Source organism: Mesoplodon mirus (assembly GCF_964341445.2).
Source record: "Mesoplodon mirus genome assembly, chromosome: 2".
NCBI classification, from domain to species: Eukaryota; Metazoa; Chordata; class Mammalia; order Artiodactyla; family Ziphiidae; genus Mesoplodon; species Mesoplodon mirus.
The window spans coordinates 225,654,729-226,659,791 of NC_138977.1; the positions used below are offsets into that span (position 1 = coordinate 225,654,729).

The window sequence follows — 1,005,063 nt, forward strand, 5'->3', positions numbered from 1 at the left end:
TGAGTGATGGAGCAGGGACAAACCCAGACATCCTGGGCTCGGTCCTGTGTGCCTAACTCCAAGGCCATGGGGGAAGAGAGGAAGGGGGAGGGGCAAGACAAGAAGACTCAGCCTTCAGAACGAGGACGGGGCCCAGGGCAGAGAGGAGCCCCGGCCTCCTGGGCATTCTTCCGTTCCACTCTGTGCGTTGTCTGCCCCTGCTGCCACCTCCCCTGGCTCACGGAGCGAGGGGAGTAGATACCCCGCTTTGATCCTCCCCCTCCAGAAAACATCCCTCGGGCCGGTGTTGCTTGAACCTCCCTCCTGTACCAACCAGGTCAAGTCTCAGCCTCCCCTCTGCCAACTGCCGTCTGCCTCAACCAGCCCAGCCAACGTTCAGCTTCCTGTAGGACCCGGGCCTAGGGATGTCTTTTCCCCTAAAAAGCTACTCTCCTCCAAGCTCCTCTCCAGGCTCACCAGCCCTTGTACCTGCTGGCGGATCTGTCCCCCTTACATTCCTGTCAAGGGAGTTCATTCTCCCACTGGGCCTCTGGGGCACTGCAGTGAAGGGACCCTGCTTCTACGATCAGGAATTTCCCAGCACCCACCTGATTTCCCGCTGCCCTGGGCACGATCTGGTTACGTAAAAGCAGCCAAACTACTCAGCCTTAGAAGCATCCACTGCTCTTGAGAGCCTCAAAACAGGGCATTATGAATAGCTGTTCCCGGGCCTTCATATCTGGATGACCTCGAAGTGTTAATAGAGCTTCCTAAGGGCACAGAGAACTTCTGTCTTTCCTGACTTCCTGTGCTTTCCCAGAGAGAGATGTTCTCTGCTAAGGGTAGACACGTTATAAAATACGAGGGTATTGTGAATCTGCACAGATTTCAAATAACGAAGGCAGCAATAAAATAATTATTTAATTAGGAAAAACAAAAGGTAAGAACCTTTATCTAACACTTCAACACACAAGTCAGAAATGCATCTCCAATATTAGGCAACGCAGATACCCCACCCTTGTTTCAGAGGCTTCAGCCACCCTGATTGCTGCTCCTGAAACAAAGCACGCCTCTGTATCCTTCCTCATGCTGTTCTCTCCTCCAGCCCTCCATCTCCACTGCCCCATATCCAGCTAGGGAAGTTCTACTCAATCATCAAGACCCAACTCAAGTGGCCCCTCCTCTAGGAAGTCTACCTGGGTTTCCCCTGGTTGAAAGCGTGGCTTCCTCCCCTGAGCTCCCTCAGAAGGGTGAAGACATCCCATTATGGTGCTTATGGAACCGTCTCGTTGACATTTACCTCTCTGGCTTCCCGTGAGAGTAAACCCTTTTGAAATAGAGACCAGCTAGCTCATCTGCACTTCCTCCGGGCCAAGGCACAGTCTGGCATGCAGAAAGGGCCCCCCACCAAGATCACTGGAGTCAAAAAGCCAGGGTTTCTGAAGAAGAGGGCACAGACCTTCTAGCTCCTAAGGAGGCAGCGAGGGAGCCAAACACTGAAGATAAATGTGTGATTCTATTTCAAAGTTTGGCTTGAATACCCCATGCAGAATGGCCAGACTTGATGGATGAAGGAAAACTCATGGAGCCATGTGGGTCCAACTAAATAGGATGTAAAGCAGGTATCCTGCCTTCAGGGAGTTTGCATTTAGTGGGGAGCAGGTAGTCAGGCAGTAAAATAAATATATAAGAACTTCTGAGAGAGAGAAAATCACTGACTGTGTGTCAAGTGCTGTACTGAGAACTGGAGATAGAAGAGTGATAACATCCTTCCCATGACAGAAATTATCATCTAAACCAATTTTACAAAGAATTACATAATCCCCAGATCCCACATTTTCCAGCCACAAGCTCAGGCATATGCAAAGGTAATTTTATTTTTTCTTACTTGAATTTAATTTCTATCTTAAATTTCATCCACCCGTGGCAGGAACGTAACTTTAGATCGTTCAGGTGAAGCCCAGTCAATTCAGGCTCCTCTTCCCCGCCTTTTTACTGGATTGGCCTCTAAATTCAGGGAGGGGGGTTTATATTGTGTCAAGCAGAGAAGGGAAAGGGGGAGGCGGGTCTTGGTGTCATCTGTCCAAGTGACAGCTGCTAGGGAGCCCTCATTCCCTCTGGTCACCGGTCGTCGGCGTCAGTGTCTGCTAACATCTATGAGACAGCCTCAGCACCAGCTGGTCTACCAGCAAAGTCAACAAGGTCAATATGAAGCCTTCTCACCCCAGCCTCCAGGACCCCTCAGTTTAACAGCCATCTCTGCCTCCTTCTGAGCTTCCCCTGCCACTTTGCGAGGTTTAGCAAATAAAAATACAGGCAACAGTTTCTTTGAGACACAGGATATTCCCGATGGCCTTGCCCAATGCTCTGGGGCTGCATAAGCCCCTGAGTCTCTAAGATCCGCTCTGACTAGGCCCCCTGCCCCACCACATCTACCCCCCGACAAGCTGCTGTACTACACGTGGTGTGGGATGAGCATTTGCTGCTTCCCTGAGCCCAACCAGGCAGTGAGGCTCAGCCCTCCTTTGCTTTAGAGGTTTTATTATCTCTCTTCCTTGGGGATATTTACCAAACTCCATGAGGTAGGGAGGGGGGCACGGAACAAGTCCCTTTTTCAGAATCTCATGCTGGCATCTAACTCCTGGGCTCTCCCTCTGACCCTCCCCAGCAAGAACCCAAGAAAGTTTTTCTTCTCTAGAGCAAGAAAATCAGTTCCTTAAGTCTTCTTCTAAGTCTTATTTTCTTATACCTACACCTCAACTTCTGAAATAAAAGCTGAAAATTGCCTCTCTTCATTTTTTTTTTAAATTTGACTCAACTAACCTTATCAACTCTGCTCTAGAGGCAATGTGTTTAGGGGGAATAGAAAAATTCCAGGGGAAAACATAGATTAACAGTTCAAAATATGATTGAGACATTCACTTGCAAATGGGCTGGGGTCACTGATGGCTGACCAGTGCTCCCACCTGAGATGGCAGCAACAGCTTACAAAATACAGAAATAGCCTGTGTTAATCCAGGTCCTCCAAGAAGAAGACATCAAGATGAGATTGACTGTGTAGTGACTTTCTTAGGGGAAAAAAACAAATGCCTTGTGAGAAAAAACTGAGAGGGAGCTGGGAAAAGTCATCAGACCATGATGCAAGTCTGATGGCAAGTGAAGGAGAAAAGGAGGGAAGGAGATGGTCCAGGCTGCGATGCAGTCTGAGGAGGTTGGGAAAAGCCCCCAGGAGGCCCTCAAGCCAAAGTCATCTGGTAGAGGAGTCCTGTGTCTCCCAGGAGTGGGTCTGCCTTAGTATCCATGGCACCTTCAATCACCAGCTGAGAGCAACTCAGGAAAAGTGGGGGCTCAGTACAAAGGCGGGGATGGATTTCAGAGCACAGCAGCTGGGGTTCTTGGTTACTTGTGCTTCCCATAACTGGAGATTTGTGAGGATCTACTGTTCAGAAGCAGTAGAAAGCTGCTGAAGCAATGAGAATTGAGGGACTAAGATTCCAGAGAAGGAAGAATATTAGAAAGGAAAGCTGGCTGTCACTGGCTGCTATTAGTCTCAGGACATTTTCCAATTCTAAGTGTGGAAAAAGACTGAAAATGTCGTAAAGCTCAGTGAAAAACTAGGCGGAAGGCCACTGCAGGGGGACAAAAAAAACCCAGCAGAATTCTGATACACTTTTGGGAGTCCTCAAGAATGATGACCTGTTTCCTCTCAATATTAGCTGAATTCTGAGGCTACACACAATGTAAGCTAAAAATTTAGGTGTAAACCTCTGAAAAGCACAGTCTCGAGAGACAAAGGTTTGCATTCAGGACCTTTCAAGAAGAGAAGTCTTGTAGACTTAACTTGGATCACAGCAGAAAAACCCTCTGGGGTCAGAGATGATCAGAGTAACCTGAGCCTTCCTAAGGCTGCAGATAATCAGCAGCTCAAACCCTGATTGCATTGGGGTAATCAGCCATTGCTCCCTGATCCCAGCAGAGAAAAGGGTTTAGTCCTATCTAGAGGAAAACAAAACCATTTGGGGCCTCTAAATTAACAAATTACTAGGTACACCAAGAGAGACAAAATCACATGACCAAATAACAAGAGGGGGGAAAACCTAAACAACACAAACATACCCACAAGGACCCAAATATTGAAATTAGCTGACAAACTATAAAATAACCATAATTAACATGTTTCTGATCATTTGTAAAATAGATAATAGATATAAGGTAGATCATTTTAACATAGAACTATTATCTATAAAAAATTAAATAGACAGTCTCCAGCTGAAGTAGATAATGCTTGAAATTAGGAACTCATTAATTGGATTTAACATAGTAAAATACAAGATTGTTGACCTCTACTGGAAGACAGATTAATAGAAAATATCCAGGGCTTCCCTGGTGGCGCAGTGGTTGAGAGTCTGCCTGCCGATGCAGGGGACATGGGTTCGTGCCCCGGTCCGGGAGGATCCCACGTGCCGCGGAGCGGCTGGGCCCGTGAGCCATGGCCGCTGAGCCTGCACGTCCGGAGCCTGTGCTCCGCAACGGGAGAGGCCACAACAGTGAGAGGCCCGCATAATGCAAAAAAAAAAAAGAAAATATCCAACAGAATCATGGAAAGGAAAAAAGGATGGAATAAAAGCAGGAAGGAACAATTAACGTTTATGTGGGTCACAGTCAAAATATCTAAGATGTGTATAATTGGTGGTCTGGAAGGACAAGAGAAAAAGAATGGGCCAGGGCTTCCCTGGTGGCGCAGTGGTTGAGAGTCCGCCTGCCGATGCAGGGGACACGGGTTCGTGCCCCGGTCCGGGAGGATCCTGCATGCCGCGGAGCGGCTGGGTCCGAGAGCCGTGGCCGCTGAGCCTGTGCGTCCGGAGCCTGTGCTCCGCAACAGGGAGAGGCCGCAACGGGGAGAGGCCACAACATTGAGAGGCCCATGTACCGAAAAAAAAACAAAAAGAATGGGCCAGAAGCAACATTTGAACTCATGATGGCAGATTATTTTCTAAAGCTGGTGAAAGATCAACTCACATATTCAAGATGTTCTACATAAGTATAAAGGAAGCCATAATAAGGTCTATCATGTTAACACTAAAAAGAAATAAAAATGTAGAGAAAATCATTCAAGCAGTTGAGAGGAAAGAAATTGCCTTCAAAAGACTAACAGAAAAGCTAACAGCTGAGTTGTCAACAGAAACTATGGATTCTAGTGCCAAGGGGGGAAAAAAACCTTTGATGTTCTTCAAGAAAATACTGCCAACCTGGAATTTAAACCTCAGCCAAAAAAAAAAAAATCCTTCAAAGATAAAGGTGACATAAAGACATTTTAGACAAATAAAAACCAAGAAAATTTGTTGCCAAACTTCGTTTAAAGCAACATTAAAGAGATTTCTTGGAAGTCCTAGCCACAGCAGTCAGACAAGAAAAGGAAATAAAAGGAATCCAAATTGGAAAAGAAGTAAAATTGTCACTGGTTCCAGATGACAAACTACATATAGAACATACTAAAGATGCCACCAAGAAACTATTAGACATAAATGAATTCAGTAAAGTTGCAGGATACAAAATTAATACACAGAAATCTGTTGCATTTCTACACACTAAAAATGAACTTTCAGAGAAGTTAAGAAAACAATCCCATTTACAATTGCATCAAAAAGAGTAAAATACCTAGGAATAAATCTAACCATGGAAGTAAAAGAACTGTACTTGGAAAACCATAAGATGCTGATAAAAGAAATTGAAGTTGACACAAACAAATGGAAAGATATACCATGCTCATGGATTGGAATAATTAATATTGTTAAAATGACCATACTAACACAGATGTATAGAATAAACATATGGATACCAAGGGGGGAAGTGGCGGAGGGGGTGTGGTGTGATGAATTGGGAGATTGGGATTGACATATGTATAAAATGGTTAACTAATAAGAACCTGCTGTATAAAAAAATAAATAAAATAAAATTCAAAAAAATGACCATACTACCCAAGGCAATGTACAGATTCAAAGCAATCCCTATTAAAGTCTTTCACAGAACTAGAACAAAAAAAATTTTAATTTGTATGGAAACACAACAGACCCTGAATAGCCAAAACAATCTAGAGAAAAAAGAACAAAGCTGAAGATATCACACTCCTTGATTTCAAACTATACTGCAAAGCTATAGTAATCAAAACAGTATGGTACTGGCACAAAACAGACACATAGATCAATGGAACACAATAGAGTACCCAGAAATAAACTCACACTTATACAGTCATGACAGAGGAGGCAAGAATAATACAATGAAGAGAGACTCCTCTTCAATAAATGGTGTTGGAAACACTAGATAACTACATGCAAAAGAATTAAGCTGGACTACTTTCTCACACCATATACAAAAATAAACTTAAAATGGATTAAAGACTTAAATGTAAAACCTGAAACCACAAAACTCCTGGACAAAAACATAGGCAGTACAGTCTTAACATTAGTTTTAGCAGTACTTTTTTATATCTGTCTCCTCAGGCAAGAGAGAAAAAAGCAAAAATTAACAAATGGGACTGCATCAAACTAAAAAGCTTTTGCACAATGAAGGAAACTATCAACAAAACTAAAAGGCAGCCTACTGAATGGAAGAAGATATTAGCAAATGATATATCTGATTAGGGGATAATTTTCAAAATATACAAAGAATTCATACAACTCAACATCAAAAAAAACAAACAACTCAATTAAAAAATGGGCAGAGGACCTGAAGAGACATTTTTCCAAAGAAGACATACAGATTGCCAATAGACACATGAAAAGGTGCTCAACATCACTAAAAATCAGGAAAATGCAAAACAGAACCATAATGAAATACCACCTCACACCTGTCAGAATGATTTTCAACAAAAGGACAACAAATAACAAGTGTTGGTGAGGATGTGGAGAAAAAGGAACCCTTGTGCATTGTTGGTGGAATTGTACATTGGTGCAGCCACTATGGAAAAGAGTATGGAGGTTCTTTAAAAACTTAAAAATAGAACTATATATGATCCAACAATTCCACTTCTGGATATTTATCCAAAGAAAACCAAAACACGAATTCAAAAAGATACATGCACTCCAGCATTCATTGCAAACTAGAAATATGAGGATACCTTCCTAGTCTTATATTTCCTACCAAAAAACCCCCACAACAACAAACATCAAATTGAATTGTCGAACTGAATTATTAAAACTTTGGAAGTGAGAAGACCTACTATCGCTACTTCCGTTTACCTTGAACCAGTTTTTAGCCAGTAAAATAAGGCAAGAAAAAAGTAAACTGCTTGAGGATTGGAAATGAAGAAATATGCATATGGAGAATGTATAAATGAACCTACAGAAAAACTATTATAATTAATTAATAGATTTAGCAAGTTTTTAAGATATGAGGTAAATATACACACACCAATTATATTTCCATATATGAGAAACAAAGTAATAGAAAATGAAAACTTTTTAATTACCATTTGTAATATCACAAAACTTCAAATGCTATGAATAAATATAAGAGAAATGTAGAAAATCTGTACACTGAAAATTTTTTACACATACTTCAATACATGAAATGAGAACTAAATACATGGAGGGATATGTCAATTTCATAATTTGAAAGACTCAATATTATAAAGATATCAGTTCTCTCAAATTTATTTACGTGCTTAATGCAGTTTCAATCAAAATCCCAGCAAGCTTTTTGAGAACACTGACATGCTGAATCTAAAATGGAAATGAAAATGCAAAGGGTCAAGAATAACCAAAGCGAATCTGGAAGGCAAACAACGGTGGGAGAATTTACATTGTCAGATACCAACTCATATTAAAGTTATAGTAATTAAGACAGTGTCCTATAGTCACAAAGAGAGATAAATAGGCCAGTGGGAAAGAAAAGGGCCTAGAAACAGGTTCACAAAGGGGGGTATCTAATTTATTAATTTATTGGGCAGTAGGAAAAAAGTCTTTTCAATAAATGGTGCAGGGTCAATTGGATATGTATATTAAAAAAATTGTAACCCTTGCCTCACGCCATAAACAAAAAACATTTCCAGATGGATTGTACATTTTGATATAACCCAATTTACCAACTTCCTCCTTGATTTTTAGTGTTTTTTGTATCCTTTTGAACATATTTTCCTACTCTAAGGTCATAAAAATATTACCCTGGTCCGGGGTTGCACTGCTGAGGGTCCAGGTTCAATCCGTGGTCAGGGAACTAAAATCCCACAGGCCACATGGTGCAGCCAAAAAAAATAATAATAATAATCTGAGGGGAAATGTATTCTGAAGGTAAAGCTGATGGGTTGTGCTAAAGGATCAGGTGAGTATTCTGAAGTGAAAAGAGAACCAAGAATGAATCCAAATGGCTGACAGGTACATGAAAAGGTGCTCAACATCACTAATCATCAGAGAAATGCAAATCCAAAGCACACTAAGATATCACCTCCCCCCAGGTGAGAATGATTATCATCAAGAAGACAAGAAATAACAAACGTTGGAGAGGATTTGGAAAAAAGGGAACCTTTAGGCACTGTTAGTGGGAATGTAAATTGGTTCTGCCACTGTGGAAAACAGTATGGAGGGTCTTTTTTTTTTTTTGCGGTACGCAGGCCTCTCACTGTTGTGGCCTCTCCCGTTGCGGAGCACAGGCTCCGGACGTGCAGGCTCAGTGGCCATGGCTCACGGGCCCAGCCGCTCCGCGGCATGTGGGATCTTCCTGGACCGGGGCATGAACCCATGTCCCCTGCATTGGCAGGCGGACTCTCAACCACTGTGCCACCAGGGAAGCCCTGGAGGATCTTTTAAAAATTAAAAATAGAACTACCATATAATCCATCAATCCCACTTCTGGGTATATATCCAAAAGAAATGAAAATATCAAAGAGCTATCTGTACCCCAATATTTATTGCAGTACAACCTGAGTGTTCATCAATGGATGAATGGATAAAGAAGATGTGATATATATCTATCATATATAATGATATATGTATCTATATAATGGAATATTATTCAGCCGTGAGAAATAAGGAAATCCTGCCATTTGTGACAACATGGTTGGATCTTGAGGACATTGTGCTGAGATAAGCCAGACAGAAAGGCAAATATTGTATGAGATCATTTATATGGGGAATCTTAAAGAGCCAAACTCAGACAAACAGAGAGTAGAATGGTGGTTACCAGGGGTCTGGTAGTAAGGACATGGGGGAGTGTTATTTAAGGGCACAGACTTACAACCAGCAGATCAATAAGTTCTGAGGATCTAAAGCACAGCTTGGTGATTACAGACAATACTGTATTATAAACCTCAAAGGTGCTAAGAGACTGGATCTGAAATATTCTCACCACAAAAAAGAAATGATAATTATGTGAGGTGATAGAGGCGTTAGCTAACCCTACCGTGGGAATCATATTGCAACATATAAGTGTATCAAATCAATACATTGTACACCTTAAACTTACACAATGTTGTATGTCCATTATATCTGAATTAAAAAAAAAGAATGCCTTAGTTACGTATTTGACTTAAGCAAATGGAAGAAGAACCACAGCATTTTCTGATATTTAAAGAAAATAATGCACAAAAGGCCCTTTGGCTGCTGTATGAGCACTTAATGTGATATTATTGTTGTTCATAATAATTATGATTTTTTTTTTATTACAGCCAAGCTGGGAACTTACTATAGGTTGTTGGGCTGGCAGAGCTGCTGGAAATCTCCAGTCCCTTCCCAGTGCCCACCATTCTCAGCCCCGGTCCATCCATGCCACTGACCCCACTCCCAGCGGCTTGGCAAACCCATTTGCCCATTGAGGCAAGGTTGCTTTCTCACTTGGGTCCCTAGGGAGCAGGAAGACGGGCTCTTTGGCCACCCCTGGAGGGCATCGCCCACTGGTACCTGCAACCTTTGCCAGTCCCTCTTCATATTTAGGCAGACTTCTTTGCCTTGTAATTCAAAGCTCAGGCCTCTTCCCCTTGCCCCCAGGCTTCCAGCCCTCTGCAGGGTCCGCTGGAGACCCTCCCTGTTCCTGGTCCCCAGTGTAGGTGGTCCTGCCTCTGCTTCCACCTCAGAATGTCCCAGCAACCCAGGTGTGCCTGCGTGAGGTCTCACCTACAGCCTCTCGCTCAGAGTTCTCCCTCCCAGCTCTACGTTAGAATTGCCTAGAGAACTTCTAGAACACGCTGATGCCTTGGTCATTTCTGGGATGAACTTAAATCTCAGCCACTGGGGAATGGGACCCGGCCATCCATGGTATAGTTTAAATGCTTTTCCTGGGTGGTTCTAATGAACAGTTAGAGCTGAGACTCACTTGGACATTATTGTAACTCGGCCTTTGAGTTGCCGAGTTCTAAACACACCCTGAAAAGCAGGCAGAATCACTCCAGTCAAACAGAATGTTTCAGGAGGAAATTGAAATAAAGATGCTCATTCAACTCAGAGATTGGCAGTTTGAGTGACAAGATAAAAGTCAAACAGTCAAATTTTTATGTAAATATTTCAGTAGATTCAGCTAAACTATAAAGATGTTAAACAGAGCATAAAAGTTGAAAGACATCAGATTTTATTATCATCAATGCTGTGCAGACTGGAATCCTTAGCACGTGATGGGCACTGAGTAAGTATTAGTGACTATGGCCACATACCCTCGTAGACACACAAAAACTTCTGTGAGAAGTTTCAGAAGGTTCACAGACCTTGAAGCCCAGATCACCAGACCTATGGGTCCCAGCTTACAAACCCTTGAAAAAGTCTGTGCTTTTTAGAAAGAGGAGCTATGTCCTTCACATCCTGTATCACCAGCACCAAGCACATGCCAGGCTCATTGACTGAAGGAAAGGATTCCACACCCACCATGCATTTGACCTTTTGCCAAGTGATTACGATTTCCACGGTGATCCTGCCACCTCAGCTGGGGTCCTGTTATTTTTCCGAGGGACCTATATCAAGAAGTAACCTGGAGAATATGGTGCAGTGAACTCATGGTGAGCTTTTAAAGGCTTCACGGCTTCTGTACCCGCAGAGCCAGCGAACACCTGGGAAACATTTTCACACTCATTTCTCACCTGTGAAGTGGAGGACCTCCTCTCACTGGGGATGCAGTCGAAGCCCTCTCCAGAGTGAAAGAAAGGGGTAAGGAAAGTCAATTTCTTGGCACAATAACTTACTCTATAAAGAGTCTTTTATATGCTTCTCACAGCAATCAGGGCAGAGAGGGTGATGTCATCGGCCACACTTTAGCCCTTAGTCTCAGCGGCAGGAAGGTGTCATGTGGCAACAGAGCTGAGAGAAAGGTGAGGCCCCAGGTGCTTGAGCCAGAAATCAGGGCTCCCTCAGCACCACATAGACTTTAACTGCTTTACAGGATGCTTCTCATTAGAGCAATGTCATCTGCCCTCTCCGGGCCTGTGTCCTTTCCTTCCCACTTTTCTCTATAGCCCTTATTTCTATTTTCTCTACTTTTCCAAAGATGAAATATTTGGCCTCAATATCCTCTGAGTTATCTAATTTTGTTTTCTCTTTTTCTTTATAGCTACTGTACTGGGTTGAATAGTGTTCTCTCCAAAATTCATGTTTTTCCTGGAACCTCAGAATGTGACCTTATTTGGAAATAGGGTCATTGCGGATGTAATTAGTTAGGATGAGGTCACAATGGAGGAGGGTGGGCCCTTGATCCAATGTGATTGGCATCCTTATAAGAAGAGAAGAGTCACAGAGACAAACACACAGGTAAGAAGGCCTGTGAAGAGGGAGGCAGAAATTGGAGGGATGAGTCTACAAGACAAGGAACCCCAAGGGTTGCCAGCAACCACCAGAAGCTGGAAGAGGCAAGGAAGGATTCTTATATAGAGCTTTCTGAGAGCCCCTGATTTTGCACTTTTGACTTCTGGAACTGTGAGAGAATAAATTTCTGTTGTTTTAAGCCCCCCAGATTGTGGCAATGGGTTAGGCAGCCCCAACAAACAAACACAGTTCCTTTGGTAGATTTTGGGCTGGGATTTGTATTCACGGGGGAGCAGGGAGCGTGTATTTCATACACGTATTTGTTGTTGCAGGCTGGTGTCTGGTCTATGGATGCGGACTTGAGAGGAGAGAGGACCTCGGGCCTTGGGATGGGGCAGCAACACTGGGTCAGATGGTGATGGAAAAGGGCTCCCTGCTTGAGCTATAATTGCACAGCCACCCCAGAGATAAAAACGAGTAATGGAAATTCTCTTCAACTCACTGCACAGACATCGGGGTGCCAGCCCCAGTGGGTTTCGTCTCTTTATTCTGAGAATGTCACTACCTTTCTTTGGGGACCCACCACTCCCCTTCTGTGTCACTCCCACTCCCCTTCCTATCAGAGCATCACTCCCAGGCTGGCCAGTCACCTAAGCTTATGCCATGGCCACAGGGCTGGGCCTAGGGATGGACACACGGGTCAGTCCATTCCTTCCCTGGGATTTTATACACAGAGGCTGTGACAGAGGAGCTGTCCTTTCCCCCTGTCCCCTGGGGTCTCTAACCAGGGAAGCCATAGGTCTCTGGTCATTCCCGTGTCCCCACACCCTGACGGCGCCATGATCCCATCGAGGAAGCTCATGGGTGGCATGAACCACGAAACAGCACAGGGAGAAGCCACGGGGAAAGACCAAGAGAGACCAGCCAATGTCACTGAGGTCCCGGTCCCCAGGCCAGTTTCACACGACCCAATAAACTCCTTGTTCTTGCTTAAGTTACTTTTTTTTTTTTTTTGCGGTACACGGGCCCCTCACTGTTGTGGCCTCTCCTGTTGCGGAGCACAGGCTCCGAACGTGCAGGCTCAGCAGCCATGGCTCATGGGCCCAGCCGCTCCGCGGCATGTGGGATCTTCCCGGACCGGGGCACAAATCTGTGTCCCCTGCATCGGCAGGCGGACTTTCAGCCACTGCGCCACCAGGGAAGCCCTGCTTAAGTTACTTTGAGATGGATTTCTGTCCATCGCTACTCAAGGAGCACTGTCTCTTGCTACCACCCATGTCAAGCACAGAAGAAGACAGAGAAAGAAACAAAATTTGGATTTTTTCCAGGTTGTTTATAATTCATGGGGTCTTTAAGCAAATCATATTTTCATTAAAATGCATTTGAAAATACTGGTTTGCCCACGGTGCTGTGTGAGGCCATCAGAAGAGATCCACACAGACACAAGTTCTGCTTCATTCATTCGTTCATTCATTCATTCATTTAGTCACAATCCTTACTTCCAAGAAGCTTACTGCCCTGAGGATAAAACAAGCATTTAGGAAATAATTACATGCTAGAAAGTCCAGTTAATTTCAGCTGTAATGAGCACTAGAAAAAAAAAGTACAAGATGCCACAGAGCTGTGAACAGAGGACACCTCGGATATTTGCCGACATTCATGTTAAATAACAGGCATCAAGTGGCCCTCAGGCTGCTTTGGGGATCTCCAACCCCACCGATGTACTTCCTTTAAAGCCATTTCTGAATCATGGGTGAGTAGCAAAAAGTACGGATTCTAAATTCTTTGTATCTTATGCTGCAACATATCTATCAAAAAAACAAGAATTCCCGCAATGTTGTTACTACCATTAAAACCGCTGCCACTACATCTACTATTGTAGAAACACTAATGATGCAGTGATCCCCTAGGTGTGATCACTGGTAACAATTACTGTGTATCTTTCTACCAAGCACTTACAAACATATATCTCTACGCAAAGAAATGCACAGGATTCTTCTCTACATAAATACTATATTATTTGTCTGCAACTTGCCTTTTTTTTTCCTCTTGACAACATGACTAGGAGACCTTCCCATGTCAGTTTTTCTACACTATGCTCTAAGTGCAACCGCATGGTCAAAAGCTGTGCACGTCTTAATTCTAAAAGACAATGTCAACGTGACCTCCAAAAATCCCAAAGCACCGAAGGAACAAAGTAGCACCCAGCTCTGATAAGCCAAACGTCCTATGCCTCAGTTTCCTGACTTGTAAAAAGGCAATTAGTAATCTGTCCCCTGCCTACCTCCCAGGACGCTCGTGAGGACCACATCAGACCCAGTGTGTGTCCACACCATGAAATGTGCAAATGTTATTGACAAAACAACAAGTGCTTCAAAGGCAGCTGGTGGCCTCCTGCTGAACCAGGCAGGCAGGAGCTGCAGCCCGCTGGTCCACTGCTGTCTCTTGGAAATCACCACGCTGTTTGTCACTGGCATTGTTTAATGAGCGCCAAACCTCCTCAGTTGCAGAGAGAACAAGCACGGCTCTGCCAGGCATACAAATTGCATGGCTTCCTTAATATATTCAGAGCACGTACACTCGGCATTAATTTTAAATCATCCATTGCTCTTCTTATCAGGGTAGAAGACACTGGTGCATTTTAGTGTTATCTTGAAGTTAATTTGAGGCTTTAAATATTTAAGTGTTTGATAACTTGTAGTCTGGAGGGATGAAACACTGAGAGAGCTGTAGACTGTATTTATTTATCTTCAGGTGAGATACGGGACACCTTCTCCTCTTGCAATAAGATTGATTTTTAAAGAATTCTCTTTAGGACTTCTCCGGTGGCACAGTGGTTAAGAATCCACCTACCAATGCAGGGGACATCGGTTCGAGCCCTGGTCTGGGAAGATCCCACATGCCGCGGAGCAACTAAGCCTGTGTGCCACAACAACTGAAGCCCGCACGCATAGAGCCCGTGCTCCGCAGCAAGAGAAGCCACCCAACGCAACCACGACGAAGAGTAGCACCCACTCACTGCAACTAGAGAAAGCCCGCGTGCAGCAACGGAGACCCAACGCAGCCAAAAATAAATAAATAAATATTTAAAAAAAAGAAATCTCTTTAAAAATTCATTTTTCAGCTATTGATTCTTTCAGTGAAGATGCTCTATCTGAGAGGTAAAGAAATAACTTCTGAATAGCTTCTTATTCCACAGAATAGTTGGGTTAGAGTGAACGCTGGGTGATCTAGGCAAGAGGGCAAGGATGCACATTTGTAAGGTGAGATGTTAGCATCTTAGAACCCAGCCTTGTGACCTTGCCGTCCCATTGCAGCACTCCCTTCACCCCACTACAGCATTTCCATCATGCCAACACAATGTGCCAGGGAGCTGGCTGCTCCTTCAATTAGAAGACACATCATTTCTTGTTTCCTAGGAAGAATGATGATGTTCATGAAACACTCAGGTACCCTTTGTACAATTCATTTATCCAGGCAACCATGCATCTATCCATCCATCCATCCATCCATTCATCCATTCAGCAGGGCTATTAGCTGACAGTTGATAGTAGGGCATGGAGGGTGAAGAGCTCTCCACCCAGCTTCAACCACAGCACTGCGGCTCACCAAATATTTGACCTTGGACAAGGCTCTCCTCCACTTACAGCAAAATAGGGATTTTTTTAAAGCACCTTCTTCTGATGCTGTTTAAAGATTAATCACTAACACAATATTGTCAATCAACTATACTTCAATTTAAAAAAAAGAAGAGGAAGTCAGATATTCAAAGTACAAGAAAAAAAAAGATGAATTACATAAGGCACAGAAGCACTGAACACACCGCCAGGCACAAAGAAGTGTCAGTGAATGCCGTGCACTGCTATGAATGCTCTGAGCTGTGTGCAGGGTCTGGGCAAAGCCCAGTGGAGGTGCCAAGATGAAGGAGGACAAACCTGCACCCACACCCTGGAGCCCAGACACATGTAAAATGTGATAAAACCACGAGAGTCTGCAGGGAAGGAGTTTCAGAATGTAGGCTGGCGTTTGGAAATCTCAGCATCCAGGGACGCACAATGTGGAGAGAAGAAACACCAAGAACTGAGATCCTAGAAGACCCACTGGAGGCTTCCGGGGAACAGAAAGAACTTCTGGTGTGGGATAGGGATTCGTGGAAGGGAATTCATGGTTTTGACACATGACCAGGCACTGTTTTGGCCACGTCCACAGATGCTGCCCCTTTCCATGGAAAGATAGATTGAGACCAGGGAGGGTAGCACCGTGAACGCCCACCAAGACCTGAGGACTTGATTTGGTTGGAAACGGGGCTGCTGATCACATTTCAGCAGAGGAGGGCAGTGATGTAACCAGCGCTGGGCTCCAGGAAGGGTAATCTGGCAGCAGTATGAAGGATAGGGGAGAAAGGAAAAGTCTGGAAGAAGGGAGACCAGGTGTGGCCTCACAGGGGTGCTCAATGATTCATGATTAGAGGGGGCTGGTTAAATAAATCCTGATCTGTTGCTCCTCTGTCTACCAAATCATTCCCAGCAGCTTTCAAACATACTAGAATTTCCAACCTTGGCAGGCGGCAGTAGGGGGAGGCCCAGTGGGCTCAAAATAAGACACTTTAAAAGATCAATTAGGCAACAAACGAATTTTTAAAAAACATGAAGATGTACCTTTCTACTGGGAAACCTAACATCAATGATTCAGTTTCAAGAAAACAGTGTCAATTGTCCTAATGCTGTTGTGATTTGAATGTTATTGCTGTTTGTAATTTTGTTTTTATTTAATGAATCACTTGGTTTGGTTTTAGAGCTGTAGAAGAGCATAGAACGTTATACCTCTTTCTACGTTGGTATATATGTGGTGCGAAGATGATAATACAGCCGTGTAAGTCATCCAGCTCCGCCTTGATCCTACAACCTCTGCAGCTGTCCCTCCGCTCCATCCCACTGTTGTACTTTACAGGAAACTCACGGCCAGAGATATCTGAACAGCACGGTCCAGCTCTCCACCTCCCATTTTCTGTGCTGTTCATTCCAATGGAGCTTTCACTGCCAGGCTCTCCTCAAGGTCACCAGTGGCCTCCAGGTCCCTCGGACTGTCTCAGTCCTTATCCTGTTTGACCATCAGCAGCTTTTTACTTGATTGATTATTCCTCCTGCAGGCGTGCTTTCCCCGCCTACCTGCTGCATCCTCTCTCTCCTCCTCCTTTCTCACTGCTGCTCCTTCCCAGGAGCACTGGTGGCCCTTCTGCATCCTCTTGATCTCTAAACCCTGGAGCACTCCGTCCTCGGGCACCTCTTCTCCATAGGTATTCACTCCCTGGATGAGAGCATCCATCATAGGCTATTAGCTCCCACATTGATAACTCTAGTCCAGACTTCCGCCTGGGACTCCAGATTTGCATTTCCAACGGGCTGTTCATCCTCTCCACGTGCTTGTGTCATGTGCCTCTTGAACTCAAAATAGCCAAAACGGAACTCCTGATTTCCTCCCCTAAACCTTGTCTTCCTGAAATGTTCCCAACCCTAGGAAATGGCAACACTGTGCCTCCTGCTACTGGAACCAAAGCTTTGGAGTCATTCCTGTCTCTTCTCTTTCTCTACCAACCCCTGTCCAATGAGTCAGCAGATCCCATCAGATCTTCCTTCAAAAGTCACCCATGATCCAATCACTACTCAGTCGCATCTGGGTCCAAGTCACCAGCATCGTCCTCCTGGATTATTGTAATAGCTTCCTCCTCCCCCCTTGCTTCTGTCCTTGACCTTCCTATAATCTCTTAGCAACCCTTCAAAACTGTAAGTCAGATCAAGTCACGCTTCCAGTCAAAACCTTCCAAAGTCTTTCTATTTACACGGGGAAAAACCAGAGTCCTTACATTGGCCCTATGTGACCTGCCCCAGCCCGCCTCTTTATCTACTTCTCTCCCCCTTGCTTAGCCCACTCCAACCACATGGTCCTTCTAGCTGCCCTGGGACCACACCAGGGACACCTTCTGCCTCTGTGGTGGGCTGGGGCCAGCTCATGCCCCCTGGATCTGGCTCCCAGGGGTCAATTATGAGTGTCGCTTGCTGACTCCACATTCAGTGGCATCATGTTGGTGGCTTAAAATCAGCTATGGAGGGTATGTTTATACAGTGGAAATCAGCCACTGTTGCAAGTAAAATCTCGTTTCAGAGAGCTGATTGTTAGTTACTTACAGCACAGCGCTGCTGTGCCTAGAACAACCTGTCCTGATTTGTCTCCTCACCCCTTTGCTTCCTTCAGGTCTGTGCTCAAATGCGTCCCTTCCCGGGGGTCCTCCCCGGTCACACTATAGGAGATAGTAACCCCAGACACTCACTCCTCTCCCCCACACCCTATGTTAGGTTCTCCATCTGACATGCTACGTATTTAACAATTTGTTTATTCTTCTAGAATATCAGCTCTATAATGACAAGGACTTTGTTTTGTTCGTCCTTTATCTCCAGCACCAAGAACAGTGCCTGGCATGTGGAAGGCACTCAAAAAATATTTATTGAATGAATGAATAAACTCATTTTATGAATTATTCCATGCACTTATGAACTTCTCAGCAATTATTCAATACATTGAAATATTACACAGTAAAAGAAAGAATAAAATAGATGCACCTATTATACTGACATAAAAAGACATCTAAGATTTAAATTTAAAGAGCAAGCTGTTAAACATGTTATAAAATAATGTATGTATGGGTATGAACATATGTATATACATATATATTTACAAAAATATCTCAAAGAATATAGAAGTCTTCCACACTTTAATTTATATACTTTGAGAATGTGATTTTCTAAACAATTAGCATTTGTAAATCAACTATACTTCAATAACGTTTTAAATATAAAAATAAAACAGTGAGCATGCATCCCTTTTGATACATTTCAAATCTAGAAAAGCAAAAAATGAAAATTCTCTGGGTTGTGAGCTTCATGAGGAGAGATTGGAGGCATATTCATTGGACATCTTTAGTGTCTAGAAACTTCCTAGCAAACAGTGGGTGCTCAAAACGCTAAGGAATCGTTGAGTTCAAGAGAGAGTTAACACAAGCCTGAACTCAGAAGCATGGGGTGGGGGGCAGTGTGATGTCTAAACCGGCAGCATCAGGAGTACGTGAACGAACACATAGAGCTCTGGGAGCCAGGGAACAGGGAGAGGCAGAGATGTGGTCACTTATTCGCACATACTGCCTGAGTGCCAACTTCGTGCCAGGCACCATGCTGTATCTGGGGACAAAGTGATAAACAATGCATGGTCTACCAGACCCTAAGTGTTTCAGCATCACGAGCTGATGCATAGAAACTGGGAGGAGAACTGGGCTTGGGAAGGAAAGCAAGGAGCCCCCTGAAGAAGTGTTGCACCTGCAAAGAAGTCCCAAGCCACAAACCCGGGAAGGCAGCCAGAACTCAGAGGTGGACTCTATGTGTTTGGCCTCAGGTGACCTCCCCACTCTTGGGCCCTTACTCACCAGGACTTACTACTTAGACTTAACATTGACAAACCAACCACCATACTGAATCCCACTTTAGGGTACAAGACCATTAACTTGGAAATGCTTCTCTCACCAGCCTAGTAAAGTGTCATGAGAAACGGACAGGATCAGACCTAGAAGATGATGCCTTTCTTCTTCGGAAATCAAACTTGACCTGTATCTGTGATGATACCCTATTATACACACCATTATCTACACGTTCAATCTAAGAGACATTTCTCTTCTATTTTAAGGAATTGTGATAACTCATTATGGAAAGAAAGAAAAGATCAGGCACACTTCATTAGATGTTTTCACTCAATTAGGCAGAGATCTCAGTGGATTAGTATTCAAAAAGATATAGGTCTTTCCTCTGACCTGGATTTTCACTGGGGTTTCTCAATATCAGGCAGTGAATATCAAGGTAAAGTCAACGATATATGGTAAACAAACACATGCATAACTGCATTTTAAAGTTTTCCCAAGCCAACCGTTTCAGCCATAGTTATTTGATAAAAATAAATAACTTCCCTCTACTGTTTTTTTGTTTTTTGGGGGGTTTTTTTGGTTTTTTGCTGTACACGGGCCTCTCACTGTTGTGGCCTCTCCTGTTGCGGAGCACAGGCTCTGGACGCGCAGGCTTAGCGGCCATGGCTCACGGGCCCAGCCGCTCTGCGGCATGTGGGATCCTCCCGGACCGGGGCACGAACCCGTGTCCCCTGCATCGGCAGGCGGACTCTCAACCACTACCCCACCAGGGAAGCCCCCCTCTACTGTTTTTAATGATTTTCTTTCTAGAAATGTGATGGGCACGATAGAAAAATTCCTAAGATTGGTATAACAAGCTTGTTTTTGCAACTCAGCAGGTCATTTGACCTCTATTGCTTATTTCCTCATCTGTAAAAATGGTGAGAATGACAATCACTTCACAATGCTGTCATGAAGGTTAATAATGTATTTTACAAAATCATTATGACATATTCCAGCAAGAGCAATGATTACTTGTATTCATTTGTTAAGTAAAAGAGTTTTAGTTGTTTCGACATATTATTTAAAATAATTGTGTCTTAAGCTTGTGTAACTACTAATTATGTACATTTTCCTGCAACTCCTGCTACATAACCAGCTTTTTAAAAAAAATCCAACATGCAAATCATAGTTACTTTCCCAAATGGCCTTAGTCCTCATGATCACTTCTGCTCCCCCAATTTTATAAGTCCCTCCTTCCATTATGGGAGCACCCCTTACACGACCCTCATATTTCCCACAAGTATGGTCAATTTTCAGATATTTGGTGTTCTTTAGGGAAAAGACTGCATAAATAAAAGAGAAAGGCCACAACTTATCAAGCAAAAGCACAGACGTCTCCTCATGAACCACGTCTCCACAGGTTATTTGGTGAGTCACTGAAGCTGGTTTAAGAACTTGGATTCCACAGAAACAGGTTTTTTTCTCACCCTGTGCCAAAGAGTTCCACTCAGCCAGTTTTGTCTTAAAGCAGAGGAACCCAACACTAATAAAGCAGGCAGTAAAGTAGAGTGAAGAGGCTTTGGGCCATATCATGTCATCAGTACTGGGGGCGTGGGGGTGATGGCGGAAGGATGGTGAGGCTTTGGTCCTCCTGGTAACTGAATTCCCATTCAATTTTTTGGAAGAATGAGCGTTGAGCTCCACACAAACACTGCCTTCTTTTTTGTCCTTATTAATTTCTCCCACACTTTCCCTCCTTCCATTTCCTGCTCTCCTCCCTCCAGAATGTTTATCCTCCAACATCCCAGTGGTTCAGAGCAGAAGTGGAGGCTGGTATGGAGGAAGCCATGGGGAGGAGGGGAAGATGCTGATGAATCTTGAGTTGTTCCCATCATTCTGACATCTCCATTTCATTGTTGTGGTTATTTTCAGATTTTATCCATCTTCCCATTGAGATCTCAGTTTGCACCTGAGTTTCTCTTCTGAAGAGGTTGCACAGCATTTGTGTTTTAAGGTGTTTAAATGACCTACACTTTGGCAAAACATTTGTCTTTAAAAGTGACCCTCTTGGGCTTCCCTGGTGGCGCAGTGGTTGAGAGTCTGCCTGCTGACGCAGGGGACACGGGTTCGTGCCCCGGTCCGGGAAGATCCCACATGCCACGGAGCAGCTGGGCCCGTGAGCCATGGCCACTGAGCCTGCGCGTCCGGAGCCTGTGCTCCGCAACGGGAGAGGCCACAACAGTGAGAGGCCCGTGTACTGCAAAAAAAAAAAAAAGTGACCCTATGTCCCTGGCCTTCATACTAAATGAAGGTCAGGATTAAAATTCAAGTCTTTCTGTCAGCGCTTTCTTCAATGAGAAAAACAAAATTGGGTCTGAAGTAGATTAAAAAACTCATTTGATGTCACTCCAGGTGAAGCTGAAACATGAGGCATCACTAGAAGCAAATATGCGTGTTTCACCATTTAATGTCTTAAGCGTTCAAATCACTTAGCATTTGGTGACACATTGCCTCTGTGACCCTGTCCCGCAGACTGGAAGCTGAATGTCTCAGACTTGCTGTTACTTCTTCCATCATTCCCAGAATATACAGAATCCCAGGATGTGGGCCCTTTGGAAATATCCACAAATTCCCAAACTTTCACAGCTCGAGAATCACCTGGGTTATCTGCTACACATTCATCTTCCCAGGCTGCTTTCTCAGAAAGCCTCCTTCCTTAGACCTTCATTAGGTCTGGGGACAGGAGGCAGGCGTCTGAATTTAAATATTTAACAGGTTCCGCATGTGATGCTGATACAAGTAGCCCATGGAAAACACTTTAAAAATACTGAATAATAGGGTGACATTTTCCACTTAGGGGGCTCTTCACCCACCCTGCAGGCTTTGACGTGATCAGTGCCTTAGAAACGCTCCACACTTGTGATAGATTTGTAAAGAAAACAAACCCACCAGAAAGGGAACTCAGTAGTATCGGCCCCTTCCAGGTCTTACACATGACTATGATCTTCCTTGCCTCATATTTCATTACATAGGACTTGACATATTAGATTAATATCACACACTTCTATTTATTTCATCCACACACAATTTCCCTGCCAGCACTTCAGAACAGAAGTGAACTAATTTTAGTACATTTTTCGTGGTGAATTTAGGGGACTTGGGCTGTTTCAGAAAGTCTGGGGAAGGGTGATAATCAGCAGCTCCACAACACAGTCTAGGTGAAGCTGAATTTTGGGAACAACCACACCTACAATCCTATGGGTTCATGGCTCAAAAATGGGGAAACTTCTTGCTTAGGGGCTGGAAAGTTTCCCAAGTGGATATGATCGCCACTAACTCAAACATTAAACCAGTGACACAATTGATAATTGCAGAAAAGGTCACTTGAAATATATTGAATTTAACAAAACTTTGGCTGTGCTTCATCTTTGTTAGTGTTTCTTGAGCATGATATTAATGGAATACATTCCTGTTAGGGACCCAGAGGGACTTGCACTCAAATCTTTGCTTTGTCCCTGACTCACTGTTGGGATGCCCGAGGCTGTGGATTCCAATCAGGAGTCTTTACATTTGTTTCCCAAAGTGGCTCCTGATCTTGACACTTCCTAAAAGGAAGTGAGTGTCCACATGGGATGGTTGGTTGCAATACAGGAAGGGTGTGCAGTTTTGAAAAGCCCATCAAAGTTGCCTCTCGTCTGAAACTTCCCTGGTATTCTTGACAAAGGATCTAAAAGGGGGAGAAATTAACATCTTGGCTCTTAACCAGCTATATCTCGAAATGAAGATACACAGACACTAAATTGGCTTCTGCTACAGCTGCTCCTTTATGCACACACTCTTTCTCTTTTAACAAGAAGGAATCCCTACTGCTCTTTTTGAATGCCAGGACCACCTTGATCTGGGGTTCCATGAGTTCTTGTTCCTCTTATGAGGATGACAATCATTCTTTAAACAACATGCCAAGAGATCAAAGATCTGTGAAGTACTTCACTAAAATCAGAGTGTCGACTCCTGGGGGCATGAAATACACTTTTCATAATTCCTACTGACAACACTCTGACTAAATGATTTTATCCTGCGATCCTGGTAGATCTGCTAGATGAGAAGCTCCTGGAAGCATAACAGAGGGGCCGTATGCCATCTGCTCAACAGAAACAACCCCCATGAAAGGCATAGGGCTTGAATGCATTTGCCTGCAAGCTGAACCTCTCCAAGTGGGATTCCACTACACCACTGTTAATCCCACTTACATAATCTATTGCTTGAGGCTTTCTAGAGACAGTGTGATTTAGCAAGAAACTGCTCTGGGTATTGAATGTGACCCCAGTACCATTGATGTCAACCTCAGCTTTGGCACCCAAGAGCCTCCTGCTGCAGCTAATGGATCTTCCACACACCTGTGCTCAGCCAAGTTGACAGGTGCGCAGCATACACAGGTGATTCGCTTGCTTTCGGGGCACACACTCCAAGGTTATAAGGAAAAGGGGTAAGGAAATGCAGAAAGCTGGCCTGTTTGGGATGGTAACAAACTTCAAAGGGCAGCTCGTCCAGAAGGATCTGCAGCTAGAGAGCCGCATCCAATGCTACCGGCACAGTAGCAGCCCTGAGCTGCCAGATTTTCTGGTTTTTCAAAAGAAGCCTCTTCAATAAGTGGTGCTGGGAAAACTGGACAGGGACATGTAAAAGTATGAGATTAGATCACTCCCTAACACCATACACAAAAATAAACTCAAAATGGATTAAAGACCTAAATGTAAGGCCAGACACTATCAAACTCTTAGAGGAAAACATAGGCAGAACACTCTATGACATAAATCACAGCAAGATCCTTTTTGACCCACCTCCTAGAGAAATGGAAATAAAGACAAAAATAAACACATGGGACCTAATGAAACTTAAAAGCTTTTGCACAGCAAAGGAAACCATAAACAAGACCAAAAGACAACCCTCAGAATGGGAGAAAATATTTGCAAATGAAGCAACTGACAAAGGATTAATCTCCAAAATTTATAAGCAGCTCATGCAGCTCAATAACAAAAAAACAAACAACCCAATCCAAAAATGGGCAGAAGACCTAAATAGACATTTCTCCACAGAAGATATACAGACTGCCAACAAACACATGAAAGGATGCTCAACATCTTTACTCATTAGAGAAATGCAAATCAAAACTACACTGAGATATCATCTCACACCAGTCAGAATGGCCATCATCAAAAAATCTAGAAACAATAAATGCTGGAGAGGGTGTGGAGAAAAGGGAACACTCTTGCACTGTTGGTGGGAATGTATATTGATACAGCCACTATGGAGAACAGTATGGAGGTTCCTTAAAAATCTACAAATAGAACTACCATATGACCCAGCAATCCCACTACTGGGCATATACCCTGAGAAAACCATAATTCAAAAAGAGACATGTACCAAAATGTTCATAGCAGCCCTATTTACTATAGCCCAGAGATGGAAACAACCTAAGTGTCCATCATCGGATGAATGGATAAAGAAGATGTGGCACATATATACAATGGAATATTACTCAGCCATAAAAAGAAATGAAATTGAGCTATTTGTAATGAGGTGGATGGACCTAGAGTCTGTCATACAGAGTGAAGTAAGTCAGAAAGAGAAAGACAAATACTGTATGCTAACACATATATATGGAATTTAAGAAAAAAAAATGTCATGAAGAACATAGGGGTAAGACAGGAATAAAGACACAGACCTACTAGAGAATGGACTTGAGGATATGGGGAGGGGGAAGGGTAAGCTGTGACAAAGTGAAAGAGCGGCATGGACATATATACACTACCAAACGTAAGGTAGATAGCTAGTGGGAAGCAGCCGCATAGCACAGGGAGATCAGCTCGGTGCTTTGTGACCGCCTGGAGGGGTGGGATAGGGAGGGTGGGAGGGAGACGCAAAAGGGAGGGGATATGGAAACATATGTATATGTATAACTGATTAAATTTGTTATAAAGCAAAAAAAAAAAAAAAAAAGAAGCCAGATATTTGTTTTTTTAGGTGAAAGGCACTGAATATTTTTCTTAATTAACTTAATGAACACATATAATTTAAGAATCAAAGGCTTAGAAACTATGGAGATGGTAAAAAGACTCTTTGCCAGGGGTTCGAGGGAGGGGGAGGGGATGAATAAGCAGGGCTCAGAGGATTTTCAGGGAGTGGAAATACTCTGGATGATATTATCATGGTGGACATATGTCATTATGATACATGTGTCCAAAGGTACAGCACCAAGAGTGAACCCTAATGTAAATTATGGACTCTGGGTGATAGCAATGTGTCAGTGTAGGCTCATCCGTTGTAACAAATGTACCATCTGGTGGGGGCGTTAATAGTGAGGGAGGCTGTGCACCTGTGGGGCAGGAGCTATATGGGAAATCTCTGCACCTTCCCCTTGTTCACAATTTTGCTGTGAATCTAAAGGTTCTAAAGATCCAAGCTAAAGAGCAAAAAAAAACTGGGGGGAAAAGTCAAAGGCTTATAGTAACAGTGGCCCCTGCCCCCATCTCTCTCCAACCACCATCCTCAGTCACCACTTTCAAATGCTCTTTTTATTTCTTCACTATTACTAAAGTGTATGGTTATTCTTCTCTTCATTAGCTTATTCTAAGCATTGCCTATTTATTTCCTGCATTCACTGAGGCTGATATTTTTTAGCTCTCACTGCACCGACGCTCCCAACACAGTCACAGCCCCTGTTCAGTGACCTCGGTCTCACCAGCTCCCTAGTCCTGCTCTCACCCTGGGGCATCCCTGTGCCCCTCTCTTGAGTTGGGACCCCTGTTTTCTGGATTCCATGGTTTTCTCAGTTGTCATTTTGTTGAGATATATTTCTGGTAGTTTCCTAAAAAGGCTACTTGGGAAGTAAATTTTTGGAGACTTCACACATTTGAAAGGTCTTTATTCTACTCACATCTGATTGGAATTTGGCTGGTATAGATTTCTGCCTGGAAAACTGTTTTCCTTCAGATTTTGAAGGCATCTCTTCATGCCTTCCCATTTCCAGAGTTGCGTTGGATAAATCTGACACTCTGATTCATGTTCCTTCGGCTGTGTCCTGCTTCTCTCTCTGAGATGTTAGGCTCTCCTTTTCATGCATGGCGTTCGGACATTTCATGGCAACAAATGGAGGTGTCAGGTAGACCTTCTGGGCCTCAAACCCTGCAATGACGCTCATGAAATGGGTGATCTTGGACATGTGACTTGACCTCACTGTGCCTCTGTAAAACCGGTATGAGTGCCCTTCATGTAGAGTGCATGTGCAGAGTTATGAGATAATACATCAAAACCCTTCAAACAGGGACTTCCCTGGTGGTGCAGTGGTTAAGAATTGGCCTGCCAATGCAGGGGACATGGGTTTGATCCCTGGTCTGGGAAGACTCCACATGCCGTGGAGCGACTAAGCCCACGAGCCACAACTACTGAGCCCATGCACCACAACTACTGAAGTCCACGCACTCTAGGGCCCGCGTGCCACAACTACGGAGCCTGCGTGCTGCAACTACTGAAGCCCATGCGCCTAGAGCCCATGCTCCACAGCAAGAGAAGCCACCACAATGAGAAGCCCGTGCACCACAACGAAGATTAGCCCCTGCTCACCATAGCTAGAGAAAGTCCACGTGCAGCAACGAAGACCCAACAGAGCCACAAATAAATAAAATTTTTTTAAAAAGGGCTTCCCTGGTGGCGCAGCGGTTGAGAGTCCACCTGCCGTTGCAGGGGACACGGGTTCGTGCCCCAGTCCGGGAAGATCCCACATGCCGCGGAGCGGCTAGGCCCATGAGCCATGGCCGCTGAGCCTGCGCGTCCGGAGCCTGTGCTCCGCAACGGGAGAGGCCACAGCAGTGAGAGGCCTGCGTACCGCAATAAATAAATAGATAAATAAATAAATAACCCACAGTGCTTGGCATGTAGTGAGCAACCACTGAATATTGGGGGTTTTGACTGCTGATACTACATTTCTCTGTTCTAGTTTGGCTTTTTCTTGCAGTGGTTTGTGTCCTTCCGTCCTGTTACTTGAACTGCATCTTGGTAATTTCCTCCCTCCATCTTCTCTCTTCTTCTGTCTTGGAAATCCCATCAGTCAGACACTGGATTCCTAGACTCATCCTCTCCTGCTCCCATGCTTTCCTACTTCCCATTTCTCTTTCTTTTTAATTATTATTCTATTTTCTGAGATATTTCCTGGACCTTTGTTGCCCAATTCTGCTGAGTTTGCTGATGGCTACCATATGTCAGTTTCCAAGAGCTCATTCTATGTCCCTAATGGTTCCTTCCCCATTGGCATTCTGATCTTGGTTTCTGGATGCAGTGTGTCTTCTTATCTCTCTGGGAATAATAAGTAAACTTTGAAATTGTTTTCTGAGTCCCACGATGGCATTTCCTCAGCATTTTTTCCCCTTGCACGTGTTTGCTTTGTTCTCTTGCTTTCAGGTGCAGGATTTCCTCCTCAAAGTTCTGGCCTTCCTTGGCTGTTCATTCACACTCCGGAGGGAGACCTAAAAAGGCTGTGCCTATGGGTCGTGCGTGTTGACTGGTGGCTTCACCCCATGGGATCCAGGGTCTGTTCTCCATAGCTCTGCCCGCGTCTCTAGAGTGGAATCCTCCAGTCCTACCTGGGGACAGAGTCTGGCTGCAACATTCCAGACAGGGTGGGGGCAAGAGCCGGGTGTCCAGGCTCAGGAAATCCTGCTCACCACAGCTAGAGAAAGTCCATGTGCAGCCCATTTTTTCCATGAAATCCTCTATATTTAGCCCTGCACTTCACCCCCGCCTTCTGCAGCCCAGATGCTCCCCATCTCAGTGTCTTTAGAGAATGAATTTCCTAGATGTATATGAGGCCAGCTGCTCTGGTACAGACTTTCTATCAGTCCCACTATCCACCCTGCCGTCCTCACAGCCTGGGGTCTCCTGGCCCTGCCAGGCACTTTGGCTGCTTCTCCCCAGCATCGAGAAGGAGTCAGTTTCCACTCCTTCTGACTCCAGGGAAAAAAATTCTGATTTTTAAAGGTAACTAATTCCAATTTTATTCTATTCATTAGCATAGGTTAGGAGGCAAAAGATGCATGCAGGAGTTATAAGCAGCCCTTTGGCCAGTCGTTAATCTAGGATACCCCTACTTCAGCCCACGTATAATAAGAATGACCTGGGCTTCCCTGGTGGTGCAGTGGTTGAGAATCTGCCTGCCAATGCAGGGGACATGGGTTTGAGCCCTGGTCTGGGAGGATCCCACATGCCTCGGAGCAACTAGGCCCGTGAGCCACAACTACTGAGCCTGCGCGTCTGGAGCCTGTGCTCCACGACAAGAGAGGCTGCGATAGTGAGAGGCCTGCAATCCACAATGAAGAGTGTCCCCCGCTTGCCACAACTAGAGAAAGCCCTCGCACAGAAACGAAGACCCAACATAGCAAAAATAAAATAAATTAATTAATAAACTCCTACCCCCAACAACAACAAAAAGAATGACCTGCGATGTTGTTAAAAACCCAGATTCCTATCCAACCTCAGACCCACCAAACCAGAAGCCCTGTGGGTGGGGCCCAGGAATCTGCATGCTTAACAAGCTGCTCCTGCGAGGTTTGGATGCACATGGCCTGGTGTTTGTCACACACGATGGACACCACTTGGAGAAAAACCAACTGGGAGCCAGGTCTGCTTCCCTGGATGCACAGCTCGGCCTCCTGGTGAGTCACTGCTAGTCTCTGGCCACTCAGTAAGTATGTACTGCATGTCAATTTGACACTGGCCTCACTGGGTGTTTCTCATGCATTGCAATCTGTAAGGCAGAGCCCAGAGATGCATTGATCTCACTGGGGCAGGCAGTGGGGTCTGGTCGATGTTCTGCTTGACCCTGCCCAGGAGCACTTTTTGGTAGGAGCAAAGGTAAACTCCATTTGCAATGGCTCCCTTTGTGCAGGTGAACGCATGGACCAGTGCATATTTGAAGGGGGCCCTGTTGAACACCACACAGCTAGAGGAATGGGTGGGCTGTGCCACTCGACAGGGCACTCTCTCAGGAACATGACATTGAGTTGTCATTTCCAAGAGAAGAGGGCTGCAGTGAAAAGTGCAAGATGGGAGATGCGCTCTCTGATGTAAGGCAAATGCTTCAGGCCACAGAAGAAGCTCAGAGTTGGCTTAGGACCTCCAAGAGGCTGGGACCTGGGGAGGGGGATTAAAAGGAGGAGCAGCAGAGGACTGCCAAAGGGAAGACCCCGCATCACGGGGCAGGGGACTCTGGCTGCTGCCCCATCTCCTTGGGTTGGCGGGTTCCCGAAACACCCCTTTGGACATGCAGACCTGAGGACCAGAGAGGCTTCTAAGGTTGTCCCGAGAAGTCCTGCTCTATCGTCAGCTAACATTCCTATAGGACCCCAGCATGGCCTGAAGGAATAAGCACAAACCAGTAGGTTTGGCTCTAGACAGAAGAACCAATGCCTTCCCTCCTCTGTGATTCAGTCTCCTCGTCTATTAAACAGTGTCTCACCATCTACTGAAGTGTCTGTGCGCCTTTACAGGTCTACACTCAGCTATCCTTCCAAGGGCAACTGTCTTTTCTCCCTACAGTGTGTTTGTCAGCTCTGAGGACACAGACTGTCTTCATCATCTCTTTTTTTTTTTTTTTTTTTTTTTTTGCGGTACGCGGGCCTCTCATTGCTGTGGCCTCTCCCGTTGGGGAGCACAGGCTCCGGACGCGCAGGCTCAGTGGCCATGGCTCACGGGCCCAGCCGCTCCACGGCATGTGGGATCTTCCCGGACCGGGGCACGAACCCGTGTCCCCTGCATCGCAGGCGGATTCTCAACCACTGCGCCACCAGGGAAGCCCTTCATCATCTCTTGCATCCAGCACTTGCCACTGTGTGGCCCTCCATAAGTGTTCTGTAAATGGCTTTATTGACACATTAATTAATTACTCTTCACCAGATATGATTGAAACTGACTGCTCTCCATTCAGCTTTTCCCCTTGACTTGATGCCATCCGAGGTGCCATCTTGGGAGGCCATTTCAGATCATAGGAAATATGCCATCAACAGGTCTTGCAATCACAAAAATGCAGAAATGTGAGGTTAATTAGGTCTTTTATTAGGTGTGAGACGATATTTGAGGCTGACTGTTTATGGGAAGAAGAAGAAAAACATAGGTTGCTTTTGAAAGAAGTGGAATGTATGTTCTGTAGAAATTCACAAGAGCAAAGTGTGATTTGCAAAGTGTCGATGTTGACTTGAAATAATAGAACAAGAGTGTGTGTATCTGTTGTGTGTGTGTGTATGTGTGTGTACAAGAGAAAGAGATTGCTTCAAGGAAGAAAGACAGAAAACATATCCTTCTCTAGATGAATTGACTCCTTTAATATCAGTGGGGTGAACGAGCCTCTCCACGTTTGCTGTCACTCCTTGTCTAGAATTTGAGCACGATAAACATGGGAAGGGGGATCTTAGAAGCTGCTTTGGTTACGATCGAATCTTTTTCAATCGAGAGGGTGGATGATGAGTCTCCGGATGTGTCACGTTTTTATCATGAAGTGGGGAGCGCACTTCAGTGTCCATCACCATGGTTGCCCAAATGCTCTAACTCTAGGACCACACAGGCTGGAAGGCTACTGGCTGCCTCTGTTGTGAGTAGGACCAGCCCTCCCTCGCCGGGAACTCCACAACCCCAGACCGACTCTTTCATAGCCATCCTTCTCAGCATAAAAATTGTTCCTCTTCAAAATCCCTCTACTGAAAATAAACTGGGGCTATTGAGGCAATGCCTACTAAGTTAAAAGTTAAAATGCACAGCGACTCCATGCAGTCAAGGATATTTGTGAGAAGGTGTTCATTACAGTCTTGTTTGTAACAGCAAAAAATTGCAGACCTCCTAAAAGTCCCCCAGTAAAAATTGGCCAATAAACTATGATACCCCCAAGCTATGGAACTCTGCACAGCAGTTAAAATGAATGAGGTACCTGTCTCTACTTACTTGGAAGGGCACCCATGCTGGATTATTAGGGGAAGACCACTACAGGCAAAATATATACGCAACTTTGTTAAAAAATTAAGATGTCTACCAATATATAATACATGGGTATATGTTTCTATGCACACAGAATAAGTTCTGGAAGGATACACACTAAAGTAAGAACAATAGTTACACCGGAGAATGTAACTGGTAGCGAGGGGGTGATAAAGAAGGTGATTCTCTTTTATTTTATTTTTTTTTAAATTTAGAATGGGCTGATTTTGTAATTTTTTTAAAATCCTCAGTCCCTTATTAAAATAGAGATCTCTACTGGAAGGGTTATTCCGTGCTGAGGTCCAGTAGCTTGGTTGGAACCTGGGTGGGTTATGGGAGGGAGCATTTATTTTACAGTCTGCTGAGAACTAGCCCAAGGATTTTCACAGGAAAGGGGCTGTCAGAGCCCAGACAGAATACACATGGTGGAGATGCCCTGTCCATGGCAATGCCCCATCTACAGACCAAAGATATGTGTCAAAAGAGGGATTTGTGGAGCCCTGCCCTTTCCTGGATGGATAAGGATGCCCCACTGGCAGCTCCAGTCCTCCTGCAAACTGTCTCTACCACAGGATTTCCTTTTGCAAAGATGCTGCCCGTGCACATGAAGACCAATGGACTAAATTATAAATGGACTGGCTTGTTATCCATCTCATGTTCTCCCTTCCCTAATGTTCCAGATCACTTTATATCTTTAAATAGCAACATCTCTACTTGGTCAGAAGAATTTAAAACCGGTCCCATTTGGAATAGACACATGTACATGTATAACTGGATCCCTTTGCCATACACCCGAAACGAACACAACATTGTTAATCAACTATCCTCCAATATAAAACAAAAAGTTTAAAAAAATAACTCAATTAGAAATAAATAAATAAACCAGTCACATTTGGGCAGTTTGATACAGAGATAAAGTAGTTCCCATTACATAAAGAAATCTTTGGCATTCCCATCCTGAGCTATAGCTACCCTTCTAGATGATTTAGGAGCTGACTGACAGCAAAACACTGCCTTTTACTGAAATCAACAAGGGCTGGGGGGCCTAGGATTTTGCTTGAGATCCCAAGCAATCTGCTGACCTTTCTCCAACACCACTTATTATATTTTAGTGTCAGAATCAATTGAATGATGCGCTCTAAAGAGTGCAACTGAATCCATTTGTGCTTTGGGAAAAAGCAGCCTCAGCCATCCTCATCCATCAAGGTTAGATGGAAGGGGAAATGCCTTAAAGTGGGTCGTTTTTTTTTCAACGGCAATATGCCAGCGAAGCACATAAGGATTCTGTAACGTGCCGCAACCACTGTGATTTATCCGCATAAGGCAGTGAAGGCAATGCCTGAGCCAAAAGAGAAAGTAAATCTCAGAGAAATCACGTTTCTCTGCTAGGAAAGTGGACGGGCCATTTGTCCTGGAGGTACCAACCACATAAGAGTTGCAGTGCCCTCTGGTGGTGGTTGTTTTTTCCTGCATTGCGCCATTGCACGTTTCTGATTTGCCCCACGGAAGACCAAGGCGACGCCATCAGCGGATGGCGTGGGGGCATGCGAGGCGCAGAGGAAGAGAGTATCTGAAATTGAAAGGAAAGCAATCGACACTTAGAACTATGAGAAGAATGACTGCTGGGTGCAGGTCTGGCTCCCCGGTGTCATGCTGAGAGTTGGCACCTGACAGAAGAGGCAATAGGTGCTTTGAAGCTCTGGTGGGTCCTCTCCAGATCTGCTGAAAAATAGGGTGAAATGCCCAGCGGCGGAGAAAAGCAGCACTGCCCAGTGGACGAACACAGACCTGGTTGTCAAAGAAACTGCGGGGCCAGTTCAGCCACTTGCTGGTTAAGGGACACAGGGCAAGTCATTTGTGTTCCATAGTTTGTTCATCTGTGAAATGGGAGGAAGAAGCCCTACCCCCTGAGTCACTGTCCAAACAAACCAGACAGTATGCATGACGGCTTAGCAGAGGGCAGGCAGTCCCTCGGTGGCAACTGTCACAAAAGTGCTGCCAGCCCACACCTTGTTTTAGGTTCTTTACGTAACTTAATGAAACTAGGGGAGATAATGGACATTTTTATTTTATTTTATTGACATATAGTTGATGTGTAATATTATGTAAATTCTTGGTGTACAAAATAGTGATTCACAAGTTTTAAAGGTTATACTCCATTTATAGTTATTATAAAATACTGGCTCTATTCCCTGTGTTGTACAATGTATCTTTGCAGCTTATTTTATACCTAATAGTTTGTACCTCTTCATCCTCTACCCCTATCTTGCCCCTCCCCACTTCCCTCCCCCACTGGTAACCACTAGTTTGTTCTCTATATCTGTGAGTCTGTTTCTTTTTTGTTATATTCACTAGTTTGTTATATTTTTCAGATTCCACATGTAAGTGATATCATACAGTATTTGTCTTTCTCTGTCTGACCTGTTTCACTTAGCATAATACCCTCCAGGTCATCCATGTTGTTACAAGTGACAAAATTTCATTGTTTTATGGCTGAGTAGTATTCCAGTATATAGATATGTGCCACATCTTCTTTATCCATTCATCTGTTGATGGACACTTAGGTTGCTTCCATATCTTGGCTATTGTAAATGGTGCTGCCATGGACATTGGGATGCATGTATCTTTTCCAATTAGTGTTTTCATTTTTTTTCAGATGTATACCCAGGAGTAGAATTGCTGGGTCATATGGTAGTTCTATATTTAGTTTTTTGAGGAACATCCATACTGCTTTCCACACTGGCTGCACCAATTTACACTCCCACCAACAGTGCACAAGCGTTCCCTTTTCTCCACCTCCTCTCCAACATGACAATAGACATTTTAAAATCACACATGTGTGTAATAAAGTCACGCCCCCTTTCCTCTAAAGATGAGGTCTGAAAATATGAAGAATCTGATACAAACAATCTTGCGTGTTCTTTACTTTTCCCTTCTCAATTCCTCCACTGCTTGTTGGATCTCATTCTAAAATTAACAGGCCTCAATAGCTCTTTTTAAAAACCTCTCACAAATTACTCTCAAGTCAAAGAATTCCTATGTTAGACAACCCATCTTGCTCAAGTTGATCGAAAGTATTTCAAGGAATCAGGATCATCAACAATGTGCCCACTAATTTTAAGCTGCAAACAGGCAACTGTTCTGAGTCGTCCCCTGACCACTGAGCTTATGTGTATAAAATGTATTGCTAATATCACAGGAAACATGCCAATGGTCTGTATCTTGATTGGGTGGTAGTTACATGAATCTACACATAATAAATTGCATAGAACTACACACACACACAAATGAGTGAAGTCTGAATAATTCTGTGGGTTGCACTAATATCAATTTCCTGGTTGTGATATTTTCTAGTTGTACGAGATGTTACCATTGGGGGAGACTGGGCGAAGAGTATGTGAGGCTTCCTTGTACCTTTTTGCAATTAACTTTGAACCTGTAATTATTTAAGGATAAAAAGTCAAAATAATAACATACCAATGAGTTTGCTCTAACCCACAATTACTGGTAGGCATAGCAAGCATTATACTTCGAGGCAATAAGACACTAAGCGTAAGCCAAGAAAAAAAATTATCATTTACACTACTTTTTCATATTCAAGTATAATATTTAGTTTTCCTCCAGCATCTACCAAATTTCCTCAATTTTAAGTTTCTGTGTTTTTATATTTTAACCTCTTTGAAATCAGGATGAGTCTTTTTTTTTTTTTTTTTTTTTGCGGTACGCAGGCCTCTCGCTGTTGTGGCCTCTCCCGTTGCGGAGCACAGGCTCTGGATGTGCAGGCTCAGTGGCCATGGCTCACAGGCCCAGCCACTCCGCGGCACGTGGGATCCTCCCGGATTGGGGCACGAACCTGTGTCCCTTGCATCGGCAGGCGGACTCTCAACAACTGCGCCACCAGGGAAGCCCCAGGATGAGTCTTATAATGGATAGCATGTCATAGCTTAATTAGCAGCATTTTTTTCTTTCTTACTGGTAGATAAAATAATGGTGCACTTTCAACCATTGGCACCCGAAAGTCGATGAAATGTAATGAATAAGACAGTCATTTGTGCTATTTACCGAATATTACCTGCCCTCCTCCAGGACACATGATAGGATTGCGCTTATCTGCCCTCTGAAAAGTCGGTGCGGCTGTGGGATTGACTTTGGCCAATAAAATGTGAGCAGAAATGATGCCCCTTCCAGAAGAAAGTCTTTAAGTGCCTGTGAGCCATATGTCCTTTTGCTGCCACTATGACCGTGAATGTTCTAGTTGCTGGGGTCTTTGTCAGCCTGTGTCCCGGAAGGAAGGAAGTATGCAGAAGAGCCCAGGTACCGACAATAAACATGAAGCATGAGGTAAAAACTAAATCTTTATCATCCTAAGCCCAAAGATGTAGGAGATGTTGTTACTACAGCATAACTTAGCTGATCCTAGCTAACGGTGTGATGGTCAATGTGGGCCACGCTGTCTTATACAGTCAGTTTTCATTGTTTGCAGCAGTTATGTTCTATAAAGTTGTTGTGAACACTGAACTAGGGAATACTGAGTCATTGCCCCTAAAGGAAATACAAGGTTGGGTTCCTATGAGCCTCTGGTCACATTTTCATCTACTGATCAATATAGAACCTTGGTTTATGTGTGTCTCTGTTTAAAGACACCTTATGTAATATGTACTGTTAACTCTTTAACATTGAACTCAGGGCCAACAACACCATAACTCATGCTAAAATAAAACTTATCTAACACGTGTATTTTCTCCATGAGGCACATCCCAGCCTTCTTGTGCTCAGAAACACTGGATAGCACTTCTGTATGATATGCGGGGGTCATTTTAAACAGTAAAATCACCAAACAAAAGCACAGAATTAAAGCTAAAAGTGTGGCACTAAATAAGCTGCATCAAGGACCCTGGTTTATGGTCTGAGAGCCGGACAAGGAGGGCAGAGGGTCCCCTTGTTTGACCTCAGCTGGGGACGTGCACACTGAGCCACAAAATTTAAGCCATTCTGTGCACATGCTTGTCCACAAATGGCCACAAGTGTGCAGTGAGTATTGACTGGAGGTGACAAAAAGATCTTAGTGAGTAGGTGAATTCACAAATACTGAATCCGTGAATAATGAGGATCAACTATACCAGCAGTTCACCAACTAGGGCCTGTGGACCCCTGAATTTGCTAGCACCCTTTTGGAGAGTCTGTGACAGTAAAACAGTTTACACAATACCACCAAGATGACATGTGCCCTTTTCTCTGTATGGACATTTGCACAGATGGTGCAAACAGGTGCCTTAATAACCAGTGAAGGCTTTTGCCACTAAATTGCACCAGTCACCATCATGTTCTTTACTGCCCTGTGCTCATTGGAAGAAAAAAAAAAAGCTAGTTTCACTCAAGAATGTTCTTGATGAAGCAGTAAAAATTATTCATTTTCTTTTGTCTTCACCTATGAGAACATGTCTCTAAATATCCCTGTGACAAAGTTGGGAAATACACATAAGATACTTCCGCTGCACTCCACAGGACGATAGTTGTCTTGAATAAAAGTTCTTGTGCAGTTATCTGAGTTGTGCACTGAACTAGATATTTTTTCACGGAATTCTGTTTCTCCTTGAATGAACCTCTGACAAACTATGGTTATTCAGACCTGGGTAACTAACAGACGTTTTCTCAGGAGTGAATGAAGTAAGCCTGTCACTTCAAGGAAAACAACTGATATTTGTTGCTAGTGATAAAATTTCAAGCTTTCAGGTGAAAATTAGATGTTGGAAAACTTACATATGCCCCCACGAGCTGGAAAGCCTTCCAATATGTAAACCCTTTTCTGATGTGATTGATATTAACCAAAGTAATTTTTGATAGTGTCTAATGAAATGTATCAACATTTGGAAGAGCTGCCTCACTTAGTGAACCAGTATTTTCCAAGTGGCCAGTGCATGATGTTACAAAACCATGCATGGGTAGAAGATCCATCCAAAGTGATAGAAAAATGGATTTTAATATAACAGAGAATGAAAAGTTCATTGATGTCATTCCATATTCCACATTGCAACTAACTTTGGGGACACTACTACATTCAAGTTTTGATATGGTATAAAAGCAGAATAGCCACCATTATCTGAAAAGACTATTAGAATCACCCTCCTTTCTCCAACTACATACCTCTGAGAGGCCAGGTGTTTCTTATATACCTCAACCAAACACATCACATTCCATAAAGAAGTAGATAAGAAAATGTAGCTGTCTTCTAGTAAGCCAGACATTAAAGAGGTATGTAAAACAATACCACTCTTCTCACTGTCTTTTCCTTGGAAAATATAGTTTTTTTAAATTAATGTGTTATTTAAGCCAAGACATGGAATAACCTGTCCATCAACAGATGAATGGATAAAGAAGATGTGGTACATATATACAATGGAATACTACTCAGCCATAAAAAAGAGTGAAATAATGCCATTTGCAGCAACATGGATGGACCTAGAGATTATCATACTAAGTGAAGTAAGTCAGACAGAAAGACAAATACTGCATGATATCACTTATATGTGAAATCTAAAATATGACACAGGGAATTCCCTGGTGGTCCAGTGGTTAGGACTTGGTGCTTTTACTGCCAGAGCCTGGGTTTGATCCCTGGTTGGGGAACTAAGATCCCTCAAGCCACTCGGCATGGCCAGAAAAATAAATAAATAAACAAATAAATAAATAAAATAAAATATGACACAAATGAACTTATCAACGAAACAGAAACATACTCATAGACATAGAGAACAGACTTGTGGTCGCCAAGGGGGAGGAGGAATGGGGTAGGGATGGAGTGGGAGTTTGGGATTGGTAGATGCAAATTAGTGTATACAGGATGGATAAACAACAAGGTCCTACTGTAGAGCACAGGGAATTGTATTCAATATCCTGTGATAAACCACAATGGAAAAGAATACAGAAAAGAATGTATATATATGTATGTGTGTGTGTGTGTGTGTGTGTGTATTATGAATAACTTTGCTGTACAGCAGAAATTAACACAACATTGTATATCAACTATACTTCAATTTAAAAATTAATAAGTTATTTATGTTAACATGTAATAGGACTGTTATTGTTCTTTTTAAATTAATTAATAAATAATTTTTAATGCCTCAGTTAAGTTCCAATGTGGGAAGTCTCATTAGATAAAAACCCACGTGAACAAGAGTTCTCCGGGGTTCTCAATCATTTCAAGAGTGTATGAGAAGGGGGCTTCCCTGGTAGTGCAGTGGTTGAGAGTCCGCCTGCCGATGCAGGGGACACGGGTTCGTGCCCCAGTCCGGGAAGATCCCACATGCCGCGGAGTGGCTGGGCCTGTGAGCCATGGCCGCTGAGCCTGCACGTCTGGAGCCTGTGCTCCGCAACGGGAGAGGCCACAACAGTGAGAGGCCCGTGTACCGCAAAAAAAAAAAAAAAAAAAGTGTATGAGAAGAGTTGCCCATGCCACATGCTACCTAATCAACACTGGCAACACCATATCTGCACACACGCTGACTCTTACATAGGTTACAAGACCACGGTTCTAGATGTCACTCCCCAACAGCAAAGGAGAGCCGGAAGAAGTTGGGTGCCTGGAGAACGGGAGTCCCTGCAGACAAATTCCCAGCCCTGCAGATCTCATGACAAGTGGGCTTCGCTTTTCTGAGTCAGTGCAGGACAGTCGTTACATATGGAAGGACTTTGATCACTCCATGGAGAGAGCGATGATCTCTGTGAAGATGAAAGATCTCAAGAGCAGCCCTCTTGGACAGCAGTCCTCACAGGTCAATGGATGGAGGATTTGCTGGCCAGAGGATTCCTGTGCTATGTCCCCGCTCTGAGCAATCTCATCAACTCACAGACTTCCAACTACCATCTGCAGCCAGATTTCTCAACCTGTCCCTGAGAGGCTGTGAAATCTCCTCCTGCTTCCCCAGTAAAAATGCAATAGAAAAACAAGACCAACACCCACAACTTGAAAAGCCGTTTAGATTGTGAGTGCCAAAGAGGGAATGACATTGCCTGGTACTCCATGAGATGGTGCAAATTGTGTCAAAGTCCCACTCCGGGCAGCCGCCTTCTCCAAAAATCTCCTCGTCAAGTTCTTCCTGAGCATCCTTCCTCCCACTTCCCCCCTCCTAAAAAAACCCTCCATCCTATCTTGGCTTTCAGGATCCATCTTTTCTCTACAACTACTTCTCCCATTTTCTCATATGATTATCTAGCTTTCTTCCCTTCTCTTCTCCATGCTCTACACAGATCAACACAACCCCCCCAAAAAAAACCCTGATCCCCCTGGAAGAGGAATAAGACAGGTTGAAAATACTTATGTGCAAATACTTTTGTACAAATTGCTTTCTTTTCTAACAGACAAATGGCATGCAGTGCCAAGGTCTTCTATTCTTATGGGACTAAGCGTTACTCATGAAATGTGTTTCTAAATTTGGAGTTCTTAAACTTATATCAGCCCCATATAAGAATTTACTGAGAATTCTGCCAAACAGTACTACTTCTCTCCTACTTCCTGTGCAAATAAGCATTTGGAATTTTCAGGGATAATCCTTGGTCATTAATGCGTCGTCAACGTTGCCTTGAGTTGTTGTGGTTTGGGCTTGCAACTCTTATACCAGTTCAATTAGAAATCTTTATTAGTTTGACTTCATCATTATCACTTTAATTTCTTGTGAGCTATTTGGTCAGCTATATAATGAGATGCTTATTAGCATCCATTGCATTTTTGGCCCATAATTTTCCAGTGCCCAGATTTAGGACAATGTGTAATGGTACAAATATGAACCCTTCAGACTCCTATTGCTAAGATTTGTGAGGTGTTATTTTAGATAATTATATAATGATAAATATATTATATATATTAGTTTGTTGTTATAGAAATCATTCCCTCAGAATGTCTTTGGACAGTGAAATTTTGTGATTATTGAAAGTGTTTCTTCAACTGGGAAGGCGAACAGGGCGGTTTGGGGCCAGAGTGTCTGCGTCTCAAATAATTAATGTTGAAAATATTTAAGAGGCAATGATTTGTAGCATATGCTGATAATTCCCAAATCAGAATCTCTAGTCTATGATTTTTCCTCATCTCTGGTTCCATATATGCAACCAGGTTTCACAAATAAACTCATTATTTCCGAAATGGAAAGCATCTCTCCTCTCCCACACCAGATTTACAGCTTATAGCTGTTCCTATCTCAGGAAATGAAATCGCTGTTCACATGTTCACTCCATCTACAAACGAGGTTCCTCTCTCTTTCCCAGTCCAGTTCCTAAGTTCTGTTACCTCTGCCTCCTAGATACTTCTTGAATCTCTCCTTTTCTCCCCATTCCTTCTGCTTTCACCCCAAGGCATTGCCATCTCTCACCTGGATATTCCACTGCTTTATTCCCAGCCTCTAGAATCATTTGTAGCACACAGTAGGTGCTTGCGCAGAATCATTCCTAGCACATGGTAGGTTCTTGTGCAGAATCATTCCTAGCACATAGTAGGTGCTTGTGTGATATCTTTTGTTTGCCTATTTGGATCCACTCTCCTCCCTTCTCCCCCTGTTCTGGGCCCAGGAAGCTGACCTGATGGACCATCTCAGCAGGATGTCTTGCCCTCTGTCTTTTTCAGCAGTGCTGTTCAACAAAAATAAAATACAAGCCCCTGGCATGAGCCACGGGTATCATTCAAAAAGTTCCAGTAGCCACATTTTAAAAAGTAAAAAGAAATAGGTGAAGTTTGTTTTAATAATGTATTTTATTTGACTCAGTGTATCTGAAACATTACCATGTCAACGCGTGATCAATATGAAAAATAATACTTATTTGTGAAATATTGTACAATCTTTTTTCTCACCAAGCCTTCGCAATCCAGTGTGTATGTTATACTTATGGCACATCCCAATTCAGATTAGCCACATTTCAAGGGCACCATTGCTGCGTCTGATGAGTGCCCACCACCCTGGAGAGCTCAGACCGGGAGATCAGAGGGCGGGAAGGGAGTAAGAGCAGAGTATTTATGTCCCTAACTCCCCCCACCACGGGGTCCTCACAGGCTGGAGGGTCCAACCTCCTGTCAAGCATCCACTCTGTCTTGACACCCAAAGTATTAGTGTCCCGAGGCTGCTGCAACACAGTACCGCAAACTGGGTGTCTTAAAACAACAGACGCTTTTCTCTCGCAAGAGACTAAATGTGAGATCGAAGAGTTGGCAGAGCTGTGTTCCCTCTGTAGCTTCTAGGGGAGAACCTGTCCCATACTTTGCTCTTAACTTCTGGTGTTGCCACTATTTCAGGCTGTCTTTGGCTTGTAGGCACAACACTCCAGTCTCTCTGGCTCCATTGTCACTCGTCTTCCCCTGTGTCGCTGTGTCTCTTCTTATAAGGACATCAGTCGTGTTGGATTAAGGGCCCACCATTCACTGGCATGGCCCCATTGGAACCAATGGCATCTGCAATGATCCTATTTCCAAGTCACATCACATTCTGAGGTTCTGAGAAGGACATCAGTTTGGGGGGGAACAGTCTCCAGCCCAGGACACCCTGTAACTGTCACCTCCTTTGAGCAAAGGATGAGCGTGCCCTTGCTGTTTCCTCACTGGTCTGAAACCCGTCTTTATGAAGTACTAAATTTCCACCTGCAGTTGGGTCTATTTCCAGATTTTCCCACTTCTGTTCCATTGGTCTGTCTGTGCAAGCACCAATTCCATAGTACTGTAGTTACAGAGCCTTTCTGGCATGTTTTAAGATTCTAATTCTAGACGTTCTATAGTATGTTTAACCTGTGCTCCCCACGCCTGTGCCTCAGCTTCCTCTAGGTTTTCCTTGTGAATCTTCCTTATTTGTTCTTCAAAGTAAACTTTAATTTACAAATCGACCTGTGAAGAATTGATATATTTGTGAAAATGAGTTTTCCCATCCAAAACATAGCACGTTTTTCCACTTCTTCGTGGCCCTTCTGGTGTCTTCCAGGGTGTTTAAGTGTTCCATAAGGTTTTGGACATTTCTATGTCAGTTTATGCCTAAATATTTCATTTTCTTCCTTGCTGTTATAAGTGTAGTCTTCTCTTCCACTAAGTTTTCTGACTGGTTTTTATTTATATATATGACAACTATTGATTTGTGTGTTGATTTTATAACTTAATCTACTAAATTTTCTTACTATTTTATAGTAGTTTCCCATTGATTCTTTGGGTTGCTACATAATCATATTACCTGTAAATAGAAATACATTTATATTCCTTTCTAACATATACTCTGTAAATGTTTTATTTTGTCTGATTACATTGGCTAATAACACAATGTTTAGCAGTAGTAGAGACAGCAGGCATTAGTTCTTGTTCCAGACCTTCGTAGCAAAGCCTCAAGTGCTTTCCTATTAAGTCAAAAGCTAACTTTGGTCTGAAGCGTATGTATCTATCATGTTACGAAAGTATCCATCAATTCATATATGACTAAGTGTTTATAAAATGAATGGGTACTGTTATGGGCTGAATTGTGTCCCCCCCGCCAAAAGAAGAATTCATATGTAGAAGCCCTAACTCCAGCACCTCAGAATGTGACTGTATTTGGAGGAAAGGCTGTTAAAGGGGTGATTAAGCTCAAATGAAGCCGTTAGGGTGGACCTTAATCCATTCTGACTGGTGTCCTTGTAAGAGGGAATTTGGACACACCAGGAGGCACCGGGAGCACATGCACACATAGGAAAGACCAGGTGAGGCAGTGAGAAGGAGACCATGTGCAACCCAAGGAGAGAAGCCTCAGAAGAAACCACCCGTGCCTATACCTTGACCTTGGACTTCCAGCCTCCAGAGCTATGAGAAGATACATTTCTGTTGCTCATGCCACCCAGTCTGTGGTACTTTGTTATAACACCTTTAGCAGTCTAATATAGATAGAATTATGTCAAGTACCTCTTCTGTATCTATGGAGATGATCATATGATTCATCCCCTTAGCTCTATTAATACTATGGCATATCAATATATTTCCTAATATTGAACCATCCTTGCATTCTGGAATTAATCTCACTGTTTCTTGTTTGTTTGTTTGTTTTGTTTTGTTTTTGGCTGCACTGCACAGCTTGTGGGATCTTAGCTCCTGGCCTGAGATTGAACCCAGGACACAGCTAAGAAGGCACCCAGTCTTAACCACTGGACCACCAAGGAATTCCTCAATCTCACTTGCTCTTAATGTATCTTTCTTTTCATGTGCTATTGCATTCTTTTGGATAACTTTTTATTTAAAAATTTAACATAGGGACTTCCCTGGTGGCGCAGTGACCAAGAATCCGCCTGCCAGTGCAGAGGACACAGGTTCGATCCCTGGCCTGTGAAGATCTCACATGCCGAGGAGTAGCTATGCCTGCGTGCCACAACTACTGAGCCCGTGCGCTGCAACTATTGGAGCCTGTGCGCCTAGAGTCCGTGCTCCGCAACAAGAGAAGCCCCTGCTCACCACAACTAGGGAAAGCCCTCGTGCAGCAACAAAGACTCAATGCAGTCAAGAAAAATAATAATTACCACAAATATTTATCAGTAAGATCAATCAGAAGTTTTATTTTCCAATGAAATCTTTTCAAATTTGAAGATTAATAATATACTCACTTTATAGCAAAGTTTTCCTTGATTTTTTTACACTCTAGAATAGTTTGGGAGGTATTGAGATTACAAGAACTTGAAAGATGCATTTTAGGTCTGGTGCTTCTTGGGGAGGATAGTTCTTTAATAGTTTCTTACTTCTTCTGTGGTAATAAGTCTGTTTAGACTTAATGTCTTTACTAGGTTCCATTTTGGTAAGTTGTATTTTTCTAGAAAACTATCCATTTCATCTAGGTTTTCATATTTATTTGCCTAAAGTTGTGAAAAGTACTCTCTTGATTTTTTAAGTTTCTTTTATTTTTTGTTTCACCCTTTGTCACTTCTAATGCTGTGAATTTCTGCTTTCTCCATTTTTAATTTGATTAGCTATTGGTTTTTCTATTTTGTTGTTTTTTCACTTAAAGAAATCCACCTTTGCATTTTTTTAAGATCTCTACTGTTTTTCTCCTGCCTAATATATTAACTTCTTTACGTTTATTAACTCTTTCCTTCTTTTTCATTATTGTTGCTATAGGTATTTAGTGCTACAAGTTTTCTGCTAATAACTCTTTTACCTGTACCCCTCAGATTCCGATAGATCGTATTTTTAACCTATACTTACTTTTCAGAACTTCCACAATTTCATTCTGCATTTTCCCTTTAACCAGGAGCTGTTTAATAGAGGGTGTTTTGTTGTTGTTTTGCTGGTGGTAGTAGGTTTTGGTTTTAGTTCTTTATATATTTTGTTTATTAATCCCTTATCCAATATATGGTTTGCAAATATTTTCTCTCATTCTGTAGGTTGCCTTTTCAACGTATTGTTTTCAAATTTATTGATTATTTTTCAATTTGCGCTGCAGAAGTTCTTTAGTTTGATGCGTTCCCACCTGTTGATTTTAGCTTTTGTTGCCTGTGTTTGCTGTCATTGTTTTATATTTAAGAGTGGAAGGATGTTTTTGTTTTCTAATGTTGTCAATTTCTGGTTCATTGTGGTTAGAGAATCCTGCTTGTATTATTTCTATTCCTTTAAATTCATTGAGATCTTCTTTGTGAGGTAAGATTTGGTCAACTGTCTTCATGTTTCATTTGTACTTTAAGAGAAGGTGTCTTCTCATATGTTTAGATTTCTATACATATCTATAAACTTTACTCACTGAGTACGCTATTATGTCTTCTATATTCTTACTAATTTTCTGTCCACGTGGTATTGCTTCAGTTGAGAGGAGTGGGTTAAGTCTAATGTTATGTGCTTGACTAATTCTCCTTGAATCTTTTATAGATTCTGCACTGCAATTTGTTGCCACGTCACTGGGTGCCTACATGCCAGCAACTGCGGTGTCTTCTGTGATCGTAGCCTTGACATTATAAACTGCCTTCCCGGTCTTTTATAATGCTTTCTGATCTGACATCTACCTTGCCAGATATCAAGTTTTCTTTCTTGCATTTTTATCCTTCTTTTTATTTTACTTATTCATTATCTCACATAGCATATATTTGTCCATTCTTTAACTGTTAATCTTTCTAGACCTCTTTATTTTAGAAATGTTTCTTATATAGGGCATAGTGTTGGATTTTTCTTAAGTAACCAAAAATGTAAATCCTTCCTTTAACAGTCTAAGCCGATTTACATTTATCACAATCAATATATTTTGTCTCAGTTTCATCATATTATATATTTTATGTACATATACGTATGTATATACATACATATATATGTATATGAAAATACATATAATGGTCTTTCAGTATGTAGTCATTTCAGTTTTTTATCTTTCTGTCTTAATGAGGTTTGTATTTTTGTGCAAGTAATTACCTCTACACAAATACCTCTTTATAATACTTTACTTCCTCCTCACTTAACTTTTAATCTATTGACCCTCCGCTATAAAAAATATCAAAATTAACTAGTTGCCTCTTCTTTGCATCCCCATGTTCCTCCTCAGTATCTAATTTGAAATAATATTATTTTACTCCCAGTTCACACAAATAAGGTAATCAGTAAACTTATCCTTGGAATTATCTATTCTAAGGTCATCAAAGTTAATAATTCCAATTTCTGTAGTTTAAACATTTTAAACAAGCACAATACACTCCAGGAATGTCTGACACTCTATAACCCTAATGACCACACTGCCCTCAGTGCTATGTCTTTGGGCATTTTCAAATAGTTAGTGGATATTTACTGAGTGACAAATGTATACCCAGTACTGTTCTAGGTACATATAAAATGTTAATTCAGGTGAGTGAAGCCCAGGGGACAATGTCTAGCACAGAGTAAGTCATCATCAGCACCATCATTATCAATATCACCATCACCATCATCAACATCATCATCATCACTCTGAAAAGACATCAAAGCTGACCCCTGGACATTGAATATCCTGAGTAAGCATATCCTGGCATTCAAGGCCTTTTGGGATCTGACCCCAAACCCTCTGCCTGTTATGAACATTCAGGCTTTTTTTCCATGACCTCCTGGCATCTATTCCACTTTCCTTTCTAACCACATCCTTATTTCCCTCTGAGAAACCACCTCTACCAAACTCTCACCCCTGGTTCTTGGAGGAAACCTGGCCTCATCCAGAGGACACGCTCCAAAAGTGAAGCACACCAACAAGATCTAAGCCAATCAGTGATAAATCACATTTCCTTTGACACACTGGTGGGTTCAATGTTATGCACATGACGAATCAGAGGCAATGAGATGCAATAAGACTTTTTCCAGGTATCCTGGGAAATACGTATTATTTTCTGCTAAGAAATATGAGGATTGGAGCTATGGCATCTCTTTTGTGGTCATGAAAAGAAAGCCTCTCTGGGATGAAGCCCATCACTAAAGCCAGGTGACAAGATGGGGAGAAACAGGGTAGGGACATTTTTGAGTCATTCCTAAGGCTACCCCTGACTTTTCTCTTAAGTGAAACAATAGATTCCTTTTCTCTTTAGCTGACTGGTATTGGATTTTGTCATTTCCAACCCAGAGACTTAAGTGACACATGATGTGATCTTGCTTTTCCTGATTTTACTGTCATCCATGTGTACTCCATAATTTTCCACCTACTTGGCTTTGTTTAAACTATTCTTTCTATCTGGGATGCCCTTTGCCTATCCCCATAGATCCAAATTCTTCTAATTTTTTAGGATTTAGGTAAAATGCTACCTTCTTTATAGAGAATTCCCTGAAGTGTTCAGGGAAGATGAAGCATCAACTCAGCAACTTATTCTCAAATGGTCCAGAAAACCATTCTTTATATTCCAATTGCAACTTTCCTATAACTTTTTGATTCTTTTACAATTAAAAAAATTAAACATAAAAATGTCTAACCTCTTTGATGGGTTTGTCATCAGTAGAGGCAACTTCACAACAATATTATTATTATTATTATTATTTATTTTTTTTTTTGCGGTACGTGGGCCTCTCACTGTTGTGGCCTCTCCCATTGCAGAGCACAGGCTCTGGACACGCAGGCCCAGCAGCCATGGCTCACGGGCCCAGCCGCTCCGCGGCATGTGGGATCTTCCTGGACCAGGGCACAAACCCGTGTCCCCTGCATCAGCAGGCAGACTCTCAACCACTGCGCCACCAGGGAAGCCCACAACAGTATTATTAATATTCTTCCTGTCGGGGTTGATTTGCAATAGCTGTAATGTGTCACATCCCTTGAACAAGGTAGATGTGTCCCTTGTCAAATGGGCAAAAGTCTCCAGGATTTATCCCAGTTCCTGGCACATAGTAGGTACTCTATAGAAGTTTTGAGTGAGTGAATGAACAGGAGTGGATCCTACACGCAGGCATCAAAGCAGAAAATCCATGGAACTTTTCCTTTGATATTTTATGTGATGTAAGGAAAGATTATTAATGTTCTAGGGTCTGATTCCTGTTTAAATAGGAGAATAAAAAGGAGATTTTCCAACTGAAATAACTTTGCTTTCTGTAGACCGTGTAATGAGATAAGTGAAGATTCATGCAAGACTGATGGATTCTTTGTGGAAAGGATGGATGCATGAAGGGAACCTGACATCACTGCACGATGACAACAGCTGCAGTTATTTATCAGAAATTTAAATGGATTTACTAGGCTCGTGGCACCAACCCTATTATAATGCCAAGCACACATTTGGTGAGACTTACCTCCTTCCTCCTGACCTCCCTCCCGACCTTCCTCTGCTTTGTTTCCCCCTCACTTGCTGGCACTTCTTGCATCAGACTGTCAATTTGCATGGCGCTACAAATGAGTGCAATCCTGCATATAGTCAGGAAGCCTGCCCAGCACCATCATGAGCACAATGGCTCAGAAAACAAAAATCCCACTCCTTGGAGTAATTAGTAAGAGACCATACTCAGCCTGGTTGCTGCAGGCCTGACCCCAAAATCTCACTTCACATAGAAGGCATGGATGCTAACTCCTCTCTCCAAAAGGACCACCAGAAAGATATCGTGTCCAGTTGGGAAACCTAACCCCATGTCTCCCGTTATGGAAAGAGAATTCCATCCGTTTAAAAGAGCTCACTCCTGGCCCCGACACTGTCCCTGTATGACTTTGATAAATCACCCTTCGTCCCAGGGTCTCAGGCTACTGGTCAGACAAGTAGATATAGTAAAAATTGCCCTAACTTCTTCACCCAGTCGTAGTGAGGATCGAATGTACAGGAAAGCACTATGAAAATAAAGCAATTCCCAATACACACAAATTATGATCAATATTTAGATGCTAAGGCCGTAGTTACAGAGACATGAGGCATCCAAGCAAAAAGAAGGTAGAGTGGACTAACTAAGGGAGTTTGGTCCAATCTCCAAATGGAATGCAGTGCCTGACTTCCCTTTCGGTGATGCTGGCCTTCCACCGTGCCCTGGGCTGATGGCATCACCAGGAAGGTCTGATTGTTGAAAGCACTATACAATGTAAAGTCTTATGACTTCAGCGTACATTAATGTAACTCACGTCTTGAAGAGATCACGTCTGTGCTATTTGGTGGTATTTGATGTGACAAAGAGAAGAGTGTCTCCCCAAATAGTCCCGTGGCTTCCCCATTTCTCTCCCCATCTAGAAAGAAGCGGGCCTCCTCTCCATCATCTTTGCTCACCTGCTCTTCCCCTCTGCCCCTTTATGACTCTCCCGCTCTCCCTTTTTTTCTTTTCTACTAGCTCCAAGCAAACACATGTAGACCTTCCCAAACAGGAAATACTTCCTACTACTATGCTCCCTTCCGGGATAAAGGATTCTCTTCTCTCCCTCTTCTCCCACAGGCCTCCTAAGTGAGGATCCATCTCTTGGCCCAATTCTCTCCCACTCTCTTCACATCCTCTTTCCTGGACCTTCTCAACCCACCTGGGCTGCAGCCAATGACCCACTGAGGACCCTTGAGTCAAACTCTCCCTGGGCTCCTGGCCCCCACTGCCACCTGTCTATGGGATATCCTTTCCTGAATGTCCCAGCAGACCCTCATCTCATGCTCAACTAAATTTTCATCTCCTTTCTCAGACTGCCTTCTACGTTAAACTCTTTTATTTCACCCAGTTGGGCCAACGTGATTCAAACCATCCAACCTAAGAAAACAAACTCAAAGTCATCTTTGAATGCTCCCTCTTTTTCCCTACTTGCCCTGTCAATTCTCTCCATTCTTTTTGCTGCCACCCTTTGCTCAAGTCACTGCATTTCTCCTGGACACTAGCCTTCCAACTGCCTGGTCCCAAGTATCTCTTCTTTCTATACAACTGCCCAGAAGATCTTCCTAAGTTACAGCACACAGTTCCAGAATCTAAAAGCCCTCAGCCCCCATGTCCACCTCTCACACTGCTTTCTGTATAATTCAATCCCCTCAGCTTGGCATTCAAGTTTCTTTTGGGTCTCGCCCCAGCCAACCCCTCCTTCACATGCACTGCTTACTTCCTCGTAACCAGAGTATGGACACTACACAAGTGCGTGCCCAGGGCCTTTGTTCACATGGGTTCCTCTTCCTGGAGCACCCTTCCTTACCTCCCATCCCTACTTAGCAGAATCATCTGAGGCCCAGCTCTGGTCCACCTGCCAGGAAAACATCCTGGATTCCTGTTTTTCTGCTGCCTTTATTAGAACTATGAGCATACATGCCCGTTCTCTTCACTAGGTTATAAATGCCATGAGAAAGCAGTCTGGGTCTTGTTCATTGATGGATGCCACACAGCAATATCTCATTGTAGCATGCCATGCTTATTTGCTGTAAGAAATCCATTTGTTAAAATAAATTCCCCTGGGGTGGATTCAATACCTCCTTTGAAATGAACCTTGTTGCCTTCTGATGTTTGCATCCTCTTGAAATTTTCAGAAATTTTCCTTAAACTTGAGGTTTCCATTTTGAATCACCTAGATAGATGCGCTTAGCTGGCAACTACAACACTAATCTTGAAATTTCATGAAAGAATAATAATCCAATTCCTATGGAATAATAGAACAATGCTAAATAAAGGTTTATGTTTGTAAACTACAAAATGCCCAAGAAGAAAGAAATGCTGCTTGAATATTTAACCAACAGTGATCTAAAGAAACTGAAGAAAGTACAAGTAAAGCCACGCCTTCTGATTTCTCAATTCCCTGAAAGCTTGGGAGTGTACTCTTTCCGTGGCCAGGAGAGGAGACAATTGCATTTCCGAAGTCAAAATAGAAGATGACTGATAGTAAAGTGGATTCGGCAGTGAGGGGAATGCTTGCTCTATTGGAAAAAGTCGCATATTTGCTAGGAAAGATGATACAAGTTATTTTCTCTTTTGTTAAGGCAGCCTCTGAAGGCATCTTTAGAAACTTTTTCCTATTTAGAAAAAGGTTGAGTAGAATCTCCCATGAAAATCTTCAACTAAAGATTTCCAGGTGGAATCACCAAACCAATTAAAAATGACAATATGCCAATGGCTCTGGCATATATGTTCATAAATATGTTTACAAATTCTCGAGATGGCATGTCTTGACTGCAAATTACACGCTGCTAGACCCACCTGAACTAGGTCTCTAACTCTTTTTGAAAATGATATCACATGACCATAAATAGTTTATATTCACAATTTGCAAATTTTCTTAAATGGAATACCTTGGTAAGGGATCATATTTCTATCACCTCTGAGAAAGCTCTCCTCTGTTAATTAGAAGAACTAAGAAATTAGAAGAACTAAGAACTCTATTTTGTTGGCAAATTCCTACACTGGAGGACTAGAGGGTTTACCTACAATATTTGTCTTGTGACTCATTTTGGCTTTGACAGTTTGACTACCATAATTATCACTTTCTCAGGAAATATTTAATGAAGATAATGAGATAATCCTGTGCATGACTGCACTTTCTCAGGGAATCTTTTTCATTCATTATTTTAATGATAGAAAAAATGTGAATTTGCTATTAAGCTAACACAAGGCTGAATTTTCAGATATGTTGCAAAAATGTACATTATGATACATAATTTTAAAGGGCATATACACTATCTTTGTGGAGTAAGGTTTAAAAATATCATCTTAATGGAAAGACCAACATTCTTTTAGGGAGGGTGCAGGCATTATGTTGGAAAATACCTCAGTCATCCGTTCACGGGGTTTAAAGTGGCTCCCCAACTTGAGTGGCTACCCCAGTCAAGTTGGCTTGAAGCAAGTCAATAAAAAATGGGCTTCAGATGCTCTGCATGTAGAGGTCAAGGAGAGAAGAGAGGAGGGGGGAGAGGAAGGGAGGGCTGAAGCGGAGGGTCCTCAGGGGCTTCGAAGGACAGAATAGCTTATTAAGTGTGAGTTACAAAGCAGCTCCATCATCGCCAACATTCCTCCAAGTCCACCGCCCGTACAACTGCCTTGTGTGTGGAATCAAGCGGACAGACAGAGTTATGCACTCAGGGTGGCATGGACCAGAGAGACTGTGGGTCCCGCAGAAACAAAAACTGAATGCGCCCAGGGATGTACCTGAATCTGGGGGGCCTGGATGAGGGAACATGGGTGGACCTCTGCATGGCACTTGGGGATGCTCTGCCTTCAAGTCTCTTTTTTTGATATTACTGCTAATTTTTGAAAAGAAAACGTTTGCCCCTGGAAATCTTTTTCCATATTTTTTTTTCTGACTCAAGAGATCTGTGACTTGCAACAGAGCTTTCCCCTCCCCACACCAGGAAAAGATATGCTTTCAGCAAAGCACATAAAGGATTAGGGATGAAGTAGTCCCTGACTCTTCAGTTGGGTGTTTCCTCCTCTGACTTTCTCAGTATGGACTCAGAGAAACTGATGGAAAAACTCTGCAAGAAACTGGGGTGTTAGCAACTTCTGGCATCTTTGCTCGGGGTTGAAAATCCTCAAGGCTCTGTGTCTCCTTCTCCCTTCATCCTCAACCACAAGTTGGAGTCTTAAAATGTACCAAGTCAGGACTTCCCTGGTGGTGCAATGTTTAAGAATCCGCCTGCCAATGCAGGGGACACGGGTTCGAGCCCTGGTCTGGGAAGATCCCACATGCTGCGGAGCAACTAAGCCCACGCGCCACAACTACTGAATCCCATGCGCCTAGAGCCCATGCTCCACAACAAGAGAAGCCACCACAATGAGAAGGCATGAACTGCAATGAAGAGTAGCCCCCGCTCACCACAACTAGAGAAAGCCCACGTGCAACAAAAGACCCAACACAGCCTAAATTAAATAAATTAAATATATGTATATACCTCAGAAAGAGAAAAACAAATACCGTATGCTAACACATATATATGGAGTCTAAGAAAAAAAAAGGTCATGAAGAACCTAGGGGTAAGATGGGAATAAAGACACAGACCTACTAGAGGATGGACTTGAGGATATGGGGAGGGGGAAGGGTAAGCTGTGACAAAGTGAGAGAGTGGCATGGACATATATACACTACCAAACGTAAGGTAGATAGATAGTGGGAAGCAGCCGCATAGCACAGGGAGATCAGCTCGGTGCTTTGTGACCACCTAGAGGGTGGGATAGGGAGGGTGGGAGAGAGGGAGATGCAAGAGGGAAGAGATATGGGAACATATGTATATGTATAACTGATTCACTTTGTTATAAAGCAGAAACTAACACACCATTGTAAAGCAATTATACTCCAATAAAGATGTTTAAAAAAAAGCTGACTGATAATATGTAATAGGCAGTAAGTATCATTATTCCAGTTTATAGGACATTAGAAATGTTTCTTAATTACCACATGTATCCTTATTACTAATGGCTCTTCTTGCCATACCTGTTTCTAAAATATTTGCTCTTAACTTGGGGTCAGGAAACATACTTATATTATACGTAGAACTTTGCATATTTGTCTACTTTTGAGGGAAGTATATTTGTTTTGTTTTATAATGAAATTCCAAAGAAGCAGGTAACCCAAAATATATAACAACTAAATTTTCTAGCAAATGAAAATTTTAGAGAAAAAAAACTGTATTAAGAGTTGATAGATTGGAAGCCTAGGGTTCTACACCAACACTGCAGCTAGTTAGCTGTCATTTTTGCAGATCTTTTATAAAATGATAGTATTTCTCTTGCTGACAATTTAAATCTCCCAATCTGTGTCCCATTCTCTCAAGCATCACTAACACATTTGCTGTGATGATTGTACACTCCTTGATAGTGAAGACATTACTGTTGTCAAATTTGTACACCCTAAAGTTGCCCACTCACAGAATGGCTCAGACTAGGCACTCTGAACTGAAACTGTACAGAATCCATGGCATGGTAGAAGAACTAAAACTTCTACTCTAAGGCAAAAATAAGCTTATCAATATTGGCCTTCCTCAACATAACTCAAAGGAATCAGTATTGTAGAAGTTTCAGGCTCTAGGACGGGTTACTCTAGTAATGTGGGTTTTGTAGTCAGACACCTTCAGCTCCCAGGTCTGCCTCAACAATGGTGGGGACATGTACAATGCTTTCAATGTATCTGTTTCAATGTACCCTTCTATAAAACTGACATAATAATATTACTATTTAGCTTAGTTTTTGCAAGTTTTAAAGAAGGTAATACATGTGTTTCTGTTTGTTTGTTTTATTAGACCTGTGATCTGGCTTGTACTAATTAATTCATTAATTAATCCATTCAGTTTTATTTATATATAATTGACAAATAAAAATGTATGTATTTAAATTAGAAAAAAATATATATATATATGTACCAAGTCCTCTTCCTCCTTTTCATTCTCAACTGTCATCCATTTAAAATATTTTTTCCTTTTTTTTTAACATCTTTATTGGAGTATAATAGCTTTACAATGGTGTGTTAGTTTCTGCTGTATAACAAAGTGAATCAGCTATATGTATACATATATCCCCATATCCCCTCCCTCTTTCATCTCCCTCCCACCCTCCCTATCCCACCCTCTAGGTGGTCGCAAAGCACCGAGCTGATCTCCCTGTGCTACGCGGCTGCTTCCCACTAGCTATCTATTTTACACTTGGTAGTGTATATATGTCCATGCCACTCTCTCACTTCATCCAAACTTCCCCTTCCCCCTCCCTGTGCCCTCAAGTCCATTCTCTACGCCTGCGTCTTTATTCCTGTCCTTCCCCTATGTTCATCAGAACCATTTTTTTTAGAATCCATATATATGTGTTAGCATACGGTATTTGTTTTTCTCTTTCTGACTTACTTTAAAAAAAAAGATACAAATGTGACACAATTAAACAATGGGAATACCTCAGTTTCACTTAAGTTTCAGTTTTATACTTTATATGGAGAAAAACATACACAAAAATTTAATTAGATATTCTTTTATGTTGTTTACAGTAATTAAAATCAAGTTTACCACAGCAAGGAGAAAAATTAGACTATTTCATCAATAAAAATAATAATAAATAAAAAATAAAATAAAATATATTTTCTGAGCTCCAACTCTGCGTAACATACAACATATAGGCAGCCTTGCTAGAAAGGAATATTTTTATACTGAGCAAGAAATTAGAAATGGTTGAAAGAAGAAAATATTAGGAAAATTCACCCACTAGAGTAGAGATACTGTGTAACTAACCACCAGTAATACACAGTTGTAACTGGCAACTCAAGCTAAGATTCCCTGCTCTGTAAACTCATGATTTACCCCTCGACTTGTAGATTCTAAAGCTGTTTCCTCTAAGTTTCTGGATGATTCCTCACTCTAGGGTTTAGGAGATGGTGACCAAGTCCATTTCGCACAGGAAGTGTAAAATGTGCTAGCCCAAGGTGAGATGGGTCACGGGTTTTTTTTTGAATCCAGATGAAGAGAAACTGGGAAAATTCAGGTATATTTGTGAGCAGTTTTTTCCTGAGCAGGAGATGCTTGGATTTGCATTTTGACGTTGTCTGCTCCTCAGTTCTGGGGAAACCAGCCAAAGTCCTTCAGTATCTGCAAAGCAAAGGGACTTTACTGGAAAGGAAGGCCTTGAGAAAACATGGTACCGGGCACCATGCTCCTTTTTGTCATCCTCCGAGATGCTGCTATTTTTGTGGACAGAGCTGCCTACTCTGCAGGGTACTGGTGATGGAAAAGTGCTTCTTTCCTAAGTGAGGACTGAGCCTGCCCTTAGCCTATTTTCTTGTGCTTCCTTACAGAGCTGTGGGTGTGTTCTCAGCAGTTTTGGGTGGTGTGGATGGGGTGTTGATAGCTACAGGAAAGACATGCAGGCCCATCTAGCCCCTTAGGCCAAGAGGAGAGACTCAAAAGGACACCAGCTCCCCTTGGCCCAGCCCAGCCTAGACTGCAGGTGGGATTTAAGATCAGGTAATCCAGCTTGGAGAAATGTACTCATGTTCTGTGGCTAGTAGTGGGGCAAACCAATGATTCTAAAGAGATCAAAGCTGGATGGACTTCTTACTAGAGTTAAGGGGAAAATGTCCTCTGAGCCTTGGGGTCTGGGGCCAATCCTGGGAGTGCATCAGTGGGGAGATAGAAGTGGGCTGTGAACCGAGGTAAGGAGGGGGCTGGGAGAAGATCCCTGCAGTGGTTGTATGTGACTCTGCTCGTCTCCTATGATCATGGATCCATCTTTAATATTTTTCTGGAAGTTGGAACCTGCTCTTTGCTGTGGTGCAGGACCCAGAGGAGCCAAGGGGAAGGCCAAGCTCAGCCTTTGTGTTAGTTTCCTGTTGCTGCTGTACTAAATTACTGCAAACTCAGTGGCTTAAAATAACACAGTCATTCCTACAGTTCTGGAGGTCAGAAGTCTACAATGGGTCTTAAGGAACTAAAATCAAGGCTGGTGTTTCTTCTGGAGGCTTTGGGGGAGCATCAGTCCCTTATCTTTTCTATCATCTAGAGAGCTCCTGGATTCCTCAGCTCATGGCTGCATTACTTCAACCTTCACTTCCATCCTTGCACCTGCTTCTTTGACCCTGACCATCTTGCCTCCCTCTTAAAAGGACCCTTGTGAAGATATCAGGCCCACTTGGTGAATCAGGGGATCTCCCCATGGCAACATTTGCAATTTAGTCACATCCTGCAAAATCCCTTTTACCATGTAAAGTAACATGCTCACAGGCTCCAGAGATTGGGACCTGGACACCTTGAGAAGCCATTATTAGCCTTCCACAGCCTTCCAGCCCCAGCCCAAGTGAGCACTGGCAGCTGCACCCAGCAAAGGAGCCCACCCAAGAGGCACTGGTGGCAGAGGCCACAGAGGGGAGCCCCAAGGTGCATGAGGCCAAGGTGGGAAACCAGGGCAGGGGAGGGGGCGGGTCCTCAACACTCTTTGTTTCATATTAACAACAAATCAGTTTTAGTGTAAACAAAACCCAAATATTACACAGGACATACTTGTACTAAAAATGATTCAGTGTTTATCTGACATTCGCATTTAACTGAGTGTCCTGTTTTTTCATTTCCTAAGTCCAGAAACCCTGGAGAAACTCACAGAAATAGTTCCGAGGCATCTGGAAGGAAACTACTTAAAGGGAGCTGGTGTCCTACAATGAGGCCATTAGAGAGGTTTGCTGGTGTTATTACATCACACATTTTACTCATCGATTTTATAAATTACAGTCATGGTTCCCTTAACACTTTCTTATTCCCACATTAATATCTCTCTGATCTTAATTTTATTGTCTTTTCTAATGTTAGGTTTTCTGCATTTTTAAAACTTGGCCATTTTATCCAGGTACTAAATATACATTTCAAAAATGTCATTCCAACCAATGTATCGAACTGAGCATTTTATTTTCATAAAGCAAAGACATCATCTGTTGCCTACAATAAACAGAGTGTGGCTCAAACAGTCAAAGTCATAACTGGGCCACTGACTGTCAAAGTTCTTCTTGGACTTCAAGACAATTAAGTTAAAGTTGACAACCAGTTATATTTCTTGTGCATCAGAAAATTCTCAGAGGTCTCATGTGAAATGGTATGACACTTCAAAAAGCATCATAGCCTCGGTATTGAAAAGGGTCTCAAGTAAATTTCTATGTCATGGAAGATTTCCTAAGCAGTGGGCAATCAGAAGTGTGAAAAAGCCGCAGGATGATTTGACATCATTTTTAAAGAGTGTATATTCTTGGAGGGCAGACAGAAGAAGCAAGAAGAACTACAATCCTGCAGCCTGTGGAACAAAAACCACATTCACAGAAAGATAGACAAGATGAAAAGGCAGAGGGCTATGTACCAGATGAAGGAACAAGATAAAACCCCAGAAAAACAACTAAATGAAGTGGATATAGGCAATCTTGCAGAAAAAGAATTCAGAATAATGATAGTGAAGATGATCCAGGACCTCGGAAAAACAATGGAGGCAAAGATCGAGAAGATGCAAGAAATGTTTAACAAAGATGTAGAAGAATTAAAGAACAAACAAACAGAGATGAACAATACAATAACTGAAATGAAAACTACACTAGAAGGAATCAATAGCAGAATAACTGAGGCAGAAGAACAGATAAGTGACATGGAAGACAGAATGGTGGAAATAACTACTGCAGAGCAGAATAAAGAAAAAGGAATGAAAAGAAATGAAGACAGCCTAAGAGACCTCTGGGACAACATTAAATGCAACAACATTCGCGTTATAGGGGTCCCAGAAGGAGAACAGAGAGAGAGAGGAGCCGAGAAAATATTTGAAGAGATTATAGTCGAAAACTTCCCTAACACGGGAAAGGAAATAGCCACCCAAGTCCAGGAAGCGCAGAGTCCCATACAGGAGAAACATGCCGAGACACATAGTAATCAAATTGGCAAAAATTAAAGACAAAGAAAAATTATTGAAAGCAGAAAGGGAAAAATGACAAATAACATACAAGGGAACTCCCATAAGATTAAGAGCTGATTTCTCAGCAGAAACTACAAACCGGAAGGGAGTGGCATGATATACTTAAAGTGATGAAAGGGAAGAAACTACAACCAAGATTACTCTACCCAGCAAGGATCTCATTCAGATTCAATGGAGAAATCAAAAGCTTCACAGACAAGCAAAAGCTTCACAGACAAGCAAAAGCTAAAAGAATTCAGCACCACCAAACCAGCTCTACAACAAATGCTAAAGGAACTTCTCTAAGTGGGAAACACAAGAAAAGAAAAGTACCTACAAATACAAACCCAAAACAATTAAGAAAATGGTCATAGGAACATACGTAACAATAATTACCTTAAACATGAATGGATTAAATGCTCCAACCAAAAGACATAGACTTGCTGAATGGATACAAAAATAAGACCCATATATATGCTGTCTACAAGAGACCCACTTCAGACCTAGGGACACATACAGACTGAAAGTAAGGGGATGGAAAAAGATATTCCATGCCAATGGAAATCAAAAGAAAGCTGGAGTAGCAATTCTCATAGCACATAAAATAGACTTTAAAATAAAGAATGTTACAAGAGACAAGGAAGGACACTACATGATGATCAGGGGATCAATCCAAGAAGAAGGTACAACAATTATAAATATATATGCACCCAACATAGGAGCACCTCGATATATAAGGCAAATGCTAACAGCTATAAAAAAGGAAATCGACAGTAACACAATAATAGTGGGGGACTTTAGACCTCACTTACACCAATGGACAGATCATCCAAACAGAAAATAAATAAGGAAACACAAGTTTTAAATGACACAGTAGACCAGATAGATTTAATTGATATTTATAGGATATTCCATCCAAAAACAGCAGACTACACTTTCTTCTCAAGTGTGCACAGAAAATTCTCCAGGATAGATCACATCTTGGGTCACAAATCAAGCCTCAGTAAATTTAAGAAAATTGAAATCATATCAAGCATCTTTTCTGACCACAACGCTATGAGATCAGAAATGAATTACAGGGAAAAAAACATAAAAAACACAAACACATGGAGGCTAAACAACACATTACTAAATAACCAAGAGATCACTGAAGAAATCAAAGAGGAAATCAAATAATACCTAGAGATAAATGACAATGAAAACACGACGATCCAAAACCTATGGGATGCAGCAAAAGCAGTTCTAAGAGGGAAGTTTATAGCTATACAAGCCTACCTCAAGAAACAAGAAAAATCTCAAATAAACAATCTAACCTTACGCCTAAAGGAACTAGAGAAAGAAGAACAAAAAAACCCAAAGTTAGCAGAAGGAAAAAATCATAAAGATCAGAATAGAAATAAATGAAATAGAAACAAAGAAAACAATAGCAAAGACCAATAAAACAAAAAGCTGGTTCTTTGAGAAGATAAACAAAATTGATAAACCATTAGCCAGACTCATCAAGAAAAAGAATGAGCGGACTAAAATCAGTAAAATTAGAAATGAAAAAGGAGAAGTTACAACAGACACTGCAGAAATACAAAGCATCCTAAGAGACTACTACAAGCAACTCTATGCCAATAAAATGGACAACGTGGAAGAAATGGACAAATTCTTAGAAAGGTATAACCTTCCAAAATTGAACCAGGAAGAAACAGAAAATATAAACAGACCAATCACAAGTAATGAAATTGAAACTGTGATTAAAACTCTTCCAACAAACAAAAGTCCAGGACCAGATGAGTTCACAAGTGAATTCTATCAAACATTTACAGAAGAGCTAACACCCATCTTTCTCAAACTCTTCCAAATAACTGCAGAGGAAGGAACACTCCCAAACTCATTCTATGAGGCCACCATCACCCTGATACCAAAACCAGACAAAGATACTACAAAAAAAGAAAATTACAGACCAATATCACTGATGAATATAGATGCAAAAATCCTCAACAAAATACCAGCAAACAGAATCCAACAACACATTAAAAGGATCATACACCATGATAAAGTGGGATTTATGCCAGGGACACAAGGATTCTTCAATATACGCAAATCAATCAATGTGATACACCATATTAACAAATTGAAGAATAAAAACTATATGATCATCTCAAGAGATGCAGAAAAAGCTTTTGACAAAATTCAACACCCATTTATGATAAAAACTCTCCAGAAAGTGGGCATAGAGGGAACCTATCTCAATATAATAAAGGCCATATACGACAAACCCAAAGCAAACATCATTCTCAATGGTAAAAGACTGAAAACATTTCCTCTAAGATCAGGAAAAAGACAAGGATGTCCACTCTCACCACTACTATTCAATACAGTTTTGGAAGTCCTAGCCACAGCAGTCAGAGAAAAAGAAGAAATAAAAGGAATACAAATTGGAAAAGAAGAAGTAAAACTGTCACTGTTTGCAGATGACATGATATTATACACAGAGAATCCTAAAAAATGCCACCAGAAAACTAATAGAGCTAATCAATGAATTTGGTAAAGTTGCAGGATACAAAATTAATGCACAGAAATCTCTTGCATTCCTATACACTAATGATGAAAAATCTGAAAGAGAAATTAAGGAAACACTCCCATTTACCACTGCAACAAAAAGAATAAAGTACCTAGGAATAAACCTACCTAGGGAGACAAAAGACCTGTATGCAGAAAACTATAAGACACTGATGAAAGAAATTAAAGATGATACCAACAGATGGAGAGATATACCATGTTACTGGATTGGAAGAATCAATACTGTGAAAATGACTACACTACCCAAAGCAATCTACAGATTCAATGCAATCCCTATCAAATTACCAATGGCATTTTTTACGGAACTAGAACAAAAAATCTTAAAATTTGTATGGAAACACAAAAGACCCCGAATAGCCAAAGCAGTCTTGAGGGAAAAAAACGGAGCAGGCGGAATCAGACTCCCTGACTTCAGACTATGCTACAAAGCTTCAGTAATCAAGAGAGTATAGCATTGGCACAAAAACAGAAATATAGATCAATGGAACAGGATAGAAAGCCCAGAGATAAACCCATGCACATATGGTCACCTTATCTTTGATAAAGGAGGCAAGAATATACAATGGAGAAAGGACAGCCTCTTTAATAAGTGGTGCTGGGAAAACTGGACAGCTGCATTAAAAGCATGATATTAGAACACTTCCTAACACCATACACAAAAATAAACTCAAAATGGATTAAAGACCTAAATGTAAGGCCAGAAACAATCAAACTCTTAGAGGAAAACATAGGCAGAAGACTCTATGACATAAATCACAGCAAGATCCTTTTTGACCCACCTCCTAGAAAAATGGAAATAAAAACAAAAATAAACAAATGGGACCTATTGAAACTTCAAAGCTTTTGCACAGCAAAGGAAACCATAAACAAGACAAAAAGACAACCCTCAGAATGGGAGAAAAAATTTTCAAATGAAGCAACTGACAAAGGATTAATCTCCAAAATTTATAAGCAGCTCATGCCACTCAATATCAAAAAAACAAACAACCCAATCTACAATGGGCAGAAGACTGAATAGACATTTCTCCAAAGAAGATATACAGATTGCCAACAAACACATGAAAGGATTCTCAACATCACTGATCATTAGAGAAATGCAAATCAAAACTACAGTGAGGGGGCTTCCCTGGTGGCACAGTGGTTGAGAGTCCACCTGTCAATGCAGGGGACACGGGTCGTGCCCCAGTCCAGGAAGATCCCACATGCCACGGAGCGGCTGGGCCCATGAGCCATGGCCGCTGAGCCTGTGCATCCAGAGCCTGTGCTCCGCAACGGGAGAGGCCACAACAGTGAGAGGCCCGTGTACCGCAAAAAAAAAACTACAATGAGGTATCACCTCACACTGGTCAGAATGGCCATCACCAAAAAAATCTACAAACAGTAAATGTTGGAGAGGGTGTGGAGAAAAGGGAACCCTCTTGTACTCTTGTTGGGAATGTAAATTGATACAGCCACTATGGAGAACAGTATGGAGGTTCCTTAAAAAACTAAACATAGAACCACTGTATGACCTAGCAATCCCACTACTGGACATATACCCTGAGAAAACCATAATTCAAAAAGAGACATGTACCAAAATGTTCATAGCAGCCCTATTTACAATAGCCCGGAGATGGAAACAACCTAAGTGTCCATCATCAGATGAATGGGTAAAGAAGATGTGGCACATATATACAATGGAATATTACTCAGACATAAAAAGAAACAAAACTGAGCTATTTGTAGTGAGGTGGATGGACCTAGAGTCTGTCATACAGAGTGAAGTAAGTCAGAAAGAGAAAAATAACATATGCTAACAAATATATATGGAATCTAAAAAAAAAAAATTGTTCTGATGAACCTAGGGGCAGGACAGGAATAAAGACACAGATGTAGAGAATAGACTTGAGGACACGCGAAGGGGGAAGGGTAAGCTGGGACGAAGTGAGAGAGTGGCATGGACATATACACACTACCAAATGTAAAATAGATAGCTAGTGAGAAGCAGCCGTATAGCACAGGAAGATCAGCTCAGTGCTTTGTGACCACCTAGAGGGGTGGGATAGGGAGGGTGGGAGGGAGACACAAGAGGGAGGGTATATGGGGATATATGTATACATATAGCTGATTCACTTTGTTATACAGCAGCAACTAACACAACATTGTAAAGCAATTATACTCCAATAAAGATGTTTAAAAAATGTCAATAGATGTACAACTGTAATTAATATAACATTGTAAATCAATTATACTTTAAGAAGAAAATAGGTCAATCGAAGCTTTACGAACTAAAATGCAAAGAATGAAAAACAAAATCCCCAGAACATTCTAGAGTGATGGGAAAAGGGAGTTTCCTGGTTAGGATTCTGGGCTTTCACTGCCATTGCCTGGGTTCAATCCCTGGTCGGGGAACTGAGATCCCACAAAACATGCTGTGTGGCCAAAAAGAAAAAAAAATTAGTGATGGGACAATTTCAAAAGGTATATAATAAATGCATAATTGGAATACCTGAAGGAAGAAAGAGAATGGAACAGAAGAAATAGTTAAATAATAATGGCAAAGAACTTTCCAAAATTAATAATAATTGCTCCAAATCCCAGATCCAGAATAACAGAGAACATTAAGCAGACTAAATGCCAAAAAAAATCTACATGCAGGCATAACATATTCAAACTGCAGAAAACCAATGACAAAGACAAATTACTGAAAGAAGGCATTGGGAGGGAAAAAAGACACTTTATCAGATGAAACAGAATTTTAGCAGCCATTCCACCATAAACCACGCAAGAGAGAATGGAGTCAAAGATTTTCTGTTGAAATACAAAAATGCCAATCTAGAATTCTATGTTCAGAGAAATTACTCTTCAAAAGTGAAAGAAAAAGAAAGATCTACCCATATAAACATAAACTGAGGAAATCCATCACCTGTTCTGCAAGAAACATTAAAAGATTTTCTCATGCAGAAGGAAAATGATGTAGGTCCAAGACTTGTATCTACATTAAAAAAAAAAAAAAAAGGAAAAGCTTCAGAGAAGGAATAAATGAAGGTAAAGAAAATACGCTTTTTTCTTAATTGATCTAAGAGATAACTATTTGTTTGAATTGGTAATAATAACAATGTATTAGGTGATTACAGCAAACAGGTAAATGAAATGAATGGCAGCAAGGTCATAAGGATGGAAGGGAGACATTGGGAATTCTCTTTTATAAGATAACCTCACTACATATAAAGTAGAATAATGTTATTTGTAGGTAGACTTAAATTAGTTTAAAAGTGAGTTTTGTAAACTCTTAGAGCAACAATTTTTAAAGAAGCATACTTGCTGTGCTAAGAGAGCAGATAAAATTTAATCATATGAAATGCTCAAATAAAATCAGAGAAGACAGAAAAGAAGTCTCTGACAATAAATAGAAAATGGTTACAACCATGGTTGATATATTAATCCACATGTATCAGTAATCACATGAAATATGATTAAAATAGACTGTCAGAGAAGAAAAGACCACATTATATGTTATCCACATGAAAGTGACTATAAACATAATGTTTAATGTAAAAGAATGGAAAAGATAGACCATGCTAATACTATTCTAAAGAAAGCTGGAGTAGCTATATTAATTTCAATGCAGATTTTAAAACAAGGAAAATTATCAGGGGCACTACATGATGATAAAGGGGCTATTTCTCAAAGAAGACATATAAGAGTTCTAAAGATGTATGCACTTACGAAGAAGGCATTGAAATACATGAAGTAAAATCTGATACAACTGAATGAAGAAATAGTCAAATCCACTGTTAAAGTTGGAATTCAATACCTTCTTGTCAGTAATTGATAGCCTAAGCAGACAGAAAATAAATAAGGATACAATAGACCTGAATAAAACTATTAATCTCCTTGATCTAATTACCATTTATAGAATACTCTATCCAACAACAGTAGAATATACCTTCTTCAAAGCTCTCATGGAATATTCAGCAAAATGGACCATGTTCTGGGCCAGGAAATACATCTTAATAACTTAAAGGGAATAGAAGTCACACAAAGCATGTTCTTGGGCCACAAAGGGATTAAGCTAGTAATCGGTAACAGAAAAATAGCTGGAAGTCCCCAAATATTTGGCAATTAAGCAACACATTTCTAAATAATACATGGCTCCAAGAGGAAGTATCAAGAGAAATGTAAAAATATTATGAACTAAATTAAAATGAGATCACAACCTATCAAATTTTGTGGGATATAGTAAAATCAGTGCTTAGAGAAAAATACACAGCATTAAAATGTACTTATTGGGGGCTTCCCTGGTGGCGCAGTGGTGGGCGGTGGTTGAGAGTCTGCCTGCTGATGCAGGGGACACGGGTTCATGCCCTGGTCCGGGAGGATCCCACATGCCGCGGAGTGGCTAGGCCCGTGAGCCGTGGCCGCTGAGCCTGCGTGTCCAGAGCCTGTGCTCCGCAACAGGAAAGGCCACGGCGGTGGGAGGCCCGCGTACCGCCAAAAAAAAAAAAAAGTACTTATTGGAAAAGAAGAAAACTAGAATATCAATAATCTAAACTTTCATCTTAGAAAACTAGAGAAGGAAAATCAAGAGAATCCTAAAGCAAGAAAGGAAAAGAAAAAATGAAAATTAGAGCAAAAATCAATAAAATTGAAAACAGGAAAATAAGTGAGAAAAATCTATAAAACCCAAAGCCGGTTCTTTGGCAAGATTAATAATATTGATAAAACTCTAGCCAAGCTAACCAAGACAAAAAGAGAAGAGGCACAAATTATCAATATCATAAATCTGGAAGGTTCATCACTACAGATACAGTGGACATTAAATAGATAACAAAGAAAGTCTACAAAAATCTCTATGCCCACAAATTTAATATTTTAGATGAAATGGACCAATTCCTTGAAAGAGGCAAACTAATAAAACTCACACAAGGAGATGCAGATAACCTGAATAGCCTTATGACTTTTAAAGAAATTGAATTAATCATTAATATCCTTCCAAAAAAGAAGCACCAGATCCAGATAATTTCATGGGTGAATTTTACCAAACATTTAAGTAAGACATAATGCCAATTCTCCACAATGTCTCCCAGAGAATAAAAGCAGAGGGAACATTTCCTAACTCATTCTATGAAGCCAGCATTACCCTAAAACGAAATTAAAAGAAAGGAAAATTACAGACCAATAGCTCACATGAACACATACTCAAAAATCCTCAAAAAATGTTAGAAAATCTGATCCAACAATGTATAATGTATTCTATTCCACAACCAAGTGGGATTATTATCCCAGGAATGCAAGGCTTGTTGAACATTTGAAAATCAACCAATGTAATCCACCATATCAACAGACTAAAGAAGAAAAATCATATTGTCATATCAATTGGCACGGAAAAAGCATTTGACAAAATCTACACATAATCATGATTTTTTTTAAATTCCCTGCAAACTAAGAATGAAGGGTAACTTTCTCAATCTGATAAAGAACATCTATAAAAACCTATTTAAGATATATATATGTATATATATGTGTGTGTGTGTGTGTGTGTATGTATAACTGAATCACTGTACTATACACCTCAAACTAACACAACATTGCAAATCAACCACACTTGAAAAAAATACAAATAAAATAAAAATTTAAAAATCTATTTAGTTTTTATAGGTAACTATTAAGTGTGATAGCTAATATTATAATTAATGGTGAGAAACTGAACACTGTCTCCCTAAAACCAGGAATAAGACAAGGATGTTCTCTCTCACCGCTCCTATTCAACATCACACAGGAAGTGCAAGTTGGTAAAATGAGGTAAGAAAAGAAAGTAAATGGTATACAGAGTGGAAAGGAAGAAATAAAACTTCTTTGTTTTAAGATGACATGGTTATGTATAAAAATTCCAATCAACCACAAAAGAAACTACAACCAAAAAAAAAAAAAAAAAACAAAGAAAAAAAGCCTCCTGGAACTAATAAAAGAGGATAGCAAGATTATAAGATACACAGTTAATATACAAAAGTCAATTGCTCTCTTTTGCCAGCAATGAACAATTGCCATTTGAAATAAAAAAGAAAATAATTTACAGTAGCATCCAAAAAATAAAATGCTTAGGTACAAATCTAACCAAAAATGTGTAGGATCTATATTCAGAAAACTGTAAAACACTGATGAAAATCAAGAGAATCTATATAGAGAGATATTCCATGTTTATGGAATGGAAGAGTCAATATTGTTAGGATGTAACTTCTTCCCAATGCGATCTAAAGATTCAACTTAATCCCAGTCAAAATATGAGCATGCTATTTTGTAGATATTTACAAAATAATTTTAAAGTTCATGGGAAAAAGGCAAAAGGCCTAGAATAGCATACACAATGCTGAAGGAGTACTAAATTGGAAGACTCACACCTCCTAATTTCAAGAGTTACTGTAAGGCTACAGTAATCAAGACAGCACAATATTGGTAAAAGAACAGGCACATAGATCAATGGGACAAAATTAAAAGTCCAAAAATACACCCACAAAAATCTAGTTAACTGACCTTTGGCAAAGAAGCAAAGACAATTAAATGGAAAAAGGTAGTTTTTTCAAAAAGAGTACTGTATTTTAAAAATGGTTTTAAAAAAAACAGTACTGTATGCAAAAATAATAACCTAGACACAGACCTTACACCTTACACAAAAACTAACTCCAGATGGATCATAGACCTAAATGTAAAATGCCAAACTATAAACCTTCTTGAAGAAAATCTATATGACCTTGCGTTTGGGGATGAGTTTTTAAATACCACATCAATGGAATGATTCATGAAAGAAAAAAATTGGTAAGTTGGACTTTATTATAGTTAAAACATGCTCTGCACAAGACACTGATAAGAGAATGAAAAGATAAGCCACAGACTGAGAGGAAATATTTTCAAAATACATATCTGATAAAGGATTTGTTTCCAAAATAGGCAAAGAACTCTTAAAACTCAACAATAAGGAAACAGACAACCCAATTTAAAGATGGGCAAAAGATCTGAAATGACATCTCTACCAAGAAGATAAACATATGGCAAATAAGTATATGAAAAGGTGCTCAACATTTGTCCTTAGGGAATTGCAAGCTAAAGCAACAATGAGACACCACTGCACACCTATTTGAATGGTTAGAATCCAAAAGACTGACAGTACCAACTGCTGGAAATAATGCAGAAAAACAGGAATTCTCATTCATTGCTGTAGGAAATGCAAACGGTATAGCTCCTTTGGAAAACAGTTTGGTAGTTTCTTACACAACTAAACACAGTTTTACCATAAGATCTAGCAATTACCCTCATAGGTATTTACCCAAATGATTTGAAAACTCATGTTCACACAAAAAACTGCACATACACGTTTATAGCAGTTTCATTCATATTTGCCAAAAACGGGAAGCAACCAAAAAGTCCATCAGTAGGTGAATGGATAAACAAACTATGGTACACCCATGCAATTATATGATGTTGGGGAAAAAGCCAACAATAGAGACAATAAACAGATCTATGGTTGCCAGGAGATCCAAGTCAGGGTATGGTGGTTGAGTAGGTGAAGCACACAGGATTTTTAGGACAACAAACCTATTCTGTATGATACTATAATGATGAATACAAAACAAGAAGCATTTGCCAAAACCCGTAGAACTTGACAGCACACAGAGGAAACCTTAAAGTACGCAAATAAGGCAAATTTATAAAAAATTACTTAGGATGTTAGGAGTCCCAGGATGGAAGTCAGAATGTGACAGAAGACTCTAAATGTAGTAAAAATATATGCAACAATCTGACTAGGATGGGGAATAAGGTGCTGACCTAAGAAACTTTGGAAATGAGTAGAGACTATACACATAACCTATACATAAGCACCTTAGCTGATAAGCTTGTTCCTGTGGGGATATGCATTAACAATTCTGAAACCGTTATACATATATAATGAAAGTAAGCAGTTAATAAATGCCAGGAGTCAGGTTTCTCACTGTTAGAATGGGAATGGATTAGAGTTAGAGGTAGGAGTATGCTAAACTCATGTTCAGCTTGCTATAGATACAGATGGGTACACACAGGAATATTGATAGATATGTACATACACATGGACTAGTACATGCATATATGACTGCTCTGTCAGCTGAGAGGGCCTAAAAGAAATTACACCCTAGGACTTCCCTGGTGGTGCAGTGGTTAAGAATCTGCCTGCCAATGCAGGGGACACGGGCTCAAGCTCTGGTTGGGGAAGATCCCACATGCCACGGAGCAATTAAGCCCACGCGCCACGACTACTGAGCCTGCACTCTAGAGCCCGTGAGCCACAACTACTGAGCTCATGTGCTGCAACTACTGAAGCCCGTGCGCCTAGAGCCCGTGCTCCGCAACAAGAGAAGCCACCACAATGAGAGGCTCAAGCACCGCAACAAAGAGTAGCCCCTGCTCGCCGCAACTAGAGAAAGCCCGCGTGCAGCAACGAAAACCCAATGCAGCCAAAAATAAATAAATAAATAAATTTAAATTTAAAAAAGAAATGACACCCTAGTAGCAACAAGCACTAGATCTCTAGTTTCTAATAACATTCTCCAGTGAAAGAAATCCAGGCTAGTTAGACAAATGGTGGGATTATAGACTGGGACAAGAAATACACAAGATGAGCCTGGAGCATCCTGTAATGCAAGGAAGTGTAAAAAGAATAAGAAAGCTGAGGGTATTTTAAAGGAGTACAGGAGCAACTGAAAGAGCTCCCCATGGCCCAACTGGAAAATTTTGAGCAGTGGAATAAAATAAATAAAGTAGTATTGGATTATAACCCAAAGTATATTATGAATATGTAGGGTCTGTGCTGATGTAAATAAATGATTAAATAAGTAAATAAATAAGAAAGATTAGGCAAATCTTCTATGCAGAAGAATTCCACATGATTTATGTATACACTCTACCTTGAAGGAAGGGGGCTATACTCCTTGCTCCTTAAGTGTGGGCTTTCTTTGGTGACTTTCTTCCAAAGAGTACCCGTAGGGAAAGGGAGAAATAGAAGTACCACTTTATTTATTTTTTTTTTATTATTTTTTTTTTTTTGCTGTACGCGGGCCTCTCACTGCTGTGGCCTCTCCCGTTGCGGAGCACAGGCTCCGGACACACAGGCTCCGCGGCCATGGCTCGCGGGCCCAGCCGCTGCGCGGCACGTGGGATCTTCCGGGATAGGGGCACGAACCCGTATCCCCTGCATCGGCAGGCGGACTCCCAACCACTGCGCCACCAGGGAAGCCCAGAAGTACCACTTTATAGTAGAGGTATCTGACAAACACAACCTCAGCCAGGTGATCAAGGTCAACATCAGAAGTGATGGATCATATTAACAGGAGGTACACTTGGTGTGATGTGATGAGAATAGCACTTGACCTCTGTGGTCCTCCTCCCCAGGACCCCATGAATCCACTTTACTCATGAGAAAAACATCAGACAAATCCTAATTGAAGGACATCCTAGAAAATATCTGACTGGTAATCTTCAAAACTGTTGAAGTCATCAAAAACAGGGAAAGTCTGAGAAACTGCCACAGCCAAGGCGGCTTTTAGGAGACAAAATGACCAAGTGTAATGTGGGATCCTGGGTGGAATTAAGGAACCAAAAAAGGGCATTAGGTAAAAAGTAAGGAAATCTAAATAAACTATGATCTTGGGAATTCCCTGATGGTCCAGTGGTTAGGACTTCACGCTTTCACTGCTGAGGGCGTGGGTTCAATCCCTGGTAGGAGAACTAAGATCCCACAAGCAGCAAGGCATGGCCAAAAAAAAAAGAATAAAAAAAAAAGAACTATGGTCTTTAATCAGTAATAATGTATCAACTTAGATGCAGGAATTGTGACAAATATATCATATTAACATAAGATGTCAATAACAGAGGAACTGATGTGGGGTACATAAAAACTCCCTGTACTATTTTGGCAATAATTCTGTAAATTTAAAACTGTTTTTTAAAAGTTCATTTTTTGTAAATCAAAGGGATAGAAAGCAGAGGTCAAAATTGAAAAAACTCACAGAACTCTGAAATTCAGGCAACACATCTGCAAAAATAAAAATTAAAAAGCTTGTTTTAATCTACCAACATGTCCATCATAATAACATAATTGGTTAATCTAAACTGATTCTGAAATAAACTGATTTCATTATATCCAATTATAGGCAAGATGCAGACACATACCAAACTATTCAATAATCAGATGGGCTGGAGACAATATCTTAATAGAATGAGTGGTTTGTTTTTTAAAATGCTAAATCAGAACATGAAGATCCAAGCATGCATGCTGGCTAAACCCACACAGAGGTGGGCAAATAGAATCTCAAACATTGTGCTGCTAATTTATGGCATCCTTATAACTCAATTGGGCAGTTTGAGGAACATCGCAGAAGAAAGACAGATAATAAAAATGGACCTAAGGAGATTATAAACAGAGCTAGAAAATAAGAAAATGAGATTCCTGCTGGATAAATGCCAGTTAATGCTATAGGAAAAATAATCCCAAACAGATAAAGTCACAGGGAATGAGATGCTTAAAAATGCCAAGGAAATCAAGCAATGAAAGCAGATTAGATGTTAGCTTGTACACAATAAGGCGTGGGCAGTGAACCAAGGTGGGAACAGGACGTGGGCTTCAGAGATGGTACAAATAAGCCAGTGAACCTCTCCTGGGTAAGGACCTCTGGTCCTCCGGGAAGCTGGGGGAGGGCTGAGTGTGGAGCTGGCTTGTCCCAGAGAACAGAGAGCTAAGAGATTCCATGCTCTTCAAATTCATGCCAAATGAGAAGGTTGTTCTTCATTTCTGCTAAGTGTCCATAACTGAACAGAGTCAAAGCAAGCCACAGAATATGAGAATTGGAAAGGACTTTTGAAATCCAATGTCTAAAAATCACGATAATGGGAGCCTTGAGCATCACTGAGAGGTGACACAGCTTAACACCATTATTTTCAAAAAATAAAAACAGTCAATAGTGTTTGCTGAGCGCTTACCTCGTGCCAGCCCTGGGCTAAGCATCTTATGTGCATTGTCTCACCTAATCCTCACAATAGCCTCTAAAGGAGGAAATGGAACTACAGGTTTCCCCCACTGTCCAAAAGCAGAGCATTCCTATGAAAGCTTCTGTAACTGAAACAGCATAAAGGGAAGAATCAATTACCTTAGGGCACATCTTGCTAACAGGTGTACAAAATAAATTGAGATAAAGCACAGGTGCTCACAGACACAGTTCAAAGCTCTGGTGACTTGAAGCTGAGATGCTGAGTGTAGTCCTGGGGAAGGAGCTTGGCAGGGCCACTCCCACTGCTGGGGGTGGGGGTGGGGTCCACTGCCCCTAAAGTGACTGCTGCAAAACAAACTCTGAACACAACTTTCACAATTTTTGCTTTTCACCTTTTTTTGTAAAAGTAAAAATCTTCTTCCGGTTTCTTTCAGTTGGCAAAACCAAATACTAGTAAAGCTCTTTCGTAAAAGCAAAGCATTAAGTGAACTTTCCAAAAGTGGGGGATTCCTGCATCCCCATTTTACAGATGAGGAAGGTGAGGCCCAGAAAAGTTGAGGCACTTTCCTGAGGCCTCCAGGCAGTTGATGGAATGGCCAGGATGATCACCAGAGCTGCACAGTGCCCAAGTGTATGCACCTAGTCCCTCAAAGAGGTGGCACCCTGCTGGGCAAGCAGCCAAAGTCAGCCCCGCTGACCAGGTAGTCCTGCTGGAGTGGCTGAAAGATCTGAGTCCCCAGCCACTGCAGACAGAGGAAGCACTGGGCCACCTCCTGTCTTGTGTGCTTTGCTTTCTGAGAAAGTGAGTTTCACAGGGCAGCTATAGCCCTGGGGTGGGGCGAGGGCCAGAGTATGTCCATACTGTGGATGTGGGGAGCCCCGTGTGGCCACACACCTGGGTCTGTCCTCTTACTGACTCTTCATCCGGAAATGGGATGTGTTCATCGCTGTTTGCTTGATTCCTCCCATGAAGGGTCTCTCTCCCTTCCTCTCTCTCTCCCTGTCTCTGTCTCTCCCTGTCCTCTCTGTCTTTCCCTCTCTCTTCTGAACTCAGGCAGGTAACGGGATTGGCACCTATTAGCCCATCAACTCAACACTGACAAGTGAATAATGCAGTCCCCTCCCTGTGAACTCTTTCTGCTCCATAGAGATGGGCAGTGCCAAGGCCTCAGGGCCCCACCAGTCGGGAGGACACTCCCAACACACCACAGGGCTCTGCCCCAAACACGTGGCCCACACTTTCCTTGAGCCTTACACTCCCCCCGCCAAGCCCCCGCCTACCAGCCAGAGGCCAGTTCAAATCATCTCTCTTGGGCATCAGTCCAAGCTCAAAGGGGTCTTGGGAACAGCCCCCTTGCTTAAGGAGTGTCCACTTTAGGTGGGAACTTCTCATTTCACACCAGAAATGTTGATTTAAGCATCTGTTATGTGTGCCAGACACCTGTCTGACACTGGTGCAATCAAGAAAAATTATACACTGTGCCTACTTTAAGAAAACCAGTCTGGTGGAGGCCACCATCATGTCCACAAGTCAAGAAGAAAGAGTTGGGGTTCTGCACAGCAGAAGACTTGACGTCTCCCAGGGAGTGGGCAGTGACCTCACCAAGCCAAGAGGATTTTATGTCCACATACACATGGTGATAGAATACACAGCTAAAGAACAATAGGGAATAAGAGAAAATAAGATGCAATGGAAGGAGGTGAAAATGATTGGGTCCAGGCAATAAGTAAAGAGAAAAAAGGAAGAAATAAGAGTCAGTAGAAGATCAATGAGAAGGTTTCAAGAAGCAGCAAGACTTGACTTGGGTTTTGAAGGGCACCTGGGCTCCAGGTAGGCATGACTCAATGCACAAATGGGGTTTCATGTGGGGAATGAACGTGGGGAGCAGAAATCAGAGGAGGCCCAGGTCTCAGCCCAGGGCATGAGCGGGCATAGAGGGCACTGCCCAAGCCCAAGGAACAACAGGCAAGTTGGGAAAGGCCAGGGCCAGGACGGCCACGAACACCCATCTGCCCCCCACTGACAGAGGACCTCGGCCCCTGGGCAGCCTTTGAGGAGTGCGTGGGCAGCCAGGATGGGCCAGAACTGTCTGGTCACTCCAAGGAAAGCTAGGAAGTTCCCGGCCCAACCTCTGAGGCCAACTGTGCAAAATGTTCTATCCAAAGATCAGAGCAAAATAATTCCCGGTGGGCTCCCCACTTTAGATGTGATTCTTCAGAGCCATAGAATCCACCTGGAGGGGCTCATAAAACACATCTGATCCAGAGAGCCACTCTTACAGGAAGTGGGAGTGATCATGACAGAGTCATCCAACGTGACAGACGGAAAGAGAAAGAAGTGCCGGGTCTGAACTCTGCGCTTAGACACGTCACCTACCCAGTGCCAGGTATTTTAGGGGGTGCTGGGGATAGAAAAGTGACTAAAACAGACAAAAATCCCTGCCCTCACAGAGTCTGCATTTTGGGGGCATCTATAAGCTGCAGATCATACTAGCGCTTCCCTACGGAATTATCCCAAAGTGAAAATAAAGTTCTGTCTTCGAAGCAATGACTGTTCAATGGTGAAAGAAACAAATTCCAAGGCCAGCACAGAATCCATGGAGCTGGGACTCGACAAATAGGGAAGCTGGAGGTTGGACCCTCCCTGCCATATCCCAGGATGTCCCCACTGCCCAGACCAGACGCCCATGAGGCTGGAAGCAGGAAGATCCCCGGCTTTGCCTCCTTGCTGGAGCGCCTAAAGCCAGTAGCTCCACAGTGCGGGAGGCCCCACCACCACCAAGGCGTCCCAGGAGCGCCACACTCACATCCCCAGCCAGCTTGCACTCAAAAGGAGCCCCGGAAATCTTTCTTTGTCGACCAAAAGAATGGAAATTGGTTTTTTGCCCAAAACCTGTGATTTTTTTAGGAGTCTTCCTCTACAGATGCTTCCATTTACACCCTGTAGGTTTTAAGCAAAGATAATTAAATGGATCTTGCAAGGCAAAGACCAACCGGTGTGATAGAAAATTATAGTTCAGCACATGCTTCTAACTGAAACATGCAACTTAGCAAACAGACGAGCACCTTCTGCCTTGTTTGTGCGAAACGTTGATCTCCACCCTCAGGTGCGGTAACAAGAGAGATGAAGGACCCTGAGCAGGCCCACAATGTGATCTCACCCACCACACCTTTCTGGCTTTCTTCTGGGCCCTCACTTTCAAGTGTCGGTGCCTCAAAGCCATCCAGCTTCAAAGCCCAAAGCTTCTTGCCTGGACTAGCAGCCAACCCAAAGGCCCCGCGAGGCGTCTGTCTGGTAAGGTCCTTCTTCCTGCTGGGACTGACTGTCCTGGAGGGAAGCGCTCCTGAAAGTCAGGGGCCCGGCCAACGACGCCACGTGTGCGTGCAAGGGTGACACCACGTGTGCATGCAAGGACGGCTGCCTGGCCACTGCACCCACCGCCGCCCTGCCCCCGGCCTGGGGCCTGGCTTGCTGGCCTCCGGGCCTGGCTCATGAGCGACCTTCCCCTCGGCCGACTGCCCTCTGCTGCCTGCTCCTGTGATGTTCTCTTGGTGATGTTGAACTTTCCCAAGCCCCCTGCTCTGGAAAACAGCGATGGTGAAACCCTGTCCCTGCCTTTTTTGTTCCAGAGAACAGCCACAGGGCTTAGGTCAGAATCACAGATGCCCCCGCCCCGCCCTTGTTTACCCATAAGAAAGCCGGACACAGACCCCCAATTCCCATTTTTTGTCTCATAAATGATTGGCTGAACTGGCTGTCCCCACTGACCAATCTGGACAAAATGCCTGCTAACTTGGCCAAAGTCTCATCGGGCTCGGAGCCCCTTCCCCAGAGCCCCTGAACTTGTCCTCGGGCACTGGAACAACGAGCAAGACTTTCCTAACAGAATCAGCTGACCTCAGAGACAAACACGCCCCGGTCCACTGTCTGATCATCCTCTCCTCCCGCTGGCCCATCTCTGGTGCTTTCTAGCCCATTGACTCCATCCTATAAAGGAAAATCCCTTGCAACATGGATGGACCTAGAAATTATCATACTAAGTGGAGTAAGACAGAGAAAGACAAATCTCCTATGATATCACTTATATGTGGAATCTAAAAATGTGATACAAATGAACTTATTTACAAGATAGAAACAGACTCACAGACCTAGAAAACAAATTTATGGTCACCAAAGGGGAAAGATGAGGAGGGGTAAATCAGGAATTTGGGATTAACAGGTACACACTACTATATATAAAATAAACAAGGACCTACTGTAGAGCACAGGGAACTATATTCAATATCCTGTAAAACCTATAATGGAAAAGAATATATATATATATATATATATATATATATACATGTATATGTATATATACATATATAGCTGAATCACTTTACTGTATACGTAAAACAGTATAAATCAGCTATACTTCAATTAAAAAAAAAAGAAAAGAAAAGAAAGAAAATGCCTTTTCTGCCTGACCTTGGAGAGCTTGCAGTTTCATGGTCAAGCGTCCTCCTTATTAAAATAATAGTCCCCTGCCCCCACTGCAATAATCCTTTTAAACGAAGTTTCTCTGTACTTCAGTCCAGATTCATTTTATCTGACACAAGCACCTCCAGTCCTCCATAAGCCCTCTCAGTCTCCGCCCCTTTCTCCTTGATTACCTGGAAGCCCAGGTACCTTTTGTGACTTGCCTCCTCCACAAAGTCTCCCCTGACGGTAGGCTCAGCCCACTGGAAAGCAGATGGTGTCTGACCAGCTTGGCTCCAGATCGCTGCATTGTTATGATGGGCACGTGACCTCAACAAGTTCCTTCATCTCTTAGAGACAAGTCTGCTCCTCCACACAATGCCGTCAAAGACGCTTTCCTCGCAGGAGGAATAAATCGGGGTGTGGGAGATAGGGGGTGGGGGGCACCCGTAAAGCACTCAAGTCTCCAGAAGCCACAGCAGCAAACACAGAGCACGCGTGGCAAGACCACTCCAGCCCCCAAGACAAACATCACCAGCCGGGCACAGTCCTCTTGCCCTGCCAAGAAGAGGACAGATGCAGAACCACCTGGGAGAGCCCAGGAACCAATACAGAAAGGAAACTGGCCAGGGCAGCTCCGGGAAGCTGAGTTTCTAACATCGGAACACAGCGCAGACCCCTTCAGGTATCTCAATGCTTCCTTCCCATCTAGTGGTTCCCACACAACTGGAGTTCAAAAAAGGTAATAATGGGGCTTTATTGTCTCTGTTTCCTATGCGCTTATCTGAGTTGAAGCTACAGAAGCTCATTAAAATATCCATTTTCAGAATTGCTCTTGGGGCTCCCCTGGTGGCGCAGTGGTTGAGAGTCCGCCTGCAGATGCAGGGCACACGGGTTCGTGCCCCGGTCCGGGAAGATCCCACATGCCGCGGAGCGGCTAGGCCCGTTAGCCATGGCCGCTGAGCCTGCGCGTCCGGAGCCTATGCTCCGCAATGGGAGAGGCCACAGCAGTGAGAGGCCCGCGTAGTGCAAAAAAAAAAAAAAAAAAAATTGCTCTTGGTTGGCATCATGACAGTTCATTGTGGTAGCACAGGCTATGAATGGCTATATAAGAAACGCCTTTGAAATGATGCAACTGACAAGGGCTTAATTTCCAAAATATACAAACAGCTCCTACAACTCAATAACAAAAAAACAAACAACCCAATCAAAAAATGGGCAGAAGCCCTAAATAGACATTTCTCCAAGATGGCCAAGAGGTATCTGAAAACATGCTCAATGTCGCTAATTATTAGAGAAATGCAAATCAAAACTACAATGAGGTACCACCTCACAGCGGTCAGAATAACCATCGTTAAAAAGTCTACAAATAATCAGTGCTGGAGAGGGTGTGGAGAAAAGGGAACCCTCCTACACTGTTGGTGGGAATGTAAATTGGTATAGCCACTATGGAAAAACAGTATGGAGGTCCCTCAGAAAACTAAAAGTAGAGCTGATATATGATCCAGCAATCCCACTCCTGGGCATATATCCAGAGAAAACCATAATTCAAAAAGATCAATGCACCCTAATGTTCATTGCAGCACTATTTACAATAGCCAAGATGTGGAAACAACCTAAATATCAACAGCTGAATGGAAAAAGAAGATGTGTTATATATATATTGGGTGGGCCAAAAAGTGCCTCCTGTTTTTTTAAGTCAAAATAAAAAACACATTTTTCATTTTCACCAAGAACTTTATTGAACTACATCTTCACCCTTTTGTTCCACTACCTTCTGCCATTTTTCAGGGAACTTCATAATTCCATCTTCCCAAAACTTTTTATCTTTTTGAGCAAAGAACTCTTCCAGGTGCCTTTTACAGTCTTCCAGGGAATTGAAATTTTTTCCATTAAGAGAATTTTGTAAAGACCGAAATAAATGAAAATCTGAAGGTGCAATACCTGGCAAATATGGCAGATGAATCAGAACTTCCCAGCCAAGCTGTAACAGTTTTTGCCTGGTCATCAGAGAAACATGTGGTCTTGCGTTATACTGGTAGAAGATTATGCGTTTTCTGTTGACTAATTCTGCATGCTTTTCGTCGAGTGCCACTTTCAGTTGGTCTAATTGAGAGCAGTACTTGTTGGAATTAATCATTTGGTTTTCCAGAAGGAGCTCATAATAGAGGACTCCCTTCTAAACCCACCATATCCACAACATCACCTTCTTTGGATGAAGACCAGTCTTTGGAGTGGTTGATGGTGGTTCATTTCCCTTGCCCCACAATCTCTTCCGTTCCACATTATTGTACAGTATCCACTTTTCATTGCCCGTCACAATTTGTTTTAAAAGTGGAACGTTTTCATTACATTTCAGTAGAGAATCGCGTGTGGAAATATGGTCAAGAAGGTTTTTCTTACTTAACTTATGTGGAACCCAAACATCAAAGCGATTCACGTAAACAAAGCTGGTGCAAATGATTTTCAGCACTTGATTTGGATATTTTGAGTATGTTAGCTATCTCCCGCGTTGTGTAATATTGATTGTTCTCAGTTACCATTTCGATTTGATCGCTATCAACTTCAACTGGTCTACCCAACCGTGGAGCATGGTCCAGCGAGAAATCTCCAGCACGAAACTTCACAAACCACTTTTGACACGTTCAGTCAGTCACAGCACTTTCTCCACACACTGCACAAATCTATTTTGCTTTTCAGTTGTGTTTTTACCTTTCTTGAAATAATAAAGCATAGTATGCCGAAAATGATGCTTTTTTACCTTCCATCTTCAATATTAAATGGCTACACAAAAATTCACCAATTTTGATGTCTTTTTTAAATGCACACTGATATAACAGCTGTCACATGCAATCTAACAAAATTGATTAGAATGAAGTTAAAGAAAACTAAGAGCTACTAAAGCCATCTTGTGGAAAAAACTGAACGAACTTTTTGGCCCACCCAATATATAAAAATATATATATATATAATGAAATATAGATATATATTTATATAATATATAAATGAAATATTACTCAGAGTATATATATATATATATATATATATATATATATATATATATAAGCTGAGGGGCTTCCCTGATGTCGCAGTGAGAGTCTGCCTGCCGATGCAGGGGACGCGGGTTCGTGCCCCGGTCTGGGAGAGGCCACAGTGGTGAGAGGCTTGCGTACCGCAAAAAAAAAAAAGCTGAGTAGTATGTGTGTATATACATATATATATACACAATGGAATATTACTGAGCCATAAAAAGGAATGAAATAATGCCATTTGCAACAACATGGATGGACCTAGTGATTATCATACTAAGTGAAGTTAAGTCAGACAGAGGAGGGCAAATACCATATGATATTGCTTATATGTGGAATCTAAAATATGATACAAATGAACTTATTTACAAAACAGAAACAGACTCATGGATGTAGAAAACAAAATTATGGTTACCAATGGGGGAAGGGGTGGGAGAGGAATAAATTAGAAGTTTGGGATTAGCAGATGCTAACTGTTATATATAGAATAGATAAAGAACAAGGTCCTACTGTATAGCACAGGGAACTATATTCAATATCCTGTAATAAACCATAATCGAAAAGAATATGAAAAAGAACACACACACACACACACATATATATATATATATATATAAAATTGGATCACTTTGCTGTACACCAGAAATTAAAACATTGTAAATCAACTATACTTCAATACAAATTTTTTTTAAAAATAAGAAATACACTTTGTATGCAAGGTCTTTCCCAAAGTGAGCTCCATAGAGAGGAAAAGTTCTGTAAAATATCCCATGACATAAAAGGTGGCCCCCTCATCCTACAGCTAAAGCCCTGAGAAGCTGGGAGTGCCAAGTTTAGGTTACAATAGGCAGGTTTGCTTCTAAAGTAAGTTTTACTTGGCCAGCATACGAATCTTGGTTTTCTTTTGTTTGTTTTCTTATACGTTTGAATATTTTCAATTCCACAGCACTGACCATTCAAATGTGCGCTTTCCATTTTCCCACAGTCACCCTCATCACTCAGTGGCCCATTCCCACCAGATCCCACAGTTGTCACCTCTGCTGGGATCCTATGGACATTTGGTTCTGTGACTTCAGTCAGGTCTCCTGCCTCCTTGACCAGTGACTTTTCTATACTGTCCTGTGGCCAGCTGTGAACTTCAGCCACTTCTCAAGGAGTCTTAACCCCAAGTCAGCCTCAAAGGCCAAGAGAGTCATTTAGGTTCTCAAGGGACACATACAAAAGTCTAAGACTCAAAAATCTCATTGATTTAACTTAGAAAGCACAATTTTTCTTTCTGACCTAGCTTTTCTACTTCTAGAAACATATCCCCAGGAAGTAGGATCCAAAAAATATATGTGTAATGATATTTATCAGAGCACTGATTGAATACTAAAAAACTGGCAATCATTTAAATGACTAGCAATGTAGCACTAATCCACAATTTATACCCACTGAGCGATTATACAGCCATTTAAGATATACATGCTATAATCAGATATTTGTTTAATAACATATTAATGGCAGAGAGTTAAGTGGGAAAATTATGCCTTCTCTTGTCGTGAACCCAGTTTGCTTGTTCCCCTCATCCCGCCACCCCGAGAGCTTTGGCTGTTTGCTCAGTGAGAATCCCACTGCTGCCACCAAGACCTATTTAGTTTCCTGACCCTGCCTGGTGTCTCAGTCTCCCCAGACAAGGGCTGGGCTCAGGTTCAAGCCCATGGCTCCAACAGGCAGGTCTAAATCAAAAACCCCATGTATGGCAGCTCCCACCACTTCCAGATCCAAATGAAGCACTTGAGCTGCTGAGTAGGACCTGCTTTCTCCAATGGCTGCCTGGAGAGGCTGGCAGCAAAGCACAGAAATGCGAGGTATTTGATGTCCATGGGGCAAAATTTGACCAATGAGAGGGAAGAAATTAGAAGGAGCCCTCAGGTAAGAGCCTCTCCCTTCCAGCCCCTAAGAGTGTTCTGAGACATGGAGGTCCCACACAGGCTGTTGGAAGACAGCCCACTGTGTCTTCTTGTGAGGCTCTCGATAGCCCAATAACGTACCACATTATATTTTGCTTTTTTTACCTCTTCTGCCTCCTTCCCCTTTTCCCTCACTGTTGCTGCCGTGGGATTGCACCTCCCAGGAAAGCCTTAGCAAATAAGCTAGGTACCTGGGCTAAAACAAAAAAAATATCTAAAAGATACTCTGTGTGTGTGCGTGTGTGTGTGTGTGTTCACACACATGCATATGAGCCTGTGTATGAGAGAGAGAGAATTGTGGTTTCAGGTGATTTTCACTTTTAAATTGTAAATTTTTGTATCATTTTAATTATGATTATTATTACATTTATAATCTTTAAAGTTTATTTTTTTGAGAGTGCCAACCACTGAATATTTTAACCGTCCCTGTAAAGGTTAGAAAACTGCAAAGTTAGAGGAAGCACAGTCCACAAGATCACCCTCACTGCTGACACTAATTGCTAGTCTGGGGGATTCCCGAAACCCCCTGTAGGTTTGATAACTGGCTAGAAGGATTCACAGAACTCACTGAAAACTGTTATGCTTGTGGTTACGGTTTATTACAGGGAAAGGATAAAATTAAAATCAGCCAAGCGTGGGCGGAGGGATAAATTAGGAGTTGGGGGATTAACACACACACAATACTATATATAAAATAGATAACCAACAAAGACTTGCTGTATAGCACAGGGAACTATACTCAATATCTTGTAATAACCTATAAGAGAAAAGAATCTGAAAAAGAATATAGATAAATAGATAGATAGATAGATAGATACAGAGATGGAGATGAGATATATCTGTATGTATGTACGTATAACTGAATCATTTTGCTGTTATACCTGAAACTAACACAACATTGTAAATCAACAATACTTCAATTAAAATCAGCCAAGGGGAGGGGCTCATGGACAGAGTCCAGGAAAAGTCCCTAGTGCAGAGCTTCCATTTTTGTCTCCCTGTGGAGTCAGGAACAGCACTTCTTTCCCAACATCAACGTGTGACAATACGCACAGAGTATTGCCAACCAGGGATGCTCACCCAAGTCTTGGTGTCCAGATTTGTACTGGGGCTCCATCACATAGGCATCACTGATCGCCCGTGGAGATGGTCTGTCTCCAGCCCCTCTGGACCCCCGACCCAAAGTCCCCACCCTACATCACATTGTTGCTATCCTGCTTGGCCCAAGGCCCCAAGAAAATAAAGATGCTCCTATCAGGCAGAACATTCCAAGGGCTTAGAGATCACCTCCCAGAAGCTGAGGGCAAAGGCCAGATCTCATTCTGGGCAGGGATAAATTCTCTGGTGCTCATCCCCTGTAAAATTTTAGCTCAGTGGTCCTCCAGCGCCTCCATGGTAAAGTCAGATCCTCGCAGACCCTTTAAGATCCATCCACTGCCTATCTCTCCGCGCATGTGCAGCCCTTCTCAACCACACATGCTCTCCTGCCGTCCTGGTCTGTTGCAAGCACTGCTCTCTCTCGCCTCCAGGCCCTTGCGTGGTCTATTTCCTCTGCCCTGAACATCTGGCTAATGCCACCTCACGCTCGGACACACTGAGGTTCTGCTTCCGAAGCCTCAGATTCTTATACCCACAAAGCCTTCTTCTTCCTTGGAGGCCATGTCTCAGGCCGCAGCTCTCATGAAGGAATTCTCTTTGAAACATTGTTTCTTTGGGGAAAATAATGCCAGAAAGAAAATCCGTGCTAGTGATGAAAGTAAAGCATCTAAGAAATGATGGTTCTTAACCAGAAAATGGAAGTGTAGGAGAGATTACAGAGTAAAATATCAAACGTGGCAGCCTTTCGTATCTATGCCTGTTACGTATTAGTCTCTTTCTGGAAAAGCAGTTCAGGAATTAACTCGACAAGCAGTCCTATTGCTGCAAAAATTACACATTGAGTTAAAGATAAAACTTCAGTGATATTTAGAAAGACAGTTAACTATGGTGTATCAATATGCAGAGAAAACATGTAACTATCAATTGATTTAAATAATTTACTTACTTAATCTCTTCTTAGAACCCACTGTGTGTCATATATTGTTCCAAACCCTTTACAAATAACTTTAAAAATAACTTATTTAATCCTTTTAACAGTCCTATGAGGTTAGTACTAATATTAACTTCCATTTACATAGGAGGAAACTGACACACAGAGAGGTTAGGTAAGTTGCCCAGGGTCACACAGCTCATAAGTGGTAGAACCAGGATGGGCATCTGCATTCTGATTCTATGGTAATAATGTGATTCACTAGAGTATAAACTCCCAGACACCAAGAACTGAGATTAATTTGCTCACTTCTATATTCCCTGTTATTAGCACAGTTCCTGATACCAAATAGATACTCAACAAAGGTTTATTGTTAATTGATTAATTAATTAATAAGACTAAATATTTTTAATGTCCGTTAATTAATCCCACCAAGGGTTTAATACATGAAACATTTAATGGACATTTTAAGACATTAAATTATCTGCCCTCAAACGCACTCTATAATCTAGGGAATGTTTTGTGGCTGCAAGGGAAACAAATGAGTTAGGGATTCAGGGAAGGATTCATGGAAAGAAAAAGGTTGAGAGCCCTCTCCTAGAAAATGAGTTGGCAGATGACTTTCTGGGGTGAATATAGCTAAGATACAATTAAATAAATTTCTTGTTGAAGTCTTGAGTATGCTGTCAGGTTCATTACTCAATGCCCATAAGGCTTAGATTGAGAAAATCACAGAATTTCATTTCAAAGGTGGAAGTGACCTTAGAGGTCATCAAATTTAACTTTCTCATTTTGCTGTGTTTTCATAAAAAGAAACCAAGACCCAGAGTGTTCCGATGGCTGGCTTATGATTATCTCTCCCTCTATGTCGAAAGCCCCTCATTCCCCTCTTCAGAACGTCCTGGTGCAATGCATCCTACAAGGCTCTTCTCAACCCACCCACCCCCATGTGGTCTTTCTTGCACCCTCAAAGCCACTGGAAGCCATTTATCTCCTTATAACTCCCGTAACATCCCGTTTTTAGCACTCTTTAATGCTTAGCTTTCTTCAGCAACTGAGTGTGTGTTTAATTTCCCCAGATGGGCAGAGAGGTCAGCAAGCATTTGCTGCATGAATAAATCCAAGCTCCATGTTGGCTGGCACAGCAGGACACATCTGGCTTCACGTTCCATGATGCAATGTGCCAGCTCACTGGGGGCTGGGGCCCAGAGAACACTGTGCGTGAACTTCTACCTGTCCTCTAGGAAGGCAGTGATCATAGTGGTTAGGACCATAAGCCTCAGAGACAAGTTCACATCCTTTCTCCATCACTCACTGGCTGAGTTATTTAGGCATTTACTTATCTGCCCTCCTTGTCTGTCAAATGAGGATGAAAATAAACTACATCTGCCCAAACGCCCTCTATGAGGATAAACTGGATGATGTCATGTAAAGCACTTAGAACAGTGTTTAGCACATAGCGAGTGTTCAATAGATGTGACCAAAACTAGAATTATTAGCTTCTTATTATTGTGCCTTGAATAAAGCCTGACGTACAGTAAGTGTCTAATAAATGGTAACTGCTATTAGTTCCTTTGGCTTCTAGAATCTTTGTCACCGTCTGCAACTACACGTCAGAACAGAACACTTCAAATGATCAGAAGAACAAAGAATGCAGAATAGACTAAGGAAACTGCACCCCTCGAGGGGAAGTGGTAGGAAAGCCTATCTGCGCAGGAAGAAATGTACAGAACATAACTACTACAGACTCTTAAAAATTCCATAAAGTTGCATGAGCAATTAAAACACATTAGGGACTGATTCCAGATGTGCTCCCAGGACCAAATAGTGTAATTATCTCACTGAACTAATATCATCATTTCCATTTAGCCGAAAGAGTTCTCGGGTCATAAGCACAGTGGTTTGTGTTCTACCATAGCCGACTTCTATGAGTGTAATGGAAACCTAATGACCCAGCCAGTTTAATCAAAGCAAGGAATCTTCTTTCCAGAAGCTTCTGTCACTTACACTGTATGATCTAAACTTAAAATTACGGCACAGCTCAAACACAAGGCAGTATTCATTCACCTTTATGAAGCTCTTAGCTCTGAAGATTTAAAATATAGGGAACCAAGTACTTTGAATTCAGGGAAAAAATGTTTCCTCAAGTTAAGTAATGGGAGTGTCAAGAGCTATGAGGCATTATTAACCTTTCCTGCCCTAGAACCACATTTCAGAGATGATGAAAGAGGATTTTGCGTTCCACCCTCCACACAAGCTTTCTTTCCTCTGATTTTAAGTATTAGTCACAGGTTCTTTTTTTTTTTAATAGTAGAGCTGCTGTCTTTTTTAAAATTAATTAATTAATTTTATTTATTTTATTTTCGGCTGTGCTGGTCTTCATTGCTGTGCACGGGATTTCTCTATGCGGTGAAAGGGAGCTACTCTTCGTTGCGGTGCACAGTCTTCTCATTACGGTGGCTTCTCTTATTGCGGAGCACCGGCTCTAGGTGTGCGGGCTTCAGTAGTTGTGGCTCTCGGGCTCAGTAGTAGTGGCGCATGGACTTAGTTACTCCGCGGCATGTGGGATCTTCCCGGACCAGGGCTCGAACCTGTGTCGCCTGCATTGGCAGATGTATTCTTAACCACTGCGCCACCAGGGAAGTCCTAGTCTCAGATTCCTGTGGCCTGTGGGATAATGACAAGGTGCCCACATTTTATCACATTTTCTCATCTTTATTGTATTTCCTACATTTGGGCAAATAGTCTAACTACCCAGGCTCATCAACAGCAACAGGGGTCTCAGCAGCTCAGGGGGACCTCATAGACCACCACCATCCTGCCCTTTCCTGCTCTTTGCATCAGCTTTGACAGAACAGGTAAATCCATGGCTGTAAGAAGGTCTTTGCGTCCAGGTTTATAGGTCTGCTTGACACGTGAGCAGCACTTAACAGTCAGAAGACAGAAACAGAAGTCCTTCTCAGACATAGCTTCTTTAGCAGGGCATTTTGTGAAAAGAAATGAGACCATTTGGGCCTTCCCTAGTGGTGCAGTGGTTAAGAATCCGCCTGCCAATGCAGGGGACACGGGTTCGAGCCCTGGTCCGGGAAGATCCCACGTGCCGCGGAGCAACTAAGCCCGTGCGCCACAACTACTGAGCCTGCGCTCTAGAGCCCGCGAGCCACAACTACTGAGCCCACGAGCCACAACTGCTGAGCCCATGTGCCTAGAGCCCATGCTCCCCAACAAGAGAAGCCACTGCAATAAGAAGCCCACGCACCACAACCAAGACCCAATACAGCCAAAAATAAAAACAAATAAATAAATAAATTTATTTAGGAAAAAAGGAAAGAAATGAGACCGTTTGACTCCATTGTTAAACACCACTATAAGTGCCTATAAGAATACCTGCCGGGCCTCCCTGGTGGCGCAGTGGTTGAGAGTCCGCCTGCCGATGCAGGGGACACGGGTTCGTGCCCCAGTCCGGGAAGATTCCACATGCCATGGAGCGGCTGGGCCCGTGAGCCATGGCCGCTGAGCCTGTGCCTCCGGAGCCTGTGCTCCGCAACGGGAGAGGCCACAACAGTGAGAGGCCCGCGTACCGCAAAAAAAAAAAAAAAAAAAAAAAAAAAAGAATCCCTGCCTTCCTGTTCTTGAAGAGGGAAGTTTCATTGTGAGAGACCTTCTTGATGTATTTCTGTCTAAATTTTATTTGAAGATAATTCTTTTGCACTTGTAGAAAGTTTCTTTTATCTTCGTTGAAGGGAAATCAGCCCTGTTGTATTATGCTATTTTTTTTTAAATAGGAAGGATGTTACCTATTGCTTGGACTTTCATAGGAACCTGATATTCCTGTGAATAAGATAATTAGAAGGATATAACTGAATAGCAAGTGAATTGAAACATCCTAAGTGTGCATCAGCGTGAGCTGGTTAAGTGAATCATGGCACTCACACAATGGAGTATTATAAAGCAATTTCAAAGAATGAGGCAGTTCTTGTATGAATATGGGATATTCTCCAATACAACATATTATGAAAAAAGCAAGGCCACAAACAGTGGAAAGAGTAGGCTACAATTAGTGGGGGTATTTTCAAAGGAGAGATAGATCCTTATATTTACCTATACACTCAACTTCACTGCAAAAATCCACTAGAAATTTATAACAGTTTCTATCTCTGGGGAGGTAAACAGAGAACTAGGGCACTGTGGAGAAAGAGAGATATACTTTTTTACTGTATATTTCATTTATTTTTACTGAGCTCTAGCATTCAATTGAGAGAAAGAGAGAGAGAGAGAGAGATACATTTTTTGGTATCATTTTTTTTAGATTCCACATATAAGCGATATTATATGACATTTGTCTTTCTCTGTCTGGCTTATTTCACTTAGTGTGATAATCTCTAGGTCCATCTGCTGCAAATGGCAAGAAAGAGATACAATTTTAAAAAAGGTTATTTCTACAAATGATGTTAGAACAGTTGTCAGCCATACACAAAAAATAAAACTTGACTTATATAAAGACTAATTCAAAGTGAATCAGAGATCTAAATATAAAATACAAATGATAAAACTTTTTAGAGGAGGGGACTTCCCCGGTGGTCTAGTGGTTAAGACTCCACGCTTCCAATGCAGGGGGTGTGGGTTTAACCCCTGGTCAGGGAATAAGATCCCACATGCCATGTGGCATAGCCAAAAGATTTTTTAAAAAAATAAATTTTTTAGAGGGAAACCATCAAAACCTGGGTAAGATGAAGAGTTCACAGAAATGACACCAAAATCATTATGTTAAAAATAGGTAGAACTTCAGCAGGTATTGGAAGAGGAGGTATTTGGCTCTTATTCCCACTCAGCAATAATAGTTTGACAGACATCCACAGACAAAACATTTAAAAAATTGATAAATTGAATTTTATTAAGATCTAAGATTTGTCCTTATTCAAATCTACTGTCAAGAGAATAAAGAGACAAGCTATACACTGGAAAAAAATATGTACAAATCACATGCTCAACAAAGTACTTATATCCAGAATATAAAAGGACTCTCAAAACTCAACAATTAGAAAGCAAACGACCCAATTTTTAAAATGGGAAAAGGACTTGAACAGACACTTTACCAGAGACTATTTGCAGATGGTAAATAAGCACATAAAAGATGTTTACCATCATTAGCCATTAGAGAAATGCAAATTAAAACCATAGTGAAATACCTATACACCTACTAGAAGGACTAAAATGTTTAAAAATGATGACAATAAGAAATGCTGGCAAGGATGTGGAGCAATGACAACTCTTATACATCGATGATAGGAATACAGAATGGTACAGACACTCTGGAAAATAGCTTGGCAGACAAATGAAGTTAAATATTCAAATGAAGTTAAAATTTTATCATTTGACCCAACAATCCCATTCCTGAGTATTTGCCCTAGAAAAAAATGAAAACTTATGCTCACACAAAAACCTGTATTCACAGTTGCTTTATTCGTGAAAGCCAGAAGCTAGAAATATTCCAAATATTGTTCACTAGGTGAATTGATAAAGTGTGGCACATCTGTACAATGGACTATCACTCAGCAGTAAAAAAGAAAAAGGAGACCAACTATTGATACATGGGACAACTTGGATGAATTGCAAAGACATACTGCATGAGGGAAGCAGTCTCAAAGGTCTACATATTTTACAAGCCCATTTATTTGACATTCTCAAAAAGACAAAACTATAGTTATGGAAAACATAACAGATCAGTGGTTGCCAGAAATGACAGGTAAGGGGAAGGTATCACTATAGAAGGAAAACATGAGGACATTTTGGGAGGGTAATGGAACTGTTCTATATCCTGATTATGGTAGTGGTTACATGAAGATATACATGTGTCAAAACTCATAGAACTGTACCAAAAGAAAACAATTTTTAATTTAGTGTATATTTAAAAATTATTTTTTAATAATTTTTTTTAAAGAAAGGTGAGTTCCAGCTTCTAGTACTAGTGGAGTAGTTTGGTAAAACTAAGACACTGTTACAATGTTCCTATATTATATATAAAGTAATGAATTGTTAAATCTAAGTTGATTGTGATAAATTAATGTAATCCCTACAGGAACTACTAAAAAAAAATTAAAACAGCAAAAATGCCTAAAGAAGAAACAAAAGAAATATTGTATTAATTCACAAGATGTCAAGAAAGGAAAACAGAGAAACAAAAAACAAATGAGACAAATAGAGAACAAATCGCAAAATAACTCACCTAAATCCAACTGTATCAATAAGTATATTAAATGTAAATGAACTAAAAACTCTAATCATAAAATAGAGATTCTCCAGCTGGATAAAAACTAAGACCCAAGTATATGCTGTCTACAAAGGAGTTATTTAATAGTTTTTTAAAAGACAAAAATAAGTTGAAAGTAAAAACATGAAGAAAGCATATACCATGCAAACACTAATCCTAACAAAACTAGAGTGGCTACATTAGTATCCAACAAAACAGATTTCATGACAAGAAGCATTACCAGAGATAAAGCAGAGCATTTTTTAATGATAAAAAATGTCAACATAGCAGGGAGGCACAACTGTATCCCTAATAATGGAGCTTCAAAATACATGAAGCAAAAGCTGATAATAAAAAAAGGAGATGTCCGTCGACAGATGAATGGATAAAGAAGATATGGGAGATATATATATATATATATATATATATATATATATATATATATATATATATATATATATGTTGGAATATTACTCAGCCATAAAAATAATGAAATTCTGCCGTTTGCAGCAACATGGATAGACCTAAGGGATATTATGCTTAGTGAAATAACTAAGTCAGACAGAGAAAGACAAATAATGCATGATATCACTTACATGTGGAATCTAAAGAAATAATATAAACAAATGTATATAGCAAAAGAGAAACAGATTCACAGGTGTAGAAAACAAACTAGTGGTTACCAAAGGGGAGAGGGAAGGGGGAAAGGGCAAGTTAGGGGTATGGGATTAAGAGATACAAACTGTGTATAAATTACATAAGCAACAAGGATATACTGTATAGCACAGGGAATTATAGCCATAATCTTATAATACCTTTTAATGGAGTATAATCTGTAAAAGTACTGAATCACCATGCTGTGTACCTGAAACTAATATAATATTGTAAGTCAACTATACTTTAATAAAAAAAATAAGTTAACATAAATTTTTTTTAAAAAGGAGAAATAGGCAAAGCCATAATCAGAGATGGAGATTTTAATACCTCTAAGTAATTGATAGAACAATTAGAAAAATCAGCAATGATACAGAAGATCTGAATGGCACTCTAAAACCTCTGACCTAATAGACATTTACAGAACATATTTAAGAAGTGTGTGCTGCAAAGTTTGAACATTTTACCAAAAAAAAAAAAAAAAGTCAGTGTGGAGGAGAATGGGTATAATTACTAATGAACAAATTTATGGATGACTGTTCATAATTGTTGAAACTAGGTGATGGGTACATTTGTGTATATGTATGTATGGTGTGTATGTCTGATTGGTACATTGGTACATATGTATGATTCTGTTTACTCTGTATATGATTGAAATTTTGTGTTGTAAAAGCTAAAAATTAAGTTTAGGTCAGAATACATGGCCTTTAGCAGATGATTTTTTTCTTTTCCATTATGGTTTATCATAGGATATCGAATATAGCTCCCTGTGCTATACCCTAGAGCCTTGTTTTTATCCATTCTGTATATAATAGTTTGCATCTTAGCAGAAGACCTTTAAACTTTGTACACACACAAAGGCACGCTGACTCTGATGGTAGAACCTCAGGAACCAAATGTTGCGTGAACAGTGGTGCAAGCCTGCTCCCTTGCCTGTTCCCTTTATCTCCTTAGGTCTCCCCACCCTCCAGGCACCCCATGCCCTCAGCATCCATAAGATTATTCATACCATTCCCCCAAACTCCTCCTCCTCCTCTCCACAGGGCTAAAGTCCTCCTCGTCACACTCAACCCCACTTCCCCTGAGGACTTCTCTACCCACTCATCCTACTTCACCATGTGAAGATGTTGCCCAGAACTTTCCATGACACTCACCTGGCATTCAACACTTATCGTCCAGTATGGCTAACTTTCCTTCATTAAACCTCATAGTTCCAAGAATGGACACAAACTATAAAGATTGTCAGAATCTCCACATTCTGGGTAGAAAGCAGCCATTTTGTTTTGTCAAACACATTGGCGAACTCTTCCCTTAGACAAAGATGGCTCCCTAAACCTAGGCCGGAGAGAGTAGGTCACGATATAGGAAGTTAAGTAGGAACAGAAATCTCCTGTCTACCCCTAGGTTAGCCTTAACACTGTAGTAAAAGACTCCCACCCCAGCTAGAGAGTGGAGGAGCCAGGTCTGTGTCCACCCTCAGGGCACAGGTCTGCGGGAGAGAAGAGCAGGGAAAGGGACCCACAGGGCAAGAGGCAAGCAAGACACACCTCTGAACGCTGCTCCTTCTTGCCTTCCCATCTCCGAGTTTCTCCCTTTTTCTTCTCTGTAGCAGCTAAGCTTTGGTGAAAGCAGTTTAAAGTCTCCACTTCTATTTTGATAATATGAAATCTTCCACATTGGACCATAAAATATTGATCACGCTCACTTCTGAAACAGACTCCCACATCAACCCTTTCCAAACAAGCTTGGAGAACACCCTGACCTCACGGGTCATCTTCAGCCTATGCTTAGCTTTAGGAAACAACAAAAATCATACCAGGAGAAAGAAAGAAACATTTGTAAAAAAAAAAAAAAAAAAAAAAAAAAAAAGAAACATTTGTATCATGCACCCCTTCAAACCTCAAAAAATATGTATAAAAACATTTATGAAAATATGAAGGAAAAATATGAAAGACATGACCATTTCATTTTTTTTTTTTTTTTTTTTTTTTTTTTGCGGTACACGGGCCTCTCACTGTTGTGGCCTCTCCCGTTGCGGAGCACAGGCTCCGGATGCGCAGGCCCAGCGGCCATGGCTCACGGGCCCAGCCGCTCCGCGGCATATGGGATCCTCCCAGACCGGGGCACGAACCCGTATCCCCTGCATCGGCAGGCGGACTCTCAACCACTGCGCCACCAGGGAGGCCCCCATTTCATTTTTTAAAACTTCCTGGAACAGTATGAGTGTAGATGGTCCTCACCTTGCATGGTGGTGCACATTGGGACCATGCAAAATCAAGGACTGCCTGTACCCTTACTTAGTAATTTATGATCCCTTAAAATTGGTAGCAAAGGGAACTTTTTGATGAAAGGCAGGTGAGTAAACCTACTTCTCGCACCCCTTTCAAGGTCACCCCAAACAACTTGAAAATGAAGGGAAAAAGCCTCATCTTAAAATGGACAGGGAAAGAGCCACAACTCCAAAGCACAAAAGGATGCATGCCTACAGGGTGCTGTAAAACAAGGTCAAAAAGGGGGAAGACGCCAAGAGATAAGGCACATCTTCAGAGTTTAAACTACTCACCAATGCCCATAAAAGTTTGTCATGGTCCTGAAAGGCTACTCTCTTCATCAGCCTTTGATTAGATCTGTGAATAGGGTAGATCATGCTAGAAGCAAACCAGTTAACTGATGGTCAGAAGAGGTCAATGTAAAGGAGAAACCATGAAGAGACACCACTTTCATTTATGAAGGACATGGCATCTGACCTGAGGGAGAGACTGCCTGAGAAAAAGAGGAAGGGGAGGCAGTCTGACCAGATTAGGAAACAGTGAGGCTATGGCTAAGGACTTTATAAAAGTCCACTGACTTTATGGTTGCTGAAAACTGAGAGCATTTCTCTTTCATCTGAAAGATCACAGGTGGATTGGACTGAATGTTTATGTCCCCCCCAAATTCATGCGCTGAAATCTCATCCCCAAGGTGATGGTATTAGGTGATGGAGTCTTTGGGAACTGCTTAGGTCATGAGGGTGAAGCCCTCATGAACGGGATTAGCATCCTTATGAAAGATCCCACTCCTCTTCCACCCTGTGAGGACACAAGGAGAAGCACCATCTCTGAGCCGGAAGGTGGGCTTTAGCCGGACGTTGCATCTGCAGGCACTGTGACCTTGGATTCCCAGCCTCCAGAATTGTGAGAGATAAATGTTTGTTGTTTATAAGCCACCCTGTTTATGGTATTTTTATTACAGCAGCCAAAGTGGACTAAGACAAAGGCAACCTGATTCTCTGATAAGAGATCAAAGAAGAGAGAAAGATTCAAACATATATTATAGGGCACCAGAAGAAGATAAGCAGGTTGGAAGATCTAAGAAAAATAAAAACATTTACAAATTCAAATCAGTACATCAACTATAGTTCAATTTTTAAAAATCTTAAAAATAAGTAGTTGGGGGGGAGGGATAAATTAGGAGTTTGGGATTAACATATACACACGACTATATATAAAATAGACAATCAACAAGGACCTACTGTATAGCATAGGGAACTCTACTCAATCCTCTGTAATAACCTATATGGGAAAAGAATCTGAAAAAGAATGGCTGTACGTATACGTCTAACTGATTCACTTTGCTGTACACCTGAAACTAACACAGCATCGTAAATCAATTCTACCCCAATATAAAATAAAAACTAAATTAAAAAAGAAGGCACTACTGCTTTCACACTTTATAAAATGCTCACAAAACCTCATAACATAAATAAAACAGCTAAAAAGTTTCCAATGTAAAAAAGTTTTTAATTAAAAAAAGGTTTTTAAGTAGTTTGGGAGCCCAGTGTTATAGGGCCAGAAGTTATTCAGCCCCCCACATGGGGAAAAAGAAGAATTTAAATCATATTGGAAACAACCATAATTAGTGTTCAGAAATATAGCTGGGGCAAAACAAAACGCGAAAAATAAAGCTATAAACTTATCAGAGTTCTGCCTTCTGGTCATACAGACTAAGCCTCATGTTGGTTATAATAATTATAAACTCTGGACAAAAATCTTTAAAATATAATTTTTGGAGGCACTGGAGAGCAACCAAAATTAGGCAGAAACTGGAGGTAGTTCAACCCTTGAAAGAAAGGAGTCACAGGGGGTGTGATCCACGTTTAATTGCTTTTCCTTCCAGAACACTCTGCCCTGCATGGTGGGGGTCCCTTAGCTCTCAAGGAAAGTCACAACCTGTTGGCGAGAGGAAAAGGGAGAAATTCGGGGCTGCCAGGACGTAAGAAATTAAGGAGGAAATCCAATAAAGGAGGGAGGCACAGAAAGGGGAGCTCCATGACTGAATAATCTCACCTCCAAATCATTGGCTGGTCCTGAACTGTATATGTGACCAATGGGACTCCAAGTAGAGGGGGGACAGCAGGAAAGCTGAGTGCTGAGCAGGGATTTCTGTTCCCACCAGGAAACAATTTGGAATTTCAGTGACCAAGTTAAAGGCACTGGGTAATCACCCAAGTTTCTAGTGAAGCCCCAGAAAGGCCAACCCAGAGTCAAGTCCACATCCCAACCAGTGGCACTGGGAAGCTGGACCAGAGGGGCTCATGGTCCAGGTCATCGTATTCCAACTGCCAGGGTCAAAGGACAAAGCCGAGACCAGGCCAGAAGATGGACATACAGCCAGGGTCCCTGTGAGTGTCCACCTGCTGAGGCTTGTGTCACAGGAGGGTCCAGGTGTACTGGGGAGCCCCCTCTCATTCCAGAACCTTCTTTCCCCTGATGTTTCTCCTGGGCTTTGCTTCTCTCTGATGCTGTCTTGCTCTCCATTCTCTGAAACTCAGCCACTTGGCTTATCCTCTTTCCAGGATTTACTGAGTAGCCCCTGTGCCGGGCCCTGTGTTGGCTGCTGGGTTTCTTCCAGCTGGTTCTTTTCAGCTCCAAGCTTTCATTTGGATCTTCCCTTCTGACAAGACACCATCCCCCTTTGGCGCCTCAGTGCCAAATCCTTAGATGCAGCCTGAATCCTTGGCAAGGGCAGAGCCAGAGATGACTTTACATGCGTTTAAGGTGCAAGGGACATCGTTTCCTGGTGACAAGTGTGAACCCCAGTCATGACAAATGCGTTGCATAATGGATGGGTCCACTCTTCCGCTGGAGGTTTGCCAAGACTGTTTTTTCCTTCCACACACACATCCTTCCCATTACATACCAATCAACTAGGGATCTTTCCATGAATTGTAACACTCTATCTTAAAGACCTTTTTCTGTGATGAGTACAAACTGGAGAAAGGCGTTTTAGAGCTTTCTGAAATCCAGCATCTCTGATGATTTTTAAATGTGTCTACATGGCTTCACTCTTAAGAATCAGAAAAATACATACTTCTGGGACAAACTTCACTCATTCATTAATTCAAATGTCTGTGCTCTGTTCACAGGAGATTGATTCAAAATGCTACAAGACAAATGCTAATTATGAACTTAGCTCTGTGACCCTGGACAAGCGATATACTTACCTGCTGTAAGTTTTCTATTTCTTCTATAAAATGGGAATAATAATGTCACATACTTGACAGAGGTGTTTGACAAATAAAGAATGTATGGGAGTATTTAGCCCATGGCTGGCTCAAAGGAATCAGTAAAAGCTAGCTGTCGTTTCAGGTTTATCTCTATTCACAGGGTTAGTGCAGGAGAGAGCAGGGATTTGAACCTACGACCAGTGCTCAGAAACTTGTTACACTTTCTGTAGACGTAAAGCCCTCTGCCCTACACCTAGCACTCGGGAAACACAATAAATCATAGTAACTGTGGTTCTGAACCAGGTTCTACAGTAGCAGAGGTTTACAACTGTACCTAAACAAATATACAGATGCACAAAGACTGCAAAATGAAAACAAAAAGTTTTAGAATAATGAATTATGGCTCTTTCCTTCTCTTTTCCCTTAATTTTATGCTACTAAATAAATGAACACTTTGGAGGAAAAAAAACCATTTGTAGTTACAGGTTATAAACAGTGTAAGTGGAATGAGATACAGGGATTCTGGGAGGGGGCAGGAGCATCCCCAGAGACATATCGGGACAAAATTAAAATTCCAAATGATACCTGTACCCCTATGTTCATAGCAGCCTACATGTCCATTGATAGAGGAGTGGATAAAGAAGATGGGGTACATATACACCAAGGAATGAAATACTGCCATTTGCAGCAACATGGATGGACCTAGAGATTATCATATTAAGTGAAGCAAGTCAGAAAGAGAAAGACAAATACCATAGGATATCACTTATATGTGGCATCTAAAATATGACACAAATGAATTTATCGACGAAACAGAAACAGACTCACAGACATAGAGAACAGACTTTTGGTTGCCTGGGGTGGGGGGAGGGAGGGACGGATTGGAGTTTGGGATTAGCAGGTGCAAACTCTTATATAGAGAATGGATAAACAAAAAGGTCCTACTATATAGCACAGGGAACTATATTCAATATCCTGTGATAAACCATAATGGAAAAGAATATGAAAAAGAATATATATATATATGTATAACGGAGTCACTTTGCTGTACAGCAGAAATTAACACAACATTGTAAATCAACTATACTTCAATAAAATTTAAAAAAAAAAAGCAAACACTGTGATGCCCAAAAGAAAGTGAAGGGGAAATACAGGTATTTGGTTCAAGTCCACAATCATCACGATTCTAATAGGTGACCCCTCTCTGGATAAGTTAACATTAAAACAACAACAACCTCTGCCCAATTTTTTTTTGAAAGTTTGAGAAATGTGCCAGTTTAGAGACAGGCAACAATAATAAAGAATTAAACATCGTTTCCCATTTTTTCCCTGAGTTGCTATGGCCAGCTCTCATCAACAGTAAACAAGAATGAAACCTTGTAAGAAAAAAAAATGGATTAATAATTAAAAAAAAAAGTTTAGCTCTCTTAAGGGTCAGAACCAAAAGATCCTAAGACCTAGGAACCCAATGGCACAGACCATATCTTTTTGTGTCCCCCAAACCCTGAAATGCTTCCCATTTCTTGACAAGCGTGTGGCCCCACACATCCCCTACTCACGAAGCATCTCCTCTGTGCTGGGCAGGCACTGCACTAAGTTCTTCTCTGACAAGTTTCTTATCACACAGTGTCAGTGATAACTAATGTTGGGGCCAGGATTCAGACTCACGCTGGTCTGATTCCAACATGGGTGTCCTTACCCGCACCCCAGAGCTACACCTGCCCCTTAGTCTCACTTCTGTTATTACAACAGATCAGCCCCCAGCAGCATCTGTGCCTTCCTCCCTCTTTTGTTTTGCTTCTGTTGTTCTCTCTGCAAAAATGCCCCCCCCAGTGGGATGATGGATGTTTACTCAACTTACTGTAATGATCATTTCATGATGTATATAAATCAAATCATTATGCCTATACAGTGCTGTATGTCAGCTGTAGCTCAATAAACTGGAAGAAAATCAACGCTACCCCACCAAGTCTGTTGAAAGCCATTCTTCCTTCAAACTAACCCTCACAGGCTACTTATCCCCTCCAGACAGAGATTTCTGCACTCCCATCCCACCTCCCCACACCCGTTCTCCCTGACTGTGCCCACATCTGTTTTTCTACACCTGATACACCTGCCACCTCTCTTAAGGAAACCAGAAGGGTATATGGGGTTTCATGGGGTCCTGGAAAATGCTTGGGCTTTCCCACCAGAGCTGGAAGCCAGTTCTGCTTCTCGTTCACTATGTGATGCTGAGTAAACGCCTCAGAATCCCATCTGTAAAATAGATGCAGCCACTCCCACTCAGAAGGGTTCCCATGAGGGTTTAGTGGGATGAACCAAGCAGCCTAGAGGCTCCGTGAGCCCTGCTTCCTTCTGCCTCCCCAGGGACCGCCCTCCTACATCTGACTCGTCTGGTGGTGAGTCGGTATTTCTCTTGCTACCTGGTTAAGTTGTATGACACACATGGACAGACCATAGGTTACTCATCATGCCTTTCCTGCTCAGCCCAATACATATTAGGGCCTCTATAACTACTTGTCAAACTGGATGAAATGCACATCTCCCCCAGAACATGGAAAAACAGTTGCAGCACCCTCGTTTATTCAGTCTGGATCTCATAACATATATTTTTAATACAATAAGAATTATTCAGAGTTGTCAACATTCAGAGACAGTCTTTGCAACGAACTTCTAAATTTTTAGTAAGAGCTATGTTTACATAAATATTTATTGAGTTTAAGGCTTTCAGTGTATATTGTAAACAACACTGCCAGGCACAGTTCTTATTATCGCTCAGGATAGACCGAATTTAATCATTCATATTCTGTTCTTAGTTATTAAGGATATATCACCCTGACCGGGTATCTCTGGAGCCACCAGAAAATAGAAGCAAGTAAAGAAAGAAGAAGAGCATGATTCCAGGATCCTTGGTCAACATTCTCACTCACCAGCCATGGACGGGTCCATCAATCCATCTAAGTACTTATTTCCCATCTGTAAAATGGGGATGATTTGGGCACTGCCCGCAAGCAATGTTGTAAGAATCCAATTAAAAACCATATGCAAACGTGTTTGCTAACAGGTAAGAAATGCAATGTTACTAAGAATGACTGACAATGCGCTACTGGGGCTGTTCACCAAACATAGCTCTGAGCTTCCTGGCTATCGAGTCTCAAGGGATGACCATAGTTTACCTGGTTTTTCGGTGTTTAGTAAGAGGAAGCTTAACAGTTCTTTCAAAAAGAAACTCTAAGGCTCTGCTGAGGGGAATTTGGCATCTTGACACACACAGGAGACCAGCAATTTCCTAATGAATGATGTGTTTGGGGCTGTTTTGGAAGGAAACAGAGACCTTCTTCCTGGGAATATTTATCCTAGGAAGGTCTGATGACAGCTGAGGACATCAGGCTGGATGGTCACACAGGGGAGGGGTTCCCAGGCAGCCAGATTTACTGCTCCTTGCAAAGCCTTTTTTGGGGGCTTGAGAATGTCTCAAAATGATAAAATAGCTTCATTATCTATAGACCCTCCACAAGGCAGGAAAAAGAGAGAGAGAGAGGGAAAAAGCAAGAGAGGAAGAGAGAAAGAGAAAGGACATTTAAGATATCAGCTTCACCTACTCAAAGATCAAAGAATCCCGGAACCTTGATTTCCCAAAACTGTCTCATCTTACAAGCTAGAAAGAGATGAAAATCTTTACTAGAGTACAGCGGCTCACCAAGAGAAAAATGCTGAACTAAAAATATCGGGTTGGCCAAAAAGTTCGTTCGGGCTTTTGTAAGATGTCATGGAAAAACCCGAACGAACTTTCTGGCTAACCCAGTACTTCCTTGTTCCAAAGTTAATTATTAAGCCACATTTTTTTTATCAGTTAGCACAACCCTCAATTATCTGATGCTCAATATTCAGCAAATATTTATTGGGCATCTATTATAGGCCTAAGGATATTATTATTGATAAAAGCATATAATAAAAATAATAGCAGGCATTTACTAAGTGCTTTCTATGAGCCAAGGGAAAATTCTGGATATTCATGGTCAAAACAATACAGTCTTGGCCACCGCCCTGGAGAAGCAAAGCCTTTCCTCTTCCCCCTACCAGAATTTAGGGAGCAGGGGTTCTGGTGTCCCCCCTGGGGAGAGAGCCAGGAGAGCACTGAAGGCTAGGAAGATATGAAAGTACATCTCTTATCAAAGGGTAGTATGGCCCCGTCTGCAAGATCAAAAACCACCACAGGAGAGGGGAAGACATTCGAGAACGAAAGGTGAGGATGACTTGTCCTGGGAAAGTGGAGCTTCCAGTACCGACCCCACGTGCTTGCAAAGAGCACATCCACAGCTGAGTGTTTCTCGTTCAAGTCAACTGTTGCAAACATGCACCTGCACGTCTGGAATCTTCTATCTGACCTGCCCCTACTGGGTCGAAATCGTCATCTGCTTCCTAAATGCCCCTCCCCTTGTGCTCTGCAAGCAGCCAGAGAGCGTCCTGGATTGCAGGTCTGACTCGTCACTGCCCCCACTTGAAATAAACTCGTGGTGTGTCCCCACTGCCCTCAGGATAGAGGTGGACTCTTCACAAGTCTGTTCCCACCAACCTCCCCAGGTTCTGCTTCCTTCATCACCCTCAGACCCACTCAGTCCTCAGAGGTTCCCTCTAGACCCTCACCTCCTGGCCCAGCATGAGCCTCATCCAGTCCCCTCCTCCCGTTTCACCCATCTCACCTCTCATCCCTTTAGCCTCTGGGTCACATTCACGGAGCAGCTCCATCCCTAGGGGGTTCCCCCACCAGGAAGTGGCCACACTAACTATCGTTGCTCAATTGCTGTCTCACGCCCTGCCCGGCTGATGTCGACAATAGCAGCCCCATGGTGGGCTCCTAAAGGATGCTCGGGAATGTTGGCAGAATGAATATATTGAAGACGAAAGGTAGGGCTTCCCTGGTGGCGCAGTGGTTGAGAGTCTGCCTGCCGATGTGGGGGACACGGGTTCGTGCCCCGGTGCGGGAAGGTCCCACATGCCGCGGAGCGGGTGGGCCCGTGAGCCATGGCCACTGAGCCTGAGCGTCCGGAGCCTGTGCTCCGCGACGGGAGAGGCCACAGCAGTGAGAGGCCCGCGTACCGCAAAAAAAAAAAAAAAAAAAAAAAAAAAAGACGAAAGGTAGAGAGCCACCTAAGAAGCCGCTCCTGACCCAGTCTAGACCAACACCAGAGCAGGTGGAGAGCCATCCCAGGTCCACCAGCTCGTCACCTCTGTCGGGGGGCCAACTACAGACACGGCTTCAGTGAAAGTGCAAGATGGGAACGCCCTGGCCAGTTCTCTTGGGGCCACTCACCGTGAAGTTCCTCTCTGATCGAGTCAACATGAAACGAACATCAGTCTCCTCTGTGGTACCATTGCTTTCTTCGAGATGAGTACTGTCACCGTATTTTAATTGTCGGTGGACTATTTCACAGTATCTTCCCTCGTGAGCTCTGAGATAACCATCCGCAGAATAACAGAATATAAATTCTAGGTCCACAGGGTTTGAGGGGGGTTTTGTGGCCACATTTCTGAAATCAAGTGATTTTTCCTTAGTGACATGTAGCTCAGTACAATCTTTCACTTACGCTGCAAAATACTCCAAATTTTGACGATGTGGGTTCACAAGTGAAAATCATAGAACTGAAAGGCCTTAGCTTGACATGCAATCACTGGAATCCACCTCCCCCTCACACACGCCCACCACACACTCCAGAGATCTGAAGCCTCCAGGGCAAGACTTGATGCCTAATTTGGTGAACCTGGCAAGTTTCACTGGGGATCTCAAGGAAAATGGATAGACTCACTCTCTGAATGCGATCAAAACATCTAAGCAGAAAATACCAACACTGCTTTGTTTCCACCAAACTTAGCCCCTGGGGAAATTACACTTGGATGATTTACGGAATGTGGGTCTTTAGCTGCCGTACACTTTGCAGTGCCAACAAAGACAACTATAATATATAATTGATCCCACTTGGATCTCAGTGAGTCAATAAAGAACTTTGTTTATACATAATTTTGTTGGGCAAATCTCCCAGATGGTACTGAAATGTTGCATTTTTAAGATGTTGAGTTTGGTCCAGGAGGATCATAAATTATAAAGATAATGTGTCTTTTGTATCGTTACAGTCATCTAATTGTAATCACAATTATAGTCACTGTGAAATCTAACTACCTTCTATTTTAGTATTACGCCCGACATTTTTTTAAAGCTTCATTTATTTAAGAGCCAAAAGTCAAAATAAGGGCTCCAGAATCCCAGAGCTCCACCTGCTAACCCAAGGGCAATTTTACAGATTAAAACCTATCATGAAAATAAAAATTTAATATTTTCATAATAGGAATTAACAGCAGTACAAACATAAACTCTCCAATAGGTTTTAGGTTAACTTTCTCACTCTCTAGAAAGAGGCTTTAGCTAGGTTCCTAGGAAACTAACTCTTCATCTCTGCAATAATTTTCTACTCTCTGAAACATGTAATTTATGCTTTTATTAAAGATAAAATTATGGTTCTCTCTCTTATTGCTGCATCTCCCAAAAATGCTTGAACAGATTAACACAACACTGGAAGGGTAGGTTTGGGATGTTGTGATTTAAAATATAAGGTTTCAGCTTAGGAAATGCCTGGGGGGGGGGGCGGCCCTGGTGGGTGCATTTCACAGAGCCTGGCAGGCATCCCAGAACAGCTGAGACTGGCACCCCTGCCCACCCCACATGACTCCCTTCCAAGAGAGCGACAGTGCCTGCATACTAAGACACTGTGGACAGAGGAAGCAAGCAGTAGGTTCAAAAACAAGCCCCCAAATAGAAAATTACCCAGGCCGAGGCTAACAATTGCCAGCATTGGCTTATAATTGAGCTGCTTCTCCCAAGGGCAACGCTGCATCACCTGCTCCAGGTGAGAGGCCTCCGGGATTTAGGTATCACAGGATGGTTAATGATTCTCTCAAGTCCTGGCAGAAAGCCCAGCTGGCTTCAGAACAGATGGGAGGACATTCAGGGCAGAGGAGGGGGACCTGGAATAAGGGACTAGAGAGGCAGTTCTCAGACCTGAGTAAGTGTCCCAATCACTGCAGGACACATTAATCACAGAGGGCTAGGCTAGACCCCGAAATTCTTATCTGAGGGCTTGGGATGGGGTCTGAGTAACTGCGGTCTCCAGCTTTTATTACTTACTGGTCCAGAAACCGCATGGGGAAAACCACAGCACGAGAGCCTCATGCTCCAGGGCGGTCCTTACCTAGACCCAGAGCAGCACCTGGCACCTGTTAGAAACACAGAATCTCAGACCCGCCCCGGACCTATTGATTCAGAACCCACAGCTTAACGAGATTCTCCACGTGGTTCGTGCACACGTTAAAATTTGAAAAACACCATAGTACGTTCTATTTAAGGCCCTTTCGGCCCCTGGGATTCAACTAGTTCTGTGTCCACATGGTTCCAATATGGATGCGTGTTGGGGGCATAGGGGTGCACGAGCACGCGCGAGTCTGGGGTGGGAAAAGAGGGTGTGGCTCGCTTTTAACCCTTGACTAACTTACCCTCTCCCGCTCCCTCTCCCCTCAAAAACATACTGAGTAAAGTAAGGTTTTGCATCTACCCTCCTGGATAACCAGTCCGTACGAGCACAAAGCACATAAATTAGCCCTGAACTGGCTATGCCCATCATAACACTATAATGACAGCTGCGCATCCTTGAGGGTCACCCTGAGAGCAAGGTGACACTGTCCTGAGAGCCCCCATTCTCGCCACAGCATGGTCTGGGCCAATAGATGTTTGCGGGCTGACCGAGGGCTGCCGGGTGAGGACATGTGGGGAGACACACAGCACCTGATTGTGCTGTAACACCCCTGAGGCCATCCCCAGCCTCCTCCCCACCTCGACATCCCCAAAGCCCCAGGGTCCGTGCTGTTCACAGCACCGCTCACCCGCATTCTCCACGCTCACAGCTCCTCTCAGGAAATGCCTGGGTTCTGAGCATCAGCCCCCAGAACCTGGATGCTGGGTCTCAGCCTAGAGCAGGAACGGGCAAGCTTTTCCTGCAAAGGGCCGGATGGTTAACACCTTAGACTCTGTGAGCCACACAAGCTCAGGTGGGCAGCCACTCAGCTCAGCTGATGCTGCTTGAAATCAGCCAGAGATAATACCTAAGCCATAGGCTACGTTCAGACTAAACTTTACGGACACTGACATCTGAATTTCATGTAATTTTTATATATTACAAAATCTGATTCCTCTTTTGCTTTTTTATTTTAAACCACTTAAAAATGTAAAATTTCTTATCTCAAGAACCACACAAAAAACAGGAAATGGGCAGCGGCTGGATTTGGCCCATGGGCCATAGTCGGACCTCATCTAGAGGTCAAGTGCAAGGTTAAAGTCAAGTCCTGGCAGTGTGTCTGACTAGATGTGTGGCCTTAACCAACCGAGGGCTGCTGTCCCAGTGACATGAGATGACACACAGTCTGTGGCCTGCAGGGAGTGAGCAGTAAGTAGTGGCCGTTGTTACCATTGTCATGGTTGAGCTCTAGAAAAAGCCAGTGGAGGCAGGTGGGAAAGGCCAAGACGCTTCGGTCAGGGCTAGGTCTTGTTTGATAAACATCCGTGGAAATATGGACCCTTTAGAGGAAAGGGGGCGTCTCTCCATGGAGCCCCAACCTGAAGGGGCTCTGTGGACACTGAGCTGCCTACCCAGTGGTCACCAGGAAGATGCAATTAAGCATTTGACAGTTATGTGAGCAAAGGCAGCACCGGGACAGGCAGGGGTAAGGTAGCTGCAGAGAGAGGACCTATGGTGGCCGGAACAAGCCCCAGCCAACGTGACCCAGAGGTGAGGGGGAGCCAAGGGTTCCCTAAGAACGTTGGAGTCAGGGTCTGGCTCCCCCGTTTGTGGGCCCCCAGGGCAAGCTGCTAATTCAACCTGTTTGAGCCTTGGTTTCATCATCTATAACATACTTGTCAATTTGTTTGGCAGATATTTACTGAATACCTACTGTGTGCCAGGCACTGTGCTAAGTGCTGCAGATGCATGGGTAATAGAGTCAAAAAAGACAAATGATGGACTTCCCTGGTGGCGCAGTGGTTGGGAATCCGCCTACCAATGCAGGGGACACGGGTTTGAGCCCTGGTCCGGGAAGATCCCACATGCCGCGGAGCAACTAAGCCGGTGCGCCACAACTACCGGGCCTGCACTCTAGAGCCCGCGAGCCACAACTACTGAGCCCGTGCACCACAACTACTGAGCCTGCGCTCTAGAGCCTGTGCTCCACAACAAGAGAAGCCACCACAATGAGAAGCCCGCGCACTGCAAAGAAGAGTAGTCCCCGCTCGCCGCAACTAGAGATAGCCTGCGCACAGCAACAAAGACCCAATGTAGCCAAAAATAAATAAATAAGACAAATGATGGATCAATAGATAAATGATAGATGGGTAGATAGATGATAGATGGGTGAATGGATAAATAGACAGACAAATGTTAACAGCTGCCATCAGCACCTGCCTTGGCTTAGGAGCATAATTTGATCAGCCTTTTGCGTTGTGCACAGCGAGACCAAAGGCCACAGGTCAGCCCTCAGGGGGATCCCCAGCTGCCTGCTGTCAGGTGGCAGGAGTGGCAGGACAACACGGACCCCCTTCAAGGGACAGACTGACATGGGAAGGGGTGCTGGTTTTGCCAGATTGTCCACATTTTCCAAAGAAACTCAAACTTCGGCAGTGCACCCAATGTTAAATATTGGTCTCTAGTTCAAAAACTCCCAAAGGCTATGGAACAAACAAAACACACCCATGAGCTGAAAGTATTGGTCCGTAGGCCACCGGTTTGTGATCTCTGACTTAGAAAAAGAGGCAGCAAAACAAAGAAATCGCTAACTCACCCTGTAGGAGAGGAGCAGAAAGCAGAACAGACCGTGGGGGACATGGGGGTGGGAAGCTAATGGGGCGTGTCTGGGGCACTGTGCCCAGTGGGTTCTGAAGGACAAAGATGTCTCATGTCAACATTGCATTGTTGTGACACCAACTCCCTCATCCCCGGCCAGACTCGGGTCTATCTGCCTTGAGTGAGTGGTGCAGGAGAGATGAGGGGACACACGAGGGGCTGAATACCACCTCTGGAGCAGGGTGGCAGTGGGAGGGTAGCGGCCAGCAAGGGCAGGACCCCAGGAGCTGCAGGACCTACCACAAGAAGTAAAGCCACCTCAGGATCACAAAAACAGCCTGGGAGTGAAAGAGGAGGCTGGGGTCCATTGAAGTCTGAAAGGCCAGGGTCCCCCAGCCTATGGCAGGTTAAACAGAGGAGGGCAAAGCCTGGCCCTTCAAGGGGTCTGCTGGGGAAACGGACAACCTCACAGCACTGGGAGCGGGGGACAGATTACTCTCATTTACCCACAAAGAAAGCAAGGAGCAGACAATGGGATAATATGTCCAAAATCACACAGAAAAGAGTACGTCCAAATCCTACCCAGGTCTGTCTGATGACCCCACAAAGTGTGATTTTGTTGTGTTGATGTGTTGCCACAGCCCAACCCTGTCTGGAGAAGAGAGGCACTGTGCCTTGTCCCCCAAGCGTACCTAAAAGTGGAAAAAGACAACGCAACTGCTGCTGTGTGAAAGGGCACGTCCCACACATCCTCCGTCTTTCCTCATCACGCTGTTTGCTGAAGGGATGCTGGGGACACAGTGGATGGTGGACCTGGAGTCTGACCATGAGGCTGAAGCCCAGTTTCGCACCTTCATCTTCTGTGTCTTCTGTCTTTTAACCTCTCAGTTTCCTCATCTGTGAAATGGGAATAATGATAACAGTTCCTGTCTTGAAAGTATCCTCATGAAAAGCTGTGTGATTGACAGTAGGGAAGGCCTCCATCAAAGACGTTCCGTGCATCTGTTGGGCTGGGTTTTGCTGTCATCATTGGGGCGGTAACCCGTGCAGTTTCCCACCTGCATTGTCACCGGCGAAGGAAGTCCTGACTCCCGGCCACAGTCGTAACCAGTTCATGGGGCCGGACTCTGAGTCTACGGTGTGACCCGACATCACACCGGGGGATGTCCCCTCCCCCTGGGGACTCATCATCAGACCCACCTGAGTTGCCTGGGCTTTGGTGATCCCACTGTGGGGCGGGGCCCTTGGGGTCGAGAGAGCTGGAGCCCATCAGGGGTCCCGGCACCGACCACCCGGGCCACTCAGGGTTTCTGCTTCTGTGGAACTCTGCGTCTTGGTCCAGCTCTCCTCCAGGCCGGCCTCCACCCTCTCCGGGCCAAATGACCCGTACCCTCCCCATCACATCCTTCCTGTCTGTGTGCCAATGCTTCACGGACTGTTGGAGCCCAAGTATGATTATGTGAAGCCCTGCGTTTATTGCGACAGCCTCCCGGGGGCACGCTCATGATTTGGGGGGCGAGGGGGCCTCGGAGTCTTAATTCAAACAGTAGCTATCAGTGGAATTTTAGACCGAGGCATGAGGGTCACCAGGCTTGTTCTTTGCTGGGGGGCTGCTTACAGATGGAGTTCTGCCCATGACCATGGTTTCTCATTCTGGCTTTGAGCAGGAGTCCCACCTGCATACGTAGACACCATTACAATGTCACATATACTGATGGTGAACCTACCTATTTTTTTGACTTCTCACTTTGTGTTCACTTAAGTAGGCTCACTGGTCTACACTGCATGGCACACCGCAGTCCCATCCATACCATGCCATGTCCTGGACAGCAGAGAGGTGGTCGGTGCCAAGCCCAGTGACCCTCATTTTGGAAATGTCCCTCAAGTCCAAGCCAGTGGATGCAAGAGGCAAATGAGCCTTGTTTCGTGGCCCTCATCCTCACCCGCTCCCGGTCTGCCACACCAGGGCCAGCCAGCTGCGTGCACACACAGGCTGCAGCCACAGACATGAACATAAAAGGCCTTTGCCTTCATGGTACTGAAAGCATCATGCTTTTAGTCCATGCAGTACAGGGGCCATGCTTTGGGGATCACTGGCCTATACCGAAGAGTGTATAAATAAATTCATCAAGTATACTTCCTTCTTCCACTAATTTTGTAATTTAATAAAAAAAAAAAAAACTTTGCTTGATATGGTCCATCTGTTATATATCGAAGGCGTGGGCATTACTGCTTTAGGTTAAATATAATTTTGAAACGTGCCACCTGGATACCATCATCCCCTGAGCCCTTTAAACTATGTTCTCTTGGAAAGAATGTGACATGGAAGGTGAACATGGGGTCTTTTCTCCCCATTGTAAATGAGCGTTTTCTGTCCTCTAAAAATCAGAAGGATATTTTTACTGTTATGATTTTATTATGCTTCTTTATAGTGTCGTTTGCTTTCGTGAAGTTAAAGGAAGCAGTGAAGTGGAAACCAGTAACAAATAGGGCATGTTGAAATCGAGCTCCAGAGTTTAAAGTTTCCGTTCATTTAACTGGGGAGAAGAGCGTGTGTTTGTTTGGATACCTAACTATTGGGATAGGAGAGGTTCATCTGTCTAAGTTAATATCCCCTAACGGAGCTGGAAATTAGCATACATCTCTTTAATTACACCTGCTGCTACAGCCTCATGGACCAGCCACACACACAGGATGGGAGGGGGTGTCCTGCCCACCTGCCCCCCGACACTGCCTGTTGCTGGAAGGACGTCGGGCCCCCCAGGAAGCTCCAGGCGCCTCTTCCCCATCACTGGCTTGAAACCCACATGGCCCTAAGTGACCAGCCTCCATCAGCGTGCTCAGCCAGCGTATCCTCAGAGCCGTACCATGCTTGGCGCACGGATGTGCACAATAATTGTTGAATGAATGAATGAATGAATGAATGAATGACAATTTAACAAGTGCTCGTGATCCCTCCTCTGTGACATCACATGGCACATGGACTAACATTGATCTCCAAAGCCAAGCATTAATAGGCCCCATGGAAACCACTGTGGCTCCCGTAACTGCTCCCCCTGGAGGCTGGGAAGGGAAGGGCCCCTCCTGCTGTGGGGTTATACGTTCATTTCTAAGCCCATCATCTGGAGGTTCCGTTTATTCACTTGCTTATCATTGCCGAAAACAAATGATCTGGAGCTTAAATGTCTGACAGTCAAGAAATGGTTGAGGAAATAATAGAATTGCAATGCACTAAGTTGCTATTTAAAATGATGTTTATCCAGCAATAATAACGTTAGAAATGCTTATGATCTAATATTAATGGGAAACAAAATCGTCTATGCCATATAAAGGCATATGAAGACTATTGTGGTAAAGGCGTTTTTAAAAAATCAAAGAATTCAAATACAAGACCAGAAGAAAACAGCAAGAATGTTAACTGTCTTTGGGTGATGGGTTTATGTTACTTGATTCTCCTTTCTGCTTCTCGGTGCTTGCCAGATTTTCTATAGCTAGCATCTACTACTGGTTCTATATTAAAAAATCATAAAGCTTTTTTTTTTCCTAAGAGGAGGTGATCTGTAGTCACCTCTCTGCCCACAGCCAGCTGAGATTGCTGTTTCTGGTTTTCCTGAAGAGGGGATTCTGGCGATACCTGCGTGTCCAGGAGGTTTTCCCCCACCCGGAGGGCTTTGGGGTGTGTGCTGCAGAGGGGTGCGGGCCTCAAGCCCCATGGCAGCTGCCCCTTTCTAGTGATCGAGGACTGAGTTAGTGTCCAGATACCAAGGGCCAGTGGAAGAATGGGACCAGAGCCCCTCTCTCTGCTCTTCCTGTTAATGATTCAGGCCCGTACACTGCAATGCCTCCCCCGTTACATTTCCAAGGCGTTTTACAATCAATAACTAATTGATTTACGATCCTCTAAGAAATAGTTAGGTGTTATTTTCCATCTCATTAAAATGCAGCTTGAGCTTCACCCATGACTGACATGGGGATTCAGCTCTGGTTGGGGCTCCTGGGATGAGAAGGTCAGGGCGGGAGGGTGAGGAGGATTTATAGATGCTCCTGGTGCAGAGGGGAAAGGAAGACAGTGGGACGGGAACTCCTAAATGCTGCCCCCAGAGCAAAGCTACTGTGGTTGGAAGGGAGGGACCATTCTGTGTTCCCCCAAGGAAATTTCTCAGTGTACATGGTGTGAATTCACTCTAGGGATTCTAGTAACTGGTGTGTGTAGGAAGGATTTTCCAAGGGTCCTTGGAAGTCCTGTGAGAGCCAGAAAGCCCCAATGGTTGTGGTTGTTACTGCTAATGTGCCCCCCACATGGACATACCTTCTGGATGGCATGCCCAAGGAAGCCGACCTATATTCATATATTTCCTATAATGTTTCATTTCTAAAGAAAAATCTTGAAGGTTTTATTTAACAATGTCTAAAACATTGCTGTCATGGGGACCAAAGTCACTTTTTAAATCACTTATTGAAGTGTCAGTCATTTGAGTTCACAAAGATAGGGTAAAAAATTTTATCACAGTACCATTTAGTTATAAAAGCACTGGAATCCATCTCTGCCAGAACTTCCAGTGCACGTTTCCTTTGATTTGTTAGCATTTCTGAAATCCAGCAATTAAACTTGCTTAGAAAGGTAGTCAGGCAAATGGTGCTCTTAGCCTGGGTCCCCATTTAGGGTCTCCTTCATTCCCACCAATCCTGCCCACGAGACTCCAAGGGCGCCCCAGATGGCGCCAGGTGCCCTGCTCTCTGAATGTCTCGGTCTCTCTCTTCCCCAACTCTCTGGCTCTCCCCAGGCTTCCAGGCAAACCCACCACATCATCACCCCTCTTCCGGCGCTATGGGGTGGGGGAAAGGGGGCATCCCCACGCCAGTTTCAGGGAAGAGGAGAGGAAGGGAAGGACAACGGAAATAGACTGTGAGACCCTCAGGTCGGGGCATGAAAGGCAGGAGGGAGAGAATGTGAGATCGTTCCAGAAACGTAGAAGGGGGTCACTTTGGAACACCCTTGGGTGCAATGCCAGCACAGTTGTCATTCCTCCTGCAGGGAAAAGGGAGCCATTGATGGTTTCCAAGCACAGGAGTGAGGTGATCAGAGATGTGGTCTTGGAAGGTCCTGCAAGAAAATTATAGCTGGAGAGAAGCAACCCACCCTCCAGCTGGAAGTCAAACCACCCCGCTGGAGACCCCTCCTCTTTCCTTCCATTCATGAAGACTTCTTTCTCCCCTTTGATGTGGCTTCTCTGTCCTCACGCGTCTCACTTTCCCGCTGGTCTGGCAGCATCTTGCAGGCAGGTTTGTGTCTGAGGTACCTCCCCGACCAGCGTGTATGGCAGTAATCCGTGCCCCCCATGCTGCCTGTCTTGCTGCCTGATTTCAAAGCTGCCTTATCTCGAAAGAGATTTAGGGCAAATTGTGGGTGATTAAGAAATCAGATGGATGTGTGGATGAATGAAGGAACAGGTGAGTGCTTGAGGGAATGCCAGCTTTCATAGTCCCAGGGGCCCCTGCCTCTCCTGCAGCCCACTCTGCCCAGAGCTGGCAGTGCCTCTGGAAACCTCTGGGCATGAAAGCCTGAACGAGGGGGAGACTCCCAGACTCCTGTTCACTTGTCACCTGGCACCAAGCGGCCCTGCCTCTCATATCCAGGTTCCGGGTACCCCCGCTGACCCCTAGACGCCCTCTTCATGCTTCTCACCACATTCCTAAAGGATAGAGGCTTTCTTCATTGCTAGCTTTGCGAAGATCATTAGAGCAGAAGGGTTACGCCCTGGTCATGCCAAACCACACATCCTCGGCCTCTCCTTTAGAAAACTAGAAACCCTCCTTGTTTTAAGGTGATTAAACTGTGGTCTGCCCAGATGCACGGTTCTTTTCCAGCCAAACCTCCATATCATGACCTACCCCAGATCCAGTACCTGGGGAGTTTTGTTCTACCTACTATACCTTTTCCAAGTGTACTGGACCCCTGGGCAAGAGAGCATTTTTAAAGATTCCACCTCTGTACTAATATAATTGAAGAAACTGGGCTGAGAAGAAATACAATGTGTTTTAGAAAGATAAGTAAATACTGGGCCTCCCGGTTATGTATATATTTTACAATAGCCTGTACCCCAGGATCTTTATTTATGATATTGAAAAGAAACTGCTTGGAAAGCTGTAATAACTTTAACTACAGCATAAAGGAAGGTAAGATTTAGCATGATTAGCTTGTCATTATGTTATTTGTGCTGTATAGATACAAAAGTTCAGAATCAGATATTTTATGGGAAATCATTACAATTCTGAAAACGTGACTGAACTTTTCCTAAATATATCAAAAAAGAACAGCTTGTGAGCATATATAATTGAAAACAAAGTTTATGAGGCGGTAGATGTCTACAAACATCAACAGAAATTTAACAGAACTACGTAAAATTTTGTGTTTTGTCTGTCACACTCAGACGCTCCCCTGCGTGTATCCACTGTTCCTGTAGTGAGTGGTGCTCAGCCCATTTGCAGATGGGTATAGTGATTTGATGAGAAGGTTTATGGGGTTTGAGACTGATGGGATGGCCATGTACAGCCATGCAGGTTGTGCACTGAACAACTGCAGGGCACCCTTTTGCCATAGAGAATGATGTGAAAGGCCCTTGCTGGAGTTCACAGTACAAGACCCGCACAGCAGTAAGCAGTTCTTCTTGAGCCATCACCTTGATGGGGAAGCAGAATCCACTTGTAATCCCCCAAATCATACAGCTGAGAAGGAAAACCTAAAGCCTTGTGCACTGTTGATGGGAATGCAGATTGGTGCAGCCAGCCAGATGCTTTTCCTCCCATATTCCTGCTCCTGGGTGCATCTTTCTTTGACCCCAGTGTATGTGGGTTGGAACCCGTGCTGCCTTCTGACTAACAACTGGGATGGTTGCTTTTGCCATTTTTGGATTTGCATCTGAGAAAAGGCTCAGCCACATCCTCCTCTGTCTTACATGATGGGTTCCTAATGCTTTCTGGCAGAACATTAACTGGTTTCTCAAAAGCTGCTCATGCTAACGACCTACAACTACTCCCTGAAACGTGCTCTCATTTTAGGTCCAGCAAAAACAATTCCATGCCAACAAATGATTTAGAACTGACAAAAAATATCTCACAAATAAAATAGACACAAAAAAGCAGTGAGTTGACATCTGTTATGACTTTTGAAAATGTCCAGATCGGTATAGATAGATTGCGGGGCTACCAACCTTTGTCGTATTTAAAACATCCTCAAGGGATCCCCACTCTGGAGCTGGAATTGTCTCTGCTGATTCTTCCCTGCTTAACTAGTATTTAACACCATCACACACATCAACACACATTGAATAATTACAAGAACTTGAGTCTCTTCTAGAGAAAGGAAAATAAGATAATTTAGGAGGTAGAAAACAAGACCTAAGAGAGGAAAAAAATATTGTTGGAATTAGGACTGTTTAACCCAGAGGGAAAAACGACTGTCTGATGGGTCACTAATTCCAGCAAGTTGACTGAATACTTTTACATAGGAGACTGACCATCTGGTTTCCCCTTCCTGAGCACAGAAAGGGAAATGATTTTCAATTGCATCAGGAAGGATTTAGGTTGGAAAATAAGGAAGAGTTTCCAGATGCTTAAGTTTATTAAATACTGACCTCCGAGAGGCCACAGCATCACTTTTTGGAAATGATTCAGGGTACGACAAATTCTGTCCATCCAGGCTGCTTTGGGAGCAGTCTGAGTGGAGGACGTAGGATGAGTGAAAGGACCTCTTTGAAAAGCCTTGCTACCCTATTTGTTGTACTAAAAGCACCTCTTAGAGAAGCACACATAATTCCCAGGCTTTCAAACTACTCTTACTGGCTCGCGTACATAGACCCTTCCTAGAGGCAGAAAAGGTGAGGTACCTGGTTCTGGCCTCGTCTCTCCTGTGGGTGAGTCATGAGATCTGCAACGTGTTGGGATACCCAGCCCTAGTTTCCTCGTCTGGAACCACTCTCGTGGAGGTAAACATGTCGATGAACAGCTTGCTATGTGCACCTGCTGTTGTTTTTATCCTGCTGGCTTCCCGTCCCCTGGATCTGGATCTGGAATCGACTTCCCTAATTGCAGGGGAGGGAACTCAACCAAGGTGGCAATCTCCTGTCCTCTGTCCACTGTGATTGGTCCAGGGGTACGTGTGTGTAACCCAAGGTGGGCCAATCCGTGTTTTACCTGTAGGTTTTACCTTCAGTGTTTTACCTTCAGTGTTTCTGTGTTTTACCTGAAGGTACTGGGGAGAGGTCTTGCTTTCCTTGCTGGAAGCAAGCTGGCCAAATGGAAGTCCATGACTGCCTGAAGCCATGTCTCCACCACCTGGAGAAAGCTGTTTGTATAAAAATCCCCCAAACGGTGAGAGGCTGAAAGGACAGCGAGAAAACACTTCAGGCCCTCAAGTCAGCCCAGAAGATGGCCCTCACCCCGCTATCTCCCCTTGGGTTTTGTGAGTTGATGGAATACTTTTCCCCCACCTTAAGCTAATTTGAGTTCAGTTTCTGTCATTTGCAACCCAAACGTTCTGGTGAATATGGAATAGAAATGAGGTCCCAAGGATGGGGGAGCTCATCTAGGAGGAGCCAAGGGCACAGAAGACAGGGCCCAAGCTGTTCTGCATTCGGAATATCTTTAGCAATATCTATTCACACCTCAGGGGAGAGAAGAGAGAAAGGGGAAGAGAGAGCGGGCAGAAGACTGGAGCCAGGAACGTGGCAGAAGGCAGGGCACAGCCTGGCTGAATCTGCGGAGGCGCTAACGTGCCCTTAAGAACAGCAGTACATAATGTGGGGTTTTTGAACGCTTGCTGCCCAAAGGGCCTACTCCTAGGACTGTAAATTTCAGGAAAAGTTCTTCCACGTGGAAGCAGCCTATATTTGTGGCAGCTGGAAGGGAGGTGTAGGGTCAGAGCTGGGCTCACCATAATGTAGCCATAAGGACTAATCACAAGCGGCAGAGTACAGAAGGAGAATCTCTCAAGCAGGAAATCAAGAATTCTGGTCTGATCCTCTCATGGGAAGCTAAGCCACGGGCTGTTTGCAGTCACTGACGGATAGTCTTTTTGATTTCCAGAGGCCCAGAATGGGGAGTTGAGTCACTGTGATCCTAGATGGTATGGGACCTGGAGATCCCAGAAGACACCTGGTCACAAAGGAACAGGCCTTGTTATCAGAGGAGACATTAAAATGTAGCCCAGGTAACCTCTTTAAGTGCTATGGTTTATTCTGCTCTAAGGAAGTGTGTGTGTACGCAAGTCACTAAAATGTTCTCCTCTGATGGAATCACGTTGCACGGGTGATCCAGGACCCACACGTGAGCATCCATTCACAACAGTTAAGCCAGGCCCTTTCCCATTTTGCATGGGGCATTTTGTAAACAAAGGACACTCAGCAACAGAGGAAGGTTTCCCCACGTCTTCAGGGGAGCCGAGCAAGATCCAGAATCAGACAGAAATTGTGGACAGGACAGCATCCGTAAGCCAGCACAATTATTGCACCTAAATTGCAGAATGGTTAAAAGCAGCTTTCAGAATGAAATTGATCTGGGCAAAAATTGCCGAGAACACTGTCTTAAGGAACAAGCTACCTTTTTTTTTTTTATACCATCTAAGCTTATTCTGAAATGACTTAACCATTAGATTTTAACAAGAAGATTTAATGGGCGAGAAGCTAAACTTCCATTAAGTCGTTTCAGACACCCCCGATTCATATTTACTAATAATGATGATTTGCAAACGCTCATTCCTGCAACCCAGAATGGGCAGCCCAGCAGGCAGATGCCATGCATGGAGTAATCTCCATGAATAATTGCCTGTCCGCATGGCATACTAAAGGGAAACATCAAGGTTACAAGATAATGCTTTGGTCTGCTGTCTAACTTGAAGACACAAAGTGGAAAACCAGACTTGAGGAAAAAGCTTTTAGACTTTTCAAGTTTACATGAAATTTGGGAATCTTAACCCTTAGGGTGGGGCTTGGAAGGATCAACAGATGCCCCGAAAATGTGCACCAGATTTTTTTGCATGTCTGTATTATGTGCCTTTTTTCTAGGAAGAGGATCCATAGAGAGGACACGACCCCCCAAACTTTTAAGAATCACTGAATACATGTACTTTTACCAGTGCGCCCCAATAGAACTTTCTGGAATGATGGAACTATTTTATATCTGCATTATCCAGAATGTTAGCCATTAGCCACTCATGGCTCCCTGAGTGCATGAAATGTGGCTAGTGCAACTGACAAACTGAATTTTTAACTTTATTTAATTTTAATTAATTTAAATTTAAATTTGAAAAAGCAAAATTGTAGGGATTAAAAAACAGATCAGTGGTTACCAGGGGCTAGGGGTTGGGAGCAGTTTGACCACAAAAGAGGAGACTGATGGAATAATTTGGAGTGATGCAACTCTTCTGCATTTTGATTGGGGTGGCAGTACTTGACTCTATGCATTTGTCAGAGCTCATGGAACCCTACATCAAAAATAATGATTTATTGGGAATCCCCTGGCGGTTAGGACTTCATGCTTCCACTGCAAGGGGCATGGGTTTGATCCCTGTTTGGGGAACTAAGATCCCACAAGCCGTGTGGTGCAGCATATACATATATAGTGATTTATTATATGCAGATTGAAAATAAAATTTTAAAAGATGTAATTGCCTACATGTGGCTCGTGGCTACCATATTGGTTGTGCAGCTCTAAACCATCACTTTAAAAGACCTACATGTGTAGGCATCACCAATGATGTAACTGAACTTTCCTGACTAACAGAACAGCCATGGTGACCTGAATGTACAGCATTAGCCTTGGTAAGTTCCAATGACAGTAGACACCTTATTCAGAAGCAATCTCAAACTCACGTGCTCATGGAAACCCTTTTAAACACAACTCCAATTTTTTCCCTTGTGACCGTTTATCAGTTTCCTAAGGCTGCCCTAACAAAGCACAGCAAACTGGTAGCTTAGAACAGTAGAAATTGATTCTCTCCAGCAGACCAGAAGTCTGAAATCCAGGTGTTGGCAAGACTGGTGTCTTCTTGACTGCTCAGAGGGAAAACCTAGTCTATGTCTCCCTTCTAGCTTCTGGGGGCTTCTGGACATCCTCGCATGCCTTGGCTTGTGGGAGCATCACTCCCATCTCCATCTCCACCTTCCACCTTCACAGAGCATTCTCCCACCTATGTCTCTCTGGGTCTCTGTGCACAAATTTCCCTCTTCTCATTCGGACACTAGAAATTGGATTTGGCCCACCCTAACTCAGTATGACCTCATCTTAATGTAATCACATCTGCACAGATCCTATTTCCCAAAAAGGTCATATTCACAGGTACCAGGACTTGAATGTATCTTTTCAGGGGACACAGTTCAACCCATAAAAGACTACAGTCATTGTTGAGACAGAATCCCTTTCCCAGTATAGAGCATTCCAGACCAAGTATGGCTTCACCTTGGACTTATCTTTAATTTCATTTGTGTGTATGCATCTGTGTGTGTGTGTTTTCCATTTCAGCATTTTTACCATGACATGAGTGTCCTGTCCGTGGCAAAGGGAGTGGTGCCTGGCCAGTGCCCTGCTCTACTGGGCCCTTGCCATTCAGGAAAAACTTCCCTTCATTAACTGAAGGACAGGCCCTGAGGCAGAGATGTGGCCTCTCCCAGATCAGTGGCCCTTGAGCTGGTTGGCAGAACTCTGGGTACAGGGGCAGGGAGGCCATAGGACAAGAGGAACTGGATTTGATGCTAAAGCCTCTCATTACAGGTGACACAGAAGGACTTACTTTACTTTTTTTTTTTTTTTTTTTTTGGCGGCACAACGTGGCGTGCGGGATCTTAATCCCCTGACCAGGGATCGAATCCACAACCTCAGCAGTGAAGGCACGAAGTCTTAACCACTGTTGGTTAAGGGCTAATTTCAAAAAGGCTTTCTTGTCCCACTAACATGTCGCACAAACAAAAGTTTCAAATATCAACAAAAGGCTTTTATTCCCTTAGGCCAAAGTTTTCACCTCTAGAAAAAGAAGGTAAAAAAATGTCTTTTAAAAGTAAACCTAGGGGCCTTCCCTGGTGGCGCAGTGGTTAAGAATCCGCCTGCCAATGCAGGGGACACGGGTTCAAGCCCCAGTCCGGGAAGATCCCACATGCCGCGGAGCAACTAAGCCCGTGCACCACAACTACTGAGCCTGCGCTCTAGAGCCCGTGAGACACAGTCACTGAGCCCACGTGCCACAGCTACTGAACCTGCATACTCTGGAGCCCATGTGCCACAACTAGAGAGAAGCCCATGTGCCGCAACAAAGATCCCTCATGCCACAACTAAGACCTGATGCAGCCAAATGAATAAATAAATAAATGTATAAATATTTTTTAAAAAATGAACCTAGGTATATACTCAAAACAACTGAAAGCAAGGACTCAGATATACGTACAGCAATGTTCATAGCCGCATCATTCATGAGCGCCAAAGTGTGGGAATATTTGACATGTCCACTGATGGATGAATGGACAAACAAAAGGTGGTCTATCCATACACTATCATTCAGCCTTAAAAAGGAATGAACTTCTGACACGTGTTGCAACATAGATGAACCTTAAAAACATTAACATTGGGCTTCCCTGGTGGCACAGTGATAGAGAGTCCACCTGCCGATGCAGGCAACACGGGTTCGTGCCCTGGTCCGGGAAGATCCCACATGCCGCGGAGCGGCTGGGCCCGTGAGCCATGGCCGCTGAGCCTGCGCATCCGGAGCCTGTGCTCCGCAACGGGAGAGGCCACAACAGTGAGAGGCCCGCATACCACACACACAAAAAAAACAAAAAAACACACATTAACATTAAAAACATTACCTTAAAATAAGCCAGACACAGAAGAACAAATATTGTATGATCCCCCTTATATGAGGTGCCTAATATAGGCAAATTTATAGAGACAGAAAATAGAATAGAGGTTCTCAGGGCCTGGGGGAAAGATGGAATGGAGAGTTAGCGTTTAATGGATACAGTTTTAATTTGGGATGATGAAAAAATTCTGGATGTGTATAGCGGTGATGGTGGCACAACAACGTAAATGTGCTTAAAGCAGCACTGAGTGGTACACTTAAAGTAGTTAAAGGAAAAAAAGTTAAAGGAGGATTATATGTTGTGGATATTTTACCACCATCAAAAAAATAAAATTATTACTCCTCCCCCGGGACTGTCCCGGGGAACCCCAGGTGCAGAGTCTAGGAAAGGCCTAGAATAACAGTCAACATTAAAATGGAATGTAAAAAAAAGAAAGAGAACAAAATCACTGGGACTAAAAATAACTTTTTAGAAACAAAAACGAAATATGATCGGACTGAGGCTGTCCATGCTACCTACCGGCTACTCATTTGCTGATTTATTCATTCATTTAACAACTGTTTACTAAGGACCTACCACTTGTCAGGAGAGTGTGATACGATGGGCAGAGCACATGCACAAGACCTGTTTCCTCTCATCCCTGGGCTTCGAGTCCAGAGGCTGGACGTGGGGTTGTGCCACCGGGGGCCCCTTCAGAACGGAGCCGCTCTTTCTCCCAACTGCTGGGAGCACTGGCAGAGGATGCTGCTCAGCTGAGTCTCCCTCCAAGCCTCACAAAGGCAGTCGCCAAGCCTAAGGTCATGCATCCCACCTGGGGGCAGCCCACAATGACCAGTCCATGATGGGCCATAAAGGCCTGGCCAAGGAGCTCATCCCCAGGAAGGCACTCCAAATCCAGGGCCCCCAGGGGATGAGCCGAGGCCTGAGTTAAACTGCATCACATCCACCTTCTCCCTTCACCCGATCTTGCTTTCCCACCCCACATCCCCTGCTCCCCCATGGGGCTGATCTGAAGGGTTCTTCCCAGTACCTTCCTGCACACAAATCTCCTTCTCAGCATCTGATTCTTGGGTAACTCGACCTAAGACAAAGGGACAACAACACAAGTTCATAAACAGTGATAAGACAACCCTGAGTGAGCCCCACCAGGAGGAGGGATAAACTGTCTTCCTAGGTGGCCTTGTTTTCTGGGGGCAGATTTTATTTGAAACATGAAGAACAGAAAAGACTTCTAGTGGCCACAGGTGGGAGGGCATTGTACAAGAAGGGTCAGGCCTGACACAGACGAGAAGCCAGGGGCGGGGCCTGGGGTGTCCCAAAGACAGCGGGGAGGCTGCTAAAGACATTATCCTGTGAGTAAATCAAGTAGGATGTTAGGACCTGGGGAAAACCAGGAACTCTGGAGAAAAGAGCTGGGAAAGATTATGTGTATTCAGCGTGGGGGTCTGAGAGGTGGAGAAAATTACCTGATGATAAATTGTTAAACTGTTAAAGACACAGCAACATCTTACCCTAAATGCTTTCTTTTATAAGTTCCATATGGGTACATGCAGGGACCTGCAGGAAAAAATGGGAAGGCATATATCTAACATCCCTTTTCACAGATGATGATTCGGACAAAGACATGGAGTGAGGTTAAGCAATTTGTCTAAGGTCAACCATTTGTAGATTTATATTCCTTCAGGGCAAGAGGGGCACATAGCAGCATACTTAACAGTAACATTGATAGAATTCATAAGTACGTAAGAGGATTATTTCACGAATTTTTAAAAGTTATCCAAGTCCTTCATGTAACAAGCAAAAGTCTGAGATTCAGAAGGGTTAAGTAGCTCACCCAAGATCACAGAGCTTTAGCATTAGACGGGGTTCCAATTCTCAGGACCAAGCAGCTATGGAAAGTTCTATCAGCAACATAGTGGGATTTGGTACTGAATCCTCCTCTGGGTTTAGACCAGTTTTATAAGCAGCCCAACAGACCATGCCCTGGCTCGGTCGCCCATGACTGGTGAGTGGGAAATGTAGAAATTGTTTTCTTTAGTGGGCTCCATTGAGATCCAGAAAATGTTTAATGTGGTCCACTCTTGAGTGATAGATTGCATCAAATTACAACCTTCACATCATGCTGTCTTGTGACTTGGAGCCCTCTCTATAGCATGTAAGCCGGTCACGATCCCAGATCACTCAGCTGTCCAGGCTCATCTCCCCCTGTTCTGTACCACCTGTGTGGGCCCCAGCAACATAGAACCCCGAGCCATCCCCAGGCCACCAGTCTGTCATGATCCAATGCCTTTGCAATGTGTGTGTTTCCTGGCCCCTGCTTTCCTCTGCTCTGTCAGGGAAATCCTATGTGTTCAAGACTCAACTTAAAAAAAAAAAATCTACACCTATATTTATAGCAGCAGTATTCACAATAGCCAAGAGGTGGAAACAACCCAAATGAATGGATAAACAGCATTTGGTATATACACACAATGGAATATTATTCAGCCTTGCAAAGAAAGGACATTCTGATGCAGGCTGCACCATGGATGAACCTTGAAGACATTATGCAAAGTGAAATAAGCCAGACCCCAAAAACAGATACTGCATGATTCCACTTATATGAGGTCCCTAGAGCAGCCAGATTCACAGAGACGGAAGGGAGAATGGTGGCTGCCAGGGGGTGGCGGGAGGAGAGAAGCTAGGGGGAGTTATTGTGTAATGGCTACAAAGTTTCAGTTCGGGAAGATGAAAATGTTCTGAAAACTGATTGCACAACAGGGTGAATACACTTAGCACTGCTGAACTGTCCACTTAGAAATGGTTAAAATAGTAAATTTTGTTATGTGCATTTTACCACAATTTGGAAAAAAACATTTTTAAAAAGTCCATCCTCTGCAAAGGCTTTCTTGCGTCCCCACGTGGGGTGATCCACTCCCCACCCCCAGGTCTGCTTCAAGTCTTCTGGACACACTTGTATTGACACACTGACCACGGCCACCATGGAACTACTAACCGAGGTGCTTCCTTCAACAAATGAGGGGCCTCTCAAGTGGAGAATGGCATGATTCCTGTTGGTCTCCGTGCTGGACAATAATTGTTGCTCAGTTAGGACCCTAAGTAGGATGCTATCATGAGGCGTCAAGCCCTCCCTAGCTCTTTGGCAGAATCATAGGTCCATGATGCCTCTACAACTGACAAGCCATTTGTAAGGAACAGGCTTGACAGATCGAACACTTTCCCTTTGAAAAATGGAGATGAATAAGAAAATATTGAGCATCCTGAACGCATGGGAAGATTTACAGAGACACTAACGAGAGCCCAGCCCTGCCCAGCTCAACTCTGCATTGTTGGCATCTCGTTCACCTCCACAGCCTGCCTCCCCTTATGGGGGTCTGCAATCTACAAGCCTATAAATATCACAGTAACATATGACTGGGAGTGTCAGGGATGTCAGCCAAAGTGGTACAGGTGTCTGTTGAAGAAGCTTGAGGGTGCATCCCAGTGAAGGATGGACTGGAGACGGGAAATGCAAGTGTTAATTACAAGGCTGGGGTTTGGGATCCAGGCGCAAAGGCAGCCTTGGAGAGTGGAGGGAAGACAGGGCAGAAGAGCTCCGGCGGCCAGGAGCCGCTCCTGGGCCTCTCTTCCTCCTGAGCTGTTTCCTGCTCTCAGTGCTTGTGCTTTGGGCCCAGTGACGAGATGTTAATCGGGTCCTAACACAAGTCCCCGCATGCTTTCAAAGTCCCCCTTCCCATTCTCCTATGGTCAGCCTCCGACCTGGGCTTCGGATGTGAAGAAAAAACAGCTATAGATGGGGCAAGTGCCCCAAAGAGGGTGAGGAGTCAACCCAGAGGTGTGAGAGGAGGGGGTTCATCGGTGGGAGCTGGGTGAAGGGGTCGCAGTTGACGTAAATGATCATCTCAGAGCCAAGGTCACCCGGGGGGCTAGCACGACGCATACGAGACCTTCAGGGCAAACGATCCGGGGGCAAACGATCCGGAATCAAACAGCAATGCATGGACCCAGCTACATGGCTTGGCTAATAACAACCACAACGGTAACTTACACTGGTTGGACACTTGCTCAATGCCACACACTGTGCCCAGCATTTTTATATTTTTTTGCGGTACGTGGGCCTCTCACCGCTGTGGCCTCTCCCGTTGCGGAGCACAGGCTCCGGACGCACAGGCTCAGGGGCCATGGCTCACGGGCCCAGCCACTCTGCAGCATGTGGGATCTTCCCGACCCGGGGCACGAACCCGCGTCCCCTGCATCGGCAGGCGGACCCCCAACCACTGCTCCCCCAGGGAAGCCCCGTGCCCAGCATTTTTAAGTGGACTATCTCATTTCATCCTTTAAGAACTCTATAGGGGATGTGCCATTATCCCCACTTTTCTATAAAGAAAATTGAGGCCCTGAGAAGTCAAGTGAGCTGCTCAAGGATCTGTGTGATATCAGAACAAATGTGGAGAAGCAGGAAGCGAACCATCATAAGTCAAAATAAAGAGCTGCAACCTCGGGGCAGCTGAGGAAACACACGCTGGAGATGTGATAGCAGCTGTCGTCATCACCAACAGGCAGAGGGTCAGGAGCTGGGAATAAAATACCACCTGGGTATTCAGCATTCACGTTAATCAGAGGGTGGGCTGGTACCTCAATAAAGGGGGCAGTAGGGGAAGTGGGGGTGAGATGTACGGCCTGCTCCTACCCGGGGAGGGTGAGCTATGGGCAGGGAGCCCATGCGGGCTGCACACTGGAAGCCGAGTGACACAGAGCAGCTGCTGCTCTCAAGGCAAGGCAGGCTGCCACCCCAGTGTCTCCCCCTACATACTCCAGCAAGACCTCGGCCACAGGCAGGGTGCATCTGGGTCTGGCTGTTCACAGACAGCCATGTCCTCAGGGGAAAGGAGAGGGCAGTCCCTGGGCAAAAATCTTCTGGGGACTCTGCACTACATTTCAAGAATCTTCAAGCCTAAAATTACAGGCTTAATTTTTAAGGATCACTCAGTAGAACATGCAATGAAAATGACCAAGTGCATTCCCCAGCAGATACTGGGGGAAATACACTGACTCAGATTATCTTAGCCCTGGAGCTGTGCTGCATGAGAGAAGCTCACACCACATCTCACACTCAGCACACATTTAGTGGGGCCCTCCGTGTGCCATGGGCTGTGCTGGGTCCTGGGCCTATAAGGTCAAAGAAGACCTGGGTTCAGCCCTCAAGATGCTCACATATGGGGGTGATGGGTCAGGAATGACGTGGACTCTGCAGGAACACACTGGCAGGTCACTGTCTGGGTTTGGGGACACCCAGACCTTGAGGCGGGAATTGGAACGCAGAGAGCTACTCAGCAGGTGCCAACGATGCTAGTAGGGGGCAGAGAATAAGACCAGGGAGGAAAGCAGCCAATAAGGATGCGTTATCAAGCCAGCATCCCTGTGGGGTGAAGGAGCTTCATCCTGCTGGGGAAGCTGGGAGCCAGTGTAGGACACCTGCCTCTGAGCTACCCCACCGGAGGACGAGGAAGCTGGGGCATTTATGCACCAACTCCCACCAGTCATGGGCTAAGCCTACTCCAAAAGCCTCTAATTCTGACCTGCCACTCAGGTGACAGCCGGCTCCATGGGCAAGCAGAATCCCTCGGGGGGCGGGTGGGAGGCTATGCTGGTGTTGGGACTCTGGCCTATCTGCACCAGAATGGCAAAGGTGAGGGGACGTGGCCAAGACGCTCCTAATGTCCCCCCAGGGGTCACACACCTCCAAGTGGTTATTTTTAAGGGGTTTGTCTTGCCTCACACGCTGGAATATTAACCCGTCCAAGGACAAAGGCCCCTCCTACACCTCCCGGCATCCGGTCACATGTATTGCCACATATTTGACCAATACCCTGTGCCCAGTGTCAGACTGGGAGGGTTCCATGCACCATGCTCCCCAAGGACTCTGCTATGAAATCTTCAAGCGTGTTTCATAGAGAAGGAAACAGACTCAGAGGGTCAGGGCTGGGGCGTGTGGGCCGTGGGTGTCGCTCATAGCACACCCATGCGGTCGTGCAGACTTCTACATGAATGGAGCCTCCTAGTTTTGTTCAGTGTGAAGCCTGGGCAACTGTGTCCCGGGGACCTAGGTGAGAAAGGGTGATACCTTGCCAAGCATCCCTCTGCTAAGAAGTGGCAGTGTGGGCACCTGTCGGCTCCAAAGCCCCGACTCCTAGACCCTGCTTCTTTCCCTCCACAGCCCTGGAAGGCACTTCACAAACAAAACCCATCTTAACTCTTTCAGTCCCTCGGGCTGCTGCTGACTCATGCACCTTCATGGCTTAAAGGATTTGCGCAAGTCATCAGCCCAGGCCAGGGGGTGGCATGAGTCATGATAGGCAACAGGCAAGAAACAGAAACAAGAATCAGAGAGGGGGAAGTGAGCAGAAAAAGCAGAGGTCTTTGGAAGACGACAATGAAGCAGGTTTAAGAGGCAAATGGGCAGCAGGAGAAATGAGGGAGACTTAGACTAAGGAACCGCACGGTATTTCCAAAGAACCCAGAACTTTTAAAATAAATTTATTTATTTATTTATTTATTTATTTATTTATTTATTTATTTATGGCTGCGTTGGGTCTTTGTTGCTGTGCACGGGCTTTCTCTAGTTGCAGTGAGTGGAGGCTACTCTTCGTTGCGGTGTGAGGGCTTCTCACTGTGGTGGCTTCTCTTGTCGCAGAGCACGGGCTCTAGGCGCGTGTGTCAAGGTCATGCATGTGCTCCACTTGGCCAGTCAAGTGATCCCTCCTCTGTCCTTATCCCAGCGTCTCAGCGACCTTCACAGTGGGCCTCTCCTGCCTGCTGGACCCCACACTTTCTGGGCTTCCCTCCTGGTCTCTGAAGCTCCTTCCCAGCCTCTCCTCTGCTTCTGACCCTCACTGAGGGTGTATCCAGGGTCTGCTCTGGGTCTCCTCCTCCTTCTCTCTGCACATTCTTCCCGGGTATCTCATCCTGTCTCCAGGCTCTAAACACCTTGTATTTGACCCCTGAATCCATATCTCCTGCTCTCATCTCCTCCTGGAATTCCAGATTTCTAGATCCAACTGCTTATTGACATGGTTCCTCACATGTCTAAGAATGATTTCAGACTCAAGAGGCCAAACAGAATTCTTTATTTCCCTCCCTTGCCCTCAGCCTGCATCCTTCCTGCATCCTCTCCATCTCTGTCATCACCACCCCATCACTCACCCAGATTTCCAAGCCAAAAATCTTGGAGTCTTTCTGGCACCCCCTCTTTTCCTCCCTCCCCACTCACAGCCCCTTCCTGGGTCCTGTTATAGCCCCCACGTGAGGGTGGACCTCTACACCTTGATCTCCAGAGATCTTCGGCGCCTCGTAATGGGTATCCTGCCCCAACTCTTAGAGGCAGAACTTTAAAAACATTAGATGTGTTCCTTCTCTCAACCTAAAATCCAAAGGTCACCACCACATCTAGAATAAAACCCAGCCCTTATCATGGCCTGCCAGGCTTCTAGGCTGTCTACTTCTTAACCCTGACCTGTGCCTCTCTCACATGGTTCATGCTTTGCCAGCCACGTGGCTGTGTCTGTTGCTTAAACATGCCAAGCTCATCCTTCACGTCGGGCCTTGGCCACCCCTAGTTCCTCTCCTCAAAATGTACACCCCTCACCTGGGCATCACGGAGTCCCATCTTAAAGGTCCTCTCCCCGTCTCCATCCTCTGTGACCCCCTCCCACTTTTATTCTCTGCAGAGCCCACCTCCTTCCTTCTCCTGTTTAGAGATTTGTTTGTTCACTGTCTGTCTCCCCAGACTCACTCACCGTGGTCACACCAGCGCTTGGAGGAGTGGCTGACCACTGTGGCCACTGAGAAGCACTTGAATGAACTCAGAATGGACAAATGTTTAAGTTGACCCAAACCAAGAGCAATGAATCTGTGAAGTCTCTTTCAAAAACGGGCATCCCCAAGAGTCTTCTGAGAACTAAGCCGCCTACAGGAACAGTGACATTACCATTCTTCTGTCCCCAAAGACCAATGATAAAAGGAAAAGCACGCCCAGAAGTCCCGTCAAGGACATTGCCTTCTGATTCCTCTTCTAAGTCAATCTCATCCTTGTAATTAGCTCCTTTCGCATTACAGAGTCAACCTGAGCTCGATGGTAAATCAATGACACCAGGAATGAGGGAGAATAAGTGGGCCCATCTTACAATCCTCAGGTTCAAACTTCAAAGAAATGTATGTGTGTTTCCTCTCTAACTCTTAACTCTTGTGCTGGCCACTCAGTGACGTACAATGGGTGATAACTTCACAATTGTGCCATTGATCAACTGCCTAGGTTTTCTTTCATTGAGATTTGGATTTTGCTCTATCATTTTTCTGTAATTCTACGTCAGGATGATATTTCAGTAAGAAAACCTATCTGAAATCAGAAGTATAGGTCTTAACTTTAGACATTAAAAAAAAATGCACCGAACAAGCAAGGTTTTGTGGAACTCTATCATATAATAATCCAGAGGTCAGGGCTTCCCTGGTGGCGCAGTGGTTGAGAGTCCGCCTGCCGATGCACGGGACACGGGTTCGTGCCCCGGTCCGGGAAGATCCCACATGCCGCGGAGCGGCTGGGCCCGTGAGCCGTGGCCACTGAGCTTGTGCGTCCGGAGCCTGTGCTCCGCAACGGGAGAGGCCACAACAGTGAGAGGCCCGTGTACCGCAAAAAAAAAAATCCAGAGGTCAGAGTGGCCCACAGCTGTGCAAAGTCAAAACTTAGTGTTGTTATTGTTCAAAGAGGGAAACTCTTTGGATGTGTAAAGAGCACAGAATAATAAGCCAGATGGGCTGCACTTGTTAAATGAAAAATAAGCAGGACTTCTCCCTAGAGGTAGGATTTCCTCCTTGAAAACAGTTGGAACTCTCAGACCCCATTTGACCTAGAGCCGGAGACTTTCTCCTTCAAATTCATATTTTAAAACCTTAATTCAGTTTATAATATGTGTTGTCTTAAAGTCTGATGAAGATAGCGTTATTCGTGTTGTACTAAATACTAATAATCAACTTCCCAATATCATCGTATTCCAGATGTGGATTCTGTGACTTAAGGATGTGGGTTGAATGGAACCACCATCCCATTACTGCCGTGTGACATCTTACTTGAGGACATGCCACTCCTGAATGACTGAGGATGAGGTCATTCATTGTGTCAACCACCAGAGTCCTATTGAGAAGATCTTAGTTCTTTGTGGTCTCTTATCTCATCTCCCATCTTTTCTATCAACTCCTTTCCTAACTCCCTACCTGGGGCCAGGCCCACCTCACTTCTCCCTGGCAACACTGTTTCACCACCCAGACGCTTCACCCTCTTGACAGACATCTGGAGCCCAGCCTTAGCCACGCAGCCCCTGTGTCTGGTCTGCAGGACAAATGCAGTCACCAGGTTGAGACTCAGTCGACATGGTGGGATGCCTACATGAACCCGAGCAGCCGTGACCTTCCCCCTTCCCACCTTTCCAGCAGCCCTTCATCGCTCCTCACCCTTCTGTCTGGACTCTACTAGACCACAGGTGACTTCACGTCTTCTCAGCTTTACTCACACCCCTGTTGGGTCTTCTTTTTTTTTTTTTTTGCGGTACGCGGGCCTCTCACTGCTGTGGCCTCTCCCATTGCGGAGCACAGGCTCCGGACGCACAGGCTCAGCGGCCATGGCTCACGGGCCCAGCCGCTCCGCGGCATGTGGGATCCTCCCAGACTGGGGCACGAACCCGTGTCCCCTGCGTCGGCAGGCGGACTCTCAACCACTGCGCCACCAGGGAAGCCCTGTTGGGTCTTCTTGAAGGGTTTTTCTCCCCTGCCCGCCTCCCTGCCCAGCTCACATCTACTCATCTCCTGAAGCACAGTATCACCTCCGCTGGCGAGTCTTCCAGGCCCTCAGACCTGGCTCCAGGCCGCTCTCCTGAGTGCCCATCAGACCCAGTGCACACAGTGTGTTCCCAATAAACTCTTCTGGTCCACTTACCCCACTGGACGGTGACCTCCTTGAGGGCAGGGTCAGGGTGCTTTCTGGCACAGAGCAGACACTCCACAAAGGTTAACCAAATGAAGGTTGAATGGATGGGCCTGTTACTACAGTGACGCTAAAAGCTTTTGTAAAAAAATGCTAGCTCCTGTCATCTGGACCAACAGGACCCAGACAAGCAGCCAGTGTCCACACTGGGGCAGAGCCTTCGAGGAAAGGTAAGCTCACTTGTCGGGCCACCATGGAGGTGGCACAGGAATCGAAGGAAGAAGCTGTCTCTGTGGTTCCAAACATGGGGGCTCTAACTAGCCTTTCAGTGAAGAAGACAACTGTCCTGACCTATGTACGTTTGCTCGGAGGGGCCATGAACAGAAACAAAAGAAGAAAGAGATTGGGAAAGGAATCTGAAAGCGAAGATGTAAAGAAAGATGGTATTTAAAAATAATAACTGAATTAAAGGAGAGGCCATGAGGTATATGAACAACCCACTCATTCAACACAGGACTGATGGGAGGACACCCACAGGCAACCACCTGAGAGCTGGGAGATGGGGTTTCCCTCTGGAGGAGCCATGGCAGGAATCTCCACCCATCGAGTTTGCTTCAGTGCCTGTCCTGGGATCAACAAACAACTGACATCTCGGAGGTCCTGCTACAATAGAAAAAGCAGGCAATGACTATCCCCTAGGAGGCCACTCAGTGTGCCCGCTGGGCCTCACAGGGGGGATCAGCTAGATGTGTCCTAGTTGATGTCCCCATGTGCCAGGTGCAGGACATCAACATTGCAGCTGCCGAAACTGAATCTAGGGTTGACCAGACATAGGAACAAATTCAGGTTAACAAAATTTCCAAGAGGTGAATGTATAAAATGATACAGGCCACATGTTCACTGATATTCAAAAATAAAATGCTGAGTTGCCTGCAAGACTCATGTCTGTGGATCTCTCATGATCTCTTGGAGGGAGACCTCAAGGGAAGTCACACCATCAATTGAAGGTCAGTGGAAGCACAGAGTCCAGCAAAGGCTGCTGCTTGGAGGACCTGAAGGCTAAGGCCAAGGGACTCTGCCAGCCAATGCCCCATCTTTATTGTAAGGTGGGCTCTAAGCTACCATCAGAAACTTGGATTTGAACTGACAAATTCTTGCTTTCTGTCTGCACCTTTTCTAGCCCTTCTCCCTTCCTCAGACTGGATATAGGGGACTAGGTTGAAGACTTTTTGGAAATAATACCCAAATTAGTGTCATAGTTTGGTTGCTCCCAAAAGGAGATACTGTGACAAAGATTTGCATGAAGACAGCTTTTTGGAAGGTGATCCCAGGAAACACAAGGAAAGAAGTGAGGAAAGTGAACCAGGAAGGGAGAAAAGTCGATGAGGTCCACGGATGATCAGGATGCTCCTTGGTCGCCACTGGAGTGTCATCTGAGATACCAGGTGGAAAACGCCCAGTAGAGCATTTACCCACTGAGCCCTCTCCCACTGGCTGAAGTTTATCCCTGGAGGCAATCACTCTCCACTCACTTCCAAGCTGCACCTGTGTGCGTCTAGGCATGTCTCAAGTGCCAAAGAAAGCCCTTCAAGCAGATGGGAAGAGAGAGAAACCAGAGTTCAAGGTGGGGCATTGTCAGGGTTCTGGGAGTTGTCTGCAGGTGCAGGAAAATTCACATGGGCCCATAGATGATGCTACAGCTTTTTATTCTCAGGTCCCATGGGTCATACACTTACAGCCAGCTAAACTGTTCCATAAATGGATAATTGGCTGATACTCAATTCTTTTTTCTTCCCCTTGAAGTGTAATCTTCCAAAAGGCTCTGTTCAAGCCACCACCCTGGTTTCATGGTCCCACCCCACTCAGCCAAGGCATTCAACCCCAAGAATAAAAGTCATAGTCCATGAAAAGATTATTCTTCTCTTTGTAATATTTTTATTCACTATAGACTATAAATGATTCATAACTTGATTTTCCCCACTTGTCACAAAATACAAATTTTCATTTCATTTTCAAGATTAAATTTTAAACTTAAACTAACCCCTTAAAAAGTAGAGTGATATCTAAAATAACCTTGCAGTTCATTTCTATTTTAATACAGAGATTAACAGACCTACCCAATATTTAAGATATCTTTTTATTCAATTAATATCTTAGAATTAAGTGTTTATTATCAATATTAATGAAAACTTCAAAAATTATTAATTGGGCCTAAATTACAATCAAGTCAAAATTTTCCAAATTAAGATGTGAGACTAAAACAAACACTTATCACCCCTTTCAGCTATGATATAATTAGGAAGTCAGTCAACCTACTATTTATTTAAAGTATCCATTCAACCACATTATAAACCATTAATTTTTAGGAAAAGTTCAGTTGCCAAGCTCAAGCTTCTAGAGTCTATTCTTTGTTCTTCCTCCCACTATAATAGCAAATGACAGTGACAAAATTTCTCACATCTGCTACCTCTAGCTGGAGTGCAATTATAGAAAGAGGGGACCATAATTAAAAGCCATCCGGAAGCAAAGATATAGGTGGATTCTGAGAACAGCAGTTGAAACCAGGAAGGGTTTTGCCCCTTCCAATAGCAAGTGACTGCCACGGACCCATGGGAAGGAGGACAAAGGGACTGGGGCAGCTCAGGGCCTGCCAGGGATTTCTTCTAGACCAGGGCACACACAGAGGAGAAACTTCAGGGAATGGAATAAATTTGATCAGGACAGGGACAATAGAGATGAAGGTAAGATCCAGGTCACAGTGGTTAAGGGGAATGGATCCCAGAAACCTTGCTCGGAAAGCAAGTTGCCATATCTTTTAACAAGACACAAAAGCAACAGAGGAGGAGTTAGAAGGACTCTGGGGAGTTAGACAAACCTTCCTGAACACTGCCTTAATTGGAAAGTGAAGGAGAACTAATTCCACTTAAAAATGAGCAATGGACAAGGAATGAAGTTAAATTCCATACAAAGTGACTATAAGAACAAGAACAGAAAGGGCAGAATAAACATCCCAATAGATGATCACAGCGTGCCAGAGAGATGAGACAACAGACAGATCAAAAGTAACCTATTATTTCAAGATAAGCTAAAATATATGAGTAAACAACATTTAGGAAAATTCAGGAATGAGATAACAGAACTTACAAAAGAAGTCAAAAAAAAGTTTGTATAGAAATTGAAGACTTGGGACTTCCCTGGCGGTCCAGTGATTAAGACTCCATGCTTCCAATTCAAGGGCGGGGGTTCGATCCCTGGTCAGGGAACTAAGGTCCCACATGCCATGTGGCACAGCCAAAAAAAAAAAAAAAAAAAGGAAGACTAATTTAGAAGGAACACAGTGGTGAATAGACAGAAATAATGCTTAAAGAGTAATAGCAGAATTTTTAAAAAATATTTTAAATCAAAAAGAAATTTAAAAAAAGATTTGAGAAAAAGTAGCCAATACTGAAGTAGGCAAAGAAGATTAAACATGCAGATAATAGGAGTCCCTTAAGAATGTAATCAAGGCAAGGGAAGAAAACAAATATTAAAAGCATAAGTCAAGAAAGATTCCCTGAAATAAAAAAAGGATATGAAACTACATATTGAAAGAGCATAGTACACACCTGAGACTACTGACCCAGAAAACCAACACCGAGACATGGTCTAGTAAAATTACTAAGTTTAAAAAATAAAAAAAGCCCCCAAAACTTTGGGCATCTAGAAAAAAAGAACATGGGAATTGTAAGGGAAAGATAATTAGACCACCTTTAGACTTTTTAACTGAAATACTTCCTGCCAGAAGAAAGTGGAGCACCTATTTAAGAAACTCAAGGAAAGGGATGGTAAGCCAAGGATTTTATATCCAGCAAAACTGACTTTCCAACATAAACACAAATTACTATGAACTTTCAAGAAAGCAAGGAACAGTGTTCCAATCAGCTATTCCTGAGGAATTTAATAGAGAATGACTTTCAGATCCCCAAATGATCAGACAGTCATGGGCATAAGGACAGATGGTGAACACTAAATATATCATTATTTGTAGAACCAGAAGTAAGTGAGGGTTGAAATGTAGAGGTCATAGTAAGTCATGAGGACGTGCTCTGACAATGTAGGTAGAGACACTGTGTTTTTTTTAATGGGGGATTAGAGAGTGTGGAGAACATATGCTCAAAAAATATTTAAATATGTCTGTGGTAGTATTAGCACTATTAAACTGTGGCTGCTGTGTGCTTGATAGGGGATAAGAGACATGCAAAATTTGGGGCCGTATCAATTCTATCAGCCCTTGTGTCCCTAAAAACTAGGAGTTATGGGCTTCCCTGGTGACGCAGTGGTTAAGAATCTGCTTGCCAGTGCAGGGTACACAGGTTTGAGCCCTGGTCCAGGAAGATCTCACACGCCACAGAGCATCTAAGCCCATGTGCCATAACTACTGAGCCTGCGCCCTAGAGCCTGCAAGCCACAACTACTGAAGCCCGCACGCCTGGAACCCGTGCTCCGCAACAAGAGAAGCCACCGCAGTGAGAAGCCCGCGCACCACAACGAAGAGTAACCCCCGCTCGCTGCAACTAGAGAAAGCCCGCGTGCAGCAATGGAACCAATGCTGCCAAAAATAAATAAATAAATAAATAAATTTATTAAATAAAAACAAACAAAAAAACTAGGAGTTACAGATATAGTAGGAGAAAACTGGAGAAGAGTTTATGTCAAAGCTCTAGAATCTTAAGGTTGAATTGGAAGATCAATATGAACTCAGGAAAAATTTTTTCATATACATATGATTTTTATATATATATTTTTTCATATGTGTATATAAAGTTGCTGAAAAGGCTGAGGAACAATAACTAATCCAGTAACAATGAGCATTCCTAGAGCATTCTTTCTCACTGAAAGAAACCAGCACTTTTTGGAGAAATGACTGATTATAGTCCTGGGGCAGAAAATATATAAATGGCCTGATATATCTTTTAATACCATATAGCACAAAAGCTATCAACAACTCCTAGGGTCATGTCAAAAGGACCCAGGAGCCAATGTGAAATGCCACCTTCAGACCAAAGGTGGGACTATACTTTCAATAATGATAATAACTGCAATGGATTGAAACCCACCCAATATGTTTAAATCCATAACTTCATAAAGTTAAGGCCAAAAAAAAAAAGGGGACTGCATTTGGAAGATTACAGAAAAAGAGTTCATCATCCTGAAAACCGGTAACTAAAGAAGAATTAAACATTATCTTACGAGCGCCTTGTGGAACCAAGAAGTAGATGAGGAGGAGTGTCTCTTTAAAAATGTATTTCAATTAGTAAATGAAAAGAGAAATGGTGGAATTAGAATACCACCACTTAGCAACCTCTAATAACTTAACAGATAAAGGCATTGAGCACCAAAGCCCACTAACATTACAAAGGGAGGGACAGCTAGTTATTAAGTGCATCCTATAGTCTGGCCAAAGGGACCTGACCTGAATCGAATCCGGTTTCTGGATCCAGCTGTAAATTTTCAGGAAATACAGGGATAGAGGAACATGTTAAACTGTACCATAGGGACTTCCCTGGTAGCACAGTGGTGAAGACTCCAATCTCCCAATGCAAGGGTCTGGGGTTCGATCCCTGGTCAGGGAACTAGATCCCACATGCATGCTGCAACTAAGACCCGGCACAACCAAATAAATAAATAAATAATTAAAAAAAAAAAAAAACCTACACCATAAATGTGCAATCCGCAAAGCCCAGACTGTGAGAAATTTTACAGATCAATGGTCCTCCAACAGATACTGTATGGAAACAAAAGGGAGGAAAGAGAAACCTAGAGGTTAAAAGAGACTTGAAAGATAAACCAAAAATGTTTTTAATGTAAGACTATAGTTTTCATATAATAAAAAATATATATTCAGTCTCTACCCACACCCCTACCCCACCAATTCCTGGCACAGAGCTTCTCAGAGCCTAGAAATCTCTTAAGTGCTCTGAGTGTCTTTGGCATGCTAATGAAATGATTCTTTTTTTTAAATTTTTATTGAAATATAGTTGATTTATAATGTGTTATTTTCAGGTGTACAGCAAAGTGTTTCAGTTATACATACGTATATATGTATATATATATATATATATATATTCTTTTTAAGATTCTTTTCCATTGTAGGTTATTACAACATATTGAGTATAGTTCCTTGTGCTATACAGTAGGTCCTTGTTGGTTATCTATTTTATATATAGTAGTGTGTTTATTTTAACCCCAAACTCCTAATTTATGCCTCCCCTGCCTTTCCCCTTTGATAACCATAAGTTTGTTTTCTATGTCTGTGAGTCTATTTCTGTTTTTAAATAAGTTCGTTTGTATCATATTTTTTTTAGATTCCACATACAACTGATATCATATGATATTTGTCTTTGTCTGACTTACTTCACTTAGTATGATCATCTCTAGGACCATCCATGTTGCTGCAAATGGCATTGTTTCATTCTTTTTTATGGCTGAGTAATACTCCATTGTGTATATATACCACATCTTCTTTATCCAGTCCTCTGTCAATGGACACTTAGGTGGCTTCCATGTCCTGGCTACTGTGAATAGTGTTGCTATGAACATTGGTGTGCGTGTATCTTTTTGAATCATGATTTTCTCTGGATATATGCCCAGGAGTGGGATTGCAGGATCATATGGTAACTCCACTTTTCGTTTTTAAAGGAACCTCCATACTGTTCTCCACAGTGCTAATGAGATGACTCTTAGCTGAGGGGTCTCTAGGTAGGGTGTAAGTTGTCAGGATCTGGGCTGGTCCCTCTGGCATCGAGGGCTGGGCAATTTGGGCTGGTTCCAGGCCAGAGGAACCTGCCCTGTGATTAGAGGGTTGGAACTTTCAGCACCACCCCAAAACCTTGGTGATTACCAGTGGCCAAAGATTTAATCAATTGTGCCTACATAATGGACCGTCCATAAAAACCCCAAATGAAGGAGTTTGGAGAGAGTCCCGGTTGGTGAACACATCCATGTGCCGGGGGGATAGTGCACCCCAAACTCCATGGAGACAGAAGCTCCTGTGCTTGGGATGCCTCTGGACCTCAGCTTCTGTATCTCATCATCTGGCTGTTCATTTGTATCCTTTATAATAAACAAGTAATAGAAAATAAAGTGTGTCCCTGAGTTCTGTGAGTCAATATAGCAAATTATTAAACGTGAGAAGGGGGTTGTAAGAACCCCTGAATTGTAGCCAAGTCGTACAGAAGTGTGGGTAACCTGGGCACCCACTACTTGCAATTGGCATCTGAAGTTAGGAGGCAGTCTTGGGGGACTGAGCCCCTAACCTGTGAGGTCTGGCATTAACTATTGTGGTTAGTGTCAGAATTGAATTAAACTTTAGGACGCCCAGGTGGTGTGGGAGAATTGGAGAACTGCTTGTTGTGGAAAATCCATACAGTTGCTTCCAGAAGTGTTATGAGTGGCCAAAAAAAAAAAAAAAAAAAATCAGTTTCGAAAAGCACAAGAGGGCTTCCCTGGTGGCGCAGTGGTTGAGAGTCCACCTGCCGATGCAGGGGACACGGGTTCGTGCCCTGGTCTGGGAAGATCCCACATGCCGCGGAGCGGCTGGGCCCGTGAGCCATGGCCGCTGAGCCTGCGTGTCCGGAGCCTGTGCTCCACAATGGGAGAGGCCACAACAGTGAGAGGCCCGCGTACTGCAAAAAAAAAAAAAAAAAAAAAAAAAAAAGCACAAGAAATTAAAAGTCAGGATAACGTTGCATCTGGGGCAAAAGAAGGGGTTGTGATTGGGACAGGCATCGGAAGGAGCTATCAGGGTGGCTGGCAAAGTTCTATTTCGCAACCTGACAGTGTTTGCCTGGAAAGAATTCACTGGGGATTCCCTGGCGGTCCAGTGGTTAGGGTTCCACACTTCTACTGCAGGGGGCTTGGGTTCGATCCCTGGTCTGGGAACTAAGGTCCCACATGCCACAGGGCACAGCCACCCCCCCCCCCAAAAAAAGGGGGAAAAAAAGAATTCGCTAAGCCATATATTTGATTTGGGAAGTTTTCTGAATTTCTGATTTATTTTGTAATAAAAAGTTTTTTTAAGTGAAAACAAAGGTCTGTCCCATGAAGACAATTTTCCTTTTGAAAGCTAGAACCTCATTTGTCTCCAGTTCTTTTCTATATATTATGAAATAACTACATCTATAAGCAAAGACGCGTTTAAAACCTCTCTAGAAATCAGGATGCATACAAAAGTTGTCCTCTTGCTTTGTTTCACGAGGCTCCGTATGGCTTTTCTGGTCTGCAGAAAAAGGGAGAAATTCACCCACACAACTCCTGCTTTCAGGACAGGATTAAGTCATGTTTCTTCAATAGAACAAAAATGTACTTCTCTATTATCTGCTTGAGACGAACAGAGAGACAATCTGAGATTTCGTGATTTCCTTAGAAAAGTAGAGCCCAGTGTGGTCACTTAAGGTCACCACGCTTGTTTGGATGTGAGCTAGCCAAGGGCTCTCCGCCTCAGACTAATGAATGGATCCAAGTATAATAGATGGGAGCAGCCCACACCGCAGACTTGCCTTGGTTCGGCCTTACCTTCATCCCATGCCCCATAGCTGCATCCTTGCACTGGCACCTCGCTTCTGAGCTCTTAAAACCAGTGATTTAGCAAACCCAGCCACCGGGGCCCTACAGAGATGTTGGGGATATTCCCACCGGGGAGCTAGGATCCTGCATGCCTCGTGGCATGGCCAAAAAAACAGTGGAACTATACCATTATGAGGAACCTCAAAAAAAAGGCTGAGCTTCCAGGTCCTAGGAGCTCCCTGACAGTGGGAGGAACCCAGGCTTCCTGCAGTCTCAGAGCTCCCGGCCTGCAGCACAAGCCCGGCATAGCAGAGGTCTTGTGAACGAAAATACATAATAATAAGTACATATACTATATTATATATGTATTAGAAGTGTTCACTAATATACCCATATAAATAAATGGTCATACCTAATGCCGAGTAATTCCAAGGCATGGCTTTTCCTCCGCCATTTACCCCTGCACCTCCTCCCCTCTCCCTGCCATCTCAGACTCCGAGGTCTCCTTTCTGACCCCAGCATCCAGCAGGTGCATTCCTGCCTCAGGACCATTGCACTTGCTGCTCCCTCAATTCTAAACACTCTGCCCCCAGATTTTTGCAAACCTCCTCCTTCCCTTCCTTCAGGTCAGCTCAGATGTGATCCTCTCCCATTATCTACCTGATTTACTTGTTTGCCTGTTTATTTCCTGACCCTTGCTGGACTATAAGCCCCGTCAGAGAAGGAATCCTTGTCATTTCCATATCCTGACCCTCTAGGACACCCCCAGACTCCACGCGTGTCTGGGGGACTGGAAGTTGAGGGCTGGCCCCTGGCCTTCACTGTCACCAAGAGGATCCCTGCTCACCAGGTGTTGAGTTCAACACATCTCACCTGGGCCTGGGCTGTGTGCTGAAGCAGGCAGCCTAGGCACTGGGAGTCCCGAGTCCCTAGGTCCCCTTCTCAATCTGGGGGACCCCCCTTCTCTCCATGACTCTACAAACGTCCTCCTTTCTCCCTCCTATCCAGGACACCAGCCTCTTTCTTTTTTAAAAAAATAAATTTATTTATTTATTTTTGGCTGCATTGGGTCTTTGCTGCTGTGCACGGGCTTTCTCTAGTTGTGGCGAGTGGGGGCTACTCTTTGTTGTGGTGTGTGGGCTTCTCATTGCGGTAGCTCCTCTTGCTGCGGAGCTCGGGCTCTAGGTACATGGGCTTCAGTAGTTGTGGCACGTGGGCTCAGTAGTTGTGGCTCACGGGCTTGAGTGCAGGCTCAGTAGTTGTGGCGTGTGGGCTTAGTTGCTCCACGGCATGTGGCATCTTCTCGGACCAGGGCTCGAACCCGTGTCCCTTAGATTGGCAGGCGGACGCTTAACCACTGTGCCACCAGGGAAGTCCCAGCCTCTTTCTTTAACAAACCTTTTTAGGGCAGTTTCTCTAGAATTAGACCCAAGATGGGAAGTCTTGTTCCATGATGCTCTGCTAAGGCAGTGCTCTCAGGGAAAGGAAAGAGAGGGAGCAGAACAGGGAGGAAGTCAGCCGAAGACTAGCTTCAGCCTGGCCCTGAGGCAGGAGGTGAGGGGCAGGGAAGGACTTGTCCCACTTGGAGGAATGAAGTCCTGTTTTGTGCCTCTGGCCAATCAGTCACTGGCCTCAGTCTGGGTGACTGTGGGGCTCCTGAGCTCTCATCCAGCCCAGTGGGGCGATGCTCCCAAGGGGACAGGCAACACTCACCAGGACCGCAGGTCAAGTTACCTGGGCGGGGCTCTTGACTTCAGGCAGCCTCAGCTTCCTGCCTGCAAGAGCCCTGCCGGCAGGAGGGAGAGACCACAGCCTGCAGGGCCTCTGCCCCAAAAGGAGAGGAAGAGGAACAGGCAGGGAGGAACCCAAATCCATCTCTCAAGTGTCCTGCCATCCACGCAAGCGCTCAGTAATGTTAGCTCTCAGCTACAGGTGTGCCGGGGGCAGCGGGGAATAAAGGAGGCCTGGCCACCCTCCTGCCCTCCCGAGGAGCCCTGCAGCCCCCGGGGTGGCCAGCCACACAGACTCCAAAGGTTTGTCCACTGGCAGCAGGGAATGCGGGATGGCGGGGGTCCCCTTTCCCTGCAGCTCCCCTGACCCAAGTCCTCTCCGTCACTCATTTCCTTTATAAGCAGCGGGAGAGCCTCAAGCTATAGATTTTATAGCCTTAGGAAATCCCATGGAAGTGATGCTGTTCTTGCAGAATTCCTCTACTACTATTTTTACTGGCAGAAAGAAAAGAAGAAAATCAAGGATGCCTAGAATACAGCAAGAGAACCTGTTTCTTTCTTTCTTTCTTTCTTTAAATTTAATTTTATTTATTTTTTATGCAGCAGGTTCTTATTAGTTATCTATTTTATACATATTAGCGTATACATGTCAATCCCAATCTCCCAATTCATCACACCACCACCACCACCCCCCGCCACTTTCCCCCCTTGGTGTCCATACATTTGGAGAACCTGTTTCTTAAAATTGTTTTAGTCCACTGATTAAAAAAAAAAATTGTGGGAGTTCCCGGGAGGTCCAGTGGTTAGGACTCAGCGCTTTCACTGCTGTGGCCTGGGTTCAATCCCTAGTTGGGGAACTAAGATCCTGCAAGCCACGCAGTGTGGCCAAAAAAAAAAAAAAAAAAAAAAAAAATTGAACTTCAGAGAACAAAGATCTCCTTGAAATCTGCATTCATCTAAAATAGTGATTCAATGCATATTGCAATTATGACACACTCAAAATTTTTGCAGTTTTATTTGTTTTATAACATGATAAAAAACATGCAGGTCAACCCTGCAAGTCATTCATGTGTCTACCTGGGATTGGATGGGGGTGGGGTCTTTTGTGTCTCAGAGTTAAAGTGGAGTGTGGTAGATACAGAAAGAATTCTTCCCAAATGCCTCCCGAGCATGCCTTTACCTGGTCTCTCACCAGCAGTCGGGTCAGAGGGGAAGAGGGGGGCCAGGAGGGCCCAGACACCCTATTTCTTCAGGGTTTTATTCTATCCAGAGTTCTGAAATCACACTGAAGGGCTGGACCCAGACAACCCAGCAGCTGGCAGCCCCACAGCCTCTGCTTCTCCAGCTACAGGGTCCTGTCCCCTCCAACCCAGCAGAATGGGTTTCTAACCCATGTCTTATCATCTAGGCTGCTCCCTGCAGAAAACTCTCCATGCTGGTAAGACAGAATCCCCATGTCTGATTGTTTATGTCCCCCCAGAATTCATATGTTAAATCCTAACCCCGAATGTGATGGGATTAGGGGGTATGACCTTGAAGAGGTGATTAGGTCATGAGGGTGGAGGCCTCATAAATGGGATTAGTGCCCTTACAAACGGGACCCCGCAGAGCTCCTGAGCCCCTCCTGCCCTGTGAGGACACAGTGCAAGATGGTGCTGTGAACCAGGAAGTGGGGCCTCACCCGACAGGTCTGCTGGGGCCTGGATCTTGGGCTTTCAGCCTCCAGAACTGGGAGAAACAGACGTCTGTTGTTTGTGAGCCCCCTAGTCTATCATATTCTGTTACAGCCACCTGGAGAGACCGAGACAGTTTCCCCTCTAGGGACGCACACACACACACCCCCGGCCCCAAGCGGCTCTGCGCTGCGCCCTTGCTGGTGGAGCCCTTCTTCCTCACCCACTCTTGCCCTCATTTACTCCCCTCCACCTCCCCGCAGCCCCGTGACTGCTGCAGGGCCCCTCCTGCAGAACCACCCTCTCCTGGAAACCCTGCCCAGGCCCCCCCGCCCCTCAGCCCTACCTCCCCTCGGGGGTGAGGGGCCCTGCAGAGAGCAGAGCGTCCCCGGGGTGGGCCAGGAGAGGGCCTGAAGTAGGCAGGTGAATGACCACTTCCTTCTTCAGGCAGTCAGGCCTGTACTTTTAGTTCTTTTCTGTTTGCGGCACGTCATGCTGGTTCTCCTTTTTAAAATCAACTTTACTTCTTTTGATTCTGAAGAAAAATATGAAGCAAACCGTAGCATAGCCGGTGCTGGGCAAGCAGAAGTCCTCAGGGTGGAAAGAGAGGGACGGGTGTTTAGAACCTGCGGCCCTTGCTGTTTCTGTCCTCACCTGCACTGGCAACCTCCTCAGCTGTTCCTTAGTTTGCGGTCCTCCAGACGGGGAGCTCCTGCGGGGTGGTCATCACTGTGTCTCCAGGACCCCCATGGTGCCCTCGTACAGTGGGTGTGCTGTGCACACTTCCTGCCCTGAGCTGAGCCCCACAGGCTTGAGCTCCTCCGCGGGGCCTGGGTGTGTGTCTGGCTCAGGCCAGGAGCCACTTCCTCATTGTCTGTGGTCCTGCTCCTTGGGTGACAGCCAAGCAGGCACGGGGGTGGGGTGTCTGCCTGCATCTGGCTGTGGCCCTGCCTCGGGGCCCAGGAGTGGAGAGGGCTTGTTGGTGAACGTGTTGGCGAGGCCAGGCTTGTCCTCTTCTGGGGAAAAGGCCTGGGAGTGGGCCTTCCATGACGCTGAGCCACAGGAGTTTTGTGCAGGTTCAGGAAAAGGTTAATTGGGTGAGCTCTGTCCCCACTGTCACGCACCTGCACCCTTGCACAGGTGGATCAGTTGGTCCGCAGGCCAAGGACGTGAGCTTGTACCACTGATAGCCCATGCTGTGTGTGGTCCCTGCAGCACCCAGAAGGGAGGCCGAGTCACCCCAGGTACTCACCCCTTCACTCAACAAACATCTGCTGAGCTCCTACCCTACTGACAGCAGTAGCTGACATGTATTACACACTCGCTGTGCTCCAGGCAGTGTATGAAATGCTCCCACGTGGTTGTCTGCAAATGATAGGCTGTAATTAAATGAGATAATACATGAGCTCAATAAAGCTTGCCTCTTTGTATTATTACTGCCTTCATCTTGCTATTATTAGCCCCAAGTGCCAGGCTCTGCAGATAAGATGCATAAAGCCTCCCTCCCAGCCTGTGGAGCAGTCACAGATAATTACAGAACCGGATAAGTCAGTCCAGGTAGATGACCTCTGAGGGGGAAGGGCTTCTGTGAGTGCTACAGAGGGAGGGACTAACTGTCTGCAGGGTGAAAAAACCTCACCTGGCTGACCCAGGCTGGGATAGCATTAGCCTTGGCCAGAGGGAGAGAGGAGGGGCAGGTACTGTACTGGTCTAGGAAGGCTTTGGTTTAGGTGCCCTCTAGGGCCTGAGCAAGTGGTGTATGTCCAGGGCCTGGCAGGAATTTGTGTGGATGGAGGCTGGCGGGGAGGGGTGCAGGCCCCTGGGGCACCTGGCTAGTAGGGCTTAAGCACAACAGTTTAAGCTGGCGGGCTGGGTGTGTGCCTGTGGAGCTCGAGGGGAGCTGGCTGGGAGGAGTAGCCTTGGTGTGGAGGCGGCTCCGGGCAGGGCTGCCCTGGGCTCAGGCCACACCTAGAGAGGAGCCACCTGGCTGCCCTGCTGGGCCTGGATCTCCATCCAGTCATGGTCCTGGGACACTAGTGGTTAAGGTGACCGTTGTGTGGTCTGGATGATGATAATTATTCAGCTTTGACACGTGCCTTTGGACTGCCAAGTCCCAGAGACAGGGAGCTCCAAGGAGCATTGGTCGCTGAAGATGAGAAGTCTGGAGGCCTGGGCTTCAGCCCCAGCAACCCTGTCAGCCTCCTCATGTGCAAAGTGGGCATAAGAACAGCCCCCATCCTATCCACCCCATAGATTTGCCGTCAAGACCAAATTCATGGAGGTGGTTCAGAGTCTGGGGTCGGACATTACAGTGATTGGCTTCAACCTGGATTCTACTGCTTTTTAGCTGTGAACTCTGAGCAAGTTACAGAGAACCTTTAGGAGCCTCAGTTTCCTCATCTGTAAGATGGGGCTAACCATAGCTCCTAACTCCCAGGTTATTGTGAGGAGAACATGCTCCTAGTGCATTGGTGGGTGTGTTCTCTCAGTAAATTAGCTGGTGTTGTGCATCTGTTTAATTTGTGAATGTCAAAACTCTAAACAAAGGACTTCCCGAATTCATCCCCCCTTTCCCCTTAACTCACTTTCTAGATCCAGTTTCTCTTTTCTCAGTCCTTCTTCCCTTCTGCCACCAGGGTGAGCTTCCTAAAGCACAGCTTTGCCTTGTGCTGTCCCTTGGGCTTGGTGGTCACAGCCCTTCTCCTCTGGCCGCATACCCACCCCACCCACCACGACTCTTCATCCCACGCCCGCGCTCCACCTCAGGCACCGAGCGCTTTCCAGACCTCGGCCATTCCTCACGCTTCTCCTTCTTCCTGGAATGGCACCTCGTGTCTCACCTTCTCCCCATTATGGCCACCACATTGTCTGCTTTCCCTGATTCCTCCAGGTGGTATGAACTTCTCTTTCCTCCAAACACCCCTAAGCCTCCAGAGGCAGGGGTGTGGGTTTGCATGTGTATCTGGGCCCCGTGACTGACAGACCCGGGGCCTGCCCACCGTTGGCCTTTCGTAAGTTCACGCTCACCTGGACTCCTCTGTGGTGGCTGAGAAGGAGCCTCTGGCCAAGGGTCAGGCTGCGAGGCTCAGGAGAGGAAGCGCTGCCTCTGCCATCTGAACCATCAGAAGGCAACGGCCAGGCCCTGGAGCCGTGCCAGCCTCCCGCGCTGCGGCCCACATCCTGTCCCTGGCTTTCGTGGTGGCCTGAGTGAGGATGCATGGCAGCGGGAAACCTGGGCAGCTCCTGTGCAGGAGACTGCAAGAAGCCAGGGAGGAGAAATGTATTTCTTATAGATCTGGAGGTTGCAGTCTGAGATCAAGGTCTCAGCAGGTTGGTTTCTCCTTGAAGCCTCTCTCCGTGGTCACTTTCAGGCAGTGTCCTCACATGGCCTTTCTTCTCTGTGCATGCACCCCTGATGTCTCTTTATGTGTCCACATTTCTTCCTTTTATAAGGACACCAGTCAGATTGGATCAGGACCCACCCTAATGGCCTCGTTTTAACTTAATCACCTCTTTAAAGGCCCTATTTCCAAACACAGTCACATTCTGAGGTACTGGGATTAGGACTTCAACATATGACAAAATTCAGTGCATAACAGTGGGTCCCCAAAGGACAGCCAGAATGGCATTGTCCAAAGATGGAGGAGTAGGGGGGACAGAGACTCACCATAATTCCTGACTCCCTCTTCGCTCAGGCCCCATGCCGAAAGCAGTGAGCCCTTTCAGAACCAGAGACAGGAAGGGTCTCATCTAGATAAGTTTAAAAGGAAGAGGCTGGGAGAATCCCAGAATTTTCCAGATAGAATGAGGTACCCCAGGGACTTCCCTGGCAGTCCAGTGGTTAAGACTCTGAGCTTCCACTGCAGGGGACATGGGTTCGATCCCTGGTCAGGGAACTAAGATCCTGCATGCCATGTGGTGCAGCCAAAAAAAGAAAAAAAAAACCAAGAATCAGGTACCTTATTCTTATTCTTAGAGGTATCTACCACCAATCCCACCATGACAATAACAGCTCCCATTTATGAGCACTGACTCTGACTCTGTGGTTGCCATTGCTTTCACACCATTTTTATGTTTTCCTCTACATTTTTTGGGACTTGTAGCATGTTGGTAACTCTGTTTTAAGGTCTTTGTCTGCTAATTACATCATCCCTGTCATTTCTTTGTTTGTTTCTACTGATGTGTTTTTTTCCCTGGTTACGGGTCATGTTTTCCTGCATCTTTGCATGTCTGGTCATTTTTGGTTGGATTCCAGACATTGTGCACTTGGTCTTGTTGGGTGCTGGATTTTACTGTATTCTTTTAAATAGCACTCGATTTTGTTCTGGCATGCTGTTATGTTACTTGGGCTCAGTTTCCTTCTTTTGATCTTGCTTCTAGGCTTTATGATTTACTAGAGCAGCCTTTAGTTTAGGGCTAAGGTCGTCGCACTATGAAGGTGTGATCCTTTGGAGGACTCCACTCCACTCTATATCATGAGGTCTTTCTACCCGGGTTGGAGGGAATACTAACTCCTCTGTGAGCTCTGGAAATTATTCAGGGCCTACTACTTCCTGGTGTTCTTTCCACAGCCGGCTTCCTAGCATTTCAATCCACCCATGCAGAGTACTCAGAGACTCAGTGCAGTGCTTCTGCAGATCTCTGGAATTCTCTCTCCGGGTGGACAGTTCCCTCCTCTTGGGTCCTCTGACCTGTGACTCCTAGCAGCCTAGGGTCTCCTGAACTCAGGTCTGTCTTCTGTGACTGAGCCCCCGGGCTGGCTTTAGTTCCCCTTCCTGTGCTGTGGCCCAGAAACTGCCTCCAGGAAGCCACCTGGGCAGCCACAGAACTCACCTCATTCATTTCCCTTCTTCAGGGCTCACAGCCCTGCGTCGCCTGGAGTCTGATACCTGAAAACCACTGTTTCAACTGGAGGCCCTACGAGTGAAAGCTCTGCTACCATCATCTCATTAAGTCTTCAAGACACTCTAGAAGTCAGACTATTTTGAAAACAAGGGGGGGACTTCCCTGGTGGCACAGTGGTTAAGAATCTGCCTGCCAATGCAGGGGACACAGGTTCAAGCCCTGGTCCGGGAAGATCCCACATGCCGCGGAGCAACTAAGCCCCTGTGCCGCAACTACTGAGCCTGTGCTCTAGTGCCTGTGAGCCACAGCTACTGAGCCCAAGCGCTGCAACTATTGAAGCCTGCATGCCTAGAGCCCATGCTCTGCAACAAGAGAAGTCACCGCAATGAGAATCCCGTGCACTGCAATGAAGAGTAGCCCCTGCTCGCTGCAACTAGAGAAAGCCCACACACAGCAACGAAGACCCAACACAGCCAAAAATAAATACATAAAATAAATAAATTTACTTAAAATAAATAAATAAATAATAAAAACGAGGAAACTTAGAGCACCCAGGTAACTTCCCCTGAGTCAGGCAGCTGCCAAGGTGTTGGTCACGTGTCTGCCTGACTCTGAGAATGCTGCCATGCACTGTGTGGACCCTGAGGGAATCCAGCTTCCAGAGGCAAGGCCTTGACCGCCTCAGGCCTTGCCACCTGGATCCAGGCTCCTCCTATTTCAGGACACGCCCCCTCCTGCAGGTATCCTGGCCCCCAGCCCCAGAGCTCATTTCTGTGTGTACTCAGTGTGGGAAGGACTGCTTGGTCTGCATTTATATTCACAGTCACATCTGCCCACAAGGCACATTGGGTCAGCAGGCAGCATCCTCTACTGAACAACATATTTGGTCTATGGAGCTGGTTGAAGTTTAACATCAAGGGTCTGCCTTAATGATCTTCACGGAGAATGCAGAGCGGTGCACCTGGGAAATGAAACAGAGCCCGAGTGATTGCAGTGAGGCCAGCCCAGGCTACTGTTTCACAAGCGGTTTTCAAGTCTCAAGCACTTCCCTTCCCTCACTTTATTTATTAAAAAATTTCAGGGACTTCTCTGGTGGTCCAGTGGTTAAGACGCCACGCTTCCACTGCAGGGTGCATGGGTTCGATCCCTGGTTGGGGAACTAAGATCCCACATGCTGTGTGGCAATGGCCAAAAAGAAAAAAAAAATTCAAACATATAAAAAGAGTAGAGGGATGAACCACTCATAAACCTATCACCTAGACTGAAGAATTTTGTTTCACCTTTCTTTGTTTTTGTTGCAGTATTTTAAAGTGAATGACAAACTTCTAAACACTGCAGCATGTATCTCTAAAATATAGGACTTTTTTGATATAACCACAATAATTCTATTATTACACTTAGCAAAATAAATAATTTAAAAATATTCTCTACTATTGGTTCATAGTTAAAATCCTCTCTTGTCCTTAACGACTTTTAGAGTTGGTTTGTTAAAAGCAGTACCCAGTCAAGGACTGAATTTCTTATATTTCTTTCTTTTTTAAAATTTATTTATTGTTTATTTATTTATTTTTGGCTGCATTGGGTCTTCGTTGCTGTGTGCGGGCTTTCTCTAGTTGTGGCGAGCAGGGGCTACTCTTCGTTGTGGTGTGAGGGCTTCTCACTGCAGGAGCTTCTCTCATTGTGGAGCACGGGCTCTAGGCATGCAGACTTCAGTAGTTGCGGCACGCAGGCTCAGTAGTTGTGGCTCGTGGGCTCTAGAGCACCGGCACGGTAGTTGTGGTGCACGGGCTTAGTTGTTCCACGGCATGTGGAATCTTCCTGGAACAGGGCTCAAACCTGTGTCCCCTGTGTTGGCAGGCAGATTCTTAACCACTGCGCCACCGGGGAAGTCCTCTTATATTTATTGTCTTTAAAAATCTAGAACAGTTCTTTCCCATCCACCCATTTTTTCCCAATAATACTGACTTGTTGATGACACCAGACCAGTGTCCTACAGAAGAGACTACATTCTATCTTCATCTGACTGTACAGATATTCCTCAACTTACAGTGGGGTTAGGTCCCAATAAATCCATTGTAAGTTGAAAATATAGTAAGTTGAAGATGTATTTAACACACCTAACTTAACAAAACTCATCGCTTAGCTGAGCCTACCTTAAACGTGCTTAGAACACTTAAGTTAGCCTACAGTGGGGCAAAATCATCTAACACAAAGCCTGTTTTATAAGAAAGTATTGAATATTTCATGTCATTGATTGGATACTGTACTGAAAGTGAAAAGCAGAATGGCTGGTTGTCTGGATACCAATGATTGTATGTGTATTGGTCATTTCTCCTCCTGATTGCAGGGCTGACTGGGAGCTGTAGCTCCCAGCTGCTGTCCTGCATCACGAGATAGAATTGGACTGTGTATCATTAGCCCAGGAAAAGATCAAAATTCAGAATTCGAGGTAAGTTTTATACTGAATGCACATCACTTTTGTACCATCCTAAAGTTGAAAAATCTTAAGTCGAACCATCCTAAGTCGAGGACTGTCGGGGGTTCTTGTGATGTCATTTAACCTTTTGCTCAATCTCCTCTATTTTCTGTAAACTGGAATTTAGGTCTAAAGTCTTGAATATACTTTTTTTTTTTTTTTGGATTATACTTTTCAGTTCTGTGCGACATTATGTACTCTGACCACATGCCTGGTCATGTAATATGATGCTAACATCTGCTGCTGGGTCAAAGGGGCAGCAACTAGATGCCTCACTGCAGACCCCGTACCTCCTCTTTCAGGTGGCCAACAGTCTGTGGTTAAGCCCCTGATGAAGTGTGTAAAATCCCTGCATCCCTGTCCTACTCTCATCTGCTCACCACCCTTCCTCACCAGATAAACATGTCCACCTCCCCCATTCACTGTGCCTTCTGGTACCTCCACCGGGCAAGATTTTGCTGAATTTATCTCGAGTTTGCATTATGAATATGGAAAATTTTTTCAAATAAAAAAATTAATTTAAATTAAAAAATATTTATTATTTATTTGGCTGCACCAGGTCTTAGTTGCATGGGATATTTATCTATTTATCTATCTATTTATTTATGGCTGCGTTGGGTCTTTGTAGCTGAACGCGGGCTTTCTCTAGTTGCAGCGAGCAGGGGCTACTCTTCATTCTGGTGTGCGGGCTTCTCACTGCGGTGGCTTCTAGTGTTTCTCACTGCAGTGGCTTCTCTTGCTGCGGAGCACGGGCTCTAGGCGGGCGGGCTTCAGTAGTTGTGGCTCGCGGGCCCTAGAGCGCAGGCTCAGTAGTTGTGGCGCACGGGCTTAGTTGCTCCACCGCATGTGGGATCTTCCCGGACCAGGGATTGAACCCGTGTCCCCTGTATTGGCAGGCAGATTCTCAACCATTGCACCACCAGGGAAGTCCCTGCACGGGATCTTTAGTTGAAGCATGTGAACTCTTAGTTGAGGCATGTGGGATCTAGTTCCCTGACCAGGGATCGAACCCGGGCCCCCTGCATTGGGAGAGCAGAGTCTTAGCCACTGGATCACCTGGGAAGTCCCAATTTTAACTTTCAAAAATTAAAACTGTAATATCAGTTATGTTTTTTCATGGCTCCATCGCAAGATTCTGCCTTATCTTGGGAGGGGGTCACTAGTCTGAACGCCCACTGATGCTTAGGACTGGGCTACTCAGAGCCACAGTGCTCTTGGGCGGGTCACACCTGCAAGCATGGCAGAGATCCAAGTCCTGCGTGATGCCTGGGAGGTATGGCTGAGCTCTGTGGCCCAGCCACGTCAACTCAGGAGTTAAAAATGCCAACTCACTATAACCACCCAGGGCTCGTGGAATTGGAGATGATGCCAGTCTGGAGCTCAAGCAACCACAGGGAAAGGAGCCAGGGCCCAGACTCGATTTAGAGCCGCAAGATGATACCACTGTCAGAGTCAGCCAGGGAACGCCGACAAACCTCTCAGTGCTTCAGGGACAGTGGCCAAACATCGCAATAATGGGACCAAAACTTCATTGTCTCCAACACATGGTCTGTGGTCCATCTGGAGTTTTAAAATTCTTATTTAGAAATTTATTTTTATGAGTGTCTTACAAAAGTATACAAATCCCACTCCACATTTATTTATCTATTCAGTGGGTCACCTTTATCAGGGTGAAAGTGGAAACTGCTCTAGAAATTGTTAACCATCATGTTATGAAGCAAAAAACCTGGGGGCAGCATCAGATGAGGAAACCAAGCAGAGCTAGAGGATGTCTTACCTGTTCAGCAATATCTTCACCTTTGATCCTCAGAAGAGCTGTGTGAGGTTGGTACCATTACCCCGAGTTTATATGTAGGGCTCTCAGAACCCTAAGGCTTACAAGCAGAAAAGGCTAGAAATGGAAGAACGGTCACACAGCTGGTAATGGCAAGGCCAGGACTCTGAGATGTGCGTGGCTCTCAAGCCCCTGGTCTTTCACTACAATACGCCATCTTCCCCAACATGTAGCCACACAAGCAAAGCTAAAATTGGGCACAAGACAGATCAGTATCACTAAAATGTTTTCCAGGTTTTCCTTGCAGAATTCCAAGTTCCTAGCAAGGCCTAGAAGGCCCTCCTACTGCAGGCCCACTTCTTGGCCCTTTTACCCTGGTTCCCTGTGCTTCAGCCACAGTGGCCTGTAAGTTCCTTGAAGGATTTGTGCTCCTTCCCACCCCAGGGCCTTTGCACGTGCTGTTCCCTCTGCTAGTCTCTGCTTTTCCTTAAAGTCTTGGCTTTCTCTGTTTTCTCAGGGAAGCCCATCCTGATTTGGAGTAGGTCAGGCCGACATGTCATTTGTCTCAGAGTGCCCTACTTCTACTGTACAGCACTTTCACCGTGCTTCTCCTTCAAGGGTCCGAGTCACCAGGCCACGGGGTCAGGGCCTGAGCTCCTGAGGTTTCTTTCTACAGGAGGGTTTAAGTGTGTACATGAGGTTGTGTGTGATTGGAGCTCAGTCTCCTTCCTTCTGTGGGACTTAAGTTCCTTATCAGTAAAGCAGGGCCTGCAATTTTCTATAAATCAGTGGTTGATGTCGGTGAACTCTCAAGTCATATATTATCCTCTGTACGTAGGAGGTTGCCTCTCAGCCATCCAAACTGACAAGCCCTTAGGGCATTCTCAAGTGTTTAATTAATGTATGTTCTGGGTGGAATGTTGAGATTTCCCTTTCTCAAAGTGGTCCCAAGGAGAGGTGATGGGCATTCCCTACAGCAGAATGGTGGCCTTCCTGGCCTTTCCTAGGCCCTACCAGCCCCTTCCCCAGCTCTGCCGTCCAGCGCTGTCCCTACCCCACGGGGCTTTCCAATCTTTTTTTACCTTCCTTCGTCCAATCCTTGAAGGCTTTCAGGCCTACTGCCTTGTCACTGGCTCTTGGGGTCATGAGGAGGCGGCCAGCCAGTTAATATTCCATGACACCCAATTTACTCCATTTTACGGGCTGTCTTCATTCTGAAGCTGTCTCATTCCTCCTTTTCTTGGTTTTGACCTTTTCTATTCTTTTCTGAAATTTTGGTAAAAATAACTGTGTGTGTGTGTGTTGTTATAAGTTTTTCCTTGGAGAAATCTGAAGCCTCATCTTCTACTGCTGTGGAAAACACGACAGTCTGAGAACTCTGACAGGGTGAAGACCACGTTCCTAAGAGGCCAGTGTGTCTGCTCCAGACCAGGCCCGGGGTTTCCTCTCCAGGACAGCATCTCTTCCCCTCTTTCCCCACTTCACAGACCTTGAGTCCTACTCAGCTGGCAGAAGTTTCTGGGGGCCCAAGGAGGCTAAGGTCTCTGGGCCCCAGCGGGGCCTTGCCTGCCTTTCCTTCTTGGCCTCTCCGGGTAAATGCACTCATTCCACACTCCAGCGAGAGGTCACCTCCCCGGTAAGCGCTCCCTGACCAGCACTGCACCATCTCCTCCCGCCAGCCCTGGGTGTCCCCGCTCAAGCACGAGGAGCCGACCCACCTCTTGTAATTCTGTTCATCACCTCCCCACCCCTAGCTTGGCTAGTGTGGTGCTCCTAGCGCACCCGGGCACTGGGTAGGTGCTCAGTTAATGTTTGTCAAATGAATGAATGAACCACGTGCTCCGGGAAGGCTCCTCCCAGGGAACCTGCGGGTTTGCTCAGCTCCAGGCCTCCCCGCCACCAAGGCGGAAACTGAGTTGGGGACGTCCCATCACCGCGCGCCAGTCTAACCCGGGGCTGTGCAAGCCACAAGCTTCACAAATTGCCAAGAATCCCCCTGCCCACCGAGGGCGCACCCCTCTCAGTGTATGAGATCCAGCCCCCGGGAGGGCTCCGTGGATAAGGGGGAGACGACGCCCCTGCGGGGCTGCTCCTCGGGGGGTGGGGTCGTGGGCCACGGCCCCCCGCCCGCCGCCGTCCCGCCTCCCGCCTCCCGCCGGCGCTCCCGGCCTTTCCCATCCGGCCCGCGACGCTCCGCCCGCCCCGCCCCACATGACACCGCCTCCGCCGCAAACTTTTTCCACCCCATCCTGTCGCGGCTCGAAAGGAATGGAAAATGGCGGCCTAGGCGCGGAGTTTCCTGGCGGAGCGGCGGCGGCGGCCTGGGCGCCGGGACGCGGGCGGCGGCATGACGCGCTGGGTGCCCACCAAGCGGGAGGAGAAATACGGCGTGGGTGAGCACCTCCCGCGCGCCGCGCTCCGGGCCGGCGGGGCGGGGCGGGGGCGCCCGGGAGCCTGTTGCCGGCGGCCCGGGCGGCGCGGGCGGGACGCGGCGGGGCCGCGGAGGCCGGGAACCCGCGTCCCCGCCCTGCCCGCCTGAGGGTCCGTCGGCGGGCACTGCCCACTCGGACCCCGGGCGCACGCTGTCCCCGCGCCCGCTCCGGAGCCCGCGCGAGCCGGGCCGGGGACACGCGGGGGTGGGGGGAGGCTTGTGTCACTTCCCGAGGGTGTCCCCTCCGACGTCCAGCTCTCGGGCGGGCACCCCGGCGGCGGAGCCTTCCAGCCCCCGGGGCTGCCCCCGACGCCTCGACCCCAGCTGGGCCGGGCCGGGCCGGGAGGCCCCGGCGGCATTGTTCGGCCGCGCCTTTTTTGCTTTTCGGATGAAGTTGTGCTCAGTGTCTGCGGCTCCGGGCGGACAGTTTCAAGTTGCAGCGACCAGAGCGAAGAACTGTGCTCTCCCCCGGTGGGAGGTGGCGTGTGCGACCGGGGCTGGCCGATCGCGCCGCCTGCCGCTCGGTGGTCCTGGCCTGGACGGCGCGGGACCTTCGGAGACCAGCGGCCGAGCGCTCCGGGGTCCCCGGGGCCGGGAGCGGGTTGCGAAGGGCGGGGACCTGTTTTGGCTCCGCTGTTTTCTGTCGCTTCCTGGGGGGAGTAGGGAGGGTCGGCTGCAAGTTTACGTTTCGGACCAAGTACGCATTCCAGAGTCGGAGGCTCTCCTTCATGGCAAAGCAAGCAGCCCCCCAGACCCCGTGCGCCTGCCGCCCTCCTGGCGGGGGTTGGTAGCCTGGCCTGCGGCGGCCTGTGGGTGCTTTGCCTTCTCTTAACTTGCGCACCGGAGGCTCTCTCTGGGCCCGCGGCTGGTCTCCCCCTCCGCACGGCTTCCCAGTTGGCTTCAGTCCCTCTTTGCTCCTGCTCCACGATCCAGAGGCGTCCTTGAGTACCTCTTCAGCCAGGCTGCACTCTGCCTGACTTGCAAGGCCTTTTGTAGCCTTGGCCTCCCCTCCGAAGCCAGGTGGTGCCCTCCTGGGGTTCCAGACCCTGCGGCCCGCCCCGCCCTGCCCTCCCGACCCTGAGCCTTTGCGGGGAGCAGCCCACTCCCGCTGCTGGTGTGGTTCGGCCCTCCCACTTTTGGGAAGCCTGGGTGGTTCTGGCCCCCAGGGTTCTCTCTTTTCTTTCTGTGATGCTTCTGCTAGATGCCAGGGACGTAGAGCGGAGCTGGCCTAGACATTGGGACGGTTCTGGGTCCCCTCTGGGCCTGCAGGGGCTTGTTGCACAGGTGGCACTGCTCCAGGACCACTGGGGCTGAATTCCCTTCCCACCCCTGTTTTAGAGATGGGGCCTCTGAGGCTCAGGCACATCTACAAAGGCCAGCAGCAGAGCTGGGCTTCCGAGTGCAGCTGAGTTTGTAAGCAGCATCCTGTGCCCATTCAGCTGGTTTCAGCCCCGATAGAAAGGTCCTCATCGATCCACATTGGATGAGGGAGGTTTGGGTGTGGAGATTCCTGCTGGACCAACTTCGGGTGTGGGGCGGCATGGGGGGGTGTCTGGGCTGCAGTGAGCCTGCTGGGATGCTGTGTGAGAGGGGAGGGCTGAGGGCAGACCCTCATGGAACGCAGTGCTTAGAGATGGAAGAGAAGCTGGAGCCCTGGGGAGAGGCGGGGGCCAGGCAGGGGGCAGCAGAGCCCACCGCTCCTGCTCAGGACTTGCCCTCTCAGTCCTGTGTGGTGGAGACTACTGTCCCTCCCACTTCTCAGAGGCAAAGGACAGTCTAGCGCCACTAGTAAGTGCTCCATCCTGAAACTGAACCCTGGTGGTGGCTCTAGAGTTCATGGTCACCCCACTGTGCTCACCAGGAGATGGGCGAGGGACCTCTCTTTAAGGTCACTTTGATACCCTTGGCTCCCAGGGTGACCTGGATGGTGTCAGAACCCTGGAGGTGTCCATACCTGTGGAGTGACTTGTGTCTCATGACCAAAGGGAACATTCACAAGTAGAGACCCACAAGCAGGGTCTCCCCACTGGGGAGGCAGCTGTGGGCACAAACGTGGTTGTGTCCTTCCCACGGTAAGTCACATGCCTTCCAGAAGCTTTGCTAGCACTCACGGCAGAGCCTTCTAACATCACACCTTTGGCTAATACTTTGGTTTTAGGAAAACTCCAAGTTGAAAAGTTTCCAGAGAAGAAGAGTATCCTGGAGGGTTTGGAGCCAGTTCTGGGAAGGATGTGAGTGGCTGTCAGGCAGGGGAGATGGGAGGAGGTTGTCCTGCCTAGTTTCACCAGGTGGAGAGGACCAGACAGCACAACTCTTTCAGCAGCAGGAGGAACTTTAAATAACTGGACCCCCTGTCGGGGAGGGCGTGCAGGACTGGAGCTCCTAGAGTTCCCGATTTGGGGCAGGGGAAGCCGAGGACGCTTGAGTCAGGCTGCCCTCTTGTCTGGGAGTTTGCCTGGGGAGGATTCCGCTGGTTCTCAGGGAGTGGGCTGGCTAGGAAGCTGTAAGTGTTGGATGTAGGGATTCATTTCCACGAGTTTAATTCCTCTTTCTGCCTAAGGGAAAATTACTGGAGATCCCCTTTACCAACGACAGCGTTTTTTGGGGGAGCCTCACAACAGGACTGTGTTTCCCTAGATGGGCCCTGGTGGGTCTGTGGGCGGCCAGGCTTCCACCCGGCCAGTGACTTGGCCAGTAAATGAAACACGAGGGGAGAGAAAATGGTAAAACTCCATCTCATTTGGAAACATGAATCACAGCTCATTGTTTGCAAGTACTTAGAATCTGTTAGAAGCATTGTTTGTAAATGAGACACTTCAGTTATTTATTTACTTTGTGGAATCAGGAAAGGAGTAAACAGCTGATCTGTTGCTTGCTCAGCAAAGGCAGGAAACGCTGGTCCCCCCCCCCCCCCCCGCATTCATGGTGGTGGTGGTGGTGGTGGGGGGGGGGGGTCACCTGTGAAATTGACCAGCCTGTTAATTTCTCCCCTTGGGCTTGAGTTTGGTGGGTGTTTACAGACCTGGTTTATTAACAAGGACATGAACTTTGACCTCACTATCACACTGAGGGGTTGGACCAGATGAACTATCCTGTCATCCCCCAACTAGGCAGAGTCATAACGTCCCAACACCAGTGAAATTGTTTGTGTTCATGTGGATCCTGTTCTTCAGATGAGGTGAAAAGATGCAGCCGTCACATCTGAGGCTGGCATGCTCACATCTCAGTGATGGCATAGAAGGCAGAATAACGGCCCTCCAAGTGTCCAGGACGCGTGAATGTGGTGTGTGACACGGCAAAAGGGACTTGGCAGATGAGATTACGGCTGTAAACCCTGAGGTGCGGAGGTGGTCCTGGGTTACCCACGTGGGCCCCCACAGCAGAGAACTTTCTCTGTCTGCTCGCACAAGAGCGATTCAGCAGAAGCGGAGTCAGAGCGGTTCCGAGCCTGGGAGGGTTCCATGCCTGGATGCTGGCCCGGAGATGTCGAGGTCCACTTGCTACCAGGCAGGGGCCTCAGGGAGCTGAGGTTGGCCCCAGCTGACAGCCAGCAGGGAAATGGGGACCTCAGTCCTGCAATTACAGCTGGATTCTGCCAGCACCCCTGAATAAGCCTGGAAACATTCATCCTAGAGCCTCCCGTGGAACCCAGCCAACCAGCACCTCGACTTTGAGACCCAGAGCCACTGGGTATCTGACCTGGAGCACAGTGAGATAATGAATGCGGGTGGTTTTCCACTGCCAAGGGTGTGGTGATGCGCTACGGCAGCAGTAGAACAGGAGTGGACGTGGTGTGGAGAGCAGCCTGGGCGAGACTGCGGTTCTCCTTCCAGCCTTTAGCTTTGCTACAGGCAGATTGAACGAGCACTAGTGACCTCAGCGTGCCCTTCACGCTCCGCTCCAGGCAAACCTCAAACAGGGGATGTGGGCACTGGCACCGAGACATCTTTAACTTCTGCCTCTTAGTTGTCCTGTGGCCCTTGAGCAAGTTATTCCTGCTTTCTTAGCCTCAGTTTCCTCATCTGGAAAGTGGACCCAAGCCTGCCTCCTGCAAAGACCGGTGGGGATTCACTGAGATCATGTCCTCAGAGCACAAAGCCCTGAGATCAGCGTTTGCGATAAGCCAGGTATGCCATGGAGCGGTGCTTTCAGTAATTTTTTTTTTTTTTTTTTGGTGATACGCGGGCCTCTCACCGTTGTGGCCTCTCCCGTTGCGGAGCACAGGCTCCGGACGCGCAGACCCAGCGGCCATGGCTCACGGGCCCAGCCGCTCCACGGCATGTGGGATCCTCCCGGGCCGGGGCACGAACCCGTGTCCCCTGCAACGGCAGGCGGACTCTCCACCACTGCGCCACCAGGGAAGCCCAGTAACTTTTTATTTAATAAAACGCAGTTTAGAAATGTAGTGACAAGTGATTTCCTGTTTGGATTTGACAGTCACGGTGGCTGGAGGAATGCTTCTCTTACAAACTTGTTGTCTTAATGGTGTGTTTTGCCCCCATATTAGGGGGATGTGACATTTTACTTGGTGTTAGGGATTGTGACGTATGTATTCAGATTAGCCCTGCGCGATGATAATTGCTAGGAATAGTGTAATATCCCAGTAAGTTTGGGAGTGTGAGAGTTGCTGAGAGATCCTGTTTGTTGCTTAGAGTAGCAAGCAAGCTGCTACTTTGGGGGAAGAAAAATTTGATTTGATTGTAAGTAAATAGAAATGCAGACATTTTCATTCACTGGAGTTGCAGAAAAATGAAATTAAGGCATATTCTATTTCTACAAACCTGATTTTACTTTGGAAACACTATAAAAATTTTAAATTTATTGTAGTGCCAGTGTTGGCCCAGAATATCAGACGTCTCATCAGGATTGTCTTAATGTGTGTGAATAGTTCTTTCTCTTGTTCTCTTGTGACCTCTGAGGATGCAGGTAGTGCAGACACGGAGAAAGAAACAGGCAGTTGTGAGCCCCGTGCTGGGTACAGCCGAGAAGCCACAGTGCCCAAGGGCACCTGCCGTCTCTCTGTCTCTCCTTTTTCTCTTCCTTCCCTCCTTCCTTCTTCCCTTCCCCCTTTTTCTTTTCTTCCTTCCCTCCTTCCTCTCCCTTTTTTGTCTTCATTAACTTTGGATTTTCAGATAATTACAGACCCAACAGTTGTAAGAAATAGTACAGAGAGATCCTTTGTACCCACTACAGTTTTTCCCCCGAGGTTATATCTTGCAAAACTGCAACACGGTATCAGAACCCGGATACTGACATTGAAGAAGATACGAGCATCTCCATCATCCCAAGGACCCGTCCTGTCCTTTTGTTGCCAAACCCACCTCCCTTTGCCCTTCCCGCAGACTCCCTGGCAACCATTAATCTGTTCTCCATTTCTATAACGTTGTAATTTCAAGAATGTTACATGAGTGGGATCTTGCAGTATGTAACCTTTTTGGATGGCCTTTTCTTGCTGAGCATAAGTCTCAGGAGAGTCAGCAGGTTGCTGTGTGTATCCGTGGTTTGAAGGATGTCTGGGTTTTGGCTGTTACGAGTAAAGCTGCTGTGAACATTCACGCACAGGTTTTTGTGTGAATGGAAGTCTTCATCTTCTGGGATAAATGCCTAGGAATGCAGTTGTTGAATGGAAAGGTAGTTTGGCTTTTTAAGAAACTACCAAACTTTTCCCGAGCGGCTGTGCCATTTTGTGTTCCCACCAGCTGCTTGTGTGTGTGTGTGTGTGTGTGTGTGTATGTGTGTGTGTGTGTGAGAGAGAGGGAGAGGGAGAGGGAGAGAGAGAGGGAAACAGAGAGATCCAGTTTCTCCGCATCCTCACCAACATTTGCTCTTGTCCCCTGCATTGGCGGGCGAACTCCCAACCTCTGCGCCACCAGGGAAGCCCTCATCAAAAACTTCATTCAGCCTTTATCCTGGCCTATTTGCTGTTTACAGTTGCTGCTGCCTTTCCTCAAGAATGTGATACACAATTTATATGCCATCTTGCTGATTTTGTTTAACTTATATGGATACGTTAGGTATACTTTTAGGTATAAATGTAACTATTGTGATTTCCGTTCTGAATTAGGGTTGCCTAGCTGCTGTAAACAAACAGCCCCACCGTTTTGCTGGCTTCATACAATGAATGTTCGTTTTTCCTTCACGTCCCAGTCCACGTGGGTGGTGGGGAGCGGGCACGGGAGCTCTGTTCCATCAGGTCATTCAGGGACCAGGGTATCGTCTGTGGCTCTGCCCTCTGCCAGGATCTTGGGCTCCTTGCCTCTTAATTTGGGGGTGGGGAAAGAAAGAGCTGAAGGATAGTTCACAGGAGATTTTCTTCCCTGCCAGGGCTGGAGGTGGCGCCATCCTTCTGGTCACATTCTTTTGTTCAGAGCTCCATCCCTGGCCAGCGCGTGGGACTGAGAAATGTAGTCTTGCTGTGTGCCCTGCAGGAGGAGGATGATGTGGATCTCCTCCGTGTGTTTTCCATTGATCAGCAAGAGCTGTGATGGACCGGTTAGCGACATGGGCATTGAGCAAAAGGGGTTGTAGGATCTCATACCTTTTAGTCCCTGAGAATCCTTTGGCGGAACAGATGGCCAGACCCCTACAAAGATGTGAAGAGATGTGAATGGGGACAGATGCTGCCTTTTTCTTTGAGGTATATTCCACTACTTATGTCCTGTAGATTTCAGGATGTTCTTTGCTGTGTACTTAATCCGGAAGGCTGCTGGGGTCAGGGGAGTGGACCCTTGAGCATAAGGAAAGGTCTCTAAATTGGTCATCTTCATATTTGTCGGCAGTTCCTATTCTCACCACCGTAAAATGTATGCAGCACCCCAGACCCCATTCCTGGGTTGTTGAATTCTTTTTTTTTTTTTTTTTTTTGTGGTACGCGGGCCTCTCACTGTTGTGGCGTCTCCCGCTGCGGAGCACAGGCTCTGGACGCGCAGGCTCAGTGGCCATGGCTCACGGGCCCAGCCGCTCCGCGGCATGTGGGATCCTCCCGGACGGGGGCACGAACCCGTGTCCCCTGCATCGGCAGGCGGACTCTCAACCACTGCGCCACCAGGGAAGCCCTGTTGAATTCTTTTGACCTCAGAAGATGGTTACTAAAGCCTGCTAGTGAGAACTGTGTCTGCTTCTAAGTGTTAGCCTTTGTTTCTCTGTTAGAATGGAGTCTTCATTTTCTTTTTTTTTTGTAATTGAAGTACAGTTGATTTACAATGTTGTATTTCAGGTGTACAGCAAAGTGATTCAGTTAATATATACATAATATATCTATAGAAACAAAGATATATTCTTTTTCAGATTCTCTTCCTTTATAGTTTATTACAAGATGTTGAATATAGTTCCCTGTGCTATACAGTAGGTACTTGCTACTTATCTGTTATATATATAATAGTTTGTATCTGCTAATCCCATACTCCTAGTTTATCCACCCCCTGCCCCCTTTTCCCCTTTGGCAACCATAAGCTTGTTTTCTATGTCTGTGAGTCTGTTTCTGTTTTGTAAATAAGTTCATTTGTATCATTTTTTAGATTCCATATATAAGTGATAACATGATATTTGTCTTTCTCTGACTTATTTCACTTAGTATGATAATCTCTAGGTCTATCCATGTTGCTGCAAATGGCATTATTTAATTCTTTTTTATGGCTGTATTTTAAAAATTTTTTTATGTTTTTTATGGCTGTATTATTTTTATTTTTTTTTTATCTTTTTTATGGCTGTAGTATTCCATTGTATATATGTAACACCTTTTCTTTATCCATTCATCTGTCGATGGACCTTTAGGTTGCTTCCATGTCTTGGCTATTCTGAATAGTGCTGCAATGAACGAACCTTCATTTTCTGAAATAGCACTTGTCTTTATGACCAAGCAGGCACTGAAAAAGGCTGTAAGGGTAAATCAGTCAGAACTGCAGTAACTTAAAGTGATGTGAGGGGACTTGATGGTGTGGGATTTTAAAGAGCTCTGGACCAGGAGTCAATGCCTGGAATCCAGGCCTGGGTGCAACACTTAGTGCCACCTTATTTTTTATTTTTATTTTTTTTGCGGTACGCGGGCCTCTCACTGTTGTGGCCTCTCCTGTTGCGGAGCACAGGCTCCTGACGCGCAGGCTCAGCGGCCATGGCTCACGGGCCCAGCCGCTCTGTGGCACGTGGGATCTTCCCGGACCGGGGCACGAACCCGCGTGCATCGGCAGGCGGACTCTCAACCACTGCGCCACCAGGGAAGCCCAGTGCCACCTTATTGACCTCCCCAACCTCAGGCCCTGCACGGGGCCCTGGGAGAATCCCAGAGCCTGTGCTCACCTGTCAGCTGCCCGGGAGGAGCTACAGAGATCACGTGTGCGGGAGAGCTTGCAGCAAGAAAAAGTACCGCTCGGATTCGCTTACTGTGTGGGTGTTAACTTACTGTAGAGAAAATACGCAATTTCTGGTGATGGTTTTCATTACTTTTAATTGGAAGAGGGCAGTGTGGCCCCGTGAGCTTTCCTTTTCCTGAAGTTTGCTAATTTTTATTTTATTTGTTACAGACAAGTTGTCTGGTGATGGACTAGCATCGTGGGCAGGTGAGCATTCTGAACGAGCTGCTCACCTGGGCAGTTGAAGCTGCGTGTAGGTAGAGAGGAGGAGTGATGCAGTGGTGGAGTAAGTGTGTCCCAGCTTCAGGGATGAGCACAGTGGTCCTCAACCACAGGGAATTGGCCATAGAAGAAAAGGGTGCCTTCAAACAACCCCTTCCTTCCTCCCTCCCTCCGTCCCCCCCACCACCTTCCTGTTTACTTGACAGCTTTGTTCCTAGACCTCGAGGATCCAGAGACACCCCATGTCTCATCTCCGCTGGATTTTTGCCATTAAGTGAATTACTCAAAACTCTGCGGCGTTTGGAACTTTGGGGTCTGCAGGCACGTGGATCTGTTTGATTCTTTTTTCGTGCCTAAACTAACACGTTCAGTTGTCTTCCGAGAGTGTGTCCTCCACCCCAGCTCTCGAGGTCCCTGATCAGACTCCCGAGACCGTGGCGGCTGCCGCCTCCTTGGAAAGGGCATCCTTTAAAACGCGCTTCCCGGCCTTCTTGGCCTCCTTTGCTGCCGCACTCCTGTCCCACCGGCCGCCTGGCTGGTCCCAGGTCACGGTCTGCACTTTCCTGCCTCAGCTCGATAGGGTCTGTGCCAGATTCGGCTCATTCCCCCCTCCCGGCATTGCTGGCCTGCCGAGCCCTTCCGGAATTGACTGTCCCCTGTGTGCCCTTCCGGAATTGACTGTCCCCTGTGTTCCCAACCTCGGGCTGCGGGACAGGGTTGTGTGAGGGCCGAGGCCCCAGGGAGAATGGTCTTCAGTCCCCAGGGCCTGGGAGTCTTGAGGGACAAGGGAGGGGAGTGGCGGAGAGAGCATGGGGAGGGGGCAAGCGGGCCCTGGGGTCAGGGAGTCAGGATTGAGGAGACCAGAGGCCAGCCTCCCCCAGAGCTCACAGCGCTCTGGTTTCCCTTCTTAATTTCATCAGCCAGAGTCCCGTACAGACTTGGCTGGTAGAGCAGTGGTGCCCAGCGAGGGGTCCGGAGCAGCCGGCCTGAATATGGGGGAGGGAACCCGTCTAAGGCTCAGTGCCTTGTCCCTCCAATATTCAGTGACATCCCTGCAAAGGAGGTACTTTGAGTGGAGGCTGCCCGGTCCTGGGTCGGGATGCCCCTGGGGCTCTGAAGCCCGTCTGCCCTAGTTTACTCACTTGTCAACCATGGATGACAATAGTTTCTGCCTCAGAGTTGCTCAAGGGTTAAATGGGCGAATTCATGTAAAGCAGGTTTTCTCGACCCGTGTACTAGTGGCATTCTGGGTTGGATGTATTTTGGTCATGGGGGGCAGCCCTGTGTACTGCGGGGTACTTGGCAGCATCCCTGACCTCTATCCACTAGATCCCACTAGCAATCCCCTCCCTTCAGTGGTGACAACCCAAAATAGGTCCAGACGTTGCCACCTGTCCCCCTGGGGGCCAGATGGCTCCCACTGTGTCAATAAAGTGCTGGGAGTCACCCCCAACTCCTAGTCAGCGCTCTGTAGTTGTTTACTGTAGTATTATGACTGTGTTGTTAGAAGCAAAGTCTTTGCCGCATATTTGGGAGGAAAAGTTAGAAACCTGCAGGACTTGTTTCCCGAAGGGTGTGCTTTGGGCAAGAGGGCTAGGAGGAGGAAGCCTAAGGGAGTTGGGGGAGGGGTTAGCTGGGCACCGGGGCTGTCTAAGGATGTTCAGGAGACAGCTGTGTTTCTTCTTTCCGAGAGACAAACAGCAGTTTTGAGGTCAGGTCCTGGGAAAAATGCACAGATTATCAGGGGAATTATGGTCCATCCCCAACATTCTAAGAAATATCATTCAGGCTGCCCACAGACCTTCATAAATGAAGGAGGTCAGGCATTCGCTCTTGGAGTTTTATTTGCTGGAATAAAGGCACTTATCAAGACTCCATTTTTCCCCCCAAAATAATAACTATTTTCTTGAACATAATTGCCTTTACCGGGGGCAAATAATGATTTAGCAGGAGGGAAATGTGATTATTTTTCTTCCAACTTGCCGTGCTTCTATTAACTTCACAAGATTAATTTTCACGTCCTTCTAACATCGTGTGTGTTCTACTGCCCATTTTTCAAAGGCAGGAATGCGTTTTGGTCTTCCAGGCGCTGTGACCAGGCTGCCAAGTTTCTTCAGATGGTTCTTGGGGGGTATTGCTTTGAGGATCAGCCTGGAGAGGCCAGGGGGAGGGAGAGATGGGGACGGGAACCCGTACTGGGGACTCCCACGTATAACAGGGAAGAGAGCTTAGTTTGGCTGACCTCATTGATGTCTGGTGGTATTTCCATACTGAAGTTCTGGCACATTCTACCCTGTGTGTTCTGGTAGCGCCACAGTGCCTTTGTACATGCTCTTCTGGCTGCCTGGGAATGCCCGTTGTTTATCTTCCATCTGTCAAGCTTTTCCAGGCTCAGCTCAGCTTGTAAACCTTTCTTTTTTTTTAAATGTATTTTATTGAAGTGTAGTTGTTTTGTTTTGGTTTGGTTTGGCCACACCACGAGGCATGTGGGATTTTAGTTCCCTGACCAGGGATCGAACCCGTGCCCCCTGCAGTGGACTGCCAGGCAAGTCCCAAAGTGTAGTCGATTTACAGTGTTGTGTTAATTTCTGCTGTACATCAAAGTGATTCAGTTATACATATATACATTCTTCTTCCTATTCTTTTCCATTATACTTTATCATAGGATACTGAATATAGTTCAGTATACCATATACTGCTATACAGTAGGACCTTGTTGTTTATCCATTCTATATAAGATAGTTTGCATCTGCTAATCCCAAACACCCAGTCCATCCCTTCCCCACCTCCCCTCCCCCTTGGCAACCACAAACCTGTCCTCTATGCCTGTGAGTCTGTTTCTGTTTTGTCAATAAGTTCATTTGCGTCATATTTTGGATTCCACATGTAGGTGATATCATATGATATTGTCTTTCTCTATCTGACTTACTTCCCTTAATATGATAATCTCCATCCGTGTTGCTGCAAATGGCTCTATTTCATTCCTTTTTACGGCTGAGTAGTATTCCATCATATATATAGACTACATCTTCTTTATTCATTCATCTGTCAGTGGACATTTAGGTTGTTTCCATATCTTGGCTATTGTAAATCATGCTGCTATGAACATTGGGGTGCACGTATCTTTTCGAATTAGAATTTTCTTCGGATACGTGCCCAGAAGTGGGATTGCTGGATTATATGGCAACTCTATTTTCAGTTTTTTGAGGAATCGCCATACTGTTTTCCAGTTACATCCCCACCAGCAGTGTAGGAAGTCAACTGGCCAGTCTTCCTTGATTCACCCGGGCTGCACGAGGGGCCCTTCTGCAGGCTGCTCTCTGCAGTTCCATAACATGCTTCTGTCTGTGGGTGCCGTTGGTGGACTCCTCATTCATGTCCCCTGCTGGACAGAGGGCCCCTGGGGACAAGGGCTGAGTTGTGTTCCTTCCTCTGTTCCCTGCACCTGTGTGGTCCCTGGCACATCTTGTTGGGTGAAGGTAAAGGGACAGCGAGAGTTCATCTCGGCAAAGTATCAGGAGCTAATTTGAAGCTGTGAGTGTGTGTATCTAGGTTATGACAAAATACTGAGTATAGTTCCCTGTGCCATGCAGTAGGCCCTCGTTGGTTCTCTGTTTTATTTTTATTTAATTAATTAATTCATTTATTAATTTATTTTGGCCGCCCTGCTCGGCATGCGGGATCTTAGTTCCCCAACCCGGGATCGAACCTGCGCCCCCCTGCAGTGGGAGCGTGGAGTCTTAACCACTGGGCCGCCAGGGAAGTCCTGATTATATCTATGTTATATATAGTAATTGCTAGACTCTTAAAGCCAAAAGGGCAACATTGTCTTGGTTTTCTAATTGAAGGACCAAGGCTGTGAGGGTAGAGCTGGGCTGGGACCCTCTCTGGCAGGCCCCCTTAGAGCTTCAATGAACACAAGGGGCCTCGGAAGTGCTGGGAGTGGGGGAGGGGCAGGGAACCTTGGGGGAAAGGTTAAAACCAGTGATGCAACAGAAATCCAATTCTGTAGGACTCCTGCCTCTTCAAGCGTGTGTTGCCCCCAGTTGAACAGAAAATAAAACCTCCATTTTACAGTTTTCACCTGACCAGTAGTTACCAGTGGGGACCACGTGTGGTCAAGGGCTCGAAAACATTTGTACAGTTTCCCTCTTCGACTGCTGTGATTTACAGGCAGGCACTTAAAGGTGGGATTAACGTGGAATGAGCCTTCAGAGCGAAGAATCTAAGTGCCTGGGAATAAGTAGTGGATAAAAGTGTTTCTTAAGGACAAAGTTTTAATAATCATGGCATAAATAGTGTAGCAGTAGTTACTTCCATTTTTGAAGTCGGTATTTTATTCACCTAACAAAGTCTGCCGCTTACCTGCAAATACATGCAGCGGCTTTGTGAACGTGCTTTAAATGTGTCAGCCTACAACAAGTTTTGGACCAGCTTATAAAATTTTCATTGGGCTTCCTGCTTTTGTCTCTGACTTAATAATGATTCCTCTCGCGGCTGGCATTGCATCACAGCTGGAAGAAATGGAATGGTGGTGTCGAATCTTGTTTTCATTTTCTTATGAACACTTCTTGTTTCATACAGCCCACCTTGCTGGGCAGTGGGCCATTTGCCCTCTGCTTATGCTCTAATTTTTTTTAATTACACACACACCCACACACACACCCCCACACCCACCCACCCACCCACCCACCCCCCCCCCCCCACACACACACACCCGGCTGAAATCCTGGCATTACCTGGTCCGGCTTCTCCACTTTACTCTTCTTCTTACCTTTTCCTACCACTCAGGGGATTCATGGGTACATTTCTAAACATACACACGTGGCAGAGTATATGTGTCATAGCTGTACCCATATGGACAACCAAAAACCTCGAAGGGCAGGTGAGACCAAACGAAGTGATGTTATTAGAAAACCTTTAATGGGACCCTTCTGGAGCGGGGATGCTTCCAATTTCTTCCTTGTCTGAGATGACAAGTGGAGGGAAACCCAAAAGTTCAAGTAGAGATGACTTTTTATTAAAATTGAAGTATAGTTGATTTACAATGTTGTGCTAGTTTCAGGTGTACAGCACAATGATTTAGTTTATATATATATAATATATAAAGTATTTATATAAATATATGTATAGAATATATATGGGACTTCCCTGGTGGCGCAGTGGTTAAGAATCCTCCTGCCAATGCAGGGGACACGGGTTCGAGCCCTGGTCCGGGAAGATCCCACATGCCGCAGAGCAACTAAGCCCGTGCACCACAACTACTGAGCCTGTGCTCTAGAGCCCGCGAGTCACAACTACTGAGCCTGCGCACCTGGAGCCCGTGCTCTGCAACAAGAGAAGCCACCGCGATGAGAAGCCCGTGCGCCACAACGAAGAGTAGCCCCTGCTTGCTGCAACTAGAGAGAACCCACATGCAGCAACAAAGACCCAAGGCAACGAAAAATAAGTAAATAACATTGATTCTTTTTTTTTTTTTGAATCACTTGGCTTTTCTTTTTTAAATTTTATGTATTTTATTTTTGGCTGTGTTGCGTCTTCGTTGCTGCACACGGGCTTTTCTCTGGATGCAGCGAGCAGGGGCTACTCTACATTGTGGTGCACAGGCTTCTCATTGTGGTGGCTTCTCGTTGCAGAGCACAGGCTCTAGCCACACGGGCTTCAGTAGTTGTGGCACACAGGCTCAGTAGTTGTGGCTTGCGGGCTCTAGAGCGCAGGCTCAGTAGTTGTTGCGCATGGGCTTAGTTGCTTCATGACATGTGGGATCATCCCAGACCAGGGCTTGAACCCATGTCTCCTGCATTGGCGGGTGGATTCTTAACCACTGCGCCACCAGGGAAGCCCAATAAAATTGATTCTTAAAAAAAAAAGAATATATAAAAGAATATATTTATTCTTTTTCAGATTCTTTTCCATTATAGGTTATTACAAGATATTGAGTATAGTTCCCTGTGCTATACACAGTAGGTCCTTACCGTTTATTTTATATGTAGTGTCGTGTATCTGTTAATTCCAAATTCCTAATTTATCCCCTGCCCCCCCCCCACCACTACCCCTTAGTACAGATCACTCTTAACAATGGAATGAGATTTTCTTAAACTGCCACTCCTGGTGAGTGAAATGAGCGCCATCTTTATCACAGAAGTCGCGGAGAGCCCAGGAGCAGGGAGAGGATGGCTGACCTTGCTCTGGAGTACCGGCCTTATCAGAGGAGCTGTCCCGTGACCTCAGCGGGGAGCTCTGTGACTGGAATCAAATACTGTGGCAGTTCAATTAATTATTTAAGTAATCAGTCTATTTATTCATTTATTTATTTTTCAAGCTTTATTAAGATATAGGTGACATGCCGTGCTGTATAAGTTTCAGGTGTACAGCATAATGATCCGACTTACAGACATCATGAAATGATTATCACAGTAAGTTTAGTGAACACCCGACATGTCGTATAGATACAACATTAAAGCAAATAGAAAAAAAAATTTCCTGGTGATGAGAACTCTTAGGATTTACTCTCAGCCACTTTCATGTATCACATACAACAGTGCTAATTATATTCATCGCGTTGTACGTTCCATCCCTGGTACTTATTTATCTTATAGGTGGAAGTCTGTACCTTTTGACCGCCTTCCTACAGTCCCCCTCCTGCACCCCTCCACCTCTGTGGCAATTTTAAGTCAAAGGTTAAAAAGTCATCGGTGACCAGTGGCAGCCCTGGGAGCGTGAAGGCCTGCTGAGGATTGGGGGCCTGGCCAGTGCTGATGTGACTGCCCTGTGGCCGACCAGGCTGGGCGCCCTCTGGGGGAGCCGTCAGGGAGGCCGTGTGCCTGTAGCTGTTAGAATCCTACCAGGCAGGACTAGGAAAATGGAATACCTCCCAGAGGGGCTCTCTCTCGGATGTGGGGTGTGTGTGTGTGTGTGTGTGCGCGCGTGTGCGCGCTGGGCGGTTGAACTAGGTAACAACGAGATTCTTCCATCCCCGAAATCCCTAAGTCGAGCCCATGGGGGAGGCACTTGGCATGTATTCAGACCCCCAGATTCCTGTTTCAGTTTGGGCCGGTTACTTAACCTCTCTGAGCCTCAGTTTGCACATCTGTAGAGTGGGAATAATAATAGTACCCACTTCCGATGATTGTGGAGAGGAGTGACAGGCTAAGTGTCAAATGCTTAGCAGCCGCTAATCACTTAGTACTTGGGAACACCATCCTCAGCACCACATAAGCCTGAAAATGGACCCCTGGGGACAAAGCCACCTCTGTTTAGTGTATTTTAGTCTTCTGTTTAAAAAAAAAAAAAGAAAAGATTAAAGATTACAGAGCTATTAAGTAGAAGCATTGGATTTCCATGTATATTACTTGATGTTTGTTCTCGGTTCTAAACTACTTGCAAGCTTCAGTCTGAATTTAGATATCCAGGAAAAGCAGACAAAAGAAAAAAAATTAAACTTTGAAAAACAACATTTTCACAAAAGTATTTGCATATATTTACATATTAACTTGAGGAAAACGCAGTTCCTGATGCTTGCAATATGGTGCCTGGCTTGTTTAATCCACATTCTAGGATGGAAGGTGGAGGATGTTGTGGGTTCAATTGTGTCCCCCCCCCCAACCCCTATTGCCTCAGACCGTGATCCTATTTGGAAATAGGGTTGTTGGAGATACAATTATCTTATTAGGTAAGATGAGGTCATCCTGGATTAGAGTTGGCCTTTTATTCAAGATGACTGGTTCTTATAAGAAGAGGGAGACCCGGGAGAGACGACGTGAGGACAGAGGCAGAAATTGGAGTTAAGCTGCCAGTAGCCAAGGGACACCACGGAACGCCTGGGGCCACCAAGAGCTAGAGGCTGCAAGGGAGCACCCTCCCATCAAGGCTTCGGAGGGGAGCACAGCCCTCCCCATTCCTTGATTTTGGACTCTTGCACTCTAAAACAGTGAAAGAATAAATTTCTATTGTCATAAGCCACCAGGTTTGCAGTACTTTGTTATGGTGGCCCTAATACAGAGGATTAGGGCAGAGATGCATTTGAGAAACAGGTGAAAGGGAGTTTCTGGTCTCTATTCAGTGAGGAAGCTGATGGTCAGAAACCTTGTGTCCCGCTATATTTTGCATCATCTTTTTAGAAGATTGTCTGGAGACTAAGGTGGTGACTAATGTGCAAATGAATGTGTGATACTGTTTGTAGGTTTTTACTCTCTCTTTCATTTGCTTTTTTCTTTCAATTTGGATGTGACATGGAGTTTCTTGGCCAGAACTTGAGGCGAATAGAAAATGCTTAATAAACTGCCATCCCTCCCAAGGATGAAGGCGCTGAAATGTGCATGGAAGATTCTTCTGGTTTGCAGCTGGCTCTTTAGTTGGCATCTGAGAGGTGATCTCTTTCTTTCCCTCCAGAGAGACCATCTGAGTTCCTTCATTCATTGCTTCATCATTATAAGTAGACATTGAGTCAGAGCTTCCATGGCAGACACCCTTCTAGGTGCTGGGGACTCACTGAAGTACAAGGCAAACATAGTGTGTGCCCTCGGCTTGCCCACCGTCTAGTGGGAAAGGCGGACTTGGGCCTGGGTGGTTATGATGCTCGGAGTGAGCGCTCTCTAAGGGTGAGGGCGCCTACTCTGCAGGTGGGGGACCCCTACCCAGGGGCCGGACAACCTGGGAACGCTGGCAGGAGTGAGTATCATTTATAGAGACCCAGGGCCTCCAGCAGGTACCCAGGGGAAGAGACGGGACACGTGGTCTCAGCAGAGGGAACTACACGTCTGAGCTTTGGAGTTGGGATGAGTGGCTTGTTGGAGAGGCTGAAAGAATAAAACATGAACAGAGTGAGGACGTTCCCTGGATTCAGAATATAAAACAGAGTGAGGTGATGGTCTCCAAGCCCCAGGTGGAAGGAAGGAGCCTAAGGAAGGGGGGGGGGAGCATTGGACCCCTTTCCCTGGCTTTCAGCCGTGATTCATTGCCAGAGCTGTGTCCTGGGCGGATGGCCGGGCTCTGCCCCCAGGGGCCTCCGCGGAACCTGCTGCCTGACTTGTAAATTTGTCTGGCGTTATTAAGCCTGCAACCCCCAATTGACTAGAAACTCAGGAGAAATGGGCTTCCTTTCTTCCATTTATAAGCATTATTTTGCACAGTTGCCGCAGAGCCACGATTGCCCTGAGCCAGAAGGGTTTGATCTATTGAGTCTAGACTGGTATTATGGTTAAGTATTTAATCAGGTCACCTTCAGAAGCTTGGCTGTAAGCATTTAATCTCTGGAAGCATCTTCATATGTCTTGTTTGAGGGTGGCGTCTCTGTCCGGAAGGACCGCAGGGAAGAAAATGTGCTAAACGTGAAAGCCGACGTTGTCTGGGGAAGGCAGAAGGAACCAGGGTTTGCAGCCACGTATAGGTCTGTCAGGCACAGATGAAAATCCATGCAAGTTTATTTGCGTCAGAATTGATTCTGCTGCTCGTTGTCAGGTCCTATTATGGGCTGGATGGTGGTTGGGCTGAATCCCAGAGGGGTAAGGGACCCTTTGCAGTTGGACTGAGCTGGGGGTGAATTCTGGCTGTCCGCCTTGCTGATTGGGTAATTTTTAGAATTTACTTTACCTTCCGTGCCGTGGAGGGTGAATTTGCTCCCCTGTAAACTGGGGGTAATAGCAGTTGCTACCCTAGTGTTGGCCTGGATTACAGGTCGACACCCAGGTCAGGCTGTTATTTATTGGAGTTGCTTTCAAGAGTCTAGGGTGACAGTTACAGCGATGGGGATGCAAAGTGTTTGCCCTTGGCCTTGAAGGGGTCTGGTGCTTGGTTGTGGGCGGTAGGCTCTCTGCAAAGCTTCACCAAGGACTCCTGGTGGGCCTCGAGGATGCCGAGGTTGGGGAGGGAAGCAGAGAGGGAGCACCCGATGGCGGGGAGCCCGTGGGAGGTTCTGCCTGGGCTGCAGCATGGGCTGCGGGGGAGAGAGGACAGGGGCCGGGCCAAGGGCTTGCAAGCCAGGTTAGGGGGTGGGAACTTGGTCCTGAAAGCTGCGGGGGGCCGGCGGAGGGGGGAGGCAGGCGGGGCAGCACGTATGGCACAGTTGTCAGTTTATGAATCTGTGGCAGGATTTACAAGAAAAGTGATGTATTGGGGTGAGACCCACATAAGGGGCCGTTAGGCGTGATACGGTGAACAGTTCAGTGGCATTGCTGCACTGAAAGCCTTGGGCAGCGTCCTGCGTCTAGTTTCAAAACATGTACATCTTGCCAGAGTAAAAGCCCTCACCCATTAAGCTGTTTCTCCTCCTTCCCTCCTCCTCTGAGGCCCTGGCAGCCACTAAATCTGTGTTCTGTCTCTATGGATTTACCTCTTCCGGATCATACAATACGTGACCTCGTCTGTCTGGCTTTTTTGGCTTGACATAATGCTTTGGAGGTTCATCCACATTGCAGCGTGTGTCAATGCTTCATTGCGTTCTATGGCTGAAGAGTATCTCATTATACGTATCTATACCGTGATTTGTTTCTCCACTCATCTGTTGAGGGACATCTGGGTCATTTCCACCTTTTGAGTATTGTGAATAACGATGCCAGGAACGCTCAGGGATGAGTATTTGTTGGAACGCCTGTTTTCAGTTCTTTTCGGTACCGACCTAGGAGTGGAATTGCCAGACCATATGGTAATTCTGTGTTTCAATTAGTTGCAAGATTCTCGGACATAACGGCAAACGCTGGCTGAGCAGTAAAGATGGCCAGCAGCACAGAGTCCTGGACAGGGTCAGGGCTCAGCTTTGGAGTGAGAGGTTCTCTTGGGCTTGTTAACCACACACACCCCACACACCCCCGCTGAGCGAGGTGCCTGTGTTTTGCTGGAGCCCTAATGTGTAGGGTCGTCCGGGACCCCCTGCTCTGTCTGGTACTTCAGGAGCCAGCAACTCTGACATCCAGGGCAGGGTGGGGTTGGAGGTGGCTCCCAGCATTTCATGGGGGAAGATCACTTGGAAGAAGGGTGAGGGCAGTACAGGATCTCAGCCTGCAGACCCACGCTTAGACCGGTTGGGTGTGTCCCCGACGTGTGTGCACTTCTGATAAGGAGCAGGTGTCTCTCAGGTACAGCAGGGCCGGGTGTTAGGAGGAGAACTGGAAGAGGGACAGGGGATAGCGCCCGTGCAGGGAAGTTGGACTGGGGTCCTCGCCCATCTTTACTGTGTTCCAGCTGAGTAACCGTGGGTGAGTTACATGCCTCAGTTTCTTCATCTCTCCACACGGTGTGGTTAGGAAGCTGCATCCTAGGGCCATGGTGAGGATGTTGTGAGCTAAGTAGTGTGAAGTACACGGACACTGCCTGCCAGGCGGTGAGCACGATCCATGGATGACAGCTATCGTGTTGGTTGCCGAGGGCTGCCATCATAAGCTGCTGTAACAGGCTGGGTAGCTTAAAATAACTGAATGTATTTTCTCACAGTTCTGGAGACCGGAAGTCTCAAATCAAGGTGTCGGCAGGGTGGGTTCCTTCTGGAGGCTCAGAGGGAGAATCTGCTTTTTGCTTCTCTGCTGACGTCTGGCAGTCCTTGGTGTCCTTGGCTTGTAGCAGCATCACTTCAGTCTCTGCCTCTGTCTTCACACGGTGCGCTGTCTGTCTGTGTTTCTCTGAGTCTCTGTGTCCACAATTCCCTTTTCTTGTAAGAACAGTAGAAAACCCTAATTCAGTATGACCTCATCTCAATTTAATTACATCTGCAAAGATCCTATTTCCAAAGAAGGTCATTTTCCCAGGGACTGGGGATTAGATATTTGAATATAACTTTTAGGGGGACAAAATTTAACCTACCACAGCTACGAATTATGAATGTTTCAAAATAAACCGATCAAACATCTAATAACCTTGATTAGATCTGTTTCCAGCTTAGCAGAAACCCCATTTCCAGAAGGGTATTAGGGAGGTAATATACAGAAGACCACAAGCCTGGGTGAGTGCTGACGCCCTGGGAGGACACGCCCATGCCGTGCTCTCTTAATGCTGTCTCGGGACGGGCCTGGGCGACCGAGCGTGGACAGAGTTCCTTCATCTGCATACCTGCTGGAAGCTTCCATCTGCTAAAGCTGAGCCTCTCTTAACTCTTGACTTGCTGGGCTGACAGTTACAGCTCCTAGAAGTTCGGGGAACCCGTGGAGAGGAACACTGTTTGGATCTCACTTAGGTGAGACTGGGGAGCTTCAAACAGCCCGGGGAGGTGGGCAGATCATTGCCCTCTACCTCAGAGATCAGACCCCCTCGAAAAGCCAGCCAGGGCTTCTAGGAAAGGGATTTCTACAGCTTCCAAGGGGAGCCAGGCATGAACTGATAAAGTCTCTGAAATGTCCAGTCCCTTTCTGAGGATTGGAGCTCCTCAGGACTACGGTCTGGACAGTCTATTCCCAGATGACCCTGGACGGAAAGGACAGCAGTGTGTTTTCACGGGAAGCCTCTCATGGGCTCCGACTTGGAGAGACATGGATGGAGCTGGAAGGACAAGCCCCTGGCCTGGGGGTGCGGGGGTCTTCCATCTCCGGAGGACCTCGTGTGTTGGATGGGGCGGTCAGCGTTCCGGGTTTTCTCTGGTTCTTTATGGAAGCCAGCCTGGAGGGGGCGGGGCTACAGCGCAGAGCGCCTGCATCCAGGCTGGCGTAGGACACAGCTCGCATCTGCAGGGGCTGCAGTGTTTTCATCTAGAAATGTTTCATCAGTTGGTGCACCTGGACCCTGCCTTTTTCCTGGTGTGGGATTCAGGGAAAGAAGGATGGGAAGCGCTTTAAGTGGTGTCTGGTGTGGACTGCAGGCCCCTTTCTGGAAAGGTATCAGAAAGGCAGCAAGATATAGTCAGATGTTAAAAAGACATTATAAGTCTTTTCTTTTTTTAAAACGGTATTTATTTTTAAAACCAAGTTATTTATTTTATTTATTTTTGGCTGTGTTGGGTCTTTGTTGCTGCGCGCAGGCTTTTTCTAGTTGCGGCGAGCGGGGGATACTCTTCGTTGTGGTGTGTGGCCTTCTCATTGTGGTGGCTTCTCTTGTGTGGAGCACGGGGTCTAGGTGTGCGGGCTTCAGTAGTTGTGGTCATGGGCTCAGTAGTTGTGGCTCATGGGCTCTAGAGCACAAGCTCAGTAGTTGAGGCGCATGGGCTTAGTTGCTCCGCGGCACGTGGGATCTTCCCGGACCAGGGTTCAAACCCGTGTCCCCTGCATTGGCAGGCGGATTCTTAACCGCTGCGCCACCAGAGAAGTCCCAGCATTAAATCTTTTGTTAACAGGATGGAGTGGAGGTGTGGGCATATTCTTAGGGCTAGAATGATCATTTTAGAGTAGTGATGGGTAGAAGGTAATCCTCTGGAGCTCCTGCCCGTTGGATTCTAGAAGGTTGCAGATAGTCAGAGCTGAACGACAGAATCCATATTCAGAGAGGTCTTGATTGTTTCGGATCCCAGGCCTAAGGACATCAAGTGAACCTCTGCCAGGCTAACTGTGGAGTCTTATGGTCAGGGACACAAATTGACGGACAAGCTGCAAGATAACAGAGTGAGGCCTTGAAAACTGGCCTCCTGCGGAGACCTAGAGATTATTGTTCAAGCATCTCAACCAGCAGCCTGTCAGGATTGCTAGAAAAGCAAAATGCACAGCGTTCCAGGCTGTCCTGGACAAGCACAGCTGGAGGTTTGTAGGAGGGAAGATGTGGGGATGTGTGGTGGATGCAAGCCCGTGCTGGAGCAGTGGGTGGGACCTGGTCTGGTGGCACCGGGGAAATGCAAGGCCCGGCGATGCAGGTTGAAGGGTCCAGAGCGGGGATAAGGGGCAGAATGTCCCCTGGAGGACCACGAACCACCCATGGGAGTGTGCACACCTTGGTGACTCAGGAAGGCCCGGCGGGATTGAACTAGAAGAGCTCTTGAGTCCCTTCTGAGATTCGCTTCAGTTACTGCTGGTCCTGGGGGAGCGTTTTTAACAGCAGGTGCCCCAGAGCGAGGTCACACAAAAGTTGACTCACAGTGTCATTGCTGATTCATGGAGGACGCCCCCTTTCTCCCCTGGTGTATCTAACATCTGTCCTTCGGACCATTTCCCATGGGTTGACTTGGGTAGGTATCGAGGGAGCCTGCAGGCATGGGGTGGCTGGTGGAGGACAGTGAGGACATTGGCTTTGGACTGCTGGAGGAGTGGCCTGCCCAGGTGCCAGGGGCACTGATGGATGGGCCGACCTCCACGGGGCTGCCCGTGTGCGAGGCACTGGTCTGCTGGTGTCCAGTTCCCACAGTTGGGACAGATTCTGGGTCGGGGAGGGGGCAGGTGTTGGGATCTGTGGCACTTGCAGGTATGTTGAGATGGAAATGTGACTTTATTTGGAGGGAAACATATGTAGGTGATACAGGTGGTCCGTGTGGTGCTGTGACGTGAGAGACGCCGGCACTGCAGCGTCTCGCGGCTGGTGTGGTGATGCTGGGTGAAGCCGTTCCCGTAAGGAGTGCCCAGCCTCAGGGGCGATGGTGTCCTCCTTTAAACATTTATCTTTTGCCTTGTCGGACGGGCAAGGAAGACGGGGGGCCCAGGCCACCACCCGCCTGGGATCTCGGGGCCCTGTGGAGCAGTGTTGCTTCCTGCCTCTTTTAAGTTAAATATTTCAGTGATTGAAGGATATGTGATGATTCTGTGAAGATCTTTGAACTACTGAGATTGCACATTGCATTAGCTGAGGGCTTCACATCCTGGCGCCGGCCTAGGGCTGGGGATCAAAGGGATGGGAGAGGCAGCCCTCACTAATGGGATGCTTTGCATCCTGGGAGACCAGGACAGGCGTGCAGGAAAATGTGGAGATTTTAATCCAGCTATAAATGATGACGTGCTTATCATCGTGTTTCCCTTGGAGGTCTTCAGTGTTCTGTCAAAGAGGGCGGACGTTTTCTGTGAAGCAACTTGAACTCCCACCCAGGATGTGGGTTCTCCGGCAGTCTTCAGATGCGTGAATCTGAAGTCATTTTATTTACTCTTAACACCGTGGCATTAATTACATATAAGCCCAGATTGTATATACAGCATGATCCATGATCTTTTAGTCAAAATAAAATGTAGTGTTTTTTTATTGGCCGCACCGCATGGCTTGTGGGATCTCAGTTCTCTGACCAGGGATTGAACCTGGGCCGTAGTAGTGAAAGCCCGGAATCCTAACCACTTGGCCACCAGGAAACTCCCAAAATTTAGTTTTTCATTGCCCCCAAACTCAAAACCAAACAGTGTGGTACTTGCCTTACGTTTGCCCTTCCATCGTCCAGGTTGGAAGTCAGAGGGATGCCTTTGTGTGACAATGCAGATCTTGGTCGTGACCTTGAGTGTGACACGCACACTGTCATGGTGGCTCTGTGGCAGACCCCACCTTCTGTGAGACGCTGTGCATCCGTGATTTGGTTTTTCCTAATCGTAGCACTTGGTGTTTAGGATCCAAGCCTGGTAAATTCTGCAAATACCGGAAGATGAGTTTTTGTTTTTGTTTTTGTTTTTTAATTTATTTATGTATTTATTTTTGGCTGTGTTTGGTCTTCGTTGTGTTGCGCGGGCTTCTCATTGTGGTGGCTTCTCTTGTTGCGGAGCACAGGGTCTAGGCACGTGGCTTCAGTAGTTGCAGCACGTGGACTCAGTGGCTGTGGCTCGCGGGCTCCAGAGCACAGGCTCAGTAGTTGTGGCGCACGGGCCCAGCTGCTCCGCGGCATGTGGGATCCTCCTGGACCAGGGCTCGAAACCGTGTCCCCTGCATTGGCAGGCGGATTCCTAACCACCGCGCCACCAGGGAAGCCCTGAGTTTTAACTTTATCTGAAAAAAAATCACAGTTACCTGACGTGGAGCAGTACATCGTAGCAAGACTGGGCAGGTGCTTTAAATCCACATCGAAGCTCTTTAGGGTTTTATTCCTGCTTAACAGATGGGTGTCGACTTTATCTGTTTTCCCACCTGCTATGTGTTGACTTTGGATGTGGCTCAATGTCATGGCTAGCCAGAGCCTATTTGGAATTTATGGGGTCTTAGTTTTTATTTTTGTCCTGTCTACTTGGTGGAGCCCTCACAGCCATGGGATGATGATTAGGATCAGGAAAGGTATGGAACTTTTCTTTTGAAATGTGGACTCTTACATCGTGGTTATGTGAAAACCCTTCATTGGGACGTTACCGATTTTCATCTAGAATTTTCTGTTGAGAAGGTCATGATGTTTGAAGAGTAGTCGTGATATTAACACAGTTCATTGGTTTCTGATGATTGAGTGTGTGCTTTTTTTCTTGGCTGCGCCTTGCAGCGTGCAGGATCTTAGTTCCCCAACCAGGGATTGAACCCGTGCCCCCTGCATTGGAAGCGGGGAGTCTTAACCACTGGACCACCAGGAAAGTCCTGAGCTTGTGGTTTTTATCTAGAAAATCCTCGTATGTGGTGGGTTTGTGCAGCCCGTTAGGGCTCTATCACAGACTTGACTGGTGGCCCCCAGAGGGATCCTGGCTGCCTCGCAGATGAGAGGCTCTGCCCAGGACATGCGGACGGGAGGCTGGTTCTTTAAAGGGCCAGCAGGGCTCGTCCGGGCCTGGCCTGGCCTCTGCTGCTGCACCGGCTCATCTCACCACTGCTCTCAAGGGACAGCCAGGCTGAGCCATGTCCTTACGGCTGTTGGTCCGTGAAGGTGTCCTTTCTCTTACCTGAGTGCACGTTCCTTGCCCTGCCCTCCTACTCCCCCTGCCCTCTCCCCTCTGCTCTTTGCCTTGCTTCTCTCTGATCTCCTTCCAGGTTTGGAAGCCCCCCTTGGACACTTGCCTTCCGCCTGGTTAAGGTGCCCCTACTACATGCTGCCTACAATGTCCAGCATAGTAGAGGCCAAGGTCACGGGCTGTGTTGTGACCGCCTGGTTACTGGCCGTCTTGGTCCTCAAACTGGAAGCTCCGTGAGGGCAGGGGTGGCGTCTGCCCGGCCTGTCTTCGTACCCCTGGTGTCTGGTGCTGACCTTGGCCCAGCTGGTGTTTCATCAATCTTTGAACAAATGAGGCTGAAATCTTAAAGTTCCGGAAATCTTTTGATGATCTGTGGGAGGGGCATTGCAGAACATTTGAAACTGGGGCCGTCCTAGAAAAGAGTTGGTAAACTTTTTCTGCTGAAAGCCAGAAAGTAAATATTTTAAGCTTTATGCACTATAACGCCTCTGTTGGCGTCTACTCGTTTTTGCTGTTGTAGCCCCAAAGCACCCACAGATGAGGCGTCAAGGCACAAGTGTGCTGTGTTCCGATACAACTTTATTTATGGACACTGGAACTTGAATTCTGGATAATTTTCGCATGTCATGACATATTCTTTTTTAAAACAATTTTTAACTGAAATATAGTTGATTTACAATGTTGTGTTAGTTCTGGTGTACAGCAAAGTGATTCAGTTATATATGTATATATTCTTTTCCAGATTCTTTTCCATTATGGTTTGTTACAAGATATTGAATATAGTTCCCTGGGCTATACAGTCGGCCCTTGTTGTTTACCTGTTTTATATATAGCAGTGTGTATATGTTCATCCCAACCCCCTAATTTATCCCTCCCCCCACCACCTTTCCCCTTTGGTAACCACTAGTCTGTTCTCTATGTCTGTGAGTCTGTTTCTGTTTTGTCAATAAGTTCATTTGTATCATTTTTAAAGATTCCACATATAAGTGATATCATATGATACTTGTCTTTCTCTGTCTGACTTCACTTAGTATGATCATCTCTAGGTCCATCCATGTTGCTGCAAATGGCATTATTTCATTCTTTTTTATGGCTGAGTGGTACTCCATTGTATATATGTACCACATCTTCTTTGTCCATTCATCTGTCATGGACATTTAGGTTGTTTCCATGCCTTGGCTATTGTGAATAGTGCTGCTGTGAACATAGGGGTGCAGGTATCGTTTTGAATTAGAGTTTTGTCTGGGTATAAGCCCAGGAGTGGGATTGCTGGATCATATGGTAACTCTATTTTTAGTTTTTTGAGGAACCTCCGTACTGTTTTCCATAGTGGCTGCACCCATTTACACTCCCAGCAACAGTGTAAGAGGGGGTTCCCTTTTCTCCACACCTTCTCCAGCATTTTTAAAAAAAAATTATTTATTTTATTTATTTATTTTTGGCTGCATTGTGTCTTTGTTGCTGGGCGTGGGCTTTCTCTAGTTGTGGCGAGCCGGGGCTACTCTTCGTTGTGGCGCACGGGCTTCTCATCACGGTGGCTTCCCTTGTTGCGGAGCACGGACTCTAGGTGTGCGGCCTTCAGTCGTTGCGGCATTTTGGGCTCCCTAGTTGTGGCTCTCAGGCTCTAGAGCACAGGCTCTCAGGCTCTAGAGCACAGGCTCAGTAGTTGTGGCGCACGGGCTTCATTGCTCCGCGGCATGTGGGATCTTCCCGGACCAGGGCTCGAACCCGTGTCCCCTGCATTGGCAGGCAGATTCTCAACCACTGCGCCACCAGGGGAGCCCTTGACATATTCTTATTTTGATCTTTTTCCCCAACTATTTAAATATGTGAAAACCATTCTTGAGCTCACGGCCATACAAAAACTGGTGGCCGACCAGATTTGGGTGGTGGCTACAGTTTGCAGACATCTGGTCTAAGTAGTTACTGTTGATTAAGATTGTGTTCAAAATCTTGACCAAAAAGGGCAGAATTCTCACTTAAAAAGAATAAAAAACATTAGTGTAAAATCAAAGACAAATGATCGAACCTGTCAGGAGAAGTAGATTCCCAAAATTTCCCCTGGTGTACTACCTGTTTACCTTTTTTTGTTTACATGTTATGTGCATTTTATTTTACCCCAATAAATGGATTTTTGCTCCATTTTGAGTTGATTTTTGTATGCGGTGTTAGGTAAAGGTCCAGCTTCATTCCTTGGTGTGTGGATATCAGTGTTCCCGCAGCATTGTTGAAAAGACTGTCCTTTCTCTGTTGACTGGTTTTGACTCCCTTGCTAAAAATCACTTGTTCATATATGTGAGAGTTCATTGCTGGGCTTTCTGTTCTATCCCATTGGCCTATATGTGCCTCTTTATGCTGGTACCACACTGTTTTGGTGACTGTAGCTTTGTAGTAGTAAGTTTTGAAATCAGAAAGTGTGAGTCTTGCAGCTTTTGTTCGTTTTCAAGCTTGTTTTGGGATTCCTTATATGTACCTGTTTACTTTCAGTGTACTTCTTGGCTGATAGTTTAAAGGATGTCAAAGTTTTTATTTATTTTAATTTAAATGTATTTGTCTTTTAATTTTCCCCTGACTGGCAATGGCTTGATTCAGTAATAATCTACCCTTAACCTACCAGATGAGTGTTCTCTGATAGACGAGTTCAGAGATCTGGATTTGGTGTAGCTGCTTTCATGCTTCCTGGATGCTTTGGTTTGGTATTTGATAATCCTACAAGTCATAATATTAGGTCCTTCTGTACTTGGGTCCCTCTCTTGGTGGCTGTAAGTGTAGCACATGCTCCTGAGTGAAGAAGGCTGCCTTATTTGGGCCCTTTGTCCTCTGGGGGTCATGCCCAGAGGCTGGCCCTCACAGCAACCTGGGTGAGCTGGAGGCTGGCCCTCGTCTTTGGTCAGGGCTTGTGTGGCAGTAGGTCTAGGAGAAGACAGATGTGAGGAGAGGCAAGAAGGAGAAGAAAGTGGGCACAGTTTTTGCTTCCTCCAAATGCCTTTCAAACCTTTGAAAGTCGTACGTGTGTGACATTGTTGCCTCTGATTGGGACATTTCCTTGTTGTTTCCTTAACTGACAAGAAATTGACCCAGGGCTTCCCCGGTGGCGCAGTGGTCGAGAGTCCGCCTGCCGATGCAGGGGACACGGGTTCGTGCCCCGGTCCGGGAAGATCCCACATGCCGCGGAGCGGCTGGGCCCGTGAGCCATGGCCACTGAGCCCGCGCATACGGAGCCTGTGCTCCGCAACGGGAGAGGCCACAACAGTGAGAGGCCTGCATACCGCAAAAAAAAAAAAAAAAAAAGAAATTGACCCAGTGAATTAGTATGGTCCATAGGAATGGTGGCTGACCATGGGGCATTTGAGGACTCAGGGACTTGCTTTGCTTCATAATGTAGATTAATTTGTTGGGAGTTATTGAGAATGATGTGGAATAAACTAGCCCTAGGAAGGGGGAGATCCGTGCCACCATTCTGCTTATTCTTTCAAAGCAGGGTGATTTTCCAAGTTAGATAACACAGGGAATCTGGGGCATTTTACACTCAATGTAATTTTTCAAAGTACCTGTACAAGCTTCACTGCAAGTAACTCAGGGTTTGGACTTTTGTAGTTGGTCAGGGTTTATGTAATTAGTTTATCAAGTAAAATTTGAATCGTATTGACAAGAACTGGAGTTATGATAACAAACAGTAATTGCTGACTCTTTATCTTATCAGGGAAATCAAAAGTGTCTATTGAATTATAGTGACTCTATTATGTTGCTCTGTGAACTCACCAAGATAATTCTTTTGGGGGTGACTAAATGTAATCATGAAACCATATATATGAGAAAGCAAACAGGTGGATAAACAACCAAAATAATGATCAGCTGTACATTGACATTTTTCCATCACAATATTTCAAGGACCTGCTGGTCCAGAGTAATCTCTTAGGTCTTTGTCTGGAAGGATATTCTTCATAATGTGGTTTGATGGTTTATCTGCCCTGAGATCTGACCAGAGGGTGTTTCAGCAGCTTAACCGCCTAGAAACTGTTTGGAACTTCATGTTTTTATTGGTACCAGAGAGGAAGAGAAAGTTTGATGGTGTGTGTTCTGTGGTTATGAAAGGATGCTGCATGCACTGTATAAAGAAGCCCTGGGGCCTCCCTGGTGGCGCAGTGGTTGAGTGTCCGCCTGCCGATGCAGGGGATACGGGTTCGTGCCCCGGTCTGGGAGGATCCCATATGCCGCGGAGCGGCTAGGCCCGTGAGCCATGGCCGCTGAGCCTGCGCATCCGGAGCCTGTGCTCCGCAACGGGAGAGGCCACAACAGTGAGAGGCCCGCGTACGGGGAAAAAAAAAAAAAAAAAAAAAGAAGCCCTGAACAGGATACGAAAGAGATTACCTTTTGTGGCTGGATTGCACATACCTAAATCCTGATGACATATTTCACTTTATGGTGCTGGTTTGGACTCTAGTTATCCTTTACAACACAAACAGAAAACAAAATCAGTCAAACCAACAACAACAAAATCTGGCAAAATCAGAGTCAAACAGAATGTGTGGATTTTACCTGAGTATAATTGCCTTTCCTGGAAAACTCTCTCCTTTCTCAGTGCCTTTGCAGGTGGGGTGCTAAGAGTTCAAAATCTCACGTGAAGATGCTTCTGGTGGTTCTCTGCATGTCTTTTAAGCTGCTTTGTTTGAGTGTTTAGATGTGAGTGCTAAGCTCACGCATCGTCCGGGACCTCCTGAGTCCCAGGAATGGGCACAAGGATTGGTGGGCCCAGTCTCTCTCCGTAGTTTGTGTCCAGTGGAGTGAAGCTCACTTTTCATTTCTGGTTGAAGTGGTACGCAGGTTGCTTGCTGTTACAGTGGAAATAAATCTTGGAAGACCTACAAGCATTGGAATCTGAGAGCAATGGATGAATCTGCTCCTTATTTCTGATTTGCAGGAAGTTGCCTTAATGGAATGAGCTGGCCTCCAGGGATCAGCCATCTCTGGGAACCTGGGACCTATGATGAAGCAGAGACATAACATCCTGCTTATTTTTCCTGTAAATACACTCAGCATTACAAAAATTCATTAAAAGATAACCACGATCTGTCCTTTGGGGAAGCTTGTAATAGAAAGCAAGGGATAGCTGATGATTCCTCTGGCTGGGTATGTATGTATGTATGTATGTATTTATTTATTTATGGCTGTGTTGGGTCTTTGTTATTGCACGCGGGCTTTCTCTAGTTGCGGCGAGCGGGGGTTACTCTTCGTTGTGGTGCACAGGCTGCTCATTGCGGTGGCTTCTCTTCTTGTGGAGCATAGGCTCTAGGTGCGCGGGCTCAGTAGTTGTGGCTCGCAGGCTTAGTTGCTTCACAGCATATGGGATTTTCCCGGACCAGGGACTGAACCTGTGTCCCGTGCATTGGCAGGTGGATTCTTTTTTTTTTTTTTTTTTTTTTTTTTTTGCGGTACGCGGGCCTCTCACTGTTGTGGCCTCTCCCGTTGCAGAGCACAGGCTCCGGATGCGCAGGCTCAGCGGCCCTGGCTCACGGGCCCAGCCACTCCGCGGCACGTGGGATCTTCCCGGACCGGGGCACGAACCTGTGTCCCCTGCACTGGCAGGTGGACTCTCAACCACTGCGCCACCAGGGAAGCCCGGCAGGTGGATTCTTAACCACTGCGCCACCAGGGAAGTCCTGGGTGTTTATTTACAAGGTGTTTCTTTCCAGAAAATACTTAAATAGATTATGTGTTTTACAGCCTCAATATGGATTTTTTCAATTTTCATGAGCACTTGTGATTTTAATTACTATCCTAAAAAATACGCACTTCCTTTCCTTTTTTAACTAGAAATGATCATTAAAAATGAACAAACAAAAGGGTTTAAGACCTTCTTTGAACCTGACCTTCTTACTTTTTTCTTTAAAGGGCTAGTTTTTCTGTGGTTGGATCACAGACTCTGGAGCCAGACTCCCCTGAGGTCAAACCCCAGCTCTGCCACTGCTAGCTGGGTGACCTGAGGCCAGTCAACCTCTGCATGCCTCAGTTTTTTTCTCTGCAGATGAGTTAGCTAAATTCATATATTCAGTAAATAATTACCAAGTGCTTACAAAATGTCAGTCACTGGGCTGGGCCCTGGGATACAGTGTGGACCAAGATAGATACGGGGGATGGCAAGTAAGTCGGCAACCACAAGACAGAGTGGTGAACGGTGGGAGAGAGAAGGGGCTATCAAGGAAGGCTTCCTGAAAGAGGTGACATCTTCGTGGGTGATTTGAAGAATAGGTATGAATTAATGAGATGAAGAAAGGCAGGCACGAGTAGCGTAAATATATCTGAAGGCCCAGCGGCACGAGAGTGCATGGGACGCTGACGTTCAGTCTGAAACCTTTGGAGGGTGGGTGGAGGATGGATTGATGTCCAGGTTGAGGTTGGATAACTAAGCTGGGCCTTTGCAAGCCTCACTGAGGAATCTGACTTTATCCCCAGATCAGTGAGTAGTTATTAAGGGGTTTAAAGCCAGAGGGTAATGTCATCAGATTTTGTTCTAGAAAGATCCCGTAAGCAGTGGTTTGAAGAGCAGGAAAGAGGGAGGAGAGGAGGTGGGGGATGAGGAGCCTGTGGCAGCCATCCGGGTGAGAGATGACGGTGGCCTGGGCAAGGGCGATGATGCAGCGGAAGTTGGGAGAAGCGGATGCATTGGAGGAATGTGAGGAGGATAAGTAATGCGAGCTTGTGCCTGATTGGTTGGGGGCGGGGGCAGGATGGGTGGCTCTGCTGGTGACTGGGTGGGTGGTCCTGGGGAAGGACGGACTCGCTGACGGACATTCAGGAGGTCTCTGCTGACTCCTGATGGTGAGCATCAGCTCAGTTTGGAAGGGCTGAGCGCCGAGTGTCTCTGGGACACCCAAACTCTGCTGGAGTCACCGGGCATTGTTGATGGAGTTGGGAGGCATCACATGGACAGTGAGATGGTGACGGAAGCTGGAGGTGACTTAGGCACAGGAAGAGGAGAAGCAGTGGCTCAGGCCACAGGACCCCAGGAGCATCGGGTGTAAGGACTGAAGAGGGGGAGACCTGGAGAGTACAGGCCCAGGAGGAGGTGGCCGGGAAGACACAGGTGGAGAGTGTCAGTGGCTGGGATGTCTGTGACCCTGACGGGCAAGGTCCAGGGTCACGGTGGCTGGAGCCTGAGTGGGCGGGAGAGCCAGGGACGTGGCTGGAGAGAGGTATGCGTGTCTGGAGAGCTTCGGGGCTGGGGGCTGTTGGAAAGCAGAGGACCGAGCCAGCTCTGCCAGTACTCCTGTGTGCTAGGTATCAACCACTGCATAACAAACTATACCAAAACTAGGTGGCTTTAGATACTGTTTGTTATCTCAGTTTCTGTGGGTCAGGAATGTGGCTTTGCAGGGTCCTCCAGCTCAGGCTGTCTCATGGGGCTGCAGGTCAGGTCCAGGGCCTCTGAGGGTTCAGCCAGGTTGCGGGGGGACCTGCTTCCAAGCGCCCACAGTCGTTGGGGGCGGGATCTCTCAAGCGGCTGTTAGCTGGAGGCCCTTGTCACGTGGGCTTCTCCATAGGGCAGCTCAGACATGGTAGTTGGTTTTATCAGAATGAGTGAGCAGTGAGAGAGACAGACAGACAGACAGACATACACCCAGCTAGCGAGACGGAAGCCCGAGTCCTTTTGTAACCTAATCACAGAAGTGACGTCCATCACCTGCTGTGTTCTATTGGCTGGAAGTCAGTCACTGGGTCCAGCTGACACTGACGGAGGGGACCACGTAGCTGGGCCCCGCAGGAGGTGGGATTGTGGTGGCCATCTCGGAAGTCTGTTCATCCCAGTCTCTGAGGTTTGTGTCCTCCCCTTTGTGGGTCCTGGCGACCTGCCCCCCTCAGGCTGTCGTGGTGCCCAGCACATGCCCTGCACACGCCGTGAGGGCTGTGCAGGAAGCGTTAGCTCTCTGTTGGGGTCCTTGTAGGGAGGACCTGAAGGTTGAAGGGAGGTGCCCCCTTGGAAACAGAAAACACTACATCGTAGAAAAAAATTGTTTTATAAGATCTCATACGCTGAGTGCGGTTATATTGGGGGCAGGGGAGGGGTACTCCTCGTCTTCGTGATGCACAGGGGAAGGCCGTCCTTGCTGTTGGGTGTGTCTTATCGGAGCAGGTCCGCTGTCCTGTCCTGTGGGAAGGAACCTGCAGAGTGCGCTGGGAGGGAGGAGGTGCTTCCTGAGTCCTTGTCACCTGAGGATGAGGGGGTGAGATGTGCCCTGGGCCCGGAGTCCTTGAGCATATTCTCCAGACCCTGGTTTGGGTGCTTTGGGGGCAACTCTACTCAACTCTATCATTATACTGCCAATAAGTGAAACTTGATTTGCAAAAACAGGCACCAGGCCAGACTGGCCTGTGGGTTAGGGTTGCTGACTCCTGATCTATGGAATGAGGAAATAAAATGCCTCAAGTGCTTTTCACTGATGGTTGTCAATACTCATTTCAAGTTTTATGTTGTGTGTTATTATCCTTGTTAAAATTTGCACTCGGGATTGGTGGAGATCACAGGGACACTTTTGAGAGGCTCTGGGGAACGGTGCTTAGGGCTTTGCTTTCCTGACACTGCCGTTTCTCAGCTGTGGGACTGCAGACAAGTTACTTAACCTCTCTGGGTTTGTTTTAAAAATTGAGCTCCGTTCTCTCTCTCTCCTCTCCTCTCTCCTTCTCTCTCACTTCCTCTTGGCCCATGCTTGGACTTTCTCTTGCCTTGGGGATCTGTAGAAGTTAGAATTTCCTTGGTGAAAAAGGAAATTTCCTTGGTGACTCTTTGTCAGGAGTACTCCCGTTTCTAAGCTGGTGCCTTAGAAGCAGAACCTGAGGACAGGATTCCGGTCAAGTGGTGAGTGAGGGTGCTCTCAGGAGAGGCCTGAAGGTCAACAGGGAAGCAGACAGGACAGGTGAAGAAACTCCCAGTGTGAACAGTACCGGGATCTGATCCTCCTGAGGCACGGGGCCTGGCCTTCTGTGTTCTGGTGTCAGCCTGTCACTGGTTGGGCTCAGCCTGGGTGGAACGTCCTAGGTGTTTTCTGGCAAGGTGCCCCGCAGAGCAGCAGGCAGCCTTTGGGAGGGGCGCCCTGCATCCTGAGCACTGACAGTCCCCACCTGAGCTGCCGGGGATGTGGTACCTGAGGGACCTGGGTCTCTGTAACCTTCCCCTCCCCTCTCCTCCCCTCCCCTCCCCCCTCCCCTCCCTCCCCTCCTCCCCCCCTCCCCTCCCCTCCCCTGTGCCTCTGCCCAGTGTACATCCCGCCAGGCTCCAGGGGGTGGGCACCGCCTGGCCACGGGACGGCCCTGTACTCTTGCCCATCGTGCAGGGGCGAGCCCACTGTGCTTCACGAGAAGGGGAGGCAGGAGCCCAGGTCCCTACACACGTGTGTATTTGCTCAGGTTATTTTATTTACAAATTTTAAAAAGCATACATTTTTTGCATGGGTTAGATTTAGAAGAGTGACAAATGCACACAAGGTGACAGTGGACGTTAGACAAGATTCATTTACAAGCCCATCCCACGCTGCTGCCTAAAGGTGGTGCCATCGGGACTTCCCTGGCGGTCCAGTGGTAAAGAATCCTATTCCCTGCAATGCAGGGGGCGCGGGTTTGATCCCTGGTTGGGGAACTAAGATCCCACATGCCACGGGGCAACTAAGCCTGCGTGGCCACAACTACTGAGCCCTAGCGCCTCAACTAGAGAGCCTGCGTGCCGCAACTACAGAACCCACGCGCTCTGGAGCTCCCGCACCACAACTAGAGAGAAACCCACGAGCCACGACCAAAGATCCCGCCCGCCGCGACAAAGACCCGACGCAGCCAAAAAAAAAAAAAAAAAAAAGATAAATAAATAAATAAGAGCACTTCAAATAAAAAGGGGGTGCCGCCTATCGAAAAGTATAATTATCCAAAGAACGATTGCAAGCGTTGACTCTAAGATTCTTATAATACTGGAAGGGAGGAAGAAGTGAAAGCATCCAGCGTAACTCAGGATTTGAGTGGAAAATAGTTTCCCACAGATAAGCTCCCTTCCTTGGAATAATTAAAACTCTTAAAAAAAGAGGAGGCTTGTAAGTCTATTTATCTAGGGTAGCACTGCTGCTTATTAAAGATGAAACGATCTCCAACCTTTCCTTAGCTTAAAAACTAAAAAAAAAAAAATATAAATTTTATATTTAGTATAGATTTATTATATCTTGTATTAAAGACTAAAAAGTGTGTATAAACTATATATACATGTTAAACCTTTCCTACCTGCCGCAGGATCAAGGTTGATGCCCTGGAGACTGGGAGAGGGCCCTCCAGTACCAGAGATGGAGCAAGAAGGTTCCAGTGCCTGGGTCTGAGGGCCAGCACACTGGACAAGAGGCCCCGTTTCCCCGGAGTCTTAGCCTCTTAAGCAACCCGTGATCCTTGCGTCCAGCTATTCAGCTACGATTAACCCCAAACTTGCTGCCCCTGCAAGTGTATCAGCTCTTCTGGTCCTTTGATATTCCATCCTCTCCCTCACAAGGGACCCTTGCCCCTGTCCGCCGTCCTGAGGTGGAGGCTGTGTGCCTGTGTGGCTTGTGTCTCCGCACCTGGTCGTCAGAGCGAGCGGCTGAGGCATTGCTGGCGCCGGCGGGAAGCACACCCAGCCGGTGTGCTCGCCAGAACCCCTGACCCTCACCCAGGCCTCCCTCCCACATATGCCCTTCGGCCCTGACCCTTGTGCAGTCAACAACCTAGCAACTGCACAAGGCGGTCCTGAATAGGTAGTTGGGTGAGGAATGTTCCTATGATGGGATCCATGCTCGCAAACCCCTCCTCTCCCCAGACCATCGGTGCTCCCCTGTTTTACTTCAGAGGAGCAGGGCAGACCTGGGACACGGATGAATCTCTTTGTGTGATGAGAGCGTGGGGGTATTGAATGTCTTTTTTGTGCAATAACCATAAATTCACGTTAGGAAAATGTAGCAGTTGGACGGGTGCGGGAAGGATCTGGAGGGAAAAGTATCACTAGAGAATATTTCACCTAAAAAGGACTTGGTGACAAGGTTTGCTTGTGACAGTCTTTGTGTGATATTAGATGATATTTTGTGTGACTTTTGTTTTGACATCTTTCCGCCTGGTTTTATGAGAGCTATTCAGGGAGCACCAGAGGGAGAGTAGCCAGGGAGGAAGAGCCGTGTCCAGTTGCCCGCGCGGGTGGTGCTCCTTTAGAATGTCACCTGGATGTTTTGTAGCAACACACACGCCAGCGTCTGACTCCTGGCTCCAAAACGCAATGTTCCCCTCCTTCTAGCTCTGTGACTTTGAGCAGGCAGCTTAACACCTCTGTGCCTCTGTTTCTTTACCTGTGAAATGGGAATGGTGGTAGTAATACCTCCCTTGCCAAGTCTTGAGGTAATTGTATCAGGTCATCCTTGAGAGACTGTTCCATGGTCATGGTTCAGTAGCTCTCATTACAGTTTTTGCTGGTTGTGTCATTTGGGGACCTGGTTTCCCGTCACAGGTCTATGGCAGGGTGTGTATCAGTCATGGCTCCATTTTTGGCTGGAGGGAGATTGTTTGAGATGGGGAGCTCTTCAGGGTGGAGGAATCTTGTCTTGTTTGCCTTGTGAGTCTCCACCTGCCCCATGGTGCTCACCTGGCACCTTGGGTGGTAAACATTCCTCGTTTGCTGGATGGGCTGATAGTCTTGGGGGTTCTGGTGAGTGCTTGCTTGCAGGGGAAGCTTAGCCAGGTGTGACATGGGGAGGAAGCTTCTCCTCTAGACTGGGGTTCTGTTCATGGGATTAATGAAATTGTTATTTCATGATGTCTCAGCAGCATTCTGGAGTAAGGGATGTGGGGCCTTTGATGCTGTGCCCGATTGTCCCTGTCCCTTTGAAGCGCAGTGCGGCTGGCTATAGAGCAGGCGCTCCACAGCCCTTGTTTGTGAAGCCGCAGCATAGTTGCTCTTTGTTTGAACAGCCAGGGAGGGCGTTCTCCCAGCCAGAGGTCACGTGATGCCCATGGTGGTCAGTTACACAGCACACCCTCCTTCCCTGTTCTTTGCTCAGAGCTTTATATGAAGAAATGGGGATGCAGTTAGTACCCACATCTTAGTGTGGGGTGAAGTGAGGAAGTACATGGCCTCTTTTTACAATTAATTAATTAATTTTTGGCTGTGTTGGGTCTTCGTTGCTGCGCACGGGCTTTTCTCTAGTTGCGGCGAGCGGGGGCTACTCTTCCTTGTGGTGCGCAGGCTTCTCATTGCGGTGGCTTCTCTTGTTGCGGAGCAGGGGCTCTAGGTGCACAGGCTTCAGTAGTTGTGGCACGTGGGCTCAGTGGTTGTGGCTCGCAGGCTCTAGAGTGCAGGCTCAGTAGTTGTGGCTCGCGGGCTCTAGAGCGCAGGCTCAGTAGTTGTGGCGCACGGGCTTCGTTGCTCCGCGGCATGTGGGATCTTCCCGGACCAGGGCTCGAACCCGTGTCCCTTGCATCGGCAGGCGGATTCTTAACCACTGAGCCACCAGGGAGGTCCAGTACGTGGAGCCTTAAATGGAGTGTCTGGTGTTAGGAAGCGCAGAGTGAAACTGAGCTGTGATGGTTACCATGATGGTGGTGGAGGTGGTGTGTGGGTGTCGGTATTCTTAGTGATGATGATCGTGGTGCTGGTGAGCCCCCCATCTGTCTCACTGGAAGCCTTTGCGGCAGAGCCCTCACGGGAACAGCGTGCTAGGATATACCTCATTTGCAGTTGGGATTTTTCCTGGGAAACTGCTTTGGTGGAGGAAATATTTTGGGGTTGGTGGGTGTTGTCATTTCTCAGGGGTCAGGCGTGGTATTATCTAGAGCCTGCTGTGGTGAGTGACAGGGAACAACGGAATTGCAGGGAAATGTGTGTTTTCTGATGTCAGATGTGATGGAGCTGTAAAAGTTAAAAATGAAACAAGTAGAAATGGTGGGGAGATGTTCAGTGCATTATACAAAAATACTGAGTGGATCCTGTCTGTTGAGTGTAGTGGCGGGCACACTGTTGCGTGCGTATCCTGGGATGGATTCTCTCCTGCCTTCCCTTTATCTTCTGCTTTTGTCCAGCAACTCTGTAAGCAAGCAAATAGGTTTTTATAGCCTCTTGCTAAGTATTGCTCATCTCTTGCTAAGTATTTCTACCATGGTGCAAAAGCAATTTTATTATGTGAGGCTGTATTTCTGTAGTCAATTGAAATGACTATTAAAATATAACATCGCAGTCAGACTCGCAGGAGCTCTGCTGGAGAGGCACTGCCTTTGCGAAATGGGGCAGCTTCGTCCTGGAAAAAGAATCCTCCTTGGGAGCCAGAGCCAGATTCATAGGCCTGAAACCTGTGCAGTGACACAAGACCTTGCTCTTACTTCTTTTTCTTTCTTTTTTAAAAAAAATTGTGGTAAAAAGGTACATACCGTAAAATTGATGAATTTAGCCATTTTTAGGTGTCTAGTTTAGTGGCATTAAGTACATCCACACTGCTGTGCAACCATCATCCCCATCTATCTCCAGGACTTTTCCATCTTCCCAAATTGAAACTCTGTACCCATTAAGCACTGTACCCTGCTCCCCAGCCCCTGGAAACCACCATTCTACTGTCTCTGTGAGTTTGACTACTCCGGGAACACGCATATAAGTGAGATAGATCATGCAATGTTTGTCCTTTTGTGACTGGTTTATTTCACTTAGCATAATGTCCTCAAGGGTCATCCATGTTGTCTCACGTGTCAGAATCCCCTTCCTTTTTGAGGCTGAATCATATTCCATTGTGTGCGTGGACCACAGTTTGCTTATCTGCTCGTCCATTGATGGACACTTGGGCTTCTTGCACCTCTTGGCTATTGTGAATACTGCTGCTATGAACATGGCTATACAAATACCTGTTCAAGTCCCTGCTTTCAGTTCTTCTGGATATATTCCCAGAAGTGGAATTGCTGGGTCAGGTGTTAATCATATATTTAATTTTTCAAGGGACCACAAAACTTTTCCATGGCAGCTGCACCATTTTATATTCCCACCAGCAGTGCCCAGTCTCTCCTTACCAACACTTGCCTTTTTTTTTTTTTAAAGGTAATAGCCATCCTAATTGTCTTACAATTTTTAATCACTTTTGAATAAGGGACTTCACACTTTTCTTTGCATTGGGCTCTGAAAATTATGTAGCCAGTTCTGCTGGGACAGCACCCTGCCTCGGCCTTGCTGGGTGTTCTGTGGGCTTACAGCCACGTTCAAGAGCATGACGGTCTGGCCAGGTGTGGGCTTAGCAACCTGATGGGGAGGACAGAGGCCTAAAGCAGCTCCTGGCAGGCGGGTCTGGGGCAGAGGAGAGCTCTGAGCAGTGAATGGGCGGGCAGGGGAGACCCTCCCCGTGTGCACTGGTTTGTTTACTGCCTCGTCTTTATCTGCAGGCCTGCCTGTGGGCCCACGTCACATAAGGTCTGTGAGCACATGCTGGGGTCTGCTTTGTGAAAGGCAGCCCACCTGTACACACCCCCTCAGTGAACATGCTGCCTTCGCCCCATCTGTGCACTGTCCACGGAGGGCAAATTGGTCAAGTGATTAAGGGAAGATTGGTCTTGTGTCCTCAGGGGGCTTGAACCTCACACTTGATGGCTTCGGCTGGAGCAAGGCCTTTGGATCAGATTCATCTACACACCTGAGAAGACAGACACGAGAGGCAGGTAGCCCGGGTCCGGCCAAGTCAGGCCCCTCAGCTCCCTCCTTCAAGGCAGTGCCGGGACACTGTCCACTCAGGCCTCTGCTTCTCGACGAGGGTCAACCCAAGGGTGACCAGTGAGGGGCTGGGTTGCCGGGCAGCATCTTTTCCACACCCAGAGCCAAGAGAGACCTGCTCCGTCTTGCTGCTCCTCACAGCCCATCCGTCCAGGGCGTGTGGTTTGCTAATGGGCCTGAGTGTGCAGGTGCCCTGGGCAGGATCATTGGCACCATTTGCCCAAGTGAAACTATGCTTATTCTGAGCGTGTGGTCAGACCTCCAGGACACGCCTCCCCGGTGAGGCTGTTAGAACGGAGGTGTCAGAAGCTGTCTCTGCCGGCTAAGACCCCAGTCTTGTCCTTAGTTTCTAATGTGAAATAAATGCAAACAAAACTGCAGTGTTTTCCAACGGGTTTGGGATTCAAGGAGTAGTTTTGCCGCTTGAAAACCTGTGTTGATTGGTTAAATGATTCACTCAATGAACATTGGTGTCCCTCTGGGCGCCAGGCAGTGTGAAGCAAGGATGCAAAGATGGAACTGATGCAGGGCAGGTGTGGCAGGAGTCGGAGAGCAGAGAGGTAAAGGGCTAAACCGTCCTGTGGTGCTTTAGAAGAACTCCTCATGGAGTGGGAAGCCACAGGAGGGAGCCTGTCTTCAGGCTCCCTGTGACAAGCATTTATTGGATACCTGTTAAGGGATACGTGCTTTTCCTGCAGTGAGTTGCAAATGGGCGGTTTTCTGATGGCGCTTCGTCAGGGTGGGCAGAGGGCACTGTTGAGCTCCTGTGAGGATGCTTCTCCCCCAGTAACTCCCTCACTGGGTGAGAAGTGATGGGGAAGCTTTCCTTACGTGTGATGGATGAAGTGGAGGGCCAAGCCAGGTGAGTGGAGAGGGGGAAGAAAGGGCCTTCCAGACAGGAGGAGAGGCTTTGGGACAGAGTCCAGGGGTGGGGTGAGGGCTGTGGTGACCCTGCGGTACGGTGACCTGGGAACCCCTCTGCTTACATTTGCACGATGGCAAAGGCTTCCCCCAGGTTGACTGCTAGCTTTATTTGTGATATTATTATTTTTGGCCACGAAGAAGAACACATTAGCCTTCTGGAAGGTTCCATTTGTCTTTCCCCTTTATTCGTCACTGCTAATATTAGATTTGAAAAAACGAAGAGGAGAAGGCATGGCCTCATTCCGCAAAACCAATCAAAGCTTCAGCCCAGTAAGAGGAATGGGGGCTTGTGTCAAAGAGACCTTATCGTTGAGAATCACAGGTAAACAGGACTAAGCTCAGTTCTGTCACTCCTCTCCTTGTTTATGGTGTGTCCCCGGTGGAGGGGACCTGGCTCATTTCTGTTTCCCCAGGCTCCCAGGCCTGTGTGTGTTTTCACTGTGCCCTTTAGGTAGAACCAGTTTGACCAGTGGGAGGAAGTTGCAAGTCCTGGCCAGGTCTGTAGCGGAGAAATAAGACGTGTGTCAAACCAGACAAACATCGGAGGGGGCCAGGCTCCTGTCTTCCCCATCGGGAATCTCGCTAGACCAGCCCCTGGTTGTCCAGTGCCCTGGGCTCACAGCCCACGTGGCTGGTGGGTCTGCAGTGCCGTCTGCAGGGAGCTTCATGGTGTTTTCCGAGCCCTGTGGGGTGAGGTCACTGTAAGGTCTCCACGGCTGGGGTGGGAGTGGGTGGTGGAGGGGACATGGGGTGGGTAAGAGCCGAGTTGTTTCACTGGCATATATTTTCCCAAATTGCAGTAACCTTTCTGCCTGAAGAAGGATGATTAAAGAGTTTAGATCTCTCCCCCGTCTCTCCTCTGCATCTCTTTGTCGCTGAGCAAAATGAAATGCAAAAAGAGATAATATTCAGGTCAGCTAAATCTTTTCTGATTTGTGGGTGGATTTGCAAAGACCATCAATAATGAAGTCAATGGTCTTCTCCCCTGGCACTGACTTTATGAAAGACAAAAGTGTTGAAAGGTGGACTCATTTTTCGTGTCACGGAAAAGCAATAAAGCCCAAACTCATCCACAACCAGTATATTTCCTAAGAAACCTGCATATTTGGAGCACTGCGACCCTTTGGGCCAGATAGAAATGAGATCGTTTTTGCCTCGTTGTGGATAAGGCTACAATGATACTTTATTCTAAAGAAAGATATTAAAATGTCTTTGAATTGTGTCTGTCAGTTCAGTGAGAATTTGGCAGAAGACTCTTTTATGTATTTCTTTTCACTATCTTATCTTTGCCATCCCTCACACCTGTTTCCATACAAAAGGCAAAAAGAAATAATGAATAACCAAAGACGGTTCTCTCATCTTGCTATGCCCCTGCACCATTTCTTTAATTATTTGCATGAGTTCAGTGATTCTAATATCCAACATTGCATGAAATCTTGCTGCAGGGAATTTTATTGGCAGAGAAAACAATCTCTCCATTCCTAGGAAAGAAAGAGATGAACCCCAGATAAGTAACTTTGTGACTTTGAAAGTGGTACCCTTTTCAGAAATGTGGGTATTCTGTCAGACCCACACTCGTGCATGCAGCTGGAGGTATTTTTTGACCTTGAGCCCATCACCTCTAGTTTTCCTATCATTTCTCCTTCTGGTTTGAACCTGATGTTTTGAACCAGGTAAGGGAAGCTGCTACACCCACTGGGAGTTTGTATGTTTCACAGCTCACAGAGATGGGGGATGCTGGGTCCACTGGGAATTTTCCTCATTTACTTTAGCAATCTTTCTTTTTATTCATTGCTTCTTTTTTTATTGTTATGGTAAAATAGACATAGCATAAATTTACCATTTTTACCATTTTTAGGTGTACCGTTCTGTGGCATTAAGCGCACTCACGTTGTTGTGCAACCATCACCCCCTCCATCTTCAGAGCTTTGTCATCTTCCCCAACTGAGACTCTCCACCCATTACACACTAACTCCCCAGTCCCCTCCTCCTCAGCCCTTGGCAACCACCATCCTACTTTCTGTCTCTAAGAATTTTAAGAATTCTAGGCACATCATATAAGAAGAATTATAGAATATCTGGTCTTTTGTGTGTGGCTTACTTCACTTAGCATAGTGTCTTCAAGGTATCCTTGGACACTTCAAGGTATCCAAGGTATCAGCATTTCCCTCCTTTTTAAGACTGAAGAATATTCCATTGTATGTATAGACCACATTTGATCTGTTGGCGGACTCTTGGGTTGCTTCCACATTTTGGCTATTGTGAATAGTGCTGCTATGAACATGGCCGTACACATATCTGTTCAGGTCCCTGCTTTCAGTTCTTGTGGCTGTATACCCAGAAGTGTAACTGCTGGATCATATGGTAATTCTAAGTTTAATGTTTTGAGGAAACATTAAACTGTTTTCCACAGCGGCTGTACCATTTTACATTCCCACCAGCAATATTATAAAGTTTCCAATTTTTCCACATCTTGGCCAATACTTTTTCTTTTCTATTAAAAAAGAATGCCATCCTAGTGAATGTGCAGTGATACCTAGTAGTTTTTAAAAATTTATTTATTTAATTAATTTATTTTTGGCTGCGTTGACTCTTCGTTGCTATCTCTCTTTTTTTTTTTTTTTTTTTTTTTGCAGTACGCGGGCCTCTCACTGTTGTGGCCTCTTCCGTAGCGGAGCACAGGCTCCCGACGCGCAGGCTCAGTGGCCATGGCTCACGGGCCCAGCCGCTCCGCGGCATGTGGGATCTTTCCGGACCGGGGCACGAACCCACGTCCCCTGCATCGGCAGGCGGACTCTCAACCACTGCGCCACCAGGGCAGCCCTATCTCGTAGTTTTTGATTTGACTAGTGATGTTGAGCATTTTTTCATATGCTTATTGGCCATTTGTGTATCTTCTTTGGAGAAATGTCTTTTCAAGACCTTGGTCCATTTTTGAATTGCGTTGTTTTTTATTATCGAATTGTAGGAATTCCTCGTATGTTTTGGTTATCGATTCTTCGTCAGTTACAGGATTTGTAAAGATTTTCCCCCGTTCTGTGGGTTGCGTTTTCATTCTTTTGATAGTTTCCTTTGGACGCACGACAGGTGTTAATTTTGCTGGAGTCCACATCTGCTTTTGTCATTGTGGTTGCTCCCAGTGCTTTTCGTGTCATAGCCAAGAAATTTCTGCCTAATCCAGTGCCATGAAGTTTTTCCTGTGTGTTTTCTTCTAAAGCTTTGCAGTTTTATTAGCTTTTATGTATACGTCTTCTATCCATTTTGAGTTACTTTTGTGAACGATTCTTCATTCTTTTGCATACAGATGCCAGTTTTTCCAACACCCCATTTGTTGAAAAGATTGTCTTTTCTCCAGGTCTTGGCGCCCCTGTCAAAATAATTGAACCGTATATGTGAGAGTTTATTTCTGGGCTCTTTATTCTATCCCATTAGTCTGTATGTCTGTTTATACCACACAGTTTTGATTACCAGAGCTTTGTAGTAAGTGTTGAAATCAGGAAGTGTGAGGCCTCCAACTTTGTTCTTTTTCAATATTGTTTTGACTATTTGGGCTCCTGTGGGATGGATTTTTCTATTTCTGCAAAAATGTCATTGGGATTTTTTTTTTTTTAAATGGGTGAGTGCCCGCTCTAGAGAAGGGTTTCTTTTATTTATTTACTTTGTGGCCACACCACGTGGCATGTGGGATCTTAGCTCCCTGACCAGGGATCGAACCCATGCTCCCTTTAGTGGAAGCTTGGAGTCTTAACCACTGGACCACCAGGGAAGTCCCTGTCATTGGGATTTTAATAGGAATTGCATTGAATCTGTAGATCTCTTTGGGTAGCACTGACATCTTAACAATATTAAGTCTTCCAGTCCATGAACATGAGATGACTTTCCATGTATTTGCATCTTTTAATTTCCTTCAGCACACTGATCTGTCGTTTTCAGCGTGCAAGTCTTTTGCCTCCTTAGTTAAGTTTGTTCCTAAGTATTTTACTTTTTATTTGTTTTATCTTTAAAAACTATTAGGGACAACACTTGTAGGGGCATCCTTAGGACCAGGCTCTAAGGATCTTCCTTCCCTTCCCTATCCTGTTCCTTTTCCTTCCTTCCATCCAGGTTAGAGCTCCTGCTGTGTGCCAGGTACTGTTAGGTGCTGGGCAAAAGTAAGGCTGATGGTGAAAGCAGTGCTGAGAGTCACCATGGCTCAGGCCTCTGGGAGGCTCTAACCCTGCCAGAGTTGCCTGCCCCCAACTCAGAGAGGTGGAAGGACTGGGCTGTGGACCATAGAAACTGGTAATTGAGTGGGTGCCAGTCTCTTTTTTACAATAAAATTTAGGAAGCCCAGCCCCTAGCTCTGATGTAGGGTGGGAGCTGCTCCTTGCCCAGAGTCAAGGTCAAAGGTTGTACGTAGGTGTTTTCTGATTCTTTCGACACTGTTTTTCCTGAATGGGTCCAGTATGTGAAAAGGTTGTTCCTTAGAGACCAGGCTGCGGGGTGACTTTACTCCCTGGGGCTGCACTGTGCTCAGCTCATCTCTGCAACATCAGCACCAGCCCACTGCTGGACCAGAGCAGACGCCAGATAGAGGCTTGGGAAACACTGTGTGTCTCTGGTTGGCAGGGACTAGATAAACATGTGCTGGGCTCGTGAAACTCAAGGAGAGCAAGACAGCCCCTGAGAAGGAGGCCCTGTGGGGGGCACAGCCAGGGTCCACGCCCCGTCCCCTTAAGGACACGGTCTGCATTTTCCCCAGCCCTGCGAAGATGCCTGCTGTTGAACATTTTTTCCCCACTGATGGCGAGACACAGGGAATGAGATCACAGAGCCACTAATTTTCACAAATTGACTTTCTAAAAGAATTAGTTAACTTTTTTGTTTTGCGGTACGCGGGCCTCTCACTGCTGTGGCCTCTCCCGTTGCGGAGCACAGGCTCCGGACGCGCAGGCTCAGCGGCCATGGCTCACGGGCCCAGCCGCTCCGCGGCATGTGGGATCTTCCCGGACCGGGGCACGAACCCGTGTCCCCTGCATCGGCAGGCGGACTCTCAACCACTGCGACACCAGGGAAGCCCAAGAATTAGTTAACTTTTAAATTGCTACTTGAAATCCTGAAGTCATGTTTCAGGGGGACAGTGTGTGGAATAGGGAGAGAAGCTGGGAGCCGAGCAGATTTTGAGAAGTGATGTGTGGTCAAGCCCATGCCTTTGGTGCATTAAGGAGGCTTTGAACCTGCGCTGATGGTGGATTATCTCATTAGGTGGAAGAAACCCAAAGCAGAGCTGGGAAAGCTGTGTCTCTCTTTCTTATTGATTGAATAAGTCTCGGGCTCCTGGAACTGTCTGTAGAGGTCAAGATCATTTTGAAAAGGAACACATACAGTGTTTGCTTTCACTCTGTTGCAAACCTCACAAGAAGGAGAATACTTTGTGGTCTGGTTAAATGCAGTGAATTTTTGTTGAGTGCCTGCAAGGCATGGTGTTAGCTACTGTGGAAAATCCAGTGATTAACAAATGTTTACTTTCCCCAAGGAGTTGGGTCTGGAGGAAGAGACAGATATAGATAAGTAACCCTTCAAGGCTGTGGGGTGTCACAGAGTTCATAGGAAAGTTGGGAAGCAAGCAATTAATTCAGGTGTGCATGTACCTTTTTTTGGTCTGGGGGAAAATGTCAGAATTCAGTAAGGATCTGGAAAAGGATGTGAAGTTAAAGGCAGCCCTTGTAGACAAGTGGGGTCTTCAGAGGGAGTGGAGGGAGGGGCATTCCTAGTGGCAGGAGCAGCTCGTGATAGGCCTGGGGTGGGGGAGGGGGAGTGGGGGGGAGACGAGGTCGGAAAGGTGGACCGAAGTCAGATCCCACAGGGCTTTGAATGCTGGGCTGTCTGAGAATTAGCCATTATTCAGAAAGCCAAGAGAAACCACATAGTGTTTTGGAGTTAAGATTTAAGGAAGGTAACTTTGGTGATGGAGAGAAGATTTTATATAGGAAACCAGCTGCAGTATTATTTTTCATCTCAGTGAGAGATGGTGAAGGCTTGGGTCAGGAAGAGTGGTGTGGTGGAGACAGTCTGGAAGGGACACCCCAGGGTCCCAGGGCTCCTGTCATTTGCTGTGCCTCCTTGAGCAAGTCATGACTCCTCTGGAGGTCTCTGTGTTTTCATCTGTTAAATGGGCTGATGGACTGTAGTGTTCCCCCTCCGCCCCCCCCCCCCAATGTCAGTAGTCAAGTAGGTTTTTTTGTTTTTCCCTGAATAGGAGTTAGATTTCATTGAATTCTTTTTCTGCACCGACTGGGATGATCGTACGCTTCTTCATCATTGACTCTGTTAAAGTGGTGAATGACATGAATCGGTTTTCTGGATGTTAAACCAACCTTGCGTTTCTGGAATTACCTCAATTTGGGTTCTTCTGTGTAAGGAATGAGAAATCCATTACCATGATGTTGTAGACACTGGTGGACTTCAGGAATGCACAGGCATATTTGCCTGTCAGGGATCCAGGCTGGATGTTGTGATTTGTGGGAAGCCATCAGGAGGGCAATGTGAGGCCCAGAGAGGGCGAAGTTTGAGGAAGAGACCCTGCAGGGCTTTGGCATTCTGGCCTCTCATCCAGGCTGGCCTCTGGCCCTGTATAGCCCCTCCACTGGCTGCTCATGTATGGGCTGACTCTGAGCTGCTATAAACCCTGATGAGGGAAGTGGGAAAAATTTTATCTTCACCTCCGAGGACTGTCATGAGGGTTGAATTAGCTGAACATGTGAAGCTCTTAGCCCACTGGCTCGCCCAGGAAATATACGCAGTAAATGTCAGCCACTGTCACTACCAGCATCATCACCCCCATCGTCATCACTATCACCATCACCCTCGCCACCACCATCATCATCTTCATCTGTATTATCGTCACCGTCAGTGTTATTAATAATCTTGGTGTAAATGGAAGCTCTCCTGTATGATTTATGAGCTCCAGTGATTTATTTATTTTTTTCGGTACGCGGGCCTCTCACTGTTGTGGCCTCTCCCGTTGCGGAGCACAGGCTCCGGACGCGCAGGCTCAGCGGCCATGGCTCACGGGCCCAGCCACTCCGCGGCATGTGGGATCTTCCCGGACCGGGGCACGAACCCGTGTCCCCTGCATCGGCAGGCGGACTCTCAACCACTGCGCCACCAGGGAAGCCCCCCCCCAGTTCTTGCCTTACGTTCCTCGGCAGCCGTTTTTAGGGTGATCAGGAGACTGAGTAGAGGAGATGACTTTGGCTTTTCAACATCTCTGGTGCATCTAAGCTGTGTGAAGCACAGACCAGAGTGTTTATTTTTTATTTTGGGAAAAAACGATCCATGTGCTTCCTTACTCTGTGCTGCTGCTGGCCCTGCCAGAAAAAAGCTACCCTCCACGCCCCATCCTGGGAAAGAAGCTTTGAGTTGAGTTCATCTCCACATCCTTTCCCATTTCACTTTTCACATGAATAACACGTCAAGCTTGTGTGCTGGACTCTGCGGTCCAGGACTGAGAAATTCATGTGAAGGTGCATTTATACCCAGTGACGCCGTCTCAAGTCAGGCTATTAAGAAAGGTAAATGACAGGCTTCCCTGGTGGTGCAGTGGTTGAGAGTCCGCCTGCCGATGCAGGGGACACGGGTTCGTGCCCCGGTCCGGGAAGATCCCACATGCCGCGGAGCGGCTGGGCCCGTGAGCCATGGCCGCTGAGCCTGTGCATCCGGAACCTGTGCTCCACAACGGGAGAGGCCACAGCAGTGAGAGGCCTGTGTACCGCCAAAAAAAAAAAAAAAAAAAAAAAAAAGAAAGGTAAATGGCTTTGAGGAGGAGGAATCGATTAAGGGAACACCCACCAGCCAGAGGGAGGTGAAGGCTGCTCTCTCCAAAGATGTGAATGGAGGCGCGATGCCCATGTTCTCTTGCAGAGGTGTTCCCACATCTTAACAGACCAGAGAGATAAAGAAGACAAACTGCAGAAAGGCCGCCATCTCTGTGCTTCTGTCAAGTAAAGACATGTTTAAAGCCAGATGCCATCTGTCATCATCATCCTTCGTAAAGAAGAAGATGCCTCTGGTCTTTCTCGTCTCTGCTTTCACCCCCCACCTCCAAAAAGGGGCAACTTCGAAAGGTCACGTAATCAGAATAAGGCATAGCCTTTTACATTGAATACTCTCGGGCTTACTTAAGAAAAATCACTGCATTGTTCTCATTTTTCTATCACCCAAGAATCGGGGAACCTCAGCCTCAGACTTGTTCAGATGCTTGCAACCCTGCTCAGCAGTGAATAAGTCAACCACAAAATACCACTTTTAAATTGTTTTCCACATTCCTCCCTGCATATGTTTCCTATTGCTGCCATAACAAATTACAAACTTAGGGGTTTAAAACAGCACAGATTTATAATCTTACAGTTCTGGACGTCAGAAGTCCTAAAGTCAACGTTTTGGCAGGGCTCTATTCCTTCTGGAGGCTCTGGGGGAGAGTCCTTTCCTTGCCTTTTCCAGTTTCTAGAGGCTGCCAATACTCCTTGGCTTGTGGCCCCTTCCTTGCTTCCATGGTCACATCTCTGGCTGACTCTGACACTCCTGTTGTCGCTTGTGCAACCTTGTGATTACATGGTACCCACCTGGATAACCCAGGATTAGCACCCCCATGTCAAGATCTTTAACCTAATTACATCTGCACTGGCCCCCTTTGCTGTGTAAGGGAGCATCCTCACAGGTTCTGGGATTTGGATGTGAACGTCTCTGTGGGCCATTTTTTTATCTACCACACTTCCTCCTCCCTCCCACTTCCTTGTCCAATAATGTGTATAGTTGAGTCTTTTAACTTGCATTTAAATGTGGGATTCTTAAGGCTGGGGGCTGGGCAGCCATTGTTGTGGTCCAAGCTCTGCTGTGTCATTTGGGGCCACATGCATACACCCTCGGAGGCTCCCTTTCTCTTCATCTGTGAAATCATGGGTCTTTAAAGCCTCATTTCATAGTTAAATTTGAAATGTCTCTATTCTTGTATGAGATTTTCACAACTGCTTTTCTCTGCCTGCTTCAGAGATGGAGGGGCCACTACTTAAAGGTTTTTGCGTGTATGCCTTACAAAGTTCACACGGACCTGAATGTATTTACAGTGGACTTGTCCATTTTATTTTATTTGTATTGTTTTTGATGTGTTTATTTTTTCTGCATCTGTAATAGAATAGGTATCCTGGCAGGATGCCGTTAAGAATGATGATAAATGCATTTATGGTTCCTAAAGGCTTTGAAAGTGGTTGTGCTGGGCTGGGAGAGGCTGGCATATGTTTTGAGCTTTCTTTATCTAATGCTGTTATTTCTTGTTAAAGATTCACCATAAAATGCTAAATAAACTTAATAACTACTAATAACCATTTATGTCAGTTGAGGACATTTAAATTTTATGAGTTTGGGTGAAAATATTGGAAAATACCTGTGCAAATAGAATTTTCTATGTATATATGGTTATTGATGTTTTATTATTTTTTTAACATCTTTATTGGAGTATAGTTGCTTTACAATGGTGTGTTAGTTTCTGCTGTATAACAAAGTGAATCAACTATACATATACATATATCTCCATATGTCCTCCCTCTTGTGTCTCCGTCCCACCCTCCCTATCCCACCCCTCTAGGTGGACACAAAGCACCTCTGTGAACATGTGATAGTCTGCTAAGACTTTGTGGCAGTTAAAAACAAAATACCCTCAAACACAAGAGCTTTTACAATTTACTAAGTGTTCACTGCAGGCAACACATTGCATCAAATTAACAGATCCATTTCTTTTTTTTTTTTTAATTTGGCTGCGCCGGGTCTTGGTTGCGGCATGCGGGATCTTAGTTGCGGCACACGGGATCTAGTTCCCTGACCGGGGATCGAACCTCGGCCCCCTGCAGTGGGAGCGTGGAGTCTTACCCACTGGACCGCCAGGGAAGTCCCAGCATTGTTTTCTTTAAGACACAAAGTACACACCCCATCCTATGAGGTAGATATCAGTCTCCTTATTATACAGATGGGGAAGCTGAAGATGCGGAGGATAGGGCATTTGCTGGAGGTCACCCAGGTCTACCTGGGGAGAGGTGGTACCCTGCCCATTCTGTCTGCTTCCAGAGACCACAAATGTAGCTTGGTTATGGAGCTGGCGACAGGAAGTGTGCTGTGTTGCTGGGTTTTTTTGTAGAAGGGGTTTGAAAGAGCCAACACACGCTTGGACTTGGCTCTCTGGAAGAGGTGACACTGGTGGGAAGACCCCTTTGGCAGGGTAGGAATAAGGAGTGGCACACAGGTGTGACTTCTTTCTTTCAAGGAGAAGCAGTGACAGGGACCAGGAGTGTGTGGTTGGGAGGAGGGCCAGGCGATCAGTCAGATGATGGAGGCCCCCCATGCTTGTTGGAGAAGTTTGTACCTGATGTGAACAGGGAGAACTCCAGAAATGGACACAGTAATGGTGCCTGTAAAGGACAGCCTAGTCCAACAGGGTGTTCAGGATGGGTGGATGAGAGTTTGATCCTGATTGATGAAAGGTTTACGAAGAATTTTGCCTCAAGTCTGACATCTTTTTAGGGAGAATCCACTAGGAAGGAAAAACATTACTGTATTTATTTATTCTTATTGAAAGTAGGCTAATTGAATATTTGGGAGTCAAAAGCAGTGTGATAGTTGCCTTTATCTCCATGCTTGAGCAAAAGTTTGGCCTGCATTTAATGGAATGACTTTTACGTGCTTAGCTAGGAGGAACAGAACTGCTTTTTTTTTTTAAAAAAAATTATTTATTAATTTATTATTTATTTATTTTTGGCTGTGCCGGGTCTTAGTTGCAGCATGCGGAATCTTTGTTGTGGCATGCAGACTTCTTAGTTGTGGCATGCCAACTCTTAGTTGCAGCATGTGGGATCTAGTTCCTTGACCAGGGATCGAACCTCGGCCCCCTGCAGTTGAAGCGCGGAGTCTTACCCACTGGACCACCAGCGAAGCCCCAGGGATTTCAGACATTTGTTGCATATTGTCAGTTTGAAGGATTGCTTCCTAATATTAGACATATTTTTTGTCTATTTGATTGCTTAATAGCAGCATTGGCTATGTGGTAATTTAAAGAATCAGTTCGGTTTTCAAAAAATATTCAGTCCATGTGTCATTGATTTACAGATAGGAAAAAGTCATCTAATGAGAAAAGTCTGTTAATAGAAATATAAGATAGTATATGAAGTGATAATTGAAATGTTGTTGACAAGAGCTTTAGTTCTCTTTCTATTTTAAACATTATTCCACCATAAAAAGAAATGATTCTGATACATGGTATGATGTGCATACACCTTGAAAACATTATGCTAAGTGGAAGAAGCAGACACAAAAGGATAATACTGTTTGATTAATGGGGTGGCTGGAGTAGTCAAATTCATAGAGACAGAAAGTGAGTTACAGGTTATCAGGGGCTGGCGGAGGGAGTGATAGGGAGTGATTGCTTAATGGTTATGGGGTTTCTGTTTGGAGTGATGAAAACGTTCTGGAAATTGATGGTGGTGATGGGAGAGCAACACTGTGAATGTAACTAACATCACTGAATTGTACACTTAAAAATAGTTAAAAGGCAAATTTCACATCATATGTATTTTTCTTTCTTTTTTTTTTTTTTTTTTTGCGGTACGCGGGCCTCTCACTGTTGTGGCCTCTCCCGTTGCGGAGCACAGGCTCCAGACGCACAGGCTCAGCGGCCATGGCTCACGGGCCCAGCCGCCCCGCGGCATATGGGATCTTCCTGGACCGGGGCACGAACCCGTGTCCCCTGCAACGGCAGGCGGACTCTCAACCACTGCGCCACCAGGGAAGCCCACATCATACGTATTTTACCACAATAAACCACTTGTGGTTTTCTGGCATTATGAGTAGTTATGAATTTCTTCTTCTTAAACTGAGGACCCTTGGAAAAAAAGCCTCCTTTTTTGGGTATCAGAGAGGATGATCCAGGCAAAGACTGAATATTTCAATCTTAAAAATGGTAGAAACAATCCAGCATAGTTACCTTTACTAATATCTTCTTACCTCTTTTTCCTCTGAACAGCTTTTTATAACTATGATGCCAGGGGAGCGGATGAACTTTCTTTACAAATAGGAGACACCGTGCACATCCTGGAAACGTATGAAGGTGCGTGTTTATTTTGGTATCTTTCTGTTTGTAATTTTATGCAGTTAGTACATTTTTCAGTGCATAATGGGCAAAGCATTACCCTGTTAGGAAAGCGTGTATGATTGGTTTTCTTGCACGATAGATGCTGTGTCGGGAAAGGGCAGTGCTGAGGTTATCTGTTATTTAAATCATTTTTTTTTTTAAATTTAAGGTGAACTTAAAACTAAATTCCTAAACTTTTAACCTCTCAAGTTTTCTGTTGAGATAGTTGTTTTATTGTTAAGAAAGAAAACACCATTGTTTCCTTTTTTGCAAATGTATGTCCATCTTTTTTTTATTATTATTATTTTATTTCCACAATATGCGGGCCTCTCACTGCTGTGGCCTCTCCCGTCGCGGAGCACAGGCTCCGGACGCGCAGGCTCAGCGGCCATGGCTCACGGGCCCAGCCGCTCCGCGGCATGTGGGATCTTCCCGGACCGGGGCACGAACCCACGTCCCCTGCATCGGCAGGCGGACTCTGAACCACTGTGCCACCAGGGAAGCCCATGTATGTCTATCTTGACTGTTCATAACTGACCACTTGAAAAAAGTTTTTAAATACATTTAAGATACTTTAGTGTTAGGCTCATCGCTTTGAGGTGTTTCATGTGAATGGTGAGACTTTATGTTCTCACGTAGACTGGTTAACAACTTCCTGAGGGGAACTAAAACTGTCATTTCTTATTTTTCCTTTTTAAAAAATCTATGACCCTGTTTTCTGAGTGGTGAACAGAGATTGTCACAGCTTTGTGGGATGTGGTCCCGTAAAGCAACTGTTGTAATTATCCAATAAATACACTGTCGTTGCCAGTGGTTTCCTGATGTCCTTGGTTTCTCAGACAGTTGGTTTTCATGTTTAGGGTTCTGCAAATCATTAAAACGGGACACCTTTCGTTTTATGCTGTGGTTTCTCGTTGCACAGAAAAGGAGCAGTGACGGGCTTGAGTTTTAGACTCCTCCCATGTGTGAGAGGAGCGTTGGTGGCTTTGTTTCTTGTTCAGAGGGGTGACTTCCATGTAACATAGGGAAAAAGAGAACTGATTAAAATTGATACTTCCAGCAGCAAAATTGCTTTCAGATTGGGTTTAGCCAGACCCTTCCAAGGAGGAGGTTGGACGACGGGGAGAGGAAATTGCAGACATCCCGTAATAATCACACATTGATCTTCAGACCCGGTCTTTGGAATCCCCTCTGCACGCGAGTGACGCAGCGTCCAGCTTCTGGGCACCAGGCAAGCTGCAGCTTGCTCCCGTGTTCCCGGAGAAACGCAAACCCATTAAAGTACCCATGTCCACGTCCATGTCCCTCACTTCCCCATCCGACTCATGCTGGCTTGGAATTCCATTCCATTTGCACCTTTTACCCTAAGAAATGTCCTATTGGGGGAAAAAAAATCAGCTTTCGTGGCACATGCCTGGAAGCAGATGTAGTACTGCAAAAACAGAACCCGTCTTTATGTGAATGAGTAGGTGCAATGGGTACCTTCTGCCTGGTTTCAGTTTTTACAGCTGTGACAGTTGGATTGCCTTATCTGCTCCCAGTATATATATGGCCAGTGGCTGAGAGGAAACAGAGAAATTAACTAGAGGTTAAGGATCAAACCTCTCATCTCAGACACTTTTCTGATCTGAAGGAAGAGTGCTCTTTCATCGTTTTTTATTTCTGCCCCCGGTCAGCTGCATTTGAAATCCTGGTTAGTAAACACTGGGCAATGATGTCATTCCTGAATAGATAACAATTTCCTGTGCAGCCCGGGGTAGCAGGGGCTGCGACTTCTTGTTTTTTGCTTTGTAAGAAGAATGCACTCTTTAAACAGGGGAATCCTTAGGTGAGTCGATGATCCCCGTACATTTAACTAAAAAAAAAAAAAAATTGGTGGCAGGCATTTGACTTTTTGGCCAGTATGGTGATAAAGGATTCTTCAGTGAGCACTTAGTTTCCGGGCTCATCAATCTTCTCAGTCCTGATAAAAATATTCCAGTCTTTGTAAAGACCCTGTAACATAAAACGACTTCCCCTTCTTTAACTTGCTGTCTTTTTTTGGTTTTAGTCAGAATCCGATCAGAGAAATGCATTTGGGGAAGTAGTTTTGATTTTGGGAAACATGGTGACTTTATTATCATCAAATAACAATGGAATAATTGTTTTCCTGCTCTTTCCTCTTGTTCTGTTTAAAGTTTATGGATTATATTAGCGTTTGGCATTCCCTTCTTCTTTTCTCCTCACCCCTTCCACTTTTCCCCTAAGAAGATTTATTTATGGTTGTCAGATTTAACTTTCCCTTTCTTTGTGATCCTGTTCAGGGTAGGGTATTACTGGGATTGCTCCGGAGAATATGATTTCTAGATGATCATTCCTTATAGTAAGGTTCAAAGAACACATTTACCTGCAAGTTATGGTTAATTTTTCTGTCTCAGGCTCATGGAGGCTTGGAGCACAGAACAAAGAAAAGAACTTTTCCGGTCACCAGGGAGGTGGACTGAGCTTTGAGGGGTCATTCGGAGTATGCCTCTGCCTTTAAGCAGTGTCCAGGGTCAACCAGACAGGAGAGGTGAGCCCAGGTCACCGATGTTGATTAAGTGACTCTGCAGCCAAGGAGCTGCCAATCCTGTCACCTGCTCATTTCCAGAAGGATCTCCACGGGCTGGATGCTATGCCTGTGTGAGAGGACAGCATGGCACCCAGATTAGGAAGGCATTCTTTTGATGAAACCACAACACTGGAACTTAATTTATTCAAAATTTTCAAAGTGATAATGATCTATTTTCTTCCAAAATGCACCTTAATTCCTTTTCCTGCCACCAGCATCTGTCAACTGAAGGTCTTGAGAGGACTGCCTCTGGGTTTCCTGGGGCGACTGTAACAAAGTACCACACAGTGGGGAGTTTAAACAACAGAAGTGTGTTCCCTCACAGTTCTGGGGGCTGTAAATCCAAGATCAAGGTGTCGGCAGGGTTGGTTGCTTCTCAGGGCTGAGAGGGGCAAGCTGTTCCACGGGTCTCCCAAGCTTCTGGTGGTTTGCTGACATCGCTGGCGTTCCTTGCCTTGTGGGTGCAACACCCTAGTTTCTGCCTTTACGATCTCATGGCGTCCTCCCTGTGCTTGGCTTTGACTGTCTATTCCTCCTTTTTATAAGGACACCGTATTGGATTAGGTCCACTGTAATGACCTCATCTTAACTTGATTATCTGCCAAGACCCTGTTTCTAGATAAGGGCACACCCACAGGTAGAGGGAGTTAGGACTTCAACATCTGTTTGGGGTGGAAAAAGTAGTCATGTTAATAAGGCTCTCATTTCACAGAAGACCACCAGGCCCTCCAGTGCAGCCTCCACCCAGCAGGCATCCTTTGCACCTTGTCCCAGGTGACTGGCCACCTGGCCCCAGCCCAGTGGAAGAGCACCGCAGCTGTGCTTCTCATCCTGTGTTGCTTCCAGAACCTCCATCCTCTGGGCTGGGTCTGCGCCCCGCCCCCGCCCCGGTTGCCTGCAAAATATTGTACCCAGGACAGCTCCAGAATGCCCAGTGTGCACGCAGACACTGTGCATTAGGACATGGTTTGGTCAGATCCGGCCTTTGGCTGTCTTGTTTTTCAGTACTCAGAGCAGGACACAATACACCTGACACAGGTGACTGTGCTGTCCATCTTCAGGCAGGTACTTGTGAGTTGGGCAGGACCCAGGACCTTAGTGATCTGGTTTCCTCCTGTCCCACCTGAGCCCCAGCCTTTTATTTTTCAATATTTACAAATTATTTACTTATTTGGTTGCGCCGGCTCCTTAGTCGCGGCATGCGTGTGGGATCTACTTCCCTGACCAGGGATCGAACCTGGTCCCCCTGCACTGGGAGCGCGGAGTCTTATCCACTGCGCCACCAGGGAAGTCCCCCCAGCCGCCTTCTCATGCGTGTCCTAGCTTTGCTGCTGGCGGCTTCTCAGATGCTTGGTGAGCGCCCCTCGGCACCTGTGCTCTGCCGGGCCTCCCTCCTCCTTCCTGCATCTGACTAGCCCTCCTTGAAGACTCCGCCTAAGCACACCTCCCTGGGCAGAAGCTCCTTTCTGACTCCCTTGCGCCTGCTTTGTTCTGCCTGGTTCTGTCCTCAGTTGGTTCCAGCCCTGGACTTGAGCGGGTGTGCTCCTGTCCTGTTGGGAATGCTCCAGTGTACCCACTGGCTTGGCTGCCATTTTCCTGGGCTGGACGGGGCCCTCCCTGAGTTTCAGGACTACGTCTGACCTATACTTGCCATTGGGGGGTGGGTGTCTCTTGTTTGGAGCAGGTTGGTTCAGCCCTGCCTGGGAGGAGTGAATCAGCCTGTTAATTCAGTGAGCCATGCACCCTCCTGCTCCTATAGCTGCATTCCCTCTGGCCTGCCCGTCCAAAGCAGCAGTCACTCATCATCCTTCTGTGTTCCCCCACTTCCCTGCATGAAGCCTCTGCAGGGATGTCCTCTCTCCTTCATGCTCACATCTCTGCCCTTGGTGGTGGTTTGAGCCCTGCTTGTCGTAGGGGAATCTTCTGGTGTGTGGGCCCTTGGAGGGCAGAAATTGGCTCTAATCTATTGATATTTCTACATTTGCTCTGTCTGGTGTGGCCTCTGGCACATAGTCTGGGTTCTCAGATGGTGGAGGGAATAACAGACACAGAAATTCTTGGGAAGGGAAACCCTGGGTGTTGCTTTTGCGTATTAGGAAGGCCATTAAAAAAGAAACCACCGTCTATTATCATAAAGTAAAATAAAAGGACTCCTTATCTTTCTTATCCCGGTAGCTCAACTCTTTCTCCTCTCCCTTCTCCTGGAAAACCCTTCTGCTGTGTTTGAAGTGAATTTTTCTCTTGGCCTGTACTGGTTGGTATGCATATATATATATAAATATTTTTAATAGATCTTTATTGGAGTATAATTGCTTCACAATACCGTGTTAGTTTCTGTTGCACGACAAAGCAAATCAGCCATATGCTTACACACGTCCCCATATCCCCTCCCTCTTGAGCCTCCCTCCCACCCTCCCTATCCCACCCCTCTAGGTCGTGTATATAAATGTGGTTGTAGCTCTCATTCTATTTCCTTTTTTAAAAAAATTTATTTATTTATTTCTGGCTGTGTTGGGTCTTCGTTGCTGCGTGCGGGCTTTCTCTAGTTGTGGCGAGCGGGGGCTACTCTTTGTTGCGGTGTGCGGGCTTCTCATTGCGGTGGCTTCTCTTGTTGTGGAGCACAGGCTGTAGGTGCACGGGCTTCAGTAGTTGTGGCACGTGGGCTCTAGAGCGCAGGCTCAGTAGTTGCGGCACATGGGCTCAGTATTTGCGGCTTGCGGGCTGTAGAGCGCAGGCTCAGTAGTCGTGGCGCACGGGCTTAGTTGCTCTGCGGCATGTGAGATCCTCCCGGACCAGGGCTCGAACCCGTGTCCCCTGCACTGGCAGGCGGATTCTTAACCGCTGCGCCACCAGGGAAGACCCTCATTACCTTTTTACTCAGCATTGTGCTCTAAGACGCAGTCCTGTTGTGTGTATATGTTTAGTCCGCGGCCCTCATTGCTCTGTGTGCACCTGCACGTGTTACTAACCACCCTCCAGGTCTGGGCACTCATTTTGCCCCCCTAGGTCACGCTGCCATGGGCCTCCTGTGTCTGCCCCGCTGCGTGTGGATGGGTATGTGGGATGTCTTTGGGGAGCATGGCTGCTTGCGGGGTGTGGGGTTATATACTCTGGGTAAGTAGGGTCGCGCTCGCACCGGTTGTGTGGTCTCCACTCCCATCCTCAGTGCCAGGGGCTGCCGGAATCCTGCAGCGTTGAGATTTCTCTCCCTGTAATAACCGTGCAGTAACATTATGTTTTAAAGTTTCATTTATCTGATAATTAGTGTGAGCATCTCTTCATTCACGTGTTAAGTCTTTTAGGTTCCTTCTTCTATACGTTGTTTATAAACATTGCTTATTTTTGACTTGGTTTCTGTCTCCTTCTTGCCGCTTTGAAGTATTTCCTTAGATGTTCTAGGACATTCATCCCATGTCAGTTTCAGAAAAGAAAGGGCAAAGTAATACTGAAAATACGGGAAGGATAAAATAACAGGATAGCGGACAGTCCTTTACATTGAATACAGCCTTTTGAACAACTTACTCCATTGACCTTCCATCTTTTTCCATTTCACTGCCTGTGAGCACTGTCCTAGGTGGACGCCGATTCTGGCCTTGGCAGGTAGAAACCACTGAAGGAGACAGTGCATGGCTCTCAGGAGGTAATCCTCCAAAGGTGCAGCAAAATCTAGACATTTTGTGTCTGCGGTGCCCCCTAATCAGTCTGTGTAGTTCCCTTGTCAGGAAATGAAATGGGTTCATTGGTTGTATCTAGGTCTTAGCAAATCGTTTGCGAGGCTCCTAGCAATTTCCAGCTTCTTTTCTGAATGCTCAGAAAGCATCTGTTCATAGTCCCTGGAGGATCTTAACCCCATCACTTTTGGGTTCCTCTCCACCCCTGGTTGTTAAATTATTGCTCTGTTAGAGGAGTGTGGTCACTGGTGCAGTACAGGCCCGTTTTCAGTTTCTGGGCACCTTCATTCATGTATCCCAGGTTTCCAAGGTTTGACTATTTCATACTGTATAAGAACCCAATACTTGGGGCTTCCCTGGTGGCGCAGTGGTTGAGAGTCCGCCTGCCGAGGCAGGGGACACGGGTTCGCGCCCCGGTCCGGAAGGATCCCACGTGCCGCGGAGTGGCTGGGCCCGTGAGCCATGGCCACTGAGCCTGCGTGTCCGGAGCCTGTGCTCCGCAACGGGAGAGGCCACAACAGTGAGAGGCCCGCGTACCGCAAAAAAAAAAAAGAAAAAAAACCCCCAATACTTGGTGGTTCTCTGGGAGTTGACTCGACTGGCACTTGCTAAGTATCTCCATCCTTTTGCTCCTGGGGGGGGGCTGAGTTGGAATTTGTCTGAGCTTCTGATTTCCTTTTCTGGAGTGAGGTGACCTAAAGCAGCTTCAGAGTGTTTGGGATAAGGAAACATCCACCGACGTCCTGCCGTGGCGTAGTTGTTGGGAGGTGGGTGGCCGGCCGTGGACCCCTGGGCGCTGGCAGGGACGATTTCTGCCCTCCGTTGACGCGGAGGGGACAAGGGAGTGGTCAGGCGCAGCCCGGCACTGAATGTCTCTTCCATGTGGCATTTAATTCCTGCCAGCAGTGCTCGCACGTCTGTCTTCTGTCTGTTTGCTTGTCCTCCCCACGTGAGGGAATGGGAGCTTGAATCTAGGCCAGACCCCAAGGGGGTAGGCGGACCCGTATTCCTGGGCCCTGTGCTTCCTGTTGGGGGTCCAGTCTCTGCCACAGAGGCACTTTGTGTGATCGTGGCTGCTCCAGGGCAAAGCCCCCCTCCATCCCTTAGAGGGAGGAAGTCGGCTCTCAATAGGAGTTCTGTTTTGCGGCAGCTCTTGATGATCTGAGGATGCTGGTATGCGCACTTGGCAGTGACCCCGCTCCATCCGGCGGAGGAACAGATACGAAAATGCACACTCCAGGAGCCTGCCTAGGGCCAAATGGTCATAAGGACCACTGCTCCTCCTGGAACTGTGCTTCTTCAGTTCTCATTGGCACCTTCAAGGCCGCGTGCGGCAGGTGCAGGTGAAGGAGCTGGAGGTCTCTGTGTGAAGAGGCCCCTGCCCGGGCTTCAAGCATGGCTTTGAGATGCTGTTTAGGAAACCCCAGAGCATCTCTCCAAAGCCTTAGGATTACTGAGTTCTGTTACGGGCCGACTTCCTTGGTTCTGCAAACAATGAGTTCTCGACAGTGGGAAGGTGCTGTTAGGACGCTGTGACGTCTCCTTGTACTAACTGTTTCACTTCTGTGTTTGTTTAGGGTGGTACAGAGGTTACACCTTAAGGAAAAAGTCTAAGAAGGTAAGTCCTTGTTACTAAACACAGTGCACGTCCCTTCATAAATCACAATAGGCGAGGCAATAAATTCTGTCTCATGGTGCCTAAGAGTTGTCCTTATATATCTCTTTCTCTGAATTAAAAAAATACATGGGTTGAAATATGGGCTACCCTGAATTGTTTTCTTTAAAAATTTTTTTTAATTAAAAAATTTTTATTTTGTTAATTGAAGTATAATTGATTATCAATGTTGTGTTAGTTTCAGGTGTACAGCAAAGTGGTTCAGTTATACATATACATATATCCATTCTTTTTCAGATTCTTCTCCCATACAGGTTGTTACAAAATATTGAGTAGAGTTCCCTGTGCTATACAGTAGGTCCTTGTTAGTCTATTTTATATATAGGAGTGTGTCTGTGTTAACCCCAAACTTCTAATTTATCACTTCCGTTCCCGAATTGTTTTCTTCTGAACAACATATGTACGTAGAAATTGAAATTTCATTTCTGTGAGTGAATGGCTGGGCTGTGGGTGATATTGACCTGTTGTCACGAGAGGTGGACTCTTCTTTTCCTGGTAGAATTCTGCATCCTGTTTAAGCACAGGATGTGTAAGGGAATGATCTGGGTATAATGACTTAAGAAAAAAAGTACTGCTCATGATTTTCAGTCTTGCATTATCCTTGATGATAAATTAGCAGATTTGCAGCGCTCACGCTTGCTTTTTCCCCTCTTGCTTATAGCTATTTTTATACTGCTTACGTCGCTGGCAAAAGAAAGAGGTTCTGCCTTCCAGGGCAGTTTGCATGCGTGGTTGTTTGAATTTCTGAAGCTAAGATGTGCAGTTACATTGTGGTGGACAGTCCCGTACACAGTTCTGTTGTGGCTTTTCCATTCTCAGCTTCACAAAATCTAATGATGGCTCTTCCATTTCATTCTATGATTCTGAAGTACTGTCCATTCTAAGCTGTGGTTTGGCTGTCCACGTTACCTTATAAAGTCTAATTATACTTGACAGATGGTTCATTTTATTTCTGTTTCTTAGCTTGGCCTCTCATCATCTACTTATTGGGCTGGGCTCCTCTTGTGGTCCTGAGCCTGTAGCTAAGGCTGCTGAAGTCCAGCTGTTCAAGCACAGGACCTTTTTGATCTGCTTTCCCCAGATGCCCTGCTACCAGGCTGTGCCAGACAGATGGGGGCTGTTCATCCTCTGGTCTCAGTCACCTTGGAGGCATCCAGGCTGAGCTTCATGGCAGCCTTTCTCTGGCATAGTCTGTCCTAATGTGAGAGATGCTGTTAGGGATACCTGGCGAGCCAGATCTGCAAATGGGAGCCAGGACCTCCCACCTCTGCCCTGCTGAGCTCAGACTGGGCTATGAGTCTCTACACATCCAATGACCTGGAGCCTTGAGCTTTGAACAAGGTAGATTCCAACCAGGCGGCTGGTGGAATAGATTTCTCCAGGGAAAGTTCTATTTTCACATTGATTATCTCTTCCATAATTTGAGATTAGCAGATGCAAACTATTACATATAAGATGGATAAACTACAAGGTCCTATTGTATAACACAGGGAACTATATTCAATATCCTGCGATAAACCATCATGGAAAAGAATATGAAAAAGAATGTATGTGTGCGTGTGTGTGTGTGTGTGTGTGTGTATATATATATATATATATATAATTTAACTGAGTCACTTTGCTGTACAGCAGAAATTAACACAACATTGTAAATCAACTATACTTCAATTAAAAAAAAAAGAATGTATTCCTGCAGATGAAAACCTGAGGCTCATGTGAGAAAGCCACAGTGGAGGACTTTATTAATATGAGATTAGGGTCATGGCCCATCCCCCTCCCCAGTGACAAAGCTGCAACTTCATGTGCTAGGTGCATCCCAGGGAAGCTGTTCACTCTTCTTTGATATTTGGTATTTGGTGTCTGGTACCACCTTCCCAGTCGGGGATCTCTCCCAACTCCCCATGCCTCCATGAACCCTAACCCTTCCTACCCTGCACCACAGGGCCCTGACTTTACAGCTCATAGAGCTGGGTAGGGGCATATTTATTTTTCCAAATAAAATCTTCATTAGCAGATGAGGAAATTGAAGCCTTAAAAAGCTCGGTCGTGATTTTGCATCAGCACCCCTGCCCCAGGCAGTAGCATAGAAGGGACTTGGCTGCTAGTAACCTGACTCTGTGTTCTGGAAGCATCCTTTTATCGGTATTCACAGATGAGCAATAGATCTGGGCTGGTCCCGACCGCCCCAGCTGGAGAAGTTGCTCATTTCAGGCTTCCCTGGTGGCACAGTGGTTAAGAATCCACCTGCCAATGCAGGGAATACGGGTTCGATCCCTGGTCTGGGAAGATCCCACATGCTGCGGAGCAACTAAGCCCGTGCACCACAACTACTGAGCCTGCGCTCTAGAGCCCGTGAGTCACAGCTACTGAGCCCGTGTGCCATAACTACTGAAGTCCACATGCCTAGAGCCCGTGCTCCGCAAGAAGAGAAGCCACTGCAATGAGAAGCCCGTGCACCGCTACGAAGAGTAGCCCCCACTCGCCGCAACTAGAGAAAGCCCACGCGCAGCAATGAAGACCCAATGCAGCCAAAACCAAAATGAATTAAAAAAAAAAAAAGTCGCTTATTTCAAGCCTCCCGATGTGTCCATCCTCATTTCTTTCACTGTCCCTTCTGTGGCTCCATGATTCTTGAGAGCAGGTTTACGGAGACCGAGGGACATCTCTGTCCATGGACGTGGGCAGGGAGCGAGACTGGCTTATTTGTATGTGTGTCTGTCCCGTTGTCCCTCCCCGCCCCATGCTCACCTGTTGACATCAAATGTGCACCTGGAGACCGTCCTGGGATCTGGAGGTGTCCTAGCATCGGGCCCCCACAGTCCTCTTTGGTGCTCAGCCTCTGTCTTTCTGTCTGACTCCTTCCCTCTCTGTGATAATTCTTCTTTACCTGAAGTGCGGCCATTTCCCTGGCAGGCAGGAGGAACCTGAACCAGTGGTGCCCATGCCCCCTTCCCAAGCAGGGTTAGTAGGGTGGTTTCTGGATTTCCTGTGGAAATCCTTTGGGGCCAGATGCCAGGGAAACCTGTCGGAAGCTCCTGTTCCCACAGCAGGTGCCCGAAGCCACGAGGGCCACTGATTGGCTTTTTGCTGCGTGCATGACATCTCACGTGGGAAGCCGCAACCTGTTTGCGTTGCATTGTTACAAGATCCCAGGGCCCGGTGCCCCATTGCTTGCCCTCCAGGAAGGGAGGTAGTGTCCTTGCTCAGGAAGCAGGACCAAAACTCTTGGTAAAGCTCCTGGCACTTCACGCTCGGCGCCTGACACTGACCGTCCTCTTGAGGAACTGTCTCCCTCGGAACTGTCTGTTGGGCCCCTGTGTGCCGTACACCTGGGGGTGCCGACCTCTGTCTTCATGTAACCTGGTGTGCTCCCCCTAGGAGTCTGGCAGGTTGGGCGAAATGCACCCCGTTTCTCTATGTTATCTGACGGCCCCTCTGGAGATTGTTGAGAAAGTCTCCTTGGGTCAGGTAAGCAGTCAGTGCATATGTGATGATCAACGGTGTAAACTAACTTTTGATGACAATTTTAGTATTTCGAAAGGAAGAACTGTCAGAAGCCATTGTCAGAAATGGTTTTCAGGCATCATTTGGCTTGTGGATCTTCCTGTGTTGAGGTCAGCAGTAAAAACGAGGTGTGACCCATGAAGAAGACACAGCGAAGCCCCTGTGGGAGTTTTTCTTTGCAAACAGATTGTGTCTGTTTTCTTCTAAGACATCTGCAGCCTCTTTGAAACACAAGCGGATTGAGTTGCCATCTTTTACACTTCTTTTGTTGTCTGTGTTATGTTGTGTATGAGACTTAGCATTAGGCTTGCAGATTTAATAGTGATCCAGCCATCCCCACCTCCGTTTTGGGGGGAGCAGTCGTTTGATTTGTAATCAGTACTCCTATTAATAATAAAACCTACTGTCTTTTTTCCTCCCAAAGGGTATATTTCCTGCTTCATATATTCATCTTAAAGAAGCCATAGTTGAAGGAAAAGGGTGAGTCTCGTCTTGATATTTATTTATTTATTTATTTATTTATTTATTTTGCGGTACGCGGGCCTCTCCCTGTTGTGGCCTCTCCCGTTGTGGAGCACAGGCTCCGGACGCACAGGCTCAGTGACCATGGCTCACGGGCTCAGCCGCTCCGCGGCATGTGGGATCTTCCCGGACCAGGGCACGAACCCGTGTCCCCTGCATCGGCAGGCGGACTCTCAACCACTGCGCCACCAGGGAAGCCCTCGTCTTGATATTTAAATGAAGTCACGCAGTGATTGTGTTTGGCCTGAGGCTCTTTGCAGGGCGATGTTGGGGGTTGGACAATGGGTGCCATTGACAGGAGTTTGGGGAGAGAAGGGAAACTTCTGATCTAGGGCTGTCCATAACATGGCTTGGAGCCTTTACACAGTCTTAAGTCAGCGTGGGAACTGCAGTCCACCTCCTTGAACCTGATGTGGATTTGGAAAGCTTCCTACAGTTCTTCCTCTGTGAGCCACCCTATTAGGCAAAGGCTTCACGGCCCCCCAGCTCTGAATCCATTTTTCCGGAAGACTTCGCAGGCTGTGACACAAATGGGGTTGAGGGTGAAGCAACAGTTGTTAAATTGGGGCGTGTGTGAATTTACATGTTGCCTAACGCTGATGTATGTTTCCTAGAGGTCATAAAACTGATGTATAAGATCTTTAAAAGGACATTTGTAGAACAGAAACCCATGAGGCAGGAATGGCAAATGAACAGCCAGGTGTGAACTTGGAGGAAGGAGCATTAAAATGTGTTCCTTTTTTGTCTCCGCTACATCTTCACACTCAGCGAAATATGTAAATGATAAAATGACTAATCATATGATTACTGCATCATGACATCTCTGCGGCTGATTACAAAAAAATGGCCTTTCCAAGCAGTGTACTGTTAACATACAAAAAGGTCTAGGTCGGGCTCTGTAGTTCCATGATGCATAATTAAAACGAAGAAAATAATTTAGAGGCATAAATGTGATGACCTGTAATAGGGTCCTTTTTTCTACAGATCAAATGTTGTGTAGGTACAGTTTCAAAGGGAAGTAAAAAGAGGAACGTTTTGAGACTTTCATCCTCCTGTGGAAATCGTTGAATAAAGTGTGCTTTTCATGTATTATACATCAGTCCGTCTCAGGATCAGTCTGGACATCAGACTGTATAGGAATTATTTTTTTGAAAAGCACTTTGATGTATACAAATGAGTATATGTCAAATGTAATTATGAAGCATAACGGTGAAGAGCACAAGGGACTGTGTGGATTCTCGGTAAGTAGAGTCACCCCCTGACGGCCAGATGGACAGGCAGACAGACACTTTTGGTCCTGTCACTGGGTTAGTGTCGCATGCCCCAGTGTGAGCCAACGAATGGGGCACCGGAGAAACCAGCAGTCTAGAAAGTTCTCTGCCGATGCCCCAGGGCTCCTGTGATTGCTCTTGCTGATACCTGCCCTGACCCTCCCTCGGCTGCTCCCACCCACACCTGGCTGCTTCCCGCCTCCCTCCTGGCAAAGAACCTCGTGCCTTCAGACTTGACCGGTGGTCTCACTCCGTACCTTCCTCCGGGTACCGTGGGCCTCACCTTCCCTTTCTTCTCCTGGTCCTTCCTTCTTCCCAGCGCTGGCCACTCTTCATCCTGCCCCTGCCTGTCTCCTTGCTGTCCAGGTTCCTTATCCTGTCTCTCCTGCAGGCTGTCTCTCCTCTCTGTACACCGGCCTTCCTTCACGCTCTGACACCCCAGGTCGTGGCTGTGTTGCGGCTGCCACCGATCCTGTACCTTTAGCCCCGTGACCAAGGGAATTCCCGTTGGTCCCCTCCCCTGACACCGATATGGTTACCACACCTCCTCATCGCCAGTGTCTCCTTAGCCCTCCTCTCTGGAGCTTGTCTGTCGCAGCTGACCCTGGCAGGCGTCCGCTGCACTCGGCTCCTGTGGCTTCTGATGCTTCCGTACCCTGCTTCACCCCCGCCGGCCCCTCTCAGGGCGCCTCCTCACCTTCTCCTGGTTCTTTGTTGCCCCTCCCCCCTCGAGATGGCCTCTGTTCTGGCATCTCAGCTGTTCCCTCTCTGTGGGGAACACTTGGATGGGGACCTCCGGCCCTGACTTGTCCCATGACATCTGCTTGAGTCATGCAGAGCCCAGGAGCTCACATGAATCGCCACCTGTGACAGGCACTGTTGGGTTTGTTTACTGCTGGCCCCCAGCAGGTAACAGGGTGGTTACAGAGGTTAACAGTACAGCCGCATCAGATACCTTAGAGCCAGCTGGCACTTAGTCCAAGGGACAGATCAGGCCAGTTCAGGAAAGAAGGTGAGAAGGGTCCAGAGTCGAGACCAGGGTCCACCGTGTGCCGTGAGGCCCTCTCCCCATGGGGAAAGCGGGGTCTCATTGAGTTCCAGGTGTCTCCTAGCCAGTGGGAAGAGCCCAGTGGACCCAGCATGAAACTCAGGCTCTGTGACATGAATGCAGCCCAGTTACTGACGAGTGTTCTCGCACTGTGAGTAGAGAAGCTCTCCCTGGAGGCTTTGCAAGGATGCCATCACAGAGTCACAGGATGTCACCCGCATTTTCATCAACATCCCTACTGGGAAACTCGGTGACAGAGTTGGTAGGGCTGTTGTAACCATCACGTCCTGTAATGGACACTGATGATGTCCCATCAAAGGGTAATTCCTAACAGCACTTTTGTGTGGGGTGGTCCCGCGGGCAGCCCTCCCCGGACGTCTAGTCCCTGCTACTCCCGCTGGTGCATGTGGCCAGACCTCTCTGGAGGGGCTGGCCCTCTCTCAGGGGCTCCAGTGTTTCCTCCTTGGGGAGCACCCCGCCATCAAGGAGTCATTGCAACCCTGAACCCCGATTGTGAGCTGCTGTCAGGGTCCTGCCCACAGGTCTGGGCTCCAGGCAGTTGAAGATATGTAGGTGGGACCTATTTCAGTGCCCGCTGGACACTTCATGTTGATGGGAGTCTTGTCTGTTCAGGACCTGTAGGCCCAGGTGGTCCAGCTTCACGAGCCACCAAATTCAGTCTCTGACCCAAATATCAATATTATGAGTCCTACTTAGCGCAATGCCCGATGCAGAGCATGTGACCAGAAGACAATGGTTGATTTAATAAAAACCAGTGCGCAAATCATGAGTCAGGAGTAAGTCAAGGGTTAACCTTCTGGGGTGGAGAGAAAAGGGAAAGGGGATCATCAGAATTTGGGGGTCAGGGCACCTGTGGAAACTTGAAAGGTGTAACCTCGCTCATATTTCACAAGGATAACTGCTTCATGTATATTATCATATAACGAGTTCTAGGCCTGATGGAAATGTAAAAAATCACCTTATCCCAAACCTGCATTTGAACGCCACACAGACTGGTGGTAATTTATGACATCTATAAAATAGATGGGTCCACCTATTATGAATATACTTTCTGCTTCTCAGACCTTGATGTTCTGATGGGATATTACTTGCCGCCTCCATCTTACCTTGACGTGTGAGGTCAACGGCTCACACGGAGGGTGACGTACGCACATCCTCAGACTCTGTACAGAACTTACTTGTCATTCTTAGAGATGTGTGTATTCCTTTGTGGGCACAGTCTTATTTGTATACTGTCTCTCCATTTGCTTCAATATTGCACGCTATGGCCTAGATTTGGAATTTACAAGGTACCCCTGGTTTAACGAAGCCATGACTGTCTCTGTCTTTTCCTTCATCCCTCCCAGGCAACATGAAACGGTCATCCCAGGCGACCTCCCGCTCATACAGGAAGTCACCACGACACTGAGAGAATGGTCCACCATCTGGAGGCAGCTCTACGTGGTGAGAAAATGGGATTCTGAATCGGAGCTTAGCCGTAGAGACTGGTCTTTTTGGACCCTGCTGAACCCACAGGATAGTTTTCCTGTTTCCAGGAACCTCAAAAGCAGAGCTTGTGGGAGCGGGTCATACTTAGCAGCCTGGCCCAGTATTCTGGCCACGCTCAGGGACCATGTGCCCTTCCACCTGTTTTGTGTTGGGGTGTAGCCGTGCTGACTGCAGTGAAGTGACTGTCAAGGAAGGGGCCATGGGCTTCACCTTGCCTTGTGTTGGAAAGGGAAACGGGCTGCTTTCAGGCTTTGGAAGACAGGCTGAGGCAACCTGCGCTGGGGTTCCCTCAAAGTTTGTATGTGAGTGTGAAAGCGAAAATCTGCTTTTAACCTGTCGTAGGTGCTTCTTTATGGATACAGTAGAGAGGGTTGACTACCTTTGCCGTTGTTTGCATGTAGATAATGCCTCTTATCATTTGAGAAAAATGACATAGTCTTCTAGACCTAAGTGTGTCTGTTGCAGAGGAACGGAAATAGTTTACTTTCTGGCTTTGTGTGCGATGTCCAGTTCTCCTCATTTCGGAAGAAGCCTTATTAATGCAGCGAGTTTGGAGCCCTGACATCTTCCATTTCGTATTCCCCGGGGCATTTCTTTGCACATAAATTCATATTTACAGAAGAATACCTTTTGTTACACCTGTATTTCTCTTCAGAGTCTTGATTTCTCATCTGCTAATGCTGTCAGCACAAACCTAGGGCTCTGGAGGGAAGGCCGTGCTTCAGTTTCTCGGGAACATAGAAAACTTCCCAGCGTCCCACAGCTGCTTTCCAGGCAGCCTTGTTGCTTTTGATTATACAGTGGTTTCCTATAAATGCACAGTAATAAGCAGTTGCAGTAATTGTTCATCAAATATTCTCAAAAATCTAAAAGCATAAAGTTAGCGGTGAATGTTTTGTGTAAATCTGAGCAATTTTGGAGTCGGTGTTTCATGTTAACAATTTTTAAACAAAAATACAGCAGCAAAACAAACAGGAGTTGACGCTGACAAATATGTTAGTGGACACGGTTTTAGCCATACGATCCCAGAACAGGCATTCCTAACTATCACCTTGGTTTCCTTTTAAAAAATTTACATTTGCCTCTTAGGGATTTACGTTGCTAGATTTGTGCAAAGCTAAACAACAGTGCTTATTATATATATATATATATATATATATATATATATATATATATATATATATATTGCTCATAAATATTTTTTCCCCTCTGTGGCTGTAGACACGTTAGGAAAATATTAAGGATTTTAGATATTTGGTAATGCTTTATAAAACTGGACAAGGAGAATTAATATGATGGAAACAAACTTAATTTTAGAATAAACCATTGGTTTTGATTAGTTTTCATTTAAGAAATTCAGATTATGGGAATTCCTTGGTGGTCCAGTGGCTGGTTAGGACTCAGTGCTTTCACTGCCGTGGGCCTGGGTTCGATCCCTGGTTGGGGAACTAAGATTCTGCAAGCCTTGTGGCGTGATCAAAAAAAAAAAATAGAAATTAAGATTAGGATGATACTAAGGAAAAAAGCTCATGGGATGGAAGATAATCTGTTAGGGCGTGATAGGATGAGGATGGGTAAGTGGTGGGGGTCTTAGAAATTCCTAGAAAGGATGTCAAATATAGAAATAGTGGGGGTGAAAGATTCAGCTGTGTAGAGGAGAAGTTATTCTAAAATGTGGCAATTACGACATTTTCATTTTTTATAGGCACCATGCCATGTAGAATTTTATCAAGTTAGGTTTCACCTAGATTTTTTTTCATGGAAAGAACCACAGGATTCTTTTTCGTTTGGGTAATTCCTCATTTTCTTGATGAATTGTACTCTTGGCAGTGCGCGGGCTTCTCATTGCGGTGGCTTCTCTTGTTGCAGAGCACGGGCTCCAGGCGCACGGGCTTCAGTAGTTGTGGCTCGCCGGCTCTAGAGCACAGGCTCGTTAGTTGTGGTGCACGGGCTTAGTTGCCCTGCGGCATGTGGGATCTTCCTGGAATAGGGCTCGAACCCGTGTCCCCTGCCTTGGCAGGCGGATTCTTAACCAATGCGCCACCAGTGAAGTCCCTCTTGATGAATTGTACTCTTGCTGTTGCAAAACTGTTGCTTTTCTTTGTACCATCAAACCCCTTGGAATATGTAGAAAGTGATAAGAGGTATGAATTTTATATCTTGTTTGTGCTTCCCTTTTGGCGTAAACGCACTGAGAGCTTGTAGACTCAGATTTTGCCTTTTGCAGAAGCCTCTCTGCACATGCCAAATACACCACCATCACCAGAAGAGCCCAGAGGCACATTCTCTTGTAGCTCAGCTGACAGGCCTCAGGGTTGAGTTTCTCTGTGTGCTGAGAATTACTGGGGGAGAAGGTATTCTGAAGTCTCATTAGGCAAGATCTGTAGGCTGGGCACTTCCTCAGGGAGCTACAAGGGTTGCCCATTCATAGGCCAGATTCTAGAAGCTCCAGTGCTGGCTTTGAGGCTCCAAGTCCAGATCCTGCCCTGGTCTACTCTGGTTGGCTGGAATATGTAAGATCGTGCATTGTCTTTTATTCTTTTAATCTTTTCGTGTGTGATGGGAACCCAATTCTATCTAATGTGTTCAGTTCCATGCTAAAAACATCTTTAATTTGCCATTAATTGAACACCATCATATAAAGCACAGACATGTCGATTTGAGAAAAAAAGAAACCCACAATGCTCTTTTAAATCAAGAACTTAACAACTGGCTTTTCCCCCCTCGTCTAGCAAGATAACAGGGAGATGTTTCGAAACGTTCGGCACATGATCTACGACCTTATTGAGTGGCGATCGCAGATTCTTTCTGGAACTCTGCCGCAGGATGAGCTCAAAGAACTGAAGAAGAAAGTCACTGCCAAAATTGATTACGGAAACAGGTTTGTTCACTTGAAAGATGATTTCATGCTTAAATTATCCAATATAATAGCATCCCCATAAACCTTGAGGAGAATATAATCCTATCTTACGATAAAACAAAATTTCTAACATCAAGATAACGGCATGGGTTTCATTTTTAAAAGGATGAGCTGTTTTCTCTTGGATCCTGAAGATCAGGAGTTTTCTGAGTCATTGTTGAAAAGTATTCTTTTCAAGAAGATGGGCCTGGGATAACCTGTCACGGTCACTCTTTCAGAGGGGACCGCACAGTGATTCCCCTGACGGGGAACTTTTCCTTTCTGCTGACAGTGTTTGGCCTTGAGTCCAGACATGGGGGTACTTTGTGTAGTAACAGAAGCACCAGGTTTCTTTCTGTGCAGTCCTGCGTTCTGAAAGTTGGAAGGGACATCGAAGGGCACCTTAAAACTTGTCACTAGTGTAGGGATGCCAGATTTGGCGAACAAAAATACAGCCAGCTGGTCTCTTCTCTTCTCTGTCATCCTATGTGTGGTTGAATTTGCTCCTTGCCATGCTTTCTCACAAGACTTTCAGGATCAAGCGATTCCTGGCCAAGGAACAAAAGGAGAGTTGTCCTATTCCCCAATGGATTTGAATGAAAACTGGTAATAAAATCAGGTACAATTCCAAGAGAAGACACTGGAGAAGAGCCAAGCTGGGTCTATAAGGAGTCTCGCATGAGGTGGCACACATTTATGCTGGGTCAAGATCACTTGCATCTTGCCATATCTCTCTGAGACCATCACTAGTATCTGAACAGCCAGATGTGTTTTATTTTTGTGTCAGTTTTTCTGCACCAGTGCAGAAACTATTATTGTTGGCTTAATAATAAATATGAGACCTTTTGTTGGAAAAAAAATACAGCCAGCTAAATTTGCATTTTTTTTTTTTTTTTTTGCGGTATGCAGGCCTCTCACTGTTGTGGCCTCCCCCGTTGCGGAGCACAGGCTCCGGATGCGCAGGCCCAGCGGCCATGGCTCACGGGCCCAGCCGCTCCGCGGCATATGGGATCCTCCCAGACCGGGGCACGAACCCGTATCCCCTGCATCGGCAGGCGGACTCTCAACCACTGCGCCACCAGGGAGGCCCTAAATTTGCATTTTTGATATAAACAACACATAATTGTTTTACAGGAGTATGTCTCATGCAAAAGTTCCCGTTCCCATTTACAGCAGGGTGCTGCCCAGCTCTGCTTGAATGCCTTTAACAGTGGTGCACTCACTCTCCCACAGAGATGTGTGTTCCAGTGTGGGCATGCATTTCTGATGCACAGTCATCCCAGTTCTCCCAGGTTCTGTAACCAGAATGAGGCCACGCCCTTTTCTACCGGATAACTATTTGACTGTTCATATAATGTCAGAGCTGCAAGAAGCCTTAAAAAGTATCTGGTCACAGGACCCCCAAATGCTGGTCTGTATCAGAATCGCTTGGAAAGCTTTCAAAATATGGAATCCTGGGAACCACTCCTCAAGATCCTGATTGCTGATGTCTGGAATGCTGGCTAGAAATCCCAGTCTTTAAAAATAGACTTGGACTATGATGGACAGCAGATTGGGAAACTACTGCTTTAGTCCAGCCTCCTCATTTTACACATTAGGATGCAAAGCTCAGAAAATAGCTCCATTCAGCTGAAGGGAGCCCTGGAAAAACTAAAAAAGTGTTTTGTAAAATCAGAATTATAACAGTTCTGTTTTCTGGTAATTCAGACTTTCAAGTGTGAAAAGGTTTTAAAAGCTGCATTATTAGTAAAATGTCATGTTTGGATTAGAAAAGCCTACAGGAGAAGGCTTTTTAATTTTTTTTCCCCCAGGAGCCAGAGATTTCTGGGTATAGGATATTAGATATTGTTGCAGTGAAACCCACTTCAAGACCACCTGCCTAAAAAACCAAACTTTTGGAGCTTCGCTTTTATTTTCTCTTGGAGTATCATATTTTGAACTTATGTCCAGAAAGCACCTGCTTAATTTGGCCGTGGGAAGCCAAAATACATTATGTCGTGGAACAATCTAGTTAAGAAAGGAAGTATTTCCAAACGTAATTTACTACTTTGATAGGAAATACAGTCCTTAACAAGATAGGTTTTTGCCCAAGGAACTCAGATCTACTCCATAACTTCTCTAAAGCCCAGTACTCTGTGCATATCTTTCTAGTTCCTTCTTCAGAAAACAAAATAGTAAAAAATAAAATCACTGTGTTGAAAGTTGGATTTTAAAATGGTTTCTGGGAGACATTTGAGAATGTGATTAAGGTCATGGACCATCTCTCTAGGAAAATGCACATACATAACACATACACATACACACACAATTTTGCACGTAATTTCGGGGTCCCCCCCCCAGAGGTGCTTTGGGCTTCCACGGATTTAGTTTCTAATGGTGTTAGAGTCCCTTGCTCTGCTGCAGTGTGCCTTCACAGTGGAGGCTCGGTCTGGATTCAGAACCACCCGAGCACCAGCTGCTGAGAACAGCGCATGGAATGGTTGGTGTGGAGACCCCTGAGAGACCACTTCCTGTGGCGGTTTCCACATGGCATGTCGGAAAGAGCATGGGCTCTGCCATGAGAGGGTTCTGGCTCAGAATCCAGGCCCTGGGGTCTTTTAGATGTTTCTCTGAACTTAGGTGTCCTCCTCTGTGAAATGGGTCTGACCATCTGTACTGGCAGGCCTGAGGTACATGGCAGGGTGTATGCAGCAGGCTGGAGCGTGGCCAGAGCCTCTGCTTCTCAGGGAGTCCGATTCTGTGTGGCCTGCAGGACCTCCTGCTGAGTCCTCCTAAAGCCAGATGCTTTGTAGTTCTGGCCACCGCAGCCCTGGCCCTGCCCACATCAGAACGGATCCCACTTCATTAGCATGGACTCTGCCCACATCAGAATGGATCCCACTTCATTAGCATTGACTCCACCCACACCAGCACTGGCTCCTCCCAGGGGACGAGCAGTCATATTTCAGAGGGAGGGGCTTTCCCAAATTGGTGACTCTTGTTACAAAGACAGCTAATAAGAGCATAAAAGGTTTATTTTCTGTACCTCTTGAAATCCCTCACAATCCTTACCACCACTAAGGTTCTTTTCATGCAAAGGGAAAAGCCTCTATTTGTTTAAAAGCCCGTTTACCCTCGTGCTGCCTGCCGACAGGCCCAGTTGGACTTGTTTCACCATCCGTGGATTTGCTCAGTAGATACATTAACAGGACAAAATGAGGTTTTTGTGATTGCCTCCCACTAACAGTGCAGTGGTCCAGCACAACTGACAAAACGACCTGCTTGACACGTTATAGACTCATTCACGTGTAGCTTTAAGGTGTGTGACCTTCGGAGAAGTCAGACATTAGTTCATCTAAATGGAAGTTTTACTGCCAAGTCAGCTTTCCTCTTCAACTTGTAACTGTTAAAGATATTCTCTAATTGAAATTCATCTTCATTTCAAACGATGTTTTCCTTTGTTGTATGGTTAAAAAAAATAAAAATGTCCTGCTTCTATAGACTTGTTAATAGCAGGAAGAAAAATCCCAAAGGCAAAGTGTAAGGCATCTGTGGTTAAGATCCTCATGTCTTATTAAAAGAAAACCAGAACACACCACCGTAGCACAGCTTTTGGTTTCTTTCTTTATATAATTGCCTTTGTTTATTCTTTAAATAAAAATTGTGGTAAAAATCACCTAACTATTTCATTGGATTTGGGGAAATGGAGAGAATGTTGCCAAAAAACATTTCCAGATATAGATGGACAGGTTTATTAGTCAGATGCTGCCTGTGTTTTAAGTTGGCTACTACATTTAGCCATCTGGCCAGAAAGTTGCTTAGTATTGCTGTGTATGACTTCCAGATGTTCTATGTTGAAACACTAGAACGTCTTTATCAAAAATCTTCTGTTGGGCTAATTAAGGGATTAGAACTGATTCTAGGTAGAAGGAACGTAGTGCGGTGGAAGCTGCCAGAGACAGTGGTGAGGACATGGAGCGGTGAGTGTGCCCCTGCTCCAGCTTTTCCTTTCTCTCACCTCTCCCCAACCACCAGCTGTATATATTTGGGCATATCGGTGGGCATGTGACTGTATATATGTACACATACACACACACATTTATATACACACATATGCCACAGCATGTGCATGGCATGTGTGTGCTTTAAACTGTCCATACAGTTCACATGGTAATTAGCAAAGTACATTTCATTTGGACTTTGTAGATCTGTAAGACAAAGCCACTACAGCAATGGAAGTAAAAACTGAATAAGTTTTTTTTTTAATTCCAAGGGTATATATACATTTTAAGTTAAAGGCAGTGACCTTGCAGAATTGTGTTTCCTAATATTGTGTGGATGACCCCGACTTTCTGTGATGTTTTCTGCTCAGTTGCTGGGACTGAAGTTTGTTAGAGAATTCAAAGCCCTGGGGTTGTGAAGTTCTGAATTCTTGTTGTTCTAGGATCCTTGATTTGGACTTGGTGGTGAGAGATGAAGACGGGAACATTCTGGATCCAGAACTAACTAGCACGATTAGTCTTTTCAGAGCTCATGAAGTAGCTTCTAAACAAGTGGAGGAAAGATTACAAGAAGAAAAGGTAAGTTCACCTCTCTGTAGTAGGCCATTTACATATGGAACACATTTTCTCAGCAGCAGTTTACTACATTAGTAAAACATCACCAGTGATGCCCATTATGTGCACTGAAAAGGACCTGAAAAGGCACAGCTACACAGTATATTTCATACAATGAGGGGTGGAATGGAGCCCGGCATCAAAACATGCTGTTGATGACCTGAAAGCATTTCAACTCTTGAGGGGGGTGTGCTTCAGTTCAGGGGGCAGGATTTTAATGACATTGCCTTTGTGGTCTTAGCTCACGGGAAACAATACTCAATTCTGTGTTTCCTCTGATAGGAGTAGGAGAGTGACATACCTAAGCTCAATGATCTTATTTGCAAAGCAGAAATAGAGACACAGACGTAGAGAACAAATGTATGGATACCGAGGGGGAACGGCAGGTGGGAAGAACTGGGAGATTGGGATTGACACATATACGCTATTGATGCTACGTATAAAATAGACAACTAATGAGAACCTACTGTAGAGCACAGGGAACTCTGCTTAATGCATTGTGGTGACCTAAATGGGAAGGAAATCCAAAAAAGTGGGGATAGATGTATATGTAAGGCTGATTCAGAAACTAACACAACACCGTGAAGCAACTAGACTCCAATAAGAATTAATTAAAAAAAATAAGCACAGTGAGGGCAGGAAACACATATCTTGTTGATCTTTTTCATCTTCCATGGCCTTTAATGGTATCTTGTATGTAGTTGATACTGAGAACTCGATTGCCTGATCAAGCCATCCATTCAGTCAGCAACTGTTGAGCACCTACTCTGTGCCGGGTCCTGAGGCCATAATGATGAATAACAGAGATGTCCTTGGAGGGTTTGATCTAATGGGAGAACCAAACAGTAAACAAGCAACTCCACATGTAGTCTCCCTTCTGATTCATTGACTGGGCCCCTAAATGTTTTGTATCTGAAGAAAATACTCAGTATGAGCTGTTATGGGACTGGGCACTGTTATTTTCAGTTGGGTGCGTGCCTGTGATGAGAGTGTCAGGTGAGGACAAGGAAGACACTGCATGAAGGGCTGTGCTGTGTTGTTGCAGCTAGTTTCACATGGTTTTCTGTTCTGTAGGGAATGAACACAGCAGGGGGTAGCCAAGAGTGTCGCTCTTGTCGACTTTCTGTTGTATTGTTTTATTTCCACCGACAGTCCCAAAAGCAGAACATAGACATTAACAGACAGGCCAAGTTCGCTGCCACCCCTTCTCTGGCCTTGTTCGTCAACCTCAAAAACGTGGTGTGTAAAATCGGAGAAGATGCCGAAGTGCTCATGTCCCTGTATGACCCTGTGGAGTCCAAGTTCATCAGGTCAGTGACGTCCCCTGGCTGCTGTCTTTCCTCTTTGGTTACTGTTGGGAAGATGGCCTCAGGACCCCCGACAAAGTCTTGCTCTTGCAGGCAGCCCTAGGGCTGATCAGCTGGCCAGACATCCCCCAGGTAGCTGAACTCCGCGTCCGGGTCAGCTTTCCTGCGTGTACGTGGATATTTGATGGTAAAGCTGTAGTCTTGTAATGTTATAAGGACCTGGCAGCTACAGGTTGAAGTCATGCTTCCTGTGTTGTCTTGAGAGGATGTTTTGTTTGTTGACCCCCCCCAGCCCCACCCAATACGTTGCTCTTGTCTTAATCTTGCTTTTTCGAGCTTTGGTTCTCTGTGAGTGTCATTTCTGGACCTTTGACCTACTGTTATTTCTCCGAGTTGGTTGGCTGGAATACAGTGTCTAGAACGGTGCCTGCTATGTAAAGGCTCTCAAAGAATGTTTGTTCAATAAAATATTGTAAATCCCATCTCTGCCACGTCTGTCCTTTCTCATGTGCTCTCTTTCTCACTTCTTGTTTTTGTTCCTCAGTATAACTTTCTCTTTGTCCAGAGGGAAAAAGTATGGTTTAAACTGTGTGTGTGTGCGTGCGTGTGTGTGTGTGTGTGTTTTAAAAGTCTAGAATCTTCACTCGTATTTTTGAAAATTTAAAAACTTAGTATACGACAGAAAACAGAACAAATTTCATTGCCACTTCTGAGAAGGACTTTATTTCTTCTTGTTGTAGGATTCAATATGTATTTTTAGGTCATATTTGGTTTGTGTCAGGCTCTGAAATAATCAGGCAGTTTTACTTTATACTATAAATGAATGAATGGTGAATGTGAGACTACAATTGTTCCAAATGAACAAATATGCTTTTCATAATAAACTTTTAACATATACACACAACTGTGTAAAATAAACAACAACGACCTACTGTATAGCACAGGGAACTATATTCAGTGTCTTGTAATAACCTATAATGGAAGAGGATCTGAAGAAGAATACATACGTATATAACTGAATCACTGTGCTGTGTACCTGAAACTAACACAACATTGTAAATTAACTAATTTAAAAAAGTGGTTAAAAAAGTAATAAAAACTTTGAAATGCCGTTTGCATATAGTTCCTTTGGAATTATAACCCTGGGCATCCAAAATTAAAACCTCAAGGCGTTTGTATAGGCCATCCCTGCATACTATCCTGTATGGAAATTGCTTATATGTTAATGGCAGAGCAGCTGTATCTGATGTGGTTGATATTTCTAAACCCATTTAGTTGTCTGCATAGTGGACCTCTGTGGTATTAATGAAAAGTCAGTGTGGATGTACATTTGGTACCCTGTTCTATTTGGGAACTTAATTTGCTTTTATTTCTTTTTTTCAAGTGAAAACTACCTGGTTCGCTGGTCAAGTTCAGGATTGCCCAAGGATATAGACAGATTACATAATCTGCGAGCTGTTTTCACTGTGAGTGCATCCAAAGATGTTCATTTGAATTGCTCACCGTTCTAATGACTATTTGTAATGACCGCCGTCTGACTTCTCACCACCCTAGAGCATGGGTCCTTGGGTTGCCTTTAACACTTGTTAATTTACTATAATAACATAACTGCCCAGGAATCTTCTGGGTCTCTAGCTACCCTTAGAGTCCCCGCGACAAAGATGTGTACTCCATTACCTTGAGTATGTCTCTGAAACTTGGATCCTAAGTTCATTTAATGCTAATTGACTTTTGCGATTCAGCTCCTTTTTGTCTTGTGAATGACTTATTAAAATGCTAAAAACTGGTTGGAGAAAAGAGTTGCAATCCATCTTTCTACTGTCTGTTTCAATTGAACCTGCATTGAGTAATGGTTCTCCAAAATAACTTATGGAAATTAATATTTCTAGGATCTCGGAAGCAAAGACCTGAAAAGGGAGAAAATCAGTTTTGTGTGTCAGATTGTTCGAGTGGGTCGCATGGAACTGAGAGACAATAACACAAGGAAGCTGACCTCCGGCTTGCGGCGGCCTTTCGGGGTGGCCGGTAATCCACTTCTTTCCTTTTTCTTAAGAGTTTCAAGATCATCACCTTTGCTGTGAATACGAGCTGCCGTTGCATATTGGACAGTGGGCTGCTTGATTTATAAGCTTTTCTGTTGGAGAGAAAAAAAAATGTATTCGTTCTTCTCTGCATGGGTTCAGGTCCACATGCAGCTCAGGGTCTTTGCTCCACAAGCTTCAGGTGCAAATTATATATTTGGTTTGAAAGTGGATCCTATGTCCTGGAGGAGACCCTGACCCACATGCTCATCCTGGAGGGAAACCAGTCACTGGAGGGTTGTAGGGTTTCTGGACTTGGCGATTGATTGATTTAGGAATGAATTTACACAGAATGGTCAAAGGGATGAAACGGTAGAAGGAGCAGGAAGCCCGGAGAGGACAGCCTTCTCTTCAGATAGGGGCCTTTTATCCTGTGGACGGGCACTCTGTTTTTGTTTTGTTTTTGCTGACAGCACAAGTAACGGGAGTGATGAATTATCTCTGTGGAGGGGAGAGGAAAGGGTCCCCAGGACGTCCTAATTAGTTGACCTCTTTCAGTGTCACTCTCATTTTTCACAATTTAGGAAGTGATTTTCTCTCACGATTTGATGGCTGCAGTGGAGTTTCATTACGCAGCCCTCTATTTCTTCCTGTCCTTTTTGTGATTCTTGGGATTTATATCAATAGGTATGTGAGAAATGCTTCCTTTCTGATACATCACTGGATTTCTTGTATGAGTGGAGATGGAAGGACTCTTTACCTGGGCTACCAGGAAACTCAGGGCTTCGTTTCGTTTCGTTTTGTTTTGGCGCCTTTTAAATAGATTTTTGTTTTGTTTTGTTTTTTGTTTGTTTGTCTGTTTTTGTTTTTGTTTTTGCGGTATGTGGGCCTCTCACTGTTGTGGCCTCTCCCGTTGCGGAGCACAGGCTCCGGACGTGCACGCTCAGCGGCCATGGCTCACGGGCCCAGCCACTCCGCGGCATGTGAGCTCTTCCCGGACCGGGGCACGAACCCGTGTCCCCTGCATCGTCAGGTGGGCTCTCAACCGCTGCGCCACCAGGGAAGCCCTAGATTTTATTTTTAGAGCAGTTTTAGGTTCAGAGCAAAAGGGAGCAGTGGGGTGAGGTAGGGAGGGGGCAAGTGATATCTTACTGTCCACGTTCATCCCAGAGGGCTGGCTTTCCTGAGCTGTTGAGCTGGTGTGTTTCTATAGATGCTACACAGGGACCTGAGCCTCTGCTTATGTGTTTCCCAACTTCCTACTCCTGTCTGCTCTGAGACGGAGGGAGGATATTTCATCGTGCGATGTGGCCGTGCACACTTTGGGCACAAAAGGTAAATCTTTTAAGGCAACGATTCTCAGCCCGAAGTGTATTTCTCATTTGCACTTATACAATCATATACACAGTCTGGGGAGCTATTAAAACATCTTCTTGCCCAGGTATGCGGTGCACATCCCTGAACTTGGCTCTTTGTGTCTCTTCTGACTGCTGGGAGAGGACGGACCCCTAGAAGCGGATGCTGTGCATCTTGGCCACCTGGGTGCGTGGTGCCCGGTGGCTGTGAGCAGGCTGCGGGGAGGCGTCACTCGAGCCTGCTTCTCACCCCTGCCTTCTTGGCTTTCTACCTGTGCTGTCCCTCCTCCATCACCAGCATCCTGACGCCACCTTCCGTCTACCCCCTGCATCGTGTGATGTCATGTTTCTGGGCCATTTAGGTCCTCCTCTGTCACACACCCTTGGTGACTACATACAGCTGGACTCTTGGCTTTCTTTTTCTTTTTTAATAGATTTTCATTGGAGTATAATTGCTTCACAACACTGTGTTAGTTTCTGTTGTACAACAAAGTGAATCAGCTATACATATGCATACATCCCCATATCCCCTCCCTCTTGCATCTCCCTCCCACCCTCCCTATCCCACCCCTCTAGGTGGTCACAAAGCACCGAGCTGATCTCCCTGTGCTATGCGGCTGCTTCCCGCTAGCTATCTATTTTACATTTGGTAGTGTATATATGTCCATGCTACTCTCACTTTGCTGCAGCTCCCCCTACCCCGCCCCCGTGTCCTCAAGTCCATTCTCTACGTCTGTGTCGTTATTCCTGACCTGCCCCTAGGTTCTTCGGAACCTGTTTTTTTTTTAGATTCCATATATATGTGTTAGCATACGGTATTTGTTTTTGTCTTTCTGACTGACTTCACTCTGTATGACAGACTCTAGGTCCATCCAGCTCACTGCAAATAACTCAGTTTCGTTTCTTTTTATGGCTGAGTAATATTCCATTGTATATATGTGCCACATCTTCTTTAGCCATTCCTCTGTCGATGGACACTGTGGTTGCTTCCATGTCCTGGCTATTGTGAACAGTGCTGCAGTGAACATTAGGGTACATGTCCCTTTTTTTTTTTTTTTTTTTTTTTTTTGCGGTACGCGGGCCTCTCACTGCTGTGGCCTCTCCTGTTGCGGAGCACAGGCTCCGGACGCGCAGGCTCAGCGGCCATGGCTCACGGGCCCAGCCGCTCCGCGGCATGTGGGATCTTCCCGGACCGGGGCACGAACCCGTGTCCCCTGCATCGGCAGGCGGACTCTCAACCGCTGTGCCACCAGGGAAGCCCCATGTCCCTTTTTTGAATTATGGTTTTCTCAGGGTATCTGCGCAGTAGTGGACTCTTGGCTTTCTTAAGACGGACCGTCATACCTGAACATAGAAACGCTTGGGCTCTTAGTTTGGGGGTGACACCCCCAAGTCCTTCATTTCTTCCCTGGGCAACGGGGACCTTTGAAGCCCTAAGTCCCAATCACAGCGAGAACTTTCTTCACCAGGGCCTGTGCGCTGAAGACCAGCGAGGGAAAGACATGGTGATGGGCGATTTCAGCGCCTTTTCCCTCTGAGACTGGGCTGAGGGCCCAAAGGGGCTGTCGCTCCCAGGAAGTAGCAGAGCTAAGGCTGCTTTCAACTTACTGGTGCTCAGACCTAGGTTGTGTTCCTTGCTCACATGCTGCCTTCCTGCCAGTAGTTGCTGGGCTCGTGGATGTGTCCAGGGCTAGAGACGGGGCTTTGACAAGGGAGCTGGATTATCAGAGACTCATAGTCAGCTGGTGGGATGAGTCCCAGAGGAGAGAGGTCTGCGGACACAGGAGAGCTGCTCACTGTGGCCTGGGCTGCAGGAGGTAGTCTCCTGGGTTCAGACTCACTTGTTCTGATCCATATGGAACCAGTTGTCTGAGCTGCTGCTGCAGATACCGAAGGCTGATTGGACTTGGGCTGAAAAATGAGCCCTATTTGTTGGTTCAGAGCTGGTGGTAACGATGTAGTCTTGGCCATATGAGCATCTTAGCAACAGGTGGGATGCTTCTGTTCTGGTCCTGCAAATCCCTTCCCCCTTTTTAGGGTGGAGGGAGGTGGTAGACATGGAAATTGTCCCCATTTTTAATATATGATCGTATGTTGTTAAAGAGGGGACTGTGCAGAAGGACATCAATGAGGCACGTTGCTCACTTACCTGCAGTCAGTTGTGGTAGCTGAGCAGAGACAGAGTACATGTCCAGTGCCCCCAGGACTGTTCTTGGGGCTTCTCGCTGTGTTGGTCTGAGCTGGGCATTGGTGATGTTCCAGCTGCCAGATTTGGGGCAAATTCATTCAAGCCTTTGAGCCTAGCTTCCTCAATCATACAGTAGGTGAGTGTGGGGATTAGCTGTCCAGTGTTTCTTGAAATGGTGTCCCCAGATGCCAGCACGGGGTGGGTAAACCATAGCCACTTTATGTACTGTTTCCTTCTTGGGGCCGTGCAGTGGCTGATGTGAGGCTTCAGAACAGTGCCGTCCAGTATGGTCACCCTGCCACATGTGGCTATTTTGTCATAAAAATGAAATCAGAGTAAAAATTCAGTTCCTCCGTTCCACTGGCCACATTAGATGCTCCTTGGGATAGAACATTTCATCAACACACAAGGTTCTATTGGAAAATGCAACTCAGTCAGTGCCAGTTGGATAATAGAGGAATTTATTAAGTGGAACGCTGCTATTTAAGCCCCAACCCCACTGGGGCTGGTGTTTTCAGATAACTTGATTGGTCTTTCAAACGTGGAAATACTTTAAACTTGAATATAAAAAAATTCCACCAGTTTATGCTTGTTGTTGGTCAGAGGACATTCTGATGTTCTTTTGTTTGTTTGTCTTCTGTGATGATAGCATTTAAGCAAAACCACCTCTGTTCTTTTCTTGTCCCCAGTGATGGATGTAACAGATATAATAAATGGAAAAGTAGATGATGAAGACAAACAGCATTTCATTCCCTTTCAGCCGTAAGTATGGGGCAAAGTACTTAACCAGATAGAATATGGAAAATGTTTATTTGTAATAATTATCTTTGTAATTCAGTTTATACATTCAGCACAAACAGGAATTGATTATTTAATAATAATGAAACATCTGTTTAGTCGCTGCTCTAGTGAAGGGCCTTTTTGTAGTCGCAAGAAACCTGGGTTAAAGTTTATGGTCTTGCGAGTAGAAGATTTTACGTGGGATCCCTGACGTGCTTATCATGTAGGACGCTCAGAATTCCAATTCCAACCTGAACCTGCATGTTTCTTTACATAATTGATTTATTCTAGTAGCTATTCACATTTTCAAAATACAGTAGTTTCAGATTCCTCATGGGAAGTTGCTGTCTTCAAAATAAAAAAAACACACACAATAAGAACGAATTCTTTTGTAAAGTGAGAAATAATACTTGTGATTTTTCTGTCTCTGGGGCTGCCTCGAGTGGACGTCGTCTGCGCTTGCCATTTTTAGGGTTTGTCTAGTTCTGACCTGAAGTCTATAGAGAGGCGTGCTGGGAAAGCACTTGGAGGAGATTCATTAAATTGATTCTCTGATTTGAAGGTGGTTCCCATGGAAAAGGTTGAAAGAATTGGTGTTATTTCCCTGGAGATTAAAGCCAGAGGGCACCTGGATAATGGTCTGTAGTCCCTTCACGGGCACTTCTCCACCTTAGACAGAGAGAAAGGAGGAGGAATTAGAGGGGTTTAGGTTAACTACAAGAGGGGCCTTCCTCCTGGCAGTGTGAAATCTTAGAAGACAGAGCGTAAAGGATAAATTGAGTTAGAATGACCTGTCACAGTGCCCTGCATTCTGTCTTTTCTCCTCATTTCTGTTTCTACTTAAGTGATTCCAGGCTTGAAAGAAATTTTATTTTAGCCAGTTCTGGTTGTTTTCAGGTGTTGGCTGAGGGGGTTTGGAGGTTGGCAGGTGCTGGGGGCAGTCCTGTCCTGGGGGGATGGGGGAGCAGGAGGGGGGAGGTGGTCTCCCCTTGCACCCCTGTCTTTGCACGACAGACTGCGCCTTCAGCCCCGGGCTTGAGAACCACTTGTTCAAGGTGGAACAGAGTGGTTTCCTCTGCAGGCAGGTGATCTGGTCAGACAGCATCTTGAAGCATGGCTCAGCAGGCATTTAGAATAACAGAAAAGATTGCATTAACGTGCTTGAAATTGAGGTTCACTTTTACGTATCTCACCACACAACTGGAGGCAAAGGTTTTTTTTGTGGCTTCATTGCTTTAGATTTATTCTTCTGTCCAGCACTGTAACCACTAGCCACATGTGGCCATTTCAATTCATGAAAATTAACTAAACTTAAATATTTAGTGCGTCCATCACACTAGTTCCATTTGAAGTCTTCAGTACCACAGGTGGCTAGTGGCTACCAGATTGGTCAGTGCAGGTAGAGAACATTCCCGTCATCATAGAACGTTCTGTTGGAACGTGCTACTTCGGAATCATACCTGGCGAAGAGAGTTACAAAGGGAACTCCATTCTGTAGAACCTGGAAGTTTCTTTAGTAAACAAGGAGAACATAATCTTGGAACATGGGCAGATATTGAGGTAATAACTAAAACACACCATTATAAAACGATACTATTAAGTTGCCCATGAGAAAAACAATGCAGCCCAGTGATGCTTTGAATGCCGTTTTATTCATTAGACCTCAGAGTTTCTTGATGCCCAAATGCACCACTGCATTGAAATTACCTGTTGCCTACCAATGTCTGCTGGGAAAAGTCAAGGGGAAAAAAAAAACTTGGGTTATGGTTTGAAAAGTGAGGGGGGTTCGTTTTATACTCACTCATCTCGATTTCACCGGGACTTGTTATGACTTACTTGAGGTGGCGTCTTGCCGCCATCTTTTTCTCTCTTGTAGTGAAATGTCCACTTTAAAAAATATTATTACATGTGCAATTCTTACTGTAATTTGTGACTTCTTGCTCCATTAAAGGAAGACTGATATACAGATTCATATGTTTAGTGCTGGAAACAAAAGAGAAGCATGATTTTAATAGGAAAATAAGCAATGGAAGTAGTTCTTTGGGAAATGCCATGCTAATGAAACCCATTTTTTGCTCCATTAAAACTGATTTATTATACCACAGGATACATTTCAGGGAAGGAAGCATAGAGTACCTTTCTCTCTCTGTGTCTTTTTTAACTTGGTGAAGTAAATGAAAACGGCCCTCAGCTTTCTCGAGTAATGTGGGCTCAAGTGATAAATAGCACTCGTCCTAGTTTCTAGAAATAATTTTAAACATTATACACATGACGTATATTTTCTTGCCTATTGCATAGTGTGCTTTGCTGTGCTACATGGTATTTCCCTTTGCCCAGGTCGCCTGTTTGTTTTTATTTTCTCAGTCCTAGTTCAGCTTCTATTAAAAGCTCCTGATCCATGAGTCCCCAAAACATTGATGATTTACATTCATAATTGTGTCACAGTTTTACTCTTCAGGCATAGGGTAGTTGTGTTCTCTGAAGATTATGCCCCTCTTTTCACATTTAATTATTCTAGGCTACGTTGAGTACACAGTCTGGTGGAGCAGCGTGGTTGCTACCCGAGCTTCCCAAGCAGTTAGGTCCGAGGGATCTTTTCATTTTTTTGGTCTTGATTTTGCTTTTCCCTTCAAAGCACCCACCCCTTGACCTATGCTATATGGTCAAGAATTGATGAAAAAGAAGAAATGGTCATAAACATTCCTTGGGATTAAATGCCGTTCGGCCGTGTTATTTTCAGATAAGTTCCCTTTTTGTAAGTTGTCTCATAGACATGGGGTGGTGCTCTGGTTCACCGCTATTTCCTGGGGATAGGGCCGACGTCATTCGCTTTACTTCTCTCGTGTGGTGCAGCATTTTCCTGATCCATGCTCTTCCCTGTCTCTCTTGTCACCTATCCTGTCCTTTGTCGTGCATTGACTTGTGATGACTCTCTCTCGCACTCGGTGATGATGATCTCTTGTGTTCCCTTGTTACCGTGACCTCTGGGTCCCTGTGCCCCTTTGTCTCCTGTGGTCTTGGTTGTCCCGTGCCCTCCAGGCTCGCGTTGGACGACGCCATTCGACACAAGCCGCTGAACATGTCATCCCGTTTTTCACCCAGGGTGGCGGGGGAGAATGACTTCCTTCAGACTGTTATAAACAAAGTCATTGCTGCCAAAGAAGTCAACCACAAGGGCCAGGGTATGTATTCTACGGTTTCGTTTCTATAAGAGTCCATTTGCATGAACTTGGGAACGTGCTGTGGTTTGAATTTTAGTTTGATGATGATGATGATGATATTGATGATGATGATGAAAATGACAACAGTGATGATGATGGTGATGATGATGATGGTGATGATGACGTGATGATAATGGTGATGATGATATTGATGATGAAAATGACAACAGTGATGATAACGGTGATGATGACGGTGATGATGATGATGGTGATGATGATGGTGTTGATGATGATATGATGGTGATGAAAATGACAACAGTGATGATGATGGTGATGATGATGGTGATGATGATGATGGTGATGATGATGGTGATGATGATGGTGATGATGATGATGAAAATGACAACAGTGATGATGATGGTGATGATGATGATGGTGATGATGATGGTGATGATGATGATGGTGATGATGATGGTGATGATATTGATGATGGTGATACTGATATGAAAATGACAACAGTGATGATGATGGTGATGACGATGATGGTGATGATGACAACAGTGATGATGATGGTGATGATGATGGTGTTGATGATGATGGTGATGATGATGGTGATGATGGTGATGATGATGATGAAAATGACAACAGTGATGATGATGGTGATGATGATGGTGATGATGATGATGGTGATGATGATGGTGATGATGATGATGATGATGATGAAAATGACAACAGTGATGATGATGGTGATGATGATGATGATGATGATGATGAAAATGACAACAGTGATGATGATGGTGATGATGATGATGAAAATGACAACAGTGATGATGATGGTGATGATGATGATGAAAATGACAACAGTGATGATGATGGTGATGATGATGATGGTGATGATGATGGTGATGATGATGGTGATGATGATGATGAAAATGACAACAGTGATGATGATGGTGATGATGATGGTGGTGATGATGATGGTGATGATGATGGTGATGATGATGGTGATGATGATGATGAAAATGACAACAGTGATGATGATGGTGATGATGATGGTGATGATGATGAAAATGACAACAGTGATGATGATGGTGATGATGATGATGATGATGATGGTGATGATGATGATGGTGATGATGATGGTGATGATGATGATGAAAATGACAACAGTGATGATGATGGTGATGATGATGATGAAAATGACAACAGTGATGATGATGGTGATGATGATGGTGATGATGACGGTGATGATGATGGTGGTGATGATGATGGTGTTGATGATGATGAAAATGACAACAGTGATGATGATGGTGATGATGATGGTGATGATGATGATGAAAATGACAACAGTGATGATGACGGTGATGATGATGATGGTGATGATGATGGTGTTGATGATGATGAAAATGACAACAGTGATGATGATGGTGATGATGATGGTGATGATGATGATGAAAATGACAACAGTGATGATGATGGTGATGATGATGATGGTGATGATGACGGTGATGATGATGGTGGTGATGATGATGGTGTTGATGATGATGAAAATGACAACAGTGATGATGATGGTGATGATGATGGTGATGATGATGATGAAAATGACAACAGTGATGATGACGGTGATGATGATGATGGTGATGATGATGGTGTTGATGATGATGAAAATGACAACAGTGATGATGATGGTGATGATGATGGTGATGATGATGATGAAAATGACAACAGTGATGATGATGGTGATGATGATGATGGTGATGATGATGGTGATAATGACATGGTGATGATGATGGTGATGATGATATTGATGATGGTGATACTGATATGATAATGACAACAGTGATGATGATGATGACGACGATGATGATGGTGGTAACAGTGATGCTGATGCTGCTGCTGATGATGGTGGCAGCGCTGGGTAATGGTGTACTCACTGTCCCTGATGTATACAGCCTGTGAGGGTTTTCTTGCCGATCATCTTTGTAAGCATTGCTGAGAGCCAAGCTCCTGGATGAGACGAGAAAACTGACTAGGATACAATGAAATGTTTGGAAAGAGCCCAGAGTTGATAGGACTGGAAGCAACTCCTCTGTTGCCTTTCCTCAGACTTCTCCAGCCACCTCCTCTGTTCAGAACACTTGAATGACTTCACAAGAGAATAAAATAACTGTCCACTGCCTGTGATTTCACCTTGCTGTTTAGAGACACAGAGAGACATTCAACATCACCCACCTCCCCACGTGCTCTTCTTCTCACTGGTTTTTTCTCACTCGTGTCGTGAGCTAATCACTGCCACCTTGTTTTCCGGGCCTCCCGCACCCCGTACCCCTGAGAAAGGGGCTCCATTTTGCAGACTGGTGCCCCTTTAGTTTTGTAATCGAGGGTGTTTCTCCTCCCCTGCTCCCCAGCCTGCAGTCATCATTTTTAATCCCACGCTGACAAGTTTCCCAGCGGCTGACCCTCTGTTGGCAGAGGCAATGAATCAATCACCACGGGCTGGTGACAGCTGGCACTCGGCTGGCCAGGAGGGCTGCCGGAAAACAAGTGTTTACTGAGGCCCCGCTTCCAGCTGGAAGGGAAGTTGGAGGAGTCACCTTCTGAGTTGCTCCAACCTGAGGCTGCTTTTAGCACCAGTGGGAATATCCATTCCTCAGTCCTTGATTAGATGCATACTTAACCATAAACTCAGTAGAGCTGAGGTGACTAGACCTGCTTCATTGTCTAGTTACCTTATGTCACCAGACTTTGAAGAAACAATTATCTTGATTCATTTCCCATTTTTCTAAGGGAGAGCGTGAATCAAACCCAAAGAATGTTCTGGAGGAATTAACAGCCCCTCTCCCTCTGCAGGGACTTTTGGCTTTCTTTTGGTATGAACCACACCCCTTCCCTGGAACACAACAAAACAAAAACCCCAACCCAAAACGTTAATGAATCGTGGCCTCTCTAGACAGAGCAATTTTCAGCTGACCCAGGACCCGTCTTCTCATAAATTACCAGCCCTCTCAATTTGCACTTTAACTGAAAACCACAGGGAGATCCAATTAAAGCTGTTTGATTAGAGCGCTCTGAGGCAGTGGCCCTGGGCCCCAGGGCCCCGGCTCCTCTTGCAAAGTCATCAGAGTTTTGATACACTTTTATTACAGAGTCACACAGGAACAGTGGAGACTGGTGGCCGGCCAGCAGGGACTTGCTCACAAAGAGGACCCATGGCCCGCCTCTGTCAGTCTCACTGGTATTGTGGCCAAAATCTGTGTCACAGAGATGGACTGTTGCCAGGGGACCCCGATTCCTTGAACTCTGGGGGGAGGAGGGGTGCTTTCAGGTCACAGTGAGAGCTCAGTGACAAGAACATTGATTGTTTTCAGAGGGACCCTTGGTGCCTTCCTGAACCAAAATGCCCTTGGGCCACATCACTGGCTCAGGTTGACCTTGAACTGGAAGTGATGGAGTGACCTTTCGCCAGGGCTCACTCTCAGGCCGATTTCAGTGCATTCCAGGGAGAGCTGAGAGGCCCGGGGCCCAGTGAATGCAGCACGGAGCGAGCTGCTAGGTTTGCGGGGTTTTGCCCAGTGGAGCCCCATGTTTCCATCCATGGTGACCCATCAAGTCACACAGTCAAGTGCACAGAGCTGTGGAAGGGACTTGGAGGGACATGGCCTGTCCCTTCTGAACTGGTCTCCAGGCTTTGGCCTAGTTTAGGTTAACATGTACGTGTTTACTTGTTGCAATGGACATCTTTTATATTTAGCCCACATTATTCTGAACCCTGAACCCAGAGGCACTGGGTATTTTATGTGGACGGTGAGTCCTCATACACCCGCAGACATCTGCTCCTGTTGTTTGAAATATAACATATGCTAATAATCCCTTTTGTGTCTAGTTACTCTGGTTTAGCAAAAGTCAGCCTAAAATACACTTTTCCCTTGAAAATTGGCCTCATTTCCTCCTCGGGGGAAAGTGTTTGAAACCCAACGTAACTGGGCAAATTTAATCTCTGTGTTTAAATTGTGTTATAACAAGTTGTGTCACCCAGTTACTGGTTCATCAGCTAGTTGAGCAAGCTGGTACTTGTGAGAAAGAAAAGGTGTTGGAAAGCCATCTTTACTTTTACCCTCTTAAATAATTATCTCAGCACATCCTGCAAGTCCTTGAAAAGTGTCTTAGAGTTAGATTTATTCTGGAGATATTCCTTCCTTTGGGAGGTTTCGGGACTCAGACTCCTAAGATTTAGCTGCGTCCTGGTGTCGCCAGCAGGGAACAGGTTCATGTCAAGTGTCATGTGCAGTGATAATTACACTTCTGTGAGCGTCCCTTTTCCTTGGTCTGCTCAGAGAGCCGAGGGTCAGGTGCCCGGCACTCCAAGGGTCCGTCTGTTCACTCCTCCTACAGGTCTGGAGCGGTGCCAGCCTGTGGTGCTTTTTTTTAAAAAAAATGTAAATTTATTTATTTATTTATTTATGGCTGCGTTGGGTTTTTGTTGCTGCACGCAGGCTTTCTCTAGTTGTGGCGAGCGGGGGCTACTCTTCGTTGTGGGCTTCTCATTGCTGTGGCTTCTCCTGTTGCGGAGCACGGGCTCTAGGTGCACGGGCTTCGGTAGTTGTGACTCTCAGGCTTTGGAGTGCAGGCTCGGTAGTTGTGGTGCACGGGCTGAGTTGCTCCATGGCATGTGGGATCTTCCCGGATCAGAGATCGAACCCATGTCCCCTGCATTGGCAGGCAGATTGTTAACCACTGCTCCACCAGGGAAGTCCCGCTTGTGGTGCTTTTGTGTGAATTAGAAAGAGATGGTCTGTCCTCTGGGTGAGTGGGGAGATGCATCACTGCCAGGATACACAGCTTGGTGAGCAGAGTGCAGGCTGGATTTCGCTCCCACTTGCCTTTCTTTGCTAGTTGCCTTGTGCAGTGCACATCCTGAGCAATGATACATGTGTCCCTGCTGGGGTGCTCCCCCCTGATGACTCTTTAGAGACCTGTTTTTATTGGTTATGCTTCTCTCCTACTTCTTCGGCTCTCCCTCTCATGATCGGGAATTTTATATCTGAAAAAGAAAGAAAGGGGAACAATATAGAAGGAAAGAAAAGAAAAGGAAACAAACAAAAAATTCTCCCTCTGTCTCTGTATTGACTAGCTCTTGACTCCACTGTTGATTTCTCAGTGGACTCTTTCGCCTGCTGTCCGCCCCTCATCTCCTGTAACTTCTCTGTCCTTCTCCCAGCAGCGTTCGCCCCTCTCCTCCCCCAGGAGGGCTCCTACCGAGGCCCACCCTGGTTGCCCCGTGCTGCAGACACTCCCCTTTCCTTGGGCTGCATTTTGTGCCATCGGCCACATTGATGCCACCCGCTCCTGGTTTTCCTTTTTCTCTGCCCTCTGCTTTCCCCTGTCTCTCGCCGACTTCTCTTTCCCTGTGTGGACTCTCAATGTCAGCAGCTCTCCCGGGCACAGGACGGGCGTCTTCTTGCTCTCCTTCCTCTGTGCTCTGACCCTTCAGGACGTCTCCACTGGGATGCAGGGTGTGCCAGCACCTGCTATGGGTCATGCCCAGGACTGGCGCCATCTCTGAGAGCCACTCCCCCTCCATCCCATCTTCCTCCACTTCTGATATGACCCCCATGCTGCTCACAACACCCCTGCCCCTGGTGCTGAAGTCCTGCCACTGTCCGCCTGGGCTCCTGCAGTGGTCTCTTCACTGGGGTCCTCACCTCGCTCTAAATTCCCAGCTACCCAGTGCCATGCAGCCACCTGAGCCCTGTCAGGTCAGACTCTGGTCGGACTCCTCCTCTGGGCCCTTTGGTGGGGACCATAGCTCCTTCCATGGCCGACAGGCCCTGGGGTCAGGTCTGTGCTGCTTTCCCAGCCGCATCGCATGCCTCTCCCCCCTGCATCTTGGGGCTGCAGCCTGGAGCCTCCTTATTTAGCGTCTCCTCACCCCTCAGATCTCAGCACAATGTTCCTTCCTCAGGGGAGCCTCTGTGACGCCCCGGAGCGCAGTCTCCACATGTGCTTTAGAAAGCGCTTTGTAGGCACGTATTTCACAGAGAGACACCCTTGGTGTTTGGCTCATGGGATAGAAGGGAGCCCCTGGCAGTGGTGTAGTGAGTCTTCGCCCTGTGTCTGCAGTGCCCTGTGTGTGTCTGGCGCACAGTGGGTGCACATGAGGTACTTTTGAATAAATCAGAGGGACGGTCTAGTTGGCAAGAGGAGGGGGCTTTCACCAGCTGGTAAAGAGTAAAATGTCATCAGTGACCGTGGACTTTCTCAACGACAAGTTGTGTAAATCTTCGCAGAGGACAGGCCAGCTGCTGGGAGACCAGGGGGCTGGAGGGGGGAGGGGGAGGGAGTGAGGAGTGAGGTTTAATTCAGCAGAGCCGCTCGCAGCAGAAGCAGCCTCAGTTGTGTTCCTTGTGTGTCCCCCATCAGCTGTCTTCCAGGTCCAGTTAGAATGAAAGTTGTCTGTGAACAAGGTCTGTGGTTTTCCCATTTTCTTCTACTGAGTGCAGGGTGCTGAGCTAAACAGTGGTGAGTGGTCCCCGGAAGCATGCATCTAGAGGAGGGACAGCTGGACAGACAGACACATACACACGTGGGCACACACACAGTAGTCATGTAAGTGAGGACAGGTACTGTTATGTTCTGATGGGCAGGTGGGGTCCCGCAGAGCTGAGTCAGAGGAGAGCAAGCAGGCCAGGCCCCCGAAGTCTCAAGGATGGAGACCCCGACCTGCCCCGAAGTCTCAAGGATAGAGAGACCCCGACCTGCCAACTGATAGTGACACCCCTCCCTCCCTAGGAAAGCAGGTCCTTGAAAACACTGACAGAGCCAAGCGACTGCTTTGTGTCCTGCCTTGGACTTTGTTAAGTGTCGGCTTTCTTCCCTCTTATCGTTTGATTGCTGCTCCTGGAGCATTTTATACAAAATGCGTCAGCTTTTGTGGGCAGGGCACACAGGCCTCCCAGGTACACCGTGCTCTCTCTCGGGCCTCCTGGCATCTCTTTTAGAGGGTTTGAAAGCCTTCATTTTCCCCCTTGGAGAAAGGAGCTGAGTGGTGGCCAGAGCATTAGTTGCTACTTTGCTGTGACATTGTGAAGCAGAGGGATGGGGCTGCCCTGACTGCCGCTGTCCCCCAGTCGTGTGGGTGGCCCGCTGGTGGTCCCCAGTCCTGTGCTCTGCGGTTCCCCTTCCCGGGAGCACGGGTGCCACTGAGCAACTGGATACTTTGGTGGGTTTGTGAAGCTGCGAATTTACCTCCTGATTCCTCTCCCGCTGTCATCCTTCTTGGGAGAATGGAAGATGATAGCCTTCTCAATCCCCTTCCAGAAAAATGCTACCTTCTGATTTATCTTCAATGTATATCAACTCAAAAGAGTCATCAGTCCCAGGCAGAGGTAGCACGTAACTGCTGTTACGTTCTTAGGTTCTTCCAGTGTGGGATTTGCATCCCAGCTAATCAGATGCAGGCATCTGTGCCAGGCACCTTTTCCCTGGTCCTGCTTCTGTCTTTCTCATCCACCCACACTTCCTCTTAAGGCACTGCATTGTGAATTAAAAGCTGCTCATTCATTGATACTGATTTCATGAAAACTTCTAAAAATGTACAAGATATAAAGATGTACATGATAAAATGTGACTCATGCATCCATTGCTTTTCTAGGTTTGTGGGTAACATTGAAATTACTTCCTGGAGATATCCATCAGATTAGAAAAGAATTTCCTCATTTGGTGGACAGGACCACAGCAGTGGCTCGGAAAACGGGGTTTCCGGAGATAATCATGCCTGGTAAGAATGGATGAATCCTTTAGCCCCTCTGAGCGTGGGGTGGATGCGGCCGGCATTGGGAGGGTTTATGTAGCTGGCCGCAAAGAGCGACATTTAGGTAGGAGCTCAGGGAAGCAAAGGGTCGAGGGTGTAAAGCCCCGCGTGGCGATGGGTCATTCCTGCAGGCAGGGGCTGCGGCCAGCGTGACAGCCGAGCACCCGGGGTCAGGCCGAGGGGAGGAGGTTTCTCTTGGTTATGATGACCCTGGAGGGCTGGTGTGGAGCGACTCCTGGTGATACAGTAACAGGGATAAGCAAATGAAACAGCATTGGCCAGAGACCCAGTCCTGAGACCTTGTGATGGTTTCTGTCGCCAGCTGGGGAAAACGCCACCACGATCGTAATCAAACGCACTGCTGTTCCGTGTTCTGCTGTTGCCCTTAATCAGGATGCCTGCGATTTGTCTTCTGCCCACAGTGTCTGGAACGGAAGCGTGGGCGTTTGACATCTCACTCACCCTGGCTGAAGGACTGAGTGCGTTTGGTCGGGTGATACTTAATAATGCGATAGAGGGTGATCAGACAGGGGACCGTTTGGAGAGCTGTGCAGAATTCACTTTTAGGCTCTGAGGAATGGATTGATTATGATGGTTGCGTAGGACTAAGGCGACTCCTTTACGGTAATAATGTACGTCCACGATGATGGTCCTGGGCCCGTCTTATGATCCTATAACAGCAATTGAATGATCCAGAATGTATTCAAAATGAAGGGAGCACAATTTGGGTAAATATACCCTCTTATGTTCCAAGCTTTGAAAATAACCCTTTTTGGTAGGTTATGGGTTAAATGTCTCTTCACCACAGTGGTCCACAGCCTTGAACCCCATCCATTGGCCCCAGAAGTGAGAGTGCAGGCATCCCATCCTCTGGTATGAATTTCATTTCTACCCGTCCCTGGCCCTGGGCAAGTTACCCGATCTCTCTTAGCTGTGGTTTCCTCCTCTGAAGAACAAGAATAATAATAATTCCTACCTATAGATCTGGTTGGAGTTAGGATGCTTTAGGGTGTAAGTAACAGAAAACACAAGGCCAGCTCAAATGGCCGTACCCTGAGGATATTTGTCGGTCATGTGAATGAGGAAAAGGGACCGAGCCTGTTGCCAGCTCAGCCTGGACCACTGGCTCCAGCTCTCTGCAGCCGCCTCCGCTGAGCTGTCTCCTTTGCGTATTGACTTTATCCTCGGGGGACAGGCCCTGCTGGCGCCCATCTTCTCAAATCCCAGTATCCTAAAGAAGACGACATCCACCCAGTGTTTCCAAACAAGCAGGCCGAGCGTCATCTGGCCTGGACTGCTCAGGTCCCCTGGGGGCCCTGGACAGCGATGGTGGTGACATATGCACATCGGCCCCAGGGACCTGTGGAAGGGGTCAGCTCCTCCCAGCTGCGAGGGTTGTATGAGGGAGACAGGGACACACTACACATGTCTGGATAGACATCTGATCAAAAGAAGGAAGGGCGAGCAGAAAGTGACAGCCCAGCACAAAGGCTGCTGCAGGGCGAATGCACAGGTTCTGTGGATGAAGCCTGTGAATGTTTACACCCGGTACCCGCTCAGTGTGTCTTAGTTATCACACTAGTATCGCCCCAGCCCAACCATGGGTTTTACGCTCATTAAACTGATAATGAGAGCCCACGTTAAGGTTAACCTCTGATATTTATATATGCCTTCAGTTTCCAGATGACATTCATATTAACCATCTGATTGGATTCTCACGAGATCTTGGGAAGCATGATTCTTTATCCTTGATGTCCGTGGGATACTTTTTGGTTTGCAAATACTGCTCCCATTAATAATCTAGCTTGATTCCATATAAGGATCTTGGAAGCCTACAAATGGGGTGTTGAACTAATTCCCATCAAGATTAAGCCACAGCCTGAAGTCACCCGGGTAACGAGCAGTGGAAACGGGGCCAAAGCACCCCATGGTCGGTGCTTCTCTGCAGCCTCCTGGTACAGGGCTTTGCTGTAGGTTCACAGGGAGAGCTGCTCACTCAGTGTGCCTCAAAGTTATTGCTTTGTTTATTTGAGGGCATTTTCGGGACATGTCCTTTCTCCTCCCTCTGCCTTTGAGGGCTGTTGTGGGTCATTGTCTACTCTGTCTGTTAAAACGATAGGAAAGACATCTAACATCAGCTAGATTGAGTGTTGGCCAGTCTCACCTGTAGAGGAGGTAAGCGTGACACCCAGCAAGTTAAGAAACGATGGAGCACCTATTGCTCGTAGGAGTCAAGGCTGTTCTACATGCAGCTAATTAACTTGGACTTCCGAGTGGACACATACTGTTTGCGTTTGGATTCGAGGTGCAAATTTATAGATGAGTTTAACGTCATTGACATCAGGCATTTATCTTGGGTGACCTTAGGAGGCCCTCGTGTGCAAAGGGAAACCTGGGAAACTCCTGGTTCACACTGCTTGTGCCTCCCTTACAATTGATAGACTTAAAAAGTAAGTCTAAACCTCTAAGATCATCTCATGATTAATGCATGGGAAAACTGTGCAGCTGACCATTGTTCTGGCTTGTTCTATGTCCTCAGTCTGGGGTTGGGCTCCCCATAGTGAGCAAGCGGGGCTTGAGTGAGTCCCCCACGTCCTCTGGGGCTGAGTGACCACTGAGAGGCTGTGAGCACCGCATCTTACCCTTTTGGGGGGGCTCTCTCAGACCCCCGCCCGCAGCCTTGCAGAACCCGTGCCTTCTTGTATGCGCATGTTTATGGAGACTTGCATCTCCTTCGCACAGTGGGGGAGCCGGCCGTGTCGCTGTTGTTGCTGGTTCTCCTACCTTCTCATGGCCCACTGGGAATCCCTAGGTCCTTCTGAAGGGTCCTGGTGGGGAAGCAGAGTTGTCGCCTGAGCTGGGAAGGCGGCTGGAGGCTTGGATGGGCCACCTGTGTCTGCTTCCAGCCTCCTTCCTCCCCAGAATGAGCACCTTGTAGCCCGGGAGGCATTTGCTGAGACCCTCTTGTGAGTGAGTGCCTGTCGGGGGTATTGACCTCCTATAACTGGGGTCTTACTTCTGGGCTGGAGTCGGGATCCCTAGGCCCATAGGAGAAGGGGACCCTGAGGTTCAGCCACCTCCCTGCCCAGCGCGTGCTGCTTCTCTGGCTGATGAGGCCCGTATGAAGCTGCTGTGGCCCTTTTTGATTATGGCGTTGGTGCTTTGATAGGATTTTCAGGCGGAGCGCTTGTACAGACTACCCTGCCTTATCGATAAGGCCGTTTAGGGGTGAGTGGCCTGGGAGGTTAAGTGACTGGTCTAAGCTCACACAGCTAATTAGCGGCAGGTCCTGGACCGGCAGCCTTGCCTCCTGCCCCCAGCGCTGTGCGCCATCCTGCTTGCCTTCTCCGTGGTCGCTATCGGCGATCACAGCCCTACTTCTTTTCCAGAAGCTACTATGGCAGTGGTAGCAACCCGCTGGGATTATTACAATAATGACTTTTAAATGAAAGCTTAATCTAATAGTTGGATACATTAAAAGCCAGAATAGAGCAGTCTAGAAAGCAAAAGAAAAACAAGAAACCAAGGGGATATTTTTCTCTTCAGGGATCCTTGTTCTTTGCCCAGGGCAGGTCATTTGCTGCTCCTGGCCACACTGTTGAGGCAGCCAGACAGACAGCAGAGCAGCCGTCAGAGCGCAGCGATGCTTCCTCTAAATCACGTTGCTAACGAAGCTTGCAAAGTTTTCCCAGTCGGACCATTACCAGGGGCTTTGTGTATTCTCAGGAGGAGGAAGCGTCTTGAGCTCATTTGTTGCGTGTGTGTGTGGTTGTATTTTTTTTGGGCACAGGTTAAGGTCCATCTCACTTTAAAAATGTATGAGTCTTTGCTCCCTGTGTCCCTGTTCAGGATCTTGACAGCTGCCTGCCAGGACGAGAGAGGATTCTTTGCACAAAGTTTCTCTCTTGACCCTTCCCTAGTCCCTGATCCTAAGTGTCAACTCAGGACGTTGGCTTGTGGTTCAAATGCTGTTTTTGTTCAACTCCTTAGTGGAGTGAAAAGGAGGCCAGTGTTGCTGGTTATCCTCGGTGTGCCAGGGGGTGTTGGGATAGTCCTTGGCTACTGAGACTCAGATGACCGCAGCCATGTCCTAACAAGGGGTGGCGATGTGGGTTGCAATGGGCCATGGATGCTGGGGGTTGGGGGGGTCTAGCGTCTGCGCAAACCCACTGACAGCATTCGAGCTGCCCCGGGCGTGGGCTGCCCATGGAGTGTAAGAGCTCCTCTGCCCACGTGAAGCACCAAGCAGATAATTAGGGGCCCTGACATTTCCTCTTTCTTGCAAGTCTTATAGTGATGAAAATTGCCTTTGTCATGCTGTTAAATGCGGGCACTATTTTGTAGAAAATATTTCATAATCATCTAATATAGTATTTATGATACTCTGCTAGGAATGGCAGAATTCACAGTTACACTGTGAATAATGGATTGGTTTTTTTCTTATTTTTTTTTTTGCGGTATGCGGGCCTCTCACTGCTGTGGCCTCTCCCGTTGCAGAGCACAGGCTCCGGACGCACAGGCTCAGCGGCCATGGCTCACGGGCCCAGCCGCTCCGCAGCATGTGGGATCTTCCCGGACCGGGGCACGAACCCGTGTCCCCTGCATCGGCAGGCGGACTCTCAACCACTGCGCCACCAGGGAAGCCCTATGGATTGGTTTTAAAGGTGTAATTTTTTCCCCCCAGGTGATGTCCGAAACGATATCTACGTGACATTAGTTCAAGGAGATTTTGATAAAGGAAGCAAAACGACCGCAAAGAATGTTGAGGTTACAGTGTCTGTTTACGATGAAGATGGAAAACGACTGGAGGTATTATTGACTGTTGCAAAGTTGAACCTGTAGTGTTTAAGTTTTACTTCCCAAGTGTGTGCCTTGGCTCTGCCGCAGGATGCCAGAAGCCACAGTTTCATTTCTGGGGAAGAGCGTTTGCTTTTTCTTCCTTTTCTTCCCTTTGTCCAAGAGGGCTGGTTTCTACCGGGTCCCAGCAGCCGGCCTGCCTCAGGACGACCCTGGGGTCCTGACCACCTTCTTTTTATTTATTTGTTTATTTTTGGCTGCGTAGGGTGTTCCTTGCTGCGTGCAGGCTTTCTCTAGTTGCGGCAAGCGGGGGCTACTCTTCACTGCGGTGCGCAGGCTTCTCATTGCGGTGGCTTCTCTTGTAGCGGAGCACAGGCTCTAGGTGCGTGGGCTTCAGTAGCTGTGGCTTGTGGGCTCTAGAGCACAGGCTCAGTAGTTGTGGTATGTGGGCTCAGTAGTTGTGGCTCGTGGGCTCTAGAGCGCAGGCTCAGTAGTTGTGGCATACGGGCTTAGTTGCTCCGCAGCATGTGGGATCTTCCCGGACCAGGGCTTGAACCTGTGTCCCTTGCATTGGCAGGTGGATTCTTAACCATTGCACCACCAGGGAAGTCCCACTGACCACCTTCTTTTCCAAACTCTATCCTGGGGTCCCACTTGCTGGTGTAAACCCGGGGCTCAGAGGGCGAATGATCACATTAGAAGTTCAGATAATGTTATTAGCATCTTTTGAGACAGATGGAAACTGAGCCCCAGAGAAATCAGTCACCTTGCTCAAGGTCAGAGAGCTAACGAGAGGTGGAACTGGGTTGTGAATCTGGGCCTCTGAGCCTTGTGCTTTTCTCGGTGGTGGCTACCAAGACCTCCTCCTGCGTGGTCACAGCAGCCTGCGGGCGTCCTGAGAAGTGCTCAGAGGCTGTGGCCTTCTCTGAGGACTGGAGGCTGAGCCCAAGCTGGGGTTCCCTGCCAGCTGCTTCTCTGGCCCGTGGCTGCAGCCTGGGCTCTCCTGGGCCCACGTGGCCGAGAGCAGTGCCCTGTGGGTGCTCCTGAGGCCCAGCTGTGCCAGGAGGTGGGTGGCCTCCTTTCTCTCTGGGTGGCCTGTGTCCAGTATCCCTGCTCTTCCCCTGGGCTTTACCGGTATCGCTGTTCCTAGAGGCGAGTGGTCAGTGTCTGTGGCTAGGGAAGGGACAAAGCGCTGCCACCTCCTTTTTGGTCCGTAGCCCTTTACTCCAGCTGCCGAGTCAGTCAGGAACTTCTTCCTGCAGGTCCAGGGTGAAAGTTATTAGGGGTAAGGGTACGAAGCATGGAGGACAGTAGCATCCCCATGCCGCATAGCCATCAAGATCTTAGATGCCTGTGAGCAAGGTTTTCTGCTGGCCGCTGGCCCCAGCCGGATCTGTTCTTCCATCGCTGGGAGGTGTTCCATGGGCAATGGGGTTATTGGTGTTCCCCGAGGGCCCTCGGTCCTTTTGGGTCATCAAACCGGGCGGGGGGTTGGGGGACATGGATGCAGCCTCAAGCTCTATGAGGGCTGATACGATCTCTTTATGCCTTCTTTTAAAGCATGTGATTTTCCCGGGTGCTGGTGATGAAGCTATTTCAGAATACAAGTCCGTGATTTATTACCAAGTGAAACAGCCGCGCTGGTTTGAGACGGTTAAGGTATCATTTGCATGGTCCTTTTTCCCATGGGGTTGATTATGAGATGCTCATTTGTACCCTGAGGAAGTCCCCGCCTCCTGCCCGGCCCAGGGCTGCCCACCAGTGGGCACCCTCCCCCAGCCCCAAGGCACTTTCAACAAAGTCCTTTAGGGTTGCTAAGGAACCACGCTGGTGTTTCTTGGAATTTACATTTACTCTCATCTCCTTTTGGACCTAAATTCAGGACTTTATCTGGAGACAAATACAGAATCCTTTAAAGATAGCAATTGTCTTTCTCTTCTCGGGTCTGTTTTGTGTGTGGCATGCTGTCTTTACACCAAATGGAGAAAAGTAGAGATGATAATGCATGGAGGGCATCGCTGGAGAGATGGATCCTGTTCCCTTGGCCTTGGTGCTCTGAGGCTCCTAATGCAGCCTGCTGATACCCCCTCGCAGCCCACACACCACGGGCTTGGGTACTGGGACACCAGGCCAGCGGTTGGCTTTGGAATACAGATGTTAGCTCTGAGATTAGGGACAGTCTTGGCTTAAAGGCAGCAGGTATTAAGTCTTTTTCCTTTTACTGTAAGTCACAAAAGGACCGCCTTCTCGCTGCAGCCGAGGGCAGGTCCCTGCAACTGTAAAGGGAATATAGACACCTCCGAATCGGGGCTAAAAACGAAAATGGCAACTTTTAAAAATAGACTCTTCCCGGTGAGGATCAGCACATTTAAAAAAAAATTCAACTGCCTTGTCCAGTCTGCTTGGCATCCTGGACAATATTATCTGGTATAAATTTCCAAAAGGCATTTGCTTCTGGGACAATCCTACAGGGGGTGAGGTGTACGGCATCGTCTCCCTGCAGTGCAGAAGAGTGTAGAGTGGTCCAGGATGTCTCCAGGGGAATACAGCTGATCGAGGGAGAAGTTGTTCCTCAAGGTGCTCAGCTTCCCTCTTTATTCTGCAGGTGGCCATCCCCATTGAGGACGTGAACCGCAGTCACCTACGCTTTACCTTCCGACATAGATCGTCCCAGGACTGTGAGTAACCGCACGCTTCGTTATCCCGTGTTTATCACGCACGTACTCTGGATCGTTCTAGAACGTGGCTACTGTAACACAGTGAGGTCTTGACACTTGAGCTCGGTGCCCACGTGAACCTGCTCCTGCTCTGATTGAGTTGATCCTAGGAGATCTTCAGTTTCTTCTCGAATCTGTCTGATGAGGTGCCGCTCCTTCCTACTCACCCCTCGGGTTTCCTCTTTGCCCTTTGGCTTGTAATACTGCCCCGTCCATCAGAAAAGCCACTGAGATATAATACCTAGATTTCAAAAATTGCTCTTAATGCTCTTGCATCGGCGTTGGAAACCTCTGGCTTCGCTGGCAGCTGCTGGTGCCTGGAGCTCTGGCATACCTTTTCTCGTCCACGTTGGTGTAGCCTTGACCGTGATGCCAGGACTTTGGGAGGAAAGAAGTTTGAATCACTCACCTTCCAGGAGGATTTGTGATCGATGTTTGAAGTTTGTCTCATGACCTGTGTTGAATTCATTGTCTGCTAAGGACGTCACCCTGTGCTAGACACTGAGGAAGGTATCACAAGGGGACGATCCGCCCCCTGCCCTTCATGGTCTCTATCCATCTGGCCGTGGGCTGAGGTTTGAGAAAATAAGTGATGCTGGGTCACGTGTGCAGCGGCATCGAGGGTACGGTGGTCTGGGCGGGTGCGTTGGTCACCCACCAGCCTGTGGGGGCCAGAGCCCTGCGGTTGGGGGACCTCAGCCCTGGCTCTGTGTGTCTTCACAGGTGTTTCAGCCTGAGGAGGGGAATGCATGGGGGATGCCGGTCCCTCAACAGGGTGCCGGCCGTGGGATAGGGCTCCACAGGCCCACCGCTGCCGTGATGGTGTGTCCACCCTCCTTACTGTCTCTGGGGGCCTGCCTGACCTGTGCCCTCCCCAGGGCGTGGAGCCCGCAGAGGCAAGGGTGCAGGAGAACAGCCGGGAGGGTGAACACGTGAGCAGAGGTGTGAAGTTGGGGGTGTGTAGACCCCCGTGTGGGACCAGTGAGAAGCTCTGTGAGGTTGAAGAGGCGCGAGGACTACAGGGCTGGCATGTGGAAAGTGTGACTGTCAGCCCGAAGATGTGCTTGCGTGGGGTGAGGCTGGGAGGTGGCTGAACCAAGGGGTCTAGAGCAGCACGGGGTCCCTCCTGGTGAGTGGGCGTGTGGAGGATGCCGGGGGAGGGGTGGGAGCGCTATGGAACATCATTCCACCCCTCCTCTTGTCCCAGTGCTTAAGGGGCCAGCGGAGAAGGGGTCGGGGCCCAAGCAGCGTGGGAGGCGCAGAGTGTGAAGTCTGGGCAGCCTGGAAAGCAGGGCCCGCCCCATTGGGGCCAAATCCAGGCCACCAGGCAGTGGGCTCGGGTCTGCTAACTGTGGGCACTCCTGGACGGCTGAAACGTGGATGGATAAGATGTTCGGATGGATGCGAACACCTCTTCGTACGTGTTCATCGTGCTCTTACTCTCTCCTGGCACAAGGATTTTTTTTTTTTTTTTTTTTTTTTTTTTGCAGTACGCGGGCCTCTCACTGTCGCGGCCTCTCCCGTTGCGGAGCATAGGCCCTGGATGCACAGGCTCAATGGCCATGGCTCACGGGCCCAGCCGCTCCGCGGCATGTGGGATCTTCCCGGACCGGGGCACGAACCCGTGTCTCCTGCATCGGCAGGTGGACTCTCAACCACTGCGCCACCAGGGAAGCCCCTGGCGCAAGTATTTTTACCACGTCATTTAGATGAGTCCTCACCACGATGCCCTGTGGTGGATCATTGGCGCTTCCTACATTACAGATGAGGAAACAGCCTCAGAGACCCCACCTCAGTGGCCCAAAGTCACCTCATGGTCAGCGGAAGAGCTCTGGTTCCCACCCCAGTCCTTGTGTCCCCCCTGCCTTTGGAGAGTACCGAGGCCACTGCCGTCATTTGGTCTGTGTTGAGCACCTGCTGTATATGCAGCTCACACAGAGAATTCTCCTCTTGCCAAACTTAGGTTGGGTTGAGGCGTGAGATCGGCTCGCAAGAGCCATGGGCCGAGCAGCGGCCTGGGAGCATCGCGTGCGTTAGGCAGAGGTGCGGGGTGAGCAGGGTCAGGTGGGTGATTGGGGGAATTGGGGACAGGTATGTCCTCAGCCAAGTCCCAGAAGGTGTGGTGGGCCCAGCGCCCTGCACACCGGAAGTCGCCGGGGGTGGGAATGGGCTGCAGGGGAGGGGAGGGTGGGGAGCCCTGTTGCGGGGCAAGGACAAAGTTCTAGAACGCACAGGGGACTTACCTCAGAAGCACGCTCCCTTTTTAGAACAAGCTCATTCTCTCTAATTAATAGATTACACCAGGGCAGAGGGATCTCTTTGGTAGCATTTTAATTTTCAAAATCCTTGTTTTTCTTGTCAGTTTTAAGTACTCATTATAGACAAGATGCTATCACCCGGCCTCCCACGATACATTTGCATAATTAATAAAGTCTCCCAAGCCACAGCTGGTGGGGTTTGGGGAACGTGTCGAGCATTGCAAGTGTGATGCTGACGAAGTCCCGAGCTGTGCGCTGCTGGAGGGGTGGGTGCCACCGGGGCCCCTGCCACCGGGGCCCCTGCTACGGCCTCGTCTGCAGGTGCTCTGGGTCAGAAATGGGAGGAGGGCCACACTGCATGCCCTCCCCGCCGCCCCAGACGAAATGCGCGCTCTTTACCCCTAGTGGAAGAAAGTGAGGGGATTTCTCGTACTGGGAGCTGTCCTTGGGGTTGGGAAGTTTGGCGCTGGTGTGAACGTCTAACACTCTTCTGCAACTTGTTAGCCGTTCCAAACGCATCAGTTGATGTCTTAACGTGGATGCGGGCAGATATGTGGCTTCTGGGGCCGGACTGCCAGGAGCTGAGTTTCCCTTGTTTGTAGGGGGCCGGTTGGGTCCGCCAGCGCTGCCCGCCCTCTGGGGCATGTGGCCTTCTTCTGTGGGCCCTGACGTTGTGTAAATTTGTTGTCTGCCTCATAATGGCTGCTAATGAGGATGTAACAAATGCAGTCCATCCCCTGTGTGAAGATGCGGAGTATTGATAAAAGGTGCACTTCTAACTTGTGTGCTACGTAAGAGTAGGGTCAGGGGAAGCCTTCTGCTGGCAGGTAGGGTCACGTGTCCTGAACTGCAGCTGCTTTCAGACAGATGTGTTTTAATTTTTTTCATGTCAGCCCGTACTTAAAAGGATCTCTTCCTTCTCACTGGAACACTGAGTTTTATGTTTTTAAGAACCCTTTCACAAAGTTCTTTCAATTTCGAGAAGTACATATTTTTTGCTTTTATCCCTCCCTTTAGCTTTGGTTGGTCAGTCATTCACCCAGCTAATTAGCTAGCATTTATTGAGCACCTAATGTGTGCCAGACCCGATGGACACCAGGAACGCAAAGACTAATGAGATGTGGTATCTCAGGCAGTGATGTCCTATAGCAAATATTTTGAGCCCCTGACTCAAGGTGGGCAGATGTATGCTCTTCAACCTCTGTCCTTTCATCTCCAAAAAGAGAATCTGGGATCTATAATTTTAAAGGTCTTTTCTAGCCCTGAGACTCAGTGTTTCCGTGCTGTGTTCAGCTTGCATCTTGAAAAATTCATCACAAATCCATTTCTTCAGTGCAGACTCCTCACCTATCTCTACCTGATCTGGCACCTGCCCACCTTGGAGCTCTCACTGCATACCACTCACCAGCCACACTGGCTTCCAGTCCCCAAGCAAGGCAGGCCGGTCCCACTTTAGGGCTTCCGTATTTGGACATCTCTTTTCCTGGAGGGTTTACATCTTGGCTCATACGTCATCCACCTTCTCAGAGAGACCTTTTCCAACCATCCAGCTGGGTGGTCCCTGTTCCCATCATTACGCTTTAACAAGCCACCAATTTTTGTTTTATTTGTTATCTGAAAGGACTTAAAAAATTTTTTTTTAAATTTGTTTATTTATTTTGGCTGCACCAGGTCTTAGTTGCAGCTCACCAGCTCCTTAGATGTGGCATGCAAACTCTTAGTTGCGGTATGCATGCGGGATCTAGTTCCCCGACCAGGGATTGAACCTGGGCCCCCCATTAGGAGCACGGAGTCTTACCCACTGGACCACCACGGAAGTCCCTGAAAGGACTTGTTTGTTGGCGTCTCCCCAGGCACTATTTCATGCACTGGGGAAATAGCAGTGAAAAAATACACAAAGTCTTTTTCATGGGAAAGCCCAGTGGATGAAACTAACAATAAACACCGCTTTGTCTCCCCCCTCCCCTGGCCCTTTCTCATGCACAGACACCCTACAGGCTTGGTAATCTCTTGGTAGTCTGGTAGTAATCTCTTGGTAATCTGTTGTCTTAATCTGCTTGGGCAGCCATAAGAAAATACCATAGACTTCGTGCCTTAAACAACAGAGATTTACTTTCTCACAGTTCTGGAGGCTGCAAGTCCGAGATCAGGGTACCAGCATGGTCAGGTTCTGGTGAGGACCCTCTCCCAGGTTGCAGACGGCCGCCTTCTCGCTGTGAGCTCACACGGAGAGGGACCACTCTGGTGTCTGTTCCCCTTCTTATAAGGGCACCCGTTCTATAGGGTCAGAGCCTCACCCTTATGACCTTTTACCCTTAAGAACCTCCTTATAGGCCTTTTCTCCAGTACAGCCACATGGGGGGGTTAGGCTTCAGCATAAGAATTTTGTTGAACAAAACAAAACATAACAGTTCAGCCCATAGCAACTATGAAGAACAATCAGTCGAGTGGGAGGAGTGTGACCAGGGTAGGCGTTTGCTCTTCTAGGCAGGCTGGTCACTTCAGAGCAGGTGATACTTTGGCAGAAACTTGAATGAAGTGAGAGAATGAGTCTCACATGCTAATTCTGGGGGAAGGACTTTCTTGCCAAAGAGAACAACATTTCACAGTAGGGTGTTCAGTCTGCCTGGGGCTTATATTTGTGGAGGGTGTGAGGTGAGCGTCCATCTGTTTTGTTTGTCCCTGCTGACACTCTGAAGGGTCTGCCCCTTCCAGTGGTCACTTGCAGTGGCCTGTGTTTTCATGCCTTGTTCCCACTGGTCTGTGAATCCCTGTGTTAAAAACCCACCGTCTTCATTGTTACCCCTTTCCAGTTCCTGTTGGGTTTTAGTATTACAGGCTTTCCGCCACGTTCCTTTTCAAGACCATCCTCCTGCTGTGGGTCCTTTACTGTAGAATCAGTTTTCAAGTTCCACAAGGAAGCTGTCCCATGAGATTTTGATTGTAATTGCTCTGAATTTACAGATTAGTTAGAGCACAGCTGATCCCTTTATGATAAGTGAACGTTGTCTAGATCTCCGTTTATGTTTACTTTAACATCTGTCAGAACAGTTCTGTAATTTTTTTCAGAAAGGCAGCCCTTGTAGCATTTTATGATGTTCTTTTTGTCGCGATGGCAGTAGAAAATGATTATTAATTTCTATTGCAGCTAAGGATAAATCCGAGAAAATATTCGCACTCGCTTTTGTAAAGCTGATGCGCTATGATGGGACCACCCTAAGAGACGGGGAACATGATCTTATTGTCTATAAGGTACGCTCTTCTGTTGGTGCAGTGTAGCTAATTTTGACTGTTTCAAGTCTTTTTGGGCTTCCTGGCCTGAGCTGACATTTCCCATCTTTGTGAGAACACTGCTATCTAGCAACATTTAATTATGTAAATGAACATTTCAGATGACCAGCTGTCCCTAAGGAGAGAAGCTGATACACAATAACACACTAAGTGCTGTTTAAAAAAGTCCTCTGTGTGAATGTGAATTCATCTACAGGAATAAGGGAAATCATTAAAATAAGCAGTTTAGCACAGGGAACTCTGCTCAATATTATGTAACAACCTAGTTGGGAAAAGAATTTGAAAAAGAATAGACACATGTGTATGTATAACTGAGTCACTCTGCTGTACACCTGAAACTAAGACAGCATTGTTAATCAACGATACTCCAATATAAAATAAAAGGTTAAAAAAATAAAAGAAGCGGTTTAGCAAATGATAAAGAGCAAATATCATGATGGTTAAAAGGATTAAGGATCCTAAGGGGTAGAAAATATTGCACGGGATTGCCCGTTGCATTTGACCTGTTGCATCATTAAACCCACAGGCTGAAGCGAAGAAGCTGGAAGACGCCGGCACGTACTTGAGCCTGCCGTCCACCAAAGCCGAGTTAGAAGAGAAGGGCCACTCGGCGACGGGCAAGAGCATGCAGAGTCTTGGGAGCTGCACCATCAGCAAAGATTCCTTCCAGATCTCAACTCTCGTGTGCTCCACCAAGCTGACCCAGAATGGTGAGTTTGGGCCCAGAAACGGGTTCACCCCTGGAGTTTTTCCCCTTCAACCCCATGTTTCTCGTGCTCCCTGCTGAATGGAGGAGGCTTCCTTAGGCCCCTGAACCCTGCCGGCGAGTCATTCACACCTTCCCTCCGTAATGGCCCGTGTGGATGCTGTTGGACAGGGAGAGAGGGAGAGGCTGACATTGTTCTGCTTTGAAACTCACATTCTGATTTTATGCTAAGGATGAACCTCAAAGAGAGATAAAGCAATGGATTTACTTTAAAAAAAAAAAAAAGCTTTCTGGCCAAGGGAAGGGAGAAATCCACACAATTTGGAGTCAGACCGAAGCCCTGAACTTGAGCCTTGGCCCTGTGCTAATAACCCTGGGAATGACCTCGAACTAGGGTCTCGGAGCTCATTTTCCTCATATATACCCTGGCTATAATGCCTGCCTCACAGGGCTGTCTGAGGGCTACGGGAGCCCTAGGGGGTGAGGCCCCTGCCCTCTTTGGGTCTTGCCCTCTCTCATCTGCTCATTGAGATAATTACCAGTTACCTTTAGTTTTACAAGTTGGTGTTGACGACATTTCTAGTCCCCCTGACAGCGAGATAAGGCATCCCTTGCTGATGCACTCACACCAAAGTGCGACCTTAACGCAGCATCAGATGGTGCCCAGTGTCCCCACGCTGCGGGCCCGGGATGCTCGGCATTGTTCCCACGGGCTTGCAGCCTCCCCAAGGCATGGCCGCACCCCAAGGCATGGCCGTGCGGCCCGGGCACTCCTGATTCAGAGCACACTGTCTGGTCGAGGAAGAGGGTCCTCTGCACAGATCTTACATTGAAAAATCGAGTTCCCCAAATGTGATGGGCTCACAGCCGTGCAGAGTTAGCTTTACGTTCTCTTGAAAGTCAGCTTGAAAATCCAATTCTTTTTCCTCTCAACCACTGATACGGATTTTGATTATTAATGTCCGTTGCTGTCGTGAATCGTGTTCCCGGGGGTTGTCGGTAAAGCTTGGCAGTAGTCTCGGATGGGCTCAAGGGACAGTCGTCGTTTAGGCTTTAACAGGCTGATCACAGGACAGAAGTACCCCGTCATCTGGAAGGCCCTGCGTGGTAGTGGGGAGTGCGGGTCCTGATCAGACTTTCACCGCCTGCTGTAGCAATCTCCATGAGCAGGTGGAAACCCTTCCCTGGGGCACTGGGATCCGGGCACGCATGGGGAGGGGTAGGTGATGCGCAGGGAGTTTGCAGGTTCAGTGCCCAGGGAACATGCTGTCGGCACGGCGGGTGCTGGTTTGAGACTGGGTTATAGAAACGGTGACCCCGTGGGTCAGATGTTACCCTCTGGATATGGCCCTGATAGTCCGCTAGCCTGGCGGCTGGCTGCTCCTTCTAGGGCTTCATTTAACTCAGGGCAGCCTGTCGAAGGGGCACTTAAGCTTCTGCTTTGTCTTGCCATCTTCACTGTGTGGGAAGCCACCTTCTTAGAAATGGGTCATATTCTAAAAGCACATTTGGAAGTTGTTATTTGGAACTTGAATATGTTTTCCCCATTAAAACAGTGTGTTGAATAGCGGTTAGGTTGTGAGGCCTACGCACAGAATCCTTCTTAATCCACATATCCCTGGGGAAGACGACTGTGAACCAGGACATTCTCAAGGTATTAAGTCACAGTAATTTCCCGGGGAGACATGTCCCACCTCCTCTCACCTTTAAGCTCTTCGAGTCTCACCAGACACAGGGTAATAATCCCCTCTTTGGGACTGAGGGGCACAGCACCCTGGTCTCGCCAGTGGCTGTTGCCAGGCCACCAGGAAATTCCGATGTGATGCAGCTCACTAAACTGAGGGGGACACACCTTTTGTTGTTCATTTCACACCGGCCAACAATGCCTCTCTTCTGGACGGTGGCATGTCAGGTGTGTGCAAGATGGGGCTGCCCCGATTGGCATCTGGCATTGAGTCCCAGATTCTCATTTGAGGGAGTCATTTTTCTGAAACCGTGATTTGTTACTGCGAAGTTCCATTACTTAGGGAAAAGTGGTGGCTGAATTATTCATTGACGTTTGTATTAAACATCTCTGTTCTCAGCATTATGCTGGATGCTTTGGGGGATATAAAAAGAAGTAGGAGACATGGTTCCTCTCCTTCATCAGCTTACTATGTAATTAGAGAGAGAGAAGTCACGAGGCAGAGAATTATTACGAGCCAAACTGCGGCGGCTCCCTGGGAATGAGAGGGGACAGAGAGGGTGGGGTTGCTGAGCAAGCTCCCCGTCCTCAAAGGTGTTTGTCCACTGCTAATTTGCCCAGCTGTATCTTTTCTCAAAAGTACCACACAGAGGTAAACCTCAGCCTCCCTCTAATCCAAAGTGCCACTAACTTTGCATGAATGGGATCCAGAGTATTAGCTCACCTCCATTAAAAAAACGCTGGTGGACTTCCCTTGTGGCGCAGTGGTTAAGAATCCATCTGCCAATGCAGGGGACACGGGTTCAGTCCCTGGTCCGGGAAGATCCCACATGCCGCAGAGCAACTAAGCCCGTGTGCCACAACTACTGAGCCTGCTCTCTAGAGCCCGAGAGCCACAACTACTGAGCCCGCATGCCACAACTACTGAAGCTGCGTGCCTAGAGCCCGTGCTCCACAACAAGAGCAGCCACCACAATGAGAGGCCTGCGCACTGCAACGATGAGTAGCCCCTGCTTGCTGCAACTAGAGAAAACCCTTGGCAGCAATGAAGACCCAATGCAGCCAAAAATAAACAAACAAACAAACAAAAACCCAGAGATAAGCAGTACCTTCTAGCATTTGCAAAAGCTGTTTAAAAATAAAACAAAAAAAAACCCACAAAAAAAACTACTGGTAACTCTTATGAGGTGGAAATCTCCATTAACCCTGGGACTGAGAGCGAGTCTGGGCAGGATGTAGCCCTTCTCATGACTTCACTTTCAATTAGAAATTAAAACATGTTAACCTTCATGAAGAATGGCTAAAATGTTCATCTCTTTGATGGGTGGCAGCTGTTGGTCTTCCTGCCTGGCATCACACTAAGTGCTTTCTCCACGTCTTGCCATTTAAGTCTTGCACCAACCCTGTGACCCGGGCAACACTGTACCCATTGTTCAGATAGGAAAACTGAGGTGAAGGTACTGGTCCAAGGTCACATCTTGGTGGCGTGGCCCGGCTGGTGTTTGAGTCTACTCTCTACACATTCTAAAGACACTAGGATGCTGTCCCGTTCACACTTTCCTGTTTGTAACTCTCCCCTTCATCAGCTGTACTTGGGGGTGAGGTGATATAAATGAGAATGTGCGCTTGGTGCTCATCACCTGTATGCCTTCTGTGTGGTTTGATCCTTGAATTATAGCTGGTGTCTTGTGTTCACTGAAATTCTACCTACTGCCAAAATTATATTTTTCTTTTCAGTATTAACTAGGGTTTTTTTTTATGGAGACAGTTTCTGTAGCAGAAGTTCATTCCCGATGAGCATAAATAGTAAATTAGATGTGCTTTGCTAACTGTGTTTTTTCACGTAATGGGATATTAATATGACTTCGTCCTTTCCCAGAGATGTTTTGGATTCTGTTTTCATGCCTTAAACAAAATCATTTCTCAACATTGTCTTCCACATTTAGTCTGCAAAAACCAATACGTTCAACTTGTGATTTTTTTCTATTAGAAAAGAAACATACAAAAACTTTTGGAAGGGCCAGGACTTGGTAAAGGTGGCAAGCTCAGTGCAGCAGTGGTCTCCAGGGCCAGGGTTCCTGTCTCCTTTGGGGACTGTCCCCTTGCATTCTCAGTACTTGAATTTGTGTTGGTTATTTATTTTATATTATTTTATCTTAAAAAACTAAGAATCTTATGCTTGAACAGGAGAAAACCCCTTGGCAGGAGCTGCCAGGACAGCACTGAATGGCCAGCAGCCTCGCAGGCCTGCTGCTCCTCTCATCTGCGTTCTTGTGGGTTGGAAAGGCCGGTCCCTCTTCCATGCTCTGATCTGCCTTCTTGTGGGTTCGAAAGGCCGGTCCCTCTTTCATGCTCTGATCTGCCTTCTTGTGGGTTCGAAAGGCCGGTCCCTCTTCTGTAGGATCCCCAGATGCCTTTTGAAAGCTTCCACATGGAAATCATTTCATGGTAAACGTAGTTGGAAATAATGAATCCGGTCACACCGGGTGTCAAGGATGTTGCTAGAAAGTAATGAAGTATTTACATGGCGAACGTTTCCAAATAGGCTTAGTTCATCTGTTCAAAAAATTATGTAGAGGACCTCACATGATGGGTGAACGAGGGAGAAAGAGTCCTTGCTGTGAGGAACTGATGTTCGTTTACTGTTTCCAGTGGACCTGCTGGGGCTGCTGAAGTGGCGATCCAACACCAACCTGCTGCAGCAGAACCTGAGGCAGCTGATGAAGGTGGATGGTGGCGAAGTGGTGAAGGTAACGTGGCTCCCACGCTGGTTCTGGTTGTTTTGTTGTCCTTACGGATATGAAGAGGTGTAGGCTCCGCCTCCCAAGATGGTACAGGCACGCCTCCGAGACACTGCGGGTTCGGTTCCAGACCACCACAGGAAAGCAAGTCACACGCATTATTTGGTTCCCCAGTGAGTATCAAAGTTACATTTACACTCTACTGTCGTCTGCTGAGTGTGCAGTAGCATCATGTGAAAAAAAATAGGTACAACATTAAATAGATAGTCAACAAGGACCTACTGCATAGCACAGGGGACCATACTCAATATCTTGCCATAACCTTTAATGGAAAAGGATCTGGCTTTCCGAGCTAGACCCCAGACAGGGGTCCCTACGGCGTTGTCCTGGGTTCCCATCGTAACTTAAAGGGAAACGTTCACAATGTCCAGAGCCCTTCATGTCCTGCAAATGACAGAGGAGGGTGTCCTCAAATTCCTTGCAAGAGTTTTAGTTGTAAACAAAAGTGACTAAATAAAATATTATTCACAATTTAAAAAAAAAGAAAAGAATCCGAAAAAGAATAGATATATATATATGTACAACTGAATCACTTTGCCATACACCTGAAACTAACACAACATTGTAAATCAGCTATACTTCAATTACAAACAAACAAACAAGGGAATTCCCTGGCGGCCCGTGATTAGGCCTGTGCACTTCCATTGCAGGGGGCACGGGTTCTGGTTGGGGAACCAAGGTCCCTACATGCCTCGCAGTGAGTGGAAAAAAACAAAAAAAGAAAAAAGTTTAAACAAGAGAAACAAAAAACCCTCAAAATTAAAAAACCATGTCCATTAAAAAACCAATTAAAAAATACTTTATTGCAAAAAAATGCTAAACCATCACCTGAGCCTTCAGTGAGGGATAATCAACAGTCACATCAAAGATCTCTGATTGCAGCTCACCATCACAAACATAATAATAATGAAGTTGGAAATATTGCAAGAATTATCAAAATGTGACACAAAGACACAAAGTAAGCAAATGCTGTTGGAAAAATGGCTCCAAGAGACGTGCTGGACCCAGGGTTGCCACAAATCTTTGATTGGTAAAAACCACAACATCTGCCAAGTGCAATAAAACGAGGTCTGCCTGGTCATAAGCCTTTTAACAACTAGTGTCTTCGGGAGGTTGACCTACGCCTCTAAGACGACAGAATCCTTCTTGGACTCTGGTCCGGGGAGCGCGGCCTGGCTTCGCTGTGATGGAAACAGGCTTTGGAATCAACCAAGTCTAGGGTTCTGCTTCCTGTTCCAGCGGGTCCTCACTGTGGGGCTGACACAGGTTAGATAACATCTTTAAACCTTGCTTTCCCCTGCTGTAAAATGGACATAACCAGAGTGCCTTGTTCAGAGGGTCCCTGTGGAGGTTAAATGAGGCACTGGCCCCGGGGAGGTGGCCTGGTAGTATCCGGATTTATCATCACCACTGTCATGACCATCCCCGTGATCGTTAACCCTGGCTCTCGACTCACCTGTCATTGATGTGCAGAGCTTCGTGGTGTGTCAGAAAGATCACGGCACTCAGTCTTGTCTTGGCTATTTTCCTCCCATGTGGTCTTGGATTGATTTCTTAGCTTCACAGAGAGCAGGCCCTGGAGCAGTGCTAGGTGTCCTCTTGAATCTTCATCTACGATAGGACAGTCAGACTAGAGTGATCACAGGTCCCTTTGAGCGCTCAGATTTGGTGATCGTTCGTGGTTCCAATATTTTCTTCAGTAAAAGGCTCTCTTTGCCACTCCTGTGCCCAGTGACTTCTCCTTGTATGTAAGGAAATGCATTTCCGTGGCCACTGGGCTCCACCTTGGCTGGCGTGCAACAAGCCGGGCCACCACTCGTGGCTGCCCGAGAGCAAGGTCCCCACGGCCAGGTCCGTGTCGCTGCCTCAGTCCTTTATCCTCCGTGAGAGGTGCTTGCGGAGGGAGACGACCTTATCTCTGTGAAAATTAATTACTTAAAATGGCCTTAATTAAACAGCAATGTGGTTAACTTCAGTAGAAATTAATTTGGTGGCACCGCTCTCCTAAATTCATTGTATAACCGTTCAAACATACCCTCACTAATCTTCGAATTTTAATCACCTTTTCCTGGCCCTTGTCTTCTTCTACTGGCTTGGACATTGTTAACTGCATTTTAAACTTCCCTGGGTTCTATGAATTCCCTAATTCAGATGAAAACTGGGTGAATAAGTTAACAGCACTTTAAAAGACCCACAGTTAATGAAATTGTGTCCTCTTTCATTTTTCGGTCGCTGTATCACATCAGGAAGTGTATTTATGTTGAACTATTGACACACTGACCAGGGAAGTTCTAGAACCATCTGATTTTATTGCCCCCCCTCAGTTCCTCTTATCTAATCTATTATCACATCCTGTTGTTCGTCCCTGGAGATGGCTTTCACCTCTCTCCTTCTCCTTCCTGTGTTCACTGATACCGCCCAGGGTTGGATGACCTGTCCTGGCCCTTACTTGTTTTGCCTGTTTATTCCTTCCCATTGACAGCGTATCCTAATACCCTGTAGGCCTGGAGCAGGGAATAGACTCATCTAAGGCCACCGGGCTGTTAACAGAGCCAGGAACAGAGGGAATCCTGTTGAAGGACACTGATAGATTGTGGAGTTTATTCCATTTATTCAAGACCTCCCTTCTGTGTCTTTATAACTTTTAGTGGAAAGATGACATTGCTTGATAGACTGAGCAGAGTATTTGCTTGTTTAGTAAAAGTGACATTGCTTGAGAAAAGTATTTGCTCATTTAGTAAAAAGTATAGTCTCCCATTTTAGTGGGAAATGAAAATGGTGATTGTGCTCTTCCAGTGGATGGTCTTGGAGAGAGGGTGGGTGTCCAAAGAAGTCTTTCATGGCCTTGTGTGAGGGACCGCCTTCAGGACACTCGTGTCCCTGCACTGCTGCGGCTCTATGGCCAGATACACAAGGCCCCCGCTGTCTGCTGTCCTGTTTCTGTGTCATTTGTCTGGGTGGGGCTGGTAGACCTCTTTCCATGAACTGTGACAAGCCGGGGCTTGGCACTGGACACTGGTGTGTCTGTTGGCAGTAACACTGGGCTGTTAGCAGATGGCGGCGTCGAGTTTTGACCTTTGCAAAGCGTTTACAATCTGAAATGATGGGAAACGATACAAAAGTACCAAGAGGTGGTGCAGGCTTGAACAATTACGGAGTGGACGGATGTCCAGACCAGAATGCCTCCTGGTCCGGCTGGTTTCATTCCCGTGCCATTTATATGTGACAGTTCTTGGCACAGACTAGGTGGTAGGTGGCACCGTGGAATAGAATGAGGATTTTATGCCTGACGCGTCTCAGATCACTTCCTAGGTCTGGGAACACGTCCCTCAGGAAGAAGGGCTGTGGGGTGCTGGATTTGCAAGGTTGCACGGCTCACGGGGGGTGGGGAGCAGGTCTCTGTGTTTAGTTTCTCTGTCTGCAGGTCGAACCGTTTGAGGTCCTCTGCTGGGGACATGAAGGCCCCTGAGGTTCTGTGCATGGGCTGAGCCGCCCAGGAAGATCTGATCTAGGGATCTCACTCAGTTACACCTTTGTCCCGGCTGTGGGCCTGTCTCACTCACTCCTTTTGTTTTTAATAACCACTTGATTGAGATGTGATTCACTTGATTGAGATGTGATTCACATACCTGAAAGCACCTTTTCGTTTGTACAATTCAGTCGTTTTCAGTATATTCACAGAATTGTGCAGGTGTCCACACTGTCTCATTTCAGAACAGTTCCATCACCGGAAAAAGAAACCCCACACCTGCTGGCCATCACTTCCACTCTCCCTGCAACCGGCTTTCGCTATGGATTTGACTATCCCGGAAATTTTATGTAAACTGAGTCAGACCATATATGACCTTTTTTGATTGGCTTTCTTTTGCTTAGTGTAATGCTTTCAAGGCATGTGGTGGCATGTATCAGAACTTCATTCCTTTCTATGGCTGAATAATAAATATTCCATTGTATGGATATGCCACAGTTTGTTTATCCATTCATCAGCTGATGGACACATTTTGACAATGATGAATAAAGCTGCTATGCATATTTGTGTACAGGTTTTTGTGTGGATGTATGTTTTCCATTCTATTGGTTTCATACCCAGGAATGAAATGTTTGCGTTACATGGTAAATCTACGTTTAACCCACTGAGGGATTGTCCGTCTGTTTTCCAAAGCCATTGAGTCATTTTACATTTCTGCCAGCACTGTATGAGGGCTCTAATTTCTCTCCGTCCTTACCCACACTTAACTATTGTACATCGTTTTGATGGCAGTCCCCTCAGTCTGGGTGAAGTGATACCTCACTGTGATTTCGATGTACTAATCCCAGTGACTAATGAAGATATAGCCAAACTTCATTCCCTTTTATGGTCAGTAGTCCATTGTGTGTCATTCTGCCTAGTCTTGAACTACCCCATAAACAGGGAACTCCTTACTTCCAATGTAGGCTTTTTTAGTTCATCTTATACTTCTTTCAGGGGAGAATGGGGTCAGGGTTCAAAGCCAGGTTCTAGTGTGACATAACTTTGAAGTCTCCTAATTTTTTCTAAATTAAATTCATAATGTTTTGTCATTCTATGCTGTAATATTTATTTGGTGAATTATAGTAGGCATAAAAGGAATTTCTAAATTACCATTGAATACATTAAGCTCATGGCTCTCTGCTCTGTACCCCAGTTTCAGAATCACACACCTCTTCCGTCCTTGGGCATCTGTGTCTGTAGAAGATCCTTTATTATACTAGAAATTTGTCGCTGTATGGCTTCTGCCCAGTTGCTAGCTCAGGTCCCACACTCAAGAGTATATGGAACGAGTCGGATTTGGACTTCCCAGGGTTGCTGTTGAGCTTTTTGTCCTGATGAAAATCAGGAGGAGGGTTGGAACGGGCTCATGGGTGGGTGGGCGGTGGGCTATAGGGCATCTCCCTGCTGCCCATCCTCTGCTTGACTCAGGGTGGCATGTCTTTGTTCTGAATTCACTCATCTCAGATTTTTGTCTTGTGAATCTAATGACTGACAAAACCCCCCAAAGTCTGTAGCTTGGTAGGTGCCATTTGGGAAAGGTGGGTGTTTGCAGTATTGCCAAGGATGATAGTTGTTCTAGGCTGGGGAGAGTGGGGTGAATTTACCTCGTCTGCTGACCTTTTGTGTCTCTCTAGTTCCTCCAGGACACCTTGGATGCCCTCTTCAACATCATGATGGAGAACTCGGAGAGCGAGACCTTTGATACATTAGTGTTTGATGCTCTGGTAAGAGGCCTCGACTTTGCATCTGCTCAGATATTACGGGACGCTTTCAGGTTGCAGCCTTTGAAGCTGGGGCGGGATCCGTCGCAGTAACCCTGAAAGCACTTTCAGTTGTAAACCCAATCAAAGCAGACGAATTGAGAGGTAGAAAGTTTCTTCCACTGTAACACTGTAGTTAGGCAAATGTAAACTGTAGGGCAAGAAGTAAGTAGCTGACCAACCTGTGTCCGAAAGTGTTACAGCTCGTTGACTCACACAGAAGTGCAAGTGATTCAGCTGAAGATTCCAGAATGGTGTGCATTTCTTTTGCTAATGAAAATATTGATTTAACAGGTATTTATCATTGGACTAATTGCTGATAGAAAATTTCAGCATTTTAATCCTGTTTTGGAAACCTACATTAAGAAACACTTTAGTGCAACATTAGCCTACACGTAAGTTCTTTTTTGTTGTTTTAAAACCAGTGCTTCTTTTTGTATATTTTTGTAAGAGTCTTTTCCATATACTTCTGCCTGTGATTCTACGTTTCCCTTCCCCAACTGTGAATTTACTGGGATCATTTTTATTATTGTTTCTCTCTTAACAGACCTAAAAATCTTGTTGAAAGAGATAGGTGATATATCATAAGATTCCGGAATAAGTTCTTGTTCTTCTCCACACCCTTTGTTTGTCTTTGAAATGTTCAGTTTGTGTTTGATGAAACGGATACATGAATGCAGAGTGCCTGCCGCACTGCAGCTTCCTGATGACCGTTTGATGAATGAATAAATGGCTGTGGTCCTGTATTGAGGTTATTGGTTATTTAGTGTGAATAAAATTCAGTTTTGTACTTTTCAATCTATCTTTTTACTCTTTATTTATTTATTATCATTTTTAAGGTTGCAGGTGATTTGTTTATTTTTGTTCTGCTGGTCAAAGCTGGATAAAATTGTTTTTTTTGGGAATTCACTGGCAGTCCAGTGGTTAGGACTCGGTGTTTTCACTGCCATGGCCCGAGTTCGATCCCTGGTTGGGGAACTAAGATCCTGCAAGCTGCACAGCACGGCCAAAAAAAAAAAGTTCTAAAAAAAATTATTTTTTCTTTTAAATTGGTTGGTTAGTGATGTTCAGAGAGCCAGAATGTTAATGTTGTCCAGATAAAACATCTGCAGGTTTGACAATTGTTTTTAGACTTCATATGGATGTTGGCTTTTAATACTCTTGCATTTCTTTCTTTTTTTATTTTTTCTTTAAATTTAATTTTTTTATTGAAGTATAGTTGATTTACAACGTTGTGTTAGTTTCAGGTGTACAGCAAAGTGATTCACTTATACATATATAAATATGTGTGTGTGTAATATATATATACACATATATATTGTTTTCAGATTCTTTTTGCCTTTTAAAGAGTGCCTTTCCTTTTGTTCCAGAAGCTTCGGCTCTAACTAACTAGGATTCTTACTACCCACCCAGCTGCTCTCCACCTGCCCTACATCCCCACATGGGCCCCTGTTGGGTCTACTAGACACCAAGGGGAAAGTGTGAAGCCTGGTGTTGATGCCATAGCCCTGGGACCTGGCCACCTGGGCTTATGTTACCACTCTGTTGCTTTCAAGCTTAAGTTGCTTAAACTCTGTGAGCTTCAGCCTTCTCATCTGTGCAACAGCACGGTTGTAGGTTTTCTTGAGAATTTTAATGAGTTCTTACATGTCAAGTATTTGGAATAATCCCTGGCACTCAAAAAGCACCAAGCAGTAGCTGAGTTTTGTTATTATTAGAATTATTAGGGCGAGTTCCTCATTCTCTCACAATGGGATTTATTGGCATTTATCCAGACTTTTTATTGTGTGAGTTGCAGTGAAAAAGAAAGGTTTAATTTCTTTAAGAACATTCAACTTAGAATCATTAGAATCATTAGAAATGATTCTCTTTTAGGGCCAGGAAGTTGAGGCAAAGCTCCCATCTGTGTCTTGATCATACTTAGGTCAGAACCTGTTGTCCTTGGCTGTGGGAACTCAAGGTCAACAGTCCTGTCCCTGATTCTTGGATTCTTCCGTGTCTGCTTGAGTGCATGTTTATTGCAGGGCAGTGGGTGGAGCCCCTAGTGGGCGGGGAGCAGCGATGTCCTCACCACACAGGGCAAGCTGTGACGAGCTTTGTGCTTGCTGACTAAGAAGCGTTTGTTTAAAACATTCTGTTCTCTCAGTGGAGGAGCCCAGTTTGTCACACTTTGGACAGTTCCCTGCAGACCGTGGGAGGGCTGATCATGTGACACCATCTCGCTATAGCAACCAGAGGGAGCCCAGGGTTTATGGGCGTGGCCTGCATGCTGCTCTGGGTGCCATGTGACCTCCATATGTGTCACTTTCACCATTCTCCTTCATCGAAAGGGGGCCAAAAACCTTTGCTCAGATTAGATTTTGCACTTTCATTTCAGAAAATCGGAACAGTGGTAAGGTCACCGTGCTGCATTCCAGGTCCTCTAGCTGGCGTCCCCCTGCCTGTGACTTTGGGGAGAACGGTGCCCTTATTCTCAAAGGTGGAAAACGAACATTGGGGAGCTTTGGGCAAGTTCCTCAGTGGGAGACACAAAAAGTACCATTTTATTGTTAAGTTACGATGGGACGGAGGTGAGAATCGGTATCTTCTCATTCAGTCTGTCCTCTGCAAAAAAGGAAATTTTAATTTCGGAAAATAAATATTCTTGTCATGTTTTGGTAAACCAGCAACCCCAAGTGGTTCTTCAGCCATTAGAATCTGAGTATTTTTGCCTCGAAATACCAGAGGAGATAATTGTGGTTCATGCAGTTCTAACCCAATCATGGAAGGTTGTGTCTGCACTAATGAAGTACTTTCAGCCTTCTCTGGCCCAGGGGACATTCGGGTCCTAAGTGTCATCACATCACAGCCAGTCTCTCCTCCGCCTCTTCTAGGAGCCTTGGTTAGGTTAGAGTCTGGTCCAGGTAGTTTCTTTATGTCTTTCCTTTGATACATGTTGAGATCTGTAGCCTTTCTTTGCAGAGAACTCCGAGAGAAGAAATTAAAGATAACTGGAGGCGATGGGCATTACTTCTTAGCCCTCTGACTCTCGCAAAGCAGGAGCTCCCCTGCGTGGGCAGTTCGTGGATCAGAGTGACCGGCTCTGGTCCAAGCGAGGAGGGAGGGAGGTGTCAGCTTCAGGGACGGTTCTTCCAGAAGACCAGCAGGACAGGCTCCTTCTGTCCACAGAGCTGCCTTGCCCAAAGCTGGGTCAGACCTTCCTCCCACTGAATTGATGTGCCGTTTGGTCTGCCCCTCTGAGCTGGTGCTGAGGAATTTGGTCTTTCTGCAGTTACAAGTGGCGTGGCTGGCGTGGATTTGGGTCTTTTGACTTCCAGATTCATTTTCTGGTTCTGGGGGTCATTCTCTTTGCAATTCCTTCTTTTTATTCTTTTCTTTGATTAATCTGTTGGAAGGATTTCCAAAATGTATTTCTATGGAATGTATATTTCTTGGGATATTAGTAAGGTCTGAGAGTGAAAGGTGTGTGTGGTCCAGTCAGTTTGGGAATATAAGTGAAACCGAGTGAAACAGGTTTTATGCCAGGACTTGAGATGTTCTGACATGCCTCAGGAACCATCAGGAGACATGTATGGGGCAATACCTTTCCCGATGTTGGGGCCAGGGGAGCCTGTGGGAAGGGGATGTCTCTGGCTTCGCTTCTTCAGGACATGCTGGCAGGAAGGCTTCTGTGGTAGTCTCTCATTTCTTGAGTTCTGCAGCCTGATCAGTGTTAGAAATAACTTTGTATCCACTCAGTCACCCAAAAGCCTCTTTATTGTGATTTATCAGTAGAGTTGTTACTCTTAGAACTGTTCCGAGGTCATCCAGAGTCCAAGTTACAGTTGCTCTTATGAGTGTCTTGTAATAATCTCGAATAACAAGCTAGTGCATGCTGGCTCACAGCTTAACGGGAAATGCCGTGAGTGCCCTGACAGGTTGTTTTTATGACTGTGATGAATATTTAAACGCCACAGGGAAGTTCTGTTGATTACATAGAAAGTTGGGGAGTGGAGAAGTTTGGTTTAGGGAGTAGTCTTGTTGGTTGTTGTCATACAGGCTTTACATATGCTGCTAGTTTTTGGAGAGTTACAGTGTAGCCCAGTACACTGAAAGCTGATAGTATATTGCAGTTAATTTAATTCTTCTTTTATGATTTAGAAAGCATAGCTTGAGGGTCATCCTTGTGAACAGTGATTATTAGTTTATGGGCCAGTAGTGGTAGAAAATATAGACGTTTGGACAGAATCAAAAACTGAATATTACCATTACTGCCTCTATCATTTGAAAATACCATACGCTCAATAAAAACAAATGAGCATTATGAAAATAGATATGTCTGTAAAAATCCCTTTGATTTTTGTTATTTAGCATTGGGAAAGCTAGTTTACCTACCAAATCCTGGGCTTCTCCATCTGTAAATTAGGGATAAAACTCATCACTTGCCTTTTAGTGTTGCTGTGAAGAATAAATTATATAATACATTTAAATGCTCACAGAAACATCTAAAACTTAGAAAGTTCTTGTTAAATGCTCAGATCTCGCTCCTCTGAGAGTTATTATATGGGTCGCTTTTAATCTGCTTGAAATACATTTCACAAATATACATATGCTGATAAGTGTGTACCCAAATAAAAAGAACCCACTTGTGTATTTTTGTCCCAGTTAAGAACTGAGATATTGTAATCTTCTGAACTTGTTAACTTGTGTTTCTATTATGAACAGGAAGCTGACGAAAGTTTTAAGGAACTATGTGGACAATGCCGAGAAGCCAGGAATCAGCGACCAGCTGTATAAAGCCATGAAAGCTTTAGAGTACATCTTCAAGTTCATCGTGCGTTCCCGGATCCTGTTCAATCAGTGCGTATCACCGTGCTGGCTCTCCAGTGGACTTACAGAAAATCCTTTCCTTCCTTCCTTTTCCGTCTCCATTCCCCTTCCTCTTGCTTCTTCTTCTTCCTCCTGTCTTTCTCCTTCCTTTCCCTGCTGCCTAGCATGACACAGCAGTAACAGATAACAGTCCTGGGCTGGGTTTGCCCACACTTACTGTAACTGCTCCCGCATGTAGCGAAAGACAAGCATGCGTTTGAGTCTTGAGCCCTGAGTCTGAAATGTGTGCCTGTGAGTCAAACATCGTCTCCTGAAAGCATGGATAATTCTTCAGAGGTAGTGCAGACTGAACACCAAGGGTTCTGAAGTTCTTTTCAGTATATCTTATAGAGAAAAAAGCCCTTGAAAAACAAAATTAAAACAAACAAGCAACAATAGCAAAAAGCCAAAACCAAGTTAAACTACCTCACTTGGGAAGACTGGGGGGCTTACTCCCTCTTTCCTTCAACTAGAATCATGTTTTGTTCCTGGAGAGAGATTCCCACATACAAGATTGCCGTGCAAATGGACACTCAGCGTTTTAACCTAGTGATGTGTTTCATACACTGTCTAGGTGAATTTATGAGTTGTGTTGAACTTTAAAGTGGATTGGGATATTCCCAATCCACTTTAAAATAATGACTTCGTTATTTTATAGAGAATATTAGTATTTTTTCCTATATATCTTTAGATGAAAGCGATGTGCTAAAATAAATGAGCTTTCAGTTGGTCCACAATATTTGACTCTCTGAATGAAGAGATGTGAAATGGGTAGACTGGGTGTTGGGGTGTTGACACTGACTCACTCTGCCACTGCTTTTGGAGCTAGCTGCTTTGGGTGACCTACAGTGGATGATGTTGGTTGCTGTTGGTTATTGGAGATTGATGTTCTTGTGGTGAGTTCTAAACACAGAGATGGAGTTTAAGAATCAGTGTCCCTCTGAGTTAGAGAACACATGTGACTTTTAAAAGCACAGCCCTCTCAAAACGTATCAGTGAATACTTCGGGATTGAGCGCGTGTGGACCCAGATTGGTACCTCCTTATTGACTCTTTATCTTTGTTGGCCTGAAGTCAGCATCTCCAGAAGGGCTGGGGAGAAAGGGAAGGTATTCAGAATCCAGCCTTTGCACACCATGGTGCATGTAAGCCAAAGGAGCCAGTTACTGACTGTGTGCACAACTGTAAGAGTCGCAGATGGGAGGGATTTCCCTGGTGGTCCAGTGGTTAAGACTTTGCCTTCCAATGCAGGGGGTGCGGGTTCGATCCCTGGTTGGGGAGCTAAGATCCCACATGCCTCGAGGCCAAAAAACCAAAAAACATAAAAGAGAAGCAATAGTGTAACAAATTCAATAAATCCTTTAAAAATGGTCCACATCAAAAAAAATCTTTAAAAAAAGAAAAAAGAGTCACAGACGGGGTAGTACCCACCATTGATCAGTGGTCACAGCCCCTGTGTTACTGGTCAAGGATTATTTGTGCTTTGTTCATTCTGACGTTCCGTGATCTAAGACCCACGGTTTCAGGCCATTGTGCTCTTACCCTTGACTGAGATATCAAAGGCACACTCTTCTGTTTTGCTTATTGTGGATAAGTGTGACTCTTGATGTGGGTCAAAGCTTTTTCTTTTCTTCAAGGTCAAAGCTGTTGATGATTTTCTCACTGTCACGGTATGAAAGATGACCAAGTAAATGAGGTTTTGTTTTCCTGTGTTTTATCTTTTTTTTTTTTTTTTTTTTTTTTGTGGTACGTGGGCCTCTCACTGTTGTGGCCTCTCCCGTTGCGGAGCACAGGCTCCGGACGCGCAGGCTCAGTGGCCATGGCTCACGGACCCAGCTGCTCCATGGCATGTGAGATCTTCCCGGACCAGGGCACGAACCCGTGTCCCCTGCATCGGCAGGCGGACTCTCAACCACTGCGCCCCCAGGGAAGCCCCTATCTTATTTTTTAATCAAATTACTTTTGTAAAAATGAACTTCTTGGCACCCTCTATCTTGCTTTTATATGTTTCCCCACTAATTTTAAATTTTTGGGTACTCTAAAACAAAATTGATGCTAAGGTGCAAGGATGAACTTGAAAGAACGGAACAGTCAGGTGGCACGGATTATGTCATGTTTTATTTGAAAAAAATGTTTCATCTTGTACAATTTGTGATCAGTATGACACTGGGTTAGGGGTTCATTGATGCCCATCTCCTTTCCAAACACACTGCTGAGTTTCCTTCTCATCCAGAGATGCGTAATGCAAAGACGTGTGCGTTGGTGGTCGGTGTGTTCCCGCTATTGTTGTAAATGTTCTAATCTTTTACAAAATACTGCTACTTAGAAAAGATTGGGGCACCCAAGTGAACCAGTAACAAAATTATTTCTCTCTGTCTCTCCTTAATCTCTTTCAACCTCAAAATACAATTGGCATGAGATTTTAGAACCATGGTCCATAAATATTACTGAGTTTGATTGATCTTAACAGAGGTTAGGAATATGATTGGCTACATGTTATAGAAAAACCCAGCTTAACGTGGTTCAACCAGATGAGGTTCACTTTTTCTTCCCCACATGACATGGAGCCCAGAGTCCGGAGCTCATGCACTTGGTCTCTGGTTATTTATTCTGGGTCCTTGGCTGCTTATTTCTCTGCCCCACCATCCTTAGGGGTCTGTGTCTATCTCATGGCCCCAAAGTGGCTCCTGCCCCTCCTGGCATCAGGATCACATTCCAGGCAGCAGAGAAGGGAAGGTGAGGGGTAAACAGCTCTTCCAGTTACTCTCCTTTTAAAGCGCATTGTCCCCAGTGCCTACAAAGGGTCAGGTGCTTCCATCTCATTGGCCAGAACTGTGTCACATGACCACCCTAGATGCAAGGGAGGTGGGAAAGGATTTATTGATGCATTCAACAAAATGAAATTTCTTTTAGTGGCAAAGGAGAAGTATTTATTGGATGGGCAATGAACATTCTCTTTCTCACACCTTTGACCAAGAATTTCTGTTCCCTGACAGTTTTTAGAGCATCCCTAACTTGTTCTGGATTAGTAAATCCTATGTAATGAGGCGCCCAAGAGCCTTTCTTCCCCATTAGCTTGGGGGTCAGTCTCTGACACTAGTGTCTCTCGTATCTCTTTGACTTGAAGTCATTGAGCCCTAAGTGATCCAAGACGTGATTCAGTCCTACTGTGTTACATAGAAATGGAGTGAAATACGCAGCAGACCCTTCCCTGTGACCCAGGAAGTGTTCTGAGTTTAGACATCCTTAGGAATGCCTTTGCTTTGGCCCTTGGCCGCAGGGTGTTGGCACAGGTCGGGGTCCCGGTGTCAGCCTTTGTCCTGGAGTGCGAGGAGCCAGGGCTGACCCCCAGCTGAGGTGCTTTGCCAGGTTAACATGTTTGTCAGGAGCTGAGACTGTCCAGGACCAAAAGTGCAGAGAGGTCAGAGGTGAGTGGCAGCAATTGCCAAAAGGCAGTGAGGCTTCCTGAACCTTCCAAGACCCTTGTCTGGACATTCCTGACCTCATCTCACCAGATACTGTAGCAACCAGGATCCTTCCTTCCCAAGCGCTTAATGAGTTTTGGAGAACTGACTGTCCCAGACTCTTTATATAGTATACTTTTATAATATACTTTATAGTATACTGACCTTAGTTTTTTTCTCTAAATGTTCTCTAAATGTATCTTGGCTGCCTTTACGATTCTCGAGGGCAGAGAAGGACATACCTTCCTCTCGAAACCTAGAACACAGTTGTAGCCACACTGTACAGATACAGTACTTTTTTTTTTTTTTTTTTTTTTGTGGTACGCGGGCCTCTCACTGTCGTGGCCTCTCCCGTTGCGGAGCACAGGCTCCGGACGTGCAGGCTCAGCAGCCATGGCTCCCGGGCCTAGCCGCTCCACAGCATGTGGGATCTTCCTGGACTGGGGCACGAACCCAGGTCCCCTGCATCGCAGGCGGACTCTCAACCACTGCGCCACCAGGGAAGCCCTCTCTCTTTTTTTGTGTTATTATTGTCATGCATTTCAAGTCTACATATATTTTAAGGCATTACTATTATTTTGTATAGTTGGTATTCATTCAGTATGTTTTATATTTATTGTTTTTCCATCTTTCTTTTAATTTTATGTTTCCCTATAGGATAATTTTCCTTCGGTGCAAAGAACCTCATGTAGAATTTCTTTGGGTATAAGTCTGCTGCAGGTTTTGTTTGTATGAGAATCGTTGACTTCATCTTTGTTTTTGAAGGATGTTTTCTTTTAATATAGAATTCTAGATTGGCAGTTATTTTCTTCTTCCAGATGTTATTCTTTTCTCTTTTGATTTCCATCATTTCTGGTGAGAAGTCAGCTTTCAGACTTATTGTTACATCTTTGAAGGTAAAGGTGTCTTTAAAATTTTTTCTCTACCTATGTTTAAAATTTTTCTCTTTTTCTGTGGTTATTAGCAGTTTTACTATGGATTACATAGGAATGGTTAGCCTTTTATTTATCCTACATTGGATTTTGAGAGCTTCTTGAATTTTTAAAAATTAATTAATTATTTTTGGCTGCTTTGGGTCTTTGTTGTTGCGCATGGGCTTTCTCTAGTTGTGACGAGCGGGGGCTGCTCTTCGTTGTGGTGCACGGGCTTCTCATTGTGGTGGCTTCTCTTGTTGCGGAGCATGGGCTCCAGGTGTGCGGGCTTCAGTAATTGTGGCATGTGGGCTCAGTAGTTGTGGCTCTCGGGCTCTAGAGCGCAGGCTCAGTAGTTGTGGCGCACAGGCTTAGTTGCTCCGCGGCATGTGGGATCTTCCCAGACCAGGGACTGAACCCGTGTCCCCTGCATTGGCAGGCAGATTCTTAACCACTGTGCCACCAGGGAAGCCTGCTTCTTGAATTTTGGATTGATTATTTATTAATTTTTGCAAATTCATGGCCATTATCTATTCTAATGTTGCATTTGTCACATTGTAGCTTTCATTTTCTTCTGTAACTTCAATTACATGTATGTTAGATCTCTTCATTGTGTCCTACATATCTCTAGCACACTTTTCTATATTTTCTGTCTCTTCTGTTTATTTTCCTGTTGATTGTCTTCCATTTCATTGATTCTGTCTTTAACTCTGTCTAATCTCAAGTTAACCCATATAGTGAATTCTTAATTTTATTTTATCATTTAAAAAAATTTTTTTTTTTGGCTGCGTTGGGTCTTCATTGCTGTGTGTGGGCTTTTCTCTAATTGCAGCGAGTGGGAGCTACTCTTCGCTGCAGTGTGCAGGGTTCTCACTGTGGTGGCTTCTCTTGTTGCAGAGCATGGGCTCTAGGTGTGTGGGCTTTATTAGTTGTGGCACATGGGCTTAGTTGCTCCGCGGCATGTGGGATCTTCCTGGACCAGGGATCAAACCTGTGTCCCCTGCATTGGCAGGTGGATTCTTAACCACTGTGCCACCAGGGAAGTTCCTGAATTCTTAATTTTAGATATTATATTTTTGTTTTAGAATTTTCATCTTTTTTTATACATTCATTTCTCTACTAGAATTTTTTATCTTACCTTCTGTTTTCTTCATCTCTCTATTTTCATATTTCCAGTTTTCTATTTTTTCCATCTTTTTCTTTTTGTTTTACAATATCATACATTTATTTTGGCAGTCTTGATACAGGATGTAACTGCTTGCTAAATACAATATCTTGATCACTTGTGGATCTGTTTCTGTTGTCTCTTTTTTGATTCGGCCATGTGGTCTGGTATTTTGCTGTGTTTAGTAACTTTGTTTGAATACAGGACTGTGAATATATAAAACTGTCAAAGCTCCGGATGATGTGATCTTCTTCAAGAGATGACTCATCCTTTTCTTTTCTAGTCAGCGAAAGTGAGACTGAACCTTTACGTTACAGAGACTGTATGTAGCCTTTGTGAGCCTCAGGCTTATATGGTTTTCCTCTGGTTCCCCAGGGTTTTCAACTGAGAGTCTGCTGTGTTATCTGGAGCCCCTCTCCCTGGCATTTTCCAAACTGTATTCTTTATCTCTGGATAGATAAATACTCCACTCTGCTTTATAGATGTTTTCATTTTGGTTTTCTGTCCCCTGTGCCATGGAGCCTTAGGAATTGGCAGATATACTGGGAGCGGGGTGGGGGGGAATGGGGGACAATGGATGAGTACATGCTAGAAGCCTCCCCAAGTATTTGCACCAGTCTGGCAAACCTTGCTCCTTTTCACCTGCAAGCAGAAGTTCATGACTTCATAATTGTGTTTGTTTGGTACACTGTTTATACAAACCCCTATTTGAAAACCTTTTACACAACAGATACACTAGGTTGCAATTTCCCATTTTAGACAGAATTTGTTGCTTTACAATGGAACTCATTTAAGATTACTTCTAGGGTAATTAATTATCACTTAGTTTACAAAATTTTCCATTGTACACAAGTTATCAGGTATGGTATACTTTTAATTAGGCAGAAAACTAGTCTGTATTAATAAAACATCTGCGCTGCAGCATTTTAAAATGCAAATGTATTGCTTGTTAGTAACACAGCAGCTTGAAGTAACTGCTAATAAATAATTTATAGATGAAACTTATTTACAATTAGCAGCATGTATTTGCATACATGTAACCAATGTACCACTTCCTTATTATCCATTTACCGAATATGATCCACTTTTTGAATGTTTTCCTGGAACCACCAATTCTATGATGGAAGAATTTGTATAGTGTCATTACTCTGAAATCAGGTAATTTTGAGTTTATTATTATAGTGTCATTTTCAAAGGTTCTAAGATCATGTTAAACTTAGTTGTCTTTGTGGTTGTCAATTATGTGACATTATGGGTTTAAGAAACACTGGCAGGATATACACTGAAATATTAATGATGTGATCTCTGTGGGGTAGAATTAAAGCTGGATTTCTCCATCCTTCCTCTCTCCCTTCCTTACCCTCTCCCTCCTTCCCTCCCTTTTTATACATTTCTGCGTTTTTCAGATTTGTAGAATGTGTTATGTTACAAGCCAAAAGGCAATAAATAGAATGATTAAAAATCAGCTTCTTCAGCATGAAGGCATATCTCCCTAGCCGAGTGGTCCAGATTATAATCCAAGTCAGCTCCCATGTTCCATGGATATTGAGGATGTTCCCTCACAGCAACTTTAATGTCTGTAGATGCAGGAGCAGAAAGTGGTGACGTGCCATGTGCCGGGCCCACAGATCTGTGTGTTCCTTTGCAGGCTGTATGAAAACAAAGGAGAGGCTGATTTCGTGGAGTCCCTGGTCCAGCTGTTCCGATCCATCAGCGACATGATGAGCGGCGTGTCAGACCAGACCGTCCGGGTGAAGGTAGGTCCTCGGGGCAGCGTCGACCACACTCAGGGCCCCGCTCTTAGATGCAGGACTCCCTGCAGGCCGAGAAAAGCAGGGTCGGCATGTCCTTCGAAGCCTGGGCTTGAGCGGAAGGTTCAGGAGTGGCTTTGCAATGACTGTGATCGTGGTCCCTGTAATGGGATTCTATCTGCTTCCTCTGTAGGTGCTCTTAAATGCTGCTCTTGCTCTTTGCTTCTCTGCAAGGAGAAGTTCTCAGTTTCCTTTATGGAAGGATGGGGAAGTGGATGAGAATGATGTTTTCACGTCACTTGTCAGGGCATCTCAGTATCTGAGCAGGTGTGGGAGGCTGAGGCTGTAGGTGCCCCAGGCATCCGTCAGACCTCAGGCTGAGCTGTGCTGATAGTGATACATCTTGGTCCCTCCAGCGAGTCTGGAAGAGCGAGCGAGGGATCCAACCTTCCCGTGGTCCTGCTGTTCTCACCACCTTATTATCTGTTCTTGCCCTGTGGTCCTTTGGGAGAAAAGATGCCTGCGTCTCAGGTGGGGTCTGTGTGGCCTTCAGGACACGCCAGCGTGGAGGTGCCAGGAGGTGGGGCGTGGGGAGGGCCCAGGGAGCAGCCCAGGACCCCCACGCTTGCCAGCACCCCTGTCTGGCAGTTTCAGTGTGGCTGACCTACTGCAGAAGAAGCCGTGCGATTTGTGTGTGCTGCCCGTGCTAATTCCTTCAAAGGTCAAGAATCTTCCAGATGATTAACTTGCAGGTGTCACTCCGCTGCTCCTTGTAGCAGCCTCTGTTCTTACTTTCCTCTTTGAATGTTCTTTTACTCTATCAGTTCCCAGGAAATATCTTTATGGCTATTAAAAATATTGTGGGAAAGTGATTTCCCAGCTTTTAAGTCTGGGACAGAGATGTACGTGTGCTCAGATGTGTGTCACGGTTCTTGTGACCAGGGGAGCAGTGTCACTAAACATGAACAGTCACGATGACCCTTTCATCTCGGAGGTGAAGCTGCTGTCTGGCAGAGCCGTGCCATCCTCAGTATCATTTCTCAGTCTTCATGTAGAGCTGGTGATCCACAGAGAAAGCTATGTGGCGTGTATTTTCAAGTTTTGGCTTAATTATTTTGGCAACTTATTGCCTAAAGCTGCCTTATTGTTTTGAGGTTAAAATTAACAATGTGTTGGGTACATTTACTACAAAATCCTCTGGCATTTCTGAAAAACAGACACAGGGAGTCTAAGAATAGATACAAATGACAGGAAGTTTTGAGCCCAGAAGTCCTTTTCGGTTTCTAAATATACTGTTAGATTATTAAATTTGATTGGGCTTGACTTGTGTCTGCCCACCTCCCTGGATGTCGAGGCATTTAGTAGCTGCAGACTTGAAAGTCCTTCCTTCGGTGGGTGTTTTATTATAAGACATGGGTGAATTCAGTGACGTTTGCGCATTGATGCAAACCTGACATCTGCAAGCCAGATGACTGAGTTTTATTTGAAATGTTGCCTCCTTGCTGCTAATTTTGTATGTTGTTCTTGCACAATATGTACTTCCGTGACTTCTGAAATAGAAGAATTCCCATCATGGGATCCTGGTTTTGTGTTGTTTTAACTTTTTATGTTTTGCCCTGTGGAAATGGAAATACAATTGTGAGTCATCTTACGTAGAGCAAATATGAAAAAGACTGGCATTTCTTAGGGGTTAAACGTTGTTTCCCAAGGGTGGCCCCTGTTGGCTGTTTTGATCTTGGAGATGATCTCATTTGTGAGTAGGGGGTCAGCACGCTCCATGCCTTCTTGGTGTTGTTCAGCGTGACCTGATGGACTTGTGGGGTCAAGTGGCCGTTCTGAGCACCCTGCCATCACCCTTCTCAGACTTGTAAGAACCACTTACACCCACCTTGCGGATTCAAGTCAGCATTTTATGCCTCAATGAAGGGAGAGGCGAGAGGAGTTTCTGATAATAATTAACTGCAGGATCAACACGGCATCCAAGTAGAATTTTCAACAGCGCTGCCTTCCATCGGACTTGGAGTTTTTAGCAGGGTCATTTAACTTCAGCAGGAGCATACTTGGGTATGTTTTTGTTACATGGGAGAGGGAACCACGGTGAATATGTGGGCAATGCTCTGCCAGGTGGCCTCAGGTCTCCTCCACTTCTAGATCCTGCTCTGGGGCCCCCATGTGGTTCTAGAGACACACTCACCATTGTGCTGCTTTACGGTCCCTCAGTTAATGACCCCCAACCTCAGAGCTGCTGACAAATCCTTACAAAAATTCTTTGTATGGTAAATAACATTTAAAATTACCACTTTAACCACTTTTTTTTTTTTTTTTTTTTTTTTTTGCGGTACGCGGGCCTCTCACTGCTGTGGCCTCTCCCGTTGTGGAGCACAGGCTCCAGACGCGCAGGCTCAGTGGCCATGGCTCACGGGCCCAGCCGCTCCGCGGCATGTGGGATCCTCCCGGACCGGGGCACAAACCCGTGTCCCCTGCATCGGCAGGTGGACTCTCAACCGCTGCGCCACCAGGGAGGCCTGTGACTGGCTTCTTTTACTTAGCATAATGTCCTCACGGCTCACCCATGTTGCAGCAGGTGTCAGAATTTCCTTCCTTGCTGAGACAGAATTGTATTCCATTGCATGTATCTAACAGATTTTGTTATTCATGCACCTTTTGATGGACACTTGGGTTCTTTACACCTTTTGGCCTTTGTGAATGATGCTGCTGTGAAAGTAAGTTTACAAGTAACTAGCTGTTCAAGCCCTGCTTTCACTTCTTTTGGGTCTATACCAGATGTGGAATTGCTGGGTTGTATGTTTAATTTTTTGAGGAATTACCTTGTCATTTTCCACAGCACCCATACCATTTTATTTTTTATAAAAATTAAAAAAAAAAAGATTTCTTGTTCCATTTATCTTAACAGTATTTCTGGCAGCTTCTCCAGCTTGAGACTCATTACCCGCCCCCCTCCACCTTTAGCAAATGATGCTGGTCTGTCTGCTGTACTGAAAAGATCCTCTAATACGTGTCCAACATCGCCTTTCCTTTCTCACTTCCTTCCGAAGAAGACGAGTCCATTTCACCCCCTGAAACTAACCCTCCACCTGTGTTGAGTTCTCCCCTACCTGCCCCTTCCTTTGGGGTCCTGATGGATCCCTCACCCTTTCCCCTCAGTCTGGAATCTTCTGTCTGCACAGCAGATTGCCCCTTTCACGTGCCTGCAGCCACCCCAGACATCCTCAGCATTCAGCAGGTGCTTCGGGGAACCTTCTTGGCCATCACACTTCTCCGTCTCCTCCCCTGCCATGAGCAGGTCCTTGTACCTGTGGCCAGCGCCGTCTGGTCCTGTTCTCTGCTCTACCCTGTGTGGTCACCGTCTGCCTCTCCCCCACGCGTGACCCAAAGGCACTTCACCTGCAGCATCTCCAAGCCAGACGCGATCATCCTCTTCCATTGCCTCCTCTTCCTTTGCTCACCTTGGCCGTGCCTGTCACGAGCCACTGTGTGTCTGGTGCTCAGTTACTCTTGATGAAATGATGGCAGAACCTCTCTTTACTCGCTACACCCTCAGTGCTGTACCTGCCCTCCTTGTTCCCTGACTGTATTTCAGCATTTCCTTAAAACTCACACCTGGCAGTAGACTTGTTTTTCTCTGGAAGCTGTGATGTTCTCCAGCTGCCTTGGAGAAATGGGTCAGATTCCAGGTTCTGCCGTTCAGAATCTTCACAGTCAATCCAGCCAACTCTCCTAGCCTTGGATTCTTAGAGACGCGAGTAGAGCGCCCCTCTGGATGCTTGGAAGCCACCCGGAGGATTAATTCCAAAGGTTGATAGGAAGAAGCATGAGCTCCAGGGGCTGATATTCATCGATCACTTGCTGTTCTGGGCGTTCTATATTTATCATCTTCTGTGACCCTTACAGTACTCCCGTTCCATAGGTACGATCATTGATTTTAGGTGAAGACACCTAGAGCTGTTAATGAACTTGCCCAAGGCCATGGGACCAGGCAGAGGGATAATTTAAGCCCACGTTGCCCGGATCCAGAGCCACATCCTTCCATTCAGTTCTCCCAGAGAGGGTCACTGGGCACCAGCGATCCGATGGCTCAGAAACAGGGCCTAAAATGCTTGTCCACATCGACGGACAACAGCTCTGAATCAGATGCTTTGGGGCTGTAAAGACATCAGCTTCGTTCCCTGTGGAGCTTTTCATCGCAGTGGATATGTCCTGTGTTTTTTGGCATAAAGCAATTAAAAAACTTTGATGCTACGCCAGCAGAACTTGGCTGTGTCTAGAGGGAGGTAAAGGCGGTTCCATGGGGCTGGTCCTGAGGCTTCTTGGAGGGTGGGTCTCGGTGATGGGCCCCCTGCATTGGCCACAGAGGCTTCTGTTTCTTCACCACTCGTGGATTGCAGTGCTAGATTTGGGGCACTTGGGGTTTTGCCGTCAGAATTAACACAGGCATTGACATTTTCACTCTGTTCCACAAATCTTACAACTCTGTGGGATGATTCTGGAAAAGACTACCCTGTGAACTAGGCATAGCCTCCCTAGAGGTTTCTAGAACTTTCTGTTGAGGGAAACATTGACCCTGATCCACAATAAAAAATGCATTGTTGGGCGTGTCTGTGTGTGCGTGCGTGCGTGTGTGTGTGTGTGTGAGAAGCTGAAAAGTCTTTCATGAAAAAGTTCTAACCCTTTATTCCATGGGATGTACTCTGGCATTTTCTATTCTATTCTGGTATCTTTTGTCTATTCTGAACTCATGTATTTCACTAAAAAAAAAATTGCTGGTTGACAGGCACTAAATTTATTTCCTGAACAGCGAACGTATCTCAACCCACATTTGAAAAACACTGCTCTTTACCGTTCTTTCTATTTCTTCCACCCTCTTGTTCGGTTTAGTATGAAATATTATTAGTGTTGTGTGTCTTCCATTGTAAAGACACAGGTCCCTGGTGCTCAGTGAATTCCCCTACCAGCATGTGGATTGGACTGGGGTGAAGATTAATTGAATTTGAGGCTCCTGAGCTGAGATGGGCACACAGATGCGTGAGGCTTTGCCTTCCTTCCAGGGGGCTGCCCCTTGGGTGCCAGCTTCCCTGTTGCTTGCCTTTCTGACCCGTGGTGGTGCCACTTCTGTCTGGCCTTCCCCAGGAAGAACTGTGTTGGAAATAAGCTATATGGTAATCACAGTAAATGTAGTTGTTGGGTGAGTTTTGCCCTCCAAGAAGCATGGTTTTCATTTCCTTAAATGTAAAATAGATAGCTAGTGGGAAGCAGCCACATAGCACAGGGAGATCAGCTCAGTGATTTGTGACCACCTAGAGGGGTAGGATAGGGAGGGTGGGAGGGAGATGCAAGAGGGAGGAGATATGGGGATGTAGGTATACGTATAGCTGATTCACTTTGTTATAAAGCAGAAACTAATACACCATTGTAAAGCAATTATACTCCAATAAAGATGTTAAAAAACAACAACAACAAATAATACCTGGACGTGAACTGTACTTACTTCTCTTCTGTTTTATCTAAAATTCTTCGTTATCAGAAGCTTTGGCTGCTTTTCTTCCATTTCTCAGCTAGCATCCAGGGTCCTCACTGCTTCTCACAAATTTGTAAGTTTTGCATATTTTTGTCCTTTGAAAAACTCTCTGAACGTTTTAGGGATGATGACAAAACAAGGATCGGAAATACTGTGATTTCCTTGCAGATGAGAAAATCAGGTTGCACAGGTCACTGCTGACCTGCCCAGGGCCTTGGCTCTAGTCATAGCAGCTCCCACTTGACCCCTTCGTCCTGGGCCCCAGTGTTCTCCACTTCATGTGCTGCGTTCAAGATTCTCATGAGGATGTGAAGTCTTATCAGCTCCCTTAAACAAAGCAGGGATTGATTGTGTCCTTGCCCTCAGTTTAAATGTAATATGTGATCTTTTTAGAAAAGTGGAAAATGCCCAAAAGTCACTTCAGAAAGATAAGTCTCACTTGTCATCTCACCCCCCATAAATTACAGTGTTAGCATTTTTGTCTTTATAACCGTAGGCTTTTCCTCCTTAGTCTGTGATGATGCATGAGATTATATATATGATATATACGTACAGATATTTACATACGTATGTGTGTTTATATATACCTACTTATACAACTTTCCTTTTTTCCACATACATTTCCCTACATCCTTCAGTACTCTTGAAGAAAATCTTTTTTTTTTTTTTTTTTTTGCGGTACGCGGGCCTCTCACTGTTGTGGCCTCTCCCGTTGCGGAGCACAGACTCCGGACGCACAGGCCCAGCGGCCATGGCTCACGGGCCCAGCCGCTCCGCGGCATGTGGGATCCTCCCAGACCGGGTCACGAACCCGTGTCCCCTGCATCGGCAGGCGGACTCTCAACCACTGCGCCACCAGGGAAGCCCAAGAACATCTTTTTTAAGGTTATATTACTTCATGGTTGTGTCGTAGTTTATTTAACCAGTTTTCTATGTTTGGGCACCAAGATTGTTTCTAGTTTTCCTTTCCGTAAACAGTGCTTCAGTAACCTCCCTGGCCAACACTTTCTCTATGGCAAAGACCTGGTTCTGTCTGGTTAGCTGGGTGCATCCAGATTTCCAAATGCTCTGAAGGTCTGTGGGAGTTGTGAGCACAGCTATCAGGACGTGCTCCCTGCCTGATGAATCTGTGCTCCTCCCATTTGGGCTGTTGTGTTCCACGTGATGGCCTGGCCTTGGTTTTCACTAGAACCCTGGTCCTGTCTGTGATTCCACTTCATCCTATACTTTGTGGGACTGAGTGACTTGACCATAGCGTTGGACGCCTAGGGAGCTGTTTGATCCTCAGAAGTCACCTGCTTACGTAACCTTGGCGTCTCTTGGTACAGGATCAGTGGGTGAATCAGGTAAGGAGACAAGAGCTCTGCTGAGTCCAGTTCCTTCAGCTCAGATGATTCTGGGCCCTGAGGAAGCAGGCCAGCGAGATGTGGGAACCATCATAGACTTGTATGTAGTTTAAAGACACGGGTAGCATCAGAGCCAGGAAGGTGCACTCAGAACAAACAATAAAATAATTTCCTCACTTTTTTTTGAGGGTGGGGGCTGGTGGTGGTTGATTGTGTTGATTGATCCAGGATGCCGCAGATGCAAGTCAGGGCTTTGCTTGCAAGTCTGTCATCATTTGTCTGAGATGGCTTCGATGGTGACTTTCCAGGTCACGTGTCCATTTGGGGGGAAGACTTTTTGAACCAGGATACTCAGCAGCTGAAGGCTGGCAGCTCAGGAGAAGACAGCCATGAAGGGAACGGCCACATTTGATTGAGAATCAGCAACGGGCCAGGCCTTCTGGAGAGTTCTCCTACTAACAGGGGGGAGAGAATGGTCCCAGACTCCAGGGGCCGAGGGGACCAAGCCATGCTTGGAAGTGACACCAGTGTCCTCGGACTGCTGCAACTACATACCATAAACACGGCAGCTTCCTTCTGGGTGCTTGTCTTAGTCTGGGTTACTGTCACAGAATATCATAGACGGGGTGGCTTATAAACAACAGAAATTTATTCCTCACGTTTCTGGAGCCTGGAGGTCCAAGATCAGGGTGCGTCAGGGCAGTGTTCTGGTGAGAGCCTTCCTCTGCATTGCCCACAGCTGACTTTGTTCATCCTCACGTGGTGGATAGCAGAGACATGAAGCAAGCTCTCTTATGGCCCTTATAAGGGCACTAATCATGTTATGAGCACCCGACCCTTCTGACCTCACCTAATCCGAATCACCTCCCAAGACCCCACCTCCTAATCCATCACATAGTGGGGCTGGGTTTCAGGCTATGAACTGAGGGCTCAGGGCACCAACATTCAGACATTCTGTAAGAACCTGTTGCGTGCCCTTCTCCCAGTGTCTGCTGGGTGCCGTGGTCCTTGGCAGCCCTGGCTTGTTGATGGGTCACGCCCATCTCTGTCTGCACCTTCGCGCGGTGTTCCCCCCGTGTGCCTGTGTCTTTGTCTCCTCTTCACATAGGGGCACCAGTCACATTGAATTTCGGGCCCACCCTGCTCCAGTGTGACCTTACGTTAACTCGATGGCATCTGCTAAAATCCTAGTTCCAAGTAAGGTCACATTCACAGGTACCAGGGGTTAGGATCTGAATATAGCTTTTTCTGGGATAAAATAGAACCTACAATAGAGGTCAGTGTAGAATCAACATGGATGCCAACGGCACCTCGGCCAGTGGTTGATGAACAGCTGGAGAGGAAGCTGACCCTGGCCCAGGTTCCCATAGCTGTCTGGAGCCCAGAGGAGCTGGAGACCCGTGCTTCTCAGCCCTCAGTGTGTGCACACACATCACCTGGGGGTCTTGTGAAAATGCAGATTCCCCCTCGGTAATTCCAGGGAGGGGGCCAAGGGTTTTCATTTCCAATCATCACCCAGTGAGTGCAGCTGATGTTGGTCCCTGGGCCCACTTTGAGGTGGGTGTGGTTGGATATCACCTACGCAGTGAGTGTCCTGGCTGCCCTGGAGGGTGAGGGACGTAGGAGTCCAGGCAGGTGCAGGTGTTCCCCTCGGGGCTGGCTTCACCTGCGGCACCAGCCCTCCTCTGCCTGATGTTCTGGACTATTCTGATTTCACAAGTTTTCCTTAGGCGTAGATGATAAGACACTTGCAAGTGAAGTCATGACTCGCATCAAAAAAGAAGCAGCCAAAAAAAAAAAAGTTGAAGAAAACATTCTAGGTCATTTGCTTGGTAAACCTTTGGCTCAAAATGCTTCCAATTTGAACTCACCCAACACTGGGCTTCCAGCTTCCCCCAGTGTATAATGTGGAGAGCATTCGCCCAGTGTTGGATTTCTGGAATCTCTCTTCTGGCCAGAGTTCCTTGCAGGGGAGTTGCACAGTCTTCTCGGCTGTAGCCCCAGGACACTTGAGATACCACCCATGTGGGCAGACTTTGTCTGGAGCTGTCTGGATGGAGACACTTATTTCCTGACCACCTCCCTGCCCGCATTTGTAGTGGACAGGACTTTGCAACAGCAGAAATGCAGCCTTAGCAGAAAGCAAAATCATTTCTGTTCTCCACTCTCCTTCAGCAAACCAACCGTCTGTGTTGGTTTTCTACCCACGTTATGGTGCACGTGCGTGAGAATTTTTATAGTTACAACCTAGATAAGGTTCGCTTTACTCCCTTTTTATCATTATGTCATGAGTGCCTTTCCACATGAATGAGTAGTTGTAGTTGTAACGGCTCTGTGCCAGTTAAGAGCACGTGCCTGCATCGATGTGCGTCCGTTTGCTTAATCAAATGATTTTTCATCACTAATTTTTCCATTGTTGAGTACTAGGATTTTTGCTTTTAGCATTTTAAGCCTGCAGTGAATGAGGAGTAGCTGGTGGCATTGATCTTTCCTTTAATTTTGTGGTGGGTTTCCTCCATGTTCTTTACCCTCATGTGCCTGCTTGTGTTGGAGGACAAGGCTTTAATTTGGGACTGCAGGGTTTCAGGCCTTTCCTAGCCACCTTGCCTGCCCTGCCCCCTGCAGTGATGCTCTCTAGTGGAAAAGCACTCCTTTCAATTCGTGGCTTCAGAGCTCAGGCACCTGGAGGGATTGCCTTCTCCTGGCCCCTGACCTTGGCCTTCAGGGGTCTCTCCCCCAGCTCCTCTTCCTTATCCAAGCCTTCTGCCCACCTCTTCCACTAGGCAAGGTGCCCCCCAGCCCTTTTCTCCTTCCTCCATCACAATCAGGATTTATTCAGCGCTCTGTGAAACTGAGCAGGTCTCATGGATGGCTTTATGCTTAGCCCCTCATTGTTCATTTATTGGCTCATTTGTTTTAAAAATTCATTTACTAATATGTTCATTCTGTGTGCCAGGCACTGGGCACACACATATAATACAGATGTGGGCTCTGTTCTCGTGGTGATTACATTTAAGTCAGTGAGACAGATATTAATCAAATCACCATACCCACACATACATAGTTGTACGATTTTAAGCAAACCGTAGACATAAATCTCTAATTTTCAATTGTAAAAGGTCCTTTTGAGGAAAGTAAGGGAGGGGGTGACCAGGGATATCAGGGGATGGGGAAGAGGTGGGGGGTTCAAGGAAAGTTTCAAGGAGGAGTTGGGTGAAGGAAGCATGAGGTGGGGGAATTCCAGGTAGAGGCCAGTAGACAGGAGGGTATTTGCTGCTTTCAAGGACTGGCCATAAGATCAGTGGTTGTGGCTGGACGGGGTGGGCAGTGAGCCAGCGAGGGCTGGGGGAGAGGATGGAGAGGCGGGGGAGGCGCTTGGGGCAGAGCCCGGTGGTTCTGCTCAGGATCCGTGGGTGCCACTGGAACGGGCGTGGTCAGGTCAGACTTGGCTTCTCAAGGGGTCATCTGGCTGCCGTCTGCAGAATGGGCTGGATCAGTTAAGAGAGGAGGGTGAGAGGCTGTCATGAAGTCCAGGTAAGAGACCATGGGGCTGGGGCTAGAGCAGGCTTCTTTCCTTTAGCACTACTGACATTTGGGGCCCATCCTTCTTGGTTGTGGGTCTGTCTTGTGCACTACAGATGTTGAGCAGAATCCCTGGCCTCTACACACTAGATGCATTCCCTAGCGTGACAACCAATAATGTGTCCAGATATTGCTCAGTGTCTCCTGGGGTTGAGGTGGGGGCAGAATTGCCCCTGGTTGAGACATTGGGCTCCAGTATTGGTGATGAGTTTTGAGAAGGAGGAAGAGACTTGCTGGTATCATTTACGGACTGCGGTGGTGGCTCCAATGTGGGAGATGAGGAAGAGGCAGGGTGGTGTCATCACCTCCCAGATTGTTGGCTTAAGCCACTGCGCGATGGAGAGACACCTTAAGAGGCGGGTGAAGGGACTTCCCTGGTGGCGCAGTGATTAAGAATCCGCCTGCCAATGCAGAGGACATGGGTTCAATCCCTGGTCCGGGAAGATCCCACATGCGGCAGAGCAACTAAGCCCGTGCGCCACAACTAGTGAGCCTGCGCTCTAGAGCCTGCGAGCTACAACTACTGAGCCCGTGTGCCACAACTACTGAGCCTGCACGCCTAGAGCCCGTGCTCGGCAACAAGAGAAGCCACCGCAATGAGAAGCCTGTGCACCGCAACAAAGAGTAGCCCCCGCTCGCCGTAACTAGAGAAAGCCTGTACGCAGCAATGAAGACCCAATGCAGCCAAAAAAAAAAAAAAAAAATTAAATTATTTAAAAAAATAAAGAAGTGGGTGAAGATTCTAGAGTATTCGGACATTGAGGGTGGGCTTCTCCTGAGACCCTGCTTAAAAGTTATCTCTTTCTGAGAACTGCTGTGCTCGTAACTCTGCTTCACTCCATCACGGGAAACATGTTCCTGTGCAGCCGTAGTGTGCTGAAAACGCCCTTATTTACACGCATTTTGGGCATCTACCTGGCATTTCTAACTACATGACCATCGTTTAGGACTGGGCTCTCACTTTCTGGTTCCCTTTAGACAGCGGCCAGTTTCCATGCCTTGTCTGGTGTCTACTCGGTGGTGCTGCTGGCGGGGTGGCTGGAGGTGTCTACACAGATACAGTGCTTGTTGCTATTGGATGCTTGGTTACGTTACATAATACAGTGGAGGAAAGTACCAAACCCAGACTCCTATATGGTTTGGAGAGATCTTATCCGCTGCTTTTGTCCAGGTGGATTAGGGAGCCTGAGATAATCCTAATGCCTTCTATTTGTGCAGCTCTCTTACTCGTCAGAACCTTTCAGTGCACCTTCCTGTGATCCTCCCAGCGCTGCCATGGCACCCGTTCAAAGTGATAACGAAAAAGCATGCAGGAGGGATGGGCAGGAAACACGATCATGTTAAGTCGGTGAGTTTAATAGCAGAGTCATCGATGGAGACATTTAGAACCCACATCCACTGGCTCTTCTCTGCAATCTTCAAATTGCAGCTGCCCCGTGGAGCGCCTTCCAAGATACTGTTCTAGGAAAGATGAGGGAGTTTAAAACAGTGTCTAAAGCAGTCTGACCCATCTAAAGCAGGGTCTCCCAGGTGAACCGAAGGCACAGGGTCTGCAAAGGTCACGTGCACCTTGCTTGTGGAATGCTCCTTATAAGTGCATGTGCTTGTAGGTTCTTTTTGTATTGTGAGTTTCTGTGGATTGAGGCTTCTTTTGATTGCAAATGGCGTAAACCTCGAACAAGAGCTAAATAAACGGCAAGATATTCCAGTGTATGGGGAAGAAGACTCACTATTGCTAAGGTGTCAGATCTTCCCAACTTGATCTATAGGTGCAATGCCGTCCCCAGTCAAAGTCCCAGCAAGTTACTGTGTCACTATTGACAAAAGTGACATGAAGAGGGCAGAAGACCCAGAACATTCCACTCTGTACTGAAGGAGAACAACATCAGAGGACCAACACCCCTTGACTTCTGGTCTCTCTGGAAAGCTACAGTAATCTAAATGCATAAACCCAACTCACATTCACTTCAGAAAGAAGGAAAATAACTGGTTCACGTCACTGGGGAGGCCAAGGTGTTAGTCATGACTGTGTCCAGGGGTTGAAAGAGATCCTTGCTCTCGGCTCAGTACTTTCTTCTCTCTGCTTGAGGGAAGAATGGCCACCACTAGTCAGAGGCTTGTAGTTTTCTTACTATTTGTAATCCTAGAGGACCCAGAATGACTGTCTAGCTTTTCAAGGCCAAAACCATCCACAGAAAGAGCCCTCATGAACCTTCCTCCTGTAAAGGAAGGGACCATCCCTGAAAGGAAAAGACAAGGAAGTTGAAAAGAGCAATGGGGGCTTCCTGCTGCAGAGGATAGAGAGAGAGGGGTAAAGGCAGCCATTGGGGGGCTGACATGACATTTGTGAGTGTAGCTGAAGCCAATGCAAATAAGTGACCTCGTGAAATGGCTTCTGTAGCTATTTTCCGGACTGTCTGCTGGGCTGATGGAAAGGGTAGTTAAAGCCTTCATTTAGGCTTGGTGTTCCAGCCGGCATGCCAAGTAGCCCAAGCTGAGGCCCGAGAGGAGAATATACCCTTAAATATGCCCAGGAAGAATTTTATTGAGAAACGAGTCGGCTAGTGCTAGAGCATTAGCACGTGTGAAAAAAAAATTTCCTACTTGAGCTTAAAAAATCATCAGCTCCATTATACTTATATCAAATAATTACAAAATTTCATGAAAGCTCTTTTTCAGAACTTTATGATGGAATGAATTATTTTTGTGTATGTATGGACGAAATCTTGGACTTTATGTTGAATTTCAAAAGTGCTCACCTAGGGCTTCCCTGGTGGTGCAGTGGTTGCGAATCTGCCTGCCGGTGCAGGGGACATGGGTTCGAGCCCTGGTCTGGGAAGATCCCACATGCCGCGGAGCAGCTAGCCCCGCTCACAATTAGTGAGCCTGCGCCTCTGGAGCCTGTGCTCCGCAACAAGAGAGGCCGCGATAGAGGCCCGCACACCGCGATGAGGAGTGGCCCCCACTTGCCGCAACTAGAGAAAGCCCTCGCACAGAAACGAAGATCCAACACAGCCATAAATAAATAAATAAAAATTAAAAAAAAAAAAGTGCTCACCTAGTTAACATTGGGAAATCAGGGAACTGGGGAGTGAAAAAGTCATACCTGAGTTTTTCCAGGACTTTATGAGGGGACAGAATGGTTCTGTGAGGGAGGGTCAGCCCTTGCTTTCCCCGTGATATCCCGAATCAGACCTTAAGCTTATACCTTACACTGTAACCTGAGAATCCTGTGCCAGGCAGAAGAATTTTGATGAGAATCTGAGCAGTATTATCCTCCATGAACTGTGAATGTGACACTTTTATAATTCAGGTGGAATTATTTTTCCCTTGGGAAATCCTGTGCATTCAATATGGTACCTTGAATTAGGGAAAAGGTAAAGAAGAGGCTATCAAAGGCATATCTTGTTAAAATAAAGCAGGTTTTATTCTTATCTGTGTAATCTTTAGATACAGTGATTAATTCTTAGAGTTACTAATATTTTTTTTGAAACGTAAATTGTCTTCTCTCTAGTTTAATGATTAGAGAATAACAACAGCCCTCATTGTCTGATTAAATAAAACATAACTAAAGTGTAACTAATTTTTGAAAACAAGATGTTCATAGAAAATCTCAGGAAATACACGTTGTGACATTACACATTTTATATGGTCGCCACTCAAGGTTAAGTACAAAGGTGATATGACTGAGAAATTAGGTGACCGCCAAGTCTGTCCTTTGTTTTTCTTTTAAACGATTCATTTTAAGATGGAAAAAAAAAATACTATTCCTGCTGCCATTTGTCAGACTGATCGTCTTGTTAGTTCCTGGTAGGTCGTGACTCTGCTGATGGGTTCCCATCAATGCATCCTTAAGGGGAGCAGCTTCGTGGATCCATTACCCTTGGCAATCACCTTGCTGATTTGCATCGTCTACCAGTTGGCCCCTTCTCCTTTCTCCTGCCTTATTTTTTCTGGACCTGAAGATAAACCACTGGTTCAGCAGTACATCGGAGGACTCCAGGTTATATGATTTATTTACTGAAATTTGCCCTTTGGGTGTGTTTCGGATGTGTGTCAGGCACTTACCCCTTCTAGTTTCCCAGCTTCCTACAGTTTCCTCTGCAGCCAGAGGTACCCCTGGGGCAGGGGGCAGCTCTGTGTAGCAGCGAGCTGGGGTGGGAGCTGAGTGTTCTTCGTGCTTCATTATTAAAACTTTGCCTAGCACAGAATCTTGAGCTAACAGAAGCTATAGGACTATTTTTAAATGAAAATTTCATTTATTTTGATTGCTTCTCAAAGACAGGTAACAAAGAAGAGTAAAGTACCATAAAATAACACACATAAATAGACCACTGAGAGACTACTCACTGTTAGCCCTTTGGTCATGATTGTGTCTGAATTCTTTCTGTTTCTATATGGATTATACATGTGATTTCCAATAAGCTGGTGATAAATACTTGGCCAGCGCCGTCCCCTGCTTTGTATCCCCGCAAAGCATGTATGAACGTCTTTCTACAGAATGGATACCTTCCTTTTGACACAGAGACTTGCTGCTTGGACCAAATCAGGATCCAATGAAATGCTGATAAATTCAGAACTACTTGACAGTACACGACACAAAAAAGCTCAGTCAAAATGATCAGCAGTCAGAGGGCTTCCCTGGTGGCGCAGTGGTTGAGAGTCCGCCTGCCGATGCAGGGCACGCGGGTTCGTGCCCCGGTCCGGGAAGATCCCACATGCCGCGGAGCGGCTAGGCCCGTGAGCCATGGCCGCTGAGCCTGCGCGTCCGGAGCCTGTGCTCCACAATGGGAGAGGCCACAACAGTGAGAGGCCCGCGTACCGCAAAAAAAAAAAAAAAAAAAAAAAAAAAAATGATGACCAGTCATAATTAAGGAAAAGCAAAGAACCGGAAAGTGGGGGTCTCAGTGTAAACCTCAGTGGGAACCTTGGAGTTCAAGGCCTAAGGCAGTGCTGATGGTCTGTGGCTCTGGGGCAGCCCTGGTTCGCCGTAATGCGCATGAGGCCTCTGACGTCCGTTCCGTACCTCCTGGTTCTCTCCTTGCTGCGAGGGATGGGCCTGCCTCTTGTGCCTGTTCCCCCTGCGCCGGCCTATCCAGGTGCGCCTCAGCCCTGCCCACAGCCACGCAGCGCCGCCCACCGCCCCCGAGCAGCCTTCCTCCTCGTCCTCCAGGGCCCGCCCCTTCCTTCGTTCTCCCGGGGCCGTGTCCGCGTTGGGGTTGCGCCTGCTTGTTTCTCTGTGGGCGCCGGACTTCTTCAGTGACTCCGACAGCTTCCTCCCCGCCTTCTTGCCTGGAGTTTTTGCCGCGTTTTGCAGGCTTCCACGGATGGAGGAGGGTGGGTGCCAGTAGCCTGCGTGTCCACAGTGAGGAGGGACCTGGTGCCTCTGTGGGAGTGGCCAGGTGGATTATTCTTGGGGGAAAAAATGTTGCCGTAACTTGAACATCTGTGTGGTGTTTGCCTGATGTTTATTAAATTCTTACCGAGAAAACAACCTTAAGCGCGTCTCCAGGTCTGCTTTGGATGTTGTGATCTTCATGATGTTACTGTCAGATTTAGTAGTTTAATATATATGCACTTTTTTTTTTTTTTTTTTGCGGTACGTGGGCCTCTCACTGTTGCGGCCTCTCCCGTTGCGGAGCACAGGCTCCGGACGTGCAGGCCCAGCGGCCATGGCTCACAGGCCCAGCCGCTCCACGGCATGTGGGATCTTCCCGGACCGGGGCACGAACCCGTGTCCCCTGCATCGGCAGGCGGACTCTCAACCACTGCGCCACCAGGGCAGCCCTATATATGCACTTTTAACACGTATGTAGAGGTGGTGTGGATTGGATTACTTGGCTTTATAGCTTGTTAAATGCTCATTTGGTGCCAGCTGTGGACTCGTCCTGGCCCAAGGGCGTGAGGAATACACAGAGGAAGGTGTAGCCTTGTGTCTGCAGGAGAGGAAAGCAGGTATTTGGTCCGCAAAATAGGTAACAGATGAGGTGGTGCATTATTGCATCATTGGGCATCCGGATGGGAGACTGCAGACCACACAAGGACCCAGGGAAAGTGGAGGTGGCCTGAGATCACCAGATAAGCATGGTGGGAGCAGATAGGGCTGGCTCTGAGCTTTAAGGGTTGGTGGGAGTAGAGATAAGCAAACATTCCAGGGAGGGAGCGGAAGGTTGGGGATGGGACGGAGAAGGAAAAGAAGGAGAGAGTGCAGGTGGCGGGAACGGGTTGGTTTTGTGAGAAGACTGCATCTCAGGGGCTGGAGTGGCCGGATGCACCAGGAGCCGGGGGGCGGGCAGCCTTGGTCCGACCCCAGGGCCTCAGAACTGAGAAGAGGAATGCAGTCCTGTTCTGTTAATCAGGTAGTAGTAATCTCTGAGATTCTGAACGGACCCCCTGAAAATTGGCATATAGGTTTGGTTTTTGATCTAAAATTACATTTTTTGGAAAGGACAGGATCTTCCAAGGAAGTAAAAAATGGACTTTCCCCCCAGGGGTCTCTCAGTATGAAAATGACACGAGTTCCTAGAAATTTTATCTTAGAGAATTCTTTGTTAGTTCTTTTATTTGTGTCACGGGATACCTTTTTTTCATTTGTATTTTTAAGTAGAACATGTTTTTAGTGGAAAAAAAGTTTTCCTGGAATCTTGCAAGTCCCCTCTCAGAGTTTTGTGGCTGTCATCGGGAGCTCTCCCAGGGATGGTGACCGTCCATCCAGGGAAGCCGCTGGGGGAATGGAGGAGTGGCCCCTGTCCCTTGCTCCTCGAGCTTTGCACAGCTGGAGTGGTGATGTCTTGTGTATGTGGAATGTATTTGTAGAAAATCATGACCATTTTCCAAGTGTGTCAGTCATATTTGCTAGAGGCTGTGACGTGTCCTGAGTCGTCATCTGACGTGAAGGTGGCTCCGGGCCCCGCCTTCTATGCTTCATGGCTCTCCTTCACGTCTGGAACCCTTGCAGCTTTTCAGGCTGCCCTGTGGGCTTTTCGGTCACGTAGTGTGCCAGCAACTTCCACGCCAGCAAGCCTTTTCCTCTGTGGGGCTGAAAGAACACTGCATTAGGGGCTGGGAGGCACTATCTCACCCAGAAAACGGGCAGAAGCTGTGTTATTGGGGCAGGAAGATTTAGATTCTTTCTCATGTATTACAACTGCATCCACTTTCTGTGTGTGAGCGTTTACATAAAATAACTCCTTTACCCTTTTATTTTCAACCTTTCTTTGTTCTTATATTTAAGGACAGCTACTGGTATTGTTTTTCCTCAGTCTGAAACCTTTGTCTTTTATTTGAAGTATTTAATCTACTGATTTTTTTGTTTGTTTGTTTACAATACCTATATCAAAAAACTGAATTTTAAATTGAGGTATAATTCATATACATTGAAATGCACAAATGTGATGTGTTCAGCTTACTCTCTTTTGAGAAACGATTGCATCATGTAACTCACACCTCCATCAAAATAAAGAACATTCCCATCACCAGTTTTGTACATTGCGTGTATTGACTGGTGGTATTGGGTGCATTTCTTCTATTTTCCTCTCTGGAATCTGAGCCTCTCAATCCCAGTTGCCTCAGCAGCTCTGGTTCCTTCAAAATGAACCTTTTAATCCACTGAGTTTTCTTGTTCCCATCAGTAAAATAAAGGAAATGGTTTAGACTGTGTTCTGAGGTTGCCCCTGCATTTACACACTGTGATCCTCTCTCTAGAAGCGGTCACCTCTTTAAAATAAACACCTCTTTAAAATAAACAGTGAACATCAAAGAAAACTTTGCACAGGCTGAAAAGGTCAAAATGCCATCATTGGCTAGCATTGGGAAATAATTTCTTTGAGATGGAATGTTTAAAAGAAGCCGGTTGAGTGTGTAATGCAGTAGTCAGTCCTTCAGAAGTGCTTCATCTTTACATTTTAAACAAATCGTAACTCCCCAAATTAGTATGCCAGTTGTGTGATATTTAAAATCTTTCTCCAACTCACTTTTTTTTTTTTGACCCTATGTTAAATTCAGTGGAGCACAGTCTCATTCACACCCCACTTATGCATAATTTGGGATAAGTGATGTAGTGGCTGGGCTGCCATTCACGTCTTCCAGCTAGGAAAGTGAAGCTTTGCCGGATGAATCCATCCTGTGAACAGGACGGAGCCATTGATGGCGTGCTTATACCTCCTCAGAGAGTAGAACCTTTTGAGGTGCCGCATTCTGCATCTGTCCTCCTCAGCCCTTCTATCCACTAGATTTCTACCAAGGAGCTTAGAAGTGATGAATTCCAGGTCCCCCTCCAGCTCTGAAATTCTGAGTTCTGGCCAATATCACGCTGACCTGGTTTGTTAATTTCCTTTGGAAACTTGAAAGTAACAGCATTTCGTTTTTTGAAAAGTTATCCTTCTTACCTCAGACTTTTTACTCATCTCTGTGCCCCCTGCTTCCCACCCTTACCCCCACTACCCTCCAGTCCAGGGTTTGATTGATATTACTTTTGTATTATAAGTGCTAGTTAACGTCTAACCATCCTGAGGTTTTCTTCCCTGCAGGTCCATTCCACTGGATGTGGAAAATCGCATTATCTGGCGTGCTGGGGGTTGGGTGGTCACGGTCCTCTGGGTTTTCTAGGCCCGCTGGCTCATGCATCTTACAGAGTTGAACATGCGTATCCTTGCTGGAAGGAGCCCTGAGTAGATTCTGTATCGCAGTTCACACTGAGTCTGTGTCTACCAACCTGTCTTCAATGCTAGGCTATTACAAATTGGTTTTATTTATTCTGTGTTTGAATTTGGACTTTCCTACCCAATAATTTAATATTTTAAAAATGACATCTTTGGTCTCTTGTTTGTCATGAGTGAGGATAGAGTTAGCCAGCCTGCAATTTGCCGCTCTCCTCTCTCGCCCTCCCAGCGTCTACTCATTAGCTCATAATTGTTTTCATAACCTTCTCGGAGTCTGGTGTGATCTCACTCTCAGCCCTTTGTGACCCCACCCCCCACCCCAAGGTAGTTAAGTGGGATTTTGCTCTCTCTATGAATTATACATGTCATCTCTATTTGAAACATTCCTGAACCCATGATGCTATATTTTGGCAAAATAAATTCTACTTGCAGAGAATTTAAAACCCATCCATTTATATTTCCATTTATTAGGAGATATAATGATCTTATGAAGCATGTAACTATCAACTGATGTTCACCTTCTTGGAAGAAGTGGCTGCTGGCATTTCTGCAGTCTGTATATGTGACAGTTCCTGCTCACTGATTTGCGCTTGTGCATACCCTCAGCGTGGGCATTGTTGTTCATTTGAGACTTCCTGCCTTGGTGGGCAGTTCATGACCTTTCACACTGCTTCTGTGGCCCCAGGTCTGAGAAGGGATGTGTCCCCTGGACGCTCTCCCTACAACAGACCAAACCCAAGGGTCAGCATGGTTCTTGTCTTTCCTGTCTCCACTCTTCTTTCGTCTGCTTCCGTCTCTTTTCCGGTGCTCTCTGGGCTGTTCCACGGTCGCTGCCTCTCCAGGGAGAGCAACTCCAATAGCCATGTGGCCTGAGTCTAAGGCTGGAAGGAAATCCCTGTGTCCTGGCTCAGGATTTCAGGCCATCTCTGCGGTTCTCCTGCCTTGCCCTGGACAAGCAGAATCGTGGCCCCTTGCGAGTTCTTTTTATTTTATTTTATGTAAAAGTTTCCTTATAAGTTTATTTATTTATTTATGGCTGCACTGGGTCTTCGTAGCCGCGTGCGGGCTTTCTCTAGTTGCAGTGACTGGGAGCTACTCTTTGATGCGGTGCGCGGGCTTCTCATTGTGGTGTCTTCTCTTTGTTGCGAGACACAGGCTCTAGGTGCGCGGGCTTCAGTAGTTGTGGCTTGTGGGCTCTAGAGCACAGGCTTAGAAGTTGTGGCGCACAGGCTTAGTTGCTCCACGGCATGTGGGATCTTCCCGGACCAGGGCTCTAACCCATGTCCCCTGCATTGGCAGGCGGATTCTTAACCACTGCACCACCAGGGAAGTCCTGAGAGTTCTTTTTAAAATCACTTTTATTGAGGTATAACTTACATCTTACAAATGTAATCCTTTTGAGTGTATGGCTCGAAGAGTTCTGAAAATGTACCCACCATCTCGTCCTGTTACAATCATGAGATAGAATATTTCATCACCTCTGTGAGCTTCTTTTGCCAGCCCCTCGACGCTTATATGTATGCTGGTTCTTCACAGGAGAGCAGTTGCACCCAAAGACTGAGAAGAAGAGTCCTAATCTCTTTTCCTTTGGCTTCTACTGTGATTTTTCTCTAAGCTACAGTTTTTTTATATATTTTAATTCCTCTTTTCCCTTTGTCACTGTGAGAGGCTGCTGACACCTCAGGCCAGCGAAGGATAATTGTAGTAGTGAGGAGAAGTTTCCCCACCAGGTGTCGTTTCCTCACCCTGGACACAAGAGTCTTCTTTCTCCCAGTCACTTTTTGCTTCTTCAGTATGTGGAAATGTTAAGTCATGCCCAGTCCCTCTAGGCCCAGGGAGTTGGTGTCTGAGCAGGTCTGGTGTGCAGTGGATGGGGCAGATAGAATCTTAAGTGGGAGAAGAAAAGGTGACAGCGGCTGTGTGGAAGGAGCCGGAACGTGCCCCGGGCATCTGTCCCCCCCAGCCCCTGCAGTCCGCTCCTGATGGGCTCCAAGCCCTTGTCAGCCTTACTCCTCCCTGCTCCCTCTCGTCTAGTGGCCCCAAACAGGACTGCTCACTTCCTGGCCATGCTTGTGCTTTTGCCTGTCTCTGAGTCTTTGCATGCGGAGATCTCTCTCCCTGGAATACAGGCTCCCCTCATCTCTCCCCCGGGACCTGCCAGTCAGCTTCCGAAACCCAGTGCTGAAGCTGCTGGTACCAGTTTGTCCTGGCCTCCTGTGCTTCGAGCAGGTGCCTCCCAGCATCCTCTGCAGGACTCCACATTTTTATTAAATGACGGCAAGCAGATGTGTTGGCGATTTTCGCTTGCACATTCTGCTTCTCCCACGGATCAAGACTCTCGTCTGTTGAGCACCTGGCCTGGCACCTTACAAACACATGAACTGGAGATTAGAAAATTACTCTGAAAACACACCTTCTGCTGGCATCCAAGGAGCTGAAAAACACCTGGTGCCGTTGCTTTCCAGGACACCTCCAGGCGGGCTGAGCATCCCTGTTTCTGCGGTGGTACCTCCTTGTCACGTGGCTGGGGAGTGTGCCCTGTGCCTGCGTCTCACCTCTTGCTGTCTCCTTTGGTGTCGATTCCTGAACTGACTGCTTTGATATGGGAAACCCTTTGGCTGTTACCGCAGGAGCTGATCATACGATTAACACGCTAACTGAACTTCATAGTGAGGAAGTATGCTTCCTGTTGATAGGTAATAAAACAAGAGTAGAGTAATTTGAATTCTTTATAACGGATGTGATGATAAATGATTTCCCTGTTTAGTCATATAAAAGGCTAAATGGAAGATGATTAGTGAGTCCTCTTTTCTGTTTTTCCTAAGGTGATTTCTTCATCTTCCAAACAAATTCCTCTGATACACAGAAGAAAAAGAATAAGCCCATTAATAGTTGCTTAAAATCTTTAAGAAGCTGTTTGAATCTTGAGAACTGAGTTATTTATCTGTCCCTTTATTATGTTGTGACACAGGAGAGAATAAATTATAGACGTCCATTCCGCTGTGCTTTGTTAACCTGGGGACAAAGTTCCTAGATGTTTTACTGGTCACAGTATCAGGTTTCTGACGCTTGTCATAAGCAGAATCATGAGTTTTTAGACATAAAAAATATTTTCCCTCTTTTGCTGTATTGCCACCAAAATATTAGTATTCTTAATGAATCTAAATCTTTCCAAATCCCTTTATAGTCCATCCCTCCATAGCTGCAGGAGATTGGTTCCAGGATCCCCCCTTGGATATCAAAATCCATGGATGCTGAAGTTCCTTATGTAAATTGGGGTAGTATTTACATATTACCTAGGCACATCCTCCTGTATACTTTAAATCATCTTTAGATTACTTATAATACCTAATACAATGTGAATGCTATGTAAATAGTAATAAGTACAGAGTAAATGCCATGTACATAGTTGTAAATACAGTGTAAATGCTGTGTAAATATTTGCCAGAGTGCTGCAAATTCAAGTTTTGCTTTTTGGAACTGTTGGGATTTTCTTTTTTCGGGGGGGGTGCGTATTTTCAATCTGAGGTTGGTAGAATCTGTGGATGAGGAGCCTGCGCATATAGAGGGCTGACTGTACTCAATACTGTCCTGTTGTTTGATGACTAAATAATGCAATTGTTTTAACCTCCTTTTATCCTCTTTATCCTAAATTCTTCACCTAGTAATCTCCCATATTGTGGGTGTTTCATCACTTATAACGAATTAACTCTTCATTGGTGAGTGATTGTTATACAGTGCAGTCGGGAAGATCATGTATAAAGCCATTTTGAGCTAACTTTTTATGTTCTCTGCTACAGCACTTGGGTTTGGGAGGCATCTGGTGACCTCCTTATAATCACTGATCTCCTCGTTTATTTTGGTTAAGCAGACTTCTGGTTCAAAGCCCCTCTCTCACCAGCATGTCGAAATGTTAAATCTAATCATAGTGTCAAAGACCCTCTCCCTAGAGGGGCCAGCGAGCATAACGGGGTCGGGGCTTTCCTCGGTGAGCATCGGGGTTGGAGCATTGGGGTCGGGGCTTTCCTCAGAGTGTGCAGCAGCTTCTCTCTGGGAACCTAAATGGAAACATACAGATGCTGCTCCTGAGCCTGTGGTTGCAGTATTCTGTTCAACACAGCAGGACAGTCTTCCTGGGATGGGGATGCAGAGAGACCACTTGTTGTTTCCTGTGTCATATGTCAGTGAGCACAAAACACAAATTACTATCTCAACAGAATATTAGTTTGCCCTGTCTTTCAGTGAGTTTCCATGAGCATTTCCTTGTTCAAGGGATAGAACTCAAACATTACAGTAGATTCTCTGCAAAGTACATCCACCCCCAGGCTGCTCCCTGGTGCCCCCTGCCGTACCCACCAGGGGGACGCAGAATTTTGCAAAAGTGAGGAGGAGGGTAGGGGGTGGCTTCTGCAAAAGATGGTTGACCGGAGGAGGCCTTTGACCTCATGAAGACATGGTGAGGTGGGGAGCCTGGGACAGCTACCAGGGCATTGAGACTGTCTTACCCCAAGTGGGATGGAAACTAGGAGTTCTCTGCCTTTTGATTCCTGGCTTGTTCATCATCCTCTGATCCCGTCTCTGCATTTTAGCCCATTGTCTACCCCAAGCCTGATTCTTGACCCATCCCATCAACCTCTGGCCTCTGTGGCGTGGAGCAGCTTTGGGCCTGGAATTTGGGGAAGACTTGGTAGAAGAGAGGGAGGTTAAGAATCCTTCTTACCCTTGACCTTCTTTATGGTGTGGGCTTCCTGGGTGGTTTTGCACAGTTGGCGGGATTTTGATGGGCTGCTAACAAGAAATTGCCACCGACGAAAAAGTCATATTCGCCAGCTATTTTTGAGCCCCTGTATATTTGCCGGGCAATATTCTAGGCATGGAGATCTGTCAGTGGTCTAGGACTTGGGGAGGGGGGTGTATACAAAGCCGGCATTACATTCTAACCAGGGGAAAGAGATGGCAGAGAACGGAGTCATCTGTCGCTTGGTGATAAACAACAATAAAAATCAACTGCTGTTTATTATCACTGTCATTTTATTGAAGACAGGCCCTCCTAACCTTCCTAAAGAGGAAGGGCCCCAATCTCATAACAGGAAACAGGTCTAAATTTTAAAAGATTTCGGCCGTAATAAAACTATTTCTTTGTGTCCCTTTTTCTTATTTTATCACAGTCCAGTAGGGGGACGGTGGTGGGTCACCCTAGGTTGCCCACAGCTACTTAAGACTTCTGACTTCAGAACTCTTTGAACCAAAGGCCTTCTTTCGGTTCTGCAGATTTCACCTCTGGATCCCGTGTCCCTCCTTTTTCTTTTTTTAAAGCATTTTGGTGATGGTATTCATACGTGTATTCACGTAACAAACGTTTGCCAGCACTAACTCAAGGCCAGATACTATGGAAGGTGCTGGAGATGCAGAAAGATAAGAGAGTCTCAGCTCTTGGGGACGTCCTGAGTGAGTGTTGGGGTGCGAGAGGACCCCAGTGAGCGGGACCAGGGCCCCCTCCTCCGTCCTGGGGCGTGTGGGAGTTGTAGGAAATCGCTGTGAAGTCCTACAAATCAGATCTGGAGAAGTGCCCACGTGCAGGAGGAGGAACCCGGCTTGCCCTTCTCAGCGTCATGGCCTGGGTCTGTGCACCCCACAATTGCCTCCTAGCTCTCGAAGTAACATTCTCTCTGGTCTTAGAACATCTTTCTCATTATTTTGTTAAAAAAATACTAAAACACATTAGCCTGAAATCTTGATGCTAGTTTGCCATGATTTTGCAGGTTAGCTGGTAGAATGGATAAAAGGGGAGCAAAGAAAGTTAACACACTTTGCGATTTCCTGCTGGCATGAACTCAAGTGTTGTCATTTTAATAAGCCTTTTAAAGGTCATTTATAAAATAGAATAATCGGTTACATTGTGGAGATCATGAAAGATCGTGAATATGTACTTAGATATCAAAGGTGCAAGTAAAAAGTTAATATAGAATAGTTTTGTGAAATCTGAGAGTGGACAAAAATATTTCTAAATTAATACCCATATATTAAGATGTTACATAGTTAAATTCATGAAGTATAAATATTACAACTAGACACTTGGCTTTTCCCTATATCCATAAAAGTATATATATTTAAAGTGGCCAAAATCTCTCATTGGAAAAATGAGGGACTGTCTTACATCCAGGGTCAGCTGATTCATAGGAAGTTCCATACAGCTGGGTTGGTGGGAGTGGCTATAGCAAGAGATGTTCACGGTGGGCTCCAGAAGGCTCCAGAATGTGAAGGAACATGGTCAGATTTGGATGGAAGGCAGTCCACTCTGCAGCTGTCCTTAGAGCACTAGCCATTAAACAGAGCCTTTGTTCATGTAATGTGTGTATTAGATTCACATGATGCTTGCCAGAGTGGTAAGAGTTTTCAGAGGCTGGGCTTGTCATTTTCCAGGCAGCACACAAGACACCTCGAGTGGATGCTGAGAACCTCTGCGATGTTTAGAGCATCAAATAAGATGGATCACTGCTTTATAACATTCATCCTGGCGTTGACCAAGTCCCAGAAGTTCACGCTGGGATTCAGTTCGTGATGCTCATGGGGGTGGGGGAAGGGAGAGGGCCACTCTTTGGACCCATCTTGGGGAGAATATTGAGTGGGGTTGGTCCCAGGAGCTGTTAAGGATGGATCACGGTTCAGGGGGTGGGGTCCCTGAGAAATCATGAGTGCTCACTCTTCCAGAAGCCAATTAAGGGTTAACCGGGGTGGGCTTGGGAGGCTTACTGAATGTGAGGGCAGTGAAGGAACATTAGTTTGCAGACTTCATTCCCAAGAAACATTGCCCCTCCCCTCCTCTTCCTCAAGGGTTCTGTGGGGGCTGGGATTGCAGCCAAGCCTTTGTGAGATTACTCCGAGGAAATGTAAGTGGCACTGGGGAGCTAAAAGTTTGCATCGTTTAGGGCCATCTATGTTACGTAGAACCAGAATAATTTTGGTAGTCATTGGTCATTAACAGAGATAAATGACTTTTGTTTATAAATACAAATCTTAGACATAACGGGACGTCTCATCCTGAACTTCCTTCTTCACAGCTTTATTTTTATATACTCTTGTGTTTGTCAAATTCTAGACCTTCCAAGATCGAGAGCTGAATTATTTCATTTTCTCTGATAATCATGTCATTTCATTTTCCAATAAATGTAATTGTTTTCCTGCAGTTGCTTTTGTATTTAATTTCAAAGTTTTCTGTAGTTCACTCTAAATCATCATTTACAAATGCCAAGTGAAAGCTAGCAGGTTTTCTGTTTTGATGGTGGCAATTATGAGTGTAATTGTAAAATTCATAACAAATTTTGTTTAACTTCATAACCAGTTGGCTGCCATCAAGTGCCTCAGATTTTTTTTTTTTTTAATTATATGTTCAGACACACTGTGGAGTCTTCAAATAACAAACCTTTTATAAATTGGAAGTTGGGGCTTTTGTCCTTTTTACTTACTATTGCCCTGTTTACTGTCATTTTCTCTGACATTTTTTCTATCCTTCAGTCAGTTTTGGAAGCTGGCGCTGTCTTCTAATGGAGCAAAATACCATTTTTTTCCAGATTGCAAACAGGGACGTTCCTCCCATGTCTGTGTTAAAAATACCCTTCAGGGCTTCCCTGGTGGCGCACTGGTTGAAAGTCCGCCTGCCCATGCAGGGGACACTGGTTCATGCCCCGGTCTGGGAAGATCCCACATGCCGCGGAGCGGCTGGGCCCGTGAGCCATGGCCGCTGGGCCTGCGCGTCCGGAGCCTGTGCTCCGCAACGGGAGAGGCCACAAGAGTGAGAGGCCCGCGTACTGCAAAAAAAAAAAAAAGGCATAATTTGCAACAATACTGACTCAAAAAAAAACTTTCTAGGGCTTCTCTGGTGGCCCAGTGGTTGAGAGTCCGCCTGCCGATGCAGGGGACACGGGTTCGTGCCCCGGTCCAGGAGGATCCCACATGCCGTGGAGCGGCTGGGCCCGTGAGCCGTGGCCACTGAGCCTGCGCGTCCGGAGCCTGTGCTCCGCAACGGGAGAGGCCACAACAGTGAGAGGCCCGCGTACCGCCAAAAAATAAAAATAAAAAATAACCTTCAGAAATCATTAAAAGCTCTTAAAGTTGACTACTGTTTATTTTTTTTTATTTTATTTTTTTTTTTTGTTTTTGTTTTTGTTTTTGCGGTACGCGGGCCTCTCACTGTTGTGGCCTCCCCCGTTGCGGAGCACAGGCTCCGGATGCGCAGGCCCAGCGGCCATGGCTCACGGGCCCAGCCGCTCCGCGGCATATGGGATCCTCCCAGACCGGGGCACGAACCCGTATCCCCTGCATCGGCAGGCGGACTCTCAACCACTGCGCCACCAGGGAGGCCCGACTACTGTTTATTTTTGCAGTAGAAGCCTCGACATTGTTTTTTGATTTTGCCCTGGTTTTATGTCTTTCTGTGAACTCTTGTTTTGGTTCACATTCATCTATCATTCCAGTTATTGCATCTGGAAGTAACAATGATTATGGTGCTTGCAATTTATTTGAACTGTATCGAGAAAAGAAAACGCGAGAGGTCCATCTTATTTCTCTTAGCATTACCTGGAAAAATGGATTTGAAGCCAGGTTCTGGGGAAATCACTTTAAATGAATTTATGTTGCCTTTTCCATGACTCTCATGTTTAATTGCATCCACTTCGGAGGCCTGCACGCCTGAAAGGGACCGAGGATCACATGTCTGCTGAACGGTCAAAGACGGCACCTTCCTCAGGGGTCAAAGCTATTAAAAAAGGAAAACTCTGTACTTGGAAGGTTTCCTACTAGAGGTTCAACAGCTTTGCTGAGCATCCTCTTTGGAATTTTAATACATCTTTGCTAATCAGTGCATTTTGGTTTAACGAGTGATGAGTAAATGGCTACATCATGTGGAGCAGGGTTTCTTGCCTTTGTAGATTGGCTGAGCATTTGTGGTTTTTTCCCTTTTATTAATTTAGTGTGTGATTACTGAGTACCATTCTCCCCTGCTCCACAGTTCTTTCTTGAGTGTCTTGTCAGGGCGGGGCAGAGGTTGGGAGATCCAGCAGAACTAGGCAAGGCCCTTCCCCTCCAGGGGTGCTTGATCCAGCGGGTCTAGGCGAGCTCACGCAGGGCTCTGATGGAGATGTGCGTGGGAGGTGTGTCAGTCTGGCATCCACTAGAAAACAGAATTAGTAGGGTACATGTTTATTAATTGCAAGGAATTGGCTTCCATGATCGTGGGGTTGCCTAGGCAAGTCTGAATGAAGTCTATAGGGCGGGCTGGAAACTCTGGGAAACCCCAGTTCTGTTCTTAACATCTTTCAATTGATTGGATCAGGCTCACCCAGCTTGTCCAGGATGGTCTCCTTTACGTAAAGTCACCTGATTGGAGTTAGTAATCACATCTGCAGATTTCCTTCATGGAACAGCTGGGCTAATGTTTGATTGAACAGCTGGCTGCTATAGCCTGGCCGGGTTGATACAAAATGGTGGCATTCACAGCAGGTTATGGTCAAGTTCGCCCTGGTCTTAGTCTTGGGTTGTGTCTGTATGTGTATCTGAGGAAGGGATGAACGGATGGCCAGTGCCGGGGCATCTCGGCTACCTGGTCAAGGGCTCAGTGAATGGGTTAGAGAGCGGAGGGTGGCAGAGGCCAAGGGGAGGATGCAGGACCACCTGGCTTTCTCAGGAATCTGGAAAGAAGTAAAGGTGGCTGGAGCCTAGCTTTGGGGGACGGAAAAGTCAGTGGGGAGTGGCCAGGCTATGGCTGTCTTGTGTGTTAGGGAAAGAAGCTGGGACTTGGGCTTCTTGGGGCTCCAGATCCCTGGAGGTGCTCAGCAAGGAAGATGCTGAGCCAGCCCGGCACACTGGATGTCTCTGCGGTGGTTGAAGCCGTATCCACAGGGAGCACTGCAGGCTCTGCGGGGCTCTGGAGGAAGTGGAGCACCAGCTCCCTGCTCTCCCGCGAAAAACACCCACCTCGGCATCCTTGAGGAGCGGTGCGGGGCCGTGGTGACCCGTCCCAGTGGAGGAAGCACTGAGCAAAGTGGGTGAAGATGGCAGAGTGGGGAGGACCCTCCAGCTGGAAAGCAGGTGGAGATGGCAGAGGAGGAAGGACCTTCTAGCTGGAAAGCACGTGGAGATGGCGGGGGGGGAGGACCTTCTAGCTGGAAAGCAGGTGGAGATGGAGGACAGTGGAGGACCCTCCAGCTGGAAAGCGGGTGGAGATGGAGGACGGGGGAGGACCCTCCAGCTGGAAAGCGGGTGGAGATGGCAGAGGGGGGAGGACCCTCCAGCTGGAAAGCGGGTGGAGATGGCAGAGGGGGGAGGACCCTCCAGCTGGAAAGCGGGTGGAGATGGCAGAGGGGGGAGGACCCTCCAGCTGGAAAGTGGGTGGAGATGGCGGAGGGGGGAGGACCTTCCAGCTGGAAATCGTGCCCACGTGTTGGGAGGCGGCCTGGGCACAAAAGGACGTGGGCTTTGGACACAGCCAGTCCCAGCTCGTGGGGACTCATGAGCGGTCACGGAGGGCAGAGGAGGGCCGGTGAGCAGACCCAGTGGGCTGAGCGGCGCGTGGGAGAGGCCCTGTGTGCACAGAGGCTGTCTTTCCTGGTGACCCTTTCGTTCTGCACAGAGCACCCCTGGGTGCTTGCTGTGTGTGCTGTTACAGAACCAGAGCCATTTCTTTAACTCCTCGCATCCAGCTGACTTGACCTGCTGCTCATGCGTGGGGATGGCGTTGCTCCCTTGAGCCTTAGCTTGCCGGCAGCATGTTCTGGGCTTCGTTCTCTCTCTTCTCCAGCAGCCACTGGGAGCTAGACAAGACACCCCCCATAATCATCTCTTACAGTTGTTTCCAAAAATGTGCCTTGCCCTTTCCTGTGTGCCAGGTGCTGGTCTCTGGCCTCAGGACGCTGACCGTCTGGCGTTTCCTAACCCGTGGGCTCTAATCCCTGGCACTAGTGCCCCAGGGACCTGCAGAGGAGCAGCTGTCTGTGGTCCTGATGGGAGCTCGTGCCTGCATGGCTGGAGGCGGGGGGTTTGCAGAAGGGTACTTTTGAGAGAACATATTTGTTGGCCGACTTTGAACTTTCCCCGCTTGGGGTTGTCTTTCCTTCAAAAGAGCCTTTGTCGGTGCTCTGTGTTGAAGAACGTAAAACAATGAGAATGCCATGAGGTAGAAGAAAAAAGTCTTTTTTATTAATAAACAAATACATTTGCACAAAGGAGGGAGAAGAGGGAACAATATGTTATGGGCTGCGTTGTGTCCCCAGCACATTTAGCTCTATTCTGAGTACCTCCGAGTGTGACTGTACTTTGGAGACAAAGCTTTTAGGAGGTAATTAAGGGACAGCGAGGCCCCTTAGGGTGGGCCCTGTTCCAGTCTGTCCTTATGAGAAGAGAAAGTTACGACACGGACACAGAGGAAAGAGGAGAGACACAGGGAGGACCCGGGGTGGACCCGGGGAGAAGGACGTCCTCTGCAAGCCAAGCAGGAGCCCAGCCCGGTGACATCTCGATCTGGGGCTTCTAGGAGTCACCTTATCCGTGGGTGTTAGGACACCCCTTGTTAGGATACTCACACAGCCCGTAACAGCAAATCCCAGTGAGTTGCCTCAACTTGGGTTTGACTTCCTAGCCCCTCCTCGTCATCACCCTGCCGCCCAGGGCAGGGGATCTTGCCAAGGCAGGTAGAGGGGGATCCAGGCCCATGCGCTCGGCCTCCCCGGGGACTCAGCCCTGCTGGGGTTTCCTTTGTCCTAGGCACGCCTATTTTGGTCTCCCTGTGACCTTCTCCTCCCCTGTCTGTTCCCTCTGTGCCCATGGAGCCCTGACCTGGGGCCCCTTGCCTTCTTAGTGTCTGCATTCCTGGAGCAGGCCCACCTGCTCCATTCAGAGAGAAGGACAGACGGACAGACGGTGACCGCAGCCCTCCCCCCCCTTGCTGGCGGGTCACAGCCTGCCCTCCTCGTTTTCTGCTTTCACACCCTCTGTGCACCCACTTTCTTTCCTTCCACTCCTTTGTTCTCATCTCAGTCCCCCTGTGACATCCTGCTTCCTCCTCTGGGGGACCTCAGGGTAACTGAGGATTCAGGTCCCCGCATCTAAGATTCTAGGAGAGAAAACCCCAGCCAGGGGAGCAGACTTCCCGAGTCCTGGCACCAGGCCAGGGCTGCCGAGGGGACGAGGGGCACGCGGGGCAGCAGAGGGCCTGACACTCGGGTCTCCAGGAGAGACGTTGCCCCGAGCTGGTGTCTGGTGCGGTGATAACTAGTCTTCCCAACCAGCTTTTCCTATGGAGGAGCAGAGATTGACCTGCGGAAATATTTTTAATTACCTAACCCCAAGCTTTTCTTTATTTTGGCAACATTTATAAAAATTCCCCGTTCTATGTCTCTGAGTGCCTTTTTACAAAGTTATCAATTTGGATATTCATGGTTTGAATCCTCTGACCTACATGGTAAATGTTTGCTGAGACACAGCTATAGAAAAGTGGGAAAGGGGGTGTTTTAGGGGTGGCATTTCAGGACAGTGATCAGTGTTGGGGGCATTCGGGTGGCTCTCCTTTCTGGTTTCCTTGGATTTCCACTTTGGTGGATTGCCTTACATTTTGCTTAATTAAAGCGTTAATTGTGGCTTGCTTCAGGCAAGACGTAGCTTTCCCAGTGAACCAGGCAGTGACATTGGAATCATTATTATGATGACTAATTTCATGTCTCATTTTAGAGGGAGTTGGAGGCACCATGCTGTTTCCAAGGTGCTGGTCTGTCTCTGCTGGAAACCATCCTGAGGGTCAGTCCTGTGTGTCCGAGTGACTCTGAATGACTAAATAAAGAGCAGCCTTGTGGGTGTCATTTAAGTTGGGGGGACACAGCACATTCCTTTTTTTAAATTAATTTTTTGGTGGTGAAATGTACGTACGTAAAATTTACCATGTTAGCCATTTTAAAGCAACCACTTAGTACAATCCCAATGTTGTGAAACCATCACCACTACCTAGTTCGAAAACATTTTCACCACCCCAGAAGGAAACCCTGTTCCCATGGTGACTCCCTGTTACTCCCTCCCTCAGCCCCTGGCAACCACTAATCTGTTTTCTGTCTCTATGAATGTGCCTATTTTGGATATATCATGTAAATAACAGAATGAAATATGTGGCCTCTTGTGTCTGGCTTCTTTTACTTAGCATATTTTCAAGGTTCATCCATGTTGTAGCCTGTGTCAGTACTTCTCTCCGTTTTATGGCAGAATCAAATTCCATTGTATGGATAGACCACATTTTGTGTATCCATTCATCAGTTGATGGACATTTGAGTTGTTTTCACTTTTTTGACTATTGTGTATCATGCTACTGTGAACATTCTTGTACAGGGTTTTCTTTAAAGACCTGTTTTTGTTCTTTGGGAATAGACCTAATAGACCTGGAACTTCTGGGTCGTATGGCGATTCTCTTTAACGTATTGTATCGTATGAACTCCTGGATTACACATGAAAGTCGATATGGAAAAGTCCCCCCTTCTTTATTTTATTAAACCTTTCTCTGTAGGGCAAATGCAGGGCTGTATTTTATGTTTTCAGATATCTAGGATCTTCACTGAGATTCAAGACCCAAAGAATTCAAGTTCATGCAGTGTTTTTCCCTGAGCAGGAGGCGGGGCATCCAGAAAGAAGAGAGGGAGGAGACGTAAGGTCAGAGTCATGGGACAGCAAATCAATCTCGAGAATTTAGAAATCACAGCGGATATATTTTTCCAGGAGTACATCCTGTCAAAACCCACCATTCCTAATCAAAGACAGCAACATCAGTATTATTTACGACCTCCTAAATCTTAGAACCTATGACATGGAAGAGCCTCAGGGCCGAGAAGACTTGAATCCTGTCCTCAAGGAAATGACTGAGCACTGACCGTGCATCAGACGTCTTCCCTGCAGGTTCCCATTTAATTCTCACAAGATTCGTCCTCTGGGAGAAACCAAGAGAAATCAATACCAACCTACCCCAGGGTTCAGGGACCAACTTTGGGATAAAAGGAGCAGACTGAGGAATGCTGCGGTGGGGTGTCTCCTGGATCTGCGTTGCCCTATTTAAATTTAAATCCTTTCAAATTAAATAAAGCTGGGATTTCTCCTCCTCAGTCACCCTAGGCATATTTCAAGTGCTCCATAGACACATGTACCTAGTGGCTATTACATTGGACAGAGCAACTGTAGGATATCTTCCATCACTGCGGGAAGTTCTCCTGGACAGGGCTGGCGCGACAACCCTGGAGTGACCACAGCAGTAATGTTGATGTGCTGGAGAGGAGGGTGTGGAAGAAGGTGTCGGGATTTGAACCTGGAAAGGTGGAACTCTAACCCCGGTTCCGTCATCCCTGACCAAGGCATATCCCCACCCCCAGGGGACTTGGACATGCTGCTCTTAGTGTCACTGAAAGTGGGTGGTCTCAGACCCTTGCCTGTGCACGGGTGTTTATTACTTCTCCCTACTGAGATCAGCACAAGCATTGACAGTAAACGCTTAGGAACTTATACAGTAATTTGACACAGCTATGTGACCCAAGTGGCATTTCCAGTTACTAGAAAATCATTTTAATTTTATTTTACAAAGCTATTGGTTGGAAACGGACTGAAAATAAAAGTAAACTTTCATCTTTCACTACAGGTAGTCGGAGAAGCCTTTCCTTTTGGTCTTGGGTTGGGAAGTGCGTTAGTTTCCCGGGGCTGCTTTGAGAAAGGAACACAATCTGGATGGCTTAAAGCAACAGAAGTTTGTTCTCTCGTGGTTCTGGAGGTGTCTGCAGGGCCATGTTCTCTCTGAAGGTGCTGGGGGAGCATCTTTCTCTCTTTCTTTGTCTCCTCCAGCTTGTGGTGGCTGCTGGCAATCCTTGGCTTTCCTTGGCTTGCGTGTTCATTTTCCACCCAGCCTCTGCCTTTTCCCCTGCCTGTGCCCCTGTGCACAGCCCCCTCTCTTGGATGCAACCTAAACGCCCATTGATAGATGAGTGGATAAAGAAGATGTTGTGTGTATACACACACACACACACACACACACGCACAGGAATGTTAGCCATAAAACATGAAATCTTGCTATTTGTGACAATATGGATAGCCTAGAGGGTATTAAGTGAAATGAGTCTGACAGAGAAAGACAAATACAGTGTGATTTCACTTACATGTGGAATCTAAAAAACAAAACAAATAAACAGATATAACAAAACAGAAACAAACTCATAGATACAGAGAACACACTGGTGATCACCAGAGTGGAGGGACCTGTAGGGAGATGGGAATAGGTGAAGGTGATGAAGAGGTACAAACTTCCAGTTACAAATTAAGTCAGTCACAGGGATGTAATGTACAGCCTAGAGAATATAATCCATAATATTGCAATAACTTTGTATAGTGACAGACGGTAACCAGACTTACCAGGGTGATCATTTCATAATATATAAAATTATCGAATCACCATATGATACACCTGAAACTAATGGTATTGTTAGTCAACTATACTTCAATGAAAATAAATAAATATAAGGAAATAACAATAAATGAGTAAATAAACAAAGCAGAGGCACAGGCATTGGATTTAAGGCCCACCCTTTCTAGTGTGCCCACATCTTAATATGATTTCATCTGCAAAGTCCCTATGTCCAAATCAGTTTACTTTCATGGGTCCCAGGGGTTAGAAGTGGAACATAGTTTGCGGGGGTGGGGGGCACAGTTCCACCCACAATGGGCTGTTTTTTGCATTGGGTGCAGGGCAGCCAGTGTGCACAGGGCTTGGGGTTGGGGTAGGAGTGGGAGGGAGAGCCTGGGTCCAAGTGTTGGGCCCTGTTTGTTTTCACTGTTTACTCTCTTGCAGGGCCTTTTCTTCACCCGGTTTGGCTACAGCTGCCTGTTGAGTGTCTCCACACCCTTGAGCGTCATCTCTAATGGTTTTCCTGAGGGGGGGTTCGGGCGGGCTGGGGCGAGCGGGCAGCGGCAGGTGCTGGGAGGGTGGAGGGGACCAGCCTCCCTCCTGCATCTTCCGTCCTCCCTTGTCTGCTGGAGCCCCTTCGTCCACCCATTTCTGTTCCTCAAAGGCTGCGGTTTGGGAGATTATTCAGCCCATGAGTAAAACACAAGTGTGCCGTGTTGTTTCCTTCCGTCGTTGTTTTCAAAACTGCTTCACTGAATTGCAACCCCTTAACGTGCTTTGAATGGGCCATTTTCTTATCTGTCGACTTCGGGATTTCAAGTGTGTTTTAGAAAATCGCCATCATTTGGAAGGCACGCTTTGCCTCCTGGAAGCTGTCTAGACAGGTAACTAATTTTCGCCAATATGGAGGCTGTGGAGGCCTGTTCTAAAGGATCGTCCCCTTCTCACTGGGCCTCCTGGCTACACGGCTGTGCCAATAAAAAGTAAAAAAAAAAAGTTCATAATTTAATTCAAATTTGTTCCTGCCGACATTACGGTAATACTCCTATTTTGCGTGACTTAGTTCTTAGCAAATGGATTTTAGAAGGCTAGGGAGAGCACAGTGGCTCCAGAGAAGAACGTTTTGTTCTTGAATGTGCTAATTCGTCCCCTTCTCTGTCTCTTGCCTTGTACTTTTTTTTTTTTTTTTTTTTTGCTGTACGCGGGCCTCTCACTGCCGTGGCCTCTCCCGTTGCGGAGCACAGGCTCCGGACACGCAGGCTCAGTAGTTGTGGCTCACGGGCCCAGCCGCTCCGTGGCATGTGGGATCTTCCCGGACCAGGTCACGAACCCGCATCCCCTGCATCGGCAGGCGGACTCTCAACCACTGCGCCACCACGGAAGCCCGCCTTGTGCGTTTTGCGCTGTGGTCCTGCTACGTAGAGCCGACTCTGCAGGGCCCCTGTGCTCTGCGGAGCATCTCAGCCTGGCCTCATTTCCTGAGTCATGGTGGCTCCCCTGGCCCCTTGTCCTATAGTTCATTCCGTCCTTGAGCGAACTCCCTTCTGGTGTCCCATGTGCCCAGCATCGGGGGACCAGGATGAAACAGGTGCAGGAGCTTGTTCCAAGAGTGAGTCTTAACCACTGAGAGGAACTAAACGAGGGAGAGCAGAGTCACACCTGAGCCCACGCGTCCCCACTGTTCCCATACACGGGCACATCCTTGTACAGCACAGCTACTCGTGGCCAGAGGGGACTCGCCCATCGATCCAGAGGCCTGGGTCTGGCCAGGCTGACCCAAGGGCTGGGGGCTTCTGCCCGCTGGGGACCCATTCGTGACACAGAAGGGGGAAGCTCTGGTCTAACCTGGTGGTTCTTAGCCAGGGGCTGTTTGGGAATGTCAGGGACATCATTTGATTTTGACAGTGACTCTGTGTGTGTGTGTTATGTGCAGGGGGTTACGTGCATTTAATGGGCAGGAGTCAGAGAGGTGGGAAAAGCTGTCCTGGCCAATGAAAATGACAGCCCTCCCGTGAGAAACAGCGAGACCTTTCCCCCATTGTTGATATTCTCCAAGGGAGGCATAACAAATGTTTATCTACTTTTCTTTTAGCATCTTTATTGGAGTATAATTGCTTTACAATGGTGTGTTAGTTTCTGCTTTATACCAAAGTGAATCAGTTATACGTATACATATATCCCCATATCCTCTCCCTCCCACCCTCCCTATCCCACCCTTCTAGGTGGTCACAGAGCACCTAGTTGATCTCCCTGTGCTATGTGGCTACTTCCCACTAGCTATCTGTTTTACATTTGGTAGTGTATATATGTCCATGCCACTCTCTCACTTTGTCCCAGCTTACCCTTCTCCCTCCACGTGTCCTCAAGTCCATTCTCTACATCTGCATCTTTATTCCTGTCCTGCCCCTAGGTTTATCAGAACGATTTTTTTTCTAGATTCCATATGTATGTGTTAGCATATGGTGTTTGTTTTTCTCTTTCTGACTTACTTCACTCTGTTTGACAGACTCTAGGTCCATCCACCTCACTACAAATAACTCAATTTCATTTCTCTTTATGGCTGAGTAATATTCCATTGTGTATATGTGCCACATCTTCTTTATCCATTCATCTGTCTGTGGACACTTAGGTTGCTTCCATGTCCTGGCTATTGGAAATAGAGCTGCAATGAACATTGTGGTACATGACTCTTTTTGAATTATGGTTTTCTCAGGGTATATGCCTGGTAGTGGGATTGCTGGGTCATATGGTAGTTCTATTTTTTATTTCTTTTCTATAAGTTTATTTATTTTATGTATTTATTTTTGGCTGCATTGGGTCTTCTTTGCTGTGCGTGGGCTTTCTCTAGTTGCGGCGAGTGGGGTCTACTCTTTTGTTGCAGTGCGTGGGCTTCTCATTGCCGTGGCTTCTCTTGCTGCAGAGCACGGGCTCTAGGCATGTGGGCTCAGTAGTTGTGGCTCACAGGCTCTAGAGAACAGGCTCAGTAGTTGTGGCACACGGGCTTAGTTGCTCCACGGCATGTGGGATCTTCCCAAACGAGGGCTTGAACCCGTGTCCCGTGCATTGGCAGGCGGATTCCCACCCCCTGCACCACCAGGGAAGTCCCCCTATTTTTAGTGTTTTAAGGAACCTCCATACTGTTCTCCATAGTGGCTGTATCAATTTACATTCCCACCAACAGTGCAAAAGGGTTCCTTCCCTTTTCTCCACACCCTCTCCAGCATTTATTGTTTGTAGATTTTTTTGATGATGGCCATTCTGACCGGTGTGAGATGATATCTCATTGTAGTTTTGATTTGCATTTCTCTAATGATTAATGATGTTGAGCATTCCTTCATGTGTTTGTTGGCAATCTGTATATCTTCTTTGGAGAAATGTCTATTTAGGTCTTCTGCCCATTTTTGGATTGGGTTGTTTGTTTTTTTGATATTGAGCTGCATGAGTTGCTTGTATGTTTTGGAGATTAATCCTTTGTCAGTTGCTTCATTTGCAAATATTTTCTCCAATTGTGAGGGTGGTCTTTTCATCTTGTTTACGGTTTCCTTTGCTGTGCAAAAGCTTTTAAGTTTCATTAGGTCCCATTTGTTTATTTTTGTTTTTATTTCCATTATTCTAGGAGGTGGGTCAAAAAGGATCTTGCTGTGATTTATGTCATAGAGTGTTCTGCCTATGTTTTCCTCTAAGAGTTTGATAGTGTCTGGTCTTAGATTTAGGTCTTTAATCCATTTCGAGTTTATTTTTGTGTATGGTGTTAGGGAGTGTTCTAATTTCATTCTTTTACATGTAGCTGTCCAGTTTTCCCAGTACCACTTATTGAAGAGGCTGTCTTTTCTCCACTGTATATTCTTGCCTCCTTTATCAAAGATAAGGTGACTATATGTGCGTGGGTTTATCTCTGAGCTTTCTATCCTGTTCCATTGATCTATATTTCTGTTTTTGTGCCAGTACCATACTGTCTTGATTACTGTAGCTTTGTAGTATAGTCTGAAGTCAGGGAGCTTGCTTCCTCCAGCTCCATTTTTCTTTCTCAAGATTGCTTTGGCTATTCAGGGTCTTTCGTGTTTCCATACAAATTGTGAAAGTTTTTGTTCTAGTTCTGTGAAAAATGGCATTGGTAGTTTGATAGGGATTGCATTGAATCTGTAGATTGCTTTGGGTAGTAGAGTCATTTTTACAATGTTGATTCTTCCAATCCAAGAACATGGTATATGTCTCCATCTATTTGTATCATCTTAATTTCTTTCATCAGTGTCATATAATTTTCTGCATACAGGTCTTTGGTCTCCTTACGTAGGTTTATTCGTAGATATTTTATTCTTTTTGTTGCAGTGGTAAATGGGAGTGTTTTCTTAATTTCACTTTCAGATTTTTCATCATTAGTGTGTAGGAATGCAAGAGATTTCTGTGTATTAATTCTGTATCCTCCTGCTTTACCAAATTCCTTGATTAGCTCTAGTAGTTTTCTGGTAGCATCTTTAGGATTCTCTATATATAGTATCATGGCATCTGCAAACAGTGACAGATTTACTTCTTCTTTTCCAATTTGTATTCCTTTTATTTCTTTTTCTTCTCTGATTGCTGTGGCTAAAACTTCCAAAACTATGTTGAATAATAGTGGTGAGAGTGGGCAACCTTGCCTTGTTCCTGATCTTAGTGGAAATGGTTTCAGTTTTTCACCATTGAAGATGATGTTGGCTGTGGGTTTGTCATACAACACCTTTATTATGTTGAGGAAATTTCCCTCTATGCCTACTTTCTGGAGGGTTTTTATCATAAATGGGTGTTGAATTTTGTCGAAAGCTTTCTCTGCATCGATTGAGGTGATCATATGGTTTTTCTCCTTCAATTTGTTAACATGGTGTATCACGTTGATTGACTTGCATATATTGAAGAATCCTTGCACTCCTGGGATAAACCCCACTTGATCATAGTGTATGATGCTTTTAATGTGCTGTTGGATTCTGTTTGCTAGCATTTTGTTGAGGATTTTTGCATCTATGTTCATCAATGATATTGGCCTGTAGTTTTCTATTTTTGTGACATCTTTGTCTGGTTTTGGTATCAGAGTGAGGGTGGCCTCGCAGAATGAGTTTGGGAGTGTTCCTCCCTCTGCTATATTTTGGAGGAGTTTGAGAAGGATAGGTGTTAGCTCTTCACTAAATGTTTGATAGAATTCACCTGTGAAGCCATCTGGTCCTGGGCTTTTGTTTGTTGGAAGATTTTAAATCACAGTTTCAATTTCAGTGCTTGTGATTGGTCTGTTCATATGTTCTATTTATTCCTGTTTCAGTCTCCGAAGGTTGTGCATTTCTAAGAATTTGTCCATTTCTTCCAGTTTGTCCATTTTATTGGCATATAGTTGCTTGTTTTATCAATTTTCTTTATCTTCTCAAAGAACCAGCTTTTAGTTTTATTGATCTTTGCTATCGTTTCCTTCATTTCTTTTTCATTTATTTCTGATCTGATCTTTATGATTTCTTTCCTTCTGCTAACTGGGGCTTTTTTGTTCTTCTTTCTCTAATTGCTTTAGGTGTCTGTTTAGGTTGTTTATTTGAGATGTTTCTTGTTTCTTAAGGTGGGCTTGTATAGCTATAAACTTCCCTCTTAGAACTGCTTTTGCTGCATCCCATAGGTTTTGGGTTGTTCTGTTTTCATTGTCATTTGTTTCTAGGTATTTTTTGTTTTCCTCTTTGATTTCTTCAGTCATCTCTTGGTTATTAAATAGTGTGTTGTTTAGCCTCCATGTGTTTGTATTTCGTACAGATTTTTTTCCGTAATGGATATCTAGTCTCATAGCATTGTGGTCGGAAAAGATACTTGATAGGATTTCAATTTTCTTAAATTTACCAAGGTTTGATTTGTGACCCAAGATATGATCTGGAGAATGTTCCATGAGCACTGGAGAAGAATGTGTATTCTGTTGTTCTGGATGGAATGTCCTATAAATATCAACTAAGTCCATCTTGTTCAATGTATCATTTAAAGCTTGTTTTTCCTTATTTATTTTCATTTTGGATGATCTGTCCATTGGTGAAAGTGGGGTGTTAAAGTCCTCTACTATGATTCTGTTACTGTTGATTTCCCATTTTATGGCTGTTAGTATTTGCCTTATGTATTGAGGTGCTCCTATGTTGGGTGCATAAATATTTACAATTGTTAAATCTTCTTCTTGTATTGATCCCTTGATCGTTATGTAGTGTCCTTCTTTGTCTCTTGTAATAGTCTTTGTTTTAAAGTCTATTTTGTCTGATATGAGAATTGCTACTCCAGCTTTCTTTTGATTTCCATTTGCATGGAATATCTTTTTCCATTCCCTCACTTTCAGTCTGTATGTGTTCCTAGGCCTGAAGTTAGTCTCTTATAGACAGCATATATACGGGTCTTGGTGTTTTATCCATTCAGCCAGTCTGTGTCTTTTGTTTGGAGCATTTAATTCAGTTACATTTAAGGTAATTATCGATATGTATGTTCCTATTACCATTTTCTTAATTGTTTTGGGTTTATTATTGTAGGTCTTTTCCTTCTCTTGTGTTTCCTGCCTAGAGAAGTTCCTTTAGCCTTTGTTGTAAAGCTGGTTTGGTGGTGCTGAATTCTCTTAGCTTTTCCTTGTCTGTAAAGGTTTTAATTTCTCCATCAAATCTGAATGAGATCCTTGCTGAGTAGTGTAATCTTGGTTGTAGGTTTTTCTCCTTCATCACTTTAATTATGTCCTTCCATTCCCTTCTGGCTTGCAGAGTTTCTGCTGAAAGATCAGCTGTTAACCTTTTGGGGATTCCCTTAGGTGTTATTTGTTGTTTTTCCCTTGCTGATTTTAATATTTGTTCTTTGTATTTAATTTTTGATAGTTTGATTAATATGTGTCTTGGCCTGTTTTGCTTGGATTTATCCTCTATGGGACTCTCTGTTCTTCCTGGACTTGATTAACTATTTCCTTTCCCATATTAGGGAAGTTTTCAACTATAATCTCTTCAAATATTTTCTCAGTCCCTTTCTTTTTCTCTTCTTCTCCTTGGACCCCTATAGTTCGAATGTTGGTGCGTTTAATGTTGTCCCAGATGTCTCTGAGACTGTCCTCAATTGTTTTCATTCTTTTTTCTTATTGTGCTCTTCACTAGTTATTACCACTATTTTATCTTGCAGGTCACTTAACTGTTCTTCTGCCTAGGTTATTCTGCTATTGATCCCTTCTAGAGAATTTTAAATTTCATTTATTATGTTGTTCATCACTGTTTGTTTGCTCTTTAGTTCTTCTAGGTCCTTGTTAAACGTTTCTTGTATTTTCTCCATTCTATTTCCAAGATTTTGGATCATGTTTACTATGATTATTCTGAATTCTTTTTCAGGTAGACTGCCTATTTCCTTTTCATTTGTTAGGTCTCATGGGTTTTTGGCTTGCTCCTTCATCTGCTGTGTGTTTCTCTGTCTTCTTATTTTGCTTAACTTACTGTGTTTGGGGTCTCCTTTTTGCAGGCTGCATGTTCGTAGTTTCCGTTGTTTTTGGTGTCTGTCCCCAGTGGCTAAGGTTGGTTCAGTGTGTTGTGTAGGCTTCCTGGTGGAGGGGACTGGTGCCTGTGTTCTGGTGGATGAGGCTGGATCTTGTCTTTCTGGTGGGCAGGTCCACGTCTGGTGGTGTGTTTTGGGGTGTCTGTGGCCTCATTATGATTTTAGGCAGCCTCTGTGCTAATGGATGGGGTTTTATTCCTGTGTTGCTAGTTGTTTGGCATGGGGTATCCTGCACTGTAGCTTGCTGGTCATTGAGTGGAGCTGGATTTTGGCATTGAGATGGAGATCTCTGGGAGATTTTCACCATTTGATATTACATGGAGCTGGGAGGTCTCTTGTGGACCAGTGTCCTGAACTTGGCTCTCCCACCTCAGTGGCACAGCCCGGGCACCTGGCTGTAGCAAGTAGAGCCTGTTCTCTACACAGCTCAGAATAAAAGCGTGAGAAAAAAGAAAGAAAGAAAGAAAGAAAAAGAAAGAGAGAGAGAGGGAGGGAGTGAGGAAGGAAGAAAGGAAGAAAGAAAGAAGATAAAATAGAATAAAATACAGTAAAATAAAATAACATTATTAAAATAAAAAATAATTATTAACAAAAAATAATTTTTTTAAATAAAAATAAACGGAGAGACACAAGACTAGGACAACTGGTAAAAGCAAAGCTATACAGACAAAATCATACACAGAAGCATACACATACACACTCACAAAAAGAGAAAAAGGTAAAAAAAATATATGTCCTTGCTCCGAAAGTCCACCTCCTCAATTTGGGATGATTCGTGGTCTATTCAGCTGTTCCACAGATGCAGGGTACATCAGGATGATTGTGGAGATTTAATCCGCTGCTCCTGAGGCTGCTGGGAGAGGTTTCCCTTTCTCTTCTTTGTTCTCACAGCTCCTGGGTCTCAGCTTTGGATTTGGCCCCGCCTCTGCGTGTAGGTCGCCTGAGGGCGTCTGTTCCCGCTCAAACAGGACGGGGTTAAAGGAGCAGCCGCTTCGGGGGCTCTGACTCACTCAGGCCGGGGGGAGGGAGGGGTACGGAGGCGGGGCAGAGCCTGTGGCAGCAGAGGCCGGCGTGATGTTGTACCAGCCCGAGGTGCGCCTTGCGTTCTCCCAGGGAAGCCGTCCCTGGATCCCGGGACCCTGGCAGTGGCGGGCTGCATAGGCTCCCGGAAGAGGGGTGTGGAGAGTGACCTGCGCTCGCACACAGGCTTCTTGGCGGCGGCAGCAGCAGCCTTAGTGTCTCATGCCCGTCTCTGGGGTCCGCACTGATAGCCGCGGCTCGCGCCCATCTCTGGAGCTCCTTTAAGCAGCGCTGTTAATCCCCTCTCCTCGCGCACCAGGAAACAGGCAAGAAAAAGTCTCTCATCTCTTCAGCAGGTCCAGACTTTTTCCCGGACTCCCTCCCGGCCAGCCGTGGCGCACTAACCCCTTCAGGCTGTGTTCACGCTGCCAACCCCCGTCCTCTCCCTGGGATCCGACCGAAGCCCGAGCCTCAGCTCCCAGCCCCCGCCCGTCCTGGCGGGTGAGCAGACAAGCCTCTCGGGCTGGTGAGTGCCGGTCGGCACCGATCCTCTGTGCGGGAATCTCTCCGCTTTGCCCTCCGCACCCCTGTGGCTGTGCTCTCCTCTGCGGCCCCGAAGCTCACCCCTCCGCCACCTGCAGTCTCCGCCCACGAAGGGGCTTCTAGTGTGTGGAAGCCTTTCCTCTTTCACGGCTCCCTCCCACTGGTGCAGGTCCAGTGCCTATTCTTTTGTGTGTGTTTTTTCTTTTGCCCTACCCAGGTACGTGGTGAGTTTCTTACCTTTTGGGAGGTCTGAGATCTTCTGCCAGCATTCAGTGGGTGTTCTGTAGGAGTTGTTCCACCTGTAGATGTATTTTTGATGTACTTGGGGGGACGAAAGTGATCTCCGCGTCTTACTCCTCCGCCATCTTGAAGCTCCTGTCGACCACATTTTCTTTATTCATTCATCTGTTGATGGACATTTGCATTGCTTCCACCTCTTGGCAGTTGCTTATAATGCTGCAGTGAATAGGAGTGTGTAAATGTATCTTCTATATCCTGCTTCCATTTCTTTTGAATAAATACCCAGAAGTGGGATTGCTGGGTCATATGGTAGTTCTATGTTTAATTTTTTGAGGAGCCTCTATACTGTTTTCCTCAGTGGCTGTACCATCAACATTCCCATCAACAGTGCACAGAGGTTTCAGTGTCTTTGCCCACACCCGCTATTTTCTGTTGTTCTGTGTTTTTTTTAAATAAATTTATGTATTTATTAATTTATTAATTTTCTGGCTGCGTTGCATCTTTGCTCCTGTGTGCGGGCTTTCTCTAGTTGCGGCAAGCAGGAGCTACTCTTCGTTGCGGTGTGTGGGCTCCTCATTGCGGTGGCTTCTCTTGTTGTGGAGCACGGGCTCAAGGCTCGCGGGCTTCAGTAGTTGCACTACGTGGGCTCAGTAGTTGTGGCTCGCGGGTTCTAGAGCACAGGCTCAGAAGTTGTGGCACATGGGCTTAGTTGCTCCATGGCATTTGGGATTTTCCCAGACTGGGGCTCGAACCCATGTCTCCCACGTTGGCAGGCAGCTTCTTTTTTTTTTTTTGCGGTACGTGGGCCTCTCACTGCCATGGCCTCTCCAGTTGTGGAGCACAGGCTCCGGACGCGCAGGCTCAGCGGCCATTGCTCACGGGCCCAACTGCTCCGCGGCATGTGGGATCTTCCGGGACCGGGGCACGAACCCATGTCCCCTGCGTCGGCAGGCGGACTCTCAACCACTGCGCCACCAGGGAAGCCCACAAATCGATTTTTAAGGGTAGGAGCTTGCAGTGGATTCACTGAAGAATCTTATTTATTTATTTATTTATTTATTTATGGCTGCGCTGGATCTTCACTGCTGCGTGCAGGCTTTCTCTAGTTGTGGCGAGCGGGGGCTACTGTTTGTTGCAGTGCGCGGGCTTCTCATTGCAGTGGCTTCACTTGTGGAGCACAGGCTCTAGGCGCGCAGGCTTCAGTAGTTGTTGCTCGTGGGCTCTAGAGCACAGGCTCAGTAGTTGTGGTGCACGGCCTTAGTTGTTCTGTGGCATGTGGGATCTTCCCAGACCAGGGCTCGAACCCGTGTCCCCTGCATTGGCAGGCGGATTCTTAACCACTGCGCCACCAGAGAAGTCCTCACTGAAGAATCTTAATCTTAGTAAGTTTGTACTTTTCTCACTACCTTTTTCATTTGGATTTTGTGATATTTATACATAAAACTACTCAGAGGAGTGATTTCCTTCAGCTGCTCACTTGTCGCTCGGGATTGAATGAACCAGAACGTTGGTGGTAGAGATGCGGAATGTTATGTTAAAGACCAGATCTGCTTCAAGGGAGCTTGGTACAAAGCGAAGAGGTAATTTTAGATTTAAGATACAGAAGACGTAGGTAGTCTTGATTGAATAGGGTGTAAGGAGCAGAAGCAGGCACTGTCATTATCTTTCTTTTGTTCTGGATCCTTCTGTGTCAGAGAACAGTGTGGCTCATCCTTGAATCTCTCCAAAGTGCCGTGTGTTTCCGTTTTAACTGCATGAAACCTTCATTTCCATCCATCTGCTCCATTTCTTTCGTGCCCCATGAAAGACACAAGCTCTGGTCCGGGGGCACCTATTGGCTGAACTGTTCTTCTTACATGTTCCTGTATCAGGATGCTCTGGTTCTCCTGAGCCAAGTGTGAAAGGAGAATTTGTGGACCATATATATTTTAGCTCAAAACCTCCAAATGGAATCATTTTAATATGTGTTTTCTGGAGAAATATGTAAATTAATAATTGCTTCATACATTATTCAAGAAACACTTATTTTGTATCACAGATAGCTCTTGTAATCTTATATAAAGATATGCTAATGGATTTAATTAAACTAATTATGCTGAAAAATGTAGCCTGAACTTTACCCTAAAATAGTGTCTATTAATCATCATCAGTAGTAATATTTTTATCCAGAGAGATACTTACAACATTAAACCGAGACTAGATGGAAAGTGCATGTTTTGTTTTGTTTTACAGTTTGGGTTAAGTTGGCATTCTCATGAGATGCATAACAATTAAATTTGCTTAGAGAAGAGTATACAATTTATTTAATTTCTTTAACCTGAACTATTTCAGCAATTAGAAAACTTTTGGAATTATCTGCCATTTCATAATTCTTTTATGCGTTTCATTTCTTTCTCTCTGGAACTTTGGTTTGTGTGTTTTTTGTCCGTTTGATTCAGTTCTGACCACACTTTCCTTCCTCAGAGTTGTGATACCAGGAGTTCTTTTTGTTTTAACCTTTAAATCATCCTTTATTATTGCCCTCTTCAGAGATGTTTCTCTCTTTTTTTTAAAATGAAGTATAATTAATTTACAATGTTGTGTTAGATTCAAGTGTACAGCAAAGTGATTCAGTTATACACATACACACACACATATATATATTTTTCAGATTCTTTTCCATTATAGGTTATTACAAGATATTGAGTATAGTTCTCTGTGCTATACAGCAGGTCCTTATTGTTTTTTAAAATTAATTAATTTATTGTTTATTTTTGGCTGCATTGGGTCTTTGTTTTTGCACGCGGCTTTCTCTAGTTGCGGTGGCGGGGGTTACTCTTTGTCGTGGTGCGGGGGCTTCTCATTGCGGTGGCTTCTCTTGTTGCGGAGCTCAGGCTCTAGGTGCACGGGCTTCAGTAGTTGTGGCTCATGGGCTGTAGAGCGCAGGCTCAGTAGTTGTGGCGCACGGGCTTAGTTGGTCTGCGACATGTGAGATCTTCCTGGACCAGGGCTCGAACCCGTGTCCCCTCCATTGGCAGGTGGATTCTTAACCACTGCACCACCAGAGAAGCCCGGTCTTTATTGTTTACCTATTTTATATATAGTAGTGTGTACCTGTTAAGCAAAGACTCGTAACTTATTCCCCCCCACTCCATCCCCTTTGGCAACTATAAGTTTGTTTTCTATGTGAGTCTATTTCTGTTTTGTGAATAAGTTCTTTTGTATCATTTTTTTAAGATTCCGCATGTAAGTGATATCATATGATATTTGCCTTTGTCTGACTTTACTTAGTATGATAATCTCAGGTCCATCCATGTTGCTGCAAATGGCATTATTTCATTCTTTCTTATGGCTGAGTAATATCTCATTGTGTATATATATCACGCATCTTCCTTACGCATTCATCTGACGATGGACATTTAGGTTGCTTCCATGTCTTGGCTATTGTAAATAGTGCTGCTATGAACATTGGGTGCATGTATCTTTTCAAGTTATATTTTTCTCTGGATATATGCGCAGGAGCGGGATTACAGGATCATATGGTAACTCTATGGATACCATGAGTTCCTGATTGCCTGGATGTTAAGTGATGAACCCAGTATTAAGAGGACCACTCAGCAACTTGCCTGTTTTTTAATATTAGTAGAAATAGCTTTACCACTGGCCTCTGATTTTGTTTCTTGTATCTCTCTGTGGATTGCTGCCTTTCAATCAGTGCTCAATGGCAGGGAGCCCTACTGTTTTTGATGGTAGTTTCAGTTGTACCTGAATCCTTCACGTGCCTGAGTGTGTGGGGGACTGAAGTGCGTGTTCTCAGCATGTCAGTGGGTCATTGCACACATATTTGAGGCCCAAAGGCCTTTAGAGTTGGACCCGTCCATCTTCATGTGGACAGATGAAAGCTTTTCCACGTTCAAAGAGAAGTGCCAGCCTGGACTTAAGTTGCCGTTTTGTTAATTTAGGTAAATTTAAAGTCAACTGTGAAAGAATAACTTTCTTAAAAAGCAAACACTGATTTGATAAGTTCAATTATGACTTAAAACACAGGAGACAGATAAACAAAGCTCAAACATTGAATTCATTTACATTCGTCTGTTGTGCTGGTCTCTGTTCCTGGCTAGGCCCTGTCCGGTGGGTGTGTTCACACAGGTTATGTGGCCCCAGCTCACAGCCCCGGGACGGGTGGCAAGGAGCTCCCACTGCAAGCTGAGCCCTGTCTCTGGGGCACATCCCACAGGCCTCACCTCCTCCCCACCTCACTCGCCCAGTGAACCGATGTGTGCCCCCCCCACAGCCTACCGGGAATCTAGCTAAGGCCTGGGAGGCACCCTGGTGGCTGCTGACATGCCATGCGGGCATCCTGGCCTCTCCCCTACCATTCAAAAGAGGCTGGCATGTTCTGAGCAAGGTTTTGTGTAAGTAAATAACTGGTTTACAAAAAGTAATAGAAAACAACAGAAAAAGAGGCGTCTCCAATGCCCTCTATTCCTGTTACCCGACTATCTCTGAGATTTGGCAAATGATTCTACTCACTACTTACCACTTTAATCAGGACTTTATAAATGGAAGTTTTCACTGAATGGAGAGTTTTGCACGTTGAAGGTGTGTGTGTTCACATCTGCACACATCCACACTCCTGCCGCCACAACGAGGGGTGAGCACCGTCCGTGAGCACCAGTGATGAGTTTGGGGTGTCACATCACCTCCACAGCGCCCTTCCATTCTCCCGACTGCCACTGGAGGCTGCCCCGTTCACCGCTACTAACGTCCATCCTTTCCCACTGAGAGGCACCCAGAGGAAAGGCTCCCTTCCTGAGTTCACATAGTAGGTGGGGGAGGCGGCAGCCTGGCCCGGAGCCCGGGTCCTTGTCTGGGGGGCGCACCCGCTCCTGGACGTCATGCCGTCTACCCTCCCTCGTCTGCGTTCAGGCCTTCTGTTTCTGGAGGCGTCTTCTGCAGATGAGATTCGACCCAGTGCTGTCCATCATCGAGCAGGAGCCCCGCCTTGTCTGGCCCGCGCTGCACATCTTGAGAAGCTCTCGAAGCAGTAACCCCTGCCCTTGAAAGAGACCTGAATTCAATGAAGCCTCCTGACTCCACGGAGGAAACGGGGGCCTTTTCCTGCAAGCGCGAGCGGAAACCAAAACGCTCAAGTCTCTCATCCAATAGCCAATGTTAGAAATGGGCAAAGCTGACTGCGCCCTTAACGAGAGTGGGGGATGGCACGTGCTTTTTCAGGAGGCCTAGGCTGCACCGGGGGGACCTCAGGGTGCCCTCAGCCTCTTCTGGCTGTTCGTCATCCTGGAAGGGATACAGTTGGGTCTCTCAGCTGACGAGGCCGATTTCTGTGGGTGCAAAGCAAAGAAGTGCAGAGTCTCGAGGTTAAAGAGGTGCTTTTGGGCAAAGCTCTGTGGGTCAGGGAGTCACGGAGGCTCTACTGTGTCTAAGGTCCTTGGCCGGGCCACAGCCGTGAGACCCTGGTCGGGGGGCTACAGACACACGGCCCAGCGCGGTAGTATTTCTAGATGGCTGACCTGGAATCCGTGTGTCTTGAGGAAAACGATGGCTAAGCTAAGGGCTGAGGAGTCACGAGGTTACCTCTGTGTGTTTAGAAACAGGGGCAGGAGTTGGGGGAACCGTGACCCAGGAGGAGGGAACAGCATGGGCACAGCCTCGGAGCTGGCAGAGGGGTCCGGGGCACGGGGGAGACTGGAAGAGGCTCCACATTGTGGGAAGGGGTCCTGCAGGTGGAGGTGGAGGCCCCTGACTGGGACACGGGGGAGATGGGGCCCGGGCCTCTGAGGATGCTGGGTGGTCAGGCCTGTATCCCAGGAGCAGGGCCTTGCACCCAAGTATCTCAGTTAGATTTGCATCTTAGGAAAGCTACTCTGGCTGCGCGTGGGACATGACCTTGAGGAGGTCAGAGCAGAGGCGAGGCGGGAGGCCCCTTAGGAGGCGGTGCCTTCCTGCCAGAGGGAGACACGAGGCGTGGGCCAGGTGGTGGACACTATAGAAATGGAGAAGGCGGTAGAGGCAGGGGGTGTGCAATAGTGAGGATCCACCGGGCTCTGTGATTGGTCAGAAGTAGGCTGTGCCGAAGACGGAGCATCCTGAGCATGTGACCTGGGGGCTCCCGGGTGCAGCGCCCTGAGCCTGGAGCACCGGGGCAAAGGGTAGGGCCTCCTCTAAGGCAGGGGGAGTTTGCAGCATCTGTGGGGCAACCACGAGCCCAGTGGCCGCCGGGTGTGTGAGTGTGAAGCTCAGGAGAGAGGTGACCTGGGAGACAGGCGTTAGGCGTCCAAAGCTGGCCGAAGGGGGCTTCCTGAGGGGTATGGAGAGGGAGGAGAAAAGTCTAGAACGGGACTGCAAGGACACCCACCTTTAAGGGAGGGGCAGGGGACAGAGGAAGGTGGTCGCCCTGGCAGTGAGGGCTGTGGATGCCCCAGGAGATGAGGGGTCACAGCAGCGTCATGGGAAGGTCACCTAAGCAAAGGCCTGGAGTCGCTGTGGCCTTGGCAGGAATGGAGACTTGATAGCGGCTGAGTCAGGCTGCAGAGGGCGGGGAGGGAGGTCGGGGGAGTGCGCTGGTCAGTGGACACCGGGGTGAGTGCACACAGCTTGGGAGCTGTCTGTGCTGGGGTGGGCGCCGGGGAGCCTGGGGCTCTGGGTGCTTTCAAGGGGAGAGGCTGGCGTGGGCTGGAGTGTGGAGGAAAATGCAGGAGGTGCTCGATCAGATGGTGGGGCAGAGGCCGTGCCCAGGGGCCAGGATCCCCCCACCCCACCTGGTGGAGGCAGGTGCTCCCTCCCTCTGCCTGGAGGGACAGGCAGAGGCCGGGCATCCTGGAGGCTTGAGTGGTGGGCAGAACTGCCCAGCCTGTTCTGATGGTTTTGGTTTTTCCCTGAAGCAGGAGGTGAGCTGAGTGAAAAGGGGGTGGGATCCTGGGCTGGAGGAGAGCAAAGAGAGGCTGAGACGGTCACTGGGGGAAGGCGGAGGGTGGAAAGGAGCCCACGACCGCCGGAGAATGGAGAGCACAGAGCTGGAAGTGGGGTGCGGGGGCACGCCCTCGCCTTCACTTCGTTCCGTCTGTCTGTCCTTTTTATGCTATCCAGGACTGACCTGGGCTCGTGGTTGCTGTCTGTTCTCTGTGACCCTCATGAACTGTAAAACGTTACGTCCCCAGGATCTGGGTCAGTGAGGCATTTGGGGATGTCCGCGGGTACAGCCCTCCCTCTGCGGGTGTCGCCTGACCTCGGGTCGGGGAGCCCTCAGGAGCCTGGTTAACACAGCGCCGGGCGGCCCCCGGGCAGCGAGCAGAGGGTGGGCCACGAAGGCCTGTCTTGTTTGCCGCTGTTTGTCCTTGTAAGATGGTATTTATCATGCTGCTCCAGGCAGATGGTGCTTCGTGGGGTACAGGATAAAACGCGTTACGCTGATGCATCCTCGCCCGCGGGGCCCTCACAAACTAGACAAGACACTTTCTGGCCCGAGCAGTCAGCTGTGCAAACGCTTATTATTAAACGTCACAGTAAATATTTTTTATTTTTTCAAAGCAACTCTAAGGTATTTGAAGCAGAACTTTGGAAGCCAGAATGAAACTGTTTCTATTTAAGGTTCTTTTCAAAAGTTGCATCTCGGGCTTCTCTGGTGGCGCAGTGGTTGAGAGTCCGCCTGCCGATGCAGGGGACACGGGTTCGTGCCCCGGTCTGGGAAGATCCCACATGCCACGGAGCGGCTGGGCCCGTGAGCCATGGCCGCTGAGCCTGCGCGTCCGGAGCCTGTGCTCCGCAACGGGAGAGGCCACGGCAGTGAGAGGCCCGCGTACAGCAAAAAAAAAAAAAAAGTTGCATCTCAAAGCAGAGAGTTGGAATTCCTTGATCTGGCCGGCATTGAGGGACAGGTTTAACACCTGGGGAAGAACACCACTAATTCTGTAGTGCAGATTTAGAGGTAAACTTGGCTTACCTGTCCTTGATCATCTTGACTGTGGCGCGTTAAGGCTTGAGGGTCTTGGAGGTGGACTGGCTCCAAATCCTGGCAAACAGCTTCACTTCACTTGTGCCTTTACTTGATTTGCAATTATTTTCTCCCCGTGTGTGGCTCGTCTTTTGTTGTCTTAGCAGAAGTTCTTTTGAAGAGCAGAAATTCTTTATTTCGATGATGTACAATTGATCAAATTGTTTTCTTTTACAGATTTTGCTTTTGGTATCATATGAAAGAAATCTTTGCTTAGCCCAAAGTCACAAGTATCTTCTTCTAGACGTTTTATAGTTTTAAGAATATAAGATCTATGATCCATTTAAAGTGAATTTTTATATAGGGTGTGAGGTATGGAAGGAATTTTATTTGGTGCTGGACGAGGGCGCACCTTTGTCCCTTGTTGCAAATCAGTTGACCATATATATTCAGGGTAATCCATTTAAGGTGGGTTTCTGCCTACTTGCTTTTGGAAAACAATGCTAACAGCGGTTTAGGTAATAGGTGTGGCATTTTCCAGTGTTCAAAGTGTTATCCAGTTCTCTTTTCAATTAGATTTTGAGGTTTATTGCAGCCCCTGGAGGTATTTGACATGAGTATTATTTCCTCCATTTCATGCAGGAAGGGGGAGCCCCCCCTGGTAGAAGGAGTCACTTAGAGTCAGAGGCAGAGGGGGGCGTCCCAGCCAGGGTCAGAACATTTAAAATCCGGGACCTTTTCCCAGTCGCGTATAGATGAGGGTGGGCTGAGGCTCTGGCTTCCCACCAAACTGAATTTTAATTCTAGCTCAGTTCAGTCCTAGCTGTGTGATCAGGGGCAAAGTAATTAACATCTCCAGTGTCAGTTTCCTTGCCTTCCTGCACAGCTAACTCCCTGTAGGAGGTCTGTTGGAATTAAAGATAAAATATACACGGGTCTAGCACAGCGGCAGAGCATGTATTAGGATCTATCATTATTACCATCACTCTAATTTTCTGAAAGTGTGGGTTTTCTAGAAGATACAGAATGTGAATATAGGAGATAAAGTTACTAAAGAAGAAAGTGATTCCAAGTTCAGGGACCTAGATATACAGGCAGTCATTTCTGGAATGGAACAAAGGCAGTCATTCTAATTGTTGAATGTGGTAACGCTGCAGTGAATTTGTTGGTGGAGGATTCTTCTGGGGGCACAGCTCTTCATTTGCTAGGATTTCCTTAGGGTAGAGGGGAAAATCACATAGAAGCTTAGCACAGTGTTTGGCTTCTGCTAATACCCCTTTTATTATGTGTCAGGATATCCATGTTAACACATCTCCACTGTTTGTGGATCAGAGGCTCTATTTTCTCCCCTCTGTGTTTAACCATCAGCTTCTCATTCAGAAAGTGATCTTTGTCTTCTTGGTATGTGTGTGGTTTTTCAAAGTAATTACAACTTCGTATGAACATTTGCCAACTGCCTTAGGCTCAGCATTCTTCTTTGTTCTTGGTTTGCAGGGTGCAGCGCTGAAATACTTGCCAACCATTGTCAACGATGTGAAACTGGTATTTGATCCCAAAGAGCTCAGGTAAGGAAGCACCCAAGGCGAAGGCTTCCGTGTGCCACGCTTGGCCTCCTTTTGAGGGCGTTAGTTCGCGGGATGCTTGGGTTGTCTCATGTCCACATAGTTCAGTGCCCTGGATCTTTCTGGAACATGTTCTAGTGATGGTGTCTGTGACACTTTGCTCATTATGTCTTTATGTGGAAAAGGTGTCATTTATCAACAGTCACAATATTTTCTTTAGAAGATTATTTATAGCCTCATGCATACATAATACAAATTGGGCATTTTGCATCCTTTAGAGTTTAAAATTCCATAAGTGGTTCTTCGGTTTGGGTTTCAGCACCTAAACGTTTTGACTCGGGAGCTTTAATATTGGTGTCTCACCTCCTCCACCTCATTACCATACAGCTTCTCTCTGGGGGCTCCTGCCCAAGGGCTGTGAGCCTCAGACAGGAACCGCAAGTTGTCAGCTCAGGTGATAGTAAAACGAAAACCAAACCAAACCAAACTTTGGGCAAGCTGGACACTGGCTTTCAGATGGAGGAGTCAGGCTGGGGACCGAATCCTTCCTTTCACCTTCCGATTTTGCCACCGTCACCATCCAAGCTCAGCCTCAGTTGTCTACTGTGCAGATGTCACTGCATTTGGAAAAGAGGTGTCTTGAGCAAGTGGGTGCACGGCCTCTGTGACCCCAGACATCCACAGCACAGCCCTTGTCTGCTCCTTGTTTGGGTTTTAACGAGACACTTTCAGTGAATGCCGCCGTTTGAGAGCCTCAGGTCTGGAGAAACAGAGGACGAGGGGGGAGCTGCTGTTGGGTGGGCCTGTCCTCCTGGGGCCTGGGGACCAGGCCTTTGCTCACTAGAGGGGTGACGTCCATGTTCACAAAGGGTGCTTGTGCCTTGTGCTTGGAGATCCAAGGAAGACTCCCTTCCCCAGGACCAGTCCCATCTGCTCTTGGGCCCTTGACTCTTTCTGCGGGCGTGGGTTCCTCTTCAACACCTTACCTACTGATTTTTAAAAAAATGACATTGAAAATCATGGATGTATTTTCCCCTGTTTAGAAAACTGAGTCATGTTTTGATGAAACAGAAGAGATCACAGAGGAGAATAACTCAAAGTTAATTCCACGAGGATCTGGATCTTTCTAGTTATCTTTTGTGTGCAAGCGTGTGCACACACACACTAACACACACGTACATACACCCCTAAAAGAATTCAGCATTACATTTTTTATGTTACAGTCGACTCCCGTGCTGAAGACATCTTGTTTTCCCACATCAGCAAGGAGACTTCTACCGCATCACCATCATCTACTGTTAGAACAGTTTTGTCACCCCAATAAGATTCCTCGTGCCCAGTAAGAGTCATTGCCCACTCCCACCCCAGCTCTAGGCAACTACTCACCTCCTTACTGTGTGCATAGATTTACCTTTTCTGGGCATCTCCTATAAATGGAATCATATAATATACGTGACCTTTTGTGAGTAGCTTCTTTTCACTTAGCATAATGTTTTCAAGGTCTATCAGTGTCAGGATTTCATTCCCTTTTATGGGTGAATTGTGTGGACTACTACATTATGTTTATCCATTCATCAGTTGATGGGCATCTGGGTTTTTCCACTTTTCAAGTGTTATGAATAACATTGCTATGATTCACATACAGGGTCTTGTGTGGATAAATATTTTCATTTCCTTTGGGTATGTACCTAGAAGTTGAAATGCTGGGTCGTATGGTAACTGTGTTTAACGTTTTCAGGAACTGCCAAGCAGTATTCCAAAGTGGCTGCCCCATCATGCATTCCCACCAGCATGGTACGAGGGTACCAGTTTCTTCACATCCTAGTCAACACTTGTTACTGGCTCTCTTTTGGATGATAGCCATTTTAGTGGGTGTGAAGTGAAAAATAACATTTTAAAGCATCATTCTTTTGGACGAGATTTTGGCCCAAATTGTATAATGGGCCTATTCCAACATTCTGGTGGCATCTAATGACCATTCACTGAACGTTCGTCTCGGTACTGTCTTGTATCCCACTGGGTCATTTTGCAGTATTTCCAGCATCTCTTTTCACTTGTGTCTTTCCTTTTATAGCAAAATGTTTACGGATTTCATCCTAAATGTTCCCGTGGGTTTGCTGACCATTCAGAAGCTATATTGCTTGATTGAAATAATTCACAGTGACCTCTTCACACAGCATGGTGAGTGAAACCCTGAGAATCGTTAAAGTGTCACATTCGTCATTGTCTGTAGACCTCACCCCGTCTGAATTCTCTCTTCTTTGTCGAAAGGAGTGGGAAGGGGCTTCCCTGGTGGCGCAGTGGTTGAGAGTCCTCCTGCCGATGCAGGGGACACGGGTTCGTGCCCCGGTCCGGGAGGATCCCACATGCCGCGGAGCGGCTGGGCCCGTGAGCCATGGCCACTGAGCCTGTACGTCCGGAGCCTGTGCTCCGCAAAGGGAGAGGCCGCGGCAGTGGGAGGCCCGTGTACCACAAAAAAAAAAAAACAAAAACAAAAAAAAGGAGTGGGGAGGTTGTAGCCAATTTAAACAGCTCCATTACAAGACAGGAAGATTTAGCCCTTACCAGAGAATGGTAATTGGCATATACTGTAGGTAATCGATCATTGAAAAATGAAGGCACAAACCTTGTAGTCTGGAATTTAGATGTACACCAGAGCCCTAGGATAATCAGCATACATTGTAACCTTTAAGATGTGTGATTATCTATCCTGGGGAGGCAATCACTGGCCTCCATTGAGATGATTGCAACAAAAAATTTCAAATCTTCTTTAAATGTAGAAGTCATGGTTATGTCTTAGCCTGAACTTTGCATTCTGTGACAGGGTTTCTTCAAACCCTGCTCAAAGGAAAAAGAATTTTAATGATTCCTCAACTCATTTATCCTAAGGAACACCTCACATTTCCACACATTATCTCCCTACCCTTTTAATTAATCACTTTCTTTCTGTTTGGACACATTGAATTAATATTTTACACTTGTCAAGAAGTTTTATTGAAAGCTTAAGACCTTTGCATAATTCCACAACCTTCCTCATTTACTGGAGACAAATGTGAAGACTGTTGAATGACATTCTGATGGAGAGGCGTACATTTATTCTATTCCATTTGTGTCTAGACGTTTGGCTGTTCCGTTCATTTTCTTTTGTCCTCACGTGTGGTGTTGTTTCAGGGATGGAGCAGCTCAGGCCTGAGATGTCCCTGTTGAGAACTCAGTGTGTGTCTGGATTAGTCCTTTGTACCATCTAGACTACTGGACCCTATGTTTTCCATCTTATTTCTTGATTTAACTTTATACAATTCACTGGAGTCTGCACTTACAGCTAAGGCTTATGTCAAGAGGAAAGGTTAAGACTTCATTTGGGTGGGAGTGTTCTTCTGGAGAAAACACATCAAACCAAGAAGTGAGTAGCTTTTTGTAGCCCTTCCAAACAGACATCTCTTTCTCACTTGCATAAAAGAAAGTCAACTGTGTTGCTGTTATTTGGGACTCAAGCCCATGAATCTCCTTAAGCCAGTAATCCCAACCGTCAGTATTTCAGGCTGTTCTTGGAAGGCTGGATATTGAATTGCTTATTCTTTAGGTGTCTTCTAAAGCTTGGGACTTTGTGAGACTTCAGGGAGGCATGGAGGCGATACGTGGAGATGCTGCTTCATTGTTTCTTTCCATATTGACTAAACTTTATACCACAGCAGGTGAAATCCCCTGAAAGTTTTATATCTGGGTCTTATTAGGTAGCTTACTGATACCACTCCTTCCAACCATCCAACCCCAAGACACGCAAAACCACACACCACCACGGTCACCACCGTCACCGTCACCATCGCTGCCACCACCAGTGCCTTCACTGAGCTAACAGTTATCAAAAAAATAACAGTTACCATGGATTGACTGCGCTTGGCTTTGATTGAGTGTTGATACAGGCATGACCTTCTTGAGGACATATTACATACGTTTCAAAATTTCTATTGCAAAACTTGGTTCCACGTCCTTTGAATAAGGACCTAAGGCATAAATGGTTCAACTAAAAATCTTTAAAATAGATCTTCTTTTAAGAGTATATTTCAAGGAAATGTTTTCTTCTTTGGACACTTTATTTCTTTAGCTAGTAGGTAGCTTGAAGGCAAACTTAGTATTTATTTTTGCAAATTATATCAGCCGTTGTATTTGGCAGTTGTGGTTCTCTTTACTGTGCTCCATTTCTATTTGCACTCCTGTAAGTCTTTTATCATAGACTGCCTTAAGTCTTGTTTTGGAAATAATGCAGCATGCAAATAAATATTTAGCTTTGTTTGACAGGGAGTTGTCAGGATGTGTAACATTTTGGAATTATTAACTTAGTATCCTTCTAGATATTGCAAAGGTAGGAATTTAATCTTAATAGTCAGTTGCACCCAATGTAATAAATGAGATTGTAGGAAATATATGAATCCAGAATTATCACGGGCAAAATGAGCCAGAATTAGCCTGAAGCTTCATGTCTTACAAGCAGTTCTAGAATTGTCCAATCAGTCGACATTGTCTAAGCCATAATCTTCAGTGCAAATGTACTTCCAGACGCTCACTGGCTGCCTGGAAGCATTTCAGAATGCATTGTCCAATGTGAAAACGGCCCCGCTTACAGGCTTGAGTTTTAAGAATCTTTCTGGGTAAAGACAGCAAGGACAGCCCTGATTTTTCTCATCTTTAGGCTCCCTGCTTCTTCAGAGTTACCAAGAGCTGTCTTACCTCCTTGTCAGGAAAGGTTTATCACTGGAAATCATCCGGTTGGTCTGTTCTTACGAAGATGTCATTACTTGTGCAAAATAGTCTGTGCCACATTTGGTATAAATATTTAAAGCCAAACCGTTTTCTGGCTGTGATTTTCTGGCCTTGTTCCATTTCTTGTTAATTTGTAAAACAGTGCAGTTGTCCGTGTCCTCTTTCCCGATCCAAGTGGAATCAGTCAGACTAACTCCCTTCGTGTCTAGGTTTTTGGAATGTGTTATAAGTAGGTTTAGCTGCACAAGCTCCTGGATGTGCTAGGCCTTCGTCAGTGCTCTCTGGGGGATGTGGTCAGAGCGCATCCCTGTCTGGCTCCTCCGGTTCCTCTCTTGGGCTCCAGGGCACGTCTTTGCTCATCAGCATGTGTGTTGCTTCACTCATGGAAGAGACTCACTTTGCTGCTTTGCTCTAAAGCGTTTCTTTTCATCTCCCTCCAATATCAAAGATACTGCATCGTGTTGAGAGTCTTACTTCGGTGGAAGTGGGAGGCTGATCTGGGTGCAGCGAGGCTGGCAGTGAATTCTGAAGCTGGCGTTGCTCCTCTGCAGGAAAGCCTTCCCTTGCCAGGTTTGGGTCCCAGCAGGCCAAGGCTTCCAGGGCCCCGGCTGGCTCAGCCTGGCTCCTCTTCTGTCCTCTTTAAGGACCAGAAGACTGCGATTGCATCCTGCGGGGTTTGTTAGGCTACAACAGGAGATGTGCCTTTTGGCAAATGGGGTTGTGTTTGGCCCCAGCTCGTGTGGACAGCACAGCTGCCGTCCCGGCCGTCCCAGCTGTAAGGCTCCTTCTGAATCAGGACCTTGCAACTCCCACTGCCTCTGCAACCTCCGCCCTGGTCCGAAGGAAATGAGAGTTCTTTACAGAGCTGTCCTTCCCGCTGCTCACTTCCAGTTGCCATCCTAAGAAGTCGTGCCTCCTTGGCAGAACCTGGAACATAGTTGTAGTTGCAAGGGTGGCTGTGGATTTGAGTTCTGGCTTCTTCTGTACCGGGGAAAGAGAGCTCATAATGTAGAAATCTCCCCCGCATTTAAGAAGCCTGTTCGGAAGATGTGTGCGGACCTGGCCGTCCTGCATGTCCGCCACAGTAGATGACTGACCACGCCAGTGCCAGCCCCTCTGCAGGTTTCCAGCGACTCAGAGTGCACGGTTGGTTGCCAGTCACATTAGCCTTTTCTCTGAGGACATGTCTGTCTCCCTTTGCTTTGCTTAAAACATAAAATGAATGACTGGTTTGCATCATTTCTCCTGTAAATGATTTTACTTCCTCATTAATAAAGAACTATGCGTGTCTGAAGCCCTTGCTGGGATGAGGGCAGGCAGCTCACGAGAGGATGGCGAGTGTGTGTGGGCTTTGTAATCACATTGCCTGGGTTCAAATCCTGCCTCTGTTACCTGCTGACTCAGTGACCTCGGGTAAGTTACCCTCCAGGCTTCAATTTCTCCAGCTGCCCTTTGCTTCTTGCCTCCGTTATGTATCTTGAAGCTTAATGCATGTGTGGTACTGAGATTTACACTCAGCGTTTCATGAACATTCAAGAAAAGTTAGCCATGTCTTTTCATTTTTGTTGAGGATTCATTAGAAGAATGGCCGGTGAGACCCTGCCCTCATGGGGGGGTGCGGGGCTATCATGTCAAATATGGGGCAAAAGAAAACAGACCTGGACCAAATACTGGAAGGGAGTACATAGCAAGCTTCCTCTGAGAGGTGCTCTGATCACCCTGCATAAGTAAAATGTCCCCAGACGCACTGCCCCTGGGCTCCCTCTGCGATTCCCCACAGCGTGCAGTCATTGCCTGGTTTTACCTCTTGGTTTGCTTATTTTCTCTGGTCCTTCCTTAAAATGAGATGTCTTGGAGCGCGGCTTCTTGTTCATCGTGTTGTTCCTCTATCTCTGGTGCCTAGAACAGTGCCTGGTTCACAGTGCATATTTATCGCATGTTCAAATCCAGCACTTCTCTCCCCAGGGAGCAGTGCAGAGAAGGAAGCATGACATGCATATGTGGTTCACTGGATCTGAGGGAGGAGAGGTCTTGTGTTCACTCGGGGAAGCTGGCTGCGTCTCCCCATCTGGGCTCTGGATGGATTGATCATGGAGCAGGAAGGAGGTGTCTTTGAGGAGGAGTAGCAGAAAGAGAAAAGTGAGAGAGTAGAGATACGGAGGGTCATCGGGAGAGGTTGTATAAAATTAAGATCGTCGTCTTCCCTTTTTTTTTATGTGATTGCATCTACCCAGGAAACCATCTCTGGCCTCCCAGGCAACTGCTTTGGGGTCTCTGGTGTCCCATCCACTGTGCTGAGGTCTGGATGCCAATGATAATTATGACAGTTAAATAGTGTCGAGCTCTTACTGTGTGCCAGGGGCCGTGGTAAGCCCTGATCTATCTATCTATCTATATATCTATTTTTTAATTTATCTATCTATCTATCTAGATATAGATATATTAATATATATATTAATGTGTGTGTGTGTGTTTAATTTTTATTGGGGTATAGTTGCTTTACAATGTCATGGGGCTTTTTTTCTTTTTAAGATTGTCTTCTTCTTGCCTCTGATTTTATTATTCCCCTGTTTTGTGGAAAGATGAAGTGGCAGAGGGGACAGCTCAGCTCTACCTCTGGACTCGAGACAGCTCTTTGTTAAAATTACGGAAAATTTGAAACATATAGGAAGATGAGGAGAAGAGTGTAATGAACGCCTGTGTATCCCTCGCTGGGCTTCAAAACCTGTCAAGTCGTGGTCTTGTTTTTATCTCGGTGCTCCTCCCCCAGATATTTTTCTTTAAATTTATTTTATTGAAGTATAGTTGATTTACACGGTTGTGTTAGTTTATGCTGTACAGCAAAGTGACTCACTTACACATACATATATATGTGTGTGTGTGTGTGTGTGTGTGTGTGTGTGTGTGTGTGTGTGTGTGTGTGTGTATATATATATATATATATATATATTCTTTTTCATATTCTTTTCCATTATGGTTTATCACAGGATATTGAGTATAGTTCCCTGTCCTACACATTGGGACCTTGTTGTTTATCCATCCTGTATATCATAGTTTGCATCTGCTAATCCCACACCCAGTCCATCCCTCCCCCTGCCCCAGATATTTTTTTAAAATTTATTTTATTGAAGTATAGTTGATTTACACGGTTGTGTTAGTTTCTGCTGTACAGCAAAGTGATTCACTTAAACATATATATATATATATATATTCTTTTTTTTTTAAAGAAGATGTTGGGGGTAGGAGTTTATTAATTAATTTATTTATTTTGGCTGTGTTGGGTCTTCGTTTCTGTGGGAGGGCTTTCTCTAGTTGCGGCAAGCGGGGGCCACTCTTCATCGCAGTGCGCGGGCCTCTCACTATCTCGGCCTCTCTTGTTGCGGAGCACAGGCTCCAGACGTGCAGGCTCAATAGTTGTAGCTCACGGGCCTAGTTGATCCGCGGCCTGTGGGATCTTCCCAGACCAGGGCTCGAACCCGTGTCCCCTGCATTAGCAGGCAGATTCTCAACCACTGTGCCACCAGGGAAGCCCCTACATTCTTTTTCATATTCTTTTTCATATTCTTTTCTATTATGGTTTATCACAGGATTTTGAGTATAGTTCCTTGTCCTACACAGTGGGACCTTGTTGGTTATCCATCCTATATGTCATAGTTTGCATCTGCTAATCCCACACTCCCAGTCCATCCCTCCCCCTGCCCCAGATATTTAGAGGCAAATCCCAGTCTTCACAGCATTTCATGAGGGTGTCTTTTCAAATTTAAGTCTGTAGTCAGAGTAAATGGCATTGTTTCAGAAAACGGAGGATGTGCAGAGGGGTGGATCCCCACGTTGGTGCCGGGAGCCCACCTTGGCTGTTCTGGCTCCTGCTCTCCAGCTGAGGTGAAGGACTTCTACTCATTACCATGCTGTGTGCGGACAGCCAATGAATGGGCAGTAATGGCTCCAAGCACTGTTTCGAGATGTGACTTGACTATTTGAAAGCTGCTTAAATAGATTATGTGCTTCACAAAAAGATGACTCTTGCATGTAATCTGCGGCATGGAGTGAGCAGATTTTCAAAGCAAGTTACGAAGAGACGGAAAGGTCAGAGCTTCATAATTTGTACATTTGTAGCTTTGTTCCCATGTGATTATATTGTTGCCCACATATCTAGCAAAAGCTGTGAAAATGAAAGCTTAAATCCTATTATAGAAATGAAAAGTTTCAATATAATTAAATTAAAATAGACACTAGGACACCAAGGTTTGGGATTGATGCCCACAGAAATATTTTACATGAATGTTATAGGAATTGGAATAAAAGAAATCAACCTTAGATACCATTAACTTTTAAATTAGTCAAGAGCATTGGACATCCTTGCAAGAAGCCTTTCAGTTGAGATGGGAGTTGTGCTCTTACCCACATGGGCTGCTGTCTGCTGCAGTCCTTAACCTCAGAACTTGGGAAAGCTCATTCCAGTTAACGCTGAATTTCCTTGCCTTTCAAGATCTAGTCTTTCCATATTCTCATATTCAAAGTGACCATAGCAATTGACAGATTTCCTTTAGAGCTTACTGTCTACTTACCTTGTGTCATAAGTTTGTTTTTGCAGAATAGTGTAAGATTTGGAGAATAAAGATGTGAAGATTTAGTGGTAAGACAATCCCTTTATAGTCTTGATAGTAGTTTAGTTTAATACTCTTGGTGGATTACTTTGGTTTAAGCTTACTGTTCATTGGGGCCACTTGGTTTGTTTTTTATTTTTTCTCTGATGTTTGGAATCTAGCAGTGAGTAGGAATGGAAAATGTGCCATTCCTTCATTCTCAGGCCATTCCTGTATCTCTTTCCTTCAATATAACAAATAGTCTCCTTTTAGACAGTGTTCATCAACCTCATAAAACTTCATTTGTGTTCCATTTTTTTTCTTTTTTCCTTTAACATCTTTACTGGAATATAACTGCTCTACAATGTTGGGTTAGTTTCTGTGTATAACAAAGTGAATCAGCTATTTGCATATGTATATCCCCATATCCCCTCCCTCTTGCGTCTCCCTCCCACCCTCCTTATCCCATCCCTCTAGGTGGTCCCAAAGCACGGAGCTGATCTCCCTGTGCTATGCAGCTACTTCCCATTAGCTATCTACCTTATGTTTGGTAGTGTATATATGTCCATGCCACTCTCTCACTTTGTCCCAGCTTCCCCTTCCCCCTCCCTGTGTCCTCAAGTCCATTCTCTACATCTGTGTCTTTATTCCTGTCCTGCCCCTAGGTTCATGAGAACCATTTGTGTTCCATTTTTGAACAATACAGAGCTCCTTAAAAATGTAGGCCTGGAGAGCTCAAATAATTTTCCTCATTCTTATTTTCAAGGTGAATGATTCTTCCAGTTGTCAAGCAGAGTAAAATTCTCCTTTTTAATGGTGGAAACATCAGTTACAGCAGCTCTTTAAAATCTGAGGGCAAAGGCCTAGATGCCTGTTGGCGCTAGCTAGTAGGAATTAGCAAAGTCAGATTTCTAGACCGTTTTCACTGTGATTTAATCCAAGATTTTACATCTCTAAAAAAATTACCCTGTTAATCAATTTGTTGTGCTTTAAATCGTAGAAAGAAAAGCTGTGTGTTTAATACAGACCTATAGTAAAATATACCTTCTTAATGCTTTGGATCCATGAATAAATCAAAATAAAATCTCCTGAGCTTCTCCACTGTGGAGAATGGAGAGATATTTCTCTTATTGAAAGGGTTCTTAAACCCAGAACTATTCTGTAGTAGTTTTTGTTAACCTGATGGATGTTTTTCACAGAAAGAAAAATTGGGGTGGGACCATGATATGCCATAATTACTTAATGTACCACTGGTATAGCATTCTGGAATACTTTAATTAGATAGTTGTGCTGAAGACGTCTAATGAACGTTACCAGCTGTGAACCCCAAAGACTAATTCTTTAAGTAATGGTGGAATATGAGTACAATTTTCTCCTCTTTTATTTTTTTTCATACCCTGAGAAAATTTTAATCTTTATCTGTAAAGTGCTGTACCTTTTTTCATCCCTCATTCTATATATCACTCTATAGCTTTCATTATATGTGTTTTTGAAAAGATCATTTGTTAAAACAGTACAGCCTTTTTAGAAATGGCTTAATGAATCTAGGAGGGTGAACTCAATTTCAGTTTCTTAATTATATCCATTCCAATTCCATTGTAATTTGTTGAGTACCTACCATGTGCTCAGGACTGTTGGTTAGCAAGTTTGATTCCTCTGAGAATGGCTTCAGAGCCAGAGTAATTTTCTTAATTTACAGATAATGACCCAGGAGTTAAGTAGCAAGTCCTAGTCTGCAAGCAAATCCTAGGCAGGGAGCTGTCCATCACCGTGGTGCTGATTAGGGAGTTGTCTTGTTACAAATCCATCCCCTACTCTTTTCATAAGCTATTTCACATCCACCATAAGAATTATGCATTCTGAAAACTGAATTCACTTCAAGTGCCATATGGAACAAGATAAATTACAAGTATGTGAATAAATATACACATAAATAGATTAAACATAAATAAACCATGTAGTGTTGTGTTCATGTGCTTTTGGAGTTTTCATAGCCTTTTCTCTTCTCTTTCTTTGTGATCAAATTGGCAGTGCTACATTCCTCAGGGTGTATTGGTCTAACCTTTATCATAGTCTGTTGGCTCTCTGTTCTGCACCCACCTCTGAGTGGACTCCTGTCCCTGTTGCTTGATATTTGGGACATAAGAGCAGTCTTAGAACAGGCTGCCTTGGTTGTCCCATCCAGTCATGCTCACATTGGCACTGGGACGGCAGGTCTCTGAGTCTCCCCAGTTCATGGTTCCTTCCCGGCCCCAAGCTTAGCTCTGTACGTGCACCGTGTTGCCTACAGAAACTTGCCTGGGACAGTTGGAGGAGCCCCAGGTCAGCCTGCGGTCTCCTATGTTCTCCTTCTAGACCCTACTTTTTTCTGTTGCGTAAACCCCTCCCTGAGGGCACAGTCCTTCCCTCGAGGTGGAGTGGACAGACCATTTGGTTTTGACGTTGTTTTTTTCACTGTAGAGCTCAATATGGGGGCAAGCAGTAGAGGAGTGTGTGCTGGGCCACACTGGCCAAAACCTGTGTTCTTGGTGAGCTTCACGCTCTTGGGTAAAAGCGTGCACACGGCTCCCCAGCTCTGTATTTGTCTCTTTGTTTTCTCATCCTCCACGTGGTAAGATTCTGCCCAAGGATAGGCAGACCTATCGAATTCCTCTCAAATGTACCAAGCTACCTCCTTAAATGCATTTCCATCCAGAGGATAGATTCCTGGTCTGACCAGTACTTTCCACACTATCTTCCCTGGCATTTTGTTTGAGTCTTTCTAATATTTTCATCTGCTTTTAAATGGGACTCACTTTAGATTTTTCTCCATTGGTTCTTCTTCCATTTCTTTCTTCTGACACAGTATTTATTATTATGATACTAGTGGCTGGTTAACCGCTATGATTATACTTCTCTAAACTATAGGATACAAAATAGCTTCTGCCCCACTCCCTTCTTTCAAAAGATGACACACTTTTTACGAGGCCTGGTGGCTTCATCCAGAAGATGTGTCTTTGACCAGCTTCTTTTTCCTATTGTTCTGCAATCTGTATCTTGCCATGTTCACTTCCAATTTTCAAGATACTTTTAATTGCTGTGTCACTCTCTCAATTAAAATTTTGTGACATTGGGTACCTCAAAGATGACAGGCAGATTATCTTATTTCTGATCATTTCAGCGCTTAGCCAAGTGGTGCTGAGAATCTTCTTACCAGAATACTTACAGAGGTACTACCCGTAGATAGGAATTGAAACACAGTGCAGGGCAGTTGTATTTACTCCATTTTACAGACAAAGAAACGGAAGTTCCGAAAGGAAAATGGACATACTCAGGGTTACTTGATGTGAATTTATCCTGCTGGTACTGCTAATGATCACAGCTTACTTAAAGTGAATTAAAGTAATTCTTGGAAAAATCTAATCTGCATTAGACATGTAAAGATACCTGAATCATACATGTTGACACACACGTGCACATGCATGGGTCATAACGAGCTCTGGCTTCAGGATCAGGCATCTAATTCTGGCTCAGCTGCTGCCTGGTCCCTACATTCTGGCTCCTGGTTTCCACATCTGTAAAATTTGGACATGAGTAGATTGCTCCTGTGACCCCTTCCATTGCTGGCTCTGTTTTCTTTATTTCTGGTGTTTAAAGATTTGTATGGAAGGAGAGAATTATTTGAACAAATCGAATCATGTGGGTACAATGTTCTTAGACTGTTGAAAAATAAGATGACTGTATAAGATGAATAGCAAGCATCCCCCATTTATATGGCTCTTACTGTTTAGTTCTCATTAAAAGTGTTCATCTGGATCTTAGTTCTATGTAACAGGCTCAAGGTTATTAAATGCACTTTATGGGTCATTTGTTTAATGTGACCAAACTAAAAATTAAGAAGCACATTATTTAGTGTTCATAAAATGAAAGTTTTAAATGGACAGATTCATTCTTGTATTTGCACCTTGCTTTGATGTAGAGCTGTAATGGAGTTATAGACGGATATTCTGCTTGGACATTTATAAGCTGATGATGCCTGTTGAATACCTTTTATAAAGATTAATATTTTTTACTCTGTGCCCATTACCAGAGCATTAATCATCATGGCTTCAGCCTGCACAGCTGAGGATGAACAGATGTGAAGTCATTGCTGTCTGTAATCATAGTGGATCACACTGGGAAAGGGGGTGTGGAAGGCTGGCTGGTGTGTTGCAGGACCTCTGATCCCCACGGCTGATTTGCATGGTGTCCGAGCCCACGGGCTGCCTGCTCCTTCCTGGCTGTCTGGGCTGGGCTGTCAGCGTTCCCTTCTGTGCACGGCAGCGAAAACCAGGACAACTGTGCTGGCTGGTTTTCGCTTCCTTGTGGGGTCAGGCCTATGCCTTGACTCAGACTACCAGGTGCTGATGAGGCCTGCAGTCCTGTATGTGTGAAGAGGATATGACAGGAGGAAGCTGTGGCCTTGATTCTCCTTCCAAAGCTGAACACTGGTTTATTAAAATGAGAAATCGCACAAGAGGTCTTTAACATCTGCTTCCTAACATACTCCCAGACTGCGCTGTCCAACCGAGTTAGAATGCCAGCTACGTATGTAATTTATAATTTTATGCAGTCCACAGTAAAAAAAAAAAAAAAAAAGTACAAAACAGTTGGTGAAATTAATTTTAATAATATATTTTATCTGAAATATCATGTCAACATGACTTTGATCTAAATGTGACAAATGGCATGTTTTACATTCTTTTTTCATCCGAAGTCTCTAAAATCCAGTGTGGTTTTTACATTTATAGCACATCTCAATTTGGATGCTAAATTTTCATCACAGATGCTTGATCTGGATTCTTAACATTTAATATAATTTACCATTGGTAGTAGACTTACATACCCACGTTCTTCCCGTTGTTCCAGTTGTTAACAATAACTGAATCAGATGTCTTTTTTTTCCATTTAAGTAAAAATATTGCATAAAATTAACTGAAATGGAAAATTCTACTCCTCAGCTACTAGCTACATTTCAGGGGTTCACTGGCTACCCTACTGGATAGCAAACTCTAAGGCATTAGTTTTCTGTGTGTACTTTGTTGAAAAGGCTGACTTTGCATAATAATATTATTTCTGTTACTGTTATTGACAACTACTATTTATTGAATGCTTACTCCTTGCCAGATACACACATTATATCATCTAATTGTCACAGTAAACCCGAGGGGTTAACAATATCAGGCCTATTTTGCAAAGAAGGACAATTAAGGATTAGAGAATTTAAGTAACTTGTGTAAGATTCAAGGCAAAGAGTGAGCAAGGTGGATTTTATTATTTCCTGTGTGCATGGGTAAACTGAACTTTCGTGAGGCCAAAAGGCTTTTCCAAAATCAAATAGACTGTTAGTCCCAAACTCCTAATTTGTCCCTCCCCTCTCCCTCCCCTTTGGCAACCATAAGTTTGTTTTCTATGTCTGTGAGTCTTGGGATTAACAAAAGCACACTACTATATATAAAATAGGTAAGCAACAAGGACCTTGTGATAAGCAGTATCTTGTAATAACCTATAATGGAAAGTAATCTGAAAAAGGTTAGATAAATGTATAACTGAATCACTGTGCTGTACACCTGAAACTAACACATCACTGTAAATCAACTCGACTCCAGTTAAAAAGCCAACAAACAAAATCGAATAGACTGACCCAGGTTCCTGGACTTCCAGGCAGGTATTTGTTGCAGCTGTTTTCCATGTGGTTATCTATGGGTAGTTTATTTGAAATGTGTTTTCTTTTTAAAATATAAAGGTTTGTTTGGTTGATTGTTTTTCTTTTTTCTTTTTTTTCTCAAGTGGAGGGATTGTCAGCTTCCTGGACCATCTGTTTTGAACGAAATGGGACAATCGGCCCAAATCATGCTAGAGAAATGGCATTCTGTTCATGAGAAGGGTGTTCAGGACACTGAGTTGGGAAACTCAGCATATGACAGGAGATTCCTCTTCCTTGGTTGCTTTAAAACAGCTCATTGCAGGCGTGAGTGTGTGTGTGTGTGTGGTGTGAGTGTGTGGAAATTACGACCAGCTCTGTGACCTGTTTCTACTTCCTGGGACGCAGTCTCCCTGAGAGCAGAGGTCTTGTTCTCATCCACAGGAGTGTGTGTGGTGTGAGTGTGTGTGTGGTGTGTGAGTGTGTGTGGTGTGAGAGTGTGTGTGAGTGTGTGTGGGTGTAGTGGCTTCCTCTGTGCTCTTAATTTTTTGTCTTGACTTAACAGTAAAACTTCAGGATCTTTAGTGTTTTTCCAAACTTGTGTCCCACCACTTCTTGAAAAAAAACCTGGAAGGAGCTGAAATGCAGAGTAGAGGACGTCCTTTGTACAGTGAGGTTTGTTTTACTTTGCTTGGGGGTTGCTGGGTGGCTGGGCCGGCACCAGGAGGTGGACCTGCTTCTCACCTCAGACTCTCCTGTGATAACCCTGCACCTGTAATCACAGTGACCCCAGACACCGCTCATGTGCAGGTGCGAGCACACAGACACTCACACACACGTGTGCCCACGCGCCTGAACACTGCTGTCCGGATCGGCTTGGACACTATCCAGTGAAACTGAGTCACCAGAAAGGCAGGAGCGATCTTGCTATGATGCCTTTGTCCCTCTGGTGTGTTCCTAGGATGGGACAGGGTGGCCCTTGGCTGCAGGTCCTTCCTTGACTGATAGGAGCACAGTGCTAGGTTTACGCATGAAAAAGGACAAACAGTCCTATGGACAAAAGTCCTATGCAGCAGCTGTCCTGCTGGGAAGAGCGCACTTCTCCACATGAGCACATGCATGCGTGCACACACACGCTTGCACATGTGCTTGAAGTCACTGCACACACGTGTGCACGCATGGACACACGCACTTCCACTGTCAGGTCTTAGTGTATGTGTGAGGGCTACTCCTGTGGATGAGAACAAGACCTCTGCTCTCAGGGAGACTGCGTCCCAGGAAGTAGAAACAGGTCACAGAGCTAGTCGTAATTTCCAGCAGTCCCAGAGCTGGCACCTGAGGCCGGCCTGTCCCCAGGTCCGTCAGGGGGCTGAGCTGGGGCCTGCTGATCACGACTCACCGAGAAGGTGGGTGTGTCAGCTTGGGCTGCTTCCAGCTTTGGTCCCTGCGGCCGCTGCAGGACTCTGGGGCGTTGCCATTCTTCCTGTGGGGACCTGGGACATGTTTCTGAAGGTTCTGCTGCCCTGTGACCCTCTGTCTTTGGAGGCCTGCCTGAGATGCCTGGGGTGGTCATTGTGCCCGTAAGAAAAGCCCAGGCAAGAGGCTGCTCCTGCCTGGTGATCTGGTCCTGTGACGGGCATGTGGTCAAGGGCTGGGGCCCTGTCCTGGGGCCAGAGGGGTGGTCCTCCACACAGGAATGTTGGAGCCTCACAAAGTCCTGCTCGTGTTGTCTTGTTTCATCCTCTCGATGAAGTAGGCTTATTCCCATGACCCGCCTTTATCTTGACCAGCCAGAGATGGGGTGGGTTATGGAGTTAGAGCTACAGTTGTCCTATGGATGTTGAAAGCATCCCACGTGTAAATACTATGGTTTCATCTGAAGGATTATAACAAATGGGTTTTTTATGTTCCCAGGGGCTAGGAGAATGAAATGTCTCTAAACATGAAAAAATGGTAGCGAAGTGTCCAAAAGTTTGGTGTCTAAAGCCTCAAAAGAGGCTGGATAACAAATGCACAGAGCAATCACAGACCCCTGGGCTGGGTGGAGGGTGGTGGGCGTTCCCACCAGGTAGCCAAGGATGGCTGATAGCATCTCTCCCCGGGGAAGATGGACAGGGTGGCCATCACTTCCCTCACCCTGGAGTAATTCTGACCGATGACACCAACACACTCGATTACTTCTGAGAACGGTGAAGTCCACACCTGCCTGTCCGGCGTGACAGATAAATGACGCCGTGTGAGATGGACTTCGGCCAGAGCATCTGGGTTGCCAGAGCCTAAAGAGCCATTTCTGCCATCTCCGAGTCCAGAGCTGTGTTCCCTGACCTTCTAGGGCTGTTCATGGACACACGCCTGCTCCCGCGCTGGCCCAGCAAGCCCACTCGGCCTTCTACCGCTGTGGGGTCCCTCCCAGGCTTGTTTCAGACATGGCTCTGCTAAGCCTCCGTTGTCATGTTTTCCTTGGTCATGTGGTCAGGGTCTGTTTTGACCTGCTCAGCTCTTCGTGGCTCTTACTTCTCCCACTGACATGTCTTGGAAACTAGACTTATCCCCAGAACGGTGGTGGCAGTGATGGGGATGACCACGCGGACAGGGGTGGCCGAGGGCCCACCCCCTGTTGAGGTCACACTGGGTGATGTGTTTCAGGTGGGAGGGGAAGAGGACTCATCCTGGAGATGTTCTGCCTGGGACCTTGAGGCTGAACGCAGGCGGGGCTGCACTCAGACAGCTTTGCCAAGGGACCCCTCCTGCCCCTTGGGTGCTGGGAGCCGGGAGTGCAGCCCCTACTGTGGATGTTGTGCTGTGGTGTGGAAGGTCAACAGAGCTACTGGGGTGGATGTAACTTGTGAACGTCAGGACTGTGTAGGAAAGACATTGGATTTGGGATGCCTGTGGAGTTCACGTATGCAGTGGGTCAGCATTTTGGGCAACTGCATTTTCAGGCTGGATTCACTGCATGTGGTCATTTTCCTGTGGCACGTCCCTTGGACTGGCTTTGTCCTTGGGTGGCTCTCTGATGCCTGGGCTCCCCTTTCCCCTCCACGCTGGCAGCCCGTCTCGGCTTGGGAGCACTTCCATCACAAGTTCAAGGGGCTGTGGCATTCAGAGAGATGCTCTCCATGGGGTCCTGTGTTCACCCTTGGCGTCACAGGAAGGGTTGGGTGGGAAGATAAGGGAATCGTGTGATGGCCCCTGACATCCAGGAGCACCAGTGTGGAGAGACTGCCTGGTCCCCGTGGGGCACCGCCGCCTCCTTGTGCTGTGCTCGCACTCCCTCACCTTCGGCGACCCCTGACGTCATAGTCATCCAAGCCCGGCTGGCCTCTGCTCGGAAGATACGCAGTATGCAGCACTTCAGCATCTCTGCGTTACCCCTGCCTATGTATTGGTTACTGTAATGGTGACGTCAACAAGTAAATGCATATACTCATATATTCATTGGACAAAACTCAATCTGGAAAAATGGAGTTGCTATCAGTTCCTTTTCTAGGGATTAAATCAAAATGGAGCTTGAAAAAGCCTTAGCGTGAGCTTCCTACATGCGGTCCCCTGGAAGGCAGAAGAGCGGAAGGGCGTGTGTGGTTTCTGCACCTCCCCCTGAGCTGCCTTGTGCCTCCGTCCCCATGCCTTCTTTACCGTGTACTTCTCAGGAAAGTCTTCTAAGCAAGTCTCTGCATACTTTCAGGAACCATTCCAATGTTGCATGCTTATTTTTTCCTTATATTCAGAAAACCCAGGAAACATTAATGCAAAACTTGCTTTTAGGTATCATTAACATTGGAAGTCCTAAAATGCAAAATTCTAGAAACAAGCACAGGATATTTAATGTTCCCGAGCTCTGCTGTCTTTTCTCTCGTGCACTGCATTTTAAAGGGACCTACAGTGGCTGGGCTGGTTTCACCATACAGAACTGGTGTGGTCAGCAGACAGTTCACATTGGGGGATGGATGGTGCTGGTGTTAAAACAGGATTTCCCAACAGGAAGAGACAATTAATAATTGCATTTCATCTCGAATCTTATTTGTGTCTGGTTCATTATTTTTCTTTGATTTTTCTGAACGTTCTTTCTGTCGTCCTATCTAAAAAACGAATGAAAACCCAAGTGATCTTTGATCCTTAGACCCCAGTGTGCCTTTATTTCACAGCCGTGCTTTCCGGAGCCGTGTCTGTGCCCCTATTTTTGTCTTCTCATCCCACTCCAGGGAGCTGCCTTGAGAAGGACTCCATCTGCTTTTATTTATTTCTTCTTTTATTTTATTTTTTTCGATCTTTGGGCCGCACCGCGCGGCAAGTGGAATAGTTAGTTCCCTGACCAGAGAACTAATTGAATCCGCGCCCTTGCATTGGCAGCGCGGAGGCTTAACCACTGGACCGCCAGGGAATTCCCCTCCGTGTGGTTTTCATTGTCACATCCCAGGGCTGTGCTTTTCTCCCCGTTCTTGCCACCATATTTGGCCACGCTGGCCACCTGCCCTCCCTTGGATTGGGTGATGTCATTCACCTCTGCGTCAGCCCACGTCTTTCCTTGCGCCGTCTTCTGTTCTAATACCAACATCCCGACTGCTGTTCACAGGTCTCCCTTCTCATTCTACACATTCCTCTTTGATGGTCTTATCCACGTACTTGGCCTTTATTACGGCCTAGGGCTGTTGCTTCTTCAGTCTGTAAGGCTGGAAATCTCTAAGGTCTAGAACCCTCTCTCCATGTGCCTGCTAGATGAGGCCACTTGGATGTCCAGCAGCAACTCTAATTCAACTTGTCCAGAACCGGGTCCTTTTCTCTGCCCTTAAACACCCTTCTGTCCCCAGTTGCCTCTCCATGGATGGCATCACATGGTGCCTTGGATGCACTGGTCACGAAGATGCTGGGTGCTGTGTTTGACTCTCCTTGAGCCCCCACCCTCCTCTCCACTTCATCACCAGCCACTGTGTTCAGCCTGCCTCCAGTTTGCTTCTGTTCAAGGCCTCTTCTTTCAAACTTGCCACTGTAGCAGGAGGTCAGTCCTTTACTGTTTCTTGCCTGGACTGTTGCCGTAGCTAACCATCCAGTAATGAGCCTCCCATCTCCACTGCCCTACCTGGCGCCATCACGGCGGCTGTCTCTGGCCTTTTGATCTGATCATATCCCTTCCCTGTCAGCATCTTCCAGTTCTCTACCTCTTCCTGTCTCATCCATCATGTTCAGGATCAAATCCAACTGCCCGTCTGGTGTTTTATTCTGCTTCTCCTCTCCCCACCCTCCTGAACTGTGCATCTGGCTCTGTGAATATGTCATCTGCCCCTGTCTACTTGACTTTGTGAATAGGGTTCCTTTTCCTGGATGGCCCACCCTTTGTGGGAAATTCTGATTCCGCTTCCCAGCAGGTGAATGTATTACCTCCCTAACTTTCACCTCCAAGGTCAATACCTGCTCCCCGCCGCCCCCTCCCTCATTAGCCCAGGGGTCTGGGAGACCAGAGAGGGGCTGGGGCTCTTCACCAGTATCTGTATCACATCATAAGAGCAAGTACCCTGTCCTGAGCATCTCACCTGTACCAGGCCCAGGCCTTCATGCCTTACCTTGCAGGAGTACATTGTGCCTCAAACCTGTGAGTAGCTAGTGCCACTGTGCCCATGTTAGAGATGAGGAAACCGAGGCTCAGAGCGGTAACTAGCTCTGCCCGAGATAACCTTGCAAGGAAGCCAACAGAATTTAAACCCAGACAACCTCACTCCGGAGCCTGAGCTCTCAGCCCCCTGCAGACTGTCCCTCTGCAGATATGAGCCCAGCAGAAAGTTGTCCCTGAGTGGGTAAACATTAAGCAGGGAATTTAGTAAGCTATGAACCGGCCAAGCTCAGGAAACTTTGGGAGGTATATGGGAGCAGGAAGGAACCATGCTCTGGTCTTCCTAGGAAATAAGAAGAAGAGCTGCAAGTCAGATCATTTTTGTTGTAACAATTGTTTCTTCTAAAGTTGCAAATCAGTAAATTTACGGTTCAGCACAGAAAATTAGTTAAAACCCCAGCATGCTTGTTTGCATTTGTATCTATGTACATACTGTTGGATATATGTGAATATGTATTTATATGTTTGTTTGTGAATTATCGTTGTATATTTACATGGTGACATGCACACACATGCGTGCACACGTGAGTGAATTATTTTATAAGAAAACAAGTGATTTCCTCCCAGTCAAGTAGTCTGACCCCCTCCAGATGTCAGTTTCACATGGCAGAGTATGTAAATGTAACATACAGTGTCACAAGCTAGGAAAACAAGCTTCTAGCAAACAGAGTTGCATCTTGGTGGGTCTCCTGCTGACTGGCAACCCGGTGTCCCCTGCAGACTGCAGAGAGATCCTGCTTCCCATGATGACGGATCAGCTCAAGTACCATCTGGAGAGACAGGAAGATCTGGAGGCTTGCTGCCAGCTGCTCAGCAACATCCTGGAGGTTCTGTACAGGAAGGACGTGGTGAGTAACGGCGGGGCCGCCTCTGCGGACCCTGCGACCCCCAGGGGCCCGGCCTCCCAGGACCCAGTCACGTTTGGTTCAGTTAAAAAAGTATGGCCTGAATTTTAAGGGTTACCCTTTCGTTTGCTCTCTCTCGAGTTGCATCCTCAAATTATTTTTTATTTATGTGTAAAGCCTGATGATTATATTACCACGTGTGCTTTTCAGCACTGAAGATACTGTTTTAGGTTTGTTTCCTGTGACTTCTCAGCTAAGTGACTCCCAAGACTTAGATTTGATATTTAAGGTCAAAGGCTTTGATGTTAAAAATTGGAAGTAAACAACAGGAGGCTAATTGCCTACTTTCTTTCAATTATTATTTTATATTTAATAAATAGATAATATTTAATATTATTATTTTATACATGCACATAGTTGTTGTTGGTTGTTTTAAGTGCATCCGAGAGTTTTGAGAAGAGCAGTTCTCTGCCCCTTTTCCTGGGTTCCTCCCCAACAGGCAGTTTTTTTTTGTGCTCTCTTGGCTGTTTGTTTTTTTTTTAATGGTATTTCCTTTTGCATTTCTCAATTGTATGCTTATTCCACTGACCTTCTGTCTTAAACAAAAGCTGGCGCGAGCACATATGGAAACATCTGACCCTATGCCTCCCCGACCCCATTGTACCCACCACATTCATTTGGGCACATGTGTGCACACACATGTAAAGTCATTGGTTCTCCAGGTGTGTTTGGAAGGGTGTACAGGGCCATGTCTGTCTCTGCCTCTAGCAGTGGCCAGATGGGCCAGGATTTTAAGTCGGCAGGACTTGCTCTTAGCTCTCCCCCACGTGACCTCCTGCCACCTCCCCAGTCCACACACACACACACACACACACGTGCGTGCACGCGCGCGCGCCTGTCCTGCGCACTTCCTTGCTGCACCTGCTCCTTCTCTCAGAGCCTGGGTGTTGCCCTTGAAGAAAGAGACAAGGTAAAGTAATTCATTGGGATGGTGGCTGCATCCGCTCTTCCTGGGCTTTGCCTTTGAAAGGTGTTGGAAGCCTTAACCCAAAGGCCAGCCTCCAGGGGTCCCATGCCAGGCCTTTTCCTTTTCTTATCAGATGAAAGGTTGGGAGTAAAGAGGTTGTGTGGCCAAGCCTCACAGAGGAGGTAGTGCCTGCCTGGCCTGTGCGGAAGCATCTAGAAAGCCCGTTTAAACACGTCCAAAGTTCATGAAGAAGAATCGGCAGTCCCATCACACAGAAAATAAAGGAACAGATTCTTACTGATAGAAGGTTCTCTGGCACTCTGAATTTTAAGTAGTGTGCTAAAATGATATTTAAACATTCGATTCCATGTGATTGTTCCCATATTATTGGGATCTGACATGCAGAGCCATCTATGGTTGTTATCTGTCAGCCTTCCATGTACAAATGGCCAAGTGTCTTTAGAAAACTCATTGGTGAGCTAATCAGGGATCATAAACATGATATTGTTTAAACAGAGTTGCTTTTATTTCTAAGGTTCGCTTCAATTAAATTACTATGATTATATAACACATTATCATTAATGGACTGTAATTAATAAAATGCCTTGAGTTTTCTTTGTGAAGGCTTTTGCCTCTGACAAGGGCCATCTTTCATCTCGTTAAGCGTTGTAATTGATTTACTCTTTACAGGATAAATGGATGCAGTGACAGCCGCGGGACGGGCATGTTAATCACTGTCTTAGGTGGTGGTATATTTATACTGGTGTGTCCTCCTGCAGGGACCAACTCAGAGGCACGTCCAGATTATCATGGAGAAGCTTCTCCGGACAGTGAACCGAACCGTCATTTCCATGGGGCGGGATTCCGAACTCATCGTAAGTGCTTGGTGACACACGCTTGTGGGTTTCATTGTGGCTGAGAGCGTCTTTCCCGGGAAAGTCATTCGCTCTCAAGCCGGAAAATCCATGTGGTTCTTTTCCACCTGCCTTTTGAAACTAACCATGTTGTACAACGATACAGCAAGCAGTTGGGATGCATTTATTTATAGTCTAGTAGGTTAAAGGTACTCGTTTCCACGATTCTATAAGTAAGTGTCAAAGTTGAAGAGAAACAAACCAACATTTGGTTCTAGTTTCCTCATTGCTTACTTCTAGCAAAGGATGTAGATGTTCTTCTAAGTCCTCATTCTTCTGGCAGTTTCTTTCTACGTATTTACATTTAAGATGCCATTAATAAAATTTTATGAAGGGCTTTAAAAAGGTATTGAGGCACTCCGACTTTGCTATTTTATGCCTACTCTGAAGTATTGTAGATGTCTGTCCTGTTCAGATTGTCGAGACAAGGAATGGTATCTGTTCTTTTTCTCAGAGTTTTAACAATAATTTAGCAAGCTTATTGCTAAAGCAAGACCGGAGCATTTTCATATTATGGTGATTTTTTCCAGAGTTTGCCACTCTCCTCCTCACCATCATTATTCTTAAATATGGTTTCGTGGGCAAAAGATGCATTTGTAGGTCCCATTTAATTTCTTTCATTTCTAGTACATGTTACCGTATAACTAAGTTTGGTGGATTGCATTTCAAAAAAATAGCTTTCCTAATCACAGAACAGAAAATCCAGTTGGAGTCTTCGCTGGCCATCAGACTAGGCACATTGGTCTTCCTTGGGTGATTTTAGTTCCGTCTGCATAGCCTGGGAATGGATCAAGTACAGTGACCCGTCTGTCTCCATCAGGCAGCAAAGCAAGACCGGAGCACTGGGCTTGTGTTGGTTTCTGTGGCTGCATCACAGTAAAGGATGCGGTCTGTGGTTTTGGGTGAATCACAGGAGAATAATTGCTGCCTTTGTATGTTTCCATCCAGTAAAATTGTCTAGTTTGTGTCTCAGTTTTAGCACATGTTATGTGCAGATTTTCCTTTTTAAGGTGTATCTCTTTTAGGTTTGGATTATAACATGTATAAACTAGGGAATAAAGTATTTCCTTGTAAGTTGGCGTTACTTGCGGTGGACTTTTCCATTATTCTGTAAACCTCATTTGCCTCTTCACGCTCTTCATCATAACGGTTCTTTTCTGTGATCTGGAAGTGCTTTTGTATACGTGGGCGGAGACTGAGCCCTGTGGAGGAAGAATTGGGGTGACTCCAGGGGCACCCCCAGGGTCCGGTGTTCCTGTCTCCTTGGGGTTGTGCCCTGGGTGCCCCTGGAACACTCTCTCGTTGTGAAACTCAAGAGGGCTTTAAGTAGAAAGAATGAATGTGGCTTCAAGTTGAACCAAGTTTGGTGTCATTCTGCTAAGGCCCCTGTTGGAACAGGCTGGAGCAGGGGGGCTGAGGTGACGTTCTGGCCGTCACGGAGTCACAGTGAATGTGCTGGGCACTCACGATGGGCAGATGGAGGACATGTGGCCGATGCGGAGGCCAGTGAACTCATGAGATGTTTCTGTCTCTGGTTAGGGGTGTGTTCACTTGGGTTATAAGCCCACACTGGCCAGCAGTTGAGCTGGGAGAGGAGGGCAGGGAGGAAGCCCGTAACAGTTTGGATGGGACCTTAGCCTGGGGCAAGATTGTAAGATGCGCTCGCAGCTCCATCAGAGGATCTAGAACGGAGCGTGGTGACTTCTCTCAGACCATGTGGTCCCGGATGCCTTCGGGAAATTTCTCATATCTCAGACATAGTGATAATAGCGGCGAAAGTAATAGCCGTTCCTCAGCGAACACTTGTGGACGTGCTGGGCACTGTGTAATGAATGGAGGGTCCTCACTTAACCCTCCCGTTCATTGTGCAGAGGCCCCTGCAGAAGTGCCTCGCAGAGAGACGGGAAACGGTCCCAGACCCACAGCTAGCGTGGCGGCGCTTGTGGGGAGCCCGGGTTTGGCGCCCGAGCTGGCTTTCCTTGGTGTCTTCTGTGAGACTGAGATGCATGGTGCTGATCTCAGTGGTGGTCCAGGAGGCCCAGAGGAGGGCTCAGAATTCCTCCTGGTTCGGCATCGTAGTTAGTGCGGCAGCCGCCCAGGGAAATAAGCACCTTTTGCCCTTTGCCACGTTCAGTCGTTTTCGTGGACCAAATGTCAGGATGTCCTTGAGGAAGACGGGCCAGACCACGGATCAGTTGCCCCTTTCCTGAAGGGCTTGGAGGAAGCCATGTGTCCTAAGGAACCCTTAGGGGTGCCTGGGAAGAGCCCTTTTGCACCTTTACCAAGGGGGCATGAAGTGAGGACCCAGGCTCAGTCTTACCCAGCTGTGGCCCTGCTCCTACTGCATAGGTGGCGGGGTCCGGGGCACCATCAGGGGCCACGGGGCACTAGAGCAAGCTGCCCACATCCAGGCGCATCTCCCCACTGCCCTGTCCTTCTCCAGCAGAAGTCTCTAGAAGCAGGAACAGGACTGAAGTCCTAAGCTAACCCCTCCCAATGCCAGCATCTCTCATGTGTGTACAAGGAGGCCAGAAATTCCTTCCTAAAACGAACTAGGCCGTCAGGGAAGGAATCTCAAAAACAACAACAAAAAAAAACAACTGAATGTAACTATAATTATTTATGAGTGATGACAGCTTTAAGATGTTTTCAGGAAGGACATTCTCCATTTCAGATTGGACGTGTCCAGAGACTCTTTCAGTCGTCAAGGAACCACGGGTCCCCTTTGTGGCGTCCCCAGAGCAGTGAGACTGCAATGCTGCCCTGCTTGGTGAGCTCAGCCTTGCTCTCCACATGGGCTCCCGTGCAGATTTATGCATTAGCTTCTTAACGTCACTGTTGTAGCTCCGTGAATTTAGATGAGAGGAAGATCTGGGGAAAAAATATCCCTGACAAGGTGGCCAAAAAACTTAATCAGTGGCCCTTTTAGGGTGGAAAAAGAGCAGAAAATGGTTTCTCGGCCTGTTCGGGCTTAGCTATAACATGCCGTTATACCACAGAGATTCCAGACCTTATGTGTTTGCTCCTCTTTTTTGCATCAGTGGAATGGAAATGGTATAACTATGAGTCAGCTCACACATTCTAAATAATCGCTGAAAATGGACTTTAACAATTTAAGTGATTAAAAAGGTTTTGAATAGCTGTGCTTCACTTAATGATTTATTTCATGATATTGACAACAGTAATAGAAGCGTAACCTCTCTTTCCATCAAAACAAGTTATTCGTTGGTCATCAGTTGTGGCCTGACAGTTTCCCCGTCTGTTTATATATGGAATTGAGAAGTGGGGAGCTTCACACGCCATTGGCTAAGCTGTGATGTACTTACTGTATAAGCGTCTTCTTTTAACTGTATCTATGGTACCTTATAAACACCATGCAGTTGGTTATATATCATTTGTTTTAGTTCATTTTATACCTTTCAACTTTATATTTGAAATGGGCTGTTGGAATGCATCTCAGGCAGAGGATAAAAATATGCCGTGATCCTAAGTATTATAGTTTTTTTAACAAATAAAACTCCGTTTGGCAAGTGTCAGATTGTAGATTGTGTGGATGCCTACAGCAGACCCTAACACAGAAGCCTTGCAGTAACCTTGCTACAGAATTAAGATGCCATTTTACCTTTATTCCAGGATCGTCTAATGCTATAGAATAATTGAGTGAGGTGCTGAGCTTTACATTGTCTGATTTCAGATTTTATTTTTCTCTTCCTCTTTGAAAAGGTTTCTAGGCCATCAGCATTGGGCACCTTCTTGGTCATTGTGTATGGTTCTGAGCAGGGGGCCATGGTGGCTTAGGTGCCCTTGTCTGGTGGGCAGGTGACACGGTTACCCCCTCGTTGACTCCCCCACCCCCCCAGCACACACATGCCTGTGTCTTTGCTGGAGTAGGTGCTGTAAACAAAGCTGGGTTGAGAGCAGACAGGATGAGTAGGACACGTGACCCTCCTTCTCTTGTGATATTAGCCTCTGCCGCCTCTTTCAAATAATTAGATTTACATTCTGTTAGTGGGTCCTTTAAAAATGTAACTGAGTGAGAAGGACTTCTAAAGGTTTTTCTATGGCCTGGATACACACCAGAAGACTGAAGGTTACTAATTCACGAAAAGGAAAACGTGGCCTTCTTCAAAAGAAAGGTTCCCTTGGAAAATCCACAGAAGTAGGCTTAGGAAAGGGAAACATTCTTCCTGCATTCTCCGCTTGCTCTTGTGACCACCAGACCTCTTGATTCCCTAGACTCAAGTGATGGAAATTCTTTTGTTTGTACTCCGAACACCAGCTGTAGGGGACGTAGATGGGTGCGGTGTGTTTCATCGTGACAGGGGCACCATTGGTGGGGAAGAGATGCCGCCCGTGCAAGTCCATTGATTTCTTTGAGCCTGCATGATTTATAATGACCTGACATACTTCTTCATTTGAAAGATGCTGTAAAAGACCCCCTTTTACCAAGACTCATCACCAAATATTTACACAAAGATGTTATTTCCCCATGCACGAACATTTGTTTTGCGATGTTTATTCTAATGGACGTTATGTATGAATGTACTTTTAACAAAATGCTATCCTTAATCTTGCCTTGCAAGAGAAAGCAATGCATTATAAAAGTTTCAAGTGGACAGTGTCTGGTTTTTCTCTATGAGTGTTGCAAAAAGTGTCTCTAACTTGTATGTTTGTTAATAAACCTACTTAGGAAACATCTGACTTCCAGAAAATCATCCTATCACAGGTACACGTGTGAGTTGTGATGACTTTATAAATTCATTTCCATATGGTATCAGTATAGCAATTTTTCCTGCCTTTCACATGTTTCTGTGGCCTTTTTTCAAGGTTGGTCACTGACTGTGGATTTACTGCAGAGGACATGAAAGCCATATCATTACCTGGGTAGAATATGCTGTGCAGTTCTTGCATATTCATCCCAAACCGTATCTTAAATTAATTATTGAGCTCCTTAAAAGGCATTACGCTGCTTGCATATGACCTTCTCATCTGCCAAAACATATGCTGCGCGTTATAGCACGATGAGTTATCCCTAGTTCACAGAACAGAACGTTATTTCTGAATCATATAGTTCTTCTCTTGCGGTAAATAAGTTGGTTGCACACTTATCCCCTGCCAAATGTGCCAGTGGTAGAGCTTTTCTAGATAAAAGGAGACATATCAATGTCGAGTCAGCTGCTATTATCTTTAGGTGACACTGCACCAGTGACTCTGTCTTCCTTACTAGTCACGTCACATTTTATTCGCTGATAAAAATGCCCCCAAAGACTCATTCCAGCTGTGGTGGGCCTTGTAAATGTGGTGTGCCCTCACAGACAGGGTGGAATGGAGGAGTTCGTGGCCCGTTTCTTGTATGTTGTCCTTGCTCTCTTCAGTAAGAAGCACAAAGCAAGCACTTGAATTTAATGGTGTGTCTTCTGAGTTGGAATTGAGGATTGTGTATCTGCCCTGCCTATGACGGTACCCCAAGGAGAACGGCTTTGCAAGGCGTGCTCGTTGTTGCTGTTGGAGAGTGGAGTCGGCCTGGTGTGGGTCCATGAATGACGATGGCATTTCTGCCACACCTCAGGTCTCCATGGCAGCGGACACCTTGGCAACCTCATAGGATGCGGGAAACTTCTGCCAACTTCATATGCCCTTTCCAAGATAGCAAGGTTTCCCCACACCTTGATTTTCTCCCCCATTTAATTCTGCTTTGGGGGAGAGTCTGAGATCGAAGGACCAGATACAGAGGCCTGGGACCTCTCCTTGGAGGCTAGTCGCACACTTTCAGAATGACTGGTGGGCACCTATGTGGCAGAATGCCCTTTGTTGGATCTAGTTATCAATAAGAGAGGACCCCTGAGGCCACACCAGTATTCGGCTCACAGATAACTGTAGACTGTGACTTGGAGTTTTTTCCCCCAGTGCTCCGGGCATTGGGTCTTCCTCTCTATCCTATACTTGAGCTGCACTCACCCACTTCTTTCCCTAGAGGAACTTGTGAGGCAGGGGGAGCCTTCCATCTCAGCCCCATCCTTGCTCCCGCACCTTGCAAGTGGACTCTGCTATTGCAGAGCCCAGGAAAGGGGTTGGTGACCTCTCCTCTCCTAAGTTTCCAGGGGGCCCTCTCCCTTGGGAGAGGAGGTTGGTTTGGGCTGGTCTCCGTGGGAGAGGCAGGGTGCTCAGTCCCACTGGGGCGCTGGTCTCCCACCCCGGGGAGGGAAGAAGAAAGAAAGGAGGTGGCCGACCCCCTGGGGCTGCGGACCTGCTTGATGGATGATCTAGAGAGAATCTGTCTCGAGGTGGGCATGGCAGGATTTGCCCTGGAAACACCAATGAGTTCAGTTGTCCCCTGGAGGTTCTTTAAAAATTAGACCTCAGCCAGATCCTGCTGTGTATGGTGCCCTTTGCCCTTAAAAGCCATCCTGTTCTCCTGGCAGCTGAAGCCCATGCCAGGGTGCATGGTCTGGTCAACTGAGTCTGAGCTGGATTTCAGCCCTGCCCCCTCCCCAGCCAGACCAGGCCAGTAGGCAGTGCCCACGCCCCTTCCCCTCTCCCAAAGACCCGATGGAGTTCTCTTCAGCCCGAACATCTTTCCTTTATTATTATCTCCTCAGATTACTTCTTTTTTACCAAATTATTGAAACCACGAAATAAGATTAATAGCCACACAAAACATGACCTTTGATTTTTTTTTATTTAAAAATTAATAAAGAACTTAGTGACAAGTATAATAATTTAATCTCTATATGTAATGCCATGTGTACATCTACATATGAGGGAACACGGTACTTTTTACCTTGGTTTTGTATCAAAGATTTTACTTAAATCTTTCTAAGAGAAGAGTCATCATCTGTTAGGACACATTGCAGTTAAACTATGAAATGAGTTTGAAAATATTTCTTTTTCTATTCTGAAGACAGTTTCATTTTTAAATAGGAATTTGTTTATCTTCAGTTTCCTTTTTGATTCTGAAAATATTAACTTTTTTTTTTTTGTCTAGACTGCTTTCAAACAGTGATGTTACTTTGTTTACTAGATGTCCTCTTGTTTAGATGGAATTATGGTACTAATCAGAGAGCTGCAAACACCCTTATTTCAATTCACTGAGTTAGCCGGGATTTTGAAAACACAAGGAGAGATAGCTTGTTGCAAACATTTTTTATAACTTTAGTTAAAAAGAGTAGAAAATACATGAAACACATTTTTTTAAATTTTATCGCTACATGAAACAATTGCACTTCCTTCATGGTATAGGATCACCGTAGCCTTCCTCTTGCACAAAAATATTTCTCAGTTCTGTTAACTGATATTCAAGGATTTGTATCCTCATGTATCGTGTCCACAAAAGATGCGTGTTTTTCTTTTAATTAAAGCACACATCTGTGATATAGCTTGAGTAACCCCCAAAGAACGCTTACATGAGATACTCCTGTCACTTTTTCTTCAAGTCCACTAAGGTCTTTCTAGAATCAAAACACTTAGAACGAAAATAGATTCGCTATTGAGTCAGGAGGAAAATGCGTGGCAAGAAATAGCTCCAGTCTGAGAAACGCAGGTAGATCCTTTCACTAAGGCCGACCACCGTATTGGCATCTGGTCAGTGAGGTGTGCGTGTGAGCACGAGATTAGATAAGAAACGGTTGGACAGAGACCAGAAGACTCGGTTTCCTTGTACATTCACAAACGACTCAAAATTAAAGTTGAACCAAAAAAAGTCAAAAGAAGATCCCTACTTCCTACTGTGAAAAGCCAAAACTTGATAGACAAAAGTCCTTAATAGACTAGGGGCTTTTGATTTCTATAAAAAGATACTTGCAAAGGTGCAAAGGAATGAGTGAAAAAATAAAGGAACTAAGATTTATATTGCAATGTGTAATCAAAAGAGAACTCGAAGTGTCACGGTTTATTTAAAAAAGACCTAAAAACATTTGATTCACAGCTTTCCCCTAGGTATGTCATTTAGTACAGCTCACTAATAGGTTAAATGTAGGTGACGTTTGTTGGTTTGTTGGTAGCAGCTAAACTAAGCACGCGGTTTCTCTTTGAGATGGTCAGATCTTCTACAGTTGTTACAAAGCATAACGAATTGTATAAAACGTCTGGCTGAGCTTTCGTGATGAACAGTGTCTCAGAGATTGATCCACAGAAACACTTTCTGGTGGCAGAGAACGCCTGTGATTTATTGGTGACTGTATTATCCATTGTGTATCTCTACGTGTGTTTTCAAATTCTTGCCAGGATTTATCATTTGGCCTTTGGGTACCAAAAGATTAAAAATGAGATCTATGAAAGCTTAGTGTCCGATAGCTCTGACCCTGTCAACTTGCAGTGATTAAAGGCATGTCCTGACTTTGGGGGACTCCTGGCTGCTGGGCATTTGGAGGATGAGCAGTAAGCATGTCGCCGGTCTGGAGTTGAAGCAAACACTGAATTTGAGGTGTCAGTGTGACGCTGAGATGTCACTTGGCTTAGCGCTACAGCACATGAGGCAAATATACATATAGTCACATTTTAGAGATTATTCATGGTCTCCGACCACTTGAAAAAAATTGTGCTTTCTCCGGAATTTGATGTGCTGAAAATTGCACTCGCCCCCCGCTTATTTGCAAAATCAAACGTAAAAATGAAGTCCTTTGCAAATGCAAGGGCTACTTTTTCTTCTCAGTATTAAAAAAAAAATAAAGGCTTGAAAATAATTATGAGTTTTAGCTGTGTTACAGAGTGACAGCCTGACGTTCTGCAGGTCGATAACGTAATCCTTGCTGATCTGGGGTGCGGGCATAGAAATTTTACTTATCAGCTTTGACTATGTTAAGTTTCGTTTCCGGTTTTACATCCCACATCCACGAACTGCAAAGAACAGCTGGCAAAGTGTGACATGTACTACTTCGCTTCTGTGAGTTGATCTGTTACAAAGGCCTTTTTGGTAAGCAGGGTGAGAACTGGTGGCGTCCGAGTCACCCACAGTTCACTCCGTCCTATTCGTTTTGGAAAAGGATTTACTTTGAACTCCAGTGGGTTTTAAAGACGGCCTTTAGACTCCAAACACCATGAGTTTTAAAGGAACCAGAGTTTCCATCGTCCGTGCTTTTTAGATTCAGTTTTGGGTTTTTGCTTGGGAGTTGAGTAAGTCTCCTGAGAGTAAGGCGAGTGTGCGACCTGAGTTTCCTCGAAAGGATGGAGTTTCCTCAGAACTGGCTGGAGTTTATCTTCTTGCTGCTTAAAATCTAGCTCCACACTAGAAAGAAAAGAGAGGGAAGAAGTTAGTGCTTGGTCTTTCCTATATAAAGAGCTCCCTTAGAGACAGCAGAATTTGGTGCCATCCCAGCAGGGTAATGATCATTCGGATGATGTTTATAATGCCATTTGACGGTTCAGTATTAAGCAATTGGCTATAATATGTTTTAGTGCTCCGTCACTGTGAACTATCTCAAAAAGTTTCATTTTCTTTGAAAAATAACTTATTTGCCTTCATTGCCAACTTTTGAAGTTTTATTAATGTACACAGTTGGGGTGAAAGCATAGACTGTGTTTATTGAAATGAGAAATGTGACATGTGAGTAACCCTTTTGCTTGTCCATAGACTGCACACATGTGCTTCATGAGACAGGTAACCGAAGATATGAGTGTTCAGGGGTTATCTTAGTGCATGTACACCAGGTATTTGGAAGCTCTGTGCAACTTTTCACAAGGTCAGAGAAAACCATTTATCTCACCTGAAACAGTTGTAAAGTGAAGTGACCTTGGCTTCTGGTCTCCTTTGCAAAATCTCATCTGCCTAAAAAACTGGTAAGAGCCCAAATATCCAACATTGGGGAAAAGAGTACGTTTTATCAAGTCAACACCATTGAATATCACTCAGTTGTTCGCAGAGATAGTTTTCCAGGCAAAAAGATAGATAGTGTTCAGTGAAAATAACAAAACTGTAATTACACGGCCGAAGCCATAGTGTGCAAACATGTAGCCATGAGGAAGGACATTTGCCAGTAGTGATAGGGTTTGTGTTAGAACGACAGGGTTAAAGCTGGTTTTCTTAAGTATATCTTGTGTCTTATGAAATTTCTCCTGAGAATGCTGCAGTTGGCCTAGAGTCCTCCCATCCGTTCATGGCTTTGGAAAGGACCATTGCTGACCCCCTAACTTTGGGTAGGACCCCCCTGCTCCAGTGCCACTCTTCTGTGATCAGCCCGGGGCAATGGGCCTCGCCTCCTTTTTGGTTGCCTTGCCTGTACCCCTAGAATTTGAACCTGGGTGCTGCATCACGCCAGGCCTCCGGACATGCCCACTCTGTGCTTCTTCCATTTCTGCTCTGGATGCCAGTCGAAATGTCAGTAGATTTCACTGAAGGCTCAGCAGTGATGATAATACATGAGCTCAACAATTTATATCCAGTGGAGCCGTAAACCATTTACAAACATGATATCCTATTGATTTAGAGAACCATTAATCCCAGCTACATTTTGACATTTTGAAAAGACAAAAACAGCAAAGCTGTATTATCTGGAGTTTTAAAAACAAGTTCAAGACCCATCTAATGGACCGTTGTATGCTTTAAATCCACTGTTCCATTTTTCTTATCATCAAAGACTGTATTAGTGAAAAAATTAAAAATATTGTCAGAGAAGTTTATGGCTAGTTCTCCCCCTGTTGCCAAAACAAAAATTATTTTTCTCCCCTCATTTCAAAGGGCCTCTTTGAGTTACGCTGCAGTTTATAGGAAATAGAATAAAACCCCATGAACTCATGACTTGCTAATCTAGAACAGGGGATAATATAGTCATGGTTCCTCTTGGGGACAGTTGTGAAAAGTGCAAATCTCAGAACATGCTGCCTTTGTGAAACACGAGCCTCAGTTATTGCTTCAGTAGGAAGAACAGGGATTTGCATCCTGGCTTTCTCATCTTATGCTGTGGAGCGGGGGGGTGGTGGTGAGTGGGAGCTCAGATAAATCCCTTAACCTCTTTAAGGTTCGGTTTCCTTCACTTGAAGGGGTATAATAATTACTGTCCTGGTATCTTACTGAAAAATGGTAAGGATCCTCCCCACTCTCTCCCTCCTGAAAGAAAGAGTTTCCTAAACTATAAGATGCAATTCAGATATTATTTTCTCCTTATCATTTGTTGGTCTCTAATTGTATAATGGGGACAAGAGCTAACAATGATTAAGAAATACCTATTCAAGAATTCTTCAGCTTGGACATTTAACAAGGAAAACAAGAACCTTGCCATTGAGTCTGTAAGATAGTATAGCATCCAATATGGTATTTTAGGTACAAAAGAGTAATTTTGTCAAGGTGCTTGGTCAGTATTGAAAGCATGTTCTCCAGATCATACCCATCTCAATAGGCCCAGATAGGTTTTGTGTTACCAGATCAGAGGGTGGGTGCTAGCATTTCCTGGGCTCACAGTACAGTCCTGGGTACCTGTAATTATTGAATTCCCATTAAGCTCCTACATTGGGAACCCCGTTATTAACCAATTTATCATACCACAGAACCACCACTGTAATCACAGCGTAACCTAATGTGAGTTCTTGTTAACAAAATGACTCGACTTCACCTGTCAGTTGATTCCTATCTGCCGTCCCCCACGACTGAGAAGCTGCCGCCGGAAGCTGGCTTCTTCGTGGAGGGAGTGTGAGTGGCCGTGAGCGCCCGCTGGGAGATGCCTGCAGTGAGGTGACCTTGAGCCCTGCACCTCCCTCCCGGTCTGTAACCCCAAGTTGCAGTGCACCTGCTTGTCAGGTGATGTCCTGTGCCCTGCTGTCAGGTAGGAATAACATGGCTCTGTCCAGTGCTTTCCACTGGGGGGCTTTTCTCCTTTAGGGAGGAGCACACCAAGTCACCGGGGTCGATCGGAAGCAGACAGCCGGCTGGAGAGGGCAGTGTCCGAAGGTTAATCGTCTGGCCGACTCTAGCTGACACAGAGCAAAGGGCCCTTCAGTCTTAGCAGCCAAATGGCCAGAATAAAGCAGCACCTGCTGCCCTGGTCCGCACAGAGGACTTGGACAGAAGCCAGCGGTGGGCAGTCGAGGGCACTTGGACTCTGTGCCCAGAGCCCCTCCCTGTTTAACACAGCGAGCTGTCCAGATAGGGCCTGGGAGCGGGGGATGGGGGGTGCTGCCCCGTGGAGAAGCGATGGACCTCGGTTTGGGCTTCCACCCCGATCGGAGGGACACGGGGGGGGCGTGTTGGCGGGGGTTGGCTGCAGCTGCCAGGCAGACGGTGCATGTGGGCACCGTCACCGTCTTCAGGGCTGTCGCTTTCTCCCCTGTCTGGAGGACGTGTCCTGGCCACTCCGTGCCCCTCTGTCCCCAGGCCCACGTGACCTCCTTACTCTCTAGCGCCTTCTGAACGCCCCCATTCCGCTCCTTTCTTCCTTCTTGGCACTCACGACAGATGATTGCATTTATCTCCATATCATTTTGCCTCCGTCCCCCAAATGCAGCTGCTGTGACGGGGTGAGTATTGTCCCGTCTCTGCTCCCAGTACCTACAGCACGGCCTGAGTCGCGGCAGTTGCCTACGTAATACTTACAGAATTAACGCCTGGGCTGTAAAAGACAAGTCCCGTCTCGGCTTTCGTCCCCGTTGCGCTGAGCCGCTCTGTCTTGGTCGGTGATGTTGGCTGTGCCCCCTTGCTCTTCCTCCCACATCGAGCCCCCTCCTCACTGCCGGTAAACAGGGCTTCTCCCCCAGGCAGCGCTGTTGGACCCACTCCTGGTGGAATCTGTGGCCCGGCTCCCTTCTCTCAGAACTTAATCGAAGAAGATGCTGAAACTTTCGTCGTAAAACACACACCAGGATCTGTTTGGAGCCTGCCTCCCCCGCTTCTACTCCTGGCTTCCCCTCTTCTGGAAGAGTCTGCGGTAAAATCTTAAGATGGGTGGGGTCAGCAGGGTGTGGCCAATTGTGCACTTCGAACCCGGGAGTCTTTTGATTCCCTGCCCACTTTTCCTGTGGGCTGGCGCCCCTGCTGTGGTTTTCTGCATGATGCTGCTTCTAAGCTCCGTCAGGGCAGCGTACCTGCCCTGTGCGGTTTGGACCTGCCTTCCCAGAGCAGCTCCAGCTTAGAGACTTGCCCTCACTGCACAGGCAGACAGGAGTGTGTGTGTTCCAAGTCTGGCCTCTAGACCTTGTCCTCACCTCTTAGGACTCGGCTGGGGCTTGGCACAGCTTCCTGCAAGGTCCAGGGTCTCAGAATCCAGCCGCACACGAGGCTGGAGGCTGCTGCTGGTACCACCTGCCTCCTGCAGGCCAGATCTGGCGTTTGTAGCGCACTGTCGAGGGGACACACGCATCGCGTGGAACACTTGCACGTCCAAGGATAAGCAGCCTGGAAAATGTCCTGACTCTAGAGACTCTGAGCCTGAGTGTGAAGGGACTGGAGCCGGGCCAGCCTCCGCTACGCTGGCTGTTCTCTCCTTTAGTGCCTGAGGTACAACGCAGACTGCAGACTGTGCTGGGTGATCCAGAACGGCCCCAGGACTGCTGGGGCTGTTGACAAGATATAAATCCCCTGGAGCTATCATTATTTACGTTTTATCTCTCTCCTTCCCCTGCCTGCGTCCATCCAACAAAATGCTTGTGTTGAGAGCTCCGTGGTAACTGAAGCCATGCTGCCAGGCGTGCCACCGAAAGCCACTGGCCACATCTACGTGGCTCACGGTGATGAAGGATTAAAGCCACGGGCTGCAGGATGCATTTTTTGGTTACTCTTTTTCTCTTGAAAACAGAAGTTTTATGTGTCGGGACTTTGCTTACAGAACTATTACTCTACAGTTCCAAAGGAATAAAAATCTGCTCTGAACCTCAGGCTGCTCTGTCAGCTGGCACCAGCTTTATTTGCTTCCCGGCGTCTCTGCTGGGCTTTGTAGTAACACTTCTCCCCACGACTTCATGCGATTTTGCAGAGGAGCGTGGTCCCAGCATCTCCAGCGGATGCTCTGCTTGTCTGCTGCTCCTATAAATACCCGGGCCCTGCCACAGTTTCCTTAGCAAGCTGTCGCCAGCTCCTTGAGTTAATTGAAGGGGAAATGGGTTTAGAACGTTCCTTTCTCCAGTCCCCTGGGTGTAGCAGTGAAGAGTTAAAAGCAGGTGAGTTCGGCTCCCAGGCACTTGTGTGTTTTCTGGACTGGAAGAAAACCCGAAATCTCTGATTTCTCCAACCTTGACAGTGTTGGCGGGGCTCAGTGGACTGCAGAGCGGAGGCCTCCGTTTTTAATTTTCTTTGAATCAGATCGCAGAGTCCCCGGTGCTCGCTGTGGCTCTGACTGACCCACGCTCTGCCACTGGGGATACATCATCCCACCTTCAGGGACCTGAGCTTCCCGGGCTGTGAAATGACAGTGGAGATGCACGCCCACCGCCAGGGGGCTCCATGGAGCCACCACGCCTGCACGGAAACTCAGGCAAACTCAGGGCAGCCAACTCGCTGGGGCGTGCGATGGCTCTCACAGTGTCCTCAAAATGCAGTGCTTTATGTCCGGCTGGCTTCACGTCAGCGCCTTGGATGACACTGTTGTTCAGAAGAAGCTGAAAGTCAGGCTCCAAGTTACAGGCTGGGTTGTCTCCCTTGCAAGCCTGGTGAACCAGGCACATCTCTTTTTATTTACTTCTCAGCCTCAGTTTACATATGTGGGCCCGGCTGTGCCTTTAGGCAGTGGGAGAACCAGGACCCAAAATAGCCATCAGACTTCCCTGGACACATCTCCGTGTGACTACTGAGGGGCCCCATCCATCCGGCATGTCCAGAATCAGATCGTTTCCCCAGCCTGCTGCTCTGTCTTCCCAAACTCAGCTGCCAAGCCGGGCACCTTGGCATCTAGCTGGACTCACCCTTCCCGCCTGCTTCCATCAGCTGGGTACCATGCAGCCGCCCTCAGCAATCTCCAGCGCCTTCCTCTGCCCCCAAAGAACTTAGGCAGTTTTCACTTTGGCCACTGAAACAGCCGTCCAGTGCTTCGTCTCTCCATCTCTCTCCTGCCCTAACGCGTTTTCCAAGTACCAGAGTTACCTTAGGAAAACCTGAAACTCCTTGACAAAACTTCCACTCATCCTTTAAACCGAGGGCACTTGTTGCCTCTTCCTTCTGTGGATTTTCTAGACTAACCACATGTGCCCGCCCCTCCGTCCTGTCCAAACTCCTCTGGTCCACACTGCTTAGGGTCTCTGCACATTTTTATCAGAGCACTTCTGGCTCATGTTGGATCATAGCTACTTTTTCTCAGTTCTGTGAAATGCATCGAGGGATAGACCATGTTGAATTCAGCGGCATCTGTGATGCCTTTAATACAGTGAGAGACTCAGCACGTGACCTCTTTGTTTACTGAACTGAAATAAACTGATGAACCCGAATCCCCTCACGTCCAGTCTCAGCAGAATGCTGCCTCTGTTGTCTAGTTATAACTTATTCATCAAAACGAACATATGTACACAAAATATGTCCATATGTTATATACCTGTTGTGTATATATATGGAGCTTGTTCCAGTAGTTTGCAGTATTAATAATTTGAACATAGAAATGATTCATCATAACTCTGAATGCTTCTTCCGCCACTCTTTCACACAGTAGGTGCCTAATCAAAGTTTACAGAGTCACTGTAAGATTTAAAATACCAAAAAGAGATGGGTATTCAATAATACTAATACCTGAACTATAAGATCTATCCCCTTTTCGTGATGGCCTATGGCAAGGAAATTATGGTTATGGTTATAAAAAGCAAAACATTAGCCAGTTATCCTAGCTAGAAAGTATATTCCAAAGTATCCAAAGTTATAGACAGTGACCTTTCTGAATACATCGTGGTACGTAGCCTGACCATGCGGGAGGACAGTCCTTCCTTTTATGCTTGACTGAAGCTCCATCCTCGGTATCTTTATTATCTGTGACTCCTCTGGAATACAAAGAGTGGTCTGGCACCCGGGCTTCCTCTAAGTGCCCAAATTTGAGGGCTGGCCAGATGCACAGGGATCAGGGAACTGCGTTTGAGCCTCCTGTAATTTTGCGCCACAGAGCGGTTGAGGCAGAAAGACTCAAGCGCTGTTTATAACCTCCAACCATAATCATTTCTCGAGTAAGAAAGGGACCAGATCGCTAACAGTGTCACATGTGTATTAAGCATATCTGATGTCATACTTCTAGCAAGCCATCAAGATCAGACATTATATTTAGAAGGGATGGATAATTATTAAATGTGGACTGCCAGTTCACTGCTGTCCCTGGCCTCAACAAAGAGCACACAATTATTTTTTTTAATCTTTGAGCAGGATGTGCATTGTAACTGCAGTTAAAAGGAGAAAACACAGTACTCTCCAAAATTGTTTGTCGTGGGTCCTTCAGGTGCCAGGGCTGGAACACCCAGCCAGGTGACCTGAGTCCGGTCGGCTGAGATCTTGGCCGTGACCTTGTCTTCTCGTCTCATCTTGAGGGTGGACAACCTGTTGCCCAGAGAGGAATGACTTGGGGTCACAGTGCTTGAGCTAAAGTGCAGAGCAACCCGGCCCCTCTGAACCACCAGCCCAGAACGCTGAGTTGCTGACGCTCTCAGGAGCTTCCCCTATTCTGACGTGAGCAGAGAGAGAGAGGTTATGGAGCAGCGACAATTCTCAGTGCATAGGCCAGAAAGCCATGAGCTTCTTGTGCGTGTCTTATGGTGTCACTGGTGACCTGTCTAAACCCCCGGGTTCCCTACCACACCTCCAGGGATGTGTTGTCTGTGGGATCAGTTCCTTCAAGGCGGCTGATGGGGCAGGAGAGTCAGCTGAGTGACTGCAGCAAACCCTAGGTGGTTTCTTTTGTCATTGAGTCCCCAAGGAATTTTACATGCTGAGGGCACCCAGGTAAGGACTGGATGCTGTATCCAGCTCGTAGAAAAATCTACATGGTTGTCTAAAAGTGAATGACACTGATTGGCTCATGACACTGACCATGTAACTCCTTCACACTGTTTTGGACATAGGTGGCTACAAAATCTACATGGTTGTCTAAACGTGAATGACACTGACTTGCTCATGACACTGACAATGTAACTCCTTCACCCTGTTTTGGACATAGGTGACTACCTCGTTAATTTTGACTTCTGAGGGTCTTAAGAGGAGGGCTCTCAGTGTAATTAACCTTTCTCTGCTGAATAATTTTTAACTAATTGCTTTACAAAGAATATGTTGAGGTGAGTAATCAGTTTTCACTTGTACAGCTGTCATCAGTTACACATAGACTTTCTGATACTAAAGGTTAGTAAAAGGTCACTAAAGATGACTAAAACCTGATCCTTTCATATTGGGGAAAAAGAAAGAATATATTTTTATAATTCTAATGGAATAGACAAAACTTGGATTATTGGTTTGGGGAATTTTCAAGGAGAATTTTCAGGTCTGTTAAGTCATTCTTTTTTTTTTCCTAACATTTAATTTACTTTATTAAAACATATTTCCTTACATCAGAACAACATCGCCTAACGTATTATCCTAGGAAATCCTTTCTGGCATCTTCCTCCCGCCCCATCAGTCACTGTAAATACTAGGAACGGAGCACTAAGTATTAGACAAAAGCTAATTTCCTCCACATCAGCTCACGTTGGTAAAGAATTTAATATGCACAAGCGGTGGTGATCGGAAACAGGCCTGCAAAGGCCACTTCCACTAAGAGAGAATCACTGAATGACAAAGGCAGGAAAGATTCCACTCCAAGTGGGCTCCGGACAGGCTAGACCTGGCCTGGCCACTTCCACTAAGAGAGAATCACTAAATGACAAAGGCAGCAAAGATTCCGCTCCAAGTGGGCTCTGGACAGGCTAGACCTGGCCTGGCCACTTCCACTAAGAGAGAATCACTAAATGACAAAGGCAGCAAAGATTCCACTCCAAGTGGGCTCTGGACAGGCTAGACCTGGCCCGGGTTCTGCATACAAATGCAATTACCTCTCTTAACAATAAGACTTCATTAGTTTCGAGGCGTCCAGTTCTGGTGGCTGTCCTGATTGCAGCTCCTTTTTTGCAATACTCTGGAATCAGTGACATTTCCATGCACATTTTTGTCTGGAATCTTTGCGGCCTTCTATTTTGTGTTCATATTGGTGATGCAGTGAATTTCTATTGATGATTTGAGAAAATGCAAACCATTAATTCTGTGAATTCCTTGTTCCATCTCATACTATTAGGGTGTTTTTCTCATCTTTCCTGAAACCCTCCAACCATTTTGGAAAGGACCTTGCAGAATTTGGGAGCTTCCTTGATAAACAGTTAAAGATTTCGATGCACTGGAAAGTTCCCCAGCCGCTGTAAAGCTACATGCTTATGTGCCAGCAGCAAGGCATCCCCTTTCATCCTTGGAAATCCTCTGACTGTTTCTCCCCCTAATCCTTCCGGTTGTTTCCAACCCTCTAGCCTGGGGGGTTGGGGAGGTGTTCTACAGAACACATCTAAACCCTCCCCAAGATGCTACCCCTCCAAGATGGTCCTCTCTCCTCTGCGTCAGCTGTCCCCAGGTGGAACACCCTGGTTGCCTTCATCTCCCCGTCCTCTGCCTTTCTTCACTGTGTCTGTGGCCCACACCTTCGGTACAGAAGGTTCCCTGTTGTTATCACTCTGTTGTTAAAAGGTCTTACGGCAGGGGTTCTACCGGGTTGTCTTCAGCCAGATCACCGATTCCTCCCACCTCCCGGTGTGTGGGGCCATGCCCCTCATCTCCTAGGAGTTTCATGAAAAATGCTTGCTGAGGAAATGCACAGAAGCACCAAATGGAAGGGACTCGGGTACTTTATCAAAACAGTTGTTTGAAATTTTGTCTATCCTTGACCATCCATGGATCATATCAAAAGATGAAAATACAACATAGACAACAGGGCATCCTGCAAACTCCCTCCCTTTGGGGTGTTGAAAACAAAGTGATAGGCAGACGGGCAGTGTTCCCTTCCCTTGGGGGCCAAGTCCACTCACGGATTCACTGCATAATTATTAGTGTCACTTGAGGCTGGCTGTGGGTGGCCCTGATGATACAGAAAGGATGCAGCTGCGGGCAGTGTCCTCCTGAAGGGGACAGGTGTTTTAGGACTTGGAACTAATGGTAGGAATTCTAATACTTTACAGGAAGATTTAAATTCTGGTAAAGATTCTACTTAATTAGTCTGAATCATCATTATCATTATCTTTCAAAGCTCGCTTTCATTCCCCAAAGCCTTTGAACTGAGGTTAGCACAGGCTATCCTCATAAAAATGCACAAATTTGAATTCAAGCCATTTTGTTGTGGTATTATTTTACGAATTAACCACTTCAGTAAAGCAGGGAAATGGTATGTTGCATTGTTCCTTTTTGAAACAAAATCTGAACAAAGGATGAATCATCAGTTAGCGTGACTCATCAGATTAGTCTGACAAGAGACCTACTGAGATAGGGTGGATACAAAGGATTTCAACTGCTTATATTATATTAGTACTTTATCCTTCAAACATTTTCTGAAATAATTACAGCCTATTTTGACAGGAACTATGGATGATAAGCCAGAAAAGTTTTACTACAGAAAACTAAAACTTGTATCTCTTGTTATCTTGTTTCATGCTGAGATGGTCTTAAATTAGAATTTCACAATTGGTCCAGGTTAGGAAACAAAAACTGTAGTCATGTCAACCACCTCCAAATTCCCACTGATGGAAGATATCACTTTTGATGCTTGGGTTTCAGTGTCTAGGAAGCAGGGCAATCCATTGCCCAAGGATGGTTGTTTTGGCTCTTTTTAAATCGATTTGCCAATACGGGAATGGATGTTATTTGGTTGAGAAATGCCCCGTGGATGCCCAAACTTTTATCTCCACGTAGACTTTCTTCTGAAGTTCTCAGATCCATTCCTTTAATAATTGTAGATCACTGACTCATGGGATTTCAGAGCTAGAAAGGATCTACCTGGTCCCTTCCTTCAATCATGCAGGACTTGGAGATCTAATGGACACCCCTCCAAAGACAGAGGATGGCAGCTCAGCCCTAACCTCTGGGGCACCCCCTATCTGAACATCAGTCCCAGGCAGGCTGATTTTCACAACCTTTTGTTTGTGGTCCTGGGGCCCCTTTTTCCATGAAATTGCTTCAAGATCTTTTGTCCCTTTGATTTTTTTTTTCTATGACAGACTTATTTTTTTTACAGAGAAGTATGTACTGCCACCCATGGCAAGGGCACACATTTATTCAAGGGCTTGCATTGCTAGAACGACAGGGAGCCGTGTCTTGGACACGGCCCCCTTTGCATGTCCCTAGGCCAAGTGTTACTGGCAACGTGGTGGATTCTTACACCGCTCAGAGAGGGTCCTTGGGTTTTGGGTGAAAAGCAGTGTGTAAATGCAAGGTGGGCGGGATCAAATTCATTGACCTCCAGGGCTCTCTGCCTGCCAGCAAACAGGTATGACAAATGACAACATGTGGAAACTGGCAGCTCTGACGGCCCCTCGTGTTCGCCCAGGCTCTGGGACAACCACAGGCCTTTGGCATTTTAAAATGTCTTTATTTTGAAACTCCTTCAACCTATTCAGTTCTGAGGTGCTGTGGGCATCCTCTGGGAAAGACCCAGAAGAGTGGCCGAGATGGTGGTACAGGGACTCTTAGAACATTCCTGAAGTCTAGGGTGCAGGCCCTGGTACCTGAGAGCCTGGGTGCCGAGCCAGGCATAGAACCAACTGCAGGGACTCCGAGCGTCAACTCATCCCCTTCTGATGGGATCGTCTCTGCAGAGGTGTTCGCAGGAATTGATGGAGGATTTGTTGTGACGTCCTCCGTGAAAAGAGATGCACTTAAATCATAAAGCCTTTTGGGCTTCCCTGGTGGCGCAGTGGTTGAGAGTCCGCCTGCCGATGCAGGGGACACGGGTTCGTGCCCCGGTCCGGGAAGATCCCACATGCCGCGGAGCGCCTAGGCCCGTGAGCCATGGCCGCTGAGCCTGTGCATCCGGAACCTGTGCTCCGCAACGGGAGAGGCCACAACAGTGAGAGGCCCGCGTACCGCAAAAAAAAAAAAAAAAAGCCTTTGCAATTTGGACACTCCCTCTGGCTCACCTCTGAGATGTTCTGGCTGCCCATTTGCACTGCTACGGGGTCACCTGGACAGGTGATTTCTTCTACCCAAGGCCTGTTGTGTGCTGGATGCTTTTCTATCAAAGAAACCTCTATCCTTCATGAAGCATTTGACATTTGAGGATTGAATCACAGGGCTGACTGTGCACTGAGAAATCATCTGGGTGGATGATATCTGCTCTACACTCCCCATTCTTTTTTGGCAGAAGGGAACCCCAAGGGAAATTACCTATCTGGAGGTATCAACAACTGCCAGCCACCACTCTCTTGTACCAGTCTTTGGTTTTCTGATGGGATTATAAAAGCCCCCTTCACCGAGGTGCTGGAGTAGCCACCACCGTCGTGCCCCCCATGATGGAACTGCCGCCCACGCGGGGCTGGGTGCTCCTGGCACACGGGCTCCTCTGTTGTGGATCCCTGACCCTCTGTCCTCACTTCTCCAGCTGTGTGCTCACCAGGGGGATGCTGGGTTTGGATCTGTTTATGCCGTTTGTACTCAGCATTGAAACGATGTGATTTATTTGAGTGTTACATAAACCAATGAGATACACTGGAGGCAAGAGAGAATTATTTCTGTGGGTTAGATGTTTTGGACAGAGGAGCTCGCTACGAAGTACTGAGTGTGGCAAAGGGAGGGGCAAATCGGCGTCCAGAAGGACCCTGAAATCAGGTTCTGTCACAAGATAACCTCAGGAGAATGGGTGTGGTTCGTGGCAGATACCTTGGAAGTCCAGTGGGCGTGACCACAGGCACAGAAGACATCTGGGCCTCACCTCAAAAGACTGGCATAACTTAAAACCATGTACATTGTAAGACAGTTATATGATTCAGAGTCAAATAACATGTTTACGTTTATGATTTCTCTTTTGACTCGTGTTTCAATTAGTGAACCAGAAGTGAGCTCTCTTTCCTCTCATCTGTAGTGCACAGAACACTCTTGCTAATGTCAATAACCAACGTCAAGAGTAACTGGTGAATTTTAACAGTTCTAATTTTAAATTATATCCTATATAAAGTGATAGGAAAACTGGGAAACAGAATTTGACGAATATATAGGTTCAACTTGGTAGTAATATAGAGACCTCTGTTTGAATTCACAGCAGGAAGACTACTTTTGGGGGCGGTGGGAGTCCAGCTGAAATGTTACCATTAAGCCTTCCGAGTAACTTCTCTTTGCAGCTGAAGTTGGGGTGTTGGGAAGTTTTTGTTGCTGTTACCACTCTGACGGGGGGATTTTAAAACACTTTCCCGAAAGAGCGATCTAAAACTCCACTTCTTCTCTAGTGCCGCCTCTCCCGGGATGCCCTGTTCACTTAGAGAGGGGGCTTACTTACTGTAGGGTGGCATGGCTGTAGAGGTCCCCACTGTACACAGTTCCTGAAGAGGCACAGTCCCTGCCGTCACATCTTTGATGACAAGGTCTCTATGAAGAGACACGCATCGTTTCCCCAGTTTGCAGGAGATGAGCAGAGTGGTCGCAGTGACTCAGTCCCTCTACTGGTGAGTGAGTCTTACTAAATTTTGTCAAATTCTTGTGGTGCTGGAACTCCCAGTTCTTATGATAAATGAGCCAGTGGCTGTGTACTGGGATTCACACAGATCACTGGGTGAGCCACGTCTAAACAGTAACACTCAAGGCTAATTCCTGTCCTTCACAGACTGTTCAATCACTTTTAACTCTTTAAACTTCAATCACTCTTTAACTCTTTAACACTTTTAACTTTTTAAAAAGTGATTTAAGTTCAATCACTTTTTTTTTTAAACGTAAGTTACTTCTGGATTTAGAGCTACATTTATGTAAATTACTTCACTTTACATTGGAGAGTGTGCTAATAAGTTCTTCTTTCAGTCACCCACAAAGTGTTAAGTGGATTTACATCATCAGGCTCACTCTTCCGCAACTTCTTTGGAAATCTGGGTTCCCTTCGACTCTATAGCATTGGAGACTGGAGGAGTTTTAGCTCCCAGAGTAGCAAAAGCTAAAGGGTGAGGATATTTATGCCAGGAGCTCTCAGTTCTTCATTTCTTTTCCTAATTGACTGGTTTAGTGAAAGCAATTTTTTTTCTTTGAAAGCGTTTTATTTTATGTCACTTACATCCCTTCACTGTTGATTCAAAATTGTTTCCCATAATATGGGTGTAGTAAAAAGATTCCCACCGACCAAACTTCTCTGATAAGTTTGTATTTGGAGTGCTTGACGTTTCTTGCCTGGGTGCTTGATTTTCACCTCCTTGTTAATATTGAGCAATCAGGCATCTTGGCCTGCTGGGCCAGGGCTGCTGTAGGGGACCCGGGTCCCTCTGGGTAGCCAGGAGGCCTTAGCAGTTTGTGTGACTTTTACTAGATCGTAACCAGGCCATGGTTCCTGCAAGGCAGGCTTTCTCAGTCTTGGCACAGTTGACAGTTTGTATGGGCTGACTCTTCGTCGTGGAGGGCTGTCCTAGGCATCATAGGATGTTAGCAGCATCCCTGGCCTCTACCTGGTAGATGGAGTAGCACCTCTCCAGTTGTGACAGCTGAGAGCATCTCCCTCCATTCTTGCCAAATGTGCCCCGGGAGGCAAAATCTCCCTGGGTTGAGAACCTCTGCAGGACGGACTTCGCTACGGTGGTACCGGAGCTCGTGTCTGCCCTGTGGTTTCTTCTGCTGCAACCACACCAGTCACCAGGTGACCCAACTCTACTTGTAAAGAACCTGGGGCCCAGTCTGGGATGCTCCGTCTGGATTGGAGATGTGATGGACTCAAGACTGTGTGGACTCAAGCTTTTTGCCATCGTTAAGACATTTATACCCTCTCCCTGTCTCTGCCTTCTTGATAGGAGGGTGGTAACTTTGAAGATCTCTTTAGAAGGTGTTTTTTGCTTGAGATTGGCATTCCTTTATACAGTTTTAGATATAAAACTGTGCAGCTTTTTTTTGTTGTTGATAATTTGGCAAATCAAGTAAAATTGTTCTTCAGGCTTAATTTTAAAAAATGAACTAAATCATAACATCTCTTACTGCTCTCATCTTTTGCTTATGAAAATTATATTTCCAAAAAGAAAAAAAAAAGACAGTAACCTCTCTGAAGGTCATGACCATGTCTTAAAATCCTAAATTATTGCCAAAAGCCTTACATGCTTTTTGCTTGTTGAAAGTTTCTGCTGTATTCTTGTCAACGTGAGTAATCTAAACGCACTTCAAATTGAAAAACAGGAAGACCAGCCATAGGGCTCTAGACAGGGGCTTATGCCCCAAGGGACATAAGTGCCACAACCCTGGTGATTCCCCAGGAAATAAACTGCACATTGGGTTTTTCTGTGGTATTCCTAGCACATACGGTGTGGTTTGCAGCCTTTGATCTATACCATCTGAAGGGCTTATATTTCACAGCCGTTACGGAACACACAGTACAGTGTCCATGGCTGTCGATTCTGAGGGAGCAAGCCATCAAACTTACACCGATTTTGGAAACACTGCTAAGATACATTTGCCAGATACGTGGGTTCAAGCTCTCCCTCATCCCATGATTCTGTGTGTGAGGCTGAGTATTTAGAAGCAGCCTAGAATTATGGTCAGGAAAGGTTCTTTACTTTTTGTCTGATATAATCACCCCAGCATGATCCCAGATGATTCTTGCATTCGTGGGTAAACATCATTTGTCACTCATAATAACAAAGTGGGAAGAGGAGAACATTGACATACCTATAGATAATACATGCACTGTTCCTGCATGTGTCACAATTAGCTGTGTCTTGCCCAGTCCGATATGAAAGCCTACAAGATAAGAACAGGAGAGCATTACACGTGGTGGCTGCTGGCCGCTGGCTTTTCTGGAGCACACGGCTCCCATCAGATTCTTTCCCAATGCCATTGCTCGTTAGGGTAATAGAAATCGATCCGTGTGTTTCCCATTTTGCTCCTGTCTCTGCATTTATTGTATACAACCAATGCAACCTCTATAGCTGATATGTAAATTAAATCTGGGATGCGAACATAAACTACGGGATGAAGTAAATAATCTGATTTTGTTATAAGCAAAGGGAATTTGGGATGTTTCAGTGCAGCTTGATATTTATGGTGTTTAAAAGAAACTTTGATGGGAAACCAACCCCAGACCTTCTGACTTGTTTCTGCCCCACCACCCCTTGGCCTGCGAGAGGAGGGGTCTGCACACTGGGGCCCTCAGGCGAATCCCACTCTGAGCCAGCAAGCTAAGATTGAATTTTACATTCATAAATGGTTGAAAGAGATTGAAAGAATAAGAATATTTGGAACACGTGAAAACTAATGAAATTAAGTTTTCAGTGTCCGTAAATAGTTTTAAGTTTTGATAATAAAGAATAGTGAACATTTTTACGTTAGTAGCTACACTACTCTTGGTCTGCAAATCCCAGGATACTCACTCTCTAGCTCTTTAGAGAAAAAAATTTGCTGACCTGTGTGGTAGGGTATCGTGCTGCATTCATTGTCAATGCCTTCTGACACCGTCCCTGGCTACATTCTCTGGTGAGTTCTGTCAGCCCTGTGAGACTAGACGTTTTTAGGAGGAGAGGTAGGGGTGCTGATTCTCTTCCCATTAACAGAAATAACCTTAGAGTATTTTTTGGAGTATATTCTGGAAGGTTGTATAGACTTAAAGGTTTGATGAGAGGATTTTCTTGAATCTTCCTCAGCCCAGTCACCCCAAGAAGCTAGTTTTGGGGAGCTTTCATTATGTTTCTCCTACCACTCTGGCTGGCCTTCCCTCTCTGATATTTTTAACGTGCAGGCGTATTTTATTCTGAATATTACTTTGTGCTAAGGGACAAACATGATAACCAGAATCTGTTAAATTAGTGGCAGAAAAAAAGCTTCCATCTGAATTGGCTTATACATACTTTGGGGGCACATTTACATTTGGAGAGTGACTCAACAGAATAATAGTGCTCAGAAGGTTTTCTGTCAACATGGATAGTCGATATTTTATCACTTTCCCTATGTAAACTTCTCTTGCACGTGTCATGGATTTTGAATTGAAATTAACTTTTGTTTTCCTCATTATATTTGGTGTTGCATAAACATTTGACAAAAGGATTTTCCTCTCCGTGCCATGTTGTCGCAGTGAGCTTTGGTGAACTCGGACTTGACCTTTGAGTTCTGTGCATTTCATTTGTTAATCAAGTGACAATATTCTGTCCTAAAGTGTCGCCAGTCAGTGCCTGCGGCCCATGATATTCGAGCCAGAATTGGAATCACCCTGTGGCTGCGTTTGTGTTGACCTCTGTCCCCCATATTGGACGCCTTTGGATGCCCACTTGGGGACTTTTCCTCTCCCCTGAGCTTTGTCAGGAGGAGAGCAGGGAAGAGCTTGTGCATCACACCTTCCTCTTTCCTTAGCCCTTTCCTCCTGATGACAAGCCCCAAGGGTACATTCCTCCTGAACCTTCCTCCCTGGCTCCAGATTTGTTCAACCCATACCAAGAGTCCTCTGTGTTAGACACTGACCTCCATTCTCCCATGCCTTATTATATGTAAAAGGCCTTTCTCCATCCCACTGATTTTACTGGAGCTCTGTCCTAAGCTCATGTCTGACCGCGGTCATTTTGTATGGTAAAATAGGCATGGTACTTGAGCACAAGTGCTGGCAATGACGTGTTTGCTGCAGGACGTGCTGTCCCGCTGTTAGGCTGGGCTGCAGACGAGGGACAGCTCCTCTGTGTGTTGCATTGGTGTGTATTAAGCACCAGCCAGCGAAGAGGATATGTATTAGTTTTCTGTATGCGCTGGTCACATTCTAAAGTTTAGGCTTTTAAAAGAAAACAGACGAAATCAAGGGCATTTCCTAACCTTTATTTGAGGGGCATGCTTACTGGGCTCTAAGGAAAATCCGACTTCCATGCTTGCAGAACTTTCCTGCTCGAGACCTCAGGAAGAATCTGCATCAGTTCTCATCGACACCAACACCCCTTCCTTGCCCAGGAGCATGGAGTTCCCAAGTGTCTCACTTACATCAGAGCCTGGAGTCCTCGAATTAATTACGCTACCTCATTTTACAGAGGAGAATATAGCAACACTTCAGGTCTGGGATCTCATTATTCTTAGACCCCAGGCTTCTGATGCTCCGTGATGCCCTGCTCGAACCTTGGGACCTGTGTTCTGCACTTTGTATAATTGCCACCTTGGGATAGTCAGTGAGTCCAGCACTGACAGGACAAAGGCTTCAGGCACCTAAAACGCACAAGAGAACTCTCTTCCAGGACCTTGGGGTTCTTCAGTTATAAACTGCTCTTTTTAAAGCCCTTTCTGAACAGACTGTTCTTATCACTTGGTAAAAAGCATGCATTTTTTCCCTGTTATAATCAGTAAGCAAATAATGATTAAGTGCCATTAGGTGTCAGGCATTATTCTGGCTACTGAGGAGACATTCTGGAATAAGATCTTGTCCTTGTCCTCGAAGCTTACAGCAGAGTGGGAGAGCCAGACGGGCAACACATGCACACATGAGTGAATGAATGAATGGCTTTGGAGACGGCTCGTTGTTAAGGAAATGTTGTACAGGTGGCTCTGGCTCACCCCCCGAGGACCCTGCATTTGGAATGAGACCTGGATGATAATGAAAGGGCAGTTAGTCATCTCCAGATCTAGAGATGAGTTTTGCAAACAAAAGGGCCATCACTTGTGAACATCATAATGGGAATGATGTTGGCATGTTTGCAGGACAGATAAAAGGGCCAGTGTGGCTAGAATAGCTGGAGCACATGAGAGAGGTGGGAGGTGAGAACAGATCATATAAAATAGGAAGCTCTTTGGACATTGTTGTAAATTTAATGGGAAGCCACTGTAGAAGTTTATTTATACGTGGATGACAGAATGACATGGAACCTACTTCCTCCTAACCTTTACTCTCACTCCTCCCTTTCTATCACATCATTTGCATTCAATTTCTTTTTTCTCCCTTCTTTTATTTGTAGCCCAACTTAACTCACGCAATCCTGAGATACAGTGTGGTTTGGCTGATGTCTGTTGATTAGAATCAAGTGAGTCATAATATCTGCTTTATAGAGAGACATATCTGTGTGTGGTCCCCCCTTTTTTAGCTAATTTAAATGAAAATTTGGTGTTCCGCCATATTGCCACCGTGTGTGAGAAGTGTTTTCAAGATCTCATTGCCACGAACTATTCTCGGGAAGACCCTTCAGGATGTTTCCATGGTTTTGTTAAGGACCTCTCTTTTTGAAAGGATTCAAATGTTTGGAGTCCAGAAAGGTAGTTCATAAAAACGGATGTCAGTGAGAGATTAATTGGTGGATAAAAGTTAAAGTGTTGTCCTTGTGTCATATGGTTAAGTCACAGGCTGCCTCCAATAGCTATTGTTAATCAAGGTATGTCCACTACAGTTTTATTAGGCATTGAGGGTGTTCTTAGTAGAGGGCTGGAACTGTGTGACCCACTGTGCTTGTTGCTTTGATAATCCATCTCATTGTCCTTGGGGCTTACAAGATGTAGGGTTTGGCTTCGCTGATGATTTTATGGTCCCATTAATAATTGCGTTGCAGAATCTGAATGAATGTGTTCTCCAAATACAGACAAAACAGATGAGTCCTTTCTACAGGACAGGGAACACAGAGTGCCATTATGGAATGTCCCTATTTTTTCCTTCTCACTTGGAAACAAGTCATAAAACCAATACTTGGAATGATTATCTTTCTGGATTGCCACTGCCAAAAAGAGAAGCGATCCAGAAACTCTGAACTGCTGGAGCAGATGCTTCTCCAGTGACAGGAGGGCTAGAGGTCTTTTGTGATTAGAAGTTTGGAGAAGAGGGAGCTTAGATTATTGATGTCAAAGCCACAGAGGGAGAACATCTTGATCAAAAATTAAAAATTTCCTGTCTTGCACATTAATTGCTACCTTTATAAAACTCTCTTCTCTTTTGTTTTGAGGAACCTATACCTTATATAGGTTTATAACCCCACGCCTGTCACAATGCCTGGTACACGCTGGGTGTTTGGTTAATACTAATTTATTAACCCAATAATACAGTCAGTCTCTTGTGTTCTCATATTGAAGTCCAGTAATGGACAAATCTAATGAAAAAAATTCTCAGTGCAAAAAGCATATGAGGGGGCTTCCCTGGTGGCGCAGTGGTTGGGGGTCCACCTGCCGATGCGGGAGGCGTGGGTTCGTGCCCCGGTCCGGGAGGATCCCGCGTGCCGTGAAGCGGCTGGGCCCGTGAGCTGTGGCCACTGAGCCAGCGCGTCCAGAGCCTGTGCTCCGCAACGGGAGAGGCCACAGCAGTGAGAGGCCCGTGTACCGCAAAAAAAAAAAAAAAAGCATATGAAAAGTATAAATTATGAAAAGTTCTGGTTCTCACTTTCTAGTGTAAACCTCTTTGGATCCCAGTGATAGGCATGCTCACTGCAGACATGGATTTTTTAATGCACTGATCTTTGCAGCACTTGCTGTTTATCATCTCACTACAGTTAGTTGCCATTTGTCAATGTTCTGGACTCAACAGCATATATTACTGTGGTGGGGGGAGGTGGGGGGTGGAAATCATAACATTCAGCACCAAGGACAGCGCCGAGAGTCCGAGGTGCCGTTTCTCCTGTTCCACTGACCCTCTTGACTCCCATCCCCCCAGATCTCGGGTCTAACCCAGGGACCATTTCTGGAATCCCGACCCTCTCCTTCCTTGATGCCCTTTGGACACTCATTGGTCAGGGTGGGCTTTATTGAAAGGTAAAGGAGACTCGACTTCAGTTATGAAGTTAATAGGGATGTAAAGAGAATGGACTCTGTGGAAAGCACAGAGAGGGACTGTTGTTCTTGATTTGTTAAAGCAGAAGGTTTTGCTCGAGCTGATTTTACAAGGTAGTTTTGGTGGAGTCCAGTATGAGAGTCATTTCCACTTCTGCTTTGTAGTGAAACAGATTTCTTCAGAAGACCTTGCTGTACTTTCAAGAAAGCAAAAGGAGTGTCCTTTATAGCAGACAGCATGGAACTCTAGTTGGGGCACCCCCATTTAAAGAAAACGTCAGATCCTCCTTTCTTACTGGCCTAGAATTTTTCAGGTTTAACTCAGAATGTGGTTCACCAGTTTCTCTAGCTGCCTTTGGCTTCTGAGGACATCTGCTCCAATTCTTTAGTTGTCATTATCAAAAATTCCTGAAGGTAAAAATATACTTCTGTCCACTTGCATAAAATAGACAGCGTCGGTGACAGTTTTGGGTCTGCAAGTCTTCAGTTAGTCCTGTTGCACGTCAGCAACAAAAGAGGCAATGAGGAATGGGATTTAAAAAACAGAAACAAAGAAGGAAAGGCAAAGGGCAGAGCTTGTGTGGAGGTTTTTGTCACAAAGCCTTAGGAATGATCCAACGAAGGAGGATGTCTGCCAACTTCATCCTGAGCTGGACCACAGGTGTGTCCTGGGAGGCAGGGATGGAGAGCCGGGGACAGGGGGGACAGGCGGCGGCATCTGCTTTTTCATGAACGCATCACAGGGAGATCTAAGATAGCTGGGCCCTGGGTGGTAGGAGAGGGCGCTGCAAAATATCACAGAAAGGTCACCGGAAGCTTTCTTCCTGGCTCCATGTCCAAGTGGCTCAGTGTCTCTGAGACCTTGAAGATGGGGCCTGAGAGTGGAGACTGACAACCCTGTGTCTCCACTCCAGCCCCAGCAGAGAAAAATTGTTTGGTGGAAAGGTCCGGAAAGGGAAAAAAAAATGTCTCTTACTGTGCCTGCTCTCAAAAGCAAAGTCTGACAAAGTTATAAGCAGCTCAGAGAAGCATGGTTGGCAAGTGGAAATAATTCTATGGTATTGAATTGTAATCACTGGTACTGGATTACTGAATTGGCTTTAATGTGCTGTTTCTCCTGCCACATCTCACAACACTGTTTTCGCCAGAAGATCTTAAGTTGCCCAAGGAAAAAATCTTTTCTCACATTCCCTGGGGAACAGTGGATGGAGTGTTTGGTTTTAGATTTCAGAAAAGCATTCTCCTCTCAGCCAGCCTCACCAGTGTGTAAGCATGCCCCTGGAGGGGCCCCTCCTCCACTTCCACTTTGGGACATAGAGCAGGGCGCACGGCACAGGACACACAGCGCAAGTGACCCCGTTGCTAATTTGTGGGTCTTTTAAATGACACGGTGATTTTCAGCAAGTTTAGAGCTCTTCGCATGTAAGCAAAAGACACGTTTGGGTAATGTTAAAATCAGGGCGTGGTCCTTTAATTGGGGTCTTCAAAACATTCCTTCCGTAGGGTATTGAGTCACTTTGAATTAACTCAAAGGTACGTGTTAGGCCCTCTGCTCACTGTTTGCTGCAACAAAGAAAACGGCACGGTCTCTGCTCTCAGTGATCATTTTATGCCCTTGCCTAATTTATTCTCCTCGTTTTGATCTTTCTTGTTCTTTCAGCCTTCTCACTTCATCTTCTCACTATTTTTTTTCCATCCTCATTCTAGGCCAGGTTTGTGCTGCAGCCGTGCCTTCTTGATAACCGAGCCATCATTTACGTCAGCATCTTAAAGGGCTTTTCCACTTAATAGTCTCAAAGTGACATTAATTAGAGGCATAAACTGATACCACTGCTTTTGTCGGGGGAAATTAAATTTCAAAAATAGTCACACTCAGCTGTTTTCAGTGACCATCTCCTATGTTTTAAGCCCACCTCTGGCAGTAGTTTTGGCTTGTTCCTAAGTCTAATTTCTCACTAGGAATTTGCCAGATTATGTCCTGCAACTGGAGTTTAGTTCCTATATCAGCTGTTTAGTGGCTAAAGTGAATGTAGACTTTCCCCATATAACCGTGGAAACTCAACGATATCTGTTTTATTAACTTGAGCTATTAAATGCCAGGATGTGGGGGACATCCAATTTAAGTTTGTTAAAAAAATATGACACCAGTTTTCTTAACAAATGCCAAGAACAGCCATTGGTCAATAAAAGGCAGTACTGGCTTTCACTGGTGATGGTCTGACCAGGTCCCTTTTTCCCAGTAGCTGAGGGGAGCCGTTTTGTAGCCAGTGGCCGACTTGCTATGTTAGGCTGAGCGATTCTTTGTTCATTAGTGGCCTGGAATCCCCAAGCTGACAAAGCAGTTTGTTTCAAAGACTGAGGTTGCAGTTTGAAGAACACAGACTTAACACTGACCCCAGATCTCTTCACCACCCCTGCTTTCCCCTGCCTTAGGGACGTCTAAGTGCGCTGGTCATTGTGAAGCCTTTTTAGAATTCTGCACCGTCACTTGCTCTTCAGGTGCCCTTTGGCCAGCTCTCAATGACTTTCCTCCACCAGCATTCCCAGCATTTGGTATCGTCATGGCGTGCTTTGCCTTTTCCTTTGTTTGCCCAGCCAACATCTGGCTTGCTGGTCACAGGAGAGGTGGAAAGGCTTTGGATGCATGGAATGATGAATGAAAGAGCAAATGAAAAATAAAGTTATTTGGGAAGGTAACTTTGTCTCCGTCAATCTATGAGGGTTGGTTTGATCTCTGTTTCAGTGGAATTTGGCAGCTCTTGACATTTCAAGAAAGCTTTAAAAGACTCACTTCCATGTTTTCTGTTTATTACCCTGAATATGGTAGAGCAGCGCCTGCACCAGTTTCTTGGTTATAGTTGCTGCATTGTTTGTATTTAGAGAATTTTAGCCAGCAATCATTTATTCCAGGACCCTGGTTTCTCTCTTCTCCTGCTCTTTGGCCTGTAGATGTGAGGTCAGGCAGTAAGGCCATTCTCATTAACCACTGGTTTCCTCTGTTTCTAGTTTCGTCTTCTGGACTTCTTTTTGGAGGAAAGGGCTCTCATGGAGATTGAAGGACATCAAATACTTCTTTCCACACACACTCATGCAATCCTCCTGAATTTGAATGTGTATGTTCCAGATGTCGCTTGCCTAAAATAAGAGTTGTTCTGGTTGGCACCTTTAAGGGAGATCCATTTTTGGAGTCCTGTGTTAGAAGAAATAATCTCTCTACAAACTTGACTGTTAGATTTCACAGCATTCTCTGTTGAGTCTCAACACAGCTGAAAAAACTTGAGGGCTAGCCTGGGAACTCTAACACCATCTATGATTTTGGCTTGTTGGAAATTGTGCAGAGGTCCAAACAGATTACTTAGAAGTGATGTTTTAGAGCACAGCCCAGTCATAGCTTGAGCTGGATCTTTCTTCTTCCCATTCGTGTTACCCTTACTTAATTTTGTCCACTAGAGGGTGAAGTTCTCAAAATTGTACACGCACCATTCTCCCAGAGCCAATAATTGAGATGTGGACCCTTGAAGAACGAGCTCTCTATGTAACCCCGTGTGAGCTTATTAAACACATCAGGATGATTTTCAGTAATCCTAGTTACTTCCGTGTAGTGTTCTGATTATAGACTTTCAAGCACTTTGCTATAAATTAGCCAAAGTAACCAACTGGCCTTCACTATGTTTGCGTGTTCAGTCCATGGGATGGTTCTTGTTCGCCAGCTTTGTGCGTGGCCCTTTGCTGGGGAGCAGTTGCTTGGATGAATAAAACACAGACCTTAGGGCTTCCCTGGTGACGCAGTGGTTGAGAGTCCGCCTGCCGATGCAGGGGACACGGGTTCGTGCCCCGGTCCAGGAAGATCCCACATGCCGCGGAGCGGCTGGGCCCGTGAGCCATGGCCGCTGAGCCTGCGCGTCTGGAGTCTGTGCTCTGCAACGGGAGATGCCACAGCAGTGAGAGGCCCGCGTACCGCAAAAACAAACAAACAAACAAAAAAAAAAAACCACAGACCTTGCCCTCACGACACTTAAACTCTAGAGGACATTTGTTTCCAAGATAAAGGAATTGCTCCTCAGTTAACGGAGTAAGTTGTGTCACTTCAAAACGTAGCACTCCTTCCGTGGGGCAGTTGCTGTGCTCGTTCACACCAGCATCCTTGGTCTGGACCAGCTCCGCTGTTCCCTCATAGGCTGCCCAGCATGGCTTCTGGCAAATTCCCAGCACCCTGCTCTTTTCCAGATCATTCCACAGTGAATGCTGATGATGTCCAATAGAGGTGTCTTTCTCCTGTGTGGCTGAGAGCATATTGGTGGCCGTGGACACAACTTCAGCCGTCTTCCCAATCCCAGCACATAGTTTGGTACCTTCTGGAGAGCAGGGCTGGAGCTGTGCTTCGTAAACGCCGGCTTCTGTCGTGACTGATAGAAAGTCAGTACCCTACCTCTCTTCTCTGCTTTAAACTTACCACCGTGGAACATGCCATAAATTTGAGTTATGATTTTGCTTTTCAGTCTGTCTCTCCTACTAGAATGTCAGCACCCCGAGGGCAGAGATTTTGTCTGTTTATTCCCTGATGGACCTTTAGTGCTCACATTGGGGTCTGAAGTGTAGCGAGTACTCAAGAAATATTTTTGAATAATGAACAAGTGAATGCATGAATGAAGAATCTGCCTGAGTATCTGCTGGGTTAACTGATACCCACCCACAGGGTGGTCAGTCCTCTGATGTTCCCAGCTGGATCCGGTGAAAACGTCTGTCTAAAAGTATTACCCTGATGCCATCTTAAATTTCCCCACACAAGTGGGAAAGGTCAGTCATCCTCTGCTTCCCACACCCAGTTATTAAAATAAGTGGCTTAGTCTGCACCTAAACCAGCTCCTCTCCTCACCCCAGGAAATGTCATTTCTTTATCCCAGAAGGAATCCTGGTGAACACGTTTCAGTGGCAAACACCATATATAATGAACTCGGTGGCTTTCTTAAGACGCCGTTGACAAATTAACTTTTATTAGCCCAGCCCCCCAACAAATGCGGTGACTCTGTTATTCTGGGGAGGCTCTGGCTGTTAGGGAAGCTTTTAATGCTTGTTTTCATTACAAAGAATTAAAGGGAAGCTATAATGGTGGTGAATGGTGCTGCATGGCCGCCAGCATGGGGAGTCAAGGCCATTCAGCCTCTCGTCCCCGGGGGTCGGCAGCAGCTGCCTGCCTCTCCTCCAGCGTGGGGTCTCATGGTCTGTGCCTCTCCCTGGGCCCTGCCCCAGCTCTCTCCTTCTTTGCCTTTACACAGAGCCATGCCTGATGAAGAAGAGGGACTGTCTTCTTATTATTGCATAGTCATTATTACTCCTATCAGAAATACGTGGAGATTCGAACAGAGACAGGCACGGAGGTGAACACTATTGTCAGGGCAGGACTTTTTCTTTAGTGTTTTCTAATCCTATTTCCATAATATAAAATCATAATATGTAAAAATCGGGGCGGATATTAATTATTATTTGGCATGTAGAACTGCCCAGTTATATTACAAATAGGGCAGAGCTTCCAGTTTCCTTCACATATTCCTGAAATCAAGGAGATGCTAAGTTGCAAAATGATGGCAATAATGACAAAAAAGTCACTGGCCCCAGAGGGCACCAGGATTAGCTATTAATAAAGGAAACAACTTCTTAGGGCTGAGCTGAAGCTGACTTGATTAACTTGTTTCCTGAGGGAGAGATAAAACTAAAGCTATAGTTTATTGAAAATTAATGAAAATGAATTTTGGTGGCATTGCTACCAAATTAGAAGGAAAATATGAATGTGAGTATACCGTATGAAAATGAATTTTCCTTCTGTGCTGCCATTTTCTTCAGCTGTAGTATTGTCACTTACCATCTTACAGAGGTTTTAATTTGAAATAATTAATTATGTGTGTTGGGCAGTGGTTCTGATGGTAAATAACCACAGAGCTTTTATCTTTGATGTATAATTTCTTTTGATGTATTTTTTTTAGAGCACGTTAGTTCACAATTTTAAATCAGACTTCCTCTCCGTGAAGCTTCTGTGCTTTGTTTCAGAAGCTTGACATTGCACTCGTCTTTTAAACAAATGCTTCAGAGCTCTTGTAGCTGAAGATTAAAATCTTCAAATTTTGGTGTCAGCAAGTATAAAATTCTTGATGTCCAGTTATGAGACTTTCATCTGGGGAGCCAGTCTAGTGCTGTAACCAATGAGATACTGACCAAAAAATCTACTCCATTTTGGGTCAAAACAGGCCCAGTTTTATGCCTTCTTTACCTAGAGGAACTCATTTTTCATAATTGTCCATTCAGATCTGTCTTTTAGAACACAAGTTTGCTTGTTTTTATGGTGCATTAAAAACTTTGCTTCAGCGTTTGCTCACATGAATGTGGACATAAATTAAGGTAGAGCTCGGGTGGCACACAGGACTAGCCACTTAGGTGACAGGCAGTACGTGAAAGCTTTGAAGTGGTTTCCCCGGGAAGGTTGCTCATGGATGTGGCTGCTGGTCCCTGGACTTCCATATCAACGGCTTTGATTTTGCTGAAACTGCCTCACAGAGGGGCTTCCTCTTACTGATTAGGAATCCTTAAAAACATAATTTATTACCGGGATCCCTTCCAAGGTGCTTTCTGCTCCCTCCAGCATTAAAAGTGTGCTTTCTCCAGAACGTAAATCCACGTGGACCTTACCAGGTCTGGGTGCAGGAGCCTCTTGATCCCATCCAGTAAAAGGAAGAACCCAGAATTGGCAGGAGCAACAAAAATGTCTGCTTTTCACATCAGTGCAGACATCTAGGCTTCCCATTTTCAGAGGAGGGAGAGGATACTGCTGGGGCCTGGTGGGTCTAGATGTGAGTTCTGTCTTTACTATTTCTCACCAGTCTTGACCTTGGGGCTGTTACTTAATATATCCAAGCTTTAGTTTCCTGGTGGAAGCAATTCCTACCTTACAGTGTTCTTTTGGGGATTAAAGGAGACAATGCAGAATGGCCACCATATTGTAGGTGCTCAAAATGGATGAGCTTTGTTGGTACTCTTCCCAGAGACACACATTTTGCTGGAACTCTCCCCCAGAGCCAATGGGACATAGAGCTCAAACCATTTTTGCGTAGCTTAGCAGAAATTGTATGGGGTTTAAAAAAGAAAAAAAAGTATTTGAAAAGGAGAACCTGCATTTCATTTCTCTCTTTTTTTAAACCCGAGTTCTGGGACACAAATCCATAAATTCCGTAAACGTTCAGGCCGTGCCTTGAATTGCTCATTTTATCTACGAATGGGGTGTCTGAATGGCCTAGTGGCTCAGTAGTGAGGCTTTTATTCACCTACCAACTTAAAAGGCTAGGGAGGTATTTGAAATCTCTTTTGGCATTCTGCACAGGAAGATTATTTAAATTACATTTGCAAGTATGTGTGATACCTACATGAAGCCCAAAGCAAGAATTTGGAACCTGTTTTATAGTCTCATAAATATATGTGCTTCATTTTTCATATTAAGGACGGAAAGGCTTATTATTGCTTAAAAACTTAAAAATGGTATTTACAATGTTATATACATTTAAGCTATAGGAAAGACCCAGTGCAGCCCTGTGTATTAAATGAAGAAAATGCTAGAAGAGAATATCATACATGCTTCTATTTCAAAATCATAAAACACGGTAACTTATACTTGGACTTTAGAACTTGAATATTTTATCACAAATATATAAAAGTCATTAGTTACAAAAGAAAAAGAAAAAAAGGGGGGTTTCCTTGAAGACTATTCAAAGGATTGCAAGCTAGAAGGACAGAGGCCAGTTACAGCATGTGTAGCCGTGGAAGAGATAAGGGATGGCTGAGGCATCGGGGAGAAAGAAAACCTAATAGTGGGACCACTATGTGCGTTTATTAACCGACATCTGTAGAAAGGGCCGTGTTACTTTCTCTGTCTCTCTCTCAACTTCTCTATGTATTTACAGCAGTGGCTGAAATTATGAAATTCTTGGACATCTCTGGAGGATTGGTTCTTAGATCAGAAAGGACCCTTGAGGTCCCTTGTCTCGTGTGGACTGTCCTCCTTTCATGTGGGAGCGTGGGGCTCAGAGGGGCGAGGCTAGGATGAGCTGGGAACAAAACCACGTTTCCTGACTCCACATCAGCTGCCTTGGCCGTAACACCAAATAACCTTGCCCCGTACACTTCTCTGAAAACAAGCACAAAGCTGGAGGTCTCCATTCTGTAATCCTCAGCCCTTCCTAATCCTTGGAAATAAACCTGCCTTTGGAGTAAAGCAAGAAAATCTCTCTGAAGGTGTTCACACCTACACCCTTGCATCACCTCCCTGCATTTTAGCACCTGGAAGGCTGCTTCTCAGTAACAAAGTAACTTGAAAGGAGTTAACTTTGCACACACAGTGTGCAAAGAGAGCCTGGTCCTCGGTGTTTTATTTAATCTCCCAGGGAAGCCCAGGAGGGGCGGGTGTTCTTAGGTCTCTTTCACAGAGTCAGAAGCCTCTGGAGAAAGGCACTGGAGAGGTTAATAACCATCCCCAAGCACATGTAGGACAGGGAGGGATGGGGCAACGTGGCCAGCTCAGGACCAGTTGGCTGCAGAGCCCCGGTCATTCTCGGAAAATGGAAAAACCACGTGAACAGGAGGGAAGCTCAGTCCGCTGGCTGGCGTGTTTTAAAATGCTTTGGGTTGCAACACATGGGCAGAGACACCCAAACTGATTTCTCAAGAACATTAGAAAATGAAGTGCTGACACCTTCCATCCCGCTCACATAGGGAGCCTGAGAGGACAGGGGTGCGGCTGGCAGGAGGAGAACCTTTTTGTTTTTGAGCTTGACGCTGTGTGCTGCTCTCGGCTCACACACCCTCTTTCCTGCAATGCGCTGTAGGGCCAGACACCTGGGAAGGCAGTGCTCACATTCCAGAGACATCCGCCAGGATGCTTGTCAAGACCTCAGAAGCACCCACCTCCCCTCTTTGACATTTGGCCATTCCAGCTAACCAGGTGGAAAACTTTGATCTCAATTAATTGGGTGGGTTTGGGCAAGAGTAACCCAGTCTCCTTCTAGAGGGCGCACAGCCGACCTGAGGTGGGCTTGCCTAACTGCCTGGCTTCCCCCTGGGCTCCGGGTGGGTGGGAGGCTGCGCGCCTCCTGCTGGGACCTCCGTGACTCCGGGCTACTCCCTGGCTGCTGCAGTGATGCTTGATTTTCCTGTGGGTTCATTCTGCTCTGTGACTTAAACAAATTAAATTGTCCCTCTATGCTTCCTCTGTAATTGCGATGCAGTGTTTATTCTGTTTGGGCATATGGATAATTAGAGAAAATTTGGAGAGATTTCTCACCCCTGACAGGTCCCTCTGAAGACTGCCTGCTGCTGTGTGATCTGTCAATATAAGGACAGAAGGTAAAGCAAGTATGTAATTTCTGTCCATCCAGCGTGAATATCTAGGCGAAAGCAAGTCACATCGTATAAATAGGTGTTGTGATGACCTCTTATTGCTGCTGGTGGGAGAGTGAGACCTCTTCCACATCATGTATGTATATGCAGTGTAAATTACAGGTTTGTGTATAATACACACGTACACGCCCATGCACACTTCCCCAGCAGAATCCTGAAGGTTTGATGGGCTGATGAACAGATAAGCGTAGGCTTGTACAGACAGAGTGTCAGTGACCTGGGAACTCTTCAGAGGAGGGCCTGAGTTCTATGACTTCCCCCCCACCATCTTGCCTGACACACTGTGCAACACTAGGAGACTCCTGGTAGAAGCCTTTTGAACCTGTGAATGAATGATACACTCGTCTGTGGGGCAGTCATACCTGGGATTGCCCTGCGCCCATACTGTGACCTGGTTTCAGGTCGAGGAACTATGGTTACTACACTTACAGGACCATGTCGCAGGAGCTGGCAAACTGGCCCAAGTCTGGCTAGCGCCTGTTTTTGTGAAGTTTCCTAGGACCGTGGCAGTACTCATTCGTACGTGTGTCGTGTATGACTGTGTTGATGATGTAGTGGTACACCTGAACCACTTGAACAGAGACTGCACGGCCCTCAAAGCCTAAAATTGTTTCTGTCTGGCCCTTTGCAGAAAAAGTTTGCTGACATCTGCTACACTGGAAGCTGATCCTGATTTCAGTAAAAATAGATCCTGCAGGCCTAGGTCCTTATTTCTACGTGTACGTACCACACACACACCCTCACCCATTCTGTGGCTGCCTCTGTTGTCAGTGATTAAAAGAAAAAACAAAGTTGAGCAAACGTGACTACAGGATTCTACACTGGGTTTGTCTTAACTCGGGGCCGTCCCCAGACCTTTGTTCCTATCGCCTTTGCCTGCAGAGCCACTGAGAGCATGCCCTCAAAGGGCCCCTGATCTCAGGGCAATTCCCTTGGCTAGTTTTTCCCTTTCCTGTTGCTATGTGACTTGGACTCGGGAGAACGGGACATCCCCCCGTGGAGAAACCCATTTCTCAGTGAGGTTGAATAGGACCCCATGACCGGGAGATTGAATCACTGGATTTATAACGCTCACTGCAAGCTACCAGGCACCTTGGGCTGGTTGGTTACTTAGGATTTTCACGTCTTATGTGATGGCCTCACACTTGCTCTGACTCAGTACAAAGCCCCCGGAGCTTCATGATTTCCTCTCTACCTGCTGGTCACATTTAAGGGCCAGGAGTGGCCTGGGTTCGGCTGCTCCTTCCTCCTTCCCACACACCCAAGCCTGCATGTGACACTTGGCTGATGCTGGGAGACACCCGACCAGTGAAAGAACCTGTCTCACTCTGGGCAATGGCAGGTCCTGCCCTCTTGCTTAATGGGTGGAGTAAAGCTTCTCATGTCATCTGTAGGTCTTCTCTGAAGAACCGAGGATCGCTGGGTTGTCATCAGCTAGTGAACCCCTCAAGACACCACACGTGTGGGGCTGCCAGCATCTTAGAAGTAAGCAGCCGTCTCCCTGCCGAGGTGGCCGGTAAGGGTGCAGCACCTGAGCTAAGTGCTGCAGCCCCACAGCCTTGGGTCGGAGGGTCACCTGCCCAGCAACCCACAGCTGCTCTGGGGAATTACGACTGTTAACAAGAATTGGTTGGGTTTCTAAACTCAGTGCCCCGTTTGCCCGGTCTCAGCCTTCAGCGATTACATTTGTGGCTCATTTAGATATCCTGTGTGACCCTGAACTTCCTGGGAAGAGACAAGAATAACGCTGAGAGCTTTGAAATAAGCAGGATCATTCTTGGCCTTCACACAAACAGAGGGATCAAAGGCCACCTGAATTGTTTAAAGTGAGCGGTTTTAGTGAACTGCCCAGACATTTTACAAGGGACTAAGAATAAGAAGGCATGTTCCTGAACACTTTGTGCACATCCACTCGCTTACAGAACGCATCCCGCTGAAATGCTCATATTAGGATGGGTCCTTTTTCAGCACCCGCTGTGTGTCGGTTATTGCTGAGACCTTTGTGGACAGCGTTGTTAAGCTTCTAGCGTCCCTGTTGAATAGAAGATGAAACTGAAGCTCGCTGAGATTAAGTAACTTGCCTAAACTGAAACCTTTCTCTGCTGAGGCCTTTCGGAAATCTATATAAGCACACGAGAGTAAAGAAAGAGTCTCTTCTGAAAAATAATTTGGAAGCTACTGAAAATGGTCCTGGTTGGTGATACAGAAATTCCTATGCACAGAGTAAGAACTATTACAAGAACTTGCCTGGCAGACTTGGTAACGCATAAACAAACTCAACGATGAAAAGAAGTTCTATTCAAGTTACACATTGAATGTAATTTGCCCGTGGCCATGCTAGCCAAGTTCAACGAGCATTGTCTTCCTTTGGTCCGGGCTAACATCACCCACAAGAGCACCCCCGATGCCTCGCCAGCCCTGGCTCAAGCCTGCAGTGCAGTGGGGATCTGGGGGCAAAATGTGTCACTTGGTTTCAAAGTCGTGAGCTCTTAGATTGATTTCTAAGTCAAGTGCACACAGAATTCCTTCCCTCACTGAGACTCCTCTTACTGAAGGTAAATTTCTATACAGAGGCCCTTGCAAGCTAATTTGGGTGTGAAGGGTGAGGAGAGAAGTGGATTGTACCCAGGTTCTGAGCATTCTTCACAGGTGATGACGTGGAGTGTTTTCCAATATTTTAATGCGGTCACGAAATTCCTTGTCATGTTACACAATGACTATAATAATAATCTACATAAAGTAGAGTGAGTTTTCCTATTTTCTACCATGAGATGCAACGATAAGATAACATTTCTTGGCTTAGGCTGAGTACATAAAATAAGTCCTGTGAATTCCTCCCTTAAAGTGACTGTCCTAGTGCATGTCCTTCAGGGGATTGGTCCAGTGCTCAGAGCAGCCGAAGGTTAAATTTTCAGGATTTAATGAGCTGGCTGATATTGGCCACAATGGCAGTATTTATACCATGGAAATCAGCAAATGCTACTCCCCCTTCTTTGAGAGCCAGTTGTTAAAAATATACCAGCAGACCTTTCCCCCACTTTCCACCCTTGCTAGCCCCAGACCCCTGAAAAGGGATGGAGAAGGAGCTTGCTTCTTATCTGCCTGCCTCTGAGGCCACTGTCCCCTTTTCCATATTCTGACATGGAAAAGAGTGGTGGGAATTTGAATTTTGGGCAAATTAATGACCCTGGGCAATTGAGCAAGAGGGGTCACCTTCAAGGTGGCTTTGGAATTTGAAACCACTTGACTCACTCTTATCCAGAGAGCTCAGAGAGGGAAGTGGAAATGAAGATTATTAGGAACAGGTGTGGGAGTTCACCTGGCTATGGTCCTGCTTTTCTACCGTGAACTTGGCCTGTGCAGACAACAACTGACCTAGAGATTGATTTCTAAGTTAGGTCATCCTTTGCCTTGATCTAAGGTGCCTACTCCTCAAATGGTTAGAAGCCAGGCACTGTCCCTTGTTTTGGGTGTACTGGGGCGAAGGCCTTTTTGTGATGATGGAAATGTCCTCTGTCTTGTGTAGGAGTCAGTCTCCACAGGTGGCTCTTGGGCCCTGTGATGTTTCTTTAATCCTGTGATTAAAGAACGGAATTATCAATTGTAATTAATTCGAGTTTGAATTTCAGTAGCCACGTGTGGCCACTCTGTTGGACAAAGCAGGTCAGGGCATGCAGGAACGGCACTTGGTGGCCGCCTGTGTACTGAGAGTGTGTGGGGTGCATCCGTCACTCTGGACTCAAAAATGGGGCCACTAAGTGTTCCCCAGACCCCAACACTGCTGACCAGCAAGGCAACCCTCACGCCACCAGCAGACACCAACCCATTCAGATGCACCTGGTGCTGGGCTCCATGCACTAGAAGGTCACTCCCTGTCTTCCTCACCCTCGGTCTGCAGGACAGGTGATAAGCTCCAACTTACAGGCGAAGCATTGAGGCACAGAGGGGTGCAGTCCTCGCCCAAGTCCTCAGAGCCAGAATTTCCACCTAGACATGTCTTAACAAACTCAAAACCACTTTGAAGACTGATGTAGTCTCAGAGAACTCAGAGGATCCCATTCAAAACAACTTTCCGCCCTGTTCTAATAGAAGGGACCTCCGTGTGGAACACAGGTCTCCTTGCGTGGGGTGTTTGTGGCTGTTCAAACCATGCAGGTGTTTATTTTGGCACGCACCCCTGTGAGATGCACGCGACTTAGTATATGCATTTGGTTTTATACCATTTGTTGAAGTTTATTTCCCATTTGGTGATGTTGGTATCTTTCTAGTTTGCTGTCTGGTTTAAGTCACTACCAGCTACATTGAAGTCAGTGATCGGTCCCTGTTTGGGCTTTTCATGTTTCCATGGGAGTGTTCTACTGATGACAAATCCCTTACAGACCCACCTTAGTGTGTTGCTTTTGGTTATGTATTTATTCAAGTCTAAATGATTGAAGTGGGATGAAAATGAGATGTAAACCCAAAATTTAAGAAAGCCTTTTGAAAACCGTTCTATAATGGTAGGTTACTATTAATCTACTGTTAGATTAGTTTACGATTGGCTAGCAACTTGTTTTGCTTCATACTGTAGGCTGCAAACAGTGCTAGGTCGTAGGAGGTGGGGGTTATTGAGAGTTAACTCCTTTTGTAGATGAATCACCTGCACGAAGCTGGAGAAGCCAGACACCAAGGGCAACATCTGCACCAGGCACCTTGCCTCTGGGGCCAGGCCTTAAGATCACAGAGGTTGTCTCCTCCCCTTTGTTTGCAGCATGCAAACGCAATGTAACTCAGCCACAACAATCCTGTGCAAGGGTGGTTTGCTGCCCTGACAGTGCATTTCTTGGCTTATCTTCATGCTGGCTGCCAGCTCACTTAACCAGGGGTGGGAGCCCACGGGGTGAAGCGTGCTGATCACGTGAGGCAACAGGGTAGTGCCTCAGATGCCACCTCCAACACATGGGCTGGTGGAATCCACACAGCTTCCTGGGGGAATGGGAAAGAGAAGGTCTGGCCGTCTAGACGGGACCAGGGAGCCATGACACGGGGTTTCAGGAACACAGAAGCACAGCAGAGCTGGCTGTTTCGTGTCAGCCTGGCACACTGCCTGGCCGGTTTCAAGTACAAAAGATGGGGACAAAGTCCAGCAATCTGTTATCAATGGCAGACAGTCCTACTTTCATTCTCTCTACTGCCCGTCTGTGCACACAGGGCAGCTCGTGGAGAAAGGCATCTTGCTCCTAATGATATACAGATAGGGTTTGTCTAAGGATGGGCATTGCTTCTATGCGTTCCAAGTAAGAAAAAAGAAATATTGTCTGTTGTATAAAATATACAACCTCATATACAGTCCTGAATATCAATGTTATTCCAATTATTTAGCGTAAGTGAGTCAGCATTTACTCTTCAAAATGCCATCCGAATTTCTCTTCCATAATATGGTTTCCTAAGAGGCAGCTAGCTTCTTATTTAGATTAGATATTCTGGACTGGCATGCCTATTATACTTCATCAGTATCATAAACCTTTGGCCCTGGGAGATAAAAAGGAAAGCTCCATCAGTTCATTCAAAAAATAGGTATTAAATTCCAGGCCAGGCACAGGAACGCTAACCAGCAAGTCAGCCTTGCAGGTGAGGCTGAATGAGGTCTAGCATCATAAAATAATCTGGGACCGCTCTGACCTTGCTGTGTCCTCAGACTACAGCCTGTTCTCAGAAATGCAGCCTTTAGTCTCATTAAGGATTTGGGCTGTGGGGGCTCCTGATGGCCCCTGAGGGTGATACGCCTGCAGAGAGCGTCATAAGAAAGGCGTGAACATACATACCCTTCCCGATGGGCCTCTCCTTTTTCCAGCTCCTGAATGACCCCCAAGAGCACTTTGATGGTTTCTTGGCTTGAACTGATTAAGTTCTCCATCATCTGAAGCTGTGCTTTCAGATCCACCACTTCCGTATGAGGCACGATTTGTTGGCATTCTTCACCCACAGCGAGCGCTGTCGGACAAGGCTGGTGCTCCTGCCCCGGGGGGGCCTGAGTCTGCAGGGACGCTTCACTACATTCGGGGGACAGGCACTGCATCGGGAGCGAGCAGGCCAGGGCAGCGTCGGGCGGGGCCTGGAGCCCATTGGCCTGTGAGGCCTTCCTCCGCTCCTGGTCGGCCACGGGGCAGAGGGACCACTCGCTCGAGGGGGCGGAGTTCGACAAGGCCAGCTCGGGGGCGCCAGCGCCGGGGGCAGGTGCGTAAACGGTGGCCACCTCCGTCTTAAACATCGTCCCGTGGGCCGATGCGGCGGGTTCCTCGGCGTCTGGGGTCGCCCGGTCGCGCTCTGCTTTCCCGTGCAGCTGGTCATCGGGCTCCTGGGAGGGAGGACGCGTGGAGATCTGGAGAGGAGCATCTCGGCAGCGGTGCGGGTCGGGGGTTTTGCATGGCTCTGCGCAGTTGACCCCGGCGGGCTGGTCCAGCGCGTTCACGTGCTCATCGGAGTGGAAAACCAACGCCGCCGCCTTCTGAGCCCGGTGCGCGCCCCACTGCCGGGCCTCCGCCCCGGGCCCTTCCTCACGCTTCTCTTTCGCATCAATTACAAACCCATTGTTTTGACTTTTAAAGGCATCGGCGGCCGGGATGCCTTTGAGATTCCCTTTCTTGCGGTCCAGAGGGAAAGTCTGGTAACACTTCTTAAGGTCTGGCGAGGTCTGCACACCTGTGCTCTTGGTGACGTTGGGGATGGACCTCCGAGCGGGCACGGTCATGTATTTGCGGTAGGTGGCCCTGTAGGACGCCGGCTTGTCGCCCAGCTGTCCCGAGGAGAGCTGCGTGTCCCTCTGCTCGTTCTGCGCCTCGCAGATATCCTTAAACCGCACCTGCAGGGCTTTATTACGCTTCTTAATCTGCCGGTTGGGATCCAGGGCATATTTCATCTCCAGGGCCAGGCAGGCGGCAGGCTCCACTTCACTCGCCGAGGTCGTGAGTGCGCATTTGCTGGGTTCCTTACTGACCATGGTTCCTGCAGTCGGAGACAGCAACAGACGTGTCAGTGGAACAGAAACACACACGCAAACACAGGCAGCACAAACTTTGGGCCGGAGTGACTACTGCCCGCTCCCTAATTATTTTTATTTTATTTTATTTTATTTTTATTTTATTTATTTTTTTTTTTTTGCGGTACGCGGGCCTCTCACTGTTGTGGCCTCTCCCGTTGCGGAGCACAGGCCCCGGATACGCGGGCTCAGCGGCCATGGCTCACGGGCCCAGCCGCTCTGCGGCACGTGGGATCCTCCCAGACCGGGGCACGAACCTGTGTCCCCTGCATCGGCAGGCAGACTCTCAACCACTGTGCCACCAGGGAAGCCCCCTAATTATTTTTAAACAGGTGAGGTCGGCTGTTATGTTAAGGAAAATCAGACAGACGGAGAATCGCTGGCAGGCACAGCTTGAAATGCTTCTCAGATATTAAAGCTTGCTTCCTTCTCCATGTGGGATACACTCGTTTTTCTTTTGATAGTATGGCATGTTTCCCTATTAGACAAACCTGTTTTACTATATTCATGAAGAAACCCGACGGCGTTGCCTCTTCTGCTTTGCAAATTGCCATTTCACACGCACATCTCCACTTCATAGGCAGATGGTTTCCCAAATGCAACTTACTTGGTTTGGGTTTTTATTACTTTTTTGAAGATGACGTGATTAATCTATTATTGGAATCCGAGAGAATTGCTGTTTTTTCTTAAGGACTTCTCGGGGATTCTAGCTCCTGATCAGATAAATGTGGAGAGCCCTCCGACGAGGAACTGAGCTAAATCTATTTATGGTAGCCATTCTGGATGCCATGGGATAGTGGGCCGTGCTGCCTTATGGGAAAAGCATAAAGGAAAAAAACCTCTGCAGTATGGCTTGCTTCTAATGGGTTAACAGTAGCCATAGAAAGGACATGGGTTTCCCTACATCTACAAAGTTTGTGTTAGCAACTCTTTTCTTTGATTCTGTGGAGAACGGTATTTGAAAATACCGTTGTTTCTTTTTTTTAAAGAAATTATTCATTCTAAAATCAAGTTTTGTGTTTTGATCACAACCTCTGAAAATGAACACAATGGTGGTTGTTTCAGGATTTAAATCCTGAAAGAAAATAAAATCACAAGGCTTTATGTTAATCATGCAAATTCATCTTGGGCTGAATTGTTAAATGCAACTAAAAAGATGCAGGTGGCCAATGACTGCTCTGGGGGAATACCAGTGGGTAAAATGCCTTCACTTTATTAGGCAGATTCACAGCTGTGTATTGCACATGGAAGAACTTTCTTGAGGGTTGAACTGAAAGCGAGAAAATATAGTTAAGTATGCTGTTTGTGAGTTAGCATTCATTTTTTTCCCCCTGTGTTCGAGAAGAAAACAGTCAGATGGGAGGAAGCTAGGCTGTACAGGGCACTGGCGTCCAAGCAATGTGCCCGGAGAGACAAGGTCATTGACAGAAGCCGGTGAGAGGGGAACAAGAACAGGGTCAGGCCACCCTGTCCCTCCCAGAGCACTTCCGTGAAACGCTAGAGGCACTGCGATCACGTGGCTGCTGCTCTGAGACCCATTGAGTGTGTGGGCCCCCAGGAGCTCTGCTGATAGAGGAGGGCCACGCCTAGTACCTTCAGTGCCACACGTCCCTTTTCAAGGAGGAAACTGGGGTTCAGAGAGGTTATGATACTTAGTCATCATCACACAGCAAGTAAGACATGCTGGCAGGATCCTGATCTACCTGACCCCCGAGTCCATGCTGTCTCTGGTCCCTCAGGTGTCCAGTGAACAGAGAGGCAGGACACTTCCCCACGTCCCTAGTCCTTACTGACTTAGGATTGCAGGCTAACGGGGTGGTGGTTCAGAGAAGGGGAAGAGAGGAGAAGCCGGAGCCCCTGTCTGAGAGTGAGTTAATGGAACTGCCCCCCCCCTTGGAGTCTGGGGACTCCGTTAAGTTGATGTCTCATGCCAGCATGGCACTGGCGTGGTCCAGCACTTCACTAGTGTTACTGAATGAAAGGCTTAGAGAAAATGCAGGTACTTCATCAATTCTGCCTTGAACAGTGAGCTGGGAATCATGTTAGAGGACATCAAAAATAATCCTTGCAGAGTTTGCTATCGGTCACACCGGGGTGTCCCAGCCTTGGCACTCCTGGCATTACAGGCTGGGTAATTCTTTGTTGGGCGGGCTCTCCTACACAGTATAGAATGTTTATTAGCATCTTGGCTTCTCTCCACTAGATATCAGTAGCACCTCCACCCCGAAGTGACAGCTAGAAGTGGCTCCAGACAAATGGCCCTGGTGGGGGGGGGCATAACCATCCCCAGTTGAGAAACACTGCATTAGACCTGTAACCTTGGGTGGCTAGAGTGTGTCCTGAAGGTAAGACTGGGGTGGAAAGCCACGCAAAAGACCAAGAAGGGATGGCAGTGTCCCACCTCCCGGGGGCAGGGTGTCTGCAAAGTGCCAGCTCTGACGCTCCAATCTGGAAAAGATCCAGCTCCGTGCTGAGCCAGTATCGAGGCAAGTCCTCACTCCGTTGCAGCCTGTGTGTCCTCCGACCAAAGAATTAACCTGAAACAATCACAATCCGGGGGTAGTTTGGAGAAGACAGAGAACAAGGCTTCTTTGGTCTTAAAGGTGCTCTGCTGGGTACCGAGGATATTTGGAGACCTTTGTCATTTGAAACTCGAAAAACTAGGCAGTTTTGGAGAGAAGAAAAGGGAGAGGTACAGACTGAACTAGATTATGGGTGCTGGGGACAGAGCATGCCTGCGAAGGGTAGATAATATATGTGGTTAAGAGACACTTACTTATTCCATGAGGTTAAAAAGATGCACACAAGGGACCTTGTGTTGGGGAGAGTGTGGGGGGGTGGGATAATAAGGAAATGAAATCTTAACCCTCTTATCTCATATTCATTCTTTAATGCCTTTGTTGTCCAGGTATGTCAGAATGTATTGTGCCACCATTCTGCAGAAGACCTTCATACTAGGGAAAATTTGAAAGAGAGAGCATTTTTACAAAAAGCAATTTATAGTAATTTTTCAGCCTTTTCCCTGCCACTACAGAAAAATGTGTGTCTGAATAAGTTTGTCCTACCATGCTATTCATCATCATGATTTGCCAAGAACTGAACTGAAGTAATTTTTTTACATCAGTCTGCTGGTTTGGAAAGATATTCTGAGTCTTGGACCCAATCGTCAAACTAATAGAACAAATCAGAAGAATTAATTGCCAGTGGCAAAATAATAATAAAAAATTCCTAGGCACCTCTCTGTTTCACAGGGAGTTGCAAAGTATATAAAAATCATTTGCTTATTAGTAGAAATGATGGTGCTAAATAAGGTTTTTTAATCAGTTTAGTTTGCTGTTGCCGAATTTTTTTTGAGTATAGTAATGAAGTGGTCTTAACTTCACTGATAGTAAAGACACCAAGGAGTTCTGTAGATGACTTATTTTGCCTTCAGATGAGTTTATGAGCTCTACTGATGACTGGATGATATTTTCTAAAGCTTCACCATGGAATTTTCCTGGACATTAAGAATCACTTTTATATTAAGTTGGGCACATCTTTCCAGGGTGCTCATTTACTGTTTATTGGGGGGATTGAAGTGATTACCATTAAGAAAATGATTTTGTCTGGAAGTTTGGGAGTAGCGGAGGCAAACTATTATACATAGGTTGGATAAACAACAAGGTCATACTGCATAGCACAGGGAACTATATTCAATATCCTGTGACAAACCATAATGGAAAAGAATTATACATATGTATAACTGAGTCACTTTGCTGGACAGAAGACATTAACACAACATTGTAAATCAACTATACTTCAATAAAATTTAAAAAACAAATAAAAAATGATTGTGTCATAAAAGAACATTGGACATTCTCTAGATGAGAGTCTGAGACAAGTGGAACTGCCCGGCACAGTCGTTTTTCATCGTTCCTTCATGCATTCGTTAATGGACACGTTACAGTATAACCTCAACATTCAGTCCATACGTTCCCTGTTTCTGTGTCCTAACCAAATGCCAGCACTCTCCTAGGCACTTCACTTGCATCTTCTCCTTGACTCTCATGACAGCCTCACAGGGGCGGTACTACTGCTATCCTCAAGCTGCAGATGGAGAAACTGAGGCACAAGATTTTTTCGAAACCTGCTCAGAATCACACAGCCATTGCATCCCTTTAAGTCCCATGCATTAAGCAACTACTCCTGCCTGGGGAAATCTGTAACTGGAAGTGACCCATGATAAACCTCATAAAGCATCAAACAGCTGGAACTCACGTAAGCAATTTCCTTGGCCTGTTGCCACAACGTATCTGGGTGCAGGTTACGCAGAGAACCTCCAGGTAGGTCCCAGGAACGTACCTGGTCCTAGAGCACAGACTCAACAAGGGTTGCCTTGAATTTTGGATTGAGCATGACACCAGACTGGCATTTTCAACAGTGGCTTGCCTTGGCTATGTCACCACAGAGAATCATGGACTCTTGGAGTTAATCTCTTGGCTCTAAAGCAGCAACAGTTCAGAAAGTTCATTTTTCATAAGAAAATTGTGTTTAGAATTCACTGGACTGTGCTGTCTTGAGGTGAAAATGGCAAGTCATGGTTGTGCCTGGCTAGCTCAGGGAGAGCTTGATGTCCAGGAGCTGTTTGGAATATAAATGTCTTAATTACCCTCAAATTAAATTTCGTAATCAAATGTGAGTTGTAAATATATAAACCCTGTATTTTTAGATTAGTGATGGAGAGTCATCTCTGCATGCTGCTTTAAATTAATAGCTTATATAAAGATGTTCATTCCAGCTTAAAGGAGTGAAAAATGGAAGCAGCTAAACGCCTAACAATAGGTAAACGGTTAAGTAAATTATGGTGTATATTCACTCAGTGAGGCAAGTGAAATGATAATTATAAAGATTATTTAGGACTTCCCTGGTGGCGCAGTGGTTAAGAATCCGCCTGCCAATGCAGGGGACAAGGGTTCGAGCCCTAGTCCAGGAAGATCCCACATGTCGCGGAGCAACTAAGCCCGTGCTCCACAACTACTGAGCCTGTGCTCTAGAGCCTGTGAGCCACAACTACGGAGCCTGCGCTCTAGAGCCCACGAGCCACAACCATGGAGCCCGTGTGCCACAACTACTGAAGCCCGCGTGCCTAGAGCCCATATTCCGCAACAAGAGAAGCCACCGCAATGAGAAGCCTGCGCACCTCAACGAAAGAGTAGCCCCCACTCGCCGCAACTAGAGAAAGCCTGCGCACAGCAACAAAGACCCAGCACAGCCAAAAATAAATAAACAAATAAATAAATTAATTAAAAAGAATATTTAGTATCGGAAAAAAACGCTTACGAAATAATGTTAAGAAAGAAAGCAATCTACCAAATTGTACTGGAAGAACATGAACAAAACTGGTCATCATTGTGGTGTTGAGATAGTGCTTTTGGGGAGGTTTATTTTCCCTTCTGTCTTCCAGTTTGGGTAGGGGGAGTTGCAGTGTCGTTATGTTGTTTGCCAATGAAAAAAACACAGGGCAAAGTTAGTCCACACCTTAGGGCAGCATGACAGGATCAGGCCTCTGGAAAGTAGAAACACTTGGATCAAAAGAAGAAAAACCTAGAAATGATTAGATTTGGGTACAAGCAGTCTCCCAAAGGTCATCTTGTATTGTTTTGAGGAAACCTTGGATAAAGAAAGAAAATGAATTTCAAAATCCTAACAACGTTCGTGTGTGTGTATGTGTTATCTGCAGGGTGTAGACATCTACATACATGCCTCTGTATATAGGTGTGTGTGGACTGGCTGGGAGATCCAGGCAGCGTTTAGTAGAAGATATATCCGTATGTGCGAAAACTCACTGTCGGCTGGAATTTGCCATCTGTTTTAATTATGAATCAAGCAGTTTTGACCTATAATCTGCAGTTACCATCTGAAGGAAACTTTGTGGGGTTTCAGCATGAGAGAGAATCTCCACTGGGTTAGTTCTGTTCTTAGTGTCTGCAGGGACCTGAGAGGTTTCCAGTCTGGCCCTGAGCTGTGATATAAATGGCATAATGCAGTCGACTGACAGTGGGGACTGGGGAATGGGACGGCCTTGCTAAGACACCTCCCAGGGTCCCATCCGTCAGTGGATACAGCAAAAAAGCAAGGCAAGCAACCCAATGAGTTTGGAAAGGGACTGCGTGACATTATTGGTTGTTCTTGTTGCTTTCCCACTGTTGAGACACCTTGGTGTCGAAGATGCTGGCTGGGATTCAAGATTAATTGGGTCAGCATTTTATTCTATATGCGGGGGGAATGCCTGGACATTAGGCTACTCATAGAGTGGGGGAGTGGTGAAAAAGAATATCCCACGCCTAACACGCTGCCTCCTGGAGGGAAGGGGAAGTGAGACAGAACCTCACCCGTTAGTGAATGCATCTGCCTTCTGAAATAGTTAACATTCAGACCTGTTTTACAGGCACTGATTGATTCTTCCAAAATGGGAGCCCTCCTCTCCTCAGGGCAAAGCTAACTGCTATAGATTTTGGACTGTGTCTTAGTTCGATTCATTATCCAGTTTAATTTCCTTTAATACACTGAAATGATATTTTCCCAGACGTTTCTTGACTTCTTCAGAGGTCATTGATTAAGAGGGCTGAAATGGGGTAAAAAAGTGAATGCCGATACCCCCCTGAGATTGAGCCCTGTGGGGAGGCTGCTCCTGTCTCAGCCTCCAATGCGGTGGCCCAAGTCACACCCCACTCCCTGGATTTGTGGACTGTTGCGGTGAGGCCTCCATCATTAAGAAGTGAGGACCATCCAGTCGGAAGCAGGGCAAAGGGCACTCAGGGAGCTTCCCTGCAGGTCTTGGGGAGAAGAAACAGCATGGCAGGTGGGGCCCCGGCTCATGTATCTCTTTGATTTCAGAAAACCCATTTTAACCTACTGAAAACCTTTACTCGGTTACTTCAGCCACGTAACATAAATAGATTCTCACTGGCCTGTTTCTAATGAGTGGGAACAGAGGGAGTGAACCATCCATTTTCTACATGGACGCTTGGGTTTAGTGTTGAGGTTTTAGAAGAACCAGAAGATGCCCATTGGACCAGACTTTCCTCTTCGTTCGTATTTCACTGTTTACTTAGTTCTTCGACGTTCAGCTTATACTGACATTAACCTTTGTTCATCCTCTGTCCAAACAGAATCTAAATTACTAGAAATGAATTAGCAGAAGTTTATTATGGTGGCAAAAACCAACTGGAAAAAATACCTCCTCCAAATGAGATGTTACATCACTGTAAGAAATTTTATGTGATGCAGTTAGCTTTGCTAACTAACAATGCCCAAAAAGAATTCAGTAAACCTGGTTCCAATAGCTCACCAAAATCACGTGTAAGACCAGTCAGAAGAACTGATTTCCCAGCTCCTGCTCTCTCCCCCATCGGTATGACGATTACAGAAGATGTTAACTATAAGGGCTTTCGTTTGGAGCATAGCTTATGAGTGCGTTTAGATTACGGTAGCAAATAGCTCACCTATTCTATTCCCTGATGGTTCCAAGTAATTAAGCAACAATCAGCTGGTAGTTTGGGGCCCAACCCCAAGAGGCTGGAATTAGTAGGATGCAAATGAGGTGGCTTCCCTTTCTTAGACTATTTATGGGAATCTCAGTCCTTTGAGAATGTGTGCATACTGGGATGGGCTTTGGGCTTGTTTTGCCTTATTGATGAACTATGGTGAATCCATAGTTTTTTTTTTTTACTAAATGGCATGTTTTGACTCATGATATATCTGAAGCTAAAATTAGAACAGTCATTTCCCCAAGAAATAACTGTTTTCCCTGCTGCTTCTACCAGCTGAATCTCAGGATACCATATTGGAACACCCTGGCAGGGTTTCTGCTTGCAGGTTACCATTCACTACAATTGAAATCAATTAGAGTTGAAGATGTAATCCATCTCTCTGGCAAGGCCATGGGAGTGTCCATCTATTACCATCAAAACGGATCCCCCGTGTGTTTTTCATTTGTAGTGTGTCTCCCGTGTTTCCATGGTCTGGCCAAACGGTAGACTTTGCAAGGTCTTGGGTGTACTGCAGCGGTAGCAAGCCAAGAAAGAAAGGGAGAAATGAGCATTTCTTGTCATCGGCTTCTGTTTCTAAGTGGATGGCAAAATGTAGAGAGACAACCACCCAGGTCAGAATCCTCACAAAAAGCCACAGTCAGAGTCAGGGTGTGTGGTCTTCCCACGTACGGCTCATGTTTTATCAGCTGGGGTCCAGGGTGGAAAGGTTGCTTGGTCTGAACACTTGAGTCTTTCCTTTGATTCTTGGGCTAAAAATGATGCAGGGATTATTTAATCTGAGAGGACCAAGAGGACATGAATTAAGACTCCTTTCCTTTCCTTCAACGGCAGCTGATGAACAGTGAGGGGGAACCTCAGAAGTAGTTCATTACCCTCAAGAGCGATGTCGTCGGTGTAGACCAAACTTAGGCTCGGCAGGGAGAGGGTGTACACTGAGGACAGGGAAACTGAGGGAACGTTACTAGTAGCAAGTGATAGTTCCCAACTGCAGGTGCACTGAGGGTGAACTTTCAGTGTTCGGGACCCAAAACGTCATTGTTAGGGGTGGGAGATGAAAAAGAGAAAACAAACGGTGTCTGTGTGTCACATACCTTAGCATCCAAATAGCTGTCACATTTTATTCCTTAACATAAACTCGACTTCTCATTGATCCTGGGGGGATTTTCTACTCTGCCAGGCCCGTTGGTTGGTTAATTCTTTCCTTGACTAACAGCTGTTGTGAACTTGTCTTCTCCGTGCCTAACAATATGTAGCTACTTTTAAAAAATATGAAGCTACACCCCTCCCCCACATGAAAAGCTCAGTAAAATCCCTGGCAGCCTGGAGGACTCTTTGCCCTCCTGGGAGGAGGACTGGCACAGGGCAATGGCCTGAGACCTTGGTGGTCTGTACGCAACCCAGTAACAAAGCTACTGTGCTCACCTCAGCCGCGCATGGAGCAAAGGTGCCCGGTGTTAAATGCAGGACTGAACTTGTCTTACCGGGGAGTCAAGAGATCCCAGCCCATCCATCGTAGGCTAGTGTGAGTCTCTGAGTCCTTTTATTCTGAGGGTGCCTTAACAGCTGCTGACAGTGCTTTGCCTGACTGACTCCCTAGTTTAATGCCCCCAACCCAGCCATTGCCAGGTCCCACTGATTTTTGTTTTTCCTTCCTCTTGCTTCACCTATTGATTTCTTCCGTTTTGTTCCCACCTTGACCTTGGTGTTTTTACATCCCCTGCCCTCAGCTCTCTATCCCTCCATCCTGCATGTCCTCTTAGCCCAGGCTTCAAGTGCAAACATCTCTCCTCTCTGTGGGTACCTACCTGAGTCCCAGTTTGGTAGTGCTTCCAAAAGGCAATTTTTTAAGGGTCCTCTATCATCTTTGCCATCCTGCTAATCTCCCTGGACTTCTCTTGGGTACTCACAAACTCTGTTCAAGTTAAGTCAGTTCCTGTACTGTCTCTAGAATATACCCTGGTCACTCCCTACTTTGTGTCTTTGCTTCTAGTGGTTCATGTTCTGGGGCTGTGCCCCACCCTCCTTTTTAATGGTCCGGGTCTAGCCTTGCCTTCTCTGGCTACTCCAGTCTTCATGGCTGCTTCCATTGACTCAGTGAATGGCACCTGCATGTGGAGGGTGGCGTGTGCTGGGCACCCAGGGAATCGAGGAACAGTCCTCGGCAATGTGCAGCTCAGCATGGGAAAGACATTCCTCTGTGGATAGCACCAGCCCACTGTGCTCAGGACCATCCTGGCGTCAGGAAGAAGAAAGTACTGGGACTTCCGGGTAAGATGGCGGAAGAGTAAGACGCGGAGATCACCTTCCTCCCCACGGATACACCAGAAATACAGCTACACGTGGAACAACTCCTACAGAACACCTACTGAATGCTGGCAGAAGACCCCAGACCTCCCAAAAGGCAAGAAACTCCCCACATACCTGGGTAGGGCAAAGCGGAGAGATTCCCGCACAGAGGATCGGTGCCGAGCGGCACTCACCAGCCCGAGAGGCTTGTCTGCTCGCCCCGGCAGCGCTGGAAGCTGAGGCTCGGGCTTCGGTCAGAGCGCAGGGAGAGGACTGGGGCTGGCGGCGAGAACTCAGCCTGAAGGGGGCTAATGTGCCACAGCTAGCCGGCAGGGAGTCCAGGAAAACTCTGGAGCTGCCGAAGAGGCAAGAGACTTTTTCTTCCCTCTTGGTTTCCTGGTGCGCGAGGAGAGGGGATTAAGAGCGCTGCTTAAAGGGGCTCCACAGACGGGCGCGAGTCACGACTGAAAGCACGGAGCCCAGTGACGGGCGTGGGACGCTGGGGCTGCTGCTGCCGCCTCCAAGAAGCCTGTGTGCGAGCGCAGGTCACTGTCCACACCGCCCTTCCGGGAGCCTGTGCAGCCCGCCACTGCCGGGGTCCCGGGATCCAGGGGTGGCTTCCCTGGGAGAACGCACGGCGCACCTCGGGCTGGTGCAACGTCACGCCGAACTCTGCCGCTGCAGGCTCGCCCCGCACTCCGTGCCCCTCCCTCCCGCCCGGCCTGAGTGAGCCAGAGTCCCCGAAGAGGCTGCTCCTTTAACCCTGTCCTGTCTGAGCGAAGAACAGACGCCCTCCAGCGACCTACACGCAGAGGCGGGGCCAAATCCAAAGCTGAGACCCAGGAGCTGTGAGAACAAAGAAGAGAAAGGGAAACCTCTCCCAGCAGCCTCAGAAGCAGCGGATTAAAGCTCCACAATCAACTTGATGTACCCTGCATCTGTGGAATACATGAATAGACAACACATCATCCCAAATTGAGGAGCCAGGAGTCAGTGCTGTGCCTCTGAGGTGGGAGAGCCAACTTCAGGACACTGGTCCACAAGAGACCTCCCAGCTCCACATAATATCAAACGGCGAAAATCTTCCAGAGATCTCCATCTCAACACCAGCACCCAGCTTCACTCAACGACCAGCAAGCTACAGTGCGGGACACCCTATGCCAAACAACTAGCAAGACAGGAACACAACGCCACCCATTAGCAGAGAGGCGGCCTAAAATCATAAAAAGTCCGCAGACACCCCAAAACACACCACCAGACGTGGACCTACCCACCAGAAAGACAAGATCCAGCCTCACCCACCAGAACACAGGCACTAGTCCCCTCCACCAGGAAGCCTACACAACCCACTAAACCAACCTTAGCCACTGGGGACAGACACCAAAAACAACGGGAACTACGAACCTGCAGCCTGCAAAAAGGAGACCCCAAACACAGTAACATAAGCAAAATGAGAAGACAGAAAAACACACAGCAGGAGAAGGAGCAAGATAAAAACCCACCAGACCTAACAAATGAAGAGGTAATAGGCAGTCTACCTGAAAAAGAATTCAGAATAATGATGGTAAAGATGATCCAAGATTCTATTTCCCAGATCCAAAATCTTGGAAATAGAATAGACAAAATGCAAGAAACAGTTAACAAGGATCTAGAAGAACTAAAGATGAATCAAGCATCGATTAAAAACACAATAAATGAAATAAAAAATACTCTAGATGGGATCAATAGCAGAATAACTGAGGCAGAAGAACGGATAAGTGAGGTGGAAGATAAAATAGTGGAAATAACTGCTGCAGAGCAAAATAAAGAAAAAAGAATGAAAAGAACAGAGGACAGTCTCAGAGACCTCTGGGACAACATTAAACGCACCAACATTCGAATTATAGGGGTTCCAGAAGAAGAAGAGAAGAAGAAAGGGACTGAGAAAATATTTGAAGAGATTATAGTTGAAAACTTCCCTAATATGGGAAAGGAAATAGTTAATCAAGTCCAGGAGGCACAGAGAGTCCCATACAGAATAAATCCAAGGAGAAATACACCAAGACACATATTAATCAAACTGTCAAAAATTAAACACAGGGCCTCCCTGGTGGCGCAGTGGTTGAGAGTCCGCCTGCCGATGCAGGGGATACGGGTTCGTGCCCCGGTCTAGGAGTATCCCATATGCCGCGGAGCGGCTGGGCCCGTGAGCCATGGCCGCTGGGCCTGCGCATCCGGAGCCTGTGCTCCGCAACGGGAGAGGCCACAACAGTGAGAGGCCCGCGTACCGAAAAAAAAAAAAAAAAAAAAATTAAACACAAAGAAATCATATTAAAAGCAGCAAGGCAAAAACAACAAATAACACACAAGGGAATCCCCATCAGGATAACAGCTGATCTCTCAGCAGAAACTCTACAAGCCAGAAGGGAGTGGCAGGACATAATTAAAGTGATGAAGGAGAGAAACCTGCAACCAAGATTACTCTACCCAGCAAGGATCTCATTCAGATTTGATGGAGAAATTAAAACCTTTACAGACAAGCAAAAGCTGAGAGAGTTCAGCACCACCAAACCAGCTTTACAACAAATGCTAAAGGAACTTCTCTAGGCAAGAAACACAACAGAAGTAAAAGACCTACAATAACGAACCCAAAACAATTAAGAAAATGGGAATAGGAACATACATATCGATAATTACCTTAAATGTAAATGGACTAAATGCTCCCACCAAAAGACACAGATTGGCTGAATGGATACAAAAACAAGACCCATATATATGCTGTCTACAAGAGACCCACTTCAGACCTAGAGACACATACAGACTGAAAGTAAGGGGATGGAAAAAGATATTCCATGCAAATGGAAACCAAAAGAAAGCTGGAGTAGCAATTCTCATATCAGACAAAATAGACTTTAAAATAAAGACTACTAGAAGAGACAAAGAAGGACACTACATAATGATCAAGGGATCGATCCAAGAAGAAGATATAACAATTGTAAATATTTATGCACCAAACATAGGAGCACCTCAATACATAAGGCAAATACTAACAGCCATAAAAGGAGAAATCGACAGTAACACAATCATAGTAGGGGACTTTAACACCCCACTTTCACCAATGGACAGATCTTCCAAAATGAAAATAAATAAGGAAACACAAGCTTTAAATGATACATTAAACAAGATGGACTTAATTGATATTTATAGGACATTCCATCCAAAAACAACAGAATACACATTTTTCTCAAGTGCTCATGGAACATTCTCCAGGATAGATCATATCTTGGGTCACAAATCAAGCCTTGGTAAATTTAAGAAAATTGAAATTGTATCAAGTATCTTTTCTGACCACAATGCTATGAGACTAGATATCAATTACAGGAAAAGAGCTGTAAAAAATACAAACACATGGAGGCTAAACAATACACTACTTAATAACGAAGTGATCACTGAAGAAATCAAAGAGGAAATTAAAAAATACCTAGAAACAAATGACAATGGAGACACGACGACCCAAAACCTATGGGATGCAGCAAAAGCAGTTCTAAGAGGGAAGTTTATAGCAATACAATCCCACCTTAAGAAACAGGAAACATCTCGAATAAACAACCTAACCTTGCACCTAAAGCAATTAGAGAAAGAAGAACAAAAACATCCCAAAGTTAGCAGAAGGAAAGAAATCATAAAAATCAGATCAGAAATGAATGAAAAAGAAATGAAGGAAACGATAGCAAAGATCAATAAAACTAAAAGCTGGTTCTTTGAGAAGATAAACAAAATTGATAAACCATTAGCCAGACTCATCAAGAAAAGAAGGGAGAAGACTCAAATCAATAGAATTAGAAGTGAAAAAGGAGAAGTAACAACTGACACTGCAGAAATACAAAAGATCATGAGAGATTACTATAAGCAACTCTATGCCCATAAAATGGACAACCTGGAAGAGATGGACAAATTCTTAGAAATGCACAACCTGCCAAGACTGACTCAGGAAGAAATAGAAAATATGAATAGACCTATCACAAGCACTGAAATTGAAACTGTGATTAAAAACCTTCCATCAAACAAAAGCCCAGGACCAGATGGCTTCACAGGCGAATTCTATCAAACATTTAGAGAAGAGCTAACACCCATCCTTCTCAAACTCTTCCAAACAATATCAGAGGAAGGAACACTCCCAAACTCATTCTACGAGGCCACCATCACCTTGATACCAAAACCAGGCAAGGATGTCACAAAGAAAGAAAACTACAGGCCAATATCACTGATGAACATGGATGCAAAAATCCTCAACAAAATACTAGCAAACAGAATCCAACAGCACATTAAAAGGATCATACACCATGATCAAGTGGGGTTTATTCCAGGAATGCAAGGATTCTTCAATATACGCAAATCAATCAATGTGATACACCATATTAACAAGTTGAAGGAGAAAAACCATATGATCATCTCAATAGATGCAGAGAAAGCTTTCGACAAAATTCAACACCCATTTATGATAAAAACCCTGCAGAAAGTAGGCATAGAGGGAACTTTCCTCAGCATAATAAAGGCCATATATGACAAACCCACAGCCAACATTGTCCTCAGTGGTGAAAAACTGAAACCATTTCCACTAAGATCAGGAACAAGACAAGGCTGCCCACTCTCACCACTCTTATTCAACATAGTTTTGGAAGTTTTAGCCACAGCAATCAGAGAAGAAAAGGAAATAAAAGGAATCCAAATTGGAAAAGAAGAAGTAAAGCTGTCACTGTTTGCAGATGACATGATACTATACATAGAAAATCCTAAAGATGCTACCGAAAAACTACTAGAGCTAATCAATGAATTTGGTAAAGTAGCAGGATACAAAATTAATGTACAGAAATCTCTGGCATTCCTGTACACTAATGATGAAAAATCTGAAAATGAAATCAAGAAAACACTCCCATTTACCATTGCAACCAAAAGAATAAAATATCTAGGAATAAACCTACCTAAGGAGACAAAAGACCTGTATGCAGAAAATTATAAGACACTGATGAAAGAAATTAAAGATGATACAAATAGATGGAGAGATATACCATGCTCCTGGATTGGAAGAATCAATATTGTGAAAATGACTCTACTACCCAAAGCAATCTACAGATTCAATGCAATCCCTATCAAACTACCACTGGCATTTTTCACAGAACTAGAACAAAAAATTTCAAAATTTGTTTGGAAAAACAAAAGACCCCGAATAGCCAAAGCAATCTTGAGAACGAAAAACGGAGCTGGAGGAACCAGGCTCCCTGACTTCAGACTATACTACAAAGCTACAGTAATCAAGACAGTGTGGTACTGGCATAAAAACAGAAAGGTAGATCAATGGATCAGGATAGAAAGCCCAGAGATAAATCCACGCACATATGGCCAACTTATCTTTGATAAAGGAGGCAGGAATGTACAGTGGAGAAAGGACAGCCTCTTCAATAAGTGGTGCTGGGAAAACTGGACAGGGACATGTAAAAGTTTGAGATTAGATCATTCCCTAACACCATACACAAAAATAAGCTCAAAATGGATTAAAGACTTAAATGTAAGGCCAGAAACTATCAAACTCTTAGAGGAAAACATAGGTAGAACACTCTATGACATAAATCACAGCAAGATCCTTTTGGACCCACCTCCTAGAGAAATGGAAATAAAAACAAAGATAAACAAATGGGACCTAATGAAACTTCAAAGCTTTTGCACAGCAAAGGAAACCATAAACAAGACCAAAAGACAACCCTCAGAATGGGAGAAAATATTTGCAAATGAAGCAACTGACAAAGGATTAATCTCCAAAATTTATAAACAGCTCATGCAGCTCAATAGCAAAAAAACAAACAACCCAATCCAAAAATGGGCAGAAGACTTAAATAGGCATTTCTCCAAAGAAGATATACAGACTGCCAACAAACACATGAAAGAATGCTCAACATCATTAATCATTAGAGAAATGCAAATCAAAACTACAATGAGATATCATCTCACACCAGTCAGAATGGCCATCATCAAGAAATCTAGAAACAATAAATGCTGGAGAGGGTGTGGAGAAAAGGGAACACTCTTGCACTGCTGGTGGGAATGTGAATTGGTACAGCCACTATGGAGAACGGTATGGAGGTTCCTTAAAAAACTACAAATAGAACTACCATATGACCCAGCAATCCCACTACTAGGCATATACCCTGAGAAAACCATAATTCCAAAAGAGACATGTACCAAAATGTTCATTGCAGCCCTATTCACAATAGCCCGGAGCTGGAAACAACCTAAGTGTCCATCATCGGATGAATGGATAAAGATGATGTAGCACATATATACAATGGAATATTACTCTGCCATAAAAAGAAACGAAACTGAGCTATTTGTAATGAGGTGGATAGACCTAGAGTCTGTCATACAGAGTGAAGTAAGTCAGAAAGAGAAAGACAAATACCGTATGCTAACACATATATACGGAATTCAAAAAAAAAAAATGTCATGAAGAACCTAGGGGTAAAACGGGAATAAAGACACAGACCTACTTGAGAATGGACTTGTGGATATGGGGAGGGGGAAGGGTAAGCTGTGACAAAGCGAAAGAGAGGCATGGACATATATACACTACCAAACGTAAGGTAGATAGATAGTGGGAAGCAGCCGCAGAGCACAGGGAGATCAGCTCGGTGCTTTGTGACCGCCTGGAGGGGTGGGATGGGGAGGGTGGGAGGGAGGGAGATGCATGAGGGAAGGGATGTGGGAACAGATGTATATGTATGACTGATTCACTTTGTTATAAAGCAGAAACTAATAAAAAAAAAATAATATTTAAAAAAAAAAAAAAAAAAGAAAGTACTGAGGGAGGGCTCCCTGGGAGTCAAGGCAGGCCTCCCCTGGGAGACATGGAAAAGTTGGCCTAAAGCCTGAGTCACTTTTCTTTGATGTGCCAGTTCTCTCTTCTTACATGTATGTAAGTGTTTGTAGGCTAGGTTGCGCTAAGCATCTCCTCTCTCTCGAACTCAATCAGCCTTTGATTCTTGCTAATTAGTTTAAGAATATAATGATATACATCCCAGGATCCTCACAGCAGGGGCCTTACCCATGACATTTTAAGAAGGTGGAGAGTGGGTGCTCAGTATTACCAGCTTTCATGGAGTCTTTCTGCATAACCTGGATCCTCAGATCTGGTGAACACGGCTGTGTTCTGCAACCTGGGTAGGGATCGGATGAGTGGAAAGGGAATGGGACAGAGTTTCATTAGTTTGAGTAAAACCGTGTCCACAGATTTTTATCTTCTGAACCTTGGCGTAACTATCTTGAGTTCGGTTGTTACACAGTATTTTAATTTTTTTCTGTGCAGGTGGAGGGAAACGAGATGACACACACACTCACAAAAATGAGTAGATGGTTCAGAAGTGGTGTATGTTTTATATTTAATCATAAAGTGCATTGGGGCCCTTACAACATATTTGGTATAGTAAATGTGACCAGCAGGCTTGTTCTTACACTGCCCGGCTTTCTCCTTGGGAGTGGGATGTGGTCATGGCAGAATAAATTAAGAATTTAATTCAAAAATCTCAATAGCTTGGGATAACATAAACATGTTAGAGAGCGTGGAATCGGTGTAATCTCAGCCTTCTAATTGGACTCTAGATTTTGCTATAGAGGAGGAACCCCTGACCTTTCAGGGCGGGGGGTGGGGTGGGGGGCGGGGAATCAATAGAGGGTTGGGAATCACACCTTTGCATTGAGTTATTTCAGAGCATGTGTGTTTTGGCCCAAAGGTGTTGAATGAAATAAATAGCTTTTCATTTTTCCTTACTTTGAAATGAGAACATAAAGTATAAAATGGCACTCAGTAAGTAAAATCAGTAGTTAGAAATATAATTCTACGCTACTATTTGTGATGAACATGGGGAGGATGGAAAAGGGAAATGGGGAAATAAAATGAGAGGGAGAATGTGAGGGGAACAGTGAATGCTGGAACCGCACAGACACAGGAGAGGAAAGGGAGGTGCTCAGGGAAGCCAGTCCAGGCAGAAGGCATTACATCCTGAGTGCTATTAACTGGGGATGGAGGCACAGATCGTTCTGATGGACCAGAGCCACTACCGTCAGCTTTCCACTGCTCTGTATCAGGCAGCTGCAGCAACCCTTCTCCTTCCGTCCAGAACGGAGCTGGACAGTTCCTCCCAGGGCAAAACAAAAATCAAGCCAAGGACAGGTACCTGAGGCGGGACCAACGTACAGTTTCACATTTTATGAAGCACCCAACACACAATGAACACAAGTGTTAAACTGAATGAATAATCACATTTTAGGTTGACGTTTCTGTGTTCTGCTTCTGTCTTTTAATCTCTCTGGCACCTTGCTGGAACTGATGCTCTCTTCCTTCACAGGGATTGTGGTAAAGGGAGAGAGAACAGTGGTATGACTGTGGAGGTTCGGGCTTCCCTGGTGGTGCAGCGGTTGAGTCCTCCTGCCGATGCAGGGGACACGGGTTCGTGCCCCGGTCCGGGAAGATCCCACATGCTGCGGAGCGGCTGGGCCCGTGAGCCATGGCCCCTGGGCCTGCGCGTCCGGAGCCTGTGCTCCGCAACGGGAGAGGCCACAGCAGTAAGAGGCCCGCGTACCGCAAAAAAAAAAAAAAAAAAAAAAAAAAAAAAAAAAAAAGACTGTGGAGGTTCAAGAAGTTAGCGTCGTCGTGCGTAAGCAGTCTGCTGATCTTGAAATGATTCTCCGCGCCCATCAGAATCCTAAAAATACTGTTTTAAAGGAAAACATAAGTCTTTCTAAAACCTCAAACGACCCCTCTATACTTGGCTTTCTTGAAACTTTGGAGGAGAGCACAGCATTGAAGAAGTGGTACCTTTTTCAAGTTTTGTTGTTGTTTTTAAAGACAGCCTTTCTGGCCACGTAGGGGAAAAGAATCCGAAGGGAGGTTGTGCTCATCCCAGAGGAAGTAGGAAGACACGTATCTTCCTCAAGGCCTGCATCCTTGGGCCTGACTCTCTAGAATACATATATTGGTCCCCAGCCCAGTCCAGGTAGTCAGAGTTTCTGGGGAAACTGGTGACAGGGTGGCTGAGATCATTTTGATAATGGATGCAAGATGAAGAACCACCAGTCTCCGTGTTTTGTTTTGTTCCCCTCATTTTCCTGTATTTCCTGCTGTATCCCTGAAGCTTGGAGCTACATGTGACACATAACATGTACCCATAAATATTTACCGAATGAAGGGATGAATGAGTGATGTCTCAGGGGAGCCAGCAGAGCCGTCCCCTTCTAGTTTTTCTAGAATGCACCTGGGACTCAGCCAAGGGTTGCTGATCACCAAACAGAGCCCAGGTCGAGGCCAGCAGGGTGGGCTTTCCATGGCTTTGTTCATGGAGCAGCAGTGGGCATGGATTCCCCTTCCACAGAGAGGGACAGTTAGTGCCCTGTCATTGTCATTGTTTAAAATACCGGTCTTTTGCAATGTGGATTAATTATCAGGTGGCGAATTCCAGGTACATTGTCGCCTGGCAGGTCCATAGCAGGAATGTGACACATTCACATCTTTTCTTCTTTGGCGATTCCGGTTGGGGATGCAGCACATCTAGGGTTCTGCCCCTCCCTAGGAATTCCGTGGGTGGGGGCAGCTCTTCTCACCAGGGATCTGGGCTTTGAGATCAGTTATTAGTGCCAGTGCTTTTCAGGGAATGATTTAGATGTAGGATTTTATAAGTTAGCAAAGGGGTATGCAAGGTCATTCCTTTAGACTAGACTCATTCCGGTCTTTTCTTGTCATGGTCATTCCTGGCTATGTCGTATCACACGGTGCTTAAGAACTGGGGTTTAGAGACTGACTGCCTGGCTTCGAGTTCTGGCCCTTTCACATATTAGCCCAGAATCCTGAGCACGTTGTATGACCTGGGCAAGTAAAGGTAATTAGAAGCTAATGTTTCTATCCTGCTTGGCATGGGTTAGGTACCATTTTGTACTTTGTCCATGTTCTTACATTGCATTCTCCAAATACTCTCTAAAGGAGGAGTTACCATATTTTAAGAGGTGGAGAAACTGAAGCACTGAGAAATGAGTCCATGTCCACATCACCCAGATAGTAACTGGCAGAACTGGGGGTACAGGTGTGGACAGTGTCCCCTAGACGTGGCTCTCAGTGCTCTGACCCTGTGATGAGGGCTCAGGAGGCTGGTGCCTGTGAAGCCCTCAGTATGCGGTCCTGGCGATGCTGCTGCTGGTGATGAAGTGCTGTTGACAAGGACAACGCACTTACGAATACGTTATGGGTGTAGATGACACTGGATATGTTATTTGAGAAAAACAGGTTTGAGAACCACTTGTAAGGTTTCCACTTCAGCTCATTAAAAAGCATACAGTTGGACTTCCCTGGTGGCGCAGTGGTTAAGAAGCCGCCTGCCAATGCAGGGGACATGGGTTCGAGCCCTGGTCCGGGAAGATCCCACATGCTACGGAGCAGCTAAGCCCGTGCGCCGCAACTACTGAGCCTGTGCTCTAGAGCCCGCGAGCCACGACTACTGAGCCCATGTGCCACAACTACTGAAGCCCGAATGCCTACAGCCCATGCTCCACAACAAGAGAAGCTACTGCAATGAGAAGCCCGCTCACTACAATGAAGAGTAGCCCCCACTCACCACAACTAGAGAGAGCCCGTGCGCAGCAATGAAGACCCAACACAGCCAAAAATAAATAAGTAAAAAAAAAAAAAAATTATACAGGGTTTTACTTGAAAACAGGGCATGCCAGTGGTCATTTTCATGTAATCTTTAGATGTAGAGTTAGAATTGATGTGATGCTTTGATGTAACTAGAATTTAAATGGTCACTAGGAATGAACTGAGAGCCAGGGGCCCTGGATTCCAGTGCATTCTCTACCACTCACACAGCAGTTGATCATGCCCCATCGAGAAGCGATGCCTCCCCTGAGCTTCCCCTCCCAGCAAGAGCAGGTGATATTTTCATAGACCCAGTGTTGCAACCATGTGATAAATTCCATCGTTTAGCCTAACCCTTGGGGATTTTTGCCACACTAGCAAATCTGATAGAAACAATAAATAAAGCAGAGACATACTTAGGGGAAAGTTAATAGTATATGTGGAGACAAATAGAAATAGCAAAGACAAACAAGAATGGAAAGTACTTCTATGAAGCCACTGAACTAACAACTACTTTGAAAACAGACAGACAGTAAATACTTGAGAAGAGCAGCTATCATGGGGTTTTTCAATGGCCTGAGAAGTCAAATGAAAAATATGGTTTAAAAGTGAGCAACTTATCTTTTTTAACATTTTTAAAATTTCAAACTCTCCACGCTTGCACGTGGTATGAACTTTTCTTGGGAGTGATTCCTCGGCACACTTCTCCAAGCTAGGCGAGTCTTAAGTGCATGACTAACGGGGAACTAGTTGTCTAGTTGTTTGTGCCATGCAGTTTCAACAAGGAAAAAAGAAACAAACAAACAAAAAACCCCCAAGTCTTCATGAGCCACTCTGGTATTGATTAGAACAGAAGTGCTACGTTGATGGGTCTGGCACAAAAACCAATGGAGTGGACATGTCATGACGTCATATTGAGAGGTGGGGTCAAGGCTAAGAGACCAGACGTCTTCTGGTGGTCTTGGGTTGACCCAGTGAACTCTCTGGTGTTTTGGTAAAGGGAAAATTCCTTTCAACCCCAAAATGTCAGCATTTGGGGTAAAAGAGCATTTAATCTCTTGGATTGAGACGAGATAGAGTCATCATCTGTCCTGTTCTTCTCCCTTGTTTCTTTCACTCTAACACTAGGTCACTAAACTTAAACACATTCTTTCTTTCTTTATTCTTTAAAATTTATTTATTTATTTATCTATATATTTTTGGCTGCATTGGGTCTTCATTGCTGCATGCGGGCTTTCTCTAGTTGCGGCGAGCGGGGGCTACTCTTCATTGCGGTGCACGGGCTTCTCATTGCGGTGCCTTCTCGTTGCGGACCATGGACTCCAGGCGTGTGGGCTTCAGTCGTTGTGGCACACGGGCTCAGTAGTTGTGGCTTGCGGCTCTAGAGCACAGGCTCAGTAGTTGTGGTGCACAGGCTCAGTAGTTGTGGCTCGTGGCTCTAGAGCGCGGGCTCAGTAGTTGTGGCTCGTGGCTCTAGAGCGCAGGCTCAGTAGTTGTGGCTCACAGGCACAGTAGTTGTGGCTCATTCACTCAGTAGTTGTGGCTCGCGGCTCTAGAGTGCAGGCTCAGTAGCTGTGGCACGCGGGCTCAGGAGTTGTGGCTTGTGGCTCTAGAGGGCAGGCTCAGTAGTTGTGGCTCACGGGCTCAGAAGTTGTGGCTCTAGAGCGCAGGCTCAGCAGTTGTGGCACATGGGCTCAGTAGTTGTAGCTTGCGGGCTCCAGAGTGCAGGTTCAGTAGTTGTAACTTGCGGGCTCCAGAGTGCAGTTTCAGTAGTTGTGGCACATGGGCTCAGTAGTTGTGGCACACAGGCTTAGTTGCTTCGTGGCATGTGGGATCCTCCTGGACCAGGGCTCGAACCCGTGTCCCCTGCCTTGGCAGGTGGCTCCTTAACCACTGTGCCACCAGGGAGAGCCCACATTCTTTCTTTAAAAAGTCAGCTTCTACTCATGTGAACTTTTACCAAAGGAAACTCGATAAGGTTGAGTTTAGGGTGGAAAACCCCAGACCTTTGATCCTCTTTTCTTTTCTGATCACTGTGTGGCCCAGATGTAAGGATTGTCCATCTCCAGAATCTGTCTTCATTGTTAGCAACTTCTCACAAGACTTCCTTTTAATTCCTACTTCAAAACAACTTGAAATGGAAGAAAAAAATTTTTTGTCTAATCCGGAGTCTGTGAATTTCTAGCAAGATCACTGACTAGGTTTATTGTTAATAGCCTCATTAAATATTCATGAAGCACCTGTTATTTGATAGGGCTCTTCTTAGTCCTTTAAGAATTTCTCTGTGTTGAGGATCCTTTGATTCAGTTTTATTCTCTTGGAGAGTATATCTAATGGACATCCTAAGAAGTCGGAAATGATGAAGAACTTATCTTTTTAAATTATATTTCCAGTTGGAAACTCAAGTTCAAATTTCTAATAGTAAAATCATATCTTTCCCCCCAGATCTGCTGGCTCCCTGGCTTCTCTGTTTCCATTGATTCCCCAACCACCTTGTCTGCCTGGGTTAGCAGCATCTTTAATGCCTTCTTCATGTTGCCATGTCATAAAGGTTTGCTGCCGGAGATGTCTCTCTCCCAGCCACCCCCTTATATACCATTCCCATTGTCACCAGTCACCTTTGCTACCAGTTAATTCTCACCTGTCACACCCTCAGCCGATCTCTAGCTGTCAAGACTTAATCTTCTGGAAGTGTATGTGATTGTTCAAAACATTCACTGTTTACCATCGCCAGTGAACATAGGACCTTTCTTTCCTGCCTGTTCCTCTGTTAACTGACTTCAAATTGCTTCTTCATTCTCTGATCTTCACCCCGAGACCTTTGCCCAGTGTCACTTCTTCTTTTTTTTTTTTTTTTGCGGTACGCGGGCCTCTGACCGCCGTGGCCTCTCCCACCGCGGAGCACAGGCTCTGGACGCACAGGCCCAGTGGCCACGGCCCACGGGCCCAGCCGCTCTGCGGCATGCGGGATCCCCCCGGACTGGGGCACGAACCCATGTCCCCTGCATTGGCAGGCGGACCCTCAACCACTGTGCCACTAGGGAAGCCCCCCAGTGTCACTTCTAAACCTTCCCACACAAGTCTCTTGCTCTGAGTACGTGGCAGCTGTGCTTAAGCTGCAGAATTTGTGTGTACGGGGCCAGTCTCAACCCTTGTCTCAGCCAGGACATTACCCTTTCCTGCCTGGGAACCTTCACAGCACACCGCTGGTCCTCTCCTGATCCTACCTCCCACCTCTTCTCGCCCTCCTGGCCTTGAACTTCTTGAGGACCTCTCACTCATCTTGCAACACCTCACACGTGGCCATGGCCACTGTTGCTACTGTCGGGTACATGTCCACAAACCAGCCTTCCTTTCTGGACCAAAAGCCATCTGTGTATCAGTCTTCTTTCCAGTGCTTGCCCATTATCAAGTCCAGGTTTAATAGTTCCATTACATTTCCAAGGATGCTAAAATCACTTACTACAAAAGCAAGCAGCTTCCAGGGAGCAAAATGCAGATCATATGAGGTGATCTGAGTCTAACTACTAAGTACACAGAAAAACTAAAGAGATAGGCAATGGACAAACACTGGATACTTCCTAGGGAACAACCCACATCACTGGTGGAATGACCTAGAAACACAAACAAAGATTGGTCAGTTTCATTATCGTTGACAGTGGAGATGCTGAACCTCCAGGGTGATTTCTTAACTGAGCAGCTGAAACGAGGTCCCCAGACCATCAGCCTCCTTTTCCTGCTCTTTCTCTCTGGATTCTTGGTGAGGCGAGAGAGTAACTTTTATTTGCAGGGCTGCTTGTAATATTTCTGGCATCCCAAATCCTCCTTCTCATGTCTTTCATATGCTGTAGTTTACTGCATTCATTTTATGCCCGACGCTAGATTATTAAGGATTGAATTGGAATTTTCCGTAGTAACTGTGATATAAACTTTGACCAGCCTTTTGCTATGCTGTTGTGATTTTTCAAAAAGTTTCTTCACCCGTGTCGTGGCCATAATAGAGTAACTCGGGTGAAGGTTCAGTGTGTAAACGTGAGTCTGTTTCCTCCTTTTTTGCTCCGCTTCCTAATAGCAAGATGACATGGTAAAGAGAGCTTGTCTGTGGATGTACAATACTTTGAATAATCAGTTCAGTACTCTACAGAAGCAATATTCGCAATGATATATTTGAAGACTGTTCTTTCCAAATTCCTTGGAAATATGGTGTTAGCCAAAAGGTTTATAATTTAGAAACCTAAGTTTTTCTTGTCCTTAATATCTGCTTTTCTGTAGTCGAGTTAATTTTCTTTCTCTCCCAACTAGAGCTGGGAATATGCACTCAGCAGAAAGACACAGAGCCATCAGGTTAAAGTGTTTTGTTTTTATTTCCATCAGCGATTTGTCCCTTGATAATTAATATCTTTGTCTACCTTAGAGCCCCTCAACTCATTCACTGTGGTGTGAACGATGTCTCAAGTACGTATGACTCAGACCCATACTGAATGTCACGGTGGCTTATGGTGATATTGCTGTGCACCTACCCCTATGGTAGAGCGGGTGACTGAAAGAGTTTATATCAGGAATTGAATTTGGAACTCGGAAATGTCTCCAAGTTATGTTTTTTTGTCAATCTGAGAGGTAAGATTCTTGGGTGCTTGGAGACACTTCAGGGCCTCTGGACCTGAAACAGATACATTATCATACACGGTCCAAAGGTTCAAACCTGTAATTTGTACGGCTTACTGTTTAATACTAAACAGCCTCTTCATATGAATCCCAGCAGGGTCCCCACAATGTGGCACTAAATCTCTTATGTTCTGTCCTTAATATATAAGAAAAATAGACTTTAAATATACACTGATTAAAAGTTAAAAGGTTTTTCTACATTTATGTTATAGGTTAGCCCAAATATTAAAGACTTATCCAAATGTTTGTATGCAAATACCCTGGTAATAAAAATGTTGTCATGTCATATCAATCATACTAAATTTTGCTTTAAAGTACTGAAGTCACTCCATAATGAAATATTAAAATCAAATATGTGAGGAGACTAAAAAGAAACTGCTTCATAAATTATGTCAGCTCATTCCGTTGGCTGGGAAATGCAGGGCTCAGGGGAAGAGGTTGCTAAGGGAATTGGTGATGAAGGAACTGTTTAAAATAACAATGCCAGTTTTGTCTGGGGCATCATCATGACCTCATAGTCCCTAAATGACCATGGTTTGCCTTAAATAGGTAGGCATAATTGGTGTGGTTCCCCGAACTTCTGATTGGTTAAAGCAGCAGCTTTGCTGTGCACCTACTCAGGTGTCCGGTGGGCTGGTCCTGACGACCCGGTCACTGCCCCCCTAAATTGATGCTGGTCCGTAGGACTGCTGCTTTGCAGTGTAGCTGTGATTTCTTTATCATGGAGAAGCAGCCTGTCCCCCACCTAAGTAATCTGCTTCTCATACAAGAGTTCAGTTGTTATAGCTCTAAATGAGACAGCCATGGGTGAGAGCAGACAAGAGAATACAAATGTGGAGCTAAGTGAACACATCTGTCCAACTGCTCTGCTGGATTCAACTCTTCATTCTGAGAATCATTTTTATTTTCTGACTTCTTATTGCCTCGTGCAGCAATCTTCCCCGTAGACCGGTGCCTTTCACGCCCAAGTCTTTTCATTAATTTACTTATTTACTTAAATTTTTTTTTCTCTACAGAGGGAGAACTAAAAGAAATACCCTACATGTGGGGAAACAAATGTGGCAGAACAGAGAAGCCCCCAAAGTCAAGAGACTAAGAGAGTACCCAGCTTTCCCTAGGCTTTGAAAAGCTTTCCAGCTTTGGCCTGATTAACCTATGTCATCACCAGTGATAGTGTGTCTCAATATGATAATGGGCCTGAGTTAAGTAAAAGCTAATGCTTTAATCACAATAATAAACTATAGTAAACTTAAAGGTAACCTCTGCTTTTCAAGGGAACCCATCTTTAAGGAGAGGCCTCTGCTTTAGCTAAGAAATTAAACTGAATCGTCCTATCTTTAAGGAAACGATGAATTTCCTGAAGTGAAGAAAAGCTCAAACTCTCTGTAGCTAACATAATTTATGCAAAAATAATTTATGCAAAATCATGCAATTAGTGATAGCTAGACACTTTTTTTCCTCCAAATGCTCCTGTAATAAAACCATCATGAGTAGCAGTGCCATCTAATGTAAGTAGTAAACATAGATAGTGAATTATTAATATCTGGTGAGGCGTGCAGATGGCAGGACTTCCATTTTTCCTTCGAGCTGACGGCACGTTTGCTAATCATTCTGGCAAAAAAAATGGCAAAGATGAATATGAACTTTTCTTTGAAAAGTTAACATTCAACAGGATATGAATGTAATAAATAGCACCCAATGTGAATCGTAAAACCTGGCGCTTTCCGCCTCTGCAGAGTGAAATGATGGTTATACTTTCTGCTGGGTCCGTAGCATCAGCTTAATGAGGTTAAAGCGTTTTCATACGTGTACCACTCGTCAGGAATGGCCCAGGTCAGGTGATTTGGGTGGTAGTTTTCAATCAAATCCCCAGTCCGGTAACCTTGACATCCCCCCCCCTCCCCCGGCAAATGGAAGGGGAACCTCCTGGTTAGTGCTCGTCCAAGGGAAAACCTCCAAACGCGCCGGCCTGGACCCTCCTAGTCTGAGCTGTAGTCCTGTGAAATGATCGCGTGGGTTCCCAGCCAAGGTAGGGCTGGCCCAAAGTTCCTTCCCTCTCTTGGCCACTTCACCTCGGGATGCTTCCGCAGAATTTAAGCGCCCAAGCAGACAAGGTCAAATTCAACGGCTTCACTGCTGCTCATGGTTCAGCGGCCCGACCGGGCGTCCAGCCCTCTGGCACAGACCTGCAGCAGGAGAGGGGTCAGGGCCCCGCCCCGCTCCGTAGATGAGCCAAACGCGCCCGGTCCTCCCCGATTTACACCAGATGCGCCTCTCCTCCCCCACGCCTGGCATCCCCTTATCGCTAGCTCCATCTCCCTGTGGCATATTTTGGGCTAGGAGAACGCTGAGGTCACGGGGACAGGCTCTTTATCCTGACGATGGAGATGCCGGCCAGGAACCCTGAGCATGAACCAGCAAGACGCAGACTCGCTCTTGACTTTGGGCTCCAGGCGCTGCCCCGGCCCCGGGCCGGCCCGCGGGCTCCCTCCTCCCTCCTGCCCTGGTTCGCCAGCAAGCCTGCTTAGCTCGGTCTGCAGCCTTGGTTGGTTTCCCACGCCTGTCCCGGTCGGAAGACCCGCGGGCGGCGACCCCAGCCCGCAGCCCCGGGAAGGTGCCAACCCGAGCGAGCCCTGGCGCCACGGGTGGAGACGGGCATTTCACGTGGGCAGCTGCCTTCGCCCTGCCCACGCCTCTCCATCGCGGCCGGCGCCAGGGCCCCTCCACTCTGACTTATGCCCCCGAAGTTAATCAGCCTTACTTGCCAGTTCGCTTTAGTTTAGAAAAGACTTAAAAACCTCGAAATCTGCCGGGGCCACGGCCGCCCCCGGATCCCCCCAGTTCTGCCTGGCTCGGGCTGTCGGGCGCTCACGAGGCTGTGGCGTTTGTCTAGAACCGACATCGCAGACACGCAGCCCCGCTCCTCCCCGGCCGTCTCCAAAGTTGCCTGACGCCCCTCGGCGACCCGGCCATGCCAGATGCAGTTGCGTAACCTCCCCCCACCGCCCCCGCCCGCCGCCCGCCGCCCGCCGCCCGCCGCCGGGTTCGCTCCCGGCTGCACCGGCGCGTCCCAGCCCCGGGAGCCGCCGAGTCCCCGGTGAAGCCCGTTCGGGGGCGACTGCGAGCTCCCGAGCCGGGGTCGGCGCCCGTCCCGGCGGTGCTCTGCTCGCGGCCAAGTGCAGCGGGCGCCAGGGCGCGGGAAGAGGGCGCGCGGAGCTCCGCTTACCTTCGGCTGCTTACAGATAAGTCGAGGTCGGTGCAGCGCCGGGCTCGGGCATGTCTCACCGCGGACCCGGGCAAGCCTGGCGCGGCACGCAGCACTCAGGGCAGGGCATCCGCGGCGAGGCTCACCGGGCTCGCGCGGAGGAAGGCTCGGCTCCGGAGACTTGGCCGGCTGCGCGCCCGCAGCCCGCCCCCTCCACGGCCGCCGGCCCGGCCCGCCCGGCCCGGCCGGCCCCCGCGCCGCAGCTCGCGTCCCTCCGGCCCGGCTCAGCGACGCGCGCGGGGAGGCAGCGGCTTGGCCGGCTCCGGGGATGCCCGCGCGCTCGCTGGCTCGCGGCGCGGCGGAGGCAGCCACAGCCACCAGGCTCCGAGCTCCTCCGATGTCCTCATCTACTGCGATTGTCTCCGGCGAGATCTCGGAGCAGAGGCCGGGAGGCGGGGGCGGAGACGGGGAGGCAGCGGGAGGGAAGTCCTTGCCGCCACCCCCGGGTCCCAGCTACTCCGCCGAGCCGGGCGGCCGGAGGACAGGGCGCCGGAGCTGCGCGCCCGCCGCCTGTGCGCCCGGCTGGCACTGAGGCGGGCGGAGCCCGGGGACCCGCGGGGCGGGAGCCGGGGCGGCGCGGGGCCGGGCCGGGCCGCGTGCGTGGGGTGGGGGGACCGGAGGGAGCGGAGCGGGCGGGAGTGCAGGAGCCCCCGCCCGCCGACGCCCGAGTCCCGGGAGGAGGTGGAAGGAGCCGCCGGCGGCTGCCGCCTGCGCGCCGGGCTCTACCGCGGCGCGTCCTCGGGGTTTCTGGGCTGCAGGCGGCGCTGCGCGGCCCGGGAACTTGTTGAGCCTACCCTGGAGCTGGAGCCGCCTCCGGAGCAGCTGGAGGGCGGGGCCCCCTAGGTTTTTGCCGGGAGGGGTCGGTGGGGACCCCGCGCGATGGCCGCCTGCTGTGCCGGCCGACCCAGTCCAGCTGGGCTTTGAAATCCAGGAGCGCGTGGGGTAGGCGCCTGCTCCCTCACCTGCGGATTGCTGCCCGGTGAAGGCCAGGGTCAGGGGCGCGTTGCCTTGGGCCCAACCCGGGGTCAGCCCCCCTTAAGTGGAGACTGACCGGCAGGCTCGTTGCGACTGGCCTGGGGACCGAAGTGGGGCTGCCCGCGGCGTCCGTTGCCCGCTGACCTTTAGGAACACTCCAGAGCCGGCGCCACCGCTGCTCCTAACCGAGACCCTCCCCCTCCACTGACGCTCACCACCCACCTGCCAGGCCAGAGCGCTTGCTGCGTTAGTTTCAGGCCAGAGTGGAGCTCGCTTGGGGAGGCACAAGGAGCTACACCCACTGCCCCCCAAATCCACCTATGCGTAGGTCCTCTGAGCTCAAAGCACCTGGCCCCAGGGGCTTTGCTTCTTCCTGGCAGGACCTGGTGCCCGCGATGAGACAGCCAGCCAGCTGCGGGTCACCTGGCTCCCTAAATTTTCTCAGGCTTGGGACTTGAAGTTCATTCTCTTTGAACATGCCTGGAAGTAGCCACGTTCATTAGACTTAATATTTCCCGAGAAAGGTCAGAGAAATGGTAGCCCGGAGGGCAGTGCCAGGCTCTGGGGAATGAATTGGGAGGACAGTTGGTGACGTCCTTTCACTCAAGCACCTCTTCAGACACAGTTGCTGGTGCACACGCCCCGCCTGCTCATCCCTGACGCACCAGCCCTGTGCCTGGGACTCAGCCATTGCTGGGTCCTTGTTCACTGAGTTGAATTGAGCCTAGCTCCATGCTTTATATAGTGTCAGTTCTTTATAACTCACTTTATATCTTTATTTGTCTATACGTGGATGCTTGGGGTGATGTGTCCGGACATTGCACAAGAAAAGCATCCTGAAATCTCCTTCTCCCTCATCCTTTGGGATACAACTCTGCAATCCTCGGCCTCCAGATATGCCCAGGAAGGGACTCCACAACCTGTGGATCCAAACTCTGTCACCGTACTCTTTATTATCCTTTCTTAACCTAGATTCTTTTTTTTTTTTTTTTTTTTTTGCTGTACGCGGGCCTCTCACTGTTGTGGCGTCTCCCGCTGCGGAGCACAGGCTCCGGACGCGCAGGCTCAGCGGCCATGGCTCACGGGCCCAGCCGCTCCGCGGCACATGGGATCCTCCCAGACCGGGGCACGAACCCGCGTCCCCTGCATCGGCAGGCGGACTCTCAACCACTGCGCCACCAGGGAGGCCCTTAACCTAGATTCTTCAAGGCTCATTTTCAGCCTGTTTACTTCTCTGGCTGGTAGTGGTGCTGGTGGGGCTGGCTGGAGAGATTCGCCAGGTGATGTGTGAGCAGCCGGGAAACCTGTAACCCCTGTTCTGCCTGGAGGGGAACTGATGTCGGGGATTGGTAGGACTTGGGGACATTCAGTGCCAGGTGAGAGGGATCGTTGCCATGGATGCCTGCAACATAATCCTCCGGGGATGGGCTGTTACCACTGTGGGCTCAATAATGTCTCCCAGTGGTCTGGGCAACTTTCTGTAAATCTTGCTTTATTGCTAATGCATAACATCGAAATCTGTCTTCCGTCTCTTAAACACGTCACTGTAAATAAAGCTGCCCGGGCATCCTGGAGTTGTGCTGGTGGTAATGGAAAACTAAATTTTTAGGGACCATGAGCGAAAACAGATAAACATAAATGCATACATGCATACCGAGGACAGAGCTGAGCCACAGGTGGCAGCATGAAGCTGGCAAGCTCCAGGGACAATGGTGTTTGTGAGCCACATGAAGTATAATTCTGGGAAGGAAATGGAAAGCTGTAATTGGCAGGTTAGAAGACCCACTTAATATGAAGAGGAGGATTTACTGTCCTTTTTCATATCATCAAGACTACTTTTAGTTGTTCATGGATCTAGTAGACATGAGTCTATTAAAATTATTGGTATTCCCCCTCTTTTTTGAAGTGAAAAACTATTTGTCCTATTACTTCATGGCAGGTCTTCAACTTCACGAAGGTAAATAATGGTGAAACATTGTTGCACCTTACCTTAGGCTGTGGAGAGGTATTCCACATGGGTGAAGTTGATGCGACATCATGCTCTAATCTTTAAAGCAAATGCTGTGCTGGAGGCTGGCCGGGGACACAGGGAATTCAGCCATCTTCCTGCTCCCAGATATCCATGGCATTATTTTTTATGGATGGAAGTGTGCGTATTTTTAGGGTGTAGAATAGATCATGTTTAGTTCTTTCGGAAAAGGAGTTAAAAGTTGGTATAGAAAGTAGATTCATTTTAGGAATCAATTCGGTAAAAATTGGGTTCTTACATTTTGCTTCAGATTTTTGCTGGAAAAGATGGACTGGCAAAGGCAAAAAAAAATAGCTACTTTTAAAGTGGAATTTCCCGAAAGCAGAAGCACCTAAGAATAAAAATACAAGAAAGTACAAGACAGATGATTAAGAAAATATCCGAGTGTCTTTTTGTTTGCCTCCTTCTTGGATGTGGGCAGGTGTTGCACAGAGAATTGCTGGCTTTTCAGTCCTACAGCTTAGTAAATTATGAGGTCTCAATTTCCACGTTAAAGAAGACAAGAATATAGTCAAAGATGTACAAGAATGTTCATTAGTTTTGTACATCTGAATTCCGAACTGGAAATAACCCAAATTTCTATCAACAGTAGAGTGGATAAAAATTGGGGGGTTTATTCATACAGTGGAATACTACACAGCAAGGAAGTTATTGCTGATGCATATGATAACATGGGTGACCTTCACAAACCTTGGGCGGCAGAAGCCAGACACAGCAGTCAACGTCATATGATTCCATTTAAATAAAGTCCAAGAGGGTGAAAAATTTACCGATGGTGGCAAATGTCAGAAGGGTGCTTATCTTTGAGCACACTAGTCATACAGGGTCACACTGCCTTCTGTGTATCTTGAACCAGGTGGTTGCACAGTTGTGTACTTATGGAAAAGTTCATCGAGACGTTCTCTTCTTCCAGGATGCCTCCATTCTGTCTGGGCATTATCCCTGCATCTTTGCAGGGTCTGCACACAAGTTCCCCCAATAATCTGACCCTTTAAATGAACCAGCTTATCTATCCATCAGTGAAATTAGCTTGTATCTTCCGAAGTGTCTTTCTCTCCAAAACCCAAGCCCAGAGAAAGAGGGGTGTCAGACTCACTGGTGCTGTGGGTGAGGCTCTGATTACCTGCATGTTGGAGCATCCTTCCTTGGGAGGCTCTCAGGATACAACCACAGTAGAGTTCATGTTGGAGATGATTTTCCTACCTCGTCCTTTCATGTTCTGCAGCTACTGAGGTGAGCCTGTGTCTGTGATGGCAGCTTCCACTCTTCAGTTCAGAAGCTGTGGGTACAGATCACCCATGCTCAGCCCCTACGGAAGGGAGGGAACTCGGGTTGACCTAAGCCTGTAGGGGAGAGATCAGATACATCAGGGCATTTTTCTTTTCTCTTTCAAGAACAAGATATAGCACTCAAAGGGGCTCCAGCCAGACCTCATCTTTTGCCTCAGAGACCAGTGAGAAGCCTTCTGAATCACTCCTTTTGTCGTATTCTGCTCAAGCCTTTACTGCCCGCTTTCAGGACTGACTTTCTGCGCATAAGAGTCTCCTTCTGTGTAAAGTCCTTTGCCCGTGGCTCTTCCATTGTCCTGGCAACAAAGCCGTGTTTCCTTCTGGTGAGAATCAGAGCTGTGTTTCTGCAGTTCTGGGGATTCTCCCCATCCCTAGTTTCTTTCCCTTCCACAATGAGCAACCAGGGATGATGTTACTGACTTGGAACACAATTTGGTTCCGAAAAACTGAACATCACGCAGTTGAGTTGAAATTCCTGGTTTTCTATAATGTATCGTCGTGAATCTCACTTATCTGTAGGAAATGGAATGCTTTTATTTGTAAAGAGAACAAAAGTGGTGGTAGGTTTTCTTAAACACACCACGCAGCCGAGGCGATGGTATGTGAGAAACGGTGAAGAGTGGGCATTTGCTTTTGACTCTCGCCTCCCTGCTCAGGACCCCTCATGTGCAGGGTTCTGCAAACCCAGAGGCTTTCCCCTCCCCCAAGCCCGTTACTGCCCCCTTTCCTTTAGGTGGGTGTGCTGGGAAATAAACACCTGGACCTTATTTACCTGACCTTCATTTTGTGAGTCTGGGTGATGGGGCCCATGGGGGATTTCTCATCATCCAAGTCTAATCTGCTGCGGAGCAGATCTCTTCCGGATGAGGTGGAAGGTAAGGGGCTTTGCTTAATCCCTGCTGGTGATGCTGGCTGCCTCTCTGAGGTGGCGAAGTCAACTTCTCATCAAGCAGGCAATTGACCCCGGCTGAAGAATGATACCTTTGACCAAAATTAGGTCAAGAAGGGATAAAAATTGCTTTCAAATTTCAGTGTCTGCTCTGCTAACCCACTTTGCTGGTGTCCAGACTATTGATGACCCTTCCTTGAGCCGTCTGCCCTGGGGCACACAAGGCCTGTGGTCAGTGTGGGCAGGGCCTCAGGGAGGCCTGCGGTCTCCCCGCAGCACTTGCTGTGGGGTATCCGATAGAGGTATTAATTTGTTTGCCTTCTATTCCCACCTGGGGATTCACAGACATGGAGGAGGGATGGGGACAGGGGCAAGGAGAAAAACAAGGAGCCTTCGTTCTTCCACTCTTTTCCTTCCACAAACCCCATTTGACGATAATGATGGTCCTTCCTGGTCCTATTTCTGCAGAATGCCGTGTACCTGGTAAACTGTGCAGTATCTCCTGTTGTCCTCACAAGACAACCATGAAATAGATGCTCCTATATACTCTTTTCACAGAGGAAGAATAAAAAAGGAATTTCTCCAAGGTCACACAGCTGGGAAGTGATGGTGTCTAGATTCAAATCCAGTACTGCTAGCTGCCACAATGCTACACCGCCCCAGTCAGGTTTATGCTTTTTGTATCAATCTGAGCTTCGCTCAGGGACAGATTGAGTGTTGCCCTGTTTGTACCACACACTGGTCAGACATCATGGTCCTACTTGAGGAGTGGCCTTAACCAGCGAGATCCATTCCTGGCCACACCAGCTACCCATGTCCAGAGTGGACTTCACCCCTCCAGGCTCTCGTGGTGTCAGCTTGGCTCTGTCATGGAACAGATTCTGACCAGTGATGTTAACTGCTAATGCCAAGCCCTCATAAAGCAGATCACATGTCTAGTCTGACTGAGGCACGGTTTTGGCCAGGCATTGTTCCTCCTTTATCCCCTAAACGTCATCTGATCGCTGTATCAATTATACTTTGAAACAGCAGTATGCCATAATCATCTCGAACTTGGATAGCACCTTTTGCTTCTCCAATGTAATTTCAGTGATCTTAGCACACATTTTCTCTATTGAATACCTGCTATTAAAAGGATCCATCATAATATGCATGTTCCGTATATACCACAGAAGACCATCTCAGTTTCTTCCGGGACCAGGTATCATGACGCTGTGTTACAATGGTCTTCTAGATGTCTTTGCTTTGTAAGGTGGACCCTGGGTGATGAGGTGGCCAGCTGCCATCCATCGGAAAGCAAGCATTTTGTTCTTAAATGCCAAGTTGCAATTGGGAAGAGTACAGAATTTTAATAAGTCTCAGTTCTGTTTGGTGATCTCTAAGGTTACACACAGATTTTCAGTTCTGTGTTTTTCATAAATATTTCTTTTTTTTTTCCTCGTATTACCGAATCCTTGGAGAATTAAGTAGGCCATTACTTTAATTCCACTGCGCTGTCGCGTTGCAGCGCTCCCTGTTTCCAATTTGCCTAATTTGTGTTTTGGCACATCCTGGAGCAGTGTTACACTCTAGACGTGCACCTGGCCTTAGAAGCTCACTTCTGTGTTCCCATGTGTTAATACTAGTGCACCTTTAACTAAAGTTAAAGCAATAAACGAAAACATATTTTAACACATTTCTTATACAAATTTAACTTCTTACAGCATTCAAAGAAAAGCAAGACATTTTGTTTTTAAATGTTGCTTAGTGTTCTTTTTTTCTTTTTCCTTTTTTTAAAAATACAGAACCCAGTGTGGTAGGTTAAAATGCGTATGGTTAGAATGTGGTGCAGATGGCCAAGGTTGACCACAGTCCCTGTACAGCTGATCACGGTTCCCTGGTGGGTTCTCTCCCTGCCCCCAGGCTTCTGAGCTCAGAGGAAGGGAGGGGTCTTTATATCCCAGAACATGCATTTCATTCCAGGGACAGAGGCAAATCATACAAAGCTTTTTCTCATTGTTGTTCATTGGTTGGCTATTTCAGGAGATTAAAGGAAGCAACTTGAAAATCAGTTTGTTTTTAAAAAACATAAAATTGAGGTGTGAATTTGGAAATTAAGTCACCAAAAAGATGAAATAGCATTAGTAGAGAAATCTGTTACTCAGTGTCAGGTTTCAAGGAGATCTTAATTCATTTTTATTCTGTCCTCAGTATGGACCCGCAACATGTCATGTTTCAGAATTTGTTAAATATTGAAAACGTGCACCGAGGCTTGGCATTTCAGCGATCAGTGAGGGTTCTCGAGACTGACCGCTGAGTCCCTAAATGGCCTCTCTTGGCCTCAGTTCACCGTGTCCTCATTAATTGTGATTTGTCCCCTCCTGGCCCATCTCATGCTTCAAATCTCTTTACCCATTTGAATGTGGATCACCTTGCTACATTTGATCAGCATGAGCACATATAAAATTATCCTTTTATGAGGATGTCTTGGGCTATGAGCATTGTGCCCTAAACTTCTAGTAGAAGATGAAATTTATTGATGATTGATTTATTTCACTGAATCCAAATATGAGCATGAAGAAATTTATTTTAATGGTACTTTCTCCCCCCTCTCTCCAGCAGAGTAGATACTGTCACATGAAATTGCTGATGATACTTCCGAGTCCCTTAAAATAAGAGTTGTGATTCATTCACACCATGGAAATAGTAAAGAGCCAACATCTTCACCTGCAGGTTCGTCAGCTGTTGGCTCTTTCCTTTTTGGTCCCTGGGTGTTAATGAACATTTTCACTCTGGAGCTTTCTCTGCTCCCTACTCCATCCGAAATTAGGAATGAGGGTTCTGGATGTCAAGCTCTGGGTCTCAGCCCCGGGAATTCCATATTCGGGCTCTGTGGTTGTGGGTGAATTGCATGAATTCAATCTGATATTTTAGACAATCTCATAAGCAAATAAGCAGATTAAAGCCACGTCGTAGTTTGGTAAACACTCCCCTCCTGGTCGCGTAAGTGAACCGAGGCAGATGCCCGTAGCACGAAGCGTGTGGCTTTCTAGAGAAATGCGTTCCTGTTGTACATTGGGCGTATGTAGAGTTCTTTGTTGAATTCTTGCTTTTCCTATAGACAAGCATACTTTGTTAGTCCTTAAAGGACATTTTTAAAACATCGCTGTAGTGAAATCAGCTTAAGGTGTGATGCATGCATGTGTCAAGTGTTGAAACGTGGCTGAGTTTGCCATGAAATTTAAATAAGCTCCAGTAAAGCAGAAATAATGTCTGTATACCATGTAAAATGCAAAGATCTCCCATAGACTTCTTTCTTCTCTACTTCTTGACAAGCATGCCTAATCTCTTCATTTGAATACAGAACAGAATCAGTATTTTAAAAGAGTTATTCATCCGTGGGTGCAACCCACTTTAAGCAAACTCCTTATATGAAAGGATGGCCTGGCAACAGGCAAACTGATAACTTTACCAAATGCTCATTTCCACGAAGGCTACCTTCAAATAACCACTGTCTCTCATGCACTTAGAGGGATTCAGGTTGTCAAAAGTTACTTAATACGTGACTTTGCAGGACTACATCTTTTGCATCAAGTATCGTCTACTGTACAATCTTGTTTATACACACATATGAATACACGTATACACTGGAAACTCCTGAAATTGCCTGTGGTGGGTTTCTGTATACATTGCCCGAGTAAGATAGTCTAGACATGATTTGGGCTGTCAAAGCAGACTATCAGTGTTCTCGGTTTGCTAAAGTTCCCCTTTACCCTCTCTATGACGTTTACTGCGTACAAACCAGAGCTAAAAAAATAAAGAGGTAGACTTACCTCCCACAGGATCAGGCACTGTGCTAGATGCTTTACATGTTTTCTCTTACTTCATCGCCTCCACAACGTTATGAAGTAGTAACGTGTGAAATGCACATCGAAGGGCCGGTTGTGTAGCATCTTGGAAGATTTTTTTTTTTTGCCTACACCACTTTTCAGAGTTACAGTAAATTGGAATTTACTAAGGTGTTCCTTCTAAGTACTTTACAGGCCTTGTCTAGTTGAGTTTATTCCTGTTTTTACGGTAGCCAACCCTCTCTTCTCGCTAATGTAAATAGATGTATTGGCTTATTAAATATTTCATTTAAATATATGCTAATTTCTTCTGGGTAAATGACAAGCCTTGGCATCCCAGATTCTGTTCTCCATAAAGTGCAGTCAGTTTCGGGTACCGTCTTTCCTCCATTAACTGTTATTACATTCTTGACCTTCATGGGGAAATAGAAAACAACACCACCCTCATTCTCTAGTCTTCATTGAGCTGACTCACTTTACGCCCATTGGTTCTTCTGTGCTGGTCATGGTTCTAGACCTTTCATGAATTAGGACCTTAACCTTCCTAAAAGCTCCATGAACCGAAGTCATGGTTATCAGCACCATGTCAGGTGAAGAAAAGAAGCACAGAGAGGTCTACACATGTGACTGAGTAGATCTGGAATCTTACATAAAAACCACTACCAAGAAGTTGTGGGTGATCAGGAATCTTCTCCAGAAATATCGGAGAACAAATCAACTTTCAGTGAGGCAAAATATAGATGTTAGTATTAATTTGCAGCTTGTACATGAATGAACCAATAAACTTTTGGGAGACCTGGAAGTGCTGTCCCTTTTTTCCCCAGGAAAACAGAACATCATTTGTTCTTGTACATGTTGAGAACATGGATGATTATCATAAGGCAATTTGGGGATTGCCTTAATAGGCAACTGGCTTTATTACCTAACTGTTAATGGAAAGAAGAATTTACAGCAGTGGGAGGCAGACTTTTTCTTAGAGTTGCATAATAAATATATTTTCGACTTCAGGGGTCATACAATCTGTGTTGTAAAAACTCATCTGTGCTGGTGAAGCAGGAAAGCAGCCACAGACAATAGGTAAACAAATAAGTATGGCTGAGTTCCAGTAAAACTTTATTTATAAAAACAGGAAGTGGGCCAGATTTGCTGACCCCTGATACATAGCATAAGTTGTTCGGAAGAATTTTGCCTTATATAAGCCCACATTTTAAGGATGAATTAATAAAGCATTTGACTCATCACAAGAAACAGTGTTTTTTCCTTTTGCTTCTCACATACACTGGATTCTAGGTAATACTGCTTCATCGGAGGTTTGTGCAGAATTAGATCAGTGTATCCTGTCAAGGATTCCTTCTGGTGAGGGATATGGTGACGGAGCAGTTCATCTGTTAGTATTTGAGTAACAGATAATAATTCCATGCATCAGGATTCACATTCTTGGAAAAAACAAAAACCAAAAAGACAAAACTGGGAATGGCAACATCTTTGTCATTGTGTACCAGAAGGATTTTGCTTTGCTGGTTATGGGAATATTCTAGTTATTGGAACTAAAAGGCAGTAAAAGGGAAAGTGAGTGTATTTGGGGCCTTTGAACTTCCACAGCCTTGGAGAGAACACTGTGTAAGTCAAGACGAGACAATGCTAGACAGCTGTTATTGGATTTTCATCTATGCCCGATTTATTTAGGTGCTTCAAGAAACCAAATGGAATATCTTTGCTGTAGGCTTTTAATACTGGAGCTATTATGGTGACTGATATGAAATATATTTTGTTTTGGTAGTTTCCGAACAGTTGAGATAAAAAGTTTCTATAACTGGTCTTTGTAACCATATGAAAAGTGATTAAGTATTAGCTTCATATGAATTTCTCACTAAAATAAGAATAAATACTCAAATATCCTTACTAATGTTATACTTCATCCTTCAGGTCTGAATATTATCAGGGAGCAGAGATTTCATGTCCCGGTATCATTTTTTTAAACATGCTGAAGATGTGACCTAGTGATCATTGAATTCAATAAACTTCATTGTGTATTGTCACCCAACTTTAAGATTTGACGGAACACACCATTGTAAAGCAATTATACTCCAATAAAGATGTTAAAAAAAAAAAGATTTGTCAGTATCATATCATCTGTTAGTACTTTGTGATAATCTCTAGACATTAGATAAACTTTTTTTCTTTTTGCATTTTACCATGATTTTATTTATGTATTTATTTATTTTTTACATCTTTATTGGCGGATAGTTGCTTTACAATGGTATGTTAGTTTTGCTGTATAACAAAGTAAATTAGCTTTTTACGTATACATATATCCCCATATTTCCTCTCTCCTGCATTTTAATTTAATTTTATATAACAACATTTTTTCTGTAGCCTGTCATTAGGACTATGGTGCACCTTTATTAACTAAAATTAGTTTGTTGTGCATTGTGCTGTAATTTAGCAAGTTGCAGTTAACGTAATGTCTCTTTGGCAATGGCCGTGTGTTTTCCCAGCAGTGAGGATCTTAACCTACATACATTGCATTTCTCTCAAGTGTGTTTAACTGAAGGAAGTGTCTTTGAATTTATCTTCTCACTGTATAACTCTTGGAAGTACTGAGATTCCTTGGAATACCCAGAGGCAGTTCTTTGGTTTTATGCTCTCCTTCAGCTGACAACAAGTGGCAATTCTGAGAACCAGTTTTCATTCTTATACTAAGGTTTCACTTGATGAATCAGAATGTTTAACACATAAAAGTTAAGAGAAGGTTGACCCTGCCTTTGAAGTTGAAGAAGAAAAGCATAAGCACGTGTGTGTTGCGTGTGTTCTAGGGCTTGATTTGGGTTTTTGTAAAAGAAAGCAAAATCTGAGGTCAACCTTTGTGGGAACATCGCATTCAAGATTTTCTGAAGGTTGAAGAAAGGAGCAAGGGCAAGTTGGAACTACAGGGAGAGTAGGGGCTCGGGATGGGGTCAAGCCCGTGGAGTCTTTGGTGAACTGGTGTTTTTCATGACTTGCCTGGACTTGAGGGGAGGGTGGTTCTCATCCTTTTTGTCAGAACTGAGAATCTGATACCTCATGTCATGCTGGAGGGGAGAGGCTTACAGGGAGTCCTCCGAGCCATTCTTCTTTTTTCCCTTGGTTGGAGCTGCCTTTCATTTTAAAATGGTGGATTTGGAAAATAGAAAAGTAGTAAAAGTGCAAGAAGATGATTCACACCAGTAAGTGCTTCATCCAATAAGTTGTAAAAATAAATACATCCCACAACCGGGGCAGTTAAGTGTTACACGTAGAATTTATTGAAGGAACTCTGTTCAGAGAGACCTAGGGATAGCGACTCCAATTATACATGGATGTGCCCCCCTCCTGTTAGCAGTGCACCCAAATATGCAGGACCCCGGAACACATGAATTCAGCTGGGGCCCATTTCCTAAGACTTCTCATTTTAATGTTCATTCACCCTAGCAGGGCCGCAAGGGTTTCGATGTCCTCTATGCTATTTTCCAAGGACATGGAGGCGCTTGGCTTAAGGAAATCCTAAGCTTGGCTTCTGTGCAGCTGGTGTAAGTCATCATTCCCGCTTTATTAGTCACTTCGACACATTATGATGCTCTGCCAGGATTTTTTTCTTTTTTTTCAAATCAGGAAAAAAAAGAGAAGATTTATATCTCAGTCCCTTGGTTCCCTCACAGTGAGAATGAAAATTTTTTATGGAATCTTACATCTGGTGGCTATCGTCCCATTACCTATAGAAACTACCGTAAAGACTCCATTCCACTCCCGTCGACACGTGCCCTGGGCACCATCACTGCTCGTAACGTGGCCCCAGTGCTCATCCCGGGAACAAGGGCCCCTCCTTGTCTCTGCAGAGGACTCCCACAGAAGGCTTGGAGGGCCAAGGAGGTGGTGTGAGGCATTAGAGCCGCCATAAAGGAGCCCATGCTGGGAAATTTATTCTGAGGGAGGGGGGACCCGGTCCCATTGGACGCTCATGCAGTCAGAAGGGGTCTTTCTGGGATTCCTGGGGAGGAACTCTCTCAAGTTGAGCCCAGGAATCCAGAAGTGCAAGTCGAGCGGGAGCTACGTCAGGCTGTTCCTTTGTCCCTCCGCCTCTGCTCTCTTGGCCTTTAATTCTCCTGTCCATCCGGCATTGCACCTCTAGATGCGATTGGCATAGGCCATGCATATGTGGGGGCCAGGCCTAGCTCTCCACTCTGCCCCTCCCTGCAGGAGCTGGGCTGCTGGTCGACGTTGGGAGCAGGACGACCTCTACTGGTCTCTCTCTTTTTGTTTTCCTTCCCCAAAGATTCCTCAGCACATGCAATTGAACGCATAATGCACATTCTCTCCCTCTGCTGCATTGTCTTAGGCATGACTACATTTCTTTAGAAGAGTGAAATAAAAGCTCAGAATATTCTTGGGGCTGGTTTCTAAATGTGACAAAGGCTTAATGACTTAAGGCATTACAACCAGCAGCTCTTGGCATCCTTTTTAGAGCTCCAGCTGGGCTGCCCAGCTCTGCACACCCATCGCAGGAAGGGCCGCTGGGGAAGGCCAAGTGCAGGTAGCTGGACAGATGGGGTCTGCCTGTCTCCTTTTTGGGAAGGACATTTCTCTTAATTTACTCAGTGGGTTAAGCTATCAGACACCTTAAGGGGAGAAAGGCTCCTCCTCAGGTTACCTCCCAAAACTCACATATTGACCTTTGCCAAGCCAGCCTCTGTGTTTCCTGTTTTCTGCCTTTATAGGGGAGTGTGGATTGACCCCTTTTGTGAAGTTGGGGACCCCATTTGTGAAGTTGGGGTCTTGAGATATGATCTGACCAGCATCAGGTGCCCCTTAGAAGCATAGCTGTCTGTGTGCTTTTCATTATTGGCATGTTTGCCTCTGACATGTAACAGCTTTCAGTACTGATTTTTTTTTTCTTTCCAGATTATATTTTTAGAGCAGTTTTAGGTTCACATTAAAATCGAGGGGAGATACAGAGGGTTCTCCCTCGCCCTCTGCTCTCCGGCATGCACAGCCCCCCTCCGCCACCCACCGTCAACATCTCCCCCTGGACGGGGCCATTTGTTATAATCAATGAACCTACACTGACACATCATGATCACCCAGAGTCCGTAGATGACATTAGTTCAGGCTTGGCGTTGTGCGTTCTGTGGGTTTGGACACAGGTGGGATGACACATACCCATCATAATAGGGTCATGCGGAATAATTTTACTGCCCTAAAAATCCTCTGTGCTTTTTATGATTATGATATTTGTCTCTAACAGTTTAACAGCTTTTCTTATTGAGTTTTTGTACACTGATTTTTCGTTTTTTTCCCTAGTCGAAATGATAGGTTAGATGACTGGTCAAATAAGAAAAATTCAGGTACCATCATTTTTATAAAAGCATATTCAGAAGTAATACATGCAGTTGGTGAAGAAGGAAGATGACATTGCAGGTGGTCCACCTGTGCTCTGCAGCCACCCCTGGGTGGGGCTGAGTCTTCCCAGGGACGTGCCTTCAGGTGCAGGCTGTTCCTGTGAACACTCACCCTTCCCTGACTCCGGCCCTTTGCCTTGTCCACATGGAGGTGAAGTTTGCAAATCATTTCCTGTCCTTGTCAACAAGTCTGCTGCATGTTCCAAACCACTGCTGAGTGTGCCATGATTCCAAAGTTTGAAAACAGCACCGTTTACAGAGACTTAAACCTGCAAACCGAATTCAATTTACTTTTGAGAATACAGTGTTTTCCTCCTTGAAGAGGAAAAATTCTCCTTTGGAGAATAAGCATGTATTGCAAAATTATTCAAAACTGGGTTTATCGTGGCGATTTGTAAAAATCAATTTTATTTCTTTGGTATTTTAAAAAAATACCCATTGGGCTTCCCTGGTGGCGCAGTGGTTGAGAGTCCGCCTGCCGGTGCAGGGGACACGGGTTCGTGCCCCGGTCCGGAAGGATCCCACATGCCGCGGAGAGGCTGGGCCCGTGAGCCATGGCCGCTGAGCTTGCGCGTCCAGAGCCTGTGCTCCACAACGGGAGGGGCCACAACAGAGGGAGGCCCGCATACCACAAAAAAAAAAAAAAAAAAAAAAAATACCCATCACCAGTGAGTGTATCATTTTGGTTATGTGCATTTTTTTTTTCAAGGACTCAGAGGATAATATCCTGAAAGAAGAAGGCTTATTTAACCCCGGCTCACTGATTTCTGAGTTGTCTACCTGCTGGCCTCCTATTATGTGTCTGCTTTAGATGGAGTATGAGATTATTTCAAGAATCCTTTTGGCCTTTGCACTCGTAAGAAATGTTTTTTGAAGCAGATGTACACGTGGCCGCTATGTGACAACACTGGCTGCATTTCAAGAAAAGCGAGACTTCATTTTATAAGTTATTTTGTACATAGGTGTGCTTGAAGGGAATATGTAAGCATGTGATATCATCCATACAGAATTGGAAAATGGGTTTCCAGGAAAAGGTAAAAAGGCTTTAATGTTATAAGCTGGGCACTTGCTGGCTGTTGAGGACTGGGCTTCATGCTTCCAGAGTCCTTACTTCATTTTCTTTTTGTGCTTTCAGGTCCCCCCATGTGCGTTAAGCCTTTCCCCGTGGGCTTTCCTGGATGCCCAGTCATTCAGAAGCTCTCGTTCCATTTATGAGTATTTGGGGTATTTGTGTGGACTTTTTTCTCAGGATGACTTTACCGAATCTGTTATGTGCCCTTCTGAGAAGAATGCTCTTTCTGAAGGACCTTGAGAGTCCTTGTTAGTTAGGTGACTTGTTTTGTGAGCACTTTTTTTTTTTGACCTTTCATACTTCTAATTTTTAAAATTTTTTACTTTTTAAAAAATTAGTTACCTATTTTATACATAGTAGTGCATATATGTCAATGCAGTCTCCCAATTCATTCCACCCTCCCCCTTCCCCCCTTAGTATCCACACGTTTGTTCTCTACATCCATGTCTCTATTTCTGCTTTGCAAATCAGTTCATCTCTACCATTTTTCTAGATTCCACACATAAGCGATATTATACGATTTTGTCTTTCTCTGTCTGACTTAATATAATAATCTCTAGGTCCATCCACATCTCTGCAAATGGCACAGTTTTGTTCCTTTTTATGGCTGAGTAATATTCCATGGTATATATGTACCACATCTTCTTTATCCATTCTTCTGTCGATGGGCATTTAGGTTGCTTCCATGACCTGGCTATTGTAAATAGTGCTGCAGTGAACATTGGGATGCATGTATCTTTTTGAATTACGTTTTTTTCCGGGTATCTGCCCAGGAGTGGGACTGCTGGGTCGTACGGTTGTCAGCACTTTTTAATTCCCCACTCCCCACCCTGTCCCCTCAAAAGGATGGAGAATATGCATCACACTTACTTTGAGGTTGATTGCCTGCATCTCACTTCCATGAGGATTTCCTGCTTCTTAAGTTTAAATTTGGAGAAGTGTTTTCACGTGGGAAAAAGAAAATCCCCAATTCCTTATTTTTTCATTTTTAGCAGTCATATAGGTTTTTTTGTAATGAGCAAAAATACAGTGAAGGATGTACAAAGTCAAATCTAATCTCATCTCTCCCCAGTCCCCCTTCCCACCCTCTCCTGTCACTCACAATGTTGACAGCTTGGCTTGTTTCTTCACACAGCTTTCCTCTTATTCATAAGTACTTATGCAATTTTAAAATATACGTACATATTTTATTTATACGTATAAGCTCAGATTATTATTGGGAGGGGGAGAGGGGTGTTTTGTGTGTTTTTACAGAGTAGAATTAATATGTTCCTATTACCCTTCATTGCTTTTTTAAAAAAATGTTTAATTGAGACTGTTTCTTAAGAGCAGTTTTAGTTTCACATTCACACTGAGGGGAAGGCACAGAGGTTTCCAGTATACCCGCTGGTCCCACACATGCACAGCATCTCCACTATCAACACCCCCACCGGAATGGTACCTCTGTTACATTTAATGAACCCATATGGCTCTTCATGCTCATCCAATGTACCTCATTCACCTTGGGGTTTACTCTTGATATTTTCCATTCTATGGAATGTATGTATCCCTTAAAAGTATTTTCTTATGTTTTGCTTGCTTTAGTCCTTGAATCATCCAATACATATTTTTCTGTGACATGCTTTTGTTTGTTTGGTTGGTTGGTTTTTTTTTGTGGTACGTGGGCCTCTCACCGTTGCGGCCTCTCCCGTTGCGGAGCACAGGCTCCGGACGCGCAGGCCCAGCGGCCATGGCTCACGGGCCCAGCCGCTCCACGGCATGTGGGATCCTCCCGGACTGGGGCACGAACCCGTGTCCCCTGCATCGGCAGGCGGACTCTCAACCACTGCGCCACCAGGGAAGCCCTGTGAAATGCTTTTTACTTCCAGCATTATGGCTTGGTAATCTGTCCACGTCAGTGGTTGCAGCTGTGGTTCGTTCATTTTCTTTACTGTGTACTATTCCAGTTGTAGGAATAGTTCACGACGGAGTTATCCCTTCTTCATGCTTGGATATATGGGTGGTATCAGGGTTTGTGCTGAGAATGGTGCCATTAAGATCATTCATCTCACTATCTCCAGGCACACCTGTGTGAAATCTTCTCTAAGTTATGTACTTGCAGGTAGAGCATCTCTTTTTAGGCATATAACACCCTTAGGCAAAGAGAATCCCCCATCCTTCTTAAGCTCTAGAAGTCTGTGCAGTTATCGTGAAACATAGACATAGACACTGCGATTCCTTCTCAGGCTAATCTTTATTCTCTTTTCCTAATCCAGACTTATATTTATGGGGTCGTATTTTTAAATGTACATGTACCCCTTCTATGTGATGGGAACATATTGGTGGCCTGAAGCTGGGTATTCTCCCCTTCAGCTCTCTTGAGCTTCCAGCTCCCCTGGGAGCCCAGGGCATTGAGCCAAGATAATTTAAAACAGAAGCCTCAGCTCAATTCTCTACCCTGTTTATCTTGAGTTCCTGCTAGCAGGTACGAATAATGATGGATTGTGAACAAATAGCTCTGCCTTGTGTTTTTAGACCCTGAAATAGACAAGATGACTTTGATAATCCTCTTTGACTGATAGGCGCTTTTTGTATCCAGATCTCATTCAGAAGCTTAAAATATGCTTCCACAAGGTTGATTTTAAGATAAATTATACAGAGCTAAAGAAAATAAAGGCAGAAAAACCCTACCTACACATGGGATGATTTACGGACATTTTCAAAATAGTCAAAATCCAGGGTTTTTTTGTTTTTTTTTTTTTTGCTAGCAAACACAAACAAACAAACAAAAATACCCAGAAGACAATAGCAAAAACATCTAAATAACATGAGCAGTAGAGCAAGATTTCCCTTTTATTACCCTGTACCTTCAGCCTATAGGAACCGCACCTCTTCTCTTCAAATGTGGCTCTGAATATTCATTTGTGTTTCTGCTGCTGAGTTATCTGACTGCACCTTTGCATCTGAAATGTAAACTCATGGAGATAGAGCCCCCCAGTAGTTGTATCTGAGCTGTGACAGGAGGATTGATTCACAGGGTTGGGCATAATAGAATCCCTGATACCTGGAGGTCAGTTGCAGAATTCATGAATGAAATTTTTCTCTAGAAGGTGTGTAGTCTACCAGATCCTTGGGCTGCATTGGGGAAAACAAAGCACAAGAACCCCCCCGCCTTTGGAGTCACTTGTGGGCTGTTGGAACCTGTTGGTCAAGGTATTTGTTGTATTGACTCTTTAAGTACCAAGTTTGGAAGTAGCTTCTGTGAGTTTTTCTACCAAACTCCACACAGAAGTAAATATTTGGTCAAAAAATTTAAAAAGTCCTTGGAACCAATCTGAAAGTGAATGATACAGACACAATGGCAGGGACAAGCAGAAGAGAGATTGGTGCCTGTCTGTAGAAGCATTGCCAGCTTGTAAGGGAAGACGTCTTGCTACTTAGTGGAAACTTGTCACAGCAGTTGTGTTCTTTCAGAGAGAGCGTGTTACCCAGGAGGTGCCCCCTGGGAATATTTTTTTTGGAAAATATTTATTAATTGTTGAAAGTATGGAGGACAAGACAATGGAAATCCAAACCAAAGCTTAAATTGGCTAGATTCTTAAAATGTATATTTTGATTCCTTGAGTGTTTATTATGAAGTCAAAAGGTTGCCATTCATTTGGATTACATTTTCCTTTAAACAAAACTTTTTGTTTTTTAGGTTCTTTGACCTAAAATATGATACATTGTACTGATGTATTTAGGTGGTACTGGTAATTAGTCAGAGGCTATCCCCAAACGTGTCTATTTTCAAATTATTTCAGTGCATAATGTTGGCATTTCTTCTTTAATCATTTCTTCTTTAAAGAAGAGTACCCGCCTGGGACAAATGACTATTTCCATGGGGATTAAAGTTAATATTTAATAAGAGAAAACATTTTACTTTTATGCTTTCTTAAATTTCAACAAGTGTATGATTTTGAAAAGTATCAAATGCCTTCATATATTTGTGACCAAAAAAAGTTATTCCCTTCTATATTCACTAAAATATCCCCATTATTTGGAAGTTGGCAGATTGTCTTCAAATAGTTTTTCTTTTTTTTTGTAATTGGAGTATAGTTGATTTACAATGTTGTGTTAATTTCTGCTGTACAGCACAGTGATTCAGTTATACATATATATGTTCTTGATGACCATGCGTTACAGCCTCTGGGCCAGACAACCTCGCTGTTCCCTTTGCTGGAAAAAGGAAGAGGCTCAAGCCGACTCTCATACTTGGGTGAAAGGCTGCTGTTGATAAGTTCATAATTTCTCCAGTGCAATAATAATAATGTGCCTCACCCTCAAATGCTCGAGGGTTTTGCTGTCCAGGAAACATGTGCACGTCCCCATCCTACGTTTCAGAAGTGTTGCCTTTTCTCCTTACTTTTCAGTGTGGATGAAGTTTGCCAATTTGCTAATTTAACAAGAGTCAGACCTGAGTAGAAAGCAGTTGCACCACACCTGTTACCCCCTGCGCTCCCTTCCGAGTGGATACCTGTCCTTTGCAGTGCAGATGTCCTGTGGGGACACGCACTGTTTCCATCTGGTTGAGATCCTGCCTTGAGACCAGACCAGGACCCTTGCCTTTTAGAAGTTTGCGTGTCTGTGAATTGGTTAGCTCTGCTTTGCTAGGTGGCCGTGCAGGATGTGGATGTTGGCAGGATAGCACTTTTTTTTCCCTATCACTGTTCTTAGCATCCGCCCGTGTCCCCTACTGCTGCCTTGCAGGTGACACGACCATCCAATCTGAGCTCCTTGCACGGAGCTCGTGCTTGGTAAATACGTTGAATCTGAGCCATCAGATGTGAGTGGTCTCGGTTTCCTTTTCCTTCACTCATTTCAAAGTGCCTGTTTTTGTATGTCCCGCCTATAAAGTTCTCTCCTGGATCAGAGGTAAGTGCGCCGTCTCCTTTTCAGAGCCGGTTCTGCGTGTGCCCGGTTTCTTCCCCTCAGCTTTTTAGCACTTGCTGCATTCACGCTTCCACGTCCTCTTGCATCTCCCGTCTCTGCATCTCCTCTCTCTTCTCATTCTGTGAGTAGAACTTTCCTAGCCCCAGAAATGCTGCCGACCATCCCTGCTTCCTGCCAGGTCGCTAGAGTCTGTTCTATCTTGTTCTTTTCACCACTTGGCAACTCCTAGAGAATATCTAGCCGTGGCCACCACTTCTAACTACCCGTGCCCCCGCCTTCTCTCCCCTCCCTCCTGGAACTGTTCTGTCCTGGAGTCCCTGACATCCTCTGATAGCCACACCCCATGCCGATCACACAGCCCTCATCCTCCTGAGTCTTTCCTGGGCATTTGAGTACCTCTTTCTTTCGGCTGATGGATAGACCAGAAGGACACATTGCCTAACCATTATTAGTTTCAGAACAACACTTGAGGGTAGAATTAAACACCCTAAATTTATACATGAATAAATTGATACTCAGAAAGATTAAGTCATCTCCCTGGTTTACATTATTTATGAAGAAATTGGAATTCTTTCACAACGTGGTGGTGGTTTTTTTAATTTAAATACACTGTAATCCCTCATTTATGACCCTAATTTTAATTTATTTTACCTCCTTCAGCACTTTTAATCAATGTTTTTTTTTCTTTAATGAATTTATTTAGTTATATTTGGCTGCGTTGGGTCTTCCTTGTGGTGCCTGGGCTTCTCATTGCGGTAGCTTCTCTTGTTGCAGAGCGCAGGCTCAGTAGTTGTGGCACACGGGCTCAGTAGTTTTGGCTCACGGGCTCCAGATTGCAGGCTCAGTAGTTGTGGCGCACGGGCTTAGTTGCTCTGCAGCATGTGGCATCTTCCTGGACCAGGGCTCGAACCCTTGTCTCCTGCATGGGCACGTGGATTCCTAACCACTCCGTCATTAGGGAAGTCCTAATCGTTTTTTTATGACATCTTTTAGCGCAGCTATCCTTATTCTGTTGTCACCCTAATATTTTTCTTTCAACTTTTTTTGTTTCTTCTTATTATCTCCCTGCATAAACCTTGTTTTGTCTTTCTTTCTTTCTTTCTTTCTTTATTGAGGTATAGTTGATTTACAGTGTTGTGTTAATTTCTTCTGTACAGCAAAGTGATTCAGTTATACGTATACATACATTCTTTTTTAAAATATTCTTTTCCATTATGGTTTATCATAGGATACTGAATGTAGTTCTCTGTGCTGTACAGTAGGACCTTGTTGTTTATCCATATAATCATAGCTCACATCTGCTAACTCCAGCGTCCCACTCCATCCCCCCACCAACCCCCTCGCCCTTGGCAACCACAAGTCTGTTCTCTATGTCCACAAGTCTGTTTCTGTTTTGTAGATAGGTTCATTTGCATCATATTTTAGTTGCCACATATAAGTGATATCATACGGTATTTGTCTTTCTCTTTCTGACTTACTTCACTTAGTGTGATAACCTCTAGTTGCATCCATGTTGCTGTAAGTGGCATTATTTCATTTTTTTTAATAGCTGAGTAGTATTACTATGTATACACACACACACACACACACACACCCCACATCTTCTTTATCAATTCGTCTGTTGATGGACAGTTAGATAGTTTCCATGTTTTGGCTATTGTGAATAGTCCCTGCACAAATCTTGACCTCTCTGCAAACTTCTGTGTTCTGCATCTGCATGTCCCATCATTTGCTAGAGGTTGTTAATCTCCTACGACAGGCACTTCTCCCGTGTCGTTGCTTTGTCTTCCTAGCATCCACTTTTAGGTATAAATTTTATCAACCAAATGAGTGTTCTTTATTTTTCTTTACTATTTTATAACTATGAAATATTTAAGTTATTTTTAGGGATAAGTAATGCTTCATGGACCATCTTTCTGCCAAAACATCTCTCTATTTAGGTTTATTTCCTTGGGATCAACTCCCACAAGCAATGTTGCTGAGTCAAAAGTATTTTAAAGGAGGACTTAAACGTGTCAATTTGGGAGATTGGATGAACAAAACAGAAAATCAAATTTAAAGCGCAAGCTTAAAAGCTAAAAATGAAATGCTATCTACGAATCAGAAAAAATTTAAGTGCCTATTTATGTATTACTGTTCATTATGTTTGTAAGCAACATGTTGCCTTGATTCTAAGCCAATCATGGATCTCAGTAAATGGTCAGGAGCTTACATTTCTACAAGTATGTTTGAATTTCATCACTTTTCCTCTTGGCAGTATTCCATATTCCATTTTGCCAACTATTGAGTTACCCAGTCCCACAGTGAGCACCCAGACTGGTCCTTATACTAAAGCAAGATTTTACTGGTAATAGAATTCTGGTTCATTAATTTTCTAAATGCTCTTGCCTGCTGCTGGAAAATTTTTGGCCTTCAGAACAACGTGTTCACAACTGTAGCCAGACAGAGGAATTTATAGAAGCCTTCGGTTGTCAGATGGGCAAGCTCTGCTAGGAATAATGGCTGGAGTTAGGTGAAGATTTGAGCAGAATTTTAAGGGGAGGAATCGTTGGTTGGGGAAGTGGCTCCCAGTTGCTGGTTGCAGCCATCACCTTTCCATCATTGAGTCTGTATCAGGGGCAGGGTTTGGTGTTCTTGCATAGTTCATCCCATAGCTCTGATCCAGTCAAGGCCAAAGAGCAGTGATCATTGACCATCATTTCTCCTCTTCCCTCCAGCTGTTGTCTGGCCAGAGGGTAGTAAAGGGGACAGTTGGAGGAGATACTCATTCACTTGTCGCCATATTTATTAGGTGATTACTACATTCCCATGTTCTAAGTGCTAGGCATTCAGTGCTGCACCCATCAGCCTTGTTCCCTGGCCTCAGAGGGGCTTTATTATAACACAGAGGGAGGGGGGAGGAGGAGAGAAAAGGTGAGGGTGGGGAAAAGTAAGAAACGTTCCAAAGTCAGGCATCTCGTGCCATTGTACCAAGAACCCACTCACGGGACACCTGCTAAGACCCTCTCCTTTCAATGTAACTTGGCTTTGTCCCTGATTTCCAGCTTTAAGGAGATGAAAACTGTTTTTTTAATTGGATTCTGCACATTACATTACTTCCTTGGAATTGGATAGTGTAAGCGGTTTAAGCAGTTTCACGCTGGGTGTTATTTCATTAGTGACACTGTGTTTGGATCATAATTCTCATAAACTGATAGTATGCTAATTTTCCGGAAGCCAAAAGGATGAGAATCCTACTGTGTGTCTATTGAGCATAGTGTGCTTTGCCAGCAGGTTCTGAGCTCCTAGGGACTTCTCATTCTACTATAAAAAAAAAAAAAAAAGCAAAGATATATCTTGAAAAGACTTCCAGTTAATAAATGTTAAGTTCACTTACCAGTGTCTTATCTGTTGGGAGATCCTCATGGAAAGAATGGCCAAGTCATGCTTCAGACATGGAATGCCAACGTACTGGCAATGTGAGTCTGTTCATATATGCTTTTGCATGTTGAAGAACAAAGTTTTCTTGTATGTTGGTGCCATGTATCCGAGGGAAAAATGCCACATGGAAAATATTTTTATGAGATATTAAAAATTGTAGAATATAATTACTTTCATTAATCTAAAAGAACATCAAAATATTTGAATACGGATTTCCTTTATAGAAATAGGAGCATCATTTGACTTAATGGGCAGTAGTGTATGTGAGACGCACAATTGAAAATATTGTTGTGTCAAAGTAGAATCTGCTATTTTTTTTTTGTTGGTATCACTAATAGTAGAGCCAGATAAATAACTTTGGTTCAAAATAGAATCATCAAGTCATAACATTTTGAACTGGAGGAAACTTTTTATTTTTTACTTTTCGGCTGGGGGTGGGGGAGGAATCTTCTTTAAATGAGAAAAACTGGTAACTTACTTAGCTTGCTGCCAATGACTAGGCCAGGTAGCTTCTGACCTCTATCCCGTCTAATCTCCTGCCCACACCTGTGCTTATCAAACTTTTCTCACTCCACCAGCCGAGGATGCTCTTGGCAATGATCCCCTACCGTTTGCACTGAGACAAAGCAGGGCTTTTTCAAAGTTCACATGTCTCTGTACTCTCTGCACTGTTGATGCCCGTTGTCTCTGTCACATTGAAATTCACGGTCCTTTCCTTAGTTTTTCCTCCTATTTTGTGCTTTTATTTCCCAATCAAAGGATAATCAGTTATTAAGGTCAAACTTCTAGATATTGTTTATTTAATTCTCCAGATTCAGAGTTGGGTCTCTGGATTTGCCCTGAGGTTTTCCTTTTAGGTTCAAGAAGATTGGGGGTAAGACCGTCAGTGCACTGTGGTTGGACTGGACTTGCTGAAATATACTCTACAAGTCCTACCAAGTGTGAACATGTGGATTCATGATCTGTTCAAAGCAGCCCTGAAGAAGTAAAGGTTTTGGTGAAGCTTACTGCTATTTTGGGGTTATGTACTTAGCTTTTGGCTAACTTCCTTATCTCCCATCATTCAACTCACCCACATCTTGGCCACTTTGTCTATAAAGGGGAGGGAGTACTAGGTCTTGTCGGAGCTAATTAAGTTTTTTTAATTTAATTGTGATGAAATATACATAACTCAAAAGGCACCACCTAACCTGTTCTAAGTGTACAGTTCAATGCCATTAAGTACATTCACACTGTTGTGCAACCATCATCACCATGCATCTCAAGAACTCTTTTCATCCTTGCAAACTGAAACTCTTATACCCATTAATCACTAACCTCCCTTCTCCCCTCCTCCAGCCCCTGGTACCCTAGCACCCTTCTACTTTCTGTCTCTGTGGATTTTACTACTCTAGACAATCAAGGCTGGCTTTGAAAGCATTCCTTGGTGTGGAATCCCCTGGTCATCTTCTCAGCCCACTTGATTCCAGTGCTGAGTGAGACCTGTCTTCCTTACCTTCTGTTCCATCTCTGTCCCAGCCCAGCCTGCTCTGTGATACTGACCATGTCCCCAGCCTGCACCAGTGGCAGGTGTAGACCAGCTCTTACCATTTTGACTTGCACTGATGCAGCCCTGTTGTTCACACTGTCCCCTCCTTTACTGTTGGAGCTTCTAAAGCCTTGAGACTGTGTCTTCATATTTCTGTATCCTCAGCCTCTCCCACAGTCTCTGGCCCAGAGTAGGGGGTTCAGAATGAACGCTAGGGGCATTAGGGATAAATTACAGAACCCAAAATGTTCAAAGATGTCATCTGGATAAAGTTCCTTCCACTCCTGTGTCCTGGATTGATCTTCATTGTGTCTTCCTGGGTGAACGAGCAGTTGCCTTTCTCAGTTGATTTAAAGGTACAATAGTTTAAGGTTCATCCAGAGGGAGTGACGAGAAGCTATACCCAGCAAGTGGTTTAATGTGCAGCTCTCGGAGTCACAATGTCTTAAAAAGATGATCTCTTGTGTGGAACTTGCACCTCATGGCTTATCTTTACTTTACTGAGTTTCCTTCAGGTACTTCCTTAATTTGATGTAGAGCTCAGTGCTTTTTCAATTAAAGACTCTTGAACTAAACCTTTGGGAGGACGGTCTACATCTTGTGAGGCTCAGCTTTTCTGTCTTGAGGCCTCATTTGGAGGAGAGTGGAAAGCTGAACCATGTGTAGCCTGGCCTGCTGGACAACAAAGTACTGTTGTGGTGAGAGTGTTTGACAGGCACTCTTTAATTCAATGACATTGTATCAGGGAGATGCTGTTCTAATAGCATCAGTCAGTATTTTTGTCTTTGTCACCTTTAGCCATGGGTGTAGGGAGGGAAGTGGCTGTATCTGAGCTTCCAGGAGCAGCACAGAGGGGTACAGATGTCGAATTTTATACACGCTGATGTTTCCAGCATTTACTTTTTATCAAGATTTGTGCTTGCAAATGGCCTGTTGAAAGTAATTGTGTAATTAGTTTAATAAATCACCTTTCTGTCATTAGTCTCTCCGTATCTCCGTACACACACTCCCCGGATCAGCAGTTTGCCTTTTTTCACCATAAGCTTTTATCAGTAGGGACTACAGACCAGCTGAGGTTTGCTTTCTGCTACTTAGCTTATCAGAATGACTTGTAGACTCACAAGAAAAGTAAGATACTGATGTTTTCTTGGGCATGTGTTTATAGCTATGCTTTGGGCTCACATGCGCATTCTTAAAAATTTATGTATTTACTTTCTGTCCCTGGAAAATCAGGTTTTCTTGATAACCCATTAACTATTCTTTTTTCAAAGCAATCATTTTTTTAAAAAAATATTTCCAATTTGTTTATTTATTTATTTTTGGCTGTGTTGGGTCTTCGTTGCTGCACGCGGGCTTTCTCTAGTTGCAGTGAAAGGGGGCTACTCTTTGCTGCAGTGTGCGGGCTTCTCATTGCGGTGGCTTCTTTTGTTGCGGAGCTCGGGCTCTAGGCGCGTGGGCTTCAGTAGTTGTGTCGCGCAGGCTTCAGTAGTTGTGGCCCTCAGGCTCTACAGCGCAGGCTCAGTAGTTGTGGTGCACGGGCTTAGTTGCTCCGCGGCATGTGGGATCTTCCCGGACCAGGGCTGAAACCTGTGTCCCCTGCATTGGCAGATGGATTCTTAACCACTGTGCCACCAGGGAAGTCCCATTAACTATTTAATAAGAAAAAATATCCTGTTTTAATTATATCCAAAGATAACTTTGGACTATTTTTTTTTAGGATGGAGAAAGACTGTTAAGAAATACTGTTTTAAAATGTGTATACATTTTTCTTTTACCATGGCTTAAGTTATTTGTAATAAAGAATTTAAAATAAAAATAAACGAGAATTTAAAGCAGGAGTTTTGTGGAAGGGCATAAAGGAGTGTATATGATAAAAAGTTTGCTTAAACTCAAACTAGTAGAAAGTTAAAATACATTTTAATGAACTTGAATATGTTAACTGTGCTGTTGGAATAAGAAAAAGTTACATGTAACCATTAAATTAGAAGTATCAGAAAAATTACTATATATACTTTTGTAATCTATTTTTGAGTAAGTTCCTTTATGTACATAAAATCAGTGTTTACAAAATATGTCCTGAAATTCACATTTTCCACCGATTAACTCTATTCTCTCTCTGCCAGTAAATCTGAATTAGAGAGGTTTGGAATTCATATGTTGTTATGTGTCAAAAGTACACAAAGTAATAGATGGGAACAAGAATTGTAATTGGTTTGCAGGCCCCTCGTAACTGAATTTTCTAAGTACTAAACTGACTTTAAACAATTTTTATAATTGAGTGTTTTATTGGTAATGACAGGAAAGGAGCAAGTTTTAGTCAGTCAAGCAAAGCAGTTCCCCCACTTGCTGCATCAGTGCTACAGGCAAGAGAGGGGTGTGTCAGAGACTCCCCTGAAGAGGACAGGTGAGCCCATGGTGTGCCCTCTGCTTTGTGAATCTTGACATTTTCTCTGATCACCATTCTTGCCTTTTAGATCCCAGAGAAAGGGCACAACATAGGATGCAGCCAAGCCCGTCCTTTTCTTTGTTCATTCTGTTCACCATCTCACGTTGATCCAGACTGCCAGCAACCAAATGCAGGGCTTAATCAGTTTTGTCTAATTAACTACAATTAGATTGAAGGATTTCTCTCCAAGGAGTGAGAATGCAGAGAAGTTAGCCTTCCGAGTTCTAGCTGTTGGATACATAGCTTAGAAAATTACAAGTTGTTGCAAAAGTATCTTTTCCACTATTTCACTCTGTAATTGCCAGGGAAGGATTTGCATTCCTGTACAAGAGGATGCAAAGAGAAGGCCAGATAAAACCTGTCAAACGTAAGAAGCAGTTAATACAATATGCTCCTTCCTAAGTGAGCACCAAAGTTGTTGATGTTTTGAAATTTTCCTGATAAGCAACTTTCTGTCCCCATCATATTGGTCGTACTTGTGGACTGGAGCAGGATCTAATTGGCAAAGAGAAAAACTATGTATAAGACACAGGAAACTTGCAGGCAAATAAAGTTGAGCATTGAGGTCCCTGCCCTGTCTTTGCTTCTATCTTACTTTCTGCCTCTCTGACCAGTTCCCATAAAGGGGCCTGTTGGGCTCCCAGGCTCCTGGGACCTTCACCACTGTGATTAGGGAGCATCTCTGCCTGGACTGAATTTCTCCCACTTCTCTCCCCAGTTCCACCGGGCTGGGTGCCCCTGTTCCATTCCCCCCCAGCACCCGTGTCACCCCATCCTGACCCTGCCACGCTAATACAACTGCTCTTTAATGGGTCTTTTCTCACCAGACCCCGGGGCAGGCGCCTGTGGCTTATTTCCATTCATATTCCAAGCCCCAGCACAGGACCTGGCCTGTAGCAAGTAATGATGCGTGTGTGTGTTGATGAGTGAGCGGATGATCCCGAGGTCCCAGTGTACAGTCAGCTCCCCCGTGTGGCCGTTCTTGACCCCTCCCACTCACCAGGTGGCTCTGGATTGCTTGCTGAAGAACACACCTGTAATGGATTGCCCTGCCTGTCCTCTCCTTTATCTGTTGCACTTGGCTTAGTCTTTGTCCTTGTGGCTCCCGAGCTGCTGTCCTGGACACCCTCTCTTTGGGGTCAGGGTAGCACGAATATACTTGCTAGGTGAAGACACCTGGCCATCATAAGAGCTTCCCAGGGCAGGGGGAAGGTGATTGAGACTTGTGACTCTCTGCCAGCGTGGGCCTCCCTCAGCTTGCAGCATGGTTGGCGACCATTTGTAACCAACGCATTTTACAAGCGGAGCTCCTAAGGCCTCCGTTCTGTATCCTCAGACATGCCCTGAGCACCCACCTGATGGGCAGGAAGCAGACAGAAAATGGATGTGAGGTGGACTTCTCTCGTCCTCTACTGGCCTCATTCTGAGCCGTCTGCCAGCAGCCCTTTATCTGAAATGCCTGGCTGCAGCGGATGGTCTGGACCCTTTACCCCGATTCTGGTTCCCCCGGAAATTACCCTGCTCTTCCTGGACTGGAAATGCTGCCCTCTGGTTGGAAAAGGCTTACTTCATGGCCAGTTATAAAGGGCAGGTCATGTGTAGAAAGGGGCGGGGCCATAGCAATGCCCAAGCCTTCCTCCTGTTCTCAGGGTTCCAGGCAGTGAGAATCTCACACTTCCTTCCATGCTGGCAGGATGAGCCTTCTTTGATTTGTGATTCTCCCATTAGGGCGCTGATGGTGAGGTTTCACTGCGGCTCAGACACAGTCCGATCTGGAAGCCAAATCTCGGAGTGGCTTTCAGGCTGGGCTGAGCACAGATTCCTAGCAATCCCCCTCAGCTCCCTCGAGTAACATGCGACGAGGTAGGACTTTTTGAGCCTCGCATAAACCTGCTCTATTGGATGTTCCTGAGCTCTTGACTGATCTCTTCCCCATTACCTTTATAACCCTTAGCTTAAATTTTACTGCCTACCCTATAACTGATACTTGTTAGTAACCGAGTAGATTTTCCATCTGGTAAAATCATGAAACTATTAGAAATTTGAAGGTGATTTTATTATTTTTATTTTTTTGACTTTATAGAAATTTAGTTCATAGCAATTATGCCAACGTAAGGACCTATCAAATACACAAGAAATGTGACCCATATAAATACCTCATCATCCTAACAAGACTCTAATTATATCAAAATTTTCTCAGAATTTTATTGAAGCCATTAGCATCTCAAAATAATAAATAAATATGTTCTTTTCTCTGTCAGATTATAAAGATCTCCTTGATCACACATATGTCTTTGTATGCTATTGAATTTCTCTGTTCTTTCAAAGCAAACTTTTTTTTAAATGGTGATATACGCATGCTGGGTTAATGTCCTTTGGGCTTCAACACACTCTTCTCTGCATTCTGTGTTCTATGACGATAATTTTAATATTTCAAAACGAGCCCCATTTGCCCTCGCCTATTTTTCGTACGAATGGATTTTGCTCACAGGTTGTAGAGGGAGGGGAGTTGAATCATCTGGCTGCAGGGCTTCTCTCCTTCCTGATGCAGTGTAGATGAGGAGACCCTCCAGAAAGGTGTGCCTGAGTCTCAGGAATGTGCCCGGGTCCCCAGGTGGTGGGAAGACTCTTTCTCTCTCACCTGTGGGGCGGGGAGCAGCACTGTGTGCTTGGCGGAATGTTCTCTCAAACGCTATACAAAGCCTGTAAGCAAAATGAGGTTTTCTGCTTCCTCAGTTTTGCTGGATTACATGGCTGCATTGTGATTGCTGGGTGGCTGCCATCGCACTCTTGTTTGGTTTTTGCCTTTGCCCTATGTTTTGATGGAGGCTTACAATGATGTGATGTGACTCAGGTGAAGCTTTGCATGGGATGGAAGCCACGGGCTGCACATGTACACACCTATTACTGCCCAGTAAATAGACTAGACCATGTCTTACAATAGGGCCCTGGGCTTTTACTCCATGTACAAAAGTGCACAAATTTTCTAGCATATCAGGTTGTCGTAATCAATGCAATGTCCATTAGATGACCAGGCAGCTTTGCTTTAAGACTCATCTGGCAATTCTTTTTTTCCAGGACAGCGTTTAAATTTGCTTTGACTATGATAACCCAGAGAGAGAGCTCTCTTTAGAGAAAAGGTAGATGGTGAATCCCCAAGGTAGTTTCTTACATTCAGATGCCCTCACAGCAAACCCCACCACAGAGACATTTTGCTAAGTAACGTGAATTCAGTACTATTAGATACCAAAGAATTCTGGTAGTATTGTCAGCGTCTCAGAACATACATTTCAAGTTGATTGTAAAAAATACTTTGGTACATGAATTTCTTTAGAAAAGTGTTATTTAGCAGTAGGTTTAGGGATCTTTAAAAAGACTAGAAGGAAATTGATAACTTCATTAAAAGTACTTTTTTTTTTTTGAGATACACGGGCCTCTCACTGTTGTGGCCTCTCTTGTTGCGGAGCACAGGCTCCAGACGCGCAGGCTCAGTAGTTGTGGCACATGGGCCTAGTTGCTCCGCGGCATGTGGGATCCTCCCAGACGAGGGCTCGAACCCATGTCCCCTGCATTGGCAGGCGGACTCTCAACCACTGCGCCACCAGGGAAACCCCTCTTCATCTTCATCAGCTTCTCCATCATGTCCGAATTCTTCCTCGCCACTGACTTCGTCTTCATCCTCCCCTTGTACATCTTCATCTTCTTCATCCTCTCACTCTTCTTCCTCACCATCCCCCTCCTCCTCCTGGTCCTCACCTTCTCCTCCTTCATCGTCCTCTTCTTCATCCACACCATCCCCCACGGCATCTGAGTCAGGGGCTTCACTGTCCTCTCGGTCGTAGCCGTCCAGGCAGGTGAGCTGGGGCAGGAGCTTGAAGACACTCTGTCCGTAGTCAGTCAGGTTAGTAACCTCACAGTTAAATAGATACAGGCTCTTCAGACATTCCAACTTCCTCAAAGGTTCCAGCGTGCTGATATCTTTCAGTTTATTTCCACTTAAGTTTAGATGTGTAAGATTTGGAAGTTTTTCTGCTAACATATCCAGATCTCCCAGGATTCAATGGTCACTGAGCTCAAGCTTTTTCAATTTAGGTAGTTTGGGGAGATTTGACACTAAGATCAAGCCTACATTTATTAAACTGAGGAGGTCTAAGTTCACACATTCAGCCCTTAAGCCCTCAATTTTCCCATCATTTGATGTGCAATTGTCCAGGGCAAGTTCTCGAACAGCTGCCGGGGTCCAGTTCCTCAGCTCCAGGTGGATCATCCTCTTCATGTCCATGTTTCTCTCCCCCCACCCCCCCGGGTCTTCAAACTTAACTTTACACGGCGGGGGCGGATGGGGGAGAGGCGTCCCAGCCTGCGCAGAGAGGGCTGTCGGAAGGGGTCTGAGCGGTGGTCCCGGGCAGCAGGCGGCGGGCGGCATGCGGGCAGGCGAGCGGAGCCCCCGGAGCCGGAGCCCCCGGAGCCGGAGCTGATGCTTCCTTTTTATTTTTATGCGTGAGTCAAGTACCTGAAATGTCTATGATTGTCATGTTAAAACATTAATCTTCAAAATATATGAATTTGGTTCAAAGAGATTAATCTTAAAAAAACCAATGTTTTATATTCCCTAATTAAAACTGTGGTGGTCACCATTATGATTGGTAATTACAAGACACAGCTCTAACTTTTGATAAGAGTAGGGGAATGGCTTCTTCTAGTATCTTCATTAAGTCTGCGTAGGACTAGATAGATGTGAATAATGTGTACATAACTCTGGGTACTCGCTGTATATTTTGATTGATATCCCCTTGAATATTTTTCTCAACATCTTGGAAGGGGTTTTGGTTTTGTCTTGTTTTTGCAAAATGTGATGTGACAGTATCTACAGTGTATACTTGCCAGGTGCGGGATGATACCTCAGAGCAGGTACCAGAGGGTCTCCTTAAGATACTAAGGAGCTTTAAACAAGAGCTTCACTTGTCAGGGTTGAGTGAAGCTCTTGTTTAAATTTAGCTGACAGTAAGCACCCTATCAACACACTCTGGCCAATAGAATGTGAGTTTCATGAGGGCTTCAAGAATAGTGCCTAAGGGCTTCCCTGGTGGCGCAGTGCTTGAGAGTCCGCCTGCCGATGCAGGGGACACAGGTTCGTGCCCCAGTCCGGGAGGATCCCACATGCCGCAGAGCGGCTGGGCCCGTGAGCCATGGGCGCTGAGCCTGTGCGTCCGGAGCCTGTGCTCCGCAACGGGAGAGGCCACAACAGTGAGAGACCCGCGTACCACAAAAAAATAAAAAATAAATAAAAGAGTAGTGCCTAACACAGTGTGCCTCTGTAAATGTTTGTTAGATGATTCCCTTCCTAGGAAATGGGATTTGTAAAGAAATGTCCCTCTTCTATGTTTTGTTTTATTATAGCTTGGCCTCACATATTGATTTTTGGGGGTGGTACCTTTCTTGCCCCCTTAGTAAAATTTAACAGCATCCCTATGTGCTCTTTTGATGTGTAATTTTATTGCTGTATCTTTTTGCCCTTCAATATAAAACTCTTATATTTTAGTAATATCCATAATCCTTTTTGTTTAGCCTCACATATTTTGTCAGAGATGACCTCTAGGTTAGGAATTTTCCTTAACATCTTAAGGTCTATCTTAAGCCAACATCCAGGAGACTAGATATTAAATATTCTCACCACCCATAAAAATGGCAATTATGGGACATGATAGATGTGTTAGCTAACCTTAAGTTGTGATTGTATTGCAATATATAAATGTATGAAATCAACACATTGTATGCCTTAAACTGTGTCAATTAAATCTCAATTAAAAAAATAAAACATTAGACCCTAAAGGCATGCATGCCCATTAAAATCTCTAAAAGAAAAACCAAAGATGCTGGCTCTTATTACAACTTGCCATTGTCTTGGTGGTGAGGGCCTGTGTAGTAAGTCCAGAAACAGAAATACAGCTTATAGCGATTGGAAAGGACAACACAAAATTGTTGACAGATGCTGGCTTGGTCTGTTTCAACATCTCTCCCCAGGCCCCCCTCCACACACCCCCCATAACAAAGACTACAGGGAGTGATGACAGAAGTCTGCAAGTTCAATGATAAAGTCTACACGTCACAGTCAATGGTTTCCCCAAGTATACAAATAAAAATATAGAGAAAAATGTAAAGCTTTTTGGAAAAAAAGCTCTCCTCCCACTAGGAACAATAATACAAGAGCCGTTTAAGATCCATGTGATGAAAATCACACAATATTCCTGAATGGCATCAAAAGAGACTTGAACAAATGGAGAGACAGCTGGGTGCATGTAATTGAGAAGGCTGCTATCATAAGCCTTCTCAATGAATTTAAAAATGCAATGCCACCTCAATTTCAATTCCAGTGGGACTTGTTTCAAGCTCAGTAATGTGGTTCTAAAGCTCATGTGAAAGAATAGATTGGCATGGACACTCAGGGAAATGTGAAAACCAAGGGTAATGATGTAGGACTTGTACTACACATAACAAACCATTTGAAAGCTAAAGCTATAGTAACTGAAGTATGATCCAATGTTCATTAAAAGTAGTCTCTATATATGTGAGAGCAAGAATGAATCCGCTAAAATATCAATATTAGTTGCATATCATCTTATGGGGATTTTATGATTTTCAAATGTTCTTCTTTATATATATCTTCTTCTTTTTACTGTATGATCATATATATATGTATATGATCATACAGTAAAATTCACCCTTTTTAGTTCTGAATTTTGATGGATATATACAGTTGTGTAATCACCACCAAATACAAATTTAGAGTATTGTGATATGCCTAAAAAAGTCCCTCATCATTCCCCTCTGGAGTCAGCCTTCTCCCCTTTGTCACTGTAGTTTTGGGTTTCTAGAATGTCACATAAATGAATTTATACACTGTGTCGCCTTTTGTGTTGACGTCTTTCAGTTAGCACAGTTTTTTTTTCTTTAAAACAAAAGAAACCCTTGGTGTTTGAGAATGATGCACATTTATTTATTCAGTAGTAGGTCCATTGCATTGCTCAGTACTATTCCGTCATATGGATTTACCACAGTCTGTTGATCCACTTACTAGGTAATAGGCATGTAAGGTGTCTCCATGTTTGGCAATTAAGACTAAGACTGTCTATAAATATTTGTATAGAAGTCTTTGTGTGGATATATGTTTTCATTTCTCTTGGGTAAATACCTAGAAGCAGGAAGGTTGGATCCTGCCAAACCTTTTCCAAAATATCTGTATCCTTTTGCCTTCAGACCAGCAACATAGGAGAATGTCTGTTCTGCAACTTCCTGCTTTTTTTTTTTTTTAACTTTAGCCATTCTAATAGGTGTGTAGTGGTATCTCATTGTGGTTTTAATTTGCATTTTCCTAATAATTAGTGACACTGAACATGGTTTCATGTTCAAGTGACAAATGTCTTGGCCATTTGTATCTCCTTTTAAGTGAAATGTCTCTTTAAATTTTTTTGCCAATTTTTCGATTTGGTTTGTTGTTAATTGAGTTTTCAGAATTCTTTATATATTCTGGATACAAGCCGTATCCAGAAAATGTTTGCAAATATTTTCTCCAGTTCTACAGTCTACCTTTTCACCTTCTTTTCAACGTCTTTCAAAGAGCAAATGTTTTTGATTTTGAAGAAGTTCTATTGGTCATTTTTTTCTTTTATGTTTTATGCTTTTTGTATCCCAAGAAATATATGCCAAATCCAAGGTCAGAAAGGTTTTCCTTGTGTTTTCTTCTAGAAGTTTTGCTGTTTTCGGGGTTTTGCATTTATGTCTATGGTACATTTTGTGTTGATTTTTGTATATGGTGCAGGGTGAGGATCAATTCTATCTCCCCACCTTTTTCTTTGAGACTTTTCATGTGTCTAATTGTACCATATGAAAATACCACTTGTTGAAGATTATACTTTTTCATTGAATTTTCTTGACACCTTTGTTGAAAATCTGTTAACCATATGTGTGCGGTCAGCTTTTTTCATCTATAGACCTTTTTCACCACTACCACACAGTCTTAATATCTGTAGCTTTATAGTAAATCGTAAAAGCAGATAGTATGTGTCCTTTAACATTATTCAAGATTTATTTGGCTGTTTCACATTTTTGCTTTTCCACTTAAAGTTTAGAATTGGATTGTTAATTTCTACAATAACCTCCTGCTGACTGTAGATCACTTGGCATCCTAACTATACTGATTCTTCCAAAGCATGAACATAATATGTATCTCCAGTTTTTGTAGGTATTCTTTGACTCTGTTTTGAACGTTTCGTGACTTCAGCATACAAAGTTCGTGACTTTAAAGTATTCTTGTGTGTTTTTTGTGTGTTTTATCTGTCCTCATCACCACCCCCACCGTTATAGCCATCATTTGCGTACGTAGCCAGACACTGGGCCCAGGCCAGTGGTCTTGTCCAGTGCCCCATAGTCTGGGTCTGTCTGCTGCTCCCTCTCTGTCCCCTCCCCCTTCTTCTTCTTCCACCTCCTCCTGATTCTTCCTTTTTTGTCCTAAACTTTGGTCTGAGGGCTGTTTCTTGCTCTTCTCATCTTCTAATTGTATATTGGCCAGATGGCTTAAACTCTCTCTGTACCCTGATCTGTAAAAAGGAGTTACTATCTTCTATACACCCCCTGAAAAAAACTAGGGTAAGGATGTTTTCCTCAAAAAATTATTCCTCATGATTTAACACTTTGGGCATAAAATACCACCTCAGCGATAATGTGTCCTTCACATTCCATCGAACCGGGGGGCGCAGCTGTAATGAGGAAGAATGCGTGGGGGGGATACTTTCAGATTGAGTATCTTCATCCCCAAGGACCTTTGACCTAATAGTTTCAACCCCCATTGAGGATCCTTGCTGGAATCAACCATTGCTTTAGGAGCTGAAACTGGTGATTTCTTAATTTTTTCGTCCCGTCTGCATTGTTTGGTCTGTAAGAAAAGAGCCTTACCTTCGCCTCTCCTTCCAATGCCACCCGCCTCACCAGTCCCCTTGTTCATGTATCAACATGGACTCAAGGACTTTCCACATATTGTAATCCATCTCTCTCCTTGTTCATTGAGACACTCGGGTGTCGCAGATGTCCCACTGTGGCCAGGATAGCCTCTTCCAGCATCCTCCTCGTCCTGACTTGGTTCCATTGGTCCCAGGCCCGCTGTGTGTGCTCCTCCTGGGTGGTGCTGTGTCTACTCACCTGACCAAGCCCCGGAACTCCATGCTTTCAACACAGCACCCACTCTTTGTGAGTTGAGTGTTGCACTTGTTAATTCTCTGCAACATTTTGCATCTTTTCATCATTTTGGTCTTATCCCCGCACTTTCTTACGTATATTCCAAGTGGCTCCATCTCCTCCGAATCTTGGGGACCTTCGATTTCCTCAGGACTGTGGTGAAGGGAGATGAGATGGGCGTGGAGCCCCAGTGGGGTGTGCTTCATACTTGCATTGTTTTCTTACACACCTGCTCAACAGGTACATTGCTCTGTAGAATTTCTCTTGGGTACCCCCCAGACTGAGTCCCACTTCCCCAGAGTAGGAGATTTTGAAAATTTACTTAGAGCCTAAATCACTTTGGGTGCTTACGCAGTCGTAAGCAGACGAGCTATGGGTGATGTATTGTGATGTGTAGCCTTTGAGCCTGTATCTGCACACAATAGATGTATTTATTTATGTATAAGTAACTATTTCCTAAGAAATAATATCTTATAAATGAGATCATCCCTGTTTCTTTTATACAATAATCTCATATTCCCAAATATATTTTATTCTCCTTAAAGATTCATTAATTTTTTTAACCCTTGGTATGTGACATAGTTTTCTCCTCACCAACTCATGTAACCAGTATAAATAATATTGAGGGACAGCATCCATTTATGATTCATATAGAGGAATTTCATTTCATCCACTAAAGAGTTTCAACTTTAATCTATAACTGTGATAGTAAGAGTGTCCTTTATGGACAGAAGTCAATTAAAAAAATGTGTAGCGCATTGATCCTCCTTCAAAGGCAAAATTTTATTAAGACTCAGTTACTCTTGTTTCTATTACAGTGTATTTACAGTTACTATATATCATGGGAGAACATTTGAAAAACCTGATTATTTTAAATTATGTGATTTTCTGAGTTTATGAAAATAAATATAAAATTTTCTGCTGTACTCTGACTTATGTTAGCAACAAATGAATTCTATCAAGAAGTTGTAGACAAAGTATATATTCCTCCTTATTACATAAAGTATAATTGTATACATAAAATTTGATTGTAATTTATTTTCATCCCTTATAACAAATGTGAATATGTGTTTAATTTATTATATTGAATAAGCAGCAAATAGTTGTTATGATTAATGCAAGATCCAGATAGTCCCTTTTGGTATATTCGTCCTATAAACATCTTCTTACAATTACTGCCACTGTAAAATGGAAAATGATTTTGTTTTTAAAATTAGATTTCTGTCCTTATAGTTTCTGCAATGATATGAAATACTAGCATTCAATTTAAATTTAAGATTCAGGTTTAATTTTGTTGCTACTAGTTGTAAGGAGCTAATAGATGACATTAGTTTCTCAATTATACTATTTTTAATTTTATATAGCTTCTTTTTACAAACATCCCTTGCTCTGTGGTCCTTTATATTGATAAAATAAGGGATCGCAATATTTTGGAAACTAAGTAAGTGAAAATTAACCGTACTTTGGATAAAGGATTCATGGGACTGAATTTATCTTTAAATGAGAAAGGGAACAAAAGACAGCCCTCAATTTCGCCATGGATTGTATTTCTGGGCAAGATGTACCAAGTTCAAATGATGTGAGTGAATATTTATTTTTCCAAGAACCTCAGTGTTAACAATAGTACCCGATTCAGCCGTTTTGTTGTATCTTATGCTTAAGCACATATTTAATTAACAAGACGTGAAATACTCTGCAAAGTACAGCAGTGACTTTTGCCTTCTGATGTTTTTCACGTGGGGCACTGTCTTCTTACCTTCATTTTACACCATTGCTCTATCTTCATTATCATGTCTCCCTTGTAATCCCCATCCTAAAAGGGTTCAGTAATTTCATATGATGGGAAACCACGTAAGTGAAGAAATCAAAGCAAGGGTGAAAAAAACTGTCTTGTGTCTGTTTCACAAATCTAAAGAGAAAGAACGATTTCACAAGGATCATAGAATTTGGAAGGAGTTTTCCAAGGAGGTTGTTATTGTTTTAAATCAGAATAGTACATTACTTGGTTTACAAGGAAAGATCGTTTGACTTGCCCTGAGAATTAGCTGCCCCTTCACCGTCCCCTCCTTGATCAATTCCCGATCCATACCTGCAACTCTTTTTGCTTTTCGTTTGTTCTTGAATGTTTGAGATTCATTGTTCTATCCGTAGTGTTCCAAAATCTCACAAATATGAGTCTGGGTCGTGCTTGACCCACAGTGGACCCTTTCATTTTGTATATGCATGACACTTTAGAAAAATTATCTTACATCTTTTAATTAATTAATTTTTATTTAAAATTTTTGACAGCTTCATTGAGATCTAAGTTGTATGCCATAAAATTCATCTATTTAATGTGAACGATTTAAGGGTTTTAACTATATGCATAGAGTTGTTTAACCATTACCATGATCAATTTTAGAATACTGTCATCATCCTCAAAGGAAACCTGTACGCAATAGCAGTCACTCCCCATTTCCCCCCAAACCTCCAGCCCTTGGCAATCACAAGTCTAACTTTCTGCTTATGTAGGTTTGCCTATCCTGGACGTTTTCTAGAAATAGAATTATGCAAAATATGATCATCTGTGACTGGCTTGTCAATTTCTGCAAAGCAGCCAGTTGGAATTTTGATAGGGATTGGGTTGAATCTGTACCTTAATTTAGAGAGTATAGCCATGTTAACAATATTAAGTCTTCTAATCCATGAACATGGGATATCTTTCTATTAATTTAGGTGCTCTTTTATTTCTTTTAACACTACCTTCTAGTTTTCGAGGACCAAGTTAAATTTATTCTTAAGTATTTTTTTGATGCTTTTGTAAATGGAATTTTTTCTCTCTCTCTTTGTGTGTTCTTGTTCTACTTTTGGAGGATTTCATTGGTTTTTTATCCTAATGCTTCTATTAAAATGTTTATTTTTGCTAATACAGCTGAAATATTCCAGAATCATTACTTTGTCTTTGTTCCTTTTTTTCTTTTTATAACGTTATGTTCTTGTTTTATGGATATAATCACCTATCTACCTGAGGAAAATAATGATAGTTCTTTGAATTTTCTTATATTTTCTAAATTTTCTTTCATTCCTCTGGCTTCTGTTTTTGTTTGTTCAGGTCTCCTTTATTAATGCTTGGTTGACTTTTCTCACAGAGCTTGGAGGCTGGTGGGCTTCAGTGCATGGCAAACCACTGTGGGCTGGGCTCTCACGCTGTCAGGATCTCCATGGGAAGTTAGTGGGTATGCTCTTGTGCTGGTCAGTTTCTCCAAAGAGGATTCTTCCAGTCTCCTCTTCCAGTTTGCTATGGGGCTAAGCCTGGTGGAGGGGCTGAGCCTTGCTGGTTTGCTGGGAGCTGAGCCAAGCAGAGTGGGGAGTTTACAGTGATTCACTTCTTTTTTCTTTTCTTTTTTTTTTTTTTTTTGCGGTACACGGGCCTCTCACTGTTGTGGCCTCTCCCGTTGCGGAGCACAGGCTCTGGATGCACAGGCCCGGCGGCCATGGCTCACAGACCTAGCCGCTCCACGGCATGTGGGATCTTCCCAGACCGGGGCACGAACCCGTGTCCCCTGCATCGGCAGGCGGACTCTCAACCACTGCGCCACCAGGGAAGCCCCCTTTTTTCTTTTATTTAATTTATTTATTTTTGGCTGCGTTGGGTCCTTGTTGCTGTGCGCAGGCTTTCTCTAGTTGTGGCGAGCGGGGGCTACTCTTCGTTGCTTTGCGTGGGCTTCTCACTGCAGTGGCTTCTCTTGTTGTGGACCATGGGCTCTAGGCATGTGGGCTCACTAGTTGTGGTTCACAGGCTCTAGAGCACAGGGTCAGTTGTTGTAGCGTGCGGGCTTAGTTGCTCCGCGGCATGTGGGATCCTCCCAGACGAGGGCTCAAACCCATGTCCCCTGCATTGGCCGGCGGATTTCCAACCACTGCGCCACCAGGGAAGCCCCCAGTTTTTGGCTTCTTATAATTGGATAGTCTCAGCCAGGTGGCTCCTGCCACGCTGTCTCTTTTGCTTTGTCCAGAGGATAAACATGTGGTTCCCTGCTGGGAGTGAGCGGGGTTCCCTTGGTGGATGTGCTGGGGTGGGCATATTGGCCATGTTTTAAAGACATCAGTGCTTTTGGTTTCCACCTGACATGCAGCCTCGCTTTCTGAGTACCTGGCACCTCCAGTTTCCGAGCCTTCCTAGGGTTCTCTGCCCAGAATCAACAGGATTCCTGATAGATATTCACTCCCTTCCTGCCTCCAGGGCGGCCAGTAACCATTCCTGCATCGACTTGTCAGCTTCCAGAATTCTCTTGTCTGTAGTTGTCTCTTCTTATTCTCTTGGTCTTTGTGGGTTTGTGAGGTTTTTTTTAAAAACATCTTTATTGGAGTATAATTGCTTTACAACGGTGTGTTAGTTTCTGCTGTATAACAAAGTGAATCAGCTATATATATACATATATCCCCATATCCCCTCCATCTTGTGTCTCCCTCCCACCCTCCCTATCTTACCCCTCTAGGTGGTCACAAAGCACCGAGCCGATCTTCCTGTGCTATGTGGCTGCTTCCCACTAGCTATCTGGTTTGTGAGTTTTAAAAACTTTTTTTATTGTCACTTTAATGTGAGGAGACAGATGAGTTTGTGTTTTCATTGTTTTAAATTTGTTATGTGGAAGCCCCCAACGTATATTTTCACAAACATCATCTCTACAGAGACTTTGGAGAATGCTTTGGAGCAGTTAGTGACATTTTGGGATATTCTTTGTGTTATCTTTTTGGATTCCCTATTTTTCTCTCTTAAATTTCCTTGTAACAAACATAACCTGTAAATGTTTCACCATTGGCTTTCCCTCTTGAAAACAGAACGCCTTTGCGTTCTCGAGGGCTTTCTCCTCATCTATCCAAGAACTTATCCGTACGGGGATTTAGTTCATGTCATGCCTGCCTTTGAAACAGAGCGCTCAGCTCTCAATTACATTCCCTGTTCCAAATCCTCAGCCTCATAACGTTGCTGTACAGTATTGATTCTTCGGCTGGAATGCTCCCCGATATGAAAGTCATCCAGAATCCACCAAGTCATCCATCTTCCTGTCTTTACTACAATTCTTGCCCAGTGTCATTTAGCAGTATCATTGGAGGATTACTTTTTCTTTAATTTTTAATGGTGATGAAGTAGGTTTGTTTTCATTGATATATTTGAAGTGAAACATATAAATGAGAATTCCTCTTCAAAGCACTTGCCTTCGTGAAACACGTTTAAAATTTTTAACATCTCATCACTGGCCACCAAGAACTGTAATCCCTGATTCAAATAATAGATTCTCCTCTGATTCAAGCCTGGTGCCCATCCTCCAGACTCCATGCTCCTGGGGTTCTCTCCATATCTCCAGTAGCTTCTGTGGTTTGGAGCTGCCCCCAAATCCCTTGGCGTTCAGAACACTTGGAAGAGAGTTAAAATTTCTGCCTGTGCCGAGTGTCCCATGCACAATCTGAGCTCCGCGGTCATATGAAACATTCTGGACTGGTTGATGGAACTACCAAGAGCAATTTCATACTTTATTGTTCAAGCCACATAACTCAGTCCTGATGTTATTACATAAAGTAAGCACCCCTTCACAACTCAGGCCTGTGAGTTCAAATCCTTGGGATTTTTCCTTCTAATTCATGTACTCAGTCTTGGACCTTAGACTAGCCAAAGATGACAAAGATAACATTGAAAAGAACTCATCCTAAGTTCCCAGTCTCCAAAATCTGTTCTTTCTTAAAAACCTTTTGTCTCTATATCCTATAGGGACTTTATGCATTCACTGGCCTGCCACTCACTGTCCCCTGCTCCACCACCAGTGCTCCATTCTACCTGTCCTCCTTCCTACCTGTCCTCTGTCTTACCTGTCCTCCTGCCTACCTGTCCTCCATTCTACCTGTCCACCTGCCTAGAGCACTGGGGTGCCAGATTTAAAACTGGGGCATTGAGGGTAGTTCTAGGAGGGAGGGCTCAGAGGCAAGTTCAGTCCAGGGCTTGAGCATCAGTTACCTAGTCCTTGTGGATCGGGGAGCCCCATGAAAGAGAGTTTTGAGGATAAGGGAGTAGGAAATAGGGACTCACGGGCAGTGGGAGAAAGAGGAGATCTCATCTGTTTCTCTCACGACTACCTTTTAAAATACTAATATAGGGACTTCCCTGGTGGCGCAGTGGTTAAGAATCCACCTGCCAATGCAGGGGACACAGGTTCGAACCCTGGTCCGGGAAGATCCCACATGTCACGGAGCAACTAAACCCATGCGCCACAACTACTGAGCCTGTGCTCTAGAGCCCACGAGCCACAACTACTGAGCCTGCGTGCCACAACTACTGAGCCCACGTGTCACAACTACTGAAGCGTGTGCCTAGAGCCCATTCGCTGCAACAAGAGAAGCCCCCACTCACCACAACTAGAGGGAGCCCGCGTGCAGCAACAGACCTTATGCAGCCCAAAATCAATCAATCAATAAAAATTTATATAAAAAATAAAATACTAATATATTTTCCATTATAAAAGTAATCTGGGCTCCTCCTCCCATCCCACGACTGTCTGGTGTCTTTTCTTCTAATTGTTTCTTCTTTTTTATTTTTTTCCTATGCTGTGTTTATAGTCTTTGTTTTGCTGAGAAGTATATGTACCATAATTATGTCTGATTTCCATCGTTGAACATTTTCTTATGTTATTAAAATAGTTCATATTTTCATGATTAGTATTTGATGGTTGCATAATATTTCATCAGAAAACTATGGTGTGGTTACATGATTTAGCAAATAAAAATCAACTTCAGGTAAACAATAGATCATTTGCTTAGTATATGAATGTCTGATGTGAAATTTCCAATGCAAAATTTGGGACATTTGAGATTCAAATTGAACTGGGCATCCTGTATTTTATCTTGCAATCTTATAAAAATCTCATATTACTTATACAGTTCCTAGCTGTTGAACACTGAGATGTTTTCAGTGATGCAGTGGACATCTTTGGGCATAAAATTTCTAATTCTGAATTACTTCCTTAGGTGGCTTGTTAGAAGTAGAATTACCCTGAGGAGATGAGTATTTTTTTCCCAAGACTTTTCAAACCTATTGCCAAATCACTTTTTAAAAAGGTTATAGCAATTTATGCTCCCACCAGTGGCGTCTAAGAGTGCTTGTCCCCTGCGCCCTTGCTACATTATCATCACTTAAATACTCCTCTGCTATTTTGTCAGGCAAATCATGATATACCGTTTTCCTCTTTGATTACTAATGAAGTTCACATTTTTTGTTTATGAGGCTTTCTTTTCATGACCTGATTTTTAAATTTGCTGCCACCGCCTCCTGATTTCTCTGTCCCTATTTTGCATTGCTTTGAAGTCATAAGGAACATGTCTTATTTTCATTTATTTACTCATTTTTACTCAGCCACTGAGTCTGGAACCCCATCCCCAGGCTCAGATTCCAGGAGGAATTCTGCACAATCACCACCAGCCTACCTGCCAGCCCACCCACTGTCTGACATGAAAGCTTCCTAGGACTTCTAAATGCATTTCCAATGAATCAATGACAAAGCATAGAAGAGTAATTTTATTCTGAGCCTGCAGAATAAGTTTCTTTTCACAGCTCTCCCCCATTTCTGTTTCTAGTGTACGATTGGTTTCAAATACAGCTTCCATCAATACCTGCTTTTAATCTACCCATAAAAACCCACCACTCTGCTCTAGAGGGTTCCGCTGAGTTCACGTGGGCAGTCATGCTCCATAGCATCCGCTATGCTTCTTCTCTAAAGATACTGGCCCCCATGGATGGGACTCCATTCCAAAGGAAAGGGGGAGCCTTTCTGTGAAATTTGACAGGCATATTACCTCTTTCCTAGTGGGGTCTAAAGCTTCAGCTTAGAAAAGGGCTGAAATAGCAAGATTTGCTTCCTCTAAGAAAGATTGAACAGTACAAATTGCTTCTGGAACATTTCCTTAAGTTAAGTAAAGAGCACATTTGCACCTGCTGGCCTTTTTTTTTTTTTTTACAGCGCATGGGCCTCTCACTGCTGTGGCCTCTCCCGTTGCGGAGCACAGGCTCAGCGGCCATGGCTCACGGGCCCAGCCGCTCCGCGGCACATGGGATCTTCCCGGACCGGGGCACGAACCCATGTCCCCTGCATCGGCAGGCGGACCCTCAACCACTGCAGCACCAGGGAAGCCCCCTGGGCCTTTTGACCTCTTAACTCATAGCAGTGACCTGCCTCTGTCCCTTTCTCTGGGCTACTCCAGTTAGTCCCCATTACAGTTAAATAGGAGGCCATTTGGTTGCCCTCTCTGTGATGTTCTCATCCAGAGAGAAGGCTTCCCGACCGGCCATTTAAGTATTCCCAGGACTTGCTTTATGGCAATGGCTCCGTTCTCTTCAGTTTTTCATGTCATGCCTCGTGTCAGCTCCCCTAGCCTTTGCCGTGCATGAATTTTCAGCATTACATGACACTCTGCTCCCTAAATTGAGTACGTCCACGTCACCTGTTCGAGTATCTGGCCAGACTCCTGATGCTCTAGTTTTTTTTTCCATTAATGTTACTCAGTGTGCATGTCCTTTGCGTTTTCAAGGCTGCTCTGGGGTCTTCTTTTCTTTCCACTTTCCACTTGATATCTTAAGTACAGTACATATGTCTGTTGCTCTGAATTATACATAGCCAGCTTTGTGATTTCAATGATTCTAATTTGTAAGTCCCTATTCTTTAACTCTTTTGACCTGCAGAGAATTAATCTGAGCCCCTGTTAGGTGAACCTTGACTGATACAGGCCTTTTCTTGCTCTAGAAAAGCTCCCTGTCTAGTAGGGTGGAGTCCAGGTCACAGCCACCTTGGTCAGGGTAGAAATTGAGACACTGTCTATGGCCGCCTTTTCGTTTCCTCATCCTCTTCCCAACTTTCTCTGTTGACCACAGAAGTGCATGAAGTCTCTACTTCAGGTTGGCCATTGTCAGTGACCTCAGATTTCTCAGAAAAAAGAATTAAAATGCCCATCTGGATAAGAGGAAAATTAGCTCAGCTACTAAGCACCCACCTTGTAACTGGTGTGCTGGGTTCACAGCCGGTTTTCCATATTCTTATCAAGAGGAGAACACCACTCAGCCTCAGTTTTACTGCCTATAAAATGGGACGAGATGAGAATCTATTGTGTGATTGAATGAGGCCATGGTTCTAATGGCCTCAGCACAGTGCCTGACATATTGCAATTGGTCAACGTGTAAAATTATGAAGACTGTTATCCCAAAGGTGGCATCTCATCAGGAGTAAAGAAGATACAAAGGCGGCTTCTCTTGAGCTCAACGGAATGACAAATAGTTACGTATTTCAAAAGTGTATACTCATATGGGCTTCCCTGGTGGCGCAGTGGTTGAGATCCGCCTGCCGATGCAGGGGACACGGGTTCGTGCCCCAGTCTGGGAAGATCCCACATGCCGCAGAGTGGCTAGGCCCATGAGCCATGGCCGCTGAGCCTGCACATCCGGAGCCTGTGCTCCACAACGGGAGAGGCCACAGCAGTGAGAGGCCCGCGTACTGCAAAAAAAACCCCAAAAAACAAAAACAAACAAACAAACAAACAAAAGTGTATACTCATAAATAGACATTTTACCATTTTACGAATCATTCCTCCAAAGGAAAACAAACATTATTTAGCTCTTTCCCTGAACACCAACTTGAAATCTAAATTTCAGCAATTATCATCATTCATAAATAGCTTACATTTCCTGGCAAATGGAAGATACCTTATTATCATTATTTTATTTGTTCAACTTACATAATGCATCCTCTGAGGACCCATTTGGAAGCATATATGTTTATTATAGATATAAAATGGATCCGAAAAAATTTTGGACTTAACATTTCACTGTAGAGCATGCCTTTGAAATGAATACAAGAGATATTTAGGCATTCAAATACAGTGCTTGTAAAACAGTTAGTAAAAGAATGCAATTTGTGAACTCATTTAATAAGGCAAAATTAAGGACATGTCTCAAAGTATATCTCATCCTATAATTTTACCAGACTTCTGCTGGTTTAAGGGGAGAAAATACACGTCCTCTGTTTCTTGAAATATCATTACTTTAGGGGAAAACATTTAAAAGCAAAGAAGTCTTTTAGGAAATTGTTCGCCATGAACCCAGAAGTGATACATTGCAGTTAATGGCAATGGGACTGCTTAACCCCCTGCTCCCCCGCTAGAGCAAATCCCCTTAGTGTGTCTGCACACACACACACACACACACACACGTGCACAGCCCTGCACGTGCAAACACGTCCACATGCACAGCCACTCGCATGCTGGGCACTTCTGTTGCTCAGTGCTCGGGTCCCTCAGTGGCTCCATGTCTTGATTTTGTTTGGTGGTTTCTTTTTTTCCCTTCTTTTCCTTTCCTGCCAGCTCTGTCTGGTATGAGAAATTCCCCGTCTCTCCCACTTTACATTCTGATGAGGCTGCATTCCTCCTCACATGCTTCTGGTGGAGGAGAAGTGAGCCATAACTCATTGTGGAGTCAGTGGTGATGGCCTCCAAATTGGCCAAGGGGGGATAGAGGCAGATTTTGAGAAATAAAAGTCTTCTCTCTGCCACAGCCCGGGAGCAGGGGCTGCACACACACTTTGCCTGATAACAGGGGCAGCAACTTTCCAGGGAACACAGCGCACAGTGGTGGCGGTTTCGAGCCTGACTTTCATTGCACATATTTAATGCGAGAATATTTCAAGCTTGTTTTTTCCAGACTGGACAGTCATGTATCAGGAAACATTTAATGTAGTTAGAAGGAAATGTAGCAAAAGAAAAGACGGTGAGGCTGGAGTGACCGCTCACTTAGCTGGCCAGCCTGGCACATGGCTCCTCCCTGATGGGCTTTGATCCCAGACTCTGAGTTTACATCAATTTCTCCCATGAGTGTTGTGGTCTCCTCATCTCATTGTATCTTTTGATTTGTTTACAGGGAAACTTCGTGGCCTGTATGACAGCTATTTTACGACAAATGGAAGATTATCATTATGCCCATTTGATCAAGACTTTTGGGAAAATGAGGACCGACGTGGTGGTGAGTGTAACTTTGACTTTCTGTAACTGTGTTTTGAGGCCAGCATTTTAGGCAAAACGCTGATGTAAGTATTTCCATTTTCAATATGATTTTGGACTTGCCTCCACTTGATTTCAGAAGCCACCAGGGATGGTCTAACTAAAGGCATGTTTGTAAGAAGATAAGGGTCAAGATCCAGACTCTCTCCTTATGCTGACCTGGGGAGTGATTCAGGGTGTCAGCCGAGAAAAATCCCTTTTCTCTTTTCTTTTCTCTCCCATGCTTTGTGGTCACGGAAAATTTGGAGATGTTACCCATGGAGAGTCTGTCATTAACTGCTGTTCATTTACTGATTGGCTTTCAATAGCAGAAGCCAGGGAGCACTGTCAGCCTTAAATTGTGCTCCGTTATTAATTAGCTCTAGTCACGGAAGCTCATTAGCATTTCTCGAAATAATTCTCTAGTCATCCTCAGTGAGACTATGGTACAACTTAATTAGGAGACATACAGAGGGGAACTTAGGAGCTCTGTCCGTAACAAGCGGACATCGCAGGGCCATACAGCAGAGGTCCTCTGCGAAGCCGCAGCCAATGTGTCTGCAGAGTTTCTGAGTAGATGTCCACCTCGGCTCTCCTGTCTGAGAGCGCAGACTCCATTTCTGAGGCCCCTAGATGCCTATAGACTGCAGCAAGTTCTACTAGGGTTTCCAGAACAAGGTTGGTTGCACTTTACATCAGTCTTATTAAGGGATAGAGACAGTGCATTTAAGGCTTTTTTCCAAAGGATTAATTCTAATTAAAAAAACTACCTTATTAACTGTTGCTGCTACATGTGTGTGTGCGTGCATGTGTATATTTAAATTTTATATATATATAATATTTAATATAATAAATAATAATAAATATATGTATTTAAATTTCTAAAGATACAGAAATGGATTTATACCTTAAAATCATAGCAATTTTCCTTAACTAAAAGTCAAGGAGCAAGAATGTGTATGTGTTTGTGTGTCTCTGTGTTTAGTTTTCTTTAAAAATCTTAACGAGCAGTTTAATGTAGGACTGTACTCATGCGTGTAACATACAGCACATGTGATTATGTCTTGTGATTCTTCAGCAGTCATGGCATAGTGAAATCAGATTTGCCGTGTGAAACATTTCAGGCCTCATGTTTGATCAGGGGAAGGATACTTGTAGCTGAACCTTTATGAACAATTTCCTAGACAACACTTCAGGCTGAATAATAAACTTTTCAGAATGAGAAGCATTACCTGTGCTGAAAACTTAGGACTCCATTTAATTATCTGCCCTTTATCAGAATAGTCACATGATCAAAATCATACGATTCATGCAAACTGTTAAAAATATTTAATCTGGGGCTTCCCTGGTGGCGCAGTGGTTGAGAGTCCGCCTGCCGTTGCAGGGGACACGGGTTCGTGCCCTGGTCCGGGAAGATCCCACATGCCACGGAGCGGCTGGGTCCGTGAGCCATGGCCGCTGAGCCTGTGCGTCCGGAGCCTGTGCTCCACAATGGAGGAGGCCACAGCAGTGAGAGGTCCGTGCACCGCAAAAAAAAAAAAAAAAAAAAAAATTAATCTGAATTATTCAGTGTTGCTGTGGATAGGGAAGCTTCAATGTATTGTGAAAAGCAATTATACAAAATAGTGTTTAAAAGTGACTGTAATTTGCTGAATTCCAAGTGTGTACCCTCTCTCCTTGCACAGAGTAGATCATCAGATACTTGTTGCAAGTTGTGGTCCTGATATCCCAAGGGATTTTGGTTCCTTAGACACAGTAGTTCAGAACAGCAATTACTTGCAGGCAATTTGATTTCCATTATAAAATGGCACTTGTGGTTTGGATATCATGAATTCATACTGCAAGGATTGTAAACCTTTTTTATTGTTGTTAATGTGTCAGAACTTTGTAAAATGTGTTCCTATCTATTAACTATACATAGAGAGTATTTGACTATTTTTCTACTTGGACAAATGCTCACAAAAATGAAAGGTCATTTTGTGTTAAATAATTGGAAGTTAATTAGTAATGCAGTGTACGAATAGCCTAGACCATTTTCTCAAGACTACTTCCTTGTAAGAAGTGCTGCTTCAGGTTTTCAAATTTAGCTCTTTTTTGGTTGGATGAGTCATTCCCAGACAAAATCTCAGTTATGATCAACACCAAAGTCACAGGCCTCAGAACTGGTACTTTTACAGTCTCTCAAATGACCCTTTGGACCCCAAGACAGTGAAAGGATGGAGCACAGCGTGGAACGGAAAGACTAATCCGGGAAAGGAAAAGGGTGGACACGTTTGGCTCAAAACTCTCTCATAACGGAGACAATCCCTTTAGGATGGTGAGCCATGCGGGGTCTTTATGTTCTTCTGCAGTGGAGATGCTGGCCTGAAGACAGGGCTGCTGGCTGTCTTGTGTCCAGTTACTGAAGCAGGACCACAGGTGGAGAACGTACCCAGGGTCCATAGTAAGATCAGAGGTGATGAGGAGTACTCTGGACCTTCCAGGGGAGCCTGTGCTCTTGACACTTGTCCCGAATTCCCACTACGTGGCCATAAAGGAATGTTTGTGGAGCAACTGAGTGAATAATGACGTATCCAAGAACAGTGCTGGTGGAAGTAACGCTTGTTGGTTACAGGTTGAGTGAATGCAGGAGACAGGACAGCGAAGGTTGAGAGAACCAGGCTGTGGGGTCCCTCTCATCTCCAAGGAGGACCCAGGGGCAGCCACAGGCTCCCGTGCATCCCCACCTCTTTCTGTGGCCTCTCCCAGTCCTGTCCAACTGTAGGTTATGTAGGGAAGCCCCGTCAGGCAGAGCTCTGATCCCTCAGCGGCCTCTTCCTGGATTCCCCTCCTGCCTCCATTCAGCTTCCATCCCGATCCCTTCTGGGAACCCCTACCCGGCACCTGCCTTGACCTCACCTGGTGGCTGTCGCCCACTGCCCCTTCCCTTGTACCTTGTCCATCCCAGTCAACCATCAGCCTGTGCTGGGGTGGCCCAGAGTGACTTCTTACAAATGGAAAGTGGTGAGGATGCTCACGGGGATTATGAAAGCCAGAATATCTGCCAGGTGACTGTCCTTGCCTAGGAAACATTCTGCTGTTGGGCAGGCCTGGTCTTAAAGAGCCTTGATTTCCATGTGAAATGGCCACCGAAGGGTGATTCGCAAGCTTGTGTAGAGAATGTCATGAGTAGCAGGACGAGCCTTGCTCTGAGCATCCGTTGCTTTATTTCTTGTGACCGTTCCTCGTAGATGAAGCTTTATTGAAGACTGTCTCCACTGGATGATGAGTTTGGGGGTGCAGAATCCTTTTATAGTGAATTCACTCAGTAGCTATTGATTGGAGACTGACTTTATATTGACAGGTGGAGGAACTGACAGCAGGCAATGCAGACGGGTCTTGCTCTCGTGGCCCCCGGTCTAGTGGAGGATATCACGGGTAATCAGGGAGTCCTTCAGATAACCCAGGTTCTCCATGCTCCAAAAGAATGAGCCCTGTAAAGCAGCCAGGCTGGACTGAGTCGGGTGGTCAGGAAGCCTTCTTTGCCAAGGAGAGGATTGTGGAATATCGAGGAATAGAAGAAAGGGTGCTGTGGGTAGTAGAGCAGCATGAGTCCTGGGGGTGAGGTGCAGCCGGGGAGGTGCCGGGGCGTCAAACTGCACAGGACCCCACTGGTCACGCTAAGAGGCTTTGTGCTTTTCTGCTTGTTTGGTTTCCGTTTCCGTATAATTTATTTACTGTGTTTCCCTTAATGATTTTAAAATTATTTTTAAAGCATTTATTTCTTGAGTAAACTTTTTATTTTGAGACAATTGTAGCGTCACATGCAGCTGGAAAAAATAATACAGAGCATCCCTGTATTCTTTACCCAGTTTCTCCCAATAGTGGCGTCTTGCAAAACTATAGAACAATGTCAAAATCAGAATGTTGACGGTGATACAGTGCACTGATCTTGTGTTGATTCTCTCCATTTTGCTTGTACTCTTTGCTCTATTTATCTTGAAAAATTTCAAACATACAGAAAAGCTGAAAGAATAGTACAATGAAAACCATTATTCCTGTCATGTGAATTCATCAGTTGCAAGCACTTTGCCATATTTGCCTCCCCTGTATCTCTACGTACCTCTTTCTATGGAGCCAAATCCCATAAGTATGTGAGAAACATGTAAGTGGTTCAGCAAATAACTCTCAAGGTTGAAGACAATAGTCAGTGGCCTTCATGACCTTCCAGAACATAACAATCATCTCTTCATACCGTCTGTATTCAAATTTCTCCTCAGTTCTCCCCAGTCTTTGTTGTATTTCATTATAGGCTTTCTCAAATCTGCATCTAGTCCGGATTCACACATTGTATTTGGTTATCTCTCATTAATCTCTTCTTTTTTCTAGAATAAGTTCATCACCTTGTTTTTCCTTCCCATTCATGGCATTGCTTTTTAAAATTCTATTTCATTTTTATTTATTTTAGTTTTTTGAAGGGATAAAGTCATTAGCTTTGCAGACTTTCACCCATTCTGGAATTTTTGATTGCTGCCTTGTGTGCAGATTTGTTTCTGCAAATTCCTATTTCAAACTGGAAGCTTGATCTAAAATTCAAGTTCATCCTTTTGGCAAGCGGAATAGAAGTTGGTGTTAAGCTTTCCCTGGTGTGTCTGTTGGGAGTCTGGGAATGCAAGGCTGACCACTACTGATGATGCTGGGTTTGATCACTTGGTTAAAAGGGAGTAACTGCCAGATCTCTCTGTTGTGAAGATACATGCCCCTTAAAGATTATCATGTAATCTTTGGGTAATACTTTGGCATCTGCAGAAAATTGCAAAGGTCCTATCCTCTAGCAATCTTTCATCTGATAAGTTTAGCATATGTTGATGGTCCTTGTCTGAATGTTATTTCTTTGACTTAAGAGAATGGTGACTTCCTACTTCTGAGAATCAAGACTCTTTGGCTTTAATCTAGGAACACTGGAAAGCCCCTGAGGATGTGGGTTCAGTGGGAGACTGGGGGAAGTGTTGGTGCCCTGATCAGATTTGTAATTTGAAAAGGTCACTCTGGGTGAAGTGTGGGGACCAAGAGAGACAAGAATGACCATAGGTAGATAGGCTAGGATTCCCCGCTGGTGGTCCAGGTGAAAAAGGATGATCAGTTATCCAAGTGGGTGGGGATAGAGATGGACAGAAGCAGATGGTTTTACAAGAAGATTTTGCCTGTGGAATACACTGATGGCTCTTGTTAGAGCTGTCCACTTATTATACGGAGCATCTTGTGAATAATCAAACTAAAAATGCAGCAAGGATGGATTGATTATAAAAAGATGAAATTTTCACAAAATATCTCATGTTAATCTTCTACCTCCCCTCTTTGACTTGGAGATAGCAGTTGTAATAGTCTGTTCAGCCTCATCAGCCGTTCTAGGCAAATGCAGTGGTGGGGACCACCACCATGGCTAGTAAATTATGCAGACCGACAGGGAAGCCTTGCAAAACCTCATCTCCGACAATCTGCAGCGTTTTGTTTGATCAGCAAAGTACCAACATTTAACAGCTGAGCCATACTAATGAAGTACGGGACTGTGTTTCCTAGAGGGGAAAAAAAAAAAAGGAATTGGGAAAATATGCTTCTCTTCTAGAATAATAAAAACCAGACCCTGTATCTCAATTATTAGGCTTTGAGGAGTGATCAGCAAGAAAGCCAGCAATTTCATGCAAATAGAGATGTGACTAAATTACGGCACTCAGCCGGCAGAGTAGGCAACCTGGTCATTAAAATGTGAAACTCTTGACAAAGTGGGGAAACTTAAGGAGTGAAGTATGAATTTCAGTAATTAAACTGGGGAGAGAAACTGTTCCTTGTGTCGGGGGCACCCAGAACACCCCTGCTCCCAAGCCCTGCTGGTCAGGGCTCCTGTGGGCAGAGTTTGGAGGACACGGAACTGACGTTTCCCTCTTGACTCTGCCCGGGATCCTAACCTCTCCTGCACTGGAGGCCTCTGTTGTATAAAGGGTGATCACGGTTGCTCCTTGAGTTTTTATTCATGGGAGGAGGCTCGACAAACCCCTCCCAAGGCAGAGATGACTCGCTGTAACCTGGCGTTGCTGTTAACGGTTGCAGAGGAAGCATCTTTGAACATCGGCTTATCGCTACTGTCAGATGGAACTGGTGTCTCTTTGCGAGAAATTCTTGGGTAGAACTTTGTGCTGGGAATTGCTTTCTTGGCTGCATAAATTCTGTTCACCACCTTGGTCTTCACAGCCATTGTACCTAATTATGAATCAGTAGATTAAATAAATGAGAAACATCCACTCTATCTGGCCATCTCTGACTATGATCCCATTTCCCACATGAATTCTCAGTTGCCTATCCCCTTCCCACCCAGATCTTGAGGGAGCGTGCATCCCGGGCTACCGGGATGTGTGCTCTTCAGGATAACCGCTTGTTTTGTTCAGGTTAGCTCAGAATAAGCACTACACTGTCAGATTCAAGAAATTCTCCTAATTCTGACAGGCACAGAGTGGACCCACTAGGAAAGGGGAACCCTTTCCCGATGCCAGGAGCGGTCTAATTGGCCAGGAAGCAAGGTAGGGCAGCAGAGCACCACCCGTGAGATTCAGGGACCATCTATCTAGGAGACAACAGAGGCATAACTGAGGAGCTTCCGGATTTAAGGATGCCACATAAAAGAGTCTGGAGTGCGACCACATGCTCAAATGGTTTACTGGGAGCTGAATAGGTGCAGATGGTCAGGAGTTCCTGTTTGAGCCTTTCAGCTGTTAAATTACATAAGAAAAAGGAAAGGATGATAATACCACATATTCAACCCAATGGGCCCTGTTCATAATGAAAAATCTTTGTAGAGTAAATATAAGACATCGTTACGACCTGCGTGTTATGTTTGTTTTACAAGGTTTCTTTAAGCAGAAAGAGTGTGACTATGTATTTGTAACCTTTGGGGATTTACTCTTTGTGACTCTTAAATATGCCCAAGGAGTATCTTTTAATATGTCCTTGAAAAAGTTCTCCAGGACAGGAGGTGCTCAGGCAAACAGAAAGGCAGAAGTGTAATACATACCTCCTGTGAAATACATCTTCATTACTTTTTCATATGTTCTCATTCAGTTAAAAGAAAAAAAAGAGTCCTTTATAATGTAATTATTCCAGGGGGCATTGGTTTTCACCTTTTTCTGGGTGGGTTGTTTCAGTGTTCTCTTTTTTATTTCAGGATTTTCTGATGGAAACGTTCATCATGTTTAAGAACCTCATTGGGAAGAATGTCTACCCTTTCGACTGGGTGATCATGAACATGATGCAGAATAAGTGAGTACAGGGGAAGGCTCTCCTTGACGAGGTGCCTGATTCATGTCTGGTGGGAATGGAGGTGTTGCCTGGATACCATGGGGGCTCCCACAATGTACAGGGTGCTCCCCCTTCTGTGATGCAAATGGTTCTTTGGAGAAATGGGCCTGGAGATTGGGTGCTTTGCTGATGCCAGCACAGGCTCTGGGGCTGAGAACTTGGGCTCTGCCCCCTGGAGAAAACAAACATGAGCGTGATCCGCCTTTCCCTTCACCTTTGTCAAGGGCATCAGTTTGCCATGTAATCTTAACCGTATGTGTTTGTTACCCAAAGCGATTCTCAGCTCTGTGGGAGTTTTTTGAAAAGTGTTTGCATTTCACATATTTCAGCTTAGAAAAATCATGAACATTTTCATCATACTTATTAAATATTAAACACGTACCTTGTTCATCTTCTTGTGAGGGCTGTTGGTTAATTTTCTAGCACTTGGGTTTTATAATTTCTGTAAGCGCCAACAAAGATCATGGGGTTCTCAATCACATGTGGTTTCTAGAAGGAATTTCTGTTGACTTCTTTTTTCTGCTTCTTTCTTTTTAAAATTTTTATGGAGATAATTGTAGGTTCATGGTCAGTGCCGCGGTAAGACGTAAGACAGGAGATCTTGTGTACAATTCACCCAGTTTCCCTTGACGATAACATTTTGTAAAACCATAGCACCAAACTACAACCAGGGAACTGACATTGATACAATTTACCCATCTTCAGATTCTCCCAGCTTGACTTGTACTCATTAGTGTTTGTGTTTAGTTTCTTGCAGTTTTTTTCACACGCATGTGTTCTCAAATCCACCCTCGCGGTGAAAACACTGAACATTGCCTTCACCACAGGGGTCCCTCTGGTTCCCCATTTGTGACCCTCCCCCTTCCCTAAGCCCTGGCAACCACTCATTTGTTCTCCATTTCTAAAATTTTGTCATTTCAAAAATGTTATAGAAATGGAATCATACAGGCTGTAACCTTTTGGGATGATTGACTTGTTTTCTTTCACTCTGCCTAATTCCCTGGAGACTCATTTAGGTTCTTGTATCAGTGGTTTGTTCCTTTTCATTGCTGAGTTCATGTTCCCTAGTATGGATGTACCACAGGTGGTTTAACCATTTTTACTGTTGAAGGACGTCTAGACTATTTCCAGTTTGGGGCTGTTACAAATACATCTGCTATGAACATTCCTGTACAGGTTTTTGTGTGAACTTCAGTCTTCATTTCTCTGGCACAACCGTCCTGGGATGCAAATGCTGGATTGCATGGGAATCATATATTTAGTTTTGTAAGAAACTGCCAAACTCTGCCGTTCTCCGTTCCCACGAGCCGTGTAAGAGAGACCCAGTTTCTCTGCATCCTCGTCAGCATTTGCTGTTGTCACCAGTTTCCATTTTAGCCCTTCTGATACACGTGTACGATGTCTCGTTGTGCTTTTCATTTACGTTTTCCCTGATGACTTTGCCTCTTTTTAATGATTTGTCCACCCTATGGATAAATTCATAGCAGCAAGGGCCTTTCCCTTTGCCTTTTGTGGGTGATGCTCCTTTCCAGGACAGCAGGGATGAAATCGGCTCTGTGTACCATAAGCTGCGGGTTCTGAGCAGGCCTCCGCTAGGGCTGAGCCGAAGTCAGTGTCGTCCATCTTAAGTCGTACGTCGCTGTGGCTGAAGCCTCCTTCCTCACATCAGACAACATCTGAGAATTAAGTGGAGAGGCTCGGGAGGGAGGAGCATCTCGCAGCTGGAGACATAAACGTGGCCAGCGCTCAAAAGCAGGCGTCCTGGCCTTGGCCTCTTGCGTTTCCACCTGCTCTCTCTTGGGATCTGAATCCTCACCCGGAAAGTGAGGAACTTAAAGCACGAGGAGTTTCTTCCTTTTTCTCTGTCGGGATGCACTTTTGTGAGTGACGATTTAGAATGAGTCTGGAGAGCTGCCGTGTTCATGTTTTTAGTGGCCCGTCTTCAACAAACAACAAACAAAACCCGCGGTCCTGGATCTGCAGGAAGACTCGGGCTCTCCTTGCTCTGCTGGATGCTGTAGCTGAAAACGACAGACCCGTCCTTGCCGTCTAGCAATGAAATAACTCGGGCCCTCTGCATTTAACTAGACCCGGCAGATAGACTTGCCACGTCGGTAGTGAAACCACGACTCCGTTACTCCACTGAGTAGAGCTAAAGGCGGCCGCTCAGTCAGGCCGCCGGGCGGCCCCGGGTGTGGTCGGAAGGCGTGCGTGTGGACGCGTGAACCCGCATGTGGACTTGACCTGTGCTGCATCTCCCCTGCAGAGTGGCCGTGTCCTGGCACCCAGGCTGTGCATTCCACACCCTGGGGACGAGGGCGGGAGAGGGCTGCTCCTGCAATGTCAGATGCCATCTGTCCTCAGAAGTTGTGTGACTTGGTGACCCCAGTCCCAGGGGTCCCACCGAGGTAAACCGTCACCCCATTGATGACGCAGCCACACTTTACTTTGATGCCTTTTTTTTTTTTTTTTTTTTTTTTGCGGTACGCGGGCCGCTCACTGTTGTGGCCTCTCCCGTTGCGGAGCGCAGGCTCCGGACGCGCAGGCTCAGTGGCCATGGCTCACGGGCCCAGCCGCTCCGCGGCATGTGGGATCCTCCCGGACCGGGGCACAAACCCGTGTCCCCTGCATCGGCGGGTGGACTCTCAACCACTGCGCCACCAGGGAAGCTCCTGATGCTGTTTTGATGGTGATGGAGAGTCTGTTTTCAGTTATACCCTTACAGTTGCATCATAGCCTCTTCCTGCGACTGCGTCCTCTGCCTTCTCCTGCCAGCACTGAGGTATCTGATCATCACCCCAGACCTGCACGTGGGCGAAAGCCACGTGCTCTGTGACTCAGAGCATGGAGCGCAGCCCTCAGAGTTTCCTCCTCCGGAGACCCTGTCCAGCTTCTCCCAGGATGTTCTGTAGTTCCCGGGGTGAGGATGTCGCTTGACCCGTGCTTGCTGGAATTGTGCGTTCCTTGCACTCCAGAGCCGGCCTTATCCCTGCATTCCTCCTCACGTGCCACTCTGCGGGGTGCAGCCACGTGACAGAGATGCAGGTGTGCTGTGGCATCTCCAGCAACCCAAGCCTTTGCATCTCAGCCACAGGGAGGAGAGCTCTTTGTTCGTAGGGAAAGGCAGCTCTGCAAGGCAGAAGCCCCAGTTTGTTGTGTCCTCTTAAAGGCAGATGCCGGAGACTTCTGAGGATAAAGTCTTGTGTCAATGATGATGGAATTAGGGTCTGGAGCCAGAAGTGCATCCTATTATCTTGGGCAGTATGCTCGTAGGCTGCAGCCCTAAAAGACATCTCCATAAAGGAGGAAACACTCAGAATGTAAAATCCCTGTGGTTTCTTTTACGTTGTACATAAAATGTACGGAGCTGTCTCATCAAGAATTCTAGTACTCTGAGGCCAAGTCTTCCAGCTGACAGCGTTTCTTCCATCAGAATGTCCCAAGGAGGAGCTGTGTGTGTGTGTGTGTGTGTGTGGTATGTGTGCATGTGCATGTAGATGGACGTTTGTGCATGTGTGTGGTTGTGTGTGCACGCACACGTGTGTATGTGTCTGTGTACATGTGCATGGGTTTGTTGATACCAAGTCAAGACCTTTTTTTTTTTTCTGCCACACCGCAGCTTGTGGGATTTTAGTTCCCCAGCCAGGGATTGAACCCAGGCCCTTGCAGTGAGAGCGACGAGTCCTAACCACTGCACCACCAGGGAGTTCCCCAAAGACACTTTTATTTGCAGAGATTTTGACTCTGAGAAGCTGCAGCCAGTCCGCCTTCCTCTCACAGCTGACACACTTTGCAGGCACAAGGTCCCCAGCCACAGGGAATAGCAGAAGAGCAGGCCATGAAGGAGGCATTTTAGACTCTGATCAAAGTTGGGGCTGTGAGAGACTTCCTTGGTGGCGCAGTAGTTAAGAATCTGCCTGCCAATGCAGGGGACATGGGTTCGATCCCTGGTCTGGGAAGAACCCACATGCCACAGAGCAACTAAGCCCGCGAGCCACAACTACTGAGCCTGCGTTCTAGAGCCCGTGAGCCATGACTACTGAGCCTGCGCTCTAGAGCCCACGTGCCACAGCTACTGAGCCCCCGTGCCTAGAGCCCGTGCTCCGCAACAAGAGAAGCCACCGCAATGAGAAGCCCGTGCACCTCAACGAAGAGTAGCCCCCGCTTGCCGCAACTAGAGAGAACCCGTGCACAGCAATGAAGACCCAACGCAACCAAAAATAAATAAATAAGTCAATAAATTAAAAAAAAAAAAAAAAAAAACTTGGGGCTGTGATCATTGTAATTTTCTTTCTTACATCTTACTACCTTAAAGCACTGCCCCCTCTGTTGAATAAACAGTATTGGGTTTTAGAAGCTGAATCGGTTGGGTGGCTGAGGAAGATACTGCCTCCATGCAGCCAACTAGGTAACACTTAAAGCTATCTTAAGACATCTGGTTGGTGAGCCTTTAGTTTTCTTTAACATCCTTGTTTAAATGCCAGTTTCAGAGTGAAGAGTTTATCTCCTTTTTCACTTAACACACGCATTCTTTGTGATGTGTTGTGCGTTTTCATCTTCAGGCTAAGGGTGAGCTGAAACATGTGCTTTCCACGTGCCAAGCACTTCTGGGGGGAGACTACAAGTCATCATGTCCTTAATACCCTCAGCAGCACTCTGAGACAGCTGCTGTTTTTATGCCCACTTTACAGATGGGAAAGTTGAGGCACAAAGGTTTCTTAAGTTGCCAAAAACACACAGCTGGGAGGTTATAGGGCCAGTATTTAAAGAGCCCGTAGCCTAAAACCACCCTGCTACCTTGAGTATGCCTCCTGTTTCCCAAAGAGAGTATTTTGTTTTGTTTTTAATCCTTATGTCTTTAAAACACAACTTTTCTGCAAGATTTACTACTTACCTGAGTGAATTTTAAGCACAGAAGTCAAGATGTTCCTACTTAGCTTTTTGGAGCCATTAGAAGTATATGCTGTTACGGAGGATCGCATCCATTATTGAGCTTTATGGAGTCCTGCTGTGAACTTTTAGGACAGAATCTCACTAATATCTTAATAAAATAATTTCCCATAGAAATTACATAGATACCATATAGTACTGTTTCTTTGTCGTTGTCTATTTGCCCCTTTTTATTCCTATGACTTACGAGCTTGATATCTTACATGCTCCCAGAGTTGTCTGTTTCTCCTCCACTCCTCCTGGCATGCATCAGAGGATGTTTCCTTGCCTCCTTGGGATAAGCAGTAATTCCCAGAAGTTTCCGGAGTCTGTATCTAAGTTTTAATGGCACAGCTGGACATGCTGTTTTACCACCTACAGCTCAGAAATTGACAAAATCAGCCTCTACGGCCCCTTAAATATTCGTGTGCTTGTTCAGCTTTGCCTCTGCAGATGGACTGTTCTTCAATTCGTGGGGCTTGGATGCTGTCTTTAGTTACATTTTACATTCGTTTTGGGGCAACAACTTGTAAATCAGGAATCAAATTTATAGGATATAATGAATATCCCAAAGGACAGTAGTCACTTGGTTGCTATATTCAAGATAGTAAGTGATTGGCAATAGTCTGATGTTATAACTCTGCTCTGGGATATACTAGTGTCAGACGGCAAGATGACATTTAAGATAAGCACAGTTCAGGTATAGTAGATGCGTGCTTGTGTGTTAGCATCAAGAAGTGCTATTTAATCTACCCAGAGGGAAGCAAATGCTGAGTTTCCATTTAAGATCTCAGGTGGCATTGGAAGCATAGACCTTCACTGTTGGCAGGTAAGTGCTGGTCGCCATTCTTGAGCTTCTATCAGCTAAAATGTTCAGGTTTACAGTTTGTGGTGTGTGTAGCCTAGTCTAATGTTGAAGAATTATGCTGTGGCTGTCTTAGAGTTCTCTCTGGTTGTTAACACAAACGTGACCACTTAGTTGCGTTTCTGTGTCTTTCTTCCGGTCGTAGGGCTTGAATTCATCCCAGTAGAGTGTTTGTGCACCAATAATCCTGACTAGAATTTTAAGGCCTAGGAGTGACTTGGTAGGAAACGAGTCTGTTGGTTTGACTGAGTTCCTTTTTCACCTTGAAGGAAGCATTTGTTATTAACTGCTTTTATTTACTTGCAAAAGGCATTTCTACTGTGTGCCATGGGGTAAAAACAGGGGCAGGATTGAGTATAATTTTCAGATTTTTAGAATTAGACTTTCCTATTCATGTGGACTGTGGAACATGGAATAAAGCCTTTCTTACATTTGTCCACCCTTCAGACTTGCAGAAGAATTAAAAAAATTCAGTTGCCCTGATTCAGCTTCTCACTAGCTCTTGTTGCTTGTGTCCACTTCTCTTAGGATGAAAAATAAATTAAATCATCATTTTTACTTCCTCAGAGCTCTCTTGTTTACAACTCTGATTATCAGTATTTTCCAGTGTCCTCTTTTGGTGTAGATTTTGTGTCTCATTCTCCTTGGTTTTGTCCATGTTAAGCTGGGGCCTAAAGGAGGTTATATTTATAATTTGTTTTATAATATCCTACACACATTCATAACAGAACTTGGTATATTTTACCAGTAAGGATTCATAGACTGTGAGTATAAAATAGACCATGTAAAGCCATAGAGAAAACTGGAAGTTTTTTAGAAGCCAAAATACTTGAAGCTGCCTGGGAGAGCACGAAGGAAAATATAATGGATTGCAAAATTCTCACTGAGTGATAAAAAAGATTCTTGCAATTTGTCCGGGGAGACTGGCAATTTATGGTAGAGATCCTTATATATGACATATTCAGCAAAAGAATATCATATTGAAGGAATAAGTTGAGAACTCAAAATTGTGCCCACAGAAAATGGAAGACATTATTTTTATTTCAATTTTGAGATGCTTAAGATGTTACTGGTCGGCATGTTGACCATGAGCAGTTGGTCATCGTTGGACCTGTCCTAAAGACTAGCTTCTCGAATGCAGTGGATTTTGCTGAGCTGCCCAACTGAGTCTTGTCTAGTTGTTGACCATTCAAATATTGGAGACCAACCCATCTAAACTGTTGTCTGGTTTGACTTTACCTGAAGTCAAGGTTTCCTCTTAAGTTTGTACTTCCAAACACTGACATTTCTTCCCAGCTTGGAATTTATGAGACCATACTGCTATCGATGTCACTTGTGTGGGTGTTACTCGTTTTTTGATCATGGCTGTTTGAAGGCCGAGCAGCCCAGGGTGATGGGAGCACAGTCTGCCTTCTCGATCGTCTTCGCGTGGCAGTGTTGGCTGATTTCTCCTCCTCTTCTCTCACCTGTGATTCAGGCATTTTTGGACCAGGGAGTGTTTTCCTCAATCCATCAACACAGTGCATTATGTTTCCACCAACCTAATGCCTACAATACATATTTACACACTTACAACCACATATGGCTCCTTTCATTGGGTCAATTTTCCATGCATATTTTTGTAACTTAGCTGTTTTTCTCCTGTAAAATATGGCATTTTCCCCACTGATAAGTATTATTCATCAGATGTATCAGCATCCAGGAAGGCAAGCTCATGGCTGTTTCTGCCAAAATTAATTTGACATATAGTCATGATAGGAAGGGTCCTTAAGACTTAGAAAGGGATTCCATCTTTGAGATGCCACGTTTCTTAGACGCCATGAAACTGCTCAGAAGGCAGATTTGCAGGTATAGCGCCATTGGGTTTCATTGCTGTGGAGGAATTTTCGGCCTTGCCAGCTCTGTGCCTTGGGCTTAGATCAGAGAAAATGTACCATTTGCTTTCGGGAGAGAGGAAGGTAGGGGTCCCCACTTTCTGGGGACCGGCCTTAAATACTGTGGCACCAGCCAAAGCCAGAAGAGATACCTAATGGTCGAGTCTGGGAGGACAGCGTGTTTTGTTTCCAACTTTACTTCCTTTCCAGGAAACGCTGCTCTGGTGAAAGGGCATGGAGTTGAAATAGTTGTGCAAGTTAAAAGCATGGGTGTCAAACATTGTGGGCTCAAGAGACTCTTGGATTATTTCTTCTCAACATCTTTTCTCCTTTCTTTGAAGCGTGGGGTTTTAGTTGATGTTGTTTTTAATTTATTTTTGAAAATAACTGGGTTCCTTTTGAGGTTTTGCATATCCAATAACTTGATGGTTTTAAGCACACCTAAGTATCATTTTTTCCTTTGAAACAGTATACAGTAGCTGACATAAACACTGTCACGACCCCACTAGCTAAGGACCAAAAGGAAAAATATATATATTGTTTCTGAGGGAAGAAACAGGAATTCAAAGTGGGGATAATGAAAAATTCTGGAATGAAAATTTCCCTAGTGCTCAGCATGCCTGCACTTTCTTTGACTCATACACTTCATAACATCACTCTTGGAACCTTAATGCTCTGCAGGGAAATTGGGCTAAGCGGACATGTTTCGCAGCTCAGACCCCAGTTTGCAGGCACTGAGGCCCAGACCTGCTTCCGGGTTGGGCCCACTTGGGCTGCAGCTGAGCGCATTTCTGGCCAGTCTCAGGGAGAAACACGTGCGATCTTCTTCCGAGGCAGAGGTGGCCATCGGGAAGCACCGAGATTCTAAGCCAGCTCTTGATTTGGATCTGGGAATGGTGCTCTGGACCCCACAGCAGGGAGAGGAGCCCATGTGCGTGGCGCTTTGCTATTAGTTGGAATTCTGTTTATCCTTCATGGCATTTTCATAAATTATTTTACCATCTTCCTTACAGTTATCCTCTGGCATGGATACTTTTGTTCTTTGCTGAATAATTAAGCTTGGCCTAAAACGAAAACAGATTTTACCTGGTTGTTGATAACCACTAATTTATTGCACATGGCACAGATGTTTTATACAGTCGGGTCTTATTCAAATGGCCTCTTTATTTAATTCCGAGATGAAAAATCAAAGTACTCTCCAAGGAATGGCAGTGATGAAGCACTCTTAGCCAGGACTCTTACTTAGGGAAGCTTGCTTTAGAGGAAAGTTTTGAAAGGGCAAAACCTGTTTAAGAATTCTCCCAGCCAGTGCACACCTTGCTACGAGCTCCGGCTGGTGTTGACGACGCCATCCTGCTGGCACTTGATGCTAGAGGATGTACTTCACTTTAGGAGGAATGAAGCCAAGTGCCCTCTCTATTTGCTGCATCAGACTGCTCTCAATGCAAAACAAAATGGAGGAAATATATTTTATTAAGGTCGTATTCCAGATCTTTCCATCCTAAAATTTTACCTCCAGTGCTCCTGGGACTTAGCAGAAAGCGTGTGTAGTGTGAGACCCTCTGGTGTCATGCTTTTAAGTCTAGAATGGGTGGAGGAGGAAGCCCGTGATAACTGAATGCTTGCTGTGTTGCCAGCATCGTCTTAGGTATCTGTTCTGTGGTTCTCAACCTGAGGCGCTTTTCCCCCCTAGAGGACAGTCGGCAATGTCCAGACACAATTTGTCATGACAGTGTGGACTGCCGGCATCTGTGGGGAGGATCCAGTGATGCTGCTAAGCATCCTTCCATGTACATGAGAGTCACCTACTGCAAAGAATCATCCCCCACCATGTCAATTACATCCCCATTTTACAGATGAAAAAAACGGAGTCTCAGTAATGTTAAGTAATTAATAGAAATATATGTCATCCATTTCAGTGATCCTCTTTTCTTTATTTCCGCTTTTCTCAGCCACCCTTCTCTGTTGCATGACCCCAGCAAAGACAGGAGCCTTTACCATAAATAATAGCAGCCGTCCACTGACGATGCCAGGGCTGAGCTCTCCTGTAGAGGGTGAGGATTGGAGGCAGTTTTCCCCAAGATGCCCTGCCAGGTGCTACAGCTTCACAGAAGATCCCTGTGGGTGTGGCTCAGGTTCACGTGACAATGAGAGTAAGTCACACTGATGAGAATTTAGATCCCAGGGGTGCCCTTCTAGTGCCTGGCACGTAGGACATGTGTGGAAAATATTAGCAAGTGTCTCTTATGGGGGAGTTACGGTTTTTGGTTTTGTTTTGTTTTAGATTCCACATACAAGTGAGATCATACAGTGTTTGTCTTTTTCTGTCTGACTTATTTCACTTAGCATAATGCCTTCAAGGTCCATCCGTGTTTTCACAAATGACAGGATTTCCTTCTTTCTCATGGCTAACATTCAATTGTATATATACACCACATCTTTTTTATCCATGCATCCTTGAACCTTGTTTCAGAGATGTGTGTTGCTGATATCTTTTCTTACTCAGAGTCCTTTTTTTTTTTACCCCCTCTTAAGAGTGGTGTTTGTGGGTTGACATTAAAATTTTTTATTTGAAAAAAATTATTTAAAAAAAATCTTTGAGGACTCTTGCAGAAGGAAACTGAGTGGACTTCCTGCTGGTCAGTTGGTCCTAACAAGCATGGTGACCATCCAAATAGTGGGGCTTAACATATTTTCTATATGGAAGCTCCGTGAAATGCAGTTTTTGACATGAAATCATCTTGAAGATTGAACATGGAATTACACCATTATTTATCAAGCACTTGTTCTTCTCTAGACACAAGATGAGAAATAAAGTTGAGTAATATTTTATCTCCATCTTCAGCTTGACAGTGGAATACTTAAAAAGAAATTCACATATGTAGTACATTTGCAGGTGTATAAAGAAATGATAATACTGTTAATATAATTTCTCCATGGACTCAGAATGTTAGGTTTGTGACAGTTTCTGTACATTTTTGCTCACATAAGATACTTTTATGTGTCATGTGGTACATTTTCATGGGATTCTGTACTTTTGGGCATGACCCTTGGACGCTGCATTGTGGGAAATCACTCATCACCTCAGTGATGCTCGGAGTTCGGTGTCACTGTCCAGCGCATAGTAGCTGCTGAACAAACAGTGGCTGAGTAATGCCTGACTGAAAAGAATGAATGTCGATAGGGAATGTTCTTATTACAAAGTCAACTGATAAAACACATGACATGCTCTTGTCGTGGTTCTTTTCCAGGAATGAAACACAGTCACCCTTGTTATTTTTGGGTCCACAAAGAAATAATTCCAGATGTAGGTATACAATAAACAAATGATTAGCTAGTGATTAGCTACCAGCTAATGAATTTCCTTAATTGTAGGTGTTCTAAATGTACCACAGAAATGTATGAGGGAGACCTGTGTTTGTACGTACGAGCCAGCCTCTGACTGCAGGTCTGTAAGCTGCTGTCTGCTGGCTGCTGTCTGCTGGAGCTTGCTGTTTCTTCTTAACCTTTACAATGAGACTTCAGAGGAGGGTTTTACTTAATACCATACCTGTCAGATTCCCATAGCTGCAAGTAAATTGAAAATACAAATTATATTGAAAAGTGAAATATTTTGTTATTCTACAGGTTGGTTGATTTAGGAAGAAAATGAACTCTGACAGCTTGCTCTTTTCATTTCATTGGCTTCTAATGGTTCCAGCCCAAAGCCCCATAGCCAAAGCCTTTTCCCACATTGCTGTGTCAGAGATTCCATGAGCCTTTCTCTCTGCTCAAGACCCAGTGTCCACTGACTCCATGTCTTGGGTACACAGGATCTTAGGAAGGGATAGAAAGTGCTAAGTGTTAATATTTGTGAATATAAATATTAATCATCCCTGGAGCACTCCAGATGTCTGACCTGTGGGTAGCTTTTTAGCACTTACCACTTTTTTCAGCTTTCAATCCATTTTTCATATGCAGAGATGATCTTTTCCCCATTTTTTTCTGAATTGTTGCCATTGCATCCCTAACATGGGGCTGTTTGGGATGCAGAGGTTTGGGGGAGGAGGTTAGGGGAGCCCCCTCCCTCTCTCCTTTCTCTTTCTTGATTCATTATGTTCAGAGGAAAAACTTAGTGAGGTTTCATGCAAGAGCCAGAAAATCTGAAGTTATCAGGTTGAATTCCTCACCTGTGATTCGGTGGGATAGGATATATGTGTTGAAAGCGGAGGGGGGTGTTTCGTAGGGCTGAGCTCCTTTGACGGAGGCTGAACCATCAATACCTCCCAGGGTGGCTTTGCTTCAGGGACCTTTCCACACCTTCATCCTGCACACCTTTGTCATGCCTCCTCCTTTGTCCTGGCTGGGGAGGGCTAGGCAGCGGTGGAGGCATTGACGGGGGCAGCTTTGGCCCTTCCTTGGAAGCCCCCCTTCCCTGCCATGTGGGAGCCATCTGCCTCTCTGCTTTCCCCAACATCCCTGGGATTAAGGGGTCAGGAATCTGATTTGATTCTTCAAGCTGAATGGTATTGCTCCACTAAAGTAAATGGCTATCTCATTCCCATCTGATCCTGCAGTGCATTGTGTCCAAGGTGTTTTTAATTAGCTATTAACCTGCAGATGATTTGGAAATGGAATATGAGAAGAAGCTGCATATTGGATAGATTTCTTTATTTTTGATATTAAACCTACGAATTAAGCTGGATTTAGAGGAAATGGAGTGCTTCTCTTTTGTGAGATATCCTTGGAGGTAAACATGGTTTGCATGTGATTTTGGGGGGCCTGGCATTTCTGAGCAGTGTTTGTCAGATAGTTAGGTGTTCTCTCCTGGAGCTCAGCCCCCCAGTATCCAGTGCATTATGAAGCGAGTTTCTCATACTGAGAAAAACAGCGAGAAGGCAAACATGCTGCTAATTATTGATAGTCTGCCCCAAAGGTAGATTTTGGTGGTTTTTCAGTTTAAAGAAACCATATACATAACACAACACTTGAAAGAAAACATGTATTGAGCTGGGATTGTTGGGATGAGAAGGGGCTAGAGGGAACCCTGTGGGACCCGGGCATAAATATGTCTCTCCGCCCAGACAAATGAGGGACAGTGGGAGTGCAGCATCCTTGGGGTGTGATGTGAAGGAACTACTGCTTTCTTCAGGGGAAGCCCGTGTTTCTCTGACGTTCATTTCTATGAAGGTTTCCTATCTTGGTCCTTAGAGGTGAGGCTGCAGTTACTTGTGTTTTGTTTTATATCATAGAACATGTCCTCAACGTCAGATGCGAAGAGGTGGCACAAGCCTTCTTTCTATGTGACTCATGATCACCTGGGTGCAAGTCAGGACAGGAAAGTGAATCCCAGTTCTGTAATGTTATTATCAAGGTTGCTAAGGTTGCACCAGGTAAGGCTCTCCCTTTGTAGATGGAGAAGCACACCTGCTTTAGAGTTTGACAGACTTTGGTTCAAACACACCCCAGCTAGTGGGACAGCCTTGGGGCAGTGGTTTGCCTTCCCCAGCCACCTGTGAATTTACAGCCGTCTGGAAGGATTCACGATGGTTGTGCCAGCGGCCAGCAAAGAGCCACCCTCCACCAGTGGCAGAGGGAGTGTCCTCACCATCCTCGTGATGGGTGTTATTGGATGATCATTCTTGAATTAGCAAGATGCAGGGGTAGGGCTTTGGGAACCTGGAAAGCCGGCAGCTAACGCAGCTCTGGCCCCCTTTCTCTCCCTTGTCAGTTGAGCTGGCCTGGGGTGGGGCAGCACAGGAGCTGTCTGCATCGAGCTCTCTGCAGTGCCCGTGATACCGCTTGGTGGATGGGAACCGCAGGAGGCAACGTTTTGTGATTCAGTGTGTTCCTGCCCGGAGAGAGTCCCGACCCCACCCTGCCTGTGTGGCTGGGAGGACCTTGCGTGTTAAGTGCAGTTCACATCCACTTCCCCGACCTCAGAGGGGATCAGCCTTTCCTTTGGCCTTGACTCTGGTCCTGGCAGTGAGGGCAATGGGGACAGGGTCCATCCCTGCTCTGCGGCCTCCCTTAGATTCCAGGAAGCTGTTCTCTGCCTCCCTTGAGGTGCGTGGCCTTCCTGTGGGATGAAGCCCGTCTCCTCTGCCACTCTAGATGATGGAAGTTGCTAAACTCATGCCCCCCCCCAACCCCAAGAGAGTTTGCTCTCTGTGTTGCAGGCCTGGGGGCTGCCCTTGGGCAGCCCCCTTCATCTTCCTGCTCTATCTGTACAGCTTTGAAAAGAAAAACGCCCTCAGGGCTGGCTTCTGTTTACACTTTATAGATATGTGGGGTGTTGGAGCCAAAAACCTTTCCTGGAAGAAAGTGACTGGGTCCCCTGGGGCCGCAGAAGTACGCCTTTATGGGAGGAGCTATAATCTTCCACATCAAGGTGCTGAGGTCCACTGACTACCCACCCTTTGACCCTGTGCCCAGGTTCAAGCCCAGTGAGGCCTCCAGAGCTGGGGCGGGGAGGCTCTGGGCTTGACGAAGAAGAAGAAGGATCTGGTAGCCTCATATCAACCTCTGGTCAGCTACCTGCAGGACTGACTGTGAAAGACCACCTGGCCGAGACCGCAGGTGACCAAGTTAGAGGCAGATTTTGTAGTGGTTGTCTTGAGATCAGTGAAAATTCTTGAGTTTAGATTCAAGGGGAACTCTTTTTATTTGCTGGGATTTCTGATTTGTTCTCTGAGGGACAATTCAAGATCATGGACTCCCAGGGCTGGGAAATGCCCGAGGCTGGAGTGAGGTTTAGGAAGCAAGGGCAGACTCTGCGCTCACGGTCCCGAGGCATCGCTGTGATGGAGGGGCCACGAGGAAGCTCCACACCGTCTATCTATTCCTCGGTGATTCTGCTGATCACAAAAGGGCACGTTCATCAGTTTAGTTATTTACACTCTTGATTGTGCGAAGATGCTTTGGGGAGTGCGTGGGGGCTTGCTGCAGCGCCAGAGGTAGCAGGAGACCATCTTTAGGTCCTATTATTGGATGATATGCACATGACTGTGTCTCTTTTAGACAAGTGGGTCCTGTTCCGCCTCATTGCTACATTTCACTTTATTCAGGTGTTTATTTCTTTCAAGTAATTCCCTTTGAATTTCTAAGTTCATCTTCTTGAAATACCCACCTCAGCTTCAAAGTTGAGCTATTCAAGTATGGCTCTTCTCCTGCTTTGCAGAGGGTCAGCCCAGCCTCTCGCACAGAGCAGCACACAAATTTGGGATTTAAAGAATTATTATTGGATGGACATAGAGATGAAGGAATGGATAGCTAAAGATGCCTCTGGTCTTCTGGAAATCCTCAACAAAGGGATGAAAATAGCACAGAGCTTTCAAGTTTGCTGTTTCCCAGACTTTATAGTTCTGCAATCTGTATTTGCAAAAAGGACACCTTCTATAAGCAACGTGGGCTGTCTTTATTTTTCATTCTATGAACAATGGGCATTCAGTCTCCCCACCTCTTAACTGTGTCGCCTTTTTTCTAGCCATCGCTTGCATGTCTTACCCCGTTTCTTCCCTATTTTCCTTCACATTCCTCAAGTTCTTACACTTGCTGAGATTCCAGCTTTCATTGCTTTCATCCCTTCCCTGGCTTTCCATGTGGTGTTTTCCTTCGGTTTTGCGTGCTCTCCTGCATCTGAGGCATTGATGGACCTCCGTTCCGGTAAATGTCGTATCTCCTTTCAGCCACACGGGTGCTCCAGGAGTCAAAACCAGGAGGCAGTGGATGGTCCACAAAGCTGTGGAGGGACCAGCCCGAGTCTCAGGCTCTCGGTTCAGACCTGAGTTCCTTCACGTAGAAGCCACACAGCCTTGGTGACTCCATTAATTCCTGGAGTTGCAGCTTCCTCATTCCTGAAGTGGAGACGACAGTGGCTTGCAATGAGCATTCCATAAGATATTGTAAAGCAAATAACTGGCCTGCAGCACATGCACGGGATCTTGTAATATAAGAAAAAACAAAAATACAACAAAGCCAGGAAATAGCGAAAGAATTTGGTGCCTCTAAGAATGAAGACTTTTCTAAAAAATACAGTGTTCCCACTGAGATAGGGAGAGGGAAAGATGCTGCAAATAGACTTAAGATGGGGTTTTATCTTAATTACATGTGAGCATCTTTAACCCAGTGTGAAATCCTCAGACACAGATGTATGATTTTGCATGATCCTATAAAATGTGAGAATATTTCATGTGGCTTAGATTGTGGTGTGTATCTATATTCTTGCCCCTGTGTCAATGCATGTGTACTGATAGTTTATTGTGGGACGGGCATTGTTCTGGCTCTGGGGACACAGGACAAGTAAAACAGAGTTGATTCAGCCTCCAGGAGCTGCAGGCGTTTCAGTCGTCAGAGTTCAAAGGCATCTGGGGTCCAGTGCATTGGAAAACGATGGCCAAGAAACAAACGGACAAGCACATGAATACACCTAAGTCTCCTGAGGAAAGCTTCAGACAATCTCCAATTGAGGGACATTCTACAAAATATCTGACAGGTGCTCCAGTCAAGGTCATCAAGAATCAAGAAAAGTCTGGGAAAGTGTCACAGGCAAGAGGGACCCAAAGGACAGGAGGACTGCAAGTGATGTGGTAACCTAGCTGAGGTCCTGGAGCAGTAAAAGGATATGGGGAGGAAACTAGTGAAATCTGAATAATGTGTGGTTTAGTGAAGAGCAGTGATGCAGCACTGGTTCCATGATGGAGACAAAGGCACCATGGTGACGTAGGATGTTAACATCCAGGGAAACAGAGTGACAATCATGTACCAGAACTCTCTGTGCAACTGTTTTTGTAAATCTAAACCTATTCCCAGATTTAAATTTACTAAAATTTTTTTTTAAATGAGGGAGGCAGGCTTCCCTGCTGGCGCAGTGGTTGAGAATCCGCCTGCCAATGCAGGGGACATGGGTTTGATCCCTGGTCCGGGAAGATCCCACATGCCGCAGAACAACTAAGCCCGTACACCACAACTACTGAGCCCGCGTGTCACAACTACTGAAGCCCGTGCTCCGCAACAAGAGAAGCCACTGCAGTGAGAAGCCCTCGCACCACAACAAAGAGTAGCCCCCGCTCGCCGCAACTTGAGAAAAGCCCACATGCAGCAACAAAGACCCAACACAGCCAAAAATAAATAAATAAGTAAATGTATTTATTTAAAAAAAAATGAAGGAGGCATGTTGGAAAATATAGATGGTGATGAGGATCATTCAGAGAATTTGAATGGGAGGCTGTGATAGGCAAGGCTAGGTGGCTTACTTTAGGCCAAGGGTTCAGTGAAGGGCTCTGCAGGGGAGTGGCAGTGAAATTGGGACCTAAAGTAGATGGAAGAAGGACTTCCCTAGTGGTCCAGTAGTTAGGACTCCAAGCTCTCACTGCCAGGGGCCTGGGTTCAATCCCGAATCAGGGAACTAAGATCCCTCAAGCTGCGCGAAGCAGCCAAAAAAAAAAAAAAAAAAATCCTCACTAAAGTATTGGGTTGGCCGAAAAGTTTGTTTAGATTTTTCCATAAGATGTTATGGAAAAACCCAAATGAACAACTTTTTGGCCAACCCAATAGATGGAAGAGTGTCCTGTTCAGAGAGCAGGTGGACACAGGCTGTCTGGTGGGTATGCATGCAAGATACAAGGAGCAGAAAGAAGGCTGGTCTTGCTGTTCTATCAGAGCTTTATTTTGAGATGGAAAGTTGCTGGAAGCTTTAAATCAGAGAAATGGCATCACTGACGTTTGTTTTTCTGAGACGGTTTGGGCTGCTTTGCCAAGAGTAGAGAAGAAGAGAGAACTGTGTCATTGGAGGGCCATTGAGGAGCCGCTGGAAGAATATAGGTGAGAGTTGGCTGTGGCCTGGGCTCAGATAGTCTCTGGGGAGAAAAAGAGGAATGGGGGCTTTGGGGCATGTTTTGGAGGCGGGGCAAATGGACCTGTTGCAGACTGTGTGTAGGGAGGGAAGGAAAATGAAGAATCAAGGAGAAGCCTTAGATTTCTTAGAATAAAGATGTAATGGATATAGATACAGTGGAATATTACTCAGCCATGAAAAAGACCACAGTCTTGCCATTTGCAACAACATGGATGGACATGGCAGAGAAAGACAAATACTGTATGTTATCACTTATAAGTGGAATCTGAAAAGTAAAACGAAAGAATAGACCAAAACAGAAGCAGACACACAAATACAGAGAACAAGCTAGTGGTTACCGATGGGGCAAGGGATGGGGGGGCAAAATAATAGTCTTTACCTCTTAAATCCCTACCCCTAAGGATAAAATAAGATTCAAGGACATATTGTACAGCATAGGGAACATAGCCAATAGTTTATAAATAACTTCAAATGGGTATGAGCCATAAAAATACTGAATCACTATGTTGTACAACTGAAACTTATATAATTTTGTAAATCAACTATAATAAAAAGAGGTATAACAGTAATACCAAAAAAAAACACACACCAAAAAACACAAAAAAGGGATGGGTGGAAATTTTAATGAGATGGAGAATCAGGTTTTCGGGGAGCTCTGTTCTGGCCTAGTTCAGTGTTTCTCAACCTTTTTTTTTTTTCATTATCACCCTCCTACGAAGGATTAAATTAGATTTAAGTTTAATTAAGAAGAGACATTAAGTGCTAGGAAGTAAAATTTTGTAGGTAGGGTGAGCTTGGAGTGCCACAGGCCAGTGTAATGTCTAAAATGTTCCACATCCTCCCCAAGAACCAATTTTCACCCCCTTAGGGGAGATATCAACCTGTGGAGAATGAACAACCTGGTTAATAATGAGATGCCTAGAAGGCAGCCAGGTAGAGAAGCTCAGCTAGCAGTGGAAATTCAGACTGGAGTTCAGACGAAAGGGGAGGTTAGGAGATACAGTTGGATGTCCCTAGCATTTAGACGATGAAATTGAAGCCACCTGGTGAGTGAGTGTGGCTGGAAAAGTGAAGCAGACCAGGCTGAAGCCTCAAGACACTCTTGCATGGAAGGGATTAAGAGCAGAAGAGAAGTCATCAAAGGAGAAAAGCCAGGAGAGGGAAGACGAGGTTGAATTCTGATGAGAGGATGTGTAAGATCACAGAGAAGTGAACAGAGGAACCGGCCACACAGGGGTCACTGCTGCTGTTGACCAGAGTGGTATCCTTGTAATTGTCAAGGAGGAAACCAGCCTGCAGGGGTCTTGGAGAGAGTGGACACACTGACCGGGCACCTCTGTCAGGATGTAGTGATGCATTGCTGTCTGGGGGAAATTGGGATGCCAGATGGGTTTAATATGTATTTGTTGTTGGTATAGGAATCATCCAGTGGAGAGAGAAACAGATGAGGGGTGGTGGTGGGCTGGGTGGAGGAGTTCAGTGTGAGCCGTGGGGTCCATAGTAGATGGGATGGAAGGGCACGGGCTGGCCTTTGATAGGAACGAACACAATGGATCCATTGCAACAGGAAAGAAGACAGAGTGGGTACAGACGTCATCACAGGTGTAGAGGTGACTGTTGTACGATGAGAAGATTTCAGCGTTTCTTTCTCTTTTCTCGCTAAAGTATGAAGCAAGATCATTAGCAAGAAGGGGTTTTCAGAAAAGTCAGTGATTACGATCTTGTGTCCCCCCCCTCGCCCCCCAGTCCTTAAGGACGGAAAAGCAGGAGCCCACGACATACTCTGGCACCATGGTCCAGAGTCCCAGCAATGGTACACTTCAGGCTGGTGGCTTGCCATCCTTTCTCTGTTTTGTTTAGAGGTACAGAGTATACAGCTCTGCTCAGTGCTTCTTGATCAGTCCCAGGAAATCTCGGGCACAGCAAGAATTTTGAGAACCACATTCTTTTTTTTTTTTTTTTTTTTTGCGGTACGCGGGCCTCTCACTGTTGTGGCCTCTCCCGTTGCGGAGCACAGGCTCCGGACGCGCAGGCTCAGCGGCCATGGGTCACGGGCCCAGCCGCTCCGCGGCATGTGGGATCTTCCCGGACCGGGGCACGAACCCATGACCCTGCATCGGTAGGCGGACTCTCAACCACTGCGCCACCAGGGAAGCCCCGAGAACCACATTCTTCTTCCGTGATCCTAGTTGCTCTTTGGTCTCCATTGCTTTTTGAACTGCTCGGTTGCAGAATGCATGAAGGGATTTTAGAAATCACATGCTGAGCGTTATGGGCCATTTTCTGCTGCTAACTTCACTTTCCTAGTTCCTCAGTGACATAACATGCATGTCCCTGCTGCTGGCGAGCAGCAGGTCAGGGTGCACAGAGCCCTGAAAGCTAATGGCCTTCATGCATCTCACTGATCACATTCACGTAGAAGTGTCTCCTCTCTCTCGTCTAGCTGGAAATGCTCATGCCAGCTGGGCAGCCGTGATGAAGGGATTCCCATTTCAGCTGCCTTGATGTTGAGAGTGGAGAGCGAGCTCAGTTGGAACATAATCAGTTTCCCTTTTAGAAAAGGTTAATGTGGAAATATCTTGTGAGCAGCAGAGATTCTAATGTCCTTTTGACTTTAAAAAATTTCCTGGGGAGAGGGATAAATTAGGAGTATGGGGTTAACAGATAAACACTATTGTATATAAAATAAACAACAAACAAGAAACTACTGTATAGCACAGGGAACTATATTCAATATCTTGTAATAACCTATAGTGGAAAAGAATACAAAAAAAGAATATATATATATTATATATATATATATATATATATATATATATGAATGGAATCACTTTGCTGTACACCTGAAACTAACACAATATTGTAAATCAACTATACTTCAATAAAAAATTCTCTATTTTCCTTACTGTAGAAGCATTTCATACAGTACAATCACGAACAGTATTGGTTGTTAATCAAAGCATTTGGTGTAGGGTAGATCACTAAAAAAAAAGATAGGACATATATACCTTGCACACTTTAACTTGTGAGATGTAACCATACATTTGTTTCACAAGGCCCGTTTGTTTGCCACGTTGTTCAACCTTATTTATTTAATTTAAGTTGGATCTACTGATTAGCACTCCACATTGTCTTTCTGGCATAAAACATCTGCAATAAGTGAGTTTTCATGCCTTTAAACACTGGAAAGCTCTAGACCAGTAACACAGCGGTTTGCACTCTCCTGGATTTCTGGGATGTTCTCATGCCCATCTGATTTGACAGCAGTTTTTAAAGCAAGTCATCCGTCTCGTCTTTTCAAAGCTTTGACTTCATTTTCACATGCAAGTCAACTTTCTTTTCATAGTCGTAGTTTATCATTTCATATAATTTTTAAGTAATTTATGCAGTTATGATAACAGGTTTCCTGGATATAAACCAGGTAGGAAACACACACAACTGTATGTACAAACCATACGTGTGTATGTGCTTTGTTCTTAACTATAGAGGTTACACGGTCACATCGAAGGAGAGCTGTTTAATGTTACCCGTAGCGTCACTGTTGTATAGATTTAAAAAAAGAAAAATCTCTGTTAAAGTGAATATTGGGCCCTCCTCGATTGGTGTTGGGTGTAAGGGATTTTGCATACAGATGTCTCTTAAATCCCTGTGCATTAGAAGAAAAAGACCTAACTCGATAGTGTTGGACCATCCCAAGAAAAGAGACATCAACATACTTAAATTAGCATTAAGTGCCCTCCTGGCAGTTATGCAACCGCTGGCCTTTACTGTTTCTAATTAGCTCTTTGCCAACCTCTCAGAGATGGCGGGTGGGTCAGCTCTCAGATCCTCAGAAAATGAGACCAAGTATTAAGATCTGAGAGAAAAATAGGAAATGAAGCAGAACTGGCATTCAACGGACCAGAGGGTTTTGTTCTCACTTTTCTCCTAAATATCTCTCATCCACTCTGGGGGAAGATTACATGAGGTTTAGGGAGTACCAGGAAAGTCAGTTAAAAAAACTATAAAAGAAGGTTGATTAAACTTAAAAGGTTTATGTTCTTTCCTAACCCTGAGTATTGAGCCTGCTGATGTGGTAAAGCACCACCTGATCGCGTGGTAACAGATGAGAGCAGGTGGAACCTGATCACGTGCTCACTGATCACAGGATAAAACATCCCCCAGGCTGTGAGACTGGCAGGGGAGGGGGCGAGGCAGGTGGAGGTGAAGAGGGCAGAGGAGAAAACCTTATTTTGTTTCCCTTTCAAAAGATGTGCTTCTTCTTATCAAAATGTAATCGCTGATGTTAGCAAGCTAATGAGATGCTCTAGCATTGTTTACCAAATAACAAGTTTCCTTCTGTGTGACAAACAGGAGACCAGATCAAGTGGTTAGATCTGCTGCTTATACGACGATGGGTGCAAAAATAAGTACCTAATCGGATTCTTAAGGTCTGAATGAACAGACACCAGCGTGAGACCCACCACTTAATGTAGCTCTATGCCCCCAGGACATCTGCTCAGTGCCCTGAACAGCTGGGTTCCCAAGAAATATTAGATGAATCTGTTGATCCTGCTTTATATTGAATCAATGCTTTTCCAATGGAGTGTCTTCTACAAAGGAGTATAAATCAATACACTTGGCTTTTTCACAATAAAATAGCATTCATGATGCTTTGAAACAGCTTCAAAAGCCCCAACTATATTCTTAGGCTTGTAGGTGTATTTTACAGGAATTATCATCAAGGATAATAAAGATCATAATAAAAGCATTTGATATTTATCAAGCTTTAGTCTGGGCTGCACTTTCCTTGCATCCTTCGACACAATCCTCTCTGTAGCCACAGAAGGCTGATCATATGATCCTTATTTTGCAGGTGAGGGAGCTGAAGTTGATACTGATTTTGGCAGTTCATGCCAGGTCACGTGACTAATAAGTCAGAGAGGACCAAATTCAAACCCCAGTTTGCCTGACACTATAGTTCACCTTCTAATTTGTTAATCTCCAGTTATATTTTTCACCTCCTTTGTACCTTCTTTACCCTTTAGATTGTGAATGGGAGAGAAGGCATGAGATTATCCAATAATGCAATTGCTTGGATAAACATTTTTCCCCCTATTGTTTTGATATAGAACTTCCAGCCCCTTTGTCAGTTAAATAAATGTTTGGGGTATTAAAAAAAAATTACTCTTGACACTTGTTAGAGATTGGTAAGGCAGACCTTATTCAGGACGATCCTGATGGCTGTAGGGACCCCAGCAGTGGGGTTTTGCAGTGGTGGAGAGAAATGGGGCTCAACTCCCTGAGAACGTAAGAAGCAAAAGGTGGGCACTTTTAGCCAAGGAGCAGGGTGGGATCAGTGGATGTTAAGTCATGAAAAGGAAGCATCAGAGGTAAGGGAAGATGCTGGCTAAACCAACCTAACAGGTTTCTTGCTGAAGGCAGACCAGGGTGATCAGACATCACCTGGGTGGAGGTGGGGGAAGGAACCAGATCAGGTATCCAGGGTGATCAGCTATGGAGGGTGACAGATTCTTGCTAAAACTGGATGACGCAGAGACAACCACGGAAGCCCACAGGTCAGGGCTCAGTTGAGAAGAGAGTTCAGGGGAGCCTGAGTTTGATGAAGGAGAAGATCTTTGTCAGGGGCAGAAATATGGCTGGAATTCAAGTAAAGAAATGTGTTAGCGTTCACTGCAGAGGCTTTTTGCAATGCGCTTTGGAAGAACAGCACAGAAGGAAGATCCAGTCAGCCTGGTGCACTTTCCCCCGGCTGCAGCTGCATTAGGAGACTACTGCAGCTCATGTTCTTACACTTGTGAGCACGGCCGCCCGAAAGGGACTGTCACACGCAAAGAAAATACTTATTTCACTCCATCATTTCTCATTCATCCCATCAGTGGCTTTTCCATAATATCTCCACGTCAGTAAAATTGTAGAAGCGTGACCTGAAAGTCGAGTCAAATGTCATACTTTGAGAGCACATTCATTGTTTTAAGAAATATGTTTGTGGTTTAAAAACTTTATTTTATATGTTTTACTTTTTAAAAAGGGAGAAACCTTTGTTCTTTGAGTAAAATGCCCTGGCAGTGAACCGTTTTTGTTTTTTTTTTCTTTTTAAGATTTTTTTTTTTTCTTAACTCAGACAAAAATACCACACATTTCACACAGCATCATCTTCACCCTTTCCCATCACCTTGCATTCCGACAGCTTTCAGGCATTTGGAAAATTGAAGGCCAAAATGCAGGGGATTCACTCAGCCTTGACAATTCCTGGGGTCAAAGTTGGTAGTTTGTTCACTGTTCTTACAGGCACCTAGCCTCTTGCCAGGCACTTCGACATCAGAGAATTCAGGGCATAGATCAGTGGCTACAGAGGCAAATTGATGTAGAGGTAAGTTAGGGGCTTATAGGAGAAATGCAAAATGCACTGGTCCTTCAGCGTCTACCAAGAGGCCTTAATGAGGCCTTTGATAATCCGTGTTGGTTTGAAACTGAAGGTGTCTGTCTGTTTTCCCTCTCTTTTATTTTTTTTCTCCCCAAGCCAGGAAGAATCAGGAATATTTTCAGCTTTTCCATTTATGAAATGTCCAAAGGAAATGAAGATCAGGTCAGCCCCATGGTCCGTATTTTATTCCCTGAGTTGGTGAATCACTGACACTATTTAGTTTAGCAAGTTACTCCGTTGGAATTTACAGTAAAGCCTTATTTAATATATTTCCATTTAGTGAGTGTTTGTTTTAAATAACTTCCCTGGCTTCCTTGTTTGGTTTGTGCTGGAGGCTTGGTCTCTGTGTTTCCAACGTGGCGGGAAACGGAGGCCCCCAGGCTTTGCCACACGGATACAGTTTTATTTTTAAATTGAAAAGTGGATTTGTTTAATGTCCTTCAAGAAGCAAATTCATAAAGCTGCGGCTTTCCTGAAAGACGTTGCCAAAGTCATAATTGGTAGAAAGTTCGCAAGAAAGAGGGATTAGCTTGTTGAGCTGTGGCACAGCAAACTGTAATTGTCTCAGGTAATTTTGTGGCTTGTTGAGAGAACGACACAGAACTTAGAGTTCATGAGCTCTCTGGCAGTGACATAAAGATCGCCTTGCTGGGAGAATTTGCAATAGGACAGCTCTCGACCCTGCGGGAGCAACATAAAAGAACAGATCATTCCAGAAGGACTTAGGAGGCAAGTCTTTCACTCTATGCCAGGGATCAGTGCTGTTCCTGGGAGTGGGTCGCAGGTGCTACACAGGTATGTCACATCCCCGGCAGGTGCACAGGCAGGACTGGGTTCCTCCTGTCTCCTGACTCCGTGCTTCACTGGCATTGCTGGGGATGGGACCCAGAGGGCCTGTGAGAGTCACCTGGGGCCGATCTCGTGCTCATGCAGCCTCATCTTGAGAGTTGGGTGCCTATTTGAACAGGATGCTTTGAGAACCAAATGGCCCAAGTTGGTTCAGATGAGCAGATGCTGACTTGGCACCACGGGGGCCCTGACCCCACCCCTGATGCTGGGGTTGCCGGGATGAAGACGCTGACTGCCCTACAGGTCAGAGGTGGTATGTCACTTCTAGGAAAAGACTGCAGAAAACATTGCAGCTCCCGGCTTGGTTGGTCCCCACCCTTCCTTCCTCTTATCTCCTTCTCTCTGAGAGAAGTCCTGTCTAGGGAGGATGTGCAAACCACCAAGGCTAAACCGTTGGGTTGAGGAGGGAGGAAATGGTCTCAGAGGGGAGGTACGCACGTACTGTGGGCACCAGTGCAGGTTTCCTCTCACAGGGGTTCAGGAGAAGTGCCAAGCAGAGGGGGATCTGGGAGCTGGGCTGTAAAGGCAGAATAGAACTCAGTCAGCAGAAGCAGGAGGAAGGTTCCTGTGACTTGAAGGAGCATAGTGTGCAAAGACCCAGTGCTGTGCAGGGCCTGGGTTAGGGAATCTGTTGGTGACCCAGGATGGCTGAGCAGAGGGACCCACAGGATTGAGCCAGGATAGGGCCCTGGAGAGGTGCTCTCAGGCCAGATAGCAGGAGTCCTGAATGACAAACTCAGGCCTTAAGGTCAGCTGACTAGCAACCTAAGTTTCCTCTGCAAACTTATTCCTCCCTTGCCATGTCACCTAACACACATTCACAGCTTCTGTGGAGTAGGACATAGACATCTTTGAAGGTAGCATGGAAAGGCTATTATTCTGCCTACCGAAGCAGGCAAGACTTGTCTTGTTGGTCCCAATATGTGAATGTCTAGAATAGGGCCCGGCACTTACTAGGTGCTCACAAATTATTCTGGAACGCGTAGTAGGTATACCACGAATGTTTGCTTTGCTCTTTCTTGTCTCCTTCCAGCCACTGGGAGATATATCTATGTATCTATACATCTGTTTTATTCTAGGAGGTTCTGGTACAAGGTTTATAGGGGCACTGACCAAAAATTTCCCTTTCATACAAATTACATGCCAGTTGCATCCTCTGTGGAGGTGGTCTCCCTTTCTCTGAGTCTCCTGCTCAGGGGAAGGTGAGCTGTCTCCTTTGGCTCAGCTGAGTTAGCCTCTAATCAGCTAAATTCTTAATCAACTTTAGGCTTTTCTACATATATTAAATCTTATTTATTTATGGCTGAGTTGGGTCTTTGTTGCTGCACGCGGGCTTTCTCTAGATGCAGTGAGCGGTGGCTACTCTTTGTTGCAGTGCACGGGCTTCTCACTGCGGTGGCTTCTCTTGTTGCAGAGCACGGGCTCTAGGTGCCCAGGCTTCTGGAGTTGTGGCTTGCGGACTCTTGAGCTCAGGCTCAGTAGTTGTGGTGCACGCGCTTAGTTGCTCTGCAGCATGTGGGATCTTCCCGGACCAGGGCTTGAACCCGTGTCCCCTGCATTGGCAGGTGGATTCTTAACCACTGCGCCACGAGGGAAGCCCTACACCTATTAAATCTTATCAAATCATGACATTCATCCCACCCCAAAAAAATATCAGGAAAGACTCAATTGCTTTGGTTGTTACAAGTCTTTTATTCAGCAAAGACAATGTTATCTTAAGAGGTGGTTCGAGAACGTGAAGTTTTATGTATATAAATAGGCATAATTCATGTTTTGATGCTGTTAAATGTTCTTTTTATTTTATTTATTTTATTTTATGGGGGAGGAGAGGTTTACAAGTTACTTTGAGGAACCAAAAGGGAAAGCAGTTATCCTTCTTCCAAGGCGGGAAATAGTCAATTATTGCTTTACAGCAGCAGCATGTTTCAAAGGAGTTAGAGCTAGTTCCTCTTTGACTTTTTAATTTAATCAACATTATTGGGGTATAATGTCTACTCAATCAAATCCACTCATTTTAAGTGTGTAGATGGTTTTCCAAACCTACTTGATTCTGATATCATATTGGGAGAAGGAGTGGAAATGTTTGGAGTTTATAATCCTGAGAAGCATCTTTATTAACTGTGATTCTGATTCCTTTGCTTGGCAAAATCACATATGCCTGAAAAGGCAGCTGTCATTTCCTCTTCAGTGATGTCCTGTCCTCTGGAAGGCTCTGAGCTTCTTGGCCTTTGAGTTTAGTACAGATGACTTCGGGGCTTTTTCCTTCTGCTGTATTTCTTCCTCTTTCTGGAAGAGAGGCCAAAGGCACAGGCGAATGTGACTTGCCAGGAGCTCCATGGTCCCTGGATGTGGCTGGTGGTCTCCCTGGATCCTGAGACACGCAGGCCGATTTCCCCCTCACGGGGCCGGGCAGGTGAGCATGCTCAGCTGGCTTCCAGCTGACTCTTGCTCAGAAATCTTGTGGCTTCAGCCGCCAGATGGTGATCTGCCTGGGAATGAATAGTGTTCAGAATTCCTTTGCAAAGATTAATTTTAAAAAGCCAGTGGAAGCCTAGGAGGTCACCTGAGGGAAACGACAGTGCACCTCCACCTTTTCGTAGTGCTCCATGTCTCCAGCCAGCACTCCTCCCCTACCCCCTACCCACCCTCCTCTCCACACCCCCCCCCATTTATTTCTTTGCTTCTTCAGCAACAATAAGATTCTCTCGGCTACATATTCTTTTTCCCTCAGCTATTTCCGACATCACCCTGAGTCCTGAGAGCAAGCTCTGTTTTGGTGACAACCAGTTGTCATTGTTTAGTGGAAGACTAAAAAAAAAAAAGACAGTATCTTCAGCGTGTGTTGGGGATCTGCCAGAGGGGACCCAGATAACTCATGGGTTTACCAAATACTTTCCTACCCTTTCTCTTCCCACCAGGTAAGAATAGATAAATGTGGAAAGTTCTCCACCCAGGGGCCAAGTGTCCTGTGAGTTGAAGATGTGCTAGAAGCGCCGTGCTTCTGTGGGTCCTGTTTGGCTGAGACATGGAGCCTTGCTGGGCCTGTGGTGGGCTATGGTGCCCTTGGCTTAGCTCTGCGAAAAGGCCCTGAATGCCAGTTGGAAGTTCTGCTCACAGAGCATCACACTGGGGTTTTGCTCGGCTGCACTAAATAATGAATCATCGGTTTTCTTTTCCCATCTGTGCTTTCACGCTCCTGCTCTTGGACGGAGCAGCTGTGTTCCTTGTCTGCCATGGGTAGTCGCTGTTGGAAGGAACAGGTCAGGGTGGGGACGAAAAGAGTGTGTGCTTGTAGCCAGACAAGCCAATGAGGTCAGAGCAAAGCGCAGAGCAGGGGCCGAGCCCTGTTCTGTGGTCTTGACCTGATTTATCACCCTAGAGGTTACAGAAGCCTCCAGAAGGCATGCTGCCTGCTTCCAACCTCACAGGGCACAGGAGAATTGCATAATGTTTCCTTTCAATACATTATATTCAGTAAATATAGGAGGAATGAAACCATCCTATACCTAGTCTGAAAGGAGTAAAAAGATACATATAACCCTTTTCTCAAATTGGCTTTAGGCAGATCTTTTTACATGTATGTTTTACTTTCTTGTAATCCTGATATAAATATCATCTGTGTGCTACGTTTTTCACTTACCAGTCTATCACAGACAATTTTCCATGTTAGCACAGAATTGTCATCACCAGTGTTCTTATTGGCTGCATGAATCAATCCAGTGACTTGCCAGGATGTTCTCTCATTTCTTGTACTTAGATTGCTCTCAAGTTTTATCTGTTGTAGATAACATTGTGATGAGTATCTTCATGCATATGGCTTCTGTGTTTTGGATTATTTCCTAGGATACATTCCCAGAAATGGGATTACTGGAGTTTGATACATATTGTTGAATTGCTTTCCAAAAGGATTTTTACCAATTTTATTGCACACTTGCCAGAATTCAGTATTATCTTAAAAAAATTTTTTTTTGGTAATTTAGCAGGCAAAAAGTGGCCATGTTTTGTTTACATTTCCATTTTTTCAGTTATTTGCAAGAGAAAATAGTTTGCGTTCATTTTCTTTCTAACTGCATTTTTTGTTTTGTAAACTGTTCAGAGCCTTTGCCTATTTATCTATTGTCTTTTAATGTTCTTTTTAAGAATTTTATTAACATTTTTATACAGTGCTCGTATTAACCCATTTGATAGTTCTACAACTATTTTTCCTGTGTTGTTTGCTACTTCATTTGGTTATTTTTTTTGAGAATTTGCTTTTGTTATTTTATATCCGCATTTTTAACTTATCAAATCTCTCCATCTTTTTCTTTATGATTTCTCCATAATGGCATCCTCCATCCACAAATGTGATATTCAATTCTAGGTTTTATTTTATTATTTTATACTTAAGATTTTAGTTTTATCTGAATTTGATTTTTTGTACTAAGCGTTTCTGAATTGATTTTTAAATTTCAACTACTTATTACAACATCATTTCTTAAATAATCCTGTATAGTTTAAAAGTGATTCTTTCAATTAACTTTTTAGGTAATGTTGTTGGTCATTTCTGGGCAATCTGTTGCTTCCATGATATAATCTTCTATTCTTGGGTCACAACCACATTGTTTCAATTACTACTGCTTTGTGGTATGTTTTAATATCAAACAGCACCAGTGTTTCTTTATTACTCTTTCTCTGATTCTTCTTTAATATTCAAATTTATTATTCTACCAAATGAACTTTCAAATTATTGTGTTAAATCTCCTACCAAAAATAATTTTTTTCAAGTTCTGATTGGACTCGCATTAGATCTGAGTGTGAAACAGGCACATTTTATGGTGCTGAATTTTATGCTTAATGTATTAGTTTATTTCATGAAAGAAATCCATGTTTATTATGGAAGGTATTAGAAGATAAAAAATAAAGTGGCTCACTGCCCACAAATGACCTTGCTGACCTGGATTTAATGTAGACACTTGGGTGTATGCACATATTTCTCCTTTCCTGGCTTTGGCAGTGGTGGGGGGTAACCTCACAGCTCAGCTCCCAGCCCTGCTTCACCTTCACTGTGGAGGTTGGAGAGGGACTCCATGCTGAGGACCCCAGGTGCCATCTGGCATGCTTCCCTAGATTCAGCTGCCAGCCTGCTTTTCTGCAATTCTACTTTTCCTGCCTTCCCTCCAGGTAACTTCCTGTGTAGGCCTCCATCTTGTTTCCTTTCCGTGATAATTAAATGATGACCTTCATGTATCTCTTACTTTCCATCTGGGATCTTTTTTGTTTTTTTCTGATTGAGGAACACCTGGGTCTGCTGACTTTGAATTCTCTCTTTACTATGTAATGTCTTTTTAATTTCATTTTTGAAGAATATTTCAGGAAAATAATTTTAGGCTGGCAGTGACATTTTTTCATTTTGAAAAAGTTATTTTCTTGAAGGTAATTTTTCCACTATCTTTTGGCTTTTATTTATTCTACAGAGTCTTATTATTTGTCTGAAGGTAATGTGTCTTTTTCTCCAGTGGAATTTTAATGCCAATGTATTTTTCTTTTTTTTTAACTTTTTATTATGGAAGTTTTTATACATATATGGAAAATAGAATAGTATAATGTCTCTCTGTTATAACCATCATTCAACTTTAACTGTTATAAATTGTGACTAAGCTTATTCTAGATATCACCTGAACTTCTTCTCTCTCACCATTATTTTTAAGCAAATTCCAGGCATTATATCAGGTCATACATAAATCCTTTAGTTATAGCTCTTAAAATAAGAATTATAAAAATACCACCACAACATATTATTATACCTTAAAAACATCATCTTAATGTATTTTCTATAGTTTGCTCAAATCAGTAACTAAACAAGGTACGAACATTGCATTTGGTTGTTATAACTAATGAGTTTCTTATAATCTTGAAGTTTAACCTCTCACTTTAAAAAAATTATTTAGGGAAAATATTGCCATGTTTATCCTGTAGGAATTTCCACATTCTGGATTTCACAAATTGGATCTCCCAGTCCACTATGTTTACCCTAAACTGATATATCTACAAACTCAGTGAGATTTATTTTCTGTTTGTTTCTTGTTGTTTGGCAAGAATACCTCTCAGGTGGTCTGGTTTCCTTTCTGTTCCCTCATCTGGGAAGCACATCATGTCTGTCTGTCTTATAATGCTGAGATTAATTAGGATCTTACAGTATTGTCAGCACTTATCCTTTTTTTTTTTAGGATTTATTAAAAATGTAGTAGTTTTCACCCAATGATTATAGCAACCAATGGTGATCATTGACTAGGTCCATTATTTGGAGGGGGGGCATTTACAAAAAAATATTATTTATATTCTGTTATTCTATCTGCATTCATTAGCTGGAATTCTTTCACAAAATAGAAAGTTTTTTCACAAAATATTTGGTTAGCCCAAAGAGCAGTTTTCAAAGGAACAAAAGGATAAATTCTTGCCTCTTTTATTTGCTTATCTTCCAAATAGTGAATTGGATCACTAGTATCCTCCAACAATGACCAATGAGTTGTTGTTTTTTTTCCTTTAATATTATCATGAATCATCATGTGTCTCAGGCTACTGACATCATTACTGTTTTGGCTGCTCAATTGTGCCATCTTAGGCCAGCCGGACTCTCTTCATGGATGCCTGGGTCTTTTTCACACAGCCCAAGTCATCTTGGATAATGGCTTGGCTTTCTGATGTGACAGGCTGTCCCAGGCTGATCTGGTACATTTCCTGCCCCAAATCTGGAGTTAGCCATTGAAGAAGCCTAGTTGCTTTTAGTGAGAAGTGGTATTTAGAGACCATAGCTGGGCAGTAAGGGTGCTCATTGCACCTGAATTAGTCATTGTTTCTAGGTCTTAGTGGGCAGTGCTGGGAAATACATTTTTAATAGAGAAAGCAATAATAGGAATTCATACTGATAGTCCCAATTCCAGTTTAGAGTTATGGAGTTTTTAACTTATCTTCTTTGATTTTTTTATTTGTAATTCTTTTTCTTACACTAAAAATCTTGGTTTCTGATGACACTAGCATAATTACTTATTGCTTTGCCCGTATATATGTATATAGATGATAAAATATACAATAATTTGTAATACATAATATAGAATATAGAGCATATATTATATATTTCTCACACACATATGTAAAATAGTTTCAGAATAGCAATGCTAATATTATTACTAGCTGAAAATAGTTTATTTTTCTGCAGGATGTATTCTACAAGCAATACACAGTCAAATTATTCTGTTTTGCATACATTTGAGGAGATTCCTCCTGTATGGTTAAAGTCATCAATTTGATATTTAGAATAGTTTCTTTTTTTAAAAAAAATTTATTGCTTACTCTTTTATTTTCTTATATTGTTATGTCTTTTGAATACACTAAATAGGTGTCCTCACAGTGCTTTAATTTTTGCACCTCCCTTTCTCTATAGGAAACCATTTTTATTACTTTGTTGTTCATCTATACATTATTACTTAACTTTTAATATAAGTAAATATGTTACCAACCAGGGTTCTTGGCCCCCTTAATCAATAGAAATTGATAAGAGGCCAGATAAGAAATTTAGGCAAGGCTTTATTGGGCCCCCTGCTGCAGCAGGAGGGAGCAAAAACACGTAACAGGTTCCCTTGCTCAGTCCCCCAAGGCAAGGCGAGCTGGTTCCTTATATGGGGTGAGGGTAGGGACAGGTCCAGGGGTCAGATGGGAGGTGTGGCTTAGGTGGTCTGCCCACCCCCTTGGTGGTGTTAAGTGCAGGGGGCATGTGCAGTTCCCCCTGCTTCAACCATGGACACATACCTGGAGCCTGAGCACTGCTGGGACGGGTTGAGGTTGGGAAGGTGTGACATGCCCTCGTATCCACATCTTTTGAATTAGTCAAGACGCCTAGTTACAAGGGTCAGGACACAGGCTAGGAGGGGCTTAGGCACAGCAGGGACTGTGCCAGCACGTGTCAGGCACAGCTTTGATGGGCATCTGGGGGTAATCTGCATGAGTGCCTCGCTGAGTATCTCTCCTCCATGCTTTCAATGTGGGCCAGCTTCATTTCTTCCTGCTACCATCCCCCCCGTCCCCCCACCCACCCCTCCTTGTGGCAGGTGGGGAATAAGGGCTACTCGCCACACGCGGCTCCCATTCTCAGACAGAGGGGTGTACGTGCCCCTTCGTGGGAGTTCTAGAAGCCCTCCAGTGGAATTCTAATGCTCCTGTGGCTCGATACCTAGTACACAGCCCTGTGTAGCAAGCAAGCAGCAGAGGTGGGATTGTCACCTGTTGATCAGAGGCGCCCCTGTTGGTCAGTTCGCTGGGAGAACCTGACGGGACAGGGCTCGATCCAGCCATCCAGTGGCTCAGTGGCTGACCCACCCCTGCCAGGAAGTTGCCTCCTACCCCGTGGCTTTGCTTCTTTCTCCACCTTGTTAGGCAGAGCTCAGCCTCCTGCCCCACTGTTACAGTGGGTGTGTAGTGTTTATTATAAGCCTCAATAGATAGAACACGGAGGAACAGACAGCATTTCGAGGGCACAAGCCAAGTCAAGTGAAATGCAGGCCATAAATAATCTGTTAAACAAGAGGTCTGGCAGTAGGGGGCCTGTGTGAGGAAAGGGGTTTCACTGGGCTCCCCCGGGCTGTCTCCATCCTACATGGTGTAGGATGGTGTAGGATGTAGCCAGGCTCACCAACCCTTGGCTGCGTCAGGCTCTCTGTGTGCCCTGCACTGCTCTGGAGTGAATATCTGTGGCTTAACAAGGACAAAGCAGCAGCGGATCCCTGGAAACTCTGCGTGTCCAAAGCACCTCTGTGTCTATTTCATCAACTTGCCTGAGCTGAGTCACACTGGGCCTCTGACAGCGCTTCCAACAGACCACCCTGATTTTGGACAGTTTTCATTATGTGCATTTCCAATAGGACTACTCCCGGTCTCTCCAGTTGGTTTTTTTCCCCCCCTTTTAAATCCTCTGTAAATATTTGCTGGGGCCTCCATGTCTTGTGCAAGATGGGATCTTTCCAGACCCTGTGTGCCAGCCCCAGGGAAGGAAGCTGAGGGTTCTCCCTGAGCCCCAGGACCAGAGGGACTTGAACTGCTCTCTGCTGGTTGGGACATCCCCTGTGGACGATGTCCACTGGCCACCTCGCTGCAGAGTTCTCTTCTGCTGTTTCATGGATCAGGAGTGTGAAACAGTGCTCCTGGGCCTTTATGTGTCTTTACAGGAGAGATGGGCCACCAACGTTTGTCACAGGGCCTCAGGGTCACATGCCCCAAATAACACTGAACTGAGGCCATGGAACAATGGGTATAATGCTGTGAAGTAAAGGACATTGGTAACTGACAAGTCCCAGGTGTGGTGTTACTACCTGTGAGACGCTTATTTTCACATGCGTCATTGCATGCGTCTTTGGATACCCGATTTTTTTTTAATTGAAGTACAGTTGGTTTGCAATGTTGTGTTAGTTGAAGGTGTACAACAAAATGATTCAGTTTTACATATATATATTCTTTTTCAGATTCTTTTCCATTATAGGTTATTAAAAGATACTGAATATAGTTTCCTGTGCTATACAGTAGGTCTTTGTCATTTATTTATTTTATATATAGTAGCGTATATCTGTTAATCCCAAACTCCTCATTTTCCCCCTCCTCCTTCCCCTTTAGTAACCATAAGTTTGTTTTCTATGTCTGCGAGTCTGTTTCTGTTTTTTTTTTTTTTTTTTTTTGTGGTACGCAGGCCTCTCAGTGTTGTGGCCTCTCCCGTTGCAGAGCACAGGCTCCGGACGCGCAGGCTCAGCGGCCACGGCTCACGGGCCCAGCCGCTCTGTGGCATGTGGTATCTTCCCCGACCGGGGCACGAACCCGTGTCCCCTGCATCAGCAGGCAGACTCTCAACCACTCTGCCACCAGGGAGGCCCTGTTTCTGTTTTGTAAATAAGTTCATTGGATACTTTTGCCTTCCTGTTGACTGCTGAAAGGTGCAGCCTGCCAACTCGTCAGGCTGTTGACCACATTTACTTAAGGAGAAATAAAAGCTGTTCTCACGTCTCACCCGCAGTGATGGGCTTTATGCTCTCCTCTTGCCGAGGAAACCTGCTGATGATGTGAAGTGACACTCAACCCCCCGAGAGTTGATATTGGCAGACAAATTTCTTGCCCTGTCTCCTGGCCACCCGCTTGCCGCCTTGGAGTTGTTAGGGACATTAGAAACAGGGCCGGGAAGTCCCAACTTGACAGGTTCCATTTGTAACGTGAAAGGCTCTGAGGGAAAGAAGGAATCCAGAAGCCCAGCAGTGCCCTGCCAGACCTGCCGGCCAGGAACTCGGCAACATGAAGAGAGGAAGGGGGGCTGTTAGTGGTGGGAGTGTCGCAGCATCCCACAAGGGCCCCCTCCACATGGCACTGCCGGGTGGGGTGACAGTATTGGGGTCAGGAAGCTTCAGAGACGTGGGGCTCCCCGTGCTCTGAACTGCCGCTCCGGATCTTCCAAAGAAGCACGGACTTGGAGGCATGGCCTTTATGGGGACATGGGGCACTGCTGGCTGGCATCTAATCTGTTATCTCTGAGGGGACAATAGCCTAGGTGGGAAAAGAAGCAAATGCCTGCCTCTGCGGAGAGAGCCCTGGTGGCCTGCAGGCGGCTGTGACTCTCCCTTCCCTGTGGCTCGGGCTGTGGAGGAACACTGCTCCCTTGTCTGGACCCTGAAGGGCCAGGACCGAGTGTCGTGTGTCACTTGCATCCTCCTTTGGTGCATCCCGCCCAGACTAGGTTCATGGTCCGTTCTCAGGGGACAGAGCAGTGGCTTTGCCGCCGAGCTGGACGTGACATGTGTCCTTGACCGAGGCACACGCCCTCCCTCCCCTCTCCCCTTGTGTGCAGGTCATGCTCTTCAGTCTGCTGGGCAGCTTTGCGGGGGGTGAGTGTGGGACCGTGGGTCTGTGAGGACCGGGTACTTGGTCAGTGAGTCAGACGATCAGCCCTTCTGAACCTGGGCAACAGGGTCTGTGGCCAGATCACCCAGAGCCTAGCATAGAGGTGGCGCCCAATAGATATTTGTGGAATGACTACACAAGATAAAAAGAAAGCAGCAAACATGGGAGGGCTCTTCTTTTTTTTGTTTTTGCAGTACACGGGCCTCTCACTGTTGTGGCCTCTCCCGCTGCGGAGCACAGGCTCCGGACGCGCAGGCTCAGCGGCCATGGCTCATGGGCCCAGCCGCTCCGCAGCATGTGGGATCCTCCCGGACCGGGGCACGAACCCGCGTCCCCTGCATCGGCAGGCAGACTCTCAACCACTGCGCCACCAGGGAAGCCCGGGCTCTTCATTTTTTAAAAAGCTGGTGAGAACAGCCAGGAGCCCTTCTGCCGGCGTCTTCCCAGCTCCCGGCCTCTGCCTCTGGCATGGTTTTAGAACCTTCCGACCATCTGGTCTGCCCCCCGCCTTCACGTGCATGGAGCTTCTTCACTTCTCTGGGGAGCCACGGGGACCATGCTGTGGATGCACAGCCAAGGGCAGCAGCGTGTGCTCACTCACCTACCCCCAGCCTCCAGGGCAGGTGTGGGTGCCTGCCTCCTGCGGTCCATCTGTCCCCCCAACTCAACTCATGTCATTTCTCCTGCCCCCCATCCGCACGTTCCTTTGGCTGGTCATCACCTGCCTAATTTAAGGCCTCTGTCACTCAGATAGACTTGGAATGGAACAATTTTGAAGTTGAACCTTTTCCCAAGAGATGTGTATTTGTACCAAGTATTGCATTGTTTGTGAATTTTATTTTTAAATAAAGATGACAGAACCATGATGGGAGGGATTTGGGGCCAGGGAAAGGAACCCCTTTAACAAACATGGCCCATAGCTTCTGATGGAGGTCAGGATTCCTGACTCACCCCTAGATTACCCATTTGGATAGCTAGAATATATTATGTTATCTTTGTTTTTAAAAACAATTAATAGGTGTAACTAAAGCCTCAACAACATGAAAAACCTAAAATCAGATCTGTGGTATTTAACTCTTCCCCAACGGGTACTGGTAATTATGATTTTAAGTAGAGTTAAGTACAGGAGCGGTCAATTCTGGGTGGACAGGCTCTGGCTTTCTTAGAGCATGTTGTGCAGTTTGGGGCAAGTTTCTTAACCTCTCTGGGATTTCCCTTCCTCATCTATGAAATGAGTGGGTGTTAGAGTTGATGTATGATTTTTGAAGTCCCTTCTCACTCAAAAAGTCTGCCTCTGTACTTTTAACAATGCGGGATTGCCTCTTTCCACCTGACTGATTACCTGCCGGGTGGCACCGGATTTCATTACAAAGCAGACGGGCCAATTCGTTTTCACATAGGTCCTTATAAAACACCAAAATGTCAAGGTACTCACACGGGGAGGCGGAAGAGGAGGGCGAGGCGGGGCCTGGAGCCAGCCCGTCCCCTGCACCGTGCACTCGGCCCCTGCCTCTCCCGGAAAGTCCTGTGTTCCTCTTGGAGCCCCAGCGCGCCCACCTGTTTGTCACACCTCAGTGCCCAACGGGTGACCCAGACTAGTTGTGGTTTAATTGGCAAAACAGAGGATTATCCAGCAGTTCAGTTAGCTTTTCTCTCTTTGCCTGCCTGCCAAGCAAGCAAACCAGAAACCTGCCACCCAGGCCCTGCCGAGGGAAGGTGGAGTCTCTTCCCTTACCCCTGCGTGCACTTGATCTCGGCGCTGAGCTCACCGTGGCTGGAACGTAGCTGCTGCACAGCATATTTTCCGCTCATCTCCCTCAGTGCTGACCTTCTGCAAAACCCTGGTCCCCAGGAGAGGCCGGCCTGTGCACAGCCAATTTCAGGACAAGGTGACGAGGGCAAGGAGGGAGAGGCTGGCAGAGGTGGCCTTCGTGTGGTGTGTGCACGAGGAAGGAGGGGGCATTCCCAAAGAGGGAGGAGATTGACAGGTGGACGCGGGTGGCCCCGTGCGCCTGGATCTCAGGCGGCACATGAAGGAGAGGTGCCATCTGTCAATACATCCTAGAGGGCGTCCTCCCCCACCTGAGACGTGCACCCTGTCCTGTCGGTGGCTGGAGGCAGGGTCGTTCACGTGTCCACCAGAAGAAGACTGGGTCAGGGGTTCTGGACCACTTGCTGAGGACTCAGGTGAGGATGCTGTGGAGACAGGGATGCCAGCAGAGAGAGTGGGCAGCTATTCACAGCTCATAGGACAGCAGCAGCTGGGCGAGTACAAAGGAGGGAGGGAAACAAGAGGTGGTTAGGAGCCAGAATCTGTTGTTGTGCCCGTGAGCTGACTGCGGAAGGCAAGGAAGGGCCTAGAAAAGACAAGGCCGGATGCTGTCGTCACAGATGTCGGTTTGGAAGGGAGGAAGGCCGTTGTAAGTTTGATTGGGGACATGCATAGTTTGCGACGCCTACAGGAAGGATGGGCTGACCAGTAGGAACCTGCAAGTATAGGCCTGGAGCTGAGAAGCAAGTAGCCTCTGGAGGAGAAGCTTATCCTGGTGGAAGGTAGAGAGGCGATGGGGCACAAGAATCATGAGCCCTGATTCTGGAGTGGGGGGCCTGGTAAGACATGGGGAACACTGTCCTGGGGACCATCCTCATGGAAGCAGGTAGGGAAAAGAGAGGGGTGCTGAGCAGTGAAGGAGAGAGAAGAGAAGAAGCAGCTTATGTAACTGATGCCAAGGAAGGAAGCCTCAGGTGGGATGTGTTCTCATCAAGTTCTTATAATTACAGAACAGAATGATATCCCTCAGAAAGCGAAGCAGCTCTCAATCATGCTCTATCCCTCTTCCAATTTTACAGTAATAAATTTTAGTAACTCTCTGTAGTTAGGTTTTAGCATTTTGGAATATTGAAAACATAAACCAGACACTCCTAGCATTGGCTTGAGAAGCCCTTGCAGTGAAAATCAGTTCCATGAGAAGGGAAATGCAGGAAGCATTTTTAGAAGAAAGTGATGACAGCTCTGAGCATCCTTTTGGAACAAGAGTCCAGTTCCACCACTGTGACCTATCACGGTGCCTTCTCCACTTCCTGGTCTGAATATTACTCATTTCAAGGTTTTGTTTATCTTGAGGGGAAACAAACACTACTTAATTAATCTCACCAAACATCATATTGGAAAAGTAATTATTCCCACTCCATATAATAACCTATCTGTAGGGAAAATAATCCATTAAGTGTGAATCAATGTGCATTTAGAAACTGTTACTAAGATCAGATTGGTTCCTAGTTATGAGCACGATGATTTTGGTATTTGCTTATGCATACTTTGTGATACCATGTTCTGTGACCTTAAAACCTAATACCCATACAAATAATACCTCTATGGTAATTAGTGTCAAAAAATCACAGGTCAGGGCTTCCCTGTTGCCGCAGTGGTGGACAATGTGCCTGCCAATGCAGGGGACATGGGTTCGAGCCCTGGTGCAGGAAGATCCCACATGCCGCGGAGCCACTAAGCCCGTGCGCCACAACTACTGAGCCCATGTGCCTAGGGCCCATGCTCCGCAGCAAGAGAAGCCACCGCACCACAACGAAGAGTAGCCCCCGCTCACTGAAACTAAAAAGAAAGCCAGTGTGCAGTAACGAAGACCCAACACAGCCAAAAATAAATAAATAAATAAATAAATACATTTATTTTAAAAAAAAAACTCACCGGTCAGCCAATCAAATGTTTCACAGATGAATCCCTTTGTTTAGGGTTAGTTTTAGTCTATGGCAAATTACAGAGTGAATTCCCTCTTTTGGAATTCTAGTGATAGCTGTAGCAGAGGGTGAATTTGCTTGCATTTTCAATAAGTCATTCGTTAACTGAAATGAAATCTTTTCATTAAATTATCTCTCATGGTTGAGTTAATCGGGAGTTTTCCTTTCTTTTTTAATTTACTGGCGTATCCTTCAGTTCTCCTTGAGTGAACCAAGCAATTGCTTTGACCATTGTCAGCCAGAAAGCATTTCCCTTCAGTATCTCCCTCTTCTCCAACTGGGACATAAATTGTCTCACAACCAAGATTACCGCCTGCTCCTGAGACACGGGAGCTGATGATCTGCTCAGAGCTGGGCTTTGTTAAACCTTCTGAAGATGCATAAAAACTGCTATTGGCTGATTACAAGGGAAACACCTCGCAAACTTCTCTGGGTTCATATCACAGGGTCCAGAGACCGCAGTGAGCAGAACATCACTTTGGAAAATCAACTGGGCGCATTTGTCAGAAATTTCTTGAGATTTTGTTGGCCTGGGGAAGGAACATGAAGGCCCTGCTCGTGAGAGAGAAGAGGAAATCTACCCAAGGGTGGCAGAGAGCCTGGTGATCGTTTCATTCATAAAGGAACAGATGATGTAGAGGTGGGATGCAGCCAGCCAAGGCATCTGTTTGGGGACGAATTACATCCCTGCAAAGATACATTGAGTTCCTATCCCCTGGTACCTGTGAATAAAACATTATTTGGGGATAGTGTCTGTGCAGATGTGATCAAGTTAAGAAGTCAGACTGGAGCAGGGTGGGCCCTAATCCTATGACTGGAGAAAACAGAGGCTCAGACACAGCTTGCAGGGAGAATGCCATGGGACAGTGAAGACAGTGACTGGAGTGGTGTATCTCCGAGGGATGCCAGGGACACCACAAACTAAGACAGAGGCATGGAATAGGGTCTCCCAGACAGGCTTCATAGGGAGCACCGCTCTCTGGCACCTTGACCTTGGACTTCGGGTCTTCAGGACTGTGAGAGAATACATTTCTGTTGTTTTACTCCACCACTTTTTGGTCATTTGTTACCAAAGTCCTAGGACACTAGGACGTCACCTCGGCCAGTCTGGTTGAGTCCTGATGGGACCTCCCAGGCCCATTGTGGCTACTTTGGAAGGTCACCATGCTGTGGTCAAGGGTAGACAGGACTTGCTCCGTTCAACTAAGTTCTTGTACCGCATACTCACCTCAACCAGTGAAACCAAACCTCACACCCCTATCCTTTGCTCCTCTTTCTGGAGATGCAGGTTTTTTTGTTTTTTTGTTTTCTTTTTTTACAACTTTATTGGAGTATAATTGCTTCACAGTGGTGTGTTAGTTTCTGCTTTATAACAAAGTGAATCAGATGTAGTTTTAAGAGAGAAAAGTATCTGTGCGGTGTTACTTCTCCCAGGCTCTGTGTCCTTTCTTGCAGCAGCCCTGCCTCTGGGACCCGACTCTGCTTCTCCAAAGCCAGCCTGCCCTCTGCCCACCCACCCAACATTAATTCTGTGCTTGGAGGAGGTGATTCAGGGAGAAAGGCCGGGAGGAGCGCAGACAGGAAGGTGACCAGTGTCCTCAATGGGCTCAGCAAGTTCTGGCCTTTCCCCTCAGGGACATGCCACAGGCTGGTGGCAGCCTTGGGCTTGAGCTGGCGTCCTCCCCTGATGACAGGTGCTGGTGGGCTGCAGCCTGGGAGCACGTTTCCCCACCTGGGCTCTTGGGACTCGCCAGATAGAGACCACAATGGGAAGGGGGCCATTGAACAACGGAAGGCCTCTCTCCTGCGTCTGCTTCCCTCTGCCCTCTTCTGCGTCACCCGTCCCATCTTCCTTGTGCTTTCCTGATAATTCTGGTTCTTTCCTGAGCTGCTTAGAAAAAGCCTAACAGGAAAACAGCCACTGAGAGACTCAGCGTGGACAAAGACAGCCGAAGTAGCAAAGGTCAGTGTGTACTAGAATGAAGGACCCCAGAGACAATGACAGGGACTTATGCAGATGCATAGACCGTGGCCCGTCAGGGACTGCCCTCCAGGAAAACTGTGTTAGGTCACAAAACAGAAAAGGGCTGCCCCCTCCCCTTTTACAGTGTGTTTTCTTTTTCCTTTGCGGGCCCTGGGATTCCTTGTAGGTCTGCCTTTGGGTTCTTTCTGATTGTTCATTTGAGGGGGCCTTTGGTCTGCACCCTGGCCACCCCCGGGATGGCTGTACCAGGCCTTTTCCCTCCTTCCTCTCCAGCTGGCCCTCCTGTGCTCCCTGGGGCACCACCCGACTTTCTTCGTTTTGCATTTGTGGTGGAACTTGTTCTATCAGAACTTCTTCCTGGCCATTTGGAAGACGATGACAGACACTTCCGGCCTCCCCTGCAGCCAGGCTGTGTGAAGGCTGGGTGCACCCCTCCGCTGCAGTCTCCAGAAAAGATGCCAGCTATTCCCAACCTTCCAGCCTCATTCAAACACTGGAGCTGAGATGTTAGAATCACACCTCCCCTGGGAAGAGCAGCTGAGGTTTCTGTCTTAGCAGAGTCAGCACGCATCTGTGTGATTGTATCTCTGTGAAAGAAGCCAAGATCAACAAAGAGGAGTGTTTTGGAAGCTTTTTCCAGTTGAGAGGCTTGACGTCCATTTCTGACTGCGTGCTGGGCCATGGCTTCCAAAGCACTTGGATGCAGGGTTGAAGCACAGGTTTCGTCTAGATTAGCGGGTTAATGGTTGCGTTTCCTTGAGCCCGTTTTACACACCAACGTGATTCAACAAAACCTTTGAAAAGTAGATTTTGCATCCTTTTTTAAACATCTAGCATGTGTATTGACTCTAGCAAAATGACCCAAATATTTGGTTGATGTGACGCATAGGGATCTGTCAAACTAACTTTAATGAGTACTGTACTAGCGGCTTCTTTTTGCAGAGGGAGGGGTAGGAGGGATGATAGGTGTTTGCAAAATAGCTTCACTTTTGTTGTGTGGAATAATAATTTCTCAAGGCTTTGTGGTCACCTGTGAATATGTACATTCAGATTTCAGTATTTGAAAAAAAAGTTGAATGTGTTGTAGGCAAGGGTTTATATCAGGTCAGCTACTTAAGGATCCATGAGCACACACAGTGAGCCCGTTGCCCCCAGACCTCTGTGTTTTCATTTGGCGATGGTCTCATGGGCCTTTTTCCTTCTAGTGGCCCCATGGGTTAGTTAGTATGGCAGGTCTCAGAATCCAGGGTCCCTTCTGCATAAAGGTAAGAGTCTCAGATGCTGATCTAGGTCCCTTTCTGGCCCAGCTCTTTTCCACAGCCTGTGTTTCCTACCCTCATCTGCCCTGGAGGAATTCAAGCCAGCTTTTACCTCTCTGCTTGGCCCACCTGAGCCCACCATGCACCTGAAGCCCCAGATGCCTGCCCTTTCCACACGCACCTGTGAGGCAGGCAGGAAGGCAGGTGGGTGAGGGAGGTGCTGAGGGGACCTGTGTGCACAGGCATCACTGAACAGACAAGACAGGCCCTGAGCTTGGAGGGAGGGCACCAGGAGACAATTCCTGCGGGGCCAGAGCTACTCTCGGTGGGAATTCTGAGGCTGTTTTTAATTCTCTGCTAGCTCTGCCTGTCTCTGAATCAAAGCCATGGCTGTTTTCATAGTTAGAGGCATTTTGAGGATGGCAAAGATATCTCCCCACAGAATCCAGTCTCACCTAGCACTGTGCCTAAAGTCTAGGCCATTGCATGGAAATTGTGGTTTAAGAAATGGAGTGCTCAAGGCAACAATCCAGACAAGTTAGTTTTTTAACTTTATTACTTCCGTTGAAGTCTTGTGGTTGATGCTGATAGTTTGTAAGTGTACTGTTTTATACCCAGGTACAGCTTTTTCTCAGCTCTTACATGAAGGAGGTAGGTGTGTGGGTCTTCAAACAGATGGAAAAGAAACATTTCTAAATGGGTCTTGTCATGAGAACATCCAACATGTATGCGAACTCTGTGTGCAATGAAAACACAAGTGTGAGGTCACTAGAAAAGCTGCATTTTTCTTTAAATATCTAGCTTCTTAAAATACTAGTGTGATCTTAAAGTGTTTTTACCATGAGGTTGCACAATTAAATCTCATGCTTAAGTTTGCAATAAAATACAAAAACTGCGCAGAGTTAAGAAAATCATTATGACACTTGTTAAAATGGTAAAGGAAGACTTTGTTCAGGACTGCCGTGATGGGTGTCAAGACTTGCAGTAGCAGAGAAAGATCAAGCTCAACTCCAGACACAATAGGGACAAGTGGAGATTTATAGCCAAGGAGCAAGATGGGAGGGTCAGTGGGTGGAGAATTACTAAGAGGATCAAGGGTTGGGGGATTGTTGCTAAAGCCTGAAGACAGGCCAAGGACTTAGGCAGTTGTCCCTTGATATCCACAGGAGATTAGTTCCCGGATCCTCTGCGGGTACCAAAATCCGAGGAGGCTCAAGTACCTTATATAAAGTGGTGTTTTGATCCATAGTTGGTTGAATCCATGGATGAGGATCTCGTGGATATGGAGGGCTGATTGTATATCCGAAGTGGGGGATGAAGAATTTAATTAGAAATGGAGGAGGAGGGAGTTGTATCTAAACTGACTTAGCAGGATTCTTGCTACAACCAGGCTATTAAGGCCCAGCAACAATGGGGGCTAAAGTCAAAGCCTGATCAAGAAGGGGGCTCAGAGGAGCCTGACTCAAGTTTCATCAAAGAGAGTCTTTGTCAGCACTTGACTTGGTCTTATTACTCAACAGTTACTGACCTCTTCTGGGTTCAGTACTGGGGTTGAAAAATATTTTTTTAGTGGAGGAGGGATGAGAGGGTATTATGTAATCACAGCGCGTTGAGATGTGCTAGGATGGGGTCATGTCCAAGACACAGTGCAGGCCCTTCAACTGGAAAGGTTTAGCCGGACCAGCCTGAAACTGGGGGAGTTTAGCGGAGAAGCTGTTTTGGGGATTGTTCTTAAAAGAGTTTCAGCCATTTGCTAGGATGAGAGCATCTGAGAGTGGAAAGGGCCTGGGGGCGAGGGAACAGCATGTGCAAAGCCGTGTAAGGAACACAAGAGCTTTCTTGCCTCTCAGGGATGCAGGGTTCCATGTGGCCCAATGGGCACAGAGGGACAGGAGTTGAAACTTATCAAATGATCAAAACTATGCTATTCTATGAGCTATTACCCTAGCAACTTGTTATTCAGCTCACTGTGATGTGAGATTATCTTAGGGGTCCTCCATGTGCTTCAGAAAATAATTTCCTCTTTTATCATGACCAAAATTCTGGGGTATTTTTGCATTTTCAGGAGTCATACCCAAGAGGAAAATGTCAGCCCTTTTCCTGAAGTTTCTTCTATGCACTTGTGACTTTCAGTGAAATTTTAAGGCCTTCCAGACCAGAAGGAATCTTTTGCAGTGTGGTTAAACCAGAAGTTAGGTGATTAGTTGAAAAAGTGGAAGCTATCCTTTTGATTATTACACCCTTAATTATTTTGTTTTTACATGAAACACAGAAGTGTGCCTTTTTTCACTTTTTTTTTTTCCTGATATTTTTATGTAGAATCAGTGCCTGTTTTTGAATGTGGTTCCACTGATTCACTTTCGTAATACAGGGTCAATCAATTCTAAGGTTTCTTTAAAGTGGAGTTAGGAGATCTTCACATTTTCTAGTTTTTCCAGTTGTCTCACCCATGCCTACTTACGCAGAATTTTTTAAACTATTTACCTTTATAATCTTTCTAAAGCATTCAATTTAGTTTTCAAAATATGGTTCTTCCTTTCGGGCACTCACAATTCATTGCTTCATAGCTTATTTAATTACCCAACTGACCTTGGGATTATGTGCCCTGAAGAGTGTGGCCAGAAGAGCCCAGAAGTCTAGAAGTCTAGGAAGTGTGACCAGAAGAGCCCAGAAAGTCTAGAAAGTCAGAAGCCTGTGGCTGCAATGGTCATCGTGCCCAGGACACCTGTGAGTATAATTCACTGAGGCTCTGCAGAGCATTGGTGAACTCGGGAATGTGTTTCCCTAGAAATGATTTCAGAGGCTTTTTCAGGTACTTGAGTGCCTAACACATGCCTAGCTCTGTGCTAGGTCTCGAGGGGAATACCCATGCTGCACATGACCCGGCCCTGCCCTAAGGGCACATGGTTTAGGACACAGGATGGCAGTCTGGTAACACAGTGCAAAAAAAGTGATGCACCCTCGGGGAGATAAGGCCAAAAGTAGCTGGAACATGCTTTCCAACCTCAAAAATTTATCCTCAAGAACAAAGTCTTATGATAGATTGGCAGTCTATTCGCAATCAGAAAAGAATCCAGAGGGACTGTATTTTTTGTTACAGAATTGAGATCTCCATTGGTTGTACCATATCTATACTGAGGTAGAAGTTTATTGATGTGTTTCTTCTGGTTGGTTTCAGAGGTAGTTGTTTCCGGGTCGGGTTCTTTTCACCTGCTCATTTCATAGATCAGGCCCCTGGCCTTCATTGTACTAGGTTGACCAGATGACTAGAACCCAGGACTGTGGGATCTATATATCTAAATAAGGTAATCACAAATTGAATGTTTTATGTGGTTAGCTCCAGTATGTTTTAGATATATATTTGATTTTCAGTTGGTATATCAATTTGAAAACCTAAAAAGTGGGTTGTTAGAAACATTGTTCTTATTAGGGACATATTTACTTTTTTTTTTTTTTTTTTTTTTTTTTTTTTTTTTTTGTGGTACGCGGGCCTCTCACTGCTGCGGCCTCTCCCGTTGCGGAGCACAGGCTCCGGACGCACAGGCCCAGCGGCCATGGCTCACGGGCCCAGCCGCTCCGCGGCATGTGGGATCTTCCCGGACCGGGGCACGAACCTGTGTCCCCTGCATCGGCAGGCGGACTCTCAACCACTGCGCCACCAGGGAAGCCCCATATTTACTTTTTGATCTAAATAATTCTTGGCATTTTGTGCTATTGCAGTACCTCTGGCTCACAAATTGAGGAGCAGGGAATGTGTGTGTTCATCTTAAAACCTGGTTTGTAGTTGCATGTAGAAGCAAAAATTTAGGTATCATAGGAGATCTTAGCGGCATTTAGGAGACTGATTAGCTGAAAACATATTTGTGTTGTTGAGAATGAGAATTCTTTTTCTTTCACGTAGAAGTTTGTTCTAAGGTCACCATTAGGCCTACGTTCTCTGACTTTGGCATTTTATGGTCTTAGGAATTTATCAGGGAAATATGTTTTGTCTATACTGACTACATTACGGGAAGCTTGGATAACTGTTCGGGAGCTTTTACATTTATCTCTATGTGTTAGATTTTTAGCTGTTTATGAAATTAAACCACAAGTAAAGCCATGGGGGGCATTAAAATTGAAGTTTGAGAATCAACATCTCGATTTCTTAAAAAGAATTTTACCATAATGTCTCTCTGGATAAGAATTGAGAAAAATATTTACATGTATTATGTGCAAAGTATAACCATTAAATTAGCCATAATTGAAAAGATGCAATACACTGACAATAATTTGGAAACCATTTTAGGATTAAAAGTAAGATCCATTTGTAAGAAAATGTTTTCATTTTAGTTTTTTAATGTTAGTTTGATAACTTAAATATAAAGTGGTGGAAAGCGGTGGAGAAAACCCACTGGAACTGTGCAAATCAGACTGAGGGCATCTCTTATTTTTCTGGCATTTCATCACTTTGACGGACAGCTTGTCACTATGAAAGACAAGTGAGAATCCGCCCTCCTTCTGCACACGCTTGGGCAGCGAGGTCCTTGGCATGGGGTGGCGTGGTAACATAAGGCAACATTGTCATGTTTTGACATTTTACCTTTTCAGGATCTGCACTTTCTCTGTGGGACCATCCACTCTTTCCCACCCACCCCCATCTCCTCTGAGATGATTTAGATCTCAACCTGGTCTCTAAAACTGGACACCAAATCCTCAAAAGAAATTCTCCTGTTCGATGCCCTGTCTGTCCTAGGGAACGGTGCCCAGTCTGCTGTCTGCATCCTTCTCAGATCCTGGGAGGGGTGGCCTGTGTAGCGGTGACCCTTCCACTGCTGTGGCCTGGACAAAAGTGGCATCCAGACACCTCTGCGGCCCTGGCCTCTCCCCTGGGGAGGCCCTACTCTGAGTCTGGGTGCTGTTTGGATCCTTTTCACTGCAGAGCTCCTGGCCCACTTCCTGGGTCTCACATTTGAATGCTTGCCTGCCCCCCCCACCACCAGTGTCTGAACACATCTCCAGACAAGGCCACCATCTCTGGGACATCCTCCTGTCCAGGCCTCTTCTGTCTCTTGCCACCTTCAGCCTTCTTGTGGGAGCTCCTTATCTCATGTTTCCCTAGAGTTGTCACAGCCTAGAAGGTGAGACTCTGTGGGGCTGGTAGGCAGGTGGCCATCTGGCTGGCTTGGTAATGGAATGGCCCCCTGGTGGGCTGGTTGCATTTAAGACTGCCTTTTGAACCAGGAGGAGATCTGTGGCTGGTGTTGTCCTGTCTACTTGGTGGTGGGTGAGGTTACTCTGTTTCTCATAGCACCATAGAATGAGTCTCAGATTGTGTCTCAATCCCATCCTGTTGGTTTCATGGTTTGTGGAAATTCAGAAACCACTTGATTTGCCATGGGACTGTCTCTCATGGCATGGCTGCATCTGAGCTTACCCTTTCTTTGGCTAATCCTGATGAGTATTTTAGTACCTGCTTTGGACATGGTCTGTGTGCTAGACATCTGGCCAGCTGCCCCTCTGGTACAGGACCCTGTGTCCTTGCTCTTCATTCGTGGTGGAGGGGACTTGAGATGCAGGGCCCATTCTCTGATCTCAGTTTGGGATTATCTACATTTTGTAATTAGGAAATTACATAGCTGTGACCACGTTTCTCTGTTTCTCTGACCATGTCCAAGACTTATCGGGGCCAGCCTATGGAGGACCTTCTTAATTTTCAACGTTAATGTTTTTTAATCAATGAGATGACTCACAGCATTAAAAAAAATCCCTTCACATCTTATATCACATCCCTAGGTCAAGGGAATTCTGTGTTCTGCATTTTCCATTAAGGTTCTGGTGATAATCAAATCTGAGAGCTAGGACTTGGGGTCTCCTATGGACGGGAGCCTGTCGCATATTGTACCCCAGACCCCACCGCCCCTGGGAATTTACTCTGGCAAATGAAGGAAACAGGTCTCAAGGTCTCTTCTGATAGCTTGGTGCCCAATTAGCTGGAAAGACTGGGTAGCAGCAAGTCAATAGTTGAGCGTTGTGGCTGCTTATTATGGATTTGTTGATAGGAAACAACTTTTCTGACTGTTTACATCATGGAAATTTGATAAGCCATTTGTATTACTTAAACTGTGTATTTTATAAGTATTGTCAAAATGAGGGAGTAATTTGTAACAGAAGCAGAGTGTGTAGAAATTGGTCTTGGAAAAGTGTTCTCTAAATTGCTTCACTTGCAGCTCCGGAGGTTGCCATAAAGAATGATTTCTCATATTGGATTTTCAAAACCACAGGAGTGGTCACAGAGTAGGCAAGGGACAGCCTGATGATTTAAGACTTTTTAGTGCCTCGGTTGTCATGAAATAGAAGGAAATAAACTCCCGTGGGCTGCTAGAATACATGACTACAATCTCTTACTGCCCCAAACTAGGAGGCTGATTTATCTCCTCTTATGTCTTATTAGATGATAATTAGAAGGAGAGAAGAAAAAATGCCAACTGAAGCCAATGGCAGAAAATTAATCTGAAATGAGTGTGATGCAGGCAGCTGTGTGTTGTTCTTAAGTTCCAGTCGAGTTTGGACCTGACGCTCCTTCAGTGGATTTTATTTTATCTTTTTCATGCACAGATATTTGGATATGATGAGACGTAAGAATGGACCAGGGGGCCCTCTACCTCAGTCCTTCCCAAATTTTACTGTGCACACAAATCTCCTGCAGATTTTATTAAAATGCAGCTTCGACTCCAGAAGATCTGGCAAGGAGCCTGGAACTCTGCATTTTCTAGCAAGTTCCCAGGTACTTCCGAGGCAGCTCTTCCATGGGGCACACGGTAAGGAGCAAGGTTCTCAGTCCACAGCTGATGGGGAATGAGCGCCTAGCCAGCCAGATGCTTCCCACCCCACCCGATCCTCCTGCTCCTCCCCGGAGGAGGGGTTCTTTCTTCCCTGTTTCTTCCCCAAGGCTCCTTCCCTTCTCGCTTCAACCCCAGTGAAGAGAAGGCAGGTCCCCCCGCCTTTCATGTGGTGGTTCCAGGCTTTGCTTAAACTACTTAAGTTCTTGTTTCCTTTCCAGCTTTTCTCTGGCCTGAGTCAGCCTTGCTGCTTTCCTCAGGATACTGGGGCTTGTTGTAATCGTTGTAAGCCTTGGTCTTGACACTGGCCCATGACGTTCTCTTTGATAACCTGGGATGGGCTCCAATTCTGCAGCCTGTGAGGATCTGTGAATCTTATTTACTCTTGGCCAGTGTTGCTGACACCCATAGCAGATAAGGCTTTCCCCATCTTACAGTATGAAAAGAGACCAATTAACCTGCGGGTCACTCACAGAGAAGAATAGCCAGCGATGGCCAGCGGTAATGGACTTTTTGGTACAGCACCAAAATCCATAGGCTGATATTAACAAAACAGTGTATGGAGCCCTTCCTGTGTCATAAGCATGCTGACTGTGGGTGTTTTTTTTTTTAATTTTAATAAAAAATTTAATTGTGGCAAAATATCTATAATATAAAATTTACCATCTTAAACTATTTAAAGTACAGAATTCATTAGTATTAAGTATATTCATCTGATTGTGCTGGAACTTTTTCATCTTGCAAAACGGAATCTCTGCACCCATTAAACACTAATTACATTTTCTTCTCCCCCAGCCCCTGGTACACCCCCCACCCTGCTTTCTATTTCTGTGAGTTTGACTCTTCTCGATACCTCATATAAGTAGAATGATACCGTATTTGTCCTTATTTCACTGAGCATAATGTCCTCAAGACTCATCCATGTGCCAGAATTCTGGCATGTGCCAGAATTTCCTTCCTTTTGGAGGCTGAATAGTATTCCGTTGGACGGGTAGACCACATTTTGTTTACCCATTCATCTGTTGATGGTCACTTGAGTTGCTTCCACTTTTGGTTATTGTGAATAATGCTGCTATGAATATGAGCGTATAAGCATCTGTTTGAGGCGCTGCCTTTAATTCTTTTGAGTATATACCCAGGAGTGGGATTGCTGGATCAGATAGTAATTCTGTTTTTCGTTTTTTGAGGAACCTCCATTATAGTTTTCTGCCGTAGTTACTCCATTTTAAATTCCCACTGTGGTGAACAAAGACTCCAGTTTCTCCAAATCCTTAGTAACACTTCTTTTCTCTCTCTTTTTTTTTCTTTCTTTCTTTCTTTCTTTCCTCCTCCCTCCCTCCCTCCCTTCCTTTTTTCCTTCCTTCCTTCCTTTCTGATAGTAGCCATCCTAATGGATATGAGGTGTGTTTTGCTTCATTTTTATTACAATACACTGGCTTCCCCTTATTATCCTCACACAACTCCTCAATCTGTCCTCATTCTGTAGATGGAAGTTCTCTGCAAGGAGCTAAGGCACTTGTCAGGATGAAGGCAGTGGAGTGTGACCACAGGTCTCTTGCCTTTTCTCCTTTCACTGTAGCCTGCTGGCAGTCCTGCTCCCCGAAGTCCACTAAGACGTGAACTTAAGGAGACATCAAAGGGGGCTAGAAAGGCAGTAGTGTACTAACTGCTCAAGTTCGAGTGTTTTGAAGTCAACAAAATAGCCGATGATATTCCAAAATCCACACACATTACCAGAGACTTTGTCAAAGGAAAGAGTTCCTCCTCAAATCAGTGAGTTCATTTCTCATTTTCTGATATCGTCATGGCTTTGTTTGGAACCTCCCTTTGGAGATGTATTGTCAAGTGCCTTTTCTTGGGATGGATTTGCCCAAGGGCAGAGAGACCCAATCTAGAACTAAAGCCCCCGGCCTGGGTCACAGGGGCTCCTATCTGGCTCGGCTCCAAGTTTGGGCATGTTTGCAATTGAGCTGGGTCTGTGTGTGTGTGTTATTTTTGTATAGCAGCTCTCTGAGGTACACAATTAATTTGTTCTGTTAAGATGTTTTGTGTGGAACAGATTTTATGCCTTGTTTCTTAGAGCTTTGCACCCTTCAGAGAAAATGACTTTTCATGCCCAGGAATATTGAGACTGGAAATATTCCTCTTGACTCAGAGCATGTCACACGCACCTGTTTTTACACTTTGGCTGATGAGCCTGCTCATGACATGAAATTCCTCCGGGGACCTGGGTTATCGTAATGATGTCTATTTTTAGTGCATCTTGAAAACAAGGAAGGGCAAACCATAGAAATGCTTTCCTTGGGAGTGGGAATATTTAGAGTTGGTTGGGATTGTGTGCTTGTGTGTGCTTAAGTATGATTTGGGAGTCATTTTTTCTGAACTGTAAGATGGGAGAAGGGAAAAGGAATAACAAAGGCCAAGGCCACTTAGAAATGAATGATGGTTCTCCTGGGCTGTGTTCTGGATGAACCATGGAAAGCTGCACCTGCTGATTTCTCAGCTGAGCACCATGCTGGTATTGGGGAAAGTCCAAAACAACTCCAGCAACTTCCATTATAAGTGGGTTTCTTTAAGTTGTAAGTTATTTTGCATGCTTTCTGGCCCCAGAGCTGCTACTTCTCTGAGTGATTTCAAATGTATGTGTTTATGTAGGCTGCAACATTAGGTTTCTGTTGAAACTAGGAATCATGATGTGACCAAATCAGTCACATCTGAGGGAGTGCATCTGAGGGAAGCTGGTTTCTGAGTCTCCCCAGATTTCTCTAGAAAATGGCTGTAGGGGAAGAAACCTTGTCTGTCTTGCCTGGACGTTCAGGTCTGTGAACCCTGACCTGGCTCACCCTTCCTATGACTGGCACAGGTGCTCAACACAGGCTTTTATGAGTCCACACACTGTAGAGGCTGCTGTTCAGAGTGTGTTGTGTCTTTACTCTGTGCGTTGGAGATTCAGAGATGGAGTTGGGCTCTGCTTTCAAGGAGATGGGCAGATGGACACATAAAGACAGTAGTGACAGTGATAAGGTGATGACGGTAGCATATGAGCAGCACCACCAGGGCGGAGAGCCCCGGGAGAGGCAAGTCCCCCATTCCAGCCCAGCTGGTGCTTTCTGGTCTTAGGGTTGGACTAGGCCAGCTCATTCTTCCATATGCCAAGGGGGTTATCCAGTCAGCACAGTGCAGACCTGCCCCCTCCCCCATGACAAAGGTTTGGGATTTGGTGGCATGGAAAGTTGGCAAAGGGAAAAAGTACCACCCAACCCATAGCTACATCATGGGAACCACGTTCTGTGGACTGTTAAAAAGAGATGATGAAGATTCCACAGGAATGAACCTATTCTGAGCTGAACTATGTCCTCACCAGAATTCATGTGTTGAAGTCCTAACCCAAGGACCTCAGAATGTGACTGTATTTGGAGATAGGGCCTTTAAAGAGGTGATTAAAGTTAAAACGAGATCATTGGGTGAACCCTAATCCAATTTGACCAGTGTCCTTGTAAGAAGAGGAGGTCAGGACACAGACCCACACAGAGGGAGGACCGTGTGAGGACACAGGGAGAAGACGGCCGTCTACAAGCCAAGGAGAGAGGCCTCACCAGAAACCAAACCTGCCACCACCTTGATCTCGGACTCCCAGCCTCCAGAGTTGCGAGGAAGTACATTTCTGTTGTGTACACCGCCAGTCCGTGGTACTTTGTTACGGCAAACCTAGAAAATGAATACAGAACCCTATTTTCTTTACCTGTTATGAGGGCTGCCCCCAGAGTCACATCAGCTGAATTTCAGGGTTTCATGCATCCTTCTCAGCCAACTGGGGAACAAGCATTTGAGTACTTTTATTTAGAATTTCTGGGGAAGAGAGACGGATGGACTATATTTATCCAATAGTAAAACTCCACAACATTGGTGAAAAGATAGGAGGGAATATTGATTTTTTTTTTTTTTTTTTTTTTTTTTTTTAGAAATCAGAAATCATGTTTAGAAGAAAGTATAAAAAGCCATCCGTATGCTGTTTAGCTTTTATTTGGACTCATTTTAAACAGAGCATTAAAAACAAAAGTTTTGCTTTGTTTCTTCTTTCTTCTTTGTATTTGAAAGTACTGTGTTTGGGTTGTTATTTTTGTATTTCTTGGGTTTATTTTTTCAGACCATGGGTGATTTTAGCAAAGATGTATGACTTTAACCCAATAGGATAGTGTTGACAAGATAACTGAGTGTGGGTTTATGAAACAGCATTATCCTGCAGAAAAAACTAAAGCAGAAGGACAGGGAAACCACAGGATCCCTGTCTCGGGCCCTCTCACATTCCCCAGGCAACTGGCACCTCTGGGCCACCCCACTCCCCAATCCCCATCACCCAGAGCATTTGCAGGCATCTGTGCCCATGAACTTGGAAATAGACACCGCCACCAAGAATGAAGACCCACACACCCTGAGCCGATGAAAAATGTCAGCATGGGACAAAGAAATTCCCCTTAAATAATCAAATGTCTCACCCCAAACCTTGTCCCCTGAGCTGCCTTATGCTCATATGAGCTGCTGCGTCCGTGTATGCACTTGTATCATTTTCCTGAATTATTTCCCCAAATTTGACAGACCTTAGTAAAGCTATTTTGAGACTTTGCTGACAGTTTTTCTGGGCCCACACTATGCATTTCAGCCATTTCAATCCTAACTCTGTGACCTCATTAAGGGTGTATTTTTGTATAAGCCTGTGGGTCCGGGTGCAATGACACGCACTCTGTTCTGATTCCAGGATCCTGAGTTTAAAACAGCCCTGCTCTTTTAGTGCCCTCTGTGCATCTTAGTGTAGCTGGACCCAGAGAGAAAGGCTTAGTCCACTACAGCCTTTTACAAAGCAGCACTGAAATGGTGTTTTTTTCTCAAACTTGATATATAATATTGAAATCCTTTGCTTTGTTGAAACGGTACACATTTTTCTTCATTGGCGTGCCCTGTTCGTACAGGTAATTCTCAAATGTCTAACCTGGAGTCCAGGGGTCTTGCTGCTCACGCAGGCCACTGCGCCTCTGATCACCTGAATTAATTTATAATCATAGAAGTGACAGTTGGCTGGTGAGAACGCGTACAATGTCCAGAGTTAGGCGCTCTGGATTCTGGTTCCAATTTATTCATTGGTAACATTGAGAAGGTAGTTCCCTGAAACTCCAGCCTGGGCTGCAGCGTCCTGGATGGCAGTTCAAGACAGACGTGTCCTGGCGCCATCACATAGGGTTTGGTTAGTTGAGATAATAAACACGGCAGGCTTTGAACAACTTACAACGTTCGATCTTTCAAAGTTCTGAGCGCCACTAACATGGTGTTCCACCAATATGCTGGTGCCTTTCCAGCTCCGTGTGTTACTGGTGGACACCCGAGTTCTTACTTGGACACCCCAGGGTGTTTGAACACACACAGCCGCTGTGCTGTGAGGTACACTGTAGTCCCCACCAGTGGAACTTGCTGCCGTTCTGGCGCCCATAGGCTCTGCCTTAGTGATGCTGATGGACCAGGAAGACAGTGGCCTTTGGGTCATAATCAGCCCCTATTCTGAAGGCAGGCAGGGTGTCTTGCAGCCTATCCAGGCCAGAGTCTGCACTCAGCAGGTATTAACCTTCTCTTGTCTCATCTTAACGTAGAGACATACTTGAGACAAATGGACACTGATTTGCTAAATTCAACCTCATTCAAATTTGAAATGATAAATGAACTTGGGGATCATTTTCATGGCAACATTGGTTCATTCTTTCTCTAGTCAGGTGTTTAGTGAGTGCCTACTAAGGCCACATAAAGTGCTAGATGCTGGGGATAAATGTAATCAAAGACAGATGTGGAGCCTACTGTCAGGCAGCTGAGGGTCCACAGGAGGATGCTGGACTTGGCTCAAACCACCAAACAAGTGAATGTCTAATGACAAATGTGACCCAGGCACCCTGGTGAAGAGATACATGGTTCCATAGGAGCATGTTATGACGGATGAGTGGGCCTGGGAAGGCTGGGAGCTGAAACATTGGAAGGAATTAGCCAGGTGTGTCCAGGCAGGAAGCAGGAGCCCTCTGGGGAGTGGGAACAGCACTTGCAAAGGTCCTGCACGTGGGAAGCACCGAAAGGTCAGTGAGGCCTAGCCTCATCCTACAAGTTAACACACCCCCATAACGTGTTAGGGCCCTGAGGACACCTTTGATGAACACTTTCCCTCCCTTACCCCCTTTCAGCTGGGACGAAGCTCACCCCACGTCGGCCCCAATATAGTGGCATCATCTCATTTTGTAATGTATTTGACTATTGGTCTAGATTTGTGCCAGGCCCTGCTGTAGATGCCAGGTATCTAACACTGAATAGGTCGGATCAAGCCCCTGCCTTCATGGGGTTTGCCTTCTAGCTGGTGCGGGCTCAGACAGTAATCACCAAATATATAACTAGATCATGTAACGTCAGCACCTATAAGTGCTATGAAAAAAAAAATATGGCAAGGGGCTGGAGAGCCCCTGGACGGCTGTGCTGCCCCTGGCAGGGGTCCAGGTGGCTTCCGTGGAGGGTGGGAATGGGCCGTCCCTGGACGAGAGGCTGAAATACCGAGGCTTTTCCTCTCAGGCTTGCTCCTACCTGCCTTTTCCCCACTGCACAGAACCAAAGCCTTCCCAAGGACGATAAAGGGGAAGACAAGGAAACTAAGGAATCAAAAGAGATAAAACCAACAAAGATTCCCAAAAGCATGTGATGCGAACACTGATCGCATCAGTAAGAAAATTGTTTCCATCCCCAGTTTGCTTTTCCTTTAAATAGGACATTCAGACATAGCTTCACCGTAAAATTGATTTATTGTGCGGAAATAATTTCCGTAGCAGGGGAACTAATTTGATTGTGTAGCATAAAGAAAATGTATGTGGGACAATGGGGAAGAATAGAGCCCAAATGAATCCAATATATTTTAATCTCTGCAATACAGATTATATTTTCAATTAAGAAGCTTAACTTGCATGTGTTCGGCTGGCGGGGGCTTCCCGGAGCCCTTTACGCGTGCATTTATGGGTAATAAGTCCCTTAGCATTAGCAAGTAGATGATCATTAGCCCGTGATCACCCAGCTGCCTCCCGTTAATAGCAAAATCACTGCCTACCGTGGTCATGGCCACATTCGGGTGGTGAAAAGTGGAGTAACACGGAAAACGGAATTATTTTTTTGGTGAATGCAATTGACTAGACAGACCAAGGAGATCCTGGATTCCATCTCCTTCAGCCCAAGCCGTGTCTGGTTCCCAAAAATCATAGTCATGTGAGAAGGTGGCCTTTGGATCATCTCTGCCAGGCTTTCCAGAAGCAGAGCACAGCATGGCCACGTGTGTCTGAACGGCTTTGTTTTATTAACTGTGGCTAAGGAGCACGGGCTGTGAAGCAGACAGACTTTGGCCTTTGCTCCACGGCTTGCTTCCTGCATGAGAACCTCATGGACTCCTACGTAAAGGGGAAGTAGGTTGCTAGCCCTAACACAACAATTGTAAATCAACTATACTTCAATTTAAAAGAAAACTTTTTTATGTGAAACAAAAGGGATGCCAGCCCTTATCCACTCTCCTCGCGTCTCACTTAATCTTAAATCAGCCCATGAGGTGGAGCCCTCATCCTCCATATGTTACAGGCAGTGGACTCTGCCCCTTGGGCTTTTTCTCAGGGGTAAGAAGGTAGGACCCAGAGCCCTTCTGCACCTAGTCTGTGCTCACGATTCTTTTCCCTCTCTTCGTTCCAGTAGCCGTCTACTGGGCAGAAGATTCTGGGGCCTGGCTTTGCAGACTCTCAAGCTTTGCCTCACCCCCTCCCCTCTTTAGCACAGACATAGCTGATTAGGGTGAGGGCATGAAAGAAATAAAGGGGTCATTTAAAAAAAAAAAAAAGGAGAAGGAGGAATCTGGCAGGGAGAGCAGAGGCAGATGTGGAGTTCGGGTTTTTTTGTTTGTTTGTTTTGTTTTTTTTAATCTATTTTGAGCCTTTCCAGAAGGCTGGCTGGGAAGGCTGGGGCTGCTGACACACAGGGGCCAGTGCAGCCAGCAAGCAGCTGTGTAAGTAGAACGGGAAGCCCAGGGCTCCTTCCCACGCAGCCGCGTGCCTGGGAGCACGTCGGGTTGGATAGCATGAAATCCAACACCATGGACCTGATGAAGGTCCAAAATAAGGTCAGAGCCGGGCAATGGGGCTGTAAACCGGAGAGCAAGCTGAGAAATGGGCCCAAGGCAGATGGGCTGAGCAGCAGGTGTACAGGGAGGGTGATGAGCCCAAAGCCTGGACGTGGGAAGAGCAGGGAAGGGGCTAGAGCAGCAGTGGTGACAGGCGGCAGGTCCCGAGTTTAAAATCTGGTGTCACATTGTTCCTCTGGGCGTTGGTTTGCTCTAGAAGTACTTAAGGAGTAGTCAGTGCAGCTGGTGTGGAAAGGAGTCAGTCCAGCCCAGACCATGGGAACCCTTCCCCTCCCTGCCCTCCCCTCCGCTCGCCTCCAGGTTCTACTTCCTCTGCCCAGAAAAGCTGGAGTTTCCCTAGGCTCTATTCTTGGCCTCCCTTTGGTCCCACTTACTCGAAAATCTCTTTTCCGTTTTCTCTCATCTGTTCCTAAGGATCTGTTTGTACCTGGGCTCAGATCTAGTTTCAAATGTATACATCCCACCCTTGACCTCTCACCTGATCCCAGACCTCACTGACAGCAGCGGGACCCCAAGCCTGAAGCCAAGATCTCACTCCCCAGGGGAGATTTCTCAGCACGCTGCCCCCATCACAGTAACTATCGCCGTAAATGGCACCTTCCATCCTGGTGTGCTGGGCACAGGCCTGGCGTCTTTGAAACCTCGTGGTCCTCCCGCACCCCAGCTTCAGCCCCTCACTCACCCCTGATCAGCACAGTTCCCAGCGCACAGTGGGTGCTCAGTCTCATTCAGGAACCAGAGGGCAAGGATGAGGGGCAGTGGGAAATGGACACAAACCTAACTTCTTAAACCAGAGGTTGGCAAACTGCAACCTACGGGCCACATCTGGCTTGCCACCTGTTTTGTTTTATTTCGTTTGGTCATTTTTGTTTGTTTGTTTTTATGGCCTGCGAGCTAAAAACAGTTTTTACGTTTCTAAAGGGTCGAAAGCAAAAAGTCAAAAGAATAACATCTCATGACACACAAAAATTATATGAAATTCAAATCCCAGTGTTCGTAAAAAAAAAGTTTTATTGGCACACCCACTCGTTTGGTTTTTGCTACAGCAGCAGAGTTGAGTAGTGACAACAGAGACCAAATGGCCGGCAAAGCCTATCTGGCCTTTTACGGAAGAAGTTTGCTGCTCCCTGGACTAACTATCCAGCATGGTAAATGCCATGTTAATGATGGACATGTTATTCACATGCTGTCATCAATAATTAATAATCGATAATCAATCATTCTTATGTTAACTGGGAACCTATTATGTAAATGATGGTCTGGAGGATACAGAAAATGGCTACCTGTGGACTCTGCCTTGCAGGAGACAGGATCATTCTCATGAAAGGAATAGTGAAGCATATCAACCCTTGGGCAGTAACTCAGGTGGCTGGAGCAGGGAGAGATGCACCATATCGGTACTTTGGGCCAATACAGGTGTTATGGTTGCCAGATCATTTGATTCTGTCAGTGCGGTGGGCAGAGCACGAGCCCCTCTAAGATGCCCATACCCCAACCTCCCGATCCTGTGAATACCTTAGGCTACATGGCTGGGGCATCTTAAGGTTACAGACGGAAAGTGGAAAGCTGGAAGAGGCAAGAAGGTGGAACCTTCCCTAGAGCCTCCAGAAGGAATGCAGCTCTTCTGATACTTCAATTTTAGCCCAGTAAGATCCGTTCTGGACTCTGACCTCCAGAAGTGTGAGATAATACATTTGTGTGTGTGTGTTTTTTTTTTTTTTTTTTTTGGCAGTACGCGGGCCTCTCACTGCTGTGGCCTCTCCCGTTGCGGAGCACAGGCTCCGGATGCGCAGGCTCAGCGGCCATGGCTCACGGGCCCAGCCGCTCCGCGGCATGTGGGATCCTCCCGGACCGGGGCACGAACCCATGTCCCCTGCATCGGCAGGCGGACTCCCAACCACTGCGCCACCAGGGAAGCCCCATTTGTGTTGTTTTAAACCACTAAGTTGTGGTAATTTGTTACAGCAGCCTTAGGGAAGTAGTACACTCAGGGACATCGCTCGACTTCCCCTGTCCTCTTGGCTTTGCCTTTTTCCAACCCGGGCCAGGTAGGGGTCCGGGACTCGCAGTGATGTCTGCTTGTGGCCCTGAGAATAAATCAGCACCGAGCACGGCTGTCCCCTCCTCCTGTTTTAACTTGAAATTTGTGGATTTCCTTCTAAATGGCAGTTTCATAAAGATGTTCTTTATCTCAACGTAAAAAAGTAATGAGATGCATTACAGTTGTAAATTCGTGATGCCGCTTCACACTCTGGGCAGGTGGGATGACTCGGTCTGGAGCAGAGAGAAAGGTGTTCATTCCCCCTTGCACCCTCGGCTCCTCAGAAGCCTCTGCCCTCCTCTCCAGGGACCTTCCCGAGTTCCCCTCCACCCTCGGTTCCCCGTGTACAGTGTCCTGCCCGCTCCCTGGGGTGGGGACGTGGGGAGCAGAAGGTGGGCAGAGATGACCCTCAAGGCAGAGACCCTGGTCTGGCCGTGGATGCGGGCTTCCCCGGTGTCCTTCACGGCCTGTGTCCCAAATTCCGGGTGCTCAGATGTTATCGAGTCACTCCACGTTAGAGCCCCAAGAAGCTGAGGACTAATCCGGCCCAACACGTGCACTTATAGGGGTGACTTCAGCCACTTCCCGTGGGGACAGTCCCACCTCTTCCACCCGTCCTTCCCTCCCACGCCTTTTCCACATTCCCTTGTAAAGTGGAGCATGACCACATCCGCCCCTGCTTTCCCCATAACCTGGAGCTCTGTGACCCCCGCGAGGTTACCCCAGCCCCCCCTGACCGTGGTGCCCCCCAGTGGGAGCAGCTGCCCCCAGGACCGGGCTGTGTGACTGCTGCTTCCCACAGCGTGTAAACTAACGTTTCCTGGGAAAGCTGGACACGTGACCTTCCCCCCAACCCGGTCCACCAAGCAAGTTTGATACTCGGAAGGTCCTGCTCCCACGTGCCCTCTTCCCCCATGCCCTCCTTCCCCAGCCTCTCGGGATGTCCCCTTCCATCAGGACCGTCTCGGCCATGGATGCTTCTGGGGCTTGAGCCAAGTGCGTGTATTTCCTTTTAGCCAGTTGTGGAAAAGGAGGGCAGGCTGTTTAAACTGTAGTTTCCCTCGTGTATCTTCTAAAGGCCAAATCTAAGTTATCTATAAAGGGTACCTCCGTGGTAAGGCCAGGCAGCTCTGTTACATCTGTGGGGTGCTTCCTGCATGTGGCTGCCTGCGTCTGGGCATCAGCCTCCACCTTCCGCACACCGTGTGGCCAGTGAGCCGTGGGGCAGGGAGAAGGACGGGCAGTCGCTTGGCTTCCTGGCTCTGCACCTACTGTCTGGGTGACCTGGGCGAGGGCTGATTTCATGGTTGCCACCTGTGTGGTGTAGAGAGCACATGAGCGTACAGGTGAGTCCTGGCACAATAGGTGCTTGTAAGGGTTGCTTGATCAGTGTCACCTCTCTTGTCCTTGCATGGGATGACCAAGAGGCGACTTTTCTTTGACTGTGCATTTCAGCATCTCAGCTGGTGTCCAGTGTTTCTCTCACTGGTGGGTGGTGTCAAGGTCAACTGTGGAATAATCCACCGTGCATCTGAGTCTTGTGCCATCTCTCCAGGGGGAGGGGTCGCAGCAGAGGTGGAAGGAAGTATTTCAGGGAGGATGCTGGCTCTTGAATTTTGAGGTGGGCGGGGTCCTTCGGCTCTCCCAGCTTAGCTGTGTGTTGTCACGGGATCAGGAAGCAGCAGGTCCACAGAGACATTCTCCAGGCCCTCAAGAAGTGTGTTGTAGATGCTGACTCAGAGGACACTCTTTAGGGGAAGAGAAATGTGCTTCTGATGCCTTCAACCCCTGGACCCGAAATGACAGAGGGGGGCTGAGCAGAAATAAACCATCTCAAATTCAGTTGACAACCTAGCACCAGCCACATCTCCTGGGAGACACGAAGCAGACATCACCGTCATCCCCTGTCATCTCAGACTTGCCATTAATTGGGCATTCGTTAAAGTAACGTGTCGATATTAGAATTTAGAAACGACTGGAAAGTTGATTTCGGAGGGGGGGCAGCTGAAAAAGACAGCTCTACCCCCACTGAGTTTCCAGGGCACGATCGGGGACCCCTATGTACGCCATCTCCCAGGCAGCATTGTCTCTAAGCCCGTTTTGCAGATGTGACAGCTGAAGTCCAGTCCAGGGCCCATCATGCCTCTGTTTGGGGGAGAGCAGTACTATTGGAAGCTGACCGAAGGCACATTCTAGGTTCTTTTTCGTAGATACTGTGAGCTGTTCATTAGTGAAAATGGGTGCAAGGTAGCTGTTCACCACTTTGCTCCAAGTTATAGTGAAAGTGTCAGATCGAAGTCTGCCACACAGAGACGTCTATTAAGAAACGCTTTCTCACCAACAATCAATGTGCACAGTTTGTTCTGAGACTTCGAGATGCCCCATTTCTCTGTCAGTTTAGGTGTTGAGAAAATCTTCTGGAGGCAAGGTTCATACAAGGCTGTAGTCACCATCAGGCGACCAGAGTCCTCCAGACCAGTGACTTGACACTAGAGCGTAGGGTCAAGCTCTGGGCCCCGTCCGTCAACACCGGGCTCCTTGGAACCAAGCACCCTATTCACACAGGAGCGAACAGAGTCCCTAAAATATTTTAGCTGATCCACTTCCCTTGCATAGCATTGATTTCCACTAGGACAGCCCACTTCTATTAACCATTATATTCATTAAGAAGGCACACATTTCCCCAAAGAAAATAATTTCTGACAGTTATTCTTCTCACGCTTCTGCTTTCAATCAAGAAGAAGCTTAGCCAGAGCACTTGCCCAAGCAGTCTTCTGGAATGTGGTTTTCTGATTAAAGGTTGGTGACCAACTGTCTATAGTAGAACTTAGAATGTATCCCTTAAACCAGCACTCTCTGATGAAGTGCTTGAGCATAATTTTCAGACCTCCTAACACTCACCTTGAGCTTATTGTGTTCCAGCAACTGTTCCAGGCACTGTACACGTTTTAGCTCATTTCACCTTCACCACCTAGCAGGTCGATTACTCTTGACACCCATTTCATGGAGGAGGAAGCCAGCTCAAGTTTGCACAGTGGGTCAGTGGTAGAAGCCAGATTTCATCTCAGGCTGTTTATCGTTGGAGTCCCTACTCTAACCACTGTGCTCACCTGCCTCTCAACACTAACCAAGGCTTGATTCCAGTCTTCCAATCTCGTGGCGAGGCTTTTGATGAGGAGGAAGCTCAGGGTTGCTTGATGGCTGTGGTTGAGGATGCGGAGATGCTCACTGTTCTATCCAGGAAAGAATAAACAAGATCAAACGGTCTTAATAGTAAAAAGTAAACAGATTTAAACTAGCAAATAGGGGAGGATTAATTAGTTTACAGAGAGAAAGTAGTGGAAACTGTTTTTAGAGATTGGAATAGGTAATTACATCTTTTCTGCTTGAAAATCATTCGTTTAAATAATAGGCCAGGACTTCCCTGGTGGCGCAGTGGTTAAGAATCCGCCTACCAATGCAGGAGACACGGGTTCAAGCCCTGGTCCGGGAAGATCCCACATGCCGCGGAGCAACTAAGCCCGTGCGCCACAACTACTGAGCCTGTGCTCTAGAGCCCACGAGCCACAACTACTGAAGCCCGTGAGCCTGGAGCCCGTGCTCCGCAACAGAAGAAGCCACCACAATGAGAAGCCCACTCACTGCAAGGAAGAGTAGCCCCGGCTCGCCGCAACTAGAGAAAAGCCCACACGCAGCAACGAAGACCCGACGCAGCCAAAAATACAATAAATAAAATAAATAAATTTATAGAAATAAAAAATAAAATTAAATTAAATTAAAAATAGGCCATATTTTCAGCTTTGTGGGCTCTACCTTCACTGTTGCAACATGTAAATGAATGGGCATGCTTCTGTGCCAGTAAAACTTTATTTACACACACAGGCAGAGGAGTGGACTTAGCCCATGGGCTGTAGTTTGCTGACCTCTGAGATATGATACTGTCCAATTTTATATTTCCTTGCTTAGGGTTATAACACGGGCATGGGAAATTCTAGTTCTGTACTTCATGTGCAAGGCCATGCTACTCTCGCTAAAAAGAAAGCCTCATTTCTTTAGGATAAATCAGAGGAATTCTGTAAATAAGAATGGCTATTTAGGTGATTTTTATGGACTGTATGGGGAAGAAAATCATTATTCAGTTCTTGAGCTCTTGTGTTCTGGGTTGCTACACTGAATCCAGCAAGCAAATGAGCTTGGAATCAGACAGCATCCTGAGCTTGGAATCAGACAGCATCCTGGGCTTGGAATAAGGTTATGCCTGTTAATAGAAAGTGTCTCTCGGTGGATTGCAAACAAACGGCTTCTGAAAGAGCCACTTCATTCTTGCAGGACCTGGTTCAGGTTGGGATTTCGAGCTTTAGCGTCCACCGACCTCCCCCCTTCACTAAGCTGAGTCTTTTATCTTGTCTCAGAACAGCACGGGAGCCAACAAAAGAGAGAATTCCATAATGGCAGCCTCCCCCCCACCCCGCCTCTCTCTCTCTGGCTTGCAGAAGAATGAAAGTGGGACCCAGAAAAAGCAGTTTGGCCTAGAGGTTTGTGGTTCCAAGTGGTCAGTGAGGGTCCTTGGAGAATCTCCTCTGCTGGGGCGTGGATGGGAGTATGAATAGGATACATTATCGTTCCTGTGACTGTGTTGCATCACCTGGAAAAAGGGATCTTTGCCGATATAATTAGTTGATCTTAAGATAGGGAGATGATCTGGGTGGGCCTCATGTCGTCCCAGAAGTCCTATAAAAGGAGAGTGTTTTCTCTGGCTCATGGCAGAAGGAAGTGAGAGTTTGAAGCATCAGAAGGACTCAAATGCTGATGTGATGATGGCCACATGAGAGGGAATGCAGGTAGCTCGTAAGAGGAGAGAGGGGACCCCGGCTGGCAGCAAGGAAATGGGGGCCTCAGACCTACAACTGCAAAGAATTGGCTTCTGCCTGGATGAGCCTGGAAGTCCAGAGCCTCCATATTAGAACCCACCCTGGCCAATGCCTGGACCAAGGCCTTCTGAGACCTCAAGCAAAGACCCGACTTAGCCTGCAGGGAGTTCTGACCTGTGAAACTGTGGCATAATGGCTGTTGAAGCCACTACATTTGTGGTAATTTGTTACACACCAGCAGACAACCTACCAGGATGGCGGCACTGCCCGGGGCAGGTGGCCTTCACGTGACGCCTTTCCAGCCGGGAGCTGGGGATGAGCTGCGGCCCTGGGCTGGGACCTGTCTCTGCAGCACTGTTAGTCTCAAAACCCGAGCGTGAACCTCACCAGGCCACCCTTTTCCATCTTGAGAAGTTACCCCTTCCATGAAGGTCTTTGGCGCTGTCTGAGCTGCTCTGCATGGACAAAGATAGTGGAAGAAAGTTCCATACGCTCAGCCACTGAGTGATAAGAATTCTAAGCCCCAATAAAATCAAAGACCTGAAGTTACAAGACATTCTTCTTTTCTAAGAGCTGCAACAACAGCTGAGCTTCTGTGAACACTGATCTTGTAAAGCCTCCTTTGCTCACTACAAGCCTAAGAGCTCCTTCAGAGGCCTCTTGGGAAACAAATAGCAAAGAAGAGGACAGAGGTCGTCATTTTTTGTATCTTTATCACATCCTGATAGCACCTGCCAATTACTGAGCAGCTAGAATGACCCAAGCCCTTTGCAAACACTGACCCCTCTGTCTCCCCCACTCACAGTCCTCGATAAGGAAAACTGGAGTTCAGAGGTGTTCATTCACTTGCCCAAGGTTGCACAGCCTGAGTGATGGGATGTGATTTAGGCACAGAGCTCTCGGAGGGGTACCCCTCCATGGAGAGGCCCACCAGCCTAGTGGGAGGGAAACTAAACGAGTAGTGAGTAGAAGAAGCCAAACACCAGTGAGGAGGGGAAATGCGGAAACACCGCCAGCTGCCAGGTGCCTGCTCCACGCACACGTGCAAGCACCCAGCCCCCTGAATGGGCAGAAAACCTTGTCCCAGTTTTTAGCCTTTGGCAAGCGAACCTAAAGCAAATTACATTCGTTTGCTAAATGATGACAGTGCCCAAATGCAAGTCGTGAAAATGAACCCGGATAGATTCTGGGCATAGCTCGTATATTCTGAGTGTGAAATAGCTGGAAAGAATCATCCCCTTTGTGTAACTATGCTCGTTTCTCTTAAGATGTTTTGCGCTGGGCCCTGCAGTTGGCTCAGAGCCTCTGACCACTTCATGTTTTCTTGGGCTTACTAAGCGGATTCAATTGTACTGTATTTTATACAAGATACACGGCTGAGTGCTATAGGGAGTAAAGTGTCAATGGACTTGTGGTAGATTTGATACATGCCCTGTTCGGTGACCACTGTCATGTGTCAGGTTAAGTGCGAAATGATGTACTAGGATCTTAAAGGCCTCTGGGTGGATGGTTGTTGTCGTTACCAGGTTTCTATTTATTTATATTCACACTTTTTTTTTTAATGCCCCACCTCCTCCCAAAATAAATCTGAACAAGCTGGTTCTTTGGGGAGGAAAATTCAGACGTTCTTATTCCAAGTTGGTTTTTCTTCATTTGTTGGTTTATTTTTGTTTGTTTGTTTTTAAATCATGGCACTGCATCATACTGATGGTGGGGTTATGAACAGAAAAATCAGGACTCCCCCTGCTGCAGTTTCTGGAAATACCCTGTTCTCTTCCCTTCTCATGTTTTTCTTTTTCTTTTTTTTTTATTGGGGTAAAATATATATAACATAAAATTTGCCATTTTAACCGTATATATGAGTACAGTTCAGTGGCATTCGTTCCATCCACCTTGTTGTGAAACCATCACCACTATTTATTTCCAAAATGTCCCGTCACTAAAAAGCAACTCTTGAGTCCTCATTTCTACCACCACCCCCTACTCCCACATATCTGGAACTCAGAAAATACTTCGGTGACAGATACACACACTCTTACACCCTGGAAAGCATGTCTTCCAGGGCAGTCGGGGCGTATGGCCTAGGGATGGGTCAGTGGTCACGCCTCCCTCCCGCTTCCTCTGCCCCCTAGCCTACCCACCCGTGGCTGTCCTTGGGCACAGATCCACCATAGCTGTCCTGACGCCTCTAGTTATAACCACAGGGACAACAGGAGGACCCTGGGAGAGGAGGGAGGAGGCTTGCCAGATGGATGCTGGGGTGCTGGTGGCGGGGGTCTCTGGGGTCAGCCAGGACCCTCGCTTATTCGCCATGGCTGATCCTAGAATGGAGATATGCCTGTCCCTTGCATGGCTCCTCCATCAATGGAGACATCTCACTTCTTAGCATTTGCTGTTGGGCCTTCCTGATGTGTCTGTCTTGGGGATTTTCCCCCTTTACCCAGGATGTCCCTAAATCAGCCAACACTTATTTTGTGATGTTGTGTGATGTTGAAATAGGTGAGGCAGGCAGGATTCGGGATGGAGAGGAAAGTAGAAGAGAGGAGGTATTAGAGAGTAGAGGGAGAGGGTGGCTTTATACATTTAAAAAACTTGACCCTGAAATAAAACTGTTAGTTAAGACATGCTTGGTGCCCTGGAGGTGCAAATGGAGGGAACCTGCTGACTTTAGTTTCCAAATCATTTTTCTCCCAACTCTTTTTTTTTTTTTTTGGCCCACACCTCGCCGCATGTGGGATCTTCCCCAACCAGGGGTCGAACCCTCACCCCCTGCAGTGGAAGTGCAGAGCCTTAACCACTGGACCGCCAGGGAGGTCCCTCTTCCAACACTTGGTAACACCATTCCCAGGCTCAAGTAGGGAAGCTGTCTTCTCTAAGCTTTGGAGGGGGCTTTTTAACATCTGTTTGATCATCAAGCTTTATTTTCTGATGCCAAGAAACAGATGAGAGCCCTGGCTCCCTCCTGAGATAGATGAAGGACTCTCCAAAAATCTGTGTAGAGGACAGATCAGAACTGAAGCACAGCTTTGCAGAGGTTGGCAAAACTTTCTGTTAAGGGCCAGGTACCTTTGCAGGCATCACTGTTCAACACTGCCTTTGTTGTGCGAAGGCAGCCATAGAAAATCCCTCAATGAAAGGATGTGGTTGTGTTCTAAGAAAACTTTATTTATACCACCTCACACCCATTCGAATGGCTACTACCCAAAGACAAAAACAAAAACCCGAAACAGAAAAACACAAGTGTTAGCAAAGATGTGGAGGAATTGGAACCTTGAACTGTTGGCCAGAACGTAAAATGGTATGACCGCTGCGGAAAACAGTATGGAGGTTCCTCAGAAAACTAAACATAGAATTACCACCTGACCTAGCAATTCCACTGCTGGATATAGACCCAAAAGAAAGGAAAGCAGGGACTTGAAGAGATATTTGTTCACCCATGTTTGCGGTAGCATTCTTCACTGTAGCCAAAAGGTGGAAGCAACCCAAGTGCCCATCCATGGATGAGTGGATAAATAAAATGTGGCGTTATCCACACAATAGAATATTATTCAGCCTTTACTAGGGAGGACATTCTGACACCTGCTACGACATGGATGAGCCTTGAGGACATGATGCTGAGTGAAGTAAGCCAGACACGAAATGACATTGTAGGATTCCACTTCTGTGAGGTCCCTAGAGTCATCAAAATCCTAGAGACAGAAAGGAGAAGGGTAGTGGCCAGGGGCCAGGGGCTGGAGAGAGTAGAGAGTTACTGTTTCATCAGGACAGAGTCTCTGTTTTATGAAAAGAGCTCTGGAAATGGACGGTGGTGATGGTTGCACAACAAGGCGAACGTATTTAATGCCACCGAAACGTGCGTACATTTAAAAATGGTTAAGATAGTCAATTTTGTGTTACATGTACTTTACCACAATTTTTTAAAGCCTTTATTAACAAAAGAAATCAAAAATCTTTATTTACAAAATTAGGCTGTGGGGAACCTTGCCTTGAAGGATGAGAGAAATAGTTGTAGGCAGTGTGGGAAGAAACCAGGGGTGGGTGTGTATTAGTCATAACAGTAATTGATGCCGTTCATGAGATGACTCCCACATCACAGACATGGAGACGTCAGAAAAGCCTGGTGAGGTCTGTGCTAATAACCCATTTTCCATACAGCGACCCACCCTGAACCATCCAGCCCATCAGGGGCAGAGGTGCTTCCTGAGCATTAGCCCTGGCTGTGGAGCAGGATATGCTTGGAGGCCGTGATGACCCATGAAATCCGTGTACGGCAGGCACTTGCTGCCCAGCTGAGTTAGAAAAGAGTTTGACAAGAGAATGTGTTTCAAGTTTTTGCTGTAAAGTGCCTTAAATGTTAAGGGTCTTAAACCTGGGAAAAATTAGAAAACATTCTAAAAACAATAGGGGCCACTATGAAAAGGCTACACGCTGTAGGATTCAACAAAATAACATCTTGGAAAAACCAGATCTATGGAGACAGTAAAGATCAGTGGCTCCCAGGGGCCCAGTGGGAGGGAGAGGATGGACAGGCAGAGCACAGTGGGTTTTTAGCACCGTGAAACTCTTCTGTACGATACTGTAACGGTGGAAATGTGTTCTTGTATATTTGTCCACAGCCATAGAATGTACAACCCCAGGAGTGAGCCCTAATGCCACTCTGCACTTTGGGTGATGATGATGAGTCAGTGTAAGTCCATCAGTTAGAACGCATGTACCGCCCTGGTGTAGGATGTCAGCCGTGGAGGAGCCTGCGGGGATGGGGAACTCTGTACATGGCATTCGATTTTGCTGTGAACCTAAAGCTGCCCTTAGGAATCCAGTCTGTTTAAAAATAACAACAACGATAATAATGTGGGAGGGGGGCAGGATGGGGGAGAGTGGGAGCAACCAGGAGCAGAAGCTGGTAATTGTTGAAGCTGAGTGAGGAGTACGGGGGTCTCTTTTTTTTTTTTTTTTTTTTTTTTTCAGTACGCGGGCCTCCCACTGCCGCGGCCTCTCCCGTTGCAGAGCACAGGCTCCGGACGCGCAGGCTCAGCGGCCATGGCTCACGGGCCCAGCCGCTCCGCGGCATGTGGGATCTTCCCGGACCGGGGCACGAACCCGTGTCCCCTGCATCGGCAGGCGGACTCTCAACCACTACACCACCAGGGAAGCCTACGGGAGTGTCTTTTGCTGTCTACTTTTGCATATGTTGGAAATTTTCCTCGATACAGTGTAAAAGGAACACGGTTGCAGGGTTATACTTGTATCATGCTGACCTCAGTGACTGACGCTCCTAAGGAAGGTGGCATAATTGTGACCAGTTGTCACCTTGATCTGAGCCTACTGTAAAGAACATGGACTTTTGCCCCTCTGAGCTTTCGTTTCCTTATTTGTAAAATATTAGGTAATTCATACCCCACAAGACTTGTGAGCATCACACACAGTGATGTCCGCGAAGTAACAACACTGCCTGGAACATACAACGTGCTCAGAAGATGCTCACCAGATGCTACGGAACACAATTGCCAAGGGTCACATGGGCCGGGTAGAGCATCTTCTCTTGAGCCACGCATCCCGTACCTCTGAGGACCGAACATGACATGGGCAACCTCAGCCCAAGACTGGAGGGCTGATGAGGGTTGCCAGGTGACCTGTGTATATGAGGCGTATCCTGAATCTAGTGATTTTGTCCTGGTCCTGGATTAATTTGTCAGGATGCCCCCAATGCCCTGTATTCAGCTTTTTTTTCAAAGCAGCAGAAAGTTAGGCGGGTGGTCAAGTGGCAGAGGCAGAGAGCGGTGGTCGGTCCCGCCACTTTCAGGATGTCTCGCCTTCAGCCCACAGCGGTTCATGCACAACACACACTGTTTTGGCCAGAACCTGAGACAGGAGACAGACCATACATCCAGAGCGCCGGTGTGTTGAGCATGAGTCGGAGCTGCAGACCAGGGCCCACAGATGTCTGCTCCAGGAGACCCCCAGCAGGGATGAGGCATTCTTAGTCTGGAGCAGACCCTCCCTGGGAATTCTCTGTATTCCTGGGCCTCACGGACTGAGCCCACTTCTCCCAGAGCTGGCCGGCAGAAAGGTTCAGAGCAATTTGCATTTTAGTTAGGAGTCTGATGGATGTCGAAGGCTTATTGATTTGAAAAAGAAATGAGGAAATCTCATGCATTCAGGAAACAAGGGAGGCTGACCCTTTTGCCTTTCTGGCCTCTTCCCTGCTTTAAAGTCTTCAGGGCCCCTGTTGCCTACCGTCAGAGGTGCAAATTCTGCACCTTGGTGTCTCCAACCTCTCACGGCCCCAGCCAACCCTTCTAGCCTCATTCCCAGAAAGTTCTCATGACACTGGTCTTCCCACTGTTTCCCAAGTTGCAAAGACTGGGGGCGGGTCCCACCAAAGCCCCCCACCTTCTGTGCATCACTTCACCTCGAGACACACCAGGGGCTTTCCTAGAAGTCACCTCTCTGTGCTCATGTGGTCTTCATTCCTCACCCAAGATCCCACTAGGGGAAGTGGCTGATGCTGTTTAGACGCTGACTTGATGCCATGCTGCTTGTGGGAGATGCCAGGAGACCGATCAGCTGGAGGAAAGCATCCGTCTCTTGGAATTGAAGTGACAGCCTCTGCACCTCTTTCATCGCTTCACCTGAAGTTGCTGCTCCTTCCCAGCATTCCTGAATGATGCGGAAATCATTTTCAGGCAAATTTCCAGCTACGATTCCTTGACTTATTGTTCTGCAGGGATAGGATGTGTCGCTTTACATTTGTTGCCTTCTTTCTAACCACTTTGGGCAAAACATTTTGTTAAAAGATGCAGATTTTTTTTCCCCCCAGAGCGACTCTTATGTGAATGCCAGAGGTATTGAAATGCCCTCATATTGAACTGTACAATCTAATTATATAGCTTAAAGTAAGTTTAGAGAAGGAATAAGAGAAGCCCCACAGCTTCACCATTTGAGAAATGGGGCTTTGCCTTGCGCTGGAAGCTCAGGGCATCTCTCGATAGATGTATTTCTCTCTGTAGTAATAAGGCCTCTCATCTTCCAGTTTCATTGGCAGCAAACACTGGGTAACAGAGATACAGAAATGCCTGTGGCCGTGTCATAATAAAGTCATTTTAGGGACTGTAATTGTGCCAGGAACTTTCTAAGTTCCCTTCTCAGTTAACACATAATTATTTAGGACTGTGCGCCTTTGGTTGCTCAGCACACATTGCTTTCCAATAGGTAGCTTTGGGGGATGGTCCCCTGCTGGGGCTCGCAAGGCAGCCTTGGCCCTTTTGTGCAGGGATACAGTGGGGATGTGGGTGAGAGGCAAGGCTTCTGGAAAACACCTGTGGTTGGGAGACTTGGAAACCGGCAGCTGCCTCCTCAGAGCCTCGCCCCCCCTCACCCAGCCTTCTCTGGAACACATGCAAAAGTAGAGTCGTGGGGCTTGTGTCCCCTTTTTACCAAATGCTACTTAGCATTTTGTAAAGTGTCAGCCGAGGTCATAGTGTTCAAATGACTTTGAATTCTGTGGCAGTACCTCTTCCTTACCTTTAATCTCAAAGGTAAAGAAAAAAAAAAACTGAGATTTAAAGTTCAAGATAGTTTAGAGGCCCCATAGTTTAGTACCTTTATGTGTTGGTTGAAAATAGGAGAATCTCAAAAACTTGGGCACCTTTTGAAGGTCTTCTAGCCAAATGTTTACATGGATGTAAAGAGAGAGAGAGAGATGGATGGGTAGATAGATAGATAGATAATAGATAGATGGTTAGGTAGATGGATAGATGGATAGACAGATAGGTAGGTAGATAGATGATAGATGGATAGATGGATGGATGGATAGATAGGTAGATAGATGGATAGGTACATGGATGGATGGATAGATAGGTAGGTAGGTAGATAGAGATAATAGTTGATAGAAATAATTAGATTAAAACTGTAATTGGATAAGCCTGTGTGTGTAGCCAATTAAACTCGTATTTGCCACCATCAGGAATTATAGCACAGCATTTTGTTTCCAGTGGCAACTCACTGTAGTTAAATGTCCACGTAGGGCTTCCCTGGTGACGCAGTGGTTGAGAGTCCGCCTGCCGATGCAGGGGACGCGGGTTCGTGCCCTGGTCCGGGAGGATCCCACATGCCACGGAGCGGCTGGGCCCCGTGAGCCATGGCCGCTGAGCCTGCGCGTCCGGAGCCTGTGCTCCGCAACGGGAGAGGCCACAACAGTGAGAGGCCCACGTACCGAAAAAATAAAAAATGTCCATGTAGAAGAGAAGGAAGTCAAGGAAAACGTCCTAGGCTTTTTTGTTTGTTTTTAATTGTATGAGCTTTGGGAATGAATGACCTCTGTGTCACCAGGCCCCCAGATTATTTAAAATGGGTAACGTTGTGACGAGAGGGGTAAAGGTGGTGACTTTGACTCTCTGGACACAGGAAGGAGGCGGTTACCAGGCAGAGTGAGATGCAGTTCCTTCCATGGAGCCACTAACAAGAAAAGGTGCAGCCACTTGTCTTGAATAATTTGAATGTCTACAGACAGTGCATCTAGACCTTAGGGCTTCTGACTCTTTGGGGGACTTGCCTGTGGCTCTCTCTACATTATTTATTTTGTGTGTTTGGTTTTACCTTTAAAACGTTTAGATTATAAATAAATCCTTCCAGAGATTAAAAATGATTGAAAGAGCTCTGTGAAATATTGGCTTGCCCTTTTTCTTAATCATTTTAACCGTGTGGGACAGCATCCATGAAAGCATTTCGTTCTCACACCATTAGCTTCGTTTTTTTAGAAATTATTTCATTCTCGTGGCTCAGAATGAGACATGACCTGCTTGGTTCACATCTCTTCCACTCCCTCTCTTTTCTGGCAGAGTCAAAGCAGCACGTGTCTGAACTGCTCCCTGCCTTCTACCACCGTGTTCTCTGTCCCCTCCCTGCAAGCATCTCGTTCTCGTGTTCTTGGGAGCTGAGGACATTATGAACAGTAGGCATGCCCTCTATGCACTGGGTCCTGACATTTATGTACGGTAATGTTGGATGGAGAGAATACAGACCAATGCAGATCGCCAGAGGGTGGATTCCCCCTCCCCTCTAGCACAGGCTCTGAGTGTGTGTGTGTGTGTGTATGGGTGTGTGTTTGCGTGGTAGGAGTTCTTGGACATACCACTGGCTCTGAGACATCTGTTAGTGCAGTTACAAACTGATGCTCCCTTAGATCAGAACGTTTCTAAATATGCGCAGTGGTAAGATGTGCTTTGGGGGATCCTGATGTGTACAAGATGAGGTTCCCTCCATCAAGGAACTAGCTCCAGAAGTGGAGAGGAGCAATGCCCAGCCATAAATGCCAGATGTCCAATGAGCACTTTGGTTATCAAGAACTTCTAAAGAGCTGAACCCCACAGTGGAAAATGTACTTGGAATGCAAGAACTCCAGGGAGAGCCGGGGGCTACCAAATATTCTAGCCTCCCTGAGCCCTCTCATGTGGGTCAGGGCTTGATCTTCTGCGCCAGCTCATCCATCCATCATCCATCCATCTGTCCATCCGTCCATCCATCCATCCATATTCATCCATTCATTCTTTCCTGTAGCTAATACATAGTGAACATATGTGATGTGCCAGATGCCAATTGGGCATTGCAGACATGTGGGTGAATAAACAGGACCATTTGGGAACAGTCTGGAGGGCTTCTCTGTCCTTGAGTGCAACCCCAGCGGTGCCCAGCGTGGACAGGGTCACCGGGGACGCAGAGCAGAGCCCACTTGCACCCCATCCTCCCTCTCATTGCTCCCCGACAGAAAAGACTTGCTCTTCCCCTCTGCTGAGCTGGGCTGAAACCCTTCATTTCACACTAGTAAGGCATCCTGCTGTCCAATCGCTTGGCTTAGCTCTGATGCTTTCCATAATCTTTGACTGAAAGCAGATTGTTACGCACAAGTTTCTAATGTGATTTTCTTATTTCCCTCAGTTCGATGGTTATTAGAAATAACTCATGAATTACAGTAGGTATTAAATATTCTTACCTAAAAGTTAGCCTCTGTTTGTGTTTCTTTTTGCCTAGTTAATTGATTTGTATTCAGGTGGACTTGGAACATTGCTAAGATTTTAATCCCATCAAGTGTGAAAGGTAGGATGGAATGTATGTGTGTCCTGGATGGCTCTGCAGAAGTGAGGTGGCCCTTGATACCTGTAGCCTGAGTGGCGCACCTCTGTTGCAGCATTGATGCTGGTTTTTATTTGATCACCCCTTTAGTTTTTCCCCTACAACTTGTATTCTGTGTTATTTGTTTTTTTTGTCCTGGCTTTTAAAAAAAATTATAGCGACTCTAAATTATAGAATCTCTCTCAGCACTGCTCCTTCTCAGTTGTCAGTTCATTAAAAAGTTTTTGCTCAGCCTTCATATTATTTCAGCATGGCATCTTTTTGTTTAAGTCATTTTGAGCAATATCTTTATTTAACTAGCTGAAATTGTTCCAGAGCTGAATTAGAAGTAGCATATTGCAGCTGTTTGGGTGCTATCTTGAGGCACAATAATTAGCCCATAATAATAATGCATGTCCAAGTGAACTTGTCGTTATTGTCGTAGAGGGCTGAAGAGAGTGGCTTCCTTAAAGCTCATAAGGACTCTGGGCTGCGCCAGTGAACGGCCAATTTCTGAAGCTGAAGGAAAAGTTAAGGGGAAAAAGAAAATGTCCCCAGCCGTAAGCCTACTGGTTTTGTGCTGTATGACAGCCCTCTCCGCCCCATGACAGGAAGTTGTTTTACTCCACTGACACTTGGGGCATTCCTCCGGTTGCTGGGGTTGGTGCAGGGCACATCCCCAGATGCTACGAAACACAATTGCCAAGGGTCACATGGGCCGGGTAGAGCATCTTCTCTTGAGCCACGCATCCCGTACCTCTGAGGACCGAACATGACATGGGCAACCTCAGCCCAAGACTGGAGGGCTGATGAGGGTTGCCAGGTGACCTGTGTATATGAGGCGTATCCTGAATCTAGTGATTTTGTCCTGGTCCTGGATTAATTTGTCAGGATGCCCTCAATGCCCTGTATTCAGCTTTTTTTTTTTTCAATAAATTACGAAATTCAGGGCCTCCCTGGTGGCGCAGTGGTTGGGAGTCCGCCTGCCGATGCGGGGGATGCGGGTTCGTGCCCCGGTCTGGGAGGATCCCATATGCCGCGGAGCGGCTGGGCCCGTGAGCCATGGCCGCTGGGCCTGCGCGTCCGGAGCCTGTGCTCCGCAACGGGAGAGGCCACGACAGTGAGAGGCCCGCATACCGCAAAAAGAAAAAAAAAAAAATAAATAAAAATAAATAAATAAATAAATAAATTACGAAATTCAGCCAGAAGAGCTATTTTTCCAGTTTAACTAGGCATCTTATAGTGGCAGAATCTGGCCACCCTATGGTTGATGGATATGCTGCTTACCCACTCCATGCTCCTGGTTAGTGGACAAGCCAGCACACGCATGCCCCTCCATTAATAGTCACTTAACAGCACCAATTCCTCCTTTCTGGTTATGTCTTAACATCCTCGGGGAAGAATTCAGATAACTCCGGCTACGGTTTTCTTCAGCCACTAAGATAGCAAACTCCGGCACAGGTCATTTGTCATACTCGTTTTGGTCCTGGATCCCTGATAGGTCTCTTAATGAAATGATGTCTGCAAATCCTCTTTCTTTGAGCTATGCCAGAGAAAGCTGCATGATAGCGGGGGTTGGACAGGAGGTGATGGTGGGAGGTGGTGATGGAGACCTCCTTAAAGCCCCAGGTGGACCTTCCCTCTCTCCCTCCTCCCAGGCTAACTGGCCTTTAGTGGCTCTGGGACTGTCAGGGCTGGGGAGCTTCTCCAGGCATGCATAGCTAAAGAGGTCCTGTTGTCCGAGGGCAGCAGTTCCTAGTAAGTAACCTAGATTTCTCTTACACTCTGGCTGCTTCCTGCTGTCTAGAGGAAGTGTAATGAAGTTTATTATCTGCGACCTAATGCTAATTCCTCTTGCGTCCTGCCTTTGTGCAAAGGGAGAAGGGTCATTTGAAAAGGAGCATCAGGACTAAGCTCTGTTGTTGTAAACACTCTCCAGAGTAATAAAACAAACCTACTGAACAAACAACCTTGTGAAACACTTAGTACTCTGGAGTCATTTGTGACAACCCTGAGTTGTATAATATATTTCATCACAGAAAAGGAAAGGTCAAGGTATGGAAGGGTGTGATATTTTGTCCTGTGTTCTTAACATGGTACCTTATCAATGAATCAGTGAATTAAAATTCCTTCTAAAACTCTTGTCAAATTACTCTCATATCTACTAAAGCTTTTTCATTTTATTTAAACAAGTAAACAGTGACTAAAATTAGCATTTGGCGTATAGGACAAATGATACTGAAGTAAGCCACACTTCCAAGCTTGATAATATTTCACCTATCGATAAAAATTTTAAAAAATGTTGCCTGCCAAATCAAACAAAGCATATTGCAGCCATCAAGCCATCACATTATAGCCACCCCTGTGGTGAGCCCTGAGTGAACTCAGGATGAGAAAGCACAGATACTGGCCCCCAATAGCTGAGGTGCATATCAAAGGAATAATTTCAGTGAGCCCAGACTCTTATATCTTCCTGTATATGAAAAACACTAAATTCCTTAACTTGAGATATCTGATTTTCTTTTTCTTTCTTTCTTTCTTTTTTTCCTTTTAACTGGAGTATAGTTGCTTTACAGTGTTGTGTTAGTTTCTGTTGTACAAGGAAGTGAATCAGCTGTATGTATACATATATCCCCTCCCTCTTGGACCTCCCTCCCACCGCCTCCTCCATCCCACCCATCTAGGTCATCACAGAGCACCGAGCTGAGCTCCCTGCGCTATACAGCAGGTTCCCACTAGCTATCTATTTTACACATGGTCGTGTATATATGTCAATCTTAATCTCCCAATTCATCCCACCCTCCCCTTCCCCGCTCCGTGTCCACATGTCCGTTCTCTAGATCTGCATCTCTATTCCTGCCCTGCACATAGGTTCATCTGTACCACTTTTCTAGATTCCACATATATGCGTTAGTATACGATATTTTTTTTTCTCTTTCTGACTTACTTCACTCTGTATCACAGACTCTAGGTCCATCCACATCTCTACAAATGACCCAATTTCATTCCTTTTTATGGCTGAGTAATATTCCATTGTATATATGTGCCACGTCTTCTTTATCCATTCGTCTGTCGATGGACATTTAGGTTGTTTCCATGTCCTGACTATTGTAAATAGTGCTGCAATGAACACTGGGGTACATGTGTCTTTTTGAATTATGGTTTTCTCAGGGTATATGCCCAGTAGTGGGATTGCTAGGTCATATGGTAGTTCTCTTTTTAGTTTTGTAAGGAAACTTCATACTGTTCTCCATAGTGGCTGTATCAATTTGCATTCCCACCTACAATGTAAGAGGGTTCCCTTTTCTCCACACCCTCTCCAGCATTTATTGTTTGTAGATTTCTTTTTTTATTTAACATCTTTATTGGAGTATAATTGCTTTACAATGTTGTGTTAGTTTCTGCTGTATAACAAAGTGAATCAGCTACATGTATACATATATCCCCATATCCCCTCCCTCTTTCATCTCCCTCCCACCCTCCCTATCCTACCCCTCTAGGTGATCACAAAGCACCGAGCTGATCTCCCTGTGCTATGCGGCTGCTTCCCACTAGCTATCTATTTTACATTTGGTAGTGTGTGTATGTCCATGCCACTCTCTCACTTCGTCCCAGCTTACCCTTCCCCCTCCCCGTGTCCTCAAGTCCATTCTCTACATCTGCGTCTTGATTCCTGTCCTGCCCCTAGGTTCATTAGAACCATTTTTTTTTTTTAGATTCCATATATATGTGTTAGCATACAGTATTTGTTTTTCTCTTTCTGACTTACTTCACTTTGTATGACAGACTCTAAGTCCATCCACCTCACTACAAATAGCTCAATTTTGTTTCATTTTTATGGCTGAGTAATATTCCATTGTATATATGTGCCACATCTTCTTTATCCATTCAACTGTCAATGGACACTTAGGTTGCTTCCATATCCTGGCTATTGTAAATAGAGCTGCAATGAACATTGTGGTACATGACTCTCTTTGAATTACAGTTTTCTCAGGGTATATGCCCAATAGTGGGATTGCTGGGTCATATGGTAGTTCTATTTTTAGTTTTTCAAGGAACCTCCATATTGTTCTCCATAGTGGCTGTACCAATTTACATTCCCACCAACAGTGCAAGAGGGTTCCCTTTTCTCCACACCCTCTCCAGTATTTATTGTTTGTAGAGTTTTTGACGTTGGCCATTCTGACTGGTGTGAGGTGATACCTCATTGTAGTTTTGACTTGCATTTCTCCAATAATTAGTGATGTTGAGCATCTTTTCATGTGCCTCTTGACCACCTGTCTTCTTTGGAGAAATGTCTATTTAGGTCTTCTGCCCACTCTTTGATTGGGTTCTTTGTTTTCTTGATATTGAGCTGCTTGTATATTTTGGAGATTAATCCTTTGTCAGTTGCTTCATTTGCAAGTATTTTCTCCCATTCTGAGAGCTGTCTTTTCGTCTTGTTTATGGTTTCCTTTTCTGTGCAAAATATTTTAAGTTTCATTAGGTCCCATCTGTTTACTTTTTTTTTAACATCTTTATTGGAGTATAATTGCTTTACAGTGGTGTGTTAGTTTCTGCTTTACCAAGATCCTTTTTGACCCACCTCCTAGAGAAATGGAAATAAAAACAAAAATAAACAAATGGGACCTAGTGAAACTTAAAAGCTTTTGCACAGCAAAGGAAAATGTAAACAAGACTAAAAGACAGCCCTCAGAATGGGAGAAAATATTTGCAAATGAAGCAACTGACAAAGGATCAATCTCCGTTTGTTTATTTTTGTTTTTATTTTCATTACTCTGGGAGGTGGCTCAAAAAAGATCTTGCTGTGATTTATGTCAAAGAGTGTTTTTCCTATGTTTTCCTCTAAGAGATTTATAGTGTCCGGTCTTACATTTAGGTCTTTAATCCATTTTATTTTTGTGTATTGTGTTAGGGAGTGTTGTAATTTCATTATTTTACACATAGCTGTCCAGTTTTCCCAGCACCACTTATTGAAGAGGCTGTCTTTCCTCCATTGTATATTCTTGCCTCCTTTGTCAAAGATAAGGTGACCATAGGTGCGTGGGTTTATCTCTGGGCTTTCTATCCTGTACTATTGATTTATATTTCTGATTTTGTGCCAGCACCATACTGTCTTGATTATTCTAGCTTTGTAGTATAGTCTGAAGTTGGGGAACCTGATTCCTCCAGCTCTGTTTTCCTTTCTCAAGATTGCTTTGGCTATTCGGGTCTTTTGTGTTTCCATACAAATTGCAAAATTTTTTGTTCTAATTCTGTGAAAAATGCCATTGGTAGTTTGGCAGGGATTGCATTAAATCTGTAGATTGCTTTGTGTAGTATAGTCATTTTCACAATATTGATTCTTCCTATCCAAGAACATGGTATATCTCTCCATCTATTTATGTTATCTTTGAGTTCTTTCATCAGTGTTTTATAGTATTCAGAGTACAGGTCTTTTGCCTCCTTAGGTAAGTTTATTCCTAGGTATTCTTTTTATTGCAATGGTAAATGGGGTTGTTTCCTTAATTTCTCTTTCTGATCTTTCATTGTTAGTGTATAGAAATGCAAGAGATTTCTGTGCAGTAGTTTGTATCCTGCAACTTTACCAAATTCCTTGATTAGCTCTAGTAGTTTTCTGGTGGCATCTTTAGGATTTTCTATGTTATAGAATCACGTCATCTGCAAACAGTGACAGTTTTGCTACTTTTCCAGTTCGTATTCCTTTTATTTCTTTTTCTTCTCTGATTGCTGTGGCTAGGACTTCCAAAACTATGTTGAATAATAGTGGTGAGAGTGGACATCCTTGTCTTATTCCTGATCTTAGAGGAAATGCTTTCAGTTTTTCACCATTGAGAATGATGTTTCCTGTGGGTTTGTCGTATATAGCCTTTATTATGTTGAGGTAGGTTCCCTCTATGCCCACTTTCTGGAGAGTTTTTTTTTATTGTAAATGGGTGTTGAATTTTGTCAAAAGCTTTTTCTGCATCTATTGAGATGATCATATGGTTTTTATTCTTTAATTTGTTAATATGGTGTATCACATTGATTGATTTGCATATATTGAAGAATCCTTGCATTCCTGGGATAAATCCCACTTGATCATGGTGTATGATCCTTTTAATGTGTTATTGGATTTTGTTTGCTAGAATTTTGTTGAGAATTTTTGCGTCTATATTCATCAGTGATATTGGTCTGTACTTTTCTTTTTTTGTGATATCTTTGTCTAGTTTTGGTATCAGGGTGATGGTGACCTCATAGAATGAGTTTGGGAGTGTTCCTCCCTCTGCAATTTTTTGGGAGAGTTTGAGAAGGATAAGTGTTAGCTCTTCTCTAAATGTTTGATAGAATTTGCCTGTGAAGCCAACTGATCCTTGACTTTTATTTGTTGGAAGATTTTTAATCACAGTTTCAATTTCATTACTTGTGATTGGTCTGTTTATATTTTCTAATTCTTCCTGGTTCCGTTTTGGACAGTTGTACCTTTCCAAGAATTTGTCCATTTCTTAGTAATCTTCTGAAGTTCTGACTACCTGGTCTTTGTTGCAAAGACTCCTGTGGATCCTGGCCCCATCCTTTCCTCTTTGGAGCCGTCCCTCAGAGCGATCTGAGATGCTGTGTCCTAGGCTTAAGTCCTCAGTTTTGTCTGCCAAATTAAACATAATTCTCACCTTTTAGGTTGTACATTTTTTTCCAGTCAACATGCCAAACCATTCCAAGCCTGACAGTGTGTAATACTGCTTTCAAATGCTTCACTTTAAAAAGCCAGCTAAGCAAAGACCAATTTGATAACACTAATACATCGTGACTTGAGAAAAATATTTAATTTGCACCTTTTCTTTTTTAAAAAAATTAGGGTTTTTAGTGATATTTTTCATATGTTACTTTCACACTCTCTTATTTTGGTCTGTTTCTTTTATTCTGCATGTTTCCTTGATTAATTTGGAGAACATCTGCATCTAATTCTCTCAGCTTTTCACTGGCAAAACCTCGCAGCTTTTCACAGGACTTAGAGAGTTCCCGTGCCAGACAGTCTTGGATTGTAGTTAGTTGAAATGCCAAACCTCCAAAGGTGCCAGAGCAGAAGTGTGTAATTATGTAATTTTCTCTTAATCTTTCAGAGTCTTTCTGCGAGCAATTAATCAGTATGCAGATATGCTGAACAAAAAATTTCTGGATCAAGCCAACTTTGAGCTGCAGGTAAGAGAAAAGGTAGACATGATCTTTGTTGGGAAATCATGTTAAAACAGATTGCTGGTCTGAGCCCATATCTTCTATTTCTAATCCTTGAACTTAAGTTTTCTCATTTAAGGTGTGGAAATGGAATTTACAGTGTGTGATACTGGAACCCGAGGATTGAAAATGATGCCTTTGGGCTATTTGCTCAATTTAGCGAGGAAGGAGATGGAGCTGTTTCAGAGTGAAAGTCTTGAATCAGAGTGACAAGTAGGGGCTCTCTGAGCAGGAAGGCCACCACATCTCAATTGGTGAGGCTGCCAAGATTGTCTCAGACCATCCTAATGTGATGAGGATCAGCCCAGGAGACGAAATGGGTCTGCATCACTGAGCCCAGCTTGCTTGTAGATATAGGTTTTCCCCTGATATATTCTCTTCCGGCTTTGTGCTGCCCCAGTTGGCCTGTACCAGGCAAAAGGTCCCAGCCCTGCAACACCCCTGGGCTGTGGTCAGCTGATCCTTCCATGTTGGCCCTACTTCTCCAGTGCATGCGTGCGTGCGTGGTGTGTGTGTGTGTGTGTGTGTGTGCGTGTGTGTAAAGGATTGCTTTTTCCCCGGCATGGTTTCTTACTGCATCTACTATTTGTGACTCTCATTTCCACTGAACTTTGGATATATTTCTGCTAATCATGATTTTGCCATTATGTAGTTTCATTTACTAAAGTTTGCAAATAAAAGCATCCAAATGCAAACAGGTTAGTTTCTGGGGTGGGATTTTTCACTGAGAAGGAAGCTGAAGAATTTATGTATACCCAGAGGGTGGTCTGGCTCAAAAATGAGTTACCAGATGACAAAAATTAGGCAACCATCTACCTTCCCTTTTGCATTGTCTTCAGAAAATTTAGAGCTAATGTGCTACTCAGTTTATTAGATTAAGTACTTAAGTGCCTATACCCTATTTCTTGTATCATTTTTTTAAATTAAAAATGTTTTATTGTCATTTAAGTACATAGTAGTACATCAGATACTGTGTATTTGGAAATGTTACTTACTATTTTTCACAATTTTAAATGTTTTATTATTTTCTCTGCTTAATGTTTGTTTTCACACGTCCTAATACACAGATATACGCACGTAAAATATTTATGCAGTGTAAATCCACACATCGAATAAAATAAGAAAGGCCCCTTACCACCCTTTCACCCTTTTCTCCCTCTGTCGGGTAACTTTTAAAATAATTGTTGTGTGTTCTCCTTGAGGCTTCTTTAAGTATTTACAGTTGACCCTTAAGCAATGTGGGAGGGTGGGGTGGAAGGTGATTAATCTGAGTATAATTCGACCAACCACTGACTATGGAGTACTGTAGTAGTTACTACTGAAAAATATCCACCTGTAAGTGGACCCAAGTAGTTCAAACTCGAGTTGTTCAAGAGTCAGCTGTATCTGGACCTAGACCTGCTTTCTTTTGGTTTTGAATGTGAATTGGGTCCTGCCAGCCATGGTTTTCACTTCTATCGTATTCCACAACATAAATGTTACCAACATGGGTGCAGGCATTCCCGCACTGATAACCTGCAGGCTATTTTCAGTTTTTCCCGTTTCCAAGCAGTGCTTCCATGAACAGTGTGACACACGCATCTCAGTGCTGCATTGCTATAGAACAGGTTCCTGGAAGCATAATTGCCAGGCTGACTGGTAAGGTATTTTAAGCTTCATGGACACTAATAAATTACTGACTTAAAATGCTCTAGCAATTTGCAATCTCACCAGCCTTCTCTGAGAGCAGTCATTGTCTAGAGCCTTCTCCCATACCAATTTCTTTAAAATTGTTGACTCTTATTTTTATTGGTATTTCTCTGATTGCTAGTTGGGTTGAGAGTACTAATTGGCTGTGAGGATTTCTAGTATGAACTGTCTGATCACTTCCTCTGCTCACTGTTCTCTTAGGCTATTTGTCATACTTTCTTGTAAGTTGGAATTCTTTTTTTTTTTTTTTTTTTTGCGGTACACGGGCCTCTCACTGTTGTGGCCTCTCCCGTTGCGGAGCACAGGCTCCAGACGCGCAGGCCCAGCGGCCATGGCTCACGGGCCTAGCTGCTCCACGGCATGTGGGATCTTCCCGGACCAGGGCACGAACCCGTGTCCCTTGCATCGGCAGGTGGACTCTCAACCACTGCGCCATCAGGGAAGCCCTGGAATTCTTGATATAGCCTAGTCATGGGTTTAGGTTTATCGTATAGAAATATTTGATTTTTCTGTAGTTAAATGTGTCTGTTCTTTTATGGCTTTTGGGTTTTATGTTTTGCTTGGCAAATCCATCTTTGATTATAAATTTAACTATTCTTTATGTAGATAGTCTCTGATAATACCTTTATAGTCTGCTTTTTTTTTAACTTTCCAATGATTAATCCATCTGTGATTTCTTTTTTTAATGATTTTTGAAAAATTGAAGTATAGTTGATTTACAGTTGTGTTTGCTTTCAGTGTTCAGCAAAGTGATTCAGATACATATATATATACATAAAATATATATATATCTATATTCTTTTTCAGATTCTTTTCCATTATAGGTTATTACAAGACATTGAATATAGTTCTCTGTGCTATACAGTTGGTCCTTGTTGTTTATATGCATCTGCATTTTCTATAGTTACTGTTAGGGGTTAGAGTTTAACTTCACTTTTTCCCACATTATTTTATTGTCGACAAAATTTAGTCAGTCTAAGAAAGAATTGGAAAATTTAATTCAAGCTGAATTTGAGGATTATAACCCAGGAAGAACATCTCAGAAAGCTCTGAAAACTGTTCTGCCAGTTAGAAATCAAGGCACACTTATATTTTTTTAAGTTTTTTTAAGTTTTTTTAAGACAGAGGGTGGTACATCAAATGACATATTATTGACAGTTTACATAATCCAGATCTAAGTCATCAAGTTGGGTCATGTGACCCCTTACAAGGTCAAGAAGGGATGTTATCTTTTAAGGAGTTGTCTTGTTGATGCGAGGAGAATGTTTCTCTTTATGGTTGAGCAGCTATTTTCTGCCGATGGGGGAGGTTTGGTCAATGCCTAATGCAGATACACAATGCACAGTGAGGGGAGAAAGGAGTCCAAAGGGCAGAGAAGAATTTTTATGTTTAAATAACATACGAATTTTATTTCACATTATAAATAGTTTCTTCTTTCCCAATGATTTGAACTGCGACTGAGGAAACTCATAATTACAAATGCATGTGTGTACAGTTCTGTTTTCTGTGTTATTACCCATGGGTTTTATACCCAGCTAGTATTACCAGGACTTCCCCATTAGTGTGTTATTGCAAAATTATCTTGACTCTTTTTGCACATTTCCTCTTCTGTGTGAAAATCAAAATCACCTTGTTAAACTTCTTAAAAATGCTGTCTACATTTTAACTAGGATTCTGTTGAATTCATAAATAATTGTAAGGGAAATGTAACAACATTTTGGGAAATACATGGCAGTATTTATTTTTTCCCATCCCACACAGGAATATTTAGGCCTTTTTATGTGTCCTTCATCAGGTTCTCTTGTTTTATCCATGTAGGCCATGCCTATCACGTGAGATGGCTGTGTATTTCAGGTGTGACTGCTATGGGTGTGGGCTTACTGGTTATTGCTGAGCTTGAGCATTGTTTCATGCATAGGGTCCTCTGGATGCTCCCTTCAGGCCAAACACCTTGTCTGCAATGAGCCCTTTTGGCCTTTGTCCCTTGGCAAGTGTGAAGTGCATTTGATTGTTCCACTTTGGAGGGCTCCCACCCTCCCACCCCCAGGGGGAGGCTTGGGTGCCATGTGGCCGTGGCCGCCTTCAGCGTGTGGTCCAGGCAGCGGCCGCTCCCATGAGGTGCATTTTTATGCTCTCACATTCCCTGCACAGTTCTCTCTCCTGACACTTCCTTCTCCTTTAACTAAGCATCCCTGTGGGCTGCTACTGCTTCCCTCTGTCCCTCATCAGTCTGCTTCTCATTTCCAGCAAGTACGGTACCAAGGACTTTTTTTTCTTAACCTTATCCTAGTGAGCTGCCAGCCTGACACCCTATCACCTCCCCCGATCTGTGGTGTATATTTCATACAAACAGAGACTTTCCCCTACTTAAGTAGAGTAAGAATACCAAATGTAGGAAACTTACATTCTCATCACCCCTAACCAGTCCTCAGACCACATTCAAGTTCAGTCGTCCCAATCCCATCCTTCAGAGGTCAGCATCACACGTGCCGTTAGTTGTCACATCTGAAATCACGCGTAGCTTACAGGGTTGTTTTTTTTTATGTTTGTATTTTTATGTGATTTTTTAAAGACTTTATTAATGGCAGTTTCAAGTTCACAGCAAATTAAGAGGGAGGTGCAGAGGTTTCCCGTAGACCCCCGCCTCCTGCACACGAAGCTGCCCCACTATCAACATCCCCCACCAGATGGTACATCGTTACAACTGATGGACCTACACTCACACATCATAATCACGGAGTCCTTACTTTACGTTACGGTACACTGTAGACGTTTTGTCCACTCTGTGGGTTTGGACAAATGGAGAATGACATGCCTCCAGTTCCACTGCCCTCACAATCCTTGTCCTCCTCCTATTCATCCCTCCCTCACCCGCTGCGTCCAGTTTCTGTGTGTCTTTCATCTCCTTCAGGCTAGAACAGTTGTTCGCTCTTTCCTGGCTGTTCTGTCCTCGGCACTCTTGCTGACCACAGGTCTGGGTTTGCAGACGGCCCTGCACTTGGGTCGCCTCGTGTTCCCCAGTGCTTAGACCCAGGCTGCACCCTTGGGAGGAACATCACAGAAGTCATGACCCCTGCCCCCCATGCCAGATGCTCCCAACTCCTGGGGGGCCCCCTCATCCTGTTCAGGCTCTGACAATGGCCAGGGGATTTTTGAGGTGCACAATAGGCAGCCTCCTCATTCCTAAGGATATAAAAATCTCCTGTGGGTCCCAGTCTTGCTTTACAGGTGGGAACGCTGAGTCGCCAGGCACGTGGGCCACGAGGGAACCTCCTTCTTCAGGGCATTGGACCACACTGTTCCCCTAAATGTCTCCCAGGGCAGGGTTTTCAGGAAACTTGTGGCTCAGCTGTCATCCTGGCCGCTGTCTGAGTGAAGAGAAGGAATATAGAGTTAGTGAAACTGGCATTTAAAAAAGACACATTCAGGGCCTCCCTGGTGGCGCAGTGGTTGAGAGTCCGCCTGCCAATGCAGGGGATACGGGTTCGTGCCCTGGTCTGGGAGGATCCCATATGCCGCGGAGCGGCTGGGCCCGTGAGCCATGGCCGCTGGGCCTGCGCATCCGGAGCCTGTGCTCCGCAACGGGAGAGGCCACAACAGTGAGAGGCCCGCATACCGCAAAAAAAAAAAAAAAAAAAAAAAAAAAAGACACATTCATATATATATATATATATATTTTTTTTTTTTTTTTGCGGTACGCGGGCCTCTCACTGCTGTGGCCTCTCCCGTTGCGGAGCACAGGCTCTGGACACACAGGCCCAGCGGCCACGGCTCACAGGCCCAGCCACTCCGTGGCACGTGGGATCCTCCCAGACCGGGGCACCAACCTGCGTCCCCTGCATCGGCAGGCGGACTCTCAACCACTGTGCCACCAGGGAAGCCCGACACATTCATATTTTTGTTGATGTTGTTTTTATGGGCAGCAGGTATACATTAAAATACGTTCTGGGTCCTGCTCTAGTGGTGTCCCTGACCCAAACGTGGCCAGGGACCCCTGCCAGTGCTGTGAGAGGAGGGCACTGCTGGGAGATGGGTGGCCATAGCAGGGAGGTGTTAGTTCCAAAAACAAAGGAAGCAACTTGTACTTTATTGATTTGAGTCACCCCTTTTATTATAAAAAGGCCTGAAAGAGAAAGTGCCTTTGTGGGCAGGAAAGAGCGTGGCCTGTAAGGTCCAGGACGGCCCGCTGGAGACCCTTGTTCTGCTTCACGTGTTTTTTTTGTGTGTGGTTTGGAGCAAGTCTCTGAACCTCATCTGTGAAATGGGAAGACCAGCACTTACCTGGGAATGAGCTGTTCTGTTCCTGAAGACATGCCAGTTCCTGAGGAGCACCGGCTAAATGAAGCCCACTACACTCTTAGCTACATCCATGCTTGAAAATTTCCTCTTATTTCTCTGGTCACTGAATATAGAGTCATTATTGTTAACACCTTGTTTTTACGTAACTCTGTGTAACCATCTCATCTGATGCAATGAATATTATCCCTGTTTTGTAAATAAGAAAACCAATACCCACAAATTTCTTCCTAAGATCATTGAAGGCACCTTGGAGCTTGGACATGTGATGGAAACTCTGTCCAGCTCTTTCCCACTGGGAGCAGGTGAAAGTTCCCCTGAAATATCCTGTGGTACAAGAATGGTCCGCTGAGGAGTATCTGTGATGGCCAGTCTCTGAGCCCCTTGCTGCAGTTCCTGGGGAGGGGGAGGGTCTCCCCGCTTATCTCTCCCCTGTGCTCCCCCACCCTCGGGTGCCGCCCTCTGAGAGAGGATGCAGATGGAAGCAATCTGGAGGGAATGTCCAGAGAGTTTTCACTTGCATTTGAGACGTCCCCATGGGTTCATCCCTCAAATATTGATTATTCCCGATGGATCACTTACTTTGAGCCAGGCTCTGCCCCAGACCTGGAATCCTGCCCCCACCCTGAGTACCATGGAGTGTAAAGGGAGGACCATTAGGGCAGGACTGTAGGGACAGGCCAAGGTGCTCAAGGGCGTGGAGAGGGCGAACACACCCGGTCCTGGTATGCTGAGACCCAGTGAGGGAGGAGACGGGGGTGGACCTGGCATGTGCAAAGGCCCAGGGGTGGGGAGAGCATCAGCTCAAGGATCTGATGGGAAGACAAGGGTGCAGAGTATGGATGGAAAGGCTGCTGCAAGGCAGAAGCAGAGGGAACCGGGCAGCGGGACTCCCCTTCAAACTCTGTTCTGGGGCTTCCCTGGTGGCGCAGTGGTTGAGAGTCCGTCCGCCTGCCGATGCGGGGGACACGGGTTCGTGCCCCGGTCTGGGAAGATCCCACATGCCGCGGAGCAGCTGGGCCCGTGAGCCATGGCCGCTGAGCCTGCACGTCCGGAGCCTGTGCTCCGCAACGGGAGAGGCCACAACAGTGAGAGGCCCGCGTACCGCAAAAAAAAAAAACTCTGTTCTGACCGGAAACGTGTGGGAAGTTCCTGAAGAGGTTTGAGCTGGGGGGTGGCCCTCCCGGATTAGTGTCAGTTCCCTCTGGCTGCCCTGTGGGCCGAGGCAAGGACAGGAAGCAGGCTGTTCTGGTCCGTGAGGGATGATGCTGACCTGGGGTGGGTGATACGCCAGCACTGAGACAAAGTGGGTGGGCTTGGAGGGATTTATAAGGTGAAGCAGAAGGACTTGCTGATTGAAATGGTGGGAAGCTGCGAAGGACAAAGCCCAGAATAAATCCCAGGTTTCTCCCCTGGGCAATGAGGGGTATGCCCGTGTCATTTATGGAGTTCAAGCGAAAAGCCCCCGTTCATGATCCAAAATTCCTCCTTCATTTTAATTTTCTTCACCTGGTCTTAAACATTGACCTAGTCAGGGGGTCTTAGTTTCATGACTTTAGGAATCTACCCGTCATAACACTTCTTGTTGAAGAACACTTTTATGGGATACTGTGTCCAGATACACAGAGCTTCCAGTGAAGAGCTTTACGATGACAAAATCATTTTACAGTAAATTGTCATTTAAGCCATGTACAATCTCTAAGTCCTTGAAATATGAAATGTTGGATCTTTTTACATTTTCCTCAATTTTCTAGTGTGTATATATTTTTAGTACCATAAAAATGATAAATTATAGAAAACTATACAGTAAGTCCCCTACCTACGAACCTTCAAGTTGTGAACTTTCAAAAATGCAAATGTGCATTCGCATGTCCAGCCACGTACGTTAGTTCACGCGTCTGGTGTCCATTGTCTTGCGTGCATCGTCTACAATTGGTTGTGCTTTTGTGTACTTTACAGTACTGTATAGAGTACAGGAGTACAGTATCTTTATTTCAAGCCCAGGACGTCCGGAAGCAAGCGTAAAAGCAGTGGTATATATAGCTGATTGTGTTAGTTGGGTACCTAGGCTAACTTTGTTGGACTTACGACCAAGTTGGACTTACGAACGCACTCTCGGAACTCCTTCATATGTAGGGAACTTGCTGTATACTGTGAGGTAAGGGGCTCCATAATACAGTATTAATAACAGCTAACATTTATTACGTGCTTCCCGTGCTCCCGGCACCACTGGATGGGCACTGCATGTCTTTACTCCCTCCGTCCTTTAGCAGCCCTATCAGGTAGCTACTGTTGAAATTCCCACTTTACCTGAGGACACCGAGGCACAGAGAGGTTAGAGTGTCTGCCTAAGTAAGTGGCTGAGCTGGGATCTGACTGCATGCACTGTCAGAGCCCATGCTCAGCCCTGAACCACACCGTGGGTGGCTGATTAGCAATGTGTATGTAGAGAGTGCGGCTTTCAAACCTTTCAGAAGTGTGTGCTGGGCAAATGCTATTTAAACGTCTTGGAGCGTTTCTGAGATCCTATATTAATCGGTTCGGCACCTTAGCATCTCCCCTTTTTGGTTTCAGCTGTGGAACAACTATTTTCACCTGGCTGTCGCTTTCCTCACTCAAGAGTCCTTGCAGCTGGAGAATTTTTCAAGTGCAAAGAGAGGGAAAATCCTTAACAAGTAAGTCCACGTAGCCCCACGTGCACGGGCAGGAGCCTGCAGTTCTATCAGCACAATCTTCTTGCGTCTTCTAAGCCAACTGGGAACCAACTGGGATGTAATCATGGCGTAATGTGGGGGTGATTTCAAACCATGAATTGAGTACTGCCTTTTGTAACCCATGAATCCAGTTCTAAAATTGCAGATTCATTCTGGTGGGTTGCAAGTCAGTGTCATTCAAGACTGTTAGCACCGAACAGGATGGGAGTTTCGGGAGATAATTGCTTTTGCTGTGCACTGTGCTGATGTCACGCCACGTATGGTTTGCTGTATTGCTTAATTCTCCAATGCTGCTTCAAACAAGGAAGCTTCTGACAGAAGCTGTTGGCATCTTGGGATTGTGGAACAACGCATGGTGGAGTAATGAGTCATCTGGGGTTCCTTCTTTGCAAGAGATGACCCCGGTCCTCTTCCAGGCAGGACATCTGAAAGGGCTTAACTAGCCCTTGGATTATCCTGAAAACGTCTGAGAAGCCCCGGGGAAGCCAGGATCCCTGCCTGGCTCCTTCATCACTGCATCCGGAACAGCTCCTGGTCCAGGGTCAGGAAAAGAACCCTTACGTGGGTTTCCTTGCAACCCTTGGGCACTCTGAGGGCCTTGCAACCTCTCTCTCTGCCTCAGTTTCACCAGCGTCTCAGTTCTGTGGGGGCCCCTTCCATCAGTACCTCACGCTGCTGAGTCATCCATCTCTGTTCATCCCTGCATAATCCCTCTGAGCCATGTTGACGGTTCCAAGGCATTGGCAGCCTGGTACCATCACTGAGGTTAGAGGTTCCAGGGCCTCTCAGAAGGGGACAGCTGATCTGCCGTCCTAGTGTCCCAGGACTGTGTGTCTCCCTTGCAGACCAAATGGAAAGCACACTCTCCCTGGGGAGTAAGAAGTAGTTCGGCAGATATTTACAGAGCACGTATGACCTGCCAGTGACTTTCTAAGAACGTTGTATGCATTTTTCACGTAGAACCATTCGAACAAAAACCAAAACTATTCCGTAGGTTCTCTTATCATCTTTATTTTCCAGACGAGGAAGTGAAGCAGGTTGTGAACCAGGGTCCCGTGTCTCACACTAAGTCATTCTAACTCGGGCAGTTCAGAGCCCAATACATTTAGCTGGGCTGCTTTTAGAACCTTAAATCCTTCCCTGAGCCATCTAAAGGTCAGCTTTCATCGGGTCATCTCGGGACTTCCCTGGCTTCCCTTCCCAGTGGTTAAGACTCCCTGCTTCCCAGGTTTGATCCCTGGTCGGGGAACTAAGATCCCTCATGCCATGTGGAGCAGCCAAAAAAGAAAACAAAAACAAAACAGAACATCGGGCCGTCTTTCCTTCAAGCTCCCGCAGTTGAATGACTGGTCTGTTGGCCGTTGATAGAGACAAGTGTTCCTTCTTCAGAAAGGGAAACGCACCCTGGGTGGCGTGGGCCCAGTGGGTGCCCAGCGGCGATGGCAGGGAAGATGGCCCCCACCTCCCAGCCAGCAGAGTTTATCCCCCATCTTGGCTCAGGAGACAGACTTTTCTAGGCAGCACCTTCCGGGGACTGGCTCGACAGGGACGCTACCACTTTGTGAAATTTACATTCCCTCAGTGCTCCCAGGAAGTGAGGGATGGCTCCCAGCTTGTTGTCCTCGATGAAAGGCTGTCGTGGGGAAAGCTGTTTGTAATGGAAACACTAATAAGGAGCACACACAGCACTCGGCCCTAGCCGCTCCCCTCCAGAGCCCTCCAGAGCCCTGGTTATCCTGTCCTGCCCACCTGTGTGCAGTGCTCATGTGGCGTGAGGCTGGGGTCCAGGCCCAGCTCCAGCTGGCACTGGTGTCCATTCCTTGCCAAGCTTGTAGCGCATCCTACCCTTAGAGATGCCCGCAGAGGAGAATTGAGTTTAAACCGGAAATCTGCCTGAAAAGAGCTGAGGTCTCCTTCACAGTTTGGAGAATAAAACCATTTGATTCTGAGCATTCTCCGGTCAGGGCGGGGCCCGTCTCTCTCCCTGGGCCCTTTCCTTGTTGGTGTGAGAGCGTTAACATCTAAGCTAGAGCGACACCAATAAATGCATTCACCACACAGGGCCTTGTCCACCAAAGAAAACGTTTGCTTCCCGCATCGTGCTGTGACTTCTGAAGCTTCAAAGCCAAGGAAAATTAAACACAGCCAGCTGGTGTCACCCCTCCCAGAGGGCCTCTGAATCAGGCTTTTAGAATTCTCTCTCTCACAGCCGTGGCAAAGAGAGACTCCAGATTTTCCCTTAGAAATTGTCTCATGGATCCCCCGAGGGAAAAAGCTCCAAACATTTCAGAAATTGTCTTTGCAGGAGTGTCTCAGCTCCTGTGCAGCCCAAGGGGCCCTTTCCCAGGGGCACAGGTTCAGTGTGTGGCCATGACAGGCCACGGAGGAGAAGGAATTTCCAGCATCTGTGTTAAGCGTTCTTGGCCTATGAGGCCGCGTGGCTAAGATAAAACGTTGGTTCGCCTCTTTGTTGTATGCACCCTGCCTCTTGCTACACCTTAAACGCTTTATCATCCATGGGCAATTTTAATTTCTAAATAGCAAAACCTGCATGAGAAATATTAGGAGATGGTCCTACCCAAATGCTTAAATTTTTTAGTGCCTTAGAAATGTTTTAATTTGTTTCACATTGTGCCACGTACTCATGGCACTAGAGTCCTGGTGCTTGGGACCCAGAGATAAAAAGTTCACAGTCTAGGGGGCAGGTAGCTGTGCAAAATTACATGATTGGAGTAGAACGTGAATGCTCCCCAAATGCCTTGGCAGCCCAGAGGTGGGCATGTAGGACTCAGCCTGGGTGGTGAAGGTGGCCGAGATGTTTACCAGATTGATTGACCCCCTTGTCAGCAAACAGCCAGTCCCAAAAGGGGTCATCGCGTCCTAAGGGGCATGGCCCACTCTATAAGCAGAAATGCTCTTCGTTGCTGAAGCATAAGTGAGTGGCCAGGCCTGGAGTGATCGGGACTTGGGGCAAGGTGTGAGCGACCAGGTGACACGGGGATTAACCCCAGGCGTCTGAGCAAATGGCTGGCTGCTGATTTCCAGCACAGTGGACCATAAATTCAGGGGGTTATTTTCTTCTAGAGGGAAAGGCCGTGGGGTCTGAAAGTGGAGTGATGCCCCCCTGTTTATTAGCCTCTGGCTGTCCACGTCGGCTTGTCTACTGCCGTAGGGTTTGTGAATCCAACCCAGGGCTTCGGCATGAGCCCCCTCGTGCCCCCAGCGCGGCCCTTCCTCTCTGCCACGGCCTGCACCTCCTCGCGCCTGCCTGGTCCACAGCACTGTGGCTCAGAACAATAGAAAATCCAGGTATCAGAAGATCTGCCTGTTCATTCCCTCTTGTTAAGCTTCCCGTCCTCCTGGTGACCTAGGTTGGGGAGATAATTAGGATATTTATTCCAATGGCATTCCCCAAAGCACATGGGAGTAACATCAAAGAATGGGTCATAGCGTGCAGAACACTGATTATGTCAAACCCAAACTGAGTACCAGATTTGGCAATGAACCACAAAATAAATAACCTCTATGAATCCAAGTCCATAATGAGAACATTTAACTGACTCACCTTCAGACATCCTTGGCGTTAGTGACTCCTAACAAAGACAGAGAAGGCGACAGAATGCTCACCCCGACCTTCATGAATGTCCCATCCTCCATCCCCCACGCCTTGTACATTACGGGGGCTCCAGAAGTATGAGTCAAATGTGAAAGAGTTGGCTTTGGATTAGCAGCCAGCTTGACCATTTTAGTTTGTAAGACATCGTGTGTCCTAGCGTTGGGGCAATGGGGTGATGTGATGGCAACTGTCCTTCTGTGTTCAGGACCAGACTGCCTTCTGGAAGAGGAAAGGGGTTCATGGATGGGCCTCCAGCAGCTCTAAGCATAAAATGCCCATTTAAAAATTCCAGCCCGAGAGGGTAAAGTGTGATGGCCAAGCCCAGGCCAGTGGATTTGAACCTATGTGATTAATGTGGGTTCCTCGTGGTACCCTCTCCCCAGTTGGTTCCCATCCTTTTCTGGTTCGTTTTGTTTTTCCTATAGAAGTCTATCCTCAGCTCACTGCCTCTTCTAAGAGGACAGGTTTCACTACTGGACCAAAATACCGCCTAAACAAAATATCACAATGTTTCCAAACACTGGGTTCTGAAACATCAGTGTGTCAATTCCTACTGTACACATTACTTTTTAGGGAAACCAAAAGAAAAGAAGTGCACAGTGACAAGCCTTGCTTTGCAGTGTGACCTAATCTGAAGCTGGAGTTGAACGTTCCAAATTATAAAAGGAAATTTTTTGTGTTTGTGTTAATTTTTTTCCCAAGAGACTCAAATTATTCCAGATAAATTCACTATATACTAAGTATTAGAAGGGGACCCAAGGAGACGGACTCAACAAGCTGTAACCTGTGCTAAGGTCCTTTTCGAAGAGTTAATTAAGTGTCCCACATGCATTAGCGATGCTATATTCTTTTTTTTTTTTTTTTTTTTTAGTTGAAGTATAGTTGATTTACAACATTGTGTTAGTTCCTGGTGTACAGCAAAGTGATTCAGTTATATATTTTTTTCAGATTATTTTCCATTGTAGGTTGTTACAAGATATTGAACATAGTTCCCTGTGCTATCCAGTAAATCACTATTGCTTACTTCTTTTATATAAAGTAGTGTGTATCTGTTAATCCCATACTCCTCTAATTTATTCCTCCTCCCATCCCTTTCCCCCTTGGTAGCCGTAAGTTTGTTTTCTGAGTCTCTTTCTGTATTATAAATAAATTCATTTGTATTATACTTTAGATTCCACATACAAGTGATACTATATGGTATTTGTCTTTCTCTGTCTGACTTACTTCACTCAGTATGACAATCTGTAGGTCCATCCATGTCGCTGCAAATGGCATTATTTCATTCTTTCTTAGGGCTGAGTAATATTCCATTGTAAATATATACCACATCTTCTTTTAGTGATGCTGAATTTTTTTGTGTGCACATATTTATTTTCTTTCTTAAAAAAACATTTTTTAATTTATTTTTTATACAGCAGGCTCTTATTAGTTATCTATTTTATACATATTAGTGCATATATGTCAATCCCAATCTCCCAGTTCATCCCACCACCACCACCCCCTCATCCCCCCGCCCAGTGATGCTGAATTTTATTGAATGTGATAAAACTTTATGCAGTGGAGGACACATCAGACCCCTGTGTCTAGTAAGGCTGATTCCCATCCGTCACATTTGGGGTCCCGTCTCCTCCCACCTCCCCAGAACTTACCAGTCTTTCCCATAAAAATAACAATGTCAGTCTTTCCCATAAAAATAACAATGTCTCGCCCCACCCATCATCTCCCTCCAGCTCCCTCCGTGCCTCTCTCACTGCACACCCACACCCATTCCCGATGCTGGCTGCGGGCCAGCTCTGTCCTGGGCTCCCAGAACCCCTCTGTAGGTTTCCCTCCTAGCGTTTTGGCCTCCCCACTGCTCCCTTGTCAGGCTAAGACTTCTCCCTCCACCCATTAAGTGCAAGAGCTCCTCGAGTCTTGGTGTTGGGCCTTCTTATTCTGTTCTCTTTCCTTAAGATAGCAGTTTTTATTTTTTTATTTTATTTTTTTTCTTTTTTGCGGTACACGGCCTCTCACTGTTGTGGCCTCTCCCGCTGCGGAGCACAGGCTCCGGACGCGCAGGCTCAGCGGCCATGGCTCACGGGCCCAGCCGCTCCGCGGCATGTGGGATCCTCCCAGACCGGGGCACGAACCCGTATCCCCTGCATCGGCAGGCGGACTCTCAACCACTGCGCCACCAGGGAGGCCCAAGATAGCAGTTTTTAAATTGTGCATCTCAGCCCTTCACTGGGCTGGGATAGCAACTTAATGGGCCATTGTATTAATTTGTTAGAGTCATCTGCCATAATGTAACAACACAAACTAAGTGAAACAACAGAGATTTATTGCCTCACAGTTACAGAGGCCAGAAGTTGAAGTCAAGGCATCAGCAGAGTTGGTTCCTTCTGGAAGCTCAGAGGGAAGACCTTGTCTGTGCCTCTCTCCTATCTTCTGGGGGTGGGTGGCGCCCATCCTTGGTGCTCCGTGGCCGTGGCTGTATAACTCTCATCTCTGCCTCCCTCTTCATATGGCCTTCAGCCTTGTTTGTCTGTGTCTCTAAATGTATCCCTTTCCTTATAATGATGCCAGTGCTTGGATTTAAGGCCCGCCCCATCCAGCGTGACCTCATCTTAACAGGATTACATCATGTAAAGACCCTCTTTAGGGGGTCACATTCACAGGTAGTAGGGGTTAGGGCTTTAACAGATCTTTATGGAGGACACAAGTCAACCCACACGACCCAAGACCAACATCCATTTTTTCCCTTTTTTTTTTTCCAGTAAAATAAAATATAAGAAAGCATCAGAGTTGATTGCAGGTAGTAAAGTATTAAGTATTATTATATTAAGTATTATTTCATAGAACTTTTGTATACATACATTTTTATGCATGCTGCTTAGTAAAGTATATTTCTTATTGCAAAAGAGTTTTTGAAACTTAAAAAAAAATACTTATAAACCTGCCTCTGCAGCCTTGGTTCACAGCACACCCCTCCTCTTAAGGGGAAGGAGTAAGGCAAGCTCCCTGTCCTCCAGTCTCACTGCCTTCTTTGGTCCATATACTCACCTACCCCCACCCCGCCACAGGGCCTTTGCACCTGCTGGTCTCTTCCCCTCTCTGTCTAGATTATACCTTTCCTTCTTCAAATCTTGGGTAAATATTACTCTCTAAGAGAGCTTCTCCCACAGCCAACCTGGACCCACTCCTCCAGTTTTTCCTAAAGAACTGTGACCATGGCCTCCAAAAAAAACATAAATAATAACAAAAAAAAACTACTATATATACATATATGTGTGAGTCTTGTGTGATTGTTTAATGCCCATCTCTACTACATGCTAATAGTCCCTCAGGTCTGTGGATTGTGTCTCTTTTCCACATTATATTAGTGTTCCCATATTAGCACTGTGCCTGGCCTTCAGTAAGCATTTAGTAATTCATTAAACAATGAATAATGCTTACAGAACAAATTAATCTAAAAGACCATTGCACCCATGAGGGGGATGCTGTGATGAGGCCCACTCTGAGCTTTTAAAGGAAGGACCAGCCTGGGTTCGTTACTTGTTAGGACAGACGAGGGCACCGTGTCCTCATCCTCCCAAAGGCCTGGGAGATGAGCATCATGCCGTCATTATCCCAGTACTACACATGGGGAGACCAAGGGTCAGAGTGGTCAGGTAATTTTCCCAGTGTGCTTAGATTTGGCCTCAGGTTGGTCTTACCCCCAAGCTTGGGCTATCTCTGGTGGACATGGGATTTCTGCTTTTTGGGGCAAAGATTCAGGAAAGCAGGTGCTAAGGTAAGGTCTCAGAGACCAGAGTCATGCTATTTTGGGTCAGAGTTACAGGCCTGGATGTGGGATCTGGGATCTACCTGGGCTGTCTAAGGGATGCCTCCTGGGAGCTCCCTCGGACTGGCCTTTTGAAGTTGTCCACTCACTTTGTGGGTGCGCACAGGCGACCTGGGTATGGTGGGGAGCACCAGGTGACTCCGGCTTTGCAGAAACAGGCACGTCATTTCACCCCCAGGAATCTCTGCTTCCTCAGTGGGAAGATAGCTACGGGAACGTCTTCTTCCTCACCTTGTGGTCTTACTGTGAGAATCAAATCAAATGAAACACACCACACATGCACTTCGAGGGGTGAGACACAGTGCTGTGCTGTGACATCGTGGAAGTCTGCCCTCTCTGGTCCTCGAGGTGCATGCTGGGGGTAAAGAACAGGAGTTCTGTGGGAGTCTGGAGACTTGTGCAGTCTCTTCTCCCCTTGCCCTGTGACCATGGCCAAGTCATTTTGCTTCCCCCCCAGGACTAGTTCAGTTCTCTCAACTATAAATCGTAGGTCATGGACTTGGTAACGATCTCTAAGGCTGCCACCAGCTCTGGAATTCTCCAGGTAGGAGCATGATCCCAGATACGCTCCATTACTGCTTTTTTCTCCTCCTTGGGGCAAGAATTACAAATGATTCAGGAATTCCTCTTCGGTTCTGGTGACAGCTGTGACTCCATTTGGGGATTACGCTGAGAAGTGTATAGATTTGTCAAAGCTGCCTACTTATTAAAATGGGAGAAAAGATCAATCTTACTGCCAGAGATTCGGTCCTACCCTTCACCTTCCATCCCTTTACTCATCTTGTACCAGCCTCGAGCACCTCTGTCTTATTTGACTATTATAATGGCATTTTTAGCACCTTTCTACCAGAGACCTTACGCTCCTGAGTGATGTGCACTCAGATCTCTGCTAATCCCCCCGTTCTGAAATACTGTGAAGACACATCATTCCCCACGTAGAAGACAGTGAAGTGTCACTGAAAAATGTAACCCAGGCATCCTTGAGCCCCTCAGGCTCTGCCGGCGCCAGGAGCAGAGGTACTGGGCGGAGAGACAGGACTGGGCCGGCTTCCCTCTCCTCACGTGCCTCCTGGGGTCCCCGGGTCAAGTCCAGCTCTGGACAGACAGCAGTCACTATAGGGCTTGAGGCATCCATTGGGTCACTCCTGGTGATCCAAACCCAATCTGTGAGCCCGCTGCTGCCAAGGCTGTCCTGCGCTTTATCTTTCTGAACTTTGGGGTTTGATTTGAATTATTATAAGACCTGGGAGAGGAAGTTGAGTCAGGGGCCAGCAAGGCGCAGACACTGATGGAGATCAGCCTGGCTTTAACCATTCGTATTTTTCAAGAGATACTGTTCCGGGCTGAGAAGGAGTTGCTTGGCAGTTAAGAGTCTTTAAGCTTGAGTTAGTGACAGGCCCGCCCCTGGGACAGGCTCTCGCCTCCTCTGGGCCTCTGGCATCCTCCCTGTGTTGAGGTCTGAACACCTGGTAGCCAGGGCTGGGGTGTTTACGTTCTCAGGGTCCTCTGTGCGATGCCACACTCCTCACCTCCCAGACACCTGCTCCCCTGAAAGGCAGCTCATCCTCCTGGACAGCGAGGACCCCTCCAGCCTGATCAGGAAGCGTCTGCACTGGATGGAGCGTGGTTTTCCTCTCCCCGATCCTGTTCTCCTGGTAAATGCCCAGTGAATGGTCTTCCCAGTCATCATGCAGCCACCCGCATCCTCTCCAGGCCTGGGTGCTGGGACCCCTCTGTCATTCCTACAGGAGCAAAATGGGGATCGGAAAACGGCTCTGCAAGCCTCAAAAGGATGCACGCCCCACTGGTGCTCAGATCTTGTGCCCCTGGGGCACTTCTGGGTGCCAGCTAGGCGCAAAAGGGTGACCCGGTTCCTGCTCCCTGTGGCTTGGTGCTGGGAGCATTCCTGGGCAGAGATCCCCTCTCTCACTCACCAAATTTACCTGCACCAGCGCTCACCTGGTGTCGGGCTGGACTGGAAGGTAATACATTCACCTCAGAGGACCAGCTTGTCCTCGGAGGACGGGGTACAACGCTGCCCTCTCACTTCAGTTTCTCCACGTGTACAGTGAATGCCCTGACACCTGTCCGGCTGTGATGCCCCCAAGGTTGAATTCTCCAAAGAGGAGCTGCTGGGCGCGTTCATCTTTCCTGGTTGAGATTCTCGCAGGGTCTGCTGTCCTTTCCTGCTGTAAGTGACAGACGGGTGCTTAGGGTACCCAAGACTTTGATAAATGGTAGCAGCCAGCTGGAGCTGTTGATTTACCAGCCGGATCTCTACCTGTGGAGGCACAAGTCGGTCATCTGTAATCAGAGCTTTTCTTCCCACAGCTGACATAAGGATGCACAGAGCAGGCGCCACGACACAGCTGCTACACTGTAACACTGTAGGATAATTTTGCAAATTATTATTTGTAATATAATCAGCCTTTTCCTTAGGCAATAAAGGAAAATGTTAAATTGCTCACAAACTAATAAAGGTTTATCTTCTGAAACCTCAAATTCTGTTTACTCATGAAACACACACCCCTCTGCTGACCCACTGGGAAGAAAATTAGCATTTATTTTTGCTGGTACACAAAAACGGGAATGTTTGTTGACATCTTTTGGTGTTAAGCCCTTCCTTACATTGAAAATGATAAAGCAAGAGCCAGGAGCTGGGAGCTATATGGAAGAGGCCTTCCCTACTCTGATTGTCTAAGACTCCAGGGCTTAATTTAACATGTGAGAACTGCTTCTTGTGTGCCGGGCTGTAGGATGTCATTTAGTGTCTGGTGCCTGGATGCTTATAACATGTGTGGAAAACAAACTCCTCCTCAAGCCAAGGAGCCGGGTTCTCTTTCTCCTGCCATTAGAGACTGAAGAAAGGAAAATACTTTCATTTCTCTCCACCACCTCCCCCATGTTTCCACAGAGGGGAGGATCTTATGTAATCTGTGGTGATGGGAAAATGAGATCCCTAGCCGGATTCCTCCTCCTTCAGTTCCTTTTGGTGGCAAAAGAAGTTGATGCTTTGACACTCTCTTTATTTGTCTCAGGGATGGGAGAGTTTCATTGCACTTAAAAATAATCCAAGTCTGTTTTTCAAATGCTCCATAGAGTGACTCAGCATTTTTCTTGTCCCTGGTTTTCAGGTATGGAGATATGAGGAGACAGATTGGCTTCGAAATCAGGGACATGTGGTACAACCTTGGTGAGTAACTGGGACTTCAGGGCATTACGGTGAATATCATGACTCGGTAGTGGGCGATGCCATTGGTCCTGTTTGTCAGCTTTGGGGCATCTTAAAAATCTGAACAGCTTCTGTTCTTCCGAGAGCAATTGCTACTTCTACAGTAAGCGCTTTCAGTGAATAAGAGTTGGGAGACCAAAGTAAAGGGAAGAAAATCTGATTGGTGGAGAAAACAGAAAAGTCAGCACTCTTGTGTCAGGTGAGCAGAGCTCTGCCTTGGAACTCTTGCTCCTGGCCAGCGCTACCATTCTCTCTGTTTCTCATGAATCAAAGCATGTAGCTCATCCTACTGTTATATAGTCCGTCACTTATTGTATTCAGTTTCACATAATCTACCTTCCAAAGGGTTTATTCTCCATCTCAAAACTAGACCCTGTATTTAGGTATACTGCCACCAGGTGGTTGTACGCTGAGTACTTGTGCAATCAAAACAATAAGGGATATGTGCGTTTAAGATAAGAAATTAACATAGGCATTTATCACTATAAACTTCCCTCTTGGTATGGCTTTTGCTGCATTGCAAAGGTTTGGTATGTTGTGTTTTCATTTTTCATTTGTCTCAATATAATTTTTGATTTCCTCTTTGATTTCTGCTTTGACCCATTGATTGTTCAGGAGTGCAGTTTTAAACTTTCAAGTATTTGTGAATTTTCCAATTTTCCTTCTGTTACTCATTTCTAGCTTTATTCTATCACAGTAGGAAAGGATACTTGGTATGATTTCAATATTCTTAAATTTGTTAACAATTGTTTTGTGACCTAATATGTGACATATCCTGGAGAATGTTCCTTGTGCACTTGAGAGAAATGTGTATCCTGCTGCCGTTAGGGGAAATGTTTTGTATATGTCTGTTAGGTCCATTGATCTTTAGTGTTGGCTTACTGGTGAAGAAAGATCTCAAATAAACAACCCAGGTTTCCACCTCAAGGAACAACAACAACCAAAAAAAACTAGGCCTAAGCCTAAAGTCGGCAAAAGGAAGGAAATAATAAGGATTAGAGCAGAAATAAACAAAATAGAGGATAGAAAACTTCAATAAAATTAAGAGTTGAGTTTTTGAAACGATAAACAAAATTGACAAACCTTTAGCTCAATTACTAAGAAAAAAATAGAAGAAAAAAGAGAAGAAAAAATTACTAAGAAAAAAGAGAAGACTCAAAAAAAATCATAAATGAAAGAGGAAACATTACAACTGATGCTGTAGAAATAAAAAGGATCATAAGAGACTACTATGAACACTTATGTGCCAGCAACCTAGAAGAAATGGATGCATTCCTAGAAATATACAACCTACTGAGACTGAATTATGAATAAATAGAAAGTCTGAACAGACTAATAATGAGTAAAGAGATTGAAGCATCTTACAATGAACAAAAGGCCAGGACAAGATGCCTGCACTGGTGAATACTCCCAACATTTAAAGAAGAATTAACACCAATCCTTTTCACACTTTTCTAAAACACTGAAGAGCAGGCAACACTTCTAAATTCATTTAATGATATGAGCATTACCATGATGCCAAAGTCAAACACACTACAAAAAAAAAAAAAGAAAATCTATAGGCCACCATCTCTGATGAACACAGATGCAAAAATCCTCAACCAAATACTAGCAAACTGAATTCAACAGCACATTAAAAGGGTCATACACCAGGAACAAGTGGGATTTATGTCTGGGATGCAAAGATGATTCAACATATGCAAATTAATAAAAGTGATAGACTACATTAATTGAATGAAGGATAATAAGATTATCTCAATAGATACAGAAAAATCATTGGACAAAATTCAAAACCCTTGATAAAAACTCAACAAACTAGATATAGATGGAATGTAACTTAACATAGTTAAGGGCATATATTGTCAACTAATATCATACTCAGTGGTAAAAAACTGATAGTTTTTCTCTAAGATTGGAAACAAGACAGGATGCTCACTCTCACCCCTCCTATTCAACATAGTACTGGAAGTCGTGGACAGACCAATTAAGTAAGAAAAAGCAATAAAAGGCATCCAGATCAGAAAGGAAGAAGTAAAATTACCTCTCTTTGCAGATGACATGATCTTATATGTAGGGAACCCTAAAGACTCCTCCAAAAAAGTGTTAGAACTAACGAACAAATTCAGAAAAGTTGCAGGATACAAAATGAACATAGAAAAAAAAAGTTGCATTTCTGTACACACTACCTGTAAAAGAAATTAAGAAAACAATCCCATTTTCAATAGCATAAAAATGAATAAAATCTTTAGGAATAAACTTAACCAAGGAGGTGAAAGACTTGTACACTGAAAATTACAAAACATTGATGAAAGAAATGTAAAGAGACACAAATAAATGTAAAGACATCTCATGTTCGTGGATTGGAAGACTTGATATTGTTATCACTATCAAAATTCCAATGGAATTTTTTACAGACATTGAAAAATCAGTTCTAAAAATCATGTGGAACCACAAAAGACCCTGAATATCCAAAGCAATCCTGAGAAAGAAGAACAATGATGGAGACATCATACCTCCTGGTTTCAAAATAAATTACAAAGCTATAGAAATCAAAGCATTGCGGTACTGGCATAAAGACAGACATATAGACCAATGAAACAGAAGAGAGGGCTCAGAAATAAGCCCACACATATGCAGTCAACTGATCTTCGACAGTAAACCAAGAATACACAATGAAGAAAGGAAAGTGACTTTAACAAATGGTTTGTCAACAACAGATAGTGTTGTTAATACTGGATATCCACCTGCAAAAGAATGAAATTGGACTCTTAAGCCATACACAAAAAGCAACGCATAGCACACTAAAGACTTAAATATAAGACCTGAAACCATAAAATTCCTAGAAGAAATCATAGGAGAAAAGCTTTTTGACCTTGGCCTGGGCGATGATTTCTTGGAAATGGCACCAAAAAGACAAGTAGACTACATCAAACTAAAAAGCTTTTGCACAACAAAGGAAGGAAACAATAACATGAAAAGTAATGGGAGAATATATTTGCAAACCCCATGTCTGATGCAGGATTAATATCCGGAATATATAAGGAACTCCTACAATTCTATAGCAAAAAAAAAAACAAACCAATTAAAACATGGCCAAAGGACTTGAATAGACATTTCTTCAAAGAAGACAGACAAATGGCCAGTAAGTACATGAGAAGTTGTTTAACATCACTAATCATCAGGGAAATGCAGATCAAACACCACAGTGAGCTGTTGCCGCACGCCTGTTAGGATGGCTGTTGTGAAGAAAATAAATGAAAGATAATCACGTGGTCGCAAGGATGTAGAGAAATGTGAACTCACGTACACAGCGGTGGGAATGTAAAATGATGCGTATGGAGGTTCCTCAATCAAATAAAAATAGAACTACCCTATGATCCAGCATTCTCACTCCAGGTTATATATTCTGACGAATTAAAATCAGAATCTGGATATCTGCACTCCCATGTTCGTTGCAGCATTATTCACAATAACAGAGATATGGAAACAACCTAAATGCCCATCGACAGATGACTGGGTAAAGAAAATGTGGTGTATATATATGTACAATGAAATATTATTCAGCCTTAAAATAAAAGAAATCCCATCATATGAAAAAAAATGGAAGACCCTGAAGACCACTGTTGGATGTGAAATAAGCCAGTCACAGATGGACAATTACTGCATGAATCCTCATATATGAGATCTCTGAAGGAGTCAAACTCAGTAGAGCAGAGAGCAGAATGGTGGTTACCAGGGGCAGGGGTGTGCCGAGGGAGCAGTGGGGAGGTGTCGGTCAAAGGATGAAACGTTGAAGTTTTGTAAGATGCATACATGTTAGAGATCTGCTGTACACGTGGTGCCTCAAGGTAATGATCCTGTATTGTACATGTAAAGATGTAAGAAGGTAGATCTCATCTCAAGTGTATTCTTACAGTAAGCAAGAAAAAAGTAAAAATGATAAGACATTAATACAATTAATTCAATTTTATTAATAAGTGAATTAACTAATATAACAAGGAATTCTCTATTAAAATGTTAGCCACTATGACATGTCATCCTGTTGGTTATGTTCCTTATAAAGGAATAAACAACTGATGATAATTTGGTGTCTCGTCACCACCTTTATGTGTCCTCTGTGAACCTGGCCTCTCCTAGTTGAGATGAAGCTCTTCCTGGCACCCGTCCTCAGATGGTTTTGTGCTGAGGTGCCCCGGGCACCTTTCTTCAGCACCACTCCTGGTCCTGTGCAAGCTCCTGCCTCTGAGTTGCCCAGGCTCTCCTTCCTTCTCTCAGATTGGCCCACAAATCCTACCTTGGCTTGTGGTGGGGAGGGCTTCCACTCTCCCCATCCCCCAGTGACTTTTCTTCTCTAGAAGGAGGCAGGCCACTGCCCACTTTGCTCTCTAGTCACCCCACTGCATCAGGGTTTCGTTTGTTCCACCAGGGCTGGGGCGCCTTAGCTGTATCCCAACCTGCGTGCTTCTGGAATAGCGTTCTTCGTGGCTGGAAAGATGCCCTGATGTATCCACATTCCTTGGGCAGAACGAAACGAGGTGACAAAACTAAACACGGTTTTTGATGAAGGCGTGGCATTGGACTCCACCACCCTCCTGAGGGCCCTTTGAGCAGACAGGGTCAGAGTTTTGAGGGCCAGCCCTGCTACTTGGCTTAGCGGTCAGCACGTTCACAGCAGCTTCTTTTCAACCGAAGCCAGGTTTCCTCAGAGACCTTTGACTCCTAATCCTTCTTGAGTGCCCGGAGGTCACAGAAGTGTATGAAGGAAGGCTCTGTCACATCTCTAGGGAATGTTAGGAGAATTTCCAAATATTCTTTGTCTTTCCGTTTATATGAAGGATGGAGTCTTTTTCAAATGGGTCTTCATCCAGAAAAATAAGTGTACAACTCTTTGTGGGGGGGAATCGATACTCTGTGGTTAATACTAAGAACATGGAAATTAAGAAGCTTGGTTTAACATGAGACGCCTGCTGGGTTCTCAAGGATAAAAATCCAGTGCGAGAGATCCCAGGTGGAGAGAAGGAGCTGATGGCGATGACTTCTCTGCCTGTGCTCTCAGGGCGAGGAGAATCCACTCCCCACCTGCTGTGTGGGCATCAGTCCTGGAGTCAACTGGGGACCCCTTAAGGAAACTCTCCGCTGGGACTTTGCTGCAGCAGCTTAAACGTCCAGCATCAAAGTACTGGCTCTCGGTGTCAAAGTGCCTGGCTGCATCTCCAACACAGAACCTTCCAGGCACTGTCCCGTCCTTGGTCTTCCTGCCGTCCCTGGAGAGAGAGCAGGCACCCTGGGCTGCGAGGGAAGAGACTGGATATGAGTTCCACTTGAGTTTCCATCCTGCCTTGTCCCTGCCTGGCTGCGTGACTCAGTCGGTCTGGGCTTCCCGTACTCAGCTTTCTAGGCTGCAAGATGCAGAGGCTGGACGGAAGTTTTCAAGAGCCTTCTAACTCTGAAGCTCAATAATGCTTTTATATATATATATATGGTGCTCAGTAGTGCTTTTTATATATGTATGGTGATCTCGGTAGTGAAATGCTAAGGCTCCTCGAACCTTTCATGATTCATTTTAATTGATCCTACCCTGACAGGTTCATCTGTCCTGTTTCCTGGCAGGTCAGACACTGTGGGACTCCTGCCAGGAAGGTTCTGTCTGTAGCCCCATTCCGAGGGAGGGGCAGGTGAGGGCGGGCGGGAACGTTCAGAGAGGTGGCATGGAGGGAGTCGTTCTCGGCTGGACGAGTGGGAGCCCAGGGCTCTTCTAGGTGCCAGAGTCCAGTGAGTGATGGGCTACACCCGCTGTGGCCAGGCTTTTCAGTGCGGACCTGATGTACCTCTGCATGAGGGCCCTCTGAGGTCATCTTTCACCCCGGCCCTTCCAGAGAGAGTGACGACACCTTCTGAATTGTTCAGTGTCACCTCTAAAGTACAAACTGTGAGCTAGTCTATTTCCCGTAAAAGGACCGTTTTAGGTGTGTTTTCAAACGCTTCGTTCCAAAACGCCTTGGTAATATTTTTCTCATCATTTAGGATAAGTAGAGGCAGCCACCCTGGTAGATATTCACACTGGTTCTTAACACACGAAAAGGTGTCCTTCGTGTTTGATTAGTAGCTGCCGTCTCAGCTCAGCTCACCTGGACCCTCCCCTCCTCTCTGACCTTCCACTGAAGGGCCACTTCCTGGCTCAGAGGGAGCCTCCAAAAGCCAGCTCAAGCCCAGGCTGGCCTGACACACGGGCGCTCCAGACACTCGGGTTTTCTTTTCTTTCTTTTCTTTTTTCTTCAAAGTGTTTTCAGGGTCATCTCTGGAATCCCTGAGATGGAGCACAGTTTGAAACTGACTCCTCCTCATTTGCTCCGTGTCTACGATTTCAGTGGAAGACAGTGAGATGGGCCCAGGGAAGCATGAGCTTCTCTGTGAAGCCACCTCTGGGCCCTCGTGAAGCCTCCAGTGGTCCGAATGGTTGGTTCTCTCGACATTATGTCATTACGTTCTAAATAGTCTGAGTCAAGTGACAGAGACTTTTGATTTGCAACATAAAGGATACAGTTAAGAGAGCAAATGTCCCATCTCATCCCTGTTCATTGCTGATTGGAATACAGTGATGAATGCATCAGGTCTGTGTTTGGCAGCTTTCTACCAGGACCTTTGACTCCGGCATGAGAAGCGGCCAGGAGGTCAAATGTAAACTGTGACTGTGGTCAGTGAACAGCAAGAAATAATCATTAACCCACGTGATTGGGTTCCTTGCTTACAAAATAATTAAATTATGTTTGAAAGTTAAAAAAAAATGATAAACATGTCAGCTGCTCCCAAGATCTGGCCCAACTTCCCCTCAAAATGGCTAAGGCTAGCTCCGTGGGGTCACCTCCAGCCACCTGGCCCTTTCTTTGCTGCTCTGAATCTCAGGTGTTGGATCCTGCCCTCCAGTGTCATTGCTGAGGATGCCACTCTAGAAATTAACGAGAGCACATCTCAGTTTCCTAAGATGTATACAACCTATTTTCTACACAGCTTTTAAACCAAAAAAAAAAATTTTTTTTTCAAATGGGCTCAGGTTTGAGATCATATGGGCAGTCTAATCTAGCCAGCTCCACCAAGAAAATAAAAATAGACGTCAGAGGGCTTCCCTGGTGGCGCAGTGGTTGGGGGTCCGCCTGCCAATGTGGGGATGCGGGTTCGTGCCCCGGTCCGGGGGGAAGGCCCGCGTACCGAAAAAAAAAAAAAAAAAGACGTCAGATATATTTATCCTCTTACAATTAGTCACGTGTCACTGGATCAGGCCCTGAGCCGAATGTGCCGTGAGACCGTCTCCTTCTTGAGTCTTTCCAGTCATACGTGTGGTGTGAGCGGCCCAGAACCCACCTCCTTGCACAGCACTGGAGCAAGGATCCGGGGTCTGTGTTGCTTAATTTAATGCAAGTGCAGACACAGTGCTGCCCCATGGGACAGAGCAGCATGGGGGTTTTCTTCCTCCCAAACCTGTCATATTTTGAGTGTGAAAGGAGAAATCAAAGGCAGACTCTCTCCCAAAAAAGGCGGGGGGCGGGGGGAGTGGATGTGCTTCTTTACTCAGCTCTTCAGTTATTTATCAAAGCGCGCTCTGTGCGGCAGCCTGCACAGCACCTGACCTCTCTTTTGCCTTCCTCACCTCGATTTACAGTTTGTTTGTTACATACAGCACCCCGGAGCCCACAGTCTCTCCAGAACAAATGTACTCGCAGGAAGATCTTTATCTTCCAGGCTTGGTCTGGGACATTTGTCATGCAGGGATTCCCTTCGTGGGTATTTTTGGAGACTTGGAAAAAATTGTGTGCTTTTCATTAAAACCCACATACAGGGCTTCCCTGGTGGCGCAGTGGTTGAGCGTCCGCCTGCCGATGCAGGGGACACGGGTTCGTGCCCCGGTCCGGGAGGATCCCAGATGCCGCGGAGCGGCTGGGCCCGTGAGCCATGGCCGCTGAGCCTGCACGTCCGGAGCCTGTGCTCCGCAACGGGAGAGGCCACAGCGGTGAGAGGCCTGCGTACCTCAAAAAAAAAAACAACCCACATACAATGGGGCCTAATCCGTTTGACTGGGTGATGGAAACTTTTGCGCTGTCTACTCTTGTGTATATGGAGATCTTCCTGGGATTAGACGATGTTTAAGGTCCCGGATTTCTGAACACTCATGATTGTCAAGAGATCATCCAGGCACCCAGGGGGAGGCTGTTGATGGGGGAGAAGCCGGCTTCCCTGAGACAGCGCGGTCCGGTTCCCAGGGAACAAGCTCCGTGTTTTGTCTCTAGAAGAAAGACTATCTGTGGGTTTTTAAGAATTGAGGCGTGGTAACCAGGAGTTTGGCCAAGGTGACCAGAGTGATCCGTCGATTCCCATTGTGATCCGATAATTAGTTTGTTCTTCCTTTGTCTCAAAAGGGAAAAAGAAAAGGAAATCCTCTTTTTCTTGAAGCCTGCATTTCAGGAGTCACCTTGATTCCCATTGATTCCAAACCTGAGTTCATCATTAAATTTGAACAAGAGATGCTCCAGGGGAAATCCATAATGCAAATGCCAAAAAAAAGAAAGAAAGAAAAAAGATGAATACTGGAGAATTGTATCCAACGCTTACTCACCTTGAGGACCATTGGTCCTCCGAGGTTAAACCCTGGGGATATCACTGTGGCTGAAGCTCAGTGCTGGCCCCCAGCCAACGTGTCCTGTGTTAATGGGAGGGGTAACAATCAAAGCTGAGGACACCTTCGTTTTTGGAACATATTTTTCCAATCCCTGCATTCACAACCACTTGTTTCTCCCTTATACGATCCTCCCAGCCTGGAACAATAAAGGCTGTCAGTGACAGACAGAGCCCTCTGTGACGCTGCAGTTGTGCTTGATGAAGAACTCTTTGTCACCAGCATCTGTTTTCTGAAACATTGGCTTTGACATTTTTTAGGCATAATACAAGAAAAGTGTCACCTGAGAGACTGGATATAATAGCATTTTTAAGAGAATGCTTTGCATCACTTACGTGCTTTTCAGAAACATTAAGCCTTTGGGGAAGCGATGAGAATCATGTTATATTAGGGCCTTAGTCAAAGTATTATTTAGTAAAGGTTAATAAGATTTTAATTATATTCAGATTCCTTGTTGAAGTTTACATTTTATGTACGTGTCCGCCCAATACAAATTTCTGAATACTTTAATTTAGACCACTTATGAGGATTATGTATTTTGTTAAGGGTCTTTATTTATAATAGCCAAATTTGTTTAATGGTTCTCTTTACAGAAATCTGTATTAGCTGAGTTATAAAGAAAATGAAATTATTTAGTGTATCCATTGTATTTCCAGATTGTGTAAAAATATTAGTAACATTGACTAACTCTGGATAAATTACAAGTGCTAATAACAAAATGTCACAAATAATTCATTTAAGCATTTAATGCTTGTACATTCTTCTATTATATGTTGGAAACAAAAAGATATAAATTGTAATGGGGTGAAATGAAAATAAATCAGGATTTCTGAAATTAAAGATAAGGCAGAAATTATAAAAGATGACTTCCGTGATGGGACCTGCCTCTAAATTTAATCATACCGCCTTACATAAGGTCAACGCCCCCTTTTTTCAGAAATGAGTTTTCCAGCAGCTCCTTCCCTCTGGCAGCCTTTTATCCCTTCAAGTTCTCTGGAAGTTCACCCACATCACTCCCAGCCTCAGGAATTTAGATGTAGCAGGGTGTGGAGGCCACTGCTGGGGTGAGGCAAAATGGCAGCAAAAAACAAAAAAATGAAAAAATGGAGATTTTGAGTTAGCAGTGTCTGCGTCGAAGGCAGAGGCCTCAAAAGGTGTGATACCAAGATTTCCAACAAAATAATTGAAATAGAAAAGAAAAAAATAAATAAAAAGGTTTGGAACCTGTAAGAATCCTGTCTCTACTTTCTGGGGCACCCAGTTTAGAAGTGTGATACTCCAGTCATGCTAGATAAAATGACAGGTCATTGTCCTCTGCATCTGGGTTATTACGACAGCACACAGATAAGGGAGTCGTGTGGGCAGCCAGCCTCGTTTCTATTACCAAGAGATGGAGAGGCCTAGTGTCCTGGAAAGATCTCGTGACCAGCAGGCAGAGCACGGGGGACACACCTGATGCTTCAGAATCACAGACCCAGGTTCCAATCCTGCTCCACCATATCCACTGAACAGCACGCTGGTTTGGAGAAATTCACAGTTTCCTCATCTGTAAAACAGAGTTCAGAATGGCACCCCCTCTGGGGGAGGATGTTATAATGGGGGCAGGGGTATGGGAGAAATCTCTGTACCTTCTGCTCGCTTTTGCTCTAAACAATAAAGTCTATTAAAAAATAAAATACGGTCTGTTTTTTAAAAAGAGGAGAGGAATGGTAGCCGTTTCACAAAATTATGTTGAGAATTCAGTGAGACTCTTTCTTTGAGGCTTGTCATGTACTCGTACTTAGTAAGTGTTAGCTAATTTTATAATATTCATTATTAATCATAGGGGCAGAAGTATGTGCTTAAAAACAACTTTTGAAAAGTTTTCTCAAAAGTTGTTTTTAAGCATATACTATTGTCCTTGTGAATCATAATGAATATTATAATCTTATGCTTTAAAAATCATATCTGGACAAGATAGGTGGGATATAAGATTAATAAAGTAGCTATTTTAATAAGCATTATCCAATCAAATAGTAAGTCAAAAAAGGCAGAATCCTTTCTATTTTCACAGCTTCACATTCTGAGGTCTGGTTTTGATTTCTCTGATCAGTCACTCGGAAAGTTATAGAGATCCCTCGACATTATTTACAGAGGTTCCAAATAGTAAACTCTTTTTCATATGATGTTGCAGACAGAAAGGGCCCAAGAGACCACCTGCCCTAACCTCTTCACTTTATCAACTTCTGTTCATTGTTCATAAAATGAGATGCCAAGGGTCCCGTCTCCCAGCCCTGCTCTTTCCAAAATTGGGTACCCGTTAGCTGCTCACGCCCCGATGTGTGTGATGTAATTGTTTGTGAAATGGCATTTGTCGTCGGTAACAGACAAATCATGACTGCAGGCCTTATATTGGGTAGATTTTTTTTTTAACAGCTTCACTTACACTATTTGGAATACAGTTCACTTCTTATACTAAAGGCTGGACACACTCAAAATTGTTGCCTGTAGGTGAGAAATGGATACATAGTCCCAAGATCCTAGCATTCAAAATCACAATGATCTGTGTAGTTTTGTTGCTGTCCATTGAAGCTCATTTCAGAATCCTTTATTTAAAACATTTCTGAATAATGCACTTCTTTATTCAAGGTCAACACAAGATAAAGTTCATTCCAGAAATGGTCGGCCCAATATTAGAAATGACACTGATTCCAGAGACAGAGCTTCGCAAAGCCACCATCCCCATCTTCTTTGACATGATGCAGTGTGAATTCCATTCCACCCGAAGCTTCCAGATGGTAAGGACGTGGGTGTGCAGTAAGCGGCTTGGAGAGAAAAGGGGGACAAGCCTGAGAACCTTGAGACTTCTAGATGGTTCTCCAGTTACACATGCTGAATGTGGAAAACATAATTCCCTACAGCTTAAGAGAGAAAAGTCCTAGACTTTCCTTGTGGAAGAAGCCTGTCGTTCTTAGGGAGGATCACTCTCATCTTTAGAGAGCGTTGTTCTCCATTTTTAGCTTTTACTTACTTTTAAGTGGATTTACTGACACATTAAACCTGGGTAAAACTCTCTCTTTGGCCCTCCTTTGTATGTGCACTAGAGCTTTTGATCAGATGTTACTGTTTCTGTCAGACTGGCTGCTTCTTACTGAGTTACGTTATTTTTAAGTGTAAAGTCTTTGCCTTTATTTTAAGTGTGTGCCTTGGTCTTCTTACCTGTGCAATGGAACTGATGAAAATTCCATAAGGAAAGTGTATGTAAAGTGCTAGAAACATCCTGTATCAACATGAAGGACAAAATCTGAATAATTGATATGTGAAAAGGAACAAAATCTCCTTCCCTGGATAAGTATGGTGTTTACGGATTCCTCGGTGGTGGGTACGCACAAGCTCACACACATGCACATACAATGGATTTCTCCTTTGTGTACTAATGGTTTGGTTATGATGCTTTGCAGGAGGCAAGAGAAAAACCCAGAGGTAGGGGGTCCTCTAAATTGAAAACTACCTCTGTTAAAATATTACAGTGATTCAGGGGAGTTAATGTACTAAGCATTTTACATAAATTTTTGAGGAATTTAGAGAGAAATTCCTATAGTGAATGGAAATCAAAACTGTCAATCAAGGTAACATGATTTGAGTGAGATCCAATATTTAAAGAGTAGGTTTTCCTTCCTCACTTTTGTACTTTCCCATTTCAGAAGGCTTTAATTGGTCAGTCTTTGTCATTATTGCATGAAGCTAGTAGCCACGAAGAGCAATTTTACTATTTCTCAGAACAAGAGACAGATACAAAGCCCAAAGAAGCCCCGTCTGTGAGTAAGCATGGCATTCAGATGCTGAAGTCTGGGTAGATCCTAAAGCCCTGCCCAGTCAGGAACCACCTGGGTCTTGAGCAAATCACTGACCATCTTTATGTCTCCAGCTCAGAGCTGTAAAATTGGTATGAAATAGAATCTATTCGGAAGACCTGTTGTTAAGATATAAAATCAAACCCATAAAGCCCACCCTTCCTTTCTTCCTTCTTTTCTTTCTCCCTTTTGGGTGAGGGAGATTTCCTTACATTTATTTATTTGTAAAATTAAACTGTTTTGAAAGAGCAGCTGGCTTGGTTTGGTGTGTCTGGTTCACTGTCAGCCTTTGTACACGTGAGGTGTCACGTCGTAAACACTGTCCCATCTTTGTCAACATTGTTCTTTTTGTTTGTCAATATATCAAGGACATTTTCCTCGACTGCAGCGTAGTTACCGTGATTTCGAGGATGGTGTAACATTTCACAGAATGAGTGACCTCATCCTTTCTGATCCATCCCCTTTAGTGGGGCATTGAGGTTGTATTCACTACTATAAATAAATATGCGGTGAACATAATCATGCATGTAGCTTGAATTTCTTTTGAAAGTTTTCCTGTTGTACAGTCTCAAAAATACAATTGCTGATTCAAAATATTTTTTGTGACTTTTGACATTACTGCCAATTGATCTTATTGCCATAAGATGTGACCCATCCCTACTCCCACCGGCACGAGATCATGGCCCCGTCTCACTGCCAACTCACCAGAACTAGGAACTGTAATTTAAAATGCTCTTCCCTAGGCTGCAAATGCATCAGATGTTTTGAATTTTGTATGAATCAAGCCTCAAAGAAGGACCTTATGGAAAGATGCTATTAAATTAAAGAATCGGGTAAAGGAGACAAATGTATTTATATAGATAAATGTTACTAGCCTGGGAATATAAGATCGAAAACCTTTAAAACATTATGTCATTTGTCATTCTTTCAAGGAGTCTTTGGGTCAAAATAAGGGCCGTTGGAATTGAGAGTTTGGTTTCTGAATTGTTCTCATCCTCCCATTCATTGTCTCACTCCTGTTTCACCATAGTTTTAAAATGTCTTATAACTGTCTTATGCGCATGTGCTTCATTTTCTCCAGTTCACAGAGTTCTCAGGTTTGTCAGTAAATGGCCCAAAGTTGACAAGAGTCACAGCATTTTTGCCTCCATTCTCAACACTCTGTGCCCAGTAGTGGCTTCAGAATCTGTCCCAACATCATGAGACATCTTTCCAGAAAACCAAATGGTTTAAGTCGTACCATGAAGTAATTACACCCATTTAATTCCACCACAACAACTTCCTTAGCCTAAAACATGCCTCACTTGGACATGTGTAAATAAAAACACAAAAATGAAGACAAAGGTCCACAGAAAAAGAAAACACATTCGGCCTAAGTATAAACAGCTGCTCGAGTTTTTTGGTGAAGAATCCTTAGCCATTTGTTCATTGTGTTGTCACCTGCTTGTACCCTCACAGACAGGTGGTAGGCCACCTCGAAGGTAAAAGTCAAGGCAGAAAAATGAAAACTTGTGAAAAAAATGTCTCTGCCATATTAATGTGTTCTGGTGAATTGCAAAATGATCAATTTCCTTTTCGTTGGGACATCTCAATTTTTCTATTGACCTATCTCAGCCTCCCGTGGGAGGCCACGTGGATGCCACATGACGTCATCCTTCCCAGCTCTGCTGCTTCCCTGTCATCCCCATTTCTGCCTGGCTCCTTGTCATTTGGTTCACGGGTCCAGTCCCCCTGGCTTGGCCTTGGCTTGCTCTCTTGGCCTCCATGGTGGGTTGCAATGACTTGTGGGTTCTTCCTCTGTCTCATCCCCAGTGTCCATCTGCTTCCCTCACCCCCTATCCCAGGGCTCTCCTGGACCACAGCATTTGTCTCTCGATTTGCTGTATCTTTTCTGACTCCTTTCTGTTCTCGGTTCAACTCTCATCCTTCAGTGGCTGCTCTCCTGAAGCACAAGGCATGCCCTCTATTCCTTGTCGGTGATGTTGGTGAATATGTGTAGCTGCACATGCACAGAACAGCAGGGCACAGCCTTCCCCACCTCCATCCAGGGAGCTCCTAGGATGGAGCTGACTGGCTGCTGTTTAATCTGCCACCAGTTCAATTATCTAACCTTATTAGTCACATGAACAAGGCTTAAATTGGCTCTACCTTCATAGCAGATGTGCAAACCTAATGGAGTTAGGGGAAGATTAAGGTTTTTCATTTTTACAGAACTTTAGTGTTTTGAACATGTGGCATAGCCTTGCTTTTTTAGAGCTTGCTGTATCTTTCAGAGTGGGGCTGTTCAGATGCTTCTCCCACTGCTTCCCTCCAGTGCATTAGTCCCAGTGGTACATTCTCTTCTCACTTTCCTTGGCATGCGTCCGATTTTCAAGTCATCCCTGCAGGTGTGTTCACTGTCAGCCACTGTCCCCCGTCCCCACCCTACCCTACCCCAATCCCAGAGATCCCAGAGGAGCGTGATTAGCCTGAAACTGAGGACCTTGGGAAATCTTGGCGGGGGGGGGTTGTTTGTTTTTTTGTTTTTCCCAAAGGAGAGACCTTATGTGTGAAGATTTCAGGATCTTCCCAGCTAGCACGGAGAGGTTTGGGGTCATTCTTGTCTTAGGGCCTCTTATATCATCCAGTGGACCAGCTGAGCCATGGAACCACAAGATGAGCCTTAACTAACGCTTCCCCCATCTCACTGAGATCCCTGCCCCCAAATGAGTACCGTTCTGAGTCTTAGCCTCTCTGGATTTTGGTTCAGAAGAAAAGCATACCTTTAAATTCTCTCCTAGCACCTTTTTAAAGAAATGCATTTGTTATGTCTTTGGAAAATATAGAACTAACAGCTGAGAATTGCAGCAAATGACTATTTGGGCTCTTAGACCATTCATGAAAATGGGATGGAAAAGGCTCCACAGCAAAGTAATATTTTCAGTCATGGAGCTATTTTCTTTCATCTTTGTGAGGGTCAGCAAAATGCTCCACAACTTCCAGAAATTCCTATTTAGTTGTAAAAATATTAGAATGTGAGTAATCTTTGTGTCTGCAATGTTTCCGAGTTCCTGTTTGAATAATCTCTTCCTACTACCCAGGCTGGTAACCTTAAGCAAATAATTGAATAACCCAAGTGGATGCTGGCAGCTTCTGCCACTTGGTGGCAAAGCCAATATATATTTTGAACGGTAATATGAATGTGAATAAGTTTGGTGGTGACTTTGTCTTGTTTATTCTTTTTGTTTTTTAAACATCTTTATTGGAGTATAATTGCTTTACAATTGTGTGTTAGTTTCTGCTTTATAACAAAGTGAATCAGTTATACGTATACATATATCCCCATATCTTATCTCGTTTATTCTTCATTTCATTAGGATTTTGTTGATTGGTTTGTTTTTGCTTTCATTTAAAAAATAATACTTGATTCTGTCGTTCTGGATGATTAGAGGAGAGATATGGCCCAAGAATTAGGCTTTTATTTCACTGAACCCCAGACCCAAAAGTGGTCCAAGAATAATACCCTGGACTCAGAGTTCTGATGACATTGAACCCTATTAGAAAAGCTCTCCAGCAAAGAGATGCCTAGACTCCCATAATCTCCTTTAACTGACAGGACTTACTGTGCAGACTTGTTCCTGGAGTCCACTGTCAATGAATACAGCCCTAAAGTCAATCCTCGGTCTGGGTTGTATAGCAGTGGGGCACAGCTACACCTGTCCGAGGTGTTGCCAGGTGTAGCAGCCAGTTCCCCCACCAGGCTGCTGCAGGTCTGGGGCTTGAGACCTCTAGGCTCATGAGCATTTCACAAAAGCTTCAAGGTCACTGAGCTGCCCGCTTGTTAGACGTAGAAGGATGTGGGGATTTTAGAACGTGGGATATGGAGTGCCAGAGATTAATTAAGTGTGTAATTAAGTTTACAGAGTGGTTAAGCAAGAGGAATGCAATATACATCAAAATATTAGTGTGTCTGAGCACAAGGATTAAAGGCTGAGTGATAGATTTGGGGGGATCAGTTACTTTTCGGGTGTCAGCATGTGAGCCCGGAGTCCCAAAGGTGTCAGAGAACCAGGCTGCTCTCTGCCAGGCCAGTGCCCTCCTCTTGGCCATGTGATCCACACAGGCGCAGTTCATTGACTCTCTCCCCCGCAGCCCCTCTGGTGATGCTAAAGAGAAGGGCGTGGTTCTGCAGTGCTGTTGGCTTGGACAATTCCACCGGGGGTTGCAGAACCAAAGAGAATCTGATCTCCCGAGCTCTCTAATACTAGGGGGTGGTCTAAATCCATGGTCCTACCTCCAGAACCTTGTGAGAAGCTTTTAAAAAACAGAAAGTAGGGCAAAGTGCACCCATACAGGCAGACCCAGGAGATACTGTAGGTTTGGTTCCAGACCACCGCGATAAAGGGAAATCTCAGTAAAGTGAATCACATGAAGTTTTTGGTTTCCCAGTGCATATAAAAGTTGTTTATGCTATACTGTAGTCTCTTAAGTGTGCAATAGTATTATGTTTAAAAGAGCAATACCTTAATTAAAAACACTTTATTGCTAAAAAGTAAAAGAATACTTTATTGCTGAAAAATGCTAACCATCATCTGAGCCTTCAGCGAGCTGTAAACGCTGCTGGAGGGTTTGAAATATTGCAAGAATTACCCAAATATGACATAGAGACACAAAGTGAGCAAATGCTGTTTGAAAAAGGTCACCAGTAGACTTGTTCAATGCACAAAACTTCAATTTCTAAAAGACTCAGTAATGCAAAGCGCAATAAAAAGAAGCATGCCTGCACCCAGGATGATTTGCGAATAATTTAGGGTTATTTAGGTTATTATTTAGGGTTATTAATAAAGGGTTTCTAAAGAAACCCTTTCGCTAATACACTAAGCTGACCGCGGTCCTAGAGCTCAGCTTTCTCCCAGCTCTTGGTAACCTCTAAGCACTTTACCCATGTGGTGAGTTATTTGTGCAAACCTTTCCATCCTGGTCCTCCCTTGCTCTGACATAACCCCAGATCTCTTCTGTAAATGTGTCCCTGGGTGCCTGGAGAATACAAGCCTGGTTTTTATACAGTTATAAATGCATTATAGCAACAATGGTCAATCTAAGCCCCAACAGAAATGATGCATTCCAAACCAAGGAGAACTGGCTTTTGGATTATCCACTGCTGAGACCCTTCACCCCATGATCTCCTAAATTGGAGCCTATAATCCATGCTTCACAGTGGCACTGAGTGGTGAAAGCAATGGTTCTAAGTTAATTGAATTAACGATGATGTTAATACCTTACCCCTGAGAGCATGGCTCCCCCCACCACCCAGACATCTTCCACTGTGTTCAACTTAATAGCAACTTTCTGAAGAGCCCTATCTACGTGGCCTCTTATGTTTCATATTCTCAGAGGGTTGCTGGTATCAGATGCTTAGAGATGCTCTGCTCAATATTTAAGTTGGACACCCTGTGGATCTTTTCGAAGCAATATTAGTGTTTCAGAAAAGAGAGGAAAAGATAATGATTTTGCTTATCGCATGAGTGAGCCTCAGCTACCTTTTGAGCAACACAGTAAACCCTTGCTAACTTTATCCTAACCATAGAGAATCCTTTTGCAAATTACCAGACAGCATGCATTTACAAGTCAGATAATAAGCATAATTTTTATAAAACCGGCTCTCCTCTCTCAGCAGAGTTACTTTCTCCAATTTATTTGGACAGGATCATTTAATCCTGATTATGATAACAGTTCACAGCGCAGGAGCAAACTGATTCTAGTATATTCTGTAAAAATTAACGAAGGCCCTAGAATTCGAGGCTGGCTGCAGATCTGTGGAATTGAATCCTTGCTGATAAACAGAGTAGAGTTGCCAGGTGTTTGTGCAAATTACAGAGTTTAGACTAGAGGTTAGTAAAATTAGAATCAGCTGTGTTCTTCTGATTTACTTATCATTCATCCACTCTTTTTAGAAAACATTAAATTCATCAGTCAAAATTTGATAAACAGGGCTTCCCTGGTGGCGCAGTGGTTGAGAGTCCGCCTGCCGATGCAGGGGACACGGGTTCGTGCCCCGGTCCAGGAAGATCCCACATGCCGCGGAGCGGCTGGGCCCATGAGCCATGGCCGCTGAGCCTGCGCATCCGGAGCCGGTGGTCCGCAGCGGGAGAGGCCACAGCAGTGAGAGGCCCGCGTACCGCAAAAAAAAAAAAAAAAAAAAAAAAATTTGATAAAGCAGCATATACTTAAGGAGCTGGAGCTTCCTTTACTGCCCTTGTTTGTGACAGTGAGGTTTGTGTGGAAGCAGAGAAAACATGCCATTTCCAGAAAGTAGCTTCCAAATGCAAATACCTTTTGATTAACTAGAGATGAGCGATTTGAAACGCCAGTGTGCGCTTGCCAATGTTAGGATAAGGTTTTTCTTCATTCTCTAAGCCTTCTTTGTTGTAGGCTCCTTAAACATGTGTGGAATTAAATCATGTGTCTTAATTAAATTTACTCTTATTTTGTCTTTCGATTATTTCTTCTGAAGAATCAGCACTCACCACTTAATATTTGGCATTCCCATCATGGAAGATGGGGCTGCCAACTTCTGGTCTAGTGGCAAGCCATCTCTCTTGTGCCAGTTTCCAAGAAGAACCGCCTTCTGCAGAATTTTTTTCTGTAAGGAACAGAGTAATAGCGGGTTAGTATCCAAAGGTTGTTATTATATAGTAGAATTCCTTATGATGAGACCTCAGGTGAACAAAAAGAAAGCAACTCATGCTTTCTTCTTCAATAGAACTATGCTTTTTTCTCCGTTCCTAAAATCCCTGAACTTCTTAAGCCCAACAGAATCAAAGAGGGTGTTTATTTGGGGGAGGAGGCAATGGAGCAGAGAATTGCAGGGATTCACTGAAGTCCTGGTTTTTGTGATGTTGCTGAGTCCTTGATGTCAAGCAAGAATCAATACTTCTCTCCAGTCCTGTTTTAAGCCTTTGCTTCATCTGTAGCGTGATGAAATTTTGGCTTCAGGCAGCGTGCCCCAATCAAGGTCTGAAGCCCCTCCTTGGGTCTCACCAGCCCCCTTGCCTTCTGCTTCCCAGGGTCCAGAGCCAGCTGACACTGCAGCAGCCTTGCCCTGGGTCCCCAGTGCAGTAGACGGTGCCTGATGGACCTGTTACAAGCACTTTGATGAATGTGTTCACCACTTGGCTTGTATGGCCAAGAGCAGGTTGTGTCTTAGCAACCTACTGGCCCACTCCTTTGGGGCCCTATTCAGTCCTCCCCAGCTTCAGTTTAACACCAACTCTATCCAGTAATTTTATGTGCACATAGCACATTGATCCCATTAGAGCATCCCTGTCAGGTGCTGTCCTAGGGGTTGGGAATACAGCAGTGACCAAGAGAGAAGAAAATTCTTTCTCTCACGCAGCTTAAATTCTTATGGGATCCGAGTAATAGTTGCCTGGGGAAGCAATATCTGAGCATGTATTTCACAGGGATCCCACTAGAGGTGATCATACAAAGTGAAATAAGTCAGAAAGAGAAAGACAAAGACCATCTAATATCACTTATATGTGGAATCTAAAATGTGACACAAATGAACCTATCTGCGAAACAGAAACAGACTCACAGACATAGAGAACAGACTTGAGAGGGGTGGGGGAGGGAAGGATTGGGAGGGTGGGATTAGCAGACGCAAACTATTTTATAGAGAATGGATAAACAACAAGGTCCTACTGTAGAGCACAGGGAACTATATTCAATATCCTGGGATAAGCGATCATAGAAAAGAATATGAAAGAGAATGTATATATATGTATGACTGAGTCACTTCGCTGTACAGCAGAAATTAACACAACACTGTAAATCAACTATGCATCCATAAAATGTTTTAAAAAAAGGGATCCCAGAGACCCTTGCATACATGCCATGGTCTGCTTGCTTTGTGAACCCTGAATTCAGTTGTTGTCTCCTTCAGTCCCCCTTTGCGCATCTTCTTTCCACTCAGTGTGGGTGCCTCCATCTCTAGGGAACTAAAGCTCTTGCAGCCCCTTCTTCCTACCAGGCCCACATCCATGAGTAACTGCAGGACCCCCTTGCAACAGGGCACTCACCTGGCCAGAGTCCCAGTACTGAGGTGGCTCTGAATTCTGCCAGGGATGGGGGACTGGGTAACGAGGATGGGTATGCATGTCCATCACTATTGCGGTAGTTATTTCCAGCCTGATCGGCCATGGGGTCCATGACCTCTGTGAAAACATTTAGAGAGTCACTCTTCTCCAGAATTTAGAGTTTTCCTGAAAGCATGAGACAGAGAGACCATCAGCTGTGAGGATCCTTTCCCACCATGATATTCTGGAAATCTCGTCAGAAGCTTTGGGGAATTCCAGGGAAGGTCTGGGATGGACCTTTTTGAGGCGTCTGCTGGTCTGTCTTCAAGGCATTGCCCCTCTTGTTTTTTATTCTGTTTCTCGCCCAGAGTGAGATATTTCACTAGGATCCATCAAGGAATGGCAGGGAAGTGGCCCTTTGCCTGTTTTCAGATTGCAGAGAACTCTGCGGGCAAGTGACACAGCATCTGTTCTTTGCCAAGAACCAAGGAGCTATTTTAACCGTTACTTGTTCATAAAGATGAAGTTCGGGATGTTTTTTCATGTTGCTCCTTGATTTTTCTGCCCTATGGTTTCCTTGTCTGTCTTTCTCTGGCTCTTTCTCCTATGATCAGAATATGCATCAAGGCTTCATTAACCAGGGAAGGAAATGAAAGATTCCCCCTGTGACAGGAGCTCATCAGAAACCCCCAGGAGTTCCGGAAGGACAACTCTTAAATGAAATCAGGCTTCAAAGGTGTAGGGCAACTCTCCGACGATGATCTGTCAGCGATTTATGTATTATTGACACTCAAGTCATGAAATGAAATATCCACCGCGCTGATGATTTATGCTTTCTCTGTTTAATTATAGTTTGAAAATGAGATCATCACCAAGCTGGACCATGAAGTGGAAGGAGGTAGAGGCGATGAGCAGTACAAAGTGTTATTTGATAAAATGTAAGTGTTGATTAACAGTGGGATTTATGTCAGAAAAGAGACAGAGAGATTGTGATTAGACGACCGTGAACTTTGTGGCCCAGAAATAATTAAAAAGTGTTAATAATGGAAAATATTTTAAATTACACCTCAGTCAGGTTTCTTTTGCTGAGTGTGATTAACAAGGTGTGTGTAATTATTTTTCAGTCTCTTAGAGCACTGCAGGAAGCACAAATACCTTGCCAAAACGGGAGAAACTTTTGTAAAGCTCGTCGTGCACCTGATGGAAAGGCTTTTGGATTACAGAACCATCATGCATGATGAGAACAAAGAAAATCGCATGAGCTGCACTGTCAACGTGCTGGTGAGTGAAAAGTTAAATATCCGGCCTTCCCAGGAAGCCGGAGACTGAGCCAGAAGTTCAAAGCCTTGTGAAAGCTGGCCACAGAGCTTTGCAGAGCAGGGCACAGCATGCTCTGCCTGTCTCCTTGGCTGTGGGAGGGAAGGAGGAAGGAAGGACTGTTTGCCTATCTGCTTTCAGCACGTCAGCAAAGTCGTCTTCCTTCTGGGTGCTTTCACACTGTTCTTCCCCTGGTTCAGAATAACGAGCCATCTTATTTTGTAAGCAGGGGAGCACCCTCACTGATTACAGATCCTAAGCGTTTCATTACTAGGAGACTGTAAACATGTCCTGTAGTGGGTCGAATGGTGGCCTCCGCAAGATGGGCCCACATCCTAATCCTCGGAACCTGTGAACGTGACCTTGTTTGGAGAAAAACGCTCCTAGCAGATGCGATTAAGTCAGAGATCTTGAGATGAGACCGTCCTGGATTACCCAGGTGGGCCCTAAATCCAATGACAAGTATTTTTATAAGAGACAGAAAAGGAGAAGACAGAGACCCAGAGCAGAAGACCACGTGAAGAGAGGGGCAGACATGGGAGTGACGTGGCCACAAGCCAAGGAACACCTGGAGCCACTGGAAGCTGAAAGGGGCAGGAAGGAAGCTCCCCTAGTCCCTTCAGAGGGCATGTGGCCCTGCTGATGCCTGGATTTCAGACTCAGGCCTCCAAAACTGAAAGAGAATGCAGAGCTATTGTTTTAAGTCCCCAAGATTGTGGTAATTTGTTATGGCAGCCATAAGGAACTCGTGCGTGGCCACATGATGGCTTGGGTGAACTTGACCACCGCCGTCCACTGGTGTCTTGCACAGCTGCCGTCACTGTGACATGGTCAGGTTCTGTGGACATCGGTTTTTGACGTAGTTGTGGTACGTCAGGAATGCTTCAGGGCAGTGAACTTCTAGGAAGCTTTACGACAAGCTCAGCTGCAGGGCGTGGCTGGTTGGCCTCGTGGCTCTCAGGAACCACATGACCACCACATCTGGCTCCAGAGCTCTCTGCATCTCTCTGCATCTTCCTCCTCTGCTGCTTCCTAGAAGCTAGACCAGCAGACTCCTGGCCCTCGTAGTGTTTTCCTCAGTTTCCCCCGCCTGTCCCAACGCAGGAATGCAGGGAAACACAGTGCCTGGCTTCTTCTCTCTGCTTCTCTGGGTGGTCCTCATCACCACCTGGTTGTTGGATAGCAGGTGGTTGCCCTGCCCTGACTTCCCCCATTTGTATGGACTTGTAGGCGCTTTGAGCTTATGGGAGTGGACTTTTGTGCCAGGAGGAGCAAGACACATCATTCATTCTTGAAAATCACCAGAGATGTTTGGATTAAAAAGATAAACAAAAAGGAATATTTTTCCCCTTCCATCTATTTTATTGTCAGCACCAAATCTGAGCTTTGCCACGACGAGCCGGCTGCTGAAACCTCGCGCAGTCTCAGCCCTACATTCAGGGGCCGGGCAACCCGTTTTGGCCAATGATAAACATTTCCAGAACAAGGTTCTTTTTTTCTTTCCTTGAAAATCTAAACACGGGGCACTTCTGGTTTCTGGTCCAGTATGTAAAAGGAGTTTGGAAGTCGTTACTCCTATCCTCACCACAAGAAAAAAGCTGGCAAACTGAAAATCAACAACTCTTCTTCGATCCACAGAGAAAACGCCTGCTCCCAACATTGTGATACGGAGAATCACAGCCTCCCGGAGCAGAAACTAGCACTGGAGTCGGTACTGGACTCCTTTTACCCAGTACATCATGGCCACTTTCAACATAAATAACAAGGTGTCTTAAAGGGAAAAAAAGACGCAGTTTGAAGAGACAGGACATCAGAGCTGGACTTGGACATGGCTTTAGAGGTTTTAGAATTTTCAGACTGGGCACTTAAAATGACCATGATAAATATGCTAAGGGCACGAATAAGAACAGTAGACATTATGGAAGAACAGGTAATATAAGCTGAAAGATGGGAATTCTAAGAAAGTATCAAAGAGAAAATGCTAGACACTTGCAGAATGAAGAAAGCCTTTGGACTTATCAATAGACTGGACATGGCTGAGGAAAGAATCAGTGAGCTTGAAACATCTAGATATGTTTGCATGTGCATCGTAAGGGTCTGGGGCCACTGTAGGAGTTACTGGCATCCATCCCTGAGATCTGGCCCACTGCCTATGTTTGCCTCTCCATCCACCTGTGGCCTGACTGTGCTAGGGCGGCAGCGAGCTCTGCCCCAGGTAAGGGCCTCGATCGTTTGCTCAGGAATGAGCCTGGCTCTTGCTCTGTTGTCTTCCTGCCTTCTTGCCTCTGTCCGCAGGAATTTATTTTGATGATGCCAGTGTGGTTAACACGAAATAGAAATCAGTGTCTTTCTGCAGGAGAGAAACAGAAACCTTTTCAAAAACATTCTCTACCATGGACATACTTTTCTCATGCTCCCTCTGAGCTTTAAGGGGATCCAAAAGGCCCATTTGTGTCCAGAGGAAGAATGATTATTATGTTGATTAGGTTTCCAGCTTTGATGATTGACTACTGTTTGTTTCAAGCAGGGTCTTTCATGCTCACTAGGATGCAAAACCTAGTGGAGAAATGGTGACAAGCTCTGAACGGGGCCTTTTATCAGACTCAGACTCAGAATCAGAATCAGAATCAGGGTCAGAAAAATAAGGTCCTGTGAGGCCACCTGAGATCATAGCTCCTGACGTTATGGTGTGTTCCTCTCTCATCCTGAGATTATCGGACATCATTCACTTCCTTCAGCTTGAAACATCCTGAATCATTCTATGAAGAGTCGAGTGTTCTATTCTTAACTGTTTCCTGGGGAGGAAAAGATGGATCCCAGACTATCACAATTCTTTCATTTAAAAAATAGAGATCTATGGATTACAGAGAACAAAAATGGATTTTTACAGATAGATGTTCTGTCTCTTAATAGTCACTGCCAAGAACATTTAATCATATAAATATATTTCTAACCTCCGGGTCCATTTTTACCTTTTCTCCTGGTACTTTTCCTGTGAAACAAATAGAGTTTCATAGAAGTGAATATGTCTGTCCATCTCTAGATGAGTATGGATATATAAACATACATCTAGAAACATAAAATGTACTCAACTGATCACTAAGCAGAAATCCCCTTGAAATCCTAAGGTTAAAAAATAAAGAACGTAAGATTTATTCATCAATAAATAAATGTAAGCTCGTTGCAAAATTTCCTTTTAAACCAGTGCTATTATTATTTTTTTTAATAGAGTTACTGGAATGTTCTAACTTGTGTGAGCTTGTTAATGTCCTACTCTTCCTATCACTTAAAAAACAAATTAAAATTAAAAAATAAGAGACAGGGGCTGTGATTCCGCCCAGCGGCCTAGTCCTTTAGATGTACCTCTGCAAGCAAGTCTGCATGTGTACTGGATCATGGTTCCCGCTACGCAAAATGCATACTTGTAATTAAGTGGAATTTCATCGTCACCTCATAATCGTGCAGTCTTTAATTACTGGTTCATGATTTGTTGTGTGTCACCTGGCTCTTCTATGCAATTATCAACATATTCATACCCAAGAATGGTAGAATCATTGTTTTACAGACATAAGTTAGGTCCTTCATGGCCCCCTTACAGGCTAATTAAGGTGGTTCCAACTAGAATTCTAAAAATCTTAGGATGTGTCTTAGTTATGAAGGAGTACAAAATTGAAATACAGTGAAAATGCTTGCGCTCTGAAAGATCAACGCATAGCGCTGGACTGGAATTGGGGACCTAGTCCCAACAGGGTTGCTTAGACAGATGTCAGCCCTGGTGCAGAGAAGACCGTGTGGGGTGGGAGGATGCCCGCAGAGCCCAGAAGTGGGGCACCGAGCAGTGTGAACTTTTACATAAAGAAAGACAAAGTTTTATCAAGAAATTGGGATTCGAGATGAACGTCCTTCAGTTCTAGGGAGGTTTTGAAGTCCTAGGCAGGGAACAGAACGCAGAGCAGGCAGGAAATAGAAGACACTTCCGTATCTCGGAGAGAGGGAGGAAAAGTCGCATGATATCCCCGTTGTGAAATTGTAGAGGAGAATGATCAAAAGCTTAGGAAAGGATTAAAAATAGGAGTGCAGAAGAGGGTGGTGTGAAATCGTAGCGTGTAAATACTGGTGAGTTGGAAGTGAAGGGCTCATCCTCTGCCTTTGATGTAGGTTCCCTTTGTTACATCGCTCCGAGCCGTCAGCTGAAAATATCCTCATTACCCAGACACAGCACATGAACCAGAGGACACGCAAATCTCAGGTGCTGCAAAATGTGAAAATCTCGGTGCGTCTTTCTAAACGCGCCCCCGCTTACTCTCTGCATTTGTTTATGATTTCTTTTCGGAGAGATCAGTTGTGGAAGCAGTGTCTTTCTTTGGCTAATGAAATGAAACAGGCTGTTTCATCTTCTTGGGTAATTGCATGCCTTTATGATGGTGCTATTCACTAGTTATCTCAGGCCCCCATTCTAGAGTTCTAACATCGTGTGCAGGTGCTAAATTTCACATTGAAAGTGGCAGTGGTGTTTCCATACCTTAGGCCTTGTTACGTGACTGTTCTTCACCTTTCTGGTGCCTCGTGAACGATAAAAGATTTTAGAGTGTTTATAGAGATTTCACATTAAGAAATGTAATTGTATGGGGCTTCCCTGGTGGCGCAGTGGTTGAGAGTCCGCCTGCCGATGCAGGGGACACGGGTTCGTGCCCCGATCCCGGAAGATCCCACATGCCGCGGAGCGGCTGGGCCCGCGGGCCATGGCCGCGGAGCCTGTGTGTCCGGAGCCTGTGCTCCGCAACGGGAGAGGCCACAGCAGTGAGAGGCCCGCGTACAGCAAAAAAAAAAAAAAAAAAAAAAAAAGAAATGTAATTATAATAGTCTACAATATGTAGAATTAACCTATTGTTGATAATCTGCTAACTAACCTTCCTCTATCAATGATGTACACAAGGTGTTTTTTTAGCAGCAACCAGTTTTCTTACTGTGTTTTGGAAGGCCTGTCTAGAACAGCGCTTTCTGATAGAAATTTCTTGATAATGGAGATGCTCTGTATCTACACTATTCAAGACAGTAGCACTGGCTCCATATGGCTATTGAGCACTCAAAAGTGTGTGGCAAGTGCAACTGAGGACGTGAATTTTTAACTTCATTCAATTTTCATTAAATTGACTTTCTATTTGAATACATGTGGCTCGTGGCTACTGTATTGGACATCAGGTCTACAATGCCACGTTGCCTTCTTGTGGCTCTTGGTAAGTAAGGCTAGACCCAGCAGCTTTAAATCATGTTGATGATGCTTATTCCAAAAATTTTTTTTCGCTTCTAATGAGATTACAATGGTTAAGAATGGTGAGGATATCATATCTTTCGGTAATCTTTTGTTTTAACTGAAAACAGGTGACTTTCAAATGACAGAAGTAGATTTAAGCCATCACAGCATTTATTTTATTGTTTAATTTTTAAAAATTTTTTGCCAAGCATGTTTTTTTTTTCCTTTTTGTTTGACTGAAATAGAGTTGATTTACAATGTTGTGTTAGTTTCAGGTATACAGCAAAGTGATTCAGGTCTATATATATCTGAATATATAGATTCTTTTCCATTATAGGTTATGACAAGATATTGAGTATAGTTCCCTGTGCTATACAGTAGGTTCTTGTTGGTTATCTATTTAGATGTGATATATATATATATATATATATATATATATATATATATATATACAATGGAATATTACTCAGCCATAAAAAGAGAATGAAATAATGCCATTTGCAGCAACATGGGTGGACCTAGAAATTATCATACTAAATGAAGTAAGTCAGATGGAGAAAGATATAGGATATCGTTTATATGTGAAATCTAAAAAATGATACAGATGAACTTATTTACAAAACAGAAATAGACTCACAGATTTAGAAAACAAACTTACGGTTACCAAAGGGGAAGGGGGGTGCAGGGATAAAATAGGAGATTAATTGGGATTAACATATACACACTACACTGTTTAAAGTATAGGAAATTTATTCGTTAGAATCACACCCCCCAGCCAAAAAAAAAAAAAAAAAGAAGGACAGTGTAAGGTGTTTTTGCATTTTATGTGAATTTATGGTTCATATCCAAAGATCTGGGTCCATTTGGCTGTGTTTGACACAAGTTGAAGAACTGTGGATTTTTTATGTGTATGTGACACCTTTTATAGAACAGGTTTCTTAAAACAGTGTTGTGGTTTGATTTTTCAGAATTTCTACAAAGAGATTGAAAGAGAAGAAATGTATATAAGGTATGTGAACATCTGGATGGTCTGCACCCTCGACCTGTTTATGATAATTGCTGTTCGTCAAGTCCATGCTAAAAAGTGTTTTATAGCCACAGGGGTTGATCTTGTAGGAAATCGTGAAGGCTAGAGTTTGAATTTGGTGGAGCTCCCAGAAGTATCGTCAGGCCTGGTGCAGTTTGTCCGTGCCGACGCAGAGATTTGGGGTGGGGGGCATCCTTAGCCAGCTCAGAAGAAAATTATTATTTCACAGGGTTTTTGTTCCTCTTGACCGACCCTTATATGGCCCTTTAGAAAAAAGGCACTGCCACAAATTATATTGTTTCACAGTAAGCCATATGATCAAATGAGAAGTCCAGTCTTAACTTTATCAGAAATAAGGCAATAGGGCTTACCTGGTGGCGCAGTGGTTGGGAGTCCGCCTGCCGATGCTGGGGACGCGGGTTCATGCCCCGGTCGGGGAAGATCCCACCTGCCGCAGAGCGGCTGGGCCCCGTGAGCCATGGCCGCTGAGCCTGCGCGTCTGGAGCCTGTGCTCTGCAACGGGAGAGGCCACAACAGTGAGAGGCCCGCGTACCGCAAAAAAAAAAAAAGAAAAAAGAAAAGAAAGAAATAAGGCAATAGGATAAATTTTCAGTCTATTCTTACCTGGGTACCAAATTCTCAAGTTTCGTATTTTCTTCTGGATTTTTCTCCTTCACTTGCCTTTTTCTCTAGGATGGTGGGCTATGATTGGTACCCTCTTCTTCTTGGTCACTCTTAGGGGCCAGTGTCAAATTTTAGCAAGATTACCACTTATGAGACCAGAATAATTATATAATCCACGTGGCATTAGAGTTTAACGATGGATTAGTTACATTAAGCATTATTTTCTTTCTTTTTTTGTTAAGTCTCTAGTGTATTTATTTGTATAAAGAGTAAACAAAAACATGATTTTCTAACTTTTGATTTCTAAGACTTTTTAACTTTTACCTTTAAAAACAGTACCATGTGAATATAATAAACCATGAGGAAAACAATCAGTTTCTTTTATCCAAAATGTAGGCTGTGGTGGGAGGGAGGGAGATGCAAGAGGGAAGAGATATGGGGATATATGTATATGTATAGCTGATTCAGTTCGTCATAAAGCAGAAACTAACACACCACTGTAAAGCAATTATACTCCAATAAAGATGTTAAAAAAAGTGTATACAAAAAAAATGTAGGTTGCTTTATATTAATTTTAACTTTTATTTCTTTATGTCAGAGGAATTCTTTTGATCCATTCGCTGTGATCATTGGAGCTCTTTATTCTTATGGATTTGTATTTTTATGGATTTTGTGTGTGTGTATATTTGGACTCAATAGAAATGTAAGAAATCACAATCAAACATTGTGTACTCTCATTTCAATTTCAAGAAAGAAAACTCTGGAAAATATGAGAAAGAATGAGAAACCTTGAAGTATAATTCCACCTCCTTGTGCCACCTTCAGTTTTGTCCTGAAAAGACAGGACTTAAATTTTAAAAATATATCTACCTGTGTATTACCCTGGTTGGTTTTTCTTAGTGCTTCGTGTACCAGAAGCTTCCAAGGCATTATGCATTGTGAAGATTGTAAAAAGACAGTATAGAGATGATTTACTGTTGAAGGTAGAATTTAGCTCTTGCAATTCTCAACACAAATTATTTGGTGATGCTTTAAGAATGTACCTATGTTTTATTGTCTCAGGTATTTGTACAAGCTCTGTGACCTGCACAAGGAATGTGATAACTACACTGAAGCAGCCTATACCTTGCTTCTCCATGCGAAGCTTCTGAAGGTAGTAAAAATTACCATATACTTTCATGATCCTGTCGTTATAAATTTTAAGATCATTTAACATTTGATTTTTCCATGACAGATTTCAGTAGACCTAGAACTTAAGATTTTATGGATGTTGACTCAGTGCAATGACATAAACAAAGAGAGTTAAGAAGTACTTTGATTATAGATTTGGCTCTCCTGAATGCAAATTGGACAAGATGTCAGAGCAAGTTATCACTGAGCATCTTAAACACCCATCATTGGTCTGCCAGCAGTGAGTTAGAGATTCTGCGATTCCTTATTCCTGCCAACAGGACCCAGTCATGCCGGAGGGCGACCTCAGTAAGAAGGAACTTCTGTGGTACAGTAGCTAAGAGAGAGGATGAGCCCACCTCTCATTATTTTTTCAGAGTGTAGGGACCAGATCATGACTTTTCTCTCGGTATGTTCTAAGCAGTTCCATTGAGATCTCCTGTTGGTCCATCAGTTCATGTTTGACTTCCTGCCTGATTCTCCTGGGGGATGTTACCCCTCAGCATAGGTCTGGCATGACAGCTTTCAGCTCTCAGTGTCCTTTTGTTATTCAGATAGCTTTGGACATTGGGGTGTGTGTGTGTGTGTGTGTGTGTGTGTGTGTGTGTGTGTGTGTGTGTTTTGCCATAATATATGCATGCTCTCCCCATGTCCATTTTCAGCCCAGTTAGTCATACAGAGTGGACCCACAGTAAATAACTGGGTGGTTGTTTGTATTGATGGATGGCAAGGTGGATGTGTGGGTGGATGGATGGATGTGTTGATGGATGGATGGATGGATGTGTGGTTGGGTGGATTGATGGATTCATGGATGGATGGATGTGTGGATGGATGTGTGGGTGGATGGATGGATGTGTGGGTGGATGGATGTGTGGGTAGGTAGGTGGATAGATGAGGGAATTTCTTTACAACTTCTAGTTTTATACTTCAAAACTTTAGCAAGTCACTGGATCATCTTTCCCATTATACCCTCATAAAAAATTGAAAAATTATAAACTAGGTAAAGAGGAACAGCTATGAGAGTTAGAACTGAGTTGAGTGTCCCTACATAAAGATTGCTCATTCAAGGGATCGTGTGTCTAAACTCAAGCCAGGCCCCCGCATACCAAGAACTGAATGAAAGGAAACCAGATGAGATTACATTAAAAATGAGCATTAAGCAGTGTCTGCCGGGTGCTGAGAGGACTGAGGAGGGGGCCGTGTTAGGCAGTGAATCCCCAGCAAGAATCTTCCAGCCCTTGGCCCAGTCCTGAACTCTCCAGTAGCTTGTGTGAGATGCCTACTCATAAGCTGCTTTAGGGACACTGGAGTGTGGAGATTGACCTTTGCCTGAAAACAAGAGTCCTTTATAAAGAAAACACAATGAGACTCGTTTCAATCTGAATGCCTCATCCATAGTCATCCATGGTACCCCTTTGGCTTTGCACCATATAAAGCTCTCCTAAGGACTGTCATTTACGTAGGTAGAGATATCAGTTGGGGCATCTCACACCAGCCATCCCACTTTGAATTCTAATGGCTTTCATTTGTTAGAAACCCAAATTTTAGTAACAAGGTGATTTTTAAACTACAAAGATATATCTTTTACACCAGGGAAATTAAAATGGGCTTGACAAGCTGCTTGGTCACCCTTACTCTCTCTCATAGTACATAAACTTTTCTACGGGCGTGTGAATGTAAAATAGATATATGTGTATGAAGTATCATTTGTTTAATCATTGCACTTATTGAGCACAGACAGGTTTGTCACAAACGGTACAAGGATGTTTCACAACCCAAATCAATGGGCCCAATTGCATTATCATTTCCACTGGGGTTTTGAATTTTCCAGTTAGATGCCAAATAATCGCTCTCCGTATCTTTTACATCATTACATATTGCAGTTTGTCCTAAATATGTTTTGATATTGCAGTAAATGTGAATTCATGCTGGTTAATCAACAGACTAAAGAACGTTCCTTGTATCTTTATGAAAATTCTTCACCATGATTGATATATTCTTGTTCATTGAGTAAAAATCCTCAAATAGGGTCTTCTCTTTTTTGGTTAAGGCTATTTTGTCAAAAATAAAAACAAGGGCAATAAAAACATCAACCTTTCGCCTAGCAATCAAGTTATTTCATCTCATTGTTTAAGTGGAAGGTATAAAGGAGTTTTGCTTCTCCATTCAATATTTTTTAGGTGATTTTAAACTCCAAGGAAGTTATTTGGCATCCAGACTTTCTTATTCTTATTTATCTTATTGTAGTTCCATTTCAGAATCATGTAAAATTTTACTTTTACCCTTCATGAAAGTAGAAATCTGGCCATGTGGTGAAAATGCCACAATTAATTGAGTTTGTAACTCCCAGTTATGGTTGGGCTACGCACTTCTCATTTGAAGGTGAAAGAATTTGCAGCAGCGTGAAGGTTTCTCATTCTTACTTGACATTCCAGGTGCTAGAGAGCCCATCTGGCCCCATGGCCCTTTCACCCTGTTCTTTGGAGCCCTGGGGTCCAGCACAGAGTGCTCCAGAGCCCCTCTGGCTTCGGGAAGGTGGGAGGGGGGTGTGTGCTGTGAGAGCCCGCCTCTTGGGGAGCCTTGTACTTTTGCAGGCCTGTCCCTTGGGGCCTTTGCCCTCTGCCCCAGTGGTTCCTGTCCATTTGTCATGCCCCCTAAAATGTGGCACCACAGCTGGTCCCATTGCTCCAGATGTGGCCTGGCTAGCCCTGAGTCCAGTGGGGACCCTCCCACCCCGCTGTGGTCCAGGCAGCCTGCAAGTCCGCTGCTTTCTTGGTAGCATCCTCACTGTCCTGTCTTAAAACAGGGTCAAGACCCGCCTCCTGAGTCCAACTGATGAGTGAGCTCATCCTGATTCTTTCCTCCAGGGAGCCTCCGCAGAACCCCTCGTCCTGCCTCCCGCCCTTAAATTGCCCATGAAATCTTTTCTGCAGAGTTATTATATACCACTGTGCTCTAATTTGTAATAGCACTCTCTCTGGGGCAGGCATCTTCTGACTCACCTTTGACCTGGTGCCTTGCACATAGTAGGTCCCCACCAAATATTGAGGCTTATTGAACCCTATATTTAGGCCGTTGATTTCTTGAGCATAAGTTTAGGAGTTTAGGTGTCAAATGAGCTTGCCTTCACTTTGATGCATCCTTCCTTCATCCCATAAGTCCACTGTCACGTCCACAAACGCTGGCCGAGCCCTGCCTTTGCGACAGGCAACGTGCCTAGAGCTGAAGATCCCAAGACACCTCCCTGTCTGTAAGGAGCTTTCTTTACGACCTGTAAGTGGAATCCATGTGCCTTCTGCTGTTGATTAAAATGTTGAGCAGCGCAGGACTGAGGCCGCCACCCAGGGATGCCCCACTTGAGGCAGCCACAGATCACCCGGTTCCTCATTCATCTGGAAGGTTCCAAGGCATCATGGGCAAGCTGACAGTTCTGTGCTGTCCAGAACCTGCTGGGTTTCTCTTCTGTGTGAATCTAGACCCAGCTTTGCCGCCTTCTTTCTTTCACTCGTCTTGAGGCCTCTGCACAGAGGTTCTGCCCTCAATTCCAGACCCGACAGCCTGATGGCAGCGGCTCCAACGACCCCCGGAATCATGGCCCGAGTGCCCACACTGAATTCAGGGCTTACTGTGCATTCTGACCTGACGGTAGGGAAACGGTAGCCCTGGCCGTGCCCTCACCAGGCACCGCTTACACTTTGCTTTTGCCTCAGTGGTCGGAGGACGTGTGCGCGGCCCACCTCACCCAGCGGGACGGGTACCAGGCGACAACACAGGGGCAGCTGAAAGAGCGGCTCTACCAGGAAATCATCCACTACTTCGACAAAGGCAAGGTAAAAAAAAAAATGCAGTTTTTCTGGTGTTTTCCTCTTTGTGTGCACCTTCTTGCAGCGTTGTAAACACATTTTTTAACACATGGTGTTTGTGGTACCAGAAATTTGTTACAGATTGTATATCTGAAGGTTTTTTGCATGGCCCTTCTGCTGGCACTTCTAAGTACAAATCCTAGCAAAAATAAAAATCAATCGCCCTTTTGTAGATGCTCTGCTGAAAGTTAGGACTGAAAAGCACAAGTGTTTTCATAGTCCTTGCCAGAGAGAACCCAGGCTGGGACACTGATTTGGGGGAGTTTCTGGCTACGTTAGAGCTAATGCTTTCCTTTGACAGTTTGCGTTTTTCTGTTGTCACCAAAATATTATTCCCATGGCAAGACCAATGTCGCTCATGTTGGTGTCCTCTCCATTAACTGGCTCAAACAAAATTATTTAATCTGTTGACTTCTACTAAAAGGAAACCTGCCATCATTTTAATCAGCCAGTAATAGGTCTCATCACTGTAGTTCATGTGATTCAGATAAATAATAACTATTAAAATGAAGGCGGGGGGGCTTCCCTGGTGGCGCAGTGGTTGAGAGTCCGCCTGCCGATGTGGGGGACACGGGTTCGTGCCCCGGTCCGGGAAGATCCCACATGCCATGGAGTGGCTGGGCCCGTGAGCCATGGCCACTGAGCCTGTGCATTCGGAGGCTGTGCTCCGCAACGTGAGAGGCCTCAACAGTGAGAGGCCCATGTACTGCAAAAAAAAAAGGTGGGGGCTTCTTCAGTTAAGAAGTTTTTTAAATCTGCCACCAAAGTGACTTCTAAGCTCATTCTGTGCCTTCATCAGGATTCTTAACTCATCTCAGTTACCAGCCTTTTTTTTTTTTTTTTTTTTTTTTTTTTACCTTGAGAAAAGTGAACAGAGAATTCCACGACGGTACCTGTATTCGTTTCTTAGGGCTGCAGTAACATAGGCCTACCCACTGGGCAGGAATCTGTTCTCTCACAGTTCTGGAGGCTATAAAACCAAAGTCAGCATGTCGGCAGGGCCGTGCTCTCTGAGAGAGAATGATTCAAGGGGAGAATCTGCTTCCTGCCTCTCTCTTAGTGTCTGGTGATGCCGGCAGTCCTTGGCTTGTAGATACATCACTCCAGTTTCTGCCTCCGTATTCGTGTGGCTTTTTCCCTGTGTGTCACTGTGTCCAAATCTTCTAAGAGCACCGATTATTGGATTTAGGGCCCACGCCATCCAGTGTGACCTCATCTTAACTTGATTACGCCCAAAGACCCTGTCTCCAATAAGGTCACATTCACAGATACCAAGGGTTAGGACTTCAACATATCTTTTGGCGGGGAACCAGTTCTACCCCCAGCAGCACCCATATCGGGAAAGGATGATGACTGACCCTTTTTGTGGTTGTCGACATAAACCGAACCCTTTTGAAAAAATCATGTGTGTTTTATTTATTCCCTGGGGTCCGTGACATGGGACAAAAATCAAAATATTCAGAATAGCATGAGGATTGGCCAGAGGCCACTTGGAAATGGTCTGTGAATTATACCTGCTCCTATAGCAAAATAGAATATATTTCTTCATAGAAATGAGATGGTTTCACAATGAAGGCCAACTGCTAAAATTTTATTAGCTTAGCCAGGGGAATTCTGTTTCTCGACAAACTGCTAAAAAAGTGGATCCATTCCTTCCCCCGATGGCTTTCTGGCTTACTATGTTTTTGAGAAGGGTAATCAGGTGTTATGGAGGGGGCAGAACAGGAGGTGGGACCCCAGAGAGGCCCAGGAAGCCTGAGGGCCAGAGGTCACTGGGGCTGAAAGAGTGTGTGCCTTTGCTGATAGTCATTCTGGGTTCTCACGTCCTCTGACAGCACTGGCCCCGAGATCTCTCCAGCCACATCTCAGCTCTCCTCCCTCCCTCGCTCCTTATATTCTGGCCACACCACCCCTTCTGGGTCCTCATCCGCCCCAGCCCTTCCTGTCTCTGCCTGGCGGGCCTCTGCTGCTCCTGCCCTTGGCTCATCTGTCCTCATCCAGCTTAATGTCACCTCTGCTCTGATGCCCACAGTGTCCTCTTCTTTTCCTGTATAGCACTTAACCACAATTTGCAACAGTAGATTTGCACATGTATTTCTTTAGCGAGTCTCCCATAGGCCATGAGCTCTGGGAAGATAGAGGCCACACACGTGTAATCCCTCACAGTACACGTAACTCTCAGACAGAGCCAGGCACGTAACACAGGGGCGTTTGTTAGATGAACAAAGAAATCAGTGAAAGAATGCATGAACAAATGAATGAATACTCAGCATTTAAGGGTGATTTCGGACAGATGAGAGGTGCTCATGGACAGCAGGACAGCTGGCCTTCAATAAATAATACATTGAGGAACCAAGTGGGTTTGGTTTTGTTTTTAGCCAAAGTAGCCTCATACGGAGGGGAAAAAAATGAACGTGTTCAGTTTAGAACAGTGGTTCTCAACCGGGACCCTTTCACGTTATCATGCCTGGGGCTGTGGATGGGACTGGCATCAAGTGGGTCAAGGTCAGGGATGCCGCTCAACATCCTACAAGGCAGACAGCCCTTGCCACACAGAACTATCCAGCCCAGAATGTCAACCGTGGCCAGGTTGAGAAATCCTGGTTTTGAAAAAAAGCTAATTCAAGTGATAAAGCATTACAGGCAAAAAGAGAAAGGGGCTGAAGGCATGTTCTCCACATGTTTCTGTGTTTTGGAGGAGACAGAGGATGGCTCTGGTCAAGTGAGCACTTAGCTCACCTGGAGTCAAGAATGTTCAACTTGATTGAACTTGTTAATCAAACCTGAGGAGAGGGCTTCCCTGGTGGCGCAGTGGTTGAGAGTCCGCCTGCCGATGCAGGGGATGCGGGTTCGTGCCCCGGTCCGGGAGGATCACACGTGCCGCGGAGCGGCTGGGCCCATGAGCCATGGCCGCTGAGCCTGCGCGTCCGGAGCCTGTGCTCCGCAACGGGAGAGGCCACAACAGTGAGAGGCCCGCGTACTGAAAAAAAAAAAAAAAAAAAAAACTGAAGAGAATCGTCTTCATGGCAGCTGTTAGAGGCGTACTGGCAAAAGAGACTGAAAAGCCATTTTTGAATGCCCATAACTTCTCCATGAGAACGTTAAAAAGAAACAGAAGTTCACGCATCTTTCTGAGGCTAACATGAGGGTGAGGGAGAAAATTTCATCAAACGAAATTTCAAGTACCTGGATGATGAGCCGCAAAGCAAAAAAAATCGTTTTAACATCAACAAGCATTAAATTTCCTGGAGAAAAACTAACAGAAGGAAGTAAGTATCCATCTTCTGTAGTAGCCGGGACGGGCTGGAATCTGCTGGGGTTTTGGCCTCTCACCATCTCAGTGGTGCTACACAACCCAGGTGGATTTCTCACTCATGCTGCCGGTCCGTCCTCACTTCTGGGGACCCAGGTGAGCGGAGGTCCCAACACAAAGGAATGCAGCCTCAGAGGGACAGCGAGTCACTGCCCGGCCCCTACACGCTTGGCCCAGAAATGACACATGCGTTTGTGCTCGTGTCATTGACTAAAGCAGATCATGTGGCCACAACAAGCTTCAGTGGGTGGGGAAGTGCCCAGAAGGGAAGGCAATGTACATAGCGCCTACATCTACCAGGTAAACCAGGTAAACTACCAGGATATTGAATCGGACAAGTGAGGCGGGGTTCTAACCTAGGGCTCTCAAGGCACGTGGAAATGACCTAAGTATATGTATGTTCTAAAAAGGTAATATTCCCTCTAATCCCCCAATTGCACAGCTTCCCACAACTGGACATGTGAGAATAGACCATCTCCAGAACCTGGTGCTGGGCCAGCTCCTCCGTAGTTGAATTTCTTCCTCGGGTTAGGGAGGGGTTGGGAACAACATGACCAGGCTGGGCAGTGCAGGGGCAGCAGCACCTGAGAACTGGTTCCAGCTCCCTGTGGCCAGGGCGCCCGAAGTCTCAGCAGGTGGGGAGTCAGGGCGGCAGGAGGTCACAGCAGAAGGTAAGTTTGCTTCTTCATGCCAGATGTAGAATCACATTCGTTTAGGAAACAAGACCGAGACATGGTCTTATTATACCTGCCAAGTGTTGGGTGTATGCGGTGATTTGAGAAAGAACATCCTTCCTGCCTGCTCTGGAATAAGACCATGGCTGAGGTCGTTGCTGCAGATTCAGAACTTGACCTTGGGAAGGACCAGATGCACACATTTCTGTGCTCCGTGCCCAGACTGAAGTTTTGTTTTTTGGATTTTTGTTTTTGTTTTTTTTGCGGTACGTGGGCCTCTCACTGTTGTGGCCTCTCCCGTTGAGGAGCACAGGCTCCGGACGCGCAGGCTCAGCGGCCATGGCTCACGGGCCCAGCCGCTCCGCGGCATGTGGGATCTTCCCGGACCGGGGCACGAACCCATGTCCCCTGCATCGGCAGGCGGACTCTCAACCACTGCGCCACCAGGGAAGCCCTGTTTTTTTTTTTTTTTAATTGAAATATAGTTGATTTACAATGTTGTGTTAGTTACAGGTGTACAGCAAAGTGATTCAGTTATATGTGTGTGTGTGTGTGTTTGTGTGTATATATATGTATATTCTTTTTCAGATTCTCTTCCATTATAGGTTATTGCAAGATGCTGAGTAGATTTCCCTGTACTATACAGTGGGTCCTTGTTGGTTCTCTATTTTATATATACTAGTGTGTCCACGTTAATCCCAAACTCCTAATTTATTCCCCCCCACTTCCCCTTTGGTAACCATAAATTTGTTTTCGGGCCTCCCTGGTGGCGCAGTGGTTGAGAGTCCGCCTGCCGATGCAGGGGATACGGGTTCGTGCCCCGGTCTGGGAGGATCCCATATGCCGCGGAGCGGCTGGGCCCGTGAGCCATGGCCGCTGGGCCTGCGCATCCGGAGCCTGTGCTCCGCAACGGGGGAGGCCACAACAGTGAGAGGCCCGCATACCGCAAAAAAAAAAAAAAAAAAAAAAAAAAAATTTGTTTTCTATGTCTGTGAGTCTATTTCTGTTTTGTAAATAAGTTTATTTGTATCATTTTCATAGATTCCACATACAAGTGATATCATATGATATCTGTCTTTCTCTGTCTGGCTGACTTCACTTAGTATGATAATCTCTAGGTCCATCCATGTTGCTGCAAATGGCATTATTTCATTCTTTTTTTTGGCTCCGTGCTATCCCGTTGTGTTTATATACCACATCTCCTTTATCCATACTCATCTGTCGATTCTTGGGGAAAAAAATATCTTGAAATGGGTGATAGTTGACAAGTGATTCAACCCATGGGAATTTGAAGAAAGGCTGCTCAGTGTGGGGTCCTCTGGGTAGAGGTGCCCAGGGAGCCAGCCCTCCTATGATGCGGGGCTCCGACCTGAGCTGTCTGCTACGAGAGTCACAGGACCCATGCAGCCATGAGCACCTGAAACGTGGCCAGTCCAAACTGAGACGCACCATCAGCGTACAACAGCACTGGATTTCTAAGGCTCAGCGTGAACAAGAAACTGTTGTTATGAGCTGAATTGTGTCCACCAGAAATTCATGTGTTGATGCCCTAATCCGACTACCTTGGAAGGTGACTATTTGGAGATGGGGCCTGATCCAATATGACTGAACTCCATATAAGAAGAGGAGATTTGGGGCTTCCCTGGTGGCGCAGTGGTTGAGAGTCCGCCTGCCGATGCGGGGGACACGGGTTCGTGCCCCGGTCTGGGAAGATCCCACATGCCATGCAGCAGCTGGGCCCGTGAGCCATGGCCGCTGAGCCTGCGCATCCAGAGCCTGTGCTCCACAATGGGAGAGGCCACAACAGTGAGAGGCCCGCGTACCGCAAAAAAAAAAAAAGAGAAGAGATTAGGACAAAGACACACACTGAGCAAGGACTAGGTGAGGACACAGGGTGGGGATTTGTCTCACAAGCCAAGGAGAGAGGCCTCAGAGGAAAGCATCCCTCTGACAACTCGGCCTTGGCTTCTCGCCTCCAGAGCTGTAAGGAAATACATTTGTTTAAGGCGTCCAATCTTTGGAACTTTGTTATGGCAGCCTGTCAAACATCTCATTAATTTTGTATTATTGATTACATTTGAAAGAATATTCAGGTATAGTAAATATTACTAAAATTAATTCCACTTTTTTTAAGAGTTTGCTCATTTTTAAAGCTTTTTTCTTTTTTTAAAAAATAAATTTATTTATTTTTGGCTGTGTTGGGTCTTCGTTGCTGCACGCGGGCTTTCTCTAGTTGCTGCGAGCGGGGGCTACTCTTCATTGCAGTGTGCGGGCTTCTCATTGCGGTGGCTTCTCTTGTTGCAGAGCACGGGCTCTAGGTGTGTGGGCTTCAGTAGTTGTGGCATGCGGGCTTATTAGTTGCTCTGCGGTATGTGGGATCCTCCCAGACCAGGGATCGAACCCGAGTCCCCTGCATTGGCAGGTGGATTCTTAACCACCGCGCCACCAGGTCCCTAATTCCACTTTTTAAAATGTGGCTACTAGAAAAACTGTACATGTATCTTGGCTGATGGTTCCATTGGACAGTGCTGCTCTGAGCCAAAGACTTGGCATTTGTTGAGAACGGTGTCTGCTAGCACATCCATCCACAGGCTGCTGGGAAATCGAAGCTTTACTGCATGTCCTTTGGAGTCATCACAGGCAGCGGCATTGCTTACGTGCTTGTTGGGATATATTTCTTACACTAAATGAATATTTTGAAAAACTGAAATAAATCTAAGAGAAGGAAATGGGAACCAAAGCCAGGAGATAATAGAATGTATGTCAGAATGACAAGGGGAAGCATGATCACAAGCACCAAAATTGGATTTTTTTTGCTTGTGACCCAGTGTCATTTCTGTAATTTGAAATAAGTGTCCAGAGTATGGTTGTTCTCAGCATTAGGGGATTTGGAGAGATGGGCATGTGAAGCGCTCTTTTATGAACAGAAGATCCTCTGAATGAAATACAGACAAGGCACTGGTAGGCAGGGAAGGAAAGAGAAGAAACACAGGCAGTTATGAAGATAAACCATAAGAAATCAGGAGGAAGCAACATAGCTTTGTTGGAGCAAGATGGAGTTTTCTGGTACTTAGGTATTTTATTTTTAAAATTTAGAATTATGCCTCTCCGTTGTTTTCTTCTGTGCTTTGACCAAAGTCTATTATAATCTTATTATTAGTTTCCCAAGCTCTTAAGGATGCGTCAGGTTTTCTCACTGTGATTTGTGTGTCCAGGTGCCTTCGGGGATGAGTGTTCCGACTGACTAGCTCTGAGGTCTGTACCTTCTTGGCCCAGTTCTACCTGGGACACTGCTGAGCAATGCGGGTCTCTGAGCAGAAGTCAGCTCATCCGGCGTGTTTTCCCCATGAGCTCTCAGCCTGCCTGGACTCCCAGTCCAAGATGCAGTACCCACATCCATCCCTGCCATTCTGCTCCCCGGGCCACCATTCTGGGCTCTAACAAAGTGGCCATGGCATCATAGCGTGAATCGCTCCAAGGATGCCCAAACCTCAGGGTCCCCCAACCTCCTCTACAGGCAGATCCAGGCTTCTACCTGGCAGGTGAGGCCCCTTACAGCAGGGCTCTGCCCACGTATCTACCCTCTCGTCGCCCACAGCATCTGGCGTCTTCCTGAACATGCTTTTTGATTCCCAGCCCCGGATGGGGAGCGGCCCCTTCTCACCTGCCGTCTCTTGTGGTGACTCCTTCCCACCTCCTATGCATGCTTTCATGCTGTCTCCACCTTGGAGCCTTTCCTGCCCCCCATGCAGAGAGGGTCCTGTCTCTGGGCTCTCCCTGCCCTGGCCAGGAGCTATTTCTTTGTATCCTGTATCCCCTCCTTGGAGTATCTCACACTTGAATGGTCCCCTGAGTCCCCTGGGGATCTTGTTAAAATGCAGATTCTGGGAACTTCCTTGGCGGTCCAGTGGTTAAGATTCTGCACTTCCACTACAGGGGCGCAGGTTTGATCCCTGGTCGGGGAGCTAAGATCCCACATGCTGCATGGTTCATCCAAAGAAAAAAAATAAAAATGCAGATTCTGATTCATTAGCTCTTGGGAGAGGCCTGAGGCTCTGCATTTCTAAGCAGCTCCCAGTAATGGCAATGCAGCTGAGCCAGGGTCCACTCCTGGGTCACCAGGTCCTGCTTTGACTGGAGCTCCTTGGGGACAGGGCAGGCTATGTCTGACACTTCTGTTTGTCCCTCTTCGGGAGCCCTGTGCTGCACCCAGACTGGGTATTCAGTCACTTTTTTTAAGTAGACTATTTTTTAATAGCAGTTTTTAGGTTCAGAGCAAAATTGTACAGCAGATGGGGAGAGTTCCCATGCACCCCTGCCCCCGCGCCGACATGTGTAGCCTCTCCCACTGTTAACAGTGTCATTTTTATTGAATTAAGCGCATTCTGGCCAATGCTTGAGCAAACACTGGAGAAGGCCGCCCTCACTCAGACATTCCACAGAGTTCCTAACATGGGGCTTATTTGTCTCACGTGTGTGGCCTGGCCTCCTGACACAGACTCTGAGCCCCGGAAACGTCTGAAGGGCATGCCCCCCTGCCCCCCACTCCTGCCCGGCAGCCCCCGGGGCAGATCCCTGTCCTCATTCCAGAGGTGCCGGTCTTGGGACTGTACCTTTTCCGCAGGCTCGTTTCCCAAGCCTGATGCTGACTTGGCTTACGTGCTGCCTTCATTGCAGAAGTTGTGGGTGGAATAAAGACAGATTCTTCCAAGACCCGGGCCGGCTTTTCCTGCCTGGACTCCCGTACGTCTGCCAGAAATAAGTCCTCGGTCAGAATGATCGCAGGGGTGGATCAAGTGAACAGGCAGGGATGGTCATGCGGGGAGGGCCGTCTGGCATCGGCCACAGGCTCTGACTTCACTGCTGACTCAAGGTCCATCCCAGGCCCATGTTCTAAATGTTCTCCTGCAGCACATGAGTATTTAAATCACAAGAGTTTCTTGGGTTTGATTTTACACGTGTTTCGTTTTAGGGGGAAAAAATTGCATTTGGGGTTTAAAACCATATATTTGGGTAATGGGCCTTAATACTACAGTTGGACTTGAAGACCAGTGATGGCTGAGGACCACACAATTGTAAAATGGACTCTGCCCAGTACCTGAGCCTGGCAAAAGTATGACTCAGTTATAGCTCCACTGATACAGACTGTCACCTTATGTGATTAAGGAAATCTTCACTATGTCCTTAATAGGTAGAAACTTTCCACATCCTAGAGCTAATTTTCACTGTTTTAAATGTATGCAGCTACCCAGGGGAAGTAGGGGCTTACAGAACCCAAGGCAGATTTGTGTCCTGGAAACCGTGAGCGCAGGCCCTTAAAGGAGCGGGTTCCCACCCCATCCCTTGGACGCCAGCACCTGCGGGGACACCCCAGGGCGCCCGCCAGAGACTGGAGTCAGACTGTATTAAAAGTCTGTCTACCTTTGTGCTCTGAAAGCAGCAACGCTGAATGGATTTTCTGCTCCTTCATATTGGACACTCTGGGGTTTGTTTTGTTTGTTTGTTTGTTTGTTTGTTGCGTTACGCAGGCCTCTCCCTGTTGTGGCCTCTCCCGTTGCGGAGCACAGGCTCCGGACGCGCAGGCTCAGCGGCCATGGCTCACGGGCTCAGCCGCTCCGCGGCATGTGGGATCTTCCCGGACCGGAGCACGAACCCGTGTCCCCTGCATCGGCAGGCAGACTCTCAACCACTGCACCACCAGGGAAACCCCGGTTTTTTAATTATGTTCTGTTATCTTTCTGTATTGCTTCTTCACAAAAATCATTCTTTTATTTTTGCTTTTCCACCGCATAAAAGAGTTTTGAATGTCTTTCAGCCCAGCTTTTGGTCTTTTCATCTGTTTCTTTCTCTCCAAAAAACGTCATTTCCATCTGTTTCCCTTTTCATTCTTCTGCACTTCTTCCTTCCTGGGCTAATAATTACTCCTTGCTCCTTTTCCTTTCTCTTTTTACCACCTGTTTTTGCATCTCCGGAAAGCCCACTGTCGGGTTTTATCGTGGCAGTCAAGCGTTCTGTCCTGAAGATGCTCTGAATTGTCTGTCTTACTGTGTTTGGTTGAGGCCTAGTAATTTTCAATAAAGCCCTTAGTTCAAGCAGTGCACTGAAAATTACCAGGCTTCTCTATGGAAGGTGTGTCTAAAGTAGAAGCCCTGCTCTCAAGAAAATGTCGTCAGAGTGAGGGAGCCATTATTAACCAGCATTAACCTCCTCGAAAGCCAGGAAGCAAGCAGCCTGGCAGTGTCAGCAAAGGGGGCACATAGCCGACAGCCCATGTGATGTATGAAGCTCTGGGATTCTTTTCAGCTGGAGCTCTGTCTTCTTTTCCCTTAAAATAACCTCGCCTTGAAGAAGTTTGCACTTTGCCTTGTGCCCAAGTCAAAAGAGAAGGCATCTTGCATCATCTTGTGAACTAAAAATAGGGGTTTGGAAGCAAGTTTCCACTTCTGATGAAATGGTTGCATTTCTTTTCTAAGTAGTGGGGGTGACATTTTCTCATCCTCTGAGTTTCCTTTTAAAAACACAGTTGTCATTGAGAGGAATTACAGGTGCGAGCATCATACCACCCTCCTCTTGGTTTGCTCTCAGCATTTCCAGAATTTTCAAAAATCCTGATATTTGCCAGAATCTGTTCAATTAGCAAGAATTTGGCTGGAGTGCTCAGAGATTATGTGTTAATGATGATTCGCCCCCAGAAAAGAACGATTTATGATCAGAGCAGGAGAAAATCAAGGTTTAGAGTCGGTAACAACCCTGCTGCCCTACACCCTGCCCTGCAGGACCCCTCACACGTGTTTCCACCACCCAGCCTCCTGGGTGCCAGGTGCCACCTGCACCCATGAATTACGGGGTGCAGGGGGGCGGGAGGGCAAAGGCCCGCCTCGAGGCGTGAGCAGGTAAATACCAAAACCCTCCTCTGGTCTGTTGCACTGGTGGGTGCTGAGTCAACCTACCTAACAGGTATGGGAATGATTCCCTCTTCTGAGGAGAAAGGGGAGACCTCCTTGTCCCGGAGAAGGTGACATGTAAACTGGGTCTTGACGAATGAGACAAAGCTTGCCAGATGATGGCTGGGAGGGCAGGGATTCCAAAGAGTGGGAATCACACTGGTCAAGGCCAGGGCTCCCGAAGACATCTCACTTTTCTGGAGAAGCCGAGAAGTCTGTCTCTCGGGGGAGGTGAGGAAGGGGTCCTGGGAGACACAGATGCAGAGAACTTGGGAGCCAGTCTGTCCATGGCCTTGTGTGTCTCCTGAAGATTTGACTTACCCCATAAGTCACAAGAGCCAGTGAGATTTTATGAACATAGACAAGGATGCCTTTATTTTCCTCTTTTCAGGGAGTGATTTTGGCTCCAAGGTGGCAGAAGCCCTGGGGGTGGAGGGCTGGAGCAGTGGTCCAGGCTTGACATGTGGTGGCCCAGGGAAAGGTGGTGGCAGCGGGGATGAGGAGAGGCAGGTGACAGCTCCAGAGACTTGAGTCAGCTGATCACACTGACTCTCAAATGGGGTCAATATCAGATGTGTGAACGCCCAGAGGAGCCGGGTACGAGGCTGGCTCAGACACCGGGAGCAGAACAAGCCTCACGTGGCTGCAAAGCTGGCAGGGAAGTGACTTCTGATCAGTCCAGGGAGGTTTTACGTCTTTCCAAGCAGTTCGAGCAGTTCCGAGTGATGAGGCTCCATTCCTTCACGTGTGAATTCTTTTTCAAAGTAATTGATTTTCCAGCTAGTGATACCCAGGCTGTGTGGTGCAGCTTTGACCCCATCACACCCTCATCCACGGGTCTGCATCTGTCCCTCCTGTCCCGGGGACAGCCCTCCGTGATCGTGTCCAAGGCCACTCCTCCCGCTCTGAGCCCGGGATCCCCCCACCCCATCCAGGACATCACTCTGGCCCGTCCGCCCTCTCCCTGACAAGCAGCACCGTTTTCCTCTCCACTGGCTAATACACACTCGCCTACAACCATGCCATTATTTCTCCCATCTTTAAAAAAATTCTCTCTCGTTCTGACTCCCCTCGCCAGCTACTGCCTGTTTCTCTTCTTTCTCCAATCCTCCTTCAAGAGCTGTGTGTACACCTCCTGGTCCTCCTCTGTTCTCCCTGACCCGACCCCCATCACAGGTGCCCAATAATTATCTACAGAATGAGGGGTGAGTGACAGGATGTGTCCCTTCTCCTTCCAATCAAACCACCAAGGAAAAGGCAACTGTATCTTTCGCTGTCTGGTTTAGGCTTTCTAAGGGCTTGCAGAACTACAGATGTCCTGGCTTAAAGAAAAAGGAAAAAATCCTTTTTTTTTAGGGGGAAAAAAAAAGTTATGCCTTCTGCATTTTTCCCCTGGGGCATTAAAACTGAGCAAACCATTTTCCATTTGGACTAATAAAGAATTGCTGTTGGGAAAAAAGGAACATGATTTCAATGGTCAGTAATTCTTGAGTACCTGGCTGCACCACAAGGCAGGATTTGTCTTCGAGTCGGTTTACGAACCTTTCCAGCAAGGCTTCCTAAGTCCAGCCCAAGTCCCAGATCCCACTGCATTTCCTGCCCTACCAGAGGGCAGCCAGCCCATCTGACCCCCTTTCTCAGGCTCTGGCTCTGTCATGTGTGCACTCAGAGAGAGTGTGGCGTCGTTACTGCACGGTTGGGCAGCTTTGATGCAGAGTACAGAGCAAAGGCTCCATTGCAGGGGCTGGGAGAGCAGGGCCTGACTCACTCTCAGAAATGTCTTCAGAAAGTGTCCAGCCTTTGCTCAGATTAGTGGAGATCAGCTGAGAACCACAGGAGGAGCCAGGATGCAGCTTGGCTCAGGGAGAGATGGGGAGGCCTAGGGAGAGTGGAGGGGCCCCTAAGGAGTCTCCATTCTGTCAGAAGAGGTTGTAGCAATGCCGGGACTGGCTGGGTCCCCTCTCGGCTGGACCACGCCCCTTGGAGTCGCCATCCAGACGTACGACACACATCTCTCCTGGGGAATCCAGCCCCTCATCGTCGAGGGACTGGAAGGAGATTCTCACTCACGTCATTCCTGCAGTGAAGCACTCACTGGCCAGGGCATAAGGCTAGTTCTGGGCCACATGGGTCCCCTCCAGTGCTGAGGGCCCTCAAACAGTGCTCTGGAACCTTCCACAGCATTAGCTCTTCATCCATTTCCTGTGCAGGGCACTGGAAATGTAGAGGGTGATTGAATATGACTCTTTTCCCAACAGCTGCCTGGAAAGCCAGATGAATTTTAGAATGACTGCCATAAGAGCATCCCATAAAACATCTTCACTGATGAGGGACTTAGAGCTAGTTAGCGGGTTCAACCGCAGTTGCACACCAATCTCCTGGTGAGTCGTCACTGGCCTGAATTCTTTGTAAAGGGTGCTTGTCCAGGCTGCCATCTTGGTGTTCCTCCGCTGCCTCCCTGACCCTGTTAGATCGGTGTTGTCATTCTACCCAGCTGGTCACTCGTCAACCTCACAGTTCTCCGTAGGAAAGCAATCGCTGATATGTGCTCTGCAGCCACTTCAGTCTTGGAACTAACGAAGGAATTTCATCAGAAAAAAAAAAAAAGTTTTCTGTTCATGACACTTGCAGAAATGGGACTTCCTGGAACCGAAAGGTTCAGAAAGAAAAGATGATCATCTCAAGAGAATGTAGCTGAGATCATCTGATAAAAGGAGGAGGTGGGAAGAGTGTGCTCCGTGTTGGAAGTAAACTAACAAAGCCAAGGATGCTGTAAAATGGGCTAAGGATTTCAAATCAGAAAGTAAAGTGGAACGTTGCTAGGGTGCTTTTTCATTTGGGACTGTGGTAAACCTCATCTGCCTACTGCATGTCTAAGAATGGAGCCAGGGTAGGGCGTTCAATCACACAGGTTAAAGCGATTCTTCCACCGAGATCATCTAAATCTCGATCATATTGAATCTGTTTTCTCTCTGGCACGGAAATATTTTCCAAGGTATTCACACGGGAAATATGAGCAACCCACACTCTGTAGAGCCCTAGCCAATTAAAAGTAGATGAAAATCTCCTTAATGCAGAATCCTTTAAAACATTCCGGGGTGAGGTGGGTGGAGAGGGGAATGTATGTTTATAGAAAATCTGATAAAGAACACAACTGTGTAACCTCTGGGTGAGTTGGATAAAATATTTATTCAAGACATATTTCTTTTTAAAAACAATTACTTTTGATAGGTTAAAGCATCTCATCTGTCATTTAGGATAAAAACAGATTAAGCAGTAATTAGAAGCCCTAAGATTCTAGGCAGCTAAGAGAGTGGTGTATTAGCTTGCAGAAAACTAAAGAAAAATCAATCGAGTGAATGAGAACTACAACTAAAGGTAATGATTTCTTTGAAATGGAAATGTACTAAGGGATGAATTGGTCACTGGAGCTTAAAAGAAACATTCCAAGTGGAGAAGCTCCCTCTTCCGAGAAATGTGAGCTTAGGCTCTGGCAAAGGACCTGAGCTAGCTGGAGCAACAGATGAAGATATTCAAAAGATGCAAAGCTTCAGCAGGATGACGGAGACAGGTAGGGGTTCTTGGGAAGAGAAGTGTGTGGTCTAGGAAGAGCATCTCAGCCACTTTCTCTCTTCCCTGGCTGCTGGTCCTAACTCTGAAATCTTTTTCTACTCTGGGCTTACTTTTAAGATGTCTTTCAAAGTATTAAAATGCAATTTCAGAAGAGCTTTTTCTCATCAAAAATAACAGATGGTTTTTTTAAGTAGCAGCTGTGTGAAGAGTATTTTAAGTCTATTGGGTGATTCAGTAATAAGTAAGGTCCTTGATAGTGTGGTTCTACTAAGAAAAGGCAAAGACTGGCAGGCAGGTGAGGGTTCAGTGCCAAGGGTATGCCAGGTATGGGACCCGGCTCCCTGTGTTCTCAGTGAGAGCCTGGAGTTAGGAACTAGCTTAGCATCCTTTAAAACCCATTTCAGGAGGAGGGGGTGCGGGGCAGCTGGAAGTGCTGGCACATGGTCATTGTTATGGGCTGAATGTTTGCATCCCTCCAAAATTCATATGTTAAAACCCTAACCACCATGTGATGATATTTGGAAGTGAGGCTTTGGGAAGGTAATTATGTTTATATTGGGTCATGATTAGGGTGGGGGCCCCCATGATGGGATTAGTGCCCTTATAAGAAGAAGAAGAGAAAGATCTCTCCTAAGGTCATGTGAGTACACAGTTAGAAGGTGCCTGTCTACGAGTCAGGAGGAGAACGCTTACCAAGAACTGAATCTGCCTACACCTTGTTCTTGGACTTCCCAGCCTCCAGAACTGTGAGAAGGAAATACCTGTTGTATGGGATTTTGTTACAGCACCTCCAACTAAGTCATCGAGAGCAGAACTTCAGAAAAAGGCCAAGCTGGGCCGAGTACACCCCACTATGTGCCCTTGGGCAGGTAACTTACCTGTCTGATCCCCAACTTCCTTATCTGCCAAACAGGTGTAATAAAGATACCCACCTGACAAGGCGAAGGACTTTAACGAGACAATGCAGGTGGCATCTCGCTGGAGGTAGAGTAAGCTTGCAGTCACTGCCCTAACGGTGCTACCACCTTGTGGGGACAGTTCCAGTGGAGAAGTGAGCGATTCGTGTCTGGGGACCCAGTACGTGGGGTGGTGTGACACTTTCCTGATTCTAAGTCAACAACCTTCATTTCTGTTTGAGAAACATTGTTGAGCAGGTCCTGGACTCCCTACGGTCCAGAGGTTTTGATAATGCTCAGGCCCTGCCCTCAAGGGGCTTATAGTCCCTGAGGAGGAATGCCAAAGGAGCATTCCACTTTCAGTACATTACCCCAAGTTTTTTTAGTAGGGGAATCCTGGGTCTTGTAGGAGCACAGAGGAAGAGGGCGGGTGGCACCCAGGAAGGCTTTCTGGAGGAGATAGTTCCTCCATATTTTCCATGTTCTTCTCAAGTAAACCACTGTATTTTATTTTTCCCAAGGAAAACAAGGGAAATTCAGGCCTACCACAGGTATCAATAAATTAATCCACATGTGTCAAAAGTTTATCAGCATTTTAATAAATGTTACCTGATTGGGAAACCCACTTTTAAACCATTACCATAAAAAATTCTCCCTTTCGAAACGATGGCAGATTTTACATCCTGACGGTATCTGTAAACATAACACAAACTTCTTGCAAGCCTTAATTTAGATTTGAAATAGATCCTTGTCTTTCTGACCACTGACACATAGAGCTTATTAAATGGGATGATTTGGGAAAGTAGCAAAATCAAGCCTGTGGTTTCTACGCAAACGCTCCTCTCAACCTCGCCCTGTGGTTTCCTTTCTGAGCTCCACGGCTGCTCCGACAGATGGGCGTCAGGGGCCAGCAGCAGGCGAGGCAGAACTGGCCGGCCGACTGCTCCGACCAGGGGCAGTGGCCAGCATGATTGATGAGCCAGTAGCTGACCAGTTTGGTCAACTGATGCCCGAGCCAAAGGCCATAAGCCTCTAGAAAATATCTGTATTTTTCCAGTGCTTTCAGATTAAGCAAGTGTATTTCCAGCTTGTTTCATCATGAACGGTTGTGTTGCAGCATATTACTCTTTGACGGCACGATTCAGGTTTGAGTTTCTCTTTCCCTTGTTGCTTTCTTTTCCCTCACAGATGTGGGAAGAGGCCATCGCCCTGGGCAAGGAACTGGCTGAACAGTATGAAAACGAGATATTTGATTATGAACAACTTAGCGAATTGCTGGTAGGCCTTTCTTTCTCTTTAAATGAACAGGCAACCTCAGCTCGTTCTTCTGAAATGTTTCTTTTCCTTTGAACGTTGGGATTCTCCTTCATTTTGTCCAGGAGGACCCTTGATTTATTTGCTGGTTGATTCTGGCCCACGAGTATTCACTTTTTATTCCCCAGTGAGCTTTTGTAACCAAACTCTAAGATGCCTCCGAACGATTTACAGGTGAACAACTGCTGAGTCTAGGTGTACGTTGGTCTTGATGGCCCAGAGGTCTCCAGGAGTCTCCACTCGTTTAAAACTGTGAGCCTGTCCACAAGAGGGGGACGGATGGAGGCTAGCCCAGACCTTTCTCCTGCCACAGAAGCTATCGGTTTCTAACTACTGCTTTCTCTGCTGTATCATTTTTGTATTCAGCAGATCGACTTATGATGCTGTGATGGGTATCATGAATGTGGAACAGAATTCTGCCCTTTTAAATTCTCTTGTAATGTATCCCATTATCTGACTGATACCTTTTTAAAAAAAATCCTAAAGATCAGACATTTAATCAGAAGAAAAACCATCTCTCTGGCACCTCTTTGGTTATTAAAACACCTATAAATCACAACTGGTTGCTGAATTTGGCTTTTTGGTCAAATTCCCCTGCTGAATGTTGGAGGATGAGTGAGGAGTACCGTCCAAGCTTCGTGGTGAGATTAAATTCAGTGCCTGCATCAGCACCTGTCCCCCACCTTCTCCCCCTCTCACCCGCTAGAACTGCCAAAGCTGGAAGAACCCAGATGCATGGATGTGCAACTACTCCATTCAAACCTGAAATGCATTTCCTTTCTTCCTTTCAGAAAAAACAGGCTCAATTTTATGAAAACATCGTCAAGGTGATAAGACCCAAGCCTGACTATTTTGCTGTCGGTTACTACGGACAAGGATTCCCCACGTTCCTTCGGGTAACTTTGGATTCTGTTTTGATTGGGTCAGGATTGCTCCCTGGGCAGCGAGCCTCTTCCCTTTCCAAGGAAGAATTTGGACTTTGCATCCGAAGTCCGACTCTTTGTATTATTTTAACAGCTCTGTGCTTGACATAGGGTGCCAGAGAGGGGCTGATCATATTTTTTGATTGCATATAAACTTTCTATCTCATTTTTCCCAAATAGAACTCCTGTTCAGAGATTTATCTATATTTTTTAAATTGTGGTTGGGGACTTCCCTGGTGGTCCAGTGGTGAGGACTACGCACTGTCACTGCCAGGGGCCCAGGTTCAATCCCTAGTCAGGGAACTAGATCCCTCAAGCTGCGTGGCACAGCCAAAAAAAAAAAAATTCTGTAAGATATATATGCATAACATAAAATTTACCCTCTTTAGGTGTATCATTCAATGGCATTAAGTTTATTTAGTTTGTTGTGCAGCTATGCCCACCATCCATCTCCTGATCTTTTTCTTCTTCCCGAACTAGAACTCTTACCCCATTAAACAATAATACCCCCTTCTCCCCTCCCCCCCAGACCCTGGCAACCACGCTTTTACTTTCTGTCTCAGAATTTGCCTATTCTAGGGACCTCATTTAAGTGGAATCATATAAAGCTTGTCCTTTTGTGTCTGGCTCACTTCCCTGAGCATCGTGTCTGCAAGGCTTATCCATGTGGTAGCGTGTATCAGAACTTCATTCCTTTTTATGGAAGAGTAATATTCCATTGTACTGATGTACCACATTTTGTTTATCCATCCGTCCTTTGATAGACTTCGGGTTGTTTTGCCTATTCTGAATAACACTGCTATGAACATGAGTATTTTTAATTATATGAGAAACTGGAAATGGATTCCCAGTGCTGGAAACTCAGAGTCATACTCCATTTCTGAGACAGGCATGTGCTCTTTGACACATGATGGAAGAAACACTGTGATCACCAGCCAAGTCACCCAATAATCATGAGGCCAGAAATTGTGTAAATAAATGCTGCCTAGCCTACTAGTAGAATTGTTAAGGTTTCTCAAAAACTCATTCTTGGATACCATTGACCATGATTTCCTGTCATTTCTTACGACCTTTTTTATTTTAATGTCACCTGGTTTTCTCTTATCCTGGGAGACCATGCATGATCCTTCTGGTTTTAGAGAAGCAGGAACTCTCTGCCTAGGGCACACCTGTCTGGGGCAGTTAGATCCAGTAGGGAGATTTCTGTAGCCCCAGAGGTGTGTTCCTTTGGCCCTGGTGTTTCTGATCCCACAGGAGGCCCTGATAGTATAAGATGTCCCTTCACACTGGCACCAGCAGGAAGGACTTACTTGGTGAGGACCTGTCATTCTGTATAAGAACGTCAGCAAGTGGCCCTCGCAGGGCTGGCCAGCTCCAGAAGGTGACCTGTTAGTTGATACGCTCACGCAGGGTCCTGGCTGGGTGCCTGGGGCACGTGGCCTGTCCCTGTCCCTGCTGGTCAGTCTCTTCTTAACACTGTCACCTTCATCGTGCAACTGTGGCATCTAAGATAGTGGTTAGGGAGGATTTTGAAATTAACTTTAAGTAAAAAACCAGTCCAAAGGGGATAATGAGCCTGGAGTTGAAGTCACCTAATGTTGCTCAAGGCTTTAATTAATGTATGTGAATCTGTACATATGCCTCCATGTGTGTGTGTGTGTGTCTCTAAGAAAGACTGAGAGGGAGGGACAGGCCCTAAATCACAGCTGACCTGTGCTGTGCTGGGTGTTGAGTGTGTGTGTGGCTCTCCTTGGACAGTGCCATAATTTAAGGCCACTACGGCTCTGTCCTGGCGTCCTGAGCTGGCAGCAGGGTGGGGTGAGCTTTTTGCAGCCCCCAAGCCAGCTGATGCCAGGGTTGTCCTGGGAGGTCACATGAGATCCGTGCTCCAGGGACCGTGCTGGGTCACCTGCCCATCACAAGGGCAAAATGCAGAGTACGAATTACGACTTTAACGGGCTGGATTAATATGGAACTGACTTGGCCCCCACCCCCAAATAATTCTGTGGGGCTATAGCAATACATTCATTACGCTTCACAGATTACCTGTCAGGGCTCCATCTGACAATGACATTAGCAGTTACAAAAAAGTGGGTGGGATGTTTGTCTACTTCATTCAGTGCTGAGAGCACAGCCTCTGAGAACTGACTTGCTGTCCCCTCTGCTTTGTTTTGCTTTAAGAATTGATCGCACTGGGGTTTTTTGCATTTATATGAATATTTATGATTCTTACAAGGAATAAATATCTTTGACTATATGTACGTTTCCCTCCTGTTTTCAGGCTTAAATGGACCACTTCAAAATGCAAAGTAATTGACATTTCTAGAAAATGTTATTAGTGTGTTCATCTATAACTCACTAGTGTTTTTCTATTAAAGCCTTTATATACATTTTTATTATTATGTCTTCCTTCTAGTGTAAAGCATAATAAATGCATGCTAGCTTCGTAGTAGCCTGTTATACATTAAATCACCCTGAATTTCTGAAATGTTTGGCTTTTTATAGCCTTAAAAGGTGCCTGTACTGTGTATTTATATTTCTGATTAAGACTACATATTACTTTGGTTTCTGCTTCAGATTATTTGTTTAAAGAAAGAGCACATTTTTCTCTGTAGTGGGTACTTTAAGACATACCTAAGCACAAAATGAAAAAAAGCATTTTAAAGTCTTCCTTCTTTAGTGATTTACAAGAACTCAGAATAACTTTGGTCTAGGGAAGGGGATAAATGGAATGCCACAGGGGCTCTGTTTTTGTGAAAATTCATTAATCAGATGAATTTTAATTTGGCTTTGAGCTGAGGCTCTAGGATGCATCTGCTTATGTACCTTCTCTTCCCTTCCTCCTCCTCCTCCTCCTCCCCTCTCCCCATCCTTCCCCTGCCCCCTCCCATTCCGCCTCCCCTTCTCCCGCCCCCTCCCCCTCTTGCACTCTGGCATCTGTCCAGGGTCAGGGCAGATAACAGGGCTGCCCCTAACTTATGACTGGCTGGCTTGGACCCTCTTGCCCAGGGTCCCTGATGAAACAGCAACCAAGTCCAAGGAGGAGAAGCACGAGCCCCCAGCCTCCTGTTCCTCGGGTTCTGTGGGTTCTGCTCATTGCAACAAGGAAAACCTTGTGGCAGTTTTCATTGATGTTGAGACAGCCCTAAGATGGGGCAAGAAGATGGGTGGGGGGAGGTGGAGGGCTTCGAGAACCAGCTGCAGCATCACACTACCCACTGACACCTTTCTGTGATTCAGTTGCCACTCAGAACACACTTGTTGAATCTCTGAAGGTATGGAGACCAGTGCCATCTTGGCATCAGAACGTTCCTGACACACATATTTACGGAGTGACCGTGTCATGAGACAGGTCTCAACAAGACAGCCTGAGTAGAGAGGAATGCTTACCTACGTATCACCCTCCCTCGAGGTCGCCCAGCCCAGCCACCCAAAACACCCCCCAGGTGCACTCTCCACACTTTGTGGAGGTGACAGAAGTGGCACCTGAGAGGGACAGACTCCAGCCTTTAGGAGGAACACTCTGTATGCTCTACCCTGTCATCCGCTGATGGCTCGTTGTTCACAGGACAACTGCAAACGTTCCAGGAGGGGAGTCCAGCCACCACCTCCACCCTCTCAGCACCAGGGGAGGCCCAGAGCCTTGGGTCCCTCTGCTTTGGTCTGGACCCTCTTCCCTCTGGATCTGCTCATCTCTTGGCTGTGACCTGTAGGAGCCAGCTTGCAAAGTCGTGCTCAGGCTCTGAGGCCCCACCTTCATCTCAGTCTCTCTTGAATTCTTTTTTGAATTTTATTTTATTTATTTTTTTATACAGCAGGTTCTTATTAGTTATCCATTTTATACATATTAGTGTATATATGTCAATCCCAATCTCCCTATTCATCCCACCACCACCACCCCCACCACTTTTCCCCGTTGGTGTCCATACGTTTGTTCTCTACATCCGTGATTCACTTTCTGCCCTGCAAACTGGTTCATCTGTACCATTTTTCTAGGTTCCACATACATGCATTAATATACGATATTTGTTTTTCTCTTTCTGACTTACTTCACTCTGTATGACAGTCTCTAGATCCATCCACATCTCTAAAAATGACCCAATTTCGTTCCTTTTATGGCTGAGTAATATTCCATTGTATATATGTACCACATCTTCTTTATCCATTTGTCTGTCGATGGGCATTTAGGTTGCTTCCATGACCTGCCTATTGTAAATAGTGCTGCAGTGAACATTGGGGTGCATGTGTCTTTTTGAATTATGGTTTTCTCTGGGTATATGCCCAGTAGTGGGATTGCTGGGTCCTATGGTAGTTCTATTTTTAGTTTTTTAAGGAACCTCCATACTGTTCTCCATAGTGGCTGTATCAATTTACATTCCCACCAACAGTGCAAGAGGGTTCCCTTTTCTCCACATCCTCTCCAGCATTTGTTGTTTGTAGATCTTCTGATGATGCCCATTCTAACTGTGGTGAGGTGATACCTCACTGTAGTTTGGATTTGCATTTCTCTAATAATTAGTGATGTTGAGCAGCTTTTCATGTGCCTCTTGGCCATCTGTATGTCTTCTTTGGAGAAATGTCTATTTAGTTCTGCCCATTTTTGGATTGGGTTGTTTGTTTTTTTTAATATTGAGCTGCATGAGCAGTTTATATATTTTGGAGATTAATCCTTTGTCTGTTGATTCATTTGCAAATACTTTCTCCCATTCTGAGGGTTGTCTTTTCGTCTTGTTTATGGTTTCCTTTGCTGTGCAAAAGCATTGAAGTTTCCTTAGGTCCCATTTGTTTATTTTTGTTTTTATATCCATTACTCTAGGAGGTGGATCAAAAATGGTCTTTTTTTTTTTTTTTTGCGGTACGCGGGCCTCTCACTGTTGTGGCATCTCCCATTGTGGAGCACAGGCTCCATATGCGCAGGCTCAGCAGCCATGGCTCATGGGCCCAGCCGCTCCGCGGCATGTGGGATCTTCCCGGACCGGGGCACGAACCCGTGTCCCCTGCATCGGCAGGCGGACTCTCAACCACTGCGCCACTAGAGAAGCCTGATCAAAAAAGGTCTTGCTGTGATTTATGTCAAAGAGTGTTCTTCCTATGTTTTCCTCTAAGAGTTTTATAGTGTCCGGTCTTACATTTAGGTCTCTAATTCATTTTGAGTTTATTTTTGTGTATGCTGTTAGGGAGTATTCTAATTTCATTCTTTTACATGTAGCTGTCCAGTTTTCCCAGCACCACTTAATTGAAGAGACTGTCTTTTCTCCCCTGTATATCCTTCCCTCCTTTGTCATAGATTAGTTGACCATAGGTGCGTGGGTTTATCTCTGGGCTTTCTATCTTGTTCCATTGATCTGTATTTCTGTTTTTGTGCCAGCACCATACTGTCTTGATTACTGTAGCTTTGTAGTATAGTCTGAAGTCAGGGAGTCTGATTCCTCCAGCTCCGCTTTTTTCCCTCAAGACTGCCTTGACTATTCTGGGTCCTTTGTGTCTCCATACAAATTTTAAGATTTTTTGTTCTAGTTCTGTAAAAAATGCCATTGGTCATTTGATAAGGGTTGCATTGGATCTGTAGATTGCTTTGGGTAGTATGGTCATTTTCACAATATTGATACTTCCAATCGAAGAACATGGTATATCTCTCCATCTGTTGGTATCATCTTTAATTTCTTTCATCAGTGTCTTATAGTTTTCTGCATATGGGTCTTTAGTCTCCCTAGGTAGGTTTATTCCTAGGTATTTTATTCTTTTTGTTGCACTGGTAAATGGGAGTGTTTCCTTAATTTCTCTTTCAGATTTTTCATCATTAGTTTATAGGAATGCAAGAGATTTCTATGCATTAATTTTGTATCCTGCAACTTCACCAAATTCATTGATTAGCTCTAGTAGTTTTCTGATGGCATCTTTAGGATTCTCTATGTATAGTATCATGTCGTCTGCAAACAGTGACAGTTTTACTTCTTCTTTTCCTATTTGGATTCCTTTTATTTCTTTTTCTTCTCTGATTGCTGTGGCTAGGACTTCCAAAACTATGTTGAATAATAGTGGTGAGAGTGGACATCCTTGTCTTGTTCCTGATCTTACAGGAAATGCTTTCGGTTTTTCACCATTGAGAATGATATTTGCTGTGGGTTTGTCGTATATGGCCTTTATTATGTTGAGGTAGGTTCCCTCTATGCCCACTTTCTGTAGAGTTTTTATTGTGAATGGGTGTTGAATTTTGTCAAAAGCTTTTTCTGCATCTATTGAGATGATCATATGGTTTTTATTCTTCAGTTTGTTAATATGATGTATCACAATGATTGATTTGCATATATTGAAGAATCCTTGCATCCCTGGGATAAATCCCATTTGATCATGGTGTATGATCCTTTTAATGTGTTGTTGGATTCTGTTTGCTAGCATTTTGTTGAGGATTCTTACATCTATATTCATCAGTGATATTGGTCTGTAATTTTCTTTTTTTGTAGTATCTTTGTCTGGTTTTGGTGTCAGGGTGTTGTGGCCTCATAGAATGAGTTTGGGGGTGTTCCTTCCTCTGCAATTTTTTGGAAGAGTTTGAGAAGGATGCGTGTTAGCTCTTCTCTAAATGTTTAATAGAATTCACCTGTGAAGCCATCTGGTCCTGGACTTCTGTTTGTTGGAAGATGTTTAATCACCGTTTCAATTTCATTATTTGTGATTGGTCTGTTCATATTTTCTATTTCTTCCTGGTTCAGTCTTGGAAGGTTATACCTTTCTAATAATGTGTCCATTTCTTCCAGGTTGTCCATTTTATTGGCATAGAGTTGCTTGTAGTAGTCTCTTAGGATGCTTTGTATTTCTGGGGTGTCTGTTGTAACTTCTCCTTTTTCATTTCTAATTTTATTTGAGTCCTCTCCCTCTTTTTCTTGATGAGTCTGGCTAAAGGTTTATCAATCTAGTTTATCTTCTCAAAGAACCAGCTTTTAGTTTTATTGATCTTTGCTATTGTTTTCTTTGTTTCTATTTCATTTATTTGTGCTCTGATCTTTATGATTTCTTTCCTTCTGCTAACTTTGGGCTTTGTTTGTTCTTTCTCTGGTTCCTTTAGGTGTAAGGTTAGATGGTTTATTTGAGATTTTTCTTGTCTCTTGAGGTGGGCTTGTATTGCTATAAACTTTCCTCTTAGCACTGCTTTTGCTGCATCCCATGGGTTTTGGATTGTTGTGTTTTCATTGTCATTTGTCTCTATGTAGTTTTTGATTTTCTCTTTGATTTCTTCAGTGATCTCTTTGTTATTTAGTAACATCTTGTTTAGCCTCCAGGTGTTCGTGTTTTTAATGTTTTTTTCCCTGTAATTAATTGATTTCTAATCTCATAGCGCTGTGGTCAGAAAAGATGCTTGATACAATTTCAATTTTCTTAAATTTACCAAGGCTTGATTTGTGACCCAGGATGTGATCTATCCTGGAGAATGTTCTGTGCACACTACAGAAGAAAGTGTAATCTGCTGTTTTTGGATGGAATGTCCTATAAATATCAATTAAATCTATCTGGTCTATTGTGTCATTTAAAGCTTGTGTTTCTTTATTAATTTTCTGTTTGGATGATCTGTCCACTGGTGTAAGTGAGGTGTTAAATTCTGCCACTATTGTTGTGTTACTGTTGATTTCCTCTTTTATAGCTTTTAGCACTTTCCTTATATATTGAGGTGCTCCTATGTTCGGCACATATATTTTTATAATTGTTATATCTTCTTCTTGGATTGATCCCTTGATCATTATGTAGTGTCCTTCCTTGTCTCTTGTAACATTCTTTATTTTAAAGTCCATTTTATCTGATATGAGTATTGCTACTCCAGCTTTCTTTTGATTTCCATTTGCATGGAATATCTTTTTCCATCCCCTAACTCTCAGTCTGTATGTGTCCCTAGGTCTGAAGTGGGTTTCTTATAGACAGCATATATATGGGTCTTGTTTTTTTATCCATTCAACAAGCCTGTGTCTTTTGGTTGGAGTATTTAATCCGTTCATGTTTAAGGTAATTATCAATATGTATGTTCCTGTTACCATTTTCTTAATTGTTTTGCATTTGTTTTTGTAGGTCCTTTTCTTCTCTTGTGTTTCCCACTTAGAGAAGTTCCTTTAGCATTTGTTGTAGAGCTGGTTTAGTGGTACTGGATTCTCTTAGCTTTTGCTTGTCTGTAAAGCTTTTGATTTCTCCATCGAATCTGAAGGAGATCCTTGCCAGGTAGAGTAATATTGGTTGCGGGTTCTTCCCTTTCATCACTTTAAGTATATCGTGCCACTCCCTTCTGGCTTGTAGAGTTTCTGCTGAGAAATCAGCTGTTAACCTTATGGGAGTTCCCTTGTATGTTATTTGTCCTTTTTCCCTTGCTGCTTTCAATAATTTTTATTTGTCTTTAATTTTTGCCAGTTTGATTACTGTGTGTCTCAGTATGTTTCTCCTTGGATTTATCCTGTATGGGACTCTCTGCACTTCCTGGACTTGGGTGGCTATTTCCTTTCCCATGTTAGGGAAGTTTTCAACTATTATCTCTTCAGATATTTTCTCGGGTCCTTTCTCTCTCTCTTCTCCTTCTGGGACCCCTATAATGCGAATGTTGTTGCGTTTAATGTTGTCCCAGATGTCTCTTAGGCTGTCTTCATTTCTTTTCATTCTTTTTTCTTTATTCTTTTCTGCAGCAGTGAATTCCACCATTCTGTCTTCCAGGTCACTTATCCGTTCTTCTGCCTCATTTATTCTGCTGTTGGTTCCTTCTAGTGTATTCTTCATTTCAGTTATTGTATTGTTTATCTCATTTGTAATTCTTCTAAGTCTTTATTAAACATTTCTTGCATCTTCTCAATCTTTGCCTCCATTCTTTTTCCGAGGTCCTGGATCATCTTCACTATGATAATTATTCTGAATTCTTTTTCTGGAAGGTTGCCTATCTCCACTTCATTTAGTTGTTTTTCTGGGGTTTTCTTGTTCCTTCGTCTGGTACATAGCCCTCTGCCTTTTCATCTTGTCTGTCTTTCTGTGAATGTGGTTTTTGTTCCACAGACTGCAGGATTGTAGTTCTTCTTGCTTCTGTCTGCCCTCTGGTGGATGAGGCTATCTCTCCCTTGAATTCTTTCTGGCAGGATGGAAACTACTTAATTAGGGCCTACCTGGGGTGCGGGGGGAGATGATATGGACACCATTCTCCTCCATTTGCCTTGGTGCCTTTACCCTGTCTGACCATTTCATGCCCACTAGTGTGTGGGGTTCAGTCATTCACTTGGTTTCTCATGGTTTTGTAAATTGATTGCTACTGTTAAGACTGAAATGTACTACCAGACTTCAGTAACATCATCTTTAGTGCTTCTTAAACAGTATTAACTTACCTGGCTTCTGTTCCTGTGTTCTTGATTAGTAAGATCACCACAATTACAAGCTGTTCTTCAATTCAGTGACATTTTAAAAAAAACTGTCAAGCCCCTTTTGGAGACCAATGCCTTTATGTGTGAACTTTTCCTGGCCCTTCCCCTGGGGTGTTATTTAATGAATGTCGCTGTTTCCAGGGGAAAGTTTTCATTTACCGAGGGAAGGAGTATGAACGCCGGGAAGATTTTGAAGCTCGGCTATTAACTCAGTTTCCAAATGCTGAGAAAATGAAGACAACATCTCCACCAGGCGACGATATTAAAAACTCTGCTGGCCAGTGTATCCTTTCAGACAACCATGTCGGATATAAAATGATGGCGATGTCGTTTGTTTGGATGGTTGGGTGTACGTGGGACCTTGCTCCTGGCTAATGACCTCACTGCCTTACGCTCCTTAACCCCCTTGACCTTCAGATATTCAGTGCTTTACAGTAAAGCCCAAACTCGATTTGCCCCCTAAATTTCACAGGCCTGTGTCGGAGCAGATTGTAAGGTAACATCTTCCTTACCCAACATGAGGGTGGTGAGAGGCGTACACGGATCGCTTCTTCATAATTTCACATCTCAGAGGGTGGATGTCAGCCTTTGATTAACTTTTCAGATGCTCTTTCTGTTTTACTTCGAAAAGCAAGGGAAGTTAGTCATGTTCAGCATCAAAGATGGGGGAAGGAAGATGTGAACACATGTGGCCGGGAGGGCGCAAGGCTGTTCCTTATACCTGAGATTGGAAGACAGGGAAAGTCAGGGGGAGAAAGGGATACTCTGGGCTCCTTTTGAGCCACCAGGTGAGAGACCCCCTGTAGACCTTTTCTCCAGGGCTCAGGCCCTGCCCCACACCCCACAGATCTGAGTCTGTGTGCTTGTGGTGTGGCCTGAGCATTTGGATCCCAGAAGGCAGGAATAGGGATTCAGACATGTGCCCGTGATGGAGAACCAGGTGGGGGGTGAGAAGAAGCCTTCACCCCTACAACAGGGTGATTACATAATATGGGATTTGGAGGTGGAATTGGGGGGTTTTTTGGGGGGTTTTTTTTGGTTTTTTTTGCGGTACGGGGGCCTCTCACTGTTGTGGCCTCTCCTGTTGCGGAGCACAGGCTCCGGACGCACAGGCTCAGCGGCCATGGCTCATGGGCCCAGCTGCTCCGCGGCATGTGGGATCCTCCTGGACCGGGGCATGAACCCGTGTCCCCTGCATCGGCAGGTGGACTCTCAACCGCTGCGCCACCAGGGAAGCCCCTGGAGGTGGATTTTAAAACTCACAGGCCAACTGTCCAAATTTGAGTGAGATTCTCTGCATCTACATTGAATTGCCCCTGACTTAGCAGTGGTGTAGAAACACCTACACTATATGTCTCTTTGATATGAAGAATTTTCTTTTCTGTTTGATCCATGTACTGGTGAAAAACAATTAACCTCTTTGATGGCCTAATAATGCTCAGGATCTGCTTATTTTATATCCTGAAGTTTGATGGATTGGGTTCTTCTACAAAATTCACTACCATTTCTTTAACCTTTCATCAGCAAACATGGGAAATAAACCAGGACTTGGTTTATTGATGGATGATGCCTTTCATAAGGCTTAGACTTTAAGTCTTGAAACATTTTTTTCTCAGAGAGACATGAAACACTAGTGAACTGTAGTGTATGCTCAGATATTTCCCTTTGATGTGGGGTGCCCACCTGCGTTTCAGCGCAGCGGGGTGAGTGAGCCTCCCAGCCTGCCTCTGGGTTGTGCGTGAAACCCACCCCCTCCCCAGGGGAGGAAGGTACAGTCTGCATCTTATGTATGCCACCGTTGGTGGTTGCCAAATCTGCCTTTTGTAGATCTGAAATTAAAGTATACAAGACCTTTTTAAAAATAAGACATATTTTAAAATTTTTAATAACTTATTAGATTAAATTATTTAATAAATTAATTGTTGAATTATGAATTCAAATTTTAAATAATAAACGCATAAATGGAGAATGAAGGCCTTTTCCCCCTCTCCTTTGCTTCACCTTTTCTGTTTTTGCCGGTTTCACCCTTACTCAGCATCTCTTCCCCCTTGAGCATTGTCAGGGACAGAGAAGAGGCAAAAATTCAAGGTAATTTTTCCACCTGCCAACGTCTCTCTTCTGAGGCTGGTGGGGAAAGAAGGCCCAGCTGTCGCTCCAGGTCAAGGCTGGAGATGTTTTAAGGGATGCAGTGACCTACAGGGAGACCGGATCCCATGTCTAAAAGCAAATCGGCTGCTCTTCTGGTTAAATGTCTAATGATTTCTCTATCTCTGTACAGTTTTTACAGAGTAAACGAGGTCCAGCGATTTGAATATTCTCGTCCGATCCGCAAGGGAGAGAAAAACCCAGACAACGAATTTGCGGTAAAAAAAAAACCACCCCCAAACTCTTGCTCCGACTAACAAAACTGCGCATGGAAAAGTGCGTTCTCGAAGGCTCCCGCAGTGCAGGATTGAATGCCTTTGCGTGTTATGTGCAGAGATCCTAGCATATTACCCATTCAAATTTAGTGAAATGACGACCATTTCACACATAGTATCACTAAGGTGCTTGTGATACTGTAAGAAGGTAACGAGTGCTTTGGAGTGTTTCCGTGCTCGGAGCACACTTGCTTGCCTCCTGCGTGTATCTGAGTCTTCCCCTGTGCCCTGGGTCCTGGGGCAGGTGCTGATGTCTCAGTTATAAATAAGCTCTCGGAGGTGCCGAGTGCTTACGTGGCTCTCTGCAGGGGACAAGCAGTCAGGAGGTGAGTTGGGCTCACTATCCAGTGCCCGCACCTGAACTTCACCGTGGCCGGAACAGGGTCCCTGCGGGCACAGCTGAATACCAGGCCTCCTTGTATGTTGAGCAGCATCCCGGACCACTACCCACTAGGTGCCAGCTAGAGCCTCCCCGGTTTTGACAGTGAATCACAAGTGTTTCCACGCACTGCTGAAAACATCTGTGCCTTGTTGAAGACACTGCATTAGAGTCATAGAAATGTTAACACAGATTCTTGGAACCTTTTAAAAAATATACATACAGCTGCTTTAATGGATTCCATTTTGGAAAGGCATGAAAGAAAGCATAGCTTTTTAATTTTTTAATTAATGAATTAATTTTTATTTTTGAAGTAGAAAAGAATAGCTTTATTGCTTTACCAGGCAAAGGGGGCCACAAGGGGCTAATGCCCTCAAAACTGTATGTTGAAAGCATAGTTTTATTTATTTATTTATTTTGAATGTTAACGTTTCTCTCTCCTCCTGCCCTGAAAAACCTCTTCTGGAAATCCCTAGATAGGCCCCTATTTCAAGGTGGCATTAGCCCCGAGGACCCCTGGCGGGGACCTTGTCTGCAGGTATCTGGGGGTGCAGGGGGTCAAAGTTGAACTAGCCCCATGCTGCTGACCCAAAGGGAAGCTCAGAGCACTTTCAGCAAAGTTGCCTTCCACCCACCCTCCCTTCGAAGCCCTGTTTCCTATAATCTTTTGATCCCCAGGGTGACGCGTGTGGGTCTCCAGGCACAGCCCCTGAAAGGCCCCTCCCTTCCCTTCCCGAGCCCACTTTCCTGTGTGTCAACTAGGATCTTGGAGTCGGGAAATTCTAAGGCTGTCCCCAGTTTCATCCCTGGCTCTTTCAAAACCAAAACCCTATTTCTCGGTTAGTGTGGCATCCTGAACCTGTTGGGTGACTCGTGTCACTGTGGCACCCCCTGCAGTGATGAGAGAGGCAAGGCCCCACCTAGACACCCACACCGGGGCTGGGCTTTCTGAGCCGTCTCTGTTCTGGTCATCACAGCAATAGCTCTGTCATTTCTGTAGCATCCTGGCTGCAGGATGTATGGCCGGTTCTTGAATTTCCTGCAGGCCTCTCACGTCTCGCGGCGACGTACGTTCTTATCCTGTGAAGGAAGAGACACAAGGAGGTCGAGCAAATTGCCGACAGTTGCGCAGCCATTCTAGGCAGAGCTAAGAATAACCACGGCTCCTGAACTCCGGAGCTGCGCTAAGCCTTAGAGGCTGGGCTGCTTCTAAATGGCCCAGAAATCCCCTAATGGTCCCGTTAGGTTCTCACACACAGATGAGGCTTTCAGAAGCCACGGGATTTAGTCCTTCACATGCTTGACAAAGCCCCAGGCTTTCAGATCAGCGCAGGGGGTTCGGTGGTAAGGGGAGGCCAGGCTGGGGCCTGCTGCAGGGAGCCTGGCTCCCAGGGCCTGGGTGCTGGGAAAGCTGCCCTGCCAGGCCAGCCCGGGAGCTCAGAGCAGCTTGGTGCCTCCAAACCTGGCCACGCATGAAGTCCTGAAACCCAGAGCCAGCAAGGAGGAGGGATCCAGAGACAGGGTCAGCGTGGAAACCGAAGGCCCCCCCCACCGGGGATGCTGGGGTTAGTGGGGTGCAGTGCAGCCTGCTGTTTCCAGGCCGGTGCCTGAGCCAGCAGCCCCTGGGGGCAGCAGGAGCCTTGGCTGTGTCCCTGGGGCCTCGGCCAGGTCCTTCCCCTCTCGCAGCCTGGAATCTGAGGTTTGGAGAAAATGCTTTCTAAATGCCAGCCGGTTTTCTGGAAATGTTGACAATCCGTTATGCCACCTTTTTATATCTGGATCACTATGGACAGACTCAGACTGCTCAGTGATCCTGTTACTGGGAGGTGTACCAGGCAAAGGCTGCTACCAGCTAGACATCCCGCAGTAGGAGGTGGGATGAAAGGTTACGGTTCACCCCTGCAGCGGAGTTCTGTGCAACCATTAAAGTGGGGTGGAGTTACATTTATTGGCTTTCAACAACTTCCCGCAACATGTACTATACCATTTTAGGAAGAATACATTTTCATTGAATATACACACTAGTTAATGCTTAGTAAGAAGCCTTGAACCCCAGATAGTAAAAGGTTAGGTTGCCATCTTTAGGTATTGAGTGATTTTTCTGCCTTCTATTTCCATCTCTTCATTTTCTGATGTAAATATATATGTTACGCCAAAAAAAGAAAAAAATTCATCATTAAAATACTGACTGATTTTATTAGAATGTTGAGAGGTCACTTTTATGAAGCCCAGTCTTCCTCAATGGACTTGCATCTTCAAGTTTCTTTTGAACACTAAGTAAGGCTAACATAAAGCTCATTGGAGCCTTTCCAAAAATCTGTTTGCTCAGAGGGAACCTCCCTCGTGTGGACGTATATATTCTCCCCTTCTATTGTATTTTCTTGGCCAAATCCCAGGGAGATGGGCACCGTTGGCCAGGGAACAGGGGGCCGCGGTGTCCTGTGTAGCAGTCTGGCAATTCAGCAGAGCATGGCCTGTGAGGTGTTCCCTGGGTGGCTGGTGACCTTGCCTCCCAGACCCTTGCAAATCCCCGTGAGGACAGAAGCTGTCATCTACCTGCAGCATCCTTCTCCTAACAAGTGTCCTGTGTGTGTTCCCTTTGCAGAATATGTGGATCGAAAGGACCATATACACAACTGCGTATAAATTGCCTGGCATTTTAAGGTGGTTTGAGGTCAAATCTGTTTTCATGGTAAGCGCACCCCACAGGAGTAAGGAACTGCCCGTCACCCCCTCTTCTACCGTCTGGCACGGCCTCTTCCCCGGGCGTGTCATCTGGTCACTGTGGCCGGCAGGCATGCTTCAGACCCCCCACATCAGGCTTAACCCAGAATCACTGTCCCCGTCCACGAATACTGCGGTGGAAATGCCGTGTAATCACAACCTCCTCTAGCGTAGAAAGGAACCAGAGCTAAGATTTCATTTCTTCTTACAAAATATTTAAATCTCGTCTTCACTGTGCTGTTTTGACAGTTCTTTCTGTTACCGAAATGAAAAGTTTGACAAATTCCAATTTACATACGCTTTGGAAGATCTTTCTTCCTGATGGTTTTATTGCCATTTACATGACAAACAACTTGATTAATAGTACTTGCTCGTTTTCAAGTAAAAATAGCTTGAGAATATACCCCTCACCCACACTTTTTAAAGAAATAATGACCTGCATCTCATTAGCTAAACTTTGCCTTGGTGATGAGCGATCGGACAGTTCCCGTCACAGGAACCAGAGTTAGGCAGAAGGTTCTTACTGAATGTATAGCAGCAGCAGCGTGACAATTGCCGGTATAACAAGGTCTGGTTGGAGTATGTATGCTCTGTCATGTGTCTCGATGCCTTTGGTGTTCACCTGGCAGGATCCTAACCAGAGGGGTGGTACCCACTGTTCAGTTTGCCACGAGGCCCCTTGGAAACTCCTGCTTCTGCCCTAGGACGTGGCTGGCGCCTGTCTCCCCAGCCTTGTTTCCACTCCTGACCTTCGTCCATGCCAGTTGAGCTCTGGCTGACCTCTCCCTGACCTCTGAGCTCAGTTGACCTCTCCCTGAGCATATGCCTGTGGTCAGCTGCATCCCATCCCCATCTCCAGCGCCCCCTCCTCCTGCTCTGAAGCCCTAGGGCTCTGTGCCCCCCTCCTCACCCCCAGAGGGCGCCTCTACTTCCTGTGTCCCCGGAGACCCCACTCTGTCCCCCGCTAGCACCCAGGCAGGCCCTGACCTCTGGAAGGCTCAGGAGACGTGGCAGATGGCAGAAATGCAAGCCTTTGCTGGCACCATTTGGAGCTGGTGATGTACATGCGGGAGACCACGGGACAGGAGACCCTTCCGTAAACAGGCACCACTCCTATCCTCCTAATGCCTCTTCCCATAAGCCCTTTGTAATCGGGGATTCCGTGAGCCACCCCGGATGCGCGAGGATGCGTGAGGATGGTGCTTAACAGCTCGACGTGGCGAGGGCGGAGACCTGATTTTCTATAAGGATGTGGCTCTGACACGGGCTATGCTTGCCCTTTTTTTTTTTTTTTGGTACACGGGCCTCTCACTTTTGCGGCCTCTCCCGCTGCGGAGCACAGGCTCCGGACGCACAGGCCCAGCGGCCATGGCTCACGGGCCCAGCCACTCCGCGGCATGTGGGATCCTCCTGGACCGGGGCCCAAACCCGCATCCCTTGCATCGGCAGGCGGACTCCCAACCGCTGCGCCACCAGGGAAGCCCTATGCTTGCCCTTTTTAATGAACGAAGAAAGCTGGAGGCCGAATAATCCCAGGATGGCAGGACTGTAATAATCCTGCTGTCCGCACCCCTGGCCCCGCCATTGCTGGAACAGACCAGCACGGGATACTGCGAGGGCAGCAGCTGACCCGCTTGGTTTGATAAAGCTAGGACACGGCTCGCTCTTGCGGCAAACGGGATCAGCGACAGGGAGTTAGCCGTCAGTCAAGATGGAATTCTGCCCTGGAGAGTCCATTTGGCGAAGTCACGTGTCTGGGATGGTGCATTCCAGGGTCTGATAAAGCCAGGTGTGGGGTGAACACAAAGGCCCTAGGGTACGTGTTGTTTGGGGTGCACGTGCTACCAGGGGGCACCCTTAGCAGCCAGCACACGGTCGGCCACCTCTTTGCGTGTTACCTCCTCTCCATCAGGTCACCTCTCCGGCAGGTGCTCGCCGGTGACGACTGAGGGTGTCGTTCTAGGATCTCACTGTTCTCTGAACATCTCTGCACCTCCAACCCCCCTCTCTCTACCTCTCAGACAATCCCCAGGGGCTGTAGAAGGAGAAAACAGGCTGCTCTGCTTTGCCATTTGCTAAAGACACCCTAGGGTCCCCGGCACAGGTGGGGACCCGTCCCACTTCCCTCGAGGAAGGGAAGGATCAGATTATCATGTGTTGTGGTCACCCTTGGACGTGGCTCCAGGGCCCAGCCTAGGGTCTGTTAGCGCCAGGCCTGGTGGGAAGGTGGTGTCATTGTTTTAAACGCGGACGAATCCTCCTGACACCTGCGGGCTGAGCCGCAGAGGAGCGCGGGGCGGAGCTGAGCCAGAGAGGAGCGCGGGGCGGGGCTGAGCCAGAGAGGAGCGCGGGGCGGGGCCTCGCCGGGCCCTTCAGGGGCCCCCAGAGGAAGGAGGGCCCTGGCGGTGTGGGCAGAGGTGCAGGAGCGGCGGCGAAGTGGGCCCGTGCTGGCTCGCCCTGCCTCCTGCTCTGAGGGTCCTGCTGACCAGTGGCGGGTTTGCAAGGGAGGCCCGTGAGGTCCAGCCGAAGTGGTGACCACCGGGCGGGGGGAGCTCTTCCTTCCTAGGAGGGCGTGTGGCCTCCTGCGGAGACCACGGCAGGACCCCTCTGGCCCTCCCCCGCCTCCCTAACCAAGCAAGTCCAGGGACAAAGCGCCCAGATCTCCTGCCTCAGGGACAGGGAGAGATTGCTCAAGATTCCTTAAGACAAGCAACGAACAAGGCCATAGTGAAAAGCCCTGCTTTGTGAGGCACGTAGACCGTGCTCAAGCGCCACTCAGGGCTGTGTTTTCCTGGGATGACCATACGTGTACGTATGCACACATGCGCGCACACACACACACCTACACACATGCATGGGCACACACATTCCCCAGGACTAGGTGACCTCGCGTTGTGCCTTTGGAATTTGCAGGTGGGGACAGGTCTATGGAAACACATAAAGATCCTAAAATGCCCGGCTTCTCTTGGCTGAGTGATGAGGGGCCTCACCCCAAGAAGCCACTGGGAAGAGAAGTGCATGGAGGGTAGGAAGCCTGCCCCACTCGGAAATGTGTGTCCTCTGACGAGGAGCCAGAGGCATCAGCAGAGGCCCTGGGAGGACGGGGACGCGGCGGCTGGCCCGATGTCATCCCGTCCTCCCCCTTCCGCAGGTGGAGATCAGCCCCCTGGAGAACGCCATCGAGACCATGCAGCTGACGAACGACAAGATAAACAGCATGGTGCAGCAGCACCTGGACGACCCCAGCCTCCCTGTCAACCCCCTCTCCATGCTCCTGAACGGCATCGTGGACCCCGCCGTCATGGGAGGCTTTGCAAATTATGAAAAGGCAAGTGACACGCCAGCTTCCTCTTTCCAGCCCTGTCCTGGGACAGACTGTCTCCAAGCCTGGAAACCACCATGGTCTCACTGAGCGAGCTCCGTGGTGACTGAGCCCGGGCCAGGCCGCCCAGAGGCAGCCTCTGCAGCCTCCCGATGGTCAAAGCCCCACCCCAGGCCCGGCCAGCCTGGGCATTGTCCCCTCATCTTCACCCCGCACCGGGCTGTGCTAACGGAGCTCTAGAGAGTGACCCTCGTGACTGCCCAGAGGCCTGGGATCATTAAAGGCCAAAAGATACAGTTTCGGTGAAAGACAAAAGACTTAGAATATTTAAAATGGATGGGAGGCTGGTGCAGTGGGGACAGCCAGCTGGTCTCCCTGGAAAATATCTCAGTGAGATCAGGCAGAAGCTGAAGATCATGGGATGTGCTCTAGACAAGGGGTCTGCGCTACAGCCGCCGCCTGATTTTGTAAATCAAGTTTGGGACGTGGCCACGGCCGTTCTCTTACTTGGTGTCTGTGGCTGTTTTCCTGATACAACAGTGGCAGAGTTGAGGCCCTTCACAGAAAAGGTTTGCTGCCCCCTGGTCTAGACAAAGTGAAAAGTGAAGCAGAAGGGGCTCTGCCTGAAAGTGGGCTGTGAGGTGAAACTGCCCTGGACGGAGAGGTGATACTGTGTTCCAGCTGCCTTCAGCTTTAGGACGGACCCAGGATGGGGGTCAGGGGCACGAGAGCAGCTGGGGAGCTACCTCCCAGCGAAGTAAGTGACCCGGGTCAGTGTGGCTTTGCTGGGCTCCATGGACGGGGCCGCCACAGTGAGTGAACAAAGTCCATTTGTTGTGCTGAGCTTACTGGATGTTTTGCTGGGGTAGGGTCCAGCCCTGGGGGGAATGAGCTGGGTGATGGCCAGGCTGTGCGTCTGTTTCACACACAGCTCCCTCCCCAGGCCTGGTGTACAAAAACGTGTGCTGGTGTACTAAGTGGCTCTCCCTGTCTCCACCAGGCCTTCTTTACAGAGCGGTACCTGCAGGAGCACCCCGAGGCCCACGAAAAGATCGAGAAGCTCAAGGACCTGATTGCATGGCAGGTAAATGTCCAGCGGCAGCTGCAGGGCCCGAGGCGGGGAAAGTGGAGTCTGGGACCAGATCCACCAGGGCCACCTTGGCACACCTGCCAGCCGCCACGGAGGACCCTGGACATCAGCCAGAGCACCTGTGACCATGTTTGTCCCGGATAAACCCATTCACCACTGCCGTGATTAACTCGACCCCTGGTTGTAGTCATGCATTTGAACACCTAGAAAGTTCTGTCTTGCAAATGAGCCTGGTCTGTTTCCTCCCCTCGGTCAGTGCAGTGCCTGCTGGAAAATCTTTGTCTGGTATCAACAGAACGGAACATCACGGGCAAGGTCAGGAAACGGTGATGCCCTAGAGACCGTGGCTCCAGCCTGTCCTGGGAGGGCACTCGAGCTGATGCCATCGGCACGAGAGGTGGGGATGGGGAACCGCCGAGCACCCACCCTCCTGTTCCCCCTGCCGGTGGTCAGGGTTGGGGAAAGAGGTCCTCATTTCTGTTTCCCCAGCTGTAATTCTGCATATCCTTTGGCTTTTCTGCTTGTGCTCCTGAGGCCTTCTGAGTCTTTCCTTAGCGGGACATGGTCTGGAAAGGCTGGGCAGCTCTGGAGGGTGTCCTGGGCTCCATTGGAAGTTCCCTTTTCTTGTGTCTGGGCTTCTGGAGCTTTCATGAGCCTGGAGGTGGAGGGGACATCCAGACCCAATTCCCGTGGGAGCTCTGCCTACTTGCTCTGGACTTTGGACAACTTGCTTCTTTAAGCTTCCTTTTCTCACGTGGGAGGCAAAGAGAGTGCTGCTTACCTACACCCCACACGCCAGGCCGCGGGAAGAGGGCTGAGGAAGGCAGAGGCCAGGGTCTCCCTGTGCCTGGGCAGCATCCCGCCCTAGCCCAGGGGTCCCAGGCTGTGACCAGTGCTCCATGGCCGCTTTGCTCCCAGCCTCCCTGGAGCCTCACCAGCCTCCCTTGGAGCCTCACCGTCCTGGCTTCATCATCAGCACACGGGCTGTCTGACCTGTTAGGGTGGAGTGGGGCTGAGTTTTGGTTTCAAGCCTAATTACAAGTATTTATTTTATATCTATAAAATATATATGGATATTGCTGTGATAAAATTTATGTAACATAAAATTTACCACCTTAGTCATTTTTCTGTGCACAGTCCAGTGGCGTCAAGTATGTCCCCATCGTGGTGCAGCCATCACCACCATCCATCTCCAGAACCTTTTCATCCTGCAAAGCCACCGTGTACCCAGTAAACAATACCTCTCCACTCTCCCACCCCTGGAAACCACCATCCTACTTTCTGTCTCTATGCATTTGATTATTCCGGGGACCTCATGTAAGTGGAATAATACATTGTCCTTTTGTGACGGGCTTATTCCACTTGACGTAATGTTTTTCAGGTTCATCTGTGTTGTAACGTGTCAGAATTTCATTCCTTTTTAAGGCTGAAGAGTATTCCACTGTCTGTATAGACCACTTTTTACTTATCTGTTCATTCGCTGACGGACACTTGGGTTGCGTCCACTTTTGCTATTGTAAATGATGTTATAATGAACGTGGGTGTACAAATATCTCTTCTGCTTCCTGCTTTCACTTCTTTTGGGTATATACCCAGAAGTGGATTGTTGGATCATATAAGTCTATTTTTAATTTCTTGAGGAAGCACTGTATTGTTTTCCACAGCAGCTGCAGTATTTTCCATTCCCACCAATAATCATGCAGGATGGTTCCAGTTTCGCCTCATCCTCATCAACATTTGTTAGTTTTTGGTTTTCTTTTTGTTTGTTTGTTTTATAGCTGCCATCCTAATGGGTGTGACTTTGCCACAAATCCGTAGGCATTTGATATCAATTTGCCTTGGAATTCTTCTGGGATAAGACACCCTGGGAGCTGAATTTAAGGGAACTTTTTGGCCATGATGGCTTCTTTGCACAAGATGTAAGCCTCAGGTAGGCAGTCTCCCTCTGTTACTAAAAAAGAGAGAGAGAATTTAAAGGTCTGAATGATTCCATTTTAGATGTTGTAAAAACCAAAGTGTACAAAATTCAAAACTCCCCTGAAAGCTATATAAAACCATTGCTACACAAAAACTAGTTTGGTCTGCAAAAGTTCTATTGATTTTTTTTTTTTACTGTAAGCTTTTACAGAAAATTGGATTTTAAGAGTTTCAAGCCCTACAGAAGAAAATAATTTGCTCCCCAGAGAGAACTTGATGTCAGCACTATGTCATCACCCCTAATAAGTATATTAAAGGATGGATTTTAAAGTAGCTCACAGGAAAGTCGGGGGAAAAAAATCTGTTTTCTAGCCACTTCATTAAATCAAAGAGTGATGAAAAATACATATTCAAAACATTACCTGTGGGCTTTCCTGGTGGCGCAGTGGTTGAGAGTCCGCCTGCCGATGCAGGGGACACGGGTTCATGCCCCGGTCCGGGAAGATCCCACATGCCGCGGAGCAGCTGGGCCCGTGAGCCATGGCCGCTGGGCCTGCGCGTCCGGAGCCTGTGCTCCGCAGCGGGAGAGGCCACAACAGTGAGAGGCCCGTGTACCGCAAAAAAAAAAAAAAAAAAACCATTACCTGTGATCTTGCTTTCATTTGCAAATGTTTTGAAGACCCATCTTTTAATATCAGTAATTGAGTCATACGGTCATTAAAAATAAGAAGTTTGGGGTTATCGGAATGCTTTCTTCTGGTTTTGTGTTAATTGGTTTGGTTTGGGTTTTTTCCTGAAAACTCCATCAGGGCAAAGTGAGGTTTTCCTCCTGGGAATCCGAAGGGTTCCTTGGCAGGGTTTCCATTACTGATGCCTAAAATCATTTGTGAAGGCTGGTTATTAAGGCCCAGGCAGCTCCTGGCTCTGCTGTTGCCGTTGCTGAAACAGAGGGTGCTGATCCCCTCGCAGGCAGGAGCTGGGGTCGGGTGCAGGCTGCCTGGGGCCTCTTCTAGGTTTGCGGCTGACACCAGGTCAGCAGTGAGCGCCAGCCCCTTCCTCAAAGGCACAGCTCCATCTTTCCCCACACGCAGCTGTCTTGTTGGGCAGCCCTGCTGTGTGTCCAAAGATGAATCCATGTAGACTCATATGAAACCACTGTGGTGCGTGCATATTTCTTTTTTTTTTAATTTATTTAATTTATTATTTTTAGCTATGTTGGGTCTTCGTTGCTGCGCGCGGGCTTTCTCTAGTTGCGGCGAGCGGGGGCTACTCTTCATTGCGGTGCACGGGCTTCTCATTGCGGTGGCTTCTCTCCTTCTGGAGCACGGGCTCTAGGCATACGGGCTTCAGTAATTGCAGAACACGGGCTCCAGTAGTTGTGGCACGCGGGCTCAGTAGTTGCGGCACACGGGCTCAGTTGCTTCGCGGCATGTGGGATCTTCCCGGACCGGGGCTCGAACCCGTGTCCCTTGCATCGGCAGGCGGACTCTCAACCACTGCGCCACCAGGGCAGCCCCATATTTCTCTTTTGAAATGCACAGAGATGAAAGACCAAACCCATTCATCATCCCCAGCCGATGACAGTCGTACCGACGTCGCCAGTGGTGGCGCTCCTGGAAGCAGTGCTTCCAAATGTTCTTTGCCGCCGGCAGGTCATGAACCCATGTAGGAGACACACAGGAGCAGACTTCAAATACAGCACCGCCATTTAGAAGGGTGTCTTTTGAGAGTAGGCTGCATGCTGTCTTTGAACAACTCGAGGTGTGACTTTGGGGAAGTCCTCCCCCTTCTCTGGGCTCTGGGAAACTCTTTAGATGTGCAGACACCTGGGATCCACTCTAGACCAAACCAGGGCTCTGGGGGTGGCATTCAGGAATCTGCCTGAGAGATTTTGACGCTCAGCTTGGTTGGAATCCAAAGACCATTCCAGGCCTCAGTCCATGGCTTCTGCTTGTGTACTAAGCACCTCATATGTTGGAGTGTTTGCACAGAGCATCTTTTTATTCATAGCTTAAGTTCAGCCCCGAGCAGACATAGAACAAGGGCCAGATCCCACCCTTCTTTTAGAAGGTTGTATCTGACCAATGTCAGGGACCTGTTGAGGGGATACATTTCATACCCCATAAATTTCACCTGCCAGATCACCGTTCATTCAGTCCCAAGACCTGAACCGAAGGGTCTTAACTTTAGTCCAGCAAGTAGCTTCTTTGATGTCAAGAATCTGGCCAATTAAGAGTTTTATCAAACCAACAACAAAAAAATGCAGAAATGACTGGACCACACTTTTATACATTTGAGAGAGGGCCATTTTACAAGATGCTTTCAGGATCTAGAGTGGCTGTGCTTTAACCTTAAGACAGCACCCCGACGTTTGTCTTCACGCCCAGATAGCCACGACCCGTTTACCATACCACCAAGAGCTGTCTGCAGCCTGCCTTTGCCGACCCCCAGGAAGCAAAAGGATTTCTGCGAGCGTTTTCTTCTGTTGAACCTGAACAAACTGCAGCTAGCCCCTGGAGGCTGCCATCCGCAAGAGTAATTCGTATGGAATAGTAAAACGTCCCGTCTAGTTTGAAACCTTAGCTGCACGCTGTCCTGTGGGTGATAGCTGTTTGGAAAGGGATGCCTGGCGTGTACCTTGGGTAAAAGCCCAACTGCCAGCCAAACACACTTTGTGCCAGGGCAGCTCAAGAGCAGGCTGGGTGGTGTAAACACAGGGGAGCGCTCACTTATTCCGTCCTTCCCTGGAGCACCACAAGAGGCACCAGCTACGTGCTATAAATGGCAACCACATACATTTTATGCATTGATTCATCTTGATAAGATTTCTTGAATTTGTTCACGTGAAATTCAATTGTGTGCTTATTATCCTTCTTACTAATAAATGTGCTCATTTAGATTGGTGTTCTGTCATATTAAGAAAATCTGTTTTTAATCAGTATTTTGACTTAATTGTAAATTATTAAGAGGAAGCCTCTTAGCCTGATTGCATTGAAGAGCATCTACCTCCCAGTCTGAGCCTCAGGGGAAGCAGAAGCCAGGGGGAGAAAGGAGGCTTTCTCACACCCACCCCCAACAGCTGTGACTCCGGAGGGTCTCTGGGGCTGGGGAATAAAAATGTCTCTACGACGCTTTTAAAGGTCAGCTATATCTCCACGCTCCGATGTGGAGTCTTGGCATGGATATTTTTGACAGCAGTGTTGGCAGAGACATGATTCTTTTTAGTTTTAAGGAAGAATAAATCTGGTTTTCTTTCCAAATAAGAACATCCTTCAGGACTATAGATCACGTATTATTAGGTTTTTACATCGTGGAATAGGGTTCTCAATGGCCTGTCGAGGCAATGTTCTTAGCGAAAAAAATCTTTATACTGTGACTTGGCCCTTTGCTAACAGATCAAGTCGTAGCTAAACAAATCCAACACGCAGCCCTTCCCAAATCCAAGTGGAAAGCACGGAGAAGTCCATTCTGGGGTTGATGGTCAAGCGTGAGTCAGGCAAAGTAACGGAGCAGCCGCATGCTGCATACCGCACTAGACGTGTCCGACTTAAAACACAAATGCTTGTCATTTACACATTGTGGTCTGGGGGAGTCACCTGCCTGATGATGAATTTAATCAGCCGGTTTGACTGGGAAACCAAAGCAGATGCATTTTGCACGTTGCCACTTTCTGCCTGGTGTGCGTTTCTCTCCCTAGACCACTAAGCAGGAAATAAGGAACGTCAACCTGTATGTTTTTCAGATTCCATTTTTGGCCGAAGGGATCAGGATTCATGGAGACAAAGTCACAGAAGCACTAAGGCCATTTCATGAGAGAATGGAAGCCTGTTTCAAACAGTTAAAGGAAAAAGTGGAGAAGCAGTACGGAGTCCGGACCATGGTAAGTGGCTGGCGCGGCAGAGGGGAGGGAGCGTGTCTCTGTGACAGGCTCACAGGGCCGAGTGCTTGAGCTGTGTACGTGATGCCTGCTTAGGAAGTGAGATAAGGAACCTCTGGCCCTTCATCCTTCCATGTGCCAGCAAACTAGTCACCACCTTTCGATAACTGGAAATGTCAGGGTGTGTAAACGTTCATGAATTTTCTTGATCACCGAATACCCCGCTTATGGCTGTGAACACAAGCTACCCGTAGTGTTGTGGAGCAACAGAAAGATCTCATAGACCCATGAGCAGAAAGATCTCATAGACCCATGAGCAGAAAGATCTCATAGATCCGTGCGACTCAGGCTGGTTCCCAGAGACCACACCCCAGTAACACAACACGCACGAAGGCATTAAATAACACACAGGGGAACAGCACTCATGAAGTCCCAAAGCCGAGGTAGAGCCTGTGCCCAGGCCAAGGTCAGAGTCATTGAGGGGAGGAGTGGACTGCTGAGGTCTGAAGCTGTTACCTATTGGAGGAAGGGGTCACTGATCTAGGCCAAGGGTAAGTTGCAGGAGATGAGCTGGACACTGGCTGAAGGGAGGACTCACTTAGCAAAGGCTGAAGGCAGGGATTTGAATGGCAGGCCAGGGACCGGTGCAGACACAGCCATGCCTTGGGCAGGAGACAAATTGTAAGGAGGAGCTGGGAAGGTGACCAGCCCCCCAGAGCCTGGAATGCCAGGATGTTCCAGGATGAAGGACAGAGCTGAGCTTTTTTTTTTTTTTTAACATCATTATTGGAGCATAATTACTTTAAGCTGGGACGAAGTGGGAGTGGGATGGACATATATACACTACCAAATGTAAAACAGATAGCTAGTGGGAAGCAGCCGCATAGCACAGGGACATCAGACCTGGGCTTTTTTTTTTTTTTTTTTTTCCTTTGCGGTATGCGGGCCTCTCACTGTTGTGGCCTCTCCCATTGCGGAGCACAGGCTCCGGACACGCAGGCTCAGCGGCCATGGCTCACGGGCCCAGCCGCTCCACGGCATGTGGGATCTTCCCGGACCGGGGCACGAACCCGTGTCCCCTGCATCGGCAGGCAGACTCTCAACCACTGCGCCACCAGGGAAGCCCCAGACCTGGGCTTTTGCTAAGAGTTGGTGGAAGGTCTCCTAGCCAGGGCTGAGATCAGGAGCATGATAAAAAAGTGGCTAGGCATTTTTATGGATGCAAAATACCTGACAGCTTAAGCCTTATGGTGGTGGGCTTGAGGCAGTCTTCATGAGCCATGCCTTAGCATCTCTGGGGGCAGGACCAGACACCTCACATCACAGCACCCCTGTGGTGCAGTTGAAAGCATCACTTCCACCCTTACTCAGGGTCTCTGGGAGCCTTGGTGAGTCCTAGCCTTGACTGCTTGTGGACTCGGGAAACGTCTGGCCTAGCAGATGGCTTGAGGCCCCCGTTTCTCCATTGTTCGGGGGCGAGCATCAGGGTCGCAAAAAGAGGCAGCGAGACCTCTTCTGGTCTCCTGGAATCCCATGCCCACTGGCATATGCGAGCAGGTCTTCTGTTATCCCGCAAAGGGAAGGCAGGCTGCAGGAGTTACTCCACCTCTCCTAACGCAAGACACTCTACCTCCTAAAGAATCAGGTGTCCAACCAGGTGTGCCATTTTGGTTTTTCTTCTGACCCAGCTCCATCTTTCTGCCGTTCTCTAAACTTCTCTGCTGTTCCCTGTTGAGCTGCCTTCTTTTTGTTCACCCCTTTATCTCACTTAGCAAACACTAATTTAGTGCTTACCATGTGCCGGGGACCTTTCCGAGGTTTTTAACAATTATGGACCTCTTAGGTTCCGGCAACACGAGGAAGGAGACACTGGACATCCCCATTTTATAGATGGGGCAGCAGGAGCATGGGAAGGCTCACTAGCCCGAGCTTACACTAGGAAGTGGCAGAACTCTTCTTCTTCTCTTGCCCTTGTGGTTGGAGACATGTAAGAGGGCCAGACCACCCCTGAGAGGGGTTATGCTCTATGCTCTCCCACCCTCCCCAGCCCTGCCGGCCATGCCTGGGCCCCAGAGCCTCCAAGCCCGGGACCTAGCGCTCATCAAATGAGGTGTCTTTGGCCTTGACCACAGCAGAGCATGAGCCTGACCAAGCCAAGAGTAACACAACTGCCGGGCTATGGTCTGAAGACTCAGCAGGCAGGAATCTGGGGCCGTCAGCCCAGCAGGAACTGCTGCAGGTGAGCAGGCTTAGAAATCAGGACCACACTGGAGGAGCCTTCATTGCAAGTCAGAATCCTGGAGCTGTGCCTGATCACTCTGGAGCTTGTGACTCATTACAATCAGCGTCAAGTGGCCAGAAGAGTTTCAAAGTACATCACGGTGCACCTCTTTCAAAGTCTGATGCCACTTTTCATTCTTTCTGAGAAATAAACACTTGTGAAATCTCCCAAGTTTTCTTACTAAGTGAAAAGCTTCCTCTCTGATCAATCATTTCATGTATATTTCAGGATGACAGAAATCTGTCTGGCTCACCAGACATCCTTCATATCCCTTTCTCTGCTGTGATTCATGATCTCTCTGCGGCTTGTGCTTGCACACGGGGGAGCAGGGAAGGTGGGCAGGGCGCTTGTGTAGGCAGTGGGACGTCCTCGGCCGGTGATGAGCCATGTGCACCACAGCCTGAGACGGCGTCTTCTCCACCAACGTCCCACCCCGAGGCTGGGGCAGCCAAGGCATCTCCACCCTCCACAAGCCAGGGGTTGACCAGGCTTATTGGGAATGAAGTTGGGAACAGAATTAAGGATGTATTTTACATCCGTGGATGCTTTGTCCTCTGGAGCTGCCTCCCTGAGTCCACCTCCATCCTGGGACCCTGAAGGCAGGCTCTGCAGCCAGCCTCCCTTGAGCAGACAAAAGGTCAGGCAGATACCCTGTCGTTCTCTGAAAAATATGGTGATAAAATGCCGTCTGGAATGAGGCTTTCCCGTCGTACCGACTTTGAGAACTTTCAAGCTCCTCAGAGTACTTTCAAAAGCAATACAGTATCATCCTGTTTTTAAAAAGATGGATTTAAAAGTAAAAACCCCAGGGCTTCCCTGGTGGCGCAGTGGTTGGGAATCCACCTGCCCACGTGGGGGACACGGGTTCGAGCCCTGGTCTGGGAAGATCCCACATGCCGCGGAGCAGCTAAGCCCGTGCGCCACAGCTACTGAGCCTGCGCTCTAGAGCCCGTGAACCACAACTGATGAGTCCGCGTGCCACAACTACTGAAGCCTGGGCGCCTAGAGCCCGTGCTCCGCGACGAGAGAAGGCACCGCAATGAGAAGCCCATGCACTGCAACGAAGAGCAGCCCCCGCTCGCCACAACTAGAGAAAGCCTGTACACGGCAACGAAGACCCAGTGCAGCCAAAAAATAAAATAAAATTTAAAAAAATAAAATAAAAATAAAAACCCCATAGAAAGGACATAAACCATTTTGTCCATTTTTCTGGGTCAGCCTAAGCCATAGAAAGGGAAGACTTGGACACCTTCTGACTCCTAATCCACCAGTGGCTCCATGGGACACCCCCAGCCCGCTCAGCTTTGGCCTTCATTCAGACAGTCCTGGGCTCTAAGGTGCCACCGCTCCCCGGATGAAAGCACAGGAGCCTGGTCTCCTCCGTATACTTAGATAGTGAGGAGTGCAGACCCGGGGTCCCCAGAGAAGAGGCCACGAGCACCAGCCACGTTCAGCACTGGTCCCCAGCTCCTGGGGAGAGGGCTGGAGTGAGTCTGTGCTTCAGGCCGTGGTAACAACAGCAAGGGCAACGGAGGCTGCGGTTCAGAGCGTGGCCCGCCCTGCGCGCGTCACCTGCGTCATTTCAGCTCATCCTTGCCGGCCTCTCAAGGTGGCATGATTATTCCCTACATGCTCAGGAGGAAGCTGAGACCCAGAGCAGTTCCCTGTTTTATGCCAGGTCACCTCGTCCATGCCAGAGCCAACATTCCCGCCTAATTCTAACCTCCCCCCCGCTGCCCGCCCCGCCGCAGGGACAGAGACGTCCCCTCTCTCAAAGTGTCCTAGCGCTAGAGCTACCCCAACAGGGCTGGGAGAGACCAACTGCTTCAGAGGAAAAAACAAAAGCCCTGGATCCTCAATTTCTAGAGGCTCTGCTTGGTCAAGAAGGAATTGGGAGGTGACTGGCCCGGGGGGACCCAGGGCCACACCGAGTGGCTGCCCTGCTGATACGGGACCAAGACTGGCTTCTGTCCGTCCTCTGCCAGAGCCGGCTCCTGCCGCCCCCCTTCCCGTGTTCTTCCCAATCCGTGCTTGTGCGTCCCGACCAAGACTCAAGGTCGCCTCTCTGGGCAAATCGCCAGCCCTCTGTGGTTGGGGGTAGGACGCTCACAGCTGCTTCCTGGGCCTTCCCACGAGCTGGATGAGGTCATCCTGTGGCCATTGGCACCTCCTGGTCCCTGGCCGCCTCCCTCCTGTGCACCCCCTCCCTCAGCCCTGGCTGCCATGAAGATCATTTCATCAGAGAAATGGAAACCGTCATGCTGGGCGCTCACAGCACCCAGATGTCAGATGGGTCGTGTTTCTTCTCCACCGTAAGCAGAGCTGCATTTCCTGGAAGGCTGCGTCTCCACGTACCCAGAAGATGATGGACAACAGAGGCAGCATCTGCCAAGCCAGAAAAATCACCCGAGCACGAGGTTGACGGCTGTCTTCTCCTCTGCCCGTCACCTGGATCCAGAGAGGACGGGGTTGAAGTCAAGCTGAGGCGGTTGCCAGGGAGAAGTGAGAAGGCAGCCCCTCGCGGGTCAGGAGGTGGTATGAGCAGGTGGCTGCTCAGAAAGACAGTCCCCAGCTTCTGGAACGCTGATCCCCACCTCTGAGCTGTCCTCAGAAGCTGCTGCTGTGGGAGAACTGTCAGGGGAGAGCCTGGGTTTTGAAAGGCAGCGGCTGTGAACAGGTCTCACTCAAAGCATCAAGAGGGTCAGAGTCCCACAGAGGTGCCAGAGAGAGGAGCAGTAGCCGAGCTGGGCACGGTGGTACCAGGGGTAGCAGATGGGGTGGTCAGGATGCACCTAGAGTAGCAGGCAGGACTCTTCCTTGGGAGGGTCAGGAACAGAGGGGCCCAGAACAGGCTCCCAGGGCTCAGCCGAGAGGCTGGATGAGAGGAACACTTCTGGCCTTGGATTGCCGTCTGAATGTGTTGAAGAAAGGGAAACTACTGAATGGGAGAAAGTATCTGCAAATCATAGGACTGCTAAGGGGTTAATATCCAACATATATAAACAGCCTATGCGACTCAACATCATGAAAACAAACCACGTGGTTAAAAAATGGCCAGAGGACCTCAGTAGACATTTTTCCAAAGAGGACATGCAGATGTCCAATAGGCACATAAAAAGATGCTCAACATCACGAATCATCAGGGAAATGCAAATCAAAACCACACTGAGATACCACCTTACATCTGTCAGAACGGCTGTCATCACAACGAACACAAATGACAAATGTTAGTGAGGATGTGGAGAAAAGGGAAGCCTTGTGCACTGTTTATGGGAATGTAAATTCGTGCAGCCAGTGTGGAAAACAGTATGGAGGTTTCTCAAAAAACTAAAAGTAGAACTACCCTATGACCCAGCAATCCCACTCATGGATATATATCTGGAAAAACCAAAAACAGTAATTCAAAAAGATACATATACCCCAGTGTTCATAGCAACATTATTTACAATTGCCAAGATGTGGAAGCAACCTCAGAAGATATGAGATATATATGAATACCACTCAGACATAAAAAAAGAAGAAAGTGTTGCCAATTTGCAGCAAAATGGATGGACTTGGAGGGTATTATGCTCAGTGAAATAAGTCAGAGAAAGATAAACACTGTATGATATCACGTATATGTGAAATCTAAAAAATACAACAAACTAATGAATATAACAGAAAAGAAGCAGACTTAACAGATATAGAGAACAAACTAGTGGTTACCAGTGGGGAGAGGGAGAGGGGAGGGACACTATAGGGGTAGGGGATTAAGAGGTACAAACTATTAGGTATAAAATAAGCTACAAAGGTATATTGTACAACACAGGGAATATAGCCAGTATTTTATAATAACTGTAAATGGAATATAACCTTTTTTTAACATCTTTATCAGAGTATAATTGCTTTACAATGGCGTGTTAGTTTCTGCTTTATAACAAAGTGAATCAGTTATACATATACATATGTCCCCATATCCCTTCCTTCTTGTGTCTCCCTCCCCCCATCCTTATCCCACCCATCTAGGTGGTCACAAAGCACTGAGCTGATCTCCCTGTGCTATGCGGCTGCTTCCCACTAGCTATCTATTTTACGTTTGGTACTGCATATATGTCCATGCCACTCTCTCAGTTTGTCACAGAAATGCCTGAGAAGAGGATATTGTAGACTGAGTTTCTAGAAACATTTTTACAATTTGGATTAATCTGCAAGTAACCACTTCCTTTTAAGTTTTCCTTATAAAAGCCAATTAATGACAATGGCTGTCTCCCTGGAGATGGGCCATGGCACCATCATTGGTGCTAAACCCAAGACGGACCAGACTCTCTGTGCTGGCAGATTTCAGCTGCATATTAAGCCAGTGATCAGTAAACTATGGCCTGACACCTGTTCTTGTAAACAAAGTTTTATTGGAACACAGCTGTGCTCACTTATTTCTGTACTGTTTATGACTCTTTTCGTGCTTGGGACAGAGACCTTATGGCCCGCAAGCCTGAAATACTTATTATCTGACCCTTTGCAGAAAACAGTTTCCAGCTTCTGCTTTACACTGTTCTTTAGCAATTTTGAACCTTTTACTATTTTAAAATTTTATTTTATTGAAGTATAGTTGACTTACAACGTTGTCTTAATTTCTGCTGTACAGCGAGATGATTCAGTCATACATATATATATATATATAAATACATTCTTTTTCATATTCTTTTCCATTATAGTTTATCACAGGATATTGAATATAGTTCCCTGTGCTATACAGTAGGACCGTGTTGTTTATCCATTCCGTATGTAATAGATTGCATCTGCTAATCGCAAACTCACAATCCATCCCTCCTTTTCCCCTTGGCAACCACAAGTCTGCTGAACCTTTTACTATTGAAGAGATAGTGTACAGATCAAATAGTATTTCATGGGCAAAACAAATATTTAAGAAACAGACCGTCTTTTCAATGGTGTTGTACAATCTGTAATCACCGTGGTCCCAGGCAGGTCTTCTATAGGTGATGGGCTGAATGAAACACCAGCTTTGGTGGAGTGGGGATGGGCTTTAGGGAGGTTGAAGCCACACAGAGAGGGAATGCCCTACAGGAATTTGGTTTCCACATCCTCAGGTTAAAGAAAGGAGCCTCTGCTGCAGCTGCCATCCCAGATGTGCCAACATCTGGCTCGGGGTGCAGATACACTAGCATTTTGTAGCTAATTAGGTGTTGACATGTGCTGCATTTCAGTGACACTTATTTTGTTAATATACAATAGTATGACATGGCAAAGAGACGATGGAAAACTCTATCCAGAGACCGTTCTTCTCTAGAATGCATCACTGGTCCACTTTCTGGTGAGAAGGAGGAGTTTTAGCAAGGCCAGCCATGGATCCATCTAATCCATTGTACCAGTCACTGGCAGGGGAGGAAATCCACCTTTAATTAAGCAGCAGGTGCATCTTATTTTAGTCTAGAGAAGTTCAGTCATGATGCATCCATATAGTTTAGTGATCTTCTTGGTTTGTCACCATGCAGAGATACAAAGTTACCTAAAGATCTTGTAAAATTCTTTCACATTCTAGATATTTTTCTACAAGTTAAATTTTTTGATCAGTACATTGTACTATGACTCTGGAACAAGTTGATGCCTTGTGGTCTTGGTAGAGAAAACTGCTTTTTAAATTTAAAAAAAAAACAAAGTTCTTCCTGGTATTTTTCACAGTATCAAATCAGATTTCAAAAAGCCTCCAAATAATCATCGTTTTTGTCTTCAACTTTGAACAAGCACATGCACTGTTCATGAAAGTGTGGACAGTTTTGATCTAGATTCCAGGCTGCTAAGACCACCTGGTCCAAGGTGTCCGCCCGTGCCAGGCTGGGCGCCTTTTGCCACAGCATCAAACAAGTCTCTGTCTCTCTGTTTCTCTCCCCTCTGCCCAACCCAGCCCTCAAGTCTGGACGACAGGAGAGGCAGCCGTCCCCGGTCCATGGTCCGATCCTTCACAATGCCTTCCTCATCCCGGCCTCTGTCTGTGGCCTCTGTCTCGTCCCTGTCATCAGACAGCACCCCTTCCAGGCCGGGCTCCGATGGGTGAGTCTGGCTCAGCAGCCGGGGAGGGTTGGGAGGGGCTTCAAGAAGCCACCCAGGGCCCTGGGTTTGTTTCATCACACCTGAGAGGATTTTTGAAAATCAAAACTCTCTTTGAAATGGAGACCATCCAAGACTTTTACAGTCACGGTGCCACTAAGACGTGTAGAGTCTTGTGAATTTTTGAGGAAAAATGCCTCACTTTGGGTACCACTTCGGACGAGGTTTCCATCAAATTGTAAAACCTCCAGGTGAGTGTTCAGTCCTTTTCAGCAAGTCCCGGAAGCCGTGTGATGCATTCCTTGCCAGCTGCGTGCTTGTTCTTTTCATCTCTTGCTCACTCCCCAGGTGTCATGCTAGGGCAGGACTGTCACACACAGGCAGGCTTCCTTGAGAGCTGGCAGGGCCACCTTCTTTCTACAAGATCCCTTTGGAGACCCAGTTCTGCTCTTGAGCACCGGATGGCACAGAGCAACTAAGAAGGGATCAAGAACGGAACGGACGGGTGAACATTTCATTGAGCTCCCGCTGTGTCTCCTGCCAAGAGAACCTCGTTACTGACATTTTTGTGTGTTTTGCGGTAGCATATATGAAAAGTTTGTCCTGATTATACAGAAAGAAAAAATGTCACATGCAATTTAAACAGTAGAGAAGAACTTCTAATTGTTTTGCTGTCGAGTTTGCACAGTTGTGTGTTTGTCCGAGCCCGTTTGGTTTACAATCCATCATCCCATCCTATCAAACCCACAGGCTCCTGGCCCCTGCGACACGCAGACACAAACTTCCAGGGCGCCCCAAGGGACAGCTCCGACCCAAGTGCCCTTTGTTGCCAATGACCAATGTACCCAATGACGGATGGCAAACTGTTCCCACGTTGTTTTCCTAACAGTAATTTTTGTGGTTGTTGTTGTTTTTGTTTTGTTTTGTTTTGTTTGCGGTACGTGGGCCTCTCACTGTTGTGGCCTCTCCCGTTGCGGAGCACAGGCTCCGGACGCGCAGGCTCAGCGGCCATGGCTCACAGGCCCAGCCGCTCCGCGGCATGTGGGATCTTCCCGGACCGGGGCACGAACCCGTGTCCCCTGCATCGGCAGGCGGACTCTCAACCACTGCGCCACCAGGGAAGCCCGCTAACAGTAATTTTTATCAGTGTCTGCTACTTCTAAGGCCAAGTCCATATGGAAAACCTCAATTTAGAGGTATTTAAATCAAGTGTGCTTGTCACTGGGAGCAAGATTGCTAAAGAAACTTAATTCAACTTCTCCCCAGGGAAATCCCCAGGCTAGTTATAAAAAGGTTTTTATATTTCCAGGAACGTAGGGATGCGGGCAGAAAGTGATCTAGAGGTTTTAGATGGAAGAGTACTGTCCTGCATATGTGAATACATGAGTGGGACTCGTTGTCTCCACCCCTGGAGCCGTCTTTGTTTAACCTTGAACTAGAAGGCATCTTTATTAGAGTCCAGATTTTTGTTCATTCTCGGGGTTACCACCTTTCACTACCTAACGGATGTGGAGAAAATGAGGCTTTGGTCTCAAATGGCACCAGGTATGTGCAGAATAAAGTTCGTCCTGTCGGCAGTTGGTTCTCATAATGTGAAAAATTTAAAGCTCGGCCTTTCTCTTGGTTCCTTGTATATTCGTCTGGATTTCACAGCACAGGTTTTCCCCGGAGCTTTAAGATGTCCACTAATCCTTTGTTTCCCTACATTAATTATCCCAAGTTCTGCCAAACCTAGAATAAAATCACGAAGATTTTTAAATTTTTGTTTATAGTAGAAGAGATATAATATTTAACAGCTAATGGATGTTGATTTAGTAGTTATTGTGTATCCAGCTGGAAAAGTCCAGATGCCCAAAATGCCTTAATAATCAAAGTCAACACTGGTGGATTTCATTAATCATTTTCAAATTTTTATTATGCAAAAATTTCAGACATATACAAAGGAGACAAAATAGCATAATGAGGCCTTGTACCAGCCATGAGCCAGCCTCAACAGTGATCAACTCCTAGCCCACACTCTCCCTCTTCCATATTATTCTGAAGCAAATCTCAGGCATCATATCATTTCATCCATAAACATTTCAGTGTGAATTTCTAAAAGGTAAGAATTTACCAAAAACACAATCATACTACCTTCAGCACATGTAAAAAGTGAACAGTAATTCCATACTATCATCAAATATTGGTTTTAATTTCCAATTGAGGCATAAATGGCTTTTTTTTTTCTTTTTAGTTTGTTTGAAACTGATCCAAGTAAGAGTCCCACTTTGCAGCTGGCTGCTGTATCTCTTTAGTTCTCTTTTAATCCGTAGATTTCCCCTTCTACTTTTTTCTTTTCATTTCTTTTCCTTGTAATTTATTTGTTGAAAAATCCAGGTTGCTTCTGGTGTCGTCTGGATTTTGCTTATTGCATCCCCTACAGTGTTATTGACTGTGTATCTCTGTCTTTCATATTTCCTGCAGATTAGTGGTCACATCTAGAGGCTTGTGCACATTCAGGCATGAGTTGGGGACAGGATGACTTCAGTGTTCTTCATTCAGAAGGACATTCGTGTCTCTCTCCCTTGCAGTGATTTTAGCAGCTATTGATAATCAATGCCTACATTCAATACCATTACTGTTCAAATCCTGCTGACCATCCAGTTTTTTCTTTTTTTTTTTTTTACAAAACGTAGCAGATGTGATTCTTGCTCTCAGCAGTCAGCGTCTTCTATGGATTTGAAATGTGGTTTTGTGAATGGTCCATCTACTAAGTGTTGACTTCCATGTGACCCCTCCTATGTCGGGGAGCCAAGGTGCTAGAATGGTCTTATTCAGAGCAGTGGTTTTGTTCTCAGTGTCCCGTTCACAAATAAGTTTGAAAGAAACCACAGCTAGGATGTCAATGTGACAGGCTTTCTAGATTTCCTTCTCTTACAATCAGTGTCCCCTTGAAGAAGACACTTCAGTCTCCAGGTGTCCCAGGAAGTCAGGCTTGGGAGGTTTCAGGACTGGGGGCTCCCAGGGGCAGGCCCGGGACCTGGCCCCTTATCTTGACAGCCCGCGTTACGGGGGTGGGATTTGCCCTCCCACAGGGCTCAGGGGCTGCCTGACATTGGGCAGCTCAAGGTCAGGGAGCTTCCGTGAACCCTCTCGGCTGACCACTTTGCTTCTCTTAACCATATGGGAATGATGGGTAGACCACAGTTTAAAAAACACATTTATGAGAAATCACAGTATAGGCTATTTCTCCTATATGACTGTATGACTCTAGCTTCTTTTAAGAGATCGTATCTCTTCTTAAATACCATTTTCATTCCATTTCATCTTGTGAAGTGGGACATCCAGCCCATGGTGCTCAGAGGTTGTGGAGTCTCACCAGCAGGTGGCAGAGCTGAGACCCAGAATCTCCGTCTCAAGCTCAGTTCTTGGCTAAAACACTGAGAGCATCTCCACATCCTTGCAAGCTGGAATTGGCTTGTTTCTCACTGAGCCGTCAAAGGGCTGTCAAATGGAAGCTACCTGTGTACCAATACAGACACTTCTTTGCATTAGCATCTGCCTGTTTCTCCTCATTGCATTCGTGAATATTTCAGTATGACTGTCTCAAAGGTGAGGGCTTCCCTTTTGAAATAGACCCCAAGTACCATCCTCCCATCGTAAATCAACAATAATCCCTGAATATAATCATCCCATATCCAGTGAGACTTTACATTTCCCTCATCATCCTGTAAGGGTTCTATTTTTTTCCCAATTTGTTTTTATCGAGATTCAAAGCTATAACCATTGCAGTTGGCAATATGTGTCTTAAGTCTCCCTTGGCCTTCCCTTTAAAATCCTTTCTTTCCTTGTAAAATTGGGCATTTCCCAGGGAGCACCTGATTCATTATGAGTGACTTTACATGGAGCTGCAGGGCGAAAAGCGGTGGCTGTCCTGGTAAGACGTCATTGATTTAAAGAACCATTTCCTTTAGGTTTGCTCTAGAACCCCTCCTGCCAAAGAAAATGCACTCCCGGTCCCAGGACAAGCTAGACAAGGACGACCCAGATAAAGAGAAGAAGGACAAGAAGAAGGAAAAAAGGAACAGCAAACATCAAGAGATATTTGATAAAGAATTTAAACCCACCGACATTCCCCTGCAGCAGTCTGAGGCTGTGATCCTCTCAGAAACGGTAATTTCACAGGGAGCTTTCCCTCGCTCCGCGGTAGCTGCCGGGACCTGTCTAGGCTCCACGTTTAGCCAAGGGGGCTGTCAATTGGATTTCATTGCATTGGCTATGAAATAGTCATTTGAAAATCGGGGGTCTCTCACGGCCCTCCTCTTGTATAACGGATGCCGTAGGGCATCCAGAGGCACAGAGGAAGCTGCATCTCTCCAGAGGATGCTTGTCTTTGCCCCTGTGCTCCATCCTCCATCCCACAGGGGCTGGGGGCAGGGCCAGCCATCAGCAGGCCCCACGTGGTTCTAGGCTCCACAGCAAAGTTGGACTTGCTTCCATTAGACATCCGGACATCTCTGGAGATGAACAGGATGCTTTTGTTGTCAGAGAGCCGTACTCCCGCCCAGCTAACGCTGTTCCCTTGCCCCTTCCTGACCAGAAATCACTAAGCCACCGTTTCTGCCCGAATGTTATAATCTGCTCAGCTAGCGTCCCAGAGCCCCTTCCCGCTGGGCTGTGCCAGCTGTACACAGGTCCGTGTTATCCTCCCAGTCTCATGTGCTCCATGCCTAAATCCCTTGGCCATCTTTCAAAAGGATTTTCAGGGACTTAACGTGACACATGCTGGTGAGTTGACATTAAAGACGGATCCCAGGGAATCTCATTCATTCCAGAGACTGGGGTTGTGTGATGGCAGTGAAACCCAAGCAGCATACTCTCCTCCCAGGGCTGGGCCTGGGGGGATGGGAGCTGCCGCTGCTCCCAGCAGCGCAGAGCAGCGTTTGGAGTCTGGGGGCAAAAATTAGGCACAGACAGCTTCTGGGGTGAACTGTATTCAGGATGTGCTATTTGTAGACTGGAGACAAAATAAAGAAGAGGCTCTCTGAGGCCATCAGCTTCAGAGGTGAAGTCAGGCTTAGAGCTGCCTCCCTCTCAAAATGGATGGACGTTTGCCTGTACGGTGGCCAAGCATGTGCCTGCCCTGGGCAGGGAGTCCATGACCTGTCCCGGCTGTTACTGAAGGGTTGCTTATCAAAGGGCTCAGGTGGGACCACCGTTTTATAAGACATACTTCACTGCTTGTTTATATCTTGAATACCAGAGGGTATGTTTCATCCAGACCGCATGCCATGGAGACCAGCAGCCACATGCTGCCTGGGTGTTTAGAGGTGGAAGGGAGACCCCAGAGCCACAGCGCAGTCTTCATGAAGGCAGATGCCCTTGCGAGGCCTTTGGACACAGCTCGGACTGCAGCTGGGCTTCGGTGTTTCACTGCAGAGTGCAGGGGGCCCAGGGTGTAGGGCCCGGGGCGGGACTGGCCACAGGCTAGCACTAAGTGCCCAGATGCAGCCTCACGCAGTGGGATCCAGAGGTTTCTGATGAGCCCGCCCCCGCCCCCTGGGCTCTGTTCACTCCTCTGGAAAGTTGGGAGGCCAGCGACCCTGCTGGGACGGGCTGGCACCCCCCTCTCTCTAGAGTCCAGACACCATCACTGGGTGGGGGAATGAACAGCAACATTTTTTGAATATTTACTAAGTGCAGCGCCTGTGCAAGTCTTTCGTACATTCTAATTTAAGCTCCACTTTAAGATGTTAAAACTGAGGGCCTCAGAGGATTTGAGCCACGTGGCAGAGTTGAACAGAATTAAGTTGCGTGCACAGAAGGGAAAGGACGTGCCAGGCTCAGCCGTCATCACAGTATAAGTCTGTCCCACCTGCCGTGGCCCTGCTTTCCCACGAGGATGCTAGCAAAGATGGGCTGAGTTCGGCGCAAAGTGCACCCCGTCCCCCATGGCTGGCCTGGGGTACCGTCAGCCAATCCACGAGAACCCACCAAGGTCAGAGCACAGAACCTGGACCCCACTGTCGGCCTCTGAGGAGTCTCAGAATAACCACCGCTGTAGCCCCAGGGGCTAGGCCTCCTGACTGCTCGCTGGAGGCAGACTGGCTATTCTTGTCCAGCCCAGGTAGCAGCCTGTCCTCCGGGTTACAGCTGCTGGCAAGGTCTGTGAGTCCAGTTAGGCACCTGGAGTTTCCTATTCAAGCCTCCATGTGTCTGTGACCGGCCAGGTGCTGCAGGACAGAGCAGGTGGGCTGGTGGGCTCCGTGAGAGGCAGGGTTACCGAGTGGGGGCAGTAGCCCCGTTCCCTGGGGCGGCGCTGGGCTCGCCCTGCTCTATGCGTCCACCTGGCCTCCTCATGCTTCTGCAGAGGTTTTCTCTGTTCCCTCCACGGGGCTGGATTCAGCTTCCTGCCTGAATTTGCATCATCAACAATTTCATGACCTCTAGCTGAGCCTCTCAGGGTCTGCCTGGGGCAGGAGGGGGCACCCTCCACGTGCAGTTTGCATCTCACCAGTAAACCGTCCTCTGCTCCCCGAATTGTCAGAATGTGCGCTTATGGGATGGGGTGGGAAGGATGGGAGGGGCACCCACGCAATCCCTGAATCCCCGTCTCCAGTCCCCATACACACGCAGCCCAGGAGAAGCCCGAGCTCAGCCGGCTGTCCCAGACCTCCCGCAGCAGCTGAGCTGCAGGGAACTCATCGGTTTCTGCAGATGAGGGATGACACCTGGTCTCCGGTATCTCCTTCGTTGGCATAGAATAGTTCTAGAGGTCGGCCTGTTGGCCAGTGTCCCCTCAGTCCCCCGTTTACCAAAGGGCTTAAGCCTTCCTCGCCTCCTTCCAGCCTCAGTGGCCTCCAGGGAGGCCCTGCCTTTGCAGACCACTTAGAGGCATATGCTGCCGCCCACCGGCTCTGCAGCTGACCCTCACCAGCAGGCCCAGGAATCAAGCCCCCGGAACCAGGCCCAGAGCCCTGCCCTCCCGCCCTGCCCGTCCTGGAGCAGAAATCTTGATTCCTCCTTCTCAGCTGGGTTAATAACTTTCCTAATTACTCCTACCTCGGGAGTATTTTGAACCGCTTGTGTTCCCCCAGGCCTAATGATCTGAGACCAGGTTGTAAGAAATAGATAAATAAAACACCCCGATGTTATAGATGCAGGAAGAGGCTTAGGTGTGAAAAGTCAAGTGCATCCGAAAGTCAGAGATGGGGAGGAAAAATGCAATGAAAAGTGGAAAGAATTCCTACTCGGTAATAGCGTAGCATGAGAGAAGAAACAGGAGATGAATAAAGGAAATCCTTCGGCAAGTTTCTAGATTTTCACGTACCTGCCAAGAAAGACCAAGAAATTAGGCGCCTGAGGCATTCTGGTCACTGAGCAGGTCGTTGAGTCCACTCGTGACCCTTTGGAGCTTTCCTTGTGTGCTCTCACCCCCACTGAATGGCCCACATTACATTTATGTCCAGGAAACATGTGATGTGACATCAACCCCAGAGTGGGTAAGGAGATTATTGTGAAGCCTGTATCAGTTTGCCAGGGCTGCCATAACAAAGTACCACAGGCTGGGCAGCTGAAATGACAGAGATTGATTGTCTCACGGTCTGGAGGCTGGACGTCCAAGATCAAGGTGTCAGCCGGGCTGGTTCCCTCTGAGGCTGTGAGGGGCATCTGTTCCTGGCCTCTTCCCCAGCGTCTGGCGGTCGACCAGCAGTCTTTGGCCTCACTTGGCTTGTACAAGCATCACCCTGCTCTCTGCCTTCATTTTCACATGGCGCTGTCCCTGCGTGCATGCGTCAGGGTCCAAATTTCCCCCTTTTATAAGAACACCAGTCATATTGGATCAGGAGCCACTGTAACGACCTCATCTTAACTTGACCGTCTGCAGAGACCCTCTTTCCAGATAAGGTCATATTCGCAGGTACTGAGGGATTAGGACTTCAACGTAGGGAATTTTGCAGTGACACAGCTCAGCCCATGACAGATCCTAACTACGGTCTTTCCGTCCCTCTGATGTAGATAAGTCCCCTGCGGCCCCAGAGACCGAAGAGCCAGGTGATCAACGTCATGGGCAGTGAAAGGCGCTTCTCGGTGTCACCGTCCTCACCGTCCTCCCAGCACACGCCTCCTCCGGTCACACCGAGGGCCAAGCTCAGCTTCAGCCTGCAGTCCGGTAAGTGGGACACTGTCCACATTTGAACTCCTGACGTTCCTCTGTGACCTCCCCCTTGATCAAAGTCTCTGAAGTTAGACCCACCCTCTCCGTCCAGCAGATGGTGAGAGTTTTGACAAGCACCTGACTTCCTGGGAATGTCCCCTGGGACTAAAGCAAATCAGGCCAAAGCCCAGTCCTGGGCTCCTGTGCTCCCTGGGAGGAAAGCATGGGGCCCGTTCAGATCTCCAGACCTCCTGAGTACTGGGGGTAACTCGAGAAGCATGTGGAATGTCCTCCATTTCGTGTCACCAGATAATGCAGCCCATGGGGGTGGCGTGGGGGGCTGTGAGCCTTTTTGTGTCCAGGAGGAATGGGAAGGAAGGAAGCCCTGCCAGGCTGTGCTGAGGGGCTATGGGTAGAACCTACTTTCCAGTTTTGCCCGATTTCTAGGGCCGCTCGATATATCACCACAGACTTGTGGCCTAAAACATCAGAAAGTTACTCCCTCACAGCCTAGAGGCCAGAAGTCTGAAATCGAGGTATCAACAGCCTTGCTACCGTGTAGAGTCTCAGAGGGAGAATCTGCCCGTGCGTCTTCCAGCTTCTGGTGGATTCCAGCAGTGCTTGGCCTTCCTTGGCTTGTCAACGCATCACTCCCACCCACCCCCCTCTCTTCCCAGGCCTGGTTCTCCGTGTTTCTGGGCTCTGTCCTCTTACAGGAGACTGGAGACTGGGTTCAGGGCCCATCGTAAATCCAGGCCGATCTCCTCTCGAGATCCTTAACTAATACATCTGTACAGACACCATTTCCAAAGAAGGTCATGTTCTGAGGTTCTGGGTGGGTGTGAATTGTGGACAGATGCTATGGAATCCACTGCAAGTGGTACCCGGCTTTCCACCACTGAAGTCGGGCCGGCCAGAGAGGCGACATGCTGGCAGGAAGAAAGTGGCAGGGAGTGGGGACAGTAGCAGGACGAGGGCGGCCGGAAAAAGAGGATGGGGAGGGCTTCCCTGGTGGTCCAGTGGTTAAGACCTCACCTTCCGGTTCAGGGGGCTGTGGGTTCGATCCCTGGTCGGGGAGCTAAGATCCCACATGCCTCGTGACCAAAACACATTTTAAAAAGAAGCAATATTGAAACAAATTCAATAAAGACTTTAAAAATGGTCCACATCAAAAAAATCTTTAAAAAAATAAAAAGAAGGAGGGGGGACAGGGAGCACCAGCCTGAGGAGTGGCTTGTGCAGGGCAGCAAACAGCTGTCCTCAACATCTGGTTTCTTCTCGCTGAAAGGGGAGCGGCAGAGTCTGGAGATGGTCCATCTGGTCAGGAGTCAGGACTGCCACAGTCATGAGCCTGAAAGAGCCATGAGCTTCTGGGCTCTGGAAGGTAGATGGTCTCCTGGTGTGTCCTAGTTTCACATCCTTGCACTATAACCAGTGATCTTCTTCAAAAATATTTTAATTTTTTTTATAAATAGCTAAAACAGGCACCATGGCAGCTGCCGTGGAGAACACTTTAGTGGTTCCTTGAAATTAAACATAGAATCACCATAACCCCCAGCAAGCCCACTCCTAGACATTTACCTCAGAGAATTGGACACAAGGACTCAAGCAAATTCTTGCACGTGAATATTCATAGCTGCATCATTCACAACAGCCAACGGGTGGAAACAACCCAAGGGTCCATCAGTTGATGAATAGTTAAACTAAAATGTGCATCCAGAGAAACACCCATGCAATAGAATATGATTCAGCCATTACAAAAAAAAGTTCTGGTACATGCTACAACGTGGATGAACTGGAAAACACTAAGTGAAATAAGCCAGGACAAATATTATATGATTCCAGTTATATGAAATAGCTGAAATAATCGAATTCATGGAGACAGAAAGTCGATTCGAGGGTATCAGGGGTTGGGGGGAGAGCGGAGGGGGAATCATCACTTGCAGGGCAGAGCCTTTGTGTTTGGGGAGATACAATTGATAGTGGGGATGGTTGTGCAGCAGTGTGAAGGTGGTCGATGCCACTGATTTGTACACTTTAAAATGGTTAAAATGGTAAATTTTCAATAAATACCATAATAAAAACAACCAGCCAACCAGTCATGAGGGCAGTCATTCAATCAGAGACCACCTTCTTGCTCCTGGATTCAACTGCAAGACTTCCTTATAAACTGACACAACTCTTCCTAGGAGGCACTTTCCTAGTGAAGGGTTTTTCGTCAGATGCATCATCGGGGAAAACTTTAAAAGAGACCCAACAGCAAAAATGTCAGTTTTTCTCTCTCTAACATAAATGACAAACAAATTATTTCTAAGAGTCTCAACAAAGGCCGAGAAAGTATATTGCCTTAATGATCACTCCTCTGTCTGAAAACAGCTCCTTTTTGGTTTGCTGTAAAAATGGTACGTCCCCTTGGCTTATTACTTAAAGCACCAGCCGCAGCGGCTGCTACTGCTAATAACTGCGTTTCGTACAATTGGCTTTTCCTGGTGTGAGAGTTTTGAAAGGCAGGTGGCTGGTTGTGAGCTGTGTTATTAGACTTGGCTTCAGTGAAGCTCCCCGGCTCATAACTGCAGGACGCCTGGTGCAGCGTCCCGGCCGGGCTCTGAAAACTCCAGGCGTGGACAGTCCTTGTGACCCCAAGCTGTGTAGATGCCACCAAGGCAGAGGGGGCCTAGGAGGGATCAGAATGGTCCCAGGTTGGGAATTCCCTGGTGGTCCAGTGGTTGGGACTCTGTGCTTTCACTGCCGAGGGTCCGGGTTCGGTCCCTGATCGGGGAACTAGGCTCCCGCAGGCCTCAAGGCGCAGCATGCATATACATAAATAAATAGATAAATAGTAAGTACCTAAGTAAACAGTAAATAAAATAAATAAATAAGGGTCCCAGGTCGACATGGCTGTTTTTCCAGGGGTCGGATCTGTCCTTGAAGCTCCAGTTTTAGGCATCTCGTGATAGTTGGTATTCTCTTTCTAGAGCATGCCCCTCGGAGGCAATGCCACCCCTGGCCTCCTCTGCCCTCTCTGCTCTCTTCTGTGCCCTGTTGACAAGCATTTCTGGGAGGAGAAGGGGTTCCCGCTTCCCTGCCACTCCTGAGAGAGCACAGAGCCGCCGTGTGTGCGTCCACGCCTGCTGGGGACGTGCGTTTGACTCCGATCCACCCTGTTTCCCAGGTTTGGAGCTGAATGGCATGACTGGACTGGACGTGGCTGAGGTTCCGCCCCCTCTGCCTCTCAAAGGCACCAGTGCAGACTACGGGACCTTGACCGAGAACCTGGACCTGACAGGCTTGCCGAGCCCCCTGCCACCTCCTCCTCACCAGAGGGTAAGTCAGGACTCGGGGAGTGGGTTGCTCACATCCCTCTCTGCACCAGGTGCAGACCCCTCCTTCCTGGTGTTAGCGTGTTTACTCTGGGCCAGCGAGATGTGATTCCGAGCAGAGGTCACAGCGGTTGGGACGCCGGTGCGTGTGGTCTGTCGCTCTGTGTCCTCGCTGTAGGGACGCACTTTCCCACGGGGCCCTCAGGACAAGGCAAAGGGGGAAGAACTCCAGCCAGTGGATCGAAGGGCCACTCTCGTGACCCTGGAGGTCACTGCACTTCTTAGGAAAGTGTGGTGTTGAGAAGTAGCTTTTGTATGAAGAGGTTTGTCTGACTTTTTAAGAAGCTGGCCGATGCCACACGTGGTGGGGGGCCTGTGCTCCTGGACACCAGCCTTGCCCTTGAGAAGCCCTGGTCCCGGCAGTTCCTCCAGGCAGCCCGCCCTCGCACCGGCCACCCCTGGGTGGGGACAGGCACTTGCTGCACAGAGAATCTGCAAAGGAGAAGCAGGGTTGGGCAAACCCTGTTCCCCGAGGCCACCCATCCCTAGCCACACCTCTAGCCCTGAAACCTACCCCACCCCGTTTCGATTCGGGGTGCTGGCTGCCGCAAGCATGGTCAGCCAACTCGAGCCCTCGTCAACACTGGTGCCCAGGCTAGTCCCCTCTCGGAAACCGTCATTAATCGCGTCTGATGTGCTCACTGCTCCGGCCTCTGGGCCCGCCTACTTATGCAAACGTCAGCTAAAAGCCTGAAAAAAACACCTAAACCCCGTGCCTCTGTTACCGGCTCACGGCTCTAGAAACATTCTTTTGAGGCCCCACCCCCCCGCATTCTCTCCTGCTTCTTAAGGCCGCTGTCACACAGGCCCCTCCTTTGCTCCCTGGCCCGGCTGCGTGCAGAGGTCCGCGTGCCCACGTGAAATGACCCAGCAGCGCCGGGTGATCCGCATCCACGTTCATCCCTCCCCCAGCCACGCTGTTCACAGCCTAATGAAATTAAAGCCGTGCAGGCTGAGGAGTAGAATATCCCCGATCACACGTGCAGCTCGTCAGCCTCTATAACGTAATTATACGGCAACAGAACTCCTGTAGAACATCGAAGACATGAGGTAGTCATGTGGCCACGATTCTTTTCATAACAGCAAGGTGTGTTTTTTCCCCTTGTGAAACAATATAAATCCTACATTCTTTTTTCTTTCTTTCTTTTTTTAATGGAGACTTTTTCACTGAGCTTTCTGCAAGTTTATTATCTTCTTGTGAGAGGAGCGGAAGAAAGAGGGGATTTATTGAGAGTATATTTATTCGATTATTCCTTTTGCGTAAGAAAACCAGACAAGCAGTGGGGCTTCCTCTTTGGTGCTGAAGGGATGGTTCGTCCTTCCGAGGCTGCAGTGCCTCTCGGATCAGCCCTCTGTCCTTCGAGATTCCACGATGGGGGACCGGCCGGAGAAGGGACCAGGTGCCCCACGATGGCTTTTTAGGAATCTGGAACAGTTTTGTAGCAACTAAGGAAATGTAAGTCTGACCCCTCCCGCAGATTTTCACGACAGGTTAGAATAAAAAGAGACGCAGGGAGTTGAGAGAGATCGTTGATTGGTTGGGGTGTTGTTCTCCTAACAGCGTAGTTAACCGATTCCATCTTGATTTTCATATCTTTATTTTATGAGAAAAGCAAGAGTGTCCCCCCACGTCTCCTTACACTGAAAATTCTGAACTTGGAAGTGTGAGCAAGTCCATTTTTTTTTTTTTTTTTTTTTTTTTTGCGGTACGCGGGCCTCTCACTGTTGTGGCCTCTCCCGTTGCGGAGCACAGGCTCCAGACGCGCAGGCTCAGCGGCCATGGCTCACAGGCCCAGCCGCTCCGCGGCATGTGGGATCTTCCCGGACCGGGGCACGAACCCGTGTCCCCTGCATCGACAGGCGGACTCTCAACCACTGCGCCACCAGGGAAGCCCAGCAAGTCCATTTTTGTTACAAATCAATTCAGGGGCAACATTTGATGGTCTCGGTTTCCGGGACACATCATCTGAGATCCTGCTGCCACTGCTGTTGGGGGAAGGACAAACGTGCACAAGCTCCGGCTCCATATATAAAGGGGTGTGAGTTCCATGAGATTAATTACCCAAGTCGCCTTGCTGTCGGTGTCTTGTTTGACGTACGTGCAGTGTGAGTACCCCTTCAGGAGGCGTGCCTGTGGGTTAGGGTGTCATCTCTGGAAGCAGCTGGGTTTCCAGGGGTGCCTCCCTTTCAGGCCCCGAGAGCTGTTGTGGGATAATGATCGGTTCGCCCTCCATGGGGGCTGATCCACGTCCTCCTGTCACTCTCACTGATGAGCCTCGGGCTTGTAGTCAACTCTCTCTCTAGTTGTTGCCACTTTAAGCTGTCATTTCTTTCAAAACGCCTGTTACAACCGTTAGTCCGAGCTCTCGAGCCGCTCGGTGGTGACAAGCCCACCATGCACGGCTTTGGCACAGAGGGCAGTTCCAACTGTGGCCTGGCCCCGCGCCGCTCACACCGGCCCGCACTGTTTACTTCCATGTGTCAACAAGCAAACGCCTCATCAGAGCCGGAAATCGGTGTTTCCTTTGACCGTTCTTACCAGCTTAAAAAGATTGACAAGTCTGTTCTTTTACTTGCCTGGTTACAGTGTCTAAATATCATGACATCGGTTCTGTGTTTCCACATTGATTCTCATCTCTCTCTTAAGCCCTAGATCACTTTAGTATTTGTGTGTCTCAGAATCAGGAGGATATTTGGGCAGTGAGTTAAGACACAGCTTCATCACTGTTCTGTGATGAAACTTCTTTTCTCACGTTGAGCTACACGTGAACCTCCCCTGAGAGGCTGTGAACGATCCAGGCCGGTGCTTTGTGATCTCCTTCTGGTTGGTTCTCCCTGTGGCGTGTGCCCACTTATCCTGGTCTGTTTATATATTCCTCCACTCATTCATTCACTCATCCGTTCATTCGTTCACTCATTTCTTTATGCATGTGGTCAACACACGTTGACCTCTTGTGCGTGTCACGTGCCCACCAAGAGCAAGGCCACCAGCTGCCCTCCAGCATTCACACCCTGACAGGTGCATCCCGTTTCTCTTACCGCCGTTATGGTTGTAAGTCCATTCTTGAGAACCTAAGGCCAACTGTGGCCCATAAGCCACGTCCAGCCGGCCACCTGTCTTTGTAAATAAAGTTTTATTAGAACACCACTGCACCCATTTCTTGATAAACTGTGCTCCACTCATGAAGAATTTAAACATCCCCCTAACCTTGTTCATCCTCCTCTGTTTAGAGTTTGGGAAGCGACTGTGGATGAGAAACTACCTTGTCAGCGGGTCACCTGGATGGTGGCCGCCACCATGGCCCACTTGCTGACCCTCTCTCACGTGGCCTTTCCATTTCTGAGAGCAAAGCAGGCCTCTCACCCACCCACCCATGGAGAGCATCTCCAATGACTTGTTTGTCTCTGAACCATTTCGGGGCATCTTCAGGGGGCATGAGGAGGGACCTCTGGGTGGTCCTCACCCCGGGAGGCTCAGCTGTGACATGGCCAGGCTACCTGGCTGGCCCTGGGTCCTGCTTTGCCCACATTCACGTGTCCTTAACCATTTCAACTGCCCGCTTCTGAACCCGGTCCATTTCCAGGGGCCCTTAGGTCACCAGCACGTGGATTTAAAACCACCACCCAAAGAGCAGCGGTTACACGTCTCAGGGGCTGGTCAGACGTGTGACGTACTACGTGTGAAATAGTGGCCGGGGCCACAGCCACGCGGTCCTGAGTGTGGCCGACCTGCCGGCCCCGAGTCACGAGGAGAGGGCAGTTCCCGCTCAGGGCTGCAGGTCGACTTTCCCTCACCGTGACCCCCTGCTGGCTCAGACCCCCCTGGAGTGTCCCCCGTTTTCTGTCTTCCAGCATCTCCCCCCTCCGCTGCCCAGCAAGACCCCGCCGCCGCCGCCCCCCAAGACGACGCGCAAGCAGACCTCGGTGGACTCCGGGATCGTGCAGTGAATGCGCGGCGCCCGCCGGAGAGCCAGCTGGCATCCCTCCTCTCCCTGCACATCTTCTCCCACGTCTGGCGTTTACCTCATTGGGCCTGTGATGTCTGATGTTTAGTGCAATTGCTTTTCCTTAACAGGAGTTCGTCTCCAGCCATGGAGTGAGAGGGCTTTAGCACTGGGGAGGGAGGTGGATACGGACCCAGGACGTGCTTTTATGTTTATCAAAGTCGGAGGCTTCTGAGTGTGTCCATCTTGAGAGAGCCGAAGTCTTGCCCAAAAGTCCTTTCTTTTTGTGCCAAATGACACATTAGCCAAGAGGCCGATTGACCTGAGTGGAGCGCAGTAAGAGAGCTTAGGCCTTCACTGCAGAACTGTGTAGTAACAGCTTACGAACCCTCATCTCTTGAGGCCAAACCCCGGCTGACTTGCAGGATGTTTTATCAGACCTTCCTGGCTGCACCTGGTGGTGTGACTTTTTGTTGGTTGAGTCTCCCTTCAACTTATATCAGGCAACTAAGGTCAGCCCTTTCAGGGAAGTTCCTGCTTTCCTTTGGTATAATTTAAAATAGGCTATTTCTCCGCTACTGAACAGTTACTAATTTATGGAGTGGAGACACCATTAAAAATACTGGGATCAAGTGGAAAAATAAATGAGTATAGGCAGATCAATTTTCTCTCTTTTTCGAAAAACAATATGTAGACCACAGGAGATGGTTTTAATTGGGTGAATTCTTCTTGTGCTCATTCTGTACAGAAGTTTGTATATATGAGGGTCTTTAGAACTTGTTTTAATTTTTGTGGTCCTTCTGTTTATTGTAATACGTGTCCGCAAATGGTTCCCAATATGTGTTCTTAACGTTTAACTGAGGGAAGTGTAAAAAAAAACCAAATTAAGTTTTCTTGGTTTTTTTTCCGGAAGCTCAAGTCCTAAAAATCATTGTGGACAATGATTTAAAAAAAAAAACAAAAAAAACTAACTTAGTATAACCTAATATTTTTATTCTATCATCTATATTTTTTTATTCACTATAATCATGATATTCTTCTAGTAGGCTCGAAAATTAATCCATGACAATGAAAAATAAAATGTCATTTAAAAAGACTCGCAGTGTCTGACATACTATGTTGTTATCCCTTGATGTAAAATGTAAAAGCCGCTCTTTTCTATTTTGCTTTCTTAAAGAGCTTTGTGATGCATGTTTATCTGCATGTACATCCTTCTCAAACACCGGTCTTAATCATCTGTGTTTAATTGTCTCTGACTTGGAGGCCAGATAGACAGCACCCACATGCCTCTGCATGCGTCTTTGCATGTCCTTACAGACAGCAGACCTGAGCCTAGCGAAGGCTGGAGCTTTCTCCCCTCCACCCAACCCCGGGGCCCTCTGGCTGCACATTATTTACATCTCCTTTTAGCCTTTTCAGCTGCTAATTTGAGAGAGGGCTTTGTTTACTGGGGTGTGTCATTGCACTTGAGAGGCATCAGACTTCCCAGCTTTCTCTGAATCTTAGGTGGCAAGAAAAAAGAAGGCGCTGAGGTCCTGCTTTCCATCCAAATGTGTCCCTGGTTAAACACAAGGGTGTGACCCTGCCCCTTCTAACCAGGCCTCGAAGGAGGCTGCTGCGGAACCCCCAGGAGGCTTGGAGGATCCTTCTCTGGCTCAATGGCTGGTCCCCAGTTTATTCGAACTTGTAAATATCCAGTCCCCCCACCCAGGGAATTTTAGACACACGTGAATATGGAATTTTTTCTTCTTGAAGTTTTACTCTTTGACCAACATGAATATTCATGCTCCACTGAGTATGTTAGAAACCAGGTATTATCCACCATCCTAAAATAATTGCAGGGGCACCACCTGGGAGGGGCCAGCCTCTGGCCGCGGGTGATATTTGGATAGTCAGTATTTCACTTCGCGCGGAAGCTCTAGCCGAAAGTTATAAAAATAGTTCCTGGCCCTATGGCAATGGTTGTTTTTATTCTAGAACAGCAACTGGGTTCTAGTTCTTGCCCTGCACCACTGCATCCCCCAGGAAGTCTCCCTGGATGATCCCCGGACTGCACACTCCGTCTGGGTCCCCCCCGCCCCCTGCCCCGCCCCCGCCACCATGTCCCCATCCCCCCAGCCGCCGGAAATTCCACGCTGGCCTCCAGAGCTGCCAGGTACATAGCAAACACAACAGTTAAGAAAGGAAAAGTGGACACTTTTTACAGGTGTTACAGAAATTTCCTAATATAAATATGAAAGTATATTTACAAAAAGTGAACTTCTCAAGCTAGGCACACACAATTTTTTTTTTTTTTTTTTTTTTTTTTTACTTTTTAAATCAACATGGGCTACAAAACTATAGTCAAGGAGAAATTGACCTCTGTGTCATCAAGTGTCTTCTGGAGATATTCCTTCTAGAAGGAGGTTCGAGGGGACAGCTTGCCTCTCTAGATGCACTAATGCATTCCTTTTACTCAGAAACAGTGTTACTCAACCTTTTTTCATAAAAGACTCCCAGGAGTCTTTTTAGACATTTTTTTTTCTAATCATTCCCTCAAGAAGTTTTAACAGTACAGATATACTATACATCTATTTACAGACTTTATGACTATCTCTGCTTTTTACATTGACAAAGTAAAATTATTGTTTTGTTCCCCAAGAGCCAACTTTCATCACCTTCGGGTGATATTGCCTCGTTGAGAATACTTGCTTTAAAACAGGAATGGTGAGGGTCTTATTGTCTATTTTTGCCTTGATGGCCAGGAAGCTCAAAGCCAAATTTAGCTCTCACACATTCAGTTAAATTTGGTTTTATTCTTTCGTCTTTCACAATACTTCCTCGTGTATTACAAATCCGTCTTTAACTATTCAGTTTAACATGTGCTTTCCCCAAATCTTTATTAAAAGAAGATAGTATAGTAAGCTATGTCTTATAAGTGTAAAAATTTTTTCTTATTGAAAAACAACCCTTCGTGCTTGAAGATTGCTTCCTAGTATTATATTTTAAAAAATTATTTTTTAATCAATGTTAAGATTATTCTTTCATGTAAAGATTTGATCTCTTTCAATTCCTTACAGATTTTGCAGATTTTGTTATCTTCGGCTCTGGATTTTTTTTTTTTTATGGCATTGGGCTTTATGTTTTATGTTCACCAAAGTCTTTGTTGGTGTAATGGATTTTGGCTTTTTAGTTCTAATTACTTTTTAGTATTTTACTTACTTTTTAAAGTCTATTTGGGGACTTTTTTTTTTTTTCCAATCTGCCTTTTCTGAATTATTTAAACTCTACTGTTTAGTTGGTGATGATGGTAACAGGAAACCTAGTGAGCCGATAACCCTTCACAGGTCCTGTGAAGGCCTGCATGCAGTGAGTGGCCCAAGCTTGCGAGGGGAGGCGGAGAACTGTGTGCGATGAGGGGGCACAGCACAGCTCATTTTGATAATACTGAGTTGTTATAACAACAACTCATTTGTTATAACTGAGTTGATAATACTGTGTCAGCCCTGGACAAAAGACCTACAATGGTTAGTTCGTCTTATGGGTCCACTCCGCTAGGCTCTAGCGCCCGGTTAATCAAACGTCAATCTAGGTATTGCTGGTAGGTGTGGTGAACATTGACCATCAGCTGACTTAAGGTAGAGGAGGTGACCCTCTGTAACGTGGGTGGGCCTCGTCTAATCAGTCGAAGTCCTTCAGAGCAAGACCTGAGGATTCCCAGAGAAGAAGAAATTCTGCCTCAAGAGAGCAGCATCAACCCCGCCTGCATTGCCATCCTTCCCTACAAATTTTTGGACGTGCCAGAGCCCACAAGCACATGAGCCAATTCCTTAAAATACATCTCTCTCTTTATGTATATGTATCTCCTATTGGCTCTGTTTCTGTGGAGAACCACGATACAAGAGCGTCATGAGAGGTTCAAAACAAGATAATTCATGCAAAAGACAAGGGGCAGCAAGCCTCCTTCAGTGAAGCGGTAGGCTTCAGAGGAAAGCTACCGGGTAGAAGTCCAGAATCTGGAGCCCCCAGACAGCCACTCGGCCCCGCCACGCACGGGTTTCTTCCTCAGTCACATGCCGACAATACGAACTGCCCATGCTGTTGTTTGTTTTCCTGGAGCTGGAATGTCCAAATGGTTTCCTCCATGGGGCTGGCGCTGGGGCTGGCTGAGCATCCTCTCTGACTCTCTCTGTCTCCATCTCTGTGTATCTCTTTCTTCTCTGTCTTTCTCTATCTCTCTCTGTCTCCCTCTCTCTCTTGTCCCTGTTTTTCGTGTCTGTCTTTGTCTTTCTACCTCTCTGTGTATGTCTCTGTCTGCCTCTCTCTGTCTTTGTTTCTCTCTGTGTCTGTCTGTCTCCCTGTCTCTGTCTCCCTCTCTCCCTCTCTTTATCTCCCTGTCTCTGTCTGTCTCCCTCTCTCCCCCTTCGGCTGTCTTCCATCCTCCATTACTGTTTCATGTGTAAGAGGCTACTTTGCATGGCCAAGAATTTCCCTGCTTAAACTCGGAACAGAATTATTTTCTCTGCTAAGCTATGGTGAGGCTGTGGCCGCGACCCTCCCACGTGACCCAGCCAGGGTGTGGGCTGTCCTTCATCTCAGTTCACCCAGCCTCAGCCTGGGCTCCCCTCCGAGTCAAGTTGCATCCTCTCCCTGGGCGGCCGGTCACACCAGTGCCTCCTGCTCTAATATTGGCTCTGGAGCTGACCAGTCCTGGAAATGGCCTCACGCAGCAGCCAGTGCTCTCTTGTTCTTTTCTTCTCTTGTCGACCTTTGTAAGGTTTGAAGATTCCAAAATTTGTCCTATAATCCTCTAGCAATTGTGGTGCCTTTCCCACCACTGGGAAGTAATCCCATTCCTTCTTCTAGCTTCACAGCATCATTTCCTTGCCTCCCTGGTCTCCTTTAGTTTTGTACACCTATTGCCAACTGTTCAGCTGTTGCTAATAATTCACGTTTATTTTCATGATTGGAGAGCGCTGAATTTCATCTGTTCTTTATTCTTTCTCTTAACTGGTTGTGCTGTTTTATAAAATCTTTGGAGTGTGTCTACAGCTACGTGCCAGGTCCACTGCACAACGGGGAAGGAGAGAGACCCAGTCCTGTCCTCATGGATCTCAGAATCTGGTGAGGGAATGAATGAGGCAACAGCCAAGTAGGATTTGGTTTGTTGAAGGACATGTGGTGAGCGCTGGGCAGAGCAGAGCAGAGGGGCCTTTCACACAAACTTTGGGGGACGTCTGGAGAATGAGCAGAATTGGGCAGACTTGGAGGTGGGTCAGGGACGGGAAGAAGCAGTGTGTGCTACCTCCCAGACACTGTGAAAGAACTTCCAGAAAGCCAGCAGAGCTGGCAGAGGGTCCAGTGTGGAGGAGCAGGCTGAGGAAGGCCAAGGAACTGGGCAGCATCCAGATGGGGGCTTCCTATGCTCCCAAGCTATTGTGAGCACCCTGGGCTTTGTCCTGTGTACCCCAGGTCCCGTGTTGAGGGTGGGAGGATCCATGTCATGTTCTCCACTAAACGGAGCCACAGAAACTTTAATGGAGCATGATGGAGCGTGGTGGACCACGATGGGCCATGATAGACCAGGATGGACCATGATAGACCAGGATGGAACATGATGGAGCATGGTGGAACATGATGGAGCATGGTGGAGCATGATGGAACATGATGGAACATGATGGAGCATGATGGAACATGATAGACCATGGTGGAACATGATGGACCATGATAGACCATGGTGGAACATGATGGACCATGATAGATCAGGACGGAACATGATGGACCATGATAGACCATGGTGGAACATGATGGAGGATGTGGAGCATGGAGTCCGTTTATCCTTGACTTTTAAAAAAGTTTTCTATTGGAGGATAGTTGATTTATAATGTTGTGTTAGTTTCAGGTGTACAGAGAAGTGATTCAGTTATACAGACATATAAATATATATATATTCTTTTTTTACATTCTCTTCCATTATAGGTGATTATAAGATATTGAGCAGAGTTCCCTGTGCTATATAGTAGGTCCTTGCTGGTTATCTATTTTATATATAGTAGTGTGTATCTGCTAATCCCCACCTCCTAATTTATCCCTCCCCCGTCCTCTTTGGCTTTGATAAGCCTTCTGGTGGAGTCACAAACGCAAGAGGCGGCAGCGCCATCTTGCTTCCTGGGGGCTCCCCCATGCCCTCCGTAGCTCACCAGTGGACTTGCTTCTCATCACAGGTGATTCCAGGGGCATCTGATTGCTGCCATTAGGACTTTCTCAGAGATTTCACGCTTCAGAAAATAAAGCTTCTTTTCTTTCCCCTTCCCTGCTTTCCTGAACAATTCAGTCTTTGGCCATTATTGGGACAAAGCAAGGTAGGCATCGACACTGGGGAAGAGGATGGGGGAACCATGGTTGTCACAGCCAAATGCCATAGGAGGGAGAGATGAGCAGTGTCCCCCCGGGTAGGGGCAGGTGGGACTCTCCCTCAAAGGACTGGAGGGAAATGGAAGGTATGGCCACGGGATCTCCTAAACTTTACTCCAGACAAATCCTCACCATGGCCACATCTCAGTGACAGCAAAAAGCACCACCCCCCAAAGTAGCAGTGGGCTTTGCGCTTGTGTCCTCACCATCAGAGACCATGATGGTCTTTTTGGGGGGTGAGCAGGGAGAAATGGGCACCCCCGGGAGGGGCCAACAAGCAAGCCTGAGCCCTTCCATTCCCACAATGCTGGCCTGGGCAGGAACAGATGGCTTTTCCTGTGCTGCCCTTGCCTTGAGGGATGACACTCAGCACCGGTCAGTGCTGGGGGCCTCCTCCTTCTCCCATAATCATGACAGATCATATCCAGAGCACACTGTACACAAGCTGTGTGCCTCCGTGGAAACCACGCATTTGAAATGACCAGGAATCCAGAAGCCACTCGGAAAGATGCTTGATCACAGCGCCCTGACTCCTCAACCGCTGATGCAAAAGTGCAGCAATTTGGGAGGTAAAAATAATCACTTTGGGAACGGGAATATTTCTGAATTAGCATACATTATACTATTTTAAAGTCCTTGGTAACAGTTAATTTAGCATCACGAACACTTGGGTCGGGGAGAAGGGCACTTAATATCGAGTGAGAAGCTACCTGGAAAAGGCAGCGTTATTTTTAAGCTACCTATTTTTGATTTCTCTGCAGGGAACACAGCGTCGTGGGCTTTCACTGCCTTGCTAAAGTGTTTTCACATGAAAAGTAAACTTTGGAGGGCAAAGCTATCACAACAGAAAAGCAACATCAGACTCATCTCTCAGTTTTTCAGAAACATTAGTGACATGAGGGTTCTTTGATAGAAAGGAAGACCATATTGTTGATATCTTAGCCTTGGAGTAAGGAGCCGGCTGCTTCCTCTGGTCTGATGGCCTCCAAAGGAGGCTCCGTTGGCAGCTTGAAGGCAAAGTGGGCAGAAGATGGGGCCTGTGGCTGCAGCCTTTCTTCCTTTGATCATCCCTTGGATGATGCCTCCCCAAGGCAAGAATGCTGGGAATTAAATGCAAAGATTGAAGAATGGACCTGTACAGTCCCGGGTACCTTGGTCCCCCTTGCTGAGACAAGCCGAATGAAATAAATTAGGGAGAAGGTTCAGTGATAATGGGAATCATTCCAGGCCCAGCTCCCGGCAGTTCGGGGTCAGCGATGTGCCAGCAGAGAGGAAACGGGACATCCAGAGCCTGCCTTCTCTGCAAGGCAGCCTCGAATTTTCAGAACCCGTGGTGCCAGGGAGGACGAATTCACCACGGTCATCCTTCTGGCTGCTTTGTCATCAGAATAAAGGAAATGGGGCACCCTCGACTGGCACAGACTTACGTTTTAGAAATGGAGAAAACAAGTCCCAGAATGTTGTTAGGAGAGACCCTTAGAGCTTAGATGGCTCAAAATCCTCAGTTTTAAGTTTCCTTACTCATCAGAACGTGTAATGTGAATCCAGGAAGCACAAGGCACTGGTCTAAGGCGCAGAATGGTCATACGATTTACCAGCGTCACATAGCTGGTTTTCTATATGGTGACATTTTTAGAACTCACTTTGGATTAGAAATGGGCAGTTTCACTGGCGAGTCTTTTATTTTTTTTAAGGCTCCAAGCCTCCCCCAACTGGTGTTAAGCATAACTCAGTACTAAAAGCCAGCAGCAGATCGGGCTGCTTTATTGGGCACTTTATTTTTTTCTCTACAAGTATGACAAAGTAGCCCACGGGGCTGCGGTTCGTTTTCTAACAAGGATGCTATTACGAGCCAGAGCTGCAGTTCCCAAAGATGACAATTCATGCTACAGTACCTTACCAAATAGTGTGTGTTAATTACTCAGAGTTATTACCCTGCGAATAATTTCGGTAGCAATCATTTCACATCACCTCTCACAGATAACCACGTTGAAAGAAAGAGAAGATGGCTAAGTGCAGGTGTGGACCATTCTTCACCAGGCTGGACAGTGCTTACCTTTGCTCACAGAAGGGGCCCCATCCAGGGCTGGTCTTCACACTGTGGCCAGGACCTTGGGTGACTCAGTCGTTGAGAAAAGTCAATTCAAAGAAACATCATTTGGATAGAAAAATAGAATTGAAGCCAATGGTCTTGTAGAAATCCACTGAGTTTCATGGAAGGGGAGGAGCAGCAGGCATGTTGTTTTTTGGGGTTTTTCTGTTTTTTTTTTTTTTAATTAATTAATTTATTTATTTTTGGCTACGTTGGGTCTTCGTTTCTGCGTGAGGGCTTTCTCCAGTTGTGGCAAGCGGGGGCCACACTTCATCGCGGTGCGCGGGCCTCTCACTATCGCGGCCTCTCTTGTTGCGGAGCACAGGCTCCAGACGCGCAGGCTCAGTAGTTGTGGCTCGCGGGCCCAGTTGCTCCGTGGCATGTGGGATCCTCCCAGACCAGGGCTCGAACCCATGTCCCCTGCATCGGCAGGCAGATTCTCAACCACTGCGCCACCAGGGAAGCCCAGCAGGCATGTGTTTGAAAAGCCCCGCACAGCAGCTTCAAAATACCCTCTCCCCATCTCTGTCACCCTTTATCCTCAACACAAAGGCACCTGTGCCCCTGCACTCTCTTCTCCCATTCCCAGTTCCCTCTAGAACCCTCTGGGAGAGCTCACTCCTTCCTATCCCCAAATGTTTGTGTGTCCGTGCATTTCTAGGTGTCTTTCTCCCCATTTTTGGAAGTCTCTCCTCCTTCCAGGTCTCAGCTCTTTGTTCCCAGGGTTCGGTCAGCCTCCCTGAAGGCCACAGAGGCCATCTGGCTATCGGAGACTCTTCCCGGTGGGGATGGAGGAGCTCGGAAGGCTGTGCTCTCCCCACTAGTTCCCGCCATGTGATTAAGGCACATGTGAAGGCAGAGAAGGGGTGATGCCTCTGAGGAAGGAATTGGACGTCCCTCCCGCTTCGAGGATCACTGCTTCCCTCCCGCTTCGAGGATCACTGCTTCCCTCCCGCTTCGAGGATCATTGCTTCCCTCCCGCTTCGAGGATCATTGCTTCCTTCCTGCCAGCCACCGCTCTTCTCCCCCCGGACATCCCTCCTCTCCACTGGGGGCGGCACCCACGGGACCCACTCCAAATCCTCAGCTCCTGCTGCAGACGGAGAACGGCTGGCTACCCAGTTTCCATTGTGTGTCTTTGTCCCTTGTACCATTTCTTCAAAAACCATTTGCTTTTTCCGCAGGGGGAGGGGTAGATTGGCTGCAGGGAGGAGACTTCCACATGCTCTAGAGCCAGAGCTCAGGTCAACTGTAGAAATTCGCCACATCGGTGAACCCTCCTTGTCTTCGTTCTACCCTGTGTAAGACCAGCATTCACAGTCATCTTGCCCCCTTGGTGGCCAACGATTTGCCTTATCCTCATGCCCCAGCCCTTAGGTACACCTGACCTAAGAGTGAGTCCGTGGGGGCATTTAGACTTGAGTTCCCACTGGTTTAGGGTGGCCTCGGGGTTAACTGCCCCGCACCGCTACCTAATTTGTACTCACTGGGGAACCTGCCATTAATTTCACAGACTCATAGAATGAGCAGCCAAAGAAAGAAAAAAGAACCCAGCGAGTCTCAGTCAATGCCCACGAGATGCCCTGGCTTGCCTCTCTCTGGCAAGGTTAAAACCCACCCTCTCCCATCACTTGCTCCAGACTTATCTGGCAGGATGGCAAATGCCATCCTGAGTTTGGAGAAATGACAAGTAGAAAAATCTTCACCAGACTTGAATCCCTGCTGTCAGCTTCCTGGAGACACTTAGTAGTGGGTCAAGCAATGATCACGTTGATGAATCGTTATTGGATATAAGATAAAATAATAATTATTATTTTTGTTATCAGCGTCTTTGTTCTCCAAAGTACTTTCATGTACTTTCATTTTATTATTTCATCAGATCCTCAAAATTGCCTTGTAAGTAGGTAAGAGGAATAACATATTTCTCTTCCCATTTTATGGAGGAGGAATTGACACGTGAGATGGTTGAGTGACATGTGGCCGTGACTCCCTACAGGCGTGTTCCAAGCCCAGCCAGGCATCCAATGGACCCTAGAGCACAAACGTCTCGTTCAGTCCTCTCAATACCCCATGGGGTGGATGGAGTGTAGCTTATTCATTCATTCAGCACATGTCTGGTTTTTTAGTTGCTGGGGATAAAGCAATGAATGAGTGGATAAAAGTTCTTCCTTCCCCTCGGGGTCTTACAGCCTGGTAAGGACTCTGTCTCTGGAACCTGACAGCAGAGTACGATTCTAGCTCTGCTGCTCGCTTGCTATTGACCTTGAGCAAGTTAATAACCTAAGCCTCGTGTCATGGTCATCAATCGTGCTTAGTAATGTGAATAATAATATGAATCCACGTACCGGAGACTGGGGTGGATGCCTCAGCTGACTATCATGCCAGCCAATCAGCATGGACATCCCCCTGGCAACCTTTATTGATCCAGAGCTGGACATGAAACCTACATTGACCCAATCAGACCATAGCAAGAGATTTATTTTTCATGCTTGGGGCGGAGGTTCTCTCACTCTTGATGGATGTAAAAGGGAAAGCTTTCGCTGTCCATGATGACGACACATTGGCTCCATTGCATAGCCCTCCAGTGATCATGAAGGAAACCAACCTCGGCGTGGCGCTGGTGCAGGAGACGGTGTATCAGCCACACGCACTGACAATCCTGAAACCTAAGTGGCTTAAAGCAGCACACACGTCATTCTCACTCATGCTACGTGACCTGCCCACAGCAGAAGGGGTCCCTGCTTACTGTAGTCCCTCAGTCGTCCAGGCAGACGGAGGCTCCATTTCAGCACTGGCTTGCACATCATCACAGCAGGGGAAAGGGCGCGGTGAAAAGAACATGCCTCAACACCCTCTCCCAGAAGTGATCCAGGCCGTTCTGTTTACGTTTCATTCACCAAAGCAGGTCAAGAGCAGGAGAGGCGTGGGTAGTGTAATCCTACCATGTCCTGGGAAGGCAGGGGACATAGAAATGTTTGGTGAACAGAGGGGAGAAGCAGAGAGAACCGGGTCCCTGATGGCATTGCTAAGCCCTCATCCCCCCATGCCTGGCCCTGCCTCTGGACCTGCAATTATGTGAAATAATGCTTTTGCTTCTTCTTTGAGCGGCATATTTGCTTCTGCAAGGTTGGTCCAGCAATGTCTCCCCTTTCCTTTCTGATTTTTGTACTTTGAGTTGTCTCTCTTTTATTCTTGGTCCATCTCACTAAAGCTTTGTCAGTTTTGTTGATCTCTTTTCAAAGAACCAACTTTTAGTTTTGATGGTTGTCTCTATTGGTTTTCTCTCTATATTTCATTTATTTCTGCTCTCATCTTCATTACTTCTCTCATTCTGCTTGCTTTGCATTTAGCCTGCTCCTCTCTTAGGCGTTTGTTACTTCCAGCTGCAAGCATGCTCCCTGGTCACCTACCTCCCGTGCAGCTGAGAAGGTGAAGTGACATGAGGTACAGTCAGTGCTGGGCACAGCGAATAGCAGCTGTCCTTTGACTCTCTCACTTTGGAAATCAGCACCTAGGGGAGTAGACACCACGGTTAACTCCATTTTACGGTGGAGGCAGCTGTGTCTGAGAGGATTCTTTGCCAACGTCTCAGAGTTCACTGGGGAAAAGCTGGGATTCCAACCTGGATCGAATTCCTAAATTAGGCTCTCCGGGCAGAGACTCTGTTCCCCCGCCTCACTGGCCTTTGTCAGGGGAAGCGTGTCCCTGAGCTGATGGCAGCCTCCACTGTGGATGGGCGTGGACGGGAGGCTGATGGAAGGGCAGTGCCCACCGCTGCTGAGCAGCTTACTGCGCTGCTAACCCATCATTATGTCGCTTCCCTGGGAGCGGGCGCTTGTTCTTCAGGTCACAGTTGCACTAAAGAAACAATTTTCCTCTTAGAACTGCCTTGCCTCCACTCTCTCATTTCTGCCTGACATAGAGCATTAAGCGATGGGGCAGCGTAACTGAAAGTGCCTTGTCATCACGCAGGCGTGTGTGTGTGGTGTTCTTTCTTGAGGAAGAAAACCCTGGGATACAAGGAAGCACTCTTGTCTTTGAGGATGCTGGGGGTGGGCTGCAGGTCTCCTGTTGTCTGGGATGGCCTGAGGCTCTTACAGGACCACCGTTACCCTGTGCTTGACCCAGGCTGGTAAGTAATGGCATTCTCTGGGGGCTGATGGAGCCCAGCCCCATGTGTCCTAAAAGCACTGAGTCGCCTATCAGTGAATTTCCCAAATGGTCTTGATAACTCCAGTCCCACCGCATTGGTATTGCACATTAATGAAATAGTGGGGAACCACTGGGGGCTTTTCTGACTCTCAGTTGATCCTAATTATCCCTTAGGATGTGGCCAAGTCTTTCCCATCAAAGGAAGGTCCCCATTTCCACGCCAACATGCCAGGTGGTGTTTCGCTCAGCACACACGTTCCCCGTGCTGCCTCAGAAGAGCACACGGAAGAGGGAGGCTGGGGGAGGGACGGACTGGGAGTTTGGGATGAGCAGATGCAAACTAGTATATATAGAATGGATAAACAACAAGGTCCTACTGTAGAGCACAGGGAACTCTGTTCAATATCCTGTGATAAACCATAATGGAAAAGAATATGAAAAAGAATGTGTACATATGTGTAGCTGAATCACTTTGCTGTACAGCAGAATTTAACACAACATTGTAAATCAACTATACTTCAATAAGATGAATTTTTTAAAATTAGAACACAAGGAATGTGGCATGAGCTAATGTTTCTGAGCTCCAGAGAGACCCACTGACCCAGCTCCTCCTAGCACACCTCTGCCCTGGGGAGCGGCCCGTGGGGGCTTGTGCCCCCTGCATAGAGTATGGAGAGTGGTTCTGGAACGTTCGGCCATCTCCACTCCTCTCCCTTTGTAGGTGAAGATGATGGGGAGAGGCAGGTTCTTTGAGCAATAGCTGAAGACTCAGTAGACCCCTGCTTAGCTCCTGGGAAACGCTGCAGTGGCTCATCTCCTGTGACCTGAAGTGTTTGAGAGCGTGTGTGTGTGTGTGTACGCGTGTGTGCGCGCTCATGCGCATGTGTGCACACGATCACACGCAAGATGCTCTAGAAACTGCTGCTAACAAATAGCTGTTAAAACAGAAAGGTCATCTGTTTTATATTTCTGGCTGCACCAGACACTTCCTCTGCCTTGTTAGACAGGATTGTATCCACTTGACAAGAGAGGAAGCTGACCAGAAACCCAGCACTTCAGGCCGGGTCGAACTGGCTTCAAGCCGGACTCCCCACTCCAACCCACCCCCGGCTGTTTGCAGGAGGTGAGGCAGACGTGCTAAACCCACCTGGGGCCCAGTGCGGGTTCCAACCTCCCTCCCCCGCCTGCCAAGGCCTGCCCCCCATCGCACCCACCCCGGCCCCAGGGTCCCGGGAGGAGGCCGTCTCTCAGCAGCAGCTCCCCGTGCAGAAGAGACCCAGCGTCCTCACGGTGTGTGATAGCGCCCAGGCACCGCGCGAAGAGGTGGTCAAGCTCTGCAGTGTGTGTGCTGTGAGGTGGGCGTGTGAGTTCGGCTCCATCATCCCCTATGTGTGCCCGTTTCACGTCCCCAAATAAACTACCGGTCTCAGGTTCCACACTTTGGGAAAACGTGGGCTACGTACGCCAGAGGCTCTGGGCCCAGTGAATCGGGGAGTAAATGTGGGGGGAGGCCCCAGGGGATGAACCCCTGCCCCACCAGTAGGGAGCAAAGTACTGGAAACCAAGGCCTGCCAAGCCAGTGTCGGGGCCGGAGGCTTCGGTGACCAGAACAGAACAGCATGCCGACTGACTGGCGACCTAAAGGAAGAGGTTGGAGCGCCTCCAGCCCTGTGCTGGACCGGCTTGCGGCAAGGCTGTCGGATTTTACAAGGGGCGGAGCCAGCCTGCCTCTGAAACCTGCAAGGTGTTGCACATGACAAACTGCAGCGCACACAGTCCGCCAGCAGAGGGCCCTGGCGGTCACGGCTGGATGGGAAGACGGGATCCCGGCTGAGGGCCTCACCCATCCCTCTATGGTCTGCATGTCTGCACAGCCCTACTTCACACCTTGACTCATACTCTTCCCCCTCACCCGGCACACCTTCCTCTCTTGTGTCCATCAGGCCATGCCCATCACTTCCTTCTAAACCCAGTTCAAACTGAGCCTGGCCCCCTGTCCAACCTGCCCCTGGCCGCATGGCTCACCCCATAGAAAGTTGGCTTGGTTTTCAGTTACTTTAACTTTCCTGGGCTCCCATTAGCTCATTCCTGGCTCTTTCTACATTAAATACACAACTGATAGTTGCTGAATGAGTTAAACCATCACACTAAGTGATGAGAAACTTATGGGAATGATAAAAGAAGTCAGCAGAAACCAATGTCAGAAGCAATAATAACAAGAAAAAAAAACCTCTAAAACACATAATCTTTCATATATGGCTCTCTCCTGAGCATATCAACTTTGGAAACATCCAAGTGCCTATCTTTTTTTTTTTTTTTGCGGTACGCGGGCCTCTCACTCTTGTGGTCTCTCCCGTTGTGGAGCACAGGCTCTGGACGCGCAGGCTCAGCGGCCATGGCTCACGGGCCCAGCCGCTCCGCGGCATGTGGGATCTTCCCAGACCGGGGCACGAACCCGTGTCCCCTGCATCGACAGGCGGACTCTCAACCACTGCGCCACCAGGGAAGCCCCCAAGTGCCTATCTTGCTGAACTTCTTTTTATATTAAAATGTTAAGCTCCTCAGTAATGAATTTCAGAATCAAAAATATGTCTGTATGGAGCCCTGCCTGGCCATGAGAGTCAACGTGAACCTTACCAAGGAGTATTCGTTGGACAGAGAGCCTTCTGTTTCAGGTTTTTCATGGATCCATGATCTGCTCCGTGAGTCCAGGGAAACACTCTGGGCTTCATGGTCTAGAGCCTTTCATCTTATGAATTAACTCAAGACCCAGCCTCTAGTTCCTTCTCTCTGTTCATCCTAGAACTTGCTTGCTGGAGGGGGTCTTGTTTCCAAATGACAGCTGAATACCCAGAGCAGGCTGAATAGAGCCATGGGTGGAGTGCATCCCTGGCTGTTATGATGACAGCCGTCCTAGTCAACGCCAGCCAGGTCCATTCACATCATCACTGTTGAGCTTGTGTGCACTGACCACTCCTTCCCCTTTGAAGGTCCTCTGCAGGGCCCCTGGCAGGCCCACCTTTCTCTGATTGCATGGCAAGCTTTTGTGAGGTGTGGTCCCTGCTCCTTGGAGGTGGTTTGGAATCCTGCAGGGAAGGCTGTCCCCAGGTGGGCTCAGTACAGAGGAAGAACTCACTCCATAACCTGGGTACGCTGATACTGATCCACCAGCTGAACCACACAACAGGTGGAGGGGTTCCCCAGCATCCCCTGGTCTCTGATCTCAGCCTGGCCCTGTTCCTCACAGCCCCGAGACTTGCCTGATCATGAAGTGCACTGTGGACTTTTGCCCTTAATGGGTGCTTGGTCAGAATGATGGATGGGCAGGTGAATGGATAAATGACCTGAACAGCATCCTCCAAAGTGGAGTATGCTGGAGAGGAGGAATTCTTCCCTGGGAAATAGAAATAACAAGCAGGGTAGAAATGCAGGCTTGATTTACAGGACCACATGGAAGACCACTTGGCAGAGCTGCCTGCTGCCTATCTCTGTCCTGGGAATTAATCCAACCTGGACTCACAACTCTCGCCCTCAATCTCCAAATGCAAACAACCCAGGCAACTCCTTGCCGCAGGGACTCCGTCCCCGGATCCATGGACCACTGGATGCCCCAGCGTTGCTCCCTCCCAGGCCTCACCTGCCCCTGACATGCCAAGGAGAAAAGGTCATCAAAGCACAGCAAGTTTGGCTGGAGGATAGTGAGTCCTTATGAAACAACTGGCTTTAAATTGGAGCAGCTTTCAGCTGCAAACGTGTTACTGGAAATCTGCATATAAAGCGAATCTGGATGAATCAAAGCAAATCTTGTCATAAGAAATAATAGTAAATGAAGAATTATGAGGGCATCCCTCATACTCACACATGTACATGACTGCATATATTTTCCTATCTCGTTTCCATACCATGATTCATTTACTGCAAAATAAACCAAGAGTTAGAATCTAAAAAAGAAGGACGCAGACTAATTCCTATAAAATAAGAAACAAAGGTGCACATGTACAATGTCACTCATTTGTCTAAGTATGTGGGACTGGACCAACAGGGCTATGAGAAGACTGTAGGAGAGAAGAATTATGACAAAGGAGAGTGGGGATGCTGGGATGGAGATGGACATAGGAAAGAGAGAAAAAGATGGAGAAAGAGAGGCAGAGACAGAGACAGAGAGAGAGGGAGACAGACAGAGAGAGAGGTGGGGTGGCTATGTAAGTGGGGAACACCAGTATTCATGGTAAACAGCAGTGGATTTAAATGTGATGGACAGACCTGCTCAGTTGCATCAGAACTTGGGTTTTTGATTTTGTGATAGCTTCTTAGTAGATTTTAAATTTATTTTTGGCTTATTTGTTTTCAACTTTTAAAAACATTATTTATTTATTTTTGGCTGCATTGGGTCTTCGTTGCTGCGCACGGGCTTTCTCTAGTTGCAGCGAGCGGGGGCTACTCTTCATTGCAGTGCATGGCTTCTCATTGCAGTGGCTTCTCTTTGTTGCTGAGCACAAGCTCTAGGCACGCGGGCTTCAGTAGTTGTGGCTCACGGGCTCAGTAGTTGTGGCTCGCGGGCTCTAGAGCGCAGGCTCAGTAGTTGTGGTGCACAGGCTCAGCTGCTTCATGGCATGTGGGAACTTCCTGGACCAGGGCTTGAACCTGTGTCCCCTGCATTGGCAGGTGGATTCTTAACCACTGCACCACCAGGGAAGTCCTCAACTTCTGTTAAAAGTGATTTTGGTTTAGTTATGTTTTCCTAAAAAATCATCCATTTCATTCAAACTTTAAAACGTCTTGTCATAGAGTTGCTTATTCTTTATCTTTGAAATGATTGTATTGTGCTTATATCATTTCTTCACTCATAACAGTGTGCTTTTGTTGTCAACCATTTTTCTTGATTAGATTTTCGAGAGGCTTGTCTGTTTTACTGTTTTTTATAGAAACATTGCTTGGACCTGCCAATGTTTTGCATATTTAAAAATATACTCCAGTTTCATTATTTAATCTTTTTATCTTGATTAATTTCTTCATCATGTTTTTCTCAGGTTTTTTTCTCTTTCACTTCTTTAGTTGAATGATAAGCATATTTAATTTTTTTAATTTAATAATAAAGAGCATATAAGAGGATAACTAAGGATTTTACCTTTAAAGTTCCCATTGTCATTATTATATAAACATTCTGTAATTGCAATTCTGATTTCCTCTTGTCTCAAGTATTAACTACAGGACTGAAATGTTTTACTTTCAAAATGGTTGAATTTTTTTTTTTAAATCATACATTTGTAATTTTATTGCATTGTGATCTGAGAAGGTAACCTAAACATTCTTCTCTTTTAAGAATATTTTACATTTTTATACATGGCCCATGTATGTATATTTTGGAATAATGCATACCCTAGATATAGGGTTGATAAAGTTTTATATGTTTATATATTATATTATATATTCAGACATATGTATGTGTGCATAAATATAAAAAAATATTAATACAATTAAAAATATATATGATCACTTTGTCCCTTCTGCCTCAAATATTTTTCCTCACCACTCTGTCATACTCTCAGTCTTCCTTAAGAGGTAAAAGCAAACATCATCTCCTCTACAAAGCTTTCCCTGACCCTCAGGCACAAGAGATAATTTTCCCAAATCACCTCTGGGTCCTCACAGCACTTAGTTCTATTACTATGACTGGAGTGATCCCAGCCAGTTTGAGTCAATGGCTTCCTTCCTTCCTCTCTGAGGACAGGCTAGGGCTCCCTCTTTGCATGCCCAGGGGTTAGCACCATACTTGATACAGAATAGCAAATGTTCTTTAAAATAATGTTATTCAAATATATACATCTGTAAATGTTTACTGAATAATGTATTTCCAAAGCCGATAACTCTAGTGTCAGCTGGGTGCACATTTTCTCTGTGAAGTGTTGTGTTTTATAGAAAAACACACAGATTAGCTAACTCTTCAATCACAGCACAATATTACCTTTGTGTTAAGATTCAGACCTTGTAGCAGATCTGTTGTGATGAACCCTTTTTCAACTTGAGTCTTGTCAAGCTTCATTATTCTCAATCCAGTCTGACAGTTGGAGGTTAAAAATACATCCCCTGCCTTGCTCAAATTACCTGGTTCCTACAGGTAGCCGACTAGGTGAATTGCTACTGCCTGTGAAGGTCTAATGTACACAGTAGATTTAAGATTCTTGGAATGTTCAGTTTCTAACTATTTATCCAACGCTTACTTAGTTGCATTAACTGCTGTTCTATGTGGCACATGCAAGATACCATATGGTATATGAAGATATTTTTAAGAAAGAATATTTACCACTACCTTGAATGTTATATGAGCACAATTCCTTTCATATTATTTTATTTTATTATCAGGAGCTTAGGTTGTAACCCTTTCCTCTTTTAGGGAATATTTTTTTCTTTTTTTATTAATTTATTTTTGGCTGCGCTGGTCTTCATTGTTGCGTGTGGGCTTTCTTTAGTTGTGGCGAGCGGGGGCTACTCTTTGTTGTGGTGCGCAGGCTTCTCATTGTGATGGCTTCTCTTGTTGCGGAGCACGGGCTCCAAGTACGCGGGCTTCAGTAGTTGTGGCACGCGGGGCTTAGTTGCTCTGCAGCATGTGGGATCTTCCTGGACCAGGGCTCGAACCCGTGTCCCCTGCGTTGGCAGGCGGATTCTTAACCACTGAGCCACCAGGGAAGCCTCCCTTTCTTCTTTATGATACTCATTTTCAAGGATTTTTAAAATGCAGACTTTTCTTTGGAGATTGTTTTAATTTGCAAAAGGGTCCGTGGGTCAAAACATTGAAAGGCTGCCGCCATTCTGTTGACTGACTCCCTGAATGCTCGTTGGATTCTGTCACTAATTGAAAGGCGTAATGAGGGCACTGCACACAGCAAGAGTCTCATCACTGCTTGACAACTTGACTCGAGAGCTCTCATTCTGCAGAAGGAAAGGGGCTACACTTTGGCTAAATGATCATATCCTAATGCTCGTCCTCAAAGCTCATTAGTGAGATGATGACATTTCTACACAAAATTGACCTCGTTGTGCAATAAAAGCGACAGTGAGACTTTTAATCCCTTTCTCTTGTTTTAGAGCTCTGTGACAAAGATTACTGTCTAAAGGGTACAATGTAATCAGCTCATCAGACATTCATATTTCTCCTTCTAGCAGTTTATCGTGGATGTAGCTATGCCTTCTACCTGAATATCAGAGGTGAGTTTGGGTTAAGAAAAGTAGATTGACCAATAATAATTTGGGGGTATTTTGACCAATGATGAAAAGTAAAGTGTTTATAAAATGTTTCCAGAAAGGGAACTTTATTTCCTTCTCTTTTTTTTTTTAATGTGGTCACATCATTTCTTTCACTTTCATAGGTCAATGGGCATGAATAATCTCTTGGCGCTTCATTCTCTTTATTGTATTACAAAGATGACTTCTAAACGTCCTAAATATTACGCTCCCATCGACAGACTCGAGTGATTGTTCTGCAGAGTACATCACCCTCCCAGGAACCCTCCAGGGAGGGTGGGAGAAACTGCCACCCAAGAGTCTGCTTTGAAAAATTTCTTCAAATTCTTTCACCAGAAAATGTTCCCCATGCAATAGAAAAAGGTTAAAATGGTTCATAAATTTGTAACAAATCTGTTGACAATAAAATAATTCTTGTCAAACAAGAACAGTTAAGAGATGCTGAAAAAAATAGAATGCCCTCTTCCTGCCCTCTTCAATTGTTTGCTAGTAGTGGAACATTTTCTCTTTTTTTTTTTTTTTTTTTTTTTTTAGCAGTCTAGGTTTAATTTTTTCCTCTGATAATTTAGGTAGCTACAGCTTGAACTAATTAAAACCAACATTAAATAAGGATTGAACAACCTGACAAAAAGGTTTATTCTGTTTGTATTGGAAATACCAGGTGAAATGCTATCTGATAAAACGTTTTTCTTTGGTTGCTCTAAGTCATTAATATATTAAGGATTTCCATTGTCAGAATGTCTGCAGATTAAAACCTTCCTCCAAAAGAGACACTCAAGTGTCTTAGAAGAAGGATGAGTTATTATCTTAGAAGAAGGGTGAGTTATTATTTTAGAAGAAGCCTGAGTTATCACCTGCCTTGGTCCTCCTATTGTGGTGCTCAAGTTATTTCCTTTGACTTTATAGGTTTTAAGTCTTCTTTGTTGATGGAAGAGGCAAGATTAACATTTCCAGAAATAGAGAGTTTGGAGAGTTAACCGATTGTGCACCTACTATGTGCCAGTCCCTCTCTGGCACTTGACAATCATCCTCTCATTTGTCACCATAACACTATGGAGGGGACATTATGACCTTCAGTTAGTGGATTAAGTCAGTGTAGGACAGAACGGCCAAGGAATTTTCTCAAGGTCATATTACTTACCCATGGCTAGCATCAGTTGGCTTTCAACACCTCCTGGAAAATCTTGGGTGTTTACAGAGTCAGTGTTCTACTGTTTGCTACAAGGCTGTGCCCACTATATCCCCCCCTCACTTTCACTCCTTTTGTGGTCCAGGAAGGGAATTCTCTTGTCACCCCCACTTCCTCTCAGTATGGAAAAAAGGAACTGGCCAGACAAAGAGATGTTCCAATATCCTTTATTTAAGGTTCCAGTGGTCCTTCTGGATCCAAATCCACAGAAAACATGGCATTACCTGGGCTAGGGAAATAGAGTCTGTAAGGAGCCTTATTCCTGGCTCTGCACTCACTCACCCCTGGATCCTCCAGCACCAGAGAGAACCTCCCATCATCATCATCACCACCACCATCATCACCATCATCATCACCATCATCACCACCACCACCGTCACCATCATCATCATCATCACCATCACCACCATCATCATCATCATCATCATCATCACCATCACCATCATCATCATCATCATCACCATCACCATCATCACCATCATCACCACCATCACCATCATCACCACCATCACCATCATCACCACCATCACCATCATCACCATCATCATCACCATCACCATCATCACCACCATCACCATCATCATCATCATCACCATCATCACCACCATCACCATCATCATCACCACCATCACCATCATCACCACCATCACCATCATCACCATCATCACCACCATCACCACCATCACCATCATCATCATCATCACCATCACCACCATCACCATCATCATCACCATCATAACCATCATCATCATCATCATCATCATCATCACCATCACCACCATCACCATCATCATCACCACCATCACCATCATCACCATCATCATCACCATCACCACCATCACCATCACCACCATCATCATCACCATCACCATCATCACCACCATCATCATCACCACCATCACCATCACCATCATCACCATCATCATCACCATCACCATCACCATCATCACCACCATCACCATCATCACCACCACCACCGTCACCATCATCGTCATCATCACCATCACCATCATCACCACCATCACCACCATCACCATCATCATCATCATCATCATCACCATCATAACCATCACCACCATCACCATCATCATCACCATCATCACCATCATCATCATCATCACCACCATCACCATCATCACCACCATCACCATCATCATCACCATCATCATCACCATCATCATCACCATCATCATCACCATCATAACCATCACCACCATCATCATCACCATCACCACCATCACCACCATCACCACCATCACCATCACCACCATCACCACCACCACCATCACCATCATCATCACCATCATAACCATCACCACCATCATCATCACCATCACCACCATCACCATCATCACCACCACCATCATCATCACCATCATCCTCATCCTTCAGCTCTGCCCTTTCCCCCTTCACAGCCAAACCACCCCTGACACCTCCACTCCCTTAACTCCCCCAGCAACTGAGTGCAAATAAGATTTTCCCTCCTTAGTCCAGTAAAATCCTTATGGCTAAGGTCACCACCAACGCCACTTCTGTTACACTGGTGGGCAACACTTAGCCCTTCTCGGCTCCCCTGTGAGCAGCCTTCCACACAGCACCCTTTGAGGAACATCTCCTGATTCTCTTCCCACCTCACTGATGGCCCCTCTCAAGAACCTCCATGGGATCTTCCTCTGCTGGCCCCAGACGCAGGCTGGTGGCTCCTACCACTCTGTGTCTTCAGCTCAGATCACCTGGGCTTCAGGTGTATGTACTCAGCCATCTGGGTACAGCTTCACCTGAACGCCCTGTAGGCCCTACAGAGTCACTGTGCTTGTGCCGGCTCTTCTCCATCTGCCTCTCCACCACCTTCCACCCTGCTTGGTGCCCAGGAGGTACCAGCTGGCTCCCTCACCCTCTGCTTCTGCAGGAGGCTGTCAGGGCTCGAGAGGCTGAGGTCAGGGGTTTTCTCCCCAGACCCCTCCCTATGGGGCTGGATTTTGACTCCGTGTCCCTTTCCACATAACTACGCTTTTTGACTCAGGTGATTGAGGCTCCCCCTCACCTTCTGGCATTGAGGTGGTGCTGGCCTCCCCACCCCATTTTCTGGCAGCTTCACATCTCTCTGCCCCTTAAATCCTGCCCGCACCTTTATCACTGGTGCTTTTCTATCCTCCCCTTGGTTAGCCTGATGGGTGTGCTTTCTGTTCCCTGCTGACCAATACGATGTCCCCACTGGCTCTGTACCTTTCCTTGCCAGCCTTGCCCTTGTCCACCAACCTGCATTCCCATCCCCTAGTTCAGTGAATGGCACATCAGCACTCAGGTTGCCCAGCTGGGACACTGGGACACCTCCTTGGCTTCTTCCTATCCCTCAACCCCACATCCATTCCATTCAAGCTCCTCTAGACTCCAAGTCCTTCAGCTCTCGATCCCCACTGCCACAGCTCTTGTGTTGACTATCACCAGCTCCCACCTGGACACCCTAAACACATGCTACATGGTCTCCCAGCCAACACGTTTGCCCCTTTAATGCATTCTCCACGTTGCAGTCAGAACAATTCTTTCTAAAATACAAGCCTGGTGACATCAACCCCCATTAAGCTTTTATTGGATTCCCATGGGCCTCAAGATAAACTTCACGTGTGTCTTGGCTTTTCCAGCTCAGACTCACCCAGCAACATCTTTCATGTCCACCGCTCCAGCCAAGCTGAATTTGTTTCAAATGTACAATGATTTTCACCTCTGGCTCTTACATGTGCTTCCAGGGTCTGCGGACTGTAGTAATTCACCTGGTATTTCCAACGAATATGTCAGATATCATCCCAGACATTGCTTCTTCCAGGATGCCTTCCGTGATGTCCCCTACTGCAGCTATGTCTGTGCTCCACAGCATCCTAGATATCCTCCTCCTCATCATCAATAGCTATGGTTTACCGGACACTTACTATGTAACAAGAGTTGTGTTGAACACTCGACATGAATTATTTTCTTTAATACACACAGAATCCCTGAGAGGTGGTATGGTACCCACACAATAAACTGTAACAGCCTGTTCACTCATCTAGAGCAGGGCTTGGCAAACGTTTCCTAAATGTAAGTATCGTTGGCTTTGTGGGCCATACGATCTCTGTTGCAACTACTCAACTCTGCTATTGTAGCCTGAAAGCAGCCTTAGATCACGCTTAAAATCAATGAGCCTGGCTGTGTGTCAATAAAACACTTCACAAAGCTGATGGCGGGCTGAATTTGACCCGAAGGCTGTCATTTGCTGAGCCCTGCTCTAGACTAGACTATGTGGCTCATGAAGACAGGGACTGTGTCTCTGCTGTTCACCAGCATGCCTCCAGCTTGGGGACCAGCACACAGTGATGCTTCACCACTGTCTCCAGGGAGAGATTTGGGGGAGGACAAATGATGAGAAAGAACCAGGCATTTGTGATCGCTGAGCAAGCAGAGTTCTCGTCTCAGTATGCCTAATCCACCCAGAAATCCCCCCTCACTGAGCCCAAGTCCACATGGTGCCATAAGACTCTTAACTACTGGTCTCCCTCTGCTCTCAGGAGGTGCAGACAGAAGATGTAACTCCCTTCTGGTGGGAAACCTCTAGGGCTCCAGCTCCCCCAGGCTCTTCTCCAGGTTAAACCTCTCCCCTTCCCATCATCTCCCATCTCCATGGTGATCAGACTCTCTTTCATCCTCTCTGCCCCGTCTACAGGCTCCCCATTTGCCAATGTCCCCCTTAAATGGCTCTCTCTCTCTCTCTGGAGGGAAACCAAACCCTCCAGACTCATGGGGTGCCATGGTCTGGGCAACACCCAACTCATAGAGTCCCGCCTTCCCCGGGCTCTGGGCTCTAAGAGTCCTTGCCTGGCCTCTAACGGGCCACCTCCCAGGTTCTAACGGAGTCAGTCTCTGCAATTCCCAGCCCTCTCTCAGGAGAGCTGCTTCTAAAGCAGGGCTCACCCAAGTTTTACTCAGTATGTTTCTCAACTCCATAGATTTTTAAAAAATTCTAAATAGAGGGTTACGGCAGGATTTTGATGTGGGGTGTGGAGTGACATGGCAAAACAGGAACATTCTTCCAGCCAGCTCTGGAATTCGGGAGAGATCATTTCCAGCAGAAAGGGAGGCAGAGGGACTATCTAAATACAAGGTCACACATTCCTAGGGAGTGGCGTTCAAACAATAGGGAAAATCACCTCATATTTCAGAAAGCCTCGTGGCAACACCTCCCTTCACTTAAAATCACCCTCATCAGCAGAAATGCCAAGGCTTCCGAGGGACCGACCGACGCCCTCAGACTTCACTGTCCTTCTCGGCCTCTCCCGTCACACACCTGTCATCACCTGACCTGGGCTGGAGCTTGTTAGGTGTGAGGCTTCTGGATCAAGCCATCTGCGTTCTTCAAGGGTGGAGATCGTTCTCACTCAGTCCTGACGCCTGCCCGGCCCAGGGTGGGGTGCCGTGCATAGTTATAGACCTGAAAGAGCTCTGCAGCCAGTGATGAGAAGCTTCCGCAGCGTTGCAGTTGACACCGCCAGCAGAAGGCTGCCTGGGAACTGCCTCTGTGTCTCCTCCTGGGAGCCGCTCAGGTCTGTCTCTCTGCCAGCACTTGTGCCTCTGCGTCCAGGGTCCCTGGCTTGGCTCGGCTCGGCCCCCCGGGGGTCCTGCTGGCTGGTCTCGGTGATGAGCCGCGCTGTTTATGTCCCCCAGGTCCACGGCCTCCACGTGGCTCCATCACCACCACTGCTGTTGTTCTCGCTGAATCATGAACTTAAGTCCTAAGCTTCCTGGCATGAATCTTCAGGCGAAATAATTTTGCACAGGTGACGCCTCTGTGTTCCCAGGATTAAATAACACAATTGCGGCAGCTTCTCAAAGTTCATGACTGTGCTTTTCAGTCTCCTCAAATGCTGCTCGAAATTTCTCGGATCACTGCTGTGGGCAGGTTAGACGCACTTGAAATGTGAAACTTCGTCCCATTTCATACACAGTCAAATGCCTGCTGGCACGGAGGAAAGCCTCACGAAATAGGGCTGGGGTGAATAAGGCAACCAGCTGATGATGGAATGGATGCTATCTGACGATGGCCCTTGGCACTGTGGCCGTGATGGGGCACAGAAGGGCACATCAAGGTCACTTAAAGTGTTCCAAGATCCTTCATTTCTAAGGGTTCTATTCTTCTTCTCAAAATCCATTAACCAGTTTTCCCACTTGTTTCCTATACGGGTATTTGTGCTTCTCTTATGTCTCTTTGGACCACTGAGCTGCCAGATTCATCTTCCTGGAGAGCAGCTTCCATCCCAGAATCAAAGGACCACCCGCTCAGACATTTCCGATGGTCCCTCTGCCTCGCTCTGAGATGGGTCCCGGACGCTCCGCGGTCTCGTCCAAGCCACCAAGCCGGCCTTTCTCCTCACTCTTCGGCACGGCCAAATGGACGGATGTCTCATCCCCGGGACCTTCTCCCTGTTCACTGCCTCTGAGTCTCTGTGTGGGTTCATCCTCTTGTTTAAAAGCCCCTTTCCACTGTCTCCATCAGTTTTGACATTCAGATCCTCCACGGGGCACCTCTGCCCTTTCTTCCTCAGCTCTTTATGTCACTTTGGGGAACTGAACAGGGCCTCGGGAGGACACGGTCCTAGACACAGAGGGCTCAGACGCTTTCTGCACGATGTGGATGAGTCCCTTTGCCTCTCTGGGTGAGGTTCACTTACATATGAAGGGACTAGTTTGGACAGACCCTGTGCAAGGTTTCACCTGCACTCCTGATTCTGTGGCGAAGGGAATGCTTCTTTCATCATGCTTTTATTTAAACTGCAAATATCTTTATGGTTATAAAAGTAGTATAGATGCATTAAAAATTTAGAAGAATCCAGGTTTTAAAGAAGAAATTTCCCTTAAATGCCTCCACCAGCGATAATTATGTGAACAGTTTGTTGTTTATTTTTCAAGGCCTTTCTATTACAAACTATTCTTTAAATGTTTTTCTAGATTTTATTTATTTATTTATTTTTGGCTGTGCCGCATGGCATGTGGGATCTTAGTTCCCCCACCGGGGATCGAACCCGTGCCCCCTGCAGTGGAAACGTGGAGTCTTAACCACTGGACCGCCAGGGAGGTCCCTATTTATTTTTTAATTTTTATCTTATATTGGACTCTGGTTGATTTACAATGTTGTGTTAGTATCAGGTGTACAGCAGAGTGATTCAGTTATACATAGTCATATACCTATTCTTTTTCAGATTCCTTTCCCATATCACTATTACAAACTCTTGAGATCTTATTTTTCAGCACAGAGCATGGACTTACACTAGAAACTTCTACTTTACTTGAAAACATCTTTTCACATTAAAAGCTGTAGGAGGGCCTTGTCTCTTTCAATAGCTTGCAGTGGATTCTGTACAACACTGCCCAGAGCCCCCTTCAGGAAGAGTGCGCTCGTTCCCTTGGCAGCCCGACAGACAGAGCGCTTCGCTCGTGGCTCACAGCAGAATCCGAGGGGCACTGACGTGGAGAAGGAGAGCTGCCTGTGCCTGTCCCAGCCACTCTGACGACTGGCCCATGTGAGGGTGCAGAGACCGAGTGTCTTACGCTTTGGGCACCTCTGGAAAGTGTGATGAGCTGAGGCCTCTTTCTCAACAGCATCAGCTCAACCCTTCCCCCCGCCAGTCCTTAGAGATGTTCCCAGGTGCACTTCCCAGCAAACCTTCATTGTGCAAAAATCTGCCTTTGTCTGATTCTCTTGACATCCAACCTGCTTTCCTCATTGCATGGATGTACCAATGTTTGGTTAAACAGTGTTCACCTAGGAGCGTTCAGATGATTTTCAATTTTTCACTGTTTCAAGCAATGTTGAAACTGACATCCCTAACCATACATCTTTAAAAAAAAATGTATTGTTGACGTACAATATCATACAAGCTTCATGTGTACAACATAGTGATTCACAATTTTTAAAGGTTATAGTTCATTTATAGTTACTATAAAATATCAGCTATATTCCCTATGCTGTTTAATATATCCCTGTAGCTTATTTATGTTATACATAGTAGTTTGTACCTCTTAATCTCTTACCCCTATCTTGCCCCTCCCCCCTTCCCTCTCCCCATTGGTAACCACTAGTTTGTTCTCTATATCTGTTCTCTCTAAAACTAGTTTGTTCACTAGTTTCTTTTTGTTATATTCACTAGTTTGTTTTTTAGATTCCACACATATGTGATACCATGTGGTATTGTCTTTCTCTGACTTATTTCACTAAGCATGATACCCTCCAGTTCCATCCACGTTGCTGCAAATGGCATTATTTCATTCTTTTTTATGGCTGAGTAGCATTCCCTTGTATATATGTACATCACATCTTCTTTATCCATCCACCTGTTAATGGACACTTAGTTTGCATCCATACCTCGTAAATAATATTGCTATGAACATTGGGGTGCATGTATCTTTTCGAATTAGTGTTTTCATTTTTTTTTTCAGATAAATAGCCAGGAGTGGAATTGCTTGACCATACATCTTTGAACAAACTTCTGATTATTTCCTTGGAGTAGCATAACATAGTGTGTCTGAAAATGTAGACCCTGAGGGTCCCCGAGACTCTTATAGGGGGTCTGTGAAGTCAAAACTCTTCTCATAATAATACTAAAATGTCATTTCTCTCTTTAACTGTGTTGACATTTGCAACTATGGTGCAAAAGCAGTGGTGGGTAAGGCAGCTGATGCAGGAATCAAAGCAGTGGCAGCAAACTGCCCCCACGGCCATTTCATGTACTTACAATTAAAAATAGCTAGGTTCACTTCAAAATGCCCTTGATGAAGCAGTAAAAAATATTACTTTTTAAAAATTTTGACCCTGTGTACACATCTCTTTCCTATCCTGGGACTTGTGCATAAAGCATTTCTGCTATCTACCCTGGGATGTGCATTGTCTCAAGGAAAAGCACTCATGCAGTAGTTCCTGTTTTGAGCTGAACAAGCTGCTTCTTCCTGGAAACGCCACTTTGCCTTCAAAGAATGACTGACAGACATGCTGGGGCTCTTCAGACCGGGATATTTGCTAGACATTTTCTCAAAACGGAATGAAGTCAACCTGTCACTTCAAGGAAAGCAACGGACAGTATTTTTGCCAGTGATAAAATTTGAGATTTCAAGTGAAAATTGGAATTTTGGAAACCTTGTATCAGCCACCATGAGTTTGACGCTTCCCAGTACTTCTGAACTTTACTTATGGGATGGGGGGTGATTTTAACAAGTACGATTTTTTTTTTAATATTGTATAATGAAATGTGTCAACATTTGGAAGACCTGCAGACTCAGTGAACCAACTTTTTTCCAAATGACCAATGCATGATGGTACAAAATTGTGTGTGAGAAAACAATCCATTCAAAGTACAAGATGGACCAATGGCGTTTAATGCATTGGAGCAGAGAAAGTTCATTGATGGGGTTTTGGGTTCCACATTGCAACTAAACATTTAGAACCTGTAACTTGTAGCATGCAAAAAGAATATTCACAATGATCTGAGAGGCTATTAAAACATTGCTCTCTTTTCCAGCTACATATCTGTGTGAGGTCTGATTATCTTCATATACTTCAATCAAAGCAACATATCACAACACACTGCACGTAGAAGCAGATGTGGCAATCCAGTTGTCTTCTCTTAAGCCAAACATTAAAGAGATATGCAGAAATGCTACTCTTCTCATCATTTTTTTTGTTTTGAAAAATTTGGCTAATTTTTATAAAATAATTTATGTTAACGCAAAATGACTTTATTCTTCTAAAATGTATTAATAAACATTTAGAAGCATTCTTAGTTTTAATTTCTAATACAGTAAATATTGATAGATAAACAATGCTTTGGGGGATCCTCATTAGTTTTTTAGAATGTAAAGAGTTTCCGAGACCAAAAGTTTTGAGAACTCCTGGCATAGAACATGTGTCTCATCATTCCTCACTCTTATCCAAAGAGGGGAGGTGGTAATCTCATAGGTTATTGATTGTATCACATTAACTGCTAAGCGAGGTCACTATACATCGAGCTAAACACATAAGGAGAGGGTGTCCCTACTGCTCCCACCCCCCCTGTGGTGGACACCTCATGCAGGACCTCTCTGCCAGCCCCTCCTCCTGTTTTCCTTCCTGGAAGGTCCACCTGGATCTAAAATCCCCATCTTCTCAGTTCCTGGATCTCCTAAATTCCAATAGTTTTTTTCTTTTCTCACTTCACACCCTAGACCAGGGTTTTTCATGAGGCTCCATTGTTTGCCTATTATGTTGCAATTTTTCAAAGTTTGTGGCTTATTTTGAAACATTTTTGATGATGCCTTTTGACATACAAATTGTGTAAAATGTTTTATATAACATCAAGTTTTAATCTTTTAATTTATGGCTTTTGCTTTACTGTCATGATTGTTAAATTATTTTTTACCATATGCTTATAAAAATATCCTTCTATATTTTCTTTTGGCATTTTAAATCACCCCACACTTAGTGGCTTAGAACAGTCACTGTTTCATTTGTTCATCACATGGTAGGTCAGCAGTTTGGTCTGGGCATAGCTGGACTGTCCTTCACTGGTCTCCCCTGGGATCCCTCATACAGCTGCGGTCATCTGCAGCTTGACCAGGGCAGAGTGGCCAAGAGCAGCCTCACTCACAAGTCTAGCAGCTGGTGCTGGCCATCAGCTGAGACAGCCCTTCTCGGCTCCATGTGGCCTTGCATCCCCTGTGGGCGAGACTGGGCTTGCTCCCAGGGTGCTCGCAGAGCAGTACTCCCCAGGCACACGAGCAGGAACTCAAGGCCTCCGGGGTCCTCGGCTTGGACTCACACGATGTCACTCCCGCTATGTCCCATTGTTAAAGCATGTCATGAGGCCAGCAGATATTCATGAGGTGGGGACTCCACCACCTTGGAGACTCCACCACTTACGGGACGAGTGGCAACGCAGCACTGCAAAGGAGGGCACACCCACAGGCAGATGGATGCGTGGCCATTTTTGGCAGTTAGCCACTCTAACTCTAATGGGGACATGTGATGATTGATTGTTAAGTATGGTGCCTGCCTGATGTTTCTAATAGATGCTCTGAATTTTCGAAAATGTATTTTTACTCCCTAGAGACTTAGAAGTTTTCTCAGAAGCGGATGTGCAATCTTGGTAAATGTCTTTTTGGCATCCATATAAATGGCCATATGGTTTTCCCACTTAACCTCTTAATATAAGAAATTACAGTGATGGGATTGCTGACGTTCTGCTTCTGTTTGTAGAAAGTTCATCTTATGTCACCAGCAAGGTATGAGCTCCCTGAGGGTGTGGACCCCTCTGTATGTGTGTACTGGCACACAGCAGACTCACAATTAAGATCTGTTGCAATAGGTTGTATAGATTTTCATCTAAATTTAAGGCCATGTTCTCTCAGGTAAATCAGACGGTGCACTGGAGGTGACATGACCTTTCCCAGTCTTCAGCAAAGCGTATTCCCAGCCAGCTCATGAGCATCCATCTCTGCTGCTACAACGTTCCTGTCTTCTCCCTGACCCCTCCTGTGTTCCCTTCCCTGCAATGCTAACTTACTGTCCTGCAAACACAGAACTATGTCTCGTCTTCCTCATTATCCAACAATAGGTGGTGTCTATTTTTAAAAGTGCGTGATTTATATCTACAAGGGCTGCTCCTTCTCATCCTGCTTCTTTTCCCACCCGTTAGGAACTCTGCCAAGAGGCATCAGAGCCTCTGGGATGGCCTGTGGGCCTTCCCGCCTCCTTCCCTTTCTAACTGCAAACCCTCCGTGGGAAGCAGGTGGATTTCCCACATTCAAATTCTGGTCCTGACACCTTTTATGCTTTAAACAATCATCTTCTTATGACTCAGTTGCTTCAGTTCTAAAATGGGGGTAAATAAAGGCGTTCTCCTTCTAGAATTGTCATCAGGATAGAACAAGAAAACAGCTAAGTACTTGGCACACGGACAGTGCTCCATAAACGTTGGTTGAGTCAACGTCATTTTTTATAAGTTAGTTTTCTCGTGTGGAAGTAACAAGTTTCTGCAAACTTACTGGCTTAAATCAACACAAATGTATTAGCTAATAGCCCGGTAGGTTAGACGGATGATACAGGTTTCACTGGAGTAAAGTTAAGGTGTGGGCAGGTCTGGATCCTCCTGGAAGCTCTAGAGGACAATCCATTTCTTGGTCTTTTCCAGCTTCTAGAGGTGCCTGCTTTCCTTGATGTGTGGCCCCTTCCTCTTTCTTCAAAACCAGCAACAGCAGGTCAAGTTCTTGTCACAGAGAATTTCTCCGATCACCTCCTCTGTGTCTGTGAAATAGTAGGAAATACATATATCGGTCTCTGGCCGCTGCTCCTGGCACAGAGCTCCTACAACCTTCGTAATTTCCTACGTAATCATGGCATTAGGAGCATCTTTTGTTCTAATATTTGGGCTTTGACCCCAGTTCCTAATGCAGAGCTCTTAGGTCCCTTGGCATTTCCTGGGCAATGGGAGTGACTTTGTTCTAATGTGGTGACTCTGGGTGGATGGCTTCAGGATGAGGGCTGGTCACCAGAAAGACCAAGCTGTGGTTAGACGCTTGGAAATTTCATTCTCCCTCCCATCTCCACAAAGGGGAGGGGGCTGGAGACTGAGTCAACGACCAATCATGGCTACGTGATGAAGCCTTTATGAAAATCCCAAAGTACAGGTTTCCAGGCTGGTGAACACGTGGAGGTCCTGAGAGAGCCGCAGCCTAGAGAGAGCATGGCAGCTCCACACCCCTTCCCTTGCCCTATGCATCTCTTCCCTCTGGCCGTTGTTGAGTTACCTCCTTTACTAATAAGCAGACAATCTATTAGGTAAACTGCTTACTTGAGTTCTGTGAGCTACTCTAGCAAATTAATTGACCATAGGATAGCTTCACTGCCCTAAAAATCCCATGTGGGCCACCCTTTTTAGGATCCTGGAGTCCATATGTGTTCTATCTAGTCTTCTAAGGACTGCCCATCTCAGATTCTTTGTTTTCTCAAGATCCTAATGGCTCTGCCTTCATTCCAGTCCCTCTTTGGGCTCTTGTGTGTCCCGCTATGGTATATACTGCCCCTAAACTCTCCAGAGACACACTTTCCTTCTCTGGTAGGACCCTGATTACTTTTGTCCTCTGCCTGCACCTCTGTACCCCCCACCTGTCTCCTCTGGGTAGCTTGCTCTAGATGGCTCATCCTGACAGCCTGCGAGCTGTCACTGGATTCCTCGCTTGTGCCTTGCCAGGGTTTCCGTCCACGGCCGTGGCAAAGCCTCCCTTTGGCTCCTGCTTGGGTAAGTAACATCTGCTTTATGTAATGAACCGGCACTTTCTCTACTTTCACATCCCTGGCTGTGTCCCCCGGGCTCACTTCCTTCTCAGGAGCCTGCCACAAGGAAGTCCATCAGTGTCTCCTCTGAAGAATCCCAAGAGCTGATTTCGTATGCACTGTCACTGACAGTGTTTTAAGGCCACTTCAGAGATTCAAGGACATTAGTTCAGCTTCCCAAGCCAACCGAGCATGCCCTTCCGGGCATTCGAAGGATGTACACAATCTCCTACCCTCTAGAGCAGAGGGGGGTTAATTGTTTTTTTTTCATGATGCGGGCAAGGAAGTGGCTGGGCCTGAATTTATTCTTGAATAAACTCGGGCCATGTCTGGTTGTAGTTCCCCTTAGCCAGCTGATTCCCAGCTGTTGGAGCTTAAATCCATCCTGCTACAGCTCTGGGCCTGTGGGTCCAGACTGGGAACCCTGGAAGTGGTCCTGGCACTTGTAAGGATTTGTGTCTGTAATGGATCAGCTCTTCTGAGATCCACCATCCCTGGAATGTGTCCTCTTTTCCCTAGTGGTCTTTGCCTCTTGAAAATTAATCTCGTCTGATTAAAGAGGATTGTTAGCCCCACCCACCTTGTAGCAACTGCGGATTGGTGGGTTCAGAGCGCGGCTCGGTTTCCCTGCGCAGACGCAGGGATCACAATTGCTTAACGCGTGCTCCTGACCTCTTTGCAGGCCTTGGCTGGTAACACCCAGGCTGCCAGGTGGGGAGCGGACTTAGCTGAGTCCTGGGCATCAGCCCCAGCTGAGCCCGAGCATATCAAGGTTTCCAGAGAGGAGACCTTATGTCCGTTCGCTAATCCACGTGGCCCCGAGCAACATCTTCTTCCTGTGATCCCTCCGTCATGTTCGTGGGGCTAGAGCAGCCTCTGAATGGTGTTTAGCAGCAGGTCCAACAGTCAGGGGACAGGCGTCCACGATGAAGACCCTGACCTGGCCCGTGTCTGCACCCCAAGCGCAGGTGGACACATTTGCGGCAGGGAAAAGGGGAGTCCAAGAGCGGGAGGTTTGCCATCTCAGCACTCCTAGGATGAAATTTTGTGCCAAACCCAGGCCAGAAGTAGCTTGTCAGGGAGATGCAGGAGGCAAGAGGCAGCGTCCACAGGACTCTGCAGGAGGAGGGGTGAGGACACAAGTCTTGGCAGAGATGGAGTGTTCTGAGATCTCTCTCTCTTTAAACCAGAAAATAGTGACACGTTTCAAAGATGGAGCTGTGACTTGGGTGTGTCTATGCTCTCTCCCCAGTGACATTTCAAGTGAGGGCTGGAACCAGGACTTACACATTTCATGCTCTCTGCAGTGCCTGGCCGAGGGCTGAAGAGGCAAAGAAGAGAGTGATGGGGCCAGGCCAGCAGCTGCCTGGGTGTCTGCCGGCGCTCTAAGGGTCAAAAGCCATCAGGTACATTGGAGGAGGGGTTTGGTATACAAGAAATTCCACCGTGGTAGCAGTGAGCAGGGTAAATTGGAGGCAGTAAGACAGAGGGGCAAATGCCTCAGTGATACAGTGGTGGTACCAGCAGAGGGAACAAGTGCCCTGAGAGCCACGAGGTGGGGCGGTGGGGGGGGGGCAGGCCGAGCGCCCTAGTCAACTAGCAGATGTCAAGGAGAGGGTGGGAGTGGCCTCTGGGTTTAATGGGGAAGATGGCAAGGCCATTACCAAAAATAAGCTGCTCAGGATGAGAGGAGGGGCGTGAAGGACTGAAGGCTCTCCACGTAGGAACGTCTCCCAGGCCACTTGGGAAAGTGGTCCTGAGCTCAGAACAGATGTCAGGGGCCGATACGCAGGTGCAAGGGGGAGGGGGTGGAGTTCACACTGAAACTGTGGGTGGGCGTGGGACCCTCTCAGGGACGGTTGACTAGCAAGCAAAGGCCATGGGTAAGAGCACCGTCATGAAGGACCCTGAGGAGGGGAGCAATGACCAGAGAGCGGGACAGAGCTGGGGGGGAGAGGCCAGACCAGGGAGCCTGCCCTGGAGGGAGGGGCCAACCATACCCCACGCTTCGGTGGGTCAGGAAACCAGCTCACAAGGGGCTGTGAGAGCACAGTAGCCATGATGGGGTCCAAATCCTGGTGGCCTGCGGACCCAGGGGGAGACAGGGATTCAGAGGTGAGTATTGCATGAGGCCTCCAATGAGTGACAGTTAAGCACTTGGGAATTATGCAAATCACTGCAGATTCAAGAAAGAAGATAAAAAGGTGCTGGCCCTGCCTCCCAAGAGCTCACAGTTAGGAGCGGGGGACAGACTTAGAAAGGAAGACAGAGGACACAGGGTGCAGAGGCGCCAGAGTGCACGGCAGGCGGTACCCCCTGGGGGAATCAAGAGAGGTATCCCAGGGGAAGTGTCTCTTGAGCTGAACTTCTAAAACTTTCTAGCAAAACTGGAATTGACAAAGCTACCTATCAGTAACATAGATATTTGCTGCATGAGCAGGTATGAATTCCCACTCTCTGAAGACTGAGTTTCTTCATTTAAAATATGCAGGACCTGGTCTGTGGTCTATGTGGGTGTTTCTGCCTCCAAAAGACAATAGTTTTAAAAACCTTTAAAATGTGGAAAACAGTATGGTGGTTCTTCAAAAAAATTAAAAGTAGAATTAACATATATTCAGCAATTCCACTTCTGGTTCTATACCCCAAAGAATTAACAGCAGGGTCTCCAAGAGATATCTGTGCACTCATGCTCATACCTGCATTACTCACAACAGCCAAAAGATGGCAACAATGCAAGTGTCCATCTGTAGATGAATGGATAGCAAAATGTGGTTATAGCCATACTTGGGAATATTATTCACCCTTGAAAAGGAAGAACATTCTGACACATGCTACAACACATGAATGAACCTTGAGGGTATTATGCTAAGTGAAATAAACCAGTTACAAAATCACTGTGTGATTCCACTTATGCGAGGCACCTAAAGTAGTCAAATTTACAGAGACAGAAAGCAGGAGGGTGGTTGTCAGGAACTGGGGGAGCAGGGAATGCGATGCTGATGACTAATGAGCAGAGAGCAGTTCTGCACAATGAAAAGAGCTCTGGAGATGGATGGTGGTGATAGTTGCACAACAATGTGAATATACTTAATGCCACTGAGTTGCAAAGTTAAAAATGCTTAAAATGGTAAATTTTATGTTGTGTATATTTAACCACAATTTTGAAAAAGTGCTATGAATATGGATAGAACTTACTAAAAGTTCTAAACTTTTTCATGTAACTGGGATTTCGAGTTTTCAAAAAACATAAAGTCATTGAAAAAGACAAACCACATTAGACTAGAGGTCAGAGACTTGAGTTTTATTGAGTTTCATTAAAAAAAATTTGAAATAAGCAGTGGGCTAGGTTGAACAGCTCTGTCGGTGGCTGGTGGGCTGCCTGGGACTCCAAGCTGTGGGCGGCGGGAGGGGGGCGGTCTGGGTCTTCTTCATGGGTTTTCCCTTGAGCCAGCAACTCTCTGGGGCATGAGTTTCTCATAGCCAACAGTAGGAGCACAGGGACCAAAGCCAACTGTGCTAGCAGTTAAGGCCTGGCTCATGTCACGTCCACTACATTCCACTAACCAAAGCAAGCCATATGGTCCAGACCAAAACAATGCACAGGGGAAGACTATTCTTCTGACAGTGGGAGGGGGGTGCAAAGTAACATGGCGATGGCTGTGTTTGTATATAATCCTACAACAGGAGTGAAGGCATGAGGTCAGGAATCCAGTCCACTCCAATCTTATCCCCAAATGGAAGTGGTTTTCCTTTTACTCCAGAAGCCCAGTTCTATTTCAGAGTGAAGATGACCATTTCTTAACATGGCACCATATTTATTTGATTTCTTGCAAAATCTTTTCTGTAATCAGCCTTTCATTTTCATACAACTGTGTTTCCATTGCCATTTCAGTAAACAAATCACGGCCTCTCAGAGAAGCCGTGGCTTCTGGGTTTGTTCTATTTCTGTAGATGAAAGTGCTTCACAGGATCTGAGCTCTTCTGACTTGTATCTGCTCCACCAGCATCCTGCCTGCCTACTGGAGTGACACTTTAAGTTTTGCCAATAGCTTTTTTTTTTATTTCCACACTACACCAATTTCATCACTGTGCAGTGGCCTGACCCCAGTGTCTAGCTCTCACTGACTTCCTAATACCATCTTAGTCATTAGTTGGAAATGGATCCAGACATTAAGCATTCCTGATAATGCCTCTGACATGTAATCATTTACTACATCCATCACTTCCACCTTTATTATTCTGTGTGTCAGGAAAGTTTCCCAATTAACACTAGGAAGGTTGAAATCAGACATATTGTCATCACAGCTGAGTTGTCCCATCAGGGTGCTCCTGTTTCAATGTGACAACCCGGGAAAACAGGCAGACGGCAAATTTTTTATTACATAGTATGGCCCAATTTTTCTGGCTAGCAGAAAATAAAAGAAATGGAAAATCTCGGGAAGAACATAAAATGCTGATATTCCTACTCAATTTATCATCAGTGATAAACATCAGCAAACATGCAGATGCCATTTTATGTTTCAGTACGTAGAACCTCACCTGTTAATTCTGGGCGTCAAAGAAACATTTTTGGAAATGTTGTCTTGGCTTATTGTAAAATGAGTGGGCTTCCAGTGAGAAGGCTCTCTTTTTGCCAGGATGCAAACGTTGCTTATGGAGGATGCACACCTGTGTGCCTGCTAATTTAGCAGCAGGAAGATGTAGTGTGTGTGCCAAGAAAGGGAACAGGCTCTGCAGATGCTGGGCAGTAAACCAAGTTCTGTAGGACCAAGGGGCCAAACCACTTGGAATCGTGGGTTCTGGTGGAGCATCCCTGAGCATGTTGTGACATTGCAGATTTCTGGTTAAGGCAGTGCTGAAGCAGGACTCATGCAGACACAGCATGTTTGCAAGATGATTGTCTGAGTGTTGTGTTGTAAGAAAGACGGTGGTGAGCAGCTCTGCAGCTGTTGATCTCAGTCAACAGAAAAGATGTAAACATTAAGTTACCACCAGAAGAACCCGGTAAATACTTCTCTGTGAGCCAGTCAAAGCTCCCGCTTGCCCAAGGCAGAGATCTGTCTTGAGGGCCGATTGCCTGGTGGGTAGGACAATGTTCTTCAGTCCTTTCCCAATTCACTATCCTGGTCCATCCTCCATGCTGTTCTTGAGCAAATGGCTGGCTTTGAAAGAACTCATTTAAAGATGAGTAGCAACCAAAAAAGAATCTACATGGGTCTCAGAAGTAAAACTACAGAATAAAATGATACTGCAAAATAAAAAGAATATACTAAATCAAATGTAGATCCAAATTACACAACTGAAGAAGAATTATGCCATGAGATAGCAGCTATTTGTGGACAAGCACTTCTCTATGTTAGCAAACAGACAAAAGACAGTATGGACACCCTGAAATAAGCACACATAAATGAGCTATAAAAACCCCAAAGCAGATGATAAGACAACAGAAGGTAGTGACAAGTGAACTGAAAGAGTTTAAGAAATAAATGGAAGAGAAAAATCAGAAAAATTTCAGAAATAAAGTCCAAACTAGAATCAGTAAAAAAAGGAGACTGGTGCTGCTAAAATTGCAGTCAGAGATACGAAGAAGAAATCTGGGGAAATAAAATGGAAAAAAAAAGTGGAGTTTAAAAGATTATAGGGAAAATGTTATGTATGGAAGGCAACCAAAAGATGTATACAGCGTAGAAAACTGGTGTTCTTGGAAAAAAGAAAAGATGAAATGGAACTGAAAGCATATTCAAAGGTATAACAGAAGACAACTCCTGTGATAACGGAATGACTGAATATGAACTTTGGAAAGAGCAACAAGAAGAACTGGTACAGAATAAAAACTGGAGAGATGGTCTGGAATTTAAAGACGAAGAATAAGTTGTATGCGTATCAGACAAAAAGGAATAAAATTCAAATCACTTATTTAGTAAAATAAGTATATAGAGAATATTTGAGCCCTTCTTTAACATATTACATGACAACAAAATCCAGCAAAATGAAAAAAAATCAGGGTGAAAGGATCGCTGGTGAGCATTGAATTTACGTAAATATGATAATTGTGTGTACAGAACAGAATAAATATTGCGAACCTTGAAATGTAGAACAATCTAAGTGTAAATATCAGGAGGTAGAGAGTGTCAAAGAAGTGGGAAAAGTGTAAATGCATTGATTCTTCATTTTTTAATAGATGTTTTCAAAGATGATAAGTGAAGTAAAGACAATAACTGAACTAAAGGTTTAAATATGTTAAGGGTAAATATAACTCCTAAAAGAATTTAAAAAGCAATATAACTAATTAAAATTCCCCCAAAGTGGAAATTATACAGAGTATATACTCTGATCAAAATGAAATAAAACTATCCATTAATAGCTAAACATTTCTTATCACCTGGATATTTAAAAACTCTCAAACACAGTCGAATCTTTTGAACATGCCCTTAAAATGTGTAACTTTGGATCCTCTGACTTTGAATGCTTTGCCATCACTGACATAGCGAACCAGCTAAAAAAATATGTGAACGTTGGTCACAGAGCAGCCTGTGTTTGCTTAATTTGGCAGTGGGGGTACTGGGAGGAGGTACTTGGTACTCCAAGGTGCTTTCTCTGAGTCTTCCCTTCATGGATTCCAGTTCAGGGTGATTCAGAGAGAGAACCACAGGCAGGTCTTGGAAGGCTAAACTCACCTCCCTAGCCACTCCCATCACCTGTACCCAGCACCGTATCAAGGAAGGCTCCATTGCAGGATGGGGTGGGGACGGGATTTTTTGTGCCGTGGGGTTCCTGCACCAGCTCAGCATGTGAGGTCATCCTTCACCTCAGACACAGGAGATCTCAATACATATAACTTGTTATTGTTTCTATTTCTCTAACATGATCTCCATCAAATCAAGCCCCTAGGAGGGGAGAATTACAATTGGGAGGAAAGAGAAGTAGCATTTTTCCCTTGATGCAAGAAGTTTCTAGAGGTTGGCATATGTTTCTGTCACAATTTATTTTGAAAATCTGAAAGTTTCTGAAGAAACTTCGGGAAACAACCCTTCTGGTCCACCAGACTCAGCTTAAGTAATTTCTTTTCTGAGAGATCCAGTGTTTTTCTAAAAAAAAAAAAATTTTCCCTACACAGTACTCCTGGACTCGCCCTTCAATTAGTGGAGTTGGCAAGCGTGGTGAGACTTGTCCCCCAGCTGCGATCACCGGGGGATACGGGCCATTCTCCAGCACGTCGTGGCTTTCAAGTTGTTATAAAAAGAAGAATGGATCTCAGAAGCAGGAAGCTAAATGTACTGAACATGTGCCTTGAGCCAGATAATTGTGCTAAGTGCACCTCGTGCATGGTCCTCACAGAAGCTTTATGGGGAAGACATCCTGATGCTTTCTTCAGATCCATTTTACAATAAGGACATGGTCTTTGAAGTGTTCAGTTACTTTCTCAAGCCTGCAGAGGAAGTGGTCACACCAGGATTTTAGCCCCTTTGTCTCCAAAGCCCATGAAAGCTCTAAGGTGTGGGCTTGTGTCTTCCACCAGAACACAGGCCCTTGGGGGATGAGCCCATGTTTTAACCTCAGAACAGACTCAGAAACATGCATACTGAGGGAATAATGCCTTCTAAGCCCTACAGTGTTTGGCTTTGTTTGGGTCTCTCCTGTGACAACTCTTTGATATGTTCCCTTATCCCCCCAATTTACTGTAAACTGGGAGTTCGTTCTATGGCTTGTTTAGATTCAGGTTAAACATTTTTGGAAAGGATGTTTTCTAGATGATGCTGTGCAGGTCTTAACGCATCACATCAGGAGGACTGTGATGCTGGCCTGTGTCTCTATTAGTGATGCTAAGACTGACCACTTTGTTAAGGGTCGACCATGGGATCTCTCCGTGTGAAGGTAGGTTTTCCCCTTGTGAGAAGTCAGAAATCTGGGAGGGGATACTCCAGCACCAGGAAATATATTTTGCTCTGAATGCTTCAGAATGGTTTTAGCATCATTTGATTCTCCTTGCCTGTATCAGTTATTTCCTGGAGGACTGAAGAATGGTGATTTTTCTCATTTCCTCATTATCTATACATTTGGTAGCATTAATCTTATGAAAGAAGAGCTTGCCAGTATAAATTGGAGATGAAACTATAGTTTCTCAGATAATACAGAATTAATGGTTATTTCTCCCCTTCATTTACCAAGTTATAGTTTGGTCATGGGCAAATATAGCAATTTTGCTAACTAATGCCACATTCCCCTAGAATTCCTATAATTGTGTGTTTCTACCAGCAATATGTAGAGAGCCCATTTCTCCAGAGGTTTCTTTAATGTCTGCATTTTTTCAAAAAAGTAGGTAATAAATAATATTTCAGTTAGCTTTAATTTTCCTTTCTGTTTTTGTGACTGAGACCGAGCATGTTTTCATATAGTGAATGGTCATTTATCTTTATTTTATTCTAACTTTTTTGTGTTTTGTGCCTATTTTTGAAGTCACGTTTGTGGTCCTTTTATTATTGCTTTTAACTAACTTTGTATGTATTAAGAGCTTTGTCTCAGCTTCAGTATGTAAATACCCACACCAGGACTGAACTCTAACGTGGACCATGGACTCGGCACAGGTTCATCCGTTGTAACAAAGCTACTGCTTCAGTGGAGAGTGTTGATCGCCGGGGAGGCTGTGCCTGTGGGGGGGACCAGGGGTGCGTGAGAAATCGCGATGCCCCCTCAGGTTTGCTGTCAACCTAAAACTGCACTAAAAAAGAAAGTCTTCTAAAAAACAAAAATTTCAGAAATCATATGACCTTTGAATACAAAATATGAAACTTAAAAATATTTCTCAGGACTTCCCTGGTGGTGCTGTGGTTAAGAACCCACCTGCCGATGCAGGGGACACGGGTTCGAGCCCTGGTTCGGGAGGATCCAACGTGTCGCAGAGCAGCTAAGCCCCGTGCGCCGCAACAGGAGAAGCCACCACAATGAGCAGCCCGTGCACCACAACGAAGACCCACCATAGCCAAAAATAAATTAATTAATTAATTTAAAAATGAAATAAAAGCTTTCTCTCTTAGGGTCAATGCTAAGGGACACACCTTCCTTTGCAATACTTCAGAGGGTGTTTGAAAGGCGGGGCAGGTCATGCTCTCCCAACTTGGGCCTCACTGCAATAACAAAATAATAATGATGAAAGCTACCTTTTGTCACTGAGCACTTCCTCTGAGCCTAGGGCTGTGCTAAGCACCTACTCCATAGAGTAGTCCATATGATTCCCTTTTTGCCAAGGAGGAAACTGAGGCACATGGAGAAGTTAGGGGACAGGCCCAAGGCCATCTAGCTAGTGTGAGATGGAGACAGAATTTGAACCATATAACTTACCAGTATAAGTTAATTGAATCCCCAGGTCTAAACCCTTACCCTCTGGGCTATCTGCCTCCCACTTTTAAAGGGAAATAGTGCATTAGAATGTCCATGTTCCAACAAGAACATTTGCAGAGTCGATCTGTTCTAACAGCAGCAGCCTTGTTGAAGCATCAAGGCAGAGAGTGATAATGAAATAGAATGCAAAGGGGCCTTGCCCCAGGGGAGCCAGAAACATGGCTCAAAGGTGAGCAAAGCCCCTTGAGAGTTGAGACAAGTCTGTGGTTCCAAAGTGACCCTGTGGTTGGGATGATGGGGAGCCATGAGACCAAGGGGTCCAGCTGAGTCTGGGGGTTCCCTGAGCAAGTTCCACCTCTGAGAGGTGTGCTCAGACCCAGGAGCAAGGGTGGCTTGAGGGACGGGGTGGGAAAGCACTGTGGAGGGTTTTGATGCTTTTTCTTTTTCATCTGCACTCCTTCACAGGGTATTTGGAGTGATGGTCAGGTGGGCTGTGTTGCCACCCGCGGAACCCTGCTCCTCTAGCTGCGTCTCGAACTTAAGGCCACTCTGTGTCCATCTCTCTATTGATAGGTGGGAATGATAATACTGTTGCTTATGTTTTAATCCATGCAAATCACCTGATACCTGAATCATAGCAATCACTCAGAAAAGGTTTCCTGTTATGTTAAAAAAAAAAGATGAATTTGAAAATGTTGCATGTACTGGAGCAATCATTGGGACACAGCTGATCATCCCACCAGTTATTAGGCTGGGCACCCCTTCCGGGTGCTGCAGGGTAATGACGGTAGCTTGCTCTCTGTAAGGAAAGGACAGTTCACCAGGTATACGTGCCCATCCTTTCCCTCCATTCTCACAGTCACCCAGGGATGCAGGTATAATTTTTTTTTTTACATCTTTATTGGAGTATAATTGCTTTACAATGTTGTGCTAGTTTCTGCTTTATAACAAAGTGAATCAGTTATACATATACATATGTTCCCATATCTCTTCCCTCTTGCGTCTCCCTCCCTCCCACCCTCCCTATCCCACCCCTCTAGGTGGTCACAAAGCACAGAGCTGATCTCCCTGTGCTATGCGGCTGCTTCCCACTAGCTATCTATTTTGGTAGTGTATATATGTCCATGCCACTCTCGCTTTGTCACAGCTTACCCTTTCCCCTCCCCATATCCTCTAGTCCATACTCAAGTAGGTCTGTGTCTTTATTTCTGTCTTACCCCTAGGTTCTTCATGACATTTTTTTCCTTAAATTCCATATATATGTGTTAGCATATGGTATTTGTCTTTCTCTTTCTGACTTACTTCACTCTTGCAGGTATAATTTGCATTCCCATTTTCTGAGTGATTTTCCCTGGTCACTAGGGCTGGCCAATCCAGAACTCCTATTTCCAAATCAAAGCTGCCTCTAGGATCCATATTCATATCCCAAGATCATTTCCCAAGATCTTTTTAGTGCTAGCGAGGCTCAGAGAAATTTACTTACATTATCATATTTTATTCCATCTTCACAAAAATTTGGAGGTAGGAGCATTTTTTTTACCATTACTCTGCAAGTTCAACTCAGTTTTGAGGAGAAAAACTAAGTCTCAGCAAAGCTAAGTGACTTGCCCAAGTGAAATAGCTAATAAAAGAGGGGATATACTTTTAATCCCAGGGGCATCCAATCCCAAATTTAGTAAGCTTTCCTTCTTTTTACCATCTATTCATTTGTTTATTTCTTAAATAGCTTAGCGAATTATTATAAGGCAAGTAATCTTGCAACAATTAATCAAGAAATAGAATTTTGCCAGCCACCTTATAAATTTCTCCATGTGCCCCATTCCAATCATAGACCTCCCTCTTCCCAAAAGTCACTACTACTTGACTTTTAGAGTAACCACATCCTTGGGAGTCTTTCTGTTTTTGTCACTCAAGTCATCTTTAGACATTATAGTTTAAACTTGCCCATATTTTGAAACAATACGTTTTCTTAAGTTTTGTGTCATCAACATCCTTCTCTTTTCCATACAATCTGTGTAGCCTTTTGACCTATGGTTTCCCATAGATTGGACTTTGCTGAGTGCGTGATCATGGTGTGGTTCAATAAGCCCCGGCCCTCAGTATTTCCTGGAATTTGGCAGTTGGATCTGGAGGCTGAAAGAGACTCAGCTGGACCCCTTTGGCAAGGCCACAAGTTGTGTTCTTTCATTGGGTGGAAAGAGGATCCGGTTGACTCTCTTTTAAATGTTAGAGCCATGGTGCTCGATGCCTTGATCCATTAATTTACTGGCGGTTGTAGAATAGTGATGTTCTGATTCTAGCATTTCATTTGCATGGATTCACTGGAATAATTTTCTAAGGAGATATTTCCTTCACCTGCTATTTTGTCATCCGGTGGCGTAGTTCACATAGGAAAGGCAAAGTAAATGCTTGATTCTTTTCTCTATTTCTCCAGCTTCCAAGATGGTGACTTGATCCCTGTCATTCGTTCCTGGATTTAAATATATTTGTTAGAGTTCAATCCACTGCAATTGTTTTTTCTTATTGGAGCTCACTTTAATTATCCCATATTTGATCAGTGGAAGTAGTTGTAGTAGTTTCCTTGTTATCTGCTTGTTACAAGATGCTCCAAATTCATCTTATACATCTCCTGCTCCAGACCTGGAATCAATAATTCCTCTAAGCCCTAGTTTCCTTTACTGGGAAATGATATTTCAAGACCACAATTTGGGTTCTTGGAATGAGCGTTGCTACTGGGTGTGCATAGCTACAGTGTACAGAATTAGGAGATATATGTATTTCTCCTCCAAATACAGATATTATAACATGTGAGTTCATATTGGTATTTCCAAACTATATTCATGGTTACAAGGTTTTAATGTGACCTTGACTATATTACACCTGAGTTTCTCTTCTTTTACACTGAGTCTTGATTCTAAAGAACACAGGGGATGATAAAAGTAGAATACTCCAAAATGACTCATTAGCTTCATTCCACTTATGCACGGTAGAGTTTCCTGAAGACAATTCTCACACTACTACCAACTGTGATTATTGAAAACATTTTCATTTTTTTGTTATGCTGATACTCTAGCTATATTTCAGGTCATATAGCCATTACATACATATTTCCCCTTTAGCTCTTATTTAATCTTAGTTCTACTTCTATAGGTAACTCTACGTTTAGTGCTCACTGCCAGTCCTTATGCTCATGACTCTGATCTTTTTTTTTTTTTTTTTTTTTTTTTTTTTTTTTTGCAGCACGCGGGCCTCTCACAGTTGTGGCCTCTCCCGTTGTGGAGCACAGGTTCTGGACCCGCAGGCTCAGCGGCCATGGCTCACGGGCCCAGCCGCTCCACGGCATGTGGGATCCTCCCGGACCGGGGCACGAACCCGTGTCCCCTGCATCGGCAGGCGGACTCTCAACCACTGCGCCACCAGGGAAGCCCGACTCTGATCATTTGAATTGCCTGAAACTTGTTCTTTAGTTGAGACCTTGGGAAAATCTCCCATGAACAATAATCCCTGAGTTATTTTATCTTGATAACCATTTGTATGAGCTCTTTCTACTTGAAGATCAGCTTTGCCAGATATAAAATCCTGACTAATGTTTTATTTCCTTAAATATCTTAAATATGCTACTTCATTTTCTTCTGGCATGAAAACAACACTGGAAAAATCATCTGATAATAATATAATTTTATTTTCCTTATAACTCACATTTTATGTTTGTCTATATATCAAAAGGATTTTTTCCTTACAGTTTTTCTTTTAGTAAGTCTCATAATTTTACTAGAAAATATCTTCTTACTGGTTCTGTGTCAGTGTTCTCAGATAAATAATGTGCTGTTTCAATATGTAGTTTCATACCTTTTTCTTTATTTCAAGAATGTTTCCTTTCATTAGAGTTTGTATAATCTATTCTGTATCCTTCCTCTCATTTTTTCTTTAGGTACTATTATCTGTATGTTGGATTTTCTTTGCCTATCTTCAAATTTTAAAGATTCTCTTGAATCTTTCAATTTTTTTCCTTTCTTTTTCATTTTCACTACTATTTGTACTAAGAAATTGTTTGCTTATTTGTGCTTGCGTTCCTTCTAGTTTAACCCTCATTTCCAATTATATTCAAAAATTTTTATTTCCAAGTGTTTCTTGAGTTCTGTTACCCCATTCTGAGTTTTTCTAATTCTGATATATGTTGTTCTTTTGTGTCTCATGTTGTTTTCTTCATGTCTTTCAGCTCATTTTGAAATAGGTTTCTTTCCTTCTTAGTATGAATTTTTGGAGTGCTTTCATTGTTTGTAGGGATGTTATTCTGTTCCATAATCGATTTTTTCTTATGTAACTTTGTATGGGATTTGATCTTGATTGTCTTCTAGGTTTTTTTTTAAGTGAAATTAGTTTTTCTTAACTTTTAGAAGGAGGCTTGTTTCAAATATAGCGTTCCTAACTTCATAGAGCTCTTTCACCTGCTATTTAAATGTGATGTTCAAAATAGGGCTGCTTGTTTTCTATATCTTGGCTCTGTTTCCTCTATCCCTATGCTGTTATATTACTTTTCATTTCTGTTATCCCTTTCTTGCTCAATTTTGATGGCACTTCTAACCGTATCTTCTCAGTTTGGAACTCTGTGCTAGATGAGATTCCTGAGGGTCAGTTTCAAGAGTTCACAGGCTGGACAGCTTCAGACCTTTCAAACCTTCTTAACGTAGGTCCCTGGCCCTCTCTCATTACTGGAACAGGCAAAACCCTCTCCCTGTTTCAGCTGCTGCTCTCAGATTGGCAGGCTATGCTCATCAGTAAATATTTGTTAACTATTTTGAGGTCTTTCTTTTCTAAGGTCTTTCTTCTACTTTCTCCCATACTGACCCCAAAGGTCTAGTGGCTTTCAGAGATGAGTCTGCAGGAATATCTCACTGCCTAGTTTTGTTGTAAGTTTTGTCCATGAGTTTTGACCTGCAATGTAGTTGCTCTATCTGTTCTTATGTAGATATTCTGGAAAATTCCCAAAATATACCCCCTGCCATCTTCCCTGAATTGCATTTTTTCTTTTGTAAGCAGAAATAGTATTGGTCAGGGTTCTTCAGAGAAATGGAGTTTATTATAGGAATTGGCTCATGTGTTTATGGAGGCCAATAAGTCCCACAATCTGCCATCTGCAGGCTGAAGAACCAGGAAAGCTGGTAGTATAATTCCATCTGAGTCCAAAGGCCTGAGAACTGGGGAGCAGACGATGTAAGTTGTGCTCTGAGCCTGAAAGCCCAAGAACCAGGAGCACAGAGGACAGGAGAAGATAGATGTCTCAGCGCAAGTAGAGAACCCCCGCCCCTCCTTTTTGTTCTATTTTAGTAGTCAGCAGATTGGATGATGCCCACCCCATTGGGGAGGCCTGGTTGCTTTACTCAGTTCATTAATTAAATGCTAATCTTTTCCAGAAACATCTGTAAATAATGTTTCACCAGCTATCTGGGTATCCTTTAGCCCAGTTGAATTGACACATAAAATTAACCGTCACAGAAATTATAAATTATTTCAGATGAACCAAAAATATGGAAAATAATACAACAAAGATTGCATAATCACCACCCAGCTTAAGAAGTAAAGCATCCTAACTCTAGCAGAAACCCACTGAGTACTTCTCTTTAATCACATTTCACTCAACTCCACACCAACCCTCATCACTCCCCAGAGGCAACCACTAATTGATAAACAAGTTGTAATATATTCATAGAACAGAATATACAGCCATGCAAATGAATGACTAAAACCACAGGTATCAGCCTGGATAGATCTGAAACACTCCAGTGCCCTTTCCACAATAAAATGCACATCTTTATCTTTATTGGGCATGGAGGTAGCTGTTTTCATATGCCTTCCACTGAAAAGTGCACTCTATTCAAGTGGGAAGCTGACAAACTGACCACTAATTTTCTTCAGGGAGGTCTCACAGCGCCACCTAATTCACTTAGATGGGAATTTTTGTAGGCCAAATTTGGTATTTTCCCATTAGAAATAGATTTTTTTTTTAGACTTTATGGTTTGTAATTTCCACAGGTTAATATGCTTTGCAAAAAGAAGAAAACATAATTACTTTGCACCAAGCTGTGAGGAGGTGTACCAACTCAAGAACGTAATTATTGCTGTCGTGAACATAGCAGAGTTGATTCTTATTTGTGAGACTGAGTTATCATGCTGCAAGTTTGCAAAATTATTTAGACAGAAATAATTATATCCAGTGTAGTCAGATTCAGAGTACTACAGATTGCAGTAAATTAGAAATTTGATCCTAAATATATACATTCTGTTATCTTGTTTTTTCTCTCTTTTTCCCTGAGTGATTTATTCCTTTCCTTGCAAACTTTGGATCCACTTAGCTGCTTGTCTTTGAGGATATTTTCTTTTTGGATCATATTTAATAAGATGTATGTTATGGACATCACAGAAAATTCAGTCCATCCTTGGCCGGCTGTCTTCTGTGAGGGTATGTGATCGTGTGGATTCTCCCCTCTGCCTTGGACATGTACCCACCACTCAAAGGCAACCTTAAAGAATCACGTGGACCTTTAAAAAGCAATTATCAAATAACCTCTAACTTGAGGGAGATCAAACTCAGCAGTAAACCTTTAGTAACTTGCAGGTTGGAGCTGTAACCATTCATGCTCATTCCATCACTTGGGGCTGTGCTGACTCGTGCACTACTTTTACCTTTCTTAGCATCACTTTCTTTGTCTGTAAAAATGGAGGTGGTAAAATCAGCCCTACCTAATTCAGAGCGTTACAGACTGTACTTTGTAAAGTATTGACCATTATTAAGGTAAACGGCAAGCAAGAAGGACTCTTTTTTTTTTTTTTTTTTGAATGACCTGGAAAGTCACCACAAGGCAACCGAATTGATGTGTATTTGAACAGGCTTGTTTAACTCAATCGTGTCCTCAATCTTGGCTGTTCTAGAATCTTCTTGGGAAGCTCTAAAAAAATAAACAATGCCCAGACCCTGCCACACGGATTCTGACTCAAGGGTTTGGAAAGAGAGCAAAGCATCCTGTTTTGTGTTTTTGCTGTACGCGGGCCTCTCACTGTTGTGGCCTCTCCCGTTGCGGAGCACAGGCTCCAGACGCGCAGGCTAAGCGGCCATGGCTCACAGGCCCAGCCCCTCCGCGGCATGTGGGATCTTCCCGGACCGGGGCACGAACACCGCGTTACTTGGATCGGCAGGTGGACTGTCAACCACTGCGCCACCAGGGAAGGCCAGAAGAGTCTTTTTAAAAAAAGGATGCCAGACTTCCCTGGTGGCACAGTGGTTGAGAGTCCGCCTGCCAATGCAGGGGATGTGGGTTCGTGCCCCGGTCCGGGAAGATCCCACATGCCTCGGAGCGGCTGGGCCTGTGAGCCATGGCCGCTGAGCCTGTGCGTCCGGAACCTGTGTTCCACAACAGGAGAGGCCACAACAGTGAGAGGCACACGTACAGCAAAAAAATAAAAAATAAATAATAATAATAAAAAAAAGACTCTTCCCAGTAACTGAGATGTGCACCCAGGACTGAGATGCTTTAGCTGCTCAGCTGCCATCTGAGATGATCTAACTTTCATCTTTCAATGAATGAATCCTTCAAAGTATGCTGACCTTGCAGCTGGCTTTGAATAATAATAAATTTGTGGTTCCCACAAGGGCCTGCTCAGACTCATCCCAATAGGTATTTAAAAGTGGAGATTTCTGAGCAAAATCCCAGGTCTACTGAATCAGAAGCTTTAGGAGAAAAGATGAGAAATCAGAGTCTCTTTTATAAGCTACCCAGCCCTAAATGGTTATCTGAATGCCAGCAGTCTTCTTTAGTTGCTCATGGAGGGATTGCCTATCAGGAAAAAAAAATGAACACGGGTCTAGCTTTCTCCTTTGAAAAACCAAACAAGGCAGAGGAAATGGAGTGTGCCATTTGAGTCCATGAGAAATCATCCTTTTATGTCTCAATTTCTCCCAAGAAACTTCACTTATTCAACATGGCTTTATCAAGCACATGAGACCTATGCTGGGCAGACACCTTGCAGGTTCTTTCTGGAAACGTCAATGAATTAGACATGGCCTTTTCCTCCTAGCATCCTGCTGGGGAAACGGTGATCAAAGAACAGTGAGGGCATTTCTGCAATCCTTTCCTTCTTGGTATTCTCAGGAGAAAATAAGCACGTAAAATATTTTAATACATCCTGAAAATGCACACTGTTTGATGCATATACACGTCTCTAATTCTGAGCAGTGTGGAGTCAGTGCTCTAAGCCAGGATGAGCAGGGCCTCCACCCTGCTGGATTCCAAAGCACCCGCTCCCGGTCATCCCATCAGGAAGGCAAGAAGTTCATGATTCCTGTGTGGGTGCCATCTACGTCTGGCCTCCTGAGAATTACAGATGAATTTTGTCTCATCAATGCTCATTCTGCAGATGCTCCAGCGGTGTAAAAGGCTGACTTCTCATTCTCCCAAGTTGGCTTTTTAGGTGCCAAGATTGCAAAGGACCGTGGGAGGAAACTCTGCCTTTAGAGAAAATGTTTTAGTAAATGGGAACCTGGGACAAGGTGTTAAGCATCAAAGCTACTAGTTCCTTGTAATACACTGTTTGAAACCTTGTGATATTTGCGAAAGGATTACACGGTCACAGGAAGGTCAGTGCTGTCCTTCATGAAGTCCACAAGCCCCCTTTAAGGACAACCTGGACTGGCCAGGTGTACAAACCAGTCCCGTTCATTACTCTCTCCCCAGGCTAGGATTTTAATGAACCTTAAATATCTAAGGCTGAGTTAAAAACCCAAAAGGTGGTCATTCATTCATTCATTCAAGAAATGCGTGTCTTATGTGCCACTCATCACTATGGACTTTGGCGGAGGGCTAACGTCACTCAGTGTTCCTGGTTCTGAGTCTGTATTAAGGCAGAGGCATTGTGCCACATGGCAGGAGTCTAGGGAGGTTCAAACGTGGCCTCGTCCTCAAAGGGCCTTTGTTCCAGTGGGGGGCACAGGCATGAGGCTGAGGGTGCTTGGGCTTTGGAGACAGAAAAGTGTTAAAATTCGAGTGCAGGGCTTCCCTGATGGCGCAGTGGTTGAGAGTCCGCCTGCCGATGCAGGGGACATGGGTTCGTGCCCCGGTCCGGGAAGATCCCACATGCCGCAGAGCGGCTGGGCCCGTGAGCCATGGCTGCTGGGCCTGCGCATCCGAAGCCTGTGCTCCGCAGCGGGAGAGGCCACGACAGTGAGAGGGCCGCGTACCGCAAAAAAAAAAAAAAAAATTTGAGTGCAACCACTCACTCTGTAGCCTTGAGCAAGTGAGTGAACACTTCAAAGACTGGTAATTGCAATTTGGACATAATGAAAGTGTCAGGATGTCTTTCTTGTAAGTTGCCGTGAGGATTCCATGAGACAATGCATGTAACACAAAGTTACTTGGCTCAAAGCAAATTTTTATCCTCTTGTAATTAGCTATAAATTATTGAAATTATAAATATATAAATACTAAAAATATGAATTATAAAAGCTTGGCAGTCTATGAATTAAGGACAAATTAAGCCACACGTCAAGGAAACAATCAAACAAACCTAGAATATGGGGCATTTTTCAAGGCAACGGGGCTTGTCTTTTCAAAGAGCCAATGCTGCTAAAAATAAGTGGCAGACTATCTGAATTTGGAGACACAACTAAAGTAAATGAAGTACATGAAATTTGATGGGCTCCTGGTGAGAAAACAGGCTGGCTATAAAAGACATTTGGGGACCACAGATTAAATATGAACATGAACTAGACGTTAGACAAGATTGGGAAATTATCATTCATACTCTCAGCTGTGATAACAATCCCTATTTTCAATGTTCGTATTTTTAAGAGATACAAGTTGAAATATTTAGTAGTAAAGTGTCAGGATGCGTGCAACTCACTTTTTAATTGTTCAACACTAACCGACCTGGACAGGAAAATTGATTAGTTTTACCATTTACCATTTTGTCAATTGATTATTGACAAGTGTGGATTTATATGGTGACTAGTACAGGCTACTCTTCTTTCAACTTGTCTATATGTTAATTATGCTCAAACTTTTTTTTTTGTTTGTTTGGTTTTTTGGAGGGTTTTGTGGTACGCGGGCCTCTCACTGTTGTGGCCTCTCCCGTTGCGGAGCACAGGCTCCAGACACGCAGACTCAGCGGCCATGGCTCACGGGCCCAGCCGCTCCGCGGCATGTGGGATCTTCCCGGACCGGGGCACGAACCCGTGTCCCCTGCATCGGCAGGTGGACTCTCAACCACTGTGCCACCAGGGAAGCCCAATGCTCAAACTTTTTATATGCTTGATTATATTCTTAAGAAAACATTGAAATTGTTTTCTTATTAAATACCTCATTGCTCTCTCCTAAATCTTGAAGGAATATTAGCACTGTAGGGCATTGTTCAAAGTTTATTCAGAAACTTTAAGAACTGCCTTCCTATACCAAGGCTGGCCCACCAATGTCAGAAGCAGGGGATGGGTGGCAAGATGCTGCGATCTAGATGGGACTGAAGGAATTAAACCCTCCTCCTCGTGGGCTCTCCACATGGTCCTGGCCAGCTGCCCCCTTCAGAAGCGTGTGAAGACAGACCTCTTTTGTTACTGGCTCCAGGCACAAACTCTGGCCAGATAGAGAATTTTTCTTTGTGGGACCTCGGGTAAGTGACAACTTCTCTGAGCCTCAGTTTCCTCATCGGCAGAACAGACACAACAATAGGACCTACTTCTTAAACCTAAGGTGATGAGCCCGTGAGATGATGCACACAGAGTGCGGGGCTGGGTAACTGTCCCACAGCCAGTTCTCCATCAGTGAGTTACGGTTCCCATTGCTCCCTCCCTGGGTACCGACGGGACACTGGGTTGACGCCTTCAAAAAGTATTAAGAGAGCTGGTGATGACAAAATGATACAAAATGACACAAAAGCTGCTGATCTCAGCTTCTCAAACATCATTCCCAGTGAGCGAACCCCCCTCACGCATTCCTCACGAGCAGCCCTCTCTGGACCCGTCTAGACCAGGGTCTCCTGTTTTTAAGGTCTAAGTTTTAGGGGTTCTCTATAGCCCCTTAGTCCCATTAAAGGTAACCCAGTCACTTTCTGCTTTAAATGTGGTCAAAATGGGGCCTGGGCTTAAGTACTCAGGTTCCCCTCCCTTCATCCCTGCGCTCACTCTCGGGTGGCGGTCCAGATGCAGGAAGAGCTCCTGTGTCACCTGGAGCTGGGGGTGGCCCTGGGATCTGGGCTGCCTCAGTCCTTGCTGGACTCTCCTGGGATGAGGCTCATCCATCCTGTCCCATCCTTACGTGTCAACAGCTGCTCCTGAAGACTGAACCCCACTTCTTCCTAAACTGTGGGACCCATTATTTCCTTTCTAGGTCCTTCCACTCCCGTCTGGAGGGAAACAATGTCTCAGGTGCCCTTGTGCTCCACTGTGGGTGCACAGAAGTGTGGGGTGCACGGGATAAGAGCCTGGAGAGGTGTCCACGCCTGGCTGCTCTGAGCATCGGAGAGGCCCAAGGGCAGCTCCAGGGACCTGGGGACTGACGGTTCACACTGCCCACCCATCTTCTGGGGTTTGACCTTAGCAGGGGTCAGGGCTGTGAACTTCTTAGGGACCCGCTGTTCCTAAATTCATGCCAGTCGCCTCTAGTCTCTCTCCTGTGGCCAGCTGGGCAAAGCTTTATCCCCTTTTAAACAGAAACAAGCGAGTTCTCTTTCTCATCTGTTATATATGGAGTAACGCTATGCTCTCATCCTTCAGACCTGAGCTTTTGATTTTCCAAACAAAGGTTTTTGGAATTCACATCAGCTTTTCTCTCTCAAGGGCCTGACTCTTGGAATTGAACACGGTAGCTTTCAAGATCATCATATGCTCTGGTCTCCTCCTATCTTCTTACTGCTACTTTTTGAGGCGGGGTGGGGGGGCAGGGTGTCATAGAGAAAGCCCATCTCCCTGCTTGAATGGTGGAGAGGAGGGAGGAAGTAAAAGGAATTGAAAGGAAAAACAAATCGTTACTCTTATAGGCTAAAAATGGCTGCCCAAAGATGACCATCTCTGTAACCTAATCTCTGCAACCACTGATGTTACCTAAATGGCAAAAGGGACTTTGTAGGTGATGTGGTATCTTGAGATGGTTGAGTTTCCTGGATTATCCAGGTGGGCCCAACGTAATTACAAGGGTCCTTATAAAAGTAAGACAGGAGAGTCAGAATCAGAAAAGGGAGATGTTGGGCTTCCCTGGTGGCGCAGTGGTTGAGAGTCCGCCTGCCGATGCAGGGGACATGGGTTCGTGCCCTGGTCCGGGAAGATCTCACATGCCGCGGAGCAGCTGGGCCCATAAGCCATGGCCGCTGAGCCTGCGTGTCTGGAGCCTGTGCTCCGCAATGGGAGAGGCCACAACAGTGAGAGGCCCGCGTAGCACAAAAAAAAAAAAAAAGAAAAAAAAGAAAAGAAAAGGGAGATGCGATAACAGAACCTGTGCTTGGAGAGATGAGGTTTGAAGATGGAATAAGGGGCCACAAGCCAAGAAATTGGGGGCAGCCTCTAGAAGCTGGAAAAAGCAAGGAAACAGATCCTCTCCAGGACCCTCCAGAAGGAATACGGCCCTGCTGACATCTTTTTTTAATCAAATGTGTTTTAAAACTATTTTTTTATTGAGATAGAATTGACATACAACATTGTGTTAGTTTCAGATGTACAAGGCATTGATTTGATACTTTGTATATTGCACTATGATTGCCACCCTAGAGTTAGCTAACACCTGTATCACATCCCACAATTATCATTTTTCTTTTGTGGCAAGAACAATCAAGACCCATTCTCTTAGCAACTTTGTAGTTTATATTACGGTATTGTTGTCTGTAATCACCGTGTGTGCATTAGATTTCCACGACTTATGTATCAGTTGCAAGTTTTTTACCCTTAAATAACATGTCCCCAATACCCTCAGTCCCCCAGACCCTGGTAGCTGCCAGTCTACTCTGTTTTTATGAATTCAGCTTTTTAGATTTTACGTATAAGTGCTATACAGTATTTGTGTTCTCTGACTTAGCTCACCTAGCATAATGCCCTCAAGGTCCATCCATGTTGTGGTGAAAGGCAGGATTGCCTTCTTTCTCATTCTGCTGACATCTTGATCTTAGTCCCATAAGTCTCATTTTGGACTTCTGATCGCTAAGAAAATTAATTTGAATTGCTTTTAAGACGCTACAGTTGTGGTAATTTGTTACAGCAGCAATAGGAAAGTAGTGAAGCAGGAGATAGATGGGCTCCAGGCTAGACATTTACAACTGGCCTCCTGTTCACACTTCCTGGGGTGAGAGGAAGATGGGCTCCAGGCCGGACATTCATTACCAGCTCCCTGTTTACATTTCCTGAGGCAAGAGACAAATGGGCTCCAGGACTACATATTTATGACCGGACTCCTGTCTATGTTTCGAGATGTGCACTTCAATATAAGAAACAACAACAGGAATGGGGTAGATAACTGAACACTGGACACTTTTATGGCAGGGACAAAGAGGGGCTAAACCCTGTTAAGAGATCAAGAGGTCATAGCTTGCCCATCCTTGGGGCAAGGGAAACATTGCACATGCACAGAAAGGCTCTTTGGGGGTCAAAAAGGAGGGGGCGCCACCCCATAATAGGTGATGCTAAGGCCGTCCCATAGGCCTCTGGGCTGGAATGCATCTTGGAAAAACGTTGCACACGCATGCTGGGGAGGGTCCCAGGGCAGGTCAGGTGGAAAAAGAAACCAGATAATTGGCCAGAGGTAAACAGAGACCCAGAAGAACTGCCCTGTATAAATGACTTACCCGCCTCTTCACTGCGTTCCTCCTCATTAGGGGGACGCCCACACCCTTGCTCTCTGGGTGTGCATCTCTGCCCTGCTTCTCTCTTGACAGTTTCTCTGTGTACTCTCCCACTTGTTGCTGTGCTATGTCTCTACTAATAAACTTGGTACCTGTTTTTACAGTTTTGTCTCCGTGAGAAATGCATTTTTCACTGGGGGCAAGAGCCAGGGGGTGTGGTGGCTAGGATTCCTGGTTTTCATCCAGGCTCCCCAGGTTCAATTCCTGGGCAGGGAATGAAGATCTTGCTTCAGGCCGTCACTCACTGCTGCCTCTCCGAGATCCGTAGTACAGTAATATACCAAAATATCACCCAGTGGTACATCACCATTTGTGGGCTCGGGTGAAGAATGCTATCTCTCCTAGTGGACTCTAAACCCCACGAGTATGGAATCCAGGTGTATTTTGCTTGCCATTGTGGTCCGCCTGTGGTAGGCAATCAGGAGATATTTGTTGAATGAATGAATTTTTTGAGGACATTTCTTGAAGACAGCTTCTGTTCCTACGATAACCATATGCCAATCTCAAGGACATATTATCTTGTTAGTCTGGCACTTGGTCTCTGGTCTCTGCAAAATGTGAGTATCTTACTTCCTCCTATGTTATTTGTTTTTTAAGGTCAAAACACACCCATCTCAGCCCTCCCCTGCAGCTCTCATTTCTGTCCCAAGGAACATGCTTTATCCCAGCCAAATGGTAGGACTGGGATGCTTGACAAGACATTGACAATGCCCCTTCCAGGCAAGACTACACCCTCTGCTCATCTTTGAAATTGTGTATGGGGACTCACTTCACACCCCCTCATCCTACCCTCGCTCAAATGGCTTAGAACAGGTAGCCTCATCTCTCACCAGGATGGAATCACACCCCAGACCTCCACAGCCAAACATCAGGAATCTGAGCTTGCCTAGAGGAGTCGTGGTGACTCTTCCACACTCAGATACTTTGCTCCCAAGAGCTTTAACCTTTCTCTGTCACCTCTGGTTCAGCTCTGAAGAGGGAGGCAGACTGGCCTTTGAAATATCAGTGGATATAATCCCATGGAGGCATCTCGTTCTCCTCCCAGCACAGACTGTACAGGCCAGGGATGGCACGTGGGTGTCCTTGTACGTGACAACTGCAACTGATCAATGGCTGCCTGGATGGAGGACCACGTAGGGAAAAATCCTAGCCCACCGTGTTATGACCAGTGCAAGCAACACGTGTTGAACGTGCTTTGAGCGCTACCAGCAAAATTTAGGAAATCTGTTAAACTTTCTTCTACCAGCATGATGAGGCTAACTGTAAAGTTTGGGGCCCAGAATTTGGGTAAAGAAAGGGCAGAAGCTTTACCTGAGCAAGACCCTGGTTTGAAGGCAAAGAGGGGTAAAGCGGTGGCCACTTACGACTCTGGTGAGGAGGCGGTGAGCAGGGAGTGTTGATTTCTCTGATGTTAAGTAAGTGACGTAGTTGGAATGATGCTCAACCTTCCAGCCCTCCCAGGGAAGAATAGCAAAGATGCAATGTAAGCATGACAGTGATTGGTTTACCAGTGTTCCTTCCAAGGAGACATGTATTTTTAAATAAATGATAGATGCTATGAAAAAAAAAAAATACAGCACTACAGCTCAGTTCAGACAAATCGAGTGTCATGATCGACTAGTGCTGCCTGCACGGGCATGAGAGGTAGAAAGGACATCAAGAGTTTCCCATTCCTGTGCCTTCCTGCTGGCATTTTCATGCAGCTTTGAACCACCCACTCTCTTTGTGTCTACCTCTGTCCACCTCTATTGCACATCTTTTGCAAAGGACAGAAAGCAGGACGTAGACTTCTTTGAGTCTCTGGAACCTGGCACAGTGCTTGGCACCTAGTAGGGCTTTTATAGATGAGTATTGTTTTATTGCTCTCAGAGTATTACAATAGAAATACTGGCTTAAGTAGAACCAGAATTTCTTAACCATGTTGTCAACCCCCTTGGGGAGCTGCCTTGCCTGGTTTTTGTCCTCTTTTCACAGCAGGGAGCCCCAAGGCCATCAGTGAACCTGCCTTGATCACCATCGTTTAGGTTCTTTTGCCAGTTTTTCCCAGTTCCATGTGAGCTCCTTTTATTCTGCCCTCCAAAAGTCTGAAGCCTCTCCTATTAGGGTTGAAGACAGGTACAAATAACAGTGATCTAATTCTGGTATTAAAGTCGCTTTAGCACAGGTTACTTTTCTAGGCTAATATCTCTAAATTGGGTGGAGACATAGTCAGCAATTTGGGGAAACAACCACTAAAACTTTATGTACACACTAATAGCACTTTTTTATTACAGATACTTTTTGAAATGAGCATGTAGAATAGGATGCTGATAAATGGCAATTGTGAGTGCAGATTTTAATCATGTTGTGGGTAAGAATGAATTGACTATCATACAAACTTCAATGAAGAAATTCTCTTCTTAATGAGCTTCCCTTTTCTAACCGTTGTTCACAGATGACTCAGCTAAATGAATCTGAGTTGAATTCTCCCCAAACCTTCCTTTGGCATGACTAGTAACCAAACCAGCTGTCTTGTCTTACAAAGTTCTCTCTGATTTGCTAAGAATATACCAGATGGTTGAAACCCTAGTCCCGCCACCTCCCCCCTTTACAAGTTGGACAGTGAGGGAGTCTCTCCTGTGACCGAGATGTTGTCTTATCACTTGAAAGGAGTTGTACTCATGCTGAAAGCTGTCAGCATTGCTGTGGGTGTCAGGAAGTGACAGTTAATGCTAAAAAGGGTTAATCAGATTTCGTGGATTGCCATCCAAGTTTTATTACATGTCAGGGTTTTCTCAATATGCTGCACAGCAGCAAGGTGAGACTATCATTGAGAGGAAAATATATAGAATGTTGCTGTGCTGATCCCAGGACACAAAGGGAGTCGTTTCCTGGGAAACAGAAATGTGCTCATATTCACCAGTTCAGGACGCATTCCCAGCTTCTTTCCTCCTGGACTTAAGAGTTTTGTGGGGAGCAGGATGCATCCCCTTTGTTGGAGGAAAGCAGGCTCTCCTGGCTGAGCTGGCCTGGGATCCCAGCTGTCCATTGTCAGTCTTTCTCACAGACGGGACAGGAGGATGGCGGCTGGTCAGAAGTGAGGGGTGGATTGAATCCAGCCCAGGAAACTTATTACCCTCTTGCTCGACTGCAGATAAGTGGATTTTGGAAACAGATGGTGCTGTCTGCAGCCCAAATTACAGAAGGCAGATTCAAGGGAGAGGTAAACCGTGCCTACTTTCTTTGCCAACAGATGGACAGGCTTTCCACTTATTACCCAGCTACAAGATACACTTTCAATTACCTATATTTAAAATTCTAACCGGAAATGGTTATATGGGTATAAAAATAAAGGGAAGCAGTATCAAGTGAGCACTGAAGTATTTAGCAGCAAAGAAGAACTTTATAATTAATGCTGCTCGTTAACAAATTCAATCACAGATTTTAAAAAAAGAGACAACCAGAGAGAGGAAGTCCATGACAGGAGAGTCAAAAGGCCTACTTTTTTTTTTTTTTTCTGTTTCTTCCCCTGAAATTTAATATGTGTGTGTGTGTATATATATATATATATATATATATATATATATATATATATATATATATATATTTATTACTTTCTGCTTTATAACAAAGTGAATCAGTTCTACATATACATCTGTTCCCACATCCCTTCCCTCTTGCGTCTCCCTCCCTCCCACCCTCCTTATCCCACCCCTCCAGGCGGTCACAAAGCACTGAGCTGATCTCCCTGTGCTATGTGGCTGCTTCCCACTATCTATCTACCTTATATTTGGTAGTGTATATATGTCCATGCCTCTCTCTCGCTTTGTCACAGCTTACCCTTCCCCCTCCCCATATCCTCAAGTCCATTCTCAAGTAGATCTGTGTCTTTATTCCTGTTTTACCCCTAGGTTCTTCATGTCATTTTTTTCCTTAAATTCCATATATATGTGTTAGCATACGGTATTTGTCTTTCTCTTTCTGACTTACTTCACTCTGTATGACAGACTCTAGGTCTAACCACCTCATTACAAATAGCTCAATTTTGTTTCTTTTTATGGCTGAGTAATATTCCATTGTATATATGTGCCACATCTTCTTTATCCATTCATCCGATGATGGACACTTAGGTTGTTTCCATCTCTGGGCTATTGTGAATAGAGCTGCAATGAACATTTTGAATTATGGTTTTCTCAGGGTATATGCCTAGTAGTGGGATTGCTGGGTCATATGGTAGTTCTATTTTTAGTTTTTTAAGGAACCTCCATACTGTTCTCCATAGTGGCTGTACCAATTCACATTCCCACCAGCAGTGCAAGAGAGTTCCCTTTTCTCCACACCCTCTCCAGCATTTATTGTTTCTAGATTTCTTGATGATGGCCATTCTGACTGGTGTGAGATGATATCTCATTGTAGTTTTGATTTGCATTTCTCTAATGATTAATGATGTGGAGCATTCTTTCATGTGTTTGTTGTCAGTCTGTATATCTTCTTTGGAGAAATGTCTATTTAGGTCTTCTGCCCATTTTTGGATTGGGTTGTTTGTTTTTTTGTTATTGAGCTGCATGAGCTGCTTATACGTTTTGGAGATTAATCCTTTGTCAGTTGCTTCATTTGCAAATATTTTCTCCCATTCTGAGGGTTGTCTTTTGGTCTTATTTATGGTTTCCTTTGCTGTGCAAAAGCTTTGAAGTTTCATTAGGTCCCATTTGTTTATCTTTGTTTTTATTTCCATTTCTCTAGGAGGTGGGTCCAAAAGGATCTTGCTGTGACTTATGTCATAGAGTGTTCTGCCTATGTTTTCCTCTAAGAGTTTGATAGTTTCTGGCCTTAAATTTAGATCTTTAATCCATTTTGAGGTTATTTTTGTGTATGGTGTTAGGGAGTGATCTAATCTCATACTTTTACATGTCCCTGTCCAGTTTTCCCAGCACCACTTATTGAAGAGGCTGTCCTTTCTCCACTGTACATTCCTGCCTCCTTTATCAAAGATAAGGTGACCATATGTGTGTGGGTTTATCTCTGGGCTTTCTATCCTGTTCCATTGATCTATCTTTCTGTTTTTGTGCCATTACCATACTGTCTTGATTACTGTAGCTTTGTAGTATAGTCTGAAGTCAGGGAGCCTGATTCCTCCAGCTCCATTTTTTGTTCTCAAGATTGCTTTGGCTATTTGGGGCCTTTTGTTTTTCCAAACAAATTTTGAAATTTTTTGTTCTAGTTCTGTGAAAAATGCCAGTGGTAGTTTGATAGGGATTGCATTGAATCTGTAGATTGCTTTGGGTAGTAGAGTCATTTTCACAGTATTGATTCTTCCAATCCAAGAACATGGTACATCTCTCCATCTATTTGTATCATCTTTAATTTCTTTCATCAGTGTCTTATAATTTTCTGCATACAGGTCTTTTGTCTCCTTAGGTAGGTTTATTCCTAGATATTTTATTCTTTTTGTTGCAATGGTAAATGGGAGTGTTTTCTTGATTTCACTTTCAGATTTTTCATCATTAGTGTACAGGAATGCCAGAGATTTCTGTGCATTAATTTTGTATTCTGCTACTTTACCAAATTCATTGATTAGCTCTAGTAGTTTTCTGGTAGCATCTTTAGGATTCTCTATGTATAGTATCATGTCATCTGCAAACAGTGACAGCTTTACTTCTTCTTTTCCAATTTGGATTCCTTTTATTTCCTTTTCTTCTCTGATTGCTGTGGCTAAAACTTCCACAACTATGTTGAATAAGAGTGGTGAGAGTGGGCAGCCTTGTCTTGTTCCTGATCTTAGACGAAATGGTTTCAGTTTTTCACCATTGAGGACGATGTTGGCTGTGGGTTTGTCATATATGTCCTTTATTATGTTGAGGAAAGTTCCCTCTATGCCTACTTTCTGCAGGGTTTTTATCATAAATGGGTGTTGAATTTTGTCGGAAGCTTTCTCTGCATCTATTGAGATGATCATATGGTTTTTCTCCTTCAATTTGTTAATATGGTGTATCACGTTGATTGATTTGCATATATTGAAGAATCCTTGCATTCCTGGAATAAACCCCACTTGATCATGGCGTATGATCCTTTTAATGTGCTGTTGGATTCTGTTTGCTAGTATTTTGTTGAGGATTTTTGCATCTATGTCCATCAGTGATACTGGCCTGTAGTTTTCTTTCTTTGTGACATCCAAAAGGCCTACTTTAAAGAAGAACTGCCTGAACACTTCTGGATGGTTCTGAAGCACACTGAACATTGACCGTGGTTTCTTAGAGCCTAGGTATTGCCTCATCAAACCCTCCCCTATGACTGATAAACTAAATCCTCAAAGTGAAGTGAGCTGGGCCTTTCAGCTGGGTAGTGACCAAGCTGAGGTTGCCTTGTGGGCCCTTCTCCTAGACTTGGGAACTTCACTGTTTACTCCATGGCAGAGAAGGCTATTCGTCATCCACACCCACCTCCTCTCCTGGTCTCCTTTCCAGTCTCCCTTGCCGCCATCTGATTGAATTCTAGTAAATGCATAGTGGGTGCCATCTCAAGACCAAGACTTTAGAGCAGCGACAGGCCCTAGGTGATGTTGGAGTCCTGACCTGGAAGGAGCTTTGGTCTTTGATCACCACATGGAGGAGAGCCACCCACTGACCAGGAATAGCCTATGGATGATGCCTGAGCAAGATCTGTTTTATTTGATCCATGGTACCCACTGGTGGCAGCAGAGGCAACAATTAGAAAGCCACTCTCATCATCCAGATGGGAGATGACGGCCATTAGCAGTGGGACGGTGTCAAAGAAGATGATGAGGCCAAGATGAGTACAGAGATTCAGCAGAACTTGGCTTCAGACAGAGCTTGGAGTTAATTAAGACTGAAGGAGGGAAGAATGACTGGGTTGGAAATGGATCACTGTTGAAGCCATAACCCTCAGAGCCCTATCTCAGAAGATCAAGTATCAGCTCAGCCAACAGAAAGTAATTTCAAACCAACCCAAAGTCCTTACTTGTATTTTCACTCATGTGAATGGCTTACACAGTGCCGGGGGACTTCCCCTCCTCTTCTATCTGCTCCAGGGAACCTGGCATCTCTCTCCTTAGTTGCCTCTCCACACCCACTCTGTGGACCCGCCCCACCTCTTTCCAACTCTGCAACATGATGCCAAAACCTAAAAGCACTGGTTGGCAATGCAGAACATTCCTCAGGGAAAGGAAAGAAACTGAATTCGCAAAGCCAGAATCCAGGAGTGAGAAACACTGTCCCATCAAATGAGCAAAAGAATTCTGATGCTCAAGTTTCCTCGGGGTGGAATAAAGTACCTCTTCCTTGGGCAGAAGAGAAAGAAGCTCCCAGAAGCAGCTAGGCAGATAGTTTCTGTATCAGACGATGGGTCCCACTGAGAGGACAAACCATCCTTAATATTTCCTCCTGGTTCACCTGTGTCAGATGAAATGGCTATAAGAGAATCCACATCAGTAGGAGAAAGCCAAATAAAATGTATGAGAAGGTATCTTCTTCCTTTTTGTGTTTTTGGAGTATTTTGGAAAGCCGCTTCCTGTCTTAAGCCATCCTCGTGTTCATGAGAGGAAGTTAGTGTGGCCATGAGGCAGGAGCCAAGATGTCCCCAGGTGGCCAGGCTGTCTGGAGAGGGGACCCCCTTGTGGGCAGAGCCACCAGGGTAGCACCACTTACGGAAGCCGAACACACCTAAACTATGAAGATGCTCTGAAAATGAGGTCTTGACTCTGAGTGGTGAAGTGTTACTAAAAGAAGAAAAGAATACGGCAGTTATCTGAAATGACAAACTAACGCTCCGACGTGGAAATCAGGCTTGAGAATATCAGAGACCTACAGCAGAGGAAAGGCTGAAAACTCTTGGTTGTTGACAAATTGGAATAAAGATTTAGTCTTTGTTGGATCAAAAATGGCCTAATACCACATCACCAGAAGAATTCCCTGCTTTCCAGCATTATCAATGTTGTGATAATGAAGCATTATGAAGTGTGTGTGTGATCCAATTTCCACTTTATCACAGAAATAAGGAGTTAGAGAGGCCCCAGGTCATTATTGGTGATTACCGATGTGCTTGGATAAGTTGCAATGCTGTTGGTTATTGAACTCTGAAAAGTACATCACATTTGTAAAGAACTATCAGAGCATCAACACATGCCACATTTCAGAGGTGTAATGAGCTATGATTACCATGGGATGGGAATGTGCTTTTTAATATAAACCTGAACCAACGCATACGGGAGAGTACCACTCCCTTTCCAAATCATCACTTTTTGAGTCCACTTACGTTTTCCAGTGTTTCTGTGATTGCTCAAACAATTGTGTGGTCTGCTCTTCAGAGCCACATTATTTGAAACTCCAGAAAATCATTCTCGTGGCTTCCCAGCCATGACTTGTTTTTTATCCTAATAATGCTTGGTTTCATCCCCAGCGAATTCTCAGCCCTGGTTCTGAACGGCTTTTTCCTCTTTTTGAAAGTCAACTCCATCCAAGGCTAAAATTGTTGGCAACAGTGAGAAAATGCAAAGGAATAGTCTTCCTTATTCTCTCAAACTTGGAATTAAGTTTCAGTTTTTTCCCACATAATGGTTTTTGGGTTAAAAAAGTGTCTGCCGACTTCAATTTATCATGAAGGATGTTCAGGAATGAATGGATGAATTCAACAATATTTGGCTGGCGTTTGTTGTGTGCCCTTTATCATGGGTCCAAAACGGGCCGGGTATTATTGGGGAAGCTGTGGTTCTGAGACTTGGGGAGACAGAAACCCCCCGACGTGGACACGCAAGGTGGGAAATGTGCAGTGGGGCATGGAGGCCAGTGGCAGAGGGGATGGGCTGGAGCAGCTCCAGGGAGAGTCCAGGACGGGCTTGGGGGAGCAGCAGCAGGGAAGAAGGAAGGATGTGAGCTCTGGCAACCCGCCCACAGAGTCCCTCCAGCCCACCTGGCTTCTCCACAAGGCACAGCAGGGACCCACGCTATTTTCAGGGCCTCCTCAAATGTTTCAATTTCTTTTAAAATCAGAAGACTACAAGCCAGCTTGGATTTTATTTGTCTTTCTACTAATGCCATCATAAAATATAATTTTAATTATTTCTTTCAAAGGAATTTTTATATTTCTTTTTGGAGGAAGAGACCCGTGAAAAGCGTCATGTGGCCCTGTTCCAGGCTGAGCCTCTTAAGTGATGTCTCAGCATAGCCCTGAATGGGAACACGGCAACCAGGCTTTCCCCCCAGGGCAGGAACAGCTCCTGGCTAAGGACTGTCAGGGGATGTCAGCTCCCCGCGCTCTGCCCTCTGCTCCCGGAGCCCTGGGTGCTGGCTGTGGAAAAGCCCATCCCAGGGCCGGGGCACAGGAGCCACCAACGGGGACAGGAGAGCTGCTGAGCAGGGGACTGAATCTTTGTTTGTGGTTGAAAGAAAGACAAGCCCTGAAAAGTTAGGTGGGGAGCACAGGAGACAGCAAGAAAAAGGGACGATGTGGTCACTAGGGACCTTAGCCAGTGACCGCCAGCCCTGAGGCTCAGAAGGGGCCACTTGCATTTTTCTGTCTTAAAACATGGTGACCTTAGGGGCTTAGGAGAAGAAAGAAATGCATTTGTTCTTCCCAGCCTTCCAACAGGTAGTCCCAGATCACTAATGCATACAAACTGTGGCCTGGCCATCGAGCATCCAGAAAATGATGCCTGCAAGGCAGAAGTCTCAGACTTGGTGCAAACGGGGCGAGACTGGAACGCTCTCTCCCCAAGGGCATCTGATAGGCTTGGATGAGTGGAAGCCAGGCCAGGGGCTCAGACCCAGACAAGGCTCATCGCGTGGGCTGGGAGTGCGCGGCTGTGACACCGCTGCTTTCTCTAAGAGGGATCTTTCTGCAGATGATGATAGACATCAACTCTGGGCGCCAGCTGACATTTACAGTCTCGGCGGCTCTTTTCTGTTGCCAGTCACTTCTTAATAAAGCGTATCACCTTGAGATGATGTGGGGCTGAACCCCTTCTGGCCTTTCTCCTTTCCACCTGACATTCTTCCCTTCACTTCATACCTAACTCTGCCTGCACAGTTTTCCCCACAGAACCACAAGCCTAAGAGATTTCAAGGTGGTCACTAAGCCCGCCTCGCAGTCTGTCCGCTGCTTTCAGGGTCCTTCCAGAGAGGACCTCCTCCTTCTAGAGAGCAGAGGCCTGTCGTCAGCACCATACTCTGCCTCTCATGTTCCCGAATTCCTGAGCCCCCAAGAGAGCCCAGCTATTTCCTCAAGGAGGTTCTTGAGAAAAAGGTAAACTGTAGAGGGAGGTGATGCGGGGAAGCAGAAGATGCTTGGGTTTTGTAGGAGACAGTCTAACATTGAAATTCCAGCTCTGCCCACCATGTGATCCAGGCAGGGCTGGTTTCACGTGTGTGGGGGGGGCGGTCCATGTAGTCCCTCGGGACCCCGCGCACCCTAGGGCCTGGGCTGGTGTAACCATCTACTGTTGCTGTCTAGAAAGTCCCCCTATTTTTGAACAAAGGACGCCCACATTTTCATTTTGCACTGGGCTCCACAAATGGTGTAGCCATTCCTGGATCTTGGGCAAGAACATGAGAACAGCAGCAACCCTGTCATGCAGCGCCAGGCCCTGTTCTAAGCATCGGGCTCGTATGAAAGCATCTCCCCACAAGCTTACGAGGTAGTTGTTGGGGTTTATATTGGCTGCATTTACAGATGAAGACACTGAGGCACAGAGAGGTTAAGCCACATGTCGAAGGTCACAGAGCTAGGACATGGGAGGACAGTGGTCCAGAGTCTGTTCTCACAGCCCTACACTCCGCTGCTTCTCAGGCAGGAGCTTGCTCTCCTTGAGTCCGTCTGTGCCTTTGGCAGCCCAGTGTCCCCTGGGCTTCCTGTGGTAGCAGCACTCTGATTGGCCTCCTGGGAAGGCCCCCCCCTTTTCTGGATGATTCTGTTGCGATGGTTCTTGCTTTCTCTGAACCCACTCCATGAGGTCTCATGGCCCATCCAGGTTAATCTGACTTTCCGTCCTTGGAATTGTCTTCCTGGGCAGCACTGATAAGTGTTATCCCACTTTAGCTGGTCTGTGAGTTCCTGCTACTGAGATACTGGGTCATCCAAGGCCCTGTCCCAGGCACAAATGTTCAAATCCTCCTCTAGTTCTGTGAGCCTCCCACAATCTCTCCAGGTTCGAATTAGCCAGGGCCCACATCTGTCTCTTATGATTGCAGACCTCTAACTGTACTGGGCCTCAGGTGCTTCTCTGTACCACGGTGACATTGACTGTCACACTGGGGTGCGGTGACAGAATGATGCTTGCATCCTGCCTGGCACGGACCTGACACGCAGAGGGTATTCAGAAAAAGGGGGCGTTCGCCATTCAAATTAAAAGTTAAATAATATGATCTTCACATTCCTGCAACTTTGCTTTTTCACAGCGTGACTGGAAATCCGTTCTTGCGGTTGCACTGAGAAATTACATGTTTATCATATGCTCAGCTGAGAATCCAAAGGAGCTCTTTATTCAAAGTGAAATGAGGTTTCATCTTTGACAGGTGGGTTTTTTTCGTAATGCTGACATCTTTCTCGAGCAGCAACTTCCTTTAGAGTCTCTCTGAACAGCCTGTGCAATCATAATCCATGTTGGCAGACAGACACAGCCCCTCAGGTTCTCTAACTGCTGCCAAGAAGAGGTGGTGCAGCCTGGGCGTCCGACATCACATTCCGAACCTTGTAAGGCTGTCCTATTTTCTGCCTGCATCCCCTCCGCCCTTCTCCGGGAGCACATATATGGATGTAAAGGAAATGAATGATCTGCCATGTAGATGTGTGTTGATGCTTTAGGCTGAATGGGGCAAGCCTTAACGGGCATTCATGGAAAATAAGTAAAATAATTCCAAAAGGAGTAGCATTCCAAAGTCCTCACAAATCTTTCAAAACCAGATTATTCGTGCTATTCACATCTGGGGTTGAAGTTGTCTGCTCGAAGGTTCTGCCAGCTCTCGCTGACCAGTGAGGGCTGGTCCCACTGCTGGAGCAGGGCAGCCTGGGAATGGAGCAGGACCTACTCAGGAGAGTCTGCTTCTCTGGGCCCCTTCCTGGAGGAGTTGCCTCAGTCTCGTAGTTGGAAATCCCAAGAATATAGTCCTCCCTTGCTCCACCCTGCTCATTCTTGGGGATTTACTCAGAAATCTGTATTTAAAAGAAGGAAAAAGTATGCAGCTACTAATAGGACTTCAGAGCTGATAAATCTCCCGGGCAGCACATACAATCAGAAAAGGTGGAAGCAGTGCCAAGAAGCCAGGAAAGCTTCCTAAAACATGAGGGGAGTCCTGCGAGGATAAGCACGGTGGGACCAAGGAGCCTCCTCCATTGCCTCATGGCTGCAGCGCCCAGAGGGATCTGCAGAGCAGTGGGCCCCTAATGTGTTCCCTTCTCCAGGCTTGAACCTCGCCCCTCTCACTGGCAACGTCTCCACAGTGGTTTTTATTGGCGATTTCTTGAGCCAGCAGACTCTGAGGTGGGCCAGCAGAGCTGTCTCCATTGAAGGAACGGAGTGATTGGCAAGGCTATTGTGGAGGACAGTGACCTCCAGTAGGGGAAGTTGCCCCCTCCCACCCACGGCGTGCTCCAGGAGCTGCTGTGACAGCTACTGGGAGATAAAGTGACCTGGCGAAGCAGAGTCCAGCACGAGGCCTGAAGAGTCCTTTCAGAGGAAGGGGGTGGCGTGCATGTTTCTTTCCCAGGGAAGTTTAAGAGTTAATGGAAGCTCAGAGATTGATCTGCAACAAGTGCCCTCTGGGTCCTGCTGGGCAATAAGGAGAAACAGGGCTCCAGAAAGAGGTGGGTGGGGCCCTGGGACAGAACACAGGCCGAAAACTTCCCAGGCCAAGGCCAGGAATCCTAAACCAAATCGTCTCTGACCGCTAGGAGTTTTCTTACAATCATTAAATCTCTGAGGCCGACTCGATCAAGAGGAAGTTCCAGAATTCACTACTGCCAACAGCAAAGAGCCCTAATACTTCCTAATATTTTTTTCCCCACCTAAACTAGATGTCCCAGCAATGGAAGCCAGTTGTAAAGAACTGTGCCAGTTTAACCCATTTCGGTACATTTTCCCGTGGTCATCGTTTCTTCACGTGCACATGAAATAGTGCGAGGTGCCCACTCAGAGGGCATTCCTTGGTCTTCCAACCTCGTACGACTGGTATATATTTGGAGAATGTTAAATAAGGGAAAACAAAACTGTAACCTGTATAACTTATCACTCTTGTTTTTCTTTTGCCCTTCCACTGGGGAATGGGAGCGAGATGGCTGTCTTAAGAAGAACCACAGTATAGTTCTGGGAATTCCTGGGAATTCCTTGCAATTCAGAAAATGGAGGTGAAAGGAAGCCTTTCGTGTTCCTTAAGGAAAAATAAAGGAGGCAAGAGATAAGGTTAAAAAATGGACAGAAGTCCTCAATAGACATTTTTCCGAAGAAGACATAGAGATGGCCAACAGTCCCGTGAAAAGATGCTCATCATCACTAATCATCAGATAAGTGCAAATCAAAACCACAGTGAGACAACACCTCACACCTGTCAGCATGGCCATCATCAAAAGGACCACAAATAACAAGTGTCGGTGAGGATGTGGAGAAGATGGAAGCCTTGTGCACTATCTGTGGGAATGTCAATTGGTGCAGCTACTATGGAAAATCATATGGAGGCTCCTCAGAAAACGAAGACTAGAGGTACCATGCTGCTGACTGTTTTCTGAGCCAGAAAGAAGGCAAAGATAACTACCTAGGTCTCCATCAGCCATCAGGTGGAGAGGGAGGGATCCAGAAGTTCCTGCTTCTCCTAATGGAAGACGTACAGAACGACTGAGGGTGACGAACCATCATTCCAGCATGGAGTGGTCAGGGCATGGGAAGAACGGGCCCCTTAGCGAGGCTGTGGGCTGAGCAGGCCAGGGCAGATGGGGTGGTCAGGGCAGGCTAGGTGAGAGTCAGAACAGTCTTGGATGTTTAGAGGATACTCCCGCTCCAGGAAGTACCAGTCCATAAACAGGTATCCCTACCAGCTGCCACAAGGGGCTTCCCAGGATGCCCTGGGACAGAAACAGGAGGGGAAATGCCAGGGATGGAGTCCTTACCCCAACACTCCCGGTGGACGTGAAGGCAGCTGGTTCAAGAGAAGGAGACCTTTATTGGCACCCGAGAGACCTTTAAGTGGCAAGTGTAGTGTATTTCCATTCGCCCTCCCCTCCCCCAAGAATCCCGGTATAGATCTTGCAGAGAAAGAAATCACCAAATAGCAAAAATAGAGGCAATGATTATTTTTCATTTACCTCTGTGTCTCGGCCACCCTGTTTGTAAAATAAAAATAAACATTCCTAAATTTACAAAGTTGTTTTAAGGGCCAAATGCTTCAAAGTACATTTGAAAAAAATGAATGTAGTGTCCAAAAGCGAGATGGAACACATGCTATATTGTTAGTGCTTTTCAGGCTGGAGCCCCAAAGGCAACGTGGCCATGTATCACCTTGCTCGTCTTGCAGCCTGAAATGCCACCTTCAGATCATTCCCACCTTCTTTCAGGGAAGAGAGAGGCTGTGTAGAATCTGTCGATCATAGTGACAAGTCCTCAGCCCGCAGAAGGAAAGCACAGGGAATGAAGACAAGTAGCCCCCAATTCCAACCACCCTAATCTTCTTGTCATGCACACGGGGCTGGGGCACTTCTGCCCTGGGTGGAGTGAGCATGCACGCTGGCTTTGCTGCCCAGCTGGATTAATTTTCCCGATGAAGCAGCTCCTTGCCTGAAACTTTCTGTTCTCTCTTCCTTCCTCCCCCACGCCCACACTTCTCAGGTTTTTAATTTTTCCTTCTGGCCAGCATCTGACCTGTATTACAAACCTTTCTCAACTAAACATCAGTCAAGATCAGGAGAAATGACACACATATTTAAAGCAAATGCGATGCTTCCACTGGGCTCCGAAAACGTTCATTTGTTCAAGAGTGAATTATAGTGTCTGTTGCTAATTGTATGGCTAAAATATTAGTTGGATGCCTTTGAAATGTTCACGGGTAACTGTATGTAAATAACCAGCCTAAATATGCGATGTGGCCGTGCAACAGCTGTGGCACACGGCCATAAACCATCCACCCCAAACTCAAATGCATGTAGTGTACATTTCATACTTGTAATCAACTTAATGTTCCTTTTTGCAGGAAATTATATGTACTTAATATTCATTGATAGCTTCAGAATTCTAAATATTAATACAATAATTTTCAAAACATTTAAAAAATCCACAAAATAACAAGAGTGTCAGTTAGATAGAAATTTATCTTCACCCTGTTTAGACACCTAAAGTTCAGAAAGCTCTCTCTTTCGGAGATAATCACATGAAATCAGTTGGGAGATCAGGATCGTCTTGTAGGCAGAGACGGAAGCTTCCAGTAGATAAAGTTTCAAGTGCCTTGTATTTATTTGTCCATGAATACAACCCTAACAAAAGACTGTAAAGTTTAAATGGGTACATCATTGGAAAATAACTACGGTGCTCGTAAAAACTAGATGGCAGAATCTATGGATGTGATGTCTAAACCTTGGGGGAAAAGGATGAGGAGAGAGGTTAAAAGCAAGATTGTATTCAGCAGGGTCATCCTGAGAGACAGGGTTTATGAGAATTGCCGAGTCCTGGAGGGCTGCCTGCAGGGAAGAGCCTTCACTCAGCAAATCTAGCAGCTGGGTTCTCCCCTCAGCAGCCCTAAGACTCTGAGGGGTATTTTTCCACTCTGAGCCTTTAAGCTGGGGATCCCAGGCACAGTTCTGTCAGGGATGTGTTCCTCTGCCGCAGTCCCACGATGGGGGCTGCTGGAGTATCAGTGGTCGGGCAAGGGCTGTTCCTTTTCCTCACATCTGCTTTCCTCTTACGATGCTCAGATCATCTGGGAAAGAGCCTCTGAAGGGTGAGGGAGGGGAGTAGGAAGGAGAGTCAGGGCTGAGCCCCAGGAGCTGATGGTCATCTCTTTGCAGACTCTCCCTGGTCATGGCTGTGTGGGGTCAGGCCCTGGCCCGAGCCTCAGGAGAGTGACCCAGGATGTCTAAACCAGAGCCCACATGGTGTCTCTGGGTCCACACCCGTTAATGGGAACCAGAACAGCCCCTGCCTTTCGAGGCCGTGGTGAGGATGAAAGGAGACGGTGCCCGTGAAATGCTGAGCTCAATGCCTGGGACACACTGTCCTCGATTCCCCAGCCCGCCTCAGTCTAGTCTCCTATGGGAGAAGGTGGGGAAGAGAGAGATGCTCAAATAGAAGATAGAGTCATCTGTTAACGTGACTCCTCCTTCTCAGCTTCCAGACTTGCTCTCTGCTTGGTTTCTTCAGTGTCTCCATACCCACAGGGGCCAAGGGGGCTCCAGTTTCTTCCTCTGACCTCGTCTCCGTTCCCTCCTTCCCTGCTTCCTCCTCACCTCTGCTCTTTCAGATCATGGTGGACTCCTCTCCTTCAGAACCACTGTCACAGTTAATCAATCAACCCCTACTGCCTTCACTTGGCGTGATGCCCTGCACTGCAACATCTGGTCAACCATCCCAGGGGCATCCTCATGGGTAGCCTAGATGATGTCTCAAGACCCTCAGACACCCAATGCCAATTCCCAGAGGCAGGAGCCCAGGCACCTGTGGTATCTATGGTGCTCTCCCAGCGCCCCCCTTTGCTGGAGAAAGTATGTAACCTGGGCGCTGTGACTGTCCTGCACTGTTGCACACCCATCTCATACCCGTCTCACCCAAGCTGATCGACAGCCCCATCAGCCTGGACATGCCTCGCCTCTCCCCCATCATGGCTGGAAGGGGGCGTGGGGGTGGGTGGCTAGCGGCACCTCAGGCAGGAAAGGCAGGAAGAAGACAACCCCTGGGCACTTCATAGTTTGTATTCCCCCAGCAGCCCACCCTGTGATTGACAGAACAGGATGTGACCGCAGGAGCTCAAAAAATACTTGTTGTATAAACACATTCTTCCTCTAGAGTGAAACTGAACAGTTTATTCTTCTCATACAACAAAACTTTGCTATAATCCATCTGTTACTTAGAAGGCACTCATTCTCTTGATTTCTTACTTCCTATGTTTGTTTGTTCATTCAACAAGTAATGATTGGACTTCCCTGGTGGTGCAATGGTTAAGAATCTTCCTGCCAATGCAGGGGACATGGGTTTTATCCCTGGTCTGAGAAGAACTGTGGAGCAACTAAGCCTGTGCACCACAACTACTGAGCCTGTGCTCTAGAGCCCACAAGCCACAACTACTGAGCCCGTGTGCTGCAACTACTAAAGCTGGCGTGCCTAGAGCTCATGCTCCACAACAAGAGAAGCCACCGCAATGAGAAGCCTGCACACTGCAATGAAGAGTAGCCCCCACTCAATACAACTAGAGGAAACCTGCATGCAACAACAAAGACCCAATGCAGCCAAACATACATACATACCTACATACATAAAACAAAAAAACGAGTAATGATTGAATCCTTACTGTTCTTTGTGTGTTAATTAAGACAGGGTACCAAAAATAAACAAAAGAAACAAAAGTATCAGATGGTCATGGTGATGTGATACAGGGTTCCCTGGTGGGTTAATGAGGGTTCAGGGAAGGCCTTGTTGAGGAAGTGATGTTTAGGCCAAGATCAAATGCAAGAGGAGCCAGGCATACAAAGTCCAAGGGAATTACATCCCAGGTAGAGAACTGCACTCCAGGTTCTAAGAGAGTGAGAAGGCCAGTGTGCTTGGGAGGAGAGGGTAAATGAGGCTGGGAGGTGGGCTGAGTCCCGGTTATATGCATTGTTTCTCCATGGGGGGCATAGTTGGCACTGTGAACAAGTCAACTCCTCAGTGGGCGGGACTGCCTCTGGGCTTTGGGAACTGAGTGCAAATAGTACTTGCAAGTAGTTGTGACAGGAAAGAGTGCACACCTCTTCATCTCCAACCCCCTTTAAGAGGTCAGCACCATCTGAGTAGGGCTTTGTAGTCCAGGGACGAGAGCCTGGACTTTATTCTCAGGGCAGTGAGGAGACATTGGAATGGCAGTGTTCAATTTACATCGTGAAAGATGGTTACGGATCACTCTGGCTATTGTGTATCAAAGACCAGCTTATAAGCTCTTGCAGACGTTCCAGGAACAATGATGGTGGGAGGATGGAAGAGGTGGATGGATGTAGACTTTATCCTGGGAAAAGAGTTGGTAGGACTTGCTGGTGGAAGGCTAAGGAAGAAAAGAATCAAAGAATCTTTGGCTCCAGCAATGGAGGGGTCATGTCATTATTTATAGAGATGGAGACAACTGGAAGTGACTTTAGGACAACAAGTTTGTGTCAGGTATGTTGGCTAAATGCATATGGCGCTCCAGGGAGTATCAGAGAAGGAGATAAAATGTGGGGAGTCAGGGACAGGCCTCAAGACTCTATGAGATTCTATAGGGAGATTGTGCAGAGAGATGAGAAGGAGGTCCAGGATGGAGTCTGAGCACTTGGAAAATTGGGAGGTGAACGAGAGGAAGAGAAGCCAGCAAGAGGTGGCCAAGTAGAAGTCAGAGAGGGAGGAAAATCATGAGGGTGGAGTATCATGGATGGCTGGAGGAGAACGTGTTTCAAGAAGGAAAGACGTTGGCAATCCGGATCCAAAGCAGCTGAAGGATCAAGTGACACAGGAACAGAGAGGTGACCTCATGTTTGCTAAGATCTTTTGGTCACCTTAACAGGAAGGGTCTTGGTGGAGGCACCAGCTCAGAATTGGTGGGGAAGCCCATGTAGGCTCTATTTAAAAACATCTAGATGTTTTGTCTGATACAAACTATACCAACATGTTTGGAAGCTGATGGTAGTAAAATATGAGAGAGAGAGAATGCAGGGGAGTGAGGGGAGATAGCTGTGGGCACACAGTCCTTGGGAAACCAGGGGATTTGGCCCCCAATAGGAGCAAGGATTTTTATCCATAGCTGCAAGGCAGGAATCAGGACATGGGTACAGACATGAGTAGGTTGATGGTTTTTATGGTGAGAAGACGAAAGAGTCCCTAACTCCTTGCTTCTACTTTCCCAACAAAGAAAGAGGCAAAGCCATCAACTCAGATTTGTGGATGGGGTGGTGGTGGTGGCGTGGAGGAGGACTGTGGGCCATACGAACATTAGAGGAGAGAAGGGATGAAATCCCCCTTTTACATACTAAGAGGATGGACCTCCTTACCAGGTACATCATACTCGTTGGGCAGGGTTGGAGCTCATTGGAGATGCATGGTCATGAATTTTTACACGAGACTAGGAAACACTGTTGTAAGGCTTTTTATGGTCATAACTTGAGTGAGGCTCAGAGATGGGGTCACGTGGGGTCACTCAAGGTTGGAGTTTGGCCAGTTGTGAGAGAGGGGGTGATTTTGAGGAGCATCATTATAACGATGGACTGTGGGCTCTGAGCTGGGTGGTGGGGGAGGAGGGACCCCTCTGAGTGTGATGAATGGTGAGGATGAGGCAGGAACAGAGGCGGGACACTTGTGCATCAGAGGCTCTGGAGAAGAAGGAGTGGGATGGGGGAGCGGGTGGGAGGATGGGACACTGTGGTCGGCTTGGTCACCATTGACCTTTGGAGGAGCTGCTTTTTTTTTTTTTTTTTTTTTTTTTGCAGTACGCTGACTTCTCACTGTTGTGGCCTCTCCCATTGCAGAGCACAGGCTCTGGACGCGCAGGCTCAGCGGCCGTGGCTCACAGGCCCAGCTGCTCCACGGCATGTGAGATCCTCCCGGACCAGGGCACGAACCTGTGTCCCCTGCATCGGCAGGCGGACTCTCAACCACTGCCCCACCAGGGAAGCCCAGGAGCTGCTTTTCTGAGTGGCTACGATGAGCTGGTGAAAAAGACCACTGAATCACCTCAACTCCCATTAGCAACTGTGTCAATTAATTTGTCTCCCAAATATCTCAGTTTCATCGCCTTTTCTCCAGCTCCAGGGCCACCACCCTGGCGCACAGCCCCATCGTCCCATCTGGACACTCACACCACAGCCCACAGGGGGTTCTCTCTGTCCTGGTCCCCGGCCCTCCCCTTCCACCTGCTCCTGGCGGCCAGACCGTTCTTCTAAAACACAGATCCAATTAGGTCCCACCCCAGCTTAAAGACATGTGATGAGGTTTGTGGGCCTCAGAATCAAGTCCAGGATGTGCACTCCCTGCACGATGGGGACCCTCGTGCCCTACCAAGTGAGTCTTTGCAGTCACCAGCCTGAGCCACCTTCGTGTCCTCAGATGACCGGTGGGTTTCTTCCCTGTCCCTGTGGGGCACACGCCGCTCTGCCCTTCCTCATAGTCAAGGCCAAGTTCTTTTAGGTGCTGTTCCCACCCCGACCCTGACCTTGGAGTTGTCATTTCCCCCTGTGTTTACCCTTTGTGGGGTTTCTTTATGGCTGCATCCCCAGAAAGTCACACAGCTCCTGGCATAGAGTGGGCCTTCACTGATTCTTTGATGAATTCATAAATGAAGTGTTGGCTGCTACAAAGATCATTCCCGAAAATGCTTTCTGGCCAGTCTCTGGCAGAACAAGGTGCTTTATAGCAGGTTTTTCTCTTCTCATGTTGATTCCTTAGGAAGGCCATTTCAGGCTGCTATTCACCAGGTATATAAGTAGTATACTGTAGCTATCACATCAATGATTAATGGAATTTATTAAACAAAATGCCATTCATGATATGATGACACTATGTCCAATATAACACCTGCTTTCTTAAAAACAATTCAGAGTATTGTTAAAATAAAACCAAAGTGTATGAAAAATAGAACAATATGCAGAAGTTTTTAACTGAGAATGTATGTCAGTGAAAAAAAGATTAAGAGCATGTCATTACTAATTATTTAAATTAACATGTAATATATAAGTAATATATCTCAAATACTGCCTTTGATGGTTTATAAAAGTATGTATTACTTCATTGAACCTAAGACTTTATCCATTAGAAGATACACCACTACTTTATGCATCGTCAAGAAACAAAAACATGCTGCCTATGAACAGTGATGCCATGGTTGTGAAATGTACGTCTGTGCTAACCCTCCACGTCCAACAGGAGAGAGAGAGAGCAGAGAGCTTGTTTATCTACAAACAGTGGTTCTCAGTGGAGGTGATTTCGTTCCCCTACCCGGGGGACATTTGATAGTGTCAAGAGACATTTTCAGTTGTCCCAGCTGGGATGGTGGAGCTACTGAAATCTACTGAGTAGAGGCCAGGGAAGCAGCACCACACAGGGAACTCCCAATCACAAAGAGCCATCAGCCTCAAATGTCAACAGTGCCAACACTGAGACACGATGCTCTAAAACAGGGAGACTTCCTTGCACTTTTTACATTCCACCCTCGTCTTCTGGATTTTCTTTGCCTTTTATTCCACAGAACCTTGATATTCAACACTGAGTCTGTTCTGAATGCCCATGTGAAAACTGTAATAGAGCATTTCAGGAGCAACCAGGAACTGGAGAGATGATTTATTTCAATAAATTAACCTAATCTCTGCTCAAGCCTCTATTTCCCCTACTCTAGTATAAAACCAGAAAACGCACTTAGCCACATTTTACATTTTATTTATACTTTCAGAGGATATAACAGTTATATGAATTAAGAAGCAGTAAAATTAACTTGATTTTTCCATATATGCTGAAAGATGCAGGGTTTAATGTGTGTTATCATTAGGGACAATGGAATCAATTGTAGAATTATTTTTAAGACACCAAAATTCTAAATTATTCTGAGCTGATGACCTTTTCCAGCTTGTCCCTGCAAAATCATGTGTTAAAATCATTTTAACACATTTCCAAGTCCTGTTTTTAGCAAGGAGCCAAACACAGTAGCGATAGAGTTGGTGTTTGGGGGAAGTTTCTTGGTGTTGTAACAGGAAGCTCTGGAAATTAGAAAAGAAAAGGCTTTCATTGATCTTTTCGGTACAAAATACATCTAACTTGATGTGCTTGAACTTCTGAGGCATGATTCAGGACATGTCTGTCAACTTCAGTGTCGACTAATGAGAAGCAGAAGTCAAAAAGAATTTGTTCCTTCTCCCTCTGGCTTTCACACTGATGTCATGAGGAAATATGTGAAAAGGGCTTGGGTGACTCTAAGACGGTTTGTTACACTGTGACAAATAAGAGGGTAAACTTTCGATGAAAAGTCCATTAAATTCCAAGTTGAGTGCTAACCTGCCCTTTAGGTGTTGACGGTGAGTCTCTGCAGGTTCCAACTGCACCATAAACACCTGTCATAGACATCACATGACAGGCACAGTCACCAAAGGCAATGGTCAATCCCAGGACTGTGAGCCAATGTCGGGCAGAGCTCTCTGGAGCTCCTGACCCCAGTCCCATCCCCCCTCCACAATATGCCCGGAATCCACCCCACATTTTTAGGCATCCAGTAATCGGTTTTCTATCTTCTTCCCACAATCAAATCCTGGTTGAAAGAAAAACCTTGCGTCGGACATTTACAGGTTAGGGTGAACCCCAAAGACGGGTCTCCCTTTCACTTGTCTGGAGGGTAAAGAGCTGCCAGTGTTCTGGGACCTGTGTCAGGGAAGAGATCCATGGGTCTCAACTTTGAGCAAAATGCTGGTTCAACCTCTGTTTTCAGGAGAAGACTCCCTAATGCCACGGTGCCCGAGTTGCCTCACTCAGGAGGCCTCCTGCTTTACCCTCTTTTTAGAATAAATCTATGGCTTCTGACAAAGCAGAAGCTGTCTGGGCATGGGAAGTGGGGCGGGGACACAGGATTGAACAGATCCTTAAACTTCCAGCTGATCCTCCGTGTTTTAGTGCCACCTTCACCACATCTGAAAGTAACTGGTTCCATGAATACTTGAGCCCGTTGAGGGTTTGTTAAGAAACCACCATTTTGAAAGGCGCCTTCCTCAGATCTGCTTCATCAATTGCTCCTCAGTCTGCAAATGCTGTTCTTGTCATCTTCTCTCCCTTCCTTTTGTCCTTATGTGTGTATTTTTTGCTGGGTTTAAGGAGAGACTAAAAGTAAATAAATTATTACTATTTTCTATTTGATATGTTTTGAAGTGATTCCTCATTTTGCAGTGGTGCCTATAAAATAAAAGCCTTTTGCAGTGTGAAAAAGAAAAAAAGTAAATGTGTGTGTTCAGTTCCTTGGTGCCCTTAAGGCTCTTCTCCCAAACTCCATCTGGTGTCTCCAAAAGGACCATGATCAGAGGTATTGGATCACATGCCCCAGCTCCCAGCTTGGCACTAATTTCTGTGATCTGGATTCTCTTGAAAGTCAGGTCACTTGCTTTTCCTTGTGGAAGGCTAAGTGTGACTCTATGATTGACTGATTGACAACTACATGAGAATCCTACCGAGGGGCAATTTACAAAAGAAAGGGATGCAGCACTGACAAATGAGCAGCGAAGGTCCCAGACATAGGACAGCTTTGTCCTCCAAAATGTGTTGATCTTGAGAAGGCAAGGATTTTCCTCCACTGCTTTGTGTCCCAAAAATATTGGCTCCATCTAAGAAATACTATCTATACAAGCAGAAAGTACCTCGCTTGGTGTTTCCCGCCATCGTAAGCCTTGGCAACATCTGTTTATTCACACTTAGCGCTTCTGAATCCATTGTTAATGTGGATGCCCATTGGTGAGCAAGGACAGAACAGGCTTCCTGGAGAAATTCCACGTCCTGGAGAGAAAAGGGGGCCACTGCAGGTAGGCTCACCCACAACTCTGGCCCCGGAACTTTGGGGATGCTCATGGAAAGGGGGGTAGAGGTAGTGTCCTTCCTTTATTTGGATGATTAGTGGCAAAGGGGAGGATGACATTTGTTTCCCTGTTTTAACCTCAGAAGTCCTAAAAGAAGGAAATCTGTTATAGAAAACTCAGTGTGTGCACGTTTTTTGGGTTGATGCTCTTCATTCCTGCAAGGATTCCTTTTGCATTATTCTCTGAAAAGAGACGTCTGGATATTCAAGGAAATAATATCATACTTCTTGAGTGTTTCAACTCTGAGCTAAACAAACTTTTGGCTCCTTTTGAGACCTCTGGCCATCTATGTCACAGAGACACAGTTTAGAAGACAGCACTTTTGAAGGACATTTTTAATAGCAAACTTTAAATGAACTCAATGGTTGGCAGGTCAATGACAATGCCTATATGTTATTGTCCTTTTCCAATTTAACAGGCACAAAAGGCCATGGCCAGATCAGTTAGTCACATATGATGGGACATGTTGCTATTTTTACTCCTGAACTTTCCTGGTATAAAAGGATCACCAACGGAGGATCTGACAGTAAGGGTGAGGAATTTGGCAATAAAATCACCGATCTACAGAGATTTTAGGAAGTCCAAAATAATCAGGTAAAAGATTGTATTTTTCCACAAAGAAAAATGTTGAATTTGTATATGCTTTTTAATTTATACTTGCCTGAGTAAGACTTTCCTGAGATTTTTTTTTTCTACTCTGCAGCTCATTAAAATCCAATCTTATTCTATTTCTGTTGATTTCTACAATGCATGTGTTTTGGTGTCATCCAGTTCCATCTTCTAAGGTAAGAGATTTGCCTCTATTTTTGATGCTTGAGTAAATGACTAGAATCGCAGAGTATGTAAATTCAAAATAATCTCTAGGAATATCTGAAAGAAAAGGTACTTCCCTTATTACTAGAGTTTACAGTGAAAGAAATATAAGTGAAAGAAATATAAGTAGAGTCATAAAATTAGGTAAAAAGAAACATTTTTACAATAGATGATACAGACTATACTAAAATTTGCTTTGAATTATTTAGAAGTTGGCCCCTGCATTCATTTCACTGCAAAATGTAAATTACTTTGCCCATAACAATCTATTTGTTCCATATGCACCCACTCAAAATCAAAGTGAACATTTAACCATTGAAACTGTGTTAAAAATACAATGGATTATTTTTCAAAAACAGCAACTTTCTTAGTTTTACAAAAATGGTAACATTTTCTGATATAGAATATGGATAATATGCCAGTTCTTAATGAATATCATATATTACTTCATATATTTATTCAAGACTATTGATTGAACTCCTAACTATATTCATTGAACTGTTCCACACATTTCAGAAAATGAATGTCTTTCTTTGGAATTTTTAATGCTGTTGCTACGTGACATTTCAGGGGTTTTATGTCAATACTTTGTCTAAAAATTTTAAATGTCTTTTGTCATTGATAGTGTTTTGTACTTTAACTTTGCTTCACTAAAAGCATACTGTAATTACTGAAATTGATGTAATTATGAAACCACTTTTAGGATAATGAGATGCCATGTGAATCCTCAATAAGAAATATATGTCCAAACATAATGATCTAGCTATTTATATTATGAGTCTTCTCACTAATCTTTGCATCTGTCATTTTTCTATTTCTTGTTTACTTAATCTAGCTTCTTTTTTCCTGATTTACTCCTATGAGCATTCTATACTAATTTAGTCATTGATTCTATAAGACACCACATTGATCAAGTAGACGACTCACAATCCATAAATTGGTATATTTTCTCAAGTGTATTGCTAATTACGTTCTATTCTTTCCCTGAAGGTTTGTTCATGCCATTTCTGTTGAGCAATAGGCACTTGTGTGCAGGGTTCTTTTTAAATTAAGAATGTTCTTTCTTCTGTTGTTCTTATGAGATATCCTTGTCCATAAATGAAAAGTTTCTTCCTTTACTGCATTTTCTGTATTTCTACTTTTTCATGTGATAATTTTGTTCTCATTATAACTGAATCACATAATAAGGGTGCCAATTTGACTGTTTAGGGTGAGTGTTTATGCAAAGGACATATAGGCTTTTATAATATTTGTTGTGAACTTCATAAAGTTTATCAACCAGGCAAATCTACCATATTATTCAGTTAACGAGTCTGCCTGATAAGGGTTCCCTTTATTGATCAACCAAGTTTATCAGTATCTTTTTAGGGATGTTTAGTGATGTTTTGGGGATCTCATAACTAGAAATGTTGCATTTTGTTTTCTTTTGTTTTTGCAATATAAAGGTGGCATCATGAGAATTTCTGGAAATAACTGGAATGCTTTCCTTCCTGAAATGACTCATAGGCCCCTCCTTGCTGGGAACTTAAAATAGATGGCATTGTATCACACTTAGATCTCCTCTGCCAACACAGGGTAAAACACATAGTGTAAGAATTCTTGATTGGTTTTCCCATGATCAATACTTCTGAAATTCTCTGACAATTCCCAGCTCCAAAATCCAGAAATGCCCATCTTTTTTTCCAGAAAACAGTGGGAATGGTTTTCCTCGGAGCTCTGACTGCTGGACCCTCCAGGGAGCCACCCAGTGATGGGTGGAGAATCCCAGGGAGCATTTTATGCACTGGCCCCATTTCAACTTCCAAAGTAACCCCAAACCAAACTTGTTTTCCTACATCAGGAAAATGTGTGCTTTTGACACTGAAGTATGTTTCTTTATTTGTAAAGGGAACATTCAGCCCCCTTGTCCTCTTATAGTTCTCATACAGTTGAAAAACATGGGCTTGGAGTCAGATGTGTCAGCTCAAATCCCACTTCACCTACAAGCCATTTAATTAATTTCCTCATTTAAAGGAAATTATAACCAAGGAAATAATAGTACTGATTTCATAAAGCTTTTTGAGGGGATAAAATGAGATGATATGCATAAAACATGTAGCACAGAGATCACTGATCATGACCCTTTGCTTCTGTACTTAGTTTCTTCATCTACAAAGTATGGGGTTAGTATGAACTGCAAGTTCTCAATGGCCAATCTGAGGTCTAAGATTCCAGACTTATTTCTTCCACAACGAAGCTCTCCCTACACTATCCTACATCATCCAGGCCTTTGAGGCCCTGATGAGGAAGTAAACCAAAGTCAAAAGCCAAAGATGTCAACTCTCAAGTTCAAAGACATCCTCATGGAGAACCCTGGCAAATGGCCCAAGATAGACCCCAGAAGGAAAGAGGTTCCAGCTGAAACTTGGAGTTTGGTTATCATGGGTTGTTTTTCTTAGTGAATTTAAAAAACTAGTCCCAAGACTAATTAGAGCCACTTGAAAGATTCTTTATAAAGTAATAGCAACAAGATAACTGTACAGTGTAGGATGCAAACACTGAAGAGCTGCAATCCCATACGTAGTGTAAAATTTAGAAAAGAGGGTACACAGCCCCACATAGTATTTTGTATTTTGATAAAATATATATTTTAAAAGGTGTTTTAGGGCTTCCCTGGTGGCGCAGTGGTTGAGAGTCCACCTGCCGATGCAGGGGACACGGGTTCGTGCCCCGGCCCGGGAAGATCCCACATGCCGCGGAGCAGCTGGGCCCGTGAGCCATGACCACTGAGCCTGCGTGTCTGGACCCTGTGCTCCGCAACGGGAGAGGCCACAGCAGTGAGAGGCCCGCGTACCGCAAAAAAAAAAAAAAAAAAAAAGTGTCTTAGCAAAACCCTCTTTAAATATTGGATGTATTGCCATAAGATTTTGAAGATTGTTACTATTGAGATAAGCTTTGAACCCTAAAGCTGTATTCTCTCCCTCTTGCCCATCTCAACTGCCAGGTGTCTGGAAAATCTGACTACTTTGTCATTTTGTGCTGAACAGCTGCCCCACGAGGATGGGCAGGAGAGAGGGACTGGATTTTCTAAAGCCAATTTTGGAGAAGACACTTATGAAAAGGTCCTTTCGCAATGAAGTTGGCACAGGAATGAAAAACACTTCCTTTCAAAGAGCAAAATCATGACTAAGTGTGCAAAGGACTCTGGGAATTAATCTCAGACTTTGTATAGTGTGGCTAATGTGTTAAAGGTCACTTATATCTTTATCATTTAGTATTGCTATGCTCTCAGGTCTCAAGTATCTTCCCTCTCCTAGCTGGTACGAAATAAATTAAGTTTAAAAAAATGTAAACCCGTGTCAAACTTCCGCTGTGAGAGAATAAAATTCTTAAGTGATCAGTTAGTAACTTTCCGGGATAGGCATAGACACATTTGCTTTGATCTTAAACTGGCCAGAAACTATGAGCATTTTTACTGTGACGACAGTGGTATGATCTTTTCCCCTGCCTATCATATCATAATACTGAATTTTTTTCTTTTAAATATGGTTTTCTGGAATGACTTTAGCAAGGCCAATGCTTTGGGGATGTGTTATTTCAGCGTCTAAGAGAGTCTTGTGAAATTAACCAAAGCTAAGATTCATGACACAAGTGTAATTTCCTCAATCGATTGATACCAGAAACAAACATGACCAGGGCCCTCTGGATGTAACTCTTGCGCTACCCTTTTCCACCAGACATACTTAGACATGGATTATTGTTTTGTCTCGGGAATTTGTCTTCTTTTTAAATCTTAAAACACAGATATATCGCCAGTAACAATAAAGACAACAGAGAGATGGCTGGTAGCCCAGGGGTGGTGTGGGGGTGGAGGGGGTCCTTTGTGAGTCAGCTCCCCAAAACTGTGCTGATTAAAGCCCCACTCCCTCCCCCTCCAGGAAAGACCTCAAACCCCTTCCACTGAAACTCCTAATATTACTTTTTTTCAATCGACCAGGGATTGAACCTGGGCCACAGCAGTGAAAGTCCGGAATCCTTACCACTAGGCCACCAGGGAAATCCCCTGACATTACTTTTTTTTTTTTTTAAAGATAATGCAACATTGGTTGATGTGTTATTATTTCAAAAGCATAATCTTCATAAATGTGTATGTGCGTGTTTAATTCTGCAACAGACTAAGGGCATTCTAGCCAAGAAAATTATTATGGTTTCCATTTCACTCTATCGGTGTAGACACAGATGAGGTGAAAAAGTCCTAATGCATTTTAGGACTCGGGACCTTTTGTGTCCTTCTGCTTTCTGTCTCTGCAGTCCTGGCCTTTGTTCTTATTAGGGTAGCTTCAGAAATCTAACCAACTGGCCACTGGCAGCTCCATTCTCCTTACCCTCCACTGCAAGCCTGGACTCCCCTCGGAGCATCTGGAAATGGCGGGAAGGAATCCATCTACGCCCAGCCTGCGGGACAGGCTCTGGGACACCAAGAGGTTTACCGAGTGAGATGTAAATTGCCCCCAAGAAACTGTGGAGAATCTTTCAGATGATTGTCAGGGAAACTGGTATTTTTTTATCTGCCTAGCATTGTTGGTGGGGAAGCTAATTAGATAGCCCAATAGACATTATTTACTCCTGCAAAGCTGAAAAACCGTTACTGCATTAATAAGCTCATGGCAAGCATGGTGTCTATCAGGCATCTTGTGTAGGGAAGAGAGAAGGTTTTTATTGCAGAGGAATCGTCTTAATTTTCTATTTGCATTTATATGGATTGGTTGGAATAATAAAACATCAAAAACATAATTGGAAAAATTCCCTTCCCATTTCTGGATCTGAAATATCATTCTAACCTCAGGGGGGAAAATGGCCTATGAGAAAGTATTTGCACTCTAAAAATTGTAGCAGAGAAAAACTAGCAGGCAGGGAAATTTGCTTTCTGAGGAAAAATTGTACCTCTTGATAAGGTTTTAGGAATAAAGTGTTTAACATAAAGAAGACTTCCAAGTCGTGTTTAGATAGTGTCCTTAGAGAGGTGACCGAAGGGTGACCATGGAAACCTTTGGAGAAAGTGAACCCTGAGACAGTGTAGCACCTGAGTGGCCAGTGGGTCATATTCAGTCATTGGCACCAGTTTCTGCAGGGTCCTGAGCAAGGCTGTCTACTCCCAAGGCTGCCTGAAGAATGGCCTGGGGTCAGAGGCATGGTGATGAGAGGGTCACCAGAGGTTAGTGACTCTGGTGACTCCCCTTTGTCACCAGGGGATATTAGTGGAGGCCTGAATTTCACCTTTAGAGCCAGTCGCCTCAGGCTTGGGGTTAGAAGCCCTCAGAAAACAAGCAAGGGAGGAGTAGTTTTGTGTGTTCATTCTGATCAACTCTACCTTGACTCACTTACATTTCATTTCTTACCTGGAGAAGTATAATTGGAGAGGAAGGAAAAATGCCCTGAGGGCCATGAGCGCCTGGGGGAGAGAATGCTGCGTGGAGAAAGAGACCACAAAGCAGGACCTGGGGAGGCAGGATGCCAAAGACCCCCGGCCACACACACCGCACTTGGATCCCAGGGCCAGTGTCTACGCAGCTGCATGAGCTTGCTCAAGCTTCTAGAATTTTTTGAGCCCAAGTTTCATCACCTATGAAATGGGACTAATACTTACTTACCTTACAGGATTGTCCATTCATTTGCCAATTCATTCACTTGTCAGATATTTATTGAACACCTACTATATTCCAGGGACAGTGTTCTAGGCAGTGGGAATGCAGTACAATAGTTAAGAAAACAGAGCAAATTCCTGCTCTCATTGATCTTTTAGTGGAGTGGGAGGGGGGTTGGAGAAAAGAAGATTATACATGTTAGATGGTGATAAGGGGTAAGTGATAAGGAGAACCAGCAATGAAGCGGGAGAGGGAGGGCGGAGGGTCTAGGAGTGGAGGCGTAATTTCAGACACTGTCATGAGGGAAGGCGTTGTTGAGAATGATTAGTAACCCCCCCCCCAAATTCCAGGAATGGAGTGAACAGGGAGAGGGTGGGAGGACATGCTTCTGTAACCGAAAGTGGGGTCCGGCTGCTCGCTGCTCAAAAGCCAATTGGTGGAAAGGAAAGTCTGCTTTATTTTGGAGGTTGGCAACCGGGGTGGGGGGCGGGAGGGCAGACTCCTGCCCAAAGGCCATCTCCCCGCCAGCCCCCAACAATCAGGGGGCAAGAGCTTTTACAGACAGAGGAAGGGGGCTGCGTGCAGCAACAGCACATTCAGCTCGGACAGTCATCTTGAAACTGGTCTCGTGGGATCTGATCAGCAGCATCTCGATTGTTCTTCAGTTCCTGGACTGGTTTGTTCCTGGACTGGTTTGTTCCCGTTTCCTTGAGGCCAGTTCTCGGAACTGTGGCAGCTTATGTCATGGCTACACTCTGGTCATCACGGAGCTAACTTCTTCCACCTGGTGAGGGTTTCAGTATCTACAAGACAGCTCGCAGGACACGGCTCAGAATATGATCTACAGCCCTTGAGGAGGAACTAAAGGTCCTTGACTTTGCTTAATGACTAAAGTATTATTATTTAGTCTTGTTGGACTGCTTTTCTTTGCTTCTGCATTTTCTCACTTTTCTGATTAAACTTATTCTTCAGCTAAAGTTTGTCCACAGACAAAAGGCAGGCTGAGGACATGGGGGCCAAGACCATAGGGTCCTGTTCCGTTTCAGTCCCAGACAGGTAGGGGGCTTCTGTATGGTCTTGTCAGAACTTTTGCTTTTCCTCTGAATGACATGGGATGGCACTGGAGAGTTTTGAGCAGAGAAATGACATTATCAGATATATCTTTCAGCTTTCATTGATTTGTAAGAATGAGAAATAAAGTACATACATAGGAGGTCTCAATAATACTAGCAGTAATTAATTCTACGGTTGACACCCAGGAACTCGGATTGCTTTTCTCCCTAGCCTGTTTCATAGTTCTGCCCTGGGAAATAATTAAACTGAGTGGGGACCCTTGATTGGGCAAGTACATGGGAAGGGAGAGCGGTCCCTCTCCGAGGTGCTAAGAGAACATGGCTGACAGTCAGATTCCTGTCCCATCAACTAAAAATCACCTTAAAGGTGAAATTCTATTTCACTGGATTCTCTTTCATGTCCAAATGTGGAACATTTTGTTCTCAAACATTTACTGAGATCCCCATAGAAACATCCCAAATTTTGAGAGGGGGATGCATGAGTGTGTAAATCTGTGGGTAGAAAGCTCAAGCAAACAAATACAAGAATTAAGCTTTCAACTCACACACTTGAAATTTTGAGATGCTCTTCCCATTTTCCTTCTGGTGGTGATTTATTTCTAATGCAGAAACATGAAAAAACAAACAAGGATGCCTGCTACAACATTTCCACTCCAAACACTCAGCCTCATTCATTTTTGAGCCGTCACAGAAGGAGCAACAATTTAGGGAAGGAAAATCTAAAAACAATTGAATTTCATTCCTCTCGTATACATAGCAGTTTGACATCAAAGTCCCATTTCTACACTCAATATTCTCATCTCCTTTTGGCCCTCAGACAATAACAGCAAAAAGGAAACATCAGGAGGCTCTTCTCCGCCCCTTCCCCCCATATGTGTTTCTTTCTGCTAATATTCATGTAGACTCACATGCTAAGTGTAGAGGCAGGTTTCTCTGTTGATGGAAGACTGTTGCTTTAATTCTCTTCTATGGAGGAAAGATTGTCTTCTGGGTGCTGGACAGCTGCCCCTGAGCTGCCTGGGATGACTGTCGTCCGTCCTCCTCCTCTTCATGAGTGCTGAGTCCCCCTCAACTCCCCCCAGGCTGGGATATGCAACTTTCCGAGCAGCTGACAATCCAGCTCAGATTGTTTCTTCCCAGCTAACAAATCCATTCCCCTGCTTGACCTACAAAAAATGAGGTGGCTGGCAGGCCCTCTCTCCTGGAGCACAAACCGTGGTGAGTCCAGCCATGCAGGTGCAAGCACACCTCTCTGTGGGACCCAGACCAGGCCCTGCAGTCATTGCCCAGCTGCTGGGCCTTCTGCCCTGACCTCTGCCCTCCATGGTGTGGTGTTGAAGCTAAACCTGGGCCTTTGGCTGACACCTTCTAGGCTGACCCCTGCCCATCAAGGCTAACGCCCTAGATGGAGAAAACTTGCAAAAAAAAAAAAAAATCAAACCTAAACAGATCTTTGCTAAGCAGTACTCGGTGTGGTCGCAAACTGTCTCCTCTGCAGTGATATCCAAACTCCCACTTACCAGGTTGGGGGCTTTGCTTGAAGTGCTTTCCATACTCCATCCCATCCCATTTATACTCTCCACAGCCCCAGCCCTGGGAGAGGGCCCTGGGATGTTCTTTTCTCCATGGACAGACAAGGAAACTGAAGCTCGGTGATCCAGTGGTTTTCTCTTAGAGGATCAAGGTCAAATACCCGGTAAAGGGCAGGTCTGCCTGACTGCAGAGAAGGTGCCCTGTGACCTGTGATGTCCAGTTGCCCACAGGTATGGTGTCAGGCAGTGAAGAGAAGAGAAGGAAATAAGAAATCAAAGAAAATGAACAAGACGGTCAATTTTATGTGTCAACTTGACTGGCCCATGGGGTGACTTGATATTTGGTTAAACATTATTCTAAGTGTGTCCGAGTTTCTGGATGAGATTAGCATTTGAAGCTGCAGACTCAGTAAAGCAGGTTGCCCTCCCAGGTGTGGGCGGGACTTAGCCAGTCCCCTGAAGGCCTGAGTGGAATGAAAGGCTGAGTAGGAATGACCTCGCTGTCTCTGCCTTGCCATTTCTGAGCTGGGACATTGGTCTTCTCTGCTCTCGACTCAGACTCAGACTGAAACTATACTATTGGCTTTCCGGGGTCTGGACTTCTCAACCTTCGTAACTGCATGAGTCAATTGCGTATTATCTCCCTCTCTTTTCCCCCTGCCCCCCTCTCCCCCTCTCCCTTCATATGTCCTATACACTCTGTTTCTCTGGAGAACCCTCACTAACACAGTGTATTAGTTTTCTGTTGCTACATTAAAAAATTACCACAAACTTAGTGGTTTAAACAACACACATTTGTTATCTTCTGATGGTCAGGAGTCCAGACACAGCTGGGTCCTCTAACTCAGGGCCTCACAAGACTGCAGTACAGGTGTCATCAACGCGGCAGTCACACCTAAGGCTCAACAGGGAAAGGATCCACTTCCAAGCTCACGTAATTGTTGGCAGAATTCAGTCCTTTGGGGCTGAAGGCCTGAGAGTCTCAGTTTCATTCTGGCTGTTGGCCGGAGACTGTCCTGAGTCTCTAGAGTCTGCCATCAGTGGTTGCCCACCATGGCTGCCAGCTTCATCAAAGCCAGCAAGACAGAGAATCTTGCTGTAAATGGACATTGCAATTTTCTGTAACATGGTCATGAAAGTGACATCTACCACCTTTGCCATAGTCTACAGACTGAAAGCAAGTCAGAGGTCCTGCCCACACTCAAGGGGAGGGTTTACACAAGGGTGTGAAGACCAGGAAGTGACGGTCATGGGCGCCACTTCAGAGTCGACAGAGGAGTTATGGGTGCCTGGCCTTGGCTGTGGGAGAGAACCATTTGTCTCTAGACCAGAGCTCTGAGAAGCAGTAGGATACACACCACAGGTGGTCTGGCAGACTGGAGGTCTGTTAGTAAGACTTAGATTGATTTTAAGGCTTAAATGCAGAGTGAAAATTAAGTTATTAGAGTCCTACTACATGCCAGGCACTGGTTAAAGAGTTTCATGTATGAGCTCATTCAATTCCCATAACTTCTTCAAGAATACAGTCAAATACCTCTAAGGTAGGTGCTCTTACTATCTTAAAGATAAGGCATCGGGGGCAGAGAGGTTAAGTAACCTGCCTAGGGTCACATAGCTTGTGAGCAGTAGAGGCAAGATGGGGACCCAGGTGGTCTAACTCCAGAGATGGAAGAGTTTCCCCCTACTCAGCGTCTAAAACCCTTAGACGAAGAAAGCTGCCATCTCCTGGGAGTGTTCAGGCATTTTTGAATGGCACAGGCTGGTGAAGAAAAGCTGGCTGCAGCTGGAGTATAGGAAAGACAGGCTAGGGAGTAAGACAAAAAGGCAGAAAGGACACAGTGAAAGGAAATGGTGTATTTGAAATTTCCAAGACATGTTTCCCATGGTGAAATGTGTTCTTGTGGGAGAGAGCAAAGAAGCAATTAGAAAATGACTGGATCCAGTTCAATTAGAAAATTTGGAAATTATGAAGGAGCTGCCTCTGCACTTGATAAATAGCAATGTGCTATCGTGAAGTAACTGTTCTATAAATAACAGAGAGAGAGAGTATTTCCTTCTATAGCAGTAAAATTGCTAAAAGTTATGCTGGAGAAGACAGCCTCCAGGAGATGTGTAACTCTTGTTCCCCTGTCCATGATGGGCCTTCTCATATCCTTGGGCAAGCAGGTTAGTAATTATCAAAGTGAATTATGGTCACTGCCAAAGGATGACATTAGCTAGAATCCTGCTTCCTGCCACCATGGTGGAAACCCTCCAGGTATATCGAAGAATTACGGGTTAAGGTGCTTTTGTAGCCTTTACGAAACAAAATCTGCAGCTCAGAATCAGCGCACCGTATTCTCTGCCCGGGATCCTCTGGGCTTTGGTGACCCAGGCTGTGCGTGGCCAATCAGTTCCGAGGGGTCTCGTGTTGCTTGAGATTTAGAAGCATAGGCTTTGATTTAGACCTATGGGAGCTTTAACAGCATTCCACTTGATAAGCTTGGTGGCTGGACATGATCCTGGGCTTCTCAGGAAACTGACGCCTCAGTTTTCTCATCTGTCAAATGGAACCTTGGGTGACATGACAATAAAGTCGTAGTGAGAAGTAAGTGAAGTAATACATGTTATGCACCTAACACGGGGCTCCATCTCTGAGTGCTCCGTAGAGGGTGACCAGCTGCAGCAGAATGCACCCAACATGCCAGTTGAACACTGCATAGAAAATGGGGTACATAACTCATACTTACAGATTAAGTTGGTGAAGATTTGGAGGCAGATATGGTTTGTTGATGATGGAAGTATGGATTGGATGTTATCCTAAGTATATTGCTAACCTATTATAGATGCTGGTATGGCTGATTGTAAGGGAAATGTTCTATGCCCTCTAGAAATAGTGTGGCCAATAGCGTAGATTAATGGAAGTACATTGAGAAGTTGAATATACAGACCAGCAAGGACCGGAACCAATAGGATGAAGCAGACCCACGCCTCTGCAGCCACCAGGCCAGGAAGCCAATTTCTGCAGCAACGGGCACAGAACGGTCAGGACTTGGTCACTGACTGCCAACTTCTCTATTTTTTTTTACCCTAATCCAACTCATAACCAACAGAGAAAGTCAAATATGCTCTGAAAGCAATCACATAAGATGCCCCACTTCTAGTCAGCCCACCTCCACCTTCTCCAGGCCAACAGCCTCCAGTCAGGGCAAACCTGAAACCTCCCTGTCTTTCCACTATGAAGTTTCTGTGCTCCTTTGTCTTTGAGTCTCTGTCAAACTCGAGTGATGGTGGCTGACTCCCTTGCTATAGCAAGCTGTGGACGAATAGCCTGTTTGTTCCAATTTGGGTGGTCTATTTGTTTCCATGAATAGATACAACCAAGGTGACATACATTAAGAAAAGCTTCCCAGGAAATCCACAATATTGGTTGAAAGTAAATATCTGTTGGCTTGAACTTTTTTCAGTGTTTTTTTTTCTTTAAATAAAGACATTTTATTCACTTATCTTACTGTAAATTTAAAAACCAGACATTTAGAAAACGTAGGCAAAAAAACCCCAAAAGACAAAAAAAAAAAACCCAAAATTAAAAAATGTAACCCTAATCTCACTACCCCTCTGTAACTCTCTCAGTGTCTTCAGCCATCTATGTGATGTGGGAGCAGAGGCATGCACACACGCACGCCCATTTTTATATAAATGTGGTTACACAATTCAAATTCTGAAATGTTTTATGAATTCACAATATGCATAGATAGCTTTCTATGTCTGTCGATGTTGAAATATACCATTGTGTTTAAGGTCTGCAGAGGATTCAACTGTATGCATGTATCACAACTAGTTACATCATCCTCTGTTAATGGACATTTCAGTCGTCCAATATTGTGTTAATAGGAAAAATGCTACAACTCATACTTTTGTACATTTGGTCAATTGCTTTGTAATAATAAAATGCTAGAACTGGGAAAGCTGGTCAACAGGTTATACACATTTAAACTTTCAACATGTGCTGCTAAAGTGTCCTCTGGAACGGTCCCACTGGACATTGCCTATCTTTTTCAAATTTGCCAATTTGGTTGGTAAAAAGCAGTATCACATATTTAAGTGTGTACTTTTTCATTTTTTCATTACTGGTAGGGTTAAACATTTATCTATTCTCTATCTATCTATCTACATACCTACACACAGCAACACACACACACACATGTGGAATTCTTTTATGAATTGCCTTGTCATGTACTTGGCCCATGTTTCAATTAGATATGATATCTTTTCTTATCAATTTTAAAACTTCCTTATGTAATAGACTACTGAGCATTTTTGTCATATTTTGTAATTATATTTTTGTTTTATTTGTATTTAACTTGCAAATATCTTTTATTTTTCTCCCTCACATTTTCTGGCTATTGGGTCATTGGAAAGAAAATGCTCCCATTCCAAGAAAATAAAAGGTTTTAAGATTTTATTTAAGTCTTTGATACAGGACATCATCTCTTGCTGAGTTAGATTATATCCTCAAGTGTACTTACATAAACGTACATCAGCCCTCTTTGCATATCTAGAATGCCCTTCAGTTGACTTCTTTTTGTGTGTGTGTGAGATAACAGTATCTTTAATATTTAGGTAACAAAACATATAGGTCAATACTCAGTGCATATACAATAAGACAGAGCAGCAACAAAAAAAATTTACAAAGCACATTCTAACTACATGGAGGCTTTCAAACAATTAAGTGTTGGATAAAGAATGTGCTCATTAAAAACCCAGCTACCGAGCGAGGCGGGTAAGATGGCGGAAGAGTAAGACGCGGAGATCACCTTCCTCCCCACGGATACACCAGAAATACAGCTACACGTGGAACAACTCCTACAGAACACCTACTGAACGCTGGCAGAAGACCCCAGACCTCCCAAAAGGCAAGAAACTCCCCACATACCTGGGTAGGGCAAAGCGGAGAGATCCCCACACAGAGGATCAGTGCCGAGCGGCACTCAGCAGCCCGAGAGGCTTGTCTGCTCGCCCGCCGGGGCGCGCAGCGCTGGAAGCTGAGGCTCGGGCTTCGGTCAGAGCGCAGGGAGAGGACTGGGGCTGGCGGCGAGAACTCAGCCTGAAGGGGGCTAATGTGCCACAGCTAGCCGGGAGGGAGTCCGGGAAAACTCTGGAGCTGCCGAAGAGGCAAGAGACTTTTTCTTCCCTCTTGGTTTCCTGGTGCGCGAGGAGAGGGGATTAAGAGCGCTGCTTAAAAGGGCTCCGCAGACGGGCGCGAGTCGCGACTGAAAGCGCGGAGCCCAGAGACGGGCGTGGGACGCTGGGGCTGCTGCTGCCGCCGCCAAGAAGCCTGTGTGCGACCGCAGGTCACTGCCCACACCGCCCTTCCGGGAGCCTGTGCAGCCCGCCACTGCCGGGGTCCCGGGATCCAGGGGCGGCTTCCCTGGGAGAACGCACGGCGCGCCTCGGGCTGGTGCAACGTCACGCCGACCTTTGCCGCTGCAGGCTCGCCCCGCACTCCGTGCCCCTCCCTCCCGCCCGGCCTGAGTGAGCCAGAGTCCCCGAAGAGGCTGCTCCTTTAACCCTGTCCTGCCTGAGCGAAGAACAGACGCCCTCCGGCGACCTACACGCAGAGGCGGGGCCAAATCCAAAGCTGAGACCCAGGAGCTGTGAGAACAAAGAAGAGAAAGGGAAACCTCTCCCAGCAGCCTCAGAAGCAGCGGATTAAAGCTCCACAATCAACTTGATGTACCCTGCATCTGTGGAATACATGAATAGACAACACATCATCCCAAATTGAGGAGCCAGGAGTCAGTGCTGTGCCTCTGAGGTGGGAGAGCCAACTTCAGGACACTGGTCCACAAGAGACCTCCCAGCTCCACATAATATCAAACGGCAAAAATCTTCCAGAGATCTCCATCTCAACAGCAGCACCCAGCTTCACTCAACGACCAGCAGGCTACAGTGCTGGACACCCTAAGCCAAACAACTAGCAAGACAGGAACACAACGCCACCCATTAGCAGAGAGGTGGCCTAAACTCATAAAAAGTCTGCAGACACCCCAAAACACACCACCAGACGTGGACCTGCCCACCAGAAAGACAAGATCCGGCCTCATCCACCAGAACACAGGCACTAGTCCCCTCCACCAGGAAGCCTACACAACCCACTAAACCAACCTTAGCCACTGGGGTCAGACACCAAAAACAACGGGAACTTTGAACCTGCAGCCTGCAAAAAGGAGACCCCAAACACAGTAACATAAGCAAAATGAGAAGACAGAAAAACACACAGCAGGAGAAGGAGCAAGATAAAAACCCACCAGATCTAACAAATGAAGAGGTAATAGGCAGTCTACCTGAAAAAGAATTCAGAATAATGATGGTAAAGATGATCCAAGATTCTATTTCCCAGATCCAAAATCTTGGAAATAGAATAGACAAAATGCAAGAAACAGTTAACAAGGACCTAGAAGAACTAAAGATGAATCAAGCATCGATTAAAAACACAATACATGAAATAAAAAATACTCTAGATGGGATCAATAGCAGAATAACTGAGGCAGAAGAACGGATAAGTGAGGTGGAAGATAAAATAGTGGAAATAACTGCTGCAGAGCAAAATAAAGAAAAAAGAATGAAACGAACAGAGGACAGTCTCAGAGACCTCTGGGACAACATTAAACGCACCAACATTCGAATTATAGGGGTTCCAGAAGAAGAAGAGAAAAAGAAAGGGACTGAGAAAATATTTGAAGAGATTATAGTTGAAAACTTCCCTAATATGGGAAAGGAAATAGTTAATCAAGTCCAGGAGGCACAGAGAGTCCCATACAGAATAAATCCAAGGAGAAATACGCCAAGACACATATTAATCAAACTGTCAAAAATTAAACACAAAGAAATCATATTAAAAGCAGCAAGGCAAAAACAACAAATAACACACAAGGGAATCCCCATAAGGTTAACAGCTGATCTCTCAGCAGAAACTCTACAAGCCAGAAGGGAGTGGCAGGACATAATTAAAGTGATGAAGGAGAAAAACCTGCAACCAAGATTACTCTACCCAGCAAGGATCTCATTCAGATTTGATGGAGAAATTAAAACGTTTACAGACAAGCAAAAGCTGAGAGAATTCAGCACCACCAAACCAGCTTTACAACAAATGCTAAAGGAACTTCTCTAGGCAAGAAACACAACAGAAGTAAAAGACCTACAATAACGAACCCAAAACAATTAAGAAAATGGGAACAGGAACATACATATCAATAATTACCTTAAATGTAAATGGACTAAATGCTCCCACCAAAAGACACAGATTGGCTGAATGGATACAAAAACAAGACCCATATATATGCTGTCTACAAGAGACCCACTTCAGACCTAGAGACACATACAGACTGAAAGTAAGGGGATGGAAAAAGATATTCCATGCAAATGGAAACCAAAAGAAAGCTGGAGTAGCAATTCTCATATCAGACAAAATAGACTTTAAAATAAAGACTACTAGAAGAGACAAAGAAGGACACTACCTAATGATCAAGGGATCGATCCAAGAAGAAGATATAACAATTGTAAATATTTATGCACCCAACATAGGAGCACCTCAATACATAAGGCAAATACTAACAGCCATAAAAGGAGAAATTGACAGTAACACACTCATAGTAGGGGACTTTAACACCCCACTTTCACCAATGGACAGATCATCCAAAATGAAAATAAATAAGGAAACACAAGCTTTAAATGATACATTAAACAACATGGACTTAATTGATATTTATAGGACATTCCATCCAAAAACAACAGAATACACATTTTTCTCAAGTGCTCATGGAACATTCTCCAGGATAGATCATATCTTGGGTCACAAATCAAGCCTTGGTAAATTTAAGAAAATTGAAATTGTATCAAGTATCTTTTCCGACCACAATGCTATGAGACTAGATATCAATTACAGGAAAAGATCTGTAAAAAATACAAACACATGGAGGCTAAACAATACACTACTTAATAACGAAGTGATCACTGAAGAAATCAAAGAGGAAATTAAAAAATACCTAGAAACAAATGACAATGGAGACACGACGACCCAAAACCTATGGGATGCAGCAAAAGCAGTTCTAAGAGGGAAGTTTATAGCAATACAATCCCACCTTAAGAAACAGGAAACATCTCGAATAAACAACCTAACCTTGCACCTAAAGCAATTAGAGAAAGAAGAACAAAAACATCCCAAAGTTAGCAGAAGGAAAGAAATCATAAAAATCAGATCAGAAATAAATGAAAAAGAAATGAAGGAAATGATAGCAAAGATCAATAAAACTAAAAGCTGGTTCTTTGAGAAGATAAACAAAATTGATAAACCATTAGCCAGACTCATCAAGAAAAAAAGGGAGAAGACTCAAATCAATAGAATTAGAAATGAAAAAGGAGAAGTAACAACTGACACTGCAGAAATACAAAAGATCATGAGAGATTACTATAAGCAACTCTATGCCAATAAAATGGACAACCTGGAAGAAATGGACAAATTCTTAGAAATGCACAACCTGCCAAGACTGAATCAGGAAGAAATAGAAAATATGAACAGACCAATCACAAGCACTGAAATTGAAACTGTGATAAAAAATCTTCCAACAAACAAAAGCCCAGGACCAGATGGCTTCACAGGCGAATTCTATCAAGCATTTAGAGAAGAGCTAACACCTATCCTTCTGAAACTCTTCCAAAATATAGCAGAGGGAGGAACACTCCCAAACTCATTCTACGAGGCCACCATCACCTTGATACCAAAACCAGACAAGGATGTCACAAAGAAAGAAAACTACAGGCCAATATCACTGATGAACATAGATGCAAAAATCCTCAACAAAATACTAGCAAACAGAATCCAACAGCACATTAAAAGGATCATACACCATGATCAAGTGGGGTTTATTCCAGGAATGCAAGGATTCTTCAATATACGCAAATCAATCAACGTGATACACCATATTAACAAATTGAAGGAGAAAAACCATATGATCATCTCAATAGATGCAGAGAAAGCTTTCGACAAAATTCAACACCCATTTATGATAAAAACCCTGCAGAAAGTAGGCATAGAGGGAACTTTCCTCAACATAATAAAGGCCATATATGACAAACCCACGGCCAGCATCGTCCTCAATGGTGAAAAACTGAAACCATTTCCACTAAGATCAGGAACAAGACAAGGTTGCCCACTCTCACCACTCTTATTCAACCTAGTTTTGGAAGTTTTAGCCACAGCAATCAGAGAAGAAAAGGAAATAAAAGGAATCCAAATCGGAAAAGAAGAAGTAAAGCTGTCACTGTTTGCAGATGACATGATACTATACATAGAGAATCCTAAAGATGCTACCAGAAAACTACTAGAGCTAATCAATGAATTTGATAAAGTTGCAGGATACAAAATTAATGCACAGAAATCTCTGGCATTCCTATATACTAATGATGAAAAATCTGAAAGTGAAATCAAGGAAACACTCCCATTTACCATTGCAACAAAAAGAATAAAATATCTAGGAATAAACCTACCTAAGGAGACAAAAGACCTGTATGCAGAAAATTATAAGACACTGATGAAAGAAATTAAAGATGATACAAATAGATGGAGAGATGTACCATGTTCTTGGATTGGAAGAATCAACATTGTGAAAATGACTCTACTACCCAAAGCCATCTACAGATTCAATGCAATCCCTATCAAACTACCACTGGCATTTTTCACAGAACTAGAACAAAAAATTTCACAATTTGTATGGAAACACAAAAGACCCCGAATAGCCAAAGCAATCTTGAGAACGAAAAATGGAGCTGGAGGAATCAGGCTCCCTGACTTCAGACTATACTACAAAGCTACAGTAATCAAGACAGTATGGTACTGGCACAAAAACAGAAATATAGATCAATGGAACAGGATAGAAAGCCCAGAGATAAACCCACGGACATATGGTCACCTTATCTTTGATAAAGGAGGCAGGAATGTACAGTGGAGAAAGGACAGTCTCTTCAATAAGTGGTGTTGGGAAAACTGGACAGGTACATGTAAAAGTATGAGATTAGATCACTCCCTAACACCATACACAAAAATAAGCTCAAAATGGATTAAAGACCTAAATGTAAGGCCAGACACTATCAAACTCTTAGAGGAAAACATAGGCAGAACACTCTATGACATAAATCACAGCAAGATCCTTTTTGACCCACCTCCTAGAGAAATGGAAATAAAGACAAAAATAAACACATGGGACCTAATGAAACTTCAAAGCTTTTGCACAGCAAAGGAAACCATAAACAAGACCAAAAGACAACCCTCAGAATGGGAGAAAATATTTGCAAATGAAGCAACTGACAAAGGATTAATCTCCAAAATTTATAAGCAGCTCATGCAGCTCAATAACAAAAAAACAAAGAACCCAATCCAAAAATGGGCAGAAGACCTAAATAGACATTTCTCCACAGAAGATATACAGACTGCCAACAAACACATGAAAGGATGCTCAACATCTTTACTCATTAGAGAAATGCAAATCAAAACTACAATGAGATATCATCTCACACCAGTCAGAATGGCCATCATCAAAAAATCTAGAAACAATAAATGCTGGAGAGGGTGTGGAAAAAAGGGAACACTCTTGCACTGCTGGTGGGAATGTGAATTGGTACAGCCGCTATGGAGAACGGTATGGAGGTTCCTTAAAAAACTACAAATAGAACTACCATATGACCCAGCAATCCCACTACTGGGCATATACCCTGAGAAAACCATAATTCAAAAAGAGACATGTACCAAAATGTTCATAGCAGCCCTATTTACAATAGCCCGGAGATGGAAACAACCTAAGTGTCCATCATCGGATGAATGGATAAAGAAGATGTGGCACATATATACAATGGAATATTACTCAGCCATAAAAAGAAATGAAATTGAGCTATTTGTAATGAGGTGGATAGACCTAGAGTCTGTCATACAGAGTGAAGTAAGTCAGAAAGAGAAAGACAAATACTGTATGCTAACACATATATATGGAATTTAAGAAAAAAAAATGTCATGAAGAACCTAGGGGTAAAACAGGAATAAAGACACAGACCTACTTGAGAATGGACTTGAGGATATGGGGAGGGGGAAGGGTAAGCTGTGACAAAGTGAAAGAGCGGCATGGACATATATACACTACCAAATGTAAGATAGATAGCTAGTGGGAAGCAGCCGCATAGCACAGGGAGATCAGCTCGGTGCTTTGTGACCGCCTGGAGGGGTGGGATAGGGAGGGTGGGAGGGAGACGCAAAAGGGAGGGGATATGGAAACATATGTATATGTATAACTGATTAAATTTGTTATAAGGCAAAAAAAATAAAAATAAAAATAAAAAATATTGCACATAAAAAAAAAAAAAAAAAAAACAACAACAAAAAAAAAAAAACCAGCTACCTCAGGGCCTCAGACCTGACTAGGGACTAGGTGGTGGTGCAGGGGAGAGTTCATTGTGCTCATGGCCTTCAACTCAAACCCTGAGAACCCTGAACAATCTCCATGCCTACATTGCTCAGCTTTCTCTCTCCCAACCTCCGCTTTGTGTGTGTGAGTGTGTGTGTGCATGCACTTGCTGACTTTTAATTTTTACTTTTTATTTTGTTTACAGTAGGTCCTTGTTGGTTATCTATTTTAAACATAGCAATGTGTACATGTCAATCCCAAACTTCCAGTCTGTCCCTCCCTCCTACCCTTCCCCACTGGTGACCATAAGTTCATTCTCTACGTCTGTGAGTCTGTTTCTGTTTTGTAAATATGTTCATTTGTATCATTTTTTTTAAGATTCTGCATATAAGTGATATCATATGACACTTGTCTTTCTCTGTCTGACTTATTTCACTTAGTATGATAATCTCCAGGTCCATCCTGATTTTATCTGTTCATTCTTTACCCCATCTTAGACAATGATTTTCTTTTTTTTAACATCTTTATTGGAGTATAATTGCTCTACACTTCTAATGTAAATAACAGCTTACAGCATTTTGAGGTTGGGACTTTTTTTTTTTCTGTCAAAATTTTGTAGATATCTGATTGCTTCATTGTCTTTTGGAATCTTGTGTTGCTGAGAAGTTCTAGCTTGTCTTTAATATATATTTTTTGCTTGTGAGTAAACTGTTTCTTCTTATTGCATATTTGTAAGATTATTTTAGTTTTTTTAAAAGTTCAGTTTAAAAGTTTAAAGTTCAGTAATCTTATCAGGATAAATCTTACCAAGATATTTATCATTCTCTATTAATTAATTGTCCAGGTCATGGTGCTTCCTTGAAAGCTCTTTTCTCTTACATTTTATTATCATGTAATTCTACTCTTTTATTTTCTAATTCATGGAACCCAATATCCATATCCAATATCCAATGTCTATCACGTTTTGATCACTACCTTAGTCTGAATTCCCCAGAACACAGAATGTGGGTAACACCTCATGGCCACCCTCTGTTTGGAGTGCAATTCCAGGACAGCAAGGATGAAAGAAGAATGGAAGTGAAACGAAGAGGGAGGAATAGCAAATACAAGGTTGTGCATCACGAGCTGGTCTTACCATCATCAAAAAACATAGTTGGTATCCTGGGACTACATGAACCACTGGTCTTAAGACAGTTCACTGGAGAAGGGGGTGGAGGAGTAAATCATTTATCTGCCGAGTTTTTGGTCAAATTGGTCTGCTTGCTCCTTTCCATCAAAGTTTTTCCCCTGGGGTACTCCCTTCTCCATACTCCTGGACTCTGTTGCCCAGGTCCCACGCCCCATCCCGGCCCCAGGCAGCTGCCAGGGAAACCAGGTCCCGGTCCCAGCATGTGAAGGTTCACTTAAGCTTGGAAGTGGGAAGAGCAGGAGCCCCCAGTCCTGTGGAGTTGGATGCAGATGCAGACAGCTGGTGACATTATGAGAAATGGCCAAGCGTGGGTCTGGGACCAGGTGCGTGAGTTGGCTGCACAGCTGAGAGCCGAGCCAGTGGTGACACTGCAGCCCCTGATCCGGGCAGTCTGCTCCGGGCAAGGGCAGCATCCCTGGCTGGGGTTCCCCAAGTGGCCCCGATGTGTACAGCCCAGAAACTGGGAGGCTCATCTGTTGGGTCCAGGACAAACATTTTCTCTGTCCTTCTTTTTTTCTTTGTCTTTGCCTCTATGTTACCTGGGACTTTTCATTCCTTTCCTGAATGTTATTAACTTGGTTTCTGTAGTGTCGATTCTGATAATTGCAGCTTCTAAAATATTTTTAATTTCTGCAATGATACTGTCTTTATCTTTAGGCCAACAGATCTATGTTAATCTCCTTCTTTTTATCTTCTTTCACTTTTCATCTTTTGTCCTTTTTACTCTCTTAAGAAAGTGAAGAAAATTCCCTGATTTATTTGATTTCCAAAAATGACCGCTTTGGGATATTAACTCTCTCTCTCTTTCTTTTTTCTTTTTAAAAATAAAATGTAAATAATATTTTAAATATAAAATATTTAAATAATATTTTAAATAATCATTTTAAATAAAATAATCATGCATTTTGAGTCCTCACCACGGCAACTATTTTGTTAAGTACTTAGCATAAGTTACCTCTTAACCCTTACAACCACAGGGTGACATCTGTAGTATTATCTCAATGAGGCATAGAGATTAGTTCAATTGTCCAAGGTTACAGAGCTAAAACATAGAGGAGTCAAGGCTTAAATCAGCTGTACCTGACTCCAAACCGTTTTCATTTACTGAGTGCTTTCTATGTGTGAGTGCTTGCTATGCCTTCTCAAAGAGACCATGTGTTGCCTTTTTTTTTTTTTTTTAACATCTTTACTGGAGTATAATTGCTTTACAATGTTGTGTTAGTTTCTTCTGTATAACAAAGTGAATCAGCTATACATATACTTATATCCCCATATCACCACCCTCTTGCGTCTCCCTCCTACCCTCCCTATCCCACCCCTCTAGGTGGTCACAAAGCACTGAGCTGATCTCCCTGTGCTATGTAGCTGCTTCCCACTAGCTATCTATTTTACATTTTTTAAAAATAAATTTATTTATTTTTATTTTTGGCTGGGTTGGGTCTTTGTTGCTGCACGCGGGCTTTCTCTTGTTGCGGAGCACGGGCTCTAGGTGCACAGGCTTCAGCAGTTGTAGCTTGCGGGCTCAGTAGTTGTGGTTCGCAGGCTCTAGAGCGCAGGCTCAGCAGTTGTGGCTCACAGGTTTAGTTGTTCCGAGGCATGTGGGATCTTCCTGGACTAGGGCTCGAACCCGTATCCCCTGCATTGGCAGGTGGATTCTTAACCACTGCTCCACCAGGGAAGTCCCTATTTTACATTTGGTAGTGTATATATGTCAATGCTACTCTCACTTTGTCCCAGCTTACACTTCCCCCTCCCAGTGTCCTCAAGTCCATTCTCTTTGCCTTTTTAACCTTGTTTTATTCATCAGATTAGCTGCAGAACCTTGATCAGGCAATTGCACTATGCATGCTCAGTTTCCTCACCTGTGACACAGTTTAAGTTGTGTTCTCTCCAGCTCTGAGGATCCTGGCTCTATTTTTCTCAATACTCTGCACTGCACTGGTTTTGGAGACTTAACCTGGACTTTCAATTTGGGTGGCTACTCGTCCAGGATTGAGACAGTGAGGCTGTAGTCTTAGCTCTTCATCTGCTAAAAAGAAATTTTGAAAACCAGACAAAAATGCCCTGCATTTTCCCCACGACGTTTTCTTGATTGGGTAGCAGAGTGTAATGAACCACCAATTACTAGAAGCAGGAAAAAAACAGAATTTTGCCTCTTAGAACTCAAAGGATGGAACAAATCTTTGGTGCAGATGGTTTCTTTGTTCTAGGAAGGGCCCCATCAGGGACCCCTCTTGACCACCACGTGTAGGTCAAGTACTTACTCTGTGTCCTCAGTGTAGCACCAGACCCCAGCTAAACGCCGATCCCAATCCCAACTCTTTGGACCAGGGTGTGGAGCGCTCTCTGGATAACGTAAGATGCTGTCCTGTCTCCGGGGCTGGGAGGGGGGGCGGGGGTGTACATCCCTGCAGAGTAAAATAAAAACTTTAAAATTCTTTTTATTGGCGGTTTCCTCCAGTTTTCCAGAGATGACATTTGAGGATGCTGGGGACGTGGGTGGGAACAGGGCTGGTGAAATGGGCTCTCCACTAGCGACAGAAAGATGCCTGACTTTTAACCACAAGGCCCAGGATTTGGACTTCGTTTCCAGAAATCAAAGGGGTCTTATGAAGTGACTTGGTCACGACGTCCTTACATTTTCTCCGGTTCGCATAGTGACCCAGAGAACTCTTTGGCTGTTTGTCCCCACCCGCTTCTTCTGGTCATTGCGTAGAGGGATTTCGCTTTGGACACTCACACGGCCTCACCACCAACGGTCCCCCTGGAGCTCTGCCCCTGCTCTGATCTGCATACTTAGTCCCCCCTTCACAGCACGGGGTGCAGGGATTAGCACGTGAAGCCCAGACTTTTGCTAAACTTGCCTAGAAGGAAAATTCCTTTTCTTCCATGGCCTTGGAGCTATGAGGAGAGGTGCTGTTGGCAACCATTTTTCCATGATGGACGGAGTCTTTAAATGGTGGTGAATGATACAGGGACATGGGGACCTACCAGGCCCCAAAGAAAAGGGGCCCCGGAGTCTGTGATGCCTAAAGCTATATCCACCTAACCCTTCCCTTGATGTGAGCCAGTAAAATCTCCTTTTACTTCAACAGCTTTGAGCTGAGTTTCTTGCAGCTTGCAAACTTTCTACCGCACCCTGGGCACCTCTGTGGCTTGGACCTGAGCGAGAGCTTCATTGTTCTCTATTTCTGCTGAAGTCAGATGTCAGCCCTTCCTCCAAGGTCTCGGTTTCTACTAAATAACTTTGATGTTCTCTAATAACTTGGCCATAGCATTTCACTTGCCGAAGGAACCTGCCTTAGGGTGTTGTTTCACTAGAAGTATTACATAAAGATTTCAACAAGCAAAATTAATATAAAGTTATTCTCTTCTTAAGTGGGAGACTTCCTTCCCTTGGCTTCAAAATGAACGTTAATATACTCCCAGGACGTGAGTGGGTCTGAGAAGGCTCTGAATTACCCTCCATCTCAAATGTGCACTCAACGTCTGCCTCGTATAAATTGGGAGCAGAGAGGAATAATAAAGGTGGTGGCATCTTCCGTTATAAACTCCTGCCAGAGAGCATGAAAAGCAGTGACAGAATGGAGGAACAGAAGGAAGAGGTGGATGAGACTTTTACATTTTTTTTTGTTTTATTTTGTGGATATAACCACAAAAAATAATGTCTTCCATTTGGATAAAGCTTTTATCTTTTTATTTCTCGAAGAGAGCTCACATCCTGTATCTAAACTGACATAGGTAGAAAAGATATTATCATTTCCATTTTACAGTTGATGAAACTGAGATCCATAGGAACAAGCTGAGGACATATAACTAATTACAAATCTATAATTTTTGAGTAGCCAACTCTGTGGGTTCTCATGATAAGCGCTGTCTCTGTTTTCAGACTTTCAGATGATATTGACATGTTATAAATCAAGAGGAGGGTGCAGGAACTTTCCACTGAGAACGCAAAATCTCTTGTTCAAGATTCCAGAAGTTTCTAATTTATATAAGGACTTTGCAAAGGGCCCGCATTATAGTTGCCATTATGCTTTCATTAGTAACTCCTAAAATTAACTCATTTTAAAGGCTTCATTCAATATTTTAGAAGAACTTTTGGAAGGTTTAAATCATTATCCAATTTCATATCTCTTTAAGGCTATCCTTTCAGAGGCAGCAAACTGTATCAGGTAGGAGGGACAGACATTTGCAAGATGACAGTTGAAGTACAACTCTACTTTAATTGTGGGATAGAAACAGCTATGTCATTGCGAATAGAATGTGAGTAGGCAGATCTTCCTGGGCTCCTGGCCTCAGATCAATGAGCAAAATTACGTGGGATTGGGATTGAGGTGCCCTGGATCCATCCAATCTCTCTCAGGATCATGGGCTCTGTGTCATAGATCCAGGGGCAATCTCATGTCATAACTATTTTGCAGGGCTTTTTTTTTTCCAATATTTATTTTATTGAAGTATAGTTTTTTAAAATAATTGTTATTGGAGTATAGTGGATACATATATGTATATCCACTCTTTTTTTAGACTCTATTCCCATATAGGTCATTACAGAGTATTGAGTAGAGTTCCCTGTGCTATACAGTATGTTCTTCTCAGTTATCTATTTTATATATAGTAGTGTGCATATGTCAATCCCAATCTCCCAATTTATTCCTCTCCCTCTTTCTGCCTTGGTAACCATAAGTTTGTTTTCTACATCTCTGACTCTCTTTCTTTTTTGTAAATAGCTTTATTTGCACTATTTTTTTAGATTCCACATATAAGTGATGTCATATGATATTTGTCTTTGTCTGACTTACTTCACTCAGTATGACTAGTATCTCTAGGTCCATCCCTGTCACTGCAGTTGGCATTATTTCATTCTTTTTTATGGCTGAGTAATATTCCATTGTACATATGTGTCACATCTTCTTTATCCATTCCTCTGTTGATGGACACTGAGGTTGCTTCCATGACCTGGCTATTGTAAATAGTGCTGCAATGAACATTGGGGTACATGTATCTTTTCGAATTATGGTTTTCTCCAGATATTTGCTCAGGAATGAGATTGCTGGATCACATGGTAGCTCTATTTTTAGTTTTTAAGGAACCTCCATACTGTTCTCCATAGTGGCTGTATCCATGTACATTCCCACCAACAATGTAGGAGGGTTCCCTTTTCTCCACACCCTCTCCAGCATTTATTGTTTGTAGATTTTTTTTTTTTTTTTTTTTTTTTTTTGCGGTACACGGGCCTCTCACCACTGTGGCCTCTCCCGTCGCGGAGCACAGGCTCCGGACATGCAGGCTCAGCGGCCATGGCTCACGGGCCCAGCCGCTCCGCGGCATGTGGGACCCTCCCGGACCGGGGCACAAACCCGTGTCCCCTGCATCGGCAGGCAGACCCTCAACCACTGTGCCACCAGGGAAGCCCTGTAGAATTTTTTTGATGATGGCCATGCTGACCAGTATGAGGTGATACTTCATTGTAGTTTATTTATTTAGTTTTTTTTGCGGTACAGGGGCCTCTCACTGTTGTGGCCTCTCCCGTTGTGGAGCACAGGCTCCGGACGCGCAGGCCCAGCAGCCATGGCTCACGGGCCCAGCCGCTCCGCAGCATGTGGGATCTTCCCGGACCAGGGCACAAACCCGTGTCCCCTGCATTGGCAGGCGGACTCTCAACCACTGTGCCGCCAGGGAAGCCCTTCATTGTAGTTTTGATTTTTATTTCTCTAATAGTTAGTGATGTTGAGCATCCTTTCATGTGCCTCTTGGCCATTTATTGGAGTCTAGTTCATTTACAAGGTTGTGTTAATTTCTGCCGTACAACACAGTGACTCAGTTATATGTATATAAGTTCTTTTTTCATATTCTTTTCCATTAGGGTTTATCACAGGATAGTGAATATAGTTCCCTGTGCTCTACAGTAGGACCTTGCTGTTTATCCACTCCATACAAAAAGTTTACGTCTGCTGACCCCAACCTCCCACTGAGGCAAGACATATAAAAGCTCAGTGCGAGGCCTGATATCCGAAGGACTCAGCAAGTGTCGCTGTTACTTTTGGCATCATCCTAGCATAGCACAACCAACATCATCAACATTGTCATCGCGGTCCTGGTCATCAGACTAAGCTGGGTCTCTCTCTTGGGAAATCTAGCTATGGCTGTCTGCCCGTGATCTACCATAACTTAGTGTCCTGACTCAAGCGGTCCATGTTCTTGCTTGTCTGCCCACGATGGAGAAGTGTGCTTTGCATACCATACCTCAAGCCTAGCACACAGGAGTCAGCATAAAATATGACAAGAGATGTAATTTTTTTACACTAATGTTTTTGTCTCATCGTTCAAGCCAAATGACTCAGTTGTTCTACAAGCCCTGGACTTGCAAATTAGTGGGTCATGTGGGTGATTTCCATTTTATAGCCTTAATCCTCAGTGGCTTGAAATCAGCCTCTGTGGCTGTCTGTAGTGATGACTCTGCTTTTCTTTCACTCTGTTCCTCACAGGGCTCTAATGCTGCACAGCCCAAGAGGAAATTCCGAACTCTGCATTTTGCTTGGAGCTAAATCTGAAGTCTTCATTTTGCCCCGGTCCTACTGATTCATGCCTCCTCGTTATGATCAAATATATTAAAAAAACAAAAACAAAAAACATCTATGGCTTGGAAAATCACTTGCTATTAGGAGACCTCCTCCAATTGGGTATTTTCACTAAGAAAATACTGGTGCAAAGTGCTGCTGAAAGCTTTCCAACCTCTAAAATATCTGACTTAGTGAAAGAAAACAAAGCCTTCCCCTGTTGGTGAAATGATCTGAGACAGATGTTGGAGCAAAATAGGCTAAAGATTAAGAAAAAAAGATTTTAAAAGTCTATTTTCTTCTTCTCTCCCTCCTCTTCTCCATAGTAAATTGTTAGAAGGAAGAAAAGTAATTATAAAATTTAGATGACGTACTTTTAAAAATCATAAGGTTTGAGCTTCCCTGGTGGTGCAGTGGTTGAGGGTCCGCCTGCCAATGCAGGGGACACGGGTTTGTGCCCCGGTCCAGGAAGATCCTACATGCCGCGGAGCGGCTGGGCCCGTGAGCCATGGCCGCTGGACCTGCGCATCCGGATCCTGTGCTCCGCAGCAGGAGAGGCCACAGCGGTGAGAGGCCAACGTGCCACAAAAAAAAAAAAAAAAAAAAAAAATCATAGGTTTTAGAATTCTTATAGTAGTGTGGTTGTATGAGATGTCTATTTATTTGGGCTAAATTTTCTTTGCTTAAGTTATGGGCACAAGTTTCTTTTTCCACATTTACTTTTAGGATGGCACTCAAGTTTGCATAAAATATGTACACATAGAAAACTGAGTGTGTATTACATGATTATTAATCCCAAATCCTGTTAACTTATAGCAATTATTTGTGAGAATAAAATCCAAAATTCTAACCCTTGTGAAACTGCAAACACAGCCCTCTGAGCGATGTGGTGGTCTTTTGTTTTTGGTCATAATATAATTGGTTTTGGGATTTGAAGCAGGAGAAGCCACTAATACAAACATTGAAACATAATAATTCTGGTTTCTTGGGATATAAGCATAATCATATGACAAGTTTTTGTATTATTGGGCACCAGGAAAAACATTTGTCTTATTGCATGATAATCAGATCCTTGTCAAAGGAAGACACTTGATAAGCTATTAATATACTAGGATCTGTCATGACCTTCTTCTACTGTCTATAATATGATTCAAGGAAGAAGGAGAGGGAGAAGGGGAAAGAGAAGCTGCATCCTGGTCCTCAAGCAGCTGCCATTGAGTAGGAGGCTTGTTGAAATATTGCATAAGCAGGTAAATCAGTGCAGAAAGAGATGCAATGAATCACCCTTGGTTGGCTCCATGCTGCATAAAGGAACTTTCTCATAAGCAGAGGAATAAGCTTCCCCTCTGAGGGATCTCTCATGGTGGTTGGTTTCCCCCATCACTACTGGCTCAGAGAGATAGGTGCTGTGTATTTTAATGGAACTTTGATCCCAGCAGACTCTCCTTGCCTGTTTTCTCCCCTTCTCCACTTTAATTTGAAACACTGCTCCAGGTGAGCTCTGGGAAGAGAGCAACACCAATGGAAGAGGCACACCAGTCTCTCGAGAGGCTTTGGCTTCATGTGCTGGAGGCAGAAGAATCACAGGAAATCAGAACAGCTGCTCCTGAGGAAAACCAAAGTGTGCTCACTGGGGTAGGGAGAGCATTGGTTAAGACTCCGTTGCTGGCAGGTAACAAGAACCCAACTCAAACAGGTTTTAGGATAAATAAGTGTGTTACAGAGATATGGAATAAAGACTGGCTGAACCTCTGGAGCAGGGCTCAGTCTCTGCCAGGCTCTCTCTGTCTGGAAAGCTCTCCTCCATTCTCTCTGTGTTGGCTTCACTCTTTTTAAATTCTGTACAAGAGCTTCCCTCATGTAGTTAGGTATGGGACCACCTTGAGCTCATCTAACAGTTTCAGCCACTGAGAAGGAGGTGCCCTCCTCTGGATCAATTGGCTGGGGCCAGGAGTGAAGACCCTTCTGTATGAACCTGGTGTGTAACACATTGAACCTCATGTATGAACCACACATACGTATGAACAAATCTCATTTATGGGTGACAACCATGAAACCATGATGTGGAGGGTCATTCTCAGAAGGGAGCCACTCAGGACAGACAATCTCACAGACATACCCTAGAAGGTGGGTTGTCCATTGGTCTTTCATTCCAAACAGCCCTTCACCAAATCTCCCAGAGAGTCTACAAAACATCAGAATGCCAGGACGAATCAGTTAGGAAAGACAATTAAGCAGCCAGTTGCTTTGTTGTGCTGTGGACTGGACTTGGTCAGCAGGGTTGGTCATTCTTGATATCTAGGCACCTCCCCTCAGCTTTTTGTTATAGGACAGGTGACCTGAGCAATAAGAGATGATAGTGTCACCTCCATAATCCTCCAGGTCAGCTTCCTTTCATAGCCCTTCCTTGGGCACTTCATTGGAAAAAGGATGTGTGACTGTTAATTTTATGTGTCAACATAACCAGGTGAGGGTTGCCCAGGCAACTGGTAAAACCATATTTCTGGGCTTGTCTATGAGGGGGGTTCTGGAGGAGATTAGCATCTGAGTCAGGAGACTGAGTAGAGTTCTGTCCTCACTAATGTGGGAGGCCATCATCCAGTCCATTGAGAGCCCAGGGTAAAGGAAGGGCAAATTATTTCTCTCTCTTCTTGAGCTGGGACACCCATCTTTCCTGCCTTCAGACATCAGAGCTCCTGGCTCTCAGGCTTTCTGACTCAGGCTGACTCATACCACTGGCTTTCCTGGGTCCCCAGCTTGTAAACAGCACGTTGTAAGTCTTCCCAGCCTGCACAACCATGGGAGCCAAAGCCTCGCGGAAGAGGAAGCCCCCAGGGGTGCTTACCTCAGAGACTATGACTTGCCCTGGATTCCTGGCCATGTATAGTTGTGGGCACATTTGGCCTGAGTAGCCACTTCCATTGGCTGATTAGAAAATCCTCAGGTGATTTCACAACTAGATATATCCACAGAGTCCGCATAGGTACACCCTTATTTCCTAGTTTCAATATGGTTCTCTTATTTCTTGCCAGTTTTCCAGCCTGATGCAAAAACACAGCAGTTGCAATTGATTTGCTTCATACACTACACTCTCAATTTTTAATTTTTGTCCTTAAGAATAACCATGTCCCAAACATGTTTTTTTTTAAACATATATTTGTTATTGTGGTATAATTGCTTTCCAAACATGGTTCTTATAAACACTTAAAGATTTTTATAGTTTTTAATGGAAGGCAAATCTAAATGTATTATGTAAGATGTTTAAAATTGTCATTATGTATCACAGAAGAGTATAAGATGTTACTTTCTTTTATTATACATCATTAGAACTTGGGAGAGAAGATTTGTGAAGTGGCCCTTCCATGTTACATATAAAAGATAACTAATGTTCCAAGAAGAACAGGAATGTTCCTGTTGCAAACTGATGGAAACTGAGTTCTTCCCCCCACCAAAATGGCATCTAAAATGATTATTCAGTTTTTTTGTGAATTTGTTTGAGACATTAGTGGTATCATCACACTGCAGGAGAGAACCTCTGAAGAGAATTCAAAATGACTACAAACTCTTGAGAAATAGCCAGTCAGGAGAACACAAGTCATGCCAAATTTCAGTGATCAGTTTAGAAAATGAACATAGAATCTGTGCTCCACTAGAACAGGGTGTAAAGTCCTTGTGGACAGAGTATATTTTTCTTATTTACTCTTGCACTCCCTGTACTTAACACGGTGACTGGAAAATAATAAATGCTTACTGACTAAATGAATAAATTATTTACTTACTTATACCTTGCTTTATTTTTAAGAAATAACTAGCTAAGAATAAGTAGAGCTAAAGAAGACTTAAGGAAACACAATGGATAAGAAACTGCACTTAAGCACAAATTAAGATGATTATCAATGAAAGAGAGGAGTCACTTCCATTCACGTCTGATAGTGGTTTAATGGTATACTTGACAATGTGAACATGGAAGACATTGATTAGCTCTCTTTCATCTTCATGGAAAATGGGACAAGAGAAAATGAGTTAAACATTAATATGTGATATTTGAGGTAGACATAAGATGATTTCTGATGACATTGATTTTTTATTATTTAATTAACCTTTGTATTTTAGTTTATTTTTAAAATTTTAATTTTTTTGAAGTACTATTGGTTTACAATGTTGTGTTAATTTCTGCTGTACAGAAAAATGATGCACATTCTTTTCCACTATGGTTTATCACAGGATATTGAATATAGTTCCCTGTGCTACACAGTAGGACCTTGTCGCTTATCCATCCTATATATAATAGCTTGCCTCTGCTAATCCCAAACTCCCAGTCCTTCTCTCCCTCACCCTTTCCCTCCCCCTTGGCAACCACAAGTCTGTTCTCTATATCTGTGAGTCTGTTTTTGCTTCATAGATATGTTGATTTGTGCTGATGACATTGATTTTTAATATCTTTTTCAGAAAAACGCTGGTTAGCCTTTCAGTTCAAAATGGAAGAAGGAACACGTGTCTGTTTATATCCACCAGCAACTACACTAAAATCATAACAAAGGAATTTTAAAAACAGGTCTAAACCCACAAGGCTAAGGAGAATGAGAGGGGAAATAACAACAAGCAAATTTGGGAAGTTAGAAAGAAGATAGAAAAGGATAAATGACCTAGTGGACCCCAGAAAAGTTAATCCTAAACTGGCAGCAGGAAAATTTTAGAATTGAGTCGATTTATACAACCTAATCCTTAGAAGGCCCAGTAATTAGTGGCACTGAATGCCTCTGGAAGCAGGTTAAAGTGGGGTGACTAAAACAAGGAGGAATTTTAGAAGTCTGTTTAAGAAGCAATTAGACCTCCAGATTCCATCTCCCATTCTCTGTAACCACCTCTCACCTTGCCCCCTTTGCATGGTCCAAAACTGGAATTTTATTCTTTAACAAGGATAAGAAAGGGGGTCTCTGGATCAAAGGAACTAGGCATGATTAAATACAGGGCTACTCTACTGAGAACTTAGAGGTCAGATGGAGGTGGGTGTCCTGGATGCTGGGAATCCACCTCAACCCTCCGCTCTCATCAGCTTCTGCAAGGATGAACTTCATCTTCCAGTTGGGACACTGGGAGACTCTTCCCTTGGTTACTTGGCTAAAAGGAAAGACCTAATGATGCTAACATTGAAAGTTCCCCGACTAAGCAATCAGCCAGTTCACGTAGCAGCAGCCCTCACAGATGACAACCTCCATATACATTTAGAGGATTCAGTCAACTCTGCAATGCCCTTGACTTAGTAGAAGCAGACAAACAAGGATTGAGAGAAGTCTGAAGAAAGCTTCTAGCAGGGAAGATAGATACCAACACTTACAAATAGAAAAAAGCAACTTGGAGAAAATAGAGCTAAGCAAGAAAAGGAAAACATGAAAAAACCAAAGCAAAACCAAGGAACAATGACAACAAAACATCAGTAATATCCTTACAGAGATAAGATAATATCATGAAACCACAAAACAAGAACTGGATGTTATAGAAAAAGAACATTCAAGGAACAAAAAGAACATTATTGGGAATAAAAAACACAGTCAATAGAAAATTTTGAATATAAGTCAAGAAAGTATCCCTGAAAGTAGAACAAAAAGATGAGGAAATGTAACATAGAAGAACATAATTAGAGGACCACTTCAATAAGTTCAGTATTTAAACAATGGTAGTTCCCAAAAGAGAACACACCGAGAAAGAAACCATCAATGAAATAATTCAAGAAAATTTCTCATACCTAAAGGACGTAAGTTTCCAGTTAAGGATACACTAAACATATAGCAAAATAGTTGAAACTAGATGTCACTAAGGCACACATCATGAAATTTCAGAATATCTAGGACAAAAAAGGAAGCTCCTACAAGCTTCTAGAAAGAAAGGAAAAAAGGTCACATGCAAAGGATCTAGAATCAGAAAGATTTCTCAATAACACTAATGAACAGCTGAGAGCCAGTGGAATAAGATCTTTGTAATTCCAAAGAAAATGGTTTCCAATAGAGAATTGTATACCCAACCAAGTTATTAATAGATTGTGAGAGTGAAATAAAGATATTTTCAGAGAAGTACAGTCTAGGAAATGTTCTTCCGATGCACTTAGTCTCAGGACACTAGAGAAGAATGTGCTTCACACCAAATAGAGAATAGACCAAGAAATATAGGAACACAGGGATAAAAGAGCAGGTGATCCAGGCAGAAGATAAATGAAAGGAACCCTGGGAGAGACGGTGAAGGGAGATCCAGAGAACAGCAGTGCCCAAGCATAAAGGGCAATTGTTCCAGATTGGAGCTGGTCAGAAGACTGTGGGAGATGCTGCACCAGGAAGTTTTGATTAATAAAAATGCTCATGTGTCTGAATGTCTTGAAAAGAGATTATGCGACTAATGATGTTTTCGTGGTTGGATTAATGATAAGTGCATAGAAAATGAGGCAAATTCGAGAGATAAAATATGACCTCAAGGGAAAACAAAAGTTGTGCAGGAAAAGAAAAGTAACCTTAACTTTCTACATGGCTTACCTGTGCCAAGTGTTACAAAGTCACAATACATAAACAATACATACCAATCTCACCAAAATTATGATTTAACTGTATAACACCTAAAATTGAAAAATTGAGAAGAAATACAAGCCTATCCTTGGAGATATGGAGGTGAACTCCAAAATAATCAGCTGTTGGTGATGGGAGTTGTTGCCTCTGGAAAGGGGAAAAGTGGGTGTGAAGTGGGGGATTTTTATAAAGTATTTTCAGCTGTTTTTATAAAGAAGTTTGTTTGGTTGACTCTTTAATCTATGCACATGTATAAGTTTGATAAAACTAAAAACTAACAGAGAGAGAGAGAGATTGACAGAGAGGAGAGAGAGAGAGAAGGAGGGAGGGAGGAAGGGAGGAGGGAGGAGGAAAAGAATGAAAGAGAAGGATGAGGAGTGAAAGGAAAGGACGAGGCATGAAGGGAAAGACCATGTAGATTGCTTTTTTCTGGGCAGACCACCCTTTGGTTGATGGATCCAAGGCTCTGGAACTCAGGCTGCAGAGTTTTCAGAATGCACGATTTGGTCCACCATGTGTGCATTGACATGTTTTCTCTCCTTTCCTCATGACAGTAATTGTAAGCTTTAGCTCACTCTTGAACTGACTATAATCATTCATTAACAAACCAAATGAACATCACAGGAAAATTCTCCCAATTTAGGCTGGGCTAAGACGGACATGTCTGAGGTGAGTCAATTAACACCAGTGTTGCTTTTGCCCAGCTGTTCGCACATTTGTGGTACACTTGGGAGATCACGGCTACGTTTGCAGAATTTACAATTCAGATTAAAGGAGTACTTTACAGCGATTTAGAACAGAGTTTTGAAGACAGCCTTTTGATCTTCTCAAGCCTTATACACTTGCAGGTTTGGCTGCCATGTGGGAGAGGGGAACAGGGCAGGTCTGTGGAATAGTAACAGGCAAGCAACCTTTAACTGGATGCTGGTCTCCTCCTGCATGCTATTAGACTTCAGTAGGAGGAGCCTTGTAATAAGGTGAACACATCTTTGTACCATCCTCCTTCTATTTTGCGTTGCAAGCAACCCTGTCAGAATCACTGAATATCAACCCTCTTTCTTGATTAAAAAGGGGTTAAGTCAAGAGACTGAGAGAAGCTGAGTGGGAGGTAACCTAAATGCTTCCCTGGATTTGGGTTCAGATTTCAGCATGACTATTCATTTGGGCAATGGATGTCATATCTCCAAGCCCCAATTTCCTTACCTATGAGATGAGGATTCCAACATTCTTTCAAAGATTCCTGAGAGGATTATCTCAGAGCATGTAAACAAGCAGAGCACAATGTCAGGTATATTAGTGGTTCAGTGAATGAAACTATTATTACCCAATGAATTGCCTCATCTATAACCTTGGTAGCCACTGGCTCCACCCTTTAGAAAAGATGACCACTTCAAGCCATACCATTTACAATTCAAATTTGGACCCATCACACGCATTCTTATTTGGCCAGCATAGCAGTCCTAAAAAGTAGGATGAGCGGGTAACACAGAGGATCAGAGGAGTTAAATAACCTTCAACTGATCATCCAGCTGGTAAAGAGTTGAATCCAGGCACTCACATCATTCTAATGCCTCATGTAGGAATGTTCTCAGTTGTGTAATATCTAGAGGGTGGTTTGAATTGTTAGAAACCCCTTCCAAACACTGAGCTGGAATCAGCCACTTATTTAAGTCAACTCCTTTCTTTGATCTGATGACCCTTAGGAGCATTTGAAGACAGCTACTCTGCCCCCATGCCTCCTTGGGCTCCCACTCAATGGTTTGAAGCTAAGACCAAATTACGACCACTTCTGCGTCAAATGCTGAGTGTCTTCCAGGCTCCAGCACCCGTGAGGTCGTAAGTGTCCTGGACTATTGGCCAAGGTCTCTTTCAAGGGCATTTGGAAGCTTTCTCCTCTCTGATGGCCATTTTGTGAATCCCACAGGATACTGGATTCTCAGGTCCTCAGATGGCCTTGCTGTAAGCTCTTCATGACAGCTTTCGTTGCAAGCATTATGCTTAGTAATCTTTGCAAGCTTATGTGAGATTGAATAGTGTGAAGATCGGAGTAACCGTAGAAAAGTGTTCAAGGCCCATCTGCTCTTGGTCATGCCACTCCTGTTCCTGGAGCAGGTTTTATACGTCTGCAAATTTAAATCAACAGAGTGTCCTTCACTCACGCACAATAGTTTTCATGGACTGAAAACTGCAAATCCAACTCTGTCCGTTTCACCTTCCTGTAATTTGCTGTGCAACCCTGGGCAGGTGGCCCCACTCCTCCATCCATATGGAGGGCTTTGCATCTTACAGGGAGCAGGGGAGAACAAGGGAGATTTGCAATGACAATTTATAAAGATGGTCCTAAATGCAATGCCAACTGGATCAACATACCCTTGGCAATAAAACTCTGAACACAAAATAACCCGATTCTGATCCCAGGGAGAATAGGAAGACATAGATTCTAGTTGAGGAGGGATGAGATACAGCCAGACACGTTGCTCTGTGCTGCTCAGGGTTTCCTGCTGGGCCCAGGGGTCAGGCTGTCTGCTGGGTAGAGGCAGTGGCTTTGAGTACCTGCGTGGGTTTAGGATCCAATTCCCAGATGGAGATAGTGCAGATGGTACCAGTAGCCCATACAGGTGGGAGGATTCAGTCCCTGGAGAAGGAGTAAAATCCTATGTCCAGATGGAGAGGTCAAGGCTGTGGATATTTTTGGTGCCTTTCAGTAGGAGGACAACGTTATTCCCAGACCTGATTGGCAGTCCTTTCTGGCATAATGGAACTTAAACTCTGGCAAGGATGCTAGCTTGTTTGTCACCTGATTGTGTTACAGAAATAAAACTTAGGGTGATTTGCTTGTCTGTGACGTATGACTCAGTGGCGATGTCTGCAGGAAATGTGTGAGAAAAGGATTGGTTGGATAATTTTAGAGAAGAAAGCTGAATACAACTCTATTCTCTTTTTTGACAGAAGGTAGGAAGAGGAACATTCAAGCCATCGAAAATGCATCTTAACCTACTATGTAGCACAGGGAACTGTACTCAGTATCTTGTAATAACCTGTAATGGAAAAGAATCTGAAAAAGAAGAAAGTATATTTATACTTATATACACATATATAAATGAATCTCTTTGCTGTACACCTGAAACTAACACAACATTGTAAATTAACTATACTTCAATTTTTAAAAAAGCATCTTAGTCATACAGCTCTAGTCAACTGGTAAGCTATAACCCTAGCCAATCAGTACTGCTGTCCATCCGTATAAACCTTAACAAAGGGGCTAGCAATAGAAAAGACGCCAAATATTTTAATTTTGCCTCATACAATTTATATTATTGCCTGGTGGTAGAAACTGCTCAAGAACTATCAAAAACTCTGATTCCCATCGTTTAGTTGACGTTTTAAGCATTTTAACGAGAAAGACCTAAAATCATTCTTCTCGAACATTTGAAAAATGGATCCGAAGTAAATTGTGCATAATATCACTTTATCTTTTCTTCGTGAAAACACTGCCACCAGCTGGTTAATAAATGGTTTTGACTACTTTTTTTGAGTGAAGTAAGCTAGTCATTTCCCCTTCATTTAAAAAGGAGCACAATTTCTAGTTTAAAGTAATTTTTCTTCTTTTCATAAAAATTACCAGCGTCTCGTAATGCCAGTTGCTCTTCAGTCCTTTGAAGAGTAAAACGATCTGAAGAAGGCCTGTGTTGGCCATCCCTGGGCCAAAGTGTGAACTATGTTCAAGGGCAGTGATGGTTCACAGTGGGAATCTTTGAATTTCATGATTTCAGTCTCGTGAATCGCACAGGGCCCATCCTCCAGTTCATGGGACAGTTTTCCTCACTTCCATCAAAGGAAGGAGAGCCCAGGCCAGCAGCCTGACTGTCACAGTAAATGTCCTGTGGCAGCATCTAAATACCTTAGGACTTGGAGGGTGGTCCTTCCTTCCCCACTGAAATGGGATACAGCTTTATCTCTGCATCGGTACATGACATACTCCAAAGAAGTTATTTTGGCTTTCGAACATGTTTAAGTGACCTGAGATTTCTTTATGTATGAAGACACAGAACAAGAGAAAAAGAAGAAGAAGAAGAAAAAAAAAAAACCCCAAAGAGCTACATCTGACAAGCATGAAACAGAACTCAAGACCTGATGAAATTTTATAAAATTGGAGTCACCATCTCAATACTTACATGCATTCATCCAGGTCAAACGTGACACCAGGAGCAGAAGTCCATCACTTTGTTCAGAAATGTCCTTTGCCAAGGAGGGCAGGGAGCCTTCGAGGGAGCTCATGTCTCGTGGAGCTCGTGCTGAAAACGTTCCATGCACCAAGCACGTTCTAGGCTCTTCCTCAGAGAGGGCAGGAAATGCTGGGCTCCGGGGAAGGGAGTAAGAAACAGCACACTGGAGGCCCCACCGAAGCCAAGTTCAAGTGAGCACTGAAGGTGGGTAGGGGGTCACTCGTGGGACCAGAGGACGTGTGTGACCAGGAGGCGGCAGCCCTTCAGCCATAGCAACCATAGACTGGGAGAGGGGTGACCGAGGGCTGGCCATTTTGGAGAATCTCAGCCCTGGAACTGGTTTTTGCTTTGTTTTCTTGAGGTGTGGTTTGATTTTACCTACCTCGAGCTGGAGTCACAAAGCCTGGTGTGTTCCTGACCAGCATAATTCAGTAAGATGTTGGTGAATGGGTTTTTTTGTTTGTTTTCTTTTTTTTTTTGCAGGATTATATTATTTTTAATTTAAAACAAATTGGCGCCAAAAATGCACTTATTTTTGTCTTATTTTGCACTTCTGTTGAACATTATTTTACCCTCAGGGCTTTTAGGCTAGCAGTATATTTTCTCATGCTAGTCACAGGGTAGCTTTTCTGAAGATTCTCTTACTCTGTTACTTGATGGTTTGATGAATGAAATTTGCTGATGTTCTTTTGAATGTTTTCTTGTTGTCTTCAAATGTAGAAACAATATTTGAAATTTAGACCAGTTGGACTGTATTACACAGCATTAGACATGTTTTGGACTTTTTGTCATCACCACCACCTCCTGAATCTTCTGCAGCTTTTTCAGTCGTATTTCCTTCTTCCTGCATTTTCTTTTCTTCAGTTACCTTCATCTTTGCATCATACTCATCAGCTAGGGATTTCCATTCCACTCTGTTATTTTGAAGACCATTCAGCATAGGTATGATTTCTTTGTGAAACCGTGAGAACTCCTTATATACAAAAGTACAAACAAAGTCAATAAATCCAGCTTGAAGTTTAGGTCATTTCGAGAACTGCTGAATTAACCAAAGCTGAATAACGCGTGGTGCCCCCCCCCCCAATTTATCTCATTACAAAGCCCCTTGTGACCGAGCTGGGGCAAGACTTGTGCCCCAGGAATGTCCACGCGGAGGCTGGCCATGCCGGCTGCGTCTCCTTCACATCCACGCAGTACAGCGTCAGCACAATGGGACTGAAGGCAGGTCCACGTGACCAGTGAACGTTTCTAGGAATATGCTTCCAGTGAGGCATCCTAAAAAGCTCTGAGATGCATGACCCCTTCTCACCTCCCAGCCTGTGAGGTAGGGGACACCCGCCCCACTTTGGGGGTGGGAAACAAGCTCAGAGAAGATGAGTGGTGTGCAGAAGCTCACAGAGCGGGCAAGGCAGAGGGCTGATATTCAGACTTATGAGTTCCTGCCCCCTCCACGCCACACAGCCAGACAGAAGGACAGGTAGACTGGGCAGTGACCTCGGGCAGCCTAAAACACATTGGTGAACTTGAGCACTTTACTTTCCCTCTCCGAACCTCAGTTTTCTGATGTGTAAAATGAAAGAGTTGGACTCAGATGATTGCTGGAGTACTTCAGCTGTACTCATATGTTTCCCACAACCATGATTGTGCGTGTGTGTGTGTGTGTGTGTGTGTGTGTGTTCATCCACACACATAGGGCTCTCACTACAGCGAGAGTTTAGTATGGGAAAGCATGTAGATGCCCCACCCATACACCACAATCATAGCAACTGAATTTTCACACTAAAACTTAATTCCAGTTGTTTCAGTTGAATTCAGATAGAAGCCAGAGAGAGAGAGAGAGAGAGAGAGAGAGAGAGAGAGAGAGGAGACAGCATTCACTGGGATCCCTTTCCTTCCAACTAATGAGGAAAATATTAAGGATTTCCTGAATAAAAAAATTCATTTCTCCAAAAGGCTTTACTAAGAAATGGAGAGGAATCATTAAGAATTTTAAAGACTGAGATAAAGACTCTCAAAGATTCCAAAGCACCCACATTAAGCTGTAACATCATTTATTAACTGCATGAATTTATAGAACTCTTTACACTTAATACTTAATTGAGTTCACAGGCATGAAAGTATTTTTGCAACACTGTTACATTACTTAAGGGCAAGTGTCCATTTCAGGATATTATAAATGACGGACAGCACTTGAATTTCATGGTAGAGTTAATGTTAAAATGAGGAGCAAAGCAACTATTTTGAGTTTCCCTCAGGCCTTCATAGTGATCCCCAGAAAAAACATTAAAAATATTTTTGATTCAAAAATTTTTCTCTCAAAAAATTGACTCTTGTAATTTTTTAAAGGATAATTTGCTTGAAAAATCTTTGCTGGGGTACTGCCAAACTTTTCTCTTAACACCCAATCAACCTAACACTGTAATAATATCAAGACCTAAAGGAATTCATGGTATTCATTTTAACAAGAGATGGTGATCGATTATTGAATGGTTCCAGTTCTTCTACACAATCCCAGGTCCTCACTGCCACAGGCCTCTAGTCCTCACAGTGAATTCTCCTGGATGCAGAAGGATGTGCTTGGCTTTCCTGGTTCTGCTCGGCCTGAGGCTGGGCTGCTGGAGCTTCTCCTCCACTCTAGTGATCAAATCCCGAAAGCAAAAGCATCCCCAACACTTCCCTGAAGGCCAGTTTCCCTACATTACACGCTCTTGACCTCCGCTTCATCACCCGAGGACCTTGGCTTCCAGGCTCAAAGCTTGAGCACATCTTACTGTGCTTCAGGTCTGCCAGGTTTCTCCCCCAACGCTGCCCGGGACCCCCGCACAGCCCTCCCCATCCAGGAGATGCAATAACCTCAGCTGCACAAATGGACCTTTTCTGAAAGTCATGCATCTTTGCCAAGAAAACTCTGGAAAAATAGAACTGGATTTTTTCTGCTTCATCTGATGGAAGGCTTTATTTCATGCTGTTTTTACATGGTAAGAGTAATACACAATTAGAAAGTGCTGTCATTTTATTAAAGCATATTTGAAAATGTTTTCTCAGTGAAGGTAACAATTTAAGTCCAGAAGCTTTGCTATAATGAGGTAGATTATTGTGAAGCAATTAATCCACCACACATGTGTTGAACATATACAAAGTTTCTAACATCTCATCCCCATTATCACATTACCTGCAGCGCTTGTTTTAAGAGATTCTTCTGGATACATTTTGTTTCCTTTCCAATGCACTGCATTGCTAAATTCAAACACTTTTTCAGAGGTTGCAAAAATAAAATATAAAACAAAATAAAATAAAGTAATAGACTCAGTGTAGGAAATTGGAAATAGAGCAAACTACAAACAAAAAATAAACCCCTGGGGGCTTCCCTGGTGGCGCAGTGGTTGAGAGTCCACCTGCCGATGCAGGGGACACGGGTTCGTGCCCCTGTCTGGGAAGATCCCACATGCCGCGGAGCGGCTGGGCCTGTGAGCCATGGCTGCTGAGCCTGCGCGTCCGGAGCCTGTGCTCCGCAACGGGAGAGGCCACAACGGTGAGAGGCCCGCATACCAAAAATAAATAAATAAATAAAATAAACCCCTATCACCAGAGCCAACCTTCCCGGGTTTTTCACTCCATGGTTTTTTTAAGTGTGTTTTAAAAAGATAGCTTCATATATACAGGCTTTGCGTCCTGGTTTCTTTCTCATTTAACATAGCATAAGCATTTCCCACTTCCTTAAATATTTAGCAAGACATGGTTAATGTTTGCATAATATTCCATTGTGTTATTATGCTGTAATTTATTTACCCATTATTTTTTAATGCATTCTCATTTTTTTCAGTGAAAAGGTATCAAGTGCCACTTTGTGTCATGGGCCATGTGTTGTTGGACATCGCAGACATTTTAATTTTTAGCTTTATGAACCTTGTACTGTTGAGTATATTTTTTTCATGCATCTTTGTATAGAACTTTAATTTTTTTATTAGGATAAACTTTTTCAAAGGTCCCTGTTGGATGAAAAAGGATTAACAGATTTTTTTTTTGCCACGTTTTTATTTGAAAAAATTTCAAACCTACAGAAAAAAATAGACAGAATAGTATAATGAAGATTTCACTTAGTTTGACCAACTGTAAACATTTTGCTCATTTTTTTCTCCACCGCCCCCTTCCCCCGGCACACACACAGCCTTTTCCCTGAACAATTTAAGATTTTGGAAAGTTACTTTGCAGACATCATAATATTTTCTCACCCTTCAACACTGCAGCCTGTAGCTCCAAAGGAAAGACACTCTCCTATACAATCCTGCTACCTTTATCATGTCCAAGAAACTCACCATTTGTACAATAATATTAACCAATATACAGTTCACTGATTTTTCCCCCCAACTGTCCCAATAATGTCATTATAGCTGTTGCGTTTTTTAAAATGTTGTTTTGTTTACGTGCTTCTCTTTTTGGCTCAGAATGCAACTGAAATCACATATTGCACTTGGTTATCATGTCTCTTTCCTCCCCCACCCCACAGATTTATTGTGGGGGAATTTACTTGGAGTAAAAGTCACTCTGTTTAGGTGTATGACTATAAATTTTGACAACTTACATAGTAAAGAAACTACCTTGGTGGTAGTTTCAAGATACAGGATATTTCCATCATGCCACAGATTCCCTGTAGCCCTTGGATAACCAGTCCCTTGCCTCTTCTCACCCCTGGAAACTACTGATCTAATTTCTAAGATTTTGCCTTTTCCAGAATGTCATATAACTCAAATAATACAGTAGGTAGCCTGTTGAATTTGACTTCTTAAAATTAGCATATGGCTCTGGGAGTCATCCATGTCCTTATATATATCAATAGTTTGTTCCTTTTTATCACTGAGTAGCATTCCATCATATGGATGGAACACAATTTTTTCATCCACTTAACAGTTGACGGATATTTAAGTTTTTTCCAGCTTTAGGGGATGAGTAATAAAGCTGCTACAAACATTTGTGTGCAGGTTTTTGTGCACTTAATTTCTTTTAGGTAAATATATAGGCTTGGGATTGCTGGGACGAAAGCTAAGTATATGTTTAATTTTATAAAAGACTACTAAGCTGCTTTTCAAAGTGTTGTATCACTTTGAATTCCCCTCAGTAGTATATGAGAGTTTCACTTGCTCTGTATCTTAGCCAGCATTGATATTTTCTGTTTTCTTTTTTTAAAGCTGCTATGAAATGTATGCCCTGGGTCTTATTGCAGTTTTAATTGGCATTTTCCTAATGACTGATGATGCTGGCCATCTTTTCATGTTCTTATTTTCTATCCATCTATCTTTTTTGGTAAAGTGCCTGAGTATCTGGTCAAAACCTTTGCCCTTGGGGGTTGTTTCTTTTCTCAGTACTTTTGAGTTTTGAGAGTTTTTCATATAGTCTGGATACAAGTACTTTATCAGATATGTGTTTTGCAAATATGTCTTTCTGGTCCATGGCTTGTCTTCTCATTTTTTTAAATGATATCTTTCAAAGAGCAGTCCAAATATATTTTTGTTTTCTATAATGAATTTTTTTTTCTTGTATCCAAAATCTTTGCCTGACTCAAGGTCATAAAGCTTTCCTCAAATGTTTTCTTTTAGTGGTTTTATAATTTTAAGTTTTACATTTACAACCATTGACCCAGAGTTTTTTTGTTTTGTTTTTTGTTTTGTTTTGTTTTGTTTGTGGTACGCAGGCCTCTCACTGTTGTGGCCTTTTCCATTGAGGAGCACAGGCTCCGGACGCGTAGGCTCAGCGGCCATGGCTCATGGGCCCAGCCACTCCACGGCATGTGGGATCTTCCCGGACCGGGGCACAAACCCATGTCCCCTGTATCGGCAGGCGGACTCTCAACCACTGCTCCACCAGGGAAGCCCCAGAGTTAATTTTTGAATATAGCGTAATGTAAGTCAATGTTTATTGTTTTGAGTATACCTGTCCAGTTATTCCAGTATGGTTTTTGAAAAGTATTCTTTCTCCATTGGATTACTCTCCTTTATAAATGAAAGGATAAAAAAAGGCATGTAATGGCCAATGCTTCAGTACTAGAATGTAATGTTATATAACAAAAATTTTAAAGCCTTTATATAATTTTTATTCCTTCAAAGCATTTGTGCTACTTTCTGGTTTATATAGATTAAAATAATTTTAATATATAAAATGTTAATTTTTCAGAACTATTAGAATTTCAGGAAAATTTTATATCAGTAGAGCCTCTTTGCCCTTCACCATACACCCCTGGGCATACCAGTTCATTCCCTCTAAAGGATAATTAGATGGAAAAAAAGTTTAACTCCTTTTGGTTTTTTTCCAATAGGGAATTTCTTGCTGCCACTCAATCACAAGTAAATCCTGTATTCCGGTTCAGTATTTATGCCTGCTTTACCATGAAAAATAATAGTTTAAGTATATCATAAAGGAACAAAAGATTTTCTTTCTGCTTTGTTGCTTAACAGAAGAAATGCTGGTGCAGTGATTCTGCCAACTTCCCCAAACTGGACTGAATTGCAAAAAAAGCTGTCTCTGCATATCACGTTCTATATCCAGGTCCTTTTTCCTTCTGACTTGTTAGCTCAGTATCTCGAGAATCCAGGCTAGCATAAATGCATGAATATCAATGGCGTCAGTGTTTTTAACACTTTTCTATCACTAGAGCCAGAGTAATTCTGATGAGAGATGCCCCTGACGCAGCCCAGGTTATTGTACTGTGCAGAGTCTAGGCTCCCACTGGTGGGGATCTCAGAAAACACATATTCTGATTGGAGACCAATTGTTTGTGCATATGGCAGACTAAAAGGGTCTCTGACCCTCTCTGTGATTATTCATTCCATATTTGCAAGACCATCATGTGGCCAAGGAAAGAGATAAAACAAGGAACAAGGGACACATCCTACCCTCCTGGAGCTCAGAGCCTGGTAGGGAAGGTTGGCAATTTCACCCGCTGCAAGTCACACAATGGGGGGCTTGGGGACTGAGCCCAGGGAGTGCACCCTGGTCAGTCTTTCACGTGGTCACCACAACAATCTCTCAGTAAGGAAAGACGATTGATGATATACTTTACTTTGCTGCAAATGCAGTAAATCTCATCACATGTAAATGACCCAACAGTCTCCAATGATTAATCATCTTCATGATCGATTGTCTTCATCCAATTCCCAAGCTCAACTTCATTTCAACAATCTTGTCATCGGCAATAAATGTACTCCATTTTCCCTTGAAATTGTTGATTAAGTGTGTTAAACATCTGCTAAAATAAACCATCTCTGTGAGCTACTCTTTAGCATTTGGATGAATAATGAATTCATTCCCCTTGTCCAAGTGATGCCTGTTATTTTTCCTCCTTGAAGAAAAACAATTTCACCATGAATAGGAAAACATTGACCAGTGCCTTTTTCCAACCAAGTCAGCTAATATTCATGGATCAGGACAAAAATTCAAGGCCACCTCCCATTTTATTAAAATTTGACCAAAAATAAACAAAAAAGCACTGTCTATTTTATTCAATATATTGTTTCTACCACTCCATTTAGTGCTGCCTTGGTTAAGAATAATTCCAGTTGCAAATAACACTCTGAAAATAATCGCCAGCAATAGCTTAGCTTGGAATTTATTTCACCCACAATATAAAAATTTAGGAGGTGACCAAATAAGGCTGATACAGGTACCTCCAGGATCTAGGCCATGCCACATTTCCGTCTTTGCACTGCACTGCCTTTGTGGCAGTCCTCCTGATCAGCATGCTTGCCATCTGCTGTCACAAGACATCCCTGCAGGCTGGCCTCAATAAGGAAGATGAAAAGGACGGAAGAGAGACAAAGAAGCATCCCCTCGGCCACTTCTAGCTGCACGGGAGTCTGGAAATGTGCATAGTTTAGCTGGGGACCTGGTGCCTGAAACACAATCAAGGTCCTGTTAATGAGGAAAAAGGGGGGACTGGATATTGACCAGGCAACTAGGAGAAACTCTGCCATAAAACACAGAAATCAAGGGACAGGCTATTTGAGGGGAGATGTGCTTGATATATTTAGATTGTGCAATGGACCTTAGCAGATGTATCAACAACGCTCGCATCCTCTGATTCTTTATCATTTTCATGCACACCTCCTTTCACTCCTAATAGGCAGCATCTATGTCTCTTTGTTGGAGGGCTGCCTCAGGCTGCTGAAGCATACTTTACTTATATACAGAAAAGGAAGGGAAGTGCTTGAGAATTTACACCTCCCCCACACCAGGATCAGCCCTTAAACAATAGTATAAGTGCTTCATCTCTCTTTACACGAATAGGAATGATTCTGAGATGTGAACTACAGTTGACCCTTGAACATCAGGGATTTGAGCTTCATGGGGCCACTTATATGCACATATTTTCAATAGTAAGTACTACAGGACTACAGGACCTGTGGGTTGGTTGAATGTGAGGATGCAAAACCGGGGATACAGAGGAACCACTTGTATGGAGGACCGACTATAAGTTATACTCAGATTTTCAACTACATCGAGGGTGGGCACCCCTAACCCCTGCATCTTCAAGTGTCAACTGTACTTATCTTCACAGTTTCCCCTAGGGATTGAGCCACGTTGCACTTCTGGGGCCTCGTCTGATGCTCTCCTCACTTGCCATCCCTGCCTTCCTCGTCCTGCCTCCTCATTCCTATATCAGTTTTCCTGGGATCACTTCTTAATAAACTACTTTCACAGACATCTTCACCTACGGGACTGCTTCTCAGGAACCCAAACTAAAACATCAACTGTCATCACTGTAGCCTAATCAGTGCATCTAAATATACATCATTTCCCCCTTCTCAATTCTACAATTACTAAAAAAAAAATGCTCACCCATTGTTGAAAATTTCTGTGCCACATCTAACCATCAGGTGTTTTGCAGCATAATTAATGTTTATAGGTATCATCATCATAAGCATTGTGAACACTGATCTATGTAATGGGGTCAACCAACTGCAAGGGAAAGAATTGAGTTAAACTCAGTCTCTTATCCATTTATTTGAGCAAAGTGTGACTTTTAATCAGAATAAAATGCATTCTTATCATGCCATTTGAGAAGGGTATGTTTCTAGCAAGACTGCCTGTATTTGGTTCCAAACTAGAATCAATCATACTGACTGGGTAGGGCTACACCAGCTTTTCTCCTGTAAGGTGAATTTCACTGTTCAAGTGATTTCTGAAACCAAGCCTGATGATAGAGACAAGCAAATTCGTATTTTAAGTTTTATTGCTTTTACTTTTCATTCATTGTTTCTAGTCAAAAGACTACCCTTTCTAGCTATAAAAATATTCTCAGATTTTCTTTAAAGCTTGCAGGTTTGTTTTCACATATCCCATCATGATCTTGTTTGGTATAATTTATTATTCAGTTTTGTTAAACAGGCGACAATAAGATTTAAGCATATTTGCTTTGCCACAATTACAAAATTCATCTTTCAAATAACTTTCTAAGAACATCCATGCCTTCTCGATTGGCTGACACTGCTAGCTTCTGGTGTGTTGGCTGTGCTTGAAGCACCTTCTGGTACATCAAGTTCAATGTCTGAAGCTTCAGAGTCAAAGGCAAGTCTGCCTCAACCCTCAGTGACTCCAGAAGGCTCTGAATGTCTTCATTACCCGGTATATTTTCATTTGTTTCAAGCTAAGACTTCTAACTTCCCTTTTTAAAAACAATCTGTTTCAAGCTCCCAATCTAAAATATAATTCTTAAATTATAATGCTTTAACAGGGGAAATGAAGAATGGCACTAACTTAGCAAGAGCTAAATTTGTAGTCCTTTTTTGTCATGAAAATTCATTGCAGCTGGAACCAGGAATAGTTGCATTTTGATAAACAAAACGTTTGAGCCAACTCAACAATGGCAGGAAGTTAAACTGGCTTGTGTGGGCCAATTTTATTTTCTGTAATCAAACACTGGCTCAGGAAGTGACACATTTCCTTGAAAAATGGCTGCCAGTTCAAGATTTTGCTCTGAGGACAAGTTTTTACTTCTTCAAATAAACTTCCAATGACAGTTTTTAAAAAAAACACAAAAGGGAATCAATTTGTAAAGAAAATCATTACACCTTAAAATGGCAAATGAAGACAGGAACTCATAAAACCCTCCACTTTTTAGTGTGTCTATGCCATCAGGAAGCTCTCTGTGCCTGACCCTTAGCTTAGTCATAGTTGTTGTAAACAAAGTGTTTATGGAGCACAACTTCTTCACCTGATTGGCAGGAACCAAGGGCAGTCTTTGAATTCAACACCAGTTCATCTGGTGACAGTCCCATTGCTCCCCAACCTCAGCGCTTGGTTGAAGGTGAGCCCTGAGCCAAACACATGTACCTCCACTCCGGTGTGGAAAGCAGTCAGCTCATGGGAAAGGACTACTGGCGGGGGTACGTCCATCAGAAATATTCGGTGGGTCAAAGACTGATGACCGTCTGGTTGACCCAAGCTAGAGGGTTCCTACCTGAGAACACGCACCCAGAGAGCTGGAATCAAGCAGCTACACTATTTCCCATTGGACAGCACCTAGGTCACTGGTGGAAATTACTGGAGTGAGTAGGAGTAGGGGTACAAATGTGCAGGGCTTAGGTGAGGATGCTCCGTGCACGGAGCTGACCCCGCTTCCCCTATGAGCCATGCGCATACCCCGCAAGGCGCAAGACTAAGACTCTCCACCTTAATGAAACTGGGTCATCAGCAGAGGAGAAGCCTGGTTTTAAACATTTACTGAGCACCTACTCTGTGTCAACCACATACTAAGCCCCAGCAGAAAGGAGAAGGTGGCTCTTTCCAGGGCTCCCTGCAGAGCAGGTGGGGCAGATTTAGCAACTTGGTGCCACCTCTCCCCCTCCCCCCCTCCAGGACTTCAGACGGGTAAGCCTCTGATGCACAGTGAGAACTTCTCCAAGCACTGACTATTTCTAACGTGAACCAATCGGCCATCTGCTGGGTACACTTTTAACTACTGTCAACGCGCCAAGACGCTCTCTGTCCAAATTTACATGCGGCAAAAAGGACTACTGGGTCATGCCAGCCACTGAAGAGCTCACTTTAGAAAACTGAAGGACTCTTGAAAAAGAAGTCTGTGCTCCCCCATCTGTTTTAGGGGAACCTAAACCATCCCATGACACGAATAATGACGGATCAGGACCTTACAGGTAGTCACACCATTAGAATCCACGTTAATTAATTTTTCACATTTGGAATTCCTCATGCTGCAGCCTGCTGTTCTGTCCCTTGGTCCTCACCCGGAGCTCACTGGGGCAGTCATGTGTTTCCCAGCCGCTGAGTCTCAGCCCCCAGTCCACTTGGTCTCAGAGGGCCTCTGAAATGAGTTTGGGTGTCTCAGGACAAATCCAGACTGAAAAAAGAGCTATGCCTTCTTAGCGATGCTTTTTTTACGTGAAGGAGACAATAAAACTTCCATTGCTAAAACTATGACAAATACAAAAACTTGGTTGCCTGTATCCCCCGTGGCCCAATTCCCAAGGAGATTCCCCCGTGTCTTAACCTCCCTCACTGGGGTTGGTTTCAAGATGGTCTGTGGCTTGTCCTTCTTTTTATACTCCAGGGTTCTTAGCATCCTGAGGGCTAATAGCGTTCTAGAGCCCAAGGAATGGGTCCGATGGTGCTAGAAAAAGAAAGGGTTTTCTTGTTCTTTGGGTTGTTTTGTTTGTTAATTTTCTTAATGGAGGAAGTCCAGTGTGTCTGGTGTCTGTGTATTTATGGAATGATCCCAGGACTGGGGAGAGCCACTGATGAACAGAGAGAGGATGATCTCACTGGAGCACCCTCTTGAGCGGGGGCGGGAAGGTCCGCTTCAGTTGAGGATACAGATGGTTCCTCTGTGGTAACAAGAAGGAAGCCCCAGTGAATATTCCTCCACGGTGCGTTCAGATGTGGAACTTAAACAACAGCACAGCAGTTGGTTCTGGTGCATCTTGGTGAGCACCACATTTCTTCCTGATCTCAAACCACCAATGTTTGGTTGTCATTCTAACTTCTACCTTGTGGGTTCTAATGAGGTGCAAAGACTCTCCCATATTTGATTTGAAAGTGTAGAGGAAGGCAGAGAGGCACTGTAACTTGAATACAACTTTGCTTTTGTTTTTTATTTATAATGAGTAAATGTTGTCATTAAGGTAAATTTACAAAAGCTACTAGGAGCATTTCAGGTGATGGAACATGGGTGCTTTTCGATAAGTAATGAGAAGGATGGAGTTGTCATCCCCCAGGTGGGGTGCACTACGGGTAAACACATTTGGAGGGAGGGGGAAGACCAGGAATTCAGTTGGGGGATTAGAATTTAAATTCTAAGTTTAAATTCAGTTCATTTAAATTTAGAAAATCTAAAACGACCCCCTCAGCCCTCCACATTCAAAGAAAAGCCAAACAACTCAAAATAAAAGTAGGAAAAGAATTCCAACAGGCAATTAATTGAAAATGAAATGTAAATAGGCAATACACCAAAAATATATACCCTCATAATCAGGAAAATATTTATAAAACATGAATGGGCATGCATTTCTTTTCCAAGCAGATTGGCCTAAATGAAAATATCAAGTGAAGATGTGGTTAACTGGGCAATTTCATGGACTATTTAAGGAAATTTTAATTGGTAGAGATCCAGGAAATGCTTTGGAAGCTGGTTAATATTGCAAAATTTCATGGGATGAATTGTCTACACATTGATTTGGGTTGTTAGGTTTTACTGAATTCTGGCGACCTTTTTGAGAAGAAAGATTTTTTTTCAATTAGTTGCTCTGTTAGATGCAGGCTACTTCTAGACTGGAAAGTTAAATTGAATTTTGAAACTAAATACTAATACTTTCTTCCCTTTGCCAAATTTGATTGCACCGAATAAGCCATTGGGATGTCAGAGAAATTCTATGGCAAGAAAAGTGCTGGGGTTGATATCGTTTATTGCAACCCAGAAGTGAGAGATTCTTGAACTTCACACAGTTGGTCAAAAGGGCTTGGCAAGTGGCTGCAGAAGCAAATGAGGGTTAGAGGTTAAGTCTGGAAGAAATCGCTTCCTGTTGCTGTCTCTGCTGCTAATTTAGGTCAAGAGATGATGGGTGGCTAATGATTGTTAAATATAGACAGCCCCCTGCCAAATACAACATCAAAAAAGATTCTGAATTACCCAGTTCTACATAAATCACGTTTACTAGGTACATACCTAATTCTTCTAATGGAGATGTGGCTCTGGTAGCCTTAAAAAGCCCAGAGTATGCAGACACAGCTCCCCTCTAGGACTGTAAGGTCTGTGATAACCAGACGATCTATTTCATCTCTGAATCTCTATGCCTACTACGGTCCCTGGCATAGAGAAACCACAAAAAGTCCAGGAGAATCATTCAACTAATGTCTGATAAATAAGTGAATAGAGGGATAGATGGATGGACAAGGTATGTGGGTGGATGGACAAAAAAAACATACCAACAAAAAACAAAACTGAGTTTTCACTACACAGCAAAGTTGGTTCTAAATAGCCCAGGGAAAAACCTGACTCCAAAGACGTCTTAGAGGATATGTGCTCAGGAGAAAAGCCTGGATAAATAACCTGTTAAAAGAAGACATTCACAGAGCCATTTGTTTATTGGACAAGCTCAAGCTTTTTTTTTTTCCCACTGGCATTGGCAGCATTTCTATGAACTGGTTTCTTCCCTGACTCTGCAGATTTAATTATGAAGGTATGCTTCTTTATTTTTAAATAACTGGATAAAACAAAAAGATTTTGTTTTGACTTCCCAGATTCCTAACTTATTTTCAGAAAAATGTTAGCAAAGGCCTTTATTTTAATCCTTATGATTTTATAAAGGAAGGCAAGGTGAATGTGTACGTGCTTTTAAGCAAATGACATTTCCCTCTCGATCTTATTAGCTAGATGATACATCCAGTGTTCTATCTGCATGTGGCAAATTTGGTCTAAGGGCGGTTTGGAGAGGTTTTCTGCATCACAAGGCAGAAAACCTCTGTCCTTTATTCACAGTCTACGGTGACACCACAGGGAACAAATGAAGGATGTGTGAGAGATTCCTGTATACGTCTCACTTCTCTGAGATTTATGACTCTTCAGTGGAAATTTGTGGAGCAAAATCTCTCCAAATTTTGCAAAATCAAATCTTTGTAATGATGTCAGTGCGAATACAAAGACATGAGTTAACAAAAATTGGCAGTTTCAGTTCCTTCCCTCCTCGTACAAAAAGAATGGTTTTTGTAAAGGAAAACTTGACGTGTTAAAGGCAAAAGAAGGTATTTTTCTCATAGGCTATCTCTGGATTTGGAAATTGTTTGTTTGCTAAAGAGGCACGAAAAGAGCTTGGAAAACCAATAAAGGAGAAAAATGGACCAACACAATGTTTTGCAAAAGGTGAGTGTTTAGTAAACACTTGTTAGATTTGAAAATATTTTGGGGGGGAACCTTTTAAGCAAAGGATTTTTAAAACAAAATTTGAGCATGTTTGTGCTTATATAAAATGAAATTTCCTCTCCCACACTAGGGATGAACGTGGGCCACAGTTTGGAGGCCAACTGGAGAGCCGATGAGGTGATGTTATTAAACAGTGTCAACCTGGGGAGAGCTTGCCCTCCATGGGGCACTGGCAATGCCTGCAGACGTTTATGGTTGTGACAACCTGACTGTCGTAAGTGCTCCTGGAATCTTGTGGGTAAAGACCAGAGGTGCCCTGAAACATCCTATAGAGCGCAGGACAGCACTGCACAATGAAGGATCACCCAGACCAAATTGTCAGTAGGGTGAGGTTGGGAATGTCTAGTGTCAGGGTTTTAGGTGGGGTTGAAATCCGGGTCTGGGAGGAGAGCTTCTGTGGCAAAAGATGGAGGGAGGGGCTCCCAGTCTTCCCCTCCAGGTGGGAAGGTCAGAACAGCTGGTATCTCCAAGGAGTACGGCCGCCACATGTATTTAGCAATCAGCCCACGTTTCAATGTACTGATACATTTTTGGTCCCCAACCCAGTGGTGACACCATATGCCATTTAAATTTTTATCTTTGTCAAATTATGCTTTTGCTTTTAAAATTAATTGAAAGTATGCATTTTTTAAATGGAAAGAAAGCCAGACATATTTACAAATAACATTCAAGATTATACAAAAATTAATTTGAATAAAATCATTATTAGTCCACTGATCAGAAATGAAAGTTCTACACGTGAAATATATTTTTAAAGTAATATACTTACAAGAACCCATTACAGGATTACAGGGGTTTCAAGAGATTATATATTATTATTATTTTTTGGAGCAGAGAAATGTTTATTGCAGGGCTATGCACGGAAACAGGTGGCTCATGCCCCAAACCCCCCAAACTCCTCAAAGGGTTTCAGCAAAACACTTTTTTTTTTAACTTTGTATTTATATTGGAGTATAGTTGATGAACAATGTTATGTTAGTTTCAGGTGTAGAGATTATGTATCCTTGAGAATGAAATCAGTGAGTGAAAACTGGTGAGAATGCAACTCTCCAGGGCGGCAGCATGTCAGGTCGAGGGTTTTCTCCAGTCCAGCCCCATCCAACTCTCCATTGCACTCTTCTCTCTGCATCACCCTCTACCATCCCCACCCCAGTCTGCTCATCAAGACACAGATGTGCCATTATTGATGAAAGATATCATACACCCTATAACCAAGGACATTTCCAATGTAGATGCTCTTGACAAACATAACTTTGGGAAAAATAAAATGTTTATCATTTAAACTAGGTTAAAATGCATATTGCTAGTCAATCTCTTTACTTACTTCAAGGAGAGTGAACTCACTTCATTTTCTGTAGCATTTTATGAGCCCTCCTGTGTACTAAATGTTGTTTTTATTATTCCAGATAAATAATGGTAGCTGCTGCTTTGGGACTGCTGTTCATGAAAACCACCTACCCCTGCTTTGTGACACTTCCAGTTGTGTGAGGAGAAATAGTCCAAAATTTATAAACTGCTTCAAATGTATGATCTCCTTAGTGGTGACAAATGAGTCCAATATCCATTCATTACTTTGTCGTTTCATAGGCAATAAAGTCCTGTTTATACAGGACTTGCAAAATAACTTCATTTGTGCTTCTGTTTATAACTCATCGTTAACAATTTTTAAAATAACAAAGGTTTTCCTTTCACTGCTGTGTAGAAGGTGAATTTTCTAAATGTAAATTTATCACACAGCTGGTTATAAATATATATAAAAGTTAAAAGGAGTTATTGCTAGTGTGTGTGTGTGTGTGTGTGTGTGTGTGTGTGTGTGGTGTTTAGCCACAAGACTGGAGAGCACTGAGGCCTTTGGTCCAAGGCACCACGGGACTTTCTCCACCAAACTCCACGCAAAATCTGCATCTCCTAGAAGGGTACGCAAGCTGACTTACATTCCTGTAGACCACGCTGAACCACAGTATCAGAAAAGAAGCTTTTGTTCCAATAATGATTTCAGAATTAGAATGTTTAGGTAGGGATTTTTTTTAAGGAATCTTTTTGCCTCTAGTTGAAGAGCCTATGTTATCAGTAAAGTGAAGATTGAGTGAAATTTTGGAGACTGAAGGATCATTTTGAAATGAATGGAAGAGGATTAGAAACAAAACTTTTCTAAATAAGGCTCTGCCTGTACCCAGACCATCTTTCACTGGACAGAGTAGCTGTTAGGGGCATGTGGGTTCTGGTCCTAGGGCCCCACTGCCAGCTGGCTGACCTGGGGCAAGGTACTTCACCTCTGTAAGCCACACTGTCCTCATTTATCAAAGGGAGCAGCTCACACCTAACTTAGGGGCTGCAGTCATGTTTAAATGAAATTGCTTAGCACAGAGCCTGTCCCAGATCAAGCATTAAATAAATGGTGGTTAATTCTACTGATAAAAATATTCAAGCAATCAGAGAGTGTGCAAGTTACAGAAAGGAAAGTTATAAAGAGGTTTCCTGGGCCTCACTTGTAAGCCAAGACCAGACATTGGCTCTGAAGATGCCAACTTGTTATGTGTTTTCCACAGGTAATCTTGAGATGAATTAAGGTGTGAATTTAAATGATCCACACCAATCCATGTATTTCCTTAACCTGCTGGTGAGAAAGCTCCCTCTTTACAAAGGGATAAAATTCTGTGATTCAGCTACTTTTTTTATACAAAGAAAAATGCAAAAGATAAGGGAGAGAGAATCTGGCTACAGCACCATGTCCTGTTTCAATGGGAGTCGGGAAATAGGCTCTTGTCAGTTGATAAGTTGTGTGGTTGAAGATATTCATTGTGTAAACACTGCTTTGAAACCACTCTTAGGTTCAAAGTCAGGTTCAAATCACTCAAAGAAAGGAGATTTTTAAAATACCAACATCGTTCCTTTAAGAAATTTAGCTGGTAAAACTGAAGAGAGGCTTAGCAAAGACAGCATCGTGACGCTGAACAAGGAGAAGGTTCTGGTGTGAATCTCATCCTACTTGGAAGGAATGATCAGAGGTCCTCCAAGGGCCTTCAGCCAGGTTCACCTACTCTGTTCCTTCATTAGCTTCTGAGTTTGAGCTGAAAAAAAGGGAATCTGAGGGATTTGAGCAATTATGATGTGCGGCAAAGCACTTTTACTGTAAAGGAGAAGCAGCAGCACTTCCGAGAGCTGTGGCAGGTAGGCGGGTGGTATGAGAGCAAGACTTTTGTTATCCCACGTGAACAAGGAAGAAAACAAAGACATTTCTGTAGGTCAAAATTCAGGAAACCAAAGTCAAATGAAATGATAATAGGAAGATCCGAGAGAATTTAACCGACATGTTATCATCCAGGGGTTCTTCCTGTTGCTCCCCCTGGCATGTCTTTGTTTATGACCAGCAGATACACTGAGCTGGTTAAATGTTTAAATGCAGGGGGTACGTTTGCTTTTATTTGCTTGGTGTGTGTTGTGCATGCCCCTCCCTCTGGTAACTGTGCTAACTGCCCCCCATCCACACAGCCTGCTGTCCTTCTCTCTGTCTGGCCATACTGGTGGACATGGGATCTAGCCTGACCCATCCGGGTTTCCAAGTGCTGGCAAAGAGATTTGTCCAGGGATGGGCACATGGCCAAGTCAGGCCAATTACATAGGGCACTGGGGGGAGAAATTGGCCAGCTGCGTGAATGGGACCATAGCCGCGGAATCTACATCCCCATCGCCTGGAGGATCCTGAGAGATGAGGACAACAAAGAGACAGAGGCCACAAGGACAGGTGGACAGAAGTCGAGAATCCTAAAGGCCTTATCTGAACCGACTCAGTGATGTCTGAACCCTTCCTCCCTGCCTTGTCTTTCCCAATTATGTTGGCAAATTTGCCCCATTTATTGCTTAACTTGATCTGAGTTGGAACTTCGGATTATCAGGAACTGTAATTTTAGTAGTTATATTTGCCATGGTTCAGCCTATTTCTGCCTCTTTCGGAGTGCGGGTCTACCCATTGGTTCAATACATTTATTAACCAAGACCCCTATTGACTTATGAGAGCAGACTTCAGAATGATGGATGGAGAGAGCACACCTCCAGGACTGACTCCAAACACTGAAACTGATTGTGTTATGGCGTGAAATAGCTCACATGGGTTTCCACTTTGGAAAACACAAACATAAAAAATATTAAATAGTTTAATATATTGAATTGAATTCCTCTTTGATGATTTAGAACATACATCAAGACCTACTCCATCAATGTTTTCTGTTTTGTTTTGTTTTGCGGTACGCGGGCCTCTCACTGTTTTGGCCTCTCCCGTTGCTGAACACAGGCTCTGGACGCGCAGGCTCAGCGGCCAAGGCTCACGGGCCCAGCCGCTCCGCGGCATGTGGGATCTTCCCAGACTGGGGCACGAACCCGTGTCCCCTGCATCGGCAGGCGGACTCTCAACCACTGCGCCACCAGGGAAACCCTCCATCAATGTTTTTAATGTATGCCAAGTGTGCATCTCTCCCAGCCAGAGAGGAAAAGGAAGGGGAAGCCAGAGTCACCACTACAGAGCTGGGAAAGTAAGATATGAACCAGAAGTAGCAAGGACTACCAGGTGGCTAGAATAGGAATGATTCTGAAAGCAGGAGCCACAGGAACGTCCAAAGGCAGAGGTCCGTGCAGGTGCAGGGACTAGTGATGACTGATCGGAGGAGGATGAACCCAGCTGCTGCCTGAAGAGGTGAGCACATGCACGATGGACGGATGGAGAGAAAGGGGAAGACTTGGACACCAAGTCCTATATATAGTATACTATATACTACCTCACTGGATTAACTAATATCCCAGGAATGCACGATCTCCCTTTTTGCATATCTTTTTGCTATTTTCTCACTGTCTGCTACTGCAGTGGGCTAAAAGCACAGCTCCGACTCCAGGGGGCTCAAATGTGAATTCTGAGGAAGTCTCTGATCCAGGGTTACCTGGCTGTCTTTTCATTCCTGCTTTCTGCATTGTCCTTAAATTCAATGACTAGCAAACTTCCGGTTCTGTCCCTCCGCGGTGTAAAAGCAGACCCATCAATGAGCTGCCTGACTTCCCTCATCACTACACCTGCCTGCAAATTCGCTTGGCCTATTTTATGGTAACATTTCCCTTTCCTTCCAGAGGTCCTCTGTTCTTGCTCTGTTTATATAAACTGAATTCCATTAACTCATTCTTTCTTGTTCTTTAATATCAGTGCTAATGAAAAGGAAGGACTTTATACCACATGGGATGACCTCAGAATAAAGAGTAGGAATTTCCCTCAGTGGGAAGTTTGTCCACCTTTCCATTCTTCTTCCCCCCACCTCCTCTCCATCCAACCATCCTTCCGTCCACCCCGCCGCAATCTTCTCTCACCTGTCCTCTCATCCCACAGCTACTTTGAACTACGTGAGAAGCAAATGGGAAACAACACATTAAAAGATCGCTTAATCAACTTCCAGGACCCCAGCCTTGGACTGACTAATGTACTCCAGCCCCTCTGTAGAGCATGGAGCCTGACACCCAGGGCAGATCCAGGTTTGGTGGGGCATGAAGCTTATACAATTTGGGGGTACTTCTTTAAGAAGAAGAATGCAGAATTATAAAGACATAAATAGGTGTGAAAGTAAATATTTATTTAACATGATAAATTACAACAAATTACAAATTTTAGAAGGCCTGAAAAATCCACAAACACTAAAAAAATCCAGAAAAAAGTAATATATTTTCCTATGTATTTGGCTGCATACTCTGATGATCTCTTCATACAAAAACAATTTGGCCATCATTTTCTAGAAAGCAATGCTATCCAATAGAAATATCATGCAAACCCTTCAATGTGTCACACGTGTGGTTTTCAATTTAGTAGTGGTCACATATAAAAAGGAAGAGGTGAGAGTAATTTTAATTATGTTTAATTATCCCAATATTGCCAAAGTATTATGATATCAACATATTATTAATAAAAATATTAATGACATACTTTATAGTTTTTCCTTAATTAGTCTTCAAAATCTGGTGTGTGTTTTATGCATACATCACTTTGTAAATCATACTAGCCACACAGGAAGAGTTCTGTAGCCACATGGCTAGTGGCTACCATATGGGACTGGGCAGCTCTATCAAACTAGAAAGATAATCCAGTCTTTCTTCTGTCATGGCGGACCAAGATTTATTTTTTGTTACTGATGGCTTAGAAAGTTTTATTTTAAGCTTCCCTAAGTCATTATCGGTAATATTATGAGTTATTTAGAATTATTGTCATGTTTAGAAAAACTATCAAGTTTCTCAAATGTGAGCTGTAAAGCTTCAGGACATTTCAAATTTTCTTCTGAAGGAATTAATCTTAACTACTACTCTTTTAAATGAGGACCCTCACTAACCAGTTTGCTGTCAGTTCTCACATTGTAGTGGCTTATTGTTTTTTCTTACCTTTTATGTCAGAATTTCATGACAAATCAGCAAGAAATTGAAAAAGAACCTATATAAATGTGCTTGGGCAGGTTCCTATAGGTGGATGGTGTGTAGCAAAGGGGAGGAGAGGGGGATAAGATGGGGAAAGTGGGTGAGATTCAAGGAGGGAGGCGAAAAGCTGTCTACTGCTGCCGAGAGGTTGGCAGTGGCCCCCCTGCCTTGGGGTCAAGGTCCAAGGACTGTACGTGAATCTCTGTTTTGGAGACAGTCCCCCACAGTCTCTAGTATTTCTGCACATCTTCTCAGTAGAGTGACCGATGGCTTTTTCCCAGGGCTAGCTTTCCAAGGATGTTTGCATGTGACCTTGGAAGACAGAGAGAGTACCTCCCAGCAAAGGGCCGATTTGTTTCCTGACCAGGATAATAAAGATAGTCTCCCTGTGGAGGTAAAGGTCTGATGTATGTGAGTACTAGCATCCTTTGTCTCTGACCCAGGGCTCTCGTGTCTTCTGCCAGCATCTGTGAAACTGTGGCAGACTCACTTGTCAATGTGCAAGGGGGATAGAATCTTGGACCCTTAGCAATTCCTGACACATTGGGAGCAGATGAAAGGCCGTACAGTGCAGAGTTAAGACCATTAGAATTTGAGACCTCTAAACCTGAGTATGGATCCAACTCTGTGTTTTGCTGGCTTGAAACTGGCTGTACTAACTATACACATGAAAGTAACTGAACTCACATCTCCCACCAAATGTAAAGAAGTGCATCCTCGGTCAGCTTTCCTGAGGCAACCCCCAAAATGCTTGTGGCCATTCCACTCCACCCAAAATGAGGAGATATTGCAGCAGAAATGGGCAGTAGTCTAAGCTGATTGGAGTTAAAATACTTTACTCTGGTAAATTTTATGACCATGTGAATATGTTCATTCATAGGGCCCTTCAAATAGAAATGCCTGGTCAGGGTAGAAGTGACTCCCCTAGAATGATGTAACTCTTTTTAAAAAAAATTATTAAAACCCAGGTGAGGTTGATCTGCTTTACAGAGATAGCCTGGCAATGACTATTGAACATTATTACAAGGGTGTTAAAGTAAACCGCTCCATTGCAGAGTCTTTGGCCACCGTTTCTTTTCCTCCGTGCTCCCTCTCACCCATCACAGGACCTATATTCCTACGTGGATCCTTCTCCATGGTGGCTGTAACTAATCACCACATCTTAGCTGCTTAAACAACACAAATTTCTTATTTTATGGTTCTATTGGATGGACATTTGACATAGGTCTCACTGGACTAAAATCAAGGGGTTGGCAAGGCTGTGTTCCTTCCAGAGGTTCAATTCCTAGGCTCTTTCTGGCTTCTAGAGGTTGCCGTATTCCTTGTCTTGTGACCTGTTCCTCTGTTTTCAAAGCCAGCAGCTTTGTCACTCCCTGCTCCCGCTTCCCTATCACACACCCACCTCCTATCCTCCTTTTATGCCTCCTTCCACTTTTAAGAAATTTTCTGATGATGTTGGACCAACCTGGATAATTCAGGGAAATCTCTCCATCTTGAGGTCAGCTGAATACGAACCTCTATCCCATCTGCAACCTTAGTTCCCCCTGGTCACATAGGTCTGAGGTTCTGGAAAGAGAACATCCAGATGGTCCTTAGAGCATCTGTGCAACCCAATTCAAGGCTGGCTTGATGCACCAGGGCATCAAGCAGAGACCCTTCCAGTGCTGCCTCGACACTCCTAGGAGCAAGACAGGTGACTGAAAATCTGGGCACTCCAGGAAGACAACCTCTGGGCAAGCTCCCATCTCCTGTACAACTCTCTAGGGGTCAGGCTGGGCTGTGGGGAAGCTTTTCATAAGAATGAGCTGGGGTGAAGGGTCAGGGAGTCAGGGGGGAGGATAAAAAGAGGGGAATAGGTGTGAGCCAGAAATTGACAAGTGGCCAGAGCCTGAGTGGAAGCCACCAGTGGAGGTTCCCAGGGTCAGAAATGGCTGAAGGACTTCTAAGCACAGGGATGCCTAATACCTGATTTTAAGTTGACTGGTTTTGAGTCAGTCACAGAGCTGAGTGGAAGGGTAGGGGCTCCAGCTAAGCAATGCAGTGGGGAAAGAAACACACAGAGGGCAGATGAGAGCAGCAGAGTCAGGACACAGGATCAATGCAAGTACAATTTTAGAACCAGGGGAACCAGGAGAAGCACAGCCCCAGCCCCTCTACTAGCTTCCCCAGAGCGTTGAAAGGATGGTGGCTTTCCCAGCATCCCTAGAGCAGGGACGTAGGGACCAGACACTTTTACTTAATTCTTTTTTTAAAATGTAAAACGTATGTACACATAAATGCACAAATCTTACCATTTGCTGAGTTTTGACAAGTGCATACATGTGTATAACCCAAATCTCTGTCAATGTATAAAGCATTACCATCACTCCAGAAAGTTCCCTCATGCCTTTCCCCAGTCAAACCCTGCTCTGTTATGATGTTTTAAAATTTTTCATTAAACTTTTTATTTTGAGATAATTGTAGATTCACATGCAGTTGCAAGAAACAACACAGAGAGATTCCGTGTAACTTTTCCACCGTTTTCCCCAAAGGAAGCATCTTTTAAAACTACAGCACAGTTTCACAACCAGGATACTGACACTGATGCAGTCAAGGCACAGAAATCTCCACCTCCACAGGAACCCCTCACGTTGCCCTTGTAGAGCCATTCTTCTCCCCCCTCACACCGTCCAGAACCCTTGGTAACAACTTATCGGTTCTCCATTTCTATAATTTTGTCATTTCAAGAATATTCTATAAATAACATCATACAATATGTAGGCTTTTTGGATTGGCTTTCCTCCTTGCCAGGCCCAGTGTAATTCTCTGGAGATTAATCCAGGCTGCACATAAACCAGTAATTTCCTTTTTATTGCTGAGTAGTCTTCCATAGTATGGATACACCAGTCTGTTTGTTTGTTTGTTTGTTTGTTGCATCAGTCTCTTTAATCACTCAGTTCTTGAAGGACTTCTGGGTGGCTTCCCGTTCTGGTTATTGTAAATGGAGCTGCTATAAATGGTTGTGTACAGGTGAACAGTAGGTTTCATTTCTCTGTGCATTGCTGGGTCAAGTGGTATTTGGAGGTTTATTATTTTTTTTAAGAAACAGCCAGACTTCCCTGGTGGCGCAGTGGTTAAGAATCCACCTGCCAGTATAGGGGACATAGGTTCGAGCCCTGGTCTGGGAAGATCCCACATGCCGTGGAGCAACTAAGCCCATGTGCCACAACTACTGAGCCTGAGCTCTAGAGCCCGTGAGCCACAGCTACTGAGCCCACGTGCAACAACTACTGAAGCCACGCCTAGAGCCCGTGCTCTGCAACAACAGAAGCCATCACAATGAGAAGCCCCTGCTCACCGCAACTACAGAAAGCCCGTGTGCAGCAATGAAGACCCAATGCAGCTAAAAATAAATAAATAAATTTATTAAAAAGAAGAAAAAGAGACTGCCAAGCTGTTTTCCATGGTGACAGTACCATTTCGTATTCTTACCAGTGATGAACGCATGAGCCGGGTTGTGTCTGCTTTCACTCGAGGCTTGGGATATATGAGGCAAAAAGAAAACCCAAAGAACCTCCACTCTGTTGTTCCTTGGGTCCTGAGGTCCCTAATTAGTTTGCCCTCTTCTTCCCACATTTTAGGGTTTCCTTATGCTTGTTTTGTATATACAATGTCGAGGGTATTTAGTTGTACTTAGTTGGAGGAATAGGAGAAAGTATATCTACTTCATCTTTCCAGAAGTGGAAGGAAGTCTACACTAAATTCTTTTTTAATAGGACTTACTGATATATAGTTTACATACAGAAAAATCCCCACATTTTCAGTGAGCAGCTAGTTAATGTTTTATACTTGTATACATTCATGGAGACCTCCACCCTCTCAAGATACTGAACATTTCCAATTCATAACCTTTCAGGTAACCACTAGTCTGACTTTTACTACCATAGATTAGTTTTGCCTATTTTTGAAATTCATATAAAAAAGTCTTACGTATTATTTTGTTCATTGTTTCTTTTATTCTGCAACATAATATTTTTGAGATTCACCCATATTGTTCCGTGTATCAAAAACTCTCACTTTTTACTGCTGAATAGCAGTTCATTATATAGATATACTACAGTTAATTTATCCTTTTTAAAGTTTGTGTTAAAGGGCGATTTGACGCCAACAAGCTGAGGAGCTGGAGATGAAATTTGGGCTGTTAAGGCCACTGAGACATAAGTTATAAAGGTTAAGATTGAAAAGAAAAATCATAGCTGTTTCATATATTTTGTAACAGGTTAATATGAAATGTACAGTTTACTTTCCTCAAATATAGTAATTTTAGGAAAATCCTATTAGGCACCCATGGATATCCGTAACGTTTGAAATTCTGATTGGTTGGTAGCTAGGGGTCTGTGTGAAATCATGCTTCAGAATCGACCACACGATCACTATCATTTTGGCAGAAATACACCTGCTATAAAGTGATAAATAAGGAAAACGTGATGCAATTACTGACCAGAAAAGACTACTCAACTCATATTTTGCTTAAAAAAATTAAGAAGCCACTTCATGTTACTTTGCTTGTAAACTAAAACAAAACACTGTAGAAAATAAAGAAATGTTAACTCAATTACCGAGTTGGATTTTGTTTGCAGAGATTTACGTAACTGGCAATGACAAATATTGCTGCTGAAGATGGGGATGGGATAGCATGCCAGAAAGATCACCTTTGAGCCAACAAAGCCATGATTGGTTCAGAAAAGCATTCACTGTGAACTTGCTACGTGCACAAGGCAAATCGCTCAGCTCATGCAAAGAAGGCGAGTGCAGAAACCCTGGCCGGCGAGAGCTTGCAAATTCCTTGGGAGAAAAGACAAATGCATGGAAAATAAAGTAACTGTCCACGATTTCTTAATAACCACACTATATGAGTTCATAAATCCTTCACAGAAGATCTCAACCAGCAATCCTGAGGTAATGATACAGGGGAGATATTCCTTTCATTCTGAATTAGGTGGGACTTAAAACTCACACATGGCTTTTGCTCAAGGTCACATCAGGTGTGGGTGTGGCACAGCCGGGAGCCGGGATACCCTCGCTCAAGTCGCCCTCGTGCTGGCCTCACCCCTTGGGACGGCTCAGAGCGGAGGAGATAGGAAAAGATGTACAGGTCGGAGAGGAAGCTGAATCTTCAAGGGTGGATGCAGAGATACCCCCTCCCCGCCACAGGAAGATAGAGTCGTGTGAGTCAAGCCTTTGTTGCTCAACCCACAAGCCAGGTTTAGTATTCAGGAGATAAAGTCGAGTTTGGATGTCCTAACCTCAGGGCCAAGGGAGGAAAGAGGAGACACCAAATTGTAAAGGAGAGCTGAGACCAGAATTTGAACATGACCAAAACAAGAGAGAGATGATGGCGGCTGGGACCAGGGACCAGGGACCAGAGTAGGAGCCGTGGAGATGGTAACAGGTGAGGTTCCGATGATGTGTGCCTACTTTTTTTCCCACGTACTTCTTTTTGCTTTTTTTTGTTGTTCATCAGCGTTCAATCTTTTTACTGAAAGACAGGCAGGATGTAGTGAGTGAAAGGAGGTGAGGGAAAAGGTCTTCAGGGCGGGATTTGTGTTTATCTCGCTAGCTGCTAGGCTGTACTCACAGTGGGCTGTAGCTCTGGTGTCAGAGGCTACTTTGGTGTCTGTTTTTGTCACCCCCCTCTTTGTCATTGGGATTCTCTAGACATTTCTTCCTCAGTAAGGTCTGGGATGTGTGGTCCTTTCCATTGTAATCCCCTGTCATCACACAGGAGCTCTAGAGGCGGTGGTGAGGTGTGGGGTTAGGAAGGCTCCATGGTCCTAGGATTGGGTCTCCATCTTTCAGGGACCCTGTGTCTCCAGCGTGTGACCTTCACAAGTGCTGCTCAGTTTTGTTTGTTTTGTTTTCCCCCTTAGGTGGGACAGGAAGGCTATAAGGGGCTGGATCTGGACATTTCCCTCCCCCTAGGTAGGTTACCCTGCAGTAAAACCCAAGGTGGTTAGTAAACAGTTTCACAGAAGGGCAGGCTTCTGTGAAGGAGAATAGAAAACTCTGGGTGTATTTCAAAATGAGTGCTTTAGCCACATAGCACAGGGAGATCAGCTCGGTGCTCTGTGACCACCTAGAGGGGTGGGATAGGGAGGGTGGGAGGGAGACGTAAGAGGGAGGAGATATGGGGATGTATGTATATGTACAGCTGATTCACTTTGTTATACAGCAGCAACTAACACAACACTGTAAAGCAATTATACTGCAATAAAGATGTTTAAAAAGAAAATGAGTGCTTTGCCCTTACCGCTGCCAGAAGCGCCATTTCTCTCTGCTCTACACCCTGAGAATCTAGGGGGGTTCCTGGAGGTAAAACTCTTGCAAATGTGGGGGGCACTGCGACTGGGTCCCCCCAGAGTTCTTCACTCTCTAGCAGGTCCACATGCAGCCTGCAGCAATTCGGCAGCCGCAGCTCAGGGTCTCTTACCCCAGCCCTGGCTCCGGTGGCCTCTTCGGCTCCTGGGCGTCTGCTCTAGAAGCTGGGATGCTCTGTATTCACCTGTCTTTCTCTCCAGTTTGGGGGCAGCTGTTACCCCCATGAGCTCAGTCCTCTGACAGATCTAAGAAGTGTTTGTTCAGCTTTTTTCTTGTTGTGAGGACCCCAGTGGCAATTTCCAATATCTTTATATGTCAGACCAGAGACTACAGTTTTCAATCACGTTATTGTGAAAAAAATTTAACATATACAGTCTTAGAGAAGCCCCCAAACCCATACCCCAGCTTCAGTAATCATCAAATCTTACCCAAGCTTGTTTCATCTATACGTCCTCCCACTGTTTCCAAATCCTAGAGTTATATTCCAGAGTTATATCATTTCGTGAATGTACATTTCTGTTAGTGTTTCTAAAATATAAGGATGTTAAAAAAAATAAAATATAAGGAACATTGAAAAAATCTCCAATACCATTTTCACAGTTAAAAAAAAAAACCCCACTAGTCATTCTGTAATATCATCAAACATTGTCATTCAGTTTTTTCTGATTACCTCATATTTTAAAATTTATTTGAATTAGAATCCAAGCTAAGTTGAGCATCCTTTTTAAAACTGAAATTTTATTTTTCCTTATCCCTTCTCTTCCCTTCCTTTCCCTCTTTCTCTGACTTTAAATCAATATTAACAATACTCCATACACGCACACAATCATGTGACAGAAATGTGTTCACCATTTTACAAAAGGGGAATTAACTTACATGCACTATTCTGTATCAGTTTTCTCACTTAACACATCTGGTAGATGAGCTACCAGCTGCTAGAGATCCAGCTCAATCTTTTCAAAGAGCTTCATAGTATTCCAAGGCAAATACATACCAGACATATTCAATTACTTACTTATTAATGATAACCATTGCAGTAACATCCCTTTGCATGATCCTTACCCAGAGGTGACATGGTTTTGAAAGCATAGATTCCCAGGAGTGGGATTCCTGGGTAGAAGTGTAGGTAGTATATTTTTAATGGCTTTATTGAAGTATAATTTATATACCATAAACTGTACCTATTTAAAGTATAAAACTTGATGTGTCTTGCCATTTGTATGCAACCATGAAGCCATTAACACAATCAAAATAGAACACTCCCATCACCCCCGAAGTTTTCTAGTGTCTTCTTGTAATTCTGCCCGTCCACCCCTTCCTTTGACTCCTACTCCTGTCCTCAGGCCACTTCTGATCTCCTTCCTGTCATGATAGAATGTTTGCATCTTCTAGAATTTTGTATGAATGACATCAGACAGCATGCACTTTTCTTTTTTGTGTGGCTCACTCAGCATAATTAAGTTGGGACGCATCCATTTTGCTGTAAACATTCCATTCCTTTTGATTGCTGAGTTCCATTGATTTGCTTATCCATTCACCTGTTGAGGAACATTTGGGTTATTTCAAGTTTTTGGAGTATTATAAAGAAAGCAGCTATGAAAATTTTGTACATTCACATCAATGTTGTTATAGCTATTCTAGAACCTTCGCATTTCCATATGAATTGTAGAATAAACTTGTTAATTTCTACCAAAAAAAAATTCCTGCTTGAATTTTGACTGGAATTGTGTTGAATCTATAGATCTATTCGGGGTGAGTTACAACATAACAACACTGAGTCCTCCAGTCCACGAACATGGCCTATCTCTCCACTCTTTGGGTCTTTTTAATGTCTCTCACTTTTACAGTTTTCAGTGTACCGGCCTTGAACTCCCTTTGACAGATTTACCCCTAAATATGTTACATGTTTTTGATGCTATTGTAAATGGTATTCAAGTTTTCATAGCTACTGATTAGAATTACAATTGATTTTTGTATATTAACCTTGTATCCTGAAACTTGATACTCACTTGTTAGTTCCAGTAGATTTTTCTAGATAATATAGCATAGATGCTCATATTGTCCATGAATCAAGGTAGTTTTCACACTTTCATTTTCAATCCGGAAAACTTTTATTTATTTTTGCTTTACGGCACATGTTTTATTCAACATTCCAGAGAAATGTTGAATAAAAGTGCTGAGTTCTTTCTTCGTAGGCAGAAGGAATTCAGTCTTTCAATATTACGTAGTGTTTAGCAGATTGAGGAAGATAAACTTCCTAGATTATAAACTTCCTTCTTTTCCTAGATTACTGAGAATTAAAAAAAAAATAAGGAACAGATGTTACATTTTTCTCATATGCTTTCTCTGCATCTGTTGAGATGGTCATATGGTATTACTTTTTCTTTCATAGTCTGATACTGTGTTGAATTACATTGATAGATTTTCCAATGTTAAATCAACATTGCATTTCTGGGATAAAATCCCCATTTCCTCATAATACATTATTTTTGGCATATATTTTTATGAGGGATATCTGTATGTAGTTTTCATTCTTGTAATATCTTAGTATAGTTTTGGTATCAGGGTAAAGCTAGCTTCATGGAATGAATTGAAGAATATTCTTTCCTATATAATTTTCTGGGAGAGTTTTAGTATAATTAACATTATTTCTTCCTGAAATCATCAGTGATGTCATTTGGAGTTTTCTCTCTGGAAGGATTTTTAACTACAGATTTGACTTCTTTTTTGAGTGAGCTTTGGTAGTTTTGTGCCTTTCAAGATATTTGTCCATTTTATCCAAATTATTGAATTTATTGGCATAAATTTGTTCATAATATTCCCTAAATTTTTCTTTTTTTTTTCTTTTTGGCTTCACCGCGTGGCATGCAGGATCTTAATTTCCTAACCAAGGACTGAACCTCTGTTCCCTGCCATGGAAACGTGGAGTCTTAACCACTGGACCGCTGGGGAATTCCCAATATTCCCTTATTTTTAAAACTCTGTAAAATCTGTTGTGTTGTCATCTCTTTCAATCCTGATATAGATAATTTGTATCTGCTCTCTTTTTTTCTTTCAGCCTGGCTAGAAGCTTATCAACTTTTTTGATTTTCTCAAATAAACAGTTTTAGGTTTCATTGATTTTCCCTTCTGATTTCCTGTTTTACATTTCATTGTTTTCCACTCTGATTTTTATTATCTACTTCCTTCTGCTTACTTTGGGTGTGAGTAGCTCTACTTTTTAAATTTAAATTCCCCCTTAAGGGGGAATCTGAGGTCATAAACTGTAATCTTTCTTCTTTTCTTGTATAGATATTTAGTGTCATAAATTTCCCTCAAGTATTACATTAGTTGCATCACACAAATTCTGGCACATTATGTTTTCAGACATACTAATACATTTTCAAAATACTGTGTTTCTGTTTTAAACTACTGTTTAAAAATACTTTCTGTTTCCCTTTTGATTTCTTCTTTAATCCACTGATTATTATAAAGTATATTATTTAGTTTCCAAATAATTGGGAATTACCTGCACTCTCTCTGTTTTAGATTTCTGATTTAATTCCACTGTAGCCAAATAACATACTTTGAACAAATCGAGTCCCTTTAAAAGTATTAAGACATATTTTAAAGCTCAGAATTTGGTTAATTTGGGTAAACATTCTGTGTGTACTTAAAAAAAATGTGTATTCTCTTATGTTTGGTGGAGTATCCCAAAATTGTTGATTATGTCAATGTGGTTGATTAGACTATATAAGACTCTACTTAACTCTATGCTGCATATAACATATGCATTTTAAACATAAAGACAGAAATAGGTTAAAACTAATAAGATGGTAAAAGATACATTTACACTGATCAAAAGAAAACTGTATCTGTATTGGCTACATTAGTGTCAAAGTAAATTTCAGATTTCCTTACCAGTTTTTTGTGGACTCATTCCAGCAGTTAATGAAAAGGAGCGTTGAAATCTCTGACAACTTTGAACTTGTCTATTTCTCTTTTCAGTTCTACCAGGTTTTTGCTTCATATATTTTGAAACTCTTTTATTAGGTGCATACCTGTTTAGGATTGTTATGCATTCTTGATGAACTGACCCTTACATCATTATGAAATGACTTTCTTCATCTCTGGTAATATTCTTGGCCCTGGAATCAACTTCGTATGAAAATTTAGAAAATTCTATTATTTTTTTCAGATACTTTTTTCTGTCTTCCCCTTCTTTCTATTCTTTTGCAGACTCCAATTACACATACAGTAGGTCACTTGAATTTTTCCTACAGATCACTAATTTTCTATTAATTATTTTAGGTCTTTTTCTCTCTATGTTTCATTTTGGGCAGTTGTGTTTACTATGTGTTCAACCACTCTTCTCTTCTACATTGTCTAACCTGCCATGAATACTACCCAGTGTCTCACAGGCCAGGCAGCTGGGCCTGGCTAACAAAGTGGGCAGCTGTCAGAGCTAAGAAATCTCAGGCAAGTCCAAACTGGGCATCGAGATGGACGGAAGGGGGCTGGCCCATGACCAGGCAGGCTGGGGTGAGTCACAAGCAGGGTTCCAAGTAATGCAGCAGCACAGACAGACTCCACATGGGTGGTAGGTTAGCATCAGAGAGACTGGAGAAGGCGAAAAAAGAGTGGGAACACGGCAAGGGTTTGGACTCTCCCAACTTAGGGGGACACCATGTCTTTTTATTAACGTTTATTTTATATCGGAGTATAGCTGATTTACAATGTTGGGCTGGTTTCAGGTGTAGAGCACAGTGATGTAGTTATACACACACACAGGGTAGACCAAGCCTTGAGTGGTTTATCCACTCTGTGTCCCTAGACAGACGGGTCCATGAGGCCAGGATGAGTGTTTGCACTGTTCATGCCAAGTGCTTGGTACAGCGAGCTTGGGTATCTTTTTAAGTCAGGGAAGAAGCAGGTCCATGGACTCTCAAAGACTGGACAGCTGTGTTTAGGGCAAAAGGCTTGTGACAGAGGCTTTCGTGATTTAGGATTTTATGACCTGGAAGCAAGGAGACAGAAGGATGGGGTGCCATCCATGAGCTCTTCCCTCTAACAATTTCCCTCCAACTCTAGTTTTCTGGCAATTGTTATGTTTTTACAGAGTGAGGTGGGGCATGAGTACAGGATAGTTGTAATTATGCCCATAATGCATAATCACTACCAGACTGAGCCAATGTGAACGGATTATGTTTATAATTGCAGTAAACTGTAATTTCAAGTAAAATGAAAATTGGGGGTCTCTGACACATCTCAAAGTTATCTAATTACCAGAAAACAATTTTGAATGCAAATGCCCTATTATTAAACATGAGCACATTTTTAAAGTATAACTACTAGCCAATCACAATTGCTCTGACATGATAATACAAGGCCATCCAAAGCATGTGAGCAATGTTGAAGGCTTCTAGTATTTTTTGTGTTTTTTTTTGCGGTACCTGACCCTCTCACTGTTGTGGCCTCTTCCGTTGTGGAGCACAGGCTCCGGACATGCAGGCCCAGCGGCCATGGCCCACGGGCCCAGCCGCTCCGCGGCATGTGGGATCCTCCCGGACCGAGGCACGAACCCGTGTCCCCTGCATTGGCAGGCGGACTCCCAACCACTGCACCACCAGGGAAGCCCGAAGGCTTCTAGTTTTACAAGGCAAAGTGGTTAGAAATAGGAAGGCTGAGAAATGAAGCCAATAACAAGATGAGGAGACCTCAAAGCTCGAGGTCACCAAAAACAAGGGACATCTGAAAAACTGCCACGGCCAGGAGGAACCTAAGAGGACATGACAACTAAACGTAAGTAGGACTCTGGTTGGGATTCTGGAGCCGAAAAAGGACATTAGGTAAAAACAAAGGAGATCTGAATAAAGTACGGGCTTTAGTTAATAACATATCAATATTGGTTTGTGAACTGTAGCAAATGTACCATAATAATGTAAAGATGTAACAATAGAGGAAGTTGGTGCGAGGTACCAGGTAACTGTCTATCCCATCCCCCCAATTTTTCTATAAATGTGAAATTGCTCTAAAAAATAAAATCTACTTAAAAGTAGAGATAATGCAGAAGGACTTGTGGTGGCCTAGAATTCACGTGTAGCTGCGCTGAAGTGGTTTTACTTTGCTAGTTATATTATTTTGTTACCTTCATAGCTTAAATTGCATTTTATTGGAGCATTGCAGTCATACAGGTATCAACATATGCTCTAAGTCACTCTTATTTTATTTTGCTTAGTACTTTGGGTATCTGTACACATGTATGTTTATGAACACTTGCAAACATAAAACAAAGACGCACACAGCTTCAATGCAGATTTATTTTGGGGGGGTGTTACGCGGGCCTCTCACTGCTGTGGCCTCTCCCTTTGCGGAGCACAGGCTCCAGACGTGCAGGCTCAGCGGCCATGGCTCACGGGCCTAGCCGCTCTGTGGCATGTGGGATCTTCCCGGACTGGGGCACGAACCCGCGTCCCCTGCATCGGCAGGCGGACTCTCAACCACTGTGCCACCAGGGAAGCCCAATGCAGAATTTTTGAGCTTACCTTTTTTAAAAATTTTATTTTATTTACTTTATTTTATTTTATTTTTTTGGCTGCGTTGGATCTTTGTTGCTGCATGTGGGCTTTCTCTAGTTGCGGCGAGCGGGGGCTACTCTTGTTGTGGAGCACAGGCTCTAGGCACGCCAGCTTCAGTAGTTGAGGCTCACAGGCTCAGTAGCTGTGGTGCACGGGCTTAGTTGCTCCGCAGCATGTGGGATCTTCCCAGACCAGGGATCAAACCCGTGTCCCCTGCATTGGCAGGCAGATTCTTAACCACTGTGCCACCAGGAAAGTCCCTTGAGCTTACTTTTGATTAGTTGAGCGAGCGCTCTTAAATGTTCTTTTTTTGTGTGCGTGGTACGCGGGCCTCTCACTGTTGTGGCCTCTCCCGTTGTGGAGCACAGGCTCCGGACACGCAGGCTCAGCGGCCATGGCTCACGGGCCCAGCCGCTCCGCAGCATGTAGGATCTTCCTGGACCGGGGCACGAACCCGCGTCCCCTGAATCAGCAGGCGGACTTTCAACCACTGCGCCACCAGGGAAGCCCTTAAATGTTCTATTTTAAATGCAGAATGCCTCCTGGATCAGAGTAAAGCCATTTTATAGGGACAAGAGGGACGAGGAAAAGACCAGAATGCACCAGGGCAAAGATGATCCTTGAGATTTTTCTGGCCATCTTCAAATCAATCATGGCACGTTTAAGACAATTTATTGTCACACAGAAATGTTTGATTTGTTTAGAAACAATAAATAGTAAAAAGAACAGTGGGGCTGCCGATGCAGTTGAAAGAATAGTACCATTTTCTCAACTTATTTGAATATTTTTTAAATTTAAACCAAATGACTACCCCACTGACGACATTGACATTTGATCTGAATGTTCACAATCTGCTCACCAGTGCAATTTGGGAGGTCCTTTCCATACATCAGGTTGGACAGACAGACCATATTTTCCAGTGCAGGATGTCGTGAGTGTTATAACTCAGCACTTACTGGAGGATATGGTATCAGCAGAGTCGCTGGGGTGCTGCTCCAAGACTATAACACCAATCATGTATGCTGGGCAGAAATAGGACTTAGAAGATGTCAGCGTAACGTTTAATAACAGTAGTTGTAATAATAACAGCAATCAGTTCCATTTCCCGAGCTGCATGCAGCATGCGTCAGGCCTCACGCTACCTACTTTAGATGTGGAGTCTCTCCCTTAATCTTCCCTCAGCCCTGGGGGCCAGCAGGTCCTGTCCTTGCAACCTTTGCATAGATTCCAAAGCTGATGCTCAAGGGGCTTTAGTGTCTTGTCTGTGGCCCCGTGGCTCGCAGATGGTGAAGCTGGGACTGTTAATTAGAACAGAATGTTTGCTACCAGAACTAAATTCCAAAACCCATATATTACTAACAGTCTACACTCTCTGGTAGAACAGAGCCATTCTTTTTTATTCATAATCTGTATTGTGAGAACTTACAAATTTTCAGAAAAGTTAAAAGAACAGTACAGTGAACACCCATATATTCTTCCTCTAGACTTGACATTTGTTCATGTTTTTCTTCTTTCTCTCTATGTACGTGTGTATGTGTGTGACCTTTTCTGCTGGACTATTTGAGAATAAATTGCAGACATCATGAGACTCACTCCCAAATTCCTTGGCGTGCGCCTCCTAAGAATGAGGACATCAAGTGAAGGATATTCTAGATCAGATTTTTCCAAAAAGAAAATCGAAGCTCAGATGAGCTCAGGCAATCCCCCACCTTTGGAAAACTTTTCATCCTCCTGGGCTAGTGCATCAGGTTCTCCCAAAGTCTGGCCCCAGCAATCAAGCCTTCTCGCCACCACTATTGCCTGCATATTCCCGACCACTCATCATTACCTGAAAACACCAACAGCTTGATGCTGTGGCTGAGCCTCTGACCACCCGTTTCATGCGCTGACATCTAATCCGCTCACTCTCTAGGGCCCAGTCGATGTTACCCCTCCATGGGGCCTCCCACAGTGTCCTGGTCTGTGGGGCAGCGGGCATCTCTCTACTCATTCACCCTCCAAGTGTTCTGTTTTCCTTTATTTTTTTAAATTAAAATATAGTTGATTTATAATATTATATTAGTTTCAGGTGTACAACACAGTGATTCAATATTTTTATAGATTATACTCTATTTAAAGTTACCATTAATAATGGCTATACTCTCCGTGTTGTATAACATATCCATGTTGTGCTCTTCTTTAGAGATAGCTGTTACCCTGTCTGACTCTCTCATTCGGTAGCAAGCTCCCAGAGGGCAGAAGGTGAACAATTCATCTTTGAATCCCCCCTTGAATGGGACACAAAGACTTAGACATAGTAGGTGCTTAATAGACACTCACTGCATTGTATGGATCAACTTGCTGAAGATAAATGGAACATCACAATCACTCCAGAGTTCAGACGCTGGAAATCTTCTCTATTTTTATTACAAGAAAAAAATTGAATTAATTCATAGCTACAAACACAAAAAGCCCCCCACCAGTGTTAGGGTGGTCTCAGTATCTCACATGGTAGCACTTCAAGACAGAAGTACTTTTTCTTTTAAATACCATCATAACGAAAAGAGCTGGCCATGTTATAAAGTCATCTAGGGGTTTTCGTATCAGCAGGTAGTTTCATTCTGTTTATACTGGGGATTTTAAACCATGCGAGGAAACATGAAATGCTATTAAAAAGAAAATCATGATTGACAAAACTACAGAAAGGGGAAACATTTCTTTCTTCAAAAGTGCCTGTAACATCCAAAGAATGTCACAAAAAAAAGGTTGTTAACAGCAGATAGTTCAACAGTTACGTTATTATACCCAACTGCCAAAGTGGTAGAAAAAGGCGGTAAATGAAGCAGTCGAAATGAACAGAGCCTATTTAGAAGGGGAAAAAAATAATGTATTTCTGAATGCAAGAGCTGCATGTAACTGTGACAAGATCCTGGCTCAAATCACAGCTTTGGATTATGCCCCCCTTTGCAGGGTCTAATCTGCTCTCCTAAGGTCTGGCGAGGCTGTTAGTAAATGCATCAAGGATATTCTTCACCACCACCCCTGCCAGTGATGTGGCAGCTGTTTGAGGAACAGCTGCCTCGTGTGGATTTAGGGTCAGCATGCCTGCAAACACAACCTCTTTGGTGGGTAACGCAGGAGAAGTGAATGCCAGCCTGCAGCTTTCCCCTGTCAAAACCCTCCGAGATGACCCCATTCAGTACAGCTGGGCAGCTGTGGGTTTTGTTTTGTAAAAATAAAAACAATCTGTTCCTTCTTGAAGAGCGCTTAGTAAGGAAGGGAGCTGATAACGTCTGCAACCTGAAAGAACGATCGCCTTTGAGGGGCAATGTGTCCTTAGTGTTCATCCTCTGATGGGGTGAAAACCGCCCTGGGGAAGAGGCCTTGGGAGCTTTTGTAAGGGACACTTACAAGACCTAGTAGCCTGTGACGTCACCCTTTCCCCAAAGCAAAGATAAAAACTCATTGAGAGAGATGCAGCCTAGCTGATTGTCCTCTCTCCTCTCTTGACTGCCTTCCTCTTTTAGGAGGTGCTGGGGGGCACATATGAGAGAAGATGTCAGAACCTTGTGGTGCACAGTTTTATCTGACCAGCATACCCTCCCTGGGGAGTTAAGCTCCCCATCTCACTGTAATCCCATTTAATCCCTTTGATTTGGAAGAGTCTGAACTTACCTCCTTGGTCCCAGGAGTGAGCACATGACCCCAGCTGGCAAACCAAAGCCCTTTGAGCCACAGTGATTGGTTGGGAGATGACCACGTGACTCAACCAGGCCATTCAGAGCCCTCTTGGGGGGAAAGGCTGAAGGGGGTGGGTAGGCTCGGCCAGAAGCCATCTGCTCCATGTTCAGAGAGACAATTGGAAACGAGCCCAGCAGGACAGGACACAGCAAATAGAAAAAGGCGAAGGCTCCATGACATTGTTTACCTAAGGCCTAAAGCTGGTTTAGCTCTCGGATTTTCCAATTACATGACCCCAAAAATTCTCTGTTAGCTTTCTTCCAGTTGAATTGGACCTCTGTCACTTGTCTCTGAAATCATCTTGTTTAATTATTTGCTTCTTTTTTTGTTACCCCTCCTAAAATAGGAGCTCCATGAAATCAGGAGCTTTGTCTGCTGTACTTACTGCTTCTCTGAGGTCCCAGAATACTTCTTTATTTTTGCGGTACGCGGGCCTCTCACTGCTGTGGCCTCTCCCACTGCGGAGCACAGGCTCCGGACACGCAAGCTCGGTGGCCATGGCTCACGGGCCCAGCTGCTCCGTGGCACGTGGGATCCCCCCGGACCAGGGCACGAACCCGTGTCCCCTGCATCGGCAGGTGGACTCTCAACCACTGTGCCACCAGGGAAGCCCCCAGAATACTTCTTACACCCAGTGCAGGTGCTTACCACATTTGGGAGGAACTGCTAACCATAAAGGAGGGCCGGGAGGGAGGTGGATGTGTCAGGTTTGTGTGAGGATGGAAGGGGTGAGTTGAGGTTGCTGCAAAGGCAGAACCCTCCCACGCCACTCTTGCCCATGTCAACGAAAAAATGCCCCCTGCCATATCAGTAAGCAAAGGATGTGGCAGCCATCAAGCCATCACATTATAGCTGCCCCAACAGTGAGCCCTGGGGGAACTTGGGATAGAAACAGCGTGCCAGCCATCTAGCGGTCAGCCCCTGCAGCCACCCCCAAAGGTGCCCCCTGAGGAGACTCAGGAAGAGAAGCACAGGACACTGGCCCCATGTAGCTGAGGTGCACATCAAAGGAATGATTTAAGTGAGACCTCATGGTATGCATTTCTTATGGTATGGCTCTGAAGTTTCAAAAATGTTTATTTATATTTATGGTCTTTCTAGAACTCTAGTGACAAGTATTCACATTTAGCTGTCTATTTAATTAGTTTACTTCTTACAAGCTGTTCTTTAACAAGTAACCCAACCTGGAGTATTTAATGAGACCATATTTCTCTGTTAGCTGGGACATATATATCAAGGTAAGTTTTTAAAGACCACAACTCAGACCCTGCACAGATGGAGATACCATTGCATTATTTCTGCACATGATCAAAATTTGGCTGGGTATAAAATGTGACCTTGCAAGACTTCTTCCCCAAGAACACGTAAACAACGGTCCTCTGTTTTCTGGACTGTGGTTTTTCAAAGACGTCTGAGTTTTCCGTCCTTGTGAGCATCATGCCTCATCTATCTCAGGTGTTTCTAGGATCTGTCCTTTAATTATCTTGTTCAGAAATGTAATTATTTTCTAATTAATTTTGTCTGGAACATGGTGGCCATTTTCAATCTGCATATAATCAGGTGTTGTTTTTTTTAACTGAGGAAATGTTTCTCTAATTATGCTTATATCTAATCATAATTCTCTTCCAAGCTTTCTGATTTCGTCATTATGTAAAACACTAATTTTTAGGGTTGCTCCGCTCCTGCTCGCATGATGCAGAGTTTTTTAGTAGAAACAACCAGCTTACAGAACTGCCTGTTAGGCATTCAAGCTCCCCAGCCCCAGCCCTCGGCCAGGACTGCAGAATAAACCTGCAATTCCCATATCAGCTCCCGGCCTGTCATTCTCAATATCAATGGGCAAAAAGGAGCGCCCACAATAAGGAGGAAAGTCAGCATTATGAATGATGAATCTGAAAAGCAATCAACAAAATGAAAAGGCAACCCATGAATAGGAGAAAATATTTGCAACCATATATCCAATTAGGGGTTAATATCCAAAACAAAGGAACCCATACAATTCAGTAGCAAAAAACAAATAATTTAATTTAAAAATGGGCAAAGGACTTGTACTAATTTCTAAAACAAGATAAATCAACGTGTTATATCTCATTATTTAATTAGCATTAATACACTAACGTGGAGCTAAATTATGAGTGATTATACATAATAGTTAACTAATGTGTAACCAAATTAAAGTGAAGAATGAAAGTGAGGTGGCATTCTTCAGTAAAACTGTTTATACGTTCACGTGTCAAACGTTGGTATCTGGCTATTGAAAAAAATTAAATAAAATGGATATAAAGTCAGCAATAATGTCATTAATTTCAGTATACTTCAAAACTAAATTTTCCTACATATTTAATTTAAAAGAAAATGATATATTGCCAAAATCCTATCTCTCCAGGAGCTAACTTATTATATTTTTTGTTACCAAGAGATTGAAAATATGAAATATTTTGAATTGCAGTGAGAAATTATGTAAAAATAACAAATACCTGGTTATATGATTTGAATAGAGTCGGTCTTAACTAATTTATTGGATAATCACAAATTCTTAATATCACAAGTTTTATCTGGGGGTTTTATCACATGATCTTTGAAAAAATGTGGTAGTCTCAGAAAATATTCTAGTTATAACTAAAAGGATCAGTGTTTTTTTTGGTGAGGCTGTAGGGAAACTGGCATTCTTATCTATTGTTAATGGGGTACAAAATAGTAGGAATTCTAACTTAGGCAGTAAGTAACAAAATTACTTATGCATTTTCCTTTGACGCAGCAATCCTTTTAGAAATCTACCTTAAGATATACCTCCACAAATATGAAACAACACATATGTAAGTTTATTAAAGATGGCATTAGGGCTTCCCTGGTGGCGCAGTGGTTAAGCATCCATCTGTCAATGCAAGGGACACGGGTTCAAGCCCTGGCCCGGGAAGATCCCACATCTCACGGAGCAACTAAGCCCGTGCACCACAACTACTGAACCTGCATGTCACAACTCCTGAAGCCCACGCACGTAGAGCCCATGCTCTGCAATAAGAGAAGCCACAACAATGAGAAGCCCACACACTGCAACGAAGACCCAACACAGCCAAAAATAAAAACAAATAATTAAATAAATTTATTTTTTAAATGGCATTATTTATACTAGCAACAGATGTGAAACAACCCAGATTTCCCTCAGCAGGAGGCTGGTTGACAACACCATAGTACATCCACCCAAGGGGATATTATAGAGCCATATAAATGAATGAGAAAGTCATCTTTGCTCTATATGAAGTAATCTTCAGGTTATATTAAATGATAAAAACAAGATGCAGAGCAGTATATGTATCATGGTAAACAGAAACAGACTCACAGACATAGAGAACAGACTTGTGGTTGCCAAGTGGTGGGGGAGGGATGGACTGGGATTTTGGGATTAGCAGATGCAAACTATTATATATAGAATGGATAAACAACAAGGTCCTACTGTAGAGCACAGGGAACTATACTCAATATCCTGTAATAAGCCATAATGAAAAAAAATGTAAGTATATGTATCATGGTAAATTTGTAAAAGAAAGAAGGGGAAATAAGAACCCATAGCAGCAAAAAGCAAAGCCTTCAGAAGGATAATGCACAGGATAATAAAAATGATTATTGTATGGGAAATATGGAGGAGGTGAAGATGTAAGACTTCTTTGAAATCGTACAGTTTGGGCTTTTGAGCCAAGTTAATATTATACATATTCAAAAACTGAAATTAAATCAGTAAGAAAAAGCAAACCTAAGACTGAAATTAAATGGGATCAAATAAACCCAAGAGTATATTAAATAAGTAACATAAGATCATAAGATATTACTTCAAGTGAGTTTAGTCTCGACACATTGATTGTACATCATTAGTGGGATAAAATCTAAAGACAAAATGTCATTCTCCCCTAAAGGGGAAACCAGAATTACCTGAAAAACTTTTTCATTCCAAGCCTCAGGCAAGAAAAGTACATCTCACTGTGTTAGAAAGCAAGATAGGACTCAAACACTCCTGGGGAGACAGCACGTCAAAAGAGAACTAGAGAAAGAAAACTAAAACATCATCCCAATTGCGATAGAGTCAAAAACATAATATATTTAGGAATAAATTTAACACAAGACACACACGACCTCTTCACTGGAAACTACAAAACATTGCTGAAATAAATTTTAAAGGAAAGATACACCTAGTCTGAATTGGTAGATTTTATATTATTAAGATGTCTCTTCTCTAGGACCTGGTATATAGATTCAGTCTAATTTCAATCAAAATTCCAGTAGGTTTTTTTTGGGTAGAAATTGAAAAGCTGTTTATAAAATTTATATGGAACTGCAAATAAGCCAGAATAATAAAAGTAATTTTTAAAATAATAAACTTATGTTACATGATGGAAGACTTACTATAAAGCTACAGTAATAAGAACAATACGATACTGAAAGAAAAATAGACATAAGCAAAACTGGGTCCAGAAGCAAATCCTCACATATATAGCCAGTAGATTGTTGACAGAGCTACCAAGGCACTTCTAGGAAGAAACATTCCTTTCAACAAATGGTGCTGCACTAACTGGATATTCATATATAAAATAACAAGCATTGACCCTTTACTTATTCCACACATGAAACTTAACCCAACATAAATGATGGACTTAAATGTAATATCTAAAACTATGAAACTTCTAGAAGAAAACATAGGGGAAATATTATGGCCTTGGTTTAGGAAAATATTTCCTAGATAGGAAACAAAAATTTGAACCCTAATGAAAAATATTGTAAATTGGTCTTTATCAAAATTTAAAATTTTTAATATTTGAAGAGCACTGCTGGGACTTCCCTGGTGGTCCAGTGGTTAAGACTCTGCACTTCCACTGCAGGAGGCACGGGTTTGATCCTTGGTCGGGGAACTAAGATCCCACCTGCTGCTCAGTGTGGCCAAAGATAAATAAATAAATAAGCATGAAAAAAAAGAAAGAAAAAAACATGAAAAACCCGAATTAAAAAATAAGCACTGATAAAACAATGAGGCAAGTCACACAATGGAAGAAAATATTATGTATTATATAACACACACATATATATTTATGTCAACAGACCTTATATTCAAAATATATTTTTTCAACAAATAAATTGCAATGAAGAGAGAAAGAGAGATGGAGACAGAGACTGACATGAATTTTAAAAGATTTAAGAGACTTATCAATTAGTTGCTGTGTATTGACCTTATATGAATCTTCATTCAAACAAAACACCTTAAAACAAGTATGGGGACAATGCAGAATTCGAACTCTGGATATTTGATATAAAGGAATTATTGTTAATTTTTAAAGTCTGATGATGGTACTGCAGTGATGTTTTTCACAAAGATATTTTAGCTTTTAGTGATACATACTGATGTTGTTGTAGATAAAATGATACGGTTAGGATTTGTTTCAAAATAATCTGTCGAGGAAGTGCTTGAAAGTATAGTTGAAACAATGCTGGGTTACAAGTTATCCATATCTTACCTCATTTATTCCTCACACTACACGGGTCAGGTAGACATGATCCATGATCCCTATGCCCATCTTACAGATGAGACACCCAAGGCACAGAGAAGCCTGGGATCTTCATCCTTCACCTGCCTTTCACCTCTTTTGATTAGGTAGGATCCAGGAGAAGCAGGGAAGAAGCACACACACCTCTGTAGAACAATGCAACCACGGAAAAGAAGCCAGCTGCTCCTCAATTTGGATCCACACTGGGTTATTCTCAAAAATGAGTGACTTGTATGGAGAGGGCTGCAGGTGGACAGGTGGGCTTCACATAAGGCCACAGCGTCCCTGAGCAGCTGTGCTGGTAAGAACACTGTAAAGGAACCCAACCAGGGGAATCCACGTCCGCCTTTGACAACAGGGCTTGGCCATCCTTCCCCCTACCTTCCCCAAAGATTCGGGAACAGTGTAAAAATCCCACAAACTAGCTGACCTTTCAGCAGAGGGCAGCCCTGAGGGAGACAACAAGCCAGAGCCTTCTGCCTGGTTCCCTGGGCTCAGGAAGGATGCCCTTGGAAGGGAGATGGGAGCATGAACTACCCAGCAACCTTCTCACCACTAGATCGTGGTACCCTCAAGGACAAAGACCGTGGGTCTTTCGTCACTATCTCCAGCAGGTGAGTAATAAGAGTTTGCTAAATGAATGGGCTCCATTTCACTCCACTAAAGTAGAGAGAAATATTAATTTTAATTTGCTGGCTAAGGGTGAGGTGACGTGAACAGACACCTCCATTGTTGATGACAGTGTAAAACGGTACAACTCCTTTGGAAGCAATTTGGCAATAGGGATTACATTTTTAAAAAGTTCATACTCCTTGATCCAATAATTCCAAGGTAGCAATTCTAAACGTAGGTTGGGGGGATGTACTCATAAAGATGCATAATACAGCATATTTATAATTTAGAAAAACTAAAAATAATTGAAATGTTGAACAATGTAGGAAGAGTTGAATTAAATTTTACGCAGTCTTGAAAATTTATAGTTAATTGTGTGTGTGTGTGTGTGTGTGTGTGTGTGTTAATCTAGGCAACAAAGGGACCAAGTGAGAGAAATATTCCAAAGTGGTATTAAGTTATTTTATTAGGTTTATACACTTTGGATGGTCTTCTGTATTTTCAATTTTTCATTCAAAGTGATTAGAATACTTTTACTAAAAATATATATAATATACTGAGGAAAGAAAGAGAGAGAAGGAAAGACAGAGAGGAAAGAAAGCTGACCTATAGCAAACCCAAACCCATCATTGTTTCTAATTTTTTAGAAACTTATAGGGCAATGTCAAATCAGAGAAGCTATTGTTTTCTAGCCTCTCTTTGGGGCATCAGAATGCTCACCCTGTCAAAAAATGTCCCACTTCTTGTTCAGGATTCTCTATTCATTGCTTGCTGTGCTAAATGCTTTATATTTTAGTACCATTTAAAGAGGTTTAAATAATCCCTTGGTTTATTTCCTTTCCTTTTTGAATGCCTTTTTTGAATGTGTTTGAAATATGAGGTTGGGGACTTTGTGCCTGAGAAATAATTATGACAATAGCACTTAGAAGCTCTTATTCTAGAAGCAGAAGCAGGCTTCAGCAGGCTCCTGTTATACCTAAATTCTGGACCCATCATTTTCCCTGGGATTATTAACACCCTGGGAGCTACTGGGGTGAGATGCTCTAAAATGTTCAGCTCATTAGAAACTTTAAATCCTGGAGAATGTGCTTTATTAACTCTTCATGAGTTGAGTGTTCCTGTATGTGACTATGTATCGATATGAATATACCATAGTTGATTCCAACAATTTAATCAAATGTGCATCTAAAGAATGTTTGGACTGCTTATCTTTGTTAAAAATAATTGTTTTCACCGACATTATATGTCCATTACAAATGTATGAAATCAATAGATTTGAAATTTTTACAAAATAAAATTTAATTTACGTTCAAGTGCAAATTTAAAGTTTGATAAACTCTACTATCCAACTGAATTAAAAGAAATACCTAGAGTATGAAATTATGAAGCTATAACTATAAACTCAAAATAAATATTTATAATAAATAATATAGATAAATAAATAATATATACATTGTATTTATTTAATAATCTAAGTATTTTTAAAAATTCAGTTGGATAGTAGAGTCTACATATATACTATAAACACAAAATAAATGTTTATATATGTTTTTATATAAAATTTATTTATGTTATTTATTATATACTTATTTTGAGTTTATAATTTTATACATATATATACAGAGAGAGAGAGAAAGAGAGGAAAGAGAGAGAGAGAGGTAATTTTGGTAAATGTTTGAAAACAACCGAAAAAGATTCTTTCAAATTTTTTTCCTTTCTCTCTCTCTCTAAAGAGAGATTACTGCCTAATAAGTGAACCTTGTGAAAAAAATGCTGTTCTTCTCTAGATGTAAATCTACCTCACAGTAGTTATAAAGATTACTCTCAAAATGTGATCAAGTAAGACCCTGGAAATAAATCCAAATCACAAAGGCAGAATATATACAATATATTTACTTGAAATATTCACACGTAAGAGAATATCCATTTTATGCCAGTCATATATACTGACATCTGCTTCATGTTTTAATCACTTAAAAATATAGCTATTGTTTAAAACTGCAACTTTGAATATAAATTTTGTTTAGGGGCAAATATATAGAACATGGCAAAAAATATTGTGTTGTATACTAAGCTTCTACATTAAGTCACGACCTACAACATCTTATGTCTGAAGCTAGATCTGCTTTTTTTGCCACAATTTAAAAAATACTGGAAAAAAAAGGAAAAAAAATACCAGAAAGCCATATTGAATTTTTTAAAGATGTACAAATTCTTTGGCACTCCTCTCTTCTAACGCTGGAGACTAATTCTTCTTCCTCTGAATGTGGACCAGAATTAGTGCCTAGCATCTAACATGGCAAAAGTGATGTTTTGTCATTTCCACGGGTAAGTCTTTAAGAGAGTACACCTTCTGCCTGGCTCTCTTTTTCTGAGGGGCAGAGATTATGCTGTTTAAAGTCCTCAGCAGCCCTGTGGAGGGGCCCGTACAGAGAGGAACGGAGGTGTCCCACCAACAGCCAACACCAGCTTGCCGGCCATGTGAATGTGCCATCCTGGAAATAGATGCTCCAGCTCAGGCAAGCCTTGAGATGACTGCGACCCTGGCTAACATCCAAATGAGTCACACAAGAGACCTCAGGCCAGAACAACCCACTGACCCACTCCTGAATTCCATGGAAAGATAAGCCATTGAGTTTTGAGGGTTTTTTTTTTTTTTTTTTTTTGGACTGTAGAAGTTAACCTGTGTCGGGCAGGGTAAAATGCAAACTACTTGCAGGAGGAAAGCAAGGTCTTGGGCTTCCTTGGTGGTGCAGTGGTTGAGAGTCCGCCTGCCGATGCAGGGGACACGGGTTCGTGCCCCGGTCCGGGAAGATCCCACATGCCGCGGAGCGGCTGGGCCCGTGAACCATGGCCGCTGAACCTGCGCGTCGGGAGCCTGTGCTCTGCAACGGGAGAGGCCACAACAGTGAGAGGCCCGCGTACCGCAAAAAAAAAAAAAAAAAAAAAGGCAAGGTCTTTCTCATTGGCCTGGGGTCAAAAAGGGGTCAAGCCCTTTTTCTGACACCTACCACCATTTTTTTTAACGTAGTTAAATGATTAATTTAATGTGAGGTATGAGTTTTTAAGTTGTGGTAAAATAATACACAGCATAAAATTTACCCTTTGAGCCATTTTTAAGTGCCTCTGGGTACACTCACAATGTCGTCAACCATTCGAAGCCTCAGGGTTGCCCATGGAAAAGTGGGAGATTGCCACCTACTTGGCAAAGCTTTTGGTGGGATTAAATTGAATGGTGAATACGAAGTATGAGGTACATAGTAGGTGCTCAGTAAGTGATAGCTCTCATTAGTTGAGTTCACAGAGCACATCAGAGGGGAAATCATATTTCTCTCATCTCAGCCAAATTCAGTGTGGTCCATGTGTTCATATTCAATATAACTTAAACCAAAATCCCATGATCACTGTCTTCAGAGAGACTTCCCCCTTGATCTTAATCACCTAGCCTGCAGAGGGTGAAGGGGTGAGCCAGAATGCCCACACCTGTCACAGGGGGGCTCCTTGCTCTTCCATTGTCAGTCTCCCACCCTCACCCCCTAGGTGCTGGGGTGTTCCTGCTGTTGTTTGGTGCCACGTTGGTCACGGGGAGAGTGATGGCCAGCCCAGGGCTGTGCCACGAGGACAAGAGTGCAACTAATATCTCTTGCCCGAACTATTCCTCCCCCAGCCCAGCCCATCTGCTTCTTCACTGCTTTACTGCTATTTTCTCCCGAAAACAAGTCACCACTCCATCTGAGTCCCCAGGGATCCTCGTGGGATTTATCTTCCTTCTCCAAATCTGTACAGTTTCCTCTTCCCTTTTTGGCACCTTCAAGTTTGGACTGGGAGGGGAGCCAGCTGCCTATGTTAGCTCTCTATCTCTTCCTGATGGTGAGCCGTCAAAAATAATACTCACTGTGCATCTCTTTAAACGTTTCTTCTCAAGGCGAGTTATCAGTTCAACTAAGGCCTCAGCATTGATTACAGTGACCACGTTCATTGAGCTTCAATCCATAGAAAATTCCAACGTGCTTGTCGAAAGTCAAACCCTGCTTTTATTTACTAAGGAATGTGCCAGAACTATTCACAATGTATTCATTCAATCAACACATGTTTATTGAGCACCTACTAAGTGTCAGACACTGTTCTAGCTACTGGGGATACATTAGTGAACCCAAAAGTTAAAGTCCTCTGTCCTGTGGAACTTAAATATAACCATAAATAGTAAGCAAATCTCAGCGTGTTATGAGTTGCTAAGTGCTATTTCTTTAAGTAGAAGAGAGGAAGGAGAATCAGGAGTGAGGGAGGGTGTGATTTGCAATTTTAAATGGACAGGATTGTTCAAAATAAGGTGATACTTGAGCTGAGGCTAGAAGGAGCAGCAAAGAATTGAAGGAAACACTGGATCCTAATCAATGTTAAGGTCAGCTAAGAGCTTTTAGAATGACAAAGAAAACAAGAAGATAAGCAGGAAGTAAAGTGACCAGCTATCAGTGCTCCTGGTGTGATGGGGACCATTTAGGTGCCATATTGCTCTTCTCTACTTTGTAGGGAGAAAGATCTTCTGATTGAAAAGAGTAGAATGAAAATATGTCTGAGGGAACTGAAAGTCAAGATGGGAATAGACATTATTTTAAAAAAGAGAACACTAGGGCTTCCCTGGTGGTGCAGTGGTTGAGAGTCCGCCTGCCGATGCAGGGGACGTGCGTTCATGCCCCGGCCTGGGAGGATCCCACACGCCGCCGAGCGGCTGGGCCCGTGAGCCATGGCAGCTGGGCCTGTGCGTCCGGAGCCTGTGCTCCGCAACGGGAGAGGCCACAACAGTGAGAGACCCGCATACCGCAAAAAAAAAAAAAAAAAAAAAAAGAGAGAGAGAGAACACTAAAGTAGTCTAAAAGATGCCAAATCTCCTACCCAGACCATTTACATACTAGGCTGTTGGGTGGAGGGAAGTTACTGAGCAATCATTATACTTCTCACTTTTGCCTCTGGGGCTCCTCCACCCTTCCCCATGGTGTGGATCACTGCTGGGAACCTGCCAGGTGCTCTCACCTGTACACCCTGCAAGTGTGGGCAGTTAACACTCAAGGGAGACAAAATGCTTCTGTGCTTTGACCTCAGGTGGATGGTCATGAAACATCTTTCATTGGGCTCCTCAGAAAGTCCCAGTAGAATGCAACACTGGTCATCCACAGTGGCCAAATCAATAAAGCATCCTTATGCCCTCCCTCTCCCCTGTCCCTTACTCCTGCTGCATAGGATCACTTCCCCAAAAAGCTACCTGAAGACACCGAGGCTTAGAGAGGTTCACCTACTGGCCCAGGATCTGCATAGGTAGTAGGTAAGAGAGTGAAAATTCTTGGCTAAGGTCATAGTCCATCCTCTTTCCTGCGATCCAGGGTTTCTCAAAGGATGACTTGTCTGTGACTTGCAAAAAAATCTTCAGGGAGTCTAGTCTAAAATGCGGGTTCCTGGGCTACCTCCCAGGCATACTGAATTTTAATAAGGAATGAGGAATATGAGAAAAAAGAGACTGGCCACAGACTTGTCTAAGCAGCCTCTCCTCACCCCACATCCAGGACTTCTGCTTACACACTGAAGTTCATGGACTACAATAGGCCATCATGTTGCCTTAGCTCAACCACCTTCAGGTGGGGACTCAGGTCTCTGGGCTTTTCAAGGGATATGCAACCAACCATTGTTTTAAAGGAATCTCCATCCCATATGTACTTTTTCCTAAAAATGACCCTGAGAATGCAGGTTCTCCTTTCTTTCCTTTTCTATCACAATCACCTTCTCCCTTTAACAGAAAAAAAAGACATATATCTTACTTTGGCATATTGCTCTGGGGTATGAAGCCCAGCCCTGCACAAAGGGTAATTGGAAATATCCAGGTCACTCTGAGAATGTGAATTACTCTAATGAATAGGTACCAACTCCTTTTTCAATTCAGGTATTTCCCAAACCTTTGTCTTTAGCAAAACGAAAGGAGGAATTAATAGAGCTGGCAGCTGACAGATAATTAATTTCTTGAAATTTTAGGTCACTAAGATTTCTGACATATAACTCAGGAGTATTTCAGAGAATTTCTATCATGAAACTCCTTTTATCTATTTGTTGATGTCCACAAGTCCTCTCAACATTTACATCTATTTTAAAATAGATGCAGACTCTGCCACATTTCCAACAATGTCATATTCAGCCATATTCATTATGCATTTCAAATCAACTATACAAATCTCCATCCATTTTACCAAAAGATGTATTTCCAATAACATTTGATATGTTTAATAATTACTTATTGAAATTTATACTATATGCTATGCTGAGTTGATCAATTGCATATTAATAGTACTTTTAATAGTAGTCTCAGCCAGAATAAATTTTTTAACAAGCCTTATGATCACAATAAATTTTTTAAAATTTTAGATTTAAGTATGTATCTTTTTTTTTTTACAAAGAAGCATTAAATGCTGCTCAACAGAAGACATTCCATCATAAAATATACTAGACTCAGAGAAAATTCTGTTCCAGAAGTGGAATGAAAATGCAAGTTCAAATAGAAAAAAAAAATTATATATATATATATATATATATATATAATTTCTAACTCTTAAAGGATAGTTTGTGTATTTCTTAAATGGATGATAGTGGATATTGAATCACTATGGTATCAGATTCCTTTAAATCATTAAAAAGAATGACAGACTATTTTATTTTTAAATGTAAATACTTATGATATTCTGGAAATGATGCCTGCTTGCATATTTCACTCATATGATGAAAGCATTTGGATGTAAAATTTAAAATATTTTAGGGGGTAAGCTGTTTCTCCAAGTTCTTCTTTTGGGGTGAATAAACCAAATCAGTTGGTGACCACTGCCTTAGAGTACTAAGCATTCACAGCTTGTGGAACTCAAATAGTTGAAATAACAATGAATACCTAGGGATGGAGTATGGGAAATAAAAGTGGGAGACATGAAATGTACCCAGGAGACCCGAAGGCAGGTCTTTCTGTCTTGAGAAGATGGGTTTACCCTGGAGTCCAGGTGTCTAAATTCAGCTGGATGATGAATTCAGGAAAGATGAAAAATGATTTTAGAAAAATGAAAGTTTGAAATTCCTAAGTTGAGAGCAGTGATATAAATCGAGTTATATCAAATATAAAGTTAGAAATATTCCAACAGAATTTATAATAGTATCTAAAGGAGGATGAAGAAAAAGCCATATCTAGACCTTACATCTAAGAAAAGAGAATTAAAATAACAAAGTATCATATTTGTCAAAATTAAGCACACACACAGAGTTTCCTCAAGCTGTAGAAAAGGACATCAAAAAATGTCTAAATTCTTCAACCTATTGAAACACAAGGGTATATTTCTATCCACTTACTTTTTTCTAACCATCTGCAGTTTACCACATACATCAGAATGCCAAGGTCCAACACCCAGGAAATGAATTTTCTTGATTAGAAGAATTCCAGCCAGAATTCCAAACTTTCAGTGATTCAGTTTTAGCCTGAATAACTACTTAGAATGCTGGCAAAACTATTTTATGACCTATGTATAAATTGAAAGTTCTCCTATTCCAGAAAAGTAAACTTAATGCCTATCAAGAAGCATATATATCTTTCGTGTGATGAACATATTGCACAGAAAGAAGACGCACTTCTGCACTTGAATTATCCTCACTTTTAGATCCGGGGAAAAACAGGATTTTCATACTTACAGACTGAGATCAGAATATTGTTTAAAAACACCCTGGAGAGGCCCAGTTAAAAATATTAATTATAGCTGCCATTATAACACAGCAAGCAAGAGTGTGACCTAACATATTTGGCCCTGAATTTTCAAATACCAAATTGCTATCCCCCCAAAATGCATAAAGTAGATGAATAAAGTAATGAATCAAGGGTTATGTCATGTGTCAAATATCAGTCTGAGATATATTCCTATGGGTAAGCTATGAATCTAGAAATGGGGTCTTAACTTCCAGTGCACAGCTTCTAATACTGTGCAAAAGGAATCACACCATATAACTTCACCTCCCTGAGTACTTTCTCTGAAATACTGACTGTACATCCCAAATTATAGTGTAAATCAATATAAAAATGCGATGAGTAATACTGATTCTATCTTATGCTGAGAATCCTCATTAACTTGTGTGTGTGTGTCTGTGTGTGTGCCTGTGTGTCTGTGCTTTCAAACACTGGGTTTCAGACCACAGGACCAGATATTTGAGCACTGATCTTTCTTAAAGAAGTCTGAGTAAGGATTTGAAACTCCTCAAGTTCTTATTACTGACCCTTCCTTTACAGGAATCAAATCTGACTCTTCCATGGGTGAAAATAATGTGTGTATTACATATGACAAAAAAATATGACTTTCTGTGTGCACTATTTTAATGTGGAAAAATATGCTTCACCCCTGTCTTAAGGACAGATTTTCCATAGTGGGAAAAGACAAAAAATGATTTAGATCAATGTGTCAGAAATTGTGAGCATTGGGTTCATATTGATCTGATCAATACTTATGAGCAGAGGTGAAATCTGGCCCAGAAAACAGTTTGGAAGGAAATTCACCCAAAGACTTCAGACTTTGAAGGCTTCATCAGAAATTGCAGTCCCTCTACTCACTGAAAAATGGTTAGGCTTCATGGTTTTAGAGGCCCAGTGTATCAAGGACTTCTGCTTCTTTGATGGAGTATCCAAGTCAAGAGAAAAAGGGGACACTAACCTGCCATTCTGAGTTTGATGAAGATCAAATATCTCATCCATAACTGAGTGATCAATAGCAGTTTTCATTCCTCCACTCCCTGTTTCCCTCTCTACATCCATGCTCTAAACTTCTCTATGAAGTAGAAACAATTCAGGAGCTAAGTCAATAAAGATGCCTTGGTTGTGAGTAAAGCTTTAGTGCTGGCTTCCAAACTACAGTCTAACTAGAGAATATTGGATCAATTTGCAAGCAATTAAGCTGAAGGATATAGTTGAGAGAACACTGAATGAGGAGACAGAAGACTTCTGCCCAAATCCCAGTTATCTCAGTCTGGCCAAGTGATTTTAGCAACTTACTGTAGCTGTTGTTTCCCCATGTATCAAATGGGGGATGACAATACTTATTCTACATAATCCACAGGTTTTAGGTGGCTCATTTAGTTCAAGTGCACATAAATGCACTTTAAAGGATTTAAAGCATCACAGAATGTTTTTTCAATTAAACATTCTCTTTCCATCCCCATCCCCCTTTGTTATATATACTCTGACTATTTCAGAAACAGGTCTGATTTAATATAGGGTGAACTGCTCCTGTAGTCAACACTTGATTATTCATGCTTAGAGAATAAATGTTACACATAGATAGAGACTTTTAGTCAATAAGTTTCACCTTTTTCCTCAGGTGACATCAAATTAATTTGGATCATGTCTCTCACAAGGAATTACGAAGGGCCATAAGGAAGATTCATTTAATCAGGATTCCTCTGTGGTTTTGAAAGAAACACCTCAGAAACCTTTGGGCTGCCCGATGTTTTTCAAAATCACTTTAACCTGAATTCCTCAAATTCAAAGACTCACACAAAAAATATCACTCCAACTTCTAGTCATATATTTTCCTCTGAGTTCAAATTTTCCTAATTCACACATTTTAGGATAAAGCTAGAAGACAGTCCATTCTGTTCTTAGGAAGATATGTCTGTTATCTCTTCTGTATTTCAGTGGTACTACTACTCACTATCAATGTTAGTAATTACACTCACAAGGTGCCTGTTTGTATGTGAATGTCTGTGTGTATATAAATGTGTGTGTGTTTAATAGGAATGTTATCTCTGGGAAAAAGTCAAGGAAGATTAATAGGGTATAAAATTTCTAATAACAACAGGATATTAGAAGAAAACAAGAGAATGATTACTTGAGTATATAAACAATATGGTTGAAACTTATTTTGCATTTGTTGAATCTATAATTTATATTTTAATAAACTTCAGTATTTTCTCCAAGGTACATCCCAGTTGTCTTTATTATCTGCATAACAGGAAGACTCATTATATAATACAATTATAATGTATAAACAAACTTCTAATCACTGTTAAGAAATTATTTATTAACAAGTAACACTAAGAAATTTTCAACAAGGATAACTGCTGGATTGTACAGTTTAATCCTATTTAATTATCTTTGGTTCCATTGCTGTTACCCATCTCTAGATAGCATGATGAATATTATATTTAAGAAGCTTGTTTTGAGACATAGTTAAGTTATCAGTACTTCATAGAGGATTCATACATGGTCCAGAATTTCAAATGTCATGAAATACAGAAATTTTAAATAAACTGAAGTGTTATTATGAGTTTTTCAATAGGATACACAATATTGACCGATATTTCAATTGTATTAACAATTGAATTTATATTGTATGTTAATGAAGGTTTACCAAACAAATGTGTCTTACTGTCAAGTACTTAGTTGTTTTACACAAAATAAATTTTAAAGAAAAATGTTTCTACTTCTCCTGTAAGTATCTTTTTTCCCTTCTATAATGGCATGTATAAAGAATAAATTAAATTATTTAGGAAGGTCTAAATAGACATTTCTCCAAAGAAGACATACAGATGGCCAACAGACACAAGAAAAGATGCTCAACATCACTAATTCTTAGAGAAATATAAATCAAAACTACAATGAGGGATGTCCCTGGTGGAAGAGTGGTTAAGAATCTGCCTGCCAATGCAGGGGACATGGGTTTGAGCCCTGGTCCAGGAAGATCCCACATACCATGGAGAAACTGGGCCTGTGAGCCACAACTGCTGAGCCTGCACTCTAGAGCCCACGAACCACAACTAACGAGCACTTGCACCACAAGTACTGAAGCCCGCATGCCTAGAGCCCGTGCTCTGAAACTGGAGAAGCCACTGCAATGAGAAGCCTGTGCACCGCAAAGAAGAATAGCCCCCACTCACTGCAACTAGAGAAAGCCCACGCAGCAACAAACACCCAACGTAGCCAAAAATAAGTTAATTGATTAGTTTATTTATTTATTAAAAAAAGAAAAACTACAATGAGGTATCACCTCACACTGGTCAGAATGGCCATCATCAAAAAATCTACAGGGCTTCCCTGGTGGTGTAGTGGTTGAGAGTCTGCCTGCCGATGCAGGGGACACGGGTTCGTGCCCCGGTCCGGGAAGATCCCACATGACGTGGAGCGGCTGGGCCCTGGAGCCATGGCCACTGAGCCTGTGCGTCCAGAGCCTGTGCTCCACAATGGGAGAGGCCACAACAGTGAGAGGCCCATGTACCGCAAAAGAAAAAAAAAAAATCTACAAACAATAAATGCTGGAGAAGGTGTGGAGAAAAGGGAACCCCCCTACACTGTTGGTGGGAATGTAAATTGGTACAGCCACTATGGAGAACAGATGGAGATTCCTTAAAAAACTAAAAATAGAACTACCATTTGACCCAGCAATCCCACTCCTGGGCATATACCCAGAGAAAACCATAATTCAAAAAGATACATGCACCCCAATGTTCATTGAGGCATTACTTACAATAGCCAGGACATGGAAGCAACTTAAATGTCCATCAACAGAGGAATGGATAAAGAAGATGTGGTAGATATATATAATGGAATATTACTCAGCCATAAAAAAGAATGAAATTGTGCTATTTGAAAAGACATGGATTGACTTAGAGACTGTCATACAGAGTGAAGTAAGTCAGAAGGAGAAAAACAAATATTATATAATATTGCTTGTATGTGGAATCTAGAAAAATGGGATAGATGAACTTATTCGCAAAGCAGAAATAGAGACCCAGATGTAGAGAACAAAAGTATGGATACCAAAGGGGAAAGGGGGCGTGGGATGAATTGGGAGATTGGGATTGATATATATACACTACTACGTATAAAATAGACAACTAATGAAAACCTACTCCATAGCACAGGAAACTCTATTTGGTGCTCTGTGGTGACCTAAATGGGAAGGAAATCCAAAAAAGAGGGGATATATGTGTATGTATAGCTGATTCACTTTGCTGTACAGCAGAAACTAACACATCGTAAAGCAACTATACCAATAAAAATTAATTAAAAAAAAACTGCATCAAGGGGATTTCCTGGTAGCCAAAGCAATGGAGACTACACACTTAAATACAAATATCTCCACACATCTACCACAAACTTTACCAATCAACAAGCAGAGCAAATAAAACCATATAAATCCCAAGCTTTCTGCAAAAATATAAAACAGAGAACACCAAATATTGCTAATTAATGTAAAAAACAAACATCAAAATCCAGCAGAACTTCTTTTCAAACATCTACCACAAACCTTTGCTAGGAGAACTGGTAGAGGTTCTGAAAAAGCTACAAAGGAAAGGACAAAAGGGGCTGAGATAAATTACCTTCAGAAATAGACATTTCACTGTAAGTGTGAAAATACTGAGAAACAGTCCTTGTAGATAAGAGCACTGACTAATAGAAATAAATGTAAAGGTGAGGATGGGACCCATAGAGAGAATTTGAAAAGTTATGTTTCTGAAGGAAAACAATAATAAGGAAGACACTCTGGAGATTGGGTGATGAACAGAAAAAGAAGCAATGGAGGAAATTCAGAGTTCTGCAAGACAGAATAAATAAAAATAAAATCAAAGTGTGCACACCCTCTTTGAAAAGAAGCCATCCATTGATGAAGCTGTATTACACATAAGAAGAGCATGGTCTTGTAATCATCCCAGGCCGCTCTGTGCATGGATGATAGAAACATAAGAAGTCTTCATTTATAAAATCCTCTAAGAAGGAAATAAAAAATTAAAATCAAAACATTTTAGCTGATAACAATTCTCCTCCTCTATGTTTCAAATAACCAAAAAGCAGAAGAAAGAGGTAAGAAAAAATCCTAAATTACTTAAGTATGATTAAACAAGCATTTGGGGATATGAAAAACCATTGTGAAACAGAAAAAAAAATTTTTTTTAATTTATAAAAGGAAGACATAAGCTGAGAGTAGACTGAATTTAGAAAATAAATATAAGGCAAAGACAATTAACATACCCCAAATGACAACAGTGTTTCATCATGTCCCAAAGAGAATATATTTGAATAAAAATTTAACAATGGGCTTACAGGAAAAGAAAAGTAGAAAATACAGAAGAAAAAAATGAAATTAAAAAAGAGGAAGAGAAGGAGAAGGAGAAATGTTTACAAGGAAAGTGGTTGAAATGAAAGACAGGCAAAGAAGACCTAACATATGTATAACTGGTACCCCTAAAGATGGATGGCAGATAATGAAACAGAACTAATATTTAAAACTATAATTCAGTTAAACTTTCTGAAAAGAAAAAAAGGCCTGGTTCTATATAATGAAAGAGCTCCATGGGTACCTAGGAGATTGACCCAGAATGATGAACTCTGAGACATATCTAAGTAAAATGATTATATTTTAAAGGTAAAGAAAAATATTCAAAGTCTCTCCAAACAAAAAGATCAACCTATTTACAAAGGCAAAAAATTCAACTAGCACCAGGTTTCTAAAAAGTAATATGCAAAGCAAAGCAAAATCAACACAATTTTCAAAAAAAAAACTCAAGGAAAGAAATTATTAGCCACGGATTTGATCTAGAGAATGGATTTTATTCTATCAAGAGAAGACTGGGGAAACAGAAGAAAAAGAACTGATTGTGAACATTTAACTACAGATGTAAGACTAAAACAAAGGCGGGAAAATAATATCCAGATATTACATGTTTTGATGAAGTAAAAATCATGCAACTAAAAGTGAGGGCATAGAGAAGAGGGAAAGAGAAAATAAAATAAGCTCATTTTAAACTTCATAGGCACTATATGGGAATCAAAGGATATTCTTAAAAACAGAACAACAAGATAGCAAACACCTAAATTTTTAAAAAGCAGGGAACTAAGTACATTAAAGCAAGCACTCAAACAAAAATACAGGCTCTCCTAAATAACAGAAGAAAAGAGCAATTAAAACATTCTATAGAGATGAAAACACAGCAAATATTACATAGTAACCACAGAAATTAGAATATATAATACGACAAAGTTGAGATCAAGCATATCAGTCATATCAGTAAATACAAATAGATGAAATTCACCTATTAAAGAAAAGGTTTTTAATTTCACTCATAAAGCAAGACCCAACCTAATGAGGTATGTAAGGAACACAGCTAAAAGGACACCTGGAGCCCTGTGATTTAGGAAGCTAACATGAAGGAATGGGCAAAAGAATTCTAGGCAAAGGAAGAAATAAGAAATAGGGTTTGCATTCCTTATGTTAGAAAAAAGAGTAGAATTCAAGATAAAAAAATTAAATGTGACAAAGAAATATACTCACAAGTGCTAAAAACCACAATTAATAATGGAGTTATAAAATGCATGAACACCAAAAAAGAAAATGGAGCAATTACTTTTATAAAGCATATACTATATGTAAGGAGATATAGAAAGAAACACACTAATAATAAGAGACTTTAAAATAGTACTCTCAGTAGAAGTCAGATCAAGAAGATAAAATACATAAAGCTATAAAATGGTGTATCCTGTGGAAATATATCTAACTTTATACATAAAAATAGGGAATACTCCTTCTCAAGTGCATAGGGATTATTTGTGTTATAGGCTGAATGTCTGTTTCTCTCTCAAATTCCTATGTTGCAGCCCTACCACTAATGTGACTGCACTTGGACACTTTTATGAATGTAATTAAGGTTATATGAAGTCCTAGGGTTGGGGCCCTAATCTGAAACAATTAGTGTGGTTACAAGAAGAGATACCAAGTATCTACTAAAGGTAAAGACACATAAGTCCTGTGACCTGGCAATTGCATTGCTAGAAGAATCAGTGCAAATGTCCAACAAAAGGCATGTATAAAAATGTTTATAGCCCCACTATTCATAATAGCTAAAAACTGGAACAAACAACCTAAACGTCCATCAAAAGTAAAACAGGTAAATTGTGGTAAATCTGCATAATGGAATACCACACAGTAATGAAAAAGAATGATTTACAGATTCAGGCAACAGCATGGATAGAATCTCACAGATACAATTTTGAGAGAAAGAAACCAGTCATAAAAGAGTGTATATTCTAAAATTCCTTCTCTATGAAGTTCAAAACCAGGCAAAACTCGTCTAGGGTGATAATAGGATAGTAGTCTCCTTTGAGGAGTAGCAACTGGAAGGGGGCTCGAGGGGGCAATTTTGGGGAGTATAAATATTCGATATTTTCTTCTGGATCTTAGTGGCTATACACTTAAGATTTGTGCACATGACTGTGTGTTGTAATGCTCAATTTTTAAAAAGACAAAAGAAGTTTTATGGATTAAAAAAGTGAGGGCAAGATAACGACATTTCAGACAAGTAAAAACTGAGAGACTTTATCACCAGTAGAACTTCACTACAAATAATGCTGTAGAGATTTCTCCAGGCTGAAGGAAAGTGACGTTGATGGAAACAACAAACTGCAGGAAGGAAGTGAGAGCTTCCAAAAGAGTAAACGTGAGGTAAATGTCCATTAACACCACCTGTTTAAAGCTGCATTCACTGCAATGTCTCGTGGCACTTAGAGCCTAGGTAGAAGGAAAAGAGATTACAAGGAACACATAAATGTGGGGCAAGAGGAAGTAGAAGTCAAATGCTGCACAGTTATTGATTGTCCAGAAAGTGTTAAAAGTATCGAATTATGGGGGCTTCCCTGGTGGCGCAGTGGTTGAGAATCTGCCTGCTAATGTAGGGGACACCGGTTCAAGCCCTGGTCTGGGAGGATCCCACATGCCGCAGAGCAACTAGGCCCACGAGCCACAACTGAGCCTGCACGTCTGGAGCCTGTGCTCCGCAACAAGAGAGGCCGCGATAGTGAGAGGCCCGCGCACCGCGATGAAGAGTGGCCCCCTCTTGCCACAACTAGAGAAAGCCCTCGCACAGAAACGAAGACCCAACAGAGCAAAAATTAATTAATTAATTAATAAACTCCTACCCCCAACATCTTCTTTAAAAAGAAAAAAAAATTGAATTATGGTGGGTTGTAATAAACCAGTGATACATATTGTGATCTCTAGTGTAACCATTACAAAATAACAAGAGTTTATAAATAAAAACCTAATAGAGGGCTTCCCTGGTGGTGCAGTGATTGAGAGTCCGCCTGCCAATGCGGGGGACGCAGGTTCGTGCCCCGGTCCAGGAAGATCCCACATGCCGCGGAGCGGCTGAGCCCATGAGCCATGGCCGCTGAGCCTGCGTGTCCGGAGCCTGTGCTCCCCAATGGGAGAGGCCGCAACAGTAAGAGGCCCGTGTACCGCAAAAAAAAAAAAAAACCTAATAGAGGACAAAATATTTAAAGTTGATGTGTCAAGAAATGAAGGTATATGAATATTATGCAGGTAATGAAGGTAAATCTGGAAAGAACTAGAACAGAAACCATCACAAGAGCTCACGCTGGGATATGAGACTGGGGTGGAGGAGGTGGGGAGACTGCTGCTTTTTTTCTTGAAGTTCGTGAATACTCTGCAACTCTGGACTATATATACGTATATGCGTGTGTGTGTAATGCTTTGATAAAAGTATATAATTAATTTTGTTCAAAGGACTGGAGTTGGATTGTTGGTTAAATGACCACCTGAACCAAAATTTGGATTCCATAGTCATTGTTGAGGAAATGTCGTGTTCCAGGACAGTAGCTAGTCTGCCCTCTGCCATCAAAGAGGGAACCAGGTGGTAGCTGGAGTGACATTAAACAGTCATGCTTGGGGGGAAAATTCTCACCTCCAGTGGGTAGAAGTTCCCAGACAAACTGAGAAAGCTGAGTGCTGAGCCAGCATGAGCAGCGGCCCCCAGCAGGGGCGAATCACCCAAGGCAGGATCTTGTCCCCAGAAGACAACCAACAGAAAGAACAGTCAGCCCATAGCACACTCTTAATTAAACAGAAGCAGAGCCTGTTGAAGTCAGAGAGTTGGGCATTATTTATCCATAAGGGGCAGAGAATAGGATTATGATAGCCTGTCCAGTTTCAAGACTCTTTTGAAGTGAAAAAGAATTATCTTTCCAGTTGGAGACATGATTTTAAACCGGCTAATTGTGGTTTCAGGAACGTTGGGGTCCTTCAGGTCCATTGAGGTTCCTGTTCACTTCACTGTGGAAATTTTAGTTGCAGCTGAAATAACTCTGATGACTCCAGCAAAATGCCTCTACACACGACTTTATTTTACAATGTTGTTACTGATATTCCCAGGTACTTCACTTTGAAGGAGTGGTCAGGACTTCAGGGCTTCTGAAATGATTCATGGGGTAAAGGTGGCAGATGCCTGGCATAAGGGAAACAGGTGGGACTTGCCAGTGCCTAGGCATGTGTCCAACATTGGCTCTGACCCAAAGGGGCATGATGGTCTTGGGTAAAACCATTAACCCCTTGAATATCAATTTCCTTTTTGTAAAGGGGGACCTTAATACTTGCCCAACCTATATGATGGGTTGATGTGTGGAGAGCCTTAAAATTGGATAGCGATGTGGCTATGCTTTCTAGTATTTAAAAGACTCTAATAATATGAGGTTACTGTTGTTCTTAATCATTCCCATGATGATCCAAACTGTACAGATCAATATATTAATATATTCCATTATACCTATTCACTGAAATAATCTTAAACTAGAGCAAAAACAAAAGTTAGTTAAAAGATTCCCCAGGTTTGGCCCCTGTACTATTAGCTTCTTTTAAAAGAATCATCCCGAGACTTGGGAAATCTTATTAGTTGATTTGCTAAATGACAAGCCTGAGGATTATAAATAGCAGAAGACTTGACTGGGTGTGAATGACGCCTATATATGAATATGGTATTCCTCTTCCTGCACTCAAGTGGGTCCACTTGTAATCCATAGCTAAGTAAGGCAGAAATCAAACCCTTCTTATAACTGATAGAGTTTGACTTTTAGGACTGTCCCACTTACCTAAGAGTAGACCTAATCTATCAGAAAATAGGGCTGCTATAGCTCTCCTTTCAAAACTGACATACAGGACACCGAGAGTAACACATTCATTGAAAATCAAAGAGAATCCATTGTTACCCCAGTAGTTGAGACACACATGTCCTAAAGCGGCCACTCCCTTTGAAACTTTCAATATGGCTTACCCAAGATATGGGCTTTTTAGAATCTAGCTGAATGCTGGAAATGCTTTTGTCATTTTATCACCTGGTGATCAGAATACAAATCATATTCTGGCTTGATCTACAAGGAACACTCCTCTGTAAAGAGCTTCATTTGTGCTTCTTTAAACAAAACCCACTCTGAAGTCTGTCCTCTCTCCTTCACAGAGGACCCGTAGGGCAGTATTGTGAGTATATATCAGAATGAGGGGGCATTCCATCACAGAGTGAACTGCACCTCCCAGGGTGCAATTATGACATCCATCACCAGAGCAAGTTGTTGGCCTAATGATATATTAGTGTAATAATCTGCACAGGACACACCGATGATGTATTACTCAAAAGATGGCCCTACTTATGGAAGTGAGGCTCCAGGAAGAGCCTGGGTACCTGGAAGGCAATTGGAAGGCTTCCATCCCGTCTGCAATCATTCAGCAAGCATCACAAAATGGAAGGTACTTTCCAAGGAGCAGAGAGAAATACTGTTTTTAAATTAAATGTCCTGTCGTCTTTGTAATAAGTCTGCAGCCAGATTTGACCTTGGTGTCTTTGGCTAATTCTAATTTGCAGGCACCATCTTGGTCCGTGGTGAGGAATGTGGAATTTTGCTCTGGGGAGTTTCAGAGTCAGAAGATAGCTAAGCTCTCTGCTGCATGTCTCTTCCTTACGGCAGCTGTGGTGCAGAATACTTTAGAGATTTTTCAATTAGTTTGGAATAATTGAAATTACCTATAATGATAATCTTATTGAACACACACTTGGCCTTCTCATATGGTGTTTCATTGCTTCTTCTGCTCTATAGAAATAGATTTATTTTCCTCCTAGTTTCTCTTCCCTCAAAATGTTTCATGTTATTAAAAACAGAAGATTGCTTGTCAAATGTTTTATTTGCCACGTGTCTGGGGCCATCAATCATCTTTTCCCGCCCTGTGTGCACATGCGCACTTCGTTAGCTAAACTCCGCTCATCTTGCTCATGGAAAAAATGCTGCTAATTGGATTAACAGATGTATAAAAACTAATTAAAACATAGCATTTACATCATAATAACTGCACTTGGTAAAAGAATAATAGAAGCATCACAGTAAGGAAAAAAGTCCACCCTACTAAAAAGAAAAAACAAAAAACAGTCCATCCTACTCACTGTGCGCTATGGGCATAATTGCTCTTGTGATAGAGGTGAGTTCTTTAGGCTACATTTACAACGGTGGAGGCGCTCATCTCCTTCTGGCATTGAATTAGGCATGTAACTGTCATAAAGGGAACACAGCACAAAAGGTCAGGCAGCAGAGGAGAGCAGTCTGGCAGTCTAGTGGGTCTCAGAATGCATCCACACATGGGGCTGGTCTCACTGTTTCTCTTCAAGCCTCAGTCTCTGCTGCCCAAGTGCACATGAAACAAGTACCCTTGACCACACTTGAGTCCAGAGGAACCCTAAGCTGTGCACTGGGATCTAAGGAAAACAAGCCAGAATGTCTGACCTATGGGATGGTGCTTTAGCTTGGTGACCACCAAGAATGCTCTACATGAGTTGACTTAAGGAACCATGGGTCTATCCTTTCATGCTTCAGTGTGTCTGCGAGGGGCTCCCTAGTTGAACAGAACGGTGGTATCAGGCAAATGGTGCTCCCGGATCATTGGTAGAAGCTACTCCTTCCCATCCAGCCTCCTTTTCGTTTGCTGCCTCAGCTTCCACTTCCTCTCTTCTCAGCTCCCAACTGACCTCACTCCAGTTTTGTGCGTGGCTGGTCCTGCTCCACACTCCTTGCCACATCTAGTGTCTGAATAAAGCAGAAACTGAAAAAGGAGGGAACAGATACATGAAGGTCCACTGCATCCATGGATTTAGGACTTCCCTGGCAACCTACCAGAGGACACTGAGTGAGCCCCAGCTTCTCTGTTAACATGATAGTGATGTTGATGGTGATGGTGATAGTCATGGTGATCACGGAAAAAATAATGACAAAGGAAGTGAATCACAGTATAACTCTAACAAAGGAAATCGAGTCATGCATTCAGAGAGTAATTCATCTTGATGAAGCAAGATTTACCCCAGGAAGTCAAGGATGGCTGAAAGCACAGACCACAGATAGATTGTAAAATGTAATAGGAAATGATTTACTTGTGCCATACTAGTTTGTGGCATTGGTACAGTCCTTTTCAAGAGCAACTTAGCAGCACATATTAAGAGGCATAAAAATATGCATGGGTGTTTCAAGAATTTCACCTAAGGGACTCATTCAAAGGCAGACACTGTGCTCTCTTCCCTCTTTTCAGAGTCCCCCACTTGGTGCTTTTGTCCACAGTGGCAGCTTCAGCTTCACCCCAAAGGTACCAGCTCTGTAATAGACATCTCCAGCTTTGCCTTCATGGCCAGTTCCAAACTTATAACGGATTACTGAGCAGTTTCCATATGGAAATGCTCCATACGGATTTTTTTCACAAGACCAGTATTTCCAAAATGAATCCCTGAAACCTTTCCTCCTTGCTCTGAACAGGCTGCAATCTCAGCGCCTGGTTTACCACCTCCCCTGCAGTACCTTCAAAGTCCATCAGCAGCAAGGCCTCCTGTCCCACAGCCTTGCCTCTGCCAGGCTCTTCTCCTCCTGCCTGGACCACAGGAGAGCTCTCGGAGATCCTGGCCTCCCATCCCAACTATGGCAGTCAGGTCTCCATGTGCTGTTTTCCTGAAGCACAAGGTACGTGCTTCCCTTTTCTACCCCAAAACTGTCACTGTCACTTCCCCTTTCATGTAATTGCTATGCAAAATATCCAAATTCCTTGATATGGTCCCTAATTGCCTTTTTCAACCACTCTTCCTACAATATCCCTCCTGTGTTAGTTTGTTAGGGCTGCTGTAACAAAGATCACAACTGGGGAGCTTAAACAATAGAAATTTATGGTCTTAAAGTTCTGGAGTTCAGAGGCTCAAGATCAAAGTCCAAAGGGCTGGTTCCTTCTGAGACTGTGAAAGAGGACCCATCCCATCTCCTCAGCTTGTAGATGTTTGTCTTCATGTTCACATGGTATTCTCTCTGTATATGAGCTTGTGTCCAAATTTCCCTCTTTTATAAAGACGTTAGTCATGTTGAGTTAGGGATGACCTTATGTTAACTAATTACAACTACAGTGACCTTATTTTCAAATAAGGTCATATTCTGAGACACAGGGAGTTAGGACTTCAACATATGAATTTTTGTGGGGAACAATTTAACTCATAACACCTTCTCAAACAATCTTTATTTTAAAATTCTATTGAACAAGACTACGCAATGGGGAAAGGATAGTATCTTCAACGTGTGATGTTGAAAAAACTGGATATCCACATGCAAAAGAATGTTGGGTTCTTTTCTATATAAAGAACTCCTACAACTCAACAATAACAAAAGTAACCTGATTTTAAAACAGGCAAAGGACTTAAATAGACAGTTCTTCAAGGAAGACATACAAATGGCCAACAGATATACGAAAAGATGCTTGATGTTACTAATTATCTAGTAAGTGCAAATCAAAACTACAATGAGATAATACCTCTCACCAGTTCGAATGGTTATTATTTAAAAAAAAGGAAAATAACAGGTGCTGTTAAGGATATGGAGAAATTGGAACCCTTGTGTACTGATGGTGGGAACATAAAATGGTACAGCTGCTATGGAAAACAGTATGGGAGTTCCTCAAAAACTTAAACATAGAATTACCCTGTGATCAGTAATATCACTTCTTGGTATATATGCAAATGAATTAAAAACAGGGTTTCGAAGGGACATTTGCACCTATGTTCATTGCAGCATTATTCACAATAGCCAAGAGGTGGAATCAACCTAACTGACCACTGGTAAATGAGTGGATTAAGAAAATGTGGCATATACATACAATGGCATATTATTCATCCTTAAAAAATAAGGAAAACCTGTCATACACTACAACATGGATGAACATTGAAGACATGTTAAATGAAGTAAGCCAGTCACAAAAAGACAGATATTGAATGATTCTACTTATATGAGGTCCCTAGTATAGTTAAACTCACAGAAACAGAAAGTAGAATGTGGCTACCAGGGGCTGAGTCCAGGAAGAAGTAAAGAGTTGTTCAGTGGATATAGAGTTTGTTTTGCAAGATGAAAAAGTTCTAAAGATTAGTTACACATCAATGTGAATATAATTAACACTACTGTAGCGTGTACTTAAAAACTGTTAAAATGGTAAATTTTATGTAATGTGTTTTCCACCACAATTTAAAAACAAAGCAAACAACCCTATTGAATCAAGCACCTCTACAAGTACACTGAATTACTTGCCACTAGATGTTTTCTCGTGGGTTCAAGCTGCTAAGTCCCACTGGGTATGTCAAGTCCCTAACAAATATCCCTTCCTCTGTTGATGACTAATGGGCATAACATACCGCATCATTTCATTGGAAGAATATTCAAATTGATGACTTATGTGGTATCTACTCTGCACGAGTGAGAATCCAGCAATGTCCCACCCAAGGCCAGTGTTAGAGAGATAAGCATTCACAAAGGTTCCATGAGCTGGAATGTTAAAGACAGTTCTCTCAGCTTCCTCCAAATCCAGTACTTTCTTTTTCTGCAACTTGCAGTCTGCATATCACAAAGAGAGAGAAAGAACGTTTTCTGACCTGAGATTATGTAGTGGTCTTATCTCAGTCTTTAAGAGTCCAATGTTTGACATCAGGGGCAAATTCTACACAATGCTTTGATGATCCCAAGTCACCTAAGTTGTTCACATCGGTGGGACCAGATCCTATCAGAAGGAATTGGTATATATGGTGGTATTCCAAAGACATGAGTTGGGGCAACAGAGAGAAGAAAAATTCATCAGCAAATGCCTCCTGATACCACTCTGCTTTAATGCCATATAGAGAAGGGGGAGGCAGCCCAGACAAATAAATTTGAAAATTGTCTGAGCTCACTTCTAAGTATTTTTTAGTATCATATATAATTAATAATAATCCTATAGAAAGTCCCTCTCTGTCTTTCTAATTGAAGAATTGCTACTTCCTCTGTACATCCTTGAGAAATTATCTGACTAGCTTTGTACTGTAGGTTGAATCATCCCTGTCTCCCAGATGGGCCGCAAACACCTTCAAAGAGGAGAACTCGCTACTAATATCGTCACTCAAGACAAAATAACAGCACCTTGGGGCTTCCCGGGTGGTGCAGTGGTTGAGAGTCCGCCTGCTGATGCAGGGGACATGGGTTTGTGCCCCGGTCCAGGAAGATCCCATATGCCGTGGAGCGGCTGGGCCCGTGAGCCATGGCCGCTGAGCCTGCGCGTCTGGAGCCTGTGCTCCGCAACGGGAGAGGCCACAACAGTGAGAGGCCTGTGTGCCACAAAAAAAAATAAATAAATAAATAAAATAAAATAAAATAAAAATAACAGCACCTCTAAGTGTCCAGCATCATTCTTGGTATTGGGGATGTGACGGGTGACGGGTGCAGTAAGTGGGCTTTCAGCATCCATACCCTTTTCTTTCCACTGTGCTTTTCTTTACTGCCAAGGCCAGAAAGGTAAGAACTAGCATTTTGAAGACTCTCTGGCCGCTGGGAACTTGGATGCAAAGTAGGGCCCAGCAGTTAAATGCACTCACGAGTCATGGGAAGAAGAAGGTGAGTGGAGGCCATTGTTGATTCTGCTTTGTGGCCATTCCTGTACTTAGGCCAGGTTGTGGAGATGTGGATCTTAAGAGGTGGAGCAGTGGCAGCCTTCTTGGCTTCTTGAGGTGTTTTCTTCTTGTAAACAGTAGTTCCTGTGACAATCTCTAATTTCTCATTTGCTAGCTTTTAGCCTTTACAACACAGTTGTGTAACCACTACTTCCCTGTACTAAGTCTCTTTCTGCTTGAAATATCTAGAGTGCTTTTGGTTTCTTGCACTGAACCCTGACAATTACAAATGGTGAATAAGACTTGGGTTCACCCTCTGAGTTTATAGTCAGACATAAGGGGTTAAAATATGGAAAATACCTACCTAAGTACCCACCAGTGGAAGAGTGTTTCAGGAATTATAGTATATTAACTCTAAGGAAATAACTTATGGGTAGTTTACTGACACTAAAACTTACAAAAGTGAAGAATAAGCATAAAGCATATTTTGATTGCTAAATAATGATTCAATAAATCAAAACATAAAATGCTTATCATGATTACATAGCTATACTAAGTTTGAAACATAGATAAATATTATTAGTAAATAGGAAAATAAAATAATTTTTTGTGAATTGTGTGAATATAAGTGAAATTTTTATCCATTTGAAGTTTCATTTAAAGGTGATGAAAATTATTTTGGTAAAAATAGATATATAAAAGAAATACAGAGAATCTGTAGCAAGCTCCATAAGAAAGTCATAAGGATGATGAAATGAACTGGAAAATAAAGCAGTCTGTAATTTACTTTAGAAGTTACATTAATAAAATATTTAATATCATATTCTGCTTTTCATATGTAAAATTGTGCTTCTCGAATATCAGCATATGCACCTATTGAATTGCTTTTCCAGTTTATTCATGAGTAAATATATGTTCCATGTGCTAATCCAGCTGAGTGTACAGTACTGGGCAAAGCAAATTCCTTGCCTTCACAGCTGTACTAACCAGCCTACATTCTAATATCAGCTTACAGTCCAATATATTCCTACCCATATTTTATATAAAGAAAGCAGATCCCAGGGAAGCTAGGGAATTTCCTAAAGGCATGCAGTTAGTTGGTGGTACATGTGGAATTAAAGCTCGGGGCTCTCAACACATTCTCAACTCCTATGGAAAAGTGAACAAAGACTTAACCCATTATGGAGAGCACTTAGGTTAGAAATAGAGAAAACTTCCCATTGGCAAGGGCCATTAACATCATTTCAAGTCACGCAGGGTGGAACTGCTAGAAAATGAAACGTCTCACAAGGAAAAATACATGTAGGGGAAAGAAAAAATAGAAGAAGCAAGAATGAAAAAATTGAGTCTCATGCATTGATAACAACTGGATGTAAATAATTTAGCATTTATTGTTTTGTTTCTTTTTGTCTGGAGGGTAGGAAAATAATTGGGGGATCGAAGCCAGCCCCTATCAGCAACATAAATGAATGGAAACCTTTCTGGGCCGAGTAATGCCAAAGGTTAGGGACATTTCCTCAGAGGCCTGTGGCAGAGGTTGTCTCAGCTTGAAGAAAGAATAGCAGAGCAAAGTTCTTTGTGCCAATAGTGTGTGCTTCATCTCTCGAACCTTGACACCCAGCAGCGGGTGAACAAAGAAGGCAAAGATCTCTATGCCTGAAAAGGTCCTCAGTCCACAGGCTGGCAGGCCTGGAATGACAGGACTTCTGGAATGCAAGTTCAATTCACCCTTAAGCCAGAAGTCTCAAACTATAGGTCACTAGCTAAACTTAGCCTGCTGATGTGTTTTGTTTGACTTCACCCAAGTCCAACATCAAATTAATTACTGACATTTTAAAATTGAGAATTTCACACAGAAAGATCGTTTTCTGGCCTCTTGGAAAGGCGAAAGAACCGATACCCTGGCTCTGCTTTCCTACGAGAGAACGATGGCTGGAGCTGGGTAGGAGCCGTCCTCTTTGGATAAGGCGCAAACCTCAGCACTCCCTGTCACCTCCCCAGCATGGAGATGAACACTCACCTTATATTGGTCCAGTTCATTCCTTTACTTTATGTGCCAGATTCCATTAGGCCTTGGAGTTTGCAACCTCTACCCTTATACCTCCAGAATTCCTTGCTACATCTAGTAGCAAGGTCCAGTCTTTATATTCCGTGTTGAACAAAATATATGATCAAAAGGGCAAACTTGCCTTGGAACCTTGAAGTTCTTCCCTTACAGGGACTCAATTTTCTCATCCATGAAATGGGGTAGGAGCTCTAGATACTTTCTGAAGCCCTTTCTGGTTCCAGCATCTATGGACTCAACAACTTCACAGTTCCCCTTGTTCTTATACATCAACGCTGCTAAAATTCAAGAGCGTTAACTTTGGATTTCTTCTCCTTTCTCCTGCATTGGTTGAAATCTTTTAATTTCTTGAAAGAGGGCCCAAGTTGTCAGTGACAGAACACTGCTCATGTAGACCACCAGCAGCCCTTCTTGGAACCTACTCACCGTCCACTGGACAGGAGGCTGCTGTATGCACAAAAAAGTCCCCCAGCCTGCCAAGAAGCTCTCCTGAAGGACCAGTGGGTCTTATAAAGAGGCCAGGGATTTAACAGGCCTGAAAATAGAGCTTCCTTCTCTCCACTGGAATTCATTTTCTGTGTTCAGGTTTGAGGCAGCTTGACATGGGAGAAATGGAGTCTGAAAGCCCTTGTGTGTGAGTTCCTATAACTTCCGTCCTTCACTAAGGCTGTCAGTCCACCCAGAGCTCTGACATGGGACCCAAGGCCCTGGCTCTCATTCAAGACACTTGGGGAGGCAGAAAGAAGGTCAAATCACCGTTCTCGCACAGTGCTTTTGGGGAGGCTGCTAGAGAGAAAGATGTTTCCATGGAACTTCACAAATGTATTCTGCCTCATGTAAAAACATTTTTCTGGCAAGTAACGTCCTTGACTTCTTTGCCTTCCAAAAATGCCCAAGAGTACAATACACCTTGCAGCTTGCTACCAGTTATGTAGCCTGTGGTAAAATAGGAGCTAAAAGGTGGATTTCCAAAATGCACAGCAGAATAGATCTCCTTTCCTTGGAATGGATTTATTTGGTCATTGCCCAGCTCAAGTCTGTTTTAAATAACTCTGTAATACATGGTTCTGACAAGGAATTGAAAATGAAGCCAAAAATGCTTCCAATTAAATGTGGCATCAAATGAGAGCATGTTTATTTTCAGCAGTAAAAAAAAAAAAAAAAATCTAATGAGAAGAGTGGAAATCTAGCTTTTGAATTTCTATATACTTAGTGTTGTATTTTACAGTGATGGTCACTATAATATACAGAAAAAACAAAAACAAAAATTGTTTTCTGTATCCAAGAATCACTCTAAATAAAAGTAGGTGAGGCCATTGTTATCAAGTACAGAAAATTAAAAGTTTCTAAATACTGACTTCAACTCATGGAATACATTAGATCAACTTTTTTCCTGAAGTTATTTTTTCTGGGAAAAAAATGTATAAACTACTTTGGGACTCCCTTGCAAATAAAAATGTTTGCAGTATAAATGTTATCTACTGAAGTTATTGGTAACATTTGAGCTAAAAATGTTTTATTCCTTTTGTGCCTCCTCAGATCTGCTTGCTTGGGCTTCTCTTTGTATATCTGCCTTCAACAAATCGCTGGATCGTCAGGATAAGGGATGCACGGTTGCTTCTGGAAAAAAATTGCCTCCAAAAATGGTACAAAAATCTAGCCTGACACTTGAGTCACATCATAAAAGAATAACTACCCCAGGGTCCTTTGGCTTTAAGGGAAAGCCAAACTGAACACAGGCCAGGAGCTAACTGAGACTGAATCCAAGAAATTCTCTCCGTTTTGCCAATTTTATTCCTTTGTTACTTGGTAAAAATTAGAATCACCTCTCAACAGAAGAACTCTTGAGTTAAAGAGACAATCAGGTGTGCAAGTGGGAAATGATGCCACTTGGATCTTCGTCAGTGAAATGAACATGTTGGGTGAAATTATCTCCAATGTCAATTCAAACTTGGAGGTTCCTTGACTCTGGCTATTTCCCTAATGTCCTCACAATCTGAAAAGAGTTCATTTACCTTCCCTGATACTGAAATTCGTTTCCTGAGCATTTCACTAATTGTCCCATCACCAATATTTGTGCTTCTCTAAATTAAGAAATCTTATTAATATACTTGATTTTCCCATTTCTTCCCTTTTAAGCCATGACCTATTTTGTCTGAGGTTTCATGGTTTCCCATAGGAGTAGATTATAAAACTATAGAAAGCTAGAAGAAGAATTGTATTAAAGTTTTAACTTAACCACTTTGTGAAGAGTAGTAAAGATGAAAACGGTTGCTTACCCTTTTGGGCCAAAAGTGACAGTCTTGTGTGTGAATCTCCTGGGAAAACGTGGACATCTCTATGACGGGAAATGTCAGTGTGGTCCAGACTCTTATTCAGTAACCCACACTGTGAACTGTGATTAAAGAAAAGTCATGGACATGGCCTTGCTGAGCCTTCTTAAGATCATGCCTGGATTTTTTAATGGATTTTCATAGTGTCAGGGAATAGAATTCCCCCTCAAGTACAACAAGTAAGATTTCTTTTGAGAAGGTGAGTCCTGGACTATGCTTGACCAGCCAGGTCAGCCACTGATTCTCTGGGTGCCCTGAAGCAAGTTATCTCAGGCCACTTGGCTTGTTCCTTCACCCACAAAATGGCCGTGACAGTATCCCTTACCTCCTGTTGGGTTCCTGTACAGATTCAGCGAGGAATCACATGTAAGCTGCTTGGCATGGTTCTCTGCACGTAGTGAGCAGAATTTCAGAGTTTATCACTAACTATCCTTGCAGGAGCAAGGTCTTAGAAACCCCCTTTAAATCCCATCCTGAAAGAAAGTCTAGGGAGAGCCCCCAGCCCCGTCCACCTAATGTCAACAGCACCTTGAGGATCTTTATATATAATGTAAGAGGCCTTTCAAGAGGGCTGTTTGTTAGTCACATTTTAAGTCTAATAATAACATTAATAATTATTCATGGTGCATAAAGGTAATCAGGAGACAAACTGATTGCTAGCGCTCTCGGAAAGGACACATCAAGGCCGTGACATGAATTGTGTTACCTTGTTTGGAATCAAGCACCAGAAACCACTAAATTGATAAGAGAATGGGACTGAATGTCTGGAATCCACAGGGAGAGTGATGCCAAGAGACCCACTTCTGTCTACACTCAAACTACCGTTTTGTGCCACTGAGTCTTGGTCCATTCTTTTTTTTTTTTTTTTTTGCGGTAAGCGGGCCTCTCACTGCCGTGGCCTCTCCCGTTGCGGAGCACAGGCTCCGGACACGAAGGCCCAGCGGCCATGGCTCACCGGCCCAGCCGCTCCGCGGCATGTGGGATCTTCCCAGACCGGGGCATGAACCCGTGTCCCTTCCATCGGCAGGCAGACTTTCAACCACTGCGCCACCAGGGAAGCCCATTGGTCCATTCTTAAAACCTAGATGTCTTGGTTTTCAATTTTTCTAAGAGGTCTACCTCTGCCTCATGCATTCATTCATCCATCTGTTCATTCATTCATCCAGTTGTTCTTTCATTCCTTCATTTATTCATTCATGCATTTGTTCGTTCATTCCTTCATTTATTCATTCACCATTTGTTCTTCATTCATGCATTTGTTCATTCCTTCATTTGTTCATTCACTCGGTACTTACCAGGCCTCTAACCACGTGCCAGGGCCTATACTAAGTGCTGGGAATACAAGGAAAAGCAGAGCATACCTGACCCCTGTCCTAGTGGGGAGCTCTGGGTTTTGAGTCCCCTCACCCACCCCCGTCACTTGGTAGATATGAGATTTAGAGCAAAATATTTAAAGGTTCCTTCTTAATAAGAGAAGAGAAAGTCTAAATATGACTTTTTCTGATAAATCATTACTGAGTTTCCTGTTGTTTTTATCTTCAAATGAAAACGCCTGGAGGCATTTAGGCCTTTGTGTCCTTTTTTTAAAAGTAGCAGCTTTATTGAGATATTAGCCACATGTAATTCACTCATTTAAAGTAAACAACTCAATTGCTTACTAAAAATGCAGAGTTTTGCAATCATTGCCACAATCAATTTTAGAACATCTCGGCTCGTCAGCAGCTGGTCCTGGTCTCCCTCGGGTACCACGGGACGTGCACGCAGCGGCGGCGCAGCGGGCGGCCCGGCCCTCCTCGTGGCCCGCGCCCCGCCTGGGCGCAGACCTCCGTGGACGAGGCGCCCCAGCCGGCGGTGCACCGAGCCGCGTTGAGGGCCCGACCCCAGGTCGTGAGAGAACCGCGGCCGCTGCGAGCCGGCTTCGGGCCCGGAGGCGGAGGCCGAGTCCGGGGCGTGTCCGGGACCTGGGCCGGAGCCGGGACTGCGGGCGCGGCCGCTGCGGGATCCGCCCTGACTGCTCTGCGCGAGTCTCGGGCGTCGTCGGCGGCGGCGAAAGAGGCCCGGGGAGGCCTAAATGTCCGCGGTTTTAATAGTCCACTTCTGTGAACGTTTGTCCATTTACCTACTTTAATTATGGCCGTGACGGTGGTCTGGTTGCAGCAGGTGCCAGCTCCCTGCTGACAACGCTCGTAGGGCGACTCCGTTTGCCCCATCCTCTCCCAGGCCACGGGCTGAAGACACTCCTCTCAGAGCTTTGTGCCCCGTGAACGATGAAGGCCTTTTTAGAGAGAAGAGCGCTGTTTTGGAGTGTTCGGGCAACTGCCTTTCCCTGTAAATAACATCAATTACATCTCCCAAGTCCGTTTTTTAAAGTACAACAAAATAAATTCATATATTATAAAAATACGATCTATGAGCTATATTTCAGTTGTAATAAGTGATCCTTATCAAAGTTCAATTGAAAATAATTTAATGTTTCAATAATAAATCCATTCACGGAGTCAATAAATATGCAGATGCTCTACAAACCTATAAACCAAACTAAAATGTGCTGAAAAGTGGAATCAGAGTGAAAAACAGTTTTTAAAGATTAGAGACTTAAAAACAATCCTGAGTTTTGTATGCACTTAGGAGCCTTTATTTCTTTTCAACACAAGATGTTTGTTTGCTGACATTGATTCAGATGCAAAAGCATTCCTGCTACAGAGTACAACTGAGAGGGTGGGAAAGACACAGCTCAATTAGTTATAAACAGGAATTTTATTTTTATGTGAAATCTACTTCTTGGTGGGATGAGTGAAAACATGAAAGTTAAAGGGAATTAGAGATTAAACAAAATAAAAAATTAAAAAAGTAAATAAAAGCACATATTGAAATCTGAGGAGGATGAGTCATTTTTCCTGTTGATATTTAATATTTTTCATTTACACTCCGACCCAGCCCCAAGAGAAAATGAGTCAGGGTTTCAAGAGCAGCAAATAAAATGTAATAAACCCATAGGAGGATATTAAGAAACCAATCCAGGCGTACAAAGGAGATAGATAACTGAGACGCTATGAAATTAAGGAACTAAAATGCCAAGCAATACGCATAATTTTTTAAAAACTATATGTGCACACATACATTTATGTATATGCAAATGTGTGTCTATGCATATGTCTGTGTTTATATACACATATGTGTGTTTATAAAGAGATGTGTTTGTGCATATATTTTTAGTTTTACCTACAATTACTTTTAAAAACAGCATTCACACTTTATTTTTTCACTAAAAGGTATATTACCTAGCTTCTTAAAATACCATTTACCATAATTTTATCAGCATGCTGATGCTACCAGAATTGCGAAACAGAAAATACTTAACACTGGTAGATAATGCTTAGGTATAGGTTTTCTTTACCTTTTTAAAAAAGCTTACCTCAAGAATGGAATTCAAATTATTGACTCATCAACTTTGAAATACTAATATGTGTAGAAAATGCTTTGAGTGCTTTTCTAAAACAATAGGCCACAAATCTTCCATAAATAGTCCTTTAGACAAGTGTCTGTACAAGTTCACAAAAGGAAGTCAACATCCCTGAAAGGTGTCAGGTAGCAGCGTCAGCCTGCTCACCCACATAAAATATGATGCTGAAGATGCTGAGAATTACCTGTGGAGGAAACAGTAGATGAAGCTCTTGGATTGTATGCTGAAAAGAATATGTCGCACAAGAGGGCCCCCATCACAAGGACAGCCACGTGTGCGCACCCCTCGGAGGGAAGAAGAAAGAATAGGAAAAGAAAAAGAGAAAATGAGTGTTAGCTGACGGTGAGAGGTGACTTGGGAGCCTCCTGGCTGCCTGAAATGATCCCATCAAGAAAGGATCACTTCCATTGGCTGATTTTGGAAAGTGGGAGCAGAGAGAGCCGTTCACACCGCAGGAGCTCGGAATTCGGAACCCAGCAATGTGCATCAACCCCCTGTATATTTTTCAGTTCTGGCCTTTAAAGCGAGACTCCCTTCCCCCTGAATTCCCTCCAAAGTCAGAGTGCTTTGCTGCGCCCCATTGTTCCCTTCTTTCCACATATTATAGGATTATTCATAAAGCATGGAGAAAAACTGGCACCCAACAGAGTGACATGCGTGCCACTGCTATGGGGCCATATATGTAATAAAGTATTCTCATTCTTTCCAGGGTTCTCTATGACGAAGCTGAGTAGCAATGAGACATCAACACTGTAGAACTTGAAGGGGCTTATGGAGTGTCCACTCCTACACCTCTTCTATGTTCAGAGGTCATAGAGAAGGAAATGCCACTACTTGGCCATGAACTTGGGGCCAGCGCAGAGCATCCTGTTGGACCGCTGTCTCTGAAGCATCCGGCATCCTTTCTATTCTGCTCCTGTGTGGGTGGCTTAGTCTTCCTGCCTGGTGAGTTCAAACCTGATTGCAGAGAATTCCAGCAGAGATATAAATTAGTGCTAATGTGAAGTTTTCCCAGGACAAGGGCCAACTGGGTGGAGTCAGTTGGGAGGAGTGAGGGGGAAGATGTGTCAGATGAAGCCCGAAGTCATTTCACAGAAGCCACATGATGAAGATGGCCAGGCCCATTAGCAACCCAGCTGGACCTGCTTTGTGTCCGCTTAGCATCAACATCTCAGAAGCGCCTCCTCCACCATGGCAATGCCTTGGCTGTACATTTTAACCCCTGTCTTTGACTCAACATTGATCATAATGCGTCACTTCATGATGTTTCATGAAATGAGAATTCTGCAGTCACCTCTGAAAAATTTTATGATCATCCTTTGCAGAGGAATTGATCATACGGTGGTTTACTAGCCCAGAAGACGGATGACTTATAGTGGCGCCGTATCCCGAGCCTCAAGAGCTCAGAGAGAGCCCGTGATTTAATGAAAGTGCTTCTGGACGACAGCCAGCCATGCAGTGTCCTGCTCCATCTGGAAGATAAAACATAGAGCTCACCTGGCTAAATGCTTTCTACTTTCATGTTATACACGACTGTAGAATCCTGAGGTTCATTCATTTCCTAGAAGAAATACATTTTGGATTCTTATGCCCTCCATTTGCATTGAGGTCAAACTATAATATTCAACTAGTATAAAGTACATGACCAATTTTGACTTGGGAATAAGAGGACTGGGAGAAGTTCAAGTTTAAAAGGCTCTGTTACAGCGTTTTCAAAAGGCCCATCTTATCCCCCTGTAAGACGTGTGAAGGAGGATGCTAATGGTTTCATTTATTTATCAGTCTTCATTTTCCCAGTGCCAAGGGGGCAGTGGGTAGACACCCCACTCGCAGACAAGTCGAGGCATTTCTGTGTAGAGCATATCTGTGGCTCCTCAGATTTGACATTTACACATAAGCATGTCATTCATATGGATTTGTACATTATAGAAGGTTTCTGGTTTCCATTTTTAATAGAACCATGGATTTCTGGATTCAGAGTGTAATGAACGAATTACAAATCATTGCACCTCTCAAGCAATTTTAGCCCTGATGTGACTTCTAAATTGTGAGTTCTTCACTTCTGATTCCTCTGTGTGCATATCTGTGCAAATCCAAAGGATTAAAAAGGAGCTGTCAAGATTGATAGGCCTAAAATTAGGCTTGTCTGTTCATTTTGAATGTACACACTCATGTAGATGTCTCACCTTCCTATTTTTCTCTGAACCTTCAGTGAAGAGAATAAAGTGTATATTAACAGTTTGGGACATTTTATTTCTTAAAAAAATATTTTTTTTTCCAGAAGGAATCATTAACAGCACTTATATCAATCAACAATGAAAAGCCACTCCACTTTAGAAAGTTTACAGGACCCTTTTTAAAACACAGTTTTAGGGACAAGTAAATTTCTACCAACTCAATTTAAGTTCCCCTCCAATGACCTTAGTCTAAGAAAAAATAGCAACAATCTCTTACACGAAAGATATGACTAATCCATGATAAAACATATTTTAACACTTGTCTTTAAACCCATAAAATGCATTCTGACATCATCCTTCACAGTAATTTCACGTACATTTACTCACCAGGAAAATTACTGTAAGATACACTTTTTGAATCTTCTTTTCTGTTTAAAAAATTTCTGTATTTAAAGGAATTACACAATATTTATGAACCCTTCTTTGAAATGCAGTGTGCAGAAATAACGCTCAGTAAATAAATAAAGAGCTTTTTAAAAAGTCACTTTGTTTTGCCACGTCTCCTACAAGGCAGGGGGAACAGGAAGGACCAGTCTTGCTTTTCAAAGGCAGGGACACTGCCCAGAGCTTCAGGGCTGCTATACTAAACCTGGCAACATATGTGCTTTTCAGTTATGCCTCAGATAAAATCAGAACCAGAAGGATCCAGTCTGGTTTTTGACAGCTATTTAATCAGTTACTATATAGGACACATGATATGGCTGTTGATTTTTTTCCAGAAAGCAGCAGTTTTGTAAAGAGCTGAATAATGCACATCCACCTTGCTTAAGCAAAGACTAAGCCCGTGACCTTCTCTTTTAGAAAGACCCTGTTATCCACTAAAGCTTTGTCAGTGCTCGTTTCAGAGCTGGAGAACCCTTTGGGAGGTTCAGTCTGCTGTAGCTCCTGGCAAAATTACCGTCATGCACATGATAGGAAGTTCATGCTGCAAAGGTTCAAAGGTGATCTGGTTTGTTAATTCCATACTGGAACTGTCCTTTGCAATCAGTAATTTGATCACCTCTGCACTTAAAGGAAGGTACTTGGAAAAATAAAACCATGATTCCTTCAAGGCAGATTCTAGACCCCAGGTAACTTCTTGAAAGAATTTGTGTATCCATCCTGCTTTGACATGATGGGAGTTTTGATTATTTTCCCCCTTGAGTGATTAACTGTTGACAAGAGGAGTCCTGCCGCCTGGGATGTCGGCTCACCAGCCAAGAGTGATTCTTCTTATGAGCAATTAAACTGTGTTCGTGGTCAAGCCTCTCGTTCTCAGGTCTTCTGTGTCATCAGTGAAGGTGTCTTGAGGATTAAGTTACGAGCTGAGGCTGGCTCGCCTTTGCTGAGGGGGCTCCCCATTAGGGACAAATGCTGTAATGACTCCCCAAAAGTATCCAGCTGGGCTATTAAGTGCTTGGGAGTCGGTGTCAGCTGCTTCCTTGAAACAAGAGGGTGTTGTCTCACCTACACCCCTGCTGTTCCCTGCATAGAATCAGATGAAGAATCCTTCCCTAAAGCACCAGGGGGGATTCTCTTTCTATTCATTTCCTCCTCTGTGACACTAAATGTCTGGGAATTACACCTCCCCCAATAGAAGGTTACAGACACCCAACTCAACACACTTCTGGTTCCCACACAAAATTATTCTCCTGTTACTTGACATGGTAAAATAATCTTTAAGTCTTAACTCAGGGAGGTCTCAGTCTAATGCCTAGAGACCAGTGATTTTACAGAAATAGGTCCGAAGCTCCTTTCAACAATTGCTTTAGAAATTCTGTAACTTCTCAAAGGTTTTGAAGTTTAGATAAACAGAGATAGAGGGGTTGGTGATTAAGGCAGGGATGGGGATGCAGGAAATGCTGAGAATAGGGTCCCCAAATGCTAATCCTTAGAAAACTTTAGATTCAACACGTAGGTGGGAGCAAGCTAATACATGTTAAGAACAGAAAAAGGCAGGGATGGGTAAATGACTAAAGACAAAGGGGTGGTTTGTTGAAAGTCCATATAAGAGAGCAGTTAGACCCCCATCTAATGTTTGTGAGTACCCTATACTCATAAAAGGAACAACACTAGTATTTGCATTTAAAGACTTAATTAAATAAATACAATTTAAGGTAAAAAAAGAAGAAAAAAAAAGAAAGAACACTAAACCAGAGGGTCTCAGACTTAAAAGCACAAGGCACAGAGGAAAATGGGAGTAAAATACCTTACTCACATTGGGGAGATTAAGTAGGAGTCTACAAAATGAACAGTGAGACGTGAGTCTTCTTCCCCGTCCCAGCTCTACAACATATTTTTTTCTGAGCTGACATTCAGGGTTCAACTCAAAAGATGCCCTGATTTCTGTGTGTGCGCACACACACACACACACACACCCCTACCAACTAACTTTTTTATTGCCTCACTCCTAAATATGATTGGTCGGCCAAGCATCACTAGACTTTTAATTACAGGCTCCAATATGAAAGATACAGGTGGAAATGAATAAAATATTAAAAAGTTTAAATGAACTCAAAGGAAGCAGAGGCAACACAGGATGCAGAAGATAATTTCAAAACAATTATAGTTAATATCTTAAAAGAGGTAAGAGAGAGTTTTGCATCCATGAAACAAGAACAAGAAGCTGTGAAAAGGAACAGTCAAAAAATAAGAAAGTACTCTGGTTAAAAAAAATTATTAAAAGTATCCATGAAAATTAAAAAAAAATAATAAAAGAATTGGAACATAAAGTCAAGGGATTCTCCCAGGAAGTAGAACAATAATAAGAAAAGGGAGAATTAATAGGACAGAAATGAAAAGAAAATAGTTGGTCAATCTAGGGTGTCTAACACCTGACTAGTAGGCATTACAGAAAGAGAGAGGAGAGAAGAATGGGGAAAAATGATCTAAAAACAATGTCAATATGAATATTTTTATAATCAAAGGACATGAGCCTCTGGATAGAAAGTGTGTTCAGAATAATCAGAGAAATAGAAGCCCGTAATCAAGAATCTTCAGAATCCCAAGAACAAAGGGAAGACCTTGAACATTTCCAAGGGGAAAAATACACCACAACCCAAAGATCAAGAATTTTAAATAACTGTGTACTTCTCAGAGGTTTTTGAAGCTGGACTATAATGGAAAAACATCTTCAAAACTCTATGTAAAAATAATTTCCGGGCTTCCCTGGTGGCGCAGTGGTTGAGAGTCCGCCTGCCGATGCAGGGGACATTGGTTCGTGCCCCGGTCCGGGAAGATCCCACATGCCGCAGAGCGGCTCGGCCCGTAAGCCATGGCCGCTGAGCCTGCGCGTCCGGAGCCTGTGCTCCGCAATGGGAGAGGCCACAACAGTGAGAGGCCCGCGTACCACAAAAAAAAAAAAAAAAAAATAATAATAATAATAATTTCCAACATATAAATCTATACTCAGATAGACTACTAACCAAAATGAAGGTAGAAATTTCAAAGTATGAAATCTGAAGAACAAATACTTCCCAAGTACCTTTTCTTGAGAAGCAACAAGAAGTGCCCTCCATTAAAAGAACTGAATAATCCAAGAAAGGGAAAGGTATGAGACCCAGAAAGCAGGAGATTCAAGAAGGAAAGAGGAAAAAGAAATCCCCTGGATAATGGTGGAGAAACATCCCCATGAAAATAGTAGGCAGCCTGGTTTAGAAAAACTAAAAGAAGGACTCCAGAAAGACTACTTCTCAGACACATACACAAAACTAGGTAAGTTATTATCTCACAAGTTAGGCTATGTGAAAAATTGTACTGATAAGCCTTGGAGAGAGTATTGGAGGTATAGAAAGACTCAGTCAGCTGTTCAAGAGGAACAATGTAAATTTTAAAAACTGAAGCAATTGTTAACCCTTGGAAAAATAAAAATTTACATAAAAGAAAATGTAATCATATTTGGCTTGGTCAGCAGTGAATGATATTTACATAATTATAATAGCTAAAACACTGAAAATGTATTTAAATAAAAATTATGATACTAAACTGGGACAATGAGTTGGATGATTAGGTATAAGGGAGCCAAAATTTCATCTCCCTTAAAGTAAAGCCAATAGGTAAAGCTAAAAATTAATGAATTGGGCAATAAAAATATCTGCATATTATTTGAAATGTGGAGGTAAATCTTTTAAAAATCAAGTAAAAGAGCTTAAAAGTTATTATTTCTATGGAGCAGAATGGGGTACATGAGAGGGAAAGAAAATAAGTTTTTGCTATAATTTTCTATTACTTTGATTAAAAAGTTAATTAAAAAAAGAAAACATGTACAAGCATGTAATTTAAAGTTAGATAGGAAACTTCAAAATATCTAACATAGAAAGAATTAAAAGTGGTTACCTCTGGGAATAGGGTTGGTGATGGGGAAGGAGACTAATATTTCAGTTTAAACCTTTAGCATTATGTACATATTACTTTAATAACAAATAAAAACAAAATCACTAAGGATTAAAAATGAAGATATTTAAGTTTATTATAGAAATTTACAAAATAGATATCAAAATAACTAGCAACCCACCAAAAGGAAAATGTTCTAGCTAACAAATATTGAGTGTTTACTGAGTGCCAGTTACTGAACTAAATGCTCTAATGTGAGCTACCATGTTTGGTGTTTAAATAAAATGCTATGGGATGGTCACTGCTGATTTATCCCCAAGTTAACTCATAAGGAAATTAAAGTTTAGGTTAGGTAACTTGGTTAGTTACAAGTCATGGTGGAGGAGAATTCAAAACTAAGTAGTCCCAAGCTCAAAACTTATGCTTTTTTTCACTCTACTGCATTACTCCCCTGCAGGTAGACAGCTATAAAAAAAAAGACTCATAGTCTTTCTTTGTCAAAATGGCAACAGCAATGAATTATGTTCTGAAGACATTTGCGACTAGATTGTCAAGTCTTACATTTCACTTTTGCTAAAGTTCTTGTTCACATCAAAAGCATGTATGCTGAAAAAAATATTCCCCCAGAACCTGGATTTAGTGTCTATGTTAGAGTGTTTAGCTATGTTAAGCTATAACAAGAAGCTCTCATTTCAGAAATATGAGCTCTCAGGGAAGTAAATGTCAGAGGTTTGGAAATTCAATGACGTGATCCAGCGAAACATAGCCCACTGCCAATCTAACTACTAGAGCTCAGGACAAGATACTGCATTTATGGACCTTAACCATTACAAATCCTGAAGACAAAACCCTACATTTACCATCCTCCCAAATGGTATTGAGTCAATACGATGAAAAGTCGGACATATCAAAAGTTGGTGAGGACCAGGGCAATTAGAAATTTCAGACAGACGGGGCTGGTGTGTAAATTTGTACAACCACTTTGGAAAGTTGTCAATATCTAATAAATCTGAGTGTATACATACCTCATTGAGTATGTAATTCTACGCTAGAAATTCATACATATCTTCACCAAAAGATTTGTATAAGATGTTCATAGGAGCACTATATCTAGTAGCCAAAATACTGGAAACAATACAAAAATCCACCTGCAGGAGAGATGGGAAAATGAATTTTGATATGGTCACACAATGGAATATATTACAGAACAACAACAATAACAAAGAATCAACTGTAAGTACTTGCAACAATATGGCTGAATTTCACCCAAAAATGTTGAATGAAAGAACTAGACAAAACAGCACATACTAATGTTGGCATTTATATAAAGTTCAAAACCAGGTACAACTCATCCAAGTTAAAAGTCAGCACAGAGGTTACTCCTCAAGAGGGGCATCCATGCCTGGGAGCAGGAGGGCCTTCTGGACTTCTCTAAAGTGCTGTAAACTTCCGGGTGCTGGTGACAGAGATGAATTGACTCTGTGAAAGTTTGCCACGCTGTACACTTGATTTGTAGACTTATCTGTAGAAATAGCAATAACATTTACAAAAAAAACATGAATTGAATCAGGGAAGAAGTCTTGATATAGTCTTGGGCGTGTTCACCTCCAGCTCAACTTGAGCGCCTATAAAATTCCTGGCTTAGAGAAGAAAATAGTGCATATATATCTTATCATAACAAACTTAGCTATCCTCACCTGCTCCAAATTTTTGTCCCAGGTTTTTCTCCCTTAGCACCTTTGCCCTTTCCATCCCCTCTTCCTCGTTCTTGACCTCCTTATCCTGATAACATCATGCCTCCACAGTGAACCAATATGTGCCCTTGCATTGCCTGGTCCTTTGCTGCCCTGCACTGCAGTTAGACACTTGTCTCAGACCTTCTTCACTGGCTTGCTGGCTTCTAAACAGTGTCATGCCTTCCAGGACTTAACACAGATCTTGGCCTATAGTAGGTGTTGAGCAAATTCTTGTTGATTGAGAATTAACCCATGTCCTTGTGGTGATTCATGAGAACTAGGATGTGTGGACAAGGAAAAAAAAATCACAGAAACTGGCATAACCTTGCAGGTTTCATGCAGGTGCCACCTTGTTAAAGTGATGACCATGAACAAGCCTTGAGGAAAAAGAAACCATCCAGAGGGTATTGTGCAGTCAAGGTGGAGGAGACGTGTGAGGTTTAAAGTGGAGAAGTCACCTTCTCCTCCTGGGAGTGCTTTCTGGTGAGTATACATGCTGGGTACCACACATCAGCCTCTGACAGGTGAACTAAACCTGAAACAGGAGGTTTACAGTTAAGAAACTTTACTGAACCACCCCTGGTTTCTGTTTCCTTGCCTGTATAAAGGTGATAATAGCGATCTACTTTTCTTGTCTTATGGACTACCAGAAAATCTCAAATGAGACAACATCTCTAAAGGTGTTTTGTGTATTCCAAAGCACATGTACATGTGAAGAGTTATCATTTTTGCTGGTAGCACTGATTCAGAATCAAACCACCAAAAGTAACACTGCAACAGCAAAATAATTCAACAACAACCACCAGATTAACTCTCCAAGTATCAGTGTCTAATTGGGAAACAGACACTACTCCAGGTATTATAAACAGAGAGGATTTAACACAGGGAATTAAGTGATAAACTAATTGCATAAAGGTAGCGTTACAATGACATCAGGAGCTGCAGAAAGCTGTCACATTGCTGCTGCAGCCAGTGCTCACCTGAGCCCACGGCCCACTGTCTCTGCTCCCCTGAGCAAGATTCCAGGAGTCATGTTCTATGGGCCCCCACTTCCATGCGAAGAAGTCAGCCCACCTCCCACTCCCACAGGTGCTGCTGCTAGAGCTTGCAGCTTCCCCCAGTCACCTGCTGCTCCCCTGACTCGTGGCCCTGCCTTGGCTGGTGGCACCACCCGAAACAGAGTAGCTCATGCCTTCCCCTGCCTTTCCAACCTCCCATTGGCTGAAGCTAATGGAAACCCTGCTTCTGATGGGAAAGTTGCTTCTGAAGGCTTCTATGCTGGAAGAAGAAAAGAACATACAGAAAAACTTAGAAAGGCAGAAGTATAAATGCGAGCTATAGACAATATCTGTCACTCAATACATTATTTGTTATTTTGTAAAAGTAACCAGCCCTGATCACTGTAACCACATTGATATCTAAGGAGAAACTTAGACCCATCAGGCTGAAGTTAGTTTTAAATTTTCTTCTTTTAAAAATAAGTGGGGAGGGCTTCCCTGGTGGCGCAGTGGTTGAGAGTCCGCCTGCCGATGCAGAGGACACGGGTTCATGCCCCGGTCCGGGAAGATCTCACATGCCGCAGAACAGCTGGGCCCGTGAGCCATGGCTGCTGAGCCTGCGCGTCCGGAGCCTTGCTGTGCAACGGGAGAGGCCACAACAGTGAGAGACCCGCGTACGGTAGAAAAAAAAAAAGTGGGGAGAAGTGTAGACCTTTAAAATGTTTCTGGTTTTGTAAAAGTTTCATTGAATATCATTTCTTTTTAAAAGGTGTGCATATTTACTTCTCAACGAAGTGTCTTCTTTTGTTGAGAAAAAAACCCCAATCTTGTACAGCGCATTGCGAGTGCTTTTACAACATGTTTTTTTTTTTTTTTTTTTTTTTGTCCTTTGCAAAACCCTTCTGAGATATGGCATGTTTTACAGATAGAGAAACTGAGGATCAAGAAAGTTTAAGGGATGTGCCCAAGGGCACAGCGGTGGTCAGTGGCCTAACTGGGAGTTGGGAGCAGCTCATCCTCCTCCCTGGCCAGGCTCTCTGTCCCTCAGGAACATCTCTAAAGTAGGGAAAGTGCCAGTAAACTGGAAAAGCCAGGCTGGGTGGGAAATGAAGCTGGACCACCAGCCCTGTTCCTCATAACCTGTGTGGGGCGGTTGGGTCCCCCCTGCCCCCATGATGCCTCAGGACCAACCTTGAACCAATGCCCACGCCCCCTCCACTGCGTCTAGAGAGACACACAACTAATTATCATCTTGTAATTAGATTGGTTTCCTTTTCTTAATGCAATTCTCTATAGATGTGCCACCAAACTGGACAGATGTCTGCAGAGCTGCCATTGTGTGAGTAGTTATCTAAAGGTAACTAGAGACGCAGGGGGATTTCTAAAATACCAAGGAAAATGACTTGTTTCCCACCAGCCCCTGGGAGAATCTGATAGAAAGAGAGCAATGCTTGGTCATTGGCCAGGGAGGAAGCAGTGCCTGGCAAGGTAAAGTGTTCTGGATGGAAGTCCTTTGGACACAGAGCATTTTAGTTCAATTCCAGATGATCGTAGATAATGCTTGAGCTGATGTGGGCACAGGGGACCTTCAGATGAAATCCGTGAGGTCAGAGGGTATGAGCTGAGGGTACCAATGCATTCCAGAGAGCATCTCCACAGCTTACACACAAAATCAACAAAATTGCAGAAGTCCAAAGGTTTGAAAAATACTGAGCAAGCAAACTCCAGGGGGGGAACACCTGAAAAATGCTCTAATTTTGGAAAGGACAACAAGAGGAAAGAGAATCAGACTGATCTAATTGACTTGTGGAAATGGCAAAAGCTAAGAACCAAATTATATGGAATCCTTATGTGGAAATAGGAACGTCATTTCCTTCAGCCGGGTCTCCCAGAAAACCAATTCAATAAACAAATCATCAAAAAAATAAATTTTCACATATTAGTATTATACCATATAACAAATATTTAATTCAATATTTTAATCTAATTTAATATATTACTAAATAATATAGTATAATATAAATAATTTATATAATATATAATCATTAATATAGTATATTCATATAATAATTATATAATTATAATATAATTGATATATAATAATACAATAATATATTATAAATATATTATTATAATATATAATACATATAATATTATATATATTATATTATATAGAAAATATATAATATAATTATAATTATATAATTAATTATATAACAAAGTATAAGATAAAATATAAAATGTAATTACTATATTATTAAATTAATATATTTGATTTCATATATATTAGTGACTCTTGAATTACAATGTGTTAAGCAGTAACCAGGTGCTTAGCCTGCATCGCCTGATTTATCCTCCCTTGACCCCGTGGAGCAAGTATTATTATTACATGCATGTCACACATAAGGATAATGAGACTCAGAGAGATTTAGTATCTTGGGCAAAGGCACAGAGCAGCGACATGCATTCAGAGCCAGGACTGCCTAACTCCAGAGCCCATGGTCTTAAATGCTAATGTCACTGCCATTTAGGCAGGATGTGAGCTCTTGTGTCCTTTTGATTCCTGGCACAAGCATTCTTGCGTCATGCTCTGTGTCAGGACAGGAGAACAGCGAGAAGCAGTCGGAGCATCGGCCAGATCTGGAAGACCACTCAGACCTTCCTCATCTCTGGAGGGGCAGCACTCTTCAGAAATGAGAGCTGTACCTTCTCTTTGTGGCCCCTAAACAGCCCAAGGGCCGACAATGGAGAGACGATACCATTCCTTTCAGGGTTTCACATCATCTCCATCTGCGTCTCTGGCGAGAAGCAGCCAGGAGCCCAGCCCCTTCTGTCCTCCTGTGTTTGCTGGCCTGATTCACTCCTGAACCAGAGTGGTCAGGAATCAGGGGACATTGATTAAGTTGAAGAAAAAAATGATAAGAAATTGAAAAGAAAACGATTTTCTGACCTTTAGTCATTACAAGATGTAGTCAGAGTTACATCTGGGCAGGAGCAAGGAAGGAGGAGAAATGCCCCATCCACTAGTCAGGAGCATCTTAGTCTCCATCCTGATCTATTCTACTTATATGGCCATGTACATTTCACAGGGAAAATAGGACTTAAATGTTCATACAATTGGTAAGTAGCAGTCGTAAAGAGCAGGCCTCACTTTTACAAACCAGTAGTTAAGGATTCAAGGATCTACAAGATGGAAGATGAGAGACCTTCTCATCCAACCTGATCATGTACAGGTGAAGCTCAGGTGGGGACTCTCCCCACCAAAGGTTACCCAAAATGGGAAAGGCACAACCCAGACGAGAACGCCCGTTCCCTGGTTCCCAGGCAATCCCGCCGCCGCCGCTAAACTGGATGGGCTTAGCTTCACCATGGGTGCAACCTTATTTTCATTCCAAATACATTATTTTTGTTTAAATCAAAGGGATATTCATGGTACTTAACTACAATAGGTCTTTCTTTTAAATAAAATGTCTTTCTCTTAAATAAAATGTTAAAAAGTCCTGTCTATTTATTACGTTCAAAATATTCAATAGAATGATCATGAAAACTAGAATTAGAATTTTTAATACAGACATAAAAAATATAAAAGAAACCTTTATAATGAAAGAAGCCTACCCTCTCTGTAGGTAGGTTATATCCTTAAATGTTTTTCATTCAAAAATATCTTTATTGGTGACTATGGATTCTGAATATTTCTTTTCTCTTGTCGATTTCATTACCTTTATACCGAGGAAGCAATGGAACTTAAGCTACCTATTTTGTAACATTATGAAATGGGGCTACTTGAGGAAATAGACTCTATAACTTTCCACTAGATGGCAGTACAGTCACATAATTACAGAGGGAAGAGGCAGGATGAACAAAGTCGTCACGTGATTCTAAAGAGGATAAAATCATTGTCTCACCCCCAGCTTATTGGAGTTTACTGTTTATTTGCTACAATGATGGCAAGGCAAGCTCATTATTTAAAAAAAAATTTTTTTTCTGAAAAAATAAAGCAGACTAGTGAAGAGAGAAAATGCACTATTCTTTGCCGCCCTAATAACACTCACTGCCATGTGTTTTATGCCAGGAAACGTGCAAAGTGCTCTATACGCATGGTATCATTCTGCCCCTGTGGGGAGAGGAGGACCTGGGAGACAGTTACTATTACTCTATTAGCGATGAGGAAAGTGAGGGTCCAAGTTAACTCATCCAGGATCACGTAGTTAGTAACTGGCAGGACCAGGATTCAAACCGGAGTCCATCTGACAGCTCCTCATTGTCAAAGCCAACCACTGTTAGCATGTCCCACTCAGTCCCTGAAAGTGTCTGCCTGATACAAGATAATAAATGTTACCACAACACTTAGAACATCCTTAGATGATCCCAATGGTCGCCATAACTTTTAATACTCAAGTAACCCTATATGAAGTCTATAACATTTATTTACTAAATACATCCAGGAAAGAAAATAAATATTGTACAGTTAAATGACCAAGTGTGCTTTCCAACTTCTTACTGCTCAGCAAATTCCAGGCTTTAAACATACATGGAATAAAATGAAATGAGCCCAACTATCTGCCAAAACAGCAACAGACCACACAGAGAAAAGGAAAATTGCAAGGGACTTTATAACATATTGCTTTGACTATACTGTACTATACTATAAAAGTTCTCTGGATCACCAGATAACTTTTATTGTATCCAAGCATCGTCCTATGGATTAGTTCCTAATTGTCTTTTCAGTGTCACTCCTTTAGCCCAGTGATCAAACTCAGAGTCAGTGAGAGAGGCATAACCTGGCATCGTGTGTCTCCTGATATGATGGGGGAAAACCACGTAACCTGAATCTGCACCAATCTTGAGAGCTAACTTTCAGAATAAATGAAATGCAGGGAATATGGTAATAAGTTAAACGTCACCAGGAGAAAACAATCAGACACATCTAGATGGTGGGACTGCTCTTTCCAAAGAGTCAATGCCTTTAAATATTCAATTTGAGAGGGAGGTAGGGGCTGTTCTAGAATAAAAGAAACAGAAGGCACCTGACAAATACAAGATAGCTCTCGTGGGCACACTGGATTCTGATTTGAAAAGAAAAAGGCTAAAAAGTTATTTAGGGAAAATTGGAGAAATTTAAGTATGAAGTGTGTATTAGATAGTATTGAAGAATCACTACTAATTTGTTAGTTGTGGTTATAATATTGTGGTTACACAGGAGAATGTCTTTTTTTAAAAGATTGATGCATGTTTAAGGGTAAACATAATTATAAATCAAAAGATTTATAGTTGGCATTTAAAGGCTTCAGTAACAAAATATATATCTACACAGAGGTGAAGCAAATACAGCAACAATTTACAAACTTGAATTCTATGTTTGATCATTTTTAGAATAAAATTTAAAATATATAATATTTAAAACAGTTTTAAAATCAATAAGATGAGGTCTGTTTAAGCATAGTTCAGCACAGCCAGGATTTTCCCTAGTAAAGGACTCTACAGCCTATTTGGAGAAAACATATTATAATAAAGCCTTTCCTCAGGTCAAGAATGTGGATAACATATTTAGGTATGAACGTGTATTTAACATGTAGGGAGACAAACTGTGAACTCAGGATCAGGTCTGGATTCTCCAGACCAGTGGATGACTGAATGAGAGAGAGAGAAAAAATACCGTTACATACTGTCGGTAAGTACTTAATGCCTATGCGTGTTTGGAAGCATGATCTCGTTTAGTCTTCATCATAACTTATGAGCTGGGCATGACTAGCTCCACTTTGCAGAAGGAGAAACTGAGACTTGGAGAGGTTAAGCAGACTACCCATTCAGGTGATTGGGACCAGAGCCAAGGTGTGAACCCAAGTCTGTCCGTAGCTAAAGTTCTCACCTTTTACGTTTGCCAGCTGAAAAAAGGTTGGGCCGTCTGCACAGTCCGAATGTTGCCTCAATTCTTTTTCTCAGTGATAAGAGTTTGAAGTAAATTTCAGTTATGAACTACCATGGGGTGGTAAGGAAACAGGATATGCATTAATTGAGAAACCTAATACATCAAAGCACTTCACAGGTGGGGGAAAAAATGGAACTCAGGGGTGGAATCATTGACCTAAGTTCCACAGGGTTCAAGCCAAAGTCCAGTTGACACCTGGGCCTGAGCTCTTGGTCACAGTGACTCCTGACCTGACCCCTTCTAGAGTAAGAAACCAGAAATCCATAGCTAATTCCAGAACTTGGGACATTATTTGGCAGAGAAGAACTGCAAAAGTCAAGGCCAGTTTTTGTTGATGTTGTAACTGATCCATTCAAAGACCAAAACCTCCTTGAGTTCTCTCCAATTTTGAATGTTTAAAAAAGTTAACTAGACCCCACCAATCAGCCTTGACCAACAGTGGTTGTGCCTTACTTGGAGTTCCACACAGGGGATGGTGAGAAGTAAGGGCACAGGGGCAGGGCCTTTCTCGGGGGAGGCACAACCCCCATGAGAAGTGGGAACCTCCTTATGACCACAAAGGTGGGGTTACTGAACTGGGGTGACATGGCCCTGTTTGGTTTGGTGGTTGTGTTTTTAACTTTTCTACTGCTGTGTGACAAATTACCACAAACTTAGCAGCTTAAAACAAAACCCACTTATTAGCTCACATTCTGTAGGTCAGATATCCAGCAAGGCAGGGCTAGGTTCTCTGCTCAGGCTAAAATCAAGGAGTTGGCTGCTGCATCTGGACCTTGGTCCTCTTCCAAGGTCATTCCTGCTATTGACAGAATTCAGTTCCTTGTGGCTGTAGGACTGAAGTTCCTGCTTCCTCGATGGCTGTGGGGGGTAGGGAGTGCTCTCATCTGCTAGAGGCTGCTCTCAGTGCTCATGCGTGGAAGATAATGAATTCAGTACATGTTGAGTTGGAGAGGAAGACATCCAAATGGATGATAAAAATGACCAAATCAGTAGTTAATGCAGAAGTTTTCAATCAGGAGTGATTTGGCCCTGCAGGGAACGGTTGGCAATGTTTTAGACATCTTTGGTGTCACTGCAGAGGGGTATTGCCAGCATCTAACAGGCAGAGGCCAGAGATACTGCTAAACGCTCTACAGTGCACAGGACAGCACAGAATTATGCAGCCCAATGTTCCAATAGTGAAGAGGTTGAGAAACTGGGAGTTTATGGTCAGTAGTTAAAGCCATAGGACTGAGGAGAAGGCCTGGAACAGAGCTCTGAGTGGAGGGCAGGCCAAGCCAGAGCCTGAGAAGGAGCCAGAGAAGAGGAGGTAAACCAAAGGACGGAGTTCAAAAGCAGGTAGAAAAAGGGGTGTTGATTTTCAAATGTGCCAGGAGCTGCTGAGAGTCAAGCAAAAGGAGTAACAGTGACCATTGGACTTAGGGTGACAGAGGCCACTAGAGACTATGCCTGAGCAGGTTCAGTGGAGCCGTGGGGGTGGACGTCTGGGCTGCACAGGTGTGTTCTCCAGACAGAAGGACGCACCAACAGCCAACAGAGGCAACCCTTCCAGACACTGGGCTGCTGAAGAGAAGCAAAGAGAGAGACTGACGTGGTGAAGAAAGGACACCTCTCCCACGATGACCAGAGGAAGGAAGACAGCTGTGGTGTGCTTGGAAGTTTGATGGAGGAAGGTTGGGGAGACCTACCCACAAAGTAGGCAGTGGGTCAGGTTTGAGAAGGAGAAGCAATGGGTCAGATGTTTGAGGGTGGGGATCAGTTCTGTTTAGGACTCCTGGGCAGGGCCAGGGACCCAGGGGAAGCTGGGGACTCTAAAGGCATAGCCTTTTCCCTTGTTATGTCTTCACCTGAGGTTTTTTGTTTGTTTGTTTGTTTTGGCAGGGGGAGGGGTTGGTTTCTTTTTTCCTCTTGGAAAATTCTCATCAGAATTCCATCCAAGACCGACTCAAATGTTCAAACATTTTTCCCCCAAATGACTGTGCTCCATGACCTGATACTCATTTAATGAGTCCAATCTGTTGAAAAATAAGGAGATTATTACAGTAGATAAGAAGACACACACTGTGCTCAGAAAGCAAGGAAGGACGATTAAAATATGGACATTCCTGCCCAGCACAAGTTGTAATGACTTCTATAAGGTGAAACTGAAGGAAATTTCAGGAAGGTTCATCTGATTTTCTTAGAAGTCCTGAAACTCACAAGTAGTAAAGAGTTACAATATTAACAGGAAGAAAGGCTGTTAAAATTAAAAGGAATTTGGAAAGGACTATCATCTGTTTTTATTCTTTCACATCACAGGAGATGACCCAGGCTGTTCTTTTTTTAAAAAAAAAATAAGAGACAATCTATTTATTTATTTTTGCTGCGTTGGGTCTTCGTTTCTGTGCGAGGGCTTTCTCTAGTTGCGGCAAGCGGGGGCCACTCCTCATCGCGGTGCATGGGCCTCTCACTATTGTGGCCTCTCTTGTTGCGGAGCACAGGCTCCAGACGCGCAGGCTCAGTAGTTGTGGCTCACGGGCCCAGTTGCTCCGCGGCATGTGGGATCTTCCCAGACCAGGGCTCGAACCCGTGTCCCCTGCATTGGCAGGCAGATTCTTAACCACTGGGCCACCAGGGAAGCCCCAGGCTGTTCTTTAGAATTCAATACCTTTGATTTTATTATGATGCAGTACAGGTAAGTGCAGATAAAATCGATTCTTCCTCCATATCATTGTGTCACTCCACCAAGACAAGTTTTCCTACATTTGAAGCCTTGGGCAATCAAACCCCCCACAAGGAGCAGCAGGTTTCTTCCAGGGGCCTCTGCAGGTCACACAGCAGCTGCTGGAACAAAGGGAAGGCGGGGCCAGGTCTTTGTGGATTCCGGCCTGGCTGGTAAGTCTGCCCACCCGGCTGTGTCTCCCATCACACTCTTTCTCCATCACCCCCATAGTTCGGGTTAAGGCAGAGTTGTGTGGCTTCTGTGATGTCCCATCCTCATGAAGGGTGGTTTCTGGAAAGCTGCCCCCTAACCAGGAGCCATTTCAAAGTGTCAGGTGTGGAAAACTGCTGACTCTCAGCAAACTAAGTATGGCTACTATGGACAGGGGAGGGGAGGGTGTGTGGGGGGGGCTGATACCCAGTTTGCTGGTAATGAACCCATCCAAGTCATGCCTGCAATCATATTTGCTGATGGAAAGACACTGTTTTTAAGACGCCATCACCAAAAAGCTTGTCATATCTACAGAGATAGTGTGTGTTTAAAATTGTGAGGATGTACTGAAAATCTCTAAACTGACAGGCCAATGGTTCTGGCTGCTGTTTTTTTAACATCTTTATTGGAGTATAATTGCTTTACAACGGTGTGTTAGTTTCTGCTGTATAACAAAGTGAATCAGCTATACATATACCTACATCCCCATATCTCCTCCCTCTTGCATCTCTCTCCCACCCTCCCTATCCCACCCCTCTAGGTGGACACAATGGATGCTGTTCTTGATAGAAGCAAGAAAAATCAGGGGCGTGCTTCCCATCCCAAGTACTACTGTCCCCTTTCCCCCCAGAACTATCCCTGCAGTGATGGGGGATGGTGCGGGGGGAGTTCTGAAAGGTCCTGGGGTCCTCACAACCCACAAGCTTTTGACATCAACTGGAAATCTTTGGGAAAGGGGGAGAGGGGAGGGCCGGTACCGCCTGCTGCGAAGCTAACTTCGATGAACCAGTTCTGGTGGTTTCTTTCCTGACGTCGTCTGAGAGACAAGGGTCCCTCTCTACCCTCTCTGAGCACAAACAAACCCCCAGAACTGCCTGTAGTTCGAAGACCACTTCCCAGGGGGCTGTTACTTCTAAGAGGAGAGGCCCACGTGGCAACAGAGGGACCCTCCCTTCTTCTACTTGTTAAATAGATCCACACATTGGTTGTTTTACATGAAATTCGAAATCACAACCTGAGAGGCCTAAGACCACACCGACGTTCACGGCTGACTCCAGCTGGGCCCCTTATTTCCAGAGCCCGGGGCTTTCACTCCGTCTAATCCTTAGCCCCGCCCACGCGCCCCCTCCTGCCTCCTCCCCACCTCCAAGAGTGCGGGGAGGGGGCGGCGGGGGACCGGTGGGTTGGAACGTTTGATTTTTAAAGGAATTGGATGTATTGGCTTGGATCCTGCACAGCCCCGGGGTACTGGGAAGGTCCCAGGGCGAGACCGATTTCTACCAGAAGGGTGCCAACCCCGGGGGCGCGGAACGTCGGGGCCCATCTCCTCATCTCTGAACCCTGATCACCGCTTCTCCGTGCGAGGGCGAGGGGCCCCGGCTCGGAGTCAGGGAGGCGCTGCTCTTCCCGGCTCCGCGCGTGAGCCTCGGGCGCGGCCCCAGGCCGGGGGAGCCAGGGCCCGCCGGGTGGTGGCGGGCGCGCCGCAGGGACGTCCTTGTTTTCACGGCGTCCAGGGAAACCCAGCAGAGGGTTTTGCCACCCACCGCGCCTTGTGCCCGAGGCCACTGCGCGCGGACTGGGCAGGCGGGGTCTCGGGCTCCCTGGATGACTGGGGCGTCCCGAGTTTCCAGCGTCTCCGCGCTTACAGGGGTCCGGTCTGCCTTCGTCGAGCTTATCGCGGGGGCTCCCGACGACTCCAGCGCCACCGTCCGCATCCGGCCAGGCCCTGCCCGGGCCCCTCGCCTTCTCCGCCGAGCACACTGGCCCTTCGCTGCTCACTCGGTGTCCCGAAAGCCACAGCGAGTCCCCGGTGGACGAGCAAGGGGGCTTCGCGCTGGACGGGGATCCCACTCCGAAATCTTGGGGTCCTGCGCGAGACGTGGTACCTGCCGCAGGGTGCAGGGTAGCCAGGGCTGCGGGGCCCTGAAGGCCTGACGAGGCTGGGATCGGCGAGATCCCCGGGGACCCACGGTGACAGTGGCAAAGATTCTGGCTCGAGATGGCGCAGACAGCACAGGGTCTGGGAATTACTGGAGCGGCTCTTCGAGAGCGCCTCGGGACCTGGGCGGGGCGGAAAGCTGACCCCGGGGCGGGGATGGAGACAACACTCCTCCAAAACTGTCGGGGAGGGGGCTCGCCGCCGACACGCACCTGTGGCTCAGGCCCCGACGGCATTTAAAGGGCGGAGGGCGGGGCCCGGCGGGCCGCACTGGGAGCTGCTGGCGGCCGCGCTGGATGGGGCGCCCATGAGCTTCGGCTAGGAGCCACCCGCCCAGGCCCGGGAGCGCCTGGCCATGGCCGCTTACCGCGACGGCTCGGGGCCCTGCGCGGCCCCGCACGGCCAGGCACGGGCGGCCGCGCACCCCGCGGGCTACGCGCGTGGCGACCTGGGCGCGGCGGGCGGTGGTGGCCCGCGCCTGTGGCTGAACGCGCCCGCTCTCAGCTCCGCGCCCTACGCGCCGGGCCCCGCGCCCGCGTCCCCCTACGGGGCCCCTGGCCCGCTCCTCGGGGCCCCGGGCGGCCTGGCGGGCGCCGACCTCGCGTGGCTGAGCCTGTCTGGCCAACAGGAGCTGCTGAGGCTGGTGCGGCCGCCCTACTCGTACTCGGCGCTCATCGCCATGGCCATTCAGAGCGCGCCGCTGCGCAGGCTGACGCTCAGCCAGATCTACCAGTACGTGGCCGACAACTTCCCCTTCTACAAGCGTAGCAAGGCGGGCTGGCAGAACTCCATCCGCCACAACCTGTCGCTCAACGACTGCTTCAAGAAGGTGCCCCGCGACGAGGACGACCCAGGTAACAGAAGCTCACCGCCGCGCCCCGTCCGGGACTCCGCGGATCCCCGCAGCTGGCCTGCTGGCACTCTAGGGACGGGGCGGCCTTGGACAGCCCGGTCCTCTTTGCACAGCTGAGGGTGCCGAGGCGGGAGGAGGGTGGGGAAGAGACACGTACTTGGCCGCAGACGGCTCGAGGACGCCAGCAGAGCCCGCGGCCCTGACCCGAGGTCTAGGGCAACAGGAGTCTCTGATTCTCGCGCGCTCCCGCTAAGGAAGAAGCAGGAGAGCTAGCCTGCCGGGGGACCTTTGGAGTGACTTCTCTGGGCCTGTGTCCTTTGCTGTAAAATAGGAAAGACGGTGGCCACCTGGAAGACTAAGACAAATCAGATGCCGCTTTGGGAGGCCTTGGAGCCTGCAGAGAGGCCTGGCATGGTGGGCTCCACTCCACTGGCAAAGCGAGTGCCAGGGGAGAGCCGGTCCGGCTCTGCACCTCATAGGTCTTCTCTCTGGCCTTGACCTTAGCGAGGCTCTGTATTTCCTGGGGGTCGCCCTTCCCCGGTCTTTCTGGGATGCCCACATTCTTCCGAGTCTGACAGTGGAGGCCTGGTCCGGTACAGCGCGCCCCCTCAAGGTTTGGGGTGGGCGTGAGGGCTCACGGAGGCGCCGGTGTGGTGGTCTCTGTGAAGCTGACCTCCATTTCTCACGTTCTCCCATCATCTCGGTCAAATACCGGATTTTCTGATCTGGGCCCTTTCTTCTTCCGCAGGTAAAGGCAATTACTGGACCCTGGACCCAAACTGTGAGAAGATGTTCGACAACGGGAACTTCCGAAGGAAGAGGAAGAGAAAAGGGGAGGCGAGCGTGGCCGCACCCTCGGGTGCCCGGAGCCCGGGAGGTACCGAGGCGCCCGAGCTGGAGCCCCTGGGCACCGCCTCCCCGGACCTGCGGCTCTCGTCATCCCCTCCCGCGCCCGAGGCAGCCGCCTGCTTCTCCAGTTTCGCCTCGGCCATGGGCGCCCTGGCTGGAGGCCTCGGTACCTTTCCCGGGGGCCTGGCGGGCGACTTTTCTTTCGGGAGATCCACGACGGTCGCTGCCCACGGTACGCAGGCCCCCGGCCCCGCGCTCGGCTTCACCGCTGGCCATCAGACGGCGGCCACCGGTTTCCGCGTCGGTCACTTCGTCTACAGTCGGGAACGGACCGAAGTTTGAAGGGAGGCCGGGGATTGTCCCGCGTGCGGGGTCCACAGGCCATGAGCTCAGCCCCACGTGTTCGCTCCACAGGGGTCAGGGCAGCGCAGGGAGCGCAGGGCGCCGGGGCGGGATGCAGGGAACCGAGCCAGCCTGTCGTGCACCCCTCACCCAGGCGACCATCCAGGTGGGGTGAGCGGGCGCTCCCCACTCCGCCTGTGCTTCCAGTTGACCTGGACCTCGAACCCACGCTCCCAGGGGGTTCCGCCTTAAAGGGGCCACAGGCTGGCGCTCACCCCAGCTTTTCTGAGGGAACCTGGCGCACCCCAAAGAGCCTTGTCATACGTGCTAGTGGGGACGCCCGGGCCCCTGTGGGGCGGATTTTCTCCTCCTTCCCAGCCTGGCTCAGCCGGTGCACAGGGCCTTTCCTTGGCGCTCCAGGGAGGCCTTCGGGGTTCCGGAGCAGCCCCGGGGAGCCGGCCGGCTTCCACCCACCGTCGGGGGGAGTGTGCAGCCAGCGAGGGGCACCTGGGACGGTCGGGACCTGACGCGCGTACGAGGGACTTCCGGAGGGCTGGATGGGAGGAGGGCTGCGGATGAGCGGCCCTGGGGACACCAGCTCCTTCCCTACCACTCAGCGCCTGCCTCCCTGACCCTGTGGTAGCAGCAGGCGCCTCCGGGGGCCACCAGAGCCGTGCCGAGCGCGCTGGAGTCTCAGGGTGGGTTTAGGTTTGCCACCCAGCCACACTCACACGCCGGAGAAACCACTCTTGTTTTCCTCTCCCTTCGTACCCCTCATCCCCCAAGCTGGTCCCCAGAGTCCCCACTCCTTGCGCGGAGCGGCTGCCTTCTGTGCAAATGTAAACCCCCCTCCCCAATTTGTATAACATTTACCCAGAAGGTTATCTTTGGAGCCAACAGCCACTGGGAGGAAACATTTTGGCTTCTGGACCTCCCCGAGCTTCTGGCGGCGGGGGCTCGGGTATCATTTGGTTCCTCCTGGAGCGGCCGTCGCCCCGCACCAACCTTCCCTGCGCTGGGGGCGCGCAGGAGAGGCGTCTTCCCTGGGGGAGAGCAGGGAGAGGACCCTGCGAACTTGGAGGAGGGCAGGGGATTTGGCGAGCCCAGCGGAGCAGGTGCCTCCAGGGCGCGAGTTTTAGAGGAAGCGGAAGGGCTTCGGTCATGGCTAGAACAAGCCAAGAGTCGCGGTGAATTGGGAGCCTGGGTCGTGAGGCACAAAGTTGCAAACTGCTCAGCATCGCCTCTCTCTGCTGCCAGGCTGTGGGAAGGCGAGCAGCGTCCTAGCTCTGTTGTGATACTGTGTTGCCCAGCCAGACTTACAACCAACCCAAAATTTTTGGGGAAAACACTCCCCAAATGTAATACAATTTAAGAAAACCAGAGAAAGAAAATCATCACCTTACGAAAAGAAAGAATTTTCTCTCAGGCCCATTTAATAAACAACAAATGCTAAAACAATAAACACCAACATACTGTAACTTGAATCCACTTGCTGTTCTATACATGTGAAGAATCCACCACTATTTCCAACATTTTCAGTTTAGACTCTGCATCTGCAGGAAACTTGGAGTAAAGTAATTTTTAAAAATAAGTTTGACAACATTGGGAAAGTACAAGGTACACTTTTAATAGAGCTTTCAGAAAATTGGCTGATAAATATGTATATAAACATTGTGTATCGTAGCTGCATGACTGCTAGAAATTGGTATGAAGCTGCTTTTTTTTACCTTCCAACAATGGCTTTTCTGACAAAATAGAGGGGGGGAAGTTTCAAAAAGATCTTTCAACCTTTAGTTTGTTTGACTAAAAATCAATTTTTGATACTTAAAAATGGTTCATCCATTCATACTTTATACCATTAACTGGTAATGGTATAACCAAATAGATGGAAGCTTCATGAGAAAAGTAGAGTTTAAAGTAATTCTGGCAGTGCAGGGCATTTGGAAATCAGAAAACATCCCTTCTCCGTGACAGTCTGTGTGTCTGGATGTATTTTTATAATGCAGGGGCAGGGAAGAGGAGAGACCAAAAAGCAGTTTCTGGGCCCTGGGGCAGTCAGCTTCAGAACATTAGCCCAAAGATATATTTTCCCAGAGGAAAGAAACTGCTGAAGTCAAAATAAGCTAAAAGAACAAAGAAGCCTGTTATCGGTTTATAATTAAATATCTTCTTTGGGCCAGGACTCGGTGAATTTGACCTCAGTTTCTAGAACAGCCTGCACATGAGCAACTGAAGGACCAGCTCCTTTTGGTCAGATGGAGGAACTGCTGCCAGGAGCCCAGAAGAATCCTCTCTCCAGGGCTCAAAGTCCCATCTCCACCTCTCTGTCTTTTTGGTCTTTGAAATAGCAAAATGTTGTGCTTTTGCATATCAAGGGTAAGTGCTGTAAGCTATGGCTTTTCTCTTGAGGAAAATTCCAAGTTGTTTTAAAACTAATTGCAAGCCTTTACAAAAGAAGTGCCTTGGTAAGATGTTGTAAGCACATGATGGAGTGTCACTGAAATACTCAACTCTTCATTTGAATCAATTTCAGTTGCACTGAATAGTTTCAAGTATAGAAATGATGTGTTTCCAACTTCAGAAGTGAAAGACAAAATTGTCAGGATACCAGGTTTTTAGGAATTTTTTCCATTGCCAAATAATAGTGGAAATTTTCAGGTGACTGAAAAACCAAAGAGCATAAAAATAAAGTAAATTATTATATTACCTCCCCTGGAAACAGTCATGGGGTGAAGAGGTGTCCCAGGCAAAGAAGAACCATTTGTGATGAAAACCCAAATATTTGTTAAAAGTATTTTTTTAAGGGTAGTAAATAGAGTTTTAAAAAGTGAGCACTGGATTTCAAGGTAGGACTTCACATATGGATTCAGCACTGAGTATGTCCACCTATGATGAACGCAAGTTTTGCATTTTGGCAATGCCGCCTTGGGCTATTCATGTTCAACTTTTAATCTTTAATTTCCTGAGTGTATCCATTGTAATCAAGTGGCATTTTTTATTCAGGGAAATAACCTTACAGTAATTATTGTAACTCTTCAGTGAAACAGGAGACTGAAGTTCATTGTGACTTTGCAGATAGAAAAGCTGAGTCAAAGGGTTAAGCGATCTCCAGAAGCTCATCTAATGAGAACTAAAAGGGCTCCTGATAGACACGCAACCTTTCTATGGCTCAGACTCAGAAATGCACCTTCATTTGTACATATCCGTTTGCTCACGTGTGCGTGCATGCAAACACACACATCATTGAGCCATGTCTTGACCAGGATCCTCAAGAAAAAAGCCATAGATGACTGCACAAACCCATGATACTCAAAGGCATAGTATTTTCAAACAATACTGTGAGAATATCACATTTGCTGACTTCCCTGGTGGCTCAGTGGTTAAGAATCTGCCTGCCAGGCTTCCCTGGTGGCGCAGTGGTTGAGAGTCTGCCTACTGATGCAGGGGACATGGGTTCGTGCCCCGGTCCGGGAGGATCCCACATGCTGCGGAGCGGCTGGGCCCGTGAGCCATGGCCGCTGAGCCTGCGCATCCAGACCCTGTGCTCCGCAATGGGAGAGGCCACAGCAGTGAGAGGCCCGCGTACCGCAAAAATAAAAGAATCTGCCTGCCAATGCAGGGGACACGTGTTCGAGCCCTGGTCCAGGAAGATCCCACATGCCGCAGAGCAGCTAAGCCTGTGCACCACAACTACTGAGCCTGCACTCTAGAGCCTGCGAGCCACAACTACCAAAGCCCACAGGCCACAACTACTGGAGCCCATGCTCCGCAACAAGAAAAGCCATCGCAATGAGAAGCCCATGCACCGCAACGAAGAGTAGCCCCTGCTCACCACAACTAGAGAAAGCCCTCGTGCAGCAACAAAGACCCAAAGCAGCCAAAAAAAAAAGAAAAAAGAAAAAGAGTATCACATTTGCATTCAGGATTTAACTTCAGATGGAGAGGAACATGTGCAACCAATGTAGAATGTAGTAGGGGTGGAGTCACACATCTTAATAAAATGCGATGTGTTCAGTAAATCTTTCGAGTGTCAACTCTGTACCTGGCTTTGTATTAAGCCCAGCAGTGAATATCCTGGGCCATTGCTGCCCTCCCAAAGCCTCCTTCCAGTGGGAGAGGCAGAGATCAAGGAGCAGTTACAGGCTGGACCGTGGCTATTTGGTTCCAAAACGATGACTTTATGATCAAGTCCGTAAGCCATCTCATTTGTAAACACACAGTTACCTCATTGCTGTGTTTCCTACACTCCGAAAACTCGGAAGTGTTTGTTTGCTTTCTCAGCTTTATAACTTCATTGTGATTTAGGCCAGGAGTTGAACACTGCCCTGGCCTGGAACAAGTGTGATCTCCCTTCTCCACAGCATCACTTAGGAACTTTAACATACAGCCTGTCCTCTTATTAGAAGATCTATTAACTGACGGTCACAAGAGATGGCGACTCATGGGACCAGAGCTGGCCTTTCCCCAAGGTGCCTGGGTATGGAGTCCTTCGGTGCATCCCTGCATCCATTTGTTGAAGTTTTGGGAACTCTTTCCCTTTTAATCTAAGGTAAAATTTGCTAAATAACATTCCTCAAGGCTACTTGCCCAGCACCTGCAGTAAACTGACTACTCTCTTTGGTAAACTCCCATCAGGGACTGGACACAAAGAATGTGAAATATTCTTAGTTTCATTCAGTTTGCAGGGGGTAAATGAATAGTATATTAAATTAGATTTTCACCAAAAAAAAAAATCAGAGTTATATCCCTTCTTTAACATGGAGCTAACCGAACTGATGAGTGTTTGACGTTTTCTCTACCCCCAAGAATCACCCATTCATTCGTCGGACACTGACTGAACATCAAGGTGACAAGGACTCTGTTAAATGCTTAATGGACATCATCTAAGCCCCCACAACCAGCCAGGGAGGCAGGATTATTATCCCCATTTTACTGATGCAGAACTTGAGGCTCAGACAGATTAAGTGGCTTGTTTCCTAGAGGCCACAGAGAATTCAGAGCTGTGTCAGCAAGAACCCACCTACCACCCGCCCCTGGCTTCCTTGCCTCCCACTTCATCCTTCAAGCCTGAGGGAGATCTCACTTTTCAGGAATGCTTCCCCGGCATCCAAGTCCAAGTTAGGTGCCCCTCTGATCTGCTCCTGCAGCTCCTGGATGGGCTGCCTCATCAGCCTCCCCCAGAAGGCCCTGTCACCACCTCCATCCCCTCCTGGGGTCTGTGTGGGGAGGAGTCGCCTGCTTTATTTCACAGGAACATCCCCAGTGCCAGGCATACTGTAGACACAATATTGTAGGGGTGGGGGTGGGGGGTAGCAGGTGAATGAAGGAATGAATGAGAGTGTGAGTGGGCAGAGTTGTACCCCAAGCTTTCCATACGCTCTCCCTCCCTTCATAGGCCCCTAGTCTCCTATGACAGGCCTGATTCCTCCATGTATAGAGCCAGAGCTTCAGCTGGACTCTGCAGATACAAACATGAAAGAGACACAGCCTTGGAGACCACTGTCGGGCAGAGTGCCCTGTGCTGGAGTGCTGTGTGCTGAAGAGTGTGGAGCTACGTGTAGGAAAAGCCAGAGACGTGATGGGAAATGAGGCCAATAAGATCTGGCTAGTTTCTCACTTTGAACGCGAAAGCAATCATAAAAATACCAACAACGCCACAGAGAATCCAGGCTGACACCTCCATGGCCACACCTTGATGAGAGGTTAGCTATGTATACATGTTTATTTGCCAGTGATGCCTGGGCCTTTTCCAGAATACCTTTCCCTGTCACCTCTGCTCTCCCCAGACCTACATCCTTGTCCAGAATGAGGCTCAGCTTCCAAGAAGGCAGGAAGAATTTAAGGACAAGAATTGGGTCATGCTTCGGTGTTCCTCCCACAGGGCCTGGACTAAAAGACGGGGAGAGGCAGAGTGTGTGTACAATTGATCATTTTGACTGAATCTTCTAGAAGTGTTCAGGTGTCTGCCTGGCTCGGGGCCCCTGATCTGTCTCAGCAATCCATCACCTGTGGCTGCCCCTGACTCCTGCACGCACTGGCGGTTTGCCTCTGCCTAAGGGGAACATTAACTTCTGCACCTGAACCAAACGACGCCCTTTGACTGGACCTCGCTTTGCCGGGCTGGGAACACTTTAGTCCTAGAAGCCTAAGGGCAGGTCGGTTTTGGGGAAGATGGACTTTCTTGGGTAAGTAGAATTAATACTTTAATGAAAGGTTTCTGATTCAGGATTCTTGAAAAGTTGGAGCTTAATTCTTTATGTTCTTTTGGAATCCTGAGTGGAACAGGATGGCCTTGCTGCTTTATTTACTTTGGTTTGTTTGATTTATTATTTTTAAATTTCTGTTAAGAAGAATAAATCACATCATATATTTTAATTGAGGAAAATTAAAAGGAATTTGACATATTACTTAAACCTTGCATGCTACTTACATGTAATGTAAGAAAGAAATTATAAGGGAAGGAAAGAAGAAAACTTTTAAAGACTCATTTGTAATGCAATTCTTAAGAGATATATTGCCCTTAAACTTTTTTTTCCATTCATTATTGCTTTAGTTTTTCTACAATACCCTAGTTGGGATATATAATACATAAAAGATATGTAAGAAACGTAATATATATAAGAATCTACAATAATAATATTTCTTCATTAGCAAGAATTTTTTCATCCCTGGCCGGAATGTGTCTTCATTTTCTGGGTTTGAATGTATAAGTCTGTTGGTACAAATATCATATTAATGCATTCATTGCAGGCACAAAATTAAAATGAGATTTATGAAAGGAAAAAGTCACATATTTTCAAGTAACTAGTAAGATGGATGTTTCTGAATTCTTCTGACCTCTCAGGAGGAACCCCTCTCCGGCTCAGATTTCACCTGGGCTCATTCATACAGCAACCCCATGGCTCCCTTTGGGGCATCCACAGTAAAAAAGACTTTTAGCATAACTGGGTGTAGAATGACAAGAGCCGATGCTGGGTTGCATGCCCTGTTCACCATCCACTGGAACAGGCTTTCATAAATCCAGACACGATGCTGTGGGCTTTGTGGAGATGTTCAGTTTAGAGATAATCGAATCAAAGTCTTCAAACATGCTACAGAGTAAGTGACAGTGTCAAGAGAGAACAAAATTGCAGAGCTGGGGTTTTGATTGTAGGAACACAGATCCCTGCAGTTGAAAGGAATCTTGCTAAGATGCACTGGGCAGGCCTGGGTCATCAAGGGTGATGCCCTGGTACTGCGTGCTCACTGTCAGCAGGGGCTTTAAAGACATGACTTCTACTAAAAGCCACTAGGCAAGGAAGGTGGGATTAACTTAGCTTTACAAACGAGAAAATTAGTCTCAAAGAGGTTAAGTGACTCACCCAAGGTGGCTAGGGCAGTGGGGACCAAGGATTAAAGCTAAACTAGTCTGACTCCAAAGTCACTGGTTTTCCTACTTTCTGCACTGCCTTTCCTGTAACTAATGGGGGTGGGGCGGGGAGCGGCAGAGAAACACCACATTCTCTGTCCTCAAATTCTGCTCTAGAGATGTTAACCCATTGTGTCCCATGCCCAGGAAAGCTCAGACACAGGATGGAAACATCAAAACATCACTAACTTTGGACCTTACTATATTAACATAATTCAATGGGTATGGTTTTAAAAAATAGAAACATGACTGTTATTTATTATAAAATAGAATTCAGTACTATAATTTTAAAAATTAAGGGCAATCTTTAAATGAACAGAAATACAATCTATAGGCTCCAAATTGAAAAGAGGGCACAAAAAATTACAGCCAGGAAATTCCAAATGATCATATCTGGCCCACCAACTGTCTCTGTATGACCCACGAACTAAGAGTGATTTCACATTGTTTAATGGTTTAAAGAGAACATAAGAGAAGAATATTTCGTGACATGTAAAAATTACATGAAATTAAAATTTCAACGCCTGTAAATATAGATTTACTGAACACAGCCTGCACATTCAGTTCTGTGCTGTCCACAGCTGCTTTGGTGCTGCATCAGAGACCACAGCTGCATTAGAGAATAACGTGGTTCTTATGGCTACACATACCGCAGATCCCAGTGACAGATACAGCCCTGCATCTTAAGGACCATGTATGTGGATGTTCCAAGACTTTTTTTATATTACCAATGCATACCCATTATATCAAAATAAGAAAAGAAAAAATATGGACTTCACATGTTGCAATTTTAAGACACAGTAGAGGGTGGATTATTCTGTTATGCAGTTAGACGGCCAGGCACTGTGTTTATCAGGCAATGACACCATACATGTGCTAAAGAATACACTTTTATCACCATTACCAGACTAAGCCTTTCCTTTCCATTCAGTACAGTGATGGTCAGAAAAATTAGAAAATAGCTGTCTATTTTCTAAACAAGCTATCTCACCACAGCAGTTCTCCACAAAAATTAGGAAATGAAAATGAAGTTGCAAGCAGACAAAGTAAGGTTCTGGGTAAGAAAAACTGTTTATTCATGATGTGTTCATTAAATCAGGTTTGAGAGCAGCAGTTGAAGAAATGTGCTCAGAAAATATCCAGAAAAAGTAAACTTGTTTAAGACTATTAGCTTTTGTCCTCAATTTTGTTCTATTGTAATTATGTGTTATAAGTTGAATGTCATCAATAAAAATTTTGTGGAAATCTCTTTTTTTCTCTCTTGTTATATAAGTATCACAAAATATGCTCAATTTTGACCCTTGGTCCACAAAACTTAAAATGTTTACCATCTGCCCTTTACAGAAAAAAGTTGTCAACATTTATCAGAGGATAGAAAGGCGAGTGGGAAAAAATAGTTAAGAGTAAACACAAAATAAGATGGTAGAAATTAGCCCAAATGCATAAGTAATCATAATAAATGTAAATGATGAAACTGCTCTAATAAAAACAGAGGACTGTATTTATGAATATCAGCAGAAGTAATTCAGAGCTGATGGTGCAACACAGCTTCTAAAGGTGATATTTGATAGGCAAAAGTTTTTTCCTAAATGCCTCCTACTGGCTTCAGATATTTAACTGAAAATAATCATAATATTGAACTTAAAGCTTCTACAAGTTTACAGTGAAAAATCTGATCAGATTACATATATGATCTAGTTTTATTGTTCTCTTGAATCGGAAGGGATAAAATGTAATAAAAATGAAAATACTTTTAGGGCCTCCCTGGTGGTGCAGTGGTTGAGAGTCCGCCTGCCAATGCAGGAGACACGGGTTCGTGCCCTGGTCCGGGAAGATCCCACATGCCGCGGAGTGGCTGGGCCCATGAGCCATGGCCGCTGAGCCTGCGCGTCTGGAACCTGTGCTCCGCAACAGGAGAGGCCACAACAGTGAGAGGCCCGCATACCACAAAAAATATATATATATATATATTTTAAAAACTATTTCTCCCGATGTCATTTCTCTGAAGAATATCCTCTGTTTTAACTTACAGATAAATTAATAAACAGTGGAAATGAAAAAGTCTATAACTACGAAAACCTCTTTAAATTGAATGTACTGTGAAATACTTAAGGTAGCTCTATTCAGCTCTGCTGGCTGAAACCAGCTTTCCTGATCCTTTTGCTTATCTCAGAAGTGGTGCAGGTACCCAGATGCCCAATCCAATGATGATGTCATGTGCAGCTGATAGGTTTAGAGTTGGATTTGGGGGAGGGGGCCCTCAGGTTGAAGCTTGCTTGTCTCTTTCCTCTAACCCAACTTTCCTCCATCAGACAAGCCTCCAAAAAAATTGTTCAGAATGTCTCTCCTTCATCTCTCTTCCCAACTGAAGCCTCTGCTGATCACAGGCTCACTGCTTCAACCTCACTGAAGTTTATAAATAGGAGTAATTCATTCTAACAATGGAACTGAAAACAGTGTTTTCTGTAAGAACCCAGGTCCACCACCTACAGGGACTACAGGGTGAAATTACAAGAGGGTCCCACTGCATCTGGTTGTCCCCATTGGCCATAAAATTTGTCTTTCTAGTTAGGGTCTTTGTTTTTCCAGAAAGACCACAAGTGGTCGTCTAATCAGTGTAGAATGTGAAAGGGTATTGAGTTTGTCCTTCTCCTATGCCCCAGTTCAGCATCATATTGAGAATCCCATAATTTGGGGGAAAATACATTTGTGAAAAGCATCATCAGAGGTTCAGCTGAATCATATGCATGTTTCTGCACATTTCATCGACAAATGTATAACTGAAAAAAAGTAAGATCTAGAAGTCTACACATTTTTATCCATTGTAAATCTGTCTGATTCTTTAAAAGTTTTACACAATAGAAACACAAAACTGGGACAAGTGTGTTATTGACCTCTTAGTATCTTTCCAACCTCATCAAAAACCAGTTTGGCACAAAGTTCCTTGTTTGAGAGAAAGGAAAATTTGTCATTATTCTCCCTTGAATCATTAGTATCGCTCCCAAATGAATGTGAGTCATTCTCATCAAGTAGCTCTTGTCTCCCTGGCTTGGGCTTCTTAGCGACTCCCTCCAGCACTCAGGACAGAAGCTGCTGTTGGCACGAGATGGTACAAGAAAGGGAAGATTCATTCGCACAGTTGCCTTACTCACTAGGCACAAACGGATGGACAGGTGGCCAAGTGCATCAAGGTGACTAAGATGCCAACTGAAGTTAGGTGGGTTCTCTGCCCCACCAATTGCTCCTCTTCCCAACGTGTGCTTCAAAGTGTGGCTGAGGTGGGTTTCCCCAGACAGACATCCAGAAAACTGTAAAACGTTCCATTAGGAGAGGCAGTAATAAATAAGCCTTTCCAGCTTCCAGCACCAGGGCCTTTGGGAAGCTGCCTTCCCATCAAACCATCATTCCATCTCCTCTAGCACTTTCTTCCTAAAACTAATGACTAACCGCATCTTGTTCTTTCTTGTGTTGTGGTCACATTGCCTATCTGTCTCCCTAACCGGACAGTGAAGTCCCTGTAGACAGAGTAAGCTGATTACTCTTCAGGCCCCTAAGACCCAGGTTTGGGGCACATTGATGTACTCTCAGGAAACACAGGACAAGGGTTTGGGCACTTTTTTGTCTGTTAGCCGAACCTCGCTTTCCATCACTATGGCAATAGGGGAGCGTGGAAGTTTGATTCGTGTCTGGAAGGTCCCACGGGCTGTGGGAAGGGTCCCAGGCTGATCTCAAAGCCCCTCTCTCCACTCTCCAAGCAATTCTCCTAGAAGGAGAGGGCTTAGGCTCACCTCCTAGTCATCCTCTCTGGCCTCTAACTGGCCTAAGCGGGGCTGGCAGGCTCCAAGTTCAGTCCACGCTCCATCCTCTCTCTCCTGCATTCCTCCACCGCCTCCCTCTGGACCACATTCCCTGGGGCTCCCTCCATCCACCCACTTCTGCAGCCCTAGGCTGATGACTCCTGGCCTCCTGGCTTCACACTTTTCAGTAGCTCCTTCTTCCTTTTTTTTTCTTTTTTTTTTTTTCTTGCGGTACGCGGGCCTCTCACTGCTGTGGCCTCTCCCATTGCAGAGCACAGGCTCCGGATACGCAGGCTCAGCAGCCGTGGTTCAAGGGCCCAGCCCCTCCGCGGCATGTGGGATCCTCCCGGACTGGGACACGAACCCATATCCCCTGCATCGGCAGGCGGACTCTCAACCACTGCGCCACCAGGGAAGCCCTCCTTCTTCCTTTTAAACCCACACAGCTGAACACCCTACAAGGCTCCTTAGGCCACACTGACACCCTCAGGCTATTGAGTACAGCCAAACGGGGTCTTACTCTTCCCTTTTCTCTCCTGCCTCACCAACTTTGCACAAACAGCTTTTTCGGCCCCAGTCCTCCTCCCAGCGTGCCCACCGCAGTCATCCTCACAACCCCTATCCTCCCCACCCAGGCCGTGTCCCTCCTCCAGGAAGCCTCTCTGGGTTTGGCCCTTTGAGTCTTTGTTTTCACAACCCTCTTTCTTCTGCTCATAGATGACTCACCACTTCTTCACTCTTTGAGGGTGGGGCTGTGTTTGCATTTTTCATCACAATATCACCTTGAAATATTACCAGGGGCCAAATCCAGTCCACTGCCTGTTTTTGTATGGCCCTGAGCTAGGAATGGCTTTTAAGTTTCTAGAGCGTCAGAAACAAAGCCAAACAAACAAACAAAAAACAAAGAAGAACATGTGACAGAGACTGTGTGGCTTGCAAAGCCTGGAGCCCTGGTAGGAATGCAGCCTGGCACACAGTAGGTGGTCAGAAAACATTTGCTTGAGGAATGAGTATTCATAGTTGAAGGCACGTGGGCTGTGCTGTCTGGGAGAGGTGCTCTTTACAACCCATCAGCAGACAGGCACAGATAGAGCTTCACATTCTGGGAGTGGCAGTTGGAAACTTCAGAAAACTGTTCTGACACAGTATTTAGGGGATGGAAGCAAGACAGCATTCTGGTACGTTTGCATCAGAAACTTCCAGAGACATTTTAAATACAGGTAGCTGGGGATGGGTGCATTTTTTCCTCGCCAGCAAGTTCCCAGGGTACAGTCCCATTTTTCAGAGTAACAAAGGGAGAAGAGATAAAAGCCAAGTGTGTTTACTTCCAATGTAATCCAATAATCACAGGCATCTTTTATGAACTATTGCTATATATCCTGTTATCCTGGAACAAACACTTTAATGATTTCATACTGTTTTTCCAGAACATGTTTTACCAACTTCAGAGTTAACATAAGCCTTTGCTTGAAAGGTTATATTCCTAAGAAATTAAAACAGGCTCTGTAGTAAAATAATTTGACATTTCAGGGAGTCATTCCTTCCGTACATTGAATGTCAAGGAACACAGAAGAGAATCTCTAATTAATGGTAAAAAACAAAGGACAGTCAAGTCTATTCTTACTTAAGTCCATGGCTTCAACCTGATTAGCCAGATAAGCAGCTTTCTGCGTTTAGTCCACTGAGTAATAAACATTCTGTGTCCTTGTCTATTTTCTCTTACAGAGAGAGACAATCTTCAGCACAGCCCACTAACAAACTAAAGAAATTTAGGTCCCTGAGATTGTTTTTCAAGCCTTTTGCCTGTGTTGCACGGTGACATATACTTTTGTTTAAATAAAACGCTGAACAAGAACATAAACGTGTTCTGGGCAGCAGGAAAGCACAAAGGCTTGGAAGCAAGAGAAGAGATGTTTCAGGGACATGAAAGATCAGCGTGGCTGGTGCCCAGCCTTGGGGAGGCATAAGAAGAGGCTGGAGGGCTAAGCACGGGCTGAGTCCTCTGGGCAGTTAGGACTTGACCCCCAGGGCAAAGGGGTGGGTGCTTATGGTACCAAGAGGGGCTGGCCTAGTGAAGACGGGGTTACACAGAAGTGGTCGCTTTTGGAAGAAGTTATGGTTGAGTACATAGAGCCTGGGTATTGGCTTCTTACACTGGCTCTACGTTTACCATCAGGATTATCTGGAGGGAAACCATTTAATTCATAAGCTCCCTGGGTCTCCCGTTCCCACACGGTAAAAGACACCACCTCACGGCAATTCTTTGAGGATTGAATGACGAAATATACATAAAATACCTGGAATGTGCCTGGTACTTGGTAGGGACACAACACATGTTAATTGTTTATTCTGCAGTTCCAGAACATTTCTAAAATTGTCTTTCTTTGTAATAATAATAGCTAACATACTATGTGCCAGACTTTATTCTAACTGTTTTTTAACCAATGAATTCATGTAACCCTTACAACCTAAGAAGTAGGACTTATTGCTATCTTTACTTTATACGTGAGGAGACTAAAGCACAGAGAGGTTTGAATAACTTGCCCAAATGACACAGCAACTAAGTGTAGAGCTGGGATTTGAACCCAAACAGTGTGACTGAGTCCTCACACAATCAAGAGACCAATTTGCCTATTATACATAAATGATCCATCTGAGCCTCACAAACAAGCCTTAAGATAAGTATGTTATTTTCTTTTTTTAATTTTAATTTAATTTTTATTTTGTCTTGCAGTATAGTTGATTTACAATGTTGTGGTAGTTTCAGGTGTACAGCAAAGTGGTTCAGTTATACATATACATATATCCATTATTTTTCAGAGTCTTTTCCCATATAGGTCATTACAGAGTATTGAGCAGAATTCCCTGTGCTATACAGTAGTTCCTTGTTGATTATCTATTTTTATATCATAGTGTGTATCTGTTCATCCCCAACTCCTAATTTAACGCACCCCCTCACCTGTCCCCTTTGGTAACCATAAGTTTGTTTTTGAAGTCTGTGAGTCTGTTTCTGTTTTGTAAATAAGTTCATTTGTATCATTTATTTATTATATTTTTAATTTTTTTTTGGACCATGCCACGCAGCTTGTGGGATCTTAGTTCCCCAACCAGGGTTTGAACCTGTGCCTTCAGCAGTGAAAGTGTGGAGTCTAACCACTAGACTGCCAGGGAATTCCCAGTATCATTTCTTTAGAACTTTACATCATTTCATCATGAGCTTCCATATGCAGAAGTCAAGGCTGACAGTCTAAGCAGCTGGTCCCTGCCTGAGCAGTTAGCCTCAAAGAAGCCACACAAGGACTCTGGCCTCAGCCACAAGACTTTGATTTCTGGGCCCTTTCCACCACACCCCAAGGGAGGCCCACCTCCCAGAGATGAGGAAAAGCAGATTCCAGTTTAGTTGCTGGAGTACACATCTGTTTGCAAGTCTGCTAAAGTATCACGTAACTGAAGGATATTCCAAGAACATCTCTCTCTCCACAAGCTTGCTGTCTGTATCACATTAAAACTATTTAAATTAGTGCCTGTGACTGCAAGATCCTCACATGCTCCAACATTTGCATGTCACAGGAACTGAGATTTATACATATGATTTATACATATATTACTATTTATACATAAATTATACATAAATATGGACTTAAGCATACTATTTATACATATTATTATTTTTTTAATTTATTTATTTTATTTTTATTTATTATTTTTGGCTGCATTGGGTCTTTGTTGCTGTGCACGGGCTTTCTCTAGTTGCGGCGAACGGGGGCTACTCTTCGTTGCGGTGCACGGGCTTCTCATTGCGGTGGCTTCTCCTGTCGCGGAGCACAGGCTCTAGGCACGTGTGCTTCAGTAGTTGTGGCATGCGGGCTCAGTAGTTGTGGCTTACGGGCTCTAGAGTACAGGATCAGCAGTTGTGGCACATGGGCTTAGCTGCTCCACAGCATGTGGGATCTTCCCGGACCAGGGCTCGAACCCATGTCCCCTGCACTGGCAGGAGGATTGTTAACCACTGAGCCACCAGGGAAGCCCTATACATGTTATTTGATAACAATTATGGATCTCCAGATCAACTTGTATTTCAAAAGAAACAGCACAGCAGTAAATCTTGATCTAAGAGCCAGAAAAGATAGAAGATAGATAAAATGTCTGTGTATACATGTATATGTGTATTCTAATCCTGAAAGTATGTTTTCTAAAAAGACAAAAATACAAAGTGTGAGTTCTCTATAAAATGAGAAACTTAACCAGGATCCCACTAATGCCTTTAATAAATTATAATTGTGAAAAGCCAGACATGGGAACCCCTTGGAATCAAGACAGCCTGTGTAGAGATTCCTCACCCCCCATGGGTGTCTGCCTGTCTCATTGCTACTGTAAAACCTGACCTGTCTTCATGCATTAGGGCTGGGCTTAGCATAGAGCCACACATCACCCGCTGGATAGTTATGGGAGACACTCTGAAAGCTACTAATACCAAAGAGAGACTCAATGACCATGATCATGCTGGGAAACAAAAGTCACAGCCCTGTCTTTTCCAGAAAGGATCCATTCCCAAACTATGCCCCAGCAGCTTCCTGCTGACTTTAACCTAACAAGAAAGCTCTAAGGAGCCTGAGCTAGTTCAGGCTTGTGAAATTTCTCACCCATTTGATCGTAAAAGAGAACATATTTGGAGAGTTTTGCTTTCATATCCAATCATTCTTAACTAACAAGTGTCAGCTTAATTCAGTTGCACCAAATCAAGACCTTTTGTAGATTTTGAGGCAAAAATTTCTCATGACTATTCTACTTTTTCAGTGCTTGTGAAAATGGATCAGAGACTTAAATATTTTTTTTAAATGAAAACTTTTAAGTGCTAGATGAAAATAAGAGTGAACTTGTCTATATAGGTTGAGTGAGGGAAACTCAAAATCTACAATAGGTAGGGAAAAAGATTGATAAATTTGACTTCACAAGAAAAAGTTTTGCTTGGCAAAAAATGTAAATTAATATTGCCATGATATAAAAAGTGTTCTTCTTTGTAGTAATAGTCCTTGTCTTTAAGGGTATTTTGTGTGATATTAATGTAGACAATTCTGTCTCAAATTTTCATGGTATGTCTTTATCAAGTCTTCAATGTTCAGTCTATTTGTTTTTGTATTCAAAGTAAATATCTTATAACAGTATATAGTTAGTTCATGAATTTTATCCTGTCATTTGGTAGGGTGTTCAATCCACTTGCCTTTAATTTAATTACTGATGTTTCATCTAAGATTGCCATTCTGCTATTTCTTTTTTGTTTGTCTGCTTTTCATCTCTTCTTCATTCCCTTGTGTGCATACGTGTATGTGTTCATCAGACCTTTTCATATTCTGTTTTTAATTCATCTAGTGGCTTTGTAGATATCTCCTTGCATAATTTTTAGTGGTTGCTCTAAGGATTGCAATACACATCTTAAACATACATCAAACTACTTAGAGCTAATATTGAGTTACTTTAGGTAAAATATAGGAAACTTAAAGCAATATAGTTCTGTTTATCTCCATCCACAATCTTAGTGATTTCTATATCTTATATACTACATCTATAGGTATTATAAACCCATCAATACAGTGCTACCATAATTACTTTGAAAAGTCATATATCTTTTAATAAAGTTAAGAGAAAAAAATATAAATAATATTTTGTATGTGCCCACATATTTTACATTTCTGGTAGTCTTCCTTCCTCTGATAATGTTAGTTGTGCTGTTTCCCTTCAGTCTGAAGAATTTTCTTTCCCATCTTTTGTTCTTGTTGTTGTCAACATGTCTATGGCTGATTAAGTCTCTCAATTTTTGTTTACCTGAAAATGTTTTTATCTTCTCTTCATTTGGGAAGGATAACTTCACTGGATATTAACCTCTTTTAAAATTTTACTTATTTTTTTCTTGATTTATAACATTATATATAAGTTTTATGTGTCCAATATTATATTTTGACTTCTGTCTATACTACAGTGTGCTCACCACCAAAGCTTTAGTTTCCATCTGTCATCACACCCTTGATCCCTTTTATCCATTTTGTTTTTCCCCCTCCTCCCTTCTCCTCTGGTAGTCATTACTCTTTTCTGTGTACCTATGCATTTGTTTTTGTTTGGTTTGATTTATATATTTATTTATTTTAATTATTGGCAGTATTTAAAGAATTCAGCACTTTGCATATATTGTTCCAATGTCTTCTAGTTTCCATTATTTTGAATGAGAAGTCAGCCATTAATCTTATCATTGCACCTCTGTCTGTGATGCATGCTTTTGTTTCTGGATGCTTTCAAGATTGTCCTTTTACCTTTGGCTTTCAACAATTTGACTATGGAACACTTAAGAGCAATTTTCTTTGGGTTTATACTTCTTGGAACTTGTTGAGCTCTTTGAATCTGTAAAATAATGTCTTCCACCAAATTTATTTCTTCAAATAGACTTTTTTTCCTGCCCGTTTCTCCCTCTCTTCCTCCACCCCTCCCCGGGATTCCAATTACACATCTATTGGGCCACTTCATATTGTCTACAGATCTCTGTTTTTCTTCAATATTTTATTCTCTTTTTCTTTTGTCAGATTAGTTTTGTTGATCCAGTTCACTGATTCTTCTGTCTTCAAAGTGCTGTTGCACTCAGCTAGGAAAATTTTATTTCAGTATCAAACTATTTAGCTCCAAAATTTTTATAATTTTCATTTCCTTATTGAGATTCTCTATCCATTCATTAGTAGCATATTTTCCCCAATTACCTAAATGTTTTTCTTTCCATTCTTTTAACATATTTATAATAGCTGCCTTGAAGTCTTTTCCTTCTAAATCCAATAAATTTTCCTACTTGGAGTCTATTTGTATTGACTGCATTTCTTCCTGAGTATGGATCACACTTTCCTGTTTCTCTGCATGCCTAGTCATTTTCAGTTAAAGACTGGACAGTGTAAATTATGTGTGTTAATGACTCTGGATTCTGTCACATTCTTCTGAGGATTATTGGGCTTTTGTCTGGATTCAAGCTGAACATTCTATTTCCTCATAGTAGGCAGCTGCTGTTACCTAGTCTCATAGCTTCCTCTACTCCTCTTATAGGTTGGCCCCTACGCTTCTGAAATGTGGTGGTCAGCCAAGAATTTGAGCAGCATTGAGGGTCAAACTCTACGTGCTTTCCTTGCTTTTAGAAATTATCTGCTAATTTTCATCTGCTCTGCTGAAGTTGAGTTCTGTACTCCGATACCTTAAGCCCTTTCAGCTTCAGTTTTCTGTCACTCAATCTTCTCAAGGTTATAGAAAGTATGCTGTTAATAAAAGCATTAAAATCACTAATATGTTTCTGCATAGCTTATCTCTCAAGAATCTATTTTCCTCTGTCCTCTAGTTGCTTTTCATGGGGTCTCTCTTATATCTGCATAATTAACGTCAGTCATGGTTTTGGAGTTTATTCTCTGAATTTGTGTCTTATTCTTTCTCAGGTTCTCGTATTGCCATAATTTCCATTTTTAATGTTCAGCTGTTTCCCCAGCCAGCTCTGAACTCTGTTCTCTGGAAGTAAAATTATGTTTTGTCCAGCCACCATTTCTTATAGCCCTAGCCTTGCAGTGGATCAGCATCCTTGCTCCAGCTAGCTACAAACTCACAATGTTTATCTCTTACATTTTTAGCCTTTTGAAATTAAACCTCACTAGCTTCCATTTGTTTTTAGATTCTTTCTCATGTCTTTCAACAGTTGTTTTTTTAAAATTTTACTCATTTTTTGTATTGTTATCTGTAAGGATTTGCATGATCACTTAATCTCTCTGCCAGTACTGGAAATTGAGATTTTTTTTCAAAGTTTCAATTATTTGTTTTATTTATTGTTAGTTTCTAGAGTTTTTTTAGTTTCATATCTGTTAAAAGTTGCAAGTATATTTCATTATTTCAGTGAGATTGCATCTGTTCTACATTTTGGAAGAAATTTATTGAGATATTGTTTGCAGCCTAATATAGAGTCAATGTTTGTTAATGGCACTCCATGGGCACTGAAAAAATAAATGTATTCACCATTATGTAGAATGGAATAAAGTTTGATATATATATATTAGGTAATTTTATCAATTACGTTTTAAATATTGTCTATATCACTTGTTATTTTTGTGTTCTAGGTCTGTGATAGGCTATTAGAGGTTACTTAAGACTCCCATTGCTATTGTGTTTCTGTTCATTTTTTTCCTGCGTTTTTTGGAGTTTAAATATTATGCATATTGATCCTATTATCATTATATATTATATGCACACTGATGCTAATAATATTATATATAATTTGGTACATAAAGACTAAAGACAATTACAGTCTTATTCTACAATGTACCTTTATTGTTGTAAAAGACTTCTCAGTAATGTTTTTCAGTGATAAGTTTTTTATTATATTTTCTGGCCATTTGACATGAGTTTACTTGTTTAAAACTAATCTGTGTGTTCCTTTTTTGATATAAAATATCATTAAATAGAATTTTGCTACAAGATTTCACAGCAGTATGCAGCAAGATAGAAAATATTTTTATGTCCTCATCAGCAACTCATCCCTTCTGAATTCTCTCACATTCAAGGTGAAATATACATCAGGCTCAGTACAGATCCAGAGCAGAGAGTCATTCAGCATCACTGGACATCACGTGAGTTCATGTGACCCACCTTCTCTTCGTCCATGAACATTCCTGGTTAAGGCAGGTTATCCCTGACTCCACTCTTTCTATGAGCCAGACACCAAGATACACACTGTAATGATATGATATTATTAAATCCTTCCAACAAATCATCACCAGTTGTACAGATAAGGATCTGAGAGTAGAGATTAATTTTCCCAAAGGTACAGGTTCTTCCAAGGTGCTTTTCAGATGTTATATGTCCATTAGGCTAGGCATGTGCTAGTAAGGGTCAGAGCTAGAAGCTGGATATGACTTTTAATTTCAAACTGTCTTATTCCTCCACCTACTAATATCTTAATCACCATCTATCCTCCACCATCTCGTACAACTTCCCAGTGAGAAGCTTTGGGCTGCTGCAGTTTTTTTGTTTGTTTGTTTGTTTTTTGCCGTATGCAGGCCTCTCACTATTGTGGCCTCTCCCGTTGTGGAGCACAGGCTCTGGACGCACAGGCCCAGTGGCCATGGCTCACGGGCCCAGCCGCTCCACGGCATGTGGGATCTTCCCAGACCGGGGCACGAACCCGTGTCCCCTGCATCGGCAGGCGGACTCTCAACCACTGCGCCACCAGGGAAGCCCTGCTGCAGAGTTTTGGTAGGAGACTCCATGTAGGGTTGCCTTCTACTCATTCACCAGTTTCTGGTTTTATCAGCTTTGGACAGCACACCAGGAAAGCACCCAGGCATGGAGATTAAACACAGCAATGTGGACCATAAAGAATCACTGAGGACTCTTTCCCTAGGAAGAAAGCAGTTACTGGCAGCCATCTGGAAGCTTGTGGAATACTGAATGGCACCTTCCTATGCAGTGCTATGCTACCCATTTCCAGAGCCCTACCATTCATTGTTTTCCAGACTACACTGCAGCCAGCTCTTCCAGGGTAGGGTCCTCCTTTGCCTACTTTTTATTCCCAGAGCCCAGAGGAGGCACTCAGTGCATGCTTTTTGAGTTTTAAATACAATGTGTCATCAGAATGCATTCTCTGTACACACAAAAAAAGTCAGTCACTCAGATTAGCTGAAAGAAAAGCAAGTATAAATTGTTTAAAATTCTGTTTTATAGACTTTTATGCTCTTTTTTAAATGCTAAGTCTAAATAATAGCTGATGGCTAATGGAGAACGTATCTCAGGGCTTTTAAAATTATATACAGAAATGAACTTCAATAAGCGCAACTTTTAAAATAAAAATGGGGCTGTTGACACACAAACTTGAAGAGCCTTCTTCTTCAAGTAGTTAAATGTACTCTCATCACTACATCACTCCACCTTCGGGATGAAGTTCTGAATTTAAAGTTATAGTGACTCTTTAACTAATAACATTCTACTACAGATTTCTTTAATAATTTTCTAACAAGAAGTCATCTGAAATGTAATAAATCTTAGAAACAAAGTGCAATGTATTTTTTAACCTTTTACTATTCTAACTTTGTTTTTATAAGTCAATTTATCCTTTTAAAAATACCCTGCAATATCACCCAATTAGTTTAAAACTGCATATATAATTGAGTCATGGCAAAAATCCCCAAGGTTTTATTGTCATATGTGTTTTAATTTAGTGGGTTATATATTTTAGGTATGTTGGTGACAGGCTTTATTCTCAAGGTTCATCAATTAAGTGCTTCAATTGAAAATGGAGATAATCATATTCATAACTATTAATCTCCCTTTTTTCTTTATCTACAAGATCTCAGTATTATTGGAGGAGGTGGAAACATATCTGGTTTAAAAAAAAGAAACCTGCATTTCGCATCATCTTGTGGAAATATGGTAGCCCTGTGACTAAGTTCTGACCCATGAAATAGGATCAAAAGTTGTTTGTTGAAGGTCTGGGAATATCTTAAAATTGGGGTAGGGAGGGGCATATTCAGGTTGTGTACAGCCTCTTTGCCTTTTGTTCTTTGTCTTCATCCTTTTTCTCCTGCCTGAAATGCAGTCATGATGGCTGGAGCCCTAGGAGCCATTTTGAGAGCATGAGGATGAGGGGGGACCCCTGAGAATGGCAGAGAAGAAAGGTGAAAGATGTCTGGAACCCTGATGATTTTGTGGAACTACCACCGAACCAGGCCTGACTGGCGTCTTGCAGATGGTTTTTACATCAGAGAAAAACAAAACTTCTATTTAGTCTGCTAGAGTGTGCAAAGTCTCAGCTCATCCTCAATATGACTTTCCAAGGAAATTAGCCAAAGTTCAAAATAAATGTATGAGATATAAGAACGTTCCTGTAGCCTGGGAAGTGGTATGTGAGGGGAGTGGGGGGCATGTGATGAAGGCACACTCTCAATCCATGCCCAAGTTCTGCCTCACTCACTCTGTGAGGATGGACCAAAGAAAAAGTGTCCGTTTTCACCTCCATTGTATCATCAAGAAAATGACGATGGGTTCGCCGCTTCACTCATCCCTACCTCAAATGTTTGTTGAGCGTTTAGCACATGCAGCTCTGTGCATGCAATCTAGAGATTCAGTGACAAGCAGTGGCAGGCCATTGCTGTCATGTCACTCAGGCTTGGGACCCAACTTGTGTCGGCAAAGAGAAGGCGTTGAAGACATCATTTTATGCTCGGCCTGGAGAGATACTGCATGGGTTTGACAAATTGAGGAGGGAAAGAAGAAAGAAGAGACAGGCAACGGGGGTGGGTGGGGGAGGAAGACCCTACTCATCTGCCTGGAGACAATGACTTTTGAGTTCTGCAACCCCCTTCCCAGCCACACACACACACACACACACACACACACACACACACCCTTTGGAGAGGCTCAGCTCACTGGGGCTGGATGGGTCTAATCACTCAGAGCCCTTGGCTTGCATTTTGACTAGCAATTTGTATACAACCAGAGCAAACTAGTTGTTGCTCCTTGGCTTTCTAACCCAGTATCTACCTACAAAACAAATATTATTTACAGATACTTTTCAACTGAAATTCGATGCCTGTAGGAATGCACGCCAAGGCTGGGGCAGACTTGTCTTTGAAGGGCTCCAGCTTTCATTTTGCCAAGCCATTTATTGGTGTTCTCCTTGGGCACAGATGTCTCTAGGCTCCTGGGGGACAAGGAGGCTTCTTTCATGGAAACAGTTCTCCAGCCTCTCTGGAAGTCAAAGATACTGGACATTCTTGTTCCTGAGAGCATTTCAATACATTTGCTCTTCCTTAAAATTTCACACCAAGTCAAAAGTGTGAAAAGGTGTCAGAACAGGTAAGAACACTCGTCATCTCCATCCTTGCTCTAGGAAACGTCAGAACAAGAGGAAAATGAGACACGAACAATAACTCTTGTCCAGCTAGAATAAAAATGGCAGAAGCAATGACATTGCATCCACTTCCTTGTAGACCTTAAAGCCATATGCTCATTTTGTGACTTAAAATTCACAAATCCTACCCAGGAATAGGCTTTGGTCCTTTTAGTGATCTTGTGAACCACACGTGTGACTAAAGTCTGCTCAGCCACGCTTCTCTTCAACACAAGCCAACTTCTTCCTTGTATACTTCCCCTTCAATCATACCTGAAGATGTAACTGCTAACCTCTGGATCTGGGAGAGGAGAAGGAACGAGAGGACCCATTGGTCTGAAAGTCCTTCTCCCACCTGGTGCTGAATTTTCTACCCTTTTGTCAGTTACTCCACTTGGCCAAAACCATGCATCTCTCCACTCTCCCATCCCCTCACTCCCAATCCCAACCCGGCCACTGTTTAAAATATCATATGGCAACAGTCTTGGTCAAGCATGCCCTGGACAGGGATCAGGAGACTGGGGTCTAGTTCTGGGTCTGCCGTCCACTAGCTGTATGCCTGGAACCAAAGTTGACTTCTCTGGGTCTTTTTTATAAAACTGAGAGAACTAGGTTATATTATCGGTAAAATCCCTTCATCTAGGAAGGATTTTACCTGGTTGAAAATTATCAATGATTAAGAAGCATCTCTGGGGCTTCCCTGGTGGCGCAGTGGTTGAGAGTCCGCCTGCCGATGCAGGGGACGCGGGTTCGTGCCCCGGTCCGGGAGGATCCCACGTGCCGCGGAGCGGCTGGGCCCGTGAGCCATGGCCGCTGGGCCTGCACGTCCGGAGCCTGTGCTCCGCCACGGGAAAGGCCACAACAGTGAGAGGCCCGCGTACCACAAAAAAAAAAAAAAAAAAAGCATCTCTGAATTGTGGCACCAGCTGGGTCTGCTTTCAAAGCAGACCTGTGAAGAAATGAAGGCGTAGGGAGGTGGTGGGGTCCCTACAGGGACGGGGAGCCTCATCTCCCTGGAGCAGAGTGGAGCCTTCCCACAGAAACTGTGTCCAAGGACGCTGCACCCCTGCCGCTCCTTCCCTTCAGTGGAAGGAGGGTTCAGGGTAAGAGGCTTCCTTGCCTGTAAGCTGGCAGGAGACCACGCCCTCCTCCTATGTGCATCCCTCCAGGCCCAAGGCTGTGTGAGCCTGTCAGGGAATCTGCCCAGTGTCCTTCAGTGGTAGCCTGGATGTGATCGTTGGAAAGCTGGAGGCTTGGGACAGGCATTCATTTGGCCTAAAGCAACAGTTTGGGGATTTTGGTTATTTTTGTTTTGTTTTCTTTTGTTTTACCCGAAGTTCATTTTGCAGAGAAATTGGCACTGTTTCTCAGAAGAAAAAAGCAGCCTTGGGAAATTTTTCTTCTTAGGGGTTCTGTCCAAAGGCCAAAATCACCCTTGAAATTGCCGAGGGGTTTTTCCACTATAGGAATTGGCAGCTTCCGCAGAAACATAGAAACATTTATGAACTCAACAGGAAAGTAAACATGAAAAGCAAAACTCTGCAGTGCCGTCATGCCTTGGCGAGCCAGGTAGATGGCGCAGGAAGGAGAGGCACCTCAAGCAGAAGGCTTTTACCCCAGACATCACTCCACCTGGGTCCACCTGCGGGGAGCCCCACCCAGCCCAGCACACCTCTGCCCTCTGGACACAGAAATACAAGGGGGTGATGGCGACACCTGTCCTGGCAGCCCCAGGGGCCCACTCTGGTGCCTACTCTGGCTTGGGGAAGGCCGAACAGGCACACTGGACTCCTTCAGTGACAGGGCAGCATGGTTGGAACTCAAGGCACTGCGGAGGCACTGCTTGGTTTGTCCTGGAAGAGAGCCTTTTCAAGGGAGCTGTTGGGGCCTTAAATATTTCCTTATCACTCAGGACAGGATGTGCTCCAGGACCAGAGAGGGAATCGATCACCTTAATGAATGTTCTCACTGCTTGCACGGGTCAAATACCTCCCACTCTGAAGTCCTGCCTGCCAGACACGCGTTAGCAGCAAAATTAATGCACGTAGCGACTGAGTCATCTCAAAAAAGACTACCTCTGTTATCAGTGATACTCATGGTCCTGCAGCATTCAATTCCTGCCAACGTGCATTTTAAACCAGCACTTCAAAATAAGCAATTTCTGATTCTCAGGTCTACTGCAATGGCTTCTCAGGATGAACTGCTTTCAGAGACATTACCAAGTTGATGCCACGGACAAAGGGGCCCTGTACCGGAGTTTCCACCAAGCCAACCCCCTCCAACCAGGTCTTCTGGAAAACGGGGTACCAGAAGGGTCATGCATTTGGGGTGGGGGGTTTCACCTCTGATGTTATGCAATTCTCACATGAGCCTCCCTGTGCCCTCTCCAAGACCTTGGCTGACCTCCCCTTTTGCTCTAGACTGCCCTTTTCTGAAATTTAATTCATAGGTGAATTTTATGTGATTAATCAAATGGCATCCAGTCAAGTTTCAACTTGCAAAGAACAAAAAGAAAATATTATAACCTCGCATTTTCAGGGAATATCATTGATTGCTTTACTCTGAGTTTCCACCAAACCACTTGACACTCTGTGAGTGCTGTTTGTAGGTAGAATAGGGTTGTTGTTTTTTTTAAAGGTATTACTAATTTTTAAAATAAATTTATTTATTTTGGCTGTGCTGAGTCTTCCTTGCTGCATGCAGGCTTTCTCTAGGTGTGGCGAGAGGGGGCTACTCTTCGTTGCAGTGCATGTGCTTCTCATTGGGGTGGCTTCTCTTGTTGTGGAGCACTGGCTCTAGGCTCATGGACTTCAGTAGTTGTGGCTCGTGGGCTCTAGAGCACATGGGCTTAGTTGCTCTGCGACGTGTGGGATCTTCCCAGACCAGGGCTCGAACCCATGTCCCCTGCATTGGCAGGTGGATTCTTAACCACTGCACCACCAGGGAAGTCCCTAGAATAGGGTTTTAACAAAATTATCCTCAAGACTTTTTATGCATTATGATGACGTGTTACATTGATGGTAGAAAAAGAACAGAGGGCTTCCCTGGTGGTGCAGTGGTTGAGAGTCCGCCTGCCGATGCAGGGACATGGGTTCGTGCCCCGGTCTGGGAAGATCCCACATGCCATGGAGCAACTGGGCCCGTGAGCCATGGCCGCTGAACCTGCGCGTCCGGAGCCTGTGCTCCACAACGAGAGAGGCCACAACAGTGAGAGGCCCACATACCACAAAAAAAAAAAAAAAAGAAAGAAAGAAAAAGAACAGATATTGGAGCCAGTCCTTTCTGGGTTCAAATCCACTCCACTTCACAATTTACTGTGTGACCTTGGGTGTGTTGACCTGAAACAAACAGACTGCCAGATTTTTCTCCAGCAAAGATGGATTTATTTGGGATCAGCAGAGAATTGTAATTCAGGGTCTGCAACTATGGTGAGCCACATGCAAGTCCCTGAACTGCAAGGAAAGGAGACGCTTTTCTATAGGGGAAAAGGAAGTTAGAAGGCTGGAGTAAACAAGGAGCCCATGGCTTTTCATTGGCTGAGTCCTTGCCAGGGCAGAAGAGGAGTCTTTCTTCTTCCTCTTGGCTCTGCTATGGTCACAGGACATGAGAACACCCCCTTCTGGTCTCCTGACTCTGTAATTGAGGCTCCTGTTTATTCATTTTTATAGGTATATTACTTAACCTCTCTGAGTCTCAGGATTTTCACTTACCTGTTTAAATACCTTGCACAGTGCCTGGTATATAATGCACACGCAAACTCAAAGTTCCTTTCTATTTCCTTATCTATTTCTAGGTAAGGAAACAACAATTGTGAGGTAAGTAATTTGCCAGATATTGTATAATAATAATTATTGTTATTTATTGTTGCTGTTGTTTCCATTATTATATTATTATTTTGTTCATTCTTGTAGCTGACATTCTTTGAGCACTTTTTTCTCTCCCAGACATTATGGTCAGTTCTTATCTATGCATACCAGAAGAAGTATGTAAAGGGCTGAACCATCCAAAATTTCAAAGCCATTTATAATTAGGTTTCAAAACCGTAAACAAACAACAAAAGAACAAATAGGTAAACTGGATGTCGTCAAAACTAACGACTACTGTCCTTCAAAGGACACCATTAAAGAGTGAAAAGACAACCCACAGGATGGGAGAAAAAAATTGCAAACCATATATGTGATAAGGGACTTGTATCTAGATTATATAAAGAATATTTGTGATTCAAAAATAAAAAGACTACCCCCCCAAAAATAAGCAAAGGGTCTGAATAGACATTTATTCAAAGAAGATATACAAGTGGCCAATAAACACATGAAAATATGCTCAAAATCATTAGCTATCAGGGAAATGTAAATCAAAAACACAATGAGACACTACACAGCACCCAGTAAGACAGCTAAAATAAAAAAGATGGATAGGGCCTCCCTGGTGGCGCAGTGGTTGAGAGTCCGCCTGCCGATGCAGGGGATACGGGTTCGTGCCCCGGTCTGGGAGGATCCCATATGCCGCGGAGCGGCTGGGCCCGTGAGCCATGGCCGCTGAGCCTGCGCATCCGGAGCCTGTGCTCCGCAACGGGAGAGGCCACAACAGTGAGAGGCCCGCGTACGGGAAAAAAAAAAAGATGGATAATAACAAGCTTTGCAAGGATGGGAAGAACACAGAACCCTTGTACACTGGTAGTGGGAATGTAAAATGGAGCATCCAGTTTTGAAAAGGGCCTGAGAGTTCCTAAAATAGTTAAATGTAGGGTTACTCTATGACCCAACAATTTTATCCTAGGTACATATTCAAGAGAAATGAAAACACATGTCCACACAACAACTGGTACATGAAAGCTTATTGCAGCATTAATTGGAATCGCCAAAAAGGGAAAATAACACAATATCCATTGACTGATTAATGGATAAATAGTGTGTTATATCCATACAGTGGAATTATTTGGCCATAAAAAGGAATAAAGTACGGATACATACTACAACAGTGTTGGATCTTGAAAACATTAGGCTAAGTAAAAAAAAGCGAGTCACAAAAGGCCACATGTTATATGATTTCATTTATATGAAATATCTAGAATAGGTAAACCCAGAGAAAAGGAAAATGGATTAGTGGTTGCGTAGGGCTGGGGGTTGGAAAGAAATGGGGAGTGACTGCTGATGTGTACAGGTGGTTCTATTTGAGGGGATGAAAATCTCCTAAAAATGACTGTGGTGATGGTTGCATGACTCTGTGAATGTACTGTAAACCACTGAACTGTGTACTTTAAATGGGTGAATTGTATGGTATGTGAATTATATCACAATCAAAATATTATTTTTAAAAAATAAGCAAGCGGTTAGTATATATTGACTCTCTTTGACAAGGTGAACTCATAGTTTTAAGGTAGTCTGTGGTCCTTCAGCACCCTATTCCATCCCACCCCCAAACACACACAGTGATCAGAGAACTGTCCCGGAGGCCTTGGTGCTGAAGGGCACTGGGTGACTGCCCAGTGTGGCAGCCCCATCCGATCCTTTGAAGTTCCTCCATGCACCAAGAAGTCCAATCCTCTGCACTGGTGCCATTCTGGCCAGGAATGCCCTTCCAGCTACACCTCTATTGGTAAATTCTGGTGCTTCTTTCAAGGCATGGTTTTGGGGCCACTTCCTCTGGTGCCCCACCCAACTCTTCTGATATGGTTAGACGCTCTGTCTGCTCCTTTGCTCTCAGACTTGTCACACTGCATGACCATTAGATGAACACCTATCCCCCTCCTCCCGCTCCAATTACGTTTTCAGCTCCCTGAAGATAGGAACTGAAACATGTTTATCTGAATGCCTGCATCACCTGCCAATGCCCAATAGACAATGAATGAGAAAGCTAAGGGGGTCACTGAGCACTTACTGTGTGTCAGACATCATGACACAGTACTCATGTACGGTACAATATTTATTATCAATACTTTTCCCAAAAGCCTGCAGAAGTTGATATTATAAACCACACTTTTCCAATAAGGAAACCAAGACTCAGAGAGGTCAAGTTCCTTCTCAAAGTCGCAGCATTAACACTTAGCAGAACCTGTATTGAGCCTAGTCCATGTCATGCTAAAGACCATGGCTTCTTATAAAGAATTGAACAGTCTCTCAAGACTATATTTTTTTAAAATAAATTTATTTTATTTTTGGCTGTGCTGGGTCTTCGTTGCTGCACGTGGGCTTTCTCTAGTTGTGGCGAGCGGGAGCTACTCTTCATTGTTGTGCGCGGGCTTCTCTTGTTGCGGAGCACGGGCTCTAGGTGTGTGGGCTTCAGTAGTTGTGGCACACAGGCTCAGCAGTTGCAGCTTGCAGGCTCTAGAGTGCAAGCTCAGTAGTTGTGGCGCACATGTTTAGTTGCTCCACGGCATGTGGGATCTTCCCGGACCAGGAATCGAACCCGTGTCCCCTGCATTGGCAGGCGGATTCTTAACCACTGCACCACCAGGGAAGCCCCTCCATTTGTATTTTTAAAATGCCACCTCCCTCATCCGCAGCACTCTATTTTTTTTTTTTTTTTTTTTTTTTTGCGGTATGCGGGCCTCTCACTGTTGTGGCCTCCCCCGTTGCGGAGCACAGGCTCCGGACGCGCAGGCCCAACGGCCATGGCTCACGGGCCCAGCTGCTCTGCGGCATATGGGATCCTCCCAGACCGGGGCACGAACCCGTATCCCCTGCATCGGCAGGCGGACTCTCAACCACTAGCACTCTATTTTTGAGCCAGTGTTTGTGGGATTGTTCACCCTGTGTGTGCTTTTTAATGGAACCTAAGTTTTTAAATAAGTTCCTTGTTTTTTAATTACAGCCATGAAACCTAAGCTTTAGGAATAGTGTGAATAAGCATTTTTTTTAAAAAAAAGAGGTTTGTTCCTTGCAATGAGGTTTACTCTAAGGGATTCTAAGTGTGCCTTTGGTTTCCTTAAGAAGGGATTAGTGCATGGGGGCTTCTCTGCTGTGGTCTAATTGATTGTCTCCTCACACAAAAGGTGCAATTGTAAAGGAAGAAGGCAGAGGCGGGGGGAGAGAGAAAACACTTTTCCGTACCTCACTGTCTGTAGTCCCGACAGCCATCAGGAAGGAGCACGTGAAGGATTCCACTTGGAGGTCCGTCTGCCACATTTACTGCAGCTTCATCCACCCTCTGCTCCTGCCCCAAGATAAATTCAAACAGCTCTATTGTTTCACGGAGAGAGAGGGAAACTACCCAAAGCTGCCCTTTGCACTCACGTGAAATTACTGCAGTGACCCGCTCCTGTCTCAGGGCCAGCGAAGCTGCCAGCTCCCAATTAGCTCTGTCGGCCAATGACTCATCTGACGGTGATGTGGAGACCCGGGCACTAAGCTGAGCAGACTTTGCAGCCACGTAATTGGATCCGATTCCATGAGGGAGCCCATCTCATTATTATAATGGTAATGATCACAGCAATTAAGAGAGCGCAGGCTGCCTGGTTGATGCCAGGAGGGGCTGGTGTGCAAAGACAGTCTTTGGAAAAGGGCTGAAACTCACCAATTCCAGAACAGCTGCACATCTGCTGCTCTGCTGTGGATACATGAAAGACCGTGACCATAGGAAGGAGTGGGTACACCCAGACATCCTTAGGAGCCCAGTGCAAATTGTAGGTCCATGATTCGGACTGGCACGCAGGTTGAGACAGTCTTCACCTTTGGAGATGGGGATCTGTGCTGGTAACGACTCCACCAACCAAAGAACAGAGGGACATGCAGACCCTTTCCCCAGGGCCCCATCGGCTGTGGTCTCGGCACCCACGGCACTATCCCATCCACACTTCAAACTCCAGTCACCCGGAATGACTCCTGGTTCCTGGACCCCACGCCTGTTCTCGCAGAATTCCAAGTTTTCATGCTGGGTGTTCCTGCTGCCCACAAAGCCTTTTCTCTCCTCTATGGATGAGCTCCCACCCATCCCTCAAGACCCAGCTTGAATTTCACCTCCTCTAAAAAGCCTTCCCTTACCCCAAACCCAAGCAGGGCTTGTATCTCTCTCCTCTAACACCCTATAAGAATTTGTATCTTATCACGATTATAACACATACCAAACAGAACTATTTATTCACAGGTCCGCTTTCCCCCACTGGACTGCAAGAGAGGAAGGACCATGGTTTGTCTTGTTCTTCTTTGTAGCATCTGTGTGTGTGTTGAATTAATGGATGATTGGACCAGTATGATATGTTAACTTTAATATCCTAGTAAATACTCTCCTCTTATGAGCTTTTTGCCCAAGTAATGGATACATTCTTTTGACCCCTGAGTTGTCTGGATGGTTGAACAAAAGCACCACTCTTATTTTGCTCAAAGCAATGACAGCCCCTGGGCTCCGTGGGCTAGCCTAGAGAACACAGATGACCTGCCACCCTGTAGAACATGCTCTCAGCAGAAAAATCCCAATTACTTTCACATGTCGAATTCTGCACCTGCTCTTTTCAAAGCACATGAAAAGAAGGCATTAATACTTGACATGCATTATGAAACTACAAAGAAGAGCCAGCCAGTTTAGCATCATAACCCATGTTAGCCACTGACACTTGTGCTGGTGTGTAGGGACAGCGGAAGTGTGCAGGGTCTTCTATGTGTAATTCACCTCCCACTTGAACATCAACGCCAGTAGGAGTTTATATGACAAGTGCACAAGGGAGAACACACTATACCTGCTCTGAAAGGTAAAGTGGGTTGCCAAGCAGCCCATGAAATTCAATTCCACAGAGAAGATGACCTGATAGTCCAATGTGGGGTTGCACCCACTTCTGAGTCCAAGACAATGGACAGTTGCGGGGTGATCCTGCTTACCTTTTGGTTCCTGAAAATGATTAGAGGTTGCTCCATAAGCAGCCTACAAAACCATGAAGGAGGGGGACAGGTGGACTGAATTCTCAGGGAGAGGAAAGGTAATTAGACACAAGTGTCCATGTGTGAAGCACAGTGTACAGAACCCAGGGCTGAGCAGAGGCACAGCTGGTCAGTTAACATCTCAGGAGTTGGTGTCTCCACAAGTGGAATGAACGGGGTTGACAGTAAGGTTTGCAAGGTCACTTCCAACCCTAGCCTTTTATTGATTTTTAAACCCCAGGCTTCAACTGGACCAATCCAAAAATTCGAGTGCCCCAGACTCCACCAAGAGAAGCCTTCACCTGCTGATGGGGCATCTATCATTGAAACTCACATGTCACCTTCTCAGGGATGCTTCCGTCTCTCCCAACCTCCTTCTCTGCTTAGTTGTCTCCGTAGCACTTCCCACCACACTGTGTTTTGCCCACATATGATGTTTACTTGCTTAACTATAATATAGGACGATGGTGGCAAAGACTGGTTGTCTGCACCTAGCCTAGTTCCAGGCACATAGTAGGTTATTAATAAATATTTGTTGAATGAATGAAGGTTCCTCTGCTTTTTTTTTTCTCTCTAAACTAGAATTGGGAATTTTTTTTTAAGATGTTGGGGGTAGGAGTTTATTAATTAATTTATTTATTTTTGCTGTGTTGGGTCTTCGTTTCTGTGCGAGGGCTTTCTCTAGTTGTGGCAAGCGGGGGCCACTCTTCATCGTGGTGCACGGGCCTCTCACTATCGCGGCCTCTCTTGTTGCGGAGCACAGGCTCCAGACACGCAGGCTCAGTAGTTGTGGCTCACGGGCCTAGTTGCTCTGCAGCATGTGGGATCTTCCCAGACCAGGGCTCGAACCCGTGTCCCCTGCATCAGCAGGCAGATTCTCAACCACTGCGCCACCAGGGAAGCTCTCCTCTGCTTTGAAAAACCTGTATTATCTCAGGAGAAAATGATGAGGAAAAAAATACTTTTTACTTCAATGATACCTGTTACTGGGGAAAAGCTTCAGGAATTGTTAACTTATGGAGTGAATGCTGCTGTGTAACAATTATTTCCTAAATATTTTCCTAATGGAAAATCTGGAATCGTCCATACAAAGGAGAAAGACAGGTGTAGAGTAAGTTAGTGTGTGATTGGGCTATTACAAATAATTGAAAAAGGAGACCTTTTCTGCTTTGGTCAATTTCTTATCGAGTCAATGGATAAAGCTGATTCAAACCCTTCAGAGCACACTCTGATCTCTGTTTCCTGTGGTTTCCACTCTTCCTGGGGCTAGCTCTATCTGCTTGCACTTTAATTGCAGGCTTGCACAGATGAGAAAAGGATAAGAAAGGAGATAAAAGTCAAGTTCTTGGTTCTCCCGAGATCCATGTGATGACTCTGGAAGCCCACAGCATAATTCCTTTAACATCTTCTACATGATGAGCACCCCGCTGTGGAAACCACAAATCTCTGAAAGATATAGCAGTGACCTCCCGCTAGCAGTGCCGCAGAAAAATGTAAGCTTAAACCCCAGGCTTCTCCTGTTTCACCTCCTCTGCCCCAGACCTCGGCTCTCAAATGTTTTAGCAGGGCCCCAGTGCCATGGGATCTGAGCCCTAAGGGTGACAGCGATTTAACAGGAGCTGAAAATAACCACGTGTCAACATTCCTGAGACTTCACTCCAGAGAAACTGAGCGGGAGGAGAGGAAATCAACAAATCATCCCTTAACCAAAAAATATTGGAGGTGTGGATCACAATGAAACAGGCAACACTAGAAGAGATGACAAACTGTCAAGTCAGAATGCAGTCTGACAGTTTGGGGCTGCTGTGAGTTTTTAGTGAAACTTCACAAATTTGATCAGGGACTCGAGGGCAAATAGCTCTTCTCTGTAAAGTGACCTGGCATCCCCAGTAGACAAACAACACAGAAAATTTAGCTTCCTCCACCTGTTCCAAGTGAACTGTGGTCCTGGGTTGTTCCAGAAGAATGCTCTCTCCATGTCACAGGGATTTTAAAGAATAATTCCAAAGGGTCTGAGCATTTTGGATCTGATGCTTGGTTCACCAGATGCTCTCCACACAAGCAGATGTTTTGGAGTCTCTATATTCAGGCTATTTGATGTTCCAGCCTTTTCTTCTACTCAACATTTCAGACTTTCTCTGGATTTCTTTATTAACTATAGAACCCATTTATATAGGATCTGTACACATAGGCTCTTTCATGTAGGATATATGTTAACTCTAGGATCCTCAGAGATGGAATTAAAGTGTAATTTTTGTCCATTCATTAATTCATTCATTTAGCAAACGTTAATTGTGTCCACCGTGGACAAGAGCTTTGTGAAGAGTTGATGTCCCTGTGTCAATCACAATCTCCCTGTGCAATCTCCCTCTGACCTTGATTGGCCAAGACCCTGATTTTCCAGCAAGCCTCCTTGCACGCTCCCTTCAACAGCTTTCCCCATCCATGCTCCTTTCCCTAAGCCAGATAGCGAACTGAGCCATCAAATGTGTGCAAGGCATAAAAAAAAGCTAGGTTAGCAATACCCATTCTGTTGTGTGCATAGAGTCTATCTGGATCCAGACACGCATAGCCCCATCAGGACAAACTCAGGTTAGGAGAGAGGATTTTGGGTTTTTTTTTTTTTTTCTGGTTTGCCCACTCTGGACACCAAAATCTAGACTTTTATGGTTATCTGGAGTTCCCTTAGGTAAAAATATAGAACTACTGCCCAGGGTTCTTTTTTAAGGATTCCAAGATGAGACAAAAGGATTTATAGCCAATGACTGGGATCCAGGCAGTTCTTGATGACAACTATGTGTGTTTCCTCTGCGTATCTTTATGCAAGGTGCTGCGAAGCGTACATAGTAGGTCCTGAGGTGGAATTTTAGTTTCTTCTCCCCAAGGGACTGGTGATAACCTTTGCCAGGTGTCGTGGGCACAGCTCTGCCTGGGTTTTCTTCTGTGTGCTCCATCTTGCATCTTAGTCTTTGCATGACACCTTGCTAGGACGAGTCTTGAAGCACCATGCTTTATTCACCACTTCCTTGGACAAACTTGGCCTCTCTTCCGTGTGCTCTCCAGTGCGGACTCTGTCATGAGCAGGGTTCCATGGGCTGTGGTGATAGGAGAGAGACTGTGAGATCTCCTTAGAAATCTATATGGGGTCCAAGTGAAAAATAGGGCCTCTGTTGTGTAAGTTCATGGCACTTCCTATGTGATAGCATTAAACTCTCCTCCTGTCCCCAAACTTGACAGCCAAAGGACATTGTTACTTTGTAATCCATGTACTGTCAGTGCAATAGATTCATAAATCCTGGCAGGAACTACTGTAGCTCATAAGAAATGAGGAAGTATAGGGGAAGAAACACCAGGGCATCGCCAGCCCTTACCCCTCTTTGGGGCCCTGGGACCTTCAGTTTGTAGACATGTGACATCAAATCTATATCAGCAGAGTACTCAAGGACTAAACTCCAGAAAACTTATATACAGCTCATTTAAAATGATTAAAGTTGGTAGGTAGGTGTGTGTGCATGTGTGTGAATTGTGTGTAAATTGAGTGTAAAGGGATTGAAGGGAGTTGAGTAGTATGGGGAGCTGACCACATACTAAGATCATCATAATTTAAACATATTAAACACCAGTTCCCCAGCCGTACTTATCAACCCAAGCGAAGTGGAGTGATTGTGCTGTGAGTTGAGGTATGATAAGAGGGCAGATTAGAATAATGGTTAAAACTCAGTCCCTCCAGTCAGGCTACTGGGTCTGAATATAGGCTCTACTGCTTAGAAGCTGCACAATCTCAGGCAGACTACTTAACCTTGATTTTCCCAACTGTAGAACTCGAATGAGCTAAGGTATGGAAGGCACTTAGCTCAGAGGAGTGGATTTAAGAAGTGCTCAGTAAATCTCAGCTCTTAGCATTTAGTGCTAGAAGCCAAATGGACGGTCACCCAGAAAAATGCCCCACATGACTTCCCAAGCAAATTGCTCAGACTCTTCTTGAGTCATAATGTCTTTCCTCTTTCCCTCTGCCAGTCCAGTTTCAACAAGTCTCCTAAAGCCATGCTCTGTTCTCACCACCACCTCCATGAAGCCCTCTCTAACCTCATGAATGATGAATTCACAATCCAGCAAACCAGAAGTACCTGGACAGCTGTTGGTAAGTTCAGACCCTTCTGTAGGTCTCTGCTGAGACCCCACAGCAATAGTCCTAAGGAATTCACGGAACCCCTCCAGTCTGTGGACAAGGAAGTTTTTGATAAGGAGGCCCCAGTGATTCCTACACCCCTATAGGAAAGGCTAATGTCCAGGGGTCCCTATCACTAGCTCAGCCAACACACCAAAGACGGGATAAACACAAATGGTAGCACAAAAGGCCAGTGCTGGGCATCTGGACATGGTCAATATGGGTGTTATTATCTTTATCACGATGTATGATGGGTAGCTGATTGGTGGTCTTGTGTCTCTGACACTATGTCCCATACCTCTCCAATGGCCTCATGTCACTGTGGAATCTCTCCAAATAGTGTGGAAATTTACAGCCCAGAACAAGCAGATAAATTACTCTCTCAAATAAAAAATACCTTGCTTCATCTCAAAGGAAAGTGTGACCTCTGCTAGAAGATTCTTGGGACTGACCATGACTAAGAAGTTGAAGCAGGGAAGGAAGGAAGGAAGGAAGAGAAGAAATGGACTGAGGGAAGGAGAGAGGGAGGTAAGGAATGAGGGAGAGAGGGAGGGAGGGAAAAAAGGATGGAAGGAAAGAAAAAGAGAGCGAGAGAGAATGTAACAGAGCAGGACCCTATGGGGCCTTCGCAGGACAGGACCCTCCCTCCCAGTGTCCTCCACCTGCCTCTTGTCTGTAGAAAAACTTCAGCCAAAGAATAAATTTAATCAGAGAAGTAATAAAATGCAGAAGTAAAGGAAAGCAGTCAAACCAGACAAAATAATAATAGTTGAGTCATTAAATAAAATAAAGGACCTTTAGTTCCTCCTCAAAGGCTATAGATCATATTCTGAGCCATGTCCTTCAGCTGTTTTGCAGATACTGAAACCCCCACCAGGTGGAAGAAGTTAACGATATGATGACCAGACTGTAGCCACAACATAAGCGTCTCCATCTTGCATAATTCCAAGAACTGTCCTTAAGGAAATGGGAACAAACTGGAGCTGAAGATTAACTGTACTTAAAACAATCAAGAGGATGCTGATCAGACCACCCCATGACCAATTTCAAAATGATTGTCAGAGCTGACTGTGATGTTCTGCACGTAGCCCCCGTTCCCTCTGCCTGTGCATCCCTGAAATTCTCCATTAAAACCCTTACTCCCTGATTGGCTGTTGGGAGTTGGCTTTTGGACATGAGTCCACCTTCTCCCCAGGTTGCTGGTCTCGAGAATAAAGCAAACTTTCCTTTCCTACCAACACTTGTCTCTTGAGTAGTGGCTTTCAAGTGTCAAGCAGCCGAACCTGAGTTTGGTAACAAGATGAAGGCAGGCAGCCCCCTTGATGTCAACCCACGGCCCATTCCTTCTGTGAAATGCCAGGCTGATAAAGCCTGTCTGATTGACTTTTTGGTTTCACTGCCTCCATGTTTCTTTCTTGATACCCCCTGGTGTGTGCTCCTCTCAAGTGTGAAACCTGCCTTCAACCTCCCTTAGGACACAGAGCTTCTGTAAGCTAATCTTAACCATTCTCTACTGACTATTTTTAAACCTCTTTTCAAATAAGATTTTGGAGAAAATTGTTCTATTACTGCATTTTGGTGGTTTGGCACATAGTTGGGGAAGGTAGCCCTTGTGTTCTGAAAATTGTGCCAACATCTTGAAGTTCCTTGTCACCAAATCTCCAGGGGTGCTGGGGCAGGGAGGAGGTTGGGGTTTCTTTGCTTTAAGGAATATTATCTTTTAAACACCCCTTCCCATGTGTTCCCACCTCACAGAGTGGCCGGTTGATAAAAAGGCCACATGCATTATAGAAAACCTAGATTCTTAGACACACATCTCACTTCCTTGATCAGCAAGATGGCAGAATTTTTCAGGTATTCATCAGTCAGGAGCCCATGGAATCTTAGACTTAGTTCTTTTCCACCTTCTGCTGCAGAGATAATGGCACAGGAAGATGCCCACAAGTATCTTTTAAGAACAAAATTAACCCTGTGGATTATCCACAGACCTCAAGTACATTCTGGGTCTTTGGAGTCTGCACAATTGTCCCCTTTGTTTTCTAAATCACACGTGTTAAGTTTGGGGTTGTTTTATCACCTTATTTTGACAGAGAAAGTGGGCAAAGAAGAAAGGGGAAAATTGTCACTGTGGATCATTAAAATCACAATTTGAATAGTGACTGGCATGTAATTGTGGAAGCTACTTGACCAAAAATACATTTACAAGTGAACTCTTAATTTTGGAAGATATATACTATTAGCAGATATTTAATTGCTAATATAAAAGGAGGAAAAAGGGGCCATTAACTGGGAGATTAAATGTTCCCCAATTTTCAGGCAGGTATTAACCAGAAAGTATGAACCCATATGGCTGAAAAAATAATCTCTCTCCTGGCAAAACTTCTCAAAGCTTGGAGAGAATGATTTGAAATTGAGAAGATATTCATCTTTAAACCCATCTGCTCTGGATTTCAGCAAATTTGTCCCCTGCGACTCCTCCTGTCAGATCTTCACTCTTACTCTTCCTGTTCCAGATGTTCCAGTCCTAGAGGTGCCTGTCTTTGCCTTCTCTGGCCCACAGTCTTCTGGGAGAATCTATCTCCCACAGTCGTGGGTTCTCTGTTTGTATTAAATGATGTATGGCCACAGCTGACTCCACAGAAATGAAGTCATTGGCTGGTCTGAACGTATCTGATTTGTTCGCTCTGAATAACTTGAAGGTACCCAGACTGAGTTAGTCTGTGAAGAGCTCTTAACCAGAAGGCAATGTGCAGCCAGGGCCAGAGTGGTTATTTTTCACCCTTTGACACAAGATGGTGCTGCAGAGGCCCAGACAGAAGCAGAGACAAGAAACCATGTGCCTCCAGAGAGACAAAAAAAAGGAACCACATTAATGGAATACTCATGTCCCAAGTCTAGCCGCTTGTAAACTCTGACCCTTCTTTCTGCCATGTGATCCCAAAGATGCCATCACCACCTCTGTTTCCATCATAGGCACCATCACCTTCACCAGCATCACCACCATCACCTTCACCAGCATCACATCAGTGTCCTCATCACCACCATCATCATCATTACTTTCACCATCACCATCCGTACCACCATCACTATCACCAGGATCATCACCATCACTACCAAAACTGTATCCCCATCACCGTGACCACCATCACCATCATCACCATCACCACTGTCACCACAATTGTCATCGTCATAACCTCCATCTTCACCATCACAACCACCATCAATATCCCCTCACTAATAACACCATCAGCCACTCCTGTCACCCTTACCACACGAGAGCCACCATTTGCAGTATCACCGTCATAAGTTACCACCAACACCATGAATGCCATCAGCAGCAGCAAATCATCTCCTTTGGATTCACCTTACTTGAGCTTCTGCTCCTTGCAACTAGGTGATCCTTGAGAAAGATGTCATGCATGAGAAGGGCCTTAGATTAGAATTTCTACAAAGTTAAAATGCTGACAAAAATATTGGAGCCAGCCCAAAATACGTGTGAGAAACGGATCATGCAAAACACTGGGTTTGGTAGGTTTTTGTAAGGGAAGTCAATAACATTTTGTATGATTAAAAATTTTGTGATGGGGAAGATTACCTCAGAGAAAAGCAAACCTGTATATTTCATTTTCCTTCTTAATACATTCTCAATTGTTGTGGAATAATAGTGGCAACTTGGCTTGAAATCAGGAGAGCAGGATTCTACCTCTGTCTTTATGCTTTTCTCCCCCACCCCTGCCAGTTGCCCTCCTCCCACTGCAACACTGTTAAGTTAGACTGCATACTATACTACTGGACACAGAGAAGTCCATGGCTGGTAGACATGGCCAGAAGGAGAGCCCAGGAGACAAGGTGTAGGAAAAGAGCTGGGGGAGAAGGACCTGGAGTACAATGTGTTTTACATTCAGGACTGTCCTGATTGATGGACAGAAGACCTTGTGTAGGTTCACATCCCTGGCTCTCAGCTCCCCTTGCTGCTCAGGTGTGTCTTCCAGGTCTGGCGGAGTCCTCCCCAGAGGTGAGCAGAATGAACATAACATTGAGAAGAGGCCCCTCCCACACCCTAACTTGTAACCCACAGGCCAGGGACTGTCACACTTGGACCACCCCATGCTCTCCTCTTCTTCGTGCAGGTTATGTCCATACATGCCTGTCTTCTTTGCTTACACAACAAGGGAGTGAGAGCACCTTAAGAGCGTGGGTCACATCCTATTTAGAAGGGAATTAGGGTTAGGAGCCTAGGAATCAGGCAGACCAGGGTGAGTAGCTTTGAGCCAGTAGCTGAGTCTCTCCCAGCCTCAGTTTCCACTTCTGTGAAATGGGGAAGATCACAATACCTACTTATTGGGTTTTATATTAACAAGATAATAGTAATTGCTTTTATTAAATATTTATCATTTGCTGAATCTAGGGTTTGGCACTAAATAGATGTACATCATTTTAATTTTGTTTTTATTAACTATTATATCTTTGGCAGAGTCTAACTCGGTTGTTTAATTAGTGTTAAAGATACTAATAAATGGACATTTAAATTTAGTTAGGGGTAAAACACAAGAGATAGGAAATGACAGTCTATTCTAAACTGTATCTTGACATTCTGTGTTTGATACGGCCACTTCTCCTGTTTCACTATAAGCTCCTTGAGCCTGGACACTAGGTCTTTACTCAGCTTTGTCTTCGCATTCCTGACATAGGAATACAGTCAATAGTAGATGCTCAGTAAAAGTTTGTGGAACTCAGTTATGTTTATCTACTGCTGCCTTTTAGTGATGCTTTGGGCTTTTTGATTGATTTTAGAAACAAAAATAAAATGGCCCTTAAATAAGAACCGGTGGAGATAGATGGTTTGCTATAAAAGAGTGAGAAAGCGATACAATGAAGACCCTGGCATCAGAGAGCTGCCACCTCTGCAGGTGGGGAGCCTGTTTCCCTACCGTCGGTGCTGGTTTGATGTAGGGCTCTGGGAATCAGACAAGTAGTTAAATTCTGCTTCCTGGGAGTGCAAAATTGATCACCAAAATAGCTTCAGCTCTTCATGACATGCATCAAAAATGTTTGTTTACAGACAGCTGAGGGGCTACTAATTACCTCCTGACACCCCATCATGACACTCGTTTATTTCCCATGCCACCCGGACAGCCGTGTAGTGTGTGCCTGTCACCCTATGCAGCCAAGGAGAAATTTCCCCGGTTGGGGCTGCCAACCTGCTCTCCTGTGAGTGACAGAGATCAGGGCGTTTCTCACTCGGGCAGCCCGACCCCCACACAACCTCATCCACTATTTGCAGAAATCTCTTCAACTAATAATGAACACTGTTTATTGGGCTGCAGGTTCCATATAATTGCTGTGTGACTGTACATCACAGTGTTCGACAGCTCATTATGGGAGGGAAAAAAAAAGGATCTAGGTGAGTCAAACATTGTCAACTCTTATTTTAATGGACACATTGAGCACTTCTGAGCCACACACTATTTTTCTCAATTTAAGATTATAATTCTCCACTTGGCCAATTTTTAACCTCATTGACTTTAACATCCTGCCCCCAATTTTAAAGTAGTTAATCTAAGAAAGTAATTGAGGTGGGAACAAGCCTTTGGAAATCCCTCCCATTTCTTAACTAACAAAAGGACGTATGGAGAACTGTGTAGATTGAGTGCCCGCCATGAGCCAGGGGTTGAGGGCATAGTAGGTGTCTTATCACCGCCTTCTCAACAGCAGAATATGGTAGGTGGGTACCTACATCCTTTTGATATATTTCCCACTTTCACTCACATTTCAATGATTATTGTATAAAAACGTACCCTGGGCCAGTTCTTGGAGAATTTTAGACCTTGTTTAGAATTTTAGATGTTCTTGTAGACCTTACTCATATGTTTTCTTCTTCCATCAAAGTTACTTAACAAACATTTATTGAGCACCTATGTGACAGGCACTGTTTTTAGCCCTGGGACTCCCACAGAGAACCAGTCAGAGCCCTGCCCTCAGGGGGCTCACAGTTTAGGGCAGAGACAGGCAACCAGCAGCCAACAGGCCAACCTATAATGTCAGGAGGGAATCAGTGTCGTGAAGAAAATGGAGCATTTTGGAAGGAAAGAAGGATGCATGACAATGGGTGTGTTTTTAAACACTCTAAATACCAGGAGCATCAGTCAGTGTCCTGAAGAGAGCCATGCAGGGCACTCAAAAAGGTTGATCTGAAAACCATTAAAGGAAGGGACCGCTATGGAGGTGTGGGCTACATTAAGGGATCACCAAGGACGCTGAGGCCCCAGCAACTAGCAACAGGGGGAAGATAGGACCTTCCTGGGCCTGAAGAGCCTGGGAGAGAGTGGAATTAGCCGGGCCCTGGAGAGGCTGGTGGTGGAAGAGGGAGCGCAGAGGCCCCAGCAAGCACACAGATGAAGGCACGCATGCCACAAGTCTAAATATCTTCAAGTGATATATCCAGCTACCAAATTGGTAAATAAAACTTGTTTTATCCTCCTACCATGATAAATACATCTGCATAAAGACAAAATAGGAAAATAAATGTAAAGCTACAGTTGTATATGTCTAAAGCCAACAAAATACCAACAGTAACTAAATTTAATTATTATTACCCATTTCTGAGTATTCTGTTGATAGGCTAGCAATATACGGATGAATAGCAAAATGCCTACATAATCCATACATTTTTATATTCTTAATCCACAAGATCTATTTTCCATGGCTTCATTTTAGGAAAATCACAAATTATGCTTCATATTCACGAGTTTTACATTATTTCTATTCTGTTGACAGTAATGCCAAATTAGATAACATTTCTGGAGTTACTGTAGTTCTTAGTTATGTCTTTTCTTAAGTTCAATTTGGAGGCAGTTTGCCCTGCTGAGGCTGTAGCAGCTGGAATTGGCAATAAAATTTTAAGCAATGCTTAAATTCACAAGTGAACCATAAAATTTACATATTGTATTCAAAAACTATAATGGGATCTCCTATGATAATTATCCTTACTGAAAAAAATAACTCACAATATGTTAAGCTTAGATAAATTATTCTCACTTATTAAGCAATTTAATGTATCTTAAACCAACATATAGATGTAGGCAGTGTTAGTTTTTCCCTTCTCCTTCACATTTTTAAATGCTGGAATTCTATTTTAAAAAAAAACTGAAATAGTAGTATGGAGCTCAGCTTGTTCAATTTTCTTTTTATTTGACATCATAGTTTTATCTACAGACTAAATAAATAATCACTTCAGGAATATTTTATAGAAATTTCTCCTTCATAATCATGCAAAATTTTTATTTTTTTGTTCTAATTTTCTGATATGCATTTTAGAATGTCACTTTAGTTTATATTTCACCTGCAGTTTCTTTCAATTTATTTTTTTCCTAAAAATTGTTAAAACATTTTTAATCCTTTAAAAGGTGAAAATAGCCAAACTATGATCTACTCGACCTTGGTCTTTGAGTTAAAAAAAATCAAGGATTTAGGGGGAAAATAACAAGTACATTGTCAACAAAATCAAACATGCTGCATGTTTTTAGTGTAATTTTTTGGTGTAAGTTTACTAACATGAGTAACAGCAAGCAACTGTTTATAACAAATAACTGTGAGCTTCACAAATTCAAAATTAATCTGATTTTTCATGACAGACCAGATTCTTTATTCAGGAATCTTCTGTTCTCATTCCTTAACTGTCCAGAGTGTCTCTTATCTCACCTAAATCAAACCTAAGTGCTTTAACGGCATGTATTCAACATTCCATTGTGTGTCTAAAGTGGTTGAAAAGTCACATTTGACATGCATTTTATCAAAATGTTCCAACATGGGCAGATGCAGAAGATACCACTTATGACCTTAGAATCTAGGTGCCGAAGAATGGCATGGCTTTGGCTAAGCCGAGGCCATGTCTCCTGGTGACAGATGTGTCAGTGGCTGCTGTGTGAGACCCGCCAGAACCGAACATCAGAACAGGAGGAGAAGTCAGGAAGTGGTCCCCCAGCACCAGCGGGGGCTGATGCTCCACTGTGCAAGAGTCTGCACACTGCTGCCCTCGAGAGGAAGGACTTGATGAGGAATTAATCTGACTTTTCTCTGACTTTTCTTGGCCATGGTACAGCCCAGATCCAGACAGTGGAGGACTGGGCTACCTTTCACCATGAGAGCTCAGGGGAGAGTTGTAGAGGTGTGTCTCCTGGGGCCTAAAGGACTCAGTCACCAGACAGATGCCGGTGGGTATGCAAGTAGGGCAGGAAAAATATTTCCCCCTTACCCTCCTAGGCTGAGGTCCCAGAGTCAAGCTGATCAAAGACGTTAACAAGGAAAAAAAAAGTTTCAAGGGAGATCACAATGAAGAATATGGCTCTTGGAGATGGCCAGAAGATTGAGGTTTACATACCATCTTAGGTTAAACAAGGAAAAAGGGGTCGGGCTTCTGGATGCAGAGGGAAGCCCTGGGAAGGGGAAGAAATGGGTGCCATTATGGGCTGCCTTGTGCAGACGCGAGTTTCTTGGGTGATGGATTTGTCTCCAGGGGTAGCTCTCCTCCTGGTGGGAGAAGTCTTCATAAGTGAACATTTCCTTTACAAAAGGGGAAGTTTAACTCTATTTTTAGGCAGCTAGGGAGAGGTAAAGAGCTTTTCCTGCATCTGCCTATCCTCAGTTGCCCTTAGTTCAAAATAATTGCTATGCCAAAGAGGCACATTTTGGGTGCTGTGTTCCAGTACACTTCTCAAGTGAGAGGCGATCATTTGTTCCTTAGTACGTTGATGTGTATGCAAGTTTGTGACATGTGGGGCCTTGTGACGTGCCCTTGTGTTTGTACAGGGCCCGTGTCAAAGAAGCAGAGTCCCAGAGGGACCCACCACCTCCAGGGAAGCATCCGGCAGCAAGGGGGTAGAAATACCCGGTCCTCTCTCCCCCACAGAGGGGAGGTTGGCCTCCTGAGCACAGAGCAGGACAGAGAGAGTGGAAATAGATTGGGTGGCGGGTGGGGGGGGGGTTGACAAACAGGGAACACTGACCCCATAGTGCTCATCGCTGGTTTCTGTTAGGGTCTTCTGACCTTCACATAATTACATTTTGTCTTTCTCAATTTAGGACAGTGTGAGAATGAATTGTTACATTCTTGTGGAATGAAGGAAAGTAAAGCAATTTCCTCAGACAGAGGATCCGACACCTGAGAGCAGTCCCAGCTCTGAAGTGAGGGAGGGCTCTGCGTTTTAGAACACCTGGGGCGGAGCGGGGTACCACCCAGAGGGTTGCCAGGGTAACAGTCCACAAGAGAAGAAGGAGAATTATTGCCGATAAAAGTTCATTGCCTTTGCAGCACCCTGGTGCAGTCCCTAAGAGTTTTCACAGACTTCCTATGGTGAACCAGAGTTCTACCAAAAAAATCCCCCAAGTTAGTCCCAGTACCTAACAGCACAAATGCAGAGGTGTGAGACAGTTTGGTTTTTCTCACAGAATACGCTTTGATGGAAAGGAAATTGAGGTCTTTTACTTTTGCATAATTTTGTAAATTATATGTGCTTGTCAGTTTAGCCTAAATTAGTCTTTTCCTCACCCTGATCTCCATTTCATTAAAAAATAGTAATACTTGATGTGCAACTCTGGGTTTTTCAGACTGCTTGAGGCAAACAGGCTCCACTCTGTTGCCTAAACGTCTGGCTTGTAGACGTACAACAAATGGTTGTATAATCAGAGAGCGTAATTTGTGGGCTTAAGTGGAAAAGAAATACCCGCCGGACTCATTGCTTCACGTGGCTTTCACAGGCCTTTACGTTAATCTGAGGGGTGATCACCAGGCTTCATGTTCATTCAGGGTTTTCAGTGTCTGAGGGAGTCAGCTGGGGAGGAATAGTCACCAGAGTGCTCAGGCCCCGAAAGGAGACCCCAAAGAGGCCCAGACCTCATGGGGGCTGCAGTGGGGCTCCACGCTGTGTGGCCCCAGCATTTGACCTTCCCCTGCTTTTTGGAGGTCTTGACTTTGTGTTCCCAGCAGAGCTGAGCACCCGCCAGGACAAAGCAGGGATTCCCTGCCCGTCTGGGACCTGTCCTGCCACTCAGCCTGGCAGACACCCGCCCCTGTCAGCAAGTTGCTGTGGGTGACAAGGACTCTGCCGCCAGAGGGAATCTTATTCTCTGTAACCCCCAAGGTCTCTTAAGCTGTCTGCTTCCTCTCCGTGCAGCTCAGTTTCTATGGGTGTAAAATGAAAGGGCAGGACCACCATGACCTGCGTGGTCCAACGTGGTGCCCCCCAGCCACCCGTGGCTATTTAAAGACATTAAAATTAAATAAGAGCAAAAACGCATCTCTTCAGTTGCCCTGGCCACGTTTCAAGTGCTCAATAGCCACGTGTGGTTGGTGGCTACGTATTGGACGGTGCAGACAATAAAACATTTCCATCATCGGGGAGAGCTCTGTGAGACAGCCCTGACCTAGAGGCCCCTGAGCGCACCCTCCAGGGCTGGTCCTCCACCTGCAGGCTGGGTGAGTTCCGCCCGCCTCCTGCTTCCTCCTCATAGGGTGTTGCGGTGTGCAGGGAACTCCTTAGCACCCGTGGTTCAAAGTAAGTATGAGTACCAGTGACCATTAGCTTTGTTATTGTTTGGAGTTCTCAGTGACGCTGCCCATGAACAAAAACCCTCAGGAGACCTAGAAGAGGACATTTCACTGGACCAGAGAACGCCAGCCTGAGAGGGGAGACAGACGCCCAGAAAAGCTACTGCCTGTGACCAGGAGAGCTAAGGGGGACCAGGAGAGACCACTGCTCACCAGCCTCGTCGGGGAGGAAGGGGGTCTGAGCAGATGCGGGGGGTAGGGAGGACAGCAGCAGGGGAGCAGTGATGCTCTTCAGACCTGGGGTCTTGTCCTCAGATGATGTTTGAGTGTGAAGTTACAATGGTTGTTGACCAATGAAAATTCTCTCACTTTCATGGGACCATCCCAGCATCCATCAAGACAGCAGACCGCCTGGGTACCCCAGAGAGGCCCATGCCCTGTGGTCCAGAAGAGGCCCTTGGGTTCCCAAAGCGAGCCCTAATTTGGTGTCCATATGTGCTCGAAAAGCAGATCAGCCTCGAGAGCCAGACAACCTCATGTCTGCTGGAGACAGAATCGCAGAGGCCCGGAGAGCTGAACCTGGATCCATCTCTGCCTTCCTCCACTGCAACCTCTCCAGAACGTGACCCTCAGGCCCAGCTCTGCTGTAATTTCTCGCTTTCTTTCCCTTTCTCTCAAGCCCTAGCTGGCCTCAAAATGTCCTTTCCCACACTCATCACGGCCTCTCCAGAGTCTGGGAGGGAAGGGAGCCCTGGAGCCCAGGTGGCCCATCCTTCCCCGTCAGTACTGCTGCCTTCCGCCTTGTTGGTGCCAAGAGGAGTGCCCTGGGGGGGAGGTCAGTTTACATGCCAGGCTCCCAGGGCACAGGTACAGGAGACTCTCCCCAGGCCAGGGCTTCCAGAGAGGCACCCTCTCTCAGTCCCCAAGCAGAGGCAGTGCTGGCCACCTGGGAGCTGTAGATTTAGGAACCTTGATTCAACCTTTGCCTTCCCTCCGGCTAAAGCCCGAAACTCCATCTGTTTGAGCTTTAGTTGTACAGCTTTAGAATGTGCTATCCTTGTGGTAGTTTTACACTATGTCCACAGGTTTGCCAACACTATTCTCAACGGGTGGAGTCAAACCCCTTTCCCCTTGGGCACGGGCTAGACTTTGCCATTCAATTCTAATGAATAGAACATGGAGGATATGACTAGGTTATAAAAGGCATCAAGGACTTTTAAAAAATTTTTATTTTATATTGGTGTGTAGTTGATTAATAATGTTGTGTTCATTTCAGGTGTACAGCAGCACATCTACTAACATTGAAACAATACAGAGAAGATTAGCATGGCCCCTGCCCAAGAACTTTCTTTGTTTTCTGTTTTAGTTCTTTGCTCTGGGGAAAGGCAGCTGCCATGTTGTGAGGATGCTCAAGCTGTCTTCTGGGGAGCTCCACGTGGTCAGGAGCTGAGGCCTCTTGCCAATGGCCATGTGAGGGCCTCATCTTAGATGTGGCTCCACCAGCTCCAGTCCAGCCTGCAGAGAGGTGACTATGGCCCCCTGCCAGTCCCTGAAATCCCTGTGAATCCTTGTAAACCCCCTGAATTCTTGACTGCAATCTCAAGAGACCCCAAGATAGAACCAGCCAGCAAGCAATGGCCAAATTCCTGACCCACAGAAGCAATGTGAGATAATAAATGCTTTTTGAGGTTTTAAGACGCTAAGTTGGAGGTCAGTAACTAACAGAGTGCTAAATTTAAAAAGACAGTCTGATCAAAATCAGGCGAGAACATTCCTTCAAATATTTCTTAAGGGGGTGCCTCATTGGGAACGAACATGACATCCCTCTTCAGTAACTCGGCATTACCAGGGTCCTGCTTGAGATTGGGGCATCTGAGCGCTCGTTGAAGTAGTCGCCTTGTGTTTCAAGGTGTCGCCACATCGGATAACTTTGCATCCACGTCTTTAGGGGCTGGGATCCTACTCCCCTGCTTCCAGGAGAGGCCTGCAGGCTCTCGGGTTGGATCCCTGCCCATACTCTGGAGCATGCACTTGGGAAGAACCATGGTGAGAGGCGTTAACCACAGGCTCTTCCTCTCTTAGAATGTTTTCTGACTGAACTCATGTAAGTTGCATAAATTAAGGACTTGCTAGAGATTGCTCAAATTTGATCTTAAAATGTATTTTTTAAAATAGATCTTTATTGGAGTATAACTGCTTCACAATACAGTGCTAGCCTCTGTCACACAACAAAGTGAATCAGCCACATGCAGTCATACATTTCCGTATCCCCTCCCACTTGAGCCTCCCTCCCACCCTCCCTATCCCACCCCTCTAGGTCATCACAAAGCACCGAGCTTGATCTCCCTGTGCTATGTGGCTGTTTCCTACTATCTAACTCTTTTACATTTGGTAGTGTGTATACGTCGATGCCACTCTCACTTCGCCCCAGCTTCCCCTTCCCCCTGTGTCCTCAAGACCATTCTCTATGTCTATGTCTTTATTCCTGCTCTGTTCATCAATGTATTTTAAATTTCATTGAATACTGAGCTTAGCAATTCGCGTGCCTCACTTCATGTTGACAGGTAGTTTTTCTTTGAAAAGAGAGTTGTAGAATATTTTCAGTTTCCTTTTGGCAGTTCTTAATGTAGTTTTGGCGGGGGGAGAAAACACTTCATTTTGTCTAACCTACTGTTGTCCTAAAGAACATGATTTGGAGAATAATGGTGTTGGATCCATAAACCTGGCAGCTTTCTTGAAGGTTGTGCTTCTTTATCAACTTGTATAGTTGATAAAATGTAATGGATGATACACTTAAAAAGCAAAGGGAAATTAAATTATGGACCCATAATTTGAAGATGGCCTGGGTAAGCTTTTCTTGTCTGAAAGTGGAAGCTGAGATGTAAGATGAGCCACTCCAGGTCACTTGGTGGTGGTTAAGGCGGGGCTGAGATGGACACCCACCTCCTGGGTGCCCCTGGGGTGCGACTGAGGAGCTTCCCTAGGAGTCAGCTCACCCATCGTGCCTGATGGGGGTGCCAGATAAATGCAGGATGCCAGGTTAAATGTGAATTCTTGATAAACAACAGACAATTTTAGTGTAAATATGTCGCATTTTTTATTTACCTAAAATTCAAATTTAATTTGGTTTCCTATATTTTTATTTGCTCAGTGGGGCAACTCTACTGCCCGGGCCCTGGGTTAGCCAAGGCCTCCAGGGGCAAAAGTCTCCCCAGTCGAGCTCTTTGGGTTGTCAGGTTTCCACTGACCTCTGTCCCCTGAATGAGGCACAGACGAGATCCAGACATTGGTCCACAGGAAGCAGAGACAAGGACAATATCCTCATGAAAGTGTTTAAGGAGATTCATGCCCTCCGCCCTCACGCCCACTCCCTCTGGTCCCCAGCCTAGTAATTCCTTCTTTTTGAAAAAAAAAATTTATTGAAATATAGTTGATTTACTGTGTTGTGTTAGTTTCAGGTAGACAGCAAAGTGATTCAGTTATACATTTATATACATCTATTCTTTTTTTGATTCTCTTCCATTATAGGTTATTATAAGATACTGAGTATAATTCCCTATGCTGTACAGTAGGTCCCTGTTGTTTATCTATTTTACATATAGTGGTGTGTATATTTTAATCCTAATCTCCTAATTTATCCCTCCCTCCTTCCCGCTTTGGTAACCATAAGTTTGTTTTCTATGTCTGTGAATCCATTTCTGTTTTGTAAATAAGTTCATCTTTTTTTAGATTCCACATATAAGTGATATCATATGATAGTTGTCTTTAAACACAAGTGGTTGCTTAATTCTTTCTCTAAACAACACAGATCCCTCAGCAACGCCCAAGGTTCTCTGCAGGAGGCCCCCCCAGCGGTTGCAGAGCAGGCGTGTCTCTGCCGACCGGGCTCAGAGCTCTGCGGAGCTCATCCTGGCAGGGACGGGGGGCTGACCTCTCAGAAATCGTGGCCCTGAGTCACCTTCCAGGGACTGGGTGGGGGACCTCTTAGACAGAGGAGGCAGGTGCCAGCTGCCTGCCCAGCTCCAGGAGGGGCCCACTCTGACCACTTGATGGTGCACTTGACCTTGAGCCCCTGGAGAGAAGGAGCCATCTCTCTTGTGTCTTTGAGTCCTAGCACCCAGCACAATGCTTGGCAGGGCAGGGGGTCTGTGACTTGTGGCTGGGTGGTGGATGGATCGATGAGAAAGTCTTTGGCGATAGATCTGGGTCTCTTACCCCCTCTCCTCACCCCACCCTCATCTGCACACCATGCAGTTCCATCTTCAAGGCCAGAACTGGTGGTTCTTTCCCCTCTGAATCTCTGGGGTCTAGTCCTCAAAGTGAGGACGCATCCCAGAGGGAGGACTGATGCAGCTGCTCCGAGTGGCCTTTCTTTGCCTGTAGAAGGCACCCGTTTCTGGCTTTGTGGAGGCCGAGAGACTGAGAACAGGCCGCCCAGTGCGGGAAGCCGGTCCGCACTAGCTGTATGATCCTGAGTGAATCCCGGACTCGGTTTCCCTCATCTTCCAGGGCGGTCTGTTTGGCGCTGACCTTTTACTGCTTTACAGTCAACAGCATCACCGCCAGCAGCCAGAGCACACATGGCTCTCGGGGCCAGGTGGCTGCAAATAGGGCTGGGCTGCCACATCCCTGGGGATTGTGGGAGAGTCCACCGGCCTCCAAAGAATGTGAAGGGAGGAGCCGTGTCCCGAGGCAAGCTCTCCCTCACTGATCAGGAAAGTGGGGTCAGGGGCTACGGAAACAGGCCGGGTGGGCTAGGCCCAGGGCTGAGGGCAGAGATGCGGGTCCTGGGAACCCAGCCAGGGGCTTCCTGAGCTCATGCATCTTCTGAAATCAACACTCCCTGTCACCATGTCCCAAAGAATCCTGAGGACCAGTTGGGGTGGAGGAGGGGGTGATGAGTGGGAGCAAAAGGCAGAGCCCTGAAGGCGAAGTCAGGGCAGCTTCTCCAAGAGGCATTTGATTAATCTTCCTAAAGACGCCAGCCGGTCACCTGCCCCTAAGGTAAACAGGACAAAAGACACCACTGTCCCTTGCGAAGTGTCAGATGGCTTGGAGTCAGCCCCATGGACAGCTGTCTGGGATACGTGGGGTCGTTTAACTTCCTATCACCAGTCACACACACACACACTCACACACACGTCTCTACGCCAGTGGACCTCACTCTGGTGGTCTCGCCTCCAGGGACATGCAGCCATGTGTAGACATGTCCTTGGTTGTCACAGCTTTTAGGATAAGGAGGTAGTGCTACTGGCACAGAGTAGTGGTCAGGGATGCTGCTAAACCTCCTAGAATGCACTGGACAGTCCCTGGACAGAGAATCATCAGGCCCAAAATGTCAGTCATGCTGGGGTTGAGAATCCCTGCTCTAAAATTATGAAGCTGCTTATAAACTTTGCTAAAAAAGACTTCGGGGTTTCCAAGCAGCTTCCCTGGAAAGACCATGCCAAGTCTCTACAAACCATACATCTGCTATTAGCATCAGTTTATGTAGATACCCACTGAAAGATGTCTGTTTTTGATGAAGTTAGCCCTCTTTCTCAACCACTTTGTAAGTGAAGATTCTGTAGGGACACAGACACACACACACACAAACACACACACAGATCAAGATGCACAGCTCATTCTTTTTCTCCCAGTGAAACCGTAAGTCAAGACCCTTTGGCAATGCTGAGAGCAATAGCAGAGGCACATTTAAAGCCCTTAAAAACTGCCCGCAATTAAGGAAGTTAGAAAAAAGCTCAGGAGGCATTTGTGTGAGGATGTAATTCCTTTCACCCTCATGTGCAGAATGGAAATACGAATGTGGAGCCCATTTTCTGTCTGGCATTCAAAATCTTTTCTTCGGGTTGACACACTCAAACTTTAAAAGACGGATGAAAACGTAAAGACAATTGAAATGTCATCTGACAGATGGCAGCATTTATCTTTTCACTAATTTAGACTAATTTTTCACTGCAATTACACTCCACTGTCATGGAGATTCTTGCTGGGGTCACCTCGCTTTTAGTACAAATGAAGGACTCCAAGCAATTTTTGTGCAAAGGAAAACATTCCACCTTCAAGGTTTGGGGACTTTGCTCCCTCATTTTTGTCTGAAAGCCTGAAGAAAAGCCAGATGAAAGGAGTGTACAATTTTCTCACCGCAGTGACAGTCATACTTTAAAATCATAAAAACCCATCATTTAATTTGGAAAAGTTTAAAGGAGAAATTCTTCTTCATTTCTGCAGGCTGGTGGTGTGAACTACAGGACAGAGCACACTTGAACTGACTCGTGCTGGTCACAACTGGTTTTCTGCTTAAAGGGATGTAACAAAAAGGAGCCTCCAGACATCTCATTTTTCTTTTCTTTTCTTTTCTTTCTTTCTTTTCTTTTTTTTTTTTTTTGTGCTAACAAGCTTTTCAAATTCTCAAGATAGCAGTCAAGAAGTCCTGATGAATTTGTCCTGTTAAAATTATACAACAGATAGGTCCTTGGACACGTGCCTGAAGTAGTTTTTTAAGGGAAGAAACCTCCTCCTTCACTAGGTATTTTTCTTGGGGAGCAGGCACTCAAAGCGGGCATCTGAGGAAATGCTTCTTGTACGTTTTGTGACAGCAAGAGGTGAAGTAGCCATAAGACTGGGGCAAGTGGGATGGTTGGGATCCAGATAGAGGATGAACAGCTTCAACTCAAAGGGAAAACTCCAGTCCCCAGAGATGCGGCTCCGTGGAAGGGAGCCGCCTAGATCTCAATTTAGGGAAATAGAGGACACAAGGAATCCACTGGTTTGCCAAAAGTTGACATTCAATAGGGAAAAAAAAAAGCCAGCCCAGTTACACAGCGTCGGCAGGACAGGATCACCTCCTGTGGCCCCCTCTGGACCACTCCCAGTGCCTGCTCCCAGGCTGCCTTCCTTTGCGGGAGGATGCTGGCTTCTGCTTCAGTTTCAAAGCATCACTTATCCCACAGGTCCTTAGCTCCCAGGTATTTGTATTAATTTCATAACGCTGAAAACCCTACCTTGTTCTTAAAAACAAGGGGGTCACTGTGCTTTACTAAATAGCTTTTGATTAATCACAATGTCTCAGCAAGATTTGTATTCGGAGAGCATGCAATCTTCACTGTGTGCTTCCTACAACTTCCTCCGAGGATATATAAGCTATGATATTCTTAAACATAAATTAAAACATTTTAAAATTTCTCTAGCCTCTCAATTTGTAAAAGGAATGGCCATTCGTTTCCTAAAGATTAAAACAAGAAGAAGCAAGGAGTTATTGGGGCAAGAGGGAGAGTTTTCATCTCACTGCATCAACAATCCCAACTTTTAGATAAAGGTGTTTCTTCTCAGCAAGCTCAGAAATCCCGTGAGGAATCACCATCAGAAGTTTCATTTTGTTTGTTCTGGGGGCTTCTAAAATCTCTTATACGAGGGCAGGGTAAGCTGGTGGCCCCGCTAGCTGAGTCTTCCTCCTGCGTTTGTGAAAGATGAAGGAAGATGGACGGGGCGGGTTTGGCTGGTCCCCTGTCAGGGTGAGTTAAGGGACCTTGATGTGGCTTTCACCAGGCAGCCAGGTGAACCCAAAAGCCCAGGTCGATAAAGACATTGGCGCTGTCCCCAAGCTCTGCATCAGGAGCCATTTTTCTCTTAACCGCAGGGAACTGACACTTCATATCTGTGGAGAAACAGGCAGAAGCCATAGAATCAACCTGCTCAAGGTTCCAGGGCGGACAGGCAGCAGACCCAAGGCCAGACTCAAAGCCCAGTCACAGGCCTGGACTTCCCAGCGTGGCCTCCTTCTCCACGCTTGGTTGTCACTGGGTGTCATTGTTCTGCAGGCAAGTCACTTGCTGCTGGGTAACCCGATCCAGGGAAGCCAGCTTTGGAAGTGGGAGGATAGTGGCCGCGGGACCACTTGAGGACCTCGTACACACGCAGTGGTGTCCGCAGGGACAGCCCCTGGTCCAGGGTGACACACCTGGCAGCGGGAACTTGATTTCAGGTGTTCACTTGCTTTAATACTGGTCTACTAAAACTTAGGTGTTGATCCTTCTCTGCCTGCAACAGAAGTTTTCTCTTTCTGCTCTATGAACATGTGCTTTGGAAGAAGGAGAAAACATAGACCAGGAGCCCAAGATTAAAATTAATGTGATGTTTGGAAAGAGGTGCAGCCTTTATGATTAAGGTTTCCTAGGAGACACTGAAGTGACTTGCAAAACAAAGTGTGTGTGTGTGTGTGTGTGTGTGTGTGAGTGAGAGAGAGACAGCATGCCTGTATGTGTGCATACGTGTGAGTGTGTGTTTGGGTGTCTAATTTTGAAAAAGCTTTGACCCTTTAGAGTGCTTTTCCAGGAAGGGTTTATCCCGCAGCTGTTTCCGCCGTAAACCTGGAAAGCAGGTGAGTGTGTGGATGTTTAAGGAAGACTTGTGAGATGCCAACAGGGCCCTGAGACAGAGTGCTGGCTTCGGTCTTTGTGTCCTTCTAGAACTGTGTAGCCAGGAGAGAGCACCCAACACAGGGCGAGTAAACCAATGGGGGAAGGAAAGATTTGTGTAATGAGCGATTGTGGATGGAACCCTCCCTCTGAAGGACGTCGCAGCCTCTGTCCAGACCGGACCACACAAGGAGGAGAGAGAGGGTCCGCCTGTAACTGAGCGGGACCCTCTGGGGCCTTCCCAGGACAGACCCCCTCCATGTCATCCGCCTGCCTCTCATCTGTAGAGAAACTTTAGCCAAAGGATAAATGTAATCAGAGAAATGAGAAAATGCAGAAGCCCAGCAGAGACCCTCCTGCACATTCTGCATAAGGTGCTTTCTCTTCCCTGAAGATGAAAGAGAGGAACGGGGGTCCCAGGGCCATACCACGTGGTGGAGGTGAGCGGTCAACCTGGGGAGACCGCCCAGAGCCTGGAGACCCTGCGAGGGCAGAAGGAGTGCCCCCCCATCCCCGAGAACACCCTGCAAGGCGCTTCCCCTTCACCCCATCACCCCCCCGGCGGTAGCATCTCCAAGTTCACCAGTTAGCCGAACAGCAGACTATTTCTCCTGCACAAACAGAATCTGGGGACTCAGCAGCGTTGTCTTTATTGCTCGACACGCCGTGTGCTTGTTTAGTCTGTTCACAGGGGCGCTAAACCTGGGCTGGGGCTTCCTGGACTGACAGGGGAAGTGAGTCCCTGTGGGGGGAGTCGGTTCCAGGCACCCAAGTCTCCCTCTGGAAGGGACAAAGCCCCAGGCTTCTCAACTCTCCGGGGGCCTTTTCATCCCTGTCATCTCCTGCTTAAATGCGGGGGCAGCAGAGGAAGAGATTAGCGGCTTCCTGTTTACAGGTCAGCAGGGAGAGATCTCTATCTTGGCTCCCACTCAGCCATTCTGCACCCGCTTGCCGGCACTGAAACTCACCTGGGGGATATGCAGGTCTGTCTTTCCAGGACAGCCCGCTGGGCGTGAGAGCAGCTCCCAGCACTGCGAGGGTCCTTGGGGGCCGCGGGGGGCCTCGCACTCACCGCCGGACTCAGGGCTGCAGTGTCTGTCGGGGGCACTGCTTCCTGGGGCCCTTGGGGGAGAGGGTGTGTTTTGGGGGAGGGGGCCTCACGATCGTGGGCTCAGCTCTCAGCCCGGCCTCTTCTCGGGCTCTGGAAGGTCCTGGCCAAGGAATGTCTTCCCGTGTCTTCCTCCACCCCCCGTCCCCAGACTGAGGGCTCCAGGAGCTTCAGCTAGACCATCCTCGGGGATCCCGGTGGCACGACCAGCTTCCTCCTGGGTAGCCCATGTCCCAAATGCACCTGAACTCAGCATGTCCCGCAGGGAACTCGCCCCGCCATCCCGGACCTGCTTCTCCTTCAGCCACCCTCCGCCTTCCCCAGAAGCCACAAGGGCTTCCCTGTGCCCCACTCCCTTCCCGCCCACCCCCAGAGCCCATCAGTCCCATCTTCTTATCTTGGCTAAATCATGGTCTTCCTTGCAGCCCCACATCCCAGCGTGGCTCAGACCCTCACCTGCTCTCCCAGCCCCACGGCTCCCTCCCGCTTGCTCCTGCCCCTGTGCCCTGGTCGTCACTGAACAGAGGCCAGAGCATCTGCACAGAGACCCAGCTGGCCCATCTAAATAAACCACACTCGCAGTCACCCCTCCCAGCTGAGACCCCACAGGATCTCATGCATTCAGGGCAGGTCACAGAGGAATCCAGCCTCCCCTTCTGCCTTCTCACTGTTCTCTTCCTCCAGGCTGATTTCCAGCCACCCTCCCCTACGTGGAGCCCCCAGAACCCAGCAGAGTCCCTCACCTCAGGGGCTTCGTACCTACTGCTTCTTCTACCTGCTTCTTCCCTAGCTGCCTGACTAGTCACTACTGGCTTTCACATCACCTCTTCCAGGAAGCCTTCTCTGATATGCTCCTCCATCCCATCCCATCCCACCCCCTGAAAATGCTGCATTTTTGTCTTTTGTTCCCTAAAGGGTAGCAGGCACATTCCGCCCAAGACTATGTTGGTCTCTGTCAGGGCTCACACACAGCAAATCTGCTGTTTCTTAGATTTGGGGTAAAGGAGTCCATCACCAGGTCTCAGAAAAGAAAATTCACCAGGGTTAATAGCACTGCAGCCCACAGGATAACTGTGTTTTAAATTAAACATCTTCAACAAGTCAGGCATTTAAGAGGTTAGCTGTGACCCTGGTATAGCATATATGTGTATATGTGTGTGTCATATATTTGATTATATATTTACATGTATACAAAATTATGAATTTTATAGCCCATCTTTATTACATATATACTACATATACACATATATAACATACAACTTTACATACATAAAATTATGTGTCATGCATGTATGTAATAAGATGGGGTACCAGAGCTCCGACCTTGGAAAGCAAAGCTCTGTGGTTTTGTTTTACTTAACCGAACACCTATGTCCCTTTGCAGAGCATCTCCTAACAGGGGGACTGGGTGACGTGCTCTGTAAACGCATCTTTTAGTTTCCACGTACTCTCCTCAAACCCCGAAGCGCCAGGTGCTCAGACAGCATTCTCTCAGCAACTGTTGGATTATATCTCACTCCACAAGAGATACTCTGCCTTTCTCTCCCCCAACAATTTTCGTTTAGAATCTACTTGGAACAAGAAACTGGGGGGTACTGTCCCAGCCAGACCGTGTAGAACAGGCTGCCTGCCACCTGGAGCCATTGGTGGGGGGGATCCTGAGAAGACAAAGCTCAGCCAGTGAACCCGGGGCCGGGAGGCAGTTTTGAAATAGTGCACAAGCCCTGCCTCTGGCTGCTCTTCCGGCTCTCTCCCCGCTGCTCACCCGACCCAGCACACACCCGGTGCCCGGGGACACTCAGGCACCCTACCCCGCTGCCACCCAGCCCCACTCTCAAACCCGTACGGAATCGCCATTGGTTGGGGGCGTCCGCCTGTAGGGCACCCACTCTGCTGGACGGCAGGACGCCAAGACCAACAAGACCCCATACCTGTGCCCACCAGCCTGTGGGTAGAGGTGGGGTTGGGAGCTACAGGCCCCGAATGATGACACTGTTGTGTGACAAGGGCGCCCAGAGGTGCCAGGTGCCCTGGGAATCCACGCAGAGCGGTTCCCAGCAGAAGACGCCTCATCCCCGATGGACGCGCCTCGGGAGACCGCCTGGCCCGGCCTCTGCTCACGTGTCTCAGAAGTGCGGTCTCTTCCATCCAATCCCAGCTGATGCCTGCTCCCTCTCAGGCTTTCCGTCGGGGCACCTGCACAGCTCTCACCTCTCACCTTGGTCCTCCCTGCCCCGTGCCATCATGAGGACCTGGGGAGAAGGGGTCCGCCATCCTCCCTTCAGTCCGAGGGACCAGGAGGTGGGCTCTGGAGCCCCCTTACCCACCCACCCCCACCAGCTGCAGAGCGCAGATGGGAGCACTGATGCTTGGGGGCTCCAAAGAGCTTGCCCGAGAGCCAAACAGCGCATGCGGTGCGGCCTGAACCAGACCCCAGTTCTTCTCCATCCTCCGATCACTCGACAGCAGCCCTTGTGGGCACGACTGTGGTCCAGGGGCCATTGCGGGCACAGGTTTTAGAGCAGGAATGTGGAGACAGAGAATCAGACAAACCGGAAGATAAAGTGCTGGGGATGGGATGCGGGGGGGGGGACGGGCAGAGAGGAGGTGGGGATGGGATGCGGGGGGGAACGGGCAGAGAGGGGGTGGGGATGGGATGCGGGGGGTAACGGGCAGAGAGGGGGTGGGGATGGGATGCGGGGGGGTAACGGGCAGAGGGGGGGGATGGGATGCGGGGGGGAACGGGCAGAGAGGGGCTGGGGATGGGATGCGGGGGGGGAACGGGCAGAGAGGGGGTGGGGATGGGATGCAGGGGGGAACGGGCAGAGAGGGGGTGGGGATGCGATGCAGGGCGGGAACGGGCAGAGAGGGGGTGGGGAGGCAGTACCTGCTCAGAGGCCTCGGCTGGGGGAGAAGACAGACCCGTAGAAGAGTGACCAGCACATGGAAGAGCCGGCCGCAGCCCCTGCAGGGTCCGTCTGTCCTCGCGTCCCTCCCAGGACCTGCTCAGCAGCCTCTGGTGTCCACAGCAGGTGGATGCGATGCATACATGTCCTCTGAATCCCATGAAAAACACAGAAAGTCACTGCCGTTCCATGGCCTAAGTCACAGTAAGGTTCTGTACGTTAGAGCAATACCGACTCCTCCGGGGTCCTTGTTTATAGAATTGAGCCACCTGTGTTCACTCAAATAAATCAAACATGGACATTTAACACCTAAAAGGAAAGACACCAAAAAAAGAAGAATCTACCTCCCATCCTAGGGTTCTGTTTGAGAGAATGATAATCTTCAAAAGCTATAAATTTATGGGAAATTTCTATTGAGAAAGAATTTAAACGGAGTCTGTGAGAAATAAGTTTTCAAGAAGAAGAAATGTGAGTTTTTCCCTCCGGCCAGGGGATGTTTCAACCCACCGAAGGCCATCAGTCAGAGCCTATTAGGTGAAATGAATCTCCCCAAGCAGCTGTAATCCCATCAAAGGGGGAAAGGGTGGGAGGGAGCTGGTGTGACCGCCCCACCCCAGGTCTGGGAAGGAAGTCGTTTGCTCACAGTGCAAACAAGTTTTCACTCTAGGAAGGATGAGCAAGACCCACGCTAACCCAACGCTGCCACTCACCCCCCAGAAGCTGCTCAGCTCTGTTCCAGAAAGACCGGCAATGCCTTTGAGAATATTTCACTCAGGGAAAATCCCCAGCTTCATGAGATTCTTCCTGAGTGCTTTCCTCAAAAGAAAGGAATTAATTATAAACCAGAAGACACGTTGCCTTCCACTGCATCAGCCCTCAAGAGGGGCCAGGGCACAGGTCCCCCCAGAGCCCTTGACGATCAATACCAAGTGAAAAGTCGTTATAAAAATAAATTGGAAAATAACTCCTAAGCACTTGCTGTTGGGGGGGCTGTTCTTCTTCTGTTCTTTAAAGCCCAATAAAACAATTAACTTTTACATCTCGGTTCCCACCGCCAGACAGCTGGTTTCTCCAAGCAGCGCCCTGGGCCGCGCGAGCCTCTGTTAGAAAGAAGTGAGCCCTGGGCTTCCCTGGTGGCGCAGTGGTTGAGAGTCCACCTGCCGATGCAGGGGACACAGGTTCGTGCCCCAGTCCGGGAAGATCCCACATGCCGCGGAGCGGCTGGGCCCGTGAGCCATGGCCGCTGAGCCTGCACATCCGGAGTCTGTGCTCCGCAATGGGAGAGGCCACAACAGTGAGAGGCCCGCGTACCGCAAAAAAAAAAAAAAAAAAAAAAAAAGAAGTGAGCCCTGCAGGGAGGCAGGAGACAGCCACGGGCCACGGGCCACAGGCCCCAGTCTGGCCGCTGCACCCCCTGGACTCCCAGGGCTCTGCTGGCAGCAACTGCCCCTCACGGGAGGGCAGACGGTCAAGGTCCAGCTGTGGTCGCCATCCCTCAGGCAGAGAAGAAAGGAGTTTTTATAAATGTCACTACCTGAGGTGGACGAAGTGAACACTCAAAACTGAGTGTGCACATGACACCAAGCGCTCAGAGCACGCGGCTTCCAAGTTAATTCTGAGTGTGGTCTATAACCCCCCGACCACAGCTCTGGGGCCGGACCCTGTCACCTTCTGTCTGCAAGGCACTGTGGGACTTGGCCAGGCCGAGGATGCACCACGGCTGGGCTGGTCGGCAGGGGGTGACTGCCAAAGCTCTGGGGGGCAGGGTGGTGGGCAGGCCCCACCAGTCCACGTGAAAGACAAGGACGGATCGGATGCAGCCTCCAGAGTGCCCCCCAGCCCCAGGGGCACCCCGTGGGCTGAAGTGGAGTTCAGGGGGATAGAGGAACAGGCACACAGGACTGGAGGGCCGCCCTGGCTGGGAGGCGATGCTGGGGACCCAAGGGCAGTAGGGCCCAGATGGCCGGGAGGAAGCAGGGGCTGAGGGCCTGTGAGTTGGGGCTGGGATGGCCTTGCGTGGGGTGATGAGGGGACTTGGAGCCGTGGGCGGGAGCAGGGCAGCGTGCAGGCAGGGCGAAGGCAGGACTGGTGCCGGGGCCCCCCAGGAGGGGTGGGTGGGAGAGGGGCGGGTATGACGCACCTCTGAGACGCCTGCCTTGAAGACGCAGCCTGGAGGATGCTCAAAGGTGATGGGGGGAGCAGTAGATGGGGAGACGTGGGGGGTTAGGAAAGAGGAGGCAGGTCAGCTAGACGGGGGTCGTCTGGGGCGCGAAGACTTCTCTGAACTTCCAAAGAGCCTTTTGTAGTTTCCGTTTCGAGTTGGGAGTTTTCCCAGAGGCACGAGAGGGGATAAGGCTCCGCTCGGGGGGGATGTTGAGAACATGCAGGGAGCACGACCCCTGGGAGGCAGGACCCCTCGCCCCTCATTCTCGCCTCTTTTCCGAGGGGAGAAGGCGGATCCCCAAACGGGAAAGGGCAGAACACACCACGTGCAGAGGGCAGAGTGGCCCGAGTGCGGGGAGGAGAACCGGGGTGGGGGGGCTGCCCCTCTGGCTGCAGTGGGAGCCGCCAGCCCCCAGGGAGAGGGACCCCCAAGGGGAGGGCTGGCACAGTGGGAAGGAGATAGAACCCGGAAAGGAGAGCCCAGTGCATCGCTGCCAATTCCCGATAGGGCTTCAGAACCGCCCGTTCGGGGCTTCCCTGGTGGTCCAGTGGTTAAGAATCCGCCTTCCAATGCAGGGGACGCGGGTTCGATCCCTGGTCGGGGAACTAAGATCCCACACGCCGTGAGGCAACTGATCCCTCCTGTGCTGCAACTACTGAGCCCACGTGCTCTGGAGCCCTCGCGCCACAATGAAAGATCCTGCGAGCCACAACAAAGACTTGATGCAACCAAATAAATACATTTTTTAAAATAAAAAGTGTTGGGCTTCCCTGGTGGCGCAGTGGTAGAGAGTCCGCCTGCTGACGCAGGGGACACGGGTTTGTGCCCCGGTCTGGGAAGATCCCACATGCCACGGAGCGGCTGGGCCCCGTGAGCCATGGCCGCTGAGCCTGCGCGTCCGGAGCCTGTGCTCCGCAACGGGAGAGGCCGCAACACTGAGAGGCCTGCGTACCGCAAAAAATAAATTAAAAAAAAAAAGTGTTGAGTGAGTGTTGCTTAGACCCACTCCTTCTCACTGGCTCTCTTGTTAGTGACCAACATCCCAGCTGCTTTTGAGCAGCTATGAGGAGTATGTCCCTGTTCAGAGCTGACATAGTTTCAGGGGAAGCACATTATTTCATTGATTCATGTTTAATCCAATCAGCTTACTCTGTGCAAGAATGATTCCCAGGCCATCACAGTGGGCACCCGAGAGATGCAAATAAAATGCTGAGGGTGCACAGCAAAGGGAGCCCCAGAAGGCTTCTTTGAGGAGGTGGCATATTCTCAAGGTCTTGAACATACTGTGGAAGAATTAAGAATTAGATTGTCATGGGTAGCGGGTGAGGTTAAGGGAAGGAGGGGGCTTTCCAACACTTGGCATCTACAAGGGTGTAACAGGCATGGGATTTTAAAAGGATTTCAGCAAAAATCAACTGCACAGTGACACCCATTAATGGTGATGGAGACTCATTTCCAGGTTTCTGCTGTGGCAGCTGACCTTCCGCATCGTAGAGGAGTAACGTTAGTCTAACTGCTCAGTGGCTGTTGCCAGCATGAGCCCCATCAGTCTCAGGATGCAGGGATCTGAATTTCCTCCTGGCTACATCACCCAGCGACCATGTCCTATGGCACCGGCCTGTGTTCTCAGGCCGGGGAAGACGGAGAGGAGGACCACACCACTCCCGGCTCTCCCATTGTCCACCCCGGGTCTCCCACTGTCCACCCCGGGAGCCATGGTCCAAGGAGGAGATGCACAGACTCGTCATCCCTGAGTGGAAGAGCAGGGCAACCATGTTAGAGGTTTGGGGTCGTTCCACATTTCTTACATAACTTTCTCTTGTTAGCTATCCGCTGCTTTGTCAGCCACCCCTCGTTTTCCCAGACAAGAGAGGACCTAAGGGGAGACACAGAAATCAGGAGAAGTGAACTGACCTACAGTTATGGCGGATGTGGTCCGAGAGCACTTAGAATCCGTGAGCCCCGCCCTCCCTCTTGGCAAGCACTGCTTCCCCCAGCAACACGGGATCTGCTCCCTCCAGGCCAGTGGGGATGGGACCCTGCCTGCCAGCACAGAGCAGCTCCTTCACCCCCTCAGAGAAACCAGCCCTGGGTTACTGGCAAAGACAGCTAGAAAATGAACAAGAACCCAGCTTCAAAGACAAAACCAAACCAAAAGCCAAGCATTCCCAAAAAGGGTCAGTTAGCATTCACCAAGTTTGGCTTCATGGTGTGGGTGTTACACACACACACACACACACACAAAAGACCCTAATGTCAAATAAATTGGAGAGGGTGTCAGTTTAGCTGAAGGGGCGGATTCCTTCACTGTCTGACCTCTGACCTCTGGAAACTTTAGAGTGTAAATGTGACTCTGCAGGGGAGCACCAAGCAGAGCCCTCTTTGAAGGAGCATCTTGGAGGACAAGGCATTTCCATAATCACTGGGGCAGCGTGGACATCCAATTAAAGGCAGGTGGGCTTCTGCTCCCCCATGGCTCACGTACCAGAATGGTCCCTTCCCAGGTTCGGAGCCAGACCCCGCTGATTCCTCGACTCCTGCTGAGAACTCAGGACCCCCTGCCAGTCCCGGGCACTTGCTCTTCAGTGGCGCCGGCGGCCCAGGCTCCAGCCACGCACTCGCGGGCTTATACTGCCCTCTAGTGGTGCCGCCTTGAAAGGGCCGTGGGATGCTGAGGCGGGGTCCTGGGCCGCCCGGGGGCTGTAAGGATGTTGTCGTCCCGCTGTGTCTAATGCCTCCACAGTGAATCCATAGAGGCTATCACCTGCTTATGCTCCACCTTTCAAAAAGATAAACATAATGGCTTGACTCTAATAGAAAGCGGGGCTGCAAGAACTGAAAGTAAGTTATATGAGTGTTTCAGTGAATCACCAGAAACAGTTTCCAAATCGCCCGCTAGGAGGCAGTGTTGCTCCCACTGAGAGCTGCAGCTTACAGACCAGGAAACTCGGCGGGAGGGTCCCTGGCAGGGGCGAGGGGAGGAGGCAGAGAGTGGCCAAGGCCCGGAAGTGAGATCCTGACCCTGTGGGAGCAAAGCCAAGTTCCCTGAGCCTCCCCGCCGCCCCCTCCCCACCCCGAGTCTCCCTCCACGCTGTCCCTGAGCTGTGCGTGGGCTGCGGGGTGGGGGGGGGATGCGGATGGGAGCGTGCAGAGAGCCCCGTTCAGCTCTGACTCCTCCGGTTCCTCCTGTCTCCCTCCCTCCCACGCGAACACTGCTTTATTCACTCACTCACTCAGGCTTTGGTGACCCCCGACCCCATGCCTGCCCACTGCCACCCTCCCAGCCTCCCCAGGGCACAGCCATCGTCTCAGAAGTGCCCCCACAGGGAGACAGTAAGCCATCCCAGCTCCCAGAGCAGCCCCACGGGGCAGCTCTGGGGCTTCCTGATTCGCCTCTGTGTCTCCCCAGGGCACCTGCTTTCTGCTGCCTGTCCCCAGGATGGGTGCAGCGACGGGCATTCAGCATCTTGACCACAGAGTGGAGCCTGATGGGAGTAGCTGCCCCGACCCCCAAGAAGACCACCAGGGTCCCCGGCCCCCTGGGATCTGCTCACTTCTGGGCCAGGATACAGACGAGTGCATCCCAAACTCTCCATGGTTAAAGACAGGTTTATTTCTTTTTCTCAGTTCGTCTTGGACTGACACTTCTGTAAAATTCAATAAACATAAAACCTAGAAAATAAGATCAAAAGACCTATAAAATGTATTATTAGATTCAACAGGCATAAATTCACTGTGTTGAATGTCTATAAAAGTTGCTAAGCGGGCTTCCCTGGTGGCGCAGTGGTTGAGAGTCCACCTGCCGATGCAGGGGACGCGGGTTCGTGCCCTGATCTAGGAAGATCCCACATGCCATGGAGCGGCTAGGCCCGTGAGCCGTGGCCGCTGAGCCTGTGCGTCCAGAGCCTGTGCTTCGCAAGGGGAGAGGCCACAACAGTGAGAGGCCCGCGTACCGCAAAAAGAAAAATAAATAAAGTTGCTAAGCCCTCGGTCTCTCTTCTAGCCTCCTGATGGGCTGGGAGCAAGCGCCTGCAGACCCGAGGCTGAAATGAGCTCTGGGCTCTGGCTCCTTTGAAACTCCAGTTGCAGTGGTAGTCCAAGGTCAGCCAAGCCGGCCGGAGGGCAGGAGGGGCTCTTGAGGTCTGGGGACTGTCACATAGGGCCTCGGGAGGCACCTTGGGACCCAGGGTCCCGTGTCCCAGCCGAAGTGCTGTAGCTGTGGCTGTCCTTGCCATCACAGTCACTAGCTGTGACTCCACTGATGAGGGGCATCCCCTCCGGAGTGGCCACGGGGCATCACACGGCTCCTGGCCCTGCTCACGGGGACCCTCAGCCCGGCTGGAGCTCTCCACACATGCTGCCTAGGCACCACTGGGCAACGGAGGACCCAGGTCCAGGGTGGGAGGCCTCCTGCCAGATGGGCGCCCATCACGGGCGGGAACCACACCTCCCAGAGGGACCGGGAGGCCGGGAGTTCCCAGCTTCCTGGTTCCTCTCACCCTCCTGGTCTCAGGGACCCGGACAAACTCTGGACCCAGATTCTTAGAAGGAGAAGGCTGCCGGAGACCTGGAAACACGGAGATGGTCCTGTAGGGGCTGGCACTGGCAGAGGTTTCCAGGGGCTCCTTGGGGCCGGGAGATGGGCATCTTCCATGAAGCTCCTCTTGGGCTCCTGGAAATAGTAGACCAGAGTCTACAGCCCTGGGGGTACTTGTCTGGACCCTGGATTGAGACCCTGTGATCAGTCAGGAGGCTGAGGGGATTCAACTCTGTGTCCTGTCATTGACAGAGCTACTCAGAGAGGTCTGTGGTCCTAAAACCCACCAGCATGTTTCGGCAGTTCCCTGAGGGGTCCCTGGTGGATGAAGCCAGGCTAGGACCCTGCATCATCAAGGACAGGCAGGAAGGTCATAGTCCAGGGCTCAGGAGAGGGGGCAACAACCTAGGACAACAGAGTGGGAAAGACCCAAGTCCAGGACCCCATGCTCAACAAAGGCAGGGAACAGGGTCCCAGGGGAGTGGACCTCAGGATTTCAGAGAATGAGTGTACTGGTTTGCTAGGGCTGCCACAGCAAAGTGTCATGCTCTGGCGGGCTTAAAGCAGCAGACTCTTATTGTCTCATAGTCCTGGAGGGCATAAATCCAAAATCAAGGTGATGGAAGGGTCAGGTTCCCTCTGAGATCTGGGGGGATCCTTCCTTCCTCTTCCAGCTCCCGGTGGCCCCAGGTGTTCCATGGCTGTGTCTGCATCACTTCAATCTCTGCCTTGTTTCCACATGGCTGTCTTGTCCCTGGGTCTGTCTTCGTCTGGCCTTCTCCTCTGTGTCCGCGTCTCTGTCCAAATTTCCCTTTTCTTGTAAGGCTACCATATTGGATTAAGGGCCCACCCTAACCAAGTGTGACCTCATCTTAGCTAATTACATCTGCAAGAATCCTATTTCTGAGTAAGGTCACATGCGCAGGCACCGGAATGAGGACTTCCAACATCTCTTTCTGGGGGACAATTCAGCCCATAACAGTGGGGCTCTAGCCTGGACTGCCCGAGTGGAGCTGGGGTTCTGTGGGCTCCGGCTCACATGCAAACACCGTGGCCTGAGATACACCAGCCAATTTGTGAATCTCTGTTCCTGGATATAAAGGGTCCCTTAAAAAGCCGCTCTTGGGCCTCCCTGGTGGCGCAGTGGTTGAGAGTCCGCCTGCCGATGCAGGGGATACGGGTTCGTGCCCCGGTCTGGGAGGATCCCATATGCCGCGGAGCGGCTGGGCCCGTGAGCCATGGCCGCTGAACCTGTGCGTCCGGAGCCTGTGCTCCGCAGCGGGAGAGGCCACAACAGTGAGAGGCCCGCGTACAGCAAAAAAAAAAGCCGCTCTTTCTCACTATTATGGGCCAACTTTTTTTTTTTTTTGCGGTACGCTGGCCTCTCACTGTTGTGGCCTCTCCCATTGCAGAGCACAGGCTCCGGATGCGCAGGCTCAGCGGCCATGGCTCACAGGCCCAGCCGCTCCGTGGCACATGGGATCCTCCCGGACCGGGGCACGAACCCGTGTCCCCTGCATCGGCAGGTGGACTCTCAACCACTGCGTCACCAGGGAAGCCCTGGGCCAACTTTTAATAAGAAGCAAGTCAACATCAGTTAATAGGTAACACTGCACTGAAGGCAAGGGCCACATCTTTTCCATCTCCGTGTCTGCCCACAATGCCTCGCAGATCCGGGGGGCCCCGCAAAAGCCAGTGGGCAGGGCGGCTCGTCTGAGGTGCAGTGGCTGGTTTCTTAGGGTGAGCCACAGAGGGGTGCTGGGGGGGGAGTGGTCGGGGGCTGCCAGTATCGGGCTTCTAGGAGAGTTTACCGGTTTTATTCATCCTTTTTTGACAGATATTTCATGGCTCACAGCATGTCCATCTTCTCCACAATGAAGTGTGTGAAATGCAAAGGCTCTCAGCTCCTCTCTCTGTTTCCCCTCCTTTGCTGACAAAAGCCATAAAATGTTCAAGGCTTCTTGGAAGATTTGTGACATTTGCAGGTCCGGCAGGTGAGAATTAGTTGAATTCTACTTAAGAAACCTAGATGTCTGCTCGAGCTGTTCAGAATAGCAATTTTCACCTTTTAAAGAAGGATTTATAAAATCACCTTAGAACTGTACAAATGTTTCCTGGAAAATACCAGAGATGCTTTGAGATTTCTGCGTGTAACATATTCACTGATAATGTTATTCATAATGTTCTCTTCCTAGAAACAGATTAATGGGATCATGTGTGAGGTTTTACCAAAGAAGGTGGTTGGAAAAACAGGTGATGAAAAAGCAGGTTGCTAACACAAGGGTGGGACAATAGCATCCAGTGGGAGTCAGCTAGGACTTTTGACCTTGGGCAGCTCAATTTTGACCTTTTGGACCTCAGTTTGCCCATCTGTCAAATGGGGTGAGTAATGGTTCAGTCTCCCAGAGCTCTTGTGGTGGTGACAATAAAAGACGGTAAGAGACTATGGAAAAGTGACCTACACCATGGACAGAAGGACAGAATCTGTGATTGTGGCTACCTTGGCGAGGGAGGTAGAAACGAGGCTTCCACGGTCTTAGCCATTTTTTGTTTATTTCATGTAAAAATATTAGAAGAGAATGTAACAGACTTTTTAAATAGCTTTATGGAGATATAATTCACACACCATACAACTCACCCATTGAAAATGTACAATTCAATGGTTTTTAGTATATTCACAGATAGGTGAAACGATCACCACAATTTAGAACATTTTCACCATCTCAGAACGAAATCCTGAACCCTTGATCAGTCTCTCCTTGACCCTCCTGTCCCCCCTCCCAGCTCTAAGCACACTGACCTACTTTCTGTTTTTCCTGATCTCTCTATTCCGGACATCACATATGAATGGAATTCTGCAATATGTGGGCTTTTGTGTCTGGATTCTTCACTGAGCATCGTGTTTTCAGGGCCCATTCATGTCATAGCATATGCCACTACTTCACTCCTCTCTCTGGGTGACTAATATTCCACGGCATAGTTACACCACATTTTGTTTACCTGTTCGTCATTGGATGGGCATTTGGATGGTTTCCACTCTTTGGCTATTATGAATGATGCTTCCATGAACATTCACGTACACATTTTATGTGGAAATGTGCTTTGAATTCCCTTGGGTGTATAGCTAGTACTGGAATTGCCGGGTCGTATGTAACTCTCTTTACCTGTTTCAGCACCTGCCAGACTGGTTTCCAAAGTGGCTGCACCGTTGCACATCCCCACCAGCTGTACACGCGGGTTCTGAGTTCTCCACACCCTCAACCATGCTTACTGTTCTCTGCCTCTGATTCCAGCCAGGCTAGTGGATGCAAAGTGGTATCTCATTGTGGTTTGATCTGCATTTCTCTGAGAGATAATGATTCTACCTGCCCTCTGAGCGCTGGCTCTTTGCTTTCTTTGGTTGAAAAGCATCAAAACATCACTGTGTGGGTGCAACTGGGCTCTCACTGTGAACACTCTGGAGTGTCACTGGCAACTCTGCTTCCAACAGAAAGTCTCAGGCAAGGGCGCAAGACTGTTCCTCAGAGCAGGTGTCCCAGTGGTTAGAAAAGGAGGCTGTTTGCCAATGGGGTCTGGTCTGCACGTCCCTCGGATGAACCGTGGGAACCTCAGTCAATTCTCTCGTTCTCATCTGTGGCCAACAGGCTCTCCCCGTTGACTCCCTTCCCCCCACCATCACCCTGGCTGTGGTGCTCCCTTAGAAATCATGGCTGTCTTTTCTCACCTTCAGCAGATGGTGAACAAGATACGATGTCTCCTATGAAGTTTCCAGTAGATTTCCTCTCTTCACAGCTTGGGTCCCAGGCAGGGACAACCCTGTACTTTGCCCTGGTCTTGTGCCCACAGCTCAGATGTGTGCCCTGTGGAAGGCCTCTTCAATCTCCGCACATCCCGAGCCTGCGCTGAGTCATTCGAGAGGGACGAGTTGCTCCGTGGTGTCCTCTAAGCGACGGAGGCAAGGACACGCCAGCCTGTGGATCCTGGGCGTGGGCCTCCGACCGCGTGTCAGCACAGGGCTTCTTCCTCTTTGCTGTCCTCCTCTCATATCTGCTCATTCGTTGTCAGCGTGCCTGACCCCAGATTAAGCCCAATCTCCCCACCCTCTTACCCACCCAAAGGCTACCTGCAACATCATGGTTAGGAACAAAAAATCTGCAGAATTGCCTTTTTCAGACCCTCATGAAAGACCCCAATGGACCTAAGCAACATTTAGATGTAGGAGTGAGCCAGGGTCACGGAATGCCTTCCGTCGTGTGAATGAGGAAACCGAGGCCCAAAGAGGAAAAGCTGCAGCTCAAGGTCACACAGCTGGTCAGTTGGAAGTCCTAGGCTGGAACCAGGCTCCTGATCGTGGGCTCATCCACCACCCGCACTCTCACCATGTACAAGAGTGAGCAGTGGCCAAGGTTAGCTCCCTGCTGGCCCCTCTTACCCCACTTGAGAGCCAGCTCCCAATTCATTGCTTTCCTTTGTCCCGTGCTCCGCGGGGCTTATCACAGAACACAGTTACCTTTGAGAGGCCCATCTGCTCAAGTGGACCATGCTCCCCATAGATGAATGGGTCTAAAAAACCTGTCTTAGTCAGCTTAGGCTGCTATAATGAAATATCACATTCTGGGGGGCTTAAACAACAGACGTTTACTTCTCACAGTTCTGGAGGCTGGAAAGTCCAAGATCGAGGTGCCTGCAGACTCAGTTCCTGATGGGGACTCACTTCCTTGTTTCCAGACAGCAACCTGCTCACATGTCCTCACGTGGCCTTTCCTTGGTGCTCACGGAGGGACAGAGATCTCTGGTGTCTCTTCATTTTCTTTTCTTTTTAAATTTTATTTATTTTTGGCTGCGTTGGGTTTTTGTTGCTGCGTGTGGGCTTTCTCTAGTTGTAGCGAGCAGGGGCTACACTTTGTTGCGGTGCACGGGCTTCTCATTGCGGTAGCTTCTCTTGTTGCAGAGCATGGGCTCTAGGCGTGTGGGCTTCAGTAGTTGTGGCTCGCGGGCTCTAGAGCGCAGGCTCAGTAGCTGTGGCGCACGGGCTTAGCTGCTCCGCGGCATGTGGGATCTTCCCGGACCAGGGCTCGAACCCAAGTCCCCTGCATTGGCAGGCGGATTCTTAACCACTGTGCCACCAGGGAAGCCCCTCTCTTCATTTGCTTACAAGGGCCCCAACCCCATCAGGAGAGCTCCATGCTCATGACCTCATCTAAATCTGATCACCCTCAAAGGCCCACCTCCAAGTACCATCCCACTGGGGATTAAGGCTTCAACATAGGAACCTGGAGGGACACCAACATTCAGCCCACAACAGAACCTCACCCAAAGAATGTGGGAAACGTTCAAGGTCATCCTGGAAGATACCTCTTGTCACTGGGGACTGTAGCACATAAACATGGGAGGCCATTTACAGCTACAGATGCTACCAATAAACATTTGTAGCAGCTGTGGCCAGCATGTGCCCGACAATGATCCGTTTGGATCATCTCTCATTCTGGGGACTCCCCTCTACAGTCGGGGGGGATGTCGTCTTTTTGCTCTCCCAGCTTTGCCGCTGGACTCAGACTCAGCAAGCTTTGCAACTCAAATTTTACCTTTTTGCTATGATTCTGACTACGACACTTAGACCTGCTGACCTCATGATCAATGGATTGATTTTCCCCATTTCCTGATCTCTGCCTTTCTAAAAAGAATGAAAGGAGGTTGGTCGTTATTTCTGAATATGAGCGTAGTGCATGCCAGTTGTAGGAAACACAGGAGAATGTAAGAAAAAGTAAAAACCACTGCACCATGGGATACCCCGTTAGCAGTAGAACTCCTGCCTTTTTCACACAATATTATGTGTACATATTTCCTTCTCAATCATCATTTTCAGTTGCTTCATCACGTCGCACGATGTGGATATAATTACATTCTCCACATCTCCATCCCCTGTAACTGTCACTCTCCAGAGAAACAGAGTAAGACATGGCTGTCTTACTCTGCTAGTTGGGATCACGTTCTGAGGCTTTTTTAAGACACAGACTCTCACTTCCATCTTGGAAACTGTCTTGGAATCCTAACCTTCCTTTTCAAATATTGTTGCAATAGAGTTCTGGGTTCTGGTCAAAACTATCTTCATCACAATAGTGAGATGTCGGGCTTCCCTGGTGGCGCAGTGGTTGAGAGTCTGCCTGCCGATGCAGGGGACACGGGTTCGTGCCCCAGTCCGGGAAGATCCCACGTGCCGTGGAGTGGCTGGGCCCGTGAGCCATGGCTGCTGAGCCTGCGCGTCTGGAGCCTGTGCTCCGCAGCGGGAGAGGCCACAACAGTGAGGGGCCCGCGTACCGCAAAAAACAAAACAAAACAAAAACCAATAGTGAGATGTCATCTGCCTTTTGAACTGGGTTAGTACTTGCGATGGTGGGGAAAATTGCTTGCACTTTAGCACAAATGAAGACACACTCATCAAACCGCACCAGACATCGCAATGCTCTTCCCTACCATGTTCTTGCCGTGGAGAGAAAAGCCAGTTCTAGTTAAGAGCACCTCTGATCGAAATGAAACTGTGCACACGGCATGTTTGCAGCGAGCGTCTCCAGGGAAAGCACTTGTGAGGTTGGTTGACACGTGAGCTACACTTACTGCCTCTTCCATGCAGTGCCATTTCTATTTGAAAGAATGACTGACAAACTGTGGTTATTCAGGCCGGAGTATTTGGCAACCTTTTTCTCAAAAATGAATCAAGTGAGTCAGTCCCTGCAAGGAAAACAATTGACAGTATTTGTTGCCAGCGATAAAATTTGAGCTTTCAAGCAAAAGATTAGAATTCTGGAAAACTTGTATTCGCCATCCTGAGCTTACCGGCTTCCCAGTCCTTCAAGGCTTTCTGATGAGATCGGTGGCAATATTAACAGATGTGAATTTTTGATGTTTATAATTAATGTGTCAACATTTGGAAGATCTGCCTAAGTCAGTGAACCAGTATTTTTCAAGTCATCAATATTTGATGCTGCAAAATCATGCATGGTTAAATGATCCAGTCACGGTACAAAAGAGACCAATGCAAAGGATGCAATGTGTTAATGTAACAGAGAAGGAAAAATTCACTCCTATAGTTTCAGGTTCCACATTGCAACTGACCTTAAAGCAAAGACCCATAAAGGGCCATAAAACACTCCTCTCTGTTCTGACCATATCTCCATGTGAGGTTGAGTTTTCTTCAGCCAAACAACTGATAACAGATGGAAGACAAAAGCAGACGGGAGAATCTAGCGTCTTCTGTTAAGCCTGATATTTAAGAGATCCACAAAAATACAAAAGAATGCCACTCTTCTCACTAAATTATTTTTTGTTTTAAAAAATATAGTTATTTTTCTTTCAAATATGTTGTTCATATTAACATGTAATAGATTTGTTGGGGTTTTTTAATAAATAAAAAATGATCATTGTGAAAACTTACCAGTTTTCATTTCTAATATGGTAAGTATCAGTACAGTCAGCCCACATAAACAAAAACTCTTGAGGGTCCCCAAGCAATCTGTAGAGTGCAAAGGAGTCCTCCTGAGACCAAAAGGTTTAAGAACTCCTGATCTTTAGCCATGAGCATCTTAAATGTCATCCATCTCTATGACCCTCTGAAAAAGTGATGCATCATTTATCTTGCTATCAAAATCCTCTACAAGTTTTTATTTGATTGAACGAGTCCATGCCAGCCAAATTTTCATGGAGGCATTAAGCTAGATGTTTGCATTGAGCCACACTGGGGGTGGCAGTTTATCAGGTGGAGTGGCATTAACTGACTTGGGGCAGGGTACAGCCAAAAAACCTTCCAAAGGCACTGCGTTCACAGCAGGGTGTGAAACACACGTGGGTTGGTATGCTCAGTAAAAAGCCACACAGCCCCCAGACACATGACCTCAGAGTTTCCTCAACAGTACACCACGAGTTCCTGGGCAGTCATTTGTAAATAAAAATTGAAGAGTCTGGAAATGAGAAAATTTTTTCCAAGATTTTTCATTCTGGAATGTGAAACGAATTTTTCTTATCCTATCCAGTGTACCTGATTGTCATCAGCATTCATTCATTGGCCTTATTTCTGAGGTTCTTATGTGTGCTTTTTTTTTAAAAAAAAATTTATTTTATTGAAATATAGTTAATTTAAAATGTTGTGTTAATTTCTGCTGTACAGCAAAGCGATTCAGTTATACATATATATACATTCTTTTCCATTATGGTTTATCACAGGATATTGAATATAGTTCCCTGTGCTAATACAGTAGGACCTTGTTGGTTGTCCATCCTGTACATAATAGTTTGCATCTGTTAATCCCAAACTCCCAGTCCATCCCTCCCCGCCCCCCCCCGCTTGGCAGCCACAAGTCTGTCCTCTGTGTCTGTGAGTCTGTTTCTGTTTCATAGATAAGTTCATTTGTGTCATATTTTAGATTCCACATATAAGTGATATCAGATGATATTTGCCCTCCTCTGTCTGACTTACTTCACTTGGTATGATCATCTCTAGGTCCACCCATGTTGCTGCAGACGGCGTTATTTGACTTTTGTGAGGCAAATGCTGAAAGGAACGTTTCAACAACACTATACAGCAAAGTAAGACCCCTGCAGAGCAGGCTTGTTATACCCCTCATGGAATATAATAGCAGCATTCGCAAAAACAAAAGTTTTATAGGAACGGAAGTTCCCTGGGAAACACTTATCACATGTGTCCTGCATACTTGGAACCTTGACCCGTTCACATTTTGTGTTTATGTAAATGTTTCTTTAAACAATAAACTTAATGAAATTAAGAAGAAAAAACCAAGAACTTAAAGGAACCTAGATCTTCCTCTACCCTTTTATTTCTTATTTTCAAATGAGGAAGCAGAGGTTAGAAACCCTTGACTTGCTAGATCTGAGCTTCCCTTGCTTTCCGTGTAACCCGAGGGTTGGATTAGATCCTCTCTAAGGTCACAGAATTCGGGGTGGAGCAAAGGCCACGTCTTTCTCGGGGAACCTTCCCAATTAGTCTAGGTTCACCTTCTAGACGCTCCCAAAGAGGCTCTGCTGGAAAGCCTCGTCAGGGTGGACGCAAGGTCTGTCTGTCCAGCTGGGTTCCCACCTTCTGCTACCCACCTTAAATAGCCTTAGCGCTCAATAAATATTTGTTCACTGTGTATTCACTAAAACCTAAGTCTCAGCACATAAGCATGTGCTTTCTGCACTACCTCACCTGCCTTCAACAGAATACTTAACCTCTACTTAGCACAGTGATGGAGCCATCAGGAAGAGGTTAGTCTGCCTTAAGTACATAAAGATAACACTCAGTGTGGAGTGTCTGGTGAAAAGAGTTAAACTTTTAAGCCAAAGGAGAATGATTCAGCACTTCAGAAATCCAGCAAACTTAGTTAATCCAGCAAACGTACCAGGAGGACACCTGATGCAGGCCAAGGTCTAGTGGGTGGATGCGCACGTGGGGCATTTTACAGCCCTTTGATACAGACACAAGGGGCCACCGTAAGATGATCGGCCCCAGGGCACGTGCTTCACCCAAGACATGGCAGACAGTCTGCGCTGGAATCTCTGCTCAATGTCTCCCTGGCTGTGGGATGGCGGACACACCATTTAACCAGTGTAAGCCTCAGTCCTCACCTGTGGAATGAGTTCATTCTAAACCGGCACCTGCTTTTGCCAGGAGGATTCGATGGATTCTCGCCTGTAGAGCATTTAGGGGAAGCACACATTGAGAGACGGTGACGTTTGCTGTGACCACGCTCTTTTCTGGAAGACCCACCATCTGTGCACTGAATTAGAAAAGCAGAAACCCCTGCTTCCGGAAGGGACCGTTTTGTGGGCGTGTCCTGTTCCAGGACAGCCAGAGGGGCAGAACATTCTACAAAGGGTCAAGGTTAAAAATGATGACGTCTACGCCTCTTGGTCAGGAGTGGGAGACAGAGGTAGGAGGGGTGTTCATTTAAAAGGAATACTCGTAAAATACAACGTATTTCTAGCTAAATTTTTGTGTTTTAACTAAATATTTAAACATTTTGAAAATGAAATCTTCACGGTCTGAAGCCTGTCACAAAGACAGATTCACTTTTCTTTATTTGCAAGTAGGACGTTGTCTGGAATTCTAAGTGATGCTCTAAGAATTTTCAGAGTCTGCGGGCAGTGTGAGATCTCAGAGCAGGAAGAGCAGGGAGAACAGCCTGGGCTGACCTTCCGTGCAGACGCATTCAGGGCATTTAATTTTCCACAGACTCCCCAGGTCTCGGTTCCTCCTTGGGCTCGGCTCGGCTTTAGTAATCCAGTGACCCAGGTCACCACGAGGAACCTGGGCCTGGCTTTCTATTTTAAGAAGCACAAAGTCCTTAGGTCACGGGGCGTTGCCTCATCTGGGTGTGTGTGCGAGCATCACGTCGGGGGACCCCGCCCTCTCCAGCCCAGCTGAGGATTTATTTGAAACAAATTGGGTGCTTTTGCCTGAGCAAGCTGCTCCTTTGTGCTCTGAATGAACCAGATCCAGATCCACTGTGAGACACACAAATGCGGTGAAATGTGCGGCTTAGCCCCACGGGCAATACCGCGAAGGCCGTGCCTCCTCTCGGGCAGAGCTCACAGGCAGGGACCTTCTCCTCTGTCCTCTCGGTCCACCCTCAGCCGGATGCAGACAAATGTTTCTGCAACCGAATCAAACGTTAGTGAAAAAGAACAGGGGCCCAGAGACCTGTTTTTCGTGCTGCTTTGCTACTTGCCGGTTGTGCACACTTGGGCAAGTTTCTTAGCCTCCCTGGATTTAGGTTGTTTGTCGCTCATTTACAGAACAAAAGAATTATTAATGTGGTAGCTAAAGGGGCAACATTCTCTAGCTTTTAAAGTTGCCACCACCACGCTCTGCAGGCTCCCAGTTCTGTGAGGAGAGGGATGGCCATCAGTTATCAAGGCCCCGAGTTCTTTACGTCCCTTATCACAGTTCATTCTCACATTGCTGAGAGCGAAGCCTGGTACTGTGATCCCACTTCACAGATGATTAGGATGAGGCTTGCTGAGATTAACTTCTCTACCCCAGACAGCCTGACTGCAGACGTTCCCTGCTCAATCCCACACTGGTTGTCATTTCTATTATTTATTACTTATTTTTTCATCATGAGAAAAGCTCAGAGAAGCGGGGGACTGCTGGCTTCCTGCGGCTCCTATAAGATGTCAGAGCAGTGTACAGATGGAGCCTCCAACTGGGTCCTGTGTCCTGGGTCGGGGGGTGTTTGGGGGTGAGGACAGCGAATGAGGCCCAGAGAGCAGACTGCAGCCCCAGCTGCTACGGAGGCATCAGCCCTCCACGCCCCTGGCGGGGGGACCTATGTATCCAAGGCCCTCGGGGGAGATCTGGGTCCCAGGGTCAGGAGACCCCCGTGGGGCTCAGGGACCAAGGAGCCTGGCTTCCCTCCAAGCTGGAGTTTCAGAATCAGAAAGCCTCCTGACTCCTAGACATCCGGTCCCACACGCGCCTGCTCTGTGTCCTGGTCCAGGCTATAGAAAGACATCAGATTAGACAACGAAGAACCCGGCTTCAAGTCTGCACTCAGTGGCTAGTTTCAGTGAAAAAGAAGGATGCACTCTGGGTGGGTGATGGGCCGGCAGAGGGAGAACCTGTTCTGGAACTTTCCTTGGCACCTGCCTATGCTTTGCCAAACTGCCGATTCCTAGGGCTTCCAAGAGGCCAATCAGAAGGCAGGAAGCTGCTGATTTGTCCACCGGTATGGCTATGTGCCACAGGTACCAATCCTGTATGGCCACGTGGGGCTGGCTGCAGGATAGTTCATTAGACCCAGAGAAATGGCATATCCAAGGAGACAACTCCCCCTGCCCTGCCTGGTCCACAGGCTTTGTTGAGATGATCAAATCAAATTGTAATGATGAAGGCGAAGCTTAACTGGAGGTTAAGGCCCCTGTCTGCCACCGTGCTTTGCAAGCATCGGCCCATCAGAGGAGCCCCATCACTTTGACATTAGTGTAAAGTACGACTTTCCCTACAATTATTGTCACAGACTCTATGTTCTTATAAAACTGAAGAGCACGATATTTTATATGGTAAACTAGCTCCTCGTAACAGGACCACGTGGACTGATTAGGGGCCATATCACGACCCTTGAAACATTCATATTTCATGGAACAGTTTGGACCCCTACAAAATAGTGTTTCAGGTGTTTCCATTACAAGAAAAGTCAGAGAATGCACATTTATTGGTAGTTTTAGAGCAGCAAATTACTATTCAATGGCACTTTTTTCCCTGAAAAAAAGTCAGTCCCCGTCCCTGCCCCACGGACATTCACTAAAAGGCCCATCTCGGGGGCCAGGGCAGGAGGCCGGAGTTAGGTCAGGGCAGGAGGCCAGAGTTGGGTCGTGCCACATTGCTTATGGTTGTGAATAGTCAGCAAGCCCTGTCCTTCCTTAAGAAGATTTCCACTGAACACACAGGCAGCTTCTTAACTTTCTACCTTCAGATGTAGTAAGAGAGCAAAGCTCTTCATCTCCCGAACTGTGAACTGTAGTTCCACTTACCTGATTTTCCCGTGTCTTAAATGGTTCCTCAAAGGCCATTTATGACATAAGGATTAAGATAGTTTGTCCTCTAAAGAAATCAAGCTCTCCTCCAATGGTGAGATGGATAAACACAGTCTTCACCAGCTACAGAATCTTTTGTACTGATACAGGATGTGAGGGCAAATTTGTTACCCTCATCTGTTTCCTCTTTGTTACCCATCCTTATTATCAAAATCTGATATAAAATTCAAACTTCCAAAGATCATAAATGTTTTGAGCTTCAAAGAATTTACAACAGTTTCACTGTGGGTAATCATATTTTTAATATGTTCAGTTTCACACTAAGTTGATTTATTAGAGTAATTTTGACTTTAGTAGGATTTGGCGGAGGGAGGTTATGGAGAACTGACCTTTCAAAGAATGAACACAGTTTTGTGACTAAGAATGGATTTCACACGGAATTAGTGACTGCTTTTTGAATGTCTGTCTTAACTGTTCAGTTGTGATCTCCGTGGGCGCAGGTACCTGGCTTAGCAAGGCATTAATCACATCGCAGGTATTCAGTGCATGTTTCTTGAATGAAAAATGTTATTTCTAAGACAGATTGTTAAAAAGTAATGGGTAAGAAGATGGTTAATCTCTGCTAGTTTCACAAAGGATGTATCCTCCTGTCCAAAGAGCTGCTGCTTTGTAAATTACACTAAGAGAATTCTGCTTCTTTTGGCTCTGGTTCCATCAAGGTGTGAAAGGTGATGATTTCAGAATTCTGTCAGTGCTCTGGCAAGCCCAAAAGATTCTCAAAGTGATTTTCCGGGAGAATATCCTACTGGCGAAGTAGGTTTAATCCATCTGGTGTCTTTTAAAATATTCCAGGTCACCCACTGTCCTCTCATGAGGCCATGAACTCGTTCCATCCACCTGTTCTTAGAAGGCAACCCATGAGCTGTGCTGTGCACCTGCCCTGCTGTGCACAACACATCACCTGTGCTGTGCACCTACCATCAGGGTATGGCTGCAAGCCATAGAGCTGGAACCAATTTCTTAGCCTCTGGCTGGGCAGGAGTCTGCTGATGGGTGATACACTCCCACCTGACCGTCTACACCTGTGTCGGGGGCACTGCAGCAACTAAGCAGAGGGTGGGTTGATGGGGTTTTTAGAACTTACCACAATATGACATTTCTCTTTTGACTGAATTCACCACAATCTTTTCAAAGCAAAAATATATTTAACCTTCTTAGCATGAGGCTGTGGGGCTATAATTTTAATCTTTCCTTGATCTTCTTCCTTCCTAATCTCTTCCCTACAAAAAACCCATCTTGGGGCTTCCCTGGTGGCGCAGTGGGTGAGAGTCCGCCTGCCGAGGCAGGGGACACGGGTTTGTGCCCTGGTCCGGGAAGACCCCACATGCCGCGGAGTGGCTGGGCCCGTGAGCCATGGCCGCTGAGCCTGCGCGTCCGGAGCCTGTGCTCTGCAACGGGCGAGGCCACAACAGTGAGAGGCCTACGTACCGCAAAAAATATTTAAAAATTAAAAAAATTTTAAAAACCCCATCTTGGAAACTCAAAAATGAATATCAGCATTTCTACTCACCATTGGGTTTAAGTTATATTGGCGGTTGAGGGTCCAGAGGACCAGGTCATACACCCCTAAGTCTCTCCTTTTGCTTCCAACACCTGGTCTAGGAAAAACCAGTTCTGAATCTCTCTGTGCCGGGAAGTCTTCGTTCATAGAGTGGAATAAAAATGCGTGGTCTCTCCTGAGGTGAATGAGATCATAGGTACCAAAGTGCTTTGAGCAACTCAAAGGGAGGGTGCGTAACCCAAACCTTTATTACCTAAGAGATTGAGACCAGGTCAGAAGGGCCCATAGGCTCACAATCATTCTACTGCTTTGAACACTGCAAGGACTGGAGAGCTTTCTTTTTCATCTTCCCCACCCTCAGGGAAAGAATCCGTTTTCAAGGGTACATCAGTTATGAAGAACATAGTGTCATGAGATACAAAAACTGTCACAGAATGACAGTCAAAGAGGCCTTCACTTTACCTGCCGATCATGCAGACAAGCCAGCCAGTTACTGCTCGGGGAGCTGGCATACAACAGAGTAGACCTAACCACCAAATGCGGGTACAGAATTCAGAATAAAATTCCATCCCTTGGGGCATATTCCATGGGCTTTTTCTGCTCCTGCTTCCACTGGTATCTGGCCTTCTGGTAGAAGATGATGATGACCACGGTGAGTGTGTTTAAAAGAATGACGAGCAGGATGAGCCAGAAGGAGTATCCGTAACTGTGGGAGGTTCCTTGGTGAGTGATTGCTGGATAAAGCGGGTAGAGCCTCTGGGCCAGCTCTTCTGAGAGGTGATTGGACTGTGTGTTCCCCACAAAGAGCACCATGGTTAGGAATACGAAGGATGCTGAAAGGAAGAAATAGTGTCATAGATAACATGGTGATACATGTTTTAATGTCACTGCTTTCCGTTATCACACGTACTCTATGGGTATTCACTGAATATCTACACTGGGCTTTACTCTCTCTTAAGCATTAGGGAGAACATAAAAGAAATGAAAGGTGCGAGCTAGATCCTAGGCTCCAAATGCTAAAGAGCATGCAGAGCAGTTGTGGACAGGGACCAACATTCAGCTCAAGTCCTTTCAGAAGGAGCTGCTCTGCCCACTTGCCTGGGCAATGAACCTAGCAGGTGTACTGCCTGAGTGATGAATAAATGCTTGAACATGGGGGTCAACGGGGAAACTCTCTAGAGAGACCTGCGGGATGGGAAGGCTGAGGAAGGACAAACAGAAAAGGCAGCCCAAACAGAGACTCGTGGTGGTTGATGAACTCAGAGCATCCGGGTCTGTGAGGCACAAGCTCATCTGATGGGGAGGGGTACTGAGGGTCCTGAGCACTGGATACAGAAGATGAGCCCACTTGGAGAGCTCTGAATGCCAGCTCGGGCGCCGGGGTTTCATTCTACCCACAGTAGAGCACAGCATTTAACCAGGAAGGATCTCTTTACTAAACTCATTTTAGAAGAGCATTTTAGTAGCGTATATATGTCCATGCCACCACCAAACGTAAAATGGATAGCTAGTGGGAAGCAGCCGCATAGCACAGGGAGATCAGCTCGGTGCTTTGTGACCGCCTAGAGGGGTGGGATAGGGAGGGTGGGAGGGAGGTGCAAGAGGGAGGAGATATGGGGATATATGTATGCGTATAGCTGATTCACTTTGTCTTACAGCAGAAACTAACACAACATTGTAAAGCAATTATACTCCAATAAAGATGTTTAAAAAAGTAATAATAATAATAATACCTACCTGGAAGGGTTGTTGTAGGAACTAAATGAATTTATATTAAAAAAAAAAAAGAAGAGCATTTAAAATTTTTATCTTCCCTTTTTTATTCTTCACAATGTCCTTCACTAGAGCACATTCCCGCATTTTGACTTTGGAAAGCTCCTTTGGCCTAGTTAAGGAACATAGCTCTGGAGTCAGAGAGAGCAGGGTTCAAGGGGTCCAGCTACTGGCGCTGGGAGATGAGTTTAGCTTCTCTGAACCTCATCCCTCATCTTCCAAAGTGGGCGAGCTACAGACACAAAGTAGATTCATGGCTGCTTAGGACTGGGGATGGGCTGGGGGGAGGAGTTTCCTTCTGAGACCATGAAAATATTCTAAAATCAACTGTGGTGATGGTTGCACAGATCTGTGAATACACTAAAACCACTGAATGGCACAGGTTAAATGGGTGAACTGTATGGTATGTGAGTGATCTCCCAATAAATCTGTTTAAAAAGGCGGGAGGAGGAAGGTCAGGGCGCAGACGTTCCAGACTCGCGATGCTGCCGGGGCACCGTCCGGTGGGGCGGGGCCTGAGCGCGCCGGGTGGCTGTCCGGGAATCCCCAGGACGGAGGTCCTTTGGGACACAGGCTGCGTGTCTCGTCATCTGCTGACACTTACCCAGAACTAGAAGGACATTTTGGCATCAAACTTGTCCTGATCGTAACCCACACCCAGGGAACGGCCCTCCAGACGCCCTAATGAGAGGGCTTCTGCATGAGGAGTTCTCACTCTCCATGATGACGGTCTTTCATCCTCAACCTAATGGTTTTATTGCTTAATAATAAAAGGAGTGGGTACATACAAAACCCCTCCTCTCTGTGCTATGCGTCTCACACCCCTTAATTATCCTTCATCCTGCTCTTGGGAAGTTTCTAATGAAAGCTTAGTCATAAAGGGGTAGGATGGAAATGGGTTAAATGCTTTTTCCTGAAGTGGATGCTTTGATTTGAATTGGGAGGGGCCGCCATGGACACGGATGCTGACCTGAGCCCCCTGAAAAAGGGCATGCCTCTCACAGCCTGTCGTCCGGCTTCTGGGAGAGAAGGTTTATTGGGCCTGGAGGGAGCCCCTGGTAGAAGGAGGAGGCCCTGAAGGCTCAGGACACTGGCTTCCCACCCCAGCCTGTCCCCATCGGGCCGTGTGGCCTGCCGGGTTACTCTCTGCTCTCGGTTCCTGGACTGAGGATCAAATGTGTTGGGACACACCGTCTGCAGGGTTCTCTTGGGCTCCGTCATCTCTCAGACTACAGTTCTATCCCCTGGGGTCAGGGTTGCGCCATGCCAGGCTGGGGTCAGAGGGCACAGGGGCCTGGGAGGTGATGCTGGTATTTTTCTCCTCAAAGCAGAATCCCAGGGCTTCCCTGGTGGTGCAGTGGTTAAGAATCCACCGGCCAATGCAGGGGACATGGGTTCGAGCCCTTGCCTGGGAAGATCCCACATGCTACAGAGCAACTAAGCCCGTGCGCCACAACTACTGAGCCTGAGCTCTAGAGCCCGTGTGCCACAACTACTGAGCCTGCACTCTAGAGCCCACATGCCACAGCTACTGCAGCCCGTGCTCCTAGAGCCCACACGCCACAACTACTGAGCCCGTGTGCCACAACTACTGAAGCCCGTGTGCCTAGAGCCCGTGCTCCGCAACAAGAGAAGCCACCGCAATGAGAAGCCTGTGTACTTCAAAGAAGAGTAGCCCCCGCTCGCCACAGCTAGAGAAAGCCTGCGCACAGCAACGAAGATCCAAGCCAAAAATAAATAAATAAATATTTCAAAAAAGCAGAACCCCCACCCGATCCTTCAGAAACAAACTAGCGAACCACTCCCTCTTCTTCCTTGCAGCCAAGGAGAGGGTGTCCAAGCCCAGCCTGGAGAGGGGTGTGTGGCCCTTTCCTCTGCCTCCAGGACCCCTGTGGGCAGCCTGACCCTTGCCCTCTCCCCACGGTGACCCAAGGCAAGGACACAGTGATGGCATCTCTGTGGCCAAAACCCTCCGCAGGCTGAGCCTCCCATGAACTGAGTTTTCACTAAGTTCCCCGACCAAACTCAAGGCCCAAGTCTGCCCTATCAAAGCTGGAGGCTGTGAAGGCCTTCAGAGGCAAAGCCAAATGCTGAACAGAGAAGCAAAGTCAAAGTCTCCGAGTGTGTTTCTGCCCAGCTCACAGCCTCTCTGTGTGTCAGGACTTGCCCCAAGCCTGGGAGGGAACGTGGCGGGAGTTTGCTGCCTGGCAAACAATTCTGTGTCGTTAGAAGCAGGTGGGGACCAGGGTGAGGGAAGCTGCAGGCCCCATGTTCCATGTTTTCCTCCACAAACGTGCCCTGTGCAAAGCCAGCGTAGACTCGATCGTGGAGAAAGAGGCCGAAAGCCTGGGGCTCCCTCCTGCCGAGCTGGAGCCCTGCAGGTGTAGACCGACGAACGGGGTCCGGCTTTGTCCCGCTGGGCCCCCATCGGACCTTCCCGTCTGGTCCGAGAGCCCGATGTTCCTCTCGGATCCATCCTCCCCAGCTCCCAGGTGGTCAGTCCTCTGCCAAGGGGCTCAGTCAGTGAATTCAACCCTGCCGGCCATGGAGCTTGCTCCAGAAATGGAGAAGGGCAATTCCAGTGAGAGTCCGATTTGGGGGGAAAAGTCGTCTTTCCTCCTGGGGTTGCTGCATCGGTGATGGGCCAAGAAGGGCTGGCAGCCCTCTTGCCTTTAAGAGGACCAGCCCAGCTGCTTAATGATACAGGGAACACTGGAGGAGAACAGAACTCTGACGGTGCTGGCTGAGACCCTGGATCCAGCTGTACCTGAAGCCACAGTGTCCCTTAGCTTCTTAATCATATGAGCAAAAATTAAAATAATCTATTTTTTACCCTGGCAATGAGTGCCAATGAGTCTTGCCTTTGCTTTGGTTGATGGAGGTGAACGAGCATACTAGAAACAGCTTGGGGCTAGGAACCCTGGCATCTGGATGAGGATCTCTGACTTTAGAGCCAATTCCCTCAGCTCCACTGTGAGCCAGGCAGCAGGAATACTCATTCCGCAGGGCTGTTGTGCCTGGCCCACAGCAGATGCCCTTTAAGTTGGGGCATTTGTTTGTTTTTACCACCGGGTAATAAAATCACAGAAAGAAAGGAAAGGGCTAGTCATGTGTGGATGTGGCTACACGAGCCTGACACCAAACGCTCAGAGCTGAGGGGTGAGCGTGGTGGCCATGGTGCAGGCTTGCCCAGGGCAGCCCAAGTTTCCACCATTGTGGTGCACGACAGTTATGAACTGCGCTTGCTTGAGCAGTGAGTTGCATGGCTCTCCCTTGTACCCATGCTGGGCTGGGACTGGCTCACACATCTCCTCAACCATTAGCTTGAAAAAGGCCACAGTGGAAGTGTTTACACACTCGCACCAGCCAGGGCTGCAGTCAGGGCTTCCCTCCCCCAAGAGCCAGGTGTTCGTTCTCAGCACAGCACCGCTGGGAGCCACAGCACAGGGGCCCCTCCAGCCACCTGCAGCAGCCCGTGTGAGGACGGCCTCTCAGCAGGAGGACAGGAGAAAGCTGCTGCCCAGAGCGCCTCCTCTGAGGCTTCCTTACAGCCTAATATCCAGGGCACCTTTCCTTGTCCCTGAACATTCCTGGTCTGTGTTAAAAATGCACCACCGGGCTTCCCTGGTGGCGCAGTGGTTAAGAATCCACCACTGCAGGGGACACGGGTTCGAGCCCTGGTCCAGGAAGATCCCACATGCCGTGGAGCAAGTGAGTCCATGCACCACAACTACTGAGCCTGCACTCCAGAGCCCGCGAGCCACAACTACTGAGCCCACGTGCCACAACTACTGAAGCCCAGGCGCCTAGAGCCCATGCTCCGCAACAAGAGAAGCCACCACAATGAGAAGCCCGCGCACCACAACGAAGAGCAGCCACAGCTCGCTGCAACTAGAGAAAAGCCCGCGCGCAGCAACGAACACCCAACGCAGCCAAAAAGAAAATTTTAAAAATTTATATAAATAAATAAATAAATAAAGTAACTTATTAAAAAAAAAAAATGCACCACCTGTGGCTTACACGCAAGCACCTCCAGAGCCATCCGGTTAGTAGGATGGGCTGCTTCTGACCTGATCTCGAGATCCGGTTCTCATGGTGGAGAGAGGGAAGGAGCAGGAGAAACCCGGCTGCCCGGTAGGGGCAACGAGGCTCCCACGTGACCATGTCCCTGGGCAGACACAGTGGCCACAGAGTCCATGAGACCCAGAGAAAGTCCAAAACACTGTGACTCAAGCTGGGCTCCACTTCCCATCCCCCACCCCAATACCTTTCCCAGCAAACAAGTAACACAACCTAGCAACACCGCCCAGCAACATCCGGGACTCACAGGTTGCCCACAAGAAGGGCACTGGCCCCAGAGTCTCCAAAATGACATTCTTGGTGGCTCTCCGTGCCACAATCAGGTTTAGATTTTAAGCCAAGTTGACTGCTGTTCTATGAGGGCAAGAAGGAGACTAAATAACACACATGCATGTGTGTGCATGTATGTTCACGTGTTGACTTCCACACACCACGTGGAGCCTAACTTGGAGTCAAGCATACCGCAGGAGCCCAGGGAATGCTTTGTGGATGCGTGTGTTTTTTGTTCAACTCCTTACACCAGATACTCCAAAGCAAAGACTGGGTACGTCATATATTTTAACTCCTAACACGCCTTCCTCACCTCACTCCGGTCTCTTACCTGGGCACCTAAAACAGAATTTTATTTCCAAAGATACTGAATAAATGCTGTAAGTTTACAAAAATAAACCTCAGCCGCCAGCACGCAACTCAGCACACAGGGGGCCCTCTTAATGCCCATGGCTTGACCGTGACCGTGTGTGTCCACGTGTGTGAGAGGGAAGCAGGGGGACAGAGGCAGAGAGCGCGTCCTCTCGGCCGATACTCACCGCTGAGTCCGCTCCAGGTGTACACCCCCATCGGCCCCAAGAACGTCTGATAGGGGTTCCTGATGCTGTTGTACAAGGTGAACACAGAGCTCAGCAGCGACGTTAAAAAACTGAGGACCAGGAACACGATGACCACGAAGTGCAGAGTCTTTGGGGAAGAACTGTTCAATGTCCCTAAAACTAAAGCAATGTTTGGTAAGTACGCAGCACCAAATGCAAAGACCAACTCTGGACCGGAGGGCAGGTCCACCCTCGCGCACCCCATTCTACCCGCTTAGGCACTGGGGTTAGAAACTGTCAGCCTTTTCATAAAATTTGCTTTTTTTTTTTTTTTTTTTTGCGGTACGCCGACCTCTCACTGCTGTGGCCTCTCCCGTTGCGGAGCACAGGCTCCGGACGCGCAGGCTCAGTGGCCATGGCTCACGGGTCCAGCCGCGGGATCTTCCCGGACCGGGGCACGAACCCGTGTCCCCTGCATCGGCAGGCGGACCCCCAACCACTGCGCCACCAGGGAAGCACTGCATTTTTCTTAAGTGCAGGGGAGCTCCAGACGTGGATATGCACTTGCGTAAAATGAAACACAGGTGCCCTGGGCCGTTTGCCATCAGTTCCTGCTTTTGCCATTCTCCTCTTTCTAACCACCACCAGCCAGCCTCCCCAGACATCTGTTTCCTCCGCTCCCTCCTTGGTTTACAAAATGAGCAGACACCAGAGACGCACTCTCCCCACACTTACCTGGAAACCCAGCCATGCGTTTATAAACATCTCCAAGAGCAGCCAGTGTGTTTCAGACCCTTAGGAGATTGCCACCACATTCAATAAAGTGTTTACCAAGAGGGTCTGTGAAAGTCACAGAAACAGAAGGAAAAAAGTAAATTGGGAAAAAGATTTCAGAGTCCTTAGCAATGTACTAACACCATCATTGGGAATTACAAGGTGTTAGAACCATGATGGGGGTGGGAAAGAAAAAGTAAATGCTTCCTTCTTTCTATTCCTGATTTTCAGGTCCCCTGGGAGCGGGCAGGAGCCTCTCACATCTTCACCCCAGAGCAGCTTTAAAGAACAGAAACCAGGAAGGCCACGGAAGCCTTCTTGTTCCGCTGTGGATGGCACATTTTCAGGAATGGGGCCCTGGGAGCCAGAGGAGATCTGGAGCCTCCTCCTGAAACGTGTCCTGGCAGCAAGGAGCCCTCTCTTTGCAAGGTGGCCTTTTCCATCACTGCGTCTCCTTAGTCATTTAAAGGTTTTTCATTCTGTGTCTCTACAACATTTACCCTGGATCCTAATGCTCCTTTTGGAGCGACGCAGAATCCACTTCCTCCTCTCTTGCCTGGAGCCTTTCCCAGTATTTGAAAAGGGATATAAACCCCAATGTGTTCTTCATAGACGGGATTCCAAAGCTCCTGCCAGCCTGGCCCCGACTCTGCACACATATAGTCTGACTCTACCTCCCTACCCGTGCTGGCCAGACGGGCTCAACTCTCCCGATAAGATGTGACGATACTTGTGCGGGGTCCATCCTCTCTCCATCTCTGAAGACCCACATGTTATTAGTTCAGGTGTTCTTCTTTTTAAATCAGCGGTACTTTGTGAGGGAGGTAAATTTCCTGTCATCGGACGGAGGGTGGGCATGAAAGAGATTTGGCCAGCAAATCTGCCTTCAGACATCTGGACGTTGGGGATCTGGTTGTAAAGACCTTCATGTGTGAGAGAATTAATCCTGATGGCCACGTCACGTGGCCACGCCCAGGGCTGGAAGTGTCTCCAGACAGAGCGGGGATACAGGCAGGCAGGAGGGTGTGGCCAGCGGACAAGAAAGGAGTCAGGAAAGACAAGGGGCCGGAGAAAAGAAATGTGGGCATGGTCTCCCGTGAGCACAGCTACAGCCCTTCAAACCCCACAGGAGACCAGAGAGGACAGAAGAGGGAAAAACCAGTTCAGCAACACGGAGCCATGAGTTCAGCAACACGGAGCCATGAGTTCACCACTCAGTGAGTCGGGCCTGGGTGCAAAGTTCAGCGCACATACGTCCAGTCTGCTCATCCCTAGCAGTGCCCAGCCCTCATCGCAGTTTCTGTTATTAACCCATGGGAAGGGCTAAATTCTCAGCGCAGCTCCCTTTGTTATGCACTCCAGATAAGAACTCTGAAAGGCATCGGTTAAACTGAGAATGCGGTCCTCTCTGCCACCCACTGTTGCCTGCATGGGGATGGGCGGGGCCCGATGGGCCCGGCCCCGCCCTCCGGGAAGCCTTCTGGGCTGGGACAGTTCCAAAGGCCCTGCCCTCGAGCCCGAGGCTCTAGCTCCTTTGCCTGGCTCACCCCGGAGATGCAGTGGTGAGGGCTTGGCGTGGCTGTGATGTAGCACACACCTATTTTGCAGCTCGTGGAAGATGACACCAGAATAGGAAGAACAAGAAGCAGGACACACCTGTTCAGAGGTGCAGGGTCAGATGCTGCAGATGTTTCCAAACTTAGTCACCACCGGCGAGAACCACTCCCCTCTGTTCCACGCTCCCACAGCCTCTGCCTGAGCCGGAAGGAGGGAACCCCAGCATCGAATCAGAAGTTTGCTGGGGACTAAGTGACCTCTGTCCTTAGCCAATAAGACAAAATTTGGATACTTAACTAGAAAATAAAAATTTCAGCATGGGAAAAATGTCCTGTGTCCAAGGCACCAAATTGCCCTGGGGAAACTTTCTTATTAAAAGCTGTAAATGGTGAACATTCCACCTTTTCAGAGTAGATTAGAAAGTGACAGTCAGGTTTGACCTTTTTTTGACTGTTGGTAAGATCTACTAGGCATCAGTTCTCAGAAGGGAGTCCATTTGGAGCCTACTGACTCACACTTTTCTATGAATTAATGTGACAATTTATCTTAATTTTAACTGCCATATTTCCAAATTCTGTTTCGGCCTTCTGAATTCCCTGCCACACAGGTATGACAGCTGTATCTCCCCTCCCATTCCTGGCTCAGAACTCAGACAATGAAAGCTGGAAATTCAGTGAAAGTTGGCGAGCATGAAATCACGATCAACCTCCACAGCATCTGACAGCTGCTCTCTGCCTACAAAATTAGCAAATACATTCTGTGCTTTTTCCTTCCTTTAAGGGGTCAAGCGTCGGAATCGAGAAAGCCACCTCACAATTGAAACTAATCGCTCAGATTCTGGCAGCCCCGGGGAAAGAGGCCACGGCTCCCGCAGCTGGGAGGCCGAAATGTACTGGGTGGTGGGCAGTGCACACATGGGGGTCATCAGGACATCCGGGCTTCCTGTGCATGGACATTTATACTCAAGCCCCACTGGCCACCTGGCCCTTCTAGCTCTGGTTTTCAGGAAGTCCTCGGAAATTGACGGAGAGCCAGTGGCTTTTTTGTGTGGAGGAATGGCCTCCACCCCCTCCTCAAGCACCTGGTCACCAGGGAGCCTGACCCAGTGGAGCTTCTCAGTCCCTGGACCACAGTGTATCCCTGGAAGGGCTCGTTAACTCCATGGATCCCAGAGTGTGGCCTAGGAGCTCTCCCAGGACATCCCAGCAGATGGCTTCAGCCTCTAGGAAATTGACAAGGGGTGTCTCAGAAAGAAGGATGGGGTGAAGCTTTTTCTGCCCCTTTCTGCTACACCGCCCAGTGTGGTCATGTCTCTGGGGGAAATGATAGGTTGCTCCCACCATGAGGGAAAGTATGGGATGTGTCTGGGGTGGGGTGGGCAGATAGGAGAAGTAAGAAGGGGCTTTTTGTAAATTCTGGAGATATAAACCTCTTTCCTTCAGTTCAGCCTTTCTTGCAGTTCATTGGTTTTTGCAGCCGACTCACTTTCCTCATTACAATAGTACAACTGTGAGTCCCCGGAACAAAACGGGTAGGTAGTGAAAAGAGACTGGTGGGCAGGGGGAGGCACATCTGGGGTGAAACTGCCCCTTGTTCTCAGAGTGACCTGCACACACCTTTGTCCTACAAGGAGTGTGGGCTGATGGATTTAACTGATGGTGTCAGGGCCTTTCTCTAGAAAGACTAGGTGGTGAGTCCACCCAGCTCCGTGCAGTTCCACTTGGGATCCAAGCCCCTCACTCACATAGTAGCTGCTCAGGAAGGTTTTTTTGAACCAAAATTAAATATCCAGAGTCTTTGGAGTAGCAAGGCAACGTGCTCACTGGTGGACACCTGGCACTTTTCATCTGGGTGTTGGACAAGCTGGGATGCCTCTGGATGAGGCTAGTAGAGCTTCTGGTGAGCCTGAGCTGCCCGAACAATCTAGCTACACTACGGGGAGTTTCCTCCCCAGGTTGGACTGATTCTTTTCCTCACCAATTGGTGTATTGTAGGCGGAATTATTTTGGCAAGTTGAACTCAGCCATCATCACTTCATTTCAAAATCTATAGCCCCAAATCGGCACCATGTAATAAATCCTATGTAGAAATATAGCAGAGCTTTGCAATATTCATTACTCTTTGGAGATTTCAGTGTGAACTCATCCTAGCTAAGAAACTGACATGGTTAACTTCTCATACGAAAAGGCAATCCACCACAGCGGGGCAGGAAAGTGGCATTTATACGATGATTTTATTGTACTGCCAATGGTTGGTTTCTGATTGGAACTAAGCCCACGTGGTCCTAAAGAACCTGTCTCACTGCGCGTTTGCAGTTCTGCTCCCAGGGGACCATGTCCACACGCCTGCACCAGCTGAACCACCATCTACATTCGGGTTACGTGACTTTTCCCTCTCCGAGAGGACTGTTTGCAAGTGTTCCCAGTTCAAGGACTGCTAAAACCATCAACACTGAAGACCCCCTGGGCTCTGAGGGGTCCCTAGCAGATTTTAACGCCCTGCAATTGTGCAGCATCTCAGTGCTTGGGAGGTCATTTATTTTCTACAGCCCCTGGGGTGACTGGAGGCAGTGACTTGAAGTTGGAATGTGGTTCTCTGGGGAAAAGAGGAAAAGTAGGAAAAAAAAAAAGAAAGAAAAGAAAAGAGTAAAAATAGAGAGCCAGGCAAAGCGAATGCAAATATTCCACCTCCTCTGTGGTCCCACTGGGCTGCCTGCCGCCTTCAGAGCTATCCTTGACCACAGCTGTCCCTGCCCTCCCAAAGCCACCGTGCCCGCGTCACTCCCATGGGGTTCTAGAACCAGGCGCTGACCCACCCAGGCCTCCTCGGCGCCACTCTGGATGTAGGGAGTCAGGGATCTCATTGAAGTCAGTTATCTCAGATTGGAGCCAACTGGTTCCAAATAGACACTGTATGAAAATCAAAAAATTCACAGGCTGTTTTCTCGTATTTTAAAAATTTTACAAGTGTCTGGAAATTCAGGAAGTAGAACAAATTTTGGTTTTGCAAATGCTATTCACAGAACTGAAAGTGGTAGTGAATCTTTGAAAGTCTTCTTTTCTAGTCGCCGCAAAGAGAATAGTCCTCATTTTCCTGAGGACCTGAGGCTGGTACCGGAGGAGATGTGCAACGCTGCTAAAATACTGGGGGAGTCGCTGCTTTTGCTAAAGTCTAAAAGGCAAATTTGTAATTTGGAAATATAACTATGTTGCTCTGGATTTAAGGAAATCATTTCATTAATAAAGTCACAAATTAGAGCTAGAACTTGGAACTAATGTCAAAAGCTAATGTCCCACCATTATGCGCGGCATGAGGGCTAAACATTACATATTTGTATAAGGCAGAAAATGATGTACGTTTATAAGGAAAGAGGTAATGACTGCATAATACCTGATAAAGCCTGTGTAGTGAGCTGCACGCAACACCCTTCGAAACAAAGTCAATTTAAGGTGGTAAACAAGTTACAAATTTGGTTTTAAATTTAGAAAACATAATGGTATATATTCAAACTTCAAATGCCAAACAAATAGCTAAATTCAACTTATCATTCTCAAGGAATTTTTGTTTTCCACCCATTGAGAGTAGGACATTAGTGTGTATGAAATCAGAAAAAATATTTAGGAATTCCTGTAAAATTTTCGATTTTATAAATCGAATCGACTTTATAAATAAATCGACTTTATAAATAAAGTCGAATTTATTCGACTTTAATATCAGTTCCAACAGCAATGAGATATTTTGGAGGTAAGACTGCAAATTCAAATCAGTGAAAGAAATGAACTTGAGATATAAGGATAAGAAATTGTCCATATTTTCTACTTTATTTTTTCCTTGCGTAGATGCCAGTAATTAAGTTCTGGACAGAGGTTCTTGCTCCAACTAAAAATCCACAGTCAATACAGTTAAAAATGCTGTCGCTACTGGCTGTAGCTACTGTTGGTGCTCCATATTTTTACTTAACTATTTACCTATCAGTACACTCTGTAGTACTCTTTAAGCATAGCCTCTGCTAGAATGATTTAGACTGTTTTTCTAATAGACACAACCAGAACCGAGGAAGCTGAAATAATGATTCAGTGAATTTTCAAAATTAAAAATATGCGTTCATATCTACAGCCCAGCTCAGTTCACAAGGAAATTATTTTTGAAGGGCTATTTGGCCCAAATACAGGACGGTATGAATCTTACCCAGTTAATTCAATCTCACTGTATCCATTCAAATGAGTTATGATTTACCTCCAAAACTTTTGTCTGCTTCTGCAAGTCCATGATTCAATTCTTGAACACTCTTCCCATGAAAGAGTCCGTAGGTGATAATCACACTACCACTCGAAGAAGGGTCACTAATGATAACTGTACTGCGAATCCATTCTTGAGTTGTAAGAATAGAACAAATTACGATGAAAGCCCCCAAGCTTGTGACAAAGCTGGATAAGAACATCAATCTTTTCGTTGCCGTAGGCATCTTCTCAGGAAAATAAGGATCCTAGGGTAAAAAAACAAAGATCTTTTTATAATATTTCTGGACCTTCTCATTTGGAGTCCAGTATTTAGAAATGGAGTCTAACACTTGCTTGTAAAATATAAAACCTCTCTCTCCACGAGGAAGGGTCATACTAATGAACATTGGACTATGAACATGGTCATAAAGATTTACAGTAGCTGAACTTTGGTCTGGAGTAAGAGGTTGCTATGGTTACAGCCAACCAGCAGGAACAAGGGGGTAGGCATGGTCTTTCCAAGACTTCCTCAATCACACAATTAATTTATAACTCTTTTCAAATGCCTTGGAAGGAAGTTCAGCCTGTCACGTCCGGAGAGAACTAGAATTCCTAAATAATGAGGGAGCCGAGGATCCGTACCCCCCAAATGTTGCTGATTCTAGCAGCCGACAACATAGAGCCCCACTTACCAAGGTTAATGACTTGACCCTGACAAGTGTTCCAAAAGGAAACCCTAAGGAGATGAAGCCCTTGCTAAAGATACTGGAGAGTGGAAAGAGAAAAGTTGACACCTTATTTGTAGACCTTGATAAAGAAGTGCACCTTGCAAATTTCCTCTTTCAAATTGGATCACACCTGCACATTATTTAATTATAACTTGAGAGGTTTCATCTCTCTTTCTCTTTCGTTCTCTGATGGAAGTTGTTCTGAACATTCCTGTTTTAAGTCTTTGGGACTCCATTCTCCCTGCTGAGTGGCGAATAGTTTGTAAATGATCATTTCTGGCCCTCAGAGAAAGTCCCCCATTTGGCAAGAAGATCATTTCTCGAGATGATAAATAGATGTCCACAGCACATTATGTACACTTCTTTTTATTATATTCTTTATCTGGCTATAAAGTAATATTGTATATGCACATTTTCATCCTGTGCTTTTCTTGGATAGCACCTAACTTATTTGTGGAATGAGTTGATAATGTCTGTCTTTCCCACTAGAATAACTAGACTATGGACCAGGAGGTGGACATGTTTGTTTGGGTCACCACTAGACCCAGGGTCTGCCAAAGAGCCTGGCACAGCAGACACTCAGCAAATATTTGTTGAATGAGTTATTGGGGATATATGTACAAATATTCCACTATTATGGACATTTATGTTGCTCCAAACTTTAAATTATAATTGAAAAAGAACAATGCATGAACATCCTTCTAGATAAAGCACATCTCTGAGTATTTCCTTGCTTAGATTTCTAGATGGGAGTCAAAGCATGTGAACGTTTTCTGAAGCTGTTGCTATGCATTGCTAAGTTGCTCATCAGAAAAAGTTGTACCAAGTTAACCACACACCCTTAACACAGTGAATGTGCATCTTTATCTTCACAACGTTGTATATTATGGGGAAAACTAGTTTTTTCTACTTAAGTCTATTCATTTTAACTACATTTTTAGGGATAGGACAAAATTTCCATAGTTATGTCCTTCTAGTCCTTCTTCCGGTCTGAAAATAATGTTATATCACGATACAAGCATTATATATGCTCGTTAGAAAAAATATCAAATGGAACTCACAGAAAAAAGGAAGATAGCAAATATAATTTAAAAATTCATCCTAAAAGAAAAAATTGTGTTCATACTTGGGCAATGACTTTTATACCCATATCCTTATGCCCATACACGCTTATATTAAAATCAAATTCTACTCCGTGTTCTATTTCATAATCCTCTGTTAAAAACCTCAACCGTTTGTCATAGGACTCCCTTTCATGCCAATACATCAGGTTTACCATTGTATGAAGTAATCAGAATTTATTTATACATATCCTTCTTGGTGGACATTTTAGTTTTAAGAGTTTTTTATATGGTACATTCTGCATGTAAGTCCTTTACTAGATATATGTTTTGCGACTATTTTCTCCCAGCCTCTGGCTTACCTTTTCATATTCTTTATAGTATCTTTTGAAGAGAAAAATTTTCTAATTTGGATGAAGTCTAATTACCAATTGTTTTCATTTTGTGGATTGTGCTTTAAATGTCATATTTAAGAAATCTTTTCCTAACCCAAGATTGCAAAGGTATTTTTCTCCTATGCTCTCTTCTAGAAGTTTTATAATTTAAATTCTTACATTTACGGTTATTTGCTTATTTTGAGGTTTTTTTCTTAATATAGTATGAAGTAATGGCTGAGATTCATTCTTATACATGTGCGTATGCAATTGTGTATGCTTGATTTCTTGAAAAGATTACCTTTTCCCTGATAGATTGTCTTGGCATCTGGCATCTTTGTTGAAAATCAGATGACCACATTGGTGGGTCTCTTTCTGGATTCTCTATTACAAAGTCTTTTTTCCCAGCTCTGTGTCAACTCCAGGAACTGTTTGTCACACTGCTTTCCAGTGGCTCTTTTCCTGTGACCTCAGATGGCTTCCTCTCACCCTTATGGACCAGCACCCAACCAAAGATTTGAGGGATCTCCCTGCAGATCTCTAGAGCTTGCCTGGGCAGCCATCTGTCTCCAGGACTCTGCACCACCAATTTTAGCCACTTTTGCTTCCCCAAACTCTGATCTCTTTCTCTTCAAATCCAGATGATTACTGGCTCTTCCTGGTTTCTTCTCTTGCACCATTGCCTGCGAATTCCTCCTTGGAAACTCCCTGGTGCAGTGGTCAGTAAAACCTCATTTTGGGGGGCTTCCCTCGTGGCACAGTGGTTGAGAGTCTGCCTGCAGATGCAGGGGACACAGGTTCGTGCCCCGGTCCGGGAAGATCCCACATGCCACGGAGCGGCTGGGCCCGTGAGCCATGGCCGCTAAGCCTGCGCGTCCGGAGCCTGTGCTCAGCAACAGGAGAGGCCACAACAGTGACAGGCCCGTGTACCGCCAAAAAAAACCCCCACAAAACCTCATTTTTTTCTTTTCTTTCAAGAATTAAAGCCCTATTCTGCCTAGTGTCCAGTGTCTAGAAACCCTTTTTTTAAATATATATAATTTTCTGTTTTATTACTGGAGGGCCAATCTGGTCTCTGTTCCTCCATCAGGGTCAGAAGAAGCAGTCAGCTTTTATTCTTGAATGACAGCATGGCTGCTACATTTTCTTCCCCTCAAAATTTTGTGCATATTACTCTGTTGTCTTTTGGCATTGAATGTTGCTGTGGAAGTGTCTGAGGTCAGCTTTATTTCTTCTCTCTGATTGTGACTTTCTTATTCTGATAGCATAGTTATAAAAGCCTTTATTCATGAAATGCAGTAGCTTGACCTGAATACATTTTGTATAGATTGTTCTGTATCATTTTTTTTCTCATTGTTAAGTTGTCTTTTCAATCTGTTCACTCAGTTCATGGCAGATACATTTTTTCTGTATCCTATTTCTGAACTGTGAGCCCCATTCGCTGAAATCTTACCTTGAGGCACATCAGTCATTCTTGGGTTGGGTTATCTTTGACCTCCACATCCACCGTCTCTCTCTACTTTACCTTCTTCCTCTGCACTCACCATTACTTTCCTCTGTGGGGATAACTAGTCTTTCAGTCAAGTCTTTTTCTAGCTTATGTATTTAATCTGAAATGGTGTGGTTTGGAGTTTCGGTTTGTTTCTATTGTTTTATTATCTCATTATTCATTTCTTATTTTAATAAATTCTTCTTATTGTAAGTCTTTACATGGCATAATACATGCAGAGGAAACTGTTCATTGGATTGTGTTTTCCCAGCCCCAGAGGGTTTGCTCTGTCTTTCTTTCCTTTGGCTGTATGTTTACATAGTCCCCTTGGCATTTCTTTTTACCTTGCTTATGCTTAACCTGGGCAGTTCCGTCCAACCATTGCTTTGTTCTAATGCATTGTGAGTGATTTCCGCTGATATTCTTCTTACCTTATCTGGGCTCACTTTGTCTTATCTCCACCAAGCTTCAGTTTTTGGCTGGATGACTTTCTTTCACTTTTTCCACCGAATGCATCCAGGAGGAAAGAATGTACAGCGCTTTGACAAAATACCTAAATCAAGTTGACTTAAGCTCACACACGTTTCAGGTAAGGGAAGTCCCATGCATAACCTGGCACAGGGCCTCAGACGAGGTCACATGTCTTGTTCTCTTTCCTGGTTATGTTTCCTTTGGATCTGCTCCTGAGTTCATGGACTTTCATCCTCGTCCAGAACTTTTATCCTCTCAGCTTTAAGTTATTGCAAAAAACAATTATATGCCTCTACCCCAGACATCTCTTGGCATTTTATGAGCTCTAAAGCTGTCACACACATACCTCCTAGAGTTGGGGGAAGGTGGTCTTGCTTTCGATTCATGTGAGTTTGGGGAGGCAGAATCTGTGATCTTGCTTCAAGTCAAGAACCTTTTCCAACTAGGTTTGGGAATCTCAGAGGGCTTGACATTGGGGACCGTCTCTCCCTCTGTTAAGAGTGAAGGATGTCTGGGGACTCCTCCAGGGGCAGGGCCTGCATGAAGTATGGGCTGAGATAGACAGAGCTGGGTGTGGCGGACAAAAGAAAAGTGATGTCAGAGCCTGTGGTATAGAGGCTGCTGCAAATAGAGCACAGTCCGGAACACAGTGACTTCATGGACTGGAGAGCAAGACCAAAATCTGGGGTGAAGGTCATGTCAGCGCCTGGGCAGTGG

The 1,005,063-nt window shown here is 45.3% G+C and overlaps 5 protein-coding genes and 1 pseudogene across 7 annotated transcripts; 3 read left to right on the plus strand and 3 right to left on the minus strand.

Annotated features, from left to right (window-relative positions):
* Positions 1-151,248: 151,248 nt before the first annotated feature.
* On the plus strand, positions 151,249-691,510 carry DOCK1 (dedicator of cytokinesis 1). Of its 2 annotated transcripts, none has more exons than XM_082637778.1 (52): positions 151,249-151,431; positions 204,414-204,497; positions 212,360-212,400; positions 216,386-216,441; positions 220,170-220,266; positions 223,044-223,192; positions 227,634-227,769; positions 228,958-229,115; positions 230,497-230,578; positions 231,002-231,137; positions 235,366-235,438; positions 238,496-238,638; positions 246,269-246,394; positions 251,112-251,236; positions 252,785-252,883; positions 253,830-253,902; positions 259,348-259,451; positions 260,017-260,200; positions 264,533-264,630; positions 269,827-269,916; positions 270,247-270,347; positions 274,657-274,791; positions 281,988-282,096; positions 335,360-335,430; positions 337,502-337,608; positions 356,762-356,889; positions 358,633-358,728; positions 481,345-481,446; positions 488,659-488,753; positions 570,610-570,688; positions 579,281-579,381; positions 589,994-590,052; positions 601,388-601,536; positions 611,502-611,587; positions 611,774-611,930; positions 618,189-618,229; positions 619,934-620,024; positions 623,752-623,871; positions 640,493-640,582; positions 641,410-641,514; positions 651,063-651,204; positions 651,339-651,417; positions 653,200-653,284; positions 656,326-656,412; positions 659,596-659,772; positions 660,767-660,850; positions 666,516-666,653; positions 674,834-674,979; positions 678,930-679,128; positions 682,975-683,128; positions 686,286-686,437; positions 690,346-691,510. In XM_082637778.1, the coding sequence occupies exons 1-52, from the start codon at positions 151,386-151,388 to the stop codon at positions 690,439-690,441; spliced, it is 5,661 nt and encodes a 1,886-aa protein (XP_082493904.1). In that variant the 5' UTR covers positions 151,249-151,385; the 3' UTR covers positions 690,442-691,510. The 2 variants fall into 2 exon arrangements, with proteins under 2 accessions (XP_082493904.1, XP_082493905.1); XM_082637779.1 differs by having other exon boundaries at positions 151,250-151,431; positions 238,559-238,638; positions 690,346-691,509.
* LOC309813265 (large ribosomal subunit protein eL39-like) lies at positions 223,723-224,288 on the plus strand (annotated as a pseudogene). Its single transcript has one exon. The product of its transcript is annotated as a large ribosomal subunit protein eL39-like (transcript).
* Positions 367,665-405,258, minus strand: INSYN2A (inhibitory synaptic factor 2A). Its single transcript, XM_082637869.1, has 3 exons — positions 403,771-405,258; positions 383,492-383,563; positions 367,665-367,990 (listed from the first exon to the last, which is right to left on the minus strand). The coding sequence occupies exons 1-3, from the start codon at positions 404,943-404,945 to the stop codon at positions 367,810-367,812; spliced, it is 1,428 nt and encodes a 475-aa protein (XP_082493995.1). The 5' UTR covers positions 404,946-405,258; the 3' UTR covers positions 367,665-367,809.
* Positions 464,770-465,465, minus strand: LOC309798697 (putative acidic leucine-rich nuclear phosphoprotein 32 family member C; the record flags this gene model as incomplete). Its single annotated transcript, XM_082611198.1, is given in 3 exon segments — positions 464,770-464,895; positions 464,899-465,240; positions 465,244-465,465. Coding segments are annotated over 3 exon segments (690 nt in total).
* A 213,878-nt stretch (positions 691,511-905,388) lies between the features above and the next one.
* FOXI2 (forkhead box I2) lies at positions 905,389-907,125 on the plus strand (the record flags this gene model as incomplete). The annotated part of the gene is given in 3 exon segments (XM_082602699.1): positions 905,389-905,400; positions 905,404-905,935; positions 906,683-907,125. Coding segments are annotated over 3 exon segments (987 nt in total).
* An 80,437-nt stretch (positions 907,126-987,562) lies between these two features.
* Positions 987,563-1,000,468, minus strand: CLRN3 (clarin 3; the record flags this gene model as incomplete). Its single annotated transcript, XM_082602713.1, has 3 exons — positions 987,563-987,843; positions 993,673-993,852; positions 1,000,240-1,000,468. 3 exons carry the CDS (start codon positions 1,000,466-1,000,468, stop codon positions 987,563-987,565), a joined length of 690 nt encoding a protein of 229 aa, XP_082458839.1.
* Positions 1,000,469-1,005,063: the final 4,595 nt, after the last annotated feature.

Bases quoted from the DNA above. Each gene is read 5' to 3' on its own strand.
- DOCK1 (XM_082637778.1), top strand. From the start codon at position 151,386: ATGACGCGCTGGGTGCCCACCAAGCGGGAGGAGAAATACGGCGTGG. The intron at 212,401-216,385 runs GTAAGTCCTTGT...TTCCTCCCAAAG, and splicing joins TAAGGAAAAAGTCTAAGAAG to GGTATATTTCCTGCTTCATA. The intron at 227,770-228,957 runs GTAAGTTCACCT...TTCCACCGACAG, and splicing joins AAAGATTACAAGAAGAAAAG to TCCCAAAAGCAGAACATAGA.
- INSYN2A (XM_082637869.1), bottom strand. From the start codon at position 404,945: ATGGTCAGTAAGGAACCCAGCAAATGCGCACTCACGACCTCGGCGAGT. The intron at 383,564-403,770 runs GTATGTATGTTC...CTTATCTTGTAG, and splicing joins GGAGAGGCCCATCGGGAAGG to GCTTTCATATCGGACTGGGC. The intron at 367,991-383,491 runs GTATGTCAATGT...TTTTCTTTCTAG, and splicing joins AGTGCATGTATTATCTATAG to TGTGGAGCTAGATTTTAAGC.